This window comes from Mastigoproctus giganteus, chromosome 1 (assembly GCF_048544385.1).
Source record: "Mastigoproctus giganteus isolate SK-2022 chromosome 1, ASM4854438v1, whole genome shotgun sequence".
NCBI lineage: Eukaryota > Metazoa > Arthropoda > Arachnida > Uropygi > Thelyphonidae > Mastigoproctus > Mastigoproctus giganteus.
Window position 1 is genome coordinate 123,310,613 of NC_143575.1, and position 1,153,433 is coordinate 124,464,045.

General features: G+C 38.3%; 2 protein-coding genes across 2 annotated transcripts; both read right to left on the minus strand.

Annotated features, from left to right (window-relative positions):
- Positions 1 to 9,117: 9,117 nt before the first annotated feature.
- LOC150091120 (uncharacterized) lies at positions 9,118 to 773,947 on the minus strand. Its single transcript, XM_090385941.1, has 8 exons — positions 773,841 to 773,947; positions 283,593 to 283,798; positions 166,842 to 166,977; positions 141,146 to 141,279; positions 80,988 to 81,201; positions 33,083 to 33,231; positions 12,374 to 12,605; positions 9,118 to 9,341 (listed from the first exon to the last, which is right to left on the minus strand). The coding sequence occupies exons 1-8, from the start codon at positions 773,884 to 773,886 to the stop codon at positions 9,118 to 9,120; spliced, it is 1,341 nt and encodes a 446-aa protein (XP_090242067.1). The 5' UTR covers positions 773,887 to 773,947.
- Positions 773,948 to 881,021: 107,074 nt separating this feature from the next.
- Positions 881,022 to 897,092, minus strand: LOC150091121 (uncharacterized). The gene is made up of 3 exons (XM_090386054.1): positions 896,268 to 897,092; positions 895,506 to 895,850; positions 881,022 to 881,108 (listed from the first exon to the last, which is right to left on the minus strand). The coding sequence occupies exons 1-3, from the start codon at positions 897,090 to 897,092 to the stop codon at positions 881,022 to 881,024; spliced, it is 1,257 nt and encodes a 418-aa protein (XP_090242180.1).
- Positions 897,093 to 1,153,433: the final 256,341 nt, after the last annotated feature.

Below are 1,153,433 nucleotides of genomic sequence, written 5' to 3' on the forward strand. Positions count from 1 at the left end.
TTCCCTCCCCCTTACCAAGGCAAGTTTAGTCAGTGGAACAACCAGTATTCAGCTCCAGGAGGGTCGTTGGTGTTATGTCCATACCACAGGGCAACAAGGAATACACATCTGACAAAGTAAGTGACGAGTTATAGGTGAGAACTCCGGAGAGCCCTGTTTGGCTCCACAATGTACTCAGGGTTTTCCTTCTGGCTTCTGTCTAGGCATTGTCTGCAGGTGAGTTGGTCGTTCCAAACTAATCACATGCTACTGGATTTTTGTTGATGTATCTCAATAGGAACAATATAATGTTGCATTTTCTTTGGAATGGTGATTTGCGTGATATTTACTGAGTTTAGTTTCATTACAATAATTATAGAATTTTATAAACTCTGAAATCAGTAGACGTCCCTGGCCTTTATGGCCCGGGAACAGAGATGAAGGTCTTGATGTAATTTGTACAGGAAATTATATATATATATAATTTCCTGTACAAATTATATATATATATATATATATATATTGGTTAACGGCACATCCAGAAGTTGATATTTAGTTAAACATGTTACTTAATGAATACACTATGCTTGAGCGGCGGTCTTTACTCCATTATCATCCCCCCCTGTCATGATACATCATTGTTATCGATTTCTATTTCGTATAAAGTTTGCCAATACCTCCCTCCCCACGTAGGCAATACATACGAGTATGTTATATGCCCTGTCAGAATGAGTTTGAATGAAAGGGAACGAATCAATTAGCACCGGAGGAGGTTCCAATCTTTTCGCCGTAATCAGAGGAACTAATTTAAGGATTTTTTTTTTTCAAACTTAGAAATAAAAGCACTGTATACCATATAAAATACTATATTTCCATATAAAAACCCATAATTCACTGCATTATTTTTCTAAGTACACAATAGATACCTACAGTATATCTTTAGGATTTTGCTCTTATCAGCAATATCTAAGAGTGCTATTCGCATCACGCAGTCCGTTATTTGCAGGTATTATTAGAACAAGTCAGTTAATACATGCAGTGCATTACATTCATATGCGTTATATATTTTTTTAAATTAAATAAATTTTTAATTAAATTGATTTTCTCTTTTTCTGTGATTAATAGAAGAGAAAAGTAAATAAAATTGCTCCTTACCAATTAATTACTAAGATTATCATTTTACAGATCACTTAATGAAATTATGTACACTTATGTACTAAACTTAAGCATTCAGTTTAATTGCAATACCACGTAATAAATACAGCGGCGGACAAAAAAAAAAAAAAAAAAAAAAATGCATCACATTAAAATAACGTTTGTAGTGAAAGATATAAGATATTGATTGATTACAATTTTGTTTATCGCAAAGCGAAGGTATTGCGCCAGAAAACACTTCTATTGTATCAGACAGTAATTGTAAGGTATTGAATCAGCCGTTTCTATAAATACGGCGTTGGAAGGGTATGCGCGCTCATTAGTATCCTTTTTTGCAGAGGTGTAATATGTTCAGTTGGCTCCATATATTCAGTTGACACCAATAAAAAAAAAATTGTAGCTGTTGCTCTGTCCCAGGAAGGGTTTTCTATGCGTGTTATCGCTGATAAATAGTCTGCTACCAGTCAACAGTATCCCTGGTGCTGAAATTAAAGCGTGAAACCGGTGATGTGAAGAGACCTGGATCAGGCGGTAACAGCGTGACTACGCCTTCCCAAGGTCGATATTTGAAACGTCTATGCCTTCGTAATCGCCATGCTAGTGCTTCTGATCTAAAACTGGACTTTAAAATGGCCTCTGGTGTTGAAACAAGTGCGCGAACTATCCAAAGACGGCTTTTGAAATGTGGTCTGCATGCCTATCGACCCAAGAAGAAGCCTTTGTTGACCCAACACATGAGGAAGAAGCGACTTGTTTGGGTTAAAACGCATGTTTCATGGACAAAAGAGCAAATGGACACCGTCATCTTTTCTGACCAATCGAAATTCAACGGACATGTAGACATGTATAGTACCTTATGTAAGGCGGCTCCCAAATGCTACTTCAACTCTGCCGTGGTGTTACAAAAACTCTGAAAAAAGGCCAGAAATGTGTGTAATGCTATGTTTGTGCCGTGTATGTGTTTGCTACGTTGTTTAATCGTTTCTGGCCGCTTTGCTATCAGGAAGCAACAAGCACCAGGGTGGTGCGTCCTGATACCCGTCTACGCCGCGTGGAGGCAGGCCACAACTGAGCGCGATTCGCAGCAAACCTCGAATGTCACGTACTGAACGTCCAAATCATTCAAAATATGAACAAATAAAATTAAATTTAAACAGTAAATTAATAAAAATTATAAAAATAAAAGGAATTAAAAACTAAAGCTGTCGAGACAGTGCCACAGGTACAACTCATCAATAAGAGCATACGTGTTTGGATAGAGGAGAGTTTTCTTGGATGGCAATCTTCTTAGGTTGCCAAAACCAGGCGCCAGCGCCTTAGGTACAAATTGGAACAAACAACACTTTGTACAAAAGACAAAGGGTACGATAGTTAATACCCCAGGATTGATGTGAAAGACGGACAAGCATAGATGTATTCTTGGTTATTTTATCATGAAGGTGCAAGATATGTTTCTGGAAGTTTAACTTACGATCCAGAATAATACCTAAAAATATATGACTCAAACAAGAAAAGAGATCGACCAAAAAGTTTGTTAAACTTTATGGTCGATCTCTCTCGTCGGAGGCCTGAAAATGTTAAAGTTGCCCTTAAGATAAAGAAGCTTAGTCTTGTTAGGAGAAATGGTGAGTCTATTAATAACGGCCCAAGAGCACAGATCAATACTTTCAAAAGAAGCACGATAATTACCAAGGACAATAAGGGTTATACACTGGTGTGCAAAACTTAAGGACCAATTTCACTATTTCTAAAGGTTACAACGACAAAATCAAACGAAACAGCCTGTGGTGATTTGCGTAACTATGGGTGTTCAGTAGAAAGTTGGTGCACATGCAAACCTTTGAATCGTGATGAGAGGGCTCACATAAACAGATAAAAGCAGCAGTTATGTGCAAATTACTGAATGGTGAGCACGATTGTAACAGACGTTCAATTGGATTCATACAGTGCTACAGACAACGAAATGGCCAGTAGACAACATCTGGATGTCTTTTTACTCGGGGTCGAAGTCGAAGTGCGAGGAGTGTGGGTGCAGAGTTCGGTATCGCCCATAGCTTCGTCTCACGTGCGTAGTCGGCCTTTAGAACGACAGGTACAGCTGTTCAAGGACCAGTGGTGGTTGTCCACGAAAAACAACGCCAAAGGACCGCTATATACTCCTACAGGACAAGAGGGACCGACACCAGACAGCGGAATCCATTGCAAACCAGCTGCACAGGAGCACAGGACGCAGGTTATCGCAGTTTACTGTGGCCAGGCGACTCCACAAAGGTGGACTGTTTGCCCGACGGAGAGTACGCTGTGTCCTTTTAACACCTGCCCGTCGGAGACACAGTTTACAGTGGTGCATCGAACACAAGGACTGGACAGCAGCGAAATGGGGTAATGTACTCTTAACTGATGAGAGTAGATTCAGTCAGCAGCGATTCTGGACGTCAGATAATCTGGCGAGAGGTTGAAACACGGTATCACCCCTCAAACATCACTGAAAGGGATCGATATGGCGGTCGAGGTATTCTCGCCTGGGGAGGCATTATCTTGGATGGGTGTGCACAACTCCAGATACTGGAAGGGTACTGTAACCGGTATAGTAGCGTGCACCACGCTACTATACTGAGGCAATCCTTCCCCATGTGTGCCTTTTCCGAAATGTCATTGGCCCCGAGTTCATGTTTATGGATGATAATGCCACACTCCATCGCACTGCAGCTGTTGATATGCTTTTGGAAAGTGAGGACATTGTTCAGTTCGTACATCCTACTGAACACATATGGGACGCTCTGGGGAGACGACTAGCGGCACGTCCACATCCATCAGAAAAAGTTCACCAGCTGAAGATGGCGCTGACAGAGGAATGGACGATGTTACCGCAAGAACTTATCAACAACATTGTTCTAAGTATGGACAGGCGGTGCAAAGCCTGCATCGACATGGTCCTCAGTATGATATAGGTGGCCATATCTCCTACTGAGGACTACCCTTTGTTTTCCCTTTGTTCCATCTTTGGCAGTGATGCATCTATATCATGGCAGCCAGTGTTATGTTGCCATTTTTGGAATCAAGTCCCTCCGTACCGTTTTGTTTCCGTTGTTGTGTCGGTGTTGTTTCCTTCATCATTTCAGTACCTCACGAGGTTCCTTTGGTATGCTTTTCCCATAACCAAGCCACTTCTATGAAAAGCTACAGGTGAAAACCTGACTGATCCTTAAATTTTGTACACCAGTGCTATTTATGATATTATATTATGCTATTTTAGAAGCATTGGGAGCTGAATGGAGAAGCCACTCATCTAGAACCAAATCCCAGACGAGTGGACCAAGCACTGAACCTTGTGGCCATCCTCGAGAGACAGAGCGACTAAGTTGTTGAGTTCCAGAAATGACTTGTATAGAACTGTGGAAAAAGTAGTTACAAGTTAAGTTGTAGAGCTGGTAGTAGCATTGAGCAGCCATAAGGCAAGCAAAGAAGCTCTTCCACCAAAGGATGTCAAAGACTACAGAGAAATCTACGAAAATAGCCAAAGCATATTTTAAAGTGCAGTTGTTTACTCTGGAGAGAAGTTCAATCACTCACTGTGGGTGACCCAGGTGTGAACCAACGTAAGCAGGGGTCGAGATGTGGCGCCTACACCACATGGAGGAATGCCGCACCTCTGTGTTACTAGTCAATACTAGGTGGTAGATTACTCTCATCAACCGGTAAAATACCCACTTTGCTTATTGGAGGCTTGAAGTGGTGGAACCCATGTTTAGTCTCCAGAACTAAGTTCCGATCAACCCTTCCCCATCTCTTCCATCATGCAGTATGACTGATGACTTTTGAGGTTATGATGAACATCATGGCGAGATCCAATTTTCCTTACATTTCGAGGATACAGCTCTAAAACGATGTTCGCAGGCCGGCCGCTAGTTAGTACACCGGACCGAACCTATTAGTAACTCTTTAGGAGACTTCTGGATCAGCTAGTGTATAATCTTGCTACCTCTACTCTGCCAGATAATGACTGGAGAGAGTCCGAGAGTAGTATGTATGCGGTAGGCATTGTCGAGGCCGCGTTATGTCAAGAATCTGGGTATATTCTTACCATGTGTATGCGATTTCCAAAAAATTCCATTACTTCAGTACAGCATGTCCCTCCCCCTACATTTTCTTACTATTGAATGCACCATGAATTGTCAAACTAATAGAGTAAGCTTATCTGCGAAAAAAGCTAAACCTCCCTTCCTAGTTTATTTCACAAATATACGTGGACTCAATTCTAATCTCAACGATGTCTATTTCCACTTGCAGTCTGCCAAACCCCATGTACTTTTTCTGACAGAATCTCAGTTATCGATTGATTCAACGACTGCCCATCCCAGTTGCCCAAATTATTCGCTGTATGATTCCTTACGCCTCAAAGGTTGTTCTTGTGCATACGTCCATTCCAATATTCCCTGTCAGAGACTTGGTTATTTGGAATCTCCTCTCTTCGATCTTCTCTGGCTTAAAAACTCTCTACTTCATTGTATCAAATTCATCTGTTCTCTCTACCGTTCTCTCAACTCCACCAATCACTTGGAGCTCTTTGACTTCCTATCTTTGCAACTTGACTTGGAGGAGTGCCTGAGACTCGTTATTAAGGAGCACCACACAGAGGTCCAAAACTGCATTTTTCAACAGGACTGAGCACCTTGCCACACAGAAAAATTGGTAAGTTTTATGCTATTAAGATTTAATGATAAATTTGTCTTCTTGTCTCACAAGGCTTGAAACATACTTACACCAATGTTTTCCCTCGTTTTTCTCCCTTAAGGTGAAGTCATACCTCAGAAATGCTGGCATTGCAATGTTGGGCAACAGTGCAGATTTGAACCCCATTGAAAATTGCTGGTACATAATGTCGTCTAAAAATGCACAGAAGAAGCCATCAAGATAAGATTCAGCTGCAGGAGAGCATTGTAAGGATGTGGTACCACGAAATTGGGCAACCGTATATCCAGAAGTTGAATAACTATATGCCAGATCGTTGCAAGGCTGTAATTGCAGCTCGAGGAGGAACAACAAAATAATGAGGATTTATTTTGCTGATTTATAGTACATAAACTTTTTACGTTAACTTTCATTTCAGTTTGTACACGTAAATGCAATAAAATGTATGCTTGGTTTTCATGATTGCCATTTGCATGATTTCTCATATTTCAATTAATTACGCATTTTACCTTTTGGGAAGATATTGATGGCAATTAGGTATATCAGGTGAAGTATTTTTATTGGATTTCATTCACAGAGATATATATCCCATCTAACAAATGTATTTTGAATGTTTAAGCAACCCAACCCACAATGCAGCGCACAACGCATTACAGTAGAACACGGATAAGAAATTCCCGCATTAGAAGTTTTCCCTGTACTAGGTTTAGTTTCTGAAGTCCCAATTTCACCTCTATACAGGGTGATTCACTACCAGTGCGACAAACTTGCAGGAGGTGTAGGGGGAACAAAGACGAATCGGAATCACATAGCATTGCAGGGTCCGAAATGCCTTCGTTATGCGGTAGAGGACGTTGAACGGGAGGTTGCGTGAACAGCGATCCCGCTGGAAGTCAGCATTTGCGAACCGTTTCTGTTGAAGAAACCAAATAGCAAAAGTCCTCCGGAGTGGATAATCCGCAGGCTCCAATGATTGGACGCGTTGCAGCTGGTATGAACTCATTTGGTTTGTTGACAGTATCCTCCATACAGTGGATTGGGAAATACCCAATCGTTGGCCTATCGCTTGAGTACTCGTACTCGGATTGCCTTCTGCAAGACGTAGGACATTCTCCTCATTGTCTGGCGTCCTCGTCGTTCACTCTCGATTCATGGTACCTCTCGTGAAACAACCAGTCTCACGTAACCTTCTGTGCACACGTGCGAAAATCGTATGATGAGGAGCACGCCTGGGCGGGAAACGTTCCTGGTACAAGCGCAGAGCGGCCCGCCCGTTACAGTCCGCAGCTCCATACGCGAGGTGCATGTCGGCCAGTTCAACGTTTGAATACTCGTCCATCCTACTGCCTCGGGAACCGGTTCGCAAATGCTGACTTCCAGCGGGATCGCTGTTCACGCGACCGCCCGTTCAACGTCCTCTACCGCATGACGAAGGCATTTCGGACCCTGCAATGCTATGTGATTCCGATTCGTCTTTGTGCCCCCTACACCTCCTGCAAGTTTGTCGCACTGGTAGTGAATCACCCTGTATATGTAATGTGTTATTTTCCCACGTAAGAAGTTTCTCGGGTAAAAAGTTCGTGACAAAGAATACACAGTACATTACTAAAATGATGTTTTCCCACTTAATACATTTTTTTTTTTAAATATAGAAATTCTTTATTTTTAATATTAAAAAAATATTAATCAATAAAAATATTTGGTAATGGAACAAGTTAGCGCGTTGCATAATTTTATTTCGTAGTAAACCCCCGAAATAGGTGAAATGGCATCATTTTTTACATCTCATATTGTGAATGCCTTTACAATGAGTTGCCCTAATATTTCACTACCTCCAATAAGCCACGCTTCACCACTGAGAAGACTAATATTACTTATTCTCTCCCTGGGTGGTGGCATCCTCCGAGAATCCACTAGCGAAGCGTTGCCTATTCGAGAATCCAGTGTCGAAACGTTGCTTATTCTAGGTAGTTCAACATCACGGCAACTCGTTGCGAAGGCATTCACAATATGAGATATCACAAAAACCATGCCACCCACTCGGTGATTTACTTGCGAACTAAAATTATGCAACGCACCTACTTGTTTGATTAGTCAATTTTCCGTAGTCTGATGCTTTCAGCCTTAAATCCTTTTTTAGTATAAAAATTTTGATATAATGGACATGACATATTGCAATTGTTTTCATCGATATCCATAATTGGATTGCTTCGACCTCGTGAAGCACAGTGAAGCATTTGCCGTTAAATTCTGATTTGTCTGAACAGTTCTGAATTACTTAGTGGGTTGTTCTCTGTCTTATTGTAATTGTGACCTTTTAAGGTATGTTGAAACTCCAAAGGAGCTCATCCTTCCAACTTGGTAATGAGTTTAATGAACAGAATGATAAGCAAAAAAGGTGATGTTGGTGGCTTAAAGCCACCAAAATCACCTGAAGACACCAGCATTGAGAGACTGATCATAGTCAGAAAGAAGGACGGTGGGATTTGATAGACCTCATTGAACAACAGCCATTAAGAATCTGAGGGATTACTTCGAGGAAGACCTAGTGCCGATGTAACAAGCCATAAGGAATATAAACAAATCAGACACCCCGCTCAATCTCGACAACGAGATCCCACTCACAGTGATAGAAAGAAGAAAGAAAGGCAGAAAAGGTGGGGAAGAAGCCATTCCATAGCGTATACAGTACATTGATCTCTATTAAGATTACAAAAGTAAGTGGCTCGAACGCATGGCTCACAAGCGAGACGCTCTTCACCCGAGTCCGAAGGATTCATGCTTGAGATCCAAGACCAGGCAATCAACACCAGAAACTACAGGAAATAATATCGCCAAAGAACCCGGAGTGACAGACGATATATGTCGACAATGCCACCTGTCACGAGAAGCAATACATCACATCACCACTGGATGCAAAGTAATCACCCAGATGGCTTAACTCAGACACTACCAGGTCGCCAGATGGGAATAGTTCAGAAGCTAGCGCAAAAATACCATTCGCTGAAAGACAGTGTACAGTATTACAAGCACGAAGCACAAGCCGTACTAGAGACCTCCTCACAATAGTTTATACCGTCAAGCACCATAACAACAGACAAGACGATCCTGCACAACCGACCAGATGTAACCCTCTCGAAGAAAAGGAAATGGCTATCTACTTGATCGACATATCGGTTGCCAACACCAGCAAAATCCAGAAAATCTACGAGGAAAATAGCAGTCAGTACACAGATCTCAGGCAGGAAATCAATGAAATGTTGCATAATGAAAATTTAATGACCATCCCGATTATCGTGTCAACCAGCTGCACGGTGCCAAAGAACATCCAGATAAACGTAGCAGCAATGGTCCTTGCAGAGAACAAATTACAGGAATCTCCAGAAAATCGCAAGCCTGAAGACTTGTACGGTAGTCAGAGAGTAAGCCAAGAGTAATAATTACAATAGTAACCGGGCATAACCAACCACCACACGTACTTGGTACCGGTCCCCGGTTCACGGTGTGGAAAAATCCTATAACAAGAAAAAGTCATAATAATAATTAGTTGTTAATGCGCTTATTTATGATATTTTTAATTTTATGAAGTAATTTGAAAACCTGAAATGGTATCGATAGCAAATTAATATTGCGAACAAATTTTGAATGTTTTTTCAAACTTAATTTCACAACAATAAAAATAAAACTTTTTGATAACCATTGTTTCTCATCGAATCATAATTCTTAAGAGAATCACGAAATTATCTGTCAAGAACTACTAAATTTTGGTTCTTATTTTGGTTCCAAAATTCCTTATTTTGGTTCTGGGTAGTAGAGCAGTAGAAGCATTGCTACTCTTTAAAGTTTGAGAACCGATTCCCCAGGCCTTTTTTAACACAAGGTATAACTCTCCGGCTTACTCTCTGACTACCGTATACGTGGGGTGGTTGGTTATGAACGGTTACTATTGGTATTATTACTCTTGGCTTACTCTCTGACTACCGCACAAGTCTGCAGGCTTGCGATTTTCTGGAGACCTTGTGTTAAAAAAAAAGGCCTCGGGCATCGGTTCTTAAACTTTTGTGACATAGGAAACCTCCCTCCATCCCCTTTTAACCTGAAAAAAATTTAGAAACGCTGGCATAGAGTCGATTTCTATAAATGGCAGAAGCTGATAAATATTCCCGACTGGAGCTATTTTTATGAGCTATTTTCATACCGTGGGTAGAGTTAGTTAGCTTCGACTGAAGATTTCATAGTGTATTTTCATCCGTTAACTAGGGGGTTTTTATTTCTCAAAATTGGCGAACTGACCACAGGAAACAAAATTTCATTGAAAAACTATAGTTCCGCCTCCTGACCTTAGTTTCCTAGACGCAGTTCCAAAAAAATCAATCTGTTCATATTGCTCACATATATATTAAGATGCAATACATACGAGGAGATTTGAGAAGTTCGTGGCCTGAGTATGAAAGTGTAGTGGTACATTGTTAAAAATGTATGTACTTAATTTGAAGTGTACTTGGACACTTCAAATTTCATGCAGTTTTTTTTTTTTTTTTCAAATTCCAGGTCCCGAAGTCAATAAAGCTGTATGAACCAGGAAGGATGAACAAAATCAGTCACCGTGTAGTCATCTATGTTGAAGGAGACTTCCCCTTTCTGTTTCATCGTTAAGAAGTGAGCGGTAGAATTATACAAGGAAAGGAGATCCTGAAAGATGACTCACTCTGTGGAAGACCAGCAACATCCATTATTCCAGAAATCAGAGAGTGACCACGATCTGGTGATCGACAAGTGACAGTTCGGTATATTGCTAGCGTCTTGGACATCTCATCTGAACCTGTGTACCGTATACAGTAATGACAGAGGTTCTCGCATTGAAAACGGTGTCAGCACGATGGGTCCTAAAGTTTTGACAGCAGATAAAAAATGAGAGTTGTCAAATGCCTTTTGGCCGTGAAGGGAAAGTTGCAACACTTAACCGTGTAACCAGTTACAATCAATAGTTGCAAAAAAGACTCTCTCTCTCTCTCTCTCTCTCTCTCTCTCTAAATGAAATGAACAATTGCATCGTCTTCAAGCAGATCCAAGGTTTGTGACCATGGATGAGACGTGGGTTCATCACTTTCACAAAGGAACAGTCCAAACAGTGGAAACACAGCTTTTCTCCCCCTCAAAAAATGCCAAATTGATCCCTACTGCTAGAAAGGTGATGACATCGGTTTTTTATTTTATGTGGATGGAATGTTGCTATGTAGGACGGCACCTGAACGAAAGTTCAACTATTTGCTATGGGATTACAATCAATAAGGCCAAAAAATTAGAGGGCATATTACGCAGACCTTCTGAAGCTTTGCGTGAAAACATCAAAGACAAACGCCGAGAGAAATTCAGCAACGGAGTCTTGTTCCATCAGGACGCCGCGCCTACTCACAAGTTTGTCATTGCCATGGCTGCACTGCATAAGTGAGATTTGGATCTTGTACCATCCTCCATATTCACAAATCTAGTACCATCCTCCATATTCACAAATCTAGTACCATTCCTAATTTGAAAATCCATCTAGCTGGTATCCATTTTCCCACAGACAGTAACGTCATCACTGGAGTTCCTGCATTTCTGGTGGCTCAAGAGAATACTTTCTTCTCTGCTGAAATCAACGCAGCAATGGTGGAAAAATTCTACTGACTCTAAAGGCAACTATGTTGAAAAGTAACACGTTACCAGACTCCTCAGACTCCCCTTCATACTCATGTCAAGGCGCCTCCGTAGCCATGTGGGCAGGAGCAGCAGTGCGTAGCACACGCTTCTTGATTAGACCGGGGTCCGAGCCCGTGACCACCAAATACGGAGAATGCGGAAAGGTCAGGGAATGACCACCGCATATCCCCGGAGCATATGGCCTTAGTTGCTAATGTCCCTAAAAAAAAAAAAAGAAAACCCAAAAACCATACTCATGTCACGAACCTTACAAACGTCCCTAGTACATTTAGTTCGTTAATAATTCCGTACCATTGTAAAAAAAAAGTCACAAATGATATTTTAATTCGGATTTAGAGAGTACACTTCTTACCACACATGGCTCTTTCAGAACAAACATCATTCTTTAAGGGTCGGTTTATGAAATGATGCGAAACGTGAAATGATGAGCAATGAGTCGGGAACTCAGTCTGTTAGAAACAAACGATATTGTCACCGTTGCCATCTACAGGATCATAGTTAAAAAACCATTCTGAAAGACATCTGACGCACTATGCCTCATGCTTTCGTCATTTTGTGGAGCTCATCCTATAGCAGGTTAATATCATTTCTGCATGTGGCTGCTGACATGTTATTAGGTGGAGCCAATAATATATCTAATAAATTTGAACAGAACGCATGAAACGAGTACTCTTTAAAACAATTGTAATTATCGTCTATTAGAATTCTATTTCTCGGAAATTGTCACTCACAAATATCCAATTTAGAGAACATCCTATAGTTTCACTCGACTGGTTTTGAAGAGTTAATTGTAACAAGAAAAAGATAAATAAAGAAAGCAAGTTCACTAAGAGCGTCTACTTACCTGACGCTGTATTTTCATATACGTGAAATCCCGACTTCTGCTGGTTTCCCCCAATAACTGTCTTCTCACTGTACATGCTTATTACTTTTGACAAAGTTGCAGTGCATTTTAACCGAAGTTCATCACTCTTGAATAGCTTCTGTTCTATCCGAAACCGGAGGCCCAATATTGTTGACACTTGGTTATCGGCATAACGTATAAGGGGAAAAGGTATCGTGCGTTCAGGAGGTATCTGTCGAAAAAAATTAGGACTGAAACGATCACATTGTAAGCAATCCCTCATAAGACACTTTTTCCGAATAGTACACGCCGACTACTCTTTTTTGTTATAAAATATTTGATTTACTTATTTATACAGTACATTTCATATATTACACAAAAATGCAAATCACATCACGTTTTGATTACGTCAAGAAAGATCATGGAGATTATTATTATTACACTTAAAATTATTATTTCGGTTAACAAAATCGAAATAATAATCTTAAGTGGCCAAGAATTAAAATGAGTAACATATTTAGTCTTATTGATTTTAATAGCCAAAGAGAATATAACGATCGTGCTGTAAATCGTTTTAGATGAATCCCTTTGACAATGAAAAAGAAGCAAATTCTTTTTCATACGGCGATTCTACCAACCGTGCCATCCATGAGGATAACACAGTTGGTAGGATCACCATCCTCCCCACACCGGGAAGAAAAGACCTGCGTTCTAATCCTTTCCACGGCTGGATGGTTTTTATGGGTCTTTTTCACAATGTGACTGATTTAGTCGGTCTCAGGCGAGGGTAGCATGGTTTTTTTATCCCATAAATTGGAGTTTTTTCTTCGCCGATGCTCCAAAACATCCTACTGCAACAGCACCTCTGAGCAGCGAATGAAGTGCACACAGGCTGCCAAGACAACTCACGTAGTTTTGTCAATGATATTCAGGAATTTTGCCAGCAGGGATAAGGAGGCATAAATTCAAATTGAGTAAGATGGTTGCAGAATAGATTTTGCCTTCAGCCACCGGGTTGGGTTGGTGATTGCTGGAACAAACTTCGTCAGATGTTGTAGAAGTGGACAGCTTGAATGAATTCAAGAAAGACTAAACAAATTATTGGAGGGGATGGATAGGTGAAAAGGATTTTTTTTTTTTTTTTGGGTGATGCTGTATTAACTTGCTTTCTTGCATAGTTTGCTACTATTAATACTAATACAATTTAAAATACCACGGAACACGCCATTCAGGATAAACTAAAACAGCCAATTATCTGCAGTAAATTTATGGGCTCTATCACATGTGTAATCTAATTTACTTAACAATATCAATAAATCAATATCAATAGATTTAATGAGAACTAATTTGTTTCAAAAGGAACAAAATTTGTTTCAAATTGTGAGGAAAAAAATAAACAATACAAGTTTAGTTAATAAAACTGAGATCTGAGACCGTCATCTGAGACCGACTAATTTAATCATTTACGGGGTTTGAACTCAGACGTTTTCCAACCGGTGTCAGAAGGACGGTGATTATACCCAGTGTGCTACTCGCGAGGGCAGTTTTAAAGAACCAGTGGATCATGCAAAATGCGTCTCTTTGGAGTCAGCTCATCCGGCCCAGTGAAACAAACCACATTATATCTTTGAGGTGGAAAGGTTGTGAAGCGTCTGTCTCTGACTTGATACGTTATACACTTAGACATTAGACACGTTATACATTAGACAGGGGAAAAATCTAATGATCAGAAAAGATAAGACGAATACAGTCACAATGGTAATAATTTGATCACTGGGGAAGGGGTAATAATTTGATCACTGGGGAAATAAGGAGGGGAAAGATTATCTTTATTATAAAAATAATAAGAATGCATGCAGGTTTCTCCACAGCGCACATACACACACATACTAGATTTTCTATCTCATAATGTCCGTAGCGCTAGCTAGGAATTTACAAATAAAGTATTATTAAAAATGTATAAATATATATACAGTATATTAATTAACGATAATATTCAAAGAACTCACAAAGGAAAATCGGTCAGTTCCAGTAGCTCTAAAGCTGTGTGTGTGTGTGTGTGTGTGTGTGTGTGCTTAAGCTCCAAAGTCGTCGATTTAACTGTTTGATCGAGGGAAAACCATGCAACCGTCAGCTGAGACCGACTAATTTAATCATTTACGGGGTTTGAACTCAGACGTTTTCCAACCGGTGTCAGAAGGACGGTGATTATACCCAGTGTGCTACTCGCGAGGGCAGTTTTAAAGAACCAGTGGATCATGCAAAATGCGTCTCTTTGGAGTCAGCTCATCCGGCCCAGTGAAACAAACCACATTATATCTTTGAGGTGGAAAGGTTGTGAAGCGTCTGTCTCTGACTTGATACAACGTTATACACTTCATGTCAATAGGTTTAAATCAACACGTTGGAGGAGGGGAAAAATCTAATGATCGGAAAAGATAAGACGAATACAGTCACAATGGTAATAATTTGATCACTGGGGAACTTTTGAGACGTTCTTTTGGGATCTTCCATGTGCATTTTTGCCAAAAAGCCGGTGATGAGATAATTCAAACGAAAGGTATGAATGGCGTTGTTGTTGTTGTTGTTTAAGGGTTTTAAGACACAAGGGCACCAAAGGTCGAGATGTAGCTTTCCAGTTTTTTTTTTTTTTTATGTCAATCAATTATTTTCAGATTCGTTTGTCAAATCGAATTTGCCAAATGAAAATAAACAGTTCATCTAGATTTTCTAAGTTATCTAATATATATTACATTTGAGCCTTGCTCAAATCGAAATAAATGTCGAAACTGTTCCTTAAATCCAGCTCTTGAGTAATTGTCAAAATAACTTACCAGATTAGTTAAACACGATTTTACCATAACAAAACCATGTTGTGTGTCCTCCAGAATGTCATTTATCTCTGAATGATCCTATATGATCATTACCTCCATGATTTTGATTATTATTGGAAGTCAGGCTAACCGGTCGATAGTTACCAATTTCACTCTTAGAACCGCGTTTATTTATTTATTTATATATTTATTACAAATTACCACGGTACAGCCGTAAAATACACATTACAGTCTTGGTATTGTTCCGATTTACTTGTACAATTTTTATTTTTTTCCTGTTACTGCTTTACTTTTAAATGAATTAATTCACTCCTCCTCGGGATTCAACTTTAAAGTAACAATGTTAAAACTCAACATATCAGAATTGTAATCTCTTAAAATACCAGAATTAAAACATAAATTATTTATCTTCTGCATTATTAAGTTAGTATTTTTAGTTTATTTACAGAGTTATTTATTTAGCCGAGTAATAATTATAAGCTTTAGTTATCTTTCAGACCTTTAAAAGTCCTTCAGATTTAGTGTCAACATTTATTTTTATTTTTATTTTTTTTTGACACCTCGCAGATAAGGCTTGAAGAACATCTAGTTCACCACAGCAACTAGTTGTGACTTCTAATCCCTTTTCTGAGGTCATATCCCCCCCCCCCTAATATAACCTCAGAAAAGGGTTAAGAAGTCACAGTTAAGAAATATCCTGTGCCATTTAGGATATTTAAGTCTCTGAAAGTTCATTGAATTGTACGTTTCTTTAAATATATCATTTCTGCACCGTTTGCCTTCATTATATTTTCTTAGACTTATACTTTCTTCGACTGGCTTGTTAAACCAGGTGTATTTTACAGAAACATTCTCACAAGAGCAGTCATTCCTTTAAATTCCATTCCAGCTTCTTTATTATTTCTTCTGTTTTGTTATCTGGACATCTGATTATCCGTTAATTGCCATCTGCCACTTAGGTTTGGGGGGTCAATTTGTCCGTTGCTGGATTTTGCAAGGGCATTCCGCTTTATTTCTTGTAATCTATGGTTCTAGGGCTTAAAGTTGAGGTTAATGTGCAACATCGATCTCAACCTTGTGTTCGGTTTTTGTGTTGCTTTTTTCAGTCATTTAAGTAGCCAGTGCTCTGCTCCAAGGTCTTCTGAATTTGTTTAGGTGGGCGTGATGACCATATAACTCCGTCATACCTAGCAAACGGATAAAGACACCTCTCCATGTATATAATTATTAAATAAGACTTCGTTAAACCTCTCACTTTTCTCTTTCGATAGCCAGCAGGCTTTGTGTACGTTTCTCTGTAATTCCTCTATATGCTTGTCGAAAGAAAGTTTCAAGACCCAAATAAGGCCTAGATTCTTATAGTGGGAACCCTATTGACAAGCTCTCTTGATTGTTACATGGAAGATAGTTGGCCTCTTAATTAGTTTAAATGTTATCAGTGCATAACATTATTGGTGACTGTATTGGAGATACAGTGGCATTTCGCCATTCAAGGAAATCTCTGATGAGTCAACTGATGCCTTTAGAATTAAACTTAATGTGTCAGTGCACTCTCTTGCTGCATCGCTCAAAATTGCTGGGATATGCCATTAACTCCTTTAGACTCTAAAGTTTTTCTAATCGGTATATTGTGTTATTTGTTGTTGTTGTTGTTTGAGAGCTATTGGTGCAAGAGCAGCTTAGGCTATAATGCGCCTAGTCTAGGTTAGAGAGTTTCATATTTCGACATTTTTCATTATGTTGTTCAGAAGGAAGCCAAGATTTTGTTTTATAATTACGTAGCTTTTTCGTAAGTGTTATGCTATTAATTTGTATATGTTTTGGTAGTATTCGATTAACTTAAGGAAAAAGAAAACGTCGGTAATATTTGGCCGGTTATCTAAAATTGTTTTGAGCGTTAAGTTTGTTTTGTGCATTCATTGTTGTTTGAAAGGCTCTTTTCTGACTTAAATCTTGGACAGTTCACCATGAAGTGATGTACAGTGAGCGGCACTTAACAGTTTTGGCATTGAGGAGGGTCTTCACCTCTGAGTAGGTAAGAATGAGTCATATGGGTATGCCCGATTTGCAATCGAGCAAGGATCACTTCTTCGTGTCTGTTGGATAGACAGCTGGTAGGCCATGGTTGAAGTGTTTGTTTAATTACACGAAGTTTGTTGTTAGTTTGATCTTGCCAGTGTTGTTGCCATTGTTTTGAACTGCTTTGGTGGATTAAGGACTTGTAATCGGTATATGGTAGTGAGCGGAAGGCATAGTCATAGGTAGCAGCTTCTCTTGCCGCTTTATCTGCTCTTTCATTTCCAGTTATTCCTGTGTGGCAAGATCCAGCAGAATCTGATCTTGTGATTATTTTATAAAAAAAAAGCTTTGATACTGAATATTGGACTTGTTGTAAAACTGGGTGTGCTTTAGTATTGGCATTCTGCAAGGCAATGACAGAGCTAAGCGAGTCAGTGAAAATTATACTGTCTGCTATCTGTTCATGTTTAATTTTGCTTACGGCCATCAAAATGGCTTGTAATTCCGCTGTAAAGATACTGCATTCTTTTGGGAGTTGTTGGATGAGAGTACAGTCTTCAGAGTGAATCGCAGCTCCTAAACAAGTCTCTGTTTTTGAGCCATCTGTGTATTATGAAAGTGTGATGTTCTATATATCTCTCATATTGTGGAGTTACATTTCATAACTATTTTGCCATCATTGCATCACTTGGGTACCTACCCACCCACCGAAGAAGGGCCAAATAGCCCTGAAACGGCAACGGGAGAGGGGACATCAGAGAGCCTGATGATGTCCGGAGTTTCCAAGAATAGGTAACAACAGCCTTCTCCACTGGGGAAGCGTTGCCTATTCGAAGAGTTTATGAGTTTTTGAGTGTGTGAGTTGAAGGAGATACTGTCCCTTTCATTCTTCTACACCGTTTCTTTTCCTCTTCCACTCTTACTATTACTTTCCCTCTACTTTTTTGCTTTTCTAAGTCTAATAGGGACAAGTGGATAGTCGAGTTATTATCCCACACATATGCAAAATAGCCCTGAAACGGTGCCGTCTGGGTGGTGGTACCTATCTGAGAATAAGTAACATTAGTCTTCTCCTTAGGTGAAGCGTTACTTATTCGAAGTAGTGCAATATCATGGCAACTCGTTGTGAAGGTATTCACGATATGAGATATAACTTAAAACGATGCCGCCTTATAAATATTCTGTTATATATACATAGTCTAAATTTGCTCGCAGCTTGAGGCTTGGGCCCTAAATGCATATTAATCTTAATATTAGTGTGATGTTCATATTTTTCTTGGTATGCTGCATGTAGTTGCTAGTAGTTAATTCTCGGGAGATTTGTTTTCCCCCAGGATTGAAAATGCAGGTCATATGCAGGTCGAATCATAATCCATGGTGGAATGACCTGTGTAGTCGTAGTAGCTATGCTATCATAATTAAAGCTCTCGGCTTAACAGTAAATATTTTAGACGGATGTTGGAACGTCGGTTTATTCGTGGGTGGGCTTGGTATAAGTTTTCCTAGTACGATGAAAACAGAACCTCTCTATTTGGATGATCGGTGATGGATTTTATCTTTACGGCATAGTGTAATAGGTTCTGTCGTCTAAGTTGTAGTGAAGGTTCATGTGCTTCTGCATATAGGCTTTGTACAGGTGAAGTGCGAAAAGCTCCAAGTGCTATACGAAGCGCACTGTGGTGTATGGGATCTAACCATCTCAGGGCACTTAGTCTTGCGGAGTCGTAAACAGGTGCTCCATAGTCCAGCTTGGAACGTACTATTGCTCGATAAAGTTTAAGTAGTGTATGTTGATCTGCACCCCAAGTTGTTGCGGAAAGAACTTTGAGTAGGTTTAACTTCTTGATGCAAGAATGTCTTAGTTGCTTAATATGGTCAAGGAATGTCAGTTTCTAATCTAAGAGAAGCCGTAAGAATCTTATGTTTGGTACAACTGGGATTATATATCCGTCTAGTTTAAGTTTAGGATCACGGTGTAGGTTTCGTTTCCTACAGAAGTGTATACATGCAGTTTCTTGAGTGGAAATCCCGAAGCCATTTGTTTGCGCCCATTTACTTATTTTATTTTTTGCTCCTTGTAGCTGCCGTTCTATACTTCGCATATTCTGAGAGTGATGGGAAATACTGAAATCGTCAACGTATAAAGCGGTATCAGCAGCTTTTGGTATATGATCAGTTATGGAGTTTATTTTGATAGCAAAGAGGGTTGTGCTAAGTACGGTCCCCTGAGGCACGCCCTCTCCTGGGTGAAGACTTTTGAAAGAGCATTCTGCAACCTAACTTGAAATGACCTGTGGAGTAAGAAATTTTGAATATATTTAGGAAGATGTCCACGTAATCCAAGGTGGTATAGGTTTTGAATAATTCCATAACGCCATGCCGTATCATAAGCTTTTTCTATATCGAAACAGATCATTACGTGGTGATCTTTTCGGATAAAGGCATTCCGCACTCTGTTTTCTAATTTGATAAGTAAATCTAGTGTTGAACTATTTTTCCTGAAACCATGCTGTGCAGGATTGAGAAGGTTATTTCTGTTCAAAAACCATGTTAGACGAGCATTGATAATTTTCTCCATAACTTTTCCCAGGCAACTTGTTAGAGCAATTGGACGGTAGCTGCATGGGTCAGAGAGGTCTTTCTCCAGTTTTGGGAAATCAAGAATTATTGCATGACGCCAACTGTCTGGAATTTGGTTTTCTAGGAAGATTCTGTTATATAGTTCTAGTAATGCCATTAGGGATTGTTCATCGAGTTGATTTAACATTATATAGTGGATTTGGTCTGGTCTTACAGCACTTTGCTTTGTCTATGATAGAGCATGTTTCAATTCATGGAATGTTAAAGGTAAGTTGTACTCTTCATTATTTCTTGTGGAAAAATTCAGTTTGTCTTTCTATTCTTGCCTTGTATATTTGCAAACTGGGAGTATATGAGGTGGTCGCTGATATTCTGGCAAAGGTTTCGCTCAGTGCATTGGCTAGTTCTGACAGCTCTGCAGTGACTTGTCCATTCCAGTTTAGGATCGGAGTTGGAGTAATCTGGTATCTGCCACTCATTTTGTTAATTTTATTCCAGACAGTTTTAGATGTTGTGGAACTTGTTAATGTAGATGCAAATTTTATCCAGGATGCTTTCCTACTGGCTCGCCTAATATATCTGGCTCTTGCCCATGCCTTCTTGAACAATATGACGTTCTCTAAAGTTGGATATCTTCGAAAAGTATTTTCCAGGTTGTGTTTCTCTCTTTCTTAGCCTGCGCACATCCTGCATTCCACCATGATTTTGGATGTGTTGGAAAACGAGGCGATATTTTTGGGATAGAGTGTTCAGCAGCTTGAATTATTTTATTTGTTATTTGTTTTCTCTTCGATCTGTGGTATTGTACTGCTGCATCTAACGATTTTTTCTTGATAGTATCAACATTTAGTTTTGCAAATTATTTATAAGTTTCCTAATTTGCTTCATTTATTTTTCATCTGGGAATTTTGCGTAACTTGCATGTGGTTCCTAATGCCATGGTGATGAATCCACCATGATTTTGGATGTGTTGGAAAACGAGACGATATTTTTGGGATAGAGTGTTCAGTGTTCATTGGATTGTGATCACTGCTGAGAGGATCACTGTGCACTGACCAATCAAGTATTGGAAAACATACAGACAGGTCTATAGCTGTAGTATTTCCTGATGGCAGATGTGTATATGTATGTGTGCCGTAGTTCAGCGAAGTTAAACCATTCTCGTCTATCCATTTTTCGATTTGTTTTCCTCTCCGATCTGTGGTTGTGTTATCCCACACAGGGCTATACACGTTGAGGTCGCCTAGTATACAGAAGGTGGTAGGTAACTGCCTTACTATGTCTTCTAAGTTCTGTTGTAATAAAACTTGGTTTGGTGGAATATAAATTGTTATTACTGTTATGAGGGATCTAGTGGCTATGCGTACTGCAATTGTTTCAAGGGTTGTGTTTAGCGGGACAATCTGGGAAGGAATGCTAGAATTTACTAGTATTGCCACACCGCCTGTTACACTGTCCTGCCGTATAGTTCTTTATTAAGGTAGAGTCTTGAGGTCTGAAGTAGGTTTCTTGTAAGCAAAGACATAGCTGTGCATACAGTGCAATCAGATCGTATATGTCACCTATAATTAGTGCGGAGTCCTCTACAATTCCACTGGATTATGGTTTTCATTATTTGGTTTTGGAGAGGTTTTCGGACTGTTTCCTAGATGCTGTTTTAAGTCTTTCTCACGTTGGTTTTTCCTTTTTGGGGAAATATGGTTTTCCAGTGTCCATCTCTTCTTCCGCGAAAATCTCTAATACTAATTCGTCTGCTTGGTCCGTCTCCATTTGTTCCGTTGACTTCTGACTTATGACATTACGTTTTCCTTGAGGGGCTTTCATTTCTGAGTATTTTACATCGGGAGGTACGGAAAGTGGCGTGTTGGTCAGTTTCTCTTGATGTTTTGGCTGGGATATTGTAAGTAGTGCTCGTGCCCAGTCTGAGATGGACTTCTTTGGAGGAATTGTAAAATCTGTTTGGGTTTCTATTGTACGCCGATTCGTTACGACCTGCGCATAGGAAGGTCTGATTAAGATAGTCGGGAGTACAGTTCTCTGAGCTTCTTAGTATGTCACAGAATGTTCCACTTTATACCGTTGAATCTGTTTTTCTCTTTTCCAATATTCACAATTCTTGGAATAGGCGGAATGGTCTCCCTTGCAGTTTGGACATTTCGGGTTCTCGGCAGAACAGTTCTGATTGCTGTGCTCCTGAGACCCGCAGTTGGAACAGATGGCTACACCACGGCATGCCATTTGTGAATGACCATATTTTTGGCATTTAAAGTAGCGGAGAGGATTCGGAATGTATGGTCTGATGTTACAATTTAGATATCCGGCCTTCACATATGTAGGTGGTTTAGGAGTGTTAAACGTCAATATGATATTTCCCCACTTACCTCAACCATTTCTGTGTTTGGGTAAGTGTCCCATCTCGTGTAATTTTAATCCTTCTCACAGCTATAACACCTTGATCTTCAAGTTCATTTTTAATTTCTTCTTCAGAGACGCTGATAAGGTCCCACTCAGAAATTACTCCTTTCGATGTATTTAGCGTATTATGGGGAGAAAAAAAAATCAAATTATTATTTTAGGGTTGCCCGTAATTAAATACATTAACCCGTATTTGTGTCTGTAAATTGCGTATGTTCTATGGTTGATTTGCCTGTTTTGCTGGACGAAAAAACCCCAGTTACTAGGGAGAAAAACCTTGCTATCTACGCCTGAGACGAACTAACTCAGCCACGGAGTGAAAAAAGCCCATTAAAGTTCCTCGCGTCATCGACAGGATTCGAACCCAGGCCTTTTCCACCCGGTGTGGGGAGGACGGTGACGATACCACTGTGCTACCCGCGCAGACTGTATTGTGGGGAGAGACCTTTGCTGGGATCCCACCAAATGTTTTCATTTGAAGCATTCTTGCTGCATGGTTAGTTTTTGCTGTCTCGACTAGAATGTCGCCTGATTTTAGTCGCTTAACATTTTTGGTGTTCCAGCCACACTTTCTAAACATTTCTGGATGACGAATGGCGACAGTTTTCCTAATTTGGTTTTCCTTTTGGTTGCAATAGTCTCATTGTCCTCATTTTTCCGACTCAATGGAGTCAGATCTTTGGGATCCGTGATAACGTTTGAGTCATTCATGTTTGCTCCTTTTGTCCTTGGTAGTGAGAGCTGGAGCGGTGCCAACTAGTGACCAAGCGGAAGTAGACTTGTGGTTAGTAGGACTAGAATATAAAAAAAGAAAAATGACTTTCCTTTCTTAGGAACCTTTGCACTGATACTTTTCAGCAACTATATATATTTACAGCAGAGAATTAACTTTAAACTCTCGATATATCTAACAGTCTTTCACTTTAGGAATCGCTTTATAATTGCAGAGAAATCGCCTGATCACTAGAAAACGCTTGGCACTCGGGGCCCTATATTGTTAGTCGGTATATAATTTAATATGACTGGCTAAACTACAGTCTTGTTTGAATAGGAACTCATTTACAGATTACTACAATTATAGATGTAAATCTAATCCAGACCAATCTAAAACGATTAAAAAGTATACTTTCATGAAGGACTGGCAATAAGACTAATTCCAGTCTAATTACAATGACGACATTAAATTAATCAATCATGAGTAAAAGAAGCGTTATGACTGTAATAAACAGGTCGTGTGCTCACTTCTTATAACACAAGGAATATAAATGGCAAGAAAAAAACCTTTCTAATGACATTCTCTCTCTGAAAGTAAGGCTACTACGGCTTTCCTATATACAGGGTTGTTAAAATTAAAGTATCCCTATGTAGAGGGCTCTGGAGCGAATTCTAAGGCTCGTACTAAAGATAAATTTAGACAACAGGTACAATAAAGAATGCGCTCTCCATTTTTTGGAAAAAAAATAGTTACAAAATTTGTCACTGTATGGCGCGTAAGTATCTTAGTTACGATTAGGCAAATAACTTACGTTATTTGCATAATCGTAAGTTATTGCTACAGCGCCACTACTCAGCTCTACTGTACTGTATAAAAGCCAAGCAGTTTGTTCAAAATCATACAGTAGATGTTTACCTGCACTACAGCAGCAATGCCAACAACGTTGCAGAAAAAGGCGCTATTAGTGAAGCTGTACTATCAGAACAGCAACAATGAAGCTGCGAAAATGAGAGAATTCCTGCGTTAGAAGCTCATTAGGCCCACGTGGATCTATAACTGTTTGTGCTGTCCGCAAAACTGATTGGGAAATTTGAAGCCACAGGACATCTTGGTGTCCAACCAGGTCGAGGTGGAAAACGAGCGGACTCCTCTCGTGTTGAAGATGTGGCTATGGCTGTCGTGGATTTATCAAGTCAATCTCCATGTGATAGCGCAAGTGTGCCACCTGTTTCTCGTGAAGTGGACATGCCGTATTCCACTGTAAGGCTAGTAATGAGTCAGGTGTTGCGGAACTATCCTTACAAGATGCAGCTAAAGCATGGTAATGCAGATATTCATTTCAGTTTCTGGCGCGAATGAGAGTGGATATCAGTTTCTGTTTCTGGCGTAAATGAGTGTGGATATCACTTGGCCATGGAACACCCTTTGAAGTGATGAAGCCCACTTCTGCTTAAATGGACAAGTGAATATGCACAACTGTCGCATTTGGGCAACAGAAATCCCTCGAGTTATCGAAGAGGTCCCGTTGCATTCTCCAAAAGTGACAATGTGGTGTGGATTTACGGCCGCATTCATGATTGGGCCATATTTTTTTAAACAGGTAACGCCGACTAGACCCCGCACCTGTTCCATCACTGGACAACGGTATTATGAAATGTTGGCAAATTTCGCAATACCAGAGCTGCAACAACGTGGGTACCTTCAGGATACCATATTCATGCAAGATTGTGCGCCACCCACATCCACCGTTGTGTCCAAAGGTTGCTAAGGCAACACTTTACAGACGAACGGGTCATCAGGCGTTGTTTACAGATATCTTGGCTACCCCGATCACCGGATCTCACCCCATGCGACTTCTTGTTGTAGGGTTTTTGAAGAACCAGGTGTTCCGGAAGGATGTCAAACTGTGGCAGATCTGAAGGTCAGTATTAGACGTCATGTTCTGGCTATTCCAGTTGACAGGTTACGTTCTGCTGTAAAAAATGCTATCCTTCGAATGGGAACTGTTGTTAAACAAAACGGAGGACACATTGAACAATTGTAGCGCTGTTCAAGTGATTTGTATTGTGACAAATTTTGTTACTAATTTTTTTTTTCAAATAAATGGCGAGCGCATTCTTTATTGTACCGGTTGTTCAAATTTCTCTTCAGTACGAGCTTTAGAACTTGCCCTAGAGCCCTCTACATAGAGATACTTTAATTTTAACAACCTTTATATATACACTGGTGTTCAAAGAAGGTGCTTAACCCTCTCTCCCTTAAAATTGTAATTGTCGTCCGAATAACGTAAGTATATTGCAATATTTCTTATAGATTGCACCAGATAAGATTGACACGCGTAGGTGATGACTTAATATTGCATCAGCTATTACTTTCAGCTATATAACACGTTCTGCAAAAGTTGCAGTCATTCCTTGCTTGCATCAGGATGGCGAGTTACGTGCAGTTCACGCCACGAAGAAAGAGTGCTATTCTTGCTTTATGTGAGGAAGGACGTTCGTCCTGTCATATTGCTTATAGAGTGTCTTGTAAACTGTCGACAGTAAGTAGATTTCTTTCCAAACTCAAGAAATACTGGTTCTGCTGATAGGAAATAAGGAACCGGACGCAAATGTCTCTACGCCAAAACAGTGGTATCGTCACCGCCCTCCCCACACGGGGTGGAAAAGGCCCGGGTTTGAATCCTGTCGATGACGCGAGGAACTTTAATGGGCTTTTTTCACTCCGTGGCTGAGTGAGTCGGTCTCAGGCGTAGATGGCAAGGTTTTTTTTTTCCCCAGAAACTGTTTGCTGGAGTTTTTCGTCCAGCAAACAGACAAATCGACCAAAGAACACACGCAATTAACAGACATAAGACACAGCACGGCAGATGAATTTAATTATTCGGGTGGCCTAAAAATAATAGTTTTTTTTTTTTTTTTTTTGGCTCATACCGATCGATAAGATACTGCAAATCATCTTTTGTATTCCGAAAGACTCTACAATTCCATTGAAGGATTCTTTCCATTGTGCGATTTTATGAGTTGTTTCTGGTTCTGGTAGCTTCTTAGTTGTAATTTTCATGTATCGATCTGTTTTTGTATTGTCTTTCTTAGAAAAGAAGGAGCGTGTCACATCCATCTCATCGGTTGCCTGTAGTTTTGAAATTCCATCATCAGAATCATGCTGTTCGTCGATGTCCATGTTTCTGCCACTTTTGGTTTTATTGTTGGAGAAACATCGGTTGGTATGGTAATTGGGGTATTACTGGTCTGATCGGTTGTTTGTTACGAAGGACACTGTTTGTAAATAGTGGATTAGAGGATGGTTTTTCTTAATAAAAAGTGCTTCATGAAAACAAGTGCTCCTCTAAAAAAACTAAGTATTCCCACCAGGGGAAGCGCTCTACACTTTCCGAACCTCTGGTCTAGGCCATTCCAAATTTTATTAAAATCGGACCGAAGGACATCTGTCAATTATTATTATTATTATTATTTCCGTCCTCATGTAATAACTTGACTCTCAGCGGATAGTTTTTGTTGGACAAGTGATTACGCACAATAGTAATAGAAATCGTGGCACGTGATACAAGAAAGCAAGCGTATGAGCTTATGTAGCATCATCCAAAAAAAAAAAAAAAAAAATTCACACAACTATTCCCTCTAAATGTTTGTCCAGTTCCTCCTTAAATTTATTTAACCTATCAACTTCCACAACGACAGATGCAAGTTTGTTCCAGCAATTAACCACCCGCTGGCTAAAGTAAAATTTCCGCACAACTATTCTACAGCTACCTTTCCTCAATTTTAATTTATGCCCCCTTAGGTTCGTAATCTGAAAAAGTCGAAGAATCCCATCAGAATTCAGCGTGCTCAATCCATTCAAGGCCTAGCAAAATTCCTGTATATCATTGACAAAACCCCATGACATGCTCTGGCAGCCTGTCTGCATTGCTCAGAAAACTTCATATCTGACTGTACAAAAACTCCCAGGTCTTTTTCATTTTCTACCACCCTTAGTAGTACCACATAGTTGGTACGTTCCTCTCGGGTTTCTTGTACCCATATGCAGTACTTTGCATTTGCCAATGTTAAACTTCAGTTGCCACTTCTCAGCCCATCTTCCCAAATTATCTAGATCCTGTTGCAGTAGCACACTGCCATTACTGTCATTAACAACCTTGCCAACCTTTGTATCATCTGCAAACTTCGACACTAAGCCTGATATACCTAAGCCTTCATCAATAACATTGATAAATACACAAAACAACAGAGGCCCCAACACCGAACCCTGTGGGACTCCACTAATAACATTAGTCCACGAAGAGCAGCACCCATTGATTACCACACTCTGTCTTCTCCCACTCAACCATCCTTTTATCCATTGTAGCAACTTACCCTTAATACCATTCTGCTCCAATTTGTACAGTAGTCTTCCATGCGCAACAATGTCAAAACCTTTCCTGAAATCCAAGTATATGATATCAAAATTATTTTTTGCATCCAGTTACAAAGTTAAAAATTCCTTCACAAGGGAAGGAATTTTCAACACGCATAACAACCATATCTGGGCAGTCGAGAACCCGCATGCAATACGACGTCGTGCAGCACAGATTCGATTTTCGGTCAATGTATGGGCCGGTATTATGGGAGATCACCTCATCGGACCTTACCTGTTACCGTCGTCTAACCGGACCTATCTGCTTGATCTTTCTGCAGCAAGTATTGCCACAACTTTTGAGAGATGAACAGATTTCTGCATCTATGCAACAGACAATGTGGTTCCAACACGATGGAGCCCCTGTCCATTATAGCGGAGATGTTCGTAACTACCTGGATGTCACATTTGGTCAACAGTGGATCGGACGTGGTGGTCCCGTGCGTTGGCCTGCTCGGTCACCCGACCTATCATGTCTTGATTTTTATTTCCGGGGTCATATGAAATCGCTAGTTTATGACACACCTGTTGACAATGCTGAGGAGCTGGTTGCAAGAATCGCAGTAGCTGCCGAAGAAATTCGAAATTCGCCTGGAGTATTTCAGAATGTTCGGATGTCCATGCGTCGGAGATGTGAGGCATGCATTGTAGCCCCTGGAAGAAACTTCGAACACGTACTTTAATCCATGTACCTTTTGCTTCTTTTCATGTATTATTAAAACGATTTCTCACTTACGGTCTCTTTTCTTTCTGGTGCTTCTGTGTACAACACCGCTTCAGGAAAGCATTTCCGACCCCACATTGCTATATGATTTCGAGTTGTCAGGATGTACCCTACCCCTCTTAGAAGTTCTGAAACGTTTAACTGAAACACCCTGTATGTGATTTCATGGGAGGTATACGGAAACAAGAGAGAAAGAAATTTTGTGAGCAATATGCATTGCGACCGCCTCTAAGTGAGTACGTAGTGTTATGCGTTTGGACAAAATTCTTGATTCCATCGAAATAATAGCACCTACATAAGCTGTGTTTATTGAATTTATTGTCTCGTCTGTAGAAAGAGTAATTTTTTGGAAGGAGAGACTTCAGAAGTCAGTTTGGTTTCTTACAAATGCCTGCTGCGTTATAAGGTAATAAGTTCTTATAATTATCAATATTGATGCGTAATCCTCTACAAATCCATTGTAGGATTTGCTCATTATTCAGTTTAGGAGATGAAAAGTGGATCTGATTATTATTTGTTCTGTTTGCTTATTTCGATCACTTTTATCTATCTTAAAAAAAAAAAGGACGTCCTATATCTATATCATCTTCGGCATATATTTTAAACAATTCTTTTGCATTAGCTTTATTATCGTAATCCACTATCTGTGTTTCGGAAGAAGTTTTACTTCAACAGAATTCAGTCCTGTTAGTTCTGTTCTGTTAGCACCTCAAATGCAATTAATGGAGGAGCAGAAGTGGGTGGGACTGGATTCAGGGTATTAATAGCCTGATCTGATTCTTAGTTTCAGACGATTGTTGACAATCTGTCAAATCTTTCCCAATCAACAGATAGCATATTCTGAGGAACAGTTATATGTATTTCTATTGTTTCATGGTTTGGGGTAACTGCTGCATAGCTACGTTTTGGAGTGTTATGGAAGAGTTGTTTTCTTGCATACTGGTACCTAACTGTGTGTTCTATCTTGTACTCTTTTTGGATTCTTTACCTGATTTCCACAGTCCACACTAGGTGTGTACTCCAAAGTCTGTGTGAAACCAAGTCACACAAACTTTGGGGTATGCTAGATGAGAGTCTTTGCAGTTGTTACAGCAAGGCGAATCTACAATGCAGTTTGCTTATGTATGGTCCTTTGACCCACGGTTACATCAAATGCGTCCCTCCGGCATGTTGCTCGTGAATAGCCAAATTTTTGGCGCTTACATTACCTTAGAAAGTTTAGCATATATGGACGAATAAGACACAAGTTCTCAAACTTTTTTAGTCATTATTCTTTTTATAAGTGTTACGTTTTGTCCTTGCAGTTCTCGTACGATTTCTTCTTCCGATACGCTTAACAAATCCCAGTTTGCTATGACTTCTTTTGAAGTTTTCAGAGTGGCATGGGGGATAACTTTGATGGGAGTTCCATTAAAAGATGAAAGTTTAAGCATAGCTTCAGTATGCTTGTGTTTCACTATTTGTACGAGAAGGTCTTCCGACTTTAGCCTTTTCACTGCTTTAGGTGGACCAGCAGCATTTTCTAAACATTTCTGAATAAGAAATACAGAAACTTTACTTATAGGTTGATTTGTCAATGACTGAATTATAAAAAAATGGTGCACGACTTGTTTATGCACTTCGTACTCTTTATGAATTTGAGGCGTCATGGTCGGTTTCAGAATCACAATACAATATGAGCCCGTCGGATACATTCCATTGGACATTCCATTGGTGGAAAATATTGGACATCCATTTGACTCCTTTTAAGCCTGGGGACTAGCTCTTCCGCCCAGGTTTCCGGGGAAGGAAAGAGCAGTGCCTGGTCTGATCAATTGAAGGTAGTAAGTGTTAGTGATTAAAGTAGCAAATATAAATAAAGGTCGATTTCCTTTCCCACTCTCTTCAAGTATTTTTTGAAAAAAGAGCTGCTTTCAAATTTAATGAACTTTGAGATTTAATGAACTTTGGAATTTATAGGTAATACTATAATTGCTTTGAAGAATCTCAGTTAAGGCTTAGATATCTCTCAGTCACAAATATCACTTGGCACCTGAGGCCTCAGTGAATGGATTTCGATGAGATATAAAATTTTATGGAAGAAAGATATGTCAAGCTAATCCAAATTTCCTTTAAATCAGATAAATAGAAATCCAACAATTATTATTTTACTCCCTCCCGTCAGCATGTAATCACTAAATTTCCAATCAATGAATTTTCATTAAACTTTATATTTCAGAACGATTTTCAGAACGATTTGTCGAGTCGTGCTAATATCATTAAAATCGGACCGACTGAAGTTCAGCAATTATTATTATTTAGTTTTTCATACTTATCACCCAAGTCTATATATATATATCCTACAGTTTAGCTGAAGTACTGGGTATTATATTATGTTTGTTGCCATGCACAGGTTGGAGTAATTAATGAAAAATATAGCAGATGCATAGACTTACTCAGTTCTCCCACAAAATCTTTGTTTTTGGCTCTTTTTATTTTTATTTTTCATGAATTGCTATTATTTACTAACGCGTCTGAAATGTAACGCAGTGCGTGCATTATCTAGTTGGTTGGAGGGCGTAGCCAAACGGAATTCTTTATTATATCTGCGGAATATTTAAACTTCACCTTGAATATCTAAAAACACATAAATATTGCAATTTAAAATATTGGGGACTGGATAAAGAATGATAAAGAATGGTATGGCAGTCAGCATGTATTCTGTAGTCTAATTACAAAACAAAGGAAATTTCTATCTGACGTGGCGCAAATGGACAATGACTTACTACCAGCAGTTTTTAGATGAATTGTTGATGTGTGATTATAAGAAGGAAGAACACGTGCGAAGGTTCGACGGCACAAGACTTAATTTGTTGGTTTGAAAATACTTCCGTACATACGTTTTGGTTCTGTCTGACTTTTTATTCTTCAAGAGCCAGAAGGAGAGGTATGACTGTCGCTTCTTATTGTACCTTATTTTCTATCTAATATAAACATACAAGCGCTCAGAAGCTGAAAGGCACTCTGTCACGACAGTTGCATGCAATGGGTCTACATAATATGCTTCCTTTTAGCTACACTTTACCTTAATATCCCACCTGGCAGGTCCCATTTCTGAGACGCTCTAGAATCCATTCAGTTGAATGGTCTTTGGGGAGCCCTCTACTACTTGGCTAAATGGGTCATCATTGACTCTGAGCCAGACATAGTACCTTTGATAGTGGACATTATTTTCCATAAGACCTCAGACATCAGAAAAAAAAAGCACATCACACAAACTTCTCTATCTAATGTTTTGCTTTCTCTGCGTGACTGTAAACAAAACGGATGCTGGCACTGCGTACGAGCATGCTATCGATGCTGTTTTTGATCCTGTGCTGACATCCTGAGAGAGAGAGAGAGAGAGAGAGAGAGAGAGAGAGAGAGAGAGAGAGAGAGAGAGAGAGAGAGAGAGAGAGAGAGAGAGAGTCGGCCATGGAGGAAAGAAGGAAATCGATGTTGTCACAGCTACTTTGAGCCTATTTAAGCGAAGTTTGTCGAGTTTCTTGAAGTTGTAAATATCACCATGAGTACCCAAACGGGATTCAATTGTTACTGCTGAACTGGTAGATGTATTGGCATATTGAATTGAATGGATCTGCATATCTGGAATCAATGTTCATTATTTATGCAACACTTTTTATCCTTTACCACAATAAATTCATAATCTGCACAGCTATATACCTTTTTGGGAAGAATTTGCAATATCCCATACCTGTCCTAAAATGTTTCAGTAGTATGTTTTAACGATAAATTAAAACATATCGGTTTTTGTACATTTTTAAAGACCATTTGAAAAAAAAAATGTATGTAGCATTTATCGATCATTTCCTACGTTACATTACCGATTCAATTATGAATTTTTTAATTGTTAATTTACGAGATAAAATATGTGAATCGTTCCCCATCTTACATTGTTATTGCGTAATTCTGTTACGTATAATATGCAGGCTGTTTTTGAAATGTCTCGCCAAACTTTGATCGCCTGCTCTGTTGAGCATAGGGATGAAAAAAAAAGTATTCATATGAATATAGCTACAGAAACACTCCTCTTCCCAGCTCATGTTCTATTTTACAGAGTGAATTTAAAGACGTCTGCCATTTTTTTTAGTAGAGTAATTAATAAGCACTCTAAGAGACCGATGAGAAATTTCCTTTATGTCTTTGAGTTTTCTTAAAGACCCAAAGATTGCGATCACATTCGAAAAATTCCCAGTGTTCTGAATTGTTTGATAGCCATACACGATTTGTTCTCTGAGAATTTTGTTTTACTAACCTGGGTAACGTAAACAAAAGCCTGCGTATGGGACGAAATCAAATGAATTTAAATCTGTGGTGCTTGCCTGCCACACAGCTGGTCTCATGTAAACAATCCAATGGCCAGGATTTTATTATCAGGATATTCTTGAGCAATCAGGCTAAAATGTGCTGCAGCCCTGTCATGTATGTATCGGATATAAGTTTTGAAGAAATAATAAGTGAAATAGGTATAAAGTAACAATCTTTGGGATGGGAAAGTTATTGTTTTAAGAATAGAGCATTACTGTTAAATAAAAGTAATTTTGATCGTTTTGATATTTAGTGCAATTACTTTGTTTGGCTAATTATAATTTTATATAATATTAATGTAAATATTTTGTTTTTCATCAAATCAGTCATGCAATAAATGTTTATAATAATGAAAATACACAACATATAATTATGTGCATAGTATTTTTAATTTGGCTGTTGGACTGACCAACAGCATAGGGTCGATTGTACCAGATCCAGATAGGCAAAAAGTTCCCTGTTCGCTCCTGCAGAAGGGGAAACATCTTTGCCCAGTTTACCCTATGTCAAAATTCTTCCTTACATAATATTTTTTTTGCTTTTCGTTAATTTAAGAAATAGTAACTTAAATCAGTTTATGGAATAAACAATGTTTCGATCCATTATTATGACTTGACATGTCTCTTTATATACTGAATTCTTTACAAAAAACGAATTACCTCTTTGTCGTTAAGAAACCATTTCAGGCCTGCTGGACTAGATGTCTTTGTAGAAGTGCAATTTACATCCACCATATCTCCTATCTCATATCGTGGGAGACTGCCATCAATCTTCGGTCCATCTTGTCCAGGAATGCCTTGAGGCACTGCTGAATTAAAAAAAAAATACCATATAAATAATCTTAAATAGTCTCAGCAAATATACATAGGGTAAGGATATCGAAGGATACAATTGAGACATGGATATCAAAGTGAGTAAAGTAAATTACTCACTAAATAAGGTAGCCTACAAATAAATAGTTTTTACAGGTTATTAAAAGCGTATTTTGTTAAATTTGGAAGATAATGATTAAACACCACTTTAACAGGCACTAAGAAAGAAATTTTTGAAAATGTTGTAATATAAGATAAGGAACTTGGCTTCCATTGCGCAGCATGCTTTTCCGGGTTTTTTTTTTTTTTTTTTTGTGAAAGTAGGGCAAGTTTGGGACTTAAAACGAGCAAGTCCATCAAGTTCAAATTATTGTTCCCGAACTAAATCGCGTAATTTAACATGACAATTATTTTCGACCTGGTATGAGTGCCATAGAGAATGTAAGGAATATATATCTGTGGTGTTTGAATAAAACTGCAATCTTCAAGTGGCACAAGCACATTAAAGAAGGTCGAGAACCTATGGCTCAATCACTACTCTCAACGATTTATCAGAAATGACTTCCGGGAGTGCTTCTACTAGTGGGCTCATCGATATCGCAGCGGGAGACGAATTTCAAAAAGGAGAGAGAGCACTATCAGATCTCACCGGAAGATTAAAATTAATAAATGGGCCCTTTCCACGAACATCAAGAAGACGAATGCTGTTCACATCGGTGATAGTGATAAGTGTACCTCCGGATCCGGATGCATCTTTTTTTTGTTACAAAAATGAATGACAGTTGATTTCTGACAAGATATTCCGTAACCATTCAGTGCCATCTATAACTCAAAGCTTGCAGTTGCCTCTCAATAAAGCTCGTGTTCTTGAAACTGCAAGAGACAGTCAGATCATCGGCATAAAGGTATGAATTGACAGTATTGGGAATATTTTTGGTCAACTGATATATTCTTTTTGCAAATAAGGTCGCACTGAGAACAAAGCCCTGAGGGACTGAGGGATTCCTTCTTCTTGTACATATGTTTGCGAGCGAAAGGACTTGCCAATGGCGAACTTGAAAGGGCTTGTGCTGTAGGAAATTCTGTATGAAATACTGTAAGTGACCTCTCAGGTCAAGGAAATGATCTCTCAGGATACCAAAACACCAAGGGGTGTCAAAGGCCTTCTCTATGTCGAGGCATACCATGCGAGATGTTTATTTTGGATAAACCATTCTTGATGACTGCCTAATCTTGTGCTCCTCAAGTTTACAGTGATTACATGTATTTATTTCGCGAGTTACACTAGTTTTTTTGTTTAGTGACCTGCCTAGTGGTAATACTGTGCATCCTGTGGAAAATCATTACTCTAACATTCTAGGTAATTATGTTTTTGCATGATATGTTTCTATCCGTATATTCACATTTGCCAGCGTTGCTTGTCTCCGAGGCCTGAATTCAAACTTCACTCCTGTAGGCTTACTCTGCTGGCTGACCACTGTCCGCTTCGGGCTATATCACAAGGTCAAGCAGTTCCTCTGCGGTGGGAGCTCTCCGGCAGTTGACCGCTTGTAAGGTGCGACTTTTATAACTCTGACCTACTTATGCATCTGTTTAACTTAAGAGATTGCATGTTGACAGCGAGTTAGAAGGAACTCAGCAAACTTAACTCTGATTATTTTTGTCTACTTCTGTCTGGCAATCAAATATTTGATAAGATGACCACTTTTGCCAGACCCACTCATCAACAGGTCTCAGATGGCCCAGCTGCTCTTTCAAAACTTACTTAATTTGTGCATCTCCGGAATTTAGCCTACACTTCAAGCTAGTAAGCTGCCCAATTGCAGCAAGACTTTGTTGCTCCCTGCTTTTCACCCACCCGATTACTGCCTTTCTCGACGTGCCATCCGCCCCCTTTTTCAGCTCAGATCCTTCGATTATAATTCAGCTGTATACAATGAAGGATAGAACGGGCGTTCAGCAAAAGTCCTGTGCCGAATGTGGGTTCAAACCCGAGGCTCCGGCATTACTTTGTGTTACGTGTCGTAGAATCTTCTGTCGTGATTGCCAACCACCTAAAGCTAAAAGGCTGAACAAACAACGGAGAAGAAAATGGACCTGCCACCTTTGCGCAAGTAAACCAAAAAGCGCGGACACTTCGAAGGAAGAGATATCCACTATCACTCTTGCAGAAGAAACCCCATCCAACCCCCCTGGCCTTCTTGATGTGCACAGTTCGATTGATGGTAGTATTGTGTCGTCTGCGTTGAGAACACTTGGAGATTCAAACTTATGCTTTGGGAAAGACGTTGCTTCTTCGGATAGTGAGTTTGATACCGCTCCTGCCGCCTCCGCAAAGGACTTGCAAGTTAATAGCCCCTTCGATAGTTTGTCAATTAAAAGCGCTCTAAGGGACAACACGTCCATACTCAATGCCCTCCCTGAAAGATTTAAGATCACTTTTGGGGAGATTCTGTCCCCAATAATCGACTCTCTTGCCTTTCTTAATGACGAAAATAGAAAACTCAGAACCCAAAATACGGAAATTCTCGACCAAGTGCTCGTAATGAATGAACAACTCAGGGATCTCAAAATCTTTATAAGTGAATGCTGTTTTCCCTCTAGTCAGACGACACTGATGGACCATCTGGAACCTCAGGAGCATTCACAGGATGCAGATGATGCACTTCCAAGGCTTCCAACTCAAACTGAGCGCGTCCAGCAAAGAACAAGAGATCTCCAAAATCTGCAAAGTTCGCCTCTTTTTGCAGACAGAACAACTGAACAGATCGTAGCCCCGGCCGTGATGTTGAACCGTATGGGTACTCATCCCCCTTACACCGCTCTCCATCAGCGCGATCCGACCTTCGAGGCTGACAGACCTTTTATCCAGGACAAGTGTGTGATTCGTGGTGAATCTAATCTGCACCAACCTTGCAAAAGACGTCAGGAGAAACCTGGTGGCCAGGCTCATCACTGTTACAACAGGATGGAGATGAAAAAAACCCCACGCCTAAACAGGGAGGAGCGGATCTATGCGCAAGCAGACGCTTTCTGTCTCTCTGATCAATTTAACCATCATGCGCAATTTCCCAGGCATAACCCACAAATGGCTTGCCCTCAAAGTGTTTTGACTGTGAAAACACAAGGTAACAGAGTTCCATGCGAGGAGCCTAATATGTCGGTTCCTACTGAACCTACCTCGGTCCCGCTGTCGCGGAGACTTGAGGAAATATATAATATTTCTGCTGTCCAGACCCGAGAGAGAATTTTTGTTTCCAGACTGGGACCAGCAACAAAAGCGGAAAATATCAGGGCACTCTTTGCCCAAGAACATGGGATCAACTTAGATGCAAAAGCTATCAAAACTAGACACCCGACCTATTCTTCCTTTATCATCTCCTGCCCTGCGAATGCAAAGCATATCGTCTTGGATTCTAGCTGCTGGCCGGTAGGCACCCTTATAAAGCCGTTCCAAGAGAGGAGTAGATCGATCGCTTACAGCGGATCCAGGCGAGATAAACAACCATAGCTACAAAAGGATGACTTGCTACCAGGTTCACACGAAGGAGAAATTCTTTGGTTTATGCAGAATGTACGCAGCCTAAAAAACAAGCTTCATTGTCTTCAGACCCTCCTATTGCTTAATGAGTTTGATGTCATCTGCCTTACAGAAACATGGTTAACGGCGGATAGACAGCTTGATCTTGCCCATTTTAACACCCCTTACAAACACATTGGGAATCACAGGATTAACGGGCGAGGCGGAGGTGTTGAAATCCTGTTCAACGATCGATTCCAGCCAATACGGACACGAGTGAGCCAGTCTAACAACTTTGAGGCAGTCTCCCTGACGCTGAGGAGTCCTCTTCTTCAAATCCAATGCTGCCTGGTTTACCTTCCTCCAGACCACAATGAAAACTCTAGAGCTGAGCTGCTCACGTGGTTAGCAACCAACTTAGTGCCTAAAATTCCAACTGTTGTAGCAGGCGATTTTAACTTGCCACTGCCCAGGCATGGGAATGCACTTGAGGGCCTTGAGGTCACTCTTCGTGCCTTTAACCTTACACGGTTAGTGACGCAACCAACTAGAGCGTGTCAAGCGCTGGACCTAATCTTCCACAACTTGCAAGATGTCAAACTCCTACCTAGCAACTTTCGATTCCAATCTGATCACTCGCCAATTGCATGTAAACTATCCTTACCGAGCAACTCCCTTGGGTTACCTGACGAGTACTCTGCGGAATTGCCTAGGATAGCCTTCTCTACCAAATATCTGAAGCCTGAGATCATTCTCCAACGCTTGATTGGGTTTGACTGGGAGCGTCTCTATTCTGAGCCGTTGGAGGATGCCGTTATGCTCTTGTCGGAACAACTGAAGTTAATTGCACTACATGATGCAGCCAGAATCACCAGGATTGTTAACAGGTCGAATCGGGGTTTCAATAAGGAAACTAAGATGGCTTTCATCAAGAAGCAGAAGGCCTACCGGAAATGGCAGAAAACTCAACTTCCCTCAGACCGTTCCATCTTTAAGAAAGAAAGAGCTTGCTTCTTGAAAAAGAAAAGGCAGGTCCTTAACGAAGCGGTTCTCAATAGGTTGAAGAGTGGTAGAAGGATCCTTTCACATCATCATCATCTAGCCATTGACAAAAAGCTTGTCCAGGAATGGGCACAGTTCAACATACTGCAGGCAGATTTTCCTGACTCTGATTCCTCTCTCTCTCAGGAGGACTGGTTACCTAGGGCACACCTGTCTGAAATAGAAATAACTAGAGAGACCCTAATCGATGTCATCAATAAGCTACCCAACAAAGCCACTGTAGGTCCAGACGGTTTCCCACTCTTTATTATCAAAATTTGCAGCCCATATATAATCGACCTTCTCCTTCACCTTTTCCGACAAATTCTGCAATCTGGAATAGTTCCTTCAATTTGGAAAACCTACCATGTTAAGCCCATTCCAAAGATCAAGAAACCCAAATCTCCTAAAGATCTGCGACCAATATCCATCAGTTGTTCTTTACTCAAAATTTTTGAAAAAGTAATTCAGCCAACAATTGCCCAGCATTGCTTTGCACACAGGCCCGAGTACCTGCATACCGTTCTACAAAGGAGATCGACAACTACCAATCTTCTTGATACCCTCTTCAGAATTCAGCGCACCCTCAACAACAAATCACAGATTGATATCATATTCCTCGACATAAAATCGGCTTATGACAGAATACACCTCCCAGCTCTTTTTACCATTCTGAAACACTACTTCGGCCTGGCAGATACTTTACTTCAAATTTTGAAGTCTATTTTACTTCCTAGACATCTGTCTGTGACCCACAATGACTTTCAAGTAACTATTGACGTCTCAAGAGGCATTCCACAAGGAAGTGTACTGTCAGCTATCCTGTTTGCAGCAGTTTTGGAACCTTTCCTTGCTCAGAATCCGAACTTTGTCTCTTATGCCGACGATCTGAAGTTCTACGTGAGCTCAGATCATAGTCATCAGATTCAACATATCAACGAACAAGCTTCTAGGCAGATATTAAGCTTGGAAAGTTATCTTGCCACAATTGGGCTGCATCTGAGCCCTTCCAAATCAGCGCAACTGACGATAACCAAGAAGAAAGTCAAAAATGATATCCAAATCTTTGTTAGTGGGGAACCGGTGCAAAAGGTGACCTCTCATACTGATCTTGGCCTCACCTGGGATGTTGGACTCACTTTTCAGCCTCACTTTGCCAGAATGAGGCAGAAGACGTACGCTGCTCTTTGGGCAGTGCGTCAAGAACTCGTTGGTGTGCATCAGCCAGCGCTGCTTGTTCGGCACATCCTGAGGTGTATTTCGCCGATTCCTCTCTATGCTTCAGAAATTTGGTCATCTGCCCCTGCCTCATACCTTCAGAAGTATCTCAGTTTAGAGTACTGGTTGCTTAGATGGATGAACAGGGTGGTAGGCCACCCCCTAACTATCTCCAGATCTATCCTACAAGCAAATCTAGGCACCACTCCCTGGAGACATATCATCATGATAAAAAATGTCTTCACGCTCGCACGGCTTCTAACGAGGCGAATTGATGCTCCATTGGTATCCACATTAATCTCTGGCCCGAGGAGGGCAAGGGGGGAGCACCCCGACTCCTGTGTCCCTCTACGGCTTATGCTGTCAAACATTGATTCCCTGAGGAACATGTTTCCAGCGAATTGTCTTCGGATCTTCAATAAATTTAGGATCCACCCTGATAGGTTCTGTGAAGACAAGCCCTACAGGAAGGAAATCCTCAAGAACTGCTACCAGATTATGAAATTATAATAATCACCTGCTCCTGGATATGACAGACTGTTTTTTTTTTTTTTTTTTTTTTTATTACTGTATATCTTGTATATTATTGTATATTTAATCCTGTAAATATCTCGGGTCGAGCACGCATGTACTCTTGTTTATTGTACATTGTGTTCCTCGCACCTTAGTGTGTAAATATTCACACCCTTCTGGCACAGAGCCGTCCCAGGGTGACCCAAGGTTTCTTGGGAAATAAACTGATTTAATAATAATAAAATAATAATGTTTGTTCCAACTTCGATCATGAGATCCAGAGATGATCGTTTTTTTCTGAAACCAAATTGGTTATCGGAGATCATTTTTTGGGAATCGAGATACCATATCAATCTACGGTGTATTATTTTTCTAGGGTTTTACTTAAGCAGCTGGTGAGAGAAATGGGTCTATAATTATTAGGAATCGAATGGTCTTTCCCTATTTTGGGTATTGTCAGTACAAATGACGTCAGAAACTGGGGAATGAATGTTCCATAAAGATGCGATTGTAGAAGGTCAACAGCGAAGATAGTGATTTTTTGTCTAGGTGTTGTAGCATTATGTATAATATTTCATCGGGACCAGCTGCACCGTTCTTTGCGGTGGATAGTGGCTGTTGTAGTTCTAACATAGTAAGTGGTTAACTGTACGGTAGAGAAGATGTGCTTCTAAAATTCAGTTGGCATTTTTCGTCTAAAGCTTTAATCTTTTGAAATGATGGATCATATACCGTCGAGTCAGACAACTGTGAAAATACCGTCTCTAGGGCATTTAAAATCTCTGCAGGAGTAGACAGTTCCTGCTCATTCCAGGTGAAAAGTGAGGTGGACAACAGAAGGTATTTTCCATTTAATTGCCTTATTTTTCTTCATATAATTCTTATGTCAATATATTTATTAATTGCAGCTGTGAATTGAACTCAAGAGCGTATTTTTGCTTTCTTCCTAATATGGAGGGCCTTAGCCCTGCGTTTATTGTAGTTTATAGGATTGGCGGTGGAAGAATGTTTGCGGAATAAATTCTACACAAGTTTTTTTTTTTTTTTTTTTTGGCTCTCTTACAGTCCTCGTTCCACCAATAATTTATGGTTCTACGGATTCTTGACTGTGATTGTGGGATGGCAATAGATTTACAACTGTTAGGATCTGTTTTGTAATATGGTTGGAAACTGTCAGTTGGATGACATTCGATGATCTGATTGTCGAAGGATACATGAAAAGTATATTTGGCCCATTCTGTCTTGGAAAATTTCCATTTTGTGCGGAAATACTGCTGAAGTGCGAGAAGTGTTAATAAAGCACCAATATCAATTATATGTTCGCTTGCACGTGTACTGCTTGTTGTCGTCCTGTTGTACTATATATATATGTATTTTGTTTTTTTGCAGTTCCTTCATATTATGACAATGTGGAAATAATAATTTATTTTAACAATGAAATGAAATCCCAATCTCTACACCAGAAGCAATTCTACAAGAAACAACTGAATACAAATTGACTTGCTTCGAAGGCATTCTTGCTGTATTTGATATCACCCGTACGCAGGCAGATGATCCCTGGCCGTCCCCATGTGCCAGAAATGATAATCAACCAGTGGTAGTATAGGGGACTACCACTGGTTGTCAGGGGTGCTCGGAATAACAGGTAGTAGGAATGTTGCGTCCAGAATGTTGTTTATTGACTCCTGCCATGTTCTTGTGTAATTGCCTTGCGGAAGTTATTATTATTATTATTAAATCCGTTTATTAAAGTAGCAAGTGTTTGCTTTCACCCCTTATACACAGCCGACCGGCTAGAAGGGTGTACAAAAATGCAAGAATTGCAGTTATTTACAATATAAGAAGGGTGTACAAAAATGCATGATTACAATTATTTACAATATTTACACAAGCGCGTATATTTACAATACTGTTCACAAAATTCAATTATTGACAAAATTATAGTTGAAATAAGCCGTGTGCTTCAGAGGGGGTCTTCACTCTGTACTGCTTGCTTTCGGAGTATTTCACGGGGTGTATTGCCAATGAATTGAAAAGGTTGACTGCGTTGTTTGGGAAGAAATTCATCAGACAGCACAGGTTGCACGGTATAGAATGCAACGGTAAATAGGGGTTGTCATTACTGCGTCCAGCACGTGGAGTAGAGATAAGTCCTCGAAGAATGAGGGCGTCAATCACACCGGTAAGCATCTGAGAAAGAAGAAGAATATTCCTGGATGCAATGTGAACTCTCCAGGGAGTGATATTTAAGTTGGTATATAAAACAGCTCTGGAGATGGTGAATGCATTGTCCGTGACCCTGTTCATCCATCGCATTACCCAGTACATCGCATTATTCAGTGGCCTCATCATGTCTAGGCGTAGGCATGTTGAAATCGCCTATAATGAAGGTGAGGATATTGGGGGCTAGATTGGCTGCTATCTATGCTATCAGTTCACTTGGTGAATCTTCTGTGTGGTTAGGGGGTGATTATACAAGACAAATTTGGAGTTGTATCGCATCCTTTCTTATAGTTGTGCCAGAAATGATAATCAACCAGTATATTGCTTCGAAGTTATCTGATTTGGTCACCTGAAATCTGGACTGCTTGAAACTGGGTGAATACAGTAACGCAACACCTCCACCGCATCTGTTATCCCTGGAATTATAGAGGCTGAGTTAATCGACAAGCTGACTTATGACATCCAGTTGTCTTCCGTGAGATAACCAGGTCTCAGTCAAGCAGATGAACTGATATTCAGCTAGTAACATGATGGTTTGTAGAGCGTGTAGTCTATTGCTGATACTGTGTACATTTTGGTAGAAGCAAATAAGGGGAGTTACTGAGACAGGTTGGCATGAGACTAACGTTGGTTGCTATCCCTGTTATTGTCGATATCCAGCGGTAGGAGGTGGAAGAGTTCCGTTCTTTGTATATTTTTACTACAGTTCCTGGATTCCATGTGCTGGTATCTAGCACTTTTAGTTCATTCCGTTTGTCACAAGTAATTGTGAATGAAGCATAGGAGGGATATATTGTTTTCACAGGTCGCACAGCCACCTTGATCCTTATTTGTTCCTCAAAGAATTTAGATATATTTTCACCGGTTGTGGATGGTGCAAGTCTTGATATGAAGATTTTTGATTTTGTTTGGATAGATGTTATATTGTATATTTTCTCCAATATGTTGGATTGGTTGACTGGTTTGACTTTGTTGGGGTATGCTGGTGATGTTTCTTGAGTGAGACTGGCCCTCTGGGCTACCAATCTATTTACAGAACTATCTTGGTGATAAGTTGCATCATTGGCCATTAATGTCACTTCCAAAGGGGAATTAGGTGGCGATCGTTTGAAAGATGACTGCTGGGACAATATGTGCATAAGTGGGTTTTCATTGGTGTCACCACTTATGCTTGAGTATAGGCATGGAGCATTTTGAGAAGCCTCATTGTGAGAAACGGCTGCTTTAGATACACAATCGATATCGCACCTAGGTTCACAAGGGTGCTCTATTACAGGTAATTGACTCATATCGATGGGGTTAGGCAGGTCGCTGTGTTTCCTATTAATTAAAGATTGTTTTTCTTTAGTACTGCTGGTTTGAGATTTAGTGGGTTTCTTCACACTTTATTGACTATCACGATGTGCTAGTACATCGTGATAGTCAACAGCAAAACTGAATCCTACTTGAGCCCAAAACTCAAGTAGGCTTGAGTTTTGTGCTTTAATTTGCTTAATCTCATTAATAATACTATTCAGCTGACTGTTTATGAGAATCGCATAATCATCACTTATCAGCGGCCCCGTGCAGCAAAGTTGTAACCGTTTGGCAACATTTTGTGGCCGAGGTAGCTACGTCAAGTCTAAATTCTTCAGGGTGGCATGCAACTGCCCTGTGGTGCAGCAGAAAAGTGGAGGCATCATCATCATCTGGGGGGGGGGAGAATAATTGTCGCCCTCGATGATTTGTACCTGATAGTTTCCAGTGTGGTGCTTCAGCTAGGGTATAGCTTTTTTTTCCTGTGTAGATGATATAGTTTGAGTTGATGTGCAAGGTATCTAATTACGTTGGGAAGATGCCCTTAATCCCTCATTATCAGGTATTTCTTTGCATGAACTACACGAAACATTGCGTCTCCGTTGCTTATTCTTTTTAGGTCAATTTTGAGGCATGTCCCACAAAAGGTAGAGCAGCACATATACAGATGATGCAGAGATCAGTGTTTAAGTTGCATAACTTACATTCGGATATTGTAAAAACTTCATTCAATTCAGTCATGTTTGGATGTCTGATGGAAAAAAATCTCGTGTTTGAAGGTTTAACAGGCTAAATTGATGGTATTTGGTTCGAGCGAGCTTGTCACCGACTTTAGGAATGCAGTTAATCTGTTTGTGGGGCGGACGTGAATTTACGGGGGGGGGGATTACTGATTGACGTGTATTCACTAGGGCAACTGACCATTATATGTAGCCGGCAGCGGTAAGTAGTGCTGGTCAGCGATAATACAGCTTGTTAGTGTCCGCTTATGAGATTCTGCAAAATGAAACAGAACTGCAAATAATAAATACCTGGAGCCTTGGTCGCCTTAAAGTAGGCGTCTTCCTCTTCAGAGTCGCTTGAGGAGCATAATAACACTAAAATCATTGTATAAACTTAGGCAAAACTATATTAATAATCATGATTATTGAGAGCAACGCACATACATGACCGTGCCGTCCGGCGCCACATACAGATGGTGTCAGGGATGACCTCACCCCTAGGGAGTTTGTTGGTGGCTATTTTGTAGCCACCAACAACCGTCGGAAACACCAACCCCCCCAGGGGTTGGTGTTTCGGACGGTTGAGACCAGGTGTTCCCAGGAAAGTTTCTTTCTGGTTTTGATTTGAGCTGTGTATTCGTTTCTTTTTTCCATGTAGAGTTGCCTCAGGGCCTTTATCTCCACCTCTGGCCACGAGCGACGAGCTCGCTGGTAGCGTTTTCGGCGGGTGTTGACTTCATGCCTTTGTGTTTGGAGCTGTGGGGACCACCAGGTAGCCGCTCCGGGAGTCGGTTTTCTCCTGTTGATAGCAGCATTTGCAGCATCCGTAATTATTTTAACGATCGCAAGTTGGTGAAGTCTGAGGTCTGAGGGGTTAAAGTTCTGGGCTTTCCTATTCAGGGTTTCTCGGAAGAAGTTTAAGTCAGCCTTGTAGACCGCGAATCTGTGAAGAGTCGGTCTTGCTGTTGTTCGGACATTAAGAGAGCGATGCAATTGAAAGTTGAGCACCCTGAGATCAGATGTCCAGTCGCCTTTTTCCGTCCACGAAGAAAGGTGTCCTGGAATCGAGCGGCTTGCCAGGCTCACATCGATCGTCGCCCCCCACAGAGTGCTCGAGTAAGTTGGTAAATTATTTGGTCTATTGAGGCTGCTGTTGGAAAGGAAATCTTCTAGACGTTGACCATTATTAGTGCCACGCCGGTCTGGTGTTTCGCCGTGCCAGACCGGCGACCTACAATTCACGTCAGCACCGATGATGAGTCTGGGAGTTGTATGAGAATGTTTTCCAGATATCTGATGACTGAGATGATGTCAATTCCTTGTCTGCTGTAGAGCGAGATTGCATAGAACTCTCCCAGCGGTGTGGTAATGTGGGCTCATGCTGCCCAGCTGGTTCAGAGATCAGGGATTTTGGTGACAGTGAAATCCGGGTTTCGGACAACAACAGCCGCCCAGGGGGTATCATCCTCCAGTTGCACCACCTTATAGGTTAGCGGGTATCCTTTCACTTCTTTCTGGTGTGTGTAAGGTTTCTGAATAAGAAGGAGGTCGAGGTTTTCCTCCTCCACCTTTTTTCTAAGTTGTGCTGCGACTGCGGCAGCTCTCTGGGCGTTATGTTGTGCAAATTTTACGATGTTGGTGGCGCCTCCGTAGCCAGGTGGGCAGGAGCAGCAGTGGTAGTACACGCTTCTTAATTAGACCGGGGTTCGAGCCCGTGACCACCAAATACGGGGAATGCGGAAAGGTCAGGGAATAACCACCGCATATCCCCGGGGCCATATGGCCTTAGTTGCTAATGCTCCTAAAAACCAAATAACAACAACGATGTTGGTGTTAAACGTTTTTCGGTTACTCCCCATAGTCGATCCTCTTTGCTTTTAGATACACCGGACGTGTTGTCGCGGATTGAGTGGTTGGCTGGCATTATCTGGGCTTTGCAGTTTGTGCAGGTTGGGGACACTGCTTGTTCGGACAGGTATTGTAGTGATGTCCGTTTTCCGCACAGTGCCCACAGGTTGGCTGCTTCTGTGCGCATATGTGTGTTGTGTGGCCGTGGCGACAATACCTGGAACATTTGGGAACAGTCACATTCTGCTGAATCAAGGACCTCGCGTACTAATATTCCAAGATGACGACTATATTCATTACCACTCTCAGCTAGTGGCATTAGAGAACTCGCCAAGTAACAGAAGGTCGATTGGTTAGTTTTAAATCATCGATTACTTTTTTTCAGTTTACGTTTGCGCTAGTTCTGCTGGTACTAGATGCGATCTTTATCATGATTTATTTTTTTCTAAATCCATAGCCAATCTGCATGGGAAACGATCAGAAAATTTCTCCTCTACTATTTTAGTTCTATCATCAGTTATGGTATGGAAGTTTGGTCGACTGTTCTTATGTCCGGTCTGAAAACGCTCTGGGGTTTGGAATTCTGGGTCTTGAAGTAGGCCAACAATTGAGCTTACCTACCCTATACAACATCAAAATCACAGCTCTGCATAAATCTGAGATACACTCCTGCCTAGCACCTGGCATATGCGAGGAAGCACACAATGGCGCTTAATCTGTGCTCCGCTGCTCTCGACTTCGTTAATATCTGGGAGATCGTGGACTGGAAAATCTCTGGTAGAGCCCTCAGAAACCGTTCAGTGCTCTGTTGTAACCTGCAGAAGCTCTCGACCTTTAAGCCGCACTTTCCGAACAGCATCGTCGGCGCGCTGAACACCGTAAACATGGATTTGGATGTGTGGTCCAGAGATTCTGCCTACAGAGAAGAAAAGCGAAAATCCATAGTCAAGTGCAGTCAACGTTCCTGAAATTATCAGCGGAATAACTTCCAGTGAAAGTTTCTCAGACTGTCTCAATGTGTTGCAGCTTGAATATAATAACTTTAAATCTATATAAGGCAACATAAGCTCTGTATAATCTATTATAATAACTATATAATCTATATAATGGAATATAAGCTCTATATAATCTATTAGCACTATCTATGTATTTGCTGTGTACCCACGTAGTTTTGTATGTACTGAATGTAACGTTTCCAGTTAATTGTGAGATTCCTCTGGTTGCCTGTAGCGGGAATCGTGTCCTACATTTCTATGAATGAAGAATTTTATTATTATTATTATGTTGGCCTGGATAAATAACGAAAAAAAAATGTGGGGGGGGGAATGGGAGAAAGCGGTTAAGAGAATCACTTCAGATCGACTAGGTAGAGCTCAGATTTAAGAAATTGAAGAAGCCTTTTAGAATACTTCAATTATGCTTATTTCTCAGATTTTATTTATTTCACAAAAGAACGCGAAAATATAAATGTATTCTTCAAATAGTGAAAGTGCCCTCCATACCATCTGTTCTAAGTAAAATGTCAATAATTTAGATGATACTGATATATTTTTTTTTCAATAAGCTACAATTAATGATTATTAAATTGAAACGTTGATTATTAAATGGAAAAGGTTGCATTTGTTGCTAATACTTCCAGTTTCGTTATAATTTATAACGAAATATAATTTATATTTGCCCCATGGACAAATACAAATTATATTTCTTGTGGTAAAGCCCGCACTGGTATCATAGAGGTTATAACCACCGTCCTCCCACATAAAACGCTCATTTAAATTCATCGGTCAATGACGCGAGGACTTTTTATGGGCGTTTTTCACAAAGTGGCTAAATAAATTAGTTTCAGGCGAGGTTTGAAAGTTTTAATTTTTTTTTCTTTCCTGGAAACTAGTATTTTTCTTCTAGAAAATCAGCATATCGACAGAAGAATGAATACACACAACTTCAGATTCAATATAACTAACGCCTTATAGCCTTAGATGGTTTATACGATTAGCACATACACGCAGACATACTAGAATACAACGCACACACAAAATTAGAGGTTCTAGTAATTCCTTATCTAGTTTATAATTTTACTTTTCAGATAAATGAATTTGGAGTATATCTCCACGTGGGCAAGTCTATCTAATGTTTAAGAAGTCTATCTTTATCCATTTGGAAAGGAAAAAGTAGCCTATGGCTCATCAACTCACCAAAGACATTCAGTGAATGCATCGTAAACAAGCTGAATCCCATTTCATGTAAATATATACAGCGAACGCATTCGCTGTGTAATGAAGGCAAATATTGTACGTCGCTCCAGTAAAAATAACTCATGCAGTTATTTAAAGTTCATGGTAAGCTTCTAAGTGATCTGTCTCTGTGGTATTCTATGAAATGTCGCCTGGTGTGCTCTCATGAGTGATTGACGTCAGGTTTCCTTGACTACTAATACCACCACAGTCAATAAGAATAATAAAAACATAAAAAGTGGAGATCCACCAGATTTTGGAGAGGTAGCGAAAGGTTTTAGACGGGTACTGAAATGGAGGAAAATATTTGTAAGTCAATGGATTTCTTTGTGTTAACTCTGCTCTGTGATGTTCAAGGCATGGCAGCAGTATATCATTTTCGTCTCAGCATATGTCTCCCACAGGACTACAAAAACAAAGTCATGTGATTGAGAACGGACACAAATTTCCCCAACAAATCCTAGCGCAAGGTCGATAGCTATTTGTACTCAGTAACCGTCATTTCCTAATCCTAGCGATGACAACGTCAGGTATACAGATTGAGTCCCGATAAATAAAGGACAGAACATATCCAAGGATGTCCGATTTTGTAGTATAAAATGCGTTTAAAAGTAAAGATGCTGGATAGAATAAAGCGATTCAGTTTCGTTGGCGCAGAAAGCTTGCAGGAAGTATTTATGGAATTACGCTCCTTTATGAAGGAGAACAGACGCTGCATTGTTTTAGGAAAAAAATAACATGCAACAAAAATTTTATCCTTGAAGATTTTAATAAACATCGAATAAGAATAAACCCTAATTTCCTATAGTGAGTTCAGGTAGTTACATTAAGTAACGACAGTTTTGGCTAAATAAATTTTACGACATTTAGAAAAGGGAAACACATATAAGTGTACTGCGGTCAGAGCGATTGTAATAGTAAAGCATTTCAGATGACTGCAGTTCGAGTCTTCGTGATACCTAAATATGGCAATGTTAGTGTATTCTCCATGGTATAAACTGCTCTGACCTTATTTGGCAGTCCTGGAATATAAAGAGAAAATTTATTTATTAACTTGATTTGCATTTTAATTATTTTATCTTTTCTACGTACCACTGATACTTCAGATATTTCTTTCGATTCAGTTTACCTTCTAAATACTGTTCCATGCAGATGCCTTTGCAACACTACAAAAAATCAATACTCAAATGATTTTAGTACCCAAATTCCTTAACGTAAGTAATCCACGTGTCCGCCATTATTTTTTTTTTTAAAAAGCAATCATTGTGTTCTTCACAGCGGCCTTCAAAATTTTCTATGGAATGCTCACTACCTCCAAATGGATTGCACTATTCAAATCTGAAAGGTATGAAGGGAAATCTCTGTAAACACGGTGTTTCAGTTATTCTTACAGCGAAAAGTCTCCCGGAATTAGGTCGAGCGATCTTGCAGGTGAGGGATGCGAAAAATCGATAATTCATTCTTCTATGAAAATTTCCTCCTAAGACCACATAATATTGTGAATAACAAACGTAATCCCCGAATCCTACGTAAACCACATTCATTGACATCGGCGATAATTTTGGGCAGGTAGGCTAAGATATGCCGTGCTGTTCATTTTGCCTGTCTGAAAATGCCCACAGCCTAAAGCTTTATTTATATCTTGGCGATGAAGAATCAGACCATGAGGAACACACACTCCAATCCTCCGATCTCAGAGCCATTCATTTTTATAACGAAAGTAAAACTATGGGGGGAACCCCTCGTGTCATTAGACCCTAAACACACTATACACTATTTATTGAAGAGAATAAATCGCTTGGGCCTCAGGTGAAATTTAGATTTTTATTGTTCAAAAACCCACATATTGAATAAAATGCAAACACCAGTTTTCGATATTAACTGTAGTTTACGAGGTATTAATTTTGAAATGCGAGAAATTACTTTACCCCGTATCATATCACAAGAACTTCAAAACTCCCTAGACAATTATTAATAATATTGATCTTTAATTTTGTAAGTTACTTTGCCTCCGTAATATCCTCCCATCTCTTTTAGCATTAGCATTAGCATTAGTAGAGGCATATGATGCAAGAAAGCAAGCTTATTCAGCATCAGCCAAAAAAAAAAAAAAAAACACACCACTCCCATTTCACCCCTCCGTTCGTTCGAAATACCTGTCCAGTTGATCCTTAAATTTGTTTAGGCTATCAACTTCAACAACAAGTGATGGAAGTCGGTTCCACCAACCAACCACCCGCTGGCCAAAGGCAAATTTCCGCACATCTATCCGACATCCGTCCTTCCTCAATTTGAATTCATGCCCTCTGAGGTGATTATTCTGAGCAAGATGAAGAATTTCATTGGCATTGAGCATGCTCAAACCATTCAAAGCCTTATACACCTCTATCAGATCAGCTCGCCGGTGCCTAGTCTCCAGACTGTAATTTGCAAAACTTAAGCCTTTCTTCGAAAGAGCAACCCTTTGTTCCATTCTCTAATCTTGTTGCCTTTCTCTGTACCCGTTCCAGCAGCTCTACATCCTTCTTGAAATGAGGCCTCCAGACCTGTATACAGTACTCAAGATGTGGCCTAACCATTGCCTTATACAAGGGAATAATCACCTCCTTATCCCTGCTAGAAAAATTCCTGTATATCATTGACAAGACACCATGAGCTACTCTTGCAGCTCGTCTGCACTGCTCAGAGAACTTCATATCTGCCTGCACAATTACCCCCAGGTCCTTTTCATTCTCCACCACTGTCAGTGTAGTACCGCAGAGTTGATACGTTGCTCTGTGGTTACTGTTTCCCATATGTAGTACTTTTCATTTGTCAATGTTAAACTTCATTTGCCACCTCTCAGCCCATCTGTTCAACCTTTCCAGATCCTGTTGCAGCAGCATAGCGTCAGTAGTGTCCTTAACAACCCTGCCAACCTTTGTATCTGCAAACTTGGACATTAAACTTGATATACCATCATCAATATCATTCATAAACACCGAAAACAACAACGGACCCAACACTGAACCCTGAGGAACTCCACTAATAACATTAGTCCACGTTGAGCAGTGTCCATTGATTACCACTCTCTGTCTTCTGCCACTCAACCATCCCCTTATCCATAGCAGCAATTTGCCTCCAATGCCACAATGCTCCAATTTGTGCAGCAGTCTTCCATGTGCAACAGTATCAAAAGCCTTTCTAAGCCTTTCTAAGTAATCATAGGTCAGGCAAGACCTGCCCTTAACAAAACCATGCTGCGTCTGAGCTATAACTGAATTCTTGTCTAGATGATCCTGCAGTGCTTCTTTAACCAGTACCTCCATTAATTTACCTGGAACAGAAGTTAAACTAACAGGTCTATAATTACTTCTGTCAGCCTTTGATCCTCCTTTGCGAATTGGGGTTACATTTGCATATCTCCAGCCTATGGGTACCTCCCCTGAGTCCAAAGAAGCTCTCATAATTATGGCTAGGGGTTTGCTTACTTCCTTTGCTGCCTCCTTTAATATAACTGGATAGATCCCATCCACCCCGGGTGCCTTTTTTATGTTTATCCTCAACAATCTCTCCTCCACTTTAATCTCAGTTATTACAAAATCATCTAGCTCACTGCCAATGTTTACTTTACCTACGTCATTCTCCTTCCTGAATAACTCCTCATGCGTGAATGTAGACGCAAAATACTCGTTTAGATTGTTAGCCACCTGAGCAGGATCCTCAACTGTTGAACCATCAATATCCAGTGGACCAATCTGATTCATCCCTTTCCTTCTTGAGTTTAAATAGGTAAAGAACTATGTATATAAAGTGCTTAGCATCATAATACACAGCCATTTCTGAATAAACAGAAAATTTTTAAGGTGGCATCGTTTTAGGTTATATCTCATATTGTGAATGCCTTCACAACGAGTTGCCATGATATTGCACTACTTCGAATAAGTAACGCTTCACCTAAGGAGAAGACTAGTGTTACTTATTCTCAGATAGGTACCACCACCCAGACAGCACTGTTTCAGGGCTATTTGGCCCTTCGTCAGTGAGTGGGTAGGTACCCAAGTGATGCAATGATGGCAAAACAGTTATGAAGTATAACTCCACAATATGAGAGATGCCTGATGGTGTATGATGTATTTAGACTAAGGCGCATTTAGGGCTAGAGCCTCAAGCTGCGAACAAATTATGATGCTAAGCACTTTATATACATAGTCTAAATTTGTTCGCAGCTTGAGGCTCTAGCCCTAAATGCGCCTTAGTCTAAATAGGTAAAGAACTCTTTTCTGTTTTTCTTTGCATCCTTTGCCAAGGATTTTTCGTAGTCTGCCTTTGCCTGCCTAATCTCCTTTGTGACTTGGTTACAGACCAACTTATATCTATCATAGGCTTCCATGTCACCCATTAATTTGTATGTATTCCATGCATTTTTCTTCTCTGCCACATGTCTCATTAGTTCATCTGACAACCATTTAGGCCTAAACCTTGAACAATATTTCTTAGTTGGTATGTAAAGCCTGGTAGCTTCCAAGATTAGTTTCTTGAGTGCTTCCCATTTTGAGTTTGCTGTTGGTAACATCATCAGTTGGTCCAACTGTATAGAATTTAAATACTGTCTCAGACCATCATAGTCGCCTTTACAAAAACAAAAACCCTTCCCTTTACCTCTGATGGTAGTTACCTCCTTGAGTAAATCCCACTTCAACACACTTTGATCACTGCCACCTAGTGGTTCATTTATCTGCAGATTCTTAATGCATGAAGAATCACTACTTATAATCAGATCAAGAGTATTGCTCCCTCTTGTTGCCGCACGAACATGCTGATGTAGAAAACAATCATCCAATAAATCCACAAAAGCCTTGCTAGTGTGTGAGTGACCAACCCACAAATTCCAGTCAATATCTGGGAAATTAAAATCCCCCATTATAAGACTCTCTGATTTACTGGCCCACTCTATTTCCCTGTACAATATCTTATTATACTCATCAGAATCATTAGGCCTATAGCACACTCCTACTCTCAATTTTGATTTCCCTATGCTTATGTCACACCAAACTGACTCGACACTGCCCTGTCCATCGATGTCGACTGGCTTCACTTCCTTGGATTTTATGTGTTTCTTAACTAATAGCATAACCCCTCCTCCCCCTCCTGTCCTGCCTATCCTTTCTATACACATTTTATTCCCCAAATTCCAGTTCCGCATTCCTTATTTCTGTGTGACACCACGTCTCTGATATCCCAACAATATCTGCCTTTGATGTTTTGAGCAATACCTCAAATTCATCAAATTTATTTACCAAACTCCTAGCATTGGTGTACACGCAGGTATACATGCACCTGTTTCTTTTCCTAGCTACCCTAACACAACCCATGTGTTTACTTGTACCGCAATGACTCCCAGCAGTCTCTGAAATATCCTACATCTTGTTTTTCAGGCTTCTGCTCATTCCAATAGAAGCAGTGCAAGAATCACTTCGACCTCTGCCAGTGGCTACTGTTAATTTATTAGTCCTTGTATCCTCCTCATCTAGCAGTTTTTCGACCCTCCTAACATTGCCTCGGCAGCATCAGCAAAAATTCTTGCACCCTTTCTATTTAAGTGTATCCCATCCCTGTAGAAGCAATCTCTCCTGTTAACAAGTACAGTCCAGGCTGGAAAAAATTCTACCCCTTGAGCCTTGCACAATCCCTCCAGGGCCGAATTGATCGACAAGGCTCTCATGATATACTCACTCTTATCGTGTCTGGGCAGAATTGCAGACACTTTCAAATTCAACCCTAATTCACGGCTTTTTTTCAACAGTGACCTGTACTTGCTAAGTAATTCCGCCGGTCTCCTACTCTTAATGTCATTAGTACCAACGTATACAATTATATCACCTGGTCCTATTCCACCTATTCTTTTTACAAAGCATGTTCCCCGTTTCCCTGACAATAGAGTCACCAACAACTACTAGTTCCTGTGGGACCAGCCATATCATTCTATTAATTCCTGTCTCAGTCTTTTCTTTTCTTTTCCATCGCCCTCATAGAATGACTTCTCTATTCCCAAAAATCCGGATATGCTCTGAAATCCAATATTTATAGAGTTAAAATTTTCCGTGTAGCAGATTCCATTCCTTTCTGAATGACCATAAGATGTGCTGGAAGTCTACCAGCCAAGACTTGCGAACTTCACAAGAACAACAATTGTTCCCAATAACACAAATTTCTGCGCCATCGCCAAGTGTTGTCCAATGAAGTAACTGGATAGGTGTTTAGGGTACTAGGCGCAGCAGCGAATTAGAAGACCATTTTAAGCCGTATGTGTCATATCACTAAATTGCAAATGTTATGTGCTTAATTTGCCTGTTAGCAGGATGAAAAAAGAGTTTCTAGGAGGATAAAGACACGCAATCATCACCTGAGATAGGCAAACAATCATGTTGGTGGAAAAAAAAAAAATCATAAAAATTGCTCCCGTCATTGAAGGATTCGAGCCAGAGACATTTCCACCAATGCTGTTTATATGCACTGTACTACCGCGAAGGTGTGATGACAGGAGTAAACACGCATTGAAATCACACTGAAGACCTGTCCTTTAACACTAGAACTACCAGTTGGCAAATGGACCTCTGTCAAAGGCCAAGGATAAAGCTGACCTGCTAGCATCCCATTTTTTCCAACTCATGTATTAATGATCATGGTAAAACAATTCCCGCCACTCCCAACATGCTCCATTCAATGCCTCCTGTAGTCTTCCGTCAAAAGGATGTCAGGAGGATTTTGACGAATCTTGATGCTAAGAAAGCTCCTGTTCCTGATGGTATTTCTCCACTTGTTCTCAAAACCTGTGCTCCTGAACTTACTCCTGTTCTTTGCCGCCTTTTTTCACTTTCTTATTCCAAAGGTGTTTTTCCTTCTGCTTTGAAATTTGCTCATATCCAGCCAGTTTCTGTCTTCTAAAAAGGGTGTCAAATCTCTCCCTTCCAATTATCGTCCCATTGCAATTACTTCTACTCTTTCTAAAGTAATGGAGAAATCAATTAACGACCAACTCTTAAACCACCTAGAAACCTTCCGCCTGATCAACGATCACCATTATGGATTCCGTCAGTATCGATCCACCGGTGATATTTTGGCTTATGTTACCCATTTATGGACAAATTCAATGGTGAAACACAAGCAGTTACTCTTGACATCTCAGAGCCTTTCGATCGTGTTTGGCATAAAGGCCTTTTCAACAAGCTTCCATCGTATGGTTTGCCAACTGTTTTATGCAATTGGTTATCCAGTTTTCTCTTTGATCGCTCACTGAGGGTGATGGTAGAGGGCTTTCTGTCTTCTAAGTTCTCCACCAATGCTGGTGTCCCCCAAGGTTCAGTTCTTTTCCCCACTCTTTTCCTCTTGTATACTAATGACCTTCTTCCATTGACTGGAAATCCTATCCATAGGTTTGCCGATGATAGCACATTGCATTCCACTTTCCATTTTGAGAAACCTTGTCCTGCTCAATCAGCTTCAACCTCTCGAATATCTGCTACCAATTCCTTAAATGCCGATCTCCAGGTAATTCTCCAGTAGGGCAAAAACAATTCAGTTGATTTCAATCCTTCTAAAACTTAGTCTTGTCTTATATCTCGCAAAAAGGATTCTCCTGCTCCAATGCTTATCTTTGGTGACAGTCCGATTTCTAGACAAAATTATATATCTATTTTGGCGATTTCCCTGACTTCTAATCTCTCTTGGCACAAGCACATTACAAATATGTCTTCCTCTGCATCTAAACAACTTGGTTTTCTCTTTCGCTCTCGGCGTTACTTTTCTTCCAAACAGCTTTTTATCCTGTACCAATCACAAATCCGCCCTACCATAGAACCTCTGTGTTCTATGGTAGGGCATTATCTCATCATAGTATGTCATTATCTCATCATAAACCCATATAAAGTCTAAAATACATATAGCCGAAATTGTTACTGCATGAATGACTAGCGTATAGGTTAGTGCCATTGCATCAGTTTAATTCGTAGCCATCTACCAAAGTAGTTAAACTGGCATCGTTTTAATTATATCTCATATCGTGAATACCTTCACAAAAGTTGCCATGGTATTACCCCACCTCGAATAAGTAACTGATTATCTCTCATATAGTGAATACCTTCACAACGAGTTGCCACAACTTTGGTAGGTGGCTACGAATTAAACTGATGCATAGGCACTAACCTATAGGCTGAATACATCATAGTAATTTATCGGCTTTGTCAGGCATGACCTCCACCTTAACAAACTCATACTTGGATCTATTCAAGATACCATTTTTGTCAGGATGGTCCTGAATTGCCTCCTTAACCACAGTTTCCATGGTTGCCTCTATCACAACGGTTAATACACTGACCCCTACTTACGTACTCTTCTATAGCACCATCTTTGGGCATTGGGGAGATATTTGCACTTCTGTAGTCCAAGGCAATCTTCCCGGAGTCTAATGACCTCTCATTAATACTCCCGAAGGTGTGATGCACTCATATCATCTTCTCCTGGAGCCTTTCATTTCTTTAATTTCATTAGCTTTTCTGAAAAACGCTTCTCTGAGATATATTTTAAAGCTTTTTTACAATAACCTGATTCCTTAACATTCCCCAGAGTTTCAACCTTACTTTCGCTGTAAATATCGATGATAAAAGTATTTGTTCAACTTTGCTGCCATTTCTACTGGGCTTACTAAGGCTCTTCTATTTCGACCAGTTAAGTGAAATATTGGATTTACTCTCTTCTTTCTAATATTCGTGTATGAGAATTCCTTATCCTTATTCTTAGCTTTCTTTGTTAGTGCTTTCTCATAATCAGCTTTCACCTATCTTAGCCTATCAATGGCTTTGTTACGTATTCTCTTTTAATACTCGTACAAATCGGAATCACGAGATCTTTGTAACTGTACCATTTTTGTTTCTCTTTTTCAATCAAACGTTTAACCTCTGTTTTCATCCAGTTTTACGTACGCCTATTGGAATTTAACCACTGTGACGAATACATTTGTGGCTTTGAGGATCAATCTCCTAAAAATTTCCCCTAGCATATTTTTATCTGGTTCTATTCAGTAGCCACTCCAGTTAAGAGTCCAAGAAATATCTCATTCCTTTATAGTTCCCTTTCTTGAAATTGAATCTCTCGCCTGTACTTTTCACTGCATAGGTTCCTTTAGATACAACCCATTTGGTTATATCTAAAAAAACCGCTGCAATTTGCCTTTCTGGTTAACAGCAGCCCTTTGTTCCATTCACCAATAAGTGCGCTCCTCGGAACGCGCCCAGTTTTGAAATGTTCGCGTAATTATCTAAATACTACATATAATTAACATTTCAAATTTCATTAAAAAAAGAATATTTAAATTACGGCATTAAAATTTTAGTGTAAGGAAGCAATACAAAAGCAAGCCCAGAGGATTTGTCACTCTTTTTGAACCTTTTGCCACTGCTGTTTTTACGGAGCTTCAGCATCTTACAATATTTGGCGCCAAACCTCTATAAACGTCTATGCGTCTGTTTGCGAAACAATTTTGCATGTTGTACGAAATGAAGAACTCAGTATGACTCTCGATGTAGCAAATTTCTGTCAATGGAATATTGGATTCTGCGGTGGCTGAACAGTCTGGGAGGGAACCCGTTCACCATCTCGAAATCCATTCTCCTAGTCCAGTAGTGCGCAAACTATGGGGTAGGTACGACCCCCAGAGGGATCGCGGCAATTTTTAAATAAAATTAGTTTTTGTGTACACGAAATACAAAAAAAAACTGTTGTTAAAATTACTTTTTCAATACTGTAAGTGTAGAGACCTTACTACTCGAACGAAGTCTGAGATACGAATGAACCCTATTGCCAGTCTTTATTTTTTAGGGTGATTTCACAATGTGATGCAGGCGGCTTTCTTACTTATTGTCCTTGTGGCTTAATTTGCTCATTGGCTATGGACACACAGAAAGCAGCTGACTAGTGTGACTTCTCAGTATGTATTAATACTTCTCAGAACTACTCAATTAATCCCTCTGAACCGTAATCCTTCTAGCTCTTAATTCGTGCTTCCAACAGCAAAAATTTCTGAAATTGCATAAAGACCAGAGGAGAGAATGTGCGGTGGCAGTAAATAGCAAGTCTGTTGCACGCACGCTCGTAATTCTGTGCTTTCACGTCAACTTGGATGTGTTTTTCATTCTTCTGCTACTTTTTATATTATCGTTGTTTTTAAGAAATCAAAAAAAATGAACACATTTTTATATATTTTACCATGGGCAATTGGGTAATCAGAACAAAACGGTCGAGGAGTGACGACAATAACGTTACTACAGATACATCAGAAACTGAAAGGGTAAGAAATGGGTATCATGTGAAATTTTGGACACTAACGTTATTTCAAGTGTAGTTAACTCTTCAACGTGATTCCTACAGCAACCACCAATTTCTGGTAGAGAGCCATTATGTTCCAAATCAAAAAGAATGAAAATGAATAGAAAATATCAAGAAGAATTTATGAAGTACAGCTTTACTTTACTTAGTGTTGTTGATGATGAGCAACTATTAAATTAAAAAGACACTTACATACGAAACATCCAGAGATAATGAAAAAAACTGAATCCTTGTTCAAAAGACATGACGGCACCATGCAAGGTCTGAAATCTTTCATGAAGAAACACTACAGTTCCTTGTAAAGCTTTTAGAACATCGTTGGAAGTTTCATATTTAATAGGAAAAAAATTTAAATCACATACTATTGCCATCTCGAACTGCGCAAACTATGGGGTGCGTTCCCTTGTTCTCCCTGCTGCAATAAAAATTATTTCAATTATTCATGGAGAAAAGTACAGCAACGATTTAAATACCATTCTTCTATCCAGAGGCACAGTTATCGCGAGCAACATAAAATTTAGTTTATTAAATCGATTGAGAGAAAGTCCAATTTTTGCAATACAGTTTAGATGAATTCACAGATATTTAAAACCTTGCTCAACTTATTGAATATGTCCGATACTGCTACGAGGAAGATATTTTGAAGAATTTTTATTTTGCAAAGCTTTGGAAGGGAGGAAGAACGACGGGAGAGATTTTTGATGTTATAAACATTTTCTTTCAAACAAATATTGTCTAAAGTGGAACTGCTTTGCGATTTGTACTGATGGTGCGGCTGAATTAACAGGATAAAATAAAGGTTTGAAAGGCAAAGTAAAGGAAATTGCTCCAAATATAGTTTTGATTCATTGCAGTAGCAAACAAAACGCAAACTGATTTGCACGAAGTTTTGAAAGATGTGATAAGGGTGATCAACTTTATTAAACAGTAGAAGCTTAAATAGCAGTCTTTTCACAATTCTTTGTAATGAAATTGGATGAAACGCTTCTTTTAGATACGAAAGTGGGGTGGTTGTCCAGTGGTAAAGTGTTGCGACGTCTTTTTGACATTAAACATCAAGTTTTGTTTTTAACCTACTGGATAAAAATCGGAACCTTGCTCAATTGTTTACAAATCAAAAACCTAATGATTTGTATTTAAATCTTCAAGAACAGGGAACAAATATATTAATACTCAGTGATAAAATAGAAACTTTCAAAGGCGAAGCTTAATCTTTGGAAAACTGAATTTGAGCGTAATAATACGGAAATTGAAATATTCTTATGCTTTTCTAATTTTGTTATAATATTGACATTTTACAATTCAGGGATTATTATTATTATTATTATTATTATTATTTTAGGGTTGCCCGTAATTAAATACATTAACCCGTATTTGTGTCTGTAAATTGCGTATGTTCTATGGTCGATTTGCTGGACGAAAAAACCCCAGTTACTGGGGAGACAATTCAGGGATATCATTGCCACCCAACTAATAATGCTAATTAAGATTTTTTCCAAACGATTTAATGTATCTCCATAAAAAAAGCTGTATTGGATTCGCAGTCCCTTTGCTTTTGATATCTCTTTTATATTAGGCCCCTCCGTAGCCAGGTGGGAATGAGCAGCAGTGCGTACCACACACCCTTCTTGATTAGACCTGGGTTCGAGCCCGTCACCACCAAATACAGAGAATGCGGAAAGGTCAGGGAATGACCACCGCATATCCCGGAGCAATATGGCCTTAGTTGCTAATGCTCTTAATAACAAACAAACAACAACAACTCTTTGATATTCCCAAAATTATTTATTGTATTTACTGAACTGCCATTCAGCAAAAGGAAGACCTATCGTCTGACGAAGCATTACGTGCTTTTTTCAAGACTACTTGGCAAAATATTTGGCATTCTTTTCGAGACGAGTATCCAGAATTATCGAAATTAGCCATCCTTCGGGTCTACATATTTATGTGAGGTTGGTTTCTCAAAATTAATAGCTATAATGACAAATCAGCGTTCCAGACTTGATCCAGAAGATGCCATAAGATTAGTAATTGCAAACATTGCGCCAAATATGGACCAAATATTATCGGTTATCCAGGCTCGTCCTTCTTATTGTTTTGTTTTGTAATTGTTCATTTTTTATTGTTTTGTTTTGTAATTGTTCATTTTTTATTGTTTTGTAATCTTAATTGAAGAATAAGAATTTGATTTTTTTGTTTTTGCTGTATTCAATTATAATATTAAACAATTATTTTAAGGTGTAAATTAAAAAAGAAACAATTTTTTTATTCCTTTCTCAGTACTCGAATACAATTTTCTACTACATAATTTATAAAATGCCATTTTTCTTCTAAAAACATCTGGTGATCCTACCTCGGGGTTTACATTGAGGGGTTGCATTAATTTTATATTTAATACAGGGGGTCGCCAGCGAAATAAGTTTGCGCTACTGTGATCTGTGTGTGTGTGTGTGTGTGTGTGTATGCTGTGTCGGGGTGGTTCCCAGGCATATTCCCATCTCCACCTAATTCTTTAAATAAAACAGATAACTGTAAAGTGGGCCTGAAACATAGCTAAGAAATTGAATATTCAAAACAAGAGCATTTTTAGATATAAATTACACTAATTATATCTAAAGAAAAATAGTCAAATTTTGTATAGGAAAGGTTAAACTTGTATTAAAGAAATGTTTATGAACTTAGTATGTTGTTTATGTCAGGTCACTCTGCCATCAGGAAACAGCTGATATCTTCAGCTGTAGGCTGATGCCCGACCCTGGGCACGTGGAGCCGGACCTGTCTCTACTATTGTATACTGAAGTGCAAGGCACTAACCTGCACCCAACAGAGGAAGTGCAATGCTGTTGGGTGCCAACATCCCTGGTCTCAGGCCGCCCAAACCCGAGAACCAAGGAAAAAAAAAAAAAAAAAAACCACCGTAGTGGTACATGTTCAGGAGCCACAGACCGGACAAATAGCTTCCCAGACTGAAGCACCCGAACCCAGATGCAATCATGCATGATTCACATATGCTGCCAACTCTAGATCTGAAAAGTTCCTTATGATTGTTCTTCTGGCAAACACAGCGGCAGCAAATCTCTGCAGAGCCCGGAAGCTAGATGCATCTTGTAAAAGGATCTCCACGTTATCCTCAGTAAAGGGAGAAACCTCGTCGAAAAGTCGACGACGCTCTGATCCATAAAAAGGACAAACAAACAACACGTGCGTCCAAGTTTCTGCATCACCACAAGAACACCACGGATCAGGCTCCAATCCTTTTGAAAATAGTTTGTCACGAAAAGATCCGTGTCCGGTCAATATATAACTTGTAAACATCGTAGGACAAAACCAAGAAGACACTGTCTTTGACATAGCAAAATCCGCCGCTGGAATAATTCTTCTTGTTGTCTCGCCAAATGCAGAAGAGCTCCATCGAATCCTCCACATGGCAATGAGGGAGTTCCAAATTCTGACTTTTTCCTCTTTAATGTTGGCAGTCAGGTCAATAGAGATGCCCAGGCACTGAGCCGAAATTCCTTTTCTTAGTGCATATAACATACCACGGTACAATACATATAAATCAACTGGAAGAGCACCTGCGATCACCTGCAGTGCAACCGTCGAGACAGTCCGAGGAGCATACAGCAATGCTAGCAACATAGATCTCTGCAGCGACATAAGTTGATTTTTAATTTTGACCTTGATCACAGCATTCATCCAAACTCCCGCAGCATATGCGACAATCGGCAAGAAAATGGTCTTGTAGTATAATAGCATCGTGCCTTTATTAAGACCCCACTCTTTCCTGGAAATACGCATCACGAAAGAAGTAAATTTCTTTAGTTTATCCCTCAAATGTGACACGTGCAGATGAAAACCCAGCCGGTCATCCAAAATCAAACCCAAATGCTTAATACTAGACACAAAAGGAACCTGCCTTCCATTCAACAGTACTCTGGGCGGGCGCTTGTAATCAAAGTGCTTTTTAAATACCATCATCCTGGTTTTCTTAGATGAGATCTTTAATTTGTTCAACACAGCCCACTCTGAGAGATTGTTCAAAATTTCCTGAATTTTCAGCTCCAATATGGCTCTAGAATCCCCAGCAACTCCCAGAACCAAGTCATCCGCATAAGCCACCTGCAAACACTGAGGAACCTGCAATCTGTTTAGCCATTGATCAAGAACCGAGTTCCAGAATATCGGCCCAAGGACAGAACCCTGTGGACATCCCGTTAACATACTTATCAAACATAAGGTGTTTTGCACAAACTCTCACAAGCCGATCACTGAAGTAAGAACGGATAACTCCATAAATATATCTATCACAACCAGAATCCCTCAGAGACACCAGCACACTCTCCCACCAAACAGAGTCAAAAGCACCTTCAAAATCAACAAAAACAGCCAGTACATACTTCTCAGGAGAAGAATTTATGTAGTTAATTAATACTAGAATTGCTTCCTCTGTTGAATGACCCTTTTTGAAGCCAAACTGAGAATCCGACACCATGTGACCCTCCGTTAAGCCTCCAACGATTCGAGGGACCAACAGTCTTTCAAATAATTTCCCAAGATTTGCCAACAAAGAGATGGGTCTATATGCCCGAGGATCAGCCTTAGGTTTCACAGGCTTGTGAAGGATCTTGAGCAGTGCTATCTTCCAGGATCTCGGGAAGGTCATCTCGAGAAAGCATTTATTGTACATTTGTAATAATATTTGTGGACAATTATCAAAGAACTTAATTATCATTTTATTTTCAATCAAATCCAAACCCGGGCATTTTTTAACACTTAACTTAGCAATAGCAGCTTCAAGCTCTGACAAGGAAAAAAGACTTGCCTCCGCTGGGCCCTCGTACATGACATTATCCATACGTATTCTGGATTGTTCCTGCGTATCCAATTCAGTCTGATCCTCGGGGAAAAGATTCTTAATTATTTGTTCCACAGTATCATACCAATTATCAGTCTCCTCTCCCTCAGACACAACAGTATTATAAATGTCTCCGTGCATAAGCTTGCTTCGGGAGATCTTGTAGATCAGTCCCCAAGGATCCGAATTGCCTACCTCCCGAACCATACTCTGCCAGCAATCAATTTTTGCTCGAGCAATTTCCTTGTGGTACTCACGACGCAGTGATTTATAGTTATCCTGAAATTGCTGTACATCCCGGTCCGACAAATGCCTATTACGCTGCAACTCTTTCCTAGCTTTAAACACCTGAGATCGTCTTGTCGACAACTCCCGAGACCACCAAGGAACTGGAGTCACTTTAAGTTGCTTCCGTGTAGTACTCTGTATCATTGCTTGATATAAGTGATACTCTACATGGGCCACAAATTCCTGTGCATTAAAATTATTCAAAGTAGATGTGTTACGGTCACTGTATATTGATTTGAGATAATTGCCAAACTTATCCCACTTCATTTTTTCCATTGAGAATCTTCTCAAATTCCCAATACTAGACTTCTCCTGCACAGGTTCTGGCGCAATATAGAAGGAAATAGCATTATGATCACTGTTCACCAAACCTGGGCTCACATCCCAGTGAAGAATCCGTCCCTCATAAGCCGATGAAACAATGGTCACATCAATGTTCGACTCGCCGTTACAGGTAGAAAAGGTAAACGGTTTACCTGGTAAATTCTGGACCCTCAGATAATACAACAAAATCAAATCCTCCAAAAGAGACCCACGAACATCAAGAACCCCACTATACCAAAAATGAGATTTAGCGTTAAGGTCAGCCGCCAAAACCAATCCTCGCCCAGCATACCTCGAGCAGATTCTATCTATGTGATGCAATAAGATCTGGAAATTTTCCGCAGGAGAACAGTATGCCGAAACCAAACAAAAGGAGAAGTTCATCAGTGACACAGAGACACACGTAACACAGGCAGAAGACAAACCAGAAATAGCAGTTAATACAATATCCTGGTTTATTACAACAATAGCCGACTTAGGAGGGACTTCAGAAACTGCAATTATTCTGCATGATGTTGGATAACCTGCTATTATGTGATCATGTCCTCCCACCCGTGCCGTATAATAAGGTTCCTGGATACACACAAGATCATAATTGCCCTCAAAGGCGGCAACCCTAATTTCATCAGCAACAGCACGAGACCTCTGTCCATTGATTTGTAAAATTTTTAGACACTTGTAATTATTAGAATAACCTGTATTGGCAATCATAAGGTTTGTATTATTCATTGTATGTTCTCCTGTCTGTCATCTCAACAACTCTGATATATTCTGGACATTTATTATCTCGAACTGAATGATCATGGTCTCGACCTCTTCTCTTACAGTTGATACACTTAGGGGAACTGTCCTTGTTGGGACATTCATTGAAAATATGTCCACTATTTGCACAGTGGCCACATGATACCGTTTTGTGTGAACAATTCTGCGAAGAGTGGCCATAGCCAAGACAACGAAAACACTTGCTAACCACAGTGAACTTCCTAAATCGGTGCGATCCAAAGCCCAAAAAGATTCTGTTGTTCTTAAACAACCATTTATAAAGACGTGGGCTGAATCCAATGATCCAGTTAACGACATTAGTTCCAGAGCCCGAACTAAACCGAAATGAAACTTCTTGATTAACCTCCCCCTGAGTGACATTGCAGTCCTGAAAGTTTTTGTAGTACAAATCCTCCAAAATGTCCTGTTTGGTAAAATCCTTAGGAACTCCGTAAATTAAAACAGTTGGATTAGTAAATTTTGGTTTCTCAACCGACAATCCTGCTTGTTTAAAAGTTAAATTCTCAGTTATCTTACATGCATCTTCTTGGCAAGTTGTCTCCAAAAGTACTGCTTTATTACGCAAAAGACGAATACTTTTAATTTTCATGTTTTTATATTCTTTTTTAATCTCCTCAGTTACTGTCGATTTTACGGTCTGACTCGAATCAATCTCAGAACCCTCGGCCGGACGAAAAATAACTATATTATTAGGATCAGACCGAGATTCAGAAACTCCACGAGCAAATCCGCGAGTACTCTCACGATCCCCTGCTGATTTCAACAAAACCTGTTCATCTACCACAGACAAGCCACCTTCAACAGCCTTTGCAAACGTTTTAGATCTAGGATATAATCTCCCAGCCACAGTTTGCGTCTTCACCAAATTGTTAAGAAGTTCAACTCGAGTCTCAAGCTCAGCAGAGTGAACCTTCAGCCGTTCATTATCTACAAGTAAAGTTGTGGTCACTGCCTCCAAGTCCGCCCAAAAACCCAAAATACGACTAGAAGCAGCACTCGTGACCCCACAGGATTCAGAAAACAAAAAATCCGTGAGAGCCTTCTTAACTTTAGATACCGCAGAACAAAATCCCAAGACCTCCGAAACCTGTCCTGAAGTAGGATCATCATCAGAAGGTGGACTCAATATAGATTCCCATCTCTGAGTCTCTCTCACACCCTGATTCTTTTCAGAAGTAGGCGACTTCAAAGAAGCAACCTCTGCATCTCCCTCAAGCTCCACAGAAGCGGATGATTCCACAATAAGCTTCGAGGGGCGATCAACATTGTCTTTGTCTGTATCACTATTTTTATCCCTGTCTCCATGAACCACAACCCGAGGAGTCAAGGGAACCTTACGACCTTTTAATGTTTTAAACACCTCAGGAGATTTAATCAAAGATGACTCCGAGTCAGAAGAAGTACCTCCCTCAGAATCATTTTTACATTGATCCTTTTCAGTAGGAACAGATTTTTTGCGTTTGTTCTTACTCTTGTCACCCTTAGAATTTCCCTTTATTGATTTGACTGCGCTTTTACCCTTATGTCTCTTGGGGGCTTCCAGTTTATCCCCAGCCTCACCAGAAAAAACTCCCTCTGCATCTGAGTCCCGTACAGTCTCACTAATAAATTCTGTGTCCATAATGTGTTTAAATTTAAAGAAAACAGAACCAAATTTTCCTTAAGTTCTAGTAATGTCCTCTTCTTCCTGTAATAAAAAATCTTTATTTATAAAATCCTCTTCTTCTTGACTGTCCTGAAAAAACACCTACCTACCAGCCTCTGTAATAAACTGTTAATTCAATAAAATATGTATGTGAGACTATTTTCTATGTATACAGCTGGATGAAAAATCAGCATGAAAGTTTTGATTTTCACAAATCCTGAATTCTATATCTCGGCTCCTAATCACCAGATGGAGCTGGAAAATAACTAGAAAAATAAGTAATTTTCTGAGGAATACAACCTCCAAAGATGAACTCCTCAATCCTAATAGATAAGGAGATATTAATTGTTTAAGTTTTGTCAATCTTAGCCCAAAACAAGCCCACAGTCAATCCTATGTTAACCTATGGGGGTTTTCCATCCAAAGGAAAACCTATGAAATTTGAATGTTTTCCACAATATGGTGGTTGATAAATGGTTACAGTTACATATAGATGTCACTCTTAATGTTACATGGTATCCCAGGACACACAAAATGGAATTAAACCCTGGTAGCCATTTTGTCCCATTCAAAGTCTATGGGGTAATGCTATTCCTATGGGAAAATTCACAACTGGTTTTGTGTAATGTTAACTCTATGGGATAATGTATCTCTATGTAATCACAATCTGTGAAACTGAAAAAGTTTCACAGCAAAATCCAGCAAAAACCAGCAAAATTTAACACCTAAACTCACCACCACTTATACTATCACTGGCACATATTTTCTTACATCAGGTATTGCTATATCCGCACTTATAAGTCCAAAACTTAGGAGCACATATTCACATGACTTCAACACTATAAAGCCTCCAACGTACCACCGCGCTACTGTGATCTAGTCAATCTAGGCATGACCTCCTGGAAGCTCACTGTCCTCAGAAAAAGAAAAAAAAAATCTGTCAACACTCACCAAGCTGCTAACTCGCCAGATTGATGCCCCATCAATAGAAGATATCATCGCACTAACAAGAGGAAGAAATAGAAGCCATCCCCCACTTAGGATGAAGCTATCAAACTTGGACTCCCTAAAAGGAATGTTCCCCTGTCACACCATTGATCCGGTAAAGTTTGAAGTCAAAACCTACAGAAGCCAAGTTATAGACCAAATCTGAACTAAATCACCAGGATTGCTGTGAAAATTGGGCAGTTTTTACCAGAATTTTGTATGATATAAACAATTCAATGCAATAATATAATGAAAAATAAATACATATGTTATGTTAGTTGCTGAAAAAAAGATAAAGAAAGCCTGTGTATTTAACTCTTCAATGACCTATGTTATTTCAAAGTGAATGTATGAAAAATGTAAAGTGCAGCCATTATCAACCCACTGCAGGATGGAAGCTTCCTCAACAATTCATGCTGACGGAAATGGACCATAATCTACCACACTGGTCCGCAGATCGACCGTATTCAGCAGTCAGGGGTTTGAACCCCAGTCTACTCAAAGAGCGTGTGCCACTGCACCCCCGCTCCTGACCACTCGGCTACGGAGGTGACTGAATGAATGTATACTGTATATCTATTTAAGTAAATGTATATATCTATTTAATAATTATTACAATACAAAAATTATATTGTAAAGATCTGAAAATTTGTATAAAAGCATGTAATGTATATTTCAAAATTTCTGTACACCCTCCTAGCCCTTCTGTACACCCTCCAAATAGAAATAGAAAATCAATATTTTCTATTTCTATTTGATATACTAACTCTAGAATGGCATAATCATACTCATTAACGTTTTATTTACAATTAACACAGTGGCATTTTTTTGTTTACTGATGTTCTCCGTAAATGGTATCCATTTGGATACAATTTTCAACAAGGCAATTTCAACAACGGCGGAATTGCCATAAACTCATTCAGACCATGTTGACCTGTTGCATGCAAAGTCTGAAATGGAATATCCACTCCCAATTATTCATGATAAAAATATGTAGCGCTTACATAATCGAACTGCTCCACCACCTCTTCCAGCGAATACTAAGTGAGGGGGTTATCCCGGAAAAATGGAAGAGATATTACGTAAAACCAGTTCCAAAAATAAGCAATCCTAAAACCAGTAAAGATTTCAGGCCCATCGCAATCGGATGCTCTCTGCAAAAAATATTTGAAAAAGCAATCCTGAGTACCATCAATCAGCACTGCTTTGGGGACAGGCTAGAATACTTGCATTCTGTGCTTCCTCGAAGGTCGACTATTACTAATTTAATGGAGACTCTACTCCGAATACAGTTAGCTTTAAACAATAGACAACAGTTGGACATCGTTTTTCTGGATGTTGCAGCAGCCTTCGACAACGTCTCAATCCCAGCTATAACAGTAATCCTGAAGGAGTATTTCCTCTCATTTCAGGAAGCACTTTAAGCATTCTCACTAACACCCTTCAAGAAAGACAAATTATCGCAATAAACGGGAAACAAACAGCATCTTACTGTATCTCCAGGGGAGTACCTCAAGGGGGCGTATTGTCCGCCACCTTCTTTGCAATAGTACTAGCCCCATTTTTAGCTCAAAACTGTGAGCAATTTATTACATATGCTGACGATTTGAAATTTTTTGTAACATCTAAAGAACAAGAAACTGCACCCCCATCTATCAGAGGAAGCAAACAAGGCAATCAAGAAGCTAGAAGAATATCTGCACTACATTGGCCTGAAACTTAATGAAAAGAAAACTGCCCAAATGACCTTCACCAACAAAAAGAAGAAAAATGAAATTACGATTTTTGTGAACAATACCAGAATCCAAAATTCCCCCGCACAGTTGACCTTGGCCTTAAGTGGGATGAAGGATTAAACTTCATACCTCACTTCGAACACATTAGGAAAAAGACATAGGCAGCACTCTGGAGCACCAGACAAGAACTCACAGGTCTCCGAATCCCTCATCTTATAATTCAATACATCCTTAAATGCGTTACACCGATTCCATTGTACGCATCGACTATCTGGTCATCAGCCCCTGAGAGCAACATCAAGGCCTTCTTAGGAGTAGAATACTGGCTCCTGAGATGGCTAAACAAGATCGCCGGGAAACCGTTTACCATCTCAAGAGCGGTCTTGTCTGCCAATCTGGACATCACACCCTGGAAGTATATCATCACAACCAGAAACATCTTAACTCTGGCAAAGCTACTAACGGAGAGAATAGATTCGCCGAAAGTGGGAAACGTGATCACTCGCCCCCGGATGATACTACCGAGAATAAACAGAGAAGAACCAAGTCTCAAGTGCCAACTGACTCAATTGGACTCTCTGGGGAAATTTTTCCCAGCAAATACTGTGAATTATTTTAATAATTTAAATATAGATGCAGAGAAACTATGTACAGACAAAATGTATAGGACAGAAATCTTTGGTAATGTGTATCGGCAAGTATAAATATAATAAGAAGACTAATTTAATAATTTATATAATAATATTTAGCATTTAACAACCATTAGCAATTAATTAAACCAATTTAACAATTAATTCATTAACCACATATTCTGTGTTTTTGCATCTCCAAATTTTGTAAATAAGTTCATGTAAACATGCTTGTAAATACTATAATGTAACCACACCCTCTAGCCACATGCTGTCTATGGGTGTCTCGAAAGAGAAATAAACAGATAATAATAATAATAATAATAATAATAATTCATTTTTAATGGCTAACTTGATTTTCAGGACTTTTTAGCTTGCTTTTCCTGCCATACCTCCTCGTTCAATTCTAACGTGAATTTTAAATCTTTCACTACAGGTACCGATATTGGGGAGTTGCTACAGAATAGTGACCAACTATTGGTCACTACAGAATAGTGACAAGTGACTAATAGTGACTACAGAATAGAACAAGTGACCAATAGTGACAAACAAGCTGCCAAGAGGCAGCTTGTTGGTCACTATTGGTCACTTGTTGTTGGTCTTAGAAACTACTGTCAAGGCAGATGGAACCCCAACCTTGTTTTGGGCCGATTCTGTAAATAACATCCTAGGCAGTATTATTCAGACTGAAACTGGGGATCATTCCCCACACAACCTTACATTATAAAAGAAAACGCTGAATATGACAATGCCAATATTGAACCTAAAGAAGTGTCTTGGTACGTTTACTACAGAAGACTTAGAAATAGCACTATCTAAAACCAAAAACAATAAATGCCCAGGTTTTGACCTCTCAGAGGTTGAGATTATTAAAAAATTAGCGGAAATAGCACCAGACAAATTAATAGCACTATATAATAACTGTATGAAAGAAGGTATATTCCCTAAAATAAAACTATATTAAGATAAGTGCGCGAGTTGTGGCATACGGTGTTCGTTTACGCTCCTGATATTAACCCAGTTTTAGATTAGTTACTTAACGTTATAAAATGATTCGCCCACCAATGAATTCCTCTTCCTCTGCTCAAACTTGATGTGGTATCATCTTCGTGATATGATAAACAGGTATTTCTAATTTTTTTTTAATTATTCCTGCTCACGTTTGAATTCCTTCATTACGATATATGCACGGCGCTTTAGGCCTCATGAATCTAGCAAACGCCCCACTACCCTAAAGGTTTAAGGTGACAATGAGTCAACCTTGACTGAGTCACAAAGCATCGCCACTACTGTGTTGTTATTTGGTTTTTTAGGAGCATTAGCAACTAAGGCTATATTGCTCCGGGGATATGCGGTGCTCATTCCCAGACCTTTCCGCACCCTCTGTATTTGGTGGAACACGGGCTCGAACCCCGGTCTAATCAAGAAGCGTGTGCTACGCACTGCTGCTCCTGCCCACCTGACTACGGAGGCGCCCGCCGCTACTGAACTCCCTACGGAAATCCTCCCTCTCTCTGTCTTTTGTGCTTAGCAGACCTGTCACAACCATTTATGCTTTCTTGTGTTCTCTCAGTAATCTCTTTGGTAACACGAATATAAAAGCTCCAAACTTAATAGCGTCAGAGCAAACAAACTACTCGGAATTAAAGACTAACTCATAAAACTGAACATTGTTAACTGCTTCCAAGTGATTTAAACACCCGAAATCAGGCATGTTACAGAAACAGAATAACTTGCAACAAGCCGTCTGCCTAGCCTGCAGCGACGGGAAGGAACCAACCATTCGATGTCATGTATGCAAATTAATCTTCTGTGCCCACTCAGTTAAAACAGACATCGCACATCATTCTAAACTACGTCGGAGAAGGTTCGCATGTGACAAATGCCTTGGAGAAGACGCTGAAATATCTGAACTTCCTCTGTCCCAGACTGAAACTAGCCCTATCGACCAGATGTTAACTGATCTCATTGAACATTCACATTCAAATACTGGTTCGCCTGAACTTATGACCATCGCATGCGACGTGGTCAACGGAACATCACCTGACAGGTTGCCAACCACGATATATGCAGCGCTAATCAGTCCAATCCTCCATCAGCACTAATGAGCAAAACTGTGCCTCGGTCGTTAATGTGTTCTCCACCTCAAACCAGACACTAGTCACAACAGGTAGCACAGTGGTATTGTCACCGTCCTCCCCACACCGGGTGGAAAATACCCAGGTTCGAATCCCGTCGATGACGCAAGGAACTTTAATGGGCTTTTTTCATTCCGTGGCTGAGTTAGTCGATCTCAGGAGTAGATAGCGAGGTTTTTACCCCAGAAACTGGGATTTTTCGTCCAGCAAACAGACAAATCGACCATAGAACACACGCAATTAACAGACATAAGACACAGCATGGCAGATGAATTTAATTATTCGGTGGCCTAAATATAATAGTTTAAAAATTATATATAACAGTTTAATCACAACAGGTACTTTTCAAAGTGAAGGTGATTCTCCAAGAATTAACGCCGAAGCTACAGTGTCGACCCCTCCTCTACAGCCAGACAGCGTAGACTGCTTGATCCTCCTAATTTACCAGTTGAGGTCCCAAATTGAGGATCTGAAGGATGAGGTTTACTCGCTGAGGAACCAAAATAAACTTATCACTCATATTTTCTCGGACCTCTGCTCTTTGGTGAGCGAAAATGGCAAGCTGACATCTCAGCCACCAATAATACCCAAACGGACAAAAACTGCTCAACCGTTCAAACCTCCTAGCCTTATAAAGCCTGGCTCCCACGCTCAAATTCACTCCAGACAATTAGTAAATCAGGCACTCCGACTGAGCACATTAGCAGGGCCCAGTCATGCGGTCAGCAGAAGGCTGGTGACCAACCACAGCTGCAATCTTGTGAAGAAGTATCCCGACCGGAGAACCCACCAGAAAATAATAAACACTCCCTACAAGCCCAAGAACTAAACGGTAATTCAGTTAACGCCCGTCAAGCTCTCCCCACGTCACGTGTTGTTATGCTTACCAACAGCCCTTCTTAAAATTACGTCCCATCTGGAGATACACAAAATTCTCTCATTACCACAGCCAACCCTGCCTCGATTCCTCTAGATGTCTTCCTGATACCAATATTGATTGTCTTCCTCATCACGCTAATATTCATAACCAGATCTCCTTACCCCGCCTAGTAACAACGTTCAAATCTCACTGACACTGGCCGAGAAATACAACATCTCCGTAGTTTCCACCAGAGCCAAGATTTTTGCGTCCAGATTTGGACCTAGAACATCTCCCGAATCTATAATGAGAATGTTTAACGAGGAACATAACCTCATAGTTCAGGTTAAACGGCTAAAAAGCCGGCAAATATATAATGTGTTCACCCGCTGTCTACCAAAAGGTTATAGATCCAGCCTCCTGAACCCAAGGTATATATATCAGACCATTTTTTAAGAAAAAGAGCCCCCATCAACAACCTCAACTAATTCACCCTCCTCGATAGCAATCGATAGCAAGAGAGCAAGCACGAATGTCCCACGTTCCCGGAAATTTCTCAAAATGTGCGCCGAATAATTCAAAATTATACCATTGGTTACATACATCGACATCATCAAATTGGTACCATCAGCCTTCAATCACCAATGATAAACAGTTCGGGAATGCTCATCCCAACGTGTGTCACGAATCGACAAACTCGAAAGCCTGCCTTGAATAAAAATACTAGAGACACTTGCCTTAGAAAAATCCATAAAACTTGCATAATCAGAATCTTGTACCAGAATGTTAGAAACCTCCGCAACAAACTGGATACCATTGATCAAATTCTGTTCTCTAGTGATATCGATATTTTGTCACAGAAACCTGGCTTGATAAAGATGAAGAATTTTTTACATCTTGTACTCCAGCTGGGCATAAATCAGCGTTTGCTTCTAGAGTTGGCCAAAGAGGAGGCGGTGTTACCATTTTCTTTAAGAGCTCACAGGCCTCACTTGTTCATCAAGTTCCTAGCCAAACACCAGCATATGAAGTTCTCGCTGTTACTCTCAGCTACCATAGCGTCCTTATAGAGGTAATTGCTATACATATACCCCCAGCACTTTCATATGACGCCATCCATGAAATATCAAACTGGATCATTAACCAGCTTCATCCTTCGCCTTACACCTTGTATGTGGAGACTTTAATCTTACTCCCCAGCTAGCTAACCTTAAGCAAATGCTCCTGTCAAACCTACCTTGTACAGGGTTACAAATGATAAACGACCTCCCGACCAGAGGTAACAATCAACTAGATCTCATGCTTGCTTCCTTTCCTTGCACACCTGATTACCTGACAGAGACTTATTTTAATTCGGACCACGAGCCAATTATTGTTCTTTTACAGATACCTGCTCCAAACTTCAATGTTGTGAATTCAACTAACACCAGAGCAAAAGTTAGTCCCAGATTTTTGAGCATTGCTAAATGTGTTGAGGCTGCCTCTGCCATCTCGTGGTCAGTCCTAGAAAACTGTAATCTTGAAATTGTAGTGAATCTGCTTACTTATTGGCTTAAGACGATTGCGATATTTGCAGCATCAAAGAGAATTTTCTTTTATGCCTCGGTCCAGAGCATGGTGGACTCCCCATCTTAAAACAGCAACGGCACAAAATGTGGAAGCAGTTGCAAAGTGTTCAAGACAGGATAGCCTATTGTAGAGCCCGTGCAATACTACAACACTAGAGACACTACACTTCGTAGAGGAAAAACTTCCTACTTTGAACGGCCTTCTGATTTCCCCCTAAATCTTGAACCTGACCAGTGGCTAGACTTTATATCTAGATTTGCCTCGAACTCGGAACAATGTGCTGATCTTCAGACACCAACAACTGGAATCCCACCTGACACGCTGTCTGCAGTATCAATCTCCAGGCATTTATGGCAGCTTTTGCTGCCATAAATTCTATACGGACTTCTGCTAAGGCAGGTGCAGATGGAATACCAATTCATTACTGAATGTCTGAGCCCATGCATATTGGGTCCCCTTCTATTTTTAATGCTATTTTGTCAAGTCATTTCTTTCCCCAGCAGTGGAACATCTACCTTGTGACGCCTATAAATTCAATCTCCTATTCTTCTTAAGCATTACTGGCCAATCTCCAACGCCTCGAGTCTTCTGAAACTCCTAGAGAAGGTACTTCTCCCCATTCTAACTACACAACTTCTTCCACATCAACCTCATCAAATCCACTACTTCCTACCTCATAGATCCACTGTGACTAAACTCTTAGCCACCACCAGCTCTATTCGCTCTGCGTTTGAATCTCATGCAGAGCTTGCAGTCACCTATGTAGACCTCGAAGCAGCTTTCGACCCAATAAACGTTCCTGCAATGCTGAAGTTACTTTCAGACCATTATCAAATCAAGGGAGACACTCAACAGTTCCTCACTTTACTCCTTCAAAATAGAATAATCTGGCTTACTGTCCACGGCCAAACATACGGGCAATTAACAATATACTCCTGGAATTTGCAAACTACCTCAACCAGCTTGGACTAAAAATAAAACCAGAAAAGTCTGAATTTATGATATTCTCATTAAAGAAAACGCCTTCCTATATTCAGCCAACACTATGTAATTCTCCTATTCCCATCGTCAAGAAACATACTAATCTGGGGGTTGTTTTCGATCCTAAGCTCAGCTTTGGTAACCACATGGAAAAGATGCTCACCCTGGCAGCTCGACTCCGATGGATGGCCAAACAGCATTTCCATTATATTAATGAAGTAACGACCACCAGAAAATATATAAAAGCACAGTATACTCTCCGCTTCTATATGATGGCCTTAAATCGAAGAAGAACAGATTATGATTAGAGATAGTACTAGGGAGAGAGACCTAGTGTGAGACTATAATTTTATTATGATAAAAATTTTTTAGCCGCCTTACGAGTAGAGGTCTTCCTCCACGAGGAAGGGGCGGTAACTGTGGTCACACGGGATATTTGCTTATCTCTGTGTGACCACAGGCTAAAGACCGAAAAAAATAAACTGTTTAATCAACAGAAATGTGGAAAAATTTTGGCCTAATAACCATAGTAGTGATGATAATTCACACAAATAATAATTGTAATAAAACTAAAAAGATTAAGACTTTTGCGCAGATAGGCTATTGCCTGGGTGGCGCACTGAAGGTTCTGTTGCTTAAATGGAAATGGAACCCCTGACCTTGTGGCCGTGAAGGGCAACGTTGCAATGTATCCATTTGTATTATTATTATTACAATAAATATTTCTAATTAATTCACAAAAACCGCGAGAAATTCCCTACTGATCCCAAATCATATAGACCAATAGCCCTACTCCCCGTACTCCCGTACTAGGGAAGGTATACGAAAGACTAATATACAGCAGATTAGCTCAATACTACACAGAAGCAGGTTTACGTTCCAAAAATCAGTATACTTTTAAGCTGAGCAACTGTTCAGAGGACGCTATGCATCAGCTACCGACAGCAGTTAAAAACTCAGATGATAAATATATGCTGGCAACCTCTATTCACTTTTCTGGGGCTTTTGACTCATTCTGGTGGCCTAGTGTCTTGAGGAGACTCCGTCAGGCAAATGCTCCACCAAACCTCTATAAGGTAATAAACAGCTAACTGACAAACAGAAGTGTCTTGGTAAGCAAAAAGCTCCAGGAATTGGCACGCCTTGTGAATAAAGGCTGCACGCAGAGTTCAATCCTTGGCCCTTTCTTCTGGAGCATTGTTCGGTATCAATTTTTGCCCTAAGATCTGGACCCCGTGGAAAGCCTGACCTTTGCAGATGACATGATTTTCCTTGTAAAAGATAACACGCGAGTGATTGTAGAGCAAAGATCAAATGCTGCCCTCTTGCAGCTGCAGGAGTGGGCACAAACGCACATGTTCAAAATATCGACTGACAAAACCAAAAATTACTTCTAAAAGACAGTTTCGACATTGGAAGACATCTACAAATCAAAAGTAACACAACTACTATAAAAATGGTAACAGAACTAAAATAACTTGGAGTAATCATTGATTCAAAATTAACTTTTTTACTCCCATTTTACCTACTTCGCGAAGAAAGTGAGAAATTATGATTGCCAGGATCAGTCGAGCAATGTTCCTACCTGTTATCACCTATGGAGCCGGTGCGTCGTTCATCCCCTCGGCCATATATATTTATTATTATTTATTAATTAAAGCAGTCCCAGCCAACCAATGGCAGCCCCGCTGTCAGTTACACATAATTTAGCAGTACTCTGATACACTCCCTTTCCTGTTTGCCCAAGTACAGAGAGGGGAAAAAACTGCCATGACCAAAACAGATCGATATGAACAAACAGAATAATAAAATTACATAAAAAAATAAATATACATATAATTAAATATCAGACTAAGTCCAAACTTCATTGGAAAGAGCTACATGTCCTGTTAGCTTTCCAACAGATTGTGAAAAGTCTGTTGGAAAGCTAACAGGACAAAGAGCTTCCAAGAACAGAAATGCCAGCACAAGGAGCTGGAGTTGCAGTGGATAGAGCAGACTCATGCCTCCACCAAAGCAAAGCCTTTCAGAACGAACCCACTCGGCCATAGCAAGAAACAGGAATAAATTAGAATCAGTATAAAGGACAATACTTCTCACAATTACCAGCGCATGTCGCGCAGTTAGCACACCTGCGCTACAGGTCCTGGCCGGAGCTCTCACTTTACCTGGAAGTCCAAAAGAGGCTTATATTATAGACTTATAAAGGGCAAAACCCACAGATTTTCTGTGTATAGCCCTTGACTCAGCCAACACCATCAAGACTGGAAGAAAAAGGCTAGCCACTCCATGAAGCCACATGGCTCACTAAAGGCGAAACTAACCTCCTTGGCGCTGAGTGATGACCAAAACTGCACCTGTGTCCAGAGTGAAGACTGGGAAAACATTCTATATGAATGTATAATTATTGGGGTTGTCATAAATTATAATTTATGACATCTCCAGAACAGAGATAATAACATAGATTATACCCCTTTCCAGGGAGAAGAATATCTATTCATTACAGATGAGGAAAATTATAAAACCTTTACAACCTTCACACAGAAAGTATCCAAATGCACTATCCAACGAAGGGTAATTCAGCCTCTCAGCAATTAAACAATAATCAATAGTTAAAAGTGTCCACGTCTCCCACCTCGCCCAGACGATGACTTAAAAACTGTCAGTATAGTAGTATTCTGCGCCCTGACAGAAACCTGACCTGACAAAACCGGATTGACTGGATAATCCCCAAGACTATTTTGACATGTGTAGGAACCTGGAGTCCCACACCAAATAACCACGTAGAGGAAGGAGATGTACAGGCAGCCAGGGAAGCAGGTTAGCTTAAAAATATTAGAATGATAGTAGCAAGGGGATGCAATGTAGAATTAATGAGAATGAAAGATAGAATAAATGGGCTGGGCACTGAGTGAAATATAATTAGGAATTATGGTAAAACGGAATAAATGTCAGTTTTGGTGAAAGAGAGAGTGACCGAACATGACGGAAAGACAGAGTGAATGAATGTTATGGTGAATGGGAATGAGTGAAAGAACAAATGCAATTGGTCGAAAGAATACAAAGTTAATAATAATTTACATTATATATACTAACAACACAAACACTATCACTGCATTCTCCCCTAGCCTGCAAAAACTTGCAGCTAATTCTGCACCACAACTGAAGAATAACAGTAAATCCAGAGATTGCAATGCAGAAAGTAAGGGTCGAACAAATGAAATGAAAGCCAGAAGAATAAATGAGCGTGTGTGTGAGAGAAAGAACACAAATGCTACAGTTTACAGTTAAGTACGCACTAACCCTAGTTTTAATCTTTTATATTCTGACTTATTTAGCTTAATTATTATGTATTAGTATTTAAATTTGCATTACACACTATTGCATCCTCCCTGGTGTGTGCAAAAAAAAAAAAAAAAAAAAGATATATACTGTATATCCTAGCAGAAAAAAAAAGTACTGTAACATATAGGAAAAAAGTATAAAAATAGAATGCAAGTAGAGTGAGAATGCGAATTCTGCTGCCAGCGCCATCTGCGTGGTACCTTTTACTCCCTTTCTCTTGCGGGGGGGAGTAGACCGGTTCCTGTCTCCTCCCCTCCACACCGCCCCCTTCTTTCTCCTGGTGGGGCCTAAATTAAACTTAAATTAGCGTCTATACATTTAACTCTACCCTAACTTTAAACTACAATTCGGCCTTAACCTAATTTCCAGCGTTTAATTTTTTTTTTTTTTAATGTATATTCGTTGAAATATTCGTTGAAATCTTAGGAAACTAGGTGGCAGGGTTGCCAGAGTACGAACTTCTACTGCGCTCCCTCTATTCCTGACCTGCCTCCTCAGGGCGAAATGTGGGCAACGATGAGTCCTACTAGGGGCCCGAAGGCTAAAAGGTCAGAGGAACAACACAAAATACATTACACGACACAACAACACACCTACACGTTTTAATAAAATCTCTGGCCTGCACAGAGTTCTGTGTTACACAAACAGAGTACTGAAAAGTATTTAAGAGCAAAGGCCTCATGCTACGAGGTAGAATGACTAATATGTAGATTAGTGCCAATGCATCATTTTAACATAGATATCTACCAAAGTAATTAAATTAATTAATTAAATTGGCATCGTTTTGGTTATTTCTCATATTGTGACTGCCTTCACAACGAGTTGCCATGGTATTGTACTACCTCGAATAAATAATACTTCACCAGTGGAGAAGACTATTGTTATTTATTCTTACCACCCAGACGGCATCGTTTGAAATATGGTATGGGATAAAGATCTAAAGATCTATTAGACTTAGGAAAGCAAAAAAGATGTAGGAAGGTGATGGTAGGAGAGGTAGAGGAAGGAAATGCCGTAGAAGGAAGAAAGGGACAGTTACTCCTTCAACTCACACTACTCAAAAGCTCATATATTCCTCGAATAGGCAACGCTTCCCCAGTAGAGAAGATTGTTGTTACCTATTCTCGGAAATTCGTTGGCCATCAGCCAAAAGCTTGTTGGCTTCTCTTCGGTGGGTGGGCAGAGGCACCCACCGAAGAATGAAACGGTGCCGTCTGGGTGGTGGTATCCGCTGAGAATAAATAACAATAGTCTTCTCCACTGGTGAAGTGTTATTTATTCGAGGTAGTACAATACCATGGCAACTCGTTGTGAAGGCAGTCGCAATATGAGATATAACCAAAACGATGCCAATTTAATTAATTAATTTAACTACTTTGGTAGATAGCTATGTTAAAATGATGCATTTGCACTAACCTACATATTAAACAAACAGAGTACATAATGCGGAGATGGGGGAACCCTTGGTGTGTTGTTGTGTCGTGTAATGTCATTTAATACCCAAAACACCTTACAAGTATCGATAGGTAAAACAAGAGTAGTACGTTACAACTGTAATTTGTAAATCACACACCACAATGACCCACTTTGAGGTCTAGTTGCCAACAGGTGGTAGGTAGGCAGGTAGGTAGCGCTTCCTGAGATGGGGAAGGGAGTATTACTGACCGTTCTAAAGAACTGGGAGAAGGCACTGTTTTGCGACCTGTACTTTAGATTTACGTACATTACCATTCTCAGACTAAAAAGAATGCCCCGATCCTCATTTCCTGCTGTCAAAATCTATTTCCTGAAGGAGAAGTAATAACAAAATCTATTTGTTGAAGGAGAAGTAATATTAACTATGTACTCCATGTACTCAAGTTTACTACGGATCTTTCTACGCAGCCAAAAGAGAAGTCAACACACAGACACATATGTTCATGTTTTCCTCCCTTCCCTTCTTCTTTATATACAATTAAAGAATTTCTGTTGCCTTCGTTTGTATGTTTTTTTTTTCATTAAGATTAATTACTATATTTAATAACCACGTGAAATTAATAATACAGTTTATTAAGCTAATCACCCAAAACGTTATACATTTAAGGTGACGTTTCAGGCATCTTACCGATACCCATCGTCAGACAATGCTGTTAGGGGTAGAAAAATAGAAAGGGTTACAAATCTTTGAATTATATTACAATAATTATTAATTGCGAATTTTATGCCTAAATTATTAAGGTTAAACACAGATATTAAATTAAGTAAATAAAAAAATACATAAAGATTAAATACTTATCTGCTGATAGGTAAGACTTTTTCTACACCTAACAGCATGTTGTTAGGTGTATAGTGGTTTTGACGATTAGCTTCATAAACTATATTATCAATTTCCCGTGGTATATGACTGGTTATTAAATACAGTAATTAATCTCAATGGAAAACAACCACGTAACGTTCTTTCCTAACTATGTTTTTTTTTTCCTCCTGAAAAAGAAAACGCTATGCAAAGCCGTTTACTTTTAACATTAACTATGTACTCCATGACGAACTGGGTGGACTTTACTGACCCCAACAATACTAAACGTTCTTTGCGCATGTCCACTCTGAGAACAACAGAAAGGTTTTATTGCGCATGTCTTATCTGAGGAAGCTGTTACCATGATCAGGACCTGTGGATTGCCCCCGGTCTCCGATGATGAGTTCCTCACTACTACTGGAGTAGATTTGTGAAATGGAAGCCACACAACGCAATTTCATCCCTCCTCTCCAAAGATGGTTCGACCTGATGAGGAATTCCAGTCCGACCTGAGAACTCTGCAGTCCACTGTAGTGACGAATTGACGGATATCGCTTTTCAAATGTTGGATGAGCCTACAAAAAGGAAGATTATTTAAATTCAAAATTACATGCTACATTTATATAGATATAGAGATTAGCACCTCTGTGTTCATATTGAACACAGGAATGCATTATGAACATAAAATTTTTAAAGGATTTTTACTTGTTTATTTATTTACTTTTGCCATTTACTTTCCTATAGCACTGCTGGAAGGAAAAGGATAACTACAACCGAGATTACATTTCTAATGGCAGATTCAGATTATATTTCTAATAGAAGATTACGGTTTTATTAATTGTTTTGTATTCAGTTTTAATTATTTAATATTTTAATGTTTAGAATAACGTTTGTTGTGCAATATTCAAGATAACGAAACATGATACGCATTTACATTATACAGTTGATTCAAAATTCCATCCCACGCACAACAGTGAAATAAGTTAAGCCTCCTTTTGGTTTTGGGAGCAAATAACTATTCTGGTTAAGGGGGATTTTTTTAAAATTTATTATTATTATTATTATTATTATTATTATTTATATTTATTTATTATTATTATTTTATTTATTTATTATTATTATTATTAATATTTATTTATTTATTATTATTTATATTTATTTATTATTATTATTTATATTTATTATTATTATTATTATTATTATTATTATTATTATTTATATTTTTATTTATTATTATTATTATTATTATTATTATTATTTATATATTTATTTATTTGTTATTATTTTTTTTTTTTTGCTGTTGCCGACACATCTGGACACAACCATTTCTAGAAACTTCGTTACTAAATAAGAAATCGATGGGGGTATTCACGCACATTTTAAGTGCGTGAATACCCCCATCGGTTTCTTCAACACCTAAATTAGATATTCGTATGGTAGAAATTTTAAATAATAAATTTAAAAATTGGCGTTGATCGTATTTAAAGTATTTTTTTTACCGGACTTCATCATCACACGATTGGTTTTGAAATATAAACCAATTTTGAAATAGCCCATAATGTGTATGAAAAAAAACTGTAAAAATATTACACATTTTGCGGTAGGGAATGTTTCTATCGCATGTGCTTGTTTAAAAATCGGAAAAGTCAAAGAATCGTTAATTTGAAATATTTTGTTTTTAAATACAGGTCCTGGCAAACTTCCCTTAATAATGCTTTGTAAATCTTATTTGGGTGAAATAGTTGATGAAAAATCAGTACAATAAGTTATTTTCAGTTATTTCCTATCCTATGCCTAAAATGCATTAGTTTACATAAACGAAAATTATGAAAAATGAATCCTCTCATAGCTATAACATTCAAAATTATGGCCATGGGAGAATTGAATTAAAGAAAAAGAAATAAAACTTTTAAAAGATAAGGCAAAAGATTTCAGTTTCAACAACCGTTATTAAATTTCCCAAATTTTTCAATGATAACCCTCCCCCCTGCCCAAAAAAAGATGATGCCAATGATGAATTCGTGCAACAAAGTAGTTTCGTAGTTTACTTTTTTTACTAGCAAAACACACACACAAAAAAAAAAAAAAAAAAACATTTTCGATTGCAACACAGCTGCGTCGCTGCTTTGTTACGAGGCAACGACCTACTATGAACGTCGACCACACGCGTGGCTCTCTCACTTGTGACCTTTGGCTGGTTGTCTGACCGTCGTTGAGCCGGTCAAGAGAGAGAGAGAGACTTCTCAGCCTACAGAATGGAAGCACAACCATGTTGGCTGTTGTTTAGATACTGGTGCCTGCGCGTATTGCGCCTTCAATCATTCCACGTTTGAAGTCGGAAAGATCCCGACGCCGATTCATTCTTCCTCGGAGACATAAATCTGATCGCCATGTGTGCAATCAAAATCGTATTAGCCGTTCCAGCCTTCACCATCGTAACAGGCTAGTCCATTCTTACACAAAGGTGGGAGGATGTATTACTAATGTAAAGTCAACTCTGTGTATAATGTAGTACAGTTGGATTGTAAAGTGTAAAGTTGGTTGGTTGTTGTTGGATTTTTTTGGCGCAAAAGCAACTTTCTTAATTATGGTTTATATCTGGCTAAAAACATCTATTAGTTTTAGAAATAAGTACATATATTTTCAATGTTAGAGTTATTGCCTAGTGTGACAAAGTCAGGGAATCCTGAATATTATAGAGAGATGGAAGGCCGATTGTCGCGCCATGTGGTATTGTGTACATTCTATGAGGAAACGTTTTACAGTGGGTTGACAAGTACAGTGAAGACATTCTGGAGGATTTGCTTTCGTGAGTAAGTATAAGTGCGTTAGATTAGACGTATATGTCGAATGCACAGTCTGGTTAGAATGAGTTCGTGCCGATTCTTACAGAGACTCGAATTCCATAGCTGAAGTTCATGTTTTATACGAAAAAAGTTTGTTTAGTTAATTTTTCCCGATTTTTTTCCACTGAGTGTTGAGAATCTGTTTTATGATAGGTCTGTAATCGGAATGTGGAACTGTGTAAAGCATTCGGTTTGTATTCGTAGGATTTTTTGCTGTTTGATCAGCACTTTTATTACCATTAATACCTAACCTGGAATCCAACAGAAATGTATTCTCTTCTTTTGCTTTTGAGCTTCACAAGATAAGCTTGTATCTAGTAAAGGATGGGATGTGATGGAGTCTGCTTTCGTTGGAAAGCATGCATTGCATTTAATGAATATGTGTATACGAGATGTTTCAGAAGAGGAGATGATTCAATGTATTGTGGCATGTTTATAATACTTTCCAGAAGACCGAGGGATTGTAGCTTCAGCTGTCATTAATATCTGATTTGTGACATGAGTTATAGCGTTGTCTATTGGCTGAGTAGTGATTATTTGTTCATCTATTGTCGCAAAGTTGTATATTTTGTCCAGTCAGCTTTATGAAATCTCCATCTTTTTTGGCCATCGTAATGTGTAATATCATTTGTTAATATTTTGCAGACGGTCGATGTTAAATTCAAGATTGTTAAGTTTGGAAGATGGCCGGTGTTAAGTTCAAGATTGACCACTCAATAAGTGAATATATGGGCTGGTGAACATATGGAAATGTCAATGGCTGAGGTTGGGTAAAGGATATATGTCGCTACTCCACTGTTTAGAACCGAGAGATTCTGCTCTCCCAATAATTTCCTGATCAATCTCCACGTTTGTCTTGGTGGGTGTTGAGACCCCCACAGGGGATGGTGCTCATTTATGTCTCTCATGATAACGACCGGTGGTAGTAGCTGTGTTGCCAATGCCGAGTGTAAAGTATTTGATGTCTAACGGCCCCAGGGGTTTCCCCCATCATCACGTTGTGTACTCTGTTGGTGAAACACAGTAACTCTGTGAAAGCCAAAGGTTTTCAAAAAGTGTAAGGAGAATGGCTATGCCGTGTAATATCATGTTGTTCCTCTGACCTTTTAGCCGTTGGGCCCCTGGTGGGGCCTCCGTTGCCCACACTTTGCCTCGAGGAGGCAGGTCAGGCAGTAGAGGGCTCGATCACATTTTACTCTGGCAGACCCTGCCACCTATTTTTCCGAAGATTTCAGTAGCTAGGAACTTAAAAAAAAAAAAAGGTGTTAAGGTGTGGAATTAAGAAATTTGGATGCTAGTTAAGTTAGGTTAAGGTAGGTTTCGTAAGTCAGAGTGGGGGAAAGTTAGAAATATGGGGACGATAGCGAAGGCGTTCCCGGAATGTCATTGGGGATGGGCTCCACTTGAGGAAAGAGGGGAGGGAGGGGAGGGGGAGCAGAAGTCTTTCTCCTACCCCACCCGTCTCGGCGGTGGGGACTGTAAAACGATCGCCGATGGTGCAGTCAAATCAGGTTTGTTATCCAATTTGCATGTCTCGATATTAGTACATCAAAAGTTTGAGGTCAAGTCAAGTGTTGTCGTTCATGAAGTGTGGCTCCGTCCAGTAGGGGACCTAACTTTGCTCAGGTTGGAGTTCCAGGATACTGGGATTAAGTTCAAGTAATCCTCGACTCTTGATATTTCCTCATCCCTTCTTGTCATGATGTTTAGTTATTGACTTGGGTATTGTTCCCTTGCTGTTGTCTGCCGTTGTTGCGTGGGAATAATCTGCTTGCGAAGAGTTCAGTTGCGAAGAGTGACAAAGCTTCGTATTCCTCCCTGCTATCTAAAAGGTGGGGTTCTTGCTCTTTTGGTAAGTACGCTATTGTGGTGATGAGTCTATTGGCGTCGTACAATGTGCAGTCGTGCATGAGGTGGCTCCAGGATTCCAGACCACCACAGGCACACGTGGGATCATCGATGATGCCGAGTAAAGTTAGCTAGCTTCCCATTTATTGGTCCGTGACCGGTGAGAAGGTAGGTAATGGCGAGTCCAAGGGAGAACCATTGGGGAGGGTTGGGTTTGGATTGTGTTTGAGTACTTTTGAGTAGGTGTGCATCGCTTCCGAAAGCTCCGTATCACGAAAATGAAACAAATAGAGAAATAACACACGCCATTCAAAACTACTCATAAACCGACTGTACTGCACTGTAGTTTGTACACTAGACACACACTCACACATATATATATGTTTGTTTGTTTGGTTTTTAGGAGCATTAGCAACTAAGGCCATATTGCTCCAGGATATGCGGTGGTCATTTCCTGACCTTTCCCCATCCTCCGTATATATATATATAGGATCTCTCTCGCTTATTAAGAGGTTTAAGATATTTATCACGTGGTCTTTTGTGGCATATTTGAGCTGAAAACTTTTGTTGAAGCATTACCGGTTAGATTTTATGATTTCCAAATTTTTTTTTAGACTTTAAAATGATTTCTAAATTTTGCTTAATTAAGAAAATACTGTTTTTTTTTTTTTCTTAATGAGAAAGTTGTTCCCGTCCTTGGTTAATAAAAATGTGATTAGTGGACTTCTGAAATGAATGTAAACCGAATTTATCAGAGGGAAAAAATATAATATTCGTGAGAGTGAGGAGACTCCATACCAACTACCCTTCTATAGCTAAAAGCACATACTGAAGCGCAAACATCACATACAACCGTTGTGTCGTCCTCCCCTTTTTTTTAATTCAAAACAAATTGGTTTAGCTTTTTTTTTCAGAGTTCCATGTGTGCATTTTTTGACTAAACCGAAGGTAGGAACAATTTACGACTGATCAAAATAGCAACTGATAAGGAAAATTTTAAATTTATAAAATGTAAAATCTAAACGATAGTACTTAATCGAATTTTAACATATCTACAAGTAACCTTTATTTATAGGAAAACTAATAGCGTGTGCTGAACCGTATAGCCCCAATGGCAGTCTCTACTTTCCACCGATTATTTTTTTATTGTAAATATAATCCGATATAATTAAACATTCGCCTTTCAAAGTTCAAAGCAGCAATCAGTTGTTGTTATGGAGGTTTAATGGCACATAAGCTGCTATGGTATAATGTGCCTAGCGGCAACCACTGCAGCCCCGCTTTTCGGCGGTCTCTCCTCACGCGTACCCGACGATCTAATTCATTCCAGAGGTTCTCTATAGGTTGAGGTCAGAGATCTGGGCTGGTCAGTATGAAGTTTTGACGCACATGTCTTAAAACCAGTCTGTCACAACGCGAGCAGTATGGCATGGAACGTTGTCCTGCTGATACAAGTATGAACCTTCCCCTACTTTTTTCCACAACGTAGGCAACGCGTTATTATCCAGAACGTCTAAGATAGATATCAGAATTCATGGTTTTAACCAAACAACCAATGGTTTCAGGCCGAACCATGAAAATCAGCCCCAGACCATCACGCTGCCTCAGACTAACTTCATTGTTGGGGCCATACAGTCCGGCAGTTAGCTTTCTCCGGGCATCCACGACACCAAGGCACGACCGTCGGACTGGTAGACCACGTATTGTATCATGAAGAGTCACTCCAAACCACACCGCTTTCCATTGGTCTACGTTCCAAACTATACGGCGTGTGGCATTAGTCAGGGTGGTTAATGGCTTGTGGTCGACCGTCGTAACTCATAAAATGCAGCGTCCTGCGCACTGTACTGTTGTTGATATGAGTCCCAATCGTGTCACTGAGGTCCTGTGTACTGCGAAACATTGGCCTGCATTCCGAGCGGACTATTCTTTTCATCGCTTTCCTGTAACCGTCCGTCAGTTTAGGTCGTTTAGTGATGATTTCAGCACCAGCCCACTTCCATTTCACATCACCAATAATCGACCTAGGGATTTTCAGTGTCGTTGAAATATCACGTCCAGACCGATTGTTATGTGGCACCCTATTAACGCCGAAAGTCTGTTAACTTCGCCGATCGCGGCAGTTTGCACTCGCAATCGTATTTCTGTCTCTACGAAGGCCTATGAGCATATTGATATTTGTGTCCAACAACTGGTGCTTAGGTAGGACGTGGTCAACTATCAGCGAAGGGGTATTCAGATATTAATTGTAGGACACTGACTGTCAAGAATAGACGAGACGACAAAGAGCCTATACTGAAAAATAAGCAAGGTAGTTCCAGTGCCTTTTGATTGAAGCACCCTATTATAATTAGCCTCACATTTATTGGTTTATCACTGGAAATGTTTTATATTCCGGCGTATAAGTAGACCTTTATTTTTTACCTCAAAACTTAATCATATGAGTATGCCGCCATATAAGTCGACTTCCTATTTTTACAGCTATTGGAGGCCCTATGTGCTAGGTAAGACACCTAGTCATCAAAAAGCAAGAATGCAGTGATGCACACGCATTACTGGGACCGTGGACAGCGAGTGGGTCGTGGTTAAAGCGCGCATGACTGCTAATATGATTAATGATTGCATTCATTGTCTTAATTGTAAACTACTCTGATGGATCTTGCCAAAATGTAAACAAGATTTTTTTTTCCTTTGGCTTCCTTCTCTGATGGACATAAAGCACCTTTTCATTTGTTACTTACAAGCGTTCAATACAGATTTATTCAATAAATATTTATCTTTCCTTCTCGTATTATGAAACGTGCATTCTTTTATCATTTGCCACTGCTAATGGTAATACAATAATTCATTGTCAGAATGGTTAATTGTAACCTAGTGATCTATCTGGAATATAAACAGGACATTTCTGCCACAATGTAACGAGTGGTCAGCGTGAGTGGAGTGGACCGTGGATAAAGCTCGTGTGACTGCGAAATATAGTTAACGATTGCCTTAATTGTCAAAATGATTAATTATAAACTCCTCTGAACTAGTGGTCATTCCGGAAATATAAACAGAACATTTTAATTTGAGATTCATATCTATAATTTCAGATACATTAATGTATATTGGGGATATATATAGAATAATGATGGGATTTTTCACTAACATCTAAAAAAACCTTTTGTTCTATGTAAAATATTAAAATAAAACAAAAAAATTAGGTAGCACCTCTCCCTCGGGATGTTACTCTTCAATATCCTGTGATCGAACTCATTTCTTCACAAGAGCGAATGGTTCTTTCTGATTTTTTTGTTTTCATTCTTTTTCAACTGCCACTATATCTTAACCGAATACGCGAAACTTAATAGATTTCAGTCTAAATGCCGGACATTTTTTGTTGGTGTAGTCCGCTGATATTTCTTTCTTACAATGATGATGACCACAGTACGGAAACAAGTTTTAAATTACTAGTTGTGCAGACTCGTTTGGGAAAATGGTAACGGGTCGTTTTGTAAATGGCATCTGAGATGTCGTTTTATGCATTACAATTACTAAACCTCTTGCAAAGAAAAATGCGAAGGTTTTCCTCAAAATATGCATTTTTTCTTTCTCTCTCTCTCTCTCTCTCTCTCTCCTTTGAGACATTGTATTATGGAAATGTTTAATTTTATAGTTTCGTAAATATTTGAAATGCATATTTAGACTATTTTTAGTTTCTAATCCAGAAATCTCATAAAATCATTAAAAAAATGATAATTTCCGAAATTTCAAAATAACACACACTGGCAATCAAATCAAAACGTCACCCTTCCATCTCAAAGTTCTTTGTTGTTAATGTTATAGAGTCTCGTGAATTCTAACGTTGGCGTTTGTACTATTTAGTGACACACAAAAAAACGGACGTTTGTACATTTTTTTTAATACAATTATAGGGATCTAAGTGGGGGGGGGCACTAAGTGGGGCTTTGCTGTATTCACCTTTCCTTTTCAAGAACATCTCATGATGACTCTTCCTGTGATTAAAGCCAGCCTCTTTCAAAATCGGCCATGCGGTAGACAATGGTATACCACCACATTATCTGATGCCACAAAGACCATAACAAAACCAACTCCAAAAGCTGCTGTTAAAGGAAGACCTGCAACTAGGTGGAAGGATAGGATCAGTGAACTTTTGGGCGTGACATTTTTCGATGCCGTTCGTATAGCATATGATCGATGCAGTTGGAGGATTTTGTTGATGGCCACAACAGCTCCTCAGGGAACTATGTGACTGGAAGAAGATGGGGATCCGACATTTTCAAAAATTTTGAGTTTTTATATTAAAATCAGTTGAATAAAAGTGTCTGCTCCAGCAACATCGAGAACTCGGCTGGTTTTGCATTGACTCATATCAGGTGTGATAATGTTAAAGGTTCTGGAAAACTGAGCGTTTCAAAAATCGTGCTCCGAACATTGTGATTCTGTGGCTAGTGTAGGAGAATGCGCTTTACTAAATAAAGAGTGATAGTATGTAGGATCCTCTCCCCATGAGCACATAAATATGGGTCAGATGGGTGTGCCCAATGCGTGTCTTGGTTAAGACTATCTTCTCCTGCCCATGCAATCTCGTGCTTGAAGCATTATGGTCTCTGTTATAATATTTTACAGTTATATTTTGGAGGTTAAAGGTAAGTTTGTCGGACGATCTCAAATTTAACCGCTTATAGCACACCTACTCCAGATATACAGACTGAATGAAAAAATAATATGGACATGTGCCAGATCAACTTGTTCGGTATAAAATGTAAATATTTTATAATTTCAATTAGTTTATTTTGAGAAATTCAATTTTGATTGTTACAGATTAAGTAACCAGTGCTTTTGTAAGGAATCGTGGTTTGTGTTGTTAAAAGTTTTAAATAGTCTTAACACAGATTGTTCAAATTTTTTTATCAAGCTGAAAAAAAGAGTATACTAAGTTTAATAACGAATATCAATGAACTTTATGGGCTGGAATCAAGCAGCGAATTCCCATATGGTTAAAATTAATTTTCACTTTTATAAATGTTTGTTTCAGTGCCCTATCAAACATGTCTTTATCATTCAGATAAACAAAATTTACCATAAATATACAATCAATGATTCTTGCGATAATTACAGATTGTCAATTATATAAAAAGTAAATTTATTTCTCGAAGGAGAATCGTATTTGTGAAAATATGACGAATAAAAAAGGAAATAAAGAGGAGACAATCATAGTTGAATCATTACTTTAACGATTTCTGAAATAAAGGCTATCAAGAAGACTCATTATAAGCTAATGAAAGAATAATATGGACATTTGCCAGATTTGCTTACCAGGGGAATATCAGCTCCATTAAACAAAATGATCGGAATCATAATTATTCGCGATATCATTTGTTTACGAAGAAGAGATGTCCTGATATAAGACGGTAATTATCTATTTTCAATTAAAATGAAAATGCTTGCAAGCAAAATGAAATGTTCCTTTTTGCTAACTACTCAGTGTATCAATGATAACCTATGAAACACTTCGCTTAAAATAAATTATCATGATCAACGATAACTCCATTTAAATTAAAATATATTTTGATCAATTAACTTAAAGTATACTGCTTAAGTATAAAGTATACTTTATACTTAAAGTATACAGCTTAAGTATACTGCTGACTGCTCTTTCTTTTCAAACGCATGCATACTGCAAGTGTTTCGAAAGTAAGCAAATTCTGGGACTTATTCTAAGGTCCCGAATAAGAAAAATCAGTCATATAAACACGTGTCTGATTCTCAGAGGTGCCCTTAGACAGAGGCGAGAGAGATTCCCGTGCTGTACAACGAAAAAAAAAAAAAAAAAAATGGGATTAAAATACATAAACATTTTTTGTTTTTTAAAAAAAGTAAGAATAACTGAAAATAAAATATTAAAAGAGAGCATTTTAGAAAGTTGGAGATAATTATTAAATTAGTGTTCATATTATTCATATTATATTTTTACCTGCCGGTACACATTATCAAAGATTTCTGTCCTATACATTTTGTCTGTAAATATTTTCTCTGGATTTGTGAAGTATTTTAATAATTTAAATTATTAAAATACTTCACAGTATTTGCTGGGAAGAATCTCCCCAGAGAATCCAACTGAGTCAATTCGCACTTGAGATTTGATTCTTCCCTATTTATTCTCTGTCTTATCATCCGAGGGCGAGTGATCACATTTCCAACTTTCGGCGAGTCTATTCTTTCCGTTAGTAGCTTTGCCAAAGTTAAGATGTTTCTAGTAATGATGATATACTTCCAGGGTGTGATATCAAGATTGGCATACAAGATCGCTCTTTAAATGGTATTTAGCCATCTGAGGAGCCAGCATTCTACTCCTAAGAAGGCCTTGAAGTTGTTCCCTGGGGCCGATTACCAGATAGTCGATGCGTACAACGGAATCGGTGTAACGCATTTAAGGATGTATTGAATCATAAGATGAGGGTTTCGGAGACCGGTGAGTTCTTGTGTAGTGCTGCGTATGTCTTTTTTCGAAGTGAGGTATGTATTCGAAGTGAGGTATGAAGTTTAATCCTTCATCCCACTTAAGGCCAAGGTCGACATGTGCGGGGGGATTTTTGGTCTCCGGTGTTGTTCACAAAGATCATAATTTCGTTTTTCTTCTTTTTGTTGGTGAAGGTCATTTGGGCAGTTTTCTTTTCGCTAAGTTTCAGGCCAGTGTAGTGTAGATATTCTTCTAGCTTCCTGATTGTCTTGTTTGCTTCTTCGGATAGATGAAGTGCAGTTTCTTGTTCTTTAGAGTTAACAAATAATTTCAAATCGTCTGCATATGTAATGAATTATTCACAATTTTGAGCTAAAAATGAGGCTAGTGCTACTGCGAAGAAGGTGGAGGACAATACGCCCCCCTGGAGATAAAGTAAGTTGCTGTTTGTTTCTTACTAGAATCCAGAAAACCCTCAATGACAGGACTCAGCTTGATATTATTTTATTTTTTATATTAAAGCGGCCTATGATAAAGTAGAAATAGCAGCTCTAATCACCATTCTCCAACATTACTTCAACATTACAGGAAATACTCTCATCATAATTAAATCAATCCTGGAGCATAGACATCTCATCATCTCACACCGTAGCTTCCGGAAAACATGCACTACTAATAGGGGTATCCCACAAGGGGGAGGCCTATCGTCAACCCTATTTCCCGCAGTGCTAGAACCCTTCTTGGCATTCCAAACTAATTTCCAGTCATACGCTGATGACCTGAAATTTTGAATTACATCTTCTAACAAAAAGTAGGTTCTTATAACTATTCTGCAGGCAAATAAAAAAATCCATCAACTTGAACAATTTCTATCCTCGATCGGGGTACAGATTAACCACGCAAAGACAGCCCAAATGTCATTCACCTGGAAGAAGTCACACAATAATATCAGTGTTACCAGTGGATCACCCATTAAAAAAAATTAAAACGCACAAGGATCTGGTGTTAGTATGGGATGATGGTCTGACTTTAAAGGCACACCTCCTGAACACGAAAACAAAAATGTATTCTGCGATGTGGGTAATCCGCTGGGAATTAAGAAATACGTCCTTCGATGTCTCTACCCCATTCCTCTTCATGCAGCAATTATTTGGACATCTGCCCCAACAACGCACTTCAAGTTCCTCAGCCGGGAATACTGGCTCCTGAAATGGCATACTGGCAACAAGTACACTATTTCTAGGGAGCACTCTACATCAATCTCGAAGTCACACCATGCAAACACCAGACTAATCATAAAAAAAAAAAAAAAAACTATTATTTTAAGGCCACCCGAATAATTAAATTCATTTGCCGTGCATTGTGTATTATGTCCGTAAATTGCGTGTGTTCTCTGGTCGATTTGCATGCTTTGCTGGACGAAAAACCCACGTTTCTGTGGGAAAAAAACCTTTCTATCTACTCCTGAGACCGATTAACTCAGCCACGGAGTGAAAAAGCACAGTAAAGTTCCTCGCGTCGTGGACGGGATTCGAATCCAGGCCTTTTCCATCAGGTATGGTGGGATGGTGACGATACCACTATGCTACCCGCGCAGATACCAGACTGATAACAGGACGACTTGACGCGCTTGATATCAGTGACCTAATAAAAATTCCCCGTATTGCCGGAAGAAGTCAAGTGGACACAAGACTCCCGCTGATTATCAGTTTCAGCAATCTCAAAGGCATGAGACGAATGTTCCCAGGAAACACGGTTGATTTGATAAACAGTCTAACCATCGACCTGGATAAATTCTGCCAGTGGCACATCTACAGACTCCAGGAGCTAATGGACACATACACAAACCTACCGTTATGACTCGCAAGAACACCACCAGAAGGAAAATATGGATTGCCTCCACTAAGGAAACTAAGGAAATACCTTTTTGTACATATATTTCACGTTTTATCCAATACTTTTGATCAAATATTATCTTGCTTACTTTGGGATACAATGGAATTCCAGAATTTAAGTATGTAATTAAAGAATTCTGTAAATACTGTTCCTTTCGGGTTAAGCACACATTCGGCTCCATGTAACACCGGACACATGCCCCTGCCTTAACCTTTTAATGTAATAATCGCCCCCCCCACTAGTTAACTTCTGTCCAGGGGACAGATTAAGGGCTCTAGAGCAGAGCAATAAACAGATATTAATATAATAATAATAATAATAATAATAATAAACACATTCATAACAACTATGTTGTGGAATGTGAGGACGTCATATCTGGAAATGCAACTCCAAGCAGCTTTTTGAATGATAAAATAAATGCGTAAATGGTAGTCAACCATCGGAATAGACATGGTGATAAATGGCCACCAAGTCTTTCCCAGTAGTTGTTGTTGCTGTTCAAAACGTTGGTTCATCAGCAATTGAAGCTATAATGCATTGATTTCTGACTATATATTTCTTGTTTGTTTTTCTACTGATAAGAGTTCAGACAAGGTGATATTTATTAATCGATTTTAGGAAAACAAAATTTCATCCATATCCTAACGATCTTAGAACATTCTGTAGTGTTTACTGATTGCAATTATTGAAATGTCAGGAGAAAGCAGTTTTCTGTTCTCTTAAATATAGTGGGTATTCTATGATGATGTGCTTTACTGTGAGTGGTCACGAACAGTTACCCATTGTGAGCTTCTTCGTTTCTGAGTAGGTAACTGTTAGTGAGGTGTGTGTGACTAATGCGCAATCTCGCTAGTATAGTTTCTTCGTTTCTATTTCTTCTCAGGCTGGACTGCACTGTTTGGGTTCTCTCTTCATTTCCAAAAGTTTGTTTTCCGATTAAATGAGAACTTCGTTGGCTTTTTGTGCAATGTTCCAGCATTGTGGGTTATGTTCGATGACAACCAAAAAGACTGCATCGATTTTGATGTCCTCATAAAAGATGGTTACAGCAGAGATATTAATGGGATTGACCTGCATCACGAAATTAGACTTTTCCCAGCTAACTCATTCAGAAAGTGCTCAGAACTCTTTCTGAATGAGTTAGAAAGGCTCAGTGCTTACAGTTATTCCACGAAACTGGGCGATGCATTCCCGAATTTATACATTGCAATTCGAATTATGTTAACAATCCTAGTCTCTACTGCAACTGCAGAAACGAGTGAATAAATAAACTATGTGAAAACATCCACGAATTTTCGAATTTGGCACTGTTACCACAAAGTGACCCGTGTGAAAATTTGGACCGTAATGACTTAATTAATTATTCTGCCTTGCAAGGAAAATTAATTTTATTTAAGATTTTGTATTGATTATAATTCTTAATAAATTAATTTAATATATATGTTTAGTTACTGTACGCCCACGTATTTGCAATTTGTATTTCTTTCTCGTTATAAACGTAACATACGTTGATTTCATCAAGTACAAAAGCTAGCAACTGTTATGCTGATTTGTCTATTTGAAAATATTTTATTCGGTATTTGCAGTTTTCCGTTACTAATTTTGGTGGTTGTCTGGTGCGGGGACATGGACAAGGTCAAGGTGTCAAGGTGTGTTTGTTTCAATTGCGGTCTCCATGGTTTCCCCTATATGCCGCTGTAGCATCTGAAAAGGTGAAGGCCGGCAAGTGTATGTGTGTAGGTGTGTAAGTATGTGTTTTGTTATGTTGAGTGTTGAGTGCCAGCACTGGTGACTTTGCAGCCAGGGCTATCAGGGTTATCAGGCTATCAGGCAAGCCTGGGAGCCCCAAGATGTTTAGGGAAAGGAAGTAGGAATAAGGATTGAAGTATGGGGATTGGAAGGGATGGGGAGGTTGGATAGAAGATAAGGGGATAGAAGTTGGATAGAAGATAATATAAAAAATACACTTGTCCAGTCATTGAACAGGACTCAACCACTTTGCCTCTTAATAACTTTTTTTTTTCTTTTTTTTTTTTTTTTTTGCTGATGCTATGATTATCTGATCCGACACTGCCAGATTTCAGCATTAAACTCAGAAGGCAAATGGCAGGGTGCTATGTCTGTGCATGGATAGCCATGCACAGACATAGGAACACCCTGTCAGCGTTTTAAAATTCAATATCATATTTACAACATGCATAGCCAACTTTTCCTCTGTACACAAAATCGCTATTAATATCGTGATAGTCTTTACAAGTCACATTTGACAGAAACCACACTCTGCTCAAGAACCACTAACACAACCAACAGACAACCTCTCTGCTGAATCTACTAAATCCAATTTTATATTTATAGCAAATAATCTACAAAACACAACATCATTACCATCTTGAAACCAACATATTTACTTAATAAAAGAAAAATAAGGAGTTATTTACAGAAAACATATTTAATGGACAAAAAGCATAATAGTTCTTGTCCTTGAACACAAACTCTGGATTACTTGGTATCACTCTTTACAGATCAACTCCAATTAGTCTCTTCCTACGTGCAAACAATTTATCTGCAAAATTATAAAAAGCTAGGAAATTTTCTTTATCATTGACAAAACATGGTAGGTCATCTTCATTGTACACTTCTGTAAGAAGCTGTAGATTATTTCTTAAATCTGTATAGAGATAGTAGTTAAATATTAAATGCTTCATGGTCTCAGGAGCACCACACTTACACAATGGAGAGGCAGCCAACCCCAGAGTGAACAAGTTGGAGTTCAAGCTGCCATGCCCTGTTAGAAGAAAAGATACATTCAGACCTGGGCAAAACCAGGCCAACCGTTGCTTGGCAAATTCTAATATGTTAGGAAGGTAATTAAAAGTAACTCTACAAACTTCTGCACTGGACCAAGTTAATTGCCAACTATTAACAAACTCTCTTCGAATTCTACAATTATCATCATTAGTTGGTATGTCTAAATTAATTGAATAGTTGCTCACCCTTGCAGGCAGAGCTTTCCGACGATAATATTGTAAGTAGTGGTACATAATTCATATTGGATAGGAAGTTTTCCACTCAATACTTGGAGTGCCATTGTCGACACTGTTCTGCAATTTCTTGTGATTGCAAGAAGGAACGTTGTGCTTGAGTCAAATACTTCAAGACTAAATAGTTATTAACACGATAACCCCATGCACCTGCAGCATAAAAATTATGCTGCACAAATTATTGGTATAAAAATACACTCGTAGTATAACCTTGAAGTTGCGGGTTTAATTCTCCAGACATTTTTAGTTATTTTAATGATTTTACCAGTTAAGACTTTTATTTTGTTCAGCACATTTTTTGCGTGGGTTACAAAACTAAATCTATCGTCCATCGTTATTCCAAGATATTTATACGTTCTTACAATTTTAATGGATCGATTATTAATTTTTACAATGGAGGATCTATTCAGGTTGAAATAACCTTTCAAAAGCATTTGTTTAGTTTTGTTAATAGAAATCTGTAGTTTGTGCACACTGCACCAACCATCAAGGTCTACCAAGATTTCGTTCGTACGTTCTTCAAGTTCCTTACGAGACATGGACTCTGAAAACTAACTTCCAAAAAACTAGAAGCATTTTAAATGTGGATGTACTGAAGAATGTTAAAGATACCATGGACTGCAAGAGTGGCCAATGCAAGTGCCCTGCAGAGAATTTAAAAAAAAAAAAAAAGAAGAAACCTCTGAATTGCCGAAGGTTGTAAAGAAAAATAAAACGGCGTATCTTAGACACCTGCTGTGGAACAACAAATACCATTAGCATTAGCACAAATACCAACATTAGCACTAGTAGAGGCACACGATGCAAGAAAGCAAGGTTATACAGCATCAGCAAAAAAAAGAAATTAATTTTAATATATAGATCTCAACTATCTAGAATTTATTTAAATAATAAAATTTAAATAAATGCTAGATAGCTGAGTGGAATGCACTCAAAGAAAATGCGCTAATTATTCATTCAAACCAAATTAAAAATAAATCCTACGACTAATTCAAAATGTTTGATCAGATGCGATGTAAGATTTTTAGTCTCCCTACTTGAAAGATAGAAGAAATTGTTTTTTGTTTTTTGTTTTTTTTTTATGAGAACCACAAGCACGAGAGGTATTAAAACCTTTAGTACTGTTCATAGGTTGAAGATTAAAATTACGAAATAACTTGCTTGTTGACATTAGACTTGAATTTCTGCAGATAGTCATTTTGAGCAAATACATATGAAGCAAGGTTGTTCCAGAAAACTGGAAGCCGGAATGCAATGTAATATCATCAGCAAAACTACGGATAAGATTTCCAGTCAATGGAAGGTTATTAATATACAAAAGAAAAAGAGTGGGAGAAAGAACTGAACCTTGGAGAACTGGAGAAGTTAGAAGACAGAGATCTGTCTACCATCACACGCAGTGAGCGATAGAGAGTAAACTGGATTCTCAATTACAAAAACAGTTGGAAAACCATAAGATGGAAACTTATTAGACGACCTTTAAGCCAAACACGATCAAAAACCATTAAAATGTCAAGCGCAACTGCTTGAGTGTCACCAACATTTTCCATTAAATTTAATCCATAAATGAATACGTCTGTGGGTTGCATTAGCCACTATATCAACAATAGATCGACGCTAATTAAATCCACAATGGCGATCACTGATCAGATATAAGGTTACTATTATAGAAGTTGGCAGTTAATAGATTTCTTCATTACAAGTGCAGTGAGATGATAATTGATGGAAGGGATTTCTCACCTTTTTAGGAACTGGCTGAATATGAGCAAATTTCCAACTAGAAGGCAAAATGCCTTTGATAAAAGAAAGTGAAAAAAACCAACACAGAAAAGGAGCATAGGTTTTGAGAACAAGTGGAGAAATACGATCGGATCTTTTGCTTTCTTTGCATCAGATTATTCAAAATCCTTCTGACATCCTGACGGAAGACCACAGGAGGCATTGAATGGAGTGTACTGGGAATGACAGGAGGTGGTTTACCAAGATCATCAGTACAAGAGTTAGAAGAAAAGTAAGAGAGGTGAGCAGCACTTGATTGTTTTGGAGGAAGGCATTCCCAATAACCCACGTTTAGATTTTTTAGGATTGGCATTTTCCAACATGGACCAGAGAAAACTCTAAAGGTAAATATTTATGACTGCAGTTGAAGAATCATAGGTAAGTCTTTTTCTTGTTATAATACATTTCTGACCCGTTTGCGTTGCTTCGCGATCGCCATATCGCTAGCGGTAGCGATTCTGCAGTAACCCCCTGATGTTTTGTCAAGGTCCATAACTGTGGAAATAATAGAAATATTACTATTATAAACGGTGAAATAAAGCTTATCTATCATATAGAGTACGTTTATACTTTATTCGGGGATTTTACAGGAAATTAAAATAGTTTTCTTTGTTATAGAACTAGAAATTCCAGAAACTTCCATCCCTCACGACTTTAGACTATAATATCTCCAGTTATTCTGCGAATTTTAGTATCGCTGGATAGCTCTCGATGTCATCTAACATCTTATAAGCTATTAAGATACATAAACTCCAAAGAAACGCAAAAAAATTGCGCGAAATTGCGCAGGACGCCGGTTTCGAAACCGGAACTAGAAAAATGTCCACCTGGGCCTCTTAGTGCTAAGGGAAATAGAAAGCCGAATACTCAAGAAGCAATTGAAGTGCATGAAATCCTGGGCATAGAAGTTGTAGAAAAGCTGGCCTCTTGCAAACATAAAGGACCCAGTAAACCAAACAGTAGTTACCAAACTACATTTGGAAGACCTCATGGCAGCTAGCAGAATTCCAGTTGCAGTACGCTTACAAATAGTCCAATACTGGACGATATTAGAGAGCACAGTGAACAAACTGAATGCAGAAAACAAAGTGTTAAAAGCTAGAGTTAAGGCTTTAAACTCTGAAAAGGAAGCATATAAAAGCATAAATGTAAAAACTTATGCACAGGCTGTTGGAGCTGCTACAAACAAAGATCAGACTCAACCTAAAGAGATAATCACAAGGACAAAAAGACTGAACCTCCCAAAAAGGATGCAAATGTAATTTAATATTAAATGCTACAGAGAAATCCTCATTAAAAAGTACTGTAGTGAAGAAGTCAAAGAAACAGTATTGACTAAATTATTGACCTCACCTGAAGTGAGAGTTAATAGCCTCAAGAAAACCAGAAACAATGGTGTTCTGATTGAAGCAGCCATTAAAGAGGATATAGAAACTACAGGGATATAGAGAATATAGAAACTATACATCCTGAAATCCGAAACCTAGGATTACAATCTGAAAAGCCAAAGGGTAGAAACCCAAATATCATTATCTTTGACATGCCTAAGACCACCCCCTTGAGAGCGGTCATGATGGACTTTTATTATAAAAATTTCAGTGAGAAATTAACCTTAGATGAAATGGCGAAGGAATTCCAAATCAAACACGGAACAACAAATAAAATAATGGCCAATTAAATGCCATTGTGGAACCTTCTCCAAGGGCATGGACAATCCTAAAAAATCAGCAGAGAATCTATGCTGGCTGGACCAGCATAGATTCAGGGAATATTTTCCAATTACAAAATGTTACCACTGCCACAGATTTATAATACTCGTGTACCTGCTCTGCCTCCACTGGGTGGAGAGTGGGCAACGTTTGGTCCCATTAGAGCCCAGCGGCCAAATGACCAGAGGAACAACGGTACACGACACTACACATGTACAAGATCCATACACTTTTAAACCTCTGGCATTGACAGTGTTCTGTTTCACACCTACAATGTATACTACGCGGAGATGGGGGGAACCCCTGGTGCCGTTTAACACTAAACACTACACTCTAATCCGACCAAAAAGAAAGAAGAAAAGAAATTTCGCAGATAATCCGATTTTGCATTCTTGTAATGAAAAAGAACGCGAGTTTCTTGTAACTTCGAGGTTCGAAATTCTTGTCATGCCAATGTTCACGAGAGAAACTTCCATTGGAGAAGCCATCATCAACAAGTTGTGACCTGAAGTGCGTAGATGATCACTCGTTCACCTCAACAGTGTACTTATAACAGTTGTTTGAGGGGAAAAAGATCAAGCGTGTTGGCTGTGTGGTTAGAATTGTCTGGTATAATGGTAGATAAATGAATCTGTGGAAGGCCATTAGTAATTGCAAAAGCCTCAGCATCTCGACCAGCTGGATCCGCTTGACAAGCAGATGGAAACCAGCTGGACTTGTGAATATTAAAATCACCAAGGAAAATTACATCACTTTTAGGAAAGTTGGACTGGAGAAATTAAAGTTTCAAAGACTTGGTTGAAAAAAAATTTTTCAAATTTTTTTTGAAATTTGAAAAAAAAAATAAATAAAAATATCAACAAAGATAGATTCTGGTAACCTTTAAAAAGGTTACTTCGTCAAATTGTTTTTTCTTGGTCAAAAATTTTAAAAGTAAATTTTCAAATTTAGATATGTTTGTATATATTAAAAGCTTGTAAAAACTTTAAAACTGCTGATAAAATCTGACTGAGTGGATTTTAGCGATTTTACTCGTCTGACTCAGTCAGACGAGTAAAAGCGCTGAAATATATATTGCGAATACGGATAAAATTAACGCAATTGATTAAAATATGCTTTATAGATAAAATGGTGTCACAAGACCTGCACATAGGAGGGTCATCTGCCCTCAGCAGGAACGAATGTGTTAGATGATTGTGTCCTATGCGGAGTCGAGCAAGGACAACTTTCTCGCTACAATTCCTGTGCAGACTGGACTGCCATATTTATTTGTTCTCTCTCTCTCTCTCTCTCTCTCTCTCTCTCTCTCTCTCTCTCTCTCTCTCTCTCTCTCTCTCTCTCTCTCTCTCTGCCATAGTTCTTGCCATTGGGAGTATATCTTGTTGTGTATTATTTGCCTGTAGTCTGTATAGGGGACTGACAGGCAAAAATTATTAGTGGGAACTGCTGATTTGGCTGCAGTGTCAGCCAAGTAATTTCCCCTTATCCCAATGTGGCTAGGAATCCAGCAGAAGCGGATATCAAACTTGTGTTAATAAAGAGAATGTGTCTTCTACTGAACCCGACAGAGAACTGCATGGGAGGTGTGTTTCAAAGATAATAAAGCCTGTAATATACTCAAAGAATCGGAACATATTATTGACCTTTGGTACTGAAAAGTTCGAATGTGATCCAAGGCTAACTCTACAGCATGCAGCTCTGCAGTGTATATGCTGAATTCAGGAAGAATCTGCTGAGATATTGTAGTGTTTAAAAAAAACAACAGCAGATGCTACACACGATTCCAACTTCGGGCCGTCTGTGTAAACTGTAAGGAAGTCGGAGTGCTCAGCTGGGTGTGCTGAGTAGAACTGCAGGTAGACAGATGATGGAGTCTCAGACTTTACCCAGTTCTTAAAAGAAAAGTCCCATGGTGCAGTATGAGCATGCTAGAGTAGAACGTTATGCTTTGGTGTTTGGGCAACCTTGTCTACCGTGAGGTTAAACTTTCTGAGTAGCTCTTGGACCCGAATACCAAAAGGTCGGCTGGCAGGCTGACGGGCATGGTACAAAATTTCCAAACGTGGCACAAAAACGGATGGCCACATAGAATGATTTGGAAGGGAATTCAGTTTTAAACCATATTCAATTTCAAAGACAGGCAGTCAAAGAGCTCCAAGTGATTAGTGAAATTGAGAGAAAGATAGAAGCAACAGATGAATTTAATAGAATGTAGTAGATTTTAAGCCAGAGAAGATCGAAAAGAGGAGATTCCAAATTACTAAGTCTCTGACAGAGAATATCAGAGCGAACAATAGGCGCAAGTACCACCTTTGAAGCAAAAATCATAAAGCGAATAATTCGAACAGCTGAGATGAGGAGTGCCATGATGAGGTGAGACAGAATCCCAGTTATCAACCGATACTGGGATTCTGTCAGAAAAAGTACACCGAGTTTGGTAGACTGCAATTGGAAATCGACATAATTTATATTGAAATTAAGACCGCCTATATTTGTGAAATTAACGAGGAATTGTTTGGGAGGTTTAGGTCTTTTCGCAGTTAAGTTGACTCTATTAGTTTGACAATTCACGATGTAAGCCAAAAGGTTGGTGAGTATTTATTGTATGAATTAATGAAATTTTTGAATATAGCGTACACATGGCAAGAATATACCCAGCTGCATGACAAAAAAATGGCCTTGACAATGCCCCACTATTACTATATATACACTACTCGGACTCCCTCCACTCACTATCTGGCAGAGTAGGGGCAGCAAAATTATACATTAGCTGATCTGGAAGCCTCCTAGACAGTTCCCAATAAGTTGGATCCGGTGGACTATTTAGCGGCCGGCCTGTTAACACGGTGTTAGAGCTGTACCCTCGAAATGCAAGAAACATTAGATCTCGCCATGATGTCCATTATAACCTCAAAAGACATCAATCATACTGCATGATGGAAGAGATCAAGGGTTGCTGATGCTTTAGCATTAGCATTAGCATAGGCATTTGATGCAAGAAAGCAAGCTTATTCAGCATCAGCCAAAAAAAAAAAATAATAAATAAAAATAAATAAATAAAAAATAACCACTTCCACTTCCCCCCTCTGTTTGTTCGAAATACCTGTCCGGATGAGCCTTAAACTTATTTAGGCTATCAACTTCCACGACAAGGGATGGAAGTCTATTCCACCAACCAACCACCCGCTGTCTAAAGGCAAATTTCCGCACATCTATCCTACATCTGTCTTTCCGAAATTTGAATTTATGCCCTCTCAGGTGATTATTCTGAGCAAGAGGAAGAATCCCATCAGCATTTAGCATGCTCAAACCATTCAAGGCTTTATACACCTCTATCAGATCACCTCGCCGGTGCCTAGTCTCCAGACACCGTAATTTGCAAAACTTAAGCCTTTCTTCGTAAGAGCACCCTTTTGTTCCATTCACTAATCTTGTTGCCCTTCTCTGTACTCGTTCCAGCATCTCTACATCCTTCTTGAAATGAGGCCTCCAGATCTGTATACAGTACTCTAGGTGTGGTCTGACCATTGCCTTATACAATCGAATAATCACCTCCTTATCCCTGCTATAAAAATTCCTATATATCATCGACAATACACCATGAGCTACTTTTGCAGCCCGTCTGCACTGCTCAGAAAACTTCATATCTGCCTGCACAACCACCCCCAGGTCCCTTTCATTCTCTACAACTGTCAGTGTAGTACCACAGAGTTGATACGTTGCTCTGGGGTTGCTGTTTCCCATATGTAGTACTTTACATTTGTCAATGTTAAACTTCATTTGCCACCTCTCAGCCCATCCGCTAAACCTTTCCAGATCCTGTTGGAATAGCATAGTGTCAGTAGTGTCCTTGACAACCCTGCCAACCTTCGTATCGTCTGCAAACTTGGACATTAAGCTTGATATACCATCATCGATATCATTTATAAATACAGAAAACAACAATGGACTCAATACTGAACCCTAAGGGACTCCACTAATAACATTTCTAAATTAAAACAAGCCGGACATATTTCATAGTAAAATCAGTATTAAAAATGGATTTTACAACTTGTTTTATAATTTATAATATTTTTATGTTTTACGTATTATTTAAACTAATAAGAAATTAATTTATCTAAATGGTAATAAAATAACTTTTATGCTTTAAATAATGTTTTCTTTTTAAACGTCATTTTATATTATACTATTTTTTTAATTATACAATTATAGTCTATTTATTGCATTTTTTGCAATAAATCCTTTAAAATACTTTATTTTCTGAAGTTTATATATGTTTTTCATTTCTGTACTAAAAAAAATATTTATTAATGTTCACATATTTTTGTTATTTAATGTTTAGATAATATATGTATGTGTCGCTACATAATGTATAAGAGTACGCATAGGTGATAATTATAAATTAATTTGTAAATCACAAATGTAAGGCTTCGGGCTGTTGTGATAATTGATAAAAAAAAAAAAAACGCATTTTGGTATAGCTGAAAAATATCGCTCTGCACAGTTTATAGGGTTCAGAGCTACGCATTATCGAATTAAAATAAACAAAGTAACACTAAATACTTCGGTTATATGCAAAGTCTTCAAAAAACCGGAATTTTCAAAAACCCGGCACGTGTTTGGTCCCTAGGAGGATACTGGATGTGTCTTCGGGATCAAACAGTATTTTATTTTCACTCCCCGGAATTAACGATACAGAGCTAAGAGCCTTGTGACTGTACCTTGGTTATTTCTGCCTAAACTTGTAAGAAGGTAAATGGCATCGGTGGAGTGAGTTGTCAACTAACAAATTTTTATTATTTAAGCAATATAATTTATCTAATTTTTAATTCAGTACGCTTTTAAGTGGAACTATAGTTACCAGAATAATTTAGAAATATAATTATTATCACGCAATTTCTTTAAGTCTCATGGAAGAAACGTGTAGGAAGTAACTGCACGATGTTCCAAATTAATCTCGTTAATTAAAACGGCAAAATATAAATGAGGCGCCTTAAAGTAACAAAAAAACCCATTAATTTAAACACCTAAAAGCAGTGCTAAAGAAGAATTCATCTATTTGAACTCACGTGGATTGTAATCCAAATTATCCTGACCAAATAAATGACACTGATTAATAAATGCTAGCGGGTAATTAAGATTTATAAGCAGTATATCAAAACGGGTACGGTTTGACCAGCTATCAGAAAGATATCATGAGGATATATTATAAAATATGTATAATCGCTGCCGATATTTTAATTTCATCCTCTTAAAAATGAGAATTAATAATGTAATTGTGAAAATTAATTAGAATGAACAGTTCGATGAAAAGGATACGCGAGGTACTGAATAGCTTTATCAGATAATTGTAATGGCTTGTCGCTAACGAAATGTTAAATCGCAATGAGGAAAAAACAATAACATTGTTTCCGTAAAGAGTTACGTAATAATTATCGGAAGGTCGAAATGTAAAACAGAATATCCAAAATGCAGCGCAGTAAAATTTATTTGATTACTGTGAGAAAGCTGGCGAGAGGGAAATGCATTATTTCCGCAGCTAAATCTGAAAAAAAAAAAAAAAAAAAAAAAGAAAAATAAGAAAAAAAGTGAAACGTAGGATGCAAAAGACAAAATCGAAAACCGATAAGTAGGGAACCAAAACGAGGGCAATTTTAATCGGCAGAAAACTCAAAGCTGGATTGTTAAAGAAATAGGATAGCAAATGTTTAAGAACTGAGAGGTGAAATCTCCAAAGTATATCTTTAGCACATCCACTGCAGACATAGAAATTACTATCTAAAAGGGAAATCCTCTTGCCAAAGTGGCAATTCAAAGAAGACATCTGATGAACACCCTGCCGCACATAACACACAAAGGCAAACTTATACATAAAACTTGCGCTAACTTCTTCAAAATAACCACTCGACCATTTCTTACGGCCATCTCAGAGGGAAACAACTACTTCGTTCCAAATTATAGATAATTTGTTTTACAGAGTTCATCCGACCATGGCAGCAGAGGTTTAATTTCATAAGTAAGTAAAAAACAAATTGCACTCTGAGATATCTTGTTATGTAGGTTGCATTATCTGTTCTCTTTGCCTTCGACAAAATGGATTTCTTGTCATAAATTTAAATATTAATTTAAAGCCGCCATATGCGTGTGCTAAGGTCTTCGAATTTCAAATTGTATGCTAATTTCAGTCATAATCCTATAATTGGCTCCTATCATCTAAGTTCACAGTTTTTACCTCTGATGATTTACTATGAAGAGGAGAGACGTCAGGGTATGAACGTATGCTTCAATATGTTTCTTAACACTGCTATACTTAACTTCAACAATTTCTACATTGTTATCTTTATCAAACGCTTATATTTGGTGGGGAAATATTCCAATTGATGTTTTCTCAAGAAAGTCTCAGAACGGTGCGTCGATTAATGGAGAAGTCAAAAATCACAAAGGAGTTAAGTCAGTATCCAATCCGCGGAACTACCACACCTTCCGAGTTTTAAACTAACATATTACAAAATAGTTGCACATTAATATTCCACTATGATATCACAGGGAGCTGATGATTCCATAGGGGTTTTCTTCAAAGCAATGTCAGAAAACATGTAGGTAGGCATGTGAAAAAAGGTATTTTCCCCCCATAGTTAGAAGGGGGAGTTCATTATGTTCCAGTATGCGCTTTATTATGCGGCGCTTTCATTAATTTCTGCATTACGTCAGAGGATACTATGTCCATTCAGATTCCCATAACAAAGGAATGTTGTTGTTCAGTGAGATCATCAAGGTCTGTCTTCGAATTATTGACCCCAAGTGGCAAATACACTGATCACGTTGTCAGGCGAAACCTTGCAAAGAGGCGAATGGGTTACCAAATCGCCTCTATGGTGGTTGTAAGTGGAATTACTTGGAATGGGAGATGGTTGCCCACTAGGATGGCGATTCCACCGTGAGCAGGCCCTTCAATTCTGTCTTTGCTTATCGCGTTGACATGCGCGATACGTAAGGACCTGTAAAAATGTCTTCATTTTAACTTTTTATTCGCCTGTATGAAGCGGTCCCCTCTCCAAGTCACCCTGTATTTTTTCTACTGCTGTATTTAGAGAATGACGACCCTTCCTAAAGAAGGCTATTTTGTCTGCTCGAACCCTTGAGGTTGTGCTACAAAAAGCAGTAATAGAGACGCTATCCCACCGTCATGAGCCTGGCTGGTTCACAGCGAGAGATCGTTACTCGATCGGGTCGGACAAACTCAATGTACATGATAATTATGAAAACGGTAAGAAAGTGTATTCTTATCGGCAGAGAAATGAGAGTAACGACAGTTAAGAAATCCGAACTGGATAACTACGGGGTGATTGTTGTCTGGAAATTGGTAAGAATGAACAGACTTTAGATCTAATGACTACGGCTGGACAGCCTGGAAATGCCCCCCCCCCCCATGCAGATGCGAAGTTCCTCTTTCTCCTCTTAAATTTCATCTTAATTGTGTCACGTTTCGAGGACAATTGACCCTGGGATTTTCTTTTCCCCACAAAATTAGCCTTTTGACCAATACGAGGATCCTAAACCCAAAAAAAGGGGGGGGGGACATATATACATTGAGCGGTGAGAAAGAAGAGGGGGTTGTTCGTTTTTGGTCGTGGTTGTTGACGTGGGTAGAGAGAAGACAGAAGAGAGGGAGAGGAAAAATGCAAGAGTTACTGAGAGAAAAGGGTAGCGCAGGACAAGGCTGACAAAAAGACGTCTCAAAATCGTTTCCTACGGAGCTGCTGCTTGGAATCATTACCTACTAAAGCCTCCCAGGAGTTTTCTGGCAAGTCCACCTTAGTTTGTGATAGTTAACACCATAAAATAGTCCAACAATGAGACTTACTCTTTTCTTACTGGTGTCACTAACAGACATCCCTCCTCATAGGTATACACTATGACAAATGTCTATTCTATCGCACTTAGACCTTAGAATGTATTACTAATGCGATCCACTATTAAATATAGTATTATCCGTCATTATTAAACTCACATGTCAATTTGATACTAGTACCCAAATACTCGGACAGCGAGATTCCTGAGAGTACGAGCAATAGCTATCTACAAAGGCCACATGATGAACGCAAACCAACTGCTATACATGTACCATTAATGTTTGAACCTTTAGTATATTGTGTAACCTTTAGTATATCGTGATTAAAGTATAGAGTTATACTCTTTTTATATGAAGATGCAATAAGTCATCACGTTTATTCATTTTGTATGATATACTTATGTTTAATAAATCATGTTGCGTTTATTCATCTGTGCCTCAGCCATTTTCTTGCCACATACCACCCATAGCACGAATTTTATAAGTAAAAGAACCTTAATATTGTGGCACTCTGAGGCCTAACTTCAGAGAGGGTTTCAGAGTGAGTACACAACGCAATCTTGCTGTTGCGAGTCTATTCTCCACGTCTCAGAATAGATCTTGAGAACACGAAATATTGTCCTAAAGCTAAACCACTAGCCGATCGTATAAAACCCAGGTTTCCTGGAATGCCAATATTAGTGATAGAACTTGCCCGGTAGCCTTGTTGTACACATTGAACGTTGAGTAACTGTATGAGTTGATTGTCTTAGTCGGTATGTGATGAAGGTTGTCCAGCAAGCGCACTATAACAGTGAAGCCTATGGAACAGACCCTACCTGCCTACCGGGATAGCCGGGTGGGTAAAGTGCCTGCCTGGCAACCCAAAGGTCGCGGGTTCGAATCCCGCCTCGGGCTTGGATCAAAGTACTGCAAAAACCTTGGGAGGTGCATTATGGCCACAGAAGCCGATGCGCCAACAACTACAAAAAAAAAAAAAAAAAAAAAGACCCTACCTTACGTAAGGTAGGGTCCTCATTTCCCTTTATATATGACTCCGGCAAACAAAGGCACACTGTCTTGTTCCTATGAAAGGGTCGGGAGGGGGGCTTGATGTTATCGACATTCCATAGCAATTCCACTGTATGAATTTGGTCATTATTGCGCTTGGTAGATGGTCAAACGGTTCCCGAAGTTTGTTCCTTCTGTGTGTGCGGCGTTTTTTTTTTTTTTTATTTGACGAAAGCAGCATCAATGGGAGTAAATAATTCTTTTTTTGTAATAGTCATTTCGGTTTGAGTTCTAATGGAACATCTGCCTTCTGAGCGTGCGATGCTTTATTTGTATTTAGAGGTTACACCGCTTTTCTTGCCTCCTGGTATATGTTCAGCTCTGCCTTAAGCTTCTGTATTTCCTATTTTTTCTTCCACCTCTGGCATGTTCGAAGGCATGCAGTGTGTCCTGCCTAGCAGTCAATAGATGTAGTTTTTGGAGCTGAACATAATGTAATTTCGTCATTCTTTGCATGACATCGAGCGCATGTGAGAGCACCATAAAAGGCCATTGGCGACTGTCTGTATTTCTTACACTTAAAATAGTGTAGTGGGTTAGGTACGTATGGCCTTACTAGGCAATGCATGTACTTTGACTTTTCCGACGGAAATCAGAGAAGTCAGAGAGTTGAAAGTAAACATGACATTTCTAGTAGCGACTAGATTCCTATCCTTATGCACGAATTCGTTTAGCAGCTGTGGTTTAAACTCAGAGCGGATCTGTTCAGACCCTTCAAGAAAAACTCATTCAGCGACCATTTCGTGAGCTGAGTTGAGTGTCTTATGGGTGTTATAGTGATTGATATTCCCCCAAACGAGGTGGCTTAGAGGAGCTGTTATAATTTACACATTTCGTTACGTGAGGATACCTCAGAACACAGCCTTTTTACAGATTTTGGGGGATCCTTCTAACCTTTCCAAATCATTTTGGTAAAGAAGAGTCACATTTTCCCCTAGAGGCTTCTACACATATATGTCTTTTGTTCTGGACCTTTTTGACGTGCAGCTAGTATGCTATTTTTCGTCTTTATTTTATGGTACAATAGTTGGAACAGTTGTTGGGGCTTTAAAAGCATTGGCGACTAAGGTCATATTTCTCCGTGTATACTGTTTGTAAATTGCGTGTGTTCTCAGGTCGACTTTCTGTTTGCTGAACGAGCAAAAAAAACAAAACATGCTACCCTCGCCTGAGACCGATTAACTCAGCCACGATGTCAGAAAGGCCCATAAAATATTCCTGCCGTCATTCTTTTTAGGTCTTTTCCACTCGGTGTGGGGAGGATGGCGATCTTACCAACTGTGTTCCCATGAGGGCTATTTTATGGTAGAGACGATTTTAGGGTCGCAGAAGAAAGATTTAGATTATCAGGTTTCATGGAGTTGCTTATTTGTTTCAAAACATGGACTGCCCATCCACCAAGAAGCCAAAGGGTACGCCCACTACCCGGCCAGCGATAAATGAGCTCGGGAGGAGAACGCCAGGGCTACCTGGGTACCATACCCGCACCTTCGCTAGCCTGAATACTGTCTCTCGGATCTTGAGAGTAGGAGATGGCATTGACACGGTTGACTCTTGGGGTCAGCCCATCCCAGGATCATCGCTTGACGAGCCATCCCAGGATCACCCGAATTGTTGAGGCATGGGCCAAAGAGATGTATTAAGGCTGGGCCCTTCAACCACCAGATCCCCCTCCTTTCCGAATTTTCCCGAGTCGCAGTGCACAGCAAAAATACGCCGATTCCTATGGCGTTAACCTGCAACAGGTTATAGCTGTTGGATCCCAGTGATGCTAAACTGTAGAACCAGCAGCATCACTGGTAGGTTCTCCCACCACGTACAGATTCTTCACGTCGCGAGATTTTTATATGAAAAAAAAAAAAAAAAAAAGAAAAAAAGCACAGTACTTAGAATTCGGCTAAATATTGACCTCATCTACCAACGAAGATTTCTTTTTCTCTTTCTTGATTTTATTTTTAAATAGAAACAGAATGCTGACAAACAACTAAGTTGAATGAAACCCGTTTTGAGACTGCCAAAAACGTCCTTAGCACGTCGTGTTACCCGTCCGTCTAGTTTCATACAGAACCCGCATATTACACCCGGAGTTTTGAATGTTCATACAGCATCGCCCTAAACGATTTCTAGAATCAGTATCTATCATTCCTTTGCCAAAAGAAAGATAGAGAAATATCGTTATATCTGATTTATTCCTTCTCGGGCCTTAAAAAAAAAAAAAAAAAAAAACTAGCGTTATAAGCGGGAAATTTATAAACGTTAAAAATGCATGGCACTTCATAGGATTGACGACAGGCCGGAAGAAATGAACATTAAAATCGGGGGACTGCTATAATTGGGAGCGTTATAACGAGAGTTTACTGTACTTGAATTGTTAACCTTAGGGCTATTAACGGTCTAAACATCTTTATATATCAGTTATGGATTGAAACATATCATATACCTGTGGAATAAAATTTTTCTTTGGAATGAAACAAAAAAATAGAGTAAATTTGCCTATAAATATTTAACATTCAATATCAGAATAGGCCGATCACGTAAAATGATGCCGTTCTCAGCTATTTTAGAGTTTGCTGTGTACTAACATAACATGACTTGTACGTCAGTTAACATGCTTACAAGTTAGTGCAAATGCATCAGATCTGCTCGCAGCTAACTACTAAATAGTTATAAGATTGGCATCATTATGTATACCTCATATTGTGAATACCTTCACAACTAGTTGCCGTGATATTGCACTACCTCGAATAAGCAACTCTTCACCATAGGAAAAGACTATTGTTACTTATTCTCAGCGGATTCAGCCACCCAGACGGCACCGTTTCGGAGCTGATTGGCTTCTCTTCGATGGGTGGGCAGGCATCCGGGTGTTGCAGTGATGGCAAGGCAGTTGCGAAGTATAACTCCACAATATGCGAGATGCCTGATGGCATGGAGTAATTTGAATTACGTTGCATTTAGGACAAAAGCCTCACGTTGCGTTGTGAGTTAACGTGCTTACAAGTTAGTGCAAATCTGATGCATCTGATCTTCATGATGAATCACCAGTCACCAGTTAATAAGCCCATCACGCTCCATGCAATTGATATTTTTTTCCTTTAGGAATTTCCCATATTGGAGGAAATAATGTGAAGGAGTACCATTCCGCATGAACGAGAGGTATTTTACTCTCAATTTTAGATACGGAAAATGCCTCTCATGAAAGGGAGGTAATTTCTAATCAATTTTACGATACGCAAAATGTCATTTGTATCTTTGATAAGCAGCTACAAATGACATTTCCTTTAAAAAAAAATAATGTTAGGCAATGCACACAGTGCATTATATATCAGGCGAGTTCCATTTTTATTTCTTAGATTAAGTGATTTTTTTTTTACGCTACACTGTATTGTTTTCCAGCCGTGATTGCCTTAAGACACTGCATGTATTGCCTCGAGAGATAGAAAAAAACTGAGGCTTTGGCTCTTTAGAAACCACTACTTTCGATCGAAAGTAATTAATATCGTTTCTAATCGGTTTGCAAGACCGGATAGATGAATTCACCAAAAACTCAAAGGCACTATTGCGACTGGTTTCAGAGCCCTATTTGGATCACTTATCCGACAACATGTGGCCTCAATTAACTAAACTGTGTCACAAAGTCTTAACCGTTGATTTTTCACTAATCGAGGCTACCCGTTGTGTGACGAGTAACCCAAATTGGCCTGAAACCGATTGCAACAGTGCCTTCGAGTTTTTAATGAATAACGAAAGTTTTTAATGAATAATCGAATAGCATCACTCCTATTGGGGTGATGCTTTTCGATTAGAAATGATATTAGTTATTTTATGTCACACGTAATCGTTTATAAAGTCCTGTCTGTATCACTAGTAGTATCTTCCGACAACCACTATAGAAAAATATTTACCCAGTTTACATTTTTTTTTTTTTGCATCACTGAAAATATTTAAATACCTACATTGAATAGTATTGTTTCACTTGCTGATTGTTTTTCTTTATCTGTGATTAAAACAAGTGAAAATAACTTCTCGTTACCAATTAAATACTAATTGATTAACTAATAATATAGTGAAGTGAAAAGAGTTACTTTATATAATACATAAAGGTACTTTCAATTTAGGTATCTCAGAACGTTTTGTTCATTCCAACATTTTGTAATAGTTAACTTATTTCTTCCTGGATTGTTAATAAAAACTGAAATCTAAAACATACCCCACGGACTTCCGTGATTTAATAAAATAAAGAAAAAGCAACCCGATTGCAACAAATGACCAACGTTTTTGTAATGTACTTTAATTATTTTCTCCTGTATTTCATTAACAGTTGACATATAATATGCATTTCACGCTTCTGCTATGACCATAAGCAAATAGAAATAATTGTGATTTATATATTTAATACTGATAACAAAAAATAATAATAATAAAATAAACGAAATCTTCAAAAAGCAAAGAGTTTCATATTCGAGGAAGAGAGAACACATTTTCTGCAGTTCCGCCATATCGTCCATTTCTCCAATCAGCAAACGGTAACAAACACAGTATGTGGAGCTTTAGCTACAATGTAAGGCATATGGATAGACTGCGTGGTATGTATCAAACAAAGAAATAACAACCGCCTTATTTCTATTTGTTCGATTCTAATGTAATTTGGAAGTGCTGGGAAAAAAAATTTCCTAAAAGAGCTAAATATAAAATTTCATGAAAAAACCGAGTTGAGTTGTTAGCTACGGATATACGGCGTCCATTGTGAAGATAACAGGCCTTCAATACGTATGCAAACTCATCCACGACTACTAATCTCCCCACCCCCTCCAAGAGCATGTCTAGAGGATAAGCATCTGTGTTCTGCTGATCAGCATGGATTTAAGAAGGGGCACTCTACAGAGGACGCCATAACATCTCTTTTAAATTCCATCAAGGATTCTTCTGAGAAATATGTTCTTATGGTCTTTATAGACTTTGAAGTAGCATTTGATTCGGTATGGTGGGAAAGTGCCCTTCGATCTCTAGTGCTTGTAGAGTGTAATAGTTACATATTTAACACTATAAGGTCATATTTTCAGGACAGATTTATTACTGTGCGTGCACGTCATCTGTCATATAGTGCCGGTGTCTCGAGAGGCTGTCCTCAAGGTTCGGTTTTGGGACCTCTCTTTTGGAATGCAGTTTTAGATCAGTAGCTTGTTAAGGAGAGTACAGAGTTTGCTAAGATAGCTTATGCTGATGACCTTGTGACTGGAGTTACTGGGCGCTCCAGACTTATACTGGAAAGAAAAATACAGTCAGTTTTAGATGATTTAATGCAGTGGGCCAACAAATTGAAGATCTCGTGACTGTTTTAATTTATTTCAGGAGTTTTCAGCTTCTGTTTTTGCAAGAAGAACTGTTCTCAGAGCCTTTTTTGAGAGGCAAACCTAGTGACTTAATTGTCTTCATGGAGTTTCACTATTTGTTTCTACCTCTGGCTAGCAGCTGGGGTGCTGGACCTGATTCATAGTGTTGGGTCTGGTGCTCTGGTTAGTTGTCTTTTGTGCTGCGATCATGAATACTCCATTCTAGATCTGATTCATTGCGTCGGGTCTGGTGGTCTAAAGGTTCTATTATCCATGACGTAAAGTTGGAGATTTGCTGGATAGTACCGTTATTGGTTTTAGAGGTTCCAGTGCATGTGAAACAGCAACTGAGGAAATATTCAGCTGAACTGTGATTTTTGAAGTGATTTTTGAAGTTTATAGTTGTGCCATCCAGACTATTGAATATTATTGTTGTTTTATTATATATATATATATTTTTTTTTTTTTTTTTTCCTACTATCCTCCCTAGGCAATCCGGGGACCAGTGAGTGCTGGCACTCACTGGTATTGCACTACCTCCAGTGGATGCGGGATTTCAAGTGCGAATTGCCCTACAGTAAAATCAGACTCAGGTAATTTAACATACTTTTTCAGGACTGCTTTGTAAAGACTACATATTCCCAAGTTCTCAAGGTAGATTTGGGCTTATGCCTGGAAGCTACCCTGAATAAGAATACACTTGCACACACACACACACACACACACACACACACACACACACACACACACACACACACACACACACACACACACACACACACACACACACACGAGAGTTTAATGTTTGTCAGAGCATATAATTATATGTAAATATATCTTGTATATAAATCATGTATATACTTTTATGTACATAATGTTGAGACTATATTGTGTGTTATTAACAAATGAATGAATGAATGGCACAAAACACACGAGTAGTTTTTTTTATTTTTTTTCTCCTCTCTTTCCTCTGGAATGAACCCCCAGAGGTTCCTGGCCCACCTGCTGACAACACCAGGTGGTGAGAGTCTCTTTCGAGACGGTACGTGTTTTATTGGGACTGGCCCACCTTTCCGTGGTGTGGACGAGTACCCAGAATCATCTGTACAGGTGGTTGATGCTTCTGGGTAGCCAAGCGGCCAGACAACAACATCAGAACATACACATAATACACGCAAACCTACACACACACACACATCTGGCCCATTTGTAGTGATTCTGTTCTTCACAGAGATACTAGGTGGAGTTGAACAAACGTTCTAGGTCCGCCCATACATATTCACATGTCCATGGTACAAAACACATCTGAAAAGTCTCATGCCATTCTGAGAGAATTCTCAATGGTCCGATAAGCAAAACTATAGTAGGCCAACCTGTTTTGAGAAACTTTAAGCTTGAAAGACTTTTTGTGATTTTTGGTGGGTTCTATCCAGGATGTGCTTAAATTTTAAATAAAATTATCTTTTGTTCGAGCTGAATGTGGTCTTCCACTTCTAGTAGGATTAGCAATAATTAAACGTTTTGAAGAAAATGTTTAATCACTACGAAAAGTTTTATTTTTATTTTCTCAGAGCAAACTAAACTAAAATTACAATTAATTAGCTTTCGGCTGAGTGGACAGCCTTCGTCAGATATAAAAATACTTTGAATGGCAGTTGGAATAGAGATGTGCGCTGCCAGGATGGTGCGTGAGGCGCGTGGCTAATTGTTTGAGGTTGATGTTTGTGGCTGTGACGTATGGTGGTGACGTGGCCAGCGTTTGTCTATGGACAGAATTACTGTTTCTGTGATGGGGTTAACTTGACAACCACTGTTCCTGTTCAAAGAGGTATCCGAGCATTTTATGTTTAACGATTCCAACCAGGTGCGCCTTAGGTAATGGTGGGACCTGTCCACGACCACGACATCGCGGTGTGGATCAATGTCGTGGTGGGTTGTCCAGAGATGCTCGGCGATAGCTGAGTGTTCCACATCTGCCAAACGGATCGCCCTTTTATGCTCTGAGAGACGTTTCTCGAGTCGACGTCCAGTCTCTCCAAAGTAGCAGCTAGTGCAGTCACGGCAAGAGATGCGATAGACCAAACCGCTCTGTAGAAGGGTGGGGACGGGTGTTTTTACGTTGGAAATGAGAGAACGCAGTTTCTTGCCTGGGAGTTTGATGCACTTTATCCCATGTGATTTTAGGATTCTACCGATCTGTTGTGACAGGTTGGGGTAGTATGGGATAAATGCCCTCGTGGATGACTCGTCACTGTTGGCGTTGCTGTTGGTCGTCACGTTGTCGCGTGCCTGTAGATCACACCTGTCAAGGATGTCGATGGGACAGCCACACTCGTAAGGTCTACTTTGACCCTGGTGATCTCTTTGCGTCTTTCATCTGCGGAGCTGGAGTGTGTCCAGGCGCGAGTTAGCAAGGTTCGGGCAGTGGAGAGGAGGTGGCCGAAAGCTAATTAATTGTAATTTTAGTTTAGTTTGCTCTGAGAAAATAAAAATAAAAATTTTCGTAGTATGAATCCAGAGCACATAGGCCTCTTTCATTATAATGTTTAATTATTTCATTGATTTTGAAGTGATGAAGAGTCAGAATTTTTAAGCAATTCTCCTATGAATTTGGATTTTAATTTGAGTTTTATTGCCTCACTGGCTATAATGCACCAAAACCAGATCATATTTTGTATTTTTGTATGGGCGGCTCCTAGAACAAAAGTTCATCTCCGCCTCGTTGCTCTGTTCAGTTCTTACAGACTCTGTCAAGGTAAGGCCAGTGTATGTCGTGTAGTAAAAGAAAAAAAAAAAGGTGCTCATCCTGCACAGAATCGGAGTCCCGTGCCGGTCGAACGGGACAGTGGAGGAGGCAGGTAAGAGAGAGAGAGAGAGAAAAAATTTATCCCGCACGGGAGAAAGTGATAGGACAGAAAACATTTGTCTGTGAGCTTATGTGTGTGTTCTGTAGGGTAGTATTGTGTTGTGTTGTGTTTTGTACTGTCCTTTTGGCTACAAAGAGGCAGTGATCACCTGGACAACCGCTTTCAGGTACTCGTTCCTAGCCGTGGGAAGGCAAAGCCTTTCCTACTATTTTCTCGCCCTCCTCCCTGGGGAACGAGTTTCCCAGGGAGGAAAAGAAAATAAGCGCAAAGTGAAGAGGGGAAAGAAGAAGAAAGGAGGTGAACTCCCCCGGCCCAGGGGAGCCCCAATCTAGGATAATTATTAGAGTCGGAAAAAAATAAATTATTTTTATTATTTTTTTTTTTGCTGGCCCGGCCTCGGGAGTCCCCAGCTCATAGCGCAAGAGAAAAAAATAATAATAAATAAAAAAGAAGAAAAAAAAATCCAGCACCCCAGCTGGGAACAGAAGGAGTGATGACCAGGGTGCCAGCAATAGAGTGTTGAAAAAAAAAAAAAAGTGAAAAAAGTTGTTTCCATCCCGCACGAGGGTACCATACCCAGCGCCGGATGAAGAGGAAAGGATAGCAGTAGTACAAATGCAATATTCATTAATATATGCCTTCAGTTTGTGTGGGGTGCAGTTTGTTTTTAGTGACCCATGCCCGCTAAGAATGAAAGAGGACTGGAGGGTTGGAGAGAACCACTCATTGGTTGCTTTGGTGTAATTGTTCCTCGTTGTAGGTGAGGATTTCTCTCTTTAGGTTGTTTCTTTGCTCTTAGTAGAGGGCACAGTTGAGGAGTACATGCCTATTTTCTTCCTGTCCGCAGTGACAGCGGTCTGTGTCAAGGAGTCCTAGCTGGTGCAGTTTGCTATTTAGTGACCCATGCCCAGTGAGAAAAAGAGGACTGGAGGGTTGGGGAGAACCACTTACTGGTTGATTTGGCTGTAGTGAAAGTATTCTATCTGTTTAACTTCTGTGGACAGAAAACCCTGGTTACAGCGCCCACCGGCGAGGTGTCCCATTTGGTCTGTTATAATGAAATGTCCCATTTCATTATAACAGCGTGATTTTTCTTGTTTAACTTCTTTAGGTTGTTTAGGTTGATCTCTATTCCTGCTATTGCTGTTGGGTTGCGTTTCTTGATTCTATAGGATAAAAGATAATAGTTTAGATTTCAGTGACCTAAAAAATTAGGTCACTGACTAATTATAAAAAATAAGGTCACTTAATTATAAAATACTAGGCGGCTTCGCCCCCCTGCTCGCTTTGCTTGCTCACTCCCGCGCACGCTTTCCTACGTAAAATGTAGAGCTATAGGGAGTAAGTCAACTTTTTTAAACGACACACCTGTCGATACGCACTGATCGATATCTAATCAGGAAATGACCTATGTAATTATTTACCTAACCATTTATAGTGCTCGGCTTTCTCAAGGTTGAATAAATATCACTGTGTAATTATTTACCTGCGTTTACATTGATCACTTAGAAAAAAGGCCTTTTGATTCGGGTTCCATAATTGATGAGGAATATTGTTGCATCCGAAAGAGCAGGACTAAAATATTGAACTGAAATATTTACACAAACTATACAAATATGAATGCGTAAGATGATTGTTTTGGAGGCGAAAAAAAAAAAAAAAGAATAACTTCCTCTCAATGGTTACTGCGCAGGCTAGACTGTCAGTGTTTGATTACAGGCTTTATATGATACAGCTTGTTCGTCATCGACTCATGCCCAGATTGTTGCCACTGAGAGAGTAATCTCTTGCGTATTATTTGCCTGTAGTCTGTAGAGGACAAATAGGTTACTGTTGTTCTGAGGATGTGGTGAACTGGCTGCAGCATCAGACAGTTCATTATCCTTGATCAGAATGTAGCTTAGGATCGAACAATCAGATGTCGAATGAACATGCAGAAAGAGAGTAACTTGTGCTGAACCCGATCAGGAATGTTCGAAGATTATATCTCATCCCCGTTAAAGCTTGTAATATACTAAATGAGTCTGTATACGCCATATACCTTTGGTAATTATGGATTTTACTATGTCCTAAGGCTAATTATGCTTCATTCGTGGAGTCTTCTCAGGTATAGTGTTATCTGGGAAGATGGCAGCAGACCAGACAGATGACTCTGCCCTCGAGCCGTCACCGAAGACAAGCAGCCAAAGTATTCGAGTCAGTGGAACCAAGTTGTTAGTGGACAGAATTTGGAGTCATCTGTCATTTGAATCAGCTGCCATTCTAGTTACCACCCGGGCTTTCGCCCGTATGCGACTAGTTCTCATCTGTGCCTTGTAACAGAAAGCCAACCATCTAGTACATTAAGAAAACAAAACACATAGATCCCACCCGAGTCAATTCAAATAACAAACCAATCAAAATTAGTAATCTGCCTTACAAGAGGGACCATTTAGCTTTGCTGAGTAGACTAGCCATCACTAGCAGGTAGGTCACTACTGTCTAGCAAAGTTTGCTCTTCTTCGAAAAAAATTAAATACAAATTCGAAAATCTGAAAAACTCCAAGCTACCAGATAGCTTAGTCAGAGTAAAATCTTGAAGAGCAAGCGGTCCTCGTTCCAGCACCGGTCTCTGAAATCCTCATAAAAGAAAAAAAGAAAAAGACAATCAAGCACAGTTCTTAAATAGGCCTCGGGAGTTGGGAAAGTTATGACACATACATGGGCCTCGTGCATATCGGCCTTGGCCCTGGAGGCATATATACAACTTAACATATATATATATTAACAGCGTAGGATGACGCTGTTAATATATATATATGTACACCAAAGCTATATATATATATATATATATATATACCAAAGCAGCAAAGCTATATATATATATTTAGCAAAGCAGCAGCAAAGGATGCAAATGTATATATATTTCTATATTGTAATAAATATGAGTTACACGACAGCCAAAAGCAAAGAGCCGAAATATGAATAAAAGAAATAATTAAAAAATTATGTACCAGGTACATAATGAGTTTCTGCCGCTCTACTTTGAGACTAATAGTGTCACTGATAATGTCACAGCGGCAACCGTTAAAAACGTCTTTACTGCAGGAACTCATTATGAAACTGGTACAGTAAAATAAAACATTATGAAACTGGTACAGTATAATAAAAAAATTATGAAACTGGTACAGTTTCATAAATAAAAAAAATATTGCTGCATTATTTTTATTTAAAAAATAATTTCAGTATAATGAAATACACTGAATGGAATTTTTCATTGTACTAGTGTACAATGAAATAATTCGTATAAAATATATTATAATAACACGAAAATTATTGGTCTATGGTAACTGAAATAAGATATATAATTTTGACACTCAAATGATTTTAATTCCCTAGTGAATACTCCATCGATTGTCGTTCCATTACGTGTAGTATTTACTAAAGTATTTGGTTAATATCTAAAGTGAAAACATCTTTCATAAATTTACAAAACTTCTTTACAGCCTCAAAATTTAATTGTAGATTGAAATCACCAGCGAGAGAACTATAAGTATACGATCCAGTGGTTCTTCCAATAATTTTGCACCTTCAATGGAATACGGCATCAAATTCTTGTTTATGAATTTCTGATTTATATCTAACGACATCCCTGCAGTGATGTATATGGCAACGATGAAAATAGATTCACTATTGAATTTGCACAAAGATCCACAAATGTCTCCAATTTCATCTGATACCGCTGTCGCATTGCTGCTATTATGTTGTGCAACGATATGTGGTGTTCAACTATCATCGGTACACCGTGTACTGATGATAGTTGAACCTTCATTGATATATCGCAACACCACCACCACTACGAACATCCGACCTTTTAAATTGAGTCACACATTGGAATGGTTTAAGTAATATATGTTCATTCACTTAATATCAATATTTTGGATTGCTGTAAGATTGTGTCCGTTTCGATATCTCGAACATGGGCCATAAACTTTAAAAACGTTTATTGACGATATAGATATACCACTTTGTATGAAATCTTGCGGTTCATCCTGTAGAGACGGTAGTTTATAATTTTTCAAGCGATCTAGTTCAGCACGAAATTCTATATTAGTAGTAGCTTTGCCGTGGTGAAATGTGAAATCGTAGTGGGGATTTGTAATATACAGGGTGTTTCAGTTAAACGTTTCAGAACTTCTAAGAGGGGTAGGGTACATCCTGACAACTCGAAATCATATAGCAATGTGGGGTCGGAAATGCTTTCCTGAAGCGGTGTTGTACACAGAAGCACCATAAAGAAAAGAGACCGTAAGTGAGAAATCGTTTTAATAATACATGAAAAGAAGCAAAAGGTACATGGATTAAAGTAAGTGTTCGAAGTTTCTCTTCCACGGGCTACAATGCACGCCTCACATCTCCGACGCATGGACATCCGAACATTCTGGAATACTCCAGGCGAATTTCGAATTTCTTCGGCAGCTACTGCAATTCTTGCAACCAGCTCCTCAGCATTGTCAACTAGCGATTTCATATGACCCCAGAAATAAAAGTCAAGACATGATAGGTCGGGTGACCGAGCAGGCCAACGCACGGGACCACCACGTCCTATCCACTGTTGACCAAATGTGACATCCAGGTAGTTACGAACATCTCCGCTATAATGGGCAGGGGCTCCATCGTGTTGGAACCACATTGTCTGTTGCGTCGATGCAGAAATCTGTTCATCTCTCAAAAGTTGTGGCAATACTTGCTGCAGAAAGATCAAGTAGGTAGGTCCGGTTAGACGACACGGTAACAGGTAAGGTCCGATGAGGTGATCTCCCATAATACCGGCCCATACATTGACCGAAAATCGAATCTGTGCTGCACGACGTCGTATTGCATGCGGGTTCTCGACCGCCCAGATATGTTCGTTATGCGTGTTGAAAATTCCTTCCCTTGTGAAGGATGCCTCATCGGAAAACAACACTTCAGCAGGAAAAAGGGGATTTGTAGCACATTTTCCAAGGTACCACTGTGCGAAAGCAATACGAGGTTGAAGAAACTTCGAACACTTACTTTAATCCATGTACCTTTTGCTTCTTTTCATGTATTATTAAAACGATTTCTCACTTACGGTCTCTTTTCTTTTTGTGGTGCTTCTGTGTACAACACCGCTTCAGGAAAGCATTTCCGACCCCACATTGCTATATGATTTCGAGTTGTCAGGATGTACCCTACCCCTCTTAGAAGTTCTGAAACGTTTAACTGAAACACCCTGTATAAACCTTGCAATGAGGTCGCTCGAGATAACGCCACGTATACAAGTTGCTGATGATGATCTTTCTCATAATTATATACAACTTTGTCGAAGGTCTCTCCTTGAGATTTATGTATAGTCAAAGCACAAGCACATACTAAAGGAAACTGTGTACGTCTACATATTAATTTCCTATTGTTCTTGAATGGAATCGTAGTTCATCGTTTTATAATAACGCGATTGAAGGTTATGTCCTATTTTTTCCTCAGGAAATTTCATCCATACTCGTGAACTGTTTCGTCGTCCTCAAATTCGAAATATATTAAAGTACCAATTGCGCCGTTTACCAATCCATCGACCACATCTATATTTGTAGTAATCATGTACGGTTTTCCTTTCAATAATGGTAGAATGTATGGAAGTCCTGCAGTTTCAGTCACCGATATTTTATGAATTTTATTCCAAATCCCTTGCAGACATAAATTAGCATTAGTTGAGGCATATGATGCAAGCTTATACAGCATCAGCCAAAAAAAAAAAAATTCCCATTTTACCCATCCGGTCACTCCAAATGTTTGTTTAGTTCAGCCTGAAATTTATTTAAGCTATCAAATTCCACAACAACAGCTTTAAGTCTGTTCCAGCAATCAACTCCCCGTTGGCTAAAGGAAAACTTCCGCACATCTCTTCAACCACTGTCTTTCCTCAATTTGAATCCATGCTCCCTCAGGTTCTTAGTCTGAGCAAGCGGAAGTATCCTGTCGAGCCTACTCAAACCATTCAACGCCTTCTACACCTCAATCAGATCAGCCTAGTCCCGAGATGCTGCAACTTGCAGAACTTAAGCTTTCTTCATTAGCGCACCCCTTTGATCCTCTCCCCAATCTTGTTTCCCTTCTCTGTACTCGTTCTAGCAACGCTACATCCTTCCTAAAATGAGGCCTCCAGACCTGTATACTCAAAGTCTGGCCTGGCCATTGCCTTATACAAGGGGACAATTACCTCCTAGCAAAATTCCTATATATCATCGACAAAACTCCATGATCTGCTCTGGCAGCCTGTCTGCATTGCTCAGAGAACTTCATAGCTGACTGCACAATTAACCCCAGGCCTTTTTCATTCTCCACCTCCCTGAGTGTAGTACCATAGAGTTGGTACATTTCCTTTGGGTTAATTCTACTTATATGCAGTACTTTGCATTTGTCAATGTTAAACTTCAGTTGCTACTTCTCAGCCCATCTGCCTAACTTTACTAGATCCTGTTGCAGTAGCATACTGTCCTCAGTGTTAATGACACTGAGGACAGTATGCCAACCCTGCCAACATTTGTATCATCTGCAAACTTGGACATTAAGCCTGATATTAGTAGCATCTTCTTTGGTAACAAATCTCGATTCTATAATTTTAAGTTCATCTAGTAATAGTGCTTCTCCATTGCCTATTTTTGTAAGAATTTTAGAAAATGTACTATCCGACTGTCGAACAGCTTGCACTAACTCATGAAATTGTAGTGAATGCCATAATTCTGGAGCACTCTCTGTAATGACTTGCTTATAAATTCTTTCAATTCCAATATAGAACGAGTAATGGTTAGCTGTTATTCCTACTGATTTAAATGCAATTTGCACATTTTCATTGCCATATATAGCAAATGCTGGGGAGTTACTCCACGACGATCAGATCTACGAATTTCATTCGATGCCATCATAAAAGGAGTAATTTTCAATCAATTTTTAAATTTTCGTGCATGTCCCAAATATACAGCTGGAAAAGAAAGTTCTTCTGCATGTATATCAAATATGAAACTTGTTGGAGATTATTTCTGACCCGGTGCTACACATAAATATTTATCTTCAGACCATAATAAAGTTTGTTGTTGAATTAACAATAGTTCATCATCATTGTTGACAGGTTTCACAATTTCAGCTGAATATTCCTGTTCACTATCATCATTTGTCCCCAAGAAATCGTCACTCACTTTTATGCCTTAGAATTTATACAAAGGTTAATTTATCAAATACCGTAACCATATTTTCACTATTTTCTTCTACACACATCCTTGTAGATATGATGATTTATGTATGAGTCTTCGTTTTATATGTACATTAATGGCATAAACTCCTTCTAATTCTCTAGGCAATTGATGAACCGTCGTATTTACGTTAACTGGTACATTTATTACTTGTCCAATAATTCCATATTGTCCATGTTCATAACGTACACGGCGAATTTGCATAAAGGCTAATCGCGGTATTATCAAACGCTCAGTTACAACATCCAGTGGAGGCAAATGAGTAGGATATGTTGTGTATATAAATCCATTTGACGTGGCCATAGTTGGTATTCGTCCCTCTTTTAATGAAATATGACATGTATTACACGTCACGAAAGCAAATAACTTCTTGTTAATAAAATAATCCTCACTTCTTGTAAATAAAATTCATTTTGAAGTAATCCATGTGAAGTTGTTGGAAATAGTTTCAAATCTAAATGAAACCATAAACGATCAAATATTACAACTAAATACAAATGGGTTTTTATTCACTAGTTTTTCTAAACTCACTGTCAGCTCGTGTAAACACTATAGGGATGTAATCAGGAATCTCATTATTAGCCATTTCTAATTTCGCTTTTTTTCGCGCACGATATTTCTTCATTCGTTCTACTGGAGTTTTAGATTTCTGATAAGTATCAGGCATAGTAGAACTCTGTGGATGAATTTCATTATTATTCCGAATGACCGCCAGGTGGCGCCTATTAGTATACCGTGTGTGTTTAGCGCTCTTAATCAAAAGTAACTTAAGTGAATTATATTAAATGCTCGACCATTCAAGTGATCCAGTAACCATCGGTGAACGCCCGTCTACTCGTGTATGAAGTTTCAGCTGCGTTGCTCCAGCAAAAGTTAAGTATTTTCTATATTTCTCCTTTTGGCTTGGGACAATGCACTTCTTCAAGATGGACACTAGCTTGTAGTTATTCTTGTATAGCATAATTTGCAGTTAGTGGACACTAGCTTCGCTGACCAATAACATTTTCCCTTCGCTCTCTCTTCGTTTCGTGTCACCTCCCTGCCTGCGGCAATACTCTACAGCAGGAGGTCCCGTTCACAATTGGAGAAAGCTTTGTTTTGCTGCAGCGACTAACATGCTTAAGTTTTGTGTAACTACTAAACACGTAGTCCTCACGTCCAGTTGTTTTGTTTATTATGGAAAGGGAGAATAGTTTTGAAAATGCAAATATCTGCAGATTTTGCAAAAAAGAAACCAACGAAGAAAACAAAGGTGCATACATTAAATGCTCCAAATGCAAATTACAAATTTGCCAGAGCTGCTCAGGTCTTTCTTATATAAGCCTGAAAAAATTATCAAGCGCAGCTCGCGCGAAATTCATTACATGCTGCTGCCGAAAAAAGCCGGCGAATGGGCAAGGGAGCCCTTCCCACTCAGCCGTGGATTCCCCTCCCAAACTGCTGTTTGACTCCCACTTGACGCCGCCTTGCCCGCTGCAGAGTAGTAGAAGGCGGCATGTCAGTAACAGCCAGGTGAATTCCACCGAGCTCGATAAACGAAGCCATGCTGAAGCTCTTACTAACGTAGGAGAACTTACTAAAAATCCCTTGACAAGACAGAGAAACAGAAGCCCTTGTGCTACTCAACCGGACCAGTCCTTCATGGGTGAATTGGACCTTATCATGTCCACACCAGTGGCTGCTTCCATCCTGGAGTCCCTTGCTAATGCTCTACCTGCATCAACTCCAGCTTTTCAGCTCCCACCCGCAACACCAGCTCACTCGACTACTGCAGCTATCTCCTCTAGCTTAAACACTGCCACTCCAGTCCAGCGTGTCCCGTCTGCTGCAAATGAATCCTTGGACAGATATGTGCAGGCCTCCCCTGCTACTCCAGCTCACCCTCTCCCAGCTCCCACTACTTCCACAAAGCCTCAACAGCGGTAAACCGCAGACGACTGGATATCATACATAGACCCATCCTATTGACCCTCACCCGAGCATGCAAGACAGTCTCTACTCATGCACTACAAGTGATCACGGGCGCTCTCCCTCTTGATCTTGAGGTGATTCGCAATGGCATGCTTCAGCAACTCAGACGTGGCAAAGTCACAACCTTCCAGGACCACACTACGGACCCGGCTAATAACTGTGAAGTTGAGAAATACAGGCTGCAAACGTACTTGACATCGATATGGCAACAACGCTGGACGATTTCTGACAAAGGAGACATCACGCGAAGGTTCTTTCCGAACTTGCAAAAGGTGTACCCAAAATATCCGACATGGCTCTGCCCTGGTCTCCACGTCACCTACCTTCTCACAGGACATGGAGCTATCCGCCACAAGCTACACCTCTTTGGACTGACAGATAACCCAGCCTGCGCATGTGGTTCCCTCGAGACCTGGGACCACCTGCTACACGAGTGTGAACTGTACGAAGATCTGCGTGGACACCTCATCACACGAGTCCAGTTCAACCCCAAAAATCAGGAGCACTACCTACTGGAGGACGAGGGAACCTACAATGCCCTAACCAACTTTGCTCAGTGCCTCTTTGTAAGACGCCAGACTCTTCCTTTGCCGGAAAATCTAGGACAACTAGGATAAATACAACAACAATCACAACAAATGATGAACCAAGATAAAACTGGACTGTGCCTGAACTGCACTCTCCCAAATACTGACCGATGGAGGACACCGATTCCATTTGAGAACTGTTAACCAAATGCATTGACTACAATCGGACCTTCGGGAGTCCTCCCTGACTGTGACTGAAGCCTATCCTACTGAATATCCACTAGTGGATGGACCTGGATCCCACGAATAACTACTTAATAAAAGACGAAGCATGATCTGCACAAATGTCATACAGACCTGGACTGAAAACCTGGACAGAGATATCTTCACTCCACTCCTGGGAATACCAAATGGGGCAGCCCTGACGCCTTGGCGCCCGACTGAAGCCACCCCACATGTATGCCCTGTGGGCAAATAGGCCAGCTCCCTTGCCTGGCCTACTTTCTACCCGTCCCTGGTGGGGGATGAGGGGACAGCCCTGCTGTCACCTCCCCTTCTCGCCACCCCTTCTTTTCCTTCTGGTGGGGCATGGGCATGCCCCACTGTAAACTGGAGTTGTCTTCCCTATCGGCTCCATACTTCTATCTATCTCCCCCCCAGTCTTCAGTCTCCCTCCCCACTCTACCTGCACGCTAGTGAACGCCCCACACAACCTAAATTCCACAAGTGAAAATCAATTTCGCCCACCATTTCTTTTGACCTCCTAGCACTTCCTCCTCAACGTGATCACATTTTTATTTATTTATTTTTATTTATTTTTATTTTATTTTATTTATTTATTTTATTTTATTTTTTTTTTTATTTTATTTTTATTTTTATTTTATTTATTTTATTTTTATTTTTTATTTTATTTATTTTATTTTTATTTTTTTTTTAGGTCCTAGCCACTGAAATCTCAGGAAATTAGGTGGCAGGACCTGCCAGAGTGAACTATATTCAAGTGGATACCTGGTCTGCCTCCACGGGGCGAAAGTGGGGCAACGTCGGGCCTCAGTAGAGGTCTGGCGGCTAAATGACCAGATGAACAACGGTACAAGGCATCACACATATACAAAGTCCATACACTTTTAAATCTCTGGCTTTTCCAGTAAACTGGTTCACATACAATGTAACCTACGCGGAGATGGGGGAAACCCCTGGTGCCGCTTGACCCTAAACACACTTTACACTTTACACTTTACTGACAAAAATCTACCAAGCAACCATGAAGATAGACGAAAAATCTGAATGAAGGACGAATAGCAGCTGTTCTGGCGGCCTGAGCCAAGCACTAGCCCGGCTCTCCTTTAATACCACTTCCTGGCAGGAGGACGAGATGACCAGGTCGCCTCGCCCCCCTGCTACCCCACCTTTCTTTCTGGTGAGGCATGGGCATGCCTCACTGACAACCTGGGGGAATCTCTTCTGTGTCCCCCATACTTCTGCCTTTCCCCCCCAACCTTCTTCCTCCCCTCCCCCACTCTATCTATACACGACGCGAGCGCCCTACACACTAAATTTAATCTAGCCCAAAAATAATCTTCGCCCAGTCTCGGCCTAATTATCCTCCGCACTGCTCTACTCCTGCCATATGAATGCATGCACACGTGCTGTATACAAACATCCAAAGTAATTACGATTGCATGGATGCGTATATATTATGTATCACTGTTGTGTATATGTGCATATATATGTATATGTGTATGTGTACGTGTACATAAGTTTTTTTTTTTTTTTTAGGTCCTAGCCGCCGAAATCTCAGGAAATTAAGCAGCAGGACCTGCCAGAGTAAATTTTAGTCTACTGGTGTTTCCTGGTCTGCCTCCACGGGGCGAAGGTGGGGCAACGCTGGGCTCCAGCAGGGGTCCAGCGGCTAAATGACCAGATGAACAACGGTACACGACATTACACAGGTACAATACCCACACACTTTTAAACCTCTGGCATTCCCAGGAAACTGGTACACCCACAAAAAAAGCAACGCGGAGATGGGGGAAACCCCTGGTGCCGCCATGACAACAATATACCTTACACCTTACTGACAAAAATACTGTGTTTGTTCAGGTCTCGGTACTACGAACCAAGCTGGAATAGTAATCCTTTGGAACAAACTGGAAACCATCGCAATGAACGAACACCTCCAACAAGAAAAGGCGAAAGCTAGGCTTGAAGCTTTCATGGAAGAGAGAGAAAAGCAAATGCCACAGCGCCCTCTCTCTCTCTCTTACTCTGCTGCGCTGAGGACACCCGCCGATCCCTCTCCCTCAGCAGATGTAGCACAAACAAAAAAGAAACCACCTGTCCAGCGGCCAAATTTGATCATCCTAAGACCGAATGAGAGTAAACCAGCAACCACCAGTGAGGAAATTAAAACTAAAGTAATGGAATCAATGAAAGACGACTTCAAGACAACACGAATCAAGTCAATAAGGAAGATTAGAAGTACCGGAATAGCGATAGAAACTGAGACGAGAGAAGAAATACAAGGAATAATAGGGAATCCTAAAATCGCGACTTTAGGCTTAACTGCAGAGCTGCCAAAGAGAAGGGACCAACTGCCATTATTTTTGACGTTGGAAAAAATATTACCCCACAACAACTAACAGAGGAAATCTATACAAGGAACCCTCGGGATCGTCTCCCCGACCAAAACCCGTAAAGGTCAGTAATTCCAAAATATACGACCAAGCCTAAAGACAGAAACGCCAATAACTGGATTGTGGAGTTCTCCCCTGAGGCCTGGCAAGGGATAAAAACCCAAACGAGAATATACATTGAGTGGAGCTGTCACCGCTTCAGGGAACATGCGATCGTTCCCAAATGCTTTAAATGTTGCAGGTTCGGCCACACTTCCCACACCTGTGTTCAAACAACAACATGCGGCCACTGCTCCGACAAAGGGCACAACTTTAATAGCTGCCCAAACAAGTCCAAAGAACCCGTCTGTGCGAACTGCAAGGCAGCGAAAATGAATAGCAATCATTCCATAAGAGATCCTAAGTGCCCCTCGTATACAAAAGCCAAGAGTATGTACCAGAGTAGGACCGATTATGGGAACTAGGCCAAAACAATTCAATACCACGGAAATCAAAATCGTTCAGCACAACGCACAGTGGGCCAGAGCTGTGGCTGACCAGCTCAGAGTGAAGGCCGACGAGGAAAATGCCGATATAATTATTGTCCAAGAGCCATATTCCAACGCAAAAATGGTAAAGGGGTACCCTTTGACTTACAAGACCATTCAGTGTGATGAAGACACTCCCTGGGCGGCGGTGATCATCAGGAATCCTAATATAACAGCCACCAAAGTGACACAGTTATGTACGACCTGGGCAGCTTGCGCCCACGTAATCACACCCATAGGTTCCTTCTATGTGGTCTCCTTATATTGTAGACAGGGGGTAGAAATCACTTTTGCCATAAACTACCTTCAACACCTCTTGGATGTCCTTCCAAACCAGAAAATCATCGTCGGAGCAGATGTCAATTGCCGCTCGCCTGCCTGGCATAGTGCAACCGAAGATAGAAGAGGAACAAATGATGGCCAGCTGTTGGAAAACTTCCTTGCGGGGTCACCCCTAGCCATACTCAACTAGCCGCACCAACTCCCCACCTTTTGCAATACACTGTGGGAGGCAACGATTGATATCTCACTTGCATCCACCAACACGGCCGCCCACGTCTTCGACTGGAGGGTAGAAAACTCCTGGACAACCTCCGATCACCGTGTCATCACGCTGAAAATCTCTAGGACACTAACTAGAACTCCGATCCCAAGACAACTGGACAACCGGTATGCAATAAACAAGGCAGACTGAAATCTGTTTGCTGAGAAGCTCCTCACAGCAGTAAGTGCTGGACAACAGGACCTGGTGCTGGAAGCGGATCCGGATCTCCTTCAACGAAAGATTACGGAACTCATCACCAAAGTCAGCAAGATAGCAATTAAGAAGAAAATTCCATCCCCAGGGGCAGTGCCTTGGTGGAATCGGGATCTGCAGTCACTGCGGAAGGAGGTCATCATGCGCAGAAAAGAATTTCAAAGAGCCCGGCGCTCTTGGCCAGAAGCTGAAGTAGAAGTCATGAGACAGCGCTACAAGGCTGCCAGAAACCTGTATACGGACTCGATCAGAAGAAACAAACGAAACTCCTGGAATCAACTCGTCTCCAACATGGGAAACACAGACCCCTGGGGGGTGGTATATAAAGTTACCACCAACAAACTCCCCAGTGGGGGATTTCCTTACGACTACCAGAACACGGCAGGGACTGCTTACGACATCGTGGGAGCAGTCGATTGAAAACATTCGCAACTCCATCTTCAAGGAGCAGGTTTACCCGCAGTCACAAGCACAATGCAGGCTTTGTAAAGAAAACATGACTACGCCACTGACAACCAGGAACAGCCGTTCACTCAGGAAGAGCTTCAGAGTGCTGCTGCGCAGATAAAAACTAGGAAATGCCCGGGCAAGGATATGCTTGAACTGGAAATCATTAAGCGTGTTGTGGATTTAACACCAGGACTCCTACTTCGACTCTATAACTATTGCTTGAAACAGGGGTACTTCCCCAAAGACTGGAAAATTGCCAACACTATATTAATCCTAAAAAATCCTAACAGAAACCCAACTCTTCCGACCTCCTATCGGCCCATTGCTTTGCTGTCGGTCTTGAGCAAGATCTATGAAAGACTTTTATACAAGCGGATTCAACAGTACTACTCCACAGCAAACCACAGCTTAAGGCCGGGACTGTCAACAATCGAAGCCATCAGGAACCTTATAAATACTGTCGATGCATGCCAAAGTAAATACTTTCTGGTGATCGCTGTGGATTTTGCTAGGGCGTTCGACTCTCTCTGGTGGCCAAGCGTCCTTGGCAGACTCCGCAAAGCGCATGCGCCCATAAACCTTTACAATGTTTGTTTGTTTGTTTGTTGTTTGGTTTTTAGGAGCATTAGCAACTAAGGCCATATTGCTCCGGGATATGCGGTGGTCATTCCCTGACCTTTCCGCATCCTCCATATTTGGTGGTGACGGGCTCGAACCCCGGTCTAATCAAGAAGCGTGTGCTATGCACTGCTGCTCCTTCCCACCTGGCTACGGAGGCGCCAACCTTTACAATACTATCAAAGCATACCTGTCTCAAAGAAGAATTGAAGTCGTAGCGCCTTCCAAAGAATAACAAGAAATATCCATAGAGGATGCCCGCAGGGGTCCGTTCTTGGCCCCCTGCTTTGGAATATAGTCTTCGACGACTTCCTTGACACCAACTTGGGGGAAGTAAAGTGTCAAGCCTTCGCAGATGACCTTGCACTGATGTTGGCGGCAGACTCCAGAGCCCAACTGGAGATACAGGCAAACCATGCCCTAGAGATCCTACAACAATTGGCAGAAGAAAACTTCCTACAAATTGAACCGACAAAAACAACGTCGATCCTTCTCAAAGGATCATTAAATATCAGAAGACCTTCGCAAATTAAAATAAAAGGAAAAACGATAAAGCTTACCACCCAAATGAAATATCTAGGTGTCATCCTTGACAACAATCTCTCCTTCCAACCTCATCTCAAGCAACTAAGAATAAAAATTAGAAACTACTCTGCACTGGTTGCCCGTGTTACAAGGCGTGACTGGGGCCTGAAAAAGCGAACACTCTCTGTCTACTATAAGGCTACATTTATACCAGCAATCTCATATGCTGCTCCAATCTGGTTCCACAAGACAGCCATGGCCGTAAATAAAAGAATTCTTGATTCAATCCAGAGATCAATCCTTCTAACAATAACCCGTGCATGCACGACTGTCAGTACGCATGCACTTCAGGTGCTGGCGGGGGTTCTCCCACTGGACCTGGAGATTGTCAGGTGTGGCCTGTCATACTACCTATCTAAAGGGATGCCCGTCACATTCATGGGGTACACCATCGAACCTACAAATGACAGAAAGACAGAAAAGACCCGATTATTGGGGCATCTAAAACAAGAATGGCAAACCCGCTGGACAAACAGCACCAAAGGAGAAGTGACAAGGAAATTTCTTCCGGACATACACAACGTGTACCCTAAATCACCGCCTTGGCTCCACCCAGGACTGCACTCCACTTACATCCTGACGGGTCACGGACCTTTCAATGAAAAACTCGCAGCCTTTCGGCTTGTGGAGGACCCACATTGTCCATGTGGGGAACACGAGAGCTAGCAACATTTGATGCACCAATGTCCACTGTACGACGACCTACGTGGAAGCCTAATCACCAGACTAACTTACTTACCTCAGGACCGGGAACACCATCTCCTGGACAGCTTCGATGAATATAGTGCGCTCGCCAAATTTGCACAAGACTTATTTCCAAGAAGGAGAACACAAATTGCAATCAATAATGCACGCCGTTAGCCCAGGGCTCCCTGCACATGAGCATCCAAACTGAACCAGACTATGGCCGTTTTGGTGGGACCTCACTCTCTCTCTTAGGATTGAAGATCCATCACAAATGATAGGCGATCCGACACCATATATGCGGACTCCTACTAGACAATGATCTCTCTCTGGACGGGACTCTTTCTCCCATGTGCGACGCAACGACTGGACCACATGACCACAGCAACTCTGCTGCAGCACGTCGCCTGACGTTCTGAACTGGGCACCTTTTCCCAGTTCACTTTTAAAACCCTATCCCTAGGCAGGGAAGGGGAAGAGATGGGCCTCTGTCTCATCCCCCCTGCCACCCTTTTCTTCCTGGTGGTGCTTGCTCCTCTGACACTCCTGGGATCGCCTTCTCTTTCGCTCCCATACTTCTACCTGTTCCCCCCAATCTTTAGTCTTTCCCACTGCAAGCTGCTAAACTTCAATGTGGAAAATTAAACATAACCTTCATTTAAAACATATCTCGGCCTTATCTAAACCTCTAGTGTCTACTCCATTTTTTTTTTTTTTTTTTTTTACATAGGCCCTAGCCACTGAAATCTCAGGAAATTAGGTGGCAGGGCCTGCCAGAGTAAATAATGTAATACTGGTGTACCTGGTCTGCCTCCACGGGGCCAAGTGTGGGCAACGTTGGGCCTCAGTAGGGGTCCAGCGGCTAAATTACCAGATGAACAACGGTACACGACAGTACACATATACAAAATCCATACACTTTTAAATCTCTGGCCTCAACAGTGTTCTGTTTCACATGACAATGTATACTACGCGGAGATGGGGGAAAACCCCTGGTGCCGTTTGACACGAATACACTTTACACTTATTATTCCGAATGGTTTGAATTTCTAATTTCCTTTTCTTCCGTTCACGATATTCCTTCATTATTTCAGCTCGAGTTTATTTGGGTGCAGTTTGAGAGCTCCAGGCATAATGAACCTCTTGTTGGATTTCATCTGGATTCACATCACTCGCGTATTAATCATTATGCTGATATAACGGTATAACGTAGCGCGTCACTGCTCAATTGTACTTGTGTCACTGCACTTGTTGCGTGTAATTGAATTTTCTTGAGCCCATGCGTTGTACTTGTAGCGTCACTGCAGCAACAAGTACAACGCATGCGCATCGAGTTTCGTGACGATTTCTAGGTAAAGTAACGCTTTTTTCCAAATAAAGCTGGTAAAAACGTTTTTATCATCAAAATTGGTGACCTGTAAAATGACCTGTAAAATAAAATAGATTACATGAAAAAAAAAAAACGATAACGGTAGCTGGCATCAGATAAGGGTGGCGGACTACACCTGACCATGTATCAGTTTTTTGATACATGGTCAGGTGTAGTCCTCTGATGAAATCCTCCTGGCACTTTGCCGTCCCGGGGTGGTTTCCTTATGGAAATAAACAGATAATAATAATAAAAATAAAAAATACCTGATCATGTATCAACTTTTACCTTTGCTGACATCAGATTTAATTACATTATTTCCTCTTTTTTGAACCATATCCAAATTTGCCCACCCTTATCTGATGCCAGCTACCATCACCTTTTTTTTCATGCCAACTATTTTATTTTGCAGGTCACCATTTTTTAATTATTTTTAAATTATTTCTTTTATTCATATTTCGGCTATCTTTGCTTTTGGCTGTCGTGTAACTCATATTTATTGCAATATATATATAAAGTTATGAAACACAATTGAATACATCAACCGTATTGGCCAAAATTTTATTAAAACAAAATAAAAAGAAAACAGAATAAAATGCACTGACAACTATAAAGTTAAAAGCGATAAAATACAGATAAAATTAAAGTACAGAAAAATAAAATGTACACGTAATATTACAGATTAAAAAGCGATAAAACAACACCACAGCTTTCACAGGTGGCCGCCTCCTTATCGAAAATTCGAACTTGACTGTCACGGCACGTCCTTAAATAATATTAGCAGAACTGAACTGTGGCTCACAGCACGTGTTACTGTAGGAACACAGGATTATCCTCCACGTGTGCACGGAGACCGAAAATAGCTCGGGAGCGTGAAAGGCAGAACCAGTCGTCCCGTCCAAGAACTGCGGTTACAAAGAGGGGGAGGGATTAGTACGGACTACACTATCTCATTGATGGCATGTTCCGAAAAAGAAAAAAAAAAAATTCACAAGCTTCCAGTTATTTGCAGCACCAATACCTAAGTGAAGATCAACGATGAAAAATGATCAACGATCAAAAAGCATCGCCAGGACAAATTTGGTGGTTCGCTGAATCTGCTATTGCTGAGCACTTCTCACGCACAGTAGATTTCCATAGTCTGAGATCCCTGTTACTCTAGAACGTTCCCATGCGATCTTTAAACCTAATTTTTATCTCCCTAACATAGCATAACATTTTACCTTCGATATAGGATGTTTTACCTTTGACACGACTGTGTGCAGTCTTCGCCACGGTGGCAGCACATAGCGTGTCTGACAACTCCATAATATTCTGGAGATCTGCTCTGTTAACCTCGGATAGTAGGGAATTAAAAAAAAAAAAAAAAAAACTTAAAACGATTATATTAGGATCAGCATGAAAGTAACTTTCAACTACCCATATGTATTGTATCTGTAAATTGCGTGTGTTCTCTGGTCGATTTGCCTGCTTTGTTGGACGAAAAACCCCATTTTTTTTCAGGGGAAAAACCATGCTATCTATGCCTGAGACAGACTAACTGAGCCACCGAGTGAAAAAAAGCCCTTAAAAGTTCCTCGCGTCATCGATGGGATTCGAGCCTGGGCCCTTTCCACCCAGTGTGGGGAATACAGTGACGATACATACCACTGTGCTACTACATGCACAGACGGATAGTAGAAATTATATGTGGTAGCAGCGGATGAGAACGCCTCTCCTCATCCGTATTCAACTTCTCGAATATATTTTTCGAAAATATTCTGGGTGTAGCCACATTTTTGAAGGTTCGCTATGAAACGATTAATCTCCTCCAATCCTATCCAACAGGGCCCTAATTACACTATTTTTATGATCGTTGGCGTTGTGCTGTCCTTTAATGCGTATAATGTCCGCGGCATATACCTTTCCCACACAATCTCGTTTTAACTCTACGGCCATCCCTACAAACCAACACATCACGGAACGGAGGATACTATCTATTTCCACCTCCGTGGCAAAATGAACGAAAGGGGAGAAACCATTGAGGAAGTGGAGAACATCGTCTTCTTCCCCCCCTCCCCCCCGTATAATGTGGGGAAGACGGTGACACTATCGGTCCACAGTAGGAGATAATAGCCCGGCTAGAAATCCAGACAGTGCACGCGCAGGGCATGCAATGTCCAATAGGCGTTTTTGTTCAATTATACGGGTCACCTTATAAGTTGTCCTATCTTTTAACAGTTCCAAAGCTTTGTGATGGTAATCTACTTTATTCAGGATCACAGTTGACTTTCCTTTTTCTGCAGGTAGAATAACAATGTTGTTATCCTGTCTTAACTCCCTAATTGCTTTACTCTGCGCTGTGGTGAGATTAGAAGGAGCCGCACGAGTTCGGCTCAAAACCACCGAAGATTTAGTGCGTATTTCATTAGTTACGACGGCCGCTAACTTCCTCACCACTCTTTCAATACCCACAGCTATTTCCGCAATTGGAAAGTTTCGAGGAACCAACACAAACTAAAACCTTATTCAACACATCCTTTTGTTCAAATTACGCATGAAACTGCAACCGGAATTCTCATTCCAGTATTATTTCGTTCACCAGCGGCCTCCTCCATTAATCTAGCAAAATTATCTAGATTTTAAAAATTATGACTCATATTAACTACACTTCAATACACAAAAGCGTATATGACCAAAACTTTATTAAAATAAAATAAAAATGAAACAGGATAAAATTTGATGTAAAAATAAATTACACTGACAACCGTAGAGTTAAAAGCAATAAAAATTAAGATAAAATAAAAAATAATAATAAAATTAAAATATACACGAAATATTACAAATAAGAAGCGATAAAGAAACACCGTGGCTTTCACAGGCGACTGCCTCCTTTATCAACAGTGGAACTTTACTGTCACGGTACATCCTTAAATAACATCAGCAGAATCACGGCTCACGGCACGTATTACTGTAGGAGCATCGAAATTATCCTCCACACGTGCATGGAGGCTGGAAATGGCTCGGGAACTCAGGAGGGAAGGAAAGGAAGGTGTTCTCCACTTCCTCAATGGTTTCTCCCCTTTCGTTCAGTTTACGTCGGAGGTGGAAATAGATGGTATCCTCCCGTTCTTTGACGTGTTCGTTTGTAGGGATGACCCTAGAGTTAAAACGAGAGTGTTTAGGAAACCTATGTGCCGAGGATAATATACGCATTACAGCACAGCACAAACTAACAATAATAAAAGTAATGTTTTTAGGACCGGCCCTGTTGGTATCCAATAAGGCTCGGTCCCAGAGCAGCACCTCCGAGGACGGATTTGGAGGAGATTAGTCGTGTCACAGAGGATCTCCAAAAATGCGGCTACTCCCAGAGTTTGGACAAACATATTCGAGAAGTTGAACTCGGACGAAGAGAGGTGTTCTCACCCGCTGCTACCGCATGCATTCCCGACTATTCGGGCTTAACAGAGCGGATCTTCAGAGAATTATGGACTTGTCAGACACGCTGTGCGCGGGTACTGGGGCGAATACTGCACACAGTCGTGTCAAAGGGCCTGCACCTCTCGAGGATACAAGTGGAATTATATATGAAATCAAATGTCCGGATTGTGGGAGTGTTATTTGGGGAGACAGAATGTACATTTTAAGGTCGTATTGGGGAAGATACTAGAGCAATGTGACTCTGAACACTCAAGTCGTCCAACATCGACATGACCTGTGGTCAATTGACAAGGCATATCGCGATGGCATCTTGGCCTATCTTTCTGTTTGTAAAGGACAATTATGTAAGTGGCGGTCCTAGTTAGCCGATGTCATTTCATATTCTGCTCAACTTGTAGCTCTTTTTCGTTTTAATTACTATTTCATTATTACATTTTGATTATTATTTTTTTAATTTTATTAATAATAAATAAATTTATTATTAATAATGAAAGAGCAAATGCTTAAAAAAAAGCGGTACTCACCTTGAATAAATCTGCATGGTTTAATTAAAAAGGGTTGGTTAATATTTAGGATGAATAGTTGAGTTAAAAAGACTAAGGGGGGGGATGAAAAAAATTATGTGTTATTCCAGAAATAAGAATAAGCGCAAGGGAGCAGGTGTGTACACATCTAATCCTTGGTTGTCATTAAAGTAGGAAAAATAGTTAAAATTAAATAAATAATGTAGTGGGCCAATAGTCATTATGGGAACTTTCGTTGCTAATAATAATATTCTGTTGGCGTCTTTAGTTGGTGATTGAGTGGGTAGAGAACGCGCGCGATATTTAAGAAATTATTTATACTCTCGTGATGCATTTTTTGACGTGGGGTAACCTCAACCGTGAGAGGTTCCAAATCTGTGAAAGTTTTGGAGCTTTCACCGATTTGGAATTTTTTTTAAGCATCTGCTATTTCATTATTAGTCTATCTACACGGTATTTTAAGATATCTAAAGCCTTGCATTTTATTTATTATTTAATTTTTTTTTCTAATAAAAAATCACTTGTAAAAACAACGTATTGTAAGATTCCTCTGGCTTTCTGTGTAAGGAATCACTAATGTATACCATTTAAGTTAATAAAGAATCTTATTATTATTAGCAATAGAGACTGCAGACTATGGAGAGCAAAAGTATGGGCGGAAAAGTTTCCCGGTAGAGACGGAAAGTTCCGCTGCTCTTCCCGCTCACTCGTCCATAAATAAATGGAATTTTCGCCATTTCAGCGTTATGTTACCGATTGTTCGAGGTCAAGAAAAATAATAAGTAGATTAAAAATAAAAACATACAAATTCAGAATTCAGTTACAGGTAACTTCAGTCCTACTGGTAAAGAGAACAACGACGATTAACTTTGAAAACAGTTGCCTCTCTCAGAAGGATTAGAAAGATTGGTTCCAAAATGTTCATGCATGTACAGCGACGTCAGATATGCAAGTGATTGAAATTTACCTATTGCAGGTTATATACACTGAAAGGAAAGAATTCATGGGATACCTGGTTCCTGGGCAACGCGACGCTGTCACCCCTCTCGCTAGTGGACGAACCCACCGCTTGGCAGGTATATAGGTACAGTGCATTCATGTTGACGACGTCCGTATGGATAAACGCCGTGGGTTAACCGACTTTGAAAGAGAGATGATAGTGGGTGCCCGTCGAATGGGTCACTCCATCGCGGCGGTGGTACAGAAATTGCACTATTCCCATTCGACAGTATCAAGAGTGTATCGGGAATACGCCATTTCCGGAATAACATCTCATCGTGGACAGTGCTGTGAGCGGAGAAAGGTGGTGGATGAACGGGGCCGTCGACGTGTCTCGCATTGTTTCAGCCAACTGGAAAGCGACGGTGGCACAAATCACCGCCGACTTCAACGAGGAATGTGCCAGAAACGTCTCTACCAAGACCATCAGGCGATCATTAGCTGCAATGGGTTATGGGAGCCGCCAACCCACCAGAGTCCCATTGCTAACACCACAACACAGTAGAACTTTACGCCTCAAGTGGGCGAAAAAACATCGGCAATGGAACTTGGTGATTGGAGACGGTTCAATGAGTCCTAGAAACGTCTCAACCAAGACCATTAGGCGATCGTCAGTCGCAATAGGTTATGGGAGCCGCCGACCCAACAGAGTCCCAATGCTAACACCACAACACAGAACTCTACGCGTCAACTGGACGAAAGAACATCGGCACGGACATTAGATGATCGGAGACGGATCTCCCGGTCCCATGAGTCCCGTTTCCTATTATTTTGAGCGGACGTAAGAGTGCATATTTGGTGGAAACCGCACGAAGCTATGCACCCGTCATGTCAAAAAAGAAACTTCCAATACGTCTAGACGCATCTCTGAACGTTCCGGGTTACGTGTCCATCCTTGCAGACCATCTGCATACCTTCATGGTCGTCGTAAACCCACAGGTCAATGGACTGTGCCAGCAGGACAACGCGCCTCCCCACATAGCCGTGGTGAGTAGAACATGGTTCGAAGAGCATTTTGCAGATTTTACCACCGTGGAATGGCCTCCCCGTTCACCGGATGTGAAACCTGTGGAGCATCTTTGGGATGCTGTGGAAAGGTCCGTTCGAGCTATGGATCCTCCACCCAGGAATGAGACGGATTTATGGACAGCGGTGCAGCAAGCATGGATGGAATATACCTGTGAGACGCTTTCGTGAACCAGTCCACTTAATGCCTCGCCGTGTGACTGCACATATTGGGCTTTATATATATATATATAAAGAAAGAAACAGATCATAACTCAGAAGGGAAGCATTATTCGGGCCTACACTCATATGAACATGTGAAATCCTGACAAAACATTTAAAAACAACGACAATACCTGTCAAAAACATCGTGTGTATGTGTGTGTGTGTGGCTCAGTTATTTATCGTTTGTTATCTTGGGTTTAAATATTAAACTTTAGACAGGCTATAAGAGGTACACTTTTAATATGAGATATCGTTTATATGAGTAGGCATAAAATGTAATTTTACCTGTACGCCGTTGATGTACCAGCGAAGGGTGGAAGCTGGCTTGGACGGCCCGGAATTACAAGTAACATTTACTCTGTCTCCGGTTTGGTACAAAGAGTCTCCGCCCTCAATAGAAGGAGCCTCTCTAGGAAGCACTAGAATTAAAAAAAAAAAAAAAAAAGAAAGGTTTGTTTAAACATCTACAATATATGACATATACTGTATTATAGCGCGAAGGATTTCTAGAAGAACTGTCTTAAACTTTATATTTTATTTTCTTTCTTTCAGGTGGAGCGAACATTTAGAAACAATACCGCAACGGGACTGAAAAGTTTCAGAGTATTTCATTTCGTGTCGAAAAATGAGAGAATTTAAAGCGTTATAAAGGCACATGAAATGCTAAAGGAAAATGCAATCCCAACTAGTGAAATGCAGGTTTTCATAATGCTTGCCACACAAAATAAAAACTTTTTTCTGTGGAAGCAACGGCCGAACCGCTGCTTGCAGCTATCAAACAGTGGTTCAATATTCAGTGGATGCACTGCCGGCTCCTTAACAGGTTAAATTTATATATATATTTAGTTTTATTTTTTATTTTTTTAAAATTAAATGAAGCTGATATACAATTATTAATTATGTTAATTACTCGGTATTCTGCTATAAGAAATATTATTTACTCCTACACACACACAACACGCTTCGGTGCAGCCAGCTGCACCGAAGCGTATAGGCATACACCTTTATCATAATTACATATATTAAAACAAACGTAAGGCTTTAAATTTGATATATTAAACTATAGTGGGCACATTTTTTAAGCAGGAGCTAAACGATCAGGTAAGACATAAGAAAGGAAATTTTTGGAGCCGCAACGTATTATACAAGATTATTTAAAAAGGAAAATCGTGTATCTCTCTCTCTCTCTCTCTCTCTCTCTCTCTCTCTCTCTCAGGGTAACTCAGGTTTTGGCTGGTGCAGCATAAGCGTCAGGCTTCCTTGCACCATATGGCTAATCATAATAATAATAATAATGTATAATATAAAATAAAATATCAGTGAGTAAAAGACAAATGCACCAGAGCGCACAAATCGGCAGCAAAGGATGCAGATGTATACTGTAAGTAACATAACATGTTATATTTCTTACAATATATATATAAGTTTGTATTAATTAATATATTGAATAAAGCATGCATAAATGGATGTGAAAATTACACTGAGTGCCAGAAACTAGAAGGGTGAAGACAGTAGAAAAGGAAATGTACTAGATAATGTGAATTTTTTTTTTTATTGCAGTGCAGTCAGAATGAATTTCTTTGAGCAGTGCAGACAGGCTGCCAGGACAGCTCATGGGGTATTGTCAATAATATACAGGAATTTTTCTAGCAGGAATAAGGAGGTGATTATCCCTTTGTATAACGCAATGGTTAGACCACCTTGAGTACCGATACAGGTCTGGTGGCCTCATTTTAGGAACGATATAAAGCTGCTGAAACGCGTACAGATAAGGGAAACGAGATTGATGATGGGAACTCATACGAAGAAAGGCTTAGAAAAAGTTCTGCAAATTGCAGCGTCTGGAGACTAGGCACCTGCAAGGTGATCTGATTAAGGTTTAAGCTCATTGCTGAGGGGATTCTTCCTCTTGTTCAGATTATGCACTTGAGGGGACTTAAATTGAGGAAAGACCGTTTTAGAATAGGTATTCGGAAATTTGCATTTAGTCAGCGTGCGGTTGATGTTGTAAGAAACTTCCAACTTCCGTTATGCAAGTTGATTCTAGCTAAAATAAATTCAAAGAAGAACTAGAAATTCGAATACAAATTTTTGGAGGGATTGGATGGTGTGTGTGTGGGTGTGGCTGATGCTCTATAAGTTCTTGCATCATATGTCACTACTAATGCTATTATTTTTTTTTCCTTTTTAACTTCATGTAATCGTTCTGAAAAACCTCAATGATAATTTTACAAAGCCACAAGTTTTTTAACCCCAAGTGATATTCCGGCAGTACACTTCAGATTTTCATGGTTCCTCTAAAGTAAACAGTGCAGTCGAAAAAAAAAAAAAATAATAAATAAAACATTTATAAGGCTATGCAAATTTCCTGATTATAATAACTTGAGAGGTGATAATAAGGCAACAGAGCATAAATAAGTTGCTTTATCAATCCGCACGTAATTTTGCCGCTTGTCGCTTCAATCTCTTCTTCTCGCAACAAAATCACACGAGAAAGTTCTTTTCAGCAGCTGCTCCTTACGCCATTTTGACCTTACCCTAATTCTCCTTGAAACTTTGTTTTATAAAGGTGAGCTACATCGATAAAGTCAACAAACATTTTAACATCGATACCGACTGATCTCGTCAAAAATTTGCTTCTGTGCCCTCCCATTCGTTCACACTTACATAATAGAAAAAATAGTCAAACGTACTTGACAACTTGCTTGAACACGACTAACCCACTTTACGATACTTTAAATTGCTGTTTTGATTAATAAAATAAAATCTCATTGTTTTATTTTAAAATAAAATAAAATAATAAAATTTTAAAGTATGGAATAAGAGCTCATTTAATAAATGTTTTGTCTGCGAGATATATTACAGTGTCTTGCGAGACCTTCGAAAACAGCGGCTCGCGACATTGAGAGATTTTGATTCGGGTTTACTATTTCTGCCCATAGTAAAGGCGGTTTACGTAACAATGGAAGCTGTTATGTAAACGGTCACATGGCTAGCTAACGAAGCTGCATTCGATCGTTTGGAATCGATTGCCATAACCGAAAGCGACGCAAACTGTGTCACGTGGAAACTAACTAGGTCACGAGAGCTAATATAATGCCCGAAAGTTACGGTGAGCATATGACACACATTTGATTCCTTTACTGCTAGAATGGAGAAGGTAATCTCAATTATCTAGAGTGTGTTGGGATGGCTTGAGTTCCTAGCATTTATTATTCTCTCCTTTAGGAGGGTGGCATCGTTGAACTTTGCAGTCAATTAGCATCGAATTAATTGGGTCCAGCTGACGCACACCTATTTCCCAATGTATTAATTGTAGAGAGCTGCACATTCTACTAATATCCTATTTAAAAGATGCAAATAATTACTGCAGATTAGGGATATTGGCTAGAAATAACACATTTCACTCCTTTCTGCTCCGGGGAAACCTGATCATCGTCTTCGTCCTGATTCAGGCTGTTTTGCATTTGCAATCAGAATCGATTCGTTTTTGCAATGGCTGACGTAATGAGATGTTACTATAGTCCAGCGTAATCCATCCAGAAAGCCCAACCCATTTTGGAAATGAAACCCTTTTTTTAGATTTTAGGAGTTTAACTGAAAAGATTTACAGAGACAAGAATGTTGAAACTATGTATAAACAGCAACTAAAACCTTTCTGTACCGTTATTTCTGTTGTAGACAGAGAAACACGACAAAAATCTTCTTAATGTGGTAGCAGTTCTCGCGCCAAGAACGAACTTCATCTTCTAAATGAATTGCCTTCATTGTCCTCTAAAGTCATACCTTGGTTTAGCGATCCCGTCTTACCTGGATTCATTATACGGCATTTAAACTATTAAAGTCATTGCCCGTAATCTCGGTCTGAATCAGTCCCGCTAAGAATAACAATGAATGTCATCGATAATATTAATGAGCTTTGCCAAGAAGTCAGTTCTACCGTATGCGCGGAAGCTGTGGAACTGATATCGCAAACGACTTCGCCCGATTTGAAAGGAGTGTGCCAGCAGTCATCAGTGACATCGCATTGTTGGCCAACTCCGGATTTGAAGAGCTCATCATAGAGGATGCTGAGGGCTGCTGTAGTCTCACGGAAAACCATTGACGAATGATGCTCTGCAGAGTTGTATCAGGTCATACCCAGGAGGCTGAAGGAATATGTGATGAAGAGAGTGCAGATATGAAGGTCTTAATAATCAAATTTCTTAATAAAGGACTGGGGCACCCCTGATTTCAGCATAAGATCAAAAACGATTGACGTATTTCATTATTATGTCCTTTTCTGTAGGATTTTGACAGAGCCTTTAATGCCTAAAAAGCCTTTTCAAGAAATACAGAACAATTCCAAAGAATTAACAATTCAATGGATCTTGTAATTTCAGTTTCGAATACCCAGAAGCTGGACTGCAGTGGATCTAGAAAATTTTGGCGAGAATATAATGTCTTTCTTTTCTGGGTTGATAGCAAACATAAAGAAATCAGTTTGCTTACGGAACTAAACGAAATGATTAGAGATAAAACTCCTTTTTTGCAACTGTTCTCTGGAGCATGTGGTGGTGCAGAATAGTCAAAGTAGACTGAGAACCCTGGAACAGCATTTAGTAAAGGCACGAAAACTAAGCGAGGATTAATAACGATAGAATTTGCTGTCATCAGTGGAATCCCAATTTACACGAGTTCCCCCGCCCATGTTAAAAGCCGTGAAACACTCACCAAGTATACTGTTCGTAACCACCCATGTGTAAGCCGAGGTAAACAGAGGTCGAGATGTAGCGTCCACATCACACAAAAAATGCCGTATTTTGCTCACCAAGCGCAATATTAGCTGGCGAATGATTCATCATCCGATGCAAAACCAGAACTTTGGATTGGAGTGGTCAAACCCATGCTTAGTCGCCAGAGCAAAGCTCCTTTGGCAGTTCCTCTCTCCTCGATTACGCAGAGTGGCTGCTGTATTATAAGGTTAAGATGGCCTTATTTTAAGGTTAAAATGAGTCCAAGAATATAACGCAAAAAAGTAGGACGGCCGCTAAACAGTTCAACGGACCGAACCTTTCTATCCGGCAGTTGCTTGAACTGCATGCGTTTAAGGAGACGCTGGTCTCGTGATCTTCACTTTAGAAGACCACGTGCTTCGCTGATTATGACTCTAATTAATTAGGCTGAACTGATTTACTTGACATGTGATGGCAAGTCTCATCTTATTTCTGTTGTTAGGAAATAACTTATTTGTTCAAGTAGCACTCGTGTGTGGATTTATGACTTGGCATTAAGCTTCCCCGGACATGAAAAGCAGAACTACCCGTGGCTTACGTGACCTTCAATGGTTGAGGGCATGCCTTTGAATTATGTGTATACATTTGTTTGCTTGGCAGTAGGTCCCTAGTCCGGTTCCACGCGCCAGAGATGGTGATCAACTAGTGGCTATATAGTGTTTATTGTACAGTGGCACCGGGGGTTCCCCCTATAAACCCCAAGGCCAGAGAATAAATGCGTCTGTAAATGCCAGAGATAGTGTAGGGTTATGTCGGTCTATTGTTTCTACGGCATTTAGCTGTCAGGGCCCCTAGTGGTACTCCGCGTTTCCGTCCACAGCCTCGGGAAAGCAGCCGTTGGTTCAGTAGAAAATACTCTGGCGGGGATCAACCTGGTCTGCGCCTGAGCTTGCCAGGGAGGGCCTCAGTAAAATAAGAAAATAAATAAAATCGCGTGTGTATCGTGTACGCACCAAATATGTTTTATGTATCTTTGACGAGTCCTACTAAATTTTGAACAGCTAGAACCGAAATCATGAACGATGTAATTTATGCTCATGCCCGCTACTTACTCTACCGAATCAATGTTAGCGATAAATAGGATACGCACGCCCGCTGCTTACTCTACTGAATTTTGAGAGAGGGTTGGAAGAGGTTAGGCTAATAGCCTAATTATCCATTTGATTATAGCCATTGTTCAATAGTATGATTGCAACAATACAAGTATTTGTATTGTTACAATCGTACTATGGTGTTGGATCATGTTATTCTGTCATGCTTTGTCGCAAATTACACATGCAGCCCTACGAGATCTGCAAGAAACGACAGCATCCACGCATGATACGTTATCTGCGAAACTATGACTTGGCTCAGGATCTCAACGAGTACAAGCGCGAGATGGTAACACTGCATATTTCGCAATGAGGAAACATATACTCTCAGAGATTAAATATGTCAAGATCTACGACGACAACGAAGAGCTCATACTAGATCGTAAATTGTATTTACGACCTGGAAATAGGAAGTCAAAGGGATAGAGGGGCACCTCCGTGGGGGTGCCCATCCTCCGCAGGTGAGTACTGTCAAGAATAATCAAATGCTTGCGATGGTAGAGCTCACAAGGCAAAAATGGGGATGGGAGATGGGGATAAGGAGGCGGGGTGATTGGGAGGGGAGTAGAGTATAGGGCTAGAGCGTCCTATTTGGGAGGAGAATATACAGGGTGTCTCAAAAATATTGGTACAAACGTTTAGGGGAGGTAGGTAGCATCTAAAGGAATGTGAATCGCATAAGAACCCATAACCGGAAACGTCACCGTAAGTCAGTAGACGGCGCTGTTCATCAGTTCGCGAGAGGGAAAATTTCTGGTTTACTCATTCAAGCAGTAGTCGCCGCACGAAGAACATGCATCGATGTAGGAACTGTGAGCTGGCAGACATGCACCTAGTGTATGGATTAGCAGAGGGCAATGGACGAGCTGCTCAACGAATTTATGGAGAATGCTTTCCAGGCAAACAAGTACCGGACCACCGTTTGTTTGCGCGTGTGCATCAAAATTTGTGCGATTATGGGTCATTTAGATGTAACAGGAGTAGTGCGGGCAGACCACGTTCGACGCGAACTACCGCCATGGAAAAAGGTTTGTTGGATGCTGTCCAGAATAATCCTACTACCAGCACACGTGCCTTTGCCTCTGCCTTAGGAGTGTCTTGTTGCAGTGTACAGCGTGTCTGGCACGACGATTCCTTATAGCCCTTTCATCTCCAAAGGGTTCAGTTACTGCTCCCCCAAGATCATCCTGCACGTGTGGCTTTTGCACAGTTGTTTCTCCAAGAAAGTGTTCAAGACTTGAATTTTCCAGCCTATGTTTTGTTCACGGATGAGGTTTATTTCACTCGGGAAGGCTTATTCAATCAGCACAATGCTCATGTGTGTGCTCACGACAACCCACACGGTGTGCGCCCCCATGCGGCACAACATCGCTTCGCAATAAATGTGTGGGCAGGTATGGTCGGCGACTGCTTAGTCGGCCCATACCTGTTACCATCCCGCATGAACTCCATTAAATATCGGATCTTTCTTGAACAAGTTCCTACCAGGGTTACTTGACGATGTTCCAGCAAATGTGAGATGTAACATTTGGTTTCAACATGACGGGGCGCCTGCCCATTATGGAAGGTGTGTTCGTGACCATTTGAACAGGCGTTTTGGGCGTCAATGGATTGACCGTGGTGAACCCGTTGCCTGGCCCCACACTTACCTGATTTATCGAGCCTTGATTTCTTTCTGTGGAGGCCCCTCAAATCTATCGTGTATGAATCGCCTGTGGAGACGGAAATTGATCTCGTCGCGAGACTCGTCTGCGCTGCTGCTACTGTCAAAGAAACGCCAGGTGTGTTCGACCGTGTCCGCCAATCCATGCTGCGTCGGTGTCGCGCATGCATCGCGTCTCATGGTGGAACCTTCGAACATCTGTTGTAACATCGTGAAATGCATCCATCTCGTACTCCATTGTTAATATTATGTCAAATAAATGTTTGTCACTAATTACTGTCTTGTGTCATTTCTGCTTCTTGTGCCTCTGCTACTACTTTCCTGTGACGTTTCCGGTTATGGGTTCCTATGCGATTCACATTCCTATAGCTGTTACCTACCTCCCCTAAACGTTGGTACCAATATTTTTGAGACACCCTGTATACGGTACAGAACCGCTGACCTCAGCGGTTCTGTACAGTATAAATATGTATTCGCACACCGGCCAGGACAGATGGAGCCGGTTTCAGCGTATCTCATGCCGTGCCACGCAAGAGGGGGCACAGCGTCAGCAGGGCATGGGGAAATTCCCCTCCTGCAATCCGATATGCGGAGGGGGGCCTCCTAGAATAACGCACGCACCCTTTCATCCAAGTATATACAATCATACACGATTTTTTGTTTGTATCACTTATTTACGGGCAGACAAATTTCTAACTATACTCTACACACACCCACTCTCTCATTTGGTATGTTTCATCCAATATCACACTTTCAGATGGGGCAGGTTCCTACTAAATGAACATCTATCAGAACGTGCACTTTTTTCCCGTGCATTCACCAGTCACCACACAGTTTACACAGGTCACCTTGCTTCTTATTCACATTCAGACAGCTTAACCCGGAATGAAGGTGAATTTTTTTTGTTTTTTATATTTATTTACATATTCAGGATGCGACAATCCACATATATGGGATATTCTCATTTAATGCTAATTGCACACACACACTTAGCTTATTCGTGACAGCCCTCTGATTGGAACTAGCAAACACGTTTTAAACTTCTTTTTTCCCAGGTTAAGTAGACGTTATCCACCCAGCAGGACATCCGAGCAATCATAAATGTTATCAAACGACCTTCACAGACACATACATACGTACATAAGAACAGTTCTTTACAGACACGTGCATACAGACACAGTCACGTACACACATAAAACGCGCAAATATTTACACACACAATACATACACACCCATGGCTACATATAGACATGCGCGTACGATTTTCGATAATCCCACATATTATTCCTCAGAAAGGCATATTTACGTGTGCACACATTTCGGCAATTACACATACAACACACACACACACTCCTCAAGGAGTGTGTGCGTGTGTTATATGTGTAATTGCCGTGTGTGTGTTGTAAGGCTCTCAAATACAGTACAAAAGTTATCAGCTATCAGACTGTTAGCTGGATGGGTAAAATGTTCTAGCCGGCCAGGAACTATTGGGAAAGTCACAGTCGGATGAGTAGTTTACATCTGAAAGGTGGCAGAGTTAAAGTGGTTGCATCTCAGTTACTTCTTCTAGTCTAAAAAACGTTTTGAACAAAGTCAGAGAAGACTTTGTAATGCATGTCATCAGAGGTGAGCTCATCTCCGCTGTTTATGGGTCCAATTTTGGTAATTAATGCACATCTATGGGGATGATAGTGTGGCAGTCATATATGAGTCATATAGTGTCCAATCTTTATGGGCACCACAGGTGCATTTGGGAGTCCTGTATGTATCGCATCTGTAATGTTCCATTACAGATGCGATACTTGGTGAAAGAAAATACCATTTGGAACATTTTCTTCCCCTTCTGCGATCTCTTTCTTACAGGTAAATAAAAAAAGTCTCAGTCCAGCCAACGCTGCATGCACTTATAGAAATCAGCTCTTATGTGTTTGATTTAATGCAAAAATCTGCGCAATTAAAAAATAACAATTAAAATTTTAATTCCCTATATGAAGGTGCACTATAACTTGGTAGGCTGTCATTCCACGAAATAGTATTTGAAAGTTCACCATTTAATTCAATTTTAACTTAAATTTCTCAAATTTTTGCATTAAATTTGTATAAGAGATGCATTTTATAAAGTGCACCGTTGGCTGGACTAGATTTGATTTATATTTTAAAAACTTAAAGCTCATATATAAATTTTTTTCATACTACAGTTAAGCTGAGGCCACACAGAGCGCTATGTACGCTACGTGTGCTATGCGTGGGAAAAATAGTTCCCTTTAGAGACAACATAAGGTGTAAGGTGAGGTGAGGTGTATTTAGTGTCAGACGGCACCAGGGGTTTCCCCCATCTCCGCGTAGCTTTCATTGTGGGTGTACCAGTTCACTGGAAATGCCAGAGATTTAAAAGTGTATGGATATTGTATATGTGTAGTGCCGTGTACCGTTGTTCATCTGGTCGTTTAGCCGCTGGATCCCTGCTAAGGCCCAACGTTGCCCCACCTTCGCCCCGTGGAGGCAGACCAGATTTCAGTGGCTAGGACCTTAAAAAAAAAGAAAAAAAACAGTAAATAAATAAAGAAATAAATAATAATAAAAAAGATAAATAAATAAAATAATAATAAGAAAGATAAATAAATAAAAAAAATAATAATAAAAATAAATAAATAAAATAAAATTTATATTGTATTTATATTGCATGCGTGAAAACAGCACATATATACACACATGCACATATGTACACACAACGTGCATACATGTGCCAACGTCAATCTTGGGGTTGACGTCACTTGAGTTGGGTGTATACAGGGTGATTCACTACCAGTGCGACAAACTTGCAGGAGGTGTAGGGGGCACAAAGACCAATCGGAAACACATAGTATTGCAGGGTCCGAAATGCCTTCGTCATGCTGTAGAGGACGTTGAACGGGAGGTCGCGTGAACAGCGATCCCGTCAGCATTTGCGAACCGGTTCCCGAGGCAGTAGGATGGACGAGTATTCAAACGTTGAACTGGCCGACATGCACCTCGCGTATGAAGTTGGGGACTGTAAAGGGCGCGCTGCTCTGCGCTTGTACCAGGAAAGTTTCCCGCAGAGGCGTGCTCCTCATCATACGACTTTCGCACGTGTGCACAGAAGATTACGTGAGACTGGTTGTTTCACGAGAGGTACCATGAATCGAGAGCGAACGACGAGGACGCCAGACAATGAGGAGAATGTCCTACGTCTTGCAGAAGGCAATCCGACTACGAGTACTCAAGCGATAGGCCAACGATTGGGTATTTCCCAATCCACTGTATGGAGGATACTGTCAACAAACCAAATGAGTTCATACCATCTGCAACGCGTCCAATCATTGGAGCTTGCGGATTATCCACTCCGGAGGACTTTTGCTACTTGGTTTCTTCAACAGAAACGGTTCGCAAATGCTGACTTCCAGCGGGATCGCTGTTCACGCGACCTCCCGTTCAACGTCCTCTACCCCTCATGACGATGGCATTTCGGACCCTGCAATGCTATGTGATTCCGATTCGTCTTTGTGCCCCCTACACCTCCTGCAAGTTTGTTGCACTGGTAGTGAATCACCCTGTATATGTGTGCATACAAGTACATATATACACACATGCACATATGTACACACAACGTGCATACGCATACCAACGTCAATCGTGGGGTTGACGTCGCTTGAGTTGGGCCAGAACATGGGTGAAGATATTTTGGATGTATTTAAATTTAGGTGTGTGGAGAGCTGAAGACTAGGGGGAGAAAGACAGAAGTATGGAGCCAATAGAGAAGACAGCCCCAAGTTTCAGTGTGGCATGCCCATGCCCCACCAGAGTAGAAATGAGGGGAGGGGCGACGAGAGAATCGTCTCCCCGTGGAGCAGGGTTTAAAGGTGAAGGGGGCTAGGGTGCCCTCTTCAGGCTGCCGTGAGGCTTTGGGAGCTAGGTTGCAGTTTGTTGTTCGTTGTCTTTATTCTTGTCCACTTGATTCAGATTGGGACACTCATGAGGCAATCCCTGTCCGTTTTTTTTTTTTTTTTTTTGTTGATTCTCTTTTCTTCTTCTTTTTCCCTTCTTCTTTTCTTTATTCCTTTATTTTCCATTCATTTTCTTTTCTTTCACAGTTTTCTTTTCCAGGAGTTGTCTCTGTCTTATGCGATTTATGTTACTGTACTATCAGTCTCAAGGGCCAAACAACTGCGTACACTTTGTTCGCTGTCTAGCCACGTCGCCGTGTTGTTTGATTTGTGGCTATATTTTTAAACGTCGCTGACGACAGGCATGCGCAGTAGACCCGCATGCAAGAAATTTAGTTCTTTTTGTCTGCTGAAGTGTCGTACGAATCTTAGCCAGTGTGGCCACTTGGTGTAGCAAACAGCGTGCGAAGCATACATAGCGTAGCGTTCTGTGTGGCCTCGGCTTTAAACATTAAACATTAAATATGCCAATTTCTCTAAGTGAAATCAGAGGAAAAATAAAATCGAAAAAACTTCAAAATAAAAATTTGGATAATCGAAATTTCAGATAATCTAAATTATATTGTCGTGCCAAGCAAAAAAGGGGCAGTAATCTCATTTTTTAACAGATAAATACTTAATTTATCTCTTCCGTGTTAAATGAATATACACGAACGCTTAATTTAATTTATTTACAGTTTGCCTTAAAACTTGTTTCAATATAGTGGTTTTGACACTTGTGACAAATGTCGTTCTAGAAGTCCGACTTTGAGTATCGCTAATGGAGGAATTTCTAAAGGCCTCTGCAATCGAGGCCGACTGAAGAGAGTTAGCCGATCTCATGTGGATGGAATAGGATTTTTCCTTGGTTTTTCATCCCGAACGACATGCAAATCGCCTCTTGAACATGCACGTGTACATACACAATAGCGCAACATGGTCTAAGTGATTGATGCACCTTAAACTCACTGAAGAAAAGTTTTTTAAACTAAAAAAGTATCTGCAACTGTAATAATTAAATCTATGTTGAAATTCGCATTCTTACCTCCACGCCAGACTTCAAAAAATGCAAATACTCCTGTGATTTTCAGGTTTCTATTGCGCATATAATGTATATGAATATGAAAATATTTCATATTATTTAAGGATCCAGTAACTAACTGGATCCACTTTCAAAAACGTTTGCACAGAGGTAGTGCAAAAGTTTTTGCCATTATTATTGAGGACACCTTAAAGGTTCAGGGAAACTGCTAGTTACGGGGGATGTGGGTAATACTGACACGCGTTTATCTGATAATATTGGTCAAAGTAACTCTTGCACATACCTCAAGAGTTCTTATCTGTTACCCCAACTGGACATATTATCTAGATGTTCTGGGGGCAGAAACGTTTCAAGTCAGTGGGTAGCTAATGCCAGAGAAGTGAGCCTAAAAAACTTCAAGGGTTGTGTTAGGGTTGTTAAATATACAAGAACAGTAAGTCTTATTTGTTTATATAGTAATGTTAGAACTGTCGTCAATAAAATGAGCGAATTCGAACGGCTGTTTAAAACAAGTAACGCGGACATAATAGGGCTTAAGGAGACGTGGTGCCACCAGGAAATTGGGGTTAAGTTTCAGACGGCTTGTATAAGGTATTTAGGAAGGATAGGGTTGATAGAAGGGGTGGTGGGGTAATGCTTCTTATCAGAAGAAGTCTGAGTGCGGCGATAGCTTTCCCGGATTCAGACGTTTCACATGCTAGTATAGAGTCTGCATTGTGTGAGATAGTTGGAAACAAAGGTATGATGCGAGTAGGAGTAATCTACAGACCAGGTGATTGTGGAGATTATGACGAAAGCCTCTACATGCAAATGGAATGGGCAAGTAGGTGTCAATGTCTTATTATGGGTGATTTCAATTTGCCTCTAATTGATTGGAGTAAATGGGAAAGAAACTCTTTCATGGGAAACAAAATTTCGGGAATTTTGTTCCCCATGAAAGACTTCAGGAATGGTCAGAAAAATGGCAGCTATGCTTTAATCCAACAAAGTGTAAGGTATTACACCTGGGAAACAGAAATCCCAAAATAACTTATTCACTTGGTGGAGTTCAACTAAACACAGTACTGGAGGAAAGGGACTTGGGTGTTACGATAAGGTAAGACATGAAATTCTCTGAGCATTGTAAACAGGTTTCAAGGAAGGCCCACGGTGTTCTATCGATGATCTATTGAACTTTTGCAAGTAGAAATATAGGGACGTGATAATCCCATTATATCAGTCTTTTGTTAGACCACACTTGGAATACTGTGTTTAAGTATGGAGACCGCACCTAAAGAAAGACATCGAGCTCCTTGAAAGGGTGCAAAGACGGATAACTCGCCTGGTGAGTTCGGCAAAAGGGCGTCCTTATGAAGAAAGACTTCGAATATGTGGGTTGCAGAGTTTGGAAACTAGACACCATAGAGGAGATTTGATTGAGGTGTTTAAGGCTCTGAGAGGCATCAGTAAAATGAATGAGGACGAAATTTTCAAGATTATAAATGATGCTAGAAGTAGGGGACATAAATTAAAGTTACGGGGGGAAATGTTTAGATTGGACTGCAGGAAGTTTTATTTTAGCCAGCGAGTTATAAATTACTGGAATAAGTTGCCTACATTGGGGAAATTCAAAGGTCATCTGGATAGTACCTTCGGGTGAGAGAAGCGCATAGGATGATAGGTTTAATTTCCTTTTCTTTTATTAATTATTATTTTTTTTATCATTGTTTTATTTTATTTTTTATTTTTTTTAATTTTTTGGTTGGTGCAGCATAAGCCATAGGCTTTCTTGCACCATGCGGCCATTACTTATACTAAGTGGTTGATACACCTAAAACTCACTGACAAGTTTTTTAAACTAAAAAAGCTGCAACTGATTTTCAGGTTTCTATTGCGCATATAATGTATATGAATATGAAAATATTTCATTTTATTTAAGGATCCAGTAACTAACTGATCCTTTTAACTATGATTGCACAGAAGTATTAAATTAAGGGCCCCTTAAAACACTTGAATGAGGAAAAATATAGGAAGCGGACAAAATAATGGAAACACCTGGTAGGAAAGTAGTAGTTTTTGTTATGGCTGTATGACATATTTGTGAACATACAGTGATGATTTATATATATATATATATATATATATATATATATATATATATCTGATAATTAAAATAAATATGATATTTAAAATAAAAACATCAGCCAGTAGTACGGCAATAATGCAGAGCGAAACATAACACAAAATAATATAAAATAAACAAACAGGGAAGGGAAAGTAGAGATAATAGGACAAAAAGGTAGTCGATAATCCCCTATAAAATTTAGTCAATTAAGTCATTAAACCCAATTAATAAGAAATGTAAATTTAAAATAATGCCAATTATAAATAATTTAGCGGTACCCCCCTCGAAGGTACCAGTTCCAAAAAACGTGAAATATCACCAAAAAAGGGTTAAAGAAACTACCAAAAAACTAAAATATGTTTTTAATTTAAATATCATATTTATTTTAATTATCAGATATAATTAGGCATCATGTGGAGGATGTGCATTTGCTGCCTCTAATGATAGCTACATAGCCATATTTATTTATTTTTATTACTTTTGCCTAACTTTTACCTCACATAATATATATATATATATATATATATATATAGGTAAATGAATTAGGTGGTAGTATAATAATATAATATAAATAATATATTGGCTTGTCAGTTAAACCAATAACCAAGATAGGTACCTAACGTGACCAGGAAAAAATACATGCTATGCATTAAGCAATATATTACAAAATATATAAAAAATCGATACATTAAAAAGTTAATTATGGCAATAGGTTACATTGAAGAGGACTTTTTCTAGGGCTAACCCTTTCAATGTAACTACCGTAATTAACGAGCTATCCGTTTCTGTAGTCATCGTCCAGCTAGGCAAAGTCCAAAAAGCAAAAAGTAAATTAGGCCAAAACTGATAAATAACTAAATTTCTAAATTTAGTAGCAAGCTAGTGCGATGACTGTTAGCCCGACGGATAGCCAAAATTAAATTTACATAAGCAAAAAAGAGCATATAAAATATTTTTAGGCATCAGTGTGTAGTAAAAAGATAGAGCAGCAGCCAGTGCTAACAAAAGGCGAACGGAAAAGTTAGAAGGATAGTTATAGTATCTCACTCCCCCTCGAATACTCTAATAGATCATGAGATATGAAAATTAGGAATAAGAAAGAGAAAGGTAAACAGAAAAGAAAAAGTAAAATCAATGACTAGGATGCAACCTTATAGAAAGGTATCCCATTTTGTGGCAGGCAATGTAAAGAAAACATTACGCTTAAAATTTTAACATTTTAACAAGCTTACCAACGCGAATCCAAGGCAGGAAAAAAAGCCTCGGGAAATAGCACGTGCTGAATATATACTACTGTGCGCAGCCCCCCCTGGTAGGTGTAGTAGATAAGTAAAGCGATAAATTAGGCATATTTACAAGTAGCGCCCTCTGCATTGTCAATATGCCAAAGAACATAACTAAATAATAATGCCGTCAAATAATTATATCTTGAAATTAAATTAGAAGTTAACAGAATATGTTCCTGCCCATAGAGCAAATATAGGTACGACGTTTTCAATGCGTGTAAGCTATATGTGACTTACTACATGAGCAGTACCTACTATATACATATATACATGCCCAACGTCATTCATATTAGCCAACGAAACTCCCACAACAATTTTTTAAACCAAGTATGTTATATTAGTGCCTGTACATTACTAATTCTATAATCCTCTGTGCGCTAAGGTTATAATTTTCCTTGCTACATGCTATAATTAAGGCTTTATAAATAAATCGTGCTATTATGTGGTGTGGGAAGCCATTATTTAATAACTTAGTTATTAATTATTATTTTTTATTATTGATTTATTTATTGATTTTTATTATAATTATTGATTTATTGATTTTTATTATAATTATTATTGATTTCAGAACTAAGTTATTAAATAATGGCTTCCCACACCACATAATAGCACGATTTATTTATAAAGCCTTAATTATAGCATGTAGCAAGGAAAATTATAACCTTAGCGCACAGAGGATTATAGAATTAGTAATGTACAGGCACTAATATAACATACTTGGTTTAAAAAATTGTTGTGGGAGTTTCGTTGGCTAATATGAATGACGTTGGGCATGTATATATGTATATAGTAGGTACTGCTCATGTAGTAAGTCACATATAGCTTACACGCATTGAAAACGTCGTACCTATATTTGCTCTATGGGCAGGAACATATTCTGTTAACTTCTAATTTAATTTCAAGATATAATTATTTGACGGCATTATTATTTAGTTATGTTCTTTGGCATATTGACAATGCAGAGGGCGCTACTTGTAAATATGCCTAATTTATCGCTTTACTTATCTACTACACCTACCAGGGGGGGCTGCGCACAGTAGTATATATTCAGCACGTGCTATTTCCCGAGGCTTTTTTTCCTGCCTTGGATTCGCGTTGGTAAGCTTGTTAAAATGTTAAAATTTTAAGCGTAATGTTTTCTTTACATTGCCTGCCACAAAATGGGATACCTTTCTATAAGGTTGCATCCTAGTCATTGATTTTACTTTTTCTTTTCTGTTTACCTTTCTCTTTCTTATTCCTAATTTTCATATCTCATGATCTATTAGAGTATTCGAGGGGGAGTGAGATACTATAACTATCCTTCTAACTTTTCCGTTCGCCTTTTGTTAGCACTGGCTGCTGCTCTATCTTTTTACTACACACTGATGCCTAAAAATATTTTATATGCTCTTTTTTGCTTATGTAAATTTAATTTTGGCTATCCGTCGGGCTAACAGTCATCGCACTAGCTTGCTACTAAATTTAGAAATTTAGTTATTTATCAGTTTTGGCCTAATTTACTTTTTGCTTTTTGGACTTTGCCTAGCTGGACGATGACTACAGAAACGGATAGCTCGTTAATTACGGTAGTTACATTGAAAGGGTTAGCCCTAGAAAAAGTCCTCTTCAATGTAACCTATTGCCATAATTAACTTTTTAATGTATCGATTTTTTATATATTTTGTAATATATTGCTTAATGCATAGCATGTATTTTTTCCTGGTCACGTTAGGTACCTATCTTGGTTATTGGTTTAACTGACAAGCCAATATATTATTTATATTATATTATTATACTACCACCTAATTCATTTACCTATATATACAGACCGATGTAATGTTTAATCGTCTTAGATGGCATTAATTGGTTATGGGAATAAAACAAAATAAAACAAAATAATTTAATTATATTTATTATAATATTTATATTTCACTTTCACATACTAGGATATATATATATATATATTTATATATATATATATATATTTTTTTTTTTTTTTTTCTTACAGGAAGAACATACTGTGAAGGAAGGATGATAAATACCGGACGAAAAAAGGTACATGAAGAATATGACCTCTTTGAATTCCAAACAGGTCAAATTGTTGGTACACGTTTAGCAGGACATCGGTGACTTGCTTGACTTTGCTGATTTGTATAACGTATCCATAGCAACTTTATCGAAAGTGTGTGTTTAGGGTCTAACGGTACGAGGGGTTCCCCCATCTCCACTACTTTATCGAAAGTGATGCCTGCATTCAACAAGTCTGAAAAAGCAAAATCTGATAGGACGAAGTGTGGCAGAAAATCGAAGCTGGCTGAAAGAGATCCCCGGATACTGAAAAGGATTGTAGCCCGAAAACACAAAACTACTCCCTCAAAAGTAACTACAAATTATGATATTAGGATCCCCTGTAAATGATTACATCTACCCATATATTCATTTCTTCTGTAAATTGCGTGTGTTCTCTGGTCGATTTACCTGTTTTGATGGACGGAAAAACCCCAGTTTCTGGGAGGAAAAAACATTGCTATCTACGCCTGAGATCGACTAACTCAGCCACGGAGTGAAAAAAGCCCACTAAAGTTCCTCGCGTCATCGACGGGATTCGAACCCATGCCTTTTTCATTCTGTGTGGGGTGGACGGTGACGATACCATTATGCTACCCGCGCAGTCCCTCAAAATTAACTACAGAACGTAATGTGAGTTTCAAAAATCCAGTTTCTGGAAAAATAACTCGGCGAGAATTTCATTAAGCTGAAATTTACGGAGGAGCCGCTATTGCCAGGTCGCATGTTACTGGTGATAATGCTAGAAAGAAGATACAACGGTATAAAGAGCACAAAAACTGAACACTTGGTGATTGGAAACGTTATAATTTTAGAGACTGATGATTCACACTTTTTCCAACATCAGGGCAAGTTTACGTTTAGCGAATGCCAAAGGAAGCGCATCATCCTGACTGCCTTGAGCCAACCGTCAAATCAACAATAATTCGGGCAGAAATCTCACGGTATTCTTTAGGTCTAATCACCATGAACAGGAGAATTACTGCCAATGATTAGCTTGATATTGTAAGTGACCAGGTACATCCCAGGGTGCCATCAGCATTTCTCACAAACGATGACAAATGATGTTTCAAGATGATAATACTCAAATATACACATCCAGAAGTGTTAAATCTTCGTTTGAGGGGCATCAAAATGAGGCTAAACATCTCCTATGGTCAATACTCTCAATCACAAGATTTAAACGTTATTTAATATTGTGGAGATATTTGGAGAGGGGAATGAGAAACAAATTTCCTCCTTTCCTTTTCGTTTCTTGCTTGAAAAGTTCCTCCCTGAAGTATGGTTCAGTATCCCTCTTGAGACGGTTAAAAATTTATTCAAATCTCTTTCCCATAGAAACCAAATTGTTTTAAAAGTAAAGGTTGGCCCAACGACATATTAGTGCATATCTACAATTCTTATCATAGATGTATCATATGTATATATATATAGGCGTACAAACCTATATCCAGTTCCTGCAATATTATCACAAAAAAAAAAAAAAACAACTTATAGCCTTTAACAAAAAATTAAAACTGAACAATAGTAATTACAGGCTACCATATATACTTTATACCCAAATTCCATAAAAAAATTCCATAGGATTCAGATTTATAACCTCATGCAAGAATAGTTATGCACACCAACCAGGCAAAACACTTGAGCACCTACTACAACCCTTGTTAAGCATTATATCAGACAGCAGATTCATAGGTAACAAACAACCAGTATTGAAAGCCTTATAAAATGGTAATATTTATAGTATACATATATTTTACTTCCATAGCTTATTTACTTGTATTGGCCAAATCAAGCTGAAACCATGCTTAAAGATCTATACACAAAATATAGAAAGAATATAACCTGCAATATCACCTACTGCAAGAGCCTAGTAAACCTATGTATCTCTAATAACTTTGTGTATGATCAAAATAGGGTATATCAATAAATGATCGGAACACCTATGGGAAGTCCCGCTTCGTGAATAATAGCAAACCTATATTTATATTGGTCTGAAACCTCATTTCCACAGGAACTTAACATTTACAGGTTATATAGATGACCTAATAGTAATTAACTGCTCAACCTTCATCATGGAATATGGACACTTACATCCCAATGACCTCAAACAGGAAAAAAAAAAAAAAAAAAACAAACAACGGTGATACTACAGCCAATTTTCTAGATCCCGATATTACGATTTTACTATTATTAATATATCTTGGTTCTTGAGGTTGTCGCAGACATTCTCTCAGATAAGCCAGAAAAGCTGGACTTGCTATCTGCGAGTCTAACACACGCTGATAGAACTGATATTCGGATGACACCCAAGTCAAGTGGACCCAATTTCGGCAAAGTCCGGACGGTCTGGAACAGCCAAATCCTCTGTTTGCACCTTCACGATGGTGGGACTGTTAGTGATCCTGGGTATAACCCCATGCGTAAGAACACTATGGGTGACCACCCAGGTGTGAAACAATGTAAGAAGGGATCGATGTGTGGAGCCCACTAAGATGGAATAATGCCGCTCCTCTGTATTACAAGGCAATACTAGGTGGTAGATGACTCTGGTCAACCGGTACAATACCACCACTTTGGCTTAAAGTAGTGGAACCCATGTATAGTTTTCAGAGCTAAGTTCCGTCAACTCTTCCCCAACTCTTTCATCATGCATTATGACTGATGTCTTTTGAGGTTATGATAGACATCATGGCCAGATCCAAACTTCCTTACATTTCGAGGGTACAGCTCTAAAACGGTGTTCGCAGGCCGGCCGCTAGTTAGTACACCGGACCGAACCTATTGATAACTCTCTAGGAGGCTTCCGGATCAGCTAGTGTATAATCTTGCTATCTCTACTCTGCCAGATAGTGACTGAAGAGAGTCCGAGTAGTGTGTATGCGGGGGGGGGGGCATTGGCGAGGCCACGTTATGTCGAGGATCTGGTTATATTCTTACCAATGTGTACGCCATATCCAAAAATTTCATTGCATCATGCAGCATGCCCTCCCTCCCACTTTTTCTTACTATTGAATACACTATGCATTGTCAAAATAATAGGGCAAGCTTATCTGCGAAAAGATCTAAACCTCCTAAACACTTTCTAGTTCATTTCACAAATATACATGGTCTCAGTTCTAATCTCAACGATGTCCATTTCCACTTACAATTTGCCAAAACCGATGTAATTTTTCTGACAGAATCTCAGTTATCGGTTGATTCAACCACTTCTCATCTTAGTTCCCTAAATTATTCGCTGTATTTCGCCTCAAAGGTGGTAATTGTGCATATGTCCGTTCGAATATTCCCTGTCAGAGACTTGGTAATTTGGAATCTCCTCTTTTCGATCTTCTCTTGGCTAAAAATCTCGCTACTTCATTCTGTAAAATTCATCTGCTGTCTCTACCGTTCTCCCAACTCCACTTATCACTTGGAACTCTGACTTCCTCTCTTTGCAACTTGACTTTTTCTAGTCCAACTTTCCTAATAGTGAGGTAATTTTCCTTGGTGATTTTAATGTTCACAACTCCAGCTGGATTCCGTTTTCTAGTCACACAGATCCAGCTGGCCGAGATGCTGAGGCTTTTGCAATTACTAACGACAAAGCACAGATTGTTCATTTACCTACAAGAATACAGGAAAATCCTAACCATAGAGCCAACACGCTTGATCTTTTTCTCACAAACAACCCTTCTAAGTACAGGGTCGAAGTGAATTGTCCTTTAGGCACCCCAGATCACAACTTGGTTATTGTGTCTTCTTCAATGGAACCAAAATAGAAGCAAAATAGAATGAACTGCGAGATTTATTTTCTTCTTTTCCTTGGTCGGACCACTGTTACAAAGCTTCTAATGTCAACGTTTGCTCAGCTCGAGTCAGTGAAATTATTCTTGTAGGAATGGAATCCTTTATTCTATCCTCCACTTTAAAATCTCGTCTTTTACCTAAACCTTGGTTTACCAATAAATGGGTTAAGGCTATTATTATTCGTGGGAAGAATTTTGCATATCGTAATTCCGTTGATTCCAATTCTTCAATTTCATTTTAAACTAGATTTTAAACAGGCTAAGAGTAGAAAACTTGCTTCTTGCCCTAATGTTAACCGAGCATTCTGGCCTCTTGCCATAGCTATTCGCCGCACCCTATGCCCATCTCTGCTCTCACCTCTGTCAAAACCAGATGGTTCTATTGTCACTTCAGCCAAGGATAAAGCTGACCTGCTATCATCCCATTTTTCTTCTAACTCATGTATTATTAATCTTGATAAAACACCTCCAACCATTCCCAACAAGCTGCATTCAATGCCTCCTGTGGTCTTCCGTAAAAAGGATGTCAGAAGGAATTTGACGAATCTCGATGCTAAGAATGCTCCAGGTCCTGTTGGTATTTCTCCACTTGGTCTCAAAACCTGTGCTCCTGAAATCACTCCTGTTCTTTGCCGCCTTTTTTCACTTTCTTATTCCATAGGTGTTTTTCCATCTGCTTGTAAATTTGCTCATATCTAGCCAGTTCCTAAAAATGATGACAAATCCCTCCCATCCAATTATCGTCCCACTGCAATCACTTCTACTCTTTCTAAAGTAATGGAGAAATCAATTAACGGCCTACTATTAAACTACCTAGAAACCCACCGTCTGATCAACGATCGCAAGTATGGATTCCATCAGTGTCGATCCACAGGTGATATTCTTCTGGCTTATGTTACCCATTTATGGACAAATTCAATGGAAAAGTTTGGTGAAACACAAGTAGTTGCTTTTGACATCTCAAAGGCTTTCGATCGTGCTTAGCATAAAGGTCTTCTAAGCATAAAGGTCTTCTACTTATAACTATAAGCTTTTATCTTATGGTTTGCGAACTGTTTTTGGTAATTGTTTATCCAGTTTTCTCTCTGATCGCTCACTGAGGGTGATGGTAAATGGCTCTCTGTCTTCTACCTTCTCCACTAATGCTGGTGTCCCCCAAGGTTCAGTTCTTTCCCCCACTCTTTTCCTCTTGTATATTAATGACCTTCTTCCATTGACTGGAAAACCTATCCATAGTTTTGCCGATGATAGCACATTGCATTCCACTTTGAGAAACCTTGCCCTACTTGATCAGCCTCAACTTCTCGAATATCCGCTACCAATTCCTTAAATGCCGATCTCCAGGTAATTCTCCAGTGGGGCAAAGACAACTTAGTTGATTTCAATTCTTCAAAACTCAGTCTTGTTTGATATCTTACAAGAAGAATTCTTCTTCTCCTATGCTTATCTTTGGTGACACTCCGATTTCTAGGCAAGTTGTTTTATCCCTTTTGGGGATTACCCTGACTTCTAATCTCTCTTGGCATAAGCACATTACAAATATTGCTTCCTCTGCATCTAAAAAACTTCGTTTTGTCTGTCGCTCTCGGCGTCACTTGTCTTCCACACAGCTGTTCACTCTGTACAAATCTCAGATCCGCGCTAACATGGAATATTGTTCCCAACGTTTCGGGCGGTGCCCCCAAAACCTCTCTCAGGCTTCTAAATTCCATTCAGAAGAGTGCAGTTAGGTTAATCAATGACTCATCTCTAACAGAATCTCTCCAATCTCTGTCTCATGTACATACTGTTTCTGCTGCATGCCGTCTCTACAGATACTTCCATGGGCACTGTTCTTCTGAATTGGCTTCTATAATTCCCGCTCTCTCTTTCAAAACAGTACGAACACATGTTGCCACCAGCCAACATCCATTTACTGTCCAACTTCGAACTCCCAGAACCAACTTTTCATCTTCCTCGTTTATTCATTCAACTGCCGTTTTCTGGAACAATCTGATAATAATATCTCGATATTACTATTACATATACATGTAAAGGAGTACATGCCAACATTATACTAGCACAATTGTTTAGCTTTGTGTAACAGCAACCATCTGCAGCAATAAGGAAATAACCATCAATAACATTAGGATGTTATTGATGGTTATATAAAAAAACTGATAAATAACAGTTTTCCTCCAGCATATAATTCAGCTACCACTTCAGTAAAGCCCTTTCAACATTGTCAAACACGGAAAAGCAATTGCCAACCATATTAATACAGCAAATATAATCAGCCGTATATGAAGTTATTACCCGTTAACTACCAGGCTTATAAATATAATACACTTGGCCTCTGTGGTGTATTACAACTTAAAAACTTGTATCCACCAATTGGCCAATTACAGTGTATTAACGTTGTGTATATTTATACACAATTTAATTGTTTTGATCATGTTATCATTATTACACACACGGCTGACCTTAAATACACGAGGAACACACTCCCAGACATTCGCTCAGTGTCCTAACTGCAGGAACGGGTTTTCAACCCTGAACTACTGAGCCCATGTATTTATCTCTACCTCACTAATCTTTCAGGTTTCCATCATTTCTACATTTTCCTTCTTGTGTGCCATTAGTTTTACGAAGTTAATATTCGAGATGTTCCATACCTCCTTTACCCAAGCTCTTTTTCAAAGTTTTAGCCTCTGTTCACTGTTGCTTTGTAAGCTATTATAATTCTTAGCTACCCCGGACAGTTTGTATTTAATTGAGCTCATCATTACACATATTCATACATCCTTTAATCATTTCCTTCATCATTCTTCAACAATATCAACATTACCATTCCCCCCCCCCCCCGATCTCTAACAGCAGGCATCGCTAGTGTGCATCGCACAAAAATATACACGTGGATAGCGCATCTCAGCCATTTTCAGTACTACAAGGTAAGGGGGTAAGTCCCTCCAGTTTATTCTTATTTTTCATTATTAATTTTTATCTTTACTGCAGTTTTTTCTGGCGTTCTTGCTTCTGAAACGTCATCCATGTTCTATAAGCTCTACTTATAACTATAATTATTGGCATTCTTACCGCAAAATTCAAATTCGTCCACAAAATGTGCTCAATAGCATATAGAAAACATGTCGGAAACAGTAGCAAGAGCATTGCCGTCTTTCTCATAATTTTGGTGGATGACCTCTGACGAAGACATTGAAATTGTGAGTAACACGGCAATGTGACATTATTTTAGTCCTCTTATCTTATCTTAATTTTTCACTTTATCCAATTGTATTTCTTACATTTCTTATTAATTTCTTCAAGTTCACTTCTTGTGTATACCGTATATTCAATAATACTTCTACTTCGCACTTTCCAAATACCACTATGTATAAAGTTATACTATTATTTATACAGATATACCACTATTTACACTTTATAGTTGTAGGGTACATTTGCTTAAGCAGTGTCCATAATACCTATTATTATTATCTTTCCGTTTTATTCCAATCGCTCTCCACGCTTTACTTATTGCTATTATATATATATATACAGGGTTATTCAAAATGAAGTCCGGGGTTTCAGAATTGTTTTTTTTGGGAAAGCGCATGTGTCATAATCATTTGTAGCCATCTCGAAAGAACGCATAATACCTCAAGTTTCGTTCCCACGCTAGCGATGTTCGGTATGCTGCACGGCTAACCAGCAGATGGCGTTCTACGCATTCCGCCGTGCAGTCGTTCGTTTGCCTGTGACGCTGGTTCTGCTCTGTTGCGAAATGGCTTCGGAATGTAATGAGAAAGCTTTTACTGTGTTGGAGTTTCATGTAAGTAAATCTGTTACCGTTGTGCAACGCCACTTTGCTGACAGAGTGATTTTTTTCTGATGAATCGACCATCCATTTGTCGGGGAAAGTGAATAAGCAGAATGTGATTTTGGGCGATTTCAGTGCGATTTCACTAAAGGCTCTCATATTGAACATTTATGAGGTATGTAAAAAAACTTCATTACTATACTTGCATTCTGGAAATATTTCTTTCTTCCTATGTCTGCTCATGTGTGCACAGGAATTGTTTGAAACCCCGGACTTCATTTTGAATAACCCTGTATATAAATTTAGATGTGGAAATCAACAGTTAAAATCATTTAATTAAGGAATACCGTGAAGAAATAATTATAAATGAAATCTAAGTGCAAAGTATGATTTTCTGTTATAGAATGAAAAACTATATTCAAAAATACAAAAGAATAGCCTACCATAAACCCTCAAGTCATTCTCTGCCTTAACAGTTTTAAATGAAGGAGCTTCTGTGGATACCTCGCATCCATACGTACCCTCTGTGTTAAGGTCAGTTCTGTGAAGGAAAACATGGCTGCAATTTGATCTGGACAACTGGAAAAAAATAAAAATATGAGGACATGAGTCCAATAAAAATACATGTATATGGTCTATTTTATTCTTCTCGTGCACATGAATATACAAATCGTAGAGCCAAACTTAAGAGTATTTGAATGAAAACTATATCATTTATTTGGGACGCAAATTTGTGTTCACATAAAATAGATTTGAAGGCGATGCATCTATGTCAGCTACTAATGAATACTGTAATTTTCAACGTGGTAACATTACAAAGTGTTCACTTTCAGAATTTTTGGGATAATTGCCCACGGTAACACAATCATTCACCATAAGATATACACGAGACACTGTTATATGGAAAAACACGCGCGCTCGCACTTTCAATGAAAACAATAAGCTAGTCATCACATAAAAAGAGTGTAAATTACTTTAGCATAAAATATTAAAATCAGTTATATAAAACTGTATAAAAGCAATTTATTTCAACTTAATAAAAGAGGCTACAAAATTACCTTTAATTTTAGAAAGGATAACTGAATGAAAATTAGCCCCGTTTAAAACGACATCTACCACTTACCCTATAATTTTTCCAAGAATGAGCTCTTCTCAATAACTCGTCTCATAATTCTCCCCAAATTATGGGAAGAGTAATTAAAACTCATTTGAAAAGAAAGAAGAGGAGAACCTCAAGTTCTTTATCTCTTCTTCCCTCCTATGAAATTAAAGGAAATTAGAAAAAATTGATCACACCAGTCTTCCTACTTCTGAGAACTGTAAAATGAGTATGCGCGATTCAGTGTAGATATGAGCCGAGCAGTCACGTGAATTACTGATCTATCTCTTTCTTTCATAAACATTCCATTTCTTCTGCACGTGTTCCATAATAGATGTTTGCATGTTCATTTGAACTGGTAACTATAATTCGATATCTTTCTGAAACAAATTTAGAAGGAGTGAACTCTAACCCCTCTCACATGCACTGTGAATTTCGTCTAATCGGATTGCTAATACAATTGTTCTAAATCAGTGGTTTTCAACCGGGGTGCCGCAACAACATTCCAGGGGTGCCACGTAATTTGGGTTTAAGTTACTTAAAACTTAAAATTGAAGAAATATACACCGAAATTGAGAGTCTTCTAGATGAACAGAAAACTAACTACACTATCATTGTGTGGACTTCAATGCTAAGGATGGAAAGAGACAAAACAGCGCAGAAATGGGAACTGTAGGAAATTTTAGAATTGGTGAAAGAAATGAAAGAGACGAAAGACTTGTGGAATTTGCAGAATCTAGAGGAATGTCAGTAATGAACACTTTTTTCAAGAGAAGGGTGAACAGAAAGTGTACATGGAAGAGCCCAAATGGATTAACAACTGATGAAATCGACTTCATTCTCACTAACAGAAGATATATCGTGAATGATGTTACTGTCCTGAACAAGGTAAATGTTGGAAGTGATCACACAATGGTAAGATGCACACTTGATATAGATATAAGAAAAGAAAGGAAAACTGGCTCGTGTAAATAATACAAAAGTCTTTGAGATAACAGAAGAGGAGAAAACGCAGTATGTACTGGAACTTAAGAACAAGTTTGAGCTTCTGCAGACTGTTCAGGGCCAATATATCGACGAGGAATATTACAACTTTCTGAAAGTGATAAAGCCCAAGAAACCTATAGGTAAAAAGAAATCCAAAGAAGAAAAAATCAGTCAAGAAACACTTGTCATGATGAACCGAAGACGACAAATGAAGAGCAAGATAAACACTGACAGGGAGAAAATTGAGTATACTGAGTTATGCAAAGCCATTAGAAAGAGACTCAGAGGGGACATAAGAAAATTTAACACAAGAAAAGTAGAACAAGCATTAAGGGAAAACAAAGGATTTAAATCAGCAGTCATGAGCAGTAATACAGAAAGACAAATGATACTGAAACTGATGAATAGAGATGGTGTACTTATGAATAGCAGAGAAGGCAAAATTCGAAAAACAGAAGACTAATATAAAGAGTTATACAAGCAGCGAGGGAATGATGCCAGCAGTGGGAAAGATGGATCGCAAATTAGTAACACATACAACATACCTGATATGCTTCCTGATGAGGTAGAACACGCGTTGAAGAAAATGAAGAATCAGAAAACTCCGGGGGAAGATGAAGTTACTGTAGAGTTGTTAAAATTGTGAAGAAGAGACATGACACAAAAACTAACAAGACTCTTCACAAAATACATTACAAAAGGTGTAATGTCTTTTACAAAAGGTGGCGCCTAAGGAATGGAATAATGCAATCATAGTTTTGCTGCATAAGAAAGGAGATAAATCAGAAATTGGAAATTATAGACCAATTAGCTTGTTATCCCACATCTACAAGTTGTTCACAAGGGTCATTGTTAACAGATTAGAAAGAATACTTGATGAGAATCAACCGAAAGAGCAAGCTGGCTTTAGGACAGGAATCTCAACAATGGATCACCTTCCGTAATATCACAGCTAATGGAGAAGGCAAATGAATATAAAAAACCATTATGCCTGGCATTTGTTGATTATGAAAAGGCATTTGTCTCCATACCGCATAAGGCAATATTTCGGGCACTGGAAAGACAAGGCATAGATATCCCATATATTATGATTTTGAATAAAATATATGCGAACGCTACCTCCTTTATTAGACTAGACAAAGACAGTAATTTTTTTTTTTTTTTTTTTTTTTTTGTAGTTGTTGGCGCATCGGCTTCTGTGGCCATAGTGCACCTCCCAAGGTTTTTGCAGTACTTTGATCCAAGCCCGAGGCGGGATTCGAACCCGTGACCTTTGGGTTGCCAGGCAGGCACTTTACCCACCTGGCTAGCCCGGTCGGCACAAAGACAGTAATAAGTTTAAAATTGAGAAAGGAGTTCGACAAGGAGACACAATATCTCCGAAGTTGTTTACTGCTGCCCTTGAGGAAGCATTCAGAAGATTATACTGGTCGCAGAAAGGAGTCAATGTGAATGGAGAGTACCTAAACCATTTAAGATTTGCAGATAACATTGTAGTCATAAGCCACGATCCCAAAGAATTAGAGGAAAATCTTAATCAGTTATGCAGAGTTAGTAAGGATTTTGGACTAAAGATGAATATGGCTAAAACAAAAGTAATGACGAACAAGTATGCCACAGAAAGGGATATAATGATTGAAGGAGCAGTAATTGAAAAGGTGGAGTCATATACTTATCTGGGACAAGTCATTAGCAAGGATCGCGTGGATTTTTCTCCCCAGAAACTCGGGTGTTTCGTCAAACAAACAGCAAATCGAGCACAGATTACATGCAATTTACAAAAAATTATATACGGATCTATATGCCTAAGTTTCTAATGCACCTAAAATCCCTACCCAATCCTACTTCCTTTTCCTGAGTCTCTCACCTCTTTGCTTTGCTGGAGGAGTCTAACAGGGGTTCCTCTACTCTCCTGGCCCCATTCCACTTTCCGTGGATGGATACTACAAGGCTAATTCCACGGTGAATACAGTAACTAAGTGTCCAGATAAACAACACAAACAAAATTCACAGTACGCCACACTACTTACACATTCATCTCGCCTTGGGAGATGAATGCGCGAATGTTTGCTCTATCACAAAGACACAAGCTGGTTTTGGGAGCAGCCACTGTAATCGCATTACAGTAACACTATTTCCACCTTGAGGTTGTTTCGGACCAAGTTTTACCATACTAGTTGCCCGTGTACCCAGATGACACTGTACTCTTTCAACGCACACTCTGGACTTTTGAGACAACACCCAGTGTCACAAGTCCTGCATTGTGCAGGAATGTTCGAGGATCATATCCCGGAATTTTGTGTGCTCCCCTGTTCGCTGAACTCCCCTGACATCAGTCCCATCGAAAATTTGTGGGATGCAGTGAAACACAGTATTCGCCAGTCCACACCAGTGTCTCACACCGTTGCAGAACTCCGGGACGTCGGTCTGTTCACCTGGTCCAAGATACGTGAGGACACATTCGGTGGACTCTCGTGGAGTCGATGCCACACTGGGTGTAAGCGGGTACCACGGCGAAAGATGCCCAACATGTTTTAGATAGGTGGTCATTATGTTTTGCCTAGTGATTGTAAACTTTCCACTTTTTCATTATCGCTTGTATTTCCCAAGTCTCCAATTTGGTTCTGTCCTGGTATTTATCCCTCCTACCTCGTTAATGTATCAAAAACCACAAACAACGTCCATGGGAATCATAGACAACCCCTATACTGTGCATGTGGTGAAATAGAAGACTGGAACCATCTGGCATATACCTGTCCACGTTATGAGGATCAACACAGTATACTGTTTACACGTTTAAAATAACTAAATGCAACAAGGTATAATACGTTAAGAGTAAGAGTTTAATATCTATACAATATCGGTGTAGATACATCATAGATAACTTTAAAGCAACTACGAGGGTAATGTGGGAGGCATCATTTGCTCTGTATCTCATATTGTGCTCTTCCTTCACAACGAGTTTCCATGGTATTGCACTACCTCGAATAAGTAACGCTTCACTAATAGAGAAGATTATTTTTACTTATTTTCAGTGAGTACCACCACCCAGACGGCACTGTTTCAAAGCTATTGGCGTACCATCGGTGGGTGGGCAGGTACCCTGGTATTACAGACATGACAACCCACTTGAAGATAATCACACAATCACACCATAGATAACTCTTAAGAAATTACGATGGTACCCTGGTATTACAGGTACCTGCAATACCAGGGTACCTGCCCACCCAACGATGATAGGCCAATAGCTTTGAAACGGTGCCGTCCGGGTGGTGGTACTCACTGAGAATAAGTAACAATAGTCTTCTCTGTTAGTGAAGCATTACTTATTCGAGGTAGTGCAACACCATTGCAACTCGTTTTGAAGGAAGAGCACAATATGAGATACAGAGCAAATGATGCCTCCCACACTACCATCGTAGTTTCTTAAAAGTCATCTATGGTGTATCTACACCGATATTATATAGATATTAAACTGTTTACACGTATACAAGACATCCCTCAAGGAAATGAACACTTACAGATCACAGAAGAAAACTACTAATACGAGTTCATTAAGTTTGTGCAAGCCCTCTTCACAAGAATTAGGGATTACAGGAGTAGAGTAGGATTACAGAGGATTAAATATTGCTTTTAAATAATTTATTTAGTATATTGTAAAGTTTATTTTGATATAAGGTTTTTTTTTTTCCTGTAAGGGTTTGGTTTTTATATTATAAATATAATTGTTTGAAAGTTACTTTCATTGATATTTAGTACATTTTACAATGGTTGTCACAAAAGCCGCCTTGAACACTTCGTCAGAGTTTATCATGACTCTATACGGAAATAACCAATAGCGGTTTTCGGGTGGGTCATGATTTTATCCTTTGTAGAACCTGCGGCACATATTCCAAGGTTATGAATAACCTTGGAATATGTGCCGCAGGTTCTGCAAAGGATAATCATAGCTCGCCTGGCGATTCTTTTCTTTAGCATTAGTAGAGGCATATGATCCAAGAAAGAAAGCTTATGCAGCATCAGCCAATAAAAAAAAAAAAAAAAAAAAAAAAAAAAAACACTCTCCCATTTCATCCCTCCCTTTGTTCCAGCTCAGCCTTAAATTTCTTTAGGCTATCAACTTCCACAACAAAGGATGGAAGTCTGTTCCACCAACCAACCACCCTCTGGCTAAAGGCAAACTTCCGCACATCTATCCTACATCTGTCTTTGCTCAATTTGAATTTATGCCCTTTCAAATGATTATTCTGAGCAAGAGGAAGAATTCCATCAGCATTGAGCATGCTCAAGCCATTCAAGGCTTTATGCACCTCAATCAGATCACCTCACAGGTGTCTAGTCTCCAGACACCTTTCACCATAAGAGCAACCCTTTGTTCCATTCACTAATCTTGTTGCCTTTCTCTGTACTCGTTGCAACAGCTCTACATCCTTCTTAAAATGAGTAGTCCAGATCTGTATACAGCACTCAAGGTGTGGCCTTACCATTGCCCTATATAAGGGGATAATCACCTCCTTATCCTTGCTAGAAAAATTCCTGTATATAATTGACAAGACACCATGAGCTCCTCTTGCAGACCGTCTGCACTGATCAGAAAACTTCATATCTGCCTGCAGAATTACCCTCAGGTCCTTTTCGTTCTCTGTGGTATCAACGTATCAACTCTGTGGTACTACACTGTCAGTGTAGTACCACAGAATTGATACGTCACTCTGGAGTTGCTGCTTCCCATATGTTGTATTTTACATTTCTCAATGTTAAACTTCATTTGCCACCTCTCAGCCCATTTGCTCAACTTTTCTAGATCCTGTTGTAGCAGCCTACTGTCATTAGTGTCCGTCATTATCGTCTGCAAACTTGGACATTAAGCTTGATATACCATCATCAATATCATTTATAAATACAGAAAACAACAATGGACCCAAAACTGAACCCACTAATGTTATTAGTGGGACTTCACTAATAACATTAGTCCAGGATGAGCAGTGTCCATTGATTACCACTCTCTGTCTTCTCCCCCTCAACCACCCCTTTATCCACAGCAGCAATTTGCCTCCAATGCCACACTGCTCCAATTTGTGCAGCAGTCTTCCATGTGCAACAGTATCAAAAGCCTATCTAAGATCCAAATATATGATATCAAAGTTATTCCCTGCATCCAGTTCTTTTATGACCACATCATAGTATCCAATGAAATTGGATAGGCAAGACTTTCCCTTAACAAAACCATGCTGTGTCCGAGCTATAACTGAAGTCTTGTCTAGATGATCTTGCAATGCTTCTTTAACCAGTGCCTCCATTAATTTTCCTGGAACAGAAGTTAAACTAACGGGTCTATAATTATTTGTGTCGCCCTTTGATCCTCCTTCGTGAATTAATTGGGGTCACATTTGCACATCTCCAGTCCATGGGTACCTCCCCTGAGTCCAAAGAAGCTCCCATAATTATGGCTAATGGTTTGCTTACTTCCTTTGCTGCCTTCTTTAATATAACTGGATAGATCCCGTCCACCCCGGGTGCCTCTTTTATGTTTATCTTCAACAATTTCTCCTCCACTTTCCTCTAAGTTATTACAAAATCATCCAGCTCACTGCCAGAAATTAACTCACCTCTGGCATTCCCCTCCCTGAATAACTCCTCATGGGTGAATGTAGATGCAAAATTCTCATTTAATTTGTTACCCACCTGAGCAGGATCATCAACAGTTGAACCATCAATATCCAGTGGACCAATCTGATTCATTCCTTTCCTTCTAAAGTTTACACAGGTAAAGAAATCTTTGTTGTTTTTCTTTGCCTTCTTTGCCAAGGATTTCTCATAATCTGCCTTTGCCTGCCTTATCTCCTTTGTGGCTTGGTTACAGACCAGCTTATATCTATCATAGGCTTCCCTGTCACCCATTAATTTATATGTATCGCATGCATTTTTCTTCTCTGCCACATGTCTCATTAGTTCATCTCCATTTAGGCCTAAACCTTGAACAGTATTTCTTAGTTGGTATGTAGAGCCTAGTAGCTTCCAAGATAAATTCTTTGAATGCTTCCCATTTTGAATTTGCTGTTGGTAACATCATCAGTTGGTCCCGCCGTACAGAATTTAAATACTGTCTCTGAACACCGTAGTCACCTTTACCCTTGATGGTAGTTACCTCTTTGAGTAAATCCTACTGTAGCACACTGTGATCACTGCCACCTAGTGGTTCCTTTATCTGCAGATTCTTAATGCATGAAGAATTACTACTGATAATCAGATCAAGAGTATTACTCCCGAACATGTCACCGTTGTACACCGTTGGCACGTCGTACAGAGTGTACTGATCTTAAGTTAATATTTGGTGCATTGCTGAAATGATTTGAGTCTCTGAAAAAACGAGTGCTTACTCTCGAGAATAATGTAATTGGGGGCTCGTCAGGGACTCAAGACTCTCGTAACCTACCAAGTGACGCACGCCCAATTCGCACCCCAGAACAGAATAACCAAGTGCAAACTACTCTGGTTGAAAAGGACTTAGTTCTATTAGGAGACTCCATTGTCAGGGAAACTGGAAATATTTTTTGTAATAAGGATAGGTGGACTAGAACCAGCGAATGTCTGCCGAGAACAATAATTAATGATCTCACCAACAGACTGTCAACAGATTGTCAGTAAAGAGAATTTTATTATTCACGTGGGGGGACTAATGATATTAAGCACACAGGATCTGACGAGTTTTTAGACAAATATAGGATCATGCTGAAGAAATGCCATGAGTTAGGTCACAATGTCTGTGTCTACAATTTTGCCGAGACACGATAGGATGTATTATACGCTGAAAGCCTTGCGGATTAACTTAAGACTTGAAGGACTCTGCAAGGTTTTGTGGGGAAATTTTTATCAGCCTGGCCAGCACTTGTAGGTAGAAGGTTTCTGTTTTGTAGAGACGGGATACTATTTATTTATTTGTTATTTTTTTTTAGTTTTCAGGAACATTAGCAACTAAGGCCATATTTCTCCGGGATATGCGGTGGTCATTCCCTGACCTTTCCGCATCCTCCGTATTTGGTGGTGACAGGCTCGAACCCCAGTCTAATCAAGAAGCGTGTGCTACGCACTGCTGCTCCTTCCCATCTGGCTACGGAGGCGCCAGACGGGATACCTTTAAACAAAAGTACTGCAAAGGTTTTGCCAGTATTATTGAGGATACCTTAAAGGTTCAGGAAAAGAGCTAGTTTAAGGGGACAAGGTAAATATATATACGCGTTTATCAGATAATATTGGTCAAAATAACGCTTACACATTATTTGACCAATATAATGGACAAAATAATGACCATTATATTGGTCAAATATAATGGTCATTATTTTTGACCAAGAGTCTTGTTTGTTACCGCAACAGAACATATTAGCAATATGTTCTAAGGGCTGAAACGTTTCAAATGAGCGGGTTGCTAATGCCAGGGAAGCCAGCTTAAATAACTTTAAGGGGTGTGTCAGGGTAAATAATAAGTCTTAATTGTTTATACAGTAATGCCAGAAGTGACGTCAATAAAATGAGTGAATTCGAACTGTTGGTTAGGACAAGGAACGCCGACATAATAGGGCTTAAAACGTAGTGCCACCCGGAGATAGGGGATAATGAGTTTAAGTACGGTACGTATAATGTATTTAGGAAGGATAGGTCAGATAGAAGAGGTATGGGGTCATGCTTCTTACCAAAAGCAGCCTGAGCGAGAAGAAAGCTCTCCCGGATTCAGACGTTTCGCATGCTAGTATAAATTCTGTATGGTGTGAGATAGTTGGACGCAAAGGTATAATGAGAGTGGGAGCAATCTACAGGCCAGGTGATCGTGAAGATTATGATGAGAGCCTGTACATGCAAATGAATGGTCAAGTAAGCGTGAATGTTTTATTATGGGTGATTTTAATTTGCCTCTAATTGATTGGAACAGATGGGAAGGAAACTCCACATGGGGGACAAAATGTTTAAATCAATTAGATGAGTTTTATTTGTACCAACATGTCAGGGAATACTAGAGAAAATAAAATTCTAGACCTGATCATTACCCATGAATCAGACGATATAATAGGGCTGACAGAACAGGAACCAATAGAAAGAAGTGTTCACGGAGTTCTACGGTGGACGATGAAGAGAGAGGTAGCAGTAGTTAAAAGTAAAGGAATGGGGTATAATTTCAGGAAAGGAAATTACGATGCCTTAAGGTGCTACATGGCATCTATTAACTAGGTAGATATTGCACAGAGAGTGATTATAATTTAATTATGGTATACCTTTAAAACATTAATCACAGAAGCATTGAATGCGTATATAACATTAAAAATACTCCACGAGGATTCAAAGTTGGATGAATAACGCAGTTGCTAGGTGACTTGAGCAGAAAAAGGCAGCATGGAAAAGTTACAGAGCAATAAAAAAGTACTGAAGCCTATGACAGCTACAAAGTGATCTTTAGTAGTGCAAAAGAAAAGGTTAGGCTGGCAAAGGCAGATTATGAGAAATCGCTGGCAAAGAGAGCAAAGAGTGGGGATAAGGAATTCTTTACATATATAAATGCAAAGAAGAGAAGGACAAACCGGACTCATATGTAATGTGGGATCGTATTAGGTACCCCAGCTGAAGTTGCAAATTAACTCAACAATTACTTTGCACCGATATTTACAGAAGAAAAACCCTTTGTGTTGATGAAAAATTTTGGGAATAGAGTTGAAAATATCTAATTAATGATATTGAAATTTCACATGATTATTTAATGAAAAACTTTCGATCTTACAAGCCAAGCAAGACCGCTGCGGTTGATGGCATTAACCCTATAATCTTAAGGGAGAGGCAAGCGAGTGCATTTGCAATATCCAAAATCTTACAAATATAAATGAAAGGGATAAGTTTATATTAATTAGTCACAAAAGAAATTTATAACAAAAATTTCTAATTCTTCTTTTTAGTTAGCTACAAAGAATCTAAGATAGGGCAAGCTGAGTGGTCTTTCATCTAAATCTGCACAGATCATTCATCTGAAGCAGATTGCTGATTAATTATGACAATGTGAGCAAGTACAGAACAATTGGAAAGTGACAATGGATGGCAAGTTTGATTTCTAAAAATAATGGTTCAGAATGCAGGGCAATGGCAGGAAAGATAACTGGGACAGCTCCAACTAACTGGCTGCAGTCCAGCGGGAAAGCAGCACATGTTGACCAACAACTCACTCGCAGAAGCCTGTTCATTTCACGATTGGCTCCACAAAAATGGCATAAAAGAAATTCTAAACCTATCTGTTGATGTATCCCAATTGCCCACAAAATGGCCTTCCTATTCATCTTTTAGATTAGATTGCAACATAACCCAATACAAAATCTTGATTCAGCCATCTGCCTGGCCTCGAGGGCTTCACAACAGGCCCTTTTTTCAATCCCCCGCCTTAAGGCATCAGCAGCACAGTGAAATACCGCATGGTCACATTAGGGGTACAGGTAACCCAACTAGCTGACTCAGCACGGAAATCGTGGATGGAAGACAATACACAATTCCTGTGAGAATATCTCAAAGAGTCATCTCCAGAATAGAAAGAAACACACCACAGAGGCAAAACGTACTAAGGAAGATCCGCAAATGTAATAGCTTGGCCCTCTTCTATCAGAATGCCGGTAGCATCCGTAATAAGCTCAAACTGTAGAAGAGCTTTTACTCTCGCACAATTATTATGTGCTTTCCATAACAGAAACTTGGCTTGATCATGATGAAGAGATTTTCCATTTGCAGTTTCCGCTGTACTGGTTATAATATGATTCTTTGCTCCCGACAGGACAAAAGAGGGGGTGGAGTGGGACTTTTCATATAAAACACCAGACAAGGCTCAAGGGGAAGAATTTTTTTCAGCCTGGTCTGTACTTGTTAACAGGAGAGACTGCTTCTACAGGGATGGGATACACTTAAATATCTGCTGATGCTATCGAGGCAGTGTTAGGTGGGTCGGAAAACTGCTAGCTTGGGGGGGGGATACAAGGACTAATAGATTAACAGTAGCCACTGGCAGAGGTGAAAGTGATTCTTGCACTGCTTCTATTGGAATGAGCAGAAGCCTAAAAAACAAGATGCAGATATTTCAAGAGACTGCTGGGAGTCATTGCGGTACAAGTAACATGGGTTGTGTTAGGATAGCTAAGAATAGGAACAGATGCATGTGGGTACACCAATGCTAGGAGTTTGGTAAATAAATTTGATAAATTTGAGGTATTGCTCAAAACATCAACGGCAGATATTGTTGGGATATCAGAGACGTGGTGTCACACAGATATAAGGAATGCAGAACTGGAATTTGGGGTGTACTCCCCAAATTCCAGTTCTGCATCGCTGGACAGTGCAGTGTCGAGCCAGTTTGGTGTGACATAAGCATTGGGAGATCAAAATTGAGAGTAGGAGTGTACTATAGGCCTAATGACTCTGATGAGTATAATAAGAAACTGTACTGGGAAATAAAGTGGGACAGTAAATCAGAAAGTCTTATAATGGGGGATTTTAATTTCCCAGATATTGACTGGAATTTGTGGGTTGGTCACTCACACACTAGTAAGGCTTTTGTGGATTTATTGGATGATTGTTTTCTACACCAGCATGTTCGGGAGGCAAGTAGAGGGAGTAATACTCTTGATTTGATTATCAGTAGTGAATCTTCATGCATTAAGAATCTGCAGATAAAGGAACCACTAGGTGGCAGTGATCACAGTGTGCTGAAGTGGGATTTACACAAAGAGGTAACTACCATCAGGAGTAAAGGGAAGGGTTTTTGCTTTCGTAAAGGCGACTACAATGGTCTGAGACAGTATTTAAATTCTATACAGTGGAACCAACTGATGATGTTACCTACAGCAAATTCAAAACGGGAAGCATTCAAAGAACTTATCTTGGAAGCTACTAAGCTTTACATACCAACTAAGAAATATTGTTCAAAGTTTAGGCCTAAATGTATGTCAGATGAACTAATGAGACATATGGCAGAGAAGAAAAATGCATGGGATACATATAAATTAACATGTGACACAGAAGCGTATGATAGATATAAGTTGATCTGTAACCAAGATACAAAGAAGGTTAGGCAAGCGAAGGCAGATTACGAGAAATCTTTGGCAAAGGATGCAAAGAAAAACAGCAAAGAGTTCTTTACTTATGTAAACTCTAGAAGGAAGGGGATGAATCAGATTGGTCCACTGGATATCGATGGTTCAACTGTTGATGATCCTGCTCAGGTAGCTAACAAACTAAATGAATATTTTGCATCGACATTCACACATGAGGAGTTATTCAGCAAGGGGAATGCCAGAGGTGTATTCAATTCTGGCAGTAAGCTGGATAATCTGGTAATAACTGAGAGTAAAGTGAGGAGAAATTGTTGAAGATAAACACAAGAAAGTCACCTGGGGTGGATGGGATCTATCCAGTTATATTAAAGGAGACAGCAAAGGAAGTAAGCAAACCCTTAGCCATAATTATGAGAGCTTCTTTGGACTCACGGGAGGTACCCATAGACTGGAGATGTGCAGATGTGACCCCAATTTACAAAGGAGGATCAAAGACTGACACAAGTAATTATAGACCTGTGAGTTTAATTTATGTTCCAGGAAAAGTAATGGAGGCACTGGTTAAAGAAGCACTGCAGGGTCATCTAGAGAAGACTTCAGTTATAGCTCGGACACAGCATGGTTTTGTTAAGGGAAAGTCTTGCCTGACTAATTTGATTGGATACTATGATGCAGTCACAAAAGAAAACTGGATGCAGGGAATGACTTTGATATTATATACTTGGATCTAAGAAAGGGTTTTGATACTGTTGAACATGGAAGACTACTGCAGAAATTGAAGCAGTGTGACATTAGAGGCAAATTGCTGCAATGGATAAAGGGGTGGTTGAGAGGGAGAAGATAGACAGTGGTAATCAATGGATACTGCTCATCCTGGACTAATGTTATTAGTAAGAGTACCTCAGGGTTCAGTTTTGGGTCCATTATTGTTTTCTGTATTTATAAATAATATTGATGATGATCAAGCTTATTGATAATGTCCAAGTTTGCAGACGATAGAATGGTTGGCAGGGTTGTTAAGGACACTACTGAAGCTATGCTGCTGCAACAGGACATGGAAAGGTTGAGCAGATGGGCTGAGAGGTGGCCAATGAAGTTTAACATTGACAAATGTAAAGTACTACATATGGGAAACAGCAACCCCAGAGCAACGTATCAACTCTGTGGTACTACACTGACAGTAGTAGAGAATGAAAAGGACATGGGGGTAATTGTGTAGGCAGATATGAAGTTCTCTGAGCAGTGCAGACGGGCTTGCAAGAGTAGCTCCTGGTGTCTTGTCAATGATATACAGGACTTTTTCTAGCAGGGATAAGGAGGTGATTATTCCCTTGTAAAAGGCAATGGCCAGGCCACACCTTGAGTACTGTATACAGGTCTGGAGGCCTCATTTCAAGAAGGATGTAGAGCTGCTAGAACGAGTACAGAGAAGGACAACAAGATTAGTGAATGGAACAAACGGTTGCTCTTACGAATCAAGGCTTAAGTTTTGCAAATTACAGTGTCTGGAGACTAGGCACCGGCGAAGTGATCTGATAGAGGTGTATAAAGACTTGAATGGTTTGAGCATGATCAGTGCTGATGGTATTCTTCCTCTTGATCAGAATAATCACCTGAGAGGGCATAAATTCAAATTTCGGAAAGACAGATGTAGGATAGATGTGCGGAAATTTGCCTTTAGACAGCGGGTAGTTGGTTGGTGGAACAGACTTCCATCCCCTGTTGTGGAAGTTGATAGCCTAAATAAATTTAAGGCTCAGCTGGACAGGTATTTCGAACGAACGGAGGGGTGAAGTGGAAGTGTTTTTTTTTTTTCTTTGGCTGGTGCTGCATAAGCTTGCTTTCTTGCATCATATGCCTCTACTAATTCTAAAAGACATTCTAAAAAGTTCGAAGGACCAATTGCGTCATGCAATTTAAATTACCCCGCATTGATATTGCAGTTATTTATATACCTCCAGGACCCAATGCTGAAACCGTCGATGAGATAACTAATTGGCTCATTCATGATCTTCGTCCGTCGGCAAGGCACATAATCTATGGAGACTTCAACTTATCTACTCAACTTGTGCATCTTCAGGCAAGAATGCTAAATAGCCTTCATCCATTAGGAATCTATCTAACCAATCAGCTCCCCACAAGGGGTGATCTTGTGCTATCATCAAGCGACTGTGAACTTGATTCAAGAGTAGAAACTGCCTTTCAATCCGATCATATGCCAATTTTCATTGACGTGTCTTTTTCGACTCCAAACTACAATGTCTCGACTAGGGTCCACAGAAAGGTAATACCAGCCCGAAATTAATCAACACTAGTAAATGTCTTGAAGCATCCACTACAGTTCCTTGGAATGCACTTCAGCAGGGTTATAACTCGCCTTGGATCTGTTAAATAGCTGGCTCGTCACAATTTCCAAATTTGCAGCCTCAAAGAAAATAAGGATCTCGGAACGCACGAGAGTATGGTGGATCCCTGAGCTCAACAACAGCTTTAAGATTAAACAGCAACTCTACAAACAATTGAAAAGAACAGGACAAATCCCAGACCGAATTGTTTACTCTAAAGTACGAGCAAGCTTCAATCGACTCAAGTTTCAAGCCATAAAACACCACGTTGAAGTCACACTATGTAAGGTTGCCCCATCATACCCACAGAAACATTGTGATCTCTCCTCAAAGCTCGATCCTGATGTTTGTATTGACTTTATTGCACGATTTCAGCGAGGTAACCTCAAATAAAACGAGGCTTCCTCTGCTTGATAATGATGTGTACAGAGATGCACTTGCAACCATCTTAATCACAAGACACGACCTTATATCTGCAATTAATCAATTTCCTGCAACTGGTACTGCAGGGATTGACGAAGTTCCACAGTTTATAATAAAATGTTTGAGTCCATAAATTGATCCCCTCTTAACAATTTTTAATAGCATATTAAAAGGAGAATTTTTCCCTCCAGCATGGAATGTGTATTCCATCAGGCTACTCCCAAAGGTCTCCCAGCCAACTGAAGCCAAGCACTTTAGACCCATCTCTCGCTCCTCGTGTTTATTGAAGCTGCTTGAGAAAACAGTACTGAAAACGCTTACCACACGCATCCTCCCTCAGAGGCACATCAAATTCATTATGCGTTGCAGGACAGATCAACAATTAACAATCTGCTTATGACCACCAATGCCATCCTTGGATCGTTTGAGGAGAAAGAAGAAAATGCTATCACATACCTGGATCTACAAGCAGTGTTCGATAGTGACAAATCATCTGCTTTGCTTGAGCTCCTTCAAAATTTCTATCATATCATAGGCAAGTATTGAAGTTTCTGACAGCTCTTCTTCAGAATAGAACCATCAAAATGTCCATAGGAAAGCAGACGTATACTAGGCAAATGCAAGCAGGCGTGCCACAAGCGGGATCCTGTCTGGAATTCTTTTCACAGTCATAATTAACCTGCTAGTACACAACAGACCAGATATGTCATTATATGCGGATGACTTGGAGCTCTTAACAAAAATAAAATCAACCGATGAAGCAATAGACACAACAGCAACTATCAACAAGACTTTATCAGAAATAAAGCAGTACCTCATGAGATTTGACCTGCAAGTTAATTCTGCAAAATCCGCCATCATGGTCTTCTCACTGAAACCCACACCAACCATAATTCAACCGGCGATAGACGGAGTCTTGATCCCCTGCGCCGAAAAGCAGAAAGACCTGGGTGTGACATTTGATCGAAAATTAAGATTCCACCATCACATTGAAGAACTCTGTGTAAAATTCAACAGGAAACGGTGGATTGCCAAGCAGCACTTGCTACATATTCATACCACCAATCTGATAAGAATGTATATCAGGACGATGATCTTCGGAGGTATACTGTATGGGGTAGAGTTGTGGGGCTTGGCCGCAGACACAACAATCAAACCATTGAACGCCGCGGAATACTGGCTCCTGAAATGAGCTACCTGGAAGTGTACCAGGAAGTCTACCATCTCCCACCACAACTTCACACAACACCGATGGTCAAAGCACTGAATTTAACCGGATTCGCAGCCTTAATGAACGAAAGAAGACTAATCTTCACCATCAAAATGATCGCTGGAAGAATCTCAGCGCCCAACATTTGGGACACCGTGTGCTGGAGAATCCCTCAACCAGCACACCGCTCCACTCCCAAGCTTCTTGCTCTTCCGTCGAGGTTACATTTTAAAGATCGGTTCCTCCCTTATCAGAAGCTCCAACTAGCTCAGTCCTTGGACGCCGACCTGTGCAAAATCATCGATGACAAAAAGTACAGATGGCGCATCCTGGATCTGCACGTGTGTTCCACAACCATCAACTGATGTGAGATCGCTCCGGCTCGGCAAGAATTTCAGGGAAACTTGAATTCAAGAAAACTGTCATGTGTTATTTTAATTTATTTTATTATTTTAATCTGATGTATTATTGTTATTATATTTTATTTTTAACTAAATTCAATCTGCTGTATGCTATTTATTTATCCTATTATGTATTTATTACATTTCCGGCGAGATGATATCTGTGCCGCTTGTTAACCCCTGGCTTAGTGCCGTGAAGGGTTTGTAAAGGTAGGGTACCTGCGTGTACCTAAGAACCTTAGAATAAAGATCATATATATATATATATATATATATATATATATATATATATATATATATATATATATATATATATAATGATAATATAAAGAATTATTATAAAAAGTAAATCAATCCAATAATAATACCATCAGGGATCTAAGAAAACGCAAAAAAAAAAAAAAAAAAAAAAAATATATATATATCTATTATTGCTTTTTACCGACAATCTAGATGACTTCAACTGGGGCCAACCACCCAGAATGAAGGCAAAAAACGACAAAAAGTTCTCTGTTTCTGTGATGATCAATATATGCTAAATAATTTAAATGTAATTTAAATCTAAACCAAATATAAACCATTAAAGGCCAAATATAAATCGAATATAAATAAATCAAATGGAGATAAAAGTTAAGAAAATTTAGAAATATTGGAATCAAAGGGATAAGTAAAATATAAATGTAAGCATATATTAATCATCGTTGACCCGACAGAGAACATATACTACATACTAATAATTTCGGAGAAATAAAAATAAAGAGTGTAGGACAGTTTAAATTAGGGCAATCCGAGGACGTAGGAGAAACTATTTCTTATCTATACCACTATTTTTCGCCTTTGTGGAGTTCAGGTTCTATTATTCCTACTCCTTGAGTTTTTCTTCTTACTATCTGCATGTTTCTCTATGCGTTAATTTAATTATTTATTTTTACCGTATCCATCACATAGGGGGCACCACATATTATTTTGACGACTATTACATTATGTCCTAGATACGGTCAATATGTAGTATGTGTTATATATTTAATCTTATTGTAATCATTAAATTACGTTCTCTGTCGGGTCAACGATGATTAATATATGCTTACATTTATATTTTACTTATCCCTTTGATTCCAATATTTCTAAATTTTCTTAACTTTTATCTCCATTTGATTTATTTATATTCGATTTATATTTGGCTTTTAATGGTTTATATTTGGTTTAGATTTAAATTACATTTAAATTATTTAGCATATATTGATCATCACAGAAACAGAGAACTTTTTGTCGTTTTTTGCCTTCATTCTGGGTGGTTGGCCCCAGTTGAAGTCATCTAGATTGTCGGTAAAAAGCGATAATAGATATATATATTTTTTTTTTTTTTTTTTGCGTTTTCTTAGATCCCTGATGGTATTATTATTGGATTGATTTACTTTTTCTAATAATTCTTTATATTATCATTAACATTATGGGTGTATTGCATGATTGCTTGCAACTGCATTGACTCATAAATATTAGTTACAGTTATTGTCGTTTTAATTTTCTTTCTTTACTTTTTTATCAATATTTAAAAAAAAAAATATATATATATATATATATATATATATATATATATACAGTATGTTGGTGAAGCAATAAAGTCACCATCTCAAATTATCCATTAACCCTGATATGTGCATGAGTAGAGTAATGCATTGTGAACCTAGTAAGGGAAGATTTAAGTTTCAGGTACATACAATGAAACTGACCCTAGAATGCGTTTGGGAAACAGAAGGGTGTCTATTTCTGACTACGAGTGGAACAAACCGGATTAAGGGAAAGTACCGTTATGGGAAAGTTCCAGAAGGAAGTGGTCCCCACAACCTTTGTACTTCGGGGGAAAGGATGTCCAGCCGTACAGCACACGGAGAAAACAAAGATTTCAGATGGACGAATTACAGTAGAGATGCTGGAAGAGAAGGTGATTGTGATTGGTTAAGAAAGTAGGCGGGAGAATGGAAACAAAAAGTAGGAGCACGAGGAGAAAGGGTGTCGTAGTAGAAAAATTTTGGTTTTGTGAATGCCTGAAAAATAAAAATAATGTTGTAACGTCGTGTCGGAAAGATGTGTTTTGAGGTAAAGGTTGGAGGAGTGAAGTTAGTCGAAAAAAAAAAAAAAAAAAAAGATGACAAGTTCGTCAAATGAACGGTCTGCTAAATGCTTAAGAAGTCCGAGCCTCATCATAATAAGAAAATAAAATGGATGCAGACCATCGCCCATCGATTTCTCGAAAGGGGAATTCAGGAAAGGAATTCTTGAGAAATCTGTAAACCAGGTACAAGGAAGACGGCTGCGTAGAAAGATCAGACGTGGAGGCCCATCCAGCTGGTGGCTGCGGAAGTAAAGAAAAGGCAAAGTAAACCCCCCGACAATAGTTTTGTTAATGGTTAGGATTCGCTGAAAACTGATAATTATTAACCTTATGGACAGATAGCTTGGCATAGATCTAGAACACAAGCACATAGTAATAAATTGGGTTAGAGAGAGTGAGAAATACCATCTATCTCTGATACAAAGGCATTGTGTAAAATATATATATTACATGCTCAGGATTATGTATAAATGCACTAGGGAGAATATATATATATATATATATCCCTAAGTTGTATATTTTTATGAAAGAAAAAAAAAACAAAGGGGTAGATATTTGATTAATAATTGGCTAGAGGAGTAGTATTTTGTAAGGCTAAAGGGACTATACTAAAGTTGTATTGTCTGAGAGGAAATGTGTTGTGGGTACAAAAAAATTGAAAGAAAATATTTAGGTTCATTGAAAAAAAAAGTATGATTAATATGTATAAAGGAGGTAGAAGGAAAGCTTTAATTGATCCTGAAGTTAACATTAATTAAAAGTAATGTAAAATTTTTAGAAGGAAGATGGAGATAATATTTCTTAACATTAAATGAGATAATACTGTGTAAATTTTGACATTGAAATAAACCTTTGTTACATTTAAGAATTTGAATAAGTGCTTCATTTTTCTAAGAGAAATATACACTTCCCTCAAAAAATTTTGCGCAAACCTATATAAGGGGAATAAATATATCGTCAGTGCCTAGAATCTTCTGTGACAGAAAGAATAAATATAGCAGTCAGGTAGCTTGTGAGCTTTGAGGGGTGAGGAGCTAGTGGTGCTTAATTCAAAAATAATACAGAACTACCAAAATTGGGTTCCAAAGTACAGGGTATATCAAACGCAATCTATCGAGACTAATTACAACAGCATCACTGGACTCGGGAGTGATTCCTTTGGATTGGAAAAGTGCCAATCTATCTCCAATACATAAGGGTGGCTGTAAGTGTGAAGCGGGAAATTACCGACTGGTCAGTCTAACTTCAGTAGTAGGGAAAATCATGGAAGCAATGATCAAGGGTGAAATTCGGGATCATTTAGATAGAAATGGAATTCTGAAGGATACTCAGCATGGTTTTGTAAGGGCAAAATCATGTTTAATAAATCTGGTCAGCTATTTTGACAGGGCCAGTCATGAGCAGGATTTAGGGAATAAATTCAACATTGTTTATTTGGATTTCAGCAAAGAATTTGACTCAGTCCCAAATTGAGCAGTTACTTTATAAGCTGAAACATGTATAGCATATGAAACATGTTGGAATCACAGGGAAAATCCTAAGATGTATGGATTTAGGGCAGGAGGTAGAAGGTTGTGATAAATGGTTATTCATCAGATTGTGTTCACGTAAGAAGTGGGGGTTCCCCAAGGATCAGGGTTAGCACTACTGTTGTTTTTGATCTTTATAAATGACATTGATGAAGGGTTAGAGGACGTGATGTCTAAATTTGCAGTTGATGTAAAGATTGGTAGAGTAATTAATGATCACTGCCAAGCAGAGCTTCTTCGGAGATTGATAGATAGACTTCAGGGATGGTCAGAAAAGTGGCATCTATGCTTTAATCCAGTAAAGTGCAGGGTGCTACACCTGGGGAAGAGTAACCCCAAAATAACTTATACTCTAGGTTGAGTTGAATTAAGGACAGTAGTGGAGGAAAGGGACTTGGGTGCTACGATACGGTTTAGACATTTAGTTCTCCGAGCATTGCAGACAGGTTGCGAGGAAGACCTATTGTCTCCTATCCATGATTTATCGAACATTTGCTAGTAGAGATAAGAATGTCATAATCCATATATATATATATATATATAGCAATTATATATTGGTAGACCGCACTTGGGATACTGTGTTCAGGTATTGAGACAGCATCTAAAACACAACGACATCGAGTTTCTTAAAAGGGTCCAAAGACCTGTAACTCGCCTTGCGAGGTCAGCAAATGGGCGTCCATATGAGGAAAGACTTCGAATATGTGGATTGCAGAGCTCAGAAGCTAGACACCTTAGAGGCGACATGATTGAGACGTTTAAGGTTTTGATAGGCATAAGTAAAATGAATGAGGACGAAATTTTCACAGTTATAAATGATTCTAGAATTATGGGCAATAAATTCAAGTTATGTGGGGAGATGTTTAGACTGGATTGCATTAAGTTTTTAGCCAGCGAGTTACAAATTACTGAAATAAGTTACCTACATGGGTGGTAGAGGCTGACAGTTTGGGGGAAATTCAAAGTTCAGCTGGATAGCTACCTACAGGAGGAGGGAAACGCATAAGTTGTCTATTTCCTTTTATTTTATTAGTTATTTATTTTTTAAAATTTATTATTATTTTATTCTTTTTTTCTTTTTTTTAATAGTGCAGCATAAGCCATAGGTTTCCTTGCACAATGTGCCCATTGCTACTACTAATACTTAAGAAGGAACACCCCATTGACAATGCAGGACAGGAACACTCCGAACACTGATCCTAACCTAACCGGCCTACCGAATTTAACTTGGATAGGATTAAGTGGCGCTCGGGTCACCCAACTCGCCAATGGCGACTTCCACGAAGCTCTCTTGCTGTGTCTTTTCTATCCTCCTCCTCTACGGGTTCCCTCTTTTTCCTGATGGAGCCAATTGCTCCATTGATAAGCTGGAGAATGCCTTTGTCTACATCCTCCATATTTCTAGCTATACCGTTCCCTCTTCAGTACATTCTGTGCTCCCCTGACTATTTTTTTTTCTTTTGTATCCGTCCAGGAAGCACAGGCGACCCTGGCGGAGACAAGCCAGAGAATAAAGGGCAGCCTGGCAACTTCCTAGCGGTGTGTGCGGGCAACATGGGGTTCCACCAGGTGACCTGCGGTAAAATTCGCGGACACAACAGAACCCTACACATTCAACACACAACACTTTTCTGGCATTTACAGTAGTACTGTATTTCTTCACAGCATACATATGACGCAGATGTGGGAAACCACAGGTGGCACCTGTCCCTAACACTATGCTCTTACTTGGAACAACCTTCTTTCAGATGTATTTACAGAAAATTATAATTTACAGAAATCCAAGGCCTATGGCAGCAAGTAAATTTCGTCTTCTGAACCTTCAACCCATATGCACACCACACATATTTCGATATATGTTAAATTATTAATAGTGAAAGATAAAAAAAAAGCAAAAAAAACCCAACTTTTTGAGTATTTTGCAGAAAGCCTCTCAACGGTTGGATTTTATGATGAAATTAAGTTTTGTATGAAATTTCAATCATAAAACAAGAAATTAACCACGAAGTTCCCTGGCAACCAAGCACTTTATTTCCGATTATATAGTAAGTGCATTAATTGACTGAAGCAGAAAATGAAAAAAAAAAAAAATAAAATAATATTCTTCCCAATATTTCGCAGATCTGTCACTTGGCACATATATCATTCAAAAATCTCACGCCTGCTATTCTTAAAGAGAGAAAAACAAAGCGTATCGTTGTTTTGATTACAGCTGCTGAGGACACAAAAATCGCAGCTATTTAAATTTCAGAAAACCTTGAAATGGGAAATGCGTTTTAAGCTTTTGGATAGCATGTAACTATTATTTGATAATAATGCGCATATAAGCCTAATGTATTTCTAGACTCACCATTTGAAGAATCGCTTACCTTGAGGCACGATTCTTCACCGCTGAACGGCAACTAGTACTCACTTTAATGTTCCATTTTAGACTGAATTCATTTGACAAATGGGAATCGCCCTACACGCGCAAAAGTAACAGTGAACGTGAAACAGCTTGCAGCTCATTTAAGAAATAATGTACACATATTCTAGCATGTAAGTCTCCAACTGTTTTCAAAACTTTCCTTCATGAATTCCTAGAAATAACGATGAAATTATAAAAAAACTTAAAATCATTTCAAACACAGAATTCTCACAAAAAGGAAAATGAAAAGGAAAAAACTCTATGCACGGTAACTTGGAATTCATTTCCGTTTATTTAGATTAAGATTTTTTTCCGTTTATTTAGATTAAAATTACTTTTCTTTAAATAACAACCAATGAATATAACTGCAGAAGCCTTCCCAGGTGGCTTCATTCACTGTCGAATGAACGTGGTTTCTGCTGTTAAGGTAAGGAAAGGTAGGAGCAGAAAGTTAAAGTAGGAGTGGATCGTTAGAGGACACGAAATGTTTTGTTTCTAATCACTGTGCTTTGAATACATTTAGGCTTTTTGGCTTCATATAACAGATAAATACATTTACACCAATGTGTTCTCGGACTTTATTCTAATGCACATACACACAGACAAAACAGATACACTCAGTGGTATCTGTGATAGTTACACAAACTAATACACTCAGTGATCATCGAATTATGACAACCCCATTCCGCAATTGACTTTGCAACAAAGTATAAAAAGTCAGAATATAAAAAGCGGAACAGTTTCGTACGATAGAGCAGTCGCAGTTTGCATCGGGTCGTGCAAGTCAAAGTGACAAAGTAGCAGTAATCGGACGTACAAAAGATATTATGGAATATCAAAAGGGTATGGTTGGTTGTAGGAACTAGTGCGTCGGGTGTTCCCTTACTGGACACAGCATGTCTTCTCGGTTTATCACGGCCCCCTGTGGTTACTGTGTACAAAGAATGATGCAGAATGGGTCAAACCATCCCGCCCACAGCAAGAACATCCAACTTAAGCAAGTTGGATGTTTGTGATGAGCGAATGGTGCAGGCGTAGTTCGGACTCAATGGCAGGTCATTGTGCGACAATTAATACTGCAATAGAATATCGTCACCACCAAATACAGAGGATGCGGAAAGGTCAGGGAATGACCACCGCATATTCCCAGAGCAATATGGCCTTAGTTGCTAATGCTCCTAAAAACTAAATAACAAACAGCAATACAATATGGGGAATGCAAGAAAAATATACAACTGACGATGCGACGCACACTCAGGTGCATGGGACTCCACAGAAAACAATCCAAGAGACACCGCTCTCCCCACCACTGATCGTCTTCGACGGCAAATGATGTCGGACACGCTGGACAACAACACACTGGTTGGACAGTGAAAGATTGGAAACGAGTGTACTAGTGGGATGAGTTGAAATACGTGGTGCAACACGCTGGCCTTGAATTGTTTCTTACGTGTCTCCCTTGATACGTGACTGTCTTTTCCACCCTTTTGAGGGCCCTCTTCTTCTTACACTTTCCCCCTAGGTGGGAGAAATCCCACCCAACCTGCGGAGGATGCCTTCCCTTATATCCTCCGTCATTCTATCTATATCCCCCTTTCCTTCATTCTCTTCGGTAAATCCTGTATACTATCTCTTTTTTTTTTCATTTGGTCTCTTTCCAGGAAGCTCAGGCGATCCTGGTGGAGACCAGCCAGAGAACTATGGGCAGCCTGGCTTCCCCCTAGTGGTGTGTGCGGGCAACGTGGGGTATCACTATGGGCCTGCGGCCAAAAACCAGAATACACAATAGAACCCAATACAATATTTCATATAACACTACACTTTCTGTCTTTCACAATGATACTGTTTGTCTCCATAGAGTTTACATGACGCAGATGTGGGAAACCACCGGAGACGCCTTTCCCCTAACATTCTGAAACATGCGAAGGACGTCTTCACGTGTGGCAAAAGACACAGTGTACATGGACCCACAGTGCCACTTGTCCACTATCAGGACAAGTGGCAGTAGTTGCTTAATATGGCATGTTTTTCTGGCAAGAACTAGGACTCGTGGTGCGTATGGACCAGCGTATCACTAGTGAGGTCTATCGGCAACCCTTAGGAGATCACTGCATCCTGCAATTTGCATTTTTCCCGAAAAGAAACGGGATCTTCCAAGACCCGAATTGTGCACGAGTGGTTCAAGGAACACAATGAATATATCACCCATTTCGATTGGCTTCCAAATTCGATGCTTTGAAACGGGAAACAACAAACTTCATGTTTCTTCTAAGGTATTGAAACTGAAGGTTTGAACTGCCAGGTACACTTCATTATACAGGCACATTTTATTAGCATTATAATGGCTAATGGATGCAAGAAAGTGGACATTTTTTTGCATCTGCCAAAAAAAGGAAAACAAATTAAAAAAAATGTCGATTACCCATGACTTCTCGGTTGCCAAAAATGTGGCTATCTAATTCCACCTTGAACTCTACTAAACTTTCTGCTTCAATTACCGGGGCAGACAATTTATTCCAATGATCCACAACACGCTGCCAAAAGTAAACCTCATCAGATTTAAGCTTCGATTACTCGAAATGTATTTAAATTTTTTTAAAAATAAATTACAAAAATTTATATTTTTGACCCATAGTTATTGTCTCTCATTCAGTAAAAATTAACGAGGATCGAGCTAGATTTATATACCTCAATCAGCCGTTTGAGATATCTAATTGCCAACTTTCTAAGGCCTGCTTTATATGGACATCTATTAGCACTCCTCACTAATTTGGTTGCCACTCTTTGAACCCTTTTTTAAAATCTATTATAATGGCTGAAATGTGACCTCCAGACCGGAGCACAATATTTTAAATGCAGTCTCACCTTCGTCCTAAATAAAGAGATAATGACATCAATTTTTTTACTTGCGAAGGCGCTATATCAGAGACAGGACCCCATGTGTCTTACTGCTTTACACTGCATGGAAAATTTTATGTCCGACTGTATCATAACGCCTAAGTCTTTTTCGTCCTGATCCACTTTTAACTTGAGGATTAACTTGAGGATTCTATTCCTGATGTGCAAAATTTCAGTTAGAAGCATTAAACTTCACTTTTAGACCATTTGAAGCGAAATGTCCTGGTTCTCCTCATTAGTGTAGAAATTGATCTAACTCCCTGCAGCCATCAGTACTAGACGACGGACATAATGACGGCAGGGAATTACCTACATCAGTTGGTTGTTATATGTGGACAGCGATGGTTGAAAGAGAGACTGGGTGGGGTTATAGTTAAGGTCGAGATCGCAATAGTTTGTTTGATCAGGCTATTATGAAATCTTGCAATGTTGTTATGTAGGTTGTGTAGGTTGTCAAATGAAATCTTGCAATGTTGTTATGTAGGTTGTCACGAGGGCAACTATAGCCAATATGTGTCTGTCAGAGTCATTATGTTCATTTCAATGATTTAGGGATTCGATATCAAAGTGTATTTATTATTCACAGATGTTTAATGTACATAAAGAGCTCACTTACGTTTGCTTTGTCACCAGGTGTACGTGAGAGGGTCAGAGCAGCTTGCGAGTTTACTAATGATCGGAAGGTAGTGGTACGAACGGCCGAATAGGATGGACAATCAATCTGGATGTGCCTTACTGTAAGTTGTATCTAACAAACAGAACAAAGCGGGGGATCTTCTCTTAGAAGTAAATATTTGTGTGTTAAAAAAGTATGCCCGATGAGCAGTCTGGCTAATTTCTTCAGTTATAATTTCTTCCCGTCTATTTTTAAATGAACTAGAAGGCAATAAACCTAGATTTTTTTTTTATTCTACGGAGTTTATCGCACGGTTGAACCCTCAAAGTTGTGTCGAAATGGAAGTATATTTGGAACGAAAGACGTCCCTATAATCTGTAAACGGTACGAACTGAAAATTCTCAGTATATCTTGGTCTGCATCATTATTTACTGGGAGTCCAACAGATGGAGACTTGTTTTCTTGCTCTATGAAAATCTCCGTGTTGTTTTTTAAGATGCTGAATCAAGGAGTCTGACGAATACAGTGTATTTGCTGTTCTGTAGAGCTACTGTTGCACTAAGGGAGTCAGTATAGATTATAGCAGGAAGAAGCTGGTGCTCATTAATATCATCCAGTGCTAGTTTACTAGCATACAGTTCAGCTGTGAAGATACTGCAAACATGAGGCAGAGTTACAGATGTAGTGTATTCCAATAAAATTACTGTGGAACCTACTGATTTGTTCGATTTTGATCCATTCGTGTGAATCGGATGACTGTTTCTATTATCAAAACTGTACAGTGCGTAAAGGTTTCAGTATAACAATTGGAGATGTCTTTTTATTTCCAGTTTGTAAGTTATGATATGAACAAAGACATAGTCGGCAGCTGAATTTATATCTACTGCAGAAATGTGCTGGAAATTTCCCAAACTTGAATTAAGTGTCTGAGACGAAATCCTACTGGTTTATTTTAATTTGTCTTGCAATCATAATTATTCGTTCATAGTGGATCATGAATAATGGACCAATTTGGATGTAATGATTAACTGCATATTTTTGCCGCATACAAATGCATAGGAGGTAATCACGTGGAAGGTACAGCAGGGTATCCGATATATTTCCATACAAGCTGTAATTTGATTCTAAAGGCTCCAAGAGCTACGTAGAGAACATTATGGTGAATGGTATCTAGGCGATGTAACATGCTCTGTCTTGCTTTTTTATTTTTTTATTTTATGGAAACCCCAAACACGACAAGTATTAGAACCTATAGTACTTAGTACCATGCTTTTCATTGGATGTTTACAAGACGAAAGAAGATATTTGTTGACATTAAAGTTGAACTTCTGTAGACTGTAATTTTTAGGAAATACGTATGAAGGAAGGTTGGTCAATAAAATGGCAGTTGAATGAATAAACGAGGAAAATGAAAAGTTAATTCTGTGAGTTTGAAGTTGAACAGTAAATGGATGTTGACTGGTGGCGGCACGTGTTCGGACTGTTTTGAAAGAGAGAGCGGAAATTATAGAAGCCAATTCAGAAAAACAGTGCCCATGGAAGTATCTGCAGAAGAGGCATGCAGCAGAAACAGTAAGTCTATGAGACATCGAGTGGAGAGACTCTGTTAAACAGAGATGAATCATTAATTAATCTAACTGCCCTCTTCTGAATGGAATCAAGAAGCCTGAGAGAAGTTTTGGGGGCACCACCCCAGTTGTGGAAACAATATTCCATGGCAGGGCGGATTTGCGATTTATACAGAGTGAGCAGCTGTTTGGAAGAAAAGTAACGCCGAGAGCGAAAGAGAAAACCAAGTTTCTTAGATGCAGAGGAAGCAATATTTGTAATGTATTTGTGCCAAGAGAGGTTATAAGTCAGAGTAATCCCCAAAAGAGATATATCATCTTGCGTAGAAATCGGAGTGTCACCTAAGATAAGCATAGGAGCAGAAGAATCATGTTTTCGAGATATAAAACAGCATTGAGTTTTAGGATTGAAGACAACTAAGTTGTCTTTGCCTCACTTGAGAATTACCTGGAGATTGGCATTAAAGGGATTGGTAGCGGATAAACGAGAAGTTTAAGCTGATTGAGGGCGAGGTTTCTAATGCTGAAAAGTAGAATGCAATGTGCCATCATCAGCAAACTATGGAAGAAGGTCATTAATATACAAGAGAAAAAGAGTGGGGGAAAGAACTGAACCTTCGAGGACACCAGCATTGGTAAAGAAATTAGAAGACAGAGAGCCATTTACCCTCACCCTCAGTGAGCGGTCAAGGAGAAAACTGGATAACCAATAAAAAAATAAAAAATAAGCAATTGGCAAACCATAAGATGGAAGCTTGTTTAGAAGATCTTTATGCCAAACACGATCGAAAGCCTTTCTGATGTAAAGAGTAACTGTTTGTGTTACACCGAAATTTTCCATACACTGACGTAATCCATACTGGCGATCGTTGATCAGACTGAAGGTTTCTAGATAGTTTCCGAATTGGCGGTTAATTGATTTCTCCATTACTTTAGAAAGAGTAGAGGTAATTGCAATGGGATGATAGTTGGATGGGAGGGATTTGTCACCCTTTTTTTAGGAACTGGCTGGATATGAGCAAATTTCCAAGCAGAAGGAAAAACACCTATGGAATAAGAAAGTGAAAAAGGCGGCAAAAAACAGGAGCAAGTTCAGAAGCGCAGGGTTTGAGAACAAGTGGAGAAATGCCATCAACAACAAATATCAATAATATCAACCCAACACAAATAAAAATAATATATGTTGAAGCATATATTATTGTCATTATTATTATTATTATTATTATTATTTTATTTCCAATGAAATGCCCTTTACAACTATGCAGCTAGAGGACACGGGTTACATGAATGAAAAATGACAAATTATATAGAATTTACGTACGGAGTAGTCAGACATGTAGTACAATACATGCTTTAAATCAGCCTCTGGTTTATATACATGAGTGATCACTGAATTATGACCAACTACCTAATACTTCGTAGGTCTTCCTTTTGCCCTAAGTACAGCAGCTATCCCACTTGGCATTGATTCAACAAGATGTTGGAAGCGGTCGTGAAGTATGGCCAACCAAGCTGTGTGTAATGCGGCTAGCTATGCAGGTATGGAGGTGATTGGTGAATCCAGACGCCTGATATGCTTATCCAGACGCCTGATATGCTTATCCATAGTGTCCCAAAATTGCTCTATGGGATTGATATCTGAGAAGTTTAGAGGCCAATCGATATGCTGGAAGTTAGAACAGTATTCCTTAAATCAAATCCTGCACATCATGTGCCTGACGGTTCGACGCATTGTCACCATCGCCATTCGGGAAAAGTGTAACATAGCGGGGTGTACACAGTCAGAAGCAGTTGACGATGGCGGAGACCAGTGACCCGTTGTTCCACATGCACTAGGGGTCCAGATTCTTACCAGTGAAACATGTCACACCATACAACCGCCTCCACCGGCCTGCACTTTTGATAACATGCGTGATGGATCCAGAGATTCACGTTGTTGACGCCAAATCCGTAGACAACCATCTACGGTGTGGAGTAAATAACGTGGCTCATCCGACCAGCACACCTTCTTCCAGTCTTCTAACGTCCAACTTGCATTATCTTTGCACAACGCGAGTCTTTTACGCCAATGAACCTTGGTTAAGAGAGGATGCCCCAGTGGTCGTCTGCTGGCATAGAACATACGTACGAGCGTGCGACACAGGGTCATGCCAGATATTGTTCCGGGTTGGCCCATGTTGTATTGGGTAGTCAACTCTTCAACAGTTCGGCGCCTGTACCAGTCGTCGGACCCGGTGCTCACCTCGAACATCAACCTTTGGCTGACCTTTGTAGACTTCTGTCGGGCGTTGTTTGATCACTTTGTCGCCAGTCCTGGTACACTTGAACAACGGCCGGCGGCTCTCGGAAACCCCATCAGTTCAGCCGTTTGGGAAATCGAGGCACCAGCTCGTCGAGCTCCCATAATCTGTTCTTTATTAAAGTCCGATAAATCCTTCCTTTTATCCATTGCGCTCGGAATTTACGTTCTGTACTACATACAGAACCGCTGAAACCTTATCTATGCAACGAAGGTCGACAACTCCGCACTGTCCTACCTCACGTGGTCACAGGTCGCATTCAGTTTTCATAGGGGTGGTCATAATTCAGTGATCACCCAGTGTATTTAGATTGAAGAGCAGGACAGATTTTGAAATAGTAGATAGTAGATCTGCAATCTTTCAACCATTTAAAATCCAGTATTCGAGGAATACGAACCAGGTTTGGTATGATGGGGATGCAGAGGACCAAACAGTAGAAGCATATAAGGGAATAGGGATTATGCAGCGAAGAATACAGTTGATAAGATGCAGATTATGATACACTGGTGTGCAAAATTTAAGGATCAGTCAGGTTTTCACCTGTAGCTTCTCATAGAAGTGGCCTGGATATGTGAAAACCATACCAAAGGAACCTCGTGAGGTACAGAAATGATAAAGGAAACAACACCGACACAACAACGGAAACAAAATGGTACAGAGGGACTTTATTCAAAAATGGCAGCATAGCACTGGCTGCCATGATACAAATGCATCACTGCCAAAGATGGAAGGGAAGAGGTGGTCCTCAGCAGGAGATATGTCCATCCCTAATGTCGATGCAGGCTTCGCACCGCCTGTCCATACTTAGAACAACGTCGTTGATAAGTCCTTGCGGTAACATCGTTCATTCCTCAGTCAGCAGCACCTTCAGCTGGTGAACATTTTCTGGTGGATGTGGACGTGACGCTAGGCGTCTCCCGAGAGCGTCCTATATGTGTTCGATGGGATTTAGACCGGTGGAACGGGCAGGCCAATCCATACGAACGATGTCCTCATTTTCCAAAAGCATATCAACAGCTGCAGTGGGATGGGATGTGGCGTTATCATCCATAAACACGAACTCGGGGCCATTGGCATCTGGGAACAGACGCACATGGGGAAGGATTACCTCAGTACAGTAGCGTGCACCGGTTACAGTACTGCCTTCCAGTATCTGGAGTTCTGTACGTTCATCCAAGATAACGCCTCCCCAGACGAGAACACCTCGACCACCAAATCGATCCCTTTCAGTGATGTTTGCGGGGTGATACCGTGTGCCAATCTCTCGGCAGATTAGCTGACGTCCAGAATCGCTGCTGTGACTGAATCTACTCTCATCAGTAAAGAGTACCTTAAGTAACGATTTTGTGGTTGTAACCTTTAGAAATAGTGTTGGTCCTTAAGTTTTGCACACCAGTGTGGTTAGGGATCTCCTGTTTCACAGCTCATATAGCTAAATATGTTTTTTTTTTCCTGCGTGGCATTAAAATGAAGAAGAACTCTTTATTGCATACAAACGCACATGCCGTACACAATACCCTTCACGGCTAAAAGCCAGGGGTTAAAGCCATGAGTCAAGAACGTAAGGACTTTGTCCCAGGTGATGCCCAAATCTTTATGCTGATTGACTATTTCAACTGGAGAGCTCCCAGTTATGATATTCATATGATTGTCATTTATTTTCTTAGTTATAAGGAAGTTGAGCAGTTTTCTCTTTGTTTATATGAAGAGCCCAATCGCATGAAGGTAATTTTGAAGTTCTTGTAGTTGCCGGTTGGAGATCACAGCGGTGCACTGGAGAGCCTGGAGACATTTTGTGACAATAAAAAACTTTAAATCATCAACTTACGAGGTAAATTTAGCATGATTTTCGAAGAAGAGTTCCAAAGATGTGGCGAAGAGGGCGGCAGAGAAAACACCCCCTTGGATGAGCCCTTTGGAGCAGACAATGCTGTGATGATGGTTCTGGTTTCTTATCCATAGGGTCCTGCACTGTAGGAACTTCTTGAAAAGATCAAATAGGTGGCTAGAGATGTTGAAGTAATCGGATGAAATGGCGCATAGTGAATGGATGGACAGGTTGTGAAAAGTCGCTTTCAAATCGAGGATAATAATATCAAGTTTATCTTTGTTGCTTATGGCATGTTCTATTTTGAAAAGTGTGTCCATGAGGTTGATGGTAGTGGATCATCCGGGTAGTATACTATGGAGGTATGGAGGATTATAGCTAAACATCTGCTGGGTAAGAACAGGGAGTATGGCCATTTGCATGATTAGGAGGAAGGTGCATCCTACGGCAATTAGTCTGTAATCGTTAGACCATTTAGGGTTAGACTTTTTTGGTACTTGAGAGAAACAATATGTGTTCCAGATGGTAGAGTAAGCTCCTGTTGTGCGGATGCAGTTGTATGCTTCAAGCATGTGGTCAATGATATGAACTACATAATTTAAAAATAGGGAATCAGTCAGGGCCAGTGGTGGAACTGTTGGGAAGACCGTTGATGACTTCAATAAGGCTTTCCTTTGAGATAGCTATTTTATCCAGTGATGTTTGGTTTGATGATGGGTTAATCTGTATGAAGGGGGTGGGGGCAAGCAGCGGCTTGGTTTCAAGCGACTTCGTCCACTCCAGGAAGACATCAGTCGTCTTGGAGAACTGCTGATTCCTGTTGGTGTAAATTATTTCCCCAAGTTTCATTATATAGGAGATCCAATCATTCTGTGCCCGATTCTTTTTCTAGCGCTGATAGTGAGCTGGATCAAGTGTCCTCAGACATTTCCGGTATAGTGTCGGTTTCGTGATGAAGGTTCGTTTCGCGCCACTGGTGAACGAGTTCTTGGTCCTGGAAGACAGACGGACGGGTTTGGAAGCTGCTTCACAGGCGACGTCTTTTAACAAGTTAGTTAAATTGGGGAGCATTTGATCAGGATGACTAGCAACGATTTGGTTCCAGTCTATAGATTTTAATATTTGTAGGATGGTTTGAGTTTTATAACCTTTAATGTAAGTTGAGATTCTTTATGGTAGTATTGGCCCAGTTGTTGGGGACAGCACGGGTTTTTTTTTTTTTTTTTTTTTTACAATCAAAGGCAATAGGAAGATGATCTGATGTGAGCCTAAAAGTCGACGTTGTGAGAGAGATTATTGAGGTTATGAAATAAGAAGTCAAGGATTTGTTGACATCTTGTGGGTCGCGTATGGGTAAGTATAAGAGAGATGAAATGACAGCCTAGAGATGAGAAGGAGCGTAGGAGGTCATTTATAGCTACTTCATATCTTGGAGAAGGAACGTTGAAGTCTCTTAAAACGAATGTGAACGGCTTGAAGTGGGTTGTAATCCAGGTAGTTAGCTCGTCCCTGGTGTCGGGATTATGGTCTGGAGATAAATTAATGGCAGCAACCTGAACTCACTTCTTGGACTTTGTAGATTGCATAAGTGGCTTTTAGATGCTTATGAGTCACTGAGTTGTGCACTCACAAGGTGATGAATGTCTCTGAACAGGATGCAGACGCCATCTCCACGTCTGTAGACTCTACCATTGCATATCTTTCCATAATGGTAGGAGTGGCCAAGTGGGTAAGTTGTCTTCCATAGTTAAGCCAAGTTTCCTGGATGCAAATGAAATCGTATTCATCGAGCAGGCGGCGGAACTGCAGAGGAGCCAATTTGTTGACGATACTGTGCACATTTTGCCAGAAAACCCTGAGTATGGGGCATGGGTGGAGGTTATTTGGAATCATTATTATTATTTATTTATTTTTTTTTTTTTTTTTGAATCGGATGGGATTTTGTCCTCACAGAAAAGTCTGATCAATATGCAGGAGGCCAGAAGTCTGGATCAAGAACCGTTGATAGACAGAGCGCGAGCATCTTACTAGGAATGATATGCGAATTGTTTGCCCAGTTTTAAGCTGTTTCACTTCAACGAGGATATTGTGTTCGTCATGAAACATTCTCTTAATGGGTCTAGGACGTGTTGAAGGACCAAACCGGGAGGCAAAAATATTGGTTCTGAAAAGAGTTACAAAGATCATATTTCTCTGCGAGTGTCCATGTACTGCAGTAATTGGTCTCTAATACTTTTTTTTTGTTTGTCAGTGTTGTTGGAATTCATTGGTTGATTTTTAAGGGTAGGATAGGATTGGATCCTTGCTTCTCAATGTGAATCTCTGGTCGGTGATCTTCAGTTCCGAAGCTTGGTTGTGCTTGTGTTGTTATAGAGTAGATCGTTTTCGTTTCTTTCATGAAAATGTGGCCACTTATTAGTGTTGTTAACGAATTGACAAACGCAATCGGTGCCAGACGAGTCTGGCTTCGATTGCATTCTGCGGCCGTTTGTCAATTCGTTTCATTTCCATCTTATCATCTCAATTCTCTAGTGATTGCAGAAACTTTTAGGAGAGTTTCAAGTGCGCTTTCATTTCCCTTAGCCACCCAATTGGAATTCATATCGTGTGTTTTTCCGCTATAGCTCGGCAGTTGTCCAAACTCAGGGGGTGAAGTTTGAGTAGCTGCATTACGTTTTGTGACTGCGCTAAAACCATGAGGGCAGCCACATCGTTTGGTACATATTTATCGTAGGGCGCTGGCAATTGTCCCAAGTATCGCAAAGCTTCCTAGTTGCTTGCCCGAGTGATATTGTTTTCCTCTTCGAATCGACCTCCTGCACTTTCAGAATCTGTTCCACGAATTACTTTTCTTTCTTTGCTACATGTGTTTTCAACAGTGCTAGTTCATTTTGTATCATCATTAGGCTGGGTAGCTTGCGTAGGGTTAACGTTTTGTACTGCAAAGCATGTGCTTCTTTAATAATTTGGTTTAACCGTTACATTTTGAATTACTATCTTTTAAGAGTGGGGGGGGGGATTATTGCAATTTTGATTTTTATTTTGGTTTCGCTGCGGGCAGACTTAAGTTTCCGACTCAATCTCGTAAGATTCATGCAATCCACGGAACCTTCCGAGACTTCGTTTTGCGGACATTGACGGACATTGATTTTAGTGAATGGCCAATGCGTGAAGATAAGATATTTTACAAAAGGAATTAATTCTTCTAAGTCACTACTCTCAAAGAGAAATGTAGCGGTTCTTTCAGCTTTCGACCGAACGTCCCATGCAGTAAGGTGCAGTTCGCACGAAAGACCTTGAGAGAGGATTAGGATTAAGGCACGGGACACAGGATACTTAAAGTGCTGATTTGCATTCAATATAGCATAATATTAAAATCATAACTATCTTCTTTCCTGAACTGCTTAAAGATCTGGGTTGATTACTTTAATCTGCATCGGTAGGTATCAGACATGCCATTTTATAACCGAGGAATTGTAATATCACACATTATTGGAGGAGCACTTTTAGGGACGTCTGCACTAGACATATCCAATCGAGATCTATTCAAAGTTTATATAATTGTAGTAATCTGTACCTGTCAGCTCTCCAGGCTTTTGAAGATATTCTGCGCAAGATGTTAAGTTTTGATATTCAGCTAGTTCGAAGTCTTAATACATTGTATGTTCATGAAAGTTTAGTTTCCTATTTAATTTTAAGCCTACGAAGGAGTAATTTTTAATAACAGATAGAGGAAAATTATTTAAGTATAAAGCCGGTTAAGGATGAAGACCACGGATTTTACAGAAGTGTATAACAGCTGATTTTTTCTGAGATCTTCTATATCAATTATTTTTTGTTCATGTTTCTATTTTGTTTATGGATAATTGGAGCTATGGCTCAATCTTGTTCATGCTTTGTGATTGAAATGAATTGGTAAAGATCATCTGTGTACATGCAGATTTCCAGTAAAGGTGGTATAACATTTGTGATATTGTTCATTTTAAGGGCAAACAGGGTTGCTCTTAATAGTGAGCCCTGGGGAACTACTTCCTGTTTTACACGTATTGTAGATAGACAGCCTTTATATCGTACCTGAAATGTTCTGACAGTAAGGAATTTCTCCATAAATTGGGGACGTTGTTCTCTGTATCCTAACTGAAATAGATCTCGTAGGATTCCGAATCTCCATGTTGTGTCAAATCTTTTTCAAGATCTAAATTTACCATCACCATATGCTGCTTTCTTATAAATGTGTTTCTAATATTTGTTTCAACTTTGACAAGTAGAGATCAAGCGTCGATCCATTTTTCCTGAATCCAAATTGGTGGGGTGATAAAACATTCTCTTTTTCCATCAACCACATAACGCTATTATGAACCATTAGTTCGAGGATTTGATTTTTCTTAAGTAGCTGTTCAAGGAGATAGGGTGATAGTTATATGTATAGGAATGACCTTTTCCGAGTTGAAAAATGCAAGGACAATTGCATGTAGCCATATGGATGGATACAACAAGTTGTTCAGAAAAATTCCATTACATAGAGCTAGTAGGATATCCAGACAATCAGAGTTTAGGTATCATAGTATAATAAAATGCCATCGGATCTCGTGCGCTATTAGGCAAATTTGTAATGGCTGTAAGTAATCACTCATTTAGGAATGGTAGATTATATGAATGAGTGTTGTAGTAGAGAAATTTAACTTATTCCGTTCAGCTTGTTTTTTATATTTTTGAAAATCACTGGTGTAGCTTATAGAAGCAAAATGCAGAAGTGAAAGATTCAGCCAGAATTTCTGATATCTCATCTGTTCTGGAAACGTCCTGCACTTTCCAATGGAATATTAAAGATTGTATGCGTGGATATCTTCACTCAAAATCTGATTTTTTTTCCCACACCAAATCAGGACTCGAGTTCTGAGTAAGTGTGGAAGCAAACATGATCCAGTAATTTTTCCTTACCTTACTCTGAATTCGCCTCGCTTCAGGTTTGACCTTTTTATATGCAATCAAATTGACTGTAGTTGGATATTTCCATAATTCATTCCATTCACGATTTTGGTTTGTTTTTGCCATCGCACGTTCTGCATTCCAATAAGAGTTGTATCGTGATTGCCCTGCCTTACTCATTTGAGGTATTGTATTGTAACCTTTGAAGCTTTTAACAGTTGGTCATTGATATATATGATAGCATTATCTATTGGCAGGGTTTATATTAATTGCTTATCCAGCTTGATTAGTTGCATATATTTGCTCCAGTTAGCTTTTTTAAAATTCCATACTGTTCTAGTTTCTTCTGTAAGGGTCAATTGTGTCTATATGGAACATACTATCAGAAAATGATCACTGTTGTAAGGATCATTTAATACAAACCATTCTATTTTGAGATAAATTGATAGAGAACATATTGCGAAATCTATTGCAGAAGTGGTACCTGTAGCCAAACTGATATAAGTGCGAGATACAATGTTCAGTAAATTCAGGTGTTAACCTTCTAAGAAATTTTCGATCAAGTTACGTCTACTGTCCATGTGAGAAGACCCCCACAAATGATGATGGACATTCATATTTCTCATGAGGAAATAGGCAGGTTGACGCTGCACAGTAAGATTATTTAATTCCGATCTGGAGAGAGGAAGATTTGATGGAAGATAAAGGGAAGAGATTGTTTATGAAATTCCAATGGCAATTCTCGCTGCTAACCGCTTCTAATTTGGTTTTTAATGTTATTTGCTTAGCTGGTATATTTGTATTAATCAAAATTGCCACTCCTCATTTGGCAGTTCTATTATCATTTCTGTCTCTCCGGAAAAGTGAATAGTTTTGAAATGTGGGTGAAGATTGAAGTGTTAGATGGGTCTCCTGAAGGCAAATGCAAATTGGTTTATATTGCTGAATAATATCTTTATTTCATCCAATTTTCCACATAAACCACGACAGTTGCATTGCGCTTTTGAGTTTTTTTGTTTATCATATTTGAATCTGTCTTTTTTCGGAAAAATAGGAAGGGGTGTATCAAATATTCTGCAAGGTGAAGTTCTAGTATATTCTCTGCTTGTTAATCAGTATCCATTTCGTCTATGTTTGTATGTTTCTGATTACATTGTTTAATTATTTAATAAGTAAACAGCCGGTGGTTCGCAATTAAAATTCTGTAATGGCGTCTGCTTAGATTTACATAGGTATATTATTGTAAACTACAAAATATAACTAATAATAAACAATAAAGTAAAATTAAATTAAATAAAAAGTAAAAATTGCCAAAGAAAGAAACCACATCTCCCATAATTCCTTATAATTAGTTAACAATCTTACAGTATATCATGTTAAATAAATATGTTTTCCATATTTTTTTTCATTCTCAAGGAAAATTGTTATATATATTTCCTTTTTTTTTTTTTTTTTTTTAGTACCTATAGTACTTATTATCGTGAATGGGTTGAAAAGTTGATCGAAAATACTTGTTGACCTTAAACGGGAACTTCTGTACATAGTAATTTTCAGGAAATACGTATGAAGGAAGGTGGTTCCAGAAAAGAGAAGTTGAATGAATAAATGACGAAGATGAAAAGTTCGTTCTGTGAGTTTGAACTTGGACAGCAAAATGGGGTTGACTGATTGCTGCATGTTTTCGGACTGCTTTGAAAGAGAGAGCGGGAATTATAGAAGCAGATCACTCAATCAGATCACCTCGCACCTGCGAGGTGATCTGATTGAGGTGTATAAAGCCTTGAATGGTTTGAGCATGCTCAATGCTGATGGGATTCTTCTTCTTGCTCGAAATAATCGCCTGAGAGGGCATAAATTCAAATTGAGGAAAGACAGTTGTAGGATAGATGTGCGGAAGTTTGCCTTTAGCCAGCGGGTGGTTGATTGATGGAAGAAACTTCCATCTGTCGTTGTAGAAGTTGATAGCTTAAATAGATTGAAGGCAGAACTAGACAAATATTTGAAGTGAGTGGATGGGTGAAATAAGGATTTTTTTTTTTTGGCTGATGCTATATCAGCTTGCTTTCTTGCATCATGTGCCTTTGCTAATGCTAAGAGTAGAAGAAATCGCAATGGGACAATAATTGAATGGAAGGGAATTTGTCACCCTTTTCAGGAACTGGCTGGATATGAGCAAATTTTTAAGCAGAAGAAAAACCACCTTTGGAATAAGAAAGTGAAAAAATATCACACAAAACAGTATTAAGCTCAGGAGCGCAGGTTTAGAGAACAAGTGGAGAAATACCACCAGGAATTTTCTTAGCATCAGATTCATCAAAATCCTTCTGACATCTTTTTGACGGAAGCCCACAGGAGGCATTGAATGGAGTGTGCTGGGAATGGTTTTAGGTGATTTACCAAGGTCATCAATACATGACTTGGAAGAAAAATAGGATGCTAGCAGATCAGCTTTATCTTTGGCTGATGTGGCAAGAGAACCATCTGGTTTTGTCAGAGGTGGGAACAGAGATGGGCAAAAATTGCGGCCAATAGCTTTTGCAAGAGACGAGATTGCTCAGCTACCATTTGGACTTAAAGCAAGTTTTCTACTCTTATCCTATTCGAAATCTAGTTTGGACTGATTAATAACTGCTTTACAAAGTATAAATAATACTACTTAATAATAATTTTTATTATTATGCAATGTCGCTTATAAAAACGTAGTACTGGAAATATTTTATAATAAAAATTCAGAAATATTATAAGATTTCAGAGAAGTCTTAGTGGTTCGCATTAAAAATATTATGTTGAAAGGGGTTCGCGAGTCAAAAAAGTTTGGGAACCACTGGTTTACTAGATGCTGTCTGCTTTGTGTTCGAAGATGTTAATTCTGATTTCTGCTTTCCGGGCACAGAAATATAATGCTCTTTAGCACTGGATGTTTCATGTAAAGTTGTTTTTATCACTAACAGTATTTTACTACAGTTTGTCGTTTGATTTGGAGGTATTGTCACCTCTGTTTGAGTGGTTATAGTTTGCTGTCGTTTCACTGCTGAAGTATAGGAGCGTAAAGGTTTAGTTTCAAGTATCTGTTTTCTTGCTTCCGGATAAGACACTTTATTTTCTATCATATATTTCTGTATCTGTTTTCTCAATATCCACTTTTCGCATATCTTTGAGAAAGCAGGGTGATTTCCGTGACAGTTTGGACGGTGAACGGTGCTGGTTGGTTGGTCGTTTTAGGATTTTTTGGCGCATTAGCGTCTAAGGCTGTAATGCGCCAAGTAAAAAATGGGGGTGCAGTTTGCTTCAACGTGTTCTTTTGATCCACAGAGCGGACAGATGAGATCACTCCGACATGTCGCCTGAGAGTGTCCGTATCGCTGACAGTTGTAACACCTTACTGGATTCGGTATATATGCGCGGATTTTGCAGTTTAAATATCCTGCTTTAACAGAAAGGGGGAAGAAAAGAATTATTAAAAGTAAGACGTGGCCTCAGTTCTAATCTTAACGATGTCCATTTCCACTTACAGTCTGCCAAACTCCATGTACGTTTTCTGACAGAATCTCAGTTATCGGTTGATTCAACCACTGCTCATCACATTTGCTCAAATTATTCGCTGTATGATTCCTTTCGCCTCAAAGGTGGTACTTGTGCATATGGCAGTTCTGATATTCCCTGTCAGACTCTTGGTAATTTAGAATCTCCTTTTTTCGTACTTCTATGGCTTAAAATCTCTCTACCTCATTCTGTAAAATTCATCCGTTGTCTATACAGTCCTCCCAACTCAAGTAATCACTTGGAACTCTTTAACTTCCTTCCTCTCTTTGCAACTCGACTTTCTCCAGTCGAAGTTTCCTAACAGTGAGGTAATTTTCCTTGGTGATTTTAATTAATGTTCACAACTCAAGTTGGCCTCCGTTATCTAGTCACACAGACCCAGCTGTTCGAGATGTTGAGGCTTTTGCAATTACTAATGATCTCGCACAGATCTAAACTATCCAACCTGTGCTGTCTGAAGAACTTCTTCCCAAACAACGCAGTGAACCTTTTCAACTCATTGACAATAGACCCTGTGAAATACTCCGAATGCAAGCAGTACAGAGTGAAGAGCATCTCAGAAGCGCACTGCTTACTCCAACTATAATCAATGAGTGAACTTGTAAACAATATTGTAAATATACGCACTTGTGTAAATATTGTAAATAATTGTATTCGTGCATTTTTGTACACTCTTCTTATATTGTAAATACTGTAAATAATTGTAATTTTTTCTTTTTGTACACCCTTCTTATATTGTATATAATTGCAATTCTTGCATTTTGTACACCCTTCTAGCCGGTCGGCTGTGTATAAGGGGTGAAAGCAAACACTTGCTATTTTTTAATAAACGGATTTTAATAATTAACAATTATTAGTAATTGCATTTACCTACCAGAATACCGGACAATTCTAAACACACAGCCAACACGCTTGATCTTTTTCTCACAAACAACCCTTCTAAGTACGCGGTCGAAGTGCGTGGTCCTTTACACACCTCGGATCACAATTCGGTGATTGTTTCTTCTCCAATGGAGCCTTTATCTCATGACTGTTCCAAAGCTCGTGTTGCTTGGCATTACAATAATGCGAAATGGGATGACCTGCGAGATTTCTTTTCTTCTTTTCCTTGGTTGGATTACTGTTTCAAAACTTCTGATGTCAACATTTGCTCAGATCGTTCAGTGAAATTATTCTTGTTGGAATGAAATCCTTTATTCCACACTCCGCTTTAAAATCTCGTCCTTTATCTAAACCTTGGTTTACCAATAAATGTGCTAATGCTGTTCAAGAGAAGAAAGTTGCATATCTTAAATGGCTTGTTTCCAATTCTTCAGTTTCATTCTCTGCCTACACCAAAGCTCACAACAATTGTAAAGCAGTTATTAATCAGTCCAAACTAGATTTCGAACAGGCTAAGAGTAAAATACTTGCTTCTTGCCCTAATGGTAGACGGGCATTCTGGTCTCTTGCCAAAGCTATTGGCAGCAACTTTTTCCCATCTCTGCTCACACCTCTGTCAAAACCAATTGGTTCTATACTTACTTCAGCCAAAAATAAAGCTGACCTGCTGGCATCTCCCATTTTTCTTCCAACTCATGTATTAATGGTCTGGGTAAAATACTTCCTACCATTCCCAACACGCTTCATTGAATGCCTTCTGTGATCTAACGTCAAAAGAATGTCAGAAGGGTTTTGACGAATCTTGATACTAAGAAAGCTCCAGGTCCCGATGGTATTTCTCCACTTGTTCTCAAAACCTGTGCTCCTGAACTTACTCCTGTTCGTTGCCGCCTTTTTTCACTTTCTTATTCCAAAGGTGTTTTTCTTTCTACTTGGAAATTTGCTCATATCCAGCCAGTATCTAAAAGGGGTGAGAAATCCCTACCATTTAATTATCGTCCCATTGCAATTACTTTTACTCTTTCCAAAGTAAGGCAGAAATTGATTAACCGCCACCTCTTAAACTACCTAGAAGCTTTCCGTCTGATCAACGATCTCCACTATGGATTCCGCCAGTGTCGATCCACTGGTGATATTCTGGCTTATGTTACCCATTTATGGACAAATTCAATGGAAAAGTTCGGTGAAACACAAGCAGTTGCTCTTGACATCACAATGGCTTTCGATCGTGTTTTACATAAAGGTCTTCTAACCAAGCTTCCATCTTATGGTGCGCCATCTGTTTTTTGTAATTGGTTGTCCAATTTTCTCTCTGACCGCTCACTGAGGGTGATGGCAGATAGCTATCTGTCTTCTAACTTGTTCACTAATGCTGGTGTCCCCCAAGGTTCAGTTCTTTCCCCCTCTCTTTTCCTCTTGTATATTAATGACCTTCTTCCATTGACTGGAAATCCTATCCATAGTTTTGCTGATGATTGCGCATCGCATTCCACTTACCAGTTTGAGAAACTTTGCCGTTCTCAATCAGCTTCAACTTCTCGGATATTCGCTACCATTTCGTTAAATGCCGATCTCCAGGTAATTCTCCAGTGGGGCAAACACAACTTCGTTCATTTCAATCCTTTTAAAACTCAGTTCTGTCTTATATCTCACAAAAAGGATTCTTCTGCTCCAATGCTTATCTTTGGTGACACTGCGATTTCTAGGCAAGATAATATTTCTCTTTTGGGGAGTACCCTGGCTTTAATCTCTCTTGGCACAAGCACATTACAAATATTGCTTCCTCTGCATCTAAAAATCTTGGTTTTTGTCTCTCGCTCTGCGTGTTACTTTTCTTCCAAACAGCTGTTCATTCTGTACAAATCGCAAATCCGCCCTACCATAGAATATTGTTCTGGGGCGGTGCCCCCAAAATCTCTCTCATGCTTCTAGATTCAATTCAGAACTGGACAGTTAGGTTAATTAATGATTCATCTCTAACAAAGTCTCTCCACTCTCTGTCTCATAGATGTACTGTCTCTGCTGCATGCCTTTACTACAGATACTTTCGTGGGCACTGTCCCTCTGAATTTGCTTCTATAATTCCTGCTCTATCTTTCAAAACAGTCAAAACACGTGCCGCCACCAGCCAACATACATTCACTGTCCAACTTCACATTCAGAGAACCAACTTTTCATCTTCCTCGTTTATTCATTCAACTGCCATTTTCTGGAACAATCTTCCTTAATACGTATTTCCTGAGAATTACAGTCTACAGAAGTTTAAGTCCAATGTCAACAAATGTCTCATTTTGCTTCTCACCTCCAACCCATGCACCGTACTAAGTACTATAGGTTCTAATATCTCTCGTGTTAGGGGTTTCCATAAAAAAAAAAAAAAGTAACAGATCATGTTGGAGTGAGACTGCCATCTTTCTTCATCATTATCCTCCTAATATGTATTACTTGTTGATCTGTTAGTTCATGTGTCAGCTCTTCCTCTAACATCGTGAAAAGGGCCCATTCAGTAATCGCACCTTTTGATGTATTCAGAGAGTTATGTGGGGTAATTTCAACTGGTAGTCCCGCAAAGGTCTTTGTTTTAAACAATTTCTCAGACTGATGACTTTGTCAGGTTTCTACTAAGAGATCACCTGATCGTAGTCGTTGTATAATTTTTGGTGAGTCAATCATGGAGCCGGTCTTCTGTAGTAAGAATGGTGATAGTTTTCAAATGGGTTGTATTGATAAGGAATGTATCACTATGAAGAAAGGAACAGTAGGCTGAGAAGCGTTGATTTTAATACCTGTAGCCTGAGGCATGTTCAGCTGTGTGTTAATCATCTATATTGGAGCTAACTTTGTCCATTCTTATATTGCTAGTTTGGTTTTTTCGTCCTGCAAAACAGGCAAGTCGACCAGGAACACACGCAATTTACAGACACAGTACATAAACAGATATATGTAATCATTTACGGGCGATTCTAATATAATAATTTGTATATTGTTAGTTTGGTCCATTCTTAAATTCCTTTTAGTCCTTGGCTTTTCACCCAGGTCCAGTACCGCCACGGGGAGGAAAGTTTAGTGCCATCAAGTGCACAAGCGCGTAAATTGAAGGTTAGTAAATAGAAAAAATAAATTTTACTTTCCTTTTTGGAAACTTCTTCCTTATAATTTAAATTGTTATTTCTTAGAGGATAACTCTAAGAAAGAAAACTCTTATTATGTATTGAAAAAAAACGGAAGTAAAACTTCTAAACTCAAAAAGAAACTTGCCTCTAATGTAATCGCAGAGAAATCGAAGAGAAGATCGCTTGGCGCCCGGGGCCGAAATCTTGCAATGTATTTAATCCAAATTTCGGGTCGTTAGTAGGACGGAAGTCCTTGAGGCTGTGATGAGCATCAGCGTGTCTCTAAGTGGCCTGCTGTTTACGTTTGTTGAAGATAGCTTTGGATGTATACTGAATCCGATCATTGGCTGGTCCAGAAGCTTTCAACTGTTTGAGTGGTTCCTTTTATTTTTTCTTTTTCTTTTTTTTTAATGAAAACTGGTGATGAGTGCAGGAATCTACCAAGCGCCTGGAGAGAGATACGGATACAGTTTTTGGTGGCTGTGCAAAACGTGTTCATATCTGCCAATAAGTAAGTAGATTGAACAATTTCATGGTTCTATGTTTCAAGGACATTCCGAGAAAATGCAGGTGGCTGCGTAGAACTATTTCTAAGGGTCCAGAACTGTCGGTGAACTAACTGACTTCTTCAAAACCTGATTGGGACATCATAGTTGGATGTGGGTGGCTGGAGAAGTGCAATTCTTGAATCGAGGTCCGATTGAAATAGTCTCGAATTAATGCTACATATTCCAGAGAAGTGGATGCGATCGAGTTTGTTATTTAAACAAGTTGGGCCTTCACTGACAACTTCAATGCATGCTGGAGCAAGTTTTATTATTATTTATTATTATTACAATGTTTATTTTCTCATAAGAGACACCCGGTTACGGCCGTTGACCATGGGGGTGCACATACAAATATAACTTATACAAATCATTATCCACTTATAATTTATACATATCATAATACTATTATACATATCATTATATTATTATATAGTTATTTTTACATTTAAAGCATAATTTTCTTTTCTTGTAATTTTACAAGAAATTAAGGTAACATTTAACTACGTTCATATCTACATGACTATTTACAACGAGACGGCATAATAAAACATAAATATAACATAAGTGCCAGTGCAAAAAATAATACAGTATGATGAGCATGATACACATTCACATTCTTAGTGTTTCTTTCACATTCAATTTGTCTTCGGGTTCATTACACTGTTCATTTTTTGCATTCTGTTTTCTTCTGTGGGCTTCACTTGCTCGCAGCATATATAAGAGGAGTAACACATTCGAAAAAACTTCCGTCTTGTAGTTCTTCTTTGTGCATGGCCTTTCTTAGTCTACTTGGAGGTCGTTGTAGAACTTAATAGTGTTGGACGGAAAAAAAATTATGCAGACTTCCCAGCTGCCTGAGCGCGCTACTAAATGATGGCGTTTTATTCGCCCATCTTTGCGTCATGCAGGCCGAGTAAAGTCTCCCAGTCAGCAGTTTCGCGAGTGTGAGAATATTCTTTGTGATGATTATGTGTGTCCATGATGTGACATCAAATTGACGTCATCCCTTGAGATGACAAATGGCTGCATAGTTATCCGGTTTAACCATCTCAGGACTCAGTACTGTAATCCTAGGAAATCTTTGATATTAGTGTCCGAGGCAGAAACGAATCGTATTGTCAGTTTATCTGATGTCTAGAGAATTGTAATATACCATGTCAAGGCGCTGTGTGCCTCTTGTGAAGGGCGTTTTAAGTTGTTTCGGCGAGAGGGTTCCCATGGTATTATCCAATTCGCTCTTGGCATCTTTGTGCTTAGGAAGAGGCATGTTCAAATCTCCCATCACGATAGATTCTGCATTTGCCCAAGTTTGAGACGGCCATGTTTAGAAGTTCATTTCTAGCCTCGCATCATGGTTGGATGAAAGATATAGAATACAAATTTGTAGGTGCTTGAAGGTTGCCAAGACGGCTTGAAAATTTTTGTGTGTAACTCTTGTTTTTTTAACTCCAGAGAAATTATTCTTGTGGACTATCATTAATCCTCCTTCTCTTTTGTTCTCCCTTCCTCTTTCAATTCATTTAAAATCAAAACGCTCAGCCAGGGCATCTAGTTGTCTATTATTTTGGTGGCAGGTCTCAGTCAGGCAGATTAATTCATATTCCGAACTTAATAGAAGGTTCTGCAAATGTGTAAAGTTTATTAGCTATGCTGCGAGCATTTTGTAGAAAAAGAGAGACGTGCATATTTTCTTTCGAGTCGGGGAGTCAGGTGAGGTATTCCTTAATTTCTACTGCGTTACTCTAGCTGAGGACCTTGTAGTACTGTACGTTCCTTGTAGCGTTTAACAGGGGTGCCGCTGGGCCAAATGCTTTTGTCCAGTAATCGTGCTTCGCAATTAAAGGGGCATGAGATAGTGAAGGAAGAGTATGCTGTATGTCTTGTTTGCACTTGTACTTCTAATCGATACCCATCCCATCTACGCACATTTCTTTGATGACGCTCAGTGTGATACTGGGTTCAACTCGCGAGACAGTCTTCCTCTTGTTTGTACTGTGGTGATAATATATCTTTCCTCAAGATAAGGATGATAGTAAGATGCCAATGATGCTGGAGACTGATCCGTAGAGTCGTCACTTGTTCGTATGGCACGTTGTTGCTGATTGGCACTTAGGTGAGGGTAGTCTTATTTAGTGGAATTTTGATAAGCCAATTTTGTTGGCAGAGAAACATGAGCGAAGATAGGTTTCTGACTAATGTGTGGATCTGATGGAGGGCTTGGTTTCTTTTTAATGCAACCTTGATTTGGAGGGGAACTAAGGATAGTGGTCGTTGAACTGTTTATCGACCTGGAAGGTTTGATTTTTAGTATTATCAATAATTTGAGGGGCGACTGCTCTCTGCAGGGATCAGCATCTCACAACTCTGTCCTAACTTTGAGGGTAGTCCTCAGTTGTGTTTCTATGTACGCCTGCTCCATTTCTCTCTTACAAGTTGTGAAATGCCAGCTGAGCAAGCTTCTGGGTTTTCAAGTACCAGGTTATTTCTTCCGATTGTTCCGTTAATTGCTTGTAGTTGAGTTGGAACTGTGTATAATTTATAAACAATTAGTTTCTGTTTGGCTATTAACGTCCTATTCTGTTCTTACTGCTATCCGTTGTTTTCTGCAGGCTTTTGTAGATCGGAAGGAGGAGTTCCACAAGTAAGACTTTTAGCATTTGTGATTCATGCTTAGAGTAAATCTGACTTTTTTTTTTTGTTTTCATGTTCATTCCGAGCACCACTGCAGCATATTTCTTTTATGTAGTGGAGAGTGTAAGAGGTTCTTGAGTACTGGAGTAGATTATAGTCACCACATATTATGCAAACGGTCGAGGTGGTAAGTCTGGTCATAGCACTTTCCTAGTAGAAGTATAATTCGACTTATTCTCCGGTCAGTACGACTGCTATTTAGCCTTACCTACAGTCTAGGAGCTGACAATTCACTCAGTTGTGGCTTAACTCTGCATTATGAAAGATTCCAAAAGGTATAAGGAGTTTAAATCCTTAATATTTTTAGAGACTAAAACTCTTCAAGATACGGAAAGTTTGCAACTATGTTGTTAACACCTAAATTAGGGTCTTGCATATCCGGCCATTTGTGTGGTGGCACTCTGAGAAATATAGTAAACTTCTTTATTGCTGCTAAGTATGGTGCAAGTACTAGAAACAATAGTTCTCATCACGGCGACACGGCAGTCTACGTGGGTAGCACAGTGGTATCGTCACCGTCCTCCCCACACCGGGTGGAAAAGGCCGGGTTCGAATCCTGTCGATGACGCGAGGAACTTTAGCGGGCTTTTTTCACTCCGTGGCTGAGTTAGTCGGTCTCAGGCGTATATAGCAAGGTTTTTTCCCTCAGAAACTGAGGTTTTTTCGTCCAGCAAAAACAGGCAAATCGACGAGAGAACACACGCAATTTACAGACACGACTACGGGTTAATGTAATCATTTACGGGTAACCCTAATATAGTAATTTGATTTTTTTTTATCACGGCGACACGGACAGGAGTTTTACATTAAGGAATGATACATGTATAAGTATAGTGCGAAAGCATCAATAATACATAGCCAAATCTGAATGAACAGAATATTAGCAAAGTGGCATCGTTTTAAGTTATATCTCATATTGTGAATACCTTCACAACGAGTTGCCATGATATTGCACTACTTCGAATAAGTAACGCTTCACCTGAGGAGAAGACTAATGTTACTTATTCTTAGATGGATGCCACCACCCAGACGGCACCGTTTCAGGGCTATTTGTATATGTATGGGATAATAACTCGACTATCCACTTGTCCCTATTAGACTTAGAAAAGCAAAAAGGTACAGGGAAAGTAATAGTAGGAGTGGAAGAGGAAAAGAAACGGTGTAGAAGAATGAAAGGGACAGTAACTCCTTCAACTCACACCACTCAAAAACTCATAAACTCCTCGAATAGACAACGCGTCCCCAGTGGAGAAGGCTGTTGTTACCTATTCTCGGAAACTCCGGACATCATCAGGCTCCCCCTGGCGGCACCGTTTCAGGGCTATTTGGCCCTTCTTCGGTGAGTGGGTAGGTACCCAAGTGATGCAATGATGGCAAAACAGTTATGAAGTATAACTCCACAATATGAGAGCTGCCTGATGGTGTATGATGTATTTAGACTATAACGCGTTTAGGGCGTAAGCCTCAAGCTATGGAAAAGTTATGAAGTATAACTTCACAAAACTCATATTGTTATAACTCCACAAAACTCATATTGTGGAGGTTTACTTCATAACTGTTTTGCCATCATTGCATCACACGGGTACCTACCCACCCACCGAAGAAGGGCCAAATTGCCCTAAAACGGTGCCGTCTGGGTGGTGGCATCCATCTAAGAATAAGTAACATTAGTCTTCTCAGGTGAAGCACTACTTATTCGAAGTAGTGCAATATCATGGCAACTCATTGTGAAGGTATTCACAATATGAGATATAACTTAAAACGATGCCGCTTTGCTAATATTCTGTTTATTCAGATTTGGCTATTATTGATGCTTTCGCACTATACTTATACATAGTCTAGACTTTTCCATAGCTTGAGGCTTACGCCCTAAACGCTTTATAGGAATGATACATGGGGTTAAATTGGTAAAATTAATAGTTACATGGGATATTATAAGTTACACAAAAATAAAACATGTAAATAGAAAAATATAACAGAAACAGAACTGAACATAGTAATACAATTTGGAAGAATTTATCCCAGTTCAACAGATTCGATCCATTCGAGGAGAATGCGATGGAATTTGCAGTCGGTAGCCATTTTCTGCAGGTCAATTCCAAGACGGAGCAGTGCCTGAATTTAGAGGAGTGCCTGGGCAGGTAGGAAACGATTACACAGTTTCAGCCAGTAGTATTTCAGGATTAGTGTGGAGTCTGACCTCAAGGATGGCCGGGGATTGTGCCACTGACAGAAATCCCAGATGTTTGGGGCGTTTATCACTCCTGTGTACATTTTTACTGTAGTCATTAAACGCCTGCTGTCAACTAACGTAGGAAGCCTGGGTACATTTAGCTGCTCAGCCATGTCAGTTGTTCTCAATTGAGGGGTCCGCGATGCTTATTTTTGGCCCATTTGAGGGTCCAGTATTCACACGCATACACCGGTTTTTGAAGCGAGGGCGACGCAGATGCCCAAATTTCAGCAGCGTATAAAATAACCGGATAAACTGTGGTTTAAAGGTAGTGGTTGCGGTATCGTTGGAATGAAGTAAGTGTTTCTTCGCTCTCCAGTGTAGGGTATTAAATCGCTTCCGGAGGTATTCTGTGTGAGCAGCGAATCTCAGCTTCGGATCAAAATTGACACTGAGGTCCTTATGGCAGGTAACCACCGGAATGAGAGTACCAAAAACTGATGGCTGAATTACTGTTGGTTGCTTTTTCAATGAGTAAATCATTATTGCAGATTTTGAAGGGTTAGGGTTTAACTCAAACATCTTCAAGTAAGTTGAAAGACCGGTCAAGTTCTCAGTGATTGAAGACGTAATTGCCTTTGGGTTTGCAGACGGTGGGATTAAGGTAAGGAACTTTATATCATCGACGTATATTATAGCATTATCACGGGGACACATTAACGGAATTAGAATGGCTGAGAAAATGAGGCCAGGCAGGACGCCACCTCGTGAGACTCTTGCATTGATTTCCCTTGTAAAGTGGGTCTTCTTCATTGTGAGGTGGACACTTCTATTCCTTGATAAAGCGCTGAAGAAAGCTAGTAGATCTCCATTTACCTGAAGAAAAATTGCAGAAGGCTGAGATGTCAAAAGCAGCTTCAATATCGGCGTACACAATAGCTAATTGGGATTTAGTTTCGAAGGCCTGAAGAATCGATGTCTGTGCCGCCATGAGGTTTGCTATGGTGGATGTATTTGCGACTGCGAAGTGGAATTGTTTCGGTTTCTGTGGCATCAGCTGTTTGTTTAATGCTGGAAGGAGTACATTTTCAAGGAGTTTGAGGAGGGTGGAGGAAGTTGAAATTGGTATGAAATATTTTGGCGTTTGAACCTTAGGCAGTGGACTCACGGAGTATTCATTTCATTGAGCGGAGAAAACTCGTGTGGAAAGAACCGAGTTGTAGATTGAGAGCAATGCATCTAGGATGTAGGGGCTAAGGCACTTAATTATGAAATGAGGTATTTTATCTCGGCCTGCTGTACAAGATGGACTCAGGGAGTTTATAGCATTTATCAGTAGCTCTCTTGCGATGGGGATGATGGAGAGGTCATCAGTAGGAGCAAATTGAGAGTTTTGGAGAGGAATTTCTGCAGAAGCGGAATTGGCTTTACCTTTCTTTCTGGTCCTCGTAGGTAGCACAATAGTTATAACCACCCTGTTTTCCAACACAGGGTAGTGAAGGCCAAGTTCGAATCACTTTCAGTGACTCAAGGAATTTTAATTGGCTTTTCTTTTTTTCAGGTAGATGTGTTAGTCTGTCTCAGGAGAGGATTGTATGGCTTTTTCTCTCCAAAACTCGGGTTTTTCATGCAGCAAACAGAAAACCGAAGAATACACATAACGTATACAGACACAACATTCTGACGCCTCATAGCCTTAGTTGCGTTAGCGCTTAACATACACTTAATCGAGGTGAATGGATAGCAGGGCAACTCGTAAAGTGATTCGCAATAAGAGATAGGGCACAATGATGATGCTTTTATGCAAACTTTGCTTTAATTATGCAGCTACATCCAAAATAATGTCATTTCGTGTAAGCCTGTTGATAGTTATAAACATTACTTATAGTACAATAGGGTTCTAATACCTCTCGTGTAAGTTTTCATAAAAAAAAAAAAAACCTAGCTTAAAGCTTTGTTCTCTAAAATTATTTCTTTTCTTCTTGAATAAACAAAACAAAACAAAAAACCCGATAAACAGCAGGAAGTTTTATAAAATAAACGGAGATTTTACCTTTAAGTTCCATAAAATTAAACAGTTCGGTTCATTCTTTAAGAAATCAGCAGTTAATTTATTCATTAAATTGATACAAAAGGCTATTATTCTTTATCTTACTGAGAAACTGAAAACAAATAGGAATTTAACTCTGAAAACTTGTTTGACAATGGACTTCGAAGCAACTTTGATTACTCATACCCTTAAGAAGGTTATCTAATTTCACTTTCTTCTAGAAACCAGTGAAATTTGACCGCACGAGGCAATTCCCTGGACTAATCTCTTCGAAATGAAGCGTGCCCTCCCCCTTTTTACACCTTCGCTACATTTAAACAGATTATTATGCTTTAACCAACCCATGTGCCCCTCTCCGCTTTTCCCTTCCCACACACACACACACACAACGGTACAAACCTCTTAGTTCATTACCTTTATTTTCCCTTCTTACTGAACGTTTCGCCTATGGCAATAGGACCTCGAATGAAACTCCCTTGCCAACGTATTGGTGCGAACAACACAGTTTAATTTTGCTTTGAGAAACACAATTGTTTAGCGACCGGCAGCATTAAAGAGCATGAGACTAGGATGTCGGATCTAATTACTAAGGTGTCACCTGTAATAGATGGTGCAGACGGCCCAACGGCTTAATCAAACTGATGCTACCTGCAGCTTAACGCCTCTGCTGGTACCGTTCCTTACGCGATGTTCGAGAAAACGTGTCGTTACTCAACTTCAGACATTCCGAGTTTTTTTTTAGAAACAATGCCTTAAGTAAGGGTGTTTTTACAAACGGACTTTCATGCGCAGCTTCAAAATTATCCTGTAATGTTCACCCCCTCTCGTGTGTTCTTTTAAAGGGTGTTATTAAAATAATCCTTATGCATTTTTGCGTTGGGTATGAAATTATCGATTTCTCTTGTTTTTATTATTTCAACAACGTGAAATCGAAAATAGCCGATCTATCTCTCTCTGCCCATCTATCTCTGGGTCCCAACACCTTCCCAGTTTAATCTTTCGAGTGCCTTGACGGCTAACGCAGTGGTCACGATCGTTGTCCTACTACGGCGTCTCGAAAGCCCTGGGTTCGAGTACCGTAAAGACAGAAGGAATTTACACGGTCTTCTTTCACACCGTGGCCAGTTTATTCAGTAGCGAACGAAGGTTGCAAACTTTTTCTTCCTGAATCGGGTTTTTGCATAAAGCAAACCGATCATGACTCCTCATGTCTCGATTCCCTTGTCGAAACCAAACGAAGACCAAACAATCTTTCGAATACAAATAGGGAGTTTGGACAGTCCCACTGTATTTTTAAACTTGCGTTAGATAATAAGTATGTAAGATTGAGGCATCATTTAATGTTATTAAGCGGAGAATTTCCTGCCGTTTAGTGCAATGCTAACTTTTCTTTTTCATTCCAGATAAAGAATGAAGAATAAACTATGTATGGCTGCAATTTATGCAATATGGCATTCTGTAACAGTTGTGCAAAAATGGTAGCTTTTAGAATGAAACACCACAACATAAAAAACATTAAGGGATGTCACAGAAAATTAATAACATTAGGATCAGTCATTGATACAAAAATGGCACTGCGTTTTTGTATCAGATAGAGAGGCAACTAAAGAGATTTTAAAGAAGCAATTAAAATCCATAGAGCGGGAACCTGGAATAAAGTATCACCTTGTGGAAGATTATAATAATAAAAAAAAAAAGTGTGCGCACCGAGCACGCATAGCGGAAATTAAGTGAAACTTCTTTAGGCGAAGATTTATCACTTGACCGAGATTCCCATATTGACCGTATGAATGCCGCAGGCGACGAATCTACATGAATGGGAGCCTCGGAGATACGTTCCGTCATCAAATATAGTTTCGGCAAGTGCTGTGGCATCATATGATATTTAAAACCATTTGACTTCGATAGAGCCGGAATCACTCTATTCTTGAGAGAGCCACGGCAGCTGTTACGGGCCGGAATTTGACTTACATCCTCATTTGTAAATGCTGTTTGAAGAAGAGCCTGATCTCGAGCTGCTACAATCTTCACCTAGTTCTTGAACCAAAGCCGATCACACACGGAACAGATTGAAGCGAAATCATTATCCAAGAATGTACGTTTAAACTGTGCGTGGATACTTCGGTGTTTCTTAAAATCCTGTTGCTGCTCCTGCTGTGTATTACGCCCGCTGCGTGTTGAACGATTTGATGGAATACTTCTGGTAGTCGGTTTTGGCTTGTTCACTTTTCGTTTACGACTGGGCTTCGTGGACTCTTCGTCGTTTTCATTTGTAGTATCAACTTCCATGACTCCTTCCAAATTCATTTCTAACATTTCTGGGAAGATATAAGGCTCTGAAGATGTGTATGGACCTTCTTCGGCTTCGTTGTTCAACTGCATCGCACGCTGTGATTTCTTCCGCTGTCGAAATAGCTCAGACCTCTGCTTTGTACTCAATGCAGGTGGTTTCAGTGGTCGCATTCACGTATATGTGCTCTATACCCCTTAGAAACCCTCACTATTAGTCTTCGAATTACTATTAGAATGACGAAAGAAATAGCATGACGCAATCAGTAGGGGTTTCTCATCGAGTCATGTGTCCCTCGTGCCTGGTACGGGTGGTACAATGGCGGGGAGTGATGAATCAATTCGTGTTGCATTTTCTTGGTGATTTTTTTCAATCCACGGACGCATTGCACGTTTACGTGCGCTATACACCTTACAACGCTCACTACACTGGACCCCCACTTTACGATTAGTTCACTATACGATCAAATACATAACTAAATACCGTTCACTATACGATATGTAGTAAACGTAGGTCATCGTGATCCGTTTACGAATTGAATTTTAATTCTATTAACGGCGATTCTAATAAGCGAAAATAGGAGGAATATTATCCACAGGCTGTAAAAGTAAAGATATATAAAGCACAGATTTATTATCTTACCAACTAACAGTCTTCGCGGTAGTGCAGTGGTATCGTCACCCGCCTCCCCACACCGGCTGGAAAAAGCCTGGATTCGAACCTCATCGATGACGCGAGGAATTTTAGTGGACTTTTTTCACTCCGTGGCTGAGTTAGTCGGTCTCAGGCGTAGATAGCAAGGAGGCCGCCGTAGCCTAGTGGTCAGGCGCGCGGGTGCATAAGTACACGTGCCTTGAGTGACCGGGGTTCAAGCCCCTGAGTACTGAATACGGTGCTGTTTCTTGTATTCTGTCTATCTTGTGAACTCCTCTGACCGTTTGGTCGTCCCGGAGTATAAACAGAAAATTTATTATTTTTTTTTTTTTTCCCCAGAAACTGGGATTTTTTCGTACAGCAAACAGGCAAATCGACCAGAAAACACACAATTTACCGACAAAATAAATATATGGATAGATGTAATCATTTACGGGGAAACCTAATATCATATATATTTTTTGTACCAATTAACAAAATTAAGTGATACGTGAAAATTGGAAGAATTTTTCACAAGTTAACAAAAGAAAAGAGAAAAAAAGGACAACTGCACAAGGTATTCCCAGGTAGTCACTCTTACAATTACTAACCTAACATAACGCTGCTAAACTTCGGTGATCGCACGAAGAGCGGGGAATTTAGCCAGTACGATAGTTGGCTGTTCAGAGTGCCTGTAATGCGTTTACTTATGGCAACGGTCGCATTTTCGTTGCGTTTTTTTTTTTTTTTTTCAAGTTACTCCCATCTGAATACTACCTGGAGCTCATCTAAAGAAGTTTCACATCAAAAAGTTTAGTGGAAACCTGGAAAACCTCATTACTTCCAGAAATTGCCAATAGAGGACTGCGACAGAACGTTTGAGTTCGACGACGTTATGCATACAAAATCGACCCAAACAAATGGGGTCGTGTAGTCCCAGACATTACTGAACATTACTTTCATTCCGAAATTGTATAGATTTCTAGATGAAAAGAACCAGCATTTAGAAGTTCAGAAGTTACCGCGTGGACACGAAGAACTTTTGAGAGATTTATTATCTGGGCCATTAATTTTGCGCGAAAAGAAGAATGCTAGAAGATATCGTGATATACTGTAGACATCTGTTTTCCCCGATGTTATAAATTGGCCAAATTCACAACAGTTTCTCTTTATATGTAATGAGCACTCCACCTCACTTCTTATACTCAGCAGACTGGATATCAGCTTTCCCAACAGATGAATAGGCAGGAAAAACCAATAGAGTGGCCAGTTAACCGCCGCCATTTCATCGCAATGAACTTTTGTGCAGGATTAGTCACTGATGCATTTGTCAATGTATCAGTCAATGTATCGGATTCAATTAAAATCCGATTACGCAAGTATGCTGAAAATGGTGGTTGATGGGTTGAACTGTGGCTTTAAATTTCCGACTAAATGATGAATTCTATGTTAGTTGTCTCCAACTTTCTCTCTTATATGTCAAATCTTATTTCTCTCTTGTATGTCAACTCTCTCTCTCTCTCTCTCTCTCTCTCTCTCTCTCTCTCTCTCTCTCTCTCTCTCTCTCTCTCACATACACACATACAGAATTCATTCCCAATAGCGTCCATTGTATTTGAATAAAACTGCACGTCTTATCAAACTTAATACTAAATTCCTTTCTGGTAAAAGCTAGAAAAAAATTCTCTCCCAATTTAAAAGAAATGGGTAGGGAAACAAATATATTATAAGAAATTCAAAGAAATAGAAAATCTTTAGAGAGACCATAGCCAATTTCAGGAAATGTTTGAGCAAGTAATAATAGCTACAGGAACAACACGTGGCTCGCGAGCTACACGTTGCGATTACCTGGCCTAAGTAGTTTTGAGATGACCTTCCGAGTGATGCGGAACTGCGCCAAGAGCCAAGTGCAGCTTGCGAGCTACACGTAGTAGATCTAGCATAGGGAGTGACTTTTAGTCACCTGTACATTCCGAAGGAAAAAACAGGCAATACATATAAAAACCCGTATCTTATCCAACTTAAAGTCAGGTCTCAAAGGTTCAGGATTTGTGGCCTTTAATTCTGAACTAGTGAAAAGAAGAAAGGCAGCTACTAAATAATGGGAGTCGGGCGGAATGGTATTTAAGGTCTGCAAACTCAGATCAAGAGATGTTTCTCATGTGCTCTAATGGCAGTATTTTCTGCTTGTAGGATGAAAACCACGAAAAAATCCCAGAGAGTAATTACATGATAAAACCTCAACAGAAAAGATTCTAGTCTCATGGAAAAGATTAGAGCTTTTCAAATTGGAGGCAAAAACTATAACCACTATCGTGTTACGGAGGAAGTACATAGCAGAATGCGTACAAATATGACTACACAGTATGACGATAATAAACTGATATTGATAATATCGATTCACTTGCCCTTAGGGAGGTGATATCTGATATTTCTAAAGCGCAAAAACTTGCATAATCTGGGATTTGTACAGCAGTAAATCATAACCAATCTGATCGGATTTTAACCTCCTATCAAAGACGGCTTCTAATTCGAATCATCACAAGCTACATTTTTAAAACCAATATAAAATTCATAATACACTGCTTGACAAAAATAACAGAAAAAAAAATGTTTTCATGAATATTTTATTGTGAACAATGTCGCCTAAGGCGAATATTTGATGTAATAAAGCATCCTGGCATGCAATTCCGAGTATCCAATAGAGATCGATCTATCACATAACAGAGACGCACATTAGGCAAATTTTTCATGCCTATAAAACACGGGTTCACTCCCCCCTTTTTTTTTTTTTTTTGGCTTGCTCAGTGGTATAGCCACATGTCCAGTACTCAGGATGACAATTTATCGTCCTTTAGATGCATCTTTAAGATTGCGGGCCGGTGGATGACTTGAAGCGACGAAGACGCAGGCGGAGGCGGCACGTTTGCTTAATATGTCACGCAGTGTCGTCTCGGCACTACGGATCTCCGGAGTCTGCGCGGTAGCACCGGTAGCACAGTGGTGTCGTAACCATCCTCCCCACGCCAGGTGGAAAATGCCCGGGTTCGATTCCCATCGATGGCGCGAGGAACTTTTATGGGCTTTTTTCACTCCGTGGCTGAGTTAATCTCAGGCGTACAGTGGCGGGCAAAAAAACTGCTTCACTTGTGAATTCTGGATTGCAGAAATGTTCGAAATGCATTTGTTAGATGGGATATATATCTCTGTGACTAAAATCCAATAAAAAGACTCCACCTGATATACCCAATTGCCATAAATATCTTCCCAAATGGTAAAATGCGTAATTAATGAAAATATGAGAAATCATGCAAATGGCAATCATGACAACCAAACGTTCATTTTATTGCATTTAGGTGTACAAACTGAAATGACAAGTTAACCTAATAGTATAATTTACTGTAAATCAGCAAAACAATTCCTCAATATTTTGTTGTTCCTCCTTGAGGTGCAATTACAGCTTTGCAACGATCTGACATAGAGTTAATCAACTTCTGTTTGTACGGTTGCCCAATTTTGTGGTACCACACCCTTACAATGCTCTCCTGCAACTGAATTTTACTTGTCGGCTTCTTCTGAGCAATTTTAGAAGACATTATGTACCAGCAATTTCCAATAGGGTTCAAATCTGCTGTTGCCTGGCAAGTCCTACACTGTAATGCCAGCATTTCTGAGGTATAACTGCATCTTAAGGGAGTAAAACTTATTTTGGTGTAAGTACGCTTTAAGCCCTATGAAACAAGAAGGCTTGTCTCATTAAATCTAAATAGCATAAAACTTATCAATTTTGCTCTGTGGCAAGGTGCTGAGTCCTATTGAAAAATGCAGTTTTGGACGTTTGTGTGGTCATCCCTAATAACGGGTTTCAGGCACTCCTCCAATATAGCAGTGTACGTTTCTGCATTCATCGTTCCGTTAATAAACTTAATTCGTCCTACCCCATTTGCTTGTTAAGCATACCCAGACTATTTCACGGGCGGAGACCTTTGCAGTCGGTGTTATGCATTCAGGATGGTATGCCTCCGATTTTCGTCTTCTGACTTATCGCTTCCTATCCGAGCCATGCAGGTTGAATTTCGATTCGTCAGAAAAGATAACGGTGTCCCATTGCTCTTTTGTCCACGAAGCATGCGTTTTAGCCCAAGCACAAGTCGCTTCTTCCTCATTTGTTGGGTCAAGAAAGGCTTCTTCTTGGGCCGATAGGCATGCAGACCACATTCCGAAAGCCATATTTGGATAGTTCGTGCACTTGTTTCAACACCAAAGGGTATCTCAAAATCCAATTTTAGATCAGGAGCACTAGCATGGCGATTACGAAGGCATAGTCGTTTCAAATATCGACCTTGGGAAGGCGTAGTCACTCTCTTACGGTCTGATCCAGGTCTTCTCTTCACATCACCGGTTTCCCAATTTAATTTCAGCATCCGGGATACTGTTGACTGGTGGAGCCTATTTTATGAGCGATAGCACTCGTAGAAAGCCCTTCCTGGGACAGAGCAACAGCTACACTTTTTTTCTTGGTGTCAACTGAACATATGGAGCCATGCTTATACCTCCGCAAAACAAGATACTAATGAGAGTGTATACCAACGCCGTATTTATAGAAACGGCTGATGCAATACCTTGCAATTACTTCATGAGGCAATAGAAGCGTTATCTGATGCTACGTCTTTGCTTTGCGACAAAAAAAAATTACTGCAATCAAACAATATCTTATGTTTCACTACAAATGTTACTTTTCAAAGGTAATTTCCAGGTGATCCTAATATAATAGTTTTTTTTTTAATAGAGCTCCGGATCTCAAACCAGCCTGTAAACTTACCAACGTTCTGCAATACCCTCTTGAGAGCACCATCGATGTGACCATAGCCTCTGCGATTATACGACCCCATTAATAGCAAGTAAATTCACCAACTGGTAACTTAATGATGCATAAACGACCTCTAACCACACAGAGATAATTTTCTCCTTGTGTCGCTCTGTGATATGATCTGTCTCCTCCGAGATGTCGACAGGTATTGTACCAAAAAGCAAACTGATTGTAACCGTTTTTACCAAATTCTTGAAGACTACCTACTTACCTACCGATCTTTTCACCCTGACCCAAACCACTCCTGGAGAATACTGCAATAACACTAACCAAAAGTACCCAACAAGCTTGCTCTATTGCCATTCCAAAACGCAGACCTTTCCGCACTGTTATCCCTTGGTGGAACCCTTAATTGGACAGCCAGAGAAAAGCGGCGCATCGTGCTCGCAAGACCTTCCAGACGGCTCGTGATTCACAATTAGACGGTACTCACCTTGAGAAGGTGAGTACCGTCTAATTAAGCTTTGCTACTGAACTCAGTCCAATCATAACGGTATTTTAAGATATCCTATAACATATATAATTGTAAAACTATAAGATACATTAACGATTATATCCACACCTTATCTGCACCGCCTATCTAATCTTGATCCTTGATGCTTTGGAACATGCTAGACAAAAAGACACACCTTTCAAAAATGCTTGTTTAAGTATTTTACTAACAAACTTCGTATTTCATTCTTACAAAAATGTTTTAATCACAACATAATTCCAAAAAAAGGTGAGTACCGTCTAATTAAGCTTTGCTATTGAACTTAGTTAGTACAGATAAAATATAAATAAAACAAAAGTGTCTTTCCTTTCTTAGGAACTCTTGTGCTAATACGTTTTAGGTACCTATATACTGTATATTTATATATATAGTAGAGAATCCGCTTTAGACTCAAGAAATCGTCTGATCTAATCGCAGAGAAATCGCCGTATAATCGCAGAGAAATTGCCTGATCACAAGAAATGCTTGGCACTCAGGGTCGCCCAGTTAGAAGTCAACGTAAATATATCCCTCAAAAATCTACAGAGCTGGGCCTCAACACACCGGCTCATCATTTCTAGTGAGAAAACCAGGTCTATTTTTCTCAAGGATTCGCTTCTACGAACTAGACCACCAACCATAAAAATTAATGGCGCACCCATCAAATTGTTCCCTGAAATAAAATACTCAGGCGTCATCCGCGATATGAAGCTGTTTTACCTTTTATCTTGTTCATATCGCAACCAAAATTAGGAAACACACGGCACTGATTGCCAGAATTAGTAGAGCAGAGTGGGGCCTTAAACGAAGGGCGCTTGAAATAACAGATGAAACCATCTTCTTGCCAATTGTCTGCTACTGTGTGACAGTGGGATGTACCAGAGCCATCATCCAGCGAAACAGAGCTAAGTTGGATTCTATTCACAGAACTATGCTCCTCACAGTTACTAGAGCCTGCTGCACTGTTAGTACGCCAGCCTTTCAAGTTCTGGCTGGATATCTACTACTGTATCTTGAGGTGAGCAAGAGTGGCCTATTTCAAAGACTAAAGAAAAGATTCCCATTGAGATCTGCGACATCCATCTTTATCTGGCCAACGATCCAAAACGATAGAGAAAACGTATTATAGACAAACTAATCGAAATTTGGCAAGACTCATGGAATAAAATCAGCAAAGAAGTTATTACCAAACTATTCCTACCTTCCGTCGCCCAAACATACCCAAAGTCTCCTCCCTGATTTTCATCGGGCCTCCAAATAATATTCTTACTTAATGGAAACGGACCCGTCAGGTAAAAATTAACACATCTGGGCATCGAACAAAACCCAATTTGCAAATGCGGACAACCTGAAAGCTGGGAGCGAAAAACAAATCCCCTAAAAGTTCCTCGTGCAGACCTGTTTCCCAGTGCATCCAACGACTGCCCTGGCCAGCACGATCGCAAGAATTAAACCCGATCGAATGTGTGCGGGATGGGCGTCCCGCACACGTTCGATCGGGTTTAATTCACTGAAAGCACGCTGAATGAAAGCCAACTCTCGGGTAACTTGGTGATGATGATTATGATTTTTGTTCTTGATAGTGCAAATCCGCAAGGAAAAATTTAAATTTATGAAAAATTGAGATTTTCGTAACCTATGAAGAGGTTACCTCGTCAAAATTTGTTTATATATATATATATATATATACACACAAAGTGCTTGGAATTTTCTGGTGCAAAGGCTACTTAGGCCATATTGCACCTATCAACGTAGTTAATACTAATTTTGTTGGCTTCTATGGAAACAATTAGAAACGGTCATATTCGTTTATTATAAACGGTCATAGTCATATATTGAAACCTATTCGTTTCAGAAAGAAGAAAAAATATGTAAGGTTTGAATTTTTGCCTATTATATGGCTAAGTGACAATTGCTTTAAGTTTGAGAGAGAAGAGAATGAAATTAGAGGGGAGTTATTATACAAGGTACATTCCAGGAGTATGTATTTTATTATGAGTTGCCTGTGGCAATGTGTACAAGGTGGAAGGTCATTACCTGATAACAGGAATAGATGGATCAAATGAGTGTAGCCTATTCGGGCTCTGGCCAGGACTACCTCTTCTTGTCTGTTTGTGCCGAAATTTGAGACCCATAATTGCGTACATGTTTAATTGCAAGGAGTTTGTTATGTATATGCGCTTGCCACTGAAGCGTCCATCGTTCCTTACATATATTTCGACTATGCATTTTGTAATCACTGAACGGTACCAGAAAATACATTAGAGCTGTGCTGGATGGATGGTTGGCAGCATCATCAGCAATTTCGTTTCCTGGTATGGTATTCCAGTATAGCCTGGGATCCAGTAGAAGACAACCTTTTGCTGATGATCTCTGAGACGAATCATCTATGATCTTATGAGCTATAATAATGGCTGAGTAGGTGGGGAAATATTTTGCATTGCTAATAGGTCACTTTGTGAGTGTGTATGCTCTTTTGGAGTGAGAGAGGGAAAATGTTTTCCACAGCAAGCTTTATGGTATATAATTCAGTGGTGTAACTACTGCATTCTGTAGGAAGTGATACAGAAATGGTAGTGTCATGTAATACCACTGCTGCACCTGTTCCACTCTCGGACTTCGATCCATTAGAATATATTTTGGCGAAGTCAGGATAACATTGTATATGTGCAATATGGAGCTGTTGGATGTTAATACCTGTTAAAGAGCGTTTTCCCCATCAGTAGAAATAATTGTCACAATACGGCATGATGACAGACCATGGAGGAACGTGATTACAGGTACTTGGTGAACTTTATTGACTTGTATATTCCAGTTTTCTGCTAGTTCCATTAACCTAATACCTGCAGATCTAGCTGCTCGTGGTTTGTTTTTATAAAAGTTCGTGAGTTGTGGATCATTAAATATTGAACAATTAGGATGAGTCGACTGGCTTTGGATCTGGGTTGCGTAGTTCAGTAATAACATCTTTCTTCTGATTGTTAGAGGAGCTTCATAAGATTCTACATACAGGCTTTGCACTGGAGGTGTTCTGAACGCACCTAGAGCTATTTTAAAAGCTGAATGTTGAATAGGATTGAGGCGAGATAAAGCACTTGCCCTAGCTGAATCAAAGACAGGCGCGCCGTAGTCCAGGAGTGATCTTATTATGGATCTATATAAGTAAAGCAAGGTGTAACGATCTGCTTCCCAGGTTGTTGCTCATAAGGCTCTGAGTATTTTTTTTTTTTTTTGACAAACACTCCGGAGATGTTCAATGTGTTTTCGATAGCTCAACTTGCTGTCAAAAATTAAGCCGAGTAGACGAATACTATTTGCTATTGGAATAGGATGGTCATCTCTTTGGAGTTCGGGATTAGGATGCATTTTACGTATGGTACAGAAGTGAATGGCAGTAGAATTCTGGCTGTATAGTCTGTAACCGCTTTGTGTCATCCAAATCTGGATCCGATTTATTGATATCGGCAATTGTCTCTCGATATAATTCATGTTTTGAGAATGACAGGAGATTGTGAGATTATCGGAATAAAAGTATGAATCCACTGTTTTCGGAATGAGTTCAGTTAAATGATTCATTCTAATTGCGAATAGAGTGACGCCGAGAACGGATCCTTGTGGGATTCCTTCTTCTTGGACAAAGTTTTTAGAGAGAGTTCCCGGATAACGAACTTGAAAGGATTTTTGTTGTAGGAATTTTGGATGAAATATGGCAAATTCCCACTCAGGCCAAGGTGATGTAGATCCTTTAAGATTCCGAAACGCCATGTGGTGTCAAAGGCTTTCTCAATATGCAGACAGACCATAACGATATGCTCCTTTTTGATGAATGCTTTTATCATAAGGTCCAATGATGATCGATTTTTTTCTGAATACAAATTGATTATTGTTAATCAAATTTTGGGATTCAAAATACCAGGTCAGACGGCGATGAATCATTTTTTCGAGGGTTTTGCTCAGACAGCTGGTAAGTGAAATTGGTCTGTAGTTATGAGGAACAAAATAGTCTTTACCAGGTTTTGGGACAGCCAGCACATAAGAATAATGCCAGAAGCTTGGTACGTTCAGTGAAGATTCGATTGAAGAAGATCAGCAGTGACGAGTCTGATTTTTTATCTGAATTTTTGAGCATTACATAAAATATCGCATCAGGGCCAAGCAGCACTGTTCCTTGCGTTCGTAAGAGCGTTCTGCAATCAATCACGGTGAATGGTTGATCATATATTAATGCACATCTGTCAGTGAAATTCAGTTTGGATTTCTCAGTTACATCTTTAATTTTTTGAAATGATTGGTCATAAGCAGTTTAGGAGGACAACTAAGAAAATACAGATTCTAGTGTATTTGCGATTTCTGCAGGGGTAAAGAGTTCTTGTCCATTCCGGTTAATTAGTGGAGTAGATGTTGGAGGAAATTTGCCATTTAGCAATTTTATCTTACTCCAGATCAGTCTGATATCTGTATTTTTATTAACCGAGGAAGCAAATTTAATCCAAGATTCTTTTTTTTCTTTCTCTCTGATATAACGGGCTCTTGCTCTAAGTTGCTTATCATTAATAAGACTGGAAGTGGTTGGAAGTTTGCAGAATTGATTCCATGCTTTGTTTTTCTCTTCTTTTGCATTTTTGCACTTTTTGTTCCACCAGTAATTTAATTTTCGTCTTTTCCTTACTTGGTATTGTGGAATGGCAATGGTTGCAGCTGTTAGAATTTGGTTTGTTATGTGTTCAGTAACATGGTTGGTTGAAGGGCACTGTATGATATAGTTGTCGAACGAAACAAGCCTGCTGTATTTTATCCAGTCAACTTTTGGAAATTTCCATTTTAGGGGATTATCTTTAGGTAATGAACAGGAAGTTTGAATTTTGCATATTATTGAGAAATGATCGGTGTTGTCTGGATCGTTAAGCGTTACCATCAATACTTGGACAAGGAGAGCAAATGGAAAGGTCTAGGTAGGAGAGCCAGTATTCAACACTGTTAAAATCCTGTCTGTCTATAACATTTCAATAAGCTTTCCACGCTTGTGGTGAGCATTAAATTCGCCTAGTAGATAGAAGGGAGATGGTAGTTGCAAGACAAGATCTTCGATTTCCTGAATAGAATATGAATGATATGGTGGAAGATAAATTGAGACCAATGTAACAGTGATTCCAATTACTATGCGTGTGGCAACAGCTTCTAAGGAAGTTTGCATTGGAATGCATCTGGAGGGAACTTTTGAGTCCAACAGGATGGCTACTACTTCATGAGCACTATTAGTGTCAGATCTATCTTGTCTGTAGAGAGTATAATTTTTGACTGCAAGGGAAGTTTGGGGCGTCAAGTTAGTTTCTTGTAGGCACATGGCAACAAGATTGAAGCAGTGAATTAGTTCATTGCTATCATCGATGTTGCTGCGAAAACCTGTACAATTCCATTGAATGATGTATTCCGTTATTTGATTTTGTTTGTGAAGATGAATCTGACTACTTTTTATAAGCCGATTGTTTATGACGGTCCTGTTTTTATTTATTTTTTCTGGGACATGTGGGACGTCCTGATTCATTGCTATCATCCATATCATCTTCTGCGTGTATTTCAAGCAGTTCTTCTTGACCGATAGTATCATCTGTATCCATGCTTGTCAGGCATGATTGCTTCGTCTTAACAGGATAGATATTTCCAAATTTCTGCTACATGACGGTGCGGATGTCTCTGGGATGGAATTGTGAGTGGCGTATTATTGCTTTGGTCTATTTAATTTGATTTAGATTGATGCTGCACCGAGAGTACTGATCGAGCCCAGTCTGAGATTGATATTTTTGGAGAGATGGACACTTCTGTCTGATATGCCTCTGATTCGTGGTCTGTAAATGGTAGAAGCGTAAGTGCGTTTTTGTATACTTAAGGTGACCTGTTTTTTCGTTTCTTGGTAAGAGACTTTATTTTCAATTTTATATTTTTGTATTTTTTCCCTAACTTCCATAGTTCATAATCTTTGGAGTAAGCTGGATGCTTGACACTACAATTAGGACACTGTGGTGTTGGAGCCCTTGCATTCTGCTTGCGGATGAGTTTTGCACCCACATTTCGGACATGTAGCGTCTCCACGGCATGCTGTCCGAGAATTGCCATACTTTTGACATTTATAATATCTAAGCGGATTTGGGATATATGGACGAACGCGGTAGTTCAAATAACCTGCTTTGACAGAAGCCGGTAGATTTGGAGTATTGAAAGTGAAGATTATGTTTCGCATAGGAGTTAAGCTGCCGTCTTTTCTGATCATGATTCGTTTTGCATGAGACACATTTTTATCTTTTAGCTCCTGGACTATTTCTTCCTCAGAAACGTTTAATATATCCCATTCGGTGATCACTCCTTGGAAGAATTGAGTCTGTTGTGTGGTGTGACCTGAATCGGAATTCCACTTAAAGAAGTTACTGTAATAATAACTCAGAATGTCTTGAGTGAGATGTCTCTATTAGTAAATCTCCTGATTGGAGAAGTTTAACCATTTTTGGTGAACCTGCAGCATTTTCTAGGCATCTCTGGATAATGAAAGGGGAGAGCTTGCTCACAGGTTGGGATGACAAAGAGGGAAGCTATGTACTATGAGGAAAGCTGGAGATTTTGCCTTCTTGTGTCCTTTTTTAAGTCTCTTTGAAAGAGAGAAGTCATGGTCGGTGTAAATACGTAGAAATACATCAGTTTCCATTTCTGCTCCTTTTAGCCCTGAGGGATGGATTTTCTCCCCAGGTTACCGGCCCCGCTACCTGGAGGCAGGAGCTGTGCCACCAGTGACCAAGCGGTTATTGAAGTTAGTAGAGTAGTTAGTATTTGATATGTAGATTAGGAAAAGAAAAGTGGATTCCCTTTCTGGGTTCCTACTTCTGACTTTTCAAGCACAGAACCATTTGATGTGAACAAAAGAGGAGAAAATCACATAAGAAAAGAAATAAAACTATATTGTTTTCAAAGAGCACTCTATAAATCGCACAGAGAAAAACGCTTTGCACTATCGCTTGGCACTCGGGGCCGTTAAAACATGCTTGATAGATAAAAAAGGTGTCACATTTCTCGCACACAGGATATCAGTCCTCAGCAGAAAAGAAGTGTCAGATGACTATGTCCAATGTGGAACCGAGAAAGAACAACTTCCTCTTTACGATGCCTGCGCAGAATAGACTGCCATGGTTTGATTACAGGCTTGATCGGATAAAGTTCATTTGTTATTCCTGCCGATTCCACGAGTCTTTCCACCGCGAATAAATCTTATTACGGATTATTTGCGTCTAGTCTGTATGCGAGACTGACAGGCCACAATCGTCGGGACTGCTGATCTGGCTGCATTATCTGCCTAATCATTTCCGGCATCCAGCATAAGCGGATGTCGAATCCGCCTTCACAGAGAGATCAAATCATCTGCTGAATCCAGGACAGGGTTGGACGATTGTTGTATCTCAACGAATTGGTATATATAATATGACCTGATGATGTCGAAGGGTTGTTATGTGGTCCAAGGCTAACTCTTTAGCATGCAGCTCTGCGGTGTATAAGCTGCATTCAGGGGGAATCTACTAAGATTTACTACAGTCAGAAAAGACAGCTGCAGATCCCACACATGATTCTGACTTCGAACCGTCTGTGTACAAAGGCAAGAAGTCAGAATATTCGGCTCGGTATTGGGAGTAGAGCTGAAGGTAGAAAGCAGGCGGTGTATCTGACTTCATCCAGTTTTTAAAGGAGAAGTCACATGCTGCAGTTAGAGCATGCCAGGGTGGAAGAAGCTGCTTTGGTGACCGAGCAACTCTGTCTACCTTTATGTTAAGCTCTCTGAGTAGTTCTTGGACACGAATAGTGAATGAAAGGTTGGCAGTCCAACGTGCGTTATTAAGATTTTCCCACAACGGTTCAAAAACGGATGTCGACGTGGGATAGTCTGGCGGGGAGTTCAGCTTAAAGACATACTGTAGAGACAACTGTTTTCGTCGAAGCGATGGTTCAATTGCTTCGACATACAGACTTCAGACAGGTGATGTTCTAAATGATTCTTAATGATGAATGGGACCATTCACCATCAAGCTGCTGCAAATCTCGTAACTCATCTATTACAGATAATGACCGCTGTGCTCTAATTTGAAGTAAACGTACACTGAAACTACAATCCAACACAGACCTCAGATTCCCCCGTTCTCTGCTTAGAAATATGAGCACTCTTTTAGACCCAGGATATCCCCTACTGAGTGGTTTGCTGAAAGATTTCACGCCCGACATTTCAAACAAACAAACATTTTTAGTAAATTAGGACGCGTGGGATGTATGTCTTATGTGTCTGATTCAACCTGCAGTTGCGCAGTAATTACAGGTTAAATCGCTTTCCGACATGTTTTTGCAGTGTGTCGAAAACTCTAATAATTATAACGTGCAATTACAAGATGAATGTCATTGAAGCAGGTGATATCAAACCAATAAATAAAGCTTTTTCTGTGTTTCCAAATTTCTTCTAACGTATGTTAGAAGATATTTGGAACTCCATTTTAGATTTATTTTCACTCGAAAAACATTAACACCTCCGCTTCCCATATGTTATTTAATCCTCTTGTTTAATATCCTCACGAATGTAAAGGATGTTAGAGCATGCCAGGGTGGTAGGGGCTGCTTTGGTGACCGAGCAACTCTGTATACCTTTATGTTAAGTTGTCTGCGTAGTTCTTGGACACGAATAGTGAAGGAACGGTTGGCAGTCCAACGTGCGTTATTAAGATTTTCCTGCCACGGTTCAAAAACGGATGCCGACGTGGGGTAGTCGGCATCCGTTTTTGAAGTCCTCCATATCCTCCTAATTCAATCTCATATGAACTAATTTCTTCTCATAAGCACCCTATAAAATTATTCTTGGGTCTGGCCGCCTCTGTTTTGAGCAAGTTACTTCTGGCCTTTTCATCCATTAATTTGACTTTATATCCCTAAGTTTTTTCTTTGTTTCCGTTAGCAAAACAATCCCACAATCAATCAGTTTGCAAATTCTTCTGACTCTTACTCCCTTCAGCATTCATCGTAGTTCTTTCATTACTGCCTTTTCAACTTTTTCACTTGTTTTTAATGACCAGAATATGTTTCTTATCTCTTAGATTTCCCTTTGCTTCTCTCTCTTTCTTGCCCTCGTTTTAAAATTCCCTTTTGCATCACTTGGAAAGTCTATGGGGTTATTAAGAACCAATCCATCTTTAAGAACTTTACTAAAGAGCTTTTTATTCTCGTTCAAATCCCGGATTTGATTCTTGTAATTTTCAATTGTCTCGTGCATGTACATTACGTTTTGCTTCAGCTTTACATTCGTGACTCGTAGTTCTCACGCTGGACTCTCAAGGAACACCCCATCTCGAAAGTATCTCACTTATCGCGCTGCGATTGATGTCATTTTCTTTCGCAAATAAGAAGCCCTCCGTGTCGCGTCGGAGTGTTATTATCAGTTCATTAAATGAGTACAGGAACACCTGCCCGGAGTCTTTCTCGAGATCACATGCCTGCTGATTATGACTATTTGAGTATTTCTTACCGATTATGATCGTCCCATCGGCTCTCAGCCAGGCTGAGAGCCAGTCAAGATTTCTTCAAATGAGTGGTAGAGGGCGATGGATTGTGCCGACTAAAGTGTAAAGTACTTGATGTCCAACAGCTCTATCTTCGCGTTGTATACTCTGTTTCTGTGACGCAGAACTCTGTGCAGGCCAGAGATTTTTATAAAAGTGTAAGTGGTATTGTTATGATGTGTAAATGTCATGGTATGTTGTTTCTCTGTTGTTTAGCCGTTGCCCACACTTTGCCCCGAGGAAGAAGGTCAGACACCCAGTAGTTTATTTTGTACTCTGGCAGGTCCTGCCATCTAATTTCCAAAGATTTCAGTGTCAAGAGTCTATTTTGAAAAAAAAAAAGAAAAAAAAAGTGGGGTAAACGGTAGAATCGGAATAAGGCCGGATAGGATTTAAATAATAAGTTGAATTTGGACGTCACAATTTAGGAATTTAGCAGCATTGTGTTTGGGGTGTACACCGTTAGTTCAGTTAGCGTAGGGTGGAGACTAAAGAATGGGGGGGGGGGGGTAACAGACAGAAGTATGGGGACGATAGGGAAGGCAACCCCAGGAGGATCAGTGGGGCCAGTCCCCACCAGGAGGAAGATGGGGATGGCAGGGGAGGAGATAGCAACCAGTCTTCTACCCTTAACGGGGAAGAGGGTTTAAAGTGAATCGGGTTAGTGAATCGGTCCTTGCTGGTGCTTATGATCTTGTAAGCTGGAGTCTGATGGTAAGGCTTACATAGAACTTGGGTCCGTTCTCAGAGGATCCCAAGGGTATGGCAATCCAGGATCCGTTGCAGTCCTCAAGACGGAGATTCAAGTCCAGGGTTGTCACATCCGGTGTTGTCACTTTTGGTCGTCTTTCATCACAGATAATTATGTGTTCCTTGCCGACCGGACTAGCCGAGTAGATAAAGTGCCTGCCTGGCAACCCAAAGGTCGCGGGTTCGATTCCCGCCTCGGGCTGGATATCACGATGGTGCCGAACCAACCGGTTGGTTGGATATCCCGGCCACGATACACGAAGGAAGCAAGAAAAAACTGGTTCCTTCGTGTATTGATCACAAAATATACGAAATAAATAAATAAATGTGTTCCTAAATTATACTGGATCAGTTCGTCAAAGTGGTTTGTCCATTCCTGTTCTGTTTAGTCATAGAGATCTTGGCATGCGTCAGAGAGGTCTCTATCCGTGCTATTATTCTCTGCGGATAGCTATTAGTGTCCTGCGTCGGACGAAAAGCTCCTGTGCATACCTGGTAAAAGCAGTGTATTCTTCCTTCGAGTCAAGGAGATGCGATTCACCGACTAAACTATTATTTTTAGGCCACCCGAATAATTAAAATGATCTGCAGTGCATTATGTCTGTAAATGGCGTGTGTTCTATAGTCGATTTGCATGTTTTACTGGACGAAAAGCCAGAGTTGCCGGGGAAAAAAACCTTGTTATCTACGCCTGAGATCGACTAACTCAGCAACTGAGTGAAAAAAGCCCATTAAAGTTCCTCGCGTCATCGACGGGATTCGAACCCGGGCCTTTTCCACCCAGTGTGGGGAGGGCGATGGCGAAACCACTGTGCTACCGGTGCAGGCGCCGATTTGCCGACTAGGCTGAAATTAAAAGTTTATAAAACTGTCATATTAGGGTTATTCAATTCAATTCAATTTATGGTCGTATTACGTCGATGTAATTACGACCATAAATTGAGTGTATCCTCTGTTCGGCTTGTGTAGTTTGCTGTAGGGAATACGGCAGTTTCTTGGGAGTAGGGCCTTGCGATCCTCCCTTGAGACGTACTAACTTAGCCACCGAGTGAAAGAAGGTTATAAATGTTTCGAGCATCATTGATTCGAACGAGGCCTTTTCAATCCGGCGTGGGGAGGACGGTGATTATAACCACTGTGCTCCACGCATGGACTAACTTAAAAGTAAAAAAATAACAATAATACTAAATAAATAAATAAAAACCTGCCATATTGGAACCAGTCGAAAACAAACTCATCTGCCCATCCGGGTGGAAAAATCTTGCTATCTACGCCTAAGACGGACTAACTGAACCGCAGAGTGAAAAAAATTTCTTGGCACCACTGACGGGATTCAAACCAGAGCTTTTTCTAGCCCTTGTGCGAAAGACGGTGATTATAAACATTGTGCTGTTCCAGCAGACAAATTAAAGATCAGCCAGGAAGAAGTTATCGACGAAACATCCGGCGGAGGAGGATACACATAAAACACAGGTGAGCATCCACCTCCATCGGTGTTTCGCTAGATAGCAGAAAGTGTCATGCAACTGTCGGAAGCATTGCTAGTCAAGGGAAAACAGGTAACTCAATAGTAATACCAATAATGATCCCAGAGCATGTCAACGGTTCAAATGAACAATGAGAATCAACATTAATAAATTGAATGGAAAGACGGTTGACCGAAAACCGGAATAAGTGTTGTATCAATAACTATCGGAAAAATCACTTAATAGAATAGATTAGCATGATAGCACAGCTACTCGTAATCCGAAGTGGTTTTTTTTTTTTTTTTTTCTTTCATACTGTCCAAGAGTAACAGCGCTTTCCTCCAGTAAACCAGCTTTTCGCTCAGCAAATAGCAAACCGATCGAGAATACATGCAATTACAGACACATTATACTGACTCCTTACAATCTTAGTTTCTTTTTCACTAAACACACATCTGACGTAACCATTTCCCAGCAATGCTCATCACCGCCTATTCGGTATAGCAAAAGGAAGCACTGCGCTTAGCAGCAGTGGTAGAATGTGGAGTGATACGAGTTTGATTTTCTGATATCTCCTCATTGCCAACAAAATGGAATAAGTGTATTGAAATTCAGGGGAGTTACACCGAAAAATAAAAACATTTTTGCCTCTAACTCATTTCCTTCATAAGTAGGTAGATAATTTACTGAACTCCCCTCGTAAATCACGCTGCATTGTCCAAGAATCGAATGGGATACCTATACGTTGATTGGTTATTATGATGTGGTTACAAAGGAACTGGATGCGAAAAATAATATTGATATCATATACAGTATTTGGATTTCAGGAAAGCTTTTGACACTGTTGCGCATGGAAGACTATTGTACAAATTGGAGTAGAATGGTATTAAGGGTAAGTTGCTACAATGGATAAAAGGATGGTTGAGTGGGAGAAGACAGAGGTTGGTAATCAATGGGTGCTGCTCTTCGTGCACTAATGTTATTAGTGGAGTCCCACAGGGCTCGGTGTTGGGTCCACTGTTGTTAATGACTGATATACCTTCATCAATGATATTGATGAAGGTATATCAGGCTTAGTAGGCGCCTCCGTAGCCAGGTGGGAAGGAGCAGCAGTGCGTAGCACACACTTCTTGATTAGACCGGGGTTCGAGCCCGTCACCACCAAATACCGAGGATGCGGAAAGGTCAGGGAATGACCACCGCATATCCCGGAGCAATATGGCCTTAGTTGCTAATGCTCCTAAAAACCAAAACAACTAACTAACTAACTCAGGCTTAGTAACGAAGTTTGCAGATGATACAAAGGTTGGCAGGGTTGTTAATGATAGTAATGGCAGTGTGCTACTGAAACAGGATCTAGAAAATTTGGGCGGATGGGCTGAGAAGTGGCAACTGAAGTTTAACATTGAAAAATACAAAGTACTGCATATGGGTAGAAGTTACCCCAGAGAAACGTACCAACTGTGTGGTACTACACTTAAGGTGGGAGAAAATGAAAAAGACCTGGGAGTAATTGTGCAGTCAGATATGAAATTTTCTGAGCAATGCAGACAGGCGGCCAGGGCAGGTCATGGGGTGTTATCAATGATATACAGGAATTTTGCTAGCAGGGAAAAGGAGGTGATTGTCCCTCTGTATAAGGCCACGCCTTGAGTACTGCGTGCAGGTCTGAAGGCCTCATTTTAGGAAGGAGTAGATTTGCTTGAGAGTGTACAGAGAAGGGCAACAAGATTGGTGAGGGGAATGAAGGGATCCTCTTACCAGGAGAGGCTTAAGTTCTGCAAATTGCAGTAGCTGGAGACTAGGCACCTGTGAGGTGATCTGATTGAGGTGTATAAGGCCTTGAATGGGTCGAGCACGCTGAATTCTGATCGACTCTTCCACTTGTTCAGATTACGAACATAAAGGGGCATAAATTGAAATTGAGGAAGGACAGAGGTAGAATAGATGTGCGGAAATTTGCCTTTAGCCAGCGGGTGGTTAATTGCTGGAACAAACTTCCAACTGTTGTTGTGGAAGTTGATAGTTTAAAAAAATTTAAGGAGGAACTGGACAAATATTTAGAGGGGATTGTTTCGTAATTTTTTTTTTTTTTTTTGTTTGGCTGATGCTGTATAAGCTCATACACTTGCTTTCTTGCCTCACATGGCACTACTACTGCGTAAAAGAATGGTTAGGCCGTCACACTGCTTTGCATCAGCAGTGAGTATGATGGTTTGGTCAATTACTTAGTTTACTGTTTGCCGTTGATGAAACCAAGAATTAACCAGAATATCACTGTCTACTGTGACATTCCGCATAAATTTTGTCTTATCTGCATTATGGCAATTCTTGGGAACGGAACAGCTTGGGGTCATAGAGCACGGTTATTACCACAAAAGTGGTTTGAGGAGAATAATATGGTTAGTCTGCCATTTTCAACCCAGAACCCAGATCTCAATCCAACCGAATGCTGTAATGTTTTGGAGCAAGAACAGGATATTCTAGTTCAAGCAGAGATTAGCCCTAACCATACGAGAGGCAATCTTATTAACGTCACTTATCAAAACCGTGCAATTAAAAAAAAAATGCCTAGACCTTAATGCTGTCATATGTCATATAGGGCAAGTGAAATACATACTTAAAATGATTAATATCAATACAGATAGAGATTTCGGAACGCTCTCTGTTTAATAATATATTGTGTACTTCATTGCTTTGCGCAGATTCGATATTCGACTTCCTAAATTCTGCACTTTCGACCACGTTATGCTGTACTGAGCTGATAATATCCAAATAAGTTTAGAAAATGATCAACTGATAACTAAAAGCCACGAAAAATTTTACGAAGTACGATACTAATATTTTAATTTAATAATATCAGTACTTGATGCGATAACTTATTGCCACCATACACCTGTTGGAATGCTGGAAGTGAAAATTTTAATGTAAGTTATATACAATTCCCGGTATTTCAGACAATTTTCGCTAAATCTGGAATTATAAAATGTCTTCCTAAATTAATGAGAGAACTAACTTTCTAGCTCATTACTAAAGATTTTGATAGTTCAGTTCTCCAGCAGAACTGAAAGATATTTTCTTTAATGAATAGCAAACATTTCTTATGTTAAAAGTAATAAAATTCTGTCCAAACTTCAATACATAAATCATTTTAAATGTTGTTGAAGTTATGATTATGAATTTGCCAGTTTTCATTGGAAGTTTAAAATTCCCAATAAATTCCATCTTGTTTCGGCATTTCGTTTTGAAATTTGTATATGATTATACCCATATAGTGCTTCCGATCTCTCCATTTCTATCCTGCAGATGGCGCAGTTACAGATTTTAATTTCACACAGCTGCTCCAAAATCATAGTACCACAGTAAACTGGAACATACAACAGCTTTAAAGACTTCAATAGGAGACAGTCATGACGGTACTGAACAACCTGCAACATGAAATTTGGGCACTGTTGTCTAGAGTTCTGAAAAAACAAACTTGTAAAAAATTAAAACTTGCCATTTTATCAGTTTTCATTATTTTAGTGGGTACGTAATTTTGCATGAAGGACCTAAACATGATTTTATCATTTCCTAAGAAAATTATAAAAAATATACAGGAGATAAAATGTACGAAATGTATTACGCTTCAACTGGGGGAGCAAAATCGACATTTCTGCTTTCTCATCTGCAGACACAGAAATGCCGTTCCGCTATGACAAAGCTAAACTGAAGGCCTCAAAAATCATTGACCTGACCGGCTGTATCTGAAATATTAAAGAAATTATGGAAATTCGACTTCCGTTGTAGCCAGCATTAGCTTCATATTTGTACTGCTAGAGACATGCATTGCATACGTCATACACCATATTTTAGTGGTCCAACGATAAGCACGTTAGATTAACATCATAGAATATGAACAATAACTGCTTTATCTGAGGTAATATATCATTAATAAGAACTCGATAAATATTAATGAGAAGGTCTGAGCACTGCTGGAAGGGAATATTACACATAAATATTAATCAGCCCTTTGAACGAATATCTCCACAGAATAGTAGAATTACAACGGCAGAAACGACTGACGACAGAGCAGATTTGATTTTAAAAGATAATGTAAGCCATGTTGTATCCATGTCTTCTCATAACTCTATACTTCAGCAGAAAAGGCAGAAAAATACACAGATGCGTTTCTGACAATAAATTCTGTATTTCTACACAGATGCCCTTCAAGCAAACCTGGTCTGACTATTATTTTTAAATAAAAGCACCAAGTCAGTACATTCCCAAAACCGCCTAATTGTTATAAATTTGTTAATAATTTCAAGCCATATTCACCTGTGCTAATATATGATGTACATTTCCATTAAAAATACAGAAACTAAAGATGAAACGCCGGGTATACAGGGTTGTTAAAATTAAAGTATCCTTATGTAGATGGCTCTGGAGCGAGTTCTAAGGCTCGTACTGAAGAGAAAAAAATAATAGTTACAAAATGTGTCACTGTATGGCGCTGTTTCACTGTAAGGCGCGTAACTATCTTAGTTACGATTATGCAAACAACTTACGTTATTTGCATAATCGTAAGTTATTGCCACAGCGCCACTACTCAGCTCTACTGTACTGTATAAAAGCAAAGCAGTCTCTTCAAAATCATAGATGTTTGCCTGCACTACAGTAGCAATGCCAACAACGTTGCAGAAAAAGGCGCTATTAGTGAAGCTCTACTATCAGAACAGCAATAATGCAGCTGCGGCTATCAGAGAATTCCGGCGTTAGAAGGCGTGGACCTATAACTATTTGTGTGGTCCGCAAAATGATTGCGAAATGTGAAGCGACAGAACATCTTGGTGTTCAACCAGGTAGAGGTCGAAAACGAGTGGAATTCTCTCGTGTCGAAGATGTGGCTATGGCTGTCCTAGATTTATCAAATCAACCTTCATGTGTTAGCGCAAGTGTGCCAGATGTTTCTCGTGAAGTGGACATGCCGTATTCCACTGTAAGGCTAGTAATGCGTCAGGCGTTGCGGTACTATCTTTACAAGATTCACATGCTACAGCAGCTGAAGCATAGTGATGCAGATATTCGTTTCACATACACACGTTCAGTTTCTGGCGCGAATGACAGTGGATATCACTTGGCCATGGAACATCCTTTGGAATTATGAAACCCACTTCTGCTTAAATGGACAAGTGAATACGCACAACTGTCGCATTTGGGCAACAGAAAACCCTCCAGTTATCCAAGAGGTCCCGTTGCATTCTCCAAAAGTGGCAGTGTGGTGTGGATTTATAGCCACATTCATGATTGGGCCATATTTTTTTGAACAGGTAACACCGACTAACCCCTCACCTGTTCCGTCACTGGACAGCAATATTATTAAATGTTGGCAAATTTCGCAATACCACAGCTGCAACAACGTGGGTTCGTCTGTAAAATGTTGCCTTAGCAAACGCTTTACAGACGAACGGGTCATCAGTCGTTGTTTCCAGACATCTTGACCACCCCACTCACCGGACCTCACCCCATGCGACTTCTGGTTGTGGGGTTTGTTGAAGAACCAAGTGTATCGGGAAGGATGTCAAACTCTGGTAGATCTGAAGGACAGCATTAGACGTGATGTGCTGACTATTCCAGTTGACATGTTACGTTTTGCTGTAGAAAATGCATGCTGTTCTTCGAATGGAAACTGTTGTTGACCAAAATAGAGGACACATTGAACAATTGTAGCGCTGTTCAAGTGATTTGTATTGCCACAGCGCCATATAGTGACACATTTTGTAACTATTTTTTTTCCAATAAATGGCGAGCGCATTCTTTATTGTACCTGTTGTCCAAATTTCTTTTCAGTAAGAGTCTTAGAACTCGCTCCAGAGCCCTCTACCTAGGGACACTTTAATTTTAATAACCCTGTATTTCAATAAAGACGAAAATATAAAATGAATATTATGGCAGTTCTGCCGTGTCAGTCTGAATCCATCCAAGGTGGTTTGTTCTTTTTGGTGTTTCGGAAGCTCCGCCATCTTTATTCTATTTAACAGAACATTGGTGTATTTCTTTTTGTACCTCTTGCTTGTTACAGCCAAATCATCTCTAATTAATGGCTAAGTATTGGATTTTTAAAATCACAAATTCATTTTCAATCTGCTATCGAATATGGGGCCGCCGTAGCCTAGTGGTCAGGCGCTCGCGGTGCATAAGTACACGTGCCTTGAGTGACCGGGGTTCAAGCCCGTGACTGCTGAATATGGTGCTGTTTCTTGTATTCTGTCTATCTTGTGAACTCCTCTGACCGTTTGGTCGTCACGAAGTATAAACAGAAAATTTATTTATTTTTATTTTTATTTTATCAAAAATCGTAAGCATTTTCAACTTCCCCGAACCTTATAAACCTCACGATTTCCCATATTCGCCAGGAAAAAAACGAGGGAAAAATGCTTCCCCTAATGTTATTTAGATGCCTTTTTAGTAATTTATTTATTTATTCTTCAGAAGAATACGCAGAATATATCGGTAACGAGAGAGGTCTCAACTGAATTAAGATGCTCCTTAGATGGTTAGGTTATCTGAGTGTGCGTGTTGAGTTGGAACGAGTAATGAATTACATAGCAGGCAATTGAAGAAAGATTTTGTCGTGTAGATGTCTCGGAAAAAAATGGCGACTTGGAGATCATTTAAGAATTTTGTATAGAAGTAAGAAAAGAAAAAAAAAAACTTTTTTTGGCAACCATTAATGATGGGAATACAAGAAGGCTGGATTCGGCATGCCAAAGATATATTTCAATGAGTCTGACTACTCTTTATTTTCTACATTTTCTTGGCTAATTAATTGAAAATTTTGATATATTTAGTGAAGAGCAGTGAGAAATGCTAAGAAATGTTAATAAATGAGTAAATCTGATACCGGGAGCATTTATCATGCACTCCGATATACAAGCGTATCCTCACTCTCCACTCTATATAGAAAAAATGTCCAATGCCTTTGCGAGAACTACATTCTTCTTATTAGGAGTCTTTGCGATCTGTTGCAAAATGTGTAATCAATAGCAGGTTTGAAATTAGCACCATCACATACCCAGTTTCAGTAAAAGATCAGAATTCTTTATTATTATAAAAATATTACTGTTATCAAGACACCAGCGCGTAAATGCAATATGGGGCACTATTACGTTGCAATATTGCAACGACTACGCCCGACTGAAATATCCTATTAGAAGCTGATAAGAAATAGTATTTCTGAAAAGGAATGAAAGGTTGGCAAGTGTCCGAGATGGCAATTGACGCATTCCCAGAATATATTTACCTATTTAGAATTTTATACCCTGCAGTGTTTCATTGAAGAAACGAGAAGAATTTATTTTATTCATAGAAATCGAAAAAGATATTATATTTCTCTTACTGTTCGAACGATTCTAATTAAGAGGAGGACTGCAGAAAAAAGTGAATTTAATAATTTGATTTACATTCAACTTTGATGCTGCCAAATGAAAGGCCAATTGTAATGCAAGTTACAATTACTTCATTTCCTTATGGCAGAAAATTGTCATATGTCACTGTCAATGCTAACAGTATCGATCGAATAATATTTCCATTATCAATTAGTGCTACAGTATTCAGAAATCTTCGTGCAGAATTAGAAAATCTTTCAGACATTAGCACGGAAACGAAACGAAGTCCGCTAGCAATATCTCAGGAGGAACAAGCAGGCAGAGCAAGGACAGCAAATAAACTGGAGGAAAAAAAAAAAAAAAAGAAAGAAAGAAATAAACACACGCGCGCGCGCCCGCGCGTAGGCCACTCAACGATAATTAATGAAATCATCAAGGACTTTGCAAAGTATTCCGCAGTACCAAATATAAATAAACACGAAATGCAAGGAAAGTATGAAGAAGCAGGGAAGTGGGATTGATCCTAGTTGATTTAACTCCGTGTATATTAAATATTAAGGGTTATGTTATCTAAACCCGACAAAAACGTAAAGGAAAATAACTCGTCCGTGGTTAATTTAACGGTACACAGAATTACAAGATGAGTTGATAGGGCGGAGATGATAAGTTATACTAGTTTAATTCCCCCGCTGCACTGCCGTAAATTATCGTCCTCCATTTATTCTCATATGTAATTACGGGAAAAAATTAAGGGCGCCCGCCTACGTCTCTGCATGAGTGATGATTCTTGGTGAAATATTAATTTTATCGCCGTCACTAAGGAGTGAACGAAGAGAGGAAAACTAGAGGGAAGAGGTAATTGGTGTGAAGCTCCTACCGCCTCCTCCAGCACGGTAAGCATACTGGGGTAAATGTAACCTCGTGGGAGCAGATGTTCGCTTGTGCGAACACAAAAGCATCAGCAGAAAAATAGCTTATTTTTAATTTTCTCTACTGAAAGGGAGAAAATTTATTAAAAATTGCTAACTTAGTCTCGTTACATACAGCAAAAGCAAATGATCTTTGCCACAGAACGCACTAACTTCAAAAGGGTGCGCTATATACATACAAAAAGTTTTTTTTTTTCTTTCTTTTGAAGGTATTAACAGTATAGCGTTTTTGCTGAAACAGTCATTACTTAAAAAAGTACCGAATTATATACGTGTATATTAATCATACGGCAGTTAGGGGAAGCGAATGGCAATTATCATTCTTTCCCCTTGCCTGATGTTCAGCTTTAAGTTTCTCGCATTATTTTGGGTTCTTTCTACGGGCTTCTTTCTCTCTCTATCCATATGTCTGTTTCTCTGTCTATCTCTCTCACCGTCTCTCTCTCTCTCTCTCTCTCTATATATATATATATATATATATATATATATATATATATATATATAATCTGTCTATCTCAGAGAATCGACTGCCATAAAATCGAAACCATTTTATCGACTGACATAAAATCGAAACAAATACTGTAGGGGAATCAGAAAGGGTAGATACAAAGGGTACTAGGAAAGTTTTGCAATACAGCTTTGTTTATTTAATTTTTTCAAAGTAATTTCCTCTACATTCAATACACCTCTCCATCCTCCAAAACCAATCTTTAAACCAGTTCTGCCAAGTTTCACTAGGGAGTAAAGCACACTCGTCCCAAGCCCGTAGAAGGTCCTCATCACTGGAAAACCGCCTCCCTTTTAGCTTCATTTTCACATGCGGGAACAGTGCAAAGTCGCAGGGAGCAAGGTCTGATTGTAGGGAGGGTGCTCGAGAAGTTTCAGTCCTGTCGTGGTCAAATATTCGGTGCAGGCTTTGGCGCGGTGAGCTGGAGCATTATCGTGATGGAGGTACCAGGTGTCCATTCTTGACTTTGGCCGCAGGTTCTTCATAGATCCAATGACTTTAGGCAGGCATTGTTCAGTATACCACTTAGCTGTGACTGTCTTCTGCATGTCCAAAACGACACGTTCCACAATTCCACTCCATTAGAAAAATACAGCTATCATTTTCTTCTTTACAGATCGGGATTTTCTGACAATTACGGGTGTGTCGTCATCATCAAAGACCCAAACTTTGTTTTGAGCCTTGGTCGGCAGATCGTAATAGTACAGCCAAGTCTCGTCACCTGTCACGATGTTGTTCACATACCGAGATTGTCCCTTATCAAACTTTTTTAACATCTCCCGGCACCAAGTCACACGTCGTGTCATCTGCTCTTCAGTCAGTTGATGCGGCACCCAGAGAGAACAAAGTTTCTTCACGTGCAAATGATCTTGCAGAATCGAAAGAATTGCTGGTGCATTTAGGCCCAAAGTATCCTCTATCTGTTGGTAGGTCACTCGCCTGTTTTCGTCAAGCATTTTCCTCACAGCAGTAACGTTTTCCTCCGTAACTGACGTTCGTGGCCTTCCCGGCCTCTCAGAATCCTCCAGAGTGAAATTTCCCCTTTGGAATTCTCTATACCACCTGAATATCGTTGTACGATGTGGACAATCATCATCTAGTGCAAGAGTAATTTCTTCTAAGCACTGGTCTATGGTTAAACCACGCATAAAATTATACCGCAAAACTGTCCTTATCTCATTTCGTGACCACGATGCCATCGCAAGCACTTTACACTCTCACTACTAATGAATAACTGAGCCCATCGACTTGGCACGGCGGCTACTATGCACGTATGAACATGTCTCAACATGCAGCAACAAGCAGCTTCCTGTGATTCATTGTTGCATCACATTGCAAAACTTTCCTAGTACCCTTTGTATATCTGAAAGTAAATTAACGATGGCAAGAAAGATTAATGCTAAGTTAAGGGTTGATAAAGCGCCGATGCAATAAAGACGATAAGACGTGCACATGTCGTTTGTCTATAAATGCCCAGTGCACATATACATGGGATAACTGAGTATCCGGAAGCAAAACAATGACGAATTGTGAAACCACTATACCAAGGACAACCAACTGGTGGACTTCGATCTGCATCCAGACCAACAGCAATTTTAAACGTAGAACCCGAATGATTTTAATCAATTTTAAGTGAATAACTTGTAATTAAGTAATTTTAGTTTGGTGTTTTGTAACGTTCTTCAATTTGGAGTGTGCCATTAAAAAAATCATATCTTATATCGTACGCACCGTTTTTGCATTATTGATGCTACAAAACCTCTGAAAACTACGTTATTTCATTTATTTTAATAATTCTAAAGGACTATCGAATTGAACTGTGCAACTCTTACTGTCTCTCGGCCACACAGCCTAGCTATAGGTATAGCTAGTTAGAGAACATCTTAGTACCTAAGAAACATAATACTAGCGAAGTCGCGGGGACATTTCTACCAGCATATAGATTTTCTGCTCTTCTGAGCAAGTCCCACTAGTCTAACAATAGTCTGACTGATGCGGTTAGCTGAAGTTCGCTGTGCATGTGTATAATACTTTTGAATTAATAAAAGCTATTTGATTTTTATCATTAATGTACACAATATAATTATATATATGTATATATTATCTCTAAATGCTCTGTAAATAATTAATGAAAGGTAATCAAATACGTTTATATATTATTTATTTGACGTTTCATAATTAATTTCAATAAGGTGTCCAGAACGCATTTTTTTTCTAACACGGATGTCGAAGGAAACTAACTGGTGACGATTGCACCATACTGCCGGGAGGAGTGATAAGTGCAGTAGCGAATGCCAATCAAATACTTTCAAAAAATTGATTGAAATCAGAAAGAAAACAGAAGGAAAAGGAAAACACTAATAAAAAGTAAAGATGTAAATGCAAAGCAATGCTTATTTATGATTCATTATGGATGCAACTTGAAACAACTTACAATATTTCTTCCTTCTCTTCCTTTTTAGTGCAAAAAACCATGACGCTTTGAACAGACCGAAAACATCATTTTGGTTTAAAATTGAACACCAAAAATCAGTGCGAAGCAAATTAGTTGTTCATACGTAAACAAACATACCTCTTTGCTTATCTAAGATTTTTCAACTTCACTTCTATTGCAATTAAACTGATTTATGTTTTGCTGTCCGTTTTTTTATATTTTTTTTATTCTGCCTGGTCTAAATTAAGACGACAACAGTTATGAAAACAAACTACGGTCTGTTTAATAGGATTTCCATGTAGACTGCAATGTTTTCGCAAAAGAACGGTGCGACACTGCAGGAGGAGTCATAACCTAACATAAGGCTAATTCTCTCTTTCTGTCCTGGAACGATATTTATGATTTCAGGCTTATGACTAGTTAACTAAAGAAACGTCCAGACAACAATATTTAAAAATTCTACTGATTAAGAAATTCTATTCAGCCAAATTAAGAAATAAAAGCGAACTAATTCCTATCAAGCTAAAATTTTGTGGACATAATCTAGAAACCTTCCTAAACAATATTGCCAGTATAAGCCACGTACTAAAGAAACGACACAAAACTTCAAGAATTACAGTTAATATACCCGAATAAAACAATGCAGGTGGCCTGTAATTAGGACATTTTAATATTTTAATCTAAAGAAATAAATCATGAAAATGCTTTCTCAAGAAACTGATTTCTTAATGCTAATTAATCTAGAAAAACTTTTCCCTAAATAGCTGATTTATAAATAGTCATATTCATCTTTGATGTTAGTTTAGCTGTCACTCTTTACCACCGTGGCGATGGCCAAATCACCATTCCTTAACGTTTGTAATGGCTGTGAGGCAGTCACAACTTGGGTCCGGATATTTACAGGGTCCTGTGCCACACACCTGTGCAGAATATGTGTCGAAAGGCCTCGATCGCCAAGTCCTCTTCAGCATTGGCAATACTCAACGGAACTTGACGATCGAGGGAAGCTTAGAAATCGACTACCAATGGCTCAGATTCCAACATGTGGACATGTGTTTTTGTAACGGTCGAATCCTAGACTTCAGTTTTGCGAGACGGAGAACCATCATCGCTGTTGCGCGACACCAAATCAATCCCCCGCCAAACAACTGATTGGGCCTCCAACCCAAAGCACCACATCACACTGCTACCACGGTAATGACAATCTTCCTGACTTGATCCACAGGATCCAATAACTTACTGACCACACCTGGACAAGGTTCCACGTCCGAAGAAGGAACTCTCCTGTTGAACATATGGTGGACGCGAATTTAATAGGTATAAAGAACTGAAGGAATACTCTACTCAGTATAGTATTCCTTCAGTTCTTTATACCTATTAAAGTCTACTGGACGGAGTTCTACCACATGAACGGAAACACCGAACTACACCCCAAACTGGACATCGAGCTACCAATACGGAGAGAATAACTAAAAAGGACTCCTTACCTGATTTGACTGCGCCATTGGCGATCTGTAACAGATACACTTTAAATCCCCATCCCTATGCAGGGAGGGGGGGAGGAGATGGGCTTCTGTCTTCTTCCCTCCCCTGTCTCCCCTTATTTTTCTGGGACTATTCTCACTGACATCCTGGGGTTACTTTCACTATCGACTCCGTATTTCTATCTTTCCCCCCAGCCTTCAGTCTTTTCAAGACTGAAGGCTGACTTACCACCTACCGTGAACGCTCTAACCTAACTAAATCTTAACTTTAACTAGCGCAAAATTTTACTTGTCAACCTAACTTAAACCAATTCGGCTTAATTTAACTCCGAACGCTCAACCCTTTTTTTTTTACATAGGCCCTAGCCACTGAAATTTTCGGAAATTAGGGTGGCAGGGCCTGCCAGAGTACTTAAGATCCCTGTACTGGTTGCCTAACCTGCCTCCTCAAGTTAAATGGGGGCAAAGGGACCCAACGGATAAAAAGGTCAGAGAAACAACATAAGATTACACGACAGAACAACACATACAATTTTGCAAAAATCTCTGACCTTCACAGAGTTCTGTGTTACACAAACAGAGTATAAAACCCGTTCTGTTTTGCGAGTTCTGTTGTGTTCTGGCCACTTGGCCACCCAGAAGCATCAGTCAACTGGAGAGATGATTCCGGGTACTCGTCCACACCACAAGAAGGTGGGCCAGTTCCAATAGAGCTCGTGTTGTCTCAATTCTTTTTTTTTTTTTTTTTTTTTTTTTGATTTGGTAGTTGTTGGCGCATCGGCTTCTGTGGCCATATTGCACCTCCCAAGGTTTTTGTAGTACTTTGATCCAAGCCCGAGGCGGGAATCGAACCCGCGACCTTTGGGTTGCCAGGCAGGTACTTTACCCACTCGGCTAGCCCGGTCGGCTTGTCTCAATTCGACACTCTGTCCGACTGGTGGTGGAAAAGGTGAGGCAGATTCCTCTGGGGGGCTCACTCCAGAGGAGTATAAAAAAAACTCCCAGTGTCTTAACATAAAAAGGGAGATCTGTAAGATTCTTGCTGTCTCTTCGCCTTCTATACACTCTTCAAACTCTTTTATGTTAGAATAAAATCCTATCTTTCTAAAGATCACTGCCCCAGCAAAATCTCTCAGGAATCCCATAAATTCTGACAATGATATTGCTAGGTAATACTGAAAACCAGCGCCGTACCCTTGACCAATGGCTCTTTAGGCGTCCCCTAAAGAGCCATCCAAGAATACCACAGTCTAAGAATACTGATTTAACTAACGCATCTACACTGGATGTAGCTGTCTCTAAGTCAAGATTCAAGGACTCAGCAAAGTCGTGTTGTCTTCGCGCCAAAGTTGGTTCTGTGCATTAATGAATATCCGTGTCAGTATCCGAATATACTGACCGCCGCTTGCGGACTGGTTCGGGAGAGAGCAGAGGAAATTTCAGATACCAATTCATAAGAATAAATAAATAAATATTCATTTATTGCAAATACAGCAAGCCCATCGCAGCACTAGACTAGGGGCATAAATTCAGTACAAAGGAGACAAATATAAAAACAAATACATAGCATATTCTATATATATATATATATATATATATTAAAAATGAATATGAATTATAATGAACAAATATATATATTGCAGAACATCACATTTGGCTCTCGGATGCAGTTACTGGATTGCAGGCAGGTATCTGTTTTTATTTCTCATCATTTGATTGGAAATGAGACTCCTGTAATCTTCAGAGTTGAGCAGCCTCTTACAATCAAAAGGGATGCATTGGGAAACATCCTGTACATTTGTTTTAGTCTGAAGAGTTTGGATTTGAATTGTTGTTGGCTTCTTGCATTTTCCCTGCTGGTGGAAGCCATTTTATGTTGGCTAAGTTTGGTGAATCAGTTGCACAGGTCATTAACTTTGCATGAAGCATGACTCCAGACTCGTTGAGCATTCTGTTGCATGGGTTTTGTTTTTAAGTTTTCATAAAGCTGTTGCCTGGATATTGTATGGGGAAAACAAAGTTTATTGTTTAGCCATCTAAGAACCCAATACTCTTGGGTAAGGAATTTCTTGACGGTTACTTGAAGAGCACCTGACCAGATTTCGGAGGCATAAGACAGAATGGCAAAAATGCATCTCTGAACATGGTTTATGACTGTTTTTCTATCTTGAATCGCCGCTGTTTCTTGCTTGATTAGCCATTTTGGTTTTTGAATTTTTTTTAACAACATATAGTGAGAATTAAAGGAAAGATTTTTGTCAAAAACAACTCCTAGGTCTTTGTGAGCATATACATTTGGAATTGAAACATCTGCAATTTTAATTTCTATGTGGTTTGGTTTTTTCTTTAAATAATAAGATAATTGAGCAGATTTGTTCGCATTTATAGTCAGATTGAGATTCTTCAGATACTTGATGATTCCGCACGTCTGTAAATTGACATCGTGGCTAACCTTGAAAATGTCATCACAGGATTTGGAAATAATAAACAACTTTAAATCATCGGCATAAGCCAGCAGATTTGGATTTTCTTGTAGAAGTGGTTGTAGAGATGCTGAATATATAGTACTGGAGAGAACACCTCCTTGAGGAATGCCTGTTGTGGTTGTGACGAGAATATTATCGGTATTAATGGGGAAGAAGAGATTTCTGTGATTTAGGCTGTAGATAGGATATAACCATTGTGTCAATGAGGAAACGATTTTTTAGTACTTCAATGCGGCTTTCTTGTCATCAATGTTGTCGAAAGCACCTTTGATGTCTAAGTAAAAGACATCGCATTGTGCTTTATCCTAAACGCAGTTTGGATGCGCACAATGGTGTTAGCTAGGCTTGTTGCTGTGGGGCGCTCTCTAGGATCAAAATGCATGTTGTCGGGTGCATTAGCGAAGATCGCATCCTGAAGATATGGCAGCATGATCTTATCAATAATTTTAGCGATTATTGACGACACAGCAATTGGACGAAAGCTTATATGGTTATTATTACTACTAGCCTGTTTTGGAATCAGGGTGATTCTAAAAGTCTTCCATAGTCTTGGAAAGAATGGCAGTGGGAAATGCACCTGGAAGTATTATGAACTAAAGAATCAATGATGAATGCACTGGACATTTTAATAATAAAACTAAGGATGTCGTCAGGGTCTTCACTACTATCAATTCGTAATTGGTTAACAATTCTCTGAACTGTTAGTTGATTACAAGTTAGTTGATTAGCAGGTCTTGACTAGGAAGCATTTCATGTTGCACGCTATTTGTGTGTTTATAAGAATTGAATTCTTTAAACCAGTTTTGCATATCTTCAGTGCAGATGTCAAAATTGCATGTTTCCATATTGAATTTTATCCATTCCAAAGCCTGGTCATGCTGCAAGGTAGCTCTTGTTTTTGAAGAAAATGCTCTTTTATTATGCTTGAGCCTGAACATAAAATAATTTTTGTACGCCTGAATTCTTTTGAGCTGAAACAATTCTCTGCTCTTTTTATACTTTATGTATGTTGATGAAGTGCCATACTTCTTCCACTGCCTGTGGCATTTTTTTTTTTTTTTTTTCATTTTAAAGTATGGTTTTAGATGGGATTTGAACCACGGTTTGGATTGAAAAGAAAGTCTTACGAGTTTGGATGCCGACTCTGTTTTTAATTGATTCAACTATTTTATTAGTAGTATCTGTTGAAAAGATAGAAGTCGAAAAGAAGTACCCATGGAAGTATCTGTTGAAAAGGTATGGAGCAGAAGTATATGTAAATAAGACAGAGAATGAAAGACTTTGTAGGAGACGGTCATTAATTAACTGTGCCTGTTTTTAATGTACTCTAGAAGCTTGAGAGAGATTTGGGGGAACCAGCACAGATGTGAGAACAATATCCCATGATACGGTCGATTTGAGATTTGTATATGGTGAGTAGGTGTATATTGTTTAGAAGAAAAGTAAAGCTGGGAGAGAGAAAGAGAAAATCCAGTTTTTCTGATGCAGAGAAAGCAATTTTTGTGATGTGCTTATGCACATCACAAAAATTGAGATTAGAGATAGATTAGATTAGAATAGAGAGATTAGAAATCAGAATAATCCCTAACAGAGATACTGTATATGATCTTGTCTAGAAATCAGAGTGTCATCGAAGATGAAAACAGGTGCACTGGATATATTCATTTTCTTAATCTGGCAATTAGCATAAAACTCGGGAACATCGAAAAAGCTGTTCGCAGACACAGCCAGTAAGCAATTAAGTTCACAAATAAGCTAACTTCCGGAAACTAAAAACCCTTCCGATGGTTTTTTAATAATCATAAAAAAAACTGTGCTCCAGCCATAATTATAAATTAATGAATGAATTTGACAAATTTCCTTAACCAGCGTTAAGGATACTGACAAAACAGGTATTTGCACAGATTCAAAAGACAAAATGAATAAAAATAGTCTGTTTTACCAACGAACAAAATATTGAACTATGTTTTCATACCATATTTTGGGAGAATAAGTAGTGTTCACGCTAACTGCCCAAGCAAAATTGTAAGAATAGGCAGGGCAGAGATTTAATAATATAAGGAGAAATAAATGTACTATAAAGAGAAATAAATCATACTGCACGGGACGGAACGGAACATACAGCGTATAACCTATTATGAACTTCTCACCTTGCTGTTTTGTTGATAAATATAAAATATCAACGCATGGGTCAGTAAAATTGACATAAATTCCAATTTCATTTCTTCCTATAGTCTAATACTAACTACAAATAATAACTTAACAATAACTACAAATACACTAGAAATTAATGCAAAAAACTCAGTATATTGATCATAATTTTGCGAAAAGTGTAAAAAGAGTTTTCGCGATTTATTTAGTATTTAAGTACCAAAATAAATCTGGACATGCTATTTGTGGCATCCAATCGTAAGAATTGAATGCTTTTTGATCTGAAGGGGGAGTTACCTGTTTGTACTGACTGTCCTGAGACAACCGGTTTAATACTTGAATCACCAGAACTCCCCGAAAGCAATCTTTCCTTAATTTCCCAAGACTCGAGTAGAATGTTTTCTTAGAAATGTGAAGCAGTATCACAAGCAAAAAGTTTGCTAAACAAATGATGTCGGATAAAGAAATGGCGAAGACATAATTGGGATTTCAGCTCTAAAAAAAAAATGCTTTTCTTTAATATTGACAATCCTGTGGCAGTACTGCAGGCACTCTCCTTTCACATCCACTTTACCGTTCCTTACACCAAGACAACTGACCGGTCCCAAAAGGGCTTTTTTTATGTTATTTTCAGTTGCCTTTGTTTATGCTACAAAACTCGTAGTTCTCCAATACTGGCAGATATCTAAAGAAATTAAATTTAATTTATTCGAATGATAAAATAATTCAACATATTAGAGCCAAATAAAAATAATAAAATATTCAGATTTAAGGTAAAAGGAAATAGCTTGGTACATCATAAGACACATGAAAACTTTTGAAAAACCAAATAAAAAAATATATATATAAATACAATAACAGGATGCTATAATAATTAAATTTGTCTACCTACATTATTTCTGTGAAAATTAACAATCTACTTATGACTATGAATCATTCATAACCACCAACCCAGCCTAGAATACAAATGCATTTACTTCCAAGCAAACTTGCCATTTTCTCGTATTTGGAAGAATGTTTTTCTTCTACGAACTATTGCAGGTTCGCCCATTAGTGAACTAAGTTCACTAGTGCGTGAACCTGCGTTAAATTAAACCTGTGTGAATCCTCATTCAATTGTGTTTCAGTGATAATTTACTGAAACACCATTAAACACAGGGATGTACAAATGATGTGGGTAGTTTTTTTTATTTTTTTTTGCTGATGCTTATATAAGTTTGCTTCCTAGCATCACTTTCCACTACTAATATTATTATTATTATTATCCGTTTATTTCCATAAGGAAACCACCCCGGGACGGCAAAGTGCCAGGAGGGTGCCAAGTACAAATCAGGGTACGAGATACTACGTGCAGTGGGTTACATATACTGAACACGTAGTCTCGTCCCGAAATATTATATACATATTTTATGTTTAATATATACAGTATTTACACATTGATGATTCTGTACATACATTATACAACTGATATATTTACAATTCACTAATACTAATATTAAGTTGTGAAATTATCTGATTTATGTGGCTGATATCTTTCTGATTTAGTTCGACCTTTTTGATTTAGTTCTGGAGTCCATCGAAAACACCAGCATTAACTTCAACACAATTTATCTCAGAGAATTTGGAAACAATATACAGAAACAGCGCCCTTCATTTATCGTTCTTACCAAACCGCTTTATTAGTCCAAATTTTCTTGGAGAAAAAAAATGGTTCTTTGAACACATTTTTTGAATTTTTTTTTTCTTTTTTGATATGACATTTTAGGCGGGATTGCACTAGGCAATGTTTCATTGCCATTTTTTGAGAACTCTGAAAAACGGGTAAAAATAACAATTGATTCTGATAATCCCTGATGGAAAGCCATGTTCGTAGTTTTCAGTCAGCAAAATCGTGTATTATGTCACGTTATTTCTTCCTTGACAATTAAAGAGAGATGTGGATGAAATTTATGAACAAATGGATGGGTAGCTGTGATGCACTATCAAGCCGTCCATTAGGGTTAACCAAGTTGAACCGTCGATCATTTCCAACACCACTCAAACTGATTTGTCCCTTCCGCTTATATACCGCTTGTTAACGGATAAGGCAAGCTTGCGGCTTGCCCTATCCATTGTCCTGAAATCCTTATGAACGTGACCTGTGATGTTGAAAACGGTTTCCTGCCGATTGAATGTTTTGGTAATCATCTGAAATGTTTCTTCAAATTTTTACATACACAGCGGCTATGGCATCTGCAGTTCTGTTCATGGAGTTTTTTTTTTTTTTTTTTTAAGCCGAATTTGGCCTTCTCCTTGTTGGTTTACTACTAGAGCAGCCACGGCTGAAGATCCTAAATAAACATTATAGTCAGCGTGAATACATAAATGAATCCTGCTATTGCCTATAACAATGCTTTCGCTACGAACACTTATAATTATGCATCTTATGAGGTCACTGATCCCGCCTGCCTTCCCCATATTACGCTTTTATTGATTTCACTGAAGCATTACGGCTCTTCTCACACGTTTGCTGTACAGCATGGTCAAGCATATTATAAACTATTTCGTTTGGATATAACTGGAGGCGCGAGGATATAGAAATGCTAGAGTAACCCAACGCAACATCACAAAAGGAGAGACCCGGAAAACTAATGAGAAACACAACAACATAAGTAAGATTACTGTAATTGAACACTGACAAGCTAAAAACAGAGAGAGAGAGAGATAGATTAAACAAAGATCAGTTAGTTCGATAACGGCCCTTAGAAAATACCGATCATACGAGACTAGCCGATTGTATGTCGCTGACAAAGATGATTTGGTTTGTTGGATGGAAGGATCAGTCATAAAAGTTTTCCCTACTCGAAGGAAAAGATTATTGTGATCTGTATCATTATAAACGATAAAGATGATAAAATTTGATGGGATTAACTGTTTAACAGAAGTGTACTAAGTTTAACACACACCGTTGTTTTAGAGAACGAATCAGGGAAAAAGCTTTAAGTTATTCTATTCTAGCATGTAGACCTCAGAGGAAAACAGAGGGCTAATATTTGATCTAACAGATACAGACCTGGCTCCAAGTATATGGGCCGCATAAGCGTATCTAAGCAATTTGTAATAATTTATTTTCAACGGACATGCGATAGATTTATATACAGGGTGTCTCAAAAATATTGGTACAAACGTTCAGGGGAGGTAGGTAACATCTAAAGGAATGTGAATCGCATAGGAACCCATAACCGGAAACGTCACCCTAAGTCGGTACATGGCGCTGTTCATCAGTTCGCGAGAGGGAAAATTTCTGGTTTATTCATTCAAGCAGTAGTCGCCGCACGAAGTGCATGCATCGATATACCAACTGTGAGCTGGCAGACATGCACCTAGTGTATGGATTAGCAGAGGGCAATGTACGAGCCGCTCAACGAATTTATGGAGAACGCTTCCCAGACAGATATGTACCGGACCACCGTTTGTTTGCGCGTGTGCATTAAAATTTGTACGATTATGGATCATTTAGAGGTAACAGGAGTAGTGCGGGCAGACCACGTTCGACGCGAACTACCGCCATGGAATAAAGTGTGTTGGATGCTATCCAGAATAATCCTACTACCAGCACACGTGCCGTTGCCTCTGCCTTAGGAGTGTCTCGTTGCAGTGTACAGCGTGTCTGGCACGACGATTCCTTACACCCCTTTCTCTCCAAAGGGTTCAGTTACTGGTCCCCCAAGATTATCCTGCACGTGTGGCTTTTGCGCAGTGGTTTCTCCAAGAAATGAATTTTCCAGCCTATGTTTTGTTCACGGATGAGGCTTATTTCACTCGGGAAGGCTTATTCAATCAGCACAATGCTCATGTGTGGGCTCACGACAACCCACACGGTGTGCGCCCCCATGCGGCACAACATCGCTTCGCAATAAATATGTGGGCAGGTATGGTCGGTGACTGCTTAGACGGCCCATACCTGTTACCATCCCGCATGAACTCCGCTAAATATCGGATCTTTCTTGAACAAGTTCTACCAGAGTTACTTGACAATATTCCAGCAAATGTGAGATGCAACATTTGGTTTTAACATGACGGAGCGCCTGCCCATTATGGAAGGTATGTTCGTGACCATTTGAACAGGTGTTTTGGGCGGCGATGGATTGGCAGTGGTGGACCTGTTGCCTGGTCCCCACGCTCACCTGATTTATCGAGCCTTGATTTCTTTCTGTGGGGGGGGGAGTCCTCAAATCTATCGTGCATGAATCGCCTGTGGAGACGGAAATGGATCTCGTGGCGAGACTCGTCTGCGCTGCTGCTACTGTCAAAGAAACTCCATGTGTGTTCGACAGTGTCCGCCAATCCATGCTGCGTCGGTGTCACGCATGCATCGCGTCTCATGGTGGAACCTTTGAGCATCTGTTGTAACATCATGAAATGCATCCATCTCGTACTCCATTGTTAATATTATGTCAAATAAATGTTTGCCACTAATTACTGTCTTGTGTCATTTCTGCTTCTTGTGCCTCTGCTACTACTTTCCCGTGACGTTTCCGGTTATGGGTTCCTATGCGATTCACATTCCTTTAGATGTTACCTACCTCCCCTAAACGCTTGTACCAATATTTTTGAGACACCCTGTAAAAGAAAAAGAAAAAGAAAATGAAAAGAAGAAAAAAAAGAAAAACAGTACGTGTACCTGAATGCGCCCAGCATAATTAACCTTAATTATGCTGGTAAGGCATTAATTATGCCTTAATTAGGAACCTTACACCGTTTCGCCTTGATTCTGCCAACACGGACTTTATGAAGTTCAGTCCACTGAACAGAATTAGCAGATCAGCAAATGACTCTCTCATTGACTTCTTTGACAACTCCCAATCACTGATGAACTCCATCCACAAGTTTGCCTCTTCTCTTAAACTGCAAAGTGACTAGCTCACATCTAATTATTGTAGCTTATTATTTGTTATATTATTTTTCTATTCTCTAACGGATTAATTATTACTTGTTTTACCGGTAACTGAACTTAATACAATCCTCTTTTGTACATATGCTTTTATTGTTTGAATCTATATCAATGTTTATCGTCCTGTTGGACGTCATATTATTGTTTGTTATGTTTATTGATCTGATCTCAGATACACTGTTAATGGTTACCTGTTGTGTATCTTGCTATTAATAAAATAAAATAAAAAAATAAAATAATTCTACTTAATGTTTTATTTTTATTTTTTTTTTAGGTTCTTAACATTCTTTCTCTCTTATTTTTTTATTTTTTTTTTATTTTTTCAACTAGGCCTGGCATTTTGTGATTAATAACTTCTCCATCTATATTTACTTTTATTTCATTTTACTTTCATTTGTAACACTTATATATATATATATTTTTTTTTTTTTTTTTTAAGAGATCACAATTCTTTTATAATTTTTCTTCCCTTTGGTTGAGATGAGAGACTGCTAAAATTCAAGAGACCCTTATAAAATGATACTGAAAAAAAGTACAGACTCACAGACCGATCTGCTTGCTTTTGAAATGAGAAATAAGGCTCAAGGTAAACTTGCTATTTCCACTTTAAACTGGTTAATTCAACCCAGAATAAAAATTCTATTTACAGTTAATCTACACCTTTTAATAGTCTTTACATTCCCAATCTTAACTTCCTACAGTATTCGATTTCCAGACCATTCCAACGGGTGACGAGTTACAAAGCCAAAATGCTGTGATGGAGAGCTGTTTTCATACGGATTTTGGTAATTAAATTATCAAATATTTGGGTATCATTTTTGTTTGAGGTAATCCATCTTAAAATAAATTTCCCAGATACCAGAAGAGAATACAATAAAAGTTAATTTGTCGCTCTTTCATTATTGTCTCCATAAAATATAATTTAGCTTTTATTTTAAATTTTGTACAATTATTTTCAAAAGTAATCGTAAAAGTAAGAAAAACAATTATTTCAAAAGCATATCAATCAATTTATCTGCTCTTCTGGCTTAAGTTGTGTTGAATTTTCTTATAATGGTTTTCGTATATTAACTTCTTATATAGTATCGGTGTAAATACACCATAGTTAACCCATATATTTGAACTACGTATGTAGCGTAGAAGGCATCGTTTTAATTGTATCTCATAATCTGGTTGCTTTCACAACGAGATAGCTGCTATTGCATTACTTCAAATAAATAACGCTTCTCTAGTAGAGAAGCGTTATTTTTTCTCTAGTAGAGAAGCGCTATTTATTTGAAGTAATGCAATAGCAGCTATCTCGTTGTGAAAGCAACCACATTATGAGATACAATTAAAACGATGCCCTCTACGCTACATACACCGATACTATATAGTTAATTATCAAAACCCATAAGGATTATGCCCTGTGCATTTAATTTTCCAAATTAACTTCTTATGAATGATCAATTCACGACGGGCAACGTGGATCTCTGGGTGGTGGTCTACAAAGTGACTACCAACAAACTCCGCAGGGGTGAAGTAATCCCAACAACTAAATTAGCGGACGGCACAATGACAACAACCTGGCAAAGCATAATAAATAATATCCTCGACTCTATTTACAAGCAGATGACCACCCCAACCACCCAGCTTCAAGTTCAGATCTGCCACGAAATGAAGCATAGTCAACTCAACAGACCGAATCTCCCTTCACCCTGGAAGAACTGACTCTTGTAACTGCCTGCCAAGATTAGCAACAGCAAGACGCCTGGACTGGACTTACTAGAGCCTGAAATAATAAAGAAAGTGGTAGAATACATCCCAGATCACATACTAAAACTGTTTAACCACTGCATACACGCCGGCCGCTTCCCATCTGCCTGGAAAGAAGCCAATGTACGCCTCATCCTGAAAAACCCGGAAAAGCAACAGGACCAGCCAAACTCATACAGGCCCATAAGACTTTTCTCAGTTTTTATTAAACTTTTTGAGCACCTACTGCGTAACAGAATAGTCGCCTACTATAACAATTCAGGCCTACAATCACAGAACAAATATTGATTTAAAGAGGGCTCCTCCACTGTGGATGCACTAGAAAGCATCATCTCTGCTGCCAAAACTCCACCAAAAAATATTTCCTGATGATCTCAATCGATTTTGCCGGGGCGTTTGACTCACTTTGGTGGCCAAGCGTCCTCGGCAGACTCCGTACCACAAAATCTCTACTGTTGCATCAAGGACTATCTCTCACAAAGAAGTATAACAGTTAAAGCACCATATAGCTCTGTTTTCCGACAAGGCCACAGATGATGTCCTCAGGGTTCAATCCTGGGGCCTGTCCTATGGAGTATAGTATAAAAGGCTTTCTAACCATGAATCTACAAGATGTTGCTTCCCAGAAATATGCAGATTATCTGGTTCTTAGCCTGGAAGCGGACTCCAGAAAACAATTAGAAAACATAGCAAACAGGGCTCTTGTCACCCTGCAGGAATGGGTTGATCATAACTACCTACAGATCTCATCTGCAAAAACAAACTCCTTACTACTGAAAGGGACGCTCCATCCCACAAGACCATCACAAATAAAGATACAGAACAGGACTATCCGACTGTCTTCAGAACTTAAATATCTCGACATTATATTGGATAGAAATCTCTCCTTCACTTCGCACCTGACCTACCTTACAAAGAAAATTAGCAAATCTTTATTTATCCTTCCGAATTTAAAATATAGGTGTACATTGGTAAATGACAAATTACCTTCACGGCAGAAAATGCCAGGGGATAACTACGCTGCACTAGTAAATAAAATTTGACGACGAGATTGGGGCCTGAAAAAATGTGCCGTCTCCCTCTTTTTAATACGGAGCTGTTTTTGTGCCCATTATCAGCTATGAATCCGGCGTCTGGTTTACAAAGCTATTGCGGCTGTAAACAGACAGAAACAAAGAAGACTATGCCCTTCACCCGCTTCGCCCAGGTCCTGTTCGAGAAGCGGAAAACTCTGTCTAGGACATATATTTTTAGCAATCGGGCGATCAATGGATCTAAAAATCTAAACATCATTTGGCCTTAACTCAAAGAAAATAACCTACTCTTGACTCTTTGGTCCCCTTCTCTTTTCCCCTTTTTCGCCTGATGGAGGCATCTTACCTGAGGATACCTTCGCTGTTGTCCTCAAGGCTCATTCTATCTCCCTGTTTTCTCCCCCTAAACTATATCCTCATTCTCCTACTTTCTTTCTTTCTCTCTCTCTCTCTCTCTCTTTTTTTTTTTTTTTTTTCTTGTGGTCTCTGTTAGGAAACTCAGGCGACCCTGGCAGAGACCAGCCAGAGATTTTGGGATTGCCTGGCTACCTCCCAGAGGTTAGCGGTGGGCAACGTGGAGTCCCATCAGGGACGCCGCGGCGAAAAGCCAGGTGACAACACACGCCAACAGTACACTTCATAAAGCAACACACACTACTCACACTTCTGGCTTTCACAGAGTACTGTTTCACCGCGCAGAATATACAGCGCAGCTGTGGGAAACCAACGAAGGCATTCTCAACCCAGCCACTATGTCACAGTAGGAAAGACCAATATTACTTATTCTCAGCAAATACCACCCAGATGGCACCGTTTCGAAGCTTTTCACCTATTTCGGTGATTTACTACGAACTAAAATGATGTTTTGTACTAACTTATTCGTGTAGTAAATTTCTCGTAGTCTGAGGCTTTCAGCCCTAAACCTTTAGTACTTTATTATCGAACACCGTGTGGCATCTCTCATATTGTGGAGTTAAACTTCATAACTGAGTTGTCACTCGTCGTATCACCAGGGTACCTGCCTACCCACCCACCGAAGAGGAGTCAAATAGCCTTGAAACGGTGCTGTCTGCAGTAGCTTGATGCTGTTTGAGTTACCGAGAATAGGTAAGAACAGTCTTCGCTAATGGGGAAGCGTTGCCTATTCGAGCGATTTATGAGTGAGGAGTAACTGCCCCTTTCCTCTTTCAACGGCATTTCTCCTTCTTCCTCTCCTGCTATCTCATTCCTCTACCTTTTTGCGTTTCTAAGTCTAATAGGGACAGATATGTGGATAAGAGTTTTTTTTATTCCATACGCTTCTACAAACGTGCCGTTTGGAGGAGCCTGATGGTGTCTTTCATTACCGAGAATAGGTAAAAACAGTCTTCCCTACTGGAGAAGCGTTTCCTATTCGAGGGATTTATAAGTTAACTACAGTACTTGAATGAGTGTGAGTTTAAAGAGTAACAACTCCTTTCCTTTTGCTACACATTTCTTCCACTTCCTCTCCTACTATCACTTTCCTCCACCTTTTTCCTTTTTATGTTTAATAGGGACAGAGACGTGGATAACGGCGTTTATTTTCCCATGCACATTTAAAAATGGTGCAATCTCGGTAAGTGTAAGTGTTTTCAGTGTCTAACGGCACCAGGGGTTTCTCCCATCTCCTCGTTGATTTTATTGTGGGTGTACCAGTTCACTGGGAAGGCCAGAGATTTAAAAGTGTGTGGATTATGGAAGTGTGGTGTTTTGTACCGTTGTTCCTCTGGCCATTTAGCTACTGGACCTCTGCTGAGGCCCAACGTTGCCCCACTTACGCCCCTTGGAGGCAGACCAGGTACCTGATAGTCTTTAGTTCACTCTGGCTAGTCCTGCCCCCTAATTTCCTGAGATTTCAGTGGCTAGGACCTAAAAAAATTTATAATAATAATAATAATAATAATAAAATAAAAATAAAAATAAAATAAAAAAAATAATAATAATAAAAAAATTAAAAATTAAAAAAATTGCGCATATATGTATAGATATATATGTGTGATATCTCTCGATTGCGTAGGGTGATGTCGCTTGAATAAGGAAAGACCGAAATATGGGCGTAAGTTAATTTGGATTCATTGAATTTATGTGTGTGGGGGGCATTCGCTTGTGTAAAAATAGAGAGGAGGAGCCTGAAGACTGGGGGGGGGGGTTAAAGGAGGAAGGATGAGTCCAATAGAGTAGGAGGCCTCAACTTGGTGTCAGTAGGGCATGCCCATGCCCTGCCAGAAGGAAGAATGGGGGTGGCGTGGAGGGGAGGAAACAGTATGACAGTCTCCTCCTCCCTGCCGAGGTGGGGTAGAAAGGGCCGGACAAGGGAGCCGGCACAGGTCGCCAATATGGAGTGTGAGCAGCGTGGCTACAGAGTGGCTAGGTCAGCAGGTTCAGAACAGCATCACGATATTGGCCCCACCAGGAGGTACATCCAGGGACAAGGTCTCTACCGACTTGTTCACAGATCGGTTGAATGCGGCGTTGGTCATGGGATAAAGGTCTCATCCAGTTTGGTCGTGGTCATGGTCCTTCTATTTCCATTTTGGGTGGTCATTCTTGGTATGAAGTCACTCCCACTGTTTGTTCTGTTGTCTGGGAGCCGATGCAGTGTACCGTCTCGGTAGTGGTATCAGCCGAGAATAAGTAACACCGGTCTTCTCTACTGGCAAAGCATTGCATATTCGAGATAGCGCAATACCTTCACAGCGAGTTGTGAATGCCTTCACAACTCGCTGTGAAGGCATTCACAATATGAGATGTAACAAAAACTATGTCATTTCACCTATTCCCGTGATTTACTGCGAACTAAAATGATGCTTTGCACGAGCTTGTTCGTGTACTAAATTTCCCGTAGTCTGCGGCTTTCAGCCCTAAACCCTTTTTAGTTCAACCATTCTTTAATTTTAATCCAACTTATTCAGTTTTTCTCTGCACTATCATTTCACTGATATTCACACTAAAATTCACACTCTGTTTGACATTCTTTATGGCGATGCTTCAAATTATAAAGAAAAATATCACACATTAATATTTAATTTGAAATTTAAATAACATCTGAGTTTTCCGCAAATAGCCTTAAATCTAATTTTCTACCTGATTAAGTAGTCTTTCTTTCATCTTTGGTATTCCGTTGCATTTTTGCCAACAGAAGTGTCACACTTAACAAATGGATAGAAAATTCCTCTGAAATATTAAACAGTTTAGAGTGGACTCATAACTGTTTCTATTCTTATCGTAGGTTGAATTTATTTCTCTGAACAAGATCTCTAAATAAGATTTGCTGTCCATATTACTATAACTTATTAATTAACCATTTGCGATAAACACGCAAATGGTTAAAACAGTGGAGAGCTTATTAATGCTGAGTCTCTTAATTAAATGTAACGTAGTTGTATCTTTTGTTCGGTTATTTTATTAATAGAATATTTAATACTTTCGTGTTAGTCAGTTAGTTTCCGTGCACTTCTTTATACACAAAACCGTGTAGTACATGTGGCATAAATTAGATATAATGTACCTACTTTTCCCACAGGTGCACAACAGCCTTATTAGCAACACATGTTTTTTCTCATCTGTAATGGCCATCCTGACAATTATTAACATTATAACATAAACAGCAGTTTCTTATTTCATTTGTGCCATTCTATCTCCATAAATCATTATATTAAACATTCTATTTAGAGAGAGAATCGCGTGCTGTATCACCACCGTTTACGATTAAGTATTCAGTTTTCTACAGTTAAATTTTTATTTCCTAGACAAAGCTGCTGCACAATTGTAGTATGCATTCGCTAAAATTTAAAGCTGACAGGTCCAGTGATTTCGGTGATTAAAACGTAAGCTTTTTAATTTTTTCAATATGGTAAATTAGTACTGCTTCACTGTCCAAGAAACAGTACTACAGTGCTCTTTTAACTATGAAAAAAATCTATATACGAGTACTACGAAAATTTTTCTATATGTATTTCATATTTTTCTGCATATATATTATTACTTCGTGACACAGAGCAAAACGGAAATAAAAGAAAATAGCAAGTTGCAGCTAAAATATGTTTAATGTTAATACGTGCGGCAATGTAATACAAAGCTTTCGGACAGTTTGTTGCCCTTCATCAGTTTTGACCGTTAATCTAAAAATCTGGAAATATAGAACCTACGTGGGTGTAATGGCAGTCATGTATGGTGAACTGCGTGCAGGCAACAATTAGCTGCTAGCAGGCAAAGCTTGTGGCTGTGACGCATGGGAACGTTGTAAATGCCAACGTTTGTCAGCCATGAGGATGGTTGCCTCAGCAATGGGATGGACACTACATCCTCTGTTTCTGTTAAAGGAATCGTTACAGCACGAGATGTGCAGTGATTCCAACCTGACGCGTCGACAGTAATGGCGAAACCGATCAATAATCATGACATCGCGATGTGGGTCAATGTCGTGCTGGGTCGACCAGAAATGCTCAGTAAAGGCTGAATGTTCCACCTTCTCTAAACGGATAGCTCTTTCGTGTTCTGAAACGCGATTTCTGAGCCTCCTGCCAGTTTTCCCAACGTAGTAGCCACTGCAGGAAATACGGTAGACTAATCCACTCTGCAGCAAAAGGAGAATGGATGTTTTAACTCTGGACACACACGAGGGATCGCAACTTCCTGCCCTGGAGTTGTAGTCATTTTATCCCATGAGCCTTTAAGACTCTAGAAATCTATTGTGACAGAATGGGATAAAGGCGGTCGTGGCGGAGTCAGGTCACGAGCCTGTAGGTCGCACCTATCTAGGGTACTAGGTGGGGTTGTCACACCTCGCAAGATCTGCATCGGTTTGCAATAGACTGTTGTCTTCAAATGCGTGCCCTCGCACCGGGCAAGGGTATCCAAGTATGGAAGGGTACTGTCTGACCCCCAGCTCGATGGCAAATTGTATGAAAGGCGCCTTTCATACAATTCACGGATGTTTGAAGCTCCAAAAAAAGAAAACAAAAAGAATAGTCAAGTTCAATGAAGAATGGACAAAAATATATAGCTGGTTACGTGAAGGACGAGGTGAATATTCAGTAAAGTGCTATTACCTTGTAATAATATGATTTTCATTATTAATCATGGTGGAGAAAATGATATTAAACGACATATAATGACAAAAACTCATATCTCAAATTTAAATGCTCATATCTCAAGATTGCTAATCAATATAGCTGTGGAAAAACAAAACGAAATGCAATAGTGACTGATGTTTTAGGTCCATTCTCAAGAAAAATGATTTTAAAAGATTGGAATGTGAGAAACCATTTTCGATAATGACCGATGCTTCGAATAAGGGTAATATTAAAACTTTTCCTTTAATAATTAGATATTTTGATAAATTGTAAGGAGTTAAAACTTCATTTCTTAGCTTTTATTCTCTTGAAAGTTAGCCATCTAAAGAGATAGCTAATTCGTTGACAAAAAAAATTGACATCTGGACTTTCATTAAAAAGTATTACATCATTTGTGCAGATAATGCATCAGTAAATTTTGGCAAAAATCAAATTGTTTTCACAGAATTACAAAAATCTAACGCCGATATTATACCAATAGGATTTAATTCTCATGTTTTATACAACACCATAAAAAAGCTGCTATTACCTTGAAGTATATATTGAAACAATTGTTATTAAAATTTATAAAGAGTTTTCGTCTTCTACAAAAAGAACTGAAAAATTAAAAAAGTTTTTTGAATGGACCGAAACGGAGTGGATGGAACTATTAGGTCATATACCAATTCGATGGATGTCACTTTTACCGTTAGTTGAGAGATTTAATTTCAATTTTCTTACCAGTAAAGTCATATTTTGCGAGTCGAGACTCGACTGTTCGTTTATTACAAAAATTGTTTAAAGATGCCTTGTCTCTTGCATATCTTCTTCCAGTCACATAGTTCCCTGAGAAGCTGTTGTGGCCACCAACAAAACCCTCCAACTGCATCGATAATATGCTATACGACTGGCATCGCAAAATATCACTCTCAAAAGTTCACTGATCCCATCCTTCCACCTAGTTGCAGGTCTTCCTTTAACAGCAGTTTTTGGAGTTGGTTTTGTTATGGTCTCTGTGGCATCAGATAATGTGGTGGTATGCCAATGCCTACCACAATATACTAGATTCATTTCAAATTTTGGAGTCATTTTTCAAAGGCATTGTCGAAATTACAAAGCAAGGATGCAAGAATCGTGGATGTTTATGATATAATGGAAAATTGCAGTCACAACCACAAGCCTCTACTTCCAACTGCTAATTGTTTGTCTGCAGCTGTGTCGCGCGGTTCCCTTGCATGACCACCATATCGGGCATTCTTTTCAGTATTTTGTATTAACGCTTTACAATTGATGAAGGGATATTTTAACTTATTTTTACTTATCTTATGTGTTTCCTGTTAAAAGGATTTTAATAAACCTGTTTTTCGCATTTTCTCAGTAAAACTGAACCTCATTGTCATAATGGAAAATTGAAGAACGTCCTTGAAGGAAAGACAAAATGAAGAGTTTTATGGTACATTAGTTGAAAAATGAATTAAGAAAACGCGATAACGATGAAGATATTAAGTGATTAAAATTATATGTTTCAAATTTTCATCAAAAAGCTATTACATATCTAGAAGAGTGGTTTGATTTTAATGACAATACATTAAAAAAAATCCACCAACATTATAAAATCCACATCTACCAACATTTAATGCAATTCGAGAATTGGTAGAAATATTCAACATCACAAATGTTAACTTAGATTTGCTTTTTGAAGAAATTTTAAATCTTAAGGCACTTTGTTCCTCACTGAGTAATGAAGAAAAGAAAGTACGTGTTGATAAAAAAAAAAAAATGGGTGCAATTTTTCTCAAAATTTCCGGAGGAAAATAATTTGCCTCAAATTGTAAACACCATCAAGCATTCCACATTCAAATGTTTCATGTCCTGTTCAGAATTTAATTTTTTTTTTTTAAATCTGCAGAAGCAGAAGAAATTTTAAAACTAGTGAAATCTAAAAAAAATCTAAAGAAATATAAAGTAAAAATAGTCTTCCTCGCTATTTTCAAAATAACTAATATAAATAATATTATAGGACAAATACATATTAACAACAATCATATAACAAATAAATACTATGATTGATTGATAAAAATGCATTTTAATTGTAATTTTACTTTTTGAAGGAAAACGTGCCATATTTTCAAAATATGGCCACCCTGCACCACATAAATATTACGCACAATAATGCTTTAAATTATCAGAAAAAATATAATACTGTACGTAAATCTTTTTTTACGTAAAAGCAAGTGCAATGGGACGATAACAGATGGAAGGAATTTGTTACCATTTTTAGGAACTGGCTGGATAGGAGCAAATTTCCAAGCAAAAGTTCAGGAACACAGGTTTTCAGAACAAGTGAAGAAATACCACCACCAGGACCCAGCACTTTCTTCGCTTCAAAACTGTTCAAAATTCTTCTGATATCCTTCTGACGGAAGAGGGGGCACTGAATGGAGTGCAGTGGGAATGGTAGGAGGTGGTTTACCAAGATCATCAATGCACGAGTTAGAAGAAAAGAAGGTTGCTCGACATCTGTCGGACACCCCGCGAACTGCTAGCTCCATGTAGTTCACAGTTTCACCATTACTTATTCAGTTGTTTGGACCTAACTACTTAATAAACAGAACTGTTAGGTATTTCTTTTGGCCTGGGGCGCAGTGAAAATATTACTGAGACATTAAGGGCACCGTGAACCGAGAAAGTATGGGAACCTATGTTCTATAAAGTTATAATCTAACTAATTAACTGATAATGAGATAACTATATTTACTTTTCACTTCTATTAATCAGAGAAATAGAAAACAAATTAATTAATTTAAGAAAAAACTCCAAAGCGCCTGTAGTGTAACGCAGTGCGTACAGTTTAGCCAACTTATTTTTATATAAATCTTTGTTGAAACAATGGGTGACTTTAATATTATAGCAATTCTTATATTATTCCTAAATTATCATACTCGTACAAGTTTTATTTTGTGTCTGCTTTATTACAATGTACAGGAGGAAGATCCTATGATCCGATATCATACGAAAAAATTAAACATACAACTACCATACAAATATGAATAAATGATTTCACCAAGGAATGAAGTTTAAAGATAAGTGGAGCATCAAAAAGATTTGAATGGTACTTGAAGGTAACTTTCAAATCTGAAATCAAAATTTATTTTCCTCGAAGGACAGTTCCTGTTCAATTGCCTTTATTACAATATCACGTTACATATTAATATTTTAGGCTTTTCTTATAGGCATTGGCTGGAAGCACTATATTTGAGAATGAGACAGCCTTAATCTATCAATCGTAATCAAGGATCACGCATTCATCCTGTGTTGGAATCGATGGTTCTTCAAGAATCTACGTTGGTCCAGTTTAATAGGGTAGGAAACACCACATGGTTAACTTTCATCTCTTCTCCTCTTCTTTAGATCCACTGATCCAGTGGTATGAGTGTCGCTTTATCACATGGTTTCTGTTATTTATAACTTTGCTGGCGTTTCTAAGAACTTGGCTAAAAGTTATCAGTTCCATATCCTTCAAAAAATTACAGCTGGGACTGATACCGCTCCCTTTTTTATGGTCAAATTTCTGAAGCCTTGATCGAGGAATGGGGTATCTGAAAATAAGACAGACTTGATCCATCAATCGTAATCAAGGATCATGCATTCATCCTGTGATGAACAATTATTTTTTTAAATAACTGTTCGAGTATCCAGGAAGTATCGGGGGCTGTAAACCCCTGGCTTTATGGCCGTGAAGAGCAATAAAGACTCTCTCTCTCTCTCTCTCTCTCTCTCTTCTCTCTCTCTCTCTCTCTCTCTCTCTCTCTCTCTCTCTTCTCTCTCTCTCTCTCTCTCTCTCTCTCTCCCCTTCAGCATACAACACGATTTGGAACCGCTTTAAAATTAATTTGAAAGCAGAAGACTAGACACCCCTCATACTCATCTTTTCAGGTTGTATGTAAAAAAAAAAACTTGGAAATCAAAATGGAATTCAAAATAGAACGTATTACACACATATGCATAGAGACAATAATGTAAGAACTGACAGAGTTGAGTTTTATTCACCTGAACGGACAAAGATCCAAGTCAATATTTCTGAAACTAGGTTAAGCTTCTCGAAGAAAGGAATGCAGATAATCTTCTTTTTTCAATAAGCATATGTTTTTAAGGGAGCTGTTGTTGTTGTTTTTGGGTTTTAGGAGCATCAGCAACTAAGGCTATGTTTCTCCGTGTATATTGTCAATAATTTGCGCTTTAAAGGATCAGTTAGAGATTTTCTAGACTGGATAACGCTCAAGATAGAGGGTATGTGATGGTTGCAATTCTGGTTCGTAATTAAAACTTTGTAGTGACACAGATGGACTCACTACTAATCACGTCATCTGTGTGGAATTTATAGGTGATTTGGGACAAGCATATTGTGTAAGTCTATATTGTCAGTGTAGTGAGAAAATTTCTGGATACATAATTTATCTGGATAAGGTAGGAAAAAGGTCCAGGAATTGGGAGAATTGATCTTTGAAGAGGATTTGGTTATTTCAGCTGGTAATTATCGCGACTTACTGTTCGGAGAATCACATATGGATGTGACATTGTGTAGTAATTCTATGAGGAGTATGATATTTAACTGGCAAGTCACAGATCACCGGACTACCAGCGATCACAATTCGATCACTTATGGTTTGGATTACGTGTGTGGTAAATATATATTCGTTAAAAACTATGAACTGGGAAAAGTTTGATGGGAAAGTTATTGAAGAAATGGATAAGTGAGGTAAGATGAATGCAAACAGGAAAGCAAAATTCTTCAAAATATATTACAAGAGAATTGCAGAGTTTCGATAAGAAGAATTACACATTATGAATGAATTGTTCCATGATGGAGCCAAGACTTGACAATACTGATAAAGGAGGTATAGGTTAACAGAAGACAGCTCTAACGGTTTCGCTTGATAAGAATACTGGAAGGGGTTGCTTGATATAAAAGTATTTGGCAACATTAAGAACAATTATAATGGGCTAATATTCAAAAGCAAAACCAAAGCATGGCAAGATTTTGAACAGAAGGAGGAGCAAACCCCTTGGAGATTCGGTGTATAAGAATGTCATGGATAAGACGAAATTGGAGCAAATTGGGCCTAAAGTAATTGATATTCAAGGTGATGAAACTAGTGGTTAGCATGACACAATAGAAAACGCCTTGGAGAGTTTGTCTTCAGGAGGATCTGAAAAATTGGAAGATGATTTATGATAAGAAAGTACGGACAGAGAGTACATCGTGTGTGAGAGGGATACAGAGTTCACGCATGATGAACTGGATGATAAAATCAGTGCTATGAAAGTTACTAAAGCCCCAGGAATCGACATGACTGAAATAAATGTTGTGAAAAGGATTTTAGGATACGACTGTAAGTTTTGAGATTGGTTTTTAATGAATATGTGAAAAAAGTTTTTTTTTTTTTTTTTCCTGATATTTGGAAACGTCTAGTGATGAAGATTTTGAAAAAAAAGATGCTGATCGAGATACAAATGATATTAGTTCATATAGATTAATTTGACTGCTATCAGTTGTTGGAGAAATATATGAACGGTTAATAATTAAAATGTACCAAAGACCAAGAATTGGTGCCTGAAATGCAATTTGGTTTTTACTGGGCAGATAAAGGGAAGATGACCTGTGTAGGTTAATGCAGACGATAGATGAAACTAATGCTTCTTATGTTATGGGGTCGTTTATTGACTTCAAGTCAGCTTTCGATAATGTATTGTGGCGTGAGGGTTTTGCGGCGATTACGAATGATACACAGTTCTATGAATATATACAATGTTATGAAGGATTACTTTTCGAACAGAACAGTCAAAGTTTCGGACAAGGTTTCACAGATTGAGAGAGTTGTGCAAAAAAGGATATCCTCAGGCACCGATTTTCAGTCCACGTTTTTGGAATGCTGTGAATGGATAAGTTGTTATGGACCTTGTCCAACCTAACAAAAGCTTGCCGATGATTTATTGATTTTGGTGGAGGCACATTCGAGGCATCAGCTGGAAACAAAGTCAAAAAAGTATCCTTAAAATTGTTCAGGAATGGACACGAAAAAAATGAGTTGGAAATCTTACTACCAGAGTCCAAATGTATCTTGCTCAAGGTAGGATGAGTGAAAAAAGGAGTCCAAGATTAAGGCAGAAGAGATCACATTGGCATATTCTAGGCCGGTGAAATACGTAGGAGTCGTTATTGATGATAGGTTGTATTTCCTCGATCACCTTGAGTTTCCTGCGAGATAAAGTAAGGAATATTTATATGAAATTACGAAGAGCTGTGTGCACCAGTTGTTAAATAAAAGGGAAGCATCTAAATATGATGTATGAATGTTTATTTGTTCCCATAATAACTTATGCGGCAGGAGCATGGGACACAGACTTGATAATGTCTCAATCAAAAGGTAGTTGTTAACTGCACAGAGATCAGCCCTATTGAGTATCACTAATACGAACAGAACTTTGTTGAATGATGCTCTGCATGTTTTATCCGGAAAGATTCCAGCAGATTTGTTAGTTTTTAAAAGGAATTTTGAATATGTGGTAAGGAAACGAATCGTAACAATGAGAACAGAAGTGGGCGAGTTGCAGCACACCCTACCGATCAAGATAGTTAGGAATAAAATTTCACAAAGTACCTTTAGATTATTGCAGGATCGCTGGGGATAAAGCATATCAGGGAAGAGCACTTACAGATTCATCCCTAAGGTCAACAGACCGATCTTAAGAAGAGTCTATGGCGTGTACTGGAGGCCAATATGGTAACTTTAATAACTGGTCATGGACTCAAGAAAAATTCGAAATACTTTGACTTGGTGGAAATTGACTATGCCGTTGTGGACAGGATGAGTCTAGTTTACATGTTATGTTTGAATGCCCGAATTATTGTGTCATCCATGCCTGTCACTTCTATTTCGTTCTGTTTAAGCAAAAAAAAAAAAAAAAAAAAATCCATTCTAATCTTTCTTAGTGAAACAAATGGCATTATAAAAAATCGTGACGAATAAATTATTATTTTAACCGTTCAGGATACTTGTACTTTAACAAAAGCCTTGTGTAACAAAACCAAGACCAGCATATATTTTCCTTTATTATAATTTTTAATTATATTCAGTTTATATTTAATCCGAATCTGATTATAAGGTCGAGAGTATTATACAGGATAATGTTAGTAAACTTATTTTGCATGAACAGTATTTCAGGGAATTATGTAAATTTATAGACAAAAGTTTTTGTCTATAAATTGTGTAGAAGTCAGTCTACACAGTGTATTTAGAGAAACAGCTGAGCCCTGTAAAACTGAAAGAATTTTAATACAATCAGATTAATTAGTGCCTAAAGTAAAGTATTATGTAAACAGTGCAAAGTGTACAAAGTGTATAGACAAGATTATATAAATGTATATAACCATGTAAATAGCTACGAATTTTAAATGATATGCACGATACACGTTTTACGTGCCCTTCAACTTTTGTGTTTAACATTATATCCATGAGGTTTCTTGAATAATGCTGGAACAATTTCTCGTGGAATGTTGTACTGAGATATCCTTGATATTCAAGTGTATATAAAGTTTAAACTGTGCAGTACTACGATAATGTATTATAACAATGATGGAAGTGCTTATGGATGTCAATCAATCCAGAAAGCACACTACTGTATAAAAAAATTAAATAAATAAACACAGCGTTAAATAAATGAAATAAATAAAATAATTTCCTCAAACTTTTTTCCAGATACACGGGCAAGCGATAAAAATTTTATTTTTCCAATTGTTAAACCCAAAAGCCATTACAGACAGCCACTAAATGTCTATTTCTTCATGAGTACTTAAAATGTTTCAACAAAAGTCTTCCACCTATCTTTTCTAAACACTTTTTCCTGCCCGCCTTCATCATATGCATCACGGTTTTCCTGGTAGATCTATCACAACAAATCTTTTCACCGCACAGTTCTAAATTAGAATGCATTAAATGCCAAACAACAAGTGGACCTTGTCTACCTTAACATCACTTCGGCATCTGCCTTCTTAGATCCTTCTACTAGCCTTTCTCTAGAACTTCTTTTAATAGAGGATATTACTGACCTCCAATTTAGGGTACAAAGTACTTTTCAGTGGTTTCAGCTTGCCTTTCGCAGGGAGGCTACCCTTTCAACCACTCTTTTCGGCAATACTTCAACATTTCTCCAAATTCATAAAAATGTTTTGTCTTACGCAGATGACATGAAAATATATTCAGCGTCGGACTCTTTGCCTTCGTCCCTCTGCTTTCAAAGATTTCTTTGTAAGTGTTTCAGAGAACCAAAATTTTTAACCGGTCAATTAATCGTTCAAAATCAGAACATCTACAATTTGCTTTTAAACTGGCCCCCTGCTGGTTGAAGTCTCCCCGGCCCGTGTGGGGAATCCTTTTGGCTACCTCACATAAAGCCCTTAGAGTTATCTATGATGTTAAATTCAATTTTTCTTGGCGCTGCAATCACTTTGCAAACAAATTTACCAAAGTCAATAGAAATTTACAGCAGCTTCAATATGTTCATTCGACTAATGATAACCAGGAGTGTTATTTGTGCCATCACTAGATATTTCAGTAAATTCATAAAACCCACTATACTATAGGTTTAACTAATTTGATCTAGATTCTCCAATTCCAAATCCAAACCTGTAGCTGAAGTTGAGTATTGGTTCCTCCGTTTTGCATTAGCCCTGCATCTTTTTTATATCTAGCACTGAGCTTGTGAAATACAGAAGCATTATGGCCATCAATAATGGGATTAGTTAAGAACCTACACTAGATGGTGGGTATATTTATTTTCTTTCTACTAACACCCACTGGGTTTGGAACATTATCCGCAACATATTTCGAAATTCACTACCAATATTAATTCTTGAACTACGAACTATAAATAATAAGAATACACTATTCACCGAAATGATTTCTAACTGTTTATTGCTGAACATACTATACTACTTCATTAACGATTTTAAAATATGACAATCTTAACCAGTGACTAAGAGAGAGAGAGAGAGAGAGAGAGAGAGAGAGAGAGAGAGAGAGAGAGAGAGCGTGCATTTGGTTTGGATTTAAAGCAAAACAGGAGGGAAAAAAAGTTAATTTTTGAAACATTTCGAAATATTTACTTGAAAATCGTAAGGAGATCGGAAGTAATAAAATAGATACACTATAATCGTTAAACGTTTCTCTTTTATGATGCGAATAATATCCCAGTTTGTCATATGGCATAACGATAGTAAATTTTCACAAGATATTAATTAAATCTAATTAATATCTTGTGAAAATTTAATACTGCTAGTAATATTTCGTGGTGCTGCTTTCAGGGAAAATTTGTAGAGTTCAAATTAAAGACAAAGCCAGAATGTGGTTCCGAACCCAAAACTTGCATCTTCATTAAATTCTTCCATGAAAGCCTTCCCCCTCCCCCCGTCTCCTCAGAAGATAGAATTTTCAAGACGAAAAGAAAACGAAACCAATCTGTTTCTTCGCCGTGCACTGTCTACCTCTCGCTGTTCGTAAGATTATATCGGCGAATGCATTCCTTGTCTGTTCTCCCTAGAGGGCAGCACCATTCGTTAAGAACTTGAGTAAATTGAAAACTAGTAGCAACATTGGGGACGGGAGGGGGGAAGAGAAAGTTGTTGTACATCTGGGAGTATAACGAGAGTAAGAGGACGACATGGACCGGAGTCTCATTTGGGAGGGCATTAAGACACGTACAACCTTCGACCCTGCAGGTCTAGTCGTGTATCACGAAATCGATCGTTGGACCAGTGAAAAAACAGCAAAAAGAGACCACCCCTCCTCTTTCTTCCAAAAAAAAAAAAGTAAACCCTGCAGGCTACTAAGCTTGCGCATCTACAGCATTCCAAATTGTTTGCAAACATTGGATTATGCTCAGTTTCGTATATCTAACTGTCACCTCAAATGGCTGGCAATACATTTTGTTTTTCGATAACTTTTGTTACAGTACAACTTATAATAATAATAAAAAATAAAAAAATAAAAAATCTGAAAGCACTGCATATAAATGCAAGCGCAAAAAGTAAGATGTTTTGAATGCTGCTGATTGTTGCGATTATGTCGGAACTAATATTAATCTTGCAGCGCTTTTTCTGCTATAATGTAAAGGAAAATCTTCATCAGAATAAACCAATCAGGAAGAGAAAGATTGTGTTAGAATTTCTTTTCACAACATTCATTCATTCGTCTTTTTAACGTAAATAGCATTCCACAATGTTCAGTTTGTGTGGACACACCATCGATTTCACCTGAGTACGGAATTTAAAAATGTCTGAAAATGATTAACTTCAATCTACTGAACAAGAAGCAGCAATGATGATGATTATTAGAGTTGAAACCGTTCCAAGACCAGATTCAATTACCGATAGCTTGCTTGATCACTGTATTTCTAACTCGCGACCACTAACGTGTGATATCAGAATATAAACACTAACATACCGTCTGAGAGAACACCCGACTTTTATATTTTTTTGTGAAAGCACAAAAATGGGCGCATGTAATGAGAAAAGAAATTATTCACAGATGTATAGTGTTTACTGTACACACCATGTACAGTGTTTACTGGTTATCAAACAAAAAAACGTAACAAAAGTAAAGTAAAAAACAGTTGCCTTCGCATTAGCATCCTTCCTAAAACGAGGCCTCCAGACCTGTATGAAGTACTCAAGATAGACTAATCATTGCCGTGTACAATGGAATAACCACCCCCTTATCTCTGCTAGAAACGTTCTTGTATAACATTAACAAAACCCCATGAGCTGTCCTGACAGCCTGTTTGCATACTGATCATTTATAATTAATAATTAGATAAAATTAATCATTAGTAAAGAAAATCTGAAAAATATTTGATTGAGTTAATACCAATACATGAGCATCCTTCTGACATTGAAGGGGCTTCGAAAATTAGGGATATCCAGAACTGCTTTGGCAAATCTTAATGTAACGCAGCAACGTGACAGGAAAATATAAAAATGAACTGGATATACATACATACACACCAGGTGTTTATGTATATCTAAACTATATGTGGGATCCGTTTCAAGGCGATTTAAAAAAACAAAAAAATAAAAATACATTCCATAGTACATTTTCAGATTTAATTTCATTTAACGTTATTAACATAATTATGGTTATTGCAATTAACGTTGAATTTCCTCCTTCCAAAATATAAGCATGTTATTTATCACATCTTTTCATCATGTTTGATGAGATTTGACATAGGGTTAGCCATCGCTAAAATTTATGATTCGATATTGACTTTTAATTCTTCCAATATGAAAAAGCTGTTCGTGTGTACTACTCTTTTTTTGAGAACTTTTTTTTTTTTTTTCAAATATTACTCTTTTTTAAGTAGTCGGAAAACATAAAATTTGGAGATCATGGATGTTCAGTTATGAATATGTGCTGTGTCTGAGAAATTAATGTGCTGCCTCCTTTCAAAAAAGGTGCTACTTTTTAGCGACTGAAAGCTAATATACAACTATAGACAAACAATACGGAAGATCTGGAATGACCAGTGCTGCCACCGTAGTAGTTGAATAATTCCATTAAGTTGCGAATTATATTAACACCTATAATCTTGCTCTGTCCATATACACGTATAACCTTCCAGTTAGTGGCGTTGTATACATTAGAAAGCATTTTATATGCTACTAATTATCTCAGCATTCTGCAGAATCTTCATGATTTTCATCCTTTTTCATCCTTTTACCATAATAATTGCTAAACATTGTTCAAAAAAAAGAAACGTTTGTCCTGGACAATGTGACTAGTACACGCTGGTAGAACGAAAGCACTGTGAGGTGTGATGAGAAAATTCTTCGCGCTCTTGGTGCTATTTTCTAAAGATTTCTAAAAGTCGTACACTGAAAGGCGAAATTCACACAAAATTGCAGAAATAAAGGAAGAACTATTAATACAGTAGTATGAAATCAATACCACAAACATTTCATAAAGTTATTAGTACATTTCTGTCATGCTTATTAAATTCGTGCAATTTTTTTTTCCATTTTCGGATTGCATCACTTCTTTCATTCAATTCGTAAGATTTCAGGTGCTAATATTTCGACAATTTTAGCACCTGAAAAACAGAAGCAACTCTGTTACTGTGTTAATACTAAATTCAAAAAAAAAAAAAAAATTAGAAGGAAAAGAGCCGTTGTTTGGATGACTCAGTTTCAAAAGATATTAAAGCTGATTCAAGGCACACGTTTATTATTGAGCCACTATGCAATATGTGATTCTTTAAGTCACTTAAACAAAGTAGATATACAATGCTCCTCTTGCGAAAAATAAATGCATTGTATGCAAAACAGACGGTCCACCGAAAACAATGACTGAAGACGCTAAAGAGGAATAATACAGAATGAATTAGAAGGGCGTTTCAAAGATTAGCTTATTTTGGTTTAGCTACGGTGTAATTTCAAGCTCGGAAGAAGTGATTGAATAGCCAATCACTTCAACTGCGAAAAACAGGAATAAGTTCCATTTTCCAATATAGATAAATCGTCTGAGATCATGTCAAAAAAGAAAAAAATCGAGGAATTACAGACGGAGATTTCCAAAGATTAAAAAAAAAAAATCCAGGAAAAATCAATTTACTCATGATTATTGTTGTTTTTTTTTTTTTTTTTTTTTGCTTTTTTCATTTTTAGTAGTGTTCACATAACACGTAAACGCTTCCTGTCTTTACCACGTCTGTCAGCATGTAATAACTGGACTCCCACTGGACGAATTTTCGTAAATATTTTATAATTGGCACTTTTCAGGCTCTTTATCGGGCAATCCCAAAATTTTAATTAAAATCGTACAAACAGAAACTCGGCAATTATTATTACTTTATTTTCATACACATCCACATACTGCATATTGCAACTGATGCACTCGATACCGTTGTTGCCGTGCACTTACTGAAGGAATTAATTATGGCGGATGCACAGAAAGTAAAAGTTCTCAGTTTAAGCACTTTTGCCCAGAATTCGAGCACATGAACGTCATTGTATACAGATCGAGTTTTGTTTTCAATTTACTAAATGTATAAATAATGAATTATACTGTTTGTTTATTATATTAATAAACAATTAGAATAATTATCAAGTCATAATATATATTATTATCAAATCATACTATTAATTTGTTTATTAATAATTAAATGGTATAAGTATAGTATAGTATCGTAATTGAAATTTTATTGAAATCCCAGAATAAACAATATACATTACAAAGCTACATTACGTTAGTAAGGTACATTACAAAACGTTGAGTGAATTGAAAAGATTACTTTTATATATTATTAATTAAACAGCGATTAATTGGTACCTTCTATTAAGCACAGAAAATACAAATTCAATTACTTTAAGAAAACAAATGGAAATGTGCCAGAAATATTGATGTCCTTCCCTGGGAACTCATTTGGACCTCTTACATATTTATATTTTCAATTTCAACTATAATATTTTCAAAGGCACTCACAAATATTCATGAAGCTTCCATAAATTCCTCCGCTTTGAATTTGAATTTTGGGTCGACTTTGTAATTTTTTTATGTTTTTCATCCCACTGGCAACTTGCCGTGATGGGAATAAATATTTATTTACTAAGAAAAAGAAAAGAACAAAAAAAAAAAATCCATAAACCTATCTGTCTAAGTAATATACATTATTTTACTAAACTCCATCAGCTTAAATCGTTTTCATTTAAAGATGTTTTATGCTTTAATTTTGTAGTGTCAAAATATGTTACTACCAAGTATTTATATACTCGTGGGTAATTAATATACGAGTATTAATATACAACCATTTATATATTCGTAGGTATTAATATACGAGTATCACATACTCGTAGGTATTAATACAGTACTAAGATTTTTTTGTTGTTTTTGACTTATAAAATATAGAAGACCTTTGAATTTCGGGTCGACTTTGAATTTTTCATTATGTCAACCAAACCGCTTACAAAAAATAGGGGGGGAAGAAGAGTATGCGTTTTAGGCTTCTCACATACAGTATTTACAAGTTTTTTTTTCTCCAATTCCACTGCAGACTCTTTGAAAAGCACTCAGCAAGGTGAGAATGGACCAAAATACAATTATAACAAATATACAATGAAACTTGCATAAAGCATATGACTAATATATATATATATATATACATATATATTATCTATTGCGCTATTCCGAACTTTCAAACTACTTACATCAACGTAAACACCGAGTAAATCATAAGTCTGTCCGTGGAGGCGATCCCGCGGCTGATAGCGATAAAACTCCACATTATTTTTGTACCACTTGACTGAATAAAGTTCGTCACCCTCAAGATCAAAGTCGCACTTCAGCCACACAGATTCCCCGTGGATAACGGCGCCTGGAACTTGAAGACTGATTAATCTCACTGCTCCCGTGCCTGAAAATAAATAAAATAATAATAAACAATTAGCTCAACTTGTTTAGTGACATTGGTACAATTCCATATTTCAAAAACAACTATAGAGAACGCAGACGAGCAGTTTAATTATTTTATTTAAATATAGCGTTCGTTATCATAAAGAGCATTTATATTCGTATTACAAACAGTATATCCCAAGTAAAATAACCTTTGCGATACCGCGACATCTCCTAAATAAAATTAATGATTTCATATCAGTTAGAGTTGGGCAAAACGTTAGGTTTTATTTTATAACTATATAAAATGAATAATTTCATTGCAAATAAACAAAAAAAAAACCAACAAAATTTAAAATGTGAATTAAAATAAAATAGTGACCCCACTATGCTGTTCACAAACCGCAAGGAGAGAGTCTCAATTCGCAGTTTGAGAATCCCTAGTATATTACATTTGATAAAGTTCATTCACATGCAATGATGTTAAGTTTTTCTCCAACAGAATACAAATTCAAGTTTGAATTTAATCGAGCTAAACTTTCCCTTTGTATATTAATGTGAACTTCGCTGTTCTGAAGTGAAACAATGGCCTCACACTGTTTATATTTATGGAAATGCTTATTTATTCATAATAAGCATTTTATTTTATTATTATTTTTTTAATCGGTTAATGACAAGTTAATATATCCTCGTAAATTCCCTGCAGCCATAGAATAATAAGCTCATATATGTCATCCACAAAAATATACAAATAATAATGAAAATTAAAAACGAAATTATCATCATCATAAGTTGTCAGATAGAACTTAAATTTAACATACACACGTAAACAGCGATCTCACTAAAATACCGATTTGTTGTGATCAATTAATTGCAGAACCACACAAGCGAAGAACATCTCCAAGAGAACACTTTCTCCCTCATCCCATCTCTTCTGGTGAGCTATTACAGAAATGCTGGTTGGTTTTTAAACGAATCAGCAGCATACGCCATATTGCGTCATTGTGTATTATGTCTATACAAGTTACCGTATTTGTTCAAGAGCTCATTTGCAGGTTGCGCCGGCTGAATAACCCAGAATAACAATTCACAGGAAAACTCATACTCCGTCCGCCCGAGATAGGCTAATTACAGCCCGTACCGAAGCTACCATTAGAAATTCCTCTAATTCGTGAAGGAACTCGAACTCAGACCTATCTAAATGAGTGACAGGTGGAGAAACCACTATGTCACCGAGAACATGAGGCCAAAGGGAATTAAACATAATAAACTGAAAAAATAGAGAATGCTCCGGTGACAGAGGAGTGTAGCAATAATAATAATAATAGAGCCCGGAATGTCAGATGACAAATGTCGACGATGCCATCTGGCTTCAGAAACGATCCAACACATCACAGGCGGATGCAAGGTGATCACTCAGACTGAGTGCGCTCGTAGACACGACTACGTAGCCAGGATAATACATCAGAAGCTAGCAAAGAAATACCAGTTGATCGAAGAAAGTGTACCGTAATACAAGTACGAACCCCAGGCAGTACTAGAGACACCAACCCACAAGCTGTACTGGGACCGCGCCATAATAACGGATAGGAAATTCCCGCACAACAGACCGGACATAACCCTTGTGGACAAGAAGGAAAAGGATACATATCTGATTGACATAACGGTACCCAACACTGGAAACCTGCAGAAAACCCATGGGGGAAAATCAGGAAGTACACGAACCTAAGACAAGAGATCAAAGAGATATGGCATATGAAACAAATAACGACATCCCGACCATTGTCAAACACAGGTATGGTGCCAAAGAACCCTCCATAGCAGCCTACCAGCAATAGGTCTCCCAGCGAATACCTACAAGGAACTCCAGAAAGTCGCAATCCTGAACACCTGTAGGATAGTCAGAGTGTTCTTCGAACAACAGTAACACGAGACATAACAACAACCATCCTGTGTACTTGGTAGCAATACCCGTCACGAGGTGGAACCCCCAATCAGGGAGAAATAATATAAGAGCAGTAATAATAATAATAATAATGCTTCCAATGCACGCCTCACGAGCGGGACGCTCTTCTCCGAGACTGAAAGATTCATCTCTCCATCTAAGACCAGGTAATCAACACCAGAAACTATAGAAAATACATCGCCAAGGAGCCCGGAGTGTCAGACGACACATGTCGGCTAAGCCACCTGACCTCAGAAACGATCCAACACATCACCGTAGGATGTAAGGTGACTGAGACTGAGTACACTTGTAGACACAACCAGGTAGCCAGGATAATACATCAGAAGCTAGCGAGGAAACACCAGTTGATCAAAGCAAGTGTACCGTACTATAAGTACAAACCCAGGCAATACTAGAGACCCCAACCCACAGACAGTACTGGGATCGCGCCATAATAAATAAAAATTTTCTGTTTATACTCCGGGACGACCAAACGGTCAGAGGAGTTTTACAAGATACACACAATACAGCACCGTATTCAGCAGTCACGGGCTTGAACCCCGGTCACTCAAGGCACGTGTACTTATGCACCCGCGCGCCTGACCACTAGGCTACGGCGGCCACAATAACGGATATGACAATCCCGCACAACAGACCGGACATAAACTTTGTGAACAAGAAGGAAAAGGCTACTAACTAATTGACATAGTGGTGACCAACGCTGGTAACCTCCAGAAAACCCATGAAGAAAAAATCAGGAAGTACTTAAGAAAATCTTAGGTTCATACCTAAGACAGGAGATCAAAGAGATGTGGCATATGCAACAAGTAACGACCATCCCGATCATCGTGTCAACCGCTGGTATGATGCCAAAGACTCTACATAACAGCCTAGCAGCAATGGGGCTCTCAGAGAACACGTAACTACAGAAAGTCGGAATCCTGAACCGTCTTATCCCACCTCTAGGACAGTCAGAGAGTTCCTCGACCAACAGTAGCACCAGACATAACACCCACCCTGTGTACTTGGTAGCAATACCCGTCATGAGGTGTAATCCACAATCAGGGAGAAATAATATGAGCAATAATAATATAAATAAGGTTAACATTAAAATAATAAATAAAAATATCAATTTTAATGTTAACTTTATTATTATTGCTACACTTTATTATTCTTAAATAATAAGTAATTTATGTATAAAACCTAGACTTTTATACACGAAGTGAGGGAAAAAAAACGTTTTCTTAAATATATATATGCCTACATTCAAATTAAAATAATAATCCATATGCATTTGTGATGAAATGAATTCAGTGTCCAGCATTAAAACGTGTAAACAATCGAAAATATTAACTTTCGTTTACACGAAAGTTAGTCCAGTGTTAGATGAAAAGATCCTCAACGCTGTTGGTTACGATATAATTAAGCGCGTCAATAAGAGGTAGTAGATTTATTTCTAACTGATGCGATTAACCCTTGACTGTGTATTCCCCAGTCAAGGAGATATTAAGGAGATATCAACAAAGGATATTACTTTGTTGTTACTGTGAATACATTCGTCAAGAACATAACAACAAAGTTCTATTTATGTTTCGCATTCTTAGGATAATTTTTGCAGTTCCTCGATTATGTTTTCCATTTTAGTATCGATTATCCATTTTATGTTTTCCAAAAACATATAGGGTGTTACCAAAAGTTAAAATAATGGTCCTTTCCGCTTACTATCCGAATGATTTTTTTATCGAATGATTTTCGTAATCGATTATATACAAATTAGTCGAAAATGAAATCTACAATAGTCGATTTTGTCATTTTCATAATCGAGTGTACACAAATTAGTTGTTAAGAAATCGAAAAGAAAATTGACTGAACGGAACTATTGCCCAGAATACTCTGTCTCTCCCTGTATACACATACTCGGTGATCACTGAATTGTGATCATCCCATCCGTAATGAACTGTACCGCATAGCTTGTAGTACAAAAAGCCGAACAGCTTCCTACGCTAGAGCAATGGTAATTTGCACCTGGTTCTGCAAGTCAAAGTGATAAAGTAGCGGTTGTTTGTCGACGTAGTAAAGATATCAATGGAGTTAGTTTCAAAATGGCAGACTGTGAGAGCTCGTTCTTCGGGGGCTTCCATGTCGGAAACGGCGCATCCTTGTCGGTTGCTCACGGCCCACTGTAGTTAAAATGCAAAAAGAATGGGATAAGACGGTCCAAAACACTTCCCCCCCGACAGAACTTTAAAGGATTACGCATAGTGGATATTCGTGGGTGTAATATATAGTGCGATCTCAACGGCAGGTTACTGTGCAGCAATTGGCGTCGCAATACAATATGAGGAATGCAAGAACAATATCCCAAATGACGATTCGCCGAACTCAGACGTAATGGGTTCCACAGGAGACGACACCCTCCTCACAGCTGTTCATCGTCGAAGGCGAATGCTGTGGTATCAACATGCTGGATGGACACTGGAGGACTGTAAACGAGTGTGCTGATCAAGTGTATGAGTCCAAATACCTGATGCAACAGGCAGACGGACGCCTTCGTGAGCGGCGCAAGCAACACGATTCCATGGACCCACCTTCCATGATCCCCACTATCCAGGCTTGGGGCGGTGGTTGCTTAATATGAGGCATGTTTTTCTGGAAAGAACTAAGATCCCCTGGTGCGCATGTACTAATGTTTCACTGGTGAGGTCTACCAGCCGCCCTTAGGAGACCATGTGCACCCACGTTGCATTTTTCCCCGAACAGAAATTGGGGCTTCCAACACGAAATTTGCCGTATCACTGGGCCTGCACTGTGCACGAGTGATTCGAGGAACACAGTGAAGATATCACCCATCTTGATTAGCCTCCAAATTCGCCTGGCCTCAATCCGATCGAACGCCAGTGGAATGTTTTGGATCATGAAGTGAGGCGCATGGACTCGCAACCATCATCTAATTTCCGACAGTGTAGAAAATCTTGCAGCAGCATGACTGCAGATTCCTACGGACGTTTTTAGACATCTAGTGGAGTGAGTGCTTAGACGAATAACGGCTATTATCCATGCGAATGGTGGCCCAACACGATATTCGGTAGGTGGTCCTAATTCACTGATCACTGAGTGATTATTGGTATTGATTATTAGTATTGATAACAGTAGATCGAATCTGTTGTTTTCTTTTCTTTATTTCTTCTTTCCATTTTTTTCGATTGCGTAATCGATTATCAAAATGCCATAACTGATTATTACGATTATGATTCTCGATTCCGTCCATCACTAAATCATAGCATAACAAAGTACAAAGTAACATAACAATGTAACAAACAATATATAAACACTCTGAGCAAAGAATTAGATGAGGTCCTTTAAATTTTTTCATTTAAGCACATCGCTATAACTGTTGACTTTTCTTCATTTTATATCTCCCCTATTTGTAGAATAATTATATAAGCTGAGAGTATTGGATGGGCATAGTCTCATAAGTCCAACGGAATTTTTGCGGGATGGGCGAAGATAGGTGGAACCCACTCACCTTCACCCATCCGACAGTAGAGAAATACGAGAGTTTTTCGTATTTCTCGACTGTCGACCTGGTGGTTACGGCGGAAATGATTACTGGCCATATTTTCATCAGCCTACTAGGACCTGTGTTGTTAGACGGTTCCGTGACTAGCTCTGAGGGCACCACCTAAATTTTACTCCAACCCGTGTCACTTTCACCTATCTGATCTATTTCTCCGATAACAATAGTTCTTAGTGACCAGTCATCGGACACAGGTTCGTCAATCAACAACTTCATCAAGGATCAAGCATATTGTGCGGCGCATCTTAGCCTTGATTATCTCTCCTCGAAATCATTTTTCAGCTTGAACTGCGAACACCTCTTCGTTCTCCTCGTGATTCAATGATTGTATCAAAATGAGCTATTGAAATTTTGCTGTAAGTGTTATTACCGTCTCAGTCTACTGGTCGAACGGTGCTGATTGTTCTGTTTAGGACAGCAGGAGTGTATCACTGCTGCTTCTGCCCCAAACCGTGAAAGTGAAAGGATAGGCAGTAGTGTTTCTGAGACTGCTGTTCTGCTGTGCACTTTACATTGTATTCGATTGCTATATCCTGTAATTTAAGATTTCTTAATATTTCTTGTTTGTAAACACCTTTCTTGATGTACCAGCTGTTATTTTTAATTCTTAATCACTACTATTGCTAATAATCGTTATTTAATCATTCATCAATTCTTTATTCACTAATAATCTTTGTTTTATAGATGTATTATATTACTGTTTTGTATAAGTATTGTACTGTATTATTGTATACATCGTAGATGTATACAATAACAATGAGATTAGTAAAATAATAAGAGGAGTATACCTCAATATAGTACGTAGAACACTTCCGTATGATACCCTCCAGAAATTAAAACGGAAAAACCGAAAAAATCGACAACTTACCGGTACATTAGGGTAAAATATAAATAATTAAATAATCAATTTAACACAATTCAATCATCATCATACTATCTAATAACAATGAGAATAGGTGGCGATCTTGTAGTCAATTTAGTTATTACTTTGTTGGCTCTTTTATTCGTGTTCTTACATTGTTTGTTGAAAGCATTTACATTGACCTGGTTTAGCATTGATGATGAGTCTTCATGTCTCGATGATGCTACCATCCTGGTAGGTGTCTTATTCGTTTCTCTCTTCACGACCAGAGCCCCTGGCCTTGTGGTCTTGAAGGGCTATATTGCAGTTTCACTAATATGTACTGTGTTTTCGCAATTAAGATTTGTGGTATCACGTGAATTCAAACTTGCAGCTTGAGTATATTTGTATAGTACTTGTAATTGACCATTTTAATATTCCCGAAAAGTTTAGCATTTAAACAACTACGAATTGTCGGCAATATGTTTTTATTTTATTTTATTATTTTTTTGCAGTATTAGGAACTATGGTTGCAATAAAGAGCGTTTTTGTTTATTATTATTTTTTTTCCCCCACTGATTAGCATCATTGTATTAGTAGATAGAAATATCAATATATGTATCTTCAGAGGCAGTTTAACAATAAGCGCCATCTATCAGTAAGTTTTGAAATTATGATATAGTGCGCCCCCCCTCCCCGTAAGTCGTTATAATCCCACAAAAGAAGCGATGAAAAGCTTTCTTCAACATCCGATTTAGTAGCTGTATTGATTTTGATGGCACGTCTTCAGCGGTAGGTCGGGAGGTTGAGGTCAGCGCGACTCTCGGGGCCAATTATACAAGTACTTAGGGAAGAAAGACTACAGAAGTAAACGGAACAGGCAGAAAGTTAGAATGAAAGAATGAGGAAGACGTAGAAATCCAAGAGCCTCGAGGGCTGAAGATTACTTCTCTAAAGACTACAAACAAGCAAACTTTAGATGGATGAACAAGGTGAATTCTCGAGTTTATGCTTCCACATAGGGACTGTTCTTAACTCTTTTAATGTTCGTTTGAATCATAGAACTGGAATCTTTATTGATATATCAGAGATATCTTTTTCTTTCTTGTTTTAGGTTTTTAGATAATAAAACATTTCCTCCAGGCCTATGATATAATAGGATGATCGTTTTTATTTTATTTTATTTTTTTCTTCTTTTATCGAATCTATAGCAATTGCACGAAAAAGAAGGTGATCGATTAGAGCCAGCCATAAAGGTATAGAAGTTTTGAAAAATTAAAAACTTAATTTGCTCTAATATACATGTAATTTCGAGAATAGTGAAATAATTCCATATTATTTCAGGAGTGCTTTCAGATAAAGCTGCTCGTTATTATTATGTTATTACACTAATTAAAGAAGAAGAGAATTTCCAGTAAATTTTCACTAAAAAAATCTAAAACTGGTTTTGTGGTATTAAAATACGGCTTTCGTAAGAATTTTCTCTGATAGAAAACTCCTTCAAATCAATTCAGTCTTGCTTGAGACGCAAGGAATATTTCAATTTTAATGAACTAAAAGTGCATTTAAAAATTTTGTTGAACGTTACCTTCGAATCAAAATCAGAAAATTGTAAATGTGCTTAGCAATTTGGGTGACAATATAATTTTGAAATTCGATAGCAAAAACGGCAGTTTTAATTAGGCAAAACGTTCCACCTTTTTGGTGGGCACCCCTATGGGTAGCCCAGTGGCCATAATCACTGTTCTCCTACACCGGGTGGAAAAGGCCTAAGTTTAAACACCCTCAATGACGCGAGAAATTTTTATGGAGACTTTTTCACAACTTGGCTGGTCTTGGGCAAGGATTGCATAGGTTTTCTCACGGAAACTCGAGTTTTTCTTCCAACAAATCAACCGAAGATTATACGCAATTACAGACACAATGGCAATGGCCCAGGAAGCTCTTGTGCCAAAAACACTCAAATACAAAAAAAAAAAAAAAAAACCATACAGACACAATATATTGAAAAATCATAGCCTTAAGTTGCTTTGGAGATTGACACCTACAGAGCATATTTTCGATGTACTGTTTTCGAGTCACTATCGTATGGTGTGGTATGATACCCCATGCACTGATGTATCAAGGTCTGTTGGCTGTGAGATAGTTATTGTGGCAGTCGATTGTGGAGTGCCTTAATGATGGTTTTGTCATTGGAGGAGCGTATTTTTTATTTATGGTTCAGTATGTTTTGTAACGTACGTGCCGAATATATGCAAAGCACACGAGAAAACGTTTCTAAGAAATTTCCAAATACGCCAGTACCACATCGGCACTTTGCGCGGGCATTAATGGACAAAGCAGCACATTACCGAATAGAGCAGATTACTGCCACTAGTTTTAACAGTACATCACTGAAAATACCGATGGTGTTCTGGATCTTCTATTCTTCACAGATGAAGTGTAGTTCCATTTGTCAGGGTATGTGAATGCTCAAAATAACCGCTTATGGACATCCCAAAATCCACACAGTTTACATCAAACGCCTCTCCATCAGCATAACGTTGGTGTTTGGGTTGCTGCCTCCAAAAGAAGAATCATTGGGCCTGACTTCTTCAATGAAACAATAATCTCCGAACGTTACCGTTCCAATATTCTTTACCAATTCATCAGCGAATTGAATGAGGATGAAATCAAGAATGGGTGGTTTCAGAAAGATTCCGCCATTACCCATATTGCTACACAATCGATGTCACTCCTACGCGAAATTTTTGCTGATGGAATAATCTCAAAAAAATCAGGTGGTTTCAAGTCGGGGGAAAAATTCACCAGACTTGAATCCACCTGATTTTTATCTATGGGAAGCAGCAAAAAAAGGGTTTATGAAGAAAACCCAAACTGCTGTAACTGCTTACATTGAAGGTATCGCACAAGAAGAAGAACTAAAGAAGCTTTATAAAAATAAAATTAAAAAAACATTAATAAAAAATTTAAAAAAACTGATAAAAAATTTACTTTAATAACTAAAAGTAAATTTTACTTAAATTTACTTTAATATTTTAATTAACGTCAGTCGAATTTGTAGCCTAACCAATATGGGCGATATCTTTACTGTTTTCCTCGAACCATTCGTGCTGGTCCGATGACACGATGCATTATTGTCTTGGAAGATCCGGTTTCTTCTGTCTGGGAAAAAATGCAACATGGCAGGGTGCACATGGTTTCCTGAGAGCTGCCGGTAGATCTTATCGATTAAACATTGGTCGATACCCACCAGAGGTCCTAGTTCTTGCCAACGAAACAAGCCCCATATTGTGCAACTACCGCCATCTTCCTGGATAGTGAGCACCATGCTCACTATCCAGTGAGCATGGTGCTCACTATCCAGGACTGTGTTGCTTGCGTCACACACGAAGGCATTCATTCATTTAATTTTTTCATTTATTGAGTAAAGCGGCCCCTAGCCAAAAAAATCCGGCAAATCCTCCATACTGTACTATATCATAGAAATGGTATAGTACAGTATGGCGTACAAATGGTATAGTACAGTATATAGTTATTAAGAATACAAATTTTACATTAACGTTAAAAATCAACTATACTGTGCAATGGCCGCCTCCTCAGCTACACCACAGCAACCAGGACAAGTAGGCTACAACAGAAACCGATGAAAGAGAGACACTGTCCACATATGAGCACAAGCATTAGATGAAAGAGAGACACTGTCCACATATGAGCACAAGCATTACACCCTAGAAACTGATCATCGCTGGTAATCTTCAAAAGATAAACAGGTCAACGAACAGCCATCTACCAGCAGTCAGAGAGCTCAACAGAAGTTACTCATATTAACCAGCAAGACCAAGCTGGAAGAAGGTTTTATTGCAGGACCAAATCCAAGAAAAATAACAACTAAGGCTTCTTGCCAACTGCGTTGGTAGGAGCAGAAATGGACACCCACCCATTAAGGAAACAGAGTACCAACATCCTGTGTACCTCTGCAAAGAATTTTCTCTGTTCCTATACGAAGGCATTCTTCAGCGTGTTGCACCAGGTATTTGTATCTCGCTTCCAATCCTCCAGTTCTCATCTAGCGTTTGCTGACACCACAACATTTTCCGTCGACAATGATCGGCGGTTAGGAGAAGATCGTGCTGTAAAACGCCATACGTCTGGGTGTGCGGCGCATCGAATTTTCTCTGCAAAGAATTTTCTCTGTTCCTATACGAAGGCATTCTTCAGCGTGTTGCACCAGGTATTTGTACCTCGTTTCCAATTCTCCAGTTCTCATCTAGCGTTTGTTGACACCACAACATTCGCCGTCGACAATGATCGGCGGTTAGGAGAAGGTCGTGCTGTAAAACGCCATACGTCTGGGTGTGCGGCGTATCGTCATTTAGGATATTGTTCTTGCAGCCCCCATACTGTGATACAAAGGACCATTTTATTAACAACCACACGAGCATGCAGAACAGTAAGCACACCGGCGTTGCAGGTGCTTGCTGTAGCGTTCCCCCTCGATTTGGAGACTGTAAAAGCTAGCTTGCTCTTCCTGCACACCAGGGGGGGGGGATTGCTGCCACCTTCCAGGATTTCATAATTGACCCAGCGAGTAGTAGAAAAACAGAAAACGTCCGATTACAGGCCTACCTACTTCGGGAGTGGCAACAAAGCAGGACCGATACAACAAAAAGGAGAAATCACAAGAAAATTCCTCCTCGACCTCAGCAAAATTTACCCCAAGGAACCGGCCTGGTACTTTCCGGGGAAGCACTTGACTTCGCTCCTTACTGGTCATGGTTCCTTTAAGGAGAAGCTGCTTAGGTTCCGCCTTGTTGAGGACCTCAACTGCACGTGTGGGGAGATCGAGAACTGGAACCACTTGGTCTACGACTGCCCAGAATACGAAGATCTCAGAGGCATCCTGATCACAAAGATACACTACCTTTCGGAAGGTAGTGTATCCTGATCACAAAGATACACTACCTTCCCAAAGGACTGGAATCCCACTTCATTGACACAGAAGAGGAATACAGAGCACTTTCTCAATATGCGCAGGACCTCTTCGAGAGGAGAAAGCTGCTAATTACCATAAATCGTGTCTGACGAAAGAGTACCACAAGTTAAACTATACAAGACCATAAAATACTGTAAGATCCGAAAATCTTACAAAAAAGGAAAAAATAAATTAATAAATAAATTTTTTTATAAAGACTTTAGAAATGGGTTTTTCCTTTTTTTTGGATGGCTGCCGCTAGTAGAATAAGGTGGTAACATCGCCAACAGAAATAAGAATTATTCTGGAAGGAGTTATAAAAATTAAATAGCAGTAGAAATGAGGGCAGTGTCCAGCCTTAACTTCCGTTATATTAGGGTATATACAAGGATAAACTACGGCAAAACGGAATGGAATCTATAGCAAACAAACAACTTAAGGTTTATGAGGGGTCACACACCGGAAACGTATTCTGAACAGCGCACACTAGTTTCTAAAAATAGACGCCATGGTATCCAGTGTCACGTTTTGTGGTTTTTTGAGTGCAATAGAGACAAGCTGTTATGAGACAGGTAGAGTTGTTTTGGAGTATTCGGCCGACATCAAAGAACACAACGGATGTCAACAGGTTGTAAAAAAGGTATAGTGAATCACGTGCTACGGGGCAGGCTGAACTAGGCCTTCCAACAAATGAAAAGAGAAAAATGAAAAAGAAAGAGGGAGATTGGAAGAAAACACTGTGGAGAGGCGTGGCGAACTCCGGAGCACATTGTGGATGGATACGGACACAAGGGAAAAAAAAAACAGATGAGTGAAAAAAAAAAGAGAACGAGGAGAGAACTTTTTGAGCGGTGCTAGTGAAAGGGTGAGTCGGGAAGAGCTGATTGAAAGATGATGAAGAAATAGCCGACGAAAAAAATCGAAGTGAGGTTATCAGAAATGTAAGTGAGTGAGAAATTAGGAGATGAACGTGCAAGGATAGTTAAAGGGAGTTCGGCAAACAGTGAGAATGAGAGAAGAAGATTTCCTTAGAAGATCCAGTCCACCGAGGAAGGCGATAATATCCTGAAATAATCCTGAAAGGCAAAGTAACAACCCTGGAACAGAAGGTATCCGTCCTGACAGGCAAAGTAGCAGATCCTGAAAGCGGAGTAGCAGTTGCGAATGCCATATGATAATGCCCAGGAAGCTGTAAGATATTGCCCTGGATAGCGGAAGATAGCAGCTCTGGATAAGGATAGGATAGAAGGCCCTTATGAAGACACCTGACCATAGTATCTAAGTAAGTGAAAGTTATTTTGAGAATTCTGTAAGTTAACTGCTAGAGAAAGGACTGTAGTGCGATATTTGGGGAATTCAATGATAAGAGAAAGTTATTTCGAGAATACTGTAAGTTAAATACTAGTGAAAGGACTGTAATAAGATATTGGGGAATTTAATGATAAAGATAAGATTAGATGGGTGAACCAAATAGGAGTAAAATCTACTCTAAGGCAATTATGGTTGGTTTAGGCAGTAATTTGGAATAAGGAGGATGGTATTGAAGATGAGAAAATGAACGGAAGGACTTGTAGTAAGAATAGAAATATTAAATGTGTGGAGATAAAATTTATGTATATTGCCAAACCTTAAAAGTGTGTTTGAATGCAACATTGTACTTTGGTCGGATCAAGTTCTGTAACTGACACTGGTTAAAGAAATATATAAAAAAAAAAGAGGAATAAGGAATTAAAGAATAAATTGGTAGTTATGATAATACATAAAAGTAATATGATCAATGATATATTTAACTTTAATGATAAAAAGTGTTATTGACACCTATGAGGTATGATTGATTGTGTTGTAATAGGAGCAGAAACAAGGTGAGCATATAAAGAGTGTAACTATTTAACCTGTGTATGCGTAATGAGAAAGGTGAGATAACAAAAATTTCTAAAAGAGCCTGTTAGATAGGAAGAAACTGGATATGTTGTAAGTACCTTGGTGTTGAAACAGTGAAATTCTATTTTTAATGAGATTTGTTATGATTTAACTGTAAATATGCATAATAAACTTGTTTTTATATATAACATTTGTGTAATTATTTGTTGTGCTGGACACAAGCCCATCCGATGGGAATAATATACATCTAGAAGTCCCCCCCCCAAACCTGAAGTCTTCTGTGAAGTTGAAAGTCAGTCACCAAGTGGGGAGTAATAAATAGGGAAATAAATCTAAATATAAATTATATATATATATACCACATAACCCCCCCCCCACAATACCATCCAATGGAGTTACTACAGAGTAAAACCTTGAGACAAGTAAGTGAAACACACAAGAACAGGGCTTACCCCATGAGCGACTGGACTGAAATCGACTCAAGATTGAAGAAAAGAGACAACGCAACACAGCTGCCAAACGCCATTTGGCGACTTGAAGAGGGCACCCTAGCCACCTTCATCTTTAATACCCATATCCCCGGTTGGGGGGGGGGAGAGACGGTCTTACTGTCTCCTCCCCTTCTCGCCGTTCCCACTTTTCCTTCTGGTGGGGCATGGGCATGCCCCGCTGTGACTTGGGGTTGACTCTTTTCTCGACTCCATATTTGTGTCTTTTCCCCCCAGATTTCAGTCTCCCCACCCACTCTACCTGCACATACGCAAGCGAATGCCCTACACGTCGGAATTGATTTAATCATCTCCAAATTACGTTTTTGGCCCATACACTCGGCCTTTCAAAAATCAGCGTTATTCCTCATCGAATTTACCAAAAATAAATATATATATATATATATATATATTTTTTTTTAGGTCCTAGCCGCCGAAATCTCAGGAAATTAAGCGGCAGGACCTGCCAGAGTAAATCTTAGTCTACTGGTGTTTCCTGGTCTGCGTCCACGCGGCGAAAGTGGGGCAACGTTGGGCCTCAGTAGGGGTCCAGCGGCTAAACGACCAGATGAACAATGATACATGACACTACACATATACAATATCCATACACTTTTAAATTTCTGGCATTTCCCAGCGAACTGGTTCACCCACAATGAAAGTAACGCGGAGATGGGGGAACCCCTGGTGCCGTTTGACCCTAAACACACTTTACACTTTACTGTATTGCGATGTCAACAGTCGCACAGTAACCCAGTTGAGCCTGTAAAACGCGCTGCACCCTACGCTTACGACGAACGTCCACACCGGGCGGAAAAGACCTAAGTTCGAATCCCGTGAATTGCGCTAGGAATTGCGTTTTCCCAACGTGAAAACGCAATTAATCAGTTTCTGTTGTAGCCTTCGGTTCATTGGTTTCTGTTGTAGCCTACTTTTCCAGGTTGTTGTGCTGTAACTGAGCGGATGGCCATTGCACAGTATAGTTGATTTACAGTATAACGTGAAGTTAAAAAGACATGTAAAATATTTAACCTTTTACTTTTCGTTACGATTTAAACCTGAACTTTATGAAAAAAGACAGGGGCTTGCCCCTTCAAAAATAGATTTATGCAGAACTCACAATAAACAAATAATCAGGAAATACCTCGAAACGTACTTCAGTAGCGTGATCTCTTATGTCGTAGAAGTTTGGTCGGCCGCACCTCCCACCAGCCTCAAGAAACTACGGGGTCTAGAATTCTGGGTGTTGAAGTAGGCTAACGGGTGGTTTCACCAGATCTACACGGCATCCAAATCTGTACTATGCTCCAACCTGCAATACACGCCCGCAGTCCACAGAGCCCATGTGAGGAAAATAAGGGCGTTCCTACATCTGTGTTCATCCAAGCATGATTATATGAACATCAGGAACACGGTTGGTTGGCGCTTGCCAGGTGTCTTCCTGGCGCTTGCCAGGAAGACACCCCCGCAGTACCCCTTATTTGTGCTCAAGGCTCCAGAGTTTCAATAGGCACTTTCTAAATGTGACTTTGGATACTCCCAACTCGCTCAACATCGACTTGGACCTATGGTTGATTGACAAGTCATATTGAGATGACATTTTGAGCTATCTTACTGTACGTAAAGGATACGTGTGCAAGTGCCGGTCCTAGTATGCCGATGTCATTTTATATTATGCTTAGTTTGTAGTCTTGTTTTTTTATTAAGATTATTCAGATATTTTGTCTTTAATGAATACTTTGTAGCTGAACTTTGTATTTTTGTGATTGGTCACTTGTATAGTGAATGTCTTGTAAGATTCCTCTGGTTATCTGTGCAGGGAATCAAAAACGTATGCCAGTTAATTTATTAAAGAATTTTATTATTATTATAAAGCTTGTGGCGTTCTACTAACGTATGCATGATGTAAATATTAATTTAAAATAGAGTATACTTAATCCATGAGGGCTTAAGTAAACCAGCCCTCAGAAAATAAGCAGTTCAAAATAAAAATCTCGATTTAAATACAAATACACTGTTAGCTTTCAAATACACTGTTAGCTTTCAAATAAAACAGTTGAAATAAAACAAGCGTCAAAACAGAGAAACTAAATATCGGCAGATTTTTTGTTTCTCTTGCATTTCAAGTTATTTATCTCAGTTTAAATTTAAAAACACTGCGCTTTACCTCTATAAGTACTAGTAACACATCTCGGACAAAGTTTCTATATCTACATTCTGCAAATGTGAGATTTACGTACGAGGTGTGTATGAAATTGAAGTATACAACGCATTCTGCTTATTTATTTTTGCACACCTGTTTTGTAGTACTCATGATAAAAACGTTCCGATGCTGTAACCCTCCTGCACTCCTCGTAACACTTGACGGAAACAGCTAATGGGAATCCCCAATAATATTATGATTTGTATTCCACCCGAAAAATTCAATGATTTACGTGCACTTCGACATAAAAATCGCTCGATTACAAATAACCGAACTCCGATTTTTCCGGTAATTATTTTTAACAATTTTCTTTTATTATTTCTTTTTTAACAGAGACTTTTTTTTACAAACACTCAAAAAAGCATGCAAATCATTGCATTCCATTATTTCAGGGTAGTTTTTATCTATTTTGAAAGAAGAATAAAGCCATAAAACGCTATATTTACCACGGAACCTTTAACAAATCATGGCATGTCGTGGTCTATCACACTTAATTATTTTCGGCTTTCATTTTTACTTACGCATAGGTATATGCATAGGAATATAACGCATATGTACTGCTTTTTGTTTTCTTAACTGCCAACAGTACATAGCTAGCGATATTTTTAGAGGATTTCTCACAAAAAAAAGTAGCTGAACTTTCTAGAACACCGAAAAGTTTGACAGTCGAAGAGAGCTTTCGATTGATGACACAGCTTTCTAGTATTCGCAGTTCAATCGCAACTTTGTGGGATAGAAGTGGCCAAGAAGGCTTGTATATAGATTATGTAGGGCATAAGTCCTTATCATTAGCTGCAGTCGCTGCAAGGAGCAATAACTTTACAGAAATTGCCAACTGAGGAATTTATCTGTAGGTTGCACTTTCGCAGCAAGAGAGAAAAGGACTTTCTGTCACTTCCTAACGAGGTACCATTAAGTGTTGAAATTCTTCGCGATAGCAGGGTGGATGGCGTCGCCACCCTTCCTCTAACACAAACACACGCATACACAGCATAATGGCTTGAGTTCGAACCGAAGTTCAGGGATACTTCCCGTCTGGAGAAAAGGCTATTCGTGGAATATTTTCACTCAATAAGAGAATTAAATGTAATGTGACAAGAAATTCGCATAGTTTCTTTCCTGGGAATGCGAATTATTTTTTTAAGTCCCTCTACAACAGACAAACAGGTTACAAATATTGTATCCAATCCATCCCTATCATGATAGTAAATTAGATTCACATGTATTTGCCGTCTCATTCACAAATAAAATTTCAGGAATTTAACTTAAATTATAAGAGAAAATGGGAGAGAAATTCTATAGGCAGTTGCAGATCATTCGTTACTGCCCTCTCATTATGTATACATTTCACCCACATAATTCGTGATACAGTTTACGCAAACTGTTGTTGTTGTACTAGGGTTTTAAGAGCATCAGCGACCAAAGCCATATTGCGCCGTGTATAATGTCTGTAAATTGTGCGTTCTGTGGTCGATTTTCTATTTTCTGTTGTTATTTAGTTTTTAGGAGCATTAGCAACTAAGGCCATATTGTTCCGGGGATATGCTGTGGTCATTCCCTGACCTTTCCGCATACTCCGTATTTGGTGGTCACGGACTCGAACCCCGGTCTAATCAAGAAGCTTGTGTTACGCACTGCTGCTCCTGCCCACCGAGACGCCGCTATTTTCTGTGACGAAAAACCAGAGTTTCCGGTAGAAAAATCCATGCTACCGCCCCCTGAGACTGACTAACTCAGCTACGTTGTGAAAAAGTCGCATAAAAGTCGCATAAAAATTCCTCACGTCATCGATGGGACTCGAACTCAGGTCTTTTCCACCCGGTGTGGGGAGGACAGAGATTCTACCAACTGTGCTACCCACGAGGGATGTTTACGTAAGTAGTGCGTTTCTTAGACCAACAGCTGAGAAGGGATGGAATTTTAGCATGATTGTGTCGCGGAATATTTGAATGACCTTGACCTGCCTAGAGATATTTTATTTTTTTTTTACTATAGTCACATTACTGCATGTATACAATCCAAAATAAAATATAATTAACGTATTTTTCCGTAAGATTAAAGATATAGTATAATTTCTGCATTTATTTACAATTAGGTAGTCAGCATACTCATTCCTAACACATTTTTATTCAAAACGCTGTTCATTAAAAGCAGTAATATTCACATTATAAATTTTCATCGACTTCATATTATCGGATTTGGTGAATGATTTTCACCAAAAGAGTTTCGCCAGAAAGATTTGAAACGGATGTGAGAAGCCTGTTTACCACGAAGGAAAACCAGAGTGCAAAGGAATTGAAAGTAGCGGCCCATTTCGGAACGTCTGTTCCAGTTTTTATTGAACCCCGAACTCATAGACTTATAAGCTAAACTCTGTGAGAAATTATTTGATAGTTTCTTTCAAAGGAATTCTGTTGTTTAATGTACAAGTGAGTTATTACGTTGGGTTAGATTATAGATAAAGTTAATAACCATGAAATGATGTAAGAATACTGAAGGGGCAAAGAAGAAAAAAAATATATAAGGGAATTAATAATACAATAAATCAAAACCGTAGTACGAGGAGAATGTGGTAACCTATATTATTATTCTTAGGTGTTAACAGATGATAATATAACAGATAAGATCCTACGTAATGTGTTGATGTGTAAAAGAAAAAAAAAATATTTTATTGAGAAACCTTGAGAGAAAAGGGGAACTTTTCTCTCAAGATTCCTCTAAGATAGAAATAATTGATCTGCAGTAAGTACTACAGATGAAAAATATGAAAAATGGAAAATGGTGATGAAAAATAGTAACTGATTTGATATGTGTAGGTAATTTTATTGAAATAAGTGACGCTGTAGAAGTACTACTGATCTAAGGTGATGATAAGAGTAATTGATAGATATGTGATCTGATCAAAATAAGTGATTTGTAGTAAGTACTACTGATGTAAGTTGATGAAAATAGCAATTGGTTTTGATGGGTTATTTTGATAGATAGGTGATTTGTAGTAAGAGACAACTGATGCAAAGTGATATGTGTAAACCTGTAAATGAAGAGAAGGACTTTTTCCCAAGCAATAGTTGAAATTTTTTAATTGAGTGTGAGAGATTACCCATAGAGTAATCTCTCAAGAGATATGTTGCCAACATAAATTTTTCATACATATAAGGAATATTTGAGAATAGTTGGTGATGTGTGTGAGAGGGTGAATTGTCTTGTATCATAGTTTCTATATATGTAAATTCAAATTTGTAATTTGTATGTATGTAAATTGTTTATATAAGGCTCATTAAAAAGTTTCTATTTATGTAAATTTTGTGTCGTCTTTAATGCTCTTCTAACTAACCGCTTTACACACCCTAGAATTGTGAATTTTCTGAAAATTGCAATCTGAGTTGCGATTTGTGTACGCCTGTGACTTCAGTAGGGTGGAAGTCAACAACCAACAACAACAAATATTGTAAAGAAATCATAAATTAATATATATATATATATATATATATATATATATATATATATAAAACGGGCGTTAAATTTCAACTCATTCCGCCATGTGGATTTTATATGGTCGTCACTGCAAGTAATTGAGGGACCTATTTGATTTACTCTCTTCTTATTTTAGATTCAAATACACGAACTCCCTATCCCTCCCCCCTTGTTCTTAGGTCTCTTTTCTAGTGCTTTCTAGTAATCAGGTTTCGCTCATCTTACTCCATTAGTGGTTTAATTAAGTTATCTATTTATAATTGTCGAACAATTCGGAATTACGCGACAATCTGTAACTCCTCCTCTATTTTTTTTTTTTTTTTAATATTCGTCCTCGTTTGATATACATTTTGGCATGAACCAATAATGTTATAGCTTCCAGGATAAATTCCTAATTTTTTCATATTTTGTATTCGACAGCATAAAGTATTCTTTCCAGTTAAATGGCTTCCCTTTAAACTGAAGCTCGCGCCTTTTACCATTAACACAATGGTTTCCTTAGACACAACTCATTTTATGGTATTGTATTTCCTATGAGCTATTGGTTATCCTAATTTCGTATTTTTTATGCAGTTAGGCTTCTTATTAAATCACACCTAATATATTTGGGCCTCCCTCCTCGTATACTCTCTTTCTACGATGCTGGAATAAGCAGCAATCATCCAATTTATTCAAACAACTGTTACCATGTCGTGTGCTGCGGGTCCACATATTCCAGTCTATACGAGGTATAGACTTCACATATCACGGCCTAAGTTGTTTTTTCACCTTTTAAAATCAAATCAAATGAAATAAAAATCTATAAGAGGTAGCTTGAAGTCAACCATAAAGAAACAGTCGCACTTTTTAGCCCATTCATTCTGCCTAAAGAGATTTTTGTCATAATCGTCACACTCATTTGGTAATACCGTTTCCTCACATGTATCCTTTAAAGCAAGTTATTTCATACTTCACAGACTCAATATCTACGTTACATTGAACTGACTCATGGAACCTTCTTGTCGCTTTCAGGAGTTTATGATCAGAAGCACCATCTTTTAATTTATTTTAACGCAATTAACCATCTAACTTATTGTGAATGTGGCAAGAAACGATTAAAGTTTGTGGCCATAATCTGTCATGAAAAAACAAGGAAAGAACGATATTTGAATTTTTGAGAAACTAAAAATTTACCCTTGTTTATGCATTTCGCGTAAGGACACATTGACGTTGACTATTCAATAAAGTTGTACACATTAATTAAAAATCGACGTGCTTGGAGTGATGTAATACCGAGGTGAAGGTGAACTTGTACAAACCAAAGTTTGTTTTTCAGAAATATTTCAATACCAGAAACTAGTTATGATGATGGAGCGTATCCCTTGTCATTACGATTTTTTTTTAATACTAACATATTACATCATGTCACTTATTTTACAGTAATTATTCCATGTTATTAGAGGGAGAAAAAGGTTTGGTTTTTTTTTTTCCTAATAATGTACAAATCTTTTCTGTTTCTCTGAGGTAGTGGAATACCCAATAACTCGCTCAGAATGTGGAGTACATGAGGATAAAACAGATAACTTAGCGAATGCATATTTTTTAATATTAAATGCCTTTTATTCTGATCATTAAACACATTAGCATAAATTGAACGAGTTTGAGAGAAGGACGTTGTTAATTTATCTGTATAACTTAGCGTACAGCAAGTTCGCATTAGACAGGGCTAGTCCTCAACAGGGTGGAGAAGTTTCTTTATGTTCCCAATGCATTATTTTGTAAGTTAAGGAAATCATACCTACTATGGTGAATAAGGTATACGTGTCAACTTTTCCAGATTTTACAATATATGGAAAAATTTGTGTATATTCCTATGTCTTCTGAAATTTTATATCGTATTTTTTGCGATCTTACTGAAAGACATTGTTAATTGGCTTCGCAGTACACAAGCACTATGAAATTATTACAATGTTGCGAAATACAAAACGCGCGATAATTCGCACGTTTCTATTTTGCAACAAAAAAAAAAGCCAGTGTTACTCTTTGTCACCAACTATATTATGATGGTGAAACAGAGAAAGGTCAAATCTAGTACAAAAGACGCGTTCTCTATCGTAAATTCAGACAGCAAACGGTTATGGTCATACAAAAATATTGTAAGAGCATAACTGTCTGTGATTATCAAAACTTTCTTATTTCTTTAATTTATTATATCCAGCGTATAAAATAGATATTATGCGCTTGATAATTCATAAACGGCGAAGTAGAACATGACATAATAATGAATAGTGGCCGGGAGAAAAAAATGTTATTGGTAAAGTTGAATTCATCATTCGCCTTGTTACGAACTTTCATTTTAATACCTAATTCGAGCGCGCGCACACACGCGCGCCATAGCAAGTTACCGATTTCTGTTACACGTGATAAAACAGATAACATAGAATCAATGGACCCACCCACCCCGGTGTCCAGTGAATAAAATGACTAAAACGAAGCCATGGATATAACTAAATACAGTTCCGATCACACCGATGTTTGAATGAAAGGAGGCAGCATGCAAAAATTGTGGGGCAAGGGCTGCTTAAGTCAATATCATACTCTGTTTTGGAAATTCCGACTCATCGCGTTAACAACAGTGGCGGAAGAAGTAAAACTCCCAAAGTAAACAGTGAAGAGGGATTGCCTTATTCCCACTTCCCTGGAGCACGCAAAGAGTATATCAAACAATACAAACTGCCTACAGTGTTCCAACCTTCCTTGTCTCGCCTCTCCTCAGACTAGTCGACATTCCCATGATCGTATAAATGAAGGCTAAGAGCATAGCAGGAGACTCATCACACGGCACACCGCCTCCCTGCGGATATGGTAGGTCGAAAAAAGGACGGCACTAAGTAGCGTTTCAGCGTTTACTGGCAATGAACTCCAGAGAAGCACTCTGTTTCCCTCCTCCCCCCCTCTTCAATTCTAACAACTCGTTGGATCGAATTTTATTTAAAGTTCCTCTCTCTCTCTCTCTCTCTCTCTCTCTCTCTCTCTCTCTCTCTCTCTCTCTCTCTCTCTCTGCTTCAATTTTTCGGTACCAATTGCGGGTGGAAGGAGGTAGAGAAGTTAAAAGTTATTCGCTGCCTAAACATTACATATTCTGCCTCATGATTTTCGCGGAAATTACGAATCGCCAATTATGCTTATGTCAGTATAGAGTGATAATATAAAAAAATACACGCGTTTATACAGAAAACAAAGAAAACACAAGTGGGAACACAAGCTAAATATATATACAGCATATATTTTTTATTTATTTATTTTTTTTATTTATTTATTTTTTCTATTTATTCATTTTTTTATTTTTTTTATTATTATTTATTTATTATTATTATTATTTTTTTTGAAAATGTAAATTCGAATAGCTTTATATCAAGTATATTTTGGTTTCCAAAACGGACTAATTTAAATAGCTGCAATTTCCTTATATGTGCTATCATCGATGCCAAACTTAAGAAATAGTTCCTCCATCCATCGAATATCCATAACTAACTACATCATCGACACCCTCTTAATCTATCATTATGTATTTGTTTACAGCTTGTTGTCATAAACTTCATCACCGCTATTGTCATCATGGTATCGGACATGATCACCTGTTATGATCTGATGTCACCATTCATTCATGTGTAATTTTTCCTATTGATTTATATTTCGAAATGACATCGGGAAATTTTCGGTGATCCCATTCTATTGGCATTCTTTAGCACTCACTTCTTCCTGTATATTGGTATATTTTTAGCAGGAGATCGATCTGTTATTCAACGCCATATCTTCGTTTCTGTTTCCCTACGTTTTTTTTTTTTTTTTGCTCTTTCTCTCTCTCTCTCTCTCTCGTTTTCTTAAAAACGTAATTTCGGCAGAGGTTTTCAATTAGTTTTTTTATTGCTTTTCTTTAAGATAAAAACTAAAGTTAACTGACTGACTTTGGACGGAAAAAAGAAAAACAAAACCGGGGTATCAGTAAACTTCCTAGACAATCTCGCAGGATAAGAGATGCCTTAAATAAGTTTAATGCACCAAACCTATCTCTCTCTCTCATCTTAAGAGTTCGATCATCAGCGGATTATAAATATTTGCACTGATAAGATGTCTGGTTTCCCATTGCGCTACAAATAAATACATTCATACTTCTCTTGTAAGAAACTTTATTTGTAATACAACGCTGAGGCAATTCACAGCAAACGTCTTACAAATTGAAAGCTTATAAAGAAAGATTCCTTGTAAAAGACCGTCTTTTCATCAAATATTATATCTGGGCCGTTAAAATTATTTCGATGAGCACGCGTTTTGTACAAGTTTAGGAAGCTATATTACTATCACTTACTGTTTTAGGTAAAATTCACGAGGTTATTTTGGTGGATCTTTTGAGTTTTTATGTAATGCCAAGTGGTTTTATGCTCTGCTGCGTTGCATTTTGCAGTCTGGTTTATATATATATATTATTTATTTATTTTGTCTATAAGTGGTACCACTGTAATGCTGAGAGAAATCTTTTCAGCTGGTTTATTGATGACCAAATTGGGAAATAATTTTTCCATTTAATGCAATCTGACAAGGTGGAGCATACTTTTCCTTAACATATTACTTGAGGAGAACTGAGAATTTTCTTAACCGATCTCAGTGAACATTGCCTTTGCTTCTTTGATGAGTTACGATAGTTGGATTTTTAGCGGTTCTTTTTTACTTTACGTACTGGAAATGGTTTAGGGGAAGTCGAGTTTTGCGTTAACCCACCGAGGTATCGAATATTTCAGTGCAGAGAATTTTTAAAAACTTTGGCTATGATGCGTGCTTTTAATGAGTCGAGGAAGACTTTCTAATAATTTCTAATAATAATAATAAATAATGGAGCACTGTGCTCCACTCTCCTTTAAAGCAGTAATGAGCTCTATAACGAAGACGGCCTTGACCTAATTCAGCATTCCAGATCAACCCACAATGTTCATTCGGGTTGAGATCAGCACTCTTTTCTGACCACTTTCTAATCTTTGCTTTGTCACACGGAGCGTTGTCGCGGTATGAGGTATAAGGGCCGCTTCCATATAAAAAAAAAAAAAATTGTATGTAAGGAACAGAGAATTGGGGAGAGCATCAATGGAGGACGCAGCGTTCATAGCTGCATGGCTGCGACAAGTAGACTCAGTCCACACCATGAGAAACACACACAAACTATGATGCTTCCTATCCCTCCACTCCAAAATTCACAGGTGGGGCAACACATTTTGGTAGTAAGTGTTCACCTGACATCCATCATCGCCAAACACGTCCACCGAGCAAGAACTGCTTGTAGCGCGACTCGTGGTTCTACACGTCCGATTTTCTGATCCACACTCCAGGTTCGGTGTACTATAAAAGGTTCGGAGATATACAAATATCCCCATCTGCGAGAGCGCGCCTCCACTTATTAGCGCGGTCACGCAGCTAAGGAGTCTGCAGCGATTTTTTCCGTCCAACGCTATCAAGATCTACAACGATCTCCAAGTAGACCCAGAAAGGCCATACACAAAGAAGAGCTACAAGAAGGAAGTTTTTCAAAATGTGTTACTCCACTTATAAAAGATGCGAGCAAGTGAAACTCACAGAAGAAAACAGAATGCAAAAAATGAATAGCGTAATGAACGGGAAGAAAAACTGAATCAGCAGGCAGAAAGGAAAACAAATTGAATGTGCATCATACTCATAATACTGTATTACGTGAATGCGTATCATACAGTATTATTTATGCACCGGAACTTATGTTATATTTATGTTTTATTATGTTGTCTCACTGTAAATAGCAGCTGTAGATGTGAACATGTTTAAATGTTCCTTTAATTTCTTGTTAAATTACAATGTAAAAATAACTGTATAATAAAATAATGAGATGTATAAATTATAAATGGATAATGATATATATATACAGTAAAAGTATTATGTTCTATGTAAATTATAAGTGGACGATACTTATATTTGTATATGTGCCCCCTGGTCAACAGCCGTAACCGGGTGTCTCCTAGGAGAAAATAAATATAATAATAATGAGATCCAAGGAGCATCAGCTGCTGCTTGTTGGTACTGCAAACGTACCTTCTCACTTCTGAACTTCCATTTCTTCAGTAAGTTTCCAGTTTTCAATTTGGAAATGTTAAACTGCTGAGAAACAGTAAATATCTATGCGACAAGTGACCAGGTCCACTTGTCACATAGACATTTACTCCCACATGACATCCAACTATCAGTCCCCCCTGAAATTCTTTCCGTATGCTATTATTCGGCGTAGGAGGCTGAAATCAAACTCGAGCTAATCACCATTATAGACCAAAAACACTGAGTAGTCGCTTTATTAGGTACGCTTCCTCTTTATCGTGAAGATTAGCGCTCTTTCGTAAACAGCTTCATGTATTTGTACTATGTGATATAAAGTGCGTGGGGGGATATGTATGGATGTTGTATATTAGCATTAGCAGACGATGCAAGAAAGCAAGCTTATGCTCATCAGCCAAAAAAAAAAAAAAAAACCCTCCCATTTCACCCTCCATTCGTTCCAAATGCCTGTCCAGCTCAGCCTTAAATTTATTTAGGCTATCAGTGTCTACAACAAAAGATGGAAGTCTTTCAACAATCAATTACCCGGTGGCTAAAGGCAAATTTCCGCACATCTATTCTATAATTGTTTTTCCTCAATTTGAATCTATGCTCCCTCAGGTTCTTAATCTGAGAAAGAGGAAGAATCCCATCAGCATTCAGCTTGCTCAATCCATTCAAAGCCTTATACACCTCAATCAGATCAACTCGCGCAGGTGCCTACTCTCCAGGCGCTACAATTTGCAAAACTTAAGGCTTTCTTGGTAAGAGCACCCCTTTGTTCCCTCATCAACCTTGTTGCCCTTCTTTGTACTCGTTCTAGAAACTCTATATCTTTCCTAAAATGTGGCCTCTGGACCTCTACACAGTACTCCAGGTGTGGCCTGATCATAGACTTGTATAACGGGATAATCACCTCCCTGTCCCTGCTAGCAAAATTCCTATATATCATTGATAGGACTCCATGACCTGCCCAGGCAGCCCGTCTGCGCTGCTCAGCGAACTTCATATTTGACTGCACAATTTCCACCAGATCTTTTTCACTTTCCACTTCCCTGAGTGTAGTACCACACAGTTGGTACGTTTCTCTTGGGTTATTGCTACCCATATTCAGTACTTGGGATTTTTCAATGTTAAACTTCAGTTGCCACTTCTCAGCCCATTTGCCCAACTTATCTAGATATGTGCAATTCACTGCAATAATGAGAAAAAACGAAAGATTTACATGACTAAAATATAGTAACAATGGACTCCTGACAAATGTGACAATGCGAGTATTTCCCTTTATAACAGCGAGGAAACATTTAGATACCACAGGTAAGCTGGAAGTTGTTTCTTGGTCGGAAACGATATCCATCAATCATTGAATAAATCGGACCGATCTAGGCCTTCAATCTCACTTCAAGGAGCACAAGTTAAAGGAAAAATAAGAGGGCCGTTTGAAAAGTTCACGGCCTGAGTATGAAGGTTTATTTCAAGAGTCTGTTAACATTTTACATTTCAACGTATTCCCCTTTGGACTCAGTACTCTTTGGCCACCAATGTATGCTACAATGCGTTTATTCCAGCAGCGTAGAAAGGTTTTTCTCTAGGACCAACAGAACGCGTCCACTGCAGCACTGCTGTCATTTTCGGTGGGAAAATGGGCGCTAGTCACGTTATTTTTTTCAAATTAGGAAACAAGTGAACGTCTGGTGGTGCTAGATCTGATGAATATGAGGGATGGTCCAAGATTTCAGAGCCGCACTGATGCAGTGCAGTCATGGCAATGCAACACTAGTGAGCAGGTGGAACAAGACTCTTTTTGATGAGTTCCCTCGGCTTTTCTTTGATATTTTCACGTAAATGCCTCATAAAATCGGCGTAATATGCCCCTGTGACTATTTGGCGTTTCTAAAGGTAATACACTGTCAACGTTCCATCAGCATTCCAAAAAACCGATACCCTCATCTTGCCGATAGAAGGAACTAACTTTGCCTTTTTTGGAGTTAGAGAGAGAGAGAGAGAGAGAGAGAGAGAGAGAGAGAGAGAGAGAGAGAGAGAGAGAGATTGATTGGCTGTGCTTCCACTGTTTGGATTGCTCCTTTATTTCTGGCTGAAAATAATGGACTCACACCTTGCAAGGAAATTTGCTAGCTCTGCTTTAAAACGATGAAATGTTCGCTTGATTCGGCAACTCTTTTGAGTTTTTGATTTGCTGTCAAAAACAGAGGCCCATCTTGCTGATACTTTTTCATAGCGAGAACCTCTGTTATTATGCAGTACGCATTTTCCAATGAGATTCCTAAAACACGAGTAATGTTCGAACTATCACTCATTGCAGTAATGCATACTATCAACAACTTCTGAAGCGATGCACGTTGCAAGTTTTCTGCAGCATGGGTCATTTTAAGCTCCCTCTCTAAATTCTGCTATTCACTTCTTAAACATGTAAAGATAACGTAAATTATCGGTTTGCATCCGTGTCCTCATGAACCACATTAAAAAAAGATGTTATTGAAACTGCAGGAAACTTGGTGAGTTACTATTTTAATTTTTATACATTAAGTAGAGAAATCTTTAACAATGTACCATTATCCTTTCATACCCCTTTCGTATACAAAATTTGGTTGGTAATTAAGCTTGATGTAGACGTTATGCAAGACAGAACATTCTATTCTGAAAGACGTCTTGGTTCATTGTGAAGCAGATATATAGTCGTTAACATAGTGCACTGAGATAACAAAAAAGTATGGCAGCAGATCTATTTGTTCAGTTTGTCCAGTTAGGCGGTAATTAAAACAAGCCATAAGATCCATATCATTTCCAGAATCACAAAAGAAATATATGTATACCTGATGTAGATCGCATTATCTTCTGGATCAACAGACAGCAAATGACAATAGAAGGAAACGAAAGAAATTACTAAATGGAATAAAAATTCCGAGATTGAATGTTAATTACCAGGATGTAACAAGGTAATATATGCTTTCTGAAATTTAATGAAAATTAGTTGAATGTAATATGAGATACCTTTTAAAAATAACTAATCCTAGATATGTATAAAAATTGTCGGATTTCTATTTGTCCATTTTAATAAACTTTGGTAAGGCTCAAAATAGTTTGCTACCAGAACCAATTAAAAATTGCATAAAAATCCATTCACTTAATTGCATGTAATCGGATGGACAGTGGGACGGAAATGTTGAAGTTAATGGACGCTTACACGTTTGGAAACAGGCTTAAAAGTGGCTTAACCTTCTTAATGGCTTAAGAAGTCAAATTCACGTTTTCTTGTTTTTTTTTTCTTTTTCTTTTTCTTTTTTTTTATTTGGAAACTGACCAAAAGAAAAAGAAAAGTACAAAGGTAATGGAAAACAATCAATAGAAAAAAAAATTCAAATGGATATAAATATTCAAACCTTATTGATAAAAAGTAATTGTAAAAATGTAACCTGCTGCCATTCAGAGTTTTAAGGAAATATAACTAAAAAATTAAAATAACAGGTAATCTAATTTAAAATAATTCTACGACATCGACTCACTAGCTCTTTGGATTGTACAGAGAGTGTTTATACAATTAAACTTAATAAATAAAATAAAATAAAATATTTTGTAAAAATATAAAACAAAACTTTACTGATTATATTTTTGCCGAGCAAGACATACAACAGCAAATACATCCGCCAGAAATTAAATAAGTATAGTTAATACCACTCAACTCTGAAATAATGGAATCAAGGAATTAATCTAATAAACACGAAGCACCTTGACGATACAAGGCTAGAACACGCAAGTGGACAGTGTCGTTGCTCTCTCACTCTGTGCGAAAAATTTAGATTCAAATCCTCGTTGCCGGATGAAATTGAGCTTGAGAAATACCTCCCTTCGGTTTGAAAGAATTTTCATGGGCCTTTTTCATACCGTGACTGAGTTACCTAGTCTAAAGTAAGGATTGTCTTTTTTTTCCACTCAAACTGGAGTTTTTCATCCAATTTTTTTTTTAATGAAAAAAACAAGAAAACACACTACAGATTATTGTCGATAAAACGATACCTTTTACATAAAAACGCCAGGTTTCCGAATTAAATGATTTTAATAATAATGACTGTCGCATTTTAAAAATAAATTATAGATAAATTATAGTTTAACTCCATTTGACGGTTATGATGAACCAGCGGCCTTGGCCAGGGCCATCACCGCCATATCCTAGACAAGCCTCTGACAAATTCTACACAACCCCATATAACAAATACAGAAGTAGAAGATAACGCGACGAAGAAATTCAGACCCTTGGCTTAAAGGTTTACAGCTTTTAAACAAACTAGAACCCGAAAGTACAGATTACATGAATAAAATATTTAATTACTGGGGAGAGAGAGAAGAGAATTGCTTCTGTATCCCCAATGTGATATGCGTATTATATATGGGTCTGTAATTTGGACGGCGGCAGATTCAACCTGCGAGCAGCCCGTTCGATCTCATCCCACAGGTGCTCAAACTGGGTTGAGATTCGATAACAAGTAGAGCAATGACGTATGATTATAGTCACTCTCATACTCCTGTAAGCATTCCCGAAGAATTCGTGCCATATAACATGCCAAATTATCCTGCTGGGGATAACTGTTACCTTCATGTTGATAAACTGTCAACATGAAGGAATGCACCTGGTAAGCAGTCAGTGGAAAATGGACGTTGGTCCACCAGTATCAGGGAGACGTAAAGTGCAACATGAAAACACTCCCCACAATTCTATCATTAGCCTACAGTACTGTGTTGATATTTGGCAAAATGGGCTTGCTTCTATCACTATACCTTGGCTTCGCCATCAGCATAGAACAATTGGAATCAGGAATCATTGGACTACGAGACTTTTCTCTCTCTCCTTAAATGTCTTGTGTTTGGTGTTCCTGTTCTCACTGTACCTGTGGCTGCTAGTTTTCAGCTGAAATAAATGGAAGCTGGTGAAGTTGTCTGCTGCTATACCCCATCCGTGAGAGGGCTCAACGCACTGTTCATTTCACCATATACCACCACATACTTAGTTGGCCAACTGTCAAACGATTCCTATCATCATATAGCATGATTCCCATCATTATGCAGTAGTAAAAAAACCCAAATTAGTTTGATCATAAGGGGAGAGCTATAGCGCCTTTAGCCCCGACCACTGTCCGTGCTATTTTTGCTCAAGCAAGTCTGGTTCGGCTATCACACGCGGCCCGAATTGAGGTCGCGCTGATAGCTCATTCCCTCACTAAATTACATGCGCTTGCACAGAACAGTTTCTCTATATCTGAGCAGAGTCTGGCTCGAATCATGCGAAACGCATGGAAACTGACGTAGCCAATCGTAAAAGCACACGCGTTTGACCGAGGTTGTAGCCAGCATAACTGATAAATACGATACTAATTATATTCCGCCCATTATTACTTCCCATTTAAAAAAATATATAATCTTAAGTGTCGGGGGAATGGGGATTAGTTACCTATAATTACACCCTAAGTAGCAGCTGCATATCAGAATAAACAAAAACAAAAAACTTTTTTTTGTAAACTAGACTGACAACTTGGAGTCCATAAGAAAAAGGGTAGATGTGGAGTTTCCCTTAACTTCTCATTTCCATTTGCACATGATGCGAATAGAAATAAATATTCTACTTCTACTCCGGGACGACTATACGGTGAGAGGAATTCACAAGATACATAGATAGATGAATGGAGAAAGTAGAAGAAACAGCACTGCTTTTAGGAAGCTGCATGTTTGAACCACAGTCACTCAAAGCGCGTGTACTTATGCACTCTCGCGCCTGAGCACTTGGCATATAGAATAATACTTCTATGGATATCAATTAATACCCATGTTCACGTAACATTTAATAATTGGTATACAGACTGCACGTCTGATGTATTAATATTTCTTAAAATATGTATTAAAATTAATACATACAAATTCTGGTCCCCACGACTTTTTTTTTTTTTTTTATTGTGAACGCCTTCGCAACGAGTTTCCTAGTATTGCACTACCTCGAATAAGCAACGCTTCCCCAGTAGAGAAGTCATTAGTACTTCTCTCCCTTTTTAGTACTTTACTAACGCACACAGTCTGGCATTTCTGAAATTGTGGAGTTAAATTTCATAACTGGGTTGTCACTCATTGTATCACCAGGGTACCTACTCACAGTGCCGTCTGGGTGATGTAACATTAAGTTATACCACCCAGTACATAAGTAACATAAGTAATCCTCAGTAGTCGTTTCTATAGAGGAAGCGTTGCTTATTCCAGGTAGTGCAATATCATGGCAACTCGTGAAGGCTTCACAATATGCGATGTAACAAAAACGACACCATCTCACCTACTTCAGTGATTTTCTACGAATTAATGATACTTTGAACGAACTTGTTCGTCTAGTAAATTTCACGCAGTGCGACGCTTTCAGCCCTAAACCTTTTATAAGCAATTATTAATATAATTAGTATTGTAACAAACTTCGATAGCAGCTTATTTGATGGAATAAAAACTTTTTTACAGTTTCAGTTCAGAATAGTGTCAAACGACCCAATTTTGGATCATATTTGTAGCTGCTAAATTTCTATCAGTACCTCAATAAAGAGAACTTTTCATGAAACACGCTTCGTAGTCAAATCAGACGTCCTATATACGGCATTTATCAGATTCGCAAAGAATAAAATTACCATTTCTGATCTCATAAAAAGAAAATAATAAGTATGCAAAAACAGAGAGACTCAGTAAAGTTAATGTAGTCGACAAACAGAGAGAGGTAAAAGAGAGTCCTGAAAACAGAGGGTAGACTCTAGGGTAAACATTCTAATTTATTCCGTCAGCGTCTTTTCTGTTGGATAAAGAAATGAGATGCGTAACGAATGAGAAAAGAGATAAACTATTAGCTTTCTGTGAGCGAGAGAGAGAGAGAGAGAGAGAGAGAGAGAGAGAGACAATAAAAAAAAGCATAAAATATGCAAGTTGACATTTCATGTCAATAAAATTATTTAACAAAAAATGGAGCAAAAATGAATTCCTTAATAATAAAATGTCCACAAATACAAAAAAAGAAGACAGATGAGATGGAAATGTTCACTAGAAAAATAAATCTAATAAAAGACATGTTGAAATCGTTGATATCTCACCGGGCTGTCAGAAATACCTTAATTACTTTCTCATTAGAGAAATTAAAATAACAAGAAAATATATTCCGAATAAATGGAAAAGTGAGAGAAACTTCAACAAATATAATAAAAATGGCAAACGGCATAAAATATTTAATTGTGTGAATAAATCATTCCCCAATTCTTAATTTTGGAAAGTATTTTCCAGTGCTACATTCGGGAAACCACCGGAGGCGGCTTTCCCCTAACATTACGCTGCATTTCTCTCTTCAGTTGAATAAGGTCGATGAGATGTAAATATGAAGCTTGAATAAGCCAGACCAAGTGTTTATAAGGTATCAACGTAAAGTCTCTTCGCATTAAACGATGGCACAATGCGCTAACTGTGAACCCAATATATATAAATGCATTTTCAAGGTGATTTTTTATTCATTTTACTGTTTATTTTCTGCGCAGTTTCAAATTTTTCGTATTAACATTTCATTACTCTGTAGAGAAAGGTGGAGGATTTGGTGGGCAACATTGAATCCTGCAGGAGTTGTCGTGGAGTTCCTCGATGAAAATTTGACAACAGGCTGGTTTCAACCGCTACCTTGAGGTGTAATGGCAAAGTACCGGCCTTCAATGTCACCTAATTTAAACCTGCGCGAATTTTACCTTTGGGTCAAAGATAGATTTCAGAAGAATCCAGGAACCATTCCTACACTGAAGAAAGTGATTAAAGACATGACATTTTTTTCTGTGTCGGAGGAAACATTGGTGCCTGGTCTTCTCAACTTTACGCTCCGACTGTGACATATTATTGATAAATGTGGAGGACACATTGATTTGTGGTGCAGCACGAATTTCCCAAAATTCCTAAATACAGATCAAGTGAAAGTTTCTGTTTCCAAACAATATCTTTTATTCTTCAGATGAAAAATATGGTATAACGAATACAAGAAAAAAAAAAAAAAATTCTGCAGAAGTGAAAACTGATGATGAAATTAATTATTCTCTTATACAGTATATGGAATGCTGCAATTTATTCCATATCTAAGAAAAGGAAAGAAAAAGGAGATATAGGAAGCATAAATGTAAGGCATAAGAAGCTGATATGGAAGGTTCTGCTGTAACTAATTACGTTTCTTGTGAACACCAGCGTTAGACCACTGATGTTAGCAACAAAAAGTGGTTATTGAAACTACTCACAACACTGCATGTGACTGTAAGATAACAGGCTAACGCAAAAAAAAAAAAAAAAAGAGAATGAAATGAACAACAGTTCATTTCTTTCGTTTGGTTTTTTTTTTTTTGCTCACACTGCACACATGAGGGGACATAAATTCAAATTGAGAATGGGCGGTTGCAAAATAGATGTTCAGAAGTTTGCCTTTACCAGTGATTGATTGCTGGCTGGAACAAGCTTCCGTCTGTTGTGGATGGCGATAACTTCAATAGATTCAAGGAATAACTAGGCAAACTATCGGAAGGAATTAATAGGTGAAATGGGAGGTGTTTTTTTTTTTTTTTTTTTTTGTATTGGATGATGCTGTATAAGCTTGCTTTCTTGCTTCATTAATGATAATTTTAACAGACACGGGTAACGTAAATTAAAAGCATATTGTTACTACTAAGATAATGACATCAGGCGAAGATAAATATAATTATTTGATTATCAATCGGATTTATTTAAAGATGTTATAACATTATCAAATAACAAATTAAGAAAAACACAAGACAGCCAGTTGAAAGAGATATTATAGTTGAATATAAATTTCTCAGCTAAAGACAGTTTTCTGCATACTTTCTTACTTTAGGGTACAACTGGGTCTCAAAATGTTATATCAATCCAAACGTTATACGGAAACTTGTGCCCAATGGAATGCGTCTACATCTAAGGTTGCAAATTAGTATATCTTATTTCTCCTCATTCGTGGACTGTGTGACATAATGGCAATTGACCCTCAGCTCAGAGCGAAAATAGTAGGCGTTCGGCCAATTTCATTTAAGCTAAACTGATTTAGAAAATAAAACTTCTTTGTATAAGCCGCAATTATAACTTGGAGTCCAAAAGAAATATACACTTCTAGAGGTTATAAACATGCTATGAATACAGAATAATCCATTTAGGGACAACCTGATTAACCATTTTGGAGGAAGCCGATGATGTGAAGAAATTATTCTCCCGAATATTCACGGTCATGAATATAGGCAACAAACACAGATAAACAATATTCCATTCGTTCTCCGAATAACCGCACGACAAGAAAAAATATCCAATGCGTCAGCTACAACTCGTATACGATATATGTATAGTCTATACATCATGCGTGAAAAAATAAATAATAATTGCTGGATTCTTTTGGTCTGATTTTAATTAAGTTTGGGAAAGCTTGACAAATTATCCTAAATGAATCAAATATAAAATTTTATGAAAATACGCTCACTATTACGAGCTATTACTTGTAGATAGACGGACGGATTGACGGGATGTTATATTCTAGTGACGACAACTGGAATTTGAGGCATATATAAATAAAAAATAAATACATTTTCTGTTTATACTCCGGGGCGACCAAACGGAGTTCACAAGATATACAGAATACAAAGAAAGAGCACAGTAACGGGCTTGAATCCCGGTCACTCAAGGCACGTGTAGTTATATGCACCCGCGCCCTGACCACTCGGCTACGGAGGGCCACTGACAAGCAAAGGGTCTAAGGGAATACATTTGCACATATTTTGACAGTGAAGTCATGACAAGACAGTTACACCCCGAAAACTGTCTTGCAATTAAATCGGTCACATCACGAAATATTCGCCGGGCTGAGTTTGCCTCACAAATCTGGAATGCCGAGCAAATAGGTCTTATCGATCAACTAGAGAAACTACAGAAAAAAATTAATCACATACCTCACAAATCGTGGACCAATATTCAACCAGAGAAATATACCCAACTTTGTAAAGCTTGAATCGCTTGTGGAACGAAGGAGCAAATTCATTCTGCTCTAGAAATTAATATTTTGTCACATCGGTATACCAGTCCTTTTAGAGCAGCTTCACTTTCATGTCTCCGCAATATAAGCGAACAACAGTAAACTTTCTACAGGAAAAGGTTGAAAGTGCAAGTAGAGAGAAATGACTTTATTCGCAGAGAAATGAGAACAGAAATAGGCATCGACTTTTTAATCAACGTTCAGAGAATTCCAGAGAGCTCTTAAAGAAGCGAGAGTACTAACTGTCCACTCAGTCACCTAATTTACACCTCACTCTCCGATGTGGTAATTTTGCTAACCACATTGAGAGTTTAAATGGGTAGCATTGACGTTTTTCTGAGAGCTGTTAGTGTCCTAAATACAAATTCCGAAGTCAAAGTGCGTTACGCGAATTTTTCATATACAACCCCGCTCATGGGTTTGTGTATGTTGGAGTTTATAATTGGTATAATGTGGAAATCAGTCGATAAATTCGCACTTGTTAATCTGCCTTAAGCGGGTCTTTCGTGGCGGTATCCTGAGATGGCCACTCTTCACTTGTTTGGCGAGCTCTTAGTTCAAATCTTTAGAAACGAGAAATTGTTATTTTTTTTTTTTTTAATTAGGAAAGGGGTGTTAAAGAAGATAAGTTGGCATTTTTACGACGTCAATTAATGAAAACATTAGCAACAACAATAACAGCATTAATGCGATTAATGCTGTTGCTGATATTCTTGTAATATACCATATTTAATTCACGCCTCTGTTATAAAAATTCACAAGTTAGTTAATGCGCATAATATACGCAGAGCGTTTCATTTCAGATGTTTTAGCAAACAGTAATAACTCAGGAGTTATAAAAAAAATAATTTAAAAAAGCAACGACTTTTATGTGCAAACCGCGAGCATTACGTTTCTGCACATCTGCCATACTGCCCATTCGGAAACAAACATGTTATCCAGTGCTTCAGCTACAATATGTGGATAGCCTAGGTGATATATTGTAAAAAAAAAAAATAAATAAATAAAATAATAATAATAATTGCCGAATTTCTATTAGTTCCATTGAAATTAAATTTGGAAAGGCTCGAAAAATTGTTCTGAAAGAGCTAAATTTTTGTGAAAATTCGCCCACTAGGAGTTCAGTTATTACCTGCGGACGGACAGAGAGACGGTGATCTGACCGATAATATGCGAAGATCATAGGGACCCTACGCATATAGTAATAGAAACTATTACTATATTCACCATTAGTGCACGGCGTATAAGGGGAAACCCTGAAGGCCGCAACAAAGTACAAATTCACCATTAGTGCAATATGTTCAAAAGGATGCCATATGTTTCTGCTGCACTGGCAAATTAAAAAAAAAAACACTATGTAGGTAAGAAAATACAAATTATATGCTTCCCTCCTCACACATAACGATCCAGTTGACCTTTGAATATTTATTCAAACCGTCAGCCTCAACTACCTGCGGAGGCAACTTGTTACAGCAATCAACCACTCGCTGACTAAACGAAAACTTCCTACAATCTAATCTAAACCTCAACTCCTGTAATTTGAATTTATAGCCCTAGTTCTGGAATTCTTTATAACAGTAAAATATAACAGAATTATTTATAACAGAAAAATATAACAGAATTATTTATAACAGAAAAATATAACAGAATTCTTTATAACAGAAAAATAGTTTACCTCCGTAAACTATTTTTCTGGCCTCTTTAGTTTCACATTTGTTTTAGCTTCGATTTGTCAGTACGTACGTTGTTGTAAAATTTACAGGTAATACTGTTTGCAGTCTTCAATGTTTGTTCGAGTTTGGACCATTACAAGAGTAATTATGATAATGTACCAATGCCTTAGATTAAACATATGAGTTGTTGTTATTGACATCGTTTAAATTGCATTATAGAACATTAGATTATTTATTAATTAAAATATTGTATATGCTATATATTAATTATTTAATAACATTAGAATCTAAGGTCATACTGTGCATTGTACGTCTACAAAAGCGAGTATATTGTGCGGACTAAAAACAGGCGAGTGGATTATCATATAATTATTTTTGGATTCTTATATATTTTAAATTCAACGACAGGTATGATTCCAAAGTGTTCTATGATAGCACATACAAAGTACATACTGCTCGAATCACTAAGCAAAGAAACAAAAAAAAATTCATAAACAAACGAATATAGTGCCTTAGGTCATTGCTTTTTCTTCCCTATAGAAGGGAAGAAAAAGTAACACTAATCACCAATACCATTCTTTCTGTAGCGCACGTTGTTATTACTCAATTCTGCTATTAAACTGGAACAGTGGAGGCTTTAAAATCCATAAAAAGCAAGTAGCAAACGGGAGGATCTACTTTGGGCAGAAAAAAAGTTAATTTAAACTACAAAAGAAAACAGAAGAAAAACCGTTCCAGTATGTAAACCGTAAATGATGTTAAGGAGTTTAATCATCAGTTTTTTTTCGTGCGTAACGTTTCATTCAGGGTAAGAAAAATGCAACTTGGCGTTGGAGCGATATAAAAGACTTAGTATCAAGTTGCTTTTCACTACAACTTCGCAATATTTGTACATTAATTGTCGCAGGAGGTACTTTGGGACTATAACAGTTTTCTGTTTAGCGAATAATTCTGCTGGTCTCATACTGCTTAGTTTGGGTGCATTAATTTTAATTCAGCATTAATTTTCATTCTTCCTATGTGAAGGATGTTTCGTAGCTGGGAAGGTAAACAAATCAGGAATAATGATGCACTACTCTCTAAAACCATTCGAACATCCCCCTGTTTTAACAGTCCATTGGAGCTTCCTTGATGAACAAATGGCTTAGACCGTTATATAAGGAAGGCATATGAGTCACCCATGTTAATCGTTTTCTTCATATGTCGACTAGAGCTGACCGATTTCGAGAGAGGGGTTAATGTTGTATGTCACATTGCTGGCTTATCGATTTTTGTATTTGCCAACAGCCAAATTCGATCCGAATACGACAGTCATTAATGTTATAATGAAATGATACAATTTTCAGTACCTTCCGGTTTATCACGTGCATGTGATAAACTGTTCTGGTTCTGTCCCTTCCCTCCTTCTGAGAGAATCTGTCGAGTTTAAAGTGTAATAATTTGTTGTAAAAATACTTTCGACAAAAAAGATCAAAAGTAATTTAAGACTCATAAATCCGAATTTTGATATTTTTTCGAAAGCATGCGTTTTCAAATTTTACTGTTGGCTCCATCCAAACTACTGCACTACGCCAATTTTTAACTTTCTACTTTTATTGAAAAGCAGAATTGTGTATCAGTACAGTATATTGGTTCATAGGCACACACAAAAAGTATATTTCAGAAAAGTCTGAATTATGTATAATATTTCAGCCTAGGACAGTTCGGAATCAACAACATTGGCTTTATAGACAACACACGTTTTTGTTGGACAGAAAAAAAAAAAAAATAAATAACAAAATTTAAATTTAAAATTACACTTAAATTAAAATTTAAAAAATTTAAAATTAGTTTTTTATTTATCAGACGGGTTTCTTTCTAAGTTGCTTTAGAGGTTCCCAATAGTGTCATTCTGCCTGTATTCGCGTTCAGCAAATATTTATATGAAAGGTATACGGATCCATCCATCACATTATATACGGTTCTCTTTTTAGTCATGTGATTCAGGTAACTGTACATTATTTACACATACAGGAATTCATGTATTCTGCCCTATACTTAATAAAAGAAGTGTAGAGAATGGCAAATTAAAACAACCTTTGCATTAATGAATATATGAAATTTTGAATGGGATGCTTGTTTGAACAAAACTTCTTACATTTCTAATCCTTGTATAGTAGAAACTGTTTGTATATTTTTCCATTCTTGAAGAGTGAATTTTTATGTCATAAATATGTAAATAAAAAAATAAGTTCAACCTGAAACCACAACACCGGTGACATTAGGCTAGTAATGGTGCAGTTTCTTTCGGCCCAACTCCGTCAATTTAGTGTTCGCCAAGACCAGGACACTGATTGAATCTGTAATCTCAAATGAGAGTTGTATTATTCCGGCTACGTATATAATACACTCCCATTTACGAAGCTATCAGGTAAGCCAAGGGACAATAATAACAGGAAGCCGAAACAACCAGAGCGGTACAAATGTCTTTTTCCTCTCTCCTTGGCCCGCATCAGCTGACGTTACCTGGCAACTAGCGTCATCACATCCTTCGTGCTGGAGCACTTAGGCATACTCGGTGTGGTGAAGTTTTTGTCACTCCGAAACACTACGATGGCAATTGCATCTCGGCATAGGAGGTAATCACGAGCTAAAAAAAGACGAGAAAAAATTTTCTGGGGAAGGCTATTTTCCAACGTCTTGCCAGTTACGCGTACATGAAATGCTCTTGGCAAAAGGCGACGTGTGTTATTGAACCCTGTGCCGAGAGTTAGTGGGCTGAGTCATCACGTACCCAGCAAGCTCCAATGGATATAGAATACAAATACCACTGCAAAAGTACAAAGTTTTCTGCCGTCCGGAGAGCAACTGTTAGTTTCATTTCCGCCAGTCAGAACAGTGACCTACTATTCCCTCAGAAATGTTTATTTTATTTTTTAGCGGACGCATTTTCCTTTACCTGAATATGGATCCACAGTTCACGTGCAATGCCGTCGTTTCCTCTGTTAAAGAGTCGGTATAACGACTGTGCTGAGCGTATTTCTACTTCATTTTTTGAACTTTGCTCTGTTTTCGTGTCTTTCTGCATTACATTCAAGTATTCTTATTGTTGTCAACCGCATATAATGACTTTTTTTAATGGCTTGGCGTGCTGGTTTCCATGAACATCAAATGGGCTTAATATATTCTAATTTAATAATTTAACACGTATTTTAATGTACATATTACTTAAAAGAATCTTTCTCAATTAAATCATAAGCACGTAATAATACGGTTAAAAATTATATCTGAGTATCTGAAGTAATTGGAACCAATATCAAAAAAAAAAAAAAAAGATATAGACAACGTTTGGTTTATTTCGAAATATGTGGCGGTGTAATTTCTTAGTGGCCAGTTTATTGTGAACACCATGGTTACGAAGTATGAGCAGCCCGCAGGAAACAGACCAGCAACATAAAAGCATACGCAGGAAAGCGTACTTACAAAGACTATTCTCGAATTGCGAAGCTGTAGAAATCGAGATATCACCTCCTAATTTGGCCATAACCATGAAGAATCACCTAAGTTGCTAAGAGCCATTGAGAAGATCATCACCATAGTCTACATGTGCCTGCTACAAAAATTCGCTCTCAGAAAAGCCATGAGTTGACTTCAAGCACGAAAGAGAGAAATCCCAGCCCCTAAAACAACCTGTCATCGACTACTTTATGAAAGACATTTGTCTAGTGGCAAACTTGTTTTTACAACTAGTAACTCTGTCATTTCCTTTATATTTAATCTAAAGGGCTGGAATGAACATATGTCGAGGTGAAAGAAGACGACCTATCCCACTCTCCTCCTTCAAATGATGCATTCCATGAGGCCTCATCACTCCCTTCCTCATAAATCTATTGAAGAGCTGAAGTCATTCCTCTGTTTAATTTTAAGGTTGCCTCTTACTTCATGAGTGATGAGTTCTGTAATCTATAAAACAAAATATGCCACAAGCTTATGTACCGCGATGCTAGCTTTATCTATCAAATTGTGTCAGTTGCAAGAGTTAAAAAAAAAGCTGCTGATTTAGCCAATGCCAATTCTCTCGCTCTTCTTCAAATGTGTGGAAAAAGTGGATCTATTATGAAGTTGGCTGGAAAATATTCGCTGGCACAGTTGTCTACACTCATTATTCCATGCCTAATAAATCGACAATCAGCTGTCTGAACACCTTATCACAGAAGATTGCTCATATTTGAAATACAAGTGTGACGCAACATTAGCATCTTTCTTGACTTATAATTATGAGAATGGACGACGTATCATTCGTGATTTATTTTAAACTTCGTGGTGAAAAAGCATTTTTAAATGAAGCAAAAGTACCAAGCAGCATGATCCGATATTCAGAAGTGGTTCCGCTCGCTCGCTCTCTCTCTCTCTCTCTCTCTCTCTCTCTCTCTCTCTCTCTCTCGAATCGTTGCGAATCATCCCAAAACATCCTGCTGGATGGAGTGACCATCTAGAAGAATAAGGACGCTGATCTGCCTTTTATTAGTAAAGGATTATTTTCGCGGACCTAAATGGGTTGAGTTCTAAGCCGATGACTTTAGATGTGCAGTTGGCGCGGAGATCGTACAGTGGCATTCTTGGACGATTTCGATGCCCTTCCGAACATCCTCAGGTCATCTACATAGATGATGTCGCTGCTCAGAAATAGGAATAGGTCAAGGGCGGCCACAAAGGAAACGAAACAATCCCCCATTGAACACTCTATTCAGGGTAAAGTTATGGGAACCTCTATCATGAGCCATGCAACTTTCCCAGTTGATTTTTGAAGATGTTTCGGAAAAGTGCAAAAAATGCGGAAATGATTCCGTATAACGTTGAGGAGTGCATGAATGGAAAGCTCGTTCAACGCTGTTTTAATATTGAGAACATCAGTCCAATTTGGCTTCTGCTGTTGAGGGTTTTTTTTTTTTTTTAAATCCTACCAAAGGTCTCGAGCAGATTGATAATCGTCGATTCTTCTTCAAGGTTGCTTTGCGCTTTATCGGTACATATTATTCACCTCTATCAGTCCTCGTGGTGCAGCGGTTAAGAGGTTAAGTCACTAAGAGGTTACTTAGTGGCTACAGTTTGATCCTCATTGTAAGTATATGTTAATGAACGTTATATGCTAAGTATATATTTCTAATTTTTATTTTTACCCTTTTCCTTTCATGTATATTCAGAACTAATTTACATAAAAATAAAACGACGCTGGACTATGTATTTTAATTACTGAACTAGTAACGAAGCTACAACTTCTGGACCCTTCTACTCCATGAAATTCTCGAGCGCTGCTACCTACCTGCGGTGGTAGATCTGGCGGTATGGTAATTCGCCAACCTGCTCAATTTTAATTACAAGTAAATTTAGGGCAAGAGCCTCGTGCTACGAGAGCTATAAAACATTATTGTACTTGAAGGGCATAGCATCATTTTGCACGTAGCAATGAGAAACTAGATTTGCTATTTTGTGCATCGATCTCATATTCTCAATTTAATTACTTATCAACTGGCGTAGAAGTGATTTAGTAAGCAATAAAATATGAAATATGCACGTGAATACAAGCATCAAACATTAAATTATGAGAATAATGAATATAGTCGCTGAGTTCGTTGTAAGAATGTTGCAAAATTCTTACGACGAATCCGTTTAGGAATATTGTAAAAAAAAAAAAAAAAAACAACGCAAAAGTAAATTTAAAAACCAAAAAGAAAAAATTAAATAAATAAAAATACCAGACCCTCACACTATAGGTAAGGAAGCTTTCACCTTAACTGCTATTTAACACAGAGGGCTGATAACTACATCTTCAGCAGTGATAAGGGTAGAGGAACATTTCACTCGATTTTTTGTGTGTTAATATTGACCAAGTATTGCTTGGTCTTTTGCTTTATTTAAAGAATACTTCATCCTAATGAAGCTTAATATGAATCGGAGGTGCACTTCCGATGTCAGTTCAAATTGAACTGACATCGGAAGTGCTGATTACACTACTGAAAACATTCTGCAGTTCCTGTGGTTTCGCGTCTCAGTTTCTATACAAAATGTTAATGAAGCGAATATTGAATTCACATCCAATATTCATACTGTCCTCAGGACAGGGAAAGTTGAATTCACTCAGAGTAGATCGCTTCCTGCACTTCCATTTGCTGCAGCTTTTATACTTTAATGGATCACGTGCTGATGTTTCTGGCCTATGCGGACGATAGTGCATAGGAACATACATTGCTTGGTCTTTTGCTTTATTTAAGGAATACTTCCTATGCTCTGAAGAGGCCGACAAACTGATAACTGCTAGAACGATGCACTATTCCAAACGCCTTATACTATAACATACTCAGCTTTCTTCGATATCACTAAGAATTCGAACAAGTCGCACTACAGTACATAACTTTCCCACACACAGAAATGAAGGTGAGCTCCAGATCTCTTCTCTTCCTTAAATGTTGTTCAAACAAAAGTGAAAACTCCCACAAATAACCGTAATTCTCTTGTTATGTCCTTTGACTCCAACGTGTGTTTCTCAAGCAGTATATCGAATGCAATATTCTAAGAAAGGGGTGGGCAACCTTTTTAAATGGCGACCAAATAAAACGTCTGTGAGGTACACGCGAGTTCAATTTTTTTTAGCTTTCCAAGATTTTTAGGATTATTAAAATGGTGTATAATGAAAAAATTGTCATAAACAGTTTTATGTTATTTATTGTAATATTTATACATACTTGTACTTATAATAATAAGAAAACTGAAATAGAAATTCAAGATAAAATTACAAAAATACATTTATAATATACAATTATAAAAAAAAATAAAATAAATAAAATCGAAAATTATTATAATTTCAAAGATTTTATAAAACCTTAATAATCTTAGATTTTTTATTATGCATTGCGATAGGTTTCAATAAATACCTTCATAAAAATAAAATGGTAAATCCCCTTCAAATTATTTACTTTTATCCTTCAAATATTCACCAACATTTGCCGTTGAAACGCACGATACACTTACACTGCAATCACATCCTGCAGGGCCGAAAGTCCGGCAACCACTACTGACTGCGTGCAAGTCTATGCCTGCTTACCACTGTTGCCAGAAGCTATTCTTGCTTACCGTTTGGCAAAACTGCTGCTTACTCGAATCGTGATGCATGGCACAAATTCAAATGATTCACTAGACGTGAATGTTAAAAATAACTTAATAAAAATTACAATAAACAAAATTCCATGATATATATATATATATCCTTCGGCGGGCCGTTTATTATATATATTTTGAAAACGATCAAGGTCGGATTACGCACGTTCGAATCGCGAGCTAGAGTTTGCTCACCCCTGTTCTAAGGCATAATGCGCTTTCTGGAGCATAAAGTGTGAACTACCTAAAGCACAATCCAATTTAATACTTCATTGTCATAAAGTATTAATTTGGTTTCTTGACCCCCATAACACTCTTAGGAAGTTCTGAGTTCTATAGTTCTTTGCTTTAAGGTGGACAAATAGACAAAATGGCAGAAGAGGGATATCGGTGAGATAGCAGAGACGTGGTGTCACACAGATATAAGGAATGCAGAACTGGAATTTGGGGAGTACAATATGTACGGAAAGGACGGACAGGATAGGAAGGGAGGAGGTGTTATTATGCTGTTAATTAAGAAAAACATAAAATCAAAAGAAGTGCATCCAGTTCATATAGATGAACAGTGCACTGTTGAGTCAGTTTGGTGTTATATAAGTGCTGCGAAAGCAAAAATAAGAGTAGGAGTTTGTATATGCCTAATGACTCGAATGATTACAATGAACAATTGTACAGAGAATTAGAGTGGGCTAGTAAATCGGAATGTCTTATAATGGGGGAATTTAACTTCCCAGATATTGACTGGAACTTGTGGGTTGGTCACTCACACACTTGTAAGACTTTTGTGGATTTATTGGATGATTGTTTTCTGCAGCAGCATGTTCGAAAGGCAACCAGAGAGGGTAATACTCTTGATCTGGTTATCAGCAGTGATCATTCGTGTATTAAGAATTTGCAGATAAAGGAACCACTAGGTGGCAGTGATCACAGTGTACTGATGTGGAATTTACTTAAAGATATAATTACCATCAGGGGTAAAGGAAAGGGTTTTTGCTTCCGTAAAGGCGACTACAGTGGTCTCAGACAGTTTTTAAATTCTGTACAGTGGGATCAACTGACGATGTTACCAACAGTAAATTCTAAGTGGGAAGCATTCAAGGAATTAATCGTGGATGCTACTAAAAGTTTCATACCTATTAAGAAATATTGTTCAAGGTTTAGGCCTAAATGGTTATCAAATGAACTAATGAGACTCGTGACAGAGAAGAAAAATGCATGGCATGTATATAAATTATCAAGCGACTCAGAAGCCTATGGCAGATATAAGCTAGTCTGTAATCAGGTCATAAAGGAGGTTACGCAGGCGAAGGCAGATTTCCAGAAATCTTTGGCAAAAGATGCTAAGAAAAACAACAAAGATTTCTTTACTTATATAAAATCTAAAAGGAAGGGGATGAATCTGATTGGTCCACTTGATATCGATGGTTCGACTGTTGATGATCCTGCTCAGATAGCAAACAAACTGAATGAGTATTTTGCATCTACATTCACACATGAGGAGTTAGTAAGGTTTGAAAATAGCAGAAGGTTATCAAATTGTAGCAGGATGTTTAATAATTTTGTAATAACTGAGAGCAAAGTGGAGGAGAAATTGTTGAAGTTAAACGTAAGAAAAGCACCTGGGGTGGATGGGATCTATCCAGTTATATTAAAGGAGGCGGCAAAGCGACTAAGCAAACCCTTAGTCATAATTATGAGAGCATCCTTGGACTCAGGGGAAATCCCCACTGACTGGAGATGTGCAAATGTATCCCCAATTCACAAAGGGGGATCGAAGGGTGACACGAGTAATTACAGACCAGTTAGTTTAACTTCTGTTCCGGGTACAATAATGGAGTCACTGGTTAAAGATGCATTGCAGGATCATCTAGACAAGACTGCAGCAATAATTTAGACACAGCAATGGGTTTGTTAAGGGAAAGTCTTGTCTGACAAATTTGATAGGATATTATGATGTGGTTACAAAGGAACTGGATGCAAAAAATAATTTTGATATCATACATTTGGATTTCAGGAAAGGTTTTGACACTGTTGCGCATGGAAGACTATTGTACAAATTGAAGCAGAATGGTATTAAGGGTAAGTTGCTACAATGGATAAAAGGATGGTTGAGTGGGAGAAGACAGAGGGTGGTAATCAATGGGTGCTGCTCTTCGTGGACCAGTGTTATTAGTGGAGTCCCACAGGGTTCGGTGTTAGGGCCTCTGTTGTTTTGTATATTTATCAATGATATTGATGAAGATATATCAGGCATAGTGTCGAAGTTTTCAGATGATACAAAGGTTGGCAGGGTTGTTAATGACAGTAATGGCAGTGTGCTACTGCAACAGGATCTAGATAATTTGGGCAGATGGGCTAAAAAGTGGCAACTGAAGTTTAACCTTGACAAATGCAAAGTACTGCATATGGGTAGAAGTAACTCCAGAGAAACGTACCGACTGTGTGATACTACACTTAAGGTGGTAGAAAATGAAAAAGACCTGGGAGTAATTGTGCAGTCAGATGTGACGTTTTCTGAGCAATGCAGACAGGCTGCCAGGACAGGTCATGTGGTTTTGTCGTTGATATATAGGAATTTTGCTATCGGAGAAAAGGAGGTGATTGTCCCTCTGTATAAGGCAATGGTCAGGCCACGCCTTGAATACTGCGTACAGGTCTAGAGGCCTCATTTTAGGAAGGATGTAGATTTGCTTGAGCGTGTACAGAGAAGGGCAACAAGATTAGTGAGGGGAATATAGGGATCCTCTTACCAAGAGAGGCTTAAGTTCTGCAAATTGTAGCGGCTGGAGACTAGGCACCTGCGCGGTGATCTGATTGAGGTGTATAAGGCCTTGAATGGGTTGAGCATGCTGAATTCTGATGGGATCCTTCCACTTGTTCAGATTACGAACCTAAGGGGGCATAAATTCAAATTAAGAAAAGACAGATGTAAAATAGATGTGCGGAAATTTGCCTTTAGCCAGTGGGTGGTTAATTGCTAGAACAAACTTCCATCTGTCATTGTGGAAGTTGATATGTTAAATAAATTTAAGGAGGAACTGGACAGGTATTTGGAGGGAATGGTGTGTTTTTTTTTTTGGCTGATTCTGCATAAGCTCATACACTTGCTTTCTTGCATCACATGCCACTACTATTAATACTACTACTACTACATCGAAGACTAACTCTGTACTCAGTGACTATATAACTGATTCTATACTAACTTTCGGTATTCATTTATAAATCACACAGAACCATAGTCAAAATTCGAGCTTTAAGATCCGGTTTTGGCTCAACTTGATGACACCATTATTTGGGATACGATGTTGTGATGGGTACCTGTTCGATAATTGTGCAGCTTCCCTCTATTCACTTCCCAATCCTTCCCAAATGTGATACTTGATTCGCTTGGCGCTTTACGAATTAATCATCACCGTTGGATGATTGACAAGGATTATTGCTAAGGCATCGAGCAGACACCCTTCTGAAATGCAAAGTTAACTTTTTTTTACTTTCGAGAATAGCCCATTTGTGTGTAAATTGAGATGGGTGTCCTTTCCTATTTTCGACATATACCTCCCAGGAAAGTTGCTATCATGCTCTGAACCACTGACCGATGCTGCCCTAAGGAATACCCGATTATCATGCTGAAGTAGCCATTACTAAGGGGAGGATGGACAAATCGCTGTGAATGGCAAAGGCCAGGTTCGGATCCCGTCAATGACGAGGAACTTTTATGAGCTTTTTTTCTTGGCTATAACGCGCTTATTAACTCCATGGCTGAGTTAATCAGTCTCAGGCTTTCCTGTCCAGGTGTGTTCTCCGGACAGCAAATCGACCGGAGAATACATGCAATTTATGGACATACTGCATATGATAAGACGGTTCTCGAGTGGCCCTAGTATAACAGATTTTTAAACAGTGGATAGAGTACTTGAAAATAAGTGTTGAAGCCTTCGATTTCCAAACAAGTTACCTTGAGATGTGCAGTTGTTTTACAATATCCACAGAGAGGTGACCCAAGACACAATATGGCAGCTTTTAGTTTCTCATATCAATAACTCAATAAGTTAGGAGACAATGTTTATTTCAGAACCAAACAAAAACTACTTTTAGTTGAAGAATGAAAATATTCCGCCATTTGTTGGTAATTTTCTCACAAGCAGTTTTCTAATAAAATATCAGACACTTCTCCTTTATCAGAACGATTAACACGTTCACGTCACGTGTTCATAATTTTCATTCTACATTTATACCAAAAATCTAATAAAAGAACTGGAGCAAGCAGCAGTGCTGAAATTTAATGAAGAACAGTCTTTCAAAGCAGAAATTGAGGAGATGAAGCTGGATGTTCCCATCACCCTCGTTATTCAATATTTATGCATACTAACTTATGAAAGAAGCCAAGGAGGATATTAGAAAGGAATAACGGCAGGACGGAAAATGATTAAAGTAATAATATTTGGGGATGGCAAGTTTTACTGGTAAATGAAGATGATCTACAAAGAAGAATGAACAAGTTCGCAATGAAAGTACGCCGATCAATAGCATGGAAATAATCAAAATGGCGTTCGAAGGAGAGGGACTGGAGCAAGTTAAGGAAAGCATAATCTGGGAGGTACGATAAGGAAATGCAAAATGTTTGAAGAAAATACGAACTGGTTGCCATGGGAAAGAAACTTTCAGTACAAACCACGGACGCAGAAAAGAGAGATGAGAGTATGAAGCAAGACTGAATGCATTTAAAACGTGTGCGTGGAAAGGGCAGCAGAAAAAAAAAATCACAGTAACCCAATTAAAAGAAAAACAAATCTGATCAGGACATTATTTTTGGGTGTTTGCATATATGCGTAAAGCGCCTATTGTCTTCACCATGTCCATCCGTCGGCCCGACCGCATGTAATAAACTCGATTCTCAGCAGATGCATTTTCATGAAATTTTGTTTGGCTCTTTTAAAACGTTTTCTCCAGCATTCCAAAAATATTATGGTTGTTGCTGTGTTCTGATTGGCGGAATGAATGAATGGGCAATAAGGAGATGCACATATACGAAATGCTCTTTGTTCGTACATAAAGGTCGGGCTTATTTCTTCGATTTTTTTTTTTTTTTTTTATAAATCATGAATTATTACCCTTTGCTAACGCTCCTGAAATGTAATGCACTGCGTTATCTTAACTTGTTTTTATCTCCTTTATTATTACAAACGACGTGCTTATTACTGCTTATTAATTATCTTTATTGCTGAGATTGCCATTAATTCATGTGCATACTGGGCAATCGATCACATCCGTATGCGACAATGGCATAAATGCAAAAAAGTGTTCTTGAATATTTCTCTTTTTTGGGCAGAGTGCCCCCCCCCCCTCTCCTTACCGAGCACTTATTGCATTCTCGTAAAAGTCCTATTAGGAATTCATATCGCCATTGACATTCAAGGTAAAATAGCATTAATTTTCTGTATAATGCGTATGGGAAACCTGGATGGGCTCAAAAATTCACGTGCAGGTATTTTTGAGTCTACTCAATGTGAATGAGTAAATTACTGAAATGAATAAACCACTGAAATGATTACTATCTAACCGTATCTAATTAATATACCACTTACGATACAATTATATCTTCTCGAAGTTATCGTTTCATGCCACTGAATCCGGAAGAACTCCGTCTACACTAAGGTGTGAGCCCAGGTGCATGCCGGTAGAGTGGCTGCTCGGTGTATTATAAATGACCAAGCAGACAGATAAATCTTCATGATTAATGGGAAACGGATACGCACAGTTTCAAAATCGATTTTCCACGTCATCGATATATACTAGTGTCGCTTACAGGCACGTTCACTTAAAGTAATATACTATCCATTTTCCGCTTCATCTGAAACGTTATCTGCTTCTTTTAAGGGATGCCGCCGACATAGGAAGGGTGAGAATAGAAAATCCACAAAAAAAGAAAAAAAATACACTTCCTTTCCCTTTTGCTAGACATAAATACTCTTCTCAATTATTTTCCATACTGAATTGGCTCGCGAAGACCATTTTGGTGAATGCGGGCTAAATATAAACCAATTTGCGCTCGCCACTTCGTAGAAGAACTATTCGTACTCTTAACAACAGACATTAAAAAATCATGTCTGTCATTTAATTTTATTTCTCGCACACATGTAAGATTTATTACAGCTCTTCTTCACTAATATACTGCAATTCCTGTTTCCATTTATAGTGAGCTACCATGCAAAAGAAAAATTCCTCTGAATAAACGCCACTCATTTTTGTCTTCGATCATTCAGACAACAGTGTAACCGGCACAAATTATCTGTTGCTATGTTAAATATACATTCAAGTGCTTGTCATAGGAGAAGCGAATGCTATTTATTGGTAGTATAGTGCCACTGGCCCAATGAACATTTCGATAGTTATTGCCACCTGATCGCAGAGAGCGATATTCATTTACAATGAAGTGCATTTGTAATGCAGTGGCACCGCATTACAATTGTTCTGATTTTTTGTGTAAAAGTCTGTTCATTTATAATGAAACATAACGAAAATATTATTAATTAGTATCTTTAACAGTTTGTATCTGATCCAGACAGTTGGTCAACACTACATGATACACTGCAGATACCCCGAGAACAAAAAAGTAATTAAATAGCCTTAGTAAATTAATCTGATTCTTTTATTCATTTTAATAATTTCAAATATAAAACCGGAAAAATAGAGAAATAAATTAATATAATTAATTAATGTAGTAATGCTTGTTAATTGTAGTAATACATGTGGTGCGGTTCACAACAATTACAGCCAGGAGTAAATTTTAATTGCCAACGTAACACGAAGATAATTTTAGAAATGTATAATAAATTAATGAGTGGATGTGTGTCGCTTGTTATGATCAGATGATAATGGCACTTAATATCTTCTTAAAAAGAAAGGGGGGAAAAACTGAAACAGGCAGCCAACTCCCAGCGTGCCAACCTCAATAACGATGCAATACTTTGTATTTTATTTCTAGTGCACTTTGTACGTACTAATATCCTGTTCTAAACGCATGTGTACTGCCTTCATTACTTACTATGGGATTCTCCATTGTTAAATATAGTCGGGGATTGAGATTGCTGTATTTAAAAACAAAGGCATTTTCTTGTTCTGCCAAAGTTGAAGGTGGTTGAAACTGGCTTAAACCCCTTATAATCACGTAATTCTATTATCAGCATCTCTTGTTATTCAACAATCACATCACACACATTTATGATGAGTGGCATAGAACTGACCTGCAAATTTTTCTGTCTCTAGTTATGGGAACACGTTTGACAGCGTAGATTTTTTAAAAAATTATTCTAGTGGATTGAAAAAAATTGTGATGTTTTATAAAATATTCCAACAGATTGCCTTTTAAGTCTAGTAAATGCTTGTTATTATGCTCATTGGTAAATGCTTGTTATTAGGAAACTCGATGAACCCATATGCCGACTAGTCATATTGACGTCACTACTTTTCCAATTAGAGCCACAGTATTCTAATTGAGGGCAATCTAAATATCGTAAGAGTAATTAAACAGTTTAAAAACTGTATAGGAGTAGCGGATGAAATCAACATGCATCTCAGTAGGAACTGACACAAACAAATCATGCACGATAAGGAGTATGCAGCGCCCACAAAGTACACACATGTACAATAATATGCATCAATGAAAATAAACATATAATCGAATTATCACGTTTGCACAATAACATGCGCGTACGTTAATACGTGAAGCTACGATTATATTGGCCAGTTATAGAAAGGTAAAGAAGACAACTGTCTGATAGTGGCAAATGATGCAAGCCTTTATATTACCATGAAAAACAGTGCCCACCTCAACTGTACATCCCCTCTAATAATTTGCATAATGCTTCCTTAAAGTGGATCGAAGTTTTGTTGAAGTGGATAATTTATTCATATTATCCGCTTCTACGACACCAAATGGAAGTTTATTCCAACGATCAATTATCCAACTATCCCTGGCTGAAAGCAAATTTTCCTACATCTATCCTGCAGCCATAATTTACAATTTAAGTTTATATATCCTTATGTGCGTGTTCTGAGAATGAGTAAGGATACCATCAGTATTTGATTTACTCAATCCATTTAAAGACTAACGCTTTAATCAAGTCTCCTCGCAGGTGCTTAGTTTTCAAACAGTGCAATTTGCAGAACTGAATCCTTTCATGGTAAGAGTAGTTTCAGTATTAATAGTAGCAATAATGCAAGAAAGCAAGGTTACAGATTATCAGCCAAAAAAAAAAAAAAAAAAAAAAAAAACTTCCCATATCACATGCCTGTGCCCCTATAATAGTTTTAGTTCCCCATTGAATTTTTTCAAACTGCCTATTTAAATAACATCAGATGAAAGTATGTTCCAACTATCAACAACCTGCTGGCTGAAGGCAAATTTCAGTGCAATCAATCCTGCAACCATCCTTCCTCAATTTTAATTTGTGCCCCCCCTCATGTGTGCAATCTGAGCAAAACGAATTCTATCAGCATTAACATCATGTGTCTTTCACTAATCTTGTTGCTCTTCCCTGCACCTCTTCCAACTATTTCACATCCTTCTTAACCTTGATTTGTGGCTGATGTCGAAAATGCTATGCACTAATTCTATAATTCCAACTTTCCCTTTCACTGGATAATACAGTGTTTTTTTTTTTTTTTTTTTCTCACAATTTCCAAGCGCTTCCGTCTTATTCCCTGGCATATGGTATTCGCATAATTCAGTATTTTTAACAGGGAAAATCGAAAATTAAAATTAAATTCTTTTTATTAAGTGTTGGTAGTGAAAGTTGTGCAATATTTGATTACACACTTACTTTTTTAGCAAAATAAAAATAGTACTATAGATTTACAATCTATCAGTGCGTTGGAAATAATTGAGATTTCAATACAGAATTATTGAAGACGCTCTTGATAACAAGATATCGCGGATTTGAATGAAAACTGAACGCAATGGTGAGGTCGAACAGCTACGATAAGCGAAAATATAATGGAGTATACTGGAACTTTGATTATCCATGTAATGACGGGAGCTAGGTGCCGATTAATGCAAAAAAAAAACAAAAAAACACGGTTAATCAAAATATGCAATTTACTAACATGAAATTTTACAAGAGAAATTAATATATTTACAGGGAGACCGCGAGCTATACATACCATATGTATGTAGAGATTTGGGTTCTTATGTAACTTAACTTTAAATATATATAATTACCTTACAGAAGGTAATCTGATATTAGCTTCTCTATTTTTTTTTTTTTAATTACATTTCTTATATTGGTTCTAAATTTCCGTAAATTTAAAGTCTGCCATTTTGTCCTTTACGGTTAAATGACATTCAACTGTCCACTGAATTCTAAAAAAAAAAAAAAAAAAATATATATATATATATATATATATATATATATATATATATATATATATATACAATATATAAATAACGATGCCGTCAAGACAAAAAAAGCAAATTAAAACAGGGAGCAGCAGAGATAATCATTGATAATTATTTACACATAGTACATAATAGATAATTACCGTTTTTTGTTTGTTTGTTTGTTTGGATTTTTTTTTTTTTTGGCGCATTAGCAACTAAGGCTACAATGCGCCAAGTCCAGGTAATATCTAAAAATTTAAGCTCTCGGTGACCAAATTAATTAGGCCACCATGTCCAGATATATAATAACAAATATCTAAAAAAAATAAATCAAAGAGATAACAATAACATAAATTTTAAATACAATTAAAAACCTCTATTGATTTAAAATAGCTAAAAACAGCAGACACGTTGTCATTGTCGGATAAAATCTGACTGAGTGTATAAGGCTCAGTCAGATGATTAAAATCGGTAAAACGGGTGATAATTACCGACATACACAGTAGAACTGTATATGAAAGTAATCAAAATTGTTGACTGGATACAGAAAAAAATATTTATTTATTTAATTCTACATATAAGGGATCTCTAGCTCACATACTATTATATTGTTATTAATATTCCAGTATATTAACTATTCTGCAGTTAACACTAGAACAAACATAAAAAAGAACAACAAGCAACCGTAGCCGAGTGATCAAACGCGAGGATAGGAGTACATTTGTTTGAAATGACAGTGATTCAAATTTTGAACCACTGTCTCTATAATTTAAACTCTTCTGGATCTATATGGATTCAGAGGAGTCCACGACTATAAACAAAAAATATAATAAATATAAATACTCTCAAACGAAAATTATAACAGTAACTGAAATACACAGCATACAAAATTCGAGCACAGGTAGCAGCAAAGAAGGTTAACAATAAATAATTACTTAGTGACTAAAGTGGTCATTCTATACACACGAGTAACTGCAATCTACCTGGTAAAACGTCGGAATTGTCATTAAGACGAGTAATCAAACATTAGTGAGAGACTCTGAAGGACAGTTTTGTGCTCACTGAAACCAATTCAAATAGTTTCTACCTTACAGAAGAATACAGATAGTCCGACCTCAGAGGAGACGATTATCCATCTTCTTTCTTTGGAAAAAAGCAGCTCTGATGTGATTCAGATTGAGCTGCAGATCGATATTAAGCTCCTTTCTGGCCCTTGCTGAACGAGAGTTCATTCGGTAGTCAAATTCGAGCAGACTCAACTCGTAACATTACTCGCCTTCTAGTTTCTTGCAAAGACACAGAATGCGACAGCAACAAGGAACTCAAGTTCAGTATGCTGTTGAATAATCTATGTACAAAGGAACTGTCAAGGTAAAGTCTGCAATAATCATGTAGCCCGAATATGGAGAACAGTTGAATTTTGTCATTTAACAATATACCTGGACACTTCTAAAGCAAAGATGCCTCAAAAATTCCACATTTCACTATTTCAATGCAACGGCGAACCATCGTTTAATATAAGCGAGGAAAAGAGAAATAAATAAATAAGAAACAGCACCACTATCAGAAAGTTATTGTGAAGAAATCAGCTCTTTATTCAATTATGGTTATCATCTAAAAACAGATTCCGTCGTTTAAGACTAATTGATACCATTCTCAGAGAAAACCCCGAAGATCAACTTCGACATGACATGAAAATTAGTGAAGATGAGCCATGGATCTAGTTTCCTGTTAATACATGATATGGCGGAATACAGAATTATGATATTCTGCCGTCTCAAAGAACGAGAAGAATTTAAAAATTACACTTTCCTTATAGATGACACTTTCAAAAATAACAGTGAGCCCGCAACTGTTACCTCATTACAAATACACGTCAATGTTAGCAAGAAGTTAACTCGAGTACACTCATACATGTAGACATAGGAAGTAAGCACTCTGAGCAGTGGTCGGCAACCAGTGGTCCGCGGACAACCGGTGGTCCGTGAGAGAATTTTGGCGGTCCGCAGATTAATCTGAATATATTTGCAATTTTCGTGTTTATTAAAATGTTTCATTATATTCTTTCTGATTCTACTTTTTTGCAATTTTCGCCTTATCACGTTGCATGTTTATAAAAGGCCCAATGCAATATCCAGTATTAGCGATGCTTTTATTGTAAAAAAAATATAGAAAGCTATTTCTATTTCTAAATCGATGGCCTAGCCTGGGCACGGCGCGGTTCGCAGTTCTTAGATAAGTGACCAGTAATATTTTTATTTTAACTGTGCACAGTGTGATATTTAATGGCACCAAAGAGCCTGAGTTGATAACTATCTTATTTCTTGTTTGGTATTAGATTCAAATAAAATAACCCCAATGAGTGAGAAAAAAACAAGCAAGCATTTTGCGCTTCTTAGGTAATACATCGCGTTGTCATGAGTTGATTAATGAATCAGAGCCTCCGCAGCCACCGCAAGCCATCATCAGGAAGGACATTAGAACTGGGGGCGGAGAGAAGAAAAAGTTCAAAGTTTCAAAAAAATATGATGCGGACTACTTGCAGTTTTGATTTATTCAAGAACCTGGAAGTGAACTGGATCCACGGCCGCTTTGTATTATATGTTCTGGGCGTTTATCCAATGATGCCATGAAACCTTCGAAACTCAGCAGGCACTTGCAGTCAAAACACCCAGATTTAGCTAAAAAGCCAGATGAATACTTCCAAAGGATGCGTGAAAATTTGCAAAAGCAAAAAAGTTCATTAGCAACAATTATTGTTGAAGATAAGTCCTTAGAAGATTGTTGAAGATAAGTGCTATCTTATTTGATAGCATTTCAAATCGCGAGATGTAAAGAGCCGTATACAATTGGAGAAGAATTAATTAAGCCTTTCTTGTTACAAGCTTGTGGAGAGGTTTTGGGAAAACAGGCTGTCCAGAAACTGAAAGGAATTCCTATGTCCGCTAACACTGTGAAGCGCAGAATTGAAGACATGGCCGAAGATATTGAAAATCAAGTGATTGCACTTGTGAAAAATTCTACGTTTTATTCAATTCAACTTGACGAATCAACAAACATAACTAACAAGGCAGTTCTTCTTTGTTTTGTGAGGTTTGATTGCCAAGGAGAATTAAAGGAAGAACTCCTTTGTTCACTAATCTTGTCGGGTAGAACAACAGGCTCTGAAATTTTCAATGCATTTAATGGTTATTTCCTGAAACACAGTATTGAATGGAAGAAATGTGTTGGGATAGGCACAGACAGTGCCGCAAGCATGACTCGACATCGTTCAGGAGTTGTTGCAAAAGTGAAAGACGTTGGACACCCAGACATCTTGTTTACTTATTGTATTATACATCGTGAGCAACTTTTGGCGAAAAGATTATCTCCAGAACTGCACGAAGTACTCTCTGATATAATTAAAATTGTAAACGAAATTCACCACAGAGCGCTCAATTCTCAAATATTTGAAGTACTTTGTGAAGAAATGGGTTCTCAGCATACTCATGTTATTCTTCACGCTGAGGTGAGATGGCTGTCGAGGAGCAAAGTACTAACCCGATTGTTCGACCTGCGCGACGAAATGAAGTTTTTTTTTTTTTTTATTTACTATCAGTTTATTAACACAAGTTTCACCCCCTGTACAGCAAGTGGGCTAGAAGGGTATACAGAAATTATAAAATATACATTATACACTTTTGTACAAATTTTCAGCTCTTTACAATATAATTATTGTATAATAAAAACTATTAAATAGATATATACATTTACTAAATGTATTCCCTTTGAATTAACATAGATCTTGATAATTGAAGAGTTAAATACATAGGTTGACTTCTTTATCAGTAACTAACATAACAGATTTATTTATCCATTACATTATTGCATTTTATTTGGTCATATCATCAAATTTCTAATAAAACTGCTCAATTTTCACAGCAATCCTGGTGATTTAGTCCAGATTTGGTCTATAATTTGGCTTCTGTAGGTTTTGTTGACTTCAAACTTTATCGGATCAATGGAGAAGGTGTTGAAGTGTTCCATGGTGTTACATGGGAACATTCCTTTTAGGGAGCCCAAGTTTGATAGCTTCATCCTAAGTGGGGGATGGCTTCTATTTCTTCCTCTTGTTGGTGCGATGATATCTTTTATTGATGGGGCATCAATATGGCGAGTTAGCAGCTTGGTAAGCGTTGACAGATTTTTTTGAGGACAGTTAGCTTCCAGGAGGTCATGCCTAGGTTGACTAGGAGAATGGATTTCGAGATTGTGAAGGGGTTCCCTTCCAGACGGTTCAGCCACCGCAGAATCCAATATTCCATTGATAGAAATTTATTACATCGAGAGGTAGATGCAGAGGACCAGATTTCTGAGGCATATAGTGGTATGGGTGTGAGACATCTATTAATATATTGTCCAATCAGTCTGGTGTTGTGACAGCCTGCGAGCTCTTCTTCCAGCAGCAAAATAATTCGAGGTTCCATGATCTCTTGTCCGACAATGATTGGCTAGCCAAGCTTGCATACTTGGCAGATATTTTTTCTGTTAAACGAGCTGAACACGTCCTTGCAACGTGTTCACACTGTGAGGCAAAATGGATGCATTTCAAAGGAAGATATTGCTGTGGCAAACGCGGCTGGCTGAAGATCTGCAAATGTTCCCAAATTTTTATGATTATATGAAACAGGAGGATATCAACCGACAGGTAATAACTCTTGTTCGATTGCACTTACAGTCGCTCACTGACTCTTTTGATCGTTATTACCCAAAGGAAGAGGACCCCAGACACGGAAATACGTGGATAATAGATCCATTTTCGGCGAAAATCGAGGATAGTAATTTGAACATGAAAGAAAAAGAAAGCCTAATCGATCTATCATCCAACGACAGTCTCAAAGGTAAATTCCACTCGTCCCTAACAAGATCTCATTTTGGCTTTCCATAAAAAATGAGTACCGAGTGCTGAGTGAAAAGTCCATTAAAATTTTAATTCCATTCGCAACTATGTATATGTGTGAAAAGACATTTTCATCAGTTACGGCAATTAAAAACAAGTACCGCTGTCGGATAGAAATACAAAAGGCTCTCCGTGTTGCAGTAACGTCATTGGAGCCAAGAATCCAACGGCTTATTTCAAACAAGCAGCAACAAATGTCACACTGATTATTTTGCTATAATTAATCCTTTATACACCTCTATGTCGAGGTGCACTCGATATTTGATAATTATTAATATTAATTGTTTCTATTAATTCTTTTTTTAATAAAATTAAATTTAAAATGTTTTTTTTGCATTTTTCATAATGAATATATCTGCGTATATTTATTATACTACTTTTTTTATCATTATAAGGCCATTATATTATTAATTATATTAACAATTTCCAATTTTTTTCAAATAACTTGGAGTGTAAAAACAAGTGAAGCACCATTTCATATTTAAAATGTTACTTTTATGGAAAAAATCATGGTCCGCGGGATTCAAAACTTTGAGTTTAGAACTCAAAATTTTAGTTCTCAAATATTTGAGGCACTTTGTGAAGAAATGGGCTCTCAGCATACTCATGTTCCTCACCACTGCTATCACCTACTTCCCGCAGAATATGGAACAGCATCTTCTCGACTCGGAACAAGCATACGAAGCCCTTACCATTTTTGCACAGAAACTCTTTGCTAGAAGGCGAGCACTTATAGCAAACCACCATGCACAGCACCCAGAAGCGGATGATGAATCCCAAAACCAGGACTAGAGAAAACCGGAATACACAAGAAAACTGTACCAAATAACCCACAACCACGAACATGACCATCATTTAGCCTTGTTCACGAGGGAACTGACAACCAGGAAGACCTACGTCTGAACCAGAGACAACCTGACACAGGACTTGATTCATGTATGACCCTGCGACTGGGATCTGATTCCTACATTGAAAAAGAACACCAAAGAAGATCCGGTTCGGATCGCTTGGACCCCCACGTGCTCACAATTGTCAATGCCTGATGGCGATCTGTACCGGGTTCCCTTGCCTGGTACCTTTACTCCCTTTCCCCTGGTGGGCAGGAGGAGACAGTCTTGTCTCCTCTCCACCCCTGCCAACCTTGATTCTTCTCCTGGTGGGGCTTGGGCCTGCCTCACTGAAATTCCTGGGGTCGCCTTCTCTATCGTCCCCATACTTCTGTCTTTCCCCCAGCCTTCAGTCTCCCCCCCCCTACTCTGCCTAATACGCCAGCGTATAACCCCACACAAACTGCAAAAATTTAACTTCGTCCAAATTAAACCGCATACACCTCAATTGGCTTTTCTAATTCCAGCGCTCACCCCTACCGAGTTTTTTTTTTTTTTTTTTTTAGTCACTGAAATCTCAGGAAACTAGGTGGCAGGGCCTGCCAGAGTAAAACTCCATTCTGTGTACCTGGTCTGCCTCCACGGGGCCAAGTGTGGGCAACGTTGGGCCTCAGTACGGGTCCAGCGGCTAAACGGCCAGATAAACAACGATACACAACACTACACATATACAAAATCCACACACTTTTAAATCTCTGGCCTTCCCAGTGAGCTGGTACACCAACAATGAAAGCAACGCGGAGATGGGGGAAACCCCGGTGCCGTTAGACATCAATACACTTTACACTTTACACACATTCATGTTCTTCTTCACGCTGAGGTAAGATGGCTGTCGAGGGGCAAAGTACTAACCCGATTGTTCGACCTGAGCCACGAAGTGAAGTTATTCTTCCAGCAGCAAAATTTTCGGTCCGTGAGGTCCGAAAGGTTGGCGACCGCGGGCTGAGATGATCTTTGAGATAGCAAGCCAATGGGCGACTTGGAGCCGGCAGCCGCAGTCGGAGGTGTATAGGGTTCTGTAAGATATAAGATCTTACAAGTTAATTTAAATGACGATAGCGGGGTTGTTTTTCGCAAACTAAGATATTAATTTAAAAAAAAAAAAAAAACGTTAGCTATAGTGATATTGTAAGATGAAAAATGTTACAAATTAAATAAAATAAAGGTAGTGGGTTTTTCGCAAGGTAAGATTGAATCGGAAGAAGGTTAAATGTAGAGACGGAATGGGGTAAGTGTGAGAATAAACAGTAGCAAACGGATATACATAACTCCCAATATACACGAAAACACACAGGGACAGCAGGACTAGGTAGCGGGGGTCATTTGTGGATAGGCGGGAGAAGGGTTGCTTGGGAACAAACAATGGGACGGGAGACGAGATTAGTCGAGGCGTTTCCTTTGATCGGTTACACAGTCAGACTAAACAGGAAGTGGGTGCACTTCCAGTAATCGGTTTGAAATTAAAAGCGGCGTCAGACTGACCGAGATGTGTGTTTTCGGAAGGCAAGGTGCGAGATGGAAATGAGTGTTGGGGAGGTGGTCGGTCAACATCAAAGGGTCGGACGGCCTGGGAAGAAACATTAAGAATAGTCAAAAAGAAGGTTGGATTGCGCGCTAAGGTACAGTCTGAGAGAAAAGTATTAGCAAATGAAATGGTGCGAAAATTTTAATAGTAATAAGAGGATTGGTTGGAGTCCCGAGCAGAGGCGTGCCAGTTTTTGAAGGGCGGGATAGAGTTTGGGGAACAAAAAGGGAGAGCGGAGAAAACTGAAAGGGAGACAGTCCTTTTTTTAGTAAGTGTCCATGATGGGGAGGCTGACGGCGAAGAAAAAAAAAAAAAACCAATGTTAGTTTATTGGAATGTCAAGGAGTTTGGAAGGGTTAGTGAAGCGAGGGAGGGAAAATTTCCCACAGAGGACCAATTCGACTCTTGAAGATCCTGATATCAGGAAAGTCTTGGAAGGCAAATTACCGGTCCCGAGGAAACATAGCAGGAGGGGCATAGAAGTAGCAGCCCTGGAACAAAAGGGGGTGTATCCGGAAGGCAGAATAACGTTTCCCGAAAGCAGTATAGCAGTTCTGCAGTTCACAAGCTAATTCTACAGAAGCCGTGAGATGCTGTTGCAGACCGAGAAGACCTGCAGTCATGAATAAGGAAAAACGGAAGGATCTAAAGGAGGAACTGCGCCAGTCAATTGAAGTAAGTGCCACAATAGAATAAGCACTCCATAACTAATTTAAAAGACTGTAGGAAAGGGGTACGAGAACTTTTAGGGGAAGTCATATGTAAATTATAATATTAGGTGAATGTATGTAATTGTGGACAAGTAAATTAATGTTGTTAGGGAACAGTAACAAGTGGAGAAATATAAACATGGTTATTTTACTATTGAATAAGGTAAAACTATTGAATACTATTGAATAAATGACATAAGGACGAGATTAAATAAAGGGGTAATAGATATGAAGGCTATCTTACCTGATGACTCAGATGTAAAACGGGGTTCAAATCAGAAGTGTTTTGCCTAGTGCTAGTGTGAACCAAATAAGCAAACAAATGTCAGTTTAAAGAAGGATTTTTGTTGTATCGCGGTAAATCTAGATAGACTGTAGGTCACTTTTATTGCTGTATAAGACTGAAGAAGTGTATAAGAGAAATTGATGTGGATATTGATTGTGATCCCCAAGATTTATATTAGAGAAGTTATTATAATAATGAAAATTCATGAAATATAGTATTCTGGTGGTAAAGAGATAAGTAATGTACTTAAATGCAAATTAACATAACCGAAATTATTTATTCTATGAACCAAATAGGACTGATATCAAGTTAAAACATGTGCATGAATAGTGATCCAGTTCTTTTCTGTAAATATAAGTAGAAATAAATGGTATATAACGTTAGATTGCAATTTGTCTTGTCATTCTTAATATCCAGCCAAATCCAGTAAGAGAAATATACTCAATAAAGAAACTCCATAGAGCCTGAATCTTTTCTGTGAGGTACACAAGTCAGATGCGAAAGTGGGGGATTAGAAAGGGTCAAATAATAATAAAAGTATACAGAATTGTACATAAAGCATACAAAGGGATATAAAATAAATACCCCCCCCCCCACAGTTCGCTTAATGTGCCACGCATTGTATAGTCTCGGCACTATGGAAGCAATTTTTGGAAACAGGAACCATTATAAGAAGAGCTCGCCAAGGTCGCCCGAGGGCTATTCAGCCAGAATAGATCACTATCTGGCTCTAACAGCAAGACGGAACGGTACGATATTCTGTCATTAACTTTCTCATGAGGTTGTTGCGCGTCCAGAGATGAAAGCATTTCCAACCGGACCGTGTTAAGAAGGCTCAATTCAAGAGGAATCTAAGCAACGATGCCAATGGTTTATATCCATTAACCTCATCACTTACAGTGTCACCGATTCTGCCCTCCCTCGTCAAGTGCCTATCCAGGATATTGTAAGATTCTCTACTAAAACAGCGAACTGGGACCAGTTTGACAATGTAATTCAACATGCTCTTCATGACCCAGCTAGCAACTTCTACCAATCAATGAACAGTGCGCAGAAAACAGACTTTGTGCAGAGTCTGCTCCTCAAAGCTTCAGAGGCTTCCATGAAAAAATGTTCCAGGAAACCAAGATCTGTTCCATGGTGGTCGCAGGAACTCACTAACCTGCGCAATTCTCTGAAGCGCGCTCGGAAAGAATACCAACGCAAGAGAAGGACTGAACCTGCTCACATTGCAGAACAGTATAGAGACCGATTCAAAGCAGTCCGCCGTGAATATACTAACAAAATTTACCATGCCAAGCAAAGCTCCTGGCGTTCCCTTGTCGAGACTGAGGGGAACCGGAATCCGTGGGGTTTAGTCCACAAACTCGTGAGGAATAAGCTGGGATCCACGGATGTCATACACTCTGTCCGCTCTGATGACTCGTCTGAGACTACACACTGGGAAGATACAATCAACCGGATTCTGGATGAACTAATATATCAGGACAACACCAACTCTGATACTGACATCCACAGGAAGATAGCAGTACAAAATTCCAGCTTCCAGCCAGATATTATGGAGGAACCATTCACAGAGGAAGAAGTCGATGCAGCAATTAAAAAAATCAAAAAAGGTAAAGCTCCTGGTTTGGATTTTATTGAAGGCGAGACTGTGCAACGTCTCTGGGCCATAGCTCCAATGATACTTCTTCAGCTCTTCAACACCTGTCTGAATGAGGGTAACTTTCCATCACGTTGGAAGCATGCTAATCTGAGACTCTTACCTAAGGATCCCACAGGTACCTCCAAGGCATTTCGCCCGATTGCGTTGCTTCCCATTCTCGGCAAGGTTTTTGAGAGACTGCTGCTCTCCCGCTTCCAACCCCGATATGAAGCCAGTGGTTTGGCATCCTCGCTTCAATTTGGATTCAAACAAGGGTGCTCCACAATTGATGCTCTATCCAAAACCCTCAAAGTTGCAGAACAGTCGGATGCAACTTATGTACTGGCAATCTTCATTGACTTCAAAGGAGCTTTTGACACAGTGTGGTGGCCGGGCGTTCTTCAGAGGGCCAGAGTCTCTAACTGCACTTGGAATTTCTACCACTGCCTCAAAAGCTACTTCTCTAACCGCAAGGTCAGCATCAAAACAAAATATCACTGCATCACCCGACATCTAACCCGAGGCTGTCCCCAGGGCTCCATCCTGGGGCCAGCTGTCTGGAATATGATACTCGACGACTGGCTCCTGAGGGACTACCCACACACTACTCAGCTTTCTTATGCCGACGACATGGTTATTATCATTGAGGGCCCCACCCGCGCCACCATAGAAACCGAGGCTACGGTTGTTCTCGCTGCTCTGTCCGTATGGGCCACGGAAAATAAACTCTCAGTCTCCACTGAGAAGAGCAAAACCCTCCTATTAAAAGGTAAACTGGACTTCTCCAGACCTCCTACCATACGTTTTAATGGCCGCCCACTGAAAAACTACCGATCGGTGAAGTACCTAGGAGTAATTTTGGACGACAGGAGAACTTTCATTCCTCATATCCAAGCTATCAAAGAAAAGATAAAAAATTACATCACTATGTTAGCACGCTTTACCCGCAAGGACTGGGGTCTTAAAGGACCAACTCAACGCCTTTTATATTCAGCAGTATTTATACCAATTGTTACATATGGAGCTGCAGTATGGTACCGCCGAATGACTTTAGTGCATGCTCAACGTAAAATTCAGCAAATTCAACGACTTATGCTACTACAAATGACCCGCGCATGTAGAACGACATCAACTGCCGCCCTACAGCTACTAACAGGCCGCCTCCCTTTGGACCTCCACGTCGCTTTTATCGGACTTTCTCATGCCATCAAGAAGAATAAGGAAGCTGAATTCCTCACTATTCAAACCCGTACCGATACCGACATCAAACAGGAACATAAACGTGTGTGGCTACAATTCATAAACTTATGGCAAACCCGCTGGAATAACTCCACAACTGGTGCAACTACTAAACTTTTCCTTCCTGTGGTAACCTACATCAACAAGCAACGTTCCACTTGGTTCTTCCCTAACGTCTATGCTTCCTTCCTATTAACTGGCCACGGGTCCTTCAAGAGACGCCTTCTAGAGTTCGGCCTAGCCGAGGATGCCCTCTGTACCTGCGGAGAACCTGAAGACTGGGATCACGTGATGCACTCATGCAACGTATACTTAGATCTAAGAAACCAACTACTCCTAGACCTCCACACTACATCACTTCGGCCAGAAACCAAGTTATTGGAATCTAATGATGCCTTCCGTGCACTGACCAGTTATGCCAACGAGGTCTTTCGTCGTCGCTGGCATCACCTGCAACTCCCGAACACTAGTCCTGGATAACCTCCTCTAGACAGCAACTGATACCCAGCACCGGAAACTTCCAGACATGAAACTGCAAATGGCGGACAGCCCTGTCGACGCCGCTCGGTGATTCTCCATTGTGACGATCCTGGACTCTTTAATTTGAACTTTACCTATTCTCTTCTTCCTACCCACAGTCTTTCTCCAGGACTCCCACAACTGCATCTAGCACTCTTCCTGCTCCGTTTCGCCTGGAAGGATGCCTACGCTCTGTCATCCTCGCTATCTTGTCTGTCTTCCACTTTCCTGTCTCTTCTCTGCTCTTTCCTTGGCCTTCCCCACTCTCGCTCCTGCAAGAGTGTGGACGGCCCGTCAGATGTCTTTTACTCCCTGGTCCGGCTCCTCGTGCCAGTGGACGGATGCTGGGAGGCTCCTTCCTGGTGATCGCGCCTCCCAGTAACGAAGAGGCCAGTCAAACAACACAAACAACACACTACTCACACATAACCCACACTGACTGGCTTTGCTATGTTAACAGAGTATTTAACGCGGATTTGTGGGAAACCACGGGAACCGCATAACAAAAAACACTATGTCCACTATGTCCACTATCCATTAACCACAAATCACCTCAGAGCTAATCGAACCCGATGGTAAGGACATGTGACTTGAAGCCATGACAAATAGGGTACAGTTCTGTTGTGCGATTAGTCGCGTTTTAGCATACAATTTTAGATTTTATTTCATTTGGAGACAACGAGGAATGATGTATCATCCCTCCAATATCAGAGAAAGGGACACTTACGGTGGAGGTAGTGTTTTCGTATGGGGCGGAATAACGATCAACGGCCGCACACCTCTTCATATTTTTGATAGGGGTACTCTAATTGCGCAGATGTACCAAAAACAGATCTTCGAACCCTATGTGTGACTTTTTAGGGGTTCGGTTGGCCCAGATTTTCTTTTAATGCATGAAAACGCCACTGCACATAGAGCTCAAGTGGTGGACGAATTCTGAAGCAGTCGTTGGAAATCTGAATATATCCAACAATGCCGAGGCCAGCACAGTCACCAGACTTAAATCCGATCGAATATGTTTGGGATGCTCTTGGACGTCATATTGCACGTCGAAAGCCAAATCCTCCGTCACTTGATGAGCTAAGGTCTGTGCTGGTGGAAGAATGGGATTTGTTGCCACAGAATCTTATAGACACCCTATATCGAGTATGGTTTACCGTTGCCAGATCTGTAATTAATGTAACCTTTTTTATAATTCTTATACAACCGTTATAAATGAAGAAGAAGAAGAAGAAGAAGAATTCTTTATTATATAAATGTCCCTGGTACCCTTCCGAAGTTTCTAGCTGCAAGAGTTACACCATGTTTTCTACGAGTTCTGTTAATTTTGTTACCTCTTATATCGAGGCTATTAGCCAATATCAACAGAAGGAATATTGGCTTTCATTTCCCCACCTCCAAGAACTGAGTTTTTGCCGGTTGCATAAAATGCAGCAGATTGGCCAGTGAACCCTTCTACTATGCACACTAAAGATTATATAAAAAAAATAAAATAAATTTTCTGTTTATACTCCGGGACGACCAAACGGTCAGAGGAGTTCACAAGATAGACAGAATACAAGAAACAGCACCGTATTCAGTAGTCACGGGCTGAAGTAGCATACTATCGCATCGAGCACATTACAATCCTTCATCAAAACAAAATGAATAATAAAAAGCCTTTCGTTTGGAATATTTACCAAACTAAAGGCAAACTTTCATAGAAGAGGGAAGGGAATAAAAGAATGTCGGCTATTATGTACATATATAAAAATATGTATTTATATTGTATATATAAATACATACTATTTATTATACCTTGCTTGTTGCTATGAGTACTCCTTCAGCATTTTAAGAAACTGCACCAGGAATATTCTCCTTAAATAGCTTTAATTTAAAGCATTAGCAACAAGGTTGAATTAAGCAGTGGATGCAGTTTCATACATTCATTTTGTATTTTTATATGTCTGTGCTCGCGCGAGTATACGATGAAAGTTGAAAGCTTTCTTTAGAAAAGTAAAAACATCTGCAATTAAACAACCTCGTCACTCAGTGTGTATGAATGATGAATATTCAATAGTCAGTCCAATTGTGAATGCACAACGAAACTTGTCTTTCTAGGTTACACATTTCCTCGGACGTCTTAAGATGAAAAAGAAATGCATATGAGATGGCGTTAGGAAGGGTGTGATTAGGATTAGCATGCCATTTGTAACATTCTGTTGACACATTATATATTCAGAAATGCTGAATATTCATAATGTAATAGTGCTGATATTTTTAGAATGTTTATGAGGTACCGTGATTTAAATGATGCTAATTTCATTAAGGCTACTATTTATTCCAATCTTTGAGGAAGTGCATACTTATGTGAAATAAATGTAACCAATTTGATTTATTTTTGTTTATTTTAAATTAAGATCACTTCAGTGGTTAAGTTTTGATATTACGAAAAGTAATTCCATTCCTCTTAAAAATATTTGCAGTAAAACAAGAGAGAGAGAGAGAGAGAGAGAGAGAGAGAGAGAGAGAGAGAGAGAGAGAGAGAGAGAGAGAGAGAGAGACTAATAAGGTTATTTTTAATTCAGGCACACAATGATCCCAAATTATAACCCAGCTAATTAATCATGATTGAAATGACTCAAAATACATTGCCACTTGTGGAATCTCGCTGAGACGATTGCATCGTCTCAGAGAGAAGTTTTGATCGAAAATTCACATTCAATAATCACCTTGATCTCGTCGTAGCATGAATGCAAAGCAATATCTGTTCTATCTTGATGCCATTGCATAATAAAGCGCTACACAAATGCTATCATTTACTCCTCCATTTTTATGGGTTGGGATCTACCGCCCGCACTACTCTGAAGCGCCGGTCAGCAGGAATTCTGGCTACAGAGATGGGATGCATTCAAGCACTGGCTCCAGGTTCGAACTAGTTTATTTCCGGAGTACCAAACAGAATAGGATACTTCAGACTAACAGCTACTGTAAAACTTATTGCTGGTATGACTGGCGTTCCCCCAGTTGTGGGATTTCTGCCACTGGAGGATCCAAATCTGTGGCCAACAACTCAACTTTTATTTCGTGAAATTCTGCGGAGAGCCATGGTATCAAAAATCATCCTCATCCAGGAAGCATATTTATGAACTGGAATTTTTTATCTGTAAACTTTAATCTCTAATTATAATATATCATTCGTAATTGTGTAATATAATTTGTAAATATTTTGTGTAAATAAAAATGAAATAATTAAGTATCATCTTACTGTCACTGAACTTTATGAACTTTATATTATGTGTTTGTTCTACTGTATGATGTTTAATTATTTATGTTAACCCTTATCCCTGATTATTCGGGCTGTAATGTGTATTACTACTGCTACGCTTTCTTTTGCGCAGTATATGTAAAGTTAGAAATATGCAACAAAGAATTTGAATAACAATAGTAATAAGATAATGAAATTGTTCTTTCGGATTATATTTCGGATATGATATCTTTTGTAATAATAGAATGATTTAAGTATTTTTCACAAGTATGTAAAATTATTTTTACAATCACTACTATTTATTTTTTTTTACAGGCTATGGACGAACACTCCTCTCTAGTTCATCCCACAGATGCGCTTTGAAACTGGGTATTGGATAAGGCAGGCCATGGCAGAACCTTTGGATCCCCCACACACTGACTGTATTTGTACATTTAGCGCGGTAGATGGTTGCATTTTCATACTGAAATACTGTATAATTTCAGGATGGTGATGGATGTTTACCGCTGTTCACACGAGTATTCATGTAACATTTCCAGGTGTATTTTCAGTTTTTTTTTTTTTTTTTATCAGAAATTTGTATGATGTGAACAATTAAATGCAATAATATAATGAAAAATAAATAAATCTGTTATGTTAGTTGCTGAAGAAAAGATATATAAGTGAACCTGTGTATTTATCTCTTCAATTATTAAGATCTATTTTATTTCAAAGTAAATACAATTAAGTAAATGTATATATCTATTTAATAATTATTACAATACAATAATTATATTGTAAAGATCTGAAAATTTGTTATAAAAGTGTATAATGTATATTTCAAAATATCTGCACACCCTCCCAGCCCAATAGACGTACAGTGGGTGAACCTTGAGTTAATAAACTGATAATAATAATAATTTTCCCGATTAAGGTATGCTCTGGCGTTTATTGTGCTTACCGGTGTAATATACCGGTGTGATCAGGGGACAAAAGGCATGCCACGAAACCACTAAATCATTACACCTCTTCCAGCAGCCTGTACTGTCGATACAACTGTTCCAATATCTCGCGTGGTTTCCACCATTTGCACACCCTTTCATCGCTGGTTAAAAACGTAAATCGGTACTCATAGGAACACGTGACTTGTCTCCAGTCCTCTTGCATTTATCCTTTGCTTTCTGGCACCAACACAAATGTATTTTAAGATACTTATCCGAGATCAGTGGTTTCCATGAAAGTCTCCTACCTCGAAATGCATTTTTGTAAGGTTCTTACCACTGTGATATTCCCTATTATACGAAGTGGTAAATTGTTTAGTTGTTTGGCTAAATTAATAATCCTTTCCAGATGACGAGCTCCTCACTCTCTCACCTTACATTTTAGGCCTTGAGTCTGTTTATGGAGGGTTTCTGAATGCAGTCCCATTCGTTAAATACTCGAATGAGAACTATTCTTCGAACATTCGACAAGTGCAACAGTCCACTCTTCTGTAACACCTACTAAGTGCACACCAACAAGAGTGCCTCTTTGGAAGTCGGTGAAATTCTATCCGTTCCTCATTTCCAGTAAACCAACTGGAGCACTATTAGGATCACATCGTTTTAAAGCTTTCCTGCACGAGTCACATATGATGTGGATCTTCGATTTACACATTTTTGCTTAGAGCTCAAACTTACATGGTTCTAATAAAGTGGAATTTTAGTGTATATTGCAGTGGTTTTTGTAATATACACTAAAATTCTCAATATCTCAATAACAACGAAAGCGAAAATCACAACACCAGAAACTCCAAAATAAATCACCACCCATTGTCTAAAAGAGAGTAACGAAAAAGTGAGATGGGAGCGGTTCAAACCTGAAACAGCTCAAAACTGTCAATAATCCTGAAAGGAGAAGGTTGTCTCCTGACCGCTCATGGGGATAACGTGTGTTAACTTCCCCAAGGGTATGACGCCAGAATTATATATCAGCATGGAATCAACTCCAGAACCAGAAGACAGAGTCAAATTATTACAACGAAAGCCCGTCTAGCTGAGTCTCCTCTCATCATAACAATGCTGTAGTTTCCTCTCCTCCCTTCCCAGCCCTCATAGGTACCGCAGTTGGCATAATCACCGTCCTCCCTACACCGGGTGGAAAAGACCGGAATTCGAATCCCCTCAATCATGCTTAGAATTTTTATCGGCCTTTTTCGCAACGTGATTGAGTTAATCGATCTGAGCCGATGATAATGCGTTTTTTTTTTTTTTTTTTTTTTTTATGAACACCCCAAACAAGAGATGTATTAGAACGTATGGTACTTGGTACCGTGCATGGGTTGGAGGTTGAGAAGATGAATGATGATATTAGACTTCATCTTCTGTAGATTTCAATTTTCAGGAAATACGTATAGAGGAAAGAATGTTCCATAAAACGGATGTTCAATGAATGATTGAGGAAAAAGAAAAGCTGGTTCTGTGAATTTGAATTTGGAGAGTAAAAGGATGTTGACTGGTTGCGTAACGTGTTCGGACTGCTTTGAAAGAGAGCAGGAATTATAGCAGCCAATTCAGAAGAGCAGTGCCCATAGAAGTATCTATAGAAAAGGCATGCAGCAGAAACAGAACGTCTATGAGACAGAGAGTGAGGGACTCTGTTAGAAATGAGTCATTAATGACTCTGGGAAGCAATATTTTGTAATGTGCTTAAGCCAAGAGAGGCTAGAAGTCACGATAATCCCCAAAAGAGATAGGAGCAGAAGAATCCTTTTGCGAGATATAAGACAGGACGGCATTTTAGAAGGATTGAAATCAACTTTGTTATCTTTGCCCCACTGGAGAATTACCTGGAGGTTAGCATTTAAAGAATTGGTAGTGAATATTCGAGAATTTGAAGCTATTTGAGTACGGCTAGATTTCTCAAACTGGAAGGTGGAATGCAATGTGCTATCATCGGCAAAACTTTGGATAGGATTTCCAGTCAATGGAAGAAGGTCATTAATATCTAAGAATATATAAATTCATACACCGACCATTGAAGGTGTATGATTTTATATATTCTTAGACATGAGTTTTCCCGACCTCAGAGGCCTCTTTCAGGAGGTCATTAATATACAAGAGGAAAAGAGTGGGGGACAGAACTGAACCTTGGGGGACACCAGCATTAGTGGAGAAGTTAGAAGACAGAGAGCCATCTACCATCATCCTCAGTGAACGATCAGAGAGAAAACTGGATAACCAATTACAAAAAAACAGTTGGTGGAAGCTCATTTAGAAGACCTTTATGCCAAATACGATCAGAAGCCTTTGAAATATCAAGAGCAACTGCTCGAGTTTCAAAATTTTCCATTGAATTTGATTTGTCCATAGATTGGTAACATAAGCCAGAATATCAAGGAGGATCGACATTGACTGAATCCATACTGGAGTTAGTTGATCAGAATGAAGGTCTCTAGACAGCTTAAGAGTTGGCGGTTAATTGATTTCTCCGTTGCTTTATAAAGAGTAGAAACATTTTCAATGGGGCGATAATTGGATGGCAGGGATTTATCACCCTTTTTAGGAACTGGCTGGATATGAGCAAATTTCCAAGAAGAAGGAAATACAACTTTGGAATAAGAATGTGAAAAAATTCAACACAGAACAGGAGTAAGTTCAGGAGCACAGGTTTTGGGAACAAGAGGATGTTGGGATGTTGTTATGTCGTTATTTGGTTTTTAGGAGCATTAGCAACTAAGGCCATATTTCTCCGGGGATATGCGGTGGTAATTCCCTGACCTTTCCGCATCCTCCGTATTTGGTGGCTCACGGGCTCGAACCCCGGTCTAATCAAGAAGCGTGTGCTACGCACTGCTGCTCCTACCCACCTGTCTACGGAGGTGCCGGGAACAAGCGGAGAAATAGCATCAGGATCTGGAGCTTTCTTAGCACCAATTTTCTCCAAAATTCTTCTGACATCCTTTTGAAGGAAGTCCACAGGAGGCAATGAATGGAATGTGTTGGGAATTGTGGGAGGTGATTTACAAAGATCATTAATACAAGTGTTAGAAGAAAAATAGGATGCTAGCATGTTAGCTTTATCCTTGCCTGAAGAGTCAATAGAACTATATGGTTTTGTCAGAGTTGGGAACAGAAGTCCCCCCCCCCCCTCCTTTCTCAAATCCTCTGTATTGTATCCAAACGCCTAATCAAGGCAACCTCAAAAAAAGAAAAAATAATAATAAGTTATTCTAAGTCAGTTTATTAACACATTCAGGCACATTAGCTTGGAGACCAATGCTCTTACAAACTATAATAAACATAGATATCTTTTTATCTAAGATTAAGTTTCTTCTTATTAAACTACAGCTAGAAAAAAAATATTTATTTAGCTTTGATACTGTTTTCTTTATCAAAGTGAAAATCTATTTAATCTTCTATTTCTCCCCGAATATTTAATATTTTGGAAATTTGAATTTTATATGTAAAAGCAGTATTAGTTTATTTTCTGTTCCATGTACAAAATATTGTAGCGATCAGATATTATTAAATAATGAAAATAATTTTCTATCTGAAATTGTTTCGCGCTTAAGTTTTATATAATACTGTAAGTGAACATAAGCTTGCTGTCCCCTCCCCACAAGCGCTTCAGGTTATCACTTAACCCTCGGTATGGTTGTACAATAAAGTCATTACAGAATAGTAATGCAACCTGGCTCTACCAAGATGAGAAAATTGTACGCTACAGGTAGACATTATGAGGGCCTTTATTTGGTTTTATTTTACGGCATGGCTACACGGTCTCTCTTCTGGTTGCTGTACAGACGGGTTGCTTCGCCTGATCAAATGCTGTTCACAAAAAGTTAACGACACACTTAAAACAAACTACAAGTTTACCGCTGTGAAAGTAGACAATCTTTATTCGTTTTCTGTTCATTATTTATTAGCAGTCTATGCTTTTCCAACCCCTCTGTGAACACTCACGTACATGAGTGAGCATCTCGATTTCTTCTATCTGCTGATAAATGACCTGTCCACGTTTACACGGGAGGTCGTCAAGAGTGTGTCCAGTAAATGTTCAAAGTAGAAATTATTAGCCGACTCCCAGGAGAAACCGAGTAAAGAGATTAGTTCTATAACTAATGCACGGGATTCTTTTAAGAGGAACAAGCAGTGTAGATCCATTACTGGCAGTAACCCAAGAGGATACCTCTGAGGCCTCTAACGCTTTCCTGAACTCTTGCAGTCCACAGTCCTCTAATTAGTAGAAGTTCCTTCTGGAACTATTAAGAAAGTGTGGGAGTTGCTCCTTAAAGTTAATAAAACTGGTTTAGTTAAAGTGCTATTGCAGCTCCGGAAGAATATGTAAGAGGCCACTATGGAATTCTTAATTTACACACTGATACACAATGTTATCTGAACAGCTGCTGGTTCCTCTTTGATTTGATAGATCGGTTTTGTCAGATTACCATCAATAATAAAAATAAGCACCATATTCAATAAGGAACTTTTCTATTAAACGGAACTGGTGCGCCAAGTTCATTGCCAAATTGTAATTTTCCTATTTATCCTATTTCGCCAAATCCTTGCCACATGTTGGCAAGGATTTGGATGCATAACGTTTTGCAAGTGCATAAGTTCAAAAGCTTGCTTTCCTGTTTATTATTAAGGCAAGAAATACAACTCTGAAAAACCTGTTAGACATTCATCCGACCGGCAACGGGAATTGAACCTAAACCTTCTAAAAATATACAGTGGATGACAAATAATAAGATTTCCATAAAAAAATCTTATTATTTGTGTATAATCCGCATAACAGAATTCTGATCAGTATTATAGTCCACGTTTGCTTATTTATATAATCAATTTTAACTCCCTGTACAGCATTTGCAAGCGGAGGGTTAGATTTCATACCTACTTTGATTAGCTTGATTAGCTAGTTAGGGTTACCTTAACATGAGATTGTGAATACATAGCATAACTCAAGATATTATATACAATAGCATTATAGTTAACCATTTAGAAACAATGTGAAATAGAATTTATATTTAGTTTTCAGGAGTATGTTGATTAAACAATGAAAGTTTTCCCAACTACATTAGGAAATTTGGTAATATAATCAGACTAGAAGAACACATTAAAATGGCGGGCTTTCACTGGAATTGAATATGCTAGAAAGTTTGTGACAAGGCTCTGATTTCTTACTGTTCCACATTTTGCTTATGTTTAGTTAGAGCACGTTGCATATCAGAAGAGTTGTATTAGCTCGCAAGAACTGTGCGAGGCAGTCAAGGTTATTAAGTTCAGAGCGCCATTGGTATTAAGGGTGCTATGTTAATTTCAGTTTCCTCGAGGGTCTGTCAGAACTCAGAAGAAATCGGAGGTGCCAAGGTAGTACGGCTCCAAGGAGGCAGCAAAAAATAATAAGTAAAATAATAATTTTAATTATTATTTTATAACGGTACCTGGAGTTACCCAAATCCGTATGTCTATAGAAGTATACACCACATGCAAATCAATCAATGCGTGTTCATGGGTCGATTTGCATGTGGTGTGGACTGAAAATCCCGGAATTAACTAACAGGGGGAGACCCTATATCCTCCGCCTGAGATTGGCTGACCACAAGGTCGATTGAAAAGGACTTCTAGTATACAACAGGATTCCAGACTTCGCCAAAAGAGTCACAAGTGGTGAAACCACTGTGATAGAACCCGAAATACTTAAAAAAAAGTAATAGAATAGAATATACACCATAACTTCGATTGACCCTGTTCAACAGATGCCTAGAGGTACGGAAATTCCCAACGAAATGGAAAACGGCCAACATCAAACGTATCATAAAGATTCCGACTAAGAAATCAGAGTGCCGAAATCCTACAGGCCTATCGCACTTCTTTCAGTAGTTAGCAAATTGTTTGAAAAGCTACTGCACAAACGAATCCTCCAACACTACAAAGCAGCTGGCCTCCTAGCCGGGAATCAGTTTGGATTTAAACCTGGATCCTCCACAACAGAAGCCTTCAGAAACCTAATTAACAAGGTTAAAGAATGTGACAACAAGTATTTTCTCGTAATATCGATTGAAGTGCCGGGGAGTTCGATTCACTCTGGTGGCCGAGCGTCTTGGGCAGACTCAGGGAAGCTAAAGTACACATCAACCTCTATAAAGTCATAGAAACCTATGACCTGAGATAAACACTCCATACAAAAAGATCGCAAGAACAGAGCAGTACACAGAGGATTTCCACAGGGGTCTGTATTGGGCCAACTCCTCTGGAACTTGGTATTTGATGAGTTCTTGAGAATGGACTTAGGAGCGGTGGGGGTGCAGGCCTTCGCAGATGACTAGATTTTCATAGTGCAAGCAAACTCCAGAGCCCAATTGGAAATCCTAGCTAATCAGGCCCTGCAGATACTCCAACAGTGGGTCAAGAAGAATTTCTTAACAATGTCACCGATAAACACATCGTAAGCGCTGCTTAAAGGAACCCTGCAACTGAGACGACCACCCGAGATTAAGATTGATGGGACAACTATCAAGTTCGCTAGTCAACTAAAATACCTTGGTGTCATACTAGACAATAATTTATCCTTCCAACCACATCTCAAATTCCTAAGACAAAAGATCAGAAACTACTCTGCCATAGTAGCTAGGGTCACAAGGCGAGACTGGGGTCTCAAAAAGCGTACCCTAGCCTTATACTACAAGACAACCTTCCTCCCAATAATTACATATGCTTCAGCAATCTGGTACGACAAAACTGCCTTGGTCGTAAATAAGAGAACCCTGGATGCAATTCAACGCACCATCCTGCTCACTACCACCCGCGCCTGCAGAACGGTGATTAACCCAGTGCTCGCAAGAACGAGGACTCCACTACTACTTATCTAAGGGAATAACCACCACTTTCCTGGAATTTACAATAGACCCAACAAACAACCATAAGGCAGAAAAGATCTGGCTTCAGTCTCACCTGCTGCAGGTGTGGCAGAAACAACCAAAGGAGCAATCGCCCACAAGTTCTTGCCGCAACTTGAAAAAAATCTATCCAAAATCGCCTACTTGGTTCTTTCCGGGGTTGCTAACTGGACACGGCCGCTTTAACGCAAAGTTAATGGACATCGTCCTTGTAGAGGACCATGCTGAACATGTGGAGAGATCGAAACCTGGGAACACCTCATGTATGACTGTCCGCAATACGTGGATCTCAGGTGCATTCTAATCACGAGTATAAGATACCTCCCCAGAGGGCAAGATTCAGAGGAGGATTCAGAGGATTCAGAGGAGGAATACAGAGCCCTAACCAACTTCGCTCAAGAACTCTTCTCAAGAAGGAGAACGCTAAATGCAATACACAAGGAGTGAAAGACGACCAGCCAGATAACAAATCAAAATATCCTTTCAGACACACCTCGGAATGATAATGATGTGGAAGATACTAGCTGTCTTGCCTAGTGACGGTGCACTTCCAACAATGATACGAACTAACACTGGAACCAAGAAACCCTGCCTATAAACCAACAAATATGAGACCTAAGTGAAACTGACAAATGTACTAAATGAAGATAGAGAACCAAAAACAAAGACATTCAGCTTGGACGGGACACTGTCTCACTAGAGACTACTACCGGACATGATCTTATATGACTACAATACGACTGCTGCAGCCTCACTGCCATGTAGCCAAATGGCGATCTATACCAGCTTCCTTGCCTTGTACCTTTTTTCCTCTCCCCGGCAGGGGAGGAGAAGATAGTCTTCCTGTTTCCTCCCTCCCCTACCACCCCATATACTACGCCTGGTGAGGCATGGGCATTCCTTACTGACCACCTGGGGTTGCCTTCCCTATCGACCCCATACTTCTGTCTTTCTCCCCAATCTTCAGTCTCTTCCCCCTACTCTGATTAATACGCCAGCGTAAATCCCACACAACTAATCAAAATTAACGATTTCTAAATTGAAAACTGAACCACATTAACCTCTCCTGGCTTTTTCTAAACTTAAGTGTCCCCGTTTTTTTTTTTTTTTTTAGGTCCTAGCCACCGAAACTCAGAAAATTAGGTGGCAGGACCTGCCAGAGTATATATAAGCTACTGGGTTCCTGGTCTGCCTCCACGGGGTGTAAGTGGGGCAACGTTGGGCCCATTCTAGTCCGTGGGCAACTCCCCTGAGCCGGATGCTCTCATAAATATAGCTGAGGGTTTGCTTAATTCCTTTGGCGCCTCCTCTAATATAACTGGATAGATCCCATCTACCCCAGGTTACTTTCTTATATTTAACTTCAACAATTTCGCCTCCACTTTGCTCTCATTTATTATTATAAAATCGTTTAGCTCGCCGTTAGAATTTAATAAGCTTCTGTACTCCACTTCCCTACAGAATTCTTCATGTATAGAATACTCGATGTGTAGATGCAAAATACTCGTTCAGTTTCTCAGCTATCTGAACAGGATCAACAGTCGAATCAGCGATATCAAGTGGACCAACCTGATTCATTCCCTTCCTTCTAGAGTTTATACACTAGTGTGCAAAATTTAAGGACCAGCCAGGTTTTCACCTGTAGCTTCTCATAGAAGTGGCCTGAATATGGGAAAAACATATCAAAGGAACCTCGTGAGGTACAGAAATGAAGGAAACAAGACCGACACAACGGGAAAAAAACGGTACAGAGGGACTTGATTCAAAAATGGCAACATAGCACTGGCTGCCATGATACAGATGCATCACTGCCAAAGATGGAACAAAGGGAAATGGCGGTCCTCGGTAGGAGATATGGCCACCCCTAATGTCGATGCAGGCTTTGTACCGCCTGTCCATACTTAGAACAATGTTGTTGATAAGTTCTTGCGGCAACATCGTCCATTCCTCTGTTAGCGCCATCTTCAGCTGGTGAACATTTTCTGGTGGGTGTGGACGTGACGCTAGGCGTCTCCCCAGAGCGTCCCATATGTGTTCGATGGGATTTAGATCGATGGAACAGGCAGGTCAATCCATAGGAACAATGTCCCCACTTTCCAAAAGCATATCAACAACTGCAGTGCAATGGGGTATGGCGATATCATTCATAAACTCGAACTCGAGGCCAATGGTACCTCCGAGCAGACGTACATGGGGAAGAATTACCTCAGTAAAGTAGCGTGCACCAGTTACAGTACCGTCTTCCAGTATCTGGAGTTGTGTACGTCTATCCAAGATAACGCCACCCCAGACGACAACACCTCGACCACCATATCGACCCCTTTCAGTGATGTTAACGGGGTGGTACCGTGTGCCAATCTCTCGCTAGATTAGCTGACGTATAGAATCCCTGCTGAGACTGAATATACTCTCATCAGTAAAGTGTACCTTAAATAAGGATTTTGTGGTTGTAACCTTTAGAAATAGTGTTGTTCCTTAAGTTTTGCACACCAGTATATAAGTAAAGAACTCTTTGCTGTTATTCTTTACATCCTTTGCCAAAGATTTTTCGTACTCTACCTTCGCTTGCCTAAATTCCTTTGCGACTTGATTACAGACTACCTTATATCTATGATATGCTTCTGTGTCGCCTGATAATGTATATGCATCCCACATTTTTCTTCTGTGCAACGAGTCTCATTACTTTATCTGATATCGATTTAGGCCTAAACCTTGAACAGTATTTCTCAGTTGGTGTGAAAAGCCGAGTAGCTTCCAAGATTAATTCCTTGAATGCTTCCCAATTAGAACTTGCTGTTGGTACCGTCATCAGTTGGTCTCACTGTATAGAATTCAAAAACTGTCTGAAACAACTGTAGTAATCTTTATGAAAGCAAACGCCCTTCCCTTTTACCCCTGATGGTAGTTATATCTTTAAGTAAATCTCAAATCAGTACACTATGATCACTGCTACCTACTGGTATCTTTATCTGCAAATTCTTATTGCATGAGTAATCACTGTTGTTAATCAGATCAAGAGTATTATTCCCTCTGGTTGCCTCTCAAACATGCTGTAGAAAACAATCATCCATAAATGTACAAAAGTCTTGCTAGTGCGCGAATGCCCAATCCACAAGTTCCAGTCAATATCTGGAAAATTAAATTCTCCATTATAAGACATTCTGATTTACTGGTGCATTCTATATATATAGAATGCACCAGTTCTATATTCTATATATATATTTTTTTTTTGTACAGTTGTTCTTTGAACTCATCAAGTCATTAGGCCTATAACACGCTCCTACTCTCATTTTTGCTTTCCTAATGCTTATGTCACACCAAACTGACTCAATATTGCTCAACTAGATGTATACTCGGATATCACGCAAATGATATAGTAATTATGGAGCACAGTCAGGTGGTCCAGTATGTACAAAGATGCCTTGCCACGGCTGTTTCGTACACGTCCGCTATTCGGTCATCCGCTCCCCAATCCTACTTTAGGAAATTCTTTGACACAGATTACTGGTGCCCAGAGGAATTAATAGGGAATAACAGAAGGAAACGATTCAGTCCTTGCCGCCCATCTTCTTTCTCGCCGAATGGATGAAACAGATTTTACCAGCTCATAAATCAAGCTCAATCCAGAAGAGCTGTAACAGATGGACAACATTCGGTTCTCCTGCCAAAACACGCACTAAGTTCCCTAAATGTACATGGTATGTTTCCCGCAAACACCTTAAGTGCAAAAAGCCAAAAGTGTAATCCACAGTTTTAACTGTATCTGGACCGCTGCATCGCTGTCCATAATTCTGTTACATTCCTGGGTGGAGGATCGAAACCTCGAATGGACCTTTCCACAGCATCCCAAAGATGCTCCACAGAGTTCATGTTCAGTGAACGGGGATGCCATTCCACGGTGGAAACATCTGCGGAATGCTCTTCGAACCATGTTCTAGTCACCTCGGATCTATGAATAGATTCATTGTCCTGCTGGAAGATTTTTATTTTGTTATTTGGTTTTTTTTAGGAGCATTAGCAACTAAGGCCATATTGCTCCGGGATATATGGTGGTATTCCTTGACCTTTCCGCATCCTCCATATTTGGTGGTGACGGGCTCGACCCCGGTCTAATCAAGAAGCGTGTGCTACGCACTGCTGCTCCTTCCCACCTGGCTACGGAGGCGCAAATCTGCTGGAAGAGTCCATTGCCTTGTGGGTGCACGATGACGATGAAGCGATGCAGAAGGTCTGCAAGGATAGACTCGTAACTTGGACCGTTCAGAGAGCGTCTAAATGTACTAGAGGTCCCAACGTGTGCCAGTTGAACACGCCTCACACCATTACTGACCGTTCAACTGCCTGAACAGTTCTTTGTTGACATGTTGTAATTTTGGTTTTTAGGAGCATTAGCAACTAAGGCCATATTGCTCCAAGGATATGCGATGGTCATTCCCTGACCTTTCCGTATCCTCCGTATTTGGTGGTCACGGGTTGAACCCCGGTTTAATCAAGAAGCGTGTGCTACGCACTGCTGCTCCAGCCCACCTGGCTACGGAGGCGCCCTTTGTTGACATGACGGATGCATAGCTTCGTGCGGTTTCCGCCAAATAGGCACCCGCCCGTCCGCTTGAAATAACTAGAAACGAGATTCATTGGACCAGGAGACATGCTCCAGTCATCCAAGATCCACTGCCGATGTTCTTTCACCCAGTTCAGGAGTAGAGTCGTGTATCGTGGTTTTAGCAATGGGACTCTGGTGGGTCGGTGGCTCCCATATCCTATTGCGGCTAATGATCGCCTGATGGTCTTGGTGGAGACGTTTCTGGCATCTCCTTCGTTGAAGTCGGCGGTGATTTGTACCACTGTCTCTCTCTCCGGTTGGCTGAAACAATGCGCGACAGACATCGACGGCCACGTTCATCCACCACTTAGTGCCTTGCACTTCAGTATACAATAGTAGAGACAGGTCCGGCTCCACGTGCCCAGGGTCGGGCATCAGCCTACAGCTGAAGATATCAGCTGTTTCCTGATGGCAGAGTGACCTGACATAAACAACATACTAAGTTCATAAACATTTCTTTAATACAAGTTTAACCTTTCCTATACAAAATTTGACTATTTTTCTTTAGATATAATTAGTGTAATTTATATCTAAAAATGCTCTTGTTTTGAATATTCAATTTCTTAGCTATGTTTCAGGCCCACTTTACAGTTATCTGTTTTATTTAAAGAATTAGGTGGAGATGGGCATATGCCTGGGAACCACCCCGACACAGTACACACACACACACACACACACACGCCCACAGCGCTGTCCACGATGAGATGTTATTCCGGAAATGGTGTATTCCCGATGCACTCTTGATACTGTCGAACGGGAATAGTGCAATTTGTGTACCACCTCCACGACAGTGACCCATGCATCGGGCACCCACTATTATTCCTATTTCAAAGTTTTAACTCATGACGTTTATCCATACTAACATCGAATTACCGTCTACGTGAATGCAGTGATGCAGTGTATCTATATACCAGGGGTGACCAACGAGTCGATCGCGGATTTAATTTCTGTCGATCACGACGAATTTTAAATATACAGTCATCCTTCGATTTGTGCACCTTGTGCAATGAAATTTTTGAGATGGTAGATCGCGGCACATTTTGAAGGAAAAAAGTAAATCGCATCACAAATTTAAGTTGGCCACTCTTGCTATATACCATCGGAGCAGTGGGTTCGTCCACTAGCGAGAACAGTGACAGCGTTGCGTTGCCTCTCCTTTCAGTGTACAATTGAGGACCCACACCGGATGGAAAAGTCGCAAGTTCGAATCCCGCCAATTACGCGAGGAATTTTTCACAATGTGGGTGAGTTACTCCGTCTCAGGCGAGGGTTGCATGATTTTTCGTCCAGCAAACAGTAAATTGACCAAGGAACATACACAATTTACAGATAATATATACGGCGCAATAGTGCCTAAGAATATGTGTCTAAAACCATCCCCAATAATGAAGTTATGGTCTAAACATGTATTAAGACATGTGCAGTATCTTGTTTAGGGCAACTACAGAACTTTAATTCAATTCCGCCGTGGTACACAGAACTCTGGAAAAGTCCAGAAAGATGGATAATGTGATTGTGCAGTGAAAGCACTCCCCTTGTTCCCAGGGATGTGATTCGCTACAACACGAGGAAGGCTGATTAGCTCTGTTTCAGGATTGAACTATTAAGAAGACTCCCTGAAGACATTCCACTCCCAGATGTACTTACCCTGGACAACTGTGTAAGAAGAATTACATTTACGATTAGGAGTGCCTGCGACCTCGCCATCTCTCTCGCAGAAGGCTCTACATTGCGCCGTTCCCTGGTGGAACTACCAGTTACAAGCCATAAGAAGAACAGTTTATCACTCTGTGAAGACGTTCCAGCGAGCACGGGCAAGACTGCTCCCCCCACCTAAGAGATCACAGCAGCCAGGGAAGCTTACCGCATAGTCATTGATCAGTCTACCTGATCAATGATCGTAACTATGGATTCCGTCAGTGTCAATATACTGATAACATAATGGCTTATGTTATTATGTACCAAGCAGTTGCGCTTGACATTTATAGGGCTTTTTGATCGTTTTTATCATAAAGGTCTCTTCTATCTTATAAATTGCCGATTTTCTCTTGCAACTGTGTATCCAGTTTTCTCTCTGGCCACTCACTGCTGGAAGTCCAAGGTTCCAGCAATGCTAAATGTCCACGGTTCCTTTATTCTCCTACTCTTCTTTTTTTTCTTGCATGTTTACGACCTTCTACTGGCTCGGAATCCTATCCATAGTTTCACTAATGATAGCCCAGCACATTCCCCTTATAATTTCAGAAACCTTGTTTTTCTTTGTTTGTGCACGAACAACCAGATTTTCTCAATTATCCCCAATCAGTTCCTTAAATACAAATACTGATTTCCAAATAATTCTATAATAGGGAGAAGAAAACAGTTAAATTCAGTCATTTTAAAACTCAGTCTTTTTATTTCTCAAAAAAAAAAAAAAAAAAAAGCCTGCTTCTATGCATGTCTTTCATAACAATCAGATTTCTGAACAAGATCAGCTCTCTTACAGATTACCTAAATTTCTAATGTCTCTTGGCATAAGCACATCACAAATATTGCTTCCTCTGCATAAAAAAAAAACTTTTTTTTTTCTTTTTTCGTTTTAGGCGTTACTAAATGGTGTCACCAAAATTTGCCATTATATCAGCATTGTTTTCACTCTAATTTCCTCTCCCTAAATATACCGAGTGAATAAATTCCAGTACTGAGTAATACATTAAAAATGTTTTTTTTTTTTTTTTTTTTTTGATTTGGTAGTTGTTGGCGCATCGGCTTCTGTGGCCATATTGCACCTCCCAAGGTTTTTGCAGTACTTTGATCCAAGCCCGAGGCGGGAATCGAACCCGCGACCTTGGGGTTGCCGGGCAGGTACTTTACCCACTCGGCTAGCCCGGTCGGCCATTAAAAATGTATATTTATTATTTATTTCTTCACGTGCTTCATATTCATTTCTGGATGTTCCTTCTCCAAAGAAGCTAATAACTGACAGAGTCGATTTCGGATGACCTTAGTTAAATACATACTGCATTCGATTAGTACCGCACATCTTTCTATCTCACTCTTGTCTACATGTTTTTGGTTCAGAACGAAAGTTGTTTACCGTAGAAATTAGTATTTAAACAATTGTTTATACTAAAATTGTTTATGACTATATGTCAAGTTCATATATATATATATATGAAGTCGACATATAGTCAGAGTCACATAATTTACGAGAGACAAAGATAAATAATTAACAATAAAAAAGATAAATTAAAAAATAATAATAATAATTCTGCAACAAGTAATTAATGTGTCCTACCGCTAGCATATTACGTGTTTTATATTTAAGATTAATCGGCACGCGTTAAAAACGTTTTAATTTTCGTATATTAATAAATTTCATGGATAATAATATAAAAATGTTTTTATTTTATTAATAATAATTACATATCGGTTACTGAAAGTACTGGTCTGTGATGGCTAAAGTAGGACTTATAATTTTTAAATAGAAGAGATTTTAGTTCACGACTAAAATCATCTATCGATTATCCACAACCAGTTGTTCTATCTATAGTATTTCCCACCATCTATAGTTTTTCCATTACGTGTAGTATTTATCGAAAGATCTGATGACATGACCAAGTTGAAAAATGTTTTCATAAATGTGCAGAACTCTTTTCCAGCCTAACAGTCTAATTGCAAAAAAAAATTACATTCAATCTGAAAACACCGGGTGACTTTAAACCAGATGCGTTTTAGAATTAACGCATTTCCCAGTTTCCGAAAGTTTTTTCGTATCTTAAAACCTTAATATTTCTGTTTCTAAATTCCTTAGCTTTCCAACGATATGCTATACGTCCCGCATTATCCCGTTTATTAGGTGAGAAAATTTCCTTGATCACATGTTCATATTTTCCACTATTCTGAAAAAACTACTGTAATTTTCAGAGGTTTGAAGGTTTTTCCTCTAATATTGAGCTAAGATTAAGCTCCGTGCAAAATTCATTAAATTTGGTCGACTAGAAGTAAATTAAACTGGAATAAATTTTCGTAACCTTTTCGCATGACGGGTTTTCGTTACAAAATTTTTGGAATAACGCCAGTAAAAACGTTTTTAACGTAAAAAAAAAAAACGGTACAGCTTCTGATTATTTTTAGCACGTGCATAGTGTGTCAGATTAAAAACAGTGTGGAAAGCACAGCGTAGATGAACAATAGAAGACGTAATCACTAAATGGTAACTTCGTAGCTCTACTATTCAGTAGACTAGCCCGCATAAATTGAGGAAATAAAGGTGGCACTCAGCAGAATGTACGTGTTTGTTTTTTTTAGGAGCATTAGCAACTAAGGCCATATTGCTCCTTGAATATGCGGTGGTCATTCCCTTGACCTTTCCGCATCCTCCGTTTTTGGTGATGATGGGCTCGAACCCCGGTCTAATCAAGAAGCGTGCGTTACGCACTGCTGCTCCTTCCCACCTGGCTACGGAGGCGCCAGAAGGCACGTGTATACTATCACTCCTCATCGAGTACTGTCGACGGTAATTTATTTTATTTATTTATTTTTGCATCTGGCCTGCTCGCCAATTTTGAGGTATATATTATTATTATTTATTTATTTATTTTTATTATTATTATTTTTTTTTCAATGATGTATCCGTCTCTCAATTCCGACGCGGATGCCAACCAATTTTATTTTTCTTCACCGCTCGCCTCTCGTTGAGCACCGAGAACCGCCGCGTTGTTTGTTAAAAATAACTCCCAGGTAGTTCGAGGTGTTTTTATCTATTTGGAATATTTTTATTCAAATATAGATTTCCAAAGAAATAAAAATTTATTTAATTTCTTCACCACGCAAACAAAAAATATTTATAAATTAAAAATAAATAAATAAATAAAAATAAAACTTCAAGACAAGCTTGTCAAGCTTTATAACCTCTGGGTAATGATGATAAACCAATTAGCTTCGAAACAGTGCTGTGTGAGTGGTGGTGCTGAAACGGAAAATAAGTAACAGTAGTCTTCTCTAATAGGGAAGTGTTACTTATTTGAAGTATTAGGAGGGCAACTGGTTGTTAAACGTTTTACAAATGTTTTTTTTTTGTATATATTATATAATTTTTTGAAATGACTTAATAATGATGTCAATTTACAAATTTTGTTTTCTCTAAAAAGTTCAATTATGTAGTAACGATGCAAATATATAAATAATGCCATAATTCCTTGCTTTCTGCTCTAAAATATTATTAGTCTGAAAAACAAGCTTATTAATTTCTACTCCAAATATTCATTTCGATTTTTTGTTAACTTCACTCACAACATACATTTCATCTTATTTCTGCCGCTTTCTCTCTCTCGACGGCTGTCTTCTTATTTCTTCATATTTCTTTGGTTGTCTACCTTATACAGTAACATAAAGTACTCTATAAAGTACACTCACCAAATGAGTGTCACTAGAACACTCTTTTTATATAAAAGATTCTTGAAACTGGATCCTTTAATTATTGATTTGACCTTATTTTCTAGACCAATTGGCTAGAACAATTATTTGCACATGAATTTCCTTATATTCAGTATTACTGTTTTAATTCTTGAGGAGATTGATGTTTCTTCTTAGCTTTTCCTGGCTACTTTCCTCCCTGGTGTATCCGATGCTGGGTTCTCTTTTGTTTAATATGCATCCATAGGTATTCTTTTGTGATTCTTTTTCTTTGTCTCTGGAATTAAATTTATCCTGGCTACAAGCGTGAGAATCCTCAGATTTATAAAGAACAGCGCGATAATTTTCGTTATTCATACCTCGGCACAGGTATTTTCTGTATGTTGCCTATTGCCTGAATTTTCTATTTAACTGACAACTTAATATCCCCTCCGCAAAGAGCCGTGGTGATTAGAACATGATTCGAAGAGCATTTCGCAGCATTTCCTTGTACATGACCTGTGGAGCATCTTTCGAGGTTGGGTTCCTCCACCCAGGAATGCAACAGAATTATGGACAGTGGTGCAGCAAGCATGGATGAAAATGCCCGTGACTCAATGCCTTGCCGTGTGACTGCCCTTATATGGGCGAAAGGTGGGCCTACCCGTTACTAGGTAAGTATCCCATGATTTCTGTCCACTCAGTGTACTATAAATTCTATCATAATAAAAGTAGCACTTCTTTATTTATTGATTTCTCAAATGCAGGGATTAAGGATGACAGCGAAGGCCAGTGTTATAGAAAATGTTACTTGAAACAGCTACCAGACTATAACAAGGAGCTAAAGAAGAAAAGGGAAGAAAGAGTAAGGCGTTCACCTTTCTTTCATTTTCCATCGTTTCAGCATTATGGGGAAAAGTGTCCATAACTGTATCGACTATTACACTTTAGCGAAAAGTTAAATGATCATTGAGAGTTCATATTATATCTGAGTCATAAAATATTCAGAAAGATGACATAAAACTATTTAAAGTTCCAGCAACCGTGATTATGAGCATAACGTTCTCTTTTGTTGACTTTTGCACTGCATTGCCTGCAAATGTCAACAAAATAGTAACTTCATAGTGCTAAGTAGAAATGAAAACTTTGGTCTTGTGTTGACTTTTAAAAGCACTTTTCCAATACTAATCATAAAGCTGGTTTCAAAATAAATATTTGAGAGTAATCTAAATTGATAGACTCCTAATAAATTTGATCAAACATTTCATTTTGTTATAACACTGCTATCAAACGGGATCTTGTTCTATATTTTTTTTTAAATAAAGCTCACCTCAAGACATTTATCCCGTAACTTCTTTCACAACTTTCTGTCTTACAATGTTTCCAATCAGATGTCAAGACGAGGAAGTCACATATACTTCGATTTTGGATTTATTTTTCCAGTAATGAATATAACAAGTGATGGAAATATTAATGAAAGGATATTCATTCTCTCTCTCTCTCTCTCCTCTCTCTCTCTCTCTCTCTCTCTCTCTCTCTCTCTCTCTCTGTGGGGGGGGGGGGTACACGCTCAATATTTTTAGTGCTTGAAAATCAGGCACCACAAAAATCACTAAAATTAAGAGTTCTTTCTAGCCAGGATATTTGTAGATGGTGTATATGGTACATTTGTCTTCAGATATTACTTCATTTAAAGATTATTAATTTATCCTTCTTAGACACGTCAAATATCGGGCAACTGAAGATCATTAAGTTACCTTATCAGTTTGTTAATTTTCCTTTATCCAAGACTTGAATAAAAAGAAACGCCATTTGTGACAAATTAATGTTTACTGTCATTATATTTCCCCTAAATATTGGCTCAGTTATCGAGGTCATTAAATGAAGCATTTATTGCTTCTCATTAAGTTAAACGCATCTCCGCTTTCTTTCACTCCACTCTCTGTAGATACTTAATTTATCCGAAAAATGGATGTTTCCTTCTTCCAAAAGAAGCAAAGAAAACTGCACATGCTAGCAAACGCCAACACAGCTTTTATACGACGTTATTAAACACTTGCTGGTTCTCACGAGCTAAAGCGTTTGCTGCACGTTTCGTGACATCTCCAGATTTAAAATTTTCCTTTTCTTGCGGTTTTTTTTTTTTTTATACCGCTGTTGCCAAACTTATTTACATTCTATGTGATTTCCACTTCACGATAGTTTAATAGTTTTAAAGCATAGCAGACAACTCTATTAAGAATATTTTCTTAATAAATGTGTCTGTGCTCTGAGTTAGGTAAATGCATTATTCACGACGTGATAAGCAATGTTGTCAATGTGCACCTGACAAATATTTTCCTCGTGAAAATGTTAATGTTCATTTTTATGGCAGTAACTCCAAGGTAACTATAGCAACAAACTTCCTATGGGCAGGTTCCGATAGTGTTCTCAGAATTACGTCGCGTGTACATGAAAATAACGGCAAGGTGGTTATTTTGGCAATTTTAATTTTCATCTTTATGTTTTGTGCCTCAGAAGATAATTTGATATAACTAATAACACTAAGAAAATGTGCCATATGCTTATGCTCCCCGTTAAAATAATATAAATATTAAACGCAGAAATTTGGTCTGTCGTCAAATTACCACCGAAAAGTAGATAGCTGGGAAAATTAGAGTGATGCAAAAGTGAGGAAAGAGTATCTACAAAAAGCATATTCTATTCTTTCCACGAATATAATCAAACATCCACCCTGCATTGTGATTTGAGGGATATTTGAGTTGTACTTAAGCCTCCCCTTCTGTATCACAGATGTTTTTGCGCATTATAATGCAATTTATAGTGGGTAACTAAAATAAGGCATTAAAGTGTGGCTTTTTATTAATTTCTTACTGGTACTATCGTGGCTAGGAAAAAAGAAGCAAGCACTGCTGAAATGCGGTGGAATCCTTGGAAGCTCTAAATTTGGCCACACCCTTGAAGTGACATCCAAAGATTCAGGAATTTATTAAGTTCCTATGCATAATATTATTAAGGGAGGAATATGGCAAAAGAGTTACAACTCCTCATAATATAACTTCGCCTTCATGGAAAAGCTCTGCTAAGAAGCGCGAACTGACTACGGACAGAAACCACATTTGTTCGAGTACGATCTATACAAGATTGTTTTTGGGATTTTTTGGCGCACCGGATACTTTGGTTATAGCGCGACATTTTATAAGATGCGCTACTTCACTTGGGTAGTTTTGAAAAAACCCAAAAAAGAACTCAAGACGAAACAATGCAGCACTTCGGATCGAAAAATAACAGCTATCACAGAAGATGATTTTTTTCTAATAAAGAATTTCTCCTTCTCCAGTATTCGACGGGATCTGAAATTGTGCACGCTAGATAACCCTGCTGGCTATGCCCAGCTGACAACCAGTTTTGGTTGTCAGCATCACGACTTTCGGCAAACTGATTGCCTCTCTACAATGGTAGCATGAAACTGTTAAAATACAATAATACCAATTACTAACCTATGTACAGGACCAGGGGCGGACTGGTCTACCAGGACAGCGAAATATTTCTTGATGCCTCGCCACCGTGCCCGTGGAACCCAAGCTGCAAGACCTATTGAAATCGATCTGCATATTTTGAGATCGAGAGATGCAAAGCTGCTATATTACATTTTAAAGAAATTCCATAAAGGAATTAAAAAGAAAGATAAGCAAATTTAAATAACACAATTTTTTAAACCAATTTCTTCATCCACTACTGCTTTTATCACCTCTGTCTCTAGCTCTTCCACCAATACATCAAAAAAAAAAAAAAAAAAAATTCTGTTTATACTCCGGCACGACACCAAGTCAGTACAGTTTACAATAAATCGTCAATACAAATATTTATCGTATTTAGTAGTCACGGGCTTGAACCCCGGTCCATTCAAGGAACGCGTACTATGCACTCTCGTTCCTGACCACTCGGCTACATCACTCCCGTGGCTTTCTAGAGTGCCTGGTATAATTTTTTATACCAGCATACTCCTTGGTAAAGCAGATAAATGAGAAAAAGATATTGTTTATGGATAAGCATATCTTCTTTCAGCTTTCCGAAGATGTGTTTCAAATTTAATATTCAGTTTCCATGAAATTTAATATTGTGCTCCATGAAAATAATCCAAAAAAGTTGAAATTAACCATACACTATACACTGCTGTATCTCTGTTTTAGCGTGTTATCCGTATACAAAAATCAGCCCAATTAGGAATTAGTTAAGCTTAAAACACACGTTAGAAAAATATTGGGGTAGAAATAACGGCATTCTCAGTGGCATCTTAGCTGATAGAATATTTTTCCAGTTTGCTACTCGTTTGGAGAGGTCTGGGTTCAATCCCAGTCAACTGTGCAGGAATTTCTGAAGTCCTCTTCAATCTAGAGAATAAAGATTGTGGTCAGCCGATTTGAGGCGGGAGGGGGGGGGATAGGTTTCCATCCCGTGAGTTATTCTGGGTTTTCAGCCAGCATAACATGCAAATCCGCCCACGAACACGCACTTGTTCAGACAAATAAATTATACGAATATTATTATTATTATTTTGAGCGACGTATTCTGGTTCCTTCAATATAATAATAATAATAATAATAACAAGAACAAAGGAAAGAAGGGAGAATTTTCCCACCAACAAAGGAAGTTTCCTTGAACTTACTTTGTATGCAAAGCAGTTGAACAAATGGTTTATTTTATACCCATTCATTATCGTTTACGATGATGATAGAAATCTAAATAGGACAAAAAATGCATTTTTTTTTCAATTTTGATAGGAACAACAAAAAAACAAAAATACGATGTTTGTACATTATAAGCTCGAGCACTGGATGTAGTAGTTAGGCAGTCAATGTAAAGGGAAAAAAAAACATCTTTATCGCCTCATTTGCTCTAGTTCCTAACAATACATTTTATTCAAAAGACGACCTCTCGCGTTAACCCTCGCGATAAATCATTTGGATAAGTCGATCCATCTCCCATTGTTGTGGGTGTAACATTTTAGCGAAGCTGAAAGGCTACAACCGAAGTCGATAATATACAAAAGGCGATGGATGGTGATCACTAGAGAACTGCTATGTGAGAAGACGGTTTAAAGTCTTAAAGGTATATTTAAAATATCGCTTAGTTGACTAGCCCGAACCTCCGTGTTCATAATTTATGCGGCACGTGTCATTCTTCAGCGTAAAGCTGCCTATAACAGCTTTACACGATAACTGCGCCAAGTTTTGGATCTCTGTTACAAAGGAAAGTCAGTGTGGTTATCTTCATCCAGATACGGCCAGTAATCCGAGAACCATTTATAACGGAACAGAAGATTTAATTTCTGATAATAAATTCTTACTAAGTTAGAAAATGTTTTTATAACCAAAATAACTTTTGCCCTTACAAAATTAAAATTCACAAGAGGGAATATAAACTTAATCGTGAGAACTTTGCGATTATATCCCTAAATTTAAAAGTAAACATTCGCGATGAAATTAATGTTAGTATTTCAATAACAGCTCGGAAGAGAAATTAAATTAATTCTTAAATTAATTAATTAAACAACGAGTGCTGTTTATGCGTTTGATTTAATACATATTCATAGAAGTACAGCGTATTGAGTTTTACGAAATAATGCACAAAAGTGTTTATAAGAGGATAGGTATGTTTATCATAATAAAGAGAAGCGAGCGGGGGAAAATGACATTATTTTTGAGAGCCCACTGAAAGTGTAAAAGAAGTGTCCAGAGTTCAGTGTAGTTCGGTGATCAATTTTCCAGGGTCATGCAACCTAGACAGTTTACACACTTAATGCTGCGTTTCTCTCTTTCAGCTGTTGCCTCCTCCGTCTCTAGATGGCTTCTGAAAACCACGTAGATTTGATACCCCCGTTTAGGAGCAACCAACCTCTTTTGGCTAGGGATAAAAACAGACATTGCTGGAAGTCGCGAACGCAAGGGGACAGTTTCTAACCACTAATTATGCATTTTTCAAAACTGGATTTCATTTTTGTTCTTTAAAACTTATGAATAAACATTCATAAGTTCTAAAGACAGAATGACATTATTTTAAATCAACATTTTTGTTTATATTTCGGGACGGGGTTTTACAAGGCAAAGAGAATAAAAGAACAGAATCGTATTTAGCAGTCACGTGAAATGAAACGCGCGTACTACTATACCTTTGCGATTGATCACTCGGCCAAGGCAATATTCTGTTGTGAGTTCTTATTCCAAAATTAACGTTATAAAGCTCAGTAAAGGAGGCAGATCTGTGCTTAAGTAGATACATATACGTTCTACGTGTTCATAAAAGCTGCAATTGCTCTAAAGGGTTAAGTGCATAGCAATTCTGAAATTGCTGTTAGTGGTGGACTGACGTAGCGAATTCTATGGTTGGTTTGCTTGTTTTGCGAATGAAGCACAAGCAGTTTCTTCGAGGAAAAAGCCCCCGTCCAATAGAAAAGCTTGTCAAGGCTCCTCCTATCTGAACTGGATCGGAGTTGAACCCACGGTGTTAAAGAACAGCAATTGGAACACTATTCTACCATTCTGAAGTGCGCTGTTCTAAATATAAGCTTAGAGAGTCGACTGCCATTCTGATGAAACACAACAAGACGCGAAATGTTTAGCAGATATGAATGGTAGAGCAGTAGAGCCGAAGAAGTACCGAAATTGCAAGAACACAGCGACAACGTGTATGTGTAGAGGGGATTCAGTAAAAAGAACTTCAACCAGACATCAAAAAACAAGCTTATCCGCATCTTTAATTTTCGAAGATGATAGATGATCCTCATCACAACCATTTTCTGCAGAATGTTAATAGCTAATTTGACAAAGGGCGCAATTGCCATTTTCACAACTGATGACCCTTAAAGGTCCTTGTCACCTTTCCGTAGATGACACCTGGTTTACGAATGGAAGTGTGTCGCCATCACGATGTTCGTTTCGACATAGCTATGTCGTCAAAGTTGTGGCTCTTTTCACTAAACCGGCAATCCATCACTCCATAAGCTGTTGATAGAGTGCATGATCTGATGAGTGATCCACGAGTAACCGTTCATTACATTGCCCTCGACAGAATGTCCATTGTATTTTAATCGACGTAGACATAGTCGCACGATTTTATAGTAGATATAATTATGAAGACATATTTCTTACGATCGCCGATACCTTTAACCTGGATTTCGAGAACGCTGTAAAAAATATTTTTGAAGACCCATAAACGGTTGCGGTTGATTATCCGACGCAAAGTAACCAAAGGAGATCTGTCGCATCCCTTCACGCGAATGTACGACAGTGACGTCAGATTGTATGTCATATCCTTTTGTATGTCAACCTGCACGACATGATTCAGGTGGAAAGACCTACTTCCTCTGCCTGAGATCAGCTTACTACAACCTCAATTGAAGAGGACTTTAGAAATTCCTCCAGTCGTCGATAGGAATCGAAATATATCTATACTTTAGAAAGCTCTTTTGGTACGATCGTCATGGAAGGTTTGCTAAACGAGGGGCATTTAAAAAGTTCTTGGCCCGAATATGAAAGAATAGTGGGACAGTGGTAAATATTTCTGTACTTAATATATAACACTTCAAATAGTAACCAACCTAGTTTCATGCAACCAATAACGTCTTCTTTTTTTTCCCTTTAATTACAGGTCCTGAAGTCAACAAAATTGTGTGAATGAGTGATGGACATTTCAGATCTTCTACAGTGTTGGTCATCTTCTAGTCTCCCCCACCGTAGTTTAAATTTATCTGCTCACTACTTACGGAGTAGGAAGGGACATCCTCCCCTAATGTTGTAACCATATCCTCATGAATTGTCTTTACTCTTACTGCCTTTTTTCCCTCAAATATTGGATGACTGCACAGTGACTTATTTTGTCCATCTCCCCTCATTCACACAATTTTGTTGACTTCAGGACCTGTAATTAAAGGAAAAAAATATGTTACTGATATATATATATATATATATATATATATATATTATGTGAGATAAAAGTTAGGCAAAAGTGATAAAAATAAATAAATATGGCTATGTAGCTATCATTAGAGGCAGCAAATGCACATCCTCCACATGATGCCTAATTATATCTGATAATTAAAATAAATATGATATTTAAAATAAAAACATCAGCCAGTAGTACGGCAATAACGCAGAGCGAAACGAAACGTAAAATAATAAAAAATAAACAATAAACAAACAGGGAAGGGAAAGTAGCGGTAGTAGGACAAAAGGTAGTCGATAATTCCCTGTATAATTTAGTCAATTATGTCATTAAACCCAATTAATAAAACATGATATAAATTTATATCATGTTTAAATAAAACATGATATAAATTTATATCATGTTTTATTAATTGGGTTTAATGACATAATTGACTAAATTATACAGGGAATTATCGACTACCTTTTGTCCTACTACCGCTACTTTCCCTTCCCTGTTTGTTTATTGTTTATTTTTTATTATTTTACGTTTCGTTTCGCTCTGCATTATTGCCGTACTACTGGCTGATGTTTTTATTTTAAATATCATATTTATTTTAATTATCAGATATATATATATATATATATATATATACAGGGTGTTTCAGTTAAACGTTTCAGAACTTCTAAGAGGGGTAGAGTACATCCTGACAACTCGAAATCATATAGCAATGTGGGGTCGGAAATGCTTTCCTGAAGCGGTGTTGTACACAGAAGCACCAAAGAAAGAAAAGAGACCGTAAGTGAGAAGTCGTTTTAATAATACATGAAAAGAAGCAAAAGGTACATGGATTAAAGTAAGTGTTCGAAGTTTCTTCCACGGGCTACAATGCACGCCTCACATCTCCGACGCATGGACATCCGAACATTCTAGAATACTCCAGGCGAATTTCGAATTTCTTGAACAAGAACGCCAAGTTAGTAGGATGGATGATTACACGAACGCAGAGTTGGCCGATATGCATTTGGCGTACGGGGCTGCAAATTGTAGTAGGCCAGCCGCACAGCGTTTGTACGCGGAACAATATCCGACGAGGCGTATTCCCAGTCATAATTTCTTTGCAAGACTGCACCAGAGGTTAGCTGAGAGAGGTTCATTTGAAAGAGCTGACAGGGACAGGGTAAGAACAGCACGGACTCCAGCCGTCGAACAGAATGTGCTGCGGCATGTACAGGGGAATCCAAGAACGAGTACACGAAGTCTAGCAAACGCAGTCGGGGTTTCCCATTGCAGCATCTGGAGGATTCTCCGAGAACAAGACATGCATCCGTTTCACGTGCAGCGTGTCCAGACACAGCAACCGGAGGATTATGCACCTCATATTGCTTTCGCACAGTGGTACCTTGGAAAATGTGCTACAAATCCCCTTTTTCCTGCCGAAGTGTTGTTTTCCGATGAGGCATCCTTCACAAGGGAAGGAATTTTCAACACGCATAACGACCATATCTGGGCGGTCGAGAACCCGCATGCAATACGACGTCGTGCAGCACAGATTCGATTTTCGGTCAATGTATGGGCCGGTATTATGGGAGATCACCTCATCGGACCTTACCTGTTACCGTGTCGTCTAACCGGACCTATCTACTTGATCTTTCTGCAACAAGTATTGCCACAACTTTTGAGAGATGAACAGATTTCTGCATCGACGCAACAGACAATGTGGTTCCAACACGATGGAGCCCCTGCCCATTATAGCGGAGATGTTCGTAACTACCTGGATGTCACATTTGGTCAACAGTGGATCGGACATGGTGGTCCCGTGCGTTGGCCTGCTCGGTCACCCGACCTATCATGTCTTGATTTTTATTTCTGGGGTCATATGAAATCGCTAGTTTATGACACCCTGTTGACAATGCTGAGGAGCTGGTTGCAAGAATCGCAGTAGCTACCGAAGAAATTCGAAATTCGCCTGGAGTATTCCAGAATGTTCAGATGTCCATGCGTCGGAGATGTGAGGCGTGCATTGTAGCCCGTGGAAGAAACTTCGAACACTTACTTTAATCCATGTATCTTTTGCTTCTTTTCATGTATTATTAAAACGATTTCTCACTTACGGTCTCTTTTCTTTATGGTGCTTCTGTGTACAACACCGCTTCAGGAAAGCATTTCCGACCCCACATTGCTATATGATTTCGAGTTGTCAGGATGTACCCTACCCCTCTTAGAAGTTCTGAAACGTTTAACTGAAACACCCTGTATATATATATATATATATATATATATATATATATATATATATATATATATATATATATCATCATTCTACTCTTCCGTTTGGCACTGGCTGAGTCCCTATTTTGATATCGTTCTCCATTGTTGTCGATCTCTTGAATCTTTTGCATCATTTGTTGATAACTCTGAAAGCCTGTGTTTTCCTTTAGGCATTGGAGCCATTCTCTTTTGGGTCTTCCTGGTGGTCTCTTATCTCCAATTCTTCCTGTTCGATATATATATGTTTCCCTATTCAGGATACCCTAGTGTCAAAACAGTTAAAGTTGGCGCTGTGGAAATCGGTGGGTATGTCATTTAGGGTATGGGGAAGCGATTTGTAAAAGAAAAAAAATGATAATTCTAATTTCCCCCACCAGGTGGAAAATGGCGCTGTACATATGTAAAAGTTTTCATTTACTTCAAGACACTCTGCTTATACGTTGCAAATGACATCCTGCTAGATAAAAGCAGAAAGGCCAACGCCACCGTCAATAACCATTATGACTCTTACTAAAAAGGAAGATGCTCTTTTAGTAAAACTGTTCAACCAGAATAATAGTAAAGCTAATGCAGCACTACGTGCATATCGGAAACTAAAAGGTTTCCGTAAAGGACCTTCGACGAATAAAGAAATTTTAAGCGACCGGCCGGGGAGTTAGGTGTAATTTCAGGCAGGAGACGACTGCATATCGGAACGGAGGTAGTGGATGAAGTGGCGGTTGCAATGGTCAGAATGCGAAACGCTACCAGTCAGTAGTGCCTGCCAGAGGTGTGTCAAGAGACATGAACCTACCTTGGTCTACTGTACGTAAAGTGCTTCGAATAATTTTACGCTGGTTCCCGCACAAGATTCACGTAGTACAAGAACTAAAGTCTTGTGATCAGTAACAACGAATAGACTTTTCTCTACGAATTCTGTCTCGTATGGAATTTAACAATACATGGACTCGAATGATTTTGTGGTCTCATGAGGCAACTGTGTCGCAAGCAGTCCACCGTTTTCAGAATGTCATCTCAAGCGAAGGAAAGCACATAGAACAAGATCTGTAGATTTCAAAGTCCTGATACTAAAATATAATCCTAGGTTAAGTATTCCATCTCATAAAATAAATGAAATACATTTTCTGTTTATACCCCGGACGACAAAACGGTCAGAGGAGTTTACAAGATACACAGAATACTAGAAACAGCACTGTATTCAGCAGTCACGGGCTTGAACCCCTGTCACTCAAGGCACGTGTACTTATGCACCCGCGCGCCTGACCACTAGGCTACGGCGGGCTTAACTCATGTTTACAGTGTCAATTTCTCTCCTGGTGGCAGAAATTTGAACTAATCTTTTTTCCTTCTACAAATCGCTTCCCCATATCCTACATGGGTTAACACACCCACCGATTTTCACAGCGCTATCTCTAACCGTTTTGACACTAGGGTCTCCTGAATAGGGAAATTTATTTTATAACCACGCGGTATACACACACACACACACACGGGGTCGTACGCACAAAAGGATGCTCACACACATGTGAACGTACTCGGAACACTATATAGACTATGTGTGTTCACTTTGTTGCAAAGATCTGCGTTGAACTAGGAACTGCTATTATACGTTTGAGGACCTCTTGAATAATTTTTGGTAACTATGGAGACGGTTTTCGGACAGCACTTTCTTGGAAATCCCTTATTGTCCAAATGCCAGTAGTCCCCGTTCGATGCTCAACTTGTGATATACAGCCAACATTTTCCATTTTAACACGATGTTCCAGAAGATTGTGTGAAAATAGAAAATGCGTGAAAATAGAGCGTCTTGGGAATATCGAGACGTCCCGAAGTTAACATATGATTAAGTCCAAAGCTGTTCGGTCCAGCTGCATTCTCGCATTCAAACTCTCCAAGTTTATTTACATGTTACTTACAAATGATACCGCTATCTTCTGCACTTTATTTTACTTTTTCTAAGGTATTTCTCATAATTTTCATAAAATATGCTTATTTGTTAATATACTGTACAAATGCATTTGGCAACATGGCGTATATTGCGATTATAACAGCGGGAATAATTTGCATTTTACTCAGTCTAGTTTTAATTTAAGTTCACTCTCCACGTAAAGGTGGAAATGATGTTATCACAGACCGTCTGCGATTGCCAGTGTGATTATTACTATGTCAAGAGTAAAAATAGCGTAAGCAAGAATAACCAATTTGTGCTCGGAATGGTTGTAACTGAACTCAGTGATGTGTCCATTATTCTGCGAAGTCCAATTATTAACAAATGTCATTCAGTGGATTACGTTCGATCGAGGATCCTGGACATTATAGAAGAATTACCTCTCGTATACAATCTTCGTCTAAACTGCTTAAGTGGTGCATAACTTAAGAAAAAAATATATATTAAAGAGAATTTGATGATAATGCAATATTTCTCTTCAGAAATATTAAAGTCTGGCGTTACTCATTAAATTCTATTTAATTTTCAGCCTCTTTGACGCACATTAGTTTAAAATAATTTATTGCACGAACGAGAACCTTGAATTCTTCAAGTTTTCTTTAAGGCATAATTTTGCAACAAACGTTGTAGCAATTACCCGTTACCTCTTTGAAACTTTAAACTTAATCGCCTTCAACGTTTCTCCCTTTTCTTCACCGTTTTTACTTAAACCGATATTGGAATCAATTAGTAATAAGATTAACATCTTAGCGTCTTTTAATAAAAATTACGCTGTTTATCCTGATGGTATCTCTAACTTATGTCATCATCAAGGAAATTAAAAACGAGTCAGGATTATCAGCTGAAGCCAACAACAGTTAATGCAGAGAGAAGCAGCGAGAAATTGGAAACTAGCTGACTAATTGCGACCCAGATATTATCGAACTGATACTTACAGTCAGAAAAGTAAAGGCAATTCTTTCATTAGGACTAGCTATACAGTACTAAAATTTCTGATTATTTCGAAATCGCTGTAAAATCCAGTGAAATTTAATTATTTAAAAATGATCTTTTGCATTTGATTATATATTATGTACAACTTGAGAACTTCGGTATTTTTAAATCGCTTTCCCATAAACGCTCGTGATTCACCTGATAGATAACTATCACAAATGATATATTTTAATATCTAGCTACATTTCGTATACTATATTTCTGTGACTTCGAAAATCTATAGAGGAATCTAGATCCCTTATCAGATTCCTCCCCGTATTTTCTTCCTTTTCGTTTGCCCAGTATATGCTATTTATTCTGATAATTTATAAACTTATCTTCTCACTCATCTAATAATAATCAAGGTAATGAAAACTGTGTGAAGAATAGACTAACTTGGATTCTCCTAAGCTAAATCGTCATTCTGAAGAAATCGTATAATGCAGACATAATAATGATATATGAATGACTAAATGCCATAAAAAGAATATTACAAATTTGCTTTCAGAACATCATCGCAGGCTATTTGAGCTTTAGAATTATCCAGAGGTAATTTAAATAAATTTCAGAATCTGTGAAGAGCAAAAAATTACAAAAAAACAAGAAACATATCATATTAATAAATAAAAATGACATAATTACTTCTTGGATATTTGGTTTCAGGTTGAATTAATCCTAGACCAGTGAATATGTGGTCGGCAAATCATAAAAGACTTGTGATGGTAGCTTGCCACATGGAGGGCATTCAAGAGAAAGAAAAAAAAACAAAAAACGCGGACATTCAAAATCAACTACTGTACCTATCGCATCCAATTGAAGACAAACCAATGGAAGGTAACGCGGCTATTCATCCAAAGATGAGTAGACTACCATTCATGATACCAACAGCATGCCAACTATGAAGCGGGTAATGACAGAAAATTGCAATTACACCTTTTAATTGGGACGTGCAAACCCAATAACTATCAAAAAAAAAAAAAAAAACCCATAAAGAGTTATCGTGAAACCACTCTTAAACCACCGAGTTCTCTGCCAGCTATGCACGTCTCGCCTATTTTCGGTGCAGGAAAAAGGTAATATTGAGCATTACAGCAGCGGCAGAACATGAAGTGGAGAGATGATGACTTCTGAGATTACAGGCAATGAGCAGTCTCTAGGATGTGATGCTTGTGCTCATTTGTGGACAATGTCTCTTCATCGGTTTCTGCTGTAGCCTACTTGTCCATGTTGTTGTGCTGTAGTTGAGGGGATGACCATTGCACAGTATAGTTGATTTGTAATGTTAATATGAAATTTGTGTTGTTAATAATTGTATACTGTACTATGCCATTTCTTTATGCATGGAGGATTTACCAGATTTTTTTGGCTAGGGGCCGCTTTACTCAATAAATGAAATGAAATGAACGAAAATGACTTCTGCTCCATAGTCCGGGCAAAGATGGACGGTGTATGCCCAGACAACGGTTTCGACCATCCAGATTGCACCGACAATGAAGTCTGGTGTGGTAGTATGATGGTATGGGCTTGTTTTATATGGTTTGGGAATCGTCCACTGTTATTTTGAAGAAACCATGAATGCTTTCTGAACTATAAATATATGTAAATAAAAAATGCCCTGAACTTTTCACCATTTCCAGCCTAGAATCCAACTGCACACCTTTCAATGTTGGGGTTTTTCTTTTTTTAGCAACTGAAAGCCAGAAGAAACCGCCTTTCAAAACAAGATTAAAATTAAAGTTTAAATTCCAGTAGTTTAGTTTAAATTCCGTAAGTTTAAAATTCCAGTCCTTACACACTAAAATCTTGCAGCAAGCAAGTTTATCACATGTACAGGGAGTTGCCAAAATAATACATGAAATACCTGTGATAAGAGTTACAGGGATGCACTAATATGATGTTGTGCCACCCTTCGCTTTTAAAACATCTTGTAGTCTACATGGAATACATTCAAATAAATCTTCAACTATCTTAAGAGGTATATTGGTCTAATCTTCATGGGGGAATATTTCAAGCTCCTTGAGCGATGAGGATGGAAGAAATCTGCTTGACACGCTCCTTTACGAATATGCCCACAATGACTCAATAATGTTTAGGTCTGGTTTTGTGCAGGCTATGGGAGATGCGTAGCCTCAATTTCATGCCCTCAAACCAGAATTGGACGCGTCTGACTGTTCTTCTTATTTGGTTTTTAGGAGCATTAGCAACTAAGGCCATATTGCTCCGAGGATATGCGGTGGTCATTCCCTGACCTTTCCGCATCCTCTGGATTTGGTGGTCACGAGCTCGAACCCCGGTCTAATCAAGAAGCGAGTGCTACGCACTGCCGTTCCTGCCCACCTGGCTACGGAGGGACGCGTCTGACTGAACATATAGGATTATCACCTTGAAAAGCGGCATCATTTGTGAGAAAGTTTTGCACCATGGGATGAACCTGATCATTCAGAATATCAAGGTAATCAGCCTCAGTAATTCTCCCTTTCGGGGGATGATAAGATCGAAAGAATACCAAGATATTGCTATCCAAACCATTGTTGATGCTCTTCCATGTTTGACGGTTGTTAAAAGATAGTCAGGATGGCGACAGTCAGAAAAGGAAGTGAAGTCTTTTGAAAAAATGACATGTTTCCAATCATCAAATGTCCAGTTTTGTGCTCCTTACACTATTGCATACTCTTTTTAGCATTACTATCAGTAACGAGTGGCTTGGCAATAGTGGGTCTGCTATAAATTTCAGCTTCATGAAGTTATCGCCGAAATGGTTTCCTAGAAACTGAATTTCTGAGACTTGCATTAAATTCCGCATCAAGTTATTTTTGATGCAGTAGTTTATATTTTCGGGATACAATCATTTTCAGTGTCCGAAGGTCCCTTTCAGTCAGCTTCGATTTTCTGCCACAATTCTTCCTATCAAATTTTGTTTTTATAATTGTTGAATGCAGACATCACTTTCGATACAGTTGCTATGGACGCATTAAACAAACCAGCAGTTTAAACCCCGATGCCCATGCTAAACGTGCACCAGGCAAAAAAGAAAATAAATAAACAAATAAAGTGAAGATGGAAGCGTAAATTACACAAAATGCCATAACTAATAGGAGAAGGATAGCAGAAAAAGGCGTGAAAAAGAGAAAGAATGTAAAAATCCTATTTTTAATAATGAATTAAGCAAAATTATTGAAAAGCCAATTAAAGAGAAGGTAACTGTAAAGCAAAAATTAATAAGTTAAAATAAGCAGTGATAGCCAGCATCAGATATGGGTGGGTACTTTTGGTTATAGGTCCAAAAAAGGGGTAGAGCAAATATAAAATTGAAATCTGATATTAGCTAAAAGTAAAAATTAATACATGATCAGGTACTTCATCAAGGGACTACACCTGATCATGTATCAAGGACTGTTGTTGTTGTTGTTTGGTTTTTAGGAGCATTAGCAACTAAGGCCATATTGCTCCGGGGATATGCGGTGGTCATTCCCTGACCTTTCCGCCTCCTCCGTATTTGGTGGCTCACCGGCTCGAACCCCGATCTAATCAAGAAGCGTGTGCTATGCACTGCCACTCCTGCCCACCTGGTTACGGAGGCGCCTTATCAAGGACTGGGTTTCTATACTTGTCCATACCTGTGGAGGATAAGCAAATTTAAGAATAAAACAGAGTGAGGTAAAACGAGGGTAAAAGTAGTATTACTCTCACAAAATATGGACAAGCCTAGTCCAATATGGCCTTAGTCGCTAATGCTCCTAAAACCCTATTGCTACTACCGGTTCTTGGAACTAAACTTATTAAACCTTATGTTTAATAAGTTTAACATAAGTGTTTGCTGTTGAAGTTCACTACAGCGAGCACATGTTCCATAAAGAATCTACTCTTACATCGATCTAGAAAGAGCAATACTGCGCAATTTATTTTATTATCCTTGTTTCTTTTTAAAATTTGTATTTCAAAAAATGGCGTCGCGTATTTAGGGATATCTGATATTTGGGAAAACACAGTATTTCGCAGTTGTTTTTCTTAGGAACGTCATTCGGTGATAAATCTCAATCCCTAGTAGACAATGACAAGCTGAAGAAGGAATACACATTACAAGGATCGCCTTACATTTCGATCCAATACACAATTTAAAATACTGAGACATTTCTACAATACGAAAATAAACATTGGAGTGATAGAAAGTCGATTAAGCGGGCCTAAACCCGCGCTGAAAAGAGAGAAGAAATCACACAATAGCCAGGAAAGGAGAACGACGAAAATACCAGGAAGACAGACTGATAATCAAAAAAATTATACGTAAATATGTTTGGGGGAAGCTGAATTACAAATGGGGAAGATGTGTATCACAAAGCAAAGTGAACTTAAATGACTAGAACGTCTAACCTCCGTGCAATTTGAAATAAACTACCATGAAAGAAGTTTTCCTTCGGAAGAAATATCGACAACGGAGGATCGAAATTTCAATAGAACAGCATTTGTCCATATCTATCTATGGGATGATTACACACAAAAACGTGGGTTCTGGCGTTATGTCTTGGCAACTACTGGCTCGATGGCACTCGGGTTTTCAAATAAAATTCCTGAGGGTCTGTATGTACAAAACCAGGACGTTCGATATAGCAAATGACACACTACGTTTTTGTCATTAGGTCTTTTAACATAAAAACAACGTTATTCGCTTATTATGCTAGAAGACTGCAGCTAGATACCTTTTCAACACAATAAACTAATAAAGCATTATTAAAAGTGCGGAATAATGTACTAACAGCAATGGCCTAAAGAATAACTTTCCATAATGATCCGTGTTCAAATAAAAATGCGCAACGGTTGATAGAAGCCTTGTTTCAATGAAGACCAGTAACACCCATAAAAATATCTGATGAGATTTGGCATGGAGCACAAAAAGAAATGATTTGCACTCTGAATAATAATAATAATAATAATAATAATAATAATAATAATAATAATAATAATAATAATAATAATGTTGCAGACATTATTATTATTATGTCACAGAGAAATATTACTCATACTGCATCGAGTGTAGCGCAAGATAAAGTCACTCGCGTTCATGCCTTAGGCAAAGGGGTCAGTTCGAAAAGTTGGAGACAGTCTCTCAAGCAAGACAGTGGAGCAAGTGGCGCTATCCCCCGTAAGGCTACCACAAGAGAAGGGCAAGACCATCCAGCCCCACCAACTGGAAGTGGTTCCTGCGCAACTGCGCTAGTGACCACCCAGGAAGGAAGAAAACGCCAACGCATGAAGTGGAGCAGTGAAATGAATACGTACATCATGCGAGCATACTATGAAATAACCAGGCTAGAGACCGATATGACACTGTACAGGTCGCGACTATATACCAAGTGGTTGGACCGATACCCAGATATTCAGGTCACCGAACATCGATTAGCACACCAAAGAAGAACCATCGTCACGAAGAACCTAATAGCTCCTGCCATCTTGGAACCAGAGGAGGAACAGCATACTATGGAACCAGAGGAGGAAGAGCAAGAAGAAATACAACCCATAATAGTTGAAGTTGAAAGAGAGGAAGTCATGATATCCAGAATAGAAGACGAGTGGAAGAAGGCACTAACAGAATTCGAAGGAATGGACCCCAAAAGAACCCACGTGATACCTAAGCAGAGGCCAAATAAAATCCTGTGGATAGTAACAGACCACCTCAATCGTCAAATAATGCTACATTACCTTGACAACAATGGTGCAACGCTGGAGGCTATCCACACAGCCGTATACTGTGCTGCCATAGCAGCTACTAGGATTAATGGAAAAGAAACGAGAGACCAGCAGCAGAAGAACCGGAAACAGAAGGAAACGCCAGCTTGGGAAAGAAGACTTCAGCAGAAGATAGAAGAATTAAGAGTCAAGATAGGTCAGGTGACCCAGTACCAGCAGAGCAATAGAAGTAAGAAATTGATTGGAAAGGTGAAGAGCATCCTCAAGAGAGAGAGAGAGAGAGAGAGAGAGAGAGAGAGAGAGAGAGAGAGAGAGAGAGAGAGAGAGAGAGAGGATGCTCTTCATTTCAAGAAGGATGTAGAGCTGCTGGAACGAGTACAGAGAAGGGCAACAAGATTAGTGAATGGAACAAAGGGTTGCTCTTACGAAGAAAGGCTTAAGTTTTGCAGATTACAGTGTCTGGAGACTAGGCACCGGCGAGGTGATCTGATAGAGGTGTATAAAGCCTTGAATGGTTTGAGCATGCTCAATGCTGATGAGATTCTTCCTCTTGCTCAGAATAATCACCTGAGAGGGCATAAATTCAGATTGAGGAAAGACAGATGTAGGATAGATGTGCGGAAATTTGCCTTTAGCCAGCGGGTAGTTGGTTGGTGGAACAGACTTCCATCCCTTGTTGTGGAAGTTGATAGCCTAAATAAATTTAAAGCTCAGCTGGGTAGGTATTTCGAACGAACGGAGGGGTGAAATGGGATTTTTTTTTTTTTTTTTTGTCTGATACTGAATAAGCTTGCTTTCTTGCATCATATGCCTCTACTAATGCTAATGCTAATGCTAACATGGGGTCCTACCAGGAGCCTTGCGGCCAAGTGCCAGAACACAACAATATAACCCAACACAACACTTTTCTGGGCGGAATGCTGGCACAGTAATAGCAGGTAATGCCAGAACACAACACAACACAACACAACACTTCTCTGCCATGTACAATAGTACTGTATTTCTTCACAGCGTACGCCATACGTACGTACATCACTTTCACTTTCACGCATCACTTTTGAAAGTGATGTGGGAAACCACAGGTGGCGCCTGACCCTAACGTTATTCACACCAGCAAACTCCAGAAAATCTACTAGGAAAAGAGCAGGAAGTACACAGAACTTAGACAGGAAGTCAAAGAAATGTGACATATGAACAATTAATGATTATCCCGATCACCGAGTCAACCACCGGCATCGTTCCAAAGAGCCTCCGTGAAAACCTAGCTATAATAGGGTGCCCAGAGAGCACTTACACGGGACTACAGAAAGCCGCGATCCTGAACATCTGTAATATAGTAAAAGAGTTCCTCGACCAACAGAAATAATAATAGTAACCGGACACAACCAATCACCCCATGCAGTTAGTAGCAGTACCGGTCACGGTGCGGGAAAAAAATCCCATAAAAGAAGTTTTTATAACAAAAATATGATATAATCAGAGATTCGCATCAAAATTAAAATTAGTGCGGAGAAGCAAACTCATTCGTATATCTGTTCCCTCACCCCGCTAAGGAGTGAAGATCGCAGACCACTGAACAGCCTGTGAATTTAAGCTTCTTTCACCATTTGAAGTGATTGAGCGAGAGAGAAATGTTTCGTAGAACAAAAAAATCAAAACGGAACTACATCGTCTGGTTTATACTATCTCCAACATCATAGAAAGGTGCCCGTGTGCTGTGGAAGTGACATCACGATGTTCCAGATCCCAGGTCCACTCGTTTTCATGGAACTGACAATACAAGCCTTCGAAATGTGTGCTGCCAACACAGAACAGTTTCCCATTGCTGTTAATGCGAGTTGTTCTGTGGAAAATGTTGGAATTAACGCGCGCAAATTGCTCGAAAGTGAAGCTGATCCTCTTGGCGCAATTCCAGAAAAGAATAATCTCCCTTTCATGAGGCAAGAAAGAAAGTAGACATCGGATTATCACCAGCAATTTTATATTTATAGGATTAGTCGAAACCTCTTGTTTAAAATTTATTTCCCAAATCTTTAACATAAACAATTTCAAACATTAATTCTATCGTCAGTTGAATGGAAAAACATACCAGATGTGATGCGTAATGTCAGTTCCTGACCTTCCTGGCCATGGCTGAATATATTGTATATGTGTTATATATCAATGATATATGCAATGAACATCCCAGTGTATACAGGGTGTTTCAAAAGTGATGGTCAATAATTTAAAAGTGAACTGTATAGACTACAATATTCAAAAAAAGAGTAGTAAACATGTCTTTAAGTGAATCGTTTTCGAGATATTGCACATTTCTAGTTGTGATCCACCCCTGATAAGGTGAACTGTATAGAGTTGGGATCCACCACTGACTTGTTTGTTTAGGTTAGGTTAGGTTATGTTCATTCTCTCCCTTTCCCCTTTCACAATGCTCTGAGACATAGCAGGCATACTAGTACTTGTCAAAGGATAGTCAACATAGAAAGAGGTTACAGCAACGAAGAGTATGCGGACATGCAACTTCATGCATGGTAAAGCCGACGGCAGTGCACTCGAGGGTGAACGTTTGTACCAAGAAGCATTTTCCCCCAGAAGGCAGCCCAACAGTCGAACATTCATCAAGGTACATCAACGCCTTAGAGAACATGGGCGCTTCGCACAGGGATACGAACAGGTGGGCCGAGAAGCATAACACCTGATGTTGAGGAAAGGGATGTTAGAAAGAATAAAAATAAATAAATAAATAAATTTTCTTTTTATACTCCGGGACGACCAAACAGTCAGAGGAGTTCGCAAGATAGACAGAATACAAGAAACAGCACCGTATTCAGCAGTCACTGCTTTGAACCCCGGTCACTCAAGGCACGTGTACTTATGCACCCGCGCGTCTGACCACTAGGCTACGGCGACCCTCAATATGTGGACATGTGTTGTGTCTTACGCAAGGCGGCCCCTAAACGTTAGTTTATCTCTGGCATGGTTCTCTGCGATGATATACAAGACTCTATACAATGGCCAGAAATTAATCTAGTGTTATGTTTGCGTAGTGTGTGTGTGTTGTTGTGTTGTTTAGCTGTTTCTGGCCGCTTTGCTACCAGGAAGCAGCGATCACCGGGGAGGCTACTTCCCAGAACCCGTCCACAGCAAGAGGAGGCGAGCTGTGAGCTGGCAGACATGCACCTAGTGTTTGTTGGTTATTTATTTATTTTTTTTTTTTTAGGAGCATTAGCAACTAAGACCATATTTCTCCGGGATATGCAGTGGTCATTCCCTGACCTTTCCACATCCTCCGTATTTGGTGGTGACGGGCTCGAACCCCGGTCTAATCAAGAAGCGTGTGCTACGCAATGCTGCTCCTTCCCACCTGGCTACGGAGGCGCCATTGCACCTAGTGTATGGATTAGCAGAGGGCCCACACGGTGTGCGCCCCCATGTGGCACAACATCGCTTCGCAATAAATGTGGGCGCAGGTATGGTCGGTGACTGCTTAGTTGGCCCATACCTGTCACCATCCCGCATTAACTCCGCTAAATATCGGATCTTTCTTGAACAAGTTCTACCAGGGTTACTTGAAGATGTTCCAGCAAATGTAAGACGCAACAATTGGCTTCAACATGACGGGGCGCCTGCCCATTATGGAAGGTCTGTTCGTGACCATTTGAACAGGCGTTTTGGGCGTCGATTGATTGGCCGTGGTGGACCCTTTCCTGGTCCCCATGCTCACCTGATTTATCGAGCCTTGATTTCTTTCTGTGGGAGGGGGCTCAAATCTATCGTGTATGAATCGCCTGTGGAGACGGAAATGGATCTCGTGGCGAGACTTGTCTGCACTGCTGCTACTGTAAAAGAAACTTCAAATGTGTTCGACCGTGTTCGCCAATCCATGCTGCGTCGGTGTCACGCGTCTCCTGGTGGAACCTTCGAGCATCTGTTGTAACATCATGAAATGTATCCATCTCGCACTCCATTGTTAATATTATGTCAAATAAATGTTTGCCACTAATTACTGTCTTGTGTCATTTCTGCTTCTTGTGCCTTTGCTACTACTTTCCCGTGACGTTTCCGGTTATGGGTTCCTATGCGATTCACATTCCTTTAGATGTTACCTACCTCCCCTAAACGTTTGTACCAATATTTTTGAGACACCCTGTAGAACAAAAATCCAGGAATTTCGACAAGGAGGGTTGCTCTGCAAGAGCGTGTACTGAGTCATAGCAGTGTGTGGTGAATTTTACATCGCCAATTATTGTACCCCTACCATATCCAGTAGAAGGTCTCAGCAATACAGACTACCCTCCCAGAGTGCTACCATAGTCAGTGGCGAATCTTAACAGAAAATGTGCATTATCTCCAAAACGGTTAATTTGCGATCCGATGTTCACTGGGACTTTTTGCTTATTTTAGTTTGTACTTTTCATCTTTAAATTATTGATCATTTTTGAATCGTTGTTTACATTAGCTCCAGAGCAACTGTAACCACAAGAGCTCAGCAGATAACAAGTTGATATATTAGCAGTAGTAGCGGCAAATGCTGCAAGAAATCAAGCTGTCATTCAATCAATTTAAAAAGGATTTTAAATTTTTTATACAGCATCAGCCAAAAAAAACTACACATTTTTTCTATTCTTACCCTCCAAGAATCTGTCTAATTCTTTCTTGAATTTATTGAAACCATCCATTTCCACAACACGAGATGAGAGTCTGGTCATTCTGTTTGGAATCAACTACCTGTTGGCTGAAGACAAACTTCGGCACATCTGCAATCCTGCAACCATCCTTCAACTTAAATTTATGCCACTTCATGTGTGTAGTCTCAGCAAGAGGAAGAATGCCATTCAAAATTGCTGCTTGTGATCTGACTGGTTTGTCCTTTGTGGAATAGGGGGGGGGGGAGGAATCCTACATCTCTGCCATACTTATAAAGGTTTTAAATACATTCTTGGCATCGCCGATGTAGTTCAAGACTGGACTGGACATTCCCCAACAAATGGCGCAGATAGTACTATTACCGAAAAAATCTCGTTGGATATATCCAAGAAATTTTAAAATTAATAATAAATAAATCATAAGAAACTTCGTGTAAATGCCAATCTTTGATTAAAAAAAAAGCACTGGATACAAGATATATCTAATACACGCACATTCTCTGAATGACATTTTTGAATTTCATCACTGCTTTGTGAACAGTAAGGGCAGTAGCTATATGTTGCCACATAAAAGCAGATAAAATTAAAATTTCAAAACAGGCAAAACTATTTACTTGTACCTCCGATCGTCAAAAACAGGTTAACCTTAGCTATTACTGAAGGAAATATCTAACTGAACGTTTCAAATGATTTCATAGTATTTATGGATAAAACCCCAGCAACAGAAAATCAAATCACATAAGCAATCCAAAATTCTCTTGCTGCGAATTTATTTTCACATTAAGTAGTTAGGAAACCATTTTCGAACGCTATGAAAGAAAGAGGAACAAAAGAAAACACTGTATTGAGAGTAATCACGAAACATCCAAGCCCTTCATACAAACTCAAACTCCCCATAAATCTTTCTTTTATAGAGCTGTCCTAGTTTACAGCATTCAGCTCTGAGATGACGCTATATCACAGCACTGGAAGTTATGAAATATTCAGACAAATATGATAATCAGAGTAATGTTTGCACTAATGAACTACTACATCGAAGATGACCATTACCTTCGCTACAAAAATTATGTCAAAAATATATAATAAAAAATTATTTAAGAAGCGCAGAATTTCTGCGTGTTGCTTACGTTTTATCTCATGGGAGATAAGAGCCAATCAGCGGAATCGCTGTTTGATCACAGTCAATAAAACTATTATTCACTCCGCAGGACTTTACCACCCCAAAATTTTTAACGCAGAATTTAAAAAAAAAAAAAAAAACTTCAGAGACAATAATAATTATCATCAGGTATTAATGGTTTGCTTATTCATTTTCAATAGATCCAGTCATTAATCACCAGAGTGCCTTGTCAAACGCTATCGGAGATGTGTCAACGATACCACGTATCCCTCGAACGGTGCAAGGGCCCAGAGCTGCCTTGCCCAGCTTTACGGCCACACTTTAAACAACTCTGCGGCGTTGTTAGCTAAAGAAAGAAATCTTTATGGCGCCCTCCTACTGAGCTTTACGACTACCCCAAAGTTATAAATAAAGGGATAAGCGTTCCATTAACATAGCCACATCGCTCGCGGCACCGTAACTAATGCATAATTACCTGCAGATTTTCACTTTTTCCGCTACAGAATACAGAACGCCTATTAGTCCATTTCCTCTCGTGCTCTCGAGAGTATAACGCCTAGTCACGAGATCGTTGCCACGAGGCAGTGTGTACATCAATCTACTCAGAGAAACTGGCGTCTCTGAAGAGAAACAAAAAAAAAAAAAAAATAAAATAAAATAAGAAAAGAAAAAAAATGTGGAAAACTGTGCCTAGGAAGACACGCACGATTTATGGTACGGGCATCAAAACTGCATCCAGCATTAGTAGTTGAGAGGATGATAACCTTTAATTGCAGGTTAGATGTGTGGTGTATTGTGCCTTTAGTCACTCCGTGGGAAAGGTTAAATTATCTGATGTCTCAACTGAAGTGCACTTTAAACCGAAAAGATTAAAACGCAGTTTTTTTTTGTTTTTTTTTTTACTCTTGTTACGTTCATTTTCAAAAATTCAGGCGTTTCTAAATTATGTATTCGAATTTCTTGCAGGACTGAAATTCCATCTAATTAAACCATACTACTTATTTATTTTTTTACATTTCTCTAAATGTTACCTGCTATAAAGCTTATTAATGGAAAAGGTTATCGGTTGTCTAGTTTCTGAAGGAAAAAGCTTCCTGTTCTATTGCTTTGATATATATATATATATATATATATATATATATATATATATTTATTCTTTTTCTCTATTAACATTGTGTTTAAGAAAGATATCGTAGTAACAAAATATAATGAAGAACTTTCCTTTATATGGCCCTTTTTATGAAATAATCCATTGAGTTTAGAGGTTCAAAAAGTACAGGGTGTTTTTTTTTTTTTTTAATTCACAATATCATTTCATTCACCCGAAGAACGTAAAATATCGTTTAGAAACAGAAATTAGCCCGTGAACTATAACAGAAACAACAACATTAAGCAACATTGAGAAATGCATGCCACAATGCCCATTTCCTCCTCCGCAAAGATTTCCGAGACTGTTTCGTCTTGTACCTCTCCTCCTCGACATCCATGTTTTCTTGGGTGCTGTGGGGGGGGGGGGGTATTTGAGGCTTCTTATTCTTTTCTCCATCAATTTCTTCAGTTACTGGTAGAGCATTAGGAAGTACAGATATAGGAATGGCAGCTGACTAACCTTCTGTGCAGGTTTCCTTGAATTTAACAGGTAGCGTGCAACAGGAGTGAATGACTCCGTTCGTCGGTTGGTCTATCGGTCTAATTTCCGATGTAGCCTCTTCCCTACCTTCCGAGCATAGGTAGGTTTGTCTGTATATTTATAACTTTCACCGCTTTATTTTATTTATTTATTTTTTTGCCTCCTGATATGATATGTTCAGCTCTGCCTTAATTTGAATTTGTCTTTGAATTTCTTTTTCTTCCTTCCACCTCTGGCATGCTCGCGAATAAGCAGGGTATTCTCCTTGGCAGGAGAGTTTTGTGGCTGAACATACTGTTTCGTGGTCCTTTGCAGCATATCAAGTGCATCCAAGGGCTCTATGGCAGGCCATTTGCGAGAGTCCTATTTCTAGCACCTAAACTACCATAACAGATTTGGGACATATGGACCGCCCTACCTGAATAACGTTTTCGAGGTCGATCGAAGGTTTCATATCTTCTTAAGATATGAAATATTATCTTAAGATATGAAAGGAAGCTCCCAACAAAAGGTCACAGTTTGACGTGATGTTCTTAAATAACAAATCTGATGTTGACAACAGACAGTCAGTGCTCTTCTGTACATACTTGAATTATATTTCCATATTCGCGGGAACCTACCAACTATTTTATCCAAATTATTGAAGAAAGAAATGCAAGCTTTTAGTTTCTCATGATAATTTTTACCAACATTCTGAGATTACAAGAGAAATTCTAGGAAAAAAAAATTTGCTTCTGCGTTGGACACTTTCTTGGAGAAACATGAATATTTCTTGGTTTGTCCAGATGACATTAAATTACTTATCTGCTCTGATAACACAATAACTGATTCCGACTTAAATTGGAGCTTCAAAACACTGGTGATGTGTTTCCAGAACTACTCTACTCTAGTATTATAGGTCTTTTCCATCAGCATGCTTGTTGAGGGAAACACAAATGTGCTCAAATAACGTTTGCCAAAAAAAAAAAAAAAAAAAAAAAAGAAGCATATTCATCTTTTTGGATCTCCAGTTATCAAAGTTGACAAACAAAGATATTGGTCTCATTTGAGACAAAAAATAACCTTTGGTCATTATGGCAATCATCTCCAGACTAAATACTTCTCTTTAACAAGAAAATATAGAGAACTCGTCGAAATTCAGTTCAGCACATTCTTCTCAATTATGCTGCTATTAGAAGCATTAATTCAGTGATTTTTTATGCATCGATCATGCACATGAGGTAGATTAACCAAAAAGCTAATACAGCAATACCTCGCATAGCACTGATAATTGGTACCGAAACTGTTCCGTGTTATGTGAAACCGTGCTGATTGAGGTATAATTATAATGGGTTTTAATTGAATGCGTACCAGAGAAATAGTCTATAAACAAATTATAATACATCTATAAACAATTTGCGGTTGATAGCCAATTAAAAGGATTTGAAATTAAAAATATTGCAAAAATTTTATTAATGAAAGGTAACATCATTAGAGATGAGAAAAAAAACTTTGTTTATTTAGGTATTTCAATAATAAAGTCCGGTGAGTCGTCTCTTCGTTTTCTCGGCGTACAAGTTTTTGACTGGACCTTAAGGTGCAGTCAAAAACTTGTACAAATATCGCTTGTCTAAAATATCGTTTAGAAACAGAAATTAACCCTTAAACTATAACAGAAACAACAATATTAACCAACATTGAGAAATGCATGCTACAATGGCCATTTCCTCCTCCGCAAAGATTTCCGAGACTGTTTCGTCTTGTACCTCTCCTGCTCAAAAACTTGTACGCCGAAAAAAAGAAGCATCAAAGAAGCATTTTTGTAGCATCAAAACCCATCTTGTAAAATTTGCCGTATCTTGATGCTACGTTCAACATCCGGATCTCCATTCATAATCGCCTTGCAGGCCATGTCAACCTCCCACCTCGAAAAACTTTCTCCAATTCTTCTGTTGAAATTTTTTTTGGTGCCACTTGAGTATTTTCCACTTCAGAATTGTTTTCCTCTTCTTCATATGCAGTTTTCTCGTCAGTTTCAAGGACAGTTGCATCATCTAAGTCATTGGCATGTGAGACAATGCAGTCACTTACATTGACAGTGTCAAAAAGTTTAAAATCACAAGTCTTTTCCGATCTTCGCAATATCTTTGGCAAATGTCTGAATTCGTAATTCAAAACCAGTAAAATAAATTGCCAAATGGGGAAAAACATGCTGCCAAACAGAATGCATGTTGTTGGCAGCTATTTCTAGCAAATATGCAAATATATTTTGGATCGTATTTAAAGGAGCAAAAAATAAATTTTGAAATGAAAAACTATCATGTCGTCTTGTAAGATGGAATTAAGAATACTGAACACTGTTGCACTTTGTTAGTGACTGCCCGAGGGAAGCTACTGGCCCAAAAAAGGCAAAAGGAGGTTGGGCAAGCAAAGGCAAATTACGAAAAATCTTTGGCAAAGGATGCTAAGAAAAACAGCAAGGATTTCTTCGCTTATATAAACTCTAAAAGGAAGGGGATGAATCTGATTGGTCCACTTGATATCGATGGTTCGACTGTTGATGATCCTGCTCAGATAGCAAACAAACTGAATGAGTATTTTGCATCTACATTCACACATGAGGAGTTATTAAGGTTTGAAAATGCCACAAGGAAATTGTAACAGGGTGCTTAATGATTTTATAATAACTGAGAACAAAGTGGAGGAGAAATTGTTGAAGTTAAAACATAAGAAAGGCACCTGATCTATCCATTTATATTAAAGGAGGCAGCAAAGGAAGTAAGCAAACCCTTAGCCATAATTATGAGAGCATCCTTGGACTCAGGGGAGGTCCCCACGGACTGGATGTGCAAATGTGTCCCCAATTCACAAAAGGGGATCGAAGGGTGACAGAAGTAATTACAGCCCAGTTAGTTTAACTTCTGTTCCGGGTAAAATAATGGAGTCACCGGTTAAAGATGCATTGCAGGATCATCTAGACAAGACTGCAGTAATAATTCAGAAACAGCATGGGTTTGTTAAGGGAAAGTCTTGTCTGACAAATTTTATTGGTTATTATGATGTGGTTACAAAGGAACTGGATGCAAAAAATAATTTTTATATCATATACTTGGATTTCAGTAAAGCTTTTGACATTGTTGCGCATGGAAGATAGTGACTGGAGGGAGTCCGAGTAGTGTGTATGCGGGGAGCATTGTCGAGGCCACGTTATGTCAAAGATCTGGGTATATTCTTACCACATGTACGCCATATCCAAAAATTTCATTACTTCATACAGCATGTCCCACCCAATTTTTCTTACTATTGAATACACCACCAATTGTCAAAATAATAGAGCAAGCTTATCTGCGAAAAGATCTAAACCTCCCAAGGACTTCCTAATTCATTTCACAAATATACATGGTCTCAATTCTAATCTCAACGATGTCCATTTCCACTTGCAGTCTTCCAAACCCCATGTACTTTTTCTGACTGAATCTCAGTTATCAGTTGATTCAACTACTGCTCATCTCAGATGTCCAAATTATTCGCTGTATGATTCCTTTCGCTTCAAAGGTGGTACTTGTGTATATGTCCGTTCTGATATTCCCTGTCAGAGACTTGGCAATTTGGAATCTCCTCTCTTTGATCTTCTCTGGCTTAAAATCTCTCTACCTCATTGTGTAAAATTCATCTGTTGTCTCTACCGTTCTCCCAACTCCACTAATCACTTGGAGCTCTTTGACTTCCTCTCTTTGCAACTTGACTTTCTCCAGTCCAACTTTCCTAACAGTGAGGTAATTTTCCTTGGTGATTTTAACGTTCACAACTCCAGCTGGCTTCCGTTTTCTAGTCACACCGATCCAGCAGGTCGAGATGCTGAGGCTTTTGCAATTACTAATGACCTAGCACAGATTGTTCATTTACCTACAAGAATACCCGACAATCCTAATCATACAGCCAATACGCTTGATCTTTTTCTCACAAACAACCCTTCTAAGTACAAGGTTGAAGTGAAAGGTCCTTTAGGCACTTCAGATCACAACTTGGTGATTGCCTCTTCTCCAATGGAACCTTTATCTCATGGCTATTCCCAACCTCGTATTGTTTGGCATTACAAGAATGCAAAATGGGATGACCTGCGAGACTTCTTTTCTTCTTTTCCTTGGTCTGATTACTGTTTCAAAACTTCTGATGTCAACGTTTGCTCAGATCGTGTCAGTGAAATTATTCTTGCAGGAGACTGGGATGTCGCTAGTGTCGTTGTTAGTACGGTTGACGTTTTAGTATGCTGCATTTCATTTAATATCCTAATGTATTCATTGTGTTTTATTTAATTCAGTTGTTGTGCAGAAATTGTCAGTAAGTTTTTCCCTAACTGGATATAAATTTTAATAGATTTTGTAAATTGTTAATATTAGTTTATTACCTTTGTAATATTGTTAGGCCTAACTCAGGAATCGCTGACTGCCTCGTTTAACCCTAGTTAGTTGTTGGCGCATCGGCTTCTGTGGCTATAATACACCTCCCAAGGTTTTTGCAGTACTCTGATCCAAGCCCGAGGAGGGATTTGAGCCGCGACCTTTGGGTTGCCAGGCAGGCACTTTACTCACCTAGCCCAGTCGGCTATTTAAATTAGGGCGCTGATACTGGATGTGAACGGCTGATTTTGGCAATTTCGGCAGAAATTATAATTGTGCCACTTGATATAAATAATATTGCAAGCACTGGTGTAACTTAATACCATTATAATGACCATATGGATGTCATCCCAGGGCAAATAGCACGTGACTTAACAGCACGTAAATCCTATTGGTGGTAACTGTTCTTGTGTAGCACTTCTTAAGTTGATTCACCTACTAACTTGCAGTGGGTATCATCTGCACTCATTTTCTGAGCTCCTTCTGTGAGACTGTCTCGCCACTCGCTCATCCGGAGTGAACTCGCCAATTCGTATCTGCTCAAAATGGAGGGTAAATCGAGGAAATCGGCTGTAAACACAACCCTGCCAGTGACCGACAACCCTAAAATAGCAGAGCAACACGAAGAACATGAGGGATCTCAAACTGAACCCCCCATTAAGAACAAAAAATCAATCGGTACCAAATTTGATCGAAAAACCAGGTCAAAATCTCAAAACAGAGGGACCATGGAACCCCCCCTCTCCCAAACCGAGTACACAGATATGAGACAACCTGACCTCCCCCTTGACCCCAGCATGCCTGAGGGGACAGTTATCCAACAATCGCTACAACTCAAAGTAGCACTGGAGAACGTGCTCAAAGAGCCAACTAACAGAATTACAACACTTCTTAGGGCAGAAATCGTCACCCTATGGAATAAGCTAGAATCGCTGCTTATCCAGACTCACCTGGAAAGCGAAAAGGCAACTGCAAAATTGGAAGCCTACACTGACTGTGGAGTAAAACAAATGCGACAGCGCGACTCCACATATGCCCAGACGCTGAGGAAGTCACCACCGGACTTTATTCCCGAATCTCAGGAACTGAGCTACGAGACAAACAATTCAGGTACCAACCTACGGACTACACTGAAGAAAACCTATCACCCAGACCTAACTTTGTGGTACTTAAACCCCTTACCAATGAAGGTCGTATGTCCAGTGAGGAGGTCAAGAAGACCATCATGGATTCCTTGACAGATGACTTAAAGAACACTAAAATCAAGTCAATTCGCAAAACGCGAAATACAGGAGTAATTATAGAAACAGCCACAAAAGAGGATGCTGAACTGATTGTTAAGAATCCTAAATTACCATCTCTGGGACTCCTGGCTGAGCCCCCTAGACAAAAGGGCCCTTGCATACTGGTACTAGATGTGGACAAGGATCTCCTTCCAGAGGAATTGCAAAGCGAAATTTTCCACAGAAACTTGAAACAGGAACTCCCAGATGAAGAACCAACTTCTCACATAATCCCTAAATTCCAAACATAACCCAGAGCTGGGCACACCATTAACTGGGTCTTTGAGCTATCACCCAAGGCCTGGAAGATCCTCTCCCAACAAACAAGAATTTACATCAACTGGGGCAGCCACCGCTTTAGGGAGCATGTAGCCGTCCCCAAATGTTTCAGGTGCTGCCGTTTCGGCCACACCACGCACACGTGCAGGCAAAATCTTCCCACCTGTGGCCACTGTGCCGAAATGGGGCATGAATACGCTACATGTCCCAAAAAGTCTCAACCTCCCACATGTGCCAATTGCAAGGCCCTAAAAGTGCCAGCCAACCATTCGCTCCGTGACAGCAGTTGCCCAGTTTATCTCAAAGCCAGAAGTGCTCAACAATCAAGAATAGAATATGGGGAGTAACAGACCAAACCTAAATACCCACACTGTGAAAATAGCACAACATAACGCTCAGAGGGCCAAGGCTGTTGCTGCACAACTGGTCAAAAAGGCAGATGAAGAGAACTTAGATGTGCTGCTGCTTCAGGAGCCATACACTCATAACAAGGAGGTAAAAGGCTACCCCTTAAGATTTAAAGTGGTCCAGGTTGATGGTGACACACCCTGGGCCGCGATCGTCGTTCGCAATCCCGAACTGACTGTCACCAAAATCACTGATCTGTGTACTAGCTGGGCTGTGTGCGCCCATGTAATTTCACCACTGGGGCAATTCTACTTAGTTTCGATATACTGTCGACCGGGGGAAGATATTCTTCCTGCCACCCGATATCTACAGACCATCCAGCTACAAATGCCAAATGCTAAACTCATTATAGGGGCTGATGTTAACTGCAGGTCCCCAGCCTGGCACAGCCGAACTCAAAATCACAGAGGAAATAGAAATGGCCAACGTCTTGAGGACTACTTGTCAAACAGCAACCTGGTCATTCTAAACAAACCTAACTGCCTGCCAACTTTCTCCAGTACCCTGTGGGAAGCTACAATAGATATCACCTTAGCCTCAAGCTCCATTGCTCAGCACCTTGCTTCCTGGACAGTCCGTGAGGACTGGACCACCTCTGACCACAGGGTACTAACCTTCCAACTACACCGTTCACTAGTCACACAACCAACCAACCGAACTCAACAAAGAAGATATGCCCTGAATAAGGCTGACTGGAACCTTTTTAAGGAGGAATTGACCAGTGCAGCCAGCCACTTCAATCCTAGCGGCCTCAGCCCAGACCAGCATCAATGTGCAATTACACAGCTCGTCAGTAATGCTGCAAACAAGGCTATCAAAAAGAAGAGATTCACACCTGGTGCTGTCCCCTGGTGGTCACCTGAACTCCAGGCTCTTAGACGCGAAGTCATTTACCGACGAAAACGCTATCAACGTGCAAGAAGAACATGGCCTCCAGAAGAAACAGAGGCTTTACTGCAGCAATATCGAGTGACCAGGAACCAGTATACCACAACAATAAAACAGCGCAAAAGGCGCTCATGAGAAGCCCTGGTAAGCACTGAAGGGAACGCCGATCCCTGGGGGATTGTGTACAAAGTGACCACTAACAAGCTTCCCAGAGGCGAGGTCGTATCAACCACAAAATTACCGAACGGACTGTATACCAGATCGTGGCAAGATACTATCAATAATATTTTAGACGCTACATTTCAGCAGCCTGCTGACCCACACACACCGGAACAGCTACAGCTCTGCATGGAAAATGAAACATATCACACAACTGCAATTGAAGAACCCTTCACCACAACCGAGCTCAACTTAGCTGCATCTAGAATCAGAAACAAGAAGGCTCCGGGCAGAGACATGCTCGATCCAGAAATCGTCCAGAAGGCCATTGAACTTATTCCCACTACAATACTCAACCTGTTAAACCACTGTCTCCACCAAGGATTCTTCCCCACACAATGGAGGACTGCAATCCTTAGACTTATATTGAAGAATGCAACCAAACCACATGATCTGCCACAATCTTACCGGCCCATTGCACTGCTGCCAGTCTTCAGCAAACTTCTCGAAAGGATGATCTCCCATAGAATAGAAGCCCACTACAATGACGCTGGTCTCTCCTCACCTAAGCAGTACGGTTTCCGGAAAGGACGCTCCACGATTGATGCACTGGAAACAATCATTGAAGCTGCTACCAACTGCAACTCCAAATACTTTCTACTAATCTCCTTTGACTTTGCTGGTGCCTTCGATTCCCTCTGGTGGCCCAGCGTCCTGGGCAGACTCCGAAGAGCGCATGTCCCAGAAAACTTATATAGATGCATCAAGACCTATCTCCAGGACCGGCGAGTTGTCGTGTCTGCTCCCCACTGCAGTGTCTCCAGACCAGTCTTCAGGGGATGCCCTCAGGGATCTGTCCTGGGGCCTCTCCTCTGGAATCTGGTGCTGGATGATTTCCTGAACACCAAACTCAACAATGTACAAACCCAGGCCTATGCAGATGACCTGGTCATGCTCTTTTCTGCCAATAACAGAACCCAACTAGAAGCAACTGCCAACCAGGCCATCTCCACCCTTCAAGCTTGGGCAGAGCATAACAACCTAAAGATCTCCCCAGAGAAAACCAATTCGATCCTACTAAAAGGCACCCTTGATTTGAGAAGACCACCCCAAATCAAGGTCAATGGTGTTACAGTAAAACTAAAAACAGAGCTTAAATATCTAGGTTTGATCTTAGACAAAAACCTTTCCTTCACTCCTCATCTAGACCAACTCAGGATTAAGATCAGGAAGTATGCTGCCCAAGTCTCAAGAGTTGCCCGGAAGGACTGGGGCTTAAAGAAGAGAACGCTGTCACTCTTCTATAAGGCAGTTTTCATCCCGGTTATCACCTATGCTTCTGGAGTCTGGTACAAGAAGGCCAATACCGTAGTAAACAGATCGCGCCTAGGAACTATCCAGCGCTCTCTTCTCCTTCTGTCCTCGCGTGCTTGTCGCACTGTCAGCACCCATGCGCTACAGGTCCTCATTGGATCTCTTCCACTGGACCTGGAGATTGTTCGTCATGGGTTGCTCTACCAAATAGCCAAAGGAAGAGCAGTTACTTGTGCAGGTTTCACCACTGACCCAGCAAATAATAGAAACGCTGAAAAGATGAGACTTAATGAACATCTAACAGACACCTGGCAAGAAAGATGGCAGACATCAACTAAAGGCGCTGTCACCAAAAGATTCCTCCCTGATGTCAGGGCCTTCTACCCCCTCACACCTGTCTGGTTTTCACCAGGACTCTATGCTACCTACCTCCTCACTGGACATGGCTCCTTCCAGAAAAAACTACATGACTTCAGAATTTCAGACTCACCCCGCTGCCACTGTGGAGAGGATCAGACGTGGGAGCACCTTGCCCACAGCTGTGAAATCTACGAGGACTTCAGGAGGATCCTAATAACAAAACTACGCTTCAACTACCAAAATCAAGAACACCTCACCCTACAGAATGAAGAAACTTACCGAGCTCTGACTCAATTTGCAATGGACTTATTTACCAGGCAGAAAGCACTACCACCACCTTAGTATCCGAATCAATAGGTCATAACAACCATGACTGCCAATTGTTGCTATTCATCATTGAGCCATGAATGCTAATGCCTTGGACCAACTTGCACAAGACTTGACCAGCAGTGCAATCAAAGACAGGGTCCACACATACTTTGACAAATTCCTCATCATTGATTCCTGGACAAACTTTTCTCGACCAGACGTGACACATCTCATCAAGAAGAGGCCTAGCATCGATCCCTGGACTTGACCATTAATCTTGGACTCCCGGTTTTGACCACCCCCACTGTTCGTTCTGATGGACTACTGGACCAGCCTTCAGTCTGGATGCGACAAAGACTCACCAAATGGAGTCCCAATGACGGCACCTGAACTAGACCTTACTGAACATGACCCATCCACCATAGCAGCACTCACACTGCTGGATTTCCAGCAAGTTGTCGGCTGCAACTGACTGGCCGTGCTAGCTGTACCTACCCTGAACTTGCGGGGTATATCTCTCTCTCATTTTTTTTTTTTTTTTTCCGGCTTTCTTCTGTTTCCTGCCATCCGTTCTTTACTCCCCCCCCCCTATTTTTCTCTTACAGAATGATTTTTTTTTTTTTTTTTTTATTTATTATTATTATTTTTTATTTTTATTTATTTTTTTTTTTGTGGGGAGGTGGTTTTCGTCCACCCGCCACCCCACTCTTCTCTCTGGTGAGGCGTTGAGTATGCCACACTGTCATCAGGGGCCATCTTCTCTATTGGCCCCTTTCTTCTGTTTCCTACCCTCCAGTCTTTTTGCCTTCCTCCCTTACTTTTCTCTTGCACAACGTTTTTTTTTTTTTTTTTTTTAGTTTATATATATATATATATATTTGTGTGTGGGTGTGTGTGTATATATATATTTTTATATACACACACACTCATGCCCCCACAGGTCTAAATCTAAAAACATCAAAATTACTGCCCGACCTATTTGGCCCTAGAACAAGTTATCAGCGAACAACCCTACGCTCTGTTAAAATTACAACCGTTGCTCAAGAAACAGCGATCATCTCATTCTTAAATCTGGTCCTAGCCACTGAAATCCCAGGAAAGTAGGTGGCAGGACCCGCCAGAGTACTCTAGCTACAGTGGTACACCCGGTCAGCCTCCCCGTGGCATGGTGTGGTAACGTCGGGTCCCACTAGGGGCTCGGCGGCTAATAGACCGGAGGAACAAAGGGCACAACACAATACACAGCACATGACCCCCACACACTTCAAATCTCTGGCCCCGATACAATGTACACCCGCGGAGATGGGAGAAATCCCAGGAGCCGTTAGACACTAACATACCTTATACCTTATACCTTATATTCTTGCAGGAATGGAATCCTTTATCCCACACTCCACTTTAAAATCTCGTTCTTTATCTAAACCTTGGTTTTCCAATAAATGTGCTAAGGCTGTCCAAGAGATGAACGTTGCATATCGTAATTGGCTTGTTTCTAATTCTTCAGTTTCATTTTCTGCCTACACCAAAGCTCGCAACAATTGTAAAGCAGTTATTAATCAGTCCAAACTAGAGTTTGAACAGGCTAAGAGTAGAAAACTTGCTTCTTGCCCTAATGGTAGCCGAGCATTCTGGTCTCTTGCCAAAGCTATTGGCCGCAACTTTTGCCCATCTCTGCTCCCACCTCTGTCCAAACCAAATGGTTCTGTTGTCACTTCAGCCAAGGATAAAGCTGACCTGCTAGCAACCCATTTTTCTTTGAGCTCATGTATTAATGATCTTGGTAAAACACCTCCCACCATTCCTAACACGCTCCATTCAATGCCTCCTGTGGTCTTCCGTCAAAAGGATATCAGAAGGATTTTGATGAATCTTGATGCTAAGAAAGCTCCAGGTCCTGATGATATTTCTCCACTTGTTCTCAAAACCTGTGCTCCTGAACTTACTCCTATTCTTTGCCGCCTTTTTTCACTTTCTTATTCCAAAGGTGTTTTTCCTTCTGCTTGGAAATTTGCTCATATCCAGCCAGTTCCTAAAAAAGGGTGACAAATCCCTCCCATCCAATTATCGTCCCATTGCAATTACTTCTACTCTTTCTAAAGTAATGGAGAAATCAATTAACCGCCAACTCTTAAACTACCTAGAAACCTTCCGTCTGATCAACGATCGCCAGTATGGATTCTGTCAGTGTCGATCCACTGGTGATATTCTGGCTTATGTTACCCATTTATGGACTAATTCAATGGAAAGGTTTGGTGAAACACAAGTAGTTGCTCTTGACATCTCAAAGGCTTTTGATCGTGTTTGGCATAAAGGTCTTCTAAACAAGCTTCCATCTTATGGTTTGCCAACTGTTTTTAGTAATTGGTTATCCAGTTTTCTCTCCGATCGCTCACTGAGGGTGATGGTAGATGGCTCTCTGTCTTCTAACTTCTCCACCAATGCCGGTGTCCCCCAAGGTTCAGTTCGTTCCCCCACTCTTTTCCTCTTGTATATCAATGACCTTCTTCCATTGACTGGAAATCCTATCCATAGTTTTGCCGATGATAGCACATTGCATTCAACTTTCCATTTTGAGAAACCTTGTCCAGCTCAATCAGCTTCAAGTTCTCGAAAATCTGCTGCCAATTCCTTAAATGCCAATCTTCAGGTAATTCTCCAGTGGGGCAAAGACAACTTTGTTGATTTCAACCCTTCTAAAACTCAATCTTGTCTTATATCTCGCAAAAAGGATTCTTCTGCTCCTATGCTTATCTTTAGTGACACTCCGATTTCTAGGCAAAATGATATATCTCTTTTGGGGATTACCCTGACTTCTAATCTCTCTTGCCAAAAGCACATTACAAATATTGCTTCCTGTGCATCTAAAAAACTTGGTTTTCTCTTTCGCTCTCGGCGTTACTTTTCTCCCAAACAGCTGCTCACTCTGTATAAATCGCAAAACCGCCCTGCCATGGAATATTGTTCCCACATCTGGGGTGGTACCAACTGTGTGGTACTACACTTAAGGTGGTAGAAAATGAAAAAGACCTGGGAGTAATTGTGCAGTCAGATATGAAGTTTTCTGAGCAATGCATACAGGCTGCCAGGGCAGGTCGTGAGGTGTTGTCAATGATATACAGGAATTTTGCTATCAGGGAAAAGGAAGGAGGTGATTGTCCCTCTGTATAAGGTAATAGAGTCAGGCCACGCATTGAGTACTGCGTGCAGTTCTGAAGGCCTCATTTTAGGAAGGATGTAGATTTGCTTGAACGTGTACAGAGAAGGGCAACAAGATTGGTGAGGGGAATGAAGGGATCGTCTTACCAGGAGAGACTGACGTTCTGCAAATTACAGCAGCTGGAGACTAGGCACCTGCGAGGTGATCTGATTGAGGTGTATAAGGCCTTGAATGAGTTGAGTACGCTGAATTCTGATGGGATTCTTCCACTTTTTCAGATTATGAACCTAAAGGGGCATAAATTGAAATTGAGGAAGGACAGAGATAGAATATATGTGCGGAAATGTGCCTTTAGCCAGCGGGTGGTTAATTGCTGGAACAAACTTCCATCTGTCGTTCTGGAAGTTGATATGTTAAATAAATTTAAGGAGGAACTGGACAAACATTTAGAGGGGATTGTTTTGTAATTTTTTTTTGGCTGATGCTGCATAAGCTCATACACTTGCTTTCTTGCATCACATGCCATTGCTACTATATGTGCATGTGAGACAATAGAGTTGGCACTGCAGCATATATGTACGCGTTCCTATGCTACAACAATACAGTATATATGTAGAGTACATGTCTAGGCTATTGAATGAGTTTTAATATATACAGTAAATTTTTGACTTAAATTTAATTGAGAACTGTGTTATAGTGAAACCCGTGCTGTTTGGAGCCGTGCTAAGCGAAGTATTGCTGTAATTCTTTACAATATCCAATCTGTTCTTTATAAACCTTGCAAGTAAAAACTTGGAATCTCATCATTATATCAACAAACATCAAAATCTTGTGCCAACTTCTTTTACACAGAATCGATACTCTTTAGATTTGCAGAATTGCCTCCTTCAATTCAAATAGAAGACATCTTCGAAATGATCGAATTCAGAAGCAAACCGACAAATTAGAATATTACTAGCCTATTAATCAACCCACTCATATTTTTCACGCAAAAGGAATACAGGACACAGATTCTTGAAGATGAATTTGCTTATATTTACTGGTGACTATGGAATTAGCGATGTTTCTAATTCCTTTAATAGCTTTTGATCTCATGTTGTAGTAACTTAAAAGTGAAACTTTTGTTAATATTAACTGGTTGCAACGGATTTACCCTTCTAGAATGTTGCTCCTCTGGGGAATGTATATATATATTTTTTAAACTGAAATAAATAAATAAAATGTTAAGAAATAGCAAACTTCAGTGATATATTTAGAATGTTAAGAGAGTGAAGCTGTGCAGAAAGTCTAATATTGTGTTTCAATAATAAAAAAATAATAATAAAAAAAAAGTTGCAAACATGTCACACACAGACGGATTCTAATGAAGGGCTTCTGCCACTAGCTGTGACAATGATTACACTGGCGTTCAAACTATACACCCACTTGCGTGTACAATTGCTTAACAGTATGAGAAACAACGGAAAACGTCGTCATATATAAGACAAATGTCGTGGCCAGAAAATGATGTATGACTGCGACTACTTCATATCGTCTTTCCGAACACTAGAGTATGGCAGAAATGATGAATTACACGCTTGAAAATAATAGTGACCCCCCCCCCCCGAAAAAAAAGGAAAAACGTGAATAGGATATTTATGTGATACAGAAATCAAAATGGGCATTAAGTGCATTCTCACCCGATATAAGTTTATGCATTGTAGCAGTCTGTTGTGGAATATTTCATTTTAAGACAGACACTCTTCGCTCGACTTTCAAATATTATGTATTAACAGAATAGCGATGGGTCTGAGTACGTGGTTGTACAGAAGGGTCACTTAGAATGTAGACTACATTAAAAAAAAAAAAAAAAACACTTCAAATCAGCACATTATTAAAATTAAAAACAAACGATTCTTAATTCCACAGGGCATCATAGACAATACATGAAATACACGCAGAGCTTCTTAACGTATACTTATTTTGCATACTTCGGTTATTTTATTTAGCATTATCTTATATGTCCTACCTGTAGAGAAATGAGACTTAATGCTTTCTTATGTAATAAAACTAATTAACGCTTTAAAAATTAATCGAGAAAGATAAACAAGAACGGATAATTTATCCAGAAGTTATCAGATGATGTAATTTTAATACAGTATAATGATAATGCATACAGAAAACATGGTTGATAAGCACATATCATATACTTTTCTTATTATTGAATAAAAAAAAAACTTTATTCTCAATTTATAAATGTATTATTGTCAATTCTAATCTATCCCAAAGATCCAGTATTTCCGCAGTCACAACATTAGGAATATTATAATCTTTTCTAAGAAGTAATTCTCTTAGTTTTAACCTACAGTTCTTTATTTTATCCTTTCCATCTAAACCCAATATTCTGTCTACTGCCATATCCAAAGAAATGTCACTTGAGCTTTTCAAATCTTCCCTTACACGTTTAGCCAGTCTATTTTTCTGTCTCTTTCCTATATCTACTTGGCTTTCGGAGGGTTTCTGACTTATTAATTCTAAATCCATTACTTCCAGTTGAACACTACATTCTTTAATGTTTGGATTACCCTTAGCTTTAGAATTTTCTCCAGGTGTCTTTGCTTTTAGTTTCTGCTTTTTTGGATACCACATTTACTTCTTTACTAACCTTCTGAGATTTTTCGGTAACCTTTTGTGACGTCTATTCAGCAACTACTTGTGTTAGAGTCATCTCTTCAAGTGCAGTAAGCACATCCTTATTAACCTGTTCTAACTTTCTTCATACATATCCACATATTCTACGAGGAGTTCATTATTATCAACATCAGATATACTTGCTACCTCAGTAAGGTCTGGAAGGGAACCAGTAAAGAATCTTCTTATTCCCATAGCCATAATACACGTTTATATTAATAACGTATAAATAAAATAAATATAACTACAGTATTTACAATTAAAAGGATCGGTCAATAATTGACTGAGCCAACTATTTACAATAGTACAGGTTAGTAATTTACCAGACTTAGTGATCCCACAGGCCAAGTCAGTAAAATATAATAAATAATTTAAAATCACAACCCACATTAAATACAACTCCATACAATTGATAAAAAAAAAAAAAAAACACAACTTCAAACTATTAAAGGCTAACAATCTATATTTACTCTTGAACACACAGAGAGGGGGGGGAGAATGATCTCACCCTCCAATATTTCCCTTAATATTTAGAGGAAAATACCCCTATATTGCAATACAATCAATCAACTATTAGAAAATAAACCTATTGTCCTTTCAATTAATTATGCGATACAATGTTAGAAGTCCACTGATAATAAATTAAAAATCAAAATCAAAATTACCTGAATTTAACTCCTAAACTGATTATAAGAAACTTCTGAAAATGTCTTGCAACTTTTAAACCTTCTAGACACTAATAGAATACAAATAACACACTCCACAGAATGCAATCACCTAATATCACGATCACTACGATTAATACTACAATTACAGCCATTTGTAGATATAAACTTCCAACTTAAATTTCTCTGTAAATAATTGAAATAAATTCCTGAAAATTAACACAGTAACACAAAAAAAAAAAAAATGTTCTTGAATCCAACCAAATAAAAACTAATTCATTCATTAAACACTTTCTAATGCAATCGTGTAGGAACACTCAACCTCACTACGCCTTACGGAAAACAAACGACCAAGTAAATCGTGTACTCTAATAGCAGTAGTATAAAAATCAGTAATAGTCCAAATCGCTGCATTCAAGCTAATCTGGAAATATGGGTTTCACAAATTTGACGTTTAACACTTTATGTGAGCTCACGTGAATTCACGTGAAGTGATAATAGTGTGTGCCCTCTTTAAAAGTTAGCCGGGCTAGAGGAGGTACTATTGCCAGGCTAGGGGAGATATTTGTACTTCGATTTGGCGGATGGTATCAGTGTATGCCTTCCCACATACTGTAAATTTCTCTTTTCTTTCTTTTTTTTTTTTTTTTTTTATTAGAAACCACAAACTGTAAATGGGCGATGTTTGAAATTTGAGCAGCTCTCATTTCGTTCCAATTTGGCAGATTAAAATAAAACTCTCCAATATCCAGGCTCTCACCCATATACTCTAGAGTCTAGACAATGTATCAGACAGAAAACAGAAGTTCTAAATCAGTGTTTATAATGCGATGTCTGAGATATCGTTTCAAAATGGTTCAAAGAAATAAGCCCTACTAACACTCTCCTAAATGTAATCTTCTTCTTCAGAACGATTTAGGTAGAATTCAGGGATGATCAGAAAAGCGGCAGTTTAATGCAGTTTTAATTCATGATTTTACAGTGTGGTAATATCATTCCTAAAATTACATATACACTTGGTAGGGTTGAACTAAGAACATTAGACGAAGAAAGAAATTTGCAATTTACGATACGGTCAGACATGAAGTTCTCCGATAGCGTAGACAGGCAGTGAAAAGATCCTACGGTGTCCTGTCTATGATTTTTCGAGCATTTACTTATAGAGAGGTTAAAATCGTAGTGTATAACGCACACTTGGGATACTGTGGAGACTGCGCGTAAAAAGAAAAAAAAAAGAAAAAAAAAAAGCAAGGTTTACAATAATAAATTGTAATAAAGCTGTGAGAGGTGAAAGTAAAATGAAAAGAAGGGGGAATTTATTATTGTAAATAATTCCAATACTACTGCCATAAATTCAAATTACGGGAAACAAGTTTAGTTTGGAATTCAGGATGTTTTCTTTTAACAGCGAATTGTTAATTTCTGGAGTAAGTTACCTCGATGGATGGTTGAGGCTGGCTGTTTGGGGAAATTTGGCTGTTTGGACATAATACTAGGGTTTCCTTGCATCATATGGCTAATACTAATATAAAATTGGTTTGTGTTAGCCTCTTAATACAATAGTTCCAAATTTGAGTGGTAGTCATCTTGAAACAAGATTGCGGATCTAAATAAAATAAGCCTACATCAAGCGTATTCTTGTACTTGTCTCAAAAATTCTGCAAATTTGTTTTGCATATTTCATGCATTTAGCAAAAGTAACTAAGCCCGTTCACATACATTCATGTATGATGATTTCATAACCGCTTCCACTTTCTGGAAAGTAGGCTAAAGTCTCCAAGAACTTTGTATGCTGAATTTTTTACTTTGATTCTAGAAAATTAAACTTCGATTTTATACATAAGAGGTTTAAATCAGTGCATTTATACAACCTAATTTGCTATTGAACCATTCGGTTTCACTATATAAAATATGATGCAGCAAGCAGAGAATTTCAATCTTTCTAATAAAACACCTGTATTTTTTAATGAATAGCCGAAAAAATTTAGCTGCCGCATGTCTGATACCGTGTAGATTTACCTCTAACTGACGGTGGTTTGTATCGATGCGAAGTTAATTTTCCATTGGATGTCATTGGGCAGCATTTATTCTCAGGACAATAGTAGCGGAAACGCCGGGTAATTTGCTCTTCTCTTGCACTTCTACGCATTGATTCTCTAGGTTTCCAGCATTAAGCTCTGAGTACACGTTAGAAATTACTGTGCTTGTTTTATGGGACACGATAAACTTATCACGTTTAGTGAAAGCTTTCAACAAACAGCCACTACCATAAAACCAATATGCATAAGTCATAACTCATGCAGTACAATGTTTAAATAATTTTATTAAAACATTTATGCAAACCTTTCTAATATATATATTTTTACGCATACATAACAACACATATAGTAGACAGCAGCTTGTTAAGATGTTATCTAAATTACTCTTTTTCTCTTCAACTTATCGGCAAATAAATTCAGAAGTCACGTTGTAATCACTGGTTTCGCAGAGAATCAGCATTTTAGGCAACGCGGAGCAAATGTCTTATATCTGTACGAATATGCGTTCACAGAGAGATTTGCATGTTGTTCTCTCTCTCTCTCTCTCTCTCTCTCTCTCTCTCTCTCTCTCTCTCTCTCTCTCTCTCTCTCTCTCTCTCAGAGCAGCTACCTCAACCCAACTGAAGAAGATTTAAAGAATTCCTCCAGTTATACTGTTCAAGGTTTTGACCTAAATGGATGTCAGATAAACTGTTGAAACTGATAACAGAGAAGAAAAATGTATGGGATGTATATAAATTATTAGGTGATAAGTGACAGGCCTCCGTAGCTCAAGAGCGGGAGTGCGGTAGCACACGCTCTTTGAGTAGAACGGGGTTCAAACCCCTGACTGATAAATACGGTTGATCTGTCAACCCGCATTGGACCAGTTTGGCAGATTGTGGTCCATTTTCCCTCAACATGAATTGTTGAGGAGGCTCAACAATTCATGTCAAATATAAACTCCTGCAGTGGGTTGATAATGGCTGCGGTTTACTTTTACTTTTTTTTTTTACAGAAGTTTATAGTAAATACAAACTAGTCTGCAATCAAGTCACAAAGGAGGTTAGGCAAGCTAAGGCAGATTACGAGAAGCCTTTGGAAAAGAATGGAATAAAAACAGCAAAGACTTCTTTACTTATGTAAAGACTAAAAGGAAGGGATTGAATCAGCTGAAGTATTTTGCATCTGCATTCACACAAGAGTAACTTCTGCTGGGATGGAGATGCCAGAAGTGTATCAAATTCTAACAGGAGAGATTCTGTGATAACCAAGAGGAATTCTAATCGATAACTCGAAAATTAAAATAATCCATAACACATTATGATTTGCAAGCCCACTATTTGTCTATTTAGCTGTTCATTATGCTCATCACAGTTATTTGTCCTATAACATACTCCTACTCTCATTTTTGTTTTCCTGATGCTAATGGCCCAAACCAGACTTGCTCAATATTACTATGGACTCTTGTCTACTATTGATATTTTTTCAGAATTTAATTAAATTAAGAAAATAAGCAGTACTCTTCCCTCTTTGCTATATATGGTTTAATTAATATACGGTGTTATTAATTAAAATTAATAGCAATCACGTAAATCTTATTTAAAGCAAGTTGTAATAATAAAACCGAAAGTTTCCAACAACTGCTGGGATTTGTTTCCAAGAAACTGTCTCAAATTTTATGTTAACATTAAAATAATAATTATACCTTCGGGGAATGAAAAAACCATCCAAGCAGGAAAACAGCTGATATAATCCATCATGTGAATATTATAATGAGTACCGATACTCGTGTATTGTGCTTTCGGGATCAATAGTTACTCTTTACACTGTAGAGAACAAAGAGGCACGTAAGATTTTTCTCTTGTTTCATATCTTGTGACGTAGTTTATACGCCCTCCAGAAAAGTAATCATACTCGCAAAGGATACCTGGTGCTTGTAAATAAATAAGAAAAATATCGCTGTTGCAAAGATAAATAAGTGAGGAACAATAACAAAGTTAAAAGTTCAATAGGAACGGCTGCAGCCATTCCTATCATATTCCGCAGTAATGTCCTGCCATATATTAGTAAACGAAAAGGCACGGCCCGCACAGAATATAAAAACGAACACTTGCAGGCATCGCTCATTTCCAAAAGAAGAATAAAGGTGTTACGTAATACCAGGACTCCTTTAATAAGGCAGTCTGTGGTTCCTAAATAATCTGGGGAAACAGCTGATACTGGATAATTGCTGTAATTCAATATAACTGCCGAAATGACAGCGTTGGCTTTTCCTAATTCTTGTTTGCGAGGCAGATTTGAGTTGGTCATTACAGGATGAATTGTGGTGTTCCATTTTTCTTTAACAAAGCATTTTTCTTAGGCGTATATAGCTATATTTAAATGCATGCAGATATCGGTACCATACGTATGCTATCACTTTATATTGTTCTTTTTATGTTCTCAAATACAAAATAAACGTCAGTAGAGAGAAAAAATGTGGCGAAAAAACTTTATTTAGCAATGGTAGAGGCTATTTTAACTTTCCAGAAACTGGCACAGATCTTGGAGAATGGTCTGGTCGGACTAAAGAATCTCGGGTGCACCAAGTTTTATTTTCTTTTATATAAAATTTGTAACTTGTACGAAGTTTAGAAGCGATATCTTATACACAAGAGTAACAAAAATATATCTTTTTATAGCTATAATATTTCTGAAATACCAGCCTCCAAATTTTAAAAGTGGTTCATATGATGCACGGAGATTAATATTTCAGTTAAAATACAAGAAACAAAAGTTAAAGATAGTGTCCTGCTAATAGTAAGACACCACCATTTCAGAACCAAAGTTTGTACAAGAAAATTCGTCACAGTGGAGTTGAATATCTGTAGAATGGAAATTTTTAAATATCGTACACATACTGTATGTGCACAATATTTTAAAAATTCAGTATTTGTGCACGTACTGCATGTGTTAAGAGTATTCTTCACCAATACAAGGACATTAATGCAATGTATAAATTATATTAACTGTATAAACATTTGAGTGGAAAATGGTTGTCTCATGTGACTGCTAAATATAGTAAAATTTTATTCATTGTCTAAATGATAATTGTAAAGTCTTTACGAAACAGTTGTCGAAACAATATCTTCATTCATGGGGCTTGGACAAAGTCGTAGAAAGTTGCAATGTGATTTTTGAGAAACTGCAACAGTTTACCAATTTTGAAAGGAGATTACTCGTTATTATCGAGAACAGGTACAGAAGACATTCAAATAACATTATATACTTGGACTACTGTGCGCATTACACTTGGTGGTAAGAAATGCGTTATTATGCCTATAGCTTCATTAAATGAATTTATATGAAATGAAAATAAATAAATGAAAGATAATAATAAATAATAATAACATAGAGAAAGGTGGAGAAAACGGTTGTCAAAAAAAATCTACTTGAGAATATTTCTAACCACAGAGATTTTATTGAGTGTACTCTACATTGGGTTTGGTTGGTTAAAAGGATCACGACGTGTCAATAGATATGCAAATTCAATTTATTTATGGTAGGTGTTCTGTTTGTCGGATAAAGAAAAAAAAAATCATTTCTCCGAAGAACGACTAATTCGAAATATTACAGACCAAAAGTTCCTCCTCTCTTGGCAAAAAATATTACTCAAAGTCGGCTGGAATTTTTTTTTTTTTTTTTTGCAGAAGCCGACCCCTGCCAACCAATGTCATCACCAGTATATATTTACTACGTCATATATACGAGTACAATGTCACACAAACTTACAATGTTATTAGTTATTGCTTCCTTCATTCTTATGAGCAATTCAAAACCATTCGAAATTGACTATTTAAGTGCACAGCTCACAATCGAATTTCATCCCTTAATATTTCAAAGTCATTTCAATCCGCATTTTGACACAATCTATAGCCTTGGCACAGGAAAGACATGATGCTTCCTACTGAGTGAGAAGGACCTTTCATGGTCAGGCAGTTCAAGCAAATTGGTTTGTCATTCTTAGCTGCTCCCTCATAGTAAAAGTAACTACCAGCAACGGGAATTGAATGCAAGTCTTTGCCATACAGTGGAGAGAACAGAGGAGTTATAAAACGCAAGGGTAACAAGTATTACGGAAGATACGTTCTCGCCATTACGAGCTGTACACCAGGGCTTTAACTTTTCTTTGGGAGGTAGCACTCACATCAAGGAATAGTCAGACGGCAAAGACGGTTAACGAACATGTTGTGGATAGAGATAATATGATTAACTAATGTACATTTAAAAATTTCGCCTCATATTGTTCGATTTACATGGGCAAAGGTTGATTTTGGAGTCAAACCTCGAAAAGTGGCGGATCTCTTGGAACTCAACTCGTTGGTGCATTCATTCGTTGGTCATCCTTAATGCCGCTTGGTCTTCATATTTTGAATAATACAATAATATCCTCCTGTACTTTCCACACTTAAGCTGACCTTTAGTTATGGTAGTGTTTATTTCCCTTTCTGAAACAGTTTTTTTGAAACTGTTTTCCATCCAGCAATAGACAGACAAACAGACTCATAAAATACACATAATTTGTAGGAGTATTTTCTGCCTCATGTTCTTAATTGCCTCCTTGAAAATTCTCATAAAAGCTTACCCCTCCCTCTGCTCTCCCAGGGACCATTGAAATCGATACTACATCGCTTCTCGGCCTTTTGGCTAAGATCAAAGCGTAGTGAAGTCAATACTTAACTAGCTTTCAACAGAATAACGCCCCATCATACAGCGACGAGGCGCCTCCGTAGCCAGGTGGGAAGGAGCAACAGTGCGTAGCACACGCTTCTTGATTAGACCGGGATTCGAACCCGTCACCACCAAATACGGAGGATGCGGAAAGGTCAGGGAATGACCACCGCATATTCCCGGAGCAATATGGCCTTAGTTGCTAATGCTCCTAAAAACCAAAACAACAACAACAACATACAGCGATCATCCAGAGACAACTTCCGTCTCGGAGTCTACCGGAGACCCATTTAGTCACGTTTTAAGAATCTGAAGATTCGGCATCGAGCGATATTTTTAATGACACGCTTCAGAAATTACTTAATTCAGCAGCTCTGCACTAGATAAATTTCTTGGTTTCATGTTGATATTAAAAATAAAAAATTCCCCATGGCCTAGCGTATAGTATTCTAGCTGATATCATACGTAGCATCCAACTCGTCTAACTATATCAGTCCGTCCCTACGTCTCTTTTGCAATATTAAAAAATATGTCTTTTTTTATTTCCCCGCTCCTGTTTAAGCATCACTTTACCGCCATGATGCACACTAGATATTAAAATAACGTACCGGCCTTTTATTGGTAATATAGGATGCTGTTGTAACTGCATTAAACACGAGTAAAGCAGTAAACATTCAATCAGCTAACCACAGTGTATTTATTTGCATTCCTTTCTGGAATTGCACATACACTGAGGTTAGATGATGATTTACTGTTTGTGGCCGCAAACCGAGCTGTACTGAATATTTTTGCCGATAATACTCACACAGTAGAGTGATGATCTTCGAAAAGCTTTTGGATGAGACAAAATAGTGAATAAAAAACCAGTGTTCCATTACACAGCGAACCCTACTTGGCTGGACAGAATGGAGTAACACAAACAATATCTCATAGTTTCACAAGCTCCCTCAGTTTACACAAAGTAATAATAATATAAACGAAAAAGAAAAAGGCAGTTCATACAAGAATAAAAGCCCTGTTAAGGAGATACAAATAACAACAATTTCAAATGCCTTGCGAGCAATAAATGTTTTTTTCTGTAGGGCATGTCAGGCTGTAGGGTTAATAAGACTGCTGAACGCTTAATGAATTTAATCAATTTGCAAGTAACTTTTCTTATTAACGATGCGCCTGCAGGTAGTAACATGGAAAGATGTATATTCACAAAATAAAATAAAATGATCAGAATAAAGATGGGCAAAAGAAACGACGTATTGCCTTCTATTTTGTATCTAAGTCATATAGCGAATGTCAAAAAGAACTGAAAAATAAAATAATTTCATCTTACTATCTTGCGTTTATACTATTTGTTACGGATACAGGCAGAATTAGAAACATTTTTTTTCTCATTGAAATACATTAATTTCAAAACTGGTTTTCGTATTCAATGCCTCCAGAGATTTAAATTTGCAGAGATTAACTATTTCAATTTTATGTTACCATAATTTTCCATGAAATTCTAAAATTATAATTCGTAAACTTTTTTTTTTTTCATCCAGTGAGTAGATTAGTGACAAAACCACAGTATTTGCAAAACTTTTAATTATTATAAAAAAGTAATGGAATAAAATTAATAAGCATCGCAATCTACTGTAAAACCATTGTACACTGAAAGCACAATTCCAAAAAAACAAAACTAACACCTTTTTTCAAATATTAATATTCCAAGCACATCATACGTAAAAACTTCGAGGAACACTTTCTTGCATGTTTCATGCACATGGAGACTGAAATCTTGCTCCACTTCTTCCGAAAAGCTACAGCTCTGTCGCCCTTTTATACTTTCTTATTCCACCACTTAGAATTGTTCTCATATCCAGCCAGTTTCTAAAAAGGGTCAAAAATCCCTCTCATCCAATTGTCATCCCATTGCAATTTCTTCTACTCTTTCTAAAGTAATGGGGAAATCAATTAACCGCCAAATCTTAAACTATCTAGAAACCTTCCATCCGATCAATGATCGACAATATGGATTCCGTCCGTGGAGATCCACTGGTGATATACTAGCTTACGTTACCCATTTAGGCAAATTCAATGGAAGAGTTTGGTTAAACTCAAGCAGTTGCTCGTGACACTTCAAAAGCTTTTGATCGTGTTTGGCATAAAGGTCTTCTAAATAAGCTTCCATCTTATGGTTTGACAACTGTTTTTTTGTAATTGGGTATATAATTTTTCTCTCTGATGGCTCACTGCGGGTGATGGTTCTCTGTCTTCTAATTTCTGTACTAATGCTGGTGTTCCCCATGGTTCAGTTTTCTCCCACACTTTACTTCTTGTATATTAACGACCTAATTCCATTGACTGGACATTTTATCCATAATTCTGCTGATGAAAGCACATTGCATTTCACCTTGCAGTTTGCGAAACTTTCCCTAAACAAGCAGTTCAATTTCTCGAATATCCTCTACCAATTCCTTAAATGCTGATCTCCTGGTATCCAATGGGACAAAGATAACTTAGTTAATACCAAACCTACTAAAACTCAGTCCTTGCTTATATCTCGCAAAAGGGATTCTTCTGCTCCTATGCTTGCGTGATAATGTATAATTCTATACATTATCACATATATCTATTGGGGATTACACTGACTTCTAATCTCTCTCTTAGCATAAGTACATTACAAATATTGCTTCCTCTGCATCTAAAAAATTGGGTTTTCTCTTTCGCTCTCGGGATTACTTTTCTTCCAAACTGAAATCTGCCCTACCATGAATATTGTTCCCACATCTGGGGCGGTGCTCCTAAAATCCTCTCTTAGGCTTCTAGATTCCATTCAAAAGAGGGTATTTAGGTTAATGAATGACTCATTTCTAGCAATGTCTCTCCGCACTATCTGAGAGACGTTCTGTTTCTGCTACATGTCTTTCTATAAGTATTTCCATGGGCACTGTTCTTCTGAATTGGCTTCTTTAATTCCCGCTGTCTCTTCCAAAGCAGTCCGAACACGTGCCGCAACCGGTCAACATTCTTTCACTGTCTAACTTCAAACTCCCAGAACCAACTTTTCTTTTTTCTCAAATTCCATTTTCTGGAACTACCTCCGTTCAAACGTGTTTTCGGAAAATCACGATCTACAGAAATTGAAGTCTAATGTCAGCAAGTATCTACTTTCATCTTCTGAGCCTTAAATCTATGCACGGTACTATCTTTTGTATTTGGGGTTTTCATTGAAAAAAAAAAAAAAAAAAAAACAGAAACAAAACATTTGTAGTGTTCCCCAATACTGCCAAACTATTGTTTAGTATTATAATAATAAGATTCTTTATTAACATAAATTGTATACAATAGTGATTCCTTACACAGAAAGCCAGAGGAATCTTACAATACGTTTACAGAAGTGATTTTTTATTATAAAAAAAATAATAATCAAAATGTAATAAGAAAATAGTAATTAAAACGAAAAAGGACTACAAGCTGATCATAATATGAAATGACATCGGCTAACTAGGATCGGCACTTACATAATTGTCAAACAGATAGATAGGCCAAGATGCCATCGCCTTGTCAATAGACCACAGACCGATGTCGACGTTGAGAGTCCAGATTCACATTTGGGAAATCTCTCTTAAAATTCTGTAACCTCTGGAGCCTTGAGCACAAGGAGGGAGTACTGCGGAGGTGTCTGCCTGGCAACCGCCAATCAACCGTATTCCAGATGTTGATGTGATCCTGCTTAGCTGAGCACAGATGAAGGAATGACTTTATTTTTAGCACATGGGCTCTGTGGACTATGGGCGTATATTGCAGGTTGCAGCAGAGAGTAGATTTAGATGTTGTGTAGATCTGGTGCGACCACAAGTTGGTCCACTTCAGCACCCAGATTCCAATTCGAGGCCCCATAGTTTCCTGAGGCTGATGGGTGGTGCCGCCGACCAAACTTCCACGGCATAGGAGAGCACACTACAGAAGTAAGTTGCAAGGTATTTCCTGATTATTTACTTATTGTGATTTTGCACAGATCTATTTTCATTCCTCAGAAGGCTCTCAGGGCTTTGGAATACTGAGCTTGGATTTGTTGTTTACAGATGAGGTTGGCATCAAGAATTACTCCTAGGAATTTGATACTGTCTGTGGGAGGCAGAATATTTCCTGCCAATTCCGGGCGTAGAGGAGATGCAGTATCAGCAAAAGTGATCCGACTTGGAGTAGACATAAGATAGTTGACTTCTTTGGATTAACTGACAGGCCAAAACAATTGGCATAATTACAGAATGTATTTAGGTAACTGTTTACAGATTCAGAGGAGGTTTGTCTTTCTTGTGAATCACCAACACGGCGTTTGCATAGCAAGTATCATACAATATCATCAGCATACGATAGGAACGCTGGGATTTGATCCAGTAGTGGAAAGAATATTGCTGCAAATAGCAAGGCTGAGAGAGAGAACCACCTTGTGGGATCCCTACCTCCACGCTTTTAGGCATTTTCTTATTTAGTTTAGTTTTTTATTAATTGCTTTTAACTGGTATCCAGGAGATTGTTATGCTGATGCAAACTGAGAAAACAGCCATGATCAGATACATGAATGTAGTGATATTATTTGGGCAGTGTGTATGTGTTTTGGTATGCGTCTGATTTTTTCAGGTCTCTTCGCTACCAAAAGCGCGAACACCAGTAAGGCCGCTTCTCAGTACTCCTTCAAGTCACGCTACGTAGTACTAAATATATAGGACTAATGATATCCTGCGATCGAAGAAGACAGGAATGAATCCTGTGAGTGCCAGCAATCCCGCATCCTCAGGAGCCCAAACAGTTTCATACCGTAAAGAGCCCGTCCGTAGCAGTGGTAACAGTAGAAAAGGGGGGGGGGGATTGAGTATTCCTGCCTCAAGAAAGAAGGAACAGGAAAGAGAAAAATCCCTCGCAAGATATTTCTTTTGTACTAATTATTTTATGTTCGCGTCCAGAGCAAAAGTGTCCAGAAGACAGATATCTTCTTGTGTGTAGCAGAAGCATGCGAGCAATCTCTGCACGAACACCAACAGAGGCAAAGTCCGCGTTAAAGATGTCTTTTTTGTAGAGCGTGTGTTTGAAAGCCATCGTGGCTGATTAAGAAGTAAGAGAGATGAATGTTTTGGAAGAACCAAATCTTCGTTTTGTATGAACATAATATTTGGTTATGTTCACAGACAAGTATTTATATGAGTTATACAATATATTTAAATAACTCATATATTTATATAACTTGTGTAACAAAAAAAAAAAAAAATTAAATCAATAGAAACATAACAAATGGAACTAAGAACATAAGTGCTTCGTTTTTAATTAAGGCAGTGAGGGTGGGGGTACAACAATGCAGTCAGTCACCGAACTGTTTCTTCCAAAGCGTTAGTATGGAAGAAAAGGCTGAGTGAGAATTTGGAAGTGACCCACCTTGAATCCAGTGGCGGCTCGTGACTCTGATGTTTGGGGCTGCTGCGTCTTAAAGTTACATTAAATTGCCTTGGTTATAAGACATGTAGGCATACACAATAATAATAATAATAATAATAAACAAGTTAAAAATACTACAAAACATTAACTAGACATTTACCATTAACAGGCTTGAACTTTTATTTAAAAACAAAATTCATTCTTCGATTTTTATTTGTTAAAAATTGATTAATAACTTTTTCATTAAAGTTTGGTGCACTGTTGACCAAGCTTTTCTCTATCGAAAGCATTGCTTGAGCATTTGGCCTTTCCTGATTCATAGCGGTCCTTCAAAATGTTTTTATTCTTTTTAATGACGAATGGCAGCGTTCGGGTTCTGAAGTAGTAATAGGAATGGTCAAAATAACTTTTATGAGTTTTGTAAGTTCTCCAAGAACTTCAGCTAGATAATTTTCTGAGATAAATTTCAGCAAGTCAATTAATTTGCAATAATTGTGTAGATCATGTCTGCTATAGAAAACTTGTAATTCCGTAAGAAGTTTTTCTCTTTCAATCATGGGATATGCCTCAATAGTCTCCCCTACCTCTTCCATGGGCATTTTCGTACGAAAAATAAAGTTCTCCTTGTTAAACAATTTAGCAGCAATTAACTGTTTTGTAAAAGAATATCTCTCACCTATGTCAACACTTATATAGTCTCATAATTCCTTCGCTTCAATCATGAGTGTTTTTGAAAGATTTTCATAGTACATTGAATTCCTGATTTTTAGAATGGCATTCTTAAAGTTTCTTATATATTCATGTATTTTAACTGCCTCAATTTCTCGAGATTGCATTTGATTATAAATAACTTCCACGGGAAAGCATTATCTGATGGAAAAGTTCTAACCAGAACTCGAATTTTTTCATTACTCAAGACGTGCAAAATTCCAGTTACTACTGAACTCGTCTTATCTGCGTTTGCTGTCGCTTGTAAGTTCCTCCATGCACTCTTTTAAGGATACAAAATTTTCATAAACGCTGTTCATGGTGTGTATATTGAAGTTCCATCTTGTAGGGAAAGATCGGGCAACACGGCTGTCCATATGCTTTCTGAGAACAGAGAGACGCTGTGGTGATTTCGAGAAAAATGTTGGTATCGACATGAGGTTCGAAAAGAATATGCTTGAATCACAGGTACTACTTGATGCATTTCTCATCATCAGATTCAGTTGGTGGGCATAGCAGTGAATAAAATGTGCATTTTTGTACACTTTTATTTTAGCCTGAACTACCTCTTTCTTGCCTTTCATCACACTTGCGCCATCAAATGTCTGAGCAACCAGTTTTTGAGTATTTCCTTCGAGGATTATGTCTAACTGATCTACAATGCACTTCGATATTCCGTCTGCCGTTTGGTTTTCCGGAGAGAAAAAAACCCAAAAACGCTCAAAAATATCTCCATTCAGTTCATATCTCTGAACAATTACCATTCGTATATGTTCTGAAACATCTGTTGTGTCATCAGCCATGACAGCTACGAATAAAGCTTCTTTAATTTCTCTTTTTATTTCATCCCGGCACATTTGCAGCAAACAGTCAAGAATATCATTCTGAATAGTTTTTTAAATGCCTTTAAATGCTGCATTACTTTCTAAATGGTTCTTTAAATTGGAATCTAATGTAGAAGCGAAATTTATTAATCCTCTGAATACTCCAGGATTTTTAAAATCGTCTTTTTCATCATGTCCACGTAAAGGAATTTCAAACTGTCCACAAAATTTAATGCAGTCTATTATTTTAGATAATACCTCACGATTCTTAGTAACTTTTCTGTTATGTTTGCAGATCTAAAGTCTGTAGGTCTAAGCTGCTCTTTAATATTTACGCTTCCTAAAAGCGATAGCGAAATCACATTATCAATATGTTTCTTCGAACTCTCATGTTTTAGAGGTTTTTCTTTCATTCTGTTTATGTTTGTAAAGCCACTTTTTGTCCATTAAGTCACCTCCGAACAGTAAACATGGAAAACAAAATAATGCATTTTTAACTTTACAACCACAAAGCCAACTTTTCCTTTGGTACCATTCAGTTTTAAAAATGGGAATATATTTCTTATTATTACTTATTCCATTCCCTGCTGAGAAATTTGAATCTTTAGTGTGAGGCGGCCTTCTTTTTTAATCGAATTTTTTTCTTGGAGAAATAATTGTGAAAAACTAAGTTGCTGAAGTTTATTCACTGTCACGCAATTTACTTCATGGAGGCCATGATCGAATCAAATTTCACAAAATCTTGTGTCATAGAAATAATGTTTTACTTACACATCACCTCATACTTAGACAACTTCAACTTACGAAGTTCAAGCTCAATTCGCAATTAAGCTGTAATCACATAATTACACTATTGAATGTTGGGTATTGATTTAACACCAATATTATTTAGTTACTTAATGGGAATTCGGGCGAATAACAAAAAGACACTGACATTGTGGCTACACACCCATCATGGTTAACCATGAAATCTGCAATGCGCGCTTTACGGCGACTGATTCATTTCAACTATAAAAAAAAAATGTATATTGGCAAGTTGTCAATGGCAACCAACTACCAAATATGCCATTGCCTGGTGCACAGTGAGGCCTACGGTTAATTAAACTTCTAAGTTGGAAACGATTTCGTAATTTTATTGAAATGATTACTAGAAATTGAGGATTCGCATACTATATGCGGTTCCTATTAATAAAAAATATTCATTGAGTTGCATTGTTCTTCACAAAATTTCGTACAACTCCGTTCACTGTATATCTAGATTTAAATAACTGGAGGTGCTGCAGTGCCGCTTTGCCTATGGACGAGACGCCCCTGCTTGAATCGCCTGTTATTTCTCTCTCTCTCTCTCTCTCTCTCTCTCTCTCTCTCTCTCTCTCTCTCTCTCTCTCTCTCTCTCTCTCTCTCTCTCTCTTTCCTATAGTAAATTTCAAACCTTTAACTTAGCAAAAAGGCGTTTAAGGATCCATGTTTGGAGACTTTTTCATTGATTACTGAATTGCTCTATAATATCCTCTATGCAAGTTAAAAATAAAAAAAAAAAGGAATTTAAAACTTTTTTTTTGTTAGGTATCTTGTTCGTAGGCAATTATATTTTCGCAATTTTCTTTTTGTTCTTTCTTTTTTTTTTTTCACCATGTATTCCAAAAAAACTCACATAACAAAGTATTAATTTTTTCACCAATGGATGAAACTATATGCACAAGAGACAAACGAGAAAAAAAAAAAAAAAAAAAAAAAGACCGGCGATAATTCTGAAGTTTCTTTTACAGAAGGTGAAGTTCTTGAACACACGGATTATATCCAAATCTCCACGTCTACGGAAGTCGTCCCCACTTTATTATTCTGAAGATTACAATTTATAATAACACTTACGCACTCTCTCTCACTGGAACCAGGCTACGGTGCGATTTGTTTAGCTGCGTTGATCCTCATATTAATTTTTTAATTAAAATTTCCTTGTGCTACTAAATGAAGTAAACAAGTCGGCAAAAATCTCATTAATTGGGATCTTCTCATAACGCCCTTGTAAGAAAAGCACACTCTAAGAATTTCAATTAATATTTCATTTTTATTCTAAAATTTAAATCAAGTGCAAATTAAATAAAGGCTAAATAAGCGACACTTCAACGCCAATGGCGAATAGGTGTCCAAATTTTTCTAACGTTATTTAGAATTAAAATCTATTTTGCTCTCGATTTCAGAGAAAATAAATAAGCAATTTGTTCAGATGTATTCCATACATCCCATTTTGAAGATCTTTTAAGATAACTAAACATGCTTTAAATTACATGGCATTCCTGAACAGATTCCTCCTTCTATCAAAGAGCACAGCCGGAGTCAACTTAATGCGAGCGTTGGGTTTGCTTGTTTTCCATAAGCATTTCTATGTTGAGTGCTATAGAAGATGAAGCAACACAGGTCAGCCACTTTCAATGTCAAGTCTATTGCACTGCTTTCTTTTTATAGTCAGAAGTGCGAAAAACCAGCTTCGAAAATGTACGTTGATGAAAATGGGATAAAGGTAAGCAAAGCCTGTTTAATTGTTTTGGGGTAAATTGGGTAAATGAATTTTACTCAAAAATTCATTCTCCAACTTTTTTTTTTTTAATTTATCTTTTTGGGAACTAAATCATACTTCAGCTCCAAAATCTTCTCCTCCTCCTGGATATCTTCTGGCAAAGATTAAACATCATTGAGAAAAGGATTCCTCACTGATGTTCAATGACTCCAAATAGAATTTTCAGTCACGACATTAGGAAATTATCGTCTGAATTTTATCTGAAGACAAACTAAATGGGAATTTATTTTTTCTTGGAAGTCATTTTCAAGAACTTTGTCTTGGAGAGTTTCATCAAGTCGAGTAAACGAAGCGACATTTTTGGTATTAATACGCTGAATCCATAATTCAATTTTGGTTCTTACAGTTTCAGATTTAATGTGCTCAAAGCTCCAAATACATCTTCGAAATATGCCAAACTCAGCTGAAAGTGTTCATTTTTGAAGGTTTAAAGCAGTGGTCTTTGCCTTTATATACCAAAAGTAGAGTGATTGCTTCCCTCAATCTCATAAACCCGACCAAGTATATTTCCCTTCAATAACCAACGAACCTCAGTATTGAACAGAAGAGCTTTATGGTCGGAATACCTTCATAAAGCAAAGAAAATAATCGTGAGTTTAATGCACTGTTTTCCACATAATTCACTACCTTGCTGCAGAGGTTGAGATCTTCGCGCATATCGGTGGGCAGAGTTTTAGAAACCAACGCTTGACGGTGAATGATGCAGTGCATCCCGAAAACAGATGAGTTTTTCCTCAAGAACCGGGCCAAAACCCCGGGTCGTGAGCATAGCATTGCTGGTGCACCATTAGCACACACTCCAATCAATTTCTCTCAACCCAGGTTATTCATTTTGAACAATTTTGAAATAGCTTTAAAGATAAAGTTTTAGCAGATGCTTCCAAGACACGAGAAAATAACATCTCTTCTTCCACAGTATTGTGACTAACATAACGCATAAACAAATAGGTGTGCACACTTTCCTTCTGCATCGGTAGATTCATCACAAATAATAGCAAAAAAACGCGATGATTTGACTTTTGCAGAATTTGAAGTTTGATCAGATAATTCATCAATTCGGATCACTATAAAATCAGACAGGTAAATATTTTGCATTTTTTCTCAATTTCCTCTCAAAGTAAAATTTTGTCAGCAGTCAGAATGTAAGGCTTTACGAGAGTTTCTCAATGTATGAGGTTTCTTTACCTTTCCGATTAAAAAACTATTTCATACGAAGCTTTTACAGCCTTCACGAATTCCTGAAAGTGTAAAGTGTGTTTAGGGTCAAACGGCACCAGGGGTTAACCCCATCTCCGAAAGTATGTTCCAATACTATCCAATCTTATATGCTGTAGGGTATCTAGCTTTTTCTCTTGAAAAAAAAAAAAAAAAAAGAAGAAAAACAACTCCGCCGGTTATTTTAGTTATATTTAGGTGGTTCTGGTTTTCGTATCGTTCCAGTCAGAAAAGTCACAGTATCAATGCTCAGCGTTTTTAGGCATACAACGTACTTTTTTTTTATTATACTAGGCGTTCCCTGCCAAAAACTGGCATCCCCGCCATATCATAAAATAGCATACTTAGAGACATAGATACACGAATCCACTTGCACAATATACATAAATACACACAAATACATATGCATATTTAAAACACAAATCCAGCTAGTCCAATCTAGCAAAAGATGCTCAGGAACTACAACCCCATTACATAGGAAGCTCACTAAAACGCCATCAGTCCAACGATTATAAAATTCTTCATTAAGTCTTAGCTTCATTGATGAATGTTCACCAAGGATGTGCTCTCCACATGAGATACATCTTGGTAGACTGTTAACAGCAAGTCAAGATAACCCAAATTAAGTCCACCCATCATCAGCAGTCCAAGTATATATTATGACTAAATCAGAATATAGTCCAAGGTGGTGAGGAATTTACAGCCCATCTTTTGCAATATGCGTAAAACCGTACTTGGTATAACACTCATTGAATTTTCTTTTCTTTTCTTTTCTTTTTTTTTTTTTTTTTTTTTTTTTTGTTGCTATCAGAATGCAACTACTCTAACTAATATTCTTGGACGTCGTACTTCGTACAAAAAGTTATTATTTCCGTAATAACATAACCTTAAGTATATACTTCTGTGGTTTTTCCCATTGAACAAATAAAAAAATAATAATTTAGAAATCTTTTTTATAACATCGAATACCCTTTTTCAAACTACAAACGCCCTCTTACGTTCCCAAGTGGGGCGCGCTTCCCCGGTTGAAAATCACTGTTTTAGACCTTTGAAAGTCTTCTAAATACTTTAAAATACTTGAACATTTGGCTGACCTCAGGACCTATTTGTAACATCATAACCCCTTTCCTGAGGTCACATCCTTATATTCTAATCCATTAGAATTTACTTTTTCATCATTAACAATAATAGTTTTCTTGTGCCCTTTCCAGTGTCAATTCGCAACTACCTTTCTCGATCTCCAGAATTTGAGTGGAAGGGACATAGGTTGTAAGTGCACGTTGACCAACACAGCTGGTTCGATTGTCCCTTTGGGTCTCCGTGCCGATCCAGCTGCTTTCTGGGTTCAATTTTTCACCCATAGAGTTTGTTGCCAATATAATCAGGTGCACATAGTGAAGCTCACTCACCCATGGCGCAAGCACTCAGCAGGCAAAAGAAACGACCGGTGATGAAAGCGAAAATTTAATGGAACACGAGAAACTTCTTGAAGGGCTTGCTTGCTGGATCCTGTGTAAGCATTTCCGTGTTTTTCCTTTTTTTTTTTTCAAAGAGAAATTCGATATTTCTAATTTCTCTTTCGAGAAAAATTGGACAAACACGTAAATCAATAAACGACACCATCCCCGCTTACTTGGCAAAAAAAGTACGGTCAAAAAATCGCAAAAAGCGCTTTCGTGGTAGCCTCCAAAGTATTTTTCTTATCTCTGCTGATGGGAAAGTTCAAAACAACAGAGGCTGAATTCATTTGACATACTACTCAGTCAGCCAACAGGCACTAGGGAGCACAGCCACAGTAGCATTTCTTCGTATCGTCAGACGCTACCGTCACGTTGTAAGCAGCACGTTGAATGGGTATAGATATGATTAAAGGGATTGGGGAAGCAGTGGTGGTCTCCGCCACACCACCACTCTCCACCTATCTGTGCCTGCGAAGGTTTTTAGTTGCTGTACCTATTCTCCGACACCAACACAGCAGCACGTTGAATGGGTATAGATATGATTAAAGGGATTGGGGAAGCAGTGGTGGTCTCCGCCACACCACCACTCTCCACCTATCTGTGCCTGCGAAGGTTTTTAGTTGCTGTACCTATTCTCCGACACCAACACAGCAACCCATTTACGAAACAGTCGCAACCTAAAAAAAAAAAAACCTTCGTCCGATGACTTCGTGTTTTATTAAGATTAAGAAAGCAACATCGTGTTGGTGCAAAGTGAGATTCATTAATTCTTAATTCTGCTTGGCCTTTTATATTTCAGCCTACTTTCGTCAGCGTACAATATGGCCAGCAGTGCAGCCCCGACCACCCTTTGAGGTTAACCACGAACAGCTGCGCCACTGCAAAGGGGTTGGTTTAGATTTCTCGTCAGGGGCATAATTGGGTATGGCGAGTGAGATCTCGTCATAGGTACTGATTCGTTATAGCCGCCAAATGGATAATCACTTAGGATAACTGAATTTATAATTACTTTTAAAAACATATCAATTTTAAAAATACAGAAATTTCTAAATCAGTTATTATAAAAGCTTCTCTTTTTCATAAAAGTACTATCTCAGGGAAAATAATTTAATAAAAAATAATAATTATATTTATTTAAATAATTTATTAAATTAAATTATAAAATATATTTTTTATAATTTAATAAGAATTTAAGGCTATTATTATATTAAACTTTCCGTGATTATATTAATTAGAATTTAATTAATACAAAAATGTTAATATATTAATATTATAATATAATTTAAGACGCATTTATTACATTGGTCACAGAAGTGAAAATTCATAGTTATTTTTAGTAACAGTTCACTCAAAGTAAAAAACTACGCCACACCACCTGGGATGTGTAGGAAACAACGAATTTTCATCTTGTTCCCCCTTAAAACTCAAGTGGCGTGGCGTGGATGGAAGTTGACCGTGTAAAAGAGCTTTAACAGCGCACTTAATTTCATTAAGCAGAAAAAAACAATATTAAGTATACCTCAAGCTTTGGATATTGCGAGAGAAAGGCTTACACAACCCATAGACATTAATGATTTTTCATTTATTTAACATTTTGGGAAACAAATTACTTTCTAATTTTCAATTAGCCTATTGAATGGTAAACACATCCATCACTGAAGGAACGACGGCCGTGCTTTCTCCCTCCCACTTTTTTCCCCCTAGAACCGCTGCGCTACAGATCCACAAAGATACTTTCACGTTAACAGCAATTTATCCAAGAGAATTAGGTTCTCATTTTAATATATAAAAACTCATTGTTCACTTGTCGATCACTGATAAAGTATACACTAGTACTAATGGGACGCACACACCTGTTGGGATACTCAGAAACCACCCCACCACCTGCGCTCGTCAATAAACTGACAAAATAAACAATAACTCAGAAGCAAGAGACGCTGCCACTCACTGAGGTATTCCATCATTCTCTCAACTGACACAAAACAAAAGGTGTGGTAAGCGCAAAGATCAATAAAACGGAAATGTCGTCGTGTATATTTAGATGCTATGACATGGTCCATAGACAGAAAAACAAAGCCCTTCATGACAGAAGGGAATTTTTGTTTTCTAATTATGCAATAGCGTTAGCAGCATTTCCTTATAAACTACAAGGCGCCATACGCAGCTTCATTCCCTTAAATTCCATTCCAGTTTATTATTATTATTATTATTATTATTATTATTATTATTATTATTATTATTATTTCTTCTGTTTTATTCTCTGGACGTCTGATTCTCCGTAAATTGCCATATTGGTGAGTCAATTTGAACATCAAGATGTCCAATCAGAAAACTATTTGAGAGTAAAGTTTCGTCGCAGATAACGCGCTACAATGGTAATACGAGGGAATCCTCCATGCCGAATTAAAAAAAAAATATAGAAAAGCAGAATCAACAAAAACAAGCACTGCTTTACTACTAACTGGAATCTCTGTAGGCCTATTAAAGAATATTAGAATCATTCCAATATTTAAGATCAACAATTCTTGCCAAGTTTAATGACACTTGTGTATTTTTTTTTATGTACAAATAAAAGGGTAAAAAATCTTATCGAAATCCCAAGGACTATTAGAGAGCGCAGCTTCTAATACAGTCCTTAAACTGTTATTACAATTATAAGCGAGGGCAGTAGCAGTATCACTAAACTGCATCTTTAATTAAATAGATGATGCTATGAATCCTGAAAGAATTCCTCAATAGAAGTATTTTGAGTACTTTACCTTTTTTTTTAATTGTGCTCTGACGACAGATTTCGTCACCAAGGCACTTACGTAATATTCTAGTAGTAGTGCAATACCGCTATCTCGTTGTGAAGGCAACCACAGTATCAGATACAATTAAAACGATGCCTTCTACACTACTCACGTAGTTCAAATTTATGGGTTAACTATGGTGTATTTACACCGATACTATATAGTAATATTCTTGCAGTATGTTCATTGTCATTTTGTCTGTTAAGGGATAGTAAAAGAAATAACCTGAAAAAATAAAACTGACACAACGAGACCGAATAATTTTCAAGACAGCATTTCATGCTGTCGCGAAACTATATAAACGTTCCTGCAATGCCGAAGCTACTTTCAGACCATTATCAGATCAATGGAGACACTACGGTTCCTCACATCACTCCTTCAAAACAGAATCATCCGGCTTACTGTCCATGGGCAAATATACAAGCGATGTATGTCGTCAGGAGTGCCAAGGGTGGTGTCCTACCTGGGCTCTTGTTTACGGCACTTGTTGAGTCCAGCCATGTTATTATGCAAATTATATCAATTCCTCACACTAATTTCTCCACACGATGATCTTCTTGTGATAACAGCATCAATCAATAATACACTCCTGGAATTTGCAAACTACCCCAACCATTTCGGATTAAAAATAAATCCAGAAAACTCTGAATTTATGATATTCTCCTTAAAGGAAACGCCGTCTTATATTCGGCCAACGCTGTGTAATTTCCTATCCCCATCGTTAACAAGCATACTGATCTCGGGGGTTGCTTCTGCTTCAGTGATCACATGGACAAGTTGCTCACCCGAGCAGCTCGACTCGGATGGATTGCTAAACAGCATTTTCATTATATTAATAAGGTCACAACGACCAGAAAATATCTAAAAAATGCAGCATGCGCTCCGCTTTTATATGCTGCAGAGGTATGGGAAAAATGCTTCCCAATCACAATTAGGCCACTTTTTTCTGTTGAGTTTTGGTTGTTAAAATGGACGATAAATAAATAAACTTCCTACATAGTTAAGGACAACTGAAATGGCCAGTTTGTACAAATTCTTAGGCTCCCCACACTGATTAGGGTGAAACGCCTTACCATGACTGTCAAAATGAAATGATCGTTAGCAAGATTTTGGTACCATCAATCTGGGACTTGTGCTGTTCGAGAGTTCCTCAGCCTACTCTCAAAGCAGCTCCAGCTCTGTGCCCACATGTCAGCCGAAAGGCTTCTGCATTTTCAGCTACTCTCAGGTGGCCAGAATTTGGATATTGACCTTAATAAGTTTGCTAGTGATAAGGAATATAGACCGCATCCTTGAATTGTATCTCTCTGTCCCTGATCCTTCTCCTCGAAGCTCGTCTTAATGCCGCAAGCCAACAATACAATATGATATGAAGATGGCTTACTAACTTTTCAGTTTTCCATTTATATCATCTTTGTACATCGTGGCGTATATAACTGTATTACACTTTTGAGTTTTGAGATGTATATCCTTTTATGCATCCATATATGTATTTCTTATGGTTATTTCATCAATGTTCTCTGGTTATTATTATTAATCCATTTCTTGGTTATTATTATTATTATTATTATTATTATTATTATTATTATTATTATTATTATTCATTTTCTCTTACAAATTGTATTATCACTGTTAACCTTTGGCCTGGTGGCCGTGAAGGGCAAAATTGCAATGTATCGATTTGTATCATTAGTATTATTGCAATAAAGATTTCTAAACAGCTGATCATAAGCTTTAACTAAACTACCACTTTTCTGCGGTGGAAACGAAATTCATGACTATCTAATCTGGTGCAGTAATGGCATAACCCCATACTTACACGAAGTAGGCATCTTTAATCTGCTATGCAAATATATCTATTGAAATATTTAAAACAAGGAAAGCTTCAATCCATATACTGTATATACATATATACATTGGTGTATCCAGGTATTATGGCAAGAGGGGCATAGCGACCAGGCATGGCAAGAGGGGCATAGCGAACAGGCATGGCAAGAGGGGCATAGCGAACAGGCATCATCGTAAGGGGGGGGGGGATGGCGACCAGATTTTTGAGTTTTTTTTTTTTTTAGAACGCCTCCTACGTTCTTTTTCTTTAATTTCAAAAATTTTTGGTTAGGGGGAGCATATGACCCCATCTGCCCACCCTTGAATACACACCTGTATATATATATATATATATATATGTTGCGAAATTTTGTTTCAGTTCAAGGTTCAACAACAAGATGTACACGTGTCATCACTGAACCAAAGAAATAAATACAAAAAAAAATTGTGGTTGATTGTGATTGTTTTGTTCTTGGCAGAACAATTACGTTGGTCGCAGTGTGCCAACTAATACGGTATTGTGGACATTTTTGCTATGCAAGTTGTGAGATCTGAACAAAGTGCGCGTCTGTGTTCGTGTGAGTGTTCAGTGGCCGATTTTCATGTTTTGCGGGCTGCAACACTCGGAATAATTCACAGCGGAAATTTTATTTAACTTAAGAAAACCAAATACTTTCTGTAATCACCATACAAGATGGGAAAATGCATGAATAGTTGTAAAAGAGAGGAGGAGAATTTCGATAACTGTTGGAAATATCATTAATGGGTAGTGTGTTAAAAATTAACACACTACTCAACATTCCATTTAAAGTTGTTGCTGAAAATTAGTCCTTTAGCATATAATCCATTATAAACTGAATAGATTACAAGTTATTATCATTAGGCAAGAAGAGAAAGGATTTCTTTAAACATGAGAGGATTTCTTCTGCATTTACCGACTTTCGCAGCAAATAGTTGTCACTCACTTCTGGACCACCCTGCTGCATCTCTCCTAAGAAAACACATAACATATCAATACCGTAGCGCTGGATCATTCTCACTCTACACATGAAAGCAAGTTTACCTTTTCAAATTAAGAGCAAACTTTCGCTGTAAAATATAGTTAACAGTTTCTTTAAAAGTTACACGAAGTAGTTACATTATCATCTTTATTTAAGACGAACTGTTTTCTTTAAATCGAATCGAAATTAAATCAAATCAAAAATGTTAAAAAAAAAAAAAAATGGGTTGACGGTATGAACGTCAACATTCTAAATCAGAATGCATGTTTGCGTGTTTTTTTTTTTTGTTTTTTTTTTGATGCATCGACTATTTTGGTCAACAGTGTACTTGTCCCCTCGTCCCAAATTGGGTTTAATGCGAGATCCTTGATTGACGAGGCATTCAAGAATTCCTCCAATCCCGAAGGTGCGATTTGAACCTAGACCTTTTCAAATTGTGTCTGTGTGTGTGTGCGCGCTCAGGTGCCTATTAATAAAACTGATCAATATAAATGAGTTTCTTCGGAACACTGTGTGAAAAGGAAAAGATTCAAAATAAATTACGTTATTTCAACGCAAACGTCACTTTCCGATATGTATATGTATAATTACCTATGGAAGTGAATACACTGTACTGCAGAAGGCGAAAACTTTAACTCCATCGTCTATATGAATTTGTGGGTTATTTTTAACAAATAGCCATCAATTCCAGCCAGGATTTCTTGCAAATCATGGGTTTTTATAAACCGTAAAACAGGTTCTGTTGTTGTTCTTGCTGAGCCAACTGAGCAGTTCCTCATTTGTAGGAAGCTGAGATTGGCTCTCGAACAACTCAATCACATCATCAGGCTCAACGCTGTCGAGCTCTATCTCCTGAGAAATTATGGTGATTTTATTTGCAATAAAATCACTTCCTGAAATCCCCTAAAATCATGGAGTACACACTCGGGCAACACTTTCCGGCACACTCCATTCATAAAAGTTGATGCGACCTCTTTCCGAGCAGAATCGATGTTGTCGATGCCCTTCATGATAATACATAACAGCTCCAATATTCTTTGATAGGCATGTTTCAGTTGTCCATTTCCCCATAAGATCTCCCTAAATGTCTGCCGAAGGTAATAGTATTGTTACGGTGGTGGGGGTGATATGTAGCTCCCTACAAACAGTAGGACGTGATTGCTCCCCATTCTTCTAATAACTTCCATCTTTTCTTCTAAATGTTATAAATTTGCGTGATCTTTTAGCCAAATTTTTACTGGCTGTTTCACTTCTAGTCTTACGACCAGTCACGGCTCCACTCTTCTTTTTTATTTTAAAGAACAAATTTATAAAAAAAATTCTAAGGTAAAATATACACAATAAGTACACAACAAACTTCGATAATGTAACACATAAGTATAAACACAATATTCAACTTCATAAACCGAGTTTTAAAATAAACCCATCGTTAAGTAAAGAGCTACTACCGCACACAACATTGTGTACAAAATGAACACGTGTATACGAATGTAATAACAAATGTGACGTTGTCATTAATACATACAAAAGTGATTACTCAGTGGCCTGACGTAGCCGAGTGGTCAGGAGCGAGAGTGCATAGCACGCGTTCCTTGAGTGAGCGGGGTTCAAGCCCGTGACTACTAAATACGATAAATATTTGTATTAACGATTTATTGTAAACTCTACTGACTTGGTTGTCGTGCCGGAGTATAAACAGAAATTTTTTTTTTTTTTTATTACTAGAAATTTTTCAAACCAGCGGATATTCAAATCGGAGTAAAGTAAACCGACGTAAATCAAGGGCACACTTTAGGCCCACTATTTTCAATTTCAAATTCGCACTACTTGCTAGATGAAGACGAAACGATTTTGGCAGACTCTACTGGTCAAAATTTATAACAATTCGCCATTAGATGCCAGCACAAAAGTTAAAATCTTATATTTAACTCGGTGGTCCATTCTAGGCGCTGGTCAAATTAAGCCAACTTTCCCCTATTATATATTTATCATTGAAATTACATCCTCTGCGACTTTTAATTTTACCATTTTGATAACTTTATTATTATTTTATTTTATTTGCTCAATTTTTGAATAGTTTGGACATTCAGTACGTGACACTCGAGGTTTTCTGCGGTTAGCGCTCAGTTGTGGCGCGCCTTCTCGTGGCGTAAACGAGTATTAGGACGCACTTTCCTGGTAGCAAAATGACTAGAAACATCTAAACAATATAACAACCTACGCACATAGTGTTAGGGTCACGCGTTATCTGTGGTTTCCCACATCTGCGTCACAACAAACAACATATGCACAGCACAAACATAGCATTACACACATTTCTGCCTTTCTGTATCATCACACATTTCTGTTCAACTCCACCGTGGTGGGGTTGAACTAGCGTTTGGGAGCCGCCCCACAAGATATTAATACAATTCTACAAGTTTGGTGGGGGGACCCCTGGTGCCGCTTGACAAGCAACGCTAGTACCATTCAGTAGCACTCATTTGAAGAGATGATTCCGTCATAATCTGAAAGGAATTCTTAAAGACCTCTTTAATTGGAGCTTATCACAATCTCAGGACGAGAGAATAGAGGTTTCTCTGTGAATTACTACAGATTTTTCAGCCCGTTAATCGGACTTGTATGTCTTGATAAGTATGTATGTACACTTACCAAGATATATAAAAATGCAACCCTCGTCCAAAACCGATCAACTGGACCATTTGAAAATGCCCCGGTTTGAATCCCGTTATTCCATCTAAAAGTTATTGTATTTTGTTGTTTTATTTTTTTATTATTTTCAATAAAAAAATTATATAAACTATATGCATGAGACAGCATATCGCATGGAATAGATTTTTACAGATTAAATGAATAAACTGGATATTCGTTTAATGAATAAATGAATAAATAATAAATAAATATTAGCAGCGACCCACTTGTAGGCGTATAAATTGGAATAAACATAAAACTGGTATACCTACGTTAAAATTTTTCTTAGTGATGGTGAAAATAATCAAGTATTGTTTACATAAAATAATACTCTAAAATAATTCTGCATTGTTGATCTCGAAAGTGATAATTCCCCAAAATGGTTGACACAATGCTAGTCCATCTGTTAGGCTAAACAAAAATTGAGATTTATATAACTATATCCAACATAAGGTGGGCTACATCAAAGACCTGGCTGCTGCATTTTGGTCTCCACGCTTACAATAAATAACTCAGCACTGTGACAAGTGGAGTTTTATACTTAAAATAGGAATGAATATAATATTGTTTTTAGGGAAAGACAGAAAGTCGCATTCCTCTAATATCCATGAGAAAGTACAACAGCATTGAGCACACATTGTATCATTATGATTTCATACCGAGTAAAAGTTAAACGCTATCAGTATTTCGTCACAGCCTCACGTGTCCGTATATAAGGTATTCTTGTTCGTCGTGTGTGTGTGCAATTCATGAAAATAAGTTCGTACGTTGCACATCCTGTTTCATTCTTTTTGACACGTTTAGCATATAAGCAAAAGCTTATTATCTTCAGTATGTATGTCTGTCCCTCTATCTGCATGTAATTTTCGACTCTACTTCTGTTGAATGGATTTTCATAAAATTTTATATTTAGATCTTTTAGAAAGATTTATTGAGCCCAAATTTCATTAAAATCTCACCAATAGAAACTAGCAATTATTATTATTTTTTTTTTTTTTTCACGGAACATATCACATACACTATGTTTAGTCTACGAATAGCTTAAGTAGTAGATAGCATAACAGACGGAATGCTCGCAGAGCATTCAGTCTGTTACAGTACCTAGGTCTCAAGCAACACCACGCTCTAACCACTCATGGAAGCAATTACCGCGATCTTTTATCTGCCAAAATAGAAATTCATTGCCAGAAAGAAATAAATATCGTAAATAACCTTGATCAGAAGTACAGTGAAGCCAAAGAACTTGCAAACTAGGTTTAACTTCAGGAAAGATAACTGGCCAAGAATTATAGAAAATACTTGCTTTTGTCGTTTTACCCTCTTCTCTGATCGTAATAAATATTCTGAAATTATGTTCGAAAATATTAAATGTGTTCTCAATGAGCAGCCTCACTCACCCAAATAACATCTTACCGCTTTCCGAGCTGGTACTCCCAAGAGATGAAAATTGCTATTAAGAAGTCTCAAGAGCACAGAAGAAATAAAAATAAATAATTAAAAAATTGGCATCAAGTAAAACTGAGGAAAGATTTCAAAATTTCAGATCACAGATCAGACAGCTTCTGCTCAGGGACTATTAAATTTACATTGCATCAATACAGCCGTATCGCGCAGAATGATGGCAGACCCTACTGGAATATAGTCAAGAATCTCTCGTCTCACAAAGTAGCACCTCTCATCTTCGTGTCCCATCACAGTACTGCAATTACTGACCCAACACATTAAATTAATTGCTGATTAATTTAATTGCTGATGCGCCTAAAAACCCTATAACAGCAACAACAGGAATATATTTGCCAATCAATTTGATTTAAAAGGAAATGTAAATGACTGTACGACTAAAATTGTTGCTTCAGAAATTCCGGTTAACGAAGTGGATATACTCAGTAATCTTCATATTACAAGAGAAGATGAACACCAGGCCCTTCGGAACTAGAAAAGGATTAATCTTTGGGTATTGATGGAATCATCCTTTTTTTTGGAAAAAATACTTTCAAATACTAAGCTATACTGCCCTAGTGATTTTCAATTCTTCATTACAAAAATTAATAGAACCTAAACGTCCGAAACAAATAAAAGTATCCCCCATCAACAAGACTGGGGCTAAAAATATCACAACTAATTATTGACCTATATCAATCATGAATTCTCTAGCAAAAATATCTGATATAAATAGACAATAATTCATAAATACTTTTCCAAGTATTATGCGGCATACATCGTAAATAGCAACACGGATTTGACGGGTGAAGGTCAGTGGTGATAAATCTCCCAGTCCTTTTGGCAGTTCGTGACTGAGGCCGTTTATTCAGGTCCAAATCAATAAACTAATTCCACCATCAACAAATCTCAAACTAGACTTGGGAGTAATATTCAGCACAAACTGTACATTCAGTGAATAATTGTTGGAAAAGCCAGCAGGAGGCAAACCGAATTTATAAAGAGAAACACATATGTACCTTAATCAAAAATTTACTACCTGCTGTTCAAGGTGACGGCAACACTCATTCACGAATATGCACCATCCATCAGACAGTCTGGCAACTGAGCAGATTGAGAACGTTTCGAAATGGACGGCACCTCTCCAATAGAAATTCACTGTCTTATAGGAGTAGGTACTACCACTCGCTGTTGGACTACTTTAATATTCAGCTTCTGATTTCTCACGGAAACAATGATGGTTCTAATGCCGCTTCAACCAAAGTTAAAGCTGACCTGCTAGCATCCTACTTTCCTTCTAACTCGTATATTGATGATCTTGGTAAAGCCCCTCTTGGGTAGCACAGTCGATAGAATCCCTGTCCTCCCCACTCCGGGTGAAAAACACCCTGAGTTAGAGTCCCGTCGATGAGGGCAGGAATTTTTATGGGCCTTTTTCACAACATAGCTGAATTAGGATATCTGAATTCATAATTTATTTTTAAAAATTGGCAATTTTCATTATCTAAATCAATTATCACAACCCTCCCCTTTTTTTTCAATAAAATGATAATCTAGGTGATAGCTTGATATTTATTATTTTAATTTAATTACAAGTTTATTAACATTATAATTAAAATAATAATAAATTAATATTACAATACAATTACAATTTGATTAGTTTAGAGAAATGCGCATTTCTAGTGTTTGGCCCTATGTGCCAAAATCCCTAGTTAATCTTCTGCTAAAGCCCGGTTAGTCCTAAAACAAGCTTTCAGAACAGTTATTTCTTTAAACAAAAGGCTAATAACCTTTTAGAGAGGCCTTGTGTTTGAAAGTATCAGAATACCAGTGACAACTTATTGAAAAGATACGTTTTTTTTCTTCTGTGAGAATTGACACCGTTGCATTATGAATACAGTTTAAGTTACATATAGTAAGTTACATATACAGGCATTTGCGCCATTTTTCCCGAACATCCCGGGTTTTGCTTATGACATTACTCTCAATCACTAAAGAATATGACACGAGAGAGTGAGTCTCTCTATGTTTGCGCACGCACACACTCTGTATTTAGTTCCGGTTCAATCGCCTTTCTTGTGTTGGTGCGCATACATAATTACGTCTTGAACAAGGCCAAATGGCCCAATTTCTCATTAGGTGACCACGCAGTGTAAAAACAATCGGAAGGCATGCATTGCTGAGCGTTTACTGAATGTGCATGGTTCCGCAATTACTTTACTCATTGCGTTCAAACATTAACGACAATTCACTTTTCTTCGAGACCCGTCACGTTTCCACGTGAGAACTGCTTTCAAATTGACAAGAACACGGAGGCGCAAGAGAATGAGCTCGTGGCGTTTGAAGTGTCTGTCTTGTTTTTCCCACACTCTGGCGGCTGTTGAAGAGGCTTAATGGTGGGGAACCGCTCTTGCAACTCCAGTGTTTATCGAGCGGAATGAGAAGTGTGCCGAGTGTTTATCGCAAGACGCGAGGATCACGGGAGAGCGGAGAGGATCATGAGTGTCAGCTGACATTAGCAGTCATGAAGATGTGTGCTTCCTGAGGGACGACAGAAATGGCGTTACCATGTTGACCTCGAGAGGGAAATGGCGTCTTAATGACAACGCGCCCAACCCGGGGAAAGCAGCCTGTTACATGCGAGCCACATTTCCGGTAGGAGGGTAGCCGCCACCCAATACTAGCGCAGGACGAGGACAAAACAGTACATACAATTACAATTCTTAATTAGAACCACATTAGTGCGCTACTGGAACTGGGTGTCAATTTTCGATGTTGCTTACAGACTTCCTACTCCATCTGCCGAGGGATCGAAACTCATTGCGTGCGACAAGATTACTAGTCCCAGAAGAAATGAAGCATGTTTCGGCTCATTCATTGGAGTGAGGAAGAAAACAGGGGCTTCCACGATATGAATATGATATACATTTTACTTTATTATTATTATTATTTTATTTATTTTTTTTTATTTGGATGTGATCAGTGGCTCCCACCTAGTCCGCTCACCAATAGGGCTAACGTTGTTTAATGCTTAAGTTTCTAAGATATTAAATGAAGGAGAATGCGTCTCGCACAGCATGTTTTCCCACTGTGCATTACCAAAACGTGAGTTTCGTCAGTCCCAGAACAGGATAGTGGAATGCATTAAGCTTGTATCAAAAATATCCAAACAGTGCATCGCATTTTCGGCAAAGTTTGTTGCTTTTTTCAAACACCCATCGCGGACCAAAGACTACGTTCAAGTAGTATTCTTCAACTTCGCACGAGTGATGCTTAAGAACATGCCTCATAGGGCATTGCCGGTACACTAGTAAATATATTTTGAATAATCTCCGATTTTTTATGCTGTTCGCCGAGTGATCTAACTTCAGTACTACTGGAATCATTTCCATTCATAAATGTTATTGTCAGCGTTATAGAATATCTCTTACCGTTATAGAAAGGAGGGCTGCAATTCTCAAATACTTATGTGTCTAACGTATGATCAGAAGTGCACACTTGTACGTCAGGTAAATAAAAATAAATAAATAATGCTCTCTAAATTTCTCATTTTCTACAGGCACTTAAATAATATTCTTAACAGAAAGAAATCTATACGTTTCAAAAGAAAGTAGTATTATTCTTGAAATGATCATAATGAGGGCGTCATGTAATATATCATTCAGTATAGCACTAAACTGCACAGTTCCGGTCAACCCTTTCCATCTCTTCCATCATGCAGTATGCCTGATGACGTTTGAGATTATGATGGTCATCATGGTGAGATCCAATATTCCTTACATTTCGAGGGTACAGCTCTAAAACAGTGTTCGCAGGTCGGCCGCTAGTTAGTACACCAGATCGAACCTATTGGTAACTCTCTAGAAGGCTCCCGGATCAGCAAGTGTATAGCTCTTGCTACCTCTATTCTGCCAGATAGTAACTGGAGGGAGTCCTAGTAGTGTGTTTGCGGGGAGCATTGTCGAGGCCACGTTATGAAAAGGATCTGGGTATATTCTTACCATGTGTACGCCATATCCAAAATTTTCATTACTTCATACATGCTGTATGAAGTAATGAAGCATGTCCCCCCCTCCACCTTTTATTGCTATTGAATACATCATGAATTGTCAAACAAATAGAGCAAGCTTATTTGCGAAAAGATTTAAACCTCCCAAACACGTCCTAATTCATTTCACAAATATACGTAGTCTCAATTCTTATCTCAACGATGTCCATTTTCACTTGCAGTCTGCCAAACCCCATGTACTTTTTCTCACAGAATCTCAGTTATCGGTTGATTCAACTACTGCTCATCTCAGTTGCCCAAATTATTTGCTGTATCATTCTTTTTTCCGATATTCCCTGTCGGAGACTTGGTAATTTGGAATATCCTCTTTTCGATCTTCTCTGACTTAAAATCTCTTTACCTCATTCTATCAAATTCATCTGTTGTCTCTACCGTTCTCTCAACTCCACTAATCACATGGAGCTCCTCTCTTTGCAACTTGACTTTCTCCAGTCCAACTTTCCTAAAAGTGAGGTAATTTTCCTTGGTGAGTTTAATGTTCACAACTCCAGCTGGCTTCCGTTTTCTAGTCACACCGACCCAGTTGGTCGAGGAGGTGAGGCTTTTGCAAATTTCTAATGACTTTGCACAGATTGTTCTGACTTCGCACAGATTGTTCATTTACCTACCAGAATACCGGACAATCCTAAACATACAGCTTCACTCTAAGTACACGGTCGAAGTGAGGGGTCCTTTAGGCACCCCAGATCACAACTTTGTGGTTGCCTCTTCACCAATGGAGCCTTTATCTCATGGTAATTCCCAACCTCGTGTTGTTTGGCATTACAAGAATGCAAAATGGGATGACCTGCGAGATTTCCTTTCTTCTTTTCCTTGGTCGAATTACTGTTTCAAAACTTTTGATGTCAACGTTTGCTCAGATTGTGTCAGTGAAATTATTCTTGCAGGAATGGAATCCTTTATCCCACACTCCACTTTAAAATCTCGTCCTTTATCTAAACCTTGGTTTTCCAATAAATGTGCTAAGCTTGTTCAAGAGAAGAACGTTGCACATCGTAATTGGCTTGTTTCCAATTATTCAGTTTCATTTTCTACCTACACCAAAGCTCGCAACAATTGTAAAGCAGTTTAAGAGGTAGTTTCTACCTGCAAGCTTGCAGGTAGAAAACTCTAAGAGGTACAAAACTAGCAATCTAAGAGTAGAAAACTTGCTTTTTGCCTAATGATAACCTAGCATTCTGGTCTCTTGCCGCAACTTTTGCCCATCTCTGCTCCCACCTCTGTCAAAACCAGACAGATCTGTTGTCACTTCAGCCTAGGATAAAGCTGACCTGCTAGCATCCCATTTTTCTTCCAACTCATGATCTTGGTAAAACACCTTCCAACACGCTCCATTCAATGCCTCCTGTGGTCTTCGGTCTAAAGGATGTCAAAAGGATTTTGAAGAAACTTTATGCTCAGAAAGCTCCAGGTGCTGATGGTATTTCTCCAATTGTTTTCAAAACCCGTGCTCCTGAACTTACTCCTGTTTTTTGCCGCCTTTTTTCACTTTCTTATTCCGAAGATGTTTTTCCTTCTGCTTGGAAATTTGCTCATATCCAGCCAGTTCCTAAAAATGGTGACAAATCCCTACCATCCAATTATCGTCCCATTGGATTACTTCTACTCTTTCTAAAGTAATGGAGAAATTAATTAACCGCCAACTCTTAAACTAACTAGAAACCTTCCGTTTTATCAACGATCGCCAGTATGGATTCCGTCAGTGTCGGTCCACTGGTGATATTCTGGCTTATTTTACCCATTTAAGGACAAATTCAATTGAAACGTTTTGTGAAACACAAGCAGTTTCTCTTGATTTCTCAAAGGCTTTCGATCGTGTTTGGCATAAAGGACTTCTAAACAAGCTTCCATCTTATGGTTTGCCAACTGATTTTCGTAATTGGTTATCCAGTTTTCTCTCTGATCGCTCACTGAGGATAATGGTAGTTGGCACTCTGTCTTCAAACTTCCCCACCAATGCTGGTGTCCCCCAAGGTTCAGTTCTTTCCCCCACTCTTTTCCTCTTCTTTATTAATGACCTTCTTCCATTGACTGGAAATCCTATACATAGTTTTACCGATGATATCACATTGTATATCACTTTCCATTTGAAAAACCCTTGCCCTGCTCAATCAGCTTCAACTTCTCGAATACCGCTTCCAATTCCTTCAATGCCGATCTCTAGTGGGGCAAAGACAACTTAGTTGATTTCAATCCTTCTAAAACTCAGTCTTGTCTTATATCTCGCAGAAAGGATTCTTCTGCTCCTATGCTTATCTTTGGTGTCGCTCTGATATCTAGGCAAGTTGATATATCTAATTTCTAGGCAAGTTGATATATTTTTGGGGTTACCATGACATCTAATCACTCAAGCATATTACAAATATTGCTTCCTCTGCATCTAAAAAACTTGGTTTTCGCTTTCGCTCTCGGCATTACTTTTCTTCCAAACAGCTGCTCACTCTGTACAAATCGGTAATTCGCCCTACCATGTAATATTGTACTCACATCTAGGGCGGTGGCCCCAAAACCTCTCTCAGGCTTCTAGATTCCATTCAGAAGAGGACAGTTAGGTTAATTAATGACTCCTCTCTAACAGAGTCTCTCCACTCGCTTTCTCATAGACGCACTGTTTCTGCTGCATGCCTCTTCTACGGATACTTCCATGGGCACTGTTCTTCTGAATTGGCTTCTATAATTCCCGCTCTCTCTCTTTCAAAACAGTCCGAACATGTGCCGCCACAAACCAACATCCATTTACTGTCCAACTTCAAACTCACAGAACCAACTTTTCATCTTCCTCATTTATTCATTCAACTGCCGTTTTCTGGAACAACCTTCCTTCATACGTATTTCCTGAAAATTACAGTCTACAGAAGTTCAAGTCTAATGTCAACAAATATTTTCTTCCGTCTTCTCACTCTCCAACCCAAGCACGGTACTAAGTACTATAGGTTCTAATACCTCTCGTGTTTGGGGTTTTCATTAAAAAAAAAAAAAAAAAAAACCTGCTAAATTATTTTTAATTTGTCAAGTAATTGAGAAAGAGAAAGAGATAGAGGAACAAGTTAATAATTTTTTTATTTATTATTAAACTGAAATTTACAATATAAATTCGTATAAATTCACACACGCACACACACACACACACACCAGCCAAAATATGATCAGTTCTATCTCCGTGGGATGACGCATCCCACGGCAACTAGGAGTGATGTTATTGATTGGCGCAGCATACACAGTAACGGCACGGTAGTACTGCCAGTTCGTTAGTACAAGTCCGTGCAATGGGAAAAGGGTAGAACCTGACAGACGTTTATCGGGGCATGATTTGCAGTCCGAGATAGGTGGGGGACAGCATCTCAGCAACCTCAGGCATTGTCGCCGCAGTGAAGATGTGGCTGGAATGGTTCAAAGAGGATCACACACAACCACCCAACATGTCGGCACGGGGTGATCTCCACTGATTTTCCCCACTCCTTTCTCAGCTGCAACTAGACTGCACAGTTGGAGGAAAACAGGCTGACAACAGTGGTATCATGGTTTGAGGAATGTTTTCATGGACATCACTGAGTCCTCTAATCCCAATTGGACACGCCCTCACCTCCAAATCCCAACTCGGCATTTTTTCGGACCAAGTTTGGCTTTAAATTGTGACCGTGTATCCAGATGGCACTGGATTCTTTCAACAAGACAACGCCCCTCATCCCAAGGTCCACTTTGTGCAGGAATGGTTCGAGGATCATGTCCGAGTATTTTTTGTGTTCAGCTGGACGCCAAATTCTCCGACATCTATCCAATCGAAGTTTATGGGATACAGTGGAACCCATCATCCGCCAGTCTATGTCAGTGTTTTGCTCCGCTGCCAAACTGCAGGTCGTCTTTCTGTTCAGCTGGTCCAGGAAATCTGAGGACATCTTCCGCGGTCTCGCGGAATCGATGCCACTTTGTGTGCAAGCAATTATAGCAGCGAAAGGCGTCCCAACACTATATTAAGCATGCATATTGTTAATTTTTGAATAACGGAGCTAAACTAGTTACAAGTATTGATAAATTATAAATATTCACAAAAAATACCCTTATCACTGGTTGAGATGCGCAGATATAGTTGAGACTTCGGATGACGCAGTCAGATCGTACGCTTCGAAAACGAGGAAACAGTCTTTTGAATGTTACACCACAGTAGCACATCAATAATATGCTGTGGAATTGATAAATTAAATCCACGGCACAGTGATAAATGACCGACGGGATCATTATCTGAAAAATATGAGACTTCAAGAACTGTTTATGGAATAGTACTGGCCACATTGAACCGTAACACAATAAGTGTGAAAAATAGCAAGATGGATCCCTCGAATGTTGAGGCCTGGTCAGAAACGAATAAGAATAAAAGTTCAAAGACACTTCGAAAATTACACTTCAATAGCGATCCTGGTTATTTTTGAAGAGAATTTTTTTTTATTGTGAAACCGAAGTTCATTACGTCAATCTTGATTTAAAAAAAAAGTAAAGTAGAATATTTGTTCTCCTTCTCCAAATAAGTTTCATGTTCAATGAAGTGCTGCAAGGTTGTGCTTTTTGACATGCTTAGGAATTTTATTGATTGACTACTTGGAACATAGACAGACAACATCAGACATAGCCCAGACTGCATAAAATTAAAAAGAAAGATAGGAGGAGGCGGAGAAGGCTGCGCCATCATGTGTTGTTTCACCAGAACAATGCACCAGTTCACGAATCTCCTGTTGTAATAGCTACCCTTCATGAACGTGGATTGAAATCACTGATCATCTACTATACAAATTTTGCCCCCCTACACCCCAGTTACTTTTACTGTATTAATTTTGTCGATTTTCAGAGTGACGATGATGAATTTCAGAATGACGAAAATTTCAGAGTGACGATGATGCGAAGCATGCTGAAAATGGCTGCAAGGACCCTGAGTCCCCCTCCCTTTGGAAATGTTAAAAATGCTACATCGCTGATGGATAAGCAAGGTGTGCTGCAATTCGAGGGGAATATGCTGAAAAATAAAATTATTTTTTCTGTTGCTTATTAGCTGCTTCTGCACTGCTCTTATAACATTTTGATCACCCTTCATACTTCAACACAAAGCTAAGAGAAACTATTTACTGCTGAAACAGCTGACACACAATTTGGCGATTACAGAACACTGACGTCCTCGCATTCCAGTTAAGTTCGATAAAACACGGGTAAATGAAGTCACTACAGAAAAACGCGCAAAATAACAAGTCTCAAACTGCATCACCACACTGAAGTGTTTATGGAGAACAAAAAGAACTCACTATGGAAAGAAAAGAACGTGGTTGGAGCCTGCGTGAGTACTAAATACGGTAATTATTTTATTCTTGTCATAACGATTAGTTGCGAAATCTAGTTACCTACGTGTTCGGAGTATAAACAGAATATTATTATAAATTAAGGCTGGGAATTAGTATTTAAACGATGTAATAATAGTTTAAATTTCATTTACGTGTTTTTCTTCGGAAAGTTGAATAAAAAATATTACACAAAGGCTAATCTTGAAATAATGAAAAATGTACGACACGTTTCTTATAAGGCAAAAAGAACAAAATCAAATACTGCGCATAACAGAGCTTATTAGCAAAATACATTTTTTTCTTGTTGTGGAGGAATTCATCGCACAGAACTTTATCGAACTCATTCTCTTATCGTCAGAAGATGATGTTGATTTTTGAAGAACTTTAAGAAGAACTTTTTGAATTCAAATTTTTAAAGAACTTATGCACTTGAAGATTTTGAACAGTGGATGTTCGCTGTCTTCGGACAAGATCAAATTAAACTTTGGTAGTTAATGAAATTAAGATAAAACGAATCTTAATACCACATGAGAATTTTGCATATAATTTATTATTAAGTTATTTGTTGAAATGTCAATCTCAATTCAAACTTACATTGATTGATTGAAGTAAACTGACTACGTTTGGGAGATTCCACTGACTTAGTTTAGTTTGAAGTAAGCTATAATTTTCTGTAAGCTATAAATAGCTTACAGAAAATCCGCACGTAATATAACAGTGCCTTCCATTGTAATTTCATTGACTGCAAAGTGAACCCCGTAATGTCCCCCCCCCTTTCAATTAATTAAGCTTTAAAGTTGCTTTTTAAAAAAAATCGTAGATTTTAAAAAAGAAGTTCTAAAATATATTCTCAATTAACGATCTATGTTTTATTTTCTCCCCGGTAATTTTCGACTTAGATTAAATTGTATCGATGCTTTTCTGTTTTGTTATGAATAATCACGTGTATTTTATGTTTATTATGCAGATCGAAACTGATTTTTCCTTGCAAGTAGTATGAATGTACACCACTTCTATTCTTCTTTGGGATGTACATTTTTACGAAATGTACACATTTCCGTGTACATTTCTTAAAAGTGTGCAAAATTACTTAGAAACTATACATTCAATGCTAATAAAAATAAAGAAATAACCACTCAGTTAATAGAATGTTAAGTATACTGTAAGAAACTGCAGTAATTGGTTTCACCATCAGTAGCACCTTCAGATCAACCCTTAACAAACAGAATTTTAATCATCAATGGCAATGTAGATCTTAGGATTGCTTTCACCACTATATAGTACTATGTGGTGGTGATATAATATGATTATTAATGATGATTATTTCAACTGAAATAACTGAAATACTTCCCTTGATTAACTATGAAATAACCATACACTCCTGCAACTAAGTATAATATTATATTACATCTAATGGTTAACCGTAATTTTATTTAATGTATATAATTTAATTTAATAATTCCATATATTAATGTAATCTTATTAGCTAGTCAAAACAGTTTTGAAACTGTAACCCTATTAGCGAATACGCCGTGTACAGGGATTAAAACTAAATAAATCAATAAATAAGTAAATAATACTTTCCCTCCACTAAAACATACTAAAATTCTGTTTTTGTAATTTAAATCTGGTGCTCTTCGGCAGCCACGCCACTATTTGGGAGTCCCCTCTTGCCAATGAATTTTGGATCCTCTGATTGACTTATGAACAAAATCATCCACAATGCTCCTGCCAGTGACTATTGGACTGAACAGACCTTATCTGAAAATACTTTATATCAGTTTATCACCCATGATTAAGTAATCGGAGGAATAACATTAGCAGCATATTTTGAGCTTGTAATTGTTTATTTTTAGGTATGCGCGTATTTACGCGATGAAAATATATGGGAATCATTGACTCTGTCACTTCAGTACTAGTATATGTTGTCAAATAAATAACAGTTCTTTTGGGAACACTGCAATTAGCCCTCTTCTTGGATGGACACTGAATGTATTTACAGCATTTATGTTGAACATATTCTGTCTTAATTTAAGTAATGTAATTAATCTTAATGTAATTAATTTAACTATCTTAATGTAATTAATTTAAGGACTGGATCTGTGTATCTTGGCCGATACCTGGCCAATTTGCATGTTGTGGGGGAAGGCGTAAAAATCCGTTAATTAACTAAAGGGATGGATCTTTCTCTACGGTTAGTCTAAATCAGATGACAACAACAGCTACGATCGCAAAGACATTTAGAAATTTTCTTTCTTGTCATCGGCGGAACTCGAACAAAAATATCTCCAGAAGACCAAAACTATCACGAAGGACCGGAAGGACGCAGATTATAACCACTATGTTACCCGCGAGGACCATTAATTATGTACAAGACTACAATAACATTTGCCGTGCATAATGGGATAATGTTAATATTAGTCGGATTAAGACAAAAACACTCATTTTGCTTTGACTGTGAATTATTATCCGAACCACCTGAATAATGTCACTTAATATGGACATAACTGGATTTAAATCTTTAGCTGTGATAAAGATTTAAATCCAGGACAATATGCATGTGTGCATTTTTATTTAACCACAGTGTCTACAAGCGAAATATTTTCTTTTTAACGTGTAAGCAACATATTAATGCTCCTGCTCAGGTGGCTAACAAATTAATGAGTATTTTGCATCTACATTCACCCACGAGGAGTTATTCAGAGAGGGGAATGCCAGAGGTGAGTTAAAATCTTGGACCGAGTTAGATGATTTTGTAATAATTGAGAAGAAAGTGGAGGAGAAATTGTTGAAGATAAACATAAAAAAAGTCACCCGGTGTGGATGGGATCAATACAGTTATATTAAAGGAGGCAGCAAAGGAAGTAAGCAAACCCTTAGCCATAATTATGGGAGCTTCTTTGGACCCAGGGGAGGTACCCATGGACTGGAGATGTGCAAATGTGACCCCAATTCACAAAGGAGGATCAAAGGGCAACACAAATAATTATAGACCTGTTAGTTTAACTTCTGTTCCAGGAAAATTAATGGAGGCACTGGTTAAAGAAGCAGTGCAGGATCATCTAGACAACACTTCAGTTACAGCTCGGACACAGCATGGTTTTGTTAAGGGAAAGTCTTGCCTGACCAATTTGATTGAATACTATGATGTGGTCACAATGGAACTGGATGCAGGGAATAACTTTGATATCATATATATTTGGATCTTAGAAAGGCTGTTGATACTTTTGCACATGGAAGACTTGTGAACAAATTGGAGCAGTGTGGCATTGGAGGCAAATTGCTGCTATGGATAAAGGGATGGTTGAGTGGGAGAAAACAGAGAGTAGTAATCAATGGACACTGCTCATCGTGGACTAATGTTATTAGTGGAGTCCCTCAGGGTTCAGTGTTGGGTCCATTGTTATTTTCTGTATTTATAAATGATATTGACGATGGTATATCAAGCTTAATGTCCACGTTTGCAGACGACACGAAGGGTGGCAGGGTTGTTAAGGACACTAATGACAGTACGCTGCTGCAACAGGATCTAGAAAAGGTGAGCAGATGGGATGAGAGGTGGCAATTGAAGTTTAACATTGACAAATGTAAAGTACTACATATGGGAAGCAATAACCCCAGTGTGACGTATCAAATCTGGGGTACTACACTGAAGTTGTAGAGAACAAAAAGGACCAGGACCTGGGGGTAATTGTGCAGGCAGATATGAAGTTTTCTGAGCAGTACAGACGGTTTTCAAGAGAAGCTTGTAGTGTCTTGTCAATGATTTACAGGAATTTTTCTAGCAGGGATAAGGAGGTAATTATCCCCTTGTATAAGGCAATGGCCAGGCCACACCGTGAGTACTGTACACAGGCCTGGAGGGCTCGTTTTAAGAAGGATGTAGAGCTGTTGGAGCGAGTACAGAAAAGGGCAACAAGATTAGTGAATGGAACAAAGGGTTGCTCTTACGAAGAAAGGCTTAAATTTTACCAATTACAGTGTCTGGAGACTAGGCACCTGCGAGGTGATCTGATTGAGGTGTATAAAGCCTTGAATGATTTCAGCATGCTCAATGCTGATGGGAGTCTTCCTCTTGCTCAGAATAATCATTTGAGAGGGCATAAATTCAAATTAAGGAAAGACAGATGTAGGATAGATGTGCGGAAGTTTGCCTTTAGCCAGCAAGTAGTTGGTTGGTGGAACAGACTTCCATCCTTTGTTGTGGAAGTTGATAGCCTAAATAAATTTAAGGCTGAGCTGGACAGGTATTTGGATCGAATGGAGGGGTGAAATGGGAACGGTTTTTTTTTTTCTTTGATAATGCAAGAAAGCAACCTGATACTGCATAAGCTTGCTTTCTTGCATCATATGCCTCTGCTAAAGCTAAAAATGCTAATTATGCAATTCAGTTGTAACTAATGTAGTAACGTGTTTTGAAATTCAATCGAATTGCATAAAATAACCATGACATTTCTGCCAGTTTTTGACTGTTATTTTATGACCTCCTTTTTGTCGCATTTCTTAACATCACAGTCCTTACTCACTCCAAGAAATTTCAGTACAGACAGCGTCGTACAGAAAGAAAATAATACAGTAACAAAAATGTAGCGCCATTCTGCACGTTATTACGTGCGGAAGGTGCTCCTTCTCTTTTCGTTGAAGTTGTGGGTAAATAAAATCATAGTGGAATCACCAAGTTTTCAGTGCGTGTATTTTCTTTCTTTTTTTTTTTTTTTTTTTTGATCCCTGGGGAGATTTTTGGTTCCATTCTGATTCCATAGTTCCAATTTCTCTGTATAGAAATATTGCTATAAATCTGGACGAGCAACTCCGATCTTTTTTAAAATTTTAGGACTTCCTTACAATATACTCAGGGACCTCTGTACCAAATCTATACCTGACAAGGTAGTTTAATTTCCGCTGTTCAGTCGTCTTCACTTAAGAAATACTGCAACGCAAATCCCTCCTCATCGCTACCACCACAGGGAGAAATTTTGGTAAACACTTCTTGAGTACAGTTTTACAGTTTGTGACAATCAAAAACGCCCGAAATTACATAATATATACAGTACATCTTTTAACTAAATTCTACAGAACTCACGTTCACATATTTCGACACAAAAGTTGCATCGCATCTGAATGTACGTCAAACTTTTCGTCACCCAGTTTAGGAAATTGGGTAATTTACTATGAAGAAAGCAATAAAAACATTTTATTTAAACTTTAAGATAATGCTATGACTTCCATATTATGGGTAAATATGGTCGCATCCACAAATAAAGAGCATTTTATTTAAGAACAGAATAAATGAATGGACAAATAAAATAAGTAATATGTATCTTATAAATTTTTAGCCTATAGTTAGACAGCGGTATTTGCAAAATCCTTGATTCAGTACAGATTTCATGCATTCAGGTCCAGTTGTCGTAAAAGTGTCTCGGATGGCATCTGTAATAAATAAAAATAAGGTGGAATACGTGTCATCAATTGCAATGGCGGATCCAGGAAGAGGCGACCCCCCTGCCACAGCCTGCGAAAAATTACTGTTTTAATTTAAGTTGCTGTATTAATATCAACTAATCGTGTTGTCTCTATTATATAACAGCTGGCACCGATAACAGATACACGCTGTGTCCACTATTATATAACAGCTGGTTAAAAATTCAAGCTGAAAAGAAAAAAAAAGTCTGAATAAATTAAACAGAAATATGTCTATTTCTTACACATCGCGGAAAACTTTTCATTGAGTAAAACATGATGGAACATGGTGACAACTGGAACAAGTTCATAAAAAAAAAATGGTTGCAATCACAGCTTTGGTTCCTCCGATATCCTGCATCTGTTTGCTAACTGGTAAACGGGTTTGATGCTGGATTTAAAGTTTGTAGGAAGAATCCTTGTATAATGGCTCTTGCGATACATGACACTCGTTCAATACAAAAGAATATCCTCAAATTCGAGCGATCTCAGAGAATATCCTCAAATTCGAGCGATTCACCACGCTTTAAATTCAGACGCTCCAGACAAAACAGTGGTAACTTTTTTGTCTGGTAACGGTTTCACCAACGATGCGAATTAAAGCAGGTTTAGTGCTATGCCCAATAGAACAAGCTTGTCCCTAGTAGGTTTTCACCGTGCCTTACGATGGATGAGATGGGTAATACGCCGAATAGGGACTGAAACTTGCGCGATTATTATGCCTCAGTGCGGAAAATTACCCCATTTACAGAAATATTCTAAAATTAAGGTTTCTAATGAAATTCAGTAGAAATCTTAATTAAAGCTGCTAAATTTGCTCTGCTGAGCAAACTTAGCAGCTTTCAGCTTCTAGGTTTGCTGAGATGTGCTATGGTTTGTTTTGATAAGCCACGAGGATGCAGAAATGACTCTTTAGTTTCATGAATATGTTGTTTTATCTGAAATAGTTTTATAAAATTGATATCATCAATAACGTCTACAGCTATTCAAAGTAGTCATTTGATAAAACTTTGTCATCATGCACTTCAATCTTGATAAGAAACTCTCCATCTGATAGAATAATTAAATAAAGTCATTACATACACCATTGAGCTTGATTTCCTGCACTTAACAAACTAGAGATTAATTTCTCTCTAGAGCATAAGTTCAGAAATATCGAGCCCAAGGCGTATCGTCGCGTCACATCTGTAGTGAAGTATATTACCTATTTTACCCTGCGTGCACGTATTATTCGTATCACTCATTTTCTCTGGCCCTGGAGGTGGGTGAGTTACAGGCACATTGCCCCTTACACATTAATGCACAGCATCACATCATTCTTATCAATCTTAAATACGCATTCATTCTCATTAATCTTAAATTCGCATTCATTCTTATTAATCTCAAATACGCATTCATTCTTATTAATCTCCAATACTTCTTAAATGCTAGTTTTCTCCATAAGTAGGAGAGGTGAAAAACACCTCGCACTGACTCTCCTCACGAAAGGAGAGCCAGTAGTGGTTTCTTTCCATTTATGTGAGACCGACTGATATATATGTTCCTGCTGATATATATGAATGGGATGTTCTAGACGAATATTTTTTGCCTTTATTTCTTTTAAAAAAACAAAGATTTATTTATATATAATAATTAACATGTATATACCCAAAACCAACCATTTTTCTGAGCATTCGAATGTATTCCTCAGCAGCAAAAAGCGAATACAAGACAAGTTAAATGCATGATATAAAAGACATTGCCGTGGGGATTAAATAAATTACTTCCTGGACTGGAGTGGAAAGAAATAAATTAAGCAGAAAAATACGTCTACTTCTTACACATCGCGGAAAAACTTTCATTGAGTAAAACATGATGAAACGCTTGGTGTGTGACAATTTATCTTAATAATTGTTAAACTTGAATTCATGAAAACTTGTCTTCAGCTAGTTTGATTAAATCTTTACTTTAGTTCTTGATGTATGAAAGTGTCGCATGTGGCATTTAATTTATTTAGCTTAGTAGGGGCTGAGCTGGCTATTTATCAGATTAGCGAAAATGTGTGCTTTTACGATTCCTCAAGGACTATATGCAAGTTGTTTAAAAAGGTTCAATTCTGACCACTCAGGAATAAAGATGATCTGAAATTTTATGTGTACATGTAACAAACAGGAACCAAAATAATAACACCATGAATGCTAGGGATTTAACATAATAGTCACAACTTGATGTGCAGAAGAGATATTCCTCTTCCTCTCTTTCATCCACAGGGAGAAAACAAGAAACTAAAACTCAGTTCACAATACTAGGCAGAAAAGGATAGAAAAAAACCGAATTATTAATTAATTTATGCATTACTACAAATAAATGTAGTAATATTTATGCAGAAGAGATATTCCTCTTCCTCTCTTTCATCCACAGGGAGAAAACAAGAAACTAAAACTCAGTTCACAATACCAGGCAGAAAAGGATAGAAAAAAACCGAATTATTAATTAATTTATGCATTACTACAAATAAATGTAGTAATATTTATGTAGTAACGCATAATGTTAAGGTATATTAATATAAGGTAATTATACAAAGTTAAACACAAACTCCAGATGCGAAAGACGGATTGAGATGTGCATTAATAAAAAAATTGTGATAGCAAACACTTTTCGAACATCACCCAAGAAGACTATACACATGGACCTCCCCAGGAAATAATTACAGAAACCGTACTGATCGGCCAAAGGTGAAGAACATTTAAGTAAAACGCTTCCTCGAACCGACTGCAAATTCAGATTACCAATTTCTCATAGCAGCATATTAATCCACTTAAAAATCATCAAAAGACCATGAACATTGAGATATTACACACATAGAATAAACAATGAATTTATAGCTGAAAGGGAAAATAAATTCAGAGAATTAACTAACACAGGAGAAAATTCATCCGAGGAATTATGGAATAAAACAAAACAGATCTTGTTAGAAACAGCAGACAAAACTATCCCTGAAAGAAATTCTCAAGTACACTGAACACAATCAAGGAAAGAATGGTGCTAAAAGCGTCATGATTGAGAGAAGAGGAGCCAATGAGGAAGCGAATGAGGAACTAACCAAATTAATAAAAGAAAAGTGTGAAAAAAGATAAAAATGAATTTTTAGAGAATCTTTAGAACATCAGTATATAAATCAAACTAAAGGCCTCTTTACAAAAATAAAAATACTAAACAAGAAATTTACCCAAGAATCGGTAACGTTAATGATAAAAATGGCTGTTTACTAAGAGAAGGAAAGAAAATCCTCATGAAATGGAGAAATTACTGTGAAGAATTTTACAAAGATACTCACATCCACATTGATATTATTGACCCCTTTAATAGCAACTTTAAATTGGAACCAGACACATCAATGAGAGAATTAAAAAAAAAAAAAAAACGCCATAAAAATTACGGACGGAAAAGCACTCGAGCCTGATGATATATACGCAGAAGTGCTAAGACATTTGGGTAATTCAAGGGAAAATATAATTCATACCTATGTAACAAAATCAGGAGAGCTGGATCTTGGCTTGATGACCGGGCCAAATTCATTTTTTATCACAATATACAAAAAAGGAGATCCAAATGAATTCAGGAATTATTGAACTTTATATCACATGCAAGCGAAATTCAACTTTAGATTATAAAGAATCGGATTCATCAATAAATAAAGGATCGAATTCATCTAATTGAAATTCAGCAATTGGAATCGAAATCTCATTTTCAGAATGGTTAAATACAGAAAGATGTGTCAGACAGGGATGCATTCTCTCTCCACGACTGTACAAATCTGTATTCATCATAAAGAAAGCTTAAATGGTTGGACCTCCGGTCCAACATCAACTAGAAAGTAATCACAAATATGACATATGCAAATGACACGGTCTTAATTGGTAAAAGTGACCGACCAAGAACTAAATAACTCAAGAACTCCCGTTCTGCCATATCAAGTAAACTATTTACTTGATATGGCAGAACGGGAAAGCACCACTCATGGCTTCAGCATTAACAAAATTAAGACAAGATGTATGAGAATTAACTGCAGAGTAGATTCCCCAGTTGGCATTGATAAAACGGATGTGGATCATTTTGTGTATCAAAGGGTGCTGATCGACAGCAAAGGAGGGGGCCAAAAAGAAATCTCAAGAGACCTAGCCAAGGGGAGACCGGCTATGACTGACCTTCAAAAAATATGCAAAGACAGAAACATCTCACAAAACATTTTCTGGTAACAATCTTAATATTCTCAATTGCACTCTACGGAGCCGAAACGCGTACCTTGCTGGCAGAATTAAAGTAAACAGCTTTGAGATGTGATGTTGGAGGAGGGTGCTAAGAGTGTCCTGGATGGAGTAAAAACCAAATCAGAGTATAATGGATCAACTCAAAATTAAACTAGGCTTGCTGAAATAACAGATAAAAGAATTCTGCAGTATTTTAGACAAATATGTAGAAGACCAAAGGATAACCTACAGAAAACAAGTTTGTTCGGTACAGTAACAGGAAAAAGAAGAGGAAGGAAACACATCCTATAAGATGGACTGATCAGATCACTAGAATAACTCGAATGACCATAGAAGCCTCAAGAAGGGCTGAAGATAGGTTTGGTTGACATAAAATTGGGGATAATGTCATGAATCCTCAAGCTTGAGGAGACCGAAAAAGAAGAAAAAATATACAAACATAAGATGTTAGTACTAAGATAAGGTGTTAGTAAATATAACAAAGATTGATTAGACTGTTTTTTTAAACAAACAAACTTGAACTTATACATTCAAATGAATCTTCTCCATCTTCAAAATTCACCTTTGAAAATTATTCGTTATTCGTTATTCTCTTATTCGTTAAGCGCGTTTTTGAATTGCCTTAAGAATCTCTAATAATTGTTGAATATAACCAAAGATGGCGAACTTTCGTCCTTGATGGCGGATTTCACTTTTGAAAAGAGCCAAAAAAAAAAAAAAAAAACATTCAAAGCCAATTCCGATGATTAAAGTAGAGATCTGAGACTGTCAAAATTTCAGTCAAAAACTGTGTTGAGCCGGAATATTTTCACTGTAGAGAAGCCAATCGTTGGGACAATAGGAAATTGTGAAACGTTCGAAAGATTCTACGGGACACAAAAATATTTTCCCTCATTTTGTGTCACACACAATCCTTACAACGTTTCAGAATGTCCACGTAATAAAATAAGCCTGATTTTAAATTCATAAAAAATGCTACTGTTATCAAAGAATTAAATCAAAGTTTTCTTTACCTATGGTTTTTTAAGCACATTTTCTTAAGGAAAAGATATTGGAGTTTTCTGCTCCAGATGTTGAGGCTATTTTTCCAGATTATAATAGAATGATGTTTTGTCATCGGTTACCATTTTTTCCAACCCCTCTTGAAAGATCGAAACAAGTATAAAACCTTAGTTGTATGTTGTTGTGTGTTCAACAATCTTCACAGAATATTTCTACACATCCAAGTTTTATTTAAAGAGGAGCCTAAATGTTTCTTTATCTAAAATTAACTATTCAGTCATCACTTGTAGTTGATCGTTAGTCAAACAAACCAAATCTCGTATGTTTTGCAACATTTTCTCATTCCAGCGGGTAACCGTTCAATGAATCACCAATGGCATCTTCTCTACCTTCTTTAAATTGATTTTGCCGGTCAAAAACTGCTGCACTTGAAAACGTCGACAAGTTGCTTTAATAATATTTCATATCCATGATATAGGAAATTCGCGGGATTACATCCTCATAAGATTGTTTGCTGATATCCTTTATGGTGTGAAAATCTAGGCGTTCTCTTCCCTATCCATGTCAAAAGAGTATTTGCAACAGAATATCGGCTTTTTAAGTGGACCACATTCAAGCTTCATATTCCGATTGAACCATGGCTCAAACGCTGCGCATAAGACGGCTTGCCATCTCAATTGCCGAAAGGAGGGCCACGGTCACATTTAAAATATTGTAGGTGTTATATTCAGAGACATACTCTTGACAAATCCCACAACCTCGATTAAGATCGTCACCGAAGTTAATCGCACATAACGGACTTGCATTATCAGATCGATTCTTGTCAAAGCCGATGGGATTCTGAACAATCTTCCGCTTTCAAATCTAAAGATTTCCAAAAAATTGTTTGTTTTATGTTTATGTCTAGTATGACTAATATTTGAATACACAGGTACCGAATAAAAGAAAATATTTCCCAGGATGGGACCCTGCATTCTTCCATTTCTTTTTGCACATCAGAAAATTTACTAGAAGCATTAGTATCTGCTCTTTCTTTAATTATTTTCAGTCAACTTTCTATAGGACAACTAGATTTTTCATGTTTATTAATTTTTTCTAAAACTTTTAATTTTCAATACCACTGCACAAGAAAGTAGTTTCGGGTTGTGTTCAAAACGTCAAACTTATTTTCAAAATTTACAAAAGACTGTTACATTATCATAAATCAACTAGGCACACATTTTTTCCCCAGTCCTCTTGGAATTAGTAGCTGGTTTTTGGTATTTCAGGCTTTCAGATGACGGTTATACCTGCTATAAATCGGCTCGTGATCATTTCGAGGTAAAGTAAAACAAAGTAAGGTAGAGAAAGTACCCTTGTACATGGGCGGACTGATCCAGGCGGCAGGATGGTTATCGCGACCTGGAACAACATCAATTTTGGGTCATCGACTAATAGTCATGAGATTCAGATTTGGCTAAAACTGTTAGGAGCCATGGGAACTAAAATCAGCTAGTCCGGCCTGCCGCCGTGAAGCCTGATCGTGTGTTCGTTTCTTTATTGAATACATTTATCCATAAACCAATATGGCATATCGACAATGAAGCTATTGAAACCAAAAAACAACACAAAACAGGCGAAGACTGACTACACAAAGTAAGTGCACCAGGTGACCACAGTATTTCAACTGAATATATAAATAAGTAAATTAACAAAACAATCAATCAGGAAAAAAATACAAACGAACCCTGTTAATATCGAAAACAAAAAAGGGCAATGTCGGCATTTTGTGCACAAAGTTTTCAATACAAACATCTAGCATTATCATTCGGGTTTTTGAGTGCGATAAGATACAAAAATGAAAAAACGTAGCTCATTCTAGATGAAATGAAAATAAGAATTCAAAGTAAGGGCATTTACAGTGCATACAAGAATCATTCACGATCCAACGACATATTATCCCCCTTTCATGAATGCTATTTTTTTACTTAAAATATTGGGGACGGCACGGACTATCTAGTATTTTTATTGGGTGGGAAAAAAAGTTCAAATTCCATTCCCCCAGTTCCAGAGCTGCCACTGCAGAGGGAAGCACATAAAACCTAGGACTTTCTATGCATCCAAAGCAAATATCTGAAATCGTCAGTTTAGTAAACGTATTCCACCAAGTGGCCGGCGTTTTGCTCAGCTTTGTGACAAGCAGAGCTGTAGTGGAGGGTATACGCCGCAAAGGTGAATTTTTTTAGGTGAATCTTATACCTTCTGGTTTTTGAAAGACTTTAAAAAACAAATATTATTAAAATACAGTATTTGCTGAAAATTAAAAAAATAAATTTATTAGAATTTGATTCTTAGGCAATACTTATGGTTTTATTATTTTTAATATATATATGCCATATATATAAGTAAGTAAATATGCCGTATGTACCCGTGTGTATATATGCGGCATTCATTCAAGGAATTAATCTTGGATGCTACTAGGCTTTCATACCAAGTAAAAAATACTGTTCAAGGTTTAGGCCTAAATGGATGTCAGATGAACTAATGAGACTCGTGGCAGAGAAGAAAAATGCACGGGACGCATATAAATTATCAGAAGACACAGATGCCTAAGGTAGATATAAGATAGTCTGTAATCAAGTCACAAAGGACGTTAGGCAAGCAAAGGTAGAGTACGAGAAAAAATCTTTGACACAGGATGCAAAAAAAAAAAAAAAAAAAAAGAAAAGAAAAACAGTAAAGACTTCTTTGCTTATATAAGCTCTAGAACGAAGGGGATTGGTCCACTTGATATTGATGGTTCGATTGTTGAGGATTATGCTCAGGTAGCTGACAAACTGAATGAGTATTTTGCATCTACATTCACACATGAGGAATTCTGTAGAGAAGTGTAGGCCAGAAGCTTATCAAATTTTAACAGGGAGTTAAATAATTTTGTAATAACTGAGAGCAAAGTGGAGGAGAAACTGCTGTAGTTAAACATAAGGAAGGCACCTGAGGTGGATGGGATCTATCCAGTTATATTAGAGGAGGAAGCAAAGGAAGTAAGCAGGTACTTAGCCTTGATTATGAGAGCATCCATGGACTCAGGGGAGGTCCCCACGGACTGGAGATGTGCAAATGTATCCCCACTTCACAAAGGAGGATCGAAAGGTGACACGAGTAATCACAGACCTACCTGTTAGTTTAACTTCTGTTCCAGGGAAAATAATGGAGTAATTAGTTAAAGGAGCACTGCAGGGTTTTCTAGACGTGACTGCAGTTATATTTCAGACACAGCATGGGTTTGTTAAGGGAAAGTCTTGGCTAACCAATTTGATTGGATACTACGATGTCGTCAGAAAGGAACTGGATGCAAAAATAATTTTTATATCATATACTTGGATTTTAGGAAAGCTTTTGATACTGTTGCACATGGAAAAGTACTGTACAAGTTGGATCAGTATGGCATTAAGGGCAAGTGGCTACAATGGATAAAAGGATGGTTGAGTGGGAGAAGACAGAGTAATCAATAGTAAAAAGGTATCAAATTGATAATCAATGGACACTGCTCTTCATGGACTAATGCGATTAGTCAAGTCCCCCCCAGGGATTCGTATTGGGCCCATTGTTATTTTCTGTATTTATCAATAAAAAAAAATAATATTCAATAAGGTATATATATATATATATATATATATATATATATATATATATATATATATATATATATTATTCTTTTGTATTATCATTCTATTGTGGTTTAACTCGTCTTTGTTCATCATTAATGTCATTGTTTTTCGCCATGATGGCTAATTAAATATTGTGCGTGCCGGTGTTTTTTACCTAAAGATATTATAGTTAATACATTACTGGTCTTTAAGCTAGCCTATTCTCGGTTATCTTAATTACCCGCGGCCTATACATTTAGGATTTTGCAACTTGTTGCGTTAGCAAAGCTGTGATAGATGCAAACTTAGCAAACTTAGCAACACTTAGCAAAGCTGTGATAGATGCAAACAGAAACGGGTAAGTAAATAATGCATTACATCGAATGGGCCGTCAATCCACTCAAAGCCCCCGATGAAGTAGGGGATTGACGTCCATGTGATGTAATACAAAAATGTATAAAAATGTATAAATCATATTATATAGTTATAAAATAGTATTGATAATTTGACTATTGCTACAGTTTTTCATCAATAAGTGTTATGGAATTTTCTTTAGCAATACGCAACAAGTTGCAAAATCCTAAATGTATAGGCCGCGGGTAATTAAGATAACCGAGAATAGGCTAGCTTAAAGACCAGTAATGTATTAACTATAATATCTTTAGGTAAAAAACACCGGCACGGACAATGTTTAATTAGCCATCATGGCGAAAAACAATGACATTAATGATGAACAAAGACGAATTAAACCACAATAGAATGATAATACAAAAGAATAATAATAAGTACTCTGTTCGTACCCATGCATTGCTAAAACAGCTACTGGGACAACAGAAAAAGCTAGAAAGAAATTAAATAAAACTACTATAATAGAATATTAAAAATAAAATGCGAATTGAACCATCATAATACAAAAGAATAATTATATATATATATATATATAAGTGCGCGTGCGCGAGTTGTGGCATGTGGTGTTCGTTTACGCTCCTGATATTAATTCAGTTTTAGATTAGTTATACTTGACGTTATGAAATGATTCGCCTACTAATGAATTCCTCTTCCTCTGCTCAAGCTTGATGTGGTATCATCTTCGTGATATAATAAACAGGTATTTCTGATTTTTTAAATTATTCTGCTCACGTTTGAAATTCTTCATTACGATGTATGCACAGCGCTTTAGCCCTCAAGAATTTAGCAAACGCCCCACTACCCTTAAGGCTTAAGTGGACAATGAGTCAACCTTGACCAAGTTAGAAAGCATCGCCACTACTGAGTTCCCTAGGGAAATCCTCCCTCTCTTCTGTCTTTTGTGCTTAGCACACCTGTCACAACCATTTATGTTTTCTTGTGTTTTCTCAGTAATCTCTTTGGAAACGCGAATATAAAAGCTGCAAGCTTTATAGTGCCAGAGCAAACAAACTACTCGGAATTAAAACTAACTAATAAAACTGAACATTGTTCACTACTTCCAAGCAATTTAAAGACCCTAAATCAGGCATGTCACAGAAACAGAGTAACTTGCAACAATTCGTCTGCCTAGCCTGCCGCGACGGGAAGGAACCAACCATTCGATGTCATGTATGCAAATTAAACTTTTGTGCCCACTCAGTTAAAACAGACATCGCACATCTTTCTAAACTACGTCGGAGAAGGTTCGCATGTGATAAATGCCTTAGAGAAGACGCTGAAGTATCTGAACTTCCTCTATCCCAGACTGAAACTAGCCGTATCGACCAGATGTTAACTGATCTCATTCAACATTCAAATACTGGTTTGCCTGAACTTATGACCATCGCATGCGACGAAACAGTGGTCAACGGAACACTACCTGACGGGACTGCCAACCACGGTGTATGCAGCGCTAATCAGTCCAAGTCTCCACCGGAAACTAATGATCAAAATTGTGCCTCGGTCGTTAATGTGTCCTCCACCTCAAACCAGACGCTAGTCACAACAGGTACTTTTCAACGTGAAGATGAATCTCCAAGAATTAACGCCGAAGCTACAGTGTCGACCCCTCCTCTACAGTCAGACAGCGTAGACTTCTTGGTCCTCCTAATTCACCAGTTGAGATCCCAAATTGAGGATCTGAAGGATGAAGTTTACTCGCTGAGGAACCAAAATAAACATATCACACATATGCTCTCTGACCTCTGCTCTTTGGTGAGCGAAAATGGAAAGCTGACATCTCAGCCACCAATAATAAATAAACGGACAAAATCTACACAAACTGTCAAACCTCCTAGCCTTATAAAGCCTGGCTCCCATGCTCAAATTCACTCGAGACAATCAGGAGATAGATCTCAAGACACTCCGACTGAGCACATTAACAGGGCCCAATCACGCCCTCAGCAGAAGGCTAGTGACCAACCACAGCTGCAATCTTATGAAGAAGTACCCCAACCAGAGAAACCACCAGAAAATAGTAAACACTCCCTACAAGCCCCAGAACTAAACAGTAATTCAATAAACGCCCATCAAGCTCTGCCCACGTCATATGCTGGTATGCTTACCAACAGCCCTTCTAGCGATACTTACGTCCCATCTGGAGATAAACAAAGTTCCCTCATTACCACAGCCAACCCTGCCTCAAATTCCTCTGGATGCCTTTCTGATATCAATATTGATTGCCTTTCCCATCACGCTAATATTCATAACCAGATCTCCCTGCCCCGCCTAGTAACAGCTTCTAAATCTCGTCTGACACTGGCCGAGAAATATAACATCTCGGTAGTTTCCACCAAAGCCAAGATTTTTGCATCCAGATTTGGACCTAGAACATCTCCTGAATCTATAATGAGAATGTTTAACGAGGAACATAACCTCTCAGTTCAGGTTAAACGGCTTAAAAGCCGGCAAACACGCTATGCCTCTTTCCTTATAATGTGTTCTCCTGCTGTCTATAAAAAAGTTATAGATCCAGCCTCCTGGCCTCAAGGTATATATATCAGACCATTTTCTGAGAAAAAGAGCCCCCATCAACAACCTCAACTAATTCACCCTCCTCGATAGCAATCAACGCTGAAAGGTAACAAGCATGAATGCCCCACATTCCGGGCAATTTCTCAAAATGTGCGCAGCATAATTCAAAATTATACAAGTGGTGACAAACAGCGGCATCAAAAAATTGGTACCAACAGCCTTCAACCACCAATAAATAACAGTTCGGGAATGCTCATCCCAACGTGGGTCACGAATCGACAAACTAGAAAGCCTGCCTTGAATAAAAATATTAGAGACACATGCCTTAAAAAGATCCAAAAAACTTGCATAATCAGAGTCTTGTACCAGAATGTTAGAAGCCTCCGCAACAAACTGGATATCATTGATCAAATCTTGCTCGCTAGTGATATCGATATTCTCTGTGTTACAGAAACCTGGCTTGATAAAGACCAAGAATTTTTCACATCTTGTACTCCAGCTGGGTATAAATCAGCGTTTACTTCCAGAGTTGACCAAAGAGGAGGCGGCGTTGCCATTTTCTTTAAGAGCTCACAGGCCTCACTAGTTCATCAAGTATCTAGCAAAACAACAGCATATGAAGCTCTCGCTGTTACTCTCAGCTACAATAGCGTTCTTATAGATGTAATTGCCATATATATACACACCCAGCACCTTCATATGACGCCATCCATGAAATATCAAACTGGATCATTAACCAGCTTCATCCTTCAGCTTTGCACTTTGTCTGTGGAGACTTTAATCTTCCTCCCCAACTAGCTAACCTTCAGCAAATGCTCCTGTCAAACCTATCTTGTACTGGGTTACAAATGATTAATGACCTCCCGACCAGAGGTAACAATCAACTAGATCTCATCCTTGCTTCTTTTCCTTGCACACCTGATTACATGCCAGAGACTTATTTTAATTCGGACCACAAGCCAATTATTGTTATTTTACAGATACCTGCTCCAAACTTCAATGTTGTGAATTCAATTAACACCAGAGTAATAGTTAGTCCCAGATTTTTGAGCATTGCTAAATGTGTTGAGGCTGCCTCTGCCATCCCGTGGTCAGTCCTTGAAAACTGTGATCTTGAAATTGCAGTAAATCTGCTTACTAATTGGCTTAAGACGATTGCGACATTTGCAGCATCAAAGAGAATTTCTATTATGCCTCGGTCCAGAGCATGGTGGACTCCCCATCTTAATATGAGCTTCAAATTAAAACAGCAACTCCACAAAATGTGGAAGCAGTCGCAAAGTGTTCAAGACAGGATAGCCTACTCTAGATCCCGTGCAACATTCAACAGGCTGAAATCTCAAGCAATTAAGAATTATATGGACACCACCCTTCGTAGAGGAAAAACCCCCTACTTTGAACGGCCTTCTGATTTCCCACAAAAACTTGAACCTAACCAGTGGCTAGACTTTATATCCAGATTTGCCTCGAACTCGGAACAATGTCCTCATCTTGAGACACCAACAACTGAAATCCCCCCCGACACGCTTTCTGCAGTATCAATTTCCAGGGAACAGCTTATTTCTGCCATAAATTCTACACCGGCTTCTGCTAAGGCAGGTGCAGATGAAATACCCCAATTCATTATTAAATGTCTTAGCTCATACATTTTGGGTCCCCTTCAAACTATTTTTAATGCTATTTTGTCAAGTAATTTCTTTCCCCAGCAATGGAACATCTACCTTGTGAAGCCTATACCAAAAATTCAATCACCTACTCTTCTTAAGCACTACCGGCCAATCTCCAATGCCTCAAGTCTTCTAAAACTCCTAGAGAAGATACTTCTCCCCATTTTAACTAAACAACTTCTTCCACATTAGCCTCATCAAATCCACTACTCTCTTCCTCATAGATCCACTGTGACTAATCTCTTAGCCACCACCAGCTCTATCCTCTCTGCGTTTGAATCTCATGCAGAGCTTGCAGTCACTTATGTAGACCTCGAAGCAGCATTTGACTCAATAAATGTTCCTGCAATGCTGAAGCTACTTTCAGACCATTATCAAATCAAGGGAGACACCCTACAGTTCCTCACCTCACTCCTTCAAAATAGAATAATCCGGCTTACTGTCCACGGCCAAACATACGAGCGATGTGTCTCTTCAGGCGTGCCACAGGGTGGTGTCTTATCCGGCCTCTTATTTACAGCGCTCATCTCGCCGCTTGTTGAGTCCAGGCATGATACTCTATGCTATGCTGATGATATGAAGCTCCTCACACTGATTTCTCCACATGATGATATTCTTGTGATAACAGCATCAATTAACAATATACTTCTGGAATTTGCAAACTACCTCAACCAGTTTGGACTAAAAATAAATCCAGAAAAGTCTGAATTTATGATATTCTCGTTAAAGAAAACGCCTTCCTATATTCAGCCAATACTATGCAATTCCCCTATTCCCATCGTCAAGAAACATACTGATTTGGGGGTTGTTTTTGATCCTAAGCTCTGCTTTGGTAACCACATGGAAAAGTTACTCACCCAGGCAGCTTGACTCCGATGGATGGCCAAACAGCATTTGCATTACATTAATGAAGTAACGATCACCAGAAGATATATAAAAAGCACGGTATACTCTCCGCTTCTATATGCTGCAGAAGTATGGGCATCTGCCGCCCCTAGCACAATTCGACCACTCTTTTCTACTGAGTTTTGGCTCTTAAAATGGGTCATAAACAAACATAAACTTCCTCCACAGTTAAGGACAACTGAAATGGCCAGTTTGATAAAAATTCACAGGCTTCCCACGCTGATTAAGGTGAAATGCCTTACCACAACTGTAAAAATGATTACTGGAAAGATCTCGGCACCATCATTCTGGGACCTGTGCTCTTGGAGAGTCCCTCAGCCTTCCCTCAGAGCGACTCCAGCTCTATGCCCACATCTCAGCCGTCTCCACCTATCCGATAGGTTTCTGCCATATCAGCTACTTCCATGTGCCCAGTCTTTGGATGCTGACCTTAATAAGTTTTCTAGTGATAAGGAGTACAGACGCCGCATCCTTAAATTGTACTTCCCCGTCCCTGATTCTGCTCCTTGAAGCTCGCCTTAACGCCGCAATCCAGAAATGCGACATGAAGATGGCTTACCAACGAGCCTTGTAATTTTCCACCTGTATATTATTTGTTCATTGTGATGTTTATAATTGTGTTATACTTTGAGTGTTGAGCTCCATTTACTTTTGATTCGTTCATATATGTATTTTATATTTAATTTATTAATTTCCTTTCTTACATATTGTAATATCACTGTTAACCCCTGGCCTTGTGGCCGTGAAGGGCTTATTGCAATGTATCCATTATATTACCATTATTATTATTATTGCAATAAAGATTTCTATATATATATAAGGTATAATATTAATATATTAGTTTGCAGGCGATACGAAAGTTGGCAAGGTTGTTAACGAAGATACGCTACTGCAACAGGATCTAGAGGAGCCTCCGTAGCCAGATGAGAAGGAGCAGCAGTGCGTAGCACTCGCTTCTTGATTAGACCGGGGTTCGAGCCCGTCACCACCAAATACGGAGGATGCGGAAAGGTCAGGGAATGACCACCGCATATTCCCGGAGCAATATGGCCTTAGTTGCTAATGCTCCTAAAAACCAAATAACAAACAACAGGATCTAGAAAAGTTGGACGGATGGGCTGAGAGTTTGTTTGTTTGTTTGTTATTTGGTTTTTAGGAGTGTTAGCAACTAAGGCTTTATTGCTCCGGAGATATGCGGTGGTAATTCCCTGACCTTTCTGCATCCTCCGTATTTGGTGGTCACGGGCTCGAATGGGCTGAGAATGGGCAACTGAAATTTAACATTGACAAATGCAAAGTACTGCATATGGGTAGCAGCAGTCCCAGAGTTATGTATCACTGTGCGGTACTACACTCAGAGTAGTGAAGAATGAAAAAGATCTAGGGATAATTGTGCAGTCAGATATGAAGTTTTCTGACAGTGCAAACAGGCTGCAAGCGTAGCTCATGGGGTTTTGTCAATGATATATAGGAATTTTGCTAGCATGGATAAGGAAGTGATCATCGCTTGTATAAAGGAATAATCACCCCCCTATCCCTGAATAACCAATGGTCAAGCCACAACTTGGGTACTGCATTCAGGTCTGAAGGCCTCATTTTCGAAAAGATATAGAGCTACTAGAACGAGTACAGAGAAGGGCAACGAGATTAGTGAGTTGCTGTTACCAAGGTAGGCTTAAGTTCTGCAAATTCAGCATTTGGAGACTAAGCACCTGCGAGGTGATCAGATTGAGCTATATAAAACCTTGAATGATTTGAGAAAGTTACATGCTGATGGGATTTCGCACCTGAGGGGGCATAAATTCAAATTGAGGAAAGACAGTTGTAGAATAGATGTGCGTATATTTACCTTTAGCCAGCGGGTGGTTGATTGCTTGAACCAGCTTCCATCTATCGTTGTGGAAGTTGAAAGCTTACATAAATTCAAAGCGGAACTAGACAAACTTTTGGAGTGAATGGATGGGTGAAAGGGGAAGGTTTTTTTTTTCTTTTTTTTTTTTTTTTTTTTTTTGGCTGATTTGCACCATATGCTTCTACTAATGGCTAATGGTTATTAACTGCTTTCCAGGACAGGACGACTGTTTTCGCCGCATATGAAACTGTATTCCTCATAAAGATTACCAGTACCAAGGTTACCTTGTTAACACTACCAAATAACTTCTCAGCTTCAGAAAAGAACAGCCGTTGGAATTAGCTTCAGGAATTGGAGTTTGCTTCATGAGAAGGAAGTCACCCGTAGTCATTTCAGAAAAAGACACTGACTTCATTTTGGTTGAAAGTTCCTTCCAAGTATTCTGCCCTATCGGGAAGCAGTTAAATCTCTCATGTCGTTCACCACTTTACACATGCAGGAAATCGGATTCTCGTACTGGTTGGCAAACAAGTTTCTTCTTTGCTTACAAAAGGAGTCTTATTGAAATGCAACCGCATCTTCTTTTCCTCAGGACACAAGCAGTTGTACCCTTCTAAATGAAGAACTAATTTATTTCGTGGTATATATAAAAATTTAACCTGAGAGTTATGGTATCCTTTCGACCATCATTAGTGGGACGTAGTAGAAAATGTTCCCCAGACATTATATATCAAGAAAGCACAAAATGATGAAAGAATGTTAGCAAGTTATTGCAAGTTAAAAAGGAAATATCAAGAAATTTCCTTATATTATTAAAGTTAACAGAATGGAAATATAATCTCGACAGGCAATCAAAAACCGCCACAACAGAAGTACATCTGAATTTAAAATTCTCCATCATGGATTTTTTATGTAAACAATGTTTAATTTCAAACTACAGACACAATAACCGGCTCAAGTAGATTTAGTTCACCTTTGATATAAGAGACAACTAGCTTAAGCAGAATTTCAATAAGAGTTTAGATCAAATTTTGATGTAGAAACCTAAGCAGGTTTGCTGAGGCATGTAGTTCTTGTAGATTTTGACTGTAGTGTATTGATATAACACAATTTTGTTGCTTTCCAATTCAAACTTCCTGGAGAAATTCAGTCTTTGTGCTATTTCCCTTTGACAGGGAGTTCAAAGTCTTCTTCGTTGTGAACTCATATGAAGTTGTTGTTATGGAAAGTATTTTAGGTAAAATCCTCGGTATGGCTCTGAAATTCATATAGTTCTGGACTAAGTCCAGTACTATAATAATAATAATAAACAAAGTTCATAAACTTTTAATTCTATCATAACATGCACACGTAGAAGAAAGTAGTGGAGAAAGGTACTGAAAATGAAAAAAAGTTAATTTTGGTGAACATAAAGATGCCATAAAAATAAATACAGGTTCATTTTCTCCCACGTCGCTGCTCTTAGGTTAAATTTAATGATTATACATTTTATTTATCGTGACACAACGAAGCACAGCTTACACACCACCATCAAAAAGAAAAAATCCGACACTCAATTAATTTTTGGTTGATTGAAAATTTCTGCAGATATCCTTTTTCCATTTAAATTAATACCTCCTGATGTCTAAGATAGAGAAAATATTTTTTCATGTAAATCCCAAACAAAAAGTATTTGAACCTATAGTACTGTAATACTTCAACCCACGCACTATAGTACCTATAGTGCGTGGGTTGAAGTTTGAGAAAATAAAAAAAAAGATATTTGTTGACATTAGACGTGGATTTCTGTAGACTAATTTTTCAGAAACACATGTGAAAGGAGGCTGTTCCAAAAAACGGAAATTGAAGGAATAAATGAGGAAGAAGAAAAGTGTGAGGTTGAAGTTGATTCTGTGAGGTTGAAGTTGGACAGCAAAAGGATGCTGACTGGTTGCGACACGTGTTCGGATTGGTTTGGAAGAGAGGAGAGGGGAAACTATAGAAACCAATTCCGAAGTACAGTGCCCATAGAAGTATTTGTGGAAAAGACATGCAGCAGAAACAGAACGTCTTATGAGACAGAGTGGAGAGACACTGTTAGAGATGAGTCATTAATTAACCTAACTGCCGCTTTTGAATGATGCCTAAAAGCCTGAGAGAGGATACGGGGCACCTTCCCGTATCCTCTCTCAGAAATTCCGAAAGTCAGGAAGTCAGAAATTCCGTGGTAGGGCGGATTTGAGATTTGCACACAATGCATAGCTGTTTGGGAAAACAGTAAAGCTGAGAGCGCAAGAGAAAACCTATGTTCTTAGGTACAGAGGAAACAATATTTGTAAGATTGCCAAAGAAAGAGATTAGAAGTTTGAGTAATCTCTAATAGAAATATGTGATCTTGACTAGAAATCTGATGATCATCGAAGATAAGCATAGAAACAGAAGAATAATTTTTGTGAGATATAAGACAAAACTGAGTTTAATAAGAAATGAAATTAACTAAGTTATCTTTGCTCCAATGGATGATTACCTAGAGAGCAGCATTTAAGGAATTATTAATGGATATTCGAGAAGTTGATGCTATTTGTGCAGGGCAAGGTTTCTCAAACTGTAAGGTGGAATGCAAAATGCCCTCGTCGGCAAAACTCTGCATGGATTTCCAGTCAATGGAAGAACGTCATTAATATACAAGAGGAAAAAATGGGAGAAAGAACTGAACCTTTGGGAACACTGGCATTAATGGACAAGTTAGAAGACACTAGTAGTAGTGGTTTAGGAGCATCAGCAGCTAAGGCCATATTGCTCCGCATATACTGCCTGTAAATTGAATGTGTTCTGTGATCGATTTTCTGTTTGTTGGACGAAAAACTAAAAAAAAAAAAAAAAACTCCCCTCGCCTGAGACCAGAACTAAACAAACTTTTGGAGCGAATGGTTGAGTGAAATGGTTTTTTTGGCTGATGCTGTATAAGCTTGCTTTCTTGCATCATATGCCTCGACTAATGCAGCCACGTTGTGAACAAGGCCCATAAAATTTCCTCCTGTCATCGACGGGACTCGAACTCAGGTCTTTTCCACTCGGTATGGGGAGGACGGTGATTTTACCAACTGTGCTACCTATGAGGGCGTAAGAAGCTAGGGTCATCAGAGAGAAAACTGGATACACAATTACAGAAAACAGTCGGCCGTCCATAAGACAGAAGCTTATTTAGAAGTTTTTATGCCAAACACGATCAAAGGCCTTTAAAATGTCAAGAGAAATTGCTTGAGTTTCACCAAACTTTTCCATTCTATTTGCCCACCGATGGTAGCATAAGCCAGTATATCACCAATGGATCGGCACTGACGGAATCCATATTAGCGATCATTGGTCAGACGGAAGGTTTCTAGAGTTTAGAAATTGGCGGTTAAAGGATTTCTCAATTACTTTAGCAAGAGTAAAAGTAAATGTATTGGAATGATAATTGAATGGGAGGGATTTCTCATACTTTTTTAGGAACTACAGTAGGAGATACATTTTAATAACTGAAACTGTAGTGATTCCTCCTGAATCTAAGGATGTTCTCATTAGTATGGCTAAAACTTTAAGTACTCTTTTGAAGCTCATTTTAATAATTGAAGACCAGTCCCGTAATTTGGTTAAATTTTAGTTACAGCAGTTTCTATTCCACCTCCTTTTTCGTTATAATAAAATTATATTATTCACAATCCGTATTAGATAAACTTCCTTTAACCCTTCATGTGTGAACGTATATGATAAATATTAATTCAGTTTATCTTAAGTTTGCGCAGGTTCATCAACAGTAATACCATTTATATCCAGTGAATCAATGTCCAATGTCTTGATAATAGATTTTTATCAAGATTTTTATCGTCTCTCATAATAGATTTTTAATTAATTTTAAAAAGACAGAAAAATACATCGGTAGATTTTTGTTTCGAGAGGCCCTTCAATGGTCTATTTCCTTTTGGAACAAAAACAAGACATTGACAAGTACACATTGACTGTAGATAAATAATTATATATAATTATATGCATGTGTCTATATTAAGCATAGGTACACATATATAATTAACAAACTAGACAAAATTTTCAATTTTCGTAAAAGTTGAATAAATAACTCATGTGATTTATTCAATTTTAACAACATCTCACTATTGCCAAGAATTTAATGATGATGCTGAACATAGCAAGTAGCGCCTACTAATGGTCACTAAAATTACAACTGAGGTTACACTAAGTTAACAGTAGCAAGTTTCGAATCTAGTATCCAATTTCAGCATAGAACATTGAACTATAATTTTTGTGAATATGCATCAAGATTATATTCTTTATTTAACAAAGATGATCATTATCCATATGAGTATATAATGGGGTGAAACTCAAAATCGAAATACGGTACGAACAGTTAATAGAATATTTGGAACTAATTTTACCTTCAGCTTGGAAATAAAGCAAAGAAATGATTTTAATCCAGATCACCCTTCACTCAAATCTTATTAGGCTCTAATTGTCTAATAAAAGCAGCTGTTTTGTACACATTGCTCATTATCGAGAGAAATAATGACAGGATACAATAACACCGTCTCAAAATTAATTTCGCCCACTCAATCCACGCTACAAAGTTGTGTGAATCACCCCAATGCCTTTACTGTCTTTAACCTTCCCTCCACAGATTAGGTCTCCATTTTACGACTACTTCAGAACTGCATTTCATTTCCAGTAATTTCTTTGTAATTACTTCAGTATTCAAGAAATGAAGAATTTACAAATTAGTAGATACCGGTATAATGAACAGATATTGGATTATGACTGTCTTTACCATAATTTATGCGGTTGGGAATTCACAAATAAGTACATATTGCTTTATTCAAAGAGATATCGGAAAATAAATCATGCATACGATAATTTCAATTATTGTTTAAGAACACTGAAAGTAATACACTTAATGGTAAGTTATGTTAAGAAAAATGTTAAACTCCACTAATGATATATGGAATTTTTCTCTTTGATAGAAATATATCGAGGAGTAAAATTTCTTTAAGAATTGCAATCCTTAAAGAAAAAGCGGATGTGGTGCATTGTGAACACGAAATATTTTATTGGTTAACAAGATCGTATGGTTTCACTTCTTACATTTATAATTTAGAAACTGAGTGTTCTAAACACAGGGTTTGAATTGTGCACTTTCCAAAGTTGAAAAAAAAAAAGTAAGAACCGAAATTAAGATACAACTGAATATTTCGCCTGCATCTTTCATGGTTTTAGTCCAGCGTTTTATGAAAGAGAAGAATTCCTGCTATGTGCCCTATTCTTTTATTTTGGAACTTCTTACCATGCATTAGACCAAAAGCTAAATAAAGACAACAAAGGAATCCATTATTAGTTTATTACATTCTCATAGTACTTCATGTCCAAAACAGAAAAGGTTTCGGGCCAATTTTCCGAATGTTAATGCTACAAGCTGAAGTAAAAGTTTCGCAAACAGCGAAAACACTAAAACTCCGTTTCACTAATACAATGCGTGACCGTCGTGTTTCTTGTACGAAGTGCAACGCTAGTGTGCCTCACTCTGCTTCTACTTATCGGTCCAGCGTTGCTTGTTGACACATGATGGCTAGACACTGTTAGTGAGGGAAGGAGGAGAGAGGGGAAGGAATAAGTTTTGCTACGGCATTTGTATCTATTTTTTAGCGTACTGCTGTTGTACAGACTTCTGAAAATTCTGTCTGGGGAAAATTAGGTCAAAGAAGAACGCTGCCTTTTACACGAGCACAGTCTAATACATATATATGAGTCACATATGTAGGCCGTTAAGTGCATGGAAATCTCTTGCTTTTCTGGGCAGCATACGATGCATGAAATTGCCGCTGTTTCGATTTCTTCTTGCACATCCTTTGATCCGCTGCTTCCTCGGTATCTTGGCAAACCACGTGATTCTTTGTATCATGAATAAAAATGAAAAGCACGATAGAGAAGCAAGATTTTATCGTGCCATATGCAAACATCTTTTCGACTTATGTGCGTGTTTGCTCTATGTGTATTTCCATGTACTTTACGTATTCTTCTGCTATGTATCGCAGCATATGCAAAGTCGAAGATCAGTTTTCGAAAGCATTTAAGCCACGGTTGAAAAACAAAACTCAAATCATTCATTTGAAACCACGATAATATCAAATCAATCGCTTCTTACAGGAATGCGTTTTATTGTTCACTAATTTTACCTTCAGCTTGGAAAGAAAGCAAACAAATGATTTTAATCCAGATCACTCTTCACCCAAATCTTATTAGGCTATGGAATTGGGGTGTTTTTTGGGGTGTTTACGCCTAATATTTACATTTCAACGAAATCTAAATGTTAGCTAAAGATTATTTGAATGAGATATGCTTGCCGCAATTATTTTAAAGAGGGTTAACTTTCAGATACCCAAAAAAATGATATAATGACTAAATACTGTTTTAAAGCAACATTTAAATTAAAACAACTGATAAAAACCCCCATAACAGTAATCAGGTTAAGTTTGGTTATATTGTTATTAATATCCCATTATTATTCCAGGGATATCGATACGCTAGAAGAGTATATATACCTGTTGACAAAATTTTATTCTTCTTATTATTATTTTATTTTTATTATTTATTTTATTTATTTATTATTTTTTTTTTTTTTTTTTTTGGCTGGTGCAGCATAAGCCATAGACATCCTTGCACCATGTGGCCACTGCTAATACTAAAATGATTAAAATTATTTATTAATTTTATAGTTATACTGTGATCATGGGTTTGGCTAACTATTATCGAAGACATTGCGCAATGGTTCCTAACTAGCCTCGGTCCAACTGCTCAACACAGTTTGCAGCGATTTTAATTTGCCGCCTAACGTGGTCATCATTTAATCAGGTTCTGCTATTTTTTCCCTATTCTATCAAATTACGAAAATGACAAAAATCAATAAGCAAACCCACAAGTACTAGGGGGAATGAACCTATTAAAAATCTATTTCAGTTAAACCATTTCATCAACGAAATCCATATACGAGAATGATCCTATAGTTATCATTCCCTCCGATCGCTAGCTGATAGTTCCATCGTGGATGCTAAAGGGACAAGACAGTTAAATGGATAACAGCAAAATATATCTTTAAAACGATCTTGCATTTCGTAGAACATGCTCCGTGATTGTGACATTGTAGTGACGCTAATGTCGAACTACATGAAATCAGTCGCTGACTGCGCTGCCACTAAACGAGTTATAGTGACATGAGGAGACATCAAGTCTCCTCATGTGCGTAGCCTCATCTGCAACCATCCTTCCTCAAATTGAGGAAGGATGGTTGTAGAATAAATGTGCGAAAGTTTGCCTTCAGCCAGCAGGTGGTTGATTGTTGAAACAAACTCTCATCCGTTGTTGTGGAAGAGTGGACAGTTTGAATAAATTCAATGATGTGAGAACTGTTTTTTTTTCCGACTGATGCTCAATAGAGCTTGCTTTCTTGCATCATTTGTCACTACTAATATTCAAGGTATAGCAAAAAGGTATACACATACGGCTACCACCACAAAACTGTCACTTTTGTTGACCTGCAACTATCACTGCAGCAATGAGATGACCACAACTCATCTTCGTCTCCCGCAGACATTCCAAAATGAGCTTCATACGCACTGCAAAATTTGGTGCCACAATGGTGTTATGTTTCATCATTGTGGTACCAAGATTGTGGATATCCGAAGCAGGATATCCACAAATGTAAAATCTGGGCTTAACTTACATTTTGGTTTGGTAGCTATAGCTAAAAGCAAAAACTTACAAGAATACCACAGGCTTATATATACCACAGTATATAAAAGTGTTGTAGAAACATAAAACCTTCAACTGCAGCCAAAATATCAACGCCAGTGACGCCTTAGATTCATCACATAAAATATATAGAAGAAACAGTCACATATATAAAAAAAAATGTTGTTGCACAGTCTTATGATTGCAAGTAATATGCACTGTCGACATTTTTAAATCAATATTGTTTTAATTAGTTATACTATTGACTGAAAAGGAGTTTGTAAGTGAGTTCTCATTGATATAATGTTTGATGATCGGTTTTTAAATGGTTTTACACAGTTTTAAAATTCATTCAGAAGTGCAGAATTAACACCGAACATCCCCATCCAGGCATCTACTTTTATTATTCATATCTCATTTTTTTTTATCCCTGCTTTGATCTCCGATCGCCCAGAATTGTAGGGATCTCTCTCTCTGAACCCACAAATTATCCTATCTCTGTATCAACACAGTTGTAAGTAACCATAATGAATACTACCTGGATCACACCTTCATTTATCAGATATCATGAGGATATTCCATTAGGGTATTTCTGGCGCTATGATATTATTTTGTGTTAACATGCATTAGAATACGTTTCAGCGCACCAAGCAGAAACGAAGCTACAGACAGCGATATTTATTTTTATATTAATTACTATTATAGATTGGTATATTTTATATATTATTTTATTTCTGTCATCTACAGTGCAGAATAAATCATTTTTGTGAACGAAACGATGTTGCAATAATTCTCAAAGTCAATGACTATTTTATAATTTTAATGCTTTTATAAAGCACATCACAAATATTGTTTTCTCTGCATCTATAAAAACTGAATTTTATTTTTCTCTCTCGTTGTTACTTTTCTCCTAGACAACTAGGCCTACTCACTCTTTAAAATTTTCAGATCCGACCTACCATGGAACAGTGATCCCACATCTGGGATTATGCCTCCACTACCTCTCTCAAGCTTCTAGACTATTCAAAAGAAGACACAGTAGTCAAGTTAATTAACGGCCCGTCTCTTACAAAGTCTATCACTCTTCGTCTCGTAGACGATCAGTTTCTGCTTCATTCCTTTTCTAAGGGCATTGTTCTTCAGAATTACACCTGTATTTTCCCACACTCTCTTCCAAACCTGTCGGAATACGTGACGCAACCAGTTAGTATCCATCCATTCTCCAAACTAACAAAACATGATATTTGAGACATTCAGCAAGCACAAGGCTAGAGACAACCTATGTATGGCTCGAGGATAGGTTCCGGCCAAGATTCCCGAAACACTACCTTAATGTATAGTGATTTAGTTAAGAGTAAAATAATAAATCATCTTAATATTCACGTGGTATAAGAGTTATCACACAGCGAATAGTTCTCTACTTCCAAAATGACTGCAGTTCAAAATGGTTGTTGTTGATTGTTGGTTTTACGACGCATCTACTTACGCCATTTTGCTGCTCTGTCATTTCTGTATAAGTCTGTAGTCACGGCTCATTATTCGAATGATAAAACCCGGAATAACTCAAGAAACAGTTCCACTTTGCAACAGTGAATTCGGTCAGAGTCATCCGACCATCACGTTTCCAGGATCTCCAATGAAAACATTGGGAAGAGCACATAAGAATTCTAGACTAGTTCACGACAGGTTTTCTGTTGAGAACCTACTGTGAACTAGTTATTTTCAAAGCATTTTCCTAAGTACAAATATTTATTTTATGAACACATTTTAAGTGTTCACAAAATATTTATTTTATGAACACTTAAATTATATAATTACACATTACAGATTATTATTATAATCTTTAATGTGTAATTATGTAATCATTGCAAATAACGAAATAATTAATTTTATCTATCATAATGAAATTTTATTTTTTATTCCTAATTTTTTATTTATTTATTTTTTTATGATCAGTGGCAAGGACGTCGAGGGAGGAACCAAGACAGCTGCCCCGTATCTAAATGAGTGTGTGGGCGGGGATGGTCCAGACCACTGCAATAAATTAAATAAATTAGAAATTGCTGGGTAAAAAGAGAACCTGGCGAGGTTATTTGTCAACGCTCCTGAATTCAGTACGATTCTGTTGTTTCTTTTGATTAAATTTTGAAAATGTTTTTAAGGAAATTTAAAACGCACTAAAAACATTACGTACGGGTAGTAAAGTTTGCGGGAACTGTTTCGAAACAAGAGCTGTGATGTGACCATCACAACTCTCACATTTGCAGAAAATGCAAATTATGTATGATCGGGCTGCTGGCATCAAATACTCCTGTTTTGTTTTGTTTTTTTTCACACAATCGGTGAATGTAAAGCGAGAGAGCAACAGTATATGACAATCCTGAGGAACTGATAAGATTAGTCAAAGACTAATCTTATACGCCCGCCTTGCGATCTCTCGTACTTTGCCAGCTCTAGACTTTTACATTTTTTCTATTTGCCAACATTTTGTTTTCAGTTAGATCAGCTGTACTGAAATTACTCTGCTAGATCATTCCGGAATGGTACGCCCTTAAGGGAACATTGGTATTTGAACATCGCTAAATATTTTAGATATTTTAGTAAAATTATTGGCACATCCAGAGAAAACTGCTAAGTGTTGTTTTTAAGCGAGTACACAGTAGAGTCAGAAAGGATTTGGAATTTGTGCCCGTGTGTAGTTACTTTTGATGGGAAGCTTTATTGCACGCTGCCTCAGAAGATGCGGACTGCAGTAGCATCGCGTTTGAGTTGCCCACGGTTCGAGCCCAGTGGGCCGGTGTTGCTAAATATGGATATGATTGCGTTGTGGTTAAAAAATGATTCGCTGTAAACTCATGAGTCGTTCCGGAGTACCAACAGAAAAACAGAACACTTTCCCGGTCCTTGCGCAGATGTTTGTAAATTTCCGTAACTGCACACACACATGTGAGGTCATATTTTATAAAAATCTGAAGTATACAACTATCATGTGGCATTACTGCCTGTGCCTAGACAGAGTCTAAAACAGAATAAAGCCCATCCGTTTCGAAGTTTTATTTTTAACAAAATTTCTCTGAGAGCTTCCAGTTCCATCTGTATTTCTCTAAGACATCACAGTTTTAGACGTGTTGGAGAGATCGGAGATCGTTCATTGCTGGAAATTTTCCCTCCGTGAAGTTCACGCAATAAACGATTTCCCGGGAGAGAAGCGTGCCGAAACATTCTTTTTGCGAACATTTTTGCTGGTAAAATTCATTTAATTCTGGTGTGCTTAACGTTTAAATAGGGCGTAATTTTATCATGGGAGTAAAGAGACATTTTTATTTTTTTTAAAAAGCCAAGCAGCAATGTAACATATCTGTTAATTGCTTTTACTTTCTCTTCTCGACAAACAAACAGTTATGAGAAAACTCATAGCGTTGGCTTTATTCCCTTTCCTTGATGTTTATTTGGACCAAAAATGGTTAATCAACGTAAAAGCTGCTTATTATTATTTTTTTGTTAAGTACAAAATGGTGTACGGGTACTGAAAATCAAAAGTCCGATTTCGGCGTACCTTATGCATTATATCAACGCATCTATACATAGTAAAATTCAATCACCAGGTTAGCAAAGTATATAGGCTACACGAATATCGTTCTAAGAATATGGTCATAGTCATTTCATTTAGCTGAGATTACTCTTTACACGGAATCTCGCTGTAGGTAGATGGTACAAACACAACAGGGTACAAACAGGGTATAACGACCCCCAGGAAAAGAGAAAAACGGTCGTTATATCCGAAGGGCGTTATATCCATTGTTTACCAAAATAGCATTAGGGTAATGAGTAATTGTCCGGGATCATCACATAGGACGTTATAATGTGTAGGACATTATAAAGAGAGTCGCTATAAAGAGCTTCGACTGTATCTTAATTTGCGATGATCCGACACAAAAACAAAATACAAAATTTCCAACTAGCCATCTCATTATTGTATAATTTTTGAAGGATAAAGAAACGGGAGCACACATTGCCTGGATCAACACGTAACCTGATATTTGTATTAATATTTAGTAATGGTGTTATTACTTTCATTTTAGATACTTGTACTGTACTAAGAATGCCAGCGATTATTAAGCAGTATCCATTTCTCTTAAACCGTGTTGTGACTCTCCAAAATTTACCACATAGATGGAAATAACAGCAACGTATAATGATTGTATATTGCTGACTGAATATGGGTAGCAGTAATCCCAGTTTAACAACCAACTGTGCGGTACGACACTCAGGGTAGTGGAAAATGAAAGAGATCTGGAGGGGTATTTATGCAATCAGATATGAAGTAATCTGACAGCGGAGACAGACTGCCAGGCCAGCTCATGGGATTTTGTCAATGATATATAGGAACTTTACTAGCAGGGATAAAAAAGTGACTATCCCTTTGTATAAGGCTGCATCTTGAGTAATGCATGCAAGTCTGGAGGCTTTAGGATGGATGTAGATCTGCCCAAACGTGCAGAGAAGGGCAGCGAGGTTGCTGAAGGGAACAAAAGGGTGCGCTTACCAAGAAAGACTTCAGTTCTGCAAAATGGCAATGCCTAGAGACTAGGCACCTAGGAAGAGATCTGATTGAGATGTTTTAAGGATTTGAAGGATTGAGCAAGCTCAATACTGATGGCATGGCGTTCTTCCTCTTGCTGAGACTGCACACACCCGAGGGGAAATAAATTCAAGTTAAGGAAGGTTGGTTGTAGAATAGATGTACAAAAGTTTATCTTCAGCAAGCGTGTGGTTGATTGTTGGAATGAACTTCCATCCGTTATTGTGGAAGCGGGTAGTTTAAATAAAATAAATTAAATGAAGAACTAGACAAATACTTAAAGGGGATGGCCGCTTAAGTTTTTTTTTTTTTTTGTTTTTTGACTGATACTCAGTAAGCTTGCTTTCTTGCATCAATTGCCACTACTGATGCTAATCCTAAAATTAATTATCATACAATCGAATCTTAACACTTTTCTTTTATTTAATTATCGAATGTATCTGATAGCTGCCATTTATTTATTACATTGGGCTTTTATTTATATTATATTGTATTATATTATATTATGCGATACTTTACCTTTCAGGAGCATCCGATTTTATAAATCAATTGAATTTTTTTTTTATTAATAGAAATTTTAATAAATATAAAAAGTAATAAGTAAGTTATCATGCTATGATTTAATTACTGATATATTAACTAATAACACATAAAAATATTTGTTTTCGCTTCACCGCGCTACCCCACAACCCGCTCAATATTCATTCAACGTTTTGTAATATTTTTGTAATTACAATGCGTGAAATGCAACGCCTTATCCACGCGGTGTAATGTCAAATTAAACAAAGAAACTTTTGTGACGGAAGGTCATGGTAAAGACGATAGGTGCGCTGCATATATTGCAAACGCGTTCCAACAAGTGTTAAAAAACAGTGGCCACGTGGTTTATAAAAATAAAAATGAGTTTATTCACGTGTATTTGATTATATTTCGGCACCCTTCACCATTATACTGATATCTTCATCATAATGGCAAAGAACAGTCAGATTTTTTTTTTTTTTTTTTACGATATACTGTCTTGTGTTGTTCTACCTGTGAGCGGATCCTTGTTAAGCAAATCAGTCACGAGGAAACATGTTTGTCCATTCCTACATACCTGCCCACTTGTTTTATATCGATAGCGTGGTATGAACATGTAATGCTGTTACTGAAGGAATGCTCCATTTCCCGAAAAGAACTCTTTTCGGGAAATGGAGTATTCATCAGGTTTTACCTAATAAAGTGGCCGCTCAGTGTAAATATATTTGTGGTCAGTTTATTGGAATTTAATTGAATTACTGGCTAAATTTTCTTTATTCTGAATACTTTTAGCATGTTGAAATATTATTTTTTTTAAAGCAAAACACAGTAAAATTTAAGCCAGCATTTGCATTCTAACGATAAATGATTAGAAGTTTTAACGGTAACATTAGAAGTGTCATGCCACCTCGAATTTGCAAGTGAATTTTCAAAAACCCAATTATTAGCAACGATGGGAAAAGGGGTAAAAATGAGAACAATTTTACGAGTTTTCTTCATTCCACATGAATGATTCCTCCATAACGTTATCGGGATTAATGTTCAATCAGAATAGATAATATTCTACGCATATACGTTTCTGGCAACCTTATACAGTTTCACTAAGCTATATTCTGTAATACGTGTTATCCTATAACCTCATTTTGTCATGCTAAAATGCAGGTCAGAAGAGATAAGGTATGGTAATTTTGGTGAAATCCAGTGAATTTGAAACGAATGACTGAATAGCATGATTACAAGTTTATTTTTATACAATATTCAAGTTTGAAGCAGAAAAACAATTATTACATACAAAGATTAAGAATTTAATTATTGCTTTCCACGTGTGCCCCATCAGTGTCCCTGCAAATTGCAAATCGCTCAGCTGCGTTGCGGAACATATTTGCAAGCATTTAAGGGGTAATTTCCTGTACTGCCTCCCGAATGCGTTGTTGTTGTTGTTTGGTTTTTTGGAGCATTAGCAACTAAGGCTATATTGCTCCGTGAATATGCGGTGGTCATTCCTGACCTTTCCACATCCTCCGTATTTGGTTGTGACGGGCTCGAACCCCGGTCTAATCAAGAAGCGTGTGCTATGCATTGCTGCTCCTTCCCACCTGGCTACAGAGGCACCTACCAAATACGTTGTCTAAGATCGGGTAAATCTTGAATCTTCTTGCGATAAACCTTTGATTTTATGAAATCCCAAGCGAAAAAAATCCAAGGGAGTTAAATCCGGAGATGCAGCACTTGGATGTGGTAGGACTTTTTCATCAGTGTCGAATGCAAAATTTATTCTAAGATTTTATTCAGTCTTCGAGATCCCTCCCTAACTGATAAATTTGGGTCCTCTTCGAGCATTTCTTGAATTTATTGCTTTCACGTGCTGTCCTTGGGCGTCCACATCTTTCCTCGTCACGCACAGACCCAGTTCTTTTAAATTTATTTACCAGTGCACGAATCGCACATACGTATATGTATGTATACGTACGTACGCACGTACATACATCCGACTTTACTCGCTTGCGGAATATATGCATATGCATGATATCTGTGGAAACAACTGCAGAAAGAAAGAAAAATACGATAATATGTGAGATACGAGACTAGATTTCCTTCAGAGGTTTACTTATTGTTTTTTTTTATTTTTTTTTAATTTTCTCTCTCTCTCTCTCTGAATTATAGAGCCTTGCCATTTAATTTCGTATATGTGAACACAGTTCCTTTCTTTCATCACTGTCCTTTATGATGGTACGAGTCACACCGACTTGGAGAGGTTTCGATTTTAATTCCGTGTTAGGAGGCTAGAGGAATACTGAAGGGCTCTTCAATCGAGTCTGTAGTGTTCATGTTGTTTCCCTGCTTATGCCTGCGTTACAGTAAATTATGATAACGCGTTATCATTTGCGATGTATTTTATGTTAAAATTACAATTACATTTTTTAAAATTATATTTATACGTATATGGCTATATCAAATATACCCTTACGGTTTTACATCCCTCTTCAGAGTTTTTCCTGCCTACATCTATTTGCTTTGTTATTCTCATATTAGCAGGTTAATACATGTTCTACATTCCGTATATACCTCAAAACACGCAAAGATCAAACTAAAAGTTAAGTTTTATTATTTAGTTTCTTCGTTGTTTCCCCTATTCCTACGTTCTTAAAGTGCAATTGTGTTTCGTCCATTGTCGCGAGCCAGAATGCAACATTTTTTCTCCGATCTCGTATCTGTTACATTTCGCTTCAACAACGCTAGTTTTACATTTATAAGGCCCATGTGGCTGGATTCTGGAGTGCAGCAACAGCGGTATGCATTCCACCGATGTCTCTGAAGTGCAGTGTTTGAAAAGAACACCTTGTAAGTCAGCAGAGTTGCCTACCTGAACAACGCAAGCTTTCGACACAGGGCACGAATAATACTTCCAACTTTTCAAAACGATGAGACGAAATGCATGTAATCCAGAGCGGTTTATGGAAAGCACAAGCTCTGCAACATGGTGACAACAAACTTACTGTTTTTATTTGCTTAGCTCAAATTTTTATATATTGATATGTTCTTTTTTTTTTTTTTTTTTCAAAAAAAGGTGGTTATTTAAAATAACTATCTCGCAGAAGAAAGAAGAACTTTTTTTCTTTATATAATGCTATTACTCTTAAAATACTAAAAATAAAATCTTCGAACAGTTAAATATTTTATACCTACTTGGGGAACAGTAATAATTAATTTCTGATTTTAAACAGTCGTAATTTTTTTTAAGGGGTAATGGATGAAATAGTTCACAACGGATACTGTTCTGGTTAAAAATAAAATAAAATAATTTGTTCCAGGCCATTGACAACAAGCTGTACAAAGTTCTAATCATCTAATATTTTCTTTCCGCGGAGGTGCTCCTTCAGTTCTGGAAACAACAGAAGTCGCCTTTATTCTAAGTCACTGCTCATTATTGTTGCGCAATTTTCTACAACAAGATACAACAAGATAAGTAAACTATAGGACAAAATTATGTCGGATGTTGTTGCGTTTACTGGGGGGAACAGCTGCTGTGGGTATAATGCGCGAACCAAAAATTAAAAATATAATAAAAATAAATAATAAAAAATAAAATAAAAAAAATTATTTTAATATTTTTTTATTATTCTTATAACTTTTTATATTTATTTATATATTAGATATTTAAAAATTATTATTTTTATTTTTTTTACTATTTTTACAATTTTATAATAATAACAGTAAAATATATTAAAAAAAGTAAAAGTAAATTAGTTACGTGTTTTCCTCCTCATGGAGGTAATTATCCAAGTGACCTCTAAATTTCGCTAAGATGTCAGCTTAGCCGACCACACAGGACACTTATTCCAGTAATTTTTAACTGGATGGCTAAAAGAAAATTTCCTACAATTAATTTCCTACAATAGGACGTCAGACCGCAGTCGGCCGGAATCACGGCTCTGTTATGGAGTCAAAGAGATGCTGAAAAATGACACCAGAGATGCTGAACCGCTGATGTAACAAAACTGTCCACAATTCATGGAATCGCACGGCCTTGTGCTGATGAACACGCCTTTTGAATTAATCCCACACATGCTCAATGAGATTGAGATCAGCAATTTGCAGTTATTCATTTTTAAAGCTAATCTTTTGCACATTTAGCGCGGTGATTTAGTCAACTTGAACGTACCCCTGGCCACATGAGTAAACATCAAATTCTGCCAAGTGTATGTGCCTGAGCATCAGCGGTGTTCTGATATTCTTGAACGTTTACTCTTCACTGGAGTCAGGTGACCAAATGTATACCATGAAAACGTCACAAAACTGCCACACCACAAAACTTCCTTCAGAAGCTTCTACTGTTGGTAATCAACACGATTGTTCCAGTGCCTCGTGAGGTTTTCTCCGTATTCATTCTCTTCCACTGATGCCGAAATGCGTGTATCTGGGCTTATGAACTGCATGAGTGCCTCCAGGTCTTCTTCCATTATTTGAATTCTGAAACCAACGGGCTTCAGTAAAAGGTCTCCTATTGCAGTACTGAATCTGTGATGTTCCCACATTAAATGCAAAGGTTAATTGTCGCGTTGTGTGGAAAGAATTAAACTTCATAGCTTTTTCCAGGCGTACAGCAGGTCTCTTCGTCACCTTACATTTTCGACCACAGTCCCATATTTTTACGGATGTCTTCCGGGCCTTTTATTATTTGCATTCGTAAAGATTTGTCAGTAGTATTTAAACACTCGATAATTGCAGCTGCTGTAGCACCTGAACAAAGCACACCGATGGTGTGCTTTGTTCATACAACAACACACAGGCTGATATTATGCATAACGTCAGACAACTCATTCAGTGACATCATGCGCTTGTTCCTTTTCAAAATTAAACTTTCCTACAATTACCGCTTTTTCTGCCTTGCAAAAATTAGATGCCTTACATAGTTTAGGCACATGCCTCTTTTAAACAATACAAGCTCCATACTTTTAAACTGTAGAAGCTCCATTTCACTTAAAGATGATTAATTCTTTAAATCTAAAAATCTGGACTCTCTCTACATTAATTTTCTTCTAAACAGCTACGAACTGAATAAATCTGAAATCCTCCCTACCATGGAATATGGTCCCCCATTAGGGGTGCTGTCCAAAACCTATCTAAGGCCCCATTCAAATAACTGCCGAGGTTAATTAATGACCCATCTCTTAAAAAGTCTCTTCACTGTATCTCATAGACGTCGCGGGCACAGTTCCATACATCCATGAGCATAGTCCTTCTAAATGAGAATCTATAATTCCGCCATCTCTTCCGAGATAGTCTGAACACGCACATGCCGCAACAGCCAGCATCTATTCATTTTCCAACTGCTATTGCTTCGTGTATACTCTCTGTAAATTGCGTGTGTTCAGTTTGTCAGCAATCCGAGCAGAATCACCAACAGCTGAATCATCGATATCAAGTGGACCAATGCGATTCATATCTTTCCTTCTAGTATTTACATCCTCTGCCAAAGATTTCTAATAATCAACCTTTCTTAACCTCCTTTTGTGACTTAATTACAGACTAGTTTACATCTATAACACGCTACTGTATCACCTGGTAATTTATACGTATCCCATGCATTTTTCTTCTCTGTCATGAGTTCTCATTATTTCATCTGCCATCCATTTATGTCTAAGCCTTGAACTGTATTTCTGTTTATATGAAAAAAGCTTCTTCCTTGAATGCTTCCCATTTAGAATTTGCTGAATCAGCAATCTCAGTTGTCCCGCTATATAAAATTTAAAATTGTCTGAGACCAATGCAGTCATCTTTACGAAAGCAAAACCCTTCTCTTTACCTTGATGGTAAGCAACACTTTAACAAATCACTTCAATGCACTGTGATCACTGAGACTTTTTTGTTAGTTGTTGAAGCATCGGCTTCTGTGGCCATAATGCATCCCCCGAGGTTTTTGCACTACTCTGATCCAAATCCGCAACCTTTGGGTTGTCAGGCACTGAGACCTAATGGTTCTTTTATCTACAGATTGTTAACGCGTAATAATCACTGCTGATAATCAGATCAAAGAGTACTACTCTCTATTTTTACTTCTCTAGCATGCTGCTGTATAAAATCATTCAATAAACCCATAAAAGTCTTGTAGTGTGCGAGTGACCAATCCACAAGTTCCAGTCAATATCTGGAAAGTTAAAATCTCCTATTATGAGACATTCTGATTTACCGGCTCATATTTCTCTATACAGCTGTTTGTTGTACTCAGAGTTATTCAACACACTCCTACTCTAATATTTGCTTTCCCAGTGCTTACGTCACACCAGATTGACTCAAAATTGCACGGATGCACTGCCTCAGATTTCATGTGTTTATTAGCCATGAGTATAGCCCTTCCCCTCCTCCTATCCTGTCTGTCCTTTTTGTACAAATTGTACTCCATATGCAAATTCTTCATCCCTTATATTTGAAGATATTCTCTTATATTCTCACAATGTCTGCATTTGATGACTTCAGATTGGTCAAATTTATATACTCTGCTACTAATATTCGTGTACTGCAAGTACAGATGCACCTGTTCTTATTCTCAACTAACAGAGCCCATGTAATTACTTGTACCATGACTATCAAATATTTTTCCCGTACTTCTGTTCCTCGAAACAACCTTCCTTCGCATTTTCGGGAAATATATTGTATTTCCCGAAATTTACACTCTACAGAAGTCTATTCACGATACTAAGTGCGGTATCGTGAATTGTGTTATCATTTAAAAAAATTCTAACAGCTGTTCGTAGCAGAATACTCAAAAAATAAAGAAAGGAAAAACAATGCTAAATTTTGATATTGTTAGAAGCAAGTTTATATATTTTCTTTCCCTATATCATTTAGGCACAAACTTCCATCCGTTGTTGTGGAAGTTGATAGCTTAAATAAATTCAAGGAAGAACTAGACAAACGTTTAGAGGGAATGGATGTGCGAAATGTTTTTTTTTTTTTTGGCTGATGCTACATAAACTTGCTTTTTTTGCATCACATGCCTCCTCTACTACTACAAGAATGAGGAATAATTTTCCTCCTAAATAAGTAAAATACAACTATAAAACTGGTTTCTTAATACGTAGACTCAATCTCACAAAACTTGTAATCTGGTATTGGGCGCTGAACAATAAAAATATCTACAGACAACGTATGTTATGTGCAGCTGTCACTCATAATAAAAATTAATATTCGAAAATATTTTGAATACAATATTTGAGAAGTAATATCATACGAAAAGAGTACTTGTTTTGATCACTTTGTTTACAGTTTCTTTATCATCAGAAAAAGGCTTGTAGATATCACCAACTCCGCCAAATCAACTTTACTACGCGCAGCATGTCATCCTTCGTTGTGTCCTTTAGCGTATTGTCTGAATTCATTTCTCTGTTGTCTCATTATAAGACTATTGGGAAAATATAAACTCATATCTTTACATTCTTCACTGACCACATTCTTGAACTTGCGTTTTTATGAGCGCAAGTGGTACTAAAAGCTTATAAAAACACAGTTCAAGAGAATGAAGAGGGTTAATTGCTTTTCTTGAAGTGGTCCAATATGCTTCTAATGCAGCAAATTCCACCCCTGTTAGGATACCATGATTGATCAAATGCTGGTTTTTTTTTTCAGTGAAATAAAGACATTTGATTACACACTAATGTAGACTTTTGTTTAGTATAGAATAACAATCGAAATCATTACGGTTATTAAAAATGGTAACTGAACGCGTGCTAATTGGCTAAGAATTAATTAAAATTATAATGCTTCCACGGCTTGCTACAGGTGTCCATGCCAATAACTGAAACAAATACATAAATAAATAGAATTATCGCTGATCAGTTGCACAAATATGGAAGTAATTTTCTATTGCGAACTGAGTCCAAAGAACATCAAAATTAGCTTCGTTCGGTTCGGTATGCAACAAATAAAGGACTCATTAAAAGATTAACAGTTTAAGAGGATGCCCAGAAACATTCCTTCATTTCTTAAATTTCGAGGAAGGTGAAGCGTATGGAAGTATACTTACGTCATCTGAAAAGCAATCGTCTAGCTTAACGCGTTCCCGTATTTTAGAAGGAACTTCGGGAGACCTGCTGCTACTGCATATTAAGCCGACTATTTTCTGCCTAATGGTCTAGTTTCATTTTTTGTCTCCGATTATGTGCAAATATCTGCGCGTGTAGCGAAAGTAATGGATACTTTATAGCATTACTATTCATTTCGGTGAGGGATGGGAACGTGCTTACAATACAGGGAACATTTCTAATATTTGAAGTATGAAGAAATCTAATATTTATGTGAAATTTGGCAGACAATTTAAACTACTTGGCTAATATATGTAGTATATATTTTACTTTTGGAAATAAATAACTCATGAGGGAGAGTGTATTAGAGGGAGATCAGGAAGAAATTACTTAAAACAACCGTATGCAGTTAAGGGGTGCTTTTTACAAAAAGAAAAGCAAATGGATATATTAGAGTGGAGGAAGGATGATAAATTTCGCAATAAATTTTGTAACGGAGTCATTCCAGTGACGGGGCGGAAACAGCAACTCTGCACAGACTATTACAAAACATTCTAAACTGTAAATATTCATTATGTTCGTTCGTTCTCTTAACTTAATTTTACCAAGCCAACAGCGCACAGAAACTGGAAATGCAAATTATTTTATTTTTAAAAGCTAAGTTTTTCTACGACCGGTAATGCAATATGCACATCCGGTATTTTAAGCATTTTTTTTCCACTCCAAATTTGGCTGTAGTAAATGGATGTGCCATTTTTCTGTGTTCTTGGTGGAGATTTTACCTAATAGAAATTCTCGTTTCGATAAACACACTTACTAGAAAGAAATGCTTGAGAACATTTTCCAGTAAGTCGCATATTAATTAGCAGTTTCGTCAAATTACGCCAAGCAGGAAAGACGAATTGGAGAAAAACAAAACCTTTCCAGATTAAACTTTACCGATAATACCTCTTAAGAACTGTTAACCACTACAAATAAAAATGCTGTCACGACATTTTAAAGGTAATTAAACCGCAACTTATTCGTGCATTTTTTTCTTTTATTTGGTAGAGCCTTAAAACTTACAAGGAATGAGTGTAGCGAGTTAATTTCGGTGGATTAGAAAAAAAAGAACATGAGCGATACAATTCGTCTGTAAAATATGAAAAAATATATATATGCTGCGGTGAGAAGTACACGAACCTGAAGAATGACAGCAAACTTTCTGCAAGGAACAGAAATCTTTGCGAATATGGGAAAGAGCAGTAATGAAAAAAAAAACGTATTAGATTAAGTGGGAGGGAATTTACATTGAAAATGATTAGAAATAAAAATGAGACAGAATTGAGCAATTTCATACACTTCTAATTTGAAATGGAAAACGTTTTTCAGCATATTATTAATGTGTTTTTCCTTCTTTTTGCAAGGAGAAAAGAAATCGTACATAAACGTTTAAATATATCCATCGTGGCTAAATAGAGATCAGGCGATTATTAAAAAACTGTAATACATCCATTGCTAGTTCTCGACCTATTAAGGGAAAGAAAGATAGGCACCACCCAAAAAAAAAAAACAAAAAAAAACAAAAACAGAATTAAAGCCACACGTAGCGATCGCCTTTTTGAAAGAGAATAACCTATTTTTTCTCAATTTCAGCTTAGACTATGACCAAGTTCTTTAAAATATTACCACCTTTTCAGTAGAAGTGTCAAACTATAGATCTGTTCCTTTTTATCAGCATTAAGGGAAGACAATTCATTAATGCATCTTTATCTGATTTTGAATAGTTGAACTCAGTATACGCAAACCAAGAACTGAACGTGTTAGTAATGTTGTTCTTTAGACCTAAAATTGTGGGTAGGAGCTCTATTTTCACGAAGATGAGATGAGCTATTGTAAACACCAAAGAAGGCGACGTCAACAGCCGATAAATTTCCATGATTTTGTAATGATAATATCGAATGTTTTCATAACCCATGTCAAACGCATTTCTTGGCACGTCCATCTTATTTATAATCGTTTACACAGTGCTTCTTCCAAGTGAATTGTACATTGCTTGCTCCTCATGCTGCCGAAGCAACATTAAAAGCAACAAATATTTTTTTTTTACATTTATAGCATGATTCGACCAGTAGTACCAAAGAATTTATCAAGGGATGTTAAACACTATGGCAAGTATAGATTAATCTGTAGGAAATTCTCAGAGAGTATGATGCGTAAGGCAAACATACTAAGCAGGGTCTTTATCAAAAACAACGAGGACAATGTTTTTTACAAGCAGATGGAATTTATCAAATGCTATTTAAGGAAGCGGCTGAGAGAATGCTAAACTTTTGTTTTTTAAAATCTTGCGTTTTTGTAAAAATGTATTGAAAATGAAATGGTGTGTACTCACTTTACCGTCACACTCTGATGTAGTACAGTGAAGCAATTTTACGGTATATTAAAGCACCCATTTAAGCTATGAGGAACGTATCTTTCTTTTAAACGCCAGTTAAAAAAAAAAAAAAAAAAAAAAACAGCTTACGGTTTTTTTTAACTAGCTTTACTAGATTTTTTTGGGGCCCAACACGCTTCGCACAAAGTATCAGTTTTCTTACTTCTATGTCCTGTATTAACCTGGAAATATTTTCAGAAACTATATACAATGGCTAAAACAGAGCATGACAGCAATTATTTGGAGTTCACCAGCAGTAGGAACGGTAGGAAACATTACAACAGTGGTTGGTCAGGACATCCAAAACAATCGGATGGCAGAAGTCTAACAAGAAATCAGTGATGAAAGGTAGAAGACTACGATGAAGAAGCATCATTACAGGACGATCTAATATCTCAAGTTTCTTCTAAGACATTTGCACCGAAGATACTAAAATTTATTAAAGCCTGTCTTTGATGATCAAGTCTTACGACAACAGTTGTCCTAAGAACTGGGCGTTACAGCTGATGTGAGTTACAATTATAGGTTGGCTATAAAAGTCCTTTTCCTTTGAAAAATTATAATTCGAAAACTGCAGGTTGTAGGAAAACGTTTTATGAACTCTAATCGGTATGCGTGGTGGTTTCTTTAAATAATAAAAACAGTTCGCATTTTCCCATCACGTGGCACGCAATATGATTAATTTAGAAAAAAAACAAAACAAAGGTAAAAAATTTACCTATCTTTATGGACGAGCGCACCTTCCACGTGTTATTTTTTAACATGCAAGCAAGATTGCATTCTTCACAGCCGAACGTTCATCACTTGCCGAAGGATGGCGTCCTTCAAATCTGAAAGAGTTGTTGCACCTCGATTTCTTTGAATAACTTCTTGCGATGCTAATGGGCGACTACCTCTAGGCTTAGGGGTTGGCTTTCTTCGAAATACCTTACTATTTCTCTCGAATGACGAGACTTTGAGACGTTTTTCTGTCTTTGATACGGTAGGGTTACAGTAAGTGTTTGATGTCCATGGAGTTATTATGGCTGTAGTAAAGTTTAATTAAAAATGTTTTATCTTCAGGCAACATTTTAAAACAAATATGACTGGATTGTTTACTTAATTTAGGGTTACAGCTTAAAGGGTGTTTTTTTTTTAAATCCTAGAAGATCAAGGACTCGAATTCTCGGATCTCAGAGGCATTGCTTTTCATAACGAACGATCGCAAATCCTAATTTGTTTATTTGAGGGAATAAATCGTTGAGCTTCTCGATGGCAAAATTTAATACTTTTTATATTGTTAAAAGAGTCCCACATATATTAATACAATGCAAACAACGCAGGGCGTTATATTTCATGGGCGTTAACATAGTAATAATTCATGATTTTTAACAAAAAAAAATTAAAGGCTTTTATGCACGAACCACGAGTATTTCTTTTCTGCACATCCGCCATATTGCCAAATCATTCCTACAATCAGCAAACAGCAAAAACAACATTCAGAGCTTCAGCTACAGCACACCATATATGGATAGCATAAACAATATGTATGAAAAAATAAATAAATGCCCGATTTCCAGTGGTCCAATTTTAATCGTATTTCGGGAGACGTTACAAATCGTTTTAAAAGAGTCAACTATAAAATTTAATGAAAATCGATTCCACTGAGAGACGAGTGGACTCATACGGTGGACGAACGAACGAACGGACAAGGACATAATAAATGCCCCATTTCTACTGGTCCAATTTTATTGAAATAATTAGCCTCTCTAAAAGAGCTAAATATAAAATTTCATTAAAATTTACGTTTTGGGAGTCGACTTATTACATGGGGACGGACAGACAAAGAAATAATAATTGTGTGATTTCTATTTTTCTGATTTCAATGAAATTTTGGGTGGATTCATTTTACTAAAAGAACGAAATATAAAATTATGCGACAGTCCATCAGTTAGGAGCCGAGTTATTATATGCAGACAGATCATAAACAGACGGACGGACGGATATGGCGAAGAAAATAGGTATACCAAGCAAATAGGCATACTAAAGCCCCAAAACGATGTTCGATATCACCTACCGTTTTTGAGTTAATGTTTAAAAGTGGAAGAAGAACCTCTCTCCCTCAATTTATGATTTGGTGAACCATTGCCTGTAATTCGAAATGCAGAATAAAGTTCAGGAACCATTTGAAAGTCTCTTTGAAGTTAAAAATCACATTAAGATAAACTTCGTAGTTGTTACTCCTACTGAATAGGATATCCACCTCTCCTGCGAAATGCTACTCAAATGATCTTTGATCCTTGCCTTCTCAATTTGAATATATAAGACCTTAGTTAAAGCGGGAATACATACCAAGATACGAAGAAAACGTGGTGTAACTCGTGTAGCTTGCATTGAACGGGAAAAAAATTGGTATGGTTGGGTGCAATTGAATAACCATGAAATGAACAGACTGTGAGAAACTTCGGACAAGTATACGGGATATTTATAGGGGTTGTATAAGAATTACCAAAAAGGTCACATTACAGAAGTCGATACAAGGTGCTAGAAATTATGGTCACATGACATCAGTACGGCGTGTGATCCCCTTCAACTGCTAAACAGGCCTGACAGCGGTGAACCATGCTTAATATAAGGGTATACAGGGTGATTCACTACCAGTGCGATAAACTTGCAGGAGGTGTAGGGGGCACAAAGACGAATCGGAATTACATAGCATTGCAGGGTCCGAAATGCCTTCGTCATGCGGTAGAGGACGTTGAACGGGAGGTCGCGTGAACAGCGATCCGGCTGGAAGTCAGCATTTGCGAACCGTTTCTGTTGAAGAAACCAAGTAGCAAAAGTCCTCCGGAGTGGATAATCCGCAGGCTCCGATGATTGGACGCATTGCAGATGGTATGAACTCATTTGGTTTGTTGACAGTATCCTCCATACAGTGGATTGGGAAATACCCAATCATTGGCCTATCGCTCGAGTACTCGTAGTCGGATTGCCTTCTGCAATACGTAGGACATTCTCCTCATTGTCTGGCGTCCTCGTCGTTCGTTCTCGATTCATGGTACCTCTCGTGAAACAACCAGTCACACGTAACCTTCTCATCATACGATTAAAATCGTATGATGAGGAGCACGCCTGTGCGGGAAACGTTCCTGGTACAAGCACAGAGCGGCGCGCCCGTTATAGTCCGCAACTCCATACGCGAGGTGCATGTCGGCCAGTTTAACATTTGAATACTCGTCCATACTATTTCCTCGGGAACCGGTTCGCAAATGCTGACTTCCAGCGGGATCGCTGTTCACGCCACCTCCCGTTCAACGTCCTCTACCGCATGACGAAGGCATTTCGGACCCTGCAATGCTATGTGATTCCGCTCCGTCTTTGTGCACCCCTACACCTCCTGCAAGTTTGTCGCATTGGTAGTGAATCACCCTGTATATACGATTCTGTGGCAACAAATCCCTTTCTTCTACCAGCGTATGCCTTAGCTCACCGAGGCATTGGCTGTCGACGTGCAGTGTGACGCCTAAGCGCGTCCCACATGTTCAATCGGATTTAATTCTGGTGATCGTGCTGGCCACAGCAGTCGCTGGACACCTTCAGTTTCAAGATATTGCTCTACCACTTGAACTCTGTGTGCAGTGGCGTTGTCGTACATGAAAATAAAATATGGGCCAACTGCACCCCTAAAAAGTCGCACGTAGAGTTCGAGAGTATGTTCTCAATAACATCTGCGCAGTTACTGTACCCCTATCAAAAACATGAAGAGGGGTACAGCAGTTGATCATTATTCCGCCACACACAACATTGCCTCCACTGTAAGTGTCCTTTTCCCTAATGTTGGAGGATTGATACCGCATTCCTTGTTGTCTCCAGATGAAATAACGTCTAGCCGGAAACTGGCAAATCCGATACGTACATACATACATATTATATACAGTGATATACACAGAATCATGTTAATTACAATGTCATAAGTGAAATGAACATGTAACATGGCCACACAGCAAATCACATCATGCAACTAATCAGAAGTATAAATTGTGGCACAAGGAACCACAATACAGCAGTCTTTTTCTGTCCTAGGAAGAATGTTTTTTTTTTTTTTTTTGTTTTTTCGTTATTTGGTTTTTAGGAGCATTAGCAACTAAGGCCATATTGCTCCGGAAATTTGCGGTGGTCATTCCCTGACCTTTCCGCATCCTCCGTATTTGGCGGTGACGGGCTCGAACCCCGGTCTAATCAAGAAGCGTGTGCTGCGCACTGCTGCTCCTTCCCACCTGGCTACGAAGGCGCCCTAGGAAGAATGAAAACCGCACCTACTGGAAGTAGTGCTATACCAGTGGGTGCTAGCTAATCCTGTATCCAGAGCTGTCCAAAATGGGTAAAAGCTAAAAAAAAAAAAAAGTAGATGGCAGGTGATATCAGTTTTAAGAGATATCGATAGACATTGCATAGGTGTTGAGTTAGTTCCTTGTTGTTGATATGTTGATAGACTTGAGAAGAGTTGCTTTCTTTTGGTGAAAACAACAGAGCAGAATTGTTGTAGAGCTGAGAGCGATTGAGAATTTTCAGTCAGTGACACTTCATTTCCTTCAGAGAAGTTGCTGACAGCAGCTTGTAGTGTAGATCTGTTGTCGTGCTACAGGCTGCAGCGATACAGAATGTGCGTCCAGGTTTCCTCAGCACCACACAAGCAGAGATTAGTGTCAGACAAGCCAAACTGAAATAGTTTGGAGTTGATGGAGCCGTGCCCAGTAAGTATATATGATGTTGTTAAACTGGGAGAAAACCGTTGGCCGACGATTTTGTTGAGAGGGAAGGTAACTGCAGGAACAAAAGAGCGGGCGACTTGACCAGTAGTACTGGAATCCCATCGTGATTGCCACACACTTATAAGTTCATTACAGATTCTCCATTTCTTGTCTTTGATGTTAGCAGTTAGGCTGCATGAGATGCCGAGAATCTCACCAGGAATTCTGTTCTTTAGACGATAGCATAGTCCTTTGAAGATGACATGCACCGTCTAGTGGTAAGGCTCCAGAAAGGACCTGCAGAGCAGCAGAGGACACTGTCCTGCAGGCCCGGAGCATGGCAAGCAGCATAATCCGTTGAATGGAGATGAACTTGGAACGTAGTTTAACATTAACAGCTCTATGGAATCAGACTCCCGAAGAATATGTTGTTATTGGTACGAATACCGCTGTATAATATAGTAAGAGAGTCTTCCTATTTAGTCCCCAGTCTGATTTGGATATTTGCTTCAGTGAACTTCTTAATATTCGAGGTGAGGTGATTAATATGAGAGGAGAAGGTTAACCTGTCATCCAAAATTACGCCAAGATGTTTTAATTCAGGTACAAAAGGGATTTTCTTAACGTCTATTTTTTTAAATTAATTTATTTATTTATTATTATTATTATTTATTTATTTATTTATTTATTTGTTATATTTTTTTGTTATCTTAGTTAATTATTTTTATTCTTTCCTTTCTCTTCCTTTCCTGTTTCTTTTTCTTTTCTTTTTTTCCCCTCTGGAGTGGGCCCCAGAGAAGGATTTTTTTTTTTTTTTTGTCTCATACTCTGAGACTATAGGTGTCCCATCTACTGGAACTGGCCCACCTTCCCGTGGTGTGGACGAGTACCCAGAATCATCTGTCCAGGTGATTGATGCTGCTGGGTAGCCAAGTGGGCAGAACATAACAACAGAACAAACACATAATACACACAAACCGATGTTACACACATATCTGGCCCATTTGTAGTGATACTGTTCTTTACAGAGATACGAGGCGGAGTTGAACTGACGTTCTAGGAGCCGCCCCTTACATAAACACATGCCCACACACATGTTAACGTCTATTTTTATATTAGGAGGTATTCTGTAATTTAACCTGCCCTTAAAAACCATCAGTTTTGTTTTTGTGGCAGATATTCGCAGTTTATTTATACTTGGCCACTTGATTAGCTCAGAAAGAGTTATATTGGCCGATTGTTCTAGCTGAAGACGCGATCGACCTGGAATTAGAAGAACCAAATCATCGGCGTGGGCGAAGGCAGAGATATTGTCAGGTTTTTGCACGAGCCAGCTGTCCAAAACTATGTTCCAGTAGAGGGGTCCCAGAACTGATTCCTGGGGGCATCCTCTTGAGATGGTCCTTGAGAGAGACTGCTGTTTCGAGATTACTTGGATGAGTTTATTTTGGAAATAGCTTCTAATAACGTGGAACAGTTGCTGAGAGCACTTGGCTTTGGTAAGACAATTGAGAGCGCTCTCCCACCAGAGGGAATCCAAAGCTCCCTCGAAGTCAATGAATATGGCCAATTCATATTTAGTCCTCGAAGTTGATATGTGGTTAACTAAAGAGACCAAGCCGTCTTCACAGGATTCTCCCTTCTTGAAGCCAAATTGGGACGGAGACATTAAGTTTTGACCTTCAATTAAATCTGCTACTCTGGGTGCTAATAACCTTTCAAATAGTTTTCAAAAGGTTTGCCAAAATAGATGGGTCTGTATGCTTTGGGATCAGATTTATTTTTGTTAGGTTTGTGAATATTAATGGTTCCTCTGTCCTGAAACTGCTTCCATAGTTTCGAGACGACACTGCATGAACATTACGCCAACCTGCCACCTCCGCCTGCGACCGCCAGGCTTCAAGTCGTCCAATGGCCCGCCATCTCAAAGAATTATCTAAATGATGATGACTTGCCATCCTGAGTACTAGAGATGTGACTGTCCCACTGAGCAAGCCAAGAAACGGGAGTGAAGTGATGTAGTCGCAACCTGTGTTTTTATAGGCATCAATAATTTGCATAAGTGTAAGTGTGTATTTAGGGTCAAGTGGCATTAGGGGTTTCCCCCATCTCCGCAAATAATTTGCATAGTGTATAGTGTGTTCGTGTCGAGGTTCGTGTTCGGTTCGAGCTTCGAGGTAGAGGCCCTGGACAGTAAATGTACGATATACTCCAGTACAAATGCGGACAGGCTGAAGGTAAATTGGGTCTAACCCCTGTTAAACGCGCTATCTCTAGTCGAATCACATCTCGATTTCTCAACATGATAAGGAATCCATGTCCAGCGATGCAATTTTTGATTACAGCGATGGAACAAAAAGTGAAAATTTATTGCCGTATGTAGTCTGATTACTCCATTTTGCTTCAATTCCCAATTATTCTAGCAAAACAATGAAACAGCTACAGTGTACCATAAAGGCAGAGTTCTTCGGAAGCTTAAAATAATATGGTGTGGCTCCACGACAAGGCAAAAACCCGAAAACATCCAAGTTCAGCTGCATCAGTACAGGTAAGAAATTCTACAACAGCCGGCTCACAGCCTTAGCAACCGAGGTCTATGAAGAAAACACCATAAGACATCTCTTTCAGTCGATCGATGAGGTGATGGAGATGGAACCAAACTGATTTCATTAAAAGCCAGAGGAGTTTAGCGCCGAGAGGGATCTCTCACCTGGCGACACGTTGGGATCTAAGTCTCAATGCGATGGGTGCTTACTTTTAACTGGATGTATGGCAACTGTTTATTCCACAAAGTCTGTACGTCATTTGAATGATCCTTTTAAATAATTTCGGGATTTGTAAATAAGATAATCTGTCACTCATTTATTGTACCTCTCTTTATTCAGATACCTTTAACCCCGTATTCCCATACTGTAGTTAGAATAAGTATAGAAATTAGATTTCCTATAAACAGACGGCAAACCAAAACAAGAAGTAAAACTTTATTGGTTTTAAAGAGCATCAGAATTGTAGGCTATTTTCTTAGGTATTTTCTCCAGTCTGTTATACCGGTAGAAATGAAGTATATTTAAGATGCTGATTCGAGTGTAAAGATGCTGATTCAGTGGGGGATTCGAAAGCAGACTTTTCCAAAAGGGCAAGTGGCAAAATCAGCTACTGTCAGGAAGAATAGGCAGAATTTTTAATGAAGACAGTCGTTGTTTATGTAATACCGATAGCGAATCTTTGTTTTTGCGTAGGGTAAACATCATAAGTTTATTTCCATTTGGTGAATAGGTTAAACTCTTATAGATGATCTGAGAGAGACTTCCCCCAATACCTGTAACTCATAACGTGAGTACAGTTCCTACTAAGCACTTATCTTAAAAAAAAAAAATAAGTAAAAATAAATAATGAAATAATTTCTAGCGTTTGTATATTTATTAAAATGGGAATGGGGTAAGTTCTAGGGAAAAATGTTTGACTTGCTTTAATAATTAGTCAGCGAGTCAGGGAGGTGAGCCACACACGCCGGAGTATCTAGCACAGGTTATTGCCATTCATCAGTATCCTCATTTCACGTAACTTTCCTTACAGAAAAACAAGCAGCCAATATTTTATACAATTCTTCGCTCCATATCTTTCATACTTTTCCAATGCATTATTCATCAGCTGTAAAATACTTCCGACATTTAGTGGTGCCTTAAATTATCCGCAAGATTGCATATATATACTAGAGATTTCCATTTTTCAAATATTATTGTTAAGGTGATGTTAAGTAATCGGTCGCGTTTCCTGAAATAAATGATAATTCTGTAAAAGAACCCATTACCAAGAGCATAAACAAAAATATCATCAGTAAACCAAATGGAACGAATTCAAAATCAGATGTAGAACAGTAGGAAAATATGACACGGTGGTCTTACATTACCGGCGAGTTCCAAACGGTTTATTTAAACAGCTGAAAAGCAGCTGCCAAATTATTTAATAAGAGAAACTTTGATACTTCACTTGAAGATCAGATTTTCATAAATCATCATCATATTTCTTTTTACAAATAAGTTCAGCAATTTCTAAATTTATAGCTGTAATTCCGTATAATAAAGATTGAAACGCCAGCGTCCTGCTTGTATACCCTAATCATGTATTCGGAGATTATTCTATGAAGAGCATAATGTTTATTATGCTCATAAGGTCGAGAAAGGAAATGGTTTGAGTTTGTAAAGAAAGATAACTAAATATTGGCTTTTAAGTACTTTTAGAGAACTAAAGGTAGTGGAGTTTGTAAGAAACTATTATTTTTGGTTCGGTTTATGAGAAAGAAAACTCGTTCAGATAATAGCTACATTCCAAATTTAAAATGCATTAGCAAATCCGATATAAGGAAATTCTTTCACACTGCACGTTCAGTATTAACCAATTTTAACTCACAGCCGCCAGTGATCAAGGTGGTTACAGTTCGTTTGCAGTGAATCGTATCGCTGTGATTACTGATACAGTGATTTGCTATAGTCGATGGATCTTGATAACACTCACTTCGAAAGGCCACAATGAAGAATGAACATTCCTAAATCCTGGTTGTTCAGAAAATCTATCAAACCAAAATGATTGCAATTATCTAATTCAGCAAGTTCGTTTATTCAGATATACCATTATACCATGATCTGCTTATACGGATAATATAAACCTTTGCATTAGAGATAAAGTAAAAATAAACGGCAAAATTAAAAGCAATAAAATAAACAAAATTAAACACGAATAATAAATTTCCGTCGTTCAAATATTTCTGAGCTTTCAAGGAGAGAAATCTCACAGTGCATATTCTTCTTTAGAATTGATTTCATTTGAGTTTTTTTTTTTTTTTTTTTATGGCACAAGGGCGACTAAGGCCATGATACGCCAAGTCCAGGCGCTTTTAGAAATTCCTATCTTGTCACTAAACACAATAAGCTTCTTAATAGTGATGCAGCATGGTAGTGAGTCCTGGCTCAGAGAAACCGAACTAAACCAGTGAACTCTTAGCCTAGTAATCATAGCTTCTAATGCTTTCATAAAAACACTTCTGCCCACTTCAGTCTGTCCTCTTTTCCCTGTTACGCTAACAAGAAGAAGCATAGAGTTGATTAAAGCAGAAATTAAAAGGAACATCTCGCTGCCAATTGCAGGGTTAGTTATAATCATCTAATGAAGAACGTGTGTGAAGATAGGCACTAAATTGATTCCGAAAGTATAAATGCTGGCATTGTGCATAAATATAAAAAAAAAAATGGTTGAAAAGAATTATTTATAAACTTTTCAGGACAAAACGATATGAACAGAAAGAGAGGGACAAGAATTCGACATCGAAGGCGGTGGTAATTATATAATGAAATGAGCAACTGAAGGTTGAGATGTAATAAGTAAAGAGGCCGCTTCCCTTCCCCATTTCTTCAAAGCTAAGACACAAACATATTGCATTACCACTTCACTTAAAAAATAAAAATACCGTGTATATATATTTTTAAAGACTAACTTAACAGAATAACAGACAGCGCTCAACGAAGAAGAGGCTTTGTATTTGACGTAAGAGCTATGGCGAGTTTAGATAGCTTATTTTAATTTTATTTATTTTTCATCTGTTTAAATGTATTTTAATTATATCTTAATATTTTTAATTTTGTGTATAAACAGGGTTCTGAGGTTTTAGCGGATGTCTTTCTCGGAATAAGAGCTAATTCCACTACTAAGGAGTTTAAATCTTGCATCTTCATCACGGTGGGACCGTTAGTAACTAGGGATATATCTGCTAATTTTGGGTTTGAAGTGGGGAAAAAAATCTATCGTGTTGGCAGACATCATGGTGAGATTCAATGTTCTGTATATTTCAAAGGTACAGGTTTAAAACAATTTTCGCCAGCCGGAAGGTAATCTATTGGACTGACCCTAGCATCCGCATCAGCCACTCTACTGCAAAATCTCGTTACTTCTACTCTGTTAGTTGTGACTAGAATGAGTCCGAGGCATATGCGGAGGCATATGCGGAGCAAGCTGCCGAGACTACTTTATGAGCGGGAGCTTGGTATATTCCTTCTAATTACAAAATACGCCATATCCAGAGTTTAATCAAACCAAATATTTTCATGCCCAGCATTTACTTCATCTATCAAAATAACGAAAAGTCAAATGAATAGAACGAACTTATCTGTTAAAGACGTAAACCTCCAAAGAAAACAACTGAATTCATTTCTAACATGAACGCAGTATCCGTTCTAATCTTAAAGATATCCAATTTGCACCGAGAAAACTGCCAAAGCTTCACTTAACTTTTTTCTCACAGAACATCAATTCTCCATTGCCTCAACTACCATTTGTCTCCTTTGTCCGAATTATTCGCTCTATGATTTCTATCATTTTGAAGGTGGTGTCTGTTCATATGCCGATCCGATATTCCTTCAGACTTCCTAATATGGAACTTCCTCTTACTTAATCTTATTATTCCATCCTTGTCAAAAGAAAGTGTTCTCCCAACTTAAAAAAATCACTCGGAACGGTTGACTTTTTTTTTTTCTTTGTAAATCGATTCTTCTTAAAACTACTTTTTCTAACAGCGAATAAGGTTTCCTTGGCGATCCTAATATGTACACTAGGTAGCCTTAACTTTTTCCAGTTTCATGGACTCAGCCGTTAGAGATGTTGAGGCTTTTCTTATTACTAATGAATGACCTTACACAACAGTTCATGCACCTACATCCTTGATATTTTTGCCCCCAACCTTTCAAAGTTAGCAGTCATCTGGATACTTGATATCACAGTCATTCCAATAACTATTCTCAACACCCTGTCATGGCGCAATATAACCTTGTTGTTTTTGCGCCATTAAAAATCAAAAAATCAAATCAAAACCTAAACATCTGTCGTTTGGCATTACAAAAATATGAAATAGAATGATCTGCGTGAATTGTGTTTCGCTTTTCCTCTTTGGAGTACTCTTTTCGTAAAAACTCAGATGATATTTACTTCCATCGATCAGCGAAATTATCCGTGTGGGAATAAATTTATTTGTTCCTCATTCCATCCTAAATTCTCATCATTTGTTTAAACCAGGGATTTCCAATGGAGTCGATATTAACCCCTCTGCGGATCAATCGTTTTCAAAGAGGGGTCAATACAAGCCGAGGGATCGACTGGTAAATTATATAATAATTAGAAAATATCCTAATTTACGAACTACTGCAGAACCGCTTTTATTAACTTTCCCTTGGTCTTACCTAGCGGAAGCTAGATTCAGTCATAATAATTTAAGGAACAAAAAAAAAAAAAAAAAAAAACAGGCTGAAGCTGTCAGAACGTGGAGACCTGTATAATAATTAGTAGCCAAAAGTGATCCATTTCTTAGCAGTTATTACATAACTGAACTTGTTTCAGAGAGTCTTGTGAAAGGTGAAAATAGTGAAAAAAAAGACAAAAGGGTTTCCTATTCACTGTTTTAAAGCCCTTCACTACAAATTATAAAAAGGAGGAACTGAAGTTCCAGTAACTTAGAATTTTTATTCTTTTTAATCCAGTAAAGTTTAATAAAGTTTACCTTCAAACAAAATCAGGACTGCTATTTTATCAGTCAGTTATTCAAATAATTTTATTTCAACATCGAGAAAAATTACATTCAAAATTTAAGTTAGGTTGACAGTCGTCTAATATGCTTCGGTCGTTCTTTGTATTAAACTTTCTTTCTGAACCATTCTGATAATGCACTCTGTACTTTGAAGCATTTCCCTGCCTGAGAATATTTTATTTCATTTTATTTTCCCTACAGAAGAAGATTTTACGCCCTTCGATTTATCTTATTATTTATTTCTGCTATTATCTCGTATGCCACTTAGGTTAAATGAAGTCGGACACTCCCTCAGACCGTAATATTGATCTAATAATGTAGCTCTATTAAGTATTCTACCGTCATATAGGAGCATCCTACCCCCATTACGGTAGATTACTTTCTCTTTTCACATATTTGACAACTGAATTTTTTCGTTCTAAGCGAAAGGGTGATGCTATTAGAAAGTAAATGCCCGTGGCACTTTATATTCTCTTCAAGTAGAATGTCTTCTTGAAACAGTTACATTAACCAAAGTAACTTGTAAGTAAAAACATATATTTTAAAGGTTTTATATATAGCATACTTTATAAAGACAATCAACTTATAAAAAAACACATTACTTCTTCTATAGCTACCAGTGTAAATTACGAATACCCTCTGCAGCCAAAATGAGTAACATGAAAAAGTCAGAATTAGTAAAATGAAAAAGTTGGGTGCATTTTAAGTTTTCAAATGTTGCAGACAAAACTGCTTTAAGGCTGCTCGTGGAAATTTTTACTACTCGGTTACAACTTTTCATTCTTATTACGGAATTACGTTTCTGATGGATGATTGTAAACTCTTGTTAATCTGTATTTTAAAATTCATCTTGAAAATTTTAATTTCACTAAAATTTAAATTATGGAATTTATGAAATCAATTGAAAGTCAACAATTTTAAGGAAACCACGATGGATGTTTTAACAATAATCTTTTGCAATTGAAATGCTCTCCTTTGAGAAATTACGCTTGCCATAACCTTCTGACCGCGACAGTAAGGCGATTTCACCACTCATACCTCGTTCGCAAAGGTCTTGGTTGGAATCCTGTCGGAGACTGGGAGAATTCTTAAAGGCCTCTTCAGTCGAGGCTGTAGTTAGCCGAACGGTGCCGACATTTCTTCCGCCTTGAGTTACCAGATATTTTCAGGTGCCGTTGCCAAATTGCTATGCACTTTGCGCAAAGATGATATTAGCGCTTAAAATCCAATAGAAAAGAAAAAAAAAAAGGGAAGAACTGTTTTTAGGGCGTTTTTGCTGTCTTTATCCCCCCCCCCGGCAAAGTTTTTGTTTTATTCCAAAACAATGACCGTAGCTCTTGAGTTGTTGGTTGAATGAAAATTGCATGCTAAATGCTATTATTTTCGAGTGTTTTGTGTCCACGCAAAATTCAGAAACTTTGCATTATTATTAGTATAATAATGATGGAAACCTTTGGAATTTAACACCCGCGTTTTTAACAATAATAACGTCAGAGAAAACTCAAAGGAAACCCAGCTCAGTAGCAAAAATCCCTGTTTTACATTGTGTGCAGAGGAGTGGGTTAGAGTCTAGTCAAAGCAAGATGAACTGTTTTATTTATTTATTAACACAGTGGCATTGCTAGTTGGCCATGGGTGAAAGATAAAAGATTTAGTTTATTATCAGAAACTGGAGTATTTCATCCTCAAAATAGGCAAACTGGCCACATACATATAGTTTACAAACGATAACGAATTAATAATCAATATATTGAAAACTGTTTCACAAGGGACATCGGCTAGATAATACCAGTTACACTACAAAAATATGAATGTAAAACATGCTGTGAATTAAATGGCAAAAAATATCTTCGCCGTGTTTCTGGGAAACATGCGCGTACGCGCGGCATAGATATTAAGGAACTCACTACTGATTCAAGCTTTAGGAGAACCATAGCTTTGTAGTTTCTCAAATTTATAGTGACAGCTGCATTCTTGCACTTCTGTTGCACATCGGCTTATACTCTGGCACGACCACTAGGTCAGATGGGTTTACAATTACTCTTTTCGACAATGAATACAATTGCTGTATTCATTGTCGAAATGCAAGTTCCTGAAAAACATGCCGGAAAGCAAAAGCTGTAATGCAAATCCCCGAAAAATATGAGCATTCATGCTTTCAAGGTTCTGCCTTTCATGATTGCTTTTCAGAAACAAATATTCTTCATGTATATAAGCAATCTCTGCAAAGCCGTTATGTTAGTCTAAAGATAGTGACAAAACAGAGTTAAATGTATGTACAATTTTATTGTACGCTTGTAGATAAAGCGATATTCGATGTTCCTGAATAACGCCAATTATATCTATCTAAAGTGTTACTTGTGCCTCTTAGTGAACATGTAAAGAAAAAAAAAATTAATATAGATTATAAGTTATTCTACAAAAATTATGATAATCTTGTGATATATTTCAGGTTCTAAAATTGAAAAACAATGCATAGAAAAAATCAGTAATGACAAGAAAAGGAAATTACCAGAAGAAAAAGTAACTTCATTTTTCCGAATTGATGTTAAAATACATATAATCGAATGGTGCTAACGAACTCCTCTCATGTTTAAATATCCAGCCATTTTGGTAGCAATAGTTAGCTTCCAAACATATGCAACTTTCACTCATAATCAAAAACCGCTTATTTTTAAGTATAAAATAAGATATTTTATTAATTCAGGCTCGTATGTCCTTTCGACATATGAGCCTGAATTAATAAACGTCCTTTCGAACGTTTTTCACGTTTAAATTTAGTTACATCATTGGAAGTAAACTGTTGCTACGATTATGCAAGGGCTTGCTTTCTTTCCTTCTTTCTTTACGGAAGCAGCTTGCGTGTTTTATTCTGGTGGTCTACAAGACACCATTGTTACCTTTCCAACGTATTTTTTTGTATCCTTCATTATTTTTTTAGCCCGATGGTTGCATTTAAATGCTGCAACCCTAGAAGGGAGGAAGATTCTGCTTTAGCTATTCTGGGATGTTTGTCGGGTTGGTGTACAGGATTCCTTCGTGTAGCTACTTTCGTACAACAACAGGCTTTCATTAACATAAAATTAAAGGTGCATTATTTGAAAAACTTGGTACTCTGTGGCTTCCTTTCACCTTATTTGTAAAAAGAAACAACTTCAAAGCACTGCAGTCAAAGCAAAGTACTAACAGAAACAGATTTCTTTCAACGTTATATCCAAGAACTATATTGATGGACAAAATTAATGCGATGCCCTGATTGTTAATATTTTAAGTAATGGAAAAAGAAAATACGTTACTATAATGAACGAAACATATTTTCGCTATACGCCATTCTGCATGCAAGTTTTGTTACAAGACAGCTTCAAGCTCAGGTAGAAAAATGACTGATGGTGGCGACACTGAAAATAATTTCAGAAGGCAGAAACATCTGCCAAGAGGACAGGACAAGGCAAAACAGTCCAGGAGGTCGCAACCAAAGATGATTTTGCTTCACTGTATTGTTCAGGAAGTAGGTGAGACGCAGCCTGGCCTACACTCTCTTCGAGAGTGTAGGCCAGGCTTAAATCAAATTTCTTGATTTAAGGAATGGCAGGACAGGCTTAAATCAAATTTCTTGATTTAAGGAATGGCAGGACAGGCTTAAATCAAATTTCTTGCCTATACGTACGAAATATTTTTTTAGCAGAAGAGAAGCAGTAAAATAAATAAGGAAAGAAGCACTGAATAAATAAGGCAAGAAGCATTGTATCTTTGCGCAAGAAATTTTTTCAAGGCTTGTAAGTTGACATATTAAAGTTATCTGCAATCATTGTGCATTTCGGTCATAGCCTCTTTCTCTACATAATTATGAGCAAACTGGGTTTGCTACTAAATGCGTTTTAATATTCTGTAGCCACTTCACCAATATAAATCTAATTTATTTGTTAATGTTGCCATTAATATGTTTCATAGCATTCATGTCAAAAGGATGCCTGAACAAGTCTCTTGAATTCGGTAGGACTTAAAGAGTCTTATCAGATTCAATCAGAAAGCATCGCCCTCGTGGGTAGAACAGTTGACATAAAATGCCCTCCTCATACCGGGTGGAAAAGACCTGGGTTTGAATCCTGTCAATGACGCGAGAAATTTATGGTTCTTTTTCAACGTGGCTGAGTTAGTCGTTCCCAGGCAAGTGTAGCATGCTTTTTTCCCGGACACTCCGAATTGTCGTCCAACAAACAGCCGGAAACTTAAACAACTTAGACCATATGGCGCAATATGGTCTAAGTTGCTGATGCTCCTAAACCCCAGCAACAATCAACCAGAAAGCATGCATGCATCTCTTATCGGATTATTTCAGTCAGTCAATTTTTTTTCAGTCTTTATTAATTGTAATATTTATTATTAATAATACAGGTATTCCCCCTTTTCTAATAGTGGCAGGATTCTATAAGAAAATTCGAATTCTATAAGAAAACGAGCAGATTATCTCCGAGATCACCCCTTCCTTTAAATTCTACTTTGATTATACATCCCATTATACACGAAATCTTCTTACACGAAAATCACAATCCGGATCCGACGAAAACTGAAAACCAATCAGAGAGAAAACTGAAGTTCTCCACCAAATTCCTGAAACCAGAACTTTCGTACAACAACAGGCTTTCATTAACATAAAATTAAAGGTGCATTATTTGAAAAACTTGGTACTCTGTGGCTTCCTTTCACCTTATTTGTAAAAAGAAACAACTTCAAAGCACTGCAGTCAAAGCAAAGTACTAACAGAAACAGATTTCTTTCAACGTTATATCCAAGAACTATATTGATGGACAAAATTAATGCGATGCCCTGATTGTTAATATTTTAAGTAATGGAAAAAGAAAATACGTTACTATAATGAACGAAACATATTTTCGTTCATAGAATTTAACTGGACGCATCTATACGCCATAATTCTCTGAAGAAGCACTAGGTAATCTTGCAGATAAGCTTTATGAAATAGCTAAATAGAGAGCTGCAAAAGAAATTCGCATCAACTCGGTAAAAAAACCCCGCATGGTTTAATGGAACCAAAAAACAAACCTTTCTTAAGAATCAGAATGTCTATCTATGGTGAAAGACCAAAGTGGAAGAAAGTTACTGATGTTGAAGACTTCTTGTCTACAAAATGGCAAAGGCTGTTTTCCTAATACAAAAAAACAAAAAAATATAGTCCTCAATCAACTAGCCTTTAATAATCTGAAACGGTCAAAAGACTACAAAATCAGAGCCAGAAGCCACAATGAAAGCAGAAACATTTAAATCAGGGGTGAGCAACCTACGGCCCGCGGTCGTTTTCAAAATATATCTATTAAACGGCGGGCGTAAATCCAGAGATCCCATACGGCCGCAAGATTTCAAACCTACTACTATGAGCTGTGGGTTTCTTAAGATATTCTAAAAAGCAATCCATCCCTCCATTGCGGATCACTTTTCCAACCAAAAGTCTCTGTATCTCCGCATGGTGATCAAGGAGAAATATTTTAACTGCAACCTCATGAACACTCTTTTAAGATTCCAGATAGCCTCAATAACAGCCCACAACGTGATACAGTTTTCTTTGATATCAGAGCAGCCAATGACAAAATAGACGTAATGGATCTCCAATTTCATGAATTACATCAATATTACAGGCAATACTCTTAATATAATTAAATCAATCTTGGAACTCAGACATCTCATCATCACACATTACAGCACTTTAGAACATGTACTACTAATAGGGGTGGTTTTTTCCCTGTTCGCTGCAGCTCTATAGCCCTTCCTGGCATCCCAAACTGACTTCCAGTAGTAAGCTGATGACCCGAAATTTTATAACACCTCATCTGACCAAAATCATGTTCTCAGCACTACTCTGCAAGCAAATAATAAAAAAAAAATATCCATCAACTTATACTTCTGGTCACAATCGGACTAGAGACAAACCATACAAAGAAATGTGCTGTCTTTGTATGGTTTGTCTCTAGTCCGATTAACCACCATAATTAGACGGCAATCAAACTGGAAACTGACCGCCCAATTGCAAAATTAAGAAGGAAAATTGTAGAACAGGAGCTTCCTTAGATGAGCTAACAAGAGCCTTTGAAATGTCTAGATCAACGGCTGCTTAAGCTACAAAGTTTTTGTCATTGGACATGTATGCAGATAAGTGACATAAATCAATTGCCCAATGATACTGGCTGAAATTGACGATTTCAGTGTAGTGTAAAATTCAATATTTAATTGATCCATAGCCATATAGTAAATTAGATTTACTATAGATAGTAGATCTATAGTAAAGTCAATAGTTAATTGACTTTTACACTTTTAAAAGTGAATAGTTAATCGAATTTAAGATGGGACATTAAACTAAAATTAATTCTCAAGAAAAGATTCAAGGAACAACCAGGGAAATATTCCACAACACTTATTCAGGGCTCTTCTAATCCATTGTGGGAAAAGATCACTAAATACATCTTGAAACTAAATAAGGAAAATTAATGCTTTGTAAAATCACATAGGTAACTATAATTGTAGAATTAATTTCGTATATTTACCGCTCTTTTTTCTGTAGAGTCTAGGAGACATAGCCAATTTTGTCTTTATAATAAATTTGTTCTTCAAATCGTTTTCTACAGGAAAATCACTTGGGGAGGAGACGTTGAGTGTGTTTTTCTTATAGCAGCAGATTTACAGAGGTCATCGTGTTGAAGTCAGAATTTGATCTATAGAAAAGGAACAGTAAAACCACGGGTATGTGAAAAAAGGAGAGGGGGGAAGTTAAGGATATGTGGAAATTGTGGCCGTTGGTTTTAGCGTGGTATCCAGAAAGGCTGACTGCCATTTTAGCAGGATGCAATTTTCCTACTCTAGAACTTGAAGTCCAACTTAGGTTTGTTGATTTCTTTGCAATTACTGCGAGCTTTAGTTCTAGCAGAAAACATTGCTGGATATTGATAAGATATTGTCCCTCGGCACATTTGCTGCGGATCACTGATCTAAACCAATGGTTCCCCAGCTTTCTCTTCGAAAACCCCTTCAGTAATAACAGTTATTGCAGCCAATCCATTTAAAAGTTAATTAATAATTTTTTTAAAAATAAAATAACATTTTTAACGTGTAGGAAGAAGCGCTTTCAGAAATAATCAGAATTATGATTACAATTCTGACATTGTCATCAGTTCTCAGTTATGCACATAGTGATATTTAAATTAATTCTTCCAATATAATTAACAAATTAGTTTGCAGTGCGTTACATTTCAGACGACTTTAACTTTTTAAACTGAATTTTTATTTTTGTCTGATTAATAAAGTGGAAATTAAAATAACCGACTTGTAGCCAGTTGCTAATTAACTAATAATAATATATAAATGTAACTGTAACACTTCACTGTACATACTGCAATGTAAACAGCCACAATAATCACAACAGGCCCATATCTTTCTTTAGCACAATTGCAGTACACCTGATACTGAACGCTAACTTAGCAATGTGATTGTACTGCGTAAAGGATAGCGCACCTACCAACTTGTGGGAAAAGCAGCATATCCATCATCGCAACTATCATTGTGTACCTGCAAGCTGACTCGACTTACAGAAGGTATATATTGCGCCCTTTTCCTCTCTCCATTTCCCAAACGGTGGCAACGCTATACTAACGGCTCTGATCTCTTGTTTATCAGCTTTACAAGGCACAGCGTAGAGCTGTAATAGGCGCTTCCTCAACAAGACCTCAAGCAGCTTGACGTACCAAAAAATATGCACCGTAACATTTAGGCGAATCCACGACCTCGATATATTAGTACACTCAGCAAACTGGCCAATATATGTGAAAATTCGCCCATTCTACAATTCTGCTCTATAACAACCCTTCAAAGTACACGGTAGAGGTGAGTGCACCTCTAGGCACTTCGGATCACAACATAATGATGGTCGCTTCTCCAATTCTTAGCCTCGTGTTGTTTGGCATTATAAGAATGCAAAATGGGATGATCTGCAGATCATCCCATTCGTCCATTCCTTGATTGTATTACTGTTTGAAATCTTCTGATATCAATGTTTGTCAGTAAAGTTATTCTTGTAGAGATGAAATCCTTTGTCCGACACTCCTCCTTCAAATCTCATCCTCTATCTAAATCTTGGTTTTCTAATAAATGCGCTAAGGCTGTTCAATATAAGAATGTTGCATATTGCAACTGGTTTGCATCCAAATCTCCGGGTTCATTTTCTGCACAAACAAAGCTCGAAACAATTGTAAAGCAATTATTAATCAGACCAAACTATATTTTGAAAAGTCTAAGAGTAGAAAACTTGCTTCTTGTCTAAACGGTAGTAATCGAGCATTCTGGTTTCTTTCCAAAGCTACTGGCCACAACTTTTGCCCTTTAGTACTCCCGCTGATGGCTCTAGTGCCACCTAAACTAAAGATAAAGCTGATTTGTGAGCATCCTACTTTTCTTCTAACACTTGTATTGACGATTATCTTGGTACGGCTCCTCCTACCATTTCTAGTATACTCCACTCAATGCCTCCTGTGGTTTTTCATCAAAAGGTCGTCAGAAGAGTTTGAACAATCTTTATGCCAAAAAACCACCAGGTCCTAATGGCATTTCTCCACTTGTCCTTAAAACCAGTGCTCCAGAGCTTACTCCAATTCTGTGTCATCCTTTTACACGTCCTTCTTCCACTGGTGTAGCATAGTTTTTTTCTCTCTCTCTCGAAAACTCTGATTTTACGTACAATAAACAAAAAATCGACCACACAAACTGTGGTCGATACATGGAGAAATATGGCGTTAGTCGCTGATGCTCCTAAATCCTACTGCTACATCCAATCGTGTCTTTCCTTCCGTTTGGAAATTTATATCCAGCAAAATGGTTAAAAGGAGGAGAAATACCATTCATCCAATTATGGACGATAATATACAATTCCCATTTCAGTCACCTCTATTCTTTCTAAAGTAATGAAGAAATCCATTAATCCACAAACTATCTTGAAACCTTCCATCTGATAAATTGTCGCTAATAGGAGTTCCATCAGTGGTGATCCACTAGAGCTATGCTCTTTATGATGGCTCTATGGACAAATTCAATGGAAAAGTTTTACAAAATTCAAGCAGTTGCTATTGACATTTCAAAGCTTTGGTTGGGGTTGGAACCAAACTCAAAAGATGGAAGCCTCTGAATAAGCTTCCATCTTTTAGAATTATTATTCTTTTTTAATTGGGTATCCAGTTTGTTCCGTGACTGCTCACTGCTGGCGATGGCAGATGGCTCTCTGTCTTCTAACTTCTCCACTAATGCTGGTGTTCCCCAAGGTTCAGTTCTTTCTCCACTCTTTCCTCGTGTTCATTAATTATTTTCTTCCTGGAAATCCTACCCATAGTTTTGCTGATGATTGCATATTGCATGCCACCTTCCAGTTTGAGAAACCTTGTCATTCACAGAGATCTTTAACTCTCGAATATCCACTATCAGTTCGTTCCTTTAACCCTGATCTTAAGGTGGTGCAAAGATAACTCCAGTGGGGAAACATAACTTACTTAATTTCAATCATAGAACTGAGTCGTGTCTTATATCTCGCAAAAAGATTTCTTCTGCTCCTACGCTTATCTTCAATGATACTCTGATTTCTAGTAAGATCACATATCTCTATTTGGGATTGCCCTGACTTCTAATCTCTCTTGACATAAGCATATTACAAATCTCAAAAACCGGGTTTTCTCTTTCGCTCTCGGCGTTACTTTTCTTCTAAAGAGCTACTCAGTACATAGTGAGATTTTAGATTTGATTTAGATCGGGGAGCATCGGCAAGAGAAATCTGTCAGCAGGTAAGAATTTCATACCTTTGTATTTATCTAAGATTTACTTAATTTAATACTGAAATACGTTAAGGGCTTTAGCCTCAGGCTGTGAGAGATTTATACAACGTACAAATTTGTACGTTTGTCATCATCGCATCACTAGGGTACCTACCCACCCACCGAAGAAGGGTTAAATAGCCCTGAAACGGTGCCGTCTGGGTGGTGGTATCCGCTGAGAATAAGTAACAAAAGTCTTCCTTTGGTGAAGCCTTACTTATTCGAAGTAGTGCAATATCATGGCAACTCCTTGTGAAAGTATTCACAATATGAGATATAACTTAAACGATGCCGCCTTTTCATATTTTTTGCTAATTCAGAGTTTAGCTGCGTATTAATATGATGCGTTTGCACTAACTTGTACGTTAATTTAATACCTAAGATTTACTTAATTTGATACCCAAGATTTAGTTAATTTAATAATTCAAACTTAGAATTGTTTATCAGCAAATTGTAATTCAAAATATTGGTAACTGTAATAATGGCAATCGTAATATCTGTAATTGTAATATATTCAAATTTGTAACCCTTTCTATTTTTTGTCTCCCAACAGCATGGTCTGATGATGGGTATCGGTAAGGTACCTGAAACGTCACCTTAAAGTATAATATTTAGACGAATAGCTTAATAAGCTAGTTTATTAATTTCAAGTGGTATAAGGGTAATATTAAATATAGAAATAAGCTTAATAACATTCTTGTGAAATCACTAGTTGTAAACTCCTCTGAGCTAAGTGGTAGTTTAATTACTGAAAATTACCTAGTACTTTGCAGCCTGTGGGCCCTGCATTCGAGGCAATAGTCGTAAAGATTCAAATGTGCTAATTAGTAAAAGAGCTCCTTAGTATTTATTTATAATTCTAAATTAAACAATAATTTATGTAAAAGCCCAGTTTTATGTGGGAGAAAGAAGAGAAACATTTTGGTACCGTTGAATTCATTGTTCGAATTTGATGAAATACAATGTGTTGTACCAAACACGAACGATGACCTTTCAGAATCAGTTTTAAAATTAACATAAAATCATAAAAAAAATATGAGAGGCTCTAAGGAATTCGTTTATAAGGTTCATCTACCACCTTGTTACATTTATAAGGAAATTAACAAAATAAAAAAAGGAAGGGACTGAAATTTGCATTTCTCTATCAAAGGGTGAACACAATGCATTAGATCTTAATAATTTTAACGCGAAATTTCATATTTCTTAAATCCCTTAAATATTTTGGTAAAAGTACGTTGAAGAACTAAATATAAATGAATTATTTATGTTGGCTAATATTTTATTATTGTTCAGTACACTAAAATCAATGAAACCAAAATTAACTAATAGTGAACGTATTTTGTATAATATTACTATGGTAATTACCAAAGAAGAGAGAGCAAGAGATTAAATACAGTATAACAGATCCACTGAGGTACCTGTTGCTGTTATCGGCATTGCATCAGACATACATGTAAAATTTTTTACTGATATTTTCACTGATTGCAATAAAGACATATATATATATATATCATGTTTTTTTTTTTTTTTTTTTTTTAAGTGATTCGAAATATTTATCATATGTTATGAATTAAATGAGTAGGAGTACTTCGTGATGTAAGCATTTCTCCCCACTCCCCAAACCTAGACAAACATTTGGAACGAATGGGAAGGGATTTTTTTTTTTTTTTTTTGGCTGATGCTGTATAAGCTTCCTTTCTTGCATCATGTGCATCTGCTATTATATTACATAGTAAGAGAACAAAATGGAAGAACGGAAAAATCGAAAACCGCCAAAAATTTTCAAAAAAGTATCCCCGAGAATAGAAAACAACCTGAAATCTAACCCACTAGAAGCACCATCTTAAGTGGAACAAGTCCATCCTCCCTGCTTTTCCTGAAATCCACAAGGAACAGTTATTTTCTATATTTTGCGAGAAAAAAAAGTCCTACTGGACTCATTTCCGGAGAAATGGGGCGAGTTGCTCAAGAATTTCCAGTTGTCACTGTTAAGGCTTCAACAAATGGTTGACGCTGCCTCCAAGGAAGGAAGCATTTGTATTTCTGGAAGCAAAAGCTTCTTCAGGAATCCGTCATTTAGAGCGGGTGACGCATTTCAGTAGTACGCATCAGTATCACATGCGTGTTACATGACGTTGCGTAGATACTGCACTAAGCATTAATATTAAGTAACACAAGCGAAACAATTTAGCAGCACTAACGGATTTGGTTACGCATTTCCTCGGGCGTGGGTAATATTAAGGGTTTGCGAACTGTGTTTTTATTGTCATCATAATGACATCACAATTGCACACAACAAGCATGTGTTAAAAATCATTAGCCATTTAATATAAATGGAGGAGGACACTTTTGTTCCTTATTATTAGCACTTCATCAGCATGCGTTAAAAATCATTAGCCATTTAATATAAATGGAGGAGAACACTTTTGTTCCTTATTATTAGCACTTCATCAGCATGCGTTAATAGGAATAACAATTTCAATTGTTTTCGTGGTTTTAAGGCGCCATTCGTTCGATAGGCGTTTGAGTTCTGACTCGTAACATCGAACCCAAGTTTCACTCATTGCAAAACAAAAGTGATGATGCTGTTCTTGCAAAAAAATAGCTCAGAACACCTGAAGTTCGCGTTGATACTCCGTCCAGCTAAACAACTTTCCAAACTTAGGAAACCGCTGTAAAACTGTCCTGTTTCCGTTTTTAGGTATCGCACGCGCACGTGATTCCTGCTAGGAAGCACGTATAGCGTTGTCACCACTTTGTTTTTTACAACCACCGTATTTTCTAGTGGTCCACGTTAAATACTTTTCACTTCTAAGTGCTTAAAGTGGACTTCACAGACCTGCTTTTGAAATACTGAGTGAATTCGTGGAAGACAATATTCTAATTCCGAAGTAGTACAAAAAAAATTCTAATTTTTTTTTGTTCTACTTCGATACAGCCCACGATAGCCAGGTGCTAAGCTTTCTTCCTCTTTATTGTTTTTTATTTATTTAATTAATTAATTTATTTATTTGTGGACGCGTACTGGCTACATCTAGCATGTGCATATTTGCAAATATTCAATATGAAGTGTCTGATCATTGATACTTGAACCCTTTGCAACTATAAGGGAACTTGCACAGATTCTGTTTCTCACTCTAACGGAGTAAACTTTGCATTCGAGTCATGGGACCCACGGAAAGTAAGGCACAACGAATCAACCTCCTTTCGAACAGAGGCAGTTTCTTTCGATCAAAGAAACTGCTGATTTTCTAAGGTCATACAGTGGCGTTCCATCTTGTTGTAACTTGATCCTCAACGGAGATTTCTGCTGAGGAATAAGCCAATCCTCACACCGTCACTGTTTTCAGCCAAATGGATATGTTAGCTCTGTTCCTTTGAAAGAGCACTAAGTACGTTTATGAAAAAGCGTAACATTTCCACATGGACCTGCAGATATGCTGTCCAACATACTGAATTATCTGCGACAAAATGTAAACACGGCTTTAACAATGAAATATTTTACTGGCTATGATTTCGTGATGATTGGTGGCTTTGTTTTTACAGCATAATTACTCTATGTATATACTAAGTGCAATAGCATCATTATTCCTCCCCACATAAATGTCATTTATACCATAATTATAAATATCAAATGCATGCACTTTAGTTATAATTATACACAGTGTTCTGCATTTTACGAAAGCCAATCCACACATCTGTGTTTAACTAATCAATGTTGCATATTAGATATCGTTTTTAACAGGAGTTACGGGTAAGGAATGCGAAGAACCTACGAAGATTGGATCCATACGAATAGAAGAAAGCAATAAACAAAAAAAATATGTAATCGGCGTGCAATTTCCTTCTATATATATTTAAGAATATTGCGCTCTGTTGATGGAGTTAAGTATAAAATTTTAAAATTAGCAGTTTCCTTGTAGTAATTTAGCAAATGCTTCACTGTTAACGCGACAGCCCCTTCATTTCACCGATGTTCATACAAAATTATACAATGGTAATTCTATAGGACTTGTTTGAACTGAAGCCACGTATTTCTTAGGTCATTTGCAAATGTATACACATTAATGAAGCCTTTGGCATTGATTTTAAATACGAAATACATTTATATGCACGATTCATTTATTGCAGCAATTCCGAATATAAACTAGGGTTTCTTTTTCATTTTTTTTTTCTTTTTAGATATGCGAGTTCCAGCAAAGTTTATTAAACTGGAAATATTAAATTTCTAGTTTCTAGTATCCACTGATATCTCCCAATTCTAATTTGAAACTAAAGTTGGCCGAAGGCCAAAAATGGAAATGTAATAGTCAAACCGTAATTAGAAACTGATAGCGACTCTTTCAGGGAGTTTTTTATCTCAGGTAATTGATGGCCTACTAGTCAGATATCAAGATGGAAATTTTACATCTCTCCGGTCCCCTTCCTCCCTGTCTTAAGTGGGTCGCTGGATTTTTTTTATTTTGATTTTTTTTATTTTATTATAAATGTTCAATCCTCACATTTATCTAAGGATAAAATACATGATAATTGCAATACGAAATACAATTAGTATAAACATAACTGCAGCTGGATTTTCAGTAATCTTCAAGCTTACTTTTAACATCTTTTTACGGCATTATGAGCTAAATTAATTACTATCGTACATACACTAATAGAAAGTTATAAGTATTGTTAGAACATTATTTCATACTGTAGTCACTTAAGCCTTTATGATTTGAATAAAAGGGACAATCTTATGAAAATATATCATCAATCTTACCTGGATTTCGCCTATACCAAGCTGCTAAGTTACGATATAAATTCTTTACTTGTTAATTTTCAAGAGGCCCGAAAGTCTTGTCAACCCCACACATAGTTTCTTTAGAGCAGCATATTCAGATCTTCTCATACATTCTGTTTCATTTAAGATGGCTGACACAAATTCTAATGGAATGGAAGAACGGCTTGTGGTAACTGTACGGGCTCACCAACGTTCACAAACAGTAAAACAACATGAAGAATGTGCAAAGGGATTTTACTGCAACGTTTTTTAACAAAGAGGCGTGTCCTAAAATCACAATATTGCTGAGGGAGCATAAGCTGTTAACGACACGATCAATTTTGGATAAAAAAAAAAAAAAAAAAAACGATCGTCGACCCGGCTGGAACAATGTTCATCAGTGGAGGCATCGGTGCTCCGATCAGCCATTCGAATCCACAAAACCACAATGCTAACACATATGAAAACCGATTTCAGATTGAAATAATGTCTCTTCCTATGACAACGCACTAAAGGCACAATTAGAGTAAATGTCCAATGAAAGATAACTTTTATTTAGCTAAACTAATGCGTTCGCACTTCTTTCACAGTCAGCTATAATCCATTGACGTGAAATTGAGTTAGTCTGATAGGAAACAGTCAGAAAAGACGTATGCACGCGAATGAAAGAAAGGTAATGAGATCTACATAATAATACAGAACTCCCCTTCGATAGTCAATCCATTGAACACTGTCATAAGGCCGCCGTAACAGAGTGGTCACCTCGAGGGTTTTTTTGTATTCCCTGTATCTTGTGAGCTCCTCTGGCCGTGTGGTCGTCCCGGAGCACAAACTGAAAATTACTATTATAAATATTGCTCTCAAGTTTTGAATCTTCAACAAAGATATATCACACGTCGTTCGAAAAATTCGATCAGGATTTGAGTTTATGAAATTAACCAACATTTAACGAGTTAATTTTTAAACAGGAAATTAAATAATTGATGAGTTTGCGAATATTACTAACTGGCATTGCGAATTGAGATATTCTAAGCGCAAGGGTAACTGCATATCTAGTGATGCAATTTAAAAAAAAGGATAATAAAGTCGTATGTTTTTATTATTGTGGGTATTTATATGTGATCATAGCCAAACGTACGCGTTTTCTCTCTCTCCAAACATTAATATAGTAAATATTAGGGGGTAGTCAGAAATCAGCTACTTATAAATTTAGTATTCTTTTTCAAAACAGCTATATTCAAGGCAGTACTTTAAATCTTACAGGGCCGTAAGATTTAAAGTATTTTTACTAAATTTCCGCAAACAAGTCAACTTGTTTGTGACAATTGGGCAAGTCTTAATTTCTATACTATCCTATAATATTATGTATTAAATATTATAAATGTAATAATATTATTATAATAATATCATATAATATGATAATGATATTATGTAACAATTATATATTATTACTAAAATATCTATAATATTTTATAACATTCTATAAATATTATAAAATGTCGTAGAAGTTCAGCGTGCATGGGAAAGTCAATATAGAACAAGGACGCCTAATCGTCTAACAATTACACCTGCCTGCGTGATAAATTTAAGAAACACGAATCTACACACAATATCAAAAAGACAAGCAGTGGGAGGAAAAGGACATCAAGAAGTATCGAAAACGTTGAAGCTGTCATGAATGCATTTGAACTCAAGAAGACAAGAAAGCGGTGTTCAACAGAACTGCAAATGAGTCGATTGTGTGTTATAAAAATGTTAAAAAGCATAATGTCGAAACTTTTTACACATCGATTACTGCATGCAAAACAGAATTATGATCAATACGCTCCATTCAATGCTGCCTGTGGTCTTTCGTCCAAAGGAAGTCAGAAGGATTTTGACGAATCTTGATGCTAAGAAAGCTCCAGGTCCCGATGGTATTTCTCACCTTGTTCTCAAAACCTGTGCTCTTGAACTTACTCCTATTCTTTCCCGCCTTTTTTCACTTTCTTATTCCAAAGGTATTTTTCCTTCTGCTTGGAAATTTGCTCGTATCCAGCCAGTTCCTAAAAAGGGTGACAAATCCCCCCCTTCCAATTATCGTCCCATTGCAATTACTTCTACTCTTTCTAAAGTAAGAGAGAAATCAATTAATCGCCAACTCTTAAACTACCTAGAAACCTTCCGTCTGATCAACGATCGCCAGTATGGATTCCTTCAGTTTCGATTCACTGGTGATATTCTGGCTTATGTTACCCATTTATGGCCTAATTGAATGGAAAAGTTCGGTGAAACACAACTAGTTGCTCTTGACATCCCAAAGGCTTTTGATCGAGTTTGGCATAAAGGTCTTCTAAACAAGCTCCCATCTTATGGTTTTTCCAACTGTTTTTTTGTAATTGGTTATCCAGTTTTCTCTCTGATCGCTCACTGAGGGTGATGGTAGATGGCTCTCTTTCTTCTAACTTCTCCACTAATGCCGATGTCCCCCACTCTTTACCTCTTGTATATTAATGACCTTCTTTCATTGACTGGAAATCCTATCCATAGTTTTGTCGATGATAGCACATTGCATTCCACTTTCCATTTTGAGAAACCTTGCCCTGCTCAATCAGCTTCAACTTCTCGCAAATCTGCTACCAATTCCTTAAATGCCGATCTCCAGGTAATTCTCAAGTGGGACAAAGACAACTTAGTTGATTCCAATCCTACTAAAACTCAGTCTTGTCTTATATCTCGCAAAAAGGATTCTTCCGCTCCTATGCTTATCTTTGGTGACACTCCAATTTCTAGGCAAAATGATATATCTCTTTTGTGGATTACCCTGGCTTCTAATCTCTCTTGGCACAAGCACATTACAAATATTGCTTCCTTTGCATCTAAAAAACTTGGTTTTCTCTTTCGCTCTCGGCGTTACTTTTCTTCCAAACAGCTCTGTACAAATTGCTAATCCGCCCTACCATGGAATATTGTTCCCACATCTGGGGTAGTGCCCCCAAAACCTCTCTCAGGCTTCTTTATTCCATTCAGAAGCGGGCAGTTAGGTTAATTAATGATTCATCTCTAAGAGAGTCTCTTCACTCGCTGTCTCATAGACGTACTGTTTCTGCTGCATGCCTCTTCTGCAGATACTTCCTTGGGCACTGTTCTTCTGAATTGGCTTTTATAATTCCCGCTCTATCTTTCAAAATAGTCCGAACACGTGCCACAACCAGCCAACATCCATTTACTGTCCAACTTCAAACTCACAGAACCAACTTTTCATCTTCCTCGTTTATTCATTCAACTGCTGTTTTCTGGAACAACCTTCCTTCATACGTATTTCCTGAAAATTACAGTCTACAGAATTCAAGTCCAATGTAAACAAATGTCTTCTTTCGTCTTCTCAATCTCCAACCCAAGCACGGTACTAAGTATTATAGGTTCTAATACCTCTCGTGTTTGGGGTTTACATAAAAAAAAAAAAAAAAATCAACCAATACAATTTTGTGAGTTGTCATAAAAATGATCGAATCAGGGCTTTTCAGTATGCAACTGAAAAGTCCGAAGAAGCCATGCTCAAACAAATGGACGTGTGAATCATCACAACTGTGTTTATTGGGCCATACCTCGCAGAAAGACCAGAAAGATCTGTCAGGGAGAACGGTGTGGTTGGGAATCTCCTCTCGCGGAGTTATCGAACTTTATTCATTCAATGACACTGTTACCGGGGAGAGTTACCTTGAAATGCAAGGCATTATGCAGTTCTCAATATCTTAAATTATAGGTGAAAACCTTATACCTTTTTAGTAGAACTGTTAATCTCTCGACACTCAATCGCGAATGAGTATAATATGAACTTAACTTAACTGATTATAATCATTCGCGATTGAGTATTGAGAGATTAACAGTCCTACTAAAAAGGTAAGAGGTTTCACTTATAATTTAAGATTATTATAATAATAGGACTTATTGGGCTTCATAGACCCTTTTGATTTGAATTAGTTCTCAATATCAGAAGTATGTTTTCGGATACGATGGTGTTTTTTTTTAACAAGATGGCGTACCTCCAAGTTTACATACTGCTGTCCGTGACCATGGATAGGACACGGGGGGGGGGGGTGCTTGTGAATATCCTCCAAGGTCTGCCGACCTCAGCCCTTTAGGTTTTTTAAGGTGGATACCTAAAAGATAAGATGTATGCTTAAAAACCAAAAGCATTGGAGGATCTGTAGATGTCACGCAAACAACACGCAGAATTTCAACCAACTTGTGCGCGCACGTGGAAGAAAGACATTTTGAATACTTTAATGAGTTTTTCCTTTTAAATAGAAGCCAAACGTATTGTTGGATTGTATGTTAAATAATAAAAGTATTTAGAATGATTATGAGATACACAAATTATGGGCTTTTAAGCTGTGTGTACATAATGATTCGCCCTATAATTTTTATTGTGGAAATATTTGTCGTTGGGTTTTATCGGCGACTAAGGCCACGTTGCTCCGATTGTGGTAAGAAAAAACACAAATAAATTCCTTCACGGCTAGGGAATACCAGGGGTTTATAATCTGAGTGACGCAGTTATGAATAAGACATAACAATTAATAGTACAATTCATAACAGGACAATATTTTAATATAAAAAGAATAAAAAATAACAGTGATGTAATTAAGATAACTACGACATATGAGATTAATTACAGACAACATGGGTCGACATCACAACTGTTTACAGTCCCTTGGAAAGGGCTAAGTGGGTGGTGATACTAACCGTACACAAGAAGCACCAGAAGCGGAAGATCCAAGTAAGTCGACTTGGAAAAAAAAAAAAAATAGCTTGAAAAAATTCGCAATTTTGGTTGTGAATATTATTGGCCTTGCATTAATAAAGGAAGACATCCTGATTGGCAATGCGGCTGCCAGTTCAGTGGTAGTGACATAGGGATTAGGGATTGTGAGGTAGTTTAGCATTGGCCCTCTTTAGTAACCACGTCTCTCCGGTATAAATTCTCTGCATGTTAGTGGGAGCAACTGATGCCCAAATTTCAGAACAGTATACAGTATTTCATAACAGGATATTGGATACACTAAAGTTACTAAGAACCTTGTGAGGATGGGGGCTCCGGACCATGAAGAAATTGCTGCTTGACACCCCATCTAGGTCGAGAGAGCCTAATTGTTACCACAGGTTGGTATAAGCTCGGGCATTTGGAATTACGGTTCCTTCAAGGGAGATTCAGTTGTGGAGGGGTATGTTTTAATGAGAAGACCACTTGTGCAGTTTTCAGACGATTTATTTGTAGGTTAAAAAAAGAATTCCAAAAGGAGATGGACTAGAAACCATAATTAGTGTAGGAGTTATTACTTACCGAGCTTATTTTCGGTGGCCCTGTTTTGGCATTAAAAATCGTTTAGAACTGGCTTGCAGTTAGTCCAACCCAATGTCCTCCATGCGGTTATTGGGCTTACCTAGCTTAACAAAGGACAGCGTCACACGCCAGATACGAGTGAGATCAGCACTGCATCAATGGATACCCTATTAAAACTGCATTACACCTACTTTCATTAATACCTTTGTGTGGGTAGTATTTACCTTAAACAGTCAAAACTTTCCAAAAGTACACTTGGGCAGAACACGGTACTGGTTAAATTCGCAGCAAAATGTTAAACGGTTTTCTAATTCAATACCTACACTTTCTAAGAAGACCAGTAACAGCAGCTTTCTCGCATATCCTTTAAGCGTGACTTCCGAATGTGGATTCCATTAATATCATGATTAATAAATAGCGATATTAATTCAATTAGTTATTTTTGTAGCTTCAATCGATGCACCACTGTGCTCGTCCACAGAATACGTTCTTCCTATGTATCATTAGTTTTTCCTTGCTTTGAATGAATCTTGATAGCATACCAGTAGCATTTTGTTCTATCTTGAGTTCTCAATCCCAAAGTACTCTCACTGTTATATTTGCTTGTATAATCTATTATATACATTACCAAAACAATTCTTCAATACATGTTTGTCCAAATATACACGGAACAATATGGACTTAGTCACTAATACTCCTAAAACCCTACTACGACATGTTTGTCAAAAAGTTTTGCATTTCTAAAGGAAGTAACAAAATATTCGAAAGCTCTTGAAGAGGTACCAAGTTTATGATATTAAACATAATCAACAATTCAATTTTAATTAGGAAATAAAGTAACTGAAGAATCAATTTGCACAGTTCTGTACTTAACGTTGTGTCAGTACAATAGATCTGAATATGGATTTATATAGAGCAGGTGAGCAAGAAGTAACGTAGTTCTGTTTGGTGGGTAAATGCGTTTCGTGCAGTGCCCTTGTTTATTGGACGTGATGAAATCGAAATGTAGGCTCGAAATAATACTTTTCACACAAATCAAGAAATAATTTTGGAAGTGGCATAAATGATAAAATATATAATTCAAATCTGGAGGGAGGGAGTCAGATTCAATGATACTTTACGACACGTACCAAAAAGACTTCTCTCTCTCATAATCGAAGTTACACTGTCCACATCAATAACCTTGCAATTGCCTTCACCATCCTGCTTTGTATGATGAAGGGCCCTATGGAACTGTAATAAAGCCGATCGCCTGGATCTTACTACAAGCCAATAACCACACCCTTTCTCGTAAAATCACCGCAGATGTTTGTCATGAAGGATTTTTGTCAGGCTTCTTATCCACAGCAGTAAAAGCACTACTGATTTCATCCAATGATAACATAGTCAGATACGTACACGATCTCAAGATTTTAAGAGAGATCGCCCCTGAAGGTCCCCTACAGGACAAATAAGTTTCAAGTACCACAGGCCGCCTTAGCCTAGTGGTCAGGCGCGCGGGTGAATAAGTACACGTGCCTTGAGTGACCGGGGTTTAAGCCCGTGACTGCTGAATACGGTGCTGTTTCTTGTATTCTGTCTATCTTGTGAACTCCTCTGACCGTTTGATTGTTCCGGAGTCTAAACAGAAAAATTTATTTTATTTACCTGGAAGCGTACCTGTCCTGTTTAACGTGCAAATAAATCCGCTGAAGCCTAGACAAATGGTCTTCTCATTAAAGTACAGACCTTCATTTTTGAATCTCCCTTCCTTGGAGGAATCGGAATTCAAAATGTCCAAGCCTACATCGACCTCGCGTAGGCTTTGATACAAAATGGCATTCAATAGCCACGCTGATATGATAGTCTCTAGGCTTTTTCCCTTTGGGTGGACTGCCAAGCAGCAACTACTTAATTTTCGGGATCATCCATCCTCGTAAAAAAAAATAATAATAAAAAAAAATAAAAAAAAAAATAAAAAATAAAAAAAAAAAAAATATATATATATATATATATATTAATAGTTATATTAGTGATAAAAGGAAAGCAAGAAATAAAGAAAAGCAAGAAAGTTAAAAGACAAGAACTAATATTTATGGGTTAATGCAGTTGCAAGCAATCATGCAATACACCCACAATGTCTATAGAATATCATTAGAAAAAGTAAATCAATCCAATAATAAGAATACCATCAAGGACTTAAGAAAACGCAAAAAAAAAAAAAAAAAAAAAATTATTATTATCGCTTTTTACCGACAATCTAGATGACTTCAACTGGGGCCAACCACCCAGAATGAAGGCAAAAAACGACAAGAAGTTCTCTGTTTCTGTGATGATCAATATATGCTAAGTAATTTAAATCTAAACCAAATATAAACCAGTATAGGCCGAATATAAATCGAATATAAATAAATCGAATGAAGATAATTAATTAAGAAAAATTTTGAAATATTAGAATCAAAGGTAAGAAATATAAGTAAAATATAAATGTAAGCATATATTAATCATCGTTGACCCGACAGAGAACGTAATTTAAGGATTAAAACAAGATTAAATATATAATACATACTACATTTGACCGTATCTAGGACATAATGTAATAGTCGTCAAAATAATATGTGGTGCCCCCTATGTGATGGATACGGTAAAAATAAATAAATAATTAAATTAAATTAACGCAAAGAGAAACATGCAGATAGTAAGAAGAAAAACTAAAGGAGTAGGAAAAATAGAACCTGAACTCCACAAAGGCGAAAAATAGTGGTATAGATAAGAAATAGTTTCTCCTACGTCCTCGGATTGCCCTAATAATTTCGGAGAAATAAAAATAAAGAGTGTAGGACAGCTTAAAGGCATTACAAGATATAAGTTGTGGCTCGGGTATGCCCGGGATCGCAAACCCGTTCCTATAGTAGGACCCTGAGCTGAATTTGCATGTTATCTCAGCGTGAATTTAAGTAAATTTAAATGAATTTAACTATATGTATTAAAAAAAAAAAAAAAAAATGATACACTGTAATTTGCAAGCCGGTGGGTACAAGTTTTCTACGCCGTAAGACACCAAGAATGCAAAGTGTATCCTATTTACATATATACATGGCACTAAATATAACGATTTTATTGAAAATTATATTGAAACGATAGGTTCAGAAAACAAATTTTTGAAATTAATTATGCTAATTGCTTTCCTGAAGTGATATTTCAGGTAAGCGATAGGGAAATTATTATTAATCAACTTGCCGTACAACGCTGTTAAGCCTGTTGAACAATTTTTATTACTATTGCAGATATAAGCAATCCTTAAACATTGCGATAAAATTATATTAGCATGCACTGATTTTGATACATTTGATTTCCAGTTTGTAAGGCTGACTACGTTAAAATTAAATGCATCTCTTTTATTATATACGTTTACGTCTATTTTATTATTATGTAATATTTCTATATGAAGATCCAAGTAATTTGCTATAGTATCGGAACTATTAGTTTTTTCCAACACAAGCTCCCTTGGATATAATCCACTGTAATCCTGGACAAAATGTGGACAATTAAAAACACATATATCATCTACGTATCTGTATATAAGTAGGTTATCTTGAAATTCTCTTTCTGTATAATACAGATAAAGGTTTGCGATTATGCTTGATGCTGGACTTCCCATAGGGGTGCCAGTCACTTGTAAGTATAACGAAGTTCCGTCATATACATAATTATATACACTTTGCAATAGGATACACTTTGCATTCTTGGTGTCTTACGGCGTAGAAAACTTTTACCCACCGGCTTGCAAATTACAGTGTATCATTTTTTTTTTTTTTTTTTTTTTTAATACATATAGTTAAATTCATTTAAATTTACTTAAATTCACGCTGAGATAACATGCAAATTCAGCTCAGGGTCCTACTATAGGAACGGGTTTGCGATCCCGGGCATACCCGAGCCACAACTTATATCTTGTAATGCCTTTAAGCTGTCCTACACTCTTTATTTTTATTTCTCCGAAATTATTAGGGCAATCCGAGGACGTAGGAGAAACTATTTCTTATCTATACCACTATTTTTCGCCTTTGTGGAGTTCAGGTTCTATTTTTCCTACTCCTTTAGTTTTTCTTCTTACTATCTGCATGTTTCTCTTTGCGTTAATTTAATTTAATTATTTATTTATTTTTACCGTATCCATCACATAGGGGGCACCACATATTATTTTGACGACTATTACATTATGTCCTAGATACGGTCAAATGTAGTATGTATTATATATTTAATCTTGTTTTAATCCTTAAATTACGTTCTCTGTCGGGTCAACGATGATTAATATATGCTTACATTTATATTTTACTTATATTTCTTACCTTTGATTCTAATATTTCAAAATTTTTCTTAATTAATTATCTTCATTCGATTTATTTATATTCGGCCTATACTGGTTTATATTTGGTTTAGATTTAAATTACTTAGCATATATTGATCATCACAGAAACAGAGAACTTCTTGTCGTTTTTTGCCTTCATTCTGGGTGGTTGGCCCCAGTTGAAGTCATCTAGATTGTCGGTAAAAAGCGATAATAATAATTTTTTTTTTTTTTTTTTTTTTTGCGTTTTCTTAAGTCCTTGATGGTATTCTTATTATTGGATTGATTTACTTTTTCTAATGATATTCTATATATATATATATATATATATATAATATAAATAAATTAGAATGATGATTAAAAAAATAAAAATAATGCCAGCAATATGGCAAGACAGAAGAGCGAAAACAGCCTTTGCAGCGATTTGTCTAGAGATCGAAATGTAGCGATTCCATGACATTATTGGCCATGTGGTCCTCTGTTGAAATGGGGCGTAATGGTCAGTCTATTTTTGGTTTATTTTTGTTTTATTTATTGTAGTTGGCTTACATCTCTGTTGGTGATATTTCACTTAAATTTGGACTTGGTGCCCGTCAGAGGGGGCGCTGTTAAATTTCAATTTAATTGGCATTCAAAATTTAATTGATTATTATTTTATTATCTTCGCATTTAGTTTTTCTAAATTATCTTGGAGAGTTTCTGCTGCAATATTTTTATTCTTGTTACCCTTCTCTTCCCTCCCTGTTGGTTTGATCGTTATGTTTAATTTTGACTATTTTCGCTCTTCTGTCTTGCCATGCTGCTGGCATTATTTTTATTTTTTAATCCTCATTCTAATTATTTTTATAATTCAAGCATCATGTAGAGGGATATGCTTTTTGCTGCCTCTGATGCTTGCTATTCCTTTGTATTTTTTTATTATGAAAGATTCAGTTTTCAACTATTTCAAACATTATTCAAATATATGTATATGTCTGTAAATTGCGTGTGTCCTCTGGGCGATTTGCCTGTTTTTGTGGACAAAAAATCTCAGATTCTGGAGAAAAAACCTCGCTATCTACGCCTGAGACCGAACAACTCAGCTACGGAGTGAAAAAAAAATCCCATTAAAGTTCCTCGCGTTATCGACGGGATTCAAGTTGGGCCTTTTCCACTCGGTGTGGGGAGGACAGTGACGATACCACAGTGCTACCCGCGCAGACATCCATCCTCTTAAGATTTCTAGTCACTTCATTTATCCAGTAACCCTGTACGGCAAACTATAGCCCAGCAGCTCCCTCTAACATGAAGATAATTTACGCCGGAGAGTAGTGGATACTGAAGTGGGCCAATGGAGTTTTCCATCGTAATCGTTGGGTCACTACTATTGAATTGGCAGCCGTCTTGCCAATCAAAATGATGTATTCCTTTATTAATAAAAGAAGAATAGTATTCACAACCAAAATTTCGATTAGGAACATGTCCCAACCTAGCAGCTGGGATTTATTCTCCTGTCGAATCCCGCTAACTTGGCTCAGATATACTCGTTTCTCGTCAGTCATACCAACAGACTTGCCCTAGCTGATTACTTCCGAACGAAATACTGACATGCTCAACAAAACAGATGCCGACTGCACTAGTAAAAGTAGATTCTCCTTATCACAGTTAGTAACTTAGTAACTAAAGTAACTTATTCAAAGTTAGGATGCCCACACCAACACTTGGGATTGCCTGCAACCCTCTGGTCTGTATGGCGAAGTGTCTACGGTACCTTATTCAAGTCGACGCACCTGGATTTTCTGCAATCTGTCTTTAGTTTCTGATGCTTCCTGTGTATGCTTTGTGCCATCATCTAATGTACCTTCTCCAAGGGGCTGTAACAATTCTTTGAAGGCAAACGTGTCATTTTTAAATCTGTGAGTAGTCTTATACGTTGTCATTATCTTCTTAATATAATCGTTATTTGTTATCGATATTATACTGATGTATTTTCTTTCGTATTGTCCTATCAATCTAATTGTTACGTGATTATTTAGAACTGAATCACTCAGATTTTAAACCCCTGGCATTCCTGAGCCATCATTTGCAGGTAGTTTTGAAAAACACAAAAGACATTTGTGTGTAGTTTTTCTTACTACAATAAATATTACATTATTTATGTATTCATTTACGTAATAATAGAGGCATGGTGAGAGATGCTACTAAATGTTGGAGGGAAGGAATGTGTTACGTAATTTGTGAATATCGTCTAAAGTCAGGATTGCGCAATTTGGTAAGTTTAATGGAATATGCCAGTTCGGCATGTATGTTTTTTTTTTTAAGATCATGAGTTTTATAAGATCACATTTTATCCCAAATTTTCGAAATGATACATATTATTAGTCGGGAATATATGCTTTAGGCGTATTATATAATTAATGTTAGAAACGAAGTGGCACGACCGAAGGTCGCTGCCTATCTCTTTTCCTATGAAGGTGGATTGTGTTTAAAAATAAATAAATTTTCTGTTTATACTCCGGGACGACCAAACGGTCAGAGGAATTCACAAGATAGACAGAATACGAGAAACAGTACCGTATTTAGCAGTCACGGGCTTGAACCCCGGTCACTCAAGGCATGTACTTATGCACCCGCGGGGCTGACCACTCCAGGGCTGACCACTGCTGCGGCGGCCATAGCTAGCGAATGTTTGTATGCATGAGGAAAAATTACTTAAATCCTACAAAAATTTTGAATTTACCGCGATAAATGCAAGCCTAAGTTAATGTTCTTTTAATCTGCAGTTGTTTTAAACTTTAATGATGTTCTTCTTTTATTTTTATGCTGACAGATTTCATTTTTAGTGTAGATTCAATTTCTAACTTGAAGCACTGGATGCAAATTTCATAGTCGGCAACAATATAACAACGCAACATAAACAGAGAAAATTCAGAAATCGAAAAAGGAGGTCTACAAGTTTCTTATTTTCGTGTTTTCATATCTAACGATGCGATATTGATAGGATAGTTAAAAATAATAAATTTAAATTTAGAAACCAATCGTGCCTTTTAGGCGATGTATTCAATTTATAAAAATATCAGTAGTGGAGCTCTTGTGCGTTATTCAAATCACACACACAAAAATAGGATACACAACTCATAATTTAGTAAATAGTGTTACTTAAAAAAAGTAATAAAATCAGTTACTTCATGGGTGAATATATTAATTTTTGGTATTATTTCATTAAATTATTTAATAGAGAAAGTGTATAAATTGTAACGGAAGATTAAAAACCTGCAACCCCATTATTTCTGAAGACCCAACCTCCAAACCTGACCCTCACTGCATCGGATTTGGGTAACCGCAGTTACCCGTTCCAATGCAGGTTTCTAATCCTCCTTTCCTTTTTCAATTTTCTTATATAGGGTGATGGAGAAGACCTTTGCCACTTTCTGAAATCTATAACTCAAAATACACTCGTCGTAGTAGTAGTAGCAGTAGGGTTTTAGGAGCATTCGCGACTAAGGCTATATTGTTCCTTGTGTACTGTCTGTAAATTGCATGTGTTCCGTGATCAATTTTTTTGTGTTCTGGACGAAAAGCCTGAGTTTCAGGGAGAAAAAAACCATGTTACCCTCGACTGAGACCGACTAACTCGGCCACGTTGTGAAAAAGGCCCATATAAATTCCTCACGTCATCGATGGGACTTGAATTCAGGTCTTTTTCACCCGGTGTAGGGGAGGACAGCAATTCTACCAACCGTGCTACCCACGAGGACATACACTGGTCCGCATCAATTCCCTCCCTGAAATAATTTCGACAGATTCTCCTATGAAATATTTTCAAAAGCTTACATATGTCTTAAAAACTTCTCATCACACTCCGTTTTTAAATATCGTAGGTTAATGACCGAAAACCAAGAACTGTAATTGATTTAATCATCTATTTCATCAACTTTATGTAACTGTTTCTGTAGAACACTCGGGAGATGATTTCTGGAGCATTCGGAAGCTTTCTACAATATTCTAGTATTCCGGCACGTTCTAAAATATTATTACGTCGGAAGAAAGGTCGAGATTTTCTGAAATGTTCTAGAACTTTCGACGGAGTTTTCTAGAAATATTGTGAGCCTCCTAGAAGCTTCTCTACCGGTATATATACGAGTGGTTCCGTACCAAGCAAGCATTTTCGCATTTCAAAAAGTGCATGTGTTTCAGAGAGCGAGTGGTGAACAAGGTGAGCAAGTGTTTTAGTTAATTAGTGTTTGTAAACAAGTGTTGTGTGCATTAGTGTAAAGCGTGAGCTGTTTAAATTAAAAATAAAAATCTAGAATTTCTTAATTGTGTTCATATGTGCGCGTACCTCAACCGTGCATGAAATATTCTGCGTTTTTGCTGAAATAAGCCTGATAGTTTTTGCTACATTTACGAAGAAGCGGTATTAAAATTGCAGCGGAAACCAGTGTCACTTGTGAGAAAAGTTTTTGAACTCTATTTTGAATGAAGAAAGGACTCCAAAGATTTCCAGTACTAGCTCATCATCAAGGACATTAACATGCTGGCTTAGAGATAGTCGTAAATCGACGTGTTTTCCTGTTCCGGTGATATGGCGGGAACTTTGAAACCACATAAACGATTGTTACTTTTGCATGACCAATATTTTTGGTTTTTCTTGGAAATTCAAGCATAGAGTATCCTACCATACTGTGGCTGAGTTAGTCGGTCTCAGTCGTAGATAACAAGGTCCCCCCCCCTAGGTTTTCTGGACGAAAAACCTGAGTTTTTCGTCCAGAAAAACACAAAAATCGACCAGAGAACACACGCAATTTACAGATACAATGTACGTGGGTATATGAAATAACTTTCCGGGTGAATCTAATGAAATAGTTAGTATCAACTTGCCTTCTGCTCTAAGGCCGCTTCCTGGCGCTGATATAATGCCAGTACCAAAGCCACCAGAAACTTAAGGACTTGATTCTGAATCAGGATCGGAAAAGGAGTTTCCAGAATATGAACCCAGAACGAATACAGATCCAGACTTTTCAACTCTTGATACTGCAAAGACGCATCTACTCACTCAGACAGAATTGAACGATTTGGTCAGAGATTTGGACCTTTCCAAAACCAATGCTCAATTGGTTTTGGATACGTCTTCAACAGCGGAATCTTCTTGAAAAGGGTTCCAAGGTGTCTTTTTGTAACAGAAAGAGGCGATCTAACATAACGACCTATTACTCCATGGATGGTGCTTTCGTTTATTGTCGATGACCAGGAATTAATGACAAGGTTACATCTGCAGCTATTGATTGATTCATCCAAGGTCAGTTTGGAAGCAGTTTTACTCCATAATGGAAATAAGTATCCATCTATACCATTGGCCCATGCAATTGACATGAATGAAACGTACGAAAACCTAAAATGTTCTTTCAAAAAAAAATATTGCTATCAAGAATACAAATGGAATATCTATACAGACCTAAAGTAACTTTGCTGACTGGGTTGCAAGATGGATTCACTAAATACTGCTGATTTTTTTTTTTATGCCAGTGGAACAGCCGAGCGAAGGATTGACACTACAGGGTAAAAAATGGTTCAGAAATTACACCTGGCCAGAAAAAAATGTAATACATCCTCCTTTGGTGGATAAGTCAAAAATCTATTTACCTCCATTGCACATTAAGGTAGATTTGATAAAAATATTTGCGAAAGCAATGGACAAAAACGGAGAAGGATTTTCCTGTTTGAGGCAAAAGGTTCCTCGAATCAATGAAGCTAAATTAAAATAGGCAATTTTTGTGGGTCCTCAAATTAAACTGCTATTCCACAGTGAGGAATTCACTAAAAATTAAAGAGACTGTAAGGCATTTAAAAACGTCTGCTTCTGCTGGATCTTTTTATGCAATACAAAATCACAAAAGCAGTGAAATTGTAGATGTGCTTTTTTGGTGTACAGAGATTTGGGATGCAATATGCTGTTAAAGCTTCATTTTCTACATTTTCGACTTTTTTCTGAAAACTTGAGCTCGGTCTCCAATGAACATAGCGAAAGGTTTCGCCAAGATATTTCCCAAATGGAAAAAAATACAAAGTAAAATGAAGTCCAAATATATTGGCAGACTACTGGTGGAATCTTGGCCGGGAGACACCAATGGATGATTATAAAAGGGAAAAAAAAGGACAAAATAAGTGTTTTGTTATCAGCTAAACATTTTTTTAATAGAATAAAGTTATTAGACTCATTGTTCAAAATTTACTACTATATGCAATATGTACTCAGGTCTAAAGACCTGACTCCGAGTCTGGTCGATGATGAAAGGAATTAAAATATATGAAATATAGTTTAATTGAAACTTAGTTTTTGACTTTAATTCCTCTACTTTAAAATTGCTGAGCGTTACAGAAATATGGTTGCCATATTTAAATTGAACAATGTCAAATTGTTTTTTTTTTTTTTTTTTTCATTTCCTATTATATCCCGACCAATGATATATAGGTCAATCACATGATGTTTTTTTAAAGATAAAAAAAAAAAGTTCAAAAATGGTCAATTGGCTTTTAAGAGTAGTGTGGATGTTTTCTTGTGCTGCTAACAGTCACCATTTTCTGTGTTAGTAAGTTACTACCTGAAATATAAAACTCTGTTAATCAAACTTCATTAAAAAATAACGAAGTATTGCTACAGTTCTGAGAGCTGGCGTTTCACACGCATAGAAATGTACGAAATGATACGCATAGATGTGTAAGAAATAAAGGAACTTAAAGGGGGAGGTTGTCAAGTGTTTTAAGATGTCCTCGTCACGACGAAGCCTGACGCTGCTCTCTATCAACTGCTACAGTTCTGCACCAACTGTTCCACCAAGACCCGACTGGCTGAATCGAAGCGGTTCAAAATTAGTGTTTTGGCATCTGGTACTGATCACACTTATGAATTATCAGAATTCTCTGGAGTACCGTTCGTAAAACCTAGCGGGTAAGTTTGCATAAGTTTTCTTATCATGTAGACATGTATATTACCTTGTGTAGGACGGCAGCTGAACGCCCATCTCCGCCTTGGTACACTGTGATGGATACAGAACTCTGCAAATGGCCAGAAATGTGTGTAGTGCTGTGTTTGTGTTGTGTGTGTTGTTATATTGTATAGTTGTTTCTGGCCTCTGTCGCCAGGAAGGCGACAAAGAGACCAGAAACAACTAAATCTGGAAAGCCTGCCCAATGTCGGTCTACACCACGGGGAGGTGCGCCACAATTGCGCAGGTACTGTGGCGGACCTCGACTAGCTCGTGGGTTTACTATTCCCTGTGTGTGCTATATTGCACAAATTCCGCACCACCGGAGGAAGTGCTATACCGGTAGGTGCAAGTTTTCTTATCAAATTAAATATCTTCATAAATTATAAGCACAGCATTATCCAAGTCGCTGTGATCAGCCCTCGTGGGTAGCGCAGTTAGTAGGATCACCGTACTCCCCACACCGAATGTTAAAACGCCCGGTGTGGGGAGGACGGTGGACTCAGACTCACTCAGACTAATATTCGGGACTCGAACTCAGGTCTAAAGACCTGATTCCGAGTCTCGTCGATGATGGAAGGAATTTTTACGGGGTCATTTTCACAACGTGGCTGAGTTAATCGGTCTCAGCAGAGGGTAGCATGTTTTTTTCTCCTGGAAACTCGGGTTTTTCGTCCAGCAAACAGAAAATCGACTTCAGAACACACGCAATTTACACGGAGCAATATGGCCTTAGTCGTTGATGCTCCCAGAAACTAGAGATCATCCTCAAATGAACATAAAAAAACTGCTTGTCCAGTGTATTGGAGGGGGGGGGGGGGTTATGTAACCTTTATTATCGTTCTATTTTTTCTACGCAGCTATCTGGAAGTTTGCGGTTAATAGTCTAAGCCTTTCACAGACTAAGATCACCTCCGTATATAAAAAAAATAAAAGTATACATATTGATCACCTAAAATCCACACAAGATTATGCCACATCCCACACATACAAAACAATGTTAAGATCATTAAACAAAAAAAAAAAAAAAATAGTGAAGAACACATTTATCCGTCAACATTTTCTCTTAATTATGAATCTGTTTGAATATTGGGTCCATAGAAACTTTTCAGTTTTCACAATAAAATTCCACTCTCAGTGAACCGGCTACGAATAGCAAGTTTTTGCCTGGGGTTACTGATAATTATTCTCAAACGGAATCACAGGCTCAAGTCAGCTGCGCGTTTTGCGGGTGTAACACTGAGAAACTTGAAACTATTGAAGGCATTCTAAGAAAACTGTATTCAGAAAATAGCTCGCTAAGGGAACGTCTGAGCCAGCTTGAAGATTGTCAACGAAAGTCCTTGAGCGTACTACAAGGTCTCTTGCCCGTGAACACTAGACTCCCTGGCCCTGGCCCACTGGAACGCCCATCTCCCACACCTGAGTCATCGCTACTACCCGAAACGGATACATGTACACTCTCTAAAGACAGCGCCTATAGCGCCATGCTAATATCAACGAAACGGAACTCTGACATTGCAGGCATGAATGGAGCACAGCAAGGCCAGATGCCCGGACCTCAACCGAAGCAAGCATCCCCACGCCAACGGTATTCCAGAAACAGCAAAACCACCTTGATTGGCACGAGAGTAGTTAACACTAGACTCAGAATACGAGATCGCCAAGCCACCAGCAATACTCATGCAAATATCTTCATTAGCAGGCTGGATCCGTTGACAAGAGTTGAAGAAATTCAGGCACTATTGATGGAACTAGGCATACCCGGTAAGCCTTTCAAAATAAATACCAAGCATCCGTCTTATGCTTCCTTTAGGATTCAGATTGATGGGCCTAATTACCAACAATACCTCAATGCAGAATACTGGCCCAGAGGTCTGTTGGTAATGCCATACTATGGGACACCAAAGAACAAGAACTTATCAAGCCCGAACCCCATTCCACAACAATGTATAACTACACCAGCATAGCTACCTGTCCTCTCTAGCGGAGTCTCCCAAATTATATCCGAGAGCGAGTGCAACTTATGGATGTCTAACGTGGAGATGACGAGCGAACATCGGACCGATCGCATTCCAGTTAGAATATCCAGAATGAGAGCACATCGAACACGACATCGATCCTGGGACGAGATTTCAGATCATTATGTGAAAAGCAAATACTGTTCCAAGAGTAATCTCACCATAGTACAACCTTCTGCCGAAGTAAAAATTCGATGTTTCCTACAAAACATCAGAAGTGTCAAAAACAAGCTAGATGGTCTACTTGATTTGCTTTCCTGCTCAGAGTACGACTTCGTCATTCTGATTGAAACCTGGCTCAGAGATGAAATGGAAATTGCTGCCTTCACCTCAAATCTTGGCTATCACACGCTGGCTGCTAATAGAATTGGGAGACGAGGTGGCGGTGTAGCAATCTGTCAAAGGAGTTCACTACCACTGATTAAGGCATCCACTTATCCAGGAGGTGACATAGAAGCTGTTCTTGGAATCTACCGAATTGCTGGCTTGTCGATCTCTGTGTGTGCCGTTTATTTACCTCCACCAGTTTCTGAGGATTCTGTACTTAATCTGACAGCATGGCTGTCATCCACAATCAATAATCGGCAAAAGCTCATCATCCTCGGAGACTTTAACCTTCCACTGCCAGCCACAAAGAAGATCCTAGATACTCTGTCATTGAACATGTCGGAAATGGGCATTGGTCTTATTCATGTTCCTCCCTCACACGGCGATGCCACCCTGCAGCGCATCTTCTCAAACTGTTTAGTAGAGGAAACCCTGACCATAACTGAGAATTTCCTCCCATCCGATCATGTTCCGATTGCTGCGATGATATCTCTGCAGGCACCTAAGGATGAACGTACACAAGTACAAACTACGAACACTGTTAGGAGAGTATACAATCCAAAATACATCAACATTGAAAAAGTTACTACCCTTTTCCAACTTTACCCATGGAATATACTGGCTGAGCTTAACATAGATGAGGCTGCCTACTGGCTTTCGAGATGGATGGAATTCATTGCAAGGTCTGCAATGTCCAAAACTTGCATCCTTAGTCCCCACTCAAAGCCATGGTGGAATGACCTCCTGACCAAGGCCTTTAGGGAAAAACAGGCAGCCCATGCCTCTTACAAGAAGTCGCCTTCACAAGAGTCATACGCCAGATTTTCCAAGGCAAGGATGGATTTCCAGAAGAGGAAACAATTTTCTATTGACAATTTCATGAACGGCCGGCTATCCAGGGGAAAACGTGTGTGGTCCACTAGCCATACTTGCGCCCCTCCATCTTTAGATGTCCTGGAATGGTGTGAGCATGTGCTGCGTTTTAAGCGAGATCACCGTGTGTCCGAAGCATATCCTTGGAACGAAGCGTTTAACATTTCTTCACCTACTAGTAATACAGAAATCTCCGAAGAACAACTAATAAAAATAATAAATTCACTACCTGACAAGTCCACCATAGGAATTGACGCAATACCTATGTTTAGTCTAAAAATTGCTTCTCATTTCATCAGCAAAGAGCTCACTGAACTCTACAACAAAGTACTCAAATTTGCACAGGTGCCTTCAAGCTGGTTATCATACAGAGTCGTGGCAGTTCCGAAAAAGCCTCATGCGAAAAGACCGGCTGACTTCAGACCAATATCAATTGCCTCTCCCTTCCTGAAATGCCTCGAGAAGTGCATCTATAATGATGTAGCACTCGCAATCTTTGCGCATAGGCCAGAACACACCCATTATGCCATGCCTAATAGATCTACGGTAACCTGCCTACAGTCATTATCACAGAAAATACTTCAGGCCTGGAATGACAACGAAGATCTTCACACCATTTTTCTCGACATGAAATCTGCTTTCGACTCAGTCCAAATAACACCCCTTCTTGCCTTACTTGAGAGATTCTACGGGATATCCGGAAATATGCTCGAGATCCTCAATAATTTGCTATCTAGGAGAATGCTTCACTTCAAAGGCGATGGCGTTAAAGTCACTAAAAGCGTCGAAGTAGGGATCCCACAAGGTGGTTGTCTCTCAGCCTTGTTATTTGCAGCAATATTCGTTCCACTAATGGATCAAATTCCAGCGTTCCTATCATATGCTGATGATATTGTTTGCTACTTGCCATGCAGACGCAATGTTGGTCCTTCACAAGAAAGACAAACCGCCTCTGAATCATTAAACAGCTACCTAAATACATTCTGTAAGTATGCTAAATTTTTTGGCCTGTCAGTCAATCCAGAGAAGTCAAACTATCTCATCTTTACGCCAAGTCGGATGACTTCTACTGATACTGCATCTTCTCTACTTCCGGTATTGGCAGGAAATGTCCTGACTCCCACAGACAGTGTCAAATTCCTAGGAGTAATCCTGGATGCCAACCTCACCTATAAAAAACAAATCCAAGCACAGTATTCCAAAGCCCTAAGAGCATTCTGGGGAATGAAAATTGATCTGTGCAAAACGCACAATAAGAAAATAATCAAGAAGTACCTTGCAACTTACTTCTGTAGTGTGCTATCCTATGCCGTGGAAGTTTGGTCGGCGGCACCACCCACCAGCCTCAGGAAACTATGGGGCCTCGAATTCTGGGTGCTGAAGTGGGCCAACTTGTGGTCGCACCAGAACTACACAACATCTAAATCTACTCTCTGCTACAACATGCAATATACGCCCATAGTCCACAGAGCCCATGTACTAAAAATAAAGTCATTCCTTCATCTTTGCTCAGCTAAGCAGGATCACATCAACATCTGGAACACGGTTGGTTGGCGTTTGCCAGGCAGACATCTCCGTAGTACTCCCTCCTTATGTTCAAGGCTCCAGCGGTTACAGAATTTCAAGAGACACTTCCCTAATGTGACTCTGGACACTCTCAACTCGCTCAACATCGACATCGACCTGTGGACGATAGACAAGGCATACCGAGATGGCATCTTGTCCTATCTTGCTGTTTGTAAAGGACATTTGTGTAAGTGCCGATCTTAGTTAACTTATGTAATTTGTTTCTGCTCAACTTGTTCCTTTTTCGCTGTAATTACTACTTCATTCATTTTTACATTTTGACTATTATCTTTGCTTCGATCTATTAATTATGATTTAGTTATTATTATTATTTTTTATTATTATTATGATTTTTTTTTATAAATCAAAATCACTTGTATAAACAACTAATTGTAAGATTCCTCTGGCTTTCTGTGTAAGGAATCACTAGTGTATAAAAAATTTATGTTAATAAAGAATTTTATTATTATTATCTAAAGTAGGCACTCCAATGTGAGCACAATTCTCCAATTAGGGCAGGGATTCTCAACGGGGTGCGATATCGCCCCCAAGAGGGCGAAAATTGTTTTTTTTTGGGGGGGGACATGGGTATTTCAATGGTTTGTGGACCTCCAAAAGTTCAACCCTACCCGACGACATTTTATTCCTTAATATTTAATTTCTCTCATTGGGTTTTCTTTTCCCCTGAAACAACTGATTTTTAACATATAGGTATATTATATTGGAAATGACTGAGAAATTTTGAAAAAAAGAGGATAGTGGGCCTCATTTAATTCAACCACCTTTGCTTTTCATAGGCATTAAATGCCTAAGTGCTTTCAGAGGTAATGTCTCCGCAATCCTTGACATTTGCGCCTTTCCGGCAGCTGCGATCTTGGCCGCGGCATGGTGGGTATGGTTTATGTATTTATTCTTTTGTTTCATTGGTCAATATATGAGGCATGGATGGAGTGAGGAAATGTTACAGTCTATTGTTTCTACTTTCTAAGCCACAATTAGTATTGATTTTTTGTTTTCATGTGGAAGTAATTTATTCTTGATCCACAGTGCTTTTGTGAGTGACATGGGCTATGAGAGTTAAATAAAAATATTTTAATATTTTATTATTTAATTCTTTGTAGTTATTCAATCCATCATCAATCGTATCAAATGCTGAAAATAAAAAGTGTCGACAGTATCTGGATGAATATCTAGCTTATGGTTTTATTGAAAACCCATTCGACTCAAGACAGCCTGTGTCTCGTGTGTAATAGTTCTTTTTCAAATGGGGTTATGAAACCATCAAGAATTTTAGATCACTTAAAAAGGAAACATCGTGATGAAGTTGGTAAACATATCGAATATTTTAAAAATTTACAACAGAATTTTGAGCAACGTAACACTGTTACTTCCATATTTAAGAAGAACACACAAACAAATGATGATGGAATGATTACATCTTTTAAATTTTCAGAAATCATTGCAAAAACTGGTAGTGCCAATACAGTTGCTGAGACTGTGATACGACCCGCATTAGAAGCTGTAATTTCAAAAGACATGCATCAAAATCCTTCCAGTATTTTAAAAGCATTGCCATTGAGCAACGATTCAATTTGAAAACGATTCGATGAGATATCAGTTAACATTGAAGAGCAGCTAATTGACAAACCAAAAATGAGAAATTTTTCTATTCAGATTGATGAATCCATTACTGACAATAAGGCCCTTCTAATGGCATACGTTCCTTATATCGATGATGATTGTAAATTCCAAGAGATGTTGTTTGTAAAATTTATAGAAACTGACTGTACGGATGATCCATTTTTGCTGCTGTAAAAACATGGTTTGATTAAAAACAAGTACCATTGGAAAATTTGGTATCCTGTGCCATTGATGGTGCTACCTCCATATGGTCGGAAGGCCATGGAGGTATCTCAAAAAATCCTGAGAGAAATCAATTCAAAAGAATTATTCGGTAAAGCCACTTCGAGTTACAGAATTTCTAATGTGGGAAATTACTATATTAACGAGCACTTTGTATATTCGTTAAAATATAAATTCATTGACCATTTTCTTTAATATAAATTTTTCAATAAAATTTTTCCTCTTGTCTTTCAAAATATCCACGTTATTAGTCCACATCATTATTTGCAAGTTATTGCTTTAAATAAGAAAATCAGTGAAGAGTTTATTTGTTTATCCGCGCTATTGACAGTTTCATTAGGTGATTAATCACATGCTCGTGCCCTAATAAAATTTCAATATTTTATAAATTTATCACTATATATCTCCATTACAGTTTTATGATTAGCTTTTGTTCTTTTATCCTTCAACGATATTTAGATGCTAAAGGTCTTTTTTCCAATCTAGATCTGTACTATGTAGAGTAAATCTCATAAAAATAATTGATTAATAAATAGCGACAGTGTCCACATGAATCTGCTACCTACATTTATTTAACAAACTTAGCACATCAGAAGCATCGATTTCATCACCATCAAATTTAGCATAATTTAATCTGCATTCTTTTTCACTCGGGCACCACTTATTTGCGCTTTATCAGAATATGAATGTGCTTCTTTAAATTAACAGTAACAATTAATATGCTTTCGTAAATTAACAGTAACGATTAATATGCGTTCGTAAATTAAGAGTAACGATTAATATGCTTTCTTGAATAAAATAAACAGAGTGATTCTTACTTATTAATTTTTAGCTTTAAAGATTATTGCTATATTTAATACCACTCATATACAACTTGAAATTAATAATACTTTGTATAGTTTATTAAGCTATTCGCCTAAATTACTATACATTAAGGTGACGTTTCAGGTTTGAAATTACTCATCGTATATTCGTTAGTGCATGGAAAATGCAAACATATTATGTGGAAGACATGTACTAGGAACGCAGAAAGCTTCAATATACTAAATCATTATTGTACATTCCGTATTAGTTCCGTTTTTTTATTTTTTTATTCAGTGAAAACTCATTCGTTGAATCACTCTTTGTAGGCTACTTACTAATGGCCCTTAGCTTACCGCAGGTATATTATGAATATGAAAATTACATTTTCTCCATTTTTGTGTGTTTCCAATACACAAAAGATTGGGTAAATTCACACAGAACAACATATCATGAAACAGGAAGGAAGTAGACTAAATACAAATGAAGAATATTCCAACCTTGAAAACAGTTACGTTTTCAGGGACACTGACTCAACCCTGACATGGGCGCTATTCCGAACATGCAATATAGAATCAAACTTTACAGGACTGGATCATGGCTATAAGGGGAAAAATAATCGGCCATTATTTTTGTCCCTTAAAAATTTAAATGGAACCTTTTGAACAGCAAACTAGACAAAATTGTATGCAAATACTCAGAAGAAAATAAAAAGTAAAACAAAAATTAAATATTATTTCGAAGTTTGATTAGGTAAGGAATGTGACCTTTTCTTGTTTAACATTATAGACTTCTTCAATTTGTTCAAAAAAAAAAAAAAAAATACTGTATAATAATATAGATAAGGAAAAAAAATATACCTTTCCAACAATGAAAAATACTGTAATTCAACATTCAGAAATACAGTGAAAGAAAGTGAAATAAATCAGAAATAAGTGGGAATGATTAAATTTTCTAACATTTTAAAACAATTAATTTATTAAAATATACATATTAAGAAATTACCACTTACATGATGCGCGCATAATATATTTGTAGGCTTTTAAGAATTATTTCAAAAAATATTTGGTAATTTTTTGTTGAATTTTACTGTACATCGTTCATAAAAATATTCGCATTTCTTTAAACACTCAAATATATTTTTTCTTCACACAGAAGGCCTCGACGCAGTTTCAAATGCTGCTAACATTTCATGTTTGGAAGCTTTAATATTGCCCTCATTTTCATCAAACTCTTCGTCGATATTGTCACTAGTTCTTTAAATACGCTCCAAAACGTTGGAGTCATTCAGATATTCAGCTACTATGACATCTTTATCGACTACTAAAAATTTCTCAAGAACAATTTCTCCACTGATCAAACCCCTCGCTTGGAGTTCTTCCCAAGATTGCTCACTATCTTGTAGTAGTTCATCCCTCTCATCGCTGTTCATTGGTGTTTTAGCAAAACCTGCTTTTGCCAAACAATTCTTGATCCCTGTTTCCGTCGCATCTTGACTCCACACTTTCGCCAACTCTGATATGCACATCCGCAAATCTATAACGGAATCTATAGGTTGGTTAGTTTCTATTCTCAGTATAATTTTATTCAGTATGTGCCCTCGGTAGTGCATTTTCAAATTCTTCATAATACCTTGGTCCATTGGCTGCAGTTTAACCGATGTATTCGGAAGGAAGAAAACAAGCTTCACACTTGCAAGTTTCAAAATTACCGAGTGAAGGTGGTAGGGCAGTTGTCGATAATCAACGGGATTTTTTTTTTCTTTTGTCATTTTTCTATTGAAATTTAAAATCCATTGTTCAAAAATTTCACCCGTAATGCAAGTTTTTTGTTGTAGTCCAACTCAAACGACTTTACTCCTTTGAAACATCATAAAAAAAGCTTCAGCTTTTTAATTACCAGCCATATTTGCACCAATCTTTCTCTCCTTACTATTTTTACCACCTAAACAATTATCATTAAAAGTCATTGTCTTATTCGGCAAACATTTAAAAAGTAGACGTGTTTCATCAATGCTGAATAATGTCTTTGGGCTCGTAATTCGACATAATATTTTTCAAAACTGTTCCTTTCCAACGGGTACAGTCTTCGCTGATTACAACTCCACTTTCACTAGAAATAACTTTTTCGAGTAAGCCATGGCGCATTTTAAATTTTTACAGCCAACCACAACTGTATTGAAATGTTTTATGCCCCGAAATGATGCTATTTGTTATTTGGTTTTTTTTTCAGGAGCATTAGCAACTAAGGCCATATTGCTCCGGGATATGCGGTGGTCATTCACTGACCTTTCCGCATCCTCCGTATTTGGCGGTGACGGGCTCGAACCCCGGTCTAATCAAGAAGCGTGTGCACTGCTGCTCCTTCCCACCTGGCTACGGAGGCGCCTCCGAAATGATGCCTACTCCTAGCCATTTCTTTTATTAATGGCCCTGATATTGGCATGTTCTGGTTTTGAATGAACTTCACCAACTTAAAAAGGGTTTCATCTACATCTTCATACAGGCACAATTTCACACGTTTCCGACTGGGTTCCGTTTCCTCAAACAGTTTTACAATGGAAACAAGGTTTTTCAGAATGGTTGTTACAGGCAGGGATACCAAATTTTAAAGCGATTTATTCGTTTTATAACGCCCCGATCTGCACTATTAAGCAGTCACACTTTTTCCACTACGCTCAAGGATTTCCTCTTAGACATTGTAAGGTTACTTGCACAGCAACGAAAACAAAACTGACTTAGGCACCACTTGTACCTACCATGTAAAAAGAGACAGGTGAAATTTAGTGAAAGTGTGGATGACTCATTTCTGCGAAACAAGGGATGAATTTCCTGAATAAAGGAAATTCACTCTCTCCTAATTCTCTAATAGGGTGCTTACAGTAGAAAACTGGTTAACCAGAGCCAATATCCACGTTGGTAATATGCCTTAACCTTTGCCAATGGCTGTGGACACATAGATGGCAGTTGACCAGCGCGACTTTTCGGTACAATAGAGGTGATCGTACGGACACCACTAAATTTTGGAATGTTTTAGCTCTTAATTCATGCTTTCTAAAACATCATCAGTTGTTGCAGTAGTAGGGTTTTAGAAGCATCAGCGACTAAGGCTATATTGTCCATGTATACTGTCTGTAAATTACGTGTGTGTTATGTGGTCAATTTTCAGTTTTGCTGAACGAAAAACCTGAATTGCCGGGAGAAAAAACCATGACTACCCTCATCTGAGATCGACTAACTCAACCACGTTGTGAAAAAGGCCCATAAAAATTCCTCACGTCATCGAAAGGACTCGAGCTCAGATCTTTTCCGCCCAGTGTGGGGAAGACGGCGATTCTACTAACTTCTACAACATCAACTCTATGGCCTAAAGGCGGGAACAATGAGTACCCAGGTCTCTCAAAATCAGTTTTTTATAGGGAAATTTTCTTTGTTATAAGGAAACTATTTTCAGTGTAATGGGGAAAGGGAAATCAAAATAATTAGCGATATGGAAGTTCGCCGGAGTGTGTATGTATATATGTGAATATATATATATATATATATATATATATTTTTTTTTTTTTTTTTTTTTTTCAGTTAATCTTGAGCACTTTAGGCCAGTGGTTCTCAAATTGCGCTCCGCGGTTCCCAAGGGATCCGCTAACAGTTCCCAGTATATCCATGGATAATTTCTGTAATGGCCACTTTGAATTTTACTTATTTTTTTTTAAAGCAAAATCTAAATATCGGGGATGTTGTACCCCGCATGAGAATTCAGTTGTCTACAATCACTCACAACTTTAAAAGACTTTGTGAGACGGATAAACAACAGCATTCTTCACACTAGTGACGGATGAGGTAAGATTGAATGTATGTTCAAATAGTGACAGTTAATTTTTGTGTAAGTCAGAAAAAGGTAGATTGAAAACATATAAATTAGTTCTGAGATATAAATTTTTAATTTCATATGCCTATCGTCCGGACACACCATATTTAAGTGAGCCGTGGTTATTTTTCGAAACCAAAAAGGGGTCCGCGAGCAAAAAAGTTTGGAAAATACTGCTTTAGGCTATATGCGTATCTTTCAAAAAGTCGGAACGTCATATATCCTTAAGGATATCGGATTTATAAGGTTCTATTGTACGTTTACATTTGTTGGTGATATTGGGGTTCAGTTTTGCTTATATAAAGATAAATCATATCTCCTTAAAAAATCTCAATCAAATCCACTTTATAAAAATTAACAGAATTTAAAGTTATTTTTTAACGAAATTCGGTACTGATGCATTTTTTCCGTGACTAACTGATATTGCTGATCAGGACATTAAAAGCTTAGCGATAACAGCTGAAGGAATAATCTAATCAATAAAGGAATTTCACTGTGAGTTTTTTTTTTTTTTTACTTCGACTATATGTGATCATATCCAAATGAAGGTGTGTTTGCACCCCTCTTAACAATTTTTGACTCTTCTGAAGAAAAATTGAAAGAATGATATAAGTGAGAGATATAAATTAAAAAAAAAAGAGCATGCCAACGAAAATGGAAGTTAGTGAGTAAATTAACTAACCACTTAACAGTAAACTACAAACTTATTTTTCATCATTATAACCGACCTCCATGCAGTCTGAGATTCACTTCAATCACAAATATTAGAGACAATCAATCACAAATATTAGAGACAATCAATCACCCAATTCGTCGTACCTCTGGGTAAATTAAACTCAGTACTTTGCATAATGTGGTATGCATACGCTAAATGTGTAATCAGTACTTACTCTTAGCATTTATGCACGCATTCTCAATTATCTTTGAATACAGTCCACTTTTCAAAACGCATTTATTCCCAAATTAAACCATCATTCCCTGTAAGCTCTTTATGTAGTGATAAACGGCTTATATCTCAGGAGAAGTCATTTTTTACTGCATTAAAGATACCAGTAAATATTTACATAGTAGTACGCTAAATCTTGAGCGGCGGTCAGCCTGGGTGAATCAATTTATTATTTGGAACAAGTTGACCTAACAAGAAGTAAAATGGATGAAACATGTTTCTTAGTTTCAATGTATTCCAATCATTTTCATCTGTAATATTTATTTTGATCTCTGGTATTATTTTTTTCTTGTGAAATTACCTTGTCTCTTTCACTATCTAATGATGTATAGGAATCAGTGGCGAAGCTATAAATTCTGCTCCCCCTACGCGAATTCCGAGTGGTCTCCCCTAAAACAAATCTAAAACAATACATTATTAGCATTTCAGCTAATAATAATCTTCGAAAAACTTCGTGTTCTAAAGTCCAAGAATCGCAACCGAATCGTAATGTCAGAAGAAATAACGCTTTACATGGTGTATTTATAATCTAATATTTCTTTGAAATGGTGAAGACTTCAGTATATTATTCAAACTCCTGGCAGCTGCCGTAAAGCGAATTTGTGTACTAACAAAGATTATTTTTTTAAAGAAATTTGAAATTTTTGTTTATATATGTTTCATCTGCGTATGTTAAAGATCATCTTAGAAAATTAACAGTTTTAATCTGAGTAAACTGAAATGGAAAGGAAAGAAAATGGCTGAATGGATGTATCTTTAACGACTCTAATTCGCATGACTCTAAAAGTTCATGCGAATGGTACGGTGTTAATTAATTTATCGAAATTTGTCCAAAATCTCAAATTTCCTCTATTTCAAAATTTATGCAGCCACAACAGTTGGAGTATCCACCAATACTGAAATACTCTTAGGATGGAGAGATTAAAGATGATTCTGTTCTAGGCAAAAGGAGTTGAGATCGAGATAGTTCTAATGACTATAGTGGGCGTTCACCCACCCGAACGAACGCACAAACATGCACACAACACAAGTATACGTACAATTTACACTGCAACCACACCCAGATCTGACTTGCGTGCCGCTCTCCGTGTGTGACGGTATAGTCGGAAGTAGTGAACCTAAGCACGAGATGAATATAGACTCGTAGACGTGTCGGATTCCGAAACGACCTTTTCCTAGTACGACCGTAAATCAAGACGCGTGCTACCTGGGGACAGGATATGAGGTAACAGTTGCATAGCTGTTTAACCTGTGCAGACCTACAAAGGAAACCATCACAGTCACATGAAAGTAGCGACATAATATGGCCAGCACAGAGAGAGAGAGAGCGAGTTCTTTTTCTTTATTCCCGTTTTCTGTCTCTGTTGCTGAGCAAGAACGTAATCACGCAAGCTTAAATTGTATGAGAATTCAGATTTCAAACTTAGCAACAAATTACTTCAGAAAAATAAATATTTAAAACGGCAAACAACGTATTCCGAGAGAAATTCTATTTCTTTACTGAAATTTTTTATGAAACTTATTTAATGACTTTCGAATTTTCTTAAATATGTCAGAACATATATTTAATAGAACCATAACCGCGTACTGTTTTGCTGCTTATGACTTTTACGTTATTGAAAACAAATAGTTTTAGTATGCTATCGAGTGTGCTCGGGATAAGAGAAGATTTTTAAGGTGCCAGCTGGCTAACTGCACGGAGTAAACGAGGGGGGGGGGCAGAATTTGCACGTACAAGATTCTTTATAGGGTATAACACATTTGGGTTATAACGTTATCCTTGCCAAAATGTAGATGCCATACAAATTAGACAATATAGCAATATCCTATATGCAGCATATATCACAGACGTCGTTTTAAAATGAGTATGGTTATATTAATATAGAAAGTACTATAAATGTTTCAATATATCTAGGGCGGAAATATTAATTTATTTAATTACTGCATGTGGTAATTAAAGAAATATTATTAGTAACAAGTTTTGATGTCTACGATCAAAGAATACCAGTACAGTACTGTATTCCTACGTAGTGTGCAAGGCACTGAAGCAATCAAAGTTATCAGGAATCAGTACGTACATTGCGTCTATAAAAGGATGATGTTTCGGTCGGTTTGTCTGTTTGCTGGACGAAACCCCGAGTTACCGCGAAAAAACTCGTGCAGCCCTTATCCGAGACCTAATAATTCGACCAAATAATGAATAAATCCGATAAAGGTCCCTCTCGACCTTAAGGGGATTTAAACTTAGGCCTGTGTGCGGTGGGTGTGGAAGGACGGCGATCGTACTTGTTTATATTTACCTGCCAGAGCAATATTAATAAACGAAAAAATGTCAAAATAATGCAGTAATAATATGGTCACTCCAGCTTTATTACAGTATACAGTAAAATCGGTCACTCCAATTTTATTGTGTACAGACATCTTTAATCCCTCTGGTCAAATTAATGACAATTTTGTTTTTAAATCCAAAACGCTTTCCTTCTTGTTTGCTGTAAGATTTTAACCTTACAGCAAACAAGAAGGAAATTCAATGATATATAGCTCATTCGCCTGAATAAAAAAAAAATAATAAATAAATAAAAGAAGTTTTTAAATTATACGGGGGGAAAAGATACATTATCACAGCCTAAAGGGTGTGATAATGAATTTTTGTGACGTATCTTTTCCACCTCTTTGAAAGTATGTAAACTGTCTGTAAATTGCGTGTATCCTACGGTCATTTTTCCTTTTGAAAAAAAAAAAACATGTTTCGGGAAAAATAATACAATCCCACCTGAAACAAATTAACTCGAGGTGCGAAAAGGCTCATAAGAATGTTCTATTGAGACTGGATTCGGACTCAGTCCTTTCCCACGTGGTGTAGATGATCAGTAATTGTTGATCACAAATGACTCCCGCGATGAATGATCGCCAAGTCATATAAATATATATATATATATATATACGAGTGAAAGACAAGGACGGGGCAAACGTGTGTAGTCCACATTTCATACTTCCACCTCCCTGTCTTTATATTCCCAAGAATGGTTGTGAGCATGTCCTGCGCTTTAAAAGGGAACACTGCTGGTCAGAAGTATATCCTTGGAATGAAGCGCTCAACGTTTCATCATATATCAGTAATATTGAAATTTCTGAAGAACAGCTAATAAAAATAATAAATTCACTACCTGACAAGTCCACCATATGAATTGACGCAATACTTATTGTTAATTTCAAAATTGCTTCCTATTTCTTCAGCAGAGAACTCACTCATGTCTACCAGAAAATACCCAAACAGGCACAGGTGCCTTTAAGATGGTTGATTTACAGAGTTTTGGAAATTCCAAAAAAAAAAAAAAAACACCTCGTGCAAAATCACCTGCACACTTCAGGCCAATATCAATTGCCTCTCTCTTCCTGAAATACCTCGGGAAGTGCATCTATAATGATGTTGCATTCGCAATCTTTGCACATAGGCCCGAACATACCCATTATGCCATGCCAAATAGATCTACTATTGTCTAGAGAGTGAATTAATTAATCCATTACATAAAGTAAGGCTTCTTATTTCACAGTTTATATAAAGACTTGGAATCCTTAATTATGTGGACTTATTGGAAAGGGTAGAGGAAAAAAATGACAAGACTAGTTAAAGGCAGAAAAAGTATTCTTACCAAGCGATAATTCATTTCTGTAAGTTAGAACGTTAGAAAATCAGGATTCTGTGGGTGACCAGATTGAGGTATTAATGCTTTAAAAATGTCGAGCAATCTAATTTTCAAGCAAATCTTTACACTTAGTCACGTGATATACAAGGAAACAAAACCTTTAATTCAGAGTTCAATTTGAGTTCAACTGCAGAGAAGATGTCCGAAAATTTTGTTTTAGCCAAAGAATAATTGATTGGTATAAAGTGTCACCTTCACTTCTGGAAGTTTATCTCTATTTAAAGGATCGGAGAAATATTTGAAAGAAAGAAAAAAAAGAGACAAATTCTACTCAGGCTTTTGTTTTGGTTGATGCCACATAAATTTGCTGCTTTGTACCCTATTTGCCAATACTGAAAACAGTATGGAGAAAAATAAATAAATACTATTCTTTATTTATTTAGATAGCTTAGAAAGGTTATAGAGATGAGCGGTAGCAACATCCAACTTACAGAAATTTTGAGAATCGCTGCTCGTGTTGGTGTAACCCGTATTAAACTTCAAAATCGGATACACACTCAAAGTTTATCTAACTGGATGATTATAAGAATTTAATTGGGGTTTTGTAAAACTTGAGCATAATTTTGTTTTAATTCATTCGGCATTTTTTTTTTTTTTTAATTCGGGGAAATTTGGAACTATGTGACAATTCTTGTATCTAAAAATAAAATCCAGTCAAATGTGCAACCAAAACTAATAAGCCAACTGGCTAATTACACACAAAATGTGTGTCAAACAACTATACCTACTTAGGCAGGATACGTATTCAAGTGTCTTTTCAGAGTCTTCGTAGGCAGTATTGTTGGTATAATCACCATCAGAGTCCTCCCCACGCGTGGTGGAAAAGAATTTTTTTTTATTTGGTAGTTGTTGGCGCATAGGCGTCTGTGGCCATAATGCACCTTCCAAGGTTTTGCAGTACTTTGATCCAAGCCCGAGGCGGGAATCGAACCCGCGACCTTTGGGTTGCCAGGCAGGCACTTTACCCACCTGGCTAGCCCGGTCGGCTCGGTGGAAAAGAACTGAGTTCGAATATCGTCAGTGAAGCAAGGAATTTTATGGGCCTTTTTCATAACGTGGCTGAGTGAGTCGTTCTCAGGCGAGGGTAACATGGCTTTTCGTCTAGAAAACACATGTTGACCACCGAACACACACACTTTTCAGACATATTATATACGGCGCAATATGTTCTAAATTGCTAATGCGCCTAAAATCCTATAACAACAGATAACTAGAACCCTATAATTTTCAAAACAGTTACTTTGATAGACAGGTGCCCCCTTATAATAAGTTTCAAAGAATAAATTTCAAATAAGATTCAAATAAGTTTCAAAGAATAAGTTTCAAATAAGAATCAAATAAGTTTCAAATAAGTTTCAAAGAATAAGATTCAAATAAGTTTCAAGGAATTAGTTTCAAAGTAATAATAACGTTCAAAGAATGCAACCTGGTAGAATAACCTGACAAGCTCAACCCACTGTGCGTTACAATTTAAATATTAAAACTGCGTACGATGGAATGAAAATAGGAAGTGCTAGAGACCTCAGGCTAGTCTTCTGTCCCAAAGAAAGCAGAATATCCTCCGCCCGCCCCTAGATTATCGATTACTACACTAAATAAAATAATCTGATGAGTCTAGTAGCATATCTTAACCTATCGAGCCGTGTTCTTTTGAAACCAAACAGCGCTTCACAGGTAATGTGGTAATTTTCCGGAAATCGCAGCACTAATCTTTCTGCTTCAATGGCCACATCATTTATATGGTAAACAGGGGTAATTACTGCAACATTCCCCGCGCTTTTGACTGTTTAGAATTCACTAATCGCCAGTGTGTGTGTGTGTGTGCGCGCACACACGCTAAGAGCAGCCAGAGAGAGAGAGTTAAATAAGATGTCTGGCTAGATATCCAATGTCACGATGCACTAATCCTGCTAGTAACATGCGGATCTTCATGATTACTACAACAGCGTTCGCGTTCTGACAAATTCTCCGAAAATCAAAACTTTCACTGTTTTCGCAACAAAACAGTAGTGCTGCCCATCGATATAATAGGAACCCATCGGTTTACTAGCATGCATTTTACCAATGGAAATTTCTTCATATAAATAAACCGGTACATTATTAAGCGCTTTAGCATATAGTGATTATGCGCCTTTTGTATTCATGTCTGTCCGTCCGCATGTAACAGTGGACTCCCAGTGGACAGATTTTTACGAAATTTTATACTTGGGCCTTTTATAAAGATTCGGTCCTTGGCCCATTGCTATAGAATGTGGTCTTGGATGAGTTCCTCTCAATGGACCTGGACACTACCACTGCTCAAGCCTTTGCAGATGATCTCATCATCTCCATTCCTGGCAACTCCAGAGCTGCTCTTGAGATATCAGCCATGCACACGGATTTCGGAAAACTGAACAAACCTTCATAAATTAACCATTTCTCTGGACAGGGCAATCTCAATCCAACATAAAGATACAACATAAAGATCCTGTTCATAAGCTCCCTAAAGACCTTCAGGTCCCTACAAATAAAGACAGAGGATAAAAAAATTAAATTGGTTACAGAGTTCAAATGCCTAGGAGGGGTTGTAATTGATTCTAAACTCACATGTCATCCCACCTAAACTACCCACATCAAATAGTAAACAGCTACACAGTCATCGTAGCCAGAATCAGCAGAATGGGACTAAATCGTCGTTCCCTGTGGCTCCTGTACAAAATCCTTCCCTCCTATGGCTCGGGCCACGTTTGTCTACAATTAGAGGAAACTCGCAGCCATCCAACGTAGCATGCTTCTCAAAACAACACGTGTATGCTGCACAGTGAGTAACCCGGCCCTCCAGGTCGTCGCAGGCGTTTTGCCGCTGGATTTAGGAGTTATCAGAAAGGGCCTTCAATACTTCCTCACAAGTGGTTTGATAACGACCATCATGGAGTTTTCAACGGACACAGCCATCAACATAAAAGCAGAACGTAAACGCCTCGCAACCAACCTACATCATGTCTGGCAAGATAGGTGGACGGAAACAACAACAAAAGGAGGAGCGATAACTAAAAGATTTCTGCCCAAAATCTCACAAGTGTTCCCTCAAGTCCTGGGGTTTTGCCTAGGGTTCCACACCACGTTTCAACAAACAGGCCACAGATCTCTAAACAGCAAGATAGCCTTCATGAACATTATTGAGAACCCAAGTTGCCTATGTGGACAGGAAAAAGACTAGGACTACCTCATATACAGTTGCCCACTGTACAAAACGTCAATGCGCCATACTCATAGCCACAATTCAAGATCTTCCATGTGAACATGAGTATTGTAAGGACCCGTCCTTACATTAATTAATAAAAATGGTTAAATATTATGAGAATTTAACTGTAGTACGAATAGTGGTTTTCTGGTACAAACAACATGGATTAAGAAACACTGGAATTCAAAAATACCTTCCAGTCACTCTCTGTTTAGTAGTAGCTTGTTTGTATAGAAGTTCTTTGACAAGTCAGTGAAAGTAATATACCATGACAAATCCCCATTAAGACAGAGGCAGATGCACCATAGTAAGGGCCAAGAGTGCTTAAGCTGGCCCTCTTAAAGATTTCACGGTGAAACGCTATTAGAGGTGGGCGACGTCACCAGGTGTGCGCGCGTGAGGTCACGGGAGGAGCTGTGACGCTTCTCAGTTGACCTGAACTTCCGCTTCTCTTTCTGGATTGTTCTGGTATGTTCGAGGTCCACGGAAGTTGGGGCACAAAGAATAAAGAAGACCCGCCCACGGAAGAGGAGAGGAGACAAATGAGAACACAGGAAAAAGAATGTGCAGATCTCCTATTGGCCAGGAAGAAAATAGAGGGAATTTTGAGAGGGAGCATTCTGGAAAAGTTTTCGTGAGATTCGGAAGAAGTTTTCGGAGGAGTCGGAAGAAGTTTTCGGAGCGGTCTGGAGGATGATTTGAATGAGTTGGAGAACGATACAAAGCAGAGCGGTAGTCTAATTTGGGTGATAGCTGCAGCCCTGAGGTAGATGGAAGCAGTGATAGAAATTCTGCGTATCCCGACAGCCCGTAGGAATGTTCACCTGTAAACATGGAAGCCGTAGTGAGGAAGAAGGAAGAATCACACCCTGAGAATTATATAGGCAAAGTCAGTCGAATGAGTGGTCGAACCATTGACCTACTCGAAAACCCCTCTATCCACGGAAGAAGAAATGCTGACCGGTAAAGAGTATGCGACACTGATTGATTCCAGCCGTGCAGTACCCGGTAGGGAAGCACCATAATCACCGAGGTCCCCAAATGAGCGCCCCCGCATTCCAGTACCTGAATGACCGATATGAAAGGAAGCCGAGCAGAGAGGGAAGTTCCAGGCCTAACACGTAAGTGCTAGAGAGTTTACCAACATAGGTGTACTTAATTTATTAAGGAGAGGACTTTAAGATAACTAGACATATATGGTTAAGGAGGGAGGTTTAAGTAATGAAAATATGAATAAAAGTGTAAGGTATTTAAGACGGACGTAGCCTATAATTTGAAGTGAAGCTCCTCATATATATGCTTGCTGGAAGGAGAGATTATAATAGATAACTGAGAATTGTTTAAGGTTGGGAAAGGTTTTTATAATATGTATGAAATTAAAGGTTGAAATTTCGATTTATTATGAGTTGATTTGTGGAGAGTATTTCTGATTTAAGTAGGGGCTAATTAATAAGTGATATATAACGGTATAGAGGATTATCTGTTCTAAAGGGTAATGTTAAATTGAATTGATTAATATTTCCTGTTGACCTGATTGCAGAAAGGGTGTCTGATTGAATAAATGCAATTTTCTTACAAATTGAGACACGAACTCTGAAAGTTTTTGTGAGCCAGTTCATTGGCTGGTAGTTGGTTTATTATACAGACTGTTCAGAAGAAGAGTGGGAAGAATCTATGTAAAGTGTATGACACGACCTATTGAAGTCCCTGTAAAGAACATGAAGAGACACCATGTCATAATGAATAATAATGTGTATTAGAATAGGATATCAGATGATGAAACAATTGAGTTTGAACAAGATATTTACACATATAAAGGTTAATGAATTAACAAGTCACCAGCCAAATATAGTTTGATCAAATACTATTGCTAATTTCTGTATGATATGTTAATAAACATTGTTTTATTTTACATTCATGTGTTGGAGTCTGTCATTCCGAAACTCAGCCAATCCTGTGGAGAAATACTTAAAATAATTAAGGTCCCCTACGAGTCAGGTAATCTTCTGAGAACAAACAAGTCAGATGCTAAGTGGGAGGATTGGACTACGGGGATATACATATAAAAAAGGGGATAAATTATAATAATTAAAATATAAAGAAAATTAGGGCAACCAAGAAAAACAATAATACCCAAACCCCCCCATAAACAACCAAGAAAAACCCCCACAGTATTTATTCGTAAACAAGTAGAATTACTGTTTTTCACTGCAACGTTTACCCAGGACCTCTTCGACAAACGAAGAGTCGTACCAAACAGCCATCTTGTAATACAGGTTGTTAACACCACGGCAGCACAGTAGGCAATATCTTCCGAACAAATTGACTACCACTCGGTCAGAAGCTCCCTAAAGACCTGAAACAATTAATTGACAGAACCCCAAGAATGATCACCGGACATGACATCTTTCCAACTTCCAAGATTGATTATCACTGGACATGACTTGCCATTAACGACAGTATCCTGACTTGACATAACACTGGAATCTACTGGACATGGCCAATATCTAATTCTTGCCTAAAACAAGCACCTGCTAACGTAGTTATCGGCCGAGGAGGATTAGGTGCTGCTTGGGGCTTCTCAATCGCTAATGGCAACCTACTCACAGCTCTCTTGTTATTGTTGTAGTAGAGTTTTAGGAGATTCAGCAACTAAGGCCATATTGCTCTTTGTATACTGTCTCTAAATTGCGTGTGTGCTGGAGTCGATCCTCTGTTTGCTGGACGAAAAACCCGAGTTTCTAGGAGAAGAAACCATGCTACCCTCATCTGAGACCGACTAACATTGTGAAAAAAATGCCCATAAAAATTCCTCACGTCATAGACGGGACTCAAACTACGGTTTTTTTCCATCCGATGTGAGGAGGACGACGATTCTACCAACTGTGCTGGCACAGCTCTCTTACTTGTCTTTTCCTCTCCCTTCTTCGGGGTATTTTTTCTCCCTTTCGTCTGATGAAGCTAACTGCTCCATTGCTCTCTTGGAGGACGCCATACTCTGTATGATCCGTACTTCTATTCTCCCCCCTCTTGCGTACACCCTGTACTCCCCAGATTCTACCTTTTTTTTTTTTTTTCTTTTTATAACTTGGTGTCCGTCCAGGAAGTTCAGGCGACCCTGGCTGAGACTAGTCAGAAAATAATGGGCAGCCTAGCTACCTTCTAGAGTTGAAGTTTTCTCTTGGGATTTTTGTCCACACACTGAAAACGCATGCAGTTAAAAACACAATATACTGACACATCTGTGTTGTGGGTGTGTTCTGTTTCACACCCACAATGTATAGTACTCGTAGATGGGGGAACCCCTGGTGCCGTTTGAGACTAAACACGCTCTACACTCTATATTGACACGTCATATCTTTGCAGCCTAACACACACACCTAAAACCACCTGTTTTGTAAATAATTATTTGGATGAAAGTACATGTGAGGGATCTAAGAATTGCACTGAAAACGCCCACTATAAATTCGGCCATAAATAAGTTTACTGGTATTAAGATTTAAAAAATTCTAATTTGCAAGAAAACTGATTTTTTTTTTTAAAACGTGCTTTCTCATCATATGAATGATATGTTAGTTACATATATGTCAAAAGTTGTGCTAATTTAAAAGCATTAGATGAATATGTACACGATGATCAGGATTCATTATTAAATCCAGGTTGATCTGTTAGTATTTACTCTACATGTCCTCAAAATGATATTTATTTATTTATTCGCATTGAGTCAAACTGAAATGAAGCTGAGACTAGATTATAAAATATGACCGTACGAGGGGTGCTGATAACTTCTCGGCCAATTATATTCTTAATTTATGCAACACTTTCGCCTTTTAACTCCACACCCTTTCGACAACGATGTTCCAGTATTTGTAAACATCTCAAATAGAAATCGAAAACTGCTTCCCCAGGATTGGTTGTCGTTGTTGTTGGGTTTAGGCACATCAGTAACTTTGGCTATATTGCGCCGCATCTAATATGTCTGTAAATCGCGCTGCTTCCCCAAACCAGGCTTCTGTTGCTCATGTGACGTCATCATTTGATACAAATTTGATACCCTTTAAATTGTTTTTTTTTTTTTTTTTTTTTTTTTTAAGATTTGGGAAGAGGTAGTAGTCCAAGGGTGAAAAAACTAGAGGATGACGAAAAGAAAGAAGCTTACTTCAGCCAATGTAGCATGCCTTTGGTGTGCTGCGTGTGCTGGAGCATTGCACCACAAAAATCAGAACTCCTCTCATGAGCTTTCCCATGCGTCTGGCCTTCAATTCTGAAAGTTCGTCCAAAAGTGATCAATAATGTTCAGCATTTATTGTTTTTTACCTTCTTCCAGGTTTTTAATAAACAAAATCCCATCCTTGTCCCAAACGACAGAGGCCATATCCTTCCCAGCAGACTTCTGGGTGCGGAACTTCTTTAGACCGCGGAGTCACTGCTCCTTTACTCCTTTGATTTTATCAAAGGATAAAATAAATAAATAGCCTGTGTACAGTTCTGAACAATCTTAGTAGCCTGCAAAGATTCTTTCCATCAAATGCAGCAAAAATATTTAACTCTCTGACATAGATGCCGAAAAACTGTGTGAGGATGCAACATACCGGAAAGAGATCTTCCAGTATTCCTACAGACTTACCGATATATGAATCGGCTGCAAAGTACCAAAGAATTGTGAGTAAAAGTGAAACATTCTGCTTTAAGAACAATAATAATTTTGTAAGCTGTTGACTGGAAAAATATACCGTCTCTAACAGTTGTGTAAATATGTAAGACATATATGGAATTATTAGTGAACTGCAAATATATGATTTATATAATGTATGTACAGAATCACTAATATGTAAATACTGTATATATTAAACATAAAATTTGTATATAATATTTCGGGACGAGACTACGTGTTCAGTATATGTAACCCACTGCACGTAGTACCTCGTACCCTGATATGTACTTAGCACTCCTGGCACTTTGCCGTCCCGGGGTGGTTTCCTTATGGGAAATAAACAGATAATAATAATAATAATAATAATAATAATAATAATAATAAGTAATACTGAAAACGTATATTCCATGCAGGAACAATTAACCTAAGACGGTAGGCAGAAATATTTACCCATTAAGACGGGAATGAACTGATTATTAGAGTCATCAAGTTCTGCATAAATTACTGACTTAGATTCAGATCACTTTGGGTACACCAGTTGGGGACCACCAACGACTATATAATCCTGATATATACAGGATTATATTAACTAATTTTTATATTAACTATTAACTAATTATATTATATTAACGGGATTCTATTAACACATTAACTACGCGTTAATGTGTCGTCGCCTCTCTCTCTCTCCAGATTTTTGAATTTTGTCTAACGTGCCTTTTTTTTTTTTCCTGGACGTATTTTGGACTTGTGTTCGTAATGCCCTGAAGATTACTGCGTTTCTTATAAATTAAGATTTTTTTACATTTTATTATGTCCTTTAAACGTCGATACGCGCTGAAAATAAATGCGTATGTATATATCTGGTATATTTTTCCTGCTTTTGCCTATTTCACCATGCGAGTTGCCTGTTTTTGGACTCTTTCCAGAAACTCAATGTCTGTTTTCAGATGAAATCTGTATACTTGGACACAGTATTCTTCCAAATGCTATCTTACAATTGCCATATATAGCGAGATAATGACCTCCCTTTCTCTTCCTTTCTTTCCTTCTTTCCTCCCTTTCTTTGTGATAATTGGGAGCCCTCCCTTTCTCCACAGGATATTGTTCGATAAATCATCAATAGGACACCATGGACTTTGCTGGTCGCCTGTTTACACTGCTCAGAGAATTTCATATCTGCCGGTATCGTAACTCCAAGATCCCTTTCTTCCTCCGCTTTTTGTAATTCAAACACACCAAGTGTATAAATTATTTTGGAGTTGCTATTCCCCAAGTGTAAGACCTTGTATTGTGCTGTATTAAAACATAGCTGCCACTTTTCTTCTGACCATTCTTGAACCCAGTTCAAAAGAATGATCAGAATATACACATTCTGACCTAACTTGTGGCATTTTTAAAACATGGGCCTATATTTCTTAAAGAAATCGTCAAGTCGTATTCGTTTAATATCGTTATTCCCCGTGTGAATGATAATGCTCTCCTTAACTCCTTCCCCCTTAAAATCTGAATCCCTTGGTAATATCATCAATTTTTGATCCCCGCAACCATCCTGGTTCTTGTCCACCTATCTTTATTACAAAAACTGTACACGTTTTCCTGACAACAGAGTCTTCCAATAAAAATAAATCTCCTTTAATCTGTGAGCACTTAACTCTTCTGTTCTGGAACCCGAATTGGGAGTAGCAGATCACCAGATACTTGAACGCCTGACGAGTTCCCAGTTAAAGATTCAAAAAAAAAAAAAAAAAAGAAGAAGAATAGTCAGTTGAGCTTGATTTGTCTACTAGACTAATTTAGAATATATTCCACAGGCTATACAAGAGCTGAATTCATAACTCACACCGGAAATTCCGCAGGCATTTCCGTTAGAGTCATGATGTCCTTTGGTGATGTATTGAAAGTGTATCTTGTAACAACCATTATTTAGATAAAATCTGAACTTAAAAAAAAATTCCAAAATTTAAATTTGTATTAATTATATTAACAAGATATCAAGGAAACTGTTACCAAAAATTTATCGACAAGTGCCGAAAAAGCTAAATACCGAAAGGAATTTAGCTTTAAAAAAGAAATACTTTTGACAAGTCAAGAAAAAAATTACAAAAAATTGAAGAAGTGAGTTTCCCAAAATTATTGAAATAAGATTTTAAAAAATTACAGAAATTATATTTAAACAAATGTTATCTACTAGACACCTGATCAGCCCTTCAATTAAATCAGTCGGAGCCCACGACTGCTCTCCTCAACTGCCTACAATAGAAAGGTGTTCTACAGTTCAAAATGAAAATGATAATTGACGTTCTATCCAAGTAGTTTGTTTGTTGTTTGTTATTTGGTTTTTAGGAGCATTAGCAACTAAGGCCATATTGCTCCACATCCAAGTAGTAATTTTGCCCATTCTAAATGATATACGCGTACGTGTGTATCATTTAAGTTGAATCAAGCCTACATAAGTTAATATAAACTTACAAAATAAATAAAACAAAAACACAGTGGACTTAGTTTACTCGTTAGTCTTCTATCAGGCAAGAAACATCTCTTTAAAGAATTTTTCAAACTCAGGGTCCTGCTTACTACTGGGTCGCTTACAATTGGGGTTCTGCATGTATTAGAAAGAAAGAAATACTGATGGGCACCTGCAGTCTGAAGGTCGAAATAAAAACAAAAGATACAAATAGATCAGAAATAGAACCGTTAAAAATATTACGCTGATCAAGGTACAGCCTGAAATTATAGCGATTAAAACAACTCGCTAACACTTTCCACTTGCTTCATAAGAGCATCCCACACAGCAGAAAGCACGTGCTACGCTGCGCAAGAGAAATGAGCGAGACCATTTCAAAGACAAATTATGATTACCTTCCTAACTACTCCCTACTCGTTACAAATATTTATCGTCGGGTTGCCTCCCAATTATCACAAAGCTGCCACAGTGCTCAGTACTTTATCCTGGGCAGGAAGCAGAAGGGAAGTGGAGAAGTAATCAGCCGAACCAGATACACTCCGCGGTAGCAGCAGACGGTGTTAATGAACGCTACATGAAATTAGGCCTCTATCGACCTACCATTATTTACCGAGACTTATTATCCGGGTTATTTACAACTGTATTAAGGCAGCACTACAGAGACAAAGTGACGATCTTTTTCTATAGGCAGGGGGGGGGAAGGGACTCAGAGGGCAATTTCTATCAATAAAGGACATCAAGAAACAATTCGGGATATATTACAGGGAAGAGGCAAGCCGATTTAAAAGAAGTAAATTGCTTTAAAAAGCTCACTTGGAAAAAGGTCATGAGAATCTCACATTTTAGAAAAAGCAAAGATGGTTGAATCTATTGGAAAATTAGTGGTGTTGTGCTTCTAGTACTAGCATTATGTTATTCTGATACATAGCTAGAGCTACACGACTCGTAGCATACAAGAAATTACTGACCACCTTTTTAAGTCAAATAAATCACTCGACTCGTATCATACAAGAAATTACTGACCACCTTTTTAAGTCAAATAAATCACTTTTTCACCGAGAAGTGGGATTTTATTCCAAACGTATCAATTTCGATTAATTTTCTGTAGAAACGTTTATTGACTGCCTTGACCTGATTGTAAAGAAAATGAACTACTTACGTTGGGCAACAAAACAGCACCTCTTGCACGTGAAACAGACTGCAACAACCGCGCGATATTTAAGAACCACAGTGTATTCGGCCATTTTTTATGGCGCCGAATTGTGGGCGGCAGCCACCCCTACCCACATTAGGAGAATATATGCGAGTGAATTCTGGCTGCTGATGTGGACAAACCATAAGCACCATCTCCCTCAACAGTTAAGGACCACGCAGCTCTCTGAACAGCTTAAACTGCAGCGTTTACCAGACATCATTGCCTGGAAACGATTAATAACCACAATCAAAATGATGATTGGCACGACATCATCACCATGCTTCTGGCAGCTTTGTGAGTGGCACATCCCGCCATCTGCATTAAGAGGCACAAAATCCTTGAGAATGAAGACCAACAGACCGAAGATGGCCGACAGGTTTATATCCGCCAGTGCGTAAGAATCAATTGAGGGCCTGACACATATCGGAATTGACCTACTAAGGCTCATAGAAGATCCGAAATATAGGAAACAAACCGCGTGTGGTTCGCTGAGGCTATTGTTGACTAGTAGCTGTGTGAATTTCTGTCTAGAACTGTGTGTACGCAATTGAATAGTGTATATCTCGCACAAGTTGATTCGGTAGATGTGTTTCAATTGTATTACAATTGCCAGGACTCTAGATAGAAATATAGTGATGAGTAATGCAATTTATATTTCATATTTTCGCATATATTTAACCTTTCTTGTATATTTTAGACATTCTTTTATTTACGTTTTATGGTAATCCCCTGGAATTTTCTGCCGTGAAGGGAATTTGTCTCTTACCAGTGTACGCCTATATTTTATATTTGGTAGGACAAATAAAGATTTATTTATTTTGTCTTATTTGCTCGCAGTTTTCATCAAGCTCGTGCGCCACACACACATACTGCTGCGTGTAATAAGACTGGTTGCTCATTTAATATCATGTTTTCTATCACCAACCGGATTTTTTTAATACGTTATGGTAGCTTCAGTAGTTTGACCAATGTGGCCACGTTAAGACAATAAACTTCGTCGCCACCGAGACAAGAACTGCACCCTGTTTACTTCTTGTTTAAGTTTCAGCGAACACTTTTTCTCCTCACTAACCATTATTTATTTTCACTATGGAACGCATCTTGCATTTTACATATTTTAGCAGTGCAAAATTTGTCTTCTTTAGCTCAGCTTCTCTGCCTCGCCTACGGTTCTAATCCCGTTCGAGCCTCTGGGAGTTTTTCCTCGTCTAGTTTCAGTACTTTCTTATCTGTTCTTTTCCGGGCTGGAACTGTAAAAGTTTCTTTTCAAATAAAATGGATAACCAATCTTATCGGCGGAAATGTAGGTGTAAACAAATGAGTAGGTTATGAATTATAATATAGAGCAGATTAGGAATTATAAACTCGAGCTACCATATTCATTTTATCATATTCATATATATAATACAGTGCGATGTAGATCGGACTTAAACTATTGACTTTTTCCTAACGAGTAGACAGAAACAAAAACAATATAAAATATGGCATGTAAAAAGGATTTACCCGAAAAAAAACTGGAACCCTCTGTGGCAGTGTGTCTGTGCTGCTAGTTCTTGACACTATTCGTTGCAATATTACAATGTCATGGGAAAAAATAATAAAAATGAAAGGGATCAGATGACCTTACAAACAAGCAATGTTAAAAGTGAAAAAATTAAAATTACTATGGGGTGGCTCATAAATTTTTTCCCAAAAAAATTTATGAGCCACCCACTTATCAAAAGAGTTAAAAACCAATACGATGTTTAGTCTGTTGCAGTAGCCTAGAATATCACTTGTATATAGCTGCATGTTAAGATCTCGAGCACTAATCATCATCAGCAATGTTGTTTCTGTTGCAGCTAATTGAACCTACTCAACTTTTTACTGACTTCATATCACACAAGGAAGAAATTCCTAGACATAAATCGGATAAATGAAGGTTGGAGTGCATGCTAGAGGATGTGGATAATTCATCACGGTATGTACTGCTGACTTCTTAGTCAGCAGTACATACCGTGACGACTTTTCAGTCAAGTTAAGTTTAAGAAGATTGTTCACTTGATATACTCCTTAAAGATGCATATTGAGTCAGCAATTCCATTAGACAATAACAGCTGTCAGCTTTTTGGCCTACTCACTCATTTGTGTACCCCTACATTTCCGTCACTCTTCCGTTTTTTCACTAGATCCACTAGGTTCGACTTTGAAAAGTTTAATATGTGGCCATTGCACATCATGACAAATTACTTGGCATCCCACGTCTGTTTGAAACACTTTTCCTTAAGCTTCTTCTTAAGAGTTTTTCGTCGACTCAGTCGGATTTAATTATATAATTTTTCATTAAATTAAGAGGGGTTTATGTATAATTTTGGTAGGATAGTGAGCACTACCTTCCGAAAAGTATACGGACGCCCCTGGTTGCATAGTCCATTAGACCTTCCCGAAGTTGTTCAACAGTTTCACGAACAGACAAGCCAGTAGTGTGACACTCGACAATAACACCCTTCCCAAAATCAGCCATCTTGGCTCTACGACGTGGCAAGAAACTTGTGTGGCTCATACGCCTTCTTCATATTTCATCCATTTATTTTAATAAAATTGAAATTTATTTGTCCCACACTCATCTGTCATGACTTCACTCTCTCTCATCTACAGAGTTATCTTCCTTCCCATAGTTTGCTACGGTGCATCTGTGTGGTGTCACAGAGTTATCCTTGACAGAAATCGCATAAAACTGGATTCTGTCCAACGTTCTATGCTTTTAACCATCAGAAGAGCTTGTTGCACCGTAAGCACCCCCGCTCTCCAGGTCCTGGCTAGCTGTATGCCCCTCGATCTATACCATAAACTCAGAAAATGGATTCCTTGAACATTCACTGGCATTCAGCTTGATATGGCGAACGACCCAAAATGAGAACAGAGAAGGCTAGCAGCCAAACTGCGTGAAATATGGCAAGATCACTGGGATTCGACAACAAAAGGTGCTGTAACCAAAACATTTATTCCAACTATATCACTAACATACCCAAAGCCTCCTCCTTGATTTTCTCCAGGTTTCCAAGTCACATTCCTGCTTACAGGGCATGTCCCATTTAGACAAATTAACCAAGATAGGAATTGAAGAACACCCATTCTGTCTCTGTGGCCATGAAGAAAACTAGGAACATGTCATGTACCTCTGTCCCCAGTATGGCGACTACTGGACTAGACTCTTCGCGAGGATACAGGAAAATTCCTTAAATAAATTCTGAGCACCATTTTCTCGTGGAAGAAAACTTCTATATAGCTCTCACTGAGTTCGCTCAAGATGTATTCCAGAGAAGGCGTTCTATCGACATCGGGCACACATTACCAATTCCAGGACAATCGAACTGGCGACATTAACGCCTCACTTTTCTTCGCACCTGCATACCTTTGAGTTGGTCGGGTGCCGTGACATCTGGCTTGCCAGATGTCATGGCACCCACGTCACTCGTTACTCTGACAGCTTCAAAGGCATGCAAGCAACTTTATGAATCCAGAGTATCATGCAAAATTTTACCGTACAACACCATCAATTTTTGATGAATTTAGATTTGGTGTTCATTTTCTAAAATTACTTTTCAGTTTCAGAAAAGAATAATACTTCTGCAAGTTTCAATTTCTGTATAACTGCGACTATGTTTGCTTATATGAATGATACCTCCCAATAAAAAAAAAACAGTATGCAATTTATTACAAGCGGATATTTCTAAAAAGTTTCAGATTTAGTCGTTCAAACGTTTTAGGTGAAAATTTACATGACATACGACGACGTTGATGTCTAGCTTAATATTCGCAATCAATATGTCTGTATGATAAAATGATACCTCCAAGTGTACACTTCCAAGCAGTTTCTTATTGTCACACAGGAACATAAAATTGTGGACGTAAAAGGTATTACTATTGCTGTATATTGCTCACTTTGCAGATGTCAGTCCAAGTTTCAATAATTTTAAACGAGAAGCGAAACACGTATGTTCATCTCAATATTGATAAATAAACAAAGTAAAATGTAAAAATTCAAGTTTATTGAAGAAATTAAAACATGACGCCGACTATATATTTTATTAATTCATTTTTTCTGAGGGCGCGTTGTAAATTTCTTGGAGGAGATTTTCTTTGAAATGTTTTTAAATCCCAGCTTTCACTTAATTCAACTAAGAAATAGTTGTATTTTCTCTAAGGCTGACTTCCAAAATGCTTACTTTACCGTAATCTTTCACCACATACAGGCATGCGTTCAGAAATCTGCCAAATGTCGGTAAACGTGGTAATAGACGATAACCTTGTCAGTATCTTCAGTGATCTTCAGAACTTCTCGATTTCGCGTAGTGAAGTGGGATACGAACCAATTACTTTCGCAGGAGTCCGTGATCGTAGGCCACGAGGGAGATAAGCAGAGTTTAGATGTATTCCCGAGTTTATCCAAAATAAGAACTGGAGGAAAAATCCCGCTTCAATTCAAAAATAGAAAACTGATTCGCAAAAGTTCCTTCTTAACTTGTTTCAGGATTCTATAAATTTCTCGTTTAATATTTAAAAATAAACAAATGGAGAAGTGTGTGTGTGTGTGTGTCAAAGTATCTAAGGCTATTTGGCGTCAAAATATTGGGTCTGTAATTTGAATGTTTGTTGGGCGAAAAATCTGAATTTCTGGACAAAAAAGGATATGCAACCCTCACCTGAGACCGAGTATCTCGGCAACATTGTAGAAAAAAAATGTCTATAAAAATTCCTGCAAGCATTAACGGTATTCGAACTGAGGCCCTTTTATACCGGGTGCTGGAGAACGATAATTACAGCCACTGCGTGAAAATGATGACTGATACGCGTTCTTTTGTAAAGTTTACAACCAAAGTGAACAATGATTTTTATGAGAACAACAATCAACCGGACACAGAAGAAAATGAGCAGATGAGGCGACACAGTTTACAATTGAATTCTGGATGGGATGCAGTTTCATCAGAAGGATGTGGGGGAAAATAGTTTCCATGCTGCAACATTATGCAAATAGACGTTTAAAGGTAGTGATGTTGGTGGTTTAATGCTGTCGGTTGTAAGGTATCGAGATGAGATCCTTAATATTTATGTTGGACGTTTGCAGGAGCAATCGAGTCAGACTCGCTTTAAGTTTATGATAACGAAGATCTTCTAGAACCAATACCTCTAGAGGAAGACTAGAGTCAGTCGTAAAAGCCTCGTCCAAGGCTAACTTACTTCGTTGGTCGCAAAGTGAAAAAGCCCATAAAAATTCCATCCTCGCGACAAGACTTGAACCCAGATCTTTTTCCCACAGGGTATGGAAGAAAGGTAATGGTCGCTAGTGGAGTAGGTTAATCACATGGTTGGTTGGTTATTCCTAGAAGCATCGACTTTTTTTGAGCGCAGCGCGTTTTTCCTCTGTACAACGTTTCATTTGTCTTTCAGACATAATACTTTGTATTATCTGTACACTTTTTGTGCTTAAATCGTTCGAGATTCAATATGCACAATTTATATTTATTTGTATACTACATAAATTCAATATGAAATGGGTTTACTACATTTACCATGATTTATAGTCTTAACAAAGTTTCAACAAGATAGAAGAGAGAGTTCTGCAGTATTTTAAACACAAAATGCACTGAACTAGATTCTGAAGAATACCGGGTACACGAAGTTAAAACATATGCTAAAGCTAAACCAAAAGTAATCTTACTGAAAGTTCTGTAATACAACGAAATTTAAAACACGCGAATTATGTTCTACGAATAGGAAAAGAAAGCCTTTGAAGACTTTCTGAGGGTTAAAACGATAAAAATAAATATACTAGAAGAATAAAAATCCAAAGAGGCATCGTAAAACAGAAATAAAGCGAAGACAGCCTGCAGAAAAGAAAGTTCGCATTGACATATCAGAGAAATTCCCGTGAGACCGAATCAGCTGGAGGCAAATCAACATTACTCGAGTAATCGAATGGCCCTGGAGGATGCCATTCACGTCACATGAAGTCAACGCGTGAGCTACGTTGTTGTTTAGAGATGCATAAAGAGAGTCATTATTGGAAGTTTTCTTTCATTTTTTTACGTCCTCAAAATTAGAACAATGGTAAATTAATGGTTATCTGCCGAACACGATAGACCAAGTAAACAGAGAAAGTTCCGAGATAAGAGCGGGATGCCCACACACCTAAAGCATGCTGGTTTATTGTTCAGTTCACTTGCTGAGAAAAATGCAAACTAACGAGAATACTGTGTTAAACAGCATTAGCTACTTTGGCAGTCGCAAGAAGACTGCAATTTAAATTGCGCAACCAAATATTATTGTGAAGATTTACTGTATGTAATTTACAGCACAGCGCGAGGTATCCGAGCATTTTTATGGTTTTGTTTTAACCATATCTTTAATCATTTAATGATGGTTTGGAATATTTTGAATTAACGCCAATGCAACTCAGGCCATGAACTGTTCGAGTAGTGTTTGGAAATCGTGTGGTCTGAGGCTAGTTTTCTAAAATAAAAAGAAATCGCTTTCCGTCTGACACTAAATCAGATCCCCCCGAAATGACCTGAATCAGTTCCATTTGCCATCTACTGGATCAGGACTCAGATTTTAACAAAGATGACAAATTAAATCAGAAGCTGTGGGGTTGCAGTACAATATGAGTAGGAGCCAATTATTCAACCGAGGATTCAAACGTAAGAATATCTGGCAGATATGTACAGACATCTGTATTCAATAAACCTGAGAAAATATTCAGATATATATTTCGAATTGCGGCCTTTTTCGATATTCAGTGTAGCTTAAAATTTTGCGTAAATGCTTCTCTTCTAATATATATCTGATTATAGACAGATTACTGTCTGCATAATCTTTGACAGCTGTCATACAAATTATACAGGATTATATTTTGATTGGTGATTGCCTTAAACTTGTGTAAGGTACTAGACGAACAAGTTCTTGCAAATTATCATTTTAGTTCGTAGTAAATCACCGAAGTAGGTGAAATAGCATTGCTTTTGTTTCATCTCATATTATGAACACCTTCACAAAGAATTGGCTGCTATTGCACTACCTCAAATAAGCAACGCTTCCCCAGTACAGAAGAGATGAAAGGCCAACAAGCTTCGAAACGGTGAGGCCTGAGTGGTGGCATCCGACGAAAATAAGTAACGTTAGTCTTCTCTACTGTGTGCATAGTATTAGAGTCAGGCGCCCCCTGTGTTTTCCCACATCTGCGCCATATGTACACTGTGAAGAAATAAAGAACTACTGTAAATGCCAGAAAAGTGTTCTGTGTTGAATACGTAGTTTTGTGTTGGGTTCTGTTGGGTGTCCTGGCATTTGGCCGCAGGGCCGCTGGTGGAACCCCACGTTGCCCACACACACCGCTAGGAGGTAGCCAAGCTGCCCATTATTCTCTGGCAAGTCTCTGCAGGGTCGCCTATGCTTCCTGACAGAGACCAATGTAAAAAAAAAAGGAGAGTTATGGGGGATGAAGAAGAAGGCATCCCCCAGGCACAATGGAATACATCCATCAGGCGAGAGTAAGGGATGGAAGTGGGACAAAAGTTGCCGTGCAAGAGAACACAAGCGTGATCGCCATTTGGCACAATCTTTTTGCTCTTCTCATTCAGGTCCGATCGTGATGTCAATTTCAGTGGTGATGTCATCCGGTGATCTGTGTTTAAGTCAGTAGGGATATAAATAGGAATGCAGCTGTGGTTGTCCTACACTGGATCTTCTCAGATTTGGTGGTGGTGTAGTCTCATTTGCTGATAGGCCTCTGCATTTATTCCCAAAATACAGGTGCTTGCCTTCTCTTGGTTTTGATGATGATCCGGATAGTGACTATATCCATGATAGGGTCTTCCGTCATGCGAATAAGTCTTGTGCGTAGCGCGTAAAGGCGACATAGTCTTCTTCTCTTAGGAGGATGTGCTGTTCTTGGTTTTTAGGAAGGTAATGTATCCTAGTCAGGAGGAGGCATCTCAAATCTTCATTTATTTCGCACTCATACATCAGGTGGTCCCAACTTTCGAGGGAAACACAGAGGCATTGTGGGTTTTCGGTGATCCCGAGTGCAGTGAGCTTTCCTCTGATAGATCCATGGCCAGTTAAAAAAGTGACGTATAGGCCAGGGGAAAACCATGTGGGAGATTTTGGGTATACTGTTGCTATTGTAGGAATGAATTTTCTGGTGACTTCTCCCTTTGTAGACTGTGTCCACCTAGACTGCCAGACCTGCTGCAAGTATGCAGTGAGGCGCTTCTTCTCGGCCTTGATGTTATTTGAGGGGTCGGTTGTAAAATCCAGACAGGAGATGGCTTTACCTTTGGAAAGCATATAAAGCAACCACATTTGATTATTTCTAGATTTAGAGGTAGCACGCCGGCCAACACTTGCAAGGCATGTGTGCTGACTGTGCAGCAGGCCCGGGTGATGGTGAGCAGGATGACGCGCTGAATCGAACTGCTCTGGTGGCCTTTGAAAACCAGATACCGGATGCATAAGTGATTATAGGGGGAAACCTTATAGAAGAAGGTGAGCGCGCTTCAGTCCCCAGTCCCGACGTGTGATTCTTGCCACTAGCGCAGTATATTTTCTAATCTTGGTATGTAGATATTTCAGGTGTGGTTTGAAAGATAGGTTCCTATCCAAGATCACTCCAAGATATCTCATCTCAGTTGTTAATCGGATAGTTCTCCCTTGGATTTTGATTTGCGGTGGCCTCGCTACATTCAGAGAGTCTTTAAGCAGGATGGAGTTTGTCTTTACTGGTGAGATTTCCAGGTGGTTGTGCCAGGCCCAGTCCTGTAAAGTTCCGAGTGCTCTATTTGCTGCGGCTTCCAGTTGGGATCTAGTATCAGCGGCAAGAGTAAGGACTAAGTCGTCTGCATATGCTTGAGATTGGACATTCTGCAGGTTCCATAGTAAGGGACCCAGGACATAGCCCTGGGGACATCCTCTGTATATTTGGCGCGTAACTTTGCTATATGGTGTCCTGACGGTTATGCTCCGCTGTGATAGATAATTTTTTATGCATTGGTACAGGTTGCTAGGGAGATTTGCTGTACGTAATCTGCCGAGGAAACTTAGCCACCAGAGTGCATCAAACGCCCCGGCAAAGTCCACTGAGATGGCTAAGAAATATTTTCTGTCCGTGCTCTTTGCGCCTTCAGTCATGTTCTCTTGTGCATCAACAATGGAACGACCCTTTCTGAATCAATATTGATTTGGGGATAGTAAGTTGGCATTGTTGTAACATGTTTCTATTCTTTGTCTTAGAAGATGCTCAAACAACTTGCTTATTACTGACAGGAGAGCGATGGGTCTATAGGAATCTGGTTGGTCATGGGGTTTGCTGGAATTTTTCAAAATTAGCCTGATATTTGTAATTTTCCAGTCTGTTGGGAACCATCCACGCTAGAGACAATGGTTAAATAGATTAAGGAGAAGCTCTGGATTGTACACCGCCACCTTTTTCACAATTTCCGGTTCTAGCAAGTCTAGTTCCTGTGATTTTCTGTCTCTCAGTTTTTATGCTGCTATACTGAGTTCTTAGGCTGTGAATGGAGGCTGCTGCTGTTGCGTGGTGTAACTCTTGTTGTCTTCACACAGTTGTATTTGATGCGGAGTGGATGGAGCAGCTGGCAGTTTGAATATTACATCAAGTATGTTATTTATCGATTGCGTGCCAACTCGTGGTTATAGTCCAAGAGGGGTCTTTGTGGATGGAATCACTTCACCTCTGGGGAGCTTGTTGGTAGTTACCTTGAAGACTACCCCCAGGAATCCGAGTTGCCAAAAGTAAAAACAAGGTCTTCCCACGATTTTCGTTTGCGCTTCCTAATTAATGCGGTGTAACTATAACGGACTTCCCTGTACTGCTGCCAGTGGGCTTCTACCTCAGCCTCTGACCACGATCTGCGAGCGCGCTGGAAAGTTTTTCGTCTGTAATTTACTTCGCGTCTTAGGGCTTCTATCTCAGGAGCCCACCAAGGGACTGCACCCGGTTTGGGGTTCTTCCTTTTGATGGAGATGTTGCAGGCCAATATGATCATGTCTGTGACAGCACGTTGGTGTCGGTCTGGATTTAGTGCTTGGAAATCACTTACTTGAAGCCTGTGAGAGGAGTCGGCCAGCACATGCTTGAAGAGGTTCCAGTCTGCCTTGGCGAGGGCATATCTATGCATTATCTGTCTGATTATTGGTGAGCAAGCAATGGACTGTTTCAGCTGGAACGTAATAGCCCAATGGTCGGATGTTGTCCATGAGTCATGTACCGTCCAGTTGGAGAGATATCGTACCAGTGATCTGGTTGCAAGAGTCACATCGATTGTGGCCTCCCAAAGAGTACTGTAAAAGGTTGCTGGGTTGTTTGGTTAATTTTTTACGGTGAGAGTGGAATTTGCAAGGAATTCCTCCAGACGCTGGCCATTCCCACGTCGGTCTTCAGTCTCACTGTGGTACAGCTGGGATCTGCAATTAACATCAGCGCCGATGACGATTTTTGCGTTGGGAAGTTCTGCAAGGATTGTCTGCATATATCTGATTGCAGGTAGGATGTCTTCTCCTGGCTTAAAATACATCGAGACGACATATAATTCTCCTAGAGGTGTAATAAGGTGCACACGTGCAGCCCAGGCTGAGAAAAAATGTACGATTTTCGTGACCGTAATGTTAGGATTACGGACCGCTACACCGGCCCATAGGGTATCTCCATCCACTTGAGCGATCTTGTAAGTTAGGGGGTACCCCCTGACTTCCTTATTATGCGTGTAGGGCTCTTGTATTAGGATAACGTCGATGTTATCTTCGTCAGCTTTTTTCCTTATTTGGTCTACTACCGCTCGAGCACGCTGCGCGTTAATTTGGAAAAATTTAATCTCCTTGGTGTTATAGCATTTATGCGGCGTACCCATAATCGGTTCGGGCCTGGTGTACGCTCTTGTAATTTAAGTAGACAGGGCATTTATTATCTGTCCCTTGCAGTTCGCACAGACGGGCTCGGCGGATTTATTTGGGCATGTGTTGTATTTGTGCCCTTTTTCGGTACAATGCCTGTGGAAGCATTGCTTATTTGAGGAAATGACATACCATGTGGCTCTATGGAGACCTGGGGACACCAGATGTATGACTGCGAACTTTATGAAGATCTCGTGTTGAATTAATCATTCAAGTGCGCCTTAATCCCAAAAACGGGGAACACTACTTTCTGGAAGATGAAGCCTCATATATAGCATTTACCAAGTTTGCCCAGAACCTGTATGCCAGACGATTGACCATTCCTCTGTCTGCAAACTTCGAATAGACGTGTTAAACAAAGCTTCTCAGAGACCCCCAACAAGGCGTCAGGTTTGACTGCTTGATCCATCATGCAGGACAAAACTGGAACTCTTCGGAGAAGTGACAAAACTCCACTTCCCAGAACATTGACTATCGGACGGGACGAACAGTCCCATGAATGACTCCCAACTATGACATTTTGCACAACCTATTCAGCTAAACCAACATTGGATCGCCTCTGCTGAGCCTCAAGTTTTTCTGGATGATGCGGACCTTTTTCTGGATGATGCGGTCTGGTTTGCTTCCACCCAACCACACAGGCCACATTGGCAACCTGAGCCGGCTCCCTTGTCTGGCTCATTGTCACCTCTTCCTGGCAGGGTGGGAAGGGGACAGTTTGCTGCCCCCTCCCCACCCTGCCACCCTATTTCTTCCCTCTGGTGGGGCATGGGTATGCCCCACTATAAACTGGAGTTTCCTTCCCTTTCGGCTCCATATTTCTGTCTATCTCCCCCCAGTCTTCAGCCTTCACCCCACTCTATCTGACAGCAACGTGAACATGCCCCACACAATCTAAAATCACCAATCGAAATTAATTTTGCCCAACATTGTGAACTTCTCCTAGCGCTTGCCGCGACGCGTACGCGATTTTTTTTTTTTTTTTTTTTTTTTTATAGGTCCTAGCCACTGAAATCTCAGGAAATTAGGTGGCAGGACCTGCCAGAGTGAACTATATACCAGTGAGTACCTGGTCTGCCTCCACGGGGCTAAAGTGGGACAACGTCGGGCCTCAGTAGGGGTCTGGTGGCTAAATGACCAGATGAACAACGGTACAAGGCATCACACATATACAACGTACATACACTTTTAAATCTCTGGCTTTTCCAGTCAACTGGTTCACCCACAATGTAAACTACGCGGAGATGGGTGAAACCCCTGGTGCCGCATGAGCCTAAACACACTCTACTTTACCAGGCGCCTCCGTAGCCAGGTGGGAAGGAGCAGCAGTACGTAGCACACGCTTCTTGAATAGACCGGGGTTCGAGCCCGTCACCACCAAATACGGAGGATGCGGAAAGGTCAGGGAATGACCACCGCATATCCCTGAGCAATATGGCCTTAGTTGCTAATGCTCCTAAAAAACCACACAACAAACAACAAACCAGGCTACTCGTTGTGAAGGCATTCACAACATGAGCCGTAACAAAAACGATGCCATTACACCTACTTCGGTGATTTACTAGAATTAAAATGATGCTTTGCACTGTCTATAAATTTCCCGTAGTCTAGGCTTTCAGCCCTAAATCCTGTTTAGTATTTATGTAATGTTTATTTGTATTCGATTTTCAGTGTATGACTAAAATTATACTGACACACACACACACACACACATGTAATTGAAAGAACACTTTTAATCGGAAAATCTGACAAGGTTTTTGAATCAAAAGCCTCAACACTACCTTATACCAAATTTCGATGCAAACTGAAATTCGCTTCCATTCCCCCGAAAAGAAATTTCCAGAATCGGTTCGGAAGAAGGTCGTTAGAGCTGCAGCCTAATCTGGCACGCCAATACTGCAAGTGTTAAGTAAAGTGGAGGTCCGTGATATGAGACCACCAGACTAACTTTCACTGTCCGTAAACCAGCCCTGTACTGTATGATTTCCACTCTGGTGTTCATATCGACAGGACACGTTTCCATAGAACTCCCACAGTGTAGATAACGGATAAACGTCCAAAACAACCAAAGAAGGTCACTCAATTCATGGTTTCAGGCACTGGTTTTATCAAAGCAATGCGCTTTTCCACACATCTTTTACAGTGCCAGATTGGTAACGACCATTTAAATCCAATCCGGTCCACTCTTCGTGTTATTGAGAGGAATCGGAGTGATGCATTTTCTAACGGATGTGGTTGACGGTGATTATAACCTCGATGCTACCTGCGAAGGCTATCATTCACAGTACCCTTTATAGCACACTGTGAAAAAAGATATCATCCATCATCTTGAAACATTACGGATAACATCTTCACAGTGCACTCACTCACTGTATCCACAAAACAGCCACTTAAATTGTATCCTCCACACATTTAGAACTTTGGTGTTTACAGTCCAATCCAGACAAAATTTACAATAACACTGAAAAGGGCAATGAACGATATTTATCCAAGAGTATTTTTCTTCTGAACTTTCTTCAAATCCATGTAACGTGTTAAAACAAGATTGGAACAGCCTTTAGTATCCACGAAGTATAAATGCTTCTTAAAAGACGCGTGTCAGAAGACACACTTACCAAAAAAAAAAAAAAACCAAACTATTATATTAGGCCACCCGAATATTTAATCTGCCGTGCATTATGTTTGTAAATGGCGTGTGTTCTATAGTCGATTTGCCTGTTTTGCTGGACGATAAACCAGAATTTCTGGGGGGGGGAGACCTTGCTATCTACGCCTGAGACCAACTAATTCAGCCACGGAATGAGAAAAGCCCACTAAGTTCCTCGCGTCATCGACGGGATTCGAACCTGGTCCTTTTTCACCCGGAGTGGGGAGGACAGTGACGATACCACTGCGCTACCGCGCAGACCTGCCACACTTACCATGAGATAAACCTCTCTCTCTCTTCTTCTTCTTCTTTTTCTTCCGTAGCTTAATCCGTCTGTCCCACTAAGCTTTCTGGGTCTGGGTCCTTCTACGCCATCCCTTCTATCTTGGGTCAAACTCTATTTCTGAACTCCTCCATGATCCTCTTTTGGTCATCTTCTCCCTCTCTCGGCCATCACTCACAAATCCATGTAAAAGTGGGGGAAGAAATAAACATAAAAAGTAAAAGGACCATGAATGAATTCAACAGAAAATATTGGACGACACTGTTCAATTCATTTGTTCAAGAAAATGGGACATTTTCAAAGATAGGCTGGCTGCTACTTTAAACATCAGTATATTTTATTTTATTTTTTTATAGAAGCATTAAAAAAAAAAAAAAAAAAGAAAAGTGGATGAAGGAAGAAACTTGAGCAGTCGTAATTAATTCTCTCTCTCTCACACACACACACACACACCTCCATGATCCTCCGATTCACCCCCCCCACACACATACACACTAAAAAGAAAAAAATAGGGAAACAAAACTGACATTGTACCTTTATATTTCTTCTCTATCAGATACACATAGCACCAACACAGCCACAGCTGCTATTTCTCCAAATAAATCTGGAAAAGTATTTCGCCGTTTACAAGTTGAAACAAAAATCTTAAATCCATTACAGTCCTTCTGGTATTTAAACTAGCTAACCAGATTTACTACAGAACTGGCAAAGCATTGTCATTATATCAAGTCTGCAAAGAGGTGTTTCTAAACCACGCTGAAGAAACGGCAAGATGGTACTGTCGAAATAGATGTAAAAGTGGCTTAACCTTATTATGAACAAAATAAAATACAGTTCTCGAAAGGGCAGCGCCTTTTCAAAAGTCGTTATAAACCCTCATCCCATCTCTATTCCTACGGTTTGTCTCCGCGAATAACACAGTGGTAATGTCACCGTCATCCACACACCGAGTGGAAAGGCCCAGGTTCGAATCCCTTCGATGATGTGAGGAACATTTATGGGCTTTTTTCACTCTACGGCTGAGTTAATCGGTCTTAGGCGTAGATAGCAAGGTTTTTCTCCCCAGAACCCGGGACGTTTCGTCCAGCAAAGCAGGCAAATCAACTCGACAACACACGCAATTTACAGACACAATACACATGAGTAGAAGAAATTCAATTTCCAGGTGATCTTAATATAATAGTTTAGTTGTTTTTTTTATTTTTATGATTTATAAATCCCTATAGAATTATAGGAATGGGAAATATTTTTTTTTTTGAAAGTTTGCCTAATCTCTTTATAATAAATAGACGGAAGCCCTAATTTTAACCTTCGCATTGTCTGCAAGAATTCCTGATCGCAAAAATAGCCCTTTTTTGATGCTACTACAATTATTATTATTTCTTCAATCACAACGCAAGGAGACTTCAGTGTAATTATTCGACAGATTCTCTTTCCCCTGGAACAGCAGATATTGTACGTTATAGAAACCCGGTTCTAATTGTAATGCGGTACTCGACAAATATCTCATATAAATAAGATCACAGAGATAAGTGCTTTGAAATCCTCTACCTAAAAGACCGTCTTCCTGATTGTCTCGCAACTCTTGCCATATACTTCATTTCGAAGACGTCCACATCGCATTCAACCTACATCAAATATACCTCTACTTCAAATATACCTCCTCCTGATGAAGAAGATTTTAAATATGGAACCAACAGGATAACCAATAACTCTGCCTGTTGATTACAGTAACGTAAAGGTACCACTGAACATGTGCCATCATGAAAACTTTCTCTGGCAAACAGTCAACTAATGAGCTCTTACTTCGATCAGACTTACCAGAAAAGCAGTTTTACTTATTGAGTTGCGACATAAGTAAAAGACTCTTGTCTTTCCAGCTCGTGACGACCAGTATGTGTGACCTTTCAATCCACCTATCTGAAATATTACAATCCACCTATCTGAAATATTACAATCCACCTATCTGAAATAATGTAGTTTATATAGCTATTGATGATAATTATCACCGATATCGATAAATTATTTATAAATTATTCATGGTTATGTATAATGCCTTCGAACATCTGTTCTTTTTATTGCAACTTTTCAGCGGACATATCTTCGAGCATTTCGTGACACACAAATTGAGAATCGCAGTACCAGAGGGCGTAATGGTCTGAATCTAAATCTTTTCATGACTACCACCGTTCCACCGGAGCCAGACATCTCGTGTGACTTGAATCTGACCAGTTTCCAGTAACTCTTCATCTCGTCTAACCAAAATGGAGCTATACTGAGAGGACAGAATTTATGGGATACCTGGTTCCTGCGCAACGCGAAGCTGTCACCGCTCTCGCTAGTGGACTTGGCAGGTATATAGGTACACTGCATTTACGTAGACGGTAATTCGATGTCAATAAGGATAAATCGTGAGTTAACCGACTTTGAAAGAGGGATGATAGTGGCTGATTGGGTCGCTCTATCGCGGAGATGGTACAGAATTTGCACTAACCCCGTTGGACAGTATCAAGAGTGTATCGGGAATACGCCATTTCTGAAATAACATCTCATCGTGGACAGCGCTGTGGACGAAGAAAGGTGGTGGATGAACGTGGCCGTCGACATCTGTATCGAATTTTTTCAGCCAACCGGAGAGCGACAGTGGCACAAATCACCGCCAACTTCAACGAGGGAGGTGCCAGAAACGTCTCCACCAAGACCATCAGGCGATCATTAGCCGCAATAGGTTATGGGAGCCGCCGACCCACCAGAGTCCCATTGCTGACACCACGACACAGGACTCCACGCCTCAATTGAACGAAAGAACATCGGCACTGGACCTTGGACGATTGGAGACGGGTCACCTGGTCTGATCAGTCTCGTTCCAGTTATTTCGAACGGACGGGAGAGTGCGTATCTGGCAGAAACCACACGAAGTAATACATCCGTCATGTCAACAAGGAACTATTCAGGCAGGTGGACGGTCCGTAATGGTCTGAGGCGTGTTCAACTGGCACACGTTGGGACCTTTGGTACGTCTAGATGCAACCTGAACGGTCCAGGTTATATGTCCATTCTTGCAGACCAGTGCATCCCTTCATGGTTATCGTACACCGACAGTGCAATGGCCTCTTCCAGCAGGACAATGAGCCTCCCCACAGAGCCGTGGTGACTAGAAAATGGTTTGAAGAGCATTCCGTAGATTTTATCACCGTGGAATGGCCTCCCCGTTCGCCGCACATGAACCCTGTGGAGCATCTTTGGGATGCAGTGAAAAGGTCCGCTCGAGATTTTTGCGACGGACCTTTATGGACAGTGGTGCAGCAAGTATGGATGGAAATACCCGTGGGACTCTTTCGTGAACTAGTGGACTCAATGCCTCGCCGTGTGACTGCCCTTTCCGTGCGAAAGGTGGGCCTACCCGTTACTAGGTAGGTATCTCATGATTTCACTCCGTATACAACATTACGTCCACTCCGTATACAACATTACATTCCGAACGAAGACCAAGCTTATCACAAGCCTAGCTCATCTGGACCTACAGAAATATTTCCATCAATATAATCCGGGGAACTCACTATCCACATGCTAAAAAATAAATAATAATAATTTATTGCCAAAAATTCAGGTAAGCCCACAAGGCCTTTTGGACAGAAACAGGAATTAAGAAAATTTACACATGCTGCAAACAACGACAATATTAGAAACATAAAATAATAACAAATGGTAATCTTTAGCACCTAGACCTTAGTAGTCTTTGAAGATAATATTTTATACACAGCATATACAGTAGTTGCATATTTTCGGTAACCTTTGGTACAGTCCAGTGACTTTCCAAATGTTTATTTACGAAAGTTCATGAAGTTCTTGCTGTCTGGAGCTGGCAATCGCGATTAAGGTGACACTTCGCTGACAGGATTTGGAATGGCGGAGCCCTCAATTGTATTGAATCAGGCTAACTAATTTCTGTAAGAGTTGCTAGCGAAAAATTAGTGAAATTGACTCTGTTGATTTATTAATTGAAGTGCAGAGTTGGAGAATGCACTCGTGATTAGCACAATTGGTAGGATTGCCGTCCTCCCCACACCGGGTAAAAAAGACATGTGTTTGAGTCCCGTCGATGATGGGAGGAATTTAAGGGCTCTTTTCATAAGCTGGCTAAGTAGTCGTAGTCGGTCTCAGGCGAGGGTAGCATTGTTTTTTTTTTTTTTTTTCTGCTGGAAATTGGGGTTTTTCGTCCAGCAAACAGAAAATCGACTTCAGAACATGCGCAATTTTCAGACAATATACACGGAGCAATATGGCCAGCTACAAGATTCGCTGATGCGCCAAAAATCCTACTACAACAGTGACAACAGTTGGAGACTACTCTATTCGTTTGTTGGAGCCTGTTCAATTTAGAGATGTATAATCGCCTTGTTCATACACTGTTTGAGTAACAGAGCATTACCCAATCACTATGAGAACCTTGTCAACCGTTTTTGGAGTTCGGCACTCTATTTAGAGGAGCCCTTCGGGTAACAAAAAATACATATAAACACCGTCTTACTACACCGTATGGAAAAGGCCCGAGTTCAGACCCCGTCAATAACATGAGGAAATTTTTATGGGACTTTCACATAACGTGGCTGAGTTATTCAGTCTGGGATGAACGTAGCATGGGTTCACCTGTAAACTCGGGATTTTCGTCCAGCAACTAGGTAAATCAATTATAGAATACACACAATTTTTAGATGTAATATATAGTGGCAATATGTTATAGTGCAAAATATGGTCAAAGTCGCCGATGGCCTAATAACAACTGTTTGATCTCAATAGTTCTCGTCGTCTTCCAGATACTACAGGGTCATCCAGATCTTACAAATCAATGAAAGTCACGTGAACGAAATAGCCCATCATTACCATACACTTGTTTTACGAATTCGTAGGTAGGTTTCAGCTGCAGTTTTCTTCAACGTGAAACAAAATTTAATGTTCAATCTCTGTTCAATCACTTAACACAATGAAAACTGAAGCTCTGAATAGCAAAACAGCTCTAAAACAACTGCTTTCTAAGACATACGATACACATATGACCGTGTTCCGGTAAGAACTCATGTAGGTCAGCTGCCACAATGTGCTGCACTGTGGTCCTCCGGGCTTTGACATGCGTGTAATGTAACACCTTCAATGCTCTACTGTTTGTATCACTCCAAATGAAACCCTGCATTAAGCAGCCTACAGTTGAGGAGATAAACTTTATTTCAATGTAATCCCCTCTAATTCGTTGAGTTATACATATCTGGAATCTTATAGTGTTAATACACGATTCCAGACATGCCACAGAATTATTGTTGTTTTGCTTTTAAGCCAAACGAATGCACCTGCGTATTGTATCTGCAAAACGCGTGCATTCTACACCCGAAAAGAATGTTTTTATCGATGTAAGACTCAAGTTTATGGAATAAAAAAAAATTGCCTCTTCGCTAATCATGACTTTAAAAGATCATGACTTTAACAGTCCACTTTAAAAGTTTACTTCCATGAGATGGTAGTCCACTACCACCTCATTGAAGTAATTTATCGTCTTATCAGAAAGGCCACTTGGATGGTTACTATCACCTCATCCGATGATTTATTCTTCTTAACTGTATCCAATACAGTGAAGAGGTGTACACTATTGCACACTAAGGATATCTGCCAGTTTTCTGAAGTTAAAACTAGAATTAACCCAATGTTTATGGATATCAAAGAGAACCACTTAACAACACACTTCTGTTTGATTTCACTTCAAGTAGTCTACTCGACGTTGCTGGTAGACTTTGCCCACTTAAACTGATGGTGTTTCGAGTTCATGTTACTGAAATACGGTTAATGACTGTCACTATTGTCAAAGATTAGTTATAAATTCCTCTGGCCCATGTGGTCGAGCCGAAGTAAAAAAAAGAACGTTTTAAATATTATTTTCAGGTGAAGCCTGATACCAATAAAATTAAAATATAACGCAGAATATTTCATTTATCTTTCGTAAAATAGATGAACTTCAGTATTTCAGTACGTCAAATGTTTTATACACTTTTTATTTCCGCTTACATTTTAATAGTTCAATGCAAATCCTTTTTATACTCTTATTTATGAAATTGATTATGCATATAACATCATTGATTAATGATATAACTACATTATAACATAACATGCATCTTTATATCGGTTAAAAGGAATGCATGTTTGAGAGAGAGAGAGAGAGAGAGAGAGGTGGGGAGAGAGAGAGAGAAAAACATGTGTGCACGAAAATCTAAAATATACACATAGTTAAATAATTATTTAAAGCAAACGTTAACTACTGCTTATAGCAGCATGAGTATGACAAGGAATATCAGCAAAGCGCTTTCCATCTCAATTACCACGAGCACAAACGTTCCGGCGTTATTGCAAAACTTGCCTGCTGCAGTAACACCACCTGTAGTATATAATCACGACAGCCTCAATTCCAAAATATTATCCAGATGTCACCGAGCAGAATAAACCCAACAACGCCAAGAAGTGATTTACTAAAAGTAATGGCACAAGCGTAATGCACATCGCAATGAATTACTGGATTACTTGAACTCATTGAAATTTCGAGATTAAGATAATCAATGGGAAAGAAGAGACTGCACATCATTTGTTCTTTAAGAAGAGGAAATTTCGTTGCAGCGAATATAAAATCGCTGCCTTGAACCACTTCAAAGGAAGGCGAATATCGATGGTAATCCCGCATACCGGTAAAACATGAAAACATCGATTAATGCAGCTGTGTATCCGTTTCTTTTTATTCTGTCGGTGTTAATGATCATTCGGATTATAGCGGGCTAATCTTATTATCAATAACTAGCGCAGAAGGCAAAGTTCTCGCAGCGTCCTTAATGGCTCTGTAAGTATCTCCAGCGCGTCATTAGGACATTCTAAACACCGCTTGCAGTGAACGCAAACAACTAACAGATAATTCTATCTTGGGGTAAAAATATAAACCATTTTCTTTCGAATCCCAAAGCACCTTAAAAAACTGAAGAGAGTAAAATAATCGATTACTTCTTCGTCGACACGAAACGAGGGCCTCATATTGGACTAGATAGGAGATGCGTACGTCAGGTAGTGGCTGTGTACCTCCACATTCATCGTAGAGTGGTTTATCATAGCGTGGCCTCGCGCCTTCTGCGTGACAGATACAAATTGTCTGCGCATCAGATAACATGGAGTGCCGTGCACAGAATCAAATAGTCTCGCCTGCCGCAGGCCGATTCGCAGCGGCATTCTGTTATGGACACCATGACCGTCCGACGTGGAGTTAAGCCACGACAGCACGTGAATTGATGTAAAAGGGTCGACTCGTTGCCCGTGGTATTTCGCAAATCTTCCACTTTGCCTTGAAAGGTAGTGAATGATTGAAGTATTCTTGTTCGGTCATAATGTATAATGTTTTTGGAGCCACTAACTCTTTGTTTCCTTCGATGTTTCTTATTCAAAAGGCATGCGAACTGAAAGTAAATCACGAATTGAAAATAACCGTACTTATGTCAGATATTCGCAATGACGTTGAGAAAATAACGTAAAAAGGTGTCAAAATAATAAGTCAAACATTAAAATGAATTTTATAGCTTTAAATGATTGAATTGCTTACTACGAATTATTTATTTTTTCTCAGTTCCCACAATTACACTTGTTTATACAACCCATTACTCCAGCTCCTTACTTCCATTATTCAAGCTTTCGAATTTTTTTAACCTTTGTCCCTGTCTATTCCCTCGAAGCTTATCCCTGACAAACCCATTACCTCTACAGTACTTCACAGCATCTAAACCTTATTTAATCTTATGTCTACGCACGGAAAACATGTACGCACATGTAGCCGATATTTAGTTCGGTACTGCGCAATACCGGTATGTCGCAATTTGAACAATAAACAAAATAAAATTTTGTGTTTGGAGCTGAAGTAATGGGTTGTATCTGGGACACTTTCCTCTACATCCACAAAACTCGAAGGAGAGTTCATTTCGAAAAAGCGTGTGCACACGTCTACCTGTCCTCCATGAATGGTCTGAATGTGCATGCACTTTTATGATGAAAGATTATTGTTAGAAAGCCTATTTGAACACAAGAGCACAACTTGTCTTATCATTTATTTTTTTCTTTAATTCATTGACCAACTTTTTGCAGTAAATCCAACATTTTCCGTTTTCATCAAGGATTTGTTATTTAGAATTAGCATTAAGGCAGTTAAAGCCATGAGGCGTCAGTAATATATTGTTTGTATATCGCGTGTTTCACGATTACTTTGCGTGTTTGGAGATAAAAAGACCCGCGTTTCCAAGAGAGGAAAAAAAGAAAAGAAAATAAACATTGAATCCCAGTCCGACTGCTCCGCAACGGTGTAAAAGAAAGCAATGAAAGTTCCGCCCGTCCAGACGGGAATCGAACAACAGCCCTTTTCCTCACAGTGTCAAAAACAACGGTCGTAAAGATTGGGCTAGCCCAGAGAGTCCGTTTTCAATTGGCATAGCAGAAAAGCTTCCTAGATGCACTGTTTCATGAGGGCTACCCTCAATAATGGTATTTTATTTTATTCTCAAGTCCAAGTATCAATAAATCATCGCATTAAGACCGCTAATATTTCCGCCAACATATGTTTAAGGACAGCCTCAAGATTATTTTGGAATTCATAGAAAATAAAAATCGAAAGCCGGCCAAAAGTAAAAATTTAATATTTTACAAGCAGTTTAAATTTAAAATGATTTCGCTAAAGTATCTTATCGGCTGCTCACCCTCACTAAACGTTTGGGTATCGCATGTTCTCGTAAGAATGAACGAAATTGTAATTTCGTATTTATTTCTCCTTTCATTCGATCATAACAGTTTCTTCCATGTATTCGCATGGAAGGCTTATTCTCGTGAGGAATAATACTAAGCAAAGAGAAATACAGCTTGGAAGAACACCAGTGCTATGGATCTTCCTAATACACGTGCTAGCAACCTTTAATAAGATTAGAGTTGGGGAAAGAGAAATGTTAGAAGAGAAATCTCAGACCCCACCTAATGGGTGAAATCGCCTGGATTAAGCCTGCAATGGGGAAAATAAAGACCGCTCAACCCATGACAGAAGTAAGTTTCTTACTTTTTGTGATAACCTTCCGTCACTTGCTCTCTCTAAATGAAACAAATGCATTTGTGTGGTGGCTACGTAACACCTCTTTCTGTTTTTATTAAAAAAATAAATTTTAGCTTTTTTACTGAATTGAAAACTGTGTTAATCATGATTTTCTAAACTCAATTACAAAATATCAAACGAAAATAAATGAGAGAAATCAGTACTAATAATTAAGAACATTTTTATCGTACTTCTCAGCGAACCCACCATACTGTACTGAGATCTCTCATATTTATGTGTTTATATTTATATTTTATGTAGTCTAAAAAATGGCAGTAGCACTTTGAAAAGTGAAAGCTGTCAGTTCAGCGCATATTTATTCATCTGTTTTAACATAACATCTTTTCGCAATTTTCATTGAACACGTAGGCGACATTGATTTGGATCATACACGCATCGTATCCAAATATTAACAGAAAACCAGTAAACGCTAGACGTCCAGAAAATATTCTCTTTAAGTTCTATCCTCTTTGAGAGTTTCACCACCCATGTGAAAAGATCTGGTTTCAAAATATTGAAGACTTGAGAATTTGTTAAAAACTTTAAACGGGGATGTAGTTAGTACTCTCGGAAAAGTTATAAAATTCCTATCGAAGTTATTCCTGATTTTTCAGCATACACATCGATCCACTAACATACGCTTGTACAGAAATAATACACTTGCCCACTGTATCCTAATATCCAACTATGCATAATGACATCTTAGGCTAAAGAACATAACGAATGATGGACCCCTGTTAAACATTTTGTGGAAGAGTTTAAATTTGAAAACAAACTCAAACAAAACCGTTTAGCTTTCTCTCCAGATGAAAACACATCAAAAAAGCAGTTTCAAGATTTAATCTAGTTCATCTGTAAATAGAACAACATTAGCCCAAAGAGTGTTGTCATCCTCCAAAGACTGCTTTGTTTGAATTAAATCAGAGCCTTTTTTCTCCTTTTTTTTTTTTTTTTTTTTTTTGTGGGAGAGATGAAAGGAAGATAAACCACGGGTTGTCTGTATAGAATCCTTTTTCTGAATCCTTCTACAGACAGTTGGCCTTGAAATTGTTGCTCCTCTGGCCAGGGCCGTTCACTGTGGTATATACATCTGCGTGTAAATTTGAAAGTGCGTCCAACAGTTAATTATTACCAACACGAATTTTTTTTGTCACGCAATCCCTGTTCATTCGAACAATTTGGCTCTACCTTCGGCCAAAGAGCTCAAGAGACTGTAGTTCATCTGTCATCTCCTTATGGCTTCTCGCTGTACCAAAAAGCAGTCACCCTGTAATGTAATTCTTGGACTGCCTCGAACTTGCTATCAAGTTCAAGGTGAGCCAAGAATCACACACATTACTGTCTGCTGATGTTGTTGACATAACTTTTATGTTGCTATGCTCAACACGTTTAAGACACTGCCCACTTCAGCTTGCGTCTGTTTAACCATTAACTCTGCCTATATCCACCAATCCGAATCTTCCAAATGCTTCCGTTGTATTTCACTGAAAGGGACGTTTCTGATCAGACACGAACGGTACTGTTAGCATTAGCATTCGTAGTGACACATGATGCAAGATGAAGTTGGCCTCTGTATGAGCTTGCAAGAAAGCAAGCTTATACAGCATCAGGCAAAAAACAAACAAAAAAAAAAAAAAAACACTTCCAATTCGCTCCATAAGTTTGTCCAATTCTTCCTTGAATTTATTTACGCTATCAACTTCCACAACAACAGATGGGAGTTTGTTCCGGCAATCAACCACTCGCTGCTAAAAGCAAATTTCCACACATCTTGCCGCTATTGAATTGCACTATTGTAGCGCATACTTTCATAGCTCGCATGATTTACATGTTTTGGAACTCAACATCATATTTCTGGAATCATATTCATATTATCATATCATCAGGATACCAGATTTCATATAAAAATAAGCAATTACGTTAAGAAAACAGCAAAGCATGACAGTAATTTAAATTTTTGACATTTGTATAGATACTTAAATTACGTCTATACAATGTTATTGTTTTAAAAAGTCATAAATCGGGATAAAATAAATTTCATAAATTGTGAACCATCTTGTCTCTCTCCTTCTCTATATGTGGCAACAAGCAAACTTGGACTGCCATAAGTAAACGTCTTACGAACACACCAGAGAACAGCTTCTGGTATCCGAGTTTAATTCATAAGAGAATTAAATATACTTACAGCAGTGAAACGCATACAAAATGGTCCTCAATTTAATAAATTTATTTCTAACAGTACTGTATTTATTTAATATAGCTTCCTGCAATAAATAGAAAAAAAAAATCTGTTGGCTGGCAACTACATAGAACGACAAAACGTACCGAAATTTATATCAAATAAATAAATACAATTGTCTCTAAACTGCCCACTCCAAAATAATTAACCGGGTAACCAGTTTAACACAGGTAGCTGCTCCCGGGGCAGCTTTTATAACGACAGGATGTCATACTTCAGCCTTGGTCATCTGGAAGTAATTACATCGATCTGGTCATCTCGCACAATACGGGAATGGACTTAATAAATAAGATGCACGCTGTTCATTTATTATTATAATATACCGTAAACAAGAATAAAGTTTAAATAAAACTGTTCTAGAACTTTAAGACGCCACTAATAAAAATTGTGGAAAATAATTTTAGGACAGAATTTCTTTAAATTGTAGTACCGTTGGATATTTTAGTATCAAACATCAAAACAAAAAAAACGAAGAGAATTATTAATGATGCAGTCCATTACAATTCTCATCTTTGAGCTTATTACGTGGAGCCTGAAAGTGCTTAGCGATAATAATTATGATACTGCTCGTTACATCAGTTATTGGCGTTTTTCAATCTTTATAAAGAAGAGAACAACCCCTCTCTAATAAAATGCACTGTTTCTGCGAATCTCCTTCCCATTAAAACGTATATATCTTTAAGTTCAGCGGGTGTTAGTGAAGTACAGCATATCTGCAAAGGAAGATTTGCAGCACTTTTAATCATTACAATCACCACACGCGCAGCAAAGTGGTCAGGGTAAAAGTTAGATAAGCACCTATAACAAAATAATCGTAATCTATTATGACGTTTTTGTTTAATTAGTTGAAACGTTATCCATATAATACCAGATTTAAAAAAAAAAAAAATTATACACTTTAAGATCTCATTTTATATGGATATGTTTGAGGTTCAGAGTTTTTATTTTTGTTAATGAAACCCCAAACACGAGAGGTATTAGAAGCAAACCAGAGACAAATCAATTCTTGTAGAAACAAAAGCTTTAAAAAACATCAAAACTGTTTACGCAATGAATATCATATTCCTTCAAATTATCCAGTGGAAAAGCTACAAATTCGAGTTTCCTCCCCAACCCTCGCGAGATACAGGGATGGAAGGGAAGGGATGGAACGCGTGCTCTACAAAGGCCTGGACAAACCCACCAATTAGCCGTCCCAGATCTTAGAGGTATGGTAGTTGTCTTAAACTAAAAAAAAAAAAAAAAAAACTCAAAACTGGTACACTAACAATGTTTACTAGATATCTCTCAGACAGTTTACTACAGTCTATTAGATTTTAGTCCTCATTCAGTCATTTTGCCACACTAATTAATCAAAATATGTCAAGTAATTTTTTATATAAATAATATTTCATAATAGGGAAGGCTAATGAAACTCTATGCGAGGGGCACTCAAGGCGTCCATGCTTCAACCACCAAAAACTAGATTTTAAAGCAAAAATTAAAACCACTGTTAATTATTTTTCAAAGTAAAAAAAAAAAAAAAAAAAACAGCGGTTCTTAACCTTAGTTAACCCCGTCCCAAAGAAAAATTAGGTGGGGATGTATCACAATTGTGATGAAGTCTGCGCTGGTGATATGCATACACTTATACTAGGATTAATCATGCACTGGTGGTGATCCCAGTTCTAACAAAGACGGTGGTGCAAGGCTCTAACACATGAAAACTTTCTTTATAATTTCTAGAAAACGTTTACGGACTTTTGAATTCATTCTGCTTGCAATATAACAATATTTCATATTTTGTTAACGGATTGCAATACTTATTATAGGTTTTTATTTTAATAAGAATATTAAATATTGAATTATGCTTTTCATTTTCATATGTAATTAATGCTTTTCACGAAAATGAGGGTCTCACTTAGCAACAGCCAAGGTTTTACGTATCTTTGTTCATTGCAGTGAATCAAACCTATGGTTAGGGAAGGACGTTAGGTGGTTTCTATCCATTTAAATTTTGATATATCTAAATTACCACTCTTATACTACGTGGAGTTTTAATATATTTTATTTAGGTGTTACCTAAACTAATATACATTGAGTAACGCTTCAGGTACCTTGCCGATACTCATCATCAGACCTTGCTGCTGACCGAATCCTCCTGCGGAACGCTCAGACCTAAATGGTCTGAGCGTCCGACAGGTATCGGCAAGGTACCTGAAACGTTACTCAATGTATATTACTTTAGGTAACACCTAAATAAAATATATTAAAACTCCACGTGGTATAAGAGTGGTAATTTAGATATATTAAAATTTAAACGAAACTTATGATTATAAGTTTACCATATCGGCTGGACCTTGTACCAAAAACCGTAACTAAACTTTCTTGTAAGTTCAGTTATAAAAAGTCCCACGATATTAATAGCAATCAGGCCGACTTCAGAGTGTGTATGTGTTTTCTGTACAAGAGGGATAGAAAACATTCTTAAATATTCTTTGAGAGGGGGTCTCTTTTAGATTTTTATGGCTCCAAAACATAAAGTTCCTATTTTTGAATAGAGAGCCAATATTCTGCAAAATATTATCTCATATTTTTCAGACTACCGGCAGATCAAAAATTCGCTCATAATTTGAATTTTCCAACACAGGATTTTTTTGCACTATCGTTTAGATCCCCCCCCCAAGAGTGTAGGGGGGGGTCCCAAACGCAGGGTACCTCCACATGTAATACGCGGGTCGCCGGAACCTTGCTCCATTCTTTGTTCGGCCCTGGCGCAGCCAGTCCAAAGTTTCGGCATGCATTTTCGAGTTAACGTTGGTAACAAGTTCTTGAAAGTCCACTAGCAGAAGACCAGGGTGGCCGAACCCAATGGTCACCACACTTTTCTCATATGAAATCAGGAATCGACATTTTTTCGCTCTTGAAGTTTGAGGATTCTTCCAACGCGTACTGGAAAGCTTAGTGTAGTTCAAAATGATTGCACCGAGAATCATCATCTGTCACAAACTTTTCAGAAATCCGTGTTCCTTTTCGTGATAGTGTTATACGCGTCCCATTCACAAATAATTATTCTGTTCTTCTTTGATTCTTGGGATCCACTGAACTGCCACTTTATAGTAACCAAGCTCTTAAACAATGGAATGGACCCTTTCTATGATGGTATGATGATTTAAAAGCAGGAATCTTGGGAAAGTAGAATTTGGAGGAAAAAGCTGATTAATGAGCTAACTTGAAATAAAAAGGTTATCATCATTAGAAAGACGACAGCATCGTTCGCAGAATTCCGAACAGTGTAGTATCAATAAACCTTTTTTACTGGTGGACTATTATGTACTTATTATCATGTGCTCTTTTGCAAGTGGACTATGATGTGTTTACTATTATGCTGACTACCAACAGAAGAATTTATACAGACTTTATATCTATAGAAGAATTTATATCTATCCTAAATTCATGACCATTCCATTCTGAAAATTCCCTGATTAGGGAAAGATTTACAGAATTAAGAATCATCACAAAAAATCAATAAATCTATCATTCCTTCTAATTTGTTTCTTATCACTTGAAAAGACGTATACTTCCAATTGAACTGTTCCAACTGCACAAGTCCATATCCTCACTCTCGAAAGCTTTATTTTTTTTTTCTTTTCTGTTTTTCGTGCTGTATCAAGATTTGTCATTTCGTGATAGTCGCTTCCAGAGCAATTTAGCACTGCCCGCAGTAACAGTTGAAGGATGCATGATAACAGCAATTCGTGAGAATTCGGACAACTGACATTCGGCCAAAGAAAGAATGGGAATCCTTTATAACCAATATGGTACGGTAGACCTTATTTAAAAGAAAGGCTAACGTCTTTTAAATGGCTAACGTCTACAATTTGGTGTCGTCTGCTTTCGTTTTCCAGATCTCAGGAAACCCATTTTTCTTATATGCAAGAAAAAAGAATTACACAGCATCATAATAATTTCTATACATAAAACATGTTTCATTTCTGGATATAATTCCTTTACTTTTTCACTTAAGAGGAAATTTTTCTAATCTCTATTCTCACATCCCCTCTTCTTACAGGATTAAATGGGTTTCGCGTTAATGCTGGGCAAAGTCTTACCATTTAAACCTTCTCTTTACTGGCTGTCTTCCCCAAGATTTGCAGTTAATCCTTATTTATGCACGTATACCCACAACGTTGTCAAGTTTTTTTCTGTTATCAACGTGTCATGGCTGCCTTCATGTGCACGGAGATGTCACCCATTTATCTTCCTTAGTTAAAAGTAATGGCCACCAGGGGCGACATTCTCTCTTGGCAGTCCTTCACACTCCTTTATCAGGGTCGCCACTGCCGTCCAGATGATGTCGGTGACACTTGAAACAGTCGGAGGCCTAGAAAATATATTTTCCATTTGGATGTCGATAGAGATCCCTGCGGCGAAATTCTCGGATGAAATCAGTTGACTTTCGGAGATTTAAGCTCCGAATGTTAAACAGTGTACGCAACTGAAGTTGGATTTAGTATTAATGGAATGTCTCGTGAAATGATGCCTATGAAAAATGGGCAGAAAGTATCATTAAAGTTTTGTTGTAGCTGTTCTCCCTCTTCTCCCCACCTATGACTAAGGTAGCAGCCCCAAATGGATATTTCTTTTAAAATGTTTTTTTTTCGTGTTTGTTTTCCCCTCATGTGGACGGCCAGGATGTTCACAAAGGGCATCTGAAGGGTCCGAAGCAAGATATGTTTGAAGCTACTTGGAACGATTAAAGAATTGATAGCTTTAGATATTTCATGAATTCCTAGTAAAAATAATGATTATGCAGTGCTGACAATCTATTTTTTTTTCTTTTTCTCTTTTGACAAAGTTGGGTTAAGGAAACCAGAAATGGTGGAAATAATTTGTTCAGAGAAAGAAGAAGATAGCATTCCATCCTAAGCAGAATTATTACAAGTCTACACTGCCATAGAATTGTCTCATGTTTTAAATAAATTACAGAAAAACTTTTCGGTGATACTAATCGTTTAAGAGTAGTTAAGTATTATAACTACTTTTAAATAGTCAACTAAGATAACTAAGAAACTCGTAGAATCCCAAACAATATAGATAACTAAGAAACTCGTAGAATCCCAAAGTTTGTTCTGCCATCATTCCCAACACCACTGCAATTATTGCTGTTAAAATCTGCAGGCCACAAATTTCAAAGAAAAAAAGACATACTAAAAAAAGATATTGCTCGTTGTTGCTCACTTATAGTAATAATAAAAAGTATTAAATGTAGAAAGAAATCACTACGACGGCTATTTACCCTGATAATATTTTGAACATTTCAGTAAGTATTTTATTTACTTTTTTAATATGAGGGCTTTTTATAATTAATATGAGCGAAGTTAATTTTGTTTTTCTGAGTGATTTACTATTTGGCATATAAATACTTCTGTTTCCTGAAATTTTAATTAATAAAGGGAAAGTCATAATTTTGCTTTGGGCCAAAAACAGAAATGACCTAACAGAATCTTTGGAAATTCTCGCATCACACTGCCATGTACTGAGCGGGATTAATTTCAAAACACTTCAAAAATACATAAATTCTTTATCACGAAGGGAAAATTTTGAAATCGATGAAAAGACAATGCCCATCTCAAATTCCATTTGATTCATATCTATACATCTATGTTTATTCACATTAATAAGGTGACAAAGCTTTATCTCACATGTTTAATCAAAACTGGCTTATAAAATTCTGATGAAGAGACAATATTCTACTGTGTATTATAGGAGTTATTTGTAGTACCGATACTAGTACTACAAAAATGCAATATGATTACCTATGTTTTTTTAAGTACTCGTATTGTGGTGGTGCTTTATTTTCCCTTGTAACTGTTTACAATAAAATTATTTAATATCAATGCGTCGTAGAACAATAGGTTGAATTGTCAAATCGGAAAACTTCTATTAAATCATATTTTAAGTGTACATAAAATCAATTATGGATAAACAAAGTCAAGTCGCAAGTTATTATAAATAACTTACAGAGATTTTATTCTGAAACAAGAAAATCGTCCTCTATGAGAGTATACTGTTTCTCATGAGAGTATACAATTTCTCGTTACTCCTTTAAAAAGGTATGGGTTTGGGTCCCCCTCGCTAAGTGGAGAAATTCCTAAAGGACTACAATTGATGCCGTAGTCAGTCGATGTCAGGAAAAGGGAGTAGGGGTTCCCCCGTGAGTTACCCCTGGCTTTTCAAAGAAATCGTCCTGTGAACACAACTGTAAGGACATAATACACAACGGAACAATATGGTAGCTAATGCGCTTAAAACCCAATAATAATAGTAACAACGAGAATAACAAGACCTTAAGCGAGAAAATGTTCATACAATTTCTCGCATTCTTGCCGGGGAAGTTGGCTATTAGACTGAGTAATTTGCAAATATAATCTTTAAGGATTTATTTATTTAATCCGTAATTATTGCCTTCTAACCATTTATTCCCTCGTGATAAGCTACTTATTTATATCACTTCCTTCAGTTTTTTTTCCCGAAAGGTTCTAAAATTAGTTATTAAAATCTCAAGATCTTGGTATATGTGATTAAATAAAAGCAGATTTAATCATGTATACCAAGAAACGACAGGGGCAAAAACACATTACCACACGTCACTGCCTTACTGATTGCTTATAATAAAGATAATCGAAGCGATATTTGTGAATCTGTCCAAATGCACATCCTGGTAACAAAAACAACTGAATTCAGTTACGCAATTAAATAACAGCTAATTTAATCCTGGTTAACAACAACTGCATTCGTTCTTCAAAAAAATCTTTCGAATGATTTGATACAAAAATGGAGAGTAAAACCACGGAAAAACAAACAAATATATATTAAAGGACGACTTTAATAAAATACTATTAAATAATGAAAGTTCAATGATTGGCACAGTATTGTCTTTTGTCTTTTAAACTGCCTGCTATTCAGAATTAGAATACATTCGATTATTTCGATATTTTACACGCAGAAGGGTAGTGCCACAGTAAAGTACACGAAAGCAGATTTAACAATCAAAAGTATAAGAATATACATCTTGATAGCAGCATTCTTTTGATTTAACCCAGTGACAAACACGAGATATAAATATCATAAAATTTTTTTACTGGGAAAATTCGTAGTTTAAAAGTCAATGAAATTAACAGGATATTCAAAGCAAACCCTGAAAAAAATTTGGCATAAAAATCAACTTCGTTACCACGACACAGAATATAAAACAGTTCCAAACTATGGTTGTGTCATAAATGGTTGTGCCATTCTTAAATGAGAGAAATCAAAAGTAATCAGCGCTCTTCAGGTAGTGAGTAGGCCAAAAAGAGCAAATTTTCATCATTATGAAGGCAGTCATGTACTCATTCTCTTTCCAAAATAACAATGTATTGTGTACAGTGGAGCTCTTGCTATGCAGAGCTGGTAAATTTTTTCCTGTGACGTTTTGATGGTAGGATAAAGGGTATTAAAGTAGGTTAAATGCACTTTCCTGTGTAATAAACAACATATCAGAATTAGACTATCATCTGAGTCTTTTTTTATGTATCACTGAACTAGTACATGTAAGACTGCCTTCCAGCCTGAAAGGTTATCGTAATCGAAATTAATATCGCTCGAAGGTAGTTCGTCTAGCTGGCGATTATTATCGGAGATGGAATCATCTTGTATTTTAAATACCGGTGAGGATACGGTAATTTAAGAGTGCTTTAATCAACTCGATAACAACGGGAGATCAAGAGTGGAAGGAATTGGGAAAGAGAAAATTTTTTACAATTGTCTGCGTCCATTATCTGACATTAAAATAGTCCTCAAGTGATGTATACTAGTCAAGATTAATGACTCCAGCCGGCTGACCTCATTAACGATGTCCAGCCAACCATTAAACTTTCAACCACTACTCCCTGGGCAATTCAGAATTTCCAGTTGTTAATGTTAGGGAGGAGGAATGGAATTGGAAGAGGTGAAGCTGAATAGCACTTTAATTACACCTGTCTGTATAGTGTTCATAGAGAATAGACTTTATTAGAATTAGCTCATGCCGAGCTATAAAAGAAAATATAAATTTCATCTATGAGCTACAAGGTGCGCTCATGCAGATTAACCACGTGATCACACGTTCGACGGTGATTAGCCGTACGATCTTTCTGTTAGTGACACGGAGGTCCATCGAGAGACTAATAATGCTGTTAAAGCGACAGATTAATTGTAATATATCATGCCAAAGTGCTCCAATTAAATCTTTGTAACCCTTTTTATATTCTGACCGTGTTCCGTATGAACCTTTGAACTTATCTTGTATCAAGTATGAGGATCACCTAATGATACAACCAATGTTGCGTTATTAATGGCACGTATAATGATTCCAAGAAGTAAATCGGCCTTTCACACTACAAGCGGAAAAATTAACTGAAGCACAATGGAAAAACTGAAAAAAATTCCTCAAAAGACCATTTTTAAGCTCCTTGTAAAGATTCAAGGATAGTACTTGAGATAATAAAGATATTGGAAGTCTTCATAATTCAGGAGAACCATTATGTGATAAGAATTACGGTTTCACGAGCACATTAATTTTCCAGTCTTAAGTACCGAATCTAAACCGAATGTTAATGGCTATAGCTATGGTAGTACAAACTGCAAGCCTCCTTTGACTACATCGTACAAAAGTCTTTATAAAGACAAAGATGAACCGGGAAGGAAAGGGGGATTGTGGATTGTTCGTGGCGCTATCGATATATCATTGGATATCATCAACTAAACATTGCTACTAACAATCATTAACATAGCCTCTAGCGTAAATGGTATCTTATAATCAGGGCCGGATTCAGAAATAAATTCTAAAAGAAAAGCAGTTTCGACAGGACCATTATCGATAAATTAAGTCACTTACTAAAGTAAATTACTAAATAATATATATACAAAAAAGTGAAAACTGTATATTATTTCATCTTAAAATATGAAAATAATATTAAAAACAATAGTAAGATAAATGAAACGTTCAGAAATCTTATCACTAAGAATACTCATAAGAATATTTCATCACGTGGAATAAAAACATGGCTAACACTATCTTATAAAAAGAAAGTGAAGGAAACCAAAAAGAACTAGTACATAACAACTAAAATATACACAACGTAAAATATCTTTCTAGATAAAACTTATTACAAATAAACTGCAACATAATAGATATACACATATTTGTAATTTCATTAATATATCCTACTTGTAACGCACGAGCATTAAAGGAATTATTTGTGCTTGAGCAATTTACTTAATAGGAATCTTACTTTATATCTACGTTAATGCAAGTAGAGAAAGAAAAGATAATTTTATGGCCCCAGCTGCCCCCCCCCCCGGCTTATTGCGCACTAAATTATGCAAATTAGAAAAATGTGAAAAAACTCTAAAACAGTACAAAACACATAAAAATATAAGTTGTATGGGATGTACTTTAGAAATAATCGATAAGAACATATGCTGCAACTTCTTATTTTTTATTTTTTTTCTTTTCTGACAGTTGACAAAAACAATTAGGAACACACGGACATTTCCCAGATGAGTATTATAGCCAGTCCGCCCCAGCTTACTATGAGCTAAACTATGCAAGGTAGAAAATTGCTAAAACTCTAAAACGGTGCAAAACAACTAGGCACTTTTTTGTTTTTTTTTTTTAACAAAATAGCGAAATATTCTGGCTAAGCATACTTACACAAACTCTTTCCAGAATCGGAAAAATTCTCGAAAGCCCTTATAAAACGTACGCTTTCATAAACACATCATTTATGAAATGATCATGGAATTTTTTCCTGGAGGAAACTTAGCAAAGAAAGTATCTATAAATAAACTTTTTTGCTAAAACGTTATGCAAAAAGGTATTTACATCCAAATCAGACGTGAAAAAGGGGGCATATGTCGGAAATGCGAAATCCCATATCTTTGAGAATTTCTTAGGGCGCTACATTCATCAGGCGAGTTCAATCCGCTACCCCTTTGAATATGCTGTGATGTCCACGTAGGCCATTCTAAGTGTTATGCTCACAAACATTCCCTATCTTTTAAAGAGCGAGTCACAAAACATAGTTTCACACTGACTTTTGCGAATACCGTGTTTAGTAATACAGTATTCGATTTTTCTGTATTGCTTTCTTATGATGTTTCAAGTCTCATCCTCACTATTTAATAATGCCATTAAACTATCTAATAAAAATGTCGTTAGTATCGTGGAAAATAGTGTTGAATTTTCCTATTCAATTGTGCTTGGGAAAAATTAACCTGCAAACATAAATGTTGATTATCAAAAATTAATCGCAGCACCAGTAGTGACAAATGATGCAAGGAAGCAACTGATATTGTATCGGCCAAAAAAAAAAAAAAAAAAAAAAAAATGCTTCCAACATCACCTGACGATCCCTTCCAATTCGTTAGTTATTCCTTGAATTTATTCAAACTACCCACGTCTACAACTGATGGAAGTTTGTTCCAACAGTCAACTAACAACAATCGACCCGCTCAAGAAGAGCTACGCTGTCTGATGTAGTTGTAGTAGGGTTTTAGGAGTATCAGCGACTAAGGGTGTTTACAAGTAAAACGCAGGTAGCCGCTTACGGGAAACCAGCAGCGACATAAAGCGGAAGCTTCTCACTGGTTATGACCACATAGAAAGCAGTTGACCAGTGCAAATTCTCGGTGTGCAATGAGGTAAAGTTTTTTACTGGTAAACTGCTATTTATTGTATTCATAGCCAGTGAGAAGCTTCACTTGCATGTTGCTGTTGGTTCCAGGTATGCGCTTACCTGCGTTCTACGTGTAAGCATCCTAAAGTTGCATGCACGTAGAAGTTGCACTGGTAAACAGCTTTCAATGTGTTTATAGCCAGTGAGAAGCTTCCGCTTTATGTCGCTGCAGGTTTCCGGTAAGCGGCTACCTGCGTTCTACGTGTAAGCATCCTAAGGCCATATTTCTCCGTGTCTGCAAATTGCGTGTGTTCCGATGTCGATTTTCTGTTTGCTGGACGAAAAACCAGAGTTTCCGAGAGGAAAAACATGCTACCCTAGCCTGAGACCAACTAACTCAGCCACGTTAAGAAAAATTTCCATAAAAATCCCTCCCGTCATCGACGGGACTCGACCTCAGGTCTTTTCCCCGGTGTGGGGTGAACGGCAATCCAATCAACTCAATTTGAATTTATGCTTCCTTATGTGCAGAACAAGAGAAAGAATGCTACCAGCATTGAGCTAGCCCAGTGCTTCTGAAAGTGGGTGATATCACCCCCTGGGGGGGTTTAATTATCTATGGGGACGTTTGGCATGAAAGGGGCGATAGGGGGGCGGATGGAGCACCATCAATGATTGGCCGTTACAAGGGTTTTATGGAGTATTTAAAAAATGCTGTGCCAAATATCATTACTGTTCATTGTGTCATTCACCGTCAGCATTTAGTTGCGAAAAAACTTGGTGATCAACCGCACAATTCTCTACAAACTGTTATTACTGTTATAAACAAAATTAAAGCACATTCTTTGAATGATCGCATATTTCGAAAGCTTTGTGATCAAAACAGTGAAGATTTTGAACGATTGCTATTTCACTCCGAGGTTCGGTGGCTGTCAAAAGGCAACTGTCTCAACAGATTTTATGAACTCTTTGATACTGTTGTCGAGTTTTTTGAAGATAGGAACAACGACCTTAGTAATGACCTTAAGAAAATGAAAACTGATATTGCTTATCTTTCAGATTTATTTACTAGATTCAACTGAATGAACTTACATTTACAAGGACAAGATGTCCTTGTAAATGTAATTTCATTATTATTAAGCCTTATTAAGCCGAAAACTCAAATTTCAGCATTTATTTCAAAATTAAAGCTTTTTATGCGCAACGTAGAACGACGTGAATTGTATCAATATCCAAATATGTTGGAAATAGAGAAAAAAGAAAAAATAGCTGACGAAACTCTACTAACTTTTTGTAATCATCTAGAAATGTTGCACAGAGATATGCAGGAAAGGTTCGAAGATCTCCTTAATTTGAAAATTCCAGATTGGGTTATAAATCCTTTTTTAAATAATGACGATGGTGAATGTGTTGTAGAAGAAGAATTGATTGAGTTACAAAATGAAGTTGAACTGAAGCCAAAATTTTAAAATTCATATCAGGAATTTTGGTTACAAAAGAAAATCCCTGACCATTATCCTGCATTGTGGGGAATTGTAAAAAAAATTACTTATTTCTTTTCCAACATCATATCTAGTCGAAACCGGTTTCAGTGCTGTATCTCAACTGCTGAAAAACAAAGAAATTGTCTGGATGTGTTAAACGTGGCGATTTACGACTTCTACTTACAGATATTAAACCTAATATTGATAAGCTAATAAATCTCCACCAAGCTCATCCATCGCATTAAATATTAAAATATAATTAACTATTTCCATTAATATCAGGACTTATTTATGTAATTAACTTACATTTTTATGACTTAATTTAAGTGACTATAACTGACTTTATTTATGTAGTTGTAATTTTTTACGAAGAAGGAATAAAGTGCAGTAAATAGTTTTCTTTATAATTCACACACATACATGCAGGGCTGCATTTACATTTTTGGAGGCAAACAGACAAATATTCATTTCAGTTATTTAGCTTCACTTTATATTGGTGGACTAAAAAAATTTTTAGCCCTGGTCTTTTTTTTAGGGGTGGTGGTGATCCAAAAAAGTTTGAGAAGCACTGAGCTAGCCGAATCCATTCAAAGCTTTTAACACCTCAATTAGATCATATCGTAGGTGGCTAGCCTACAGGCGCTGCAATTTGCAGAACCGAAGCCTTTTTTTAGTGAGACCACCCTTTTGTTTCCCTCACTAATCTCGTTGCCCTTCTCTGCACCCGCTCCAGCAGATCTACATTATTACTAAAATGAAGCCCCAGACCTACATGCAGTACTCTAGATAAAGCCTAACCATTGTGACGTACAATACGATGGGATAATCATCGCCTTATTCCTGCTAGCAAAATTCTTATATATCATTGACAAAATCCCATGAGTTGTCTGCACTGCTCAGAGAACTTCATATATGGCTGCACAATTACCCCAGGTCTTATTTCATTTTCCAATAAGCATAGTGCTACACATTTGGTTCGTTAATCCATAGGTTAATCCACATCTCCAGTCCACAGGGACCTCCTATGGACTGGAGATATGGCTAAGTGATCATTAGGGACCTCTCTGAATCCAAAGATGCTCTCATAATTACAGCGAAGGGTATTCTTACCTCCTTTGCTGCCTCCCTTAATATAACTGTCTAGATCCCATCTACCCCAGATGCTTTTTTTTTGTTTGGATACAATAAATTCTCTTCCACTTTCCTTTCGGTTATCATAAAATATAAAATCATTTAGCTCCCTGTTAGAGTTTGATAAACTTCGAACATTCCCTTCTCTGAAGAAATCCTCATGAGTGAATGTAGATGCAAAATACCTATTCAGTTTGTCAGCAACCTGATTTATCAACAGTTAAATCATCCATATCAAGTAAGCTAACGTGATTCACTCCTTTCTTCTAATGTTAGCAGAAGTAAAGAATGGTGCTTTTCTTTGCATTCTTTGCTAGAGACTTCTCGTAATGTGTCCTAACTTGCCTAATTTACTTTGATTATATAATATGAACTGAATATGATTTGAATTAAATCATATTTTGAGAAATAAGTGCATAATTAGTACTAAGGACCTATTTTTGTGCGGTGGCTTTTTTTTTTTTTTTTTTTTTTTTTTTGTTAGTTGATGGCGCATCGGCTTTTGTGGCCATAATGCACCTCCCACAGTTTTTGCATTTTACTCTGATCCAAGTCCGAGGCGAGATTCAAGCCTGGATAAGAACATGTCATTCACCCCACATCTCAATTACCTACGTACCAAAATCAAGAATTACTCCGCTATGATTTCCAGAGTTACCAGAAGGGACTGGGGCTTGAAGAAAAAGACACTCTCCCTTTTATACAAGTCTATTTTCATCCCGGCTCTGTCATATGCCGCAGGTGTGTGGTACAACAAAGCAATCACTGCTCTAAACAGGAGAAAACTAGACACTATACAGCGCTCTATGCCGGAGGTGTGTGGTACAACAAAGCAATCACTGCTGTAAGCAGGAGAAAACTAGACACTATACAGCGCTCTATCCTCCTGACTATCTCCAGAGCGTGTTGTACGGTTAGCACCCACGCGCTCGAGGTCCACGTTGGATCCCTTCCCCTGGACCTGGAAATTGTGCGCTGCTTTACCAACTGTCCAAAGGGAGAGCGGCCACCTGCATTGGCTTCACCACCGATCCAACAAACAACACAAGTGCTGAAAAGAGTGGTCAAACGACACACCTGTTGTCGACCTGGCAGGCCCGATGGTCCGACTCTTCCAAAGGAGCCATAACACGGAAATTCTTCCCAAACGTACATCAGATATAGCCAAGCCAGCCTGCTTGGTTCGCTCCACGCCTACATACCACCTTTCTCCTTACGGAACATGGGTTCTTCAGGAGGAAACTCTACGACTTTGGTCTTTCAGATTCACCGCAGTGTCACTGCGGAGAGGAAGAAACCTGGGACCACCTTATATATGAATGTCCTACCTACAAAGACCTGCGCCGGATTCTCATGACATAGACCCAGTTCACACTCAGAAACCAAGAACAGCTCTTGTTGCAAAATGAGGAACACCTGTGCCTTCACACTCTTCGCACAGGAGCTCTTTTCAAGACAAAAAAACTCTTCCACGACCATAGAACCACAGACTTACACCTCGTAAAGCTACCGGCATGGCTTATCAGCAAGTCTACAAGTCCACAACGATCAATCCAAATCCTCGAAACCCAGTGACTCTTAAGAGACAATACACTGCAAGAACCAGAGGAGAGAATAAGAAAAGAAAGGAAAAGGGAAAGAATAAAGTACAAGGAAAGACATAAGAGAGAAATGCTTTGAAGGAAGGAAAGAAAAACATATTGACTGTGACAACCAAACCTGGACGGGATTCTGCCCCATGCCTTATCATCTTGGTGGAGCTTAATTTGAGTGCAGAAATACCCCCCCCCCCTGCAATAGCTATCCGCGATCCCACAGCACCTTGCTGTCAACATGCCACCTAGCGATCTGGACCAGGCACCTTGCTTGGTCACTTTCGTTCCCTCTCCCCGGCGGGGTGGAGGAAGAAGGGATGGGGAGTCTTTTCCGTGTCCTCTCCTCCTCGCAGACCCCCCTTTTCCCTCCTGGTAAGGCATGGGCCTGCCCCACTGACTTCTTGGGGGTGCCTTCTCTATTGCCCTCATGTTTCTGTCTTTTTCCCCCAGTCTTCAGTCTTCTCCCTCACTCTATCTTAATGCAAGCGAATGCCCCACAAAATTTAAATACGTTCAAATTAACTTTCGCCCATATTCTAGGCATTTTCTATTCAAGCGACATTATCCTTTGCAATTGAAATAAAACTAATTAAATGAATGTTTTAGGTCTTAGCCACTGAAATTTCAGGAAATTAGGTGGCAGAACCTGCCAGAGTAAATAATTATAATACTGGTATACCTGGTCTGCCTCCACGGGGCGAAAGTGAGGCAACGTTGGGCCTCAGCAGGGATACAGCGGCACAACGGTACACAACTTTACACATGTACAATATCCATACACTTTTAAATTTCTGGTATTTCCAGCAAACTGGCACACCCATCAGAAAGCAAGCAACGCGGAGATGGGGGAAACCCCTGGTGCCGCTTGACACCAAACACACTTTACACTTTACCTTTGAGTTGCCAGGCATGCACTTTATCCACCTGGCTAGCCGGGTCGCTGTGAGGTGCTACCCATCCCTCTCCCCGAGAACCTATGCAGCTCGCGAACATCCTTGCATTAGATAAATAGAACTAACTTCGATTATTAATAGGTTCCACAAAGAAACAGAACCCCCAGCTTTATCACAAAGTTTCGTTACGTAATCTTTAGTTGCGAAACATTTAAAATGTTGTTGTTGTTTTCTCCAGTATAGCATTATTGGAACCTTATCTAGGCTGCAAACTTGAAACTTGAATGGAATAATTTTATATTATCTATCTGTTATTCTGTTAGTAGAGAGTAGAAAATAAATAAACACTAAACTTAGGATAGATTAAATCCAAGATACTGCGAAATCCGTTTTTTTTTTCTAAAATATATAAATACAAGTAATTTGATAAATTGACACATATTGTTAAAATCAATAACCAAGAGCCGTACTGCTTCCAGGCCGCTTATGCAAATTGCTATTTAACTGCACAACCAACCCACTCAGAGTTTTTAAACTAACGATTTCCATTACCCACTTCAACGCCTCGAGAAATGTTCTTTCTGTATTTTGCCTTTTGGATATAATGTTTGTAATTTGTTCAGGCAAATCTTCTCCTTTAGAAACTCACGGTTTTTTTTGCCCCGGTTCCAACAGGCTTCATGTGAAGTGCTCACAATCTTAATCAGGCCAGCAAGCACTGAGTTGAAAGCGTCCTGGTTTAAAGGGTCAGATTTCGTCTTACGGTGGCCACAGATGCTCAAACGTGCCAAACAGTGGCAATTAAGTTATTAATGGTAGGCTGCTGTACATACAGAAAGTATTAGTGGCAACTGCCGAAAGACACCTATGTGAATGCTTGCATTAAAGTGTTTGTGGCGTAAGTAGCTTGAATGAATATCAGCCAGCATTGAAATTTTCAAGCCCTCATTATTTAACAATGGCGGTCAAATTTTATTACTAATTTTCAAGAAAAAATATAAATAAAATAAATAAATAAATAAAAAACAAGTAAAATGGAAAGTGTGGTCAGTGGAATTTCTCCAACCTGGGCAAATTCCACTTTCACTGACCAAGCCGCCTAAATATGTAACGCAGTACACATATCGCGGAGTTTCAAAAGGGCATGACTGTGAGAACTCGTTCGTCGGGCGCTTCCATATCGGAAACGGCACGTCCATGTCGGTTGCTCACGGCCCACTACAGTTGTCACCGTCCACCCCACACCGGGTGGAAAAGGCCCAGGTTCGAATCCCGTCGATGACGCGAGGAACTTTAATGGGCTTTTTTTTCACTCCGTGGCTGAGTTAGTCGGTCTCAGGCATAGATAGCAGGGTTTTTCACCCAGAATCTGGGGTTTTTCGTCCAACAAAACAGACAAATCGACCAAAGAACACACGCAATTGACAGACATATGATACACGGCACGGCAGATGAATTTAATTATTAGGGTGGCCTAAAAATAATAGTTTAGTTTGGCCCACTATAGTTAAAGTTTAAATAGAATGAGATAAGACAGGTCAATACACCTCCTGCCTACAGAACCCTAAAGGATTACGCATGATGAGCAAAGGATGTAGCGCGTTATACGGGCTCAACAGCCGTTCACTGTGCGACAGCTGACATCGCAATACAATATGGGGAATTCAAGAACAATGTCATAAATAACATTGTTCGTCATAAATGACATTGTTCTTGATTCGTCAGTGACGAATGCTGTGGTCAATTACAAGCTGGTCGGACACTGGAGGGCTGGAAACGAGTGTGGTGGTTGGACGAGTCTAAATACCTGGTGCAACACGTCGACGAATGCCTTCGCGTGTGGTGCAAGCAATATGGGTCCATGGACCCATCATGCTGTTGCCCACTATCCAGGCAGGTGACGGTGGTTGCTTAACATGGGCATCTTTTGCTGACAAGAACTAGGATCCTGGTGCGTATGGACCAACGTTTCACTGGTAAGGTTTACAGGCAGCTCTACGAATGGTTGTTTGTTTGTTTGTGGATTTTTTTGGCGCATGGGCGTCTATGGCCATAGTGCGCCATGCATAGGTTAGTATTTAAGCTATCTACGAATGGTTAAATAGGAATTTTCCACTCACGTTACTATAATTATATGAGGAAAATCCAAGTCTGATATAGTCTAATGCTAAAACCGATTTAGAGAATCTTTTGGAAATGGACAAGGAACAAGTTGAAAGTTAATACTCTCAAATGCAAAATGCTGCGTTTAAAAGGAAAACTTAATCACAACAGATCTCCACAAAACAAGGTTAATAATCAGCAACTATCTATTGTTAAAGAAACCACATATTTAGGCATTATTTTGGATGAGAAACTTAAATTCAATGCAAACTGAAAAAGCTTATCTAATAGAGTTATAAACTTTTCTGGAGTTCTCATTAAAGTCAGGAACGGGTTCTTTCAAGGAAGAGACTTTAGGTATTTACTACTCTGTGTTCATTCCAATCGTAGCCTTAAGTGCAGGAGCATAGTTTCACGAAGTTAAAAATAAAAAATTGCAAAGTAAAGTGATGTCCCTTCAAACAAGTATGTTCCTGGCTCTTGTTCAGGCATGTCGCACTGTTACTACAGCGTCTTTGCATATTTCTGCCGGAATTGTCCCCTTAGACCTTCATATTGTCCCCTTAGACCTTTACATACCAACTCTGAGAGACGTGGTGTCACACAGATATAAGGGATGCAGAACTGCAGTTTGGGGAGTACAACGTCTACAGAAAGGATAGACAGGATAGAAAGGGGGGAGGGGTTATGCTATTAGTTAAGAAACACATAAAAACCAAGGAAGTGAAGCCAGTCGACATCGCTGGACAGTGCAGTGTCGAGTCAGTTTGGTGTGACATAAGCATTGGGAGATCAAATTTGAGAGTAGGAGTGTGCTATAGGCCTAATGACTCTGATGAGTATAATAAGAAACTGTACAGGGAAATAGAGTGGGCCAGTAAATCAGAGAGTCTTATAATGGGAGATTTTAATTTCCCAGATATTGACTGGAATTTGTGGGTTGGTCACTCACACACTAGCAAGGCTTTTGTGGATTTACTGGATGATTGTTTTCTACATCAGCATGTTCGGGAGGCAACTAGAGGGAGTAATACTCTGGATTTGATTATCAGCAGTGATTCTTCATGCATTAAGAATCTGCAGATAAATGATAAATGAACCACTAGGTGGCAGTGATCACAGTGTGCTGAAGTGGGATTTACTCAAAGAGGTAACTACCATTAGGGGTAAAGGGAAGGGGTACTGCTTTCGTAAAGGCGACTACGATGGACTGAGACAGTATTTAAATTCTATACAGTGGAATCAACTGATGATGTTACCAACAGCAAATTCAAAATGGGAAGCATTCAAAGAACTTATCTTGGAAGCTACTAGGCTTTACATAGCAAGGTTCAAGGTTTAGGCCAAAATGGATGTCAGATGAACTAATGAGGCATATGGCAGAAAAGAAAAATGCATGGGATACTTCCAAATTAACACATGACACAGAAGCCTATGATAGATACAAGTTGATATGAAACCAAGTTACAAAGGAGGTTAGGCAGGCGAAGGCAGATTACGAGAAATCCTTGGCAAGGGATGCAAAGAAAAACAGCAAAGAGTTCTTTACTTATGTAAACTCTAGAAGGAAGGGGATGAATCAGATTGGTCTACTTGATATTGATGGGTCAACTGTTGATGATCCTGCTCAGGTAGCTAACAAACTAAATGAATATTTTGCATCGACATTCACACATGAGGAGTTATTCAGCGAGGGGAATGCCAGAGGTGTATTCAACTCTAGTAGTAAGCTACAGAATCTTGAAATAACTGGCAGTAAAGTGGAGGAGAAACTGTTGAAGATAAACACAAGAAAGGCACCCGGGGTGGATGGGATCTATCCAGTTATATTAAAGGAGGCAGCAAAGGAAGTAAGCAAACCCTCAGCCATAATTATGAGAGCTTCCTTGGACTCAGGGGAGGTACCCATAGACTGGAAATGTGCAAATGTGACCCCAATTCACAAAGGAGGCTCAAAGGCTGACACAAGTAATTATAGACCCGTGAGTTTAACTTCTGTTCCAGGAAAATTAATGGAGGCACTGGTTAAAGAAGCACTGCAGGATCATTTAGACAAGACTTCAGTTATAGCTCGGACACAGCATGGTTTTGTTAAGGGGAAGTCTTGCCTGACCAATTTGATTGGATACTATGATGCAGTCACAAAAGAACTGGATGCAGGGAATAGCTTTGATATTATATACTTGGACCTTAGAAAGGCTTTTGATACTGTTGCACCTGGAAGAATGCTACACAAATTGGAGCAGTGTGACATTGGAGGCAAATTGCTGCTATGGATAAAGGGGTAGTTGAGGGGGAAAAGACAGAGAGTGGTAATCAATGGATACTACTCATCGTGGACTAATGTTATTAGTGGAGTCCCTCAGGGCTCAGTGTTGGGTCCATTATTGTTTTCTGTATTTATAAATGATATTGATGATGGTATATCAAGCTTAATGTCCAAGTTTGCAGACGATACAAAGGTTGGCAGGGTTGTCAAGGACACTACTGACACTATGCTGCTGCAACAGGATCTGGAAAGGTTGAGCAGATGGGCTGAGAGGTGGCAAATGAAGTTTAACATTGACAAATGTAAAGTACTACACATGGGAAACAGCAACCCCAGAGCAACGTATCAACACTGTGGTACTACACTGACAGTGGTAGAGAATGAAAGGGACTTGGGGGTGGTTGTGCAGGCAGATATGAAGTTCTCTGAGCAGTGCAGACGGGCTGCAAGAGTAGCTCATGGAGTATTGTCAATGATATACAGGACTTTTTCCAGCAGGGATAAGGAAGTGATTATTCCCTTGTAAAAGGCAATGGTCAGGCCACACCTAGAGTACTGTATACAGGTCTGGAGGCCTCATTTCTAGAAGGATATAGAGCTGCTGGAACGAGTACAGAGAAGGGCAACAAGATTAGTGAATGGAACAAAGGGGTGCTCTTACGAAGAAAGGCTTAAGTTTTGCAAATTACAGTGTCTGGAGACTAGGCACCTGCGAGGTGATCTGATTGAGGTGTATAAAGCCTTGAATGATTTCAGCATGCTCAATGCTGATGGGATTCTTCCTCTAGCTCAGAAGAATCACCTGAGAGGGCATAAATTCAAATTGAGGAAAGACAGATGTAGGATAGACGTGCGGAAATTTGCCTTTATCCAGCGGGTGGTTGGTTGGTGGAACAGACTTCCATCCCTTGTAGTGGAGGTTGATAGCCTAAATAACTTTAAGGCTCAGCTGGACAGGTATTTTGAACGAACAGAGGGAAGTGGTTTTTTTTTTTTTTGGCTGATGCTGCATAAGCTTGTTTTCTTGCATCAAATGCCTCTACTAATGCTAATGCTAATGCAAATGCTAATATCATATCATATTATACTATCATCTTCGTAAAAATATTCCCACTGAATTCCTGGACATTAGAATTAATCTCGGGGTATGACATGAAAAAAGAAAAAAGTATTATTCGGGATGAACTTGTAAATATCTGGCAGACGCCTTGGGATACTTCGTCTACCAGACAAGTAACCAGAAAATTGTTCCCTGAAGTGTCATTCCTATGGATAAACATAATCGAGGTTGGCGTTCTATCTCCATTCAAAAATCCCATTTAATTACAAGCCACAACTCGTTAAACTTTAAATTGTTTTCATTAGGTATTCATCACGACGATCACTGTTCTTGTAAATCTCGTGAAGAATAACTACAAATACTTTATTACTGTAAATTATACGAAGATCTTAGAAACAGTCTTTAGGACTTCTAACCTGGCTGTGAAGCCTCAATTGCAAATAACCAAACCGTTTGTTCCACCACCCAGAAATTTTGCTTACTACGTTTTTGAGAAATGACAATTATTTTAAAGAACGATAACTGCCTGACTTTTCTGTCATCACGGGCTTTATTCAATGAAAATTGTATACATTCCTTATAATGTGGATTGACCAATTTTGACTTGTTTTAGTGTCACTTTGTAACATAATATTTGCATGTTTATATGTTGCTTATATGTTTATCTGATGTTTTGTATTATATGCTAAATCCTTTGATCTTTAACGTTATAACTTGTTCGAGTTGAACTTTATTTCTGTGGAGTTGAGTTTTTGTTCTCCATGCTTCAGAACGTTTTTTATCTTATATTATATTTTCCATTTTTGTTTTATTTTATTTATTTTTATTTTCGGGGGTAGGGGGTTGCTGGTGTTCACTGAGCCGTCTCTCTGAATACGGGATTGATTGTTACACCTATGGGTTAGGTTATCCACTTATGGGTGTAAATTCACTGTCTTCTTTTGAAGACAGTGAATTTGTTTGCAGAGGCGTATCTCTGCCTGTTTTTGTTCTCAGCCCGCCTCCTCGTGGCATGGTCGGATGCCAGGTTTGGCTGCCTGTGGTCCATGGGATTACAGCTCCCTGGTAGCAAAGTTACTGGTTTACAACATGAACAACACAACCTTACACTGCACTGCACTGCACTAACGCACATCCACAACAACGCTACATCAGCCTTTATAGTAACCTGTATTTATACAGAAGGAATTGTCGGATTTGAACTATATTCCAGTAGCTGTCTGATCATAGAATACATACATACCGGCAGCTCTTAGTAGACCATGTGCATCCTGCTATCTTGCATTTTTTTTGCCGGACAGAAACGGGATCTTCATGATTGGTCCCCATCTTGATCCTTGATTTGCCTCCAAATTCGCCTGCCCTCAATCCAACTGAACATCTGTGTAATGTTTTGGAACGGAGTGAGGCGTGTGGACATGTCACCTATTCATACCCGACACTGCGGAAAGCCTTACAGGTAGCATTGCTGCAAATCCCTACGGACGTCTTGGGACTAGCGAATTCAATGTCTAGGCAAATAACAGCTGTTATCCGTGCGAACGGTGGCCATATATGAATGTCTGCTACTGAAGTGATCACTAACATCATTGTCTACGATGGGATGTTTAATCATCTCTGTGAAGGAGCCGAGCGTTCCCGATCTATGGATAAGTTCACTTAATTGCGTCAGAGTGTGTGCACCCGAACTGGCACGGTGTTAGGATTGAAAGCTTGCGCGTGTGTGGTAACTTTTATTTGTATATGCTATCAACTGGAACGCGTGTAATACTGAATGGAAATGCATTAGATCACAGTGTCAAAAGAAAGATCTAAGGCAGTGTTTCTCTACCTTTTGTTCTACCACTGTACCAAATTTGTTTAAACTTTAAACAACTTAATTGTAATTGATTTGTTGGGACAAAAAAATGCGTATAGCTTGCCATCATATTTATGGTTGTGCAAATAGAATAACGCAAACGTAAGAAAATTTTTCATTAGTTCCCCAATAATAAAGCTAGAAACGGAAATTCAGTTATCTCAAAAATTTAATTGTGGTGCCGTAACCCCAGACTCCCCTTGTATACCACCAATTGTGAAACACTGATCGCAAGTAAAATAGATTGGACACCGTACAAGTAAAATATTATATTGGACAACGTACAAGTTTGTGCAAAAGCAGCATATTAGTACGCAGCGCAATTTTAAAAAAAAGTTAAAAACGGCATCGATTTAGTTATATCTCATACTGTGAATACCTTCACAACGAGTTGCCATAATACTGCACTACTCCGAATAAGTAATGCTTCACCAAGGGAGAAGACTAATGTTACTTATTCTCGGCGGATACCACCACCAACTCAGACGGCATCATTTCAGGGCTATTTTGTATTTGTGTGGGATAATAACTCGACTGTCCACTTGTTCCTATTAGACTTAGAAAAGCAAAAAGGTAGAGGGAAAGTAATAGTAGGAATGGAAGAGGAAAATAAACGGTGAAGAAGAATGAAAGGGACAGTAACTCCTTCAACACACACCACTCGAAAACTCATAAACTCCTCGAATAGGCAACGCTTCCCCACTGGAGAAGGCTGTTGAAGGTTGTTACCTATTCTTGGAAACTTCGGACATCATCAGGCCCCCTGGTGCCGTTTCAGGGCTATTTGGCCCTTCTTCGGTGGGTGGGTAGGTACCCTGGCGATGCAATGATGGCGAAACAGCTATGAAGTATAACTCCACAATATGAGAAATGCCTGATGGTGTATAAAGTGAATTAGACTAAAGCACTTCAAGCCTCAGGCTGCGAAAGAATTAGACAACATACAAGTTTGTGCAAAAGCAGCATATTAGAACGCAGCAATTCTAAAAAAAAAAAAACGAAAAAACGGCATCGTTTTAGAAGAAGGACCAAATAGCCATGAAACGGTGCCGTCTGGGTGGTGGTATCCGCCCAGAATAAACAAAAATATTATTTTCCATTGGTAAAACGTTACTTATTCAAAGTAGTGCAATATCATAGCAACTCGTTGTGACGGTATTCGCAATATGAGGTATAATTAAAACGATGCCGTGTATAGCTTTTTATCAGAATTGCTGCGTACTAATATGCTCCTTTTGCGCAACTTGTACGTTGTCTAATTCTTTTGCAGCCTGAGTTTTAAGCCCTTTAAGCGCTTTAGTACACAATATTAGCAACATGGCGTTTATTTCTAGTTACGAAAACAATGCAAATTGAAAGCTAAACAGAATCGTGTTGTGGCGACATCGTACGCAAGAATTAAAGGATAAATGCTGGAACTACGTAGAAATATGGAGTAGAAACACCTCGTCTGACATCTGAAACTAAGGAGATCTATTCGTCCGAGTGCATCCGAGAAAGTGAAAGAAAATACGCTGTGACCAGTAACCGATGATATTATAGATGCCACTTTAGAGTATGCAGGCGTTCTGATTTTTTCATATGCACGACAGACAGCAAAACTGATCAGTTCCAGAAGTAGTTCCGCTGTGCAATTATGCAACAGTCATAAATGTTCGTTAATGTTTTCCCCCTTCCTTAAACGAAATTTTCGTTGAATGTAATCACAGAGAACTGATATAGCCAATTAGTGAACACTGAACTACAGTAGTACATGCGTTTGAAGTGCATGTAGTTCGGGTCCACGTGATGGTAAATAAATGCTTTCTCTTCCATCATGCAGTATGATTGATTACTTTTGAGGTTGTGATGAACATCGTGGCGAGATCCTATCTTCCTTACATTTCGAGAGTACAGCCCTAAAACGATGTTCGCAGGCCGGCCGCTAGTTAGTACACCGGACCGAACCTATTGGAAACTCTTTAGAAGGCTTCCAGATCAGTTCTAGATAGGGACTGGAGGGAGTCCGAGTAGTGTGTATACGGGAGGCATTGTCGAGACCACGTTATGTCAAGGATTAGGGTATATTCTTAACGTGTGTACGCCACATCCAAAAATTTCATTACTTCATACAGCATGTGACACCCACTTTATATTACTATTGAATACACCATGAATTATCAAACTAATAGAGAAAGCTTATCTGCAAAAAGATCTAAACCACCTAAACACTTCCTAATTCATTTCACAAATATACGTGGTCTCAATTGTAATCTCAACGATGTCCATTTACACTTGCAGTCTGCCGAACCCCATCTACTTTTTCTGACAGAATCTCAGTTATCGGTTGATTCAACTACTGCTCACCTCAGGTGCCCAAATTATTCGCTGTATGATTCCTTTCGCTTCAAAGGTGGTACTTGTGTATATGTCCGTTCTGATATTCCCTGTCAGAGACTTGGTAATTTGGAATCTCCTCTTTTCGATCTTCTCTGGCTTAAAATCTCTCTACCTCATTGTGTCAAATTCATCTGTTGTCTCAACCGTTCTCCCAATTCCACTAATCACTTGGAGCTCTTTGACTTCCTCTCTTTGCAACTTGACTTTCTCCAGTCCAACTTTCCTAACAGTGAGGTAATTTTCTTTGGTGATTTTAACGTTCACTACTCCAGCTGGCTTCAGTTTTCTAATCACAACAACCCAGCTGTTCGAGATGCTGGGGGCTTTGCAATTACCAATGACCACCTTGGACAGATTGTTCATTTACCTACAAGAATACCGGACAATCCTAACCACACAGCCAACACGCTTGATCTCTTTCTCACAAACAACCATTCTAAGTACACGGTCGAAGTGACAGGTCCTTTAGGCACCTCAGATCACAACTTGGTGATTGTCTCTACTCCAATGGAGCTTTTATTTCATGGCTATTTCTAACCTCGTATTGTTTGGCATTATACGAATGCAAAATGGGATGACCTGCGAGATTTCTTTTCTTCTTTTCCTTGGTCGAATTACTGTTTCAAAACTTCTGATGTCAACGTTTGCTCAGATCGTGTCAGTGAAATTATTCTTGCAGGAATGGAATCATTTACCGCACACTCCGCTTTAGAATCTCGTCCTTTATCTAAACCTTGGTTTTCTAATAAATGTGCTAAGGCTGTTCAAGAGAAGAACGTTGCATATCGTAATTGCTAGTTTCTAATTCTTCAGTTTCATTTCTGCCTACACCAAAACTCGCAACAATTCTAAAGCAGTTATTAATCAGTCCAAATTAGAGTTGAAAAAGGCTAAGAGTAGAAAACTTGATTCTTGCCCTAATGGTAGCCGAGCATTCTTGTCTCTTGCCATAGCTATTGGGCGCAACTTTTGCCCATCTCTGCTCCCACCTCTGTCCAAACCAGATGGTTCTGTTGGCACTTCGGCCAAAGATAAAGCTGAGCTGCCAGCATTACATTTTTCTTCCTTAAAAAAAATCATCTCTAACAGAGCTCAGCTTTATCTTTGGTACTTCGGCCAAAGATAAAGCTGAGCTGCCAGCATTACATTTTTCTTCCAACTCATGTATTAATGATCTTGGTAAAACACCTCACCATTTCCAAAACGCTTCATTCAATGCCTCCTGTGGTCTTCCGTCAAAAGGATGTCAGAAGGATTTTGACGAGTCTTGATGCTAAGAAAGCTCCAGGTCCCGATAGTATTTCTCCAATTGTTCTCAAAACCTGTGCTCCTGAACTTCTGTTATTTACCGCCTTTTTTCACTTTCTTATTCCGAAGGTGTTTTTCCTTCTGCTTGGAAATTTTCTCATATCCAGCCAGTTCCTAAAAAGGGTGAAAAATCCTTCCCATTCAATTATCGTCCCATTGCAATTACTTCTACTCTTTCTAAAGTAATGGAGAAATCAATTAACGGACAACCTTTAAACTATCTAGAAACCTTCAGTCTGATCAACGATCGCCAGTATGGATTCCGTCAATGTCGATCCACTGGTGATATTCTGACTTACGTTACCCATTTATGGACAAATTCAATCGAAAAGTTTGGTGAAACACAAGCAGTTCCTCTTGACATCTCAAAGGCTTTCGATCGTGTTTGGCAAAAAGGTCTTCTAAACAAGATTCCATCTTATGGTTTGCCAACTGTTTTTTTTTTTTGTAATTGGTTATCCAGTTTTCTCTCTGATCGCTGACGAAGGGTGATATAGACGGCTCTCTGTCTTCTAACTTCTCCACAAATACCGATGTTCCCCAAGGTTCAGTTCTTTCCCCCACTCTTTTCCTCTTGTATATTAATGATCTTCTTCCATTGACTGGAAATTCTATCCATAGTTTTACCGATGATTTCACATTGCATTCCATTTTCCATTTTGAGAAACCTTGTCCTGCTCAATCAGCTTCAACTTCTCGAAAATCTGCTACCAATTCCTTAAATTCCAATCTCCAGATAATTCTCCAGTGGGGCAAAGACAACTTAGTTGATTTCAATCCTTCTAAAATTCAGTCTTCTCTTATATCTCACCAAAAGGATTCTTCTGCTCCTATGCTTATCTTTGGTGACACTCCGATTTCTAGGCTAAATTATATATCTCTTTTGGGAATTACCCTGACTTCTAATCTCTCTTGGTACAAGCACATTACAAATATTGCTCCCTCTGCATCTAAAAAACTTGGTTTACTCTTTCGCTCTCGGCGTTACTTTTCTTCCAAACAGCTGTTCACTCTTTAAAATCGCAAATCCGCCTTACCATGGAATATTGTTCCCACATCTGGGGTGGTGCTCCCAAAACCTCTGTCAGGCTTCTTGACTCCGTTCAGGAAAGGGCAGTTAGGTTAATTAATGATTCATCTCTAACAGAGTCTCTCCACTCGCTGTCTCATAGACGTTCTGTTATGGGCACTGTTCGTCTGAATTGGCTTCTTTAATTCCCACTCTCTCTTTCAAAACAGTCCGGACACGTGCCGCACCAGCCAACATCTATTTACTGTCCAGCTTCAAACTCACAGAACCAACTTTTCATGTTTCGAGTTTATTCATTCAACTGCTGTTTTCTGGAACAACCTTCCTTCGTACGCATTGCTTGAAAATTCCAGTCTACAGAAGTTCAAGTCCAACAAATATCTTCTTTCGTCTTCTCAACCTCCAACCCAAGCACGGTACTAAGTACTATAGGTTCTAATACCTTTCGGGTTTGGGGTTCACATAAAAAAAAAATAAAATAAAAAAAAATTAATGAACACTGAGCTACAGTAGTACATGCGTTTGAAGTGACTGTAGTTGGACTCCAGGTAATGGTAAATATATGCGAAAGTTCCGTCTGGTATTTTGGAGCGATGGAGTATAAACAGAAGAGTTATTTAAATTCTGTTTCACACCAAACCATATTTATCAAAACACATATCCAAACAAAGTTTGTCATTAGCAAAATATCCAAAAAATCTCGGACAATTCTAATGATACTGAAATAAATGGTCACACAATAGGCACCTATACTCTTGGAAACTAATATCACACATCGCAAATACATTTTAAAAATACAACATAATTTTAATTAGAAAGTGTCGGATTTTCTATTTTCATTCTCCTTCTATTCCTGCATAATCTTTTTAATTTGCGCGTCGTTTTAATATCACACCAGAAAGTAAAGCTAACGGATTTTGCGCCGTATGCAAAGATGAAATATTTCCTGTAAATTAAAGACTCTTAAGAAGGAGTAAACGATCTTATACAAAAACTAGCACAGGACCCAAAAATCGTTGTTTTTAAATCTGAGGTCAGCACGGCAACTTCTACTATTAATTAATTTGAAAAATATTTCACTCCACAAGTAACTACAGATTTCTCTTATTCCAACTCGATTACGATTAAATTAATTTACTCGGAAGTATTTCAATTTATTAATGCTGACTAACGATTTAAATTATTTATTTTCCTTTTTAATCGAAGTTGATGTCTGATTCTTTTTGTTTGAAACGTTTTCTCGGTTTTTATTCGAATCATTACCTATTTTCTGATGGCAATTCGTCCATCTTTTAAACACTGCTCTCTTTCCGCAATCGATTCATATCAATTGCTTGCCTTTTTCTCATTCTGCTATTTCCAGATTAGTTAGATACACGTAGGCTTTCAGACAGAACAAAGAATCGTGTTTTTTTATAGTCTAACAATAAATAATTACGCAGAAATGATGTTACATTCTTCAAAATTCTTTTTTTCCAAGCGCTTTAAATGTGTTGCTGTACAAAATATCCACTAAAGTAAATCCATCCGCTTTCTGTTTACCACCTCTGAAATGAAGTTGGTGCTCTTCATTTCAAAAGTACGTTCTCTTCGTTTTGGCTTTAACAATTCCTAAGCGCCTTCCTTGTTGCTAAAGCGAACAACTGTTATATTCGCAAAATAAAAAAAAAACAGATTCAATTTACAAAGTTCCTCGAAATATTCCTACAAAAGTTCATCTTTTCACTGTTAGGTACAGGTCTGACGATAAGAAAACGCCGCCCGCATTCGCCAGTAAAGATTCTTATTTATTTGCTCCTTTAATGTAATTTACATGTTGTCATTGGGTTTATAATCCAAGTCTCGTGCTATGATTTTTAATGAATGTCTTTTTTAATGGTTTTCGTTAGAATCGAAAGGTAAAAATTTTTCATGGAAAAAAACAAAACAAAACACTGTATCCTTACATCTTCTTATATCATTACACATTTTCGCCCGTTTTATTTTACAGAAAAACGTTACTACTACATAAAACGCGAAGCGAAGAAAAACATTTACTTAAAGTAAAACATTTCATTATCTTAACAGATAATATTTAAGATCTTGTCTGGCTTGGATTTATTTTCAATAGCATGAGGTAGAAAATAACGCGCAAATGATGTAAACAGCATAAATCAATCATAATGGTTTGTTCATTACTAACTGCATTACACGTGAATCATATATTAACATATTAAAAGCACGAGTTACACAAAAATAGCGGGGGCATATGAAAAACATCCTCCTGTACAAACTGTACATGCTATTAGAATATCATGTAGTTTTTGTGTAAGCCAGAAGGGGTTACGCAAAAAAAAGAAAAATGATATTCTGAGCTCTGAAATGTTAAAAGAAATTACAGTACTGTAATATACATAATTACAGTTTGAATTAGGCACTGTAAAAAGTAGGTATTATAAATAAGCTTATTAGGCACTGCAGAAAAAATGATTAGTATTATGAAGGCGTTCAGATATGAACATATATATAGTACTTCAAGAACTGTATGCATAAAATGTTAGTATGAACTTATATTGCAAAGCTAGTTTTGCATTAAGAAACGTCTAATTTCTTATTTCATTTCAATAATTAAACATCTGATAACAACGTTGTTTTGTAGTGAATTTTAAAAGAGCCCGCAAGTGGCGTAAGAAGAAAAAAAAAGGAGACGAAGAAGTGTAGCAGATTTGCACTCTGTTGATGGGTGAAGAATTTATGGCGGACATTCCTCTAGTGTAAAAGGTTAAAAATAATTTAGAAAATTATTTTAAATATCAGCTTTGAAAGTGCACATTCCATGATTCGGAGCATTACATTTCAACAATAATTCAAGTTCACGTTTGTTCCAAAGTTGTTGACTAACCAATAGAGTATATATATATATATAACGTTTTCAAATATTTTTGAAACTCTTTGCAGAAGAGGGTATACTGTGTAAAAGACAAAAACGTAGTGTGCATAATCAAGTAACGAAAAGGTAGTTTACGCTTGCGTTTTTCAGACTATTTTGATCCAACAACTACTCATTTTTAGTATAAAAATAAAGAGCAATCTTCTGGGAAAGAATGCAAACGCAGTACCTACGAAACGACGTATCATACCGAGTAAAGGAGGTTTCTTGCAGCCTTCAAGTGCTACGCTACATGTGGTTAAGAAACTGCTAACGTTTCTGCAAAGCTAAGATTTGAAATTTTAAAATATCACCCTTATAATCTGATGATTTTGGATTTTTTCTTTATAAATAAATAAATAAATATTCATTTATTGCAACTACAGCAAGCCCATCACAGCACTGGGCTAGGGGCATAAATTCAGTACAAAGGAGACAAATATATTTATATATAAAAATACATAGCGTATTCTATATATACACTAACAACGAAAATGAATTATAATTATCAAAAATATATATTGCAGAACATCACATTTGGCTCTCGGATGTAGTTACTGGGTTGTAGGCAGGCAGTCGTTTGTATTTCTATAATTTGTTTGGAAATGAGATTCCTGTAGGCTTCAGAGCAACCTCTTACAATCAACGTTGTGATAATTTATGAGGTGAAGGGATGCATTGGGGAACATCCTGTCCATTTGTTTTAGTCTGGAGAGTTTGGATTTGAATTGTTGTTGGTTTCTTGAGTTTTCTCTGTTGGTGGGAGCTATTATGTTGGCTAGGTTTGGTGAACTGGATGCAGACGTAATTAACTTTGCAAGAAGCATGACTCCAGACTCGTTAATCATCTGTATCAGTGGCTTTGTTTTTTTAAGTTTTTATAAAGCTGTTGCCTGGATATTGTACGGGGAAAACGAAGTTTATTGTTCAGCCATCTAAGAACCCAATACTCTAGGGCAAGGAATTTTTTTACGGTAACTTGAGGAGCGCCAGACCAGATTTTGGAGGCGTAAGGCAGAATGCGAAAAATGCATCTCTGAACATGGTTTATGACTGTTTTTCTATCTTGAATCGCCGCTGTTTCTTGATTGATCAGCCATTTTGATTTTTTAATTTTTTTAGCAACATATACATAGTGAGAATTAAATGAAAGATTTTTGTCAAAAACAACTCCTAGGTCAAACCACATAGAAATTTTAATTTCTATGTGGTTTGGTTGTTTCTGTAAGGAATAAGTTATTTGAGCAGATTTGTTTGTATTTATAGTATATTTTGGACACTGAATAAAGTTTTTAAAATGGAGCCAATTTCATAATGACAATCTAATGATAGAAGAGAGGAGGAAAACGTGGCTTCTATTTGAGGAAATGAATATGAATGTACCACATAGAGAAAGAACTCTTTAAAGTGGAATTCAGTGAAAATAAATTAAAACTCTGAAAATTCCCTTTCTGATACAGTGAGTTTTGCAAAGTTTCCTTTACTTTTTACAACTCTCTGCACTGTTTAGAAGGTAGTAAAAATGCACTGTATAATATTTTTATATTATACATATATCATAAATAATCAGGCTGGTAGAAATCAACTACTGTTTAAATATATATTTCCTAATAGTACAACATTTGGCAACCCAGCAACGAACTTTAAAACTCAACGTAGGGACGGCAACACATAATGAAAGAAATATGGGAAACTGCACCTGTTTTTTTTTCTTTAATGTGTGGTTGCATTAAACAGGTTTACTGTAGCGATAATTTTCTATTTCAGAATTAATAAAACTGAAATTAAGATTTGCAAAAAAAGAAAGTTAAAAATCGTTTAATAAAAAATAATTATGTAGTGCCAAATCATAATTTAATTTGTACATGTGCTATACTAATTGTTATATTTCTTGAGTTTATACAACCTTCGCGTCTTATCTCATTAAAAATTAATTCCTTGCTTTTAAACTAAGGGTCACTTGACGAAAGCAACAAAATTAGCAAATTGATTAAACTGCTCCCTTTACAAATTACTTAATTAGCACAAATTCACTAACTTCGTGCAGAAAGGGCATGATAGAACGCGAAATTCCACAACACAAAGTGCGAGATCAGGTGCCAGCCTCTGCTAGGATTATTGCACTACTTAGCTTTCAAAATTCAAAATATTTTTGATATTGATTGCCTATGACAAAATCAGAATGCTTCCTAGCTAATTGGAATGAAAACATCGAGCTTTAAATATTTCCAACACAAAGCTCTAAAATCAAAAGGCCCAGTTGTTCAGAGACAGAGAAACCCATAAACGAAAAATGCATTTTGCTAATGTTAAAACTGAAATGACTTGTATATATGAGAAGAATTCGGCGAGTACATTGTACAATGTGAAGTGCAAAGGGTACTAGTAAATATTGGAATGTAATGGGAATCTGAAATGGTTGCTTGATCGTTGGTTGTTCTAGTGAATCGAGTCCTGTAGCCGTAGTGCACCAGTTGCTACTTTTTATAGTGTTATTTTGCTGCCAAAATTTAAGTAAACCGCAGATGTGAAAATCTGCCGTTTACTTAAATTTATCACAATCTTACTTACTTGCCTGACAACAGCTAACTACAACCCGAGTGCAAGGGCCTTTAAGAATTTCTTCGGTCTCTGGAGAGATTTGCAGAATCCAGTACACTTAACATTGAGTTCAGTACTATTTAATTTTGAAACCATGTCAGTTAAGCAAATTACAAATTCAAATTACAAAATAGTAGAACATGTACTAATAAACCTAAAATAGTTTCCTTATTATATCTTCAATAAAAATACAAAAAAAAAACACAAAATGTAAAGTACTACCCGTAAATAATAAGCGGCTCCCCTCATTCACTAAAAGGAAACCTCACACTGCCTCCGAAGGTACACAGACTTAAAACTGCGCCACAAGTCCACCCAGTTCTCCAAATTACAGAAATTAACTGTGTGGACATAGAAAGATATCATTCGGGGTACAGGTACACACGCAGAATAACAACCGATTGCCCTCCCGTGTGGAGGGCAATCACAATTGCCCTCCACACGGGATGACAGCGTTCGGCAATCGTAATCCCCACCAATCATAAGACCCCATCTACTAGCCATCGCCATCACGGAAGGATGTGTGAGATGGGATATGAGAAGCGATGTGAGATAGTGTGTGAGCTGTTAGCCACAGCATCTCACTATATCATAAATGAAAGTCAAATGTGTTAATTTTTATATACTCTCCAACTGTATGACTCCTAGCTTTACCTGAGAACCCATTGCCTTACTACATTTTTTAGTAAGCAACAAAGATTCTTTATTTATTTACTTCAGAAGCACTAGCGGATGCAAAAATAGCAGAGTTAGAAATAAATAGTTCATTTCTCTTGAATTTTTTCTGCTGTGGAAGGATTGCTACTCCGGTTATAGCTCAACGAGTGAGTGTTTCCTAACGATCACAGGGATCCCCTCATTCACTAAAAGGAAATCCCTTTTAGTGAATGAGGTACCCAAATCACTAATTTCTTTAAAAATATATTATTCCACTTTCGGTTATTAGAGGAACATATTTAGAACTGCTCAACCAGTTTGGCTAATTGCAATACTAGAAAATCTCTATTATAACACTAAACAGTATATAATAACCGATCAGAGCGAACTCTCCAGGGATGTACATAGCAGATATTTATCAGCTTTTCTATTTAGTATAGGTATGTTTGATTATTTTCTATCGCTGACTGGTTGCACGTTATATTTAACTTTGCGAATCATTTCTTTATCTATTTCAGTCAGCATGGTACAATTAGGTGTTGATGTTACTAAAGTGTTTACTCCCTTCAATTAATACCTGGGATATTAACTCATTACATAGAGTGAAGTGGGCGATAAAAATTGCTTGATTGCTGCAAAAGCATTTTCATTCATCATACTATTTCTTTTCTTTGCAGTTTCTCAAGCTCCATATTTGTTCAAATTTCATCCTAGAATTCCTGGATGAAAAATTTGACATCAGGGTGGTTTTATAATCGTTATCTGAGGTGTATGGAAAAGTACTGGAGTAGGTTCCAATATCACCTAATTTAAACCCATGCATTTTGGGGGTTATCTTAAAAACGGAGTGTTTCTATAGAATCCACGAACCATTTCTGCACTGAAGAAAGCGATTGAAGACGAAATTTTTTGTGTCGGAGGAAACGTTGGAGCATACTCTTCGCTACTTCAGTTTCCGACTGTGACACATTATTCATAAATGTGCAGGACATACAGAATATGCTGTGGCATGAATTTCCCAATCCGACTATACTAAATACTGCACAGTATAGTTGAAGTGTCAATTTCTGTTTCTAAACAATATTTTATGTTCTTCAGATGAATAAATGCCATAATTGGTCCATATCGCAGCGGAAATAGATTGTAGTAGTGAACAGGATCGGTTTAACTATTACGCAAAACATGCAAGTGCGTGGGGGTCCAGATGACAAACGGAGTCAAAATTTGACTGGCCTTTGGCCCTAAGTCGGAGTAAGGCATATTCAACAAATTCAGCCATACCCGGCCTCGCATAATCAAATTTATCCTTGTTATATAAGTGGAAATACGAGTACTCCCCAACGTTCAAAGTTGCTTAAATTTATATTTTATTAGTTCAATCTTTGATTTTTCCCCTTTTCGGATAAAATACAAAAGGATGAAAGTTGCATCGATATTATTTACAATATCGATATTGCATTTGGTGAAGTGATGTTTCACGTAGGAGCCGCTGGGTTGGGATACTTTTAATCACTAATTAACAATGAGCGACTGCTGACTGGCAGAACGGCAACAGACATTGCAGTTCAGAAAAAACTTCCCTATCATAAATCGATTACAACCGGCCAAAATCAACTTCTATATTTTAAAGCATGACTGTTTACGTTTTAAACTGTTGGAGCATGCTAAGTAGCTCTGAAGCTTGCTAACAAGTAAAGATTAAGGGCGTCCCTACAGGCACAAACGTGTCCCGGCCTAAGGTTCAAGATTGATGTTAACGCCGTTCTGACGCTGAAACAATTATGCAACCTACGCTCTTGGTCAAGAAACGTCTGAAAAACGGAATGCTAACATACACACATTCCGTTGTACTCTTTGATGAATATAGGTGCCAACATCAGCAGAAATATTCAGTTGTGCTCATAAAATATCTGTGGAAATGAAAGATTTGGATCTCCTGTATGTTTTGTTATCTAGAAAAAAGAAACTGTTAAAAAAAATCGAAGTGGAGCAGGCGTTGGTTTCTGAGAAGGACTGGATTATCCAACGTGGTATCCCACAAATGCATGTGTATGGACGAAAATGGTTATTATTGTTAGATAGAGAGAGATATTATAGAGTTATTATAGATAGAGAGAGAGAGAGAGAGAGAGAGAGAGAGAGAGAGAGAGAGAGAGAGAGAGAGAGAGAGAGACTATTTAGCCTCACGAACGTTTAACGTGGACATCATTGAGATACTTAGGTACAGGCAAAGGCTACTTACTTGAAGTTTTCGGCAGTGATATTTCCCAACGCATTTCGACATTTCGCTTAGTGTATTCCAGTGCAATTCGACCCAAACTGGTAAAGTTAAAGACGCAATTTTCGCAAATGGGAATCTGAAAAATCGCCACTCAGTTAGTGGACACGAGCGTGATAATGCCAAGGTAAACGTGTGAAACGTACTGTCCTTCAGCCAGGTGATTGGTCCATTTTTCTTCCATGAAAACAGTGTTAACTCCGCAAGTTACTTAGATATACTCGAATCTCAGAGATATCGCGAATCACTTGCTGCATCTCAGCTGGAAAACATGTAGCCACATGAGTTCTGTCAGGCAAGATGACTATCACCACACTGGACCATCTATGTGCGCGATTTTCTCAATTTAAAATATCCTACCCGATGGATCGGTCGGGATGGTCTCATTCCATGACCTTCTAGTTTCCCGGATATCACAACTATCGATTTGTTTCTACATAAAGGACATGGTTTTGCAAAAAAAAAAAAAAAAAAAAAACTAACAACGCCATAGAGTTAAAATACCGAATTCAACAGGCAATGGCTTCCATTTCTCAAGAGATGCTTCACAAAACACTTGGAATGAAATCGGCTACCGTCTTAACATTCTACGTGCTATCAAAGATGCCCATGTGGAGGTTTACTGAATTGCAGTTAAGAAATTGATGTATTTGCTTTATTAAGTGCAGAAAACCGTTTTACGATACTTATTAGAATAAAATTTAAATCGAGCTTCACAATCAGGTGAATAATTTAAAGACCAGTAATCCCAGTACTTTAAAGTTATGGAACATTAGGCATGCACAAATTTCCACATTTTGTACTTCTTTCGCGGGAAGTCATGTTAGTCGAAATTAAGTTTTAGTTGGTCTGTATTCAGACTTTGTACAAATTACGACAAGATAACACGTTAATGTGTTGGTATATAAGTATACTCTGCATTAAACATCATTATATTAGCAACGATATAGCGCAGAAAGCAATGTCTGGTTTTGATACGGAAATCAAGTAGTAACATATGATATACTTCAAGCAGAATTCAAAAAAACCAAACACTTTTTTCCGCAAAAGAAAAAAAAAAAAAAATATGTCACCTGTCAGATGACCTCGACCTCCCTTTGAAGAAACATGTGTGCGATCAGCGCTGGATAAACAGAGTAGTATGTGAATGTAGGATTAATATCCTAATGCAGGGGTCCCCAAACTTTTAGAGAAGCGGGCCACATGAATTTTTGGCCGACCGAAGAAAATTCCTAATTACCGAAAACTACCTTTTCTGTATAACTTTGATGCTATGCAGAGAAACAAACTTTATACCTACCTATATCTACAGATGTCTCCGCGTGTAGCACAGTGGTATCGTCACTGTACTCCCCAAACCGGGTGGAAAAGGCCCAGATTCGAATCCCGTCGATGACATGAGGAGCTTTAATGGGCTTTTTTACTCCGTGACTGAGTTAGTCGGTCTCAGGGGTAGATAGCAAGGTTTTTCCCCTCAGAAACTGGGTTTTTTCGTCCAGCAAAACAAGCAAATCGACCAGAGAATACACGCAATTTACAGACAACATACATATATGGGTATATATTAGAAATAATGGGTGGCCCTAATATAATAATTTGATTTTATATCTACAGATTCAAAAATACATTGATGGATATGTAATATAAAATATTCCAGTTTGTTTATATCAAATTTTAGTTACTATTTATTTATTGTACTAATCACAAAAATACAGCCAATTATGCAACAAAACTAATTATTACTTATTTATCATACTAATCATAAAAGTACTAGTAATACAAAATTTAGTAATACAACAAAATTATAATTAATGCGATGAATGTGGTTGTAGAGTGCGACTAAGTTTCGTAATAGAACCCACCTTTTAAAGTAAGTTACAATTCTTAAAAAGTCATGTAACTGCGGCTCAGTTAGAAGTGATCGTATTTTTGATTTTACGTATTTCATTTTTGAAAAGTCTCATATATATATGTACTCCCGAAAATTGATGTAACCTTTCTTGGAAAATTTTTAAATTTTGAAGAACTGACTCAGATGAATTGAATAAAAATAGATTAGATTTTCGTTTTTAAATATTGTTTTCAGTGCATCATTAGATTGAAAATCAGAAAATTTAGCAACAAACTAACGTTTTGAACAAAATTTTCAGTGGAAAAATTACAAGTAGGGATATTTTTAGATAAATTATCGCAATATGTAAAATGTGAACATTTATTCCGAAGTAGTTGACTTTTAAATAACTCCAGTTTTGTTTCAAATGCTTTGACATTATAATACAATTCTTTGACAAGTTTGCCTCGTCTTTGTAGTTTTATATTAAGAAAATTCAAGTGTTCACATATATTTGCTAAAAAGGCAAGGTTCCACAACCATTTGAGATCTGACAGTTCTAGAACAAGCTTCAATTTTTCGTTCATAAATAGATCTATTTCGAACCTAAATTCAAAAAATCACTTCAGCACATTACCGCGACTCAACCATCGTACTTCCGTGCAGTGCAACAAATCACCGTATTCAGCCTCAAGAGTTTTAAGAAAAGTTTTGAATTGCCGATGATTCAGACTAAAATTTACTGTTGATATTAACAGTTGACTATACCCAAAAATTTTCCACACAATGACTGCTGGTGAATTATACAATTAAATTGCATTAGGTTTTTTTTTCTCTCAATATATTTATGAAGCTGACCCATGAACCAAATTTTAGTACCGACCATATTTTAGCGCCATCCGTCGTAACTGCTGATAGAAAATCCCAATTCAATATGAGGCCGTCAATTGCATCTGACACCACCCAAAAATACTTTCACCTGTTGTATCTTTCAAGCTTTTTAATGCAACTAGTTCTTCGGTTACTGCAAAATTTTGATTTACACATCAGATTTAAATTAGTAATTGAATGTATGGCTTGTATCTTCGCTCTCATCAGTTGCTATTGAAAAATGTGTGAATTCACGAACTTTTTCTAAGAGTCGATTTTTTAGCACGTATTAAACTGCATTACAATGTATTAAAAACTGAATAGTTCATCACTTATCGCTTGACTGAATTTTTCTGTTATTAACATGGATACATCATACAGTTCGTTGGTAATGATGAGAAAAGGGTTACTTCAGATTAAAAATACAGTTGTGAAAGAGAGGAAATATATGAAAGATAGCGAAATAAAATAGAAAGGCATAACGAAGTAATTAGAAATGAGTAAAGGTAAAATAAATATCAAAGAAACAGAAGCTGAAAATAAACATCAAAGTGAGACAAGCTGAAAATGAATGGTGGGATTACGGTAATAAGAAAGTAAATTTTATTACTAAGATTGAATAAAGGATGTAATTGAGTAAAAGAAATTAAATTGAATGAGAGATGCGCCCCTTATGAATTGCAGGTATTATGTCAGATAGATATTATGAAAGACAGGTTTATTAATTGTAGGTATTATTTAAGATAGCTATTTGTGAATTACAGGTAATAAATTATAGGTAATATGTAAGGAATAGGTGGAGAGTAATAAGAACTTAAAAGGGAGAAAGATAAATTGTTCAAAATTAGTACGGTTTGAGCCGCATTAATTAATATTTCTATAACATAAAATTCAATTATAGAAATTGAATTTGACGTTAGAAAAATATTGTTTGTAATGATAATTGTGTTCCTTGAGAATTTATAGGTATAGTAAAACAGAACTATCTTGAAAGCTTGTATGACGTAGCAGAGTGTTCAGGAGCGAGAATGTCACACGCTTTTTCAGTATACCGTGGTTTAACCTCTTGGCTACTAAATACGATTAGCGACTTTATCCACGATTTAATGTAAACTTTAACCTGAGATTTTCATTCCTTTGATGTGGTGGGCATGCTGGTGTATAAACAAGAACGTTTTTTTTTTTAAATAGGTATTAATATTATTCGATTGATTCTAGTGAACAACATTATCACTTTTGCTGTATTCAGAATTATTAAGAGATAATTAGTATACTGAATTATTAAAGATAAGATTGAGGAAAACACTTGAGAGTACGAACTAGTTACACTCGGCTTAATTAAGTTGAATTGTAGTGTTTAATAAAAGAATTGGGTGTACTCATATTTTATAATAGTTGTCTAGAGCTTTTGTCCTAGCTTAACCTTTTTTTTTTTTTGTTAGTTGTTAGCGCATAATGGGCCAACAACTAACAAAGTGGCCATAATGCACCTCCCAAAGTTTTTTTGCATTTTGTTCTCTAATCAAAACTCGAGACGGAATTCGAACCCGCGACCATTGGGTTGCCAGGCAGGCACTTTACCCACCCGGCTAGCCCGGTCGGCTCCTAGCTTAACTATCATGCAATAGACGCAATTCTGCCAAATACACATGTTTTGTGAAGAGAATCATCCTCAGCACGTAGATCTTTTGATCATATTGAGAATCAATATAGCAGTAAAATTTCATTCCGGACTTTAATGATTTGAGGGCACCTGCTGTCACAAAGGTTAGCATTACCATTAGCAGAAGAATATGATGAAAACAAAAAATAATACCTTCATCAATATCACTGATAAATACAGAAAACAACAATGGGCCCAACACCGAACCTTGGGGAACTCCACTGATAACATTAGTCCACGAAGAGCAGTGTCCATTTGATTACCACTCTGTCTTCTACTCAAGCAACCCTTTATCATAAAAGTAACTTGTCCTTAATGCCATACTGCTTCAATTTATACAAGTCTTCCATGTGCAATAGTACCGAAATCTTTCTTTAAATCCAAGTATATGATATCAAAATTATTGTTATTATTTTATTTTTTTTTTTGCATTTAGTTCCTGTGTAACCACATCGTATTATCCAATCAACTTGTTCAGACAAGACTTCGCCTTAACAAATGTATGCTGTGTCTGGAGTATAACTGCAGTCTCGTCTAGATGCTCTAGCAATGTTTCTGTCAAAGTGTACTGTCATTAACGTGATTAACAACCCTGTCAACCTTCGTATCGTCTGCAAAATAAAATGATACACCTTCATTAATATCATTGATAAATGTAGAAAACAACACTGAGGTACTCTACTAATAACATTAGTCCACGAAGAGCAAGCAATATTTCTATTAGAATCAATGACTTCATTATTTATCCCGGAACAGAAGTTAAACTAACAGGTCTAGCGTATAGGTTTTGTTGTTTTACAGAATATACTATAGCATAATGTTTATACGTAGCCAACTACTAAGTAGTTAAAAAATTGGCATGATTTAAGTATATCTCATATTGTGAATGCCTTCACAGTGGTAGCATGGTATTGCACTACCTAAAATAAGTAACGTTTCTCTAATAGAGAATACTACTATTACTTATTCTCGGCGGATACCACCAGCCAGATTGCACCGTTTCAGAGCTTATTGGCTTTTCATCGATTCCAATTTTGTAACTACTTAGTAGTTGGCTACGTATAAACATGATGCTATAGCACAAACCTATACGTTAGTTAACTTCTTCGTAACCTGAGGCTATTTCCCTAAACATATTATATAACTAACATGTCTGTAATTACTCATGTCACCCTTTGATCCCCTTTGTGAATTGTAGACACATTTGCACAACTCCAGTCCGTGGGGACCTCCCCTGAGTCAAAGGGTGTTCTCGAGGTTGACAATAATCGTCTGGGAGCAATACTAAGGTAACGTGTACAGATGGAGATTCTAATACAACGGTAAAAGGTGTAGAGCAAACTAAAGTAAAGGCAGAAAAGAAAAGAATGAATTAATAAATGGAAAAGGTACTCTAGGTAGTTATATATATATATTAAAAGATTCTTCGTTATCGAATATATCCCCCACTGACACACAGATCACTATAATTATTTCTCCAAACCGAATGACAGCTACTATCAGCCCAGGATAATTGTTAGAACAACTGACAGAACATCGAACATTCTTTGATTATTTACGAAACACTTTTGTAACTTTTGAATCTGCTTTTTGTTACTGTTATTCTTAAAGATTAATAATATGTTATACTCCTCAGGAATAACCCAGTTTTCTTTACAGGAAGTGATGTGCAGGGGTGACGTCAAACCTCATCTAAAATCGATTGTAATTTCTTCCTTTTGTGTCCATGTTTCTCTTCTAAGAAGATATTTTTCTGTAAAGGGTTGCATGTGAAACGGAAATTTATCAAGAAGTTGTAGTATTGGCCTTGCTGATAATTTGCTGCTGGTCATATTTCAATATGTGCAACAAGACAACGCAGTAGAAACTTTTCGTGGTCTGTTTCTTGGTAGTGTTACATCCAAAGAATTTACTTATTTTTTTAAAATTAAGTAAATTTCTTTAGGCCGAAATGCTGTTTTACGTAATTATAAATAATTTTTATTTGTTTCGGTTAGCGGTAGCACTCGGTTCTGATATCACTCTTAGTTACTTTTATCTTCTTATTCCGCCAACCTTAATATATTAAACCGGTAGCTACTTTCAAAGAAATTTATGAATGCTTAAAGTATTCCGTGTTATATACAGTCGGACTTCTATATAACGAAATCGATCGTTCGAGTGAAAGATTCATTAAACAGAAATTTCATTATAAAGAAACACATGACCTTTTCAATAATGAAAAATGCTGTAATTCAACATTCAGAAATATAGTGAAAGAAAGTGAAATAAATCAGAAATAAGTGGGAATGAAACATATTTTCTAACATTTTAAAGCAATTAATTTATTAATACATACATATTAAGAAGTGACTACTTACATGATGCGTACAAAATATTAGTACACTTTTAAGAATTATTTCGTAAAATATTTGGTTATTTTTTGTTGAATTTTATTGTACATCATTCATAAAATTGTTCGTATTTGTTTAAACACTCAAATATATTTTCTGGCACATTTTCTTCACATTGAAGGCCTCGATGCAAATTTTCAAATGCTACCAACATTTCATGTTTGGAAGGTTTAATATTTTCTTCGTTGCCCTCATTTTCATCCAACTCATCGTCGATATTGTCACGTGTTCTTTGAATACTCTCAAACGTTAGAGTCAATCGGATATTCAGCTACTATGATATAATTATCAAAGTTGTCCTAAAAATTCGTCAAGAACAATTTCTCCACTGATCAAACCTCTCGCTTGGAGTTCTTAGCGAGTGGTCAGGAGCAGGAGTGCAGCAGCACGCGCTCTTTGAGTGGACGTGGACGTTCAAGCCCGGTACCGCTGAATACGATTAACGTATTGATGATTTATTGTAAACTCCACTAACCTGGTAGTCTCGCTGGAATATAAAGAACATTTTTTTTATTCCAAAGATGCTCAATATCTTGTAGTAGTTCATCCCTCTCATCGCTGATTATTGGCGTCTTAGCAAAACCTGCTTTTTCGAAACAATACTTGATCATTGTTTTCATAACATCTTCACTCCACACTCTCGCCAAATCCGATATGCCCATCCGCATATCTTTAACAGAATCTACAGGTTGGTTAGTTTCTATTCTCAGTATAATTTTTTCAGTATGCGCCTTCAGTAGTGCATTTTAAATTCTTGATAGTGCCTTGGTCCATTGGCTGAAGTTTAGACGATGTATTCGGAGGGAAGAAAACAAGCTTCACACTTGTAAGTTTCAAAATTACCGAGTGAAGTTGAGCAGGGCAGTTGTCGACAATCAACGCGATTTTTCTGTTTTCTTTCTTCATCTTTATATTTAAATTTAAAATCTATTGTTCAACAATTTCACCTGTCATGTAGTTTTTTTTTTTTTTTTTTGTTGTAGTCCAATTCTAACGACTTTACTCTTTTGAAACATCGGGATTTACTCTTTTGAAACATCGGGATTTACTTTTTCCAATTAACAAAACTTCAGATTTTTAATTACCAGCCATATTTGTACCAACCACTTCTCTCCTTACTATTTTTACCACCTAAACATTTGTCACCTTTAAAAGTCAATGTCTTGTTCGGCAAACATTTAAAAAGTAGACCTGTTTCATCAACGCTGAATATGTCTTTGCGCTCGTAGCCCTTCTTATTTATTTATTTAATGTTTTTTTCTTTTTTTTTCAAAACTGTTTCTTTCCAATGGATACATTATTTTCCAATTACAACTCAACTTTCACCAGAAATGACTTTTTTTCGAGTAAGCCATGACGCTTTTTAAATTTGTCCAGCCAACCAGAACTGGTTTGGAGTGTTTTATTTTAAGCCCCAGAAAAGGTGCGTACTCCATAGCCCTTTCTTTTATTAATGGCCCTGATATCGGTATGTTTTGGTCACGAATCAACTTCACCCACTTAAAAATGGCTTCATCTACATAATTTCGCACGTTTCCGACTGCGTCCCGTTTCTTCAATCGGTTTGAGAATTGAAACACGGTTTTTCAGAATGGTTGTAATAGGCAGGGATACCAAAGATTAAAGCGATTTCTTTTTTTTTTATCACCCCGATCTACACTATTAAGCACTTCCACTTTTTCCACTACCCTCAAGGATTTCCTCTTAGACATTGTAAGTTTACTTTGCACAGCAACGAAAACAAAACAGACTTAGGCACCACTTGTACCTACCATGTAAACACAGACAGGTGAAATTTAGTGAGTGTGGATGACTAATTTCTACGAAACAAGAGATGAATTTCCAGGATAAAGGAAAATTACTCTCTCCTAATTCTCTATTAGGGTGCTTACAGTACAAAACAGGTTGACCAGAGCCAATGTCTGCGTCGGAATATGCCTTAATCTTTGACAATAGCTGTGGATACATAGGCAGCAGTTAACCAGCGTGACTTCGCGGTACAGTAGAGGCAGTTTTATAGGTTTTACAGGCACGACTAAATTGTGAAAAGTTAATTCGTGCCCTTAAGAATTAAACTCTTCAGCTCTTAAAAGATAAAAGTGATTAATTAATTCATAAATGATCAATTCTTAATCCTTTGAGGTCTTAATTCGTGCTTTCTACCGTATCAATTGCCTAAAGGCCAGAAGTGCGAACAATGCATGCCTAAGTCGCTCGAAATCAGTTCGTTATATGGAAATTTTCTTCAAGGAGAAATCCAAAAAAAAAAACGCTATATGGAATTTCGTTAAAGAGAGGTTCGACTGTATTAATGTGTTAAGACTAACCAGAACAGTCCACGATACCAGGTAATCACACAGAAATCAGGATTACAGTGACTAATAAAACAAGCCGGTTTGGCTTACAAGGCTGGGAGGAATTAAAATTACACCCTTAAAGTATAAAATAGTACGTTAATCCCAGCAGCTTGTGGGTTATTCAGGGCTGTATTCTCAACCCGCAAATTTTCTCTGTTTCTCTTAAACAAAGATGTGGGGCGTTATCAATCTTGTACAATCAAAAGGACCACATCTGCTTGCTTTAAAGAATCTTATTAAATATTTTGTGTGTAATATTTAATAATACACAATTTTTAAAAAAGAAAAATATTTAATATTGTAAAAACATCATTAAATATTGTATTAATAAGATATATTTATTAACGAGTCAGTGTCCTTCCCCTCAATAACATACCGTATCCTCGTCGGCAGACTTAAACCAATTTCTTATAATGACAATAATGCAATAATTATTATTGTAACAGCCCCCGGCGGGACTCGTAGCCCAGACCTCTTCATACGATGGTCAGGGCTCTCGATAGATAATGAAGCTTTTACACGTCCCTGTCTTTAAATCTTTAACATGTCATACTGCAGGCTTTGAGGTATGACACGGCATTTTGCAGTTTGATCACCTATATTTTTTTTATTTTATTTCACCATTTGGAAGCCATCTGGTCAATGCAATTCGGTTTCAGTTTGATCATCTATATTATTACCACCCCAGAAAGTATAAAACACTAATTTTTGTTCTCAAATGCTTGATAAAATCGCTTCTACGGCTACATTACACTGAAAAATCATACTGGCACAGAATGTGAAATAAAACATACCAGAAAAGTTCCCCTTTCACGATTTGTATAATGCACAGAAACTACTCAGAATACAATTCCTTAAAAATAGTATAAGATTTCTTTGGACCTTCTTAATGATTATTTTTGAGTGCGCAAAACGTATTAATTTACGATATCCACTTCACTTTCAGTCCGTCTAAGTTTAAACTATGCATCAGTTAAAAGTCTAAAAGAAGAAAGGAAATTGATGGATAACAAAGTCTCCAGAGATATGTAAGCATACTTTTGGTTCGTAAACACATGGACTATAGAGCGAGACGAGACATAAAAAACCGTGTTTTTATATATCACTGCATCGATTGAAACAAAGTTACGTACGCATTCTTTTGAAATTTTCCATTTTTTTTTTATCCTTTAAAATTCGTTTAAACTGCTACTCACTCTCCATATTCAGACGAATTGAAAATGTATATCGTCTATGAAATATATTTTTACTATAAATTATTCAACTGAATGCTTCACGGTTGGACTTTGAATATTAACAGACTTAATCTCTTAAATAATTAATCTTCTTAAATAATAACATACCTTTTCGCTGAAATTAATAGAGTAAAAGCCCAGCTATCCAACATCCGTCCATCCATCCCATGCAATCGGCACATTTGAAAAAAAAAAATCATATATTGAAATAGGAAGTCGTGCCACTATTCTTCTTCTTCTTTCTTTTGCGGTTGATCAGGCGTCACACTCATCATTCCAGTCAGTGGCTCCGTATCCTGCATAATTTCGTTTCCAACTTACGTATATCATCAAACTGGGCTGACATGCAAATATTCAGCCAGCTCCGTTGACTCTTTCGGAAGCGAACAATTTTGCTGACATAGGGTACGTTGCCCACAGGAGAAATGATTCTTATTTGTAGAGTAACGCGAAAAATTCGTAATAAAATAAATAATCTTTGAGAAATCAGAACCTTGCAAACGATTTTTATAAGGCATTGGCCTATGACATAGCAAAGTGGTCAAGCGGTCCATACAATAGTACACCCTTTAGAGTTAACTGTGGTTCGAGCTCATGTAACTGATAAATACGGTACTGTTCTTGTATTCTCTCTCTCTCTCTCTCTCTTATGTACCTTGTAAACTTTCCAACATTATAAGTAGAAAATTTTCTTCTTTTTTTTTAATTTAAAAAGAATCCTTTCGTTTTCAATTACATAATGCTATATAAAGAGAACTCAGTTATCTTACTGCTAAAATGTAAAACTGACCTCCCTCACGAGATTAGACAAGTTTAGTTTAACCGTCGGCATTGTTTTAGACATTTCAACGCCAAATAGCGGAAACTGAGGAAGTAGGTTAAAAAAATACATAGGAATAAAGAAAATGTACTGTATGTGCAAATGCATTCGTCTATTTAACTTCTGACAACCACGCTCTCGCTATTCGTAAGCAATCGCAGCTAGTATCCTTGTAACGTACCTGGATGTGTGTTATCGAGGGAAAAACTCTAGTCACTACTCCGTTGAATCTAATCTTAAGCTTCCTGCGGCCTCCAGAGGCCTGTTTTTCACGCGCCGTCCAAGTGCCCTGCATAACGATTCTTTCTGGACTGTGCAGCAGTCACTGCAGTTCCCCTCCCCCACTCTCTATTGGTGATTGGTCTTATTCTTTTTCGGACATTTTCAGACTCCCAAATCCTTCTCCAGCGAAGTTCCTCCTTCGGTCTTTTATGTCACCACCTTTATCTTTAAATATTTCACCAGGGCAGAATGATCCTCTTTACACGAGGGAACTGGCAGTAGTTTTATGCTTAAAGAAAAGTTTGCGATATCGAAAGAAGTTTACTAGAAAAGAAACCTTACATGCACTGTGATGCGAGCAGTACAATATTTAACTTCACTTATAATCTACAATACGACTGAAATTTGTGATCCATTTAAAACTACTTTGGCTCAGAAGTTAAGATAAATTCTAAGGGAACGGTCCAACATTAAGATCATAGTTAATCAAACTCTACATGAACACTTTTAAACCGAAAGAAACAAAGCCTCGAAAAAAAAAGAGTTTATAGATTAATCTTTATTAATCAAATTTCTTAACCGAAATTCAAGCCAAATTCTTTCTCACGTAACTCAGCGAAAGACTAAGTCAGTTTAAACTCACATATCGTTCAATTGTTCCTATTTCCTAGATGGGGGAATACACCGACAAGTCTTCGCCAACACCTTTTTGTGCATTCAAACTGCGCTTCAAGATGCTTTTGGCAACGCAGACTACAAAAAAGTAAATACAAGTCTGGTTTTTACAACTCAGATTGCTGATACCACTTCTCGACTAGCCACAATGGTGTTCTCATCACATTCCTAGCAGGCTTTCCTCAAAGGGGGGGGGGGGGTTCCAGCATTACATTTTCAGAAACTCTACCGCCATTTCAGGTCAATCTAAAACTTCTCATTTGGGTTAGCTTATATGAATAACTTCTAATTTGGATTAGCTTATATGAATAACTTCTGACTTGAGCCGATGATATTCGTGAACTCAAAAGAAGCTAATGATGATATTAACAAAAGTGAATATAAATAAATAAATTTTCTGTTTATACTCCGGCACGACAACCAAGTCAGTAGAGTTTACAATAAATCGTCAATACAAATATTTATCGTATTTAGTAGTCACGGGCTTGAACCCCGGTCCACTCAAGGAACGCGTGCTATGCACTCTCGTTCCTGACCACTGGGCTACGTCAGGCCTAAATTATAATGACAGTATACATACGTATACGTACAGTATACAAACGAAATGTAACGTATCTGAGAAAACTTACTTCACCATTAATGCAAGCAGATCGGTTCAGATCATGACATTCCTTGCAGAAACAAGTAATCCATACAGAAATTAAAATTCATGGTCTCGTCCCAAAAATTAACGGTTGCTGGTCTATGCCACAAAGGCCTGAGGGAGCAGTATTTGATAAGAATATTTCTTTTGATTTCTATTATTTGCATATTGACCAAAAGATTGAGAAAGCTAAATAGTTATTCCAGCAAGAAATGACAGCCATCTAAGGTAAAAAGTCGTCACACAGTGTCTTCCATTATCATATGCTTCTGAAATCTAATCTGAGGCCCAACAAAGTAAATGTCAGGAAATTTATTGCACTAGAGCACTGTGTTCCGAGATGGCTCAATTAACAGGCTTCATTACCTCCCCATACAATATCTAGACTAGAGCTTTACCAGAACGCAAAAACGAATCCTATTTAACAAACGATCAGCACCTCTCAAGGCAGGTCTCCCTGCCAAGCTGATAACCTCTGCAAGCGATTCACCAAGCAAAGCCACACAATAACAGTTGCCAACAGATTCGCACTATCCTTTTCACGCTCAGACAAATAGAAAAGTTATTTCCCTCATCTCATTCAAGGTTGACAGCTAGAGAGTTTTCACCTCTCAGGAATACAGGAATCGCCTTTTCAACGAAATGCAAAGTTGGGTGTATTAAACAGGCACTCGCGGTAGCACAGCAGTTATAATCACGGTTATAATTTTTTTTTTGTCCTGCAAATGGCAAAGCGAGTGAAGCACAATATACTGACGTCTTGTAGCCCTGGCTGCTTTGGTACTTAACACACATAATCTGACTAGTGCAACTCTAAAATCCAATAAACAAGAAAAACAGAGCTAGCTTGTGGTTAAAATAGGAATGCAATTCAAACGAAAATGTCCGACAATGCCAACAGTGTACATCAGCTTAAAGATCGTGTTTAAAAACGTTACGTCATGTATTAAATCACATTCACTAATTAACCTGCCTTGTGGAGTTATGCATTTCCTTTTATATTAATTTCTTTTAATAAATTATAGAAACAAATGCATAAATGTAAGCATTTCCTTCTCTAATTTATTTCCTAACTACTAATATGTTGGTCATATGAAAAGCTACGTACTACGACACACTGATGTTGTACTACGTCACACGTCAATGTTTCTCAAACTTCCATTAATCGCGTACCCCTTTTGATAATTTAATCTTACAAGCGTACTCCTTCCCTAGCGAAGATAATTTTAGGGGTTGTTTATTTTATCTAGACTAGGCAACACAGTACATTTTATCTATTTTATCTAGTTACTATTTTATCTAGACTAGGCAACACAGTACATTGTTCTAAGTGGCTGATGCCGTCTGCTTCTCTGAAACCTGGCTGGAACTACAACAAGAACCAATTGCCTCTGCCCAAGCAGCTGGTTACAAACCATTCTTCACCTCTCGATCTCACACCTGTGGTAGGGGGGGGGTGTTACTGTTATCATGAATGCCAGCAGACTTGAGGTTCTATATACACTCTCCAGCAATTACAGCCTGAAGCATTGAGTGTAACCGTCAAGATAAACTCCTGCTTATTAGATCTTGGTGCAATCTGTATACCTCCAACGCCTAATGCTCAGATAATCAATGATATTGTGTCCTGGATAATAAATGCACTCTGCACATCTGCCATCTACCTCATCTGCGGAGATTTTAACCTACCACAAAGTTCCAAAATCTCCATGAGTGACTCATGGCTAATATTGCACCTGGTCGCCTCAGGGTCATAAATCGCCTCGACCTCATATCATCGTCTGGTTTCTGTGGCTTCGGCATCAAACCTGAAACTCACTCTGAATCTGATCATGAACCCATCGTAGTCGTATTGCAGCTCCCAACGCCGAACTTTCACGTCTCCAATAACCTGAAAAGGAAGGTTACCATCTACCGAACAGATGCATTGAAGCAGAAAGATCCATTCACTGGGGAGCTCATGAATCAGGCGACCCGGAACTGGGCCCTAGACAAATTCACTATATGGTTGCACACTATTACAATATTCTCACCAGATAAACAGGTCTGTATCTCTACTAGAACTAATATTCAGTGGTTTCCGGAGCTAAATTGCAGTTTCAAGTGCAAATAGTCCCTCCATAAACGATGGAAACAGTTTGGAACAGCACATGACAGAATTCAGTACTCCAAAACCAGACCACTGTTTAACAAACTGTTTGAAGCCATTAAAAAATATACGAACGAGACCATATCCAAGGAAAACTGACTGCCATACTCTACCCCTAACTCTGAACCAGAATACAACTTCAATCCAGTTGAATGGATCAATTTTGTATCCAGATTTAAAGATAACTATATGATTACCAACCAGACTTCATTTCTGGTCCAGCTGATGAGCTGTTTTCCATCCATTGTAAAACAGCTCATCAAAGGCTAGAAATTTATCAGGCAACTCTCGTACATGCTCTAATCAGCGTAGTGACTGTAAAACTGCAAGCACGGTGAAACCTTCATGTAAGAATAACAAAAACATTTTTAGAAAGGCAACAGCAATATTCATGAACGACATGAAAACCAATAGGTTAAATAAATCAATGAATTTTTAGCCACCTATGTTTCATAATGTTTATTTTTTTTTTAATTATACCAATTGGCTACTTATTTACGTAGCCAATTGGTATAATTAAAATGCAAAAAAGAAAACAAGATTAATATTATACAGTTCATGCAGCTGTATAAATACGTGTACGTTGTGACCTAATAACTAACACGCAGTACGGTGTTAACAGACATATTAGATGATTAAAATAAAGGAGCGAATTTTTGTTTCTGATGTCAGATCGTACTGCGTAGATGAACGAAAAATTGAAGCTAGATTTGGACAACGCCCTTCAAAGGTCATTAGTTGATACTGCGTTGTAAGCATTTGATTTATGCATTGTGGAGCCTAAAAATGAAACTAGAATAGCAGATGAAGCACTTTCAATGACTATAATGTTAGAAATATCTCACTGGTTCCATATAAAATAAATAAAATATTTAAAGAACGCTATATGACTGAAGAGTTATAGGACTATATTTCAAGAACAATTTCTTGTTTCAAAATTCTTAAGACTGGTGCCATAGTGAGGATGGGACTACTAGCACATTTGTGCCGGGCTCAGTTGCTGGACGGTTACCAAACGCTATCTCATTTCGTGATAACCTTTTAAAATAAGAAAACGAAAAGGGGAAAAAATATGCTACTTTAGCCAAAGGAACCTATATATGAAGATATTGAGGACGGGAAAAGTTATTTCATGCTCCAATTTCTTTTAATTAGCACAAACAAAGACGCAAACAAAGCATTATATGTAGATGAACATTGGCAGTGAGCTGAATGATTTTGTAATAACTGAGAGGAAAGTGGAGGAGAGATTGTTGAGGATAAACATAAAAAAGGCACCTGGGGTGGATGGGATCTATCCAGGTATATTAAAGGAGGCAGCAAAGGAGGTAAGCAAACCCCTAGCCATAATTATGAGAGCTTCCTTGGACTCAGGGGAGGTACCCATAGACTGGAGATGTGCAAATGTAACCCCAATTCACAAAGGAGGATCAAAGGCTGACACAAGTAATTATAGACCTGTTAGTTTAACTTCTGTTCCAGGTAAATTAATGGAGGCACTGGTTAAAGAAGCACTGCAGGATCATCTAGACAAGAATTCAGTTATAGCTCAGACGCAGCATGGTTTTGTTAAGGGCAGGTCTGGCCTGACCAATTTGATTGGATACTATGATGTAGTCACAAAAGAACTGGATGCAGGGAATAACTTTGATATTATATATTTGGATCTTAGAAAGGCTTTTGATACTGTTGCACATGGAAGACTGCTGCACAAATTGGAGCAGTGTGGCATTGGAGGCAAATTGCTGCTATGGATAAGGGGATGGTTGAGTGGCGAAGACAGAGAGTGGTAATCAATGGACACTGCTCAACGTGGACTGATGTTATTAGTGGAGTTCCTCAGGGTTCAGTGTTGGGTCCGTTGTTGTTTTCGGTATTTATGAATGATATTGATGATGGGATATCAAGTTTAATGTCCAAATTTGCAGATGATACAAAGGTTGGCAGGGTTGTTAAGGACACCACTGACGCTATGCTGCTGCAACAGGATCTGGAAAGGTTGAACAGATGGGCTGAGAGGTGGCAAATGAAGTTTAACATTGACAAATTTAAAGTACTACATATGGGAAACAGTAACCCCAGAGCAACGTATCAACTCTGCGGTACTACACTGACAGTGGTGGAGAATGAAAAGGACCTGGGGGTAATTGTGCAGGCAGATATGAAGTTCTCTGAGCAGTGCAGACGAGCTGCAAGAGTAGCTCATGGTGTCTTGTCAATGATATACAGGAATTTTTCTAGCAGGGATAAGGAGGTGATTATTCCCTTGTATAAGGAAATGGTTAGGCCACATCTTGAGTACTGTATACAGGTCTGGAGGCCTCATTTCAAGAAGGCTGTAGAGCTGCTGGAACGGGTACAGAGAAGGGCAACAAGATTAGTGAATGGAACAAAGGGTTGTTCTTACGAAGAAAGGCTTAAGTTTTGCAAATTACAGAGTCTGGAGACTAGGCACCGGCGAGGTGATCTGATAGAGGTGTATAAGGCTTTGAATGGTTTGAGCATGCTCAATGCCAATGGGATTCTTCATCTTGCTCAGAATAATCCGCTCAGAGGGCATAAATTCAAACTGAGGAAGGACGGATGTCGGATAGATGTGCGGAAATTTGCCTTTGGCCAGCGGGTGGTTGGTTGGTGGAACCGACTTCCATCACTTGTTGTTGAAGTTGATAGCCTAAACAAATTTAAGGCTCAACTGGACAGGTATTTCGAGCGAACGGAGGGGTGAAATGGGAGTGGCGTGTTTTTTTTTTTTTTTTTTTTTTTGGCTGATGCTGAATAAGCTTGCTTTCTTGCATCATATGCCTCTACTAATGCTAATGCTAATGAACAAAATTATATATAATTTATTACACATTTTAGTGAAAAATACTGGTGCTCTTGAATTAGTTTTAACGAACCCAGAAAGAAATCCGAAACTGGATCCTAACCTGCATACAAGCAAGTTAACTACCTACATACAAGCATAAAAAATTCAAACTATTTAGAGAACAGCTAAATAAAATCTTTAAAAAATACCAAACTAAAACAGGAAGAGCCTAGACTCACACAAAGAAGCACAGGGTATGGTGTCCTGCAAAGCCCAGGAGCAACTGTTCGCTGGAAACATTGCAAGTAAACCCATTGCATCAACTTGAATGGGCGAATACGGACGCCCATTAAACGAGAACAAAAAAAAAGAAAGAAAAGGAGAACCATAATGACCCATTTCATCCAGGAGGCATCGGCTCTGTGAAAATTCTCAAATACTCTCTTCTATCATGCTCCGCTAAAAGACAAATGGACTAAGGGTGCCTTGATGCGAGAATAAAGATATTCGACAGAATTAAACTGAATTTCGAAAATAATTTAGCCACCACTAAAAATAAATTTTGGTCAGTAGAATATTTCGGATAAAATACTTGACAAATAAGACTGAAGGCACACGAACATTTTGCTTAATGAAAATTATTCTCAATATTTGGAATGGAGCAGCAATCGAAGCAATTTTTCGTGTGTTTAAATGAATTTATTAGAGTTAGAAACATCATTCAGTACTCTCCAATGAAGCGATTTTAATTTTAATTTCTTTGGAAGGGAATCTCTTCTGAAAATGAGGAAAGGAACACAGATTTCCCTATTTTAGCGAAATTCTAAGAAAAATCCCCCAGATTTATTAAAATTTAATAAAGTAATACAGCAATGAATTTTATTATTGCTGTTATTATAAATTATGTTTATTGACATTCTGATATTAAAAGTTAAAATTTACTTCTAATCCAGGCAAACTTTTTATTAATCGGCGACAAAATTAATAGTGATTTTTTTTTCTTCATAGAATTGATGTAATTATTAATGATAGTCGAATAGGGAAATCTCCCAATCTGTCAGTGCGGCTGCCGCGGCGCTACCAAGCTCCGGTTTGTGTGCACAGGCCACTCTGGTTCAGGCAAATCGAATGATTTTTCATATTTCCTCCGTTCGCCTGTGCAGGTCAAAATAACTGTGCAGTTTTATCATCTACACGCTCCGGTAGCCTGTACAGGCATGCCTGCGCAGGCATACCCGACAGGTTTACCTGAAGGTGTGTAGCGGCCATTAGGCTGAGTGGGGGTATGTGCTCGTCTATCTTTCTTACGGCCTGGGAGTGCTGTTGCATTTTTCTGGAAGTAATCCTTTAGGTTAGCTATGGCTGTTTTCTATTGCTCGATGAGGTATGTTCCTTCCGAGCTCTTGTCAGCCTCTCCATGGCTTATTATTATTGTTATTATTATTATTATAGTCTCGCGATTGAGATAGCATAAAACCACAAAAGCCATTTAATTTTTTTGATATAATATTGGACGGGGAAGCGAATAATCTCCTACCATATTATATGCGCCTGATTAAGTCGACTACAAATTCATATACATAAAGAAGAGATATAGAGCCTAAATGTTACTTTAAAGAAAATATAGAAATTAGAATTCAAAACAAGGGAGAAAAAAATAGCCTTCTAACTTGATCTATCAGAGCAACAAAAAGTAAAAAAAGGGAAGTTAAGAAAAAGATAAATAATAATAAAAAAAAAAGCAGTTGAATTAATTTCAAATAGTTCTTCCGAATAAAAAACATTGAATTAATTTCAATGTTTTCCGAATAAAAAACATTACATTCAGTTAATTTCAGATGTTTCCGAATAAGCAGGAAAACAGAGATACTTTCTGTAAGTGGTGAACAACTTGGAGGCACTCAAAATACTCCACAATGTGAAGAACCTTTCTTAAGAGATAAAAAGTTAATACCGGATATGATTACATTACCTACATTAGGGAATAAAAATGTGTGGAATGATTAATGCAGCTATTTTGTCTGGGGTACACAAAAAAGTGGACAGCTTAAATTATCTAAACACTTCCAAATAGTTGTTCGAAATTAAGACTGCCTAATACTGAAAGAAGAAGGTCTGGCAATTTAGAAACTGTGTGACTGAGTTTTTTTTTTTTTTTTTTTTACTTTTTGGAAACAGATAAAATAAATCCCATTTGTAAACCACTATAGCTTTCCTTGAAGCAACATTTTCATTAAAATGGAAAGAGAAACGGTCGTAAAGTGAAGCTGTAAAAAAATAATAATTTGAATAATTTTCAAAACTATATTTAAGTAGCCATTCAATGCAAATTTCTGTTTTTTTTCATCAAAATCCGCCAAGCGGAATGATTCAACCGTCATCATGAATTGGTAGAAAATAATAGTTGACAAGTTAGATTGATTTTTAGCATCAGCCCACACGTAACCAATAAAATAAATAATGAAAGTTTGACTTCAGTTTATTGAAGTGATCAAACAATGGAACATAAAATTGCGCAAAACAAGTAATAACAACTGAGTTATTTTCCAGTATTTTCGCTAGGGAAATCGCGGCTATGAAGCGATAAGGTTATATATGTTGTCGGTTTGCCTGTTAGAGGGATGGAAAAACTCGAGTTGCTGAAAAAAAAATGCGAATGTTCAAGACTGTTAACTACACCACGGTGCAAAAGAAGGACCCGTAAAAATTCCTCCACTCTTCGTAGTATTTGAATCTAAGGTACACGGAATGGAAGAATAACGATTTTAACCGGTATGCTACCACGAAGGCCAGCATAACAATTAATGTTATTTTGGGGGATGGGCATGGTTTCAATGGCTTTTGCTAAACTCAAACCTATTTAAATAAATGCCAAAGAGCCCCAAGCTATCAAGCACCGTCCCTATCACGCATCTCATGTTCATTTACGCAAACAATCCATTACTATGTCAACAGTGAACAAAGAATCAACAGACACAGCGGGTTAACATTTAAGTCGGGACACACACAACGTTGCAACACACGATGTAAATGTGAACGATGGACGTTAATAATTTACACATTTATTCACGCCCCTCATTGTGGGGGGCGTGAATAAATGTGTAAATTTAATGAAATATTTAAGAGGGAGCGCAAAGTATAAACGTTTGGGAACCTCTGATATAGAGGAGTTACAATACTGCCCTAAAATTCTAAGAGGTATAATAGTTTACACGGTCTATCTGGGAACGCAGAGGTTGGGACAGCTGGGTCAATTTGATGGCTCATCTGAAAAAGAGATGCAGCGGACTGGTATCGTAAACGCGGCACACGGAGTTAAAACTGAATAAATAAATACATAAAACTGATATGAAATCTCCGAAATTATCTACATCAATTTTCTTCATAAAATAGCTGAATTTCGGTTTGAATCACTCATCTGTGGGTAAATTTCAAGAAAAAGTTTGGAGAAATGGAAGCAGTTCCTCTAGACATTTCTGAGGTTTCGATCTGGTTTAGCACAAAGTTCTCAAAACAAACTTCAAATGAATGGTCTGCCTTGGTTCAAAATATAAGATATTTCAAACTGAGGAGCCAGCCAGTTTCTTCTCTGTTCACTCACAATGCGAAATAGTATATGGATCGCTATCTACTAATTTCTTAACTAATGCTAAAGTACCTAAGAGTTCTGTTCTCTCAGCTACTATTTTTGTTCTGTCTATCAATGACCTTTTCCACTTATCGGAAATCATACTCATACTTTTTTGCTGATGAGAGTATTCTTTCAAGTTTGACAAACTCGCTTTAACTAACAACGCAACTCGATCACCCACCATCAATTTAATCGATGAAGGTTTTATATTCCGATCTACAGGTCTTTTTTTCCAGGGTGGAGATTCAATTAACTTCAAGCTTTCTATGATCCGCTCTTCACAGTGGTGAACACTTCTCGCTGAAAAGCATTCTTGCTCCTATGATTATCTTGAACAACACTCACTTATCTAAGAACAGAATAAACCCGTTTACTTTTCGCCAGGTTTTGACCTTTGGAAAACCACAAATATCTTCCTCTGTATCGAATAAAACTATGCCTTCGCTTTTGCTATCAGCCTTACTTTATTAAGGAGCGCGTAATTCCGTATAAATCTGCTCTATCATAGAATATAATTCCCGCGTCAGGATAGTTTGGGAACATCAACAAAATTGGTCTGAAACTTCTCCACTTCATTGAAAAGGGTGAAGTCAGATTAACTATAAAGAATTTAGAGCAAGAGCCTCAAGCTGCCTGGTAGAATAACTAACGTATAATTTAGTGCAGTTGCACTAGCCTATATGTGAAGTCAGATTAATTAACGAAATTAGTTTACAAACTCATTCTTTTACACAGAGTTTCAATTTTCGATGCATGCCATTTATGAAGATCCATCTTCAATAGCTCCACCTTTCTTTTAAATTAATCTGAATGCGTGCATTACCTATCCAACATCCATTCTATACCATGGACGTTGGCTAAGTGACGTTCACAGTTTCCTTTAATATTCTGCGAAATAAACTTTTTTTTACTTACCCTTTCTAGTTCTGTTCTGTTCTCTGGAATAAACTTCCTTCTAATTTATTTACTTAAATTTATGACTTATAAAAATTTAAGTCCAACGTTAACAGATTTCTTCTTGCATATCAGGTTCGACTCTTTCTTGGTACATTACCACTCCCACGGCCGCAGCCCTTCAAGTAAAAGAGAATTGTATTTCTAACAGCGTTAAGAAAGGATTGACAGACGAATGGAATATGACATATTCAAAACCAAAATAATTTCATTGGACATTCTCAACAAAATTCACTTTCATGTTCATATATACTAATTCGCCAGCAAAGAGATCATTAAATACAAAAGTGATGGATACAGATGTCAACAGGAAAAGTTCTTACATTTTTAATACTTTTGAATCCAATACTTCCACTACTTCGAATCCCATACTTTTTAATCCAATACTTCCCCTACTTTGAAGCCCGTACATTTTAATCCAATACTTCCGCTACTTTGAATCCCATATTTTTTAATCCAATACTATCACTACTTTGAAGCCCATACTTTTGACTCACTCAATTCAACAGTGTACATGTGAATAAGTTCGGTATTTAATTTGGACTAAATGTACAACTACAGAACTTCTTTATTTCACCGAAGTTCGAAACGTTCAATGATTCATAACAGATGACTCTTAATTTTATTTTTACTGCCGATATTAAAATATGTAAATTAAAATTACATTTAAGGTTAAAATTCATCCATAGTTTTATATTTAAAAAGTATTCCAGCCTACAGGCGGACCCTTCATTGGCATTTATTGCAATATCGCTAAAGGTCTCTGTCTGCAATTGGTAGGAAATCTCCGTTTTTCCACTATGCCTCTTAGTGAACTACCTCTGCTAGTGCGGTCCAGTTCCGCTGTTCACCATTCCTATATTAAAACCATGTCTAAGTGAAAATACCTGTCGTAAGGGGAGCTTTGTGAGCCGTGGGGAATCCTAAATCTCCAGGAAGAGTGTCATTTATAGATCACGTTTCGAGCTGTCACGTGACTTGAGTAGCAAATCACAGAAATAGATAAGTGTTTGCAGCACTCCTGGGAAACGCCAAATAGATCGCATGAGGCAGATAAACCCAGTGGGAAGAGTATTCGAACCAACACATTGAACAAGAAAAAATACATAAAAATAAGAGCGAGGGAAAGATTACCGGGTAGTACTTTTTCTGTCTGAGAGGCCGATTGTGTTCCCTTTAAACACTCAAATCCCGTGGAATTCCTTCGCTAATTAAAAACAGATTCCAAGAACTTTGTACAACTAAAGCGAGATTAGAACCTTTCTCCTGCCATACTTTTCATTTCCCTTTGAGACAGAAACACCTGAATAACTGCTACTTTTATTCTCTCGGTCTCTGCATAATCAAAATGATGGTATTAATCAGATGTATGACGTAACAAAATGGTTGTTTCAGAAGCTTCTAGTCAAAGAACACACGGTATGATTTTTCCAAATATACTCTTCTGTGCTGCTTATCCTGCGTTGTCTTGATATGTTATCCAAGTACACCAAGGAAGAGGATAGAGTATGTGTGTGTGTGTGTGTGTGTGTGTGTGTGTGTGTGTTTAGTGTCAAACGGCACCAGGGGTTTCCCCCATCTCCGCGCAGTATACTTTGTGGGTGTGAAACAAAACACTGTCAATGCCAGAGGTTTAAAAGTGCATGGATTTTGTACATGTTGTAGTGTCGTGTACCGTTGTTCCTCTGGTCATTTAGCCGCTGGGCCCCTAATGGGACCCAACGATGTCCGCACTTTGCCTTGTGGAGGCAGACCAGGTACACCACTATTATAGTTATTTACTCTGGCAGGTCCTGCCACCTAATTTCCTGAGATTTCAGTGGCTAGGACCTTAAAAAAAAACTAAAAAAAAAACCATTATAGATAGGGGTCAGCCAAAAGGAGTACTATTTATGCTGTTGTTGTTGTTTGGTTTTTAGGAGCATTAGCAACTAAGGCCATATTGCTCCGGGATATGCGGTGGTCAGACCCTGACCTTTCCGCATCCTCCGTATTTGGTGGTGACGGGCTCGAACCCCGGTCTAATCAAGAAGCGTGTGCTATGCACTGCTGCTTCTTCCCACCTGGCTACGGAGGCGCCAACTACTATTTATGCGAATAGATGTTATTAAGTTTTAGGGTGTAGGGCTCAAGAAATTTAACAATGGTTCAGACATTAGTAATTGTAAGTTAGAGAGAGGGGTGGGGAGATGAAGGCTAGGGGGAAAAGACAGAGATAAGAGGTCCATAGAGAAGATGACCCCCAAATCAATGGAGTACGCCCATGCCCCACCAGAGGGAAGAGAGGGGCGACGTTGTGGGAGCCCAGAAGTTACCTCCCCTCTCGCCCGGGGAGTGGAGGCAAAGGGCCACGCAAGGGAGCGTGGCTAGGGAGGGAGGGGAAAAAATGACGGCAGGGGGAAGGAAAAAGTCTCCCCCCCTGCCAGGGGTTTGGTAATTAAAAGTAAATAGGGTTAGAACACCCTATTCAGATCACCCAATAGCATTTGGCAGTAGAGGTGCGATCTGTCCGGTTGTCCCAGTCTGATCCCAGCAGGGATCAGACCAATTATAAGGTCATTCGTGGGATAAATCCCATCCTGCAGTCCGGTGTTTGGAGTCCGTCCGTGGTATTAATCTTGAGCGGGTTCCTTCGTTACCTTGGGTCGGGTCCTGCGAGTCCTTTTTTATGCTATTTCAGTCCCAAAGGAAAGTCTTGTATCTGGGTGAGAGCCAGTTTGGTTGGGTCCAAGGATGGTTAGTTTTGTCGTGGTGCCTGTTCTTGATCCCTGTAGATAGCAATAAGTGTTCTCCTTCGGGTGAACAGTTCCTGGGCGAATTTTGCCAACCCCTTATACTCCTCTTGCGAGTCCAACAGGTTTGGTTCCCTGTCGCGAGGGAAGTAAGTCGTCAGGAGGCAGCGGAGATCCTCATAGTTTTCACAGTCGTACATTATGTGAGACCATGTCTCCAGCGGGGATCGTTCACTAATTTAAAACTGTTTAGTTTGGAATTCAGGGCCCCATGACCTGTTAAAAGATACGTAGTGTACAGTCCAGGGTGAAACCATGATGGTGCTTTTGGGTACAATCTTCTGACATTAGGCAGAAATTTCCTCATGCAAAGCTGTGGAAAATGTTGAAAGAATGAGGACATGGCACAAAAAATTCCATTAAGTAAATAAATGATGAAATGCTTAAAAACAATAGTGGAACGCTAAGGATCATTACAACAGCATTTCTCAACTACTAATCCTAGGTGCGGTAGCGTTATAAAAATAATGATAAAAGAAACATTGGCCATTCCTTCGCAACTTTTAATATTTTTATCGTTGTAGGGATATGTCATGTTTTATATACAAAGGGACTGATATTCTGTTCAGTTCTTGAACGTACTGAAAGTATAAGTTCATATAATTATACATTTTCAATTAAATATATTTCCACTAGAATTAAATATAATCCATATACTTCCTATAATTTCTTTCACTAGTTTATGAACCATGTTTCCAACAGAAATAGTTGCATATACTTCCGATATGTTCAACAACTGAATACATCGGAAGTGTTCATAGAACTGAACATATCGGAAGTGATCATAGAACTGAACATAGCGGAAGTGATCATAGAACTGAACATATCGGAAGTGATCATAGAACTGAACCGATATGTTGATACAACTGAACACATCGGAAGTACGTATATGAACGTTGATAACTCTAATTGTGATGGCTTCTTCCTGCTGGTTCGTATTATTCTCTCCAATCTTCTAATTCTAAACGACGAAAAATGGCATAAAATGTTTATATTAATAGTACAATAGCATAATGATAATGCATATTCATGCGCGGACTCTGATCGTTTTCAGCGGCACACTAGCATCTCCCGAACTCTTTATTTCAGATTGAGACTGATAGTTACAATCTGAAATAAAATCGACCAAAATTGGAATCTGATCGTCCTTTCCAATGTCCTTCATATGTAGTTATAATTAACAGATCAGTACTTTTGAATTATTACGTACTTTTTAGTTTTAATGCCATTCTTTTTATTCTGCAAGATTTTTTCCACCCATCCGAATTTTTTCTCAACCAACAGGCGAGTCGTGACCCACAAGTTAAGAACGCTGCTTATGCAAGTATCTGCTTTTTCGGGGCAAAAGAATTTCTAAGAGTTCAGCTGAATGGGAAAAACTATTTAAATAAATAAATAAATTTTCGATTTATACTCCGAGACAACCATATGGTCAGAGGAGTTCACAAGGTAGAGAGAATACAAGAAACAGCGTACTTAGCAGTGACATATAGTTCGAAGACTGGTGCCACAACATATGACAAAATTTCAAACAATTATTACAGCATTTATTATTATTTACCGTATTTTCTCGAACTCCCTCGCGCACTTTTTTTCCGAAAACATAGAACCAAAAATTTTGGTGCGCGATTATTCGCGAATTTATTCCAAAGCTTGAGGTCCTATGACTATGACCAGACGAATAAAAGTCTGTTTTTTTATAAATTTCAAAGCCCGTCTGGCCGAAGCCTAAAAGAAGTATTTTTTTAAGTAAACGTTCCTTAATTACCGGTATCTATTAAAAATGTGACTTGAAATGTTGCGCCGCATAAAAAGTAAATTCTCTCTTTCGGAACCGAACATTCTTGTTGACTAGCAATGCGCACCATTCATTCCGATATAGGGATTATTTGGTTTTTGAAGAAACAACATCGATATTACTGCCAAGTGAAAATGAGTTGTTGTTGTAATGGGGCACGTTCGTCTGTAACATTCTCTTAGCCATGACAGAAATCATCTAACCCATTCCGGGCAGCTCGAGATTATTTCTAATATTTCGGCGCCCTTTACTAGTGAATGTAATCCTTAAAGTACAGTGTATTTGTTCTGTCAAACATCAGTAGTACGAAGGCATGCGATTACGATCTTTCACAGTCAGTGAAAGATCGAAATCGTGCTTCTGTTAGAAAATAAATGCGCATAATTTTTTATTTTCTTTTTCGTGTCTTAAAAAGTCTTGTCCGTGACTTACTCAATTCAAGGGCGTGGGATATTGGAGAAAATTTTTCAAAATATTTATTTTGAAAAAATCTTTGATGAAAGAGTGAAAAATTTTTATCATATAATAATTCTGAGATGATGGTACCGGTAACTGTATTCCACGACGTTTATTTTTTTTCTTAAATAATTTAATGTGTTTTTTAACGTTCAACGATATAAATGCACGCGAGAAGTGATGTGTATGCATCCTTCCTTATAACACAGTTCTACCCAAGTTCAGCAAAATTGTGTAAATCGTTATTCCGTTAGTTTTTAATCAGATTTATGCTTGCAAGATTTTTTTCTTAATGCATTTAATAACTTCTCAAAATGCGCGTGGAAAATGACATAATGCTAATTGTGGATTTATGCGCTGGCTAAAAATTCCTTTCTGTCAAAGATGCAGAATTAAATGATTTAGGCTGCATCAACAATTTCTTTCTTCCAGCTGCTTAACCCTACAGTAACTTGCGGTGTGCAATCCGATTCGCAGGTGTTGTAAAAATGTGTTTATATTTGCCACATTCTTTTTAAAATCGAGATCAACTGATTGCAAGGGCAACTGGAACGATTACTTTCGAGTTGACCTTGTAATCAGGTGATCATGAGACCAACACAGGACAGCAAATTCATGGGCTCGCCTATTCATTTTTCTTTTTATCAGTGGTTTTCAAACTGTGTGTTTTGTTGGAACTCTTGGATTCTGTGAATCCATCTCGCAGAGATGTTCCTGAAATGTTGATAAAAGTTCGCATAGTTGTATGAGTCCGAAACTGATTAAATTTTAGTGAAGCAGTAATTTTTCTGAAGCATTGAAATCATATTACGAGGGAAACGGATTCCAGAAACCGAAATGTAGCCTGAAATTATTTTTTATAGTGGCAATCTGCTTTCTTCAGGCTTTTTATTCATCACTGTGAAGTTTTTAATAATATATTTAATATTAAATATGATTTGTCAATGAAAAATATTCACGGGGAAAAATATTTTTGACCATCGCAGAATTAAGATTCATCTCACTGACACATTCCTTTGCTACGTATTTAATATTAACTCATTAATGAACTTTAGTCGCTCATCTTTTAATTATATTTGGCGCACTATGGCCATAGTTGCCGATGCGCCCAATAAATCCCGAAACAAACAACAACAACAACAAACATCTTTTAATATTAATCATATTAAATATGAGCTAGGTTTCGATTTTTTCTTGTGGATTGTGTATGTAAACTATATTTTACAATATATGGTTCCTAGTAAAAAGTTTCTAGCGACCCTGCTAAAATGAGGCAGACTACGGGCAAAAATAAATCACACGAGACAAATAACATCCAGTGAAACTTCTTCAAATAACGCATTTTAATGTTCTCTTTAAAAAAAAAATGCAGTAGGATCTTGTTCATCTCGCAGGAAGAACAATAGGCCCGATTAATTTGTCGCCAATTATTCCTGCTCTTTCATTCATGCTGATTTATTGCTGGTGTTTTGATTGAACAGTGGTATGAGGATTTTCTTCAGCCCATCGATAAAATTCTCTCACATTCATACAGTAGTGCGCAAAACTTAAGGACCAACACTATTTCAAAATCAAACGAAACAGACTGTGGCCATTTGCATAACTGTGGCCGTTCAGTAGAAAGCTGGTGCACATGCAAAAATTTGAATCGTGATGAGAGGGCTCACATAAACAGAAAAAGCAGTTCAGTAGTTATGTGCAAATTACCGAATGGTGAGAACGATTGTTACAGACGTTCGATTGGTTTCATACAATACTACAGACAACGAAATGGCCAGTAGACAACGTCTGGATGACTTTGTCCGGGGTCGAAAAATTGGGAAGCTCTAGGAATGTCGAAGTGCTAGGAGTGTGGCTGCAGAGTTCGATATCGCCCATAGCATCGTCTCACGTGCGTGGTCGGCCTTCAGAACTACAGCTGTTCGAAGGACCAGTTGTGATTGCCCACGAAAAACAACGCCCAGTGATGACCGATATATACCTAAAGGCCAAGAGGGACCGACACCAGACAGCGGGATCCATTGCAAACCAGTTGCACAGGACGCAAGATATCGCGATTTACTGTGACCAGACGACGACTCCACAAAGGTGGACCGTTTGTCCGACGGTCAGTACCCTGTGTCCCTTTAACACCTGCCCATCGGAGACACCGTTTACAGTGGTGCATCGTACACAAGGATTGGACAGCAGCACACTGGAGTAAGGTACTCTTTACTGATGAGAGTAGATTCAGTCTCAGCAGCGATTATGGACGTCAGCTAATCTGACGAGAGTATCACCCCGCAAACATCACTGAAAGGGATCGATATGGCGGTCGAGGTGTTCTCGGCTGGGGAGGCGTTAACTTGGATGAACATACACAACTCCAGATACTGGAAAGCGGTACTGTAACCGGTGCACGCTACTGTACTGAGGTAATCCTTTCCCATGTGCGTCTGTTCCGAGGTGCCATTGGCCCCGAGTTCGTGTTTACGGATGATAATGCCACACCCCATCGAACTGCAGCTGTTCATGTGCTTTTGGAAAGTGAGGACATTGTTCGTATGGATTGGCCTGCCCGTTCCAGCGATCTAAATCCCATCTAGCACATTTTTTGTTATTTGTTATTTGTTTTTTTTTTTTTTTTTAGGAGCATTAGCAACTAAGGCCATATTGCATCTAGAACATATGGGACACGCTGTGGAGACACCTAGTGGCATGTTTACACCCACCAGAAAATGTTCACCACAAGATGGCGCTGACAGAGGAATGGACGATATTACCACAAGAATTTACCAATAACATTGTTCTAAGTATGGACAGGCGGTGCATAGACTGCATCGACATTAGGGGTCGCATATCTTCTACTGAGGACCACCTCTTCCCTTTGTTCCATCTTTGGCAGTGATGCTTCTGTATCATGGCAGCCAATGCTATTTGCCATTTTTGTACCTCTGTACAAAGTCCCTCTGTACCGTTTTGTTTCCGTTGTTGTGTCCGTTTTGTTTCCGTTATTTCTGTACCTCACGAGAGTTCCTTTCGTATGCTGTTCCCATATCTAGGCCACTCTGATGAGAAGCTACAGGTGAAAACCTGACTGGTCCTTAAGTTTTGCACACCAGTGTATGTTCCACGTTCTCTGCTGTTACACACTCAAATTATTATATTAGGGCCACCCGTTATTTCTAATACAGGGTTATTCACTACCAGTGCGACAAACTTGCAGGAGGTGTAGGGGGCACAAAGACGAATCGGAATCACATAGCGTTGCAGGGTCCGAAATGCCTTCGTCATGCGCTAGAGGATGTTGAACGGGAGGTCGCGTGAACAGCGATCCCGCTGGAAGTCAGCATTTGTGAACCGGTTCCCAAGGCAGTAGGATGGACGAGTATTCAAACGTTGAACTGGCCGACATGCACCTCGCGTATGGAGCTGCGGACTGTAACGGGCGGGCCGCTCTGTGCTTGTACCAGGAACGTTTCCCGCACAGGTGTGCTCCTCATCATAAGATTTTCGCACGTGTGCACAGAAGGTTACGTGAGACTGGTTGTTTCACGAGAGGTACCATGAATCGAGAGCGAACGACGAGGAAGCCAGACAATGAGGAGGATGTCCTACGTCTTGCAGAAGGCAATCCGAGTACGAGTACTCGAGCGATAGGCCAACGATTGGGTATTTCCCAATCCACTGTTTCCCAATCTACTGTCAACAAACCAAATGAGTTCATACCATCTGCAACGCGTCTAATCATTGGAGCCTGCGGATTATCCACTCTGGAGGACTTTTGCTACTTGGTTTCTTCAACAGAAACGGTTCGCAAATGCTGACTTCCAGCGGGATCGCTGTTCACGCGACCTCCCGTTCAACGTCCTCTACCGCATGACGAAGGCATTTCGGACCGTGCAATGCTATGTGATTCCGATTTGTCTTTGTGCCCCCTACACCTCCTGCAAGTTTGTCGCACTGGTAGGGAATCACTCTGTATATACCCATATATGTATTTTGCCTGTAAATTGCGTATATTCTCTGGTCGATTTGTCTGTTTTGCTGGACGAAAACCCCAGTTTCTGGGAGTAAAAATAAACTTGCTATCTACGCCTGAGACCGAATAACTCAGCAAAGGAGTGAAAAAAGCCCATTAAAGTTTCTTGAGTCATCCAGCAAAAAAAATCAACCCTGGAAGTACACAGCAAAGTTGAATTTCATATCTGCTATTCCTTTGTCATGAAACAACATCTAGTCATGGTCAACTTAGATACTGAAATGGCATTTACCTACCTGGCGCCTTGGTATTATTATGGATCTTTACCATTTAGGGCTAATCTTCTGACCGAAATAATTCAAAATTTCCTTCGCCTGCGTTCATTTTAAGTCCGATATCAAAGCTTACCGTCTAGATCTCACATTCAGGAGGAAGACGTCCCACAGGATTCGATACTTAGCGCAGCTTTATCCACAACTGGAGTTAACAACAAGACAGTAAATGTTACAAAAAACTGTAGAAGCTTACATTTATGAGCACGACCTTATAATTTCCTGCAGTCCCAAAGTACGAACACTATCAAACGGCAGCTCGATATGTGTTCGTGACTCTCAGCGTGCAATGCGATACCAATGGTGTCTCACACATGATCAATCGGATTTAAGTCTGAGATCGTGCTGGCCACGGCAGTCGTTGAACTACTGCAGTTTCAAGATCTTCCTCAACCACTTGAGCTATTCTTGCAGTGGCATTGTCGTGCGTGAAAAGAAATCTGGGCCAAGCACTCCCAAAAAGACACGTAGGGGTAGAGTATCTGTTCTCGGTAGCTTTGCGCAGTTACGATACTCCTACCAAAAACACGTGGCCGTTGATCATTATCATGGCAAGTTGTTGTGAAGGTATTAACAATAGGAGATATACTTAATGATGCCAATTCATAACTACTTAAGTAGTTGGCTACGTACAAAAATGATGCAATTGCACTAACTTGTATGCTAGTTGAATCCGTATGTAACCTGAGGCTTTAGCCCTAAACTATTCTGTAATCTAAATTATTCCACACGAACAGTCATCTCTCATACTGTGGAGTTATACTTCGCAACTGGGTTGTCATCATTGCAACATCAGAGTACCTGCCCACCCACTGATGAGGAGCCAATAAGCTCCGAACCGGTCACCAGGGAGAAGCCTGATGCTGCCTGGAGTTTCCGAAAATAGGTAACAACAATCTTCTCTACTGGGGAAGCGTTACCTATTCGAGGAGTTTATGAATTTTTGAGTGGTGTGAGTTAAGGAGTTACTATCCCTTTCATTCTTCTACACCGTTTATTTTCTTCTTTCCTCCCTACTATTACTTTCCCTCTATTTTTTGCTTTTCTAAATCTAATAGGGACAAGTGCATAGTACGGTCATTATCGCACACATATACAATAAACTCCGAAACGGTGCCGTATCCACTGAGAATAAGGACAACAGTCTTCTCCTATGGTGAAGCACTACTTAATCGAGGTAGTGCGATATCATGGGAAATCGTTGTGAAGGTATTCACAATGTCAGATATACTTAATTATGCCAATTCATAACTACCTAAGTAGTTGGCTACGTATAGAAATGATGCAATTGCACTAACTTGTACGCTAGGGTGACCCTAATATAATAATAATAGGGTAACCTGGAAAATCACTTAACTATCCATGTGTATTGTGTCTTAAATTTCGTGTATTCTCTGGTCGATTTGCTTGCTTTGCTGGATGAAAAACCCCAATTTTCAGAGGAAAGACCTTGCAAAATACTCCGGAGACCGACTAAGTCAGTGACAGAGTGAAAAACGTCCATAAAAGTTCCTCGCATCATCGACGGTATTCGAACCCGGGCCTTTTCCACCCGGTGTGGAGAGAATAGTGACGATACCACTGTGCTAACCGGGAAGACAAAGCACCACGTCCTGATGATATTTTTCCTATTGTTCTCAAAACTGTGCTCTTGAGCTTACTCCCCTTCCATGTCGCCTTTTTACACTTTCTTATTCCACAGGTGTTTTCCCCTTCTGCTTGGAAATGTGCTTACGTAGCCAGTTCTTAAAAAGGGTGACAAATCCCTCCCATCCAATTTTCGTCCTATTGCACTCTACTCTTTCTAAAATAATGAAGAAATCCATTAACTGCCAACACCTAAACTATCTAGATACCTTCCATCTGATTAATTTTCGCCAGTATGGATTCCGTCGATCCAGTGGTGATATACTAGCTTATTTTACCCATCTATGGGTAAATAGAAAAAAAATAGAAAAATTCAATAGAAAAATTTTGGTGAAAATCAGGCAGTCGCTCTTGGTATTTCAAAGGCTTTTGATCGCGTTTGGCATAACGGTCTTCTAAATTAGCTTTCATATTATGAATTGACGACTACTTTCTGTAATTTGTATCCAGTTTTTATTCTGACCGCTCACTGCGGGTGATGGTAAACAGCTGTCTGTCTATCTTCTAACCTCTGTACTAATGCTTGTGTTCCCCAAGGCTTTCTTCCACTCTATTCTGATCGTTCACTGCGGTGATCCAACTTCTTCACTAATGCTGGTTTTCTCCAAGGTTCAATTCTTTCTCCCACTCTTTTCCTCTTGTATATTAATGACCTTCTTGCATTGACTGGTAATCCTATCCATAGTTTTTCTGATGACAGCACATTTCACCCCGCCTTCTAGTTTGAGAAAACTTGCCTTGCGCAAACAGGAACGTCAACTTTTTGGATATCCACTGCCAATTCCTTAAATGCTGATCTCCAAGTAATTCTCCAGTGGGACAAAGATAACTTAGTTGATTTCAACTCTTTTAAAATTCAGTCCTGTCTTATATCTCCCAAAAAGGATTCTTCTGCTCCTATGTTTATCTTCCATGACATTCAGATTTCTTTTAGAAATTATCCTGACTTCTAATCTTTCTTGTCATAAGCACATCAGAAATATTTCTTATTCTGCATCTAACAAATTGCGTTTTCTCTTTCATTCTCAGCGTTACTGTTCTATACAGCCACCCATGCATGGTACTAATTACTACAGATTCTAATACCTTTTGTGTTTGGGGTTTCATTAAAAAATTTAAATTTCGCGCGGGAAAAGGTGTGTGGGGGGAGGGAACAGAATGAGGGTAGAGTATAAAGTTGAAGAAGGGAGTGTGTAGGGACTAGAGGATAGATCGAGATCCTAGGTTAAGACCTGGAAGATATATCTGATAAGCGCAGTCTTGAAAGAATAGTGAACAGTGTAGTTGAGAAATACCGAAATAGTTCGATTTTAAGATATTTTAATTGACTTAGCCGGCCATAGTATTGTAATGTCAGTCAGTTCAGAGAACAGCCAACCGTGCAGCAAAGGTAAATTCGCCAGGAATGTCCCGATATAAAGATTTCTTGTGTTCGGTGCAGAAAATGATCTGGGAATCGAAGGCCCCGAAAATGTAAGTCCTCCTCAAGTAGTATTTTTAGGAGAATATATTAAGAACAGAACTGGATAATTTATGTTTAATATTGAAGTACTGGAGAGTGAATAATAGACGTCGAAGTTAGGTGAAGTAATAACGAGTTGATTGTGATAGTGTGTTTATGAATGTTATACATAAAATGATGTAAAAATGAGAAATAAGGCTGAGGTAATATAGTAACACAAGGAATTAAAAGGTAAAAGAAGTAATTGAACTAGGATAGAATGACTAGAGTTTAATTAGAAGGTTTAAGTCACTTACTTAAATTGAAATTGAATCGTATGTGAGAAAAAAATATTTGTAACAGTAAATGTGCCATTAGAAATTTTAAGGTAGATAATTGATGGAAATAGGCATCAGAATGAATTATGATTGATATAGACTAGAAATTGAGTTGCGCTGTAGCCAGATTATGAGGATTTTTTTTATTTTTAAGAAAAGAAAGCGAGGATATCACTGAAAATTTAAATGAGGAATGAAACGGATAAATACACCTTGCTCGATATAGCATCACATAAGAACCCCCCCACACACAATCCATTCCTTAACTAACGATGATGAACTAAAATTCTCTGTCGATCCCCTTTCACTTTGGCTTAAAAAATGTTTCTACACATTGAAATATCAATCATATCACTTCCGATCGTACTGTACAGTTTGATCTATAGTCATTACTGATTATTGAAAATGCTCTTTTTGCAACTACTGAAACAATTTAAAGACAGGTGTCTTATTTTGATTTGATCTTCACCCCTCTTGCCGCACTGGCCTCGTGCTATCTCAGGCTTTCAAACTTCTAGGTTACATTAGGTGTTCTTCCTAGAATTTTACGGTTTAGAAAGTCATAATTATTGTATACAAGCTGCTTATAGTACTGTTTATTGGCCATTGTGATATCCAACAACAACAGCACTGACTTTCTTTTAGATTAGAATAAATTCAGATAAAATTCGTTAATTTTTATGTATTCGAAAACTTCTTAATCGGCGAAGCTATCAATCACTTTGCCATCGTTCATCGTCCCTCTCTGATCCTGACAGCAACTCCACTGTTTCTTTTTGCTAACTATACGGTGGGTCCCAATAGGGGCCCAACGGCTAAATGGCCAGAAGAACAACGGTACACAACATACATAGCCCACGCACTTTTAAACCTCTGGCCTTGACAGAATACTGTTTCACACTCACAATGAAAATTACGCGGAGATGGGGGAGCCCCTGGTGCCGTGAGACCCTAAACACACTTTACTCCTTTCAACTCTCCAAAGGAAGTGCAATCGCCTGCTTAGACTTTACTCTAGACGAGGGTTTCTTAACCGGGAGATTCCGCGAGAGATCGTGATTGAAAAAAAATAAATAAAATAAATAAAAAATATATACTGTATATCGTTTCTTGAACTTCGCGCGCCGCGCGATGCTACCGCTTACAATGATGGACAGTGACCAAGCAGCCCCGTCTGGCAGTGCGCGGTAGAATCGTGTTATTATTATTATTATTATTATTATTATTAGTCATATGGTGCAAGAAAGCCTGAGGCTTATGTTGCACCAGCCAAAAAAAAAATGTCTGGGCTACCCCTAGAGAGAGAGAGAGAGAGAGAGAGAGAGAGAGAGAGAGAGAGAGAGATAAAAGGGAATCACCAAGGAAGAGAAGAATGATGATATCCAGCTCAGGACCCTGGGTGAGCCAAGCCCATACTCACCAGATGTGAGCCCCTGGGATTTGGTTGAATCCATTCTCAGTTTTTGACCCGTTGATAATTGATGAGCGCTGTATTGCCCGGAGCGGTGGACGGTAGGCCGATGACGTCAGCCTCTCCCTCCTGAATTACCTCCCCTAACTTTTGTTGTTGTAAACGTTCAAAAACGTGGATTGTGTAGGTTAGAATTGAATTGTATTATGAAATTTTTGTATTTTTTGTGATATTCGCGTTTAGTTATTTATTATGCCCTTCTGTTTTTTATATTCGATTAGTGTTTGTGTTTTACCAACTTGTCTGACTGTCCAATGTGGTGATTTTTGAAGGCGAAGTGTGAGATGAAAGAGAAGGATTCTGGGCCTAGGCCGACGGACAATTCTGATAAGGTTAGTGATGAAGAATTACAATCTTTTGAGTCATTTCACTGCACTAAGGGGCACAAAAAAGTCCATCTTTGCAATTAAAGCTACTTATCAATGGGTTTTTCATCTGCTGGTAATCAAAATTGTCAACAACTTACAAATGCAGCAATGACTCCAGCGAAATTGAAAAGATAACTACAAATCACGGCCACAGTAAAGGTGCTGATTACTGTAAACGGCTATTGGAATCTAAAAACAAACAGAGTAAAGCTTTTGTTAAAAAAAAGAGTCACATTCAGTGAAAAGGCTCAGGAAGAAGATTATTTAGTAGCAGAACTTATTGCCCAGAAAGGAAAAGGCACACAGTTGGTGAGAACCTAATAATGCCAGCATGTAAAATTATAGTGAGTAAAATGCTAGGACAAGATGCAGTACGAGAAATTGAAAAGGTTCCACTCTCAAACAGTACGATAAGTCGACGTATTGATGACATGTCACATGATGTTGAAATTTTGTTTAATAAACCGAAAAACAACAGATTCTCTATCCGGGTTGATGAGTAAACAGGTTTCACCAATAAATGTCATGTTGTAGCATTTGTAAAATTTGTAAATGACGGTGAAATTCAAGAAAACTTTTACTGCAGCAAAGAGCTGCCCGAAACAAGCAAAGGCAAAATATATTTAATGTTTTGTCTTCATATCTGGAAACAAAAGGTGTTTCTTGGAGGAACTGCGCTGACACTATCTCTACTGATAGTGCCCCATCAGTGGTTGGCTCCATGAGAGGTTTCGCCTCTCTTGCAAAAAAAGAAAATCCTGACGTTATCACAACACGCTGCTTTCTTCAGAGAGACATGCTGGTGTCAAAAACTCTTGGTGATTAAATGAAAAAAGTTCTGGATGATGCTACAAAAATGGTTAACTTTATTAAACAAAGACCAGTTCACTCGAGAATGTTTAAAAAACTGTGTCGAAACCTGGACAAAGAGCACATAAATCTCCCTCTACATACAGAAATCCGGTGGTTTAGCATAGGGATAGTTTTCAGCAGGCTGTTTGAGCTGAAAGGTGAATTGCAGGAGTACTTTCAAGAAAATAGTAGGCCATATTTTTCTGAGTTCTTCGTCTTCAAAGCACTCAGCAAAATCATATGAACCAATTGAACAGGTCTTTGCAAGGCCCTGAAGAAAATGTTTTGACTTCAAGAGACAAGATTCTTGGATTTAAAAGGAAACTGAATCTTTGGAAAAAATCATGCAGCAAAAGGAAATCTTGAAATGTTTCCGATGCTGCTTCAGCTTGACAGTGAGGAAGATATGAACAAGTCTCAAGTCTTATTTAAAACTACCTGAAAGAACTGCAGAAAAAATTGAACAGTATTTCCCTCCCCTTCAACACAAGTGTATGACTGGGTGAGGGATCCTTTCTATGAATCTTCTGCTCAGCCTGAGAACTTCTCTTTGAAAGAAGAGGAAGAACTTTGTGAGCTGCAGTCTGATCGTACACTCAAGATAGGATTTATTGATCTTACCCTAGACAAGTTGTGGATTTCTTTGAAAGAAGAGTATCCTGCCATTCATAGAGTAGCAATAAAATTTTTGCTGCAATTTTTAACTGTTTACATGTGTGAGCAAGCTTTTTCTTGTTTAACAAACATCAAGAGCAAGGACAGAAATCGACTCATTTTATCGACTTATCTGAAGTTCGACCCTGAATTGAGTATCTGTGCAGCAAAAAACAAGCACAGGTTTCACATTAAAGAGGTAAATTTAATTCTTTATGTTTAGTTTCAAAAATAACTTTTTATGCATATAAAAAGAGACCTATAAAAGAATCAAAAACCCAACGCATCTGTATAATAATTTTTATGCAGAGATTCCCTGAGGCCTAAAAATTATTTAAAGGGTTCTGTGGATAAAAAGATTCAGAAAGGCTGCTAATGACCGAAAAATAAAGAAAAGGCGTCTCACTGCACACTTACAGCAGGCCTGGCAGTCACGCTGGGAGACTTCAACAAAGGGCGAAATAACCAGAAAATTTGTACCATACATTCAGAAGGTCTACCCAAAACACCCGAAACATTTGCTATCTCCAGGACTCCTAACTATCTACTTGCTCACAGGGCGTGGCGCAATCAGAGGAAAGCCCTAAAGTTTTGGACTTAGTGACACCCCTCCTGCCACTGCGGCCAGCAAGAAACATGGGAACATCTCATGTATCGCTGCCATCTTCACGAAGACCTTCGCTGCCATCTAGTAACCACAATTCACTTCTCACCTAAAGACCAGGCACACTCTCTTATGAAAAACGAAGACAATTATAAAGCACTAACACAGTTCGCCCACGACCTCTTCACCAGAAGACAGACATATCCCCAACCCCAATAGAGACTAACTAACAAATTAATCTCTATCTCCCACTGCTGCAGCTCCTCCACGTCTGTGTAACCCTGTAATCTGTAAACCTCACCTAAAGTATCAATGGACCAAACTCATGTCAGACTACATGCCTCAACATACCACTAATGGAATGTGACCAAATCTTCACAAACAGGACTTTCTGTCCCAAGAATGACTTCAACCTCGGATTTGACTTTTACCAGACATGACCACAAAACTCCAAGACATCGCCATGCGCTGCAGCTTCGTCGCAAACATATGCCAAGTGGAAACACCATGTCAGGTAGCATGATGTTTATAGTTCCTCTTCTCCCTTCCGCCTGATGGAGCTCGCTCCATTGTTCTCGGGGGATGTCTTCTCTCTCTCCCCCATTTTCTGCCCCTCAATCTCCCTCTTGGCACTTGTCCCAACACGCGTTTTTTTTTTTTTTTTTATTAGGCAGCAGGACCATTACGATCTTTCTACTGCCTGACCTGCCTCCACGTGGCTAAGGATGGGCAACGGGGGAGGGTTCCAACCAGGGATCCAATTGCTAAATGGTCAGAGGAACAACATAACGTGACACTACACAACGCTAACATACACTTTTCGAAACCCTTGATCTTCACTGGGTACTGTGACACAGAAGCAAAGTACACAACACGGAGATGGGGCGAACCCCTGGGGCAGTTAGACAATGAACACTTTTACTCCTTTCACTATACCCCGCGAGTTCCCACCACATGTTAGTCCACAGTGTAAAATGTACGTGTTAGTCCTCTGTTTCGTTTCCTTCAGGTAATAAATAATCGTCACATTCATTACACGCTTAACCTATCCATGTATAAGAAAATTTCACTGTTTCTCATTCACTCTTTTATCAATCGTAATTTTGCATATTTTTTTTTAATATGTTGTACTCTTAATTATACCCTCAGCGTTCTCACTCGAGTTTGGGTAAGAGTTAAAAACGTGTGTGTGTGTGTGATGAAACTATACCAGTTCTCAACTTGCCAGTATTTTTTCTCCATGCGATTTTGCTGAAAATTGGAATTCCATGTGTTCAGATCACGTTTTATACTTTCCCAACTTGGTTTGAACCACCGTGTTGTTTTAGTACTTCTTCACGAGCACTCACTTTTAATAAATGATTTGAGGATTTAATATTGCCTATGTCGCTTCATTTTGCTTTTTTTTTACTTTATTTTATTTTTCCAAGCGTCCCTTCCGTTCTAGAAGGGACGGTTTAATATCAGCTTGATTTTTATTGATTCTAATCACCACGAGTATGAAGTTATCATTAGCCAGTCTTTTATTCTCTAAAACAGACTTCTTTTTTCATCTTTAGAAAATTTGAATTGATCACTGTGGTTAACGTAAGATTGACTTGGCGCATTATGACCTCAGATGCCACCGCGCCATTAAACACCAAAATTAACCAACCAACGTAAGCGCAGCACAGCGACTGTCAATCACTGATTCGGCAGCTCATGCTTTTAAAAACATTTACCGCAGTCATTCATCTGCACTCTTCTTAACGTGAAAAACTGAAAAGATGAACCTAGTATAGCCAAAATGTCTTACCTCATTCGTATTCCTTTAGCATATAAAGGAAAAGAAATTCCAAAGGAAGCGGTCTCGTTAAGATTGACTAAACAAAACAGTGTTTAATTGTGTAAACAGTTTCTTTGTATGGTTTCGGTTCTATTTAATTACTTCAGCCATGGGTCAGTGACATGTCCGTCTTCACAGCCGGCAAACTTCTAAAGTCAACGCTTAGAACCTCATTAGCGATAATGATGCGACAGTTAGTCGAGCTTGCATTGCCATTAAAACTATGTAATAAAACGAATTACTTTCTGCGTTCGTCTGTTTAGCAGCCCTTCCATTTATCACGTGCATCCCACACGCCTCACAGTCACTTCTTCACCACTTGTGCCATATAGCACTTAAATAAATGAAATCCCGTAAGCCCGAACGCAGCCAGTGTTAGTTAGAAACCTATCTCACCACCACTAGCACTACCACAAGACTCGGAGAATTGTTTTCGGTCATATCAACGGACACACCATTTTTTACTCGGCGGGATTAAATTTTTACCCGCAACACTGTCAAAAGAAAGGCTATAATAAAAATGACTATCTCTGAAAATGTACTCTCCGCACAATACACCGAAAATGTATCGTTCTTAGGCAATCCAGTGGGTGCCGTTCCGGGTTTCATCAATATTTTCAGACACAGCGTTCCCCCTTCTCCTCCACCCTACAAATCAGATGATATAACATCAAGAGAGTTCTATGAGGTGCTGCGGTAATACAAACATGAATACCAACTCTACCTCTTATCTTAATATTAGCAACACTTTTTGTGCTTAGATTTCCAAATCATAAGATAAAACATAATAAAATTGAAAAAGCAACTGACATTTTGCGTAGCATATAAGGTCATCCCAAAAATGATACTTTTTTGAATGGATAAAAGCTACATAATCTTCAGGAAAGGAAATGCATATTTTCTTGCCAATGATAGTGTAGAGTTTTCTTTCTTCTTCTTTTTTTCCATCTATCAAACGGCACATTTACATATTGCAATCTAAAATGGCAGATATGCGCTGAAGTAATATCATAAGTAGGGAGCTGTAATCAAAAATTTTACTACAGAAGGAAAGGAGAGAGAAATTCATAAACATGTACCATGGGAACTCTGCTGACAGTAAGAAAGTGAGTTAGTTATCAAGCTCAAAAGTGGTTGACTAGAAATTGCCATGATTTTCAGCAATGATTCTTTGCATACTAATTAATAAAATGTAGCTTCGTCCCCGGGAAATATCTGATATTTCCGGGGACGAAAATTTGTGTGTTTTTCGTACACACAAATATAGTAGCTATGAAGTGTATTTGGCATGTGTATTTTTAATTAACTAATATGATTTGAAGTAAATGATTTTGATAAAAAGGTCAAATCAATGTAATGGAGACAGTTCATTAATGCAGATGCTAAATAGAATGGAGCCTAGGGATAATCTTTGGAAAAGGTCCGTTCAACAATGAGAAGGAATCTGATTTGATGAATTTCCACCCATTCTAATAAAGAATTCCCAAACGAGTGATGACGAATTTTTATTCTCATGAGGGACGGAATTGAAAGGCCGTGGCAAATATGCAAAAACTGTGTCCACTTAGAAACCCTTATTAATTGTTGAGAATTCTGTAGTCGTGACAAAATGTTGGAATTCAGTAAGACTAACTACACCAAACCGTTCAGAAACCATTCTGGTACGCAATTAGCAGTGAATTAATAAAATTAGCGATCTTTGTAGGCTTGCATACAATTGCATCGATAATCTTGGCAAGTAAGGGTAACAAGTCTATAATTTTGCTGAAGCATTCTCGTGTTTTTCATATAAATTTGTATTTCTTCAAGAAAGAGGGATGAACACCCTGTTTAAATGACAAGTGAACCACCACCACCACCATAATTATATGAGATGAATATAGCTCTCAAAAATCCGGTGCTTTTGAATATTTCTCCGAAGATAGTCCACCTTACAAAGGGCAGAGGATAAGCAACTAGCAGGATTTATGCATCATGTTGCATTTAATAATTTCCAAACACGAATTTCTTTATTTTTTATATATTTTCTAGACTGAATGCCATTGTTACTATGTATTTTCAGCATATAAAATCAACCATTTTGCGAGACATTCGATACTAGTTCACAGTATACAATATAGGACTTAATAGTACAGTACTATGTATTTAGTTTTTAAGGCGACTCGATTGTTGAAATCATATCGCAATTTATACCTCATGAGGTATAAATTGCGATATGATTTCAAGACCCACACTGGAGGTGGCATTAGATCCTGCGATTTTCATAAGAAAGTACGTTACCCACTGAACCAATACAGCAGAATGGGTTAACATTTTGGTTTAGTACTGGAGACTATTGTTCTGTGGAGATTATAGGGTTCAGTTCTGCTGTATTATATAATTGAAATTACAGTTACTCCTGAATAGTTAGGCTATATGCATAACCTTTAAAATAAACCAGAATTTTCAAAATTCTGGAACATGCTATGTGTGCAGTGTAAAGAAAGGCATAAACCTCTGAAAATGATATAGTTCACATATAACTTAGCTACACATTGATTTCAGATACAATTTTCAGCGTCAATTTTTAGCAGAAGTTAAAAGTATTATATTTTCAATATATCGTAGAAATAATTTTTAAGTACTTCGCACCATCATTTATTGCACAATCTAATGAAGGCACCCTCGTAAGCTTCTGATCGTCAGTGGGTAGGTTTTGCTAGCACAATTTTAAATAAATATTTATGCTATGGAACCAAAGGAATTTTGAACTAAAAAGGAATCTGAAAACACAAAATTATTTTAAGAAAAATGAAAGAGTTTGTGTATTTCTTGGCAGCACTGCGAAAGGGGTACGCCACAGCCGCATTGCGAAGTTCTCCCATGGTTAATGCCGGGAATGCATTCCTACATATTAAAGGAAAATCGTCCTTGTAAATCGCATAACAAATCATTGTCTTAGATGCAGACTTAACAGGTGATTCGAATTTCACTATTAAAAGAATGAAGGTTGAAATGCAGCAGGACACATCGTACCCGCAGCTTCCTGAAGACGATATTCAACGTCTAGAAGAAGCCGCTAGTTCGATGTGTCGTATCTGCCCGATCGCTGAGAACCAATGAATCCACGCTGTCATCGCTACAGTAACCTTTCACATTCTGAAAGCTTAATAGATGAATGCTGTTGACCTTTCAAGTTATAGGCAGTAATATTGTTGATCTTCTATGAAACGTGTAAATTCTCTTAAAATCCTGCTTTGAACATAAATTGACCATAAATCGCAAATCCCTTTTGCAGCTACATATCTTAGGAAGGTTACTATATATACAGTTTAATATATACAAGGTTAATATATACAGTATTAACCTTTCCTTTCTACTATTATTTACTTAACTATTTTTTTAGTGAAACCTCACTCACGAAAGGTATTAGAACCTTTAGTATTTAGTGCCGTGCATGGGATGAAGGCCGAGAAGACAGAAGATACACGTTGATACTGACCTTGAATTTCTACCCATTGTAATTTATGGAAATACATGTGAAGGGAGGTTGTTTCAGGGAAGAGAAATAGAATGGATACATGAGAAAGAAAACAAGTTGGTTCTGTGACTTTGTAGGTGGGCAGTGAATGGATGATGACTGTTTGCATTACGCGTTCAGGCTGATTTGGAAGAGAGCGGAGGAATTACAGATGACGTTTCAGAACAGTGACATTACAGATGACGTTTCTGAACATCTATGAGACAAACTTCATAAAAGACGAGTCATTGACTAACCTAACCGCCCTTCCCTCTTTTGAATAAAGGGGAGGGCCTCATAACAGAAGCTTGAGAGAGGATTCGGGAACAAAACCCTAGATGTCTGAACAATGTTCCATTGATATATATATATATATATATATATATATATATATATATATATATATATATATATATTTATGAAAACCCCAACCAGGAGAGTATTAGAATCTATAGTACTTAGCACTGTGCATGGATTAAAGGTTGAGAAGATGAAAGAAGATACTTGTTGACTTGAACTTCTGTAATTTTCAGGAAATGCATATGAAGGAAGGTTGGTCCAGATTTAAGGTTTGTACAGTAGAAAAGTAACACCGAAAACGAAAACCTTTTTTTTTTTTTTTTTTGATTCAGAGTGATAGCAATATTTGTAATGGGTGTATGCCAATAAAGATAGAAGTCACGACTATCTGTAATAGGGATTCATGACCTTGTCTAGAAATCTGACTGTCGTTGAAGATGACCATGCGAGAAATGGACTCTTTCTTGCTAGAGATAAGAAAACTAAGTTTTGGAAGGATTGACTGTTAACCAACTGTACTTCGCACAATTACTAGATTACCTGGAGATCGGCATTTAAGGAATTGGCGATGGATATTCGAGAAGTTTAAGCTGTTTGTGCAGTGTATTTCACCTTCCAGTTTTTCCCCTCTCAAACGGAAGGTGGAATGCATTGTGCTATCCCAGCAAAACTGTGGATTGGTTTCCAGTCAGTGGAAAAAGGTCATTAATGTACACAAGTAGGAGAAAGAACTGAACCTTGAGGAATACTAGTAGATATAAAGGAGTAAATCACAAAGAGCAGTCTACCAAGACCTACGTGAGCACTCATTGAGAAACGTGGATACTCCATTGCAAAACACAGTTCAGTTGGCAATCGATCAGATTGAAGTTTGTTTAGAAGATATTTATGCCAAGCACGATTTTTGCATTACACATGTCAAGAACAACTGCTTGAGTTTCACCAAACTCTTTCATTAAATTTGTCGACAAATTAGTAATATAAGCCAGTGGAACACTGATGTAATCCATAATTGTGTTCATAGGAAGGTTTTCAGTCTGTTTAAGAATTTATAATTGATAGATATTTCTATTACCTTGTAAAGAGTAGAGGTAAGTGCAATGGACCGATAATTAGAAGTGGAGTGATTTTTCACCCTGTTAAGAAGTGCCCTGACATGAACAAAGTTCCAAACAAAAGGAAATTCACCGGTAGAAAAAAGGTGCAAAAAATTTTGTATTTAGGTGAACAATTTAGAATTGTGTTATTACATTTCAAAAAATACCTTAATGCAAAAATCACGTTTTGCAGAGTATCGTTTTATTTCTTCAATTATTCTTGAATGATAACACACTGTGCATCGATCTCCTTCCTACTTGCCAACTCTTAATATAATATTGTCGACAAATTGTCCTGCTGACAAACTATATGTTTGTGCACACACACACACCGTAAGTAGTTCAACAAAGAGGATGGTCAACAGAAAATATCCAGTAAAAAGCAGTCTGTTGCCACAGAGAGCTTGTTGATATTAGAGGCTAACGAGGATGAATAAACTGTAAAAGGTTTGTTGAAATGAAAAATTTATTATTGTTTGTTGTATTTCAAAAAAAAATATCGTCATTCAGAAACCACGTGCAGGCCGCAATCGGTCGTATGTGAAGAATATAACACGGTTGGCAAATGACCGCGAAGCACATACACTGAACCGGTGTGTAGAGGGAGTTCACCGGTTACACTCTTGTCAGCGAAAAACAAGCAGATATAAAGTAACTCTCACTGGTTTGCCAGTTGATAGATTCGAAGAGTGGAGGAATTCTTAAGTATCTTTTCAATCGAGGCTGCAGTTTAGTTTTTAGAAAGGAGTAGGGTCCCCCGCACGAACTGCAAATCGGCCGTAAACACACGACTGTACAGAAATAATACACACAGTTCAGAATGGCCTTAGACTCTAACACGCTATAAATCATAACAGCAATAGCTTCAGTTATTGCTGTTGTGATTATTTTAAAAGCTATGTACAGTTAAGTTAATCAAAAATTAAAAGTTGTGTATTTTATGCGCAGCTTTTAATTTTTAATTAATTTAATTGTATTTTACTATTTAAGTAATATAAAGCAATAGTAAAGTATTTTTGCTATTACTGAGGCAAATTGCAATAAAATAATATAATTTAATCAAAATTAAGAAAAATTCTTAAAAAAAAAAGAAATCTGAATGAAATTTAGATGTCTTGAACTAAAGACACTTTCCAAACTACACTTCTGAGAAACCAGCTACGCCTAATGATCCATGCCTAGTATATATGGATAACCATTATTCTTCTGTGATAAATCTACCAAACCATTTATTGCTCATACTGGTAGGCCAAATGTTTCTCTATTCCAAGGTTTCCCAAAAACCCTTTTTTATTAAGGACAATTTATCATTCAAACTACGTAATGCCCCAAAACTGAAACATTTATCCTTTAAAGAATTCGCTCGTAGAATTTCTACTAATAAATAAAAACTGAAAGAAATATTCAATAACATTTATTCGTAGACTTAAATCGAGAAATAAACTGGGATCACAAAACTTTAATCTTACAGAGTGAATATTACTGTACTTAGTTTCGTACCACTCTATAATGACTTTATTTTCCTTGTCATTTAAATTTGACTACTCAATATCAAATCAGTAGTTTTAATTACTAGAATTATTCAATTAAAACATTTTTAAGACTTTAAAATTATTTCTAAAAAACTTTTTCTAATTCTAAGAAAACTTTAAAACTTTTCTCCTTTAACATTTAGATACTCGTCTTGCTTCATTAACATTTTTTTCTGAGTGGCCACTTCATTGGGTACACCTATCTAACTGGAGTAGGTCGTCTAGCCCTCCGAAAATAGCCCGGATTCATAGTGGCATGGACGCAACGAACTATCCAAAGCATGCTACGGGAACGATGGTTTGTGTTAACTCAACTGTTATTAACTCAATGATGGTTTACGTTAGCAAATCTTCCAAATTTGATAATTTAGAATCTCTCCTCCTAAGACCTCCTTTCAATTCATCCCACATGTGTTCAACTGAATTGAGATCTAGAGGGGAAGTACGCTGAATTCACTCTTATATTCCTAGAGTCAATCTGTACAATTCTAACCTTAGTGCCTTTATATTATCGGAAGAACCCATTCACAGTTAGATACACTGCAGTCATGAAGGGTTTCGCCTAGTCGGAAACAATTTTCTTATAACCCGTGGAATACATACATTGCTCCACTGGTATCAGAGCATTTAAAGGGAATGCGCACCACGAAAACATCACTATTACACTGCCAATACCACCACCTTCCTTTTTGACACCTGGCTGGATGGCTTTTGGTGTTCCTGTCAGAGTGAAGCAGCAGGAACAAGGATTTGTGAGACCAGTTAACTGTTTTCCAATCTTGCAATGTTGGCGTTCCTGAGCCTAATGTAACCGTATCTTCTTGTTTTACGCTAACAGGAACGAAACTCCGTTCGGTCCTCGGCTGTCATACCTGGTTATCTTATTTGGCTGATTGTAGCCTTTCCGTTACCCCCTGAACAAGTCTTGTCAGCCTCCATGGCTGTTTCCAGACATGAGATCTCCGTTGTCTGAATGTTATTTATTTTTTTTTTTATTTTTTTTTTTTAAATGGATGTCTTATGGTGACAATTTTCACTCTATGTAGAGTGTTCAAGTTCAAATTACTCTGAACGCACCTTTCAAAGCAAAGCCTGAATCGGGTTTGCAATGTGTGTGTTCATGCTTTTTCATGAGTTGGTAGTGATGATTCCTTTTGTCAGTTGTCTCCAATCGCTTGTGTTTGATACTGAGGCGTTGGTGGTAAAAAAGTCTCAGCATTTTTAATGGTTTAAATAACCATTAAATATGGTTATTTAAATAACCTAATAACCATTGTTATTAGGTTATCTAAACCATTTTATTTTCTGGCCATGAAGGGCTTGTACAAAAACGTTGTTCAAATTTTCTCTCGTTGTACAATAAAGAATATTTATTTGAAGCTGCGGTCGTTGAAGAAATCGTTACGATAACTTTTTCTGCGAGGAGGGATGTGGAATTTTCATTTTGTTTCTCTGGGAGACTATGGGATGCCTCCATTTCATTCAAACTGTTTTTTTGATGAGACTGATTCAGTTATGAATTTCTTATGGTCCTTGTTCTTCAGCAAAGGAAAATTGCACAGCAACGCAGTGAACCGTTTTGGACGTACCATGTACTCATGCTGTTTTTCTCATGTTAATTACCATGAGAAAAACAGCATATCCAACAGTATCAAAGAGTATACAAGTCGAAGTAAGCCTTGTTATGAAGTAGCATGCCGATGTGTTGGTATTGATGACGGTACACACGTTTCTGTCTCCCATCATGCCCAGAACTGTCGTGTCGAACGCATTTTAATCGAGAACTTAAGGCAACGACGGTGAATCACAGAACGACGCCATAAAAGGTAATAAAACGAATGAAACACTATATCAGTACTGCCTTTAGCTTCATAGATATAAAAAAATCAGCCTAAAAACCATCTTGGAAACTTTGATTCGAATATGTGGTTAGACTGTCAGATGCTCATCCAAACCAGCCCAATAATTTTTGAGAATTACCAGTGGATAATCACCATTTCCGAAACTACAGACAAAGAATATCAGCGGAGACCAGTTCATTGAAACAAACAACTCTTTACAACCAACTGCTACAGTGGGTCTTGACAGTCCAGACTTCATTGTTAAGTGCCTCAACTCATTAGCCGTTCCAGGATTTTCGGGGAAATCATTAAACATAATCATCACATAGCAGTAAAAAAAAAAAATAAATAAAATCTCATTATTTTGATCACAAGGTGTAGGTGGCTGTAGCCCATTCAGACCCTGAGACTGCAACTTCTTCAGTCCATTTAATTATTGAAGTGCTAGAAATAATATTAAAGACAATCCGCAGCAGACCTTCCTCTGATACCTGAAAATCCCAAAGACCAACTACTCAACCACTCTACCCTCAACCAATGGAGGCTCCACCCTCTGTGATGAGTCTTCTAGTCATGACCAAAAGCACCCTCAAAACACTAAACAACAAGCAAGAACTACTGATAGTCTGTGTAGACATGGAAGCAGCATAAATATAAATACTTTCAATAAATGGCCCTTTGTTAAAGTTGCAAGTGAACCACACACACACACATTTTTTTTTTTCTTTTAATGTTCAATCAGTACTGGGTGAAGAGTGGGCCCGCGTCAAAAGCATATCAACCAGTGAAATGTACTTGCGCAAAAATCACATACAATATAATTACAAAACGAAGTATACAAATTTTACAGCACAGGGAGAAGTTTCGGAAAACAACATGAAATTTAACGTAGAATCAAAAGACAACGCGACATTAGATACAAGTTAAAATGATTGGATACAAGTTAAAAGACAATAGGATTTTCTCGCAATAAATTTTGTCCGCATATATTCCCTCTACATCAATCTTTAATATATTGAAGCTCTTCAGAGTATTCCTGGTAATATCCAGTCATCCGGGGTTAAGGAAATAAAATATAAGCTGCCTATATATAAAGTACTAAAGTGTAAAGGATGATTGGAAGAAATGTTGACTTGAAAAACTTCAAACTGCCGGCCAGATTACTGAACTGTAATTTTCATTCATTTTTCATTTCGCAGCTAACTTTCTAACATTACATAAGCCACACCACTGAGAGAAGAGTCTGGAAATGATTAGCAAACAAAGCTCTAAGAATAGCGGATCCATCCTATGATGAACCGAAAACAACGTTCTTTCAGAAACAAGAATGAAACTTGATCTCCACAAGTGCGATTGCAACGAAACTTGTGGACACTGTATAATTTAATTCGTGAGAAAAAGTCGAATGAGTACTGAAGCATTTGCTTTATTAAATTTTTGACGTTTGTCTTGATTCTGGAAATCGCACGAAATCATGATATATAATCCTACCAAAGAGTAAATTCCTCCAGTACAACCCATTCGGCGTATTCTAAAATTAGACTCTTAATCTCCTGAGTTATTTACCTGCACAACAGACTACTACATGCTTGACACCAAACGTTACATAAATCTGCGTTAAAAGTGTGTCTCTTGTGGTCGATGAAAGCGTTAGTTGCAAGTAAGTCGCAAAGCAACAGTCCCCCCGAAGAGCTTTTACCTAAATCTTTCAACTATATTTGTGTGATTCTTGCTTAGCGAAGCGAAAATTCTTGGTATTAACTACACTTTTCCACAAGAAATGGCAAAAATAAAAATTTTCTTTCTTTTTTTTTTATCGGGACGGACGTAATCTCTATATTCTTTCTCATATCCTCCTATTTATGAGTAAAATTCTATCCTTCATTACTGGAATTTGCGAAACAAGACATATCAAATATTGCATTTCATTTCTATTCTTGATACAGCAATGATACCGATGATCGTTAACTGAATAATCAAATTATTTCAGGACTTTAAATGGAAACGATTCCAGGTAGGGTTTAAATAAAGGTAAAAACGTGGTACAAACAGAAAAGTATGCCTGTGCATACATTTTAGCTCACAAAGTAAAAAGGGGAGGGAGAACACATTTAATTTTCGCTGATTGCAATAAAGATATTATATAATGGGCAACAAAACATTTCTTAAAATTTAAATGGTGGGTCTATGTGATTAAAATATTAAAATGGCCAAGAAACTGTCGTGCAGTCTAAATCAAGTAAAGCATTCACGTTAAAATTTTAAGTGGAGAAATAAGTTTTTAAAAATGAGAAAATAATTGGTTGACTACACGACACATTTCGAACATTTAGCCGAAGGATTCTTTGGTTTCATATAACATTTAGCATGCATATAAAAAGTCTACGTCACAAATTTAAAGCAACACTCCAGCACAAATAAAGAACTCTTTAATGATAAGATCTTTCCTCTGAACCAAAGCAAAGTTAAGTATAGCAAAAGTTTTATCGGGTGGATTACCACAGCTTTTTTATTGCCGGGAGTGTCACTCTAATAATGGCAGATATTTTATTCAACCCCGAATGCCTTCTGTTGTTAACACTTTAAAGTGGAAAACTTCAGGCACTTAAATTCTTCTGTTCTCTAAAATTTTGTCTTCAAATATGGCAACTGTTTCAGAATTGACTGTATCAGATGGCCAACCACACCTTCGACCATCCCCAACTGATTTCCGTTCCCTTTTGAACTCTGCCGACATTGTGCAAGGGTAGCGCAACTGCAGATATTTCCCAAAACTTTAGTCATTATTTCATGAATTTCTTTAGCATTCTGTCCTCTTTGGACAAAAATTTGACTACTGAACGACACTCGATTTTCTAGATATTCATTCTTCTTCCTCCTTACCAATATAAAAAATTAAATTTTAGAACCTGCATTGGACATTGACAAGCAATTTTTCCATGTTATTTTATAAGATATTAAGCTATCAAAATAACCTATTCTATAATTTATTAATATTTTATATATTCTGTTTTCAGAACTTTTTTACAGCCCCTCATAGGCTGATGAAAGAGGCATCAAGAAAATATCTTGCAAGATGTCCGAAGAGTAATAGTAGCAGTAATGACAAATGATGCAAGAAAGCTAGCTTTTATATAGTTTCAGCCAAAAACCAAAACAAAACAAAAAAAAATAATAAAAAACAGTTCACCCATCCGAATCTTCCAAGAATTTGTACTCTCACTGAATTTATTCCATCCATCCACTTCCACAACAACAGATGGAAGTCCATTCCAACAATCAACCACCCGCTGACTGAAGGCAAACTTCCGCACAATCTGTCCTGCAACCGTGTTTTGTCAACTTGAATTTATGCCCCCTCATGTGTGTAGTCTCAACAAGTGGAAAAATACCTTTAACATTTAGCTCAGTCCATTCAAGGCTTTAAACACCTCAATCAGATCTCCTTGCAGGTGCCTAGTCTCGAAACGCTGCAATTTGCAAACCTGAACCTTTCTAGGTAAGAGCACCCTTTTGTTCCCGTCACCTTCTCCGCACCCGTTCCAGCAGTTCTACATCCTTCCTAAAGTGAGGCCTCCAGACATGTGTACTCAAGATGCGGACTAACAATGGCCTTGTACAATGAGATAATCATCTCCTTATCCCTGCTAGCAATGCTTCTGTATACAATTGACAAAACACTGTGAACTGTCATGGCAGCATGTCTGCAATGCTCAGAGAATTTAATGTCTGACTGCAGAATTATCCCCAGGTCTTTTTCATTCTCCACAACCCTGAGTGTAATACCACACAGTTGATAAGTTACTCTGGCGTTACTGTTACCTTGCATTTGTCAATGTTAAACTACAACTGCCATTTCTCAGCCCATCGACCCAATTTTCCTAGCTCTTGTTGACATTAACTTACCCTGATGACTGTCGTTAACAACCCTGACAACCTTTGTATCATCTGCAAACTTAGACATTAAGCCTGATATACCGTTCATCAATATCACTGATAAATATTGAAAACAACAATGATTCCAGCATTGAACCACGGAAAACTCCGCTAATAACATTAATCCAAGTGTCCACACAACTGAAATGGATCTGCAAGCACATATTTCTACAGGTCGAATTGTCACCATCATCAGTGCTCTGCCAAGAGCAAGTCCAGAGACACACTCAACAACCACTTCTTCATATCCTGCTATCGCAAACCCTCCTCTTCATAAATAAATAAATAAATTTTCTATTTATACTCCGGGACGGCCACACGGTCAGAGGAGTTTAAAAGATACAGAGAATACGAGAGAAATAGCACCGTATTTAACAGTCGCGGGCTTGAATCCCAGTCATTCAAGGCACGTGTACTTTATGCACCCTCGTTTCTGACCACTCGGGTACGGAGGCCTTTTTTATTATGTCAGGAGTTCATCTCTTCATATTCACCATCCTCTATCCATTCATCTAAGTAGTTTTCTTCAATGAGTTTTTTTTTTCTCTTCTGAGTGACTGAAGAATTCCCTTAACTTTTTTCTCCTTCACATCCTTCATCAATCCTTCGCTTTGCAACATAAATTTAATTTCTCTTTATTTCACCTAATTTCTGATTATTTCACCTAATTTCTGATTATTTCACCTAAACATCTCCTCACGCCCACCCTTCTAGAAACCAACTCATTGCTTACTTTGTCAACCCATCTTATATTTTTGTTTCTCTTTCATACCCACGTCTCAAAACTTTAAAATCTTCTAATATCTTCCATTCCTAATGTTCACGTCTCTGTTCCACGAAGTACTACCTCTATACCAGCTTATTTACCCTCTACTATTCTTATTCTTATTTCTCAGCTGCTCTTTGCCTTTTCCACCATGTTCGCTTCCTCTTCATAATTACCTTTACTTTCTCTCTCTCTCTCTCTCTCTCTCTCTCTCTCTCTCTCTCTCTCTCTCTCTCTCTCTCTCTCTCTGCTTATAACCTTTGTTCTCACAATATTCATTCTCATCGCAAACATATCACAAATTTCCTTTAGCAAATCAACCATTAACCAATTTCTGTACTCCTTCTTCAGAATCTGACAATGCCATTTTATCCGCAATTCTCACATTCTCAATGAAATTTCATCCATCTTAACAGTGCAATTCTCTACCATCCATATTTCTTTTATAAACTGCTTATTTAATCATTTCTTCTACAAATATATTAAATGAAGTCAGGAACAAACACCAACCGTTTCACACTTCTCAGTACCACTTTGTCCTAACCGATTACAATATAGTCTACTAATCATTCTTCTGTCCCTTCAATCCACTCCAACAATTTAACTCAGTCTATTCGATCAGCCCTTATGGGTAGGTAGCAGAGTTGGTATAATCACCGTCCTCCCCACACCGAGTGGGAAAGACCTGAATTCGAATCCTGTCAAAGCCGCAAGGAATTTTTATGGGCCTTTTTCATAACGTGGCTGAGTTAGTCGGTCTCAGGCGAGGCTAGCATAAATTTTCTCTCGGAAACTCTGGTTTTTATACCAACAAACAGCAAATCGACCACGGAACACATGCAATTTACCGACATATTACATATGGCGCAATATGGCTTAAGTTGCTGATGCGCTTAAATACTACAACAACAACTACTACCCGATCAAAAGCCTTCTCCAAATCTGTAAAATATGTACATGCATCTCTGTTCGCTTTCAGGTGGATTTCTACTAACATTCTAATCAGTTTCATCCCTTGTTCTTCTCCCCTCCCGAAACCAAACTATACTGCTCCCACAGTTTTCTACATCTTTCTTATCATAGTTGTATTTAACATTCTTAGATTATTTAATAATCTTTGCTGAATGCGTTACTAAATTTATAGTTCTAAAATGCTCACATGTCACTGCTTGGCTTTCGTTTTTATTACTATGATTACTAAAGTCTTAAAATCTTCTGGCTGTTCCCCTCACTCGTGTATTAACCTATATAATTCTGTTAATTCCCTTAACCCCAACTGAAATTCCCTCAATACATGTTTCCTTTATTGCCTTTATTTTCCTTTGTCTTGTTTCCTTTAATTTCCATTAGTAATGAGATTATCTCTAGCTTGCGCTCGTTTCATCCGCATAGTCCTCTTATACATTCAACTGATCCCCATTATCTCTCATTGTTTTCTTGGTACCTTCCCATTCCTTCCCTGTATAACATTCTGATCTCTACCTTATTCTCAAAACCCACATATCCCTTACTATGTCATACTTCTAATTCTGTTAGTCTCCCTAGTGTTGATCTCTTGCTCATTCAAGCTTATTGTTTATATCTTAACCGTTTAAGCTTACTGTTCATCTATTACTCGTTTAAGTTTATTGTTAACTTATTCATAGCTCCTCCTGCCATCTTTGGTATTAGTATTTTCTCATTTCCTTATTTCTGCCTTGTTATTATATTATCCTCTGTCTTTCCTGGATTTTAACTGCTACATATTTCCTCTTCAGCCATTTTCTTTATATTGTCTAAACTCACCCATTTACCATTTATATTTTGATGATTCACCTGCTTGTTCTTTTCCAATATGCTTTCCCTTAATTTGCCTTCATAAATCCTTCCTTGTTTCTGTTCTTTCGACGTTCTATCTTTTGTCATTCCCTTTATTTCCCTCTAATCCGTTTAAACTTTAATCTCATATTCGTCATCATAATATTGTCCTTGGTATGCATACCCAGAAGAGTAAAATACACTCGCACGATGTGTCCTAATATGTTGATGCGGCTTAAAACCATCACCGATAACCACAGCACAATATAGGGTAGGGTGGGTAGGGTAGGGTAGGGTAGGGTAGATACCCAAACGTTCCAAAAACAATACGAGTTTTTCTGGGAGACCTTTAGCTAAAGGAATTCATATAAAGGCAAAATTGGGGATGATATAATAAAAAAATCTGATAGAAATTATCTTCATCAGACTACAAAAATACGAACATCTGTTATTTTTCTCTCTTTTATGATAATGCTCCGTGTAGCACGAAAATGAAGAACGCACAAACGCATTAAAAGCATATTTGCTTGCGAGTTAAAAAATAAAAAGACGTTTTCTCTCACAGCGTAGTAACATTTTCGCTGTCACATCCATGTACAAAAGGTTACTCAAGGAATGCGTTCTGTTTGCGTTGTCTTTTATTACGTTGCCTGAAGTTATTTTCTGTTTTTGGCAAACAACTTTTATCACAGTATCATGGAATTCATATAGCTCTGTCAACACAGCCAAACTCTTAAATGACTGCGCTGGAGGTTTAGAACGTGACCGCGCAGACTTATTATCTATTAGAACGCCGAACAAGTAAGTTAAAAATTAATTCACCGATGTTTCTTAGATAAAACCATTATTTTTGTACTTTCTTATGCTTTAAAATGTTCACGAGCCCTGCTAGGGGAGGGGTCAGTAGAATTCTTTGTTCTCCAATTTTTATACACGGATGTTGTTTTTTCATTCCAAATTTTATAGCCCTAAATAAACTCTTAGAATGAAACAGTTGATATACATAACAACTCCACGGTTCTAAAAGGCTTTACGATTTACAGGCTATAACATAGTTGCATTTTAAAAACGCTGGAAATGTTAGACGTTTGTTGTATTTCAGCCCAGGGTTATTCAGTATGGCAGGATATTTATTTGATTCCATGATTTCCATTTTTCATTAAATTCCTGTAATGCGATATATATTAATTGTTTTGAAATAAAATCTTTTGGTTAGTAAATTTGATTATTATATGTAATTTAGTGACTACAACAGTATTTTTCAAACGGTGTGTCCCAAAAATTCAGAAATAAGACTGTGGCGAAAATGACAAAAAATTAAAATCCCGAAAATAGGAGAAAAGGTTTTTGGAACTGAACTGAACCTTGATTTCGGGCCAGCAATGTCAACGTTAGCAGGTAACAAAATAGGCAAATTGGCCAGAAGCGCCATTGTAGAAATGCATGTCTGTTTCAGTGAGACCAAAAAAAAAAAAGAAAAAAAAAGTCTTTCCATATCATCATATACGGCGGCAATCTCCCAGTTTGGCATACCTAAGATCCTTGGGTTGATACTTGGTGTGGCATATCTAAGATCCTTGGTTGAAAAATTATTCCATGCGGTTGTGTTTATTTATTTATTCTCTTCTCAATTTTTCCTCCATTGTCTGTTTATTTATTTATTCTCTCCTCAATATTTTCCAGCTCCAGACTTCTCAATCCTCAAGCCTTCCTGCGATCCAGAGGGTAAGGAAGTACAATCAGGCACGTGCCATAACTGCTATTTATCATCAGTTTGTCGAATATATCGAACGGATCCGAACCGCGTCTTGCGATAGAAGATATTTCGGCGCTACTGTAGCCCCTTCCCATGTGATACTTGAAGTGGTTTAAGAAGTGGCACCAATGTTTAATGTAAATATTATTCTTTTTCTAATTAAAGGAATTATTCTTCTGAGAATTTACAAGTCTACGACGAACGGAACTTTTTTGATTAAGAATGGATGTATATATTTTTTACACTCCATTTTTTTCGGATTAAAATATTTTTCATTTTACTATGCAAATAATTCCATAATTCTGTAATGATAACATTTTTTGGTTAGTCTTTACAATATGGTAACCCTTCCAATAGTGTTAATCACCCCCTCCTTGCCGCTATTTTAAAATCGAGAATTCGTTTTCCGATTTTAAAACAGCGGCAAGAGGAGGGGGACAAACACCCTAGGGGCTATACTAGACGTGCGCTTAAAGTGCGGAATTGGAAACTCATCGAACGCCCGGTTTTACAGGAAGCAGAGGGAAAAGGCATGCAAACTAGACGGGCGCTTCCAACGCCGCGTTGGACAATGTTAATTGGCGTTCAACGCCTGCTGACGCTATAGGAGGCGTTGAAAGCGACAGCGACCTGCCGTTTATATTGCCTGAGGAGAAATTCTCTCCTCCCCGGCATGGGGTGGTTGGCCTTCAAAACCTTCATTCGTTTGTTTGTTATTATTTGGAGAAGGCAATGTTTGCCACCGAGAAATTTATTTGTGAGCGGGAAATGAGGCCTTGCACAACACGGCATTACTAACAAAGGGTTTTAATGAAATTTATTATATGGAGGGAAATTATTAAATAATTTTAAAAAATCTTTTGATTACCACATACATTTTAATTCAAATTCGTTGTGCATAGTTTATTTTTCAGAATTTTAATTTTCTACTAAATATTAATATTTATTTTATATTTAAAAAATATGATAAATTTTATTGTAATTATATAGCTAGTATATTACCGTGAACGGCCTCCATAGCCGAGTGGTCAAGAGCGGGAGTGCAGTAACACGCGCTCTTTGAGTAGACCGGAGTTCGAGCCCATGACTGTCGATCTGCCAACTCACGATGGACCAGCGTGGCAGATTATGGTCCATTTTCTTCAGCATGAATTGTTGAGGAGGCTTCCATCCTGCAGTGAGTTGATAATGGCTGCAGTTTACTTTTTTTTTTTTTTTTTTTTTTATATTGCCATGAAAGGGCGCCGACACCGTTGAAATATGTAGAAAAAGCATCCCTTATTGACACGCCTGAAGACCGCTCTTCAGCTGCTGTCGTTTCCCTTCCCTCTTTCATCTCACAAGTTAACGTGTCTTCAAAAACATATCCATCCCTTCTCACAAAAATATGCAATATTCAACAATTTTTTATTGCGTCGATAGCAGAATGGGGATTCAGTAATGTGCTAGAGTGAAAAATGCCCAATTATTGCTCAGTATTCCAAAAGTGCATTCTACAAGTCGCCTTGCTCGAATTAATCTATAATTGAAAATTCATCGCTCGCTGCTCAAATTTTTTGATACGTATGGTCGTATTAAATTTTCAGCCAATCCAAATGCTTCGTCCCTTACAAAAACAAATGGCTCATTTGTACCAGGAAGAGCTCTATTTAACGGCAGATTAAGTTGTTTCATTAGAAATCTTCTTCCAAAATTTGAATTTTTAAAAATGTTCGAATCACCATAGCGTCCATAAGCACCAACGTCTATTGCAATGAAACAGTAGTTTGTATTGATTTCTGCATCACGGTATCACATTTTGCGATTTTTTCACTAATTAACATTAGTACTGTAGTTCATGAAAACTCTGCATCAACATTCCGACGCAATCCGTACAACTCTAGTCTTTAACACTAGCTCAAAAAATAATTTATAAAATGATCTCAAGAAAGCGACACTAACTTACCGAAATATAATGAAAATTATTTGGAAATGGGTTTTTCTTGGGTTGGCGATGTACACCATCCGTTGCCAATTTGTAATGATGAGAGACTTTCAAATGAATAAATGGATCCACACAAGCTGGAACGCCATTTTGCGACAGGGCACAACGGCCTTTTAAACAGAAAAGCAGATTACTTTAAAAGGCTTTTGGCTTCCAAAAAAATACAAACGGAGAGATTTTTGAAATAGGCTAAAATTTCCGACAAAACTCAAGAGGCCAGTTATCTTGTTTCTGAGTAAGTGGTAAAGAAAAGGCAAGTCTCACCTTATTGCTGAAAGCCTTATTTTGCCAGTTTGCCGAATAATGGTGAAAACCATGTTAGGAGAGGAAGTACAAAAGGAAATTATGAAGGTACCACTTTCTGACAATTAGCAGAAGAATTCTACATATGTTAGAAGATATCGAACAACAAATTCATATTTGGAGCAGTTTTTGCGTTACAAGTAGATGAGTCAACAGATATTAGCGGAAAAGCTCAACTAATGGAAATATGATGAATCAATTTCTTTGGTCCGAAACAACAACTGGTCGAGACATTTTTAATGTCATCAATAATTATTTCGAAAAACATAAAATATCATGGTAGTAGTGTATTAGTATTTGTACAGATGGAGCACCCTCGATGACAGGGTGAGTTAAAGGTTTTAATCACGATTCTCAAACAACATAACCCATATTATTACCATGCGCTTACTTTGATACAGGGAAGCTCTAGTGGCGAAATGTATTCGCAGTGAGTTACAAAAACGCTCTTGATTAATGGTAAAATTATCATTTAAATCAATGTAAAGCTATGGAATCTGATCATTTTACGTTAATAATAATTCACACAGAAATACGATGGCTGTCAAAAGGACGGGTGCTGTCACGTTTTTTCGAATTGCGGGAAGAGCTCCTTGTGTATTTTTGATAGAGAAAATGAAATTTTCTGATTATTTCAGTGAGTTTTGTTCAAGCTGGGCAAAGATCGAAATCAGTATCCCTGCAGCTGGTTAAGATTCTAGAAGACAGGAATATAGATATATTAATTCTTAAAGAATAATATGTCTTTAAAGGAGCAACAAGAGGTTTCACTTTAAGGTGTAGAATCGCGCAGTAAACGTGATGGCTGCGATTGTAGTTCGTAAAAGGAACTTCATAGTGGCATAGATGGATTCTCTTTGTGCTTCTCATGGCGTCTGTGTGGAGCTTATAGGTGACTTTAGGTTGTTTTTACAGCTGTAGGAGCATCAGCGAGGCCACATTGCCTTCGTGTATATTGTCTGTAATTTTCTTGTGTGTTCTGAGGCCGATTTTTTGTTTACTGGACGAAACCCAGAATTTCCAGGAGGAGAAACCATGGTACCCTCGCCTGGGACCGACTAACTTATCCAAGTCGTGAAAAAAGACGCATAAAAATTCAAATTCCTCCCTTCATCGATGGGAGTCGAACTCAGGTCTTTTTACCATCCGGTGTAGGGAGGACGGGGAGCCTACCAATTGTGCTACCCACGAGGGCGGTGATTTTCGCCAGCAGTTTGAAGACCCCATAAAGACCCTAGCAGGCTTTATAATATCAATCCCCTATACCTTGTTTTTCATGATTGTGCATGTAACAGGAGTAGTAAAGAATTGCTTTCACCTCTGCTTGCGGCTACTGTTAATCTATCAGTCTGTGTATTTCCAGCCTAGCAGTTTTCCGACCCACCTAATAATGTCTCAATAGCATTAGGAAATATTCTTACACCAATTATATTTCAGTGTATCCCATCTCTGTAAAATCAGTTTCTCCTGTTAACAAGCAAAGACCATGCTAAAAAAAATTTCACCCCATGAGCCTCGCACAGTCTCTTCAGGTCCGAAGAGACCTGAAGAGACTGTGCAAGGAGAGAATCTCCTCCTGTCGTGTCTCTGCTAAATTGCAGACGCTTTCAAATTTAATCCTAACTTGCAACTTTATTTTAACATTAGCCTATATATCCTCACTTCTATTCTTAACATCATTAGTACGAACGTGTACATAAGTATCACCATTTTTGCCCTAAAAAGATTACTGCTCTTTATCACGGATTTTTGCCCCTGGCAGATGTATCATAGTCCTATTCTACGTATCCTTTTTGCACAATATATTTTACGTTTTCCAGACAACACAGTCACCGAAAATAATTACTTTCTGTGGCCCACGCGCACTCTGCTTTTGGGGATACCAGGAAATTATCTGCGAAAAATACAATGCAACAATTTCAAAGACCACAAGATCATACTGCCATTGGTCAACCATTTACGGTCATTAATGCGAAACGACGTTTGGAGTGATGTCGTTCCAGATGTTCATGGACTCGAGGACAGTGACAGAATGTTCTACAGAGTAACAAACATAACCATACAATGTTTCTTTCCGATGGACAAGTTTGGGTGTAAAGAATGACAAGAGAGCACTTCTATTCGGAGCTTACCATTTCGAAATGAAATTTGATGGTTCTGATCTGGTGGTAAGTTGCTGCTTTGCTTCAGATGGTTTTGACTTGGTCCACTGCTGGTTGAGTTTGAAATGAAGTCCATTACTTATTTAAACGTTCTGGACAATTATGCGCTACCTACACTGTGGTATGGATATGGACTCTGTCCTTATCAGCATCGAAAGCTCATGTCACACAGATCTGTTTTAATTATTTACTTCTTTTCCATATTATTTTTAACGGCACGGGAGCTTTTACTCATATTCGTTTAAGTGTATTGGCCTATGGTAGTGTTGTTTTTGTTCACGTGCAAGATGCGCCTAACAAAAACGCGAAATAACCTCCGGAGACCCTCTACCTCCGCCTCAGTTGAGATATTCGCCTTAAATCGGGCCAAGTACTTTGGAAAAGAGGTTTGATTTGTGCACAAGGATCGAAAAAGGTGGAATGGCTGGCTCAGACCCACCCAGGATTCAATCTTGTTGAACAACTGTAGGACGAATTGGAGCGCCCGACTAGGCTGCTCGTCAAAATGGTCTTCTTTCAAACAAGCTCTAGCAACTACTTTGCAGGAAGAGAGGAGTCGAACTCCGGCAGACACGCATTAGAATTTTGTAATATGTCCAGATTGCTTAGAATCATCAGAGAAGCCAAATTTTTCTCTACTGTGTATTTTTGAATTAAAAGCCAGTTTGCATTTACCTCTATGGATGTCAAAATACTTCTGATCGTTCAGTGTAGTTTAATTTCAATATTAACATTTTGAAATTAATAAAACATGTAGTGCCCACTGCTTGATTTTTTTTTTAAATGACCACTGCGTTTAAAAGAATGGGCAAAGCCTGCTTAAAAGTACTGTCCCGAATACATGTTATTCGGAAAATAAATTCGCAGAACAAATAGCTCTATTTTTTACAGTAATAAGTTGCGGTATTCACTTTCGCAATTCTTCAAACAGAAGAACGAAATGCCACTGGTAGTGGAGTTCAAAAACCATAAAATCTCTGAAAATAAAAATCCAAGAGAATAAAGAAAATGTATTTCTTCCAATGGCTCTATGCATTAAACAATATGGAAAAATAAGAATAAAATAAAAACTAGCGCAAAGGTTAAGTTTATAGATTCGGTGGAGTCTTTTTCAGATTCTATGTTTTATGGGATACTGTTCATATTTGAGGACTTAAAAGAATGTGATTGGGTCTTGTTAGATCAAGCACATAATTAGAAAACAGATTTCACACAGTGTGTAATGCACAATCATACAAAGAGTAGAACCGGGATCTATCTCGCTTATTTTTAAGTTTATGCTATTTGTCGTCTAGACCTTTTTTGTCATATCTAAGATGAAATTTTTGAATTTCATGTTATTGAGCCAACCGTTACCATTTCGATTTTGGTTAAACACCTGCTTTGTTCTTTAAATTTCTTTCAATGGGAAGTTGTTCCCCATCCTCGATTTATGATGTTCTATTTACTGTTTATAGTCCAAATCGTAAACGCCTCTAACCAAGTGGTCAGAGGTGTTCACGATTCTTTATACAAACAATTGCATTTTAGGGTCCCCCAGAATTTTTCCCATATATCCATATGTGTATTGTGTCTGTAAATTGCGTGTGTTCTCTGGTCGATTTGGTTGGTTTTCTGGACGAGAAAACTGTTTCTGGGGATAAAAACCTTGCTATCTACGCCTGAGACCGACTAACTCAGCCACGGAGTTAAAAAAAGCCCATTAAAGTTCCTCGCGTCATCGACGGGATTCAAACCCAGGCCTTTTCCCCCCGGTGTGGGGAGGACGATTCTTTATACAGGATCATAAACGCCTTTGATCTAGTAGCTCCGCCACTAGGTCACAGACATTTAAGATTAATAATTTCGAACGAGTACAATCGTTAGCTATTTTTAGCAGTCACGCGGGCTTGAACCACGATCAACTCCAACGCGTGTGTCACTGCACTGTAGTGTTCGACCACACGGCTATGTAGGGCCTATCCTTCGAATGATATGAATATAATCGAATAAGGAGATGATTTGTCATATTCGAATATATCCTCTCAGTTATGCTCATTAATAGTTTCATTCATTATTGACCACGCGGTAGCACAGTTGGTATAATCACCATCCCCCCCCCATCTCGGGTGGAAAAACCCTGAGTTAGAATCCGGTCAACAACCGAAGAAGTTTTATGGGCGTTTATCACAACATGGCTAAATTTTTCGGTCTAGCAAGGATAGCATGGTTTTCTCTTAGAAACTCGGGGGTTTTGTCCAGTAGAGAGCAACTCGACCACGGTACATAGGAAATTTACACGCATAATATATATATATATACGGCGCAATATGGCTTAAGTTGCTGAAGGGCCTAAAACCCTACAACAACATTCATTAGTGGTGTTCTGCCAAGGGCAGGCCCGCACATACACTCAGTAACTACTTCTCTATATCCCCCTACCCTCAGTGCCCCTTCATCTCCCCTATCCTCAGCCCACACCTCTTTAACCGCCATATTCATCGTCTACTCTTAATTCACCCAAGATGGCTTTCCTCAATCTCTCCTTAACTTTTCTTATCCTTAACTTTTCCTTTCAGCAATCCCTTATCTTGCGATACATGCGCAATCCAATTTTGTTTTTGCCTTCCGATTATTGCAGTCAACCATCTCTTCTTACCAACTTTTCTCAACAAAACTTAATTTCTCACTTTATCGACCCATCTTATCTTTTCCTTCCTCATCCATAACCAGATCTCAAAATTTTTTCCAATCTTCTGTTTATCTTACTTCCCCACTGTCTAACTCTCTGCTCCATAAAGTACCACACTCCATACCAGATATCGTACCAAACCAATTGCTAATCTCGCACATGTGGGAGATTGTATTGTTCGTTTTATCTTATTGTTTTATCTTATATAGGGCGACTTGTAAACGTTAGTTCAATTCCGCCATGGCACACTGTGATGAAACAAAGCTCAGTAAAAATGGCCAGAAATGAATGTGGTTCTGTGTTTGTGCAGAGCGTGCGTTGTTGTTGTGTTGGTTAGTTTCTTTCTGGTCACTTTGCTACTGGGAAGCCTCGATCAATATGAAGACTGCTTCCCAGTACCGTACCAGTGCACCACGCAAGGAGGCATGCCACCACTATACACGTATCGTTCTACCAATAATATAGGAGGAAAGAGATCCCGCACTTATAGCCGGACAAGAGGCTAAACCTATGAGTGTCCAAAATCCCATACCTCTGACAGCCCACACCAGGGACACCGGCAATCCTGCCCAAATGGTTGGAAAAAAAAAAAAAAAAAAGAATTAAAATAATAATAAAAAATAAAAAGATTAGGAGATTAAATATATAAAGATTAAAAATAAAAGGATTAAGATAGTATGATTAAAAAATAAAAGTAATAAAATAAAATTAAAATGACAATGATAAATCAAAATAATAATGAAGACCAAAATCAAAAAGAAAAAATCGGAGTTAGCTCAGGTGTCAGATTCATTTAGATGGTCAGTTTTAAGAAGCTCAAGTACAGAAAATTTGTCACACATTAGATAATTGAATTATTACGGTGTTGAGCAGTTCGGAGTTGCCTGGAGAAAAGCTGATGGACAAACTCTTGAAGGATTTAGAAAGAGCACTGATTATCAATAAAAAACTTTTCTCTACCAGGGATAATAGAATTCAGGTGTGGTCGCAAAGAATCTCTTAGACCACGCTAGATGAAACAATGATATAAAAGATGTTCCCAGTCTTCTCTTGAGCTTCAAGAGCAAAGATGTGAACTTTCCAGTCCGAAGCTATATAGCTTAGCCTGAATAGTCATGCCCAGTGATTAAATATGAAGGGGAGAACCATTCTTAGGGAATAACCATTTTTTTGTTGTTCTTATCAGCAGCAAAGGTAACATCTGAAATGAAGTTGTTTGTTATTGTTGTAGTAGGGTTTTAGGAGCATCACCGACTAAGGCCATATTACTTCGTATATATTGTCTGTGTTCTCTGGTCGATTTTCGATTTTCTGGACGAAAAACCTAAAAAAAACCATGCTACCCTCTCTTGAGACCGACTAATTGAGCCACGTTTTGAAAAAGGTCCATAAGAATTCCTCACGTAATTGACAGGACTCGAACTCAGGTCTTTTCCACCCGGTGAGGCGATTCTACCAACTGTGCAAAGTTTTTTATGAAAGTTTTTGGCCCTATGGAATCACTCTCCTGCATTTGGCCACAGGGACAAATACAGCATTGTAGTAAATATGTGGAGTTTATGTTTTAATTTTTTATTAACATACTAGTGAATCCTTTAACTTTAGCAACAAAATGATCGACGTGAAGTAAAGCTTAATTTGTCATCGATAATAAAGACAAGATACTTATTTTCTGTCACCATTGGCACCTGTAAGCCATTTATTTTTACTTTTAGTAAACAGTCTTGCACATAGTTTAATTTATTCTTGAAAACCATCATGATGGTTTCATTAAGTGAAATTTTAGCTTATCAGTATGAGTCCATTCATACAGATCGTTCAGAACTATTTCTGTATGGTTTGAGTATTGTCAAAATGACGCAAGAGCCAACTGACTAACACAGTGTTCCAAAAAATGCTTGGAGGCTACAAGAACCTTTCTATTCTGTAAAAATACAACTATGGGCTAGATGATAAAGCTGAAGACGACAGCTTTCATTCCTAAGTGGATCGAAGAAGCTCTCCCACCAGAGACAATCAATTGCGCCCTAGAAATCGACAAAGATAGCTGGCTAGCTTGTAGTTTCAGATATAATCCATATATGGGTATATGTAAGAAATTACCAGGTGACCCTAAGATAATAGTTTAGTTTTTACTTGTAGTTTGACGTCTAAAGGTATGTAACTAAATCGACGAGTGCATCCTCTAAAGAACTTCCGGGCATAAATCCATGCTGTCCTGGTGAAGCCAAACTATTTATTTAAATAGTTGTTGTTCTTATTAAAATGAGACGCTCCAGTAACTTTGGATGGGCAGTTAAGATTTCGTATCGGTCGGTAAGATTTCATGTCGGAGTAAGGCTTGTCCTGCTTAGGGATAATTTTTAATAAGGCTATTTCCCAGATATTGGGAAAAGTTTAATTTAAACATTTGTTGAATAATAATAATAAAAGAATCTATGGTTTTAAATTCGTGGAATTTTATTATACAAAGTGTTCTCTATGAGGGCTAGTCCAAGCCATTTTTTTTAGTTTAAATTTTTAGAGACAGCCTGTTTCAATTCATCCAAAGAAGAGTCAGTCTCATCCTTTGGAAAGTATGCCGCATTGGCGAGATGGAAGAAAGCGATCTAGGATTGCATTTACAGTTTCACTCCAGTTTGTACTTTCATTCCATCGTTCACAACTGTATTATAAATCACTGGAGAGTGGTTTTATTCCGTGTAATTTTATACAACAGGCTACACGGGTTTGCATTCTCTGGGGTTTGAATTAAATCTTGACAGATTTTACTTTTATTTGTTCAAATAGCCTTAGGTTTTTCTTCAAGTCTGCGCGGTAGCACAGTGGTATCGTCATCGTCCTCCCCACACCGGGTGGAAAAGGCCTGGGTTCGAATCCCGTCGATGACGCGAGGAACTTTAGTGGGCTTTTTTCACTATGCGGCTGAGTTAGTCGGTCTCAGGCGTAAATAGTTTAATTTAAACATTTGTTGAATAATAATAATAAAAGAATCTATGGTTTTAAATTCGTGGAATTTTATTATACAAAGTGTTCTCTATGAGGGCTAGTCCAAGCCATTTTTTTAGTTTAAATTTTTAGAGACAGCCTGTTTCAATTTCTTCCCAGTTTCTGGGAAGAAAAACCCCAGTTTTTCCGTCCAGCAAATTGACCAGAGAACACACGCAATTTAGAGACAAAATAAATATGGGTAGATGTAATCATTTACAGGGGACCCTAATATCATATATATATATATTTTTTTTTTTTTTTTTTTTTTCCATGATATCAAAATTCCTGTTGAGAATTCAGAATTCAAGATCAAAATACAAAATTTAGGACCCTCTTGAGAGTGCTGCACGACCATAGAGAAGCCCATGGGTTTTGATCCATATCCTAACTGTCTTTTAGAAAAGTGTGGTTCCTGAATGCATACAAAATCAACATTGATTTCTTCTCCACGGATTCTAATTTCATCAACGATACATCGTGAGTGTTGAGGTGATCTGGAGGATTTTAATCTTGGTGTTACCAAAATTATGATTCAGATTATGATTTTGTGATGTGGGGAAAGTTATGGCTGTGTTACTCATAACAGGTTATACAACGTACGATATCCATTACTCTAATATATCTAGAAGACTTTTCAGTATCGAACTCAGTGGTAACATTCCCTTCGTCGGCGCTTGCAGTTTGTACAACATTCTTTTTCGCTGAAAAGCTTATTTTTTACCCATTACTATTCATATTCTTATTTCTCTGATGCCCTTTGCTTCTTACGTCATGCCCTGCTTCTTTCTAAGTATCTGTTCTACAATACCACTAGTTATTTTAAAAAATAAATAAAAAGTGTGGTAACATAAATGTTCTTCTTAAATACTACAGTGAAAAAAAAAAAAAAAAAAAGAAATTGAATTATGAGATATTCTAATTTGGATTCCAGAAAATCTGGTCACTTATGCAAAACCCGCCGTAATTACCTGAAATGCAGCATAAAATCCTTTTTTCTTCAAAGAGGAAAAGAGCATTAAGTAGCCGATAAAAGGAATAAACGAACTTTCTTAGAATCCCTAATGACTTAAGAACTGACAAAACAAGAGCTGATGTTAATTACTTAATATAGCAGTAATTAGAATTTCTTATTGGCTTTCATGCATTCTATGAAAGGAAAGGCATGTCTGCGTTAATTTTACCCACGGCCATGTATTGATCAAAACATGATTGATTATGTCGAATCAAGCACAGTGTAAATCGCAACATACGAGCGCCTGACCTACCAACAGACTTGTACCACTTCCTTTTAATGTTGTGTTTATCGGCAAAGACTCTCTAACATCTTTCAAACTACTCAGTATGTGGGTCTCATTTATTTTTTCAGGTTTTATTTCCACCCTGCCTGACCTGTGCAAACTCCGCTTCTGGAAAATGTTTCGTACAATTATTATTAATCAAACAGCAAGTTAATTTCTGGTTCATTTTAAATGAAGTTCAATTGTGTGTATTAGAAGCCACAGTTTAATTAGTTTAAGTAGAAGTAATTTCACAAAAGATCATTAAAAATTTTTTCAAACTCCGTTTCAATTCCAGTCATTTTCTTAAATTTATTTTCTTATATCCTAATGCAACTCGATGGTTTAGTGTCGAACAACGTTAACTACAAAATCATTTTGTAGTTGATATTTTTCTTATTAACCAAAAAAAAGTCATTTTACATTTTCTTGGTTTACCGGAAATGTACTTACAGCCTAAACTAACTTGTAAAGTACTAGACATTGTTATTAGTTGTTACTGGGTTTTTCAGGGCATCTGCGACCAAGGCCATGTTACTCCGTGTATATTGTCTGTAAATTGCGCGTGTTCTAAGGTCGATTTTCTGTTTGCTGGACAAAAAACCCGAGTTTCTGGGATAAAAAACCCTGTTACCCTCGCCTGACTAACTTAACCACGTTGTGAAAAAAACCCTCTCGTCATCGACGGGATTCGAACTCGTCTTTTCCACCAGGTGTGGGGGGGACAGCGATCTTACCAATTGTGCTACCCACGAGGGCAAGTACTAGAGAGATACAGTTCTATGACATGATATACATTGTTATTTGTATAAAGTAAAACTAAAGTTATCGCAAAAAGAAAACGCAATTTTGTAGTTAACGTTGTTTGACATTAAACTCTCGAAGTGTAGTACTAGTTTTCGTCACTGCCTCCACTCATTACTGTATCGTACGCAGAATGAACAAAATAAAATGAAAATAAGGATTCGTCCTCCATTTAAGATCTCTCGCTCACACACACAACATTATACGTGTCCCTTAATAACTTTAAACTTCATTTATATAAGAGCTCATAGCAAAATATGGCACTAAACAAACCAAACCTGGAATTCAGTGACACTGGAGTACAGTGTGTTTGAATACTATCCTTGACGGAGCGCCTGGTTTCCTTTTGTTTCAGGTTATGAAGTACAAGAATGGTTCATAATTTGCAATAAAAAAAAATCACTTTGGAAAGTTACATTAGAAGACTGAATTACAAAGCCACCAGCGAAGAATCTACAAATTAATATAGCAAATAATACTCCTCCGAACAAGTCTAAAGTATTTATGCGCATCTGCAATACTTCAGGTATTGTAGATGCACATAAATACAGAAGATGGAAAGTTTTTAAGGAAAAGAAACTCGTGGATAGTAACGCTACAATGATTAAACCCCACAAAAGTCTAAAACTATAACGTGTCTCTTGGCTCTGCTCATAAATGCGCTCCAAGAAACGTAAATATTGCCGTAAAGCGAATTCAGTACACAGAATGCTGCGGCGAGATTACATCAGTTATTTCAGATTGTTCAGAGTGGTTCATGCACAAGCAACCTGATAATGCTGGAAGACTGAATAATTGGTTTTGGACAGTCGAGACGTAGGTACATTTGGATGAGCACTTATACATTGATTCTCACCCAAAATTCCCGATTACAGGAAAAATCTCCAGAGATCCATGAGATTTGTGCAGCCCTAAAAATGGCGTCCTGTGTGCAATTGTGCAAAAGAAACTCTACATTACTTTCTTTAATAAATTGATCAATTGCTAGGTTTATTGTCTCTCTGCAAATATTTGTGAAAAGATTATCGCTTGACAGTTCATTTTACAAAATAATTTCTCCCACCCAGAAAGTTTGTTTTTCTGCGATGGCAAACGTACCAGAATGGGAGGCAAGAGATGTGGTAATTTAACATAATACTTGTCATAGAATGACTCGCACATTCCTGATTTCTTAGCATAGAGATAGTATTAACAAATAACGGTAATCGAAAAACACACAACTGAATTAAACCAATCGATTGTATATAAAGTAAGTGTACTAAATGAGGCACACGTGAACTTCACAGTTCGTGAAATTTAAAGCTACCATGTGGAAAATTATCATAAAGTGTAGTTATTGTCTAATATGTTAATTTTAAGAAACCCATAGTAAAGTTGGTAAAACAGTGTTTTATAATTACATAAAAACAGTCAAATGGGTCTTATTAGGATTATGGAATGCTGATAAAGCCCAGAGTGTTTTTAGATAACATTATATGGCATCCAGTTTTTTTTTTTTTTTTGCTTTTCTCGTGATTCCTCACAGTATTATCGGGAATTCCGAACTGACTGGTTGCAGTCTTTACCACCGTATATACTATCATTTACCACTGCCAAATTGTTTCTGAGTCGTTCTGATCACTGGTCTTTTCTCGGCTGATCCATGTCCCAAAGAATTTCGGTAGTGGTGACTTAGAGCTTGTTGATGGTCGATATTCCGTGGCTCACATTGTTGATGGACGTTGAGAGGGCGGTGTGGCAAGATCTGCATAGTTGTTGTTGGGAGGATTGCTTTTGATGCAGACTGAATGCAGTGGCAATCGGATGGAATTGGTGAACGAGAGAGAGAGAGAGAGAGAGAGAGAGAGAGAGCTCCTGAGTATTTAGGGAGCAGCCTCACCTGTAACGATTAGAGGATTTTAAGGGAGCCTAAATCAGTTAGAGGGAGGGGCTAAAGTGGTGTTCAGGGTATCATTAAGCTTTAATGATACTTTAAAAAAAACATTAAAACATCCACAATGTTTTGATAATAGGGGATATAATCCCTCTAACCGCTACCTGGGACCCCCACTGGTCTCACCAAATAGTGATTTCACATCGGCGGAAAGTAAAAAGTATTCTACTAGCTATATCAAGCAACGGTTCTATTATATAAATGCTCAGACACTTGATCAGAAATTGTGGTATGTTATCAGGACTGTGAGTGGCTGTTGCAGGAAGAACATTACTAGCTTGGAAATATTACTCCATGGAATTCGAATTTCCGCACGGTTATCAATGTGTGCTGCTCAGCAGCAGGTTGGTAGTCACCTCGGACGCCGGAGGTCGGTCGAGAGAAGCGGGTAACGAATTATAGCCATTTGTGAGGGTTAAATTATAGAGAATTATAATTTATTCTCAATGATGTGAAACTATATTCACGTATCAGCAGTCAAGATGATGCAGTTAACCTTCAGGCTGCTCTCAACTCTTTTGCTGATTGGGTTGCTTTGAATGGTTTGGAGGTTAACACTAGGAAATGCAGCTCTATTTCCTTTGCAGCTACTAGGAAAACTAAGACTTTAGTTAATGAATATTTCATCAAGGAGATGCCGATTTCCAGAGTTGACGAAGTTAAAGATCTGGGAGTTACTTTTACCGCTACATGTGGGTTTGATAAACACGTTAGGAATATATTAAGCCAAGCGAAAAAACAAATTGGCTTTATTAAACGGCAGACGTACAAATTTCAAGATCCTCAGTTCTCTGTGCTCCTATTTAAGACAACTATACCCCCTATAGTGGAGTTTGCTTCTCCTATATGGAACTCACACTATGCATATTTGATACAGCAAATAGCATCGCTCCAGACGAAATTTATCCACTATCTTTCCAGACGTAACCCCATGTTTTACCACAGAATCTTCTACCGGAATCTCTGTTCCTACTTCAAGCTTCAATCTCTAGAAACTCGACGAACTGTTCTTTATTTAAAACTGTTGTACCATATCTTCGCTGGTTCAACCTGCCTGCCGGATCTTTTGTGCCATATTGACCTTCACACTCCAGTGGTGGCTACTAGACAGAAGACTACATTCCACATCGGTAACTCCAGATTAGAGATATCCAGGAACTCCTTCTTCAAAAGAACATTGGCACTCATGAACAAGTTTGACTTGGATATGGCTGTGAACAAGAAACAATTTCACAGAACTATTTGGAGTAGGTTGACCGATTGACGGATGAGTTCTGGGCTAAAGATGTCCTCATTAATAAAATGTGTGTGTGGTGATGTCTCCTGCAGCAAACTGCTTTCTGCGAGTTTACATAGCGCTGGACTTGACGTCATGAATATATTTTTTATATTTGTGAATTGGACTTTTCCCGTTTGAATTAACTTTCATTGTACAAAGTATATTAGTCTACCATTTATTTTTATGTTTTGTACAACCTCTGCTCTGTTATACACTTTAACTAGGCGAATGCCTGTTGTGTATATTATATGTTAAAAATAAATAATTCTCAGCCTACAAGGCTACGGGTTTGATAATTTGAGTATACACTGAAAGGACAGAATTCATAGGATACCTGGTTCCTGGACAACGTGACGCTGTCATCCCTCTCGCTAGTGGGCTAGCCCATCGCTTGGCAGGTATATAGGTACACTGCATTCACGTAGACGGTAATTCGATGTCAGTATAATTAAACGCCATGAATTAACCGACTTTGAAAGAAGGATGATAGTGGGTGCCCGACGCATGGATCACTCTTTCGCGGAAGTGGTACAGAAATTGCACTATGCTCGTTCGACAGTATCAAGACTGTATTGGGAATACGTTATTTCCGGAATAACATATGGTCGTGGACAGCGCTGTGGGCGGAGAAAGGTGGATGAAAGTGGCCGTAGATGCCTGACTCGCATTGTTTAAACCAACCGGAGAGCGACAGTAGCACAAATCACCCCCGACTTCAACGAAGGAGGTGTCAGAAACGTTTCCATCAAGACCATCAGGTGACCATTAGCCGCAATAGGTGATAGTAGCCGCCGACTCACCAGAGTTCCACTGCTAACACCACGACATAGGACTCTACGCCTGAATTGGGCGAAAGAACATCGGCACTGGACCTTGGATGATCGGACACGGATCTCTGGATGGGTCTCCCGTCCAGGTTACGTGTTCATCCTTGCAGACTATCTACTTCCACAGGGCAGTGGATTCTTCCAGCAGGACAAGGCGCCTCCCCATAGAGCCGTGGTGACTAGAAAATGGTTCGAAGAGCATTTCGCAGATTTTACCACCATGGAATGGCCTCCCCGTTCACCGGATATGAACCCTGTGTAGCATCTTTGGGATGCTGTCGAAAGGTCCGTTCGAGCTTTGGATCCTCCAACAGGAATACGTTGGAATTATGGACAGCGGTGCAGCAAGCATGCGTGGATGGAAATATTTGAGGAACGCTTTTATGAACTAGTGGACTGAATGCCTCGCCGTGTTACTGCTCTTATCCGGGCGGAAGGTTTGCTTATAATTTCTTTTTTTTTTTTTTTTATGTATATGTATTTTATTTCTGCAGAATGGAGATTTTCTTAAGCAAGAACTTAATGACAATTTCGAACTTCTTTAGGAATGGTTTCAAGATAATTTTGTAAAAGAAATAAAATTAGTTGAAGAAAAAAGTAAATAGAACCGAAAATATTATGTTATTTTTATCGTTAGATTCCATTGAAATTTTGAGTGCCATTTCTTACCTTCCGTCACCACAGTTCTGGTGACATCATCGAATGATTAATAATCGATTATTTCAATAACTGAATTAACCGATTATATACAAATTAGTTGATTACGACTTAATTAATTTGAATTAATTTGTGATCATACAGTACTTTAGAAAATTATTAAACTTACGATATTAATATTATGGGAATTGTATACGTTCAGTGATAACCGAATTATGACCAACCCATCCGTAATAGACTATGCCGCATAGTTCGCAGGAGAAAAAGCCGAACAGCTTCGTAAGCTACAGCAGTGGTAATATGCGACTGGTAGTGTAAGTCAAAGTGATAAAGTAACAGTTATAGGAAGCAGTAAAAATATCACGGAGTTTTAAAAGGGCATGATTGCGGGAGCTCGTGCATCGGGTTCTTCCATATCGAAAAAGGAATCTAATGGTGTTGAACAGGTCAAATTACCTCCGATAGAAAAAAGAAAAAAACTGTAAAGGATGGCGGATGTTCTTTGTGAGCGAAGGGTCCAGCGCGTTGCACAGGCACACTCAGACGTATGGGAGTTTTCACAATAGACGACACAAGAGGTGCCCTCTCCTCACCGGTGATCATCGTCAACAACGAATGCTGTGGTATCCACAACACGCTGGTTGGGCATGGGAGGATCGGAAACGAATGCTGGTCGGATGAGTACAATAAATATCTGGTGCAACACGCCGACGAATGTCTTCGTCGCTAACAATACGAATCCACAGCTCCATAGTGCATGGTGCCCACTATACAGGCAGGTAGCGCGGTGTTGGCTTAATACGGGGGCATGTTTTGCTGGCATAAACTAGACCCCCCTGGTGTGTGGACCAAAGTTTCACTTGTAAGGTCTATCGGGAGCTCTTAGGAGACCGTGTGCTCTTTGCCATGTTACATTTTTTATCGGACAGAAATGGAATCTTCCAAGATGATAATGTGGCATGTGATCGGGCCCGTACTGTATATGAGTGGTTCGAGGAACACAGTAAAGATATAACCCATCATGATTGGCCTCCAAATTCGCCTCATTCCAATTGAGCACCTGTGTGTTGTTTTGGAACGGAAGTGAGCGTATAGACAGGCAACCGCCATCTATTAGCCATCTAGTAGAATTAATGTCCAGGTAAACGGTGGTCTAACACGGTAGGTGGTCATAATTCAGTCATCACTGAATGTATATAAATAACAAGTGCTGTAAGTTGAAAATAAAAGAGAAATGGAGTGGGAGAAGACAAAAGGGAAAGTGTGACAAGTAAAAGGAAGAAGTAAAGATATAGAAAAAGAAAAAATATATATATATACATATACAATATATACAAATATACATAAGTATACATATTTAAAAAAGAAAAAAGCGTTAAAATTACATTTTATGCACTTTTTTAAATATATATAAATATAATATACGCATAGCACACAAACCTTTCGTCTCCTTAAGTGGCGTCTCCCAACCACCAAAAATAGTGTCCGCTGTTTCTAACGCAAAACACATGACACGGCCAAGGAAAATTAATAAAGAGAATTAAGGGAAATAAAGAAAATTTAAATTTAGAGTAGAACATAGTTTAGACATAATTAAAATGATGGGGGGTTTTTTGTAATTTTTTATGCTGTTTTCCTTTTTCAATATCTATACTTTTTACTTTTTCTACATCTATATTATACTGTTTACTTTTTCTATACTGCAGACGTATTTCAATTTACATATGCCACTCAATTTACATTATATATATATATATATATATATATATATATATATATAAAATACGATTTGAAAATACTGTATTTACATATCATTATATGCTATAATTCGGATTACCCTTTCTCCCCTTTAACCCGAAGTAGTGAAGGTCCGTTATATATTCAACATGTTTTAATGATTAATACGGTCTCAATCTCTGTAACATATACGCCTTTGTCTGCAGTACTGCAATGCAGAAAGCAAAGAAAACTTTCACGAAAAAAAATTTACAAACGGAAGGAAAGGTAAACCTGCAACACAAACACACAAGTCGCGACTCCAAGCAAAATCCGTTTATTAGTTCAAAACAAGATGGTGCATCGTTCCGACATCTCTTGGCCACTACTGTAACTAAGGCAGGCGGGAAATTTGAAGTGTTAAAATTGACTCGGTCTTCCCTAATTACAATGCAACATAGAACGCCACGAAATTATTAAGGATTGGTTAAATAATTCAACTAATGAGGCATTATTACATACTGGGAAGGAATGATACTATCAATAGAAACATAAAAAGAAAACAGAAAAATGCTCCCCACCCTCACTCACCACAGTGTGCAAGAAAGTGTCAATCTAGCGTGATTATTTCTATATAAATTACCGAATGTGTTGTCAAAAAAAAATTTATTTGCCCTAATGCACTCGCTGAAACAAACCGAAAAGTGCAACGGTACAACCTCTTGTTTGACTAGCGCGAGCTTTACTTTTAATATTTTCATTCGAAAAACAAGAAGATTTTTTGACAGGCGTGATATTGGCCATAGTCCGGAAATCAAGTGCGCCAATATTTTTATGCAGAGTGGATTTCTCTGTTTTATAACAATATCTGGGCGATTGTTTTTATTTACTACTCCCAGTCTTAAAGAAAGGTAGTAATCGCTAAAGAAAACTCTCAAACCAAACTAGTTCGGCAGCCGTAAAATAATTTAGAGGTTCATGCATAAATTGGACAAAAAAAAAACCCTTAATAAAACTCATAACACTCAAATAAAAAAAATAATAAAACAAGTGTGGGCAAGTGCAGATTTCCACGAAGTCTGCCTTTGTGTGGAATCAACGAATTCCTACAGAAATTTCATAAGAAGCATATTTTATGGCAAGCAACATCTAACGCTACTGATTCGGAAAATTATAAAATAGCTTTAAAATTTTGAAAAATTTAAACAGTTTTTAAATTTAAAGCTTAAATTTTACACAAAATATCGATACATTTAATGATCCAAATAGCATTAATATATCTGGGGGTCAGCATGTCAGCATTTAATATGCCTGGGCCCCACCAATTGGTCTGAAACTATTGTCTTTGGAGATTACATTTAAACATTTATTCCATTAATCCGTTATTTCTTTTTTTTTTTTTTTTTTTTTTTGTTGTTTGGTCCCATTTTGAGCTGGTTAATCTAATAGTTGAGGCTGTATTTGTTTTTTTTTTTAAATTTTGGTTTCCAGATTACTAATGTGTGTTTGAAAGCTGAATCTGTCGTCAAGATATTTGGTTCAGGCCCAAGTAGCGAAGTCATTCAGAATGATTTCAGCTCTTTCCTCCAAGACCATGCGGAACCTTCCGGAAATAACTAAGTCATCCGGGTAGGCAATATTGAAGCAGCGTTCAAACTCCTCGAAATCAACTGGTCCAAGACGATATTCAGAAAAGAGGCCACAGGACAGACCCCTGGGGATATCCTCTGGAAACCGAATTACCATATGAATGATGTTGAGTAATCACTCTAACCGAACGGTTCTGGAAGTAATTTATTATGACTTTATGTAGTTGTTGATTGCATTTCCCCTAAAAGAGAGGTCGGATAGTACTCTCCCACCAAAGGAAGAGTTTTAGTAGTGATCAACCAGCTCATACACAACGGAAGACGCCATTGTCACACTAACAAGTGCGACAATGGCGTCTTCTGATAAACATCGTTTTTTGAAACCAAATTGTTTATTTAATCATAAACTTTAGTCGGAAATAGGTTCAATATGCGAGCTGCAGTAGGTCTCTTAAAGAGTTTGCTTAGGTTCGACAAAAGAGATATTGGCGATATGCCCTGGGATCAGTATATGGTTTGCCGGGTTTATGCAGTATTTTGAATAAAGCTATTTTCCAGACAGCTGGTAAGATGCCCTCTATAAAGCATTTATTAAACACATTGAGATGCACGCGAGCAAAAAATTCATGAAATTTGATTACGGCGGCATTTTCGACAAGATCTATTCCAGGACTAGAAACAGCCACTTTACCCCCCCCCCCATACACACACATATATTTCTTTCTTGGCAATATAGGTCTCATTTGCTGACCTGATTTGTGCTTGAACTGGTGTATCAAATAGTGGATTATCTTCTGGAAAAAGGTGTAGATTGTAGACACTGTAGAGTTCCAATCAGTAGTTTCAAGACTATTAGATTCAATAGTGTTATAGATGTCGTGACCTTTTGATTTATTTCTACAATCATTTGATAAATCTTTTGATTTATTTCTGGAAATTTTGATTTATTTCTACAATCTTTTGATTTATTTCTACAATAGTTCTCAGCTTTGAAAACAAGATCCAATGGGTCCTATTTCCCTCTTGTGATATTAAGTTTAACCAGGATTTTAATTTATGATCAGTAATATTACTGTCTGCGAAGGCTCTTTAGGTATTTTTTAATATCTCAACTTCTGTTTTGTCAGGAATTGCGACATTCCTGACAAACACTCCGACGGATCGCTTTGTGTGTGGCAAAAGCAACATGAGTCCATGGGCCCATCGTGCAAGGTGCCCACTATCCAGGCAGGTAGTGCGAATTGCTCAATATGGGGCATGCTTTGCTGGCAAGAACTAGGATTCACTGTGTATAGACTAACGTTTCATTGGTGTGGTCTACCGGCAGCTCTTAAGAGAGCATGTGCATCCTGCCATGTTGCATTTTCGCCCCGGACAGAAATGCGATCTTCCTAGATGATAATGCACCGTATCATTGGGCCCGCGCTGTGCACAAGTGATTCGTGGAACAGAGTGAACATATCACCGATCTTGACTGGCCTCCAAATTCGCCTGACCTCAATCCAATTGAATACCTGTGGGATGTTTTGGAACGGAAGTGATGAGTACGGACACGCAACTGTTATCTATTCCAGTACTGTGAAAAGCCTTGCAGGTAGCATGGCTGCAGATCACTACGGACTTCTTCAGACATCTGGTGGAGTCAGTGCCTTGGAGAATAGCTGCTGCTATCCGTGCGAAAGGTGGCCCAACATGTATTAGATAGGTGGTGATAATTCAGTCAGTGTATATCAATATACAATAGGTTGGCTACGTTTCAAGCTCTATTGAATCCTCTCCTTCAAGTTTCTGGTAGGGATATAGAGAAAGAAGCAAATTACGAAACAATGTATGGTAATATAGAAGGCACACTTGCTCTGTAAGCGTGCATAGGATATGTGGTTTAATTAACAGAATAAGTTCAAGCCAGTTTAAAACTTGTGTATTTAAAAGAAAACCGAGAATATAATGATAGTTATCGTCCCCTTTCAACGAGCAATATAACTAATGAAAATATATTACTCTGAAGATGAAAACCACTCATATCAAACTAAACTTGTTAACGATCAGTGAACAAAGTTAGCACTGAACAAATCAGTTGTATTGAACAAATACTGGCGAACTCGTTAATGCTTCTTTTTTTTTTTAATTTTGTTAATTAACAGGTTCATATTAAGCTGTTTGGGACTTGGAATTGCCGAGATTCATTCGTGGAATCTTTCATTTCAATCAGATTAAAAATATAGACATTACGAAGAGGCAAACATTTTAATATACAAGCTTACTGATTTTTGCAGAATATACGATGCGAGTTTATTAAATATGGCTAAAATTAACGGTAAGGGTAAGCAAATGTATATTTCCGAATAAATATGAGCCAAAAACGTTGATCGCTTTCAGTTAGAGTATATTAATGGTCTTCTACGGTTTTCAGCAATTTAGAAAAAGAAACTGGGCAAAAATAACATTTTCTTTTGCCAATTTTTGAAGCATTTTGCTTCGAACTATTAGTTTTAAGGTTTTTTCTTTTCTTTTTTTTTTTTTTTTCGATCACAATCAATTGGAACTTTGCCAACAAAAATAATAGATTGCTGTGGGAGACTCAAACAAATTAAACACAACAGAGTATGTGAGAATAGGTCAAGCAAAAGTAGAAGTACAACTAGGGTTGTTTTTCATTATCTTTACTTCTAAATAAGGATTTTATGTCCGTAATGATTCTTATACAGTATAACAATGTGCTTTGTCTATGTATTCGTCCCGATATGAGAGGGTACTGTGATCGATTGAGAAAAACTAAGATTTACTTATTTCAAATGACCCAACTAAATTCAACAGCGCATTTTTATCTTAAGTATTTTTATGTGGAAACTTTTTCTGAACTTTCCTCGAAAACTTTTTGAAGTATTTACAGAATATTCTATTGGGTGTAAATAGAGAAAATATTGTAAGCGAGGAACGTGGGCCTTTGAAATTGATCAAGCAGAAAAGGAAGGTAAAAGAAAAAAATATATATACTGAAGACATTTTTCTGTCAATGTTATTTATGTAGAAGTACTCTGAATAACAAATGTGATAAAATGCGATATGATACAAGCTAGAATACCGTTTCAGTTTCTCAAAAATTCAAATACTTTTTTTTTTTTAATTTACAGTATTTTTTCATCATTTTATGACGAGTTACGTAGTCGTATTTATTATAACTTACCGCTGTTAATAAATATTAGGCCAATTCCTTGCAAATATTTTATTATGCTTCTTTTATTCTTAAACAGTTTATATTTCCTAAGTTACTTCTTAATTCGAAATCGAAACTCGGTTTAGGTTTCAAGATTACACTAGGGGTCATAATGAAATGAGGGAATTTGTGATGAAATTAAACATAATGAAATGAGCGGAGTCATCTCCATAGCTTATTTTGGCATTAAATTCATTAAATTTACAGTTGTAGGATGGATTCGCTTCCTGATTTCATATTGACTAAGATACCACGGTATTAACAAAATATTTTCTATGGCATTTTCGCTAAACGAATTTTAAGCTTGTTAATTTAAATATTTTAAGCTTGTTAATTTAAATATTTTATTACCATCACAATTAAAGCGCCCATAATATTCATAATTTTAATTCATATTGATAATTAAAACACAGTTAAAATAATTTGTTATAGCATTAATCTATGCAGATGCAGACCGTTAAAAACTAATTTTTAAAAGGTATTTTCTTATCAATTTTTACTGTTTATGTCACTGAAGATTGGTAGTAAGTATTAATTGTCTACTATTATTATGTTTTTAAAGTGGCTGTCTTCAATTAAAAGAAACAATTTAAATTCAAAACCCTTACCGCTTAGAAACTAGGAAAGGTGCTTAAAAAGCAATGGAAGTTATAATAAAAAAGATCTTCTCCATGTATTTTACCATTGTATTTTCTCAAAGTAATTTAAGGAGATTGCGTCTGTCAAGCACTGTCGTCCAATTTGATCTTACAAATTCACTAACTTTGCAAAAAAAAATTATGATGCAACCAAGGTAAAATAAGAACAAATTAATATTTAAAAGCGTTTATGCACGAAATTTTAATTTATGCAACTTTTCAAAATTCCACGAAGAAACCCACTCTACAGATATGGTAAACTCACAGCACAGGACACCTTTTTACAATTTTTTTCAGATACCAGTAAAAAATGGATTACGCAATTAACTGAGTAATTAATTTTATAAACTCCAGAAATTATGAAATCTCTCAGAGTTACTTTATTTATGATGGTGGTATCAGTTGTTTTATTATGTACTTCTCAAGCAGAAAACTAAAGGAAATTGAAAGGACGGACCAAGTGAAAAACAGAAGAAATTGGAATTCAGCATAGTCGAATTATAAGAGATTCTCTCATCTTAATAAGTTATTTTTAATGTTTATCTGTGGACTAAAACATTCCCTAATCTCCGTGAGTCGCGACCTTGAAGATAAACGAAAAACGCTTGTGGGGTGAGCTCGCAGTCCGAAATCAGTCTTCCGCGCAGATCATTCGGCACGGTACCTGCCACTCATTTGGAGAGGTCTAGGCTCGAATCCCGTCGACGACTATAGGAAGTCCTTTTCAAAATAAATAGGTACTCTGTGTGTGTCTCTCTCTCTAGAAGGTCTCAAGCGGATGTATAAGTTTTATCCTGAAAAAACAGCCTAAGCGTATATGAGCGACAATATCGAGTGCCATTAAAATAATAACTTCAATTTTTTAATGTCCAAAGCGAGATAAAAATTAATTTAAAAAATCCGACAGACATAATAATTTCAGACAAACAAAAATATTTGCACTATAGAGTTTGGGTCTAAATGAATTTGTGGGCATAACCTCGGCCGCTCGGATAAACGTTCAATTTAGTCTTTCTGTATAATAAATTAATCAACTGGGCGTGTGCAGTCATCATCTACCCAGTTATTGGAGCTAGAAGATTTCACGCAGCGTGGGAGCACCTGGGTGTACAACAGCCTAAGTTAGATATCTGATTACCTGTCCGGTTAATTACTAATTTTAAATATGCTTCCACTCGCCCTCACCTGAATTTACATCACTATGAGTAGATGCTAGGTTTATTTTATATTTATATTTTAAGCATGAAAGATTGTGCTTTAATAGATAAGATGTAATATTAAACAATTTCTGTTTTAGTACTGGTGTTTTTATTTTTTTTGTCCCTTATTATTTCTTTCTTTTTAGTTAAGTAGTACAAAATTAATTTAAGATAATTTTGCAACTGAAAAACAACACCAATATGGCCTATATTTCTTCCACGAATTTACAGAACAAGATACAGAGTTTCAGGAGTCATGCCGGTAACTTAAGTACAACCTAAGAAAAAAAGAAGAGCAATAATTTTGGTATAGTTTTATAAACATAAGCAACGATCTGATATAAAATATAGCGATGAAAAATAGAGAATAAAGCATGGTGTTAGTCGCCTACTAAAACATCGCTTAATTTTTTTAGTAAAATTATGAAGCTGTGAATTTTGTAAGAAATTCTGATAGAAATACAAAAAAAAAAATGCCACTATTCTCCAAATATTCATATTTGGAGAATAGTGGCATTTTTTGCCACTATTCTCTGTTCGTTTTACAGCCATTCTGCTTAACATGAAAATATCCCTGGTCATACTGCAGCCCATAAGACTTCCCTGGTATTGCTCTATCTAAAGACAAAGGAGAGAAATATTTTAAACGTTAAAATATTTTAAACGCAAAGTTAGTGTAAATTCAAACAATTTTGAATTTACACTAACTTTTCGGTGACTGCAGTTAATATCAAAAAAATATGACATGCAAGCTACTGACACCGAAGAAGCCAGTTCTTCAACGGAATCTGTCTGATAGAATTTCCGTGAGTGCATAAACTTTAGTTAGATTCATAAAATCAGTAAAATATTCCAGAAAGTAATTAAAAATAGCTTAATCTGACACTCTTGTATATTTTAAGCCACGAAACTGCAATACAAACAGGGCTCTTTTTAACCTGTCAATGACTCATATGTACGTTAAAACGTGTGCAATATTTGATGAATTTGTACTCTCTTCGACCTACCACATAATTAAATATAAATAGTCGGGCTGAATTTATCAATTAAAAAGTTACTCACGAACATATATGTACTGGAGCAGGTGATAATAATATATATATACAATACACTGATTTCATCTTATTTCCATGTTACTATAGATACTTTTATAGATTCCTATAGACACATTAAGTAATAAAACGTGTTTCTAAATTACACCGAAATTAATTATAGAGGTAACAAAACAAGTAAAAAAAAACTCATATAAACATGCGTCCAGGAATGCTTCCATTCCAAGTTACACTCTTTAACGCATAAACTCTTTTTTTTTTGCATTCTTGAACATTGATGAACCTTGTCAGAAGAGTATCCGCAGTAACAGGAGGATCCAGCCTGATGGTGTCATTGTACATTTCAGCGTACTGGCGCATAATTGAGTGACTCAGATGTACAAGAAATCGATTAGGAAGTGTGGCCTTGTCCCATGTCGGCGAGTCCCCAACCTGAATCGACTCGATTTCTGTTTATGGATATACCTTAAAATCTTAGTATATGAAAAACCTGTAAACGCGAGATAATTGTTGTTGTTATACTTGAATTTTTCTGATGCAAAGACTACTTAGCCCATATTACACCTATCGGCGTATTTAATGCTACTTGTGTTTCTAATTGCTTCTATGGAAGCAATTAGAAACGGTCATATAAACCTATTCGTTTCAGGAAGAAGAAAATTTCTTTTAGGTTTGGTTTTTCGCCTGTGATATGGCCAAGTGAAAATTCCTGTAAGTTTGGGAGTAATGTGAATGAAATAAAACGGGAGTTGTTATACACGGCGCACTCCAGGAGTATGTGTTTTTCTGTGAGTGGCCTGTGACAGTGCGTACACTTGTGGAAAGACATTACCTGATAATAGGAATAGATGGGTCAGATGAGTGCGGCCTATTCGGGCTCTGCCACGACTACATCTTCTTGTCTGTTTGTGCGGAAACTGGAGGCCCATAATTGTGATACAGATTTAATTTCAAGGAGTTTGTTATGTATATGCGTTTGCCACTGAAGTGTCCATCGTACCTTACATATATCTCGTATATGCTTTCTAATCACTGAACGGTATCAAAAAATTCATTGGAGTGTACTGGATGGATTCTTGGCAGCATCATCCGCAATTTAATTTCCCGATATCCAACAGAAGATAACCTTTTTCCGATGATCTCTGAGACGGATCAGCTCTGTTCTGATGAGCTTTAGTAATGGATGAGTAGGCGGAGAAATCTTTTGCATGGCTAATAGGGCACGTTGCGAGTCTGTGTATATTATGCTCTTTTGGATTGAGAGATGGAAAATATTTTCCAGAACAAGCTTTATGGCATATAATTCAGTGGGAGTGTAACTACTACATTCTGTGGGAAGTGATACAAAAATGGTAGAGTCGTGGAACATCACTGCTGCTCCCGATCCGCTCTCGGTATTCAATCCATCAGTATATATTTTAGCGAAGTCAGGATAACATTGTGTGTCAGCAAATTGTAGCTGTTGGATGTTAATGTCTGTTAAAGAGCGTTTTCCCCATTGGTGGAAATAATTGTCACAAGACGGCGCGATGGCAGACTATGGAGGGATATGATCTATAGGTTCTTTGAGGACTTATTTTCTTGAGTTGTATATTCCAATTTTATTCTGGTTCCATTAATCTAATAACTGCAGGTCGAGTTGCCTGTGGTTTATTTCTATAAAAGGTCGTGATTTGGGGATCATTAAATATTGGCCAATTAGGATGGGTTTGGATCTTCGTTGCATAGTTCAGTAATAAAATCTTTCTCCTGGTCTTTAGAGGAGCTTCATAGGCTTCAACATACAGACTTTGCACTGGAGATGTTGTGAACGCACCTAAAGCTATTCTAAGAGATGAATGTTGAATAGGGTTGAGGCGAGATAAAGAACTATCCTTAGCAGAATCGAAGACAGGCGCGCTGTAGTCCATGCGTGATCTGATTATGGATCTATATAAGTAAAGCAAGGTTTAGTTCAGTGATTTGCTCACCAGGTCGTTGCTGTGAGGCTCCGAGTAAGTTCTTTTTTTTTTGACAAGCAGTCTGGAGATGTTCAATGTGTTTTTGATAGTTTAACTTGCTGTCAAAAATTAAGTCTAGTAGACGAATACTATTTGTTATTGGAAGACGACGGCTATCTAATTGGAGTACAGGATCAGGATGCATTTCACGTAAGGTAAAGAAGTGAATGGCAGTAAATTTCTGGCTGGATAGTCTGTAACCGTTTTGTGTCATTCAAATTTGGTTCCGCGAGATAAATGTGATCTCCTAGATGAGGATACCTGTAATTCAATTCGAATGGAATATTTGAAAGGTCATGCCAATCAGGGTCGCATCAGTGAAGGCTCTGTTGTCAAGATGGAGAACCCTTCAGCAGCTTGAAAGTGATGAAAGGAGACTACTGTTATTTATTCGTAGTGCAATACCTGATATCTCGTTGTGAACGGTAGCGACAATATGAGATAAAATTACACAATGCTTTTACACCTCACCATAGTTTACCCATCAATTTAACTAGGTACGTAATTAAATTTATGCGTAAAGCATGGTGTATCTACACTGATATTAGATAGGTAATTGAAATCCATATCATATTATGTCTTGTGCATTTAGTCTTTAAATTCCTCAATTAAGAAATTTGACAGGGTAGATTGTAGGAAATAATGATCATTACTTTCTTATGCTATTCAGTGAAACACAAGCAGCTGCTCTTGACCTCTCAAAGGCTTTCAATCGTGTTTGGCATAAAGTTCTCTAAACAAGCTTCCATCTTATGGTTTGCCAACTGTTTTTTTGTAATTGGTTATACAGTTTTCTCTCTAATCGCTCACTGAGGGTAATGGTAGAGGTTCTCTGTCTTCTAACTTCTCCACTAATGCTGGTGTCCCCCAAGGTTCAGTCTATCCCCCACACTTTTCCTCTTGTATATTAATGAACTGCTTCCACTGACTGGAAATCCTATCCATATTTTTGCCGATGATAGCACATTGCATTCCACTTTCCATTTTGAGAAACCTTGTCCTGCTCAATCTGCTTCTACTTCTCGAATACCCGCTACCATTTCCTTAAATTCCGATATCCAGGTATTTCTCCAGTGGGGCAAAGACAACTTAGTTGATTTCATTCCTTCTAAAATGCAGTCTTTTCTTATTTCTTGCAAAAATGATTCTTCTGCTCCTATGCTTATCTTTGGTGACACTCCCATTTCTAGGCAAGTTGATATATCTCTTATGGGGATTACCCTGATTTATAATCTCTCTCTCTCTCTCTCTCTCTCTCTCTCTCTCTCTCTCTCTCTCTCTCTCTCTCTCTCTCTCTCTCTCTCTCTCTCTCTCTCTTGTCACAAGCATCTTCCTCTGCATCTAAAAAACTTGGTTTTCTCTTTCGCTCTCGGCGTTACTTTTCTTCCAAACTGTTCACTCTGTACAAATCGTAAATCCGCCCTGCCATGGAATATTGTTCCCACATCTGGGGTGGTGCCCCAAAATCTCTCTCAGGCTTCTTGATTCCATTCAGAAGAGGGAAGTTAGGTTAATTAATGACTCATCTCTAACAGTCTCTCCACTCTCTGTCTCATAGATGTATTGTTTCTGCTGCATGCCTCTTCTACAGATATTTCCATGGGCACTGTTCTTCTGAATTCTCTTCTATAATTTCTGCTCTCTCTTTCAAAACAGTCTGAACATGTGCCACCACCAGCCAACATCCATTTACTGTCCAACTTCAAACTCACAGAACCAACTTTTCATCTTCCTCGTTAATTCATTCAACTGCCTATTTCTGGAACAATCTTCCCTCATATGTATTTCCTGAAAATTACAGTCTACAGAAGTTCAAGTCTAATATCAACAAATATCTTCTTTCGTCTTCTCAACCTCCAACCCATGCACAGTACTAAGTACTATAGGTTCTAATACCTTTCGTGTTTGGGGTGTTCATAAAAAGAAAAAAAAATAAATCACACCGCACTATTAAGTTCCCTACCGGAATACATCCTATAAACTGGGTAACTCTTCAAGTTATTCCCGTAACAATTTTCGATCTTTTTGAGTAATATTGGAGGTATAAATGCTAAATAATCGGCGCCTCCGTAGCGAGGTGGGCAAGAGCAGCAGTGCGTAGCACACGCTTCTTGATTACACCGGGGTTCGAGCCGCCCGTGACCACCAAATACGGAGGATGCGGAAAGGTCAGGGAATGACCACCGCATATCCCCGGAGCAATATGACCTTAGTTGCTAATGCTCCTAAAAACCAAATAACAACAACAACTAAATAATTGCTAAGAGTATATTGTTGTAACTAATTTTACCTCAAATTCCTCTAGATGAATTCATTTATTTAGGCCAATACTCTTAATGGACTAGTAGAAGATGGGATCTACCCCATTTTAACTTCCGCCCTAATAAAAGAGAAGTTATCAAAGATAATCTAACCATCCAAAGTCTCCTCAGAAACCCAAGTCTCTGTTAAAGCATAGATAAAGTCTAAAAAGTCTATATTAATCGCTAATTTAAACTCACGCAGTACACTTACAATCTTCTACTGTTTTGTTGACAGACATTAAGGTACTGTCTATACCCATGATTATAATTCGATAAACGAAATACGTTGAAGATTTCTCTTCAACGGCAAACGTTGAAGAGAAGTCTTTTAATTGCTATTATAATTGCTTGATGTCAAATTCTCTATTAAATTTTTCACTTTTGGACCTCTTATTTCGAAATAAGAGGTCCAGAGGTGAAAAGTTTAATCAGAGGTACAGAGGTTTCTGCTTTACTCCTCTTTTCGAATAAGAGGTGTAGAGCTGAAAGGAGGTTCATATATCATAATTATAGCTCAAGCTACAAGAGTAATTCGATAAATAAGGAAAATATAATTTTCTACGGCTTCGGTGTCTGCTGTGTACTATATGCCATTTACTGTTTATATCTCATCCTGTAGTTTCGTGATATAAAGCTGCGATACTGATGCCAAGAACTTTTCAGAATCGTTGCCACAATTTGAGATTGCGCCGCTGACAAACAACGAAGCGTAATTCTGTTTTGAACATCTAAAGGAGTTTAAATGTACAGAACAGTTATATTGAGATACAAGAGTTTAAATATAGGCAGCAGTCTATTTTTTTTTAAATCTGTTCTCATGCCCACAACTCATTCATACTCTACACACACATTCCATACAATTTCCGCAGAATCTGCACTTGAAAGAACGGCTGCCACGATTTCACTTCACTGCACTTATTTGCTCAAGAGTAGTGAAGGCGTAGTAGACTATTCGGAGCAACATCACCTGATATCAACGTGTTGATGAATTATTCAAATGACACATCACTTTCCAGGAAATTCGTAATAATTTTGAACATTGGTAGTCAAAAACAGGAATTATCCAGCAAAGGACAACAGCCCTCCCTTCCACAGTGTCGCTCAAATAGTGGAATGCCTCCGAGAGTTTAAATTTGAGATCCTTACATATTTGCTATACAGTCCTCATACTTTGCATTCGGATGGCCTTAGTTTAAGGCAACTCCTGTGACACAAGTTCAAAAACACGCAGCGCATAATTTTCTACATTTTCTGACGGCATCAGGATTAGAGGGAAAAGTGGCAACAGTCCTTCGTTTCTGGAATAACTATCGCCACACTGAAATTCTCTCTGTTCAGTGTCATCATTTTGGAGCAATTGAGTCAAACTACTTAAGCACTCTGAGACAGAAGCTACAACGATTTCTGTAGAAAATGTATTAATAAAGGCATGCCAAGAAGCACTGGCGTATAAAAAATATTAAACTAATTAAAATGCTTTATTAAGCGTATTATATCCCAATGCACTTAAACAATGGGCTATGCTCCACAGACCCCAGCTGAAAATTCCAAGAAAACTTAAAGCTAATTACAGTAATTCACACTCCATTCTTTCTTTCTGATTACCACCAACATTACCTTACGATTTTTTCTGCTTTTTTTTTTACTCGGTATCTTGTGGTTACTTTCAGTTTGTTAACTCTAAACTTATTGAGCTGACAACACCTTAAGCGCTAATCGATACACGAGCTTTGTGACATCACCTGATAATTAATTGCGGATTGGCGATGTACCGAGCATTCAGAGAAGACAATATAGAAGAGAAAAGGTTGAATCGATTAGCACTTCTTTCTTGATATCAGACATTTTACCTGCTTAAAAAATATGGAAAGGCCATCACTAAAAACTGCTGTTATATTTTTAAGAAATATCTGGAACTAGTAAGACACTGATAATTTTTCTTAGGGACAAATTGTTTCCCGCGAAACTCTACCCGCCCTCCAACAGCGTTTAGAGTGTAAATATCTAGAACAATAAAACCACAAAATTAATCAACCGTTAGGGTGGTGGAGAAGCCGTAAATAATCGACAAAAGTTTCTGACGATAAAATTTAGCAGCAATATGTATTGGTTTTCTTATGGCTGGCCTTTTAAAGATCGAGTCAATCATTTGATTAGCGTATAATGAGCAGCAGACCTTTAATGGATCCAAAAAAACTTTCCAAACACCTTTTAAATTAAAAAAATAGATAATCCTGAGATAACTGCATGACTTCTTTATAAAACATCTTTTACATAACCCGATTTCCATTTCGTCCTTGACGTATTGACAACTTCACACAGTTTCAATCAATGTATTTGAGAATATATTGATTGAAAATTAAAAGAAAATATCAATTAGGAACTACTTTACTTCAGAACTCTTCATTTGATGTTCGCATCGATTCCTTCATTGGAATTTGAAAGATGCTATCATCTTTTGAAGCACCTGTTTTCGAATTTATTATGTTTTCTGACGTAGTTATTTCTGGGGAGAAGCGTAATAATCAACAGATAATTGGAATGCTTGCGTGTTATTTAATAACTGCAGTGGTTAAATTTACTAAACAGCACCAAGTTTGGTAAATTTTCACCAAGAGAACTCTCATGCAATTTAACATTTTCTATTCGTTGAAATCCGTGAAATTCAGGATGAATTTTGATGTATGGCAATTCTAGGCTGGATTGGGGCGGGGTGCGCTGCCATGCATATTAAGTTGAGCACGCTACACTAGTATTATATTATGGATGGTTGTCGAGCCTGTTACCAAGGCCAGGGGGATACATCTCTTGTGTAAACTGCGTGTATTCTTTTGTCAATTTTGTTTTGCGAGGTCAAAAATTGGAGCTTCAAGGAGAAACGTCCTGCACATCACCTGATATAGACTAACTCAGTATCCGCTTCAAGAGCCCTTTAGAATAATACATCATTCCAGTCTAATGATGAGAATCGAATATATATCTTACCTTTCCAAGACAGAGGAACGAAGGGTAGCTACTAGAATGCCTCAGAAAGTGCAATGAGGTGTTGGGTGCTGTGTGAAAGTGTTAAGTGGCGTGGCAATTAGGACATGGCGTCAGTATATCGTCACTGTAATAACATGTATTCTTCAGTAGATTAAATATGTTTCCTGGAGATAAATAAATCCACTCCATGCAAGGCTCGCTCAAGACCTATTAACTCGCCCGCGTTGTTAAAAAAAGGATAAAAAATAAAAGCTCTTCCCGTCTAGACGGCATTCAAACCCAGATCTTTTCCACACGAAACAGAAGGACGGTGTTCGTAACCAATGTGATTGTATCTGCGAGGGTTTGTTGTTGTTGTAGGAATTTAGGCATGAACAACTTAGACCATATTGCACGCAATTTATAGATATAATGTCTGTAAACTGCTTATGTTCTGCGGTCGATTTGCTGTTTGCTGAACGAAAAACCACAGTTTTCCGGAAGAAGAAGAAACCATGCTATCCATGACCACAAAAAGTCTTGGCGTTATTGACGGAGTTTGTGCGGGGCAGAGAGTGTGGGTGGGATATTGTCATTCTAAATTCTATCGATCGCGTCGGTCCACCGTGGATCCTGATCCATATCCAAAATCATCCAAGCAATAGCAGACGTCCGTTGTAGATCTCACATAGCAAAATAATCTCGAAGGTCTCTAATCGTCGAAATCTTAGAATCATCTTCGATAAAATATTGAACTTGCAACACACACACACATATATATATATATATATATACACTGAGTGATCACTGAATTATTACCACCTACCTAATACTTCTTGGGGCCTCCTTTTGCCCTGAGTGCAGCAGCTACCGGACGTGACATTGATTCAACAAGATGTCGGAAGCGTTCGGGAGGTATGGCCAACCAAGCTGTGTGTTATGCGGCTAGCAATGCAGGTATGGAGGTTATTGGCTATCCAGACGCCTGATATGTCTTTCCATAGTGTCCCACAAGTGTTCTATGGGACTGATATCGGTGGAGTTCGGAGGCCAATCGATATGCTGGAAGTCAGAACTGTGTTCTTCAAACCATTCCTGCACAACAAGTGCCCGGCGCATTGTCATCTTGGAAGACAACATCGCCATTCGGGAAAAAGTGTAACATAGCGGGATGTACACAGTCAACAAGCAGTTGACGATAGCGGAGACCAGTGATACGTTGTTCCACATGCACCAGGGGTCCAAGTTTCTGCCATTGAAACATGCCCCACACCATACAACCGCCTCTACCGGCCTGCACTTTTGATACCATACATGGTGAATGAAGAGCCTCATATTGTTGACGCCAAATCCGTACACGACCATCCACAGTGTGGAGTAAATAACGTGACTCATCCGTCCAGCACACCTTCTTCCAGTCTTCTAATGTCCAACTTGCATTCTTTGAATCAGGTGAGTCTTTTAATCCGATGAACCTTGGTTAGAAGAGGATGCCGTAGGGGTCGTATGCTGGTATAGTCCATACGTGCGAGCGTGCGACGCGTGTTCATGGCAGATATTGTTCCGGGTTGGCCCATATTGTATTGGGTAGTCAACTCTTCAACAGTGCTGTGCCTGTTCGCCTGTACGAGTCGTCGGACCCAGCGCTCACCTCTAACATCAACCTTTCGCTGACCTTTGAAGTTTTGCCGTCCGTCGGGTTGTTGTTTGACCATTTTGACGCCAGTCCTGATACGCTTTAACTACGGCGACAAAACTGCAAAGGCGTTTGGGAAATCGAGGCACCAGTTCGTCGAGCTCCCACAATCTCTCCTTTATCAAAGTCCGATAAATCCTTCCTTTACATCATGCTCGGAATTTTACTACCTACTGAACCACTGACACTTTATCTATGCTACGTAGGTCGACTAACTGCGCACTCTCGTACCTCACGTGATCAACGGGTGGCATTCAGTTTTCATAGGGGTGGTCGTAATTCAGTGATCACTCAATATATGTTCCTCCGAAGATGAAATGCTAAACAATGCCTCTTGCACAATTACCGTCTTAAGATAACAATAGAACGCGTTTGTCAGTCAGTTAGTTGCAATCTACAGTGCAGAAATCTGTGTATCAGCAGAAAATCTCCTAGGTAACCTTAACTTCAATTCAATATAAGAAAAAAAATCTCTCAAGGTTAAACACGAAAATTAAAATGATAGCGGAAGATATTGAAGGATCTCGGTTCAGAGACTTTGAACCAAACGAATGCTTTGCAGTAATAGAATTAGAAAGTAGACTACCAGAAAAAGCACGATTCCTTCCGTTTCAGATGCTGCAAACAAACTTTGGACTTGAACTCAGACCATCAAAAATATGTCAAAGACAAAAAGCACAGTAAATACGTGGTGGAAAGGGACCAAACCTAGTTTAAAAAAATAATAACCGACTGTAAAAGTGAATAAATGAGCATTATAAACTCAGAGGCAATAACTGTTTAATCAGCAAAAAAAAAAAAAAAAAAATATATATATATATATATATATATATATATATCAAAATGTACTATTTACTACTTTGGAGTATTATTGAATTAAACAAGTAAAATGTCTAAAATTATACAATGAAAATTTTACGGAATATATAAAGTGTAACTAAACACAGTATTAACAATAACTTGTAATCCTGAACTTTTACCAAATTATAAGATTGTTCTATTATTTAGCTTTATATCTGCAGATCTATATGGATGATATAGACAGAGCAAGAGAAAAGGACTACCGTTAATAAATAAAATCAACTGGGCATGCTGTCGAGGCTGCTATTGGACCTAATTAGGGCAATATAAAGATTATCTTCGCTCTATATAGCCAAAGGACCTATTATCGATACATATTATCGATTTCAAAGAATTTATTATCGATACAATGCCTGGTGGATAGCACAGTTAGTATAATCGCCGTCCTCTCAACACCGAGTAGAAAATACTTCAGTTCGACTCTCATCGATGACGTGAGGAATTTTTATGGGCCTTTTTCACATGGCTGAGTTAATCGGTCTCAGGCGAGGGTAGCATGGATTTCTTCCAGCAAATAAAATATCGACCTCAGAGCACACACAATTTACAGCGAATATATATGCTCTTAATACAATATTTAATAATATGTCGACTCGCCTCTGGCCTTTATTATCGACGGTATCTTCCTCGAAAGGATCTTTCTTTCCAACAGTAAGACGATATTTTGATCCATTCCTCCTTCAATACAACTATGAATTTAGCTGACGTTTGAAGGGATATTGGCCAGACTCGAAGACTACGTTTCAGTTCATCTTAAGGTGTTCAATGTCAATACGGAGTAAATACAGGCTGTGCAGTATGACTTGGTGCATTGCCATGCTGAAACAAAAAGACCCTACTGAAAAAGAAAAAAAAAGATCTCGCTTTCCTTACACTGCTACCACAGTGTAGAGAAAGAGAAATCATGCAGTTGGGCAATCGCTGTTGCAGGAACGACCACAAATGGTCCAAGCCGAAATCACAAGAAACAACCCCAGATAGTAACAGAACTTCCCCTACTACGTTTACAACTACGTAGTGAAAAAGACAAAAATTTCTCACGTCATCGACGTGATTCGAAATCAGGTCTATCCACCCGGTGTGAGGTGCACAATGATTTTATCAATTGTGCTACCAACGAGAGGTTGTTTTACAGCGTTCTGTGCAAAAATGGTTTTTATCTAGTCTCTATACTCGTTTTATTCTCACTGAACATGACTCAATGCAGGCCATCCTTGCTTCCTTCAACCTTTCTTATACTTCACTCTCTTTCTGTGAACAGTTCAAAGACTGGGAACATGTACTGTATCACTATCCATGTTAGCAAGACCTTTGTCATCTGCTGGCTGCTTCCTGCAATCTCCTCTCTTCTGGTCACGAAGCTGAACTTTTACAATCCAAAGATGTCTTCAATCAATTACAAACTTTTGCTAGCAAGGCCTTTTCTAGACGGCGTGCATTGATGATGTGTTTTTTCTGCGTCTGTTCCCACTCCTGAAAGTGGCTCTCTTGTATTGTCACGTGTGACGTCCTCCACTGCATTTTATTATCACTATTATTCCCACTGAATTCCCAGTATACAATAGTTTAACTATAGCCTTCTTTCTTCAATTTCCTACTTGCCTGTTTACATGTTGATACCGACATGTGTTTGTTTTTGATACTGAGGCTCATGGTTGTTGTTTGGTTTTTAGGAGCATTAGCAACTAAAGCCATATTGCTCCGGGAATATGCGGTGGTCATTCCATGACCTTTCCGCATGCTCCATATTTGGTGGTCATGAACTCCATTTAAGCAACAGAACCTCCAGTGCGCCCCCCAGGCAATAGCCTATCTGCGCAAAATCTTAATCTTTTGTTTTATTACAATTATATTTATGTGATTTATCATCACTGCAATAGTTATCAGGCCAAAATTATTCTAAACATTTCTGTTGATTAAAGGACTCGTTATATCGGTCTTTAGCCTGTGGTCACACAGAGATAAATAAATATCCCGTGTGACCACAATTACCGCCCCTTCCTCGTCGAGGAAGACCTCTACTCGTTTGAAGGTTAAAATTATTAAACTTTAACTTTATAAAATCTTAAAACTGTAGTCTCACGCTGAGTCTCTTTCCAAGCATAGCACTATCTCATTAAAGCCTTACCTACCAGGCCAATGACAAGCCACGGCACCTCCTGACATAGACCCACAACTACAGACAACATCACTTAACAATTTTAATCATAATCTGTTCTTCTCCGACTTAGGGCCATTGCCTTTTCATACTCGGGACAAGTATGTTCTACAGCATTATGTTCTGCTGTTACTTTTCTGCGTTTGCAATTTATACAACAAGGTGGCCTTTCCTTGTTTACACAATCTTTATAGGAATGTCCTTCAATGGAACAATATCCGCAGAACGCTTTCATTTTACAGAACTTTGCAATGTGGCCAAAAGCCATGCATCTGTAACACTGGGTCACCGTGACAATGTCTCGAACCCGACAGGCAGACCAATTCACAAACACTTTTCCTTTTCTAATCAACTGCTTATGGACAGCCCCTGCTATCTGCACTATCCAGTTATTCAAATTCTTGCTCTTTGCTTTATTCACAGATATCACATTAAAACTTTCTTGGAATACTTCTTGGTTTACTCCATAATCGTTCAAGTTCTTAATCCATAATTGCTCTTTCAACTCTTCTTTATTCACATCTAGTTCCACATCATAAATCAGAACCTTAGGATCTCGCTTCTTTACCTTATCCACACACAATTTTAGTTCTTTAAACTTTGGACAATCAACGAGCAAATCTATATCCTTTTCCGACTCTACTTCAAGGATGATCTTCTTATCCAGTACAGCTCCTAAATTTTGTACTTTAACATTCTGAAGTTCAGGTCTCACTTTTCAGATTAAATCTTTTTTAATATCTTCACTGCATTTATGTTTACTATTCTTGGTAGTAATAACTGCCACTCTAGGTTTTGCAACACACTTTTCTTTTACCACAGTAGCATATTCCTTTTTGTATTGTTTTTGAATGTCTTTATTTTCAGCCCTAATAACATGTAAGTCTATCTCCAGTTTTACTGGAGTCACGGACTGAGGCTCATGGTGTCTGCCTTTTGTATTGTGCGTTATGAAGATCCCAAACTGGTTTGGACATTCAGTACGGTATAGTCGTGGTCCGCCACGATTCACTCTTAGTTGTGGCCAGCCTCCTCTTGGAGCAGATTGTTGCTAGGCAGTCTTTCCAGGGATCACCTTCACAGTAGCATGACTAGAAACAACTAAACAGCACAGCAACATACTACACAAACGTTACGTTTTCTGACCGTTTTGCAGAGTCCAATAACATCTGAATACCGCGTTGGAGCTGGACTAACGTTCGGGTGCCTCCTACATAAAATACTAGGAAAACAAAGGGCATTCTGCATTGACACTGTAGATCGTAAGCGGAACTCCTCGACGAGCTACTGTATTTCATTGCTTATTTCTCGCAGTTACATTTATATCATATCCTGGCAAGTGGACAGCAGATATGGTTCATTTTACCAAACCCCCAGAAGCGACCAGGTACTTTCGGCAACAACAACAACAACAACAACAACAAAATTTTGTTTATACTATGCCAAGGCCAGATGGATCAATGTGGAATTCGTAACTAATCGTTTTGATAAGAATACGGTCAATAACCTGTTTAACAATCATGTAGGCCCCAACCGTGAGATCAACTAAAATGCGTGTGGTACTGTTTCCTGCGCTACCACTCTGCTGCACTTACACAGTAATTGACCACCTTATTAGATACACCTCCCTAATAGTGAATAGGCCCAATTTAGAACAACTCAGAACAACCTAGATTCGTCGTCGCATAGACTCACAACGAGGTGTGGAAAGCATGCCATAGTGATGTTGATCCATGTCGATTCAATTACTGCTGGACTATGTTTATTCTGTTGTTGCAAAATTCGATGGCTGCAGATCTCTACTCCGAAGAACTCATTCCACCTCATCCCATAGGTGTTCAATTGGATCAAGATCTGATGACAGGGACAGGAAAGGACTTCTCAACAGGCTGAATTCATCCAGAATTATACAGAATCAGTTCTGTGAAACTCTGGTCTTGTAAATCGGCGCGTTATCCAGTTGAAAGAATTCATTCTCAACTGTGAATGCTGAGAAACAAATTCCAGATGTTCTTTGACATCTAATTGTTGCTCTACTGGTATCAAGAGGCCCAATGTGCACCATAAAAATACTCCTCCACACTAATTAAACTTTAGAAGAACATTACATGGGATTACTATTAAGTAGGCTTAGTAAACACGTTGCCATGCGAAGTTTTTAATTAGTTTAATGGAACGAGAGGGCAATTATTACAATAGACCCAAAGAATCCCAACAACCAAATAAATTGGCTATATTTGTAACCTGTATATAAGTAGTTAGTGGTATATCTGTGTGGTAGAACAGGGTGTCTCTGGCTGGTGGCATATCTCCTGCAGTTTTGTCTTCCACGGTCGAGTTATAAACTTATCCTAGTAAGTACAAGCATTTATTTAATTTATAATTAGTTCAGTAGAATTTGTATCTTCACCTTAATATCCTAAATTAGATAGACATCTTCATTATTTAATGTATATTAAAAAGAGTGTCTTACTTTGAGAATTAATTTAGAATAAAATTGAGTTTTGGTTTAAAGATTTAAAATTCGTTCCAACCAAACAAGTATCATTGGATTTATGTTTAAAAAACCTATAGTAACCTTTCTGAAAATATTTGTACCTTTGGATCTCTTTATATATATAATTAACTTCTCTTTTTTGTATATTACAGAACCAAAACTCCTGGCCCGCAGACGGATTTCAATACAGAAACGTGGCCAATTTACTTGGGCGTAGGGACTGTTGGTGTCAATTGTAATAACTGTCAACTCCTTCCAATAAACTAATTAAATCCTTCACGTTGTAAAGAATCTTTGCTAAACTTGCTCCCCACGCTATTACACTGTCACCTCTACCAGCCAGCATCGTTGACACCTGGCAGGATACGTCTGTGATTTTTGTCATATTTTGGTTCTCCCATTCTCCACTGACCAGTACTGGTGCTGCTGAGTTCACAGTAACCGTGCCTTCTTGTTTTCTGCTGAGAGGAGTGAAACCGGGTCAGTCTTTAGTTGCGATACCCCATCTTTGACAGGTTACGACGATTTTTGCATTCTGAAAAGTCTCTTTCGTTATCACCGTCTGCCATCTATCTCTCGCATCAGCGGGCTGTTTCAGACTGCACGATCGCCGATGGTTAGTCTTTATTTGTTAATCGAACCAATCGCGATATACGCATCTAGCGTATATCGCGATACAGTCGTACATGAATCCTCGGCAGTTTGCAGTTCCTGAAATACTCATAGCAGTACGCATTGTGATGACTACTATGCCACATTGAAAATCACTTAATTTTTTTGTCTTGCTCATTCACGCACCCCCCCCCCCCTGCTTTATTTGTTGTTATAGTATATGGTTTTAGGAGCATCAGCGACTAGGGGAATATTGCTCCGTGTATACTGTCTGTAAATTGCGTGTGTTTTGAGGTAGATTTTCCGTTTACTGGACGAAAAACCCGAGTTTCCGGGAGAAAGAAATCACGCTATCCTCGTCTGAGATCGACTCACTCAGCCACATTGTGAAAAACCCCTATAAAAATTCCTGACGTCATCCACGGGACTCGAACTAAGGTATTTTCCACCCGGTTTGGGGAGGACGGCGATCCAAATAACTGTGCTACCACGAGGCCTGCTTATATTGTATTGCACGAACACATACTGCTGTTACTGAAGGACACTTCCATTTCAGCCCTCGTGGGTAGCAAAGTTGATAGGATCGCCGTCCTCACCACACGGGAGAAATTTTTATCGGTATTTTTCACAATATGGCTGAGTTAGTCTGTCTCAGGCGAGGGTTTTTTCTCCTGGAAACTCGGGTTTTTTGTTCAGAAAAACAGAAAATTGACCTCGGAACACACGCAATTTAAAGACAATATACACGGAGAAACATGGCCGTAGTCGCCAATGCTCCTAAAAACCCAACAACAAAAAAAAAAAAAAAAAACCTCCATTCCATGAAAAGTGTAGGTGTACCTAATAAAGTGGTCACGTAGTGTATATCGGAAACATTATACACAGGAATGAATTTCGTTATTCAATGATCAGGGGAATTTCGGACAAGGCGAGATTATGGCGTTGCTTCTTAGCGTTAATTATCAGAGTCGTTAGCTGTAACCAAATCTACCACTCTCGAATTGTAGGCAGACATCTTGGACAATTCCTTGGTTCCGACACTCACGCAGTTCCATGGAAATGCTTCAGCACGATAATGCTTCATCCGTACAGTGGAGTTTCTTGATTATATTCGTAGTGAGGGGTTGCCTTCAGGGACCAAACTTTATTAATAAATTAAGGAAAAAACGTTTTTTTTCTGCAGTAGGCCCCGAGTAACCGATGCCAGATTATTTTTTTCGCATGGCAGAGAGATTCATTGGGGCACAGAAATGGTGTTAATTCTGAACATTACCTTAAGATCTCCCGTACCTAAATCACACAGAGTGGCGTAACTAGGGTGAGCAAAGTGTGGCACGTGTCCTGGGTGCCAAAGTTTTGGCGCCATTTGAAGGTTAAAATAATGCAAAAATTCCAATTCCGTATGTTTTTCAAGGGTGCCATTTTTTTATTTGTCCTGGGCGCCGTCAACCCTAGTTACGCATATGAAAAAAAAAAAACGATACACAACCTGCAAAAGATATACGTAATAACCTTTCCAAATAACATTTGATGATACCAGCTTCCAGGACATCTGACAGACAGAAATGCAAAAATTTTGCGGGGCCTCGTCAATTGGACATTTGAAGATTCGGGTTTGTCCTATAAGGTAAATCCTCAAAATGAAGACAAATAACAAAACGTTATTATACCCCTACATTTCCAATACACGCAATTACTGTATTGCAGAACAGCGCAGTCACTCACCAATGGATCTTATACATATTTTTCGCAGTCCCTTCATGCGACTGGGAAAAGGCGAAGCTTGCAACACTAATGAAGTTAACGAATATTTTACCACGGGTGGTCATCGCTGGCAAAATGCCAGTATAAAACACAGAGAAGGGTAATGAAATCTGTATAGTTCGAGCCTCACACCTATAGTAGTACCTTCTGTAACTTTTCTGCATATGCTAATCGTGAGAAGGTAAAAAGGAAATTGATTTGCGTTTGAAGTAAAAACTCTGACAGCGTATTTTCTCTTATCACGCACACGAGTCTGCAGCAACACGAGGAAACATGGAATCGGCAGGAGAATTTGAAACCAATCGCTCTGTTGCGAAACTTAACGCTACTGTTCAACCGCGGGAAGTCGCTGTTCTTCTAGTAGCGGTGTACTCACGCGCCGTGCACGTGCACGCGCGCGCGCAAGCACAGTTGCACGATTTCCACAGGCTGGAAATGACTGGAATACTGCCAAGAAAATTCTAGACTTATTCTCGCAAGTGCAAAATGAGAATATAAATAGCTCGTTTTTGTTTTTTGACTTCTGACCCGTTTCGTTTCGCCGAAATATGCACACGGCAAAAAATCTATATAAAACAAACATTTTGTAATATTTAAACGGCTCTTTCTAGTAAATCCTACATACCACTGATTTAATATATGTATATATATATATATATATATATGGGATTAAACAGGTTTAAACCTGATTTACTCTACTTTTCAAACTTTTTGGGGCCGACACATAAGGTACGTAGTAAAAATAATTTGACACTTCCATCCAAAACTTTTGAAATTATTCTGCACCCCACTTTTCCATCCTTATTTTTAAATTGATGGTAAATGTAATGGTGCATAATTTCCATTGTTTCCCACCAAAAACACAAAACAGTGTACGAGAAACGGAAGTTGTGAGCGGTACTAAACACCAAGGCCATCTGGAATCGACTATGAGTTTCAGAGAGAAAAAACGCATCTAGAGCACACCGGTTTCCAATACAAACTATGTAAAGAAATAAATGTAAAATTTTTAATCTGTTACTCAATAACTGTATTTTAAACAATTAGCGGATAAATTTGTGCCATGAAAGGAAGAGAAATTAATGCTGAAATAATTCTAAAATTTGACGACACCGTTTGGGACACGTTGCCACACCCACTTTGGAAAATTCTGCACACCCTCTAGAAAACATTAATAATCGGGTGTTTTTAACTTACTAATATTCTGTTAATATTCTTATACAAAGCAATATGGAAATCTCCCGATTCATGTTGTTGTTATTTGGTTTTTAGGAGCATCATCAACTAAAGCCATATTGCTCTGGGATATGCGGTGGTCATTCCCTGACCTTTCCTCATCCTCCGTATTTGGTGGTGACGGGCTCGAACCCCGGTCTAATCAAGAAGCGTGTGCTACGCACTGCTGCTCCTTCTCACCTGGCTACGGAGGCGCCTCCCGATTCGCGAACTTCCGATATTACAAACAAGAATTGTGAACGCAACAAATTCGATTTACGAAATTTTGCTCAATTTGCTGCTGCGCAGACCACGTATTATGGGGAGTTTCCGATAAGTTTCGTAAACACCATATAAACTAAAAAATATTTAAAATGTCAACTGTATTGAAATATTAAATATAAACATTTTTTTGTTAAAGGTAATTATGCAATATATATTTTTTAGTTTGAAGAAATGAACTATTACAACATGGTTGGAAGACATTTATGAACTTTCACTTCAGAAAGCAGAGAGCTCAAGTTCTTCCAGACTTCCAAGAATTGTTAAACTAAGTGTAACTATGGTAATCCATGTTTCTTCTAGGACCAATCACTGGTTCTCCGCTAAGTTCAAAAGTGCCTTCCTGTAAAAGCAAAAAAAACGTTCCATAAATGAGAAAAAAAAAAAAAAACAAGGGACAACCAAGACCTTCTCAATTTTCAAGAAACAGGCATTTTCCTAAAAGAATGAAAAAAAAAGCTACATAAGATACCATAGCGTTATGAACTCTTATAAGAAAATAAACGGATTTATTGTAAACATGTGGAGACTGCAATATTCCATGTTTTAGGTCATGGGAAACCCTCAAACAGCTTGAAGATAACAACATTACATGCAATGTGGTTATGTAATGAGAAAACCACAAGATCCAACTTTGAAGAGAGTTTCCTTCTTCATATTGAAAGTTTGTGGTGCTTACATTACTGGATATCCTTCACTACATATTTAACGAAGTGCTCAAAATATCGCATTGGCTTCAGAAACAAGTGCTAAAAACTGTGTCCAATCTGGAAGTCATTTATGTCACATTAGCTTCAAAATCCAAAAATATCTGAAGGATTACAGACTGATCTCTATTGGATGCTGCTCCCTACTGAAAATTTTCCAAAAAGCGATTCATAAAAGAATAACTGAACACTGTTTCAGCCATAGACATTATCTTTATAATTTCATCAGTGGAAGATCCACAATCACCGACCTTCTTCAAACTCTTTTCGAAATGCATTTAACAGTCTATTTTTATCAGAAAATCGTTTTTTTTTTCTTTATGCTGATAAACTCAAGTTCTTCATTCACTAAAATATTTCTGACTACAAAGAATCAATCTTGAAGTCCAAAAAAAAGCATGCTTAATTATTTTCATTCAATGGGACTGGATCTAAATAAACAAAAATCGACATAGTTAACTTTTCAAAGGAACCTGTTGAAATTGATGTTCGTGTCGTCATCGATATGATGTAAATCAGCAAGGTAAATATGTATAAGGATCTGGGATTAACTTTGGATAAGATCTTAATGACATGAGAAATAAAATTACCTATCTTTATCTCAATGATCTGAGAAATGAAAAAGTGACCTAAGAAATAAAAAAATGACCTATAATTATCTCAATGACCTGTGAAATAAAATGACCTATAATTATCTGAATGACTTGAGGAATGAAATTACCTATAGGCCGACCGGGCTAGCCGGGTAGGTAAAGTGCCTGCCTGCCTGGCAACCCGCAACCCTCAAATCCCGCCTCGGTCTTGGATCAAAGTACTACAAAAACCTTGGGAGGTGCATTATGGCCACAAAAGCCGATGCGCCAACAACTACCAAAAAAAAAAAAAAAAAAAAAAAAAAAATGACCTATATATTATCTCAATTACCTGAGAAATAAATTTCATGCTATGCATATTAGAGTTCTGAGTAAAACCTAATAGGGGTCACAAAGAAGAAGCTGCTCGTCCAATAGCCCTTAATATGCACTAACTGAACACTGTTCAGTTAGTGCATATCAGTACTCTGGATGTCTGCATCACCTACGTACAAAAGCGTCCATATCGAGGGTTTAGTGTCAAACAACGTCAACTGCAAAATTTCATTTCCTTTTTGGGATAAAAAAAAGTTTTAAATTATACAAATAACAATGCATATCATGTCATCGAATTGTATCTCTCTAGTACTTTACAAGTTAACTTGGGCTGTAAGTACATTTCCGGTAAACTAAGAAAAGGGTAAATGACTTTTTTTGGTTACTTAAAAAATACCAACTACAAAACTATTTTGTAGTTAACATTGTTTGACACTAAACCCTCGATATGTCTTGCAATACTGGATGATGAGCAATCTAGCCCCTGTGCGTTCTGAAACTGCTCAATTTTCTGAAGGAAAATTAATTAAATAAGACCTCTCAGCTGTACATTCTTATATGTTTATGCATATAACGAATTTGGGAAGCGATTTTAAAACTAAGTTAATTGGCTTTTTAAATTTTACTTCTCTCCTCAAGATGTAAAATAAACATATTTTTCTGGCATCGTGTCTCTTAATCTCTGGTCAAATCTGCACGTTTACTAAACTGCAACGCGTAAATGTAGCTTCACTGTACAGCACATGTCTAATGCAGAGAAGCACTCTTCTCTGAAAGTATGCCTTCACCTGCACTAAAATGGGTAAGACTACCTTGTCACTCAACGTGAATCTTAAACAGTACCTATAATGAGGTTAATTGTTCAGTAATCAAACTGAACTTTGACTTTCTAACAAACAATCGTTTAGAATTTTAAGGGGCATTAAGGCAAAACGACCTAGGCAATAAAATCGGAAGGGCATATTTCACTGCTTTAAATTTAGAATCACTAACCATAAGGTGGAGAGTTGATCAATGATATAAACAAACTTCTCTTTGACGTCCAAATAACAAGTCTCTCCTCATAATCGGAAGTGAAGCCGTTTACACTAGATGAATTTCGCTAGGACTGTTTATCACATTACACATGCGAAACAAATATGTGTCATGTCACTGACACTAAACAAATACTCTTTGATTTCAATAATTTTGTGCGTGGCAGAAATGGTGCGTGGCAGAAATTTCTGACTTTCTGAATAAATTGAAACCATTAGAAGGTAATCCATGCCTACGAAAATTGCCAAGAGTCCAAGATATCTAATAGGTATGCTGCTACATGAGAAAAGTCAAGAGTTGTTACTCTGACTCTGCAATTTGGAAAGAAACAGTAGCCAAAATACTTCCAGGAAAAAAAAACATCGTCAGATCAATACAAAAAAAATAATTGCTCCACAAGACACATTCTGTTGGTTGCCTATTTTTATTAAAAATCTCGCAGAAACGTTTGTTAAAAATATTTCAAAATCTCAGCAAAAGATGAACAGAAATTACGCGTGCAGAATTTTAAGTTTTTACAAGCATCTCAGTGGAGTGAAAAATCTGACTAAAATAAATTTCTAATTCAGCATCCTGTTTTTAAAAATGTTAACGGCTTACCGTTCAGATGCTATCTCTCTCTCTCACTCTGACAGTATCAATTTTTTTTACACAAATCACTCTTATACTTAGCACAAACATTTTATTATTCACACACTCAATCAACTTATAATTAACAATTCTTATATTGACAGATGATGAATTTTTCCCTAAGTCCCAAAGAGAACAGAAGATATAAAATTAGTGCAATTAAATTAGAAGTATTAAATTAAAAGTATATTTTATAAAAATAATTATGAATAGTAAAAAAACATACTTCACCCAAATGAGTAATACCAAGAAATATTGATCTATCTTCACTGCTTCCCTAACCCTACCAAATATGGAAAGAGTCGCAGTCGCATGAACTATCTTATCCAATGATAAACTATACTGTGAGCGAAGCTAAAATATTAAAACATTCCTTCAGTAAAGAGTCCAAGACCAACATAGCTATAAAGCACATCGACACGTCTTCCAAAAATTTGTCTCCAGGAGGAGGAGCAACCAACAAGCCAGCCAAGCCAGAGTGAGGCTGGAGGGGTAAGATAGATAGATAGATAGAGAGAGAGAGAGAGAGAGAGAGAGAGAGAGAGAGAGAGAGAGAGAGAGAGAGAGAGAGAGAGAGAGAGAGAGAAGATTAAATTTCTTTCATGTGTAAACGGCGGGACCATAGAGACAAGGGCGTCAAATTTTACCTGGATGGTTATCTATTTTCAGAGCCAACTAGACCTAGGAAGATCATAAATGGTCACGGCAACACGTCTCTCAGCGAAATGGGCACAAAAATGAAGCATCTATAGCTGATTTATGATTGGTTCTTCCTACTGCGCCCTCTTTTCTCCCTATACATCCAGAAGCGCTTTATTTCCTAGAAGCGAGAGTTCTATAATGGAGTCGAAAGAGAAGCGATGCACAGGGATTTACATTTAATCGTGTATTCCCTTTTACAGTTTCATTTTTACGGCTTGCTTCAAAGTTAGATGAATAAATAGACAGATAAACAGATCGATACCATTGATGGAGTCAGAAAGATATATTAAGGTATAAATGTTTAATTAATGCATGCCTAAATGGATAAGAGTTAAAAAATTAAGGATTGGTAAAACTTCTATTGCGCTTAACAGTCATTTGAACATCCCCGATAATGCGTTCAACGAGTTTACTCTTCGCTGCATAGTGATCAGCAGTACATCCACAAAAAAATGCTTAACTGTTAACTAAAGAAAGTCTGTATAATTAGCTACATGAATTATAAGACGCAATATTGCGATTCATAATTTTTATTTATCTAGTTGCATTTGAATACAGTTTTGTATCGAACAAATTTAAATGTTATCAGGCTTGTTATTGTTTAGATAATTTATTTTGCTTAATGACTGTGGAAATTTAATGAATGCATTGCACAGTTCATGAAAGGGAATGTTTATTCATCGAAGAATGCTTATTTGGTGAATAAACATTCTTCCATAAATTCGCGAATAAAGCATGGTCATTCAAAAGAATCATAAGCTATTTGAATAAGTAACTTAACAGTAGGAAAAGGTGATTTTAAAATGGAAAAAAATATATCAGAAATAAATAAATTTTCCCTTTATAGGCTGAGATAGTGAAAGGAGTTAACAGGGTGAGATACAGATTATAACAATATTGTGTGTTGGTGGTATCAAATGGGTTCTCACTAGAATTGACCCTATCACCGACTCGAAGATGATTTGGGTTAGCGGGAGGGGACAAGTAATGGAAGCAATCCTTCAAATTTTTCACGTAAAAATCTGCATGGTTTTATATTAATTTGTAACTAAAATTTTATTTTTAAATATTATTTGATAATAAAAAAAATCATTAGAAAAAGGTCTTTAGAAATAACTATTTACTTGTTATATAATTAAATAGCAATAATAATTACCAGTTTATGACCACATCACCGACTTGCTTAAAACATTGTAATATGCGATACAAGTAATAAATATTAGTAGACTGTAAATTACAAAAATTCTGAAATAAAGCATATCAATATAATAATATTATATTGATTATATTATATTATTATAATATAATAATATTATATTGACCTCAAAATGGAACAGAAATTTTGTTTTGAACTATACCGTTCTACCACCTGAAGGAATGACAACAAAACCTGGAACCCGAACATCGCACGCTTAAACCCGGAAAGGGGGCATTTTCCATTTCGAACATGTGGCGTGCGAAATTAACTGAATAATCGGCTATAATCGTACATCGAGGTCCAGCGAATATTCTTCGTTTCAAGATTTTGGCATATCAGTACACGAAACCCACTGTACTAACACGAAACCCACTGAGGTTTCGTGTTAGTACAGCGACACAGTGTTTGGGTAAACCACTGGTGGTGCCTTATCCAAACACTATGCCACTATACTAATACGAAACCCTCAGTGATCGCTCATCTTTAAGGTGATTTGAGCATTTTCTTGATACCCCTTGTTACAGACTTCTTAATCTAGATGCTTCTCTTTTTGATTGCCTGTTCCTAAAAATCCCAATTACATTATTCTCTCATTTTAGAATAGATATTATACAGATTTGGTTCTGCCAACAAACACGAAATCATTATTTCCTTAATTCACTTTTAATACCAAAAACATCTGTCTGACTTAAACGAGATAATTCAAATAAATTCCACTTTTATTTGAATACTAAAAGAAAAAATACTAAAAATAAATTCGCTTCATCAGCGAATTTATTTTTAGTATTTTTTCTTTTCATTTTAAAGCAGGAAAATATCGTAATGTAGATTAGCACTAATTTTTGGGCGACCATTTCGAAAAAACTTGAAATGTTCTTTGAAAAACTGTTAAGAGATTTTTTTTTCAACTGTGACTCTCGTAAACCAAAGTTTTCTCATCACACAAACAGATCAAATATGCATATGCCAGGGGGCGTTTGAAATGTTTGTGGCCTGCTTATGAAGGGTTTATTTGAGGAGTCTGGCAACATGTTACTTTTCAACACAGTCAGTCCCCTTTGGAGCCAATACACTTTTGCTAGAAGAATATTTCTTTTGGGCTTTTCAAGAATGCTTCCACTGCAGCAGTGACGTTACTGTCGGTGGGAAAATTGATGCTATCTAGGTTTTTTTTTTTTTTTCAAATTTGGAAATAGCTGCAAGTCCGATGGTTCTGTATCTGATGAAAATGGAGATAATTTAAGATTTTAAAGCCGCAATCATGCAGCGCAGCCATGGCAATGGCAGACTTGTGATCGGTGGAACAAGACTCATTTTCTGAGTTTTCCTTGGCGTTTGTCATTGATGTTTTTATGCAAAGGCCTCACAAGGTGTACGCAATATGTCACTGTACTTGTCTGGCCTTTCTGAAAGTAATCCACTAGCAATGCTCCATCAGCATCCCAAAAAAAACCGATGCCAATACCTTGCCAGCAGAAGAAATCAACTTGGTTTTCTTTGGAGGGAAAGAGAGCTGTGTTTCTACTTTTTGAATTCTTCCTTTGTCTCTGACCGAAAGAAAGACCCACGTCTCATCCAATTGCTACAAACCTCTCAAGGATATTTGCTGATCCGCTTGAAAACGATTTGCATTTTTTATCTGCTGTCAACAGTTTTGAGACCATCGTGCGATTCCTTTTTCATAGTAAGAACCTTTGTTATTATGTGGTAGACACGTTCAGGTGAGATGCCCAAGGTGCTAGCAATGTCTCGAACCATCACTCGTCGATCACTCATCATCTGATCATGCACACCGTCAACAAATTCTGAAATGGACGTTACAGGTTTTCCACAGCGTGAGCCACCTTACAGGCAGGCTCTCCCCCTCCCTCCTGCCCCCGTTTAAATTCTGCTGCCCACTTCTTAAATACTAGGAAGGGGCATTCATCCCCAGTGTTGTAACCATATCCAAATGATTGCCTTTGGCTTAATCCTTTCATTCCTAAATATTGGATGAATGCACAGTGACTGATTTTTCCCCATCTTTCCTCATTCACACAACTTCTTTGACTTATTTCTGGAACTGTACTTAAACGAGAAGAAAGGAATACAATTGATCAATTTAGAAATTAGCTACAAAGGTTACAATGAGTACTTTCAACACACCCATTATTCCCAGTCCACCCAACCAACTGCCTCCATCGCAAAGAAAAACCTCAAATTTATAGAAATATTTTAATTTATAAAAGATAAGAAAATTAAAAGACTAAAAAAAGCTTTGCTTATCTGCATTGGTTGATAGAGCACAAGACAACTTGCCCATATATCCTTTGTAAATCGAACACAGAACGAGCAATTGATAATGTCAAAGTGCACTTGTGCATCTCATTCTGATATGCAAGCATCTGATTGTGCGTCATTCCGTTCGATTTTGATTGAAGATACTCGTAAATACTAAGCACGTCAGAGTAACGTTTCGTGGTCCATCTGTGGAGAATTGGAGAGTGGTTGTTGTGGGGTTTTAGGAGCACCAGCGACTAAGGCTATATTGTCTGTAAATTACATGTGTTCTGTGTTCGAATTTCGTAGGCAATGGTAGACGGGTGGTTATCGTCCAATCACAGATGGGGTGACAAGGAGCCTGAATGTTCGAGTGATTTAGGGACGATGCCTTCTTTCCTTCCTAACTTATCCTTGTGGCCATATCTGTGTGCTGCGTCCGTTATAGTTATATTTACAAGTAAACAGAACAGTCTCCAACTGAAACTTCTATTGTTCTGTTTTAGTCTGAACTGCCCCCCCCCCACTGACAACGCTAGTCCGGGCTCTCCCTCAAACAAACAACAGTGGAAACATCAGCAATTTGCCTAACCCTGTCTGCTTAAAGTATAATAAATTTCAAAATACAAAAATTTATTATTTTTCTGGAGTTATAAGATTGGGATCTTACAGATGCTGTGTCCTATAGCTTGTTTGCTGCAGCTGTGCATATATAGTATGTAAAAAAATAATACATAAATAAATAAAAAAGAATGCTTGTTTCTAATCCGGGACAGCCGCGCTAAATTCTTTGCTATGCACTGCACACTATGCTAAGCTAATAACAGCTTTCGTGGAGGAGTGCGGATTCAGAGATGCGTTTCTGGAAGTCTGCCCTTGACTACATCAAAAATTCTATCAAAAACCGTTGACTACGACCTTATTCATTCAACAGTTTTTGATAGAATGCATTTGACTAGTTAAAGCAATTTTGCTCAAGGCTAGTGGAAGGTATATGAGCAACCAGTGTGAAGCTGTTAATGGCCCTAGCCTTTATTAACTACTATTTTCTTTTCATATACACCATTTGTGGATACAATAATAAATTTCAATAATAGTAAAATGTTGTTTCTACCAGCTCTTTTAGGCGCATTGTGACTTAGACCTATTGCGTATTATGTCTGTAAAAGTTCAGTTACAGATATACTTCTTGTGTAAGCTGAAAAACCTGAAATAACTTATGGGGAAATCTATTCCTTCCCCCTGAGATTGGCTAATTACTACATTCCACATTGAAGAAGCCTTTAGAAAGTCCTCCAGTCATCGACGGGACCCAGACCTCTCCAAACGAGTTACAAATGGCGATGTTGCCATACAGAACGTTGATGTCTGAAACACTCGTGCAAAACCACGTGTTCGTATGTTCAACGTCTTGCACTTATTTACAGGTCACAGTTCTTCTTATTCTCAAGTTTTATCTCTTGAAATTTGCTTGTATTATAGGACTGAGTATTTTAACTTTATGACTAACATACTTCAGGTCGCTGCTCACAATTCGCCACCCTCCGCTTCAGGCGTTCGTTACTAAGAATACTAACTTTTTAGGTTCGCATTCGTCGCGAGAAATTTAAATTACTGCATAATTTAAGTAGGCTTATATGGTTATCATACATACAAAATCGTCTGCGTTCTCATTTTTCACTTCTTGATTAAAATTATTTTTACAAAGTGCATATTCATACCCAATTTCTTTCAGGTAATAAGAATATAAATTGGATACAAAGATTTGATTTCATTTGAATTTTCTGGCGCATGGAAAACTTAGGCGATGATGTGCTAAGTCGACGGATATAAAAACGTGAGGTATATGAAAATATAAAATAATACAGTATACGATAAAAAATAATAAAGATAGAAGAATATTTAGAGTTTGGATTAAGGGCTGATCATTAAGCATAGAGGTTGGGCATAGACCCCTTCCCCCACAACTGCGAACGGCGATTATTGTTTTGGCCGATTATGAGATTATGCGATCTACATAAATGTACTATCGAGTCGATACACACGTAACATTTCAGGGTATACGGTTTCATACGGTCTTTTACAAGTACATTCCACCCATTTCTTGATAGCGAAAGAGTTTTCTGCATCTGGATATCTAATCCAAAGGAGAATACAGCTGAACCGAAAACTGATGTCCTGTTTCCGCACAGCAGCTTTCTAAACATTTGTAAATTATATTATGAATACGAGGAGTAGCAATAAATTTCCCCTACTGGTGCTGTTGCAGTTATGTTCGATGAGTTTGAAAATAAACGGAAGTGGTACAGAGATTGTCTAGTAGGCTGAAAGGTTGCAAATAAAAAACAGTTTCGTTAGTAGCGTTAACGTTCTGTGCCACGATTTTGCAATGGAGCAACGAACGAATATCAGATTTTGCTTTAAGACTAGGAAATTCTGCAACAGAAACGTATGAAATGTTAAAAACTGTTTATGGAGACGAAACGTTAAGTCGTACCAGTGTTTTTGAATGGCAAAAGCGGTTCAAAGGCCGATTCATGTTCGCGATGACCTAAGAATTGAGCGTCTGTCAATCTTTCAGAATGAAGAGTTGCAAAAGTTCGGGAAATGGTGGCAATAAATCGTTGTTTGACCCTGATGAATTTATCCTGCATAACTTCACGGATAAGCAGAAGCAAAAAAGAGGGTGTTATCCTGTGAAAACTTCATCAAGACTTGCCAAGACAGTCTTAACTTCCTCGACTGTATTATCACTGGGGATGAACGTTGGGTGTTTAAAGACAACGCAGAGACGAAGCATCAGAGCATGCGGCGGGATTGAAAATCATCACCAAGGCCCAAAAGGTTTCGTTTACAGAAGTCTAGGATCAAGAGGATACTGATCACCACTTTCGACCAAGGTGTGATTCACAAAGAATTTGTACCTGAAATGGGGTGAGTCAATACTATGTTCTATGTACAAGTGCTTCAAAGACTATTCAAGCGCATTTCCCTATGAGGCTGCAATTTAGAGAGAAAGGCAGCTTGTTCTTGTTGCATGAAAATGCCACCGCCCATTCTGCACTTGTAAAGAAATTTCTTACGAAACGTGGCATTGTAACAGATCAACCATCCAACCTACTCTTCTGATCTAGCCTCAGCAGACTTCTTCCTCTTTCCCAAGGTGAAAACTTCCCCCAAATGAGAGAGATATGAGGATGTTGAGGACATAAATAAAAACGTAACTGCTGAACTGAACATCATCTCTTTGGACGCCCTCGCTGACTTTTTTTCAAAAACTTTTAGAAAAGTGGTGATTACTTTGAATAAAAATAAAACCATTTTTGAACTCCTTCAATTTGTGTTATTTTTATTGCACCATTCCGGGAATTTATTACCATACATCATATGTTTCATTCATTTTTTTTTAAATTCAGCTTGACTGTTGCATTATTTTTATATACTACATGCAATAAAATAATATTACATAGAAATATTATTATATACAATATCATTACATACAATAACATTTTATTAATATTCTGATTGATACTTGTTTATCTAGAACTTGAAGTACTGTAAGTTTTTCATTAAATTATTTATAAAAAATCTTCGCGTTATTTCCGACCTGTGATCAAGACGAAAAGCGTTGTCTGCTTAAGGAGGAAAATACAATAAATTTCGTTTAATTTGTATGTCAATGTTTATCCAAATTTTATAATCGTTTAGCCAAATTTTATAAACATATTTAAAATCCATTTTAATTATTTACTTTAGCTATTTTAATTATTCTGACAGAAAGTCTTCTCGTACTCATGGTTTTTCCTGAGTTGGTTTTGCGTGTTTCGGGTTGGGTTGGAGCTCTCAGCTTTCGATTCCGTTGTGCGTCCGTTCGGTCATGTCTCTATGAGTGAAAGAATTCATTAAAATCATTTTATTAATTTTACATTTGGAGAGCATTGACTGGAAGCATTCTACGCAAAAGATTCAGTTAATATCTTACTCTTTTAAATATTCTGATTGATTTATTTTAATTTACAGCTAACTACTCTATTATTACTGAAGTGTAGACAATTAAATACAAGTTTTCTTAATATGCGTACGTTCTTTTGTTTTTGTTTTTTTTTTTGCGGGTAGCGTGTTGGGTATGGAATATGGTCTTCTCCCGCACAGGACTCTAGCTTTTTATGCCTGTGTATGTCTAGAAATTATGCAGTCTGTTCTGTTCTGTTCTCTGGATCAAAAACCTGAGTTTTGCAGGACTCTCACCGGCAAACGAAACGAGTAACTCGATCATGATGCTAAACAAGCACAAAAATTCTTTCCTCATAAACAGGACGCGAACCCAGCTTTTTTTTTTTTTTTTTCATTTATTCTTTTATTCTTCTTCCCATGAGGTGGAAGGCCAGCCACCTCATGGGAAGTGATCCTAGCCACTATGTCAACTGTGAGAGCTAGCTAGTGTCGATTATCGAACATAATGCGATTTCCCACGTATCAATAAGACATTTGTCTGTTCCATTGCAATAATTCCTTATTGCAATGGAAAAATAATGAATATTTAATTAATACTAAATGATCTTTCCATATTTGTAGCTAAGCTTTTCAGTTATACGCTACTTGAGCTACTTTACATTTGCGAAATATTGAAAAGTGTAAATAAATAAATCTTTATTGCTTTTGCCTAGCTATTAATAGGCCTGTCAGAGCAGATTGCAGGAGCATATCACAGCAGGAAAAGCTTCAACTGAAGCTCTATTATTCTCGTGTAGCAAGAACAATAAAATATTAAATAAGGGTAGAATACATTTCTACTACATAGTAAGAATAATCGCAAAGTTTATATACAGTGGTGCTCAAAAAATTGCATCACCTCATTTTTTAGGTTGTTTGTCCTTATACTGGCATCTAATATTTTTGAAACCGATGAAAGACAGCAAAACAACAGATAAAGACAGAAAAATAAATTACAATATTTAAACAAGAGTGCGAAGTTTCATAAATTTAAAACTTTTGCTAATTTTATGAAGTAGTACTGACAGTTTTGAGTAAGTAGACTGTAAGTAGTACTTACAGTCTATGACATGGAGCAGGGTCATCCTGAAAAATGCAATTGGCAATATTCCCATAGTGATCTCTAACTGTAAGAAGTAATTTCGTCTCAAGAATTTCCTTGTACACCTCAGCATTCACTGTACCCTTCGCAAATTCAAGACGATCAACAACTCCTCTATGTAAAATACAGCCCCGTATCATTTGAGATGCAGAGTATTTCACTGTGAAGACGACACAGCCAGGAAGAATTCTCCTCTTCTTCGTCTGACAGTCTGCTAGCCGTCCGAACCATGCAAATTGAATTTTGATTCATCAGAGAAAATGGCACATTTCCACTGATCCTCAGACCAACCTGCATGCTCTTCTGTTCATTGAAAAGAGCAGCAGCACTTGTCCTACGTGGGGTTAACTGTGAAAACTTAACCATTACAATAACAAAGAATACTGGGCTCGTGGCATTGCACTGTGTTTATACTGCCATTAGGGTTATGCAATCATGTATGACTGCATAACCATAATGTGACATCATCTAAGAGAGCGTGATAGAGATGGATAATGCAATAGGGTAATGGTGCAAAATTACAAAATATATAATGATATATTGTCAAATATTTTGCAAGTGATTCAATTTTTTGAGCACCACTCTATATATATATATATATATATATATATATATATATATATATATATATATATAAACTCTGGAGAAAACTATAATAAAAGCTGAATATATATAAAAATTGAAATAAAATAAAATTGCAGTAGCAGTACGATTTCAGAGTTTGATAGCTCTGGAATTTCCTCAAGGACTAAGCAATTAAAACGCAGTACAGTTTAAAGCAAGTAAAACAGAAATGGTCCAAGTACGGAAAAGAACATTGCCAACTTATATCAGAAATAGAGATTGGTGTGGATTAATTCTTTAGTGGATTAAAATTAAAGTTATGTTTTTACCATTTTATCGTTTTTAAATTTTGCATTGTTTGAATTTTTAAGAGTGATTGTAAACTCAGCTAGATAGAAGACAGGCTAAGAGTTAACGTTTGTAGTATCTAACAGCGTAAGTGAGGCGTATGTTCAGTTATTCTGACATGGTCTGGTTGATCTACCTCCTGATATTATTGTGAAACCTTTGTATCCAGTATGTTTCGGCGTATAGACTACTTTGGTGAACCTTCTCGAAAATTTGAAGTCTTAATCGTGTATTATGTCTGTGCAAGTCTCTCTCTCTCTCTCTGTGAAATGGGCCGATCTGCATGGCGGGAGAAACTACACACTTTTTTTTTAAATTAAGGACCGTAATTATAAAAATAATAATTAATGATATGTGGAATGTAATACAAGTTCTCATATGGGAGTACATACACACGGTGTTGTTTAACGTACGATGTCTTGGCTACAGCACGTTGAATGACAGTGAAATTCAATACTCAAATATGGAATTCATCCATTGTTATTTCAAATGAAACTATAACAGAAAAGAAGTATTAAACAAAAATTTAATGTTTTTGTTGAGGAAAGTATTCATTCAAGCTGTAAGTCGTCGTGCCATGTGGACATACATATATATATATATATATATATATATATATATATATATATAGACTCTAAAAAGTTTATATATATATATATATAAACTTTTTAGAGTCTCTCAAACTAAAATGAAAAAACTGATTGCTTTTTTCTCTCTAAAATCAATAATTCGATTTTCACGAACCATCCTAACAATCGTGTGCTTTCGGCTGTGTTGATGGAAGTGGAAACCGAACATGAAAATTACGGTAACGACACTACTCCAGTACGACATGCGCAATCACGCGCCACCTAATCCTTAGGTGTACTTTTATGCTACGCTCGTGGGATTATTCACAGTATTGACAAGCTGATAAAATAAATGCGTTTTCAAAGGAAGAAGTGCTTTAGGATTCCATTTGCTACCTACGTCTAACACAGAAACAATGTCCAGCCTGTCTAACACCAATAGTGCATCCAAGTGCCTCGTGTTGTTTTCTCTAAATGCGGGTACATCCACTAGCATGACAGATTTGGAAACAGGATTCATCAGACCAGGCGACAGATTTCCACATGTCAGTGTCTCCAGTGTTGGTGCTGCCTAGCACCAACACCGCCAGTGACGTGCCTAGCAAGATGCAGTTTCGTATGTCTCGCAATGAGCATGGGTACCCCTGACGGCCGTCGACTGGCATAGCCTATACGAGCTGTGTGTGTGTGTGTGTGTGTGTGTGTGTGTGTGTGTGTGTGTGTGTGTGTGTGTGTGTGTGTGTGTGTGTGTGTGTGTGTGTGTACTGTGTCGGGGTGGTTCCCAGGCATATGCTCATCTCCACCTAACTCGTTTTTAATACAGAAAATCTGTAGAGTGGGCCTGATAAATAAGACAGCTAGGAAATAGAATATCCAAAACAAGAGAAATTTTGAGATAGTTACAATTTTAAACAATCAAAACCGACAAAAAAAAAATTGTATAGGAAAGATTAAAATGTATTGAAGAAATGTTTATGTGTGTAGTGTGTTGTTAATGTCAGATCACTTTGCCATCAGAAAGCAGCTGACATCAGCAGCTGCAATTTGATGCCCATCCCCGGCACGTGGAGCCGGACCTGTTTCTACTATTATTAGCTGTAGTGCCAAAGCACAATTCAATACCCAACAAAGGAAGTGCAATACTATTGGGTGCCAGCTGTCCAGTTTTGAGCCGCCAAAACTGGACAAAAAAAAAAAAAAAAACACCGTAGTGGTACATGCCTAGGAGACCCAGACCTGACGAATAACTTCCAGGTCTGAAGCTTCCAAGCCCAGATGCGATCAAACAATATTCGCATTATTAGCAGCCAGCTCAACATCTGAAAGGTTCCTTATGATTAATCTCCTGGAAAACACTGCAGCAGCAAAAACTTGCAGTGCCTGACAGTTGGACATCCCATTCACAAGCTGCTGCACATTGTTCTCGGCAAGGTCAGGAATCTGTTCGTAAAGACGACGCCTTTCAACATCATAATATGGACAATAGAACAGTGTATGCAGCCAAGTCTCCGCCTCTCCGCAAGAACACCACGGATCCGGCTCCAAGCCACGAGAACACAGTTTATCTCGAAAGGACCCATGTCCGGTCAGCACGTAGCTGGTAAACATTGAAGGACAAAACCACAAAGAAACCGTTTTAGAAATAGCAAAGTCTGCAGCTGGAATAATCTTCTTAGTTATTTCTCCCACCTCCGAAGAGTTCCAACGAGTTCTCCATATTTCGACTAGTCCATTCCAAATTCTAAATTCTAAAGCTGATGTCCGGCGCATAATGTCCATTTGGATATTGATCTTATTGTTCCTACGTTGTATTCCATTTAGCTGGGCCTGTCACAACCAGCCAAAGGTCACACGTGGGACAATCACATGTGACCTTTGGTTGTTCGACTGCTGCTGCTTCTGAGCCAGGTCGGGATGATCTCGACGCCGATCCATTCTTCCTCGCACACACTGAAAAATGATCACCACCTGTACGAACACGTGGTGATCAGTTATATCAACCGTTCCGAATTTGAGCATTCATCAGTCCATTCCTACAGAAGAGTGTTGCTAATGCAAAGCCATGTGTGTGTGTGTGTGTGTGCATACACACATGCGTATATATATATATATATATATATTGGGAAATTTTAATTCTTTATCCACAAGATTTTTTTACATTTCAGGTTCATTTATACGGTACATTTTTATGAGGAAGCTTTAATAAAATGAAAACTGAAGAATAATTATTTACTTCTTTTTATGCAGAGAAATTGACCTAGATCCAGATCTTAAAATCTATAATACAGTAAACCTTGGGATGTAAATAAATTATGGGCGGTCAGATTTGTGTTCGCAGAGAATTGTATAGTCGCATATGTGGGTAATCCAAATAGTTGGAATATCTGTGTATTGCGCAATATTTTCTTATTCTATATATATTATCTTTATTGTGTACAAAAGGATGTATACAATGTACCCTTCACGGCAGGAATGCCAGGGGCTGTTTAACTCGGTTTAAAAAGTACTTGTTTGTCATTAAAAAAAAAAAAAAAAAAAAACAGTTAAAACTAGTTAACAGCAGACTAAATTTAAGTAAGAAAATTAAAGCAATACACGATCACACTGGTTTTTCTTCTTGCATTGTGCGATTGTAAACTGAATGATTCTATTTAAAATTGCCTATTTAAGGTTATATACCTGAGTACAGCATAAATATACATACCGTACTGTATTCAGCTGCTTGAAACTTGGGGTCGAAGTTTATGGAACACATTGTTAATAGAATTGAAGCTATAAATAGCAGAACCGAATGGGACTACAAAAAAAAATTGTGACAGCATGTTGGCTGTCATAAATTTACTTGCTGTTTCGAGAAATTCGGTAAGCGAGTTTGGCAAAGCGAACTCACCAAATAGATATTTTTAATTTCTTTTTACGGGTTACAAACTAAACTTATTAATATTAAAGATTAATATTTGTAGTTTCATTACTGTTTTATATCCCACAGTGACAATTCTAAGGTTCTATTACTTTTTTTCCCCACAGTGAAAAAGACTACGTATACCAGCCAAGAGATCTTGGATGCTATGCTGGAAAATAAGTAAACAACAATTTTAATGAAACTTCTAATTTTCTGGGGTGGGGGAGTGGTCGATATTAGTGATTGCAATTGGTGTTGAGGATGGTATTCACGAGGCTATAAACTGAGCACCGAAAGTAAGGGGAATATGAGTTAAGGTTTATTCAGCTCGATTGCTTTAAAAGTATTCAACCCCCACCTCTGTGTTATCCGAAAGAGTTCGGAGTGAATAAAATTTAAGTTCAGTTTATTTCTTCTAACTCTGTTAACGTTCGAGATACTTGCAAATCTTTACATAGCTCATTTTGCATACCAATGCTTTCCAGCAGCTTTCGCGCACAATTCAGAAATTTAAATTCGTGCAATTTATAACCACAAAAATATATCACGATTCGCGTTCATACAAAACAGACATGCCAGATTTCGACACAGTTCTCTGCATATGGGGTAAAAACAAAATCCGGAAAACTTTATATTTAGAAAAGAATATTTACTCTAATTAATACAACACTTGTGCCAGGGACGAAACGATATCGGAACTTAGCAACCACCAATTAAATGAAATCCACTTCGCAAAAATATCTTGTAACAAACGGTAAGAGCCACTTAATGAAAATATCGGTAACTTCTTTTGTAGTCCGACTGACAAAAAACTATAAATTGCCTTCTCTTGAAACAAAGGTTCTCTGCGTATGAAGTAATGAAAACCGCCATGTGTAGCGTCACTGCTCTATCTCATGACGACTGGAAATGGCCTGAATTGGATTCTGGAATTCATCTAAAGTTGATGGTTATTTTCAGTCAGGAGAGGAGGAACTTTTATGGGTTATTTTCATTCCATAGCTGAGTTAGTCGGTTTATGGTAAGGGATCGCATGGTTTTTCCATCCGAACCTTTCGAGTTTCTCTTTCAATATATATATATATATATATATATATATATTTATTTAAATCAATTCGAGGTATGCACCTCACCTCAGAAACGGCATAACTTTCCATATAGTTTCTTTTTTACCACACAAAGAGGGTTACATTATTTGAATTACCTCAGTTATGCAGCTAAAAATAAATAAGTACTACAATAAACATAAATATTAGCATGCATAAATAGATAACATTAATTAAAATTAAAAAGGAAGACGTATTACTTAAGAGTTAGCACTGTCCTTGTAGCCAACGTCAATCTTGTAGCTGATGGGGAGGAGTACATACACTCGATATACTGTTTCAGGCTGGTAAGATTTTCCTTTGCAATATCGTCTACACTATGTCTAGGGTATGCAGAATTCCAGCAGCAGCAGCGTTGGAAGGGAACGTTCTTTATCCTGTTCCTAGGTGGTCGCAAAATGGTTTCATTTGGTGACGGGGTCTGCTGGTAGTTGGGGGCTGGCCGAACAGTCTCAGCCAGACTAGAGATTAGGTTCAACAGGATGGTTAGTTGCCAGGTGATCCAATTCAGTTTACTGCGGAGATTTCTTCTAGAGCTGGTAAACGTCTTTCTGAGGTAATTTCATATACAAAAATCCTCTAAGATTAACGGTGAAATCTGAGGCCCATACAGGGAAGGTCGGCATGGACACGGGCTTGGCTTAAGCCCGTGCCCATGTCGATTTGTGCTACCATATCCGAACCCAATCCTCCGGTCGGGTTCGGATCTGGTAGCACAAATCATAATCTGGCTCGGGTACGGTCGGGTTATATTTAAATATAAATATAATAGTTAAAATTTTATGACATGTTATAAGTATTTCAGGCTGCCCCGAGTTATTTTATATTCCAAAGAAAAAGTTATTTGTAGTAGCAAGTATCTCGTGATAGAGAAAACATGGGCATAAAGTTATTTGGCACTGTTTGTGTTGCAGTCGAGGACAAAACGCGTGGAAGGGGAAGTCCCGTATTAGTATAAGCAAACTATTCAATCGAGCTAAATAAAACAAGTGTTGAAATGTAGACGACGAAATCGAGAATTGTCTTCGCAATGAAATGCCTTACCCATGAAATGAGAGTATTATAACAGAAACGAATCAGCGTAGTAATAAAGTCTTCCTTTCTCCATAGTTGCATTGAAGAAGTAGCGCTCACATATGTGCAAGCTTGGATGAACTGCCACAGCTGCCAGTATGTAACTATGGCAACAAGTCGAAAATTGTATGGCATTTGTAAAGTGAGTTAACAACAAACGGTTAGAAATGCTTTAAGAAGTTTGGGAACAAACTGATGTTCGTATGAAATACCAGGAACCGATTTGCACAAGATTAGATCAATGGCAACGTGTTCATAACCCGTTACTGTTACACCGCAGCAGCAGTTCAATCTGATTGTTCTCTGACTCATGTTACAGCAGAAGGAATTGTGCATGAAGAAGAAATATTTCTTTTTTTTTCTTTGTATAGGTAACTTTTGTATTTTTAATGTTATATAATTTCATATGGCGGCGACTATTTATGGGAAAACGTAGACGTTTAACTGCATTTGGTGACTTATTAGTAAGCAGAGTTGGCAACGCTGATTTCTGGATAACTTGGATTGTCCGATCATTCAGGAACGTTGCAATTGAGCACGAGAACAATATTTACGAATATGTTTAGAGTTTTCAGTTTTTTTTTAATGCGCAAAAGAACGCACACCCCTCAAAATGAATTTGATAAAATTAAAGGGAAATTGTGGTGATATAAATAAATAAATTTTGCATTTATTGCACTACAGCAAGCCCATCACAGAACTAGGCTAGGAGCATAGATTCAGTACAAAGGAGACAAATATATATATACAGTATATAAAAAATACATAGGATATTCTATATATACATTAACAACGAATGTGAATTATAATGATCAAAAATATATATTGCAGAACATGACATTTGGCTCTCGGATGTAGTTACTGGCTTGCAGGCAGGCAGTTGTTTGTATTTCTCATAATTTGTTTGGAAATGAGACTCCTGTAGGCTTCAGAGTTGAGCAACCTCTTACAATCAATGTTGTGATAATTAATGAGGTGAAGGGATGCATTGGGGAACATCCTGTCCATTTGTTTTAGTCTGGAGAGTTTGGATTTGAATTGTTGTTGGTTTCTTGAGTTTTCTCTGTTGGTGGGAGCTATTATGTTGGCTAGGTTTGGTGAACTGGATGCAGACGTAATTAACTTTGCAAGAAGCATGACTCCAGACTCGTTGATCATCTGTTGCAGAGGCTTTGTTTTTTAAGTTTTTATAAAGCTGTTGCCTGGATATTGTACGGGGAAAACGAAGTTTATTGTTCAGCCATCTAAGAACCCAATACTCTAGCGCAAGGAATTTTTTTACGGTAACTTGAGGAGCACCAGACCAGATTTCGGAGGCATAGGACAGAATGGGAAAAATGCATCTCTAAACATGGTTAATGACTGTTTTTCTATCTTGAATCGCAGCTGGTTCTTGCTTTATCAGCCATCTTGATTTTTGAATTTCCTTAGCAACATATACATAGTGAGAATTAAATGAAAGATTTTTGTCAAAAACAACTCCTAGGTCTTTGTGAGAAAATACGTTGGAAATTGAAACATTTGCAATTTTAATTTCTATGTGGTTTGGTTGTTTCTGTAAGGAATAAGTTATTTGAGCAGATTTGTTTGTATTTATAGCAGATTGAGATTCTTCAGATACTTGATGATTCCGCGCATCTGTAAATTCGCATCATGGCTAACCTTGGAAACGTCATCACAGGATTTGGAAATAATAAACAACTTTAAATCATCGGCATAATCCAGCAGATTTGGATTTTCTTGTAGAAGTGGTGGTAGAGATGCTGAAAATATAATACTGGAGAGAACACCTCCTTGAGGAACGCCTGTTGCAGTTGTGACGAAATATTATCAGTATTAGTGGGGAAGATGAGATTTCTATGATTTAGGCTGTACTGAAGACAGGATATAACCATTGTGTCAATGAGGAAATGATTTTTCAGTATTTCGATGGCTTTCTTGTGATCAATGTTGTCGAAAGCGCTTTTGATGTCTAAGTAAAAGACATCGCATTGTGCTTCAGGATAAAGCACATCGCATTGTTCTTTATCCTGAAACGCAGTTTGGATGCGCACAATGGTGTCAACTAGGCTTGTTGTTGTAGAGCGCCCTGTAGGACCAAAATGCATGTTGTCGGGTGCATTAGCGAAGATCGCATCCCGAAGATATGGCAGCATGATCTTATCAATAATCTTAGTGATTATTGACGATACAGCAATTGGACGATAGCTTATATGGTTATTATTACTAGCTTGTTTTGGAATCAGGGTAATTCTAAAAGTCTTCCATAATCTTGGAAGGAATGGCTGGGAGATGCAACTGGAAATAATATGAACTAGAGAATCAATGATGAATGCACTGGACAATTTAATAATAAAACTAGGGATGCCGTCAGGGCCTTCACTACTATCAATTCGTAGTTTGTTAATAATTTTCTGAACTGTATTCTTGTTTACAAGTTGGTTGATTAGCAGGGCTTGATTAGGATGCATTTCATGTTGAACGTTATTTGCGTGTTTATAAGAATTGAATTCTTTAAATTTGTTTTGCATATCTTCATTGCAGATGTCAAAATTGCATGTTTCCATATTTAATTTTATCCGTTCCAAAGTCTGGTCATGCTGCAAGGTAGCTCTTGTTTTTGAAGAAAGTGCTCTTTTATTATGCTTGAGCCTGAACGTTAAGTAATTTTTGTACGCCTGAATTTTTTTTGAGCTGAAACAGTGCTCTTCTCTTTTTATACTTTATGTATGTTGATGAAGTGCCGTACTTCTTCCATTGCCTGTGGCATTTTTGTTTCCTTTTAAAGTATGGTTTTAGATGAGATTTGAACCTCGGTTTGGATTGAGAAGAAAGTCTTACAAGTTTGGATGCCGACTCTGTTTTTAATTGATTTAACCATTTTATTAGTAGAAACGTGGCGTCCTGAACAGGTATATTTTTAAGAGAATCCCATGGATGGTATTTTATGGGGGAAAAAAACAGTTAAAAGTGAGATAGAGAAAACGTTTCGTGAAATACAAGATGCAGGTATTAAAACAAAATTATGCGCCGTTCGGAACATAAAATGCCACTTTATTTTAAGTTATTCTGCCAACACAACTGGAATTTCGCATTTAAGTCGTTATTCTTGTAAAATCAGTGCTGAGCGTAGTAGCACAGAGAAACACCTGCAATCCATCTTTTTTACATGTGCCACAGAAACTGAAGGACGAAGTGACTAAACCTTGCCTCACTATGTTACAAAGATATTAGACCCTTCGACATTGTGACTGGTTCGGCTCTATTGAGTACTCGCAGTTTTTAATAAAAGTAGGGTCATTCCAGGGAAATCTTAATATTAGAGATTTGGTAACACAGAATACTACAATTTCCCGAAGTGCACAAAAGGAAGCTGAAAAGTTTCGCAAAACATTCATCCCCAGTATTCAGTCGTTAATTGATTGACGTCAATGTAGTGCATCTACCGACATGTGGGCAGACTATAAGCACATATCCTACATAACGCTAACGTCACACTAAACTGGTGATAACTGGAAGTTGCAGAATAAAGCGAATTTCACTTGCGAATTTCCAGATGATCGTAAAACTGCCGCTAATATCAGAAAGGAGTTGAGTAATAGGCTTGTGAAATTAGATCTTCAGCTAGACATTCTCTCCAAGTTGATTTTTGAAACAGATCAAGTAGCTAGCATTGTATGCTCCCTTCAGTTGTGCGTCAGCACCATTCTAAAAAGCACTTTCAAAAGGGAATTTCTCGAAACAAACTTACCTCATGTTAACTTATTTACACTCGAGATTAAAGATATTGTGACATACCTCAGTCTGGTCTTGTGCATCACCTGAAAACCACTGTTCATCAAGTGTGCGAGTCATGTTGGTATAGCAGAATAAACATATACGAATCGTTTGATGCTAATCATCAAGATATTGAACACAGTCTAATAGGACGCCGAAAAAGAAGACAATATCTTACGTTCAACTTGAGACCCTACAGACGCTAGTGAACTTCCTTGTACCGTTCAAAGAAGCTTCACTGCAACTTGAAGCAAATATTCCTTCAAACACACTTCCGCTTGTTCTGCCTATTAATTTAATTTATTAAATAACTTGAACGTTTTGGTTTCGGACACTCATGAACTGGCTGAATTAAAAAAAATCGCACTCTTGTGACTCTGAATGGAAAATTCGCTTTGTTCTTGTGGTCAAATTTCCGCCATTTATCGGAAAAGTGAAGAACAAGAAGAAACAAATGTTGATGTGCCTAATTTAATTTTGGAAAGGACAAAGAATTTCGAATCACTGCGGTTACATCAAGAAACCTCTGCGAGGAAAGTGTGAGCAACAGTGGCAGTATAAGAAAGAAGCCGAAGACGCACCTGAACAGTCGAGTAGTTAGGAAGACGAAATTGAGAAATATATGAATATTGATGTAAATCATTTTGAACTTCATGACTTACTTGCTTGGTGGAGAAACCATGAACAGGAATGCAAGTTTCTATCGAGAATTGCCAAACGTACCTGTACACAACGTACCTTTGTGTACATGCCACCAGCAAAAACAGTGATATAAATTTTAGTGGAGCCAGGATCGTTGTTCAGGAGCTCAAACCTCTCTAAGCAGGAAAGTGTTGCTTCCATTTTGTTATTACCCAACAATATAGAGAAAAATGCACTCGAAGGATGTTTTGAAAGTACGTCGAACGCGGTGAATTGACAGTTTATTTAATCTTTCATTGATTCACCTTTAAAATGTTTATTAACAGCCAAAATCGCGGGTTTCACATCACTGAACTGTATTTTTCATCATTCTACTTCGGTCGCATGCAATTTTATAAGTTGACCTTTAACCCCTGTATATTGTAGCTTTCGATTAATTAGTGTTTGCGTGTTTCCAGCTGAGATGATTTTTCTTCAGTCTGAATATTTGTTTACTTGCGTTTACTTTGGTCGCGTTCCATAAATGTTAAGATCCATTTATTTTCCTACGGACTATAATGAAATGAAATATGGGTTAGTGTGTCCTTTCTTCCGTAATCATCATTGTATCTCCACGTTTCACTTCTGCATTTATTTACTGTCACAACACAAGGTTCACAATGATATACAAACTTTACAGCACCTTATAAGTGAGGAAACATCAGACATCACACAAACTGACGCATAGCCTTCGTGGTATGTGAAATAATTCAACAAAATTCCATAAATTGGTGCATACCAGTTTTGATCTAAGACTGTGCTATCATGCAATTATTGTCTGCTAAACTTTTGCACAAAAGTGGAATGAGCCAATTTCGCTTAATTTGTACATTAGGTCCTTAAAGCACGCGTGAAAAAAAGGGAAGAGTAGGAATTGTTATTACTTATAAGAACAAGCATCAGGTGGAGTTATAAATAATTTGATTAATTACATGATGCAGCGGTGATGCAGGAAAAAATCCCAATGAAATATGCGGTTTATAAGGAAAGGTACACCATTTGATAGCCAAGTTAAGAGTTCTGGACGGGATCGGCGGGGCTGCTTTCATTTTCCGACCCAACCCAGCCGATGGCCTGGTATGGATCGTTTAGGAAAAGTAGTCTTCGGGTTCGGGCAAGGGTCAGGCGGTGTAAAATTTTTAAATATCTAATGGAAGGTGACGTGGTATACACATCTCACTGCAGAAAGCGTTATGAGGTTAGAACATCGTATCCCAGTTAGCGCTTGTCTAACACGCCACAGTGTCGTTCTATGCAATCCTTGTGTTGCCGTACTCTCTGAACGGAATGCTCATTTAGAATGAGACTAATGAAACAAGAAAACAGACTGAAGAATACACAAGTGAAACTATACAATCAATAGACCACCGTTCGCACGGATTACAGCCACTATTCGCCTAGGCATTAACTCCATTAGATGTCTGAAAACGTCCGAAGGGATTTGTAGTCATGCTGCTTGCAAGGCTTTCCAGTGTCCGAACAGATGATGGTTTCGTGTCTATACGATTCACTTTCAGTTCCAAAACATCCTAATGGTATTCAAATAGATTGAATTCAGTCAAGGTGGGTGCTGTCTTTACTGTGTTCTTCGTATCACTCGTGCACAGTGCAAACCGGATAACACGGAGCCTTATCGTCTTGGAAGATCTTGTTAATGTCCGGGATAAAATGCAACATGGCAGAGTGCACATGAGCATCCAAAGAGCTTGCCAGTAGAACTCACCAGTGAAATGCTGTGCCAGAAAAACATGCCCCGTGTTAAGCAATAGCCAGCATCCTCCTCCGAGCTGTGTGGCATAATCCATTAGGGAGAGTATGGTCACAATTCAGAGATCACTGAGTGTACGTTTGGGATTCCATTATGGTCACAATTCTGTCCTTATTGTAGGCACCTACCCTTATCCAAGTAACAAAATCTTGCTGTGTTGCTTTCATTTTATAACGGATAAGGACAAAATAGGCAAACATTGTCATTTTGTATAAGTCAGGATAATGAGCAGATGTCTTTTGTTCAGGAAGAAGAAATTATTTTCAAAAATGTCGGACCAGGTTGCGATTCCAGACATGATCTTTTTAACCGCAAGATCAGGAGGCTCTGCTATATAGAAGTTATTTTTAATATAAAATATAAAATTTTAATATAAAAGTAAATATATTAAATTATACATCTGTAAGATAATATAAAATTTCAAGAGAGCATATACGGAATATACATACTTTTAAATATTTTAAAAAGGCGAAATAACAACAAAATGAAAATTTAATATAAATTTTCATCTGCTCATTTTATCAAGGAAAGGCGAAATAAGCCACACGCACTTGAAGTCTGGGAATTTCTGCTAACTAACCAGACTTCAGTGACTTTTGGTAGCAACTAACGTTGAGAATATACTTGCTTCAACGTGGAAATCCTTGGCACTGCTTTAGTACAAACTTTTTCTGAAAGTAGTTAAAGCATCATCCTTTGCTCAGTTCGTGACTAAGGAAAGAGGATTATTAAATGTAATGTTTTACTCCAAATAGCATCAGACGTACTCTTAACTGGTTAAACAATTCAGCGTTACCACTAGTCAAGAGATATTTATGGAGGCTCGGATTAGGAAACAATATTCATGGCCACAACAGGGCAGCTATACTCAGGAGATTAATTCGGGTAGATCAATTTGGAACTAACTATGATTTAAAAAACGGAAAGGGGAAATCTTCTGAGATGCGATGTTAATACATGCTCAATAAGCAGCAGAACGCAGAGTTAGTTTTTTTTCCTGTTAATCACTGAATCCAGTAAAACGAAATGTTTTATTCCTACTTCTATTATTAAAGTTTGAGCGACTGAAAAGGAAGACATTCGTCGTTTATTGCAATATAATTAGAGAAGAGAAAATAAAATGCAAAACAGTGTAAAACTGTGAAACATTGATGCCGCGGTCATCGAAAACGCTGAGCTGAACGTAAGGAAATATCCATGCAATCCGCACCTATCTTTATTTTGCTTCCTGCCTTTCTCTATTTTCTATCTGTTCTTCTATTTATTCTCCATCATACCAAATAGGATGAAACCTATCTGTTTTTAGCCATCACATTGTCCTCTCTAATCTGCTTCAGTCCTTTCCTCTCTGTGCTGTCATTTCATTCACATTCTCCATCCATCTTTACCTTCGTCTTCCGTTTTCTTTAGCTTCGCACTTCCATGCCATTGTCCGTTTTGGCACTTCCCACCATTTATTCTCACTCATATGTCCAAATCGCCTCATTTCAAGACACGTCTTTTCCCTCCGACTTCACATCCAATCTCAGTTGTGGTGGGATAATTTAGCGCAAAATCTTCCTTTAAAATATTGTGGATACATTCTCACACAATACTGTTTTGATTATTTGTAGGTATGATCTTAGACTAGACCACATAGTTAATGAGCAGAGAATGGCAAATTACAGATTCAAATTATGGCGAAAAAGAAAACGCATATTCTCTGACAATATTTTCATTAAATTCAGCTAGAAACCGTAGTAATCCATGCTTCAGCACTATGACAAGATGGTTCAAAAGTCAAGAGACAAATTTGGAACCGAAATTTGTCTCTTGACATATGGACTGAGTTTGTTGTCCGTGACTATTGGATATATCTGCAGGTGCAATAATATTCTTAATATTGCTCATTTAGTACTCAATTTGAATGTGAACAGGAGTTGAAAACATCTCATGTTTATTGAATTCGGTAAGTGGTTTATGTTGCAATAGAGGAAACAGGTTACAGTTAGAAATTTGATATGATTCGACAATTAAATAACTAAATATTGCTCATTTAGTACTCAATTTGAATGTGAACAGGAGTTGAAAACGTCTCATGTTTATTGAATTCGGTAAGTGGTTTATGTTGCAATAGAGGAAACAGGTTACAGTTAGAAATTTGATATGATTCGACAATTAAATAACTGACATAAGCACGACAAGTACTTTCTTACAACAATTTAAAAGTGGTATAAAGTTTCCACGGGAACAGAATAAATCAGTCAGAAACTGAAATCAACAAGGCAAGAGAGGACTGGGTTGAGTGGAGTACCACAACAGAGTACGTTTCATGGAATACTATTTTGCATAAATGTCAGACGCATCATAACATAGTAAAGTTAAGTTGCATTCCGAGATTTCATAAGGCTAGCAAAGTTTCCCAATTACATTTAAAAATAACGTCAAAATAATGCTTTCTCCCTAGTCATGCATTTTGCCCAGTTTAGACGAAACATTCCTTTATCAAGTGTACAGTTGAGCGAGGCTTATTAGCATATTCATCCTTGCTTGTTTCTTGTCTGTTAAAAGAGGACGCAAGTCTTCATATTTGTAATTTTCAGCCATGAAATGGACCACCAAAAAAGGTTTCCTTTCAATTCTACACTACTTGAAATAAATTCGTGGAGGGCAGATCCCCATAGTGAACAGCCACAAAGACCTTGGAATTATCTTTGACACAAAGCGTAGATTCCATCGGTATGTCAAGGCGGTAGTAACAAGAATGCGTAGCCTTAGATGGTGCCAAACAAACCTCTATATTTAAAAATTAAATGATTTGAGAACAACGAAGAAATATATCCAAACTATAATTTACCCTGTTGTGTCAAGTGGGCCCTTCATAAACATTACTAGCATTTCCCAAGAAAGAGCTACCTAGGCTATAAACAATAGACGGATCACAACTTCTACCAAACTGCTATCTAGCATCATTTCATCCCAAATTACTGGGATCTCTATAAACGACGTGCCCCTGCACAATCCTTGAGGTCAACCTCAGTGTTGCTGCCAAAGTTATGTAGACTTAAACTGAGGGACAGATTCAACATAGATTACGTAATATTCAGGTTGGAAATACAGTTAAATCTGCGTGTAAACGAAAAATCGCAGAGCAAGTTCCCGCCATACTCAGTATGTAAAAGACTCGGTGCATTTAACGACACTTTGTGTCTGCGTGTGCTCTGCCTTTCGATCCTAGTGAAAGCCTAAAGCTGTTGCCCACCAAAATGAATGTCCGCGCTTATCTAGTCCAACTGTCTAATTGATATTTGGCACAAGCTGTAACGTAACAACTAATAGTGAGCGCAAAATTTGGTTTGCATTTAAGAGAGAAAACTTTGGCTACTTTGTAAAATGTGCAACCAGACACATTCTGCTGAGCACTACAACTGCACGCTTTGGCATTGTCTCGAATGGAATGGAATTTTATATATGTTTTTCTAACTATACGTAATTTTAATGTAAACATTACAGATCGTACTTTGACTATAATTTACCTCCCAGTTGTTCAAAAATTGCTAACCTGCTTTAGATTACACCTAACTTGCCATTATTGCAATTCTTAACATAACCTATCAATTTCCTAATTGTTAATCTCTAATTGCATGTTGATGTCTACTCATAACTTCTCAAACGCCCATTACAGCCTACAAGGCTGTGATGGGTGTTTGAGAAGTAGATTCTATGTTGATTACCTATCAATCCTAAGTGGAACCCAGAGCCCATGAGATGAATTGGGTCGTGGGGTACACGTGAGCAGACATTGCCAAAAACGCAGACCTGAACTGGTCGCCACTTTGAAAGTCGAGTGACGGACAATATCTGGGGATATATAAAAAAAAAAACTGGTGGAGAGTCTTCTACGGAGACTAGAGGCTGGCATAAAGGCTAAACGTTTCAGCACACTTTCTTAGTTTTCTTGTAAATAAAGATTATTTGTAGATATGCAGATGTCCGGATATTAATGGTAGGACAGTGTATAAACAGACACTGTTTTAGCATGGGGAATATGAAAACAAAACAGGTTTCTGTTGATACTTATAATATCAAGTACAAGCACAATATCTATACTAAATTGTTAGGTTCTGAAATAGTTCAGGTTCTAAATATGTAGCAATTGTGAAGACTTTTAAGCTCCCTTTTGGTACGATTATAGGATTCGTGATAGGTGAAGAATCCTAAACGTCATTTGATAACAATATGTATCAATAAAAATCTATTTTCCTATTTCCACGTGGTAAAACAGTGTCATTATATATTTATTTTTATATATCCATATATATATACATAGTTTATTGATTCAGTGAGCACGTAACACAGAAAATGTTTGAGAACCTAGCGATATTAAGTTTCTCTGACACTTAGAGTATACAAGACAGCGAAGGACTTTCACGAAAAAAAATTAAATAAATAAATAAAAACCTGAGAGACGCTCAGGAATTTATTCGAAAATCTGGCTGCGAGAATAGATGCGGCCATAGCAGTGGATAGCAAAACTCATGAGTTCAACCTCTATTCAACGAAAGAAATCAATTATATAATGTTCATATGGCAACCTATAGAAAATAGGACCAGGGTGATTGCTTCACCATTATTATAGCATTATGGTGTCCTAAGGTTCAATGTGGTATGAAACCCGTCATTCTCACGTCAACTGTCATCCAAGAATTCAATATATATAACTTTCCTTAGCGAAACCGATTACTTTTACGTAAGGAACCGCTTTCCGATCTTAATATTCCATTCGTATATAACATTCTTCCTAGTCCTGTGCATGAGGTAGGTTTTACCCTGGTTTAACATACAAAACGGAGCACGTAGCAAAGACGCCAACAGAAGAAAAAAGTTCTTCTATCTGTACGTTGTATCACGTATGCAGGCTGATTTTTCTTGACAATCAAGGGTACCGTAATCGCTATTCTTGTAAGCTGCAAGCTCACTTTCAGGCGTTGGCGCCTGTGGAGGGACGGGGAGCGAGTAACTTCGTTTTACAGGTCTGAGCGAAAATTTTAAAAGAGCAGAAATTAAAGAGAGCGTAACAACGGTCGTCATGTGCAGAGGTCAGGTCTTGCCTATCCACACAACGCGCTACATCGTCACGTTACTCAGAAACTAAAACTATGCAGTCACGGTTCTGTAAGTACGTTTGTCCTCGATTTCTTTGCTGCTGCTGCTCGTAAATGCACGCGTATTCCATGGGTTTGAAATTGCTTTAAATTAGCTAATACATTTTAGTTATACCCATTGCGAAGCTTTCTTCACTCGACTTTCCTATTCTAGCTTTTAGTCTAAATCAGTTCTCGAACTGTGAGACGCGAAGACATTTCAGGTGCGCCGTAATACACACGTTCCACATTTATTTCGGTCATCATCACCTACAGTAAACCCTGAATGCCCGAAATTGCGCTGAAATAAACCTGCAATTTCAGAATGCATCCGATGATACTGACACTCAATGTCCAATGTCTGAGGGTATAGCAAAATAGTGGCCATCATCACCCTGTTTGAGTTATATAAGCATTATAACTGAGTGATTTGCATTTGTGGATGCTAAGCCACTGCTCACCACTCTTTGTAATGGACAGGAGCGATTTAACAAATAAACAGCCAATGCCGGAATGAGTTTTATTGCAACAAAGTAAAGTGGCTCCGCAGACAGCTGATGATGTCTGCGGAGCCACTTTACATTCGACGCGTGTCGCGCCGAATCTAAAGAAATTTAATGTAAAACAATTTTGAAATGTAAAGAAACAACCACTTGTGAGGATGCGTAAGCGTTGCTTCCCTTTAACAGCGATATCGCATCAAATTATTACAACGTACAGATATAATCAGTGAATTTTAAATCTCTGGATGATCGCGAGGATTGCTTTGAAAAGACCTCCGCAGCACACGCCAGAAACTATTCAGCTCATCAATAAACAATTACCAAAAGACAGTTCGTTAAGTTTCACTTAACTGGATTCTGTTAGTGAATTTCCAGAACATTTTGTTATGAAATTCCAACAATTATAACACGATACCACGAAAATTCCATTCAGCATGTATTAGTAGACCAGAAACTTTCTTTTTTTTTTTTTTGTAAATTAACCGAATTTTTGTTGCTAACTTAATTTACTTTGTAAATTAAATCATCAACAAATATTCGGTAATTTCACAGCAAAATTACATTGTCAAGGCACACTCAATAAAGATAGAAATATCATTCAGTTGTTGAACGCATTAATATTACAGAATGTTCATATGTGAAAATAACGATGGGTGAAGGTGTGAGCAATGAAAAGGCGATTATCGCGGTTACGTCGTTCGTCGTAACCGACGAAATGGCGACAAAAAGAAGGGAAATTATTTCGTAAAGGCAAGTACCCCATTTTTACAGTTGGTTTGACAGGAGCGTTAAATTCGACACAGCTTCATTTTGCATAAGATTTAAGTGCAAAAAAAAAAAAATTCGTTCAGGAAACGCTGTATTTGAACAAGTAATTTCTAAGGTTACTGGAGAGCAACTCTTTAAAAACGTTAGCGAATAATTTTCTAGCAAGGATTTTTCAGTGGTATAAATGAACCGAGGTGTGTGTCGATGCAGCTGCTTCAATGACTGGAGGCTACTCGGGTAAATTAAAGGAACAGTCAAAATCATTGCCTCATTCACCAAGACGCTCAAGAAAAAGAAGAAAAAATGTAGCCAGAAGATCATGATGAACAGTCAGTCATCAGATGAACAGTCACAACAATACTGAACATGGGAAGAATATTATGATGGTGGTTCTAGTTAAGAATGGACAGTGCGCACCATCAATTGCTGCTGTACATGAAAGTTATAGAGCCTCTTAGGGTAGTGATTGGTTGACTATTCTAAGTGAGCCAGTCACTTGTTAGCATATCAGCTGGTATATTTGAGAAGGCTGAATCGTTGAACATTACGGGGTTATAATACAAATAGATTGAAATTAATGGACGAAATTAATGGATTTCTGAAGCTGTTGATATAGGAAATTAGAATTGAAAATGGAAACGTTTTAGTAATGAGCAGATTTTAGAGGAAACCGGACGATGTTGATCCGTCAAGTATTTAACAAATTTATCAAAATATGTTTGACAAATTTGTTAAATACTTGACGGATCAACATATTACCTATCGTAATAGGTGGTCAGAACAGACGATACTGGAATCGTAATTCCTCTATTGCAAAAGTACACATAATTCCTCTACAGTACACTTAAGGTTGTCTATTATAGGTTTTGAAGTGTTGTTTATAAAGGTACACCGTAATTCATCTATAGTTAAGGTACAGGAAAACTCACCAGCAGTCTTGTTGTGCTAATGTTCTGGGTGAGTGTTAACTTTCTCGACTTAAAATTATGTTATTTTAACTCCCCATCTATCTTCCCCACATGGATATCATCATCATCAGCCATTTTCAATCTACTGCAGGATGAAGGCCTCTCCAGCAACTTTCCAGTTCCTTCTGTTTTGAGCACTGGCCATCCATTTACTACCCACAAATTCATGAATTTCATCTATCCATCTCCGCCTTTGTCTTCCAGGATTTCTTCTAGCTCCACTTGGGTACCATTCTGTTATTTTTTTAGTCCATCTGTCATCATGTCTTCGAGCTATGTGTCCTGCCCAAGACCATTTTAGTTCTTTAGTTTTGATAAGAATGTCCTTTACTTGAGTTTGCTGCCTAATCCATGTGTTTCTCTTCTTATCTAACAGTCTGATTCCCAATATAATTCGTTTCATTCTTCGCTGTGTAGTTCTCAGCCTCTTTTCCATTCTTTTGGTGAGTGCCCAAGTTTCACTTCCATAAGTCATGGTGAGGAGAATACATTGGTTCATTATTTTACGTTTCAGACAAAGTGGGATATTGCTCTTCAGTATGTGACTATATTTCCTGAATGCTATCCATCCAAAATTTATTCTTCTCTTGACTTCCAGCCATTTATCATTATTATAGCTATTAACTTGTCCCAGATAAGTATATGACTCCACCTTTTCAATTACTGCTCCTTCCATCATTATTTCCCTTTCTGTGGCATACTTGTTCGTCAGAACTTTTGTTTTAGCCATATTCATCTTTAGTCCAAAATCCTTACTAACTGTGCATAACTGATTAAGATTTTCCTCTAATTCTTTGGGATCGTGGCTTATGACCACAATGTCATCTGCAAATCGTAAATGGTTTAGGTACTCTCGGTTCACATTGACTCCTTTCTGCGACCAGTCTAATCTTCTGAAAGCTTCCTCAAGGGCAGCAGTAAACAGCTTCGGAGATATTGTGTCTCCTTTTCGAACTCCTTTCTCGATTTTAAATTTCCTACTGTCTTTGCTAATCTAATAAAGGAGGTAGCACTCTCATATATTTTCTTCAAAATCATAATATGTGGGGTATCTATGCCTTGTCTTTCTAGTGCCCCAAACATTGCCTTATGCTGTATGGAGTCAAATGCCTTTTCATAATCCACAAATGCCAGGCATAATGGTGTTTTATATTCATTTGCTTTCTCCATTAGCTGTGACATTACGTGAAGGTGATCCATAGTTGAGAATCCTGTCCTAAAGCCAGCTTGCTCTTTCGGTTGATTCTCATCAAGTATTCTTTCTAATCTGTTAGTATTGACCCTTGTGAACAACTTGTAGATGTGGGATAACAAGCTAATTGGTCTATAATTTCCAATTTCTGATTTATCTCCTTTCTTATGCAGCAAACCTATGATTCCATTATTCCACTGCTTAGGCGTCACACCTTTTCTAATGCACTTTGTGAAGAGCCTTGCCAGTTTTTGTGTTATGTCTCTTCCTCCCAATTTTAACAACTCTACAGTAACTTCATCTACCTCCGGGGCTTTCTGATTTTTCATTTTCTTCAATGCATGTTCTACCTCATCAGGAAGAATATCGGGTATGTCGTATGTGTTGCTACTTTGCAATCCATCTTCCTCACTGCTGGCATCATTCCCTCGCTCCTTGTATAATTCTCTATAGTAGTAATTAATTCTCTTAATATTACTTAAGAGAATAATAATAGTAATAATAATTAATAATAGTATTAATTAATACGGATTAATTAATTACTACTATTAATTAATAGTAGTAATTAATTAATCCTTGTATAATTCTCTATATTCTGCTATTTGAGTTATGCCCTCTCTGCTGTTTATAAGTACACCATTGCTATTCTTCAATTTCAGTATCATTTGTCTTTCTGTATTACTGCTCATGGCTGCTGATTTAAATCCTTTGTTTCCCTTAATGCTTGTTCTACTTTTCTTGTGTTAAATTTTCTTATGTCCTCTCTGAGTCTCTTTCTAATGGCTTTGCATAACTCAGTATACTCAATTTTCTCCCTGTCAGTGTTTTTCTTGCTCTTCATTTGTCGTCTTCGGTTCATCATGACAAGTGTTTCTTGACTAATTTTTTCTTCTTTGGATTTCTTTTTCTCTATAGGTTTCTTGGGCTTTATCAGTTTCAGAAAGTTGTAATATTCCTAGTCGATATCTTGGTCCTGAGAATTGCAGAAGCTCAAACTTGTTCTTAAGTTCCAGTACATACTGCTTTTTCTCCTCTTCTGTTATCTCAAAGACCTTTGTATTATTTACTCGAGTCAATTTTTTCCTTTCCTTTCCTACATCTGTATCAAGTGTACATCTTACCATTCTGTGATCACTTCCAACATTTACCTTATTCAGGAAGGTAACATCATTCGCAATATATCTTCTGTTAGTGAGAATGAAGTCGATTTCATTAGTAGTTAATCCATTTGGACTCTTCCATGTCCACTTTCTGTTCACCCTTTCTTGAAAAAAGTGTTCATTACTGACAGTCCTTGAGATTCTGCAAATTCCACAAGTCTTTCACCTCTTTCATTTCTTTTACCATCCAACATTTCCTATAATTCCCCTTTCTGCGCTGTTTTGTCTCTTTTCAACTTTAGCATTGAAGTCCCCCATAATAATAGTGTAGTGGGTTTTCTGCTCATCTAGAAGACTCTCAATTTCGGTGTACATTTCTTCAACCTCTTCATTATCATGGCTCGATGTTGGTGCATAAATCATTATAACCTTTAGCTTGTATCTCTTAGAAATCTTGAGTATTAGTCTTGACACCCTTGGTGATGTGCTTTTGAATTCCAAAATGTTGTTTTTAAAATCTTTATGGACCAGAAACCCAACTCCACCTTCACTCCTTTCACTGTTTCCATTTGTGTACAGCAGATTTTCACTTTATAAACTGATAAGTGATTCATTTCTTCTTCTTGTTTCAGCCAAACCGATGATATTCCAATTCACATTTTCTAATTCCTTTTCCATCTCTAATATCCTGTCTTCACCGATGATATATGATATATTTTGATATATGAAGATCCATTATTTGTATATACTGTACGTAAATAACGAAATATATATATAAGCAGTTCTTCAGCACTTTTATCGCAAAAGTTACAAAAATGAGATATGAATACATGAATTGAATAAATTCTGAGAAATTATTTCGATTTCCCACTGATACTCATGCCAGGAATACTCTAAAAATGAAATGCGCGTTGAAATGTCACATCCACACTTTTATCGCATAAGAAAGTCAAACAATTTAAGTAGCCCTATAAACGAGAGTAGTTCATAAAAGTGGTGGCAATGCGACAGTTGAAAATAAAAAGATCGCAAACACGCGAAGAACTTGATACCATTAGCAGCCTGATTTGGTTGAAAAGTCACCAAAGAGCGACCAAATTGTTTGTAGTATGGCATATTGTTCGAAAACGTTGATTTCTAAGTGGCTTCTTCATCTTGTGGGAAAAAAAATTAAAGTAACGCAAACTCACGCGTATTGGGAGTGAGGGGTGCTCAAGGGTTTCTATTTGCTTCCGCTACTCCAATCACGACATTTTGAATTGTCGTAAAAGATGACTGGCGCTGTCTCCACGAACTGTTGAAGCTTTTCTCGTGTTGCTTGGCGTGAATGCTTCTTCAGGAACGAGCAATAGTACACGTCCCCTGCAGAATTAAACAGTGAACAGCATGTAACTGAAAATGTTGGCACATGGTCGTAGGCAATAATTAGCATCATTTTCACATTTCTTCGCTCCGGTCTGAATTTCGGGCGGATAGAATTTCGGTGGCACCATTCATTATGCCCATATGATTCCGACAAGGTGTAATAATATTCCTTTCTATTTTCTCCACCATCCAACTACAGTCTTTATGATCCTGTTTCTTAAAAACACATACGGCATGGACTTATACCACTCCATTCAGCGAAACTAATTTCCACTACACTCGCAAATCACATGATGTCCTGCTGGTCTCTTGTCTCGTTTTATGTGTAACCTGAGTCACGTAATTTCTGCCCATGAACGCATGCATACGGCAGGTTCTGCTACTACTTTCTGAACAGCTCTAGTGGCACTTGAAAGTTAGTGGAAAATTTATTGTATCGCCACCTATTCTGCGGGACTACCATTAAAAGACAGTATATTGGCTGAAACGAGACTATATTCTTAATAATCCTTTCTTTGCCCTCAACATACCGTGTATTCTATTGGGTGGGCATCGAACTCAGATCAGAAAGAGGAGAAATAGATCACTGTCTTGTGACTCGTGCTGAGTGATGTGGAACAAATCATAATATCCTGCTGGAATATCTATCACTAGGAGCACGGAGAATCACGATGAAGGGCTGCGTCGCAACACTGAAAAATATTTAAGTAGTTTCTAGGATTGAAACATTAATCAGATGATATTAAGAGCAATAAGAATTCAAGAAGGTGAAATGAATGCTTTGCTTAAAACCGAGTGTTCTGGAGTTCTGAAACAAACACCAGAACGTTGTAGGACAATTTTTCAAATGCGTGAATCAGTCAGTAGTGTCCTACTAATTTCGCCACTCATGTAACTCACGTAATATACATTATGCAAATGTGACTGGTATTCATCGAACCACATGACTTTACCAATGTGGAAATGGTTTTATAAGACAAAATCCTGGTGCCAAGCCGTTCGGTTCTTTAGGTTTAATTCAGTTCTATAGTTTTCTTTTTTTTTCTTTTTGAGCAGATGGTAGTTGTATGCAGATGGAAACAGAAAGAGAGACTGCTGTAGCTTCACTTATTCGAAAGAATGAAACAAATAAAATGGCTTCAGCAAAGTGAAAAAAAAAGAAAAAAATTGAGCATTCGTTTCCTGCCTCGAGTTTGCTTTCAGTACTCGTTTTATGAGTATCACAAAGACAATTCTTGGTATAATACCTTTAATATCAGGAATTAACTGTAAACGACTGTGGGAAAATGTCTGTTGTCAGTCTGCATACTAAGCTATAGACATGTGGCTCTGGGTGGTAAAACTTTGGATTTCCTTACGGGAGAGCGGTGTGCTTAATAAATTTTCTCTACTGCATGCCAAGCGTTTCGCAAGAATAGCGTTTTGTTCAGGTCGACTACACCGATGAGCCAAAACATTATGACCAGCAAATCGAAGCAACTGCAGGTGAAATACGGCGCTTGCGAGGGTCGGGACACGGTATAAAAAACACATGATACTGAGTTCCGTTAATCAGTGTTACTCTTGTTCTTCAGATGGGAAAGGCAGTGGACTTAGCGAGTTTGACAAAGGCCAAATTGTAATGGCCAAACGACTGGGTCAGAGCATATACGAAACGGCACGGCTGGTGGGGTGGGTCAGCCGTGGTTAATACCTACCAAAAGTGGTCCGAGGAGGGGAAACCCACGAACAGCCAGCGAGGTGTTGGATGACCACTGCTTCTCGATGCTCGAGGTGAGCGAAGGCTCTTCCGGATGGTAGGTGTCACCAGAAGGGCGACTGTGGCGCAACTCACCGGTAATTGGAATGCTGGTGACGGGAGTAATGTCTCACAATACGCAGTACGTCGAACCCTGCTGAAAATGGGGCTGCGTACCCGCAGGCCGCTACGAGTGCCCATGCTAACCACGGTTCACCGGCGACAGCGCCTACAATGGGCACGCGAGCATCGAAACTCGACCGTTCATGGCAACGATCTTCCCCTCTGGCGGTGCCGTCTTTCAGAAGGATAATGCGCCATGCCACACCACCTAGATTGTTCGAGACTGGTTCGCGGAACTTGAGGAAGACTTCTAGGTATCGCCCTGGCCTTCAAATTCCCCAGACATCAATCCCATCGAGCATCTGTGGTTTGTGTTGGAAGAGCAGCTGCGGTCTGCGGCGTCTCAACCACGGACCTTAAAGGAGTTAAAGGATCTGCTTGTTACGTGTTGGTACCAGATACCACAAGACACATTTAGAAATCTTGTAGCGTCCATGCCTCACCGGGTACGAGCTGTTTTGGCTGCACGTGGTGGACCAACATCATATTAGATAGGTGGTCCTAATGGTTTGGCTCATCGGTGTATAAGATATGCACACAGACATCTAGTATGTTATATTGCATTTCAGTAGTCAACTTACAGCGTAAATTTCGCTCCTAAATATTCGGTTTTTACAAGAAGTAGTTTAGCTTTCTAATCTCAGTATAAATGGAGAACAAATTGCCTTCGCTGGCTCAACTAATGAATCAACCTTTATTGTTCTGCGTCTATAATATAACTTTTTCAAGGGAGTATCCCACTTTTATAGCAACTTGATTGTAATAATCCTTTCTGAAAGAAACATAATAAATTTTAAAACACTGGAAAGCTATAATTTACGTCGTTTTACTGCAAGGCCATCTCTTTCTAGTCTTCTTTCTGTTGCAGGCCTGTCTAGAAGTGTACTTTCCGTTATCACACTCACACATTCCAGATAGGTGGTAAACATATAGTACAGAATTAGAGAGAGAGAGAAATTGTGCTTATCTAGAGGTACTAAAAGCAAGTACAAGCGTGGAAAATATAATGGAAACACCTCATATGAAAGTAGTTTCTGTAATCGCTGTATGACGTATTTATGAACATGCAGTGCTAATTTTTTTCTCTTGAAGGTACGAGTACTATGAAAGAAAGTCGATAAAAGCTGATGTTTATTACTATTTGAATTCCAAAGAGATCAAATTGTTGGTGCATGCTTAGAAGTGACATCGGTGACTGAAACCTAAAACTGCTGATTTATTTAACGAATCCAGAGCAATTCTATCGAAATAGTATAGCATCTTATGTAGGGCAACTCTCAAACTCTAGTTCAGCTGTATCGAAAGCATTTTCCAAGTATGGAAAAAGAAAATCTGATAAGACGAATTGTTGTCGGAAAATAGAGGCCGATAAGGGGTTACCACTGGACACTGAAAAGGATTGTATCCCAAAACATAAAACTACTGCCTCAAAAATAACTGCAGAACTTAATGTGTCTCAGCAATCCAGTTTCTAGCAAAACAGTTAGGCGAGAACTTCATAAATCTGAAATATATAGCAGATCCACTATTGCCAAGCCACTCGTTACTGATGGTAATGCTAGAAAGAAGTCGCAGTGGTGTAAGGAACAAAAATCGTGGGGCACTTGATGATTATAAATATGTCATATTTTCAGACGAATAGTAATTCACACTTTTTTCCAATGTCACGGAGAGTTTACATTTGGCGAATACCAAAGGAAGCGGCTCATCGTGACTGTCTTGTACCAATTGTCAAACATGGAGGAAGGTCAACAGTAGTTTAGACAGAAATATATTGGTATTCTTTAGGTCCTATCATCACCGTGAACTGGAGAATTACTGCCACGCCCCTGATTACCTTGATATTCGAGTGACCAAGCGTTCATTCCATGGTGCAAACATTATTTCTCACAAACGATGCCATGTTTCAAGATGACATGCTCCAATACACACAGTTAGTTGTGTCCAATCTTTGTTCGAGAAGTATGAAATTCAGGCTAAGCATCTCCCATTGCCTGCGCAATCATCAGACTCAAATTTTATTGAGATACTGTGCGCAAATTCAAAAAGCAGATTTCCCTCACATTCATTACTCATTGAGCTTGAAATATTCCCCCATGAATAATGATCCAATATAGTTCAAAATTTATTTGAATCTATTCCATGTAATATACAAACTGTTTAAAAAGCTGTTTAAGGGTGATGACCCAACACCATATTAGTGCTAACTCTTATCACAGGTATTTTCGTTATTTTGTCCACCCCTGTAGGCATAAAAGGTACAGCTATTATTAATCAATACCGCGTAGTTATATGCTAAATGTATTAGCACTATATTTTTCTGTTTTGAGCGCTGATCAGCACTCAAAACAGAACAAGGAATTAAATCAAGGAAGCCGTTATTGAATATAATTTTAGTGCCATGTCATGCCTCGGCATGGCATGACACTGAAATTAAGACCCTCATCCTTTTTATTAAGGAGAAAGTGAATCAGCAGGAACAGAACTGCTACCAAAAATTAAATCGCTATTGCAGAACTATTTCTTTTATTTTTCTGTGATGTGCCATGCGCTGAAACTTTCATATAATACGAAATATAATACGATCAAAACAACGGTTTTTCTACAGAGAAAATAACTCAAATTTGCAGTCACATTAAAATATTAATCGCTTCAATATTATTCAAACTAATTTCATGGTGACTATACAATTTATTATTTTCAGTCAGAATTATTTAAACATTAAGTGCATTTCGAGGGTTCTCCAATCACCATTATTACTAGTGAAGATTAAACAATATTTATTAAAGCAAAGAGCGATAAGAATTCGAGAAGGTGGTTGTTAGAAAAAAAAAAATTAATAGACACCCAAAATGCAGTGGTACACGAATACGAAAACGTCTCTCTTAAAAAATACCATTATAGTGTTTGTTTATAGGTTATTTAAAATAAATACCCTCTCAAAATAGGACAATTCACTGCTGATATCCAAATATTTCAGGTGGATTGTTCTTGGTACTGTCAGTACTTAACTCCTGACTTAAAAAGGAATCACGCGACTATAGCAAATGGGTCTTATGTTGATCAAGGAACCTCAACAGCATTAAAAATATGAGATAAGATTTCAACTTCAAAAAGATGAAAGCATTATGATCAAAATATTATCTTGAATAAGATAAAATTTCGCAAAACTTCCTCTTGCATAATAAGATAATTTTCTCAAAATTCATCATATATAGGAAAAGTTTCATCGGATGAATATTTATAAAGAATTTCATATATATATTGTTGTGTTAAAATTAGCAGGTCCCTTCTCTAGCACGCATTTGAATTTTAAGAATGCATGCTTTGGATACACAACTGTATAATATTACATTTAATGTTTAAGTATTTACTAATAATTGCAACAAAGATCTTCATCCCATCAGAATATCCTTCCACTTGGACTACATTACTGTGTAAAGAAACACGACTCCTAAAATTTAGCAGCCGTGTATTTACGTTGCTTCGACATTCCATTGCTAAGTATTTGATTAGGATTAATTACTGGAGCTGAAGCAAAATCATATAATTGCATCATTGGTAACAGTAATTAATAACATCGTAGTACCGTACCCTCAGAACAGTAATCAATAAGAATCTTGAAATGCTTATTAAAATGACCGAAAAGTATTATCATCTAAATGACATATTTGTCGTTCAAACTGTTTGCCAGTTGTAATTTTAGTGAAGAGAAGTAACTAAAACAACCGCTTTAATTTCATAACATATTTCTACATTCTCATTTTCAATAATAATAATAAAACATAACTTTAAATAAATTAATCATTTTCCAAAAATTAAATTTAAAAATTAACAAATTTATGAATTTATAAAATTGTTCATTGAAAAAGCTCACAATTGGATTCTTATTAGAATATGAGTTATTCCTCTTATTAGAGCATAAAAAGTGTGCTTAATGAAGAAGGAAAATCCATGGAAATAAGTGTTCTTTAACGTTTTACAAATGTGTGCTTTAAAACGTAGAAAATCTGATATCATAGCTCGGGTCATTCATCTTTTAAAATATGCTCAGTACGGAAAATAATTAAAATGCCCACCGTCACGCTTTGTTTTCTGGCAGCAACATCGATTCTTAAACAAACAACTCATTCATTTTCCCTTCCAGCCGAAGATTCATGTTTACGCAAGCGGCATCTCCATGAGTTATCCATATACAGCCATTAGGCTTTATAAATGGACTTCCACGTGTGTGTGTGCGAATGCACACACACCCATACATACAAGTCTAACACAAAGACATAAAGAGCAGCTCGGTGAGCTGGCTGCCGCTCCATTCCGAACTTGCAGTGGTTATGGATGACAAGCTCCGCGGTGCCCCACCCTTACGGAACATATCGGGATGTCCGTACAGGTCGTTAAAAACGGTTTATCAGCCGTCGGCTGTGGATGGCTGGCTTCATTAGGAGATTAGTCGTGAGCGATTTCCTCCCCCCCCCTCTTCTTCTCCGTCCATCTGTTCGAATTGACTGAGAACGGAGCGTCTAAGAAGTAATAGCTGTTTACCAATCCCTCGTAGTCTCTATGACCCGCCTCTCTCCTCCCACTTTAGGACTCATCCTAGCACGCGACCGTTAATACCCCTCTAAAAGAGATGGGCAGTAAATGGAGCGGGCAAATCCTCACCTCAATCTCGGAGCGGGAGTGACCACATTTTTTTTTTCTGTTCGGCGATTACATTTTTCTCCCATAATCTAGCACCCTTCGACCTTTTCCACGAGTTACATACTCGAGAATTAATCTATCATGCTGACAGACCAAAGGCTACTTTGATCCAAATTAGTCATTTTGACAAAATGGTAAATAAAATTTTATTTAAAATGCATTTTTATAATATTATATTCGCTGCGTTCGTTTACATTTTTCCTTCGTAACGATTAATTATTTCCATGCGCTAATACAAAACATTAGTTATTAAATGAATGCAACCTCTAGCTAACATAAATGAATAACATAGTATTAATCACCACTGTGGTTAATTAATAGTGCCTTCCTCCGCTGTTCTTTTTCTGCATTATTACTGCAACTGTATTATTGTGGTGCGTATATCACATCCCCGCCCAGGTTTCCTTCAAACACAAAAGCTAAGCGCAGTTATAAAATCAAAGATTTTATCAAATCCTTCTCATTTTTCTCTGTTTTAGAAAATGTGACGTTTTTGTTCTCTTCCTGCACCTTCGATTTAGAACCTTTTATTCCCCCTCCCCCTTTTCAACTTCTTCCAGCTGCTGTTTCTTTTGGACACTTCCTCGAGCACACTGCTGTTCTACTCCCGTTCGATTACTTCTTGCACTGTTGTTGATATCCGGATTATTTCAGATTTCAAACAATTTTAAGAAGTTGATCTCCTGTAAGAAATCTTTCATCAGACGAGTATTCGTACAGAAAATCTCTACGGTACACGCTCGTTTTGTGGAACTTCAGGAAGCACGTGGAGTTTAAAAACATCCACGTTGCCTTAAGTGCGCCTTCGTAAATTAATACATTTACCCACCTGTGAATGATTTACAACGAATTTTATGCAGAAATTACTTTTCGATCCGTGCACTTTCCGTACCAGTGAACCTCGTAATTTGCTTCGACCCTACATGGCAAGACAACACAACAATCGCGAGCAGTAGACTCACCTTCTATTGTCCAGAGCCACGGCACTACGAGATACCAGAGATACATCCTTCGGGACGTAGTCCAGGCCACACACCTGCTCCGTCGACTATGCTCTCTACCGTCTCTCCGCAACGCACTAGCCACCAAGTTATCAACGAGCGCGCTCGTGTGGCAACCGCTGACGAAACGGAATCGATGTAGAATTTCCTGCGTTTGGAGTAGAAGTTACAGGCAAGGGAACAGGTACGGAGATGGCGCTCCGGCTGAGCATTACGGGACACGGTGAGAAAGAGATTCCACGGGTTCGGATATGACTCGAGATCCACTGCCGTGTATTCCCAGTAGTATATGTGTGGTTGCGCGTGTGGTATGTGCTGTCGGCTTTTGTGGACAGAAAAGAAACTAGAATTAAGACGGTCGCAGGTGACAGGATCCCGTAGTCAATACACGGCCAGTCGCTGCTTCCGAATTTTCGAGTTATCGCAAATACACGGAGAATGAATGAATGGTAAGCGCGTAGTATTCGGAACATCCAGTTGTTCGTGATTCCAGGATAATTCCAGGATTGCGGCACCATTTGAGTCTCTTAACGCGAGGTAAATGAGGATTAATGTTTGTGGAGAGGGGATGCTCTGAAGCAGAACGCCGCATAACACCAACCCGTATATTGTTTTTCCGCTACTGATATGGATTAAAAGAGGGTCGAAATACGCAATGTGCAAAAATTTCACGCTAGTACTGGAAGCAGTGCAGCACGACTGGCAGGGTTGGATTACTTCTTTGGTTTACTCGTGTAAAATTTTTTTCAGTCTCTCGCTGAAGATTAGCGTCTTCAACGACAATCCCTAGGTATAACATTGGCATTTGAGAACGCCTTAGCATATATGTTTGTGCGCTAATCTGTGCGAGAACAGCATCAACCTTGCGTTAACAGCCCAGTTGTCAGTAAAAAACGTGCAAGAGATTATCGAGTGTACGGAAGCAATTCTCTGAGAAGTTAGCCATTCACTCACTCACGCTCGCTTTCTTTCTGTGTGTGTAACTACGCCATCTCTATCTATGTCATGAATTTTAGGAAAATTCTAGAAACTTCCGGGACATTATTTTTAAGAACGTAGTATGGGAACCACTGTTCGGTAATTCAGATTTATGGGACTTTTCAGATATAACGATAAAATGACAAGCTAAGTTACAAATTCTTTACTACACATGCGCCTAGTAAAGCAAAAATAGTAGTCTTAGCTTTTAAAAGTACAGAATATCAAGCATCCTATATGCTTGGATCAGTCTTAAACTACTTGAGTTGGATACCTGTCATTTATAATTTAAAGGGCAAAGTTAAATTTGATCTATATATAGGTTATTTCTTGTTGTTTATGGCATCACAGTAGCATATCACATACTTTTATATAAATGCAGCTTTAAAAAAATGGGAACAAAAGGGAAAAGCGGGATGCTTTGCATATTCATCCAAGCACACCACAAGAACGTGAACATAAAAGAATAATTAAGTACGCGTGAAGATAAGGTTTTACTTTAAAAATAAATATACGTATTGAAAAAAAAATTGCAGACAAATGAACTAAATCTTAATTTAGTTAATTTCTCTGTTACAATAAATATTTTTAAAGAAAACAATACCTGTGAAAGTTCGAGATCTGATGTTCTCTCGTTTGAGACATTCCTTAATGTTTCCTGGACTGCTTCAAATACAATATGAGATAAAACTCCACTAAAGTAGGACTCTGAGAAAGATGACGGGGGTTCTGAAAAAAAAAGCGCCAATAAAGAAAACTGCCTTTAGAAAAACGACTATAATCATAGTCGAACTGAACCAGCCTTTAAAAAATACCCTTCAGTATCGACACGACATGACCTCATGCACAATACACACAAAAACTTCCCACAAATTTCGGCTTGATCGCTGGTTTTCACTTGTCAAAACGCATTCATCAATGATGCGTGAGTGAAGGCCTGATATGGAAGACACATTCAACTTTCGGTTTTAAATTTCTCATTCCATTTTGGATATAAATCTTTATTTTTATCCCCAATGTGAGAAAATGTTACGAATTCCTTTCTGTGTTCCATCTTCCGTACATTTCTTCTCCATATTTTCCGCTCACGATTTGAGCGCCTCGGGTAAGATATTAACGAAAACAAACATCATGATTGGACACAGTTAGTCATGATAAGAAATTAGACTCGATGTATTTCGGTTTCTTCCACATTTTTATAGGATTAACTCTGTTTCATTTATGACTCACATATGTAACTAATTGAGCTTACTGGATTAATTCAGCTTATTGGAGATCATGCGATATTCTTTTTGCATGCCGTTCTAGTTCGGATAACACCTCGAAATGATCACTGCCTGAAGTCACACCATGAAGGGAGTTCTGTACAGTAGGCTGACCTCTCTAGGCGACAGTAAAATTAAAGGCACGAAAGCGAACTAATTTACAATTTTATTAAAATCTCCAAATTTGTCCAAACCTACTTTTTCAGCTTTAGAACACCAAATAAAACCTATCGCAGCCGCAGTTTCTTCGAGTTAACCGCATACATGTACTAAATATTCCCCAGGGATCTGCGCAAATACCAGGACGTTATTTTCCGTACCCAAGGAGAGGTGATAATACAGCACGATTAGCGTTAATCATCAGCCATTACCGAATGCGCTATTCGGTCCAAAAATTACACAGGCATAATTCCATTATATCTGTGTAATTTCTAGTTAGTGCGCGAACACGACAGAACACCATTTGCTTGAGTTCCTTAAAATTGCGTGCCTTAGAGTGGATTATGTCTCTTGTCGAGCACTATGTTACGACCTTTAGTATTTTGTACTTATTTTCTCTCGTGGCAAATAACTTAGACATTATTACCTTTAAGAAACCTAGTGAGAAGAAATACAGCAGTTGGACGTCCGTTTCAAGCTGCTAGCACGCGGCTGTAATGTAAATCATCATTAACATTCATTCATATATTAAACTAATATTTAGTCATTTTACGTGTTTGCAATATGCAGAGATGCTCGCGACTCAATAAAGCGCACCACCAAGTCACGAGTTGTGCGTGACTCGGGGCAAAGAATTAAACGCCTTGTTTAGCGCAATCGATACACGAGTGAATATGGCATCAAACAAAATTTCAACTTTTGCCTAATATTTATTCCTTTTTAAATTGATATCAAACTTTAAGGGACGCTATAAAACTGCACCTTATTTCCACTCTAAGTCTTGATTATTTGAATAGTTGAGCAATAATAATCATCGGTATATTAAGTGAGGTCTAATAGAACTGGAAATTCATCACAAAAAGGAAAGTTGGAAGACAATTTATACTAGTTAACCTCAAAAATAATGAAAGTAAAAAGTACGTTCGGTGAATATACGATGACAGACATATGCGTACCGTCTGTGGCAGGTTCTGGAAACTGCATCCACAACACAGTGAACTCAGTCTTTAAATTTTCTAGAACAGAAGAAATTCATCTTTTAGGTATGCGATGGTTGAAATTCAGATGTAGAAAAGCACCTATCACGCTATATCAGCTTGGCTATCCGTGCCAAGGAAACTTCACAACGCATCCATTAAAAAATGGGGGGGGGGGGGAACAGTGAGCAGGTTTGAGGTGCATATGTTGACTGTTCATGCAGCGTAAATCACACGATTTCATAAAATCAGAAATGAAAATCAAATGAAACTTACTTGAATATATTTCATGGCCAGCACACACATCAGAACATATCCAACTACCTCAATATGAATTGATTAGTTTAACGTCACTGAATAAATTGAAATCTGTGAGATTCCAAACAGATGCTACGTCGGCAGCCAACGTCTGGTAATCGTAAAAACGGGCCACTATGCACGTTTTATAAGCGAAAGCCGCTGTTTTATAATGCCCTTTCATATTAAGAAAAAAAAATTAAAAATGCTTGTGGTTTCAGCTTGTTCGCTGTTTCACAATTGTCAGCTAGCGAGATACATAAGGAAATCGTAAATCAGTTCAATTACCTTTTAAGGAACAATTGAAGCAAATAAAAAGAAACTACTGTTACTCTTATTTGCATATTTCCTCTGCCTTTTTAATATCAAACTGAACAGCAATTAAAACATTTAGTATTACGCTACGATGGCACTGCAAAATTGCTTTAAAACATAATTTTTAATGGGTGAATATTTTCTGAGAAATCGATAGACTTATTTATAAACAGAAAACAGCCCACATTCTAAAGAAACAACAATGCTAACAGCATACACTTTCCTCTCACTGTTCTCATAACATTCTTTCTCAGTCATCATCCTACTTTGCCCATTATGGCTTAAACCCCATAAATAATTATGTGCGAGGATATTTTCGTTCGTTCCTTCGAGAGAAAACGAAAGCTAGCCATGCGAGAAAGATGATTTTTTCCCCGATTGTTTTTAAAATCAGCCTAGACTTGCCGTTTGGTTCAAAATTTCCAAAAAAAAAAAAAAAGCGAACGGTTTGAAATCCACGAGAAGAAATAAAGTCATCATACGAATAGACACCTTCCCCAAACAAAATTTTCTCAAGTTGAGCAGCGATCAGTTGTTAAACTTGGCGAGTATATAGTTTGTAATAAAATTGGGAATGAAAGAAATAGAACTGCAGTGCCTGACCACCTCAAAGGAACATAGAGGGTTCGGCTATAATTTATGCAATAATTTATGATTCGCCTTGAACGTATTTATCCCTCCCCCCAAACCTTTGTTCAATTACTTTAGTATTTGCTGTCCATGGTTTTGCCAATCGCGAAGGTCACCGGACCCTGAGTGTTGCGGTCGGTGAGGAATACGTATAATTAAAAAAAAAATCCTGAGGGGCGCCTCAAAACATTTCCTGCCACCCCTGAAACTACAGATTCCCTCAATGAGAAGTTGGTGTGCATGCGAGAAAATGGCTCTGTGCGGCACAGTTGAATAGGCTGATATTCCATAGCGCCTGATTTGCGTCACTGGTTGATATGAATACTTTCAATCCCGTATTGAAGGTATCTTTGCTGAGCATTTCGATTTAGTGTTAGTCATGTGGTTAAAGGACTCTCCACGCTTTTGCGAAAAATAAAACTAAATACTAGCTATAATGAATCGAGACTCCTCAGCGTCTTCCAACTGCTCCAGAAAGCTGAAGCTATCTTTGTCTTCAGCACATGGAACACCAGCTTCCCTCCCCTCGTCCGATACTTTTTTTTCTACAGTAGAGGATGAAGAAACAATAGTTGAGAAAAGGCGCAAACCTGAAGTTTCCTTTATTTAAAAAAAAAAAACATCGTTCCGAAAATTAAATACAGAGGTACAAAATCCTGGAAGAACCTTCCTAAACATGTTAAAACTTTCATGACAATAAGCGTTCGAGAAACTAGTAACGATTTCATAACCAGTGATGTCCCCTAAAACCCATTCGATTACGCGTTCTATTCCATTTTACCCTTTCACCTTTTTCAGTTTGGGCTCTTTTTTTGCGCTAGTAACAAAATCCGGCGGAAATATTTTGATGTTCTTCCAGGTACCGCCAGTCATGAGGTATCCGATTGGCTACGGATTGCCATGAAAGCTATATATCATTTGGTTAATTGAAATATGACCTCTTCATATCGTTATTTCCACATTACGATTTCCATTTATTTCTCAACTTTCCATCATAAAAGTTTCATTTTACTGGAATATTTAAGACTAATTTGTATAAAGATAATAAATAAATACATTTTTATTTATTTATTTATTTATTATCAGAGTAGTTCACAAGGTAGACAGAATACAACAGCATCCCAGTATTTAGCAGTCGTGTGAGCTAGAATCACTGTCATCTCAAACGTGTGTACTAATCTAACATCGCGTTTCACCACTCGGCTTATGATACGGTCATGAAACGTTACTCCTCTGACCCCATGATGTATTGGTTGCCGAACAAATACACATGGATCTACTAAATTTATGCTCGTTCTTGTTGCGAAAATAGTTCAAGTCAACAAATACCTTCTTTCGTCTTCTCAACCTCTAGCCCATGCACGGTACTAAGTACTATAGGTTCTAATACCTCTCGTGTTTGGGGTTTTCATAAAAAAAAAGAGACTACGATTGGTAATAATTGCGAATCGCTGATTTTTTCACAATTCCTCTTCCCCTGCCAAGCCCAGTTCTAGGTTTATCGTATTCTTACAGTTAATCAAAAATTAATCAACGAAATAACTTCGGCTGATGCTGACTATACATGACATCGTCAATGTCGACAAAATGGTCTTATGAATCTTTTTCAGAAACACATCTACTACGTTTGCAGAAAATTTTCCGACAAAACAGTGAACTGTGGTCCAGTCATCAGTTGTTCCCTTTGTCAGTGGGAGAAATAGAGAAGCGGCACTCCACAATAGAGAATTAGTATGCGATTATTACAAACTGCGATAAGCCGACAATTATACATCAAATCGGTGTTTTCGAATTTTCTGCTGCTAGCCAACCCCCTCTTGCACTATCATCTCTTGACCACAAAGAGTAAGTGTGTGTAAACGCAACCAACTTTATGCTAAATGAAAATTACGATCTTTAATGTTTCTAATAGCAAAAAAAAAAAAAAAAAATCAATAATTATCTCCTGGTGAATCCTCTGAATATATTCGTCTGCGGATCATGATGCACATTACATGACTGACAACCGTAGTACTGATATACTATGCTGGATATACATTGCTGCTTAGTACAGAGGATTTTTCATTAGTCATTATCCTTTAAACAGTACAGAGAATTTTTCAGGGTGGTATATTATTTTTAATCATGTAGGTGCAATGAATTATTACAAGGTAATTGTCTATTTAACTTCGACTTTCTGCATTTTTTTTAATAAAATGAATTACATAAAAATTAATCAATCTTTGGTTTTATTGCTTATAAGGGCAGCTTTATCAAACACACTCTCCTGTTTTGGGCTAAAATTCAGTTAGTGCATGTGAAGTGTTACATTTCTTCCCTCTCTTTTATCCCCATCTTGTAGTTAATTCTAATAGATATTGAGCGCTGTATGGTTCTCACCCCAGACTGATGGATTTTGCTGCTTTCTTTCATTTACAGGCAAAGTATTATGCAAAACAATACGATGCAGTCAGCTTCCCTCGGCTACTACTCCTGCTTCACGATTTCAGTTTTATCCAGGAATATATCGCATGGTTTTTCGCCCTGCTCTACCAAAGAATATTAATATTAAAGATAAATATATACAGAGTGATCACTGAATTATGACCACCTACCTAATACTTCGTAGGCCCTGCTTTTGCCCTCAGTACAGCAGATATCCTACGTGGCATTGATTCAACAAGATGTCGGAAGCGTTCGGGAGATATGACCAACCAAGCTGCGTGTAATGCGGCTAGCAATGCAGGTATGAAGGTGATTGGTGTATCCAGACACCTGATATGCCTTTCCATAGTGTCCCACAAGTGCTCTATGGGATTGATATCGGGGGAGTCCCGAGGCCAATCGATATGCTGGAAGTCAGAATTGTGATCCTCAACCATTCCTACAACAAGTGCCCGATGGCTCGGCGCATTGTCATCTTGGAAGACACCATCACTATTCGGGAAAAAGTGTAACATAGCGGGGTGTACACAGTCAGCAAGCAGCTGACCATAGCGGAGACCACTGACCACTGATACACTGTTCCACTTGCATTAAGGGTCCATGTCCCTGCAAGTGAAACATGCGCAACGCCATACAACACCCTTCACCGGCCTACACTTTTGATACCATGCATGATGGATGAAGAGCCTCATGTTGTTGATGCCAAATCCGTACACGACCACACACCGTGTGGAGTAAATAACATGACTCATCCGACCAGAACACCTTCTTCCCCTCTTCTAACGTCCAACTTGCATGGTCTTTGCACTAGGAGAGTCTTTTATGCCGATGAATCTTGGTTAGGAGAGGATGCCGTAGGAGTCGTCTGCTGGTATAGCCCATACGTGCGAGCGTATGACGCATGGCATGCCAGATATTGTTCCGGGTTGGTCCATGTTGTAGTCAACTCTTCAACAGTGCTGCGCCTGTTCGCCTGTACGAGTCGTCGGACCCGGCGCTCACCTCTACCATCAACCTTTCTCTGACCTTTGTAGTTTTGCCGTGGGGTCGTTGTTTGACTATTTTGACGCCAGTCCTGGTACATAACAACGGCGGCTCTCGAACACCCCACTAGTTCAGCCGTTTGGGAAATCGAGGCACCAGCTCGTCGAGCACCCATAATCTGTCATTTATCAAAGTCCGATAACCTTCCTTTTACCCATCACGCTTGGGAATTTTACTACCTACTGAACCACTGACACCTTATCAACACTACGTTGGTAGCCTAACTCTGCGCTCTCGAACTCACGTGGTCAACGGATCGCAATCAATTTTCAAAGAGGTAGTCATAATTCAGTGATCACTCAGTGTATGTCCTTTGCACTGTGATAGCACAGCGAGCATGCCAAAAGACAGAATCTTATCGTGAGTGTTGTTCAAAGCAATCATAATTCCGTTCTTAACTAGAGTGGAATGATGTCATTAGTTACGCTGATAATATCAAAATGATCGCAAAAATCGTTCCAAGTGATAACAGCAAATATCAACAGTGTCATCAATACCAAAATAAGCATTACGAGCCTCTGTCTTTAACTTAACTTAACATAACTTAATTTAACTTAACTATCGATCCTTCAAGGTCTTCTGTACTAGTCGACACTCTCAAACCACAGGCCGTTCGATTTTCCGTCTCCCTTGAAGGAGACAAAATACTACAGATCCCTGCTCCCATCGACCTTGGTTTAACTTCTAATGCCAAATTATCATTTAACAATTATCGAAGCAAACAAAGAGTTTGTTCAGCACACTTAACTCTAACCCCAAACATAACCTCTAACAACGTAACCCTAGACATAACCCCAAACAACATAACCCCAGACATAATCCCAAACAGCAGCCTCTTTACGTGATGGATGCACCTACAATCAGAAGGTATATACGTTCCCATACACATACATGTCAATCCTCTACGCTTCTGAACTACTGGGATTATATGCACCTATGAATATTAAGCGGATCTCTAGCTCTTCAAGTGGATCAACCATAAACATCTCCCAGCAGTAACAATTCTGGAACTTGGAAAGCTACTTTCCACTTTATAAGAACGAACAGGAATTTTTCCCGTGAAAAAATAACATGCACTCTCCTCACAAAATTTCTGGGATACTTGATCGTGAAGAATTCCCTAGCAATCCCTCAGAACCAGACAAACTCTGCAAGTCCATCACAAATTCCAACAGGTTCCTTCCTAAGGACTGTTTATTTCTTTGTTTATTTAATTAGGTGGTTCAGCCAACGTTTGGCAACCTCACCAAGTATAGTACAATTTACAGTTTCATACACAGCTGTTCTTGTTTATACTCCGGCACGACCACCAGGTCAGTGGAGTTTACAATCAATTATCGATGCAAACAATAATCTTATTTAGCAGTCACGGGCTTGAATTCCTATTGACTCAAAGAGGATGTGCTCCTGCAGTCTCGCTCCTGACCACTCGGCTACATCAGGCCTTCTCTGATACAACTTACAATTTAGAATATGTACAGAATAGTGAGGTACACTATCTTATAACGTGAACATTCTGCATCGTAGACTTAATTCTGCATTGCATGCTTATTCTCTTTAATCAATAAAACTAGATCCTCAGTCATCCTTAAATTTCAGTCCATATTCGTAACACTTAACATATACAATGGAATATTCTCAGTTCTTTCCTAAACTCAATCCAACTTGTATTTATAGAACAATAAACTTCTATCCCTTTGGTACAACACTGTCCATCTTTCTTCAATTCAAACCCTGATGTTGCAGAGTTATCAGATTCATCGTAACTGTGGTGGTACAAGGAACTACTGATCTCACGCTCTCAAGAATCTGCCTTACTCTCTCTCTCTTTCATTCATTCATTAAAACGATGCCAATCTGCATAAATTTGCGAAGAATAAGAGGCATCGGCATTGCGTTCTTGACGATCACTACTGAATGAAACTTCCCCTGCGCCAATCTATCGAGAATGAGATGTGAGGATGACGACTATTGAGTCTCTATTTGGTTAATGCAGTCTGATTTGTCAATCATGCCATCTGTGTAATAAATAAATTATTGGATGCTTACTTGTTTCCAATTCTTTTCAAATTTTCAATTTGTTTTTTAAATGTAATATAATGTATATTAAAGGAAAATAATAGAGAATTTATGAATTGTAATCGGACTTTTATTATATATAATTATAGAGAACTGAATGCTTCTAATTTTATTTTGGTGGCAACTACTGGTCACGATAGGGTGTTGTATACTTGTTGTTATAATAAAAAGAAACGGAAAAGAAACGATTTTGGCCCGTCACTACAATTAAAGATCTGACTCATATCTAGATAAAACGAATATGATAACAAACTAAACTCAGTACAAATGTCAGATAAGGATTATTAAGTAAATAATAAAATATTACTGCTCGAATTTATTCAAGATTCAGCATACATTGATGATCCAAAACATTACGACCACCCATCTAATAGCTTGATGGGCCGCCTTTCGCCGTGATAACCGCTTGTATCGACGTGCCGTTGACTTCACGATACTGTGGAAGGTGTCTTCAGGTATCCTGAACCTGCTGGACAGAAAGGACGTTTCGGAGTTCGGCAACGTGGCGAGGCACTGGCACGGATCCTCGAATGAATCTCACAAATATTCAATGGGATTTCGGGACATTTCACGGCCAGGGAGCACACAGAATCCTAGGGCTTGATCCTCGAACCATTCCTACACAATATAGACTTTGTGACACGGGACGTTGTCTTGTTGAAAGTATGCAGTGTTACCTGGATACACTATCACCATGTAGTTCAAAACTTGGTCCGATCAATGCCGGGATTTGACCTCCCGGTGAGGGTGTGGAAAAATCAGTATTAGTGTTTTCACTAATACTGATTTTATGACTACTTGTTTTGCTGTCATAGGCATACTAAATCTTGAGTGCATACTATTTTTCCTTGTCTTCTCTCTCTCGCCATTTATCCATTCTTTGTGCAGCTGTGAGTTTAATTAACAATTCAGTTTAATTATCAATTAAAATATTCATTTAATAATGAATTAATAATATTAAAAATTTTATTGCTGAATTACATTCTCCAAGATGTATATATTCATTGTCATAAGAGAACTGAAGAATGAATATATTTCTTAGAAAGAATATACGCGAACTTTGTTCTTAAAATGAAGACAGTATTTTGAATTCGTCACAGTCGAGTAGGCTGTGGATCCACAAAATAACTACACCATCAGTAGGTTTAGAAATGTTTACAAGTAAAATCACTTCACTTGTTTTGACGAACCGCATAAGGAACTGTCTGATGGCACATTTGAAACAGCGTATGCTCCAAAATTGAAAACTCGAGCATTACCACACTCTATCGTAGGGTTTAAGCCAGTGAGTGATAATGCATTTCATCGACAAGAAAATGAGATAGAGGATTGACATTTGTGAAAAAACATAAAACGGAGCGATGAAGTGAAAAGAAATGAAGGAATAAGAACGTATTTTGTTAAGGACAGAAATCAGAGTTGATGTTTATCTAAGAAAAATTGAGGACTTGAAGCGTTTGCATACTAGCGAATGTGAAATGTGTAAAGCGAATATGAAGCAAGATATCGGTCTCGGAGCTGAGAATCAAGCGCCTTTTATTTACTTAAATGATAAAGGCCTTTATGAAATCGTTTATTTGAAAACTCTTCAAAATATCAACTAACTTAATGCTAAAACGCTACTATACGTATGAGGAGAACATATTATTTAGTCTTAAATAAAAAATAATCTTTAAAAATAAAAATTCACTGCCTAATTCGTTTATTGAAGCTTTCTGCACAAAACTGAAACATTTTTATCTAGGAAGTAAAGATGCGCCTTATCGGAATTAATTTATTTTGTGCATTTGGAGCGGAGCTGACAAAAGTATGAGAGCAAAAGCAGGAGTATCAATAGTCACACACAAAAGACTAAGACAATAGATAAGAAGTTGGAGATATGTGAATGAAAGAGATGTTGCAATAATCGGTGTATATGCCCCAACTAATGACAAATCGGGTGAAGAGAAAGATGAGTTTTAGGACACACTGAGAGAGACTGTGAAATCTATACCAAGAAGAAAGGTAGTTTCTATGATGGGAGATATGAATGCTAGGGTAGGACGGGAACATCAAAGTCGAGTGGTGGGAAGATTTGGAGAAGAAGAAAGCCATGACAATGGTGATCGATTAATAGAGTTACGTGACTCTGTTAACAATATTTAGAAATTTACATGGACTGAAACAACTAAGCATTATAGATCTATCATTGATTATCTCAAGCAAAACAAATAAGTTCAGTTATATTAAATGACGTGCGAGTGTATAGAGAATTTGGTTGCGGATCAGACCACTATCTTGTCAGAGCAAAACGTCTTTTGGCCTTGGACACAGAGGGATACAGTACAAAATAAGGAAGAGACGGATGGGATAAAAATTTTAATATTGAGTTGCTTCATGATGAAGGTATAAGGACTCTATGTTCAGAGAATGGACCATGAAATAGATGAAGAGTTTGAAGGAAGCGCAGATAATATTTATGAATATCTGACACAAAACTTAAAAAAGATAGCACAGGAGGTACTGAGTTACAAAGATAAGGGGAAGATATAAGAAAAACTACTGGTGGACGCAGGAGATTAGCAAAACAGTAGAAGGGAAAAAGAAGGCGTATCAAAAATGGTTAAAGACAAAGAGTGAGGAAGATAAGATAGCTTATAAAGAGAAGAAGGAGGAAGCAAACAAGGTAGTAAGGGTTGCAAAAAAATTAAGTATGGGAAAAAATGTGTGCAAATATAAACAGTAAATTAGGGTTTAGAAGATCAACAGAAGTCTGGTCAGTATTAAAGGATATGGGGAATCAAAACATGCATAAGACACATTTGGAGATAATAACGATGGAGGAATGGCTACTATATTATAAGCACATACTAGGAGAAGATAGGGAAGAGTACAAGGAAGAGAACGAAAATCTGCATAAGGACACAGGATTAAAGGTTACACCATAGGAGGTGGAGAGAGAGCTGAAGGCAGGGAAGAATGGAAAAGCACCTGGACTAAAAGGGATTAGCTTAGAAATTATGAAATATGGAGGGAAAAAAGTGATTACATTAATCACAAAACTAATAAATGGTATATTTCGAGGAGAGAAAATACCAAAGGAAATGATTTCAGGATATATAGTCTCAATTTTTAAAAAAAGTGACAGAAGAACTTGTTCAAATTATAGAGGTATCTGCATAATAAACTGCTTTATGAAAACCATGGGAAGGATTATAAGAAGTCGATTGTAAAAGGAATTCCAGGGATTAGAATAACAATGCGATTATACAGCAGGCAGAACATGATTCACACTAAGACAATTCTTGAAAATAAAATATGAAAAATGTCAAGATTTGGGACAATGTGCCTAGAAAACTGTTATGGACGAATTGGTTTATCAGTGGTTCTATCAGTGAACCACTGATAAATATCATTAAGACAATGTATAAGGACAACATAAGTAGAGTCAAACTGGGTGGGGCAAAGACTATCCCATGAGTTTACTAGTTCAAAAGGCCTTCTGCAGGGCTGCTGTATGTGTCCAACTCTTTTTAAGATCTATGTGTCTAAAAGAATGAAATATGGAGGGAAAAAAGTCCAGAAAATGCAACAATATGGGTATACTTGTTGAGGACAATATGTACATATTCAACTTACTATTCACTGATGATCAGGTGGTGGTAGCACAAGACATGGATGACGCAGAGTATATGTGCAGAAAATTGATGGAGACATATAGAGGATGGGGACTGAAGATAACTTATTAGTAATGGCCGCATGGAGCAAGAAAGCTTATGGCTTATGATGCACCAGCCAAAAAGAAAAAAAAAAAAAACAAATAAAACAATGATAAAAAAAACGAAAAAAAACAAATAAAACAATGATAAAAAAAACAAAAACAAACAAAAAAACCTAATAATTAATAAAAGAAAAGGAAATTAAACCTATCATCCTAAGCGTTTGCCTCACCCGAAGGCGACCTTTGAATTTCCCCAAATTTGAATTTCCAGATGACCTTTGAATTTCCCCAAACGACAGCCTCTACTACCCATTGTAGGCATCTTATTCCAGTAATTTATAACTCGCTGACTAAAATAAAACTTCCTGCAGTCCAATCTAAACATCTCCCCCGTAACTTGAATTTATGTCCCCTAGTTCTAGCATCAATTATAACCTTGAAAATTCCGTCCTCATTCATTTTACTGATGCCTCTCACAGCCTTAAACACCTCAATCAAATCTCCTCTAAGGTGTCTAGTTTCCAAACTCTGCAACCCACGTATTCGAAGTCTTTCTTCATAAGGACGCCCTTTTGCCGATCTCACCAGGCGAGTTAACCATCTTTGCACCCTTTCAAGAAGCTCGATGTCTTTCTTTCTTTAGGTGCGGTCTCCATACTTGAACACAGTATTCCAAGTGTGGTCTAACAAAAGCCTTATATAATGGAATTATCGAACTCTACTTGCAAAAGTCCGATAGGACACCATGGGCCTTCCTTGCAACCTGTTTACAATGCTCAGAGAATTTCATGTCTGACCGTATCGTAACACCCAAGTCCCTTTCCTCCAGTACTGGGTTTAGTTGAACTCCACCAAGTGAATAAGTTATTTTAGGATTACTGTTTCCCAGGTGTAATACCTTACGCTTTGTTGGATTAAAGCATAGCTGCCATTTTTCTGACCATTCCTGAAGTCTATCTAGGTCTCTGTGAAGAAGCTCAGCTTGATAGAAGGATATAAACTTAAAACAGTACATAACTTTAAATACTTGGGATCTATAATACAGGCTGATCGATCGTCTAAACTACAGGTTGAGAATTAGCGATGGAAAGAAAGTGATAGGTATACTGAATGAAATCATCTGGAGTAGGAATATACTCAGTAAGACAATGAGACTTATCTACCAAACAATTGTACAGAGCATAATGCTCTATGGGGCAGAAACATGGATAATGAATAAAAGACAACAGGAGAAATTGCTTGCAACAGAAATGGACTACTGGAGAAGAGCAGCAAGATAATCGAGACTGGAAAAAAATAAGAAATGAACAAATTCGACGAATGTTGGAAGTGAAAACTGACATAATCCAGGTAGCTGAAACAAAAGCTGAGGTGGTATGGACATGCCAGAAGAATGGAGAAGGATAGACTTCCAAAAGTGATTATGAATTGGGTGCCAGGAAGAGAGGAAGGCGGTGAAAAAGGAGGTGTGGATGGATGGAGTCCGTAAAGGCACGCAAAGACGAGAACTGAGAGAGGAAGATACAGAAAACAAAGAACTGCTACTAGAACAATATATTTGTTTAGGTCGAGGAAAACCCATTGTTTAATGGAAAATTCCTAATGAAGAGAGAGAGTATGCAAATTGAAAAAAAAAAAAAAAAAAAAACAACTAATTTCAAGAAGAAATAAAAGGCTTTAACAGAAGAATATGGCCTATATAGTAGGAATAGGCGTCTAAGTTTTGAGATACTTTTTATGAGCATTTTTATTGACTTCGTCATCTTCAAAGACAAATATTTATAGCAAATACAGTTAATATATATATATATATATTAACTGTTAAATATAATTATATTTAAATAATGTTGAAAAAGAAGTATTACTTAAAAAATAAAAAGGAGGGTACATCAGAGGCAGCAAAAAGCATATTCTTCTACATGATGCTTGAAATATAGTCATATAAATTAGAATAAGGTTTAAAATAATAAAATAATGCCAGCAGTACGGCAAGACAAGAGCGAAAAAAACAAAATTAAACCTAGATTCAAATCTAACAGGGAGGGAAGAGAAAGGTAACAAGAATAAAAATATATTGCAACGGAAACTCTAAATTAAGAAAATCTTAATTTAGAAAATCTAATTATACGAATAATAATTCATTGAAATTTAAAGCCAGTTAAAAACTGTTAAATATATAGATATATTTAACGATATATCTATATCGTTAAAATTATATAGAAATATATTATTTACTATATAATACTCCGTAAACTGGTGACATTTATTTGGCTCCGTAGCACTTCTACAATGTCAAACACAATAGCTTATTACAAACTGCTCGCCTTCAAATCTTCCATTATGCAGATTATGCAGCTCACAACACGCATCCCACCTACAGCACCTAGATTAAGGCTACTTTGAAATTAACAAACAACATCAGAACTGTCAACTGGATCAGTATATTCTTGGGCATACGCTCTCCTGACATCTCTCTGAAATTCTCCGAAATTTCAATGGTTGTACTGTTGCGCTGCTTTTCCGCGAATTAAAATGATCAAGACGTAGATGAAATCGGATATCAACAAAATACCAGTCGACTTTCTAAGGGTTCAAAATCTGTGAAAAACGTTACTATCAGAGATAAAGATAAAATAGTTATACCATCAAATCATGCATGAAATGGGGGAAAAGAAGTAGTGTTGGAGGATATTTCCTCCATCACATTACTATATCACATCATATTATATCCAAAACTCTTTATTAAGAATTTTGGATATAATAATCTTCGGTTCACTTGAAAATGAATTTGTTCCAGATGACGACTCAGATTCTGGTTTTAATAAGTCGGTTGAATTTTATTCTAAAATACCGAAGATATTTCTAAGCATGCACTCGAATGCGACCAAATGCATGCAAGTAATGTTTGCATAAAATATTTACTAAATTTTGCAGATTTTTTTTAAGAATTGCAGCCCTCATGCTGTTAAATACAATAAAAAATAAACGACGAGTACAGTCCTTCTGTATGGTGCTGAAATCTGGGATTTGTTTGTTAACGAAACTGAAAACAAATTATGCTTGGCCTAAACGCTTCAGACTTCGTGAAATACCTACCAGATTAAATATTTGGTAGCTTTCCTACCAAAATAAATATAATTATACTGACTGCATGATTAAAATAACCACAGAGACTATTTCTATTCCAAACATATGAGATCAACAGCATTGGAGAATTCCCCTCTTAGGTCTGAGAGCGATCCTTTTCCTTCTTTTCAGTTAATAGCAGACTGCATCTATTATGGACAAACTAATCCCAAACGAGATGACTGACTGATCTTGATCAACAAAATCATACAGGCCTCAGTAAATGATCTGATGATGAGAAATATCGAAGAAAGATCCTTGTAGTGCTCTACCACACCATCAGACTCTAACTGCGTCAGGTCTGTGATATCCTATCCTCTGATGGGCTCGGTAACCCTCTTATTTAATGTTTTTGACTTTTATAATTTATTTAATTATTTTTATTTTATTGCTATTTCAAATTATTTTATTATTATTTTTATTAGCTCTCTTTCCCAATGGTTTATTTACTCTCATGGTTTATGATTTTGTTTACACTCCCGGGAATGCCGAAAAATGAACCATACCGGTGTCATGATCATGAATAAGTAACATGTAAGTGTTTTCACGCTAGAAGTAAGCAGATGAACGAAATACAGTACATGGATCGAGGTGCTGAGCTTAGCAACTTCCAGGAGGGCACCCATCACACGATGCCATATTAGTAACCGATCTCTTCGTGTCATTGCAGCAAAATACCATACATCAGTGGTGCTCAATATTTTATATCGAAAGCCTGCTCTGGAGATTTTCTGAGACTACGCGGGTCCTGTAAGGAAAGAGTTTATTGATTCGCACCGTTTTGTTCTGTAACAGCTAATGAAGACGCACGGCATGTTTCTCGAAAAGCAACTTAAATAAACTGCAGGCATTTCAGCTGAAAAGACAATGTTTTAAAATATTTATATTTAATTATGAATACCAAAAATTCAGTTTTACGATTTGAATATCTAGAAATGACAATGCATTTACAGCAGTGAATTTATCTGAAGAGATAACTGATAATCTGCAATATTCTATATATTTTTTTCTAAGATACCTAATTTGACAGCGATAATTTTCAATATTCTTTCGCGGCCAAGTGAGATCATGTCGAGAGCCACACCTGGCCTGCGATCAACAGTGGCTAACCTAATCGCCAAATGGAAACTCAAGGCGTTGCTATGGCCGGAAATGTTCCAATAGACCTGCCAAAAAGAAATCGGAGGGCGATGTGGTACCTAGATGCCATTAGCCTCATCGAATACGGGATGCCACATGAAATGATATTGGAACGAGCACAATAAATAGGGAGCAGCATATCATCGTACATTACGGAAGAGAACAGCAAGCAAACCAACCATCGTAGCAAACAATGAACAGCGTCGATTTTTCTGGCGCACAATCCTCCGTAATCGGTTCTCGTAATGTTAGAAAGCCGTGTTATGGAGTGACGAATCACGGTGAACGGTTTTCTGATCTGACGACTGTGTTTGGGTCTCGCAGGTGCCTGGAATCCGTTATTTACCAGAGTGCTTCGTCCTAACTGTGAACTTTAGTAGGTGGGGTTGTCACCGTCTGGAATTGTTTCTTGTGTTTTGGGCTTTGACCATTGGTCGACACTGGTCATCAACAATGACTATGATGCGTACATTGGTATTCTGGATGATTCCATTGTGGCAACATTCCATTGTGGCTGTGCACTATGTCATACTGACACCGTGCAGTGACTTGGTTGGAAGTGCAGCTTCAGTGGACTGCCCAGATCTGATTGCGGCATAGACCAACTTGTTTGCAATCAGTAGCTGAACTGACAGCTGTACCTGCAGAATAAATGGACGAAATTGGCGCCTTCCTGTTATCAAAAATCGTTTGGAGTCTGCTGACGAAAATACAGCTCGTAATTAAGTCCAAAGGCGGCCTCAGTTAGACACTATATTGAAACTGTATTAAACACTGTATTACTATATGGATAAAAGTTCCTTTGATAAATGCAAGTGTTCCCGATTACTTTCGCGAATATTGTATAGGAAACAGAATTAAGCATTTCGTCAATAATATAATGTAAAGTTAAAATATAATTGGCTTCAGAATAATATACGCAGTTGCAAACTTTGTAGTATGTAATTTGGCATATTTAATCAAAATTCGGTTGCATTTTTCATACTAAACAGTGACACACAGCGTTATACCATATTAGTGTATAATCGTCATAAAAGACATGTAAAATAGGCAACGGTGTCCCCCTCCCCCTTAAAGTTGCACAATTTTCCTAAGTTATTCCCCACTGTCTATAACGAATTTTAATATTTCATCGGATCTTCCCCATTCTGATTCTCATAAAAAAAAAAAAAAAATGAATATCGTTATCTACATTGGAATTTATCTAATCAGTTTTAATGCTCGATTATCGCTTCATTTTTTAACACAATGAAATAAAAAGAAAAGCATTTGAACAGTCACAGTTCGTTTTCAATCCAAATGGCAAAATAACAAGATCAAGTAAGCTCTCACTGAACCACGATATCGTATTAAACAAATACTACTAAATCCCAAATTCGTGTTTTAGAAATTTCGTTGATTAATCAGTTCTTATCCAAATATTTTTGGAATTTTGAAGTCGCAGTTTACGAGCCACTCGGAAATTATTAGAATGGTGATGTAACAAAACTACTGCAAAATAGTAGGAATTTTTCCAGACAGGCTGGAGAGAGAGAGAGAGAGAGAGAGAGAGAGAGAGTATACTTTCGCGTTAGTTTATTTGGTGCGCTCTATTTTATATTACGTAGGTTAGTACGTGAAGCTGTTGAGTGAAGCCATGCGCAACGTGCTCCATTTTTTGAAATGATCAATTCAAAAGAACGGAAGATTCTGCATCACATTTTTTTCTAAGTTTGGTAAAACAGCTTTAAAAACACAAGTTCAACAGTTGCGAATAGTCCTTGAAGAAAATCTTTTATCAAAATCACAAAGTTCTATTATTATATTATTTTACTGAAAACAAATATCCAAAACAGTGAAACCAATGAGAGTGTATGATAACATAAATACTGTAGATGCGGCGGAATAACAGAGAATAACAATTAATATTGGGTTCAATAAACAATACAGAGCAATATGGATGGTCAGGGCAAGAGCCGGGAAAAATAAACAAATTATTATAAATAAAATTTAAAAAATACATTATTACAGATAAGAGTCCTACATCTTTTTGATCTGAGTGAGTGTAGGTTGATGGAAGCAAAGTACATCCACGATGTTGGAAAAAAATCAATCTGTCAATTTACAAGTTTTGGAAGAGTTGTTCATAATATTCGTATTCGATATGGAGACTTCGGTTTCTGGTAGTGCTAGGTGAAGTACGGTGAATATTTACATTTTGCAAAGCGCGCATTATTTGCCTGATAAAACACAGCTGAGGAGTATGAACTCTGCACTAAACAACAAATTCTATTACTACCACAAATGGATGTGTAGCAAATGTTGTGGTAATAGCGGAGATTCCGGAAGGTTGAACAGTGCAATAAGATTAGCTCTGAAAAGCTTCAGTTTTGTTATTGAGGATGGCCATAAAGGGATTCCAATATAGGAGAGCCAAGTTTTTGTATTGGTGGCAATAGGATTTGTATAAAATTATGGCAGAATTTACTTGGAAAGGATGTTACGTGGTTGTTATCCATTAAGAATTATTAATATGTATAATTAACCACTCGTTTACGACGTGGAGTTTTTAATATATATTTTATTAAGCTTAGCATAGTGTGACGTTTCGGGTATCTTGCCGATACCCATCATCATCAGACCGTGCTGTTTGGGAATAGAGATAAAATTAAAAAGGTGAAGGTTACTAATTAGATTTACATTGAACAGTTCTAAATTACAATCATAATTTTTTAAGTTACTTTACTTTTAGCCTATTTTATAAGATGAATCAGAGGATCAGCCCAGCAGTGCCTTTTTTAGGCACTGCTGCCTCTTTCCCATTTCTCTTCAGGTCTGAAAGCAGTGAGCAGGTAAGATTTGTTTTGTTTGTCTTAATTCATCTTATAAAATAGGCTAAAAGTAAAGTAACTTAAAAAAAATATTATTGTAATTTAGAATTGTTCAATGTAAATCTAATTAGTAACTTTCACCTTTTTTAATTTTACCTCTATTCCCAAACAGCACGGTCTGATGATGGGTATCGGCAAGATATCCGAAACGTCACACTATTGTATATATTAGTTTAGGCTATTCTTAATAAAATATATATTAAAAACTCCACGTGGTAAACGAGTGGTTAATTGTACATATTAATAATTCTTGATGGCATAATTGTGGTTTTTAAACCTGTAAGTGCTTTTCTTTATGAATCCAGAAAGTTTTTTTTTTTAAACTCCTTGGTGAAATCTTACGAATGTGTAGATTTAAGCGTTGTGAAAGAGAATGTAATACCTAAATGCTTCACGTAGTCACATTTGCAGATGGATTGGAGTTGATGAAGTATTATGGTAAGAAATGAGCCACTCGCCGAAGTAAACTGATATTTGGAAGAAACCATGGCAATTACATTCAAACTGGACTAGTGGAACAGCTTAATCGAGAGTGAGTTAGAGCTGTCAAACATTCTCTTTGAAGAGTAAATTGAGCATGTGGTGCATTTGAGCATGTGGTGCATTGAAAACCCCTGCTATTATGATTTAAAATTTATATTCTCGCTGTTATGTTTCAAGATTCCCTGTGGTTTCCTACCACCACCCCCTTATTTTAACACACTGCATTCTTCAACAACTTTTCCAAGATGAAATCCAGTAAAGAGATTTAACGATATCTTTGAAATCCAGAAAAAATCGCATGAATAATTTTGATTTTTTTTTCATAATACTTAAGCACATTTTAAGATGTGGTCTTAAGAGTATTATGAAAAAATGTTTGAAATATGTTTCCATCGACAGCAGAAACACTAGCCGTAGTGCATCATTCAACTTTCATTTTTTAAAAGACATCATACAAACTTTTTTTATTAAATACATCCTCATAATTTTTGAGTAGCATCGTGTACTTCCGAAAGTTACTCACCTTCAGTTTAGAAGTTCCCATTTCAATCGAATGAAAAATAGAGTTGTTATTAGGCACCCCTTACAAAGCGATTAAGCTTTTTATATAAGCTGATCACACAATGACAGTTTCAGATCTGAAATTATGATTTACTTCGCTAAGGCTGAGTGTTTGTTTAGACTGGGTGTGTAAATAGAATCCTTTCATTTTAGTAGAGATATCGATTCATTTATATATGAGCTTTCCTTTAAGAGTGACTACCATATTTAGCCATTAAAGGCTAAAATATCTTTTTGCTTTAAAAATTGCTAATGCGCGATGTTTTTTATTCTTTTAAGCCTAAATATATTTTGGGCGAGTAACAGTAAACTCGATCCATTTAAGATAGCAATCCATAGTAAGAATTCATATTAAAGTTATTTGCAAACCATTCAATACTTATTGCCGGCTCTTACTTTATGTTCCAAGTGTTGCATTGTTGACATAATTCTCAGTCCCCCCCTTCCCCGTCCCGTCGGTTAGTTTTTGATAAGTGGTTTCCACAAATAATCACACCAGCTCTGTTCTTTGCATTGATCTCCTCACACCAAATCCCATTACAGCCGGATCAACTGTACCCTACACCATTCAGTCCCTGAATTCTGAGAAAGTAAATCATTACTCAGCAGATGGCTTAAATAGAGACCGATGCCAACAGGGTAATGTTTTATTCATGTCCCAGTTGGGTACGGCGAGGGGAAGAAAGTTCTGGAGACTGAAAGTCGCGTGCCAGACTTCAACAATAAGCAGAGAGGGAGATAGGCAAATAACTTCAGGTTCTTATGTTGTCGTGGTAATCTTCCTTCTACCAATACGCTAATACCCATGAACTGATATATATATTAAGATTGTTAATGATCTTCTGTTTGACAAATAAAGAACAGATCGTGGAGTGTGTATCGGGAACAACCATTTCAAACTTTCTTCTTCATTATCCATCAGTGAATAAAAGTAATGCGTGGCTTATTGAAACAATTCCGTCTTAGTGGAGTCGGCACAGCTGCTGAACAATGAAACTCTACAGTACACTTGCGCAACGAAGTAAGTGACTCAAAATCCATTTCTCTCTTTATCACGATTTGTTTCACTCCCATTATCATTCAGGGGTAGAAATGCGGTTGGCGATATCGCCTTCTTAAGCCTTTCTAATTTATCATCTCTAATGAACTAGCGCATATCTGCTTTCTTTCGAAGTAACGCAATGTCTGTAGACTATAAAGGATGAATAACTCCACTTCATGTTTCATTTTTCTTAAAACACTTCCAGTAATAAATATCCAAGAAGAATTTCAAACATTTTTCTTGCCTATCCCTGCAGTAGCATGACTGGACTCTTCGTCGATTATCACGGCAGAAAGGTTTGGTAATGGAAAATACTTAAGGGTGCCGTGGCCGATGTTCGCTAGTCGAATAACCTTGAAAAATATTTGATGACAGCCTCATGGTGGCTAACTTAAAAGGACAAGTCACCTAATATACATTATTATGAATATAAAGAATCGTCAGTCCTCTCTCCACTTCATTGCATGTACGCTATGGGGAGTGGGAGCAGAAATAGATGGTTAAAGTATTTTTTCATTTTTTTCGCATGCATTATTCCATTAAATATACCACGCTGCTGAAAGATCTTTACCCAGAGCTGTATGGCTATCCATAAATACCTCGTGTTCTCGCTTCTTTAAGTTCGTTGGCTCGGCAAATACATGTAATGTGCCATGTAATGTACCAGAAGGAAAAAGAAAAGAAAACAAGAAGAAAGCACCATGCATAGGGTAAGGGAACGTAAGATTGCTGGAGCGGCTAATGGTACGCAGTCGTTTATTTCAACTTTGAAAACATTACAAGAAATTCAGCGGTTCAGAAATTCAGTGTATCAAGTAAGTTACTAAGTGTTAATGTCCGCCTAGTGTGGCAATTAGGCCGGCATTAATTTCTGCACAGCGAATGACCCCAGAAGGGGAGGGTCATTCGCTGTGCAGAAATGAATGTGCCCGAATGACCAGTCCCATTCGGGCCTACAGAACGGTCTTCAATGACCTATGGCTGGCCTTGCGCCAGTCGACTTAGTTATCACGAAGAGAGCATTAGAATTTTCCACTAAATGGAATAAATCAATTGAAATATTATATTATTATTATTTGTAACGTCCTGTCTGGACGTTACAAAGGAATATACAAAGCAGGACTTCAAAATATAGAAAAAAAAAAAAAGATTTAATAAAGAAGTGGCAAGTTTATGGCAGAAGTGGGTGGGACTGTTCTGTATTAGGACGGGTGACCTACTCTTTTTTGCCTAATGATATGACAGCAGGAGGCATAAGAAGGTAGTCATCTTTGTGGGACCTTCTTAGTTTCATTTAGGAATTTTGGTAAGCCTTGAGTGTCCTTGTGGATTGATTGAGGATGTAAGTCATATAATGGATTATTGTCCATTGTATAGTGATATATGAGATCTATTTAGACTTATTTAGATCACTTATCCTATTGAGTTGCACAGGCTTTTTGAGGAGAAAGAGAAGTGGCATTCCTGGACTTCTCAAAGGCCTTTGATTTGTGGAGGAAGGGAATCATGTTTTACTGTACTGTATAGATTTTGTAAATAGAGGATTTTAAGAAAAGTGTTTTTAATATATTTATTGTGAGAAATATATTTTTATGTATTTATATTTTTAATGTGAAAATGTATTTTATGAGAAGGGCATAGAGCGTATGTAATATAAAATCAGATAATAGACAACCCGCCTCCCCGGGGCAGGAGCAGTAACACAGCCAACTGGGCTTGATTAGATTAAAATAAATAGTGCCTTAAGCATGGATCAGCGTTTTCTGAAGGAGCACTGGTCTATATTGTAGTTTGATATGATAATGATGCTTGAGTGGCTAAGGGTACTGCAGTCGTTTATTTCAACTCTTAAAAACACTGCAAGAAATTCGGCAGTTCAAATGCAGCAAATAAGTCACTAAGTGCGTGTCACGTAAAAGCTACTTCCCGGTACTTCGATTATAATTTTCTTAATTTTCTCTTGAAAATAAAAGATATTACTGTTGCATTATCGCGCTGCAGTGTTTATACAGTAAACAGTGCTGCTGTAAGCCTCGTGAAGTGATAAAGTTGGTATCGTATGATGTGGTTATTGTTAGGTATTTGAGAGAGCGATCAAGAGTACGCGCCATATTCAAAAGCTGGGAGGGGGGGTTACAATGAAAGTCATTGTTTCCCGCTGGCTGTTGAATCAATTAAAAAATTCTTACGTGATTCTTTCATCACCGTCTCTCTCAATTCATATGATGCAGCCACTGGATAGAGTAATATTTTGCCCCATTCAAGAAAATCCATGCTGAAGAAGTGAGCAAATGGATAAGAAGTAAGAAATGCGGGTTTCTGAGATATTCGCGGCCGTATTCAACGGATTTGCAGCTACTGCAAAGCTGCATCCGCTTTTACTCTCGATCTGATTTCTGAAGATGATTTCCTGCGTACAAAGGTCACTCACTTTAAAATATCAGCGTAACAGAAAATCGAGGAAAGTAAATAAGCGAAATAGATATATCTGAATCAAAGAATAGAAAGCTTAGTTAAATACTTTAATAAAAAATCTTGTTCCTCAGGTCAAAGGGCAAAATCATTTTTTTCCCTCTCCCAAAATCGTCGACAACGACAGCAAGAGGCAGAAATCTAAAATCCTTTCGGGATCACTCTACAGAAATGCACGCCAAGAGAACTAAGGTTTAAAAAAAACCGGAGAAAGAAGACAGGTTGTAAGTCAAAGCTGTGAACAAACAGAAGGAAATTACCAAACGCAAGCTTTCGTTTGAAGACTAACAAGCCGTCAACCTCCACTTGTAGCATGAATGAGGAATGCGTTTTTCCACTCTGCGGTGAGGCGTCCGATAATGATGACTGAATGAAAAGCAATGAGTGTTCTTAGAGGTAGCAGGAGCATTGCTCATCTAGCGAAGCCACTGGAGCTTTCACTTAAGACTATTTTTAAGTGTTGTTGATCAGAATTGTGTGTGTGTTTTCACATTACGCATAATAAAATAAAATAAGATTAAAAAATTAAGGAATAGTATCTTAGTTAATTCTTCCACGAAAATTTATCAATAAAATTTAAATTATATGAGTGAACGTTAATGAACAGTGTAGGCGAATTCTTGGGGTGTCTTAGGAGTACACATTTCAAAAAATTATTATAAAGGTTTTTGATAATGATGAATATAAAGTTTTATGTTTCTATTATTGATTAAGTGCGTACTCTACTCTTCCTGCATAAGCCCTACAAATCCAGCTTCCTTTGAAAATTCCAAGAAAACACGTTTAAATCCGGCGACCATTAAGTCAGAGAAATTTCCACTTAATTATTTTGACAATGAATACAGTCCTCAATGACGTATTTACACGTCATGCGGAATGGAACCACGGTATATTCTTACTGGTGTGCATTACTACATTCTCGCGCTGGACCACTCGGCTACGTACTGCCTTGTATATGGATTTTTTTTATAGAAAACCTGACTTATAACTGTAATACTAACTCCTAACATTTACCAGGAAACATTCTCAAATACCTATTAATAAAGTCAATTTTTTAAAATATTTTATTCCAAATTATGAGTAATAATAATAATGATGATAACTAGGGGGCTTCGCCCCCTGCTCACTGCGCTCGCTTCTTTTGAAAAATAAAATAAAATACTTACAGAAGCTTTCGACTCTGCGTGTGTCTCTTCCTCAGCTATGAATACATAAATCTGTTACTGTATCTTTACAATATCGGTGTAGATCCATAGACAACTGTTAAAGAAAAACTACGATCGTAGTGTGAAAGGCATCATTTCATCTGTATCTCATATCGTGCTCATCCTTCACAACGAGTTACCATGTATTGTACTACCTCGATAAGTAACTCTTCACTAATAGAGAAGACTATTGTCACTTATTCTCGGTGGCCACCATCACCCAGACGGCACCGTTTCAAAGTTAGTTGGCTTTTCACTGGTGTGTGCCTTTCACACTGCGATCGTAATTTTTCTTTAAGAGTTGTCTATGGTGTATCTACTCACTCTGTTCATAATGACTTTTCCGCTTAAATATACGAGTACACTTGTCTACCAAGGCGCATGCTTTATGAATAGCTAAGAGTGGTTAAGATGGATCAGCAATTCGATAAATATCTCCCATGAGTCCGGATAATCAGGTCCATCCTGAGGATTACTGCCGGTCAACTAATAATCTAAAATTGGCAGAAACGCTACTACCTCCAGCTACTATCTCCTCCTATTCTGTTTTTGCCATTTAGGCTACGTAAATAAGTGCATTGAGAGAAATAATATGAAGGCATAGCCCAGAAAATATTTTATTTTTTTAAAGCTTTTCCCAAAAAGAGAACTTCTTGGTTACCACTGTACAAAGTGAAGAGATTTAGCGTTCGGATCCCGTCAATGAGCAGAAGTTTTCTAAAGTTCTCAATCCGGCATTAAATCCTCTACCACGCCACTACGTCCAGTTAATTCCTCACTGGACTGCACTCACATTAACTTAATCAGTATGATGTTTAAACAGATAATTTCTCAGAAAGAAAAAAGAAAAAATGACATTTCATATCCATAATTAAGAGTATTGTGGATATGAAAATAATGCCTAGGGCTCGAGGAAGAAATTTAAACAAAAGGGTGACTGCTCACTCTGTTTAAATCGCATAACTCGGGAATTTCCAAACTTTTAAAAAACTGAATAGTGATGATAAAGTTGTGACCCGATTTACGCTTATGAGAAGAAAATTCTACAAGCGTCGCATAATCTGACCTTAAAATTTGACCAAATCATGATTGCGTATAACTGATTATACTTGTTTTAATGTAATAATACGAGTGGTTTCTGACCCAAACAATCAATGAGGGTATAGAGCAACATGACACTGAAGAAATGTTTAACATCCTTACTCTTCTTTCGTTAGACAAAACTATATATGTGAAAAATTCTTGATGGTGGCTCTCGAAGTATTCCGCAGGTGACTGGCTGACGTCGAAGCTAATCGTGCTTCGGCACAGGCGCTAAACTTGCGTTTCCTGATGTGCATCTTCAGAGGCGGTAGTCACGGTGTGACAAGTCAGTTACTGGGTGGATGCGACATAACCTCCAACTCATTCCAGCTTATCTCTCGCCATCATCTTATGGTAGCCACAGTTGCTGTATGAAGACGCGTTGTTCTTGCCTCTTCAGGTCATGATATATTTTCTCTGTGTAGTATATGCGTGCCCGCAATCGTGCCGGTCCTAGGCCGACGTTCCAAGGGGTTTCTGATGATGCATTTTACCATACTTTAGTTGCAATCTCAGCATTTTTTCGGATAAAAATAACCAATCGCGCAGCGTTTCTTCTGGGAAACAATAAAGTTGTCCTAATGAAACAAATCGTTGAACAAATTGTAAAGTTTTAACTACTCGATGAGATGCAACTGTTTGTTTGAGAAAGAAATTTCAAATCGGGGGATAATAATTACTAACAATTTCCATTATTTGCAAATAGGAAAAGCTGTTGAATAATTTACGTTTGTTTTCTGTGAGATGGAGAAACTATAATTTTAAATGAACAAATTTTAATACCCTGACTGTGAAAGTTTGAAAATATTATTTTTTTCCCCTCTTATAAATCGCCATATTCTGTAAAGTTTGATCATATTCAGTGTTAATTCTGAAGTTTTTCTGTAATCGGATCCACAAATATCGGACTCCAATTGTAATTTCAGAAGACTAACACTTATTTGTCCATAAAACTTATCTTTCTTCACTGAAATGGGAAAGTTGGAGAATTTTCTCCCAAATTAAGTTAATATATGCAGTCTGTAAACCAGTCGGCCTACATAATATAGTGGTTGCCGGAGCAACTTTATCGTGTTGAAAAAATCCCATGTGAAATTTTAAAACTGATCCACGAAGTACTTTTAACCGTAAAATAAAACCAATTTTAATTGCTACGTATTAAAACAAGAATGAATTCGACGTTTTAATGCAATGGTAATATAAGAGACCCTTAACTGCAGTACTGCAATAATGTAGTTCAAGAAAAGAAAATTTTCCTGACTCGTTGGAAAAACGTTATAGCAGCGCTCACATGACTCTCAACTGAAAACAAAGTCCTTCCGTTCCGTAGTTAACAACGTGATGCGTTGCTCAGATATCTCTTAATCACTATAGCAACTAAGGCAGGCCTGAAATATGAAGTGTTACAACTGAACCATGTTACAATTGACCCCGGTCCCCTCCTTCTTTCACAGAGCAAGTCAGCTATCGATACAAGTTTGTTTAGTGGTGCACTACTCGCGACTTCCCGTGCTGCATCAGTATTTCATTATTCATTCAGTTGTTCAGGGAAGTAGCAACACGAGAATCCTGAATACAAGATTGTATGGCGACGAAGACCCTACGAAGAAAGGTATAAACTTCCTTTTGGGAAATGAAATAGTACACCACCATGACAATTCGCTGGAAGTAAAAGTTGATGCACAAATGAATGATAAATCTTGGGGAAAGACTCGAGACGATATTAGCCACCAAATGCGTCAAAAAAAAAAAAAAAAAAAAAATACAAACCTTTAATTTTCTTAGTTCTGCGCACTTTACCATAACCATCACTTGCGTCTCTTCAATATTATATTGAGGGAAAATGCACGTACTCAACACCAGCTACGTGGAAGTGACACGAGCACGGCTTTCTTTTTCTTCGCTAAAATCTAAGGACCAAACCAAAAGCAACATTGGCTAATATTTTATTTAAATTCGAGAGACATTAATAATAAATTGAATTCAAGAATATGAATGTTTTTTATGATCATTTAATAGCTTGATCTGCTAATGCGTACCGTGTCTACAGTCTCCTAGTGATAGCAGTATCTCACCTGTCTAGTCCATAAAATATCTTTTTGCAGAAATTATACGACCAATAAATTATAAAAGTCTGTCATAACACGAAGTTTTATAGTCTTATTTGGAATTTATTACGTGCCTAGTCTACCGATTAACAAAAAACCGAAATTATTAAAAGTAACGCGGTGAAACGCAAAAATAATAATAAAAACAAAAATACTGCGTATAAAATAATATAATTTATACAGGAAAACTTGCGTAAATGTGATGTAGACGCTACATGATGTGATATAAAGAAACATTTTTCCGAAGAAGGCGAATAAATTCTTTGAATATGTCGGCTCTTTTACAACTCGATCCTGTCCTTTGGCAATAAAATACTTTTTGTCACATTTCGAAGTGCAACATCTAAGACCTTTCCATACATCGCCAACTCAGAATTCACGACCGAATTCCTAGCCTCCATAACAGTTGCAACAGCGGAACGTACTATCCATCCCCTTGCTCGGCATGGCTTTCTGGTTGTGCCTGTGCAGAAATGTGCATTCAAATTGGTGTATCGTAAGAAAGTCGTTAAGAGACGTCTTCATAAAAATGGCCACGAAATTATTCAGCATTTCGATTTCTATTGTCTGCTCTTTCATATCTGCCGGAAAAGCGATGTGCTCTTCCTTAATCCAGCCGTGATTTATCCCCCCGAGGACGGAACACATTGCAAGCGGGTTCATTCCTGAAGTCATATTCTCAAAACACAACTCCGAAGACATTGTTTCTGGAATTACGAAATGGCTTCTCCGTATCCAAAAATGACAACAGACTGTGGGTTAGATTTTTGGCCAAAGTGATGTGTGTTCAGCGTCTAGGAATATAGCGGTAAGGTAGGTGACGCATCAACTGCTCATGCCTTTACGAAATTAATCCCAGACCACAGCAAAAAATACATTCCTGAACTTAAAATGATTATTAGCTGGAATTTTTAGTAGCTTAAATAAGATATGGATTAATACCGAGCTTTTCGTGTGGATTTAGTGGAAAGCACTGTTTTGTGCCACGTATGCTTCCGCAGACAAAGAAATACGAAAGCACCTATGTGACCTTTTAATCTATAAGCGGCAAAAATTTAGGTATCCGCCGACTCATTTGCTGTACGAAGCCTTCAAACTGGAGAGTATGGTGGTTGAGGCGGTCGATGGTGTAGAGGCGCTGTTAGTCGGTTATAGAGAGAGCAGTCGTAAAAAAGTATATATACGTACCGTAAAAAAGTATATATCTTTGAGTGGACCGGGGTTCAAACCCGTGACTACTAAATGCGATAAATATTTGTATTGACGATTTATTGTAAACTCTACTGACTTGGTTGTCGTACCGGAGTATAAACAAAAAAATATATGTATATGTACTGTATATATTTTTTATACATAAATTCATTTACATAAAATCAGTAATTTTAAGCTCCTTAGATAATGAATTCTTCCGTTTTTCAGCCTAAGCCCTTCATTTTTTTTTTAAACATCACATCGTTAACTGTTTAATCAAGCTTGTGTTCAGTATAATGCAAAGCTGGAAGCTGAAGCGTTTTGTCTGTTTATTGAGAAATTTTTGGCTCGAGAATTTGATTCAGTCGCTTCTTCATATTTAAATCTCTCTGTTTCCATCAAATTGTGTACGATTCATTCATCGTTCATAATTTAATTTTCTAAAAAATCATCACCGAGTCTTTGGGAAAAAAAACACTGCTGAATCCATTGTTGTATGTCTTCTTGCGTACATCTTCACAACCTATAATTTGCCTGAAATCAGTTAATAAACTATGTTCTTCATTATCTTCTTGTAGTTCAGGACTTTCCTTAGCATTGTTTGAAAAGTTCGCGGTCTGAGTATGCAAGGGTAGTGATGCGGGGTTAAAAAGTTCTGCACCTAATATAAACACTTCAAATAGTAACCCACCTAGCTTCCTACAGGTTTAATAACGTCGTTTTTTTAAAGAAAAATTACAGGTCCTGAAGTCAACAAAGTTGCGTGATTGAGGAAAGATGGAATACATGGAAAACTGGACAGCAGAATTTAAACGAGGAAGGGAAATCCTGGAAGATGATTCACGCTGTGGAAGACCTGCAGCGTCCATCCCTCAGAAGTTGTTGACAGTGTGCATGATAGGGTAATGACTGATCGATAGGTACAGATGATAGGTACATTGTCAACATCTTGGATATCTCATCTGAACATGCGTGCTACATAACAGGGGTTCTCTCTATTGAAAAGGTGTGAGCATGATGGGTCCCAAAGTTGTGGACAACAGATTGTTAAGAACATTTGCATTATTTTCAAGCAGATCCAGCAAATTTGCATGCATGGTTTTTGAAGTGGGTCCATCACTTTGAGCCAGAGCCATAGGAGTTCATATAATGGAAACAGCGTTTATCCGCTTCCAAAGAGAGCCAATTTGATTTCTTCTACTGGCAAGGTGATGGCATCACATTTTTGGGAAGCTGATAGAATATTGATAAGTGTAAGTGTGTTTAGGGTCATGCGGCACCAGGGATTCCCCCATCTCCGCGTAGTTTACATTGTGGTGTGTTACAGTACGCTGTAAATGCCAGAGATTTAAAAGTGTGTGGGTCTTGGATCGTTTAGTGTCGCATACCTTTGTTCTTCTGGTAGTTTAGCCGCTGAACCCCAGTTGGGGCCCAACGTTGCCCAACTTACGCCCCATGGAGGCAGACCAGGAACCCAGTAGCTTATATATACTCTGGCAGATCCTGCCACCTAATTTCCTGAGATTTCGGTGGCTAGAACCTAAAAAAAAAAAAACGGGGGACACTTAAGTTTAGAAAAAGCCAGGAGAGGTTAATGTGGTTCAGGTTTCAATTTAGAAATCGTTAATTTTGATTATTTGTGTGGGGTTTATGCCCACATTCCCTGACTTTTCCGCATCCTCCGTATTTGGTGGTCACGGGCTCGAACCCCGGTCTAATCAAGAAGCGTGTGCTACGCACTGCTGCTCCTTCCCACCTGGCTACGGAGGCGCCGCTCAAGAATTCATCAAATACCAAGTTCCAGAGGAGTGGGCCCAATACAAAGACCCCTGTGTACATCCTCTGTGTACCGTTCTTGCGATCTTTTTGTATGGAGTGTTTATCTCAATTTTTCTTTGTGAGAGATAGGTTTCTATGATTTTATAGAGGTTGATGGATACTTTAGCTTCCCTGAGTCTGCCCAAGACGTTTGGTCACCAGAATGAGTCGAACCAGACATTCACAAGGGCATACGCAGACCTCGTGAGGCGTTTACTTGAAAACAACAGACAATAGCCGATGAAAACTCAGCAAAGGAGTGTTCTTCCAAAAATTCAAAGCACCTACTCACAAGCTGTCACTACTATGGCTGCAATACATGCGTGCGGCTTTGGTATCTTACACACCAATTAAGGCCATATTCAAAGATCTAGCACCATCGGACTTTCAACAGTTTCCTAATTTAAAAAAAAAATAGTTTCAAAACCAGTTTGAAATAAATAAACAGTGACATTGTTTTACAATATGGAAATCCATTTTCGGCGAATGTAATCGATTTATAACGGGTTGGGTATTTTTCCTGAAAGAGCGTGTTGTTGTATGGCAGTGACCGACTATGTAAGCCACTGTTAATTAGCCATAAAAATTTCCCAGTCCTGTAGATCTTTATGAAAACCCTAAGCTGACCCAATGCTGTATCGATAATGCAAACAATATCCCGTACAGCTTTCACCCATTTGTATTTTACCAGAAAAAAAAAGACCAATACATAAAACAAAAATTTAAGTAGAGTTGTTCGTATGCAACTTGGCAGTGCCCGTATTTTCAGTACTCCACTACATAAAAAAAAAGGGATAAAAAGAGGTTTGGTTGCGCGAGAGACCCAGCCCGACTGCACATGCATAACTCAAATTTTCGGCCAAGGGTCAGTCAATGGTAGACCCCCTTGTAATCTGCGTAATGGTTAAGTCTGCCTTGCAGATACATCTCAGGTCACAATGACAATTTATTGAAAAAAAAATATATATGTATACACACCTGTGCTGGTCACGCGCGAACGCTGTTCAAAGGAACCATCTCTATAGAATTAATTTTTTTTTTAATAAAGAAAAAATAAATACAATTATTTTTTTTTATTTATTTATAGTTTTGTACCACAGACGATCACAAATCGAGCAAATCGCACCAAACTCGTTATTCCAAAATCTTCTTTCAAACTCTTTGTGTGAGGAACGATATTTCTTGTAATTTAAATACGGCAAAGCAGGAGTGGATTCTTAAGAAAGTTTCAAAATTTTTAATCGAGGTTAAATATATCGCGTCGGATGTGAATCCCACCTAGCAGAGCTTGCAGATGGTTGATCCTGACTTTTAGATGGCTGAGGAAGAGAACTAGCAAAAATTTCAGATGATCAGTCTCGATTTGTTGATGGCTGATCTCGACATGTAGATGGCTGAATTAGTTTAGCTGAAACAAAATATTTCATCATCTTTTCAAGTTCTCGACATTCCCGTTGACATTCTGCAGCTGATTTTGCAATCTTCCGTTTAGAGGCATTTAAGAGAACCTTATAAGCTTTTTGTCTTTCAGCGCCGGTTTTTGCCATGGTAGTCTAAAATGATGTTATATATATTTTTTCTTCAAATGTAAAAAAAAAAACATTCTTTAAATAATGGAGTCCAGCGCGAATATTGCATTAGGCCCCGCATTTTTCACACATCTATAATAAAGCAAAAATCAATTATCAACAATAATAATATTTTAATTGTATATAACAAACAAAATTAAAAAAAAATTAAATAGAGAAAATATAATTAAAATATATTTTAGACGAACAAGTTAGTGCAAAGCATCATTTTAGTTTGTAGTAAATCACCGAAGTAGGTGAAATGGCATCGTTTTGTTACATCTCGTATTGTGAACTATTGACAATTCTAATTAGTTGCAGAAAAATCTTTTTCACTGGGTACACTGCTGGCAAGGATGACAAGAGTGAAACGAGACACAGTTCGTTTCATTCTTGTCATCATCACATCATTGTGATAAAATTTTGAATTTCATTGAGTGGAAGTTCGATATTTTTATCGCTTGAATCTTCCACATCAATTAAATCGTCTGCTTTCCTCCTTTTGCTTTCTTTAGGTGTCGTATGGCAATGAAATATTTATAAATGCTGGAACCTCACCCGAACCGCGAAATTATCTGAGTATCGACTCGCATTGCCGGTAACCCACTGGTACCCTACCCGATGCAGGACTCTAATAGCATGGTGGACTCTGCTAACGCAGAGACTATCCTTGATAATTTTAGCGAGAGTTCTAAACTGGAAAAGGTGAGAAAATTATATTTTAAAGCTTTATAATTATTTGATTTACCAACGACAAAAAGCGAAATCTGTGGGTTCCAGTCGCAGGCTGCCACCATGATTCTCTCTCTCTCTCTCTCTCTTTTTATTTGCCAACCTAGGTAACATCTTATAATTTAGACATATTTCTTTCGCAGTGTACAATAAATTAACACACTTCATTTAACAACACTTCTTAGCATAATTAATTTAACACAATTCTGCCCTGCACTAAGAAGACAATCATCAACAATTTTCGGTTTCAGATGTATTCTTCTTTCTTGGATTAGAAATCCAGCTGCAGAACAATCTCTTTCACTGGCTATACTGAGAACAGGAATCGAAAAATAAAACGAGCTACAGCTAACAAGAACAACTCCACAATTTAAATAGTTCTCCAATCAATTTTTCTGTGTTAATAAATTATCTTATATCTGTTTTTGAGTAGCAGGCTAGTCAGAGGTGATTTCCCGGCAAATATTCACTTCATGAATACCATGACATTTTTTCTAACTTCCAAGCTATCTCCTCACTTGTAAAGCTTTTTGCATCATCATTCTTTTGATGTTGGAGCAAGGCCTCTTATGAGTCCTCTGATTGGATTAACATTTCATCTTTCTTGCATAAATCTCATCCATAATGCGTTGTCTGTTATCTCTAATTTTGGTTACTCTAAAGTGGAGCAAGAAATCCAGTCTTTTACAGTTGTCTGGCCCACACTGAAATTATTAGCATTATTATTATCTCTCTATACATTAAAATGATTTCCTCCTAGTAATATTATTCGAGCCAATGGGAGAAGCGAGCGAAGCAATTACGTCACTACAAATGCGCAGGCAAATAATTATATAGGTCATTTCCTGATTAGATTTCGATCAGTGTGTTTCAACAGGTGTGTCCTTTACATATAAAACATTTGACTTACTCCGTCATACCTCTACATTTTATCTAGAAAGGCGTATGCGGCGGGGATTGGCGAGCAGGGCGCAAAGCACCCTAGTTATTCTTATTATTATTATATATATATATTTAGACTCACCTTTATCGAGTCTTTTCAGAGAATCCAGTTTTCAGGGAAACAACAACTCTCATTCTTTTAACACCTATATTTCATTAATTTACGTAATAATTAATTAAATTACGTACTGTAAATTACAATAACAAACAATTTTACAAATCGTGCAAACACACAACTGACCTCTCCAGAAGCATACAACTGCACACGCTGACACGATGTATCACAGTAACCTATTAGCTGCAAGCATCCTGGACTAGTGCTTACGGCAGTGTGTCGTAGAAATCAGATAATATGTTTATATAAGATATAATATATACGAGGAGAGAGGAAAGCGTCGATCAATCAAGCCAGTCGGTTAGAGGAATTCTGCTGTGCTAAACTAAAATACGAATATTCAAGCAGGAAATCTGTTTATTAACCATTAATGCTCGCCTGCTATATTAGTATCCTCAATATTTTCAATGAATATTATGGGGAGGTTTATAAATCCGTCCCGCTTCTCTTCAAATATGGGGCAACCTCAAAACCTGGAGGCAGACTTTAATCGTTTAATTCAAAATAAAAAAAAAAATCATAAAAATAATAAAACAAAAAGTACAGTCACATGCAAACTTGAACTAAAGGCCTATAAATCAATGTAAAAGAGGGAAGTGGCTGCGAGATGAATTCCATTGCCAAAACGAAGTGGCATCTAGTTAGCTCATAATATGTGATTTGTTGCCAAATTTTTTCTTGGGCGGGGAGAAATTATAATAGCCACTGTTTTTCTAAAGTATAATAGTATATTACACTTTAGTACTTTAGTATATCGTTTAAAGTATAATAGTATATTATACTTTAGACAAATAGTTAAAGTAAAACCGTGAAAAATCATAGACGAGTAGAAGGGACAGCACAACTCTTGTCATTTTTTTTTCGATTCTCACTAGTCAATAACCTAATTTCAAGATTATATTTGTTTATAGCAACGAACTTCTGCATCTCTCTCTCTGTCTCCATAAAAGTTCTTCAGATGGGAAAAAAAAACGGCGCATGTTTGATAAAATATATATTTGTAATTATTTTTTTTCTTTTATCTCCTGAATGTGTCCAAATATCCGTTATCTGAGTTTTAGTGTATGGTAAAGAATTTTGCAGAATTTATGCGCACTTTATAAGTTATGTGCAACAAGTAGTTTCTTATTATTATTACTAGCAAAGAGAATTTTTCTACGCATGTAAGCAAGACTAGATTTGTCACCTATCAAATATCTTTTCTGATATCCGCTTCAGTTGACTTTGAAACGATTTGCCTGTCAGTTAATCGTTTTAATGCCTAATTTCATTCGTTGACGTTTAATGCAGGAGTTCTTCCATTTCCACCCTCTCCCCCACGAATACCACCACAGTGCTATTTGGGAACAATGCTTAAAGTTAATCGTGGTACGATTCCCTACGTAGTAGGTTGGGTTTCTAATACGTAATAATTATACACACATTAACAGTTAATTATACTGCATATTTATGTAGTATTATTGTATGTACATTAAAAGTTAATCTACTGTAAATAACTCGTGTTGCAATGTAAATCAGTCAAATAATTTCTTTGTATCTATTCCATTTTCCTTTCCACTTGATTCTAGGATATATAACAATTATCGATTTACTTCAATAAATAATCAAGCTTTTATTATTAATTATTGCGCATCATTCCATTAAATATTTCTAAACAATCTGTAGTAATTCAATACGACGTATCTTTAATTTCCCATTGCAGCGTCTCATCATACTCTCGATGGTATTAATAAATTAGGCCTGACGTAACCGAGTGGTCAGAAGCATGGTGCAGTAGCACGCGCTCTTTGCAGTGGACCAGCGTTCAAGCCCGTGACTACTAAATACGATTAACGTTTGAATTGGTGATTTCTTGTAAACTCCACTGACCTGGTGGTCGTGCCGGAGTATAAACAAGAACATTTATTTAAATAAATAAATTTTCTGTTCATACTTCGGAACAACCGCATGACATCAGATTAAAGGAGTTCACAAGTTAGAGAGAATACAACATCATTCTATCATAAGGGGAAGTCTTGTATGACCAATTTGATTGGATACTACGATGCAGTCACAAAGGAACTGGATGCAAAAAATAATTTTGATATCATATACTTGGATTTCAGGAAGGCTTTTGATAAACTGAACATAAACTGCTGTACACATTGGAGCGGTATGGCATTAAGAGTAAGTTGCAGCAATGGATAAAGGGATGGTTGAGTGGGAGACGGCAGAGAGTAGTATTAAATGGATACTGCTCTACGTGGACTAATGTTATTAGTAGAGTACCCCAGGGTTTGGTGTTGGGGCCCATTGTTGTTTTCTGTATTTATCAATGATATCGATAAAGGCATAACAGGCTTAATGTCTAAGTTTGCAGATGATACAAAGGTTGGCAGTGTTGTTGATGACAGTAAAGACAGTATGCTACTGGAACAGGATCTCGAAAAGTTAGGCAGATGGGCTGAGAGGTGGCAACCAAAGTTTAACATGGACAAATGCAAAGTACTGCATATGGGTAGCAGTACCCTAAGAGAAACGTATCAACTGTGTGGTACTACACTCAGGGAGGTGGAAAATGAAAAAGACCTGGAATTGTGCAGTCAGATATGAAATTCTCTGACCAGTGCAGAAGGGGCTGCTAGAGCAGGTCATGGGGTTTTGTCAATGATATATAGGAAGTTTGCTAGCAGAGACAAGGAGATGATTATCCCTTGCTATAAGGCAATGGTCACGCCACACCTTGAGTACTATGTACAGGTCTGGAGGCCTCATTTTAAGAAGGATGTAGAGTTGCTAGAACGAATACAGAGAAGGGCAACAAGATTGGTGAGAGGAACAAAGAGGTGCACTTAACAAGAGAGGCGTAAATTCTACAAGTTTCAGCATCTGGAGACTAGGCACCTCCGAGGTAATCTGATTGAGGTGTAGAAGGCCTTGAATGGTTTGAGCGGGCTCAATGCTAACGGGATACTTCCGCTCAGTCTAAGAGAACCTGAGGGGGTGTAGAATGATACTGAGGAAAGACAGTTGTAGAATAGATGTGCGGAAGTTTGCCTTCAGCCAACGGGTAGTTGATTGTTGGAACAGACTTCCATCTGTTGTTGTGGAAGTTGACAGCTTAAATAAATTTAAGGCTGAACTAGACAAACATTTGGAGTGACCGGATGGATGAAATGGGAAGGGTTTTTTTTTTTTTTTTTTTTTGGTTGATGCTATATAAGCTTGCTTTCTCGCATCATATGCCTCAACTAATACTAATGCTAATATTTAGTAGTCAAGCGGCTTGAACCACGGTCACTCAAAGCGCGTGCACTTTTTTTTTACCCTAGTGCTTGTCGGCTATGCAATACAATAGAACTGTGGTTTCCAAACATTTGCCCACGAGTCAAATACGAACTCACATTTGCTTTGCGACCCCGGTGTTACTGCATCACTTGTTGCGTAGCAAATTTCCGTAGAACTGCAGCCTAATATAAAAATTAACAATTGGGGAAAAATAATGAAATATAATATATAGTCAGTGCACGCCGCTTATTGTGATCACAGTTAATTTTATCATTCGTTTAATATTATCAATTTTATGATAATAAACCCCGAGGTTTCGGGAGGAAAAACCATGCTACCCTCGCCTGAGACCGACTGACTCAGCCACGTTGTGAAAAAGGCCCATAAAAATTCCTCACGTCATCGACAGGACTGGAATTTTTTTTTTCCACCAGGTGTGGGGAGAACAGCGATTCTATCAATTGTGCTACCCACGAGGGCGTGAAATGGGTTAACGACCTCACACTCTCTCATGCAAGACTTCGGGTTTCTCCAGCCATGAACGGATTATGTTATAACCCTTCAAAATTTATACATTAAAGATAATTATTATCAATCAATTAACTCTTTATTGAAATAATTATTCGGGTTAATTTGTATCAAGGGTTTCAAGCTGAAAACAAACGCGTAGATAGCTACGCGAATAAAATGCCACGATATCCAGGTTGGAGTGAAGGCAAAAACGCTTCACCGAGAGCTTAAGAAGAAGCCCTGATATTTGCACCCATCCATCCTTGTCATTGTTAATATGCCAAAAATTAGAGTCATTATCCGCTTGGCGTGTTCATAACTAGTGTGCGAGCGATCGCTATGACAACAGAGCAGCTGACTAGTGGTTAAGACTAGTGGCTAAGGAGATAGAAGACTGAGATAATTTAAGCGACTGCCACGGTAACTACGCCAAAGTGCATACTAGTCAAAACGGAAGTCGTGTAAACCAAGCGTCGACATTTTGTGCTCCGAGTTTGTTTTAGCGTCTTACACTCGCCTCCAGCGACCACCGAACGTAACCACCGTACCTGCCATCGTTTCCATGTCGACTTTTCAACGAAGCGTGGTGTTTGGCGAACAAAGGGAGGTAAACCGTGTATGCACTTTACACTGGAGAGGCCTAAATACGTGACTCTAGTTATAATTAGGAAAGCCGTTTTATTGCTCTTTACTACTACAACATACCGTTAACTGACAGCATGCCCGGTAGATGTATAATTAATGCTAAAACTTAAGACAGTTCATTGCGTAAGCCAATGCAATCCTTGAACTTCCCTTTACACAACGTTACACATCACGGCCTGCAGAGAGAGAGAGCGAGAGAGAGAGAGAGAGAGAGAGAGAGAGAGAGAGAGAGAGAGAGCGAGAGAGAGGTGGGAGATTTGCGTGTTTTGCGGCACCCCTGACCTTCTGCAGTTTCCTGCCCTGCTAACAGACCCACCCTATGCGTGCGATCCGCGCAGCACGTGACATGGCACAGTCACGTCCGACGGCTGCTCCGTAGGAAATTATTAATACCCCAGAGCGGTACGCACCCTTATATATAAAAAGCATTTCGTTCACCGTGAGTGCTCGTGTAAGGGGAAAAAAGGAGGGGAGATAGGGTCTGCTGCCTATATACGAGCAACACGAACGCACTGATCCTCATGCACGTGCTCTCGCCCTCCCCTTATGCCCATGCACACAACACTTCCTAAGTCTCTGATCGCGGTGGGCTGTGATGTAATCGATTGCGCGAATCTGTTAAGGTAAATGTCAAATATCGTATTTGTGATCGAACTTGCGCGTATTCAACACGTACGCCCGCAAATTCTTTACTTTTTCGTCTGTTTGCACTGAGTAAAGTGCCGCAATTGCCTTCACGTCAGCAGCATCATACTGCCATTAGCATGGCACTGATGCGCCATTAGAAGACATTTTCATGGATCATTAGTCTCGTCCGCGATTTCTAGTAAAACGTGTTTCCCCGTTCTAGTCCTGTTGCCAAGAGCACCAATACATATAGTGTACTCGATAATCCAACGGACAGACAGGTCTCATATTTATCCAATAATAATAATAATACAGCTTTTATTTGAGGTTGACTCATATTTACAACTTAAAGAAATCAAGCTGCTTGTTAACAAACCGAATTACAGCGTATTTAGTTTCGAATTACAGCGTATTTAGTTTCGAATTACAGCCTAATTTAGTGTCTCCTAATAACTAGCAAAAGAGGTGAAGTTGTCTGGACCGGATCGTTGGGTGGACGTGGCGCGTCATCGCTTTAGTCGCCCTTGTCCCATAAAAACCAAAACCAAATCAAATCAAACGAATCGTTGCACATTCTGTTACTGTTTTTCATTTTATCTTAGGAAAAAAATTTGACATTCTCGAATGTGATTAGCTGACAGAAAAAACAAGATAGTTTCAACAAGCATATACACAGCGTGTTTTTCAGGGAACTTTTCTCACTCATGCATTAGCCTAATTAATTATATTCATAAATATGTGCTTAATACAAAGTTACAATAAAATTTTTCAGTTGCTCAAATATTCAATTACTGTTAATTTTCCCTTCACCCAACGATGAGTAATTTTACGAGTTATTATTTAAAATGGTTATAATAATTACATTACTGTTTACTGTCAAAACGTAACGTATTAAACTTTCATTCATTACTCAGCGTGCTCATCTTATCGGCAGAAAGGAAAATTTCTGTGGAATCCTTAATGTTTTCGATGTGAACGATAAATTCATTTTAAATGTATCTACAACATAAAAATAATGGATAGAGCAACAGGAATGAATCAGCCTGCAGAAACTTGATCTCAACGGAAAAGTCTCCATTAACTCATATGCCTGGAAAACTTCCAATCAAACTGCAAGAAGTACACATCTCACTGTTTGACTCCAGACACTGTACAGTAAATTCCCTTACAGCGCTTTTGAAGACTATCCTCAAAGAGAACTGTAACCGGCAAAGTGTTATAAGCGTGATTGCCTTTTCGCGGGGTATTTTTCATATTTCTTCAATCTTTTGGTATATTACATTGATTTTTTCATTTTTTTTTTTTCAGGAAGAGGAAGAATCCCATATCAGCGCTACGCTTGTTCAATCTAGTCAAAGCCTTAAACATCCCAATCAGATCACCTGGCAGATACCTAGTCCCCAGATGTTGCAATTTGCAGAATTGAAGCTTATTTGGTAAGAGCATCCCTTTGTGCTTCTCACCAATCTCGTTACTCTTCTCTGTACTAGTTCCAGCAGCTCTGCATACTTCCTAAAATCATGCCTACAAGATCTCCATGCAGAACTCAAGATGCAGCCTGACCACTGCCTTATACAATGGGATAATCACCTCCTTATCCCTGCTAGATAAATTCCTGTATGTCATTGATAAAACCCCATGAGTTGTCCTGGCACCTGTCTGCCTGCACTGTTCAGATAATTTCATATCTGACCGCATAGTTACCTCAAGATGTTTTTCATTTTCAACTACCCTGAGTGTAGTACCACACAGTTTATAATTTATCCTGGGATTATTGCTACCCATATGCAGTGCTTTGCATTTACCAATATTAAACTTCAATTGCCATTTCTAAGCCCGCCTGCATAATTTTTCCAGATCCTGTTGCATACTAACAATATGCAATATAGAAAACAACAATGGGCCCAACACCGAACCCTGGTGGCCGCTACTAATAACATAAGTTCATGAAGAACAATATTCAATTATTACCATTCTCTGTTTTTCCCACTCAACCATCCCTTCATCCTTAGCAGCAACTTGTTCTTAATGCCACAGTACTCCAATTTGTACAGCAGTCTTTTATGTGCGACAGTATCAAAAGCTTCCCTGAAATCCAAGTCCGTATATGATATCAAAATTACAATTTGCTTCCGATTCCTTTGTGACCACATCATAGTAACCGATCATATTGGTGAAAAGGATTTCCCATGCTCTGTTTGAAGTATAATTTCGGCCTTATCTAGATGATCCTGCATTACTTCTTTTACCAGTGTCGCCATTATTTTCCCTGGAACAGAAGTTAAACTAGCAGGTCTGTAATTACTCGTGTCACCCTTTGAACCCCCTTTGTGAACTGTGGATACATTTGCACATCTCCAGTCGCGCAGGGACCTCCCTTGAATCCAAAGGTTCTCTCACAGTTATGGCTAAGGGTTTGCTTATCTTCCTTCGCTGCCTCCCTTAATATAACCGGATAGATCCCATTCCCCCCTCCCCAAGTTACTTTTCTCATGTTTAACTTCAACAATTTCTCCTCCATTTTTCTCTGAGTTATTATTTATCTCTCTGAAAAACATTTATTTCTCTGTTAGAGCGTGATAAACTTCTGGAATCTCCTTCCCTACCTAAAAGGTTCCTCATGTGAATGCAGATGCAAAATACTCATTCAGTTTGTCAGTAACCTGAACTGGTTCATCAACAGTCGAACCAACAAAATCAAATAGACTAATTTGCTTCATCCCCTCGCTCTGAACTTTACATAAAAAAAAAAAAATCTTTGCTGTTTTTCTATGCATCCTTTGCCAGAGATTTCTCGCAGTCTGCCTTTGCTTGCATGACCTACTTTGTGACCTGATTACAGACTAGTTTATACACTGGTGTGCAAAATTTAAGGACCAGTTAGGTTTTCACCTGTAGCTTCTCATAGGAGTGGCCTGGATATGGGAAAAGCATACCAAAGGAATCTCGTAAGGTCATTAAATGATGAAGGAAACAACACTGACAGACAACGGAAACAAAACGGTACAGAGGGACTTTATTCAAAAATGGCAACACAGCACTGGCTGCCACGATACAGATGCATCACTGCCAAAGATGGAACAAAGGGAAGAGGTGGTCCTCAGTAGGAGATATGGACGGCCATACTTAGAACAACGTTCTTGATAAGTTCTTGCGGTAACATCGTCCATTCCTCTGTCAGCGCCATCTTCGGCTGGTGAACATTTTCTGGTGGGTGTGGACGTGCCGCTAGGCGTCTCTCCAGAGCGTCCCATATGTGTTCGATGGGATTTAGATCGGTGGAACGGGCAGGCCAATCCACAAGAACAATGTCCTCACTTTCCAAAAGCATATCAACAGCTGCAGTGCAATGGGGTGTGGCGTTATCATCCATAAACTCGAACTCGGGGCCAATGGCACCTCGAACAAACGCACATGGGGAAGGATTACCTCAGTACAGTAGCATGCACCGGTTACAGTACCGCCTTTCAGTATCTGGAGTTGTGTACGTCCATCCAAGATAACGCCTTCCCAGACGAGAACACCTTGACCTCCATATCGATCCCTTTCAGCGATGTTTGCCGGGTGATACGTGTGCCAACCTCTCGCCAGATTAGCTGACGTCCAGAATCGCTGTTGAGACTGAATCTACTGTCATCAGTAAGAGTACCTTAAGTAAAGATTTTGTGGTTTAACCTTTAGAAATAGTGTTGGTCCTTAAGTTTTGCACACCAGTGTATATACCATAGGCTTTTGTGTCATCGGATAATTTATTTGCATCCCATGCACTTTTCTTCTTTGCTACGAGTTTCATCACTTTATCTGACATTCATTTAGTCCTAAACCTTGAAGAATATTTTTTAACTGGCACGAAATGCCTAGTAGCTTCTGTAATTAATTATTTGAACGCTTCCTTCCCCTTTAGAATTTTCTGATTGTAACATCAATTGATGCCACTGTATAGAATTTAAAAACTGTCTGAGACCACTGTAGTCACCTTTACGAAAGCAAAAACTCCTACCCTTTATCCCTAATACTGGTTACATCTTTAAGTAAATCGTAAATCAATACGTATTGGGCATCCTAGAGAATAATGGGCCATCCATTATTCTTCGGCTGGTCTCCGCCAGGGCTGCCTGAACTTCCTGAAGAGAGATCAAGTTTAAAAAAAAAAAGAAGTGGTAGAGTGTGGGGAGGACAGTGGGTAACGCAAGAAGGGGGCATGAAAGTAAGTTTGAGAGGATGTAGATTAAAGCATCCCATATAGTTAAAGGTGAAACATAAGCTCCACTGGGCGAAAGGGAAAGGGGAATAACCCCAGGGAATGGGAAGGAAAGCTTTACAGCAGAAGTGCTGGATGTGATCGCCTTTGGCGTTGGTGTAGATTTAAGCCACGGATCCTGCCTAGTCCAGGAATTGGATTAGTAACATTCCACCCTGAGAAACAGAGTCAGCAGAGGTTTGTCGTTGTCCATTCCTGGGTAAGAAAACAAGTCCGGAGATAGGGCTAATCCAATAGATGCCACATCCGGGAGTGTGGTCAGTCCAGTAGGTGTCAAATCCACAGTCGATACAGTGAGTGTCAGGTCCAGGGATGAGGATAGTCCGGTGGAAGTGTTTTTGGTTTGCTGAGCAGCGAGCAGGGATTTTCTTCGTTCAAATAGAGTCCGCGCAAAACAGGAGAAGGCTTTGTAGCGATGTGACTCACTGAGTAGATATACTCATGTCTTTAAGGAATATTTTGTATTTCTGTAAAATGGGTGCATCGGAAATCCTCGTAGCTGGAGCAATCATAAACGAAGTGGTTCCAATCTTCAGGCTGGCCAGAATGACAGATCCTGAGTGATTCCCATTGATGCTAATTTAACCTTAAAGGAGTTGTGACCGGAAGAGAACAAGGACGGAGATTAGAGGAAAACTTGGCTAATGTTTGGAATAAACTTCTTTGTTATTTGGCCTTTCGTTGTTTCTTGTCATAAGTTCTGCCACGTCTGTTGGAGGTACAGAGAAAGGCGCTTTTAACTGGCTTTCATGTCGTTAGCGGGGTTGAAGGCGAATCCCAGGAAGGCCCTTCGATAGATGATAGTGGATTCCACGAAGTGTGACCTCCAGCTCTAGGGGAAGAACGTTCAGTGAAACTACTATATTGTAACCTGCATGGTTTTGTACTGCATCCAAAAGGTAAAGTTCTCATATAACTAAAAGTTTGAAAACCTAAACTCCCCCCCCCCCCCCCCCCCACTTCATTTAAACTAAGGCTGTGAGTGCCCTAATATGTCCCTAAATAAACTAATTTAATTACCGCAGGAAGATAATAATTACATTAATTTAAATATAAGAAATCTGCAGCAGCGTCTTTTTCGAACGCTGTTCTTTCGGAAAAATTTCGTTTATTTGTTTCTAAAATATCAAAAGTTCGGCACATTCTCTTTTTTTCCCAATTAGTCATCTTGAGTAATGGAAAAAAAAAAGGACAAGCGTTTTAAATGTACTTTAAAAATGTATCTTTTCGGTGCTAGTCAAAGTAATTTTATCTTAGTTTTAAAGAATTCTTCAAGATAATATTTGTTTGTAATATCGCATTTCTTCTATCTCCGCAAAATCGTTTAATACAGATATAACCAGAAATATCTTTTAATACAGATATAACCCTTTTTTAATACAGATGAATATATCTAATAATAACCAGAAAACTACAACGCTAGAACTTGGGGCAACTCATTTCTATCTGTTTCAAAGTCACTCTATAATGCATTACATTACAGTCATTCGTGTCTTAATATTCGCCATTTATTAGCTTGTTGTCGGCTCGCGTTGATGCAATAATATAGACTAGACAAATATACGTAAATCACTTTTAACCGCACGAGTCACGTTCGTGTTAGTTCATCGTTGCCCACGCATTCTGATGAAACAATGCAAAATGCAAACAAGAGCTTTGCGTAAATCATTCTAACCGCGCCAACAAATGCGAGCTATTCCTGAGTATTGCGTTACGCAATGAGAAAGGTGCTCATCCGAAAACGTTCTTGACAGGTAATGGATATTCTACGTAGCGAATTTACAGCTACTTAATTTGATATTTCGTAATGCAATGCCCAAATTCTCGTTCTCAAGCAAAATGGTTTTCGGTAGCAGATTTCCACATTTAAATTAATTATTAACTTTGCATCGTTAAATCTGATTCGAAGGTAAATATTATAAGGAAAATTGTTTCGGTTCCAGAAACGAGAGTCAAATTTCAAAACACTGCAGAAGTCTAAAAGCAAAATTAAGCAGCGAATAAAGAGGGGAATCATTATTTCAATTAATAATAATACGCGCAGTGTTATGACTATTTACAGCTTCACAGATTCGGTTAATAGGCATAATATAATAGGTTTTGTATATCTAAAAAGGACGCACGAAAACGAAGAACAAATCTAAAAATTTGGAAAACAGTTGACATTGATAACATTAAAAACGAACTGCTGAGGTACGAGGGCCCTAAATTATTAGAAGAAAGAACTACAATTATATGTAACACAGACAAAATACCTATTGAATGGAAAAAGAGGATCACATTACCAATTCTGAAGAAAGGAGATAAAATAAGCCACGAAATCATAAATTTGTTATACACCCCATTGAAATTGTACACGAAAATAGTATCGGAATAACCCGTGAATAATTTGAAATCTTCAAGATGGCTAACAAAGGTTTAGAAAACGTATATCAGGTACCTATTCGGTATTTATATTGAAAGGAATTACAGAAAAGGCGACCGAATTTAATGCGAGAGCATGCCTACGCTTTGTCAATCTGGAAAAAGCATTTGATAAGAGTAAGTTTGGAAGAGGTATTAAACATATTAGAAAAATGAGAATATCTAAAAACCTTATTAGCAAGCGACAGAAATTTATACGGAATACCGACTGTAAATAAAATTGAAATACGTTATCTAAAGAAGTACCAATTAGAAAAGACATAAGACAAGGTCATTCACTCAGTCCAACACTCTTCACTCTTATTACGAATGAAATTATTATAGAAATGAACTTAGTAGTCAAGAAAAGTGTTAAAATGATAAATTATGCAGATAATGCGGTAATTCTCGTACAAACAGAAGATGATTTATAACGTTGCTGCGCAGATTTAAACAAATTGCGGCAAAATATAATACCAAACTTTCAGTGAACGAAACAACAACGTTAACAGTTTCTAAGGGCGCTGTGAGAGTCAAATTGGAATTAGACGGAATAAACAATAGAAAAGTAATGAAATTGAAATACTCGGGGGAAACAGCATCACTAAAATAGAGGACGTAGCCAGACACCACGCAAACAACGCTAACGAAATAGCTCTACGCTTAAATGGAAGTGTTTGGAACAATAACCTGAGAAAAGAAACAGAAACAAGAATACATATGTAAAGCAGTTGTAAGGTCTATTTTTACATACGAGAACAGAACCGAAAATAACTAAGCAAATAAATGAAACCATAGAAATTAAAGTAAAATTAGCAAAAATGATTAAGACAAAAAACAGGAGCACACTAAGATGAATGAGAAATTGAACTCAAAACTCACCATTCGTTTATGGAGTTCTTTACTGATTCAAGACTGAGGTGCAAAACACAAAATTAGTCAAAAAAAAAAAAAAAAAAAAAAAGATAAAGGACTGGACACCAAAAAGAGAAAAAAAGCGCTTAGGAAGACCCAAATTAAGGTGTAAGGGTACAATCAGGCTGGAAAACTGAATGTAAGCAACAAGTTGCAAGTTTGATGAGAAAAGCAAGAAAAAGAAGACAGATTCGATAACAAATTAGTCCGCTGACCTTGGGATTAATTTATGCTGTTCAGTTATATTCAAAATGAAAAAAAAAAAAAAGTATATCTTTAAAATATCCTGCTAGTAATCGTAAATTCCTAATAGAATAGAATATAGAATGTTAGGAATGCGAAAAACTGGAAGAATTTTGCTATTGATGTACAAGTGTTAATGCCAAAAGCAAAACAATACGAGAGTGGGAAAAACGCAAACAGTAAATGTTATTATGATTATTATTATTAAAACTGGGCTTTGCTAACCATAATTAACTATAAAGCTGATCATAGTTTAGCGTAAATTACTGGTATAAAGACATGTCATACTTGTGGTTTCAGTGGGAAGCTAAACTACTTTAACTTAACCTCGTCTACTCCACCCTGCGCAAAAGCCAGGACAGGATTCAGAGACTCATATACCCACGCACACATGTAGGGTTCCCACACAGAGATTGAAATATTTTATGAAACGGAACGCTCGTTAATAAAATATCTCTTTATCTTTTTATTATTAATCATTAAGAATGTACGTGACATTACTGATGCGTCTGACGAATCGGTACAGTCGCGAATTTGTGAGTTTCGAGTCACTCTGGCTATTGAACAGGATATCCGATCGAGTCAATTCTATGCACATTGGAAACGTTGCCACTACAGGAAGAAAAAGTATTTTAATAATAATAATTTCGAAATCATTTCTTATTATTTCTTTTCTTTGTCGTGAGGTCCAATTCTTGATGGCTGAAATTCTTTCTGTAAAGTGCAAAGCTATATTCATCGCATAGATTGAGAAGAACTTATTTTAGTTTCACAAAAGTTGTTTATTTTGTGGTATTGGTTGCAGGAGGTCTTAGGAGGTTTTTCTTTTTTCTCCAAAACAGGTCATACTTTTTAATAAAAAGAAAACAATGCTAAAGTTTTGTAACTTCATATCCAGTATGAGAGAAATGTATGCAAAACTACATGATTAAACTGAAATAAGATAAATGCACTCACGGCCCAATCGATATGAATTTAAAAATATATATATTTATTAAAAATATGGGATGTCCGTTGATTTTCAGGGTATCGCATCCCATAATCGGTCGGTAAGAAGAAGGTCTGAACAAAACTTCATGCTGTATAATAACGTGATTACTATCGAATGGAATGCAGCATGGGAACATTTAAAAGGGGTTATTCAAATTAGAAAAAAAAAGATGCGCTACCTGGAATGCTGGCTTCATACTGTTAAAAAAAAGAAAAAAGTTCAAACTGTATGAATTAAGGCAACAGCCGAATCATTAACACTTAATTCCAAGTTTTTTTTTTCTTATAAACACTCTTTTTAATTATCTTAACGGAATTTAAAAGGCTTGCTGTCATTCAAATGCGTGACAGTTTCGACCTGAAAGTTATTACAGAGTACTCATTTGCTGAGGTAGCTGATATGCATCTGGCATTAGGTGAATGATGGGAAATAGTGCCGTGGCCCCGGGCGTATTGCATAAAAAATCTAAATCACATTCAACCTGAGAGACGCGCAGTTCTTTCAGTCTGTCGGAGACTTCATCAAATTGGTCGACTGCACTCACATCGTGTTGTGCGGGAGGGGGGATTATAGGTCTTTGATTCTTATTTTGTTGATTATTATTAAATATTCTTTGTTTTATATTCTTATTTTGTTCCCTTTTATTTATATAGACCTCTGTTTTTTTATACCCCCACTTACACATCTGATTTAGCTTCACAGGAGAATTCCAGATTCAAGGGAACTTCTCAATTACGTATAATTCCCTTCGGAAAGGCTGAATGTTCAAGAATGACAAAAGCACACGTTAATTTATAACATAATATAGTTTATTTACATATATATATATATATACAACATGAAAATATGATCAAACTCAAGCACATAGTAATATTATTCAAATTTGCCTATGTAGCATCAGATATATAGGGGTTAAATACATTGGTTTACACTAGAAGGGTTATTTCTATATACACAACAAACTTAATATCATTACAAAAACTGCTATAACTTCTTCTTCACACATGAACAATAATTACTTATGAGGATTAGGAAACACCCTTTCTATACAACCTATGTAAATCAAATTCTTACCTTATAAATTGATTTAGGAATTTCACTCTTAACTTCCGTTTTAATTAGTGCCCCATTTTGTCTTGGGGAATATAATTTCACAACTTTCTCTAATCAAGGTAGATAGTACAATTGACATCAATTTCTGGACTAATGCCGGTCCCAAGGGTTTAGCTACATTCATAAGGCTATTTCTTTCTCTGTATTTCTCTACCCTTCCCTTCCAAAATATATCATACCTATATGTTAAACAGTAACTAATAACAATTATCCAATTTCTCTCTTTTCCCTTTCAACATGTGTCTAATTATACATTACTCAAAACCCAAAACTATCATCTGACTTATCTCTATATTTATGTATATATATTTTTGTATATTTTTATAACATTTTGAAAGATGTTAAGATGTTCTCTTAACATCTTTCTAAACTTCTACTAATCTGATATTAGAGTTCCTACAGTCCTTTATATGTAAGTGAGAATACTTTATAACTAGTCACTTACTTAATTTTATGAATCGGATTTCTCCGTTTTGGGGCCTTCAGCTCCTTGTCTGGGAATGGCATCATCGTTTGCCAAGGGTATTCATCTCAGGACTTCTAGTTTCTCAATGGGCTGTAGTCTACGTCTGGATAGGGCATCATTGTGTCTTTCTAGGAATTTATGGGCTCGTCTTCGATACTGCTACTTAACCTTTGGTTCAGCTATTCTGGCGGACTAGGGATTGCAACTTTACCTTCTCAGCTCACTTATCTTCGCCTTGTCTTTATCACTGCCTTCAGATGATGGACTAGGGTTATTTTTCTCCTTACACTACTTATTTTCACGCTGGCCACTTTCTCTACCTTCCTACTCATCGATCTACTAATTCCGCGTTTTCGCTCCTTCTCTCGAGCTACTAATTTTGCGGATTTCGCTCCTTCTCTCTCTCCACCTTATTAAAACTTATTCACAAGAAGAAAACTCACAGGGCATCTCTCACTAACTCCTTCTCCACTCCACTTTTTACAGCTCATCCACAAGGAGAAAGCTCATAGGGTGCCACCCTCGCTCCTGCGCTCCACCTTTTAAAAACTTCTTATTAAAGTAAGAAATATTTCACAGCGCTCGTTTGCATACAGGTCACTAACTACCCTTGCCTTCCAACTACGGACTACTCAACTGTTCTCTTCTATTATGAAACTCCACTAACTTTTCTTATCTTACTGACTGCACTTAAACTTATCTAACCCTTCACTACTCCATCTTAACTTTGTCAGAACTTTCCTAACTGGCTGACAGGACAGGGCAGGACTTATCTAACCCTACACAACTTATTACTCATTTTCCCACTAACACTGTCAAAAACTCAACTCTGTCTTTCCTAACTCATCTTCACAAAACACCAACAAAAGCTCAACTCAGTGTTTATAACTCATTTCCATAAACACCCACATAACTCAACTTTATGTTCTTTTTAACCCATTTCCACAAACACCGACAAAACCTCAACTGTCATCTCGTCTTCCTAACTCATCATAAAAACACCAACAAAAAAACTCAACTCCGTCTTTGACTAACTCATCTTCACAAAACACCCACAAAAAAAACTCAACTCTGTCTTTGACTAACTCATATTTACCGACACCGACAAATATCTCAACTTTCCCTGTCTTTACTAACCCATTTTTAAAAAACACTCACAATCTCAACTGAGTGCCTTTTTTAACCCATTTCCACAAACACCGACAAAATCTCAACTGTGTGACTTTTAACTTATTTTCACCAAACACTAACAAAATCTCAACTGTGTGCCTCTTGGCTGCGTGCGCTCTCTTTTTTTTCCGAATTTGTGTACCCCCCTTTTGTGTTGGCCCACCTTCGCTCAGAAATTTAACCACTCGTACTTCAATATTTAAATTTACATACCGACTATTCGCTAGTGTGGGTTTCCCATGTTATGTCCATCCCCGCTAGATTCAATCTCCATTTTAATATTAATATTCTTTTCCCAGGCAGTCCGCTGCTTTGAAGTTCACCGCCATCTTTCTGTTTCACTTAACACCTTTACTTCCTAAGATGCCAAAACTTGCTATCACCGACAGCCAGACGCCAGTCTTAAATCTCATCGGAGCATTTGTCCCGTATTTACTACCCGACTCGTCTCCAGATGTCACCGATCAAAGGAATGTCCCGACAAACTCAGTCCTTTGCTGTATTGTTCTTTCGGAGCCATAATTATTCACACGTACTCACTAGCTGCTACCTGTGTCCCGTTGTTATGGTGTTATTTCCCGTGTGCTGGAAGCTGAAGTGCACCCCTATTGCCGCTAGTCTCTCATGCTTACCCCCCTATCCAGAGTGACCCATTATCTTAGTAATATTTGTGACTGGTAATGTTTCGCTGCCCCATATTGCTATATCAGAAGCTTTCCTTTTAATAAATCTCACTTTTCTGTAAAATATTTTACTTGTAAGATTTTATATTTTACAGTGTGTATACTGGCGCACAACTGGACTTAGTGGGATAAATAATGGACACTGGATAATAAATAACCACGATCCTAGTACAACGATGGTGGCAACGCATTAGTAACATCACGAAGTTTTCGGGAGGAGAGATGTATCTCCAACGTTTTTTTTTTTTTTATGAAAACCCCAAACACAAAAGATGTTAGAACCTATAGACTGAGTACCGTGCGCTGGTTTAAGGTTAAAAAAATTAAATAAGATGAAATGAAAGAAGAAAGTTGACACTAGACTTGAATTTCTGTAGAATGTAATTTTCAGGAAATACATGTGGAGGCTGTTCCAAAGGTTAGAAAAATTGTGACTGAAGACAGATCAATTTCAACGAGGTTGCTTGCTGAGATGATCGGTAGCGTTAAGGAATCTGTACGAGAAATTCTAAAAGAAGATTTGGATAAGAGAAAAATTTGTTCCCGTTTTGTACCGCATTCGTTGAGTTTCGAGCAACGAGAAAAGAAAGTCCATTGTTGCATCGAGTGTTTTTGGAAAAAAAAATCGATTCAGTCATCGAACACCCCCAATACCTCGGATTTGGCTCCCGGAGATTAATTTTTGTTCCCCAAAATGAAAAAAGCCATGAAAAGAACGCGATACGGGACGATAAAGGATATCCAGGCTGCAGTGACCGACCAGCTGAAAGCGGTACCAGAAGAGGAGTTCCAGAAGTGTTTTCAAAACTTGTCGAAAAGATATAAATGTATGTACACATCACAGATGATTACAGTACTTCGAAAATATACATAACCTAACTTTACCGTTAGTGTTATTCTTTTTTGTTTGTTTGTTTGTTTGTTTGTTTGTTTGTTTTGTAGCAGCGTCAGTCTCGTTATTTAATTGGCACACTGTATATGGATGCTACGAAAATGATATTTAGCATGGCTATATATGAGGGGTATCAAAAAGTTCGTACCCTGACCTAGATAAAACTTCGGTAGGAAGATGCCGTTTTTAATATAAGTTGTCTACATATTCAATAACTAAAACTAACATGTGAAATTTCATTCCCGTAGGTGATGGTACACCAGAGGTGGAGCCCGCAATCTGAGGAAGGACGATAAAGTTGATAAAGTGGAGTATCGAGCAGTGATCAAGTTCCTGCAATTTCAGGGCACGAAAGCTCAGGAAATTGACGAAGAAATGAAAGTTGTGTGTATGGGCAGAATTGTCCATCCTATGATACTGTTAAAAAGTGGAAACGGAAGTTCTAGTGCGGTGGTACAAGTGACGAGCCCTGAGAACGAAGGCCATCAACATCTACAGACAGTGAGACGGTTCCAAAGGTTGAGTAGCTGGTGTTGAGTGACAGACGTGGGACAATTCATTTCATCGCAAATGCAGTGAGAATTAGTTATGGGTCTGCCCACAGAATTTTACATGACCATCTGCACATGTCTAAGGTCTCCGCACGATGGGTTCCAAGATTGCTCTGATGCCTTTGGAGAAGCAATGTCGAATGCACGCCAACTGTTGGATTTGTGTAATGCGGATGTTGAGAACTTTTTTGATCGGTTGGTGATAAATGACGAATGCTGGGTGTATATGATCCGGAGACAAAAGACATGTCAAAGCAGTGGAGGGAAGTCGTCTCAGGAAGTTATCAATGAAGTGGAATTGTGGTTTCAGGCAAAAAGTGTGGACTTCTGTGATCAAGGCATTAAACAACTGATCCATAGATGGGAGAAATGTGTTACTATACATGGAGAGTACATAGAAAAGGATTAAAGTTGCTGTGGAGTTTCACCTTTCTAGAGCTATTATTTCTAGTTAAGGGTACCAATTTTTGATACCCACTCATACAACACTAACTTTCTTTTTCTGAAAATAGCTAGAGCACTATATGATATTTCATGCGATCTCATCGATATTTGCCTTCAAACAATCCCTGTGTGTAGATGTACGAGTATTTAATGAGATTTTTATACACACAATTACATTCGCCAATATAGATTTCGATTTTGCGCCAAGTTTTTGAAAGTAACCTAGCAACCACGTATCTTACAATCAGCCGTTTTAAAACAAAGAAAATTTATTTCTCTCTCAGATCAGCCGATTTCAGTCTTGTTTAAAAATGGCGGATCGAAACCCCTCTCCTGTAAGCATTCTGTAAATTTGGTTTGAATCGCACAAAACATGTAAAATGAATGGAGTGGACAATTTAATTTTGAACGATTAACTTGAAAAGCCATGTCTTTCTTCATTTTTTTTTTTATTTAAGAAAAACAGTGAATAAAAAAGATAGTGAAAACTATTACGTTCAAAATTTGTCCCAAAATGATACATCTTTTTTATTATACAAACAAAATGGCAAACTTAGAGTTATATATGTAGGGATTGTTTCGTAACCACTATGTTCATTACAGGGAATCACAAAATTTCAGCGTTTACCCGCGAGGAACGCGAAAGCACAGGAAATTACCAACCTTCTGACAAGTGTCATAAGTCTTCCATTAAGGTTGTCTTGTTTGTAGTTGGCTAATAGGAGATAATTAGTCCATTGCAGCTTCATAACAGAAGGCAATTAGTCTTGTAAATTACGTGTATGTTGGGGTTGCGCGCAAGCCTTTTGGGTAATAATGTCTCCTGTCACCGACGACGTATCTGCAGCATGATGTATATATTGGTTTCCTTCCGCCTCCGTTGTGCTTCTAACCGAATCTTATAAATCTAAATTACCACGCATGAATCACGCAAAGCTATCCGATTACTAAAGGCAACTCTGGTAGTCAGTAGAGCTAACAGTTTGTACGGAACAGAGCAGTCACCCCCTAACATAAGAAACCAAACTTATACAGTACAGTAGATACTTTCTGACTGCAGAATTATTGTGCTTTGTAATTTTCAGGAAATACGTATGAAGGTTGATCAGCATTATAATTAGTAGAGGCATATAATGCAAGAAAGCAAGCTTATACAGCATCAGCCAAAAAAAAATTTCCCATTTCACATCACCATTCAATATCATTGATAAATATACAAAGCAACAGTGGGCCCAACATCGAACCCTGGGAGAATCCACTAATAACATTGGTCCACGAAGAGCAGCATCCATTGATTACCACTCTCCGTCTTCTCCCACTCAACCACCCTTTTATCCACTGTAGCAACGTACCCTTAATACCATATTGCTCCAATTTGTACACTAATATTCCATGCGCAATAGTGTCAAAAACTTTCCTGAAATCCAAGTATATGATATCAAAATTATTTTTTGCATCTAGTTTCTTTGTAACCACATCATAGTCAATCAGATTTGTCAGACAAGATTTTCCCTTAACAAACCCATGCTGTGTTTAAATTATTGCTGCAGTCTTGTTTAGATGATCCTGCAATGCATCATTAACAAGTGACTCCATTATTTTCCCCGGAACAGAAGTTAAACTAACTGGTCTGTAATTTCTGGTCTGGGAATTGGGGATACATTTGCACATGTCCAGTCTGTGGGGACTTCCCCTGAGTCCAAGGATGCTCTCATAATTATGGCTAAGGATTTGCTTATTTCCTTTGCCGCGTTCTTTAATATTACTGGATAGATCCCGTCAGCCCCAGGTGCCTTTCTTGTTTAACTATTTAACTTCAAGAATTTCTTATATTTGACTTCAACAACAAGATTACTGAACCCCATTAGTGAAATCTCATCTAATAATTGAGGAGTAGACCGACGATCTTTACTCCACATTTGTCATGCGCTGGTTCATTCAAAACTCGACTACGGGTCCCAAGAGTATGCATCTGCTAGAGACAGCGTATTACGATGGCTAGACCCAGTTCACCAACAAGCCATCCCTATTGCTACTGGACCATTTCAAGCATCACCTGTCCAGGGTGTATACGCGGTGAGGCATGGGTCTGCCTCACTGACTATATCGTTCCCATACTTCTGCCTTTCATCTCCCAATCTTCAGCCTCCCCCCCCTACTCTATCTATACGCCAGCGAATATCTCACACTGTAAAACTCTAACAATGTCTAAATTAAACTAAGTACGCAAAATTTTAGACCCTACAGAATCTAGTGTCTACCCCTACAATGCTCTTTTTTAAGGCCCTAGCCACTTAAACCCCAGAAAACTCTGTGGCAGGGGCTGCCAGAGTAAAAATTTCAAACTACTGTGTACCTGGTCTGCTTCCATGAGGCTAAGTGTGAGCAACGTTGGGCCCCAGCAGGAGGTGTAGCGGCTAAATGGCCAGAAGAACAACGACACACAACATTACACTCCCCAATATCCATGCACTTTTAAATCACTGGCTTTTGCAGTGAACTGTTACACCCACAATGAAAGCAACGCGGAGATGGGGGAAACCCCTGGTACCGTCAGACACGAATACACTTTATAGTTTATGTCGAAGCAATTAAATTATCTCTATCGCTTCGACGAATGCAATTGTCGCTAAAATGAAATCCCTCAGAGGCTACCCCAAGTGGACATCCGTTTTCGAGCCACGATGGGAAAATCTATATACACTCGTTAGACTGCGCCAACCGACCCTTTGGTATTCGTGTCCAAGAGCCGCACGGACAGCTGAATACTACAGTAGGCAAAGTCACAGAGGCAACCCGTTCCACCCTACCATGCCCATGTTGCATCATGCGATATCTCCATTCATAACGGGGGGGAAAGCCAGACCTTTACCATCTCTCTGCTTTCCATCGATCTGCTTACTCTGATTTCCTGCCTATCTTCACTGATGACTCGGTATCAGAATCATCCATGGGATCTGCTGTAGTCTTCAGAGAAAGTACGTTATCTGAAAACAATCCCCACGAGCGCAATATATACACCGCAGAGTTGTATGCTATAGAGCTAACCTTGGACCATATTAAAAGTAATAATTATCAAAGGTGTATGGTATACATAGATTCTTTAGGCTCTATCAAAGATGAGCTATAATCCTCATCCAGTCCTGTCCATGATTCATCAGGAGCTATACTCACTTTATGAATCGAGGTACGGCATTCGGTTCTGCTGGATCTCAAGCCCCATTGGGATCAGAGGTAATGATCTGGCATATGCCGCAGCCAGATCATCACAATCTCAGAACAGTCGCAGCCTGTTCGTCCCTTATACAGACTACAGCCATGTGATACACTCCAAATTATTTTCCCAGTGGCAACAATCTTGACATGGGTAGACCACGAACAAACCTTATCACGTAAAGCCTGTAATTAAAAACTGTGGCAGTCTGTTCTGCACAGGAACCCCAGAGAGGAAGTTGTTCTAGCTCACTTCCGCATAAGACATCTTAAGCATGCTTTCTGCTGAGGGCAGATGACTGTCTCATGTGTAAGAATTCTAGCACCGATTTAACCATTCATCATATTTTAACCGAGTGTCCACGTTTTAGACAGGAGCCTGTTTTATATTTTACCGCTTTTAATCATTTGTCTGAGCCTTATACATTCAGTCAGATTTTATCTGACAATCAGCATGTAGCTGCTGTTTTTACTTATTTAAAATCGCTAAACCTCTTTAATCGCATTTAACTTTTACCACTTTACTGTTATTTCTTTATTGTTTTGTATTTTATACCTTTTTATATCAGTATTGTTATATATCTGGACATAGTGACCTAATTCGTTCGATCACTGAAGGCTTAACTGTTTTGTTTTTCATGACCTCGTTTTGGCACATTATAGCCATAGTTTCTACTGAGCCAATAAAACCCAAACCAAACTAAAATGGTGAGATCCATTTTCTATAATTGTCTCCGCTGTAGTAAAGACTCCGGGATGCTGACTATTTGGGTTGATGCCTTGAAATATTCTTTTACGATGTATATAAGAGTAGGAATGGAGACTACGATAAGCAGATTTAATATCGAAAAAGATAATGTCGAGTTGAGCTCTGTCATTCAGGGATTTTTGTGCTCTGACGAGCGTATCGAGAAGAAGTCGTGGCCCTGTGGTGTAGAACTGTGTGGAGGTAGGATGGTCGATGAGAAAAACAGTGTTGGACAATTCCTGGGTGTATAAGTTTTTCAAACATTTTTTATAGTACATCATATGGAAATTGGAATAAAGAAGTATTTAGGAGTATTAGGGTTTCCAATTTTAGGAACTGGTTTAACGCAATAAGATTTACAGAGTTCAGATGTAGCGCCTGTCTTTAGAATCTTCCGGAACATATTAAGGAGGAGATCCACAATGTACACCTTAACCACAAACAGTGGAAAGCGTACAGGTCCCGTTTAGGCTTGTTGGGCAGGCCATTTTTTACGTAAACGAGCCGATGCTTAATAATTATTACCTCATTCGTAGCAGTCAGAGTTTTCCGGGTTACACTAGGCAGGGTTGAGGTTCCTGTGGCGAGTTCACTCCTCAAATAGCTTTCCTTCCATGTTAAAGTGATTGTTGCATTTTTAAGAAATTCTCCGTGACATCTTAATTTGGGATAAGATGTACTGTTGAGTTGATGTAGTTTCCTCTTCAGATGCAGGAAGTGAGCTCTCTTACTTTTAAAGGTTTCGTTGTGTAAAGTGTGTTCAGTGTCTAACGGCACCAGGGGCTTCCCCCATCTCCGCGTTGCTTTCATTGTGGGTGTATCAGTTCACTGGGAAGGCCAGAGATTTAAAAGTGTGTGGATCATATCTGCACTACCTCTCGAACTTACCCATTTTCTCTATGCCCTCTGCTTACCTCTAAAGGCGATTTTCATGTCAGGATACAATTCTCTTGGTTCTCTTGGTAATTCTGACTTGTTTAGGTGCATCAATCATGAGTATGTATCTCAACTGCTCAGCTAAGAATTGGATTGCCTCTTCAGTAGATAATGAAAATAAATTAACCCAATTAATGGTGGAGAGATAGTTGATGATGATTTCAGGTTTCAAGAATTTTGTGGAAAATATCAGTTCAGAGTGAGTATCTGAATTGTAATTTCTAATTTGAGTTCCTGATATCATTGGTATAGAGAAGGCATAATAGGTCAGTAATAATATGTCAGTGATCCGAAGAGAATGCGAAAGAGTTGGGCAGGTAATTGCAGTTGGGAAAGTTGTGGAAAACAAGGGCTAAAGCTTGACCTGATCTGGTTGGCGATGTGATATGTCTCCTAAGGTCCAAAGAATTGAAGGTTAATGCAGACTTTATTTCAATGTGCCAGTCCCAAGACATGGGACTGGCATATTGAAATCACTTCCCACAACTGTTTATTGAGCAGGGGCTAGGCTAATAAGTTCTGGAGTTCAATCCATCCGTGTATCTACAGTGTGATAACTCTTTCAAATACAAGTTAGTGCAATACATGAGGTTCTGTACACAATAAATCACCGAAATTGGTGAAATGGCATCGTTTTCATCACATCTCATATTGTGAATACCTTCACAACATCGGGTGGCGTTCGAACAAGTAACGCTTAAGGCTATTATTACTTAATCTCAGTGTATACCCACCCAGAGGCTTTAGCCCTAAATTTTATTTTAGTCTGTTTCAAATACTTAAATTACAATTAGTTTATTTATTTATTTATTAAACCTGTTTATTGCCTCTGCCGAAAGCCACCCCCTGGACAGTATGGAGGTAATATTTACATACAGAGGTTAAGACAGGGACATATGTCCGGCGGTTACATGGAGCACATGTATGCTTAACCCTAAAGGTACAGAATTTACAGTGTTTATTATTTTACATAATTGAAAGTTGTGCAATACTTTACACATACACTTTATACTACCGAAGTATCTCGAATTATAGGATATTATTTTCTGAAAAGTGCAATAAATTACAAAACCATGAGAGAAATGTACAAAATATAGAGAAATGAGGCAGTCCTTCACCGGTTGTTGCACGTATCTCTTCAATCTTGACTGTAATAGTGCTCACAGCCAGGCGTCTTTGGAGTAGTAGATTCTAAGAGAGAGAAGCAGTGATGGCTTCACTTTATTTTCCTTTTCACCTATCGTTAACGGGATGCATTGTGGTGGCATTTTCCTTCGTGGCGTCTCATAAGTGTACGTTTGCATATGTGTCCTTTATCTTCTGACGTCTGTATGTTTGCTGCTCGCAGAATCTATCCAGGTCGATGGCTAGATTGTGCATCATATCTACCGTGTTTCTTGGGAACACGCGTCTCAATCCTTTCAGGTTGTTGAAACTGATTGTGAGAGTGGGCCTTGGGTCCATTTGATTCCTTCCGGCAATGCGGGAAGTTTTTATTAGATCAGTAATGTCAGGGGCGTCGAGTCGTCTTGTGATTAGTCTGGCAAGTGTAAGACGGTTTGCTGCCACAATCGGTTGTTTCCATGGAGTGACTTCCAGATTTATGAAGAACTGAGCCCTAGAAATGGTGTATTGGTTGCCAGTCCGCAGTTGAGCCATTTCAGGAGCCACTGTTCCAGGCTGAGGAACTTGTTGAAGTGTGTTATAGGAGCAGAGGACCAAATGGTTGCGGCATAGAGAGAGAGGTATGGGATAGACACATTGGACAACATATTTCTTTACCAGGTCGGCGCTCATGAATTCCCGTTAGTTCCTCGCGGATCGCCCAAATAGCGGAGTACATTTTGGTTTTCGTGTTCAGGAGGTGTGCCTGGAATGTCAGCCCCTCATCCCATACTAATCAGAGATCCTTGTGTGTTTTAACTTTCTGAATGGGTGATCCATTGATGGTAAGATTAATGTCATTGCGTGACTTCTTCCAGGTGAAGGACATTTGAGCTATCTTTGCTTGATTAAACTGTAGTCCGATGGAAGCCAGATATTGTTCGAGGTTATGTATGGTTTTACTTGCCTGCAAGGTAGTGCTAAGAACCTGAGTTTGGTCAGAAGGTGTGATATAAAGTTTCAGGTCATCAGCGTATGACTGGAAGTCAGTTTGGGATGCCAGGAAAGGCTCCAGCACTGCGGCAAATAGGGTTGATGATAGGACTCCCCCTCGTGGGACACCCCTATTAGTAATGCAAGTTGTCCGAAATCTGCGATGTGAGATGATAAGATGTCTATGCTCCAGGATTGATTTAATGATACTGAAAGTCCTTCCAGTGATGTTAAAGTACTGCTGGAGAATGGAGATTAGAGCTGTTATGTCTATTTTGTCATAGGCCCCTTTTATGTCAAAAAAAATAACATCAAGCTGTGTCCTGTTGTTGAGGGCTTTCTGGATTCTGGTAAGAGTGTCTTTGAGGTTGCTGTTAGTAGATCTCCCCTTAATCACGGTGTGGAGGTACGAAGGCCTGTGATTGAAACAGTGGTCTGCAATGGTGGGCTGGATTGCTTTTTCAAATATCTTGAGGAACCCACAGCCGATGGCAATAGGCCTGAAATCTTGAGGCCGCTTGGGGGTCAATGCATTTAGGGACTGGCCGAACAAAGTATGTGTTCCAGATATTTAAAATCTCTCCACTTTCTAAGATTTTATTGAAAATATGGACTAGGAGGTCTATAATATATGAACTGCAGATTTTGATTAGAAACAGAGGAAACCGGTCGGTACCCACAACAGCTTTCAGTGGAAGTTTTTTGACGATCTCCATCAGATTTATTCGTTTCCACACCCTTTGTACTTAATGGAGGTGGTTTCGGTGGTCGCATTGCACGTGTACGTGCTCTACACGCCTTGCAACGCTCACTATTATTCTTCGGCAAGTTCAATTATACATTTTACTGTCGAAATATTTTATGAAATACGGTAGAGAACGACGAAAGAAATATTTTGTTTTTTAATCTTTTGAAATTGGACTGCTAGAAGCTGAGATATAACGATCTAAAACGTAAACGCGACACGCGTGCGAGTTACACCGTGACCGCGCTGTAGGGGTACTGATTTCTTCATGTATCGCTCGTGCCTGGTACGGAGAGGTACAATGGTAGAGGGGCGATGAATCATTTCGTGTTGCATTTTCGTGGCGATTTTTGTCAATCCACGGACGCAAGTTACTCCCATGTGAAAACTTGGTGGGACGGGCCTAAAGACGTTTTACTTCAAAAGACTATTGCGATTGCATAAATGGCAAACTGAAAATCAAGCGTTGTATTTAGCACTGCGTTCAATCAGCAATGCCGCTCAATCTAATAATGATGCACCTGAAGTGATTGTTAATTACGTATAACGGAACATTACCCGTGGACATTCCCTGATGAAGGTACTTTCATACAATGAGACTTACTAATCCCAGGGGCTCACATCTGGTGAGTATGGGCTTGGCACACCCAGGGTCCTGAGCTGGATATCATCATTCTTCTCTTTCTTGTTGATCCCTTTCTAACTCTCTCTCTCTAAGGGTAACTCGCGAATTTTTTTTAGCTTGTGCAGCATAAGTCTCAGGCTTCATTGGCTAATAATAATAAGGGTTTGAGGCATTCATAGCACGCCTCAAATGCTTTTTTTTCTTGCATTCCTGAGACTTTTACCTTCACTTGTATTCTAAGATGATATCATTTTATCTAACTGGGAAATAAAATAAAAAAAAAAACTATCTGCACTTTGCCATAATGCTAGATCTGTAGAACCTTGTCCATCAATTAGAGTAATTCTTCACGGAAGAAAAGGGCAGGAAATTGCGCACTACAATAAGACACGTTACACTGGTGTGCAAAACCAGTCAGGTTTTCACCTGTAGCTTCTCATAGGAGTGGCCTGGATATGGGAAAAGCTTAAATATGATCATAGATTAGAGATGACCACCACGACCTCTGTCGGCATCCTACAAGTTGTTTCGTCATGATTTTTTACCGCAGCACTAGAGCCCTTCCTTGCGAAGCACCCAAACTTCATTTCATACGCTGATGACCTTAATGCTAGTCACATCCAGTGATCCACAAAACGCTGAGGTAGTCGCCTATGAAAATCAGATAGTACTATTTAAGCTCCAGGATTATCTAGGACGTCTGGTACTTAAACTGAATCCTCAAAAAGCGGCTCAGATGAATTTCAGAAAAAGGAGGACTATTAGTGAAATTATGCTCACAATAAATGGGACCGCCATTAAAAAGGTTCACTCCCACACGGATTTGGGGTTGAAGTGGGATGATGGGCTTACTTTCAAATACCACCTCAAGATGACCAGGCAAAACGCTTGCGGCGTACTGGGCAATCTGGCAGGAGTAGGTCGGTCTTAGGCCTCGAGAGTTCCTTTTGGAATACGTCCGAAAAAATTTAACACCTGTACCGCTCTACTCTTCGGTACTCTGGTCAGGAGCTTCCTCTACTCAACTGAAGAGATTTCTGGGGATTGAATATTGGCTCCTGAGATGGCTAAACAGGGAGATGGGCTACCCTTTCACCATCTCTAGGAGCGTGTTCTATGCAAACCTGGGCATGAAACCCTGGGAAACCATAGTCAAAGAGAGGAATCTGCACACCTTGGCACGACTTCTATGCGGCCAAATGAATTCGCCTCACATCATGGATGTTCCTGCAAACCCTCGTACCTCACAAAGAACCTGGTTCAGTTCAACACTTTGTCTACAATCTTGTCTGCAAAATGTGCAATACCTGAGGTCAGTGTGTTCGGCAAATACGTTCGGAATATATAACGGCCTCGGAATTGACGTCTCATCTTTCTGCAGCTCGAAGCGATATAGACAGGACATAATGAAAGAACTCTACAAACACGAACAATAAGCGGTACGTAAAAAGAATTTCCTGCAAAGGCTTTCCTGGATTTCATCACTGTGTTTTTTATTGTTTGTTATTTATTTATTTTATTGTTTATTATTTTATGTATTGATTTTTATCTCGTTATGTATTTTCAATCTGTTTTGATTTCTTGCAATTCCAATGAATGTAATCAACTGGAATTTGCATAATGTACACCCTTCTAGCCGAACCAGGCTGTTCCAGGGGTACCCCCTGATGTGGAAATAAAACTATAATAATAATAATACCAAAGGAACCTCGTGCGTTACAGAAATGATGATGGAAACAACACCGACACAACAACGGAAACAAAACGGTACGGATGGACTTTATTCAAAAATGGCAACATAGCACTGGCTGCCATGATACAGATGCATCACTGCCCAAGATGGAACAAAGGGAAGAGGTGGTCCTCAGTAGAAGATATGGCCGCCCCTAATGTCGATACAGGCTCTGCACCACCTGTCCATACTTAGAACAATGTTGTTGACAAGTTCTTGCAATAACATCGTCCATTCCTCTGTCAGCGCCATCTTCAGCTGGTGAATATTTTCTGGTGGGTGTGGACATGCCGCTAGACGTCTCCCCAGAGCGTCCCATATATGTTCGATGGGATTTAGACGGAAGAACGTGCAGGTCAATCCATACGAACAATGTCCTCACTTTCCAAAAGCATATCAACAACTGCAGTGCGATGGGGCGTGGCGTTATCATCCATAAACACGGACTCGGGGCCAATGGCACCTCAGAACAGACGCACACGGGGAAGGATTACCTCAGCACAGTAGCGTGCACCGGTTACAGTACCGCCTTCCAATATCTCGAGTTGTGTACGTCCATCCAAGATAACGTCTCCCCAGACGAGAACACCTCGACCGCCACATCGATCCCTTTCAGTGATTAGCTGACGTCCAGAATCGCTGCTGGGACTAAATCTACTCTCATCAGTAAAGATTACCTTAAGTAAAGATTTTGTGGTCGTAACTTTTAGAAATTCAGTTCATCAGCTGGGATTATTTTTTGTTCTATTAAATTAGCCAGCTCCTTATTCATCCACATTGGGATCCTCCTTGTGCACTATTTAGCTTAATGGTATATTATGCATTAGTGCCCTCTGTTATTGGTGCTTAAAGTTATTTCATAATTCATCTGTATTCTCCCTCCATGTAGTCTTTCTGATTAATAGGTAAAGTAGTACTTCAGGATTTCATAGTTCCTTTCCTGAAATTTAACAGGAGACCTTTGTTTCACCATTTATCCATTATTATTTTCTGCTAAGGGTTTTTGTACTGTGAACCTACGGCACTGTCAGGATCACATTTGATGGTTAGGTCCAGAATATTTTAGTCATAGTACTTTCCCTAATGTGCTGATATAGATAGATAACATCACCTACTTGATTCTAATTGATTTAAAATTTTTCACCGATGAGATCTGCCCCATCCCTCAAGTTTCTCCAGTAAAAAAGGGGAGATTGAAATTTTCCATAACAAGGCATTCTGACTTATTTGCTCATTCTCTCTGCACGTAGAGGCTCTCATCATACCTTTCTCAGAGTTCTGGTGTCTACCATATTCCAACTATCATTTTTCCACTGCACCCCTACTCTATAAACTCGGTACATGCACGTGTTTCAAATCTGGAAATGCTCTATTGCACACAAGCTACTTTTGAAAAAAAGCATGACTCTCTCCCTTTTCTTTAGTTCATTCATTTCAAATACTTTGCACATATCATAGTCAGATTGATTGTTCCAAATTATAAATTAAGCTGCTAATTCAAATAAATAGAATGGTGCCCCTGGAAATATTTATAGGGGAAAAAGCATTCGGCAGGAACCAGACATCTGTGTGATAGGCAGGCGAGTGAGTTTGTAACTGGTGAATCACCATCCCAAATTGAGAACATATTCCATAATAGGACAGATTTCTATTTTGTACAGAGTGAATATCTGTTTAGAAGAAAAGTAGCACGAAGAACAAAAGAAAGAATCAAGTTCTTTCAAATGCAGAGTAAACGGTATTCATGATGTATTTATGCTAAGCAAAGTTAGACATATTTTTCTGGTGATAACCCGAAAGATATGTGAGCTTGTCTGGATATCTGAGCATTGCTGAAGGAGCAATTACTCTTTTGTGAAGGAATTTTAGAAAGATTGAAGTTTCTAGTTTTGTGTGTTGTTGTTGTTGTGTGTATGTGTGTGTGTGTTTTTGCCTGTTGCAGAATTACTTGGTGATCGGTAATTATTGAATTGGTGGCGGATAGCTGAGTGGTTTGCCAGACTGAAAGGAGGAATGTAATGTACTATCATTGGCAATAGGACAGGATGTCTCGTTAATGGAAGAAAGTTAATATACAGCAGGCAAAGAATGGGGTGAAAGAATAGAACTGTGGAGTACTCCAGCATTAGCTGAGAAATTAGAAGATGCCATTTACCATCACATTTAGTGAATGGTCACAGGGCACACTGGTAAACAATTGTAAAAAAAAAATAAAATGATAGCGTTGATCCTTATGTTTTGCACACCCCTATATTAGCAGGATCGTGAACGTCAAAAGATACTTCAGGAAGTACAATTGGCTCACGATATGGAAAGATTCATTCTATATTACTCTGGAATATTACTCGCAAGATGAACATTGACATTTTCCGTGGATTCGAATGAAATCGATGGAGGGCACAGAAATGCTCTGTATTTGTAAAAAGTAAAAAAAAAAAAAAAAAAAAATTGAGGGCACGGAAATGCTCTGAATTGGTTTTTTTTGCGTGTATATTATGTTGCTGAAACTGTGTGTGCCCGATATCGATTTTTGTTGTCTGGCCAAAAAACCCGAGTTTCCGGGAGAAAAAAACCCACGCAATTCTCGCCTGAGACCGACTAACTCAGCCACGTTGTGAAAAATACCCCTAAAAATTCCTCACGTCATTGACGGGATTCGAACTGAGGTATTTTCCACCCGGTGTGGGGAGGACGGTGATAATTCCAACTGTGCTCCCCGCAAGTGCGCAACAATTGCGATTTGACCCCGTAAGTACAGTCAATCCACACCCAGTGGTTTTCCTCTACACGGGTCTGCTGTGTGGAGGCCCAGCGGCACTCCGGAAGAACGTAATTGTCAACCCACAGAAGCCAAGTCAACTCAATGGCCTCTGTTTTGGGTCTTCTGGGCAGGCCCACCAGCCTACTCAGGACAAGAATTTAGTCCCCAGAGGGAAGGGCAACTCATTCCCCTCTGAACAAATCATTTGTGTAGGCCCCAGGGGCACTACACGAGAACGTTACATCGTAAGTTCTCTTTTCTTTCTGCAACTTCCCCCATTTCATGAAGGGAATAAACGGCGGCAGCATCCTTCGGAGCGCTCTGCCTTCAGAGATATTAAAGAACTTTAACACCTCTTAGGAAGCACGTGGCTTTCCTCTACCCCACACTGCTTTATAAAAGCAGTTTGAATTAACATTGAAGGCCGCAAAGGGCCTTTCGCCGTATTTAATGAGCATTCGCTTCCGGCTCAGGTTTCACGATGTCTTCGTGAAACCAGTTATTGTTCCCAACACTACATGAAGGGAACAAAAAGCGACGTCGCTACAGACGCTCGGCCGCCACAAGCCAGTATCCCTGCAAGAGCTCTTCTTGAGACCTCTTGGTTAATCATCTGAATAACCACCAGGCTGACATATCCCGCTTTCGCGGATGATATTTGGCTAGCTTTCGCCCTCTTACTGTACGTGAGGTTTCTGTCCTCACGGTGCTAACCTCAGTACACCTGCATCACCTTTTCGCAGGTGCACTGACTGTCCAACTCCCCATCTGACCTGCGAGTGTTGTAGCAAAAGAATGTGGCCCGTGGCATTCTTCTACCCAATAACGCAGTTTGAACAAACAGTGAAAGTAGTGGTATTTCATTGGCGGCCGCAGGGCGACCTCCCACTTATGCTACACCTTTCACGTCTCTTTCACTTATCAGACTAGAGTCGAGCCTAGCAGGGTCTTATTCCGCATGTCTGCGTTTCACCCAACGGGGAATTCTAGATGAAACGGGTCTGTTCCCTTACTCGAAGGTAACAAAATTTAAAAATGTTAACCCAGTTAACAGATGCCATTCCGACACAGCAGCCGGAACGGCCTCCGTATGGGGTCAGCTGCGTAGACCAACCGGTACTACAAAACGGTACGGGGAGCATTAAGGGAAAGCAAAACTTCACAGAAATATAAGGCAATGCATCGCATTCGTCTCGCCCATACTTACTGTCTGAGTTTTGCACGTCCGTTCTTCAACAGAACTGCTCCCCTTATATATACGAGTGCGAAGGTGTTTAGGTAGGTATACTCGATCTTCGATAAGAAGACGCCGCACACTCCGCGAACAGTTAGCCGCAGCCTTCCGCTTCGGGGAAGCTCGTCCGTTAACTTCTCAAATTAGTACGGTTGAAAAAACGCCAATGTCGCGTTCGTGTTAGCGTCAGTTTTGTTTTTCTTATCTCTGCTATGACAGAGAGAGAGAGACGCGAATTGTGCCTGATACGCTCGCCGTACTTCTGACGGGAACAAGCGACAGAAATTCGCGAAGACGGATCAAGAGAAATGTGTCCAATTTCAACCTCACCACAACCCTGTAGATAAGCAAGATGGATACACCAGCGAGTATAAAATCATCGTGTTGAAAGTAAAACTGATTAATTTAATTCCTACGATTATTTACTTATTTGTTTTACAATGACGGGAAAACGGACAAGTCGCTCGGCAAACTTAGCCGTATCTTCAATCCGATAGATCAATAACTTGCAGGATACCCGTCTCTCATTGGCCCCTCTTATTCAGGACTGCAAACTACTGTCAATCCCATCGTCATTACTGAAAACCATGGCAAATTAAACTTCCAACTTTTCTTTAAACATTATGGACAATTCTAACTTAATTAAAGGCATTAATTTACTTAAATAATTAAAACATCTAAGTTTGGGTGACTAATCTTATTTAATACAATTAGATTACCTTAATAAGGTTAAGTTCGTATCATTCGTTAAGTCTAACTTCGCTACGACACAATGTCCATGTGATATTTTTTTTTCAAAAATTAGATTGTCAAGCTATGAATACATTGTATGAAAACACGAAAAGTATTAGATGCGTGGATTGAACTTTGAGAATATGAAAGTACTGTATTCGCTTACTATTCATCCAATAGTGTAACCAGTCGCTACATTACTGTATGAATAGTATAATGTTTGCGCGTTCCAGTCCATTATAAAATTCTGGTTGATGTTGTTGGGTTTAATGACACAAGGGCTATTGAGGCCAAATTGTGTCTATTCATAATTTAATTGCACGAAACAAAATTCTGGAAGGGAAAAGAGCGTCCCATTCTATGAAAAGCGCTATTTTTCCCCCGATCAAACGCGGTATAACTTTTGATATAACCAGAAATCTTCGTGGAAGACAAATTTTTTTAAAGAAACGTTTTTACTAATTACTGTAATTTACCCATTGTTAGGCGCTTTCGTAATGCGGATGAATTTTCACGATATTTTATATTTGAGCCCTTTAAAAATATTTGTCGAGCCATTCCAAATTTCATTAAGATTGGACCAATAGAAACTCGGAAGTTAATATTTCTTCTTTCCATACAAATTGTATGGAAAAAAAAATTCACAGATTAAATGTCGTTTCGATGCAGTATTGTTAGCATTAGACAGTCCATGCAACTCTTTGCACGTATTTGTTATGCGAGACTCGTGAACGTAGTGGCACTTGCGAACAGACACATATACACAGATAGAAAGAAGTCTTAAAAGTATATGGGAGAGACTAATAAATATAAAGTTGAAATTAACCTGAATGGATAAATTTAGGGTCGGAAAACTGCTAGCTTGGAGGGGCATTCACAGACTAAAAGGTTAAAAGTAGCCGCGGTGCAAGTGATTCTTGCACTGCTTTTATTAGAATGAGCCAAATAAATACATAAATAATTTATTAGATAGTATGAATCAGAGCTGTAATACTCAATATGTTCTACGTTGATAATAATATTAGTAAAATAATAAGAGGAGTTTACCTCAATATAGTACGTAGAACACTTCCGTATGATACTCTACAGAAATTAAAACGGAAAAACCGCAAAAATCCGCGAAAATGTACCGGTAAGTTGTCGATTTTTGCGGTTTTTCCGTTTTAATTTCTGGAGGGTATCATACGGAAGTGTTCTACGTACTATATTGAGGTAAACTCCTCTTATTATTTTACTAATAAATAATTTATATGAAAAATAAATACATGGGCTGGGTTAGGGTAACTAAAAATAAGAATCAGTGCATGTACACCAATGCTAGAAGTATAGTAAATAAATTTGATGAATTTGAAGTGCTGGTCAACACATCAAAGGCAAATATTGTTGGGATATCAGTGACGTGATGTCACACAGATATTAGGAATGCAGAATTGTAATTTGGGGAGTACAATGTGTACAGAAAGGATAGGAAGGGAGGAGGGGTTATGCTGTTAGTTAAGAAACACATAAAATCTAAGGAAGTGCATCCAGTTGACATAGATGGACAGTGAAATGTTGAATCAGTTTCGTGTGGCGTTAGCACTCAGAAAGCAAAAATGAGAGTAGGACTGTGTTATAGGTCTAATGACTCTGATGAGTACAACGAACAATTGTGCAGAGAAATATAGTGGGCCAGTAAATCAGAATGCCTTGTAATGGGGGATTTTAACTTTCCAGATATTGACTGGAACTTGTGTGGTCACTCGCCCGCTAGCAAGACTTTTGTGGATTTATTGGATGATTGTTTTCTGAAGCAGCATGTTCGGGAGGCAACTAGAGGGGGTAATACTCTTGATCTGATAATCAGCAGTAATTATTCATGCATTAAGAATTTGCAGATAAAGGAACCACTGGGTGGCAGTGAACACAGTATACTGATGTGGTAAAGATATAATTACCATTAGGGGTAAAGGGAAGGGTTTGTGCTTCCTTAAACGTGATTACAATGGTCTCAGACAGTTTTTAAATTCTGTAAAGTGGGACCAACTGATGATGTTACCAACAACAAAGTCTAAGTGGGAAACATTCAAGGAATTAATCGTGGAAGCTACTAGGCTTTTCATACCGATTAAGAAATATTGTTCAAGGTTTAGGCCTACATGGATGTCAGATAAACTAATGAGACTCGCGGCAGAGAAGAAAAATGCATGGGACGCATATAAATTATCAGGCGGCACAGAAGCCTATGGCAGATATAAGTTAGTTTGTAATGAAGTCACAAAGGAGATTAGGCAAGCGAAGTAATTAAGGGTAAGTTGCTACAATGGATAAAAGGGTGGTGGAGCGGGAGAAGACAGAGAGTGGTAATCAATGGACGCTGCTCTTCATGGACTAATGTTATTAGTGGAGTACCCCAGGGTTCGGTGTTGGTCCACTGTTGTTTTGTATATCAGGCTTAATGTTGAAGTTTGCAGGTGTTAGATTGGCAGGGTTGTTAATAGCAGTTATGGCAGTGCGTTACTGCAACAGGATCTAGGAAATTTAGGCAGATGGGCTGAAAAGTGGCAATTGAAGTTTAACATTGACAAATGCAAAGTACTGCACATGAGTAGAAGTAACCCCAGGGAAACGTTAACTGTGTTGTACTACACTTAGGGTGGTAGAAAATGAAAAATACCTAGGAGTAATTGTGCAGTCAGATATGAAGTTTTCTGAGCAATGCAAACAGGCTGCCAGAGCAGGACATGGAGTATTGTCAATGATATACAGGAATTTTGCTAGTACGGAAAAGGAAGTGATTATCCCTTTGTATAAGGTAATGGTCCGGCAGCGACTTGACTACTGTGTACAGTTCTGTAGGCCCCATTTTAGGAAGGATATAGAGTTGCTAGAACGAGTACAGAGAAGGGCAACAAGACTGGTGACGGGAACAAAGGGGTGCTCTTTCCAAGAAAGCAGCTGGAGACTGCACCTCCGAGGTATGGAAGGGAGCAGTGGTATTCATCATCATCAGCCATTTTCAATCCACTGCAAGATGAAGGCCTCTCCAGCAATTTTCCAGTTCCTTCTGTTTTGTGCAAGGACCATTGCAATGGTATTACAGATGCCAATTCAGAAGAATATTGCCCGCTGAAGTATCTCCAGGAAAGGCATGCAGTGGAAACAAAACGTCTATGAGCCAGGGAGCGGAGCAACTTTGTAAGAAACAACTCAATAAGTAATCTGACTGTCATCTTTTGAATATGAGCTTGTGAGATGAGCTTGTGAGAGGTTTTAGAGGCACCACTCCAGATGTGGGAACACATCTGGGGTGGTTCCGTGGTAGGGCGAATTTCAGATCTACACCGAGCGAGTAGCAGTTTAGAAGAAAAGGATGTTAGCACTGCCGTGCCCTCTGTAATAGTACAGTGGTATCTTCTCTTGTCACTCATATGAAGAGGTCTGAATTCAAGTGCCGTAGTAGGATGGAGGAATATTTAATGGTTCCTTCAATTGTGGCTGAGTGAGGAACTGTATTACAGAAACCTCCAGCACGCACATCCGGAAGAAGAACCCGCCAACTTGATTATTCCCAAGTTCAAGACGAAAGCCAGAACAGGAAATGCTTACCACTGGGTCGTCGAGTTGTCACCAGCGGCCTGGGTCACGCTTAGCCAGACCGACAGAGTGTTTATAAACTGGGGCAGTCACCGCTTTAGGGAACACGTTGCTGTCCCTAAGTGTTTCAGATGTTGCCGGTTTGGGCATACCACTCATACCTGTGCCCAAACCCAACCCACTTGTGGCTACTGTGCAGAACGTGGCCACGACTTCAACACTTGTCCGAATAAAGACAAGCCGCCGACCTGTGTAAATTGCAAATTCCACAAACTACCAGCAGAGCACTCAGTTAGGGATAACGAATGTCCAGTGTACTGTAAAGCAAAGAGCACTTTCCAAATGAGACTAGATTATGGCCACACGCCCTAAATCCTATAATATCAACAGGGTTAAATTCATACAACTGAACGCACAACGGTCCAAAATAGTAGCGGCGCAGCTCACAAAGAAGGCGAACGAGGCAAATCTCGACATATTCCTCATCCAGGAGCCATATGCATATCGCAAGGAGGTCAGGGGTTACCCCCTGGCCTATAAGATAGTGCAGGATAACAGAGAAACACCCTGGGCCTGCATATTGATTCGGAATCCAAATATAACGGCAACAAAACTAACCAACTACTGCACATCCTGGGCTGCATGTGCCCATATTATCACGCCCCTGGGTGAATTTTATGCTGTATCGCTATACTGTCACCCAGGTGAAGATATACTACCAGTAGCCAGATATCTGAGGAGCCTCCAGACAGACTTCCCAAACAGTAAAATTGTCGTGGGAGCGGATGTGAATTGCAGGTCCCTGGGACAACAACTTGCAGAACGGGCAACAACTTGAAGACTACTTAGCAAACAGTCCGTACACAGTCCTCAACCGGCCAAACAATCTGGCAACATTCTCTAGTTCGATGGGGGAGGCCATAATCGATGTCTCTCTGGCTACCAGATCCCTCGCTGGCCACCTAACATCGTGGACCGTCCAAGAAAGCTGGACCACGTCGGACCACAGGGCCATCACGTTTGAGCTCCAGCGCTCCCTTAGTCGACACCAAGCAGTGAGGCAGGCACAGCCAAGATATGCCATAGAGAAGGCGGATTGGCCACTCTTCCAAGCCACACTGACCACAGCAGCCCAATCGTTGAACATCATTGGACTCAGCCCGGATCAGCACCAGATGACGGTCGCTGGTCTCATCACTGAAGCTGCCAACACCTCTATCAAAAAGAAAAACCCAACCCCGGGGGCTGTACCCTGGTGGTCTCCAGAGCTACAGAGGCTTAGGCAAGAGGTGCACAGGAGAAGGAAACTCTTCCAGCGGGCAAGGCGCTCCCAGCCGGCAGCGGAAGTGGAGGCACTGAGACAGAACTTCCGAGATGCAAGGAACCTATACACGGCAACCATTCGCCAACGTAAGATGCGCAGTTGGGAACACCTTGTTTCTACCACTGGGAATGATAACCCCTGGGGTGTGGTATACAGAGTAACCACATACAAACTCCCCAGGGGTGAGACCATACCAGCGACGAAGACACGGCAGGGTACTTATACCCGGACCTGGCAGGAAACAATTATTAACATCATGGATACCATGTTTCAAGACCATCTTGCCCCCTCTACCCCAGAGCAGATAACCCTCTGTGCAGACAATGAAACCTACTACACGACTGCAACAGAAGAACCTTTCACCAAACTTGAACTGGAAACAGCTGCCATGAGGATTAGAAACAAGAAGTCTCCTGGTTCTGATCTTTTGGAGCCAGAGATTGTCAAGAAAGCCGTCGAAACCATTCCAGAGGTGCTTCTTAATCTATACAACCACTGCCTCAAAGAAGGCCTGTTCCCCCAGGCCTGGAAAACTGCAAACTTGTGCCTCATTCCCAAAAGTCCCAACAAACAACTGGACCTTCCGGGGTCATACAGACCCATAGCACTGTTATCAGTCCTGAGCAAGCTCTTTGAGCACTTATTAAGAAACAGAATAGGGATCCACTACACTGCAGCCGGCTTGCAGTCACCCCGACAATATGGATTTAGGAAGGGATGCTCAACCTTGGATGTCCTGGAAAATATTACAAATGCTGCAACTACCTCAGATCAGAAATACTTTCTGGTCATAGCAATAGACTTTGCTGGGGCGTTTGACACTTTATGGTGGCCAAGCGTCCTGGCCCGACTCCGGAAAGCCAACCTACCATCAAATCTGTATCAAGTCATCAAATCCTACCTGTCGAATAGGTTCGTGACAGTCAGAGCACCATATTGTTCAGTAACAAGAGAAGTATTCAGAAGATGCCCACAGGGCTCAATCCTGGGCCCACTCCTATGGAACTTGGTTCTAGATGGCTTTTTGAACCTGGAACTCGGTGACGTCGTTCCCCTAGCCTATGCGGATGATGTGGTTCTGATGCTGCCTGGGGGATCTAGGGCGCAACTGGAGAACACCGCCAACAGAGCAATAGAAACTCTAGAGGACTGGGCTAACAACAATAACTTGAAGATCTCATCCTCGAAGACAAGATCTATATTATTAAAAGGAGCCCTAGACACCAGACGACCCCCTCAAATCAAGATACAAGGTAACACAATCAAGCTTACCACCGAATTAAAGCACCTTGGAGTCGTACTAGACAAAAACCTGAGCTTTACACCACATATAGTGCACTTACGGAAGAAAATTAGAGGATACTCCGCACTTTTTGCGCGAATCACACGCAAGGAATGGGGTTTGAGGCGGAAAACCCTCAGCCTCTACTATAAAGCTATTTTCCTGCCAGCGATTACATATGCTTCTGGAATATGGTATCGCAAGGCTACCACTGCAGTGAACCGGAAAAAAATGGAGACTACACAGCGACACATACTCTTAACCATCACGAGAGCATGTAACACTGTAAGTACCCACGCACTCCAGGCTCTAACGGGATTCCTCCGTCTGGACCTGGAGATTGTTAAGCATGGGCTACTCTATCAACTGACCAAAGGCAGAACGGCAACATGCCTCGACTACACCATAGACCTGTCAAATGATCCCAAAGTAGAAAGGAGCCGTCTCTCCGCTTACCTCCAACAAACTTGGCAGGCCCGCTGGGAGACCTCCAGCAAAGGTGCAATAACTAGAAAATTTCTACCCAACATACGGCTGGTATACCCGGATTATCCACCGTGGCTCTCACCAGGACTCTGCACCACCTACCTGCTGACGGGACACGGGGCCATTAGAGAAAAACTACAAGGATTTGGACTGAGTGATACACCGTTGTGCCTCTGTGGTGAACGTGAAACGTGGGAGCACCTAATGTACAGTTGCCCACTATATGAGGACCTCTATTGCAGGTTCATTACTAGAACACAGCTTAACCTCCGTAATCAAGAAGACCTCGCCATAACTGAAGTTGACACATACAAGGCATTCGCGCAGCTGGCCCAGGACCTCTTCACAAGGAGAAGGACGCTCCCACAGCCTCAACTACTGCAGTAAACAACCATGCCGTGCAGGCCAGCAGAATGTCTACACAACCACGGAAATCTTCCCAGCTACTACCATGCAAGGGCTCAGAGAAATGATTGCAGCACATTGCTGCCACCTAGCCATATGGCGATCTGGGCTGGCAACCTTGACCAGCCTGCTTTCACTCCTATTCCTTGGCAGGGGGGGGAGATGGCTCGCTGTCTTCTCCTCCTCCTGCCACCCCCCTTTCCCTCTGGTGGGGCATGGGCATGCCCCACTGACTGCAGGGGCCATCTACCCTATCGGCCCCTTACTTCTCTTTCTTCCCCCCAGCCTTCAGTCTCCCTACCCTTCTCTTTGACTATACACCGCGAAAGTCCCACGCATCCAAATTTAAATTAGCACCAAAATTATTGCCCGCCCCATTAGGCCTCTAGAACTTGTCATTTTAGCGTACAATCCCATGGTAATTTCGGGGAACAAACCCCACATACTAACTTAATAGCGAATTTGCAATTATACCACCGCGATTATCTATCTTTTTTTTTTTTTTTTTTTCTATAGGACCCAGCCGCTGAAATCCCAGGAAATTAGGCGGCGGGACCTGCCAGAGTATAATAAATTTCAAGGTACACCTGGCCAGCCTCCTCGTTGGCATTGTACGGACAACGTCGGGTCTCATCAGGGGCTCGACGGCCAATAGGCCAGAAGAACAATGGGCACAACATACTACACAACACATGATCCACACACTTTTAAATCTCTGGTCTTGACAGAGTACTGTCCCTCGATACAGCGAACACTCGCGGAGATGGGAGAAATTCCTGGTGCCGTTTGACCCTCAACATACTTTGTACTTTGTACTTGTGGCTGAGTGAGCCAATGCCAGGAGGAGGAATGTAATATTCTAATGGCAGACTTAATAATGGTACGTTTCTTAACTAACGGTCTCTAAACTGCAGAGTAGAGACCGTTGATTTAAAAGAGCCCTGCAACTACAGTAATTACGATAAAAAGAACACTTAACATAATATCAAGAAATTTAGTTTCAGTACAAAGGCAACTGTTAAAATTTTCTGTAGCTATCATTTGCTATTTGTTTATATATGTGATATGTAAAACTCCACTTTTAGCAGTACGATAACTTAAGAATTTTCGGGTGGACGTAGAATCCAATTAAATTTATTTAGAGATTCCTTTAATTCAAGGAAACAGCAAAAGATACTACTTCCATATACACACTTCGATAAAGCACATTCATCTATCAAAAAGGATTATTTCAACTTAAAAAAAAAAATTAATGTGTGGTGCGGACCGAGATACAATATTTTGCTGTTATAATATCAACAGACAACTTACAAATGGCGAAAATTGCATTCGTATGGCTTAACAGTTATTCTTTTTATATTTTCTTCCCTAATTTCGGTTACTCAAAAAGAGAGAGAGAGGATGACTATAGATATATATATATTTTTTTTATTTATTAAAACGTGAACAGTAGATACATTTTCAACAACAACTATTTACATTCTATGTACAAAGCAAAAAAGAAAGATAAAGAAAACTTTTTAGAAAGAAATACAAAGGTTTCAATATTTTAATTTCAGGAAATAAGAAAAAAAAAAACAGTTTCTTGGGGTTGGGTCATTCTCATGTTAAGTGTCACACGTTGAAGGTGATGGACTGTTCAGTGATGGTGAAGAGGTGACCACCACTGTTCCATTCGCTGTTAAGATGATCCACAGTTTCTGGTTTTTTGCTGTGGAATTCGAGTAGAAGTCTGCTCGGCAACTTCCTCCGTAGGCTCCACTTTAGATGTTGCGCCGATGTGTCGACAGGAGGCACGTCGTCACTGCTTCTTGTGTGCTTCAAGTAGAAGTTGTAAATGACGGCCTTGGCCGCAATGAATAGGAAGTTGCAGGTGGTGTGTGCCGTCTGCTCAGAGTGAAGTAGGTACCAGTAGTCCTCCGGAGTGTGGGTGTGGGTGTGGGTGTGGTTGCAGGCAAGCTTTGCTACATCCAAAGCGTATTTGATGAGTTCCTTGTTCACAGGGCATGCCAGGTATATGTGTTCCAGGGTACCTGGGGTGGCGCAGAAGAGGCAGTAGTTTGAGGAGCGTAACCCGAAGATTTGTAGCTTGACTGGGGTGGGAAGAATGTTGTGCCACAGTCTCCACTGGATGTCTGCGTCCGATTTGGAACATTTCGTCCTGTACGGAAGGTTCCGCTGAAAGTTTGATGGTGGCTTGTGGTGAGTGGAGAGGGGTGCAGGGACAGCTTGGCAGGTGGATGACGGGAAAATCGTGGTTGCATGGCGAGACATGATTAGCTGATAGGCTTTTTTGGAGGGTGCAGGAGACAGAGGTACCGTGTCTTCTGGTGATGTGATGACGAAGGTTGGTGTAAGCGAACATCCAGTGACATTTCCAATCCCTTTAGTTGTAGTGATGTCTGGAAGAGCTTGTGTGATCGCTGATTTTAGATGTATGTGTTGCTGCTTTGCATTAATGGTTTTAATGGGCAAATCTTCTGATCCTTTCCATTCAAGGCTTGGTGTCAGGAGGTCGCCTATGGTTCTTATTCCTGCCCAGTTCCACGTAGGGAAGAAGAGAATATCATCATTTGCAGGGTCTATTATTCTTTTATTGTAGAAGAGCGGTTCTGAAAGTATTCCGGGAAGGGATGTTCTCTCAAGATTATGGTGAAGGTTTAGCTTTTTCCAGCGGTATAGTGCGTCTTTATAAAACGGCGGTAGTTTGAGTGGTACTGGTGCCATGTCCATTCTCAATATTGTTGAAAGGGATAGTCCTCTAGTGGCTGTTGCTAGTAGTTTATCCGTAGTGTTGGAATGTGCGTATTTTGTTTGCAGCGTCTTAAGAAGAAAGGTGATCCGGAATGCTGTGATTTTGTCGTCTAAAGAGACCAACCCTTGACCCCCGTGAGTAAGTGGTTGGCTAAGTTTGGAGCAGGACATCCAGTTGGTTTTGTTCCAAAGGAAGCTTCGGACAGATGCCTGGATTTGGTGGAGGAAGTCAGCAGGTGAAGTGAGAATTTTGAAGGTGTGCCAGAGAACGCTTGCCGCCATATGATTGACCACAAGCACTCTCCCTCTCAGCGAAGATGTGGCGCACACGCTTCTCCATCTCCCGAGTACTTTGTTGAAACGACTCAGCAATTCGGGCCAGTTCTTCTGGGAGAAAAGGAGGGTATTGCCGAGGTACACACCTAGGTATTTCTGTCCCTCGCTGGACCATGTGCCTTGGATGGGGGAGTCGGTTCTAGTTTTCCAGTTGCCAGCCCACAGGCCGCTGGTCTTACAGTGGTTGAGTTTTGCGCCTGATGCTTGAGCATAAAGATCATGAGCCTTTTGAATGACTTCAAATTCACTCTCGTGTCGTATTGCAATTGTGACGTCATCTGCGTATGCTGAGTAGGTTATATTTAGGTGGGGTTCTGGTAGCAGCGTTCGTCGGGATTGTATACTGGTGGCAATTTTATTAAGGAATGGTTCTATGGCAACTGCATAGAGTTGTCCAGAGAGTGGGCAGCCTTGTTTTATTCCTCTGGAATACGGAAAGTGGCAGGTGAGCTGGTTGTTGAGTTTCAGGCAGAATTTGGCTTCCTTGTATAGCAGATGGATTGTTCCGATGATGTAAGGTCCATATCCAAAGGCTTTCAAGGTTTGAAATAGGTAGCTGTGTTCTACGCTGTCGAATGCCTTTTTCTGGTCAAGGCTAATTAGTGCTAGGAATTCTCTTTGGCTGTTTGCAGTGGAGAGGAGGTCTCGGATCAGATGTAGATTGTCGTGAATCGATCTTCCAGGTACAGAGCATGTTTGTTGGTGATCGATGATATCTGGGAGAGTGGCTTTTAATCTATTGGCGATGGCTTTGGAAATGATTTTACAGTCCGTATTCATTAAGGAAATCGGGCGCCAGTTTTGTAAATTGGTGCGATCTCCTTTCTTGGGAATCAGTCGAGCGACAGAGGTGGTGACCGAAGCTGGTAGTCCATGGAATTGAGCTTCTTCAAGCATTTCAGAGAGTAGCACTCCGAGTTGATCCCAAAACGTTTGGAAGAATTCAGAAGTTAGTCCATCCAGACCTGGTGATTTATTTTTGGAAAGGGCTTTGCATGCTGCTGTGAGTTCTTGTAGGGTGATTTGTTTCTCCATACTGCATTGGGCCGTATGGGAGATTTTTTTAAGTCCTGAAAGAATTTCCTCCGTTGCCTTTGTAGAGGTTTCTTGAGAACTGTAAATTTCTCTATAAAATCTTGTTACTTCAGAGAAGATTTCCTCTGGGTCTTCAGTGATGTTTCCGTTTTGCAGCTGAATGGCAGTGATGGTGGTTGATTTCTGATGTCTGTTTTCTAATGAGAAAAAGTATTTGGTCGGGGCATCAGATAGATTTATGTGGGTGTATCTTGATCTGAGCAGGGCGCCTTTTGCAGAGTGTTCTAAGTGGGTTTGTATGGCTTGTAGTGTTGACTGATAGGTCTGACTATCAGATGGGAGATTTTTCAGCCTTTGCTCAAGTTGATAGAGGTTATTACGCTTTTGTTGACTTTTCTGATGGCTGTAGGTTTGCGAGAATGATTTCAGTTTACTTTTAAATCTAGGCCACCACGTGTTCATGGGCCCCAATCTGTCTTTGGATTGGGCAAGGTTGGATATCAGGTCTTGCAGCTTAGAAATGTATTCCTTGTCTTGAAGAAGGCTATTGTTGAACATCCAATAAGCACCTCCATTTTTGTAGTGATTGGGTGAGAAAGAGAGCTGTAATTTGATAAAGGAGTGATCTGAGATATAAGATGGCAAATGTGTGATGCTTCTGACCAGGGGGATGGTGTGTTTTGGGATGTAGTATCTGTCCAGTCGGGCTTGGTAAGGTAGTCTTTCAGATGCTGTATTTGCTGATCTCCAGGTGTAGGACTTTTCTTCTGGGTGCTGGTGTCTAAATACGTCGACCAGTTCATTGTTGTTTATCAAGGCCTGCAGGTTATTGATTAATGTTGTGCGGTGCTCAGTGCATCGTACTCTGTCCATTTTTGGGTCGAGAGTGCAGTTGAAGTCGCCAGCAAGAATGATGTGTTCTTGATCTATAGTAGAGATGTGGCTTTGTATGAAGTTGGTTATTTGGATAGCAAGTCTGTCTTGCTGTGGCATGTAGATGTTAAAAAGGTGCAGGGTTTCCTTCTGGGGTGTATCCAGGCGGGCGTAAATTGCGTAGCCAGCGATCTCTGCTATCACATTGAGCTTGCAGGCGGACTTTTGATGAAGGCCGACACTCACTCCTGCCCCATGATGTTGTTGTGTTGGAGAATGATGAAATACATATGACCAATCTGTCCATTTCAAGGATGGCCTTGTGTCTGTTTTAATATTGTTTCTTGTAGGAAGAGTAGGTCGGCATGATGTCGTTGGACCTGGTGAAGGATCAGCTTATTGCGCAATGCAGAGGAGCATCCTCTTGCATTAAGTGATAGTATGCTAAGAGTCAGCATTATCTGCAGGAATAAAGATAAGGGTTTTGCAAGTTTTGGGGCGGTTAACATCCTGATTGATGATATTGCTGTTCAAGCCCGTTAATCAAGTAGTACAGGCGTTTGGATCTATTCACATCTGCTCTGTCTTTCTTTCCTTTTAGTTTGGAACGCAGACCCGTAAGTTGTGAGATCAGCTCGGGTATGTTAGAGGTGAACTTCAGAGCTGTCACCAGCTTCTGTGGGGAGCCGCGTACTTCCCGTAGAAAGGATCGTAGTTTCTCCACAGTTAAAGGACCTTTAGTGTAGGGATACTCGTTTTCCTCGTCTTCTGAAGCACTTGAATCGTGAGAAACACAGTTGGTCTCTTCTTCAGTGCCCAGAAATTCGGGTTCTTCTTCATTTGGATCGTGAGTGGTTTGTAGCTGTTTATTTATTTCCATACTTGGTGATATGATGGACTTGTTTGAGATCTGACCGTTTATCTTCTGTGGTGTTCTGTATTTATTTTCGTCGCCCCTGTTGTTTTTGTTAGCGGTTTGCTCTTTTCCTGCCGGCGTGTGTGTTGTCTTCTTCTGTTTTGTGGCTTTGGACGTGGTCTGCCTTGGGGGTTGATTTCGAGATAAAACTCTTGTTTCGGTTAGTCGGTCTCCTGAAGAGATTGCGTCCTGGTCTTCTATGGTCTTTGAATTTTCTTTTTCTGAAGAGTTTGTTGTGGGAAGCATCTCAGACTGTTTGACAGTTTCTTCAGCATCCCCACTATCTCCAACAGTCAGCTCGCTTTGTGCATCTGGCCTGACCCAGGTTGGTGCCGCCTGAATTTCGGTATTACTTTCAGAAGAGTTAGAGATATGCGGGCAGTTTTTCCTGATGGGACCCTCTTCGTGGAAGAAGAAACATTGTGAGGAAATGGAGGTATAGAAGGTGTAAATTATTCCGTTTAGATCGGTGTTGATGAGTTTTGGGATGTTTGCTGCGTCATTGTTGGCGAAGTGCATAAGTGCTTGCCTGCGGAAGCTTTTTATATGCGAAAATTCCGGTTTCGTGGTTGCTGCAGAGAGTGTGCGTATTTTCCCGGTAACTGATCCGTATTTGGATAAAATCCCTCTCAGAAATTGATGAGGGATTTCAGGTGGGACGTTTGAAATTGTAACTTTCGTTGGTGCTAAGGCAATTGGCGCCGCTTCTAGGTGATGAAGACCGATGTCTATTCCATTTTGCAGGATAGTTTGCGCCCATGAGGGGTGGCTGAAATACACCTGCACAGTTCCCGCCACACGGGATGCGTGGGTAATATTTTTCGGTGGTACTTTCTCCGCGATCGCTGTAAGGTACTGCTCTAAGGGAGTGTTTTCCTTGGTAGCGAAAATTACTATTCCATTTTCCCGGGAAGTAATAGCGGTTGCTACATTTGTAAGAACGTTGTTCGACCGCATGTGTACTACTGTTGGTCGCGAGAGAGGGGTTTTTGCTGTCGTCAAGCATAATCCACTAGATACGGTATTAGCATAAGTATTAACAGTTGCTGGCGTTTTGGACCTTGAGGTATTCACCCGTTGTCGCAGGATGTGGCTTCCGATAGCTTGGTCACTGCTGGCAGTAGCAGTAGGTTCCGTTGCTGTGGTTGTTTGACCTTCGCTGGCCATAGCTGGAGGCAATAGATGGGATGGGTGGGGGGTGGAATAAGCCGTTACTGGAATGTCCAGCTTTCCATGGCTAAAGTTAAAAATTAAAAATCTAACCTAAGTCAAACTCCACTAATTCTAGACACACAAATTTATTATTACTCGAAAGTTCTTCCGAAGAGGAATCGAAACATGTAAGTCTTGACTAGGGGTTCTCGCAGACAAAAGTCAAAAGGACAAATGGGGCAGGAGCTAGGTAGATAGATAGATAGAGAGAGAGAGAGAGAGAGAGAGAGAGAGAGAGAGAGAGAGAGAGAGAGAGAGAGAGAGGAAGACTTGTTTTCTTCTTCAGGACTAATTAGTTCTATCATCAGTATTTCAATAGGGTTGGAAGCAGGGTTGTTACCTCTACCAGCATTCTCCCGGAATTAATACACTGTAGATGCGCCCCTCGGCATCAGGCAGTAACTGTTATTAATAATATATCATTATCATTTTATTACTGCAATAGTGCAACAATAAAATTATCTAGACGTAGATGTTTTCTAGTAAAAAATAATAATAATAAATAATTGTTGATTTTATTTTCTGCTCTACTTACCAGGTAATTCAGCTGAAAAATTTCTTCTCTCTTCTGAGCTATAAAAGATATGCCAAATACTTTTATATACGCTGTGAATACAGTCTTCAAATACAGTCTAACTAAATGCTTAATTTATTCACAAATAAATTATTCTTATTTAAAAATTTAGAATTTGTGAATAAATTAAGAATTTATTCACAAATGAATTCTTAATTTATTCTCCTCAAGTAATAATAATAATAAAAATATTGCATTTTATATCTTATGCTGTGGCTTGATTAAGGAATTACATTCTAAGAAATATCGATATGTGACTCCCAACTTTTCAAATTTGTCAATTACCCAGGAACAGTGGGAAAAACCAATGGACCAGAGGTTGGCAAAAAATGGCTGAGGTTCAGTCAATTTCTGCAATGAGCTTTCCAACTTATAAACTTTCGAAAGTCGCTAATGGAACACAATAAAAATTAATTTTAAAAGATTTTATTCCCTGGTTTATCTTCTGCAAATATAAAGCTTTAGAAATTAGATATAACTTCAAAAAAAATTAATTTATAACTGTAATCCAAAAATGTGATTTTTAAATGTGCGATTCATTAGCAGGAATGCTCTTCCGAGATTGTGTGGTTTATTAGCAGGAATTGTTCTAAACAATTACAGAACCTGGGAGAGCGGCTTCATATAAAAATATGAAAAGCTTTATTTACCACAGAGTGATTAAACGGATAATATGTTGGAGTTTTTAGCAAACAGAAGGAGACGAGAAATTGTGGGCAGGCTGGAGAACTTTACACGATCGTAGTCGAGTGATCAGCATACTTTAGGGGAAAACACAAACAAAGAAAATGAGCAAAAATAAATTCATTATCAGGAATTTAAAAAGTAAAAAAAGTAAAGTGCAGCCATTATCAACCCACTGCAGGATGGAAGCCTCCTCAACAATTCATGCTGAGGGAAATGGACCATAATCTGCCACGCTGGTCCAGTGCGGGTTGGCAGATCGACCGTATTCAGCAGTCAGGGGAGTGAACCCCGGTCTACTCAAAGAGCGTGTGTTACTGCACTCCCGCTCCTGACCACTCGGCTATGGAGGCCGTCTTTAGGGGAAAACACAAACAAAGAAAATGAGCAAAAATAAATTCGTTATCAGGAATTTAAAAAAGGGGTGTAAATGAAACGGGAATGGATATTTTGGTGCTTAAGTTTGCGATTTTGTCGAATCAAGGACACCAGTAATAACAATGTAACAAAAAACAACAACGGCATGTTCAAATAATTTTATATTTTGTATTTTATATATAAAAATAAAATTATATATATATATATATATATATATATATATATATATATATAATTAATATTGCTCATTTTTTACATAAATTTCTATTTCGTGAAATTGCTGCTTTTGGCCCAAGAATTCTTTAATTTGTTTAAATAATTATTTTTATTGTTATTTTATTTTATTATTTATTTATTATTATTTTTTGTCATTATTTGCAAGAGGAGGAACTGCCCTTGTACACCTAGCTGTTCGATATAGCTAAACGCGCCTACCGAAAAGAGACCATCACATACAATCTTTCGTTTGTTTCTTCCTTCAAAAAAATGGTTCACCTTCGTTTCAGAAGTACGTCGATGATTTTTAGATTAACCAAGGACGAGGAACAACTTTCCCATTGAAGAAAAAGCAGTTGATTAGGCAAAATGTAAATTTCGAAATCGTAAAATCTAAACTGAAATCTAAACTTAATCCTATTTTATTTTAATATGAAATTCGAAAATTTCAGCCGAAATAAGAGGGAAAAAAGGCGACGACAAATAGCCTAAACCTAAAGTTAAGCGAGATAGACCGAGGTGAGTTTTAATTGAAACTCCCTGACAGCATGTTCGCATACTGTATATGCATATTCGCTTATTGTCTTCGTCACGTCACGTCCGTCCGACCGCATGTAAAAGAGGAACTCCCAGGGGCGGATGTTCGTGAACCCGGTAATAAATATTTCTTTTTCCATACAAATTTGCATGGAAAAAATAAATTTATAGAATAATGTAGTTTTAATGCAGTACTGCTAGTTTTAGACATCTGTGCATATATTGTTATGCATGGCGCGTGAACGTGACGTCACTTGTGAAGAAATACATATATACAGAGTGAAGAGAAACGTAAAAAAATACGGGTGAAAAGGAATAAATATTAAAAATTTGTAATTAAACTAAATAGTTAAGTTTAGAGAACGTACAACTATACAGTTTTATTAAGTGTTCTATAAAGTTATAATCTTAATAATTAATTGATAAAGAAGATAACTGTATTTACTTTTCACTTGTATTAATTACAAAAAAAGAAAAATATTCAATAAATTTAAGGAAAAATCGAACAAGCCGTAAATGTAATGCACTGCTTATATTAACTAACTTGTTATATACAGTATATCACACATTTCCAGGTTTGAGGGCTGAAGAAACTACGTTTTCGTAGTCCTGAAACCTGGGAATTTGTGCTTAACTCGCTACTGTCATCATCCTTATATAGGTTGCATTCACCCACGTGGTTCTTTTGACTTATGTTCCATCGTATATACTAGTCTTAATATAATATAGTTCAACCACATGCTACTTACAATTATTCCTACGACGTGCTGCTTGCAAATCCTGGCTCGTTCTTATGTCAATAGTTCTTTGTTTTAATTTGTCGTGGCAACTGCACGACAGATCCTCTGTCGTGGCAACTCCCTTACACTCATCACTTTATTTTTATCTTTCTTTTGTTGTACTCTAAATGTAGTCACTCGTGATTTCCCTTAATTGTCGTTATTAATTTTACTTTGCATGTATTTTATGTTAGAAACAGGGAATATTATATAGTCGTTTTTTCATACAATTCTGATGATTGACACTTGAGGAGACGCCTGGGTTGTTTTTTGTATATTGTTGTATATTTTTATCATATATTTAAAATGTATTATTCTTTATCTTTTATTATTATGCTTAGCTGTTAACTCTTGGGGTAAATATAAATTATCAATAATTTAAGGAGCCTACCTTTTTTTTTTTTTTCATCACTTCCGCTGTTGTAGTTTGAATTAAGGAAATCTGGAAGTTATTTATTGATTTTGATGATCATATGACGCAGAGACCAAACAAACTCGAAGCAAATTCGAAGACATCTTTTATGGTTCAATTTCTGTCTCAGTTTTCTTTTTGTAATACCGCTGTCCCTTGATTTTTTTTTTTTTTTTTTTTTTGCCATTTTTGTATTCTACTTTTTTCAATAAAGGATTATATATACTGTATTCGGTTGTATTCCCGTACTCCTCCGTACATTTGGAAATATATCTTCTTGTTGGTACCAAAAGTTTTCGGTAAGGATTTTTTTACTTTTTAATTTAAATTTAAACAATAAGCAATAATGATTTAAAAGATTTTTTTTCAAGGTTTGTTAAATCCATGTTGTAGATATCCTCAAATCTCCTGCTTCAGCTGTGACAACCCAGAGAAGCGCAAGTCCTCATGATGAAAAATAGTGTTTTCAAGGGTTATCTAATAATTTATGTAGTTTACGTACCGCACAAATTTTAACAAAAGTTAATTTTAAGAAACGACAAATATTTTCGGCCAAAATATGCTGTTATTTATGTTGTCTTTCAGCATGATTTTTCTTCCTACTTTACTTTTCATTTATTACTTTAATATAATTTTTTCATGTTTAGAGTCCTCGTATCTCAAATGCCCATGTTTGTTAATGTCCATCTTCACACATCCTTCACAAATATAGTTTTAATTTTATTTAGTGAGTCCTTACTTTATCTTTTCTCCTTTTTCTAAAGTTTTCCCTACTTTATCCATTTCCTTCCATCCTCATGTATCTCAATATCTTTTCTTATACTTCAATATGGTAATTGTCTCGACTTTTCTTTATTTTTCCGCACAGATTTTTCTGTAACTTTCCTTCTCTTTGTGTTATATTATATTATATTCCTAGGAAATCTTAAAAGTTATGAGTTTGTTTCCGTGAACGATTTACTTTATAAACTGAAGCACCGAACTGTTTTTTTTTTTTCCATGAAAAACTAAGTTTTAGAAAAATGCTAGGAAAAGGTTATCGATCCGTCACCCTCAGGTTCTCCAACTTCCTGCTTCAAGCAAAGTTCACATGGCATTTGTTCTCTTTCCAAACACAGAATGGGTTTTCTGTGTTTATGTGTTTGGCCAGTAGAACTAACCACAGTGACAATCAAAAAATGATTGAGAATAAAATTTCTCACTCCGACCAGTGGCTTTTGAGAAGGTCCACAGTAAGATGTGAATCCGGTGCGATATGAATATAACATCCAATAGCAACGGCTAAAATTTCAAGAAACCAAAGACAAAAGATTTATATTTACCTTGTAAACAAAAACTTCTGCTTTTAAATAAACATTGTTTTTCTTTTCTCTAATGGCGAACTAATTACACAGGATAATGTTCATAAAATTTTGAATAAATCACTAGGAATTAGTTATGCAGGATTTTCGCGTAAATCAAAAGATTATTTGTATGCTGTTTCAGCGAAAGATAATACACAAAATACACGAGGAAATATACCTCGACCATTGTAGATCATTGGAAAGGCGCTTAAATTGCATTTAAAGAGGACATCATTAAGAATTGTTTGCAACAATACACAAAACTCTGGAGTTATTTTTTCAGGAAGATTCCAGCTGTTTATAGTTCTTGCAAATTCTTCAAGCTCTACTTATCTAAAGTGAATTAACTCACTTTCCTTCCCACCGTAGCAATTTACAGTAATTATTGTTCTTCTCAAGGCAACTTGGTTCCGGCTAGAGTACATGAGACGCTAATTAATTATGCAAACTAAAGAGCCATGCCAGTTATAAGATTATCACTTATTCTGCTGTTGTTTCCCCTTTGGCTTCACGTTACCCTCTGTTCGACTCTATTTGTAGTCTAATCTAACTTTTGATTATGTAGTATCCGTCTTTGTCCCTGAATTTAGCGGAATACCCATATGATCAAGAAATCTCCTATCTCTTGGTGCCGGCGAGCTAAAAGAATATTAATATCATTTTCACTTTACTTTAATACAGTTTCTCGACGACACACAGACCATTTCCTACTATTTTTTATATAATAAATTTCTTGATAATTACCATAAATACTTTTGCATTTTAGGCACATGAAGAACGAGTAAGAGCGTTTAATTTCCAGCTTTGTATCTAGTTAGATGCAAGCGATTCTTTATTAAAACTTAAATTAACCTCTTAAAGAGAAGTCAGTTTTCTAATAGTATTATAGCATTAACTGCTAGTAAATGTTTCCAGTTAAACATGTTCTAAAATTAACTAGATGTTAATTTCATTTTGGTCATCACGGTAGTACAGTGGTTCGAAAGCACACCTCATCCCACTTCCGTGGATAAGGCGTGCTTTCGAATCCGTTCCATGACGCAAGGATGTTTTGAGCTTTTGTCACAACGTGTCTGATTTAGTCGGTCTCAGGAGAGGGTTGAATTGTTGTAGATATACTGTACACACACACACACATATATATATATATATATGGTTTGTGTTTTTTTTTTTTTTTTCGCTCTCTCTCCCGGAAATTCGGGTTTTGACTCCAGTAAAAACAGCAAAGCGACTGAAGAACACACGCAATTACAGACACGATATACTGATGCTTCATAGTTTTAGTTTTCTCTTTGGAGCTTATCATGTACACACATTCAACTCGATCACAATGCATGACATAATTTTCATTAGTTACACCAGTGCAAGCAACTGATTATTTTGCTTATGTAACAGGAGGTCGCTTGTGATAAATATATAACAGTTGCACTAGACAACGGATTTATGATAGCTAAAGTAAGAGAAGTATATTGGTGATTGCAACGAACTTGAACAGCGAGTTGATGAGGAAGCTGAAGCCCAAATCTCGGAGGCATACAGTACTGAGGGATGAATCATCTTATATCCGTGATTTATGGAAGTTTCAGGGTCTCGAAATGTGAAGTCAATGGGGCTTTGTTATTCACCTTAATCTACACATTCTTATATGCAAGGTTTCAAGATGTCTGTATACTGTACTTCCACTGATATCTTGAAGATCTACTACCACACAGCCAACCACAAAAACCAGTGGAAGATGTGGTTGGCTAGACTTCAATGAGAATTTCAGACAGATTTCGTAGGATTTATGTGAATAAAAATGTTTAACAAATATTAACCGCAGGAGTATTAAATAGATGACTTCTGTCATTTTTCGCTGGCCATCTGCTGAGTGGACTTTTTTCAAAAGTTTTGTACCATTTGTATAACAGTATATGTCCGATCTCTTGGAGAGGAATGGTATGAGGACGTCTGTGAATAGTAAAATCAAAAAGTGTGCCACTCGGTGGAACTTCAATTACTTTGGAGTGAATGCTAACTTACCAATTTTGAGGGAAATGGTTCTACTGGACAGAAGTGATCTGACCTTATGAAAAGGAGGACGGAAAAAAGAAATGTGCGTGAAGAACGGTTGTTTTAAGATGAGAAGGGAAAATAAAGAGGAGAAAAATATTATTTCTGGGAGTTTAGGGTTTAAAGGCGAAAGGACGTTGACTGATTAAACTTCGGACTACTTAAAAAAATAAATATTGGCATTGGCGGCCCCTTAGTGTGCCATGCCTTCATAAGTGTCTGTAGAAATGTGTTCACGGACCGATTTGCATGTTGTGTGGACTGAAAACGAGGAACCCGTTTTCATCCTCTGCCTGAGATCGACTTACTACAGCCTTAAATGATTTCAGAAATTCTTCCCGTTGACAATTGCAATCAAACCCAGCCCACACCAAACGAGAGGCGCACACGGCGATGTATCATACCGACTTGGCTGTTGGAAGGCTCTTCGGACTGGCTTGGAAAGAGAGGTAGAATTAATTCAGAAGGCGGCTTTCAGAGGGTCATCTGTAGAAAAGCCGTGCGGTATAAACTTAATTCCGTCAACGACGCGAGGAATTTTTAAGAGATTTAAAAAAAACTTGGCTTAGTCGGTCTTGAGCACGGGCTTTGCATGTCCCCCAGCCTTCTCCTGGAGATTCGGGTTTTTTGTCCAACAAACAGTTGGACAAAAAACCCAAAGTAGAGAACACTCAATTACAGATACAGTATGCCTTAGTTATTTTGAGGCTTGACACACACCTAGCTAATGCAACCATAGTAGTGGTATGCAGGAGTCTTATTCTTGATCATTTTAGGACTGAAAAACTCTACAGTAACTTCATCTTCCCCCGGGGCTTTCTGATTCTTCATTTTCTTCAATGCATGTTCTACCTCATCAGGTATGTCGTATGTGTTGCTAATTTGCAATCCGTCTTCCCCACTGCTGGCATCATTCCCTCGCTTCTTGTATAATTCTCTATAGTAGTCTTCTGCTATTTGAATTATGCCTTCTCTGCTATTCATAAGTATACCATCGCTATTCTTCAGTTTCAGTATCATTTGTCTTTCTGTATTACAGCTCATGGCTTCTGATTTAATCCCTTGTTTTCCCTTGATGCTTGTTCTACTTTTCTTGTGTTAATTCTTCTTATGTACTCTCTGAGTCTCTTTCTAATGGCTTTGCATAACTCAGTATACTCAATTTTTTCCTTGTCAATGTTTATCTTGCTCTTCATTTTTCGCCTTCGGTTCATCATGACAAGTGTTTCTTGACTAATTTTTTCTTCTTTGGATTTCTGTTTCCCTATAGGTTTCTTGGACTTTATCACTTTCAGAAAGTTGTAATATTCCTCGTCGATATCTTGGTCCTGAGCAGTCTGCAGAAGCTCAAACTTGTTCTTAAGTTCTAGTACATATGGCTTTTTCTCCTCTTCTGTTATCTCAAAGACCTTTGTATTATTTACTCGAGTCAGTTTTTTTCCTTTCCTTTCCTACATCTATATCAAGTGTACATCTTACCATTCTGTGATCACTTCCAACATTTACCTTATTCAGGACGGTAACATCATATATCTTCTGTTAGTGAGGATGAAGTCGATTTCATTAGTTGTTAATCCATGTGGACTCTTCCATGTCGTCCATTTTATATATATGTAATAATAATAATAATTATATAAATAGTAAATTAACAATCAAGTGCTATATAGAAAATATTATAATGCATTTTAACCCATTGCAGTTTTTCCCATGTAATAAAAAAAAATGCAATGGATTTCCAATTCAATCAGACAGCGGAATAAAATTGTGCTCACAGCTTTCAATTATCAAATATACCAATGTAATTCCTTAAACCGCATCATATATTTATCAAAAACCAAATTATTAACTATTCGTTTCACTATATAATATCGGTGTAGATACACCATAGTTTACCCATAAATTTGAACTACGTATGCAATATAAAAGGCATCGTTTTAATAGTATCTCATATTGTGGGTGCCTTCACAACGAGATAGCTAGTATTGCACTACTTCAAATAAATAACGCTTTTCTAGTAGAGAAGACTGCTGTTATTTATTTTCAGTGGATACCACCACCCAGACGACTGTTATTTATTTTCAGTGGATACCACCACCCAGACGACTGTTATTTATTTTCAGTGGATACCACCACCCAGACGATCTTTTCGAAGGTTTTTTTTTTTTGTTTCATCATCAGTGAGTGGGCGGGTTTCCTGGTAGTGAAACATGCCACCACAGTTGCGAAGTTATTTCCGCAATATGAGAGATGCCAAATGGTGTATAAATAATAATGTATTAGAAGATGAAATGCACAGGCATAATTTCTTATGGGTTTAGGTAATTAACTATATAATATCGATGTAGATACAGCATAGTTTACCCATAAATTTGAACTACGTATGCAGTATAAAAGGCATCGCCCACTCACTGATGATGAAGCCAAAAAGCTTCTAAACGATCGTCTGGGTGGTGATGGTATCCACTGAAAATAAATAACAGTGGTCTTCTCTACTAGCGTTATTTATTTGAAGTAGTGTAATACTAGCTATCTCGTTGTGAAGGCAACCACAATATGAGATACAATTAAAACGATGCATTTTACACTGCATACGTAGTTCAAATTTGTGGTGTATCTACACCGATATTATATAGTTAATTACCTAAACCCATTAGAAATTATGCCTGTGCATTTCATCTTCTAATACAACTCGTTTCAAAACACGTCATAATATGGATACGAAAGAGAAAAGTAAGGCAATTTACCAAATCAAATGCACTTACAGGACGTATCTGATTTCTTATACCACATCATCATTACAATTTGTATAGCAGAAACGTAAGCGAAAGTTAATTTGACAGGATTAAAATGCAGTACTATTACAAAGACTGATATTTTGCAAAACCGGTAAGTCCAAAAAGTATGACAGGTGTGCAAAACAGGACTAAATTCAAAATATTAGACATTAAATCCAATAGTTTCAATGGAAAAAATCAAAGCATATATTATTAATAATTCTGGAAGATAAAGAAGCTAAAACAAGACATATTGGAATAGCTAAATACTTGAAATGCAAGAAAGTGGACATTTTCTGTATTTGCAGAAAGAAAAAATATCCGATCAGTAATATATTTTCCATCGTCAAACAATTGACTGTTTAATCAAACATTGTCATACTTTTCCTTTTTTTCAATTAAATCCTTAACCTGTTTTGCTATTAATTTTGATCGAATTTATTTTGAGAAATTTCTCAAGTTTTGTGGCTTCCATGACAAGTGAAATAAGCACCTGAGAATGACTCTGTTCAAACTTCTCTTTCATCAAGAAGCTCATTAAAAATAGAAATTAAAATGTTATCAGAACATTTTAACTTCCATGTTTAATGAGCTCTAGGATTTACTTGAAACAGTAGCACTACCTCTTGAATCACTTTGATAATATCAAATCCAAATATTCAAGTTTTCCTAAAACAGTTGTATCAAGAAACGTGTACCCCGACACAGAATACCACAAGGGACGTGCAAAGAGGGCGGAGGAATTCGAGAATGCATTGTTTCGTATTGGTTCATTAAGATGGAAGAGTCAATGGATTGCATTAGCTCTTCCACATCTTAAAGAGCCAGTCTTTACTAAACAATGTTAATCGTAGTTGGTCTGACTCCCCCCCCCTACTTGTTTCTAGCATTTCCACAGACCACAGTTGTTGTTGTCTTGTAGTAGGGTTTTAGGAGCATCAGCGACTAAGGCCATATGCTCTGCAAATTGCGCGCGTTTTATGATCGATTTTGTGTTTGCTGGAGAAAAACCCGAGTTTCCGGGAGAGAAAACCATACTACCCTCGCTTGAGAATGACTAACTCAGCCACGTTGTGTAAAAGGCCCATAAAAATTGCTGACACCTACGACTCAGGACTTTTCCACCCAGTGTGGGGAGGACTGCGATTTCTAACTGTGCTACCCACGAGGGCACCGACCACAGACACCGTTTATGACACTGGAACAAACGGATTGGCCTGTTTTGCTTACATAGCTGCGTAAACCATCGTCTTGGGCTCTAGACAGAAATGAAAATTTATGTGATTGTCAGCAATGTTGTCTTTCAATTTTTAAGAACAATAGAGGGTTAGACGTTTACAGTTCCGGTTGTGGAATATCTTCTTTCCGCAGAATTTGTTCTTTTTGTTCCACGTTTTATCCCGCAATAACCACTGACTGAAGACCACGGACCCTCTGTGTCGATACATGGATGAACTCTGCTAGTTCCCCGTAACGACCCATTCGCTGAATTATTATCTGCCATCATGCCTCTCCTGAGATTGTTGACGTTGCCTGCCTGTCCCATGGTATACCTTTAATCGATCCACCGAGGCGTTGGAGTTCTCTTTTATTTCTGTATTACCATGTGATCGAGCATATCGATCCCCCCCCCTTTTAAATCCTTTACGATGGCAGGATTGCGGATATCGAAATTCTGGATTTCCTAATAAATTGGCAAGGCAGTGTGTGTGTGTGTGTGTGTGTGTGTGTGTGCGCGCTTGATCATGATCATGTCTAATCGATGATAAACTCAATGCTGTTTACTATTTTTTTAGAGAGAGAGATATACATCGACCACAGACAGTTTAGGAAGTGAAGTTTACACTTATCTCGTAAATTTCCTTAAACTAACGCATTGCTTACACAGCTTGAAAGTTACAGTCAGTGAGACCACCATGAAGGCACTTTATTGTCCTTAAGGACAATAAATCAACAGATCCTTTTTGGTCAAGAGTGGAAAAGTTATATATAATATCTTTATTGCAATCACTGAAAATAAGTAAATTTTACATGTATGCCTGATGCAATGCCCATAACAGCAAAAATGCTAGGGGTTTAACATAGAAACGAAGTAAAACTCTAACAAACAAAAAAATAAGTTGTAAACACATGAAAACAGATTTTTTTTTTTTTACAATATCAACAAACCAATCAAGGAAAAATAGTGAGTGTCACTCGGTTGAAGATGAAAGTTGCTCCCTGATGATACGTCTTCTGTAGGCTTTATCCTAAATGAATTTCTTGTAGTCAGCATCCATATCTTGGACGTTTTGGAGCATCTCCATTGGCAGGAATCTGTCGCCCTTCCTGAGCCTCCACGCCACGGACTGTAAAGAAGGGAGGGCCCTTAAGGGTTTCGGGGGGATTCTCCAACTACAAATCTGCCAAAAACTTGGCGTAGTGATTTCACCCGCTATCATTTTAATAGTGACAAGTAAGCGGAGGGTGAAGATCCGTTCTGAAACTTTTCTGCAGTTTAGAACTTTGGTCATTTCTGAAGTATGTGTGAGGGGTGGAAGCTTGTGCTTGAAGAGCACCCACCGAAGAAGCCAGTACTCATCAGATGAGATGGTTTTTAGCGTGGTTTTTGCTGCCGACGCCCAGATATCAGATCCGTAGTTTAGGTAATGACTTGCTGAAGAAACCGGTAAATATATTGAAGGGTGAAGTGAGACTCTGTGACATGGAGGTGTTTTTTGGCAAGCCATCTGGATCGGCAGACCTTGTGAATATCTGCCACATGGTGTTTAAAGCTGAGCTTAGGGTCAAAGATGACCCCGACATCTCTGTGCTTGTTTACTGGAGGGATGGAGGTTTCATGGATTTTCAGGTTTAGTTGGGTTGGGTGTGATTTGAGTGAGAACACCATTTGGGCAGATACGGTTGATCTGGAGAGAGAGAGAACTGTGCTAAGTACGTAACTAGAGCCTTTAGGCTGTTGTTGATGCTGTCGGAAGCTTGATTGATTGATTGATTTGGGTTTTATTGGCGCATTAGCAACTTAGGCTATAATGAGCCAAGACACTGTCGGAAGCAGTCTCAGGTTAGTCGGTCCCTTGGATCCGATAGAGGAGCTTCAAATCATCTGCGTAGCTGAGAAAATCCATTTCCTGGCATAGGAATGGGTGGATTGCAGCAGAAAAGAGGAGCCCAGACAGAACTCCGCCCTGGGGAAGACCTACACTGACTTTCCTAGTGAAGGATTTTTATTCACCGTCAGGTGAAGAACCCTGGTTGTAAGAAGCGACTTTAAGAATTCAAGGATATTTCCTTTAATCTGGTATCCCTCCTCACATAGCTGAAGGAGGGGCTGGTCGTCAATGCAGTCGAAGGCAGACTGGATATCTAGATACGCAATTGCCATCTTCTCCCTGTCTTGTAGAGCCTCCAGAATGGTGTTAGTGGTTGCCAGCAGGCCTTTTAAGCCCCGTTCTGATACTTCATTTCAACTAATTTCGGCATGAGTGAAGCTGCGTTGTGCACCGGATGTCTAAAGAAAGCAGATTTTCTTCTTGTTTGCTCTTCCTGTAAGCAGACATGTCTTTGCAGACCATGTAGCCCATATTCCGACCTGAAGAAGCTTGCAAAGAAGATTAAGCTTTCTTGGAAATGTGATGCATGCAAAATGAACAATTATTACAGCGAAAAAGTAGATGCGGCAATCCCCACCTCCACAATAAAACAGTCGGAACAGACAGATCTCATTGGTTGGGATGAGTTTAGAACCCTTGTGAACCCAATTCAAATCGCGATTAAGCGACTGGTAACCGGACTAGATCAGTTAAAAGAGGCTCATATGCGACTGACAGAGAACGTTGTCGCGAAACTGGAACATCAATATAAAATGAGAACGGAAACTGATTCAACTGTCACGATTGCGATGGACGCGTTTGTCAACAGTTCCGAAATTGTGATGTCCAGAGTCAACCTCATTGAGAAAGAATTACTGAACCTCCAAGAGACCTTATCGGGCGTTATTTCGAAATTGGAATTCGGCTTCAATACGATGAAAACGAACATTGCAGAACTGCAAGATAATGTCACATTTCTGCACTGGAGTAACAAAGACATTAAGCTGATTCTTCTCGACATCTTCAATAAGATCGAACTGAATAAGTCCGAGGATAAGAGGGACATTACAAACCTTCTTAACGCGCAGGAACTCATTATGATATATAAAACGTTGAGAAGACGAATATTGTGCCAGTTTGTCCTGATTGTAAAAGGAAATCTAGTCATGTTCTTTCCCCCACCATTCCCAGCCCAGGAGAAATGATTCCGATAAGGTCCCGATCGACACAGCTCATCGGGCCCAATCTACGTGTCTCCGACAGCCTACTTCAACTGACAAGAACGAACATTGTTCTTCCCAGGGACAACATCATACACACTCACAACAGGAAAAGACAACTGATGAATGCCAGTCCACAAACAGGAGAAAGGGATGTCACCCCCCACTCAGGAATAATATGTCACCAGTCAAGAAAAAGACGTTAGGAGCGAATAAGAATTATCAACGCAATGATGGATCTCCCTCCTCCTCCTCAGAAACTGCGATCGAACTCCTGACTTGTCATCCCTCATCACATCAATCACAGTAGGACAGAACCACCCATCTCCATTCATCTCAGAAACAAAACCTATCCGTCCAAGATGCAGAGTTAACCCGATGTGATACATCTACAGACGTCCTCAAATCCAATCATTCAACCGTCCAGACACCTAGGAAGAACGCCCCAAAGCTACATATCCGGCCGTACGCCCTGGGGGATGAGGAGACGCGACCAATTCCCGTCATCCAAATACCACAATTTAAGGTACTGGAGGCACCGTATCAACCGTGGCTTCTTGATTCCATTCAGAAGAGGGCAGTTAGGTTAATTAATGATTCATCTCTAACAGAGTCTCTCCACTCGCTTTCTCATAGACGCACTGTTTCTGCTGCATGCCTCTTCTACAGATAGTTCCATGGGCACTGTTCTTCTGAATTGGCTTCTATAATTCCCGCTCTCTCTTTCAAAACAGTCCGAACACGTGCCGCCACCAGCCAACATCCATTTACTGTCCAACTTCAAACCCACAGAACCAACTTTTCATCTTCCTCATTTATTCATTCAACTGCCGTTTTCTGGAACAACCTTCCTTCATACGTATTTCCTGAAAATTACAATCTACAGAAGTTCAAGTCCAATGTCAACAAATATCTTCTTTCGTCTTTTCAACCTCCAACCCAAGCACGGTACTAAGTACTATAGGTTCTAATACCTCTCGTGTTTGGGGTTCTCATAAAAAAAAAAAAAAAAAAAACAATTCGGATCTACAAGTACCCTCCCCAAAGAAAAACATCCCGAAATCATCCATCTCACTGCCACAACGAAGTAACAATCCAGCCAGAATATCCTAAGAAGACGATATTTTTCAAACGTAAGCAGAAAGGCACAAAAAGCCCAGAAACCACATCAGAAAAGCCAAACTACCATATGAAGCCCATGATCGGTACTGCTAACCCAACGAAAATTCATGCGATACCGCTTAAAATCGCAACACGTAATAGATCAATTTTTGTCACACGCCTTTCCCCACAGACAACAGTTGAACAGATGAGATCATATCTGAATGATGACATAGGAATAGATGCAGAAGTTACTAGGCTTACTACCAAACAACCATACTATGCATCATTCAAAATCACTTCTGCGGAATCAACTACAAACTAATCAGCCTTGCATCATCTTGGCCTGCCGGAGCACTTGTGAAACATTCCTACCCTTCCAAGCGTCTCTCTACCGAGATGCAGTTTCCTGAACGGTATGAAACCAAGACGAAGGAAAGAAAGAGCTGACTCAGACACACCATCAAGTCTAAGAAAAGGGAGAAGCATTCAAGCTATACTGTTCCGAACCTCCTCAAATGTCCGAACAGCCTCATAGAAGCAAGTCAGCGACAAGAACACCTGCGACCAACTGCTGAGGGACATATGAAAATTAAAGAGAGGATTACTTCCAAAACGAATCAAAGCCGATATTCGAAGGCCACCAGTGCTCCAACAAGGAAATACATCAAAACTTCTATGATGTGCACTATTTTCTACCAAAACGCTAGAAGCCTGAGAAATAAGCTTCATATAATGGAAATTCTTCTCCTATCGAGGTTGTATGACGTGATTTGCATTACAGAGACGCAATTCTTGGCTCTTCCCTAATGAGAGGACTTCGCCTTCTCTCAACCTGCATGTTTCTCTGGCATTTTTGCCTCAAGGCAGCGGAGGACTGGCGGCGGTGTAGGCATTCTCTTCAACACACATAAATTCTTACTGACTAGCTCAGCCACTTTGAAGACAGAACTGTTTGAAGTTGCAAGGGTCTCACTCAGTGTCCAAGACAAAAGACTTGGCGTGTGCTAGTCTATATCCCCCCACTTACTCGTGTGTGGAGACTTCAATATTAGCTCAGACCAATACAGCCTTTACAGATTGTTGTCATCTAATCTGGCTGCAGTAGGGACTGACCCTACAGAACTTTGCCCCACTAGAGGCACTAGCCGGTTAGACTTTGTCTGACCGGCTAGACAATCTTTGTCACAGACTCTCTCACCTTAGACAGCCAGCCTGAAACAGCCTTAACGTCAGACCACTTACCAGTAGCCCTCTGTCTCCCAATTGCTTCCAAGTCACCGTGGCAATATCAGATATCAGTTAAGAAATCTTTGATTAGTCCTTCACTCCTCGATCCACAGAAATGCTGCTTTGCAGCATCCACCTTTCCTTGGGATGCTCTAAACCAATGTCATCCACAGCTCAGGCTGCACTTCCTTACCTGCTGGCTGAATTCCATTGCTCGATCTGCAGCGTCAAAAACCGTGTCAATTTCTCGCCCGAGCAAAGCATGGTGGAACCAACATCTGAGCCTCGAATTTCAGAATAAGCAAAGGCCTCATGCAAAATGGAAAGCCACATCAGACCCAATAGACAGGACAGCATACTCAAGAACCCGTGCTCAGTTTAACAGGTGTAAATCTAAATCCATGAAAGCCTACATTGATAAAACACTCAAGGCAGGGAAGACACCATTTAATGACATGATGATTTCACTCAGCAAATTAATCCGATCGAATAGCTTGACTACATTACAAGATTCGAACCCAAGTCTGCGTCAGACTGTAAGAACCTTCACAACAGTTGTCAACGAGATGCCCTCACATCCATTATCATTAGAAAAGGAGAGCTCATCCAGGCCATCAATAGTATCCCACCAACATCATATGCTGGATTTGATGGGATCCCACAATTTATCCTTAAGAGCGTAAGTGTTTTCATCATAGATGCGCTTCTAGGAATCCTAAATGGAATTCTCACAACTCAAAGTTTCCCAACAGACTGGAACCAATATATAGTTCGGGCAATCCAAAAACACATGGAGCTACCTCAGTATCACAGTTCAGGCCAATTATGAAAGTGTCATGCATCCTCAAAGTTATGGAGAAGTGCCTTCTTCCCATCTTAGCCAACCAGGTTCTCCCATGAAATTCACAATTTATCCATAATGCACTGAAACGCAGGTCCACCATCGCCAACCTGCTCAAGGGAACTGGAAAGTCGCTCTCACGACTTTCTATTGTTGCAGAAAAGATACTGAAGGGAAGAGGTTTGGAGGAAGACGCAGAATGCCCTGGATTGCGGGGAATTCTCATAGTTTCATAAATACCATAGAAATAAAGTATCCGAAATATGTAATCCAATTGCATTGAAATAAATATAAAATATAATGGGTTCTACTTAAAGATAACAATATACTTTTTTTAAGGGGAGCCCTCTGATTAGTTTTGTAGGTGGGGCTTCTCTGATCAATTTTACAGTAAGCTCCTCTATTTTATGTTATGCTACTGGTGAACAGTCAACATTTTAAGATATGAACCTTTTTTTTTGCCAAACTTCAATAACGTATTGAGGGATCAACAATAAAGAGAACTGTTTATTGTTGAAAAACTCTTTAATTGTTAAATCCCACCTTTATGAGAAAAGTTCTCGTACAGATGGGCGCGAAAAACTCGATCTTGCCGAGTTAGAGCCTTTTCAGATATACTGATCTCTCAATACCAATTACAGAGAAGAGGCATGAAGAATGGAATAAATAACTTTGCACAATCAGCTACGACACGCGTCCCAGCAGAGGTTTAATCATTATAATCTGATAACTAACTGTCTTTTGTTTCTAGACGTAGCATAGGACAGATTGACACGATGTGTAGGTATCGTGACAAGTTCCTTGAGAACGTTTTATTTATTCATTTTTCATTTCTCCAAAAACAGGCCTTACATATGGGGAATGTATACAATAAAATAAAAAATCATACCATATAAGTAAAATATATACAAATGTTTACAAAAATATAAAATGCAAAACGAAATACAAAAAATTTGTACAAAAATATGTTTACACTCTCACTGGGAAGATGATCACTGGAGATGATCGGTGCAACTAGAGGTGTGCTACCAACTTGATGGAGTTTCTCCTCATTAAGGAGGGCAGCTAAGGGCTAAATGGGACTTTCCTTCGGCAATGTATCGATCGTGAGGAACCAGTTATGTCTCCCTTTCCCTGCTCTCCCAACGTAAATCCTTCGATTGATGTTATTTCGTACGGGACATTAACCTCTCTGTTGATATCCCATACGAAATGCCCCGCCGAGATCCTCCCGACCACAGAAACGAGTGCTATTTTTTCCTCACAAAACATCCCAAATAATAATTCAGGGAATAAAATTCTGCACCTTAGCATTAAATTGGCAATTTTCCAAACGAAAGCGATTTTAAAAAGTTCCTAGTCTTCGAACGAGTTTCGAACCAGGAGCTTCTAACTTCTGGCAACTGACAAAATCGGCCTTACCAGGAATGAGTTACGTAAGCAGGATCACGTTTATCGGTGCGAGATATACATCAAAAGAAAGTGGATTTTTTTTCGTAAAATAAATAAAAAAATAAATTTATTTATTAAAAGAAAGATTGTTCAAGTATATCTAGAAATCAAGATGCATGAACTCGGCCAGACTCCTTTTTCGTGGCATCTTCATAAGAACTTTCGTCTTCGTTACCATCCCCCAATATGCTCCCGCACTATGGTAGGAAGTCCCGAAACATTCTATACTTATATACGCTGAAATATATAAATATACATTCGGACTGTGCCTTTAGCAACATTGACTAACTCTTACATTTTCCAGGTTGCAATCCCAATTTAACATGAATATTGTATGTATAATACATTAACCCCCCCCCCCCCTTTAACGGCCTCAATTTAACGAACTTTTGGAAATAATGGATATCGTCCACTGAACATCATATACTTTTCGTCCGTGCGGCACCCGGTGACCCAAAAGTGAGATGGTCTAATGGAAAATATTTTAAGTGATGACCAATCGATCATCAGTTAAAACATTTTCAGCGCCAGGGAACCAGAATTTTCCTCACTGCCATCTTCCAGGACCTGCCGAAAGCGTTAGACATGAGTAGGGTGTCATCTGAAACTCCAGCGAGGCTACTTGACAGTCGAAATGGAATCTTTTACGAAACGGAGCGCCTTTTAACAAAATACCATATTTTTTTAATAATCAAGTATGTACAGATTATCGATGAACGAGACAACCGGGACGGCTCGGCTTTGCAGGGCACCTCAGTCAATTCCGAGAACGGCTTCAGATGTTGAACCAGCTTTAGTCAGAGATTTCAAAATAAAATTTCACAGTGTTATACTAAACACTGAATACTAAATGGTAAGAGCATTTGCGTATCACAGCATTCAATTGTTTTTATTTTGATATAGTTAGGAAGGACGTTACGTGATTTTTTCCCATTAAGATTATTATATATTTGATACCAATCTTATACCACGCGAAATTAATAATATAGTTTAGTAAGCTATTCGCCTAAATTACTATACATTAAGGTAACGTTTCAGGTATTTTACCGATACCCATCATCAGACCATGCTGCTGACAGACTCCTCTTTCCGATGCTCCCAAGCTTCTAAGACCATCGGCAAGAGGAGTCAGTAAGGTACCTGAAACGTTACCTTAATGTATAATGGTTTAGGCGAATAGCATAATAAACTATTTTATTAATTTCACGTGTTGTAAGAGTGGTATTAAATATAGTAATAATCTTAATGGTTTTTATATATATTTTTTAAATTTCATATTACAGCACTTTTTCAAAGCATTCTGTCAACTTAAGGAACTATATCCCTGTCTATAAAGAAGTCCTTGGCTTCCTGCCGTTGCGGACATAATATACGTTTCCCTTTGTTATTTTACTTTCTTTTTTTAGCTATGGTACATTCAATTAAGATATATTTATATCTTCTTCCGAATTTAACCGACAATCAGCTTTAGTGGACAAGCAATTTCCGATATAGTCTTTTTAAGCGAGGTTTCTACTGAATGAATATTGGTATAGTTCCTTAAGAATGTAGCTAATTACAATATCTTCCAGTCAGTATAATTTTTTTAAGAAGTCAAATTACCGCTATTCTTTTAAAACTGTTGTCAACTGCAGCATAAATAGGATCATCAGACCGTGCTGCTGACAGACATACATAACTTGCGAAAATGTAAAATGCGAGCCACCTGAATATGGTACTTTGAAATGCCAAGAAACATCTTCTATCTGTACTTCCACAGGATATTTGCGCAGCTAAAAACTACCAACATTTTAAATATATTAAAACATGATCGCAACAAACTGTGGAAAAATCGCCGCTGAATTTTTGATCACTTGCCATTTTAGAAATAAAAAAATGCTTAGAAATATCTTAAACCAGCGAACATCGCAACCATCGAAAAGCGTTTAATGTATAGCTAGGATTTCACTATTTTAGAAAAAAGTCGTGCTATCCTCGTGATGCTAATAAAAAGACGTATTCCGATAAAACAGAAGTTTTGTTTTGTGAAAAAAAAAAAAAAAAACGTGTCTTGTAGTGAACAAAAAAAAGCAACATGAGGAGGCAAGAGAGAAAACGTCACAAAAATATCAAAGAAGTACACATTTTATGAATTGGTGTAACAAGAGAAGGTTCTATGGTTCTAAAAGCGTCTTGAGAAATAAATAAATATCAGAATATTTATCTCAAGTTTTGCCGGAGAGATAAAGATATCAGAGTACATTTACAAAACTAAAATGTTTGCGAATCTTCAACAATCTATTAAAGTAATTTTAGTGTTTAATGTTTGTTGAAAATTAAAAATGCAGTTTAAGATGACACGAATGAAATAGTTTTTCAAAAGGCATCCATGATCGTTTTTGCACCAATTAGTGCAATTGGAAAATGCTTGCACATGCCCTAGTACTACAAGTAGTCAAGATAAAGAGATACAATCGATTTTAAATGCGTGTTAGGTAGTTTTCTTGTTTTTTTTTTTAGCTGCTATTAAATTCCAGACGAAGACGCAGTGCTTACTAATTCCCTGTTCAAGAAGAGACTTTTAATATATTATATCCAAATTACCGTGATTCTACATTATATGTTCGCCTCTTCAAGTTTAAGTTTAAGTTTAACGATACTAAACTGTACTTAAGAATACGGCATTCAACTTTTGTATTCGAATGTCAACAGAAAAAAGAAAAGAATTTTTATTTGTCATTATATGAACAAATGGTGGTAATAAGTCGTCACATCCAGGGACTAGTGGTTAACATCATGATATTTCAGATGAAAACAACTACAACTGTAAAGTTACTGAAATCGTTATCAAAGACCAAAATGTGGATATTTCTCAAAGGCAAGAATGAATTATCAGAAGAATACTTTCTAAGGATAGCAGTTTACAGTATTATTTACTACCCACAATAGGCAAATAGAAGAATGGAGTATTATCAATTTTGGTAGCAACAGTTACATGATGTGCCATTGTAGTTTTCGAATTAATAAAGGTCTAAACATTAGCTACTGGGGGTGGGGGAGGAGTTACAAAGGGGGAAACTCTGCAATGATCATTCCATCTAGTAGCGGTCGTTGCCAACGAATTCTTAAATATGCAGAAGAGCACTCTCTTGCATAAGAAATTTGATCTGAATACGAGTACATCAGCAATGCCCGAAGGGATTTAAGACGGGTGTTTTTATCTTTGTCTCGTCTTTAATGGACCATAATTCGATTCCCGACCTTTAGTTTATATTTTTTATTTTTCTTCATTTCATTATTTTTTGATGAAATGTAGAGTTCACCTCAACTTTAAAATTCCACACCGCCATTTTGGCCAAAACTTTTTTAACAAAAGTTACGATGAACTCCATGTATTGCATTATATATGAAATTAAATTCATAAGTAAAGATATTGCGTACGAAATTAAATCTAAATTGTTACACACTAGATATACAAAAAATTTGCAAAAGCACACACCCAGGAACTAAAGAAGAGGGTGAAACCATTTCAGCTGATTCTATTTATGTACCTGTGTCCATAATCGAGGCGTCTATATTTTTCTACTATTTTGTTTTTTACATTTTACCAATATGATAGAGTTAGATCAGCTTGGTTCTGGATTTAGGAAGAAGTTCAATTGTTGTTGATATATTAGGATTTCCGAAGCATCAGCAATTAAGGCCATATTTCTTTGTGTATACTGTCTGTAAATTGCGTGTTCCTGGGGTCAATTTTCTGTTTGCTGGACGAAAAACCCCAGTTTGCTGGAGAAAAAAACCATAGAACCCTCGCCCGAGACCAACTAACTTAGCCAAGATATGATAGCCATCATATGATATGATCACAAGAACTTGTGATCATATCATATGATGACTTACATTTGCATACTGCAGGTTTGATTATTTGTTGGCACCAAGTACAAAAGGTTTCTAATTTTCTTTTGCCAGTGAGTGTACCACGTTGAAGCGGTAGTTGCAAACTACGACCAGTGAAGCTGAAGAAGTTTCAACTGCCACCTACATACGAGCAAAACTTAAAAATAAAAGTAGCGAGTCAAAATGAGAATTCGAAAATTTTAGAAATAAATAAGCAGACGCTTACACTCACCCAGAGAAGCAAGCACAGTCACACGGCCTATAGCTTAAAATATGGCGTATCTACTGCTGGAAATATGCTAGGAAATCCCCACTCCACTTAACCAAATGGGCGAATGCAGATACTCACTAAAAAAGAAAAACTAGAAGCAGGAAAGTTAGATAAACCACAGTGACCACCTCTACAAAGAAGCATCGGCCTTGTGGAAATTCCCAAAACACTCGCATTTTCTGTCATGGCTTGCTAACAGCAAGAGGACCACGGATGTCCTAAAGCGAGCGATCAAGACAGACACGACAAAAGAAAATACGTCTTAAATGGAGTGGGAGTTTCCAGCAGCAGTTGCACCATATTTTAAGTAAGTGACCGCGGGGGTTTGCTTGCTTCCTTGAATGAGTGTAGGCAACTGCTTATTTATTTATTTCTAAAATTTTCTAAATCTTATTTTGACTCGCTACTTTTATGTTTTGCTCGTATGTAGTTGGCAGCTGGAACTTCTTTAGCATTACTGATTTCAGTTTTGCAACTATCCTTTTAACGTAGTGTACTCGTAAGAGTGTTAAATATTATTAATATATCGGATACACGTAATATTATTGCTTTCATTCCTGGGTAATCCTTTGCTGCCACGCAAACTTAGGTCATGTCCGGAATCACCATTTCCAAATTCATAATGAACCATTAAGAAATTAAGATAAAACAGAAAATATATTTTTAAATTTGTTACATAGTAAATATATTATTATTATTTTTTTTTTTTTTGTCTGATGCTAATATATAATATTTATTGCAATAGTTGTCATAATGCCTGCCAGTAGATTTACAAAAACCAGTGGCTAGGGGTTTAACAAACAGGACTGGAAAATAGAGAATGAAATTTATACAAAGAAATAAATTAATAACATTGAAGAGAATAAGATAATGCAAATGCATTCAATCTGCATAATTTAAGAAACAAAGTTAAATTACTTTGAAATTAAATTTACCACTAAATATGATAATATAAAAGAAACATAGGTCTGTCGGAATATTAGGCATTAGCTAGAAAGTGGCAAATTTGAATACTGCCCTTAGAGATAATTCTCCGTGGAGTCAACATACATCCGCACATGAACAAAGCCATTAGATGATTGTGATGCTTGTCTCGGGGCTGGAACACATAAACCACATATCCAAATTAAAGGGATTCAGTCAGTTAGAAATCATGGCAGTGGTACTGACAAATTCCAAAATATGGCGCTGACGTTTTTCTAGGAAGAACCTCTGGAGATCAGCATCAACGGATTGGACTAAAGGAAGCATTTGGGCTCGGACACTACCTGACATGTTGCAGCATGTTAAAATTCGAGCAGAGTATCGAAGTGGCTCCTTAATACACACATATCTTAGATTCTAGGAGAAGAAATCTGACCGATAATTATTTTTAGAATGCACAGCAGCCTCCCTCATGTGCTAGTGTGGACAGTCGTATGATCCCTGTAGACCTAGGCAGGTAGGTTGTGCGCTGCCATAGAAGAAGCTGGTGTTTCCATGAGATCCAAAGAAGCCAGAACTCAGTAGCAAATAGCTACTGAGTTCTATAGCTACATGTGTTTAATAGTTACATGTGTTGCAGAACATCAGATTTAAACTACATAAAGAATTACCAAGTATAGCTGTTTTTGTTGTTGTAGGATATCATCAACTAAGGTCATAAAATTCGACTAAGGTCATAAAATTCTCGTATATACTGGCTGTAAATTGATTGTTTTCTCTGGTAGATTTTCGGTTTGTTGGGCGGAAAATTCGAGTTTCCAGGAAAAAAAAAAAAAAAAAAACATGCTATCCTCGCCTGAGACTGATTAACTCAGCCACGTTGTGAAAAAGGCCCATAAAAATTCCTCACGTTATCGATGGGACTCGAACTCAGGTGTTTTCCACCAGGTGTGTGGAGGATGGCTACAGATTAGTTGTCTCCATGTTTCTAACATGCGGTAAGCGTTTCTTATCTTTATACAGCATGGAGAAGAAAATTTACTAAGACCCGATCGATGTGATGACTGCAACTTGGATTAAAAACTACCCCAAGGTTGGTAGGATGGATTTTAAACCAAGAGAGAATTCCATCATCGCAAATTTGTTTGTCTGTACTTTGAGGGAAAAGTATATGAGAAAGGTTGTAATGAGTGCTAGTGTCTCATTATTAGGTCAATATGATCGGAGTGAGATGATTCAGTTCATCTGTGTAACAAACGATGTCCTTCCTATTTAACATTAGTGAGGTCATCAAAGCACTAAAGAGGAATCCCGATAATATACTACCTTGAGGGAACCCTGCACAAAAAGATCTTGTGAAAGCCTTGTTCTTGATCTTCAGTATAACACGTCTGTTAGAAAGCAGGAAGACAAGAAACTTAATATTAATTTCACAGAAAGCTCCTAGAAGGTTGATGCTGTCAAAAGTTGTTTTCAGGTAAAGTTAGGTTATTTATATTTCTCTTTTAACATCGAAAGCCTCAAAATGCATCAACAATGGCACCATGGAACTTAATTTTTATCCATTATTCATGTATTTGGTACGTGCTGTCAAGCTTCTGTTCTTCAAAATTATGAAATAATGTGACTAAGAGGTTGGAATAAAGAATTAATGCGTTATAATTATCCTTGCCATTCTGTTTCCAGTTTTGCGGGCCAGGAGCCAACAGTTCGTTGTGATTGCAGGGACATGTATTTTCGAATTGGTATATGTTTGTATGTGTGTGTGTGTATATATAAAAGTTTTCTAGAACGATTACATCACTCAAAAATCGTACTTCTGAGATAATCGACGAGGAAAATTTGGCTTTTAAAATTAGTTTGTTTAGAATTTAAGAAATTACGTTATTGTTGAAATATACTGTGATTCATTTCATCATACCCAGTGATAGTCAAAAGTAGGCTGGCTTGATCAACATTCCCTTATGGGTAACCAGAATACTCGAAAATTGAACCCCCCCTCCCTTTTGAGTTGTGCTTCTATTGCACCACTCAAAATTTGCGACTTGAGTCTCCTAAAGATGGAAGGTAATTAAGATGAAGAAAAACACAACATAAACAAGAGCTTTATTTATATTCATAAACTCAGAAACATGTATTAACTACATTTTAATCTTTGAGAGCATAGTTGTGGTAAAGCATAAATAAGAACAAGAAGTTAGTACATAATTATCGGTGTACAAACAAGCAAAATGGAAGAATTTAAGTCATTCTTAGAAAATTTATTTCTTCCGTAAATTAACTTTTAGACTTATAAAAAGCCGGCATGACATTTGGGAATTGTGTAATTGCTCAACAAACAGTGGAGCTCACTGTGCTTTTTTTTCGAAATCGGAATGGAACTATTGTAGCATTTTTTCAATTCGAAATCTACAAATGTCTCCAAAGGTTTTCTTGTCTTACTAGCTTTAACATTAACTGATTTAAAATCATTGTGTTTCTATGATGTTTTATAAAATAAAGAGTGCAAATGCTGCTTTTCTGCTTTAAAGCTAGCAATGTCATTGAATTTCACTTCATTAGTATTTTCATTAAATTTCATAGAAGTGAGTCGGGTGAAATATTTCAGGTTGTAAAAATTGCAATGACTCGTCTCTGTCACCTTGAAAGGGTTTCCTGTCTTTCTGGCAGTTCTATCTAACGTAACATATTGTGATGGGACGAATACAGGACAAGACTTTAGCGATATTTTAATATTTTTCTATAATAATGAGTTGCACAGTCACCCTCGTTTTGCGTATGATCTAGAACAAGAAATTTGCATTGCATTACACTCCAATACTGCCACAACTCAAAAAGGGTCACTATTGCACACAGACCGCGCTCCATTCAGCCCCCAGGTTGGGGCACACTGAAGAAGTACCACTGTTGACGCTTCTCGGTGCAGTAAAAACTCAGATGGCATGACGACACTTGTGTCACCTGGCGAGATAATATTGATCTCATTTTGTGCTGTTATTGCATAAATGTAGAGTCCACTGACCCAACAGTTGTATTAACTCAAAAATTAAGAATTTTGAGTTGTGCCACTATTGCAGCCAATGAGCGACATAGTCACAGGAGTTTACAATTAGTCGTTTTAACAAGAATATCTATCATTATTTGCGGTCATGTTGGCTCAAATCACGGTCAACTTAAGCTAATTGACCATTCAGCTGTGTCAGGGGCGGTAGGTGTTAAAAGTCTGTCGAAGTCACTTTCCACAGAATGATGTGTAAGGAACATTATTAGATAAAGCATAGTGAGATAAGAAAAAAAACACGAAAGATACGAACTTACAAGGGAAAATTGAAATGATAAATGATAAAAGAAAAGCAGTGCCATAAAAAGTGAAATTAGTAGGAGGTATCAGATAATCTCTTCACTTTTCTTAAAAACATGGAAAAAATTACGGGGCTAGAAATACTAGAAAAGACAAAAATAAATAAATAAAATTGAGATCATTCTAAATTAATTCGGGTGCAGCTGTTCATTGTATAATATTCGTATACCACACCAATATTTGTTTCATTATCCATTTGTATGATTGCAGTAAAGATTATAATGAATGAAAGTGATTTAGCAACAGATTTTATTAATTTATCATGTTTTCTTCAGCATTTATGCACTTTCTAACTTTCTATAACGTCATGAGCGTCATTTTTCTGACCGACATTTTTCATTCTGTAGCTGACTGATAAGAATATTGCCAATCAGCCGAGTTAGAATATTTTACACTCCTCACAAGAGCCGGCGACTCTAATTTTCATCTAATCAAGCATTACAAAAGCGTTGCCAGCTAAGTTTAATTGAAATTGATTCCATCATCTCCGTCAACAAATCCTCGCATTTTCCCAATAAACGTATTCTGTAGGCTAATAACAACACAATTAAGTAATTGTATGAGGGATGATTGTATAATGTTTATAATAAGTAGAATTAAACTATTTGTTAATTTGTATTCAACTTCGCTTCTTCATTGTTAAACCATTTAACTCCCGTCGCAATTCTATTAGTGGTGCCTCTAATGAAATTCGATGCTTATTTTAAAAACAAAACCGGCAAAGTTTCTCAGATAGCAAGATTTAAAACTGTCAGTTTCTGAATAAATAGTTGATACTATTTATTCAGCTATTCTATTTGCACGAAGTTGTCTTTGGATAACGCTTGAATATGTCTCTCGTCACAGGTTTGACGATTTTAATTAATTTGAAACACGTGATAATTATATGTCAATTTTTAAATTTCGCGTACGTGAAATATCTTTTAATCATAATTGTAGCCTCCCAATGTTTTAGAAAAGGTTCTCTCTAATATTAGAAAATATTTCTTCCTTAACATTTGCGCATTTTGGCATACAGATGAGCAAATTTCCGTTTCTTCCAATTATATTAATTTGTTTCTTTTTTCGCGTGATCATCAACGTCTTTTAATAGTTAAAGGCTAATACATATACATTAAATGAAACACTGCAAACATGTTTCAAATCGATCCACTATCTTGGGTTCATGATATGCATTCGGAAATCCGTTATTGATTCAAACTAATAAAAAGAAGCTTTTTTTAACAGATGCAATGTGCCTGTGAAATGACGTTCACTCTTACTAGAAGATGAAATTCCTTCTTTCATGCCTAAATCTTATGGCATAGCTAATTCTTCCAGTTAGGGCTAAATCGAGTGATTAAAACGCAAAGGCTCCACCTGCCACAGGACGGATACTTGAGAAAATGAAGCGAGAACTTTCAGCGTTACTTTATCTGCAATTCTAATTTCATTTCATCTCCGCCAAGTGGAATCAATAGATCTTTTAGCACATTTCTATCCTCAGCTACAAGTCTCGAGCTCCCTAGCCATACCAGGACAAAGACGGATGTTTTAATCTGTTTGCTCGTGACACTGACAGATTTCTCCCGACAGTCTGATAACAGGAAGTTTCACGAAGCAGAAGGCCTAGCCACTTTAAGGCTAATTATAGTTTCACTAAGAACACAGAACTGACTAATGTTAAGGGGATTTGGAACAGAGGGGTCACAGCTGGAGGAGAATGAAAGGGGACAGAAAAATAACGGTACTGCCGCTGACTACCTCAGTCTTCTTTGAAGTAATGTATGATAGTGGGATCGGAATGTATAACTCGAAAGTTTATACCGAGCTCTGCTTCTTACTGTTAACACTGTTTAGAAGAAGAAACAACAAATTTCTTCCTTCGACATACTAATAGGCTGGTAAAAAAAAATTGAGAACAGCGACATGGCATGAATCTTTTATTTAACTTTTTACTCCAGGGGTAAATTTATATTTTTGCAGCACAGAAGAAATTAATTGAATCGGACATTATTTTGCGCAAAATAAATTAAATTTTTATTATTTTTTTTTTACGATTTCGATATGGTGTTAATAAATCCATACACTCCAAGAACCATTTATACACAAAACTGATAATACAAATAACTGATAATTAGAGATAACACTTTGAACTTGATTCGAGTATGGCAAACTTGCTATTCCTTTTTAAAAGCAATTTAAAAATTAATGTCACCACTTACGATTAATGTCTCTGATGATGGAGGGATGGTACTGCATTCCTCGTTGTGTCCAGATGAAATAACGTCTTGAATCTGTTTATAGGCTAAAACGGGACTCATCAGAGAACAAAACTGCACCCCATTTTTTTTATTTATTTTTTGTCAGAGTTCCAAGTCACATGTTAATGGTACCAGTTTCGACGAGCTCTACGGTGGTTTGGGCTAATGTGATACAATCCATCCAGTGGCTTCCTTGCGTAGAATCTACTTGAATTGAGCCTTTTTAAAACAGTCTAGTTGTAACTATTTTCCATAAAACGTGTTGCTTGTTGAAAATCTTGTCTAGTTGTAAATCTTGTTGCCGCAGCATCCTCAACAGGCAGTTGATGACAGGACATCGTAGGGTTCCATCTTGCTGCTATATCCAGATAGTGGTCTGTTTTGGTTGATATAGTTCTCGGGCGATCTCGGCCAGCTCTTCTTGTAATGGTTCCTGTCTCCTGAAACTTCTTCGATAATGCCGAGACACATTAAACCAACGTGCCACCTCCGCCTGCGACCAAGTCGACCAACGGCCTACCAACTTAAAGAATCGTCTAAACGACGATGACTGGCCATCTTGAGTACTGGAGATGTGGCTCTTCCACTGAGCAAGCCAAAAAATGGGAATGAAGTGATGCGGTCGCAACACGTGTTTTAATAGGCAGGAATATAATGTTTTGCATAATGTGTGTGTGCGGCTCTGTAAGGTGATAGATTGATTTCTATTGAAATGTCGGAATTTGCATGCATTTGATTGTGAAAGTGTCATCTTCGGCGACACTGTTCACAATAAAATTTTAATGAAAAACATTTTTTATTATGTTAATTTTGTCGAGCAGTAAGGTTACTTCTCATATTATTAAATCCTTCAAACTGAGTTGCGTCTTTCTTACTTTGAATAAGTAACGCTTCCGCAATATAAAAAAAAAAAAAAAATTGTTATTACTTATTCTCAGTGGGTAGCACGCTCAAATGGCCCTTTCAGGGACAGTTTCTTCTCGTCGGTCAGTGAGTAGGCTTAGATTGTTATTTGATTTTTTTTTTGGAGCATTAGCAACTAAGGCCATATTGTTCCGGGAAATGTGGTGGTCATTCCCTGACCTTTCCGCATCCTCCGTATTTTGTGGTGACGGGTTCGAACCCCGGTTTAATCAAGAAGCGTGTGCTACGCACTGCTGCTCCTTCTCACCTGGCTACGGAGGCGCCCAGTGAGTAGGCACCCGGTGGTATATATAGTGTATAGTGTATAGTGTGTTCGTGTCTAACGGCACCAGGGGTTTCCCCCATCTCCGCGTTGCTTTCATTGTAGGTGTACCAGTTCACTGGGAAGGCCAGAGATTTAAAAGTGTATGGATTTTGTAAGTGTAGTGTTGTGTTTCGTTGTTCTTCTGGCCATTTAGCCGCTAGACCCCTGCTGGGGCCCAACGTTGTCCACACTATGCCTCGGGGAGGCAGACCAGGTACCCAGTAATTTTGCGTTTTCACTCTGGCAGGTCCTGCCACCTAATTTCCTGAGATTTCAGTGGCAAGGACCTAAAAAAATAAAATAATAAAATAAAAAAAATAAAATAAAATAAAAAATGAAATAAAAAAATAAATAATAAAAAAATAATAAAAATAAATAAATAAAATAAAATAAAATATAAAAATAAATAAATAAAATAATTTAATAGTATTGGGAAGTAGTCGCTGAAAGGTAGACTGAAAGGGGTTTTCGTATGCATTTGGAATTTTGACAATTTTTTTTTTTTTTTTTTAATTTTGACATCCGCTAGTGTTTAGGCAGAGTAGGGGGAAGACTGAAGACAGGTGGGGGAAAGCCAGAAATATGGAGCCAATAGGGAAGGTGACCCCCAGGTCAGAGATTTAAATTTAGACTATGTGGGGTTACGCTGTGAAAGTGAACAGAGTAGGGAAGAGACTGAAGGCTGGGGGGAGGAAATAGGAAGTAAGGGGTCGATAGAGGAGGTGACCCCTGTGGTCAGTGGGGCAGGCCCATGTCCCACTAGGAGGAAAAGGAGGGCGAGGAGGGGAAGAGACAGTGAAACCATCTCCTTCCCTCCTCAGGGAAGTGGAAAGAAAGTACCGTGCAAGAGAGCACAGGTATAGCCTGTTGCGCTGGCAGCAGAGCTGCAATGAGGTCAAGTCCATGGTAGGTCTTCTATTTGAGTTCTACTTCTTTTAAAAAGATGTCAACTTCTAGGATTGTAGGTCATTCCTGGGACAAGTCCTGTCTTTGCAGTTCAGGTTGTTGAGGTTGTGTTTGCAGTCTATCATCAAGTTTTTCGGTTTTAATCTTCTTTCATTTAAAGAGGAGAAATGCTGGTTGGTGATTAGTTTTGTCTTTGCGTTGTCATGGTTGAGTGGCATTTCTTCTTTTTCTCAGTGAATGGCAATTTGTACCCTTCTTCTCGCGAAGAGGTCCTGGGCGAATCGTGACAATGCTTTATAATCCTCTTCGGTTTCAAGGAGGAGAAATTCTTGTCCTCTTGGAAGATATCTCACTTTTGCAATTAGAATACATCTTAGGTCTTCATATATGGGACAGTCAAACATAAGATGGTTCCAGTCTTCTATTTCTCCACAAGTGCAATGTGGGTTGTCTGTGAGTCTGAAGCCAGCGAGCTTTGCATTAAAGGGGCCATGCCCTGTCATTAAGTACGTTGTATGAAGTTCTGGGAAGAACAATGATGGTGATTTCGGGTATACTCTTTTTTTTTTTTTTTTTTTTTTTTTATGAGAACCCCAAACACGAGAGGTATTAAACCTATAGTACTTAGTACCGTGCTTGGGTTGGAGGTTGAGAAGACGAAAGAAGATATTTGTTGATATTGGACTTGAACTTCTGTAGATTGTAATTTTCAGGAAATACGTATGAAGGAAGGTTGTTCCAGAAAACGGCAGTTGAATGAATAAATGAGGAAGATGAAAAGTTGGTTCTGTGGGTTTGAAGTTGGACAGTAAATGGATGTTGGCTGGTGGCGGCACGTGTTCGGACTGTTTTGAAAGAGAGAGCGGGAATTATAGAAGCCAATTCAGAAGAACAGTGCCCATGGAAGTATCTGTAGAAGAGGCATGCAGCAGAAACAGTGCGTCTATGAGACAGCGAGTGGAGAGACTCTGTTAGAGATGAATCATTAATTAACCGAACTGCCCTCTTCTGAATGGAATCAAGAAGCCTGAGAGAGGTTTTAGGGGCACCACCCCAGATGTGGGAACAATATTCCATGGCAGGGCGGATTTGCGATTTATACAGAGTGAGCAGCTGTTTGGGAGAAAAGTAACGCCGAGAGCGAAAGAGAAAACCAAGTTTTTTTAGATGCAGAGGAAGCAATATTTCTAATGTGCTTGTGCCAAGAGAGATTAGAAGTCAGGGTAATCCCCAAAAGAGATATATCATTTTGCCTAGAAATTGGAGTGTCACTAAAGATAAGCATAGGAGCAGAAGAATCCTTTTTGCAAGATATAAGACAAGATTGAGTTTTAGAAGGGTTGAAATCAACTAAGTTGTCTTTGCCCCACTGGAGAATTACCTGAAGATCGGCATTTAAGGAATTGGCAGCAGATTTTCGAGAACTTAAAGCTGATTGAGCTGGACAAGGTTTCTCAAAATGGAAAGTTGAATGCAATGTGCTATCATCGGCAAAACTATGGATAGGATTTCCAGTCAATGGAAGAAGGTCATTGATATACAAGAGGAAAAGAGTGGGGGAAAGCACTGAACCTTGGGGGACACCGGCATTAGTGGAGAAGTTAGAAGACAGAGAGCCATTTACCATCACCCTCAGTGAGCGATCAGAGAGAAAACTGGATAACCAATTACTAAAAACAGTTGGCAAACCATAAGATGGAAGCTTGTTTAGAAGACCTTTATGCCAAACACGATCAAAAGCCTTTGAGATGTCAAGAGCAACTACTTGTGTTTCACCGAACCTTTCCATTGAATTAGTCCATAAATGGGTAACATAAGTCAGAATATCACCAGTGGATCGACACTGACGGAATCCATACTGGCGATCGTTGATCAGACGGAAAGTTTCTAGGTAGTTTAAGAGTTGGCGGTTAATTGATTTCTCCATTACTTTAGAAAGAGTAGAAGTAATTGCAATGGGACGATAATTGGATGGGAGGGATTTGTCACCCTTTTTTAGGAACTGGCTGGATATGAGCAAATTTCCAAGCAGAAGGAAAAACACCTTTGGAATAAGAAAGTGAAAAAAGGCGGCAAAGAATAGGAGTAAGTTCAGGAGCACAGGTTTTGAGAACATGTGGAGAAATACCATCAGGACCTGGAGCTTTCTTAGCATCAAGATTCATCAAAATCCTTCTGATATCCTTTTGACGGAAGACCACAGGAGGCATTGAATGGAGCGTGTTAGGAATGGTGGGAGGTGTTTTACCAAGATCATTAATACATGAGCTCAAAGAAAAATGGGATGCTAGCAGGTCAGCTTTATCCTTGGCTGAAGTGACAACAGAACCATCTGGTTTGGACAGAGGTGGGAGCAGAGATGGGCAAAAGTTGCGGCCAATAGCTTTGGCAAGAGACCAGAATGCTCGGCTACCATTAGGGCAAGAAGCAAGTTTTCTACTCTTAGCCTGTTCAAACTCTAGTTTGGACTGATTAATAACTGCTTTACAATTGTTGCGAGCTTTGGTGTAGGCAGAAAATGAAACTGAAGAATTAGAAACAAGCCAATTACGATATGCAACGTTCTTCTCTTGAACAGCCTTAGCACATTTATTGGAAAACCAAGGTTTAGATAAAGGACGAGATTTTAAAGTGGAGTGTCGGATAAAGGATTCCATTCCTGCAAGAATAATTTCACTGACACGATCTGAGCAAACGTTGACATCAGAAGTTTTGAAACAGTAATCAGACCAAGGAAAAGAAGAAAAGAAGTCTCGCAGGTCATCCCATTTTGCATTCTTGTAATGCCAAACAATACGAGGTTGGGAATAGCCATGAGATAAAGGTTCCATTGGAGAAGAGGCAATCACCAAGTTGTGATCTGAAGTGCCTAAAGGACCTCTCACTTCAACCTTGTACTTAGAAGGGTTGTTTGTGAGAAAAAGATCAAGCGTATTGGCTGTATGATTAGGATTGTCCGGTATTCTTGTAGGTAAATGAACAATCTGTGCTAGGTCATTAGTAATTGCAAAAGCCTCAGCATCTCGACCTGCTGGGTCGGTGTGACTAGAAAACGGAAGCCAGCTGGAGTTGTGAACGTTAAAATCACCAAGGAAAATTACCTCACTGTTAGGAAAGTTGGACTGGAGAAAGTCAAGTTGCAAAGAGAGGAAGTCAAAGAGCTCCAAGTGATTAGTGGAGTTGGGAGAACGGTAGAGACAACAGATGAATTTTACACAATGAGGTAGAGAGATTTTAAGCCAGAGAAGATCAAAGAGAGGAGATTCCAAATTGCCAAGTCTCTGACAGGGAATATCAGAACGGACATATGCACAAGTACCACCTTTGAGGCGAAAGGAATCATACAGCAAATAATTTGGACATCTGAGATGAGCAGTAGTTGAATCAACTGATAACTGAGATTCAGTCAGAAAAAGTACATGGGGTTTGGAAGACTGCAAGTGGAAATGGACATCGTTGAGATTAGAATTGAGACCACGTATATTTGTGAAATGAATTAGGAAGTCCTTGGGAGGTTTAGATCTTTTCGCAGATAAGCTTGCTCTATTATTTTGACAATTCATGGTGTATTCAATAGAAAGAAAAAGTGGGTGGGACATGCTGTATGAAGTAATGAAATTTTTGGATATGGCGTTCATGTGGCAAGAATATACCCAGATCCTTGACATAACGTGGCCTCGACAATGCTCCCCGCATACACACTACTCGGACTCCCTCCAGTCACTATCTGGCAGAGTAGAGGTAGCAAGATTATACACTAGCTGATCCGGAAGCTTCCTAGAGAGTTACCAATAGGTTCAGTCCGGTGTACTAACTAGCGGCCGGCCTGCGAACACCGTTTTAGAGCTGTACCCTCGAAATGTAAGGAATATTGGATCTCGCCACGACATTCATCATAACCTCAAAAATCATCAATCATACTGCATGATGGAAGAGATAGGGAAGGGTTGGCCGGAACTTAGCTCTAGAGACTAAACATGGGTTCCACCACTTCAAGCCTCCAATAAGCAAAGTGGTGGTATTTCACCGATTGATGAGAGTCAATTACCACCTAGTACTGCCTGGTAACATAGAGGGGCGGCGTTCCTCCATGTGGTGTGGGCGCCACACCTCGACCCCTGCTTACGTTGGTTCACACCTGGGTGGTCACCCACCATGTACTTGTGCATGAAGGTTATACCCAGGATTACTAACAGTCCCACCATCGTGAAGGTGCAAGCAGAGGATTTGGCTGTCATAGACCGTCCGGACTTCGCCGAAATTGGGTCCACTTTGACTTGAGTGTCACCCGAATATCAGTTCCATCAGCGTTTTAGACTCACAGGTAGCAAGAAAGCTTGTCTGGCATATCTGAGAGAATGTCTGTGACAGCCTCAAGGACCAAAACTTTTTTCCACACACAAACAGAGTTTGTGTGTGGAAAAAAATTGCGGGTGATCTCTCCTTTGGTGGTACCAGCCCATCTGTTTTGCCACTCCTGCAACAGGTGGGTCTGTAGGCGTACTTTTTCTGCCTTCCTATTATAAGTGGGATCAGTTGTAAAATTCAGGAAGGTAACTGAGACTCCTTTGGAAAGGTAATAGAGCATTCCAGTTCTAACGATTTCTAGGTCTAATGGGAGCGTTCCTGCTATTACTTGTAAGGCTGGTGTACTCACTGTACTGCAGGTGCGGGTTATGGCACGGAGGATGGATCGCTGTGTAGAATCCAGCGTTCTTCTATTCACTACTAATGTGGTCTTATCGTACCATATGGCCGAAGCATATGAGATTGCTGGTATGAAAACTGTCTTATAATAGAATGCCAGGGTTCTCTTGTTGAGGCCCCAGTCTCTACGTGAGACCCTGGCCACCAGGGCCGATTAGTTCCTGATCTTCGTTCTGATGTATTTAAGGTGTGGCTGAAAGGATAGTTTGCTGTCTAGGAGAATACCTAAATATTTGAGCTGTGGTGCCAATTTTATCGTGCTCTCATCAATTTTAATTTGGGATGGTCTACGCAGGTCGAGAGAGCCTTTAAGGAGAATGGATGAGGTTTTCACAGGTGATATTGTGAGAAAGTTCTTTGCTGCCCAAGTTTGAAGCAGTCGAAGGGCATGGTTGGCCAGGGTCTCAAGCTGAGCTCTTGAGTTTGCTTCCACTGTAAGGATCAGGTCATCTGCAAAAGCGTGGGATTTGACTTCTCCTAGGTCCATTCTCAAGAACTCATCGAAGACAACGTTCCAGAGCAATGGGCCCAGCACAGACCCCTGCGGACATCCTCTGTAGATCTCTTTTACTATATTCTTGTACGGGGTATTGATCTCGACCTTTCTCTGTGATAGGTAATCTTTTATAGTGTTGAATAGATTTATTGGCACCCTGGCCTCCCTCAGCCTACCGAAGACACTTGGCCACCAGAGTGAGTCAAATGCCCCAGCGAAGTCGATGGAGATCAGGAGGAAGTATTTCCTGCTGCATTCCCTCGCTGCAGTGAGCAGGTTTTTCAATGCATCTATTGTGGAGGAACCTGGTTTGAACCCATATTGGTTCACCGCCGGTAGTCCTGCTGCTTCATAGTGCTGGGAAATTCTTTTATGCAGTAATCTTTCGTATAGTTTACTCACCACTGATAGAAGTGCAATGGGTCTATACGAGTCTGGATTCTCTGGCTGTTTGGTTGGGTTCTTCAAAATTAACTTAATATTTGCTGTCTTCCATTCAGTTGGGTATTTTCCTGCTTCCATACAGCAGTTAAACAGATCCAGCAGAAGCTTCGGTGCATATTCAGCTACCTTTTTAACAATTTCCGGCTCGATCAGATCTAAGCCTGGACATTTCTTGGGTTTGATCCCTGCGACGGCTACTAGGAGCTCCTCCCGTGAGAAAGGGGGCTCCTGCTGTGATGTGTCATAATTCTGGTTTTCTTGGCACAATTGGTGCTGTTCTTGTTGGATTGGTATAGCTGGGTCCTTGAAAATAACGCCGGGAATATTTTCCATTGATTGCTCCCAAGTTGTGGAGAGTACACCCTGCGGTGTCCGAGTGGATGTTAAAACTTCGCCTCTGGGGAGTTTGTTGATGGTGACTTTGTAAACCACCCCCCAGGGGTTAGCATTTCCTGTTGTGGAGACCAAGCCCTCCCATGATCTCTTTTTACTTTTCTTGATAGTTTCTGTATAATGATTCCTGACATCTCTGTAGTGCTGCCTAAGCACTTCAACTTCTGCAGCTGGCCAGGTCCTCCGTGCTCTTTGGAAGTCTTTCCTTCTTTTAATTACTTCTTTCCTTAGTTGCTGAATCTCAGGTGTCCACCAGGGAACTGCACCAGGCAGTGGATTTTTTCTTTTTATAGCTGTTGCACTGGCACTTGTAATAATTTCTGTTACCTTGCGTTGGCATGAGTCAGGATCACTCCATTGGTCCAGCATCTCTTGGTTATTTTCTACAGTTGCAGTCAACATGTTCCTGAAGAGCTCCCAGTCTGCTTTACCTATGGCAAATCTGTTATGGAGTTGCTTGATTGGCGATGTTCTTGTTAGAGTTCTGGTAATTTGAAAGGTTATTACACGGTGATCTGATGTTGTCCATGAGTCTTGCACCCTCCAGTTGGTTACGAACGGTGCAATACTTTCTGTAGCAAGAGAGACGTCAATCGTGGACTCCCAAAGAGTGTTGCAAAAGGTCGAAAGCTGGTGTGGCTGATTAAGGACTGAGATCTGGGAGCCAAAGAGGAACTCCTCAAGAAGTTGGCCGTTCCTGGTACCCCGTCTGTCCGGTGTTGTGCTAAACCAGGCTGGCGAGCGGCAGTTTACGTCTGCACCAATTATTATCTTTTGATTCGGTAGTACATCAAGGAGGTGTTGTAAGTAATTAATTGCAAAAGTGATTTCTTCTCCGGGCCTACAATATAGTGCGACAATATAAACGGCGCCCAAGGCTGTAATAATGTGGGCGCAGGCAGCCCAAGCCGTACAAAGTTGTGTAATTCTCGTAGCAGTAATACGTTGGTTCCTGATTAGGATAGCCGCCCAGGGGGTGTCTACATCCGTCTGAATTATCTTGTAGTTCAGGGGATATCCCCTAACACTCTTTGCGTTCACATATGGCTCCTGGAGTATGACAATATCAGCATTTTCTTCGTCCGCTTTGACACGGATTTGGTCGGCCACTGCTCTGGCCCTCTGCGCATTTACTTGAAAGAACTTAATCATAGTAGTGTTAAACTTTTTATAATACGTGTCCCCATAATTGATTCGTCCTTGGTATAAACTTCTGGCTTTTTATGTAGGTTTGGACACTTGGGATCCCTGATTGAATGGTTGCAGTCCTATTCTCAGTGACTTGCAGTTTATGCAAACTGGCTCCTTGGCTTTGTTGGGGCAAGCATTGTAATCATGCCCTTTTCTCAGAGCAGTGACCACAGGTGGGGGTGGTTTGCATGCATGTGTGGGAGGTGTGGCCGTATTTGCAACACCTAAAGCATTTGGGCACGGCTATATGCTCCCGGAAGCGGTGGCTTCTCCATTCAGTGTAGATCCTGGCTTGATTCTTTATCATCTGCCATGCTTCTGGAGAGAGCTCCACGATCCAGTTTGTACTTGCGCCATTCCTGGATTTAGTAGAGTATCTTCGTATTACTAGATTGTGCGATTCCGCGTCAGGAAGTGTGTTTCGCAAATTCCTCTGATATATTTCTTCTGCTAGGTGTTGTGGTGAGATTTCTTTACTGACGTCAAAAATGGCTATGGACGGTCTCTTTCTTTTGGGTGGCTCAGCTTTCAGTCCAAGGGTTTCAATCTTGGGATTCTTAATGATGCTTTGCACTTCTTTTTCACTCTCTGTTTCAATTACCACTCCCACATTTCTCATCTTTCTAATTCCCTTAATTCTTGTTTGCTTTAAGTCCTCTTTCATGTTGGCTATTATCTTGTTTTAATGTCCTCACTAGTACAGGTTTCTTCTGTATCCTTTGGCCGGACTATCACTATATTCGGCGTTGGTAGAAGCGGTTTCTTTGTGATTGGTTTCTTTCCTGCTGTTGTTGATGGTGCTGGAATCCTCAAGGCATCGGAATAGGAGTGAGAACGCTGTGGCGTTTTATCTCTCTCTTCTAGTAAGGCATCAAGTTTTGCCTTAGTTTTTTCCTGTTCCAGATGCTCTGTAAGAAGGATTGTCTCTAACTGGCTCCATAAAGCGACAATATCGCCGCGAAGGGAAGTACTAATCCGGCTGGTTGGCTATTTCATAAGAGTTTCTAGTTTTGTCCTCAAGACAAGTACCTGTTCCAACACTGTACCCTCTGGTAGGGTAGGATCCAAGGATACAAATGATTGCTGTTTGTTTGGGCCATCCTTACTTTTTTCTGCTTGCTTTGCTCGGTCGTTCTCTGGGAGAATTTGCGAGTTGTTGTTTCCCTGCGATTCCTTTAGTTCGGATTGACTCCGTGTCTCACGATCAGAATTGGGTACAACCGTTTTCTTATACTTTTTCTTTGAGGTTGGGGTAGGCTTGGGGTACTCAGTCTCATCCAACAGCTCGACTTCAGGGGCATCTTGGGATTGATTTTCCCTCTTATCCTGGCACACAAATGTTTTCTCCATGATAATTCGCCTTACCGATTATAGTTCGGATAAACGGGATGTCTGTATCTATCTTTTGGAAAAAATAAAAAAATATAAAAAAAATAATAAAATAAAATAAATAAATAAAAAAATATAAATTTTCTTTCCTTTCCCTTTTCTTCCGATTGATCCAAACCACAAGTTCGTGGGATAATTTGTTTTAAAAGCTAAAGTTGATAAACGCTGTCAAGACGTCCAAGATTAAGAAAGAGTTGAGAGTCAGCCACGGAAAGTTTATGAAAGTGGGGAAGGGACACAGAATTCATTATAAAATCAGTTGTAGCACAGTGGAAGCGGCGAGCAAGACAATACATGTCTTGGTTTCGCTGTCGTCAGCGAGGGAGGTCAGTGAGAGGAGACCTGGTGAGAAGTTCAAGGTCAGCAGAGTTCCAGAATGTTCAAATACGCTCAAGTCACAAGCAAATCTAAACACTGTCAGCACACAAGGGGGGGGAAACCCACCCAGTCAAGGTCGCCTAGATATATTCGTTGCGGCCAAAGCACAGAGTGACCGCGCTCTCCAATGCTATGTCTATGGCGGCGTGGTGACCCGACCCATAGACAATAGCGCCAGATAAATAACGAAAATATCTTAGCGCAGAACCCAAAAATCAAAAAATAAACTTACTCCCAGGATAGTCCACACGACGAAGAATCCGGTGCCATAAGTTTTAAAACGAAAAACTCATTGTTAAGACTAATTTTAAAAGAAAAAATCAGGAGCAGTAAACTTGTGCGACTCTGTCCGTTGGTGTACACGCCATGATGTCCGGCACCCGGTGGTATGCGGAGGGTTGATTCAGTCTTTTGATAACGATTTTGACATTAATCCTGCTTGTGACGTATGGCAGCAATGTAATTTTTTTCCCGCAGGCGCAGTCCCAAACCTTATGAACAGGTGTATCAGTTGTAGAAGTTGTTTTAATGTCGACATACCTCGTAAATTGGACCCATGGTTGGATGGTTACATAACCGCACTTTCCGAAAAAGGGTACAGTTATGCGAAAATTATTGATAGGTGCAAGTCGAAAAATTTTAGTGTATCGAAGTTCAGTATCCAAAAGGTTTTGAATGGCAAAGGAAAATTCCGCGAAGCTGCTGCAAATGGGCGGAAAACACCGAAGAAACTGCAACCTGCTCCAAGTCGAACGAGGACGGTAGTACGAAAAGTGCAGTCGCTCGTTGTCAGTCAAAATCCAAAAGCCCAAAGAGCTATAGTGTCACGTGTGGGAACATCCCAGTTAACCGTTTGTCGCATAATCAATGAAAATTTGCAACTGGAGAAGAAGCACAAGGCAGTCGTACACCACCTAGGGGCAAGGCACATTGCAGAGCGGCGGATCAATGCTCGAAAACTCTACGAAAAATATCTGGCAGCTGAAAGGTGGAAATTCGTAGCAAATTGGACGAAGCGTGGGTGTATATCTCCTATTGCAACAAAATTCGAGCAATTTATTACCGTCACAGGGTGACAAGACCTTTCCAACATGGGCGCATCAGTGCAAGGAAAGTTTTGGCCGAGGTTTTATGGTTGTAGCCGGTTTTTGTTATAACGGCAAATTTGAGTTGCGTAGAGTCGCTAAAAACGTGAAAATCAACTCAATGTGTTACCAGACTGAAATTCTACAGCCGTTGTTTGAACGTGAAATAAGCACATTGTACGGTTCTGACGCTGAAAAGGTCTGGATGCACCAGGATAAAGTGTCCAGCCACAGTCACGTTCCACCCGTGCTTTTTTGCGGAGAATGGAAGCGGTGAAAGTTATTCGTTCCATTCCGTTTGAAGATATACCTGTTAAATCACCTGATGCCGCACCCATGGATTTTTGCGCATTCGGACTTTTGAAAAGAGTTCTCGGAAACCGCCGCCCCGGAACTGTTGAAAGTTGTGGAAAGTCTGCCAGCAGGAATGGGCCAAGATCGACTTGGCAGTTTAGCAGCGGGCTTTACTTCAATAAAAATTGCGATGCGTGGTGGCGGCACGGAATTTCGTAGTTTTAAAGGACTGTCCAAATCGTTATCAAAAGGCTGAATCAACAATCCGTAAAAGCTGACAATCCAGTTGCGAATTTATTTCACAATATGAGAAGTCATATTGTGAAATATGATTTCACAATATGACATCAGTTGCAGCTATTTCCGTTGCACTTTTTGTTATGCATTGCTCCAATCTTAATGTGGAGACGTTCGCTCTGCTAACTAACCAACAACATGTACAGGCAATTCACCTACGTTAGTCAGATAAGGAAGGTCTATTGAAGCTCGTTGTGCTGCACTGATCATTTAGTAGGGCAATCACGTGTCATTATTAGTGTAGTTTCACTGGTGACTTTTTACAGCGCTTTCTTGTTCTATGCATTAATGCAGTAAATGCAGTTCCTTGTGATGAATGATTTTAGTGGATTATCCATTGCTTTTCTCAGAACACAAACATCTCAGATGGCTCAGTAGTAATGTCCAGTTCCTTTTATTGTGGCAGACTCATTTGTGTCTCAGACGATAAGTACATCGGATGGTTTTAGTAAGATCATACAGTTCCTTTAACTGCGCGCGATTACGCATTTCTTCTTGGAGGGTTCTTATGCGGATGGACTTTAGACCTACTTTTGAATGGACGTCTCTCATTCTCTATGCAATATTATGAATTGTATATACAATTCATACACTATATGTTGTATATATGGTATTCTATATACACAGCCGGGTTGCACGAACTTGGTAGGGACCGCCTTTTACAATAAATAAATAAATGGAAAAAAGAAATGTTCTTTGCTCTCGTAGCCAGCGAGTTCGCATAATCTGCTAGCCTAACCGTTTCTGTGCTACTCTTACAGGTCAACTTGTAGCTGTTATGGACTTCAGTGCTCTTTATCTCTCTGTAACTTTTCCATGCCATCTTTTACTGCTCTATTAAACTGGCTAACTCAGTATTCATCCATCTCGGAATCCTTCTTGTGCTATGTATATTCGCATTATGACGTCTGTGACTGTAACTTTAAGAGCATATTATAATTCCGACGTATTTGCGCTCTGTGAGTTATTTCCCAGTTGATAAAGGCCACGTAACATCTTAAACTGTCGTAATCTCCTTTCTGAAATTAAAACCAGCTCCTTTGCCTTAACAACTGCTACCTCTCTCTCTCTCTCTCTCTCTCTCTCTCTCTCTCTTAGTACTCCGTGATTATTCCCTGCTAATGGTTCCTGGCTGATGATCACGTCGAGAATATTCCTGACCCTGGAACTTTCCCTAACATACTTTACAAACAGCTACAAATTTTACTAATTCCTGGTGGCAGCAGTAATTTGTCATTTTATTTTAAGATTAATAATAAAGAACAATTTCAGTAATTATAATTAAAAATATTGGCCAAACATTTCTAATGTTATTGTCGGGTAGTATTATTAAAGTCATTATTTAAAAAAATATAAATAAATAAATAAACATGCGTAGTATTATCAGCTTTCAGTCTCGATCAATATGATGTTACTTCAGTCAGTATTTGCATTAAGGTTTGCACGTCTTTGAAGTTCTTGGATTGTCCGGCTACAGTTTTGCATCCCCCTTGTTTTGCATCCCCCATCTGCGCTTTCTATCGTGAATATGGGTATTCAGTTTAATTCTATTTTTATTTTCAGTTTCATTCTATTTTTGCTTTTCTCTCTTAAGCCTTTTTCTCTAGGCTGTTTAATTACAGAATGATAGCAGGCAGCTTAGCACTTCACAAGCATCGTCCTTTGCAACAAAATTCCCACGTGTATAAAAGTGTTAGTTGGAATTGCTAATCTATAATCATTAATTCATGTAATATTTTTAAGTCATAATTATAACAAGACTTCAATAAATTATATTTATAAATGAAATAACTTTCTTCGAAGTCGTTTCACTCCTAAGGGTTGCCACTGCTGTTAATAATCTGTAACCAAAAAATAACACGCTAAGAATAATTTACTAATACCGGAAATATTAAAAGCAGCCGCCTACCTTGAGAAGTTAAACTGAAATGAGGGGCGCTAAAAGATATCTAGTGGACCATTCGGCCAAAGGTCAGCTAGGGAAAACACAATTCATTTCAGTGGTCGAGCGAGAATCGACGTATTCAATCAGGTACACGGCAGATACAGTCAACTGCACATTGGAGTAGACTGTACACACATCAAGTCAAAGAAAAACCGTCGTCACATATAATTTTCTCTCCTTCGCTTGACTCTTTTCATTTTTGAGGAATTTGCAAGAAATGGGCAAACTGAATAGGCAAGACAGCTGAATTTCAAAATTACCTCTATAGGACTGGAAATAGCCTCGGACAAGGAAGATGGAGAGGTGGCGACTCGTGGTTTTTCATATCAATATACAGGATGTTCCAAAAGGATTTAAGAGAATCAAAAAGCGCAACAGAATGCGGTTTTTACTTACTTAAAAATACGACTAATTGGGGAAAACCCTGGGGTCCGCTTCTCAACACTTGAATTACTTAAAAATATAATAATATTATAGCAGTTATAAGATTTTTTATGGAATCCAAACTTCAAAAAATTTACTGAGTTTAAATATCACAGGAAGGGGGCGCTATTGCGCTTTTTGCAGCATCGTCTCCCTCCGGTGTTACTTTGCACTAAATAAAGTGCATAGCACAGGAGGGCGCATAGGTTACTTTAGAGGTTTATATAACAGAGATATTCGATCTTGTCTGCAAATATGAGTGTCCTCGAAGACAAGCACAGGAGCAGTGGCTGTTTTTGAGAGAAATAAAACAGGACCGAGCTTTAGAAGGATTGAAGGTAACTAAGTTTTCTTCGCTCTATTAGAGAATTGACTGGAGAGAGCATTTAAGCAACTGATGGTAGATATCGGTAAGTTGATACTGTTTGTTTTCAATTATAGCAATTATAGTTTATTCAATTATAACAATTTGTGCCGGACATGGTGTATCAAACTGAAATATGCTAATGATAGCCCATTAGGCAAAAAGAGTTTAACACTGACATATGTAAAGTACTGCATATTGGTAGCAATAACCCCATATAGTAACGTATCAACTGTGTGACACTCGAGAGTGGTAGAGAATGAAAAGGACCTGGGGTAATTGTGCAGTCAGATATGAAGTTGCAGTCTTGCAGACAGTCTACAAGAATAGCTCATGGTGTCTAGTGAATAATATACAGGAATTTTTATAGCTTAAATAAATTATCCCGTTGTATAAATTATCAGGCCACACCTTGAGTACTGCGTACAGGTCTGGAGGCCTCATTTTAGGAAGGACGTTGAGTTGCTCGTACGAGTACAGAGAAGGGCAACGAGATTGGTCAATGGAACGAAGGGTTGCTCTTACCAATAAAGGCTTAAGTTCTGCAAATTGTAGCATCAAGGCACCTGCGGGGTGATCTGTATAAGGCCTTGAATGGTTTGAGCAAGCTCAATGCTGATGGGATTCTTCCTCTTGCCCAGATTAGTCACCCGAGGTGGACATAAATTCAAATTGAGAAAAGACAGTTTTAGAATAGATGTGCGGAAATTTGCCCTTAGCCAGCAGGTGGTTGTTTGCTGGAACAAACTTTCATCTGTGGTTGTAGAAGTTGACAGCTTAAATAAATTCAAAACATTTAGAGTTTGGTGAAATGTGAAGGTTGTTTTTTTTTTTTTTTTTTTTTTTTGACTGATGCTATGTAAGCTTGCTCTCTTTCATCATATGCCTCTAACAACGCCAATGTTAAGTTAGAAGACAGCGCGTCATCTACTACCAACTATAATGAACCTTCTGAGAGAAAACTGGATATTCAATTGCGAAAATAAAAAGTCAGCAGGCTATAGGATGGGAACTTGTTCGGAAGACCTTTACGCCAAACATGATCAAAATCTTTAGAAATATCAAGCGAAACTGCACGAGTTTCACCAATTTGTTTCAATTGAATTTGTCCAAAGATGAGTAACATACAGTACAACAGTAGGTTATTGTACAAAAAATGCTGTAATCAGTGGTTCGACACTGTCGGATTTCATGCTGGCGATCATTGATCAGTTGGAAGGCTTCGAAGTAGTTTAAGAGTTAGCAATTGAGGGTTTCTCCAATATTTTTGAAAGCTTAGGGATAAGTGTAATGGGACATAATCAAAAATGAGGGATTTGTCACCATCCATATCAGTAAATTTCCAAGTAAAAGAAAAAACGCCAGTGGAATAAAAATAGTTAAAAAGGCGACACAGAACAGGGGCAAGCTCAGGAACACAGGTTTTGACAACAAGTGGAGAAATTCCATTAGGGTTTGGCGCCTCCGCAGCCAGGTGGGAAGGAGCAGCAGTGCTTAGCACACGCTTCTTGATTAGACCGGGGTTCGAGCCTGTCACCACCAAATACGGAGGATGCGGAAAGGTCAGGGAATGACCACCGCATATTCCCGGAGCAATATGGCCTTAGTTGCCAATGCTCCTAAAAACCAAATAACAACAGCCATCAGGGTCTAGAGCTTCCTTGGTGGCAAGGTTAATCAGAATTCTTCTAAGATCTTTTTGTTGGAAGACCACGGGAAACATTTGAATGGAGTGTACTAGGTATGACATAAGGTCGTTTACCAAGATCGTCGGTACGAGAGTTAGAAGAAAAATGATATGCTATTTTGATTCAAACTATTTTCTTGAGCAGGATGCAATAGATCCATCAGATTTCCAGGACGATTAGCATTTGATATTTTACTAAAACATTTGGCAGGAGACCAGAATGCTCCTACTTACTCCAGTGTAGTACAGAATAGCCCTGTTTCAACAAGCGCGACAGGTTAAAGATTGTAGGCTGGCTGTTGCAGCTAGATGACACAAGTTTTGTCTTGGAGCAATATCGACATTCCTGTGTAAACTTCTTTCATTAGAACACCGTAGTCGGTTTCAAACAGATTCCTCCATATGTAGATAACTACGTGCACACATTTTAGCGTCTCGATATTGTTCACAGCAATTAGCATTGCACTCAGGATTTAGGGAAGGCTGACGATTTAACCAATTCAAATTTTACACTTTTTTTGTATTTGTTTTAATTAAATCTTTTGAAAGGAGCTGAAACTCGACAGTCTTCCCCTGGGTGCACTCCTGAACAACAAAATAAATAAAGTTACTATTCCACCTCCAATGAGCATCAGGACACACACACTCACGCACGCACGCATATACCAGTTCTGAAGGTGTAATCTTCTACTGCTGCTGCAGAAATCATCTGTTTCTTATACTGGGATAAAATATACGGTATATGTTTCAATCTAAAAAACCTTTTTAGTTTATATTAGATGGAAAGCTACAGTATAGTTTGTATTTACCAAAATATATGTCAATTTGTAGCATAGACTAATGAAGTTGGTTGATTGTTTAGAATTTACAGCCAAGGAAGCTAAAGCCAAGACGCAGCTATACACTTTTACCCTCCAAAAATTATCCGGATATTCGTGGTTTCACAGAACCTTTTGTGAAAGACAAATTCCATCAAAGATTCCTTGTATAATAAATAAGTGACTGATATCGGCAGGAAAGGCATATGAGCCACACAGGTTAATTATTACAGTTTCACTCGGACACGTATATCCGAGTGAATGATTTGAGAGAGGCTGTTATTGTCGGATGTCACAATGCTGCTTTGTGATTCGTCTAATTTCCGACAGCCTACGTCATCCAAAGTTGACCGTCGGCGATGTTACAATGAAGTGGAAGCGTAACGGTACATAATCATCTAACAACGCGCAGAAAGAACAAGGAAACTCACTCCACGTGACCAGAGGGTACAATGTCCCCCCGGATATCCCTGCAAGAAATCAACCAGGAGTTAAAGAGGTCAACGGACATTAAGTTCTATATAAACACACTACATATGGAGCTCTACAGCTTCCACCCGGTTGTGGGGGTGCACGATGGTTATAACCACTGTGCTACCGCTGAAACTATAGACGTGGACTACGGTTTTGAGGAGTGACGAATCTTTCCATACCCTATTCGATTATTTGGGCGGGTGTGAGTGGAGACTGCATACTTACTTCACTGTAACGAGTTCATTAGTTCATCTGACATCCAGTTAGGACTAAACCTTGAACAGTATTTCTTGGTTGGTATGAAAAGCCAAGTAGCTTTCAAGATTAATTCCTTGAATGTTTCCCAGTTAGAATTTACTGTTGGTAACTTCATCAGTTGGTTCCACTGCATAGAATTTAAAAACTGTCTGAGTCCACCGTAGTCACCTTTACGAAAGCAAAAAACTTTCCTTTACCCCTGCTGGTAGTTACCACTTTCAGTAGATCCCACTTCAGCACACTGTGATCATTGCCACCTAGTAGTTTCTTTATCTGCAGATTCTTAACGTAGGAATAACCACGGCTGTTAATCAGATCAAGAGTATTGCTCCCTCTGGTTGCCTCTCGATCATGCTCCAAGTAAATGATGTGTCAATTAAATCGTCATAAAATAATTTCCTCCAGCCAGAGGAAATACTCACTTTGAACTCATAAATCAAACTACACATGATCGCATTAATCACTTTATAAATTTTGCAAACGCTTTTAATACACATCAAAAGTATTCGTATAGCCCTGAGCGAAAACGTCTTCGTTTTAATTATTGTCATTAAATTATTTTTATAACTCCGTTATTATTGTTTGTAACAATAATAATAATCATTATTACCGACGGATAATTATAATTATCCTTCGGTTTTAGGTTTTAATTCGGTTTTAATTATCCTTAACTAATTTTAGCAAATTAGTTAACAAATGATGTTAACAAAAAATGTCCTTTTACTGTATGCACTTTTAACCGATGATTCTCAACAAAAACAGATGTCACATTGCATTTCTACACAACAAAGCACCGCCAGCATGGCCACACAATTTTGTTAGCACAATCGATTCCCCTAACTTTGGTACACATATCAGCGACACACCCAATTAGGCACCCTCATAGTCATCCCTACCTATACCTAAAGAATAACAGGCTAAAGATCTGGTACAGTTGTTTTCATAATTCCTCTCTTAAATCCTCCATGGTGTCTGCTTTCCAAATAATTCCCACCTGCCATCTAAGGTCGAAAATGGCACTTCTCCTACGCAGTGATGAACTCTCATGCACACGAACTAATGCACGAACGTTCCGAGCAATTTATAACACGTCTGCGTGTTATAAATTGTTCGGATCACAGAATATATAGGATCACAGAAATACGCTGACCGACGAGCCTACATGTGTTTGTGAACATTTGTCTCTATAGCGTGTTCTATCCATCTCCTAATCTGTATATACTCCTGACTGCATTTATATTATTTAAATTATCTCGTATTTTATTGTGACATATTACTTTTATTTACGTTTTTGCATGTTTTATGTGATCTTTTAACTTTTGTCCTCCTGACCGTGGTAGGTACATATATTGTGTACGATCTATATCTGTATTGGACATCCCATATTTACAATATGATGTAATTATTCTTTCTTTCATTAAGCAAAACCTATCTCCATAAATATACTTTTTTTCCCAGAAGTTTCGCCTAAATAACTCAAGAATAGATGTCTTCAAAAAGGGTTAAATTTACGATGGAAACAAACCACGACGATGCTAGAAGTCTTCAGAAAACTTTGATAGCACAATAGTGATAGCCTGTGTAGCAGTATTGTGCTTAAAGATACCTTCTGTGGACAATGGCAGTCCGTTTCTCACTACTCGTATATGCTGCTTTCTCTTTAGTGGAATAATCACACTTTCTCTGTACTGTCTTAATCAATTTGCTAGCTTTTCCACTTTATCTGTCCGTCTTAATTACTACTCCGCTTTTCGCTAAAGTTTACTGCTTCCGTCCCTTTTCAATCATCATCACGTTTAACTCATTTTATTCTGCCTACTTCTGAAAAAAAAAACTACTGAAGGTTTTTTTCTAATCCTTTCTTTCGCTATCATTCATCATCAGCATTCTTCTCTTCGTTCTAATTACTTTGTACATTACTTCTCCCAGTCTGAACGAATATGTCAAGCTGCTATTCTTTCTGAGGCCTTCTTAATTATTTGTGTCTCTCTCCTTCTGTCTAATATCACTTTTATTTCTTCCCACACTTCGTTCTTTCCAATAATTCCTTAATTCGTTGCTTATATTTAATATAATTTATTTCTCTGCCCATTCTGAAATTCCTTTGCTGACAACGGGGCTATTCAAGGATTACTTCATCAACAACAGCAAAGGGATTCTATATTAGTGTTAGGACAATTGTAAGATGAATGTTTATAATAAATGGATGGGGTCAGATTAAACAAGACGACGAAGATGCAAAGGGAAATGAAACTAAGACGCTATCCCACCATCTGACATTATGATTGAGAGGTAAAAACTCAGCAACTTTATTTTATTGTAAACAAATAAATCTGTGAAAGCGGATTATTTCCGGATCCGCTCGGAATAAATAAATATAACCCGATTGAAATAAATAATGTTTCACTGTTTTATTTATGATGGATAGAGTTGAGTTAATGAATTGATAATGATATTTTGCAAATTTACTTTTGTTGTAATTATTTTATAGTTCAATTTTTAAGGTTTCTCTTTAAAATAAAAAAGAAAAAATCTAAAATATTGAGAAATACTTATTATGACGTACTTTGCCAATTTTTTTTTCTTTATATGTAGTCACATCTTTAAGAAATAATGCAATATTACATTGATACTAATCAATCTTTGAATTTCTCTTTTAGGTTATATGTCTAACTTACCCAATTCCAGTATATTAAGCATCTTTTTTTTTTTAATTCTGATAGTATACATTATAGATTTGTACGTGATCTTTTATACGAAAGATAAACGTTCTCTAACGTACCGACCGAAGACGTATTGAAAATTTAAACACAACTTAAAAAAAAAAAAACTGTACTTTCCGCTTCGATTCTTATAATTTTTGAAAGATAAATGGCCATTTTAGGTGATCTTCCTCTATACGCATACACACAATGTCAATAGATCTTCACACTGAAGATGGTCAATAGATCTTCACACAGGCTCCCTAAATCTATCAAGACAAAATATCACTATTCGCCATTTTGTTTTTAGATGAAATTCATCAATTTCACTCTATTCTACGAGTTTACATGTTTGAAAAGCGAGAAAAATTAATGAGAGAGTAATCTGCGATTGTAATTTGCACAACCCATGCTGTTCATGTTTATAAATATTCCAAATAATTATCATATCCTACTGCTTGAAAGATCCCAGTATTTTCCCGCTGCAAGATATTTTCATCAAACACGTAAACTGGTTCTCATTCAACTCTCATTGAGATTCAACATCTAGTAGCGATCAGAAGGATTAAATGCTTCATCGGCTGTTAGGTCACCTGGTATATATATTTGTCATAACGTTTCACGCTTCGTTATATGTCAAAAACTGATAACCTGGATCACAACACAAACACCTGTAGCTAACACGCAGTTCATACTCTCTCTAGTTTTGTGCATTGCCGGTAAAAGTATCCACAGAATTTATTACAGAGCTAATCTAACTGTACAGAGAAAATTCTTGTTCATGAAAAAGTAAATCTAGGAGCTACACAAAAAAGGAGTAGCAGTATTAACAAAGTGGTTAATCAAAAACTGATTAACCACTTTGTTAATATCCGTAATATTATTACAAGCTGATATCCTACTGCTAAGGGGCTTGTGCATATCGTACATAATAATATACTCCTAGCCTCTTTGGTACCTTACAGTCTAGAAAACATGTACCCACCTATTGGCTACAAGGAGTATAAACTTTACATATCTTAATTTTAATTTTATTATTATTTTTGAATTTAATTTAACTCTATCCCCTACATAACTGACTTAAACATATTCAGTACACTCCCATAACTATCTTCAGGGTCCTAATCCTTGAACAAAGTTCTGGGATTAGGAACCTTAAAAGCAATCCCTCACTGCTCGATTCCAACCATATTCCTCTTATTCCATTTTCTTTTTACTTTCCTACCGATTTTTTTTTTTTTTTTTTGTTATTTCTCATGAACCATTAGTTTAACAAACGCAATATCGAGGTGCTATTTTTCTGCTATAACATAATTTTCTCGCCTACACAAAGTTTAGCGACTAACATCCGCTACTTAAGTAAGTCTATTATTTCTTTCTCTCCTGGGTTGTCGTATTTCATACGTTTAATTCCATATTCTGAAAGTGGCTTTGGATTAATACCTCTACAGTTCTGACAGTTTCCCCTGACTGCATACCACTTCGGATTCAATAAGTTATATTTGATTTCCACTTACCTTTTGATTTTAACTTTACTCTCTGCGTTCCGTCTCTGTCGGGTCAGCCATGAAATATATGTACGTCTCTCCCATGCTTATCTCTGCCATTAGGCCTAACTCCCGTCACCGCTAAATTTAAATTGTTTTGCCGATATACCACGTTCTTACGTATATTTCATGTCAGAAACAGAGGCTCTACTTCTTGCTGTTTGGATGGTTGACCCTTGACGAATACGTTTAAATCATAAGGTTTTCAGCATTAAGTACTTCTTTTCATTCTTCTCATATCTTTCAGTACTGTATTTTCCATAGCTCCAATTCACGTTTGGTAGCTCATTACCTATTCTGATCCTCTTTATCATCTAACTTATATAAATAAATAAATAAATATTCATTTATTGCAAATACAGCAAGCCCATCACAGCACATGGCTAGGGGCAGGTAAAAATAGAAAGGGAATGACATAAAAGTATATGTACATAGCAGATTTTATATAGATATTAACAATGGCTAGGAATTTTAGTTATGAATTTAAAAAATTGCAGAACAGTTATGAATAAAAAAAAATTGCAGAACAGGACATTTGACTTTCAGTTGCAATTACAGGGTTGGATTATTTTTCTTCATTTTATCGGAGATCTGACTCCTGTAGGACTTGGTTAACTTGTTGCAATCAATGTTGTGATATATACAGTACATATAATATCCTTTCAACTGTTGATGGAACCATCCTTCAGCGGCTGCTTTGAATTCAGCTTCCAAACTGAAATGGCGTCCCCTACTACATTTTACAATGAGTCAAAAACATGAAAGTCACATGGTGTCAAATCCGAACCCTCCTATGACGGTTGCCATAACATTTCCTCAATCTCCTAGAGCGACAATGAAAATACTTCCACTGCATTCTGGAAAGCTTACTCTCCGGTTCAAAATTATCGCACTATGACTCATATTCTACCATAATATTAAAGCAGTCATAACTCTCCTGGTAACGACGTAATGAGTACTCAAACTCCAATTCCATTCGTAGTTCTTCACACAGAAGTAGGAATTATTGCACAATTATACATGTAATGCACCATTAACACACTGTTAACTAACTGTAGACAAAGGTTCTAGCAAAGATATTAACCTGGAAACTCGAAACGTTATTTATATTCATCCTTTATCCTTTGTATCAAAATCTCAAGATTTTATATCAAAATCTGGCTTACAATTATCTCTGAAATTCACAACTGCTAAATGCACCACTCAATGCTGTTTTCTTCTTCTTCTTTTTTTTTTTTTTCTGCTTAATGCTTGAAAAATATTTTGCTTCTTGTTATTACCACCAACTTAGAAGTTAGTTTCTTTAGTTACAACTTTTGTTCCGTTAGTCTGAAGAAATGGTTGTTTCCTTTAATATTTCAGCGGCTTGGAGGTTTTTACCCCCCTTTTTCCACAGTTTACTGACCCATTTGTATCTTTGGCAGGTATGACTAACCTAGCGTCCACACAGCACACAAACACAGCCGTATAGTGTCCGCTGTTCGATGTTTGTGTATATTTCCGGTTGAAAGATGACGTCATAGATCAGAAGTGACAGCTGAAATGGCCGAAGCAATTTGTAGAGTTGCTACTGCTTGTAGTTGTAATCGGATTCTGTACTGGACAAATTCCCTTCACTTCTGCACTTTCGCTCTAAACGAAATGTTCGGATTCTGTTTTCTTTCATTCCATCTGCTTCCTACCTACTTAGGAAATCTCTCGGCGATCTGAGGAGTCCGACGTGGTAGAGTTGCTGGAATGAGGATGTTCCGTCGTCTTATTATAAAAGCCTGTTTTTCGGGAACAGGAAAGATTTATTCGCTTGTAGCTTTCCACCAGTGAAAAGAATTGTTGGCTTTTAGCTTTGTATTAAAAAGCCTTCATACCCTGGTACATGAATTCTTTCTACCTACCAAAAGTTTTGAAGCCCTTTCTTTCCAAGTGATAAAATATAAACATCGACGGCGACTGGAAACTTGTGAATCTTTCCCTAAGAATAATTCTGCTAAAAGTAGTAGAACATTCAGCAAAATAACACTTGATTGATAAACTCCTGTGGCTTTCCTACTGTGTGTGTTCTGAGGCCAGCTTGTCTCGCAGTTTATCAGTAGAGTCTAAACGGTGTAGTTGAGAAGTTCCATAGGAAACCTAATTAATATTATGGGATACGAACTAAACCGATAGTGAAAAATGTGTCACTGGCAGAATGGAGTCGTAAAGGGAACTGAATAGCAGTTGAAGTGACATTGAAACACATTTTGAATTTCTGAAATTATACAACCGGCACCAGACATTAAATAACTATTAAGCCTGAAGGAGTTTGTTTATGCACGGTTAATGCACATACATCATTCTACTATCAAGGTAGTTCTAGTGCATGGCTTTAATTATATCCCATATTGTGAATACCTTCATAACGAGTTGCCATGAATGTCGAAGCTTATTGGCACCTCATCAGTGGATAGGCAGGTACCCTGTTGTTGCAATCGTTGTGACGGTATTCACAATATGAGATATGATTAAAACTATGCATTGAAAGTACCTTAGTAGTAGAAATGATGCGTGTGCACAACCCATACATAAACAAATCAAGCATACTCTTAGGAATTTAGCCAAAAAATACCTTTCAGATTAAATCACACACCATCAGGCATCTCTCATATTGTGGAGTTATACTTCATAACTGGGTTGTCACTATTGCAACAACAGGGTACTTGCCCACCCACTGATGAAGAGCCACAATCTCTGAAACGGTGCCGTCTGAGGGGGGGGGGGGATTTCCCTCGTTACCGCGAATAGGTAAGAACAGTCTTCAGTCTTCCCTAATGGGGAAGCGTTGCCTCTTCGGGGATTTATGAGTAGGTTAGTTCAATGAGTGAGTGTGAGGAGTAACTGTCCCTTTCCTCTTTCGACGGCATTTCTTCTTCTTCCTCTCCTACAATAATTTCCTACACCTTTTTTGCTTTCCTAACTCTAATAGGGACAGCACGTGGATAACAGTTTCTTATCCCACGTCATTTTGCAAATGTCGCCGTCTGGGTGGTGGTATCCGCCGAGAATAAGTAACAGTAGTCTTCTCCATTGGCGAAGCGTTTCTTATTCGAGGTAGTGTAATATACGATGCATGCATTAAAACTACCTTGGTAGTAGAAATGATATGCATTACCTATGCATAAACAAACTCCTTCACACTCTTAGGCATCGGGTCCGGCAAACATGCGACAGCACATATTTAACTGATACATCTATATACTATACTATTTATACAAACGCCCGCGGAAGAGTACGACATAAACATCAAGAAAATACCGCTTTATTCTAAGTCCGTTCTTTCCTCACTGGTCACCACTCGTTTGGACAGATCTGAGTTGGGATCTTGTTGAAAACTGGAATTTCTGACGACCTCTTCAATTGGGGATGTAGTTAGCAGATCTCAGGCGGAACGAGTAGGGTTTTCACTGTAAGTTATTCTGAGATTTTCAGCCAGTGAACACATATTTTTACAGCAATAATACACAACGACACAGTATGGTCTATGTTGCCGATGCGCCTAAAACCTAAAAACAACAACGTTCACTGTCCAGAACCGATTTTCAGATAGACAGCAGCACAGTAGTACAAAAGCTTGAACAACAGTTAGCGTTAGTGATGAAACCCGTATGTTTATCTAATGCATACGGAATTGAGAAGTAAGATATTGTGGGTCATGTAAATCAGCTCCATAGTATCCATATGGGTCACTAGCACGAAAGAGGCAGCATATCGAACAAGTCCATTATGGGTCACATCCGTGGTTTTTAATGGCTTGATCGTCACTTTCCAGTTAGAATTGCTCACATAAATACAGCCAGTCAATGGAAAATATGCTTGCATGGATATGGTCAGTTTTCCTTTCAAAGAACAGAGTTGTTCGTTATGCTGCCTCTTTCGTGCTAGAGTGACCCATGTGGATACTATGGAACACTGCTATATGAATCGACGAACTAGCTGGCATCTAGGAAATGTCTCCACGACACGGTACCAAAAAAGCTTGCTTAATTAACGGTTCCTTAAAAAGTTAGAACATCCACGTTGATTTTTATCGACACATTTCTTCCCTGCGGCTGCACTACCATAGGTTGGGTACACCTGTTCTTGTATATCCGAAGGTAAAAGGCGCTCTTAGCAAGTTTCTCCTGGGAAAGTTACGGAGGACAAATGCAAAGTACGGTCTTCATTAAGTTATTATCGACAAAATCGAAGCAGGTATTGCGATGTCCGATCCCATGGATTCCCTTTCTCATTTACATTCGCAGCTTTGTGCTGTTTGTACAGCATGTGTGATTTGTCTTTTGTGTCCTTTAGGTGCACTACTGTTTAATAGCTATCGATTCTTGCTCGCTCCGATTGCATCACCAAAGTGTGGAAATGAAATATTTTATTCTTCATTCCATTTTAGATTCTTCTACTTTATTTGTGCCTCGGATTTCCAACAAGTATGCTAAGGTATGAACGAAAACTAATTAGAAAATTAACTGCAATTGAGTTACATCATAACCTCCCACTTCATTTTCACCTTAAAGCTTACAATACTGAAACAAGTTATGAATAAATGTGAAGAATAGAAAACGCACCCCTTGTACAGTCTAATTTCCTGATATCCTGTTATTCACTGAAACTTCTGTCCACCGTTACTTCCACCTCTTCACTATTATGGTTTTCGACTCTGCAGTACCTCTCGTTTTCATAAGTAAAATGAAGCAAGTTATTAATTAATCTACCGTCAACTTCAGCGTATCAGGTAGTTGAGTATCTGTAGCGTTTTCTACTAAGCCGTGAATAAACTCAATATTTAGTTTTTCGTGGAAAAAGTATTTTGCATTAAGCCATTTAACTCTTTACTGGCTATGTGGACCTTTCACCAAATACATTAAAAATCTTAGTTACTATATAACTGTCTCTGTAATTTCGAACGTTGTATACATCGTTTCGAATCAACCAGTATATTCACTCGTTGGCACTCAATCGCTAATTAGTATTATCATATATTTCGTCAATATCTTTAACCAATGAATTGGTAATTTATGTTGTCCCAAATCAAAAAATAACTAAAACGCGAGCAAGAAGAAAAAACCTTCAGTACTGGAAACTTAATTTAAATGCGCACGATTTATTTTGCTCGTGAAACAACAGTCTCTCACAAACGTTAGAGACATCAGAAAATAGAAAAGTAATTAGCGTACAAAAACAGCTTGAAAGTTCTCCACGTTTTTAGTCCGGCATATCTGTAATGTTAGCGAGTCTACATGGCAACGGATGCCATTAATTATGACCTTTACAGAACTTGGTAGCTTTCACTTTTTATATTTCTGGTAACTCGCATAAGCACCATATGCGTTCAAAGACTCCTGTTGACACATGTGAACCCTAGCAGTGTATTAATAAGATGCTGCATTTCATTATCAAACGCATTAACATAAAGAAACAGCTTTGTAAGGGTTGATCATTACCCGACTACGGAATTTAATTTACGGATTGGTTTCAATTTGCATTTGTCAGCCGTTTCCAAGTAGACTTGGCGTGATATTTTTTTCTTCATATTCAAAAAAATAACCCGAGCTTTCTTTTTTAATCGAATTGTACTCCTTTACTGTAGTTAGTGGGTAATCAGAAATGTAATTTGATGCGCTACTTGTAGCGACAGAAATAAGCATATTTTTACGCGATGCGACATGTCTTAGAAAAAAAAAAGACTGCTGAGGAAGCAATCTAATTTTTAACAATGCATCTGACAGCCACATTCATCAGTACATTTACACGACAGCTGTCTTATTGCCTAAGAGCACTAAAAGGTTTCTGTTTGGGAAACTAGTTGGACATTGAATCACCAGTTTGTCAATGCTTGAAAACCAAGAACTCTTTATTGTATATGTAAAGCATAAAGCCAATATACAACTCCCCTTACGGCTGCAGACCAGGGGTTCGTAAATTAGACCTCATACATATGAAATAAATTTATAAATGAGTTTGAGCACAGACGTGTCTCAATGGAACGTTTTGATCCGAAAAATTCACAACCGTAAGGTTTCTGTTCGGTGTTAATATTAAATACGAATTACTCAATTTGGCATTATTTACTGATGCTCTGACTGTGTTCTAAAAGTGGTAGCAATACCCGTCTATATACAAGAATTTCACCTTGTTGACGTACCAGTTCGCAAAACATAAACCTTGGAGAATATGCCCAGAATGGTGCTAACCTCAGTCTCCTGACATCGATCGATCACTAACTACAAAGGGTTATGAAACTAAAGTGGCGATAAATTTCATAGTTTTAGACACATTCATTCAGCTCTAGTCACAGAAGACATAAAGAATGTATGTGTTGCTGTCCTCGGATGAACACGCGCTCAACAAAAGCGTGCAGATTATGCAATAAATTCTATATTCTTTACGAGCTAAGCCAGCGACAAAACAGCCTATTTTCTGTTTTAAGTGTTTCGTGAGTCCAATACATTATTTTGCTCATGAATTATGATTACAAGCACCACAAGAAGTATATTAGCGAAAGAGGATGACAAAGAAAACTTCGCAAATTATATCTGTTGATGGAAGAGGGGCTTTAAGGCAATTTCGTTTGGAAACACAAAGAGCGACAAAATTAGAAATTAAAAATTACCGACAAAGGTATGATGAATATGCAGAGTGACGGAGATAATTTTCGTTATATTTCCACGGTTTTAAGGTAGATCCCGTCTGTTGTTATCCCAAAACTGTTTACAAGGGCTGTCTAATGTATGGCAGGAATAAAATGTGGAAAATTAGAAAACCTGTATTGCGCAGAATGTTCCAACACGCACGCAAGCGCTATGTACATTTCGATCTACAAACCGAAATGTCCACAGACCGCGTCCAAGTTGCACTGATAAAGAAGAAATTTAAATAACACAGTAAACCGATATAACAGATTTAAACCGATATAAAAAAAAATAAAAAGGTATGAATCTATGATGCTTAGCAAATCCACTACACCAGACATTTTCAACTTGATGCTAATGAGCACTGAAGTGCTCTCTCGAAGTTAAATTATCTACAAGATTTCCTGAAAATTCTCTAGAGTACAAATTTAGTGTCTGCCAAAAAAAAAAAAAACATTTTCCATTAATGCCGGGCCAAACAAACACAGACGCTCTTGGTACAGCACTAACTCATGACTAAAGATAACCGCTTCCAATTGCGGAATGCATCCATAACACAAAACGACGATTTGTGAAATCTGTAAGGAATGAGCTTCACAAACAGAGATCAGAAACGATGCCTTCAGTTTGTGGTACAGTTTCGTGAGTAACTGCAAGGGGATCAGCACCGGTCCTCTGCACTAATGAACCACACTCCGAGGTTTGCATCTTTTACGATGAGAAACTGGAAAGGGACACTGCAGGGTGGTTCTGCTGTCTGCATGGTGCTCAAAAGTCACAAATGGGCCCAAATGGGCAGCGAATATGTACCAAATGAACAAACCGGTACGAAATATTCCTAATTATATCTAGTTCGTAACGTCATACATGTTCCTCAAGAATGTCCAATCCTAGGACCGAAAACAATTATGCAACGAGGTGCTTAATCACACATCGGCCGATGTGTGTAAGGACATTCCCAAGCGTCTCTAGACAAAAGGTCATTTTTCGCTCGAATGCATGTGATGCCAAAAAATATATTGTATGGTCTGTGCCTTGTGACTTCATCCGTTCCCATAAAACCATCCCAGAGTATAAAGAGAAATTTTGGTTAATTTGATTGGTTTTATGCTGATGCATCTGAGAGAAGCCAACACTTGAGAAACAGGGAACTTTCAACAGACGTACGGACAACTGTGGATCTGTCATGTAAGCGCGGTGCACGTTTCAGCGAGCGTGTTGAGCTAAGAAGTCATTCATTATTAGGGTTCGTAGTCAAACGAAGGACCGTTACAATGTCATTCGGTTGTCAGTCTGTCACAGCATTGTATCTCTGGAACCACTCAACCTACTGACTTGAAATTTTGTATGGGTTTGTACAGCATGTGGGCCAACATAACGCCATATTGATCGTTGTTGACAAAAATTTGTCTGAGAAATGGAGAGGGGAGTAAAATGTGGGGGGATAAAATGTTGTCGACAACCTATAGCTTATTATGCACTGTTGGAAAGAACTCAACCAGGAGGTTTAAAATATAATTTTGAAATGTTTTTAAAATTAAAAATGGCGGCGCCAGACAGGAAAATGTAATTTTCGTGTCCCCCCCTCTATTTCCATCGCTAATGGAGCTAAAAATTTAAAAATCCCATTAGCTATGCGTTATTCTATCATTAATGAAATCTAAACGAAATCTATCATTTACTTTTTGTGTTAAAATAAATAAATAAAATAAAATTATTGCACCTCGATAGCGCTCTTCTTTGTACTAAGTAACTCTCCTTTTGGTGACAAAAAAGGTTGTTAAATAGTTAGTTAATAATTCTGTACAGGTCATTTATAAATTTTGAGACGAGAAGTATTTTTTAACAATTTTCAAAGCTCGAGTTGTCCCGGAAAGGAGGTACTCAGAGAACCAGTGTTGAGGCGGCGGTTGTGGGGAGGCGCCTGTGCGGAGTCTTGCACGGCCCTCACCTTCCAGTCGCTTCTCCAGGATGAATTCGGAGTCTCTTCTCCCACCGTTGTCATTCACAACAACTGGAAAGACTCGAATACACAACGTTTTCGTTATTTCCTCAGTTTTAGGCCAAGCCGGGGTACTAGAAACTTTTTTCAGTTACCATAAAGCTCTCTATTTGAGATACTACACTAACGACCATTCGTGACTACGGACCCTTCATCTTGAGTGCCCGGCACTCAGTAGTTGACCGATTTATTATCACTGATGTGAATTCCTGATCCGAGTTCATAATACGCACACCTGCTTGGAGAAAGCTGAAATACAACTGTCTGTTAATTTTAGTTTTCCAACTGTTTGTTCCAACAGGTATATCGTAGTTTATCTGTGGCTTACTTTCAAATTATTAAAAACCTATCCTGAAATAATGGTATTATAATATGATTTAGCCTACACAGACATTAAGCAAGCAGTTAGAATTAAGCAGATTACGGATTAATTGCGGTAATTTACGGAACAAACGAGACAATTCATTTTTGTTTAATTCAGCACCATTTCTTCTTTTAACAGCGTCGCGAGTCCTGTATTTTCATAGCTACACTACATATGTATGTAATTGATTATGTCATAAACGGCAATTTATTTTCCAGCATTATGAATATCGTTATTTTGAGTGTTATATTAAATGAAAGTTTATTACTACATATTCTGGCCTTAAACCTTTCTAATTTCATAGTTTGTGAAATTAGAAAGGTTTCGGTGCATTCCACTGTACCATAGGAATGAACAGAATGGACCAATTAACGGATCATTCAAAATAATGAACACCTTTGATAATAAAAGTATGTAACTTCCATAAACGTCTGTTATAATGAGTCCATTTAATTGATTAACCATTAACTTCATTCATATCCGTAAGAGGGCAAAGTCTTTGCAAAAGGAATGCCAACACTACAGTACGATAGACATCATATTTTTGCCATCAACTCGGACTATGAATAAGTATAACAATTAATTTCGTGTACCATTTAATATTATAATTCTAATTTTCGTCTTCTTATGCTGCTGTACTTTAGTCGGATAATTTACTCTGCCTCATTCGTTCATTTTTCTTTACAGCGGACAGAAATCAATTATTTTTCAGAAGCACGTAGAATTTCTTGACTTTATTTAGTGGAAGTACCAAAATGAGTAGTATAGGAGAACCATCCATATTAACTATAACAAATTTTATATACACTATGGAGAGAAGCATATTCCAAGTTATTAAAATTTATTTGCCATATTATTATTATCTTTTCTCCTTTTTTTATGGGATTTTTTTTTCTCGCCCTGCGACGGGTACTGGTACTAAGTGCATGGGGGTGGTGGTTGTGTCCGGTTACTATAATTATTGTTACTATTGGTCTAAGAAATCTCTTACTGCCCTACCGGTATTCAGGATTGCAGCAGTATGTAGTTCATTGCAAGTGTTCTCTGGGAAGCTTATTTCTGCTAGGTTCTTATGGAGATTCTTTGGCACCATGCTGGTGGTTACACACACTCTCATCGAGATGGTTATTACTTGTTCCATATGCCACAAATATTTGACTTTCTCTCTTAGGTCTGAGTACTTCCTGGTCTTTTCCTCGTATATTTTCTGGAGGATGCTGGTGTTCAGCACCGCTATGTCGGTCGAGTAGGTAGATGTTTTCTTCTTATTGATAAGGGTTATTTCTGGTCTGTTGTGTGGCCTTGTCCGTTATTATGGCAGTGTCTCAATATAGTCTGTGAGCAGAGGTTTCTAGTATGACCTGAGACCTGTACTAGTAATATAAACAAACAATTACATTTTAGAGTCACCCAGAATTTCTTCCATATACGTATTGTATCTGTAAATTGCGTGTGTGTGGTCGATTTACTTTTTTTTTTGAACGAAAAACCCTCAGTTTCTGTGAGGAAAACCTTGCGATCTACGCCTGAGACCGACTAACTCAGCCACGGAGTGAAAAAAGCCCATTGACCCAGGGCTTTTACCACCCGGTGTGGGGAGGACGGTGATGATACCACTGTGCTATCAGCGCAGGCTGCACTAGTAATACAGTACATTTTCTTTCATCGGCTGGTATTTTTGCGATAGTTTCTGATGTATTATCCTGGCCATCTGGTCGTGTCTGTATCCCTGTATCCTGAAACGATGTGTTGGATTGTTTCTGGGGCCAGGTGGCATTATTGAAATGTCATCTAGTACTCTGGGATCCTTAGCGATGTATTTCCTATAGTTCATAGTGCTAATTATCTGGTCTTGGATGGCGAGCTTGAATCCTTTGGCCACGGGTAAGAGCCTTCCGTTCGTTAGCCAAGCGTCGAAACCCATCTTATCTATGTAGTCTTGATGGAGGTCATTGTAATATCTGCAATGGAGTGTCTTCTTCTCCCATCTTTCTGTCTTTGTTTCTTCTGTCTGTGATAACATGGTCTCCTTGTTGAGGTTGAGTGCCGTTTCTTTATCTATCTTATAGCTTGGAAGGTTGGGGCTGTGTTTTCCTGGAAGTAATCCCGCAGGTTCTTACTCTCCGTCTTCTCTTGTTCAATGAGTTTAGTCAGTCCCCTCCCTCCTTCTTTACGAGCTATGGTCAGTTTTTTGGACGCCGACTTCAGGTGATGTCTGCGGTTCTTGGCCATAATTATCCTGCTGGATCTCAAAATCTCCTCCAGTTCCGTGTTGACCCAATGATGCAATCCATGGGTCCTGCATTGGTCTAGGCTAAATGCCTCCTGATATCAGTGTTAAACTTTTAGGTGATCCGGAGTAGCTGTTGTAGTTGATTCTCAGTTGTGTCCGAGTTTGATGTCATCTATGTACATCAGGTTAGAGAGAGTGTGTACAGGTTATTCCCCCCTTCTTTTAGAGTATACCGGTATTTGCTCTTATTAAGCATGGTGGACAGTGAATTGAGTGTTAAACAGAACAATACAGGGCTCAGGACATCTTCTTGGAAGATTCCTCTTCTGATGGGTATCAGTCTGATTGTGAAGTTCTCGACCTTGATAGTGGTCCTTCATTTTGCCATGGTTGCTTCTAGGAAGTGTGTCGATGCCGGGTTGACTTTGTAGATCTTCAATGTCTGAATTAGCCAACTATGGGGCACGGAGTCGGTCTTGCAGTAGTCGATGTAAGCCGTGTATAGGTTGCGGTGTACAGATTGCTTCATATAGGCATGCTGTATAACAGCAACGTCAATGGTCAATTGCTCCTTGCATCCTCTGATCATCTGCTTACATCCCTTCTGCTGCTCGGACATGAAGTTCTGGCTCTCCAAATGGTTTGATATCTTCTTAGTTATGCAGCTGGTCAGTCTCTTGTACATTGTTGGGTTTGTGTTGTCTTTGTCCTTAGACTTGTTACCTGATTTGAAGAAATGAGGACTACTAGTTTGAATAGCTTCGGGAAGAAGACACTGGCGCCACCTTATCAAATGTGCAATACATGTGAACTAGTTCAGATAAATTAATTGATAATTATCTTAGATTTGGGGTAGACTAGTATGGCACAGCTCGGATCAATCTTATACAATAACCTCTATGTAATATGTGCTAACGGAGTTAACAATCAATAAAAATAAACAACATACGTACGGAATAAGGAAATATTAAAAATTGACTGCTAACATTTTGATTATTCACGTGTAATACGGACTGGAAATGAAGAGGAATGGTATGCACTGCCACCTGGATTTTTAATAATGATATATAAAGAAATGGATAGGGAGTTCACTATAGAAATCATTGACTTGACGTCAACTAGGTGCATTAATCTCTAATGGGGGTTGAGACAAATCTCGAGCAAATGGAGACAGATCAGAGCAACGGAGCAGTGATATTGCTTGAGAAAAGGAGGAAAAAGTGTTAGAGCAACTACAAGCGAGCAGATGCTAGTGCAGAAAGGGTCACGAAAAAGGGGTAGAAAAAAGAAAAGCCAAAAAAAAATTTGGAGTACAAACGGAAGGACGATTTCAGGAACAGAGGTTCAGTTGGAAAAGCTGGCGGTCAATTAGAGAGAAAATCGGAGCTCACTATTGATATTGAAGTGCAAGTATTAAATAAAGATTGGAGGAGATAGCTTCTGGGACTGGTCTGGAGGATAGTCTTCTCAAGACAGAGCCTATGATGATGACGCTGATTTTCAGAGATTGCCTTCTAAGAAGGGAAAAAAAATTGGTGAACGTTGAGAAGGATGGTTCAGTAAGGACTCCTGATACTAGTGAGAGCAAGTCAAAGAACGATGATGAATATAAGAAGCATGATCACAAAAAGGATGTATCATTCGCATGAGGCTGGAACACTTAAAAGAGTACAGCAAAATGTAGCATTAGATCTTTCGTAAATGGATGGTTTAATCAGTGATATCAACTTCAGAGAACTAAATGGTGTGAAGAGACGCCCAACTTTAATGTTTCCCACTACGTCAAAAGGAAGATCATCATCTCTCCCACCTTCCTACAACCGAACAGATGCCTTTATGCAACAAGATTAATTCCCTGGGAAGTTCTCGAATCAGGAGATCCGGAACTGGCTCTAGACATATTAACTAGATGGTTGCTCACTGTTACTATGTTATCAGCAGCTAAACAGGTCAGTATATCCGCTAGAACTAATGCTTGGTGGTCTTCGGAGCTAAATTACAGTTTCAAGTGCAAACAGTCCCTCCATAAACAATGGAAACAGTCTGGTACAGCATATGACCGAACTCAATACTCCAAAGCTAGAGCACTGTTTAACAGACTGAAATCGCAAGCCATTAAAGAATAAACTGACAAGACCTTATCCAAAGGCAAAGTGCCATATACCCGTAACTCTGAACCAGATTCCAATTTCAATCCAGTTGAATGGATCAACTATATAGCCAGATTCCAAGACAACATCACACAACCATATGATTACCAACCAGACCCCATTTCTAGTCCAGATGATGAGCTGTTTTCCATTCAAATCGATCGACAGCAGCTTCGTCAAGCCATCAACTCGCTGCGTCCGTCATGCACCGCTGGCATCGATAAAGTCCCGCATTTCATCGTAAAGTGCCTCAGTCCATATATCCTTGATCCTCGGCTCTACTTGTTCAACTCCATCCTCTCTCATAGAGTGTTTCCCGCATCCTGGAGCAAATACAGTCTTGCCCCACTACCTAAAGTTCAACTACCAAGCCAGCCGAAGCACTATAGACCGATTTCCACTGCATCCACGCTCCTAAAGCTATTGGAAAAAGTCCTTCTTCCGCATATAACACGCCATCTTCTTCCACAATCATCAAAACAACTCCAATATGTTCTCCCTAATAGATCAACTGTCTCCAACCTTCTGGCAGTCCAAACGGAAATTTTAAATGCATTTGAGGCCAAATCAGAAATGGCGGTTGTTTATGTCGATATTGAAGCTGCTTTTGATAGCCTCAACATCTCAGCCCTTCTGAATCTCCTAACCAATTTCTTTCGGATCAAAGGTGACGTTTTCGCTTTTCTGCACTCGCTCCTCCGGAATAGAACAGTGTACCTCACTCATCGTAACCTCTGCTACACCCGATCCATCAATGCTGGTGTGCCGCAAGGTGGCGTTTTATCGGGGTTACTTTTTACCGCCCTCCTTATTCCGTTTGTGTGTAACAGAGATGATGTCATTACCTACGCCGACGATATAAAGTTCCTAACGGAAATACCACCGTCAGCCGACAGGGGAGTGATCACATCGGAAATCTGTAATAAGATCACAGCTTTCTCTAGCCATCTCAACCATTTCGGTCTCAAACTGAACCCCCAAAAATCCGTTATTATGGTTTTTTTCTCTGAAGAAGTGTCCCACATCCATACAATCCTCACTGCAGGGTGCAGTTATTCCAAGTGTTACTAAACACAAAGATCTCGGTGTAACCTTCGACCCAAACCTTAGATTCAACTGTCACATCGAATGTGTTCTACGCAAGATCAACCGAATGCGCTGGATTGCCCATCAACATCTTCTTCATAACACAGACGCAAGAACCACAATCAGATATCTGGAAACCATTGTGTATCCTACCTTTCTGTATGCCTCTGAAATATGGGCATCCGCAGTACCTTCTCTCATGAAGCCCATCTTCGCCAGTGAATACTGGATATTGAAGTGGGCAACCCACAAACATCGACTCCCCCCTCAGCAGAGGACCACCAGCATGGCCGACCAACTCCAAATCCCGCGGCTGCCTCAAATAATCAGCATGAGGAGAATTGTGACCACAGTCAAAATGCTGGTTGGCAGAATCAACTCCCCTGACTTCTGGGATATATGCCAGTGGCATGTTCCACTTCCTTCCTTACGAGCCACTCCTCTTCTTCAGCTACAACGGAACAGGCGACAGATTCCTACCTGGACAAGTACTTCCTACAGTACGAGCCCTGCTAATGATCGGAGTTGACCTGCAGAAATTCGCTTCTGATCGCAATTACAGGCGCTCGTTGGCCGAACTTGTTCCCCTTTTGTTTGGCCCCTGATGTCGACTCATACTGATATCTCCATCTGCTATCTCCTATGAGGCGCATAACGGCACGTCGCAGGCAAATCGACGAACTGTCTCACAAGAAAATGCAATACCGAACATCAATTTGGCACTGTGAAATATTCTGACTTGTGTGAATATGCTTAAATATGTGCTTTGTACATATGAACGTGCACATACCTTGGTGTACTGTCTGCCTCACAACTATGTACATACTCATATCTATTGAATGGCTAATGCTACGTTTTTAATTGTTATGTAATCTTTTATACTGCACAAATTTTTATACTGTACATATTTTTGTATTACCCTATACCATTGTCAAGCCCCTGGCCTCCTGGCTGTGGCGGGCACATTATTGTATCTCTATCTTTACTGTACAATAAAGATTTTCTCTCTCTCTCTCTCTCTCTCTCTCTCTCTCTCTCTCTCTCTCTTATTTATTCACGAAATTCATTAGTACACTTAGAAGTAATCTGTAAGAATTCCCTTTTAATAAAGAAAAACAAATAGAACTGCGATAGGAGAAATTCTGTAAAAATGGGATGCATTAGAAAATGCAGCAATAGAGCAGCTGGGAGTCCAAAATTAACTTTGAAGGAGAAGGTGTCTTGTCTGCAAAAGATGGTTACGATATATGAAGGACATGTGTGACTTGCAAAAAAATTCCATATTATAAGGCGCTCGGGCATAAGGGTTTGCAAATGAATAATAGTCTGTACAACTTTAATGACAAGTGCTTGGCCCCCATGTGCTTGTCATTAAAGCAAAAGAAGATTCGAGACTAAAAAGCAGTAACGATGTTCAGCTGGCTGTTGGTAGGGCACCGTTAGGAATACTGAAAACTGTAAGAGTTCCGAAGTACGACAAATAGTGGAAAGAGATATTATACTGGCGTTGAAGACTGAAAAAAGATATAGATGAGATAAAGAAAAATGAACGGATTCGGCGTTTGTGCGTTTCATTTTCGAAGTCTAGAAAATCGAGTCCAAAAATAATTATCTACGATGATTATATGTACCTACAAAACGTATTTGATACGTTTTGTTGGTATAAAAAAAGCAAAAACTGATAGAAACTGGAAAAGTGATATTTCCAGTCGCATATACACATATTTTATAAATCAGGTAAGAGTTTATATAGGAATTATGTCCTATCTGCTAAATGCATTTCACTTTGTCACTAGATGTTACAACCGCCAATCATTTGGCCATACTGCAAAAACTTGCAGCCATTGAGCAAATGGCTGAAAAAACTTTGGCATACATATCGAAATTGTCTGAATAGTCATAAACATATGTCTGATATTCAGAATGGAACAACCCGGTAGCCGAAGAAGTGTAGATCAGAATCATATCATATCATATATAGGGATGGCACATGCAACAATCGTAACGGACGGATTAATGGTAAGCATAATATAAAAAAGAATCACCTGAACGGGCAGTGTTCAAAATGGGTAGCAGCTGAGCTGAGAATAGCGTACAATCATGAACAGGTTGATCTGTCATACATCCAAGAACCTTACGAAATTGGTGGAAAAGGCATGGGGGGTTCTCGTTGTTTATAAAAATTGTGTCGTGTAAGGAGCGTAACCTACCGGGAGTAATCATAACTATACTGCCTTTTTTTTTTTTGTACAACAACGATAATGCTGTACGTGTCTGTGTTGAAAGTACGGATGTTATATTACACTTGACGTCGTTATAATTCAAGCATGGTGCTGAAATAATTGAACCTCGCCTTACTTAGAGCGCTTGTTGGAACATATGAAAGGACAAACAGTAATTTGATATAGTAGGTACTGTGTTCTACCTGGATCGTAATTTCACCTTGTTGGGACCAGCCCGCAGTTCAAACGATCATCATACACTTCTGTTTTCTTTGTGTGACATGTAATTATCGGCGCGTACTTGTCTATTTATTTACTTACGCCTACTTACTTTATTCTAATATTTGCTAACTTACATAATAATCCTTATTTTATGTAGTGTGATTTAATTAACTGGGTATTATATGTGGGCAATGGCAATGTCAACGACTGATTTTATAGCCGTGTTTGCCTGCGAGACATTAAAGAGTTTCTATTTGCACAGCCAGTTTGCATTTGCATGAACACATGCGCAGAACCCAAAGTGAACTGTTGCTTTTATCACTGCATGAAAAAAACGAAATAATAACAGTACTGCAGCAATCTATACATAGTCGTTAACATTACCCTTCTGTATATTGAGCACACGGATATTCGCCGGATTGCACACACATTAATAAAAGAACAAGTTGCGATGTTAATTTGACCGAGGGCACTGCGCAGCAATTAACGTTGCTGTACAGTGCCCTCGGTCAACCCCAATTCACTCTTAAGAGGAAAAACCACAACTCACTGTTAGGGTTTTACTTTCGTGAGTCATGTACAAGCGACGCTAGCAGTTAAAGCTTCATCGTATAACAAAAGGCTTCGTCGTATAATAAATGGGATGGGGATGTACATGAATGGAAACTATGCAGTGGTAAGCCGCGAGCCTGCCCTTTCTTTTAAAAAGTGGTTATTAATTTAAAAAAAAAAGTCGATCTTTTTTTCCTTAAAAAAAAAAACAAAAAACCTCGTTATGTGATACTGGCATATTTTAGTCAATAAAAGCAAGTAGAAGGACGCCTGAAAATCCTCTTCTTACAGTCTTATCAGTGCGATCTTTTGCACTTGTGGTTAAAAAAAATGACTGGAAATTCGAATATCATTTAACTGATACTTTTAAAAGACTCTCAACGATTAAATAAAAACAGAAGATAAGCTGTTACCGTCGTGTACAGCAAATAATTAAAAATAAGAAGATAAATATAATTATCATAATATTACCAGGTTTTTTTTAACTCAGTTCTCGGAGGAATTGGATATTTTTAGCAGAGTGAAACTAACCTGTAAACCTTTTACAGCCATTAAGCTTTAATGGAAAACTATTCTACCGAGACTCCGGGGAATTGCAAATTTTTATTCGGCTTGGCTTCCTAACTAGGCCGTGTGGTAGTGTGAATTTTTAAGTAAGAGCTAATTAACGACTGTAATAAAAGAGGCACCCCAATTTATAAGAGGATTACAGCGATTAAGTTGGGAGAATCATTGAAAAAAAACGAGCGCGTGTCTACATGTAGCATGATATTTCCTAAACACCGGATGTTTAATTATTCTCTGGTTTTTGAACTGTTTAAATTGTACTTCCCGTGCTAATGACTTTACTCTTGTAGATATTTTTAATACAACAAGAAATCCTTATTCGTTATAGAAGAATAAACTCGCGAATGGAATCAAGTTCCAGTGTGAAGTTTTATATCGCTGTACCATTAATTTAATAATGTACTCCCAAAACCAATAGTTACAATCCATGTACAACCGCTAACAATTTTTTTAGAAAGCTGTATATTTAATCTTTTATCAACACATTATTCATAGACGTTTATCAACGTACAGGTACGAGTGTGTAGTCGTACGTTAATATTTTTCTTAAGTTGCAGTTGTAATTTACGTATTCTTTTTTATATTAGTTCCATTTTATATCAACGCATCGTTATTGGGCTTAAACTTGTAACGTGCTACTTCATGAATAAAAATATGCACACTTTGCTACGGTTATCTCCCTGCTTTGTTAGTTAGCAAACAACATTACGGTAAATTCATAATTACTTTGCGCATCAACGACTAGCGTTGAGGCTTTGGAATAGCGGGGGTGACCGACTGCTCAAATGCACTGAAATTCCGACAAAGTGAAATAAATTCATACAGTCCGCTAGTACTGACGGCAATCTTAAGCATTTGATATAAAGAAGCAACTTGAATGAGCAAATTCTTCCAAGAACCTCTTTATCTTGCACCCTTAAAGAATTTACCACTTATTCTTGCCGCCATTGTATTTGGGTTTTAATCATTTTCCACCGATTACCTCTCCTTTGCATGCACTGCTAATTAAGGACGGTAATTCGCTCCTCTGAATAAGATCTTTTCATTCTGTTGCCAATAATCTCGAAGTGTCTTAGCATTTAAGTGTCCTTTTCTATTGCCTTGCAGGAAAACATTCGTCGTCGTACTTATTAAGCAAAGTGGGGCACAAAGTCTGAGAATTAAGTTGATAACAATATTTGTAAGCTGTTCGCAATGCATAAAGATGGTAATCACATAATCAATCATAAGTTACGAATTCCTCATCTCAACCCAAGTAATTCATGAAATTTAATATGAATTCTGAAACTCGACAGATTTTAATCATTATATAGCATTAGTAGTGGTAGTAATAATAGTATTACTACTATTAGTAGTAGTAATAATAGGCAATAATAGTAGTAGTAATAATAGGCAATAATAGTAGTAGTAATAATAGGCAATAATAGTAGTAGTAATAGCATTATTGTATAACAGGAATCCACGTATTTCAGGTCGAATACATGCAAGAACATTTGAAGCCCATACCCTCATCCAAATCTCCTTATAAGTGTATGAAATGTACGCAAAGTTACAAAGTAAAACTCACTGAAAGAAATATACTGATGTTACACAGGCTAAAAGACCCCTAGGCTGTGTAACTGATGTTACACAGCCTAGGCGAAGAATATTTGTTCCCTGCCAACTTGTGGCATTTATAATAAAGAGAAATAAATATTTATTTTATTATATTTTTTCCAATCTTATTCAACCGGATATGACGCCGCATTGGCCAAAAGAGCACAGAAAAATTATTATCAAAAGAAAGTAAAACAAGTTAGTTAGAGCCTGAAATATAACACAGTGCACTATCTTTCAGGCGCTTTTGATTTTTATTCCTGTTTCTGTGATTAATATAAGTCAAAGTAAATACAGTTATCCGCTTATAAACGAATTACTAAGATTATAACTTGATAGATCACTATGACATTAGTTAGTGCATTTGAATCATCACTACACGGTTGAATTTTTTAGAGAAACCAAAGTTTGTACATTGGCATCATTATTGTAACATTCCATATTGTAGCCGACCGGGCTAGCCGAGTGGGTAAAGTACCTACCCGGCAACCCAAAGGTCGCGGGTTCGATTCCCGCCTCGGGCTTGGATCAAAGTACTGCAAAAACCTTGGGAGGTGCAATATGGCCACAGAAGCCGATGCGCCAACAACTACCAAATCAAAAAAAAAAAAAAAAAATTCCATATTGTGAAATCCTTCTCAACGAATTGTCCTCCTTATACTTCAACTACCGTAAGTAATGCTTCCCATTAGAGAAGACTACTGTTACGTTTCGGTTGAGAACCACCACTCAGATAGCACTGTTTCGGAGCTATTTGGCTTCTCATCACTGAGTAGGTTGGTACCCAGAGGTACATTCTTCCTTATTAACTGTTTATGAAGAAAAGGTACATTCTTCTCTAATGGGAAGCGCTACCTATTTGAAATATAAGCAGAACAACTCATTGTGAAGGAGTTAACAGTATGAGATGGTACAATAATGATACCAATCTACAAACTTCTTTGTTCACTGTTCACTTTGTAGTAATGATGCAAATTAATGAAATTTAGAATTGCCAACACATGTTTCATAAAAATCCAAATGAAATATTTCATGAAAATCCACCCACTAGGAGTGAAGTTGTTACTTGCGGACAGATGGACGGCCTCTATCAACAAACTAGACAGATTTCTTGATGGACGAATGGGCGATATTCAGACAGATTTATTGGATTTGGATTTGGTTTCCACCCCACAGAGTAATTCCTATAGGAATTACTCTGTGGGGTGGAAAAAAGCCATTGGACACTTAGCTACATGTTTCGAAATGATGTATTTAATTAATATATATATTTTAGTGATATGCAACCTAATATAGTTAACTATTTACTTATCTATTTAAGATGTATATGTATAGGTGTGTGTATATTTGTGTACTTTATGTTACTATGTACTGTTGGAATAACTGTGACTGCCCGTTCTATTTTGTGAGAAAAAATATAAGAGGGGTTACACAGCCGTTAACGAATCCATGATACCAATAAATCTGTCTTTATATCGCTCATTCGTCCATCAAGAAATCTGTCTGGTTTGTTGATAGCGGCCGTCTATCTGAATTCTTCTATTTTGTCGACACGAAATATCCTCTCTTTGTTTTCAGCGATTTTTATCATCTGAACAACACTGATTGCCATTAGTCTGCAGATCAACTGTTACTACGCAGTAGTCGACATTTTACGTACATACCCTCAATGGAACAATCTGATGAGTTCGGTAAGTGATCAGAAATGCTTCCTTATTAGCTGTTTATGGAGAAAATTAGGTAAGATAGAACTTTTTGGTGGAAGGGATCCATTATTTGATCACGTTATCCATATGAAGCGATATTATGAAACTGAAGCGAATTCTAGACGTTCATAATAACAACAAAAGTAAAAGAAGCTAAAAAAAGTATCATGAAGCTATAAAAAATACGGTATTATGAAGCTATTTAGCAAGTAAAATACCAGGTGAGTGTTTTAGCTCTTAGAGATTACCGATCTCCCACTTCATATTCAGAATCCACAGCATCCTAGGAAGCTTCCTGAGCAGGACGCAGATCCGTTTCATTTGAATGAGGAGAAGAAAAATATTTTGGCAATTGCAGATAATATTTTATTGCCTCGGAGGGTGTTACAAGTTCAAAGAATTTATAGGCGAAAAGCCCTGAATTTTCTTTTCAGAATAGCCATTTTATGAAATTCCGGAGAATAAATGCTTACAGAATTTAAACAATTGCAGGATGTAGGGGAGGCAAGAAGGGCAGCTGTTCATATTTGGTAGATACATAGCTCTAAAAGAACTCAGTATTTGTTTACAAAAGTTGTCACGGATGGATAAAGACGAGCTGTTCACACAAATATTGTAATTTCTGTGTTATGTAATGGCGTCATAAAAATGCAGGTACAATGGCTGATGTAATCAACTGTGGCAAATGATGGCCAAAGAATACGGCGAAATTCGGTACAAGGTGATTTTGTTTAATAATAAAAACAAATGCTGTTATAAATCAACACGAACATTTACCTGCAATGGTTACGTTAAGTATTAAAGATTTTTTTTTTAAAAAAAGAGACGATAATGCTGTGGCACCAGCATTAAAGCGATAGCCAATTGCATAAATGTTCCTTCTCCTCACCAACAGCGTGGCTTGTTTTATCTGCGATTGAGTTACAATGCTATCTGAACTTTAAAGGATTACCAGATGAGTAGCGCGATTGATGTTCATTTATCAAAGGAATAGAATATGTAGGGAGATTCTCATCGCTGCTGATTCCGACTCTGCGAATGTTACCACTGCACACGGCGTAAAATTTTAACGACGTCGCATAAAACAAGTTTTCCCTGAACTTTCCCAGACGAACTGAAAGATGACACTAACTACGTAGCACATTTATGGCTGGAACGTGCACCTGCCATACTTTTGTTTACTCTGGAATTTGCGTATTACCTTATCACCAAAAGTTCTAAATGTTCTAAAGGAATACTTTCTGCTGTTATTGTTTTCTTTTCAACCTTTTAACTAGACAAACAAGCGACATACACCAGATTATTAATCTGTATTTCGGGTTAGTATTCTTTTTCACTTATCCTAATTTTTTGTAGCCATATGATGTTTGCACTAGTACACAACTGGGCATTCATAGTTTTTAATCAAACGACAGGACGCTTCTTTTTAAAAATTAATGTAGTCTCTCCTATCTATTCACGATTTCCATCTATTGATTTATACAGTACTTTGTTTTACTTACTTAACAGGAAAGCAGTCTTCTACAAATTCTGTATTTGTGCTTAATTTCCTTTTCGACTTTAGACACTAAGAGATTCAAAAATCTTAGGTTTGCATCTTGAGTTATCGTCAGTATCAATGAAAACTTTGAGTTTACACATGCACGCAATATTAAAATTTCTTATTTATCAGACTGCGTAAAAATTGCAGAGTCTCAAAAGATGAATTAAACTTCGATCGCAATAAGTGCTCAATCGTTTTCTTCGCAGACTATTCTCACAAAAGAGCAACCAAAAAAGGAAATGTATATGTTCTGTGACTACAAATTGGACTGCATCGTAATGAAGTTATTTCAGAGGTTGTTAAATTGAGAATAGCTTTCTCTTCTCGTGTTAAATTTATTTCTGGTATCTCTAAAATTTCAAAGGCACGCTATCAGGTTCAAATTAATCTAATCAGTTTTCAGAGACTTCGAAGAATTTTTATTTATAAGCCAAATGTGTAAAATGTTGGTAATCCAAACTATAGAATATGCGAGTCAAATATGGTCTCAACCTTATTTATTTCTCATGAACTTAATTCATTAAATAACTTCAAAAAATATTTTTTTTTTCAGTGTTACAAAGAGAGTCCGCTTACTTTAACCAAACCACATCACTCAATCAGAACTCGAGTTTAAAACTCAAACTGCAAAAATTTCAGTGATTAATGCTAAATCTAGATTTCTATTTTTACAAATGGATTATTCGATAACTAATTTGACTCACTCAACCTGATAAGGCACGTTTACTTTCTAGTCAACCGCATTCCTGAAAGGATGGAAACTAGCTACACTAGAATCGGCTTGTATAAATCACTTAAATATGCACTTCTTCAATAAGACTTTCAAACGTTATTTGAACTGGACATATTTTCTTCCAGTATTAATTTAAAAATGACTTTAAAAACAGCCTTATATATTGCCATTTAATGGCCGTTCTTTTATGTTGTTCGCGTTTCATACATTATCTAATTCAAGCTTTACTGTAAAATTTCATGGTCTACTGAAACAGAGAGATTCATGTGTTCCGAGATAAAAAATAACTACTTCCACATGAAACCGACTAGGCTGTCATAAGAACAAGTCTAATTAATGGCTCCTGCAGGTCAGACTGGAAGTATTCCACTTCGGTTTGGCGTAGGAAATTGAACTAAACCTTTACAAATGAGTGGCAAGTAAGTTGCACATTTTTATTAGTAATATATCTAATGTACATATATGAACATTGTTATTATTGTTTTGGTTTTTAGGAGCATTAGCAACTAAGGGCATATTGCTCCGGGGATATGCGGTGGTCATTCACTGACCTTTCCGCATCCTCCGTATTTGGTGGTAACGGGCTCGAACCCAGATTTAATCAAGAAGCGTGTGCTACGCACTGCTGCTCCTGCCCACCTGGCTACGGAGGCGCCCGTATAAATATGAACAGAACCATCCGTACTTATATGCCCCGCTCGACAAAATTAACAGAATACGTAGAAAACGTGCAGCTTCCGATTAAGGGGGACTAAATTTGATATAGTGGCGTACCATAGAACAATGATAAAATAAGGAGACAGCGAGAGACTTCGGAGAGGTATAAGGTGCGTTTTTGGGGTTGTATAAGAATTACCTAAAAGGTCACACTACAGAAGTCCATACAAGATGTTCGAAAATATGGCCACATGACATCAATATGGTGTATGACCCCCTGCAACGGCTAAACAGGCCTGACAGCGTGAACCATGCAATAAGTGCTCGATATAAGGATGTCTATAACATTCTATTATTACTTTTATTTTTATTATTATTATTATTATTATTATTATTATTATTATTAACTGCGACAAAACAGCAATCAAACATGCCTGAGGGTGTAGCTATAAAGCGGTAGCTTGGAGTATAAATTTCCAAGGTAAAGAGAAAAGTAAATGTACATAAAAAGAATAGTAAATTAAATCTACAGATAAAAATAATACTAAGTAAATAATAGAGGACGGATCAGTCAGACTGAAGTGAACAGGAAGGAGAAACGTTGAACGCTGGTATTTATTCACACACACACATTACAGAGTCAGAGTCTTAGAACTGGTAAGAAGATACAATTTTAAGGTTCAGGTAACGGATGTGGTTAGCAGTTTCAGTTGTTTCTTTAAGGGTCCAGGGGTGTCAAATATCTCCAGATTTGATCTGTTGATTGACATTGCAGTCCTGTTATAGAAGTTGTAGTATCCATAATTAGTTCTTGCATAGGATGGTTTTAGCATTGAATGGTTTCGTAACGCTTTTGTCGGTGCGTTAAAGTTTATTTGTGAGACGAGATAACGACAATTCAGGGTACCATTTAACAGCTGGTTAAAAAAAGGAGTAAGTTGGCTTTATCTCTTCTTTCTTCCGGCGTTTCAAGTACAAAGAATACACACCACTCTTGGTAGGATTTCTCATTGTATCAAGGCCACTTTTAAAGCAATCGTACTGTATTGCTCTTTTTTGAATATTTTCAATTAATAATTTTTGGTAAGCTGCATGTGGGGACCAGACCAGTAAGGCAAATTCTAGGCTGGCCTAACATAAATTTTGTAGAAAAAGATGAAAAGTGCTAATTGATTAAGTCCAGATTAATTCTTTCAAGATTTATTTTTTTTTTTTGCTAGCTGCCTTCACAATATTTGAGACATGAACATCAAAGGAAAGTGATTCTTTAATAAAGATACCTAAATTTGTTGTTGTACTAACTTTTTTGATCGCCTTGTCGTTGATACAATAAGAAAAATGAAGTTTGTTTGTTTTTTTGTAACATGCATTGGTAAAACTCATCAACTCGCACTTATTTTCATTGACTACCATTTTGTTCTCCTTCAGCTACTGAATAATTCGTTGAAGAGCTCCGTTTAAGATGATCCAGTCACCGGTATTGCGAATTGCTTTATAACTTTTTACGTCGTCTGAAAATATGTTGATTTTGATTTGGTAGTTCCCAAGGGTACTTGGTAGGCCGTTGATGTAGATAAGAAATAGCAGTGGGCCTAAGGATGAGCCCTGTGGGACACCAATGTAAGATTTAAAAGGATATGAGATTTTGCCTTTAAATGTCACCGACATTTCTCTACCTTCCAAGTAGTTTGCAATCCAGTTTAGTGCCTGTCCTCTGAGACCATGACGATCCAGTTTATTAATTAGTCTCTGATGAACTACCTAATTCTGTGGCAACAAATCCCATTCTTCTACCAGCGCAGACGTTAGCTCATCAAGTGACTAAGGAGTTGGCTTTCGGCATGCAACGCAACGCCCTAGAACTCCCCACAGATGTTCGATCGGTGTAAATCTAGTGATCGCACTGGCCACGGCAGTCATTGGATATCTTCAGTTTCAAGATATTCTTTCATCAATGAGCTCTTATGTCCAGTAGCGTTGTCGTGCATGAAAAGAAAATCTGGACCGACTGCACTCCTAAAAAGTCTCACTTAGCGACTCTTTTCTCTGTACTTCTGTGCAATCACGGAACCCCTATCAAAAAGATGAAGAGGTGTGCGGCCGTTGGTCATTCCGCCCCCACATGTGAATATCTCCCTTCATGTGGGAGCAGAAGTCCTCTTTCTCTGATGTTGGGGGATAGTACCGCATTGTCTCCAAATCAAACAACGTCTAGAATCTGATCTGTTTTTAGGCTAAAACTGGACTCATCAGAGAACAGATCTGTACTCCATTTGTCAGGGCTCCAAGTCACATGTTCATGTCACCAGTTTCGACGAGCTCTGCGGCGATGTGGGGTTAATGGGTCCACTTAAATTGAGCCTTCTTAGCACAGTCCGATTGGAAATGTTTTCAGCTGTGGCGGCAGCAATGACTGGAGATCGTTGGGCTCCATCTTGCCGTTAGAGCCAGATAGCGATCTGTTCTGGTTGACGTTAGCTAGCTCTTTTGCAATAGCAAATCGTCCAATGGCCCAACATCTTAAATAAATCATCTAAACGACGAGAACTTGCCATCCTGAGTACTGGATAATTTGCATAATGTGCGACTCTGTATGATGATAGATGGATTTCTATTGGATACCCTGAATTTGCGTGCCAAGATGCCTAATATATGACATATTTACCTTCGGCGACACTGTTCATAAAAAAAATATTCACGAAACCCATTTTGTTCTGTTAATTTTTCAGGATATTATCCCCGAGTTTGGCATTTTAAAAGATAAATTACATATCAATCGAAAAGTCTCAACCAGGAATCAAGTTTATTATATTAACCACAATTTAATGAGAGAAATTGCTATTTGAAACCAGATTGGTAAGATCGTTGACAACTTGATTCATAACAGACTATACACCGATGAGCCAAAACATTATGACCACCTACCTAATATGATGTTGGTCTTCCACGCGCAGCCAAAACAGCTCGTGCCGGGCGAGACATGGGCACTACAAGATTTCCAAATGTGTCTTGTGATATCTGGAACCAACACGCAACCAGCAGATTCTTTAACTCCTGTAAAGTCCGTGGTTGGCACACCGCAGATTGAAGTTACTGTTCCAAAACAAACCACGGATGCTCGATGGGATTGATGTCTGGGGAATTTGGAGACCAGGGTAATACCTGGAAGTCTTACTCATATTCCGTGAACCAGTCTCGTAAAATCCGGGCGGTGTGACATGGTGCATTATCCTGCTGAAAGATGCCATCGCCAGTGGGGAAGACCGTTGCCATAAAAGGGTGTACCTGGTCAGCAATGATGTTTAGGTATGTGTATGTGTTTCGTGTATGGGCGGCTCCTAGAACATGTGTTCATCTTCACCTTGTTGCTCTGTTCCATTTTTACACAAACTCTATCAAAAAAAAAAAAAAAAAAAAACGTGAGAAGAGCGACTCTCCTCCGCCCGGCACGGGACTCCGGCCCCGTGCCGAGCAGAAAAAAAAGGGTAAGAAAAACAAAAAAAAGTTTTCCATTCCGCACAACGAAAATCATCCCGCACGGGAGGAAGTGACAGGAAAGAAAAAACTGTTTGTGAGCTTAGTGCTTGTTCTGAGGTGTAATGTCATGTTTTGGCCTTTTGGCTACATGGAAGCAGTAGACACCAGGGTGCCTGCTTCCAAGTACTCGTCCCTAGCCGTGGGGAGGGAGGCAAGGCCTCCCCTACTAACTAGCTCGCCCATCCACCCTGGGAAAAAGATTTACCCAGGGAGGACATGCAGTTTAGAAAGTAGAGAATGGGGGTAGGGGTACACCAGCCCAGACTGCACCCCAGTTTGTGGGCACCAGTGGAGGAGAGAAAGAGGGAAAAAAATAAAGAAAACCCAACTTTGTTCCATTTCTTGTTTTAGAGAATAAGCGAGTTTGAGCTGCCTTGTTAGGGGGAGCCACCGACCAAGGCAGAGCGCGAGAGAGAGAAAAAAAAGGGGGGGGAGGGGGACTTTGGCATTAGCAGTGCCAAATTGTGTTCAAGTGGCTACTGGCTCGTTGGATCTGTTCTCATGTTCCTTCGTCTTTGTGCAAAGGCTTCTTTGGCGTGCCTTGAAGTTGCCAGAGTTTGGCACCAAGCATTGGAGGTTGTCTTGAGCTAGTTGTGTGCTGTTGACCAGGTTGGTCCTCAAGTCTGCGTAGATCGCGCAGTCCATGAGAACGTGTTTCCAATTCTCTCTGGCACCGCTAGAGCACTGTTCTGTGTGATGGAGCCCAAGTTGGTAGAAATGTGGACATGTGTATATGTAAAGGCGGCACGTAGAACGTTTGTTCACCTCAGCCTCCTCGTATCTCTGTGAAGAACAAATCACTACAAAGTGTGTGACGTAGGTTTGTGTGTGTTCTGTTGTTATGTTCTGGTCTCTTGGCTACCCAGAAGCATCAGTCACCTGGACAGATGATTCTGGGTAGTCGTCCACACCACGTGAAGGTGTGTCAGTCCTAGCAAAACGCATACTGTCTCAAGAGAGACTCTGACCCACCTACTGTTGCCAGAAGGTGGGCCAGATTCCTCTGGGGGCCCCATTCCAGAGGGAGGAGATAAAGAAAGAAGAGCGCAAAAAAAAAAGAGGTAAAAAGAAAGGAAGAAAAAAAAAATAATAAAATAAATAAATTAATTAATAAAAAACTAAAAAAATTAATAAATAATAATAATGATAAAAAATAATAAAAAATAAAGAAATAATAATAATAATAATAATAATAATAATAATAACAATGAAATAAATTGGCTGCACTAATTTGGAATTCAGGGCAGAGCGCGTGAAGAGCAAATTAAATAAATAAGAAAAATAATAATTTAATAAAATAAAAAATAAAATGTAAAAACGAAATGTAAAAATAAAGAAAAAATAAAATGTAAAAATAAAGAAAAAATAAAATGTAAAAATGAAATGAAATGAAATGAAATGGAAACCTTAAGTCACTGAAGAGGTATTGTTAGGTGCAGTAACAACGATGTAGCTCTGCTTCCTGCGCTCAAAGACCTGGGATGCATAGGACTGGAATGTCTTTAGATTGTCAGGTGTTTGGAGTAGAGGCTCTGTTGCTGTTCCGAGATACCTGGCACAGCCTGCAGCAGGGTCCTTCTTAAGTCATCGTACAACCTGCATTCGAAAAGAAGATGTTTCCAATTTTCTGACCTGCCGCAGAAACAGCGATCTGTTGGTAGCAAACCCAGCAGCTGTAACTTTTCGTTGAGGGACCAGTGTTCGGTAACCAAGTAGGATGATTCCAAGGTGAGGGAAAGCCAGGTCTTTACCGTTTTCGAAGTTGTGAAATCAGGGAGGAATTTTCTGGTAACGGAGCCTGTTTCAGGTGTTCCATCTAGACTGCCAAATGTTCCTTATAATAGCGAGCTCTTTCTGCTTTGGAGTCAGCATTGAGATGAAGTTCTAGGCCCTGTATCTTCGTTTGTATTTTCTTTTTAATTCTGAAGTTATGCCCTCTGAAGATTACAAATAGATCAAGCGGCAAAGTTCCAGCTATCACCTGGATGGCTGCTGTAGGCACTGTTCGGCATAGTGTGTGCATGGCCAGGAGCATAGCACGTTGAATGGAGTTGACCTTGACTTTCATATGGTTACTGTGGTGTTGTGTTTGTTCTCCTGCAAATGTATGCTAGAATGAATGATTCAAGTTGAATCTGTTCCAACACTTTGATACACTATGGGTCAGCGAGCGTTACTCTTCACAACTCTGAAAAAAGAACTACTCGAAAGATAGTTTTCAAGCGTTAGTAAACGAAAATTATGTTCCTCTTCAACAAGGTATCTCATATAGTTTCTATAGGCAGCCACGAAGCTGGGAAGTTTTCAGCGTAAGGATTACTGTCTCGCAGGTTAACCAAGGTCAGTCACTTTACTGTTTTTGTCTGATTATAGCCCGCAAGGTCACCTGTCATTGTTCCTACAAAGAGGACCGTGCCTTTTAAAAGACCACTGATTAATCTGCAGTGGTGTGACCTTGAGTACTACGTGTAGTTCAAATTAGGACTGTTCTAAGCTTATCTCAGGAATCGCACTTAAATCTTTGAATGTATTTTAAAGAATTCTAAAGTATTTCAACTAATTCTCTGATTAGTTTACTGTAAAATTAGTTCAAATAGCAATAATATTGTTTCGAATATTGCATATTGTATATTTTGCATTTAATTTTTCATTTTAACTTTCATATTAAATTTTTCATCTTAATATAAAAAAAAGAAATTTATTGTTTTCACTGTTAATTACAATGGCTCCGCAAGTGCAAATTATTTGCCATATGTGTAAAAAGAAATGCAAAGACTTCCTCCAATGCAATGCGGAATGCGGTCTTGTGTACTGTATAAAATGCATAGATTTGTCAACCGTAAACTGGAAAAAGATGTCGCAGGCAGCTATCGACTCGTGGAAAGGTCCCTGTTGTATAAATTACAGGCAGACGAAGAAAAAACAGACGAAAAATGAAAATAACTCAGGATCAACCCCAACGGATCTTTTAAGTTTTTCCGACGGTGAATCTCAGAGTTTCACCTCATTGTCAAATGGCACTCAACATAGTGGGCCATCCGAGGACATACCTCATGACGTGGTATCAGAGCAGACAAGTTGCTCCTTCTCTCACCTTCTTAACCACGAAGTCTCACAAGTTGAAAAGCCAAATGAGATGACCACGAAAATGATTTTTCAAATCCTGGACACTCAAAAATCCTTGATGGCCTCTCTTCTTGACGAAACTAAAAAAATCAGGTCAGAAAACGCCCAACTTCGCGAAATAAATTATAGCTTACTACAAAAAATTTTGGATTTAACAAATCTTATTCAAAACTCCAGTAGATCCTTCAGTCCTACAAGAAACTTGGCGAAATCTACAGAAAATCCCACATTTCAACCGACTCCTATAGCAGAAGCCACTTATGCATCTATTGTAAGGCAACCTCCACATCCTCCAGTATATGCTCCAGTTACTAGTCAATCTCAGAAAGCGTGTAAATATGGCAATAGATCTGTCAATCCACTCCTAGAAGATGTCATTTTCTCCAGGAAGCAGGCAGATCACATCCAAGGACAACGGAATCAATCTGCCTCTAATCAGACAGGAAGACATCGACACACCCCTGCTGTTGTGGGAACAGCTACCAACTCTTCAATCAGAGCAGTCCCTAGAACTAAAAGTTCAACCAAGGGTATTTTCGTCTCGCGACTCGAACCCCAACTGGGCGGTACAGAAGTACAGCAGCATATCCGAACTCAACTGCAGATAGAAGTAAATGTAATAAAAATGAATTCCAAACACGATTCGTACAGCTCTTTCTATATTCAGTGTCAACAAACGGATTTTGATCTATTACTAAAGGATCACTGCTGGCCTGAGGGAGCCATCATTCGGCCTTTCTATGGACGCCCCCCTCTTCCTCGTACTGGGTCATCAGCCAGTGACTTAGCTATCGAAACTGGTCAACGGGATTGACAATTCGAGCATTTTTCAGATATTCTGGAATCTCAACTGGAAAGAACTTCTATAAATGATTCATCAATCTCTTCATCCTACCAGAATTTGAATGACTCTAACTCTTGCGAAAATACCTTTCTGCCATGTCACTTGCCAACAATTAAACCAAATAACTTATGCCTCACTACAGCATCAAAAGATGCAATTACTGTATTCTATATGAACGCACGCAGTCTTGTAAAACATAATGATGAAATCCTCGCTCAACTGACATCGTGGAATCTCCATCCAGACCTGATGGTTTTTACTGAGACCTGGTTCTCTCCTGAAGTTTCAGTCCGATTTCAAGACTATGCTCTCTTTCACAGCTGCAGATGTGATTCTAAAGGGGGTGGAGTTGCTATTTACGTTCACAATCATCTGCGATGCTCTGCCTTTCCTATCACAAATCTGCCTGATCAAGCTTGTGAAATCACTTTTATCCGCATTGCTTCTCTGGTGATTGGGTGTCTATATCGACCTCCCTCAGCTTCAGTCAACAGTTTCTTTGTAACTCTCGACAATATTCTATCTCACTTCACAAGCAAATCCCTTAGTCTTCTGCTGATGGGAGACTTTAATATTAACATACTTCAAAGCTCTTCCTCTCAAGTGCAAGACCTCCTAGATGTCATTTCTTCCAATGGTTTTTCTCTTCTGACTGACGGAATTATCCCGACTAGAATGGGAGAGTCCCACAATTCCCTTCTTGACTTCGCAATTGGGGAATGCTCACTAACCTATGCAGTACTGGATGCAACCATTTCTGATCATCGTCCCATCTTAATGGTAATTGAAAATGAAGAAATTGTGGAAGAGATCATGCACAATTACAGATCTGTGACTCCAGGCTCTCTCAATCAGCTCTGTTATGATCTCCAGCAGTCTTCGTGGGATGGGGTGATTAGCACAGATGATCCTGAAATTGCGACGAACGTCTTCTTTGAGCATATCCTAAATAGTTACGAAAAATGCGCATCATACATCAGGATCCCAGGGATTAAAAAGACCACTAGGCCAAGACGGAAATTATGCCCATTTATGTCAAACAAAATTTGTAACATGCTAAAGAAAAGGGACAAACTTGCAAGAATTGCTAGAGAAACAGGAAAGGAGGCGGATAAAAACAAATACACAACGTACAGAAACAAAGTCACCGACACTATTAGGTCGGAGAAAAGGAATTATTATAGTTCCCAACTTAAAGGCGTCATTACAAGCAAGGAAAAGTGGACAGTCTTGGACAAGCTACTACCTGGAAGGAAAACGAAATCACAGAGCTACGTTGGAGATGTAGTTGAGAACGAGGTACTCATTTCGGATGACCACGAAAAAGCCGCAGCCTTCCGTAATCACTTTATCTCAAGTGTGAATAACCTTTTTAAAGACGAAATTGACTCTAGAGATAATGCAACGAGTGAATCTGTCAAGCACTCAATGAGGAGCTCTTTTTTCCTCGCTCCGCTCTCAGATCAAGATATTTTAGAAGCAGGACATCAACTAAAAGAAAAGGGAGCCCCTGGCTTTGATGAAATATCTCCTGCTCTGCTGAAAAAGGTCCTTAACTCAATTCTAACACCACTGAAGTATATTTACAATCTTTCCTTTCAATCTGGTAAATTCCCGTCTCACTTCAAAAAAGCAGTCATTGTTCCTGTTCCTAAGGGAAAAAATTGTAACTCTATCACAAATTTTCGTCCAATAGCTCTTCTCTCAGTTTTTGCAAAATTATTCGAAAAAATTCTTCACGGCAGACTCATGGGCTTCCTGGAAGTCAATCAGCTTATCCATCAACAACAGTATGCTTATCGTTCAAAAAGATCAACTGACCTGGCAATTGTTGACTTCTGCTCTAGGATCACGGACTGTCTTGAAAAGGGTCACTATGCAATAGCACTGTTTCTAGACCTATCAAAAGCTTTTGACTGCATAAATCACAATATCCTACTCAACAAGCTCAACAATCTTGGCTTGAGAGGAAAAATTAACCTTCTCATTGAAGACTACCTTACTGATAGGCCATTTGTCGTCAAAACAAACCAGTCCTTTTCAGACATTTCTTATTTCTCCAGGGGAGTACCTCAAGGCTCACTTCTCGGACCTATCCTATTTGTTCTTTACATTAATGAATTTCTCTCTCATCTTCCATCTTCCCACCTAGTAGCGTATGCCGATGACATCTCTATTCTAATCACTGATAAAGACCCTAACCAACTTCAATGCAAGATCTCTGCCCTGCTCTCTGAAATGCATAGTTGGCTTCAAAAGAATCAGCTGATACTAAACCCAGAAAAATCCAAATATATGGTGTTTAGGACGAAAAATAAACCATTAAATATTGATTTCGAAATAACATACAAAGGAAAACAACTGGAAAGGGTGAATGATACCAAGTTTCTAGGAATCTGGCTAGATGACAAGCTGAGTTGGGATAAACAAATGATCACCTTACGAAAGAAGACTTCGTCACTAGCAGGAATACTCGCCCGAGCCTCTGCCTGGGTACCTCCTTCCCTTCTCAGACTAGTATTCCTTTCCTTAATACAGCCTCACGTCACATATGGAATCATCTCATGGGGTACGACCAGTCAACATAACCTTAGGAGAATCAATTCAATCGTCAATCGATGTGTTCGTTCAATTTTGGGCCTTCCCTGGAATGCATCGGTGACTTCGAGATATAAGGAAGCGAGACTCTTAAGCATCTACCAACTGATACAAAAAGCTGAGGCGGTTTTTGTCTACAATGCTTTGAAAACACCAAACTTTCCTCCTCTCTTTAGATCCTTTTTTATAACAATAGAAGAAGAAGGAATAAGATATAATTTAAGAAACGAAGCGAACCTGAAGGTTCCGCTTTTTAGAAAAGCCATAGGTCAAAAAAATATAAAATACAGAGGCGCAAAAACCTGGAATAATCTTCCTGAAAATATCAAAAATGCCATTTCACTAAACAGGTTCAAGAAGCTCCTAACTGAACACATCACCAGGAATGTCTGATATAAATCACCTTCCACTGAACTTTCCACAATGCATACCAGCTTGGAAACTATGTAAACAAGTTGAAAGAATAGCTATCAAAAAGCTTGTAACTCTATACGCAATTATTTCATAATTTTTTTCTTTCATACTTGTTATTGTAAAAGTACTCACAATGTAATTATAAGTATGTACTGTTGTTAACCACGCGACATGTGTGGTTGGTTTACGAAGTCTCTGTAATGGAATGTAGAAACATGTCCGATTCATGATGTATCTGTTTTTATTGTTATCTTTTTCAAAGGGAACACCCCCTAAAAAGCCTCTGGCTTATGTGTTCTCCCTCCCTTCTTGCTGTTAACTCCCAACAATTGTAACACAAAATAGGGATAAATAAATTATTATTATTACACGTTGAACCCGGTGAAACGACGCTCCTGCTGCATAGGTCACAATGGGGATGAAAACGGCTTTATAATTTTGTTGGAGAGTCCCCAGTTGCTCTTGGAGATCCTCATGATTGCAGCTGAAACTCTTTTCGTTTTGACCCCTAGGTATTGTAATTGTGGAAGGAAGCTCAGTTTATGGTCAATGACCACCCCTAGGACTTTAGCCTGTGTCACAATAGGAAGCTGTTTCCCGGAGATCTTGATTTGTGGTGGGCGGCGTAGGTCAAGCTTTGATTTAAAAAACAGCATTTTTGTTTTACTGGTACTCAGTTTATGGTCAATGACCTCAGTTTTACTCAGTTTATGGTCAATGACCACCCCTAGGACTTTAGCCTGTGTCACAATAGGAAGCTGTTTCCCGAAGATCTTGATTTGTGGTGGGCGGCGTAGGTCAAGCTTTAATTTAAAAAGCAGCATTTTTGTTTTACTGGTACTGATTTGAAGCTTGTTGAGAACCGTCCAGGAGAAGAGATCTGCTAGGACAAGATATGCTTTGTTTTCAAGGTCGGAACGTGATTTCCCAGAAACAAACACAGGTCGTCTGCAAAAGCCCAAGTTGGTGCAACTTATCGTTAAGGGACCGTGGCCCGTCCGTATAAAGGTTGTTTCCAGTGCAGGGGAGAGCCATTTTTGCTCTGCTCTGGCCGCCGTGTACCGATAAGGACTGTTTGGTAGCTGCCCCGAGCGAGGTCTCGTCCTAGCGTATCTGCTATAGCTTTATCAGCTCATTGTAGCAGCGGATAGTTTCTGTTTGGTATCCATAGTTGGGTTTGTTGTGATGCCGTGAAACGTGGTTGGAATGCTTTTCCTTATCCGGAATTTCAGCCCTCTATAGGCAACATGGAGATCGAGTGGCAGCGCACCAGCCAGCACTTGCAGGGCCGGGTGGACACTGTCCTGCACACACTGTAGATGGCGAGCAACATTGATCACTGGATTGAGCCGAACGTGTTCCTCATCTTTACCAGTCTCACACGGTGAAACCAGGCGCAGAACACGTCACATTGCCCGGCACATGGATGACTCTCCCCAGTGTATCTCAGCAAAACATCGCCCAAAGCATGACACCGCCGTCACCGGCTTGTTTTCGTTCCACAGTGCATCCAGGCGCCATCAGTTCCCCAGGTAAACGACGCACACGTACCCGGCCGTCAACACGGTGCAACAAGAAACGTGATTCATCGGACCAGACGACCTTCTTCCCATCACTCAAGGTCCAATTTCAATGCTCGCGTGCCCATTGTAGGCGCTGTCGCCGGTGAATCATGGTTAACATGGGCACTCGGAGCAGCCTACGCAGCCTCATTTTCAGCAGGGTTCGATGTACTGTGCATTGTGACACATTACTCCATTCACCGGCATTCCAATTACCGGCAAGTTGTGCCACAGCTGCCCTTCTGTTGCCACCTACCATCCGGGAGAGCCTTCGCTCACCTGGCGCATCGATGCGCCTTGGTCGTCCAACACCTCGCCGGCGGTTCGTTGGTTCTCCCTCCTCGAACCACTTTCGGTAGGTACTAACTACGGCTGACCGTGTGCATCCCACCAGCCGGACCGTTTCGGATATCCTCTGACCAGTCTGCGGAGTAGCACGGTGATATCGTCACCGTCCTCCCCACACCGGGTGGAAAAGGCCCGGGTTCGAATCCCGTCCATGACGCGAGGAACTTTAGTGGGCTTTTTTTCACTCCGTGGCTGAGTTAGTCGGTGTCAGGAGTAGATAGCAAGTTTTTTTCCCCCAGAACTGGAGTTTTCGTCCAGCAAACAGGCAAATCGACCAGAGAACACACACAATTTACAGGCAAAATAAATATGGGTAGATGTAATCATTTACAGGGGGACCCCTAATATTATAATTTGGATATGCTCTGACCCAGTCGTCAAGAGTTTGGCCTTTGTCAAACTCGCTTAAGTCTTTCCCATCTGAAGAACAAGAGTAACGCTGATTAACGGAGCTCGGCATCAGGTGTTTTTATACCGTGTCCTGACCCGCGCACGCGTTGTAGTTCACCTGCAATTGCTTCGATTTGCATAACGACTTGTTGGTCCTAATGTTTTGGTTCACCCATGTATGTGTAATGCCAAACGGTACAAGACAATCGGCGCATTGAAAGTTAAATTTTCCACACAACTCGCTCTACCCATTTTAGTTTCTTACCGAATGATTAATCTCAAACCAATGATTAATCTAAAATCATGTTCTCAGAGAGCAAGTAGAAAAAAACATGTTTGTAGACCTTCGTACTTTTATTGAAGAATAAAAAATTTGATTTTTTAGAGGAATACTCAACAGACCAACGATAAGATCTTGACATTCAAATACTAATATAAAATTGTCAAGGCAGATTGAACCCACTGAAGTTCTTCAATTTGAATTTTTAAACAACAACAGCAGAAAAAAATTCAAAATAATAGCAGTTGTCTACTGTTGGTTTAAAGAGAATGAAGGAATAAGACCATGAAGAAGAAAGAAGGAAGTTACTCAATGATGCCGATAATCCCGATGTATTGGCCTGTCGATGGTTGACTGGTTCTTCTGTTAATTCTGAGATTTTTGTGTATCATGATTGACATGGATAGAATAGGTATGGGACAAGATCGATCGGCGGATAAGATAGCTAGTGTCGCAATTTGAACCCGTTAAAAACGCACCGGAGTAGTTCTTTCTTGGTGCTCACATAGTTCAAAAAAGTTCTCTCATGAAGCGGCAATGCTTATTAGTGTTTCAAGCATTTTTAGTGGGGCAAAGAGAGAATTTTTTTTAAACAAAAAATTCTAATACAGTATTTACAATTAGATCACAAATAACAAAGATGATTAACTATACGCGAAATTTACTGGGAAGGAAGTAGAAATCCACGTGAGGTGTAAGACTAATTAATCCGTTCTGGAGAAAGGGCTCAAAACTGCCGTCACGCAAGTTGCATATTCATGTGCCCCATAACGAAAATATAACACAAGGACGGATTGGGTTGAGGTGGATTAAATAACAATTTTCTATTGCTACGGCTGTGAAGGGATCGCAGTTACAATTTCGCTTCTTCCAACGTCGGAGGGCCATAAATTCCTCCAAAAGGCCTCCAAATCCCTTGGACTGGTTAAAAGAATCTGCTTTGATTTCACTAATGTACAGCTCATAAAAACAGCTTGCATAATGATCATCAACCCAATTCTAGAATATGCCTCTCAAATCTGGAATCCTCACACCAAAATTCTTATAAAACAACTGGAACGTATTCAGAAATCCATAGTCAGATTCCTGGTGTACAAATCTAGGTTGGAATTGAACACAAAATCCTACAATGAATGGTGCATTCACTTTGGGATTGTACCACTCTACCAAAGGAGAGCTGCGGCAGACTGCAAATTCCTAATGCATCTAGTGGCTGGCAAGCTCGATGCCCCCGAGCTGCTCTACCTCATCAACTTCAGCTGTCCTCCAAGAGTCTTGAGAAGACAAAATATGCTGGCACAAGAGCCATTCAGAACTGATCAACTCAGATTCCACTACTTCAACAGAACTGTAAAACTGCTGAACGACTCCAACATTGATATACTATATGAAAACATTAATATCAAAAAAGAACTACAAAGGTTTTTCAATCAAACTAATAGAGAATAAAAATAAATGATTAATTTAATAATAACAACAATAATAATACTATAAAGAAAGGTATACCTAGCCTTAACAAAAAAAAAAAAAAAAAAAAAAAAAAAAAAAGAAAAGGAAAAAAGTAAAAAAAAAAAAAATCCTTTTTTTTTTTTTTTTTTTTGTTTACTTTTTCTTCAAGGAACTAAGTTAAGTAATAACAATTGTATAAAAAAAAAAAAAAATTTTGGTATAACAATTAAGATTAATAACACAAAGCAATTAATTCAACTAATTAATGTGAACAATCAAGAAAAGAAAACAACATAATGCTTAGAAATACTAATTTCTCTGTTACCACAGCTTTGCTAAAATGCAAATGGTCTGTAACGCATGATATGCATTGTATATGTTGTAAATTGACTTTGTATATTTGAAATTGTATATTGATACCTGACATTGTGTATAGATTGTAAATAGAAGGATTCTATATTTCTACGGTCAAATTCCTCCTCTGTAAGGCTTCGGCTGTTTTGGAGTAATAATAAAAAAAAAAAAAAAAATTCGAATTTCGGAGGGAGAGGTTTAGACCGGAGCGCAGGAAGTTTTTCTTTTAGCTACCAAGTTGTTGATTACTGGAATAAGTTGGCGGTTGGGTGATTTGTGGAGGCTGAGAGCTTGGGGAAATTCAACAGTATGATGGACTGGATAGGTCACTACGTAAGGAGGGAATCAAACAGGTAGTTTATTTTTATTATTTATTCATTATTATTTTTTTAATTAATTAATTATTATTTTATGAATGTTGCGAGGAAAGCCTTGGACTTTCCTTGAACCATGAGGCTATACATTTAATAATAATATTAACATTATAAATTTGTATAATTTCTATAAAATATGTTAAATGGCATAATTAGGCAAGAAACTCATGAGAGAAAGAGAATGAGATGCCAAAAAAAAATTATCTGAGAGAGTTCCTTAAATATTAAAACGCAATAAAAAAAATGCTAAGTGTGAAATAGTTTTTAATTGAAAGAACTGCCTTCAGATTATAAAAATTAATATTCTTTTACTTTTCACTTTAATGTAATATGCACGTACGTAGTGCAAAAAGGCATGGTGCGTATTCCTACATTGTGTGAATGGTTAAGTTACCACTATTATAATGGGCACTGGTATTTATGGCACAAATGGAGTCTGATGTGAAAACATAGAAAGCTAATGTCATCATGAACGCAGTGTTATAATCTTTTCCCTATTCTCTGTAGACATAAAAGCTGGCCAGAAGTGCATCAGACCTTTATGACTTTATTAAAGGGAGAGAAAAAAAGAGTACTCCTTGCCAAAGCAGTTATGTAACTGGCTACATGGCAGTGAGCCAGCATCTGAAAGTCAGCATCTAGTGGGGAGCATCTCGTGCAATGAAGCTCTTTATAGTTTCACCACAAGACAGATGTCGGGTTGAAGTGTGGTCTTGTTATGGGAAATTTCCTCCTCGTGAAACACCTATAAGGTTTGGTTTCTTGTGGAAGCACGGTAATAAATTTAACATTATGTTTACAGCAGCGAGGTCGCAATTACTGAGCTCGCTAAATGTAAAAATAAGTATCCACTGTTACCTTTAATTTTCTCATAGCATGACAATGCGCATCCATTCGCATGACATTATAACAGAAACTTATTCTTTTTCAATTTCATTCTCTGCACCGCTGCATTTGTATTTTCCGGAGGAAGAGGCAATTCTTAATTCTTCATTAGACAAGACTACCAATTATAATTTAACAGCCGTTGATTTTAGGTGCAGCTGAGATGCCAACGCAATCTTAATTTAATAAGTACTACGCGCTATCTAACTCTTTCCACTCAAGTATCAAAATGGGTAAGGAAATATTCTTGCTGCCATTTCATAACGCCTTAAGTATAGTCAGTTGAAGAAAGTTAAAATAAAAGATTTTTAGAGTACAAAAATTATTATAAGAAGATTAATGCTTTGGAGTATTAATTATAATTGCGAGGAAAAGTAACCTTAGGCCATCTAAAGTTTTATCAATACTGTATTTCGAATTTGTTATATGATATAAATAAGAAGGCGGATAATCCCCCTGTCCTTTCCTCCTGGGCTGCAACTTGTTCCTCCGAGCCTTCACCTAAAACTCATTATTGGAACCTTGAAGTCGATTCGGGATTTCCTTCATTCCTTTCCTATATTATACCTGACTGCAGCTGCTCCCACTATTCCCTCAACTGGTACTAATAAAAATAAACTTATTTCTTGGACCACCACAAACGTGACTAAACTCTCCAAGAAACAGCGTTTCTTCCCGAAAAAAAAAACTTAAAAAACTACCAGATCCCAGCAGATGACAGTTAGTTGGATTAGTAGTGGATATCAGTAAATTGCGGTTAATTGTATTAGTACTGAAACCCAGTACAAGCCTTCACTGCACGGACAACTATAGATGGGGATACATGACTTGAATTTTATAGTGTTCGGGGTTGTTTTTTTTTTTTTTTTATGAAAACCTTAAACACGAGAGATATTAGAACGGATTAGAACCTATAGTACTTAGTAACTTGCATATGCTGAAGGTTGAGAATATGAAAGAAGATATTTGTTCACACTAGACTTGATCTTCTGTAGATTGTAATTTTCAGGAAATACGTATGAAGGGTTGTTCCAGAAAACGAAAGTTGAAGAGTAAATGAGGAAGAAGAAAAGTTGTTCCTGTGAGTTTCACGTTGGACAGTAAAAGAATGTTGACTGGATGCAGTATGTGTTCGGACTGATTTGGAAGAGGGATCGCGAATTACAGAATCCAATTCTGTAATTCGAAGAACAGTGCCCATGGAAGTAGATGTAGAAAAGGCATGCAGCAGAAACAGAACGTCTATGAGACAGAGAGTGGAGAGGCTCTGTTAGAGATGAATCATTAATTAACCTAAACTGCCCCCCCCCCCTTGAATGGAATCAAGAAGCCTGAGAGAGATTTTAGGGGCACCGCCCCCAAATGTGAGAACGATATTCCATGGTAGAGCGGACTTGCGATTGGTACAGAGTGAACAGCTGTCTGGAAGAAAAGTAACGCCGAGAGCGAAAGACAAAACCAAGTTTTTTAGATGCAGAGGAAGCAATATTTGTAATGTGTTTGTGCCAAGAGAGATTAGAAGTCAGGGTAATCTCCAATAAAGATATGTGATCTTGCCTTGAAATCACAGTGTAATCGAAGATAAGCATAGGAGCAGAAGAATCTTTTTTGTAACATATAAAACAGGACTGAGTTTTAGAAGGATTGAAATCAACTAAGTTATCTTTTCCCCACTGGAGATTTACCTGGAGATCAGCATTTAAAGAATTGGTAGAGGATATTCGAGAAGTTGAAGCTGTTTGTGCAGGGCAAGTTTCTCAAACTGGAAGGTGGAATGCATGTGCTATGTACTGTCATCGACGCATTGCATTCCACCATTTCCGATAAATGGAAGGTCATTAATATACACGAAGAAAAGAGTGGGAGAAAGAATTTAAACTTGGAGAAAATCGACATCAGTGGAAAAGTTAGAAGACAGAGCTATCTATCATCACCCACAGTGAGCGGTCAGAAAGAATATTGGATACTCAATATTCATGAAACTGTTCATGAGCTAGTTCTTCTGTGGCTTTTAAGTACATAGCAAAATCACATTATAAAATGCTTGTAGAAATGTCAACGCCAGAAGCCTCACACACTTTGTCTGAATTGATGTATCACGAGTTCCAATTAGATGAGTATTCCGTACAAGTCCTATACTAATGCACTCCTAAAATCAGAGATAGGCCTTCATTAAAAAATTAGAGATATAAGTAAATATTATTGATCGATTAAACAGTATGTACTTTTAATTTACAAAAATAAGGCAGACTCGGATCTCCATGAGGGAAAATCAACACCGAACGTATTGTCTGTCCAGAGGTATTCAAAAATAATGCATTCTAATGAAATATATTGGCTGCTAATAAACAAACTAAACTAAAATTTAAGCATTACACTCGTAGGTATTGCTAATTATTATTTTTAATTATTTAAAATGTTTATTTTTTATTCATTGACAATAATAATTCATAACTCTAATTAATAATACATTCCTATATTATTCATATACATTCATCAATAATTAATGAATAATGTATTATTCATACACATTCATCAATAATTCATAACTCGAATCAATAATACATTTTCGAAAATTTGCCTTTATTGAAAGAAATTTGAGAACACTTGCTTGTAAATGTTAGGAATTAGTACTATAGGTATAAGTTTAGTATTCTTTTTAAAATAATCCACTTGCAAAGCACTACTTTAAATCTCATCTAGCAGAACGTGGAGAACACGCACTGAGTGATCACGAATTATGACCACCCCTATGAAAACTGAATGTGACCCGCTGACCACGTGAGGTACGAGAGTGCGCAGTTAGACGACCAACGTATCATAAATAAGGTGTCAGTGGTTCAGTAGGTAGTAAAATTCCGAGCGTAGTGGGTAAAAGGAAGATTTATCGGACTTTGATGAAGAACAGACTGTGGGTACTCGACGAGCTGGTGCCTCGATTTCCCAAACAGCTGAACTGGTGGGGTGTTCGAGAGCCGCCTTAGTTAAAGTGTACCAGGACTGGCGTCCGAATGGTCAAACAACGACCCGACCGCAAAACTGCAAAGGTCAGCGAAAGGTTGATGTTAGAGGTGAGCGCCGGGTCCGACGACTCGTACAGGCGCAGCACTGTTGAAGAGTTGACTACCCAATACAACATGGGCCAACCCGGAACAATATCTGGAATGACCATGCGTCGCACGCTCGCACATATGGGCTATACCAGCAGACGACCCCCTACTGCATCGTCTCCTAATCAAGGTTCATCAGCGTAAAAGACTCGCCTGGTGCAAAGAGGATGCAAGTTGGACGTTGGGGTCGTCTAGGAGATGGTTGTCTGATTAATACGTTGGATTTGGAAGGTTGATTTTGAAGACTGGAAGAAGGTGTGCTGGTCGGATTGAGTCACATTATTTACTCCACACCGTGGATGGTCGTGTACGGATTTGGCATAAACAACGTGAGGCTCTTGATCCATCATGCATGGTATGAAAAGTGCAGGCCGGTGGAGGTGGTTGTATGGTGTGGAACATGTTTCACTGACAGGAACTTGGACCCCTGGTGCATGTGGAACAACGTATCAGTGGTCTCCGCTATTGTCAACTGCTTGCTGACTGTGTACACCCCGCTATTACACTTTTTCCTGAATGGCGATGGTGTCTTCCAAGATGACAATGCGCCGAGCCATCGGGCACTTGTTGTGCGGGAATGATTTGAGGAACACAGTTCTGACTTCCAGCATATCGATTGGCCTCCGAACTCCACCGATATCAATTCCATAGATCACTTGTGGGACACTATGGAAAGGGATATCAGGCGTCTGGATACACCAATCACCTTCATGCCTGCATTGCTATCTGCTTTACACGCAGCTTGGTTGGCCATACCTCCTGAACGCTTCCGATATCTTGTTGAATCAATGCCACGTGGGTAGCTGCTGTACTAAGGGCAAAAGGAGGACCCACGAAATATTAGGTAGGCGGTCATAATTCAATGATCACTCAGTGTATATAATGCTTATATATACAAATTTAACGGGTCGAGCCAACTTGTACGTTAAATATAAGACAATGTCTAGGTATATGAACAATCAAAAGAAGATATTCATGACACATAAAGTAAAGTAAAGTGCAGCCATTATCAACCCACTGCAGGATGGAAGCCTCCTCAACAATTCATGTTGAGGGAAATGGACCATAATCTGCCATGCTGGTCCAGTGCGGGTTGGCAGATCGACCGTATTCAGCAGTCAGGGGCTTGAACCCCGGTCTACTCAAAGAGCGTGTGCTACTACACTCCCGCTCCTGCCCACTCGGCTACGGAGGAGACCTTATATGATGTGAATTGTACATGGTATTGTAGGAGCCGACTGTGTTCTGAAGTTGGTTCATATGTGGCTTATCGTCAGTCCATTAACCATACGGGGTAATTGCCCATCTGATATCCCATGCAGGATCCTGTGCCTAGAGTTTTTATCATTCACAAGGATAAAAACTACTTGTGAGGTTAAACGACTAAATCTTGGATAGACGAGCGCATCTGTCACTGTAGAAACCGATCCGAGTGGTGAGTCTTGTGGGACGCCTGTGAACCATAACGGTGTGAACCATAAATTGGAACCATAACGGTGTGAACCATAAATTGGAATCATAATGGTGTGAACCATAAATTGGACTGGGGTATTATCCGTTCGCATGTATCCCATTCGTTGGGTGCTACAATGGAAGGCAGCCCTAATGAATAGCAGGCCAGTCGACATCTCTGTAGCTCTTCACTGGGGATGGGATGTAGTTAGTAGTTTTCCACAAAATGAACGAGTATTTAGAGGAGTAAATCTTTTTTACTCCTCTGAATACAGATGATTTTCAGCTTTCAAGAATATGTAGAATTTTGGTGTAGACATATCTCTTTTCTGTAATGAGTTGTGCGTGTGTTGCTATTTTTCAACTTCTACTAATAACACTAATAGCAGACAGCAGTATCTCAACTTACAGTTTCTCAACTTGCAGATGAATATTAATTTGGAGCCGAACACCACGCCTAAGCTCTGCAAAATGTGGTATCGATGAACTTGTAAGTGAAGATTGCCATTTGAGGGAACATACCATTTGAGCAGACTTCCAGTGTTGACGGATAATCGAAATATGTTGAGGCACACGCGTAGTATCGTTATCACATCGCTGTTGTTGTTATTGTGTTAAGTATTAAAGCAACTAAGATTATGAGATGTCTGTAAATTGTGTGTATTCTGTGGCCGGTTTTGCTGGACGAAAAACACAAGTTTCCGAGGAGAGTGGAGAAAACCATGCAGCTTTCGCATTAATGAAGCTCTGTAAAAGACGCAAACTGTTACTATCCCCCAACCACACACATTACCGAATTGGCAATCTGTGAGACAAAAAAAAAAAAAAAAAAAGGAAGAAGAACACCCTTCCCAAAAAGGCAACTAACGGAAAAACTAGACGCGTAGCGATTCTATTGTAGTAGAATTCAGATATTTTATGTACCACAATTTCAAACTAATTAATAATTTGAACGGAGGTACCATTTACAATTTTTTTTTTTAGTTCGATGTAAATAACAGCCACGTACAACTCCGCGAGATACCGCAAAATACAATGATGTTCCTGCAAACATGCAATATATTGTAAACTCCTCTGATCCTACGTTTCCGTTCTGAAGCATAAAAAATGTCATTTCTTTTTAAAACGCAAATATTATCCGGTATAGCACTACACAAAATTTTAAAAAGAATAGCAGGAATTTACGCATTAATCATAAATTGCAGGCTGTATTTAAAGAAGAAAGAAACAACTTTATTGCTGGCTAACCCATACATACACCGCCATCGACCATCCGCACGGATTTATGCCTTCAGGTAAAACAAGGAAAAAAATAGGGGGGGAATAAATAACAACTGACATTAATATCGATCCCGCGCACATATTCCTTGGTAAGACACGAAACACGCAAAAATAACAGTTTGAATGGAGGTACCATTTCTTTTATTTTTAGTTCGTTGGAAAAATAACCGCCGAGCGTCCATCTCGCATAGACACTGACCCCACTTTTTGAAAGCCGTGTGACCTTGACAATTAGATACGAGGAATATGCGTTTAATTGTTCAAAAAGATGTGTTCACGCGACTCACCTCACGCATCTTTCAGAACGCAGACGGCTTCGGTTGCAAATGATTTGATCTGACACTCGGCACGTTCGGTAGCGTTTCCATTTCTTCTAAGAGATTTTGTTGCACGTCACTGTAGACGTGAACCTTTCCTGCACGTGCAATCTCCACCTTTACGTCTTATGATTCACTAGGGAAATCAGCGAGTCCATATCTAACGTATCCTTGATCCAATATTAGATGTACAGAGTAAAGAACTATCCTTTCATCTCCTCCCCCACTCCCAACTCTTCTAAAATCGCCATTTTATTTTCCACCCAACGGTTAAAGAATTTTTGTTGTTCTTTTATTTAAGCAGAATTCGACGAGTTATTAGATATAATTTGCTCTCGCTCTTTTATCTTCAAACGTCTTATATGTATATGTGCAGGTGCGCGCACACGTACGCTATTTATTATGCAGTCGCGTCTCTCTTGAGTATAACTTCCTTACGCTGAATTTTTCAATATCTCAAACCAGAACATTTTTCTCTTACCCTTTCTCGTGCCAAAGCCGATTCTTTAATTCACATTTCCGCACTTCGAACATCTGGGGAAGTAAAGAGCGATTTATTATTATTATTTTTATAAATTTCCCCCTGCTATAATTGGAGAACACAGTTCCGACAGGCATCGACTTAGCACGGGATCTCTGAAGCGATATTCATCTTTATCTGTAATATATACCTTTAATAGACATACAAATCATTTGCAGGGTTCATAAAATTAATCAGCTCTTAACCTCAATTCTCTAAAAATAACGATATATTCATATCCGTTCATCATATAAATATCACGCGTGAACAAATTGCTATTCCAGCGAAAACGAATTTAGAACAAAAATAAACAAGCTAATCCGCGCGTTGCATTACATTTTAGGAATGTTCTTTTAACCTCCTAAAATCTCTTCAGAGTTTAAAATCACAAGAGCTGATAATCTGATAAGCGTCGACCCCATTTTTTTTTTCTTGAGACTAAACACCCGAACATCAGAAACATACATCCATTTACAGATTTTGTATTTTTTTTTCAGAACTCGAGATTTTACAAAAAAAAAAAAAAAACTGAATTTTTATTTAGTCTGATTTTAAAGAAACTTTGGGAGCTCGAAAAACGTTTTTATAAGAATCAAGTATATGTATAATTACAACAGTATGTAAGATAAGGATTTAAGACAAAGAACATGAACATTGTTTAAAGTACAATAATATACAATAAATGCTATCCCATTCCGCCCTAAGGCCACATTAATAGAATAATAAGTGTATTAAGCATAATAAAAGCATCCAGAGTTAGCCTTTAAGCCAATAAGGTCTTATCTTCCTTATTGGCCTAAAGGCTAACCCTGAATGTTTTGTACACCCTAATTCTATTAGGGCTGTACGGGATAGCTTTTTTGTACATTATTGTACTTTAAACAATGTTCATATTCTTTGTCTTAAATCCGTATCCTACATACTGTTGTAATTATTTTGCAGACTGGTGTAATGTTCAATCAATTATTTGATGGCATAAATCTGATCTTTGACTCTTTTCCTACTTTTCCTGCAGTTCCATTCAAACATGCATTTGCCGTTCACTTTTTATTATTACCTATTACAGAAAACCGCCGTGTATTAGTGAAGTGGCGAAAGTGTCTGCGTAGTGTGGTGTTCGATTGTGCTGTATTCGTATTAAATGATCAGCCTCTTGGCCCAGAAAGGAAAGAAAATACATCCCCCACACTGGTTTTGGTTCCTTCTTCGTGGAGGCAGACGGTCTGCTATCATTTTAAAGGTTTGTTACTGATAGAAATTCATAGTGTATTATAAGGTTGAATTGTGAGTCAAATCTATATTTATTACAAGGTTAGGAACGAGCTCAGCACCAGAAACTATCCTCTTCTTGAAGTCACGCTAGAGAAATCGTCTGTATTTGAGCTAGCGTATACCGAGCTCTCAATGCAGCACAATGAGCTGCACCAAACCTGATAACGCAAGTTGAAGAGAATTAAATGAAAATACGGCTACAGGAAGTTAAGACATCTAAGAGAGAACTCACGAGAAATGATGATACTGTTATTGACTGAGTTCCGATGCAGCTAAGGCCGTGAGGCGTCGTTATATTACATTAATAAATTTCGTGCATTCTATGATTGGTTACCCACAAGCAAGCTGATAATGTTCTCTCTCTCTCTCTCTCTCTCTCTCTCTCTCTCTCTCTCTCTCTCTCTCTCTCTCTCTCTGCCATTGCTATAAAACTAATCTTTATTGCACAGCAGAATATACAGGAATGAATACGAGTACAGTTGAGTTAAACAGTTCACTCTGACTGCCAAGAGAAAACGCTGGGGCATAACACAGGTTGTATGGTGTTCATATAAATAAAACTTCATGGTTTATACCATGAAGTTTTATTTATATGAACAAAACAAAGATAATATATCTCAATATCAGGTTTCAAATCAGTTGGTAAGAAGCAGTTACTTCAGAACAAGTCATTAATTCACTTCGCAGTGTTGTTCTCTCAGTTAAACATCTCATCATCATCAGCCATTTTCAATCCACTGCAAGATGAAGGCCTTTCCAGTTCCTTCTGTTTTGTGCAATGGCCATCCATTTACTACGCATAAACTCATGAATTTCATCTGTCCATCTCCGTCGTTGTCTTCCAGGTTTTCTTCTAGCTCCTCTTTGGTACCATTCTATTATTTTCTTAGTCTATCTGTCATCATGGCTTCGAGCTATGTGTCCTACCAAGACCATTTTAGTTCTTTAGTTTTGATAAGAATGTCCTTTACTTGAGTTTGCTGCCTAATCCATGTGTTTCTCTTCTTATCTAACAGTCTGATTCCCAATATAATTCGTTCCATTTTTCGCTGTGTCGTTCTCAGCTTCTCTTCCATTCTTTTGGTGAGTGCCCAAGTTTCACTTCCATAAGTCATGGTGGGGAGTATACATTGGTTCATTATTTAGTATGAACAGAGCTGTAATGCTCAATACGTTCTACGTTGATATCAATTTTTGTAAAATAATAAGAGAAGTTTACCTCAATATAGTACGTAGAACACTTCCGTATGATACTCTCCAGAAATTAAAACGAAAAATCGAAACACTTACATTAAATTTTTTAAATAATTTAAAAAATAATTAAAAATCGATTTAACACAATAAAACTCAATTTAACACGATTAAAAATCAATTTAACGCGATTAAAAATAAGAAAATTAATTAAAAGAATTTAAGAAAAAAATGCTTTACTCTCTAATTAATTTTCTAAACTCTTATTGACTATTTCATTCACTTCCTTTCTCTCCAGGTATAAGCTATCGATACACATAATTATGGGGATTTTTTGAACAGCTTGGTGCAAAATTACGTTAAATTAACACTAAGATATTCGGCCAAAAGTTACCATATTTCGTTTCTAAAATATATTGCCTTTAAAGCAACATCATTCCGAAGTTTGCCGGGATCAATTTAAATCAAAAAATTTCGGGCATAAAAGAACTAGCACTTGCCACATCGCGTAATATCGTTAAACTTGCCTTAAAATCTCGATATACAAATAAACAAAAATACCTTTCCCAGGTTAGGAAGCTTCGCGATAAATTAAAAAAAATTATCTACATCCTAACAATTGGTCTATTGAAGACTCCCATAGATTTGCGACGGGAAGCACAGGCCCCAGATATAAAAAAACAGACACGTTAACAAATTACAAACATTATCGGGAGGGTCAAGACACGTTCATACACATTGTCGCGGGCTTGCGACCAAGTGCATAAAAGTTGGATGACGACCCCCCCCCCCGCATACACACAACGTGCTACCACAGAATACGTCAGCTACTTCGCGAACAGCCCCTCGCCCAGCATTCAACGAACCGACATGTCAACAGGTTACAAATCTTTCCTCGTATACGCTATCTCAGGAACAGATTTCACTTTTATCCAAAGGATTAAATTATAATTTACCACCTCGAAAACTACCTAAAAAACAGTGCGTAATTGATATCGAATTTGGACTTCGTAATGTTCCACAAAAAGATTTATTTATTCGCCAAGTTAACCAAGTGTTGAATAACATAAAAGAAACGCGACTTCCTAAATTGAATACACATGACAGCTTTACGTGAACTTTGGGAAAATAAAGACATTATTATACAGTGGGCAGATAAAGAAGATACAGTGGGGCAGGTAAAGGAGATACTCGATAAATCTAAATATATTAATAAGTTAGAATCAGCTGTTTCAGATACCTCCACTTATCTTGAAGTAGACCCGGCACTGTTTACCAATCTAGTCAATCAATACAATAAAACGTTAACCACATACAGAAAAAATTACTACTTACTATGGCTCAGTTAAATTGAAGGCCAGAACATACAATATTCCTGTAAGTTTCGGTCAGGTAAAATTACGCAAGACTGGATTTCCTATTCGGCCTATTGTTTCCTACAGAAACTCTGCATTTTCATCCTTAGCCACACATGTGTATAGCATTATAAAACCCTTTAGACAGGGGATACAATTTTGGATTAAGAACTACGATACATTATTTAATAATCTTAAGGCCTGTACACTTGCCGACAATGATAATTTATTCTCACTAGATGTTACCTCATTATATAAGAATGTAAACGTTGAATACACATTAGATATTATTTGGGATATGTTAAATAAAAACTCGATACCGATTAATTAAACGAAGCTTCTCATTAAGGAAATTTTTCACTTAATTAAACTGTTAGTTGAGGCCAACTATATCACCTTTCGAGACAAGGTGTACAAACAAATTTTTGGTTTACCAATGGGATTGAGCCTGAGCGGCTTAATGTCAGAGATCTATCTCTCAACGATTGAGCATATACATTTGACGCCTTTTCGAACCTGTATCACATACTATGGGAGGTATTTAGACGATGTTCTAGTTATTACTGATAGTAGTACTATCCAAGACATTTTACATTCGTTTAATAATATTCATTCTAGACTCAAATTTACATTGGAAAGGGAGGATACGGATACTAAGTCATTAAACTTTCTAAATTTCACGCTTACCCGGGACTCGAATACAATACAATTTAGCATCTATCGAAAACCTACAAACACCGGTATGCTTCTACATTATAATAGCTATCACCTGTTCACCTACAAAAGATCGATTATCTTTAATCAATTTCTAAATGCCTACAAATATTCGACGACCGAATCTGCTTTGGGCTCAGAAATACAAATATTAACCAGCAGATTCTTAAACAGGGGCTATAGGGGTTATCCCCTTGCTACAATAAACCGAATTAGGGTACAGGCTATGGATAGGATACAAAATACTACACCAACCAACAATAGTAATATCAAAAAATACTTTATTTCTGTCCCATATGTTGAAAAGTGGTACAAACAGCTTAACAGATTCTTTAAAGATACCGAATTTAAAATTGTGGCCAGGCCAGGCCAAAAGGAAATTACGCACTATACTGAACAATCGCTCAGTCCTTTCCTCGTTCGCAACACAAATTAATGACCTTGTATACAACATTTCTTGCTGTGATTGCGACTCGTTTTACCAGGGTTCAACGCGTTTTCCTTTGAATATTCGTGTTAATCAATATGCGGCCTCAGTTCGTGCTTCTCATTCAGCAGCGTCAGAATTAGCCTTTCACGCCGTTAACGAAAAACATACTTTTTTATTTAACGAGGCCAAAATACTTACTGTCCAACGTAATTATACGCTACTGTTAATTGCAGAAACCGCAGAAATTAAATTACACGAAAATTCTGTTAATGTTCGTCGGCCATATCTCATCTCTGATTCGTGAGCTTTTACGCGCATACGCGAAGACAAATAATCCCTATTTAAGTTTCATACTCACCCCTATTCGGTAATTTTCATTCCTGTGATCATGACATACGGTCGAAAAGCGTTGTCAGCTTCATGAAGGAAAATCGTTTTGCAATTTTTTGGTTAAATTCTTTTAATTAATTTTCTTATTTTTAATTGGATTAAATTGATTTTTAATTGTGTTAATTGAGTTTTATTGTGTTAAATTTATTTTTAATTATTTTTTAAATTATTTGTTACTGTAATGTAAGTTTTCGATTTTTTCATTTTAATTTCTGGAGAGTATCATACGGAAGTGTTCTATGTACTATATTGAGGTAAACTTCTCTTATTATTTTACAAAAATGGGTTTATTATTTTACGTTTCAGACAAACTGGGATATTGCTCTTCAGTATGTGACTATATTTCCTGAATGCTATCCATCCAAAATTTATTCTTTTCTTTCATTCCAGCCATTTATCATTATTACAGCTAATTACTTGTGCCCGATAAGTATATGACTCCACCTTTTCAATTACTGCTCCTTCAATCATTAAATCCCTTTCTGTGGCATACTTGTTCGTCATTACTCATATTCATCTTTAGTCCAAAATCTTTACTAACTGTGCATAACTGATTAAGATTTTCCTCTAATTCTTCGGGATTGTGGTTTATGACCACAATGTCATCTGCAAATCGTAAATGGTTTAGGTACTCTCCATTCACATTGACTCTTTTCTGCAACCAGTCTAACCTTCTGAAAGCTTCTTCAACGGCAGCAGTAAAAACAACTTCAGAGATAATGTGCCTCCTTGTCGAACTCCTATCTCGATTTTAAATCTTAAACAGCTCACTGGACATTAAATTGCAACAATGTGGAATGACATTAGAAATCTTTATTGCAATATCAGTCGGGCGGCATTTACCTGCGAACTAGCGTCGTTGTGGACGTTGTTAGTTAGACAGAGTACTGGATTTCTTACCAGCATTTGCAAGTAACCATTTTTTTCCCTACCACAGACTGCTTTGTGCCAAAGAGGGCTTCGTTCTCAAAGTTCTATCATATCCACAAACTTCCCCAAATGGAATTCGGCCACCCATGTGCGCGAAAATGTCTTCCTTCACATCACCATTTGAAAAGCGTCCAGAACGAGATTTTCAGATCATATTTTTAAACCCCTCTTTGTAACTCGGCCTGGACGGTCACATATATTTCAGAGTTATTATTTTTTTATATTTTTTATTTCAGTTGCGCAATAGACTCTCCACAATACATGTAAATATTTACATGTATTGTGCATACGCGTAAATATATTTTTTTATCGCTATTGTAAACAGTAATTTAACTTGTTCTGTACACGGAGACTCCAAAAAGTTGATTTCATTCTCTCTGTATTAGTTCAATTACGTAAAGCTATATTTAAATTTAAAAATAGATTCAGTAAATATTATTGTGACAGAATAACCGAAATAAATAAAGACATTGCGATCCCACAAGAAACATCTTGCTAAATGTAGAAGATGGCTGGAGTCATTGTATGCACGTTCTACACCCGAAAGCCCAAAATGGACTGAAGAGAATGTTTCCATTTCTAGTGTGGGTTTTAGTTTAACATGACAGTGCTGGATTTGTGTCAGTCATTAACAATTCGGAGCAGATATTATCGAATGACCGAGAGAGAGAGAGAGAGAGAGAGAGAGAGAGAGAGAGAGAGAGAGAGAGAGAGAGAGAGAGAATATTATATCGTTTTTCTGCGGTAAAATCAAACAGAGTTATGCGGGCCGTTCAGTCTGCTTTGCTGTTATAAAGTGCCTACACAAATTGGTTAATAAAAGGAGAATATCTTGCTCAATGTAACCAGGCCGCCGCAGTAGAGTAATCAAGCGAAGTGAGGGAAGTACACGCGTTTTGACTGACCGTGGGGGAAGCCTGCTTAACTATTGAACACGGTAACGTTTTTGTATCGATATTTTCTGAGCCTTTCTGACCTTGTCTAGTGGTTCTGCAGTATAAACAGAAAATTTATTTTTGTTCAAATGTAGTAATATTTGTTCAATGGCACTGATGACCAAATTTCACCCTATTTGACTCGAAACTTAGCAGATCTTCCTTTCCTTTCTATTTTAATTTTTAAATCACATCAGGTTTTTTTTCCCCTGATTATCATCGACGAAATGTTTAAAAAAAGAATAAAATCTCTCCCGTAGGCTGAGCAGAAGGAAAATTGCGAGAAGTAACGAAGTGCGATTCAATACTTCGTTAGGCAGCATCAGTCAAAATAAAAATAATAAACAAAAGTAAAAATTATCTTTCACACTTTCACTCGATAGACACGCGGTAGCAGACTAGAAAATCCCATTTTTTTTGGAAAACAAGAAGAATCTTATCATTTGGCAAGCTGCAATGTCACTGACTTATGTTGTAGTCTAGTGGTGCAAAATTAAGGAAAACCGGAAATAATCGAACTCATTAAGCGGGCATCAAGCCCACCTGTGTGGCTAAAGGAGCGTTTAGCAAAGCCACTCAGTTTTTTTTTTTTTGTTTTTGTTTTTTTTTTTTTCGGACCGAAGGAGGAGGATGACGCTGTATAAATAAATTGGACTTTACAGTATTCAAATAATGCACTAACGTGGCAGATACGCATATACATTTTTAATTGTACTTCTATCTACACAAACACACGTATAGGAAGCGCTATTAAACTACGCGAAGATGCAGTTTTCTTGTGAGAGCTTCCTATTGATCAAGCACTTTATGAAATGGCTTTTTTATCTTCCCAAGCCATGAATTACAAATAAGGCGAAGTGGGGAACCCACACTTCCGCTGCGCCCCCGTCACGTTCGTAGATTTCTGCTTTTCTAAGACCATGCATTATTAAGTCATTCTTAATAAGTTGGAAACATTTTAGAGAGCATTATAAATAACAGATTAGGGATACGTTTGTTGCAATCTAAAACAAATTGTGTAATTGAATAGCATTTAACTTTTCTTGAAAGGTTAATAAAAAATTAACTTCGCAGGCTGTTGGGTTCTCACACAGAAAGGAAGTTCATTTTGGTGAATAAAAAATTTAAATAAACAAAACACTTAACCGAAAACCAGGCGCCACTTCAAATCCATAGCACAAAGAGAAAGGACTTCTTAACTATTTACAAAGTAGAATTTTAATCGTAGGAAGTGTATTTTGTTTCCTGTTCTATTCGAATACAATATCGCTATTGTCAATTTTCAAATGGTTATTTAACATAATAGGAAACCCACCCCCCTTCACCCGCTGCAAAACAATCCCAAAGTACGGAACGTAACGATTTTAGCAAAGATCACTGTTAATGGAATGGAGATCAAAGTTCACTAATCACACTGTGATTGCTAGAACGCACTTTCACTCTCCAACCCATTTCATTGGACAGATAAAAACCATGGTCATACATTGCTCTTGCTGAAATCTAATACTTTGCGGCTGCGCTCTAGTTCTCCTTTTATGCCATATTTTTTATTCTGCGTTTTCGTTTATTTTCTCTTACTCGAGATGTCCAACCTCCTCGGGGAAAGGGATGGGAACTAGCCAGCGAATTTCCAGGTGATTTTCTGCTGGGTGGTTGTTAAGTGGGCAGTCACACAACACCACCCTAAACGCACAAACCTACACAACACGCAGGGCTAACTATGGACAGATTCTACTGCAAAACAGATAGCATCACGGACTTTAAATAACTCTTGGTAACTATCTAGATATAAACACATTATGCATACATACAGTCCTCCTCCCCCCTATTTTTCCAAGTTCCTCTGGCAGCTTTATCAGCACGGTACGTTGCCAGCTGCCACTTGTTTGAGGCTGCCTAGGTTCGACTTGCATCAACTGGACGCATTTCTAAAGTCCCCTTCAATAGTTGCAGTTAGCCGCTCTCAGACAGAGGAAGTAAGTTAGAAAATAATAATACATTATTTATAACTTAAAAAAATTCAACGACTTTTATGGGTGAACCAAGAAAACTTCGCTTCTACGCATTTGTCACTTGCCCATTCAACCAGTGCATGACAACAAACATAAGGCTGTTGGGGTTCCGTACACAAATTCATTAGTATGTGCCTTCCAGTCATAGGAAGACGTCATTTTGTTTTTTTTTTTATATATGTATTATTTTTATACATGTATATGAAATATCCATTTACTTTGTAAACCCCTTGCCATGATGGGAATAAAGGTTATTTAATATCCAGTGCTTCAGCTACAATATACAGTATACCGATAGCCTATGTGATACGTATGAAAAAAATATATAATAATTCCTAGCCAGATTTCTGTTGGTACGATTTTAATAAAATTTCAGGACTAACAAATTTTCTAAAAGGCCCAAATATAAAATTCCATGAAAATCTATCCACCGAATGGAGTTATTACATGTGGATGGACATACAAAAAACATGAAATAAGAATTGTCGGATTTATATTGGTCCGATTTCAATGAAATATAGGTTGGATTTACAAACCTTGGCAAATACAAAATTTCATGAATGGCTCCCGAACCGAAACCGTCCTAAAAGGCTGAAATAGATAGTTTCATGAAAATCAAATTGTCCACTGGAAGTCGAGTTGTTACCGCGGGCGGACGGACATGAAGAATACAGTAGAGGCATTATGCATATATGTTGTTGTTGAGTTAGTGGCGCAAAAGCCACCGAGGCCATATTGCACCTATTAAAATCATTGAAGAAACGTGCTTGAATGCATATTTTTTAACCTCCAAAAATTAAGAGATTTAACTTGGACCTGAAGTTAATTATTGAAAATGAATGCATTGTGACTCGAAGGTCAGACTTTACCTGAAACAGGTCATCATTGTCTGAATGAGAGTATGGCAATTCCAACATTGGTGGAATTGCCACGTTATCATTTTGCAAAGAACCTTAGGGGAAAAATTGTTTATGTGTTATTTTTGTTAATATTTTTAATGCCAATGAATGCAATGAGAACATTTATATTACATATTTTATCTAAATAAAATATGTAATATAAAGATAAGCAAGACAGTGGCGCTACTGGCACTGTCTATGCTTAATGCGGTTATTGTATGCTCCTGGATTTTATGTTAAAATGTCATTTTAAAAAGAGTTATTCGATTTTTCTTAGTGATCACCTTGTTAACGAGTTGCATTGTAATTATGGTTGAGTTTTTTTTTTTTTTTTTTATGGTTGAGTTTTTTTTTTTTTTTTTTTATGGTTGAGTGTTTTTCACCATATCAGGTAGTATTCAACTACTTATAGACATGCGTTTATTTGACAGTTGGAACGTTCTTTAGTACTAACGGTCAGCTGATTGTTTGTCCCTGTTATAGCATAGCTTAAATACTTAACATTTTATCTGTCTATAATTTAAAATTTATTCATTGGGACTAAGCCTGTACGAACCACCATAAAAATGCAAAAATCATTAATATATTGGACATTATTAGCTGGAGATTGAGAGAGGATGAGAGATAATGTGCCACCTCACTGAAGATTTAAAAAAATAATAATAATGGGGGGCAGTAAGTGGGCTTTGCTGTAGTCACCTTTCCTCCTCAAGAGCATCTCGTGGGATGCATGATGATTCTTCCTATGATTAAAGCTGGCCCCTTTCAAAATCGGACATGTGGTAGGCAATGGCATACCACCACATTATCTGATGCCACAGAGACCATAACAAAACCAACTCCAAAAACTGCTGTTAAAGGAAGACTTGCAACTAGGTGGAACTAGGAGGATGGGATCAGTGAAATTTTGGGCGTGACATTTTGCGATGCCACTCGTATAGCGTATGATCGATGCAGTTGGAGGATTTTGTTGATGGCCGCAACAGCTCCTCAGGGAATTATGTGACTGGAAGAAGAAGAATCTAAATAAATAAAAAGATCATTTCGATATATTTTCGACTGAATAATATTAATATGCGTACAATTAAATATCCATACCAGTTTATTGTTGCCATTATAGGGCTAAAGAAACAACAGTTTCATTTTTGAAAGGATAAAAGCTAATTAAGTTACAGCACATCATTACAGAAAAATCTGAGGATAAACGTTCAAGGAGTTTTTGCTGTGGATTTTCAAGAGAACTCAGCTATTTAAAATCTTGTGAATAGAAAGATTTGTCAAAGACAGACGAGTGTAGGGAAATTTCTTCAGAAGAAATTCGAAGATAATTGAAACTTAAAAGGATTTTCTCCGAAACCTATAGTGAGCTGAGAGTGGAAGAAGCTGGTGATCCAACTGCAAAAGTAAAGCCCGACCACAGAACGGTCGCTTGTTCAGAAGACCATGTTGAACACCACCACCTTTGATATGCTAAGAATAGCTGCTCGAATTTCTTGAAACCTTTAAGTAGAATTTATCTTGAAGTGGGTCATTGGCCAGCACACCCTATACACATAGACAGTGATGGAATACAAGAAGAAAAGTTCCAAGGCAGTGCCAAATTTAATTGTTAATGGATTATCTTATTAAATACAATAGTATGAAGGCAATGGAATAATAATTTGATAGCCAGGATTTTATTTACTTCTTTAAAGTGAAGTAAGCGATTTTCCATGTAGAATAAGAAAACAGAAAGCTTGCACAAACGAACGCAGGTTTCAATAACAACTAGAGAAACATCATCACGTGCTCGGATGGTATTAAGATTGTTCAAAACCATCCTGTTTTCTTTAAGGAGCAAAAGACGCTATCAAGCGGGATGCGTCTGCTTAGAATTACGGGTAAAGTAGGAAGATAGTAGGTTCGATTTATCCAACTGCAACAAAAGCAGCTCTTTGATAAACAGGTAAACGCATGAGTGGACAGAAATTGTGAAAATGAATTTTAGCAAAAGGATCAGAAACCGCAAATAGGAAAGTCGACGTGTATACTAACCTAGAGCGACCAGCAACTTCTTCTCCTGAAGTATTGTGTTTTTCTATACGAAGACAGGCAAATAGGGGTTTTGATACATGGCAATTTTAATTCATTCTTTCTTACAGCCAACGAAATCGCCAGATTTGTCGAAAAACCAAATTCGCAAAAGGATAAGAGGTTAATGATGTGCAACGATGAAAAAGGAATTTAATTTCCAAGAGAGAAACAATTTGCAATGCACCTTTATGCAATGTTAGGCTCATCGTATGAGTTTTGTAAAGAACAATCAGGAGCACATACACAAAACAAAACGAAAGTTAAAAAACTAATTCCAAATAACTGAGAGACTTGGCTTTTTCAGAGAATATGGTTTCGTAGCAGCATATATAAGTATTTCGATCACGATGGCAATTCACAGCTCTTTGCAAACCTACCTTTGCCCTTTCATCAGACAGTTTATATATTCGTCACTTAAGAATTTTCGAGTTGTTTAATCTTTATTTGCTCTCAGTGCCATCTGATTTACACTCATGTTCCATACTTTCTTAATAACTACAACCCATTTCTTTAAAATAACTATATCGAACTTTATGGCATTCCCGAAAGGCATTTTATGCCGTTCCGTAATAGTCGTCCAGTTATCAGCATAAACATTTCTTGATCACACGAGCATCCCATGGGGTTAATAGCGGCTAATCCATCCTTTAAGGTTCTCTTCTCGTTGCAACATCTAATCGCAAATTTCCGATCTGTGCATTGGTAACAAGAGGGGGGAACAAACTGTTTAACCGACTTATCGTTTCCTTAGTGGGTAATTACGCTCTGTCCCCATTTCTTTGTAATACGTCCCTTTAGTATAGCTCGCATCCTGATCGTAATTAGTCACGGTTCAGAATTTCTCACCGCAGCCACACTTAATCTATCTCCTGTTACTATTGGTAATGCATTACCACATACCAATGCTTTTCGGCCTGAATTAGCCAAGAATGTCTGATAAATTTGCGAAAACATCGCCTTCGCTTCATTCCAACATTGCACGAGCAAGCAGAAGAAGGAAAAACAAAATACATCGAGTATACTAAATAGCCACCTAATTAGGTGCGTGCACTGCTTCATGAAATGGAGCGCGTCTTCAGTTGCAGCATCACGTGATATGAGATATAAATCAGGTGGGTCGATAAGTATGGATGTATGTTGTATGGTGCTTTTCAGTGACTTTTATTAAAATGGGTTTGAAGGTGTCATGGTAGCCATCACTTGCATCAGTCTTACTTAAAAACTGTAACCCTGCTGTGGTCTCATGTATGAATGTATCTCGCGTATATCGAGACGGGTTCAACAACAAAACCATCCAACCTACGGTGATCACAATGGGAAGCCTAGTACCTGACCATCCCACGAGGAGACTGGTTACTTGTCGTGTGTTTTACATTGACGGGCCCTTCTGCTTTCCTAGGCAAGGCGACGGGCTAGTCAAAACAAAAAAAAAAATCGGAGTTTGCCCTGTGTAGGGGTAGGAGAAGGCCGAGGTTCAGTTTAGAAGGGCCAGAAGCATAGTTCTGGAGGGAGGGAGGGAGGGAGGGAGGTGATTCTACAACAGGCTCAATGAGCCTGGTGTCAGCCGATAAGTGTCTGGAATATCCCACACTGGAGCACAAGAGACTCAATGTTAGCAGAAAGCCTACCGTTCCAAAGAGAAGGAGTTTGCAGCTAACTCTAGGAATGGAAGATCCCTAGGGCATTCAAATTTCAAAAGGGCATGATTGTGCCGTGCGTCGTGTAACGGAAACGGCATGTCTTGTCGGTTTATCATGGCCCACTGTCGTTAAGGTGTACAAAGAATGGTATCCAATGTGTCAAACCACCTCCCACTGAGAGAACTGTAAAGGATTACGCAAAGTGGATGTTTGTGGTGACCCAAGGATGCAACTTGTTGTACAGGCTCAGAGGCAGGTCACTGTGCGACAGTTGATATCGAAATACAAATACAACATGGTGAATGCACGAACAATATCCCAAATGACGATGTGCCTCACACTCAGACGTGTTCATTTTCATTCATTCATTTATTTATACACACATTTCCCTATAAATTCTCAAGAATTATATACATCCATGTATATATACAAGATACTAGATTTATATACAATTTTAAATACATTCCCATATATATATATATATAATAAAATTCTTTATTAACATAAATTGTATAAAATAGTGATTCCTTACACAGAAAGCCAGAGGAATCTTACAACACGTTGTTTACACAAGTGATTCTTTTTATTATAAAAAATAATAATAATCAAAATGTAATAATGAAATAGTAATTAAAACGAAAAAGGACTACAAGTTGAGCAGGACATGAAATGGCATCGGCTAACTAAGACTGGCACTTACATAACTGTCCTTTACAAACAGAAAGATAGGCCACGATGCCATCGCGATATGCCTTGTCAATTGACCACAGGTCATGTCGATGTTGGGCGAGTTGAGAGTGTCCAGAGTTACATTTCGGAAGTGTCTCTTGAAATTCCGTAACCTCTGGAGCCTTGAGCACAAGGGGAGGGGGGGAGTACTGCGGAGATGCCTGCCTGGCAAACGCCAACCAACCGTGTTCCAGATGTTGATGTGATCCTGCTTAGCTGAACATAGAGGTAGGAATGCCTTATTATATATATATATATATATATATATATATATATATTATGTGAGGTAAAAATTAGGCAAAAGTAATAAAAATAAATAAATATGGCTATGTAGCTATCATTAGAGGCAGCAAATGCACATCCTCCACATGATGCCTAATTATATCTGATAATTAAAATAAATATGATATTTAAAATAAAAACATCAGCCAGTAGTACGGCAATAATGCAGAGCGAAACAAAACGCAAAATAATATAAAATAAACAAACAGGGAAGGGAAAGTAGAAATAATAGGACAAAAAGGTAGTCGATAATCCCCGGTATAATTTAGTCAATTAAGTCATTAAACCCAATTAATAAAAAAGATATAAATTTAAAATAATGCCAATTATAAATAATTTAGCGGTACCCCCCTAGAAGGTACCAGTTCCAAAAGACGTGAAATATCACCAAAAAAGGGTTAAAGAAACTACCAAAAACTAAAATAAAATATTTTAGTTTAAATTTTTTAAATTTTAAATTAAAAACTAAAATAAAATATTTTAGTTTTTGGTAGTTTCTTTAACCCTTTTTTGGTGATATTTCACGTCTTTTGGAACTGGTACCTTCTAGGGGAGTACCGCTAAATTATTTATAATTGGCATTATTTTAAATTTATATCTTTTTTATTAATTAGGTTTAATGACTTAATTGACTAAATTATACCGGGGATTATCGACTACCTTTTTGTCCTATTATTTCTACTTTCCCTTCCCTGTTTGTTTATTTTATATTATTTTGCGTTTTGTTTCGCTCTGCATTATTGCCGTACTACTGGCTGATGTTTTTATTTTAAATATCATATTTATTTTAATTATCAGATATATATATATATATATATATATATATATATGGGTGAACCATCGGAGAGAGTGCAATACCGATGGACAGACTCAGACGTGTCTTTTTCTTTATTAACAAAACAACAAGCGGCCCCTAGCCAGAAACTTTTTTCTGGCTAGGGGCCGCTTGTTGTTTTGTTAATAAAGAAAAAGACAAATCCGCTATGTACATACATATATATATATACAGGGTGTTTCAGTTAAACGTTTCAGAACTTCTAAGAGGGGTAGGGTACATCCTGACAACTCGAAATCATATAGCAATGTGGGGTCGGAAATGCTTTCCTGAAGCGGTGTTGTACACAGAAGCACCATAAAGAAAAGAGACCGTAAGTGAGAAATCGTTTTAATAATACATGAAAAGAAGCAAAAGGTACATGGATTAAAGTAAGTGTTCGAAGTTTCTTCAACCTCGTATTGCTTTCGCACAGTGGTACCTTGGAAAATGTGCTACAAATCCCCTTTTTCCTGCTGAAGTGTTGTTTTCCGATGAGGCATAGTTCACAAGGGAAGGAATTTTCAACACGCATAACGACCATATCTGGGCGGTCGAGAACCCGCATGCAATACGACGTCGTGCAGCACAGATTCGATTTTCGGTCAATGTATGGGCCGGTATTATGGGAGATCACCTCATCGGACCTTACCTGTTACCGTGTCGTCTAACCGGACCTATCTACTTGATCTTTCTGCAGCAAGTATTGCCACAACTTTTGAGAGATGAACAGATTTCTGCATCGACGCAACAGACAATGTGGTTCCAACACGATGGAGCCCCTGCCCATTATAGCGGAGATGTTCGTAACTACCTGGATGTCACATTTGGTCAACAGTGGATCGGACGTGGTGGTCTCGTGCGTTGGCCTGCTCGGTCACCCGACCTATCATGTCTTGATTTTTATTTCTGGGGGTCATATGAAATCGCTAGTTTATGACACCCCTGTTGACAATGCTGAGGAGCTGGTTGCAAGAAACGCAGTAGCTGCCGAAGAAATTCGAAATTCGCCTGGAGTATTCCAGAATGTTCGGATGTCCATGCGTCGGAGATGTGAGGCGTGCATTGTAGCCCGTGGAAGAAACTTCGAACACTTACTTTAATCCATGTACCTTTTGCTTCTTTTCATGTATTATTAAAACGATTTCTCACTTACGGTCTCTTTTCTTTATGGTGCTTCTGTGTACAACACCGCTTCAGGAAAGCATTTCCGACCCCACATTGCTATATGATTTCGAGTTGTCAGGATGTACCCTACCCCCTCTTAGAAGTTATGAAACGTTTAACTGAAACACCCTGTATATACAATGATATATATATGATACATATAATGATGCATACAATGATATATACATATAACCGTGTTAATTACAATGTAACATGTTCACACAGAAAATCACATGACGCAACTAATCAGAAGTATTAATTGTGGTACAGGAACCAGTTCTGTGTCCACAGCTGCTCAAACTGGGGTTCCAGCTTAAATAAAAAAAAAAAAAAAAAAAAAAAGTAGATGGCAGGCGATATCAGTTTTAAGAAATATCGATAGACATTGCAGGTGTTGGGTTGGTTCCTTGTTGTTGATAAACTTTAGAAGAGTTGCTTTCTTTTGGTGAAAACAGCAGAGCAGAATTGTTGTAGAGCTGAGAACGATAGAGAATTTTCAGTCAGCGCCACTTCATTTCCTTCAGATAAGTTGCTGACAGCAGTTTGTATTGTAGATCTGTCATCGTGGTACAGGCTGCAACGATACAGCATGTGCGTCCAGGTTTCATCAGCACCACACAAGCAGAGATTGGTGTCAGACAAGCCGAATTGAAATAGTTTGGAGTTGATGGAGCCGTGCCCAGTAAGTATATACGACGTTGTTAGGCTGGGAGAAAACCATTGGCGGACCTTCTTGTTGAGAGGGAAGGTAACTGCAGGAACAAAAGAGCGGGTGACTTGACCAGTAATACTGGAATCCCATCGTGATTGCCACACACTGATAAGTTCATTCCAGATTCTCCGTTTCTCGTCTTTGATGTTAGCAGTAAAGTTGCATGAGATGCAGAGAATCTCGCCAGGAACTCCGTGCTTTAGACGATGGCATAGTCCTTTGAAGATTACATGCAGGTCTAGTGGTAAGACACCAGCAAGGACCTGCAGAGCAGCAGAGGACACTGTCCTGCAGGCCCGGAGCATGGCAAGCAGCATAATCCGTTGAATGGAGATGAGCTTGGAACGGAGTTTAACATTGACGGCTCTATGAAACCAGACTCCCGAAGCATATGTTGTTATTGGTACGAATAGTAAGAGAGTCTTCCTATTTAGTCCCCAGTCCGATTTGGAAATTCGGATAACTGCTGCAGTGAACTTCTTAATTTCGAGGCAAGGTGATTAATATGAGAGGAGAAGGTTAACCTGTCATCTAAAATTATGCCAAGATGTTTTAATTCAGGAACAAAAGGGATTTGCTTTCCGTCTATCTTTATATTTGGAGGTCTTCTGTAATCTAACTTGCCCTTAAAAACCATCAGTTTTGTGTGATTCCAAAGAATACAACTCAAGAGACACCCTCTCCTCACCGCTCATAATCGTCGACGGCGAATATTGTGGTGTCAGCCGTACGCTGGTTGGACATCATCGTTTTTTTTTATTATTATTATTTATTTTCCTAGGCGATCCCAGCCAGCTTTCCTGGCATTCCCGCCACTAATCACAAATACTGTGCAGATAATTACAGACTTTCAGCACTAATTCCCGCTCCATTACAAGATATTGAAGTTCTGCACTTCATGTACCCGCTCCATTATAAGGCATTGAAGCCCTGCAGTTCATATAACATGAATTTGAAGTCCCTGACACGAAAATTAGCTAGTGAGAAATTGTAGCCAGTGCATACAATCTCAATGTAAATGTGCAGTCTGGGAAAAAAGTCTTTTTAATAAATGACATATAACCTAGAAAGCTGAATTCCACACAGTGCAAGTATTCTCCAAAGTAATTGCAGTCAGACCGTGGAAGTATTTTCATCAGTAAATTGCAATCAGAAGATGAACACAGATCTGTTGCAAGCGTTGAAATATGCTTAGTTAGACGTTGACGTTTCCAATGAACTCGTTGAGTACACCGACTTAAAAGACCAATCAGTGATGAAATGCACAACCTGAAGCATCTATTCTCGTCGAGTACTTGGACTCGAAAGACCACTCAGGGAAGCACCTGTCCTCGAACGCTCTGACTTGAAAGACCACTCAGTGATGAAATGCGGGCTAACTATGGATGAACTGGCCTATTTGTACTAGTCACCTTGAATCATTAGTGATTGTCTAGCAGCTGCCAAACTCGTGCTTGCAGTACCAAGAACCGTATCACACAGCTATCAAAGCTGTATCTGCGGCACAAAGGACCGCCTTGAAGTAATCTAAATATCTTCAAATAGAACCTTACGATATCGTGTTGTAGGAACTGGTGACGCCTTGGAATTACAATTTCAATATGATTTAGCCGGAGGATCAACTCATGCAGCAAGGATCATTCAATAAAATGTTGTAGGAGCTTTTAACTGCGTGGTGTAAATTATTTTCAATATAATGTTGCATGATTCACGTATTTTAGGAAGAAATAGTCACCTCCTACAGCGAAGTAGTGGCGCCTCCTACTGTAGAAGGTGTGAGGTTTACGAGTGTCACATGTGGTCAAATCATTTCTTCCGTTTTGCTTGCCGCAGCTGAAAGAAACATTCCACATGTATCAGTGTGTCACGAAAAACTGGGTTGTGCTATGAAAATATCCAGTCCAGCACACGGGCCATCTTATTTCACGCTGCTCTCACAGAAGAATACTATTTCGTTATGAGCGATAGCTGCATTTGTTTATTTGTGAATACCAAACATCCTATGCTTACCCTGACTGAATAATTCTCTGTTCCAGTGTCCAGTTGACACCACAGCAACATGCTGATTGGACACTGGAGGACTGGAAACAAGCGTGTTGGTCGAATGACTCCAAATACCTGCTGCAACACGCCGACAGACACCTTTGTGTGTGTGGCGAGAGCAACGCAAGTCCATGGACTCATCATGCATGGTGCTCACTATCCGGGTGGATTGCGGTGGTTTCTTAATATGGGGCATGTTTTGCTAGCAGAACTAGGATCCCTGGGGCGAACGGAGGAATGTACTGAGAAATGTGTTGAGGTCAGATCGTGTCAATGAAATTCCTTATTCCACACCCAATTTTAAAATCGCATCCTTTATCTAAACCTTGGATTTTCGATAAATGCGGTAAGCCTGTTCAAGATAAGAATGTCGCACATTGCAAAGGGTTTGCGTCCAAATCTCCAGATTCAATTTCTGCCTACACTAAAGCTCGCAACAACTGGAGGGAAATTATTAATCAGTCCAAAGTATATTATGGCACAGTTGATATAATCACCGTCCTTCCCCAACACGGTGGAAACGTTCTCAGTTCGAATTCCATCAGTGAGGCAAGGAATGGAATTTTCAATGGTCTTTTTTCACAATGTGGCTCAGTTAGTCGGTTTCAGGTGAGGGAAGCATTCATGAAAGTAATTGTAAAAGCTACTAGGGTTACTAGGTTTTTATCCAGTATCTATTTCCGTGTTAGTGGAATTCAATCCTGTACAAACAGGGTGATTTGATTTGGTAGGTTCTTATGAGGCTAGCTCTTTCTTGGGTGGTATAGCGATTGCACTGTTATCTCATCGGCTAAGTCAGAACACAAGTTTGCTTTGGCGGGCGAGGGTTGTGCTCTTTAACTGTGGATGTTGTCTTTACATCCACGTTTCCTGTCCCGTCACGTGGAGGCAGCAGCAGCGGTGCCCCCAATGACAAAGCGTCTGATAAAGTTTAGTTAGTAAGGAAGTTAATAAATATAAGAAAAGGAAAGAGAATTTCTTTCATGGGTCCTTACTCGAAACCTTTTAAGTACAGAACCACTTGTAGTAAACTCAGGAGGGAAATGCACTAGTGTAAGTGTGTGTTGTTGTCTTACGGCACCAGGGGTTTCCCCCATCTCCGCGTTGCTTTCATTGCGGTGAACCAGTTCACTGGGAAATGCCAGAGATTTAAAAGTGTGTGGGAATTGTTCATGTGTTGTGTTCTGTACCGTTGTTCTTCTGGTCATTTAGCCGTTGGACCCCTATTGAAGCCCAACGTTGTCCCACTTACGCCCCGTGGAGGCAGACCAGGAACCCAGTAGCTGTAGATTCACTCTGGCAGGTCTTACCGCTTAATTTCCTGGGATTTCGGCGGCTAGGACTATATATATAAAATAAAAAAAATAATAATAAATAAATAAAATAAAATAACATAAAAAAATAATAATAAATAAATAAAATAAAATAACATAAAAAAATAATAATAAAACAAAAATAAAATAAAAAATAAAAAAATAAATAAAGAAAGAGAAATGCACTAGAAACAAAACGAAATTTCGAAAGAGTGCTCTCTACATCGCACTAGAAAATCGCTAGGCACCTAGGGCCGATATTTTCGTGGTGCGCCCTGTATCCAGGCGCCACGGTGTGCACCATTAAAACAGAAATGTTGTACAACAAAATTCTGTCCTTCGTGCTGTTTCTATTGGAATAGCTGCTATTAGGATATGCAATAGTTTAGTCAGGGATTTCAAGCTCTGCTGTGGATCATCATGAAAAAAGTAAATGCACGGGCTTTGTTAGGGAAACTAAGGGTAAGAAAGGTGCATGTATACTAGCATGTACACTAATTCTAGGAGCATAGTAATCCTTTAATTGTACTAAAGAAAAAAGTAAAAATCACGAAACCTGCATTGATGAATTTGTAGTATTGGTTAATGTCACTCAAATATAAGGGATACAGAATTTGAATATAGGAAGTACAGTGTGTACAAAAATGACAGAACAGGAGTCGGGGAGGACTTTTACTCTTAGTTAAGAAGCATAAGAAATCTAAAGAAGTACGTTCAGTCGACAATAGGGGTCAATGTAATGTTGAGCCGGTTGGTGTGACATAAGAAGACAAATATGAGAGTAAGAGTGCGTTGTAAACCACACTCCTACTCTCTACCAGCAAAAAATAACACACTCAACTACAGTAAGACTTTTGTGGATTTATTAGATGACTGTTTGCTACAGCAGTGTGTTAGAAGCAACAAGAGGAAGCAATACTCTTTATCTGCTTATCAGCAAGGATTCTTCATGCATTAAGAATCTGCAAGTAAAAGACCCACCGGGGTGGCGGTGATCACGGTGTACTAATGCGGGATTTATTTAAAGACATAATTGCCGTCAATGGTAAAGAGAAGGGCTTTTGCTTTCGTAAGGGTGAAAACAGTAGTCTCAGTTTTTAAATTCTGTATAGAGGGAGCAACTCATGATGTTACCAACAGTGCTGGTCCATTGTAGTTTTCTCTATTTATTAATGATATTGATGAAGGCATATCAGGCTTAATATCTACGTTTGCAGATAATACAAGGGTTGTCTGGGTGATTAATGACAGTAATGAACGTAAGCTACTACAACAAGATCTAAATGAGAAGCATTCATGAAAGTAATCATTGAAGCTACTAGGATTTTCATACCAACTAAGAAATACTGTTCGAGGCTTAGACCTAAATCCATGCCAGAAGAACTGATGAGAGATGTATCAAAGAAAAAAAAAATGGGTGAGATACTTTTAAATTATCAGGTGATACAGAAACCTAGAAAAGGTATAAACTAGTCTGTAATCAAGACACAAAGAACGTTGGGCAAGCTAAGGCAGATTACGAAAAGTCTCTCGCAAAGAAAAGAATGCAAAACAAAAAACAAAAAAAAAAAAAAAACCAGCAAAGACTTCTTTACTTATATTAACAGCATAAGGAAGGGGTTGCATCAAATTGGTCAACTTGATGTCAATTCTCTAACTGCTGATCCTGCTCAGGTTACTGAGGAACTGAATAGGTATTTTGCATCTACATTCACATGAATTCTTTAGGGAAGTTTATCAAACTGTAACAAGGAACCAAATGAATTTGTGATAACTGGAGATGTGCGCATGCATCCTCATTTCACGGAGAGTGACAAGTAGTTACAGACCTGTCAGTTCAACTTATCTTCTGTTCCATCGAAAATAATGGAGTCAGTGGCTAAAGAAGTAATGCAGAATCATTTTGACAGGAATGCAGTTATGCTGTAGTCACAACATAGATTTGTTAAGGGGGCCCATCTTGTCTGACCAATCTGATTGGATACTATGACGCAATAACTAAAGAACTAGATGCAAAAAATTAATTTGATACCATACATCAAAATTGAAGCTGAACAGCAGATGATACAAGGATTATCTAGGTGATTGATGAAGTAATCAAGGTAAGCTACTGAACAGGACCTAGAAAAATTAGGCAGATGGGCTGATGATTGACAAATGCAAAGTACTGCTTAAGTGAAGCAGTAATCCCAGATTAACGTACCACCAGTGATGTAGTCGTAAAATTAGTAGAACAGGCTACTAGGACAGCTGATGGAGTTGTGAATGATATACAACTTTGCTAGCAGGAATAAGAAGGTGTTTATCCCATTGTACAAGGCAATGGTTCGGCTGAATTTTAAGTTCTCCATACAGGCCTGAACGCCACATTTTAGGAAGGATCAGCCCGATCATAAGGGGGGGGGGGGGAGGTTGGTCTTACCAAAAAAGACGTCAGTTCTGCAAATTGCAGCGTATAGAACTAGGCTAAACAGGGTGTCTCAAAAATATTGGTACAAACCTTTAGGGGAGGTAGGTAACATCTAAAGGAATGTGAATCGCATAGGAACCCATAATCAGAAACGTCACCGTAAGTCCGTACACGGCACTATTCATCAGTTCGCGAGAGGGAAAATTTCTGGTTTACTCATTCAAGCAGTAGTCGCCGCACGAAGAACATGTTCGTATATCGACGCCGCACGTAGATAAACGAACTGCGAGCTGGCAGACATGCACCTAGTGTATGGATTAGCAGGGGACAATGGACGAGCCGCTCAACGAATTTATGGAGAACGCTTCCCAGACAGATATGTACCGGACCACATTTGCGCGTGTGCATCAAAATCTGTGCGATTATGGGTCATTTAGAGGTAACAGGAGTAGTGAGGGCAGACCATGTTCGACACGAACTCCCGCCATGGAAGAAAGTGTGTTGAATGCCGTCCAGAATAATCCTACTACCAGCACCTCTGCCGTTGCCTCTGTCTTAGGGGTGTCTCGTTGCAGTGTACAGCGTGTCTGGCACGACGATTCCTTACACCCCTTTCATCTCCAAAGGGTTCAGTTACTGTCCCTCCAAGATCATCCGGCACGTGTGGCTTTTGCGCAGTGGTTTCTCCAAGAAAGTGTTCAAGACTTGAATTTTCCAGCTTATGTTTTGGTCACGGATGAGGCTTATTTCACTCGGGAAGGCTTATTCAATCAGCACAATGCTCATGTGTGGGCTCACGACAAGCCACACGGTGTGCGCCCCCATGCGGCAGAACATCGCTTCGCAATAAATGTGTGGGCAGGTATGGCCGGTGACTGCTTAGTCGGCCCATACCTGTTACCATCCCGCATGGACTCCGCTAAATATCGGATCTTTCTTGAATAAGTTCTACCAGGGTTACTTGACGATGTTCCAGTAAATATGAGACGCAACATTTGGTTTCAACATGGCGGGGGCTTGCCCATTTTGGAAGGTATGTTCGTGACCATTTGAACAGGCGTTTTGGGTGTCGATGGATTGGCTGTGGTGAACCCGTTGCCTGGCCCCCACGCTCACCTGATTTATCGAGCCTTGATTTCTTTCTGTGGGGGGCCCTCAAATCTACCGTGTATGAATCGCCTGTGGAGACGGAAATGGATCTCGTAGCGAGACTCGTCTGCGCTGCTGCTACTGTCAAAGAAACTCCAGGTGTGTTCGACCGTGTCCGCCAATCCATGCTGCGTCGGTGTCACGCATGCATAGTGTCTCATGGTGAAACCTTCGAGCATCTGTTGTAACATCATGAAATGCATCCATCTCGTACTCCATTGTTAATATTATGTCAAATAAATGTTTACCACTAATTACTGTCTTGTGTCATTTCTGCTTCTTGTGCCTCTGCTACTACTTTCCCGTGACGTCTCCGGTTATAGGTTCCTATGCGATTCACATTCCTTTAGATGTTACCTACCTCCCCTCAACCTTTGTACCAATATTTTTGAGACACCCTGTATATCTGATTGAGGCATTTAAGGCCAAGGCCTTGGATGGATTGAGTAAACTCAATACTGATGGCATTCTTCTTCTTTCTCAGACTACAAACCTAACGGAGCATAAATTCATATTGAGGAAGACATGTTTTTCTTTTTTTTGGTTTTATTTTTAGGAGCATCAGCCACCAAAATCATATTGCTCCGTCTATATTGCCTGTATATTGCGTATGTTTTGGGGTAAATTTTTGTTTTTCTGGACGAAAGAGCCGAGTTTCCGAGAGATAAAAATCCATGCTGCCCTGGCTTGAGACTAACTAAATCAGCCACGCTGTGAAAAAGACCCATAAAAATCCCTCACATTATTGACGGGATTCGAACTCAGTTCTTTTCCACCCGGTGATATTGAGCAAGGGTCGTTGGCAGATAGAAGTGCTGAAATTTGCTTTCAGCGGGTTTGTTAGAACAAATTTTCATATGTTTTGTTTTGGAAATGGTTAGTTTGAATAAATTCAAAGTAGAACTAGACAAATTTTTGGAAAGGCAGCGTAGATGATGTATGTATGTGCGCGCGCGTGCGTTCGTGTGGCTGATACTTTACATGCTTGCTTTCTTTTATCATTTGCCACTTCTTCTTTTTTTTTTTTTTTTTTTTTTGATTTGATAGTTGTTGATGCATCGGCTTCTGTGGCCATATTGCACCTCCCAAGGTTTTTGCAGTACTTTGATCCAAGCCCGAGGCGAGAATCGAACCCGCGACATTTGGGTTGCCGGGCTAGCCGACCGGGCTAGCCCGGCAACCCAAATGTCGACCGGGCTAGCCGAGTGGTACCCACTCGGCTAGCCCGGTCGGCTATTTGCCACTTCTAATACTAAGAAGGTAATATTAAGAATCTGCAGGTGTAATGGTACAATAAAGATAGTAAATAGAGTTATAGTTACAGAATTTAAAAACTGTCTGAGACCACTGGGTGGCAGTGATCACAGTGTATTAATGTGGAATTTAATTAAAGACATAGCGACTGTCAAGAGTAAAGGGAAAGGCTTTTTCTTTTGTAAGGGCGACCACAGTTGTCTCAGAGAGTTTTCAAATTCTGTAACTACAACTCTATTTACCATCTTTATTGTACCATTATAGAAGTTAATTTTAGCTAAAGGTGATTAACCATTAACTAAGGATAATTAACCGTAAACATGACTAACCAAGTAATATGGGAGGGTGAAAAAGTAATTTGTCTTGAGTTTGGGCAAAGAAAGAAAATAAGCAGTGACTGTTGTTAAGTAACGATCTAGATGGCGATTATGAAACGCTTTTATCAAAAATGGTGAAAATTTTATTCTATATTCCGTGCAGCGAATAAATTTTATTAAAATTTATTCACTACAGGAAGTATTATCAATGCAAACGTCTCTGAAATTCTGGCAAAATGGAGTTTGAATAGCAACAAAGACTTTAAGTACTACATAGCGTTGAACTTTTATATATAATGATCATACGGTCGCCCAGAACATCTGCGCAAAATATTTCAAACGAGACTTGTTCCGCAGATGAGTTTCGACTGCAGTGTCTAACAGCGCCGCATCAACAGCTTGAGATTGGTAAAATGTTAATTTCAAGATGAGAAATGCACGTCAAGGGTACACTGACATGGATGTTATTCGCTTCAACACGTGAGAGTGCCCATTAGGAGGTATTAGTCGATGCTCGTATTTTTAAATCTATCACTCCTTTCATTTCAGACAGAGAGAGAGAGATCAAAAATACTCTTAGATATTAACCGAAGACCACTGCCGACAGCAAACGACGTAACGCTGCTTCAAACAACAGAAAAATAACGCGTCTTGGCAGAATGCGAATTAAGAAATTCAGGGAAGAATAACAAACGAAGAAAAGAAAGCTAATAATTCTTACTGCCTTTTCCATAATATATTCACGCCTCAAGATTACCGGTTTTATCAGATGACAATACGAGGTGAGTGGGAGGATGGGGAGAGAAGGAGTTATGCGACTTGCCAATTACTAAACAAATGAGATGGGTAAATCAAACGGATTTCGCCAAATGAGCATGTCCATTGTGTTTAATAGCACCTTTTTTTTTTTTCTTTGCACTGTTGCTTCCTCCTCCTACCATCGTAGTCCAAAGACAAATTTAAAAATTGCGAGCACCGCCACATTCCCCTACGAAATATGTAATCGATGCGTGTCACCTACCTGCAGGTGATTTCAGAGATCCCAGAAACGCCATTGTTAAGAGAAGGATATAAACTTTAAATCGATTCCTTCTTTCTGCAGAGTAATTCAGAAATTGTTTTTTTCCCGAAGTCATATCTTTCTCTCCCATTATGACACTCCAACTAGAATGACGTGTCCCAGATTTACAGACGAGTTTTTTATAGCTAAAGGTACAGCAATCAGAGCAGTTTTTGTTTCCTCACTTCTATTATCCAATATAAACACGTTTTGGCTAGCTTTTTCAACGCGAAGAGAAGAGGCCATCCTCCTGAGAGAAGTGGCAGGGCGTACTGTTAGTTGTACGGCAATTACGTAATTTTTTTTCGTGAGCGGAAGGTCTATTTATTATTAATGATGACGCGCCTAGCTTTAAAGTAAATAGCAGCCTTCCACAAACATCATTCATAGTTGTACGGTAGAAAGCACGAACAGTTTAGATGAAGGAGAATCATTTACAAAGGAGTTAATTCCGTTCTGGACAGAAAATTAGACATAAGCGATCGTGAAAACGTTGGAAAGTTCCTCAAACTTCTATGCGATGACTATTTTAGGCTAAATAGTTGAACGATGCACGTTAGGAATCTGTTCAGAAGACAACGCATTAATTTGAATGGAATACATGGAAGGAAAGGAATTATTAAACCAAACTAATTCATCTAACTGCCAAGAGCAATAAACCTAGCTCATTAATTTATCTCCGTGTAATGGATTTTCTTGAAACCAGACTGCGATGAAGACTGCTTCACCAGTTTCTCTGAAGGAATTAAGTTCTACCTTCTGAAATGCGCTGGTCCATATTCCAACTGACAGCTATTACGCACCTTGTTGATCCAACTCAACCAATTTTCTCTTGAATTATAAGTGTGGCTTATTCTGTGATTTTTTCTCGCCTACAGTAGATTTTAAAGAAAATATGGTCTCGCATCATGGCGGGTACACACAAAATATACTGTATTACGATCTCTTTCCTTCCATACGGTAGTAAGGGCCTGGGTTCGATTTCCGTCTCCGCAAGGGAAGGAACTTTTATGGTCTTTTTTTAAAGGGTCCCCAAATTAGTGGGTATCGAGTGCAGCTTTCTTAGTTTTCCATCCCAGAAATTCCGATTTTTCCAAACGAACAAGCCGGTCACAGAACCCGTGAACAGGTGCACCATCGCCTCATGGTTTTGGTTGTCTCGTTGCAAATCAGAACAAATGTAAAATAACAGGGGTGTCCAACTCGCAGCCCGAGTGCGGCCAGCGGCCATATAGGCAGCCTTCAAATGTTATGCGTCCCACGAGTTTAAAACTAGTGTCACAAAAAATATATTTTCACATTAACCTTTAAAAACATCCGTTTTTAATAATATTCGACTTTTCTGTATTTTTCATGTTTTATGTACCTTCCTCAGAATTTAGCAATGTTGTTATAAACATATAATAGGAATTCTGTTGGTGTTATGTACTAATTAGTGGATTTTCGTAGTTAATTATTACATGTGGAAAGAAAAGAACTGCAAATATGAATGAGGATAACAAAAATTAAATTCCCCTTAGAAAAATGCTTAATTAGTAGTAAGAAACTGGTCTTATGGCTCGTGACTCGGTTACCGCGAGCTTCAGCATTTTATCTGCTTTGGACCATAGTCAAAAATAAAATAAATAACTTCATAAGAGCATAAAACAATAATGGATAATTTCAAAAGAATTTGAAAATCTAATTTAAAGTTCCACGTTAAACAATAGTACACTATATACAGCTGCATAATCTGTTCTCCTTTTATATAATCATTTCTAAAATCAGTATTTTTTTTTAATATACACTATTTCCTGTTTGCTCGATAGTTTAATATCTATTATACAAGGAAATCTCCCGCTAATCATTATATTAATAATCTCAGTCTTACTAAAAGAAGTGAATGAAGCTCATAAAATATTTCAGGGGAAAAAAATTAAACTTAGCTAGGACATTGGCCAAAATGCAAGATTCCATGTTGTTTTCTCCTGTTAGGTTATGTTTCAACTTTCAACATATCCCAAAACCGCTTTGTCAGCGGAATTTCAAACTTCGTCCAATGCGTACCTATGGGGAAAGAGCTTCGATGCGTCGGTGGAGACATTTCATCCTCTACGAATCAATAATAATTCCAGTTCTAATCTAATGCACCATAGCTGCTTTACATAAAGTTCGTAACAGATGGAACTGTAAAAGTAAGATCTTCCTGCTGATTGCAGGCGACAATTTTATTAATGATTCGCACTTTGTGTGTTTGTGTGTGTGTGTGTGCGAGAGAGAGAAAGAGAGAAACGAACCTTTCTAAGTGAGGAACTGAATCACAAAGAGAACCTGGTATGTATTAATTACCAGTGACAATAACGAAGTGAGAGGTTAAATAATCATCGCCGCTCCTAGAATGACTACTTAATAAGAAAATGTGACAAATTACTTTGCAGATGATGTTTGTAGATCATTAGGGGCAATCAGCACATTCAAAACTCTTTTGTTTGATGTGTCGCTATTTTGTCTTAATTTTCAACATGCATTCCACTCCATTATTGGAAAATGAAAAGCTTTGGAACTTCGGAATGGATAACAAATAAAAGGACAATGTACATGGGTCTTTAAGCATAGTAATGAATTCGATAACAACGCACAGAAATTTGAATAATAATAATAACGTTCTTCAGCGTTTTGAACAAAATCATGTTATCTGTAGTGAGGCTGGCAAGTGCTCGAGTAAAACACAAAGCAAAAAACACTGGTTAACAGAATGAATGACGGAAAAGAAGGGAATATCTTGATGGAAGTTCGCGTTAAGATGTAAATTAAGGAGGACAAGAGAGGGAAAAGTCGTTTCTTTGTAAAAGTAAAAATATATTACCATCTCATTTATTATAATGTAAAAATATTACCAGTAGTAATATTTTTACCACTGGTAATATTTTTACAGAGCAAAATACCGAGCAAAATGGAATGGGAAGGAAAGGGCACATTCGCGGAATCAAGATAAAAATTATGCAATCAGGGATGTGATGCCGTGCGTTTGCTCACGTATACATGATCTGGTGTTGATCACGTATACTCCAACTACTAAAGAGCATACCCGAAACTCATTTTTATCCGTTAAACTGTTATCGTTGTGCTTATAACAGACTATATGAATTTACGATGTCATTTGCCCAAACGCATCAGCTTATTAATTTCTTAACTAAAAATTAACAGTTAAATTCTGGCTAATAACCTAAACTCAGGCCCTAGAGACTTTTAGAATTATTTATTATTTATCTTTCTAGATGAAAAACGACGCCAGCATTGTGAACAAGCATATATTCAAGAACACTTGATAATGTAATAATAATGCAAATATTGGGTGAGGTGTATTAATTTTACATGAAAGGTTTCTGATAATGAAGCTGATTGGGAGTAACGAAATTGAAATTTACCATCTTAAGAGTACTGGTTAATAAAAGAAAAATTTATTCGGATAAGTTTTTCTATTTTTTAAGATGGTACTAAAATAATTTTAAATTTTATTATCCAGTTTTTAATGAATAAGTAACGTTAGTAATGAAGGACATTCCTGCGCAAATTCTCTTTGTAGTATGACCACACCACGTGCATCTAATTAAATTAGCAAAGAAGCAAACCTGGTGAACACATTTCAATTATTCTTGTTGAGGGCCGACGTACGCTAACTCGGTCCCCTTGATTGTAAACGGCGACCGATCGTGCTATTTGATTCTTCGATCGTTGACATGGATATTGGTAAGTATAAGAAGGTATTTCCAGATGGTTAAACAGGTGATCGTTCTTCTTATACCAGTCTTAGTGTTTTCGAAAATTTCTTCCAGTTATTTTCTGTTACTTCGTCATTACTGGGTCGATTCGTTCGCTTCTTACGGCACTGAAATAGCGGACTCGTCTTTTGACAATTTCTTCCCTGTTAGCGGTCAGAAATTGACAAACTTTGTATCCGCTAGGGGCTCTTTTGGTTTAGAATATGATATGAGTATTTCAAGGCAAGTACCAGAAATATATTATTATTATTATTATTAAATCCGTTTATTAAAAATAGCAAGTGTTTGCTTTCACCCCTTATACACAGCCGACCGGCTAGAAGGGTGTACAAAATGCAAGAATTGCAATTATATACAATATGAGAAGGGTGTACAAAAAGCAAAAATTACAGTTATTTACAGTATTTACAATATAAGAAGAGTGTAGAAAAATGCACGAATACAATTATTTACAATATTTACACAAGTGCGTATATTTACAATATTGTTTACAAATTCACTCATTGTCAAGATTATAATTGAAGTAAGCTGTGCGCTTCCGAGATGCTCTTCACTCTGCACTGCTTGATTCGGAGTAAACGTCACGCATCTGCAGAACGACTCGGAACACAGACCGGGTCCCGCGACAAAGCGAAAGTTGAACAAGATACAATCGCCTTCCAGATCCCCGACATCTTACCACACAGCATCGAAATTCTGGTGAAACCCAGGAAAAGTAACACAAATAAAACGACCGACCGATGATGACAGCAATATCGATCTATGTCCTGAACTGGACGCAGTTGCTGCAACGAGATTGCATTTAGTGGAATCAATGAGTACTCAATCCAGTAGAATAATCTCTGCTACTAGATTAGAGTGCTGGACCACTCTCGAAAAGAAACTGACGCAGATACACATGGAGAACCAGGTACTTCTGCCTAAATTAGACTTAGTATCAAAGGAGAATGAAAATATTCACAACAACAATCTAAGCTCTCCTTCGCGCAGGCCCCGAGGATGAATTCTGCCAAGATAAATTCAGAACGAAAACTGGAAGCAAACGAAATCAGACAATCGTCAAACAAATATTTTGCATTCTAAGATCGACCTCGGAATTCTAACCTGGAAACGAGTGAGGCCGTCCATGCAGTAATCAACGCTAACCTGAGGAGATAACTGAGGTCAGTGAAGGTACACAATATGAGGAAAATCAGCAACGAAGGTATTATCATCGAAGCTGCAACGAAAGAGGATGCCAGAATTATCAAAAACATCCAAAAACATCCAAAGGTTGCCAGAATTATCAAGGAGCATTCAGAGGTTGCTAGAATTATCAAGGAACATCCAGAGGTTGCCAAGTTAGGTCTGAAAGCAGAGGCCTCTAAAGTAAGGGCCCCTCGATCATCATTTATGACAGATAAAAAATATACTCCGAAAGCACCTTATGGAAGACATATACGACAAGAATTTTAACGAATTTTTCTCTATTGACGACATAGCCGAGGAATGAATTTGTAATGGAAAGGATGACCAACAGCCGATCACCAGCAAACGTTAACATTATATTTAGAGTTTCTCCAAAAAAATCAGTGTAGCAACAAAAACTTAAGATAAATTATGGCTAGATTAACTAACAACTCAAATAGGGAGAAAGCAATAAAATTCCTTCAGATAAATACCGAAAGAGCGCGCACCGTTGCAAATCAGATCAAAGTCAAAATGTAAGATGAGAAAAATCGATATTCTAATAGTCCAGGAATCATACACGCATGAGGGGATTTCCCCGATCCTTCAGAGTGGTGGAAACCACCTCTGAAACAACCTGGATGGTTACTGTAGTTCGAAACCCTGCGCTAGCTGTTACTAAAGTTAGCTCCCTATTTTTCACTTATGTTATAGCGCATGTGCTCACATCACCAAACCAAAACCAAATTATGATATTAGGTTCCCCTGTAAATGATTACATCTACCCATATATTTATTTTGTCTGTAAATTGCGTTTGTCCTCTGGTCGATTTGCCTGTTTTCTGGGGGGAAAGAGGGATCCTTGCTATCTACGCCTGAGACCGACTAACTCAGCCACGGAGTGAAAAAAGCCCTTCAAGTTCCTCGCGTCATCGACAGGATTCGAACCCGGGCCTTTTCCACCCGGTGTGGGGAGGACGATGACGATATCACCGTGCTACCCGCCCAGACACTAGATCACTACCAACAAGCAGCTCTTTACCTCGAAAATCAGTTAATTCTATCCATACGTAAAAATTCTATCCAAAAAAAGTAAGAGCTCATGCCGCCACGATCTCAACGATAAGAAAAGCCAATTGGGGATTAAGAAAGAAAACTTTGGCTCTGAAATACAAAGCAGTTCTCAATCCAGTCATCACTCATGTGCTGGGGCTTGGTTTCACCGAGCAACAATAAAAAAATTCAAATTATTATATTAGGGCCACCCGTAATCTCTTATATATACCCATATATGTATTATGACTGTAAATTGAGTGCGTTCTGTGGTCGATTTGCCTGTTTTGCTGCACAAAAAAACTTGCTATCTATGCCTGAGACCGATTAACTCAGCCAAGCAGTGAAAAAAAGCCCATAAGAGTTTTTGATTCGAACCCAGACCTTTTCCATACCGGGCGGAAAGGCCCGGGTTGGGGAGGACGGTGGCAATACCACTGTATTACCCTCGCAGACACCGTGCAACAATAGTAAGAAACAAAAGAAAACTAGACACTATACAGCGTATAGTGTCTAGTGTTGTTGGCTGCTACCAGAGCTTGTCGCACGGTAAGCGCCCCAGCCTTGCAAGTCTTGCCAGGTATTCCTCATTCTCCGAATTAGTTACACTGTGGTTTCCACTGAGGAAAGGTATGCCGACAGATATTCTGGGCATATCCTTAGACCTAACTAACGACCCAAAGTGGGAAAGGCATTGCACAGAATTTCGACGAATCTGGCAGACAAACTGGGACCAATCGTCCAAAGGCGAGGTGACAAGGAGGCTTCTCTTCAACGTGGGGTTGGTCTCTCTCAAGCTACTTCCCTGGTACGCTCCTGGCTAAAACATCAGTTTCTTCCTTACAGGAAATGACTCGCTTAGAGCCAAATTACACGAACTAGGGCTAGAACAAGATCCAAACTGCACCTGCTGTTCCCCAAAAAATTGGAGTCCCTTGTTATACGAGTGCCCAATGTTTGACAACTAGAGAAGTCTGATTTCTCGGACAAGCCCACTTCCATGTAATCAAGAACATCTGCTTATTACGGAGGAATAATAAAATAATAAAAATAAAATTTTTAATTGTAGTATGACCTATATTCAATTATTCCCGTAACGGCATGGTAGTACCAGGGGTGTGCAATATCTATTCACAAAATACAGACAACAGAGATACACATACATGATGTTACATAATGTACATCGAAACTATTGTAGGCGAAAGCAGTTCAATTTTCAGTTCAGCGAGGATTATCTTTCTGTATTTTTTTATTGTTGACCATCTTCTTGCAGATCACCGTCGATCGCTTGCAGTGAGGGTAGCATATGCTTTGGAAGGAATCTGTTGGTAAGCACCAGCCGGTTATGGTCTGCTAGCAGCTATGCTGAAGACCAGAGATAAGGAAGAGGAATGCGCTAAGAGCAGTGATCCCAGAAATTCGGCTCTGTAATTTTATCGGTGGCATCTTGATCGTGAATAACAGCTTTCTTTCTGCGATGTAGAATCGGAGTCTGTGCAATTGAAGGGCGTATGCTAACTGTGTTGCTCTAAGAACCGGAGGAAGGTGGAGTTTGGTGTTGGCCCATTTTAACAGCCAAAATTCGGCAACAAATATATATTTTAAGGTTGGATTCGGCAGCCGAGGCCCATATCTCTGAGGCATGCAGTACTGTCTGGTAGAGATTTGATACGATGTACCTTTTTACCAGGTGTGGATCATTAGTGTGGAATAGCTGTTGCTTGGAAACCCAGCGTAGTGAAGTCAGCCTCGACGGCATGAGGCTTATGAGCTCGGTGAAGGATAGCTTGGAGTCGAAAACGACCCCTACATCTTTGTGCGTTTGCACAATTGGATCTAACGAGCCATTGAACGCAGGCTCCAGCATTGTTGGTCGGCCCTTTAGTGAAAAGATCATATGTGCCGGTTTCAGAGGGTTGATTTGGAGGTTGAATGTGTTGAGATAGTTGCCTATATTCTGCAGTTTCCTGTTGATTTCGTCAGCACATGTGATCCAATTTTACTTGTTGGTCACAAATGACACAATAATTGCCGTGAACAGAACGGCAACAGGACCCCCCTTGAGGCACACCAGCAGTTATATGACGCATGAAGGTCTTCGTTCCGATATTTAGCACGATGGTCCTCTTGGATAGGAGAAATTCCAGGAACCGGAGAACATCGCCGCGGAAATTGAAATATGTTTCTAAGAGATGTAGGAGTTTGGATATATAGGTGGCATCAAATGCAGAATGGATGCCAAGATATATAACAAACAGCTCCTGTCTTTGTTCTAAGGTTTCTAGGATGTGCAGCGTGGTTGTTGCAAGATTGGTTATAGTTTACCTTCCTGAGATCCCATAGTGTATTTGCTGAGTACTATCACGGAGAATATGATGAGTGATGGATGGTAGTAGTGCTTTCTTCAGAACTTTTAGCAATACGGAGGCACAAGCAACAGGCCTGTGTTGGCTTGGGAGAGTTTATTGTTGGTGTTAAGGAAGTGGCCGGGCGGAGTACCTATTCCACTGTGGTGGAAAATAATGATGTTCAAAGCATATGTTATAGGTTAAGGAGCGAATCGATTATGAAGACACTTAAGCATTTGATCCTGAACTGTGGGATGTCATCGTCACCGGTGGCTGCTGTGAGAGGAAGAGCATGAATGGCCTGTATTAGTTGTTGCTTGGAAACTCGAATTGTAGCAAGACTATCGGTGGGATACTCCTTATTTGCTGCTGATTTGTGTTTGTTGAACTCGGCTCTGGAGAATGCAATGCGATCTAGGACGTCGCCATTTCCATTTGGCGTGAAGTGATTGTTTGAAGTGGAAACTTTGGTTGAGTTGTAGAGTCCACCACACTCTAGAGCGCAGGGTTATGGTAATGGTCTTGGTAGCGGTGTGAAGGGCGATAATATTCGTCCATTTGGCCATTAGATCTATTGTGAGGCTCAGTTCGCATCCGTCTAAGATGTTACATAGGATAGTAGATTCAGCTTCAATGCATCGCACTGGAATTACAAATTGTGGAGCGGTGACCTTTCGCACAGATTTGGTTTGGGGACATTGAAGCTTTTTTTTGGGTAGGAGAGCTGTAAATATGATTGGTTGATGGTCCGATTGAAATATGTCGCCCGTGGTTTCTTCGAGTTGACATATCCCAGAAGAATAGACTATGTCAAGCAGGTTTTGGTTTGGCCAATAGTTAACTTGGAAGATCTGAAGAAATTCTGTGAGACAATTTTTAAAGTTTTGGATATACGGCGGAAGATTGAAGTCTCCACCTATGACATGAGTGGCTGTTGTGTGCAGATTACTTATTAACCAGTTAGTGGCTTCGTCGATAGCAATCACAGTTGGCGTAGTCTGCGTGGGTAGCCCGTTGGTATCGTCACCGTCCTCCCCTCACCGGGGTTCGAATCATGTCGATGACTCGAGGAATTTTAATGGGCTTTTTTCACTCCGTGGCTCAGTTAGTCGGTCTCAGGTGTAGATAGCAAGGTCCCCCCCCCCCAGAAACTGGGGTTTTTCCGTCCACCAAGCAGGCTAATCGACCAGAGAACACACGGAATTTACAGACACAAATACGGGTTTATGTAATGAATTACGGATGACCCTAACATAATAATAATAATCACACTTGGCGTTGGAGGAAGGTAGAATGCGAAGTCTATTGTGGTATCGTGATGTTTCAGAGTTATCATTAAGGCTTCGATGTCTTGAGAGGTACTTGAGGTAGAGTGTACGATGGAGAACTTTGCTGTATTGAAGCTTATAGCAACTCCACTCACTCTGCGGTTTTCGCGAGAGACAGCCAATACGTGAACGCCTGCGGGAATGGAACAGCTTATATCTGGCTGGTTAGGCTCTAGCCACGTTTCAGCGAGGCATAAGATGTTTAAAGAGTTTGATAGTACAATCTCTTCCAGTGTGTTAAGTTTGTTTCTTAAGGACCTGATATTCTGGAACATTATCTGGATGGTAGGGGAAGTTGTTATGCTTATCCTCATGTTGGAAACCGAGTGGAGGCTTTCGATAATTAGATAAGAAATCAGGACAGGGATGAGGTGACTTTGGATTCCCTCGTATTGGAGGGAGGTATTAGCAACCTTGGATGGAGTTTGCCGCAGTATGTTAGGTATGGGAAGGTTCTGGTGGTGGCATCCTTTCTGGCACGCAAGTATGGTCGCCAAATCATCTGTGACTGCATTGGGAGTACTTTTGTTGCGCTTAGGTTTCGAGTTGGATTGGTAGTGAATAAACAGCGTGATTCTAGTTCCGACGGGCCAAATGGCGACGCTTCCTATCAGGTCTACTTGATGTAGGCTACAGTCAATTTTAAATGCAGCGTATTGTTGACTCCTAGTCAACAATATGCTGCAAAATTTGAGAAAACAAACAGCGCCGTATTCAGTAGTTACGACTTGAACCCCGGTCACTCAACGCACATGTATTTAGGAAGATAATTATAAAAAAATTACAGCAGGCGCAAAAATCATATTTGAAAGCAGACGAAGAAATCTTAGGGGCTGCCTCCATGGAACCTCATTACTTTCGTTTATACTCCGGGATTACCACACGGCCAGAGGAATTCACAAGATAGAAAGTGCAACAGACAGCACCTTACTCAGTAGTTACAGGCTTGAACCCCGGTCACTCAAGACACGTGTACTTAGAAAGATTGTTATAAAGAATTTACAAGATATGCAAAACTCAGATTTGAAATCAGTCGAAATAATCTTAGGGGCCGCTTCCATGGGACCTCATTACTAGCAAATCCACCTCCCGAGCAGCAAAACCAATAGTCACATGACAAAACTAGTGCAATCCTAACAGTGATTCCTCATTCTCCGAATTTGACAAGCTGATTGTCCCTGGTTGCCCCTGAGTCAAGCTAGTTTATTTCCTGGACTTGACCTACCGAAAATGTCTTCTAGAGTCCTGTCATGTTTGGGTGAGTGTGGGTGGAGCATGCTTTACAGGTGCAAATAGAGTGCGTGCGAGCATGTGTGAATGAGTAAAGTGAGAAGCTAGTTTGTTCCACGTGTATGTATGTATGTATGTATAGTACATAGTATGTTTAGGTGCTAACGGCACCAGAGGTTTCCCCATCTCCACGTAGTATACATTGTCGTGTGATACAGAACACTCTAGAGGCCAGAAATAGTGTAGTGTTGTGTACCGTTGTTCATGTATGAGAAGCAAATGATTTCTCACATGTGAAGTGTAAATCGCAGGCTGGAAAATCCCTGGTAGAGTCCGCAGAAACCGTCCAGTTCTCTGTTGTAACCTGTAGAAGCTCTCGACCTTTAAGCGGCACTTTCCAAACAGCATCATCGGCGCGCTGAACTCCACAAACATTGATTTGTATGTGTGGTTCAGAGTTTCCGCCTACAGAAGAGAAAAGCGCAAATCCATAGTCAAGTGGAGTCAGTATTCCTGAAATTGTCAGTGAAAGTTTCCAGACTGTCTCAATGTGTTGCAGCTTGTATATAATAACTGCAAAATCTATACAATGCAATATAATTATTTTATTATTATCATCAGTTATTTCTCTTAGGGGAACACCCGGTTACAGCCACTGGCTAGGGGGTGATCATACATATACAACTATGTTACAAAATGTAATACAGTTATAAAATACATGTTATCTGATTTATAAGTACATTTTATCTGGAATATAAAATATTTGAGTTATTAATTACTCGAAAAGGCTTTTTGTATCATGTTCTCGCAAAGAACATGATACCGTGACAATTGAAGCATACCTTCTGCTTAAACACACAGAAGTGAGAGTTTCACCATATTTACATAAACAGAAATATTTACAGCCGAACAGCGTACAGCATATGAAACAACATGAGTTGTGTATAATCTATCATAATAACTATATAATGCAATGTAAGCTGTGTATAATCTATTAACACTTGCTATGTATTTACTGTGTACCCAAGTAGTTTTTTATGTACTGAATATAACGTGCTCAGCTAATTGTGAGATTCCTCTGGTTGCCTCTAGCGGGAATCGTGTCCTACATTTCTATGAATAAAGAATTATTATTATTATTATTATTATTATTATTATTAGTAGTAGTAGTAGTATTATCCACCTGTGCCTTTCCTTTTGTTCCAAACTGGAACTGTCATCCCCATGCTCCCTTTCATATTTTTTTTATTTGCTTTCCCGCTTTCATCCCTTTCATTTCCACCTGTTTCGTCTAACCTCAGGCGACGTCCAGGATTCGACCACCACGAGAATACTCATACGTTTACTTACCTACTGCCCTGGATTACCACCCCGAGATAGTGACGGGCAATGGGGATGCCTTGATTTCCAAGTGCCCCGCAGCTAAGGGGCCAGATGAACACAACACAGCACTGCAGAAACCAATCTAGCCTTTCCTTAACTGTAGGTATAACAGAGATACTACACGGAGTTGAGGAATACCGCAAGGGAGTTACCGTATGACACTTAACACTATGTCACTATTCTTGAAAAAGAATATCTGCGTTGATATTCATTTTCATTAACGATTAATGTTACTCATCAACCTAGTTGCCATTTCTAAGCTAGTACACTCTGAAAATATACATTTATGATTACCCTTGTCTCCCGACTTCCATCCCCTCCCGCTGCTCCCCTTAAGATTTACCGTGCAATTATTCTAATTTGCTCCGGTTTATTCAATAACTGTCCAAGGTCAATGATATCAACAGCTTTATTACACTCTAGAAACAAAAGTCAGAGTTGTGTTTTGATCCAATTGTGGTATGCCTTATCATAATAGCACACAACACCAACCCTTCCACAATCTAGCCTCTAGTGAACTGTAGGCATCACAGAGATAATAGTAGGTAATTGGATTGGTTAGACGAAATTGTTGTAATCCTTTTATGACTGCAATTTTATTGCGGTAATTCTATATCTTGTCCTGAACCACAAATTTCATGATTTTATCCACCACAAACTTCACCGGCCGATAATTTCGTTTTAGATCCTCTCTCTTATTGATTAAGGAAATATAAGGGCTTCTCTAGTCAAAGGGGATGGCTCCCGAGTCAATGATGCGTTCATTAACATTATAACAGTTTCATACAATCACATGCTGCTTTTTTTAATATATCTCTATGTGTACCGTATATCCTCAGGGTCTTTCCCTCCCTCTGCCTAAGAAACTTCTCCGGCGGACTATTCTCACAGATCGTTATATGTCTGAGTGAACAAGCAAGCTGACCAGTGTTGCCAACTCTTAATAATATTTCCCGCTAGCCGCATACTCAAAATCCGCTATTTTTAACACTTAACCCGCCAAATTTTTTAAATTTTCATTTGTTTGTACTTTGTAGTGAATAAAAACAAACAAACAAATAGTATATATAAATAGTTATTTATTTTCTGTTTTTAATATAAAATCAATATCTAAAAATCGAAATTAATTTCGAAATTCAATATCTCCTCATCATATGCTTCTTGTGTACCTATTTTGCGAAGCACTTCTTCAGGTAAAACAATTTTTACAACACTTTTCAACTCTTTTGAGCCCGTGTCGTACTGATAAGATTGCATTAACCATGCCAACACTCATTCTGTTGCGTGTTTTGTTTTTTACTAGATTTAAGTTGCTGAATATTCTTTCCACATCTGCATTGGATAATGGCAAAATTAAAATACCCAATGCAAATTGGCTAATTTCTTTAAATGGATTTTCACCGCTTGCATCTGGATATTTCTAAACTTCTGACCAAAACTTCATTGTATTGTTCATGTTTTCCCATTTAACAAGAGTAATGTTTATATACTGTTGCTCATTTTTTTCAATTTGATTCAAAAGATTTGTTTACTCTTTGTACTTCAGATAAGATAGGTTTTAAAAATAAAATATACGCTAAATTACTTTCATCTTTGAACATTGAATAAAGAAGTTGTGCAGTATAACGTTTGTAAGTCAAACGAGTTATTTCAAAATTTTAATTCAATATACTGTTCTAAAATTCTTGTTATAGCAACTTCAATGGATAATCACCTTGTTTGACACGAATGAACTATGTTTTTCGGATCTGCACCATCGTTTATGGCACTGTATAAATATTTGAATTGATTTTGTCGGTTGGTGGATTTCCTAAACCAATTATAAGTTTCAGCGATCATGAATTGTAGACTTCTAGGGAATGTTTCGCGGGTTGCATGAGGTACTGCTAATTGCAAAGAATGACATACGCATTTAATTAATATCAATTTCGGTACATCGGACTTCAAATGTGTATAAACGCTGTTATTAACTCCAATCATAACGCTAGCATTATCTGTCCCAATGCCCACAAATTATTTAAATTCTGGTTTAAATCGTTTCAGCTAATTCTTCATATTATTTTTGGTATATTGTAATTATGGAAGGTAGATTAAATGATACTGAAAATAGACTAGCTCTGATGCCGTAGCCTAGTGGTCAGGCGCGCGGGTGCATAAGTACACGTGCCTTGAGTGACCGTGGTTCAAGCCCGTGACTGCTGAATACGGTACTGTTTCTTGTATTCTGTGTATCTTGTAAACTCCTCTGACCGTTTGGTCGTCCCGGAGTATAAACAGAAAATTTATTTAAAGGAAGTTTACAATTTTCCAGCATTATTTTAATTGAATTTGAAATATTTTCAGCGTTACATTGATCTAATTCTACAAGAGCTAAGAATGTAGAAACTCTTTTATCGAATTGCTCATCATAATACACAATTGCAATACCTAATAGTTTTGTTACACTAATATCGTGTGATTCATCTAGTAACAAACTATAATTTGAAAAGCCATTGAGCACTGACTATAATAAACCTTTCTGAAAGTGGGGGTGTAGGATATATTTTATAACGCCGTTGCATTTTGTTCGATGAATTTTTAAAGTTTTGGCTGTTTGATCTTGGAATGCATTCTTACATAATTCACCAAGGTGGTCTATTGCCAGTATTGACGAGTGAGCACAAACAAACAAACTTAACTTTGCTTCAGCTTCCACTATTTGTAAATTCTTGGTGGGAAAATTTAATTTAGATTGGTTGCCTGATCTATTAGGTGAAAATGGTTCTTCTACTGACTTAATATGTTTGAAAGTTTTTAAATGACTTTTAATGTTATGTCGGTAATTCGGATCGCATTTCTTGGAAGCCAATCAAATACGACGAATAAAAATTATTCAGTGCCATTTCTTCGCGGTTTCAAAAAAAGGCGTCATTAGAATTTTTCCCACATTTTTAGATTTGATTCAACAATTAAAGCTATGACCCAACGGTCAGGTAGTTTGACAGCGGGCGTAACTACGTAAAATTGTTGGGGTTCTCCTCAGGGAAATTCCAAGAATAATATAAAACCGATTCTTCGCTTTATAAAAAAAAACAAAAAAAAAATTATGAAATATGATATCCCTACTATGTTTACGATGTATATCAATAAAACATTTCAATTATGAAATATTTTTATTGTTAATTAAATAATTAATTGAACAATTAATTTAATATTTGTTAAATAAATATTTCTTAATTTAAATGTTACATTGCCAAAATATATAAAATGCTAAACATTTATACTCTTCCCGCTAAAAAATCCGCTATCCGCTATTTCATATTTTAATCCGCTAAACCTGAAGCAATTATGCTAAATCTAGCGGGAAAACCGCTAAAATGGCAACACTGAAGCTGACTCGTCTTTACTGTTAACTCCTGGTTCAGACCTTCTTACAGTTGTACAGTACATGTTCAACTCATGTGACACTTAATCCAATTTATCTATGATTACCCACTCTGTGCCTCCGTTTTTAGGCAGCTTATCATATATGCATAAGCGCCTACTGTCCTCACCATGTCCATCTGTCTGATTGGTCTTCCGTCTGCATGTAATAACTGGACTCCTATTGGATGGGGTTTCATAAAATTTTATTTTTTGCTCTTTTATAAAGATTTTTTCAGCCATCCAAAATGTTATTAAAATAGTACCAAAAGAAATCCGCCGATTCGTCCGTCCGTCCGCATGTAATAAATCGAATCCCAATAAATAGATTAAATTTTAAGGAAAATTTTTATTTAGTTCTGTTAAAAATGTGTCCAGCCATCTCAAATGCAATTAAAATTGCACAAATAGAAACCCGGTAATTAGCATTTCTTCGTCCGTCTGACCGTCTATAATAACTTGACTTCCATTATATAGATTCTCGTGAAATGTTCCTTTTTGCTTTTTAGGAACGATTTGTTGAGTCCTTCCAAATTTAATTAAAATCGGACCAGTATAAATCCGTTTATGATTATTATTTTTTCATTGATATCATAAATATTATTCATTATTGTTTTGCTTTTTTTATTACAATTAGTAAATTATTACTTTGCTAACGCGCACACAATATACACACACGTGCATTAAACCAACTTGTCAACTCTCGATCAAACATTCACATTGTCAACTTTCATCTGTTTGATCGTATAAGCGGTTTTTTATTTTTTAATTTATTTTTATTTTATTTATTTTATTTTTTTTTTTGCAACCATGCTTGTGGATTAATTCCATGTGAAATCCAGAAATGGTCTGTGACTACTGCATTCTTTTTTCTTCTCCTCCATTAAACTTTTAAGTTTCCTTGCCGTCCATTTTGGCATCTTTCTTTTGTGGTATCTTCTCATCATCATGACGAAACTTTAGAGTAGCACAGTAACGAAAGTAGTTTATCATACGATTTCAAATGTTCCTCTTTCAGTTTCCCAAATAGAAATCATATAATAAATTACAAAAATTCGCATATTTAATTGAGTACTTTTATAATTACACACATGCAGAATAATTTGCTGTAATTAGAAAGGTTACGCTTGATTTAGCTCAATAGTACTCAAAACTGCCTTAAGGAGCAGGTTAGTGCGCGTCACCGCATCAAATTCATTTTTAAGAGGTGTTAATAAGAGATGGTTCCAACTTTCGTTACACTATTTTTATGAAACGATTAAGTACACGAAAGTGAACACTGGAGTAACTTGAAGAATTCTCTCCCATTTAATCGTAATTCTCGTTCTTAATTTTAATAGCTGCTAAGAGGAAGCTTTATTTCCATTTTTTTCCTTCGCTGCCCCTTTCTTTCGTGGTGAATAAAAAAATTTAAAAATATCCAAACCGGAAGTAATGTGTGAAACAAGTCAGAAAGAGAGAGATAGCGAATTGCAGAAAGAGGAGAGGGAAGGCAACAGAGGTTGAGAGATACAGACGCCTATCCTTTTTTTTTCTTTTCTCACCGCTTCTCTCTCTCTCTCTCTCTCAAGCCAAAATTTTATTCCCTCAAGTAATGCGAAACAATTTGCAATAACATATATTTGGAAAAGGTGTGCTCTGTATATTACATTTTCAAGATGGAAAACCCCTTTCCTTTCATGCGCGTATTTCTATTCAATATTATATTTAACTAGCGTCTCCTTTTCCTGTTCTCGTTTAAATATAGTAAAAAATTAGAAAAAAATGATAAGGTAATATAGTACGACGTACTAATGAAGGCCAACGGACCTCCATTATACTGAAAGAAGCAAGAAAGACCGCTAATAATATTTTTCCACTTGTCACTCGTTTGATTGATCAAGATTCGAGTGACGATTAGGCTTAAGAAATTTCCAAACGGTCTCTTCGTTCTGGACTGAGTTAGACAATCTCAGGCGGATTATCTCATGGGGTGAACAGAGTCACCCCCATGAGATAATCCTTCGTTTTTTTTTTATTTTTATTTTCAGAGCACGTGCAGTTTTCTGATTGTCCCGCAACCACACAGTTCATACAAATGCAATCACCAACCCTACTGTGAGGGTGGAGACTTATTCCCTTCTCCGTATAGGAGAAAGAGGCCGATAGTCTCCTGTAGTGGAACAGAAAAAAGGCCGATGAAGAAGAATAATATAGAACTGCAGTTCTGAATAAAAATAGCTAGGATTGAAACATAGAACGTGCATAATTGTCTTTGTCCATCATTTTGCATAACACGCCTGTTAGGCAGTTTCCCTGTCAACTTTCATTAAATTACGTAATTTCATGTTTACGCTCCCACGAAACTCAAACAGAAATAGTGGAAGTGGAACTGGGGTTACTGAGTGGAGAATGACAGGAACGGGGTGGGGGAAGTGAGGTGTGAAAATGAATAAATGAAAGAAATTAATAATAAATTCAAAGGGTTGGGAACGAGGTGGTAGCAGGCAGGATGAAATATACAAAATGAAAATCCTAAGGACATTTTTACGAGGTTAACTAATAAATGTGAGCTCATCACCTGATAATTACGTATTTAATTCTTCTATAAACTTATTAAAAATTAACTTGGAGATATGATATCCCCAATACTCGACTTTTCAAACTAAAAATTTGAAAAAAAAAGAAAAAAAAACGTATTTTGTAGATGGGTAATATAAAATGCTCCTTTTTTTTTCAGAGAATGACAAAAATCAAATGGTAGAAATATAATCCATCCTAACGAGAGCGTTTAAAACATTTTAATATTTCAATGAACTGCGTTTATTCTCACATTTACATGGCGAAACTATGCGAGAGCTTTAAATTCATTTTGTATTTCATAACCCTGGGGGGCTCACATCTGGTGAGTATGGGCTTGGCACACCCAGGGTCCTGAGCTGGATATCATCATTCTTCTCTTTCTTGGTGATTCCCTTCTACTTTTGACTCTCTCTCTCTCTCTCTCTCTCTCTCTCTCTCAGGGTTATCGGGAACTTTTTTTTTCCTGGTGCAGCATAAGCCTCAGGCTTCCTTGCATCATATGGATAATAATAATAATAATAATAATAATAATAAAGTGCAATGGCATGCAGTAGCATAGCTATGTTAAATGTAAAAAAATATGTATGAATCCAAAGACGTTGTATTTCTTAGAGATTTTCTGTAGGAGTGAGCAGCAATATGTTATATGGACGCTTTCAGTCAAGAATTGTGTGCCAAATTCTGATACGGATCGGGACCACGTGATTTTATTGAACTACACAGTTCGAATGATATGTCTCGCAAAATTCTAAAATAATGTCTCGGAGAGTCTTTAAATTATAGCATACTTGTATGCGACATAAACTTTCACGTACACAAACTACTGCACGCAATAATTGGATGAAAACAAAACACCATTCTACTCAGTGTACAGAATAGCCTAAATTTGAAAGGTGGCGGGTCATTCTCGCATTTTGGAATGCAAATACATTCTAAATATGAACCAAGTAGAGTACTGAAGGGGGAATTGATGCCCCATATTTCTGCAGCTCGAACCGCTATAGACAGAACATAGTGAAAGAACAGAAAATGTATTTATTTATTTTATTTTAACTCTATAAACACGAATAATAAGCATTATGTGAAAAGAATTCCTTGCAAAGGCTTTCCTGGATTCACCGTTGTGTTTTTTATTGTTTGTTATTTATTTATTTTATTGTTCATTATTTTATTTATTTTATTGTTCATTATTTTATTTATTGATTTTTACTTTGTTGTGTATTTTTCACAACAATTCTTGCAATTCCAATGAATGTAATCAACTGGAATTTGCATAATATACACCCTGCTAGCCGAACCAGGATTCATTAAGGCTGAATTACGAATTTATGACATGGACAAAACATTTTTTTCTGATTATTTTTAATGGTAGGAAGAACCTAGGTAATTTTCTTCAAGTGCTTGTGAAGTAAATTCTAACAGTGATGATTAATTTAAATTACAATTTAATTCATTCAAGTCCATCATTGGTCAACTTTTTACAAATTATAAAGAGTTTTCAAAACATTTTCAAAATTAGCCAAGCAGTCAATGTTTAGCAACTTTAAGTATTTCTTAACATTAGCAAATACAGCATTTATAGTAATAATTAATAGAACATAATCACTATTATTTTAATAATTTACAGTTTATCAACATATTTAAAGTGTCAATAACCATTGTATTTTATTATTACAACTGTTAATAATATTAACAGTCATCTCATTTTCTATCTCAAAGTTACAAAGTTTACATTTTTAAATCTAATTAATATGTAAACTTTTAGATAAACGTTTGCCTTCTAATAGTACTTGTTATGCTACAACTAGAAAAAGAAATCTAAAGCACGCGAATAATAATATACAAAAATCAAACCAAATTACTGTTATAAAAAGGAAAATAGATTTAATTTCGAACAATGGCACGATTTTGAATGATATTTGACGCTAATATAATGTTAAGCACATACTCGTATTTTATGCTGATAACAGCCAGTGGTTAACTGCATTTCAAACAGTTGGGTAGAAGTTCATTTAAGATTCGCAAGAGTAGCTTTAGATAACGCCTTGATTTTCCCTTTAGATAACCTTTTTTTAGCGTTGATTTTCCCACAAAAGACAACACCCCAAATACTTGACTATTATAGCTTTATATCGTTCCTTAATAGCACAAGTACTGACTACGCATCACTTAGTTTTCTACTCCCATATTTTTTTTAAAGTTATCTTTTTGGAATTTTCACACAAAACTGAAAGAGGTTGGAGAATGTTAAAACTAAACTCATTCCATTACTCTCAAGAAAAATGCTGTTTCGGTTCAGTTGTGAAGAGAATAATAAAGAGAGAGAGAGAGAGAGAGAGAGAGAGAGAGAAGAGAGAGAGAGAGAATGCTACGAAGTTACAACTCCTCATTTGAAACAAATTATGGGCGCATAAAAACAAAGTTGAAGAGAAACGAAAGAGTAGTTAGAAGCAAGTTTTGCCAGAAAAATCTGTGCAGGGTGTTATTCAATAAAGTTGAGAACAATTCATGATTTATGTCCATCTCCTTGTATATAAGACTGCTTGCAGAGTTAACAGATTTCCTAATCGCACTTTAACTCCGTTATCCGAAACTAATCGTACACGCTGGTTGCGAGATAGCGAATTAACCGCGCAGTAATTAATCACTCCAGTTTCCTTGGCAATGGATGTAGGCGACAAACGGACAGATACAGAGGGATGGTTTCCTGTCATTCTATCCTTTTCTCCCAGTCAGTAACAACAGACGGATGATCTATCAAACTGGTAGGATTGCCGCCTTGGGATACACTTATGTTCAAATGCGATCGTTACTAAGAGACGCTTTCTATCTCAAACTTGGAAAACACGAACCCAATATTCAAGTGATTATGTAGCAGTGAATAAATTTGATTAAATAGAGTTTTATATTATTATTATTATATGAAATAAAATCTGGAATATAAAAATGGGAAAAAAAATAAATATGGCCGAGTCAGAAAACGTAATCTCATTTCATTAGCTTAAGTAAGACAATGACAAATAAACTTTTCCTTGTGAATCAAATGTTTCTAAACAAAAGCACCAAAAAACATTGCTGAACCAGGCAGTAGTCAACGAAGAGATTTGAAAAATCTGTTTTTCCTACGGTGCTTGAGCTGAGAAGTAGCCTGTCGTGTTGTCTTGAGCTGAGAAGTAGCCTGTCTTGAGCTGAGAAGTACAATGTCTGCTTGCCGTTCTGGACTCTTCATTCGACCTGTCGATATAATTTACAAACAATATGAAATATACAATAACATGTTGCTTCCGTTTAATGAACACTATTAAAATCGAAGATTTGTAAAAAAACATAGGGTTTTAGAAAGGATGCACTAACCAATCAGAGAAACTATTTCTCTTAAATCTCTATTCGTGATATCCCCCCAGCACTGAAAATGCAGTCTCACCACCGCGTTATACAGCAGGACAGTGACTTCCATTTCACTACTTGCAGCTGTCGTACAAATCATAACCAAAAACATCAGCTTTTCCAGCAGCATCTTTACACCAGATGATAAATATTATGCCTAGTTGTATCATAACCCTTGTCTTTTTCGTCCGAATGCACTTTTAATTCCTCTTTCCCCTAGTTTATAAGAGACTCCTACAGCAGATTTTTGTTCTTTTGCAAAACTTTACACTTAGTTGCATTAAACTTCGGCACTTTACGCTTAGCCGAAAGTTTTTCAGACCATTTGTTCAACTTTCCAAATCATTTTGGAGCAACGTGGACTGATTTTGGTCGTTAACCTCTCTCTCTCTTCAATTAATCAACAAACTATGGCAGCTTCCCCTCTACTTCCTGGTCAGTGTCATTAAGAAGGAGGATCAGAAGTAGGCAGGGTCCTAGCACTAATCCCCGAGGAAGTCCACTTACTACATTGGTCCATTCTGAAGAATTTCCATTTATAATTACTCTCTCTCTCTCCTATCTTTTAGATAATCCCTGATCCAGCGAAGGATTTTATCAGTAATCTCACTTTTCTCCAGTTTTATAATTCCTTTTCATGGGGAACTGTATGAAAAGCTTTACTGAGAGAAAAAAAAAGGTAAATAATGTTGAAGGTCTTGTTTTCATCCAATTGTTTCACTTCATCATAATAATTGGAAAGATTGGTCAGGCAAGACTTAACATTCACGAACCGATGTTAAGGGCACCATTCCTATCCAGGTGATGCTGTATTGTATCCGTAATCGGCTTCACTCAAGTGACGGGTAATTATAGACTGGTGACTCAAGTCACCAGTCTATAATTACCCATCATTTCGGTTTTGCAATCTAAGGGGGAGGGGTTGTCATGAAGTCTAATGATGGTATCCTTAACATATACAACGATCTGATGCAGTCGCACGCAGCCATTTAGTATAACCGGATGTATGCCCTCCACTCCTGGATCCTTAGCTTCTTTCACTTTTAGTGACTTTTCGACTCATCTTTTCAGACCCGTCTCAGAGATCGTAAAACGATTACTTTACAGCAATCTGACTGCTCATATATCGAACTACGGTAGAACAATTAATTGCTGTTCCGCCATGGTTCGGATAGGCTTTCAATCATTGCAAAATGCTTATTCGCCTCCTCTGTCACTGCTGATGGGCTTCCTATGATTTCTTCCCTTTGAACAAGTAAGGAGTCTAACTAGTTCACTCTCGTATATTTTTTATTCACGTACGAGTAGAACTCCTTTTCCTTATCCTTAGCTCTCTTTGGCAAGCGATTTCTCATAGTCAGCTTCGCCTGTCTTATTCCAACTGTGGTTTTGTTACTTAATCTGCTTATAATTCTCATATAAATAGGTTTTTCTCAAATGTCTGCAACTGTTCCATGTTTTTATTTTATCTTTTTCTCAGTTGTTTTTTCTTTTTCTTTTTCTTGCTTGCCCATTCAAAAGAAAGATGCCAAAATGGCATCTTTCTTTTGTTGAATTTGTTCACTGGAAGTAATGTTTTTATGATATCCAGAATATCATTTTTGAATACTTCCCATAATGAACTCGTACCCAATGCTTATAGGTGCCTTTCCAGTTAACACAGAAAAAAAAAATACCTCGAACCACTATAATTCCCACTCTTGAGGTTGGAACCCTAGAATTTCTCTCAACGCTACTCAGTTCACGATACTATAGTCACTACTAACTATTTCTGTTAGTTCCTTGTTCTTTATCTGAACATGTTGCAATAAATATCAATTATCCAAATGGTACACGAAACTATATGGTGTATTCCCTGTCCACGATTTCGAATCTGTAAGTGGTATAATGAAGTTACCTGTAATGAGGCAATCACACTTGCTTGCCCATTCAAGTTACGTAAAGAGATTTTTGTCATACTCCTCAGAATAGTTTAGACTGCAACATATCCCCATTTTCATCCCATATCCAACATTATCTTCGAGTAAATTAGACATCAACATTTCATAGTTTTCTTCTTTCCTATTACCCAAAAAAAACATATACTATCGCCTTAAACGATTGCCAAGCTGCCAGTTCAACCTCTCCTTTAACTGGGTTTCAAACGCCTCGTCTTTCAGGACTTTCCTAATTTGGGGTCTACGAAAATCCCTACCTTAAGTTTGGCATATGTTAAATTAGGAAACACACTTAGTCCCTTAACGAAATTTTTCGTCAATCCAAGTTTGATGTGCAGGGATTGAAGAATAAATTTGTTTGATGTGCAGGGATTGAAGAATAAACTTGTTTGATGTGCAGGGATGGAAGAATAAACTTGTTTGATTGCACTAAAGGAATATATTTTACATTCCATTGTTCTGGTATAAACTCTTCCGCTTGTCCCAATGTTGCACAACATAATGTTCTTCTGTCGCACGGCTGTTCCACAAATACATAAAATAACAATATTTTGTGAAACCTCCCTGGAAACCAACAAGCAAACTAATAACCTTAAAATCACCGCATATGTTCCAACCATAATCGTGACATTTTATAGCATGTAGAACCTTAAACCTTAGATCTTCGTGACTTTCTTTATGTCCACAGGAACTGATGGAAATTTGTTGCCATTATGAAGCAAAACTGCTTTTAAACTTAAATTTGAGGCATCTATGAATAAACGCCATTCATCTGACTTATGCACGACACCTAGTTCATTCAGAAGTCCAATAATGTCTTTGCAAAGACATATAATGTCCTTCGTAGCAAAATATTTCGAAAACTTTTCATGCCTTTTTCGAAACACTGAAATCTTTGTTTCTGCTGCGAGTATATTCCACTGCTGTAACCTAGAACCTAACAGTTCAGCTTGTTCTTTCGACAAATTTAAGTATCGAACAAAATCATTCAACTCATCTTGTTTGATCAAATGTACCTCACTACCTGAACTTACTGGCTGATAGTCGACATCTTGTGAAGTGGAGACTTCCGAGGAATCCTTAACTTAAACTTGATCACTGTTATCTTCCCCACTATTGTTATCCCAAGTTTACGGGTGCACTGGTATTGGAAAATCGTCACTGTGTGGAACGGGCCGAATTGTAAAAGGAATATTTAGATATATTATAGCGTGTTTGTTTTTTTTAGACATACCAGATATATTTGTCATACAGAAGTAGCAATCATTAATGTGGTTAGATGGTTCTCGCCAAACCATAGGGACTGCAAAAGGTAACGCTTTGAGTTTGCCATGTAACCACTTCTTAAGGTTTGTCATACAGGTAATACAACACTTGTGAAGCATCCAAGGTTTGTCTCGATCACCGATATTACATCCGAAATAAAAAGAATACGAAAGTTTTGTAATGTAATAGATATTTTTCCTTTGAGTCTTTGGGGTAACCCGTCCACAAACATAATAAAAATTGTCTGGATGATTGATTGCACTTCCTGTGTGTCTACTTATTCATTGTGGCACTAAATGAATTTCTGAAAACATAAATTCAGTTTTGAACACTACGATTTAAAAACAACACAAATTCAATTTTTATCAAGACAAGTTAGAGGTCTGCTCGGGCCTGACCCTCGGACCGAAGTCGGTTCGGGTAACACGAACGATGTTTGCGATCGGGTCGGGTACAAATAATCATAATGAATTGTTATTTCAAACATTTCGGACTTTTTCGGGGTATTTCTTATATATATATTTTGAAATATTTTTTATGTATTTAAATTCTTAAATTTTTTTTAGAAACAATGTGCATTATTTGTCTGTGACAATTTTAACTGACCAATAAGGCGCACTTCGCCAACGTCTCCAAAATTCACCGAAATTTGTACTCTTTCGTGGAAAAGACCCGCCAGCAGTGCAAGCCTCGAAAGAAATTTCAGTGCAGTTCGATTAGCGGTGCAAAAGCGTCGAACCAATTTCAGTATCGAAAGTGTTGACTCTATTTTATTTCTGCACAACAATTTGCAATAAAAAGCGCGTGAATAGAAGGTGGCTGGTAAAGTTGGATATCGATATTCGTTTTTGAATTATGTTAAATATGGTAAATTTAAATTTTTTTACATTTTATTTTTTTAAAATTAATATTGATAATTATTTTGGATAATAACAATGCAGTAATTAAAATTCTTTATTGATAGAAATGTAGGACACGATTCCCGCTACAGGCAACCAGAGGAATCTTACAATTAACTGGACACATTACATTCAGTACATAAAAAAACTACGTGGGTACACAGCAAATACATAAAATACATTGACAGTGCAATATACACAGCTATTATTACAATAAACAGATTTTATAGTTATTATAATAGATTGATTATACAGAGCTTATATTGCATTACAGTATATAGGTTTTATACTTATTATATACAAGCTGCAACACATTGAGACAGTCTGGAAACTTTCGCTGACAATTGCAGGAATACTGACTGCACTTGACTATGGATTTGCGCTTTTCTCTTCTGTAGGCGGAAAAATCAATGTTTGTGGAGTTCAGAGCGGCGATGATGCTGTTCGGAAAGTGCCGCTTGAAGGTCGAGAGCTTCTACAGGTTAGAACAGTGCACTGGACGGTTTCTGAGGACTCTACCAGGGATTTTCCAGCCTACGATTTCCCAGATATTAACGAAGTTGAGAGCAGCGGAGCACAGATTAAGCGCCATTGTGAACTTTCTCGCATATGCCAGGTGCTGGGCCGGGGTGTATCTCAGATTTATGCAGAGCTGTGATTTTGATGTTGTATAGGGTAGGTAAGCCCAATTGTTGGCCCACTTTAGGACCCAGAATCCCAGCCCCCAGAGTATCTTCAGACTGGGCATAGGAGCAGCCGACCAAACTTCAATACCATAACTGATGATAGAACTAAAGTAGTAGAGGAGAAATTTTCTGAGTTCCTAGTTGTTTCCTAGTTGTGAGCTCTATAGAAATCAAGTTTCATACCCCAGAAAGCCCGCAATGCTCTTGAACGCAGTTGCTGGATTTGTTCCTTATACCTTAGGTTTTATAATTATTATTGTTATATAATTATTAATATTTAATTTTGAATCTGAAAGTTTATTTTTTATGTTATTACGAAGCTTCAGAAACTAATACTAGGGATTTTATTTATATAAAAAGTTTCAGTCTGGCTGGGATAAAAATCGGTTCTGGTGGGTCGGGTACGGATAATGAATTTGAAAAAAATCAGGCTCGAACCGGGCCGGGCCAGGTTTAAAAAAAATCGGGCTTGACCAATTTTATGTAGGCCCGTGCAGACCTCTACTACACAATACACAGACGTGGTAACTTATAGTTCTACTCATGTGAAAACACTGAAAGGAAAAATATTTGCGAATCAGCAGGTAGAGCCTGAAATTATTTTACTGCTACTGCAAGGGTTGCGGGCCGCACCCTCCTACTCTCCAGGGGCTGTTTATGTTTGGAGGATAGATTTATAACCCTGAGAACATGTCACGATCAGTTAATATTTGGAAAACCTTGTCACACCCTACAAATATCCTCATCAAAAACGCTAAGTGCGCTCTCTTCAAATTGTAAATTATTGCATTGGAATATGAACCTAAGAACCATAGGTAGATGTCTGATTATTATTATTATCTTATTTCTCCCTGATTGGAGGTTCCACCTGGTGATGGGTATTGCTACCAAGTACACAGGGTGATTGTTATGTCTGGTGTTACTGTTGGTCAAGGAACTCTCTGACTACCCTATAGGTGTTCGGGATTGCGACTTTCTGGAATTCCTTGTAGTTGTTCGCTGGGAGATCTATTGCTATTAGGCTGTTATGTAAGGTCTTTGGCACCATACCTGTGGCTGACACGATGATCGGGATGGTCGTTGCTTGTTGCATATGCCACATCTCTTTGATCTCCTATCTTAGGTTCGTGTTGCCAGTTTTGGGTACCGCTATGTAAACCAGATAGGTAGCCTTTTCCTTCTTGTCCACAAGGGTTATGTCTGGTCTATGTCTGTGCGGGATTGTCCTATCCGTTATTATGGCGCGGTCCCAGTACAGCTTGTGGGTTCTGGTCTCTAGTACTGCCTGGGGTTCGTACTTGTAGTACAATACACTTTCTTCAATCAACTGGCATTTCCTTGATCCTTATTATTATTAGTCATATGGTGCAAGGAAGGCTGAGGCTTATGCTGCACCAGCCAAAAAAAAAAATAATAATAATAATAATAATAATAATAAAAAAATAAGTGCCCTGAGAGAGAGAGAATTGGCAAAAAAGAGAAAAATGATGATATCCAGCTCAGAACCTGGGTGTGCCAAGTCCATACTCACCAGATGTGAGCCCCTGGTGATTAGGTTTATCACAAGAAAACAGAGGCCAGGATCGATTGCTGATATATCTTAAAATGAATCAGATCTCATACATTAGTGGCTAGATTATGTGAAATTGGCATATTTTGGTAAAACGTAACTTCCTCTATATTTAATAATTGTGACATGATGTGAAACTATCACGGTGATTTTAGAAATCTACCCATAAAAATTTGTTCAAAACAGCATTTTAAGTCCTTGTAGGGAAAACTCGTGTTGGCTAGTGTAATTATAATCGTCTAATCTGTAAAAGCCAGAAAATTTAATTGTATTTTTGAGCGCATGCATTTTCAGCCATTCATTTTCAGAAACATTATGGTATTATCATGTAAATTCTCTAATCTCAGTTTTCATAAACAATTTGATTCCTAATACTGTAGGTCTAGATTGAACCAAGAATGTCACTGACTATCAGTAGCTCTACGTTAATGACTATATATAAGCCAAAGCGGTTAAAACTGATCATTTATCAGTTTCAGCAGTATAAAGTATAAGTGGTAAACGAATTTATTTGAACTAAGATTGATATGCCCTAACTGCCATACTTCGGCTCCAATTTTAAAATTTCCATTTTATTTTTTTAACCAGTATTCAATGTTTTATTTGCTTCTTAAACCAGAAGCAAATAGAACATTCGGGGAAGTAAATGCTCAACTATAAAATTGTATTGCAAAAGGCATCTTGAGATAACATACGAAAACAATTCACAATAGAATTAACTAGCATAGTTAATTCTAAGTGCATTTTTAACTACAAAGATAACTGAGGTATTGTTTTATAAGGTTCGATTTGGCAGTTTTACTACAGGACTTGCGCAAACAGGTCCTGCAGTAAAACTTTCTACCACCGCCTGTGCCGAACTAACTAGATTGGGTTGATGTAAGAAGTGGGATTCCCCAAGGATCAGTATTAGGACCACTGTTGTTTTTGATTTTCATAAATGACATTGATGAAGGGATAGAGGGCGTGATGTCTAAATAAGTAACGATTGGTAGAGTAGTTAATGATCACCGCCAAACACAGCTTCTTCAGAGTGACCTAGATAGACTTCAGGAATGGTCAGAAAAATGGCATCTATGCTTTAACCCAGCAAAGTGTAAGATATTGCACCTGGGGAACAGTAACGCCAAAATAACTTATACACTTGGTGGAGCTGAACTAAAGCTGGTAGTGGAAGAAAAGGATTTGGGTATTACGATACAATCAGACATGAAGTTCTCCTAGCATTGTAGACAGGTTGCAAGGAAGGCCCATGGTGTCCCATCGATGATTTAACGAACATTTGCTAATAGAGATAAGGACATCATAATCCCATTATATGTGGCTATTGTTAGACCACACTTGGAATACTGTTCAAGTATGGAGACCGCACCTAAAGAAAGACATTATGCTTCTTGAAAGGGTCCATAGATGGGTAACTCGCCTGGTTAGATCGGCAAAAGGTCCATATGAGGAAAGACTTCGAATATGTGGGTTGCAGAACTTGGAAACTAGGCACCTTAGAGGAGACTTGATTGGGGTGTTTAAGGCTCTAAGAGGCATAAGCAAAATGAATAAGGACGAAATTTTCACGGTTATAAATGATTCTAGAACTAGGGGCCATAATTTCACGTTACAGGGGGAGATGTTTAGACTGGATTGCATGAAGTTTTATTTTAGCCAGCAAGTTATAAATTAATGGAATAAGTTACCTACTTGGGTGGTAGAGGCTGACATTTAGGGGAAACCTACGGGAGGAGGGAAACGCATAGGTTGTCTATTTACTTTTCTCTTTTTTTTTTTTAATTTCTTATTTTATTATTTAATTTTTGGCTGGTGCAGCATAAGCCATAGGCTTCCTTGCACCATGTGGAAAGAAAAAATAATAACAATAACTCAGCTCCAAGAAGGGTCTTAATGCGTCTCAGCTAGAAAAGAGACCAAATCCATTTGTAAATTTCTGAACTATAATGGATCCCTTGATAAGGGATATCTCAAGATCCTTTGTGGTATCAAGATCCCATTTTGTATCAAGTACTAATGAACGAGGATTGTTTGATAATTTTCTATCGTATCATAGAAGATATATATATATATATATATATATATATATATTTTTTTTTTTTTTTTTTTCACGATAATTAGAACCATTATACGAACGCATGCAAAGTTATCGTTCTTAATTTACAACACTTTTTAAGGTCATTAAGTTGGAGCGTGCATAAATGGGGAAAAAATCGAACGGTATAATAAAACCTCAATAAAAAGTGGTTATCAAGTAAGGAAAAGATTTTCACGAAAACAGGGTAAATACATTAGGATAATCTGCTACCTTTACACAACCTTTAAAAAATTGGATGACAATTTAAACATGACAGATCAGGCATCGAAGATGAACATCGCAGTGGACGTCCGTCAACTTTGATTCACTCCAGAAAACATCAATAAAGTTCATGACATGATGGATGATGCAAGTAACTGTTAGAGTAACAGAAGAAGCTACGGAATCTCAATTGAAGGGGTGCAAAATATCCTGTCAAACGAGTTAGATATGACAAAGCTTTCTGCAGGATGGATCCGCCACCTTTTGACACGCGATCAGAAACGACTTCAATTCAAAATTTCAAAACAACTTTTTGCTCCTTATCAAGCAAATTCAAAACTTTCTGACCATATATGCAACTATGGATGAAAAATAGCTTCATTACTGCCAACCAGAATCAAAATATGCAGAAAAAAAGGAATGTCTATTCATCATCTCCAAAGAAAGTCGTCAGTCCAATCGGCAAGCAAGATCATGGAATGCCTTCTGGGATCCAATAGAGCTAATAATAGTAGATTTCCAAAGGGACAAACCATAAACGGACCATACTATCTTAACTTAGTAACTAAATTGTGATCTCCCCACCATAAAATTGGACCTGTTCACGCATCGACTGGTGCCATGGCTGAAATTCATCAGGCTTTCAGCACGTGTTTGCTTAATTTTTTGGGGAAATTTGTACTTCAGGCAGAGTTTGTGCAGCAATGCTGCTGAGTCATACTATTTCCTGTTTTATTATTATTTTATTTATTTATTTAAATCAGATTTAGGCGTACGTCCTACCCCAGAACAGCCTACAAGCTAGGGGGTTTCTTTCTAATTCATAAGGAGAGTTACATTTACGAAATTATCTAAGTTCAAGGGATAAAGAAATTAACAATATTACCTACATAAATATTAGGAACACATAACAGTCAAACATCCACATGTTTATTTAGGAAGAACCTTTCTTTTGCCCAATGTCAATCTGGTAGTTGCTTGGCAGGAGGGTGTATATACGATGGACGATGTCGGTCCGGTAGGCCTTTTTTTCAGAAAATCGGTCACAGTCTATGTCCAGAGTGAAGAACATTCCTATAGTGTTGGATGGGAACGTCTGATCTAAAGATTTTATCCTATGGCGATGGGTTCTGCTCAAAGAAATACTTGGAATTTATTTTTTAATATTTATTATTATTTTTTTTTGTGATGGGTTTTGAGAGGAAGGGGGTTGTTGTTGTTGTTGTTACTTTGGGTTTTAGGAGCATTAGCAAATAAGGCCATATTGCTCCGGGGATATGCGATGATCATTCTCTGACCTTTCCGCATCCTCCGTATTTGGTGGTCACGGGCTCGAACCCTAGTCTAATCAAGAAGCGTGTACTACGCACTGCTGCTCCTGCCCACCTGGCTACGGAGGCGCGCCGAGAGGGGAGGGGAGACGTTCGCTTTGATTAATATGAGTTGCTAGGGGACCCAATCCAGGTTTGCCTGAAGGATACTTCCAGAGGTGGTAATTTGAGGTGGCTTTCCCAGGTAGCGGTTAAGCCACCTCAAAATCCAGTATTCTACAGTTAGGAACCTCCTGAGATAATCAGCAGGCGCAGAAGTCACGTCAGTCAGTCTAATCCAGGCATCTGTCCGTACTCCAACTGCTGTTTTCGACTGAGCAAAAATTTAAATTTTAGTATACAGCGTAAGTGTGTTAAGAGTGCAGATAATTTTTGTTATGTTTGTTGTGAAGCGACATTTGCATCACAGAAACATACCATTACTCCGATAATAAAAAAAAAACATACAACCGTTATTTTGGCTGCAAGGTTTGGGACTAAGACAAAAGCTGCGTGTCTCATATTTGCTGCAATACTTGTACTTCTAATCTCCAGCTGCGAACCTTCACAAAGGCCGCTCAATGCCTTTCGCCGTGCCTAATGATATGGAGAGAGCGCCTTCAGATCATATAACAGACTCTTATTTTTGAGTCCGTTATATGATCTTAATTTTGAAGAGGAAATTCCTTCTTCAGTAGGAAATTTCCGAGAAGAAAGAGTGGACCTTAAACTACCCGAATATACTATCTGCTACTCGACCGGTACCTCACGGAGGACTTCCCGTTCATGAGCTCGCCTGAATACGTTTTAAAATCTGATGAAAGAGTCAGGTGATGGCTGAGATTAATCATCTGAACTCTCCGCACCAACAGATCCGGATTTCATTTGTAGAGCCACACAAAATTACCCATAACGAATTAAATGATCTTATCAGAGATCTAGATTTACCAAAACTTTTAGGCTCCAGATTGCAACAGTGGAATCTCCTTCAAGTTAATGTTAAAGTGCTGTATACCGTTGCCTCAAAAAGATTTAACCATTTTTTTTTAAAAATGGAATATATATATATATTTTATATTTTTTTAAAAAAATTTAATGGTATGGTTTAATGGACCACGACCCCCAAGGTTTGAGAGTCTTCAGAGATTCTTCTAAATTGAGTTTAAAAGCAGTGCTACTACAGAATAGCAACGTACTACATCAATTTCAGTAGGAAATTCATCAAAGACAGTAGGAAATTTAAAATCGAGAAAGGAGTTCGACAAGGAGACACAATATCTCCGAAGCTGTGTACTGCTGCCCTTGAAGCTCTCAGAAGAGTCTGAGAGCTTCAAGGGCAGCAGTTTAGACTGGTCGCAGAAAGGAGTCAATGTGAACGGAGAGTACCTAAACCATTTACGATTTGCAGATGACATTGTGGTCATAAGCCACAATCCCAAAGAATTAGAGGAAAATCTTAATCAGTTATGCACAGTTAGTAAAGATTTTGGACTAAAGATGAATATGGCTAAAACAAAAGTAATGATGAACAAGTATGCCACAGAAAGGGAAATAATGATTGAAGGAGCAGTATTTGAAAAGGTGGAGTCATATACTTATCTGGGACAAGTTATTAGCTGTAATAATGATAAATGGCTGGAAGTCAAGAGAAGAATCAATTTTGGATGGATAGTATTCAGGAAATATAGTCACATCTGAAGAGCAATATCCCAGTTTGTCTGAAACGTAAAATAATGAACCAATGTATACTCCCAACCATGACTTATGGAAGTGAAACTTGGGCACTCACCAAAAGAATGGAAGAGAAGCTGAGCACTACCCAGCGAAGAATGGAACGAATTATATTGGGAATCAGACTGTTAGATAAGAAGAGAAACACATGAATTAGGCAGCAAACTCAAGTAAAGGACATTCTTATCAAAACTATAGAACTAAAATGGTCCTGGGCAGGACACATAGCTCGAAGACATGATGACAGGTGGACTAAGAAAATAACAGAATGGTACCCAAAAGGAGCTAGAAGAAAACCTGGAGGACAAAGGCGGAGATGGATAGATGAAATTCATGAGTTTGTGGGTAGTAAATGGATGGCCAGTGCTCAAAACAGAAGGAACTGAAAAGTAGCTGGAGAGGCCTTCATCCTGCAGTGGATTGAAAATGGCTGATGATGATGACATCAATTTCAATAGCCATGAAGTTCATATGAAAGAATCATACAATAACATGAATCTTATTGAATCCATCAGCTAAAAGGAATATCAATGGTAGATTTGAGGATGGCACTAACTTTTAAGTTAGTGCCATCTTGCAATGCTAGCTGACTATTGCTGGATTGTGGCAAGCGATGTCCCATATATGGGTACAAACGACAAGCAAAGAAGCGAAAATGTGAATCTAGTGATTTTATGTATTTGTTTCCTGATAATGTGATTTAATTTTTTTTTCAATAATTAAAAATGTATAAATTCTTATTATTTTAAACTGTTTTGTAAATTTTTTATAATATATTTTTTAATGTAAGGTATACGGAAACAGTACGGTGGATGTACTTTATTTATCCCATTTTAGGCCTACGTAACGTATTTTATAGAACATCGCAGCTATTTTCAAAACTTGAACAAAATAAATTTTTAATGCTGATTTATCAACTTCACACATCAAAAGATTATATAAAAAATGCTTTCATCAAAGAAACAAAGCAATAGTGAGAATTTGTTGACTAGTGTTATTGTCCCATCCACCATACTGGTGGATGACCATCTGATTTCCACCAGTTTTCGAAACTAAAAATTGGTGGAAATCAGATGTGGGATGAGATGTAGCAGCCGCATACATCTTTTTTCCCCTCTGGAAATTCAGGAAAGCTACTATAAAACGGGGATCGTGAATGTGGAGCATCGCTGGAAAAACTGCATTAAGTTACAAGCAGACTACATCGAAAAATAGAATGAAGTCAACTTCAGATAACAGTTCTTTCTATGCTCGACTAGAAACTTATCAAACAATTCTCATATATGACGTCGAGATGGAGTCGCAGATGCTCGCTACATCATCAAAATGTTTATTTTTATGCTAGTTCCCAAAGGATCATCTTGCGTTCCATCAAACTGGAGTATTTCTCAACTTCCTTCCAACTGTTTCGCCGAACCTCCAACTTTTTTCTGTTTACTTTCGTTTTTTTTTTTTTTTTTTTTGGTGTTCATAACTTATTAAAATACTACCAAACAGAACAAGCTCCCGTACATTCAAGACCTTCAATATTACATAACAGACAAGATAAAAAATAATTGTAATTATACAGAGAAAGAAATGCGCTGTGCTGAAAAAAGTAAGCCGGACACCTGCATGTTTCGAAGAAAATTTCATTGATACAATATTTATTAACATGTCGGCAAACCTTTGACCTTAATTGCCCATTCTGACTCACAAAAACTGCATGCAACACACAACCGTCTAAAACTTTATTAAAATTAAAATAATAATAATATAAGACCGGATAAAATTTTGTAAAAAATAAAAGATAAAAATTACAATGATTACAAAAAAATACAATGATTGTACAATTAAAAGCGCTAAAATGATAGATAAAAATAAAATAGGAAATTGCACTATACGGAATTAAAAGCGATAAAAACAACCGTATCTTTCAGCGGCCACCGCCTCCTTTATGAACAGTAGGACTTAACAGTACATCCTTAAATAACCGCAGGATCACGGCTAGCAGCACGTCTTAACTTAGAATCATGGACATTATCCTCCACACGTACATGGAAACCGGAAAGGCTCGGGAGCGTGCCGGAAGGAACCGTTCATCCTATCCAAGCATTACGGTTTCAAAGAGGGTATGAATACGGACTCCTCTGTCTCTATTGATGATATTAGGTTGTAAAGAACAAATCCGCAAGCTCTCGAGCCATTTGTAGTTCCAATATCTGTGCGAATGATCAACTATAATATGACGGCATCGCCTGGAGAAATTCGGTGGTTCTCTTCCCAGAAATGTTCAGCCACGGCCGATTTCCAATAACCTGCGGTCTTTATTGAGTTAATATACTGTCCTTGCCCATTCTGCCCTTGTCGGTAGACTTCTAACCGATTTTTGGTAACGGGAAAGCAGCATTTTCATTAATTTCTTCTTTACAGCAGTCAATCTAGCTACTGGTCGCAGAAAGGAGTTCTGCGACCATTTTGGCCTGTCCTGAAGCCAATGTTCCAATTCATCCCAAAGGTGTTCAATGAGGTTAAGATAACACAGTCAAAAATACAAAAGACCTCACTGGTTCGTGACGTCAGCTGCTGAAAGCCATACGTTGAAACCTTATTGACATCCATACGATATCGCCGAAGAAATATTCGATGTTGATAAATTGTTTTTACTTTCCTTAATTTATAAAATATATTACGTTGTAACGACAAATATGTCGATAATACAAGTCAAAATTCTAACAACACATTAATTTTTATAAATGAATGGACTACTTAGCACATCAAAAAATTTTGATGTGCTAAATAATTACAATACATATTTATTTTTAATGCCAATCATTTTCAGTAAGTTTGGATTACAAAGTAAGTAATTATGAAATCTTTTACAATCCATAAGTAACCAACAAAATACTATTCACAGTATTTGTTTCCATTTTATTTCTAACGTTGCTCATCGATTGCTAATTAATGAAAATACACTCTCTACGTTCCCATTGTGTGGCAAAAATAGAAAATATATATTGAGCAATTTTTAAAAGCTCGGAACGTACTTCGTAACTCTTATATTGATTAAATATTCAGCTCACTTTCTACTTCCAATTATAATTTTTTTTTCTCAGAAACAATTTCCATAAATTGGAGAAATAAATTTGATAAATTGGTGAAATAATCTACTATCGTCGATTTTCGATAAGACCAGAAGTGGGCAACCGCTGGCCCGTAGTCAATTTTAAAATATATATGTAATAAAAGGCCCTCCGAAATATATCATGAAATTATGTTTATTGTAATTTTGTTATATTTTCTGTTATTAAATTGTTTTTAACATTTTTATGCGCGACGTCTAATGAATCAATTGAATTTGTGCCATATATCACGACTCGAGTAAGCTGCAGTGTTGCCAAACGGTAAGTAAGCGTAGCTTCTTCTGGCAACACTGGTAAGCAGGCATAGACTTGCACGCAGTCAGTAGTGATTTCGTACCCTTTGCTCTGCAGAATGTGATTGCAGTGCACGTGTACTGTATACATATTTTTATTAGGATGGCTATACCATATAAATAGAGAAAGGTAGATATGAAACTTTGCATCTTTCAAGGAAAGTGGACAAATGACTATTTTGTGATAGAAATAAATAATAAACCAACAATTTTTTCATTATGCAACATTTTAATAATCCTAAAAATCGTGGAAAGATTAAAAAAAATGGTCCGCATGTATCTCAGAGACATGTTATTTGGCTCGACATTTAAAAAGGATGTCCACCCCTGAATTAGACAAATGATGATGATACAGCGCACTTGTGTAATTTTGTGATAATACAGTCCACTTAGTGGAACCAGCGCATTGTTTTTGTTTATTCAGTTGTATTGAGCGAAGGTGCAAACGCACAGAATATTTTATGAAAATTCATTTTATGATGAGGCGATTTCTAAAATTACAAAAAAAAATAGGACCCAAGTGTAAAATCCGCGAGGACGTCCGAGGATACCCTAAAAACCAGGACATGTCCTCGTAAACTAGGACGTCTGGTAATGCTAGCCTTGAGTGACCGGGGTTCAAGCTTGTGACTGCTAAATATGGTGGTGATGTTTCTTGTATTCCCTGCATCTTGTGCACTCTTCTGATCGCATGGTCGTCCCAGTGTATAAACAGAACATTTATTTATTAAATTTTATTTATGTATAGAGATAGAGGTATTTATTCTATGCCTTTAAATGAGTTGTTTCTTGAACATTAAAAAGCTTTTCACTATTTGTAGCCAACTCTCTGTATGCCTACATACACGCGTGTGGGGAAGCACCCAGAATTTTGCTCCTACAGATTGTTCTTTGGAAGAATGTAGCAAAGAACACGGAGCTATTAGCTTATTTTGGAGAACGTTTCAAAATACAAAATTCAAAATACATTTAATTACCTTAAAGATTTGTGACGCTTCATTTGAATTACCCTCCAAATCTTTAAGAAACTCGAAGTTTGAATTACGTATATCAAATTGTAATTCTGTCTTCCTTTGTATTAGACTTTTGTTTCTACCTCAGTTTCAATAGAAATATTATTTCATTCTAGTAGGACAAAATGACCAATAACTTTTTGTTGTTGACCAATTACTTTGTCTTATTAAGAGTTAAAATGAAAAAAAGAATAATGTCCTTAAAGCTGCATGAAAAATTGTCGTTTTATTGTGAAAAACACGGTTTTTATTAAATAAGCTGACATTCTGGAGCCATTCTATGTCTCCAAAACTTTTAATTGAAGAACAGCAAGGAGAAATTTCTTATATGCATGTGCGCACGAGAGAGAGATCATTTTCTTTATGAAATAACTCAAAGTAAAATTACATTACTGTTTTCCCTTTGATCTTTGCGACTCGGTTTCCAGCACGAGCAGATTTTATCTCAAGGCTCTATTGAACATTAAACGCAATATAAAAAGAAGTTGTCAGTAAAATCAAACAATGGGGTATATACTTTCCATTACCTTTTTGTCTCGTTTTAGCAAAGAGGGAGATGGTAAGTTGTTTTCTTCTGTTTAACAAACATACAATTCTTCTCTGATTGTAGTATGCACTGAAGTATTTATTATTGTATTACACGTTATGTGACATTATGTATTTGGTATGTAAATATAATTAGAACTATTTCACCAATCCTCGACAGATTTTCACCGGGAAATTAAATATTTTCGGATTAAAAGAGCTTCGAGAGTTTTAACACTGTAAAGATTCTTTTCCTCGAGATGTCTTCTGAGGAACAGCCTGTCGGGCTATCTTTGGTCTGTGGAAGATAAGGTTGCTGAACTACAGATACCAGTAGCAACTGGTTGTGGAGTGACAATTAGATATAAATCTACTTTGTTCTCCTGCTTTCTGTAATTTTGGGGTTTATGAGGACAGTACATAGTATACTGAAGCTGATCTCTTCCAGAGATGTGGTAAGCGCCCCATTTGGAAAAGCGCAACTCAGAGTGAAGTTGAGCGTTGAATGCCCCACCCCCTTCCCAGTTAGTTACTAGTTGAGTTTTCTTCTCACAGTATCGGGATCAGTTTAATCCACTTCGGTTCGCCGGCTGTACTTTCTCAATTGTTAGGTAACGGTTGAGTCGTAATAGAGTTGAATTGAGGCAGGGTGATGAACATGAGCTCAGAGTTTAATACTGATGTGTCAATTGAGTGAAATGATTTGTAGGGTCGTCGTTAATAGTATTTATTAACTCTCCCTAGATCTGTTGGCTGCTCTTATCGTCATTGCCTTAATTAGAGTTATAAACAGTTATCTGCAGTGGTTGGATTTTCCCATTGAGAGATGTATCTGGGTGTTATTCCTCCACTCTCCTGATTTTTCTGAGTAACTAGCTTTCTGTCTCTTCTCCAGATGTTAATTCGTCAGCTCTCGGGTCCGATTTTGTGCTGGTTCTCGCGCTGTCACAACAAAAACACAAGAACATTTTAGTCGCCTTTCTTCATTTATTTTTTTAAATCATGGACGTAGACAAGCTGTATAAAAGTTACAGCTACGTGCATAGCATTTGATTATGGCCTCAGAGTTCTGGTGAAAGATAACGCATTAGTACGTAATTTTAGAAGTTATATGACTTTCAGATTGTATTCTCTAATTTTAACTCACTTAAAATATAGATTCACTCTATATAGATTCAAAATATAGATTCACTATATATAGATTCAATATATATAGATTCAAAATATAGATTCAATATATATCACTTAAAATAATCATAACTTAGAGTCAGGTGTATACCTGACTCTAAGTTATGGTTAAATTTCACTTAAAGTAGCAATTTAACTACAGTATTTGTGAGGTATGGAAAAGTAACACTCCAGGTCTACAGTTAATCCTCTTGTCTTTGGTCTTAGCTACTTGCTTCAGGTGGCTTTATCTCCCTAGGGTATTTACCCTACTCAGTGCTGTGAGCTACTTGCTAGCTTAATGCTTTAGGATTAGCCAATGCACAGCAGACCATTAATATAATCCTTAGCCTTGTAAGTAACTGGATAAATATATGGTAGGCACACCCTAAAATGTTAAAATAATAATTACCTGTTCATTTTTTGCATGTATAAAGTCGATCATCTATTCACGCATCCTCTTAGCTATCCACGGTATACGACACTATCGGGAACTTTTAATAATCCACACTTTAGATATATTTTCTGTGGAGCACAAATCGAGGACACTATACCGTACGCGCGCATGCGTTCTATTCCCATGCAAATAATAGTCCCACACAAAAATAAATTTCTTTTTAGAGTATCCGGAACATCCACAGCGAGTCAGAGAAGTTCAAGAACAGTACAATATTTAGCAGTCACGCAGGCTAAAACCATGATCAATTCAAACGCGTGTAATATGACATTTGACCACACCGTTAAGGTTCAGCATTTTTTTTTTTTTTTTTTATTATTATTATTGTACTAGGTCGTCACTGCCAAAATTTGGCAACCCCATCGCAAATTTACGAAGTATATATCACATATACAATATTATAGATACAGATTTACAATATCTTACACAGAATGAGATCAAAAGTAGGCAACAATATCCAAAGTCCATCCGGCCGATTCAACATTCAAAAGCAAGCGATAATGTATTGAGCCACTGAGATTAGTCTTACGCAGTTTTGGTGATGCTATTCTCAGTTAAAGAATATAGTCAATACCGTGCGCTTCAAATACCAGTTCTAAGACTCCGCAGTCACTTTCAACTCGGGAAACAAAGACGCTGCAGAAAGAAAGAGTTCTTGTTGGTGTTACATTATTAGAAATTAAGTCCTCATTTAAGTCCTCGTTGGGGGAACGGCAAAGTTTTGTATTAACCAATTTTCTTTGTCAGTACAATCGTAAAACTAAATACTCAGTTCAGCCTTAAAATGAAAATCTTGTAACAAACACATGTGAATCATTCACAGACAATAAAAGGAACTCACTCTGTCCAGGAGCTTAAAATCTCTCTCATACCAGTAGTGATCCATGAATGGAAGTGAACGCTCACCTGAAATTAAGTAAACGAATTACTACATTCAGTCCACTTGCATTAACTGAGAATGAAATCTGTATCCTATCTACTGTAATGTGATTCTGAGATCCCTATTTCTTGTATGGAGAAGCTCTCATTCGCATGGATCCACATTACATCTAGACTTTGGACTCTTTCCCCCATGAGAAATTCTTAGATAAGGTGCTCACCATCCTATTTATCCTAGTTTAACTGGGCTGAGGACTTGTGTATACTCGTAAAACAAATTTCCGTAACTAAAATAATCTTTATTACTAGTAAGGGGTGCATATCATAGGTTACAATGTGTTCTAGTATATGCTCATCACAGCAGCAGGGCCAGAGTTTTACATTTTGATTGAGAAAGTATTAATTGATATTTACATAATTTTATATACACTATTTTCATCTTTTCTCATGGCAGGAGTGTTAAAATGATGGACGAATATTACGTAGATAAACTTGCATTATGTACAATTATAAAGTTAGCGCAAAATATACGTAGAAAACAGTTCAGATGAATTCAGCAGATCAGTTTATCCTCATGTCCGTACGTTACCAACAGTTCTGATTCACATACAAGGCATCTGTGAACAGGAGATGTACTTTGTCAAAGCTGTTTGTCATACTCATAACTAGCACACAGTTATCTTTTATTTGTATCCCTTTACTTCGCCTTTGAATGAGAGATCCACTCTGTGTAGAGCTGCATGATTTTCTTGTCGTCACAAGTTTCTGCAGATCTATTTCCACTTTTTGGATTGCCTGTACGCATGTAAGTGCTTGAGCAGGTAATAATCGATCATACAAGTGTAGCCGTTTCCGTTTTGGTATGATTTGGGGACTTGATCTCAAAGACTGCGGAGAAACGTGCCACTCATATATATCCCAAATATTTGGGACATTTATCTCACATGTTAACATTATTTATCACCACCATCATCATACGCCTCATAATGATGAGGCTTTGGCAATCGCGGGGAGTTCAATTGTTGTACCATATCTGTGGTTCCTGTCTAAGGGGGGTGGTTCTTGGTGTCTTGGCGATCGACCAATAAAGTCCAGTATTCTAAACTGAATATTATCTTCTATTGGGGGGAGAGAGGAGTTATGCTGAGACCCATATTTTTGCGGCATACAGAAGTGCGGGATATACTGAAGTCTGTATGTGTCTGCTGCTCGTTTCCCTATTGTGAATGTAGAGTAGGTGCTACTTCGCTCCCCATCGAAAGCAGTTGAACCGCTTGAGGAGGTGCTTGACATGGACTGCAAATCTTACTTTAAACACTTACATATTTTTATATGTATTATTAATTTTCCTATTTCAGCCTAGAATGTAACTTTCCTTTTCGTATTCTTTAAATATTTGCCGTTCGCTGTATTGCCGATCGCGAGGGTTCTCCAATCACCAAGTTCTCCATTGCCAATGCGATCGGTGATGAATGCTTTTAGTTTAAAAAATGCTGAGGAGCTGCCTCTCAAAACCTTTCCCGGGCACACTTCTAGTAATTACCAACCGCTCCTGATCATGGCGAGGGGTTTGCACAGAATTTCCATAGAAAGTTAAACTACTAAAATTAGTAATTACTCGTATGATATGGGGAAATAATTTTCCTGGGGGAAAATGGATTAATCTGCTCGATCCATCCCTATCGACTTCCCCCCTCCCAATAGCCTTGATTTTTCATGAGAGAAGTTAGTGCCGGCGGTTTGTAGGAAGGCAGCGGCAGCTACGTTATGAAAATGTGTACGTTCGTTCGAGTTCTGGGGGGGGGGTAGTTTTATGGTCATAAGTACACGTGCTGCGCGTTCGAATCCGTATGATACTGCACTAGCTGCCTACTTTATTAGATGGATGTTTGAGTTATATGCATCAAACGTCAAGTCCAAGGATATAAAGAAGATATATAATTAGAGTATATAATTAAGAAAAAAAAATATGTATATACTACACAATTAAGAAAAATAATATAATATTTAATTAAAAGGAAATATAAGAGAATACATAATTAAGAAAAAATAATAAATAATTAGAGTTTTAAATCGGAGCCAAAATCTGAGGGCGGAGGTTGGATGCAACCACTCCGTTGTGAACCTGGTGTTGGGCGATTAAAATTGCACTAAAATAATGGTAAAAGATGGAAATATTAGCCATAGTTTGCCCGCCATAGTGAAACACGAGTTGTAATTTCACCACTTCCATTAAGGCTCAATCTATGCAATCTGTCAAGCATGTTTCTTTCTAACACAATCATCATATACAACCAGCTTGAATTCGATCCTGAGATGCTTTGTGCTCACAACGTACATAGGAAGTAATCTGTGGCTGAAACGATTGCGTTCGTTGAAATCCAGAACTGATGTTTTTCCTTCTAGTCAGAAGTTTCCAAAGCGTAGGGCATCCCCGGGGTAGGGGACTTCGATTTTGGGATGGGCGTGTTGTTTTTATGAAGCGCTTTTTTCAAACGAAATATGAATCATGTTACTAATCGAAGTGCGCATTATTTCAATCTTTGAGATTAAATGTATTGAAGTACACATATATTAATTTCGAAAAGAATGTACACTTATAGCTATATTATGTCAAATCTCTTTATTTGCATTTGAAATATTTTAAGGAGGCGCAAGGTTTGGGAGCCTCTGATATAGCTTAGTGGGAAAAACATTAGTGATTAACTGCCTACTCAAATTCGAATTGTTACATTGATTGAGTGTAATTATTGTTCTAATTTCCTCTTTATTTAATTTGTTATTTGTAACAAGTCATTCAAACGCTGTGTAAATTTTGTAAACAATTTTATGAAATCTGTATTTGATTTTCCTCTTTAATGTACACTCTCTATCCGTGTTGATTTTTAGGAGTGAAACTAGTAGCGGTTAAATTGATATGATATAAATAAAATAATATCTGACAACAGAAGTAGAATTTAAACTGCACGTGTTCATCGTCTTTCTGATTGTTCATATCACTGTCAAGTCGCAAGGTAAAACCAAGGTGTAAAAATCAGTAAATTAAAATATATTTTAATATATGGCTATACCAATACAAATAATGTATACAAACCTATACAAATAATGAAATTGAAACAAATAAAATTAGATCAATGACAAAGATAAAAACCAATAAAATGCATCAAAAGCGGTAAGATCAAAGAAAAACGCAAAGATCACAGAGGAGACTCAGCCGCATACGCTTTATCAAAGTTCCATAAATAGCAGCAAATTACGTGTATAAAACATGTGGCGAAAACGAGGCAGGATGACTCTGAGCATGCGGTGGACGTAGGAAAAAATCAAAATGGAAATAAAGAAAAAGCCGACCGGGCTAGCCGGGCGAGTAAAGTACCTGCCTAGCAACCCAAAGGTCGTGGGTTCGAATCCCGCCTCGGGTTTGGATCAGAGTACTGCAAAAACCTTAGGAGGTGCATTATGGCCACAGAAGCCGATGCGCCAACAACTACCAAAAAATATAAAAAAAAATAAAGAAAAAGGAGCCCCGTTCACTGGTGGCCATAGATGGCACGCCTCCCCATATGTAAAAAATCGGTGTAGACACACCATAGATAACTCTTCTATGGTGTATTTACACCGATATTATATAGCAGTATTAATGTAGAGGAAGCTTTTCCAATAACTGCAATTGAACTAGTATTTATTCTTCTCTAGTTTTTTTTTTTTTTTTTAGAAAAGAAAGCCTGTAACCTTCGGTTATTATTCAAAGGAAACGGTCTGCTTTGTATTCTGTACAGCATCCTTTCTTTAAATCGTCCCCAGTGTGCGCAACCTTCTGTACGTTTCTTTTCCAAGAAGCGTGCATTGTGGAGTAGACCAAATGAAATTCGCTGCAAACATCAACATTATTTCGAGACCACTTCAGTTATTCCTCCACATTTATTTATTTTTTTTTTTTTTTGACTCATTATGATCATAATTACAAAAATTAACGTTTCATGGGTTTTACTCGTTACTAGCTGTGCAGGACGGAAATTTCACCTTAGAAGTTCTGATAACCAATTAACAAACTTTCTTAGATCTGAGTTTCTTCATTTATACATACAGTATTAGACTGACAATGTATTCGCTGATGACTGACAATGTGAATTGTTACTTTTAGATACTCGTTTTCGCCAGATAATTTCGCATCAGCAATTTATGCAAGCTTGTATTCAATCAAAACAGAAAAAAAAAAATGCAAAAATATTCATTTGTAGCTTGGGCCCCTAGCACCATGGCAGGACTACACCTAAGTTAATCGGAGCCTGCATTATCATGCACAACATCACTCTAACCAGTTCTCCACGAACATTTGCGAAAAATTTGGCAAACTGCCGTACAATAATAAATAACATCTTTAGTTTCGTAACCAAATTAACTTGTGGTGGTAGACAAACTTTTACAAATATAGCGAATTCCGGGTAAAGTGATCCTAAAAATTACTCTCAAGGCCATGTACATGGAGCTTTTTCCGGTTCGCAACGTATTTCGTTTTATCTCTTTATTCTCTCGAGATTATCGTCTTCATTTGAAATGATAAAAAGAGTATCTAAAGCGTCTTAATCAAAGTTGAGATGTGGCCGGAAGTTGAAACTGATACTGGAGCGACTTGTGTTGAATTAGATTGGGCTTTTTTTTTTTTTTTAAATGAAACGGTCATCAGGCGTCAGATTATATTTGTAAACTGCTAGCATCCAGTCTGATTTCGATGCACGTGGGTGGAAAATTATGAGTTTTCGGGAGGGGGAACCCTTCGCCTTTATCTGAAACCCGCTAACCACAGTCCGAAGCACATAAAATCCTTTAAGAAATTACTCTTATCTCACCTTTATAACAGCTAATGCTTCATATATTTAACAGAACTCACCTACAACGAAAACCCCAAAATTGAAAAGTATATGAAGCGTTGGCTGCATTAAGGTTAGATTGGCAGACATGTTAAGTTTAGGGCAGAAATATAAAAGTAAAATAGCAATTTGAGACAAATGTGAACTTTTCTTGTATATTGCAAATATTAGTAGGAGAAAATGAAGGACAAATTACATAACACTCTTACTACATTACTTTCTCATAGCACCGCGACAAAGCGAGTATTATGAAATATTCATCATTCCTAAGGCCTCATCTAACCCGGTACTTTCAGTTTCATTAATTACGAATAAATTAAATTACAAAAGAAATTGATATGTTTCACTTTCTCTGAATATGATATAATTAATCTAAGAATTTCTATCGACTTTTAGTGGAAGAAATAACTAGTCAACCTTCACATGATATAACCAAATTCACTTCTCAGACTGAACTAGAATACGCCGGCATGAAGCAGCACTTTCGCCCCAAAACTGCGAACAACACTGCCCAACTGTAGCCTGCGGTGCACGCATAAACTTGGAGTTCCGAATATGATGATTCATGGCACAGCAAGGAAAGTGTAGCTAAAACTAAGGTTATACACCACCAGAATTAAATAAGAGGCATTAAGAGTTAAAACAGTCCACTCAGGTTATGCATACAATTAAAATTGCAGAGAGTGATTCACATCATAGTCAAGAAACTACTTGGGATACATGCTGCATAAAATACACCGCCTGAATAAAATCGTGAGCAATGACATGTTTTTAACTCATTATTCGTGATGCAGTCAGTGAGGCACCATTTCCTGGGAAGTCACATTTCCCTTGGCTTAAAATCACTCTCAGAATTTGATGGCGTTACATGCAGTCATTTCCAGAATGAGAACTAACGCTGCAATCCGCGACCTTCCTTCTGTTTACATTTATCGAACGGCTATATTCCCCAGGCAGAACAAGACCTATCTGGAAATTGAAACCACCATGAAATCCACGAGGACGAAGGGCAAGCAGTACAGAAGCCCAATATTAAAAGGCTTTTTGCATAAGCATTTTCACTGCTTCCAACTCTTTTAACGATGATCTCTCTCTCACCCTATCTATCTATCTATCTATCTAGAAATGAGAATAAAGTACTTTCACTGAACCACTAAGAGAATATCATCTGAACAGTGGAATGTTGAAAAATTCATTTAAAAACGAATTAGAAAGAAAGCACCGATCGGAAAACATGTTTTGTCCAGATATACACTGTTATTTTTGCCTTTTCAACTTTCAAGTGTTCTGTGACGCTGGAAAAATCGACATTACCGTCTTTTTCGTCACCTACAACCGCAATTTTTTTTATACACATAACGCAGGTCGAGCTAATGCTTTTCACCACAACAGCACGTGAAAACACGATAAAAAACAAGTCATTATATTCCTCTGATTTTTCTTTGTGAAAAGGGAAGAATAGCACAATGCCCAATACTCTACTCATTCGTGTTATTTGTCATTTGCTGAGTGTATTTTGCGTAAAATGCTGGATGTGCAACTAAAATAATGAACACAGAAAGAAAATGGCGTAGCGAACGTATGAAAGATTTTGTGGGGGACAGAAATGAAGAATAATGACGTTAAGGAACAGATTAAGAAATTGCATCGTCCAAATGACCACACATTTTTCATGTTTCTCTTCTAATTGTGGAAGTAAGTTCTATTTGACACCACTGACATTAGAAGGGAATTACACTCTTTTAGGTGTTCTGTAGACATAGAGAAACATTATGCATTAGCAAAGAAAATTTATGGCGCAGCTCGATGGAATTTATATGTATCTTAGGTCAGAACTGCCATCTGAATGAAAAATGACATTCATTACCTCCCTAAGTATTTAATAACCAAAGAAACAAAGGAGAAAAGCATCTGTCCTGGAGTAATTAATGGAACCCTGCCAGTGTAAAGTTTTCGAAGCCCGCTATTTCAAATAGTTGTTGGCGATCACCCCTTCATTCTAATCTCGGCTGAATGGGGTGGAGTAGTTGTGGAAAGATTATGTCGTCAGCATTATTTAATTGTGGCCATAGTAGAGGGATGTAGAATATTACGCGTTCACTTGCAAATCCTCTTAATTCCCAGGCGATTCATCAGATGCACTGGTGAATTAGTCCATCGCTAATACTGTGGTCAATTATACACTCGTAATGGATAAAATACGTACAGCTCTTATCATTAAGTGCTGCTTACTACAACGAATACGAATCTTGATGGAGAGTTATTTGAGAATTCAAAGAAAATTCAAAATGAGAACATCAATAAATTATTAACACGGATTTCGGAATGGGCTATGTGTGTATCCTGACTGTCTAGAAATGTGAGGAGCAGGGAGATAAAATAGTACTGAAGTCTATTTCGATACAATCACCATGATAATAAAAAAAAAAACATTTCTTTTTCCGTTCCATTCCATTTCTGCAATGATCGCAGTAACAATAGTAAAAAAGGAATTAGACAATTTTTCAATTAGCTAATTCCATCGTCGCTACATCAAACAATAAATGCATTATACAATGTACAACACTGAACTTATTATAGTAATTAATGCGAATTAAGCTCGGAAAAACTTTTTGACATATTTTCCAAACTAAAGTTTCATTCTTTGATGATTTTTCTCACATCATATCAGGCTATACGTAACTTACTTAGGTATTCCAGCGTGACGATCAGCTAATTACATCTCACAGATTTTTTTTTATTTATTATTTTTTTATGTTTTTTATTAGAGTGGGACATCAAGGTACAACTCGTGGAAAGGCACAGTCTATTGCAGCAATAGCGATCTAGCGTTATGGTATCTACTGAAGCTATGGTACCAAGAAGAAAGCTTATACAGCATCAGCCAAAAACATTCTCCTAACCGCTGTCCATTCCCTTAAATAGTTTGTCTATTTCTTCCTTGAATTTATTAAAACTATCCACTTCCACACTACCAGATGGAAGTTTGTTTTAATAATTAACTACCCGCTGCTGAAGGCAAATTTCACAGATCTATCCTGCAACTGTCCTTCTTCAATTTCAATTTATGCTTCCTCGTGTCTGAGCAAGAGTAAGACTGCCATCAGTCACCTCGATCAGACCTCGCAGATACCTAATTTCCAGACGCTGTAATTTTCACAACTAAAGCCTTTCTTGGTAAAAGCAACTATTGTCACCAATCTTGTTGCTTTTCTATGCACCCATTCCAACAGATCCACATCCTTGATAAAATGAGACTTCCAGAGCTGTACCACACAGTATGCTATTCTTGGATTACTGCTCCCCCATATGAAATACCTTGCATTTGTCAATATTAAACTTCATTTGCCACTTCGCAGCCCACCTGCCTAATTTGTCTAGATTTTGTTGTAGTAGCACACACTGATTACTGGCTCTGCCAACCTTAGTAATCTGCAAACTTAGACATTAAATCCCATATGCCATCATCAATGTCATTAATAAATTCTGAAAGCAACAATGGATCCAACACAACACAGAGGGATTCCACTAATAACGTTGCTACAATAAGGGCAGCGCCAATTTATGACCACCCTTCTCTCACTCATCCATCCCTTTATCCATAATAGTAATTTTCAGTTAATATCACCACAATTCCAGTTTGTACATGACTCTTTCACTTAGACAGTGTTGTCAAAAGTTTTTTTGACATCTACGTATGTGATATTAAAATAATTTTTTCATCTAGTTCCTTTGTTACTGTATTATAATATCCAATCAGATTGGTCCGACCAGATCGCTCCTTAATAAAACTACGACTGCAGTATAATTGCACTCCTCTCTGGATGGTCCTGAATTACTTCTTTAACCAACGACTCCATTATTCTCCTTAGAACAGAAGGAAGTCAAGCTAACAGGTCTGTAATTACTCATGTCACCTTTTTATGCCCCTTTATTAGTTATAGATTCATTCACACATCTCCAGTCCGTAGAGACTTCCCTTGAATCCAAGGAAACCATGATAATTATCAATTAAAAGTCTGCTTACTTCGTTTTCTGTCTCCTTGGGTACAACTGCATAGGTGTCTCTTAGGTGTCTTTTTTATGTTTAGCTTCAATAATTTAAAATAAAAAAAAATTATATGTTCTTGTTAATACTCTGGCGTAGATACTGGGCCAGAGAGATTTACATTAATTAATTTGACAACGAATACCTTATTAACCGTATTTAGCAGTCACGCGATTCTGAACTACGGTTCACTCAAAGTGCGTGTGCTTCTGCACGCATGCGCTGACCACTCGGCTATCTCGGACATTGTTTTTCTTACACTTTCCTCTCAGGTATCACGAAATCTTCCTGTCAGAATTTAATAAAATTCTGGCATTCTCATTTCTAATCGAAAATGCAAAATGTCTATGCAGTTTTTTTTTATGACAACCCCGAACACGAGAGGTGTTAGAACCTATAGTACTTAGTACCGTGATTGGGTTGGGGGTTGAAAAGACGAAAGAAGATATTTGTTGACATTGGACTTGAACTTCTGCAGACTGTAATTTTCAGGAAATACGTATGAAGAAAGGTTGTTCCAGAAAACGGCAGTTAAATGACTAAACGAGGAAGATGAAAAGTTGATTCTGTGAGTTTGAAGTTGGACAGTAAATGGATGTTGGCTGGTGGCGGTACGTGTTCGGACTGTTTTCAAAGAGAGAGCGGGAATTATAGAAGCCAATTCAGAAGAACAGTTTCCATGGAAGTATCTGTAGAAAAGGCATGCAGCAGAAACAACACGTCTATGAGACAGAGAGTGGAGAGACTCTGTTAGAGATGAGTCATTAATTAATCTAACTGCCCTCTTCTGAATGGAATCTAGAAGCCGGAGACAAGTTTTGGGGGCACCGTCTCAGATGTAGGAGCAATATTCCATGGTAAGGCGGATTTCCAATTTGTATGGAGTGAACAGCTGTTTGGAAGAAAAGTAAAGCCAAGAGCGAAAACCAAGGTCCTTAGATGCAGAGGTTTTAGGGGCACCACCCCAGATGTGGGAACAATGTTCCATGGCAGGGCAGATTTGAGATTTATACAGAGTGAGCAGCTGTCTGGAAGAAAAGTAACGCCGAGAGCGAAAGAGAAAACCAAGTTTTTTAGATGCAGAGGAAGCAATATTTGTAATGTGCTTGTGCCAAGAGAGATTAGAAGTCAAGGTAATCCCGAAAAGAGATATATCATCGTGCCCAGAAATCGGAATGTCACCAAAGATAAGCATAGGAGCAGAAGAATCCTTTTTCCGAGATATAGGACAAGACTGAGTTTTAGAAGGATTAAATCAACTAAGTTTCTTTGCCCCATTGGAAAATTACCTGGAGATCGGCATCTAAGGAATTGGTAGCGGATATTCGAGAAGTTGAAGCTGATTGAGCAAGGCAAGGTTTCTCAAACTGCAAAGTGGAATGCAATGTGCTAGCATCAGCAAAACCATGGATAGGATTTCCGTAGGACACCAGCATTAGTGGAGAAGTTAGAAGACGGAGCGAGCCATCTACCATTACCCTTAATGAACGGTCAGAGAGAGAACTGAATAACCAATTACAAAAAAAAAAACAGTAGGCAAACCATAAGATGGAAGCTTGTTTAGAAGACCTTTATACCAAACCCATTTTGAAGCCAAGGCATTTTGAAGACCAAGCCAAGGCATCAAGACCATTTTGAAGCCAAGGCACCTCATTGTACAACACCAAGAATTCCGTGCAGAATACATCCTCACTTGGGGCATCCCTCAGGGAGGAATTTTATCAGCTTTGCTGTTTGCTGCTGCCCTAGAGCCTTTTTCTGGCGCGAAATCAGAATTTTATTTCCTACGCCGATGATATTAAGTATTTTGTTATTTCTAACGAAGGATCTCAGGTGTCCGACGTCAATTTCAATGCCAAGGCTAAGCTGTATGAACTGGAGACATACCTACGCAAAATCGGTTTGTGGCTAAACTCAGACAAGTCAGCACAACTGACAATAACTAATAAGAAGATAAAAAATGAAATCAAATTATCTATTAATGGAGCACAGATTAAGAAAGTCAACTCATACACCGACCTAGGAGTGACGTGGGACGAGGGCCTTACCATCCAAAGGCACTTTCAGAACACGAAAACAAAAACTCTCGCTGCCATATGGGCTGTAAGACAGGAAATAACTGGGGTTCGAAACCAGCAGCAGCTACTGACCCAGTATATCCAAAGATGTATCGTTCCTGTATCCTTATATGCTTCGACAATTTGGTCCTCTGCTCCAAATACTTATATCAGGAAATTTCTCAGCCTGGAATACTGGTTGCTCCGGTGGTTAAATAGGATCGCCGGGAAGCCCTTCACAATTTCGAAATCCATACTGTACGCAAACTTGAACACAGCTCCGTGGATTCAGATGATCACAATACGTGATCATCTGAATGGGTGAGAGGGCGCTGAATCTCTTTAAAAGTTACAGCTCACAGTTACAGGCTCCGCAAAAACGATGTGTTTGCCTTTTATTTACATGATTGTTATTTTATATTGTACTTAATACGTAGTCATATAGTTATAGTTACGCTGGTTATTTTTTATTTTTAATTTAGATAAAGAGTTTTTGTGGATTTTACTTACGATAGGTAAAACCGTTATTTCGTTCCATTTTTGTAGCCATTGTTTTTGGATATAGTGGTAGGGAATTCAAATTTTTTAATTGAGGTTGCTAGGTAGCTCTAACGCATAATTATATAGTAATACGCTTCACTGTTTCTATTTAATAGTTTCTATTCAAATACTATTGATATTTAATTTATTGATTTTATTAATTTAAACTACCATGCCCCAGACTAGAGCAGCAAAGCAACGGGCACAAAGTGACAGGAGTGCTGCGAATCGGGGGAGAACTGAGGGGGCAATTCTCCAACGCATCACAGCCTAAAAAAATGTGCAACTTGTGAAATGTTTGCCGAACTCTCTGGAACGGAACATGATATTGCCATGGGGGATGTCTTTGTGTGTGCGCGATGTAAGGAGTGTAAGGAAATCAGGCGACAACTCAGCGTTGTTATGGGCCTGTATGAGAGTTTGAAGGACAGGGTGGATGCCCTCGAAAGATCTAAATTGAGGGGCCCATCAGGCTCTCAGCTGCCCAACTCAACGCCAGAGCTCACTCCTGGGCATCAGGCAACACAGCGGCAATCTCCAAGGCAGAATGCGCTGGTCCCAAAGGAACTAGTTATTGTTGGTGACTCTATTGTCAGGGAGACGGGGAATATATTTTGTAAAAAGGATAGGTGGAACAGGACCAGGGTATGTCTGCCAGGGGCAAAGGTTGATGACGTTGTAGAGCGGATATCATCTTTCAAGGGCACAAAAGGTGATATAGTTGTACACGTTGGCACTAATGATATTAAGAGTAGGTGACCGGCGGAATTACTCAACAAGTACAGGTCACTGTCGAAAAAAAGCCGTGAAATAGGGTTGAATTTGAAAGTGTCTGCAATTCTGCCCAGACACGATAGGAGGGAGTATATGATGAGAGCCTTGTCGATCAATTCGGCCCTGGAAAGATTGTGCAAGGCTCAAGGGGTAGAATTTTTTTCAGCCTGGACTGTACTTGTTAACAGGAGAGATTGCTTCTACAGGGATGGGATACACTTAAATAGAAAGGGTGCAAGAATATTTGCTGATGCTATCGAGGCAGTGTTAGGTGGGTCGGAAAACTGCTAGTTTGGGGGGATACAAAGACTAATAGTTTAACAGTAACCGCAGGCAGAGGTGAAGGTGATTCTTGCACAACTTCTATTAGAATAAGAAGCGACCTGGAGCGAGGGGTGTTGGGGGTTTCAGGGACGGATGGCAGTCATCATGGAATAGTTGGGTATATGGGATGTGTTAGGGTAACAAGGAATAGGCATAGGAGCATGTATGCTTGCATGTATACCAATGCTAGAAGTGTAGTAAATAAATTTGATGAATTTGAAGTGTTGGTCAAGACATCAAAGGCGGATATTGTTGGGATAGCAGAGACGTGGTGTCACAAAGATATAAGGAATGCAGAACTGGAATTTGGGGAGTACAATGTGTACAGAAAGGATAGACAGGACAGAAAGGGAGGGGGTGTTATGCTGTTAATTAAGAAAAACATAAAATCAAAGGAAGTGCACCCAGTTAATATAGATGAACAGTGCTCTGTTGAGTCAGTTAGGTGTGAGATAAGCACTGCGAAAGGAAAAATAAGAGTAGGAGTGTGTTATAGGCCTAATGACTTGAATGAGTACAATAAACAATTGTACAGAGAAATAGAGTGGGCCAGTAAATCAGAATGTCTTATAATGGGGGATTTTAACTTCCCAGATTTGACTGGAACTTGTGGGTTGGTCACTCACACACTAGTCAGACTTTTGTGGATTTATTGGATGATTGTTTTCTGCAGCAGCATGTTCGAGAGGCAACCAGAGAAAGTAACACTCTTGATCTGGTTATCAGCAGTGATCATTCGTGTATTAAGAATTTGCAGATAAAGGAACCACTAGGTGGCAGTGATCACAGTGTGCTGAAGTGGGATTTACTCAAAGAGGTAACTACCGTCAGGGGTAAAGGAAAGGGTTTTTGCTTCCGTAAAGGGGAGTACAGTGGTCTCAGACAGTTTTTAAATTCTGTACAGTGGGATCAACTGACGATGTTACAAACAGTAAATTCTAAGTGGGAAGCATTCAAAGAATTAATCGTGGAAGCTACTAGACTTTATATACCGATTAAGAAATATCGTTCAAGGTTTAGGCCTAAATGGTTATCAAATGAACTGATGAGACTCGTGACAGAGAAGAAAAATGCATGGGATGCATATAAATTATCAGGTGACGCAGAAGCCTGTGGCAGATATAAGCTAGTCTGTAATCAGGTCACAAAGGAGGTTCGGCAGGCGAAGGCGGATTACGAGAAATCTTTGGCAAAAGATGCTAAGAAAAACAGCAAGGATTTCTTTACTTATATAAACTCTAAAAGGAAGTGGATGAATATGATTGGTCCACTTGACATCGATGGTTCGACTGTTGATGATCCTGCTCAGATAGCAAACAAACTGAATGAGTATTTTGCATCTACATTCACACGTGAGGAATTATTACAATTTGAAAATGGAAGAAGGTTATCAAATTGTAGCAGTGTGCTTAATGATTTTGTAATAACTGAGAGCAAAGTGGAGGAGAAATTGTTGAAGTTAAACATAAGAAAGGCACCTGGGGTGGATGGGATCTATCCAGTTATTTTAAAGGAGGCGGCAAAGCAACTAAGCAAACCCTTAGCCATAATTATGAGAGCATCCTTGGACTCAGGGGAGGTTCCCACGGACTGGAGACGTGCAAATGTGTCCCCAATTCACAAAGGTGGATCGAAGGGTGACACGAGTAATTACAGACCAGTTAGTTTAACTTCTGTTCCGGGGAAAATAATGGAGTCGCTGGTTAAAGATGCATTGCAGGATCATCTAGACAAGACTGCAGCAATAATTCAAACACAGCATGGGTTTGTTAAGGGAAAGTCTTGTCTGACAAATTTGATTGGTTATTATGATGTAGTCACAAAGGAACTGGATGCAAAAAATAATTTTGATATCATATACTTGGATTTCAGGAAAGCTTTTGACACTGTTGCGTATGGAAGACTACTGTACAAATTGGAGCAGAATGGTATTAAGGGTAAGTTGCTACAATGGATAAAAGGATGGTTAAGTGGGAGAAGACAGAGGGTGGTAATCAATGGGTGCTGCTCTTCGTGGACTAATGTTATTAGTGGAGTCCCACAGGGTTCGGTGTTGGGTCCACTGTTGTTTTGTGTATTTATCAATGATATTGATGAAGGTATATCAGGCTTAATGTCGAAGTTTGCAGATGACACAAAGGTTGGCAGGGTTGTTAATGACAGTAATGGCAGTGTGCTACTGCAACAGGATCTAGATAATTTGGGCAGATGGGCTAAGAAGTGGCAACTGAAGTTCAACCTTGACAAATGCAAAGTACTGCATATGGGTAGAAGTAACCCCAGAGAAACGTACCAACTGTGTGGTACTACACTTAAGGTGGTAGAAAATGAAAAAGACCTGGGAGTAATTGTGCAGTCAGATATGAAGTTTTCTGAGCAGTGCAGACAGGCTGCTAGGGCGGGTCATGGGGTTTTGTCAATGATATATAGGAATTTTGCTAGCAGAGCAAAGGAGGTGATTGTCCCTCTGTATAAGGCAATGGTCAGGCCACGCCTTGAGTACTGGGTACAGGTCTGGAGGCCTCATTTTAGGAAGTATGTAGATTTGCTTGAGCGTGTACAGGGAAGAGCAACACGATTGGTGAGGGGAATGAAGGGATTCTCTTACCAAGAGAGGCTTAAGTTCTGCAAATTGCAGTGGCTGGAGACTAGGCACCTGCGCAGTGATCTGATTGAGGTCTATAAGGCCTTGAATGGGTTGAGCACGCTGAATTCTGATGGGATCCTTCCACTTGTTCAGATTACCAACCTACGGGGACATAAGTTCAAATTAAGAAAGGACAGATGTAGAATAGATGTGCGGAAATTTGCCTTTAGCCAGCGGGTGGTTAATTGCTGGAACAAACTTCCATCTGTCGTTGTAGAAGTTGATAGCTTAAATAAATTTAAGGAGGAACTGGACAGGCATTTGGAGGGAATGGTGTGATTTTTTTTTTTTTTTTTTGGCTGATGCTGCATAAGCTCCTACACTCGCTTTCTTGCATCATGTGCCACTACTACTACTACTACTACTACTACTACTACTACTACGTAACATCTGCACTCTAGCACAACTTCTCACTGGGAGTTTAGATGCCCCTCAAATTGAAAAATCTTGTAGTTAGGCCCCGCCCTGGAGCCCGCCTCCACAACCCTCATAGTCTCCGAAGCGCTCTCCACCACACGGACGGATTAAAGCGGATGTTTCCTGCCAATACTCTGGAGCTGTTTAGAGACCTCAAAATAGACCCGGACAGGTACTGCCACGAGAAAACGTACAGGAAGCTCATTGCAGCGGATCTGTATACGAAACTACAGATATGATGAAGAACGTAATTGAAGAGAGACTTCAAGTGCCCTCGAACTAATAAAAATCTTAAATGAACGATATATTATATTCCAAAAGATTCTTATAGGACTGAGGGTATTCCTTTTGTTCAGAGAATAAAAAATGAGGACCAATTCAAGTGTAAATGACGATGTCATTTTTCTATGTATGTACATTGTTTTGTAATTTTTCTGTGAATGCATGATGTCTGTATGTAATTCTTCCTCTATGTGTTATATCTTAGCTGATATTTAATCCTATGTTACACTCTAATAAGTGATGTATGTATGCGCCACCCTCCTAGGAAATTTCTGTACAGGGGTATTTGTTAAATAAACTGATAATAATAAAAATAATAAAAAAAAAACCCGATCGAAAGCATTTGAGATGTCAAGAGCAACTGCTTGTTTCCCCAAACTTTTCCATTGATGTCCATAAATGGATAACATAAGCCAGAATATCACCGGTGGATCGACACCGACGGAAACCATACTGACGATCGTTTGTCAGACGGAAGGTTTCTAGATAGTTTAAGAGTTGGCGGTTAATTGATTTCCCCATTACTTTAGAAAGAGTAGAGGTAATTGCAATGGGACGATAGTTTAGGAACTAGCTGAATATGAGCAAATTTCCAAGAAGAAGGAAAAACATCTTTGGAATAAAGAAAGTGAAAAAGGCTGCAAAGAACAGGAGTAAGTTCAGGAGCGCAGATTTTGAGAAAAAGTGGAGAAATACCATCAGGGCCCGGAGCATTTGTAACATCAAGATTCGTCAAAATCCTTCTGACATCCTTTTGACGGAAGACTTTAGGAGGAGGCAGTGAATGGAGCTGCTGGGAATGGTGGGAAGTGTTTTACAAAGATAATTATTACATGATTTGGAAGAAAATTGCGATGCTAGCAGGTCACCTTTATCCTTGGCTGAAGTGACAGTATAACCATCTGGTTTTGACAGAGGTGGGAGAGTTGCGGCCAATAACTTTGGCAACAGATCAGAATGTTCGGCTACCATTAGGGCAAGAAGCAAGTTTTCTACTCTTAGCCTGTTCAAAATCTTGTTTGGACCGATTAATAACTGCTTTACAATTGTCGTGAGCTTTGGTGTAAACAGAAAATAAAACTGAAGAATTGGAAACAAGCCAATTATGATTGGCTTGTTTCCAATTCTTCCAATTGAACAAGCCAGACTTAGCACATTTATTGGAAAACCAAGATTTAGATAAAGAACGAGATTTTAAGATGGAGTGTGGAATAAAGGATTCCATTCCTACAAGAACAGTTTCACTGACACGATCTGAGCAAACGTTGACATCTGAAGTTTTGAAACAATAATCCAACCACGGAAAAGAAGAAAAGAAATCTCGCAGTCATCCTATTTTGCATTCTTGTAATGTCAAACAACACGAGGTTGGGAAAAGCCCTAAGATAAAGGCTCCATTGGAGAAGAGACAATCACTAAGTTGTGATCTGAGGTACCTCAAGTACCACCCACTTCGACCGTGTACTTAGAAGGGTTGTTTGTGAGAAAAAGATCAAGCATGTTGGTTGTATGCTTATTATTGTCTGGTCTTCTGGTATGTAAATTAATAATCTTTGCGAAGTCATTAGCAATTGCAAAAGCCTCATCATATCAACCAGCTGGGTCTGTTTGACTAGAAAACGGAAGCCAGCTAGAGTTGCGAACATTAAAATCACCAAGGAAAATTACCTCACTGTTAGGAAAGTTGGACTGGAGAAAGTCAAGTTGCAAATAGAGGAAGTCAAAAAGTTTACAAGTGATTAGTGGAGTTTAGAGAACGGTAGATCCAACATATGAATTTGACAGAGTGCGGTAGAGAGATTTTAAGCCAGAGAAAATCAAAAATATGAGATTCCAAATTACCAAATATCGTAAGGGACATGTGCACAAGTACCACCTTTGAGGCGAAAGGAATCAAAGCGAATAATTTGGGCAACTAAGATGAGCAGTAGTTGAATCAACCGATAACTGAGATTCTGTCAGAAAAAGTACATTGGGTTTGGCAGACTGCAAGTGTAAATGGATATCACTGAGTTTGCCAGAAACCTGAGCCGATCATCATTCATGTTTAACGGACTAACGGGATCCATCCCTTTCTTTCTCGTGTTCACATAAGAAAAAAGCCTTGCTACTTTTGTTTGCATTCGTAATCTGCCCAAGTTTGACGACCGACCTTGTGACTTGATTGAGGACTAGTTTATACCTGCTACGGGTTTCCATATTCTCTGATAATTTATAAGCACTCCAAACATTTTTCTCTTCTGTCGCTAGTCTCATTAGTTAATCTGACATCCATTTTGGTTTAAACCTTGAACACTATCTCTTAGTTAGTATAAAAATCCTGGAAACTTCTACAGTCACTTCCATGTATGTGTTTCTCATTTACAATTCAATGTTGATAACATCATCAGTTGGTCCCACCGAGTAGAATTTAAAAACTGTCTGAGACCTTTTGAGTCACCTCTATAATAGATGTCTTAAATAAATCCCATGTCAATACATTGTGTTTACTGCACCCCCCCCCCCAAGTGGTTCTTATAGACTGAGTGATCACTGAATTATGACTACCCCTATGAAAGCTGAATGCGACCCTTTGACCACGTGAGGTACGAGAGTGCGCAGTTAGTCGACCTACGTAGCATAGATAAGGTGTCAGTGGTTCAGTAGGTATTAAAATTCCGAGCGTAATAGGTAAAAGGAAGGATTTATTAGACTTTGATAAAGGACAGATTGTGGGTGCTCGACGAGCTGTTGCCTCGATAGCGCCATGCTAAAATCAACGAAACGGAACTCTGACATTGCAGGCATGAATGGAGCACAGCAAGGCCAGATGCCCGTACCTCAATCGACGCAAGCATCCCCGCGCCAACGGTATTCCAGAAACAGAAAAACCACCTTAATTGGCACAAGAATAGTTAATAATAGCCTCAGAATACGAGATCGCCAAGCCACCAGAAATACTCATACAAATATCTTCATTAGCAGGCTGGATCCGTTGACAAAAGTTGAAATTCAGGCACTGTTGATGGAACTAGGCATACCGAGTAAGGCTTTCAAAATCAATACCACGCTTCCTTTAGTATTCAGATTGATGGGCCTAATTACCAACAATACCTCAATGTTGAATACTGGCCCAGAGGTCTGTTGGTAATGCCATACTATGGGACACCAAAGACCAAGAACTTATCAAGCCCGAACCCCATTCCACAACAATGCATAACTACACCAGCATAGCTACCTGTCCTCTCTAGCGGAGTCTCCCAAATTATATCCGAGAGCGGGTGCAACTTATGGATGTCTAACGTGGAGATGACGAGCGAACATCGGACCGGTAGCATTCCAGTTAGAATATCCAGTAAGAGGGCACATCGAACGTGACATTAATCCCGGGACGAGATTTTAGATCATTATGTGAAAAGCAAATACTGTTCCAAGAGTAATCTCATAGTGCAACCTTCTGTCGAAGTAAATATTCGATGTTTCCTACAAAACATCAGAAGTGTCAAAAACAAACTAGATGGCCTACTTGATTTGCTTTCCTACGCAGAGTACGACTTCGTCATTCTGATTGAAACCTGGCTCAGAGATGAAATGGAAATTGATGCCTTCACCTCAAACCTTGGCTATCACACGCTGGCTGCTAATAGAATTGGGAGACAAGGTGGCGGCGTAGCAATCTGTCAAAAGAGTTCACTACCCCTGATTAAGGCATCCACTTATCCAGTAGATGACATAGGAGCTGTTCTTAGAATCTAACAAATAGCTGGTTTGTCGATCTCTGTGTGTGCCGTTTATTTCCCTACACCAGTTTCTGAGGATTCTGTCCGTAATCTGACAGCATGGCTGCCATCCACAATCAATCATCGGCAAAAGCTCATCATCCTCGGAGACTTTAACCTTCCACTGCCAGCCACAAAGAAGCTCCTAGATACTCTGTCATGGAACATGTCAGAAATGGGCATTGGTCTTATTCATGTTCCTCCCTCATACGGCGATGCCACCCTTCAGCGCATCTTCTCAAACTGTTTAGTAAAGGAAACCCTGACCATAACTGAGAACTTCCTCCCATCCGATCATGTTCCGATTGTTGCGACGATATCTCTGCAGGCACCAAAGGATGAACGTACGCAAGTACAAACTACAAACACTGTCAGGAGAGTATGCAATCCAAAATACATCAACATTGGAAAAGTTACTACCCTTTTCCAATTTTACCCATGGAATATACTGGCTGAGCTTAACATAAATGAGGCTGCCTACTGGCTTTCGAGATGGATGGAATTCATTGCAAGGTCTGCAATGTCCAAAACTTGCATCCGTAGTCCCCACTCAAAGCCATGGTGGAATGACCTCCTGACCAAGGCGTTTACGGAAAAACAGGCAGCCCATGCCTCTTACAAGAAGTCGCCTTCACAAGAGTCATACACCAAATTTTCCAAAGCAAGGATGGATTTCCAGAAGAGGAAACAATTTTCTATTGACAATTTCATGAACGGCCGGCTATCCAGGGGAAAACGTGTGTGATCCACTCGTCATACTTGCACCGCTCTATCTTTAGATGTCCAGGAATGGTGTGAGCACGTGCTGCGTTTTAAGCGAGATCACCGTGTGTCCGAAGCATATCCTTGGAACGAAGCGTTTAACGTTTCTTCACCTTCTAGTAATACAGAAATTTCCGAAGAACAACTAATAAAAATAATAAATTCACTACCTGACAAGTCCACCATACGAATTGACGCAATACCTCTTTTTAGTCTAAAAATTGCTTCTCATTTCATCAGCAAAGAGCTCACTCAACTCTACAACAAAGTACTCAAATTTTCACAGGTGCCTTCAAGCTGGTTATCATACAGAGTCGTGGAAGTTCCGAAAAAGCCTCGTGTGAAAAGACCGGTTGAATTCAGGCCAATATCAATTGCCTCTCCCTTCCTGAAATGCCTCGAGAAGTGCATCTATGATGATGTAGCACTCAATATCTTTGTGCATAGGCCAGAACATACCCATTGTGCTATGCCTAATAGATCTACTGTAACCTTCCTAAAATCATTATAACAGAAAATACTTCACGCCAGGAATGATAATGAAGTTCTTCACTCCATTTTTCTGTACATGAAATCTGCTTTCGACTCAGTCCAAATAACACCCCTTCTTGCCTTACTTGAGAGATTCTACGCGATATCCGGCATTCTCAATAATTTGCTATCTAGGAGATTGCTTCACTTCAAAGGTGATGGCATTACAGTCACCACTAAAGGCGTCGAAGTCGGGATCCCACAAGGTGGTTCTCTCTCAGCCTTGTTATTTGCAGCAATATTCGTTCCACTAATGGATCAAATTCTAAGGTTCCTTTCGTATGCTGATGATATTGTTTGCCACTTGCCATGCAAACGCCGTGTTGGTGATTCACAAGAAAGACAAATCGCCTCTGAATCTGTAAATAGCTACCTAAATACATTCTATAAGTATGCTAAATTTTTTGGCCTGTCAGTCAATCCAGAGAAGTCAAACTATCTCATCTTTACGCCAAGTCGAATGACTTCTACTGATACTGCATCTTCTCTACTTCCGGAATTGGCAGGAAATGGTCTGACTCCCAAAGACAGTGTCAAATTCCTAGGAGTAATCCTTGATGCCAACCTCACCTATAAAAAACAAATCCAAGCTCAGTATTCCAAAGCCCTGAGAGCGTTCTGGGGAATGAAAATTGATCTGTGCAAAACGCACAATAAGCAAATAATCAAGAAATATCTCGCAACTTACTTCTGTAGTGTGCTCTCCTATGCCGTGGAAGTTTCGTCGGCGGCACCACCCACTAGCCTCAGGAAAATGTGGGACCTCGAATTCTGGGTGCTGAAGTGGGCCAACTTGTGGTCGCAACAAATCTACACAACATCTAAATCTACTCTCTGCTGCAACCTGCAATATACGCCCATAGTCCACAGAGCCCATGTGCTAAAAATAAAGTCATTCCTTCATCTGTGCTCAGCTAAGCAGGATCACTTCAACATCTGGAACACGGTTGGTTGGCGTTTTCCAGGCAGACATCACCGTAGCTCCCCTTCCTTGTGCTCAAGGCTCCAGCGGTTACAGAATTTCAAGACACTTCCCTAATGTGACTCTGGACACTCAACTCGCTCAACATCGACATCGATCTGTGGACTATAAACAAGGTATATCGCGATGGCATCTTGCGCTATCTTGCTGTTTGTAAAGGACATTTATGTAAGTGCCGATCTTAGTTAGCCGATGTCATTTCATGTTCTCCTCAACTTGTAGTCCTTTTTCGCTATAATTACTACTTCATTTTTACATTTTGATTATCATCTTTGCTTTGATCTATTAATTATTATCACTATTATTATTATTTACTTTTTTTATAAAACAAAATCACTTGTATAAACAACAAATTGTAAGATTCCTCTGGCTTTCTGTGTAAGGAATCACTATTGTATAAAATTTATGTTAATAAAGAATCTTATTATTATTTCCAAAACGGCTAAACTAGTGGGGTGTTCGAGAGCCGCCGTTGTTAAAATGTACAAGGACTGGCGTCAAAATGGTCAAATAACGACCCGACCGCAAAATTGCAAAGGTCAGCGAAAGCTTGATGTCAGAGGTGAGCGCCGGGTTCGACGACCCGTACAGGCGCAGCATTGTTGAAGAGTTGACTACCAATACAACATGGGCCAACCCGGAACAATATCTGGCATGACCATGCGTCGCACGCTCGCACGTATGGGCTATACCTGCAGACTCGCCTGGTACAAAGAACATGCAAGTTGGACGTTAGAAGACTGGGAGAAGGTGTCCTGGTCGGATGATTCACGTTATTTACTCCACACCGTGGATGGTCGTGTACGAATTTGGTATCAGTAACATGAGGCTCTTGATCCATCGTGCATTGTATAAAAAATTGCAGGCCGGTGTAGGCGATTGTATGGTGTGGGGCATGTTTCACCGCAGGAACCTGGACCCCTGGTGATGTGGAACAACGTATAACTGGTCTGCGCTATCGTCCACTGCTTGCTGACTGTGTCCACCCTGCTATGTTACATTTTTTTACCGAATGGCGATGGTGTCTCCAAGATGACAACGCGCCGAGCCGTCGGGCACTTGTTGTGCAGGAATGGTTTGAGGAACACAGTTCTGACTTCCAGCATATCGATTGGCCTCCGAACTCCACAGATATCAATCTCATAGAGCACTTGTGGCATATCAGGCGTCTGGATACACCAATCACCTCCATACCTGCATTGCTGACCGCATTACACACAGCTTGGTTGGTCATACCTCCTGAACGCTTCCGACAACTTGGTGAATCAATACCCCCTTCGGATAGCTGCTGTACTACTTCGTAGCTGGTCATAATTTAGTGATCACTCAGTGTATATCTGCAGATTCTTTATGCGTGAAGAGTTTCTGCTGAGAATCAGATCAAGAGGATTGCTTTTTCTCGTTGATTCTCTAATACGATGGCGTAGAAAAGTCATCAAATAAAATTGCAAAATTCTTACTAATCTGCAGTGACTAACCTAATAGTTGCAGTCAATACCTGGAAAGTTAAAATTCCCCATTATAAGAAATTCTGATTATCTGGCTCACTCTATTTATCTGTTAGTTGTACCCATCACAGTTATTACGCCGATAACAAACTCCTACTCTCAGTTTTGTTTTCTCAGTGCTCATGTTACACTGAACTGACTATTGCACTGACCATCTCCTGACTAGCCTCAGACCTTTATATTTTATATACTTTTTAAATAAGAGCAATAAAATATCTCCCATCCGTAATCTCTTCTCTGTCTGGTTGATTGCGTTTTTACTAGATGCCTCCATTCCATCCGTCCAAACCTCCCCTATACTTACTGAACAAATATTCAAATTGCGGCATCTTCGTATTAATCCTGACATCTGATGACAGCGATACTGTAAACTACTTTAGATGAGGGGCATCTCTTCCCATTTTTACCGTAAGGCTTTTAAATTATCCCAATCATATTTTCATTAAGCACAGTTAATTCATCAGTTTGTTTCGTGAAACACACACACAAAAAAAAAATTGATTCAAGCATTTACACACAAATAACGAGCGTTTTTAATTATAGTCATAACAAATGTTCTTCATCCATTAAATAATGACGACTAAAGCTGGCTATTTCATTTCTGATAAATGTTACAAGTTGAAATAAGGCTCTAAAAAATGTTGATTTTCACGGCGAGGTAGATTATGAAATATCACAATGATGTTCAAGGCATCACCACACTGATCATGTATTGGCTATATAAACAGTGGCTTTTTAATGGTGAGGACCGTATTTGGCTACACATTCGAGGCATCAGTTTCTGTTATTTCGAAGGTTTCCAAAGGCACAGACATTCGCTGCTCACAGTGACGCATCGAGCAACCAGACAGCAGTTGGTCTTCTTTCTGCCACCGATTCTTCGCCATCTTAATGAATTCGACTGACGGCATCTCTAATGGGGTGCAACAAACAGAGAAACGAAAAGACATTGTACTTATGGTGTGTATGTATGGAGGAAGCGAAATTATCTTTTCTGTCTCCCTCTTTCATTCTGTTTACTTCAGGCATTTTCACACCTCTCTATATATATTTTTCAGCTTTCTCTTTATAGTAATTTCATTAATATTGATTTGCGATGAAGCTAACTCACTCCTATCTTTGTTTTGTGTTTCTCTGTCTTTCTGCCTCCGACTATTCCAGGCATCGTTTGACAGCTAAATAGCTGCAGATATAAAATTCACACCCAGACAATAAATATCGTTTTATTAAACTTTAAAAATACAGTTGTGATCCACCGTAAGACGCGAGTCACTTTTATCTCAGTTTGGATTCCGTTGTCACTTTCATAAATTTTAAAGTTAAAACCAAACGAGTCCGTATTAAACGCAACTCATCTTCTCGCGCTGCGCCAAGGTGTCTGGTGAAGATTATGATCTGGGGATGTTCTTCCCATTTCGTGTTGTTTACTGTCTCACCTGGCTAAGAAAAATAAAGGAAGGACGGACAAGGACGAGAGGAATTACCCGCGCTAGCAGAACGCTATAGATCAAATCCCGCGATGCTGTCTACCCATCGTCCAACGGAGGCAGACAGGATAACGGAGAAACGCGCACAAAAACAGAAGAAAGCCACAGATGAGTGGTTCTGTTTCCGTCAACGCATTAGCAATACAGCACGTTCCTGCACACCGCCCTTAGGTGGAATACGAAAAGAAACCATAAAATATTATAAACAGTGTCAGGTTGTGTTTAAAGATGGATGTTGCTATTTCAGCTGCATACCGAGCAGTGGAGAGGCTGCGGAGAAAGAGGATTCAAATGTATAGGGATGCGCTAGGCTTTACCTTTATTGTGTGACCCTTGACGGCTCACTTCGGTTGAAAATGAAACGTGTCTTTCCCCGCTTTCTGCCTTAAGACAATGAAAGAAAAGATACAAAACATAAAGAAACTCCACTAGCCGCATGCCCACTCCAGCCGGAATTTTTCCCCTCTTCGTTTAAAAATTTATTGGACGTGATTTCTTAGTTCAAGAAGAAACTCGAAACGCTAACTGAAACTTCAGGATCAGAATTTAAATGCATAAAGGAGCAGCCATGGAAAAAGAAAAAAATAAATGTATTTGCCGTGGCAACAGTGTCTGGAACAATGTTGCAATTCCATGTCAGCCGAGCTCTAAAAATACGTTCGCCAACTGTCTGGGTCGAAAGCAAATAAGAGCATTAAAAGTGTCTGGAACTAATGTTGAATTTGATTTGTCTGAAATGACATATTTCCGCCATTCAACCTACGCACGTGTTTCAGCCAATTAACGGAGGTAATTTTTCAGGCTGTCAATAAGGGATTTTCGAGTTGACTGGAAGGCTTACATTAAATTCTAGGAATCAATTACGGAAAGTTCCTTACATCACGTTGTTCCTCTATCTTTCTGCCACTTTGTCAAAACTGTGATGCTTTATGAACTCTAAGGGAATCTCAACGGTAAGCCCTTTTCTGGAAATCCAACTGCTCCCATTTATTTCAATCTGGTTGTGTAAGTTTAAGTCCTCTTCAAAGAGAGAACACATGAATTTAGGAAACAAATGCATGGTGTCTTTCTTTCTTTCTTTCTTTTCTTCATATGATGCACTAACTTGAAATGGGAAAACTCGTCCGCTCAGCAACGTAAGCTGATTTTTGCACTTCGACCTTCTTTGCCATCACCTCGTTGTACCAAAGCGGGTAAGGCACACAGGTGCCACATTCTGAGGGGCATTGCAATGTCAGATACGATTAATGGCGATTTGTTTGGTTTCGATATGCTAATGTTAAGTGGCGACCGCGCGGAAGATTATATTGACTGCGAAATTGGAATTTGTGGTAAACATTCGACGACAATCATCGCATTCTTATTCAATATTCTGTTGAGAACGCAATCAACATTTTTGTAATTATTGAATGTGTGAAAATGAGGAATGTTTTTTGGCGGCCAGTTCTTGGTGTAACTTTCTTTTTTTTTTTTACTGCGGGTTCATTCAGATGGATGCTGCGCTGACAATTGCCACGGGTGCGTTTGCAACTTTTCCAAAAGCGAACTTCAGAATAATTTTGCGAATAAACGAATTTTTGGATGAATTTAATTAGATGGTTGAGGAAGGAAAGAGTGGAGAAATGTATTTTGTGGAAATTTTAAAATAAGTTTAATACTTTTTAGACATGAGTAAAGAGGGACTAAGCTTTAATATTAATAGAGCAACTTTATAGTTGTCTTATTTTAATAAATTAAATGAATAAATAATTTTTTTGCTTATACTCCAGAACGACCATATGACCAGAGGAATTCACAAGATAGAGAGAGAATACAAGAAACAGCATCGTATTTAGCCGTCATTGGCTCGAACCGCGGTCACTGAAAGCACGTGTACTTATGCAGCCTCGCGCCTGACCGCGCGGTGGCCTTATTGATATTAGATTGTTCGGTCTTTATTGAGGCAATCGTCCAAACCTTATTACATCAAGAAATATTTTTCTATTTATTTAAATTATAAAATCCGTTTTATTAATCATTGGCTTATTATTATATTATTTCACCCATTTACAGGTAATGCTACCAAGTAGAGAGGGTGATTATTATTATTATATTAATAATAATAATAATAATAATAATAATAATAATAATATTTTTATATATTTATAATTTTAAATATTATAATTAATGATACTATTAATAATAATAATTATATAAAAATAAGATTTTAATAATTAGAAAAGTTATTGCATATACAGTGAAACTTCTCCTAACGGACACCTCTCGTTAACGGACATCTCTCTACAACGGACATTTTCAAATTCCCCAACTCTCCTCCATTGGTTTTAACGTGTTTGCAGCTTCTGTCTAACGGACATTCTCTGTAACGGACGCGGACAGGCAATCTGCACTTTTTCGTTTAGATTAGCACTTAATTTGATCTCCCCATAACGGACTGCGGGGGAGCTGACGGCCCTTTTTCTAGGAACCTTTCTTCCACGTATTGTCTCAATCGTGTGTTTATTTTCTATTTCCGATTTTCTGAATTTTATCAAGGTTTACGGCGCGGTTCTAAACCCTTTTTCGAGAATTTTAAGGCACGTGTAAAACTTCTGATGAATTCGGTGTGTGCAGGGGGGGAGGGAATTTGGTCTGCCTTTCGTCTTTTCAGTTTCCAGTTTTGTTCAATGTCGTGTGAAGTGCACAATGTCTTCTCGTAAACATTTAACTTTAAAAGATAAAGTCGAACTCATTAATGCGTATGATCGGCAAAAAAATAGTGTTCGCAATCTCGCTGCAAAATTCAAAATCGGGAAGACGCAGGTAAGCGACATCCTAAAGAAAAAAAAATGAACTGCTCAAACAATTTTGGCAACACGGAAATGATCAGGTTCAAAAATCATTCCCGAAAACTGTTGGACTTCAAATTTGTCGCGCAGCACGTGCTAAAAAAATTCCCATTAATGGGCCTATTATTAGGGAAAAGGCTTTGGAGGTTCCGAAATCTATGGGAGTAAATGAGTTCAAAGCTTCTGTGGGATGGCTAGACAAGTTCAAAACTCACCATAAAATTTCGTGGAAAACCGTAAGTGGTGAAGGTGGATCTGTTGATACTGGGGTTGTAACAGAGTGGACTGTCAAATTAGAAGATTTATGTCGTGATTTTGAAGCTAAGGATATTTACAACTGTGACGAAACAGGGTTGTTTTTTAAAGCTCTTCCTGAAAAAACAATGAGTCTAAAAAACGAAAAGTGCCAGGGCGGAAAAATTTCTAAGGAACGCTTGACTGTACTATTGTGTACAAATATGCTGGGAGACTTTGAACAACCTCTTGTTATAGGAAAACAACAAAATCCTCGTTGTTTCAAGGGCATAAAGTTGAATCTTTTGAATGTTGACTGGAAGTCTAATAAAAAAGCGTGGATGACACGAGATATCATGAGCGAATGGATAAGTCACTTTAACCAAAACATGATTCGTCAAAACAGAAAAATTATTCTTTTCATGGATAATGCTGCATCTCACCCGCACACTGAATTGTTCAACATTCAAATCATTTTTCTGCTACCAAACACATCTGCAGAGTGTCAGCCCTTGGATCAAGGGATAATAAAAAAAATTAAACTTCACTACAGAAAACGTGTTTTAAGACATCTCATTGCAAACATGAACGATGTAACATGTGCGAGTGACCTTGCAAAGAAAATCAGCATCCTAGATGCGATTCAATGGATTTCCTTTTCAGTAAACGCAATTAGAAAACAAACTGTCGTGAACTGTTTTGTAAAGTCTGTCTTCTCAAACGCAAAAATTGAAGTTGTGAACAGCAATGTGGAGCACCAAGAAGAACAAGAACTTCAACATCTATTGATAATGTACGATACTTCAGTTACAAGTGACCCTGGCTACAAAGATATAGACTCGAACCTCACTACAGAAGATGGTGCTCTAGATATCAACGACATTATCATCGATATTTTTCAAGAAGTTCCTCATGAGGATGAAGAAATGGAAGGAGGTCATTCTGTCGAAGAACATATTAACGACGAACCACCGATGAAAATAGAAGAAGCGCTCATACAAATCAATCGTTTAAAAATGTTTTTCGCCGCTGAAGAAGATACTGAAGGACTTTCAATGGTTTCTTCACTCCAAACAAATGTTGAAAACAAAATTATCAGCCGGAAGAAGGTGCAGAAGAAAATAAGTGATTACTGTATGTATTTTTCTTAAGATAAAGTCATAATATGCATAGCACAATTGTATGTATATTATTTACAAAAATATTGTGCAAAATCTGTATATAATTTAATTTAATTTTACATTAAACGTTTAACGATTTTTCTTTCTTTCTGTTTTTTTTTCCCCTCAGACTTCTTGTTAGCGGACACTTCTGTCTAACGGACACATTTTCGTTCCCCATGGCTGTCCGTTAAAGGGAAGTTTCACTGTATATATATTCAATAACTGTTTTCAACAATAAATAATAATTGTAATGTAATGTGTATTCACTTATTTCAGCATTCATCTAATTCACCAGTCTCCAATTTTTCAAAAGGAAAGTGACGTCAAAACTTATTTTGCACGCCGGTGCAGGAATACTTCGACGTGGCTGATAAACAAGAACTTCATCTCAACCCTACTTTCAGATTCAACTGAGTTCTGTACATTATCTTAACCCTTGAATGTATACAGATTCACTTGTTTTATAATAATAATAAGATTCTTTATTAACATAAATTTTATACAATAATGATTCCGTACACAGAAATCCAGAGGAATCTTACAATTTGTTGTTTATACAAGTGATTTTGTTTTATATAAAAAAAAAAAAAAATATATATATATATATAATAATAATAATAATAATAATAATAACTATATAATAATTAATAGATCACAGCAAAGATGATAATCAGAATGTAAAATGAATGAAGTAGTAATTACAGCGAAAACGGACTACAAGTTGAGCAGAACATGAAATGACATCGGCTAGCTAAGATCGGCACTTACACAAATGTCCTTTACAAACAGCAAGATGGGCCAAGATGCCATCGCGATATGCCTTGTCTATCGTCCACAGGTCGATGTCGATGTTGAGCGAGTTGAGTGTCCAGAGTCACATTAGGGAAGTGTCTCCTGGAATTCTGTAACCGCTGGAGCCTTGAGCACAGGGAGGGAGTACTACGGAGATGTCTGCCTGGCAAACGCCAACCAACCGTATTCCAGATGTTGATGTGATCCTGCTTAGCTGAGCACAGGTGAAGGAATGACTTTATTTTTAGCACATGGGCTCTGTGGACTATGGGCGTATATTGCAGGTTGCAGCAGAGAGTAGATTTAGATGTTGTGTAGTTCTGGTGCGACCACAAGTTGGCCCACTTCAGCACCCAGAATTCGAGGCCCCATAGTTTCCTGAGGCTGGTGGGTGGTGCCGCCGACCAAACCTCCACGGAATAGGAAAGCACACTACAGAAGTAAGTTGCAAGATACTTCTTGATTATTTTCTTATTGTGCGTTTTGCACAGATCAATTTTCATTCCCCAGAACGCTCTCAGGGCTTTGGAATACTGTGCTTGGATTTGTTTTTTATATGTGAGGTTGGCATCAAGGTTACTCCTAGGAATTTGACGCTGTCTGTGGGAGTCAGGACCTTTCCTGCCAATTCCGGAAGTAGAGAAGATGCAGTATAGTAGAAGTCATTCGACTTGGCGTAAAGATGAGATAGTTTGACTTCTCTGAATTGACTGACAGGCCAAAAAATTTAGCATACTTATAGAATGTATTTAGGTAGCTGTTTACAGATTCAGAGGCGGTTTGTCTTTCTTGTGCATCACCAACATGGCGTTTGCATGGCAAGTAGCAAACAATATCATCAGCATACGATAGGAAAGCTGGAATTTGATCCATTAGTGGAACGAATATTGCTGCAAATAACAAGGCTGGGAGACAACCACCTTGTGGGATCCCGACTTCGACGCTTTTAGTGACTGTAATGCCAACACCTTTGAAGTGAAGCATTCTCCTAGATAGCAAATTATTAAGGATCACGAGCATATTTCCGGATATCCCGTAGAATCTTTCAAGTAAGGCAAGAAGGGGTGTTATCTGGACTGAGTCGAAAGCAGCTTTCATGTCCAGAAAAATGGTGTGAAGATCTTCGTTGTCATTCCAGGCCTGAAGTATTTTCTGTGATAATGACTGTAGGCAGGTTACGGTAGATCTATTAGGCATGGCATAATGGGTGTGTTCTGGCCTATGCGCAAAGATTGCGAGTGCTACATCATTATAGATGCACTTCTCGAGGCATTTCAGGAAGGGAGAGGCAATTGATATTGGCCTGAAGTCAGCCGGTCTTTTCGCATGAGGTTTTTTCGGAACTGCCACGACTCTGTATGATAACCAGCTTGAAGGTACCTGTGCAAATTTGAGAACTTTGTTGTAGAGTTGAGTGAGCTCTTTGCTGATGAAATAAGAAGCAATTTTTAGACTAAAAAGAGGTATTGCGTCAATTCCTATGGTGGACTTGTCAGATAGAGAATTTATTATTTTTATTAGTAGTTCTTCGGAAATTTCTGTACTACTAGTAGGTGAAGAAATGTTGAACGCTTCGTTCCAAGGATATGTTTCGGACTCACGGTGATCTCGCTTAAAACGCAGCACGTGCTCACACCATTCCTGGACATCAAAGATAGAGGGGTGCAAGTATGACTAGTGGACCACACACGTTTTCCCCTGGATAGCCGGCCATTCATGAAATTGTCAATAGAAAATTGTTTCCTCTTCTGGAAATCCATCCTTGCTTTGGAAAACTTGGTGTATGACTCTTGTGAAGGCGACTTCTTGTAAGAGGCATGGGCTGCCTGTTTTTCCCTAAAGGCCTTGGTCAGGAAGTCATTCCACCATGGCTTTGAGTGGGGACTTAGGATGCAAGTTTTGGACATTGCAGACCTTGTAATGAATTCCATCCATCTCGAAAGCCAGTAGGCAGCCTCATTTATGTTAAGCTCAGCCAGTATGTTCCATGGGTAAAGTTGGAAAAGGGTAGTAACTTTTCCAATGTTGATGTATTTGGGACTGTATATTCTCCTGACAGTGTTTGTAGTTTGTACTTTTCTGCGTTCATCCTTAGGTGCCTGCATAGATATCATCGCAGCAATCGGAACATGATCGGACGGGAGGAAGTTCTCAGTTATGGTCAGGGTTTCCGTTACTAAACAGTTTGAGAAGATGCGCTGCAGGGTGGCATCGCCGTGTGAGGGAGGAACATGAATAAGACCAATGCCCATATCCGACATGTTCGATGACAGAGTATCTAGGAGCTTCTTTGTGGCTGGCAGTGGAAGGTTAAAGTCTCCGAGGATGATGAGCTTTTGCCGATGATTGGTTGTGGATGACAGCCATGCTGTCAGATTAAGGACAGAATCCTCAGAAACTGGTGGGGGTAAATACACGGCACACACAGAGATCGACAAACCAGCAATTCGGTAGATTCCAAGAACAGCTTCTATGTCACTTCGTGGATAAAGTGTATGCCTTAATCAGGAGTAGTGAACTCCTTTGACAGATTGCTGCACCGCCACGACGTCTCCCAATTCTATTAGCAGCCAGCGTGTGATAGCCAAGATTTGAGGTGAAGGCGGAAATTTCCATTTCATCTCTGAGCCAGGTTTCAATCAGAATGACGAAGTCGTAGTCTGAGCAGGAAAGCAAATCAAGTAGGCCATCTAATTTGTTTTTGACACTCCTGATGTTTTGTAGGAAGCATCGAATTTTTATTTCGACAGAAGGTTGTACTATGATGAGATTACTCTTGGAACCTCTATTATTTCTTCTTGCCTTTATTTAAGTGCAGATTTGTTGATGCCGAGTCACCCGTTTTTTTTTTTTTTTTTCATTCATTTACTTGGATCCAGGGACTTAAAGCCATTTGTAGGAAGTGGGGTTCAAACATTTAAAAATATCAGAGAAACGCGCTGTAACGAGTGGCGGTATGTCTCTCTAGTGGCGGTTTTGCTGCCATGTTAATTACTTTATTGTTCATTAGCAAAATCTCGACAGCAGTCGAGTAAGAGAGTTTGGGATACAGAATCGTTCAGAGTTCCAGTAGTCATAAAAAAAAATCTACTCGAATGAACTGAATGTAAAACTGCCTTCACAACGTTGTCTACAGACCGCTACAGAATTCTTGTTATTAAAAGGTCACCAAACATTGTAGAATGCAGAACTAACGGAGAAATTCCTCTACAAAGTACGTTCAACAATTATAAAAATGCTAAGCCATATTTAATTTATGAAATAAGAAGAACCGCTTAAATTTAATCTGACTAATCCAGAAGTGCGCTTTTTTAGTCTTCGCTCGCTTACAGCAGCATTTAGTTTGTGACTAATGCGATAATCAATGTCTCAGACAGTTTGTTCATTTGCTAACGGGCCTCGGCTGCTAATAAGGCGTGCTGTGCTCCCGAGATTTCCGTTAATAAAATATAAATTCCATTACCTAGCTGGTCAACCTCAAAGATCCACTGAGAGATAAATCCTGTGATTTACAGAAACACTTCGACAAAGTATGTTGCCGATTCTCTCCGTCCTTCGCCACTGTAACATAGGTCGGACTCCTCCTTTGTGTGGTTTGTATCGTAGCTAGAACAAAGCCACTTCCGGCGGCAACTTCTGCTCTCCCCAAGCGACTATGCTCCTGAATGGGAGGGGCATTGATCGCTACCCCACATTGCTTGTCCATGGGGGGCGGAAATGGGTTTTGCGCAATTTGCGGTGTCCACCTGAGCTCTCTTTGTTCTCCGTTTGCACTGACCGCTAGTAAAAGAACGTCCTTTGGCAATCGGAAGCGTAGTTCATTGTTTTCGGCAACTTGGCATTACGAAATTGTTCCGCTAATCCCAGAACATCCGTCTAATTAGTGTTTAAAGGGGACTGAAAAGTTTTGTTCATTAGTTCTTTATACATATATTGTGTGTCGAGCGATGGACTGATAGATCTTTGGTGCATTTCATAAAAAGTACAGTTGGTTTTAAAAAAGGAGAGAAAGAACAAAAAAGAGAGAGAGAGAGAGAGAGAGAGAGAGAGAGAGAGAGAGAGAGAGAGAGAGCAGTGAATGATGTGATTCAAAAGTAAATCGACGATAAGGTGAACAGTAGACAATTTTATTCCTAGAGATGCGAGGGCAATTTTAATAGACGTCATCTCCACATGATTAATTTTGTAAAATCCTACATTGATCTTGAAAACTGTTTCAGCAGCAAACGGGGATGCACTTTCTCCCTCTTTCTCTCTGCATCTAACATTAGTGATTCATTAGGAAAAGACTACAGTTTAATGGTCCTTGTTCGTTTTGTAAATGAGAGCAGCTTTTTCGATAAACGCGGATGTCACTAGCTAACTGTTCTAACTGTACATTTCTTAAGAATGCAAAAATGTCACTCTTCAAGCATTATTACCATTTACCTCACCGAAAGAAGAAAAGGCAAAAACAAATAAAACGCAACAGAAAAATTTAAAAAAATAAATAAAATAATAAATTAATTAATTTAAAATTCAGAAAGAATCAAAACTAACAAGCCTGTCGATGTTCATATCAAAGTAGAGTCGCCTACGCTACATGCTCGAATCTACAAAATACGATACTCTTCCTTATAGTTTAACCGTAAAAATATTCACGGGCCGTATCCGGCCCGCGAATATTTTTTATACGGCCCGCGCAGAAAGTGAACTAAAACAGCATTATTAAATTTTGTTAATTATTTCAAGAACTGTGTACATTAGACGCTAAAATAAGTGGAAATAGACGAATGTAAAAGGCTGTGGCGCTCGTTATGGCGAACGTTTGAGAGCGTTGAAGTTACAAAGTCACCTGTTGGTGTCGTGAATTCTGTTTCTTTTATCAAATATGCGCATGCCCGACCAGAAGCGTGTGTATATACGAGGTACAATCAAAATGTTCTGAATTCTAATTATGGCGCTTCTTCTGCTTGACCTTGGTAGCTGCGCAAAAATGTATGCGCAGTACACTGCATTGAAAACGTAACACACTATTTTTTCTGGAATCACCCAGTGCGGCCCGCGAAACAAATATAACTTTGGAATGGCCCCTGTACGGGGAAAATGTTGTACACCACTCGGACTATGATATAAATTCTTCCAACCATCACAAGTGGAACTAAAAATTTAATTATTTATTAATTATTATATTTACAATGGTCTCGGTTCGATTCCTCTCGCCTATCGAATTAATGTTATAAAAGTTTTCAATCAGTGCCGAATATTGCCAGTTTTGTGCCGATTTCTTCCTGGTTTTTCCATCATGCAAACTAGAGCTCACCATCTTGACACAGTTGAACTATAAATAACAAATTCATTTAAGTCTAGTAAATAACTTATTTACATTATTCAGACAACTAGTACTTCCCATTTCCAATTATGCGGATATCATCTGGATGTTTCTTAAACAACTATTACATTACTAAAAGCTTCCGGTGTATGCTAATACGAGTCCTCTGCCTCCATTCTTATTATCATCGTGCTGACTACTATTCCGTATTTAGGAACTATCACTATATTTTTAGGCTTACACTATGGCTCTGAAGACAATATTTTTATCTCTAAAACTGATCAGAAGCTCATTGATTCATACAAGCTTTCTCCTCAACTGAACTCAAGACCGGATTTACCGAAGTGTAGTGGCGCGTTGCTCCAAACCCCGAGTTTGTGTGTGTGGGGGGAGAGACACAACAACGCAATTACCGTTGGTTCGGGGGAAGGAATCTCCCGACGACCATATTTTTAGGACCTTTAAAAGTGCCAGCCCTCCCAAGTACCTAAATCAGACATTGACTGAACTTTTCTCCAATTCTCATTAATGCAAGAAACTAATTTTGAAGATCCAATAGAGCAAATCATTATCAAGGCCAGTCGCTCTTTAAGTTTAAGGTAATACAGGAGGAAAGTAGGACGTAACCGAGTGGTCAAGCAAAAGGCCGCATAAGTACACGTGTCTTGAGTGACCGGGTTCAAGCCCGTGACTGCTAAATGTGGTGCAGTTTCTTGTATTCTCTGTATCGTGTGAAGTCCTCTGACGTATCGGTCGTCCCGGAGTATAAAGAGATAATTTTATTTGTTTTAAATTCTTTCATTCACTATGACGTTGAATCTTTTCACAATCATAAATGAGTGGTACAAAGCCTTCAATGAAAGTCCTGGAAATGTGGCAGAAAAATTATCTTCAGCGACCTAGAATGCCTGTGAATTGTGAAATGCAAAAGGCATCATCTTCGTTAATTTTCTTATATTTATTGAAGACGTCATGGCTATTACTATTACAGGTTATTAGAGGATAAAGTATCGAATACTGTAAAAACGTAGAGGTCAACACTTCAAATGCACCTGGTGAATTCCACCAAGTCAAAGCCAAGCCGAACACAACCATAGAGACAATAATTTTTATTATTTATTCGGTTTTAACCTCTATACAGATATGACACCTATTTTTATTAGCTAGAATGATTATATTAACATATTGGCTTATTTATACATAAGTATAACATGTGAGATAACGTACAATGACATAACTGTTAGGGAAAACTATGTTATGTTATACATAACATAATTTAGGCAAACATAGATAGCATAATTTGCTATTTACACATAATATTCATAATCAATATAATAACATCGGGCACGCTTCCTACGCATTCGGAGGAAGGCGCAGAACGACTGGATTGCACACAGAATGAAACTTGGGAAAAGAATCTTCACCAACAAGAACCAACAGTCCCCCATGACCACTGACATCTTCCACGCATGGGCTAACTCGCTCGCAACTAAGCTCCCCTATCTGCTCCAAACCCCTTTATTCGAGTTAATCCACCAGCTAACCAGACATCACTGGATAAAATTGCCATCACAAAGGAACGCCTTACTGAGGTCATCAACAGTCTTCCCAACAAGTCTACCACTGGCCCGGATGGATTCCCTATTTTCATGATTAAAATATGTAGTGTATATATCATTTACCTCTTGCTTGATGCATTCAATTCCGTCCTCGTAACAGGAGTGTACCCTGCTATCTGGAACACATATTATGTTTCTCCCGTTCCAAAAAAGTCTAACCCAAAATCGCCTAATGACTACAGACCAATTTCCGTAGGATGCACTTTCCTCAAAATCTTGGAAAAATCCATACTTCCTGCTCTCACCCATCACATGTTCAGCCACAAACCTCCATACCTCCATAGTGTTCTACCTGGACGTTCCACGATCACCAACCTCTTGGACACACTGTTCAGAATTGAAAGTACCTTAAGCAACAAAGAGCAACAGGATATTGTGTTCCTCGACATTAAGGCGGCCTTTGACAATCTGTCCACCCATGCATTATGTACCATACTGTGCAACTACTTCAAAATCTCTGGTAACATCCTAGTTCTCCTTAGGAAACTCCTTCAGTCCAGGACCCTATGGATCAGAAATCAAAACCATTATCACCACATTCTCTGCTCCAGAGGGCTCCCACAAGGGGGTGTTCTCTCTGCCGCCCTCTTCGCCGCATCTTTAGAACCCTTCCTATCAAACCGTACTAATTTTACCACCTACGCAGATGATATTAAGTTCTTCATCATCACAAAATACCCCCAGTCTCTCCAGTCTATTACCGTGAGCTCCAACAGACAGCTACATGAACTGGAAAACTACCTTCATGCGATTGGACTCTCCATTAATAAAGAGAAAACTGCACAATTCTCTATCACAAAGAAGAAAAATACCAACGATGTGAACATCATTATAGCGAACTCTCCAGTTAAAAAAGTCACCCAACATAAAGATTTGGGTATCATCTGGGACAAAGACCTCACCTTCTTGCCTCACTTTAATGCCACTCGAACGAAAACATATTCGGCTTTATGGGCAGTAAAACAAGAGATCTCCAACTTCCATAACCCGGACCTTATCATCAAATACATTCTTTGTTGCATTTTCCCAATTCCATTATATGCCTCGACTATATGGTCCTCAGCACCCTCATCATACCAAGCCAGGTTCCTCTCCTTGGAATTCTGGATCTTGAAATGGCTAAATAGGGTTGCCGGGCTAACACCTACAATCTCAAAATCTGTTCTGGTCACCAATCTTAATACGCTTCCTTGGAGGTATCTCATCATCTCTAGGAACCTTCTTACCCTCTCTCAGCTTCTATCCGGAAAACTGAAGTCACCCGATATTTGGGATATCATCGCCAGACCGTCCGACAGGAGAAGATGCCAGTCCAACACCTCCCCATACAGATCGAAGCTGAGTAGCATCTCCTCCCTGGACAACATGTTTCCACATAACTCCTTCCAGATATTTAATAGATTAGCCATAGACGTTGAGAAACTTTGCAAGGTGGATCTAGGTGGACTCTCTGTGATGCCGCACTATCCACGCTCCGATGTATCCGTATGCACTTTTATCTGTTGTAACTTTATGTTTTTATCTTCACCAGTGGCTGTTTAAGGCCGTATATCGTATCTGGCTCTGTATACAATGTATTTGTCTGTATTTTATGTTTTATCTCTGTATGTAACTCATGTCCTCTAGCTGCATAGCTGTAAAGGGACATTTCTTCGGAAAATAAATTGATATTAATAATAATAATAATAATAATAATAATAATAATAATAATAATTTAAAATCATAGCTATTTGGAAGGAGTATACGTTTATTTTTATAGTTAATCAGTGAAAGTTTTTTTTTTTTTTTTTTTCTGCAGTTAGAGTGTCTGGTGAGATAAAGAGTAATCATTTCATTTTTAAAACGAATAGTTTTAAAAATGAAATGATTACTGTTACAAATTGGAAAATAAATTTATTATTATTACAATAAACGTCTTTATCAAGTTTAATAATATTCGTCAGATATTTATATTACACTTATCAATGTCCTAAAATAAAGTCCCTTAAATGGCCGTCAGTCCTCTACTCGTATTCTTGCATTATTCATTGCTCTGTGTAATATTTCTGGTGGTATGATTTCAGTTTCACCACTTTTTTTCTTGTTTTGTTTTTTGTTAGTCGTTGGCGCATAGGCTTCTGTGGCCATATTGCACCTCCCAAGGTTTTTGCATTTTCTACTCTGATCCACGCCCGAGGCGGGATTCGAACCCGCGACCTTTGGGTTGCCAGACAAGCACTTTATCCACCCGGCTAGCCCGGTCGGCCAGTTTCACCACGAATGATTTGTTTCAACTGCTCAAGTGTCCATGGCTGGTTTTCAGAGACTTTGGATTATAAGAAATCCATAAAAATAAATCGCAAAACGGTTAAGTCTGGTGACTGTGATATTCAATTGCTGTTTCCAAAATGAGACACATCGTAATTTGATAATATTTCCTTTAGAATGTCTATGGAAAGTCTTGCGGTATGTCACTGTTTCGATAGATGTGTCTTTTACGTAGAAAAGATTTCACTTACTCCGTCAGACTTCTACATATTACGGAGAAAAGTGTGCACGGGGGTTGGCAAGCAAAGCGAGCAGGAGGCGGAGCCTCATAGGTATCATTATTATTTTATTATAGTATCAGAATATTATCTATATACTGTATATATTTATTATACAGTATATGTTTATTTATTTATTTTTTATTTATTTGTTTATTATTTGTTTATTTATTTTATTTATTTATTTATTCATTAATATGTTTATTTATTTATTCATTAATAACCTATGACATGTTAGTCACAGAGACCCTTGAACAGCCTATACTTTGAACTTTATAATATATGAGGAAATATTTGGAAATAGATGAGTAATAAATTTCTCTGTTCTCTTGAATAACTAATATCAAATTACTCTGAAAAATACTTATTACTTTTGTATTATTAGTATTGCGTTATCCTTATTAGTATTGTATTATGCTGAAATAAATAACAATACAATACGGTTAACTGTATTCACAGAGTGAATAAGATAGCGATTTCTTGATTGTCTTGAGTTCAGTTTTATTCTGAAATCTTTACTACAAACTATCCATTTTCAATAAATATCTACAAGTCGGGATGTAGTAACAGCAGTCATTGAACAGGACAATATTCTCCCTCTCCTTTATGGTTGATGCTAACTTCAGAGAGAGAGAGAGAGAGAGAATTATGATGATAGTTTTTCAGAATAAGAAAGAGATTTAACTCTTCTTAAATTATTCAACCAATTTATCAAATTCTGCTTGATTTGGGTCACTAAATTTTCAAGATTTATTCATTGGATTAGGCACATGCAGCTCAGTGTCATCTATATGTGCGTAAATATCATCTCTGCGAATTGGAAAAGGGATTAAATAAGCCGTGAGAGAGACCAGAGAGGATTCCACCCCCGTGGAATTTCTACAATTATTTTTCGATTCGAAGATCCGTTTATGATGCGGTGATGTACAAATCTGCAGCTTAGAAGAGATTGCTAGGACTGCAGACATTTCTGCTGATATTAAATCATTTTCAAGCACATTAAAAAGAGCATTTATATTTAGGCTTTCAAAACCCGTTTTAAAAAATTACATACAACTAAGAACACAGACTTAGCTCCAATATATTTTAGAATTTGAGATTGAGGGGATATAAGATTAATAACAATTGCTCTATTAAGAAATGCATTGTGAAATTTATCAGGTTGGTGGAATAACATTTGCTCAGAAAAAGATTGATAACAGAATGTTTTTAATAACTTTTAAGAGTTGAGGCCTTTACGACTTTCGACAGGTTTCCAATGACTTAACATTGTGAGATTAGAAACTTTGGGAAGAGGAATTATGGCATAATTATTCCAGTGGGAGGGAAAAACTTGGTCAGCCAATATGCTGTATATAGCAGAAAATGTGTAAATATTTACTCTAACATTTTACAAAAAAAAGCGTGCCACATTGTCAATCCTGTTGTCTTTGAGGGTGCGGAAAAATTGGTGATATTAATTACAGTTGGTTAGTAGTTGTGATTGAGGTTAGTTGGCTTTGAATGATTGGGTTCCAGGCCAGATTGTAATTGGGATTACTCGGAGATTCGGTTGAGAAACGACTATGTAGCCGACACTTCACAGTCAGATTGATTGAACTGCTGTATTAGGTGACTCAGAAATTAAGATCATATTGTTCCGTATATATTGCCTGTAAATTGCGTGTGTTCTGTGGTCGATTTTCTGTTTGATAGACGAAAAACCAAAGTTTCCTGGGAAAAACCATGCCACCCTCGCTTGAGGTCGGCTAACTCAACAATGTTGTGAAAAAGGCCATAAAAATTCCCAACGTCATCGACGAGACTTGAACTCAGGTCTTTTCCACACGGGTGGGGATTACTGACATTAGCCATCTTGTTAAACGATTTCCGAATCACAGGTTTCATGGATTTGTCGTGAAATGCATTGTTTTTTAAAACAAGTTGTGGATACGGGAATTTTGTGACTGTAATAGGATAGAAAGTATGTTGTGATATAAGATGAAATTAATCTCATTAAAGTCGAGCTGCACTTATCCGATGAAAAAAAAAATCAAGTCAAGTCAAGGTGATTTGCACCTCTAGTTTGGCCTTCATTAACTACAGAAATTCATTAGGTAGCCACGTTGCTTAAAATGGAGCCATGAAGATTCTTTAATTGTGGAGGAAGTTGACGTCTCCAGAGATGAGATGACAGAGAGAAGATGAGATGAGATGTGGACCACAACTATATCAAGTTGTGGTCCACATACCTTTGCTATGCTCTTCACACAGAATGTTAAGACGGACTGGCACAAAACATTACTTCGAATGCCGACACCGCCATCCCTAGTGTGAGTACCAGAATTGCGATTTCATTGTTCTCCACTGTTGTGACACATATCAGCAGAGTGGTGATATGGTGGAGGTTCTAGCCTGGTTGCAGTTAAGCATACAATTATCGGCAGAACCAGATAAAAAAATATATATTTTGTTTTGCCAGAGTGCCGAACGTATTTTTAAGCGTCTCACTTTATGATAAAAAAATTTAGAATTATGAGGGGTTTAATTTGGCTTAATTATTAATTAATTCTATTGACCCCTACTGAATACAAAATTTGTTGTAACTCATTTCGACTTTTGCATTACGCCCTATCGAGTGATAAAAAAAAAAATCAGCTTGAAACCTCCTATCGAGTGTGAAAAAATCAACAAAAGAAACAAAGAAAAATCAAATCATTATAAATCCGCTCTTAATTAGAAGTGTCAAGGATGTGGTGAGCTATTTGCGGATCCTCCAGTTGAAGACAGGATCATATGCGATACCTGGCAGCACTTCTGCCATTGAAAATAAGGGGATAAGGAAAATGGCAAATTTATTTGAGATTTATGTCCTTAATAGTCAATGTGGTGTTATTTTAGTTAAGATAAATAGAAATTTTATTGATTCTACTTCAATTAAAAGATATCATTTTGTAAACTGAATGCTTCTATTGTGCGACTATATGTAATAATTTAGAACGTGGAATAATCATGCGGATGGAGGAAAAGTGTGTGTACCTTCACCGTTGAAGCACTATCAGATAGGATACTTTCACAAATATCTAAAGTTAGCAAAGAAATAATATCGCAGGCGTGTGCGATATAAAAAGTGACGGCGCAAAGTATTACAATATGACAAATGAGGGGCTACTAATATGGTGGCTAGTGTGCGCGCAAGTCTAGACGCGATTTTACAGTTCACTTCAGAGCAAATGACACAACAAATGTTCACCAAAACAGTTGATGACGGAATGACGTGTTTTCGTAAGCAATGATACAACTACACGATAATTAACTAATATTAGCGTACAAAAATAAGTTCCGTGCAATGTTATCTACTCATTTATAAAAAATTCCACCATCTACAAGATCATTATAAAAATTAGTCAATTTTTCATTAAGAATCACCATCAAGAAGATGTGAAGCCAATATAGAATATTAAATGAGCAGTGGAAGTTCAGTATATCACTGACGCTCTATTGAAAAAATGATCTTTGCGTAAATTCATTTTGTCATATCCATCATAAGTGCATATGGAGTTGAAGAAATGCTATCTTTATTGCTACAGGTGCCACTAGTCAGAAGTATTATAGGATGAGTGGTGTGACACAGGAAATTATACAAGAAAAGGCATTTTAGAAAATTTCCACTTATAAGTAAGCATTACGCTATTTTCGATTGAAATATCCAAAAACACTGTGGAGGCAATAAAGGATAATATTCTATAGCAGCGGTTTCCAACCTTTTTTGACTCGCGAACCCCTTTTAACATAATATTTTTATCGCGAACCCCTAAGCCTGTAGTCTCTGAAATCGTGTAATAGTACTGATTTTTTATTATAAAATATTCCCAGTACTGTACTACGTTTTAATAAGCAACATTGCGTAATAATAACAATTATTATTAAGCATTATTTATACTTGGTAAAGCAGTTATTAATCAGTCAAAACTAGATTTCGAACAGGCTAAGAGTAGAAAACTTGTTTCTTGTCCAAATGGTAGCCGAGCATTCTGGTCTCTCTTTCCAAAGCCATTGGAGGCAATTTTTGTTCATCTATCTCTGTTCCTACCTGTGTTAAAACCAGATGGTTCTGTTGCTACATTAGTCAAAGATAAATCTGACCTGTTAGCATCCTAGTTTTCTTCCAACTCACGTATTGATAATCTTGGTAAATCAACTCAAACCGTTCCCAGTATATTCCATTCAATGAATCCTGTGGTTTTCCGTCAAAAAGTATGTTGATCGTTTTAATGAATCTGATGCTACGAAAGCTCGAGGTCCTGATGGTATTTCTCCACTTGATCTCAAAACCTGTGCCCCGGAACTTACTCCTATTCTTTGCCGCCTTTTTTCACTTTGTTTTCCAAAGGTGTTTTTCCTTCTGCTTGGAAATTTGCTCATATCCAGCCAGTTCCTAAAAAGAGTGACAAATCCCTACCATCCAATTATCATTCCATTGAGATTACTTCTACTTTTTCCAAAGTAATGGAGAAATCAATTAACTGCCAACTCTTAAAACTATCTGGAAATCTTTCATCTGATCAACGATCGCCAGTATGGATTCCGTCAGTGTGGGTCCACCGGTGATATTCTGGCTTATGTTACCCATTTATGGATAAATTCAATGGAAAAGTTTGGTGAAACTCAAGTCATTGCTCTTGACATTTCAGAGGCTTTTGATCGTGTTTTGCATAAAGGTCTTCTAAATAAGCTTCCGTCCTATGGTTTGCCAGCTGTTCTTTGTAATTGGCTATCCAGTTTTCTTTCTAACCGCTCACTTCGAATGATGGTAGACGGCTCTCTGTCTTCTAACTTCTGCACTAATGCTGGTGTTCCCCAAGGTTCAGTTCTTTTCTCCACTCTTTTCCTCTTGTATATTAATGGTCTCCTTTCATTGACCGGAAATCCTATCCATAGTTTTTCTGATGATAGCACATTGCTTTCAACCTTTCAGTATGAGAAACCCTGCCCTGCCCTGCTCAAACAGTTTAACTTCTCGAATATCCACTACCAATTCCTTAAATGCAGATCTCCAGGTAATTCTTCAGTGGGGAAAATAAAACTTAATTTCAATCCTTCTAAAAGTCAGCACTGTCTTATATCTCGCAAAAAAGGATTCTTCTGCTCCTATACTTCTCTTCGATGACACTCCGATTTCTAGGCGAGATCTTGGGGATTACCCTGACTTCGAATCCATCTCGGCATAAAGCACATTACAAATATTGCTTTCTCTGAATTTAAAAAAAACTGGGTTTTCTCTTTCGCTCTCGGCGTTACTTTTCATCCAAACAGTTGTTTACTCTGTTGAAATCGCAAATCTGGCCTACCATGGAATATTGTTCCCACATGTGGGGCGGTGCCCCGAAAACCTCTCTCATGTTTCTAGATTCCATTCAGAAGAGGGCAGTTAGGTTAATTAATGACTCCTCTCTACAAAGTCTCTCCACTCGCTGTCTCATAGACGTACTGTTTCTGCTGCATGCCTCTTCTACAGATACGTCCATGGGCACTGTTCTTCTGAATTGGCTTCTATTATTACCGCTCTCTCTTTCAAAACTGTCCGAACACATACTGCCAACAGCCAACGTCCATTTACTGTCCAACTTCAAACTCACAGAACCAACTTTTCATCTTCCTGGTTTATTCATTCAACTGTCGGTTCCTGGAACAACCTTCCTTCGTACGTATTTCCTGAAAATTACAATCTGCAGAAGTTCAAGTCTAATATCAACAAGTATCTTCTTTCATCTTTTCAACCTATGCACGGTACTAAGTACTATAGATTCTAAAAAAAAGTACCTATACATAACAATGATAATTAAGAATGAAAAAAAAAATTAGCATGGAAAATATATTTATTTAAAAAATTTGTTTAGGCATGGGTAATGCACACCCATCGTTTCCACTACTCTGGTAGTATATACATATATCGCTTGATTATATCTCATATTGTGAATACCTTCACAATGAGTTGCCGAGGTATTGCACTACTTCGAATAAGTAACTTCACTAGTGGACAAGAGTAATGTTACTTATTCTCGGAGGATACCTCCACCCAGATGGCACCGTTTTGAAATATGGTATGGGATAAAGTTCTCGGTTATCCTCATACTATCCCTATTAGACTTAGAAAAGAGATAAAGATGTAGGAGGGTGATAGTAGGAGTGGTAGAGGAAGGAAATGCCGTAGAAGGAAGAAAGGGACAGTTGCTCCTTCAACTCACACTCAAAGCTCATATAGGCAACGCTTCCCCAGTAGAGAAGATTGTTGTTACCTATTCGAGGAAATTCAGTGGCCATCAGGCAGTGGCCATCAGGCAGGCCCCCCCCAGACGGCACCGTTTCAAGGTTTGTTGGCCTCTCATCGGTGGGTGGGCAGGTACCCTGTTGTTACAATAGTCACTAGTATAACTCCACAATATGAGAGATGCTTGATGGTTTGCTTGGTTTAATCTAAAAATATTTCTTGACTAAATGTCTAAGAGTATGAAAAAGGTTGTTTATGCATGGGTAATGCACTTCCATCATTTCTACTACCCAGGTAGTGACTATTTTTCCTATTATCAGCTTACCAAGCCGAAAGCTGAACCCCTTTGTGTCCGATCTACGCATATGGTATCATTGGTTGCACGTCCTAACACTAATTTTACTTTTCTGGTGGCATGGTCCATAACAAGCAGTGCACGCTCTTATTTCCACCGCTTCACACGGTCATCTATAAGTGTCATGGCGATGTTTGATCATCCCCGACATTCTCGGATGCGTATGTAACTAAGATAAGAGCTGCTTTATTCGGAACGTCATTGAATATTCCTGTTCATTCGCGGGAGAAACGGTGTCATGTTTCGGCGGAGACAGTAATTAGGCCCCAAGGAGCACCAGCCGTGAGCGTTTCACTTGCATCCACTGGAACATCAAAACGACTAATTAGAAATACATGTGTCCGTGTCGAGAGTTGTGTACTCACCGTTTCGCCCTCTATGATAAACGTTACACAAAGAGACTGTTAGAGAGATTTAGATTGTACAACGTTGTTTGTTCTACATCGTCAACGGTGTCCTAAAGTTGTAGGCTCTTTGTGCGTGCATCTCATCTTGGCATAAATAAGGTCTATTCAGAGAGGCATAAACAGCCGAATTCCATGTCATTCATCTTTGACAGTATTTAAAATGTTATTACTTCAATTACGCATCCTTTTAGATCCACAAGGGACGTTATCTTCATCAGAATTTCAAGATTCCTCTCTCTCTCTCTCTCTCTCTCTCTCTCTCTCTCTCTCTCTCTCTCTCTCTCTCTCTCTCTCACCTCAACGATAGCTGTCCATAACAACACAGGATTGTGAAATAATCACAGTAAAAAAGAGCAAATAACATTTTCATCTTTCATTTCATTATTCACCAGGTTGACTATTTTACAGTGACTATTATTCCTGTTATTTTATTATTTCTATAACAATCCCGTTCATTTATATATGTATAAAATTCATTGCAGCCATCGTATTTCGATAGAGAAAATTAGACATGCTGGTAAAGTGAGCTGGTAAAGTCTTTCAAATTCCAGTGACAATTGCTGTAATATTTTCCTGAACACACGTAGGTGATTTTCCGATTACCAAACATAAATGTTGCTATCTCCCTACCTGCATTATTTTATTTTTAATTTTTATTTAAACCAGTTCAATGTTTAAATAACTTCACCCATAAGATACAAAAAGGCAAATTATTTGAACAATATCGATCATACAATATTAGCTAAAAAATAAATAAGTACAACAATAAATATAAATATTAAGCATACATAAACAGCTAGCATTCATTATAATTGAAAAAAAAAAAGGAAAATACACATTTTACTTAAGAGATAGCGCCTTTCTTGCGGCCGTGCCAATATTGTAGGTGCTGGGAAGGAGTGTTTACACTCCGTACACCATTTCAGGTGGTTAGCCTTTTCACTGAAATATCGTTCAGAGTCTATGTCGAGGGTTAGGGAAGTTCAAACTTTGTCGCAAGTGAACGTCCGTTCTAGGTTCTTTATTTTGTTCCTGGATGGCTGTAGTGTGGTGTGACTGTGGCAATATGGTCTGTTAGTGGTTGGATGGTGGAGGACAATCTAGCCAAACTTGGGGATTTTCATCCTTTTTGTGAAGAACATCGAAAATATGGATATATTCATTATGGTTAGTTGCACCAGGTTAGAATGAAGTTCAATACAAAATGTAAGCAGGTGGAGAGCACAAGATGTTCTATCTGCAGTTTATCGGAATTTTGCAAGTAGAGAAAGGGAGGTCTTTATCCCTTTCAATAAGACGACTGCGAGACCAACCTAGTGGCAACACAGCATCATTCTCTAATGGACGAGTTGAATCTAGATATGCTGCACCTTCAGGAACCCTACTGCGTGCGTGGAAGGAGCTCTGGTTACCCCCTGGCTTTCATGAAAATCCAGACGACAAATCAATTGTGCCTCGCTGCTATCATCGTCCGCAATCCAGACCTAGTAGTAACACAGATAGAATCACTTTGCATTCCCCACCTAGCTGGGGCTACAACAGAAGGCAGCTTCGGCCGTATTGCGGACTTAACGGCATACTTCCAATTTGGTACTGATATCCTCCCGCACATAGCTCGATTAGAATAAGCTCTTGACCTCCTGGAGAACACTGATGTCATTATAGTAGCAGATTCGAATGCTCGATCGACACACTGGTTCAATACCTCTACAGACGCAAGAGGAGACATGTTAGATGAATTCGTTGCCTGACGCGGCCATGAAATCATCAACAGACCAGGATAACCAACCACCTACTCTTTGGGAACTGGGAGAGTCTAACCTGGACATCACACTGACTACTTCTCTTCGCAATAGAATCCTTCGATGGCAGGTGCATGACACGGTCACTACTAACGACCATCGTCTCATCACCTACAGTGTCACTGATTCTGCCATCCCTCGTCAAGTGTCTATCCAGGATATTGCAAGATTCTCTACTAAAACAGCGAACTGGGACCGGTTTGACAATGTAATTCAAGATGTTCTTCATGACTCAGCTAGCAACTCCTACCAATTAATTAACAGTGTACAGAAAACAGACTTTGTGCAGAGTCTGCTTCTCAAAGCTTCATAGGCTTCCTTAAAAAAATATTCCAGGAACTCAAGATCTGTACCATGGTTGTCGTAGGAACTCACTAACCTGATTGGTTGGTTGGTATAGAAGTTTAACGGCACAAGGGCACTAACCTGCGCAATGCTCTGAAGCACGCTCGCAAAGAGTACCAACGCAAGCGAAGGACTGAACCTGCTCACATCGTAGAACAGTATAGAGACCGATTCAAAGCAGTCCGCCGTGAATATACTAACAAAATTTACTATGCCAAGCAGAGTTCGTGGCGATTCCACGTTTCCGTTCGTGGCATTAAACTTAATGCTATTATTTATACTATATTTAGTATATTATAATATGGTTAGGCTGGCATATAACTAGCAGAAACAGATAGCTTAAGTTTTTATTCGTGGTACATATTGAGAGGCGCTAGCCCCATGATGACGTGCCTTTCGATGCAAGTCTATTTCAATAATAACTGTTAAAATACGGTATTTTTTCTGTATTTTGGTATTTTGTAAATATGGAATTATTATGATTTTGTTTGGCTTTGCTATATACATATAGAGGCTGATAGGATCATTTGTAGGTTGCGGAGCGCCAGGCAGTCTCCCAAAGGTTAATGCAATCCTTCTATTAGATTACGTCACTCAACACACACACCCACCCCCTAATGGAATGACATACGGATTTTCTCGCCAGAAAATACCGCACTTATTTTAGGCGTGAGGAGCATTGAGCTTCTTCATTGTAAACTTTAAATTTGAACCGTCATTGGTTCTTTTTTTCTATGTTTTAAACTTTATTCTTGAACCATAATTCAATTCTTAAAATATTTAACGCAATTAACCTATAATACTTTTATACGTTTTCTTAAGCACTCCATGAATTCGAGTAATTGAAAACTGCTAATAAGCTTCGCTTAAGAAAGATATGTGGCATTAATATACGTTTAGAGCAAAAGCATCGTTATTGTAAGTAGCCAAGAAAAGCAAACTAGCTTTGTCTTAAATGCTTCAGACATCTGATATTGTGAAGCGAATCAGATCACCAAGAGTTGTCAGTCCCTTACACCATAAATAAATATTTTTTTCCGAATGAGAAATACATTTATTTGTGATGTGTGTCATTACCCAGTCTGAAGAATTTACGGAATTTTAATTTGCTTTTCTTGGAGCACAATAATAATGCATTTGCACTAAACGTACATGACCGATAGTATTCCTTGAATTTAATTACAATTATATATAAAGCCAGTATCGCGGTAATGTTTCTCTGTTACTGATGCCATTTAATCTTCACATTCCGTTGCCACTCTATATTAAGATAATTTCGACATTTGGGGAATGCATTTATTTTATTCCAGTTTGAAATATCTTAGTTATGCATGAATTTCAGGTGTCTGGATGGCATTCTTCGACCATTTGATTTTGAATTGTTATATGAACTGTTTTTCTTTCGTTTTGAACTGTTTTCTTTCGTTACTTCTGTTTTTTTTTATTTATTTATTTCTTTTTTATTACTTTAAAATTTCCTATTTAGTGCATTATTATACTCTGCAATTTGTGATTTTCGACTTATATCCTCACTCTCTTTTTCCATACTAAATGCAATTAAAATCCTGCTTTTTACAAGCTAAGTTAGTATGAATCTTACATCGCTTCCTGTACGTTCGTCACAATGATTCTGAATCAACTAAAATTTTAAGAACAAAAACAAGACAGTGTGTTTCTCCGTGTTCAATAACTTTCCCAACAGTTAAGTCATAACTGGAACGTAGTCCCTAGTTGCCGGTTCCTTGAGTCCAGTCGTCCTCTCCTCTCCTCTTATTTGTCGCGAGTGCAGAATCGTAATCGATTTGGAGGATTGGTGCAGCACACCACCAGGTTGATTTCCGTTGGTGTGCCATTAACTGTTTTCTTTCGTTCCTTCTGTTTTTTATTTATTTTTTTTATTATTTTAAAGTTTCCTACGCAGTGTATTATTCTACGCTGCAATTTCTCATCTTCCACCAAGAAGCAGCTAGTCGTAAACATTTCTATAATTTTTTTGATGCGATTTATTCTTTCTTTAATACATCACTAACAAGCATGTCTCCTACTAGATCCTTAACATCGCAGTAGCAGCACGATCTTCGTCTTTACAACCGTTATGGAAAGCACATCACTCTTTTGTTTTCATCTATTTTTTATCTTTGTATAGCGTTAATTAAAATGTGTACCTTTTACATTTGTTTTCCTTTCTAACTCGAATTTTCTATTTTTAAATAACTGTCTGTTAAGAGTGACTGTAAGTTCCATTAAACTTTCTTTGGAACTCACCAGGCATTAATCACGAGTGAAAAAAATGCTTATAGATTTTCTTGTATATAGGTGAACGCAACAAACGAAAAGAAAATACATGCTAACAAGAGAAAAATGGACTCTCTCTCTCTCTCCATCTGTGAAGAAAATCTAACTAGAAGGTCAAAAGCGGTGTTGAATTTCAGTTGTATATGTCACAGATTCGAGATCAAATTGCCTTTTTTATTTTTTTATTTGTGGCCCAAATCTTACTTCACTTAATATACCTGGTGTAGTGAATGACATGAAGCAGAACCTAAATGTACATTAACGTACATCACCGGGAGAACAGCAGTATTGAAAACGTGAAAATACTTCACTTCTCGAACTCGTAAGGCATCGGTGTACATGCATGTGACAAGCGCAAAGACGTGCTGATATTGATATCTGGACTGGAGAATGAAATTCGATCAGCTGAAAATGGAGAAGTCACCTGAAATTGACAAGGTATCAACGACAAGGTTACATGTAGGTGGAAAATTGGTCCCCTAACGGGACAAGGTAGGACGATGTTGCACAAAGTTTATCTCTCCCGCTGTTTAAGGAAAATCAATACGTATTTCCTTTCTGTCTATGCTACATGGAAGCCGAAGATAAGATACCTGAAGTGTCGGTATTGTTGAGAGAGGTCATTTATTTTTAGATATTAAAGGTTTCTCTAGTAGAAGTGACTTTTCAGTGACTCAACAGTTTCCCCTACTAGTAAACGAAACCGACACTACACATAGTTTGCCGCAAAATATTGAACAGATTATATGAACGAAGAACACTGTCTTTTGAAGTGAAGTTTCATTTATTTCACTCGATATCTGTTCGTTCAATTTACTCGTGTTCAAACATTTCACAGTTTAGAGATTTGTGTCGTAAGGTGAAACTTATCTATTCATATTATTTCTGTACCGTATACATAGCAATAATATATATATTTATTTAATTTTCGTAGCGACGAGTTAAAATTGTAAAACCCTCACTGCAATTCTCCGAGTGACTGAATCACTAAATGCGTGATTCAGTCATTTCCCGGGGGAAAAATGAAAAAAAGAAGAAAGGGGGAAAAGATGAGAAGTTTAAAACAACGAACTAAAAATTTCCTGTTCTAATCATGTACAGTGAAACCTCTATAAGCGACCACCCCCTCAATGAGGAACCTCTATAAAAGACCAATATTTCTTAGAACATTTTTAATGTCTCCTGTGTGTGTTAAAACTGTATTCTCTAAGGCGATAACTCTCTAACCCGACCCAGACCGTTAATCCTGTTGTTTGGAGGCCGGTGTATTCCACAGATTTCTAGTAATCTATAATTCTCTGAGACGACCATTATCTTACCCAACAGCTACCATTATCTTACCCAACAGCGACCATTAATCCTGTTGTTTGACGGTAAGATTTCTATGAATGGAGTTTCTGAAGTAACTATACATATTGCTACCAAACAAGTCTTTCATTCATTTATTTCTGATTTGTCCATCTTCGATTATAGAGGTGATGACAATTTTAAATTTAGAAACGCAAGTGAGAGTTATAGAAGATGCAGAAAAGGGTTAATCGCAAACACAGTTGGCAGAAGACCAGGTGATTCCCATCATCCAGTTAAATACCACCATTTTGCTTCAGTGGAGGCTTGAAATAGTGGAATTCATGTTTAATCTTATTCCACGTAGCCCAGTAAATTGCCACACCTTGATTATAATCACTATAGTTTCGAGGGTCACTATAGTTTACCGTTGAAGTATTTTGGCGAGCGGTGGATAACTGTTCTTAGTTGTGTTATCTTCATCCCGAAAGTTGGAATATCTATGGAACACGTTTCCCAAAATGACTCTTAGCTGCGCTGAATTTAGTACTTCTGACGTATCATAGGAAGTCAAAAGATATTCCGAGCTTTCAAAAAGAAATCGAAAAACATGTTCACAACTCGTCGCGTTCTTTACACATTTCTAACAAAAGTGATTAACATTCCAACCCGCTGACTTTTGTGTTTGTTATGGCAAACCACTAATTTGGTTTGCCATAACATTTTGGTTTAGCTGCACCTGCGCTAAACCAAGAGTGGGATGCGTGGGTATTCGGAGAATCCTGCTTCAGCTACGTTATTTTTGAATACACAAAAACAATGCAGATGGAGGATTCATATAAATGTATGTTTTTTGAAACAGACTTTGTAAGCAGATTTTAAAAGAACTGCATCGCAACAGTCATTAGTTAACGCGATACATATAAATAAATACCGATTGAAAAAGTTTAAACTGGTATTAAAATATAAATTTAAGTAAAATTTAACTTTGACACTACGAGCTTCAAATTACACATTCAGTAAGAAAGATACGCTATTTGCGGGTAAACAAACTTTGGGAAAAGTGTGTGACAATATTTAACCGCTTGCCTACACAAGCATCTATACGCAAAGCGCATTGTGGAAAGATGGAAGCTTTAATGCTCCACAAATCCGTTTACTGGGAATAGCATAAATATTTGATTAACTTCTCTGAGTTAGTAAAATATAGGTCTTTCTTTCATATAGTACGCAGTACCGGCTTCAGCAGCCCTTTCATCTCCGGAGACAAACAAAACGTTACACATAAGTGATAAAATAGTGAGAAGTGGAATTGACAGCATTTTTTTCCCCCTCTTTCAGTCAGACTGTCAGTTATGATTGTAAGTTTGTCTCTTGAGAGAGAACCGGATTCCACATCTGAAGGATCAATAGCCGAATCCTTCACATTTCTGATACGCCATTACTCGCAGAAAGCTGTTAGGGCACACAAACGCGATGACGATAATGGGGTTTTTCCACACAGGCAAGCATCATTTTGTAAAAAAAAAAAATTGTTTTTGTTTGTTTATATGGATAACACACACACACACACACACACACACACACACACACACACACACACACACACACACACACACACACAACATTAGTTTTGATAAAGAAAAATATGCAAGAAAAGAACCAGCCAAAATGCTGAAAACGCGTATTGAAGGTATTAGTGTCAGAATACCAACTCCCAGGAGTACTTAAGATCATGGAAATAAGAGGAAATATTTATGGTTTTTGAACAAAATGGTGACACTGAAGAAGATGTGAAATGAACTATGTATTGTAGTTGTTTCCTTTTCGTGATCTTTGAATAAACACCGGCGAAATATACTATGAGAAAACTCCCATCTGGATCTGAGACGGGAAGTGGATGTGCAAGGAAGACTTGTTATAAAACTCTAATAACCTTTTTCCGTTTAAGGAAAATACTCGTTATAATAGAAGGCGCATTAATAACGTGTAGAGCCCCTTCACACTGTAAAATAGCTCAAACATTCTTTTGTAAGAAAACAATTCCAGTCCGGGACTTTTCTTACCTTACAAATACAGAAATACGGAAAAGAGAAAAATGAAATGCGCCGCTAAAATAAACTTTAAAGTTAAATAATAAGAGTGCACGTCACGCATAGCATAGTTAATTTACATTTGAAATTAAGAAGTATTATCATAATTGGACTGATAAAGTTTTCTTCTGCTTTCTTGACAGTAGCAAGCGTGACTGACGCAGAGCGACGATTGCTTAGATTTGTTGCGTTAATTCAAACAGTTTATCTAAACAGTTTGAATGTTAACATCCCCCCCCCCCACACACACACATCTTTCCCTTCGAACACAGCAGCCAGTGTTACCAATTGAGAAAGCTTAAGATTTTAGTGCAAAGGCCTCAAACTACAGAAAGGTTCACTGAACGAACAACTTTGTGCATTGTATCATGTTAGTACGTAGTAAACCACCGAAGTAGATGAAATGGCATCGTGTTAATATAGTTAGGGAAGCACGTTACATGGTTGTTATCCATTAAGAATTATTAATATGTATAATTAATCACTCTTATACCACAGAAAGTTATTAATATATATTTTATTTAAGCATATCTTAAACTAATATCAGACCTGAAGAGAATGGGTCTTTCTTGTCTTCTTTCAGGTTTTTCAGTGCTTTCCTTTCTTCTGTGGATAGGTTGTTGTTCTTTTTGTAGATCCTCTTGCAGTTAGAGCTGTATATTGACTGCATGGCTGTGATGTTGATCGTATCTTTGGCTAGATTATCCTGAACGTACTTTAAACTATTGTAGAGGGTGGGCTAGGAAATCTAATGTGGGGATATGGTTGGGTGTCGGTTTAAAAATTAAGGCCTTTGCTAAGTACCTGAATTTATGCGTTCGTGAGAGTTTTTGAGCAAAGGTTAATGATATGGTCGGGATATATCCCCCATTCTCTTCAGGTCTGATGGACGTCAGCAGCATGGCCTGATGATGGGTATCGGCAAGATACCTGAAACGTTACCCAATTGTATATATTAGTTTAGGCTATGCTTAAATAAAATGTATATTAATAACTCCACCTGGTATAAGAGTAGTTAATTATACATATTAATAATTCTTAATGGGTATCGTTTTGTTATTTGTCATATTGTGAATGCCTTCACAACGCGTTGCCTTGATTGTACTACCTCGAATAAGCAACGCTTCACCAGTGGAGAAGACCAATGTTACTTATTCTCGGCGAATACTTCCAACCAGACGACACCGTTTGTAAATGGGTATGAGATAAAAACTCTGTTATCCTACATCTGTCCCTATTAGACTTAGAAAAGCAAAAAGGTAGAGGGAAGTGATAGCAGGAGAGGAAAAAGCCGTCAAAAGAAGAAAGGGGAAGTTACTCTTAAAACTCACACTCACTCTATTAGTACACTCATAAATTCCTGGAAGAGGCAACGCTTCTCCAGTAGGGAAGGCTGTTGTTACCTATTCTCGACAAGTAAGGGAAACATCAGGCTCCCCTAGTTGGCCGTTCCAATGCTGTTTGGCCTCTCATCGGTGGGCAGGTAGGTACCCTGGTGCTACAATAAGTGACAGCCGAGTTATGAAGTATAACTCTACAAAATTGCAACACCAGGGTACCTACCCACCCACCGATGAGTGGCCAAGAAGCTTCTAAACGGTCTGGTCTGGATGGTGGTATGCGCTGAGAATAAGTAACACTAGTCTTCTCCATTGGAGAAGAGCGTTGCTTATTCGAGGTAGTACATTGTCAAGGCAACTCGTTGTGAAGGCATTTATGATATGAGATATAACAAAACGATACCATTTCAACTACTTCGGTGGTTCACTACGTACTAAAATGATGCAAAAACTCGTTCGTTCAATTCAGAAAGCTTGGCGCTGTTGGGATTAATGTTTTGGTTCACTTCTTAGGAGGTGAAGTAGTTTAGTGAATTTAATGGTAAAAGCACGGTTAGTTTATCACAGCACTGCTTGAATTTTATATTTATATTTATTTAATTTTTATATTTAAATCCAGTTTAAAATTAGAAGTCATTAGTCACCTTGAATAATTTTCCTAATTTTACATGTTTTTCTTATAGCAATTAGCTGCTTTAGTCTCTGTGCCTCTGCGTGTGGATTAACGTGGGTTCTATGCCTATGAAACCAGAGATCTCAATTTTGACTATATGCTAAGGGAATGCTAGCAAGACTGAATATAGTCCTAGATGAATAAGCCAAATTTTGAGGGAGCACAATTTGGCAGGACCGCGCTCACTCCTAGAATTTCTGTCCCTGGATCTTAGAAATTTTTTAATTAATTAATTTTTTCTAATTTTAATTAGTAATAGTACTTTATCTATTAAGACACCATTATCGAATGACAGTTGTCATTATTTCAGACTTCTTTCAAAATAACTTATTGATCACGGTGTCCAGCTTTCTCAATGCCTTCCCATTTCCCAATCCAGAGTTTTGGCGTCATCTCTACCGATGAAGTTTTCACATATGTTAAATTAACCCGTGCCAGATTTTCAATTTATAAATGTAAAAGGATGAGCATAATGTCATCTGACATACAATCTTAATGGTAATTGAAAGAATCTTAATGGTAATTGAACAGAATGCTTTGGAATGATTAAGAACACTTTGCAATGGTTAAAAAAAAAAAAAAAAAACTGATCAAAAAGTTTGCATATTGAAGAAACTTTTTAAATACAGTATAAACTTTAATTTTCGTTTATCTTCAGTAAACAAAAGGAAAATCGATCGTATTCATAACTAGAAACAAGATACATAATTCAAATTAATAGTAAATGTCTTTTCATTTTATTTTAAAGTGCATCAACATATTCAAAATACTAACATACATATATGCATTGATTTTGGTAGCGGAAACAGCGATTTAGAAAAAAATAATTAATGCAAACCTATAAGATATGCATGCACCAATCGTGATTGATCGATCAAGGGGCTTTAATTATGGAATAATCGAAGCCCCTGGATCGATCAATCACGATTGACATTAAAATGCCTACTGGTTGATTTTGTGGAGACGGCGTTAGTCCGTCCCCGTGTAGTCAAGCGCGGTTGACGACACGAGGACAGAAACAACAAACTACACCCCGTGTGGTTTGTTGTTTTCCCTCTACATTGTGAATTCCTGTAACTTATCTGGTCTTCCGGGAGTATAAATGGAAAACTTACTTATTTAAGTGTCACACAGATGCGAATCGTCTTCAGAGATTTCTGCATTAACAAACATATTGAATTAATTTTTCTAATAAAATTGTTTATTAGAAAAATTCAGACAGGGTTGTTTATTTTGTTTACTTTCCGAAAAATATGCAAAATAAACAATCCTGTCCTCCAGTGAGCGAAATAGAACTTATTTTGCAACAACACAAGTTGAATGATGTTTTATTTCTCCTAAGCATTTTGGTGTCAATAAACGGAAACTTCTGACGAATTTAGTCGTTAATTGTGTATTTGTTCCCTGCAACGTTTTATGTAGGTCATGGACATCTCTGAAAACAGCAGATGAAATAGTGATGGTGATGACGTCACATGAAAACACCCTTGATTGATGGTATCAACAGGCGGTACTTAAGTTGTCAGCATTTCTTGTTGCTCTTGGCGATGGAAAGAGAATTGTCGTCAAAAAAAAAATAATAATAAAAGGAGAAAAAGGCATTTTAATGTCAAACATATTATGAGTAGTTGGGAATAGTTAGATGAAGAGTCTTTCTACCAGAACCATTTCTTAAAAGAAAAGCAAGAACAGATGGGATGTGATGGATGAATGTGTGATGACGTCAAAAGAGTGAGTTATGGTAGATCTTTGTTTCTTGCCGTGTAAGGTAATGGAGCGAGCAAAATGTGACTAAACTAACGGGGATCCCGACAGAAAAGAGAAAAGATGTTTCGAAAAGAAGTAGACAAAAGATTCTAAGATTACTCCGTGGTGAATACGTCGATGTTCCTTTTCACCTCTTCCCATCACATGCGATATGCCAATATTATCTAACTAACTAACATTGAAAATATATTGTCTTGCGTCACTAACACCCGCACGAAAGGTTAAAGTTTACATATGCCATCATCGAAAAAAAGATTCAGAATTCACACACTTTAGGTATTTTCATTCCGGACAAAATACTCTTTGTAAGAGGCGCCTTAAAACCACTATCCAGCTTTAAACTAAAAGCAGGATATAAAAGAAGATATAGTAATTATCAAGGTGTGAACTTTCTATACAACAATATGTATAGAAACAACAACGTTTCTATACAATGTGTAAACGTTTTATACAAAAAGAGCTTTCTGACAGGTAAGAGAATAATACACTACACGACAAAATTAACAGAGCAAAATGTTTCTCTTGAATATTTTATTGCGAACAGTGTCTCCCAAGGCGAATATTTGATATAATAAGCATCCTAGCATGCAAATTCCGGGTATCCAATAGAAATTGATCTACCACCTTACAGAGCCGCACTCTATGCAAATTATTCATACCTATAAAAACACAGGTTGCGAACAAATCACTTCCTTCCCGTTTTTTGGATTGCTCAGTGGGATAGCCACATCACCAGTAATTTGGATGACAAGTCGTCGTTTAGATGGTTCTTGGAGATGGCGGGCCGTTGAACGAATTGAAGCAAGGCAGTCACAAGGGGAGAGGGCACGTTGGTTTAATGTGTCACGCAGTGTCGTCTCAGCACTATGGAAGCAGTTTCAGGAGACAGGAGCCATTACAAGAAGAGCTGGCCAAAGTAGCTCGAGGACTATGTCAACCATAACAGACCGCTATTTGGCTCTAATAGCCAAACGGAACCCTACGATGGCCTGGCCTGTCAAAAGCTTCTCTTTTGAGGTTGCTGCGGCCATAAGTGAAAACATTTCCAACCGAAATGTGTTAAGAAGGTTCAATTCAAGTGGACTCCGGTAAGGAAGCCAGTGGTTTGGAACCCATCAGGGGCGTATTCAAGGAGGGAAGAGGGGGCAGATGTCCCCTTAACCATGCGTATAAGTGTTCCTAGGTCTATCTAAAAAAAGTACTCAAAAAAGTACAAAAATTATCCCCCCCACTTACGATGATACCTGGGTACGATAGTGTTTCCCATTAACCTCAAACTACCACAGGGCTCGTCGAAACTCGTGCCATGAACTTGTGAATTGGAGTCCTGAAAAATGGGGTATAGTTCTGCTCTCTGATGAGTCCCGTTTTAGCCTACGAACAGATTCCAAACGTTCTTTCATTTGGAGACTACAACGAATGCTGTACCATCCCTCTGACATTAGAGAAAGGGACACTTACGTTGGAGGCGGTCTTTTCGTGCGGGGTGGAATAATGATTAACGGCCGCACCCCTCTTCATGTTTTTGATAGGGGTATCGTAACTGCGCAAAACTATATCCTCGAACCCTATGCCCGCCTTTTCAGAGGTGCAGTTGGCCCAGACTTTCTTTTGATGCACAAAAACGCCACTTCACATAGAGCTCAAGTATTGGAAGAATACTTGAAACGGAAGATATCCAACGACTACCGTGACCAGCAGGATCACAGACTTAAATCCGATCGAACATATATGGGACGGCCTTTGGCGTCGCATTACACATCGACAGCCAACTCCTCGATCACTTGGTGAGCTAAGGTCTGCACTGGTATAAGAATGGGATTTATTGACACAGAATCTTATAGACACCCTTATATCGAGAATGGTTCGCCGCCGTCAGGCCTGTTTAACCGCTGGAGGGGATCATGCGCCGTACTGACGTCATGTGACCATATTTTATAACATCTTGTATCGACTTTTGTAATGTAACCTTTTTTGTTAATTCTTATACAATCCCTATAAATGTCCCTTACACATAGGGTGATCAACTCTTGATCAGTCAATTTCGTGTATATCGTCCTTAAAAAATCGAGACACAACCAAAAAAATGGATTTTTTCATTGGTACATCAGATTAAAAATGTTTATCATATACTGCGATGTGGCACACACGCGTACCAATTAGAAGCTTGGATTTTGTTCGTGGCCGGGAATCTAAGACAAATAAACATCGAAGATGTAAATGGAGATTTATTTTATTTAAACTTTCTAAACACATTCACGTTATGCTAGTTAATGAATTTTAGTACGATCTGTTATTATTTTATTTATTTTACGTTATGCGATAAATTGGGACAAATGGCGTCCCGCCTAGGGTTCTTTCGGGACGCCTCTATAGAGAGACGAAAATCAGGATGTCCTGCAAAATTCGAGACGGTTGGTTATCCTACTTACACCTGTTCGAGGTTTCTTGCTCTCTGTTCATTTTATCGTTATTCTATGGTGATCCATAGCAAATTTTGTCCCACTTCTTTGCTAGCTGACGAGTTATACCACGCTTTCCATGTGTTCTGTTAATTTTTGTCCAGCAGTGTCATACGAATGATAACATTAGTGATGATAATATTATTGATAGGCTGATGATGATATCACTGATATTGTTGCTGGTAATATTACTAACTTGGTATAAAAAGAGCCTAAATAAATATTTTCGAGTTGCAATATCGATAAAGTCGTATAGGCGGATGGAAGTTCATCTAATCGAGGATTTCCTACTTCGGAATAATGGTTCAAAAAAAAAAAAAAATTCGCGAATCAGCGGATTTTCTAAATATTCCACCGCCGACCATAAAATTGCAATAATAATAAATTTGACCAGCAGGAAGCAAGCAGTATGATTAATTTAGAAAAATAACACAGAGGTAAATTTCATAAATTCAATACCGGGCACTATTTTCTCTACGTCTGCTTTCAAAATTTTCTGCAGAATGTACAGTACCTCCAGGCGGATTGCATCTTTCAAATTTGAAAGCGTTGACGGGAATTTCTGTAATTTTTTCTGATCAAATTATTATGTCAGGCCACTTTGCAGACCAGGGGGGATGTGCAAATGGTGACTGGCAATAAGAGTGTATTATCAGTCGCCATTTCTCGTATGAGCTGTTTAGCATTATTTTAAATTTGGGGACAGCACCATACACCACCCTGTATAAAAATTACGCTTCCACTTAAACCACGTTCATTAATCTCTACTTTGGTCAGAGAGGTGATGCTCGTTAAAGAGGTGATACAGGATCACCTAGACAAGACTGCAGTAATAGTTCAGACACAGCATGGGTTTGTTAAGGGGAAGTCTTGTCTGATCAATTTGATCAGATACTATGATGTGGTCACAAAGAAATTGGATGCAAAAAAGATATCATGTGCCGTTATTTGCGCATATCTAAAAATGTGCAAATTCAACAGTGTTTGCAATATTGAATATTCCAAAGTGTTTGCAATATCCTTTGGAATATTTGACCTCTCAATAAATTCGGCATCTTGCAAATATATCATCTTCACTTAAAATGGAACAATGGTAACAAATAAAAACTTTCGTTCCAGCTGGGCTTACCTGGAAGCTGTTGCTTTCTTTCCTGGAAATGGCCATCAAATTCCTAGTTTTAACCTTCGATGCAAAGCAAGTTTTAAACATGTCTGATTACAATTTTCAAAACCTTTTTATGGTATCCAGCTAGATTTGAGCAAAACTTATAAAAAATCATCAAGAAGTAAGTACCTTGCAATGTGTTATATTGTTATTACAATTTGTTGTAGTATAGAAATTTCGTCTGCTGAATCCCGGGCAAATTTCAGAAGCATGGGACTTCCAGCTGGCGAAAGAAAATGGGACAACCAGTCGTACCCAACACTTTGGCAGAATTCAAACTCGAGTGTTTTCCACCCGGTATGGAGAGGATGTGAGCTACACGTTAAAGGAGGTGAAACGTTTGTAACATGTTATTGTAATTATTAATTTTTGTATTGCAGTAGAAAGAAAAATGTAGATGCATATTCCAGTTATATTGAAGGAGGCAGCGAGGGAACTTAGCCAACCCTTAGCCATAATTATGAGGGCATCCTTACATTCAGAGGAGGTCCCCGTGCCCTGGAGATGTGCAAATGTATCCTCAATTCACAAAGGGGATTCAAAGGTGATACAAACAGTTATAGACCTGTTAGTTTAATTTCTGTTCCGGGAAAAATAATGGAGTCACTAGTTAAAGAGGCGATACAGGATCATCTAGACAAGACTGCAGTAACAGTTCAGATACAGCATGGGTTTGTTAAGGGGAAGTCTTGTCTGACCAATTTGATTGGATACTGCGATGTGATCACAAAGAAACTGGATACAAAAAATAATTTTGATACCATATACTTGGATTTCAGGAAAGCTTTTGATACTTTTGCACATGGAAGACTAGTGTACAAATTGGAGCGGTATGTTATTAAGGGCAAGTTGCTGCAATGGATAAGGGATGGTTGAGTGGGAGACGGCAGAGAATGGTAATAAATGGACACTGCTCTACGTGGACTAATGTTATTGGTGGAGTTCCCCAGGGTTCGGTGTTAGACCCATTGTTGTTTTGTGTATTTTTCAATGATATCGATGAAGGTATATCAGGCTTAATGTCCAAGTTTGCAAATGATACAAAGGTGGGCAGGGTTGTTAATGACACTAAAGACAATATGCTACTGCAACAGGATCTATAAAAGTTAGGCAGATGGGCTGAGAAGTGGCAAGTGAACATTGACAAATGCAAAGTACTGCATATGGGTAGCAGTAATCCAAGAGAAACGTACCAAATATGTGGTACTACACTAAGAGAGGTGGAGAATGAAGAAGATCTGGGGTAATTGTGCAGTCAGATATGAAGTTTTCGGAGCAGTACAGACGGGTTGCCGGAGCAGGTCATGGAGTTTTGTCAATGATTTATAGGAATTTTGCTAATAGAGAAGAGGTAATAATCACTTTGTCAGTACTGCGTACAGGTCTGGAAATGTCATTTTAGGAAGGATGTAGAGTGCTAGAACTAGTACAGAGAAGGGCATGATTGGTGAGAAGAACAAATGAGTGCGCTTAGAAAGAAAAGCATCTGTAGATTAGGTACCTGCGAGGTGATCTTATTGAGGTGTATTAGGCCTTGAATAGTTTGAGCAGGCTCAATGCTGACGAGATACTTCCGCTTGCTCAGACTAAGAATCTGAGGGAGCATAAATTCAAATTGAGGAAAGACATTTGTAGAATAGATGTGCGGAAGTTTGGCTTTAGCCAACGGGTATTTGATTGCTGGAACAGACTTCCATCTGCTGTTGTGGAAGTTGATAGCTTAAATAAATTTAATGCTGAACTAGACAAACATTTGAAGTGACCGGATGGGCAAAATGGGAATTATTTTTTTATTTTTTTTATTTGGCTGATCCTGTATAAGCTTGCTTTCTTTCATCATATGCCTCAACTAATGCTAATGCTATTCCAATGCCATTTAACCGTAACAGTGCCAGGGCTTTTACATAAATACTCATATAAATTTATATATGTTATCGAGGAAAGGCACAGAGGAGCATCAAATCTACTTAGTCTGGTTAACCAATGATGCTGATGATGAGAAGATGCTAATCTTCAGTTGTACACTCTTCAGTTTTTAACTTCTGAAGGAAGATCGTGCTTGAGGAAATTTGAGAGGTGAGGGTTGTTTTTTTTTATTATTATTTTACTAGGCGGTTTTTGCCAACCTTTGACAATCCCGCCATATGATATCATACAGATTAAAATTTGGAAACCATATGGAAAATGCAGAGAATAAGGTATAATAACATGCAGATAGAGCTTTGTATGTGAGGAGGGGTCTTGAGCTCCAGACTGTAACCAAGCCCGCTGTATGTTTGTGAAGTAACTGTACCCAACACATCTGATCAGTGTAGCGGTAAATATGTTTGCATAATGTGATGTAGGTTATGTTTGTTGTGTTGAGTGATCAGCTTGGGTGAGCATTATGATCTTAAAGTCACAAATTGTTTGTTTGTCAATTGGTTGTTTGATATATCTTCAGTAGGCACGGTTATCAATGACATTCCGATAATCCGGATCTAGACTATAAGTGTTGCGTATCATTTTCACTTTACATAAATCGGCCACCCTGTCTAAGTCTGGATTGCGGATTGAGCCTGACGTATTTTAAGAGGAATTCTCCACTGGCATTCTTCCTAAATATTAGGAGTAGTAATGCATACAGTCGTTTGTCGTAAGTCGTTGAGTAAACTTCCTGTTGAAGGTGGTCTCGAAGGTAGCTGCTTTATACATTGAAGTCAAAGATGTTACTTTAATTTGTACATAATTCATCGAAGCTGGTACTAATCATACTTCGCAGACTTGAGTTGATAACTAGATTTCTAAAACATAGACAACACCGGCTAGCAGAAGATACCGATGACTGGCTCTGAAACAACGCAGAAGATGCTGTTTTAGCATAATAATGTGACCTGATCGACTTAATGTGCATGGCTTCAGCTTAAATTTAAGCGGGGGATCGATAACAACCCTAAGAATGAAGGCTACTTCTTGAAATTGAGGCTCCATGTCGTGTAAGGTTCAACTGAAATTTTTATAAAGGGTATAACAATAAGTGAAAAATTTTCTGAGTGTATATTTGAATGAAGGATGGCTGTGAATAAAAGGTCAATCAGGACTCCTGAGGAATGCCAATATGCACTGATCGAGAGTATAATTTCCATTGCTATGCTGAAGTAAATTTAGAACAAAGGTTTCAGCGTCCGAGAACTATAAAAACAGTGATATATAAGAGCTGATAAAAGCTCGTCTCTCATATTGTAGAAATATTTCATCACTGGATTCTGATAGCACAGTGTAGTATGCATAATCCTGCACTGATGGTGCCTAGTATTCTGATGAATTGACGATCTCTAAGATGGTCGCCAAGGCAAGAGCACTAAATACAAATAAATAGTAACATACGCCGTAGCAGTGCTGTTGATTTCAAGGGCAAAGCCGAGGTAACCGTGTTGACTTGTTCCATAATATGTGATAGATGTATTTTGCAGAAACTTAGTTCCTTTTTTACGTATATAGATTACGTTTTTGCCAGCTAATAAACATTAAAGTTTTTAACAAAATTAATCGAGGGTATACCCCAGCTATGGTAACGAAATAAGAATTATGCTAATTTTCACAGCCCTTTTAGACAACTTAGAATTTCTCTTGGATTTTTGACGCATAAGCGTCTCTACTGTGAATTTTGTGCGTTATGATATATAAGTGTGTTCACTGGCCGATATATATGTTTTACCATCTGAAAAACCCGGAATAACTCTGGGGGAGGGGTGTAGGAACCCTATTCTCTCCGCTTGAGATTGGCTATTACAACCTCGAATTGTAGAGGACTTTAAAAATTCCTCTAGTCAAATACGGGAATCGAATCCAAGCGAATCTATTATATTGCCAAGGACGACAGCTTAGTAATACTAATAAGCCTTTGGTAAAGGCTTATCATCATTTCTAAATTCTTTTTTAAATTCCTGTTAATACACATTTAGATATAACTGACATAGATATTTCTATGGAAAACTCATATTTTAAATGTGTTTTTCTATCTGCATCTTATATCCTTCTCCGTGGAGTCGATCCATGCATTAAATATTGCTCATTATATAATCTTTCTATTGCTATAAAAATATTTGACAAATTTTTGAATATCAGTTTATTTTTAAAATTTTGCCCTAAGCTTTTAATTAATTTTTCTATTTATATTTTGTATATAGCGTATAAATCTGTACACTTATATTTAAAATACATTATTTTTTGGCAATTAATATCATATCGTATCATATTTAAAATCATAATTTTCAATGAAAGTTTCTTATGATACAAAAAATTGAACTTCTTCAATATATATAAATAAACCTTATAACCGTGTACATCGTGATGAGTATAACATAAAATGATTTTAAACTTTCATTTTATTTTAAATTTAGATGTTTATATATCCCTCACATTATAACAAAGCAAACTAACATAACATTTTAAAAATTACTTATTTAAATATTAATATTTTTTTACAATTGTATAATTGTAGTTATATATGACTGCCTTAACACATCGTAGTCCGATTACAATGCGTTAAAGCTGTATGAATGAAACAGTGTAATATATAGAAAATAATTTTATAATTATGATATATTATATCAATTTACATGTACTGCTGTGGACGGATCTGAGACATTTCATGACTATTTTACGCTAGGACATGTTACATTTTACGTTTATATACTAATTTCTTTGTATCTAATATATATATAAATACACTGCGGCGCGTCCGTAGCCAGGTGGGAAGGAGCAGCAGTGCGTAGCACACGCTTCTTGATTAGACCAGGGTTCGACCCCGTCACCACCAAATATGGAGGATGCAGAAAGGTCAGGGAGTGACCACCACATATCCCGGAGCAATATGGCTTTAGTTGCTAATGTTCCTAAAAACCAAATAACAACAACCTAATATATCATATCAATTGATATTTACATTGTTTTTCGTGGTCGGTTATTCAGTTGGTAATCAATAAGGTAAAATGCAACTCTTTTTTTTTTTTTTTTTTTTTTTTTTTATGAAAACTCCAAACACGAGAGGTATTAGAACCTATAGTACTTGGAACCGTATCTTGGTTGGAGGTTGAGAAGACGAAAGAAGATATTTGTTGACATTGGACTTGAACTTCTGTAGACTGTAATTTTCAGGAAATACATATGAGGGAAGATTGTTCCAGAAAACGGCAGTTGAATGAATAAACAAGGAAGATGAAAAGTTGGTTCTGTGAGTTTGAAGTTGGACAGTAAATGGATGTTGGCTGGTGGCGGCACGTGTTCGGACTGTTTTGAAAGAGAGACCGGGCATTATAGAAGCCAATTCAGAAGAACAGTACCCATGGACGTATCTGTAGAAGAGGCATGCAGCAGAAACAGTACGTCCATGAGACAGCGCGTGGAGAGACTCTATTAGACAGGGGTCATTAATTAACCTAACTGCCCTCTTCTGAATGGAATCTAGAAGCCTGAGAGAGGTTATGGGGGCAATGCCCCAGATGTAGGAACAATATTCCATGGCAGGGCAGATTTGTGATTTGTACAGAGTGAACAGCTGTTTGGAAGAAAAGTAACGCCCAGAGCAAAAGAGAAAACCAAGTTTTTTAGATGCAGAGGAAGAAATATTTGTAATGTGCATGTGCCAAGAGAGATTAGAAGTCAGGGTAATCCGCAAAAGAGATATATCAACTTGCCTACAAATCGGAGTGCCACCAAAGATAAGCATAGGAGCAGAAGAATCCTTTTTGCGAGATATAAGACAAGACAGAGTTTTAGAAGGTTTGAAATCGACTAAGTTGTCTTTGCCCCACTGGAGAATAACCTGGAGATCTGCATTTAAGAAATTCGTAGCGGCTATTCGATAAGTTGAAGCTGATTGAGCAGGGCATGGTTTCTCAAAATAGAAAGTGGAATGCAACGTGCTATCATCGGCAAAACTATTGATAGGATTTCCAGACAATGGAAGAAGATCATTAATATATATAAGAGAAAAAGAGTGGGGGGAAAGAACTGAACCTTGGGGGACACCAGCATTAGTGGAAAAGTTAGAAGACAGAGAGCCATCTACCATCACCTCAGTGAGCGATCAGAGAGAAAACTGGATCACCAATTACAAAAAACAGTTGGCAAACCTAAGATGGAAGCTTGTTTAGGAGACCTTTTTGCCAAACACGATCGAAAGCCTTTGAGATGTCAAGAGCAACTGCTTTTATTTCCCCGAACTTTTCCATTGAATTTGTCCATAAATGGATAACATAAAACCAGAATATCACCAGTGGATCGACACTGACGAAATCCATACTGGCGATCATTGATTGAATAGACGGAAGGTTTCTAGGTATTTTAAGAGTTGGCGGATAATTGATTTCTCCGTTATTTTAGAAAGAGTAGAAGTAATTGCAATGGGACGATAATTGGATGGCAAGGATTTGTCACCCTTTTTTAGGGACTGGCTGGATATGAGCAAATTTCCAAGCAGAAGGAAAAACACCTTTTGAATAAGAAAGTGAAAAAACGCACCAAAGAACAGGAGTAAGTTCAGGAGCACAGGTTTTGAGAACAAGTGGAGAAATATCATCAAGACCTGATGCTTTCTTAGCATCAAGATTCGTCAAAATCCTTCTAACATTCTTTTGACGGAAGATCACAGGAGGCATTGAATGGAGCGTGTTGGGAATGGTGAGAGGTGTTTTACCAAGATGCATTGATACGGGAATTGAAAGAAAAATGGGATGCTAGCAGGTCAGCTTTATCCTTGGATGAAGTGACAACAGAACCATTTGGTTTTGACAGAGGTGGAAGAAGGGCAAAAGTTGCAGCCAATAGCTTTGGCAAGAGACCAGAATGCTCGGCTACCATTAGAGCAAGAAGTAAGTTTTCTACCCTTAGCCTGTTCAAAATCAAGTTTGGACTGATTAATAACTGCTTTACAATTGTTGTAGGCAGAAAATGAATCTGAAGATTTGGAAACAAGCCAATTACTACGATATGTAACGTTCTTCTCTTGAACAGCCTTAGCACATTTATTGGAAAACCTAGGTTTAGATAAATGACGAGATTTTAAAGTGTAGTGTGAAATAAAGGATTCCATTCCTACAAGAATAATTTCACTGACACGATCTGAGGAAATGTTGATATCAGAAGTTTCGAAATAGTAATCCGACCAAGGAAAAGAAGAAAAGAAATCTCGTAGGTCCTCCCATTTTGCATTCTTGTAATGCCAAACAATACGAAGTTGGGAATAGCCATGAGATAAAGGCTTCATTGGAGAAGAGACAATCAAGACAATCACCAAGTTGTGATCTGAGGTGCCTAAAGGACCATTCACTTCGACTGTGTACTTAGAAGGGTTGTTTGTGAGAAAAAGATCAAGCGTGTTGGTTGTATGGTTATAATTGTCTGGTCTTCTGGTATGTAAATGAATAATCCTTGCGAGGTCATTAGTGATTGCAAAAGCGCCAGCATTTGACCAGCTGTGTCAGTGTGACTAGAAAACGGAAGCCAACTGGAGTTCTGAACGTTAAAGTCACCAAGGAAAATTATCTCACTGTTAGGAAAGTTGGACTGGAGAAAGTCAAGTTGCAAAGAGAGGAAGTCAAGAAGCTCCAAGTGATTAGTGGAGTTGGGAGAGCGGTAGTGACAACAGATAAATTTGGCACAATCAGGTTGAGAGATTTTAAGCCAGAGAAGATCAAAACGAGGAAGTTCCAAATTACGAATTCTCTGACAGGGAATATCGGAACGGACATATGCACAAGTGCCACCTTTGAGGCGAAAGTAATCATACAGCGAATAATTTGGGCATGAGATGAGCATTGGTCGAATTAACCGATAACTGAGATTCTGTCAGAAAAAGTACATGGGGTTTGGCAGACTGCAAGTGGAAATGGACATCGTTGAGATTAGAATTGAGACCACGTATATTTGTGGTATGAACTAGGAAGTGTATGGGAGGTTTAGATCTTTTCGCAGACAAGCTTACTTTATTAGTTTGACAATTTATGTAGTATTCAATAGTAAGAAAAGGTGGAAAGGGGGGGGCATGCTGTATGAAGTAATGAAATTTTTGGATATGGCGTACAAATGGTAAGAATATATCCAGATCCCTGACATAACGTGGTTTCGACAATGCCACCCGCATACACGCTATTCGGCCTCCCTCCGGTCATTATCTGGCAGAATAGAGGTAGCAAGATCCGGAAGCCTCCTAGAGAGTTATCTATAGGTTCGGTCCGGTGTACTAACTAGCGGCCGACCTGCGAACATCGTTTTAGAACTGTACCCTCGAAATGTAAGGAAAACGGGATCTCGCCATGATGTTCATCATAACCTCAAACGTCTTAAGTCATACTGCATGATGGAAAAGATGGGAAGGGTTGACCGGAACTTAGTTCTGGAGACTAAACATGGGTTTCACCAATTCAAGCCTCCAATAAGCAAAGTGGTGGCATTTCACCGGTTTATGAGAGTCATCTCCCACCCAGTATTGCCTGGTAACACAGAGGGGTGGCATTCCTCCCATGTGGTGTGGGCGCCACACCTCGATCCCTGCTTGCGTTGGTTCACACCTGGGTGGTCACCCACTGTGTGCATGTGCATGGAGGATATACCCAGAGTTACTACAGTCCCACCAACCTGAATCTGCAAGCAGAGGATTTGGCTGTCACAGACCGCCCAGACTTCGCCGAAATTGGGTCCATTTGCCTTGGGTGTCACCCGAATATCAGTTCCATCAGCGTTTTAGACTCCCAGGTAACAAGTACAGCTTGTCTGGCCTATCTGAGAGAATGTCTGTGACAACCTCAAGGACTTAACTATAAACAATTACAGCTTAAGGATTAAATGAGTATCCGAGGCATTTCATTTTCAATAGAAAATATTACGCAGCCTTTCAGATGATTACTATACTACTAATATATTCTAGTAGTAGTTTCTGCTTAATATTTTCTAATAGACTAATTGATGATATTCTCTACTTAAAAAAGGCACTGCAATATGAATGTGTGAGCTTTCATGGAATACAACTGCGTTTTAGAGAGAGAATAAAACATCAGTTCAGCTCCTGCGTAAAAAAAAAAAAAAATACACTAATTAAGCTTTGAGAGGCCTTGTATCGTCTGTGTGTGAATGTCGGCCCACACGCAGTTGATTCACAATGGATGTTTTCAAGACAAATGGAAGTTTGCTATTCTGAAAGTTTACAAAGTGAATTGCATGTGTTATTAAGGTGGTTTGTTCCAGGTCAGACACCCTTCTCTCTCTCCACGTAAAGCAGTCTGTGAAAATTACGTCATCTGCAAATTGAAATGCAAAAAATAAGTTTTGTAAATTTTACCGCTTCTGTCATTCTCTTTGCTAATCGTATCAAATATGACTGTTTTCCTCCCTAATTTAAGTTCCTTAACGTATACATTTGCTTTAATCTCTTCCCTTTTTTTTCTGGTATTTACGGGAACCTCTTCGTTCAGCAGCTTTTCAGGGTATAAATGATAAATCGTTGATTCAACTCACTTCGCTCGCCTGCTACTCTCTCTATCTTTCTCTTTCTTGCGCGCACAGAGTATATAGTAAATCTAACCAATTTAGATTCTTTACTTGGTTTTCTTTTCGTCTCCTCGCTACTCCTACGCACATGCACCCTTTATCTATTTCCTTTTCAGATATGTTTTTGTTTTCCATGTTGCTGATTGTTTCATTCTGCATATTTTGTTCTTCCTATTTATTCCTGATTGGAGTTCACCTTTCCTAATAATCTGAACGCCCTTCAAGCGTAGATGTTATTTTTAATTTTCTCTTTAAATCTTTTAGATGGGTTCAGTTCAGATTTCCTTCTCTGCGAAAGGGTGTTCGCTTCCACTTGTATATTCTTCTTCATGAAACGTTTTACTGAATCATGGAAAAGCATCCACTTTGAAGTCAACGAGTGCACTCAAAACAAACATTAATGCTTAACCTTTATAAGTTTGTGAGCCGTTGCAGTCAGTCTTTACATTTTAAAGATTGTGATGAAGTTTTGGCTGGAGGCTCCTTTCGTATTTAGCAGAGCGAAAGTGAACATCAACACAGCTTACTTTCTCATCGATATTTACATTATAGCGAGGTAATTAATGAAATAGCGGCAGCAAAAATGAATAATAGACATGCAGCCAATGAAAAGTAGCTTATCAAGTCTATTCGCTGGTTAAATAAAGAAAAACGAGCCTGGAACTTTGAATCAAAGTTCCAGGACCTGCCAAAGTAGCGGTAAATTTTTGTGGATGTGCCACTTTAGCCTTTCTCCAAAAATATAATACAGGGATAATCAAGGCACACACACACAAAAAAAAGAAGAAATGTTTATTTTGGACTTCTTGCTACTCCTATTTCTTGAATACAATACATTCTCCTGGTTTTTCAGTGAACTAACTTAAAAATTACATTCACTCGTGAAGAAAATTTTCCGCTTGGATTCCTTATCGCTGGACAATAATCTGCCGTTGCATCGACCCTCTCCAGGTCACAACATCATTAATTTTATGACTTAAGAGAGGATGGATATTAAAATTATTAATGTGTAAAGGCGGGATACAATGCGATTTCTCAATCAAGGCATTAACTTGCTCATTTATGAAGATGCAACAAAATCCGGAGTGTAAACTATCCGTCAGTAATTTCAAAATTCTAAATTGCAACGGTACGATTAATATTGAATAAGGTAACGTCAATGAGAGAATTCCGAAATACATACATATGATGTAATGTAATTAAATATAATTAAAGCGCTGTTAAATATCAAGGAGACGAGGGTAATGGAATATTACTGTTTTAAGCAAATTGTATGATATGCCTTTTTTGTAACAATCCAAATTGTTGTTGAACCTGTTTAATGATCAGTCTCATTGAGAGTTTACCAATATCATGGATGGATTGAGTTGGAAAGAGAAAGAAGTTAACGATGTACTTGAATATTTCATGTCATAATTTGCAAGTAAATTCATCTTAAACTCATCTTTAACGAAACACGCTTATTTTGATAAAGATAAGGCGTCACACAAAGGAAAACTCACACAGTAGCAAAAGAAGTCAAGTTAAGCTTTCATAAGACGGCAGCGTTGTTTAGTTAGAACAATGGTGCATAAAGTTATGATGCGTCATTCGTGTCTTTTTTTATAAAATATATCATGTGGGACTCACTTCAATGATGGATTTAGAACCTAAAAAAATTGAAAGTTCATGTAAATATAGGATATTCGCTATCTTTTACTAGTCTATTAACACGGTACTTGAAGATATCTAAAACTTCGCATTGTAAATATAGGTCTAATTTCGTCTTGTTTCAGAGTTATAGCCATTATTTTTTCAAACAACTATGCTTACGTTTACACGAAATGCTCAAAATGACCACCATGCACATGAATACAATCTTGCAAAAGCTTCATCATAAACCTCCTCACCTGCTCAAAAGTTCCAGATAATTTATCTGTAATGCTACTCAGTTACAGCTGCCTGTCGGATTTGCTGGTGGCCTTGTTCCACACTTTGGCTAAGAATTTCCATGATATCAAGTGGTGTGAAATAAACAATGGTTTTCAGATGACCCCACAAGTAGAAGTCGAGTGGATTCAGATCTGTGACGCGTGCAGACCGGGCAGTGGGTCCTGCACGATCTATTCATTTATCAGGGAATCGCTCATTCAAAACACGGCTAAAATGAGGTAGAGTCCTACATAAACCATATGCAACGAATGACATCAAGTGTAACTTCTCCAACATTTCATTTAAATATTCTCTTAACATAATTGTAGAAGGTTGCTCCTGTTAACCTCCTAGGCAGAACAATAGGTCGATTAAATTGTCGCCAATTATTCCTGCCCATACATTCATGCTGAATTTTTGCTGGTATCTTGATTGAACAAAGGCACGAAGGTTTTCTTCAGCACATCGATGAGCGTTGTGAAAAGTGACCCCAGTAAATCCATCTTCATAAATAAACAATACAGCGGATAGAAAATGATGATGACAAGCAAACATCTGCAGATACCAAATAGTAAAATAAAAAGCTTCTCCTGGTGGGAAGTAAACTTCGGAAATTTTGCGTGTCATTGAGTAGTCACTAGAGGTCTCTACTTCTCGTGAGTGCAGCACACGGATAGTTCAAAATGGTGTTACGGATACGTATCAAGCAAAGAGTGGTGACTGAATATGACGTATTGGGAGTGGTGACTAAATCTGGGTCCACCATTATGACCCTGAAACGAAGAGACGCCAACGGAGTGGCACCATCAAAATTCACCGCAGAAGACGAATTTCAGAAGACAAATATGGGGTCTTGCTTGTGGACTTCTTGGAGCGTGGCACCACAATCAATTCAAATAGATATGTGGAAACATTAAAAAAGTTAAAAGCCGCATCCCTAGAGTTCAACTGGACAAATACCTTAATGAGGTTCCATGACAACCCACGACACAACACCAGCCTGCGCACGATGGAGGCCATTGCAAAACTGGGGTGCAGTTATTCCACACCCCTCTCGTATCCTGTACGTTGCACCTTCCGACTAGCACCTCTTTGGCCCGCTGAAGGATGAATGATGCACTTCGTGGAACTCATTTTGCGGACGACGACCAGTTAAAGCACCGTGTTCGCGAATTAGACATGGCGGAAGTGCGTAGAAAACGATGGTGACTTTGTGTAAAAATAAAGTGTGTTTATTAATGATTGATGATTAATTGATGTAAAAGGCATAGTTGTAGGAATTACATTTTCTGAGGGAAAAAAAAAAATAAAAAAATAGGAGGCATAACTTTCGTACTGCTTCTCGTAGGATTTACTGAAATCCTAGTTTTTAAAAGTAGCGGTAAAAGTTCAGAATAACGAGAAATGTATTGTTATTTCAGGATTAATATACCATACATCAGTCAGATAATGAACCGGTAAAAGTCAAAATATCTGACTTTTACCAGTTTCCTTTGGTAAAAGTAAAGGCTTAACAGTCTGAGACACTGTATCGAGTGTATGCGTCCCTTTCCAGCTCCTACCAGTTGACATTGGGCACCAGAAGGGCGCTATCTATTAACTAAAATTGTACGTTCTCCTTTTTGTTATAAATAAGGTTATAATTTGTTGATCTAAGCTTAATATTTTCATTATGTGTTATTATTTAAACCAGCTGCAGAACGGCGATAATTTATGTATTGGAGCCATCTTTTTGGGTCTTCTTTAACTTCCAATGTAGGCCGTTGTCGGGATGAAGTGTATACCTCGAATGATTTAAATAAAAACAATAAACAAATGACGTAAAAAAAATTCCAAACCTAACTAGACGTAACGGATTAAGATAAGATTAAGCCAACGGATCAAGATAAGTTAGGTTAAGGAAAGTAAGAAATGAGAAGCTTTCGAGCGATCTGGCGATTTTTTTTGAAACGTTACCAATAAACATAAAGCGGTTTGTCGATGCACTTTTCGTAGATTCTTTATTAACCTTTGCCAAGGCTTTAGCAATAAGTATCAGTTGTTTAAACTGATTCTTTGCAGCAGCGTGAGAAAATGCAATGCAATGTTGGCTGCAAATGAGTGCTCCCGAATACTTCAAATATTCCACAATACAACTGCGTTAATCAGGGGTCGAAATGAAACATTTTACGAAACGGAACGCTCGTTAATAAAATATTTTTAATAATCAAATACGCGTATGGCATTACCGACACTACTATCTACTCTGTACTACTGCAAGCATTTTAGCTTCAATCTATACGCGCATAATCTTCCAGTGGGCTGCATTTAAAACACAAGCAGGATGGTATTAGTGAGACGGTACGCGTTATTACAAGAGCATTTCTCATTAATACCATTCTGCTGATTATCTAATCCGCTCTTTATCTGAAAACTTGTTTATTTTTTTTTTTTATTTAACGTTCTTTCTCAGTGTATTTTATGTCTGAAAACGAATTCTACTAACATCGTTTATAACTTTTGTAAACGTCAGGAAACCGTAAACCTTCGTTAACTGAAATTCGTTAAACTCTGGAAAAAGGCTAAACCTTGATGTAGATCAGCGGTAACACAAAGTAAGGACATACAATAAACTCTCGTTATAACACTCCCATTTATATTCTCTTTTAGCCCTCTTTTCTTTCTGCCGTGGTCAATCCTGTGATGTGCTATGCATCTAACGTCTACAGCGGCCCCTTTTAAAACGCTTTCCTGCTCTCGTAGTGCCTTCTTAAACGGACTAAGAAGGAATAAACACCGATGTAACTCTCCTTACTCTTGTTTGTGTTTTTTTTTTTTTTTTGTGGGGGAGATTAAAAGATTAAATTCTTGGAATCGTTTCTGGTATAGTGTGTTTACTTCATAGGAATCTTTCAAGTGCAGGTGACGCAGAAACACCGTTCTTTACAACTCGGTGTCTTGCCATTTATCGTTGAAATGCTCACGTTCTGCTCACCATTTTTTTTTTTTTTTTAATTCACCGCAATTCGTCGGCTTTCGTAACTTTTGCAGTCAGTCGTGTGAGTGGGCGCGTTCATCATGATATCGTTATGATTATTATGCTAATACTACAATTCACGATAATAATAGTCAAGATATGTTTAGTTTAATTTAATTAAACTTTTCGTTCTTTTTAATAACAAAAAAGAAAGGCTGAAGGTACCAGAGACAGCAAGTGTAGTGCGCAAATTTTCAACTTATATACCGTCACTAAAAATGAGTCCCACTTATAAATGCTTTCCTTTCAATTCAAGCGCTCTTTAGCGGTTGGTTCCCAGAAATAATGGAAATCTGTTATAGATCGATTCAGCTAAATAAAATGTGCTCGTGTAAAACTGCGAACTGTGCTTTTAATCATTGTAACTATAAATTTCAACCCGAAGGCTTCGCAGCACCCTATTCCAGTGTCTTCTGATTGATGTAATATACCCAAATCGTGATTATTATTATTATTATTGCAAGTGTGAAAAATGTACAGACTCGCGTGAAACAGTGAATTGTAACTCTATGCCAGGGGAAATGCTTATAGACGTACATTTGGCCTTTACTTTACTGTAATTCCACCTGCTACAGTAATAATGAAGAAAAGAAGGAAAATTCCTTAAAGAATATAAATATTATAAGATGTTTTAAATAAATTGGATATTAGGTATTAAAGTTCAGATATTGCATATTAGATTTTCTGAGAAATTTTAAATCGCGAATTAAGTAGTGTGGAGATTAACTAAATAATGATTTCCCATTTCTACATATTGCTTGTGATTGATAAGAGTTGAAGCAAATGAACGCAGTTTCAATAATAAAATTGTCATCAGGAGAGGGAGCCAAGAGACTGTTATTCAGAATCAAGTAAATTTAATTACTTTACTTAATCAAATATTATTAAAAGTCAGTAGGTTTATCACGAGTGGCCGAGCAGTTTCCGTGATCACTCTACTGGTGCCATACGAAAATAACACATGCATGTGTTATTTATCTAAAATCGTTTTTTTTTTCTCAATTTATCTAAAATTTATCTAAAATCTAGTGGCCGCAGCTGAAAAATGTTTCTCTGCTTGTGTGACACCCTCTTCAAATTGCGAAAGAGAAATGTATGAAAATATTTAGAAATAAAGTTTATTGTGGGATTACGAGATCGTTTCACACCACATCATTCGGGGGTGGGGATTTCGGTCCAAGCATCAGTTTCATAAACCACTATGCGCTAGTTCAGCGGTGTAAGAGAATCGTACGCTCGTCGATTCATAAAAAGTAAAAATAAAAAAAAATACACTTCGTAAATACAATTATTATTTAAAATAAATCGAATAACAGGATTTCAAGAACTTCCTCATTAAAGAAATCTAGGAAATAACGCTCAAATTAAATGCTCGTGTTTCCTACAGCTGGACGATAAAAATGTTCTTGTTAGTTTTCTCCAGTATTCAAATATGAGAAGACAAAAGTTCTGTTTAAATTCCGAACACATCCTGGACGTATTTACAGAAGCAAAATATTTCCTTTGATGGTCTTGTTAAGACAAATGAAGTTGTTTAGAGATGGAAAAGGCCGAATTGTTTTCAACCACTTAAACTTTGCGGTAAGACTCCCTCTTAAAGGCAGTGAAGAATAAAGAAGAATATTAAGTTAGCCGAAAAATATTTGTACACACATTCACCTCTGTTGGAGTTGGAGACAGAGAAGTTTGAACAACGTACTTTCATTTGATAGCGACGCATCGGAATTTAGAAAAACACCACTAATTAAAATGATGCTTATCGTTTTCAAGCATCAAAAGCTCGAGAGACGTTGCTACAGGCAACAGCCGCTCGGTTTCTGTCAAGTTATTTTCGGTATGGTTATGTAGCTATTAGTACAAATGCAAAGGTTCGTGTAAATCGTTATTATCGATCACGTGTTAGTACATCTGAGAGGATTATAATGGAATATACCCATTATAACGTGATCTGTAAGGACACCGTGCTGGAGGGATAATCCAGCACGGTGTCGTTACAGATCACTATGGTCTATTAATCGTTACAGATTAATCCAATTAATCACATGAATAGCATTCTAAACTTTGACCATTTTTTTTTTCTTTGAAGAGCCACCATTATCTATATTAAAAAAAAAAAAAAATTATGCTAAATTCAGAACTTACTCATAAATGCATTCAATTTGGAAGGGAACCTTTAAACGTCAAAGTTAATTCTATTACTTAGTAAAGAAAGAACATGTCAATGGCAAAACTTGTTCTTTGGCTGGTTCTTTTTGGCGAGAACCAAGGCAATTTTGGCTTTTTCGCTGTTTGAATGTATTGTATAGTAAGTGTAGTCTAAGATTTGTGTGCGAAATGAAACCATTCACAAAACGTTCAGGCAGAACCTTTGAACGGCTGCCTCTTTCCCAGCTTGAAAATATTTAAGTAAATTTTCCGTTGCATAGATGGGATACAAAACTAAACCTTTCCAATCAGGAGCTAAGTGACACAGAGCCACTACGATGCCCATGATCAGCATTATGGACATTAAATTTTCATTATTGTACTTAAGAATCCATAGCCTGTTCTAAATCAATGATAAAAAGTTCTTATTTCTAGTAAGTCATGCTAGTACATGAACATCAATCGATTTCATTGTGTCGGGGCATAAGACCTTATACAGGAAATTCAGCAATCAAACTACGCAGTTCAAATGCCCTATGCCTTGAAGTAGCATATTAATTTACATAAAAAGGGCGAGATCCCATTACATTGCATGCTTGAACAGAAATAAAAATCAATCAGAGAAAACCAACCAATTAAATAAATAAATATTAATAATAATAAAATAATAACCAACTAATAAAACAATCAGTAAAACAATAAAAATAATTAAGTACAAAATAATTAAACACAAGTAAAATTCAATCAGTGAAATGTAGTTAAAATTGCAAAATGCAGTTAAAAAAATAACAGAATGCAGTTAACGAACTGCAAATTCGTTACAAAGTGAGAACAAATAATTATATATTCTTCGGGCTTACACCCAGTTATATGTATATAAGAAAAAAAAAGAGAAATCGCAAGCATATTTATGAAAGCTTATAAGAGAATTTAAATTTATGATCTAGGTCCAAGACATTTATTAAATTTAAAATTTCATTATTGTGCTTAAAAGTCCATAGTCTGTTCTAAATTAATGATAAAAAGTTCTTATTTCTAGTAAGTCATGCTGGTACAGGAACATCAATCGATTTCAGTATGTCGGGGCATAAGACCTTATTATAAGGAAGTTATTTCATTAATCACAGAGTAAATGTGATGACAATTTGACAAATTTCTGACGTTGCTGTGATGAAATTGTTGTGATGGCTTAATTATACAAGAACTGTTGCAGTGACCTAAATATCGCTGCCCCTTTTAATATACTGGACTATATGGTCAGTTAGTATGTTTTAAAGGTGAACGTATAACTGAATTGCTTCTATTTAAGGCTTCTGTAGTTTAGATATCGTGAAGGGTTCATTACACGGTTTGAAAATTACTTTACACTTCGCTGCTTCAATTCTTTCATTAATTCTTTAAAACTTCCATGTTTTAGTATTTTATTTCTTTGCAGTATCTATGCAGTGTTTTACCAAATGACTGGCACGTTTGAGAGGTACTACAGCCTATTCTGCAGATAGCACTGTTTAGTAATTTGCTCGGTAACATTATCGGTGGGTTGTTGTTGGATAATTTGTTCGCTTAGGGAAATATATGAGTCATCTTTAATCCAATATTCCTTGGTATATTCCATTCTGTTACGGTTATTATTTGTAATGTAGATCTAATTGTAGTTGCTGCTGTTTAGGATTGTACAGAAAGTATTTCTGTACAATCCTAAACAGCAGCAGTTAAATATAATTTAAACGTTTATAACATTATAAACGTTTAAATTATATTTAATAAAGTAAAGATAAATACTCTATTTTGCGTTTATCTAAGAGCTATTTGATGAGATCCCATAATAGATGATGTCCATTGATATCCCTTAATATACAGAAGGGGGGGTGGCAGCCACGTAAAGGTCTTCGAGTTCTGTTACAGTATTAGAATAAGCCTCGTCGGTAGCATAGTGGTTATAATCACTGTCCTCCTCACGGTGTGGGGAGGACGGTGATTAGTAAGTAACCACCATTCTCTAAATAAAAAAAAAAAAATTATGCTAAATTCAGAACTTACTCATAAATGTATTCATTTTGGAAGGGAACCTTTAAAAGTCAAAGTTAATTCTATTACTTATTAAAGAAAGAACATGTCAATGGCAAAACTTGTTCTTTGGTTGGTGATTATAACTACTATGAAAAGGTCCGAGTCATGCAAGGAACTTTTATAAGCTCTTTTCACTCCATAGCTGAGTTAGATGGTCTCAGGCGAGGATAGCAAGGGGGGATCCCCTCCCGCAGTGGAAACTACAGTTTATCATTCAGCAAAACAGGAAACCGACCAGAGGACACACGCAGTTGATGAACGTAATATACACAGCAGACGAAGTAATTCTCGGGTCGTCCTAATATAACGGTTTTTGTATGGATTTCTGTTATTTAATTTTTTTTTATCTTGATATGGCTGTAATCATTCAGACAATGTCGTTGTTTATGTTATATTTATAACTTATGATAAAGATCACAATATAGTTGTCGCTTATTTTATATTTCCCAGAATTGTGAAAAAATATGATTAGCATAGCTTTTAAAAAGTGGAACTTACTTCCTGATCTATTCGTTAAGGTATACAAAGTAAGGATAAATTAATGTTTTCATGTTTTAAACAAGCGGTCAGGAAGTAAGTTTCATTTCTTAAAAGTGCTAATCGCATAATATGTCATATGATAAAGATTAATTGCCTTTATAAAACCGAACATATTTTAACGCTAAAACTAAATCGCTGAGGAGGTCTGTAAGGGATAACTAACTGTGACTGTAGTGTTGCAAACAAAAAAAAAAATCTCTCATTTTAATATTGGGGTAGTGTACAAGTATGTTAACCACATACATGTAATTGTAATCAGTTAACTGTTTGATCGCGCCAAAAATTTGGCATTTGTGAGGTCTTCTGCTTGAAGAAGGAAAGAATGTGTGATATGAGTATGTTCTACTTAGGACTACCTCAGGGGAAGTGATTATTTATTTATTAAACCAGGCGGCCCCAGCCAGCTTTCCCAGCATCCCCGCCATCTATTTACAATACTGTACAGTTTCAGACATTTCTGTGTACCCAAGCACGAGTCGCGATCTACACTCACATAGCCGTAGAATACAATTATGAGTCATACTCCACAGAACCTGTCTATCCAGCTGCTGTTCAGATGTAAGTCAAAAATCGACATTCCAATGCACCAGAGGGAGATGCAACATGGAACGCTGAGATCGCGGTAATTCATCCCTTAGAATATTGAGATCGTGATGTCCCAAGTAGAACTGAGAAGACAAAGGGGTAAGATTGATCATGCACCACAAAGATGGCCACTGAGTAGTACAGAAGTAACGCACCAGTAGGTATGTATCCCATTGCGCCACAAGGAGACGCAGCAGCAGTGACCGTGCATCATGTAGGGAAATTCAGATCACATGCACCACTAGAGAATGAATAGCCATGATGGCCATTCTACTCTCAGTAGCTTACCCCACGTCAGTCATGTAGAGGAGTGCCTATATATAAGTCACACAGTTGGTCGACGTTGACAAGGGAAGTGATGCTTGCAAGAGTATTTGTACTGTGTACGCGTGTTTGCTTCTTTTAGCCCTTGGCAGATGAACTTTTCTGGCAAAGTTTTCGGCCATGGCGCGTGAAGGCAGGAGCGGCGTGTCACTAAGAGACAAGGTGGCAAGAAATTATTAATGTTAATCGTGTTAATTTAAGAAACAGAGAAAAAGAAGGGAGACTTTCCTTTCTAGAAACTTGGCTGACTCTCTGCAGTAAGTAAAGGCTTATTAAGTATAGAAATAAGGAGAAAGTTCAATAAATGTACTGAAATAAAGCTAACTTGGAAGCGCACTATGAGACCACTTTAGAAAACGCTTGGCGCTCGAGGAGATTAAAAAAGAAAAAGAAAGGCGAGTTTTCTTTCCAGATCTCGCTTTCAGTTCATAAGGAAAAATCTAATTCTGATTGATGTAAACAGCAGAAGACTTTCGAACTTAACTGGATCTGTTTCGAACTTAACACTAACTCTTTATACAGCATATCGCGTAAGGAGTTTCTCAGCCACGAGAAAGGTTAATGGACAGTTACTGACATTGAGCCGCGGAACAATTTGTGGCGTAAAGAAAAGGGAGCCAATAAGCTAAAATGAAAATAGTGAGATAATCACAATATAAATGAATCTAAGAAGGGGATATTTATAGAACTAATGAAAGGATTGATACGATTTATAATAACAGATAAGCGATTTAAACAGAATCGTTCATAATTATGGCAAAGCCATGTAACATTAATAAAAACGGCAGTCTGTGTATCTTTAAGTAATGATGTGTAGTGACAGTAAAATGACAAGGTATCTAAGAATAAAAAAGAACAGAATTATATAGAAGAAATACAAGCAATTACAATAAATTAAGGTAAATTCTTAAATTTTATTCATAAATTTATCCTTTTATTGGCAATGCGAATTAAAATGGCTTTACCATAAAGATGCAAAAACCTTAACTGGCAATAAGCCTATCAGCAATTCTGCCCTCATATGAACTAAATCGCCGAATAGGTTTCATATAAACAGTAAAATCCCATTAAAAGGAGCACGAATCATTTAATTGTACGGAAATTTCATTCTAATGAAGGTTGCTGAAAATTATTTCAAAACAATTAGTATATGTGTTGAAATAAATACTGCTGCACTTTTCTAGTATAGAAATTTGAGGAGTAATTTATGCTTTATTTTATTTATGTATTGACTTTAAAATCAATAATAAATAAAGATAATAAGGAAATATATGGTCCACAAAAGTAAAAAGATTCTGTTCAGAGAATATCGTTTTGAAAACATACAAGTATTTTTTTTATAAAAAATAAGAATGTAATATGTATTACGTTCAGAAATACGACACATTTGTCAGCAATCCGATGCAATTTATTATTACTATTTCTCGTATTAATATTTTAATATTTAAATTTGTTTCCTCGCATTAAAGTACAAAAATTCACTTTAATACAATCAACAATATGTGAGTATATTTTCAAATATCATTGAAATATGTGGAAAATAAAGTAAAGGGTGTGACAATGAATTATTTTGCCGTATCTTCTCTTTAAAACTTCCATTTTTTTTCTTCAACGGATTGCTTCCATAGTCGTATTTGCAACATGGGCTATTCAATAAGAGCGATTCATAATTTTTCAAGAAAGTTTTCTTTCGTTGTAAACCAGGACATTTGAGGCTCAAAATACAGTAAATCTTCGATAATCCGGATTAATTGAGGGAAGAGGTCATCCGGATTAAGCGATAGTTCGGATTAGTGAAGTAAAAGACAAAAAAACTAAGGAAAAATTAATTTAATGATATAGGTAGTGCTGATGAAAATAAATAAAATATATCACTGTAGAGCCTTTATTTAAAAACTAAAGAGGCAATACATTTATCCATTAATAGAAGACTCAGAAGTTGTACTTGCTTTTGAACGTAATAATGCAGGTTTAAAGAAACTGTCACGTTTTGTCTGAACAGACTTCTGCTACTGTTCTTTAATTAGGATCTCCCTCACAGTTTTTAGATGGTGTATTCAATAGTAAGAAAAAGTGGATGGGACATGCTGTATGAAGTAATGAAAAGTTTTTATATGACGTACGCATGGTAAGAATATACTCAGATCCTTGACATAACGTGGCCTCGACAATGTTCCCCGCATACACACTACTCGGACTCCCTCCAGTTACTATCTGGCAGAGTAGAGGTAGCAAGATTATACACTAGCTGATCCGGGAGCCTCCAAGAGAGTTACCAATAGGTTTGGTCCGCTGTACTAACTAGCGGCCAGCCTGCGAACACCGTTTTAGAGCTGTATCCTCGAAATGTAAGGAATATTGGATCTCGCCACGATGTTCATCATAACCTCAAAAGTCATCAATCATACTGCATGATGGAAGAGATGGGAAAGGGTTGACCGGAACTTAGCTCTGGAGACTAAACATGGGTTCCACCACTTCAAGCCTCCAATAAGCAAAGTGGTGGTATTGCACCGATTGATGAGAGTCAATTACCGCCTAGTATTGTCTGGTAACACAGAGAGGCGGCATTCCTCCATGTGGTGTGGGCGCCACACCTCGACCCCTGCTTACGTTAGTTCACACCTGGGTGGTCACCCACCATGCATTTGTGCATGGGGGTTATACCCAGGATTACTAACAGTCCCACCATCGTGAAGGTGCAGCAGAGGATTTGACTGTCACAGACCGTCCGGACTTGGCCGAAATTAGGTCCACTTAACTTGAGTGTCACCCGAATATCAGTTCTGTCAGAGTTTTAGACTCTCAGGTAGCAAGTACAGCTTGTCTGGCATATCTGAGGGAGTGCCTGTGACAACCTCAAGGACCTCAATATGTTCATAATATCCCCTATAATTTTTGATTTGTTGAAGAGTCCACATCATTGATTACTACATCAATGTCATCTCTTGCAGAACTAAGAAGTTTCTTCTTAATTGTAGATTCTTGTTGTTCATTCTTCCATATTTCTTCTTCTTCCATACTTCTTCCATATTAGAATCCTTAATAAGATCTACAGCAATTTTTCCTCTGTCAGAAGCTGAAATCCAGATTCTCCTTCTTCCAGTGCAGGTAATCTTGGATATTTTCTTGCATTACTTCAATCTTTCCAGCTTCCCTCAACTCAGTCTGAAAGTACTCCGGCTCTAATCACTTAAAGTCAATATCACCATCTGCATTTTGCAAGAGGTTTTTAACCAGCTATTCACTAAAATTTCCTTTATAGTGTCCCTCCATGCATTGGCCCAGTTGAAAATAGCAGACTTGATATTGTATGATTTGATATTTTGCGGAGGTCTTCTTTCTCTTGTGTCGTTATCTTCATCCAATCTGTCTTCCAATACTACCATCACCTCATCAAAGAACTTGTGCTTGCAGAAGCGCAAGGTTTCTACGAGCACAAGCCATAATGATGCCTTGGTCCATGGGCTGTATTAAGTCAGTTGTGTTTGTCGGCAAAGTCAACGCTTTATTTTACAATCCTAATAATCTTAGATAATAAATTAGTTATTATTTAACACATTTTGTTGACTGCCCCCAAGAAAACGCATGATATCAAAAGACAAGGCCGATAACAGTGATATTCATACGAGGTGCGCGTTAAGACTATGGAGCGTAAGAATATTGTGCCTGTAAATTGAGTGTATTCTGTGATCGATTTGCCTATTTCACTGGACGAAAAACCCGAGATTTTGGGAGATAAAACCGGGCGTCCCTCGCCTGAGACCGCCACGGAAAAAGATTCCATAAAAATTCCTCGCATTGACGGAATTCGGACCTTTGGACTTTGACCTTTTCCAATCCGGGTGTGGGGAGGACAGTGATTATTTCCATTGTGGTATCAGAGAGGGTGTTCAAGAATGTGAAGTACAGCCTAGCAAACAAGGCAGATTCAGGAGAAAGGCAAATTTGAGTTCTTATATATATATATATATATATATATATATATATATATATATATATATATATATAGCAATATATATATCATTTGTAGACTATAACTATCCTAGATCGTTCATTGAATTCCATTAAAAAAAATTAGCAGCAGAAAATCAGATCTAAAATGATACCCAAGAAAACGACAAAAATTATATGCGCGTCTTCTGTATATCTCTTAACTTCACTTTTCTTAAATCATTCAGTTATTTCCTTCATTCTTCTTATGTGCCCCACAAATCTGAGCTGTTATGAAATTTGTGGATAACTACGAAATGTATATGCCCCATAAGGGAGGCTATACATTTTAAGCCGTTAAAGATAATTTCAGTTGCATTCAAGCCTTTGGTCTTGACTTGACCTTTTAAAATTGTCTCTCAAAGTCGTATACACATAAAGGACATGCGAAGATGGGGGGGGGGTGAGGGGGGCCCTGGTGCTGTCAGACAACTAACGCACGTAAAGGTCATAGCTCATATACTCTCTCAAGCTCATATGCTAAATATCTGGCGAGCATCTTGATGATGAACTTTAGGAAAGCAAACATTTACTACCAGCTGCAACAGTCCATTGACAGCCTTGCTTGTTGATGGTAAAAATAGAGACTAAAATTAAATTCGGTGTAATCAACTATACAAGAACACAAAGTGAATTTGAATTATTGCTTAGGACAGCTAACGCTGACATAATAAGACTAACGGAAACGTAGTGTCACTCAGAAATAGGGGAGGATGACTTTTATGATATGTATAATGCATTTAAGAAGGATAGGCAAGATAGATCGCTACTCTGCGATCCATCTTAGAATCAGCCACGTTGAGAAACAACGTGGCTGATTCTAAGAAAGAAGGAAGGTGGTGAGAAGAGAATTAGCTAAATAGTTGAGGAATAAGTTACCTTACGTGAGAAGGGAATCACATAGAAATTTATTTTATTTTTTTATTTTATTATTATTTTTTTTATAATGCAGATAAAGCGTAATGCTTCTAAATCCTTGCACTATATGACTAATACACAGAATTCTTATAGTTTCAGAAATGGGAATAAATTAAGACGTCTCAGATTACTACGTGACTTCGAAGCACACTTACTATATCACATGAGCAATACGATGTTATCATTAGCATTAGTTGAGGAATATTTTGCAAGAAAGTAAGCTTATAGAGCACCAGACAAAAAAAAAAAAAAAACCCTTATCATTTCACCCATCCAAATGGTCACTCCAAATGTTTGTCTAGTTCAGCTTTAAGTTTATTTAAGCTATAAACTTCCGCAACAACAGATGAAAGTCTGTTCCAGCAATCAACTACCCGCTGGCTAAAGGAAAACTTCCGCACATCTATTCTAGAACTGTCTTTCCTCAATTTGAATCTATGCCCTCTCAAGTTCTTAATCTCAGCAAGTGGAAGTATTCCATCAGCATTGAGCCTGCTCAAAACATTCAAGGCCTTGCACACTTCAATCAGATTCTTGGAAGGTGCCTAGTCTCCTAATGCTGCAACCGACAGAATTTAAGCCTCTCCTGGTAAGAGACCCCAAATATACCTTCATCGACATCATTAATAAATACACAAAACAACAACGGGCCCAGCACCGAACCCTTGGGGACTCCACTAATAACATCAGTCCATGTCCATTTATTACCACTTTCTGCCTTCTCTAACTCAACCATCCCTTTATCCATTGCAGCAACTTGCCATTAATGCCATACCGCTACAATTTGTACAGCAGTCTTCCACGTGCAACAGTATCAAAAATCAACAGTATCAAATTTTATGATATAAAAATTATTTTTTGCATCCAGGTTCTTTGTGACCACATCGTAGTATCCAATCAAATTGGTCAGACAAGATTTCCCCTTAAAAAAACTCATGCTCTGTCTGAACTATTACTGCAGACTTGTCTAGGTGATCCTGCATCACTTCTTTAACCAGTGACCCTATTATTTTCCCCGGAACAGAAGTTAAACTAACAGTTCTATAATTATTTGCGTCACCCTTTCAACCCCCTTTTTGAACTGGGGATACATTTGCACATCTCCAGTCCAATGGGGACCTCCCCTGAATCTAAGGATGCTCTCATAATTACGGCTAAGGGTTTGCTTACTTCCCTCGCTGCCTCCTTCAATATAACTGGATAGATTCAATCCGCCCCAGGTGCCTTTTTTTATGTTTAACTTCAACAATTTCTCCTCCACTTTGCTCTCTGTTATTACAAAATCATTTAACTCCCTATTAGAGTTTAGTAAATTTATGTTCTCCTCCTCCTTACAGAATTCCTCATGTGTGAATGTAGATGCAAAATACTCATTCAGTTTTTTTGTTATCTGAGCAGGATCATCAACAGTAGAACCACCAACATCAAGTGGACCAATCTGATTAATCCCGTTCCTTCTATAGTTCACATAAGTCTTTGTTGTTTTTCTTTGCATCCTTTGCCAAGGATTTCTCATAATCAGTCTTCGCCTGCCTAACCTCCTTTGTGACTTGATTATAGACTAGCTCATATCTGCCGTAGGCTTCTGTCACCTGCTAATTTATATGCATCCCACGCATTTTTATTCTCTGCTACGAGCCTCATTAATTCATCTGTTTTAGACCTAAATCTTGAGCAGTATTTCTTAGTTGGTATGAAAAGTCAAGTAGCTTCCAAGATTAATCCCCTGAAGGCCTCCCATTTATAATTCACTGTTTTCAACATTCCACTTTATAGAATTCAAAAACTGCCTGAGACCACTGTAGTCACCTTTACAAAATCAAAAGCCCTTCCCTTGAGCCTTGATGGTAGTTACACCTTTAAGTAAATCCCACATCAGTAGACTGTGATCACTGCCACCTAGTGGTTCCTTTATCTGCAAATTCCTAATGCAAGCGTCATCACTGCTGATAAGCAGATCAAGAGTATTACCCCCTCTGATTGCCCCTAGAATATGTTGGTGTAGAAAATAATTCTCCAATAAATCCACAAAAGTCTTGCTAGCGTGCGAATGACCAACCCACAAGTTCCAGTCAATATCTGGAAAAATGTTAAGTATACTAACTGGACTTTGACCTCCAGTTTATCGTAGGTGATCATTTCAATAGAAAATTTGTTCCTAGCCAAATCTGTTTTTTTTTTTTTAAAACCTGGGATTTATCAGGCGATACTTATTTATTATATATATATATATATATATATATATATATATATATATATATATATATATATATATTGTGACGTACATGCGAACACTACTAATCAACCAAGAGAACTGTTGGTGATTTATAAGTATTTTGTCTTTTAATTTTTTTTTTAAATTTAAAAAAACGAAAATAATAAAGAAAATTAAAGAAAATTAAAGAAAATTATGAAAAAATAATAATAATAAAGGAAAATATAAATAACAAGGAAGAATTACAAATTATAGTGCTTCGTATTTATATTTTCACCATTATATTGGTTTGGATTGGATTTATTGGTGCATTAGCAACTAAGGCTATAATGTGCCAGCCATTATATTGGTAACATACTTATTAATCACCCCGTTTACAGATCCAGAATTATTTGCAGTCAGAAGCACAGAAACTGGTTAATTAAGTAATACAGATAAACATGAAATGTGTTTGAATCAATGTAATATATGCGAATGAAAAAAAAAAAAAAAAAACAATAGTGAGAAACAGAATTTGTCAACTATAGAGAAATCGAGCCGTATAAGAATACAAGAGAAATATTAAATTATTGAACATATGGAATTTAGCATAAGATTAGTTTTAATAAAAGGATAATAACATCATTATTACAATATAACATATTTTGGAATCTATCCAGTTGTAATGCACTTAAAGGGCACTTTTGAAGAAGTGTCAAGCTGCATGGAGGTCACTTCTCACATCATGCGAATTAAGCGACTGTATCGTCTGAAATTAATTATTCACCTACTTGAATCTCGGATACCCGAGGTAGATGCAATAAAATTGATAGCTTCAAGAAAGAAAATAGAAGTAAATAAGTATGTGTACAGAAAACAGAAGTCGTTATATTTTCTTCTCTTGTAACAAAAACCAAGTTACAATACATCGTATATATCTGCATAATCTTCAGTGTGGTATGTGATCTTGTTCCTGTAAAAGAGATACTCGATGGATCCCATCTGAGGTTTTTTGGCTTCTCCCACTAATGTGGAGAGAAATAAATAACCAGCATGTTCCTTACTACACCATTATAAATAAATAAAGTAAATAAATTTGCTCATTAAATATAAATTTATATAATATAAATCCATATTATATATGGAATTTAAAAAGGTTCTTCAAAAACCCTCCACGGCCACGTATACATAACATCATTTGTCGAAATGGAACGCTTGCCAATAAAATATCTTATATACATATATTCGTACATGACATCACCGATCCGCGTGACGAACTGGAACAGGATTCCGAAGCACTCCAGTCCATTCTGAGACCTGCAGAACACAATAGAAATGACTGGTGGGGAGGAAGCTGGCATCGAGATTAAGGCCTGACGTAGCCGAGTGATTAGGAAGTGAGTAGAGTAGCACACGCTCTTCGAATGGATCAGAATTCAAGCCTGTAACTGCTAAATGCGATTAACGTTTGTATTGGTGATTTTTCGTAAACTCCACTGACTTGGAGTATAAACAAAAACATATTAAGAACTCCACATTTTCATATATTTTTTATTACAAACAATCTGAATGTGAATCAGAAAAATTAAAACATTTTATATGGATACTAAGGAATTTTCCACTGTATATTATAATCACCCTTTAAAATGCACATACCAAACCAATTCCAAGGCAAACATACACATGGAGTTTAAAATTCCCGATACCTGAGAGGAAGTATTTCAAAAAGTCCAGAATGATTAACAACATTTCTCTGGTTGAAACTTCGAGCTGAGTGATAAATGGGTGAATAACCTGGATTCTGTTACTAGTAAACTTCAATGCAAGCAGAGAAGGCCAGCACATGGTATAACGACTTCCTTCATAGCTAGAGAATTACGACACTGATGGTCCACAGCTCCTGAAACTTCTTAATCTTTAATTTCACATCCCATCGTCTTTGTTCTTTTGCTGCTTCTTCGTTTGCCCTCCTGCAAAAACAAATTATGAAAGGCATGTCACTATTACTCGCTTGATGTGACAACAAACAAAACGGGCTTTGATCTGTTCGCCGAGGAATGATCGTTCAGAAGTGAATTCCGTTCTTATACGGTAAGAAATTTGCTTCGCTTCACGTATAGGACTTGATTTTCTGCGCGGTGATTCTGCTGATTATACAATAATTTGGCAGAATTCTAGATGATGGACTAGAGTGATGCAAATAAAATGGGTCAGATAAGAAAGGCCTTTTGACGAAGATATTTATAATTAGAAACTAACTGTTTACAATTTTTCAAATAAGCTACGAAGGGTAATGGGAATGTCCTCCAAATGGGGTTAACCAAACTGAAAAAAAAAAAAAAAGTAAATATCAAATTTTACCAGTGCTAACTGCTAGACTCATCTTATTTTTGTTGTGTCACTGTATTTTGATCATTTTCACTGAAGCCAAATTATATTATACGTTACTGTATGTATAGTTAAGTATATGTAATGTATTGATAAATATCTGGATTTTGGCCGAATTACTTGATCTCGGCAAGTGGTTTTTCTGTTTCCTGCTTCCAGATATATTCTGTTTTTTTTTTATTCCTGGGAGCAAGGCTACGTCCTTCGTGCTCTTTTTCTAACTGAGAGCGACCTTTAAATCGGTGCAAGTTAAACCTCTTATGTGCCTTCTGGAGAACTACTACGGTTTCACCACATCAGTAAGCCCAACCGAGCATGCATTACTTTGATCTGTTCAAAAGCTCAAATTCTTTTAATTTCTTTACAATACTACTGAAACTACTGTATAAACAAGTTAAGTTTTTAACTTTATTGCTTTTGAAAATCCCAATTTCCCTTATAGCTACTTAAAACTGTTTTTTCACATGATCCTCGATTCGATTGCTGATGGATTTTGCGTATATTACACATTCCCTTTTATGTTAAAGGTTATTAATGGTTGGATACAAGAGCTCTCAAAAGAGGGTGCAAATAAAATTTTGTCCCATGCCACTGACGTGTGCCGACTTCCCTAATCTCCCAACTAGCATTTCCATGAACCATTAATGCAACCTTAATGGCATTAGGAAAACAATTTACCTTTCCTCTGTTTGAGTCCCCCCCCCCCCAATAAGATTCATAAAGTTCCTCAAGCACCACTCTTTTCATGATGTCTGGGATAAATGCAGACCCAAAAACATTTTTTCTTATCTTGAGACACTTTTTCAACATGACCTTATATTTCACAAGCAGTTCAATTCGTTTCGGCTTTTAAACATTAGTACCAACATACATTACCATGCATCCACTAGTCCCATTAAAAACCGATAAACTATTTGTTACATCGTCATTTTTTTCTTCAGCTGGATATAATATATATTTTAGGTAGTACGGAAGCTACGTTTTAATATGTATACAGTACCGTGCATGCACGTGGTTTTATCCTCAAAGTTGACGCTAAAGTAATAATAGACGATTAAAAAATAAAAAAAGAGGCGAAATTCCTTACACTCTCCCTATTCAGTTTTATACGATATCATAATTTAACAGATGCACTTCTCTCTAATTCACACTACATTTAGTTACTGTTTTTATTGTTTGTAAGGCTTTCTTAATTTTTAGTTGTCCGTCTATAAGGTATCCACCCACGATCTATAAAAATCCTTGAAACTTCCCCTCCTCACCAGATGAAGCAAACTATTAAAATTGTGCATGAAACCGCAGAATAAACGCTGGAAGAAGCTCTGCACTGAAACTGGAGCGGATTAACCGCATCATCGAGTGTGAAAACGCTTTTGTAAATTTTCTCTGGTAGGCCATGGAAATCCAGTGCTTTTCCATCAATTGACAAGCGGCGAAGTCATTACAATTCTATAGGTCAAGGCTATTAGTATTATACTACAAAACAGCTTCAACGACTTATCAGTTTTATTTATTCAATATTTCCGCTCTTTTATATCCATCGTGCTATTAAATTAAAAGTAAGTAATTATCGGATCATTTAATGAATATGGCAGCTGATGCTGAAATGCTTGGTAAAAAGAAACTTTGATAAAGCTTTGCAAATCACATTTCTGCACAGGTACTGTGAATGGAAATAAAACTAACATACAGGAAAATAATTGCGAGAAGAATTAATTATTAATTTAGGTAGAAAAAGTACGATTCATGTGAAAGGCGTTGTATTTTTTTTTTTTTTTAAGTATATTTGCGTGCATCACAGTGTAATTAAACGTTCACCAATCGCATGATTTTTTTCAGAAAGTTCACAGATTAGTTTTTTTTTTTTTGTAGTTTTAAACGAGACGTTGAAAACACGTGACAAAATGCTACATTCAGCTGTGGTCAATGTCCTGAAAGACGTGTCGTAACTAAAATACATTTTGAACTGATAAGTCTGGTACGGGTAGTTAAGTATAAAGCACAAAAAATAAAGTGTATTTTCTTGTGTTTCTGTAACCTACATTCAAAGGATAAAAATATAAAATATAGGTACCATGTTAAAATCATGAAGAAAACAGTATTATTTTGTGTGATACTAGAAATAATCCTGAAATGATCCCACTTTAACTCGTACAGTTTAGTTGACAAGGTTCATGAAGTTGTAACGATGAAGTTTACGACGAAACACTGACAAGGATAAATAAAAAAAAATGAAATGGGACTTTTATATTTACAGGTTCGCATTCAGTGACGCGAGAGAAAAAAATATATTTTCGGGGTGCTGTTCTCCAAGTGTAAGACTGCATTTTGCTGCATTAAAACATAGCTGTGGCTTTTCTGACCATTCTTGAGGCCTATTCAAGTCGTCCTGACGCAGCTCTGCTCAGCACTCTTCATTAACGACTCTTCCAATCGTTATGTCGTCTGCAAAGTTCGACATCATGCCCTTTATCCCTTCGCTGATGTCATTTACGAAATTCAAAAATAAGTGGTCCAAAACAACAGACCTTTGGGGGATTATTCTTAGACCACTCTCCCACACCCAAAATAAAGTGTACACAAGGATCCGATCTGATTCGTTTTCTTCTTCTTTGTATTCACATACACGAAAAATTCATTGTCCCCATTGTTTGCTCTCCTAGCCAATGTTTTCCCTTACTCAGCCTTTTCTCCTCCCTAACCTTATTTGTGGTACTGTTATAGACCAACTTGTAGCTGTTGTAGACTTCAGTATTTTTAATTCGCTCTGTAACTTTCCCATGCTATCTTTTTCTGCTTTATTACACCAACCAGCTCAATATTCATCCATTTCGGCATCCTCCTCCTCCTGCAATATTTTCTTATTGGTATATATGCATTCCAGCATTCCGTGATTGTTGCTTTAAATTCCTTTAAGCCCCCTCTGATATTAAAACCCGTGCCTTTACCTACTGCAACATCTTTCTTAAATCTCCAACTAATGAATGTGTGATCACTACCTGCGAATAACTCCTGTACTTTAAGCGCAATGACGTCATATTGAGTAATAATGAGGTGAAGAATATTCTCACCCCTAGTACATTGCTCGACAAAATTAGCAGAACAAAAAGTTTTTCATGAATATTGTATTGCGAATAGTGTCACTGAAGGCTAATATATGATATAATAGGCATCCTGGAATGCAAATTCCGTTCATCCAATAGGAATCGATCTTTGCTCTCCTAGCCAGTGCTTTCTTTTACTCAGCCTTCTCTCCTCAATAACCTTATTTGTGGTACCGTTATAAACCAACTTGTAGCTATTGTAGACTTCAGAACTTTTAATTCAGCCTGTAACCGCATATTATACAAATTATTAATGCCTATAAAACAAGGGTTGAGACCACATTACTTCATTCCCATTTTTTTGGCTTGCCGAGTGGAATACACGCATCTACATAAATCAGGATGGTAACTCATCGTACTTTAGATGATTATTTGAGATGGAGGGCCCTTGGACGACTTGCAGTCGGAGGTGGCCCGTTGGCTTAATGCGTCACGCAGCGTCGTCTCGGAACTATGAAAGCTGTTTCAGGAGACAGGAACGAGGACCTTGCAAATGGGAGGTGTATTGGATGCGCCGCACCAGGGCCCTGGATCTAGGGAGTCCAATCGAGGGAATCATTAAAGTTTCAACATAAATAAAGAGATCCCTTAACGCATTTTGCATCAGGGGCCCCCTAAGTACCTTTGCACAACCCTGACGGGAACTATTACAAAAATAAATGGCCAAGGTCGCCCGTCAACTAGAACAGATCGCTATTTGGCTCTAACAGCAAGAATAAACCCTACGATAGCCTGCAATCAAATGTCTCTTGAGGTTGCTGCGGTCACAGGTGTAAACATTTCCAAACGGACTATGTTAAGAAGGTTAAATTCAAGTGGACTCCAACGCAAGTAAGCCAGTCGATTGTATCCCATTAATCACAAACCAACGCAGAGCTTGTCGAAACTAGTGTCATGAACATGTGACTTGGAGCCCTGACAAATGAGATAATTCTGTTTTCTGATGAGTTCCGTTTTAGCTTACAAATAGATTCTATACGTTATTTCATTTGGATACAACGAGGAATGCGGTACCATCCCTCCAACATCAGGGAAAGGGGCGCTTACGTCAGTGTTCTTTTGTGGGGCAGAATATCCGCACCCCGGTTCATGTTTTTTGATAGGACTACCGTAATTTAGCAGAGGTACCGAGAACAGATCCTCGAACCCCTATGTGCGACTTTTTGGGGGTGCGGTTTGTCCAGACTTTCTTTTCTTTCTCGACAGTGGAGGAATATCTTAAAACAGAAGATATCTAACGACTGCCGTGGCCAGCACGGTCAGCAGACTTAAATCCGATCGAAGATATGTGGGACGCCCTTTGGCGTCGCATTGCACACCTACAGCCATCTCCTCGGTCACTTGATGACCTAAGGTCTGCGCTGGTGGAAGAATAGGGTTGGTTGCTACAGAATATTATTAACAGCCTTTTATCGAGCATTGTTCACCGCTCTCAGGCTTGTTTAGCCGTTGAAGGGGATAATACGCTGTACCGATGTAATGTGACCATATTTTCGACGATCTTGTATTTATTTCTGTAATGTGAAGTTTTCGGTAATTCTTTTATATCCCCTTATGCCTTTCCGAAATTTTCTCGCTGTCTCCTTATTCTATGGTACATCACCATATTAAATTTTGTCCACTTCATCGCAAGCTGCACGAGTTACACCAAGTTTTATACGCATTCTGTTAATTTTGTCGAGTAGTGTATTTTATCTAACATGCTGCGCACAAATAATTTATTGGAATTAAAATAACATTGCAATGAATACTACCGTTATTCAATTTAAAAATTGAAAAGCAAATAAGTCTCTGTAAATACAGTATATTGGCAGACAAAAATTATAAAACTCACTTAGAAATACAGCACTGAATTATTTCTAAGTGAAAATCCATCTAACTTTTATCTGAATAGCGATAGCCTTTCTTTGATTGATTTAATAATTTTAATTTTGCTAAGTTATTAATTTCCATTTCAGTCCATCCCGTACGAATATAATGCAAAACAATTCACTGCTCTCGCTTTTCTTAGACGCATCAAGGAGGCTTAAATGCTACTGAAACTGGTCACTAAGAATGGAAATCAGCCGATGCAAGAAGCAGGGACGTGTGATCATGAAAACAAAAGATGCCTGAAATCAAAAGGCTGGCGTACTTTAGCTTGCGTTTAGAACTGCACAGTCCTTTAAAGAGATGTCTAGACACTTTGCATATGAACAAAATTAAGCAACAGAAATTATCCCGTATTGAGCAGGTTACTGCTAACAGCGTTGACAAGTCAACAGTCCTGAGACATCACGTAGCGGAAATTTTTAAGCAAACTTTGCTTCTTTAAATTGTAAGCAGAAAGAAAAGCAAATCAGCTTACCTTTTCTTTGTTTATATAAACAGAACATCAATTAGATTACACAAACAACACGACTAGTACGGAACTTACCGAAAGTTAGCGACAGACAATGCCCATTACATGGAGTTCTTTCCTCGCACGAATAATTACATTTCAATGAAGAAAAGCCTGAAATGCTTTCTTTCACAATCCGGGTCCAAACTTTCATAATTAATGCGCGTAACAGAGCAAACATATTTAAGGCTATCTGTACAGACTACATCTATATGGAGGTGCGATGTAGCAGTCCTTACCTGAAAGGAAATATACAATGTAATAATCCTTATCATCAGTGGAATGGTGACTCTGATGACTTCTTACACTGAAATCAGAATTGCTCCCCAGCTGACCGTGCATTACTGATGCACTTCTACTGCTGAATACCGACGGCTCCGAGGGTGCAATTCGTATGGTTTACAGTTTCATTTTATCAGCGTAGTGTCTTCATGTAATTTGCCTGGCTTATGTCTTAATAAAGGAATACTTAATGTCTATTAGTGATGTGCAATTCTAATCTATTTCTTGAAATTATAAAGATTATTGCAGCGTACTTCGAGGAGCAATTTATTTTCATTAAACGGTCCATTAATTATCCGCACCCACCCTCCTTCCCTCCCTCCCTTCCAGCTGCTCAGTGGTCTGAAACAGCGCTTTGAATTGGAATTCAGTGGTCTGGAGCCAACTGGAAAGAATCAGCACAGGTACTCAGCTAAGGAATATTCAAAGATTGTTAGGAAAGTGATGCTTTAAGTTGACAAATGTCCTCGAAGTCCTTTTCGTTTACTGTTAGCATGCGCTCGACTCTTTTCACAATTGGACGAGTGATCATAAAAGCTATTGAGTTTAAACTGAAAGATAATGCTAAGGAGGGATTCGAGTTCCAAGTTTCATTAATTGAAAATGTTTGCTATACTTGAGAGGTTTTAAAAACGTGGGTAGCCCCCATCCAAGCAAGGCGACACGTTCTGTGAGAGTGAGAGAGAGAGAGAGAGATTAAGAATTTTAATTCATTTAAGGAACGGGAACTGACACATTCCGAATAGATGAAGGAGCACCGGTATAAAGACTTTTCGGGGCCACTACTAAGAATTAAATGACAGAACGATTCATAATGATTTTACAAATGAAAAATGCTATGAATTTGTCATATACAAACAATTACCCCTAGAAAAATATCTGTTTTGGCGCCGAATTAAATAACATAAAATTTAATTAAACTTCTCAGATTATTATTTGATTTGAACTTATTTTTTTTCGTTTTTGTTTTTATTATTTTTTGTTTAGCTACAGAACGTGAACATTCCTTTACGAAAGGAACACAACTCATAAAATGCATCTGTAAAAGTGTTTGGCCTTGGAGTCGAAATTGAGTAGTAACTGCCATTCATTCTTCCTTGCGTTGTCGCATAATTTTTTGCTGTACCGAAGGCATGACACGTCCGAAGGTGTACATATTATGCAGATGTGTACCAGACCTCAGGAACTGTGCAACGGTATGCTCACCGTAATCGTAATCAGCGTACACATTTATGTTTATTTCTTTTGATACCAGGGTGAGTAGAGCAACGTATTCAGTGAATCGATTTTGTTGGCATACCTACAGTAAAGTTTGTACTAATCAAGGAAAATTAATTAAATATTTTAATATAATATACGGGATAACATGTTCACGTAGAACCATTACCCAAAGTGGCCCAGAGAAACAATCGACGAGCAGAACTTTAATTTCTCAGAGAAAATAAAACTCTGAGAAGATTACTAGCCAGACTCAAATGTTTTAAAGTATTTTGTGACCACTTGAGACGTGAAGATGCATTTTTGTTTCATTCCTATGAAAAACAAATCGCTGCAAGAGCTGAACGAAAAAAAAAACAAAAAAAAAAACCTGTAGTTCTAGCAAAAATACAGACAACAGTTTCAGATCAAAAATTGACCAGCTGGATTCTGTGGCAGCAAATGGAATAAGCGGCACAGATTGGAATGTTATACTCTGCAAAGTTTTTGTTTGTTTTTTCAGAGGCTGCTACTGTTATTTTTGCGCCAAAGCACTAAAGAATCATTAGCCCAATGATTTAATCACTTGTCCCAGGGCATTTGGCGTCGAGTGTGAAGCCGTTGTAAAATAGCAATTTTAGTCCTGACAATGCGCAGGTGCATCACCCATTTGAGTTGACCGTGATTCAAGTCATGTGACTGCTAAATATGTCAATAATTCTTTTCTTAGCAATATAATTTGTTGTAAAGTCTGACCTATCAAAAAACAACGTAAATCTAATATGCTTGCAAACTTGCCTGCACCTTGTAGTCGGTGTGCTTATTCTGCTTGACGAAAAACTCGAGTTTCTAATGCGGGTACATCAGACAGACTAATTTGGTCAAGGGAGCGAAAACACAGTCTATAAAACTTTCTTCGGTCTTCAGCCGATTCGAACCCAGGCCTTCCTACAAGGTGCGGAAGTACAATAAACGCAACTGCTTGTGCGATTTTGAAATAGGAGCAGCAAACTCACGCCTTGGTAAGTTCAGTATTTTTAAGTTCGAGTTATCATCGCAGTGAGTGCCAGCAAGCGAAGAACCAGTATGTACTACGCACACACACACAAACGCGCGCGCGTAGATATACCAGGTTTCAGCGGGTACTAGGGCTTTTTCATCTCGCATAACGCAGATCACCCACAATAATCAGTTGCGTCTCCTGCCAGGGCACGAAAACGACTAAAGTAACTAAGGCTAACTTATTACGCCCAGCTTAAGGCCAACACAATGAAGCACTCCACAATGGATTGACTTCTAAATATAAATAATCTCCAAACCTTGTGAGAAGAAAACCCACGTATAAATATATTAGAGGACATGACAATTTTCTATTCTGTCTACTGGTCACTTTGGCATAATTTTTATCGGTTCCTGATAATGAAATGATTTCCTATCATTTTCGCATCTTACAGGTGACTACGCTTACTCTATAAAGCTCTTGGGATGTCGAATGGGGGAGATCTAAGTCAGTTGTAACGTGAATCAGTTTTAACATCTAAAACTTTAGATGTTAAAAAGTTAGTAATGGATAACTGCATTTGTTTGTAGGAACGACGGAACAATGTTGCTGCTGCTGTTGTTGTTTGTTGTAGGGTTTTAGGAGTATCAGTGAGTAAGGCTACATTGCTCTGTGTATATCGTCTGTAAATTGCATATGTTCTGAGATCGATTTTCTCTTTGTTGGAAGAAAAACCGACTTTTCGGGAGAAAAAAATATGTTATCTTCTCCTGAAACTAACTAAGCCATATTGTGAAAAATGGCCTATAAAAATTTCTCCTGTCATCGACGGGTCTTGAACTCAGTTCTTTTCCGCCAGGTGTTGGGAGGACAGCGATCCTACCAATTGTGCTACTCACGAGGGTACAACAATGAGAATTACCAGCAGTAACAACATGTTACAGCTGAACTCGGCAACGTCTATTTTATATAGGCCGACACTGGTAGTAACGGCGTCGGCTTATAAAAATATTCTTGTTTTTGGGCTACACAATATAGAATTTTGTTCAACTAATAAGACAGGACAAGCTTCTGAGCTGAGTCCTCATAAGAAAAATTAAAACTCTGTAAAACTTTAGGTCATTCCCGAAAAGTTAGCACCCAGTTGATACACACTGAAAGGACATAATTCATCGGATTCCTGGTTCTTGGGGACGCTAGTGGACGAACCCACCGTTTGGCAGGTATATAGGTAGGTCCACTGCATCACTGAATTTATGTAGACGGTAATTCCATGTAAGTATGGATAAACGTCGTGAGTTAACTGACTTTGAGAGAGGGATGATAGTGGATGTTCAAGAGATGGGCCACTCTATCGCAAAGGTGGTACAGAAATTGCACTATTCCCGTTCGACAGTATCAAAAATGTATTGGAAACACGCCATTTCTGGAATAACATCTTATCGTGGACAGTGTTGTGGGCGGAGAAAGGTGATGGATCAACGCGGCCGTTGACGTCTGTCTCGCATTGTTTCAGCCAACCGGAGAGCGACAATGGCACAAATCACTGCCGACTTTCTACCTGTCCCCCCTCCTTTTCTTGACTCTAAAGCCCACCCTCTCTAACTCTCCTTTTTTTTTTTTTTTTTTTACATTGGTCTCTGTCAGGAAGTTTAGGCGACCCTGCAGAGACTAGCCAGAGAATAATGGGCAGCCTGGCTACATCCTAGCGGTGTGTGAGGTCAACGTGGGGTTCCATCAGGTTCCATCGTATTCAACACAGAACACTTTTCTGGCATTTACAGTACTGTATTTCTTCGCAGTGTACATATGGCGCAGATGTGGGAAATCACAGGGGGCGCCTGACCCTAATACTATGCACACTATGCCAACTTCAACGAGGAAGGTGACAAAAATGTCTCCACCAAGACCAAGCGGAGATGGGGGGAACCCCTGGTGTCGTTTGACACTAAACACACTCTACAACACACACTCCACCAAGACCATTAGGCGACCATTGGCCGCAATAGGTTATGGGAGCCGCCGATCCATCAGAGTCTCATTGCTAACACCGCTACACAGGATTACACAGGATTCTACGCTTCAGCTGGGCGAAAGAACATCGGCACTGGACCTTGGATAATTCGAGACGGCTCTCCTAGTCCGATGAGTCCCGTTTCCAGTTATTTCGAGCTGATGGGAGGGTGCGTATCTGGCGGAAACCGCACGAAGCTATGCACCCGTCATGTCAACAAGGAACTGTTCAGGCAGAAGGACGGTCGGTAATGGTCTGTGGCGTGTTCAACTGGCACAGGTTGGGACCGCTGGTACGTCCAGACGCATCTCTGAACGGTCCAGGTTACGTATTCATCCTTGCAGACCATCTTCATCCTTTCATGGTCGTTGTGCATCCACAGGGCAATGGACTCTTCCAGCAGAACAATGCGCCTCCCGACATTGCCGTGGTAACTAGAAAATGGTTCGAAGGGCATTCCGCAGATTTTACCACCATGGAATGGCCTGCCCGTTCACCGGACATGAACCCTGTGGGGCATATTCGGGATGCTGTGGAAAGGTACGTTCGCGATTTGGATCCTCCACCAAGGAATGGGATGCAATTATAGATAGCAGTGCAGCAAGCATGGATGGAACCTGCCGAACACTTTCGTGAACTAGTGGACTCAATGCTTTGCCGTGTGACTGCCCTTATACGGACAAAAAGTAGGTCTACTCGTTACTAGGTAGGTATCCTATGATTTCTGTCAACTCAGTGTACGTTACAGTGGACCCTAGTTGGTGTCACAATTAACACAATTAGAGCTACTTTTAACAGTATTTTTGCGAAAATATTTATAAATTAAGACTGTAAGAAAAACGTTACAATTCTCTAAAAGGTATATCTACAACAACCAAAGCACAACGTTTCTTGTATATAATCCTTGCGAGTATCACAATGATTATTATCGCTGTTCTTCCATGCGAAAGTAGGCCTGGGTTCGAATACCATCAGGAGGGGAGCAGATTTTATGGAAGCTTTTGCCACACTCTTGACGATTTAAGCTGTAATATCCGATGTCTTATAGCTTTAGTTGCTTGGCGATATCATAAAACATACAAACAAATATTCTTGTATGTAAATTTCTTTATCGCTTTATTTTAAATATTTATAAGCTTCCCCCATACTGGAAGTGTATGAGGGATGATTTCCTGGGAATCCCTTGGAGCTGTCACACCTCTATATCGCCCTCCGAAAGCTAAAAGCTACCTATCTATTGTGGCTGATCAGTTACATTCTTTCATGGTAACTCTATCTTCTCGAATGGCACACGTGTGTTCCAGCAAGATAATGCGCCATGCCAAAAACCGGTTTTTTTCGAGTGTGGTTCGCCGAACACGAAAGTGACTTACAGGTTGGCTGCCGGATATGAATCCTATAGAATATCCCTGGAATTATGTGGATCGATGTACGTTTTATCTGTGCCTTAAAGAGAATATTATTACTTTTCAGAGTCTTACGTTTGTAAGACTCTGAACGATAGAACCCATTTAGGGGTGGACCCTACGGAGATGCAGCTCTGTTCCCAGTTGAGATAAATTTTGGGATTCTACTTATACCTTTAGGAAATCAGTCAATCGACTGAATGAACATTCAGTTTTAGGGCAGTGAGTATTTTGTTGTGCGTGCTGAGAGGGAATAATAAAATTAATGAATGTGAATTTCAAGGTATTAATGCGTCTAGAGGTAAGTGGAAAAATTTTAAACTAAAGGTAAATACTTATGGCATGAACGTGAACGAGTTTCGTTTTATTAGTAATTTTAAGTTGCTTGATTGACAGCTTTATTTAGAGTAGAATAACATGAACAGGCGGTTTGAAAGCCAACGTTTGAAAAATAAACATTGACAAAACAGCAAACGATGGAAGAATAAGAAAAAAAGATTATGCTCAAGTCGATTGTCATCTTAGAAACGTGTTGTACACTGTTAATCTGCGCGAATTTCTTAAACTATATCAGCTGTGTTGGATATTCATTTTCTTTTCATGAGACTCTGTTACATATCTTTCCTAATCATACTTCTTATTCTAGCTCATGACCGATTGAAGATCGAAATTCTTCCCGAAGCTGCATATTTAGCAACCGAAGACTCCATTTGTTAAACCACATTCATAAAGAAAGGCAATTGACAGCCCTACCGCTGGTATTTGATCCTTCAAAATTATTTATTAATATAACTAACAGAATGCCTATTTATCAATACGGTTATAGTAATATATAGATAAAGTAGTTATACCCGTATAACTCGCCGACGTATACAAACAGTGAAATGGCTCATTACAGAGCCATTGCACTGTTTGTATTACAGAGTCCACCAGACTCAGTTCTATCTCAATGTGTGTTACACCGCATCCAAGCAATACCTTATTTTTATTTGCACAAATGACATGGTATAAAAAATTCCCAAATACAGAAAGATGATGGCATCTTTCCACTTGATGAGGCTGGATCGGTCCACCAACAACATATATGTTACTACTCTGTCTCGCTGTGAAACTTCACAGGGGAAAGAGGGACAGGGGAAAAGAGAGATACAAAAGTGGTCATCTTTAGATTCCCATGGGAAACGAACGCCTTCTCTAGGGATAGCGATACCATTTTTGTGAGGAAATAGAAAAGTAAATGGAAATATTTGACCTCTATTCCGAATATGATATTTTAATCCTGGCACACTATTTCTAGTGAGTATAGCGAAGTTACAAAAGGCTCCTGCCTGAAGCTATTCGTTTATTGGAAAATAAATTGTCGGCCTGTCCATCAAAAATACTACAATACTCTACTAACCTCAATTTCTTCGTTCGCTTTATCTTGTGGGACTAGTTATCGGATGAATATAACTTGTTTAGAAACCAAGAGTCCATCGTGTTTCATGCTTCTATTTCCATGTCATTGAAAAGAGTTACATAGAACACGTTCGATTGATCCTCTTTCTTCACTGAGCACATTCATTTTCGACTGAATGAACATTCGATTTTCCTCTGTACTGTGAGAACATCTTTTTCCTCAACTTCTTATTAAAAAGAACAACTTATGACTACTGAAAGTTTTTGACCATATAAAAAGTTTTTATAAATGTCCGAACATTTCCTAATTTTTTTATATTCACGAACGTTTTACTGGAGATATTTATTAACCTTATTTTGGGGATGGAAGTTATACTTTTCATCTCAAACTGGATAAAATGAATTGTTTCCTATTTCGAAACGAGTGCGTTCTTTCAGTACCTATTTATAAACATACTGATTGCAATTTATTCATTATATAATTATATACCATTACACAAAAATGCTCAATGCGCCATTTTTCTCTTCTTTTCAATGCTAAAATCTACCACGTACACATCTTTCGGTTGACTACAGTCACACCACTAGGGAGAGAAGTGCAGCACTAGTGAAACGCAGTTCGTTGCAAGCATATTGGTTGAGATATTGGATATAATATCTTGATTAAATCAACAATATGCTACCTCATATTGCACTACTTCAAATAAAGAAACCAAGAATTGTATGGGCTCCACCTTTAACAACAAGTTGCCTTGGAATTTCGTCTACAAAGTTAAAAACAGTGTTTGTAATTTGTAAATACAGAGCACAGTTTGTTTTAAACGAATACGAACCGGTAGTATGATTTCATATTAATGAATTACAATAAGAAATATATAATATGCATTTCCATCGATTACTTAGGAAAACAAAACTATTGTATAATTCTATACATAAATACACATATATATTCAACAGAACTATATAATATCTGTTAGATACACCATAATTTACCCATAAATTAAGTAGTTTAATTTATGAGTAAACTACGTTTAATACCTTAATATGGGTAAACTAGGTTTAATGCCTCGCGCACTGAATCTTCAAATATATTTAACACAACATGCACATATCTATTAAGTTTGTAAAATTCATTCGTCACTACTACAGTAAAATCGAAAAATTCCTTTGTTAAGCCAAAATCATAAATAAAGGCAATTGGTATTGTTGGTATTTGATCCTTCTAAATAATTTATTACAATATTTTTTAAAATAACTAAGAGGACGCACCTAACTAACAGGATACACCGTATCCCGACTATAACGTCTCTCATAATTATATTTATCAGTGTGTGTGTGCGTTAAGCACCAAAGCAATTAAGGCTATGAGGAGTCAACATATTGCGTGTGGATTTTTGGTCGGTTTTGTTGTTTGCTGGAAAAAAAACAGAATTTCCGTGAGAAAAACCGTACAGTCTTCGCCTGTGACAGGTTAACTCAACCACATTATGAAAAAAAAACAAAAAAAAAAAAAAAACAACCATAATTCCTCACCACATTAAAGGGAGGAATTTTTAACTGGAGAACTCAAAAAGGTCAGTGCACAAACTTTCAACTGTTATAATTACCATCCACAAGACATCAATCTATCAGGAATATTGAGCTACAAGTTTCACTTATTAAGCTACAGACAAAATCAATGAGGCCTAACAAAACTAATATATTAAAACTAATTGTATCAAAGTTATTAATATAATTCGCATTTAATTTTTGAATTATTACATATAAATTCTTTTATCGCTAGTATAAGTACTCCGGGTCTGTGAAGACAGCTGCGACTGAAACCAATTTTTAATCCAACTCAATTATCGCCACTTTATCTCAATCGGAATATCATTAAAATGCTAAGTGATCGATCATTTAATCGCAAAGACTGTTAATTTTAATTATCACAGCATTCAATAAACTACTTAACTCTCCAAGTTATGCATAAAGGCGACTACGGAGGTCTGACACAGTGTTTAAATTCTATACGGTGGGACCATTTGATGATGTTACCAACAGCAAATTCAAAATGGGAAGCATTGAAAGAATTAATCTTGGAAGCTACTAGGCTTTTCATACCAACTAAGAAATATTGTTCAAGATTTAGGCCTAAATGGATGTCAGATAAACTAATGAGACATATGACAGAGAAGAAAAATGCATGGGATACATATAAATTACACGTGACACAGAAGCCTATGATAGATAAAAGCTGGTCTGTAACCAAGTCACAAAGGAGGTTAGGCAGGAAAAGGCAGACTACGATAAATCTTTGGCAAAGAATGTGAAGAAAAACAGCAAAGAGTTCTTTACTTATGTAAACTCTAGAAGGAAGGGGATGAATCGGATTGGTCCACTGGATATTGATGGTTCAACTGTTGATGATCCTGCTCAGGTGGCTAACAAACTAAATGAGTATTTTGCATCTACATTCACACATGAGGAGTTATTGAGGGAGGGGAATGCCAAAGGTGAATTAAATTATGGCAGTGATGTAGATGATTTTGTAATAACTGAGAGCAAAGTGAAGGAGAAATTGTTGAAGATAAACATAAGAAAGGCACCTGGGGTTGATGGGATCTATCCAGTTATATTAAAGGAGGCGGCAAAAAAAGTAAGCCAACTCTTAGCCATAATTATGAGAGCTTTCCTGGACTCAGGGGATGTACCCATGGACTGATGATGTGCAAATGTGGCCCCAATTCACAAACGAGGATCAAAGTGCGACACAAGTAATTCCGGACCTGTTATTTTAACTTCTGTTCCGGGAAAATTAATGTAGGGACTGGTTAAAGAAGCATTGCAGAATCATCTAGACAAAACTTCAGTTATAGCTCGGACATAGAATAGTTTTGTTAAGGGGAAGTCTTGTCTGACCAATTTTATTGGATACTATGATGTGGTCACAAAGGAACTGGATGCGGGGAATAACTTTGATATCATATATTTGGATCTTAGAAAGGCTTTTGATACTGTTGCACATGGAAGACTGCTGCACAAATTGGAGGAGTGTCGCATTGGAGGCAAATTGCTGCTATGGATAAAGGGATGGTTGAGGGGAAGAAGACAGAGTGGTAATCAATGGACACTGCTCTTCGTGGACTAATGTTATTAGTGGAGTCCTTCAGGGGTAGGTGTTCGGCCCACTGTTCTTTTGTATATTTATCAATGATATTGATGAAGGTATATCAAGCTTAATGTCAAAATTTGCAGATGATACAAAGGTTAGCACGGTTGTTAATGACACTAATGATAGTACGCTGCTGCAACAGGATCTAGAAAAATTGAGCAGATGTGCTGAGTGGTAGCAACTGAAGTTTAACATTGACAAATGTAAAGTACTGCATTTGGGAAGCAGTAACTCCAGAGTAATGTATCAACTGTGTGGTACTACACTGACAGTGGTAGAGAATGAAAATGACCTGGGGGTAATTGTGCAGGCAGATATGAAATTTTCTGAGCAGTGCAGACGGTCTGCAAGAGTAGCTCATGGTGCTTGTCAATGATATAGAGGAATTTTTATAGTAGAGAAAAGGAGGTGATTATCCCTTTGTATAAGGCAATGGTCAGGCCACACTTTGAGTACTGCGTACAGGTCTGTTTGTTTGTTATTTGATTTTTAGGATCATTAGCAACTAAGGCCATATTGCTCCGGGGATATGCGGTGGTCATTCCCTGACCTTTCAGCATCCTCCGTATTTGGTGGTCATGGGCTCGAATCCCGGTCTAATCAAGAAGTGTGTGCTACGCAGTGCTGCTCCTGCCCACCTAGCTTCAGAGGCGCTCGCGTACAGGTCTGGAAGCCTCATTTTAGGAAGGATATAGAGCTGCTGGAACGAGTGCAGAGAATGGCAAAAAGATTAGTGAATGGAACAAAGGGAACACTTACGAAGAAAGGCTTAAGTTTTGAAAATTGCAGTGTCTGGAGACTAGGAACCTGCGAGATGATCTGGTTGAGGTGTATAAAGACTTGACTGGTTTGAGCATGCTCAATGCTGATGGGATTTTTCCTCTTGCTCAGCATAATCACCTGAGAGGGCATAAATTCAAATTGAGGAAAGACAGATTTAGGATAGATGTGCGGAAATTTGCCTTTAGCCAGCGGGTAGTTGATTGGTGGAACAGACTTCCATCTGTCGTTGTAGAAGTTGATAGCTTTAATAATAGATTGAAGGCAGGACTAGACAAACATTTGGAGCGAATGGATGGGTGAAATTAGAAGATTTGGTTGTTTTTTTTTTGGCTGATAAGCTTGCTTTTTTACATCATGTATCTTTACTAATGCTAATAAACTATTTAATACATATAGGAATATCTCTCTATACATTAAAAAAGTTTTCCTCCTAATGATATTTATTCGAGCCAATTACATCACGACTAATGCATTATTGACAATTGCCTCCATAACGTTCACGAACCTCGCGCACGTTCTTCCCTGTCTAACATTTGATGTTCCATTGTAACGAACGTTTTTTTGTATATTAATGAATATTATATACAGCATTTGTAAATCGTTTAGTGTTTTTGTAAATACTTTAAATATTTGTATAGTTTGTATATATTTCAGTCCTGCTCTTTCGGATGCAACATTATTCCTCAAGCATTTTTGAACCCGAAGCATAAGGCCTTTTCGTAAGTAAACGCAGGTAAATAATTACATAGTGATATTTATTCAACCTTGAGAATACCGAGCACTACAAATGCACAGGTATATAATTGCATAGGTAATTTCCTGATTAGATACCGATCAGTGCGTATCGACAGGTGTCTTTTACGTAGAAAAGATTTGACTTACTCCGTATACCTCTACATTTTACGTAGAAAAGCGTGCGCGGAGGTGGGCGAGCAAAGCGAGCAGGGGGCGAAGCACCCCAGTATTCAAATTAATTATGTAGCCAAATCATAGTGACTATTCAATAAAGATCCACATCCACCCGAAAAGAATAATTACTGAATCGATTTTTTTCGGGTTTTTAAAAGATAGTTCGTAATCTGCACAGCAGTTGTGCATATTTTGATAACTGTGCAATTGTTTAGTTTTTAGAGCCTGTAAGCTGTTTTCTGCTTCTCTAATAGATAACAAAGAAAGAGAATTGGAGAGGAGATGAGCACAATACATGGGAGGGAAAAGAGTGTCCATCACTACAGTGTAGTGATACAGTACAGGCAGCTCATGTGGGAACGTATTAATATTCATAAGGCAGAAATTCCAGGGCGAAAAACAGAGGGGAGGATATGAAGACAATGGACGAATTTCTCATAGAAGATTGCCGTGTAACAGTAACACTTGGAGAAAACTAACTTCATGAGGTCCATCTAAGTATTCGCTCTCTGAAAACATCATTGAAAAAGCAATTGAACATGCAAAGGATTTTTCAATATGGTTTCAGTTGATTTATCCTCCAATCATTGTCGCCTTTCCGGAAAATGTAAAAGCAAAATTGTGCAGAGCAACTTTTAACCACGTGAAATAATGATTATAAAGACTATTCCCTGAGTTCTATCTTTAGACGAATCCCTGATTTCTTCAATGACCCTAATCAAAGAACATTTCAAGCATATGAAACTGTTCCAATTAGAGTCTCTGAAGAAGGCAAGTTGCGGACATCTACTGAAAGGTGATGCGCCGCATTCTTGGGACCAATGTGACGTGATCCTCACCGACTATCTTCAAAAGGATACCGATATCATCGGGAATAGCACTAAAACCTACTGTCACGTTTGGGCAATAAGTTCCAGTGTTAAAAATATTGACCGCAGGCACGTTGTTACTCTATTTCTATGACAATCCCTTCTCACGAAATTCACATGCTACGATACGAAGCCAATAGTGATTCGAAATTTTTTCTCGACCGCTATATTCTTTCCTGACCTCGTCCCTTTAGATTTCCCCCTCTTTCCTTAAACAAAATAAATAGTACCTCAAAATCAAATCAAAGGACTACGAGAACGTTATCAACAACGCACCTTGAGTACCTCTTATAAAATCTTAACACACTGAGTGAAAATTAGGGTGAAAAATATAATAATGATGATAATAATAAAGACATCAAAAAATTAAAAATAAAACAAAAAACAGCAAGGCAAATGAATGACGCAATGCTAGCAGACTCATTTTGTGCAAAAATTGAAGCGGTTAGCGAAATCAATTAGAGATTGGAAATCGATTCATGAAACTGTATAAAGCTCACCTATTTACATTCAAAAAACTGAACTTTTATTATTAGTGATATACGTGGCTTTGGTTAGAGCACATACATACAATAAATCTTTATTTTGTCGTTGTAAACTATATACAGCATAAAGGGCCCTTGTGGGTAGCACAATTAGTACAATCGCCATCCTCCTCCACACCGGGTGGAAAAACCTGAGTTCGAATTTCGTCAATGACGTGAGGAATTTTTATGGGCTTTTTAACAACTTGGCTGAGTCAGTCGGTCTCAGGTAAGAGTAGCATGGTGTTTTCTCCAGGAACCTCGGCTTTTTCGTCCAGCAAATAGAAAATCAACCACAGAACACACACGCAGTTTACAGACATCTTATATAAGACGAAATATGGCCTAAGTTTCTGATGCGCCTAAAATTTTACAAAAAACAACAGCACAGCAACGTGAGGCAGGGGTTAACGTGTACAAATTAAACAGAATACAAAATGATGATAATTCAGAATATTAAATCTTTACTTGTCCTACCAAATAAAGATTTAATATTATATATTTATACATATCAAGTAGAGGAGGTTCCAAAACGTTGCAGTTTCCAGAGTCCCTCTCTCCTAAGTTAGCTGAGTGGCAGAATTAAAGTTTCATATTGGAATATGTGACGGTGCTCTCCAGCAAGGTTGCTACGATGTCTAGTTTTGCTCAACACTGTAACGAGCCAGAAACATACCTGAAGTCTACGGCTAGCATATGTCTAATAGCGACATAGATATAGTTTATTATAGTGTAGTGGTTTTAAGGAAAACCAAAGTTGTTCTAGAAAAATAGAAAGGTAGACCTATCAGCAACAGAAATCCTTGGCTGGTGGCTATAAAGAAAAGTGTGAATACTTGTAAATTTGCCTTGTTTCAACTTTCCGCTAGTAGAGCTTTTAGATTAATATATATCTTGACTAAAGTATGTTTGTATACCATATCATTAAATCAAAATACATGTTTTTCCTTATTAGTATCATCTGATACTAAAAGGAAAAACAGGACCAACATTATAAAGATACCCGTTAACTCCGTCGTTACTAATTACTGACAAATAATTTATGAGTAATCTTTATGACCACCCTAGTGAATATATCAAAGGTCCTGTCTCCTGCTAAATATACATTGTAGAATCAGCTTAATTAAAATTCGTTGTCTGAGCGCAAAAAAAAAGTTTAGCTTGATAGCACAGCCACGTATAGAGATCGACCGAACCGTATACCACTCGCTCGTGTGCTTCCCTAAACGGTCTCAGGAGGATTGCCCCTACTTCGCAGAGAAAGATTTCCGCGCGACGGATGATGGCCTCTTTGTCTGAAGGGAGTATCTGATTCTGTTCCTGATATATGGAAGTTCTAACTTCTTGTAGCAAATTGCATTTGTTGACAAGGCAGTTCCAGATTCGCACTCCTTGTTTTTCCCACCAAAAGTCTTTAAAAAGTGAATATCAACAATAATCGAAAAAAACGTTCTACACCAATCCGTCTAGAACCATAAAATTAGTTGAAACTCACATTGTTCTTCTCCTTTAAGACGAGCAGACGTTTAACTTATGCATTCATTACTTTGTTATTCAGGAAAATTGGTGGATAAAATATTATTACTGAGACTTGTACAAAGATTTCACCGTGGGAGTAATCTTCAGAGGTTTTGCAGCTTGCTTCCTTAAATTCATTTTCTGATTGTTTCCCTGATTTTTGAGAGGGTGTCGTGTGATTTACTGGAGTGTAACATATCTTGCTTTTAAGCGAGCATGTTTGTGTTGGAGAAGGACAGCTGTGGTTGGGTTGCGACAGAATTTGTTTCAGCTTTCATCTTGTCTTTTTAAGTTATGATACATATCATTGCTCCACCAAATTTTGGGGCGGACTGACAGTTCAAGGTTGGAAATACACAGTATCCTTTCTTTTTTACTATTGAATAATTCCAAAATCTAATGACACTAATATTTGATATTTTGCCTAATCAGTTTTCTCTACATTCCTTCTTGAGTTCCTGAGTGGATGAGTAGGGGGATTATCTAACAATTTAGTTATTTGAGGAAAGCAGTAAATCTGAGGCGGTTTACTGGTTGCTATCCTGTTAAGACTGGAGAACATGCTACTAGATCTACGTCAATGTTTGTACTACAAGGAATGGATACATATATGAGCGGTCTCTGGAAGATAGCACAGTGGTTATAACTAGCGTCTTTCCAGGAAAAGGCTTGATTCGAATCCCGTCAATAACGCGAGGAACTTGCATGTTTTGTTTTTTATTCACAAGGTGTCTGAAATGAGGGCTGTATGATTTTTTTTTCGGAAATTTGGCTTTTTCGTTCAATAAAGCAACAGTAAACCGGCCGAAGGATACACGCAATTACAGACACAATATACTGAGACACGTAACTTGGCAAGTTTACCGCTTAAAACACAACCTAACTTAGCATATGTTGCTGACTCATCATTGAGCAGAGTGAAATTGCAATTTTTCGATTCATTGTCCTCTACGATAATAATTTTTTTTTTTTTCATAGAGTGGGCGACTGTTGAAATCTCCTAATGTACAATAAGTTATTAGAAATTGCGTTGCGACGCCGTTCAGATCATTCGATTGTATTGTAAGTCATAGATTAGCGTTACCCAATCTAACCTAACGTCACAATCTGCTGCCGTACCAAGGGCAGCAGATTGTGATGTTCGTACTAACAGCAACCTGGACAAGTGTAATCTAGAAGCGTGTTGAATGGTTGGTACTTGTTTGGTGAGTATGTGGAGAAAGTTGAGAACTGCAATACAGTGAACTGTGCTGGATTCTTCGAAAACACCTTTGTTGAAGATGGTCTATATTTGACAATACTTGGGGAGGGCCTGTTTTTAAATGTCTTCCATAAGCAAAGATCTATTAGCGCATATTCTGATATGAAGTCGTGAAGATCTACACTTGCGGCACTGAAACAGAGACAATTTAATTGAATGAGTATATCAACTGTTTACTTTGACTTGTTTCTATCTTTTTTGGAAACTTAATTTTAATGTATCCTCTTCAACAGATATTTAGAACGCAGTACTCGTATATCTTCTTCAATAAATAGTAGGAGCACAGTCATCAACAAATATTTAGAGCAAGGAGTATCGTCAGATGGGTTTCTCCATCTATATCTATTTCGTTACAGAAGTTGGATCGATTATTATTTTATGTATCCTTACTCCCTTGTTTTAGTTGAAGGAGGTTAGATTTGGGGTGTTTTAAGCTCCAGAGCAACCTTAGTTGCTTTGGTGATTAAAATGTTAAGGTTGGTTAAGGTTGGTTAAGGTTGTCAGGCGTCAGTATATTATGTCTATCACTGCTAATTCTTTTGTTGGTGTTTCATAAGTGACAATCCCAATTTCCGGAAGACAAAACCATGTGACTCTTGCCTGAGACCGACTAGCTTAGCCAAGTAGTGAAAAATGCCCATAAAATTTTCCTTTAAATCTACTATAGTGCATTTCTTTGCTGAGGATTACGTAATTCGGTATTACTATAATTTTAAACGGAAAATGGTTTTTTTCACGTCAGGAAAGAGCAGATCAAATCCGCTGATCACAAATTCTGTTGTCATCCAGAGGCATGAATCCAGAAACAAATGAAATACACGTTTAATCAAAAATGCATTTTAAATTAACTTTCTTTTAGAAACATTGCTTCAATTATAAAAAATAAATAAATAAAGTGGAACAATACTTCCAATTAAATATTAAAATATATGCCAGAAACCAATTACACCGAAAGTGGCACTACATAACTGATAGCGACTTAAATTGCTTCCTTTTTCTCCTCCAAATAGTCCCACATGCTTGAGCGCGAAATTGCCCAAATTATACAATCTGGAAAAAAAAAAAAAAAAAAAAGAAAAAAAAAGCACAATACCCCAGTCATAACTCAGCACTGAATATTTCAACATCCAAAAATTCTTTTTTAGGATATGAAAGATTTTATGAAAAATGTGTTGAAAAATCACTGCAAACAAATTAGAAAGGATGAAACGTATTCTATTCTAGTGCTCGGAGCTTTTGAAAACAGTTTCCTTAAACTCAAATTTCTTCCTCTTATATCAGTAACACAAGGACTCAGGAGTTATTTTCAACACGAAGTTTTCGTTCAAGTCCCATATTATCTCAAGGCAATCCGCATTAACCTCTCTACGGTGAGTCTCCAGTCAATAGCTCCTCCATACCAGTGACTTAAACATGCCAAGATTATGTATTCTGGTAAACCTCTACTCCGTCATTCTATATGTCTCTGAGATTTGGGCCTCTACTGCACAGTTCAATCACAACAGCTAATTCGCTGCGTAACGTTCGGCTTCTGAAATGGACGCTGCCCAAGCTGCAGCCTTCTCTAGCTCTTCAAGAAACGGAATTAGCCGATGCTATATAGCATAAGTGAGAAATCGTCATACACAGGAGAAAGGTGGCTGCTTTCTTATAACAAAGATGGCGAGAGGAACGTTATCAGAACTAAAGTTTTGAGCGAAATCTTTTGGCGTATTCCTTAGCTCGGCATCCGATCAGTTGAATAGCGAATCGTTGCTTTTGTTGCATCCCCTGTTCATTCCATTGCTACATATACTTGTAAATGGATTGCGTTCCATTTCCTGACTAGAAAGTACGTGATTCTTGGTTATGGCTTCAAAATTACTATGTGATGGTTACATCAGCTGCATATGTTGTTGTGGTTACAATGTCCTTGACTTATCCTGATTGTGATTTTATACAACTAATGCAAAGTCGACGTTCTGTGGTAAGGTGAAACAATTAAATATTTCCTCGTGAGAAAGACTTATCCTCTAATCAAGAACAGCAGACTAATGATCAGGTTTAATACGAAACAGCTGTTGCATTGACCTCTCATTTCCACCAAACTGGAAGTAAGATGTAAGGTATGTTAGTATCTAACGGCTCCTGGGATGCCTCCCATCTCCGCGGGTGTACATTGTATCGGGGTTAGAGATTTGAAGTGTGTGGGGGTCATGTGCTGTATACTGTGTAGTGCCCTTTGTTCCTCCTGTCTATTAGCCGCCGAGCCCCTAGTGGGACCCGACGTAACCACACCGTGCCACGGGAAGGCTGACCGGGTGTACCACTGATGCCAGAGTACTCTGGCGGGTCCTGCCACCTACTTTCCTGGGATTGAAGTGGCTAGGACCAGATTTGAGAAAGAGATAATCGCTGTTTCTTGAGCAAAGGTTGTAATTTTAACAGAGCGTAGGGTTGTTCGCTGATTCTAGGGCCAAATAGGTCGGGCAATAATTTTGATGTATTTAGATCTGTGGGTCATATATATATAAAACCGTTGTGTAAGAGAAAAGTAAGGGAGGAAGGCAGAAGACTGGAGGGCAGGAAACAGAAGAAAGGGCCCGACAGTGAAGACGGCCCCTGATGACAGTGTGGCATGCCCAGTGCCACACCAGAGAGGAGTTGGGTGGTGGGTAGACGAAAAACCACCTCCCCATACACAAAAAAAAAAAAAAAAATCAGTAAGAGAAAAATATGTGGGGTGTAAAAGGACGGATGGTAGGAAACAGAAGAAAGAAGTCGAAAAAAAAAAGAAAGAGAGAGAGAGAGAGAGAAATATCCCGCAAGTGCAGGGTAGGTACAGCTAGCACAGCCAATCAGTTGGAGCCGACGAAGTGGCGGATAACCAGCAGCGTGAGTGCTGCTATGGTGGATGGGTCATGTTCAGGAAGGTCTAGTCCAGGTGTCGTCATTGGGACTCCATTTGGTGAGTCTGTGTCGCATCCAGACTGAAGGCTGGTCCAGAAGTCCATGATAACGAATAGTGGGGTGGTCAAAACCGGGAGTCCAAGATATGATTGTCAAGTCCAGGGATCGATGGTAGGTCTCTTCTTGATGAGATGTGTCACGTCCGGTCGGGAGAAGTTGGTCCAGGAATCAATGATGAGGAATTTGTCAAAGTAAGTATGGACCCTGTCTTTGATTGCACTGCTAGTATTGTCCCAACCAAATGGGGAGACCAGTTGACTACTTGACATGTGAGGGATCTAAGTTGGGTTCTGTACTCCGGATGGTTTTTTGGTCAAGTCTTGTGTAAGTTGGTCCAAGGCGTTAGCATCCATGGCTCAATTATGCGCAGCAATAATTGGTAGTCATAGTTGTTATGACCTATTGATTCGAATACTAATGTGGCGGTAAAGCTTTCTGCCTGGTAAATAGGTACATTGCAAATTGACTGGAAGTATTATATTGATGCTGTATTTGCTGTTTCATTGAAATATGAACTAATTAACTGACATACCCTCCAAATGGAGGATATTATGGTGACGCCATTCCCATGTTCCAGGAATGATAACCAACTAGTGGTAGTAAATGTTACGTTATAAATTGACTCAACAGTATTTTAATAGATGGTGAGGTTGCCAGGAAGGCTGGGTGGGACCATCTTCTTTAATAAATAAAAAATATCTCCGATCAGCGCCTTAACTAATTGTAATCACAACGATCAAGTGCTCGCCATTGATTTCTGACAAAATAGCCGCTTAACACACTCAAAAAGATAGACGATCTCAAAAAAGTAGCGAAAAACAGACAATAGGAAATCCTCACTAGACTAAATATACGAAATTCTATTTTACACCGAAGTGTGCCCTCCTGCTGCATTCAAGCAACACCTTACAACCACCGGACAATGAAACTGCTTCAAATCCACGCAGCCCTTTAAACGACAGTTGCTCAATTTAAGACCACCATCACCTTTAGTATCCATGGGTTCTGCTAAACAGCCATACGAGGTCCCGAACCGGAGCGAGTGTTATTTCTGCAGATTTCCTGCACTGAATCTTACAACTCATACGGCATACACAATCTGTCTAGTCTATAATAATTTAAAATTATGTGTTGTAAATTCACAATACATGTTTATATATTTTTGTAATATTCTTGTGTAATGATATTTAATCGTGGAATTTTTATATACATATATATATTTTTTATAATCACATTCTACAAACAGATTCTGTTCTGTTCTATTCTGGTGTCTTTAGCAACACGCTCAGTTAATATACCAATTAATAGATGCAGCACGCAGTACACTGAAATCATTCAGAGATGCATCCTTTCCAGGGGTATATAATTACGGTATATACAGTTACACATAAATAGGGGTATACAGTTACACATAAACATTCATTGTTCACAATGCATGCTTGTGTGTTTGTAATATTCGTAGTATTTGATACATTATGGTATTTAATCGTAGAATTTATAATATAATAATGTTTAAAATCACATTCTGCAAACAGATCTGTTCTCTTTAGCAACATGCTCAGTGTTCTACGCAAGATCAACCGAATGCGCTGGATTGCCCGTCAACATCTTCTTCATAACACAGACGCAAGAACCACAATCAGATATCTGGAAACCATTGTGTATCCTACCTTTCTGTATGCCTCTGAAATATGGGCATCTGCAGTACCTTCTCTCATGAAGCCCATCTTCGCCAGTGAATACTGGATATTGAAGTGGGCAACCCACAAGCATCGACTCCCCCCTCAGCAGAGGACCACTAGCATGGCCGACCAACTCCAAATCCCGCGGCTGCCTCAAATAATCAGCATGAGGAGAACTGCGACCACAGTCAAAATGCTGGTTGGCAAAATCAACTCCCCTGACTTCTGGGATATATGCCAGTGGCATGTTCCACTTCCGTCCTTACGAGCCACCCCTCTTCTTCAGCTACAACGGAATAGGCTGAAGATCAGTGACAGATTCCTTCCTGGACAAGTACTTCCGACAGTACAAGCCCTGCTAATGATCGGAGTTGACCTGCAGAAATTCGCTTCTGATCGCAATTACAGGCGCTCGTTGGCCGAACTTGTTCCCCTTTTGTTTGGCCCCTGATGTCGACTCACCGATATCTCCATCTGCTATCTCCTATGAGGCGCATAACGGCACGTCGCGGGCAAATCGACGAACTGTCTTCACAAGAAAATGCAATACCGAACAATAATTTGGCACTGTGAAATATTCTGACTTGTGTGAATATGCTTAAATATGTGCTTTGTACATATGAACGTGCACATACCTTGGTGCACTGTCTGCCTCACAACTATGTACATAGTCGTATCTATTGAATGGCTAATGCTACGTTTTTAATTGTTATGTAATCTTTTATGCTGCACATATTTTTATACTGTACATATTTTTATATTACCCTATATCATTGTCAAGCCCCTGGCCTCCTGGCTGTGGCGGGCACATTATTGTATCTTTACTGTACAATAAAGATTTTCTTCTTCCTCTCTTAATACACCAATTAATAGATGCAGCACGCAGTGCACCGAAATCATGCAGAGATGCATCATGTGCAGGGTTATACCGTAACACATAAATAGAGGTATACAGATACACTTAAACATGCCATGTGAACAATACATGTTTATGTGTATATTACAAAAGAATATCAAAAACATTCTTGCATAATGGTATTTAACAGTGAAATTTAATCCACGTTGGTAATGTTTGATTAGTGGGACGGTGTCAAGATAATGTAAGAGTCGGCAGTTGATGTATGTCTCCATTACTTGGGAAAAAAGTAGATGTAAGTGAAATGGTAGGAGGGGACAGGGAGGGATTTTTCATCCATTTTATAAATTATTTGGATATAAACAAACGTCAGTAGGAGAAATTTTCAATGAAATAAGCGAGTATACAAGTAGGAGCATAGGTTTTGAGAACAAATGTAGAAATTTCATGAGGATGTGAAGATTTGGAATGAAGGGTATTTAATCGTAGATGATAACTTGATTGATATTTGAAAATTATAAATATTAGTACAAATCCGTAGTAGATGGACATAAAGCAAATATACTTTGAAACGCGTCGGATGACCCGACTGTTTATCTATATCACTTGGCAAATACTAATACTTTTCTCTGCTTTATATTGCCCCTGCGGGATTACATCGCCACGTGGACCCATACACTGTATATATTGCTGGAATATAATTAACGCCACGCATCGGTAGGTTTAAGGATTATTAATAAAGATGGGACTGTTTCTGAAAGCTCTGATAACCATCGGAATTTATTGCAGGATACGTAGCAGTAGTTTTGCCGTTTATATACGGCTTAAGATGAAACAAGTTACAATTAAAAGGAAAATAGATATAAAATTCTGCTCAACTCTAAATTAATAATTGCTACATCCTAATAATCCAGGATGGGATAGCCTGCATAGGCTTATTTATCCTTTTTCTTTTAGTCGAGGTCTACTGCTATAAATTTATAAATAATATTATTCCAGAAGAAGAATAACCTAGCTTTTTTTAAGGCAATCCAATTTAATCAATAGGATTGGAGTAATCCTGGCATTACATAGATGGATTTTCCAATGTACATAATTCAAAATATTTTTTTCCGAATGTAATACTGCGGTTAACAAACCAGTCAGTAATTTTACTTCAACAGATTGTCTTCAACGAGAGTATGTTCGTGATTATTGTAAATGTATTTTCGTGACCAATTCATAAAGCAATTCCTTATAAAGTACGATGTCTGATCATAAAGTTCTACGATTATTTACTACTAAACAAGCGACGCAGGCAGAGAGCGCCAAGATGAGGTATAAGTGAAAGGAGAGAGGTCATCATTCATGTTCAAATATAGTTCCAAGGATATCACAGTAATTACTTCTGCAGTTATACCTCGAAGAGAAATTCTATCAATGATCGTCATTGCAACCGCGCTACAGCCATTTTTAAATCACTCCCAATAGCATCTCACATGCAGATGATTAAAAAAGCATTATTATCTGCAGAGCCAGTGATGTGACACAAAAAAAATTGTATGTGAGCCGAGCACGCATAGCGGAAATTAAGTGCCAGGGTGGCCGAACGGTGCCAGACCCTGCCAATAGAAGGTAAATACCGAACACCAATATAATGTAATACTTACGTTTGTTAATATGACAATACTGTGTACACTGTGACTACTCTGTGACTGTGTATATCACTGATATGGTGAAATATGAGTTTAAAAAAAAAAGTGAAACTTCTTTAGGCGATCATTTATCACTTCACTAAGAATCCCGTATCGAGCGTATGAATGCCGCAGGCGACGAATCTGCATGAATGGGAGCCTCGGAGATATAAGACTTTCCGTTACCAAATCTAGTTTCGGCAAGTGCTGTGGCACGAGATGATATTTAAAACCATTTGACTTTGATAGAGCTGGAATCACTTTATTCTTGAGAGAGCCACGACATCTGTTACAAGCTGACATCCTCATTTGGAAATGCTGTTTGAAGAAGAGCATGATCTCGAGCTGCTACAATCTTCCCATCGTTCGTGAACCAAATCCGATCACACATGCAATAGACTGAACCAAAATCATTATCCAGGAATGTACATTTAAACTGTGCGTGGATGCTTCGGTGTTTTTTAAAATCCTGTTGCTACTCCCGCTGCGTATTACGCCATTATGTGTTAAACGATTTGATGGAGTACTTCTGGCAGTCGGTTTTGGCTTCTTCGCTTTTCGTTTACTACTGGGCTTCGAGGATTCTTTGTCGTTTTCATTTGCAGTATCAACTTCCATGACTCCTTCCAAATTCACTTCTAACATTTCTGGGGAGGTGTAAGGCCATGAAGATGCGGATGGACTTCAGTTTTTTTGTTCAACTCCATCGCACGCTGTAACTTCTTTCGCTGTCGAAATAGCTTAGATCTCTGCTTTGTACTCAATGAAGGTGGGTTCGGTAGTCGCATGGCGCGTACACGTGCTCTATACGTCTTACAACGCTCACTATTAGTTTTTGGCATGCTAAATTATAAATTCTTTTCCGTCGACATTTTTTATTAAATACGGTGGAGAATGACGAAAGAATAGCATGATGCATTCAGTAGGGGTACTGATTGGGTCATGCGTCGCTCGTACCTGGTACAGAGTGTTGGTGAGGTATAAATAATTTCGTGTAGCATTTTCATGGCGTTTTTGTCAATCCACGAACGCATTGCACGTGCGCTATACGCCTTACAACGCCCACTACAAGGGTCTTCCCCGCTTTACGATTAGTTCACTTTACAATGAACACTCCATATCAAAATACCGTTCACCATACCATATATAGGAAGTGCTGGTCATCGTTATCACGTTTACGAATTGAATTTTAATTCTATTAACGGTGATTGAAATAAGCGAAAATAGGAGGAATATTATCCACAGGCTATAAAAGTAAAGATATAAAGCACAGATTTACTTTATTACCTTATCAATTAACAAAAAATTAAATGACACGTGAAAATCGGTAGAATATTTTCCACAGGCTGACCAAAGAAAAAAAAAAGGAAGATAACTTCACCGGATATTCGCAGGTGGTTACCTTTCTAATTATTAACCTCGCGTAACGCCCCTTAACTTCGATGATCAAACGAAATCCGGGGCATTTAACCAATATGACAGTTAGCTGGTCAGAACGCTTGTAATGCCATTACCGTTTTTTGTCAATTCACGAACTTACTCCAATCTGAAAACTTCCATTCAAAAATAATAATCGCGATGCCAATCAATTAGTGGCAACCGTGGTCCATTACCTCCAAATCTTCAACTCAACCATCAACTTAAAGAAATCTGCCCAAACTATCCATACTTTACAGAAGCGTAAGCCAGTGGATATTTTCATTCAAGGCACTCTATTACCAAGAGTAGTAGAGATTTGTCAAAGATTACATCCACAAAGATCTGGACGTAATCTTTGACAAAAATGTCTCCCTTTTCCTTCCACTAAGCACATTTCGCGAGAAAAATTCAGACAGCCAAATGGCCAATCAATCGAGAAACAATTACAATACCCAACAGAGCAATCGTGACCAAACATGTACAGTGATGCATATACTCCATCCTCCCAAACGGGGCGCATCATGGTCTTAGTTGCCTTTGCGCCATAAAAACCTAAATCAAATCAAATCTCCCATACGATGCAGAAATACGGTCAGGAACCGCACAAGCCAACACAGAAAATTCTTTTCTCTTGCATAATGGTTCTTCAGATGGCTAAACCGGGAAGTAAGATTTCCGTTCACAATATCAAGACATCAAACGTATCAGAACCTCGAGCTCAAGCCCTTGCACCTACTTATAAAACAGTCTAATATATCTCCTGTGAAAATTACTCTCGTAGCAGTTTCAGCAGTAAGTAGCAGTTCCTAATAACACAACCATAGTCGCTGCAGCGCCATACACTCGGAGCACACAGACCAGGCAATTCTACATCTCTAAACTGAACAGGCACCAACAAATAGATAGGCTATTCCCCAACTCTCCACTTTAAATAATTAATCAACGCACAGTCGACTGTCACACGTTTGTCTCTAGCAAATCATACGGACACCAAATAGCCAATCTGATCTAAACCACCAGAAGGCTTCACCACTCCAAGTCTTGACAGTGAAGTTATCTTAATATTGTCTCCAAATACAACTGGGTGCTCAACGTTTCTTATTTTTAATTAATCTGTTTTATATTGCATCTGTAAATTTGGTTAATGGCCTTGACATGCTTGCCTGTATTTTTGAAAATAAATGGTTATTTATTTATTTCTCTATAATTGGTTAGAGCCTTTGGCAAACCAGTAAGGAGCAACGCGTTATTAAATTCAGATGTTTCTAGCTTCTGTCGCACTCATAATCAATACAAAAGAAACAATATACGTGTATCGTGTTTTGTGTGAAGTACGGAAAAAAACAGGGCTGAAATCCTTCAAATGTTGAGAACTCCATTTGTGATGTTTTTAAAATAAGGCAATCATTTATCAGTAGATCCAACTTTTTCAAAATGGCCAAGAATCTGTTAAAGATGATTGACGTTTAGGTTGGTAATCAATTTCAAGAAGTGATAACATGGTTAGATTAGGTATGCGTTATGCGCCAACGTCAACTAATACTATGAGGCGCCAATATATTTTGTCTAACTAGATGTATTCTTCAGTCGATTTGCCTGTTTGCTAGATGGGAAACACGATCTTTCGGGTGATAGAACCATGCAACCCTCAGTAGAGACCCACTAACTCAGCCATGTGAAAAACCATCGTCATTGATGGGAATTGAATTACTTCGGGAATCGTTTAAATAAATAATATATATATATTTTTTTAGAAAAGCGAAGTTCTAGAAATTACCTCACAATTCGTATAAGTACGAAGGGGCTTAAGCTGACCACAAAAGTGCTGTTGTCGTTGTAGTAGGGTTTTAGGATTATTAGCAACTAAGGCCATATTGCTCCTTGTATACTGTCTGTGATCTGCGATTTTCTCTTTGCTGGACGAAAAACCCGAGTTTCCTGGAGAAAAACCACGCTAACTTCGCTTGAGACCGACTAACTCAGCCACGTTGTGAAAATGGCCCATTAACCTTCCTCACGTCATCGACGGGAGTCGAACTCAGTTTGGGGAGGACAGCGATTCTACCAACTGTGCTACCAAAACTGGCCCACAAAGGTGCAGTGTATAAAATCTAAGAGAGGAAATATTAAAAAATAATTTCTACATCTCAAATTTCTTTGAAGCTACGTAATCTTTAGCAGGTGTTCGCTAAGAAGATTCTGCTATCTAAACAGGAAAATCTCACCTCCTACAAATCTTGCTCCATTACGTTTCAGATCACTTATTCGTATAAGGAATATGTGAAAAATGTATGTAATGGAGGAAACGTTATTTTGTGAGTTGTTCTGAATTTTGGTCTTGAAAACTATGACCGTAAGATATCGGTATATTGCGCCTGTAAATTTCGCGTATAATTGCTTGCCTATTTGGAGGGGAAGACAAAGCCAAGTTTAAGGAAGAAAACTATGAAATCCTCGTCCAACTAACTTTTGAACAATTGTATGCAACCAAAAATTATCACAGCACTTGGTAAAAACCAATAGGTGGACATAACAGAAGTTACAGGGCACTGGAGAAAATGTCTTTAAGAAACTATAATTGAAGCATCAAGACAGTAAAATATACAAATTACAAAATTTAACCTGTATTTGTATAGTAGTACAAGGAATAAGCAATGAATAATTCAACAAATAAAGAAGGAATTTGAGGCTTCAATTCAAATAAGGCTGATGCTGTAGGACGAAGAGAAACATGGTATCATCCCAAGAGAAAGAGCATAAAGAATTTTCATTATAATGAATACAGTGTTTAGGAAAGACTGAGGGGATCGAAGAGGGGAATACTTTTATTTTTATTATTCAAAGCTTTCTAAAAGCAAACAGATCATTTCAGGAGATTGAGCAATCCCATATATAGAAAATGATCCAGATTAGTATTAAATGGCTACTGATAAAATTCTTTAATTTCTTCATTGACTGTTAATGGACTAGAGTACTACATGGATGGTTTTATTAAAGGTGTACTGAGAATATGTGACTCTGATTGTATCTTTAGATCCAATTTACTATCTGAGATCCTGAAATCAAATGTTATTAGATCAGAAGCTAATAAGATCAATGCTAATTCATTGTTATTGTCACTGCAATTTTCTGGCGCATCGACTACTAGAGTTACAGTGCACCACTTTACATGATAGTGCTCCACTCCACTTCATGTGCTTTACAACTTTCATGTCTTCAAAAGTATGTGCGTTCACTGGCTGAATTACACGTTGTATTGGGTGCGAAACCCCGGAATAATTCTTGGGAGATCTCTGGCTTAGTATAGCCCCAGCTGAAAACGAGCCCTATCGGATAGCACTGTGATAACGAGAGGGTTCGTTTAGCAGTGTGTGATCGTGGCCTTTTCACAATGTATTAGTCTCAGAAACTCAGAATTTTTTTCCAGAGACAAGCAAACAGACTGTAACATGTCTTCAATAAAGCTAAACAGAAGCTATTGCAGACACAATATACTGACGCCTCACAACCTAAGTTGCTTTGGCGTTTAACACACACAACCTCTCCAACCGAGCAATAAGCTGCAAGAGGGAGACTAAGTTACTCATAGTGCCCCAGTTCATCTGGTTTATCAGGTATTATGTCAATATATGTGTGTGTGTGTGTGTGTGCGTTCACAGCGTGACCTCTATATAGTAAAAGCTGAATATTGCGAATTAACCTCCGGTAAAATTATGGAAACCAAACGATATGCGACGAGAACCTAATATTAAGTAAGAATACCCCAGTCTCCGATGGGATTTAGACTTGGATACCTCCAAACGAATGATAGATGAAGAACCTACTAAATGTTGTGAAAGAGATTAGAAATATTTTTTTTTCTGTTGCTTAAAACAAATGTTTCGTTTTTTTCAATATATTTTTTCAAGATATTTGCATATTGGATATTTATTTTTCGTTTTTAAAAGTTCATCTTGCTTAGTCAGTATTAAAGATGAGTGGTTGTCAATCTTTTTTTTTTTTTTATTTATTATTCCACTATTCTAACTCCGCGCGGAGTTATAATAGTCCGAACTACGCGCGGCACACCACATACCACAATCGTCATATTTAAGAATGGGACTGTTTATAAGAGGGGTCCTTCAAAATTCAACGATATGCTACTATTGTTTCTTGAATAATATAGGCGAGAGAGCAGAGAGCGCCCAATATTGAGAATGGCAGTGACACGAAACCACTTTCATATCAATGCTATTTTCAACTTTGATGATTAGCGATGCAAGTCAGGCTGAGTTCATCGAAAATTATTTGGGTAGGCTTCATGGGTCGTAGGAGAAATGGCAGTCACGTTTTAATATTTACAAATGTAAGGATCTATTCTACATCTAGGCAAAAATCCTATAACATCTTACATAATAAACGGATTAGAGCTGATAGTGAAAACGAGGGTCGGTGTTATGGTATAAACGACTTCGGTGTTATGGTATAAACAGGCAAGAAAGCTGCCATGTAGTGTAAGCCAAAAAGGAGGACCATGTCTTGTCAGTGATTTACCACACACTTGTTTCTAGGTAGAAGGAGGTTTATTCCTGTTATACAAGTCACTGGTAATACTCCAATTATAATATTGTGTTCAAGTCTGAAAGTCACATCGGAAGAATATATTGAGCTTCTTCAAAGGGTCCGAGGATAGGCGACTCATCTGGTGAGAAAACGAGTTGTGTACATGAGGAGAGACTAAGAAGATGCGGTTAGAGAGCTTGGAAACCAAGCACTGAGGGGGAGGGGTTAAAATAATGAACGACGATGGAATTTTCGTATTTAAATGCTACACCAAAACTAGGGAAAATAAACATGAACTATTGTGAAAACATAATACACAGACTACTGGAAATTTACGTTGATCAGCGTGTTACCAACCTCGGGAATAAACTGCTTCCCTGAGTAGTTGAGACTGGATTGAAAGTCTGATAAAATATAAGGGTCAAACTCTCAACAATTCAGTCTTGATCTCTCCTTTGCGATACCCTTCTCGCAGTGGGAAGGATATGGTAAAGAGGGTATAGTTCAGGAACACATTTCTTTTTTCGCTGATGCAACAGAAGATTCTTATCATCATCAAGATTTTACTAATGTTATTACTAAATTTTAGTAAATCAACACAAAAAAAATAAACAATAGCAATAACTTAATACTGAATTTATTGCATCCCTTTATGTTAAACTGCTGCCATTTTCAGCCGTAACAGTATTAGTGATGGGCATAATCGATTATGAATTTTTGATAACCAAATGTACAGCTAAATAGGAAATACGGATGACGCGAGTGAGCGACAGAAATATTAATCATGTAGCATAAGGCAATGCAGAACTTAAACCTTCAGTTCTGATATAACATTAATTATGACAATCATTCGATTATTGAAATAATCGATTATGGAAATCATTTGATTATGCCCATTACTAGTATATTATTACTGTTCAGTTAAGCATGTACAGATCCATATCATTACAATATTCTAAGTAAAACATACAGAAAATACCGGAAGAGAAATTAGATTACCGTCAGGATCACACTCATTCTGTTTTAAGTAATTGCAAAAGCATACTTGGAAAAAAATGTTTGCTTTCGCTACACAGAGAAGAAGAGATTCAGTTTAAACTGAATTAATTCTTGAAATGTAGACGTTTTAGATTAGAAAACTGTTATACGTCTAGAACAGACGCGTAATTATTAACATCGTTTTATTTCCACATCAGTGGGCACTCCTGGAACAGCATGGTTCAGCTAGAAGGGTGTACATTACGTAAATTCCAGTTGATTACATTGATTGGAATTGCAAGGAATCAAAACAGGTGGTTTCGATTGCTGTTAGTGTTGTACTCTAGAGTCTAGTAACATCCTTAAATTCTTTAGGCGTCATGACAAATGGTATAAGAAACATATGAGAAATGTTCAAACCACTGCATATT

Bases quoted from the DNA above. Each gene is read 5' to 3' on its own strand.
- LOC150091120 (XM_090385941.1), bottom strand. From the start codon at position 773,886: ATGTATCTCTGGTATCTCGTAGTGCCGTGGCTCTGGACAATAGAAG. The intron at 33,232-80,987 runs GTAACAGCTTCC...TTTTTAATTCAG, and splicing joins ATCCACAGGTCCTGATCATG to CAGTGCCTCAAGGCATTCCT. The intron at 9,342-12,373 runs GTAAGTAGACGC...TTCTTGTTATAG, and splicing joins ATATGAAAATACAGCGTCAG to GATTTTTCCACACCGTGAAC.
- LOC150091121 (XM_090386054.1), bottom strand. From the start codon at position 897,092: ATGATTAAGTTCTTTCAAGTAAATGCGCAGAGGGCCAGAGCAGTGGCC. The intron at 895,851-896,267 runs GTAACAGAAATT...GTTATTTTCAAG, and splicing joins CTGACTCATGCCAACGCAAG to GACCCAGCTATACCAATCCA. The intron at 881,109-895,505 runs GTGAGTAAACTA...GCTCGTATGTAG, and splicing joins CCATTGCACTTCTATCAGTG to GTGGCAGTTGAAACTTCTTC.